This window comes from Mobula hypostoma, chromosome 6 (genome assembly GCF_963921235.1).
Source record: "Mobula hypostoma chromosome 6, sMobHyp1.1, whole genome shotgun sequence".
Classification (NCBI taxonomy): domain Eukaryota; kingdom Metazoa; phylum Chordata; class Chondrichthyes; order Myliobatiformes; family Myliobatidae; genus Mobula; species Mobula hypostoma.
The window spans coordinates 22,997,046-24,123,895 of record NC_086102.1 but is presented as its reverse complement, the minus strand read 5'-3'; the positions used below and the strand labels follow the sequence as shown (position 1 = coordinate 24,123,895).

The 1,126,850-nt window shown below is 42.9% G+C and overlaps 3 protein-coding genes across 4 annotated transcripts; 1 reads left to right on the top strand and 2 right to left on the bottom strand.

Moving 5' to 3' along the window:
- Nucleotides 1-30,067: 30,067 nt before the first annotated feature.
- LOC134347475 (protein FAM3B-like) lies at nucleotides 30,068-79,412 on the bottom strand. Its single transcript, XM_063049799.1, has 8 exons — nucleotides 79,199-79,412; nucleotides 56,218-56,361; nucleotides 52,822-52,945; nucleotides 47,343-47,401; nucleotides 45,912-45,962; nucleotides 40,186-40,273; nucleotides 37,901-38,033; nucleotides 30,068-31,348 (listed from the first exon to the last, which is right to left on the bottom strand). The coding sequence occupies exons 1-8, from the start codon at nucleotides 79,227-79,229 to the stop codon at nucleotides 31,253-31,255; spliced, it is 726 nt and encodes a 241-aa protein (XP_062905869.1). The 5' UTR covers nucleotides 79,230-79,412; the 3' UTR covers nucleotides 30,068-31,252.
- A 20,088-nt stretch (nucleotides 79,413-99,500) lies between these two features.
- Nucleotides 99,501-169,762, bottom strand: bace2 (beta-secretase 2). The gene is made up of 9 exons (XM_063050414.1): nucleotides 169,271-169,762; nucleotides 159,943-160,031; nucleotides 125,445-125,661; nucleotides 125,116-125,253; nucleotides 122,566-122,700; nucleotides 115,313-115,414; nucleotides 110,197-110,346; nucleotides 106,861-107,029; nucleotides 99,501-101,756 (listed from the first exon to the last, which is right to left on the bottom strand). Exons 1-9 carry the CDS (start codon nucleotides 169,535-169,537, stop codon nucleotides 101,515-101,517), a joined length of 1,509 nt encoding a protein of 502 aa, XP_062906484.1. The 5' UTR covers nucleotides 169,538-169,762; the 3' UTR covers nucleotides 99,501-101,514.
- A 133,525-nt stretch (nucleotides 169,763-303,287) lies between these two features.
- LOC134347866 (cell adhesion molecule DSCAM-like) lies at nucleotides 303,288-1,108,079 on the top strand. 2 transcript variants are annotated; one of them, XM_063050412.1, is made up of 34 exons: nucleotides 303,288-303,381; nucleotides 304,704-304,796; nucleotides 441,519-441,836; nucleotides 447,568-447,714; nucleotides 780,291-780,437; nucleotides 789,700-789,978; nucleotides 794,834-795,109; nucleotides 813,388-813,684; nucleotides 815,305-815,580; nucleotides 817,161-817,439; nucleotides 819,876-819,995; nucleotides 825,621-825,794; nucleotides 903,121-903,320; nucleotides 932,568-932,664; nucleotides 935,092-935,220; nucleotides 938,582-938,749; nucleotides 943,483-943,553; nucleotides 962,071-962,311; nucleotides 966,765-966,911; nucleotides 969,882-970,037; nucleotides 974,617-974,750; nucleotides 1,003,296-1,003,449; nucleotides 1,004,339-1,004,456; nucleotides 1,006,418-1,006,581; nucleotides 1,013,879-1,013,977; nucleotides 1,016,989-1,017,177; nucleotides 1,035,356-1,035,646; nucleotides 1,050,247-1,050,423; nucleotides 1,052,577-1,052,607; nucleotides 1,055,727-1,055,842; nucleotides 1,060,147-1,060,296; nucleotides 1,081,984-1,082,181; nucleotides 1,085,345-1,085,647; nucleotides 1,103,791-1,108,079. In XM_063050412.1, the coding sequence occupies exons 2-34, from the start codon at nucleotides 304,754-304,756 to the stop codon at nucleotides 1,104,129-1,104,131; spliced, it is 6,030 nt and encodes a 2,009-aa protein (XP_062906482.1). In that variant the 5' UTR covers nucleotides 303,288-303,381; nucleotides 304,704-304,753; the 3' UTR covers nucleotides 1,104,132-1,108,079. The 2 variants fall into 2 exon arrangements, with proteins under 2 accessions (XP_062906482.1, XP_062906483.1); XM_063050413.1 differs by lacking the exons at nucleotides 303,288-303,381; nucleotides 938,582-938,749 and having other exon boundaries at nucleotides 304,324-304,796.
- The last annotated feature ends 18,771 nt before the right edge of the window (nucleotides 1,108,080-1,126,850 follow it).

The following is a 1,126,850-nucleotide window of genomic DNA, read 5'->3' as shown; positions in this document are numbered from 1 at the left end:
TCTGCTCCGCCATTTTATCATGAGCTGATCCATTCTCCCATTTAGTCCCACTCCCCCGATAAACTTTCACCAATCAACTTCCCAGCTCTTTACTTCATCCCCTCCCCCCTCTCCTGGTTTCACTTATCACCTGCCACCTTGTACTTCTTCCTACCTCCCCCTACTTTCTTACTCTGATGTGAGAGTGTGTGTGTGTGTGTGTGTGAGAGAGAGAGAGAGAGAGAGAGAGAGAGAGAGAGAGAAGGAGAAGAGAGGGAGAGAGAGAAGGAGAAGAGAGGGAGAGATGAACTATTGGGATACACAGTGGTTTTGATGGATTCTAGATCAAGGTCTCTTTGGGGGCTTTGCTGTTGCTTGCCTGGTGGGTGGTAGGAGTGGCTGATGCTTTTTGCTGAAATAAGTAAGGGGGAGGGTTGATGCTTTGCTGCTGCTTGTGCATGGGGGGAGGGGGTGGCTTTGGGCTTCTAACATTTTCCTGTCATTCATTCTTTGGGGTTTTTCGTCTGTTTTGTCAATGTCTGTGAAGAGTATGAATTTAAGGTTGTATACTGTATACATTCTCTGATATTAAATTGAACCATTGAACGTATTGAACTTCTTAAATGCTGTCAGTAATCCTGCTTTAACCACTCCCTTGGATGCTGCATTAGAGGTACTTATAATTCTCTGGGCAAAGACTGTCCTCTTCATATCTCGTTCTAATTCTCTCCTCCCTTACTTAAACCTATGTCCTCTGGTTATATCCACCTCTGATATAGAGCATCGAATGGCGCACACAATGGTGATTATAAAAGCACTTGTCTGTCCTCCAACTTCATGAGTCATCCTGTATTTCTATATTTTACTATCGTACTCACCCTTAACGCAGTGCACTCATGGTGACCCACACTCTAAACATCCTGGATGTGTAGAAGCTGAGGATGTCGGAGCCCTGTAGGAATTCTCTTCACCTCTCTCCCATTGGACAGAAGACACAAAAGCTTGAGAGCAAGTACCACCAAAATCAAATACTTTATAGCTTCTATCTCATTCTTATCAGACTTCTTAACAGATTCCTTGTACCAAAGCTGAACTCTTTATCTCCCAGTCTGCCACAACACGACACTTTATTTGTACATCTACACTGGAATTCCTCTGTTGAGTGCAAAACTATATTCTGCAATTTGTGTTTCTTGATGTACCTTGATGATTGGACTGGATGACATGCATACAAAAGCTTTTGACCGTATCTCAGTACATGTGACAACAATAAACTTAGATACCAGTGTAGTTAAATTGAGGGACAAAAAGAAATGAAACTGATTAGCACAGACAGAGATGGTGCTGGTGATGCAGACTGATATTTTGCAGGCAACTCACAGAACATCTAGATAGACTTTTTCTGAACTTCTATTGCATTAATCTGAAGTCGGCAATTTCCCCTTAAGTAATGCACTTCTGAAATCTTTTGGAAATTGGTGGTTTTCTTTGTTGTGTGCAGTTTTTCTATTGATTCTATTGTGTTTCTTTGTATTTAATGTGAATGCCTGCATGAAAATGAATCTCAGTATAAATTTACTTTACCTTATCTTTACAGATAAGTAGCTGGTAAAAAGAGTTGTGGTTCTGTCATGCGAGGAGGGAACTCAGGAGCAGAATTTTCCTGATTAATCCCTATGCTGAATGCTAGGATAAAGAAGTTAGAGTGGTGCAGGAGGATGGAACTCGTGGTCCTAAAACGTTGGGACATTGCAGGACAGGGACAACATACTCAAGAAAGATGGATAGCACATAAACAGAGCTAGCCTCAATGTCCTCAAGGGGAGGCCAGGGTGGAGGAGGGATAAAATTATTTGCTGCTTGTGGTTCTGGTCTTAATAAAATAATACAAAAAACAAAGTGAGATCATTAGGATATTTTCAAACTAATCATCTGCACTGGAAATATTCTGTTCCATTAGACTATCTGAGATAGGTTTAGGAACAATGTTTTGTGCACTTACCTTATTTTGAAATATTTCCAATAGAAATTAACTTACATTTACACTTTAGGAGATTAATCTTTATGTGATGCTCTTATTCTTGTGAGCTGTCTTCTGAAGTAGCTCTTCTGCTGTTCTCTGCCAAAACTTCCACTCCTTTCTGTTACATTGTGCTGTGTCAGTCTGAATAAAAACTAAGCCCTTTTTAATACAGTATTCATTCAGAGAATGAAGACGTCACCAGGAAAATTGCTCATCATTAGTTGTCTTTAGCCAGCAGTCTTGAATCTCTGCAGGAGGTTTTGATTTCCTGCACAGCTACTTTGGACTTGGTTGGTTATCTGATTGTGCAGTTTACATAGAACATAGAATAGTACAGCACAGTACAAGCCCTTTGGCCCACAATGTTGTGCTGACCCTTAAACCCTGCCTCCCATATAACCCCCCCCCACCTTAAATTCCTCCATATACCTGTCTAGTAGTCTCTTAAATTTCACTAGTGTATCTGCCTCCACCACTGACTCAGGCAGTGCATTCCACGCACCAACCACTCTGAGTAAAAAAACCTTCCTCTAATATCCCCCTTGAACTTCCCACCCCTTACCTTAAAGCCATGTCCTCTTGTATTGAGCAGTGGTGCCCTGGGGAAGAGGTGTTGGCTGTCCACTCTATCTATTCCTCTTAATATGTTGTATACCTCTATCATGTCTCCTCTCATCCTCCTCCTCTCCAAAGAGTAAAGCCCTAGCTCCCTTAATTTCTGATCATAACGCATACTCTCTAAACCAGGCAGCATCCTGGTAAATCTCCTCTGTACCCTTTCCAATGCATCCACATCCTTCCTATAGTGAGGCGACCAGAACTGGACACAGTACTCCAAGTGTGGCCTAACGAGAGTTTTATAGAGCTGCATTATTACCTCACGGCTCTTAAACTCTAGCCTTTGACTTATGAAAACTAACACCCTATAAGCTTTCTTAACTACCCTACCTACCTGTTAGGCAACTTTCAGGGATCTGTGGACTTGTACCCCCAGATCCTCTGCTCCTCCACACTACCAAGTATCCTGCCATTTACTTCGTACTCTGCCTTGGAGTTTGTCCTTCCAAAGTGTACCACCTCACAATTCTCCGGGTTGAACTCCATCTGCCACTTCGCAGTCCACTTCTGCATCCTATCAATGTCTCTCTGCAATCTTCGACAATCCTCTACACTATCCACAACACCACCAACCTTTGTGTCATCTGCAAACTTGCCAACCCACCCTTCTACCCCCACATCCAGGTCGTTAATAAAAATAATGAAAAGTAGAGGACCCAGAACCGATCCTTGTGGGGCACCACTAGTCACAGCCCTCCAATCTGAATGTACTTTCTCCACCACGACCCTCTGCCTTCTGCAGGCAAGCCAATTCTGAATCCACCTGGCCAAACTTCCCTGGATCCCATGCCTTCTGACTTTCTGAATAAGCCTACCATGTGGAACCTTATCAAATGCCTTACTAAAATCCATGTAGATCACATCCACTGCATTACCCTCATCTATATGCCTGGTCATTTGCTCAAAGAACTCTATCAGGCTTGTTAGACACAATCTGCCCTTCACAAAGCCATGCTGACTGTCCCTGATCAGATTATGAATCTCTATATACCCATAGATCCTATCCCTAAGAATCTTTTCCAACAGCTTTCCCACCACAGATGTAAGGCTCACTGGTCTATAATTACCCGGACTATCCCTACTACCTTTTTTGAACAAGGGGATAACATTTGCCTCCCTCCAGTCCTCCGGTACCATCCCCGTGGAGAACGAGGACATAAAGATCTTAGCCCGAGGCTCAGCAATCTCTTCCCTCGCCTTGTGGAGTAGCCCAGGGACTTATCTGTCCTAATATATTTTAACAACTCCAACACCTCCTCTCCATTAATATCAACATGCTCCAGAACATCAACCTCTCTCATATTGTCCTCACCGTCATCAAGTTCCCTCTCATTGGTGAATACCGAAGAGAAGTATTTATTGAGGACCTCACTCACTTCCACAGTCTCCAGGCACATCTTCCCACCTTTATCTCTAATTGGTCCTACCTCTGCTCCTGTCATCCTTTTGTTCTTCACATAATTGAAGAACGCCTTAGGGTTTTCCTTTACCCTACTCGCCAAGGCCTTCTCATGCCCCCTTCTTGCTCTCCTCAGCCCCTTCTTAAGCTCCTTTCTTGCTACCCTATATTCCTCAATAGACCCATCTGATCCTTGCTTCCTAAACTCATGTATGCTGCCTTCTTCCACCCGACTAGATTTTCCACCTCACTTGTCACCCATGGTTCCTTCACCCTACCATTCTTTATCTTCCTCACCGCAACAAATTTATCCCTAACATCCTGCAAGAGATCCCTAAACATCAACCACATGTCCATAGTACATTTCCCTGCAAAAACATCATTCCAATTCACACCCACAAGTTCTAGCCTTATATCCTCATAATTTGCCCTTCCCCAATTAAAAATTTTCCTGTCCTCTCTGATTCTATCCTTTTCCATGATAATGCTAAAGGCCAGGGAGTGGTGGTCACTGTCCCTGAGATGCTCACCCACTGAGAGATCTGTGACCTGACCCGGTTCGTTACCTAATACTAGATCTAGTATGGTAGGTGAGGACAAGGGGAACTCTGTCCCTGTTGTGGTGGCGGGAGGATGGGGTGAGGGCCAAAATGTGGGAAATGGAGGAGATACGGGTAAGGGCATCATTGATGACGGCAGAAGGGAAACCACGATCCTTAAAGAAAGAGGACATTTGAGATGGCCTGGAACGGAAAACCTCATCCTGGGAGCAGATGCGGTGGAAATGGAGGAACTGGGAATAGGGAATGGCATTTTTGCATGTGGCAGGGTGGGAAGAGGTATTGTCGAGGTAGTTATGAGAGTCAGTGGGCTTGTAGAAGATGTCAGTGGACAGTCTGTCTCCAGAGATGGAGACCGAGAGATCAAGAAAGGGGAGAGAAGTGTCCGAGATAGACCAAGTGAATTTGAGGGCTGGGTGGAAGTTTGAAGTAAAGTCGATGAAATTGAAGAGCTCAGCATGGGTGCAGGAAGCAGCACCAATGTAGTCATCAATGTAGCGAAGGAAAAGTTGGGGAGCAATACCAGTATAGGTTTGGAGCACAGACTGTTCCATATAACCAACGAAGAGGCAGGCATAGCTGGGGCCCATGCGAGTGCCCATAGCTACACCCATGGTCTGAAGAAAGTGGGAAGAGCCAAAAGAGAAGTTATTAAGTGTGAGTACCAGTTCTGCCAACCGGAGGAGGGTAGTGGTGGTGGGGAACTGGTGAGGTCTATTGTCCAGAAAGTAGCGGAGGGCTTTGAGTCCTTCCAGGTGAGGCAATGCTTCACTTGTGAGTCTGTTGGGGTCATCTATTGCATTCGGTGCTCCCGGTGCGGCCTCCTCTACATCGGTGAAACCCAACGCAGATAGGGGGACCGCTTCGTTGAGCACCTCTGCTCTGTCCGCCACAACAGACAGGATCTCCCAGTTGCCACCCACTTCAACTCTGCTTCACATTCCCATTCGGTTATGTCCATACTGCCATGATGAGGCTAAACTCAGGTTGGAGGAGCAACACCTCATATACCGTCTGAGTAGTGGTGGTGGGGAACTGGTGAGGTCTATCGTCCAGAAAACTCAGGTTAGAGGAGCAACACCTCATATACCATCTGGGTAATTTCCAGCCCCTTGATATGAACATTGAATTCTCCAACTTCCGGTAATTCCCTCCCCCTCCTTTCCCTTATCCCAGTTTCACTCTGCCCCCTCCCCCAGCTGCCTACTACCTCCCTTATGGTTCTGCCCCCTTCTACGACCCATTGTGCTTTCCCCTATTCCTTCTTCACCTTTCCTGCCTATCCCCTCCCTGCTTCCCCCCCCCACCCCTTTATCTTTTCCCTTACTAGTTTTTCACCTGGAACCTTCCAGCCTTCTCCTTCCCACCCTCCCCCCACCTTCTTTTAGGGTCTCTGCCCCTTCCCTCTTCAGTCCTGATGAAGGGTTCTGGCCCGAAACGTTGACCGATCATTTCCACGGACTGCCCGACCTGCTGAGTTCCTCCAGCTTATTGTGAGTGTTGCCTTAACAAACTCTGCCCCATCTAAACCATTGGAATTATTCAGGTGCCAATCAATATTAGGGAAGTTAAAGTCACCCATGATAACAACCCTATTAGTTTTACACCTTTCCAAAATCTGCCTTACAATCTGCTCCTCGGTATCTCTGCTGCCACCAGGGGGCCTATAGAATACTCCCAATAGAGTAACTGCTCCCTTCCTGTTCCTGACTTCCATACTGACTCAAAAGAGGATCCTGCTACATTACCTACCCTTTCTCCAGCTGTAATAGTCTCCCTGACTAGTAATGCCACCCCTCCTCCCCTCTTGCCCCCCCTCTCTATCCCTTTTAAAGCACTGAAATCCAGGAATATTGAGAATCCATTCCTGCCCTGGTGCCAGCCAAGTCTCTGTAATGGCCACTACATCATAATTCCATGTATGTATCCAAGCTCTCAGTTCATCACCTTTGTTCCTGATGCTTCTTGCATTGAAGTATATGCACTTTAGCCCTTCTACCTTACTACCTTTACACCCTTTATTCTGCTTCTGTTTCCTTAAAGCCTCTCTATATGTTAGATCTGGCTTTACTCCATGTTCTTCTTCCACTGCTCTATTGCTCTGGGTCCCATCCCCCTTGCAAATTAGTTTAAACCCTCCCGAACCAAGCTAGCAAACCTACCTGCAATGATATTGCTCCCCTTCGAGTTCAGGTGCAACTCATCCAATCTGTACAGGTCCCACCTTCCCCAGAAGGTGTCCCAATGATCCAAAAATCTAAAACTCTGCCCCCTGCCCCAACTGCTCAGCCACGCATTCAACTGCCATCTCCTCCAAATCTTACCATCACTATCATGTAACACTGGCAGCAATCCTGAGAACGCCACTCTTGAGGTCCTGTTCTTCAGCCTTCTGCTTAGTTCCTGAAACTCACACTTCAAGACCTCATCCCTCTTCCTGCCTATGTCATTGGCACCAACATATATCACGACTTCTGGTTGCTTTCCCTCACGTACCATGATGTCGTTCACCCGGTCAGAGACATCCCGGACCCTGGCACCCGGAAAGCAACAAACCATGTGGGTGTCCTTCTCACGTCCACAAAATCTCCTGTCTGCTCCCCTGACTATAGAGTCCCCAACGACGACAGCTCTCCTCTTCTCTGTCCCACCCTTCTGCACCACAGGGTCAGACTCAGTGCTGGAGGCCCTGCCACCATGGCTCACACCTGGTCGGTCGTCCCTGTCAACAGTATCCAGGACAGTAAACTTATTATTCAGGGGAATGGCTACAGGGGTGCTCTGCACTACCTGTCTACTCACCTTTGCTTCCCCAACCTCTGCCTGTCACTCAACTACCTGCTTCCGGCAGCCTAGGTGTGACTACCTCCCCGTAGCTCTCATCTATGATTGCCCCATTCTCCTTTATGAGTCGAAGGTCTAGTATGAAGTTTGAGGACTTTATAAACAATGTATCTTTACCTGTCAATGTCATCTTTACAAACGTCATCAAAAAATTTGCTAGTTGTTTAGTTGTAAAAATATAAGAAAACTTTCAAGTTCTTGGCATGGTGGAAATTTGGCTTCTTTGTCTTTTGCCCCTAAATCAACCTGGTAGGATATTTAGTGATGATTTCCAGCCAAACAATTCATAATAATTATATAATCATCATATAATTCTACCTGTTCTTTAAAAATGGAAAATAGGATCATAGAGTCATTCAGCACAGAAATATGTACATTGGTTCACCAGTTGGTTGACCATAAGACTATAACCATATATAACCATCTAACAATTACAGCACGGAAACAGGCCATCTCGGTCCTTCTAGTCCGTGCCGAACTCTTACCCTGTCCTATTCCCACCGACCTGCACTCAGCCCATAATGCTCCATTCCTTTCCTGTCCATAAATCTATCCAATTTAATTTTAAACGACAACATCGAACCTGCCTCAACCACTTCTGCTGGAAGTTCATTTCACACAGCTACCACTCTCTGAGTAAAGAAGTTCCCCCTCATGTTACCCCTAAACTTTTGTCCTCTAATTCTTCTCAAACTTTTAACCTTTCCTTTCAACCTAACAGGAACATTAAGATTCTGAACCCTCAAAATTTCACCTTTAAATGACCTCCATTTCTCTGTTACATCCTTCCCATGAAACAAATTTTCCCAATCCACTCCTTCTAAATCCTTTCGCACCTCCTCAAAGTTAGCCTTTCTCCAATCAAAAATCTCAATCCTAGGTCCAGTCCTATCCTTCTCCATAATTACACTGAAACTAATTGTATTGTGATCACTGGACCTGAAGTGCTCCCCAACAAATACTTCCGTCATCTGCCCTGTCTCATTCCCTAACAGGAGATCCAACACTGCCCCTTGTCTAGTTGGTACCTCTATGTATTGCTTCAAAAAACTACCCTGTACACATTTTACAAACTCCAAACCATCCAGCCCTTTTACAGAATGGGCTTCCCATTCTATGTGTGGAACGATAGGACTGGACCTAGGACTGAGATTTTGCTATGTCTAGGAGCAGGTTTAGGTCATTTGGCCCATCGAGTTAGCTCCCCCCGATTCTTCCAAAGTCATCAAATGCTCCTCATATGTTAACTCTTCATAGCAGGATTATTCTTGTGAACATCCTCTGGAGTCTGGACCATCTCCAATGCCAGCACATCCCTGCTTAGGTAAGGGGCCTAAAACTGCTCACAATACTGCAAGTGCAGTCTGATCAGTGCCTTGTAAAACCTTAAATTTACATCCTATTTTTATATTTTAGTCCTCTCAAATTGAATGTTAACATTGTGTTTGCCTTCCTTACCACCAACTCAACCTGCAAGTAGCTATCAATAATAACCCACTGACAAGCACCAATTGGTCCTTGGCCTTATGCCTTGATATGTTCATCTAGATTTTTCTTAAATACTCAGCGGGTACTTATTTCCAGCGTCTTCTTAGGCAGTGCATTTCAACTTCAACCACCCTCTATGTTTGAGAGTGACGAACAGATCTGAAACTTAAATTAACAAGTGTTGGTTAAAGAGGACTGAGAAAATAGATTTTAGTCCCCATTTCCATTCTGACATGTCTGTCGAATGTCTCCTCTACACCATAGTAATGCTACTCTGAGATTGCAAGAGGAACACCTTATATTTCATTGGGTAGCCTACAACCTGATGGCGTGAACATTGGGTTATTGACTTCTGGCAATTTCTCCCTGTTCCCTTTTTTATTTCCATTCCCTAATCTGGCTCCTCTCTTATCCTTTCTCTTCTCCTCACCTAACTATCACATCCCTCTGGTGCCCCTTCTCTTTCCTTTTCTCCCATGGTCCACTTTTCTATCCTATCGGATTCCTTCTTATTCAGCCCTTTACCTCTTCCATCTATCACCTCCCAGCTTCTCACTTCATCTCCTCTCCAACACTTACCTACATTCCCGCCACCTGACTTCACCTATCACTTTCCAGCTTGTACTCCTTCCCCTCCCCTCACCTTGTTGTTCTTTTTTTCCCCTCTATCTTTCTAGTCCTGATAAAGGGTCTTGGCCTGAAATGTTGACTGTTTATTCCTCTCCATGGCTAGTGCCTGATCTGTCAACTTCCTCCAGCATTTTGTGTGTACTACTCGCATCTGCAGAATGCTTTGTGTTTATGAGAAACCAGATTGAAAGGTACGAGAGTATATAAACTGTGTCAGACATTTCATGATATATTTCAAAGTTCTCAATGGATATATTTCATTTAGAAAATAAGGCCATATAAGAAAATAAATAGCTTATCCATGTTTAATTAAGGAAGCTAAGATTAGTCTTACATTGTAAAGGCATATAAATAGATCAGAATCCTAATCTTCGTTCTAAAACAGAAAGAAAACTTCAAACTCTTGGCACAGTAGAACAACATTTGTCTGTTACTTTTTGTACCTCAAAACCTACATCATAGGATGTTTAGTGATGATTCAAAGTACAAAGTAAGTTTATTATCAAAGTACATATATGGCACCATCTGTTACCATGAGATTTGTTTTCTTGTGGACATTCACAGTAAATACGAAGAAACACAAATCAATGCAAAACCACACACAAGACAGACAAATAACCAAAGTACAAAAGGCAAACAACAGTATAAATACAAAGAAACAAACAGAATATTAATAATAAATAAATAAACAATAAATATTGAGAACCTGACATGAAGAAACCTTTAATCTGAGGAATCTGAGGTCCCCTAATCTGAGGAAAGACATTCTTGCCATAGAGGGAGTACAAAGAAGGTTCACCAGATTGATTCCTGGGATGGCAGGAGTTTCATATGATGAAAGACTTGATCAACTAGGCTTATACTCGCTGGAATTTAGAAGATTGAGGGAGGATCTTATTCAGACGTATAAAATCCTAAAAGGATTGGACAGGCTAGATGCAGGAAGATTGTTCCCGATGTTGGGGAAGTCCAGAACAAGGGGTCACAGTTTAAGGATAAAGGGGAAGCCTTTTAGGACCGAGATGAGGAAAAACTTCATAGTCATAGTCATAGTCATACTTTATTGATCCCGGGGGAGATTGGTTTTCGTTACAGTTGCACCATAAATAATTCAATAGTAGTAAAACCATAAATAATTAAATAGTAATATGTAAATTATGCCAGGAAATAAGTCCAGGACCAGCCTATTGGCTCAGGGTGTCTGACCCTCCAAGGGAGGAGTTGTAAAGTTTGTTGGCCACAGGCAGGAATGACTTCCTATGACGCTCTGTGTTGCGTCTCGGTGGAATGAGTCTCTGGCTGAATGTACTCCTGTGCTCCTGTGTACTTCTTCACACAGAGAGTGGTGAATCTGTGGAATTCTCTGCCACAGGAAACAGTTGAGGCCAGTTCATTGGCTATATTTAAGAGGGAGTTAGATATGGCCCTTGTGGCTAAAGGGATCAGGGGGTATGGAGAGAAGGCAGGTACAGGGTTCTGAGTTGGATGATCAGCCATGATCATACTGAATGGCGGTGCAGGCTTGAAGGGCCGAATGGCCTACTCCTGCACCTACTTTCTATGTTCCTATGTTTTAAAATGAGTCCATAGGTTGTGAGAACAGTTCAGTCTTGGGGTAAGTGAATTTGAGTGAGATTAACCTCCCTGGTTCAAGAACCTGATGGTTCAGGCTACTCTCACCCAAACAGTTAATAATAATTATACCATCATCACATAATTCATAATAATTATATAATCATCACCTAATAAAGAGGATGAGTGGCATTGCACATCGGAGAAAATGTCACAGCAGTGCTCTGAGGGGACATATTGGAGATCTTGTCTACTGAGACAATATGAGCAGAACTGAGGAATAAGAAAGGATGACCATGCTAATGGGTGTATATTATAGACTTTTCAACAGTCAATGAGATTTAGAGGAGCAAATTTGTAGAGATAGCAGACAGTTGCAAGAAGAACAAGGTTGTAAAAGTAGGTGATTTTAACTTTGCATATATTGACTGGGTCTCCATACTGTAAAAGGACTTGATGGGATAGAGTTTGTCAAATGTTCAGGAAAGTTTCCTTAATCAATACGTAGAGGTTCCAACTAGAGAGGGTATGGTACCGGATCTCCTTTTCGAGAATGAAACAGGACAGATGACAGAAGTTGTGTGCAGGGGAACAAGTGTTCAGAATTATAATGGAGAAGATGGGACTGGTCCTCAAGTTGAGATTCTAAATTGGAGAAAGACCAATTCTGAAGGCATCAGAAGACACCTGGCAGGTTTGGTAAAGGATAGCAACGTCGACTGCGCCTCTTCCTAGAGATGCTGCTTGGCCTGCTGCGTTCACCAGCAACTTTGATGTGTGTTGCTTGAATTTCCAGCATCTGCAGAATTCCTGTTGTTTGGTAAAGGATAAGCTGTTTTCCAGCAAATGGATGCTTGGTAAATGGGAGGTTTTCAAAAGTGAAACTTTGAGAGTACAGAATTTGTATGTTCCTGTTAGAATGAAAGGCAAGGCTAACATGTTTAGAGAGCCTTGGTTTTTGATGGATATTAAGGCCCCGGTTAAGAAGAAGAGGTGCATAACTTGTATAGGCAGTTAGTATCAAATGAGGTGCTTGGGGCATACATAAAATGGAAGAGGAGGGCTGAAAGAGGACATGTGGTTCATCTGGCAGAGAAGGTGAAAGAGAATCCCAAGGGCTTATCTAGATATATTAAGTGCAAAAGTATAGCAAGTGTCAACGCTGATCCTCTTCTAGATTAGTGTGGTTAGAAGCAGAGAAAACCTATAGTACAATACAGGCCCTTCAGCCCACAATGCTATGCTGAACATGTACTTACTTTAGAAATTACCTAGGGTTCCCCATAGCACTCTATTTTTCTAAGCTCCATGTACCTATCCAGGAGTCTCTTAAAAGACCCTATTGTATCCGCCTCCACCACCGTTGCCAGCAGCCCATTCCACGCACTAACCACTCTGTGTAAAAAAAAACTTACCCCTGACATCTCTGTACCTACTTCCAAGCACCTTAGTATGGTGCCCTCTCATATTAGCCATTTCAGCCCTGGGAAAAAGCCTCTGACTATCTACATGATCAATGCCTCTTATCATCTTTTACACTTCTATCAGGTCACCTCTCATCCTCCATTGCTCCAAGGAGAAAAGGCCGAATTCACTCAACCTGTTCTCATAAGGCATGCTCCCCAATCCAGGCAATATCCTTGTAAATCTCCTCTGCACCCTTTCAATGGTTTCCACTGGTACATGGTTCATAACTACTTTGTATGTGGTAATCTATGCTTGGAGATGGAAGAGATCTTAGATGATCTTTTTTGCATTTATATTCCTCAGGAGATAGACACAGGGTCTATAGAACTGAGGCAAAAGAGGAATGAGGCCTGGAACATATCTGGATTACAGAAGAGTATGTGCTTGCTGTCTTGAGCCAAATTAGATTGGATAAATCTGCAGAGCCAGAGGAGGTTTTCCCTCGGACCTTGTGAGAGGCTAGTGCAGAAGTTGTAGAGATAATTAAAACAGCACTAGCCGTGGGTGAGGTGCTGGAGGATTGGAGGATAGATAATGTTGTTCTTTTATTCAAGACAGGCTGTAAGAATAAGTCAGAAAAATACAGGCCAGTGAATCTGACATCAGTTCTCATTACATTTTTGTAAGTTATCATAAGGGAAAGGATATATAAGTACTTGGATAGACAGGATCTGATTAGGGATAATCAGCATGCCTTTGTACGTGGTAGGTCATGGAAGAAGCTATTTGTTGCAGACAAGCATGAGATATATTAGGACAGCTTTTGTTAGAACCAGATATTTTAAGCACAAATGGAATTTGTCAGACAGCCTTAAGTTTAAATGCTGAGAAGACATTTTGAAGGACTTGCCACATACTTTGGAGAAAGCGGACAGTTGACCTATCCATTCTTATACACAGGAGTATCACTGAGTCATGAAGTGCTTTAGGTTTAGGATTACTACTTCCTTGTAAAACTGGTTATTCTTCAATATGTTTGCCAGTTCTGACATGTTAACATTCTGAGTATTTACTGGAAATCGTGTCACATTTCCTTCCTTTGAAAATCGGAGTGAATTCACTTTCCATTTCTGGTTTTCAAAATACTCATCCAGTTTCCCTACCACCACATCTAGGTGTTCAACATTTTTGCAACATGAGACAGAAAAGGCATACAAAAAGGGCAATGTGGCAATAGACATGGGGGATTTCAATATGGATGTAGATTGGGAAAATCAGTTCGGCACTGGTTCCCGAAAGGATATTTGTAGAATGCCTACGAGATGCCTTTTGGAGCAGCTTGTGGTTGATCCCACTAAAGTGTTATGTAATGATCCAGGTTTGATCAGGGAGCTTAAGATGAAGGAATACTTCCAACCTCATGGATTTTGGTGTCATGCTGAGGGTGGAGACCTCCTGGGGTGTGGACCGACAAGAGGTGAATGCTTTTCTGGACTCTGGGGGAGTGGGAATTTTCCTGGACTTGGGGTTTGCCCATTGGCTCAACGTGTCACTGCAGGAGTTGAGCCAGCCCATGCCCGCATCTCTCTTGGATGGCTGTCCGTTTGGTTCTGGGCAGATCCGGCAGCAGACATTGGTCTTGCAGATGAGGACAAGAGGATCACATGGAGGACATTTGTTTCTCTGTCATTGATTCTCCTCACATACTCCCGATCCTTAGGCACCCTTGGTTGTCCCAGCATAACCCTTCCATGGCTGGAAGGAAGGGAGGATCATTGTGTAATGCACTGTAATGTTTCGCTGCTAAGGTAATGGTTTCTCTGTAGCAGCAATGTTAAGTTATGACTAGAGATAATGGAGCTTTGGAACGTGTGCTATCCAGTGAGAGGCATGTTGTTCTTGCCTGTGGGTCTGGGAACAGGGGTTTGGCGGTCTTTTGTCGGCAAGAGATGAAGAGAGAAGACATGAGTGGAAGATTTGGTAGACCCGCGGATGGAGTGGACTAGGATTGACGGTCAACGGTGCTCGGAGGAGGTCATTGGGGAATGAATGGACGAATCCGTGAGCTCCAACGTGCACTTTAGACTGTTTCATTAAAATGGACCCTTTCTCCTTTTATTTTCTTTACTAACCCTACGAGTCAGATTAAGATTTATAAAGTTCAATTGTTTAATTGCATATGCTGTACTGTCTGATATTTTGCGGTTCGGATTTATAACCAGACAACACATCACGCAGCGTTCACTCAAATGAGATTTCTCAGTTTGGCTGGGCCAGAGGCTGTCTTACCCGAGACAAACAGGTGCTGGCTGAACCTGAGGGTTACAATTGTGGGGTATTGTCCCGGGATTGATTCCGTTTGTTGCTGTGTGATTGCCCAGAGCATTGAACCAGTGGGGTGTGTGTTTAAGTCTGTGCTGGTATGGATGCTGCTGGGGTGGAGCAGTGGTGTGCCTCCGTGGGGTTACCGGTAACTAATGCGTGCGTGTTGAGTGGGGTGGATATTCATACCCCGGATGAATTGTTAATTTCATTTCTGAGTACAGTTAAAGCTGTTGGCAAAGTTGCGGTTGTAGCGTGGAGATTTGATAAAACGGCGGGCTCAAACCTTGTTTTAGTTCAGGCTAGCGCTGACCTAATGGTGGTGGAACTGCCCACTTTTATCGGTGCTCCAGGTGAGGCGGGGCCATGGCCTGTCCATACTGTCAGGGAGGAGGGGAATGTAGCGGAGTGGGCCGAGTCACAAGTCAAGTGGGAGTGGAAACTTCAAAGACAGGGTTCTATCGTTTCTGAGGAGTGAGGGGAAAGAGCGGTCAGATTTGGAATGTCTAATTAGTCCCCGTCCCCCAGTGAAAAGTGAGAATTCTGAGGTAGTATTACTTATTACAAAACGAAACCTAGTATCATGAATGGCAGTGATTCTTCACTTCCACATGAGTTCAACGCCTTTTATGCACACTTTGAAAGGGAGAATAAAATATGAGTATACCTGCAGCATCCAATGACCTTGTGATCTTTGTTTCAGTGGCCGACGTCAGAAGGTCTTTCAGGAAAGTGAACACTCACAAGGTGACATGCCCCAGTGGTGTACCTGGTAGGATCTGAAAGTCTGTGCCAACCAACTGGTGGGTGTGTTCAAAGGCATTTTTTAATGTCTCATTGCTGTAGTCAGAAATTCCCACCTGCTTCAAAAGGGCAGCAATAATACCAGTGCCCAAGAAGAGCTGGGTGAGCTGCCTTAACGACTATCATCCTGTAGCCTCACATCTGTGGTGACGAAGGGTTTTGAAAGGTTGATCGTGGCTAGAATCAACTCCTGTCTCAGAAGGACTTGGACCTGCTGCAATTTGCCTATCACCACAAAAGTTCATGATAGGGGGGAGAAGATGGCGGCGCGACGGCAGCGCACGCGGCTTCTCTGGTGATGAATATCTGTTATCTGTCAAGTAGGGGACCGTGCACAATTCTGATTTAATGGAGACGGACGTGAGAGTACGGAGGAACATCTGGAAAACTTCTGAAATGCCCGCTTCGCTGCCGCTGCTACTGTGTGGTAACCGGAATCTCTGGAGCAGAAGGCCCCAAAATCCTCAGCTTTACTTGTTTCAGCAGCCGGGGCGAGGTTGAAGGCGCTCGGTAGAGGATGGCGCTTGGGAGGCTGTATCGGAGGGGCTGGTCGGAGGCTCGAAGTTTTTGGACGGATGGACTCAGTGTTGGCTGTGGTCGGCTGCTTCCAAGGCATCAGCAAGTTGACGGTGCCTGGAAGTTTATGGCAGGGAGTTTCTCCCTTTTGCCGCCTGCTATCGGGGACTCGGGAGTCGATCGACTCGGGGAATTTTGAGACTTTTTTTTACTGTGCCCATGGTTTGTTCTTCATCAAATTATGGTATTGCTTTGCACTGCTGTAACTATATGTTATAATTATGTGGTTCTGCCAGTGTTGGTCTTTGGTTTGTCCTGTTTTCTGTAATATCACTCCGGAGAAACATTGTATCATTTCTTAATGCATGTATGCATTTCTAAATGACAATAAAAGAGGACTGAGTGTTCTCATAATCTAAAAGGTTTACAGCCAACACGATCTCATTGGCTCTTCAGCCGGCCTTGGATCACCTGGACAACACTAATACTTACATCAGGCTGCTGTTTATTGACAACAGCTCAGCATTTAACACAATCATTCCTACAGTTTTGACCAAAAAACTCCAAAGCCTGGGCCTCTATACCTCCTTCTGTAACTGGATCCTCAACTTCCTCACCAAAAGACCACATCTGTGTGGATTGGAAATAACATCTCTCACTCCGATAATCAACACTGGGGGATCTCAAGGATGTGTGTTTAGCCCACTGCTCTTCTCTATCTAGACCGTGACTATGTGGCTAGAGACAGCTCAAATGGTGTTTATAAATTAGCAGACGACACAACTATTGGTGGCAGGATTTCAGATGGTGATGAGAAGGCGTACAGAAGCAAGGTTGATCAGCTGGTTGAGTGCTGTTGCAGCAACCACCTTGCAACAATATCAGTAAGACCAAAGAATTGATTGTGGACTTCAGAAATGGTAAGGCGAGGGAACACACATCCCTTCTCGTCGAGGGATCAGAAGTGGAAAGAGTATGCAGATTCAAGTTCCTGGGTGTCAATATCTCTGAGGATATATCCTGGGCCTAACTCTTCGATACAACTACAAAGAGAATGGATATATTTCATTAAGAATTTGAGGAGATTTCGTGTGTCATCAAAGACACTTGCAAGTTTCTATAGACTTACCAGGTAGAGCATTCTAACTGGCTGTATCACCCTCTCGCATGGAGGCACTGCACAGGATCGAAATTAGCTACAGAAAATTGTAAACTGAGTTAACTCCATAGGCGAAAGCCTCCCCAGCATCCAGGATGATGGCATCACCATCACCCAGGATGTGCTTTCTTGCCATGGCTACCGTCAAGGAGGAAGTACAGGAGCCTGAAAACAACACACTCAACATTTCACAAAAAGCTTTTCCCATCTCCCGTCAGATTTCTGAAAGGACATTGAACCCATAAACACTGCTGCACTACTTTTTCCCCTCTTTTTGCACTACTTAATTTAACTTTATATACAGTATATATGTGTGTGGGTGTGTTGTTACATACCTCAAGGAGATCTTGTGACTTTCTTGTGAGAATGATGTGATGGTCTTTTGGAGGTCACCTGATGTAATTTTCCCGCCGATGTGAGGTCATGTGATGACATGTTCACCACGGGTATAAAAGGGAAGACCTCCGGTGACGCAGTTAGTTTTTAGTTTTCCAGCTAGAACGTTAGTCAGAGTCTCCGTTTCCGTTGCGTATTTGTTTTATGACGCAGTTTCATTTTTAAAACGGAGTGTTACGTTCTGTTGCAAAGTACAGTAGTGCTGGACTGGCAAATTCTGCTAGATTTGTTGATGTACCTTTTTTCAGTAGTATTGGAGAGTGAAGACTTTATCGAAGTACAGGATATGAAGGATTTAGAGAAGTCAGGAATGTATGGCAGTTTAATAAAGGATCGACCTTACTGAATCTTTGTTGAAGAAGTAGTGACCTGCATCGAAGATAACTCCTGCCGAAAGTTCATGCAAGGTTTGCTCTCTGGAAATTAAGGTCAGTTGTTTTAAGCCATTTATTTCCTTCATCGTGAATCCTTTGGACAGAACCAGCAGGAAAATCACATCTATGAAGAAATCCTTCTCCAGAGAAGTCTCTCCCAGTTGAATGTATAAATCTGTTGGACTTTCGAATTTACCATTTTAAGAACTGTACTTTGACTTTACCGCTTTAAGAACTGTTTTTGAATTTATCGCTTTAGGAATCAGAACCGAGTGAACAGCCGAATAACGGTTAACTTCCAGTTAAGGTTGTCGTTTGTTTTTTATTGTTTATCCATGTTTAATAAATGTTTGGTTGTTTTTATGTAACCTGACTCGATTGATATTCATTGTTGCTGGTTATGTAACAGTGTATATACAACATGCTTTAATTTACTGTTTTAATTATTATGTATTGCAACGTAATGCTGCTGCATATCAAAGAATTTCATGACATATGCCAGCAATATGAAACCTAATTCTGATTCTGATAAATGTCACCATATAGAACCCTAAGATCTGTTTTTTTGTGGGCATACACAGTAAGTCCAAAAACCATAACAGAATCAATGAAAGAAAGCACCCAACAGGGTAGACAAACAATGTACAAAACAAACAAACTGTGCAAATACAAAAGAAAAAAAAAATAATAGTAAATAAATAAATAAGCAATAAATATTGTGAACATGAGATGAAGAGTCCATGAAAGTGAGTCCATTGGCAATGGGAACAATTCAGTGATGGGGTGAGTGAAGTTAACTGAAGATTTCCCCTCTGGTTCAAGAACCTGATGATTGAGGGGTAATAACTGTTCCAGATTCTGGTGGTGTATAAATCCTGAGATTCCAATACCTTCTTACTGATGGCAGCAGTGAGAAGACAACATGACCTGGGTGGTTGGGCTCACTGATGATGGATGCTTCTTTCCTGTGATATTGCTCTGTGTAGATGTGCTTAATGGTGGGTAGAGCTTTACATGGTGATGGTCTGGACCATATCTATTATCTTCTGTAGGATTTTCTATTCAAGGGCATTAGTATTTCCATACTAGGCTGTGATGCAGCCAGTGAGTATACTCTCCACGACATATAAAAGTTTTGTCAAAGTTTAGGATGTCATGTTGAATCTTCACAAACTCCTAGGGAGGTAGAGGCACAACCGTGCCTTCCTTGGAATTGCACTTGCATGCTCGCCCCAGGACAGGTCATGAAATGATAGCACTGAGGAATTTAAAGTTGCTGACTCTCTCCACTTCTGATCCCCTGATGAGGATTGCCTCATGGACCTCCAGTTTCCTCCTCCTGAAGTCAACAGTCAGCTTCTTGGTCTTGTTGGCATTGATTAAGTGATTGTTGTTGTGGCACCACTCAACCAGATTTCCAATCTCTCTCCTATATGCTGGTTTGTCACCACCTTTGATTCGGCCAATAAGAGTGACGTCATCAGCAAACTTGATTATGGCATTGGAGCTTTGCTTAGCCACACAGTCATAAGTGTAAAGCGAGTAGAGCAGGGGGCTAGGCACACAGCCTTATGGTGGACCTGAGCTAATGGAGATTGTGGAGGACATATTGTTGCCAATCCAAATTGATTCAGGTCTGCAAGTGAGGAAATCAAGGATGCAATTGCACAAGGAGGTATTGAGGCCAATGACTTGAAATTTATTGATTAGTTTTGAGGGGATGATAGTATTAAATGCTGAGCTATGGTCACTAAAAGGCATCCTGATATATGCATCTTTACTGTCTAGTTTTCCCAGGGTTGACTGAGTGAGTAGCTAATAAAACAGCACCTCCTGTGGACCTGTTGTGCTGGAAATCCATTATGGAAATGAATAAACAGTCGACACTTCGGGCCAAAAACCTTCATTTTGAAGGGTCTCGGCCAAAAATGTCAATAATACTCTTTTCCATAGATGCTGCCTGGCCTGCTGACTTCCTCCAGCATTTTGTGTGTGTGCTTGGAGCAGATTTAAGTCACTTCTCAGGAAGGTGTTCATGAATTTCATCACTAACCTGTCAAAACACTTCATCACTGTGGATGTGAGTGCCACTGGCTGATAGGCATTGAGGCAGGTCATCACGTCCTTCTTGGGCACTGGCATAAATAAGCCTGCTTGAAGATTGTTCAGCCTTTCCCTATAATGCAGGTCCACAAAACCCAGCAACATCCTTGTACATTTTCTCTGCACTCCTTCAAGCTTATTGGTATCTTTCCTGTTAGTAGGTGACCAGAAAAGCGCACAATATTCCAAATTCAGTTCACCAGTGTCTTATACAATTTCAACTTAACATTTGCATTCATATACTCATGATCTGAGTTTTGAAGGTTCTGTGACAAATGCTCTCTTTATCATCATCGATAACACCACATTCAAGGAATTATAGATCTATATTCCTAAATCCCTTTGTTCTAACACACACCTCAGTGCCCTATTATTTACTATGTAAGTCCTACCATGGTTTGCCCTAACAATGCGGAACACATCACACTTTTCTGTGTTATATTCCATTTTGCATTTTAGCTCATTTTTCCAGCTGATTCAGATCACACTGCAAGCTTTGAGAGCCTTCCTTGCTGTTGATGGTACTCCCAATCTTTGTTACATCTGCAAATTTGCTGATCCATTTTATCACTTTATCATCTCAATCAGTTGTAGACAGTACTGTGCAAGAGTCTTAGACACACACACACACATAACACTTTTGTAGTAATTTTATGTATTGGACTGTACTGCTTCCACATAAAGACAAATTTCATGACCTATGTGAGTGATGATAAACTTGATTCTGATATGGGTCTCTATTGTGTACTGAGGGCAGGGAGAGGGGAGGGAGCAGGAAGTACCAAACAGACATTCCAAAATGATCTTAATGATTCTTTTAGTTGCTCTCTGTAGGATTTTAAAAGCTTCCCAATCCTATGCCTTCCCACTAATTTTGCTCTGTTGTATGCCCTCTCATTTGTTTGTACATTAGCTTTGACTTCCCTTGTCAGCCACAGTTGTATTATTTTGCCTTTCAATCTTCTACACTCTAAAGAATACAGTCTTAATCTATTCAGTCTTTCCTTTTAACTCAAGTCCTCCAGACCTGGCAACACCCTTGTAAGTTTTCTCTACACTCTTTCAACCTTGTTTATATCTTTCCTGTAGGTAGGTGACCAAAACTGCACACAGTACTCCAAAGCCTCACCAAAGTCTTATACAACTTCAACATGACATCCTTTCTTCTGTACGTTGATATATTTCTTTATAAAGCTTTTTTTATGACCCCATCCACCTGTGATGCCACTTTCAATAAATTATATATTCCCATATCCCTTTGTTCTACCACACTCCTCAGTGCCCTACTGTTCACTGCATAAGAACTACCCTGTTAGGTCCTATCAAAGTGCAAAACCTCACACGTATCTGTGTTAAATTTTATCTGCCATTTTTCAGCCCGTTTTTCTAGCTGATAGAGATCCCTCTGCAAGCCATGATAAACTTCCTCACTGTCCACCATACCCCCAATTTTAGTGTTATCCATAAATCTGTTGATCCAGTTAACTACATTATCATCCAGATCATTGATATTGTTGGCAAACAGCAAAGGACCAGCAGCGATCCCTGTGGCACACCACTAGTCACAGGCCTCCAGTCAGAGAGGCAACCCTCTACTACTGCTCTCTTGCTTCTCCCACAAAGCCAATATGCAATCCAATCCAATTTACTACCTCATCTTGAATGCTGAGCAACTGAACTTTCTTGACCAGCCTCCCATGCGGGACCTTGTCAAATGTCTTTCTAAAGTCCACATAGACAATATCTACTGACTTGCCTTCATCCACTTGCCTGATAACTTCCTTGAAAAACGCTATGAAGTTGGTTAGACATGACCTACCATGCACAAAACCATGCTGACTATCCTTAATCTGTCCATGTCTATCCAAATACTTATATATCTAGTCCCTTAGAATACCTTCCAATAAGTTTCCCACAACTAATATCAGACTCACCAGCCTATAATTTTCTGAGTTCTATTTAGAGCCCTTTTTAAACAGTGGAATAATATTGGCTATCCTCCAGCCCTCTGGTACCTCTCCTGTCACTAAGAATATTTAAAATATCTCTGCTAGAGTCCCAGCAATTTCCGTACTTGCGTCCTGCAGGGTCCAAGGTTAACACCTCATCAGACCCGATTGTCACATAGGGGGTTTGATCCTCTGAGTTTAATTACATTATTTAATATATTTCATTTCTGCCATTTAAATCCTCTTAACTCAGTACTCATTTCATCATTCAGTATCAGCTGTGATGTTACGAGTTCAGGTCGAAACTTTATTGTCAAGGGGATACGTGCACTGGGTATAATTGTCATGGAGGTAGCAGCAGCACAATAGTATAGTACATAACAAATTCTCCCTACTAATGATGGAACAGACACCTCTGTCTGCAGTTCACCTTAATCGTCCTAATGTTTTCCAACACAAGTCATGCACCACATGTTTAAACCTCTACTAGCATAAACTGGAGCCACTGGGTGCAATTTGCATTCATAGTGATAATCAGGAGCTTATTGCACTGAGTTCACTGACGAGACTTAGTTCTGACATCATCCTCCACACGGCATAAGACAGATTCAATTTTTAATGCTCAGGTGACCTAAATCATTGACATTGATTTATATTTTATATTATGCCTGTATGGTTTCATAAACAAAATAGAAAAGCTGTTTGGTGAAAGGTGAAACCATCAGAACTCCTTCATTGTCCTCCAAACATAGAACATTTTAAGCATGGTTATAAACTTCACATAACTACGTCATCAAGTCAGACTAGCATCGTAAAGTGAACCCCAACTCAATGTTGGTGGATATGAATTATGCACATTTCTCCCAAATGCATTACCCTACAGAGCCCCCCCCCCACCAGAATTCACTAAATTCACTAAATTCAACTGGCATTGAGGCTGTCTGGAGCTTGGATGAGCCACCCCACTCAAATCCTATGTTCCATGGGTGGAATAACAGCAGGGACCCCGGGCTCATCAAGAGGTGTGTTGACATGCTCATGGTCATGTCGTGTCACCAGGGGCATGGTAGTGGAATCCTCCAGCTGAGGCTGGTTTTAATTTCTTCATAATAGAGGAGAATGAAAGCAACTTGACTGAAATGCAAATTGAATGTCAGATGCTCTTTGATAAGTCATCACTGACAATGATAATGTTAAATACAAGAGATTCTGCAGATGCTGGAAATCCTGATGGGGGACTTGCTCTGAAACGTTGACTCTCTATTCTTCTCCAAAGAGGTACCTGACCTGCTGAGTTTCTCCAGTATTTTGTATCCATTACCCAATGATAATGGGTTAAACTAGAACTAGAACTGGAAGTCACGGATTAAGGGTGAAAGGTGAAATATTTAAGGGGAACTTATTCACTCTGAGGGTGGTGAGAGTGTGGAATGAACTGCCAGTGGAAGTGGTGGACTTGGGTTCGATTTCAACATTTAAGAGAAATTTGGATAGGTACATGGATGGGAGGGATATGGAGGGCTATGGTCTGCGAGCAAGTCAATTAGACTAGACAAAAAATAGTTCAGCATGGACTAGATGGGCTGAATGGCCTGTTACTGTGCTGTAGTACTCTATGACTCTATAAGTTTTTGCAGCAAATTTCATTTGTCGCTGTGCATAAGATTCTATAACTTGAATGGTGATGCACAGGAAAATGTGAAACTTTTTAACCATACAGCTGAAGCTGTAGCTCTGTGATACCTATCATGTGCAGTCTGGGTCGGAAATTGTTAATCCTGCTATTACATTTTTTCACATTGATATTGTTGGGAACCTCACAGTATGATCTGTCTCTGGTTGTTTGCTTGAGATTCTTATGATGGATGTGTGTATACTAAAAGAATACACTCTTCTGCTCTTGTTGAAGCAATTGACCCTTATTTTTTTCTTCACATTCTCGGCTCCTGTAGAAATACTTTAGTCGCTGACAGCCTTCTTTTAGAATAAGATGTCACCCAAGGTGTGTTTTTCCTCAATTCTGGCTATGTTTAGACTTTCAAGGACACCAACATTTATCACCTGAACCTGCCAGCAAATGCTCCATTTGATTGGCAGATATTGTGATTAACCCAGACACAATATAATGAAGCATAAACAAGACAATTATGTATTATGCACATGGGTGATATTCCTCCAGCTGGTCCCAGCTCTGCTCTTGGAGTCTGCTCACAAAAGACAGGCACAACGTGTCCTATTTATGTGTTTCTTGAGGATAAACCCTTTTTCCCTCTTTGAGCCAATCCTAGGTACAGAGGAGGGCCACTACTTGGCCCTCAATCCCTTATAGCCAGCCTGTTCAAAGCACCTCTTTACCCTTTAGGTTCAGTGGTTTGTAATTTCCAGGATTTTCCTGTTATTATTTCCAGGGATAATGCTTCTCTAAGTGAAATTGAGGGAAAAGTGCAGGGAAATCAAAGTTAGTCTGCGGTCGGTACTGAAGATCAAAGCTTCGATCGGAAGTCCAGAACTCAAAGCCCGATGACCAAAGCCTGGACACTGGAGACTGGAGGAACAGAGGCCTGTCCAGGGGTTGGAGGACTGTTCACATGGGTGAGTGGATGGGAGGGTGTGAGGAAGAGGGCTTCTTATTGTTTTGGTACTTGCTGTCTGTTTTGAGCATCGTGGGTATGTTATTTTGCAGAGTTGGGATGTTAATGAGTGTTTGGGTGGATGGGAGGGAGGAAAGGGGCTTGTTTTGTTGCTGAACATCATGTGCGTGCCAAGTTGGCACCAGAAATCTTTTCTTAGGTTGTGTTGGTCATTACTGCAAAGGACACATTTCACTCTATGTTTTGACGTACATGTTACAAGGATGTTTCTGGGACTGGAGGACCCGATTTATAACGAAAGATTGAATAGGTTATGGCTTTATTTCTTGGAATGTAGAAGATTGAGGGGAGAATTGATAGAGGCATACAAAATTATGAGGGTTATCGATAGGGAAAATGCAAGCAGGCTTTTTCCATTGAGGTTGGGTGGGACTTCAACTAAAGGTCATGTGTTAAGGGCAAAAGGTGAAAATTTTGAGAGGAACATGAGGGGAAACTTCTTCATTCAAGGTGGTGAGAGTGTGGAATGAGCTGCCAGTGCAAGTGGTGCATGCCAGCTCAATCTGAATGTTCAAGAGAAGTTTAAGTAGGTACATGGATGGTGGGGGTATGGAGGGCTATGGTCCCAGTGCAGGTTGATGTGAGTAGGTAGTTTAAATGGTTTCAGCATGGACTAGATGGACCGAAGATGGCACGGCCTCTCGGTGAATGATATCTGTAATCTGTCGAGTAGGGGACCATGAACAATTCTGATTTGATGGAGACAGACGTGAGAGTACAGAGGAACATCTGGAAAACTTCTGAAATGCCCGCTTCGCTGCCACTGCTACTGTGTGGTAACAGGAATCTCTGGAGCAGAAGGCCTCGAATCCTCGGCTTTGCTTGTTTCAGCGGCCGGGGCGAGATCGAAGGTGCTCGGCAAAGGATGGCCCTCAGGAGCCTGTATCGGAGGGGCTGGTCGGAGGCTCGAAGTTTTCAGATGGACGGACTCAGTGTCGGCTGTGGTCGGCTGCTTCCAAGGCATCGGCAAGTTGACGGTGCCTGGAGGTTTATGGCAGTGAGTTTCTCCCTTTGCCGCCTGCTATCGGGGACTCGGGGGTCGATCAACTCGGAGACTTTGTGACTTTTTTTACTGTGCCCATGGTTTCATCAAATTATGGTATTGCTTTGCACTGCTGTAACTATATGTTATAATTATGTGGTTCTGTCAGTGTTAGTCTTTGGTTTGTCCTGTTTTTCTGTGATATCACTCCAGAGAAACATTGTATCATTTCTTAATGCATGTATGCATTTCTAAACTACAATAAAAGAGGACTGAGTGTTCTCATAATCTAATCTAATCTAAGAGCATGGTTCTGTGCTGTACTCTTTTTATGATTCTGTAATAAATAAATAAATCAGAATCTGAATCTATAAAGATTAACTGTCTATAATCCACTTAAATGGCACCAAGTCACATGGTGTGATCACCCTTGTTCGGGAAGAGACCAGCTAAAAAAATTAATAACTACTGTAAAGCTGGCTAAGCTTTATTTTGAACTGGCAGATCAATATAAATGAAATTATCATAATGGAGAAATCCACTCAAGGGTCATTTAACTTTGTGTTACAAAATAAATTAACTTCTGATCAACTAGAGTTTCACTATCTGGGACTGAAAGTGGACACCAATGGGTTATAGCCTGATAAGAACAATGATGAAACCTCTTTACAGTGAAGAGACGATGAAATGTGGCGGAGCCCAAATCATTCCCAGGTTTATTCCACAGTTATTTAAAATTCTTACTGAGTTTAGTAACAATGATAACACCGATTTCTCAAGGAAAAGGACCAATGGAGATGGAAAGGGGGCTACCATTGAGCTGATGACTAATAAAGACAAAGCTTCAACAGTGAATTTTAAAGTCACTATGCTAATCTGTTATCATGTGGGTGAAATGTGTGGTTACACCATTCAAGTGTTGCCTGTAATGAAGTGACCAGAGCAGAGCACAGTATTCCAAGTGGGGTCTGACTAGGTCCTATATAGCTGTAACATTACCTCTCAGCTCTTGAACTCAATCCCACGGTTGATGAAGGCCAATACATCGTATATCTTCTGAACCACACAATCAATCTGTGCAGCAGCATTGAGTGTACTATGGACTCGGACCCCAAGATCCCACTGATCCTCCACACTGCCAAGAGTCTTACCATTGATACTATATTCTGCCATCATATTTGATCTACCAAAATGAACCAATGCACACTTATCTGAGTTGAACTCCATCTGCCACTTCTCAGCCCAGTTTTGCATCCTATCGATGTCCCGCTGTAACCTCTGACAGCCCATCACACTATCCACAACACTCCCAACCTTTGTGTCATCAGCAAATTTACTAACCCTTCCCTTCACTTCCTCATCCAGGTCATTTATAAAAATCATGGGGTCCCGGAACAGATCCCTGAGGCACACCACTAGTCACCAACTTCCATGCAGAATATGACCCGTCTACAACCACTCTTTCCCTTCTGTGGGCAAGCCAGTTCTAGATCCACAAAGCAAGTCCTCTTGGATCCCATGCTTCCTTACTTTCTGAATAAGCCTTGCATGGGATACCTTATCAAATGCCTTGCTGAAATCCGTATACACTACATCTACTGCTCTGCCTTCATCAATGTGTTTAGTCACATTCTTAAAAAATTCAATCAGGCTCTTAAGGCACAACCTGCTTTTGACAAAGCCATGCTGACTATTCCTAATCATGTTATTCTTCTCCAAATGTTCATAAATCCTGCCTCTCAGGATCTTCTCCTTCAACTTACCAACCACTGAAGTAAGACTCACTGGTCTATAATTTCCTGGGCTATCTCTGCTCACTTTCTTGAATGAGGAAACAATATCTGCAACCCTCCAATCCTCTGGAACTGCTCCAATCCCCAGTGATGATGCAAAGATCACTGCCAGAGGCTCAGCAGACTCCTCTCTTGCCTCCCACAGTAGCCTGGGGTATATCTCGTCCAGTCCTGCTGACTTATCCAACTTGATGCTTTCCAAAAGCTCCAGCACATCCTCTTTCTTAATGTCTATGTAACATGCAGTAAAGTTTCGCTGATAATGCAATGGGTTTTCTGTAGCGGCAATGTTTGAGTCATGACTAGAGGTAATGGGGTTTGGAATGCTATTCTTCTTTCTTGTTAATCTGGAAGAGAGATTTTCATGGCCTTTGGACAGGGAGAGATGTGGAGAGACTGGAGAGAGCTGGTAGACAGCCAGACGGAGTGGACTTGGAGCGAGGGTCAGAGGAGGTCGATGCTGGATGACCAGCTGATCAGTGAGCTCCAACTTTGCGCAATAGGCTGTTTCATAAGAATGAGCCTTTTTCTTTTTTTTCATTTTCTTTACTAGCCATATAGTCAAAGTAAGAATTATGAAGCTTAATCATTTAATTGTATATTGTGTACTGTTTGTTATTTCAGGGTACTGATTTGTAACAGGGGACACATCGCACAGCATCCACCCAAACAAAATTTCTTAAGTTTGGCTGGGCCTGGGGCTGTCACCCCCTATATTAAGCTGCTAGATGAAGCGAGAGTTACATCTATATGCTCAAGCTTTTCAGTCCATTGTAAGTCGTCCCTACAATCGCCAAGGTCCTCTTCCATAGTGAATACTGAAGCAAAGTATTCACTAAGTACCTCCGCTACCTCCTCCATACACACTTTTCCACTGTCACACTTGTTTGGTCCTATACTTTCACATCTTATCCTCTTGCTCTTCACATACTTGTAGAATGCCTTGGGGTTTTCCTTAATCCTGCCCGCCAAGGCCTTCTCATGGCTCCTCTGGCTCTCCTAATTTCATTCTTAAGCTCCTTCCTGCTAGCCTTATAATTTTCCAGATCTTTATCATTCCCTAGTTTTTTGAACCTTTCATGAGCTTTTCTTTTCTTCTTGATCGATTTACAACAGCCTTTGTGCACCATAGTTCCTGTACTCTACCATCCTTTCCCTGTCTCATTGCAATGTACCTATGCAGAACGCCACTCAAATATCTCCTAACATTTGCCACGTTTCTGCCATACATTTCCCTGAGAACATCTGCTCCCAATTTATGCTTCTAAGTTCCCACCTGATAGCTTCATATTTCCCCTTACTCCAATTAAACACTTTCCTAACTTGTCTGTTCCTATCCCTCTCCAATGCTATTATAAAGGAGATACAATTATGATCACTATCTCCAAAATGCTCTCCCACTGAGAGACCCGACACCTGACCAGGTTAATTTCCCAATACCAGATCAAGTACAGCCTCTCCTGTTGTAGGCTTATCTACATATTGCATCAGGAAACCTTCCTGAACACACCCAACTCTGCCCCATCTAAACCCTTTGCTCTAGGGTCATGCCAATCAATACTGGGGAAATTAAAATCCCCCGTCACGACAACCCTGTTATTATTACACCTTTCCAGAATCTGTCTCCCTATCTGCTCCTCGATGTTCCTGTTACAATTGGGTGGTCTATAAAAAACACCCAGAAGTTAATGACACCTTCCTGTTTCTAACTTGCACCCACAATGACTCCATAGACAACTCCTCGATGACTTCCTCCTTTTCTGCAGCCGTGACACTATCTCTGATCAGCTATCCCTATCTCTGATATTATTTCCTGTTTATTCAAATTCAAACTACAAATGTGTTGAAGTTAATCCACCTCCTCCTGACACCATTGGCATTTTCCACAGCAGCTTTCTTTTTGACTAAATCCATACCTCTTGTTAGCGTAATTATTTTTGTAAAGTAAGTCATTTTTCAAACTCAACGGCGTAGCTTGTGTTTGTTGTACACTAGCAGGTGATATGTAGCGGTTAGCAGTCAGTGTAATGCCTTACAGCACTAGGGATCAGAAGATCGGAGTGCCCTTCTCACCACTGTCTGTAAGGAGTTTGTGTGTTTTCCCGTGACTGTGTGGGCTTCCTCTGACTGCTGCAGTTTCTTTCCACATTCCACAGACATGTAGGTCAGGATTCGTTGTGGACATGCCTTGTTGGCTCCAGAAGCATAGTGATAATTGTGGGCTGCTCCCCAGCACATCCTCGGATTGCGTTGGTCGTTGACGTAAAGATGCATTTCACTGTATGTTTCAATGTACATGTGATAAATAAAGCCAATCTTGTAGATTTCTCTCATTTTACATTCTCAGTGTAGCCCCCCTGGCCAGCCTCAGGGTCGCTCAGCTCACTGTCGTCTAGGGAGATAGCCCTCGGCCCCGCCAAACTGGGTAATTAGTTTGTGTGGATGCTGTGTGATGTACCCCACCCCGCCAAATAACAGACAATACACCAGATACGATTAAATGATTTACAGTTTATAGATATTACTGGAACTATGTAATTAATAGAGAATAAAATATAAAAGGAAAATAAAAGCCGCCACACTTATCAAAGTTCAATCTCTTCGTGCACAAACAGTTGGAGCTCAGGACCCTCCTTCTTCACCCTGCGACCCCTCGGACCACCCTGACCTGCCGCCCGGGACCAACAACGGTGGTCGACCAGATGCTCCACATGAGTCCGTCTCCATCTCTTCTCCTCGCCGAACACCCTGGACCTCGGACTCCTGCTCAGGGTCTGACCCCTTTAGCGGATTCATAGCACCTGGTCCATTCTCTGTCTCTCTCTCCCGCCTTCTGCCCAAAAACCCACGCATCACACTAATTTACAGACACACAGAAATCATAACAACTATCCCAATTGGTTTGTTCATCCTCTTATCAGTAACATGATCCAAACAAACTAAAAGCGGGAGGACATTCTCAGCAGTTAACATAACAAAGAAGCCATTTTAATTAGACGACGCAGTAACATAAAAGAAGAAACCCCTTACATCAGATATTAGGTAACAGCTGTCAGGACTTCCAAAGTGCTGCAATATTATCGCCTCCAAGAACTCTGGCTAGCTCAAACTGAAGCTGAACCCAGCACTGAAAGTGCAGAGATGACCCTTTGAGGCAGGAGATAAAGCAACCTAGATTGCTCAACCAAAGCACTGACCTTACTCTTAGAAATTCTTCCAAAAATTCCATTTGTGCATCACTATTATTCAATTTATTTCAGAAATGTGACACCTGTGAGCAATAAGATCAGCGGCTGGTGAAAATTGAGACCCAATTCGTTTGTGGGACCATCAGTCTCCTTGTGAGAAAATCTGACTGTGTCACAGATTTGAGCAACTAGGAGAATTGAATGGCAATTTTAATTCTGACACACCCATCAGGGATCTAGTAGCATGGCATGCAAAGTAAATGATGGGATACGTTGCAATGTTTTTATTATTTTATATGGTTAAAATTATGTTCTTGATACAGCTTTACTTTCATCTCCTTTACAAGCTGACCGATTGTTAATATATTATTTAGACTGCTGCTGTTTCCTTTGGCGGTTCACAAACTGCACCAGTGAATGGAGCAGACTGTTCATCTAAGCCTGACACAGGAACTGAGCCAGGCTCTGGCCAGGCACAGAGGCCAAGGACGTCTCCTATAGGTAGTCTGTCTTTGGTGAAAAGCAGCCAAGAATCTGGATTTCCGGTGGCCACACACTGTATTTATTCGTCACTTTCTTACAGTTGATAATCTGTCCAAACACAAAGGGAAATAAAATGTTTTGATATAGAAGTATGACTTCTCTTCCTCACTGATCCCTCTTCCTGATAAAGAGGAACAAAAATCCAATCCTTCAATCATTATTCCTTCAAAATAACCCAGCTTTCCTTTAAACAAAAACAGAACATGAAGGATGCTTTCAGGTAAAGTCCAAGGGAAAAGAAAAGAAACAAATTTATTGTTTCATATCAAGGAACTTTAATCAGAACTGAAAAAGTGAGAGGACAGAAGACCATGGAAGAAAGGGAAGGGGGAGGAGCACCAGAGGGAGGTGAAGGGCAGGTACGGGAATAAGGTGAGAGAGAGAAACAAGAATGGGAAATGGTAAGCGGGGGAGGGGGGAAGCAATTACAATACAATCAGAGTTTGTATGTTCCTGTCAGGATTAAAGGCAAATTGAATAGGAATAAGGAACCTTGGTTCTCAAGGGATATTGCAACTCTGATAAAGAAGAAGAGGGAGTTGTATGAAATGTATAGGAAACAGGGGGTAAATCAGGTGCTTGAGGAGTATAAGAAGTGCAAGAAAATACTTAAGAAAGAAATCAGGAGGGCAAAAAGTAGACATGAGGTTGCCTTGGTAGTCAAAGTGAAGGATAATCCAAAGAGCTTTTACAAGTATATTAAGAGCAAAAGGATTGTAAGGGATAAAATTGGTCCTCTTGAAGATCAGAGTAGTTGGCTTTGTGCGGAACCAAAGGAAATGGGGGAGATCTTAAATAGGTTTTTTGCGTCTGTATTTACTAAGGAAGCTGGCATGAAATCTATGGAATTGAGGGAATCAAGTAGTGAGACCATGGAAACTGTACAGATTGAAAAGGAGGAGGTGCTTGCTGTCTTGAAGAAAATTAAAGTGGATAAATCCCCGGGACCTGACAGAGTGTTCCCTCGGACCTTGAAGGAGACTAGTGTTGAAATTGCGGGGGCCCTGGCAGAAATATTTAGAATGTCACTGTCTACGGGTGAAGTGCAGGAGGATTGGAGGGTGGCTCATGTTGTTCCGTTGTTTAAAAAAGGATCGAAAAGTAATTCGGGAAATTATAGGCCGGTGAGTTTAATGTCCGTAGCAGGTAAGTTATTGGAGGGAGTACAAAGAGACAGAATCTACAAGCATTTGGATAGACAGGGGCTTATTAGGGAGAATCAACATGGCTTTGTGCGTGGTAGGTCATGTTTGACCAATCTGTTGGAGTTTTTCGAGGAGGTTACCAGGAAAGTGGATGAAGGGAAGGCAGTGGATATTGTCTACATGGACTTCAGTAAGGCCTTTGACAAGGTCCCGCATGGGAGGTTAGTTAGGAAAATTCAGTCGCTAGGTATACATGGAGAGGCGGTAAATTGGATTAGACATTGGCTCGATGGAAGAAGCCAGAGAGTGGTGGTAGAGAATTGCTTCTCTGAGTGGAGGCCTGTGACTAGTGGTGTGCCACAGGGATCAGTGCTGGGTCCATTGTTATTTGTCATCTATATCAATGATCTGGATGATAATGTGGTAAATTGGATCAGCAAGTTTGCTGATGATACAAAGATTGGATGTGTAGTAGACAGTGAGGAAGGTTTTCAGAGCCTGCAGAGGGACTTGGACCAGCTGGAAAAATGGGCTGAAAAATGGCAGATGGAGTTTAATACTGACAAGTGTGAGGTATTGCACGTTGGAAGGACAAACCAATGTAGAACATACAGGGTTAATGATAAGGCACTGAGGAGTGCAGTGGAACAGAGGGATCTGGGAATACAGATACAAAATTCCCTAAAAGTGGCGTCACAGGTAGATAGGGTCGTAAAGAGAGCTTTTGGTACATTGGCCTTTATTAATCAAAGTATTGAGTATAAGAGCTGGAATGTTATGCTGAAGTTGTATAAGGCATTGGTGAGGCCGAATCTGGAGTATTGTGTTCAGTTTTGGTCACCAAATTACAGGAAGGATATAAATAAGGTTGAAAGAGTGCAGAGAAGGTTTATAAGGATGTTGCCAGGACTTGAGAAACTCAGTTACAGAGAAAGGTTGAATAGGTTAGGACTTTATTCCCTGGAGCCTAGAAGAATGAGGGGAGATTTGATAGAGGTATATAAAATTATGATGGGTATAGATAGAGTGAATGCAAGCAGGCTTTTTCCACTGAGGCAAGGGGAGAAAAAAACCAGAGGACATGGGTTAAGGGTGAGGGGGGAAAAGGTTAAAGGGAACATTAGGGGGTGCTTCTTCACACAGAGAGTGGTGGGAGTATGGAATGAGCTGCCAGACGAGGTGGTAAATGCGGGTTCTTTTTTAACATTTAAGAATAAATTGGACAGATACATGGATGGGAGGTGTATGGAGGGATATGGTCTGTGTGCAGGTCAGTGGGACTAGGCAGAAAATGGTTCAGCACAGCCAAGAAGGGCCAAAGGGCCTGTTTCTGTGCTGTAGTTTCTATGGTTCTATGGTTCTATGGAAGTTTGAGAAATCGATGTTCATGCCATCAGGTTGGAGGTTTCCCAGACAGAATACAAGATGCTGCTCCTCCAGCCTGAGCAAAGAGGTGCAGGATGAAACCAGTAAGCTTCCTGCCTATCTCCTCAGTCCGGTACCCCTCTTCCTTCCCGCCCCCCCCCCCCCACCGCCCCACAGTCCATGCCTGATTTAAGATGGAGGCCAGGTCACTTAGTCCAGAGATTTTGAAAGTATTTACACATTATTGTACTTCTCATTTTTCATTACTCCTTATAGATCTAGAATATCTAGAATCGATGGGTCAAATAGTCTAATTCTGTTCCTATATCTTATGGTCTAATACAGTATGATCCACAGAATAAATACCTTTGGGCTCCTTTCCCTCCATCTTAACTGGGTATCTGCTTAACTGGTAAACACAAGAGGTTCTGCATATGCTAGAATTTCAGAGCAGCACACGCAATATCCTGGAGGAACTTAGCAGGTCAGGCAGTATCTATGGAGAAGAATAAATAGTCGACGTTTTGGATTGAGACCCTTCATTGTGATTGGAAAGGAAAAGGGAAGAAGCCAGAATAAGATGGTGGAGAATGGGAAGGAGTACAAGCTGGAAGGTGATAGGTGAATTTAGATGAGGGGGAAGCTAAGTGGTGGGATGAAGTGAGAAGCTGGGAGGTGATAGGTATAAAAGGTACAGGGCTGAAGAAGGTGGAATGTGGTAGAGGACAGTGGACCATGGGAAAAAAGGAAAGGAGGAGGGGCACCAGATGGATGTGATAGGCAGTAAGCTTACTAGTTTGATTCTGCACTTCTTCAAATATCTGCAGTAGCAGGGTCAGGATTCATGTATCTCCCAACCCATGGCTTTGGCACTGCCCAAGACTGGCTCCGTTGACTTCCACGACTTGCACCCTTCTCCTCTACCTATACCTTTTAAATTAAGTTCCTCACTGCTGTTTCATGCTGCACTATAGATTCCAGTTGGCAGCCTCCGTGTGGCTCTGAGATGAAAAGTCAACTTTAACCATATCTTCACAGATTATTTCCTTTTCCAGAATCCAAGGTTCCACCAATTCTGGGAGCCAGAGTTAGGAACAGGAAATGCTGAAATACTCAGTACCTCAGGCAGCATCTGTGGAGAATGCTTCAGTACTGTCTGTGTGAGTGCTTGGTTGGTTGGTAGGTGGGTACGCAAGGGGCTTGTTTGCTTTATTCCCCACTCTGACCTTTTACATCTTCGCGTCTCCCTATCACTCCCCCTGGGTCTCCTCCTTCTTCCCTTTCTTCTGTGGTCCACTCTCCTTTCTCATCAGATTCCTCCTTCTCCAGCCCTTGGCGTTCACTACCCACCTAGCTTCACCTATCACCTTCCAGCTAGCCTTTTTCCCCTCTTCTCACATTTTTATTCTGGCATCTTCCCCCTTCCCTCTCAGTCCTGATGAAGGGGCTCAGCCCAAAAAGTCGATTATCTATTCATTTCTATAGATGCTGCCCGACCTGCTGAGTTCCTCCAGTATTTTGTGTGTGTTGCTTTGTTTTGCTGTTGTTGTTCCTTAAACGTAGTGGGCATGCTATGTTGACGCCAATTGATGTTTCGAGCCAAGACCAAGGGTTGACTGCTTATTCCTCTCCATAGATGCTGTCTGACTGCTGAGTTCCTTCAGCATTTTGTGTGTGTTTCCTGAATGAGACTTGCTGATTTGTTGAAACTTAGTACAGTTTAGCTTTAAGTGTTCAAATGATCACTCATTAGTACAACAGAATATAGCTGGTCACCTTTAGAGTCTGGGCCACCGTGGAATTGTTCCAAAGAGTGGAAAACTATTTCCTATATACCGTCAGATAAACTCCCAATTAAAACCATTTCCTAATAAAGGGGAAATAAACTGGACAATTTCAGCAGCCAAGCCTTTAGTAACCTTGAAGTCCAGTTCCAGACATTCCTTCATTTGGTTTGCCATTTTATCATTTCTTTCAACATCTTTGTTGAAATATTTTACTTTGCTTAAGTAATTCCTCCATCAGCTTCCAGTCAATATGGCACTGAGTGGAGATGTCTCTCGAGGTTGTGGCTCAGTATTAGCTGTTGACTTTCTTGTCTCCATTCTCCAGCCTTCTCGCCATTACCAATCAGGATCCTACCAATCTCGAGCTTAAATGCACCTAATGACTTTGCCTCTTCTGCCCCCAGTGGCAATGAATTCAATGGATTCATCCTCTAACTGAAGAAATTCCTTATATTTCGGTTTTAAACAGCCCTTTATTCTGAGGCTGCACCCTCATAGACAGGGGGTTCCCAACTTGGGGTTCAAGGACCCCTCAGTTAATGGTCGGGGTCCATGGCATTAAAACAGTTGGCAACGGAAACATTTCCACATCCATTCTATCCAGACCTTTCAGTATTTGGTTAGTTTCAGTGAGATGCTCCCCTCATCCAAACTCCATCCAGTAAGGGCCCAGAATCCTCAAAAGTTCCTCTAAGACATTTCCAGGGCATCTCTGGCTGGTAATGCTACTTTTCGGGTGCTGCGTGATGAACAATGTAATTTGAAGTAGGGCTCAATCAGAAGTGGCTCACATGGCTTATGAAAGGACATGCTCAATTAAATTTCTGGAGTGATGTGGAAAGCCCCAGAGGAGGTTATCATAGCTTTTCACTCAGAGAAGATTCCACTTTAGCCCTAACCTGTCATGGTCCGGTCCGTGAAGTCTGTATTCCGGTTCACGGTCCGGTCTATCGACCCTTGCTCCAGGTTTTCCTGTCTATCCTGTTTCTGTTCTTGTTGAGCTCTAATTGAGGCAGCTGATGCTCGTTGGGGCTGGCTGCATAAATACCTCCAGAGACCAGGGCTTGGCTGCTGGATTGTTCTTGTCCTTACACCTTGTATCCCTTCCTCTGCCTTCTGTTTCCTCGCCTGAAGCCTTGCCTTGTTTTGCCAGTAACTCTCGCCTCGCCTGAAGTTCTGGTTTCGGCTTGCATTGTCTGAAGCCTTGCCTGGTCTTGCTGGTAACTCTCCCCTCGTCTCGCCTGCAGTCTTCTCCTGGAGCCACCCCGTACCTAGCTCCCTTTCTGTACTTTGCCTCCACCGGGTAAGTCAAGCTGTCTTGCCGTTACCTACGGTTGGTTCTGCCCCTTCCTAACTCTTGCCTCCGTCAGGTAAGCCAGGCCGTCTTGCCGTTACCTGCGATTGGTTCTGTCCCCTCCTGTCCCTTGCCTCTGTCGGGTCAGCCAGGCCGTCTTGCCGTTACCTGCGGTTGGTTCTGTCCCTTCCTGTCCCTTGCCTCCGTCGGGTGGAGTACCGTGCCCTGCCCAAGGGAACCGCGCCCTGCCCAGGAGGAGCCTCCAGCCTCCTGCCAAACCTCGCCTCAAGTCTCCAGCCTCCTGCCAAGCTTTGCCTCGAGTCTCTAGCCTCTAGCCTGAAGACTCCAGCCTCCTGCCAAGCCTTGCCTCTAGTCTCTAGCCTCAAGCCTGAAGACTCCAGCCTCCTGCCTCCTGCCAAGCCTCGCTTCAAGCCTCTAGTCTCTAGCCTCAAGCCTGAAGACTCCTGCCTCCTGCCAAGCCTCGCCTCTAGTCTCTAGCCTCAAGCCTGAAGACTCCAGCCTCCTGCCTCCTGCCAAGCCTCGCTTCAAGCCTCTAGTCTCTAGCCTCAAGCCTGAAGACTCCAGCCTCCTGCCAAGCCTCGCCTCTAGTCTCTAGCCTCAAGCCTGAAGACTCCAGCCTCCTGCCTCCTGCCAAGCCTCGCCTCAAGTCTCTAGCCTCCAGCCTCCTGCCAAGCCTCATCCTTGCCTAGTTCTGGGGTCCGAGCCAGAGGCAAGACCCAGGTACTGGGTCCTTGTCCAGTCTCTGGCTGAGAGTCCAAGCCCGGGCTCCTAGCTCTCTTGTCCAGTCCTGTTCCGGGTTCCTGGTTTTCGTGTCCTTGTCCTTGCCCTCACCCTGTATCCTAGTCCTGTCCCTAGTACTTCAGTGTCTGTGTCGCGCACTCGGGTCCATTCCCTGCCAGAGCTCTATGACATAACCCTGCGTACAAAAATAATTAGAAATGAGAACGCTTTCCTTGTGAAGGATTGCATAATTCTTGAAGTGACCAACCTTTTCCCTCTCATAGTCCTTTGGCAGTGTGAACCCTTTGGTGCCAACAAAGACCCAGTTACCCCGGAAAGCCATTTTCCGGATCTCCTTGCTGCCCAGCCCCTCAATGTATTTCTTGGCATCTTCTGTCATCCTTGGAATAAGCAGGAAAGGCAGTTATTCAATTATAAACCCAGTATGAGTAGAAAGTAACCAATTGTCTTGTTCAGAACAAAATATGACTTTTCAAGATTTTTAAAGCATAGAACATTACAGCACAGTTAGGGCCCTTCAGTCTACAATATAGTAGTGACTTTTTAAACCTACTCTAAGAGCAATCTAACCCTTTCCTCCTACATAGCTCTCCATTTTTATATCAAGCATGTATCTATCTAAGGGTTTCTTTAATGTCTCTAAAGTATCTGCCTCTACCAGCACACCTGGCAGGGCATTCCACATGTTCGCTATACATTGTACAAAAACATACCTCTGACATCCCCCTCACCCCCATACTTTCCCATCTTAAGATTATGCCAGCCAGTCAGGTTCAATTCCCACTGCTTGTCTTTAAAGAGTTTGTACATTCTCCCCGTGACTGAGTGGGTTTTCCCCTGGGTAATCCGGTTTCCTTTCACATTCCAAAGACATGCAGGTTAGTAGCTTAATTGGACACATGGGTATAATAGAGCTGTGTGGGCTCATTGGGCCAGAAGGGCCTGCTAACGTGCTGTATCTCTGAATAAATAATGGAGTTAGGGACTTCCTACCAAAGGAGTAGGCAGATTGCCTGAGGAATTTCAAAAAGATTGAACATCATGGCTGGCCTGGAAGCCATTAAAGTGTGGGATCAGAGCTACAAAGATGAGGTCTTTGCTGAGGCCAGACTGTTAAGCACCAAAGAGCGGGAGTTCCAGAGAGGCTGGTAAAGACAGAGCAGGGGTTAGGTCAGGATCAGAAGGGGGCAGTTAATTGGAGAGCTCACTGGAGGTGAGGTGGTGGTAGGGGAAGGACATTCAGAGGAGCAAGTGGAGACCAAGGGATTTGGAGGTTGTGTGTGAGATGGAGAGAGTGGGAGTTAGTGGCATGATCAGTGGCAGAGGAAGAGCAGTGGGGCCCTAGCATGGATGCAGACAACGCATACAAAATGCTGGAGGAACACAGCAGGCCAGGCAGCATCTGTGGAAAAGAGTAGTCGATGTTTTGGGCTGAGACTCTTCTTCAGGATTCAGGCATTTGTTTTAGTCTGCCCAGCTTGGAAAATCGGCCTATCTATAGTTATCTCTTTGAACACTCCTTTGAAATCTCTTCCTTCAACAAAAATACAACATGTTCTTCTCTACTGCACGGGGGTAATTCCACTTCATAGGTTGTTTAGTTCCAAATCCAGTGAATCAATTTTTGTGGCACGGTAATGTAACGGTTAGTGTAACACTATCACAGTGCCAGCAACCCAGGTTCAATTCCTGCCGCTGTCTGCAAGGAGTATGTATGTCCTCCTGGTTATCCCGTGGGTTTCCTCTGGGAGCTCTGGTTTCCTCCCACATTCCAAAGGGTAATGGGTTAGTTGGTTAATTCGTCACATGGGAGTAAATGGGAGGTGTCGGTCTCTTTGGCTGGAAGGGCCTGTTACTGTTTTATATCTATACATAAAACAAATACACCAGATTTACTCCAAGCTGCAGAGGCCAACTTTTCCTGGGTATTCATATAGATTATGAAAGACTGAGACTTGAGATCCTTGGAGCATAGAAGAATGAGGGGAGATTTGACAGAGGTTTACAAAATTATGAGGGGTATAGACAGAATAAATGTGAATAGGCTCTTTCCACTTAGATTAGGAGAGATAATTACGAGAGACTTTAGGGTGAAAGGGGAAGGGATTAGGGGGAACATTAGGGGGAACTTCTTCACTCAGAGAGTGGTGGGAGTGTAGAACGAGCTGCCATCTGACGTGGTAAATGCAGGCTCACTCTTAAGTTTTAAGAATAAATTGGATAGGTACATGGATGGGAGAGGTCTGGAGGTTTATGGACTGGATTTAGGTCAATGGGACTAGCGGAATAATGTTTCGGCACAGACTAGAAGGGCCGAATGGCCTGTTTTCTGTGCTGTAGTGTTCTATGGTTCTATTGTTTATTTCAGGTATATTTCTTTCTTACTGGCAAAAACACACTTGGAATTAGAATGTGTAGTGGATCAGGATCAGTTAATTATTATGGAGCATATCAATGGGTCACATCAATCACAGCATCATTCTTTAACCTAACCCCACCCTCCTACAAAGGGCAGGGTTTAGTTACACTCACCTGCTATAACTGTCATCAAATGTTGCCATGAAGACAAGAGAACCTTCTGGGGCCTTGTTGAGAAATTCAATCATGTGCCCCGAATTATCTGCCAGTAAGAGGAAAGAAGTTACAAATTGAGTTAAAACATCAGCTAGCACTTGAAAGGCAAAGCAAAGTTTGGTCCTGATATGGTTCAGGGCCCGAGATAGCAGAGGAAGGATGAGATGAATTTACTGTCATTAAAATTAATCTCAGGGTGCATTGAAATTCCTTGTTCTCTTGAAACTCAGAGCAGACAGTATACACAGAAATAATAAATACAATTAATACTGTACAAGCACAAAACAACAGAATTGTACAAAAATGGGAAATGAAGAGCATCTTGTAAAGCAGCTAGCAATGCATTTGATGAAGAGCAAGGTCAGGTGTGGGTGAGGACTGTGTAATGGATTGGCAGCATTTGAATCAATCTTATTCCCAGTCCGTAACTCAACACATTCCTGAGTCCCAAAGAAGGGTTTTTGCCCCGAACTGTTAACTTTTTATTTCCCTCCATAGATGCTGCCTGACCTGCTCACTTCCTCCAGCATTTTGTGCATGTTGCTCAAGATTTCCAGCATCCTCAGAATCTCTTGTGACTCAGCACACCCCTAGATCAGATTTGTTGCTTATTATCTTGTGGGCCGGCAGCAGATAAAAAATTGCAATGATAAAATACTTAAGGATAGGAAATTAGGCTGGACTAAACTTGACACCAATCCCACACCCTCAATGTCCAACTGGACTTCCAAACCACTCAGTCATAAGAATGGTTTCCAATCGAATCATAAAGTGCCACTTTTCCTATGTTAACCCTTTGAAAAAGCTACTTAAATTAGAGCCGCAAACACGAGGAATTCTGCAGATGCTGGAATTTCAAGCAACACACATAAAAGTTGCTGGTGAACGCAGCAGGCCAGGCAGCATCTCTAGGAAGAGATACAGTCGACGTTTTGGGCCAAGACCCTTCGTCAGGACTTTTATGCGTGTTGCTTAAATTAGCGCCACCATTCTGGTCTTTCTCCAGAAGAAATCAAGCAATCACCTAATTTCCTTTTAAGTCTGGTTTCATCAGCCTTTCATTTGGTTTATCCAGATCACAACAATCTATTTCCATAGAATAAAGGAAAATGAAAAAAGACTGTAGTTCTAGAATCCCCAACCTTCTGCTATGCGTTCAACCTATTAATGACCCTCATGATTTTATATATCACACCTCATTCTCTTACACTTGTGAATAAAGCCTAGCCTGCTGAACCTCTGTAACTCAGTCCCTTGTATCCTGGCAACATCCTTGTAAAACTTTTCTGCATCCTTTCCAGCTGAATGAACAAAACTCAAGACAACGCCCTGAATGTGGGTTCACCAACATCTTGTACAACTGCAGCGTAACATCCCAACTTCTATATTCAATGTCTGCCCTGTGACTGCCAGAGAGCCAAAAGCTATTTTCACCATCTGTCTACCTGTGCCAGCACTTTCAATGATCAGGGAGCAAGGACCAACTTTACTCACCATTTACATTTACATGTATTAGGAATTTGCGGTGGTGTGTAGGTCAGCGTGTGACATGCAACAAAACAAAAACAACATTCAACAATTATAACGATAACGCATTATATTAAAAAAGTTAAACTATGGATTGGAATAATGTTATTCCTCTCCACGCTTTGTGCTGCATCTGCTGGCTACCTTGCCCTTTCTTTAGCATTTTGTCTGTGTTCTTTATGAGGCCGAGTTGCTATCCCAGCACGATGGAAAGCGTGCAAGGAGCCGGCTGGATTCAAATCTGGGACCACTTGCCTTGGAGTCCAGTGCTGAAGCCACTACACCACCAACCGGCTCGATATGGTACAAAATGTGCATAAGTTCATAAATACCACCACATATTGAGAATGTAAACAACATTATAAAAAGTGGTTTAAAGTGTTGGGGTTAATAGATAGAGGGGGCTGGAGAGGGCTAACTAAAAAGTTCAAAGTAAATTTATATGTTCAAAAGTTCATTTATTATCGAAGTATGCAACTTTGAAATTCTTCTTCGAATTCTTCTTCTTTGAAATGAACGGCAGCACGATCATCAACCCCCAAATCCCTCCTCCCTGCACAAAAGCACAAACCAAAAAGCAACAGGCACATTGATCCCTAAATTCCCCTCCCCGCACTCAAAAAACGAGAAAGATCAGGCGAAAATCACAGAATACAAAAAAACTGTAAGACTTTAAAAAAGTCCATAGTCCAAGTCCATATCCAAAACGCAGAAAACCTGGGTAACATTCTCTGGGCACAGTGGCAGACTCTCCCCTCTCTGGTAGCAGAGCGATCCCACCGGTGATCAAAAGGCAGTCTCCCCTCTCTGGTAGCAGAGTGATCCCCCAGCAATCAAAAGGCAGTCTCCCCTCTCTGGTAGCAGAGCGATTCCACCGGCGATCAAAGGCGGTCTCCCCTCTCTGGTAGCAGAGTGATCCCCCAGCAATTAAAAAGCAGTCTCTCCCTCTGGTAGCAGAGCGATCCCACTGGCGATCAAAAGGCAGTCTTCCCTCCCTGATAGCAGAGCGATTCCACCGGCAATCAAAAGGTGGCCTCCCCTCTCCAGCAGCAGAGCAATCCCAGCAGTGATCAAAAGGCAGTCTCCCCTCTCTGGTAGCAGAGTGATTCCACCGGCGATAGAAAGGCAGGCAGCCTACACTCACCTTCCACATTCGCTTCGATGTTTCAATCTCCCTTGTTGCTTTAATTGGCGAACAATGGAAGCTTTAATTGCCAAAATGGAGTCGAACATCGGCTCGTGCCCAGTCCTGCAGCTTTCTCGCTGTGAGGCTCGCGCTCTGCCTTTCGGCATCCTTTCAGAGACTGCAGAGCACTGAAATACTCAAACAATCTCCAAACTGTAAATCACCGGCTCCAACAGTTCCAGAACCACATTCAAGATGAAAAACAAATATAAAAGACATAAAATAAGTGAAATATGTGGTTTCATGAGCTGTCCAGAAAGTGTCGACCATGGGAGCGTTGTGTGCAGGTGTCGTCATGACTGGATGTCACCCTATATAACCTTGAGACTCATTTTCTTGTGAGCACTATAAATAAATCTATAATAATAACCATAACAGAATCAATGAAACACTGCACCATCTTGACCATTCAACCAGTGTGCAAATACCAAAAGAAACAATAATAATAATACATTCATAAGCAACAAATATTCGAGAACATGAGATAAAGAGTCCTTGAAAGTTTGAGTTCACAGGTTGTGGGAACATTTCAGTGATGGGGCAAGTGAAGTTGAATTAAGTTATCCCCTCAGGTTCAAGAGCCTGATGGCTGAGGGGTAGTGACTATTCCTGAACCTGGTGGTGCGAATGCTGAAACTCTTGTACCTGCTTCCTGATGGCAGCAGTGAGAAAAGAGCGTGAATATGCTAGAATAGTTAATCAGATTAATTGCCTGGGGAAAGAAACTTGTAAAGTTTTGTTAAGTTTTTGTTTTAATAGCCCAGAAAGGAACTTTTGGAAAAGACAGTTTGCCAAGTGGGTAGTGCAATCAATTACTTTCGCTCCTCGGTCCATCTGTTCCACATTGGACTAGTTTCCCTGGTAGCACTTCATCCCCTTGCTTATCAAGAATCTGTCTACCTCTGCCATAAAAATAGTCAAAGACACTGCCTGGATAACACATTAAAGAAAAGAATACAAAAGAATTTCAAACCTTGAAGAAAAGGAATCCACCTTATCTCCCAGTTAAAAGGTAACTATTTTTGGACCATAAACCATTAAGATCATAAGACATGGAGCAGAATTAGGCCATTTGGCCAATTAACCCTGTTCTGCTGTTCCATCATGACTGGTTTATTAACCCTCTCAACCCCATTCTCCTGCCTTTTCTCTATAACCTTTGACACCCTTATTAATGAAGAACCTATTAAACTTTGCGTTAAATACTTAGCCTCCACATCCATCTGTGGCAATGGGTTCCACATTCACCACTGACTGGCTAAAGAAATTCTTCCTCATCTCTGTTCTAAAGGGATATCCTTGTATTCTCGGGCTGTGCCCTCTGGTCCTAGATATTCCTACTATTGGAAACGACCCCTTCACGTCCACTCTGTCTAGGCCTTTCAATATTCAATGGGCTTCAATGAGATTCCCCCTCATTCTTCTAAACACCAGTGAGTACAGGCCCAGAGCCATCAAACACCTCTCATATATTAACTCTTTCATTCCTGGGATTATTCTCGTAAACCTCCTCTGGACCTTCTCCAATGTCAGCAGATTCTTTCTTAGATACAGGGTCCAAGACTGCTCACAATACTCCAAATGCAGCCTTACCAAGTCTCTTTTTCTTTAAGAACAGCAAACACAAGTTCTAGATTCTTCCTCAAAAGAAGACATCCTTTCTGCATACACCGTGCCCAGCACATATATGACTTCAATACAATCCTGTGCAAAAGTCATCATCATCATCATCATGTGCCATACTCTGCCAGAGACTCTTAGGCACTTATATATAGCTGGAGTGCCTAAAACATTTGCTCAGTACTGTAGTAACTTTATGTACACAAATTTCATGACTTCAGTGAGTGATGGTAAACCTGATTCTGAGTAGGTCTCTTGTAGACTGAAAGTGGGAAGGGGCCACAGAGAGGGGAATCATGTTTGGGAAAAGGGGAAGGAGCAGGAAGCACTAGTGGGACATTCTGTAATGATCAATAAACCATTCTTCAGAACCGAATGTCCTTGCCTGGTGTCTCCGGGGTGGGCTTGCCTGTACCTTTGCCACTCCCCACTCCCACCCCCCCCCCGGAATTTCTTCTCTGTCACCTCCAAGATGCTCCTCCCTCGCCATTCCCAAAATCCTTTGCTCACGTCAGATTTGCAAACTCGCCTTCTGCTCCATGATGACAAATACAGCACTGCACAAATGTTTTAGGCACCCTAGTTATATACAGTATATGTGCCAAAGACTTTTGCACAGTACTGTATATTACAACGAATCCAATCTTTTGAAGTTTATTCCAGTTTATAATAAGCCAAAGATCCTATGGGGTTAACTGACGAGAGTTTTAGTTATAAGGTGGCATCTGTTGATGCTGCAGTAGATGCTACACCACTGACATGATGGAGGGGCTCTTAGTCAGTAGTCCCACTTGATGCATGTGAATTTCCAAGGACATTTCTCCTCAGGGGTCATTATTATGAATGAAAATCTGCAGAATTTCTGAGAGAACAGTTTATATACTGTCGAGTGTTGAAATGCCTACATCGAGTGGAGGTGGAGAGGATGTTTCCTGTAGTGGGAGCACAGCCTCAGAATGCAAGAATGCCCACTTAGAACAGAAATGAGGAGATATTTCTTTAGCCAGAGGGTGGCGAATCTGTGGAAGCCAAGTCATTGAATATATTTAAAGCAAAGATTAATAGGTTCTTGATTAGTCAAAGGTTAAGGGGAGAAGGCAGGAGAATGGTGTTGAGAGGGATAATAAATCAGCCATGATGGCATGGCCGATGGGCCAAAGACCATACCTCTCCTCCTATGTCTTATGATCTTATACCACTTGTTATCCTTCCAGCGTTCTTGTGGTTCTTATGCCGAAGGACTTCAGACAAGTGGGTGAATCATGAAAGGAAGACTACCTATCACACATGGAATATGATAAGGAAGTTATGGAGAAGAGAAAGGAAAGCTGGATTTAATTGTTTTTCTTACCTCCTTCGCAGAGGTCAAAAGTACCAGAACTTATGTACTTTCCTGTCTTGGCTGGCAGGGAGAAATGTGAAGAGAAATGGTTAATTTATTAAGAAAACTGCTTTCAAATAACTTCATATGTAAAAGAGGTCAATTACTTCTCCCTTAAATAGTCTGACCTTGATTGCCACTTGTTGCTTTCTGCAATTCCCAATTAAGTGCAGCTCTTCTTGTCAGGCAATGGGAGCCAAGAAGCAACCCCGCGTTCACTTACAAATGATTGAATGATTTGTGCTTTTACTTTAGCTCTAAGATAGTGAAGATGAACAACCGCTCCTCCCTCCCTATCATCCTCAACATGGGTTGTGAACTGAGCTGACTGCTATAGACACTGCCCACACATGACTAAACACCCGAGTTATGACATTGTCAAGTTTGCCAAAGACACGACAGTGGTGGGACTCAACACCAAGGATGATGAGACGGTTTACAGAGGAGGCAAAAGAGCTTGAGGCCCTGTGCTAGGCAAATAACCTCTTCCTCAATAACAACAGAACAATGGAGATAGTTATCGACTTCAGGAGAATTTGCATCACTTACATCCTTCTTTACATCAGTGGCAGAGCAATGGAAACTGTGAGCAGCTTCAAACCGGGATTGCACATCTTGCACAACCTCTCATGTTCCCAGAACACACTGCACACAATCAGGAAATCTCACTAATTTCTGGAGAGGCTAAAGAGAGCTGGACTGTGCACATCTATACTCATGTCATTTCACAGATGTGCAGTACAGAGCATCCTAACCTGCTACATCACTGCCTGGTACAGAAACTGTATTGCAGTGGACAAGAAGGGTCTACAAAGGGTAGTCCAAACTGCCTAATGCATCACTGGCACCAGACTATCTGCCATTAAGGATATAAATACAGAATGGTGCTGAGAAAGGGCCAGTAACATCACCCACCCACCCTGTTCAGAGACTGTTTGACACATTCCCTTCAGGGAAGAGCCTACGCATAGTAGCATCCACACCAGGACCACCAGACTCAAGAACAGTTACTTTCCCCAAGCAATAAGGCTGATCAACATCTCCACCCACCAACCCAACTCTTCACACCCCCAACTACCACTAATTTATCATTTCCTGCCAGCCACCCTATGCATAGACACGCCTGTGCCTAGCTTCACTTTATGGATATACAATTAATCTATCTATATAAGCTATCTTATGTATTTATATTAATTCTCTTATTCTTATTCTTGTGTTCTTTATCTTAATTTTTGTGTTACTTTGGATCCAGAGTAACAATTATTTTGTTCTTCTTTACACTTGTGTACTGGAAATTACATTAAACAATCTTAAATTGTGAATAAACAATCTTGAACAACTATGATACATACTAAATCACATTGCTATTTTTTAGTTTAATTCAGCCCAATGACAACTCACCTTCCACAATGGCAATATTCATGCCCCTGCCATAATTATTCTTCTCATCACCCAAGAGTCTGGTTAAGAACACATTCAAAAGTGAATTAATTAGAAATAAATTATTGAATTTATGTAACATCTTTTAATTCACTCTTTGAACATCTTAAAGCCCTTTACAGCTAATGACTTTCCTACTATCATAAAGTTCAAATGATGACGCTTTGTATGCTTCAGTGAAATCACCTCTCATTCTTCTAAACTCAGAAGGGTATAGGTGCGATCTGATTAGTCCTTCCCCTGTGGTCCCAGGAATTAAAGTGACACAAACTTTTGAAGCAGGTACCACAGGCTCTTTGGCCAACTGAACGTGCTGAATGTGACGCCAAATCAAACTAAATCTCTTCAACCTGCACATCATCCATATCCCTCCATGTATGTACGGGCAGGAGATACACAAGTCTTAGGTTGCACATCACATACTGTTACAGTATGTTATTCCTTTTTGCGCCTTGTAGCACATCGTGTGGCAACCTTACTATTTCTTTGGCATTCTGGAACTCTGTCTCAACAAGGCTAAGTTGCTAGCTCGATGCTTAACCCTGCACAGATGGAAAGCGTGCAAGGACCTGGCTGGATTTGAACCTGGGACCACTTGCCTCGAAGTCTGGTGTGGATGCCACTGCACTACCAGCCGGTCCTGGAACAGTTAGAATCCTATAACCATCAGGCACCTAAAGCAGTGTGGATACCTTCACTCACCTCAGCACTGAACTGACTCCATAATCTATAGACTCACTTTCAAGGGCTCCACAATTCATGTTCGCAATATTATTCGTTTATTTATTATTTGCATAATTTATCCTCCTCTTCTGTACATTAGATGTTTATCAGTCTTTGTTATGTATATATAGTATTTCAGTCTGGGCACGTGGCCAAGTGGTTAAGGTATTGGACTAGCGACCTGAAGGTTATGAGTTCGAGCCCCAGCCGAGGGAACGTGTTGTGTCCTTCAGCAAGGCACTTAATCACACATTGCTCTGCGACGACACTGGTGCCAAGCCGTTTGGGTCCTAATGCCCTTCCCTTGGACAACATTGGTGTCGTAGAGAGGGGAGACTTGCAGCATGGGCAACTGCCGGTCTTCCATACAACTTTGCCCAGGCCTGCGCCCTGGAGAGTGAAGACTTTCCAGGCGCAGATCCATGGTCTCACAAGACTAATGGATGCCTTTACTTTATAGTATTTCATAAATTGTATTGTAGTTCTTTATTTTCCTGCAAGAAAATGAATCTCAATTTAGGATATGGTAACATGTACGTACTTTGATAATAAATTTACTTTGACCTTACATTCCCTGCATATTTAAAAATTTGAAATGAAAACAAAATGTTGGAGATATATAACAGTCAGGCCGTGTATGTGGAAAATGAAGTAAGAAATTCCAAAACTGTAATGGACACGTTGTTCTCGATCCTGCAGGGCGGCCTGTAGAGGGGGAGGTACACGAATGGTGGTTCAGTTCAAGGGCCTTTCATCAGATGATTTTTTAAAACTGAAACATCATATGCTGAAGTGTTAATTTTGTTTCTCTTTCCACTAATGCGGACTGGCCTGTTGTGTATTTTAAGCATTTTCTACTTTACATCTCAGGAATTAATCTGGTAAACCTTCATAATCACGTCCCTCTTTCAGAAGGGAGACCAGACCTGTTCAGTACTTCAAATGCAGTCTCACCAGAGCACGGTGGAATTAAATCAAGGAGTTTGAGGAGATTTGGTAAAGATAGCTTCTTCTCCTCCACCATCAAATTTCAAAATTGTTCATGAGCTTATGAACACTACCTCACTATTTGCACTACTAATTTATTATTTATTTGTACTAGTTATAGTGATTTTTCTGTATTGCACTGTACTGCTGCTAGAAAACAACGTATTTCACAATATATGTCAGTGGTAATAAATCTGATTCTCTACTTCTGTATTCAAATCCCCTTGTTATAAAAGCTAACACACAGTACCTGTAAAAAGTATTCACCCCCCCCACCTTTAAAATGACACATCAAATTATCGCTGGTGCAGCCAATTGGTTTTAGAAATCACATAAATAGTTAAATGGAGATCTGTTTTTGGAGACCTGTGTGCCGTCAAGGTGTTTCAATTTTTTATAGTTAAAATACACCTGCTTCTGGAAGGTCACAACTGCTGGTGAGTCAGTATCCTGGGTAACATTACTCCATGAAGACAAAAGAACACCCCAAGCAACTCCCTGAAAAGGTTATTGAAAAGCACAAGTCAGGAGGTGGACACAAGAAAATTTCCAAGTCATTGGAGTACAATTAAGTTACTCATCAAAAAATGGAAAGAATATGGCACAGCTGTAAATCTACTCAAAAACAGAGTGACCGTACCAGAAGGGAACTAATAAGTGAGGCCACCATGAGACCTTGTAAATGTCACTCCACTCTTTAAGAAAGGAGAAAGGCAGCAGAAAGGAAATTATAGACAGGTTAGCCTGACCTCAGTGGTTAGGAAGATGTTGGAGTGATGGAGTACTTAGTGACACAGGACAAGATAGGACAAAGTCAACATGGATTCTTTAAGGGAAAATCTTTTCTGACGAACCTGTTGGAATTCTTTGAGGAGATTATATGCAGGATAGATAAAGGGGATGCAGTGAATGTGGTATATATGGATTAACAGAAGGCCTTTGACAAGGTGCCACACATGAGGTTGCTTACCAAGTTAAGAGCCCATGGTATTACAGGAAAGTTACTGGCATGGTCATCAAGTACTCTATGTAAGAGTTCATGAGTCCAGACCTCAATCCAATTGAGAATTTGTGGCTGGACTGGAAAAGGGCTGTTCACTCAGGATCCCCATGCAATCTAACAGCTTGGGCAGTTTTGTAAAGAAGAATGGGACACAACTGCAATGTACAGAGTGCAAAGCTGATAGAGTCCTATTTACAAAGATTCAAGGCTGTAATTGCTGCCAAACGTGCATCTACTAAATACTGACTTGAATGGGATGAATACCTATGCAATCAATTATTTTGTGTTTAATATTTGTAATTCATTTAGATCACTTTGTAAAGATCTGTTTTCACTTTGACATAAAATAGTCTTTTTCTGTTAATCGTGTCAAAGAAAGCCAAATTAAATCCACTGTGATTCAATGTTGTAAAACAATAAAACATGAAAACTTCCAAGGGTGGTGAATACTTTTTATAGGCACTCTCATGAACTCTAACAAAGAGGACAAGTGATTTGGGCTCAAGCAAACTCCACTATCTGCATGTTCCCTTTCAAGCTACACATCATCATGACTTAGAAATAAAATTGCAATTTCCTTGTCATCTATTGCGACTAAATCCTGGATCTCTCTCCCCAACAGAAATACAAGAGGACAAAGAAAATATTAAGCAACATACACAAAATGCTGGAGGAGATCAGCAGGTCAGGCAGCATCTATGTTATATTGAACATGCTGTTGAGGCCAGAATGTTTATATTGCTGGTCCAGTTTGCTTCATCATTCTATCCTCAGAACATTGATGTTAGAACATCAAATGTCAAGGGAGGTGGTTAGCATTTCATTGGAGACAACTAATTCCTGCCGTGTGTGTCTCACAAATGTTGTTTTATATACCAGCCCAATCATACCCACCCACCTGGCTTCACCACCTGTCATAGAAACATAGAAAATAGGTGCAGGAGTAGGCCATTCGGCCCTTCGAGCCTGCACCGCCATTTATTATGATCATGGCTGATCATCCAACTCAGAACCCAGCCTTCCCTCCATACCCCCTGACCCCTGTAGCCACAAGGGCCATATCTAACTTCCTTTTAAACATAGCTAATGAACTGGCCTCAACAGTTTGCTGTGGCTGTGTCATCTTCTACCTCATCCTCCTTTCCCTCTCTACTACCTTTGTATTCTGGCATCTTACCCCTTCCTTTCCAAGTCTTGGCTAGTAAGTTGAGGACATGCTATGTTGGTGCCAGAAGCATGGAGACACTTGCAGGATTCCCTCAGCCCATCCTTGGACTGTGTTGGTCATTGAAGCTAAAACAATGCATTTCACTATATGTTCTGATGTTTCAAGGTCTATGTGACAAATAAAGCTAATATTTAAAAATCTTTGATATGTGAAATGAACTGTTTGAATACTTCTCACTGTGAAAATGAAGACCTCAGGTGGTGGCCAAGACCACCGAACCTCAGTTCAGGTGCTCTTTAAATATTGAAATCCTGGGGTGCCAAAACTTGGCTGTCAATTAGCCTGAATCTATAAAGGGACCGTCCCAGCTATCCATATTCTGGAGAGTTAGGAAGTTGGTGTGGCCGGGTGCGTGTCGTAACTTTAAGGGTTATGGAAATAAGTTGAGTAATAATTCACCAGCTATTTAGGTAGTGGTGTTCCAGATTTCGGATTTCAATTCCGGAGGCCGTTCTGTAAGGAGTCTTTGTATGTCCTCACCCTGGAATGTGTGGGTTTTTCCTGGGTGGTCCAGTTTCTCCCACAGTTGAAAGACCTACCGGTTAGGTTAATTAGTCGTTGTAAATTGTTCCAGAGCTGTGTGTTTGTTGGGGCAGTTTGGCTTGAAGGGTCAGCAGGGACTACTTTACCTAAAATAAATAGAGATTAAAGGCCTATTGCTCCTCTGATCCCTACAAGAACAGGTTGATTGAGAACAGAGATATTCAACAGACTTCAGATGTTGTTAACTATGGCTCATTTCTGGGAAGCTTTAACGTATGGAGAACAAAATCAACCAGGATTTGAGGCATTATAAGAAAAATAAATACTGCATTATTCCAGCTGGTAGGCACACATTCACCATCACAACCCCTGTGTGAAGAGTGATTGAAATGGCATTTTACACAATCAAAGCCAAGTTGCTCCCAAATCAGAATCAGAATCAGGTTTCTTATCACCGGCATGTGTTGTGAAATTTGTTAATTTAGCAGCAGCAGTTCAGTGCAATACATAATGTAGAAGAAGAAGAAATATAATAATAATAAATAAGTAAATCAATTACAATAAATGCATATTGAACAGATTAAAAATGGTGCAAAAACAGAAATAATATATATTAAAAGGTGAGGTAGTGTTCAAGGTTTCAATGTCCATTTAGGAATCGGATAGCAGAGGGGAAGAAGCTGTTTCTGAATCGTTGAGTGTGTGTCTTCAGGCTTCTGTACCTCCTACCCGATGGTAACAGTGAAAAAAGTTCATGCCCTGGATGCTGGAGGTCCTTAATAATGGACACTGTCTTTTTGAGACACCACTCCTTGAAGATGTTCTGGGTACTTTGTAGATTAGTACCCAAGACGGAGCTGGCTAGATTTACAATCCTCTGCAGCTTCTTTCGATCCTGTTCAGTAACCACCTCCCCCCCCCACCCCACCCCACCATGCCAGACAGTGATGCAGCCTGTCAGAATGCTCTCCAGGGCACACCTCAATCAAAAGAGGAAAGAAATCACCATTACTTACACTTCATCTTCAAAGCAGATTTCTGGAGGCTTTTGCTTTTCACTGCCGCTCAACACAAGGAAGGCAAAGGATCCTGAGGGACATGCTGTCCAATGGCCACATTTATGCTGCTTTGGGAAAGGTGCTGTGAATATAACAGGAAATAAAGAGTCACATCCCTCCAAACACAATCCTTTCTAGTCTGAACTCTATGTAGCAGTATTTTTATTTTCTGGGGAAATTGTCCACAAGTAGGGAGAATCGTGTTCAGGAGAGAAAGATAACCAGTAATAGGAGTGGGAGTGTTATGATCACTCGAGTCGAGTATGATGTTCTCCCGAGTTATTCCTTTAATGGAAAATACGCAATCAATCATTCCCTTGGGAACTGTGGGGTGCAGAATATCCTGACTGTCCCCTCTCGCTTTTCTCTGAGATGTTTCTCCCGCTGCACATCTCCTTGGGAACCGTGGTGTACAAAATCCCTGGTCCCTAAAAGGTTTGATCATTGACTACTTTGTCTGAGCCTTAAGCCCCCTGTGTGATAACTCAATGGGCTAGACCTGCCACCTAAACACCAGCAATACTGAGAAGAATGCAGTTCTTGCATTTCCTCAAGTTGTCACTCACCAGTTTTCAAACAGTATGACAAATTAACCAGTCTTTGTATTTGTTGCTGGACAAAAAGTGAATATGGTGGGTTAACTGGTAAATGGCCCCAAGTGTGCAGCTGAGTTGTGGGCAGTTCATGGGAATATGAGGAGAATGAATTGAGTTTACTTGGGATTAATGTAAATTGGTGCTTGATAGTTGGCAAGGAGTTGGTGAGCAGATGTGCACATTGGAAGGGAGTGCCCAGACCTTCTATGAAACGTCCTCCCAAGAGTGTAAATGCAATCTTGATTAACCCCTCTCCCGATAATCTATTGCCTTAAAAGTGCAATACATTGTCAGCTGAGATTTTAACCTGGGGTTTAGCAACAACACTGCCAGAAAGAGCTTGCGTAAGTGCCAGTGTATTGGGAATTTCTACCCATGCCAGTGAATGAGGAAGTCCTGAAGTATTTGTGTGGGTTCTGCTGATGGGGCTCTATACCTGGCTGCCTGAGGCTGGAATTGAACCCAGGTCATCTGTACTGTAAAGTGTTGTGCTAGCCACTACACTACCGTGCCACCTCAAATGCTCAGATACAGTTAGTAGCTTTGAAATTTTACTGAAGGGCTCATATTGCCCAGCCACCAGTATTTTTATGGGTGTAACTTTTACTGTAATCCATTGCAACAGGGATTCCAATAGATAATTTCCAGAAAGTACCTGTTAAAATAGATAAAAGTCTTCCCCCCCAAAATAAAAGCTGGAAGAACTTTGTATTTTATAGAGTCAAAGAGCAATACAGTATGAATACAAGACCCTTGGCCCAAAAAGCCCTTGCCAATCATGGTTGCCCACCCAACTAGAGCCAATTTCCTGCATTTGGCCTGCATTGCTCCAATCCCTGCCCCTCCATGTACCTATCCAAGTTCTTCTTAAATGATACTATTGTACCTGCCTCAACCACTTCCTCCTGCAGCCCATTCCATATGCTCACCACCATCTGTATGAAACTGCTGCCCTTCAGATCCCATTTAGATCTTGCCCTTCTCACCTTTAATCTATACCCCTTAGTTCTCGACTCCCCTACCTGGGGAAAAGACAGTTACCATCCACCTTATCTATGCTTCTCATAATCTATAATATTTCTATAAGGTTATCCTTCATCCTCCTACATTCCAAGGAATAACACCATAGACTGGCTAACCTCTCTCTTTAATGCAAGCCTCTAGTCCTGGTAACTAAGGAGCATAAAGGGCAAAAGCAAAGAAGCAATGATAAATTCAAATTAGCAATAACTAGATCACAAAGAGTGGAGAGGGACCATGAGAAATGAGGGACTTGATCTACAAGACCTGTTTAATACTCTTAAGTACTGTATAGACTGGGCTTGTGCATTTATATCTGGAATCATGGAAAACTGATGAAGATTTGCTGAGTAACACATTTATCTTGGGGTTCAAGGCATCTATATATCTCTATTGAACTTGAAGGCCAAGTGCAGGGTTAAAGGCAAGATTCTTAGCTGTGTGGAGAAACAGAGGGATTTTGGAGTGCACATCCATAGATCCCAAAAAGTTTCTGTGAAAGTTGTAAGGGTGGTTAAGAAGATGTATGGTGTGTTGGTCTTCATTAGTTGGAGAACTGAGTTCAAGAGCCATGAGGTAATGTTGCAACTCTACAAAGCTCTGCTTAGACCACACTTTGAGTATTGAGTTCAGCTTTGGTCATCTCATTATAGGAAGGATGTGGCAGCTTCAGGGAGGCTGCAGAGACATAACAGGATGCTGCCTGGATTAGAGAGCATGTCTTTTGAGGAAAGGTTGAGTGAGCTAGGGCTTTTCTCATTGAAACGAAGAAAGATGAGAGGTGACTTGATAGACATGTATAAGATGATTAGAGGCATAGATAGAGTGGACAGCCAGTTGCTTTTTTCCCAGGGTGGCAATGGCTAATATGAGAGGGAAAATTTTAAGTTGATTGGACGAAAGTATAGGGGGAATATTAGAGGTAGGTTTTTACACAGAGATGTATGCGCTGAATATGCTGCTGGTGTAGTGGTAGAGGCAGGCACATTAAGGACTTAAAAAACTTTTAGGCATATGGATGAAAGAAATATGGAGGGCTATGTGGGAAGGAAGCGTAACTTTAATCTTGGAGTAGGTTAAAAGGTCGGCAAAACATTGTGGGTCAAAGGGCCTGTGCTGTGCTGCACTGTTCTATGATCAAAATAACATGGCACCAAGAATTGACTTAGCCATTCCCTGTATTACACACCCAACGTTACTCATTGACTACTGCATGATGGTACAGGTTTAAAGGACCCTGTGTTTTGTTCCACTGCTGCTAAACCCCACTGGGGCTCAGAAGGCCAAGGAGGTCTGGTAAAAATGTTATAATAATGGACATCTGGAAATAGTGACTGGGAAAAGACTGTTCCTTTGGGCTACAATGAGCGACCTTTAAACCCGTTACAACAAGAATGAGGAGAGAGGATTTAGGAAGTTTCAAATAGCCGGCTGCAGTCTGGAATTCATTGCAACAGGAAGCATATGAAGCAGAGGTCAGAAGATATTTTTCAAGACAAAATATTGGTAAAGTATTTAGTTCTGAGGATGATTCAGGAGCAGGGCAATGAGATTAATCTCAGAATCGTGACATATTCTTCTTCTGCAAGAAATATCCATGATCCTATCCCATCTGCATGCATTGGTAGTCTGGGATGAATAATCACCCGCCACAAAGGCCTTCTCTGAGTGCTGGCCAAGAAACCTGGAATGTGCACTGCTGCAAAAGCTACGGACTAAACGATAGCTTTAATTTTACCTCTATGTTGGGGTTTCTGTCCTATCTTCTGAATCACGGTGAGGCTACGCTGTAGTGAGCCACTGAACATAGCGTCTGCTATTCCATAGCCAAGGTACCAGGCGGCAATCAGACTCACCAAAAGCACTGCATATCTGATAAGCCCTGTTAAAAACAGAAGTACCTTCAGCAAATTCAGAAGAACAAACTTTATATGAACAGAGGCACATTTTCTACAAAGACATATTGTACTGAATTAGAAAAAGCTACCTCCAATCAGTTAAGCACACACTGGGAAAGATTCAGAGTATCATCGATCTCAGCAAAACAAGCATCTGGGTGGTCGTTTCATTATAATGTTACGTAAACAGCAACAATGAATATCAATCGAGACAGGTTATATAAAAACAACCAAACATTTATTAAACACGTATAAACGATAGGGGAAAAAAAACAAAGGAAAACTTTAACTGGAAGCTAACAGATATGCAGCCGTTCACCAACTCCCCACCCGGCTCTGGTTCTTAAAGCGTTAAATACGAAAACAGTTCTTAAAGCGATACAGTCAGATGTAGTTCTTAAAGAATGGGTAAAGAAGTGGCAGGTGAAATACAGTGTAGGGAATTGTATGGCCATGCACTTTGGTAGAAGGAACAAGGGCGTAGGCTATTTTCTAAGTGGTGAGAAAATTCAAAGTTCGAAGATGCAAAGGGACTTGGGAGTCCTTGTGCAAGATTCCCTAAAAGAGTTGGTTGAGGGGACTAGAATACAAGAGCAAGGATGTAAGGCATTGGTCAGACTGCATCTGGAGTACTGGAATCAATTTTGGGCTCCTGATTTAAGAAAATAGGTGCTGGCATTGGAAAGGGACCCAAGGAAGTTCACAAGAATAACTCCAAGAAAGAAAGGCTTATTGTATGAGGTCTGTTTGATGTTTCTGGGCCTGGACTCAATAAAATTTAGAAGAATGAGAGTGGATCTCATTGAAACCTATTGAATATTGAAAGGTCCAGATTGAGTGGATGTGGAGAGGATGAGTCCAGAACCAGAGGGCACAGTCTCAGAATAAAAGAACGTCCCTTCAGAGATGAAGAGGAATTTCTTTTGCCGGGGGTGGTGAATCTGTGGAAGTTACTGTCACAGACAGTGGTGGAGGCCATGATGTTGTATTTATAAAGTGGAGGTTGATAGGTTCTTGATTAGTAAAGGCATCTAAGGTTATGGGGGAAAGGTGGAAGAATGGAGTTGAGAAGGATAATAAGTCAGCTATGATGGAATTGTAATTCTGCTCCTAAGGTCTTGTGGTCTTTTGGTCTAAAGGAATTTGGGCAAGGGTAGATTTGTGGAATAAGGTTATGTGAAGAACATAGAATTATAGATTATAGATTAAAGAACATAGAGGCGGGAGGAGAAGATGGCGGCGCGCCTACGCGTGCGCAGCCCTCCGGTGAAAAATGATATCGTATCTGTTAAATAGGGGCCGTGACAATTCTGATTTGATGGAGATGGACATGAAATTTCTGAAATGCCCGTTCGCTGCTGTCGTTACTGTGTGGTCAGGAATCTTTCAGAGGGTAGGCCTCAAAATCCTCGGCCTTGCCTGCTTTTGGCGACCGAGAAGGAGGTCGAATTGTTTGGACAGAGATGGCGCTCAGTGCTCGGTGTCGGAGAGCTGATCAGAGCTCGAAGTTTTCGGATGACTCAGAGTCAGACCGTGGTCAGGTATGGCAGGGAGAGTTTTTCTTCCTTCTCCCGTCTGCGTGAGATGTGGGACATTTGAGAAACTTTGAACTTTACTGTGCTCATGGACTTCTTCATCAAGTTATGGTATTGTTACACTGTTGTAACTATATGTTATAATTATGTGGTTTTGTCAGTTTTTTCAGTCTTGGTCTGTCCTGTGTTTTGTGATGTCACACCGGAGGAAATATTGTATCATTTCTTAATGCATGCATTACTAAATGACAATAAAAGAGGACTACGTGTCTTCATAATCTAAATTTGAGGCATGAAGTGGACAATATTTAGACATTTAGAGAACCATGATACAGTATGTGTGCACTTCCTGACCAAGAACTTGGGTCTTTCTATCACATACATGTGTTACAAATTTTGTAAACCATTACTCTGTTGATATTTGCAATGTAATTTACCTCAGATTTCTCTGAGGTTCCAGGACGCAATTGAACACTTTAGCCAGGAGGTGGCACTCCAACAATTTTCTTAACTCCAAACAAAAAAGTTGATGGGAATGACAAAGTAGAAGATTATTTAATTTTATTTTTAAAACATCCCTCACTCTAGTTCTGCACATCATTTGTCTGATTTCATTTCTGGCTTTCTCCTGTGGCTCAACAAGGTGCTTCATCGTTAATTGTTAGTTCTGCATTGTTGAAGCTGTCAAATTCAGATTAGTTTGTTGCCAGGGTGCAGTGAAATTCCTTGCTTATGTGAAACTCAGGGTAAAAAGTATGTGTGGTAATAATAAATACTGTAATAATTACAGTAATAAGCACAAAACACGGATTGGAGCTCCCCCCCCCAACTTTTTATTTTGGTGTCTTCCCCCTTCCCTCTCAGTCCTTGGGCCTGAAACGTCAACTGTTTATTCATTTCCATAGATGCTGCCTGATCTGCTGAGTCCCTCCAGCATTTTGTGTGTGTTGCTTTGGATTTCCAGCGTTTACAGACTTTCTCATGTTTAGGATTAGTACAATACCTTCTCTGCTACTTGCTACTGCCCAACACACTCAAAAAAAAAACTGGATGTATATTGTTACGTACCCCGTAACTGGGTTGCCAAACCAGCAGAAATGGATCACTCAGTTGGAGTCTGGAGTACTAGAACTAAGAAAGTTTTATTAAAGAAACAAGCAACACAGTAATCGAAAGGATAATAAATGCAACAGTTCAGCGATGATAAACACACATGTGCACAGAATTAAGATAACAGCATCAATCAAGCTCTATCGTTGTCTCGGGGTAAATGACCAAATTTCAAAGTGACTCAAAGTTCAGTTTGCAGTAATCGTTGCCATGGCGATGGACAACGTGGGGGGAGAGAGAGAGAGAACGGGAACAACTGATCATTCAGAACGGCTTCACTCACAGACCGGCGAGATGGCTCACAAGCAACTTTTGGGCGGGTCCTTGGTGATGTCACCTGAGGTCACCGACTGTGACCCCTCCTCCAGATGCGGTCGATCCTCTGCAGTGAACCCGGCACCCAGGCAAGGGCGGACACACACCGGGTTCCCGCTGATCGTAGCTTTCCACCCCGGGCGTTGTCTGGTACTTCTCACCCACTCGTGAGAGGCGCACCGCTTCCAGGGTCTCGTTACCTCGGGTGGCGTGTGTCCTGCCTTAGCAAACCTGTCCCTTTTTATCCCCCTGCTGGGTCATCGCCTGTCCACCACTTCAAGCAGTTCAGGGTTCAAAGGGGGAGCCGCTCCAGACAGCTCTCTCTCTCCCACGTCCCTTCATTACACATCTCCAGACGCTGCTCCATTGTTCCTTATCTCTCCTTCCCCTGAGGGCAGGTGGCAGACCACTTGCTGATGTCACTGATGCTAACCCAGGCCAGCAAACATCTTAATTTTTGTGTATTCTCGTCACAATATTCCTATTGCATTTTACACAATATTAACTTATCTCAAAGCCCATTGCCACCAAGATGGTATTTTAGAAGTGGTTAACAGGAATTACAGCAGTGTCTCTCCATTCCATATTGTGTCGAATTTATTGCACTGTTAACTCCGTAAACATTATGCGAGCAAACAACTTCACTACTCCCTGATGTACGTTACAATAAATTAATCTGAATCTGATTTTCAGACTCAGAAGGACTCCAGGTCATTCTCCAGGGAAGCCAGCACACAAATAAAGTTGGTCTGACAGGACGTTACCTCAACAATGCCACGCAGAATTTACCTTGGTTTTACATTCAGGTTTTATCACATACGTTCACAATTCTGGGTTTCATCTTAGCATTTTAGCACAGCAGGAGAAATTTATTGTTCATTTTTAAGTAGTACTATTTGGCCGTCCTCTTGAGAAGCAATACTGTCTAGGGTCAGGAAGCCCATTTTTGACTTCAAGCTACTCTGAAGAGCACTGCCAATATTAAACTAAGCCTGCAGCCATCTGGCCTGATCAATGCAGTTGTGAAAACATTATATGTAGATGAGGTTGTCACTAAGTGGCAAAGCCATAAGGCATTGGAGCAGAATTAGGCCATTCGGTCCATCAGGTCTGTTCCAATTTTGGTGTCAGGACCCACACTTGTAATTATAAGCAATATAAACACTACAAGGCAGTAGAGTTTGGATGTGTCACAGAGATGAAGACATAAACCCTATTCTTCAGGTTCGACCTGAGTAAGGTCCCTTCCCGAGCTGTCTTTTCGTGCCACATGGTGTGTTCCTCTGCAACTCATTGGTATGGCTTTCTAGCTTGTAAAAATTGGAAGTGCTTGGAAATCCTGTGTAGAATTACTATTTCTCTAAGAATTTACTCCTCAGAATAATTTAAAATAAAATATCTGCAGTTATCTTGTTTTTTTAGCTGGAAACATCTACATTCTTTGGTTTGGATAGGGTGTCACCACTCAAAATAATGACTTTTGGAAGTCATTCCTGCCTGTGGCCATCAAACTTTACAACTCCTCCCTTGGAGGGTCAGACACCCTGAGCCAATAGGCTGGTCCTGGACTTATTTCCTGGCGTAATTTACATATTACTATTTAACTATTTATGGTTTTATTACTTATGGTGCAACTGTAACGAAAACCAATTTCCCCTGGGATCAATAAAGTATGACTATGACTATGATTATTGATAGGTAACTGTTCAGAGAATAGAGTAACTAATTAAATAAATTAGTCTTTGCATTGATATATACTCAGTGACCACTTTATTAAGCACACCTGTATGCCTTGTAATCAGCCAATCACAAGGCAGCAACTCAATGCATAAAAACATGCAGACATGGTCAAGATGTTCAAGAAGACAAACATCAGCCTGGGGAAGAAATGTAATCCAAGTGACTTTGACTGTGGAATGATTGTTGGTGCCAGAAGGGGGTGATTTGAGTATCTCAGAAACTGCTGATCTCTTGTGATTTTCATGCACAACAGTCTCTAGAATTTACAGAGAATGGTGCGATAAATGGAAAATCATCCAGTGAGCAGCAGTTCTGTGGGTGAAAATGCCTTGTTAATGGGAAAGGTCAGAGGTCAGACTGGTTGAAGCTGACTGGAATGTGGCAGTAACTCAAAAAACCACATGTTACAACGGTGGTGTGAGGAAGACCCTCCCTGAATGCACATGTTAAACCTTGAAGTGGACGGGCTACAGCAGCAGAAGACCACGAACATACACTCAGTGGCCACCTTATTAGGTACAGGAGGTACCCAATAAAGTGATCACTAAGTGTAATATAATCTCCCTAAATTAAAGGTACTGATATACAGTACACTATAAGATTTAAGGTCTTAGTACAAGTTTAAGACTCTAGAACTACTCCTCTTAATTTGGGGCAGCATGATGGCATAGTGGATACCCCAATGCAGAGGTTCCAAAGTTGGGGTCCACAGATGCTTGATGGTATTGGTCCATGGCATAAGAAAGGTTGGGAAAGCCTGCCCTGATGCTATTGCAGCACCAGTGAAGCAGGTTCAAAGTTCAAAAAGAAGTTCTTTTTTTTTTAATTTTATTTTTATTTGGATAAGGAATTCACAATTATCATGTACTTTTTTCACACATATAACCTTTTCCATTTTTTTATATGTATAAAACTACAATTATTTATACATTCTTAAGTACACATTGAGATGATATAAAAGGAAAATAAACATTTAAATAGATAATTATGTACTGTGGTAAATCTAACCTATTAGGCTAAGTAATGAAAGCAACATACATCAAAGTTGCTGGTGAACGCAGCAGGCCAAGCAGCATCTATAGGAAGAGGCGCAGTCGACGTTTCAGGCTGAGACCCTTCGTCAGGACTAACTGAAGGAAGAGTGAGTAAGGGATTTGAAAGCTGGAGGGGGAGGGGGAGATGCAAAATGATAGGAGAAGACAGGAGGGGGAGGGATAGAGCCGAGAGCTGGACAGGTGATAGGCAAAAGGGGATACGAGAGGATCATGGGACAGGAGGTCCGGGAAGAAAGACAGGGGGAGGGTGACCCAGAGGGTGGGCAAGAGGTATATTCAGAGGGACAGAGGGAGAAAAAGGAGAGTGAGAGAAAGAATGTGTGCATAAAAATGAGTAACAGATGGGGTACGAGGGGGAGGTGGGGTACGAGGGGGAGTTGGGGCCTTAGCGGAAGTTAGAGAAGTCAATGTTCATGCCATCAGGTTGGAGGCTACCCAGACGGAATATAAGGTGTTGTTCCTCCAACCTGAGTGTGGCTTCATCTTTACAGTAGAGGAGGCCGTGGATAGATATGTCAGAATGGGAATGGGATGTGGAATTAAAATGTGTGGCCACTGGGAGATCCTGCTTTCTCTGGCGGACAGAGCGTAGATGTTCAGCAAAGCGGTCTCCCAGTCTGCGTCGGGTCTCACCAATATATAAAAGGCCACATCGGGAGCACCGGACGCAGTATATCACCCCAGTCAACTCACAGGTAAAGTGATGCCTCACCTGGAAGGACTGTTTGGGGCCCTGAATGGTGGTAAGGGAGGAAGTGTAAGGGCATGTGTAGCACTTGTTCACACAATGTGAGGGATGGGGGGGGACGAATGGACAAGGGAGTTGTGTAGGGAGCGATCCCTGCGGAATGCAGAGAGAGGGGGGGAGGGAAAGATGTGCTTAGTGGTGGGATCCCGTTGGAGGTGGCGGAAGTTACGGAGAATAATATGTTGGACCCGGAGGCTGGTGGGGTGGTAGGTGAGGACCAGGGGAACCCTATTCCTAGTGGGGTGGTGGGAGGATGGAGTGAGAGCAGATGTACGTGAAATGGGGGAGATGCGTTTAAGAGCAGAGTTGATAGTGGAGGAAGGGAAGCCCCTTTCTTTAAAAAATGAAGACATCTCCCTCGTCCTAGAATGAAAAGCCTCATCCTGAGAGCAGATGCGGCGGAGATGGAGGAATTGCGAGAAGGGGATGGCGTTTTTGCAAGAGACAGGGTGAGAAGAGGAATAGTCCAGATAGCTGTGAGAGTCAGTAGGCTTATAGTAGACATCAGTGGATAAGCTGTCTCCAGAGACAGAGACAGAAAGATCTAGAAAGGGGAGGGAGGTGTCGGAAATGGACCAGGTAGACTTGAGGGCAGGGTGAAAGTTGGAGGCAAAGTTAATAAAGTCAACGAGTTCTGCATGCGTGCAGGAAGCAGCGCCAATGCAGTCGTCGATGTAGTGAAGGACAAGTGGGGGACAGATACCAGAATAGGCACGGAACATAGATTGTTCCACAAACCCAACAAAAAGGCAGGCATAGCTCGGACCCATACGGGTGCCCATAACTACACCTTTAATTTGGAGGAAATGGGAGGAGCAAAAGGAGAAATTATTAAGAGTAAGGACTAATTCCGCTAGACGGAGCAGAGTGGTGGTAGAGGGGAACTGATTAGGTCTGGAATCCAAAAAGAAGCGTAGAGCTTTGAGACCTTCCTGATGGGGGATGGAAGTATATAAGGACTGGACATCCATGGTGAAAATAAAGCGGTGGGGGCCAGGGAACTTAAAATCATCGAAAAGTTTAAGAGCGTGAGAAGTGTCACGAACATAGGTCGGAAGGGATTGAACAAGGGGTGATAAAATAGTGTCGAGGTATGCAGAAACGAGTTCGGTGGGGCAGGAGCAAGCTGAGACAATAGGTCGGCCAGGACAGGCAGGTTTGTGGATCTTGGGTAGGAGGTAGAAACGGGAAGTGCGGGGTGTGGGAACTATAAGGTTGGTAGCAGTGGATGGGAGATCCCTTGAGCGGATAAAGTCGGTGATAGTGTGGGAGACAATGGCCTGGTGCTCCTTAGTGGGGTCACGATCGAGGGGTAAATAAGAGGAGGTAACCGCGAGTTGTCGCTGTGCCTCGGCAAGGTAGAGGTCAGTATGCCAGACTACAACAGCACCCCCCTTATCAGCGGGTTTAATAATAAGGTTAGGATTAGTGCGGAGGGAGTGGAGAGCAGAGCGTTCTGAAGGAGTGAGGTTGGAATGGGGACAAGGTGCGGTGAAGTCGAGATGGAGGAACAACACCTTATATTCCGTCTGGGTAGCCTCCAACCTGATGGCATGAACATCGACTTCTCTAACTTCCGCTAAGGCCCCACCTCCCAGTCGTACCCCATCTGTTACTCATTTTTATGCACACATTCTTTCTCTCACTCTCCTTTTTCTCCCTCTGTCCCTCTGAATATACCTCTTGCCCACCCTCTGGGTTACCCCCCCCCCATCTTTCTTCCCGGACCTCCTGTCCCATGATCCTCTCGTATCCCCTTTTGCCTATCACCTGTCCAGCTCTCGGCTCTATCCCTCCCCCTCCTGTCTTCTCCTATCATTTTGCATCTCCCCCTCCCCCTCCAGCTTTCAAATCCTTTACTCACTCTTCCTTCAGTTAGTCCTGACGAAGGGTCTCGGCCTGAAACGTCGACTGCGCCTCTTCCTATAGATGCTGCTTGGCCTGCTGCATTCACCAGCAACTTTGATGTATGTTGCTTGAATTTCCAGCATCTGCAGAATTCCTGTTGTTTAAGGCTAAGTAATGAAATTAGTTGTTAAGAAAAATGGTAATAATAGTTTCCATACAACCCTTCTGGACCATTTCCACTGGTCCAAAATGTTGCATACAAGCCTATATATCAACCATTGTAGGTGTTTATATCCCAATTTGTTCGTGCTTGTTCCTGCCCGCAGACATAATTATCCAATCCCTATGTACTTACTTACTTAATTTTTTCATTTTTTTTATCCCTTTCCCAAATCTTTCCCTTTACTTGAGTTAATTCTCTATTTTCCAAAAAAAAACAAACATTTAGACTAGGGGTGTTTACGTTAGCAATATTACTGTGTTGATGAGAAGAGCAATATAAATCATTAGGAGAGTCATCTAAAGTCTGCTCGGTTATATATTCAATCCATTTATTCCAGATTTGATAAAATGTTTCTTTTTGAGTTCTCAGGGAGTAAGTCAACTTTTCCATTTTAAATATTTCCAAGATAATTTCGTACCAATCTTCTAATGTAGGTGGTATTGGATTTAGCCATTTTCTAGTGATTGATTTCTTACTTGCCGCTAAGCGGGCCTGCAGCAACTTTATATCTTCCTTCTGTTCAAGGAACAATACATGCCCCAAATAGAGCGTCTCAAAGTTCAGAGGTATCTGGGACCTAAGTACCTTAACTAATGTTCTATGAATACCTTCCCAAAATAGACTTAATTTAGGGCAATCCCAGAAAATATGAAAATGATTTGCCTCCTTGGAGCCGCACCTTCTCCAACACATCACATTTGTATCTTTATATTTTTCCTGATATGGGGTCTTGAAGTATCTTATAATGTTTTTCCAACAATATTCTCTCCAAGTCAAAGAATTAGTCGAGGACCATTGAAAGCTGCAGATTTTCCCCCAAGCCTCCTCTGAAAGTACCAACCCCGCTTCTTTCTCCCACTTCTCTTTAATATACAGTGTATTTACATTTTTAGCATGGGAGAGTGCATTATATAGGCGAGAAACTGATTTACTAGGTATTGAACTGCAAGCCGAATTCAGAATCTTGAAAAATTCTAATTCTACTTTTGATAGGTCTGTATATCTACAACTCTGGTTAACATAGTTTCGTATTTGACGGTACCTAAAAAAGTCATTATGTTCTAGGCCATGTTTGTCCTGCAGGATTTGGAAACTTTGTAATACTCTTTTATCTATAAATGAGAGGTAGGTTGTAAGACCTTTCTTTATCCATAGCTCAAATCTTTTATCTCCTCTGTTGGGAAGGAATTCGGTATCATATGCACACCATCTAAAGAGTTTTAACATGTTATTAATTCCACATGAATTAACCACCTTCTGCCATACTTTTAATGTAAGATTTATCCAAGCATTATTAAATTTTTCCAACTGGGCCATCAATCCTTTGTCAGCTATTGAGGCCTGAAGAGGAAAACTGTCAACTAATCCAAATTCTATTTCCTTCCATCTAGCCTTATATTCCCTATTACACCAATATAACAGAGGGGTTATCTGTGAGGCATGAAAATAATTTCTCAGGCAAGGAAGAACCATACCTCCTCCTTCCTTCCCTAACTGTAAGGTGTTATATCGAATTCTAGGTTTCCTTCCTTGCCAAATGAAGCGGGAAATCCATTTGTCCCATTCCCCGAATTGATTATCATCCGCCTCCACTGGTAAAGTACGGAAAAGATACAATAACCGAGGAAGAATATTCATTTTTATAGTATTTATCCTTGAATTTAAACTTAAAAAGGGGATAAGATTCCATCTATGCATATCTGCTTTTATCTCTGAGATTAATGGCCCATAATTTACCTGTGACAGTGTTGAAAGATCCTTCGGCAGGGTTATTCCTAAATATTTTAATGATTTAGCTTCCCACTTAAGATCGTATGTATCCTGCAATTTTTTGGATGGTGTATAATTTAGGGACATAACCTGCGTTTTCTTTACATTTATTTTATAACCTGATATTTTCCCAAAGTCATCCAACAGTGTAAACAATCCTATAAATGATTTTTCTGGTTCACTCAGATAGACCAAAACATCATCTGCGAATAACGCCACTTTCTGTTCAATCCCTGCCACCTTGATACCTTTTACGATTTCGCTCTGTCTTATTAGTTGGGCAAGTGGTTCAATATATAGCGCAAAAAGGAGAGGAGAAATTGGGCATCCCTATCTAGTGCCTCTCTCTAAAATGAAGGAGTCAGAGAGGTCCCCATTTATCTTAATTCGGGCTGTAGGGCTGTCATATAGAGTCTGAATTACTTTAATAAACCTTTCTTGAAAGCCGAATCTTCCTAACACTCTGTATAGGAATGCCCAACTAACCAAATCAAAAGCTTTCTCAGCGTCCAATCCTACTACCATTGTCTCTGTCTCGTTCTTATTAACCTGCTCTAATATGTGCAGAGTTCTCCTTATATTGTCCTGTGTTTGTCTTTGTTGAATAAATCCAGTCTGGTCTAAATGGATTAGGCCAGGTAAAAGCTTTTCCAATCTGCGCGCTTATATAGATGTAAATAGTTTGTAATCTAAATTAAGAACACTAATTGGCCGATAATTGCCACATTCTAGTTTATCTTTACCCTCTTTAGGAATAACTGAAATAATCGCTTCTCTCTAGGAAGGTGGAGTTTCTCCTCTCTGCAAGATCCAATTAAAGGTGTTAAGTAGTAATGGGGCTAACTGTGTCTTCAGGGACTTGTACCACTCTGAGGTAAACCCATCAGAACCCGGGGACTTTCCAGCCTTTAACCTAGAGATGGCCACGTTCAGTTCTTTGACAGTTACTGGTTCTAATAAACTTTCATTTTGTAAATCTGTCAGTTTAGGTAGATCTAAAAAATTCAATACACTGTCTATATAGGGCTCATTGGGGGCCCGGGGTTGGGAGTACAGCTCTCAATAATATGTTTCAAAACTCTCTTGAATTTTCCCTATTGTACTCTCCACAAGCTTTGTCTTTGGATTCTTTATTTTATGAATTGTATTGTCTGCTTGTTGTTTTCGTAATTTATATGCTAATAATCTAGCTGATTTACCTCCTACTTCATAATTCTTTTGTCTCAGGTAAAGAAAATTTCTTTGAGTTTCCAACGTATAAATATCATCAATTTCACTTTGCAATTTCCTAATTTCCTGTTTTCGATTTGAATTACTTTTGTTGCTATCTACAACTTGAAGTTGTTTTAATTTTCCTTGAAGGTCTGCTAATTTTTGTGCATTGATTTTTTTCATGTGAGTAGTAATGGAAATAATTTTCCCTCTCAGTACAGCTTTCAATGTATCCCATAATATCACTGGTGATGTTTCTCCCGTGTCATTAAGGTCTAGATATTCTTTGATTTCTCCCCTTAATCTCTCCATTACTTTCGGGTTATTGAGTATATGTGAGTTTAGCCTCCATAGTGTTTTCCTCATTTTCCTTTCCAGGATTAGAGACATAGAGACTGGGCTATGATCCGACAGATCAATTGTTGCAATATTACAGTTTTTTATCCTGAGTCTATCTGGATTAAAGATAAAGAAATAGTCTATCCTTGAATAGGCTGAATGAGGGAAAGAGTAATATGTATAATCTTTACTAGTAGGGTGTAATTCCCTCCAGACATCTATAATTCCCAACTCCTCCATCAATGAATTCACTTTCCGAGTCAGAGGTTTATTCTGAGTAACTATTCTTGAAGAATCTAATATAGGATTTAATCTAATATTAAAATCCCCTCCGCAAATTACTACCCCTCGAGAACTGACCATTAGGTCAAAAATGTGTCTATAAAATGACCATTCACTACCTGGAGGAGCATAAACATTCAGCAATGTTATTTCTGTACCTTCTATTCTTCCTGTGATTTTTACAAACCGTCCTTCTTTGTCTCTAGTCTCTGAAATATGTTCATAATTAAGAGTACTTGATATTAAAGTAGCTACCCCTCTTTTGTGACTCAATTTATATGATGAATAAAATATATGCTTAAAGCCCATTCTTTTTAATTTTCCATGTTCAGATTGGCTCATATGTGTTTCCTGGAGGAAAGCTATTTGTACCCTCTCTTTTTTCAATTTAGACATAATCTTATTTCTTTTAATTGGATTCAAAACCCCATTAACATTATAGGAAATTATTTTCACCAATTCAGTTTGCATTTTTCTCTAGTAGAAAAAAAGCACTCTCCTTTTCTAACCAAACAGTAAGCAATCCCTTCTCAACAGTAAACCAAGACATATAACCACACCCTAGACATTTCTGAACGTATAACATTTGAAAATTTTTCCCGACTTCCCACTTGCCTGAGCACCGACCCGCCTCAGTTCAGAGGGATAACCTCTATCTTCACCCTGTGTTAGAGGGCCCTCAGCAGTTTGAATAATCATAGAGAATTTTCTCCTATTTATGTCTCAACCATATTGCTATCATTCAAGTTATTCCGCCTAGTTTATTTTCAGTTACCAGTTTTCATTTTACTTTTAAGTCCGATTTACTCTTTTCAGTCATTTCTCTTAATTAATCTGTATTCTCTGTACATTCGCGTCTGAATATTTGCAGCTTTTCCTTGTAGTTTGACACTCTGGTTCGAGTGGAGCATCCTCGCCCCACTAACTGCCATGACTTCTGCCGAATCCTCTCCAGTAGCGACTCCGGTTGGGTGATAACTTTAATAGGTAGTCCCCGGTCCGCCAGGTCCAACGTTGCCTCCTCCACTGTAGCGTAAGTTTTTGTCCCTTTGTCGTAAAAGACTCTCGGCCGAGCTGGATACAGGGTCTGGAATCTGATGTTGTTTTCCTTCAGGACCCTCCGTGTTTCCGTATATTCCTTCCGTCTGGCAAGAATCCCCGGTGCGTAGTCGTGGTCTAAACTGATTTTGCAGTTGTTCCACATGAAACCTTTCTTTTGCCATGCTCTTTTAAGCACCTCTTCCTTCGTTCTGTAACTGAGAAATCTGATCAGAATCGATCTGGGCTGGGCGCCTGCCGGGGGCTGTGGTGCCAACACGCGGTGAGCCCTTTCTATCTGTAGGTCTTTTGCGGCCGGTATTTCAAGGTTCTCTCTAAGCAGCTTCTCCACGAAGGGAATCATCAATCCGGGTTTACCTTCGGTTCCTTCGGGAACTCCGTAAATCCTCACATTTTCCCTTCTCGAGCGGCCTTCTTGATCTATTAGCTTCCACTGGAGCTGGTCTTGTAGCTTCAGCATTTCTGCTATCACTTCCTCGGCGTTTTGTAGCTTCTCTTCAATTCCAACAATCCTCGCTTCGGCTTCATCTATCCGCGAGTTAGTTTTTACTATTTCTCCTTTAATATCTTCCAGCTGTTTTCTGTTATCTTGTCGGAACTCGCGAATCTCTCCGAGAATCAAAGACAGAGTCACCGATTTCCCCTCATTATCTCCGTCCTGGCTTGCCGTGGGGGAGCTAGGCCCGTCGCCTTGCTGCATCTCTTTATGTTTATCAGCCTTCGAAGCGGACTTTTTATTCTTGTTCTTAGACATCATCCTTGCCCCTTTTATTAATATAGTTATGCAATATTAAGTATTTGTCTAAATTCGATTTTGGGGCAGTTTACCTTCTTTTTTGTCGAGAGACCTTTTCCTTACGCCGCCATTCCCTTGATGACTCAAAAAGAAGTTCAAAGTAAATTTATTATCTAAGTACATATATGTCACCATATACAAACCCGAGATTCATTTTCTTGTGTGCATACTCAAGAAATTCAATAACCATAATAGAATCAATGAAAGACTGCACTCAACAGGGCGGCAACCAGCGTGCAAAAGACAACAAACTGTGCAAACACAAAATGAAAGGGAAATAATAACTTATTTTTAAATCTTTTTATTAATTATTATTGAAAATCAACAAAAATACATTAGTCCAATCAACATATCAATATGTACAATAAGAGTTAAACTATCAAATAACTGATTAACCAAGCTAAACAGTATACCAATAGTAATAACAAAAACCAAAATGTTACAACTTTTTTTTTGGAAAAAAGAAAGAAGGAAAAAAGAGCCCCTACTAACTAAAACAAAAAAAAACCTGCTAACCGAAAACAAAAACAAGAAAAAAAACCCATTGGGAGCACAACCCCGGAGCTATACGCCAAATCAGCTTCCATAAAGGAAAAAACATCAATCTGCCAACCAAAGGGAAATAATAATAATAAGGCAATAAATACTTTTGCTATAACCATATTAACGTATTCTTTCGGCATAAAATTTCTGGGTCTGAAATCAATTTGGAAAATTTATGAAGAAAAATAAGAACTGAAATGACAAAATTAAAAAGCACTATATACACTTAAATTAACACTACCCAGGACAGAAGGGGGATGAGAAATAACAGACATTAAAAAAAAACTTACACAACAGTCAGATAAAGCTTCTAAGGATGTAATTTCATCAACAAAAACAGGATTCAGTACTCTCTGCAATTCTGATAAGAGGTCCACACCACCAAACTTAAATGAAAGTGCAAATTTAAAAAAATTAAGAAATTATCACTACAGAAGAAAAGTTAACCAATGGAAGAGCATGTCTTTGGGTAATATAGAGAGGTATGGCACAGAAACAAGCCCTTCAGCCCACTAGTCCATGCCAAAACCATTTAAACTGTCTACTCTCATTAACCTGCACCGGGATCACAGCCTTCCATATCCCTACCATCCATGTATCAATCCAAATTCTCCTGAACATTGAAATCAAGTTTCCATGTACCACTTATGCTGGCAGCTCGTTCCACACTCTCACAAACCTCTGAGTGAAGAAGTTTCCCCTCATGTTCCCCTTAAACTTCTCACCTTTCACCCTTAACCTATGACCTCTGGTCATAGTCCCAGACAACCTCAATGGAAAAAGACAGCTTGCATTTACCCTATCTATACCCCTCATAATTTTGTATACCTCTATCAAATCTCCTCTCAATCTTCTACGTAGTAAATAATACAGTCCTAACCTATTCAATCTTTCCTCATAACTCAGGTCCTCCAGACCCGGCAACATCTTTGTAAATTTTCTCTGCACTGAGTAATAATAGTAAACATAAAATATCTACACCAGAACTTCCATCCCCTGATGCAGGATTTTGTTCCAGCACATTGATAAGTCCTTTCCTCCTATAGATGCTGTCCAACCTGACAGCTGATTGTTTATTTCCCCCATATTTCCATCGCCTGCTCGGCTGGAAATAATCCCATTCCCTCTAAGGCAATCCATCACTGCCTCCTCAAAGGCATCTAGAAACAGGACACGAAATGTTGGGTCATTCTGCGGAGCACACATCCTTTGAATTTATACATCCATATATTATCAAGGGATGTGGCTTTGCATAATTATTCTATGTATGTATGTCTGTATTTATTGATTGATTGATTGATTGGGATACAGCATGGAATAGGCCCTTCCGAACCTTCGTGCCGCACCACCTAGCGTTCCCCCAATTTAGTCCTAGTCTAATTATGGGATAATTTTCAATAACCATTTAATCAACCGATACTGCTTTAGACAGTGGGAGGAAACTGCAACACCTGTGGGGTCACGTACAAACTCCTTATAGACAGTGGTGGGAGCTGAACCTGTGTCGCCTATACTGTGCTACCGTGCTGAATATATACATACAGTACCTATAGAAAGTATTCACCCTCCTTGGAAGTTTTCATGTTCTATTGTTTTACAACATTGAATCACAGTGGATTCAATTTGGCTTTTTGATACTGATCAACAGGGAAGACTCTTTCGTGTCAAAGTGAAAAACAAATTTCTACAAAGCAGTCTAAATTTATTGCAATCATTAAACACAAAATAATTGCTAGCATAAGTCTTTACCCGCTTCAAGTCAGTATTTAGTAGATGCACCTTTGGTAGCAATTACAGCCTAGAGTCTGTGTGGATAGGTCTCTATCAGCTTTGCACATCTGGACACTGCAATTTACCCCCATTCTTCTTTACAAAGCTCAAGCTGTCAGATTGCATGGGGATACTGAGTAAAAAATCCAGCCACAAATTCTCAGTTGGATTGAGGTCTGGACTCTGATTCAACGACTCCAGGACATTAACTTTGTTATTTTAAGTCACTCCTGTGTTTTGGTTTTATGCTTGGGGTCATTGTCTTGCTGGAAAACAAATCTTTTCCTAAGTCGCAGTTCTCTCACAGACTGCATCAGGTTTTCCTCCAGGATTTTCCTGTATTTCGCTGCATTCATTTTACCCTCTACCTTCACAAGCCTTCCAGGGCCTGCTGCAGTGAAGCATCCCCACAGCATGATGCAGCCACCACAGTGCTTCAGTAGGGATGGTATGTTTTTGATGACATGCGGTATTTGGCTGACGCCAAATGTAGCATTTAGTCTGATGGCCAGAAAGCTCAATTTTGGTTTCATCAGACTATTGAACCTTCTTTCAGCTGACTTCAGAGTCTCCCACATGCCTTCTGGCAAACTCTTATCTGTATTTCATTTGTATTTTTTTCCAACAGTGGCTTTCTCTTTGCCACCCTCCCATAAAGCTGCAACTGGTGAAACACCTGGGCCACAGTTGCTGTATGTGCAGTCTCTCCCATTTCAGCCTCTGAAACTTCAAACTCCTCCAGAGTTATCACAGGTCTCTTGGTGGCCTCCCTCACTAGTCCCCTTCTTGCACAGTCACACAGTTTTTGAGGATGGCCTGCTCTAGGCAGATTTACAGCTGTGCTATATTTTTTCTATTTCTTGATTGACTTAACTGTACTCCAAGGGATATTCAGTGACTTGGAAATTTTCTTGTGTCCATCTCCTGACTTGTGCTTTTCAATAACCTTTTCACGGAGTTGCTTGGAGTGTTCTTTTGTCCTCATGGTGTTGTTTTTGCTAGGATACTGACTCACCAGCATCTGGCCCTTCCAGATACAGGTGTAGTTTTAGTGTATTCCCCACAATCAATTGAAACATCTTGACTGCACACAGGTGATCTCCATTTAACTAATTATGTTACTTCGAAAACCAACTGCCTGCACCAATGATGATTTGGTGTGCCATAGTAAAGGGGGTGAATAGTTATCAATTATTATGTGTATTACATTTATAATTAATTTAGATCACTTTGGAGACATCTGTTTACACTCTGACACAAAAGAAACTTTTACTGTTGATCAGTGCTAAAAAAGCCAAATTAAATCCACTGTGATTTGATGTTGTAAAACAATAAAACATGAAAACTTCCGGGGGGGGGGGGCGCGCGTGGTGGTGAATGCTTTTTATAGGCACTGTAAATACGTACAGATAGGTTAATTGGTCATTGTAAATTGTTCTGTGATTAGGTTAGGGTCAGGGGTTAGGTTCAGGGTTATTGAGTGTTGCTGAGCAGTGTGGCTCGATATATACACACACACACACACACACAGACACAGACACAGACACAGACACACACACACACAGACACACAGACACACACACACAGACACACACACACACACACACAGACACACACACACAGACACACACACACATAGACACACACACACACAGACACACACACACACACACACACACAGACAGACACACACAGACACACAGACACACACACACAGACACACACACACACACAGACACAGACACAGACACACACAGACACAGACACACACACAGACACAGACACACACACACACACACACACACAGACACAGACACACACACACACAGACACAGACACAGACACACACACACACACACACATATATATATATATAGGCCGGCATAATGGTACAGCTGTTTCTCCACCATTGTGATGATCTACATTCAATCCTAATTTCATCGGCATCAGGCTTACCAGAACTTCATTCTGTAACACAGGCATTAATGCAATGTTTTACAGCACCGGCTGTAAGATCGGGGTTTGATTCACTTTGCTCCTGTAAGGAGTTTATACATTCTCCCCTTGACCGTGTGTGTTTTCTCCAGATGCTCCAGTTTCTCCCCACGTTCCAGGGATGTACAGGTTAGAGTTAGTAAATTGGGGTCATGCTATGTTTTTTTTAATTTCAAAATATACTTTATTCAAAAATAAATATATACAATAAACCATTCAATAACTTTTCATCCTTTACATACGTTTTCATTATAGTCAGTCCCTATCCGTATTTATAGCCACCCATGTGGCACTCCAGTAGTTCAGCTTACCATATCATTGTTGAGGGGTATACTCCCCGCCCCCCCCTCACTCCCACGGGTGGAGAAACCTATACTGTGGTCCTTCCCCACCGGGCCCTTGCGGTGGCTGCACCAAGTTTCAGTGCGTCCCTCAGCACGTACTCCTGCAGCCGAGAATGTGCCAGTCGGCAGCATTCTCCCACGGACATCTCCATGTGCTGGTAGATCATCAAGTTTCGGGACGACCAAAGAGCGTCTTTCACCGAGTTGATGATCTGCCAGCAGCACCGGATGTTGGTCTCCGTGTGCGTCCCCGGGAACAGCCCATAGATCAGAGAGTCCTCTGTTGGCACTGGAAGTGTGGTGACATTTGCAAGCTGCCTGCAGTGTAATCCTGGACTGTGTTGGATGCTGACACAAAATCAGCACATTTTTGTCATGGTCCGGTCCATGAAATCCGCATTCTGGTTCACGGTCCGGTTCATCGATCCTTATTCTGGGTTTTCCTGTTTTCCCTTGTCCCATTGGGTGCCTTAATTGAGGCACCTGATTCTTTTGGGCTAGCACATAAATACCTTTGCAAACCAAGGATTCCCTGCTGGACTGTTCCCTTCCCCTCCCCATCCGAATTCCTGACAGTTCCCTCGGCAGTCATCCTGGCCCTGTGTCCAAGAAAGGGTCCCGGCCCTGCTTCCTGGAAAGCATCACGGCCCTACGTCCTAGGAGGGTCCCAGCCCTGCACTCCAAGAAGGGTCCCGGCTCTGTACCCAAGTGTCTAATCAAGCCGAGTCCAAGAGCTGAGCCAAACCTAGTCCAAGAGTCACGTCTGTGCTGGAGATTTCTCGTCTAGTCCAAGCCACGCCCAGGAGCCTCATCCAGTCCAAGCTATGTCCAAGTATCTCGTCTAGTCCAAGCTAAGTCCTAGAACCTCGTCTTGTCCAAGCTTAGTCCAAGAACTTCGTCCTGTTCAAGTCATGGCTTTGTGTTCTCGTCCTGTGCTGGAGTTCCCTCGTCTAGTCCAAGCCACGTCCAAGAATCTCATCGAGTCCAAGCCACGTCCAAGTATCTTGCCTAGTCCAAGCTAAGTCTGAGAACCTCGTCTTGTTCAAGTCATGGCTTTGTGTTCTCCTCCTGTGCTGGAGTTCCCTCGTCGAGTCCAAGCCACGCCCAAGAACCTCGTCCTGTCCAAGTCAAGGCTTTGTGTTCTCATCCTGTCCATGTGCCTCTTCCTGTGCAGGAGTTTCACGTCCAGTCCTGTAGTCACGTCTTGTCCTCGCCTAGACCTGGGGTCCGAGCCCGCGTCGAGACCCAGGTTCCGGGTCCCCGTCCAGCCTCTGGCTCAGAGTCCTAGCCCAGGCTCCTAGTTCCAAGTTCCTTGTCTCGGTCCCGCTTCCCTAGTCTTAGTCCTAGCCCAGGCCCGATGTCCTTGTCTCGTCCAGGGCCTGTGTCCATGTCCCGCGTCGTTTCTTCCTGACTCCCCTTGCTTCCTTGATAAACCTTGTCCTGTTCCTAGTACTTCAGTGTCTGTGCCTTGCATTTGGGTCCGCTCCCAATGCCCCCTTATGACAATTTTATTGCATGTTTCGATGTTTTTGTGATAAACACGTCCAATCTTTATCTTTGAATACAAACTTCATCAGAAAGTATGCAGAGAACTGTGTATCAAAGAAGTTAATCCAGGTCTTCCCCATACAGAAACCACGGACAAACACAGAGACCCAATTCCTACTGAACTTTTTTCTTTTATCTCAATACGTGTAACAATAATAGATCAGCCATAGTCATAAGACATAGGAGCCAAGTGAGGCCATTCAGCCCTGCTTTACCATTCAATTATGCTGATTTACGGTATTTTCACTCTCAACCCATTCTTCTGCCTTCTTCCCATAACTTTTGATGCTTATACTAATCAATAAACGATCAACTTCCATTTTATATATACCTAATACTTGGCCTCTACTGCCTTGACAATGAATTCCACTGATTCATCATCTTTTGGCTAAAGAAATTCCTCTTCATTTCCGTTCTAAAGGGATGTCCTTATATTCTGTGGCTGTGCCACCTGGCCCTAGACTCCTCCACTATTGGAAGGAGCCTGTCCATGTCCACTCTATTTCGGCCTTTCAATGTTCTAATGATATCGCCACTCATTCTGCTAAACTGCAGTTGAGTTCAGACCCTGAACTATCAAACGCTCCTCATACATTGACCCTTTCATTCTTGTGATCCTCTTTTGGATCCTCTCCAATAAAAGTACATCCCTTTCTTAGATAAGGAGCCCAAAGCTGCTGAAAATACTCCGGACAATGCCTTATAAAGCTTCACTACCTGTGGTCTGTACAGACTTTAGCGTTCTCCCTATGAATCCAGGAGTCTGGTTTCCTCTCAAATTCCAGACACCTGCACAGATATCCCACCCTGCAAAAACTCATTTCAGGGAGGTAGCACCCCCGCCCCCTGCAACCCCATATTGCCCCCCCCACCCCCGGTTGACCTCCAAGGGTGTATGTAATACTTTGTTTAGTGATTTTGTCTAATCTATAAAGCAAGTTGGGTATATGCAGAAAATGTGACATTAAAATATGTACTTACATTATATTAACATTTTTTTTTCTATTACAACTTTAAGCAAGTCTACAGGGAGTTTGGCCTCATCACGTAGGACAGGGGCCCCCAACCTTTTTTGCACCGCGTACCGATTTAATATTGACAATATTCTTGTGGACTGGCCGACTGGGGGGGTGGATGGGGTGGGGGGTGTGTTGATAATCACGACCGGAATATAGGTGATAACTCAACTATGAGTCACTTATAAGTGGCTAACACATTCAATTTCATTTCTAAAAGGGTTTATCTAACCAATTTAATATTAAACACTCAGCACATATTTTCCTCGCATGAATATAGTGATAAGTCAATAGCATCATAACATTTTAAGTAACGTTTGGATATTAAACACACAGCGCATATTTTCCCCGTATGAACATATAAAATCATTGCAACACACCAATATGGCTGAATCAGTGGGAGCCCTGGGCTTGTTTCCCCGCAACAAGACGGTCCTATCGAGGGGTGATGGGAGACAGCGATACTCGAAGGAGGTTCCTTATGTCCAGTCTATTCCGCAATTTAGTTTTCGTTACATTCATCGCAGAGATATGTTGGAAATGGAAGCAACGTTTTCAGTGCTTTCGTGGCTATCTCAGGATATTGAGCCTTAACTTTGATCCAGAATGCCGACAGAGATGTTATGTCAAACATACTTTTCAGCCCACCGTCATTTGCAAGCTCGAGGAGTTGATCTTCTTCCCACGCTGACATGGATGACGCGCGGGTAATGACCTCACGTGCACTCGTTCAACAATGTGTGACAAGGAATGAGGAAAGGTGCAGCTGAATCTTATCACCAAATCATATTGTTTCCTTGCAGCCCAGTGCTTGGGGACCAATCTTAGCACAAAGAGAGACCAATCAGGATGATCGCTCTCCCTCTCCCTTTCTTTCTCAAAAAATCAATTTCCGGGATATTGTATATAATTTCCGGGCATCAGGGAGCCACTATCGATATGCGGGAGACTCCCGGAACTTCCAGGAGAGGTGAGGTGTCTGCCTGCAGGGTAGTAGGCTAACTGGTCACTGTAAATTGCCCTTAGTGTGTAGGTGAGTGGTAGAATCCAGAGGCAATATATGGGAACACAGGCTACAAATGATTCAACTGCTGGAAGAACAGCGATTCGGCGACAACGCTGGAGGGCAATGGAGGTAGGCGGTACGCACATGGTGGGCCGAATGATCTCCACCTGAGAATTTGCATGTATGAATAATCAGGTTCGATGGCGTATTTTTAAAACGAAGCGAGACGCCCGCACAAAGGCTGCTGGACGTCCTTGGTTAGATTGCAATGTGTGAACACAGAAAGTTTTCGTGTCAGTGCGTCCCACGGCTGAGAGCTAGACACCATAATTCCCAATTCTCCGCACACATTTCATTACCTGTACACTCTGTTGGGGAGACTTGGCAATTAAACGCGGAAACAACCCAACCAACGCAAGGGGGGGGGGTGGAGGGAATGGCAACGGCTGGGCGACGTCCTTGCTCTGTGCGGCATCAAACGAGAGTGGACTGCCAAGAGCTGTAAAATGATTAGGATAGGGGTGACCAGAAGTTGCTGACGAGCCAGCGGTGCGATTTGCGACTTACCACTCACTAGAGCTCGCGGCGGCGCCTTCATCCCTCCGCTCACTCGTCCGCCGAGGCGCTAACTTGGTTTCTCACAAGGGAGGGTGGCGATCAGCGGCCAAGACGGCGCTCCACAGACCCCCCGGCTGCCTCTGGAATCCGATCTTTGGCTGGACACGGAAAGCAAGTTCTCGCTGCGACTGTTGGGACGTACCAGTGGGCAGGTTTCATTTCCTCCTACGCGCCAGGGAGGGACTGGGGCAGGGTAATTGCCTCCCTAGTGCGGGTATGGCAGGAAAATGCCGCGTCGATGATAATCCGAGCAGCAATTTAAACTGGACAATTAAACCGGGTGATGGAATGATCTGAGTAAGGATGTAGCTAGTGGGCTGAAAAGACTCCTTCCACAGGATAAGAGGAAAGACATTTAATAGAGATTTATGAGGTAATTTCCACACACAGAGGATAGTGAATGAGCTGCCAGAGGGAGTGGTAGGGGCAGGTACAACTTTGCAGCATTTAAGAGGGTACATGGAGGTGAGGGGCTTGGAGGGCAACCAGGTGAACGAGCAGGACAACACTGTCAAAGTTGGGCCAAAGGGCCTGTTTCGCTGTGTTGTTCTATGACCAGGAGACTAAAGGCCAATTTATACTTCTGCATCAAATCCACGCCGTGGGTACGGTGTAGCCACGTACCCTACACCGTAGCCTGACACGCACCTCCCAAACAATGTAATTACACGTCGCAGCGACGCAGACCGCAACAACTGTGATTGGTCCGCTTGGTAGCATCGTATTTCCTTCTACGCTGCAATAGCTTCCCATTGGGCGACTGAAGGGCAGGGAAGGAACTCTGGCTGCAATGCTTTCCATAAAGCTTTACAGACCTCCGAAATTACGGAGGACCCTGTGTTTGAGGCCAGTTTGTAGCTAGCTACTACAGCCTGTTGACTTCCACCTGAAGCTAAAACCCGAATGGTGATTGCCAGTCTCTGAGTATACTGTGCGTACACAGATGCGAAATAAATGGTTGCAGACGATGAACCAATTCGTCAAATCTACCTGCCGACATCCGAAAATATTCGAAACGCATTTCCTTGTCCAAATCTCTCAGTGGCCGGACAAGCATAGAAAATTCACTCTCCTTCAGTTTCAGTCGCCATTGTTTGAAGTTTCAACACGAAGAGACTCAACACAGTGACATAGAAACCCCAGTGCCAACTAGCGTTTTGGCACTGAATTGCAGAGCGATGCAGACACACCAATGCACAGGTATAAATACTCACAACGGCTACGGCATAAACTAGTACACGCAAGTATAAATCAGCCTTAACTCTGATGCAGGTTTGCATCCTGAAACATTGACGGTTCCTCCTCTCCACTCATATGCTGCTGGACCTGCTGAGTTTTCCAGTAGATTGTTACTTCCTTGTAAATGTCATTGCAATCTGAGAGTTTATAATAGAGTTACACAGCAGAAAAACAGGTCCTTTAGCCTGTCTCGTCCAAGAACTCTAGCTGGTTGGTCTCATATGCAACATTTGCCCCATCTCTCTCTAAATTGTTCAGTGGATATATTTGAAGTGGAGGCAGGTAGGTTTTGGATTAGTAAGGGTGTCAAAGGTTATGGGGAGAAGGCAAGAAAATGCGTTTGAGGAGGATAATAAATCAGGCATGATCGAATGGTGGAGCATTTGGCCTAATTCTGCTCTTGTCTTATGGTCTTAAAGTAGTTATGGAAAGAGGCACAACTGGTCCACATGTTCAAGATCTAAATTAGGGCAAGGCAAATTTTGACGATATGAGACAACAGCTTGCAAAGGTTGTTTGGATTAGATTGTTTGCAGGCAGAAGAATTGCAGTGGGAGGTTTCAAAAGGTGAGGTAGGTTGCTCTGCATGTTTTCTGTTAGTGAAGAGCAAGGCTGGCAAAGGTAAAGAGCCCTGGACGATGAGGGCATGGAATAAGCAGGCATCGGTCACCTACAGGCAGCTGGAATTAAGTAAATCCCTGGAGGAGTATAAGTGATGTAGAGGTGTCCTCAAGAAGGAAATCAGGAAGGCAAAAGCAGGAAGAGAAGATCAGGGAAAATCCAGAGATTTTATAGGCATGTTAAAGGAAAAAGAGTAACTAGGGAGAGGCTGTGGCACCTCAAAGATCAAAGGAAACACGTTGGTGTGGAGCAGCAGAACCCCCCAACCAGGGGTCTTTTTAAAAGGAAAAGAAGATATTTTATCAGTTAGTATGTGGTTCCTTGTCCTGTGAAACTCAGACCGAGTTCTGTGCATCGTGAGTGATTTCAGTTCTTCAGGATTCTGTACAGTTTGCCTGAGCTATTGTTAGTTTTGCTGGTTAATTTCTGTGTTATTTGACGCAAACAACAGGAATTCTGCAGATGCTGGAAATTCAAGCAACACACATAAAAGTTGCTGGTGAACGCAGCAGGCCAGGCAGCATCTCTAGGAGGAGGTACAGTCGACGTTTCAGGCCGAGACCCTTCATCAGGACTAACTGAAGGAAGAGTTAGTAAGAGATTTGAAAGTTGGAGGGGGAGGGGGAGATCCAAAATGATAGGAGAAGACAGGAGGGGGAGGGATGGGGCCAAGAGCTGGACAGGTGATTGGCAAAAGGGGATACGAGAGGATCATGGGACAGGAGGCCCAGGAAGAAAGACAAGGTGGGGGGGGGACCCAGAGGATGGGCAAGGGGTATATTCAGAGGGACAGAGGGAGAAAAAGGAGAGTGAGAGAAAGAATGTATAAAAATAAGTAACAGATGGGGTACGAGGGGGAGGTGGGGCATTAGCGGAAGTTAGAGAAGTCGATGTTCATGCCATCAGGTTGGATGCTACCCAGATGGAATATAAGGTGTTGTTCCTCCAACCTGAGTGTGGCTTCATCTTTACAGTAGAGGAGGCCGTGGATAGATATGTCAGAATGGGAATGGGATGTGGAATTAAAATGTGTGGCCACTGGGAGATCCTGCTTTCTCTGGCGGACAGAGCGTAGGTGTTCAGCAAAGCGGTCACGCCATCCCCCTTCTCGCAATTCCTCCGTCTCCACTGCATCTGCTCTCAGGATGAGGCTTTTCATTCTAGGACGAGGGAGATGTCTTCCTTTTTTAAGGAAAGGGGCTTCCCTTCCTCCACTATCAACTCTGCTCTTAAATGCATCTCCCCCATTTCACATACATCTGCTCTCACTCCATCCTCCCACCAACCCACTAGGAATAGGGTTCCCCTGGTCCTCACCTACCACCCCACCAGCCTCCGGGTCCAACATATTATTCTCCGTAACTTCCGCCACCTCCAACGGGATCCCACCACTAAGCACATCTTTCCCTCCCCCCCTCTCTCTGCATTCCGCAGGGATCGCTCCCTACGCGACTCCCTTGTCCATTTGTCCCCCCCATCCCTCCCCACTGATCTCCCTCCTGGCACTTATCCGTGTAAGCGGAACAAGTGCTACACATGCCCTTACACTTCCTCCCTTACCACCATTCAGGGCCCCAAACAGTCCTTCCAGGTGAGGCAACACTTCACCTGTGAGTCGACTGGGGTGATATACTGCGTCCGGTGCTCCTGATGTGGCCTTTTATATATTGGCGAGACCCGACACAGACTGGGAGACCGCTTTGCTGAACACCTGCGCTCTGTCCGCCAGAGAAAGCAGGATCTCCCAGTGGCCACACATTTTAATTCCACATCCCATTCCCATTCTGACATATCTATCCACGGCCTCCTCTACTGTAAAGATGAAGCCACACTCAGGTTGGAGGAACAACACCTTATATTCCGTATGGGTAGCATCCAACCTGATGGCATGAACATCGACTTCTCTAACTTCCGCTAATGCCCCATCTCCCCCTCGTACCCCATCTGTTACTTATTTTTATACACATTCTTTCTCTCACTCTCCTTTTTCTCCCTCTGTCTCTCTGAATATACCCCTTGCCCATCCTCTGGGTCCCCCGCCCCCACCCCGGTCTTTCTTCCCGGACCTCCTGTCCCATGATCCTCTCGTATCCCTTTTGCCTATCACCTGTCCAGCTCTTGGCTCCATCCCGCCCCCCCCCCCCGTCTTCGCCTATCATTTTGGATCTCCCCCTCCCCCTCCAACTTTCAAATCCCTTACTCACTCTTCCTTCAGTTAGTCCTGACAAAGGGTCTCGGCCTGAAATGTCGACTGCACTTCTTCCTAGAGATGCTGCCTGGCCTGCTGCGTTCACCAGCAACTTTGATGTGTGTTGCGTGGTTACTTGAGTTACTGCCTTCCCGTAACTTCAACCAGTCTGGCCATTCTCCTCCGACCTCTCTCACTCAGGGGGTTCCACCCACAGACTGGCCGCTCACTGGAAGTTATTTTTTGGTTTTTCCACACCATTCTCTATAAACTAGAGACTGCTGTGCATGAAAAACGCAGGAGATCAGCAGTTTTTGAGATACTCAAACCAACCCGCCAGGCAACCAACAATCATTGCACAGTCAGTCACTTGGATCACATTTCTTCCCCATTCTGATGGTTTGTATGAACAACTGAACTAATTGACCCTGTCTGCATGGTTTTATGCATTGACTTGCTGCCAGATGATTGGTCAATTAGATATTTGTATTAACAAGCAGATGTACAGACGTATTCACAAAGTGACCACTGAGTGTAGTTAAATCAATAGCTCCCTACACACCCATTTTCCTTTTCTGGGAAAGCATCTTAAACAATGTCGAGGCCATCCCTGGTTAACGAGCGAGTGACCCATTATTATTATTATCTATAGTTAGAAAAAACTCTGAATACATCAGACTGTTAAAATCAGTAAAATTACAGGAGTATGTTCATATGTAGGGCCGTTGATAAATTGGGCATTAGTAAATCAGGGACAACATATAAACATTTTCTGTGCATTCTTAAAACATTTCAGTAAGACATCAGTGGGATACTTTCCCTTACCAAATAATTGTCTGCTTTTAATCTACAGTCCTGAGTGCACTGCAGTTCACTGTTCCAATCCAGCAGGGTGATTTTATATTGAATGGAACAGTTTTGCATAACTATATCTTTTCTCTGCACAGATGTATCTGTAAGTAGTTACACACAAAATGCTGAAGGAACTCAGCAGACCAGACTGCATCTATGGAGAGGAATAAACAGTCAACGTTTCCAGGGAGACCCTTCATCAGGAGCAGAAAGGATGGGTGAAGAAGCCAGAATAAGAACATGGGGGAGGGAAGAACGTGGGGCAGAGTTAACTTTATGGGCTGAATGGCCTCACTCTATTCCTATGTCTTATGGTCTTGGGGAAAAGCAACAAAGAAGGAAAAGTTTGATTGGAGAGGAGAGTGGATCACGGGAGAAAGGGAAGGAGGAGGGGAACAAAAGAGCGGTGTGGGCAGGGGAGGAGAAGTGAAGGGGTAAGATAGGACCCAGAATGGGGAATAGAAAAAGAGACAAGGGGGAGGTGGAGAAATTACCAGAAGTTAGAGAAATCAATGTTCACATCATCATTTTGGAGGCTTTCCAGATGGAATATGAGACGTTCCTTCTCCAACTGGAGAGTGACCTTATTGTGGCAGTAGAGGAGGACATGGACAGACATGTCAGAATGGAAATGGAAAGTAAAATTAAAATGTGTGGTCACTGGGAAATCCTGGAATGATGGTACTCAACAAAACAGTCCCCCATTCTCCAACAGGTGACATACAGCAGAATCCCTACATTGGGAGCCCCCGTGTTAATATTACCTGGAGTTCAAAAACCTGAAATTCCTCAAAACAAGGACGACATTTGTTGCACTTTCTGGTTGATATGGTTACTCAGCAGCTCCACACTTGAAGAAATCTCCTTTCCCTCATTGGAACTTCATATTGTTCAGACCCCATGCCCATTTGGCTGACTCGTAACCATTTTCCAGTGGTGCAGTAACCTAGTCATTTGGCATTTCAGGCCGAGACCCTTCAGCAAGTGCTGATGAAGGGTTGACTATACTCTTTTCCATAGCTTTTGCCTGGCCTGCTGAGTTCCTCCAAAATGTTGTGTGTGTTGATCTGTTGAAAAGGCCTGCTTGTATTTACCCCATCTATATACCCCTGTAGCAGATTCAGGTGGGTCTGAGCACAATTGTAGACAGAGACGGTGACAGTGTTGGCCAAATAACTTCAAACTTTACTTCAACAGTCAGAAGCACTCAGCACAATTGTCTTACCACATTCACTTGTTCAGAGTCCAACTAAAATACACAGGTAACTTAAGGGTTCACAGGGAATATAACAAAAAGGCTTCAGAAGATCCAAAATCTTCTCACAAAATCCAACGCCTCAGAAGGTAATCGGGCAAGTCAGTCCACAAAACAAAGGGGGCCAAGATCCCAGGTAAGTCTTTTCACAGTACCGACACAGGTAAATAAATACACAGAGAGTGACTAACTCTAGCAGTTGACTCTAACAAGCAGAGTGAGTATTACGACTGAGCAATTGGTCTGTATCTTGTTTTACGGCGGTTGGCATCCAGCTTAATGGTGCATTACTGCCTGAGCAATTGGTAGATGCAGCCACCACCCTTAAACAACTCTCAATCAGTCTCAGGTGTGTTTAAAGTCCAATAGAGACTCCTCCCGGTGATTGAGGTGGGGATCTCTGCCCAGACAGGTGACACCATTGCACTTGGAGGTGTCAGCGCCACCTGCTGGGCACTCAAGGTGTTGCAGCATTCCCCTCTGCGGCTGACGTCAGGCAGCCCAGGATGGTCTGAGTGATTCTGGTGGAAATCTCTAATGAGGTTCGAATCCAAGATGTGATGAGATGCTACCCAGGAGCATTCCTCAGGCCAGTACCCCGCCCAATCCACTAGGTATTGGATACCGTGGTCCACCCGGCGTGCGTTAAGCACCCTCCAAGCTGTGTTGACTGGACTGCCTGCAACAAACGGGAGGGTGGAGGCAGGGAAACAGGAGGAGAGGTGTAAACTGGTTTAAACAGGGAGATGTGAAAAACAGCTCACCCGGAGTGACCTCGGCAGGGCCAGCTGACAGGCCACTAGGTTAGCTCATCTTACTATCTTGATAGATCTAACATAGTGGGGCGAGAGCTTCCTGGAGTCTGTGGGGGGGGGGGACGGACAAATGCCGTGTAGACAACCACACCCACTGACCAGGTGGGAAGGTCTGAGTCTCCAGATGGCCTGGCGCTGAGGCACGTGTGAATGCTGCGTGGGCTTTTCGCCAGGCCCTCCTGCACCTTGCCATGGCTGCCCTGCCTGCTGTCTCGGAAAAAACAGAGGAACAAAGGCATACCGGGCTTCAAAGGATGACGTACCCATCAGTGCGTTGTCCAGTTGATTGTGGGCCACTTCTGCCCATACCAGCATCGAGCTCTAAGACCCCAGGTTATCTGCGGCACAACAGTGCAGGTACTATTCCAGCTCCTGACTGACACTCTCAGTTTTCCCACTGGACTGAGGATTGGAATCTGAGGACAAACTCACAGAGGTGTTAAACAGTGAGCAAAAGGCCTTCCAAAACCCTGGAGGCCAACTCACAGAGGTGTTAGACAGTGAGCAAAAGGCCTTCCAGAACTTGCAGGCAAACTGCGGGCCACAGTGTGACATGATGTCCTCCAGAATCCCATGATGTCACACCACCTCTGTCATCACCAAGCCTGCAGTCTCCTTAAGTCGCAGAACAAAATGCACGCCTTTGGAAAAACGGTCATCCAGGACTAAGGTGACTGTGTTACCTAATGAGGGGAGGAGAAAGACCAGTGACGGACTCCAGGAACACGTGGGACCAAGGACGCTGGGGGACGGGCATGGGTGCAGGAAGCCAGGTGCAGCTTGTGTGGAAGTCTTCTGGGTGGAACAGACTGCAAGCCCGAATGCACCCGGTAACATCCTCCTTCACCTGGGGCCACCGGAAGTGATGTCCGATGAACTCTACCGTCCTCTGAACTCTGACGTGCCCCACCCTGGGTGAATTGTGCCCCCACTTCAGTACCCGAGGGGGAACAGTTGCTGGAACATAGGGGCACCCTGGCGGGCCTCCGCCTGAGTTAGGATCTGCCAGTTGGGCCTGCCAGATCACGTCCTCCAGCAACAGCCGTCCTTGTCCCACCACCCAAGTAGGAGAGATGATGTTCTCAGCCTTGGGGTCCTTGGCAAAAATTGGCATGAGAGCACACCTGCCTTCGTATTCCTAGATCCTGGGTGATAGGCAAGGACAAAAAAATCAAACCTGTTAAATAAAAGAGCCCTCCTGGCCTGGTGTGGATTTAATCACTTGGCCTCCTTCAGGTACTGTGGTTTCTGATGGTTTGTCAGGACCTGGAAGGGATGGCCTGCCCCTCCAGCCAGTGCCTCCACTCCTCCAGGGCAAGTTTGATGGTCAATAGCTTCCTGTCAGCAACACTAACTCTGTACTGTGGGTGAACGCTGTCGGGGGAAGAAGGCACAACGGTGGGTCTTACCGTCCACCGCAGACTTTTGCGACAATACTGCTCCCACTCCCACATCAGAGGCAATCACCTCCACGGTGAATGGTTGAGTGGGGTCATGGTGTGTCAGAATGGGAGCAGAAGTGAACCGGGCCTCCAACATAGCAAATCTTCCGGGATTGCAGGAGCCCACGGGATGTGAGTTCTGGTGCCACAGGTGAGGGCCATTATCCGGGCTGCAACAGAGCTGAAATCCCAGATGAAGCATCTATAAACATTTGAGAACTTCAGAAGATGCTGGCCCTGTTTTGGAGTTGAGGGTTTGGGCCACTTGAGGACAACTTGGACCTTGCCAGGATCCATGGACACATTTGCAGGTGAGATGTAAGACCCCAAAGACGAAGTACGAGCCACGTGAAAATCACATTTCTCCAACTTGACGCACAGCTGGTTCTCCAGGAGACGCTGTAAAGCCTGCCGGACATGTAGAATGTGCTCCTGAAGGGTCCTGGAGAAAATTCGGATGTCATCAAGATATACAAAGTCTGACCGGTTCACCTTGTCACAAAGAACATCGTTCACAAAGGCCTGATAAACAGCTGGACAGTTGGACAACCCAAAAGGCATTGTCAGATATTCATAGCACCCGCTCGGGGTGCTACAATCAGTTTTCCATTCATCCCCTTCCCTTATGCAAACTAAGTGGTAGACATTACAGGTGTTGAGTGTGGTGAGGACCATGGCGCCTCTGAAGAGGTCAAAGGCAGTTGATGTGTGTGGGAGGGGATACTTGTTAACAGTGACCCTGTTTAACTCCATGTAATCAATACGGGGCCTCAGCTTGGTGTTCTTAGAGACAAAAAAACAACCTGCAGAGGCCGGTGAGGTTGAGGGGTGAATGAGACCATTCAGTAATGTACTCCTCCACTGTCCTAGTCTGAGGAATGGAGCGTGCATACAACTGACCTGGCTCCAGGCAGCAAGTTAATGGCACAATTGTAGGGGGGCAGTGATGAGGCCTTAGCTTTGGACAAAACTTCTGCCAAATCGAGATATGGTTCTGGTACCTTGGTCTCTTCAGACTCCCCCAAGATCTGACCTCTATGTGTCCAATCCAGTCGCTGAATCTTCCCCTTTTCTGGTGCTCCCAACAGTAGGACCTGGAGGGATACAGTCTGAACCCATGAAAGGAGCCTTCCCTCTGACCAGGCAGACTGGGGACCATGAACACGAAGCCACGGCTAACCTAAAGCTAGGGAGTCTTTCGGAGTGTCTACTAAAAAGAATGAGATCAGTTCAGAGTGATTTCCTATCAACATTTTCACAGGTCCGGTCAGGTGCTCGAGCTTTCCTGACCCCGGAGGGTGCCCATCCAAGGCTTGGACAGAGAGTGGGTGAGGGAGAGGGCTTACTTAAATGGGCAGGTTCGGCTGTCTTGCCCGAGTGAGGTCCATTAGGTTCTCCTCTGTACCTCAACCCACCAGTGCTTGGAGCCTGACCGGATTTTTCCACGCCTCACCCCAGATCAGCACTGTACCCAGCCGTAGACGTGCTAGGGATCTAGATGTTTTCACTGATTCACTCGCCAGAATCGCTCACTCCTCCGGTGAGCCCTGGCTGTTCCCTGAAATTCTGGGCACTGCTTGCAGAAGTGCCCAGCGCCATCGCAATTATGTTTGATTCCCATTCCTCTGGGGAAAGGCAGGCCTGGCCCAGCTGCATCGGTTCCTCTACAGTTGAATGGGCTGAGTTGGGGGCAAGGTGGTAGGTTCCCCGGCCTGCTCTCTCTGCCTCTCAGGAACACCTTGGTGCAGACAAACCCCCCCCCCCGCAGTCATGGATGGTCAGACAGTCCATTATAAAAAGCTGTGAGAAGGGCCTTGCCATTCCAACAGCTCTCGGTTCCCAGAGTGTGAAATTCAACGGCGTCGGCTGCCACTGAGTGGGACCCCGTCTCAGACTGGTCAACCTCCATGCAGTTTCTCGTCAAAAACCTGGCGCAGCTCAAAAACAAGCGAACACTGGGTCACAAAGCCACGGTAGGCCTCTTTGGAGCCGGTGACTGGTGAGCTGGTTGCCACAGCACGTCACTCATGGGGCCTGTTGGGGCCGGAAGTGTTGCAGTAGCTGGAGCTGGGGTGTTGGAGATGGTTGGGCTCACAGCTCTTGGACAGCCTCTGCCACCTGTACAAGGAATCCTGCGAGCTGCTGTATTTGCTCTTGTTGTGCGTCCAGGGGAGTCCCCCGGTTGTTGGCTGCCACTCGAAAGCTCAAAAGGTTGTGGTTCAGTCTTGCTGTAAACGATGCCGGTGGGTCTGAGCACAATTGCAGACAGAGACAGCAACAGTGTTGGTCAATTGACTTCAAACTTTACTTCAACAGTCAGAGGCACTCAGTACAACCAATTGATTCTTCAGATTCCAACTAAAATACAGTGCCAACTTAAGAATTCACAGAGAATATAACAAAAAGGCTTCGGAAGATCCAAGATCTTCTCACAAGATCCAAGGCTTTAGGAGGAAATCGGGCAAGTCAGTCCACAAAACAAAGGGGGCTAGATACTGTCTTTTCACAGTACCGACACAGGTAAATAAATCCACAGAGAATGACTAACTCTAACAAGCAGAGTGAGTATCAAGACTGAGCAATTGGTAGACACAGTCATCAGCCTCAAACTCCTCTCAGTCAATCTCAGGTGTGTCTCAATTCCAATAGAGACTCCTCCCAGTGACCAGGGTTGAAGATCTCTGCCCAGACAGATGTCATTACTCTTGGGGGTGTCAGCGCCACCTGCTGGGCGCTCGAGGTGTTACAAGCCCTCATAATTTATCCCTTCACTCTCCTATGCTCCAAGAAATAAAGTCCGAACCTATTCAACCTTACTCTGTAACACACAGATCCTCAAGTCATGGCAACATCCTTGTAACTTTTCTCTGTACTCCTTTTACTCTGCAATGTGGTTGTTTTACCATTTTGTAGCTGTGTAATGATTTAATCTGTATGAACCATAAGCAAGCCAATTTCTTCTCACATGTATCGGGGTACATGTGACAATAATAAGCAAACACCAATCCCAACAGGAGCTCCCAAACTCAGAACCACTGATAAGAATAATGGCAGCAAGTAGATGGGTTCCCCTTCAGGATGCACGCCATTCTGACATGGATATATCACAGTTCCATCATGATTGGAAAAGAGTACAGTCGACATTTCGAGCCGAAACCATTTAGTTCTGCTGAGGGGTCTTGGTCTGAAACGTTGACTGTACTCTTCTCCATAGACACAGCCTGGCCTGAGGAGCTCCTGCAGCATATTGTGTGTGTTGCTCGGATTTCCAGCATCTGCAGATTTTCTCTTGTCCATCATGGTTGCTGGGTTTGAACCCTGAAAACTGTCCACCCAGCACAAGGATCCCACTGGTTCAAGGCACTGCCCCCTTCTCAAGAGCACTTAGCGATGGGCAGTAAATACTGCTGTTGCCATCAAACCCCAGATCCACAAAATAATTTTTTAAAAGGTGATTTTAAGAAAAGAAACTTGAACATTTAATTTTGACAGTATAACATTAGCTGTACATTATGGGATAAGCGGGAAAAAGTGCAATTGAAAAATAGCGTGGATAGAAGAAATGTTCATGATTAAGGTCCTGGGAAATACGTTTATTGTCCATTTCAGTTTATTTATTTATTGGGTGGTAATCTCAGGATTGCTACCTGTGCTACGTGCCAGTGAGGGTAGGAATAGGATGCTGTGGAGGAGGAACAAGTGGCTGAGGAACTGGTGTAGGGGGCAGGGTTTCAGATTTCAGGATAATTGGGACGTCTTCTGGGGCAGGTGGGACCTGTACAAGAGAGATGGGTTACACTTGAACTACAAGGGGACCAATATCCTTTCAGGGAGGTTTGTTAGTGCTACTGGGGAGGCTTTAAACTAGATTTGCAGGGGGATGGGAACCAGAGCGCCAGAACTGACAGTGAGGCTGGGGTGAAAATAAGTGATGTTAAAAGTTCAAGCAAAGCCACAAGTAGAAAGGTTGTGAGTGGTGGTAAAAATCTTCTGAGATGTATATATTTCAATGCTAGGAGTATTGCGGGGAAGGCAGATGAGTTGAGGGTGTGGATTGACACGTGGAAATATGACGTTATAGCAATTAGTGAAACTTGGCTACAGGAGGGGCAGGACTGGCAGCTTAATATTCCAGGGTTCCAATGTTTCATATGTGATAGAGGCAGATGAATGAAAAGTGGGGGGAGGGTAGCATTGCATGTTAGGGAAAATATTACAGCAGTGCTCAGGCAGGACAGATTAGAGGGCTTGTCTACTGAGTCCTTGTGGGTGGAGCTGAGAAACAGGAAAGGTATGGCCACATTAGTGGGGTTGTATTATAGACCACCCAATAGTCAGCGAGAATTGGAGGAGCAAATCTGCAGAGAGATAGCAAGCAACTGCAGGAAACATAAAGTTGTGGTGGTAGGGGATTTTAATTTTCCACATATTGATTGGGACTCCCATACTGTTAGGGGTCTAGATGGGTTCGAGTTTGTAAAATGTGTTCAGGAAAGTTTTCTAAATCAATACATAGAGGTACCAACTAGAGGGGATGCAATATTGGATCTCCTGTTAGGAAACGAATTAGGGCAAGTGACAGAAGTCTGTGTAGGGGAGCACTTTGGTTCCAGTGATCATAACACCATTAGTTTCAACTTGATCATGGATTAAGATAGATCTGGTCCTAGGGTTGAGGTTCTAAACTGGAAGAAGGCCAAATTTGAAGAAATGAGAAAGGATATAAAAAGTGTGGATTGGGACAGGTTGTTCTCTGGCAAAGATGTGATCGGTAAGTGGGAAACCTTCAAAGGAGAAATTTTGAGAGTGCAGAGCCTGTATGTTCCTGTCAGGATTAAAGGCAAAGTGAATAGGAATAAGGAACCTTGGTTCTCAAGGGATATTGCAACTCTGATAAAGAAGAAGAGAGAGTTGTATGACATGTATAGGAAACATGTGGTGCTTGAGGAGTATAAAAAGTGCAAGAAAATACTTAAGAAGGAAATCAGGAGGTCTAAAAGTAGACATGAGGTTGCCTTGGCAGTCAAAGTGAAGGATAATCCAAAGAGCTTTTACAGGTATATTAAGAGCAAAAGGATTGTAAGGGATAAAGATCAAAGTGGTCGGCTTTGTGCGGAACCAAAAGAAATGGGGAGAATCTTAAATAGTTTTTTTGCGTCTGTATTTACTAAGGAAACTGGCATGAAGTCTATGGAATTAAGGGAAACAAGTAGTGAGATCATGGAAACTGTACAGATTGAAAAGGTCTAGGTGCTTGCTATCTTGAGGAAAATTAAAGTGGATAAATCCCTGGGACCTGACAGGGTGTTCCCTCAGACCTTGAAGGAGACTAGTGTTGAAATTGCGGGGGCCCTGGCAGATATATTTAAAATGTCGGTGTCTACGGGTGAGGTGCTGGAGGATTGGAGAATGGTTCATATTGTTCCGTTGTTTAAAAAAGGATAGAAAAGTAATCCGGGAAATTATAGGCCGGTAAGTTTGACGTCGGTAGTGGGTAAGTTATTGGAGGGAATACTAAGAGATAGAATCTACAAGCATTTGGATATACAGGGACTTATTAGAGAGAGTCAACATGGCTTTGTGCGTGGTAGGTCATGTTTGACCAATCTATTGGAGTTTTCCGAGGAAGTTACCAGGAAAGTGGATGAAGGGAAGGCAGTGGATATTGTCTACATGGACTTCAGTAAGGCCTTTTACAAGGTCCCGCATGGGAGGTTAGTTAGGAAAATTCAGTCGCTAGGTATACATGGAGAGTTGGTAAATTGGATTAGACATTGGCTCAATGGAAGAAGCCAAAGAGTGGTAGTAGAGGATTGCTTCTCAGAGTGGAGGCCTGTGACTAGTGGTGTGCCACAGGGATCAGTGCTGGGTCCATTGTTATTTGTCATCTATATCAATGATCTGGATGATAATGTGGTAAATTAGATCAGCAAATTTGCTGATGATACAAAGATTGGAGGTGTAGTGGACAATGAGGAAGGTTTTCAAAGCTTGCAGAGGGATTTGGACCAGCTGGAAAAATGGGCTGAAAAATGGCAGATGGAGTTTAATACTGACAAGTGTGAGGTATTGCACTTTGGAAGGACAATCCAAGGTAGAACATACAGGGTGAATGGTAAGGCACTGAGGAGTGCAATAGAACAGAGGGATCTGGGAATACAGATACAAAATTCCCTAAAAGTGGCATCACAGGTAGATAGGGTGGTAAAGAGAGCTTTTGGTACATTGGCCTTTATTAATCAAAGTATTGAGTATAAGAGCTGGAAAGTTATGATGAGGTTGTATAAGGCATTGGTGAGGCCGAATCTGGAGTATTGTGTCAGTTTTGGACACCAAATTACAGGAAGGATATTAATAAGGTTGAAAGAGTGCAGAGAAGGTTTACAAGGATGTTGCCGGGACTTGAGAAACTCAGTTACAGAGAAAGGTTGAATAGGTTAGGACTTTATTCCCTGGAGTGTAGAAGAATGAGGGGAGATTTGATAGAGGTATATAAAATTATGATGGGTATAGATAGAGTGAATGCAAGCAGGCTTTTTCCACTGAGGCAAGGAGACAAAAAAACCAGAGGATATGGGTTAAGAGTGAGGAGGGAAAAGTTTAAAGGGAACATTAGGGGGGGCTTCTTCACACAGAGAGTGGTGGGAGTGTGGAATGAGCTGCTAGATGAGGTGGTAAATGCGGGTTCTTTTTTAACATTTAAGAATAAATTGGACAGATACATGGATGGGAGGTGTATGGAGGGATATGGTCCGTGTGCAGGTCAGTGGGACTAGACAGAAAATGGTTCGTCACGGCCAAGAAGGGCGAAAAGGCCTGTTTCTGTGCTGTAGTATTTTCTATGGTTCTATGGTTGATTGTCTGAGATAGATACAGCACAGAACAGGCCCTTCAGGCCCTTTGAGCTGCGCCGACGAGCAATCCCCTGATTTTTAACACTAACCTTATCATGAGCAATTTCAAATGATTAACTAACCTACCAACTGGTACGTCTTTGGACTGTGGAAGGAAACCCACATGATCATGGGGAGAACATTTAAACTCCTTGCGGGCAGTGTCAGGAATTGAACCTGGTTCACTGGTGCTGTAAAGCGTTGTACTGCCCGAGCGTTCACCCTAACTGCAGAACAACCTGAGGGAAGGTACATTCCGATCCAGGTTTCTTTCATAGATGCACACGTTATGATCATTGGTGAACAGAGTTTAGTGGGCCTCAATTTCGAAAAGAGAAAATGGTTATGTTATTGTGTTACATGCAGTGATTGGCAGCTATGATATTATCTCAGCAATGCATTTAACCCTGGGTAGAATTGTGTGGTACTTTAGCAGATTGCAGGCTTATGTAACATTTAATTACTAATAACTTGTAATTAGATTGGGAGCTGAGGAGCTGATATTCCTACTCGTGGGTTCTTCTGACACAGAAGAGTTACTGCTTGTGTTTGGCAGAATGGACATTTGCCAGTGGCAAGGGGTCCAGATGGACTAAATTTTACCTTTCCCTCTGTTTGCACAAATGTTAACTTTATTTTGTCAAGTTATGCATAATTTATGTTAATTTTATGCCAATTTACACTTGTCTTGTTTGTAATGTACTGTGCTACTGCAGAAGAAAGCTCTGGAAACCTATGAAAATAAACTTGAACTTAAGAGAGCTGAACACCAGGCTGTGCAGCATGGACACTAACGTACACAAGTGGACGGACACAGGCGCGTCCCAGTGGTACTCTCAGGCAGAGGAACAGGCTCAATTCAGATGTCCTTACCCCTGTCTTCACCTCTCCTGGCCTCCCTTCCCTGCGGTCACTCTTGGTCTCTACAGGCAGACAGGTTGACGAAGATGTATTCATCCTCAGCCTGGAGGCGCCAATTGGCTCCAGACCTTCGGGCAGCTGACCGAACACTTACCTGAGGTTCCCAGCGGAACTGTATGCTGGAATTTTTGTCCCCCACCCCCCCACCCCCCAGGGCTGGAGAGTGAGGGAGAGTACGGGGAGCAGAGCAAGGTATCAAAAGGAGAAAGTGGTAAGCACACAAGTGGGTTGGAGTGAGGGTGCCTGAGGGGACGTTAGACGATTGGTTGAAGGCGAGGAGGCAGTGATGAGGAGACTCAGGGGCATTAAAGCTGCTGGATGTGATCCAGGTTTGAGTGGTACCACGGCACCACTGGAAGAGCTCTGTTTTCGTGACCCGTGTTTGATCCCAACCTCCAGGCTGTCTGTGCGGAGTTTGCCTGTTCCTGTGTGTTCTTCCTCAGGATGCTCTGGTTTCCTTACACACTCCACAGGCGTGCAGGTTGGTACTCTAACTGGACACTGGATCGTTCCTTGTGTGGAGGTGGACAGTCAAACCTACTGGGAATAAGGTAGCATTCGGGTAGTTGGGACCTTGATGGCCAGGATGGATTTGGAGGGCTGGAGGGCCCGCTTTTGCACCGATATCATTAACATACACATTTCATCTCCCATCCTTTGGGAGACACTGACAACATTCAGAAAACCTGGTCAAGACAACCTGTGCATGCACGTGTGTGGCCGAGTCGGGGGTGTTCAAGGCTAAATCGATGGAACCCTTTGTGATGTCATGCTGATGACAACACATAAATACACAAAGCTGTAGGTCATCCATTGTTTTTCATTAATAGAAACAATTGTTGTCCAACATTTTTCCACTGACCATGCCTCATTAAATCATGCAAGTGATCTACCAACTCTGTTCAGGTTTCCCCAGGAGGAATGGTTTCCTGACCCTGGTCTGCAGATGATGGCGATTAGACTTATCAGGCACTGCTCAGATACAAAACTGGATGTCAAATGGGCACAGATTGCTCGGCTGTGGTTATCCTGCCTGCTATCGGAGACGGGCTCCAGCACACGGAAACTGTGCACTGATCAACAGTTTGAAAGGAGTTAGTATTCGAAGACTCTTAAGTGTCCTTCCATATGGATCACTGAAACTTAGGATGTAACTCTGGCAAGGAATTTGGAAAGCAAATAATAGCATGCCCTCTATTGCATGTGCATTTCATGGCATAGACCACAAGGCAGATGAGCAGAATTAGGCCATTCAGCCCATCAATTCTCTGCCATTCTATCATGGCTAAATTATTATTCCTCTCAACCCCATTATCCCGCCTTCTCCCTGTAACCTTTGACACCCTTACGGATCAAGGGCTCCTATACAATATAGGACTCTGGTAACAGTGTATTTGGAAGTCTGGCCTTGCTATCTATTATGAGATATAAGGAATGAAGCAGAGGGTTGCCACATTGATTGCTGGGATGGTGGGTTTGTCATATGGGATGAGACTGAGCAGGCTGGCGCTCTACGCCCTTTCGACCAAAGACAGCTGATCACACGTACACACATTGCTGTTATATGGTTTGAAAAAGTGAATTTGGAACTGCTAATTTCCCCTTCTGGGGAGATCATAGACTCAAAATAAAGGTTTAGCTATTCAGAACCGAATGGAGAAAACAATATCTTCACCCAGATGGTAGTGAGTATGAAGTGGAGGCTTGGAAACTGAAAATATTTAAGTCAATATTCAAAAATCTTTTCATTTCTAATAAAATGAAGGGGCAAGGGTTTAGCACTGAAAAATGAGGTAGAAAATAAATCTACTCAATGGTGCAGTAGCTGCAAGGGGCTGATTGGTCCTTTCTTGCCTCTTCAGACATGGACTTTATCCATTGTCCTCTTCATCTGGAAGACTGAAGGCTAATCCTCACTTCCATCTTCAAGTGAGAGAGACTTGTAAAGGAACAGCAACAAACTTAGCATAGTGGTTGGCACCCAGGGCTTACAGTACCAGCGACTTGGGTTCAATTCCTGCTGGTCTCTGTAAGGTGTTTGTACATTCTGCCTGTGACTGCAAGGGTTTCCTCCAGGTGCTCCGGTTTCCTCCCATGGTCCAGTTTGTATTGGTTATAAAATTAGTTGGCCATTGTAAATTGTCCCATGATTATGCTAGGGTTAAATTGGGGATTGTTGGGTTGTGCGGCTTGAAGACCCAGAAGGGCTGATTCCACACTGTATCTCAAAAGTGGCACCTTTCATGATCTCAGGACTTCATGTGTGTTTAACAGACCACCTGCCTCAGTTATCACTGCAAGATCCTTAGCAATAGAGCCAGCAGCAGTAGCTGTGTGCTTTAATTTAACAAGTATAAGCACAGTCTCTGTTGTAATGTAGGAAATCTGCAGCCAGCCCCCACAATAGTGGCGTAATAATGACTACATAATGTGCTTTAGTGATGTCGGTTCAGAGAAACACTGTGGATAATTCATTTGCTCATCTTCAAGTTTAAACTTGCTGGAACCAGGTATGTCCACCTTGAAAGGGAACACAGACTCTTAAGTTAATGCCTCAGTAAAAGACCATACCTGTGACAGCACCCTTGAGGACAGGAGACCAGATAGTATTTGATGCTAAAACAAGCCTGAACACATGACTGTCAGAGAACATAAATCAATAGAGCCAAGTACAGGCCCTTCAGCCCACAATGCCAACCTTTTAATCCACTCCAAGATCCATTTAAACCTACACTCCCACATACTTCTCCATTTTCCTTTCATCCATGTGCCTATCTTAAGTTTCCCTTATGTATGTTTCTGCCACCACCTCTACACATTTCCAAATCTGTGTAAATATTTGACATCCCGTCCTTATACTTCCCTCCAGTCACCTTGAAGTTATACCCTCTATATTAGCCCTTCTGCTCTTCCATCATTCTGTACGATTATTAACATATAATGCGAAAGGTAGTGGACCCAACCACAACCCCTGCAGAACATCACTAGTTACCGGCAGCCAATCAGAAATAGTTCGCTTTATTAATAGTCTTCGTCTTCTGCCAAGATGAATGCATACTGTTGCATGCTCAAGGAGATCTGTTTTTGTGTGAGTTTGGAGGTCACCTGATGTGATTTTCCCGCCGGCGTGAGGTCACGTGATGACATGTGCCCTGTGACTATATAGGGGTCGACTCAGGTGACGCGGTAGCATTTTGCGTTTGTAGATTTCCAGGTAGAAGGTGTTGTGCCTCTGTTTCTGTTGTGTGTTTGTTTTTGTGACGCAGTTTCATTTTTAAAACGGAAGGTGCGTTCTCTTACAAGATTTGTATCATTGAACTGGAAATTTGTGGCTGGAAGTGCCAATTTAGTCAATTCTGACAGTTTTGAAGGGAGAGTGAAGAATTCGTCGAAGTGAAGGATCGAGAGAAGTCGGCATTGTTTGGGCAGTTTAATAAAGGATCAACCTTATTGAGTCTTCGTTGAAGAGAAGCTGCATTGAGATAGCTCTTGTAAAAGCGCAATGAGTTCATGCAAAGGCTCTCTTTCTCTAAAAGGAATTTAAGGTCAGTCGATTTAAACTGTTTATTTTCGGCATCGGGAATCCTGTGGACAGAACCGGCAGTAAAGGTGCGTTGGTGAATAAATCGTTCTCCAGAGAAGTCTCTCCAAATTGAACGTGTAAATCTGTTGGACTTTTGAAGTTATCACTTTAAGAACTGTATCTGACTGTATCTCTTTAAGAACCGTTTCCGTATTTAATGCTTGAAGAACCAGAGCCGAGTGGAGTTGATGAACGGCTGCGTACCTGTTTAACCTCCGGTTAAAGTTATCCTTTGTTTTTTTTTCCCTCATCGTTTATATGTGTTTAATAAATGTTTGGTTGTTTTTATAAAACCTGTCTCGATTAATATTCATTGTTGCCAGTTACGTAACAATATCCAGAGGCAGAAGTTGCATGTCTTAAAAAAACTCCGCCTTCAGTAAATTCCCACTCATGAATTACTGAAACTACCAACGAATAGATAAAAAAATAATTTTGCAAGAATGTAATTTCTAAAGTTTGCCTCTTTAATCTTTATATGTTTTATAAATGCAAAGTAATTCAAATTCTCCCACTTATGAAATCTACCCTAAATTTAATATGAACAAAATAAAAATCACTGACAGCATTTTTATTTAAGATTTAGAAAACCCTGGAGTTTTACTCGATTTAATTTCTATTATGTTAAAGTGACTGGTTTGCCCCTTACGTAATCCCAAGGTGGCTCTGCTGTAGTAGAATGAACATTATAGTATTTTATAAACCTTTTAATAATCTTTGAAAAATTGCAGAGCTGGACATCAGAGTAAGAGGTTTCATATTTAAAAATAAAGTTACCACAGTGTGCTGCGTAATACTGTGTAGATATATCCTTCAAAGATCGAAAGCATTTTAAGGTGTCTCATTTCCACAATAGTATTTCTCTTCCCAAAAACACTTCAAAATTGTGTTCGTAAGGAGAACAAGAAGAAATGTGTTTTTAAAGTTGTTAATTTCACACTTAGTTAATGCTAGACTTGAATAAGAACTCATATCAACCTTGCTGAAAATCCCGAAGTTGGACAAAAGTTCGACTGATGATTAAGTCATTCAAAGGCAGACATGGCTAGGCTACACTCAGTCATCCCGATCTCCCATTCAAAGTGGCAAGGGTTGACTAGATGCTAAAGAGGCATTCAGGGAACAGTTTTTACCCGAGGACTGAAAAACAGTTCAAAGCTATTTCACATCACAAATCCGTCTCTCACATAACCATAGGATTGGTCTGTCATCTTGGGCAGGACATGAAGAAATTCCCCCATTCCATTCACCGCCACCCACAACTATCCCTCTCTATCAGCTACATAGATGTTTAGAATCTGTGGCATCTTGCAAACTGCTATCAACATTAGCATTGCTCTGACAGAAGCTATCTGTAGTCATAGTCTGGGGGTTGAATGGGGTACCCTCTTAATTGCTGCAATTATGTAAAGTGTTTGATAATGTTAAACCCTGAAAAGCTACTTTAAAAATAAGACCACGAAATTGACAATTGACAATGTTGATCTTGACCATAAAAGTATGATCAGGAAACCATTTGTACACACAAGAGAAACTGTACAGTATTTGGAACAGAAATAACTCGGGCAGTTTAAGGCTGCAATTCTGCGTGTGGACACCAGATGGCACCAGAACCTAAGGAGTGTTGTAAAATGTTTCTGCTGGACTACGTGACTGAATTGCAGCCTTGATCTGCTTAGGAACCGAATGGGTGTACAAGTATATGGATTAACAAACAGTGGTAAAACAGAAACTACGAGGCAGTCCTGGGAAAATCACAGACAATTATGGTCAGGCTGAAAAATGCACGAGGTGGAGGTGCCTAGTAAAACAGCCCACTCAATGGGTTGCTTTAAAGTGTCAAGAGATCAGCATTAAAATATTGGCTAACCTTGGTGGTTGATGGTAAGAATCACCTTCAAGTAAAAAAACACATTTATTCCAAAACTGAAAATAGATGCATGCCTAACAATATCTTTCATCCATTCTTATTCCGTGTTGTGGACAGGAATTCTGGTGGCATTGGCACTTTGTGTAGCTCGGTCCCTTGCGATGTCATAAGGCAGGGGACAATGATATTGCACATTGAGGATCCACCCATAATCTCATGTTATGTAACTCCTCCTTCAATTCTCCCCTTAAAAAAAACCCTACCCATATCCTTTATAATGAGAGAGGAAACACCAAAATCTACACAAAATGCCTGCTTCCAGCATGCATCTCATTCAGTGGATCCAGTCAAAAGGCAGTTTGGACAACTGACTGGTGTAGAGTAAAGCTTAGTCTATTGTGATCTGCTTTATGGGGCAATACATGTCAACATCAGCACATAAGCTTCAATTTCTACCACCACACACATTAGTCATCTATGAACATTTTTAAACCACCAGCATTGTTTGTTGGACACCAGGCCACACATTAGTGCAAATCCCACATAGCACCTGCTTGAAAGTGCTCTGCCTATGAAGTGTGTGGCGCTACTTCCAACGGTGCTGGACCAGCGAGGAGTCGTCAGTGAGGCCGTTGGTGTGGCGCTGGTTACAGGGGAAAAGCAGCAGGATGATGGAAACGAGCAGAGTAAGGCCACACAGTGTGATGAGAGAGGACGAGATGATCCAGAGAGTCTGCTCTGTCCTATGCCTTTCCCTGAAGCAGTTGCTTGACATGTCAGTCGCTGAGAACGGGCCAGCAATTTCAGACACCGGGGAACCATCAACAACTGCAAGTAGACAAGAAAGAAATCTACTTTAGCATTCAGTGACTTAACTCAGTTGCTCCAAGAGCTTACTAGTTCTCAAGCCATTCCCTCCGAAAGTCATAGAGCACTCCAACACAGAAACAGGCCCTTCGGCCTATCTAGTCTGTGCTGAATTATTATTCTGCCTCGTCCCCTTGACCCGCAGCTGGCCCTCTGTACCCACCCAATCTACGTACTTATCCAAATTTCTCTAAATGTTACAAATGAACCTGCATCCTTCACTTCCACTGGCAGCTCATACTGAGTGAAGAAGTTCCTGATATGTCAATTTAGATTTTTTTTCTGTTTTGTGGATGTCTGTGAAGAGTAAGTGTTTCAGGTCATATAGTATCTATATTCTCTGATATTAAATGGAACTACTGTTTATTCCACCTCCATAATCGCTGCCAGACAGCAGTGGGGCTCATCACCAACAACGATGAAATGATCCACGTAACTGAAGTTGTATCTGTATAGTGCGTAAAGGTCCATAATTCATTGAAGGTGGCATCACAGGTAGATAGGGTCGTAAAGAAAGCTTTTGTCCCATTGGCCCTCATAAATCGATATATTGAGTACAGGAGACAGGATTTTATGTTGAAGTTGTATAAGACATTGGTGAGGCCTAATTTGAAGTATTGTGTGCACTTTTGGTCACCTTCATACAGTAAAGATGTAAAAAAAGGTTGAAAGAGTACAGAGAATATTTACAAGGATGTTGCCCGTCTGAAGACCTGAGTTATAAGGAAAGAGTGAATAGATTAGGACTTTATTCCTAGGAATGTAGAAGATTGAGAAGAGATTTAATAGAGGTATACAAAATTATGAGGGGTATAGATGGGGTAAATGCAAGCAAGCTTTTCTCACTGAGGTTGGGTGGGACTACAACCAAAAGTCGTAGGTTAAGGATGAAAGGTGAAAAGCTTAAGGGGAACATGAGGGGAAACTTCTTCACCCGAGGGTTGTGAGAGTGTGGAACGAGCTGCCAGCACAGGAGGTGTATGTGAGCTCGATTTCAACGCTTAAGGTTAGTTTGGATAGGTACATGGATAGTAGGGATATGGCGGGCTATGCTTCTGGTGCAGGTTGATGGGAGTGGGCAGTTTAAATGGTTCAGGCATACCTAAATTTAGAAAAGATTCATTGTTCAATTTCTGAATCTAACCAAGATTTTCAAAATTTGTGGGGGCCGTTTTTAAATTATTTTCATAATCTTTGACCTTGTTAAAGTACAGAAGTTGGTTAATAGCATATTTTATTATCTGATAAGTTTTTTTTCTTTTTTTACCCCAGTTTCAACTTTGGTACTGGGTGTAGATATCTTTTTTAAAATAAAATTGTTTATATTCTAATATATGAATTAATCTAATCTATATGAATATAGAGTAAGGAGTTCATTAATGTGATTCAATATCCTGTATCTGGTATTATGTTTTTTCTTTTGTTTTATAATATGTATTCTCTTGGACTCTATTCTTCTATATAGAAATCAATAAAAAATATTGGATGAGAAGAAGAAATGGTTCTGCACGGACTAGATGGGCCAAAGGGCCTATTTCTGTGCTATACTTTTCTATGACTCAATGACTTCCTCAACTAATATCCATACATCAATTGCAATACATGTTTAAGTTTTGTCTTAAAGGTGCGAGGAAAAAAGATGAAACCATAGTCATACTTTACTGAAAGGATTTATTAAAAAGTTTGAAGTGATTTTTTTTAAGGCAGCTTCCAAACTTCAGGTTTGTTGCCAGTTATATTAGAACTGACACTCATTTTTCCGCACACATTTTCTGCAGGAAGTGTCTTGGCCTGATAGGGTGACTTTTATTCCACTCGATAGATGCTGCCTGATAGTGGTGGGCCTCATCACTGACAGCAGTGTGACAGCCAACTGAGAAGAGGTGGAAGAACTTGAGGGAAGTAACCTCTTCCTTAATGTCAACAAGACAAAGAAGATGGCTATCGACTTCAGAATGCGCATTACTCACACCCCTCTTTACATCAGTGGCACAGCAGCGGAAACTGCCAGCAGCTTTAAACTCCCTGGAGTGCACGTCTCGCACAACCTCTCATGGTCCCAGATCACATCCTACACAGTCAGGAAAGCTTACCAACACCTTTACTTTCCTGAGGATGCCGAAGAGAGCGGGACTTGGCTCACACTTACTCGCATCATCCTACAGGTGCACTGCATCGCGGCTCGCTATGGAAACCGCACTGCAGTGGACCGGAAAGCTCTAAAACGGGGATCCAAAACTGCCCAGCTCAGCACCGGCACGGCACCCGCCTACCCACCATCAGGGACCTATGTACAGCAGGGCCAGTCACAGCACGAAGGATCTCACCCACCCTGCTAACTGACTGTTCATCAGGAAGGAGGTTCTGCAGCAACAACAGGACCACCAGACTCCAAAGCAGTTACATACCCTGAACAGTAAGGCTGACCAAAACCTCCACCCACTAACCCCTCTGCCATTTTATCATCTCCCATCAATCACCTTACGTACAGCACAGTGTCACTTGCTGGACTTAGAATTAATCTAAGCATATAAGCTATCTTATATATTTATATTTATTGCATTTTTTTAATTATTGTGTTCGTTACCTTTTGTGATTGCTCTGTGCTGCATCAGACCCCGAGTAACAATCTCCTTTGCACTTGAGTACAGGAAAGGACATTAAACTATCTTGAATCGGACCTGCTGAGTTCCTCCAGCATTTTGTGTGCGTTACTCTGAGTTTCCGGCACCTGCACCATCTCTTGTGTTTAGGGCAGGACAAGTGTTGTGGAACGGAGGGGCCCGGGAGTGCAAGTGTGCAACTAGCTGAAAGTGGCCACACAAGTAGACGGGGGGGCAGGGGGGTGGTGAAGAAGGTATTCAGTGTGCAGGTCACCAGTCAGGGCATTAAATCAAAGAGGTGGGACATTATGTTGCAGTTTTATAAGGCATTAGTGAGATTGCACCTTGAGTACTGTTCAGAGTTCTAGTCACAGGAACGACATTGTCATGCTGGAGAAGCTACAGAAGAGATTGACAGGGATGCTATCCGGGTGCTAGGGGGACTGAGTTATAGGGAGATGTTGGATGTCTGGGTCTTTATTCCTTGGAATGCAGAAGAATGAGGGGTAATCGTACAGAAGTCTATAAAACCATGAGGGCCATAGGTAAGGTGGATGGTCAGAGTTTTCTCTCCCCCCCCCCCCCCCGAATCGGGGAGCCCAAACCTGGAGGGCTCAGGAACAAGACGGAGGAGAGAGATTTAAAACAGACTTGAGGTATCTTCCTTATACAGAGGTTAGCGAGGAGCTGAGGGAACTGCCAGAGGAATTGGTTGAGGCAGGTACAATTGAGACATTAAAGAGAAGTTTGGACAGGTGTGTGGAGGGAAGGGCCTCTGAGAGTTATAGGCTGAACAGGGGCAAGCTGGGACTAGCAGGTAGGATGCTGTATTTTGTGTGGATCAGTCGGGCCGAATGGCTTGCTTATGCACGGTATGACTCTGTGGCTCCCTCCACCTCCTTCCGCCCTTCACTTCTCCCCTAATAATTCCCATTACCACCTTCCTTCCTGCTGGTTCGGATTCCCCTTCAGTTATTTACACTGAAACGTACAGTGAAATGCATCATTTGCGTTAACAACTAACACAACCCGCGGGTGTGCGGGGGGGGTGGGCAGCAGCCCACAAGTGTCACCACGCGTTCCGTCACCAACATAACGTACCCACAATGCTCACAGAAGGCAACAACACAACAGCGAAACAAGCCCTTTTTCTCTCTCCTACATACATACAGGCAGCCCTCCCTACAAAACATCCCTACGCATCTAAACAACCACACCTGAGTCACCAGCTCAATGGAGACTGCAGCTTGGAGCCACCTTGAATGGTAATACTTGTCAGATTCCAGCAGTGGTGACCTTTTGTGTTCCTGCATGACCCACTCCACTTTCCTGGTTCCAGCCTTCAACATTTCTTACGCTGCCTCCATCCAATATTACTCCCAGCCCCCCCCCACCCCATTTGACTCCATCTGTCTATCATCCTTCCACAGCACTCAACCTCCACCCCCACTCCGGTAGTCCACCAATCGCCTCTGTCCTCAGTCTCCCCTTTATCCTCTCCAATCCCAGTTCTGATGTAGGATTTCAATCTGAGACACTGGCGATTCCTCCTCCTCCAACAGAAGCTGCTCGACCTGCTGAGTTCCTCCAGCAGTTTGTGTTGCTCCAGATTCCAGCTCCTGCAGCCTCTTGTCTTTCCTTTGATCCGAACCTCTATCAACTCCCACTCGCTTATACCCACCTACGAAGCTCGAAGTCCCACACCCGGCTTTGAAGCCAGGAAGATTTATTTGGAGCTTTGCCAACCAGCTGTAATGCCCCAGAAACAAGGGCAGTCTAGGCTGGGCTGAAGGAATCAAAAGCCTGTTCTTATGCAAAGGCCCAAGGCTGAGAGATAATCCTTAGCATCCGGTAAGGAGCAGGAGGAATCCGACAGAGCTGAACTAAGTTCTGAGAGGGCTCCTTGCTCCAAATCCTGCGATGCAAGAACACCAGGAGCGATCAATGAAATAACTTGGTAATCTTTTCATCATTCGTAATCCGTGACACAAAATAATGACAAACAAGTTTCATTGGATATTTGGTCCCTGAAAATAATTCTGTACAAGTAGCGTGGTGTACCACAGAATGCAAACACATCAGTTCCTTGAGAAATAGGCTCAGTTATGTCTCACAATGTTAATTGCTCCTTTGTTTCAACATCCTTTACACACAGCCAATAGCCACAGTTTTACAGAGACAGGGCCCAATTAAACAGCACAACAGAAGGACTTTGTCGTAACGGAGCAAGGGTTGGAAATTTAAGCCAGTTCTTCAAATAAATGCTTCCTTTGCAAAATTAAAACAAGCATCAGATTCATTAGATAAAGTCTCAGGTCGAGGCCCTTCCAGCCTCTGCTTTGAGGACTGCACACCATTGTTATTTAAACACCACAGCCACTGCGGTTTGATGCAAGGCACGTTACAGTGCACGCTCTTTAGCGAACCAAGGCTCAGGACGCCGACCAAGCACAAGGACTTACCTGCACATGAGCTGGCTGCAAATCCGACACGCTTCTGTGCTCGATCAAAGATGACATAGAAACCTTCCATCACCGTGGCACCCAAAACCAAGCCATTAGACGATGAAGAGATGCCAAATCTATAGCATTCCACTACGGTTCCGACGTCTGCCATTGGCTGCATGTACAACTGCAAGGAAAGTTACTTGGGTAAACTCAGCATGAACAGCATAGAATAGACCCAGGAGGAATATTAAATATTAATGTACAACATAGAACAGTACAGGCCCTTTGGCTAATGATGTTGTGTCAACCCATTAATGAAAGATCAGTCCGATCCTTCCCTCCCACATATCTTCAGTTTTCTTTCATCCAAAGTTCAAAGTAAACTTTGAACATATATATACATTCACCTCCCCTCTTGCAAGTTTTCATGTTTTATTGTTTTACGACATTGAATAGCAGTGGATTTAATTTGGCTTTTTTGAAACTGATCAACCAAAAAAGACTCTTCCGTGTCAAAGTGAAAACAGATCTCTACAGTGATCTAAATTAATTCAAAATATAAACCACAAAATAAAAATAATTGATTGCACAAGTATTCACCTCCTCTAGTATGACACACCAAATCATCACTGGTGTCGCCAGTTGGTTTTAGAAGTCACATTATTAGTTAAATGGAGATCACAGTGTACAGTCAAGGCATATACATTGGGTGTAGTAAAACTACACCTGTATCTGGAAGGTCCAGCTGCTGGTGAGGCAGTATCCTGGCAAAAACTACATCATGAAGACAAAAGAACACTCCAAGCAACCAAAAAAGGTTGTTGAAAAGCACAAGTCAGGAGATGGATACCAGAAAATTTCCAAGTCACTGAATATCCCTTGGAGTACAGTTAAGTCAATCAAGAAATGGAAAAAATATAGCACAGCTGTAAATCTGCCTACAGCAGGCCATCCTCAAAAACTGTGTGACCGTGCAAGAAGGGGACTAGTGAGGGAGGCCACCAAGAGACCTGTGACAACTCTGGAGGAGTTTGAAGCTTCAGAGGCTGAAATGGGAGAGACTGCGCATACAGCAACTGTGGCCCAGGTACTTCATCTGTCACAACCTTATAGGAGGGTGGCAAAGAGAAAGCCACTGTTGGAAAAAACTCGCATGAAATCTCAGCTAAAGTTTGCCAGAAGTCACGCGGGAGACTCTGAAGTCAGTGGGAAGAAGGTTCAATGGTCTGATGAAACAAAAACTGAGTTTTTTGGCTGTGAGACTAAATGCTGTGCTTAGCATAAGCCAAATACCGCACATCATCAAAAACACCATCCCTACGGTGCTGCATCATGCTGTGGGCATGCTTCACTGCAGCAGGCCCTAGAAGGCTTGTGAAAGTAGAGGGTAAAATGAATGCAGCAAGATACAGGGAAATCCTGGAGGAAAATCTGATGCAGTCTGGGAGAGAAATGTGTCTTGGAATAAGATTTATTTTCCAGCAAGACCATGACCCCAGGCATAAAGCCAAAGCTACAAAGGAATGGCTTAAAAACAACAAAGTTAATGTCCTGGAGTGGCTAAGTCAGAGTCCCGACCCAAATCCAATTAAGAATTTGTGACTGGTCTTGAAAAGGGCTGTTCACTCACAATCCCCATGCAATCTTACAGAGCTTGAGCAGTTTTGTAAATGGGGAAAAATTGCAGTGTCCAGATGTACAAAGCTGATAGAGATTGATCCAAACAGATTCACAGCTGACAAAGGTGCATCTACAAAATACTGACTTGAAGGGGGTGAATACTTACGCAATCAATTATTTTGTGTTTTATATTTGAAATTAATTTAGATCATTTTGTAGGGATTTGTTTTCACTTTGACACAAAAGAGTCTTTTTCTGTTAATCAGTGTCCAAAAAAAAAAGCCAAATTAAATCCTCTGTTATTCATGGTGTAAAACAAATAAACATGAAAACTTCTGGGGCGGGGGGGGGGTGGGTTGGTATACTTTTTATAGGCATTGTACATATGTCACCATATACAACCCTGAGATTCATTTTCCTATGGGCATACGAAGCAGATCCATGGAATAGTCACTATAACAGGATCAATGAACGGTCAAGTAGAGTACATAAAAATAAATAGCAATAATAGGAAGAACACGAAATAAGAAGATAAAAAGTCCTTGAAGTGAGATCACAGGTTGTGAGAACATCTCAATGGATGGGCAAGTGAGAAGGTTCAAGAGCCTGATGGCTGAGGGGTAGTAACTGTTCTTGAACCTGTTGGTGTGAGTCCTAAGGCTCTTGTAACTTCCACCTGATGGCAACAATGAGAAAAGAGCTTGACCTGGGTGGTGAGGATCTTTGATGATGGATGCTGCATTCTTACGTCATCGCTTTGTGTAGAAGTGCTCAATGGTTGGGAGGGGTTAATCCGTCATGTACTGGGCCAAATTCACTACCTTTTGTAGGATTTTTTGATCAAAGGCATCTTAAAGTCTCTTAATTGTCTTTAATGTACCTGTACCACCACCCATCATGGAGTTCCATGCAATTACACTCTGTTAAAAAAAAACAAACCTGCCTCTGACATCCCCACTCTACATTCTTCCCAACACCTTAATGTTATGCCCCTTGTATTAGCCATCTTCACCCTGGGGAAATAATCTTTGGCTATCCATAGGGAAGCAGCAATGAACCTAATAAATTGATATCCATTCACTTGGACGTCTAGTGTAGGTAAACAATTTAAATTATTCTGTGTAAGTCTCACAAGTTAAGAGTTGCCCCATTTAAAAGTTTTTTTTTGTCTATGAATTCCCTCAATATAATGGTAGAGAATCCACCGTTATTGAACCAAAGGCGATATCTTCACTCATCTTCACTCGCCTCATCACTGAAATGTTCTCACAACTGATGGATTCGCTTTCAAGGACTTTTCATCTCATGTTCTTGATATTTATTGCTTATTTATTTATTATTATTACGTCTTTTTGTATTTGTATAGTTTGCTGTCTTCTGCACTCCGGTTGAATGTCCTAGTTGGGTGGTCTTTCATTGACTCTGTTATGCTCATTCGTCTGGGTCCTGCTGAAAGGTTTCAGCCTGAAATGTTGACTGTACTATTTTCCATAGATGCTGCCTGGCCTGCTGAGTTCCTCCAGCATTTTGTGTGTGTTGCTCGGATTTCCAGCATCTGCAGATTTTCTCTTGTTTATCCTAGATTTATTGGGCATGCCCACAGGAAAATGAATCTCAGGGTTGCATATGGATGGTGGCGTGTATGTACACGTTTGTACTTTGATAATAACATTTATTTTGACTTTGAAAACATATGGCTGTCATGGACACTTAACTCATCCCCAGTCTTACCTGTGGCAAGATGGTGATGCTGAAGGACTGCGTAGCATTCTCCCCTCGAAAGTAGATGGAGATTTTGGGGAAGAAAGACCAAGGTTTGGTTCCTTGCGGCCAACAGGCCAGCTGACTTCCTGACCAAAACCCATCAGAAAACTCCTCAATCTGCCAATAGAAACAAGTTGGATGAATTAATTACGAGAGAAATAAAGGCTTCACGGTGAATCTTTTGTTTCAGCCAGAACACCTCAATGGTAGAACCTTTTATAATCTATAATTTTGAGTCACCATTGACTTCCCCAAATTACAGCGTCAATAACTTCACAGCTTCAGAGATTAAATAAGCAAAAATTGGAGGCCAAATGGATGTGGGAGGCATTAGTTCTTCAAAGAAGGTGCGGTGTGGTGGATGACAGCAGAAAACCTCGATGTTGAAATCATTGCGGTGAGAAGGAAGAAATATACAGAAAGGTCCAGAGCTGGGATGGAGAGGATTACGTCTGGGGTTTGCAATTATAATTTTGAAGTGTTGGCAAAGTTATGGTGATAGGTTAGCAGAACTTGATGTCTTCTAATCTTCAATATTCCAGTTTCTAATAGCCTTCAATTTTCTTCCCCATTTCTCAACCCGCCTTCTTTCAAAAACCTTTATGAAACCAAGTAACAAAGCCATTCTGACTGCCATTTACAGTTCTAAGGAATATTTCTGAATATTAAAAGTTCTTGCAGGCACTATTGCAGGAAAAAGTAAACACGCTTTATGTTAATAAGAAAACTATTCCCAGAAAGTTGAAAGGTCACATTTGCATAATATGCTAATTATATACATTACAGTTGGCCTAGCACTCAGACAAAGGAGCAGTTATGCTAATGAGAGAAATGTCTTGTAAATAGGAGGCTTTCAGAAATTCAGTGCTTTGGGAATGACAGAAGCATTTCTATCATGATGCCTCTGAAGTGATTAGATAACCGATACAGTTACTCTGTAAACTGTACCTTCCAAGATACAAGCACGATCAACCAGCTTCTGTTCTGATCAAGATGATGAATTCTTCTCGTAAGTGTAATAACACTAACAACATAGTCACCGAGAACCTCAGTGACAAGATCTTCAACAGTTAACCATATACCCGAGTCAGTCGTGTGCCAATGTGTTGATCATGAACCAGTTAAGCAATAATTTGGGAGGAGTGTCAGCAGGAAATTTTAATTGAGACATGTTGAACATGCAAACACATGACTTCAACAAAGCATTATTTAGTGGGGGATGAGGGTGGGGATGGATGGGTTGATTGGTTATACCCCTGATCCTTCTCCACATCCTCCCCATGTGCGAACACTCCTGGGCGACACAAAACACATTGGAAATAAAACAAGCTACTGATGATGGAACTGTAGTGAAGGAATGGGTCATCTCTGCCCGGCCCCATTTCAGTTCAGCCATCTCACAGACACTGAATTGGTTCTTTCCAAATCCTGAAGTCTTGACTTCTCCCAATTCTGAGCAAAGGAAAGCCATTCAAGAGGTTAGCTTTCCTATTTTGCATCGTTTGTTCATTATGTTCCGTGTCGTAAGACAAAAGCGATCATGGTCTTTCCATGGCCATGATTGTTCTTGGCAATTTTTTCTACAGAAGAGGTTTACATTGCCTTCTTCTGGGCAGTGTCTTTACAAGACGGGTGAACCCAGCCATTAGCAATACGCTTCAGAGACTGTCTGCTTGGCCACAGCAGTTGCACAACCAGGACTTGTGATATGCACCAGCCGCTCATACGACCATCCACCACCGGCTCTGATGGCTTCATGTGACCCTGATTGAGGGGCTAAGCAGGTGCTACACCTTGCCCAGGAGTGACCTGCCATCTACTATTTTGCATCAGAATTGGTTAATTTTGATGAAAGAGTCTCCAACCTATAATGTTCACTTTACTGCTCTCTCCCCCCGATCCACTGAGTATCTCTTGCATTCTTTTGAATTTCAGATTTCCAGCTACTGCGATGTGTTGCTTCTTTAGACTCCAACAGTACTTTTGTCCACTCTCTCTTCTGTTCTTATTCATCTCCTATTTAACATTTCCTTCAGTTAGATTAACTGGAATTATAAAAACCTTTACCCAACACCGTCACCCACACTTATGTCAATCAGTCTCTCCTGGTCTCCATGCAATCAAAGATAATTGCTTTGTTCTACCTACTACTTCCCCTTCTCATTAACCTCGCTCCCCAAGTCCTGAGGAAGAAATACTGAACTGAAACACCACCCGATTTCTCGTTCCACAGATGCTGACTGAACCACTGACTTTCCCATGTTTGCATTTCTGATTCCCAGCATTTGCAGTTTTTATTTTCCCAGTCAATAAATCGATCCTAAACATAATTGCTGGCCCGATTTGTTCTCTACTATTCTCAAAGCCAATAGAAGATCTTTCAACAGAAACATTAGAGACGGGAGAGGGGGTGCTGTGGTGGTGGTGGCGAGAAATCTAAAAATTAACGACAATTTTAAATTTCAAAGTCTTGCTTGAAAGGTCGTAGGCCAAGGTCACTGGGGTGAATAGCTGGAAAACGACAGGGGTTCCATTTGTACAGGAGATATCGCTCTTGATGACACAACAGCCGGTCCAAGGAGTCCACTCTAAATTCAATTTCAATGACTAACTGTTAGTTCTGGTCTGCCTGCTCACTAAGTCAATCAGGAACAACACGTGGTGCGTACCACAGCTTGCGGCAGAGCAGAACGATAACTTTTTGCTCCTTTGCTGTGGCCAGAGGAACATTTGGTCTCCGTGGGCTGTCAGGCACGCTGCCACTGAAGTATGCCAACTCAATTAGAGGGAAAACACGAGGCACCAGGGGCAAGAGGAAGTAAGCTTCTTCAGAACAGGTTTTAAATCTCACCCCCCCCTTGCTATATGGTTGGGAAAAAAATGGAAGAAACTGAGAGGGAATGGAATATTTAGCCTGATTGCAAAAATCCGTTTACAAGATAAATGTAGAACAGGCAGCACAGGTGTTAATGCAAGTGCTGGATGGCAAAAGAAAATTGTTTCCAAGACAATAAATCCACATAACTTTATGAGGTCATAGTAAAATTCAGACTCAGATTTATGTAACTAAATATACTTATGTATTCTGTGTTGCTCGTTTGTCATGTTTATTATGGTAACTACACATGAGTGGCGGGCAGAGTAAAAGTGAAGGGAATAAGTTATGTATTCTTGCTTATTTCGTGGCAGTTTGTGGCTTGAGACAAGTGGAGGTCATATCTTTGCTGACCACTTAATATTGCTTCAAGATTGTATGCTTGCTAATTGCTAATAAAGGATTCAACTCTTCAGGACAATCGTTTCATTGGCGCCAAGGGTGCGTCATGCAAGCATGACAACCCCGAGGCGGTCGCAGGTTAGCAGCAATTGTTTTGTTTTGATTTTGGATTAGTTTTGCTGTGGCAACATGTACCATAAATTGAAACATATTGTGAAATGCATCATTTGCATCAACAGCCAACCTATCCAAAGATATCCTGTGGGGGAGCCCACGTGTCACCACACTTTCAGGCACCAACATAGCATGCTCACAATGCTCAACATAACATGGATCACAGAGTACAAGCGGCCGCAACAACAACAGAAGGAAGCAAGGTATCAACAGAATAAAACAAGACAAAAACAACAAAACAACCCCCTTTACCACTCTCCCACTCCCACAATCCGAATTTGATGGAGACAGCCGTGAGAAGCACGGAGGAACACCTGGAGAAACTTCTGAAATGCCTGGTTTGCTACCGCTGCTACTGTGCGATCGAGAATCTCCGGAAGGGAAGGCCCCAAATCCTCAGCTTTGCCTATTGCCTGTTGCCGGGGCCGGGGTCAAAGCGCTCGGCAGAGATGGTACTCGGTGCTCGGTGTCGGAGAGCTGGTCGGAGGCTCGGAGTTTTCGGACTGTGGTCGGATGCTTCCAGTATGCTGCACCGGCAAGTTTGTGGCGCTGGAGGTTCACCGTCTGCGTGAGATGATGGGACTCTCGAGAGACTTTGAGACTTCTATCGTACCATGGTCTGTTCTTATCAAATTACAGTATTGCTTTGCACTGTTGTAACTGTATGTTATAATTATGTGGTTTTTGTTAGTTTTTAAGTCGGTTTGTCTTGTGTTTCTGTGATATCATTCTGGAAAAACATTGTATCATTTCTTAATGCATGCATTACTAAATGACAATAAGAGAGGACTGCATGTCCTCATAATCATAATCTTGAATATACCGATGAACTGAGCCTCCACAGCCCTCTTGGGTAGAGAACTTTTATTTCTGTGAACAAGTTTGGAGTCCACCTCATCTCACTTCTCTCTGCAACAGGCTGTATGGACCAAATCAGCTGATTTTTGGATCCATCTTCACCCACCCACCATCCCCACCATAAATTAGCGACTTCTATCTTACAATCCTCCCTACATCTAGACTCGGACTTGGTCCTGGACATAGCTCAATATTCAGACTTTAATAAGTAATCTATAATAATTATTATAATGACAATTTTCTAGTTAAGTGTAATTGTTATCCTGACAATTGTCTATTTAAGCATAATTAAAAATGTAATCAGTGGAAAAGGGCAAAAATTACAGCTTCGGGTGCACTTCCCTGGCATTTGCAAACTCAATCAGCAATAATGGTACTGATCTCATTAAGCACCCCTATGAACTTTCAAACATCAAAGTAAATGGGCATCACGGTTAGTGCAATGCTATTACAGCTTGGGGCATCGGAGTTCGGAGTTCAATTCTGACGTCATCAGTAAGATGTCCGCACATGTTCCCCATGGAATGCAGGGCTTTCCTCCAGGTGCTCTGGTTTTCTCCCACAGCCCAAAGATATACCAGTTACTGGGTTAATTGGTCATTGTAAATTGTACCATGATTAGGCCAGGTTTAAATTGGGGGTTGCCAGGTGATGTGTTTCGAAGGGCCTGTTCCTCACTGTATTTCAATAAAATAAAATATTTTAAAAATATTATCAAAATACCTGCTCATTAAATGTTGTATTTGAAGCAGAACCCTACCAGCTGGGTGGGCACACACGCAATGTTGGAGGGCGAGATTTTTTCAACCACCAGGACTTGGGCAAGGTTCTTACCTTTGAGCTTTCTTTGATGGCCATTATGACTGCAAGAAAGACGTTATCTGGCAGGCGCAACAGGGTGGTTCCACTGTCCACAATGGCCTTATCAGTGTTGTACTGGGCAAGGGATAAAACAGGGAAACCAGTGTTAGTTCACACTCTATCCCTACGGCAATGACAGGTTCTCCAAGATACAATATTGGCATATAGACGGGTTAAAGATGAGAAGTAAAATGGCAGTCACACATAAGCTGACGTATTGGCAAGATGCCAATACAACTCCTACATTGGAAATCCACACATTCTTCGCTTTTCATTCATTCCAGTGAAGCCAAACCTCAAATCCAAGTGCAAAAACTGGACTAATCTGGCAACCAAATACTTACGAAGATTTTGCCCACCAAATATACCGATGCTAAAATAGGTCATCCCACCTATAGAATTGCAAATAGGAAATGAACAGCTGGTGTAATTAAGCTGTCAGCCTGGGTTCCAGAGTAACACACTCAATCTTTTGGGTTGCTTCAGTGGGTTGTGGGTTCATACAGGAATCCCATGTTGGCTGATCGAATCTCCAGGTCAGAAGGCACTCAGCAGTTAACCAAACTGGTGGTGGTGAGCCATTTATGGATTCATACTGTACAGGAACACGAGGGCCTTAACAAAATCAGCCAGGAAGCAGGTTTTCTGGTCAACTATCAAGTAATCATTTAAAAAAAAATCTCTCCACATTCAAAGTTCAAAGTAAATTTATTTTTAAAGTTCGTATATGTCACCATATACAACCCTGAGAATAATTTTCTTTCTGGCATTCACAATAGAACAAAGAAACACAACAGAATCAATGGAAAACTATACAGAAAGACTGACCTACAACCAGTGTGCAAAAGACAGTCTGTGAAAATACAATAGATAGATGGATAAATAAATAATAACTTAAAAATTACATTCACAGTAATTTCCCCAGACTTCAGCAATTGTCTATGTAGAGCACCACAGTAGTTAAACTATTGGACTGGTAACCCACTCCCCACACCCACCCTATCCCCAAGACCTAGGGTAACAATCAAGACATCCGTGTTCAAATCCCACTTCAGCAGCTATGGAATTTCAACTGTTAATATTCTGTGATTTAGGATGGCACAGCAGTATAGCGGCTAACACAATGCTTTACAGTGCCAGCTGCAAGACAGTGATTCAATTCATGCCACCGTCTGTAAGGAGTTTGTAAGTTCTCCCTGTGACCACTTGTGTTTCCTCCGGGTGCCCCGGTCTCCCTCACATTCCAAAGATGGGTGGGTCCAGGTTGCTGAGCTGGGGGCATGCTAATGTTGGCAATGGGAACGGCCCAGCACATTCCTCGCAAATGACACGTTTGGACGCATGTTTTAATGTACATGTGACAAATATCTTTAAATCCTACCAACCTGAACTTTTCAGGCTTTTAGAGCAGGGCAGGCACTTGGAAGAGTGCAATGTTTTCACAGATAACTTGCGTGAGGGAGCAGTCCTGTTGAAGGGTTTTGGGCTGAAGCGTTGACTGTACTTGTTTCTGTAGATGCTGCCTGGCCTGCTGAGTTCCTCCAGCATTCTGTACGTGTTATGTGAATGAGGACCACTTTGTGGAGGGGTGATCTTTTAAATACTGCTCCCTCTAGAGGCATTGATGTACTAGGTGGAAACCCACATTGTCACAGGGGGAACATGTGCACTTCACACAAACAGCTCCAGAGGTCGGGACTGAACCTGGGTTACTGGCACTTTGAGGAACTGACTACATCAGCCACACCACTATGCCAACCCAACTTTTGAGCTTTGGCAAAGTGCCTTCAACCTGACAAGTTAACTCTGTTTCTCCTTCCACAGATACTGCTGACTGGCTGAGTGATTCCAGTTCTTTCTATTTTTATTTCAGATTTCCAGAATCTGCAGTTATTGCTTTGATTTTCAGTGAACCGGGAGCGGGCAGGGCTTACAAGGTAATTTACTATTTTCACAGCCCCCATTGTAATACCATCTTTTTAATTCCAGTCTTATTTAACAGTTTGAATTTAAATTATGCAATTGCCAGTCTGAAATTTGAACCCAGATTGCCAGATTAGCAAACCAATTCTCTGGATCCCCAATGCAGCAACGTAACTGCACAGTAAATAACACTGAAGGAACACTGCACTGTTTGAGATGCTGGCCGAGTATTGTATCTGTGCAGACGGAAATCATGCTAGTGTGGGATTAAGCAATTTTGTGCACATTTATTTTTGTCAAAAATACCGCCATTTGTTACTGCAGAGTAATTCTGGGGTGAGAGTTCCTTGTATTCTGGCACTCAGCTCATCCAAGTGCCATTAAGAGCTGCGTTACACACAAAATTCATTTTCAGGCATTTTTATCTAATGCTTTGATAAATCATTTGTAGAAAAAAAAACTGCTTTTCAAAAAAATATTTCAGTGTAGTTAAGAATCTTTCCATCACATTCCAAGCTCGATATCAATACCAATTTAACGATTTAAGGTGATTGAATAGTTAAAGAAAGCCCCAATGTTGACATTGTAAAAGGAAACTATACAGTACATGCAAATTCTTTCAAGTAACAAGTGGGTGTGCATCTCAAATGAATCAATACTGAACTCCTCTGTCTGATTTTTAAATCTCCACAGCACTGTACACTCTCTGGTTCATTCCAGCAATACCCCACATACATTCCAACCCCCATCTAAAGGTTCCTCACACCAGGAGAAATAGCTCCCATCTAAAATGTGACCGACCCCTCACAGATATTACAGAAAGAAAACCTGCTGGATTTAAGCAGGTAGAATGCCATATAATTCACTATCTTCAATCTGCATTCCTGTGGCCTGACAGTAAATTTGCAATACATTAGTCACCCGGAACTGCTGAGTTTAAAATTGGATTGGCTGATTGGACTACTTGCCACAGAACATTCTAGCAAAATTCCCGCAGTTGGTTGGTCACCTTACCTAGAGGTTGAAGAGATGTGGAGGGGAAATTGTTGTAAAGTTAATGGTGCTCTTATTCCCCCACCCCATTTTCTAATGTATCAAACTCAATCTGGGGTGTAGGATTGCCCACTGGGATGCCTGTTCTTCATAATTAAGTCTTCAGCAAGTCTCCAGCTACTCAGCCATGGGGGTTTCACAGTGAAATGTCATCTTATGCCGATACACTGCAAGTACATGCCGGTATTTATGCACACTTTGTTCCAAGTCCATATTTTAAACTCTTTGACTTTATTTTTATGTAATTCTTTATAACTGTTGAGTGTTGTGTTTTTTGTTGCTTGTTGTGCCCTGATCAACACACCACAGCAAATTCCTAACACAGAGTGAGCACTCCTTATCCTAAGTGCTTGGGACCGGCAAAGTTTGGGATTTTAGAATATATAATGAGATAGCTTGGGATTGCTATCATTTCCAGCTCCAAATTTATGTTCTACTGGTAAGCAGTCTTTGTTTTACACTTGTTCATCACACCTATGTACTTAACAGTAAAAATCATTACATACCAATAATATAATGAAAATATAATGTGTGCAGGGTAACAAAAGCTTCAGGAAAATAACTGAATCAGCTGCTGAACAACAACAACTGCAGGCTTTTGGTCTCCACCCACGATGCTGTGGTTTGATTAAAAAGTTACAGACACTGTATTTGTATTTTACTTTTTTTAGGTTTTATGTAAGGTATAAAAACAATTAGCACTGTAGACAGGTTCTGCTGTTAGATTTTCATCAGTGTCGATCTTGGCAAAGTCATCAATGAATTTCTCTGCTGCTTCATGATCAGTAGGACGCCTTACCTATAAAATGTTTTAAATCTTTAAAAGTTTAATGTCATGCTTTTCCTTATATTTCTACAACCAGCCTGCAGAATGTTCACAATTACTTTCAATTGTTACTTTGTCATGATAGATCTTTGCTTGCTTTATGATCAGCGTACTGTTAAGCAGCATACGTTCACTGAGACGCTGACTAATCCACTCTTTCAAGACACGATCGAGATCTTCATTTCTTGCTTCATGCAGTGTTTTTCTATTTCTCACTAACTTTTGTTCATTACATATGTGAGGTCACTCAGAACTGTCTGTGGTGTGCAGAGACCTGTGCAATGCCTGGGAACTTTCCTAGTGCCTTGTGGAATTTTCCATTTGTGACATCATGTCAGCGCTCAAAAAAATGCCAGATTTCAGAGGTTTTTGGATTTTGGGATAAGGGGTGTTCAACCTGTGCGTGTAGATATCTACGGTGAATAAAGCTGATCCTTATTCACCATCAACAGCTACACAGATTATTTGTCAGTGGGAGTAAAAGGAGAGCATAGAGTATGACCTATTGCTGTCTACTCTTCTAATCCCCTTCTCCACACAAGACTGCCTCTGGAATGAAAAATAAGCTCTTTGAGGAACTGAATAGCTCAAACAGCATTTGTGAAGCCAAAGTGATGGTTGACATTTTGGGTTGAGACCCTGTAACAAGACTGGTGCAGGGACGACCTGAAATGCTGACTTTCTGCTTTCTCAAATACTGCTTGACCTGCTCAGTATGTCCAGTAATTGTATTATATAAAAAAACCACAGAACACTACATCCTAGTATAACCTCTTAAACTACTCTAAAATCAATCTAATCCTTGCTTCCAAAAAAAGTCCCCCCAGTTTTCTATCACCTATGTACATGCCTAAGAGTTTCTTAAATGCCCCCAATACAACTGCCTCTAGCACCACCCCTGGCAGTGCACTCCCCCCACTCACTACTTTCTGTGTAAAAACGACCTCTGACATCACCCTATACTTTCTTCCAATCACCTTAAAATTATGCCACCTGGTATTAGCCATTTCTGCTCTGGGAAAAAGTCTCTGGCTGTCCATTTGATCTATGCCTTTTATTATCTAATACACCTCTGTCAAGTCACCTCTCATCCTCCTCCACTCCAAAGAGAAAAGCCCTAGCTCATCAATCCCATCTTCATAAAATATGCTCTCTAATCCAGGCAGCATCCTGGTAAATATCCAGATTTGGTCCAGATTTCAGCATCTGCAGTCACTTATGTTTCCAGACCACACCTGGAGTTGCATAAGCAAGTACATTAACTCAGACATACATCGGCATTCCCTTCACAATGGTCCGTGGGTTAAAAGGTAGCATTTGAGAGACATGCAAGAATGGTTTAATAAACATGTGACTGCCCACACTAAGCAGTAACCCATAATGTATACAGGAAAGAGCACCTTCCGGTCATCTCGGGGAAGAACTATATAAATGTAAACAGCATGAACATCGACAAGGAGTTGTATCTTCAAAACCTAAAGAAAACTTAAGAAAAAAATAAATAAATGTAACCAGGTGACCGTTGAATATCATTTATTGTTAAAGTGCACATACGTATTCACTCTGATAATGCTAAAATAGCTGCCTGTGCCTTTAAGGGAAAATTGTGACGTTATTATGCACATGTGGAGTAGAAAGAAGAATTGCAAGGTTCTAGAAAGAATGTCGAATGCTAGTCGTATGGTGAGAAAAGGTGAATAATATTTGATAATATCCATGTAAATTTGTTTGTACTTGTTTGTAAATCTAGAATATCAGTAATTTGGCATGTTTTATATTTGGATGCTTTAGATTTTCGCGAATAAGGTATCAGTGCTGGATAGCATGGTTGTGTGAAATTCCTTATCGGCCTAGTAGGCTAGTCTTCTTTTGTAATCTAAACTCCAAGGCAATATAATTGTAAAAGTTTATTTTTGTCTTTCTTTATTGTTTCATGACCAAATGTGAATGTAATGGAGTAACGTGAATGTGTTAATCTCTGTTTATGTAGTGTGAACGAGGAGAACTCGTTTCAGTGCCTAGCCTATATGTGTTTGGAAGTTTAGCATGTGTGTGCCAAAGTCAGTATATCTCTTAGTTAAAATGAGATGTATTTATTCATATTTTCGATGTTGTGTATAAGGTACAGGGTTGGTGGGATCCTAACGTTGTTTGTATTGTGATTTTTTTTTAGAATTGCCTCTACCATATTGGTTTTGTATATTTTGTTTTATTTATTTTCATACTGCATACGTAACATGGGTATTAATTTTGGTGGACCAAAATTAATCTGAGATTGTAACAGCAGGAACTGTTTTTTTTACAATTAATTTTGTTGTTTTAATTTTGATAACCTCTGTCTGCATTAAAACATCTAAAACAGATAAAGGAATTAAAGACCTGAAAAGGTGTTTGTTGTCCTGCATGTGCATTTTTCCCCCAGGCTACAAAATAAAAACAGATTCTACAAAATCTACTGTAAAGAAGAGAAGCACAAGCAACTGCATATGTTGGAATTATCTGCTGGAGGAACTCAATGGATAGAGCGGTATCTGTCAGGTAAAAGAAATTGTAAAGTTTTGGGTTGAAAAATGCTGCATCAAGACTATTGTAAGGAAGTTCCTTTTGTTCTCAATCTCTCAAAGGCACATACTCTGCTCAACCTTTCCCAAAGTTTTAGACTATTTCTATGGACTCAGATACACCACCTTTAGTCGGGAAAAAAAAAAGAGGGTGTTCAAAGTTCAAAATAAGTTTATCATCAAAGTACATAGATGTCACCACATACTGATTTGAGATTAATTTTCTTGCAGGCATTCACAGTAGAACAAAGAATACAATAGAATCAATGAAAAACTACACAAAGACTGACAAGCAACCAATATGCAAAAGATGACAAACTGGAAAATTACCAAAAAAAATAATAATAATAAATAAGTAAATAAATAACACTGAGAACACTGTTGTAGATTCCTTGGGAGTCCATAGGTTGTGGTCAATGATTAGTTCAGTGTTGAGGTGAGGACAGTTATCCACATCATTACCTTTCTACCCGGCAGTTCCCCGTGAACTGGTTTCACCCACAGTTCAATGAGAACAAAAAACAGGATTGGCCAGTGGGCTGAAAATGTGCATAACAGTGAATAATGAAAGCAAAACCCAAATTTGAAGGATCTTTTGCATCATTTAAATGTCTCATGAATATTTAATCAGTGAAAAATAAATATGCAGTTTTTTTTTGGGAGAGCATTATCAGTTAAAACCCTGCAAAATAATTAAGCCCTAATAACGAGGTGGTTGAACAATTACTAGCTGGATTCAAGTTCCTGTTGCTGGTGGAAGCTACCATCCTTAACATTTTCTCAGGTGGTACAGAATGATATTCTGCCATACCAGATGCCCCTGCAAGAGAAATTCTACATCTCTGCATAAACGCCGTGCTTACCTCTGTGCAGTCCAAGTTCAGATTTTGTCCTCCCACTTCCAGTTTAAGAATCTCAACTTGGTAGTACCATTCTTCTTTGACAGGGGTGTACCAAGTTTTCCCCTGAGAAAGACTTGGTTCAATTCCACCCATAATCTGAAAGGACAAAAGAAAACAGATTTTCTGCATTTGTTTTAAAAAGTTCACAAAGAATGCATCTAATTTTTTAATTGTGGCAGCCTCACTGCCTCTATTGCGATTATAGAAGGTGGATGACAACAACCATCCCGAAAAATATGAGGTGATGCACTTTGGTAGGTAAATCAAAGGGCAACAAAAAAGGTTAACAAACATGGAAACCTAGAGGTGCAGGTCCATACATCTCTCAAAAAAAAAATCTCTGAAAGTAGCAATGTAGATAGCTAGCGTGGTGAAGCAGCTATATAGCATGCTTGCCTGCATCCTTCATAGATCAAGATATAAAAATTAGGATGTTATTTGCAAACGTACAAATCACTTTGAGTGCTATGCTCAGTTCTGGCGACCACACTATAGGAAGGATGTGGTTACATTGGTGACAGTGGAAAGGAAGTTCACCACAACGTTGCTGGATTGGAAGACTTCAGCTAAGGGATGAGATTAGATACGGTGTGCTTGCAAAGGAACCCGAAGGCAGTGGTGAACTGACAGATAGATACACTCACAAGAAGCACAGATTAGGTGGATAGACAAGATCTTCCCCATGGTAGGGGCATCTAGAATCAGAGGCCATAGGCTTAAGGTAAAAGGAATAGCTCCAGTCCACAGTAGAGATACCTCTCACCGATGTGCAAATGCTCGCTGCAAACAGCATCAGATTATCCAACACATTGGCATTCCAATCAGCACCTACAATTTCTATTACAAGCCCTGGAAACCCAAACAAGCTCCAAATTACTCGATTTTCAATCCGAATTTCGTGCTTTACGTATTAGCCGTCAGGGTCAAAATTTACCATCCACCCATCATTACCCTTTCATGGGGTTTTTAAACATCAGCCACATTAGTGGCCTGGAGTCACAGTTACTGCTGCCATCTCAGAACAGCAGGTTTCAGGGTTCGATTCTGACCTCCACTGCTGTCTGAGTCCACAGGCAGTTATACCAGGGTGCCCTGCTTCCTTCACACATCATAAGGATGTGGTCAGTTAATTCATCACTTCAAAGTATTCCTTGATGTTGATAATTAACAAAAGTATTAAAGGAAAATTGATCGCATTAGAGAGAGAAATGACCCAGCTACCGAGAAAACACCATAATAACCAGAGTACAGGGAAAGGTTGACTAGGTTATGACTTTATTCACTGGAGGGGGTATCTTATACAGGTATACAAAATTATGAGGAGTATAGACAGGGTAAGTACAATACAGTACATGCAGACTTTTCCTGTAAAGTTGGGTGAGATCTGACTGGAGGTCACAGGCTTAGGGTGAAAGCTCAAACATCCTTACTCAGAGGGAGGAGCGATCATGGAACAAGCTGCCATCAGAAGAGGTGGATACAGGTTCAATAGCAACACTTACATGAAGTTGAATACCGGTACAAGGATAAGAGGCGTCCGGGTGTAGGTACGTGGGACTAGGTGGAAAAGCAGGTTAGCATGGACTAGATGGGCTGAAGGGTCTGTTTCTGTGGTGGTGTGTTAAATGGCTCTAAAGAAGAGGAAGAATGGGACTTACAGGGAGTCAATGGGCTGAATGGCATCCTTCTGTGTCACAACATGTACTGTAGTTGGTCACAATAGGCTTGACGAGGACAGCAGATCTCCTCTTCTGAAGGCCACTGAAACAGGTAGTTTTGTGGGCTTTTTTTTCTTCCAAGTCTGTTTACTTGTACAAGTTTAAATTCTGCAGACATGGCAGTGGGATTTTAACTCCTGCCTATAGACCAGCAGTGGAAACATGTGCACACCCATTCAGTTTGCCCAGGTTTTTTTCCCCAAAGTTCAAGAAGAGATGAAGAGGGAGGGCGCAGGAGAGAAGGCGGCGTAGGATTCAACCCGGAGTGCGACTGTGATTCGATGAAGCCAGGATCGGTGACTATGGAAAAACTTTGAGCTCCAACTCGTGCACGTTTGACTGTTTCATTAAAATGGGCCCTTTTCTTTACTAATCCTTTAGTCACATTAACATTCATGAATATAATCTTTAATCGTATGCAGTGTAGTGTCTGTTATTTTGTGGCACTAATTGGCAACAGCGTAGCAAATCACACAGCATTCACACAAACAGGGGCTTGGGGTGGGAGAGCACCTCAATCTCATGAGTTTGGCGGGGCTGGAGGTTGTCTTCCCTGGACTTACGCAGCCAAGGAAACCAGGGGGTGTCATACATGATATTGGCTTACAAGCTGCTCCTCAACCTCTTGCCTCACTGGCTGATACGCATTCAGACAAAACACCAAAGTCTAGTGTTCTGGGCACTCTGATCAACACAAGAGGGGCAACAATGCAACATTTTAGGAACATCCAAGGTTTGGAGCACATTTGCATTCTCAGAAAGCAACCAGAGCAATGTGTTGATCCATACTTACTAAACTTCCTCCCACTGGGCTGGATTGCTGCTCAGTTATTAGTGATAAGCCTGCACCGCACATCTGGAGTGAGAACACATCAGGAATCCCCAGCTGCTTCACTAAGGCGTCGAAGAAAGGTTCTATAGAACTGGACGGCTGCAAAAGAAGGAACGAGGTGGGTAATGAATGGAACCCAACCAGAAACTGCTTAGCAATTTTCTTGCTTTTTATTTGCCCATAATTGCTTTCCACTCTAATAATACTGAAATCAGAAATCTTCAGGAAAGACAAATGAAGACAAAAGGAATCTTACTTTTTAAAATGAATACAAAATAACTGGAACTTACTTTAGCCAACCTTTTGTAAGCCAGACCCAGGATCCCTTGCCACTTAACTCCAGGCAAGAAGAAGTCCTCCGATTCAAGGATGGTGGCAACATTGACAGTAACGGTGCCATTGAGACCTTTTGGAATGGCAATGACATCTGTTCCAAGTTTACCCAGCCAACTTCCCTGGGTGTATCGGACAGACACATCCAAGTTAAGAGATTTGTAGGTGGTAGATCTAAGCAAGAAGAAAAAAAAGTGTTCATAACCCCATTAATACATTAGTGAAACTCCTAAACAGAACACATTCAACACATAAATGTAACAACATTGCAGCTGAAATTTCAGACTGTACAAAGAAAAAGCACGGTGAGTGGTACCTTAACCACAGCCTTCTCCTCAATGTCAGCGGGGCCAAGGCGCTGAATTTTGACTTCAAGATTTGAGGAAACCGGAGGTCCATGAGACAGTACTCATCAGAGGATCAGAGGTGGAGAGGGTCAGCAACTGTAAATTCCGAGCTGCTACTATTTTTCAGGAAAGGTCCTGGGTTCAGCACGCAAGTGCAATTATAAGGAAAGCACGGCAGCACCTCTACTTCTTTGCAAAGATTCGGCATGACATCTAAAACTTTGACAAACTTCTATACTGTGGATGTGCAGTGGAGGCTGGCTGCATCACATCCTGGTATGGAAACACCAATGCCCTTGAACAGAAAATCCTACAAAAAATAGTGGATACAGCCCAGTCCATCATGGGTAAAGCCCTCCCCTACCACTGAACACACCTACACAAAGTGTTATTGCAGGAAACAGCATCCATCATCATAGAACCACACCGCCCAGGACATGCTCTCTTCTCACTGCTGCCATCAAGGAGAAGGTGCAGGAGCCTCAGGACTCACACCACCAGCTTATTATCCAAGCAACACACATCAAAGTTGCTGGTGAATGCAGCAGGCCAGGCGGCATCTCTAGGAAGAGGTACAGTTGACGTTTCAGGCCGAGACCCTTCGTCAGGACTAACTGAAGGAAGAGTGAGTAAGAGATTTGAAAGTTGGAGGGGGAGGGGTAGATCCAAAATGATAGGAGAAGACAGGAGGGGGAGGGATGGAGCCAAGAGCTGGACAGGTGATTGGCAAAGGGGATATGAGAGGATCATGGGGCAGGAGGTCCGGGGAGAAAGGCAAGGGGGGGGGACCCAGAGGATGGGCAAGGGGTGTAGTCAGGAGGGACAGAGGGAGAAAAAGGAAAGTGAGAGAAAGAATGTGTGTATAAAAATAAGTAACATATGGGGTACGAGGGGGAGGTGGGGCATTAGCGGAAGTTAGAGAAGTTGATGTTCATGCCATCAGGTTGGAGGCTACCCAGACGGAATATAAGGTGTTGTTCCTCCAACCTGAGTCAACCATCTGGCTCTTGAATCAAAGGGAATAACTTCATTCATCTTCACTTGCCCCACCATTGAAATGTTCCCACAACACATGGACTGCATTTCAAGGACTCTTCACCTCACATTCTCAAAATTTATTGCTTATTTATTTATTATTATAAATATTTATTTCTTTTTGCACTTGCACAGTTCGTTGTCTTTTCCACATTGGTTGAATGCTCGGGTTGGTGCAGTCTTTCATTGAAAATGAAGCTCAGGGTTGTATATGCTGACATATATGCACTTGGATAATAAACTTACTTTGAACATTTTAATTCAGTGTGTCTCAGTTTTGTTCTCATGGCCCCTTCACAACTCAATTAAATTATCTGTTTTGGTGCAATACTTGGAAACCTCAGTAATTTCAGAGTTGCCCTGTAGTGAGCAAGAAATAGCCCTTGGTACTACCCCACAGGCGCCTGGGGTCACACCTGAACAGAGAATATTTGCTGGTTTTTATAGGATTTTGCAGTAGGCAAAATGGACTTGAATGTCAACAGGATGGAGAAGGGGTGGTTGTTGTTGCTTTATCCACTATGTGCTGCTGGAGCTGACAGTCCCATGGGAAGATAGCTTGGAAGAGGCCTTTGAAAGGAAGCTCTCCAAGTACGCAGGACTGGTCAGCAACTGTCAGCAGGCTGGATGGAGAGCGAGGTGTCTCCCAGTGGAGGTTGGTTGTAGGGGATTCGTAGCCCGTTCTTTAGTTAGAGCCTTCAGTATTTTGGGCATCGAGGAAGAGGAGAGCCATCTGCAGTACCACCGATGCGGCAGAGAGGGCCTCAAGATGGCTGTGGCTCAAAAGAGGGGAGCCATGGAGTCATAAGTAGCTAACCATCTGGACACAAGCTGGGGTCTGATCAGCCCCGGCTGGGTCACCTGGAGGAGGTTGTATGATGCTGAAAGACCCGAAACACCCGATGATTCCAGGAACATCACTGAAGATGTGTCCAGAAGCATCAATAGATGTATGTACACAGCTTATAAAGGCATTGATCACTACAACACAAAAACAGGCCCTTCAACTCATCTTGTCCACGTTGACTTGGCCTTCTGCTTTGTCCCATCTACCTGCACTGGACCATTGCCCTCCATGACCCTCTCTCCAAAATTCTCTTAAATGTTACAGTTAAATCTGCATCTACCACATCTGCTGGCTGCCTGTTCCATACTTGTACTACCTTCTACGTGAAGAAGTTCCCTCTCAGATTCCCTTCAAATATTTCACCTTTCATCCTAAACCTATGACCTCTAGTTCTAGTCTCACCTAAGCTGAGGGGGAAAAAGCCTGCAATCCACCTCATCTATACCCGTCATAATTTTGTATACCTCTATGAGATCAACCCTATTCTCTTGTGCGCCAGGGAATGAAGTTCTACATTGTTCAACATTTCCCAATGACACAGGACCTGGTAACATCCATGTAAATGTTCTTTGCATTATTTCAAATGTACTGATAATATTCCTGTAGGTAGGTGACCAGAACTGGGTACAGTACGTCAAATTCAGCCTCACAAACATCTTAAACAACGTCAGCACAACATCCCGATATCCAGAATCCAGACTGACAATCATTCATTCGCAGAATTCTGCAGCCATTGATTGAGGGAGAAAATGCCCCGAAGCCCAAGAACATGGCTATGAATAGTGGAGTTCTGTAAAGGAATTTAAGAATGAGAAATCTGGAGTGAAAATCACCTTGAATAGGAAGTGAAATACCCATCCAACACAAACCTACAACTACAACAATAACTATTAGCTGTGACAAAACAGAATATGGTAAAAGAGCTGTAAAGCACAGCAAAGAGAAATACCCAGTCATTGAAAGTGGGCATGCAGGTACAGCAGGCGGTGAAAAAGGCGAATGGTATGCTGGCATTCATAGCAAGAGGATTCAAGTACAGGAGCAGGGAGATACTACTGCAGTTGTACAAGGCCTTGGTGAGACCACACCTGGAGTATTGTGTGCAGTTTTGGTCCCCTAATCTGAGGAAAGACATTCTTGCCATGGAGGGAGTACAAAGAGGGTTCACAAGATTGATTCCTGGGATGGCAGGACTTTCATATGATGAAAGACTGGATCGACTAGGCTTATACTCTCTGGAATTTAGAAGATTGAGGGGGGATCTTATTGAAACGTATAAAATTCTAAAGGGATTGGACAGGTTAGATGCAGGAAGATTGTTCCCGATGTTGGGGAAGTCCAGAACGAGGTGTCACAGTTTGAGGATAAAGGGGAAGCCATTTAGGACCGAGATTAGGAAAAACTTCTTCACACAGAGAGTGGTGAATCTGTGGAATTCTCTGCCACAGGAAACAGTTGAGGCCAGTTCATTGGCTATGTTTAAGAGGGAGTTAGATATGGCCCTTATGGCTAAAGGGATCGGGGGTATGAAGAGAAGGCAGGTACAGGGTTCTGAGTTGGATGATCAGCCATGATCGTACTGAATGGCGGTGCAGGCTCAAGGGGCCAAATGGCCTACTCCTGCACCTATTTTCTATGTTTCTATATTTGAAAAATGGTGGTGATTCTTCAGTCTTCTGCTTACTCCTGTGATAGTCATACAGAACCAAAACAGGCCCAACTCATCCAAGCCGATCAAAATTCCCATCTAAGCTGGTCCTACGTGCTCATGGTTAACCCATATCCTTCTAAACCTTTCCTGTCCAGGAACATTTTAAATTCTGTTAATGTACCTGCTTCAACCACTTCTCATTCTGTACACTGACCACCCTCTTGGTGAAAACATGGCCCCTCAGGTCCCGATTAAATCTTTCACCCTGAACCTGTGATTCCCCAACCCTGGGGGAAAAAAAATTATACACATTTACCCTACCAATGCCTCTCATGATTTTATACATCTCCAAAGATGCTGCCTGACCTGTTGAGTTCCTCCAGCATTGTGCACGTGTGTGTGTGTGTGTGTGTGTGTGTGTGTGTGTGTGTGGCGCTTTGGATTTCCAGCATCTGCAGACTTTCTCATGTTTATCTCTACAATATCACCCTCCATTCTCCTACAGTGCAGTGAATGAAGACTATAAGACCATAGCTATACAGTAGGAACAGAATTAGGCCATTTGGCCCATCAAATGTGCTCCTCCATTTCATCATGGCTGCTCTAATTTCCTCTCAGCCCCAATCTCCTACCTTCTCCTGTATCCCTTCATGCCGTGACCAATCAAGAATCTATCAACTTCTGCCATAAATATACATAGAAAACAGCCTCCACAGATGCCTGTGGCAAAGAATTCCACAGATTCACCACTCTTAATTCCTCCTCAATTCCATTCAAAAAGCATGCCCCCTATTCTGAGGCTGTGTCTCGTGGTCTTAGACTCTCCCACCATAGGAAACATCCTCTCCGCATCCACTCTATCGAGGCCTTTCCACATTTGATAGGTTTCAGTGAGGTCACCCTCATTCTTCTGAACTCCAGTGAATACAGACCCAGAACCATCACTCTTAATATGACAAGCCATTCAATCCTGCAATAACTTTCGTGATACTCTTTTGAACCCTCTCCAGTTTGGGCACATCCTTTCTAAGATAAGGGGCCCTAACCTACTCACAATACTCCAAGTGAGGCTTTACCAGTGCTTTATAAAGTTTCAGCATTACATCATCGCTTTTATATTCTCATCCTCTTGAAATGAATTGCATAATATTTGCCATCCTCACCACAGACTTAACCTGCAAATTAACCTTCAAGGAATCCTGCACAAGGACTCCCAAGTCCTTTTACACCTCAGGTTTTTGTATTTTCTTTTATTTCTTCTACTAAAGTGCATGACCATACAGTTCCCCACACAGTATTCTATCTGCCATTTCTTTGCCCATTCTCCTAACCTGTCGAAGTCCTTCTGTAGCCTCTCTACTTTCTCAAAACTATCTGCCTATCTTCATATCATCTGCAAACTTTTGCAACAAAGCCATCAATTACATCATCCAAATCATTGCCAAGTAATGCAAAAAGAATCAATCCCAACACAGACCCCTGTGGAACACCACTAGTCACTGGCAGCTAGCCTGAAAAAGCTCCCTTTATTCCCACTCTTTGCCTCCTGCCAATCAGTCACTGCTTTATCCATGCTAGAATCTTTCCTGCAATACCATGGGCTCATAGCTTGTTAAGTAGCTTCATATGTGGAATCTTGTCAAGGGCCTTCTGAAAATCCAAGTACACAACATCAACTGATTCTCCTTTGTCTATCCTACTTGTTATTTCTTCAAAGAATTCCAACAGGTTTATCAGGCAAGATTTTCCCTTGAGGAAACCATGCTGACTACGGCCTATTTTATCATGTGTCTCCAAGTACCCCGAGACCTCATCCTTAATAATCAACTCCAACATCTTCACAACCACTGAAGTCAGACTAACTGACCTATAGTTTCCTTTCTTCTGCCTCTCTCCCTTCTTGAAGAGCGGGGTGACATTTGCAATTTTCCTGTCTTCCTGAACCATTTCAGAATCTAGTTATTCTTGAAAAATCATTACTAATGCCTCCACGCTCTGTTCAACCACCTCTTTCAGAACTCTGGGGTGCACAGCAGCTGGCTCAGGTAACTTATCTACCTTTCAGTTTCCCCAAGAACCTTCTCTCTAGTCATGGTAACTTCACACACTTCATGCCCCCTGACACCTGGACCTTCCACCATACTGCTAATGTCTTCCACAGTGAAGACTGGTGCTCTCTTGCCTCCATCTGATATTCTACCAACAAAGGTTGTATCATTGGCAAATCTATAGATGCTATTTTAGCTATGCTTAGCCACACAGTCATGGGTATCGAGAAGGTACAGCAGTGGGCAAAGCACACACCGCTGAACAGCACCAGTGCCGATCGTCAGCGAAGGTGAGATATTCTTTCTTTATTTATTAATCTTTTTATTGATTTAAAAAGAGCCCATATACAAACGAGAGGAGAATTATCTCAAATATATATATCAATAACAATACAAACAGAAAGTGAAATAGACATTATAAAAATCATACACAGTATTAAGCAAATATGTAATATGTAATTAAAAAAAGACAACTAATTCTCCTCTTATCAATTCACAGAGAGAAAAAAAACTAAATTTTCAAAATGAGAAGGAAAAAAACCCACTACACTATAAGAAAAAAAGGGGGAAGAAAAGGGACTGGGCAGTCCATTCTGAGGATATGACCAGAAAAAAGAAAGGACTTTCTGATCAAATCTAAAACTTCAAAAAAAAAATTGGAAGAGTAAAAAAATCAAATCAAATGAAAATATTGAATAAAAGGTCACCAGATTTGCTCAAATTTAAAGGATGTATCAAATGTCTGACTTCTTACTTCCTCTAAACTTAAACAGGACATAATGGAGGAGAGCCAATAAAAGACAATAGGTGGATTAGAATCCTTCCACTTCAATAAAATCTCTCTCCTAGCCAATGAAGTTGAAAAAGCTATCATACGTTGAGCGGAAACGGGAATATTTCCTGCTTCCGATGGAATAACCCCAAAGATTGCCGTGAGTAAATTAGGCTGTAGGTCCAGATCCAAGACTTTTGATAGCGTCTTAAAAACATCTCTCCAAAAGTTATCTAGCTTTATACAAGACCAAAACATATGACTTAAAACACTTATTCAGTACATCTGCCATTTCATTGTCCCTCCATTACTACCTCTCCAGCATCATTTTCCAGCAGTCCGATACCCACTGTATCTGAAGAAACTTTTGGTATCCTTTTTAATATTATTGGCTAGCTTACTTTAATATTCCATTTTTACCTTCTTAATGACTTTTATTTGGTTACCCTTCTGTTGGTATTTGAAAGCTTCCCAATCCTCTAACTTCACACTAATTTTTGCCCTATTATATACCCCATCTTTGGCTTTTCCATTGGCTTTGACTTCTCTTGTTAGTCATGGTTGCGTCATCTTTCCTTTAAAATATTTCTTCCTCTTTGGGATGTATATATTCTGTGCCTGCCAGTGTTCTTTTCCAATCAATTCAGGCCAACTCCTCCCTCATGCCTCTGTATTCCCTTTACTCCACTGTAACACTGATACATCTGACTTCAGCTTCTACTGCTCATATATCAGGTAAATTCATCATATTATGATCACTTGCCCCAAAGTGTCCTTTTACCTTAAGCTCGCGAATCAATTTGGTTCATTGCACAACACCCAATCCAGAGTAGCTGATCCTCTTGTGGGCTCATCCACGAGCTGCTATAAAAGTCATCTCGTAGGCAACGCTAGAAATTCCCCCTTCTATAATCTAGCACCAACCTGATTTTCCCAATCTACCTGCATATGGATGTCCACCATGACTATCGTACCATTGCCCTTTTGGCATATATTTTCTATCTCCCATTGTAATGTGTAGGCCACATCCTTAATACTGTTTGGGGATCTGTATACAACTCCCTACAGGTTTTTTTTACCCTTGCAATTCCTTAGCTCTATCCACAATGATTCAACACTTTCCGACCCTATGTCACCTCTTTTTTGTGATTTGATTTCATTTTTTACGAACAGAGCCACGTCAACCCCTTTGCCTTCCTGCCTATCCTTTCGATACAATGTGTATCCTTGGACATTAAGCTCCCAGCTATAATCTTCAACCATGATTCAGTGAAGCCTACAATATCATACCTGCCAGTCTGCAACTTTGCTGCGAGTTCATCTACCTTGTTCCGCATTCAGATACACCTTTTGTCCTATAGTCATCCTTTTTGATTTTGTCTGCCTTTTACATTGCAACTCACCCTGCTGACTGAAATTTTGCCCTACCAACAGCCTCTCCTCACTACACATTGCTACCTCATTCTCAGCACTGTTATCCGCCTTTCCTACAATACTCCTTGCTTTGAAATATAGGCAGCTCAGGACAATAGTTGCACCATTCTCAACTTTTTGATTCCTCAATTTGTCTGACATCTTGCCACCATCTGTTTTCATAACCTCTCCGCTAACCATTCTGGCACCCTGGTTCCCATCCCCCTGCAAATCTAGTTTAAACCCTACCGTGCAGCATTTAACAAACCTTCCCAACAGGATATTAGTCTCCCTCCAGTTCAGGTACAAACCGTCCCTTCTGTACAGGTCCCGCCTTTCCTGGAAGTGAGCCCAATGATCCAAAACTCTTATGCCCTCCCTCCTACACCAACTCATGTTTCCCATGGTGGGAGAGTCTGGGACCTCAGGATAGAGCGGTGCCCTTTCAAAACAGAGATGCGGAGAAATTCTCTTGCCAAAGAGTGGTGACTTTGTGGAATTTGTTGCCACATGTAGCTGTGGAGGCCAGGTGACTGGGTGTATTTAAGGCAGAAATTTATAGGTTTTTGATTGGACATGGCATCAAAGCTTACGGGGGTGGGGGGTGGGGGAGGCCAGGAACTGGGGTTGAGAGGGAGAAAAAAGGATCAGCCACGACTGAATGGCGGAGCAGAGTCGATGGGCCAGATGGCCTAATTCTGCTCCTATGTCTTATGGTCTAACTCCTTAGCCATTTATTAAACTGTTTAATCTTCCTAGTTCTGGCCTCACTAGCACGTGGCATGAGTAGCAATTCTGAGATCACAATCCTGCACCTAACTCCCTATTAGAACCTCGCCACTCGTCCTACCCATGTGATTGGTACTTATATGGACCACGACTTCTGGCTGTTCACCCTCTCGCTTAAGAATGCTGAGGACTCGATCCGAGATATCCCAGACCCCAGCACCCAGGAGGCAACGTATCATCAGGGAATCTCGTTCTCGCCCACAGAACCTTCTCTACATTCCCGATCTAATGAATCCTCCATTACCACAGCCTGTGTCTTCTCCCCCCTTCCCTTCTGAGCCTCCTGAGTTCCAGAGACCCAGCCATTGTGACTTTCCTTGTTAGGCTTTCCCCCTGACAGTATCCAAAGTGATATACCTGTTGTTGAGGGATATGGCCACAGGGCTCCTTAACCCCTTTCCCCTTCCTGACTGTGTCCTGCACCTTGGGTGTAACTACCTCTCCACATGTCCTATCCATCACCCCCTCAGCTTCCCGAATGATCCGGGGTTCACCCAGTTCCAACTCCAACTCCTTAATGAGGTTTGTTTGAAACTGCAGCTGGATGCACTTCTCACAGCTGTAGTCGTCAGGGACACTGGGGGTCTCCTTGCCTTCCCACATCCCGCAAGAAGAGAATTTCACTTTCTTGGCTGTCATCCCTACTGTCCCCAGCTGGGCAGATATAAAGAGAACAAAGAACTTGAGCTTTCCTTTCCTTTGCTTCCTCTGAGTGAAGCCTCCCTTCGTGGAAGCCTCGAGGAGCTGAAGCCTCAAGATCACCACTCTGACGATGGCCGTTGACATATAGTCCGAGCCTGCTCAGCCTCTCTCCATAACTCTATTCCTCGAGTCCCAGGAACATTCTTGTACATTTCTTCAGCACACGATACAGTGCAAGGACATATTTCCTATACCAGATGAAGACAGTATTTGAAATGCTGCCTGAACACCATCTTGTGCAACTGCAACATCACATCCCAACCTCTAAACTCAATGCCGTCACTGACCAAGGCCAGCGCACCGAAAGCCTTCTTCACCATCCCGTCTACTTGTGACGCCACCGTCAGGAAACCCTGTACTTGTACTCCAAGGTCCCCCATTCTTCATCTCTCCACAGGGACACCATTCGTTGTAAAAGTCCTACTCTCATTTCTCTTTCCCAAAATGCAATACCTTGTACTCAAGTTCCTTCAAAAGGACCTGCCACTGAAGTTCAACTAACACCAACATCATGTTAGAAAGGGAAGGATCGCTTTCTGAGACAGGCTGGCTGCCGGAAATTAAGAGAGGCATTTGAGTACAACTCCTGGCTAATACTGAACCAAGATATCTCTGGATCTTCCACGCTTTGCACCTGGAGAGACAATAGCCCAGTCAGGATAATTCTGTTTAGCTGTGCGTATTTTATTTCTCAATCTGGAAGTGTCTAGATTCGACACTGAGATACTAGCAAGTCCCAGGCTCAGGGAACTACAGAGTGAGATCTGGGCCACTGTACCACAGACCACGAGAGAGACGTGTGCACTCAAAGTCACTGCAGCAATTTCACGTGAACTGCAGTCCCCCAAAAAAAAAAATCAGCAAAGGTTCCCAGGTGCCCATTAACCTTGGGCAGCAAGGGTCAACTTTACAAAGTGACCTTTCCGTTGGGTTACTGCACAATCAGCACTTTGCTCTGCAGATTCTCTCGGCGAGGACAGATTCTCAGTATTTTACGCCCCAGCAAGCAATACTTTTTTTTTAAAAAGACTTGCTCAATAATTACCAGATATTAGACTGCCCAAGGAGTCTGGCAGGCAGCCAAAAGCCAGGGAAAGACAAAGCTGAAGTGTAAAGCATTAACAGGATTGCAGAGTGGAAATGATTAGAAGCATGCAAGAGTAATAAACACCTTAAAGACCAAACAGGCTATTTTCATAATAAATAATTCACCAGGCACTGTGATGCATCCACTGTTATTAGCCTTCACCATTCATCTAGTGAGTGTCATGGGACACAGACAAATGATCCAGCAGGAAGCTAGATGGATTAAAAAGTCACAACAAAATAAAGCACTGTAACACACATCAAAGTTGCTGGTGAACGCAGCAGGCCAGGCAGCATCTCTAAGAACAGGTACAGTCGACGTTTCAGGCCGAGACCCTTCGTCAGGACTAACTTCGCCAGTTAGTCCTGACGAAGGGTCTCAGCTTGAAATGTCGACTGTACCTCTTCCTAGAGATGCTGCCTGGCCTGCTGCATTCACCAGCAACTTTGATGTGTGTTGCTCGAATTTCCAGCATCTGCAGAATTCCTGTCGTTTGCGTTTTAAAAAACCACTGTAACAAGTTGTTTTTCTGGTTAATTGGGCCAGAACTGAAACTTGCCACAGATCTTACCAACTCTGCCAGACACCTTTCCAGGAAATGCCTTCAGAATTAAAAAAAAGTAAAGGCCAAGTTTTTAGTAGGCAGTGGGAACAATGAACCTGATATCCTGAAAAAAAAATTAGGAAGGAGATCGATCATATTGTGTGGCCTTCGTTCAAGACCTAGATCTAGTTTGTAGCTTAGAGAGTTGGTTATGGGAGAAAGATGAAAAGTTTAAGGGGACCATGAGGGGAAAGTAGATAGTGGAATGAGTTGCCAGAGCAAGTGCTGCATGCGAGCTCCATTTCAACATTTCAGAGAAGTTTAGACAGATACAAGGATGGTAGGGGTATGGAGGGCTATGGTTCGATGGAAGTAGGCAGATCAAATGGCTCAGCACAGACTAGATGGGCCAAAGGGCCCGTTTCTGTGCTGTACTTTTCTAAGACTCAGGCTTCAAGTCCCACTCATAACATCATATGAAATAAGAACAGGAGTAGACCATCTGGCCCATTGAGCCTGCTCCGCCATTCAATAAGATCGTGGCTGATCTGGCCATGGACTCATCTCCACCTACCTGCCTTTTCCCCATAACCCTTAATTCCCCTACTATGCAAAAATCAATCCAACCTTGTCCTAAATATATTTACTGAGGTAGCCTCTGCTGCTTCATTGGGCAGAGAATTCCACAGAATCACCACTCTCTGGGAAAAGCAGTTCCTCCTCATCTCTGTCCTAAATCTACTCCCCTGAATCTTAAGTCTATATCCCCAAGTTCTAGTCTCACCTACCAGTGGAAACAACTTTCCTGCCTCTATCTTATCTATCCCTTCCATAATTTTGTATGATTCTATAAGATCTCCTCTCAACCTTCTGAATTGCAGTGAGTACAGTCCTACGTGACTCGATCTCTCCTCTCAGTCCAGCCCCCTCATCTCTGGAATCAACCTGGTGAACCTCCTCTGCACTGCCTCCACAGTCAGTATATCCCTCCTCAAGTAAGGAGACCAGAACTGCACACAGTACTCCAGGTGCAGCCTCACCAGTACCCCGTACAATTGCAGCATAACCACCCTGCTCTTAAATTCAATCCCTCTAGCACAGAAAAGCAACATTTCATTTGCCTTCTTGATAGCCTGCTGTACCTGCAAACCGACCTTTTGTGTTTCATGCACAAGCACTCCCAAGTCCCTCTGCACAGCAGCGTGCTGCAATTTTTTACCATTTACATAATAATCTGCTCTTTCAATTTTCCTTCCAAAGTGGATGACCTCGCATTTACCAACATTGTACTCCATGTGCCAGACCCTTGCCCACTCACTTAACCTATCTGTATCTCTCTGCACAATTTGCTTTTCTACTCAATTTAGTATCATCAGCAATGATACACTACACTCGGTCTCCTACGAAGAACACATAGTCTAGGCTGATGCTCCACAGTCCATTTGAGAGGACATTAAACTGAAAACTTGCCTGCCTTCTGTTGGATCCTAATGGGTTTACGATCCAAAGGCTCTCCAGAAGTCAAAAATGATACATGAAACTCATTGCTTATGATCATTTCATTAAGTATTATAAGAGCAGAAAATGAACAGACAAGCTGAGAGAACAAAAAGTCAATGGAAAAAGTCACGGTCATCTCATACTCAGACTAGAGACAACAACATTCCTGTGATAACAGTTAACCTATTAAATAGCTAGTTTCATGAGGCATGACATCTGCTACTGAAAACTAAGAAGCTTTTGAAAAATACGGAAGTGACTGTACCATACTTACTGTAAAATTCACTGAACAATTACATGTACGTATATTGGTGAAATACAAGTAAGCATAGCTAAGTTAAACTACAAGATAAATAACAATTCTACATACTAATCCAACACCGCCAATGTAAAGAATCCCACGGGCTATTGTGAGGAGCCAGGAGGTTCTTGATGTTCTACCATGCTAAAATTATTTCTCAAACAACATCGCTAAAATAGAGGGGCGGGGTAATTTCACACCGGCCTTTTTTGCCATTTACCATTATAAAGTGACTTTCACCTCTCCATTACTGCAACAATTCATTAAGTTAAGGTTTTCCCAAGTTTCCCCAACATAAAATGGGGTCATGGCATGGAAGCAGGTGCTTTGACCTAACTGGCCCTTACTGACCAGGATGCACCATCCAAGTTAGTCCCATTTCCCAGCGTTTGGCCCATAACATTCTCAACTTTTCCAAACCATGTACCTGTCCAGGTTCTTATTATACCAGCCTCAATCACTTCCTCTGACAGTTCATCCCACAGAGATACTGCCCTTCATATGGAAAACTGTCCCAGGACATGTCCTGGTCCCATAGAAACCATAGAAAAACTACAGCACAGAAACAGGCCTTTTGGCCCTTCTTGGCCATGCCGAACCATTTTCTGCCTAGTCCCACTGACCTGCACACAGACCATATCCCTCCATACCCCTCCCATCCATGTATCTGTCTAATTTATTCTTAAATGTTAAGAAAGAACCCGCATTTACCACCTCGTCTGGCAGCTCATTCCATACTCCCACCACTCTCTGTGTGAAGAAGCCCCCCCAATGTTCCCTTTAACCTTTCCCCCCCCACCCTTAACCCATGTCCTCTGGTTTTTTTTCTCCCCTTGCCTCAGTGGAAAAAGCCTGCTTGCATTCACTCTATCTATACCCATCATAATTTTATATACCTCTATCAAATCTCCCCTCATTCTTCTACGCTCCAGGGAATAAAGTCCTAACCTATTCAACCTTTCTCTGTAACTGAGTTTCCCAAGTCCCGGCAACATCCTTGTAAACCTTCTCTGCACTCTTTCAACCTTATTTATATCCTTCCTGTAATTTGGTGACCAAAACTGAACACAATACTCCAGATTCGGCCTCACCAGTGCCTTATACAACCTCATCATAACATTCCAGCTCTTATACTCAATACTTCGATTAATAAAGGCCAATGTACCAAAAGCTCTCTTTACGACCCTATCTACCTGTGACGACACTTTTAGGGAATTTTGTATCTGTATTCCCAGATCCTTCTGTTCTACTGCACTCCCCAGTGTCTTACCATTAACCCTGTATGTTCTACCTTGGTTTGTCCTTCCAACGTGCAATACCTCACACTTGTCTGTATTAAACTCCATCTGCCATTTTTCAGCCCATTTTTCCAGCTGGTCCAAGTCCTTCTGCAGGCTCTGAAAACCTTCCTCACTGTCTACTACACCTCCAATCTTTGTACCATCAGCAAATTTGCTGATCCAATTTACCACATTATCATCCAGATCACTGATATAGATGACAAATAACAATGGACCCAGCACTGATCCCTGTGGCACACCACTAGTCACAGGCCTCCACTCAGAGAAGCAATTCTCTACTACCACTCTTTGGCTTCTACCATTGAGCCAATGTCTAATCCAATTTACCACCTCTCTATGTATACCTAGCGACTGAATTTTCCTAACTAACCTCCCATGCGGGACCTTGTCAAAGGCCTTACTGAAGTCCATGTAGACAATATCCACTGCCTTCCCTTCATCCACTTTCCTGGTAACCTCCTCGAAAAACTCCAACAGATTGGTCAAACATGACCTACCACACACAAAGCCATGTTGACTCTCCCTAATAAGCCCCTGTCTATCCAAATGCTTGTAGATTCTGTCTCTTAGTACTCCCTCCAATAACTTACCTAGTACCGACGTTAAACTTACCAGCCTATAATTTCCCGGATTACTTTTCGATCCTTTTTTAAACAACGGAACAACATGAGCCACTCTCCAATCCTCCGGCACCTCACCTGTAGACAGCGACATTTTAAATATTTCTGCCAGGGCCCCTGCAATTTCAACACTAGTCTCCTTCAAGGTCCCAGGGAACACCCCGTCAGGTCCTGGGGATTTATCCACTTTAATTTTCCTCAAGACAGCAAGGACCTCCTCCTTTTCGATCTGTACAGTTTCCATGATCTCACTACTTGTTTCCCTTAACTCCATAGACTTCATGCCAGTTTCCTTAGTAAATACAGATGCAAAAAACCTATCTAAGATCTCCCCCATTTCCTTTGGTTCCGCACATTTTCCCAGTACATTTTCCCCTCTCATCTTAGGCTTTTTCTCTCTGCTCCATAAACAGAGGTGTTGAAACAATAATCTAAATGCCGCAGAGACAGAAAAAGCATTCAACTCAACAGTCACCCAATTTCACCCCCTTGATCTTGGTCAATATTGCCACCAGTCTAATTAAATCTATCGCTAGTCCTTCACATCAGCAAAAAAATACTTAAGAATGGTTATGTTTGGTAACTCCAGAAACTACTTAGAAAAAAAAACAGGAGCTGGGAAACTTGCCTGATTAGTTTTTCTTTAGTGAGGTAACAATATATGACATGGAGGCGTAATGATATACAGAATCTCTTCCACATACTTCTTACATATACCCCGTAAAAATTATGTCAATAAACAACAAATGCTTAATCAAACAACACATTTACACTATTACTCAAATACTAGTGAAAAATGAAATGTACTACAGAAAACGCCCTGACCTGACAATAAATGTAACTGGAACTGCTGTCAGCTGGGAGATCCACACCAGTAATATAAAACTTAAAAAAGCACACACACATTATGGCTATTCTGGTCATTGCAGTACAAAGAGTTTGCCAGGAAAAGTTGCACTGAAGCATTAAGTACTTGATGACACATCAAAATAATTAGCTGAGTCCATGGCTGGAGGAACCATGATCTTACTGAATGGTGGAACAGGCTCGAGAGGGAAGACTGGCGACTCCTGCTGCTCTTTCTCATGGTTTTATGACTGTGCAGAACTTTGCAGTATCCTGAGGTGGCGGCAGGTGTCGGAGACATAAGAGCCTCTCGAACTCCAGAGAGGTAAAGCAGGCAACCAAGGTTAGTGAAATGAGAATTCTGGTTTCTAGATTGTAGGCTAAAGACAAAGTAAAAACAACCACTACAGGTATGGATATTTTAAGCTGATTAATGTTTTTTTGTGTTAAAACAAAAATAACTAGATTAAATTTCCAAAATGTGACAATCACCAGAATGATCAGGGAGACGCAAACTCAGATTATTTTGAAACACTACAAAGGAAAGTAAAAATAAGTTTATCCAAATAGCTGATGACTGACAACAGTATGCTTTATATAACCCTTCAATGTGGCAGAGACAGCCTCAGGCACTTCACGGGTTTTCAGCAATATCTGGGAGAGTCACACGTAGGTTCATTAGGAAAATCAATGAACTTAGTAGAGGTAGAATGGCACACGAGAGACTTAAAGCAGAGCTGTTTTTATAGAGAACAAATTCCAGAACTTAAAGGGGAAGCCAAGGTACCTAGGCAATTCCCAATGACTGAACAATGACATTGAGACATGCAAAGGACAGATCTTTAGTGCTGCTAGAATAGACGCAGACCTGGAAGAGGTTATGGAGATGGGAAGAAACGAGAGGACAACAGCATGGAGATCATTCCCACCACTGTCTGCAAGGAGGTTGTACATTCACTCCATGACCAAGTGGGTTTCTTCCAGGTGCTATGGTTTCCTCCCACATCTAAAGACGTATTGGTTGATACAGTCAAAGAGAAGTACAGGACGGAAACAAGCTCTTCGGCCCATCTAGTCCATGCTGAATCCATTTAAACTGCCTACTCACATTGACCTACACCAGGACCATAGTCCTCCATACACCTACTGTCAAACTTCTCTTAAAATAAGTTAATTGGTCATTGTAAGCTGTCCAGTGATAAGGCTAGGGTTAAATCAGGGGCTGCAGGGCAGCACGGCTCAAAGTGTCAGAAAGGCCTGTCCTATACTGTATCTCAATAAATAAATAAATGCAAGGAAAAAAAGAATTGACTAGAGACAGAGCGGCCCTAACAGAGACATAAATGCAATTTTGTGAATGCAATGTTATACATTCATCATAATCATTCAATATCATAACATCCATCCACCCTGCTCATGGACTGTTTGTCCCACTCCCAACATGGAGGAGGCTGCGGAGCATCCACGTCAGGACCACCAGACTCAAGAACAAACAAGAGAAGATCCGCAGACGCTGGAAATCCAGACAACACACACAAAATGCTGGAGGAACTCAGCAGGCCAGGCAGCATCTATGGAAAAGAGTATAGCCAACCTTTCGGGCAGAGGTTCAAAATCAGTTACTTCCTCCAAGTAGTAAGGGCCGATCAACAGCTCCAGCTGCAAACCCACCCCTCCATACCCCCAATCACCATTACCTTAACAGTTCATGTCAGGCACCTTATGGGTATACAAACAACCTGTGTATACAAGTAATTTTTTGTATTTATATTAATTGTGTTTCTTTAATAATTATTGTATTTTTTAGCTCATAGTGTTTTTTTTTGGTGCTGCATTGGATTCGGAGCAAGTTATTTCGCTCTGCTTTACACTTGTGTACTGGAAATGACATGAAATAATCTTGAATTGTGATTACGATTATCCCAAGCGGGAATCACAGGTGGAAATCAGCAGCAAAGTAAAAGCTATTTAAGTAATGTGAGCGTATTACTGGAAAAAGCATCAAGGTCACGGTGAACTGAGGGAACACAATGTTCTTCTCAATCCTGTGCATTATAAAGTAAAGCTAAGCACAGAATGACACTTAGTGGCCACTTTATTAGGTACAGGAGTGGAACCCCGTGTGATCTTCTGCTGCTGTAGGGTATCCACTTCAACGGTTGATGGGTTGTGCATTTAAGAGTTGCTGCTCTGCATTATTTTTGTAATGCGTGGTTAGTTGTGTTACAGTCACCTTCCCGTTCGCTTGAACCAATCTGGTGATTCTCCTCTGACCTCTCTTACTAACAAGGCGTTTTCGCCCACAGAGCTGCCACTCTCTGGATGTTTTTTGTTTCCAGCACCATTCTCGGTCAACTCTAGAGACTGTTGCACGTGAAAATCCCAGGAGATCAGCAGATTGAGAGATACTCAAACCACCTCATCTATCACCAACAATCACTCCGTGGTCAAAGTGACAGATCACATTTCTTCCCCATTTGAATCAAATGGAACTTTACTGTCATTGATCAAGACAATGAGATTACAGTGCTACTCCAGTCCATGCAAAGCAAGTATTTACAATACACGCATTACAGCTTAATTTAAAGAAGAAAAATCCTGTATTTACACACAAGTGACTTTGATAGTCCATAATCACTTAAAGGCCATTGGGAAGCTAGGGAGCAGCATTATTGAGCTGCACAAAAGCCCTTGGGAAGAAGCTGTTTTACAGTCTTACTGTCTTGGCGAAGATGTTTCTGTATCTCCTACCAGATGGCAGGATATTGAACAGATAGTGTCCGGGATGGGATGGGTCTTTCAAGATATTACGACAGCGCCGTAGGCATTGAGAAGTTTTAGATTGTCTCCAGGTCTGGTAGTTGAGTCCCAGTGATGTGCTGAGCTGTCATAATCACCCATTGGAGTGTTTCGTGAACACGAAAGACTGAGATTAAGTTTTCTCCATAATTCATCTCAGTCATTGCCTATCTCCGGGTTTGTACATTGTCTGCAGGGTGCTCGGATTAAGGATGTTTGGCTACAGGACATTCTGGAGAAAGAGGGTGAATAGCCAGAGGCCATGGTACATGCAAGGAGTAAATGGGGTGAGGTCCTGCAACAGGAGTTTAGGGAACTAAGTTGCTGTTTAAACAAGATCCCAAAAGCTGTCTTCTCTGAATTGCTCTGGTTCGCTGAGCTAGTGAGTATAGGTTGTTACGTACCCCGTAACTGGGTTGCCAAACCAGCAGAAATGGATCACTCAGTTGGAGTCTGGATTACTAGAACTAAGAAAGTTTTATTAAAGAAACAATCAACACAGTACTCTAATCAAAAGGATAATAAATGCAACAGTTCAGCAATGATAAACACACATGTACACAGAATTAAGATAACAGGATCAATCAAGCTCTATCGTTGTCTAGGGGTAAATGATCAGTTTCAAAGTGACGCAAAGTTCAGTTCAATTTAGTTCAGTTCAGTTCGCAGTAATCGCTGCCGTGGCGATGGACAGTGGGGGGAAGGAGAGAGAGAGCAAAACGAATGAATATTCAAACGGCTTCCACACAAACCTTCGCAGTCAGCTTTCGGGTGAGTCCTTTGTGATGTCATCTGAGGTCACCGACCGTGACCCCTCCGTTTCCAGATACGATCGTTTCTCTGCGGTGAACCCAGTACCCAGGCAAGGGTGGACACACACCAGGTTCCCGCCGATCGTGCCTTTCCACCCTGTGCGTCTATGGCCCGGTACTTCCCACTGACTTGTGAGAGACGCACCGCTTCCAGGGTCTTGTTACCTTGGGTGTCGTGTGTGTCCTGCCTTAGCGAACCTGTCCCTTTTTTATCCCCCTGCTGGGGTATTGCCTGTCCATCACTTCAAACAGTTCAGGGTTCAAAGGGGGAGCCGCTCTTGACAGCTCCCTCCTTCTGTTACTCTCTCTCCCGTCCCTTCATTACACATCTCCAAATGCTGCTCCATTGTTTTCCTTATCTCTCTCTCTCCCCTGAAGACAGGTGGCAGACCAACTGCTGATCCCACTGGTGCCAGCACAGGACAGCTACATCTTAATCTATGTGTATTCTTGTCACAAGGTAAAGAAGAACTGGTTACCTGAAAATAAGGTGGAAAAGATGGTGCAGAAGAAAGATCTTAAGTTCCTGGATCACTGGGACCATCCTTGGAGAAGGTGGGCCCTATAAATTGTTGCACTTTGTTCTGAGTGGGACTAACATCCTTGCTGGGAGATTTGCAAGTTCCTTTGGGGGAAGGTTTATACTGAGTTGGTGGGGAACAGGCTTCAGAGTAGTTATTTAGTTGGAGAGATACAGTCATTCTCTAGATAAGAGTGGATAACTTCACTCAGCCTAACTCTGAACTGATTCCACAACCTATGGACTCACTTTTGAGAACTCTACAAGACGTTCTCAGTATTATTTATCATTATTTTATTTTTATTTTTGTATTTACACAATCTGTTGCCTTTTGTACATTGTACATCTTTGCTTGTGTGTAGATTTTCCATTTATTCTACTGTGGCTCTTTGTATTTACTATGAATGCCCACAAGAAAATGAATCTCAGTGTAGCATATGGTGACATATAGGTACTTCGATAATAAATTCACTTTGAACTCGCAACTTGGAAATTGGTTATAATGTTCAGTAGGCAGAACAAGCAAAACTAGTAAACAAGCACACTTAAAGCCAAAGTGTATCTGTTCTAGTATAAAGAATAAAGTAGATAAATGCAAAGCCTTCCTTAATTTTAATGAATGGCATCAAAAAATTTGTAGGTTTAAGGTGAAAAATGCCTGAGTGGGTGGTGCAAACTGCTGGCAGAATTAGTAGGCGCAGCTCAATTGCGACACTCAGAGAAGATTGGATAGGTATGTACATGGATGAGAGGGCTATGGTTTATGTGCCAGTAGATGGGGCTATGCAGGAAAACATCTCAGCACAGATTAGATGGGCCAAAGGGCCTGTTTCCATTTTGTCGTGTTCTTGGACTCTATAACACCGATAAGAAAGGAAAGCACTAAAAGGGGGAAAGAGATGAAACTAGAACAAAAGAGCAAACTCCATTCTAGTGTAAGGTAGTCAAAGTGGTCATAGTATGGCTAAACTGTAGTGATTATGGTTTTGATGATTGGATTTCAGAACCTTGTGATACTTGGAAATGGGTGTGTAGGGAGCCGATGGTTCAGAGGCCACTTTATTAGGTACACTTGTACACCCCCTCATTAATGTAAATATCTAATCAGCCAATCATGTGGTAGCAACTCAATGCATAAAAGCATGGAGATGTGATCAAGAGGTACAGTTGTTATTCAGACCAAACATCAGAATGGAGAAGAAATGTGCCCTCAGGAACTTTGACAGTGGACTGATTGCTGGTGCCATGGGGTGGTTTGAGCACCTCAGAAACTGCTGATCCCCTAGACTTCCATGCACAACAGTCTCTGCAGTTTACAGAGAACGATGCCAAAAACAAAAACCATCCAGTGAGTGGCAGTTCTACCTTGTTAATGAAAGAGGCTAAAGGAGAATGGCAAGATTGGTTCAAGATGACAGGAGGGCCACAGTAACTCAGATAACTACACATTACAACAGTGCTGTCTAGAAGAGCATCTCGGAACGTGTTGAGTACAACACGTCAAACCTTGAAGTGGATGGGCGACAGCAGCAGAAGACCACACCGGGTTCACTCCTGTACCTACAGTGCCCATCAAAAGTATTCACACCACTCACCCCCCTTGGAAGTTTTCATGTTTTATTGTTTTACAACGTTCAATCACAGTGGATTTCACTTGGCTTTTTTTGACACTGATCAACAGAAAAAAGATTATCGTGTCAAAGGGGGACCAGATCTCTTCAAAGTAACCCAAATTAATTACAAATATAAAACTCAAAATAATTGATTGCACAAGTATTCATCCCCTTTACTATCCCACACCAAATCATCACTGGTCGAGCCAATTGGTATTAGAAGTCACATAATTAGTTAAATGGTGTGTTTCAATTGATTAAAGTAAAAAAATACACCTTGTATCTGGAAGGTCCAATGGCTGGCAAGTCAGTGTCCTGGCAAAAACAACACCATGAAGACAAAAGAACACTACAAGCAACTCCGCAAAAAGATTATTGAAAAGCACAAGTCAGGAGATGGATACATAAAAATTTCCAAGTCACTGAATATCCCTTGGAGTACAGTTAAGTCAATAACCAAGAAATGGAAAGAATATTGCATAGTTGTAAATCTGCCTAGAGCAGGCTGTACTCAAAAACTGACTGACTGTGTAAAAGGGGACTTGTGAGAGCGGCCACCAAAAGACTTGTGACAACTCTGGAGGAGTTACAAGCTTCAGTGGCTGAGATGGGAGAGACTGTGCATACAACAACTGTTGCCTGGGTGCTTCACCAGTCGCAGCTTTATGGGAGATTGGCAAAGAGAAAGACGCTGCTGGAAAAAAATCTCGGCTAGAGTTTGCCAGAAAGCATGTGAGAATCTCTGGAGTCAGCTGGAAGAAGGTTCTATGGTCTGATGAAACCAAAATTGAGCTTCTTGGCCATCAGACTAAACACTATGTTTTGTGTAAGCCAAACAACGCACATCAAAAACACACCATCCCTATCGTGAAGCATGGTGGTGCTGCATCATGCTCTGGAGACACTTCACTGCAGCAGGCCCTGGAAGGCTTGTGAAGGTGGAAAGTAAATTGAATGTAGTAAAATACATGGAAATCCTGGAGGAAAGTCTGATGCAGTCGGCAAGAGAACTGCAACTTAGGAGAAGATTTGTTTTCCGGCAAGACAATGACCCCAAGCATAAAGCCAAATCTACACAGGAATGGCTTAAAAACAATGAAGTTAACATCCTGGAGTGGCCAAGTCAGAGTTCTGACCTCAATCCAATTGAAAATTTGTGGCTGGACTTGAAAAGGGCTGTTCACTCATGATCCCCATGCAATCTAACAGAGCTTGAGCAGTTTTGTACAGAAGAATGGGGGTAAATTGCAGTGTCCAAAGCTGATAGAGACCTGTCCACACAGACTCAAGGTTGTAATTGCTGCCAAAGGTGCATCTACTAAATACTGACTTGAAGGGGGTGAATACTTATTATTATCAATTATTTTGTGTTTTATATTTGTAATTAATTTAGATCACTTTGCAGAGGTCGGTTTTCACTTTTTTCACAAAAGAATCTTTCTCTGTTGATCAGTGTCAAAAAAAACAAATTAAATCCACTGAATTAATGCTGTATAACAATAAAACATGAAAATTTCCAAGGGGGCTGAATATTTTTTGTAGGCACGGTAATAAAGTGACCACTGAATGAATATTTATAGTGCACCTTTAAGTCAACCTTACTGAAAACTGAGACGGCCTTAAACTCTGTGCGTCTTTGGGTCAAACTTTCTGCAAACTGAGACAGTCTTACAGTCAGACACCACTTTACATTTCCAGAATAGATATTGTCTGTGGAATACAGTATGGAGTTCACGGTACGGTGTCCTCATTACAAGCTTGCACCATACCGTGAACGTCATGCGCCATTGTACTGGGTTAATGAATTCTCATCAATCTTTGGAGCGCTGACAGCTCTGTGGAAATTCCTATCTCTTTGGACCTACTAGTTTAATTTATTTTTGGCTCATGTACAGTTTTAATTTTGAAACACTGCAGGACTGAAATGTACAATTAAAGCATAATACAAAAAAAAACATTTAAAGATTTTAGTCAGATTTTAACCCTGCACACCTTAGAGGGTTGCAGGGTGGAGGCAGTAGAAAAGTAGAAAAGAGGGCATGGAAATGATTAAAGAGTGGGTAGTTTTTTTTAAAATTTCCATTGCATTCCTGGCTAGTTGCCATGTGTTGCTACTGCTGACGGCGCTATGTGGTGGACAAGACTATCCGCATGTGGCTGGCGGCACGAGTGAGCGGCTCCAGTTTGAACCTCCGCAGAGGCACCACGGTAGCGTTGGGGTTAGTGAGACACTATTATGGCTCAGAGCACTGGAGTTCAGAGTTCATTTCTGGCATTCCTCAGGATGCGTGGGTTTCCTCTGGGTGCTTCAGTTTCCTCCCACAGTCCAAAGATATCCTGGTTGGTAGGTTAATTGGTCATTGTAAATTACCCTGTGATTAGGCTAGGGTTAAATAGGTGGGTTGCTGGATGACACGGCTCTTTGGGCCAGACGGGCCTGTTCCTCACTGTATCTCTAAATAAATAGATAAGGTGCTCGGGGTGTGATAAACCTCACCTGTTCTTTGAGGGTGATAGATGCACGTTCCAGGAAGTTTCCCCAACAATGATGAAGGTAACCCCCACAACTATATTGCTGATTCTTCATTTCCCATCATTTCCCAACCTGGGGTCCATAGACCCTTCAGTTAATGGTAAGGGGCCCTGGCTTGGGAAGATTTTGGGAACTCCTGGTCTGACAGAGTACTCAGGTCAAGGGGCAATTAAGGAAAAGACAACAAATTGTTGCCCTGCCAGTATTGTTTGCAACCCATGATAAAATTTTAAAAGGGCTTCCAAGCTTGGATGTTTCATGATGGTGTTCCCCCATGCTTACTGCGAGGCGGTGGAGACGAGAAGAGAAACCAAGCTGGATTGTCAGTAGGTATCCTGTATGTAGGGGACATGGTGCACTGTTTAAAACATACGTCTGCTACATCCAGCTCCTTGCACAACATGCTGGAGGAACTCAGCAGGTCGGGCAGCATCTATGGAAATAAATAGTCAACGTTTTGGGCCGAGACCCTTCGTCAGGACTGAAGAGGGAGGGGGCAGGGGCCCTATAAAGAAGATGGGGGGAAGGGTGACCCATTGGGCTCCTGCCCCCTCCCCCTTCAGTCCTGACGAAGGGTCTCGGCATATAGTGCCCCTGCCACCCCCCTTCAGTCCTGACGAAGGGTCTCAGCCCGAAACATGGACTGTTCGTTTCCACGGATGCTGCCCGACCTGCTGAGTTCCTCCAGCGTGTTGTGCGTGTTGCTTTGACCCCAGCATCTGCAGAGAATTTTGTGTTTACATCCAGCTCCTATTTGCTTTCATTGGATTTGAATACAGATCATCTGCCAAATGGGAACGAGTCTAGGCCTCAACCAGACATTAAAATCAAAGCTTCCTGCTTTTGATTTACATAGAATTTCAGGTACCAAACTCATTAGAATCAAATGGTCATTGTGAGCATTCATGCACTGCATAGCCTCTGTCAGTCAGGTTCAATTTCTTTTATGTCCTTATTAATCAGCCCTCCTTTACAAACATTTCCCTTAGTACAGGAATAATTTTCTCCTGGTAGTCTCCTAACTCTTATTCCCTTAATATTGCCAGTCCAGCAGCACCAATTATTCCTCACTTACATTTACTTGAAACCTACAGTATTCCACTTCTCACCCCTCCACATTCAACCGTCAGCCTCCTGATCCAGTGTGGATAACTTCAGTCACCTCAGCTCTGCAACCTGTGGACTCACTTTCAATGCCTCCACAAATCACCTTCTCAATATTATTTATTACACTTTTTTTGTACTTGCATATTTTTTGTCTTTTGTACTTTCGTTATTCGTCCATCTTTGTGTGTAGTTTTTCATTGATTCTATTGTCGTTCCTTGCATCTACTATGAATGCCCGCAAGAAAATGAATGTCAGGGTAGTATATGGTGATATACAGTATACTGTAGGCATTTTGGTAAGAAATTTACTTTAACTTTGAACATTCCCTTTTCTCCTCCCTCCCTACACCGAGCTCTCAGACCTGGTCCTTTCCAGTCTTTCTAATGCTGTCTGACATTCCCTCAATGACCCACCATTTAGAGGAAGGAGCTTAGAGACTCGTATCACTGGTTAGCCAAGTCAGCTTTGGTGTTGTACAATGCTAAGCTATTCAAATGAGCAGCAAGAAATATTTCCTTATACGACAGGATTGTGTTTATACACACCCCTGAACTCCTGGTCGAAGGATAACTCAAGCATAAAACAAGCCTCTGCCTTGCCAAGTGGCAGGTTGCTCTGACCTCAGATTGTAAACCACTGCCTATATTGTTACCGAATCAATGGCCTACATCTAAACTTGGAGTATAACATTTTATTAGCACATTGAAGCCAAGATCTACACACCATTTGCTACTGATGTTAAAGTAATATTCCCTCACCCAATTTATAGCAATTGCTCTTCCACATCAACCTCTCTCGGATAACAAACAAAACACATTCTACCATACCCAAGTAATCTTTGAACTTCCTACTAATACAGTCAGAGAAATGCAATCATGAATCATGATTGGTGGTGCAAAGAAACCTGCTTTTTGTCTGCGATGATAGCTCTTACCTCGAGGCAGATAGGATTGATGTGCTTGGCACACCACCAGACATTTTCCTGGTTAGTCCTGCAAAAGATGTTTCTTCAGAATGGCAGCAGCCTGTCTGAAGGCAATGTTTAAAACCCATCCTAGGAACAACTGGCCGGTCAGCAGGATGAGAGGACTAACTTTAAAAAATAGGATTAACTTAACGTGGTCATTTATTTCCTGCCAGTGGCTTGTTCATTCTTCACTAACTTTCAAGTCATCCATGGCTGAGTGGAGATGGGGAATCCACTGCTGCAACTCTCATCCACAACTGTGAGGGTTGTCTAATAACCATCCTAACAGTGAAAGTCCCTGTGATGTTGTAGTCAAATAGAGGATTGTTGTGGGGAAGTATTGGTTGTCACGGTTGCATTAGGTACGCGGAGGTTAGACGCTAAAGTGGAGTTTGACACAAAGTGGAATCGAACCGAGGACCATGAAGAAAATGTAGATAAGCACCAGAAGGGATTAGGGAAAGGCTCAATGCATTGATAAATCAAGAAAGGAGGAAGAAGCACAAATATCTATTTTAACTAGATTTTATATAACACTGGACATCATTTTCATCCTCTCTCAATGAAGCTTGCAGGTTTTACGGCCAGCAAGATAATTATCTAAGGCTATCCAGTCCACCTCCTCCAATCCTTCTCAAAGAAGAACTGCGTCATATAATTGACTTTTATCATTCTTAAGCTTTCCATTTCATTGCTGAAATACAGTCTAATCTGTGAGATGGTTATCAAGAATGGAGGTCATAAAAATCTAAAATAATTTTTTTTAATCAAAAAGCTGTAGATATCCAGTGTTATTTTCCTACAAAGCCAATGAACACTGGGACAAGTCAAGACTGAAATCCAAAGGAGTCTGTTTGTCAAAATGGTAAAAGCAGGGTCTTGGGATATCTTTAACACCAAGGTGCTGTTTACTGAAGTCGTTAAAGCCTGTTTGCATCGCAGGTGAACATAGAAATGCTATGTCATCCCTTGGGGGAAGAAAAGTAGCAGGTAATACTGCTGACCGTAGTCCAACAACTGAAGAACATAATCAGTGCAGAAAGGTCATTTCCAAAGCATGTTGGGCGCAAAATATATTTTAAACCGTGATGTACATTAGGGTGTGAAGGCTTACAGAGACAGCAAGCTGCTACGGCAGCTAAAGGAAGTCTCTGAGCCAATCAGGCCCAGTTTGTGTTGTCAGCCTACAAATCAATGGCAAAGGGTTCGAACCAACTTCCTGACCTCGTGTGTGGGAATGCCACCTACTGATCCACAACTGACATTTAACAAATACATTTTCATATTCTTCATTCAACAGCCCACTACCTTAATTAAAATGACTTGCAGGACACTGCAGTGTCAGAAAACGGTGTAAAATTTATTTTTCCTGAAATTGAAGATTCAAGATTGGTTTAATATTATTTCCAGAACACAAGTGTAAAGGAGAACAAAGTTAATTGTTACTCTGAATGCAAAATGCAGTGCAATAAAATAAAAACAATTAATATTGTTACGTACCCCATAACTGGGTTGCCAAACCAGCAGAAATGGATCACTCAGTTGGAGTCTGGAGTACTAGAACTAAGAAAGTTTTATTAAAGAAACAAGCAACACAGTAATCGAAAGGATAATAAATGCAACAGTTCAGTGATGATAAACACACATGTGCACAGAATTAAGATAACAGCATCAATCAAGCTCTATCGTTGTCTAGGGGTAAATGACCAATTTCAAAATGACTCAAAGTTCAGTCCAGTTTAGTAGTTCAGTTCGCAGTAATCGTTGCCATGGCGGTGGACAACGTGGGGGAAGAGAGAGATAGAATAGGAACAACTCATCATTCAGAACGGCTTCACTCACAGACCAGCGGGATGGCTCACAGACCAGCGAGATGGCTCACAAACAGCTTTTGGGCGGGTCCTTGGTGATGTCACCTGAGGTCACCGACTGTGACCCCTCCTCCAGATGCGGTCGATCCTCTGCAGTGAACCCGGCACCCAGGCAAGGGCGGACACACACCGGGTTCCCGCTGATCGTACCTTTCCACCCTGTGCATTGTCCGATACTTCTCACCACTCGTGAGAGGCGCACCGCTTCCAGGGTCTCGTTACCTCGGGTGGCGTGTGTGTCTGTCTTAGCGAACCTGTCCCCTTTTTATCCCCCTGCTGGGGTATCGCCCGTCCATCACTTCAAACAGTTCAGGGTTCAAAGGGGGGAGCCGCTCCAGACAGCTCTTCCTCCCACATCCCTTCATTACACATCTCCAGACGCTGCTCCATTGTTCCTTATCTCTCCTTCCCCTGAGGGCAGGTGGCAGACCAACTGCTGATGCCACTGATGCTAGCCCAGGCCAGCAAACATCTTAATTTTAGGTGTATTCTCGTAACAATATAAATACATAAGATAGGTACGTACACAGACTGAATGTATGCCCATAAAGTGTTGCTAGGTATGGAAGTGCCTGTATACAAGTCGACTCGAACTGGTATTGATAAATTAGTGGTGATGGAGGTGCAGAGCTGGTAGGTTAGTGAGTGGAGGTGTTGATCAGCCTCATTTCTTGGGTAAAGTTTACTGTTTCTGAGTTTGTTTGCCCTGGCGTGAATGCTACATAGCCTCCTCCTTGATAGGAATGGGACAAAGAGTCCATGAGCAGGGTGTGTGGGATCCTTCATGATGTTGCTCGCCTATTTCCAGCCCCTTTTTGTATATACGTAGGTAGGCTGGTGTCAGCGACAAGCTGGGCAGTTTCATCTAGCTGTTGCAGAGCCTTTGTGCCCACCACAGTGCAGTTTCTGTACAATGCAATAATGCAGCTTGTTAGGGTGCTCTCTGCTGTACATCGATAGAATGTAGTGAGTGTTGGCGTGCAGCCTCCTCACAAAGCAGAAGCATTGGTGAGCTCCTTGATTATGCAGGATGTGCTCTGGGACCCTGAGAGCTTGTGTGAGATGTGCAGTCCCAGGAGTTTGAAACTGCTCACAGTTTCCACTGCTGAATTTTGAACTGAATTTATTTAAATCCTACATCCATCCCACAACGAGAGGGAGTAAAAATCTTTATATGTTATGACTCCGTCACAGTGTACAAACAAGTGAGTTTGTAAGTCTAATGGCTTGTAGAAAGAAACTGTCCCACAGCCTGTTGGCCTTGGCTTGAATGCTGGGGTACTGCTTGCCAGACGGAAGCAGTTTTTGGTTGGGGTGATTGATGTCTTCTTTCTGCACCTGCTGCTGTAAATGTCCTCAATAAAGGGAAGTTTACGTCCACAAGTGTGCTGGGCTTTCTGTACCATGCTTTGTGGGCCCAGCGATCAGGGTTGGTGCAGTTCCCCTTCCAGGCAGTGATACAGCCAGTCTGGACCTGTAGAAGGTCTTGAGGATTAGCGGGCTCATGCTGAACTTCTTCAGTCACCTGAAGTGGAAGAGACACTGTGCCACTGATGTAAAGAGTATTGTGACTGATGTGAGTTCTCAAGTCAATAACAACCTCCTTTGTCTTGTTGACATTGAGCAAGAGGTAATTTGCCGGTCACTAGGCCTCGAGTTCTTCCACCTCCTCTCTGTAGGCCGTCTCATCATCGTTGGTGTTGAGCCCCACCACATCGCTAAACTTGACAATGTGATTACTCACGTGCGTGGCCCTGCACTCGTGTGTGAGCGGAGTATACAGCAGCAGGCTCAGCACGTGCCCTGAGGGGAGCCTGTGTTGAGGATGATGAAGTGATTGTGCATCCTGACTACCTGAGGTCTGTTGGATAGCAAGTCCTACAACCAGATGTTTATTAGTGTATTTAGACCAAAGGGTAGAAGTTTGCTCGTCAGAGTCTGTGGGACAGTAGTGTTGAATGCTGAAGTGAAGTCCAGGAACAGCATTCTGACACAAGTGGCCTTGTTTTCTCGGTGTGCCTGGGCCAGGTGCATGAAGGCTATTACGGTATCTGCTATGGAGCGGATCTGTAGGTGTACAGTGTGGCAGGGATGGTGTTTTGAAGGTGCAGGTGACTGAAGAAGTTCAGCATCAGCCCGCTAATCCTCAAGACCTTCTACAGGTCCAGACTGGCTGTATCACTGCCTGGAAGGGGAACTGCACCAACCCTGATCGCTGGGCCCACAAAGCATGGTACAGAAAGCCCAGCACACTTGTGGACGTAAACTTCCCTTTATTGAGGACATTTACAGCAGCAGGTGCAGAAAGAAGTATGCCATTCAAATCACTTCATTATAATTGGTGCCAGTGCCACTGGGCAGTAGTCATTCACTTCCGAGGGTGATGGTGGCTGATCTGAAGCACGTGCGGACAGCAGCCTGAATGAGTGAAGTGTTGAAGATGTTCATGAAGACATCAAGAAGCTGGCATGCAGAGTCCTTCTCCCACCTGTTGCTGTTATAGAGGGTGGCTGCTCACCTGCAACGGGCAGCTCCATGACCGGCATCGTGTAGCGTGCCTCGAAGGAGGCATAAAAGTTGCTTCGAGCACGAGTGAGTGTCACTAGTACAGTCTACGGCAACATTCGTTATGTAGTCAGTAATGCTCCTGATGCCCAGGCACATACGCCGGGGATCATTATTGGACAGGTGTTCCAGATTGTTTTTTGTGCGTAGGCAGTCTTTGCCCTTTTGATGCCCAAGGTGAAATTTCTCCCGGCTGCTTTGAGAGCTGTTGTGTCTCCAGACTTCAAGTTTAGTTTTATGTTCACATTAGATGACAAATTTAATAACCAGAGGCCCAAGTCCTTATACATGCATGCTATATATAATGTTTGGCCTATATTTAATAAATACTCAATTTCAAAATACTGCCTAACAGAAACTAGGGATGGAGAAAAAAAAAGTTTTTCTCCTTGCCTATCCTATTAGTAATCCAAACCAAAAAAAGTTCTTGTTTTAGTGCAAAAACAATATAAATACATAACTCAAAAGTTGAAATAGAATATAAAGGGAGAGATTCAGCAAAATATTCTTAAAGAATACAAAAGCCATTTTGAAAAAATAAGTCTAGGATTCTTTTATTTCTGTTCGGTGAGAGGAATTCTCCAGAGTACTAATTAATTTAACAGTTCCTCTCACATAGGAGACGCAGTGAGGTGGTAATGAAGACCTGGGACGGTTACTGAGTTATCAACATCACTTCCTTTGATTAAAATGCAGACCTCTGTAGATCCCGAATACAATTATCTGGAGGAATTCTCACTCTTTCCCTGTGTAATGGTTCAATGTTTTTGACAAAATAATCTGCTAGAGATTGAGAGTTCAGGTACTAAGCACTTTAAATAAACTAATGAATTGTAGAATAGTTGTTTGGGATTAAAGGTTTCACTCCACTGCCATTTGAACTTCATTGCTTCCATTTCAGCGCTGTCTGCTTCCAAAATTCCCTTAAATATTTTAGTTAATCAAAAACACATGGCTGGCTGGAGGAATTATCTAACCATCCAGGGAAAAAAAAATACTGAATCAAATTGTCATAGCTCCCTTCCAATGGGCCAGAACATATTAAATGGACACCCGTCACTGAAATCCTTTAAATCCAACCAATGTACAGCAGTACTTCAAGTCATACAACTTAAAACAGAATCATTTATCACCCACTGGGACACAGATAATGAAGTGACACAAACACACAGCGTCACAAAAACTGGTAAATCGTGCACGTGTTCTTGTAGTTCCTATCTCATATTACCATAGAGTCACAGAACAATACACCACAGAAACAGGACCTTCGGTCCATCTAGTCTGTGCTAAACTATTCCTCCTTGTCCCATTGACCTGCACCCGAACTATAGCCCTCCATACCCTTCCCATCCATGTACTCATCTAAGTTTCTCTTAAATGCTGAAATCAAACCTGCATGCACCATATCCACTGGCAGGTCATTGCACACACTCATCACCCTCTGAATGAAGAAGTTCTGCCCATGTTTCCCTTAAACATTTCACCTTTCACCCTTAACTCATGCCCTCCAGTTCTAGTCTCACACAACCTCAGAGGAAAAAGCTTGCTTGCATTCACCCTACCTATATCCCTCAATTCTGAACACCTCTATCAAATCTCCCCTCATTCTCCTAAGGGAGTAAAGTCCAAACCTACTCAACCTTTCCAGAGAACTCAGTCCCTCAAGTCTCAGTTACATCCTTGTAAATTTTCTCTGCACCCTTTCAAATCTTATTGATCACTTCCCTGTAGGTGGTGACTTGAACTGTACACAATGCTCCTAGTTCGGCCTCATCAACATCCGATACATCTTCAGCATAACACCCCAACTTCTTTTTTCGATACTTTGATTTCTGAAGGCTACTTGCCCATATTTAGAGGAAATTCGATAATTCATGAGAACCAGCAATAGGGATGACATGGTATCATAGTGGTTAACGCTTTACAGTACTAGTGACCCAGGTTCAATTCCCACCACTGTAAGGAATTTCTACATTCTCTTTGTAAATTGTGTGTGTTTCCTTCCACAATACAAATACCTACCAGCTGGTAGATTAGCTGGTCATTGTAAACTGTCCTGTGATTTAGCTAGGGTTAAATCAGGGGTTACTGGGCGGCATGGCTCATGAGGGCCAGAGGCGCCTATTCTATATCTCAATAAATAAATGACCAGGACTCGCCAAATTATTACACTTCTGTGACCATCAAGCATGGATTAAAACATGCAGCTATGAGACTGAAACTATCCTGGAGTTATAACCCCCAAATGACACAAGAGTGATGACAATTCAGTTAGACCCCAAAGGAATCAAGGATCTAACAAAAAGTTGATTTTTCGATACAATCTTCTCAGATACATACACTCAGTGGTCACTTTATTAGGTACAGGAGTGGAACCCAGTGTCGACCTCTGCTGCTGTAACCCATCCACTTCAAGGCTCAATGTGCTGTGCATTCAGAGATCCTCTTCTGCCCACCAATGTTATAACACATAGTTGTTTGAGTTTCTGTCACCTTCCTGTCAGCTTGAACCAATCTGGCCATTCTCCTCTGACCTCTCTCATTAACAAGGCTCTTTTTTTTGCCCACAAAACTGCTGCTCAGTGTATTTTTTTTCTTTTGTTTTTCACACCATTCCCTGTAAACCCCAGAGACTGTCATGCATGATTTTCCAGCAGGTCTACAGTTTCTGAGATACTCAAACCACCCCATCTGACACCAACAATTATTCCACAGTCAAGGTCACTGAGATCACATTTCTTCCCCATTCTGATGTTTGGTCTGAGCAACAGCTGAAACCTTTGACCATGTCTGCATGCATTGAGTTGTAGCCACATGATTGGCTGATGAGGGATTTGCATTAACAAGCAGGGACACCTAATTCTGAGTGTACCCCTCGGTTATATCGGCCCTTTTACACTTCAGTGACAACAGCCTTTTCTGAACCAGCAGATTCTTTGTCTAAAGCCTGCACCGGTGACATGAACTCATTATCTGGCCGTCCTTGAAAGGCATCCTCTTCACAATGAAGGATCAAACAGGTGAAAGCAAGCAATGCCACCGCTCTGCGTACGGAGCAGGAAGCGGAGGCACTGGGATAGTTTAACAGCCTCAGGAGAGCAGGCAAAGGTGATGAAGCAATGTGGATCCTCCCAGTGTTCAACACACGGGTTTATACTCAAACAAAAACCAGCAGCACCAATTAAATGATTGTGTGTTGTAAGGGTGCTCATTGGTAGCTGTGTAAATCTATCCAATGGCTAGTGCCGTTTCAGAGTGGCTGGGACATTCTGCTGACTTGAAAGCTCCACATAACTGCAGGCTTATTGGTCTCCTCTCTCTCACCATACATACCCATTTGTCAGCCGTACTACATCAAGCCCAACTACGTAGCTCTGCATGAACCAGAGCTCTACAAAGTCACAATGAGGCCATTACCCCAAGTCAACCAATCTCCTTCCACAAGACTACTGGCTTCATAGCATACCACCAATTTCCAAAACAGAATTCGCACGGACCCTCACTCTGAACATAAAGATTAGCTTTATTTGTCACATTGTACATCGAAACGCACCATGAAATGTGTCATTTGTGTCAATGGCCACCACAGTCCGAGGATGTTTTGGGGGCGGCCACACTTCCAGCACCAATATAGCACATCCAAAACTTACTAATCCGTAGGTCTTTGGAACGTGGGAGGGAACTGGAGCACCTGGAAGAATCCCAGGAGGTCATAGGAAAACCACACAAATCAATGCCTTACAGACAGTGGCGGGAATTAACATCTGATCACCGGCACAGTAAAGTGTTACATTAACCGCCACATTACATGCCATCCTCAATTCCCTACCGTGCCGCTCCCACCCTCCCCCTACGTGCACTCACCGTTGTGGATTGAAGTAGGTTGCCACATTGCGAGATGGTGCCCCAGCCACAGCAAAGTTACTGCTCCCTGTATCAATCAGTATGTTCATCTGTAAGTGAAGGAGACACAGCAAACATTACTGGAAGGGAAAAGAGGAAGCAAAGTCATCGGGTGAGGTTAACACATTAATGCAGTCTGCAACCTTCTGAAGACAAAGGCTAGAAGCAGTAGACCAAAATTCCTTCTTCACTGCTGCTTTCAAACTGGTTACAGAAAAGGTTATTTCTTGTGCTGAGAATTCCCAGTTCATCTACATCAGAGGTGGCCAACCTTTTACATTCCATGCATCAATTTTTTCATGCACAAGTTCAGATGCGATTTTTTCATGCACGAGTTCTATACTAACATATTTTTACAAGAATTGAATGGGGGTACAAGAGTTGTATGACACATCTGAACTCATGAGTGAAAAAATTAACACATGGAATGTGAAAGGTTGGCCACCGCTGACCTTCCTCTGGCCTCTTACTTTCTATAGATCCGATGATCGCCAACTGCTAATGTACTGTTGACCATCTCAACGCTACTACTCACTTAGCCTAACCTATGCCCCTATGAATTTGCAAAACACTCTCACTGAAGACCAGTCCCAGATTTGTACCTGCTGATGAGGCAGTGAGATGTTTCATTTGGCTGTGTATGGTTGAACGACAATTAAACTTGAACTTGAGCTACTCCACACAGATTGAGCACTAGTTCTCTGGCATCACTCCTGGGCCTTTATGCTACCTTTGAACATCAGATTATCATCTCTCAGTCCAAGATTGGATTTCCTTGGAAGATCGTCCAGGTTTATGGCATCAACCAAGCGCAGTCTATTTCAAAATGATTCATTATTACCTTGGATCTCCTGCCCCACTACAATTCTGACTCATGGCCTAAAGACCCTTTGCAAAATGTTGGTAGGTAGAGTATGTGGAAATATGGGAGATTTCCACTTTGGAAGGAAGAATATAAAAATGAGTACATTTTAAATGGCATAAGACAGGGATCCCCAACCTTTTTTTGCACTGTGGACCGGTTTAATATTGACAATATTCTTGTGGACCAGCTGACCCGGTGGTGGGGTAGGGTTGCCAACGGACAAGAGTAGCAGTCAAATGCAAACAACAGGAATTCTGCAGATGCTGGAAATTCAAGCAACATACATCAAAGTTGCTGGTGAACGCAGCAGGCCAAGCAGCATCTATAGGAAGAGGTCAAATGCATGGTGTTTACCCGGAGAAAGACTACAATGACCATGAAGCCTTGCGTGGGCACCAGTGCGCATACGTGCGCCTCCCGATTATTTTCCCTGCAAATCGTTTTGGCGAATCTGTTCGGTGGGGGGGGGGGGTGTTAATCACGACCGGAATATAGGTGATAAGTGGCTAATACACTCTGTTTCGTTTCTAAAAGGGTTTATCTAACGAATTTAACATTAAACACACAACACATATTTTCCTCGCAAGAATACAGTGATAAGTCAATTATCAGTGGAGCTTGAAGTAAGTGTTGAACGAACTTCCAGTAGAAGTGGTAGAGGCAGGTTCGATATTATCATTTGAAGAAAAATTGGATAGATATATGGACAGGAAAGGAATGGAGTGTTATGGGCTGAGTGCAGGTTGGTGGGACTAGGTGAGAGTAGTGTTCGGCAAGGACTAGAAGGGCTGAGATTGCCTGTTTCCATGCTGTAATTGTTATATGGTTATATAAGTAAGTCAATAGCATCATAACATTTTAAGTAACGTTTGGACATTAACACACAGCACATATTTTCCCCGTATGAACATATAAAATCATTGCAACGCACCAATATCGCTGAATCAGTGGGAGCTCTGGGCTTGTTTCCCTGCAACAAGACGGTGCCATCGAGGGGTGATGGGAGACAGCGATACTCGAAGGGGGTTCCTTATGTCCAGTCTATTCCGCCATTTAGTTTTCGTTGCATTCATTGCAAAAAAACTCCGCTTCGCAGAAATATGTTGGAAGCAACGTTTTCAGTGCTTTCGTGGCCATCTCAGGATATTTAGACTTGACTTTGATCAGGAATGCCGGCAGAGATGTTATGTCAAATATACTTTTCAGCCCGTCGTCATTTGCAAGCTCGAGCAGTTGATCTCCTTCCCGCGCTGACAGGGGTGACGCGCGGGTAATGACCTCGTGTGTGTAACGGCTCAACAGTGGGCGTGACAGGGAATGAGGAAAGGTGCAGCTGACTCATATCGCCAAATCATATCGTTTCCTCACAGCCCGGTAGCGTATGCTTTGTGGCCTGGTATCGGACCACGGCCCAGTGGTTGGGGACCGCTGGCATAAGATTACGAAACATTGCAATAGAAAAGGGGGTTCTAGCACATGAAACAAAAGCTTTGTACAAAGATACAATAAGGAACTAGGCCTAATATAATGTTGGTCTTCATAGCATGGAGTACCGAATACAAAAGACGGCACATTTTGTCATCCCCATATTTAAATACTTCGGAGTTTTGGTCTTCACCTCTAAGGAAACACACACTTACCCGCAGGCATTCAGGCTGATTCTTGGTAATGAATGGGTTGGCAAATGAAGAAGAGTTGTGTAGCCTGAGTTTTTACTCATTGAAGTTTAGAAGAAATATTCAAACATATGAGATGATGAAGGGGTTTGAAGAAATCTCATCTCCCAGAGGGTTGTGAATCTTTGAACTTTATTGATTCAGGGAGATCAGAGACTAAGTCATTTAATCTATTTAAAATACAGATTGGTAGACAATTGAACAATGAGAGTCCAGGATATGGTGCTGACACCAAATCAGCCATGATCTTACAGCACAATAGAATCAGCCAAGGGATTGACTGGCTAATTCCTGTTCCTGGTTACTTATGCTTTAGCATTTAGCTGATTGTTTCCTGCATTTTCTCTTCCTGATTCAGCATCTGCAGTTTCTTTTTTGCTTTATAATCCCGAACAGGTTTATCTAATGCTGACAAAAGAAACAGCAGGTGCTGGAAAATCTCAGCAGGGCAATGAGGATCCGTGGAAAGGGGAATAGTCAACATTTCAGATCTGATGAAAGGTGGTAGACTTGAGTGCATAATCTGGGCTAACACCTCGAGGTACCAGCAAGGAGTTCTGCACTGTAACTAAACTCTGAGTCATGATTCTGAAGGAAACCCTCTAGAGTGGACACGAAGGATCACTTGCTATGGTAGTGTGGTGGTTAGTGTGACACTATTACAGCTTCGGAGTTCAATTTGGGCACTGTCTGTAGGGCGTGTGCATGTTCTCCCCATGACTGTATGTGTTTCCTTTGCGTGCTCCAGTTTTCTCCCACAGTCCAAAGACATACTGGTTAGTAAGTTAATTGGTTATTTGTAAGTTGTTCTGCGATTAGGCCAGAGGCTTGCTGGGCGGCGCAGCTTGTCGGGCCAGTAGGGCCTGTTCCGCACTGCATCTCTAAATAAATAAATTTATGAACAGTTTATCCCCCAGAGTCATCAAACATAGAACCAGGCCCTTTGTCAATGGTGACCAAGATATTGATCTATACTAGTCCCATTTCATAGTCATACTCATAGAAAATCACAGCACAGAAACAGGCCCTTTGACCTATCTAGTCTGTGCCAAACCACTTAAACAGCCTACTTCCCTCAACCTGCACTAGGACCATAGCCCTCCATACCCCTACCATCCATGTACCTATCCAAACTTCTCATAAATGTTGAAATTGAGCTCACATGTACCACCTGCTCTGGTAGCTTGCTCCACACTCTCACGACCCTCTGAGTAAAGAAGTTTCCCCTCATTTTCCCCTTAAACTTTTCACCTTTCACCCTTAACCCATGACCTCTACTTGTTATCCTACCCAACCTCCATGGAAAAGCCTGCTTGCATTTACCCTATCTATACCCCTCATAATTTTGTATACCTCTATCAAATCTCCCTCAATCTTCACTGTTCCAAGGAATAAAGTCCTGATAGGGTCTCTGCCACTTCCCTCTTCAGTCCTGACGAAGGGTTCTGGCCCGAAACGTTGACTGATCATTTCCACGGATGCTGCCCGACCTGCTGAGTTCTTCCAGCGTGTTGTGAGTGTTGCTTTGACCCCAGCATCTGCAGATTATTTTGTGTAACCTATGTAATCTTTCCTCATAACTCAGGTCCTCCTCAGTAGTCTTTCGTTGTAACGTGCTTCAAAACAACTTGAGGTAAAAAAAAATACAAGGTCTTGTTCTTCTTCAGAGGATGTTAGAAAAATGGGACAAGGTATAGGGCCAGAGCGTTCTTGAACGCAATTGAACAGCATTGCCATTTACCATTGGCTTCTGTGTCGGCACACAAAATTCTGATTTCATCAGTTGGACTTCTGGTACCAAGAATACTCAGCACCTACTTTTCGTCGAGGAATGATTGAGGAAATTTGCAGCTTATCTAATGTACAAAAGACCTGGAGATCAATCCTTGTGCAAACACGCTCCGGTTTCCTTTAAATATGGTTTTACTTTGACAGAACCTCCAGCTAAATATTTTATACAGAATGATTCTATTCGTAGGAGGCAAAGTTGGGAACAGGATCTGAGAAGTGCATTGTGAAAATCCCAGTCACATGAAAAACACCCACTTGACTCATGAGGAACCATGTGAGGCAAACTTATTGAAAATGTGTTTTTTATTTGGTAAAGCGCTCATCTTAAACTCAGGCCCTGAAGGCTTGAATTTATAACATCTGTAAATCGGACAGAAGCTCTGTACAATATAAAGAAAACAGAGATTCAGAGGACAGAGCTGAAGATGGGAAATTTTAAACAGACAATTCAGAGATGTGTCTGAAAGGCTTGGTTGAATTACACAGATTGTACTACTACAGTATAATTGACTTCCTGTTGTGTCATTCGCCATAAATTTGAGAACATGCTGCTGCAGACTTGTTTCTTGTATCAATGTGTCCATAATTAAACATAAGAATCATTCAGCTTTAGTTAAAATATACATTTCAGTCAGCTTGCACTCCTATTGTGTGTCTAATGTATTAAAACATACTGAGATACTTCACAGGAGAGCAATCAGACAGTCACACAGGAAAATGCCAGCATGCTAAATACCACTGGATCACAGTATTATCAAAGATGAAATCTGATTAACATTACTGCGAGCACAAATGTGAGACGCAGTCCACGTATACAAAAAAAAGCATTAAAAAGAGAACAGAAAGGAACTGGTGCAAAAAGAAATGATTGACGAATAAATTACTAGCTTGAGCTTGAGTTAAAAGGAGAGACTGAAAAGGTAGGGCTTTTCTCTCCTACCGCATAAGAGGCTGAGTGGTGACCTTATGGAGTTTTATTAAACTTGTGAGCAGTATGGATGAGGTGAATAGCCACAGTCTTGTTTCCCAGATTTGGCGAGTTCAAAACTGAACAGCATAGGTTTAAAGTGACAGAGGCAAGATTTAAAGAAACCAGTGGTGTAATTTTTTCCATCGTAGAAGCGGGGGGTGTATACGGAAGTTGTTGGGGCAAGTATAATTAAAAATATATTTGGTCGGGTACATGAGTAGGAAAGGTTTAGAGCAATCTGGACCAAACATAGGCAAATGGGACTAGCTCAGGGTGAGTAACTTGGTTGGCAAGGGCAAGTTTGATCGAACAGCCCAATTTCTAAGCTACATGACCCTCAACAGCTTGGGACACTTGTACAGCTGGTAGAGTTGTCGTTTCACAGCTCTAGCAACCTTGCCTTTCCATGCACTCGGTGTGGAGTTTTCACTTTCTCCCTGTGAATGCATGTGGCTTCTCCAAGTGCTTTGGCTTCCTCCCACAACCCAAAGACGTCTAAGCTGATAGGTTAGTTGGCTCAGGCTCAGCACCGTAGTGTAACAGCTAACGTTAACACTATTACAGTGCCAGCGACCCAGGTTCAATTCCTGCGGCTGCCTGTACATTCTCCCTGTGGCCACGTGGGACTCCTCCAGGTGCTCCAGTTTACTTGCACCTTCCAAAGGCCTACGGAGCAGTAGGATAATTGCTCACAGGGTATAAATGGGCAGCATGGGCTCACTGGGCCAGAAGGGCCTGTCACCACGCTGTATCGTTAAATAAAACAAAAAAGTAAATAAATAGTAAATTAACCCCAATGTGTGGATGACTGGCAGAAACTGGTGGGAAATGATGGGACAGCAAAGAGAATGAAAAACAAAATGGGATTAGTGTAAATGGGAGTTTGGTGGTCATCAGAGTTGGGGGGTGATAGGTGGGGAAGGTAAAGGTCTGAAGATGGAGAGGAGAGTGGACTATGGGAGAAAGGAGAGGAGGAGCACCAGAAAGAGGTGAGGTGAGAAGAGGTTAAAAAGGCATCTTCTTCTTCAGGTGCCTTTGTAACATTGCTCCTATGTAAAAGTAGAATTGTTTCGAGAATCAGCTAAGAATATGGTTAATTATTCCCGTGCTGCAGCACCCATGAGAAAAACATCATTAAACACAAAGTTCTTAACAGTAGCTTGCAGCTTAGAATGTTTTAAAGTGGCAATCTCGACTCTGATTAGAAACCTTAGCAAGTCTGCATTCTTCCTGGACTATTCCTTATCATTCGGTCAGGCTTGATCAGTTTCTTGGTGACACATCTTTTTTTGGGTGTGTTATATTTATTTACCTGGTCTCCATAAGTAAACATAACTTAATATGTAACAAGAGAAGATGTGGGCAGAGATGATTTGATAGTGTGGGTGGGGCAGGTAGAGAATAGGGTAAGACTTAGATTTCTGAGACTAGTGTCAAACTGAACATTTTTTTTTAAAAAGACTGAAACACATCAGGTTTGAAAAGCCAAAGTCCAACTATATGGTCATCGTTGTTTATGGCTCGGTTACTTCTGCTTGAATTTGCGTGGTCAGGGATATTTGTAGAGTTGTACTTTTGGAACTGCTTGCTAAATTGGATCAGCTAGAATTCCATCAATAAAATTTGCTGCATGTTTCTGGGTGGAAGAGCAATGGGAACCTTTTAATCTCAGTGGACCGCACTGATTAAGACAATGGTATTTAATGGACACGCTCAATGTTTTCAACAGGTGACTTCCATCCTTGGTTTTGCAAATCCTCATTTCCAAGTAAACTGTTAGCCCAAAAAAGACATCTTTCCAAATGTCCTAGACCATACAAAACCAAACAGAATAAGTCAAGACACAAAAATGTGTCACATTCTGTTGGGCTGTGCCTTCTCATGTGTTTTTTGAAGTAGATGTTGGCACAGCAAGGATCACAGTAAATCTGTGACCTTAGTAAATCCCTTTTAATTCAAAATCAACCTTTATCTTTAATATTTGACCTGGCTGTACTGAGTTTCAGTGCATCTCTCAGCACGTACTCCCGCGGACTGGGATGCGCCAGTCCACAGCATTCCCCTGCAGACGTCTCACATGCTGGAAAACCAACACATCTCTGGTGGATCAGGCAGCGTTTTTCAGCAGTACGGGAGCAGCAACGGTCTGTCCACACGGAGAATTATGGAGGTGAGCTGAGGAAGCATTGAATAGGAAGCAGGATTTGAATGGGTTTTATGAAACAGAATGTGAACATTGATTACTAATGAAACACTTATTGCCCATTCTTAATTTCTGCTTGGTGACCTAGCAAGACACAGTTCATTTCAAAGTCCACCATACTGGTTGATACCATATCAAGCCTGTACCAGGTGAGGAAGGCTGAATTCATTTAAGGGCAGTCATATTGGAATTTTAGCACAATCATGGACGTCTATTACTGATTGGATTTAAATTTATTTGATTACCGTCTACAATCTCAAATTCTGATGTCCTTATATCCGGATACTATTCAATGGAAAATCAGGCACAGGATGGAAGAGGGGTATAAATTTGAATGGTGGGAGAGATGGGGAAAAGTGTGTCAATAAATAAAAGTGAGAAGGGGAAAAAAATCAGTTGAAATAGTTTGCAAATTGAAGGAGAAAATTCATACATAATTATTTGCTTCTGGACAAGAAGAGTTGATTAGTAAACAATTATCATACTAAAAGGGTCTTCCTGATGTTAGTAATTTCATGACAAAATTAATAGGGAGTTACAGTCACTACAGCAAATTTATAGTTCTAGCTACAGGTCACACACATACCAGTGAGGCCGACAGCAGAACAGTGAAAATAAACCATCTGAAGGTAATTTGTAAAGCCACTCTCTCTCACTACAAGCAACACACATCAAAGTTGCTGGTGAACACAGCAGGCCAGGCAGTATCTCCAGGAAGAGATACAGTCGACGTTTCAGGCTGAGACGCTTTGTCAGGAAGGGTCTCCGCCCGAAACGTCGCCTGGCCTGCTGTGCTCACCAGCAACTTTGATGTGTGTGGCTTGAATTTCCAGCATCTGCAGAATTCCTCGTGTTTGCTCTCTCACTACAAGCTGCTGATTTGGACATTAATCACGATCTCTCTCTCTCTCAAGCAAGGTTTGTCTCGATTTTGGGTTGGGTTTAGAGGACTAGGATTCCAGGGAGCAAGGATGATAAAATGGGCACACAAGTTAGAGTGCCAAGAACCGGGCCTTAACTGTGTAAAGTCTTCTATTAAGATGGCATCAGTTACAGCCATAGCTCACCCCAAATGCCAACAGAATTAATGAGGTAGTTCTAACATTAGACCCTTTAGTCTATCTCATCCATGCCAACTAAGGTGGATATCTCAGCTGCTCCCATTTTGTCCATCTTCCCTGGTTTACTCAAATGAGATTAAATGTTTATTTCATTTCTTTTCACTTAGCGATACAGCACGGAGGTAATTGAGCCCAACCCCGATTAACCCTAAACTAATCACGGGGCAGTTTACGACGGCCAATGAATTTACCCAGTACGTTACCGGAGCACCGGCGACGCACAGGCTCATTAGAGAGGACGTTGGGATTGAACTCGAAACTCTGGAAAGCCCCGAGCTGTAATAGCATCGACTAAACCAACGCTATGCCACCGTGACCCCTCATTCACGTATCGACTCAACCCATACAGTTGGCGTAGGCTTTCCGGAGCAGGAACTGAACCCACAACCGTTCGGTGCTCGTGGCTAATACTCCGCCAATGTTTTATCCCACCCAAAACATGCACAAATCTTTCCCTACCACCAGTGAGAACTTTGCACCCTCTTCACAAGCAACACACACAAACTGCTGCAGGAACTCAGCTGGTCAGGCAGCATCTGCAGAGAGTCGACGTTTCGGGCCAAGACCCTTCATCAGAGCTCTACAGAAACTCTTTGCTCCTTCAACACTTTTTCTTTGGCCGCCCCCCAGCAGTACATTAAATTCAAATACATAAAGTCTCACCTTCTGGGCAGGAACACCCATTAGGATTTCCAGGTAATAGCCTCTGCCCACGTCTCCTTTCAGGTTGTTGACCATATTTATGAAACTAACCGAGCCCTCCGGCTTAGAGGCGAGGGAGATCCCCTCAAGCAGCAAGCTCCGTCTTTCCATAAGCGACTCTGCCGAGGAGTTGTAAGTGGGGGAGACTTTGAGAGGAAACTGTAAGTAGCCGGCTCGGCAGCAGCTCAGCGCCGACAGGAACGGCACTATCCCCGCCAGCAACTGCATCTCCCGAGCACTCTTCAAAGCCTGCGACGCAAGACAGGCAACTTTGCAATTTCTTAAATGTTATTTCATTCTGAAAACCCGGCTTGAAATTGACTCATTTGCTGCGTTGCAAATTAACTGGAATATTATTTTCCTACTTTTTAAAGTGCTCTTTAACAGGAATGCCCGACTGGAAATAAACTTTCTCAACAACCTCCCCTCAAGGACTTCCCCAAACTTCGCTTTAAGCGGATATGACGAGCGATTGGAATGAAGGACGCCCAGCGGAAAGCATATGATAAATTGCTGCCGATTTATGTGTGGAAGTGCTTAAGGGTATATACCAGTTATTAGCTGAGCTGGGGCTTTGTGGTGGTACTTTCTCAGTTCTGCCCTTGCCTGGAATTTTGGAGGAGGCATTTAATGTTTAGAACAACGAAGAAGATGCTGGAGGGCTTAGAGTTTGGAAGGGCTCTGAGGAAGAGTGTTTAAGGATATGGTTGAGGTCTGGCACTCACTGCCTGTGAAGGTGGATGAGGCAGATAATTATACAACAGTTAGGTAACGTTGCAATAAGCACTTGACTTGCCAAGGGATAGTAGGGGTTATGGACTGAATGATGGCTAATGGGACTAACAGAATGGTTGGCATGGACTTGATGGGCCAAATGGCCTGCTCCTGTTTGGTGATCTCTTGAGCAGGAACGTAAACACACAACCAGCTGGCTGTGATCTCAATCCGACCCCGTGTTGTCTGACGTGGAAGCTGATGTTTGAGCACCCATCGGAAGGGTGAACCCTCTCAAGGCATCAGCCCTGGTGTGTACCTGGACAGGTACTGAAAATCTGTGCTGAGCAGCTGGCTGGAGTGTTCAACCTCTCACTGCTGCCATGAAAGAGATCATTCTGGAGCCTGTGAAGAGCAGGATGAGCTATCACCCATAACACTCACATCTACTGTGCTGAAATCCACACTCACCCCATCTTCCCACCACCATAACAGTGATAGGGTTCCACTTGTCATTACCTACCACCCTATGGGCCTCTGCATCCAACATATCGTTCTCTGCAACTTTCACCATCTCCAAAGGGATCCTACCACCAAACATATCTTTACCTCTTCTCCCTCTCTGCTTTCCACAGGGTTCACTCCCTCCATGATTCCCTTGTCCATTCATCCCTTCCCACTCATCTCCCTCCCAGCACCTATCCCTGTAAGTGGCCAAAGGGCTACACCTCCCCATTCACCTCCTCGCTCACCTCCATTCAGGGCCCCAATCCTGATGTCACGAATATTGATTTCTCTACATTGGTGAGACCTGTTTCAACACCAAAAGTGGAACTTCCTGGTGGCGACTATTTTAATTCTGATTCCCATTCCCGTTCTGACATGTCGATCCATGGCCTCGTCTTGTGCCATGATGAGACCACCCTCAGGGTGGGGGAGCAACACCTCATATTACATCTGAGTAGCCTTGATCCTGATGTCATGGATATTGATTTCTCCTTCCAGTATTTAAAAAAAAATTCCCACCCCTCCCCTCCTCTATTCCCACTCTGGCCTCTTACCTCTTCTCACTTCCTGCTGTATCCCTTCTTCCTTCCCTTTCTCCCACAGTCCACTCTCCTCTCCTATCAGATTCCTTCACCTCCAGCCTTTTGCGTTTCCCAGCCACCTGACTTCACCTAACACCATCCCCTCCCCCAACCTTTTTGTTTTGTCACCTTCTTCCATTCTTTCCAGCCCTGAAGAAAGGTCTTGGCCCAAAATGTCGACTGTTTATGCATTTCCAAAGATGCTGTCTGACCGGCTGAGCCCCTCCAGCATTTTGTTTGTGTTGCTATAAGTTTCTAGAAAGATTTTTTTCCTGTTAATACACAACTAGTGCATTGAGAATGGGCTTGGAGGTAGTGGTATGTTCTTTGTGTAAGATGAGGGAACGCTGGGAGACCTCTAGTCTCCCTGATAACTACATCTGCATGGTGCACTGAGCTGCCATTCCCCAGAGACCATGTTAAGGAACTGGAGCTGCATCTCAATGACCTTTGGTGCATACGGGAGAATGAGGAGTTATAGATAGGAGCCCCTAAGTTACAGGAGGTAGGTCCCTAGATGACTGTCAGGAGAGGGAAGGGAAATAGGCAGCCAAAGCAGAGTACCCCTGTAGCCATTCTCCTCAATAATAAGTAGACTGCTTGGAACACTGTTGGGTAGAACACTGTTAGGGAAGCTGCAGGAACCAGGTATCTAGCACTGAGTTTGGCTCTGCGACTCAGAAGGGAAGGGGGAGCAGAGATGTGTAGTAGTGATAGAGGATTCCGTAACCGGAGGGGCAGAAAGCAGATTCTCTGGATGTGAAAGAAACACTCTGATGCTGTGTTGCCTCCCAGATGCCAGTGTCAGGGATGTCTCGGGTCGGTCCTCTGCATTGTGAAAGGGGAAGGGTGAATAGCTGGAAGTCATGGTACATATTGGTACCAATGACATGGGTAGGAAAAGGTCAGAGGTCCTGAAGAGAGAATCTAGGCAGAAAGCTGAAAAGCAAGGCCACTAGAGCAGTAATCTCTGGATTTCTGCCTGCTCCACTTGCCAGTGAGAGTAAAAATAGGATGATTTTGCAGATACAGGGCCCTGGTGAGGCCACACCTGGAGTACTGTGTGCAGGTTTGGTCTCCAAATTTGAGGAAGGACATTCTTGCTATTGAGGGAATGCAGCATAGGTTCACAAGGTTAATTCCCGGGATGGCGGGACTGTCATATGTTGAAGGATTGGAGCGACTGGGCTTGTATACTCTGGAATTTAGAAGGCTGAGAGGGGATCTTATTGAAACATATAAGATTATCAAGGGATTGGACACGCTGGAGGCAGGAAACATGTTCCCGCTGATGGGTGAGTCCAGAACCAGAGGCCACAGTTTAAGAATAAGGGGTAGGCCATTTAGAACGGAGTTGAGGAAAAACTTTTTCACCCAGAGAGTGGTGGATATATGGAATGCTCTGCCTCAGAAGGCTGTGGAGGCCAAGTCTCTGGATGCTTTCAAAAAAGAGATGGATAGAGCTCTCAAAGATAGCGGAATCAAAGGTTATGGGGATAAGGCAGGAACTGGATACTGATTGTGGATGATCAGCCATGATCACAGTGAATGGCGGTGTTGGCTCGAACGGCTGAATGGTCTACTCCTGCACCTATTGTCTATTGTCTATAAATGCGTAGTTGAAGAACTGGTGCAGGCAGATGAGTTTCAGATTTCTGAATCATTGGAAACACCTCAGGGGATGGTGTGAAATGTATAAAAAGAATGGTTTACACCTGAACCCGAAGGAGACAAATATCCTTGTGTGCAGGTTTGCTAGAGCTGTAGGGAGCATTTAAACTAATTTGACAGAGGTGTGGGAACCAGAGTGATAAAGCTGAGAATGGGCCAGTTAGTATACAAATAGATGTTCAGTGTGTAGTGTGGAAGGACACGAGAGATAATAGGGTAAAATTGCATTCAGTAGGATGAGTTAATGTGTAACTGGGGGGCAAAATTAAAAAGGCTGATGAATACAGGACTGAAGGTGTTATATTTGTCTGTATGCAGTACACAGAATAAGGTAGATGATTTTGTAGCGCAGTTGGAGATGGGCGGGTGTAAAGTTGTGGGCATCTCTGAGTCTTGGCTGAATGAAGATCATAGTTGGGAGCTTAACATCCAAGAGTACAAAACGTCAGGTGGATAGGCAGAGGGAGTGAGGTGGTTCTGTTGGTAAAAAAGAAATGAAATCAAATCCTTAGAAAGAGGTGACATTTGATCAGAAGATGTAGGACCTTTGTGGGTAAAGTTAAGAAACTGCAAGGGTATAAAAACCCTGATGGGAGTTATATACAGGCCTCCAAACAGTTGCCAGGATGTGGGATACAAATGACAATGGGAGATAGAGAAGGCATATCAAAAAGCAATGTTGCAATAATCATAAACAACAGGAATTCTGCAGATGCTGGAAATTCAAGCAACATACATCAAAGTTGCTGGTGAACGCAGCAGGCCAGGCAGCATCTATAGGAAGAGGCGCAGTCGACGTTTCAGGCCGAGACCCTTCGTCATCCCTTACTCACTCTTCCTTCAGTTAGTCCTGACGAAGGGTCTCGGCCTGAAACGTCGACTGCGCCTCTTCCTATAGATGCTGCCTGGCCTGCTGCGTTCACCAGCAACTTTGATGTATGTTGCAATAATCATGGTGGATTTCAACATTCAGGTAAATTGGGAAAGTCAGGTTGGTGCTGGATCCCTAGAGATAGAACTTGCAGAATGCTAATGAGACGGCTTATAGAGCAGCTTGTGGTTGAGCCCACAAGGGAACAGTAGTTCTGGATTGGGTATTGTGTAATGTATGGATCTGATTAGGAAGCTTAAGGTAAATCAACCCTGAAGAGGCAGTGATCAAATTTAATAGAATTCATATTAAAGGAGGAGAGTTAAAATCGGATGTATCAATATTACAGTAGAGTATTATAGAGTATTACAGAGGCATGAGAGGAGAGCTTTTAAAAACCAACAGAAGGCAACTAAAAAGCCATAAAGAGAGAAAAGATGAACTAGGAAGGAACACTGGCCTATAAAAGAGGACATTTTTTTTTCAGATGTATATAACGTAAAAGAGAGACGAGAGAGAATATCAGATGGCTGGAAAATAACACTGGAAAGGTAGTAATAGGGGACAAAGAAATGGTAGATGAACTTAAGTATTTTGCATCAGTTTTCACTACGGAAGATACTCACAGGATACCAGAACTGCAAGAGTGTCGGGGCAGAAGTGAGTGCGATTGCTATTACCAAGGAGAAGATGCCTGGGAAGCTAAAAAGTCTGAAGGTAGATTAGTCACCTGGACAAGATGGACTACACCCTAGGGTTCTGAAAGAGGTGGCTGAAGAGATTGTGGAGGCATTAGTAATGATCTTTCAAGAATCACTAGATTCCGGAATGGTTCCAGAGGACTGGAAAATTGCAAATGTCAGTCTACTCTTGAAGAAATGAGGGAGGCCGAAGAAAGGAAACTATAGGCCAGTTAGACAGACTTCAGAGGTTGGAAAGATGTTATGAAGGATGAGGTTTCAGGGTATTAGGAGGCACATGATAAAATCAGCTGAAGTCAGCATGGCTTTCCCAAGGGGAAATCTTGCCTGACAAATATGTTGGAACTCTCTGAGGAAATACCAGGCAGGAAGGACAAAGGAGAGTCAGCGGATGTTGTTTATTTGGATTTTCAGAAGGCCTTTTACAAGGTGCTGCACATGAGGCTGCTTAACAAGATAAGTGGCCTTGGTATTACAGGAAAGGTACTAGCAAGGATAGGAGATTGGCTGACGGTCAGGAGGCAAACAGTGGGAATAAAGGGGGCTTTTTTTGTTTGCTGCCCGTGAAAAGTGGTGTTCCATAGGGGTTGATATGGGGACTGCTTCTTTTCATGTTATATATCAAGAATCACTAGATTCTGGAATGGTTCCAGAGGACTGGAAAATTGCAAATGTCAGTCTACTCTTTAAGAAATAAGGGAGGCAGAAGAAAGGAAACTATAGGCCAGTTAGACAGACTTCAGAGGTTGGAAAGATGTTATGAAGGATGAGGTTATATATAAGGAATTGACGACCTTGTGGTCAAGTTTGTGGCACTGGAATACGCCCAGAGGAAATTCATGAGAATGATTCTGGGAATGGAAAGGTTAACGTGTGAGGAGAATTTGATGGCTCAGGGCCTGTACTCACTGGAGTTTAGAAGAATGAGGGGGGAATCTCATTGAAATCAATTTAATATTGAAAGGCCTAGATGGAGCTTTGACCAGTGACCAATCCGGACATTGCAAGTTTTGAGAGGAGGGGATTCCACTCAGGTCTACCACCTGAGTAGAAAAGGGAGCAGGGGGTTGCTACAGCGAATTGGAGCTTTGACCAGTGACCAATCCGAACAGCGGAAGGTTTGAGAGAAGGGAATTTCACTCAAGTCCACTGCCCGAGTAGAAAAGGGAGCAGCGAGTTGCTACAGTGAGATAGAGCTTTGACCAGCGACCAATCTGCATTTGGGATTGATTAGCAAGAGCAAATTAAAAGAAGGCGGGGCAAGAGTAGCAGCTGTTGTTGGAGATGACAAAGTCAGAGTGGTGATCTTGAAGCTTTAGCTCTTTGAGTCTTCAGTCAGTGAAACCAAAAAAAAGAAAAGCTCTAGGTTAAATCACAAACAAGAGAAAATCTACAGATGCTGGAAATCCGAGCAACACACACAAAATGCTTGAGGAACTCAGCAGGCCAGACAACATCTATGGAGAAAAGCACAGTTGATGTTTCGGGCCGAAACCCTTTGGCAGGACTGAAGAAAAAAGCTGAGGAGTAGATCTTAAAGGTGGTGGGAGGGGAGAGAAAAATACCAGGCAATAGGTGAAACTTGGAGGGGGAGTGATGAAACAAAGAGCTAGGAAGTTGATGGGTGAAAGAGACAGAAGAGGCCATGGAAGAAAGAAAAAGTGGCGGGGGGGGGCAGAAGCACCAGACGGAAGTGATGGGTGGGCAGGAAGATAATATGAGGGAGGGAAAAGGGGATGGGAAATGGTGAAGTGGTGGGGGGAGGCATTACTGGAAGCTTGAAAAATCGATGTTCATGCCATCAGGTTGGCAGCTACCCAAACGGAATATAAGGTGTTGTAGTGGAATTATGACAGTGGAGGAGGCCATAAATAGACATATCGGAATGGGAATGGGAAATGGAATTAAAATGGGTGGCCACTCGGAGATACCGCTTCTTCTGTCGAATGGAGCGTAGATGCTCAGTGATGCGGTCTCCCAATCTATGTTGGGTCTCATCGATATACAGGAGGCCACACCGGGAACACCGAACACAGTGTATGACCCCGACAGACTCACAGGTGAAGTATCGCCTCACTTGGAAGGACTACTTGGGACCCTGAATGGTAGCAAGGGAGGAGGTGTAGCACTTGTTCTGCTTGCAAGGATAAGTGCCAGGAGGGAGATCAGTGGGGAGGGATGAATGGGTAAGGGAGTCGCGTAGGGAGCGTTCCCTGCGGAAAGCAGAATGTGGGGGGGGGTGGGAAAGATGTATTTGGTGTTGGGATCCCGTTGGAGGTGACAGAAGTTTCAGAGGATTATATGCTGGATGCGGAGGCTGGTAGGGTGGTAGGTGAGGACAAGAGGAACCCTATCCCTGGTAGGGCGGTGGGAGGATGGGGTAAGTGCAGACATGTGGGAAATAGATGCGGTTGAGGGCAGTGTTGATGGTGGAGGAAGGGAAGCTCCTTTCTTTGAAAAAGGATGACATCTCCTTCATTCTGGAATGAAAAGCCTCATCCTGAGAGCAGATGTGGCAGAGACAGAGGAATTGAGAGAAGGGAATGGCGTTTTTACAAGTAGCAGTGTGGGACGAGGTATAGTCCAGGTAGCGCTAGTTTAAGTTTTTTTTTCCTTCCCTTCTTTTTATTTGCTGAACTAGGACAGTAGAGATGCCAGGCAGGAGAGGGGGATAATCCGCTTGTGGGATGTTGGCAGGCAGGGAGACCTCCAGTGTCCCCGATGACTACAACTACGAGAAGTGCATCCAGGGGCAGCTTCTAATAATCCATGCTAAAGAGTTGGATATGGAACTGGATGAGCTCTGGATAGTTCGGGAGGCTGAAGGGGTGATAGATAGGACATATAGAGAGATAGTTACACTTTAAGTGCAGGACACAGGAAACTGGGTTACAGTCAGGAAGGAGAAAGGGGTTAAAGAGCCAGTGCAGAGTACCCCTGTGTCCGTATCCCTCAACAGCAAGTACGGAATATCACTCTGGATAATGTTGCGGTGGGGGGTAACCTAACAGAGGAAAGTTACTGTGGTTGGGTCTCTAGCACTGAGTCTTGTTCTGAGAGTCAGAAGAGAAAGGGGGAGAAGAGGCACACTGGGGTGATAGGGAATTCATTAGTAAGGGGAACATTCCGGTGGTTCTATGGATGAGAATGAGCTTCCTGGATGTTATGTTGCCTCCCGTGTGCCAGGGTCCAGGATATCTCAGATCGAGTCCTCAGCATTCTTGAGTGGGAGGATGAACAGACAGAAGTCGTGGTCCATGTAGGTACTAATGACATGGGTAGGATACAGTGTATGGTCATGCACTTCTGTAGAAGAAATTTGACTATTTTCTAAATGACGAGATATATAAAAAACTGAGGCACAAAGGGACTTGGGACTCCTCGTGTAGGATTCCCTAAAGGTTATTTTGCAGGTTGAATCTGTGGTGAGGTACGCAAATGCAATGTTAGCATTCATTTCAAGAGGACTAGAATATAAAAAAAGGATGTAATATTGAGACATTATAAAGACCATAAGACCAAAAGACATAGGAGCATAAATAGGCCATTTGGCCCATTGAGTTTGCTCCACCATTTAATCATGGTTCATCTTCTCTTTTCCCCCTTCTCAGCCCCACTCTCTGGTCTTCTACCTGTAACCTTTGATGCTGTGTCCAATCAAGAAACTATCAAGCTCTGCCTTAACTACATCCATCAACCTGCCCTCCACAGCTACCTGTAGCAATGAATTCTACAAATTCACCAACCTCTGGCAAAAGAAATTTCTGCGCATCTCTGTTTTAAACGGATGCCCCTCTATCCTGAAGCTGTGCCGTCTTGTCCTAGAATCCCCCACCATGGGAAACATCTTTTCCACATCTACTCTGTCTAGGCCTTTCAACATTCAAAAGGTTTCAATAAGATTCCCCCCTCATCCTTCTAAATTCCAGCGAGTCCAGAACTCGAGCCATCAAATGTTCCTCGTATGACAAGCCTTTTATTCCTGGAATCATCCTTGTGAACCTCCCCTGAACCTTCTCTAATGCCAACATATATTTTCTTAGATGAAGAGCCCAAAACTGTCACAATACTCAAAGTGAGACCTCACCAGTGCCTTATAAAGCCTCAGCATCACATCCCTGCTCTTGTATTCTAGACCTCTTGAAATGAATGCTTACATTGCATTTGCCTTCCTCACCACTGACTTAACCTGCAAGTTAACCATTAAGGTGGTCTGCACAATGACTCCCAAGTCCCTTTGCATCTCAGATTTTTGGATTGTCTCCCTGTTTAGAAAATAGTCTGCGTATTTATTTCTACTACCAAAATGCATGACCTTGCATTTTCCAACATTGTATTTCATTTCCTAGTTTCTTTCCCATTCTCCTAATCCATCTAATTCCTTCTGCAACCTACCTGTTTCCTCAGCACTACCTGCCCCTCCACCAGTCTTTGTATCACCTGCAAACTTAGCAACAAAGCCATCTATTTAATCAGCTAAGTCACTGATATACAACATAAAAAAGCAGTCCCAACACCGACCCCTGCAGAACATTACTAATCACTGGCAGCCAACCAGGAAAGGATCCTTTTATTCCCAGTCATTTGCCTCCTACCAATCAGCCAATGCTCTATCCTTGCCAGTAACTTGCCTGTAATGCCATGGGCTTTTAAATTGGTAAGCAGCCTCATGTGAAGCACCTTGTCAAAGGCCTTCTGAAAGTCCAGATATACAACATCCACTGCACCCTTTTTATCTATCATACTTATAAACTCCTCAATGAATTCCAACAGGTTTGTCAGGCAAGATTTCCCCTTAAGGAAACCATGTTGACTTTGTCCTATCTTGAACTGTATCACCAAATAAAGAAACCAGCATAGGCTCTGGCCTGATGGGCCACAAGGCTCAGGACAGACTTTAACTAAATCACCAAGTAATCCATAACCTCATCCTTAACAATTGACACCAATATCTTCCCAATCACTGAGGTCAGGCTAATTGGTCTATAATTTCCTTTTGCTGTCTTCTCCCCTTCTCAAAAAAAATGGAGTGACATTTGCAATTTTCCAATCCTCTGGCACCATACCAGAGTCCAATAATTTTTGAAAGATCAATACTAATGCCTCCACAATCTCTACCTCTACCTCTTTCAGAACTCTAGGGTGCAGTTCATCTGGTCTGGGGCTTTTTGAGCATTTTCTCCCTTGTAATAGTAACTGCACTCACTTCTCTTCCCTTTCACCCTTCAACATCTGGCACACTGGTAGTGTCTTCTACAGTGAAGACTGATGCAAAATACTCATTGACTTCACCTGCCATCTTCTTGCCCCCCCCCCATTGTTATTTCTCTGGCCTCATTTTCTAGCTCTACTCTCATCTCTTTTTTATTTTTTACATACTTGAAAAAGCTTTTACTATCCACTTTGATATTGTTTGCTAGTTCGCTTTCATATTTCATCTTTTTCCTCCTAATGATTCTTTTAGTTGCTCCCTGTAGGTTTTTAAAAGCTTCCCAATCCTCTGTCTTCACGCTAAATTTTTACTTCATTGTGTGCCCTGTCTTTTGCTTTTACATTAGCTTTGACTCCTGTTGTCAGCCATGGTTGTACTACTTTGCTATTTGAGTATTTCTTTGTTTTTGGAATTCATCTATCATTTTTCATTTCTCATTTTTCCCAGAATTTCACGCCATTGCCGATGTGTTCTGATCCCTGCCAGCATCTTCTTCCACTTTACTTTGGCCAACTCCTCTCTCAAACCACCGTAATTTCCTTTACTGCACTGAGATACTGCTACATCAAATTTCTCTATCAAATTTCATGTTGAACTCAATCATATCGTGATCACTCCCTCATAAGGATTCTTTTACCTTAAGCTCCCCAATCACCTCCGGTTCATTACATAACACCCAATCCAGTATAGCTGATGTCCTAGTAGGTACAACAATAAACTGCTCTAAAAAGCCATCTCTTTGGCATTCAACAAACTCACTCTCTTGAGATCTATTACCAACCTAATGTTCCCAATTGACTTGCATGTTGAAATCTCCCATGACTATCGTAACATTGCCCTCTTGATACGATTTTTTCTATTTCCCATTGTAATCTGTGGTCCACATCCCAGCTACTGTTTGGAGGCCTGTATATAACTGCCATCAGGATCATGTTACACTTGCATTTTCTTAACTCGTAAGTAAGGATTCAACATCTTTGATCCTATGTCCTAAAGCACAGGTGAGGCCTGGCTTGGAGTATCGTGAGCAGTTTTGAGCCCTTAATCTTAGGAAGGATGTGCTGAAACTGGAGAGGGTTCAAAGAAGATCCACAAAAATAATTTCAGGATTGAATGGCTTGTCATAGGAAGAGCATTTGATGGCTCTAGGTTTGTATTCACTATAGTTCAGAAGAATGAGAGATTACCTCATTGAAACTTATTAAAAGGTGAAAAACATTGATAGAGTCGATGTGGAGAGGATATTTCCTGTGGTGGAAGAATCTAAGACCAGAGGACACAGCCTCAGAATAGAGGGAACACACACAAAAAATGCTGGTGGATACAGCAGGCCAGACAGCATCTATAGGAAGAGGTACAGTCGACTTTTTGGGCCGGGACCCTTCATCAGAGTTTATAGAGTTCTTCCTATAGATGCTGTCTGGCCTGTTGCATTCACCAGCATTTTTTGTGTGTGTTGCTTGAATTTCCAGCATCTGCAGATTTCCTCATGTCAGAATAGAGGGATATTGTTTTAGAACAGAGGTGAGGGGGAATTTCTTTAGCCTGAGAATGGTGAATCTGTTGAATTCTTTGCCACAGGCAGCTGTGGAAGCCAAGTCATTATGTATATTTAAGGCAGAGGTTGATGATTCTTGATTGGTCAGGATACGGGGAGAAGGCAGGAGATTGGGGCTGAGAGGAAAATTGGATCAGCCAAGATGAAATGGTGGAGCAGACTCGATGGGTCAAATGGCCTAATTCTGTTCCTACTGTATATCTTATGGTCTTATGATAGTGGATATGAAGAGGATGTTTCCCACAGTGGGAGCATCTATAACCAGAGGGCTCAGCCTCAGAATTAAGGGACATCCATTTAGAACAGATGAGGAAACATTTCTTTAGTCAGAGGGTGGTGAATCTGTGGAGTTCATCGCCACAGACAACTGTGCAGGCCAGTTCATTGGATATTTTTAAAGCAGAGTTTGATGGATACTTGATTACAGGCAGAAGGCAGTAGAGGGTTAATAAGTCAACCGCGATGAAATGGCAGAGCAGACCCGATGGGTCAAATGGCCTAATTCTGTTCCTATGTCTTACAGCTCAGCATTGAACATCATCATCCCCTCAGTACTAATCAACAAGTTTTCAAACCTGGGCCTCTGTACCTCTCAGCAACTGGATCCTCATCTTTTGGGAGACCACAGTCTGTTTGAATAGGTTATATCATCTCCTGGCCACTGACTATGAACATGTGCATACTTCAAGTGTGCAGGATTAGCCTCATGTCTTATTCTGTCTACACTTATGAATGCTGGCTAAGCCTGGTATGGAGCCTCCAATGCATAGGATCAGAAGAAGTTTATAGATTCAGCCAGCTCCATCACCAACTCCAAGGCCACCTTAAAGAAGGCAGCATCCACTGTCTACGACCCTCACCATCTGGGATGAGATCTCTTCTCATTACTACAATGAGGGAGGAGGTACAGAAACCTAAAGGCCCACACAATTTAGGAACAACTGCTCTGCCATCAGTTTTCAGAACAGTCCATAAACACTACCTCGTTCATTATTGACACTATTTTTATAATTTATATTCGTAATTTTTATCCTGCACTACACTGCTGCCGCAAAACAACAAATTTCAAGTCAAACATCAGTGATAATACACCTGAATCTGATTGTAGTTAATCACCGAGTTGAGGCCAACACTTTTACCTTGGCAGATCCCACAGACTGAGCACGACAACAGTTGGGGGATCTGAGGAGCTTTGTTGAATCCAGAGGGCCTTGTTGGTTGTTCTGTCATTTGCACGAAACAAGCTTCCTAGTTTATTCATCTGGAATGGCAGAGGCTGAAGAATGACCTGATAGAACTTTCTAAGATCATAGCAGGTATAAGGCAGGGTAGATAGCTGGAATCTTTTCCCCCAGGGTTCAAATGTCTAGATTGTGAGGCCATGTATTTATGTTGAGGAGGGGTAAATTCAAAAAAGAAATGCAAAGAATGTTTCTTTTACCCAGAGAGTAATGATGCTGAGAGTGTGTTATCAAGGTTGGTAACAAATGGACAACAAATATTTCGTTTCCTGAATACATTTGGGTGTATCTTATGGATTTTGGGCTGCTGATCATGAAAGTCACCACAAAATTTCTTTATCACACACTATTTTTTTGAAATTGGCTATATTTGTTATTTCAATTCATAATTCAAGTCAGAATAATTGATGCCAAGATTAAGGGAGGCATTTTTTTTGGTCTACACATCAGACAGGTCATCAATGACAGCCAATTCAAAGAGCTTCTAGTGGGACCAGAGAAAATCACATGGAAAGCATTCAAGGATGTTGAAAATTTTCTTGGCAACTATGGGGTACCAAGCTACATGCAGCTGATTGACAACATGCTTCAAGCATACAAAACTATGAAGTGCAACATGTCACTAAAGATTTATTTTCTGCATTCCCATTTAGACTTTTTCCCTGCAAATCTTGGCGCTATCAGTGATGAGCATGGTGAAAGGTTTCATCAGGACATGGCAGTCATAGAGAAACAATATCAGGGCAACTGGAACCCGTCAATGCTGGCTGATCATTGTTGGACACTTAAGCCAGAAGCCTCAGGCACTGAGCAAAAAATAAGTCATCAGCAAAACATTTTTAGCTTAGTTGAATTATTGCAAAGCATCAGCACTGTTATGCAATTAAATGCATTTTATTCAGTAGAAGTTAATTTCTTGTTTCTCCAAATTCCTACATGATACAAGTGGTCTGAAATTATATTAGTGTTCAGCTTCAAGTGGTCTATCATAAACCAAAAAAAATTCTGAGGAAGCAGCACTTTTGAGAAAAATTGTTGTCCAGTCTAATAGAATCATTTAGGAGACTTTTAGATTGGTACGTGAGTGCACAGAGAATGAAATGATACGGAGATTTTTGTAGGCAGAGGAGAGTAGATCATAAGGCTGAGGAGCAGAATTAGGCTATTCAGTCCGTCATTCCATCATGGCTGATTTATTATCCCTCTCACCCCATTCTTCTGCCTTTTCCCCTTAACCTTGGAAATCCTAATGAGTTGACCTTCACAGCCATCTGTGGCAATGAATTCCACAGATTCATCTCCCTCTGGCTAAAGAAATTCATTCTTATCTCTGTTCTAAAGGGACATTCTTCTATTCTAATGCTGTGTTCTCTGCTACTAAACTCCCCAACGATAGGGAACATCCTCTCCATATCTACTCTATCTAGCCCTTTCAATATTCAATAAGTTTCAATGAAAACCTCCCTCATTCTTCTAAACCACAGTGGGTACAGGCCCAGAGCCATCAAACATTCCTCAAATGTTAAGCCTTTCATTCCTAGGATTATTCTCCTTCTCTGGATCCTCTCCAACGCCAGCACATCCTTTCTTAGACAAGGGGCCCAAAACTGCTCACAATGCTAGTTTCGTTAGGCATTTAATTATCAGTTTAATTAGTTCAGCACGACATTGTGGACCAGTGTTGTACTATTCTCTGTTCTATGCTGCAACAGTGGGCAAACTTGGGTTACTTGGTGCTATCTGGGATGCCCCCTTTACATCTATATATTTACAGAGCGCCGACAGGCCCTTCTGACCCTTTGAGCTGCGCTGCCCAGCAACCCCCTAGCCTAATCGCTGGACAATTTATAATGACCAATTAACCTATCAACTGGTACATTTTTGGACTGTGGGAGGAAACTGGAGCACCTAAAGGAAACACATGTGGTCACAGGGAGAACATACAAACTCCTCACAGGAATTGAACGCAGGTCGCTGGTACTGTAAAGCACTGTGCTAACCACTACGCTACCGTGCCGTCCTAAAAACACTGTCTCTAGTAGGGCTTGAAACTAAAACCTTTTTACTTATAACTAACTTGATCACTCATCAGTAGAAAGCCAATGTGCTAGCTATTGCAACACAGGGCTCACATTTTGAGTGGTGAGAGGCCAAGAGTCTTATAAACTGGTGAGAACTTAACATCTCTGAAGTATTTTTTTCCCTGCTGGAAGCTGCTAGCTGTGATAGAGCTCAGAGGAGAGTGCACTTGGACGATGTCATGCAGCAAGGCTGGTTGAGCGTGAGTAAGCCGTGTTATTGGCAGTCTTGGCCTATGAGAAGACAATGAGATTGACTTCCATCAGGAGGATTTTGCAGGGTGAGCATTAATGGTGCTCCTCCTTGCTTCCCCTTGCCCTCACTAGGTTGGTAGTGTATAGCAGAGGTGAGTGAGGAACCAAGGGAGTAACTCATTAGAGACTTAGGGAGATTTGGAAAGGAAGAGTGTGAGGGATAAAGAGACAAGAAGAATGGCAATGAAGGTGAATGAAGAGAAAGAGAGGCATGGGGGCAAAGGATGGGAGGAGAGAGAGCAAAGAGAAGTAGGTGGAGAGAATGAGGAGAGGAAGAGGAGGAGAAGAAAAGATGGGGATGGAAATATGGGGAGGGAAACGACATGAATTGAAAGTGGGGTCAAAGGAGATAATGGGCAAGGGGTTAATGAGGAGAATGAAAGGGAGAATGAAGGAAGGAGGCAGGGAAAATGTATGAGAGGAAAGGAGAATGTAGAGAACAAATGGCAAGAGGAGAAAATTGGACTGCAGAGAATAGGGAAAGAAGAAGAGAGAGAAAAGGTGAAGGCAGAAGAGTTGGAGTGGAGCGAATGTGGGATTAAAGAGTAAGAGTAGGAAAGTCAGTGATTGAGAAGGAAGGATAGGTACTGAGCAATGGAGGGGTTCAGGAAGGGAGGAATGGTGGGGAGGGGCAACTAAGGGAAAGACTGTGAATGTAAGTTTGAAAGCTTTGTAGTTTTCAAACCATGGGCAGAGCCTGTAAGCAGACAAACCCCGAGTCCTTCCATAAGAGCCACAGGGCACAGGGTTCACTCAGCCCAGACTAAGTGGCTCTTTTGCAATGGAATGCCCTAAACTTATGTTTCTTATGTTGTTCTTTCAATTGACTTCTTCTCCTCAATATAGCACGAAGAATGTGGAGAGGTGATGGATATTCGTGTCTTGGCCAGCAGTCCTCTTCCTCTTTCTTGGTTGTTTGCTATCCTTGCTTTCTAAATACAGCATCAGTCACTTGTAAGATCACAAACAGATGTAAGGAAGCTTCCAACTAACAGTTGTTTGACTTCTGTTAGTAAAGAGAAGTCAGTATTCAGTTCTTGAAATGTAAATGACAAGCATTAATCACCTTAAGGTTAAAATAAGCATTGACTAAAGGCCAGCTTTGCAAACACGCTTTGTGGATTGTAGGCGTTCTGCTGGGAGAAGTAGCCCACTACACCTGCTTTATTACTGCTCAAGATACAGAATAAGACAATGGGTTGTGTCAAACAGACAAGCTGACTCTTAAACTGTACAGTTCAAGGAAGCTTGAAGAACAGATGGATAACATTTAGCATATCAATAACTATGATTTGTTTACAGCTGGAAGGTTCTATGTGCTCAAGAATGTTAGCTTCACAGCTTTACAACAATAATCTAGGTTTTAGATTATTGTCTCCAAAATACTTTAAGACTATTTTTGTTGAAAGGACACCTGAGGAAATATCATATGCTTGTAAGGTCACACAAGTGGTAGAAAAAGGGTATAATTGTAGAGAACAGTTCAGGCTTACTAGGAGTGGTTGAAGAACATCAAGAAGAATGACGGAAAGACAATGTGATTAGAATCTATTCCTCTTGCTTTTGTTTCTGCAATGGACAACTTGCTTGTCCACACCATGGTATATAAGAATTGTATCTGTGTTTTGGAAATCCTTTGAGTTTAAGGAATGTGTATGTTTCAGAAACAGGTTGCAATTGGGAAATAAATGTTTAAGATAGAAATCCTCTGAATTTTAAATGTGTTTTAAGAATGCGTGGATTCAAACTTGTATCACTGTACTATAAATAAATGAAATGTGATTTAAACTACTTTGTTAGCTGGAAATAACTTTTCCTTGGTAGGGAGGAGGGACCCACCACTCAAGTAGTGGTCATTGGTGGCTGAAACTCACCAATACTCATAAGCAGAGATGTAAATTACTCTCTTGAAGGTTGGATAGCTACAGTATTATCTCCCTTAGTGAGAGTAATTGTGGCTATTTTTACCTGATAGGATTTAAGATCTAGGGTTAGTGAGTTGTGAATGTGTTGGTACCAGTAAAGTGGCACCACTTGTCAAAATCAAATCAAGTTTAATGATCATTCAAGGTATACATAGATGCAGCTGAAGGAGACAGGGTTCCTCTGGGGCCAAGGTGCAAAACACTCAAAGGAGCAAGCAAACATTAAAAAATAGTGAGTAACATAATTCAAAAATATTGAGCAAAGAAACATATACACTTGAAAATAAAACATATATATAGTCCAACACCCTGAGCGACAATGTGTGGCAATTGACAGTACAGTCCCTCAGCAGTGTGCAGACACAAGCAATCCAGCCTGTCGTCCCACCACTCAAACATGAGAGGTAGCACTGTCGGGAGAGGCCAGACCCCAACCGAACTTGGAAGGCATGCAGTAAATGTTCCCGCATCCATCACCTGGTCTGCAACAGCAGGCAAGCCCGAGGCTTGAGGCCTGGTCCTTGCTACAACTGAGGCTACAAAGCTCCCATTTCTCTTGTCCCTCCAGCAAGGGTAACTTACATTATCACTGCCCCACAGAGTCTTGTGATTGCAAGTGAAATGTCTGAGACAATCTCCCATGGTTACTCTGCACCAACTTCGATGCTTCCGAGTAGCAGTCTGAAGCCAGGTCAGCTCCTCCAACATCCTAGCCCCGGCTGGCTCCTTTGACACCTCGGCTGGCTCTCTCTCCAACACTGGGGCCGGCCCCTTCGACATCTTGGCTGGCTCCACCAGTGACACCAGTCTAGCTATTCTGATCAATGAGCAGCTTGTTCATGGAGTAGCCCTGCGTACCCGATGTTCTTGGAGTAGAATTGTCTTTGGATCATGAAAAAACAAATTTTACAAAGCAAAGTGTACCTTTGGTTGGCCTCCAAGAGGCTGCAGCATTTTACTGGAAGTCTTATGGACTGCCAAGCATAATCCTTGCTGATCCGATTTGAAGGAAAGGCCACATTTCACTTTATTTCGATTCCTCTGGAAGCCCAGGTATCTCCGCGCATTCCAAAGATGTATGCATTAGGGTTAGGAATTTGTGAGTGTGTTATATTGGCACCAGAAATGTGGTGACACTTGCACAATCCAGTGTAATCCTTACTGATATGATTTGATGGAAATTATGCATTTCACTGTGTGTCTCGATACTCATGTGACAAATAAAGATAGTCTTTCTTTCAGTTAGGTTTCCTGGCAACACCCTATCATTTTTTTTCACAGAAACGAGGCTTCAGACAAACGGTTTGCATCGCTAACACCACAACAGGTACTGACAACCTGATTAAGGGTCTTGGCCCGAAACATCAACTATTTACTCTTTTCCATAGATGCTGCCTGGCCTGCTGAGTTCCTCCAGAATTTTGTGTGCCTTGCTTGGATTTCCAGCATCTGCAGACTTTCTCTTCTTTGTGACTGACAACCACTGGTCTGATCACTGCCTAATCCAAGCTGTCAACTCCATTATCTTGGAGCGAGTGGCAAGAATGGCAAATGTACAGACACAGAAATATTAATGCTGAATGACCTAAAGATCCTGCAGAGAAAGCTCTAGTTAGTCAGCTCTACACAGGCAATGTGATCAATCCCAAACAGTAGGAAGCACAGTGTCCACAGTGCCTTGAAGTCTACCGTAACCAACATACACAGAGACATTCAAGGCTTCTCTGCTAGATGATACCAGCAATGATTTAATGGGAACAATCAAGAAATAATAGAATGAATTAATCATGAACAATATCTTAAATGTCTTAAGTGATGAAAAAACGATAGATCTAGAGCCAACTATGGCAACGCCCAATAAACTTGATTATGGTTTCCATGATTTTAATCACAAACAAATGTGGGTGAAAATGGATGACTGAGAAGGCTTGAATGTTACCATAAGGCCATAAAATACAGGAGCAGAATTAGTTCATTTGGCTCATTGAGTCTACTCCACCATGGTTGTTTAAAAATAAAACTCTTCTCCTGCTGCTATGTTTTGTAACTCCAAAGCATAAAACTAATTGAAAGTAAACACGGAACCAGGAAATGCATATTCTTAGTTTCATTTTGCCTTTTATGAGGCGTGCACATATGGTGTGGTGCCATGATGACGTATGCTATTCACACTCTTCTACATATAACCTGCAATTAATTATTCAAACAAAGAATACTTAATAAAACAATATATTTACAATATAACTCAAATATTACTGAAATATTAAAAACACAACACTCCTTCCTGCTTAGCTATAAACTCCAACTCAATCTCAATGTAGAATGCAACTCAACTCAAATATCATCTATAGATATGCATAAACACATACAAACACTATGCCATACAATACAATTCCTATATACACATCCACAGAATGTTAAATCATAAATTGACCCACTCAGACCTAAAGATTTAATCACTATGAAGGTCTTCTTACTCTTGTGAGACAATGTTTTTCCTGTCAAGCAGGGTCACTCTGCTTGGCAGGTGAGACTTGAGACTGTGAAACCATCTCACTTTCTGGGTCCTCATCCATGGTGGTTGTAGGAGTTGACTCTGGAACTGCAGCAAATGGTTCTGACAGTTGTGGACACCGTTCTTCTCTAACAATTGACTCTGCTCCCCTCAACTTATGGACGTGTTGTCTCCAGGTGAAATCAGATGCAGTCTACTCTGTGTAGGAGAGTGATTCAGTTTTGTCCTTAATCTTTCCAAGTACCCATTTTTGATCACCTCTGTAGTCCCTTGCCAGGACTGCCTGTCCAGAAGTGAAACATCAAGCCTCCTTATTTGAGAAGCCCTCAATTTGTCTCAGCTGTTTGTTCTGCATATTCCTTCTGAGACTGGCTTTGAGGAGATCCAAACGTGAGGGCAAAGAACAACCCAGGACAACATAGGTGGTGAGTTGTCTGCTGTGGAATGTGCCACATTGCAATATGCAAAGAGGAAGTTGGCAAGCTTTTGATTCAATAACAGTGTAGTGTGTTCTGTTGACATTGCTTGCAATGTGTTCTTTAGAATCTGGACAAATTTTTCTGCCAAGCCATTTGTAACTGGGTGATACAGTGCAGATGTAATATGTCTTATTCCATTCATTTTCAGGAATGACTGAAATTGTTCTGTAACAAATTATGGCCCATTGCCACTTCAGGAACACCAGTCCTTGAGAAGAGGCCTTTCAACACATCAACAGTGTGCAAGGTTGTAGTGGAAGCTATTGGGAACACTTCTGGCCATTTTGTAGCTGCATCCACTTCTACCAAGAAATTTGTGCCCATGAATGCTCTGGCAAAATCCTCATGATTCCTTTGCCAGGCCAATTCAGGCTATTCCCAGAGATGGAGAGACATTGCTCTTGGCATCTTCTGAAGATGTAGGCATTTGGAACAGTGCATGGTGAGCTGATCTATTCCAGGCCACCAGACAAAACTTTGAGCCCAAGTTTTTATTTTGACCACACCTAGATGACCGACATATAGCTCCTCCAAGAATTTAGCTCTCAGCTTGGATGGTGTAACAAATTAGCTCTCAATCCTCACATAAGGCATCTGCCATGAAGGGTAAGTTTATCCTGACACTGCTAAAAATCAGGGAACTGGAGTGTCCCCTGCAAATTCTATCCACTTTGGGTTGTCACGTTAAACTGAGACATTATGGGATCTTTTCTGGTTTCCCTTTGGATTATCTCTGCCGTAATAGGGATACTTTCAAATTGCATTAGGGAGAATATATCCAGAGAAGTTTCCTCTTTTGTAAGTTTTTCAGGGGTTTACTTTTCCAATGATAAACAGGACAATCCATTAGCAGTCTTATGATTAGTTGTCCTCTTGAATTTGATCTTGTAATGGTGTCTTCCAAGAAACAGAGCCCATCTCTGCATTCGTGCTGTTGCTGTTAGTGGAACACCCTTCTGTGAATTGAAAATAGACACTGGTGGTTGATGTTCAATAATGGTAAACTACCCCATACAAGTACTGGTTGAAACATTTTACACCCCAAACCAGACTCAAGGCTTCTCTGTCAATCTGAGCATAATCTTTCTCTGCATGACTGCAATACAACCATAAGGCAAGACATCACAGGCAAGTTTCACTGGACAATGTGGATCATAACGTGTGAGTACAGTTTCTTATGTCACCATTTTCTTTGTCTTTTAGGTAGCCACCTCACACTGCTTTGTCCATTGCCATTTCCTCCCAATCTGTAGTAATGAGTTCAATGAATGGAGAACAGTAGCCAGGTTTGGCAGGAACCTGTCACAGTAATTGACAAATCCTCAAAAGGACTGCAACTGCGACACGCTCTTTTGGCCTTGGGGCATCCACCACTGCTTGAATTTTCTCAGCACGCTTGTGCAAACATTATGTGTCATTTATTGCATCCTGTGCTGAGCTCATAATCTTCTAATGTTTTTAACACTGCCTTGAAAATTTGGTGTTGTTCCTTGCCATTCTTACTGGTAACAATGATATCATCCAGGTAATACTAGGTGCCTGGGCAGCCTTGCAGCACCTGTTCCTTGGTCTCCTTCCAGATGCAAATCCACTCCAAAAATAAGGCTATTATCTGATAAAGCCCTTCGTGAGTGTTTATGGTGAGAAACACACTGAACTTTTCTTCCATCTCCTTCTGTAGGTAAGCATCAGCTAAGTGCACTTTACTGAAGTGTTTCCCCCCAGAAAGGTTTGCAAAGAGATCCTCCATCCTGGAAAGATGGTGTTGATCTACCCTCAGCACTGGATTGACGGTGACCTTTGAATCACCACAGATCCTGACAGAGCCATCTTTCTTGGCTACTGGGACCACTGGCGTTGCACATGGGGCTCCACTCAACCTTGGAAAGAATTCCTTCAGCCGCCTAGTTCACTGGCTACTTTGTCACATATGGTATAAGGAACAGGATGGGCTTTGTATAACTTGGGTGTGGTCTTTTCATTTAACACTGTTTTACACTTGATATGTTTGAGTTTTCAATGCCATCTTTAAACACCGCTGTGGCATCATCCAGTACCTTTCTTAATTCGCTTTCAGTTGAAAATTACAGGGGATGTGGCTTGCACATAGCGGATGGATCTTCAATCAGGAATTAGTTGCCTCAGCCAATCACGGCCCCACAATGCTGGCCCACCCGTTTTTACCACATACAAGCTCAACATGGCTTTTTGATTATTGTATTTCACTCTTACAAATACCATTCCCACAGGAGTTACCTTTTCTGCAGTATAAGCTCTTAGATAGATACCTGTAGCCTTCAGATGGTATCATAAAATGCTGTTCAAACTCGTTTTGTGGAATGACTGGACAGCCGAGCTAGTGTCCAATTTCATTTTAATTAATTTGCCGTTCACTACTGATGTACGCCATATTGCTTGTCCTCGGTTAGTTCTCACATTGTAAATCTCAAGGATACTCAGTCCAGTGACACTCTCATTATTATCAGATTTTTCATAACAGCCTGCAGATTAGTGCTCTTTTTGAACCTGCAACTTGACTTTTTATATTTTACTCTTCCCTGTGCTGTCCATTTACTTTTACAAAGAGTCTTTTACTTTTACTTTTACAATTACAAAGAGCCTGACATACTCTTTATATGTGTCCTACTTTGTTACATTTATGTAAAGTTTGCCTTTAAAAATGCATTGGTCTGATGTATGTGAGCCTCGGCCACAACATAACACAATTTATTCATCCAGACTAGCTTTTGCTTAGATGTTGCAATTTAGTTCACACTCACTTTCATTCTGACTGCAACTCTCTTGCGTCTCCGGCTGCTGTTTCCATAGATACAGTGATTTTAACTGCTGTGAGTTGTGTTTCAGTTAGGAGACGTTTTAGAATGCTGTATTGTAAGATTCCACAAACCAAACAATTTCTCAGTGTATCATTAAGCCTGTCACTGAATGGATAATGCTCTGATGATCTCTTTAATTCAGCCATGTACACTGAAGTAGATTCCTCTTGTTGGATTTCGAGTAGGTGAGAGGAGGGAAGCTGGAAGCCAGTGATTTGGCCACCACTGCCGGCCCACCAACTGGAGAGTGTCATGGCTAAGGGTTGAAACACTCTGTGATGGTTGGGAACCACCTGAAGACATCTGCTCCTGGCTGAAGACTACGGTTACCCTATAAGGTATCTGGAGAATGCACCCTAACAGGTGTATGTAACAAGCCAATATCCAGTTATCTGCTGTGCAATCGAATGTGTCTATCTTTTTGACGAAGACAGCCATTTCTTCTTTGTTAAATTTATTATTATTATCAGCCAGTACTCATTGTTTATGAACCCATAAATTTTGTCCATTTTCTGCCTTTATTTTAACTCAATCATCTTTTCTTTTCTGATGAAACCATGTGCTGCATATTTTTAAAAACTTGAATATCCTGCTGTGCTTTGTTTAAACTTGAACATGTTTTTACCTTTGCAAAAAAATAAATGTGCTGCACATCAACAGGTAGGTAGACATCTTAAATTTGTTCTAAGTCTTACTTGTCGCCACTGTGATGTTTTGTAACTCCAATACATAAAACTATTTGAAATAAAACACGGAGCTGCGAGATGCATGTGCTTAGTTTCATTTTACTTTTAGTGAGGTGCACAGATGTAACCTGGGGGTGTGAAGACATATGGCAGTCATGTACTTTCACATGTAACCATAATGAATTAGTTAAACAAATAAAGAATGCTTAATCAACCAATATATTTACAATATTACCCAATGAAATATTAAATACACAACACCTGGATTTTCTACCATAACCCTTAACCCCCTGACCAATCAGGAACCTTTCAATCTCTGCCTTAGATACATGGTCCTTCCATGGGAGTGGGGCTAATTTTCAGAAGGAATGGGAAGATGTTCAGTCTCTGGCAATTGTACTCCAGAGTCACGGTCAACCAAATCTCAGTATGCGGAACCCTGTGGAGGTGGTCCAGCCTGCTGCAACTGAAGCAACACACACAAAGTGCTGGAGGAACTCAGCAAAACATTCATTGTATCTAAAGGAAAATACACGATGAAATCTCGATAATTGTTGGATTTTTAAAAACTTATTTCTGTTGCTATAAAGATGTACCGTGCAAAAATAAATATTCACCAAGATATAAATTAACAGCCCGTAACTTCATGTCAGGGGACATCAAGGCAGAAGATAAAGGAACTTTATGATAAACTTCGTGGTGTAAAAGAGAACATTCTGCCCTGGGGCAGGGAATCAGAAACACCTCCAGAACATATTCATATTTCTGCGACTGGAATTTGGAAGATCAGTCTTCTGGCTCAGAGATTGAAGTGTTATCAATCAAGCCAATGGACTAATTAGGTCAAAAAATATTAGTTTATTTTTAAGCCCTTAATTATTTAGTATTCTGAAATAAAAAGCAACTGGACAACTCTGCAAGTTAGGCAACATCTGCTGAAAGAGAAACAGAATTTACTTTATAGGTTGGAGAACCTTAAGTGACTTAACAAGTTATTTTTAAGTTGCTGAAAAGTTGAGGGAGTAATGGATACCTTTGATAGGTTGAAGTCACAGTTGTGGGAAATAAGTCCTTGATGAGGTGATGTGTTTGTTGGATTGATGCGGGCAGTTAGAGAGAGAGAGAGAACATCAAATATAGAACAATACAGCACAGAAACAGGCCCTTCAGATGGCTATGCTGAGCTTAATTCCCAAATAAACTAATCACTTCTGCCTAAACATGGTCCACCTCCCACCGTTCCCTGCATGGAGTACAGAGCAGGTATGTTCCTGATAGAAGGAAGGTCAAGAATGGCAAGGTAAGAGAGCATTGGATGTTGAGAGAGGTGATGAATTTAATCAAGAAGAAAAAGAAGAAGTACGTAAAGCTCAGGAGGCTAGAATCACACAGAATCCTTGCGGATTATAAAGAAGCTGGAAACAACTCAAGAAGGGAATTAGGAAAGCCAGGAGGTGTCATGAAAAGGATAGAATTGCAATGAAGAGCAGTTTGGCTCTTCCCTAAAGACCAGAAAACTTTGTATGAGAGTGTAACCACATACCACAAAAGCCAATATTTTTGAAAAGTATTTTTGCTTCTTTATTATTTTGAATTTTGATAATTTCTTCTGTTTCTGTTCTTCCACCTTGCAAAGAAATAGTTTAATTACCCAGTCTGAATTCCCAGATAATTTAAATCCTTGAATCAATTCTGAAAATCCTTCGTCAGTGACTGCACATGTAAGCAGTACTCTTGCAAATCACCATCTGTGAAAGAGTGCCATACTTAACATTCAGTGAAACTGTGAGAACATTCTTCTCCCAATGTTTTGCTAATATATTTCCAATTTTTTGATAAAAGTGAACTTTTTGCCTGAATTAAATTGAAATTTTCACCCTGCAGTTTGATATTTAGAATGTTCATTTGTCATATAGATTGACTAGGTATGCCACATCTCCACGTAGAAGTTCAATTTGTTTCCAAAGCTCTTGTCAATTTTGAGCAAAAATTCAGCCATAGTGTTAAAAAGATCAAAGAAACATGTCAAGCCGCAGCCTTTTGACAGCTATCATATTTCAGTGTGAAGAAGCAAGTGTTCAAAATCTTCATTATTATCTTGGCATAACCAGCAAAATATTGTGCTATTTAATGGATGAGCTTTAATTTTGTTGATAGCAGATATTAAAAGTCACCGGCTGAGGCTTTTGGCTGTGAGATGTTGATGAATTACACAATGAACAGATCTGGAATTTCTTTTTTTCATCATTGCCACTAAACCAGCATGGTGACCTGTCATATATGGTACTCCATCTGTTACACAAGGAATCATGTTCCTAATTGGAAAACTTTTACCCTCAATATACATTTCCAGCTCTTTGTAGATTGATTTTCTGTTGATATTTGTTTTTAACATTTTACAAAAGAGAATCTCTTCAAAAACTTTTCCATTTTTGATAAACCATACATATACCATTAGCAATGTTTCATGGTCTCTCATAGTTGACTCATCCACTTTAATCCCAAGTTCTCTTTTTTGTAGCTTTGTGCATAGTTGATACTCAATATCTTCACTCATTTCATCAATGCCACTAGCTACAGAGTTATTACTCAGAAGAATTTTGAGAACAGTAGTGAGCACTTCTGATACAGCAGGCATTATTAATCTTTCACCAATTGTATGAGATTTTCCACACTTTCCTATCAGTTTGGAAATGTTACAAGGGGCAATGAGACCACTATCAAGGTTATTTTTAGCTCTCTTGGCAAATGACTCAGATGTGCAGTGCTTTTCAAATGCTTCTTTCATCTTTTGGAACTGAGTAATACCATAAGTAGCCTTTTCAGGGTGTCTTTTACAGAAGCGTATCCACAATCTTGATGGTTTCATGGCTTCATTAGACAATACAGTATTACAAATAAGACACATGGGGCATCGTTGATCTGATGGGACTGGAATAAAATCATCCTTCAGGTATTTAACATTGTTTTGATGCTATGTACTTTCTGTTTCTTAGCAGGATTAGAATTCAAGGTTTCACCACCTTCAGAATCATAGAGATCGCAGTGTACATTTATCCATCATTAACGAGGCTAAATTAAAATATAAAATTAACACAAACTGGGAACGTCTCTCGGATGTTGATGCCAGCAGTGAGTTAATATGATCAGTCAGGTCTTGTGCCTGAAGTTAGGGTGCTGCCTACTGCTCCACCAAGGATCTCCAGCAACCTCAAACAACTTCTATTTCCCCTAATGCCCCCTTAGGACATGTAATTTCCCCCTTGGGGGCTGGTACCACCCCCACTGGGAATCACTGGTTTAGGGATATAGTGGAAAACAGGCCCTTCCAGCCTTTTGAGCCGCCTGCCCAGCAACCTACCGAATTCACCCAAGCCTCGTCAAAGGACCATTTACAATCGCCAATTATCCTGCTAACCAGATTGTCTTTGGACTGTTGGGGGAAAATGAAGCAGCTGGAGGAAACTTACACGCACACGGCAAGGAACATATAGTACATATAAACTTGACTACAGAGGATGCCAGAATTGAGCTCCGAAGTGTAGTATTATCACGGTCCGGTCTGTTGACTCTTCATTCCAGTTATTTCCTTTTCCCTGTGGTCCATCGGGTGCCTTGATTAAGGCACCTGTTTCCCATCTGAGCCGGCAGCGTAAAGCTCCGGCTTACGGCTACTCGGTGCTGGACCGTTAACTGAGCAAGTGCAGTTGTGCCCGATTCGGGTCCCCGTTCATTGTGGACCCTAAGTGGCTTCGGTGCCCGGCGTGCTTTGTGGATTCGGTCGTTCTCGTGTCCAGCTGATTTGCTGGCCGTTGCCGCCACTCCGAGCCAAAGGTACGAATTCTGCCGTTTCCATGGCCAGCTGAGATTTGCTGGTCGTTGCTGTTACTCCGAGCCAAGATTCAAATGGACTGTCGTGGTTTGGATTTCGTGGTCTCGTATCCAGCTGAGTAGGCAGTCTGTTTGCTGCTACTCAGATGGACTGTTGTTGTTTTGTCGTCTCGTATCCAGCTCAGTAGGCAGGCCGTTTGCCACTACTCGAATGGACAGGTGTTGCTTTGTCGTTCCATGTCCGAGTCCAAATCCTAGTCCAGGTTCCACGTCCGAGTCCAAGTCAAAGTCCCAAGGCTCTGAGTTCCGAGCCCAAGTCCAGGTTTTACTGGTTTGTTATCCAACGTTCATGTCCATGTTGGCTTTTATCTTCACTCCCTGACCTTCTTAGTAACTATAAATAAATACACCTCTGTTAATTCTACCTCTGTGTCTGTGTCCTGCACTTGGGTCCACCTCCAGTTGTCCCAGTCGCTCTGTGCGACAAGTATATTTAATATTTCAGTACTATTTGAGTAGTGTTGTTTCATTAAGCACTTTTTTGTTGTTTATATAATTCACTATGGGCTATACGTAAGAGGTAAGTGAATTACATAAGTTATTAAGCCACAGTTTGAGGATAGAGGGGAAGCCTTTTAGGACCGAGATTAGGAAAAACTTCTTCACACAGAGAGTGGTGAATCTGTGGAATTCTCTGCCACAGGAAACAGTTGAGGCCAGTTCATTGGCTATATTTAAGAGGGAGTTAGATATGGCCCTTGTGGCTACGGGGGTCAGGGGGTATGGAGGGAAGGCTGGGGCGGGGTTCTGAGTTGGATGATCAGCCATGATCATAATAAATGGCGGTGCAGGCTCGAAGGGCCGAATGGCCTACTCCTGCACCTATTTTCTATGTTTCTATGTTTCTATTATGTCATATGAGAGTGCCTCACTAAAAGAAAATGTAAGTAGACATGTTTTTCTGGTTCTCATGTTTTCTTTTCAAATAGTTTCTTGAGTTACAAAACCTAACAGTGACAATGAGGAAGTTTTAAAATGAACTCGAGATGAAGCACAGCATTTTTTTCTTCAGAAGTGGAGAGAGACTTATGAGTTAAAATAAAAAGTCAGAAAACAGACAAGATTAACAAGCATCAAGTATGGCCATAGGTTCATAAACAGTGAATACCAGTTGATAATAATTATGAGAAAAAGCAGAAATAGCTGGCTATATCAGAAAGATCGAAGTACTCAGTTGCACAACGGATAAGCGGATGATGTACACTGAATGAATTGAGCAATATTTTAAAGCAAATGGAATAGCCAATAAGAAACATTTATCAGAGTTGCTGAGTGCAATAGGAGGAGAAACTGCAGTTTGCTTAGAAATTAAATGCTCCAACCAAACCAGCGGAAATGAGCTTTGTTGATACTGTGAAAGTAATGTGGGAACATTTAGAAGCAAAAACATTGCTGATTGCAAAATGCTTTAGGTTTCATAAGCGGAATCAAAAGGAAGGGGAACTCACTTCAGCTTATGCAGCTGAATTGAAGAAATTATCTGAGCAGTGCGAGTTCAGTGATGATTTTAATGATGCACTGAGAGATCGTTTAGTTTTTGGAAAATTACAAGAGAGCATTCTAAAACAGCTCTTAACTGAAATACAACTCACATTTAAAAGAGCAGTTGAAATTGCTGTATCTATGGAAACAGCAGATAGAGACACAAGTAAGTTGCAGAGTGACACGACTGGGAGATTTACAATGTAAAAACTAACAATAGAAAAGCGATGTGGCTTACAGCAGTAGTGAACAGTGAATTAATTAAAATGGAATTGGACACTGGCTCCAGCTGTTTAGTCATTCGGCAAATAGAGTTTGAATGACATTTCAAAGATACTGAACAGAGGACTGCAGATACCCAACTAAGAACTTATACTGGAGAAAAGATAACTCCTGTGTGAATGACAATCATAACAATGAAATACAACAACCAACAAGCCACATTGGGCTTGTATGTGGTAAAAACAGGAGTGCCGGCATTGTGGGGCCATAATTAGCTGAGACAACCACAATATGATTGGAGATCCATCCACCATTTGCATGCCACATCCCAGAAAGGTACTAGATGTCATAGCAGTGTTCAAGGGTAGCATTGGAAAACCCTAACATATCAAGGGCAAAATAGTATTAAATGAAAATGCCACACTCTATCACACCCAGCTATTGTGCTCCACCCCTTGAACTCATTACTACGCATCGGAAGAAGTGTGAGGTGGCTTTCCAAAAGGCAAAGGAAATGGTGACATCAGACACTGTACTGACCTATTTTGATCCTGATTGTCCAGCGAGTCTTGCCTGTGACTCCTCACCTTATGGAAAGGAAAAGGTGCAAGACAAGCTCAAAAGTCTTAAGGTGGATAAGTCACCTGGACCAGAAACTCTACATCCTGGAGTCCTGAGAGATGTTGCTGAAGAGATAACAGATGCATTAGTTGTGATCTTTCGAGAATCATTTGATTCTGGCAAGGTCCCAGAGCACTGGGAGATTGCAAATGTCACTCCACTCTTTAAGGAGGGAGGAAGGCAAAAGAAAAAAAATATCAGCCAGTTAACCTAACCTCAGTGGTTGGGAAAGTGTTGGAGTCTATTATTAAGGTTGAGGTTTCAAGATACTTGGAAAAATGATAAAATAAGTCAAAGTCAGCATAATTTCTGTGAAGGGACATCTTGTCTGACAAATCTGTTAGGGTTTTTTGAGGAAGTAACAAATAATGTGGACAAAATAAAGGCAGAGGATGTAATTTTCTTTGATTTTCATAAGGCGTTTGATAAGGGGACACATATGAAGCTACTTAAGATAAAATTCCATGGCGCTACTGGAAAGGTACTGGCATGGATAGCAGAATGGCTGACAGCCAGGAGGCGGTGAATGGGAATAAAAGGGGGCTTTTCTGGTCGGCTGCTGGTGACTGGTAGTGTTCCACAGGAGCCTTTGGACCGCTACTTTTCACATTGTTTGTCAATGATTTGGATAATGGAATTGATGGCTTTGTGGTAAAGTTTGCAGATGATACGAAGATAGGTGGAGGGGTAGGTAGTGCTGAGGAAGCAATACAATTGCAGCAGGACTTAGACAAATTGGAAAAATGGGCAAAAAGGTGGCAAATGGAATACAGTGTCAGTAAATGTATGATAATACCTTTTGGTAAATAGAACAGTAGTGCAGACTGTTATCTAAATGGGGAGAAGGTTCAAACATTAGCAGTGCAGAGGGACTTAGTTGTCCTCGTGTAAGACTCCCAGAAGGTTAATTAACAGGTTGAATCTGTGGTAAAGAAGGCCAATGCAATGTTGGCATTTATTTCAAGGGGAATAGAATATAAAAGCAAGGAGATAATGTTGAGCTTTTATAAGATGCTAATCAGACCGCACGGAGTATTGTCAACAGTTTTGGGCCCCATATCTCAGAAAGGATGTGTTGTTATGGGAGAGAGCCCAGAGGAGGTTCACAAGGATGATTCTAGTAATGAAGGGGTTAACGTATGTGGAGCGTTTGGCAGCTTTGGGCCTGTACTCACTGGAATTTAGAAGAATGCAGGGTGGGAGGGGGAAGATCTCATTGAAACTTACCACATGTTGAAAGGACTAGATAGGGTGAATGAGGAGAGAATATTCCCTATCGTGGGGTTTTCCAGAACTGGTAGGCACAACCTCAAAATTGAGGGGTGACCCTTTAGAACAGAGGTAAGGAGGAATTTTTTTAGCTGGAGAGTAGTAGATTTGTGGAATGCTCTGTCACCAATTGCAGTGGAGGCCAAGTCTGTGCTTATATTTAAGGTGGAAGCTGATCATTTCCTGATCAGTCAGGGTATCAAAGGATATGGGGAGAAGGCAGGTGTATGGGGTTGAGTGGGTTCTGGGATCAGCCTTGGTGGAGCAGACTCAATGGGCTGAATGGACTAATTCTGCTCCTATGTTTTATGGTCTTATGGTATAAATGCGGTAATGTCACATTATGACTGATGGAAGTGCATGCCCCATAGCCTTTGCATTACGTTCCCTTACTGCTGCAGAAAATAAGTTTTGTACAGGTTGACAGAGAGGCCTTGAGTCTGGTTTGGGGTGTAAAATGTTTCAACCAGTTCCTTTATGTGAGAGAGTTTACCCTCATTTTTGATCATCAACCACTAGCGTCCAGTTTCAATCCACAGAAAGATGTTCTACTAACAGCGGCAGCATGCAGAGATGAGCTCTGTTTCTTGAAGGACACAATCATAAAATCAAATTTTATAACTAACCATGGAAATGCTGATTGATTATCCTGTTTACCCTTGGAAAAGACAATACCTGGAAAAATTTACATAGAGGACAGTCCTCTTGACATATTCTCCCTAATGCAAATCGAAAGTCTCTCTATTACAGCAGAGATGATCCAAAGGAAAACCGGAAAAGAACCCATACTGTCTCAAGTCTGCATGACAACCCAACATGGCTAGAATGTGAAATGAAAATTCCAGTTCCTTCATTTTTACCAGTGCTGGGATGGAACTGCCCTTGATGGGGGTTGCCATATGTGGAGATTGAGAGTTGTTGCACCATCCAAGCTGAGAGACAAAGTGTTGGAGGAGGTACAGCACATGCTGGTCATCTAGGTGTGGTCAAAATGAAAGCATTGGCTCAAAGCTTTGGTGACCTGGGATCGATCAGCAAATCGAGCAGATTGCCATGCACTCTTCAGCATGCCAATATGTTGAGAAGGTGTCAAGAGCAGCGCCACCCCATTCCTGGGAATTGCCTGTATTGCCATAGCAGAGTGACACCCCCCCCCACCTCCCCATCATGAAAATCACTTGCAGTACCTGAGGAACCAACACACTGGGCCACTGGTGCACCACCATCAAGACTGCGTATTGTGCTATCCCGCGCCCACACTTTGGAGAGTCTGATCACCTGACTCTACTTCTACTCCCTGAGTATAGGCAGAGACTGAAGACTGCAGCGCCAATAATGACCAAGAAGATATGGACAAGGGAGGCACAGGAGCACTTACAGGACTGCTTTGAATCGGTGGTCTGGACTCTATTCAGGGATTCATCTTCCAGTCTCAATGAGTACACCACAGCTGTCAATAGCTTCATTAAAACCTGTGTGAATGAGCGTGTGCCTACAAGAACTTACTGTACATTACCAAGTCAAAGCCATGGATGAACCAGGAGTTTCATAGTCTGCTGAAAGCTAGATCTGTGGCATTCAATTCTGGTGACCCAGGTCTGTACAAGAAAACAAGGGGAGGGCTATTTCAAGAGCTTAGGAACATTTCCGAATGAGGTTGGAGGTGACATCAGAGTAAGCTGCTTTAACAACTCTCATCCAGTTGCTTCACATCTATGGTGATGAAGTACCTTGAGAGGTTGACTATGGCTGGAATGAACTCCCGTCTCAACAAGGACCTGGATGCACAGTAATTTGTCTATCGCCACAATAAGTCTATGGCAGACACGATCTCATTGGCCCTTCACGCGGATCTTGGATCTCCTGGACAATACAAATACCTATGTCAGGATGCTGTTTATTGACTATAGCTCACTGCTTAACACAGTCATTGAGACAGTTCTGATCAAAAAGCTCCAGAACCTTGTTCTTTGTACCTCCCTCTGCAACTGGATTCTCGACTTCCTAACTAGAAGACCACAATCTGAGCAGATCGGAAATAATATTTTCACCTCACTGAGAAATCACTACTGGTACATTTTGGGATGTGTGCTTAGCCCACTGCTCTAGTCTCTCTACATCCATAACTGTGTGAGTAGGCACAACTCAAACACCATCTATGAAATTGCTGATGATACAACCATTGTTGGCAGAATTTCAGATGGTGATAAGAAGGCATATAGGAGCAAGATATATGAGCTAGTTGAGTGGTATCACAGCAACAACTCAATGTCAGTAAGACCAACGAACTGAATGTGGACTTCAGAAAGGGTAAGACAAAGGAACAGACACCAGTTGTCATAGAGGGATCAGAGTGGAAAGAGTGAGCAACTTCAGGTTCTTGGGAGTCAATATCTTTGAGGATCTAACCTGGACCCAACATATCAATGCAGAAACAAAGTAGGCATGATAGTGGCTATATTTCATTAAAAGTTTGAGGAGTTTTGTTATGTCACCTAAAACACTTGTAACTTTCTATAGATGTACCATGGAGGGCATTCTAACTGGCTGCGTCACTGTCTGGTATGGGAGGGCTACGACACAGGATCAAAGTAAGCTGCAGAGAGTTGGAAACTTAGTCAGCTACATCATGGGCACTAGCCTCCATAGTATCGAGGACATCTTCAAGGAGCGATGGCTCAAAAAGGCGGCGTCCACCATTAAGGACCCTCATCACCCAGGACATGCATTGTCCTCATTGCTACCATCAGGAAGGAGGTACAGAATTCAGTGATTCAGGAACAGCTTCTTCCTCTCTACCATCCAGTTTCTGAATGGACATTGAACCCATAAACACTACCTCTCTACTTTTTTATTTCTATTTTACACTATTTATTCAACTATTTAATATATATATACTTAATGTAATATGGAGTTTTTTTTCTTTTCTATTATTATGTTTTGCATTGTACTGCTGCCACAAAGTTAACAAATTTCACGACAAATGCCAGTGATATTAAACCTGATTCTAATCCCACAAGAGTAAGAAATGCTCCAGAGCAATTAAATCATTAGGCCTGAATGGGATAATTGAAAATTTACTGTGCTGTGGATGTCTGGATAGTAATTGTATTATATAGTATGCTGTATATATAAAATGACAAGAGAGCAATACTTTATATGTTTGAGTTGAGCTGCTTTCTATATTGAATTGGAGACCATGGCGCCTAATGGTGACTCCTTTGTTTGCATCTTCAGAAACAGCTCTATTTCTATCTTTAATATCTTTATTTTTTCCCTTTCAGGATTCTTTTGAAGACCCTGACCTGGAGTTATACGCTGACTTCAATTCTTTGCGGGAATGGGACCCGCTCTCAGGGCTGTTATTCGATATACCAAGGACGCGGCCTAGAAGATTAGCTCGCCTTCGGTGTTTCTGGATTTCGTGGCTCTGGAAGCGGGTAGACTCAAGGTCGGTGCCTCTGCAGGAATTCGGTGGGAGATGGAAGATCTCTGGCTGTGTGCTCAGAGACCCGAGTTCTTTGGGCACAGAGCTCAGGAAAAGCGACGCAACAGACTTTTAACATCGTAAGTCAGCGAGTTGTTTGTTATGTCTACCCTCTCACTGCGAAACAGAGGCACCTTTTTCCCTTTTTAGGGAGAGAGAGAGCCTGTGGTATGTCAAATACCGGGTGAACGAGTAGTCTTTGGGGGAGGGGTCTCCTTATTGATGCTTTGCTGCACGCCTGAGTGCTTGGTGGAGGGTGCTGATGCTTTTTTTGCTGGTGGGGGAGGACGGGAACGTTACTTTATTGCTGCTTACACATGGGGGGGGAGCTGGGGGGGGGCTTTGGGGTTCTAACATTGAACTGTCATTCATTCTTTGGAGCACTCTTCTGTTTTTGTGGATGGTTGTATTAAATGTACCTTTGAAACCTGTCAAACCTTTGAATTGGAGTTTATAGTTGAGCAGGGATGCATGTTGTGTACTTAATATTTCAGTAATATTTGAGTAATATTGTAAATATATTGTTTGATTAAGTATTCCTTGTTTACAGTATTCATTATGGGTCATAGGTAAGAAATATGAGAATAGCATACACCATTACGCCACCATGTCATACGAGAGCGCTTCACTGAGAGAGAAAGTAATTAGCAGCGTTTTCCTGGCTCCCGTATTTTTCTTTTAATGAGTCTCTGGAGTTAAAAAACATAACACAGACTACAAAGTCCCGAGCAGTAATGGTGAAAGGCTAACCACTACGCTAGCATAGAGTCTCACCAAAAATTTCAACATTTATACACAATCTTCCACAAACGCCTGATGTCCCATAAGACCATAAGACCATAATATATAGGAACAGAATTAGGCTATTCAGCCCATGGAGTCCACTCCGCCATTTCACCATGGCTGATCCCAGATCCCATTCAACTCCATAGATCTGCCCTCTCTCCATTTCCCTTGATGCACTGACCAATCAGGAAGCTATCAACTTCTGCTTTGAATATAACCACAGAATTGGACTCCTTCGCAGTCTGGGGCAGAGCATGCCACAGATTTACCACTCTTTGACTAAAAAGGATTCCACCTTACTTCTGTTCTAAAAGGTCAGCCCTCAAATTTGAGGCTGTGCCCTCTAGTTCTGGATACCCCCACCATAGGAAACATCCTCTCCACATTCACCTCATCTAGTCTTTTCATCATTCAGTAGGATTCAATGAGATCCCCATACATTCTTCTAAATTCCGGTGAGTACAGGCCCAAAGCTGCCAAAAATTCCACATGTGTTAAACACTTCATTCCCAGAATCATCCTCGTGTATCTTCAATGACAATACATCCTTTCTGAGATAATGGGCCCAAAACTGTTGACAATACTCCAAGTGTAGCACTACTAATGTCTGAAAAGCTCCTTGTTTTTATATTCTTTTCCCCTTGAAATAAAAGCCAACATTGCATTTGCCTTCTTTACCACAGACTCAACCTGTGAGATCATAAAACCATAAGATATAGGAGCTGAAGTAGGCCATTCGGCCCAACGAGTTTGCCCCACCATTCAATCACGGGCTGATCCAATTTTTCCAGTCATCCCCACTCCCCTGTTTTTGCCCCATACTCTTTGATGCCCAGGCTAATCAAGGACCTAACAATCTCTGCCTTAAATACACCCAATGACTTAGCCTTCACAGCCACTCATGGCAACAAGTTCCACAGATTTACCACCCCACCCCCTGACTAAAGTGATTTCTCTGCATCTCAGTTCTAAAAGGATGTCTTTCAATCCAGAAGTCGTGCCCCCTCGTCCTAGAGTCCCCTAGCATGAGAAATAACTTGGCCATATCCAATCTGTTCAGGCCTTTTAACATTTGGAATGTTTCTATGAGATCCCCCCTCATTCTCCTGAACTCCAGGGAATACAGCCCAAGAGCTGCTAGATGTTCCTCATATGGTAACCCTTACATTCCTGGAATCATTCTCGTGAATCTTCTCTGAACCCTCTCCAATGTCAGTACAGGTCGACCTTCACTAATCCGGCACCATTAGGACCTGAGGAGTGCCGGATTAGTGAAAATGCTGAATTGCAGAAGGATCACATTAAGCATAATCAGTGCCGGATTATCAGAGAAACCAGATTACAGGTAGTCGGATTAGTGAAGGACAACCTGTATATTCTTTCTAATATAAGGAGCCCAAAACTGCACACAATACTCCAAGTGTGGTCTCAGAAGTGCCTTATAGAGCCTCAACATCGTATCCCTGCTCTTATATTCTATACCTCTGGAAATGAATGCCAACATTGCATTCACCTTCTTCACCATCAACTCAACCTGGAGGGTAACCTTTAGGGTATCTAGCACAAGGACTCCCAAGTCCCTTTGCATCTCTGCATTTTGAATTCTCTCCCTATCTAAATAATAGACTGCCAAATTATTTCTTCCACCAAAGTGCATGACCATACACTTTCCAACATTGTATTTCATTTGCCACTTCTATGCCCATTCCCTTAAACTATCTAAGTCTCTCTGCAGGCTCTCTGTTTCCTCAGCACTACCTGCTCCTCCACCTATCTTTGTATCATTGGCAAAGTTAGTCACAAATCCATTAATACCATAGTCCAAATCACTGAGATACATCATAAAAAGCAGCGGTCCCAACACTGACCCCTGTGGAACTCCACTGGTAACCGGCAGCCAGCCAGAATAGGATCTCTTTATTCCCACTCTCTGTTTTCTGCCATCCAGCCAATGCTCCACTCATGCTAGTAACTCCCCTGTAATTCTATGGGCTCTTATCTTGCTAAGCAGCCTCATGTGTGGCACCTTGTTAAAGGCCTTCTGAAAATCCAAGTACACCATGTCTACTGCATCTCCTTTGTCTACCTGCTTGTAATTTCCTCAAAGAATTGGAGTAGATTTGTCAGGTAGGATTTTCCTTTTAGGAAACCATGCTGGCTTTGGCCTATCTTGTCATGTGCCTCCAGGTACTCCGTAATCTCATCCCTAACAATCAATTCCAACAACCACTGATGTTAGGCTAACAGGTCTATAGTTTCCTTTCTGCTGCCTCCCACCCTTCTTAAATAGTGGAGTAACATTTGCAATTTTCCAGTCATTTGGTACAATGCCAGAATCTATCAATTCTTGAAAGATCACTGTTAATGCCTCAGCAATCTCTCCAGCTACTTCCTTCAGAACCCGAGGGTGCATTCCATCAGGTCCAAGAGATTTATTCACCCTCAGATCATTAAGCTTCCTAAGCACCTTCTCAGTTGTAATTTTCACTGCACAAACTTCACTTCCCTGACACTCTTGAAAGTCCAGTATACTGCAGACGTCTTCCACTGTGAAGTCTGATGCAAAATATGCATTCAGTTCCTCTGCCATCTCTGCATCTCTCATTACAATATCTCCAGCGTCATTTTCTATTGGTCCTATATCTACCCTCAACCCTCTTTTACCCTTTTTATACTTAAAAAAAGGTTTTTGTATCTTAGATCATAAGACCTTAAGACAAAGGAGCAGAAGTCAGCCATTCGGCCCATCGAGTCTGCTCTGCCATTTTATCATGAGCTGATCCATTCTCCCATTTAGTCCCACTCCCTCACCTTCTCACCATAACCTTTGATGCCCTGGCTACTCAGATACCTATCAATCTCTGCCTTAAATACACCCAATGACTTGGCCTCCACTGCCGCCCGTGGCAACAAATTCCACAGATTCACCACTCTCTGGCTAAAAAAATTTCTTCGCATCTCTGTTCTGAATGGATGCCCTTCAATCCTTAAGTCATGCCCTCTCGTACTAGACTCCCCCATCATGGGAAACAACTTTGCCACATCCACTCTGTCCATGCCTTTCAACATTCAAAATGTTTCTATGAGGTCCCCCCTCATTCTTCTAAACTCCAAGGAATACAGTCCAAGAGCGGACAAACGTTCCTCACATGTTAACCCTCTCATTCCTGGAATCATTCTAGTGAATCTTCTCTGTACTCTCTCCAACATCAACACATCCTTTCTTAAATAAGGAGACCAAAACTGACCATAGTACTCCAAGTGAGGTCTCACCAGCGCTTTATAGCGCCTCAACATCACATCCCTGCTCCTATACTCTATTCCTCTAGAAATGAATGCCAACATTGCATTCACTTTCTTCACCACTGACTCAACCTGGAGGTAAACCTTGGTATCCTGCACGACGACTCCCAAGTCCCGTTGCATCTCAGAACTTCGAATTCTCTCCCCATTTAAATAACAGTCTGCCCATTTATTTCTTCTTCCAAAGTGAATAATCATACACTTTCCAACATTGTATTTCATTTGCCACTTCTTTACCCATTCTTCCAATCTATCCAAGTCTCTCTGCAGACTCTCTGTTTCCTCAGCACTACTGGTCCCTCCACCTATCTTCGTATCGTCAGCAAACTTAGCCACAAAGCCATCTATTCCATAATCCAGATCGTTGATGTACAATGTAAAAAGAAGTGGCCCCAACGCGGACCCCTGTGGAACACCACTGGTAACCAGCAGCCAACCAGAATAGGATTTGTTTATTCCCACTCTCTGTTTCCTGCCCATCAGCCAATGCTCTATCCACGTATGTAACTTCCCCGTAATTCCATTGGCTCTTATCTTGTTAAGTAACCTCATGTGTGGCACCTTGTCAAAGGCCTTCTGAAAATCCAAATACACAACATCCACTGCATCTCCCTTGTCAAGCCTACTTGTAATTTCCTCAAAAAATTGTAATAGGTTTGTCAGGCAGGATTTTCCTTTAAGGAAACCATGCTGAGTTCTACCTATCTTGTCATATGCCTCCAGGTACTCCGTAACCTCATCTTTGACAATCGACTCCAACAACTTCCCAACCACCGATGTCAAGCTAACAGGTCTATAATTTCCTTTTTGCTTCCTTGCCCCCATCTTAAATAGCGGAGTGACATTTGCAATCTTCCAGTCGTCCGGAACCATGCCAGAATCTATCGACTTTTGAAAGATCATCGCTAATGCCTCCGCAATCTCCACAGCTACTTCCTTCAGAGCATGGGGGTGCATTCCATCTGGTCCGGGAGATTTATCTACCTTTAGACTATTCAGCTTCCTGAGTACTTTCTCTGTCGTAATTGTGACTGCGCACACTTCTCTTTCCTGCCACCCTTGTGTGTCCGGTATACTGCTGATGTCTTCCTCAGTGAAGACTGATGCAAAATACTCATTCAGTTCCTCCGCCATCTCCTTATCTCCCATTACAATTTCTCCAGCATCATTTTCTATCGGTCCTATATCTACTCTCACCTGTCTTTTACTCTTTATATACTTGAAAAAGCTTTTAGCATCCTCTTTGATATTATTTGCTAGCTTCCTTTCATAGTTCATCTTTTCCCTCTTAGAGACCTTCTTAGTTTCCTTTTGTAAGCTTTTAAAAACTTCACAATCCTCTGTCTTCCCACTAATATTTGTTTCCTTGTATGCGCTCTCCTTTGCTTTAACTTTGGCTTTGACTTCTCTTGTCAGCCATGGTTGCATCCTTTTCCCATTTGAAAATTTCTTCTTTTTTGGAATATACCTGCCTTGCACCTTCTTCACTTCTCGCATAAACTCCAGTCGCTGTTGCTCTGCTGTCCTTCCTGTTAGTGTCCCTTTCCAGTCAACTTTGGCCAGTTCCTCTCTCATGCCACTATAATTTCCTTTACTCCACTGAAATACCGACCCATCGGATTTCGGCTTCTCTTTTTCGAATTTCACAGTGAACTCAATCATGTTATGATCACTGCCTCCTAAGGATACCTTCACCTCAATCTCTCTAATCACTTCTGGTTCATTACACAATACCCAATCCAGTACAGCCGATCCCCTAGTGGGCTCAACAACAAGCTGTTCTAAAAAGCCATCTCGCAGACATTCTACAAATTCTCTCTCTTGAGATCCAGTGCCGACCTAATTTTCCCAACACACTCACATGTTAAAATCCCCCACAATTATCATAATACTGCCCTTCTGACAAGCCTTTTTTATTTCCTGTTGTAATTTGTAGTCCACTTCACTGCAACTGTTTGGAGGCCTGTATATAACTGCCATCAGGGTCCTTTTACCCCTGCGATTTCTTAGCTCAATCCATAAAGATTCTGCACCTTCCGATCCTATGTCATCTCTTTCTAATGATTTGATATCATTTCTTACCAATAAAGCCACGCCTCCCCCTCTGCCTACCTTCCTATCCTTCCAATACACCGTGCATCCTTGGACGTTCAGCTCCCAGAGACATGCATCCTTTAGCCAGGTCTCAGTGATGGCCACAATATCATACCTGCCAATCTGTAGCTGTATGACAAGATCATCCACCTTATTCCTTATGCCGCGTGCATTTAAGTATAACACCTTAAGACCAGTATTTGGTACTTTTTGCTTTGATTGCACTGCAACTCATCCCAATGGCTACAAGTTTGCCCCATCACCTGCCTGTCTTTCCTGACATCTTTACTGCTCAGTATTTTAGATCTATTTCTGTTTTCCCCTTCCTCCGCTCTATCATTCCGGTTCCCATCAGTCCTTAACTTCTCTTGTCAGCCACGGTTGCCTAGCCCTGACATTTGAGAACTTCTTCTGTGCGACATATCTATCCTGTGTCTTGTGAACTATTCCCAGAAACTTCAGCCATCTCTGCTCTGCCATCATCCTCCTCCAATCCACCTGAGCCACCTTCCTTTCTCTCACGCCTCTGTTGCGATACTGATACATCTGACTTATGCTTCTCCCTCTCAAATTGCAGGCGCAAATTCAATCATATTATGATCACTGCCTCCTAAAGGTTCCTTTATATTAAGCTGATTAATAAAATCGGGGTTATTACACAACACCCAATCTAAGAGAGCCCTTCCCCAAGTACACTCGAACACAGTCAGTTAGTGGGTGCTGAATCCGGAGTTGGTGCCTATGCACCTCCATCTTCTTCGATCTTGCGACAGCACCGAGTACAGCCTCTCCCCCAGTTTGTTCTCACTGGCCACCTTGGCACCACCCACCGCCGCCCCCGCTGAACTCGAGCCCGAGGCCGTGTCAGCCTCCAGCTGTGGCCGCTTCTTCGAGCTCGGCCCTCCCTTAGGTGGAGGCCTTGGGCAGGTCCAGGCACATGGTGGAGTGCCCAAGTTCATCATGTCTCTTCTAACTAAGTGCATAGCATATGATTCGTAGATACGTGGTGAGGCTTTAATCTCTTCCACGGAAGATGGTCGTTGGCTCACAAGGAGCTCATCTGCCCTTTGTCAGGTCTTGTTTTTTTTCAGTCCTGCTGGGTGTCCTCACACCCTCCTCACCAGACTAAGTCCGGTGGGGGAGCCGGCCCAAGTCACCGACCACTCAACCACGGCCCTCAGCCGAGTGCCCGCCCCCTGCCAAATCTCTCCGAGCGTCCGGCGCCCGACCGAACACAAGCTGCTCTAAAAAGCTATCTCATAGGCATTCAACAAATTCCCTCTCTTTCAATCCAACACCAACCTGATTTTCCCAATCTCCTTGCATATTGAATTCCCCCGTTACAATTGTGACATTACCCTTATTACATGCCTTTTCCAACTCCCTTTTCAACCTCAACCCCACATCTTGTCCCCAAATCATTTGCAACACCAAAAGCACTGCAGAAATTCAACAGGTCAGGCAGCATCTATAGAGGGAAATAGACAGTTAGTGCTTCAAGTTGAAACCCTACGTCAGGACTGGAAATAAAGATGGAGATAAAGAAGGGAGGTATAAAAAGGTGAAGGGAAGGGTGGAGTAACAGCTGGGAGGTGATAGGTGGATTCAAGTGAGAAGGGAGTTTCTTCATTCCGTTAGGTTAGAGAATGCCCAGCCAAGTATTTGGTTTTGCTTCAGATTCCAGCAACTGCAGTCCCTTCTGTCCCCAAATCCTTTGCAGTTAATGATGAATTTTAGAACTGTAGTCACAATTAAATGTAGGAAATGTGACAGCCAGTCATGAGCAAATAATGTACTTTATTGATGTTGATAAAAGACCAAATACAATAAAACTTTGTTAATCTGGTATAAGAAGGCACTTGAATTCAACACTCCTTCAGCCAACATCTTCTGGATAGATCATGAAACCATATATTCCAATTCTTTTATGTCTTTTATATTTGTTTTTCATCCTGAATGTGATTCTGGAACTGTTGGAGCCGGTGATTTGCAGTTTGGAGATTGTTTTGGTGTTTCAGCACTGCAGTTTCTGAGGGGATTCTGGGAGGCAGAGGCAGTGAGTGGGAACCAGATGGCGAGATGGCTGCAAGCCGATGTTCAGCTCCAATTCACCAGTTAAAGATTCAATTGTTTACTGTTTTTAGCAATGAGGGAGACTGAAATGCCAGCTTCCTGCCTTTTTATCGCTGGAGAATTGCTCTGCTGCTAAAGAACGGAAACTGCCTTTTTATCGCTGGTGAGATCACTTTGCTATGGAGACAGGAAACTGCCTCTTTATCACTGGAGAATTGCTCGCTGCCAGAGAGGGGAGACTGCCTTTTTATTGTTGTTGAGATCACTCTGCTATGGAGACAGGAAACTGCCTCTTTAACACTGGAGAATTGCTCTGCTACCAGAGAGGGGAGCCTGTCTTTTTATCACTGGTGAGATTGCTCTGTTGCCAGAGAGGGGAGTTCACCTTTTTAATACTGGTGCGATCAGGCTGCTATGGAGAGGAGCATGTTGCCCAGGTTTTCTGTGTTTTGGATGTGGACTTGGACTGTGGACTTTTTCAGTCTTTTTTTTTGTGTTCTGTGTATTTCACCTGATCTTTCTCATTTTTTTGTGTGTGGGGGACTGAAGGCAAATTTGGAGGTTGATGTGCCTCTTCCATTTTTTGTTTTTTTTTGTCCAAGAAGGAGGGGTTTGGGGTTGATGATCGTGCTTCCATTTTTTTCTTCCTTGGTTTCATGGCTGTCTGGAGAAGAAACATTTCAGAGCTTTATACTTGATAATAAATGAACCTTTGAACATTTAAGACTTTGATGGTGCTGGATTGGCAGACTTTCGGAACTATTGGATGAACAAATTAATCACCTCTTAAGATGTTACATTGTACCACAATGACATTTCCAGAGAAAGCAGTAGGTGTTTGGGGAGTGCAGAAGCTGGGGTTACTGTGAATTTCAGGGGAATGGAAAAACCCGGACTCCAGTGAGTTCTGAAGTCGCCACCGAAGATCAAACCTCAACGTTGAGGAACAATGGCCGAAGTTCTGGGTCTGCAAGTTCACTGGTGAAGTGTGAGACTCAATGTCTGTGAGATTGTGAGTTCATTTGAGGCTGGAGACTTGGAGGCAGCTGTCATGTGGTTATAGGACTGTTTGAGTGTGTGAGTGGGTGGCTGGCTGGATGGGAGGGTGGAGAGGGTCTTGCTTTGCTGTTGTTCTGCTGAACATTGTGGGCACGCTATGCTGGCGATGGAATGTGTGGTGACAATTGCGGGCTGCCCCCAGCACAAGTTGGGTTGGTTGTTAAAGCAAATGACACATCTCACTATATGTTTTGACGTACATGTGATAAATAAAGAAATGAATCTGAAAGTAGAAAGAGATCACAGGAACCATCTAATATGCTTGTTCTTAATAAAGACAAACTTGGCGTGGGTTTATGTTAGGACATTTTATTACTGAGCTGTCCCCAACCCTCTGCACATGTAACCGGGCCACCATCGTAGCTTCTGGTTCCAGGTGAACCCTTCACATTGCCCACTGGGAACTGAAGTTCTTTATTCTGTACACCAGGCCCCTGATGAGTTTCAAGAGAGCCCAGGAAATGCGATCTGTAAACAAAGTGCTGAACCATTAGGATTTCTGAATAGACAGAAAGCAGATGATTGAAGCTTTATTTATGTGCAGGATACCAGGGAAAATTCCTTTGCTCATCTTCAAAATAATGCAATGGGACTTCATGTATCAACCTGAGAGGACAGAGAGCTTCAGGTCCCTTTGAAGGATGGGCATACAGACTTACTATTTTTAATTCTCTCGTTCACTTCTTTCTTTCTACCCTTTCTTTAGGAGGGCTATATTGTAACTGTGAGTTCTTCAAACCAACATGAGGTTGAGAAACTGCATCACTATTTTTCTCACAAACAAGAGAAAATCTGCAGATGCTGGAAATCCAAGCAACACACACAAAATGCTGGAGGAACTCAGCAGGCCAGGCAGCATCCAGGAAAAGAGCACAGTCGACGTTTCAGCCCTGCTGAGTTCCTCCAGCAATTTGTGTGTGTTGCTCATTATTTTTCTGCCCAATCCCTTTAGAGGTTCTTAATTACAAGGAACCTCTACTGCTGTCTACTTAAATCATGGGTTTCCATAGGCCCCTCAGTTAATGGCGTGGCTTCATGGAATAAAAATGAATGGGATCTCCTGTTCTAAACCCACATGAATTAATTGCTGGGTCTTTGCTCTTTGTCTTCTTTCATTTTTCCCATGTTCCCTGTTCATGTGAAATTGTATACCAACCAATGTGTTTACATAACAACTCTGCGTAATCCAGAATTTCAATTGTATCATTAAGTTTTGGACGGAGCAGTTGACCTCCATTTACTGCATTAAATCAGAGCATCAGAGATATATTAAGTACATAATTCTTCTCTTAGACACTGAACATCTGCTCTCATTCGTGTTTCATATTGGATTCACAGTAATTACATTCAGGGATAGATGGAAAATCCTGGATTAAAGCAATATTCCTTAATCCCCGGCCGCATGCTTCTAATTTTGATGCTTTACAATCCTTCCACATTGAGGATAGCACCAAGAAGCTCTCAGGACTGCAGTGAAAATGAACATGGTTCTGTTGATTTGTAAGGACGATAATCATTTTATAAATCTGACGTAAATATACAGTACATTGAACAAATTAGGGTATTAGAAATAATACAGGCATTAAATCTTTAAGCCTCTGATAGGCCTCGTTGAGAGAAAATACAATGTAGCATATTAAACTGTTGTAAGGGACTCTTTAAAATACACTCAGTGGCCACTTTGTTAGGTACACCTGTACATCTGCTTGTTAATTCAAATTTCTAATCCGCCAATCATGTAGCAGCAACTCAATGCATAAAAGCAGGCAGATTTTGTCAAGAGGTTCCGCTGTTGTTCATATCAAACATTAGGGTGGAGGAGAAATGTGATCTGAGGTTCTTTTACTGTGGAATGATTGTTGGTGCCAGATGTGGTGGTTTGAGTATCTCAGAAGCTACTGATTTCCTGGAGTTTTCACACACAATACAGAGAATGGAGTGAAAAACCAAAGTGATCCAATGAGCTGCATTTCTGTGAGTGACAATGCTTTGCTGATGAGAGAAGTCAGAGAAGACTGGTTCAAGCTGACAGGAAGGCAACAGCAACTCAAATAATCATGTGTCACAACAGTGGTGTGCAGAAGAGTATCTCTGAACGCACAACACATTGAAACTTGAAGTGGATGGGCTGCAATAGGAGAAGATCGTGGACAGTCACTCAGTGGCCTCTTTATTAGGTACAAGATATGCCTAATAAAGTGGTTACCAAGTATAGTTTTAATCTACCTGTTGCATTAAGATGTACTAAAAACCTCCCTGGCAGGCCTTAAATTATGAGGGTGAAACAAAGGTCTTGGATTCAAGATAGTGCAAGTTAAATTAGGGACAATCAAAAACTTCTTGCATAAATACAAAAAATATTTGCAGGATGCAACCATTGCCAGCAAGGTTATTGTTTACTGTTGGTCCCTAAATGTCATTGAGAAGTTAATAGCCTGTAACCCTATTGAACTACGGTAGTTTGAAGGGTAAAGGCACTCTTAAAGTGTGGCTGGGTAGTGAGTAATTATGCTTTAATGTAATGGTTTCGTACAACTGAATGGCTTGCTGAGATAGCTGTGAGAGTCCTAAAGAGCAGATAAAGTCAGGATGGCAGATTTCCAGCTCTAATGGGCATTAGTGAACCAGACAGGTTTGTATAATAATCAGGTAATCTAAGGTCACCATTATTAACACTAGCTTTTTGCACCTTTATTGCTGATTATTCAATTAACTAAATATAAATTCTGCTGTTGCTATGGTGAGATTTGAACTTGTCCCTCTTCATCGTAAGACCAGGTATTTGGTTTTGACAGCGAATAGACTTTCAGATTAGTGGAATAAAAACCCCAGAATTGTCTGTTCCAGTGGAATCTGACCTAGGTTGGCTTAGCTCACATCTCTCTGATTAAATGAAAATTGCTTGAAGGTGCCTCATCTGCATCTGCACTATGAGGTTGTGCTTGCAACAACACTCTGTTTCTTTTAAGTAAGTATACTCTATTTATTTCCTTCCATTCCATCACAGCTATTGCTGAGAAGATGGCAAATATCCTCCTGATAGATTTTTGAAACATCAAACTCGAGAAGGGTGGTTGTCTCGTTGATTTCCTTTTCACTTGGAAAAGCGTCTATTCTTTTGCTCAGTAGTAATACAGCAGTGACTGGAGCACACTACTGATAATTACAGTATATGTGTGCTCATTGACCATTATGCAGTGGGGCAATTCACTGCAGTTCACTGGATTTCCAAAGTATGTCACCCATTCAAGCTAACGTAGTAAAACACGGCCTCGCCTGTGTTTTCACACTCTCAACGTGTTCATCTTGTCTTGCTAAGCTTTCCATAAGACCATAAGACAAAGGAGCAGAAGTCGGCCATTCTGCCCATCGAGTCTGCTCCGCCATTTTATCATGAGCTGATCCATTTTCTCCTACTTAGTCCCACTCCCCTGCCTTCTCACCATAACCTTTGATGCCCTGGCTACTCAGATACCTATGAATCTCTGCCTTAAATACAGCCAATGATTTGGCCTCCACTGCTGCCCGTGGCAACAAATTCCATAGATTCACCACCCTTTGGCTTTCCTTGTATATTCCCTGCAATCATGAGTCTAGTTTGCCCTCTGTTACCTGTGTTAAATCACATTTTATTCTACAAGTTCCATATTGAACTCTAAAGTTCAGTTTTATTGACTTTAACAGAACTGAATTTGGCAACCAGTGCTCAATGCAAATGCAAATTTATTGCAAACTTATAGAACATTGAAAGGTTCAGCATTGTGGAGGCCATTTGGCCAGCGGTGATTTGTAAACCTTTTAACTTACTCTGAGTTTAGTCCAATCCTTCCCTCCTACATAGTCCTCCATTTTTCTTCCATGCATGTGCCTATCTAAGAGTCTCTTAAACACCCCCAGTGTATTTGCCTCTACCACCATCCCCGGCTATGCATTATTAATTAATTAAGGCATCCGTTAGCCTTGCGAGACCATGGATCTGCGCCTGGAAAGTCTTCACTCTCCAGGGCGCAGGCCTGGGCAAGGTTGTATGGAAGACCGGCAGTTGCCCATGCTGTGAGTCTCCCCTCTCCACGACACTGATGTTGTCCAAGGGAAGGGCATTAGGACCCGAACAGCTTGGCACCGGTGTCATCACAAAGCACTGTGTGATTAAATGCCTTGCTCAAGGACACAACACGTTGCCTCGGATGGGGCTCGAACTCACGACCTTCAGGTCGCTAGTCCAATGCCTTAACCACTTGGCCACGTGCCCACACGGCTATGCATTACATACACATATCAATCTCTGTGTAAAAAAACCTACCTCTAGCATCCACTCTATAGTTTCCTTCAATCAGCTTAAAAGTATGCCCTCTCCTATTACCATTGCCACCCTGGGAAGGAGGTGCCGGTGTCCACTCTTTCTACTGTATGCCCCTTGTCATCTTATACACCTCTATCAACTTGCCTCTCATCCTCTCCACTCCAAAGGATAAAGCCCTAGCTTGCTCAGCCTTTCTTCATAGAACATATTCTTTAATCTCCCCTGCACTCTCTCTAAATATCCACATCCTTCGTATAACGAGGCAAGCAGAACTGAACACGTTGTTTCGCTGCTGCTTACTCGTGGGAGGGGGGAGCTGGGGGGGCTTTGGGGTTCTAACATTTAACTGTCATTCATTTTTTGGGGCACTCCTCTGTTTTCGTGGATGGCTGCGAAGAAAAAGAATTTTGGGATGTATATTGTATACATTTCCCTGACACTAAATTTACCTTTGAACCTTTGAATTGGAGTTTGCAGTTAAGCAGGGAGGCATGTTGCAGTACAGATTTGCAATCAGCAGTTCCACATCTATTTATGAACTTGGCAGCAAAAGCAAATCCAGTAGTCAGTCTGAGTTCCCGACGTTGGGAAAGTCCAGAACGAGGGGTCACAGTTTGAGGATAAAGGACCAAGATTAGGAAAAACTTCTTCACACAGAGAGTGGTGAATTTGTGGAATTCTCTGCCACAGGAAACAGTTGAGGCCAGTTCATTGGCTATATTTAAGAGGGAGTTAGATCTGGCCCTTGTGGCTAAAGGGATCAGGGGGTATGGAGAGAAGGCAGGTACAGGGTTCTGAGTTGGATGATCAGCCATGATCATACTGAATGGCGGTGCAGGCTCGAAGGGCCGAATGGCCTACTCCTGCACCTATTTTCTATGTTTCTATATTTCTATGTCCCTTAGTTCTAGTCTCACCTACCAGTGGAAACAACCTTATCTATCCCTTCCATAATTTCATATTTTTCTATAAGATCTCCTCTCATTCTTCTGAATTCCAGTGAGTACAGTCCTAAGCACTCAATCTCTTCTCATAGACTAACCCCCTCATCTCTGGAATCAACCTGGTGAACCTCCTCTGCACCACGTCCAAAGCCATTATATCCTTCTTCAAGTAAGGAGACCAGAACTGCACACAATACTCCAGATGTGGCCTCACCAGTACCCTGTAAAGTTGCAGCATAACCTCCCTGCTCTTAAATTCAATCCCTCTAGCAAAGAAGGTCAACATTCCATTTGCCTTCTTGATAGCCTGCTGTACCTGCAAACCAACCTCTTGTGATTCATGCACAAGCACTCCCAAGTCCCTCTGCACAGCAGCATAACTACAATTTTTTTTACCATTTAAATAATAATCTGCTCTTTCATTTTTCGTTCCAAAGTAGATGACCTCGCATTTACCAACATTGTATTCCATCTGCCAGACCCTTGCCCACTCACTTAACCTATCAGAGAGTCTCTCTGCAGACTCTTCATATTTTCTGCACAATTTGCTTTCCCACTCAATTTAGCGTCATCAGCAAACTTAGATACACTACACCCGGTCCCCTTTTCCAGATTGTTAGTGTATGTCATGAACAGTTGCGGGCTCAGCACCGACCCCTGTGACACACCTCTCACCACTGATTGCCAAGCAGAGTAACAACCATGTATCCCAACTGCTTTCTATTAGTCAACCAATCCTCCATCCGTGCTAATACATCACACCCAACTCTATGCATCCTTATTTTATGAATAAGGCTTTTCTGCGGCATCTTACCAAACGCCTTCTGGAATCCGAGTAAATAATGTTCACCTGTTCCCCTCTATCCACTGCGCTCATTATATCCACAAAGAACTCCTGTGGGCTTGTCAAATAAGACCTGCTTTTGCTGAATCCATGCTGTGTCTGCCTAATGGATCCATTTCTATCCAGATGCCTCACTATTTCTTATTTAATGATAGCTTCAATCATTTTCCCAACTATAGATGTTAAACTAAATGGCCTATAGTTACCTGTCTTTTGCCTAGATCCTTTTTTGACCAGTAGCGTGACATTCATCATCTTCCAATCTGCCCAGACCTGCTCCCAATCCAGAGAATTTTGGTAAATTATCACCAAAGCCTCTACTATAACTTCTGCCATTTCTTTCAGTGCCCTGGGATGCATTCCATCAGGACCAGGGGACATACCGTATCTGTCTTAAGGCCCACAGGTTTGCTCAGTTCTGTGCGTTCTCCCCGTGACTGTGTGAAGCTCCTCCGGGTGCTCTGGTTTCCTCCCACGATCCAAGGATGTACCGGTTGGTAGTTTAATTGGTCACCGTAAAGTGTCCCGTGATTAGGCTGGAATTAACTCGGGGGATCGCCGGGTGGCGTGACTCAAAGGGCAGGAAAGGCCTATTACGCGCTGTATCTCAATAAATAAGTAAATAATAGTGTTATGGTAACCGCTACTGTGCTGCTCAAATGAGGCTGTTAAATTGAATTTTAAAAATCTTGCTCTTATACAGTGCTTTTAACACAGTAAAGCACCTCAAGGTGTTCGAGGAGATGACCATCCTTCAATTGTCTGATGTTAGCCAACCCATCCTTTGGTTATTTTTAATGATAGGTACATCCAAAGGGTGTACATGGGCTGTTAAATGATTACCTGTCAGATTGATTGATTGCTTGGTGTGTAAATCGAATCTGTGAGTATTAACAGCCCCAGCTGAAGAAATGCGAGGAAGACTATTGATTTGTACTCTGCACCCCATGGTTCATTTTTGATGGCGACAGAAGCAGAGGTGTGTAGCACAAGGTTGTTTACTGTGATTCACAACTACAGTTGTATTACCAAGATATTATGGTGCGATGTTGCACCCCTGTCACACAGATGTGAAAGGCTTAACTAGAGGCTTAGTCCATAAGACCATAAGATAATAAGAGATAAGAGCAGATAGGAGCTATTCAGCCCATCAAGTCTGCTGCACCATTCCATCATGGTTGATTTATTATCCATCTCAACTCCATTCTCCAGCCTTCTCCACATAATCTTTGATGTACTATGAACCTAACAACCGCCACTTTAAGTACACCCAATAACTTGGATTCCACAGCCATAAGACCATAAGGCACAGGAGCAGAATTAGGCCATTCAACCCATCAAGTCTGCTCCGCCGTTCCATCATGGCTGATCCCAGATCCCACTCAAGCCCATACACCTGCCTTCTTGCCGTATGGATTCCACAGGTTCACCGCCACCATCCTGGTAGAGAAATTCCTCCTTATCTCTGTTCTAAAGGTTGTCCTTCTATTCTGAGGCTGTACCTTCTACTCTGAGACTCCCCCACCATAAGAAACATCCTCTCCATGTCCTCTCCATCCAGTCCTTTCCATTTCTTCACATGACATGACCAAATAAGCCTCAGGCCACACTAAGTCACCAAATTAATGGCTCATTGATATCCCTAAAGGAGAATTGACCCAAAGCAACAGATGAATGAAGTCCAGCAATGAACTCATTTTAAACGATAATAACAGGATCCATGGTAAAAACCTCAGCAGGCTGGGCATCACCTGTGGAACAAAAACTTTGTTAAGGATACTGCCTGAGCCATTGAGGCCTAGTGTTGTATAACGCAGAAGCCAGTCCTTGATCCACCACACCAGTATTAGTGGTAAACATTCGAGTGGAGTATGGGATGTTCTCCTAAGGGGTTCTCTATGGTGGATCCTCAGGGGACTGTAGAAGCCATTCTGGGATATACCCTGTTGCAGTGCGGGTGAGAGTAACTTGTAGCTGTGGTTAGTGGTTGGGTCTTTTGGATGTTCAGTCTCTCACTTCGCAGCTGTCGCGTGTTCTCTGCAGAAGTGGAGGTCATTCTCACGTAGCGCAGCTCCATCTTAAACAGATTTCTTCCAGGTGTATCTACTGAGTGCAATGCCTTTCCAGCTTTTAGATGTTCTTCAGGCTGATTTTGAAGTAATCTTTAAGGCATTTTCTTTGCCCATCAGGGGCTCGCTGACCTTCCTTCAGCTGGGAGTAAAGGATCTGTCTGAGGGGATGTGAGTCAGGCACCTGGACGACACAAATCGAATTGATTTTATTACTTACATCCTTCATATACATGAGGAGTAAAAATGTTTATGTTGCGTCTCTGTCTAAATGTGCCATGTGCAATTTATAATAATTTATAATTAATAGTATGTACAACAAGACAGTCAATATAACAAGTACAGTTGTGTCAGCATGGATTAAGCAGTCTGATGGTCTGGTGGAAGAAGCTGTCCTGGAGCTTCTAGAGGATCCTCAAAATCTGTTGTAAGGATCTTTGGTGGGATTGTTCCAGGGCTTTTAGATGTCTACTATAAGTGGTCCACGATTCAATGCCATACAGTAATGTAGGAAGACCATGACCTTGGTTTGCTGCATTTATGCTGGCTACAATGCCTTTCTATTCTAATCCTGCTTGTTGGCATTAATTCCATATCCCTTTATTCCTTGCTTATTCAAATACCATTTGAAGTGCTTCTTAAATACAATTGCTTTTTATGGCGTCTACCAACTCCTCTGGCTGCTCATTTCAGAAGACCCGCCCCACCATTACTTAGGTGTTGAACTACAGAGAACTGCTGCTCAGAATTATTTGGAAGTGACATTGAACAAATGCTAACATTAAACTCTTATGACACGGGGAGAAAGATCCAACACAAATATATCACAGCAGAACTCTGTTCAAAATTACAAAATCACAGTTCCAGTCGCTTTGAATATAATACAAACACATGAAAAGAATTTGGTTTCAAGGATGGCAGACTGTGTTTGATAAAATAAGCTCTTTGTAGTTTGCATAATTGAAGTGAGATCCAGCAGTCATACAGTGTCTATTTAAATATAGATCTTAATGACACTAAACATATACATCCTCTTTGATCCAAGGATTGGTAAAGTATATATTTAAATGAGACGTGAGGTGGGAAAATTGCTAGGACTTTACTGGATGAAAGAAACATGGAGGAAACGAGGTGACAAATGGTGGGTTTCTGCAGCAGGTGACTGAGTCGAGTTGGAGGTGCAGCCAGCAAACAGGCTTTGAACCAGGATTAAAGGATTAAAATACATTTTGGGGAAAAATACTGTGCAGCCCAAACACTATTCAGCACCATCCAAGGCCTTGTTCCATTTCATCTGGAGATTTACAATGAATCATTGCATTTTATTCTCCAGGGAATGGAGGGAAAGGGATTGTGTTCAGGCAGGAGAGGCGAGTCTTATTTGGTAATGCAGACACGAGGAAATCTGCAGATGCTGGAAGATCAAGCAACGCGCACAAAAATGCTGATGAATGCGACAGGCCAGGCAGCATCTCTAGGAAGAGGTACAGTTGACGTTTTGGGCCGGAACCCTTCGTCAGGACTAACTGAAAGAAGAGGTAGTAAGAGATTTGAAAGTGGAAGGGGGAGAGGGAGATCCGAAACGATAGGAGAAGACAGGAGGGGAGGGGTGGGTCTAAGAGCTGGAAAGTTGATTGGCAAAAGGGATACCAGACTGGAGAAGGGAGAGGATCATGGGACAGGAGGCCTAGGGAGAAAGAGAAAGGGGGAGGGGAACCCGGAGGGTGGAGAGCAGGCAAAGAGTTATAGTGAGAGGGACAGAGGGAGAAAAAAGAGAGAGAGAAAAAAAGGGGGGAAAATATATTTAAAAATATATTAAATAAATAAATAAGGGATGGGGTGTGAAGGGGAGGAGGCACACTAACGGGAGTTAGAGAAGTCAATATTCATGCCATCAGGTTGGAGGCTACCCAGACAGAATATAAGGTGTTGTTCCTCCAACCTGAGTGTGGCTTCATCTTTACAGCAGTGGAGGCCGTGGATAGACATATCAAAATGGGAATGGGACGTGGAATTAAAATGTGTGGCCACTGGGAGATCTTGCTTTCTCTGGCGGACAGAGCGTAAGTGTTCAGTGAAACGGTCTCCCAGCCTGCATTGGGTCTCATCAACACATAGAAGGCCGCACCGGGAGCACCGGACGCAGTATATCACCCCAGCCGACTCACAGGTGAAGTGTCGCCTCACCTGGAAGGACTGTCCGGGGCCCTGAATGGTGGTGAGGGAGGAAGTGTAAGGGGTATGAGTAGCACTTGTTCCGCTTACAAAGATAGGTGCCAGGAGGGAGATCAGTGGGAAGGGATGGGGGGGGGGACGAATGGACAAGGGAGTCGCGTAGGGAGCGATCCCTGCGGAAAGCAGAAAGGCGGGGGGAGAGAAAGACGTGCTTGGTGGTGCAATCCCGTTGGAGGTGGCGGAAATTACGGATAATTATATGTTGGACCTGGAGGCTGGTGGGGTGGTAGGTTAGGACAAGGGGAACCCTATTCTTAGTGGGGAGGCAGGAGGATGGGGTGAGAGCAGATGTGCGTGAAATGGGAGAGATGCATTTGAGAGCGGAGTTGATGGTGGAGGAAGGGAAGCCTTTTTCTTTAAAAATGGAAGACATCTCCTTCGTCTTGGAATGAAAAGCCTCATCCTGAGAGCAGATGCGGCGGAGACGGAGGAATTGCGAGAAGGGGGTGGCATTTTTGCAAGAGACATGGTGGGAAGAGGAATAGTCCAGGTAGCTGTGAGGGTCCGTAGGCTTATCATAGACATCAGTAGATAAGCTGTCTCCAGAGACAGAGACAGAAAGATCAAGAAAGGGGAGGGAGGTGTCGGAAATGGACCAGGTAAATTTGAGGGCAGGGTGAAAGTTGGAGGCAAAGTTAATGAAGTCAACGAGCTCAGCATGCGTGCAGGAAGCAGCGCCAATGCAGTCGTCGATGTAGCGAAGGAAAAGAGGGGGACAGATACCAGTATAGGCTTGGAACATGGATTGTTCCACAAAGCCAACGAAAAGGCAGGCATAGCTAGGACCCATACGGGTGCCCATGGCTACACCTTTAGTTTGGAGAAAGTGGGAGGAGCCAAAAGAAAAATTGTTAAGAGTAAGGACTAATTCCGCTAGACGGAGAAGAGTGGTGGTAGAGGGGAACTGTTAGGTCTGGAATCCAAAAAGAAGTGGAGTGCTTTGAGACCTTCCTGGTGGGGGATGGAATATATAGGGACTGAACATCCATGGTGAAAATAAAACGGTGGGGCCAGAGAACTTAAAATCATTGAAAAGATTCAGAGCATGAGAAGAGTCATGAACATAGGTGGGAAGGGATCGAACAAGGGGGGATAAAACAGTGTTGAGGTATGCAGAAATAAGTTCAGTGGGGCAGGAGCAAACTGAGACAATGGGTCTACCTGGACAGGCAGGTTTGTGGATCTTGGGTAGGAGGTAGAAACGGGAAGTGCGGGGTGTGGGAACTATAACGTTGGTAGCAGTGGATGGGAGATCCCCTGAGCTGATAAGGTTGATGATGGTGTGGGAGACAATGGCTTGGTGCTCCTTAGTGGGTTCATGATCGAGGAGTAACTAAGAGGAGGTATCCGCGAGTTGTCGCTGTACCTCGGCAAGGTAGAGGTCAGTACGTAGAGGTAGAGGTAGAAGTCCTATTTGGTATTGTGTTTGGTGCAGACATTATGGGCTGTGGAGTCTGATCCTGTGCTGTACTATTCTCAGTTCTATGTTCTATCATATCTATTCGGATGTGATGGCCACATCTGAAGAAAAGAAGTGGCGTAATGTACCCAAAATGGTGCTCCCCCTTATGGCTACCTTGTGTGTGGCTGCCTCAACCTGTGTACAGAAGATGAATACACAAATGCCAAGGGTCACTATGTGCTGAATTTCTACCTGTTGCAAGGAATGGATGTGGTCTCATTGTTGTGCAAAGCTCCATTCATCTGGACTTTCCCTCACAATCTCTCCTTGAGAGAAATATTTCTGTGGGAAGCACCTTTGACCACAATGGGCAGTGGTCAGGATGGAATGAACTGGAGGGCCTGTAGGAGATGAAGATAGAGGATCCCGTGAGGTGGTTCCCAAGCAACATTCAAAGTCACTTATGAGACAAGCATCAAGACTTCATATCCATTTTTCATCTCTTCTGTCTCCCACATGAACGTAGGGCCTTCTTTCTGTCCTTCCACCCTCCTTACCTATCTGCATCCTAAATCTTCTTTATTTCTAAACTATCCCAATTTTGATTAAAGGTTTTTGACCTAAAATAATAACCTTATTTCTTTCTCCATAGATGTTACCTGGCCTGTTGAGCAAAATAATACGTTTCTGAGTGAATTCTGCTGTCACACAATGCTGTGTCACAGCTAAACGATGGTCTTCGTCTTATTGTTGGCACAAAGTGGCACACATCTCCGACAAACTTGCCATGGTACGGGAGCTAGCCCTTGGAACTAATGGGAGGCTTTTAAACCTACGGTGACTACACTTTGAATCAGAATCAGAATTATCACTGGCATATGACATGAAATTTGATGTCTTCTGTCAGCAGCACAGTGCAAGACATAAAAATTACTAGAAGTTACAAATAAATAAATAAATAAGAGGAAGAGCAATGTAGTATTCATGGACCATTCAGAAATAAGCTCCACAGGAAAGCAACGTCCATTATCAAGGACCTCCAACATCAAGACCATGCTCTCTTCTTGCTGCTGCCATCAGGAAGGAAGTACAGGAGCCTCAGGACCCACATCTCCAGGTTCAGGAACAGTCATTACCCTTTTGCCATCAGGCTCTTGATGCAGAGGGGATAACTTCACTCACCCCATCACTGAACTGTTCCCACAAGTTATGGATTCACTTTCAAGGACTCTTCATCTCATGTTCTCGATATTTATTGCTGATTTATTATTATTATTATTATTATCATTATTATTATTTTCTCTTTCTTTTTGTATTTACACATTTTGTTGTTTTTTTGCACATTGGTTCTTTGTCCATCCTGTTGTGTGTGGTCTTTCATTGATTCTGTTATGTTCCTTGGATTTACTGTGAATCTTCCCACTGTTGACAGTAATAAGAAGAGGTCATGTCCAGGTGGTGTGGGTCCTTAATGATAAATGCCGCCTCCCTCTTAAAGATGTCCTCAGTGGTGGAGAGGGTTGTGCCCGTGCTTATGAGGCGCTCCAGGGTTGTTTTGAGGTGACAGACTGGCAGGCACTCTGTGAGCCACATGGAGAGGATATTGATGGGCTCACAGAGTGCATCACTGATTACATCAACTTCTGTGTGGACTGCAATGTTCCGACAAGAACTGTCCTTTGTTATTCAGATAACAAGCCATGGGTAACAAAGGATATTAAGGACATCCTGAACACTAAAAAGAGGGTGTTTAGAGATGGAAATAGGGAGGAGCTGAGGGCAATACAGAGGGATCTGAAAGCCAGGATCAGGGAGGCTAAAGACAGGTACAGGAGGAAGCTTGAGTGGAAACTCCAGCAGAACAACATGAGAGAGGTCTGGAGGGGGATGAGGACCATCACTGGGTTCCGGCAAACTAGCAACAGAGGAGTTGAAGGCAGTGTGGATAGGGCCAATGAACTTAACCTGTTCTTTAGCAGATTTGACATTGTGGCCCCTGCCCATCCCCCACATGATTCATCTGTTGTTGGCCCCCAACCAACACACATTCCACTCTCCCCTCCTACCCCTCCTCACAGTCCCCCACCCTGCTCTCATGACTATACCCCTTCCCCACACGAAACCACCATGGTGGGCTTCACAGCTGAACAGGTGAGAAGACAGTTGAAACGTCTCAACCCAAGCAAGGCTGCAGGACTGGATGGTGTCAGTACCAGGGTGCTCAAAGCCTGTGCCCCTCAGCTATGTGGAGTACTTCACCATGTCTTCAACCTGAGCCCGAGTCTCCAGAGGGTTCCTGTGCTGTGGAAGACGTCCTGCCTCGTGCCTGTGCCGAAGACGCCGCGCCCCAGCGGTCTCAATGACTACAGACCGGTGGCATTGACCTCCCACATCATGAAAACCCTGGAAAGACTTGTTCTGGAGCTGCTCTGGCCTATGGTTAGGCCACACTTAGATCCCCTCCAGTTCGCCTACCAGCCCTGACTAGGAGTTGAGGTTGCCATCGTCTACCTGCTGAACCGTGTCTACGCCCACCTGGACAAGCCAGTGAGCACTGTGAGGGTAATTTTTTTTACTTCTCCAGTGCATTCAACACCATCCGCCCTGCTCTGCAGGGGGAGAAGCTGACATCGATGCAGGTGGATGCTTTCCTGGTGTCATGGATTCTTGATTACCTGACTGGCAGACCACAGTACTTGTGCTTGCAACACTGTGTGTCCGACAGAGTGATCAGCAGCACTGGGGCTCCACAGGGGACTATCTTGTCTCCCTTTCTCTTCTCCATTTACACCTCGGACTTCAACTACTGCACAGAGTCTTGTCATCTTCAGAAATTTTCTGATGACTCTGCCATAGTTGGATGCATCAGAAAGGGTGATGAGGCTGAGTACAGGGCTACGGTAGGAAACTTTGTCACATGATGTGAGCAGAATTATCTGTAGCTTAATGTGAAAAAGACTAAGGAGCTGGTGGTAGACCTGAGGAGGGCTAAGGCACCGGTGACCCCTGTTTCCATCCAGGGGATCAGTGTGGACATGGTGGAGGATTACAAATATCTGGGGATACGAATTGACAATAAACTGGACTGGTCAAAGAACACTGAGGCTGTCTACAAGAAGGGTCAGAGCTGTCTCTATTTCCTGAGGAGACTGGTCCTTTAACATCTGTCGGACGATGCTGAGGATGTTCTACGAGTCTGTGGTGGCCAGTGCTATCATGTTTGCTGTTGTGTGCTGGGGCAGCAGGCTGAGGGTAACAGACACCAACAGAATCAACAAAGTCATTCGTAAGGCCAGTGATGTTGTGGGGATGGAACTGGACTCTCTGACGGTGGTGTCTGAAAAGAGGATGCTGTCCAAGTTGCATGCTGTCTTGGACAATGTCTCCCATCCACTACATAATGTACTGGTTGGGCACAGGAGTACATTCAGCCAGAGACTCATTCCATCGAGATGCAACACAGAGCGTCATAGGAAGTCATTCCTGCCTGGCCATCAAACGTTACAACCCCTCCCTTGGAGGGTCAGACACCCTGAGCCAATAGGCTGGTCCTGGACTTATTCCATAATTTACTGGCATAATTTACATATTACTATTTAATTATTTATGGTTTTATTACTATTTAATTATTTATGGTGCAACTAATGAAAACCATTTTCCCTCGGGATCAATGAAGTATGACTATGTCTATGACTATGGATCTGACGGTCCCTCTGCAGTCTGTTTTGATCCAATGCATTGGAGCATCCATGCCAAGCAGTAATACAATTAGTAAGAATGCTCTCCACTATATATTGGTACATTACCAAAGACTCTAGCAAAAATTCTGCAGATGTTCCAGAATGAACTAAGGTCATTGAATCCCAGGAGTTGAGCTACAAGTATGCAGGTGAGTTGGTTCAGAGGCTGCACTCCAGGATATTGTCAACATTTGGTCAATATCTGCTAGACGATAGTGTTCTATCAATTGCACTTGCTGTACCACATTGTTCTGTGACAAAAGGAAAATGAGGACCATTTTTGATATTCCAGCAGCCAGTTCTTGACAAAGGCAGACATTGAGGAAGAAACTCACCATGGCTTTCATTGTATGAGGCCTTTGATTGAATGAGGAACAAAGTATCTGAAGATCAAAACCTTACACCTTCTGCAAAACCAATGGTCTGTCAGACAGAATGATTGCTACCTTCCCATCAGATTTTGAAACCTGGACCACCTACAACAGGCATCTCAAGGTACTACAGAATCCTACAAATTCACTGAATGGTCAAGCAAATGAATGTCAATGTCCTCTCCCAGGCCAATATCTCTAATATCGACACCCTAAGTTAACCCCCGTAATCTTCATTGGGCAGGCTACATCATTCACACGGCTTACACCAGTCCCCCCCAAAACAGAGACCCTATTCTGAACTTGACCACAGGGAGAGATCATCAGGTAGACAGAGGATGGGCTCACAACCTCCCTGAAGAATCGCAGAATGCCTACTGACTCCTTGGAACCTCTGGCCTCTGACTGCCCAAAATGCAGGAAGAACATATTGATATTGAGAACCTTGAGGCCATGTATCGTGAATGCACAAAGATCTTGTGTAAGCAGGGAGGAGGAGTGGACCATCCCCACAACCTTCCCTTAGCACCCGCTCCATCTTGCAAGATTCTGGAGTTCAAAGTAAGTAGATTATCAATGTACGTATATGTCACATATATTGCACTACCCTGTGATTCAGTTGCTTGGATTCACAGTAAAACGAAGAAATACAATAGAATCAGTGAAAAACTACTCACAAAGGCAGACAAACAATGTGCAAAAGAAGACAAACGCACAAGTACAAAAATAATAAATAGATGGATAGATAAATTCCATCAGTGATGTCATTAGGAACCTCAAAAAACACAAAAATGGAATGGAAATAAGTTGTTCTTGATTCCAAAACAGACAATTTCCAGCATTTGTTTTTGATTTCCGATATCTGAACGAAATTGCCATCCTTCATCTTGCCTCTGTCCTTGAGCACGTAGTAAACTCCAAAATGATTTGCCCTTAATTTCTCCTTATGGCTACTTATTATAAACACAAACCAAATCCCCTTTAAATGACTTCATTGCTTCATTATATTCCTGCTGGCAATCTCATACTCCAGTGTACTTCAAATTGTTCCTCAATTAGTTGAAATTAGCCTCTTGTGTCATTGTTTAACTGAATCCATTCACTTAAGGCCACAACCATATGTGCCTTGTTGTAGAAATCCTGAAGTTGATGAAGCATTATTTCTGATCAATGAAGAAAATTTGCAAATTAAGTTCAAGTTTATCATCATGGGCATACATAGCCAGGGTTTAAATGGCACGAAGATTAGTGGTTGTATGTTGACTTTATGCTTCAGGTCGGCTTTCAAATTACTACTTTTATTTCCCTTCCAATTAAACATTTTTAATATGTTATAAACTGACAAGCTTAATACATGGACATAACACTAGAGATTCTGCAAATGCTGGAAACCTTGAGTAACACACACAAAATACCCAGTGCAACTCAGTAAGTCAGGTCATTATCTATGAGAAGAATTCAACATTTCAGACTGAAATCCTTTATCAGAGTCCTGAAGAAGGGTCTTTGCCTGAAATGTCAACTATTCATTTCCCTCCATAAATGCTGCTTGATTTGCAGAACCTTTCCAGCATTTTATTTGTGTGACTCAATACATGGTAGCCATATTTTTTATTGTGATGAAATAATTTCTGAATATATTTGTGGAGCTGTTTCATCAAGAGAATATTCAAAGAGTAAATGTTTAACCCCCATTTCATACCTATGAGATTTGATATAGTCTCCATTCCTGTCATGGATGGTATTTTCTTCTGCAACAGAAGAATGGGAGCAATTATACCCATGGCAATAATGGTATGCATTGCCGAGCATTGTATGGACTTGATTGAAAGAGGTCTTACATTTTGCTTCTGCCCTACCACCTTCCTATATATTTAGTGCTTTTCTTTATTCATAATTTCTTTGTGCAGACATTCAATACATGTTTAGCAAAATTGATACCCACAGAATGAGGTAATTAGTAGCAGTGTGGAAATGAAATTGAGTTAAAATCTGAAAGCAGGGAGATGATCTTACTCAGATTGAAGCACGATAAAGTTGTTCCACAGGGGCTGGTGGTGGGACCACTATTTCGATTGGTGTGGGTGAACGACAGAATCAGAATCAAGTTTACTCTCACTCGAGTACAGTATGCCCTGAAATTTGTTGTTTTGTGGCAACAGTAATGCAATACTTAAAAAAATACTATAAGTTACAATGAGAAATATAAAAAGAAAAATTAGTGCAAGAAGAACAAATTAATGAGGTAATGTTCATAGGTTCATGGATAGCAGAGGCAGAGGGGAAAAAGCTGTTACTAAAATATTGAGTGTGCATCCTCAGGCTCCTGTACCTCCTCCCTGGTGGTAGGGTGCAGCATTAAGTGCAACAGTTACAGTGCAGATAGATAGTAAGGTGCAAGATAATAATGAGGTCGATTGTGAGGTCAGGAGATATTGAATTGCACAATGGAACCATTTAATAGTCTTAAAACAGTGAGGTTGCTGGTGTCCTTGCACTTATTCCTTGATAGTAGTAATGAGAAAAGGGCATGTCCTGTGTAACAGAGCTCCTTAATTTCATCTGTCACATACCCTGGGAGGGGAATAAAGAACCAGCAGAGATGGGAAACACTTTGACGTCCAGCATTGCTATTAACTAATAATATTTATTAGTAACTATGCAATACAGTAATATAAATATTCCTGGATTTCAGTGCTTTAGAAGGGATAGAGAGGGCGGGAAAAGGGAAGGAGGGGTGGCATTACTGGTCAGGGATACCATTACAGCTACAGAAAGGGTGGGTAATGTAGCAGGATTCTCTTTTGAGTCAGTATGGGTGGAAGTCAGGAACAGGGAGGGAGCAGTTACTCTATTGGGGGTATTCTATAGGCCCCCTGGTAGCAGCAGAGATACAGAGGAGCAGATTGGGAGGCAGATTTTGGAAAGGTACAAAAATAACAGGGTTGTTATTATGGGTGACTTTAACTTCCCTAATATTGATTGGCACCTGATTAGCTCCAAGGGTTTAGATGGGGCAGAGTTTGTTAAGTGTGTCCAGGACTGGTTCCTGTCACAGTATGTGGACAGGCCGACCAGGGGGAATGCCATACTAGATCTAGTACTAGGTAATGAACTGGGTCAGGTCACAGATCTCTCAGTGGGTGAACATCTGGGGGACAGTGACCACCGCTCCCTAGCCTTTAGCATTATCACGGAAAAGGATAGAATCAGAGAGGACAGGAAAATTTTTAATTGGGGAAAGGTAAATTATGAGGCTATAAGGCTAGAACTTGCGGGTGTGAATTAGGATGATATTTTTGCAGGGAAATGTACTATGGACATGCGGTGGATGTTTGGAGATCTCTTGCAGGATGTTAGGGATAAATTTGTCCCGGTGAGGAAGATAAAGAATGGTAGGGTGAAGGAACCATGGGTGAGAAGTGAGGTGGAAAATCTAGTCAGGTGGAAGAAGGCAGCATACATGAGGTTTAGGAAGCAAGGATCAGATGGGTCTATTGAGGAATATAGGGAAGCAAGAAAGGAGCTTAAGAAGGGGCTGAGAAGAGCAAGAAGGGGGCATGAGAAGGCCTTGGCGAGTAGGGTAAAGGAAAACCCCAAGGCATTCTTCAATTATGTAAAGAAAAAAAGGATAACAGGAGTGAAGGTAGGACCGATTAGAGATAAAGGTGGGAAGATGTGCCTGGAGGCTGTGGAAGTGAGCGAGGTCCTCAATGAATACTTCTCTTCGGTATTCACCAATGAGAGGGAATTTGATGATGGTGAGGACAATATGAGTGAGATTGATGTTCTGGAGCATGTTGATATTAAGGGAGAGGAGGTGTTGGAGTTGTTAAAATACATTAGGACGGATAGGTCCCTGGGGCCTGACGGAATATTTCCCAAGCTGCTCCATGAGGCGAGATTGCTGAGCCTCTGGCCAGGATCTTTATGTCCTCGTTGTCCATGGGAATGGTACCGGAGGATTGGAGGGAGGCGAATGTTGTCCCCTTGTTCAAAAAAGGTAGCAGGGATAGTCCGGGTAATTATAGACCGGTGAGCCTTACGTCTGTGGTGGGAAAGCTGTTGGAAAAGATTCTTAGAGATAGGATCTCTGGGCATTTAGAGAATCATGGTCTGATCAGGGACAGTCAGCATGGCTTTGTGAAGGGCAAATCGTGTTTAACAAGCCTGATAGAGTTCTTTGAGGAGGTGACCAGGCATATAGATGAGGGTAGTGCAGTGGATGTGATCTATATGGATTTTAGTAAGGCATTTGAGAAGGTTCCACCCGGTAGGCTTATTCAGAAAGTCAGAAGGCATGGGATCCAGGGAAATTTGGCTAAGTGGATTCAGAATTGGCTTGCCTGCAGAAGGCAGAGGGTCCTGGTGGAGGGAGTACATTCAGATTGGAGGATTGTGACTAGTGGTGTCCCACAAGGATCGGTTCTGGGACCTCTATTTTTCATGATTTTTATTAACGACCTGGATGTGGGTGTAGAAGGGTGGGTTGGCAAGTTTGCAGACGACACAGAGGTTGGTGGTGTTGTAGATAGTGTAGAGGACTGTCAAAGATTGCAGAGAGACATTCATAGGATGCAGAAGTGGGCTGAGAAGTGGCAGATGGAGTTCAACCCTGAGAAGTGTGAGGTGGTACACTTTGGAAGGACAAACTCCAAGGCAGAGTACAAAGTAAATGGTAGGATACTTGGTAGTGTGGAGGAGCAGAGGGATCTGGGGGCACATGTCCACAGATCCCTGAAAGTTGCGTCACAGGTGGATGGGGTAGTTAGGAAAGCTTATGGGGTGTTAGCTATCGTAAGTCAAGGGATAGAGTTTAAGAGTCGCGATGTAATGATGCAGCTCTATAAAACTCTGGTTAGGCCACACTTGGAGTACTGTGTCAGGTTCTGGTTGCCTCACTGTAGGAAGGATGTGGAAGCATTGGAAAGGGTACAGAGGAGATTTACCAGGATGCTGCCTGGTTTAGAAAGTATGCATTATGATCAGAGATTAAGGGAGCTAGGGCTTTACTCTTTGGAGAGAAGGAGGATGACAGGAGACATGATAGAGGTGTACAAGATGATAAGAGGAATAGATAGAGTGGATAGCCAGCACCTCTTCCCCAGGGCACCACTTCTCAATACAAGAGGACATGGCTTTAAGGTAAGGGGTGGGAAGTTCAAGGGGGATATTAGAGGAAGGTTTTTTACTCAGAGAGTGGTTGGTGCGTGGAATGCACTGCCTGAATCAGTGGTGGAGGCAGATACACTAGTGAAGTTTAAGAGACTACTAGACAGGTGTATGGAGGAATTTAAGGTGGGGGCTTATATGGGACGCAGGGTTTGAGGGTCGGCACAACATTGTGGGCCGAAGGGCCTGTACCATGCTGTACTATTCTATGTTCTATGTTCTATAAACGTAGATAAATCAAACAGGTTAGCAATGATTATATATACAAGTAAGTGTATCAGTAAGTGTGGAAATATATGAAAACAAAGCTTCTTCAAGTCTAGGGGTAAAAAGGTACAGTCTTACGATGATGAGTAAAGTTCAGTTCAGTTCGTGGTATTGAGTTGAGTAGTGATGGAGAGAGAAAGAGGGAGAAATTTGAGTCTTCAGGTGAGCTGACGCCGTCGATCTTCTCGTTGTCCTCCAAAATCCTTTAAAAGCCACTGACCGTGATCACAACAAAGGGGACCGGTTTTCTGTGGTGGAGCTATCACCCAGGCAAGGGCGGACACATGGACAACTCCCCACCGGTCACTGCCTTTGCTTTTCACTGCAAGAGCCACTGATCGATCTGCCTGATCAATCCTCCAAAAACCCACTTTTTCTGTGGGCACAGCAAAGTTCATTCAGTGTCCCAAAACATGTGTCTGAAGTCTATATCATCTGACCTCCTATTTATCTCACCATACTGGATACCAGCTGTTATTCAAATAACTCCTCCTTCCTCTGTGTAAGAAATACACTCGCATGCCATGTCCTTGGGAAGTATCAACACGCTGCCGAAAAATCATAACACCGATTGTCCATCAAATAACCGCCCTCGGTTACCATAGCAACTTATGAGCTGCTCAGTGCCATCTCTCTCTCCAACTCAGCAGAAATCCAAAAGTTACTTCCAGTGCCTTAAAGTGACAGTCCAACAGTTAGTCTTCGTCTCTCTCGCTCTCTCTCTCTCTTTAACACAAGGTATCGATGTTAAATAACTCTCTCTCTCTCTTTTCAAAAGCACAGATCATAGGGGTAATTCAGGACCCTGTCACACATCTTTTTGAGGCATCACCTTTTGAAGATGCCTTCAGTGATGGGTTTGTTGGGCAAAAGGGCTAACACAAAACTCAGAAGTGTGGTAAAAAAAGTCATAGTGTGCTGGAGGACATAGATTGGCTGAATGAGCTGATGAAAAAGGGAAGAAAGAGGAAGGATAGGCAACACAGATGGAACAGGACAGCTCTAAATTATGGGCAGGTGAGGTGGGCCTTGCTGTTTTCACAAAATAATTTTTATGGGGATCTGGTCACCATTGGCAAAGTTTGTATTTATTGCTCATCTTTATTTGCCCTGGCTCCTCAGGTTGTCATAGCTAGGAGGTGGTGGTTGGGGGGTGGGGGGAGGTTGGTGTTTAGTGGACATAAGCTCCTGCTACTGATTCCATGTTCCCAATCACGTGAGTTTCAATAACTCTGACAACCAGGTCTGGTTCCTGGACTCCATCTATGGCTCAGCTCGTAAGCCCGGCAGAACCATTTCTCCTGACAGCAGAAGGGGCCAAGTTAAGTCACTGATACCTTAAAACCAGTCAATTCAGGCAGATGGGACTCATCAGCCATAGCTGACAGCTCATCTAGGAGAAGAAAAGCTCCGATCTCAAACCTCCGCTGCCTTGTGGCTACACCCACTCACGGGGAAGGGTTCGGGAGCTGGAGTTCCTATGGCAGTCCTACACTGAGTTCAACGTTGACTGGCAACTCTTGCTGGTGCCAAACTGTGTCTGTCTCTGCGATTCCTTTGGATTCATCAACTGCATGGGTAGGGAGAGCTTGCTGCAGTGGCAACAGCTTGTCTCCATATTGTACTGCCCTGGCTTTCTCTCCACATCAACTGATGCACACAGCTAGGACACAACATCCATGGTTGATGCTGACCAACGGAGGGTCTCATTCTGATTGCCCTTGTACAACGGCTTGCTGGTCTACTCACAAGGCATTTAAGAATCAACCACACTGGTAGTTTAAAATCCCCGATTATTGACTGGTCATTAATTGTACAACTTCCATGAATTTTGCAAAGTCAATCCACGCCTCTAAATTGCAGATCCATTATCTCAAGCAGCGCACCTCCACTATGCCATGAACAAGTGCATAAATCCTTGAAAGTGGAAGGAAATATGGAGAGAGAAGTTATCAGAATAGATGGAATACATCCTTTTGACACTGGAGGATCCCTGTTCAACCCAATGAGTCCATGCCAGCTCACAGAGCAATCCCACCATCCTCTAATTTTCCCTGTGATCCATTCTCCCGATATTCCCAATAACTCTGTCACCCACCTACACCAGAGACAATGTACAGTAGCTAATGTGCAGTAGCTTGTAGTATTTTACAAGATATAATCTTCAGTAATTTTATATACTATGTCTCTTGAAATATTTGTAGTTTGAATTTATATTTTATTTGTGCCGTTCAGTCAATTTTCATCAACTTTTAATAAAAAGTTCTGGGGTTTTCTGCTCTTAGAGACTTGACTGAACTCAGGATAGGTGTGGGGAAAAAATTAGGAAGTGAACTGAATAGGCTCAGGGGTGAGAATAATTTGTGGGGATGTGGGACAATTCCTGGAATTAAGGTAAAGCTGATGAGGAAAGTGGCCTCTTTCTGTGCAGCAACAAATCAATGATTTGAAATTTGGGTTGGTAATATAACTTGTCTCACAGTGCCTGTCCAGACTCAGAAGTGTGTTAAACCTGTAAAAAAAATGCATCGTTGATTGAATGTGGTCATAACTGCAGCCTAATGACACAAATAAATCACAGAATGGCCAGCTTTGTAAGAATCGATTTGAAGGCCCATTTAATTATTTAATTTGTGGAGTGGCAAGGGGTTGGCAATGCTATGAACTGACTGGACAGGAGCGAGAGTGTACAGCAAGAGAAACATATTAAGGGATTGAAATGATGCATACAGACTTTAAAAGGATTTAAAACTTTTAAGATTGTGATGAAATGCATTACAGAGACTGAATGATTCACCAATGTCTTTCACATTTTTGTGCCCAAGTGTGGATGTTATATGGATAATTTTCTCAGATCTCTCTGATAATGGGAAAAAAGTAGTACAAAGGATATCTGAAATGAATTTAAGTTATAAGCACAAACAAGAGAAAATTGCAGATGCTGGAGATCCAAAGCAACACGTACAACACGCTGGAAGCACTCAGCAGGCCCAACAGCACCTATGGAAAAGAGTCAACAGTTGATGTTTCAAGCCAAGAGGGTGTCAGCCCAAAATGTTGACTGTTTACCCTTTTCCATGGATGCTACCTGGCTGAGTTCCTCCAACATTTTGTGTGTGTTGCTTACGTTATAAGCAGATCTCCTATGGTCTAATTCACAAATAATTTACTGATGCTGACTTATGAGCATGTAATGTACCCAACCTACCAACCCTCTCCGATATGGGTACCATCTTTATGCCCATGGCTACATTGCAGGGGCTTTGGATAGGGATATAGTGGCCTGAAACCTTGAACACTGTCTGCCAACGGAGTTGGAGTCAATCTCTTGGCCTGAATGCAAGTCCCTTATCATCTGAAGATATGTTTTTCTGCTGAGGGAAAAGCAAAAGCCATAGTCATAGAAGGTCGCATTAAAGAAACAGGTGGGCTGCAGAAGGATTTAGACAGATTAGGAGAATGGACAAGAGAGTGCCAAATGAAATACAATGTTGGAAAACGCACAGTCATGCACTTTGGTAGTAGAAATAAATGTGCAGATTATTTTCTAAACAGGGAGAAAATCCAAAAATCTGAGATGCTAAGGAGACTTGGGAGTCCTTGTGCAGAACACCCTGAAGGTTAACTTGCAGGTAGAGTCGGTGGTGAGGAAGGCAAATGCAATGTTAGCATTCATTTCAAGAGAGCTTGAATACAAGAGGAGGGATGTGATGCTGAGGCTTTATAAGGCACTGGTGAGGCCTCACCTTGAGTATTGTGAATAGTTTTGGGCTCTTCATCTAAGAAAAGATGTGCTAGCATTGGAGAGAGGGTTCAGAGGAAGTTCTCAGGGATGATTCCAGAAATGGAAGAGTTACCATACAAGGAATGTTTGAGAGCTCTGGGTAGGTACTGGCTGTAATTTAGAAGAATGGGGGGGCGGTATCTCATTGACATCTTTCAAACGTTGAAAGACCTTGACAGAGTAGTGCGGAAAGGATGTTTCCCTGATGAGGGAGTCTAGGACAGGAGGCACAGCCTCAGGATAAAGGGGCATCCATTTAAAACAGAGATGCAGAGAAATTTCTTTAGCCAGAGGGTGGTGAATTTGTGAAATTTATTACCACAGGCAGCTGTGAATGTCAGGTCGTTGGGTGTATTTAAGGCAGAGCTTGATCAGTTCTTGACTGTACATGGCATCAAAGGTTAGGGGAAGAAGGCTGGGGACTGGGGCTGAGGAGTAGAAAAAGAAAGGATCATTCATAAATGAATAGCAGAGCACACTCGATGGGCCAACTGGCCTAATTCTGCTCCTATGTCTTATGATCTTATGGTCTATGGCTTGAACCCAAAAGTCTGGGTTGTAACGAGTTCTTTTAAGTGCTTATTTTACAATGAACCTGTTCAAATGTGTCCAGTATGGGCAGAAAGATAAATCAGCCCGAGGGCATTGACCGTTTTCCACAGTATGGGTGTTGTGAGGTGTCATTGTCTGGAGGAAATAATGTACTTCAAAGTTGGTACAGGAGTAGGCTATCCAATCATGTTAGACCTTGCCCTATCATTGAATGAGATCATTTTAATTTCTGTCTTCGGAACAATATTTCATATTCTGTCTGGGTAGTCTCAAACCAGATGGCGTTATGTATCGATTTCTTTAACTTCCATTCATCAATTCCCTTTGTTTCCCTTTCCCCTTTCTTACTTTTGCCTTTCCCCATTCTGGTTACCGTCTCACCCGTTCTCTTCTACCCCGCCTTGATGACCTGCCCATTACTCCCTCTGGTTCCCCACCTCCTTTCCTTTATTTCAAGGTCCACAGTCCTCCACTATTAGATTCTTTCTTTTTCAGCCTTTAACCTCTTTCATCTATCACCTCCCATCTCCTTAATTATTCCCCTCCCCTGGTCTTGTATATCACCTGCCAGCTTGTGCTCCTCCTTCTCTGCCTACCTTCTCCCCCCTCCTTTATAGCTCAAACATCAGGCCCTTGAACCAGGGCAGTTAACTTCACTGAATTGTTCCCACAACCTATGGACTCACTATCACAGACTGTTCATCTCATGTTCTTGCTATTTATTGCTTATTTATTTATTATTTACTTTAAGCTTTTTTGTTTTTGCAGAGTTCGTTGTCTTTTTCATATTGGTTGCTTGTCCATCTTGTTGGGTATGGACTTCCACTGATCCTATTGTGCCTCTTGTATTTGTCGTGAATGCCGGAAGAAAAAGAATCTCAGGGTTCAATATAGTGATATATAAATTTAATAATAGAATTACTGACTTTGAACCGACTTCTGCCCCTTCCTTCCCAGTTCTGGTGAAGAGTCTCGGTCTGAAACGTTGGCTGTTTATTTCCATCGATAGATGCTGCCTGAGCTGCTGACATCTTACAGCATATGTGTGTCACTCAAGATTTTTAGGATCTGCAGAATCGACTGTGTCTACATAACTGCCTTGCTCCCATTTCTCTCCCTCACCTAAATCAAAATCTACCAGTCATATTCAGAAATTTCTATTCACTCCAGAATGACAATAGAGGTTTTGACTATTTTCCTGTAAAATTCTGAGTGAACAATCATGAATTTTAAAGCAATGTTTCTTGTTCTGCACTCCCCCACAAGGTACTCATTTAAACATGAAATCTACTTTCAAAGCACATACCTTATGTAGTCTGGTAATTTCTAAGATGAGGTCACATACTGCTTTAATTCTACACTCTCACCAATATCAATCAACAACATGCAAACTCACAGCATAATGTGCTCGTGTTTTGTCAAAGGTTATGAGCTGAATTATTTTATAGTATTTAATGTCACTAGAAATCCAAGGGCCGTTTCATAAATCTATCTCATCAATTCGATTCAGGGGCATACTTGAACTATGCTTAAAGACATTCAGCACCTTCCAACTGGGATGGTGGTAATTTGAATTTGTTCCTAACAAGGTTAAGATCATGCAAAGTGCTTTTTCTACACTTATTTCCAATGTTCCATTACTGGTTTTCGGTTCCAACCCTCAGTGTTATTGGTAGGAGGTTGATTGTGAGGTGAAGGGTTGGGGATAGTGGTAGAGAGATGCTCATGTTTTATATCAACGCAGGAGAAAGGATCAGAATCAGGTTTACTATTGCAGACACATGTCATGAGGTTTGTCATTTGTGGCAGTAGTACAGTGCAGGGCTTAAAAAAATATAAATGACAAATATTTGAGTAGTTGTGTAGTGAGAGTAATAACTTAGAGACTTTCAAAACTAAAGTCGATAGTTATTTCAACACACTATGTGAACAGGAATTTGTTGGGCGGAATGGCCTGTCCTTGCGAAAAACTTTCTAATGTTCTAATAATAAATTAACAGTGCAAAAGATGAATGGTGACATACTATTGCTGGGCTCATGGGGCATTCAGAAATCTGACTGTAGAGGGAAGAGAGCTGCAAGCCACCTTCTAGACCTTTCTCTATGTTATAGACCGCTACCACTAAGCAAGGCAGCTGTGGACCCCGGGTTGTGAATCCCTGTTCTAGAGGCTCCACCTTTTGAAGATGTCCTCGATGGTGGGGTGGCTTACGCTGGATGAATCTGCAATCCTCTGCAAGCATTTCTGACCCTGTGCATTGGAACCTTCATACCAGGTGGTGATGCAACCAGTCAGAATGCTCTCCGTGGTATATTGACAGAAATTTGTTAGAGTCTTTGGTGATATGAGAGAAGATGGCTGAACCCTTGATTGGTTGATGGTTTGATCGGTTGATCGGTTTATCAAAAGGATGCTCCTATACTCTGTGTGTATCATCACGATTTGCATTATCAGATGATGCACTTCCAGAATAGGTGGAATCCTTGCTTGCATTCAGTTCAGTTTCACCAGAAATGATCCATGTAATATCCCTGGAACAGGTTGATATGTTAGTCTCTTTCAGACTAAAAGTAAACCCATAACTACAACCCATCAACAGCTGAAGTCCTTTCTAGAATGCATCATAAAGCTGCAGACATCAGAATACAACAGCCCTTGTTTAACTTTGAGGACCAGCTGGTGCAGTTGATGGATCAAACCATCTATCCACTGTACTGATTCCTATTCCATTTCTGGTATAAAGATCCCTCATTACTCTCTGCAATAGGGACAGGGTCTCCTTCCCATCTTTCTTACACATGTCACAGAATAATAACAATACTTTTTTTTAGGCGTATGCATGTAAAGAAAACAAATTACTTCCGGAAATATCTCCTTCCACTGCTTCCAGCTCACCGATAACTTAAGGCTCTGTTAACATTTGTCTTTTGTAGGAAGGGTACTCAGGAATCTTGTATTATTGATTCGAATCCAGGACAGCCGGGGAATTTAAATTTAATTAATCAAATCTCAAGGAGAAAATTAACATCAGTAACGGTGACCATGAAACTATTTGATTGTTATGGCTCACTAACGACTGAGTAAATATGCTTTAATTTAACAACAAAATCCTATAGATGGTGGAAATAGGAGAGAAAAGTGGGAATTGCAGGAACTGCCCAACAAACCAGGCAGCATCTATGGAGAGACAGATTTAACAGGTTAATGAGCTGATATTCCTGGATGAGAAACAACCATGTATCAAATTATAATCCAAAAGCAAGAGCTGCTTCACTTACATACCTTGTGTAACCCAAACTGTACCACTCAATTGTGTCAGCATACTTTATATAGAGCCTTAACATGAACTGCAGTGGTTCAGTAAACAGACCACCAATTTTCAGGGCTATTCGGGCCGTGTATTTTGTCCGTGTTCTTCAATTATTAGATGATGAGAATACTCAGTCCTCTTTTATTGTCATTTAGAAATGTATACATGCATTAAGAAATGATACAATGTTTCTCTGGAGTGATATCACAGAAAACAGGACAAACCAAAGACTAACACTGACAGAACCACATAATTATAACATATAGTTACAGCAGTGCAAAGCAATACCATAATTTGATGAAGAACAAACCATGGGCATGGTAAATAAAGTCTCAAAAGTCCCCGAGTCGATTGACTCCCAAGTCCCCGATAGCAGGTGGCAAAAGGGAGAAACTCCCTGCCATAAACCTCCAGGCACCGTCAACTTGCCGATGCCTTGGAAGCAGCCGACCACAGCTGACACTGAGTCCATCCGTCTGAAAACTTCAAGCCTCCGACCAGCCCCTCTGATACAGTCTCCCGAGCGCCATTCTCTGCTGAGCGCCTTCGACCTCGCCCCGGCCGCTGAAACACGCAAAGCCGAGGATTTCGGGGCCTTCTGCTCCGGAGATTCCGGTTACCACACAGTAGCAGTGACAGCGAAGCAGGCATTTCAGAAGTTTTCCAGATGTTCCTCCGTACTCTCATGTCCGTCTCCATCAAATCAGAATTGTGCACGGTCCCCTACTTGACAGATAATGGATATTCATCACCGAAGTGGCCGCGCGCACTGCCGTTGCGCCGCTATCTTCTTCTCCTCCTTAAGAAGTCATTAGTCTTCAACAGATTTCGTGAATCAGTTACGGTACACTTCGTCCTAGAGAGGTGAACTATCCAGGAACAGTTCCCTGTCTGAGAATGCTGGATACACTCAGCAGGCCAGACATTATCTGTGGAAAGACATACAGAATTAACGATTCAGGTCCAAGACCCTTCTTCAGACTGTTCGGACCAGAAGTGTTAACTTGATGATTGTTTCTGCAGATGTTGCCTGTCTGGTTCTGCGTGAATGCAATGTGGTGGCTTGAAGGATTTGCGCTCTATGGCACTCTGGGAAGAAGCTGATGAGGAAAGACCATTATTGCCAGCAGTCATGGTGGTAAATGCTGGTGAGCATTCCAAAGATCCAGCCCTTTATCTGTGACTGTGACACACACACACACACACACACACACACACACCCCTCAGCAGGCCAGGCAGCGTCTATGGAAAAGAATACAGTTGATGTTTTGGTCCGAAACCCTTTGGCGGGACCCATCCCGAAACGTCGACTGTACTTTTTTCAATAGATGCTGCCTGGCCTGCTGAGTTCCTCCAGCACTGGGTGTGTGTTGCTCAGATTTCCAGCATCTGCAGAATTTCTCATTTGCCATAATCTGTGCTGACACTTCAAACAATCTTGAAAGGCTGCTGCACCTTCTGAGACATATTGTGACAATGAGACGCTAAACCTTCCCTTCCCTTCTAAGAGCATATGAAAAATACTATGACATTATTTCAAAACTTATCCTCCGTGTATTGGTCAAATATTTGTTTGTCAACCAATACACTCAGTGGTCACTTCAGTAGGTCCCTCCATTACCTAATAAAGTGGCCACTGGGTCTTCAGCTGCTGTAGCCCATCTACTTCAAGGACAATGTGTTGTGCATTCAGAGATGCTCTTTTGTACACCACTGTTGTAACACGTGGTTATCTGAGTTACTGTCACCTTCCTCTCAGCATGAATCAGTTTGGCCGTTCTTCCCTGACCTCTCTCATTAACGTAACATTTTCACCCACAGAACTGATGTTTTTTGTTTATCGCAACGTTCTCGGTAAACCCTAGAGCAGAGGCCCAACCTCTTTTATGCCATGGACCCTTACCATTAACAGGTTGGGATCCCCCGCTCTGGAGACTATTGTGCATGAAAATCCCAAGAAATCAGCAGTTTATGAGATACTGAAATCACTCTGTCTGGCTCTCACAATGTCAAAGTCACTCAGATCACATTTCTACCCCATTCTGATGTTTGATCTGAACAACAACGAAGCTCCTGACTACGTCTGCATGTTCTTATACATTGAGTTCAGCCACATGATCAACTGATTAGATATTTGTATTAATGAGCAGGTGGACAGGTGTACCTAATGAAGTGGCCACTGAGTGTACATTAATAACATTAATGGACAGATTACTATTACCTTTCTATTTATGGGAGCACACTGTTCACAAATTGGCAGCTGGATTTCCTGCATTGCAACATTTGTCTGCGCTTTAAAAATATTTCAATAGGTGTAAATTGGTTTGGGATGCATTTTTAAAGAAGGCAATAAGTGTTTACACTATTGTTTATGAGGCAAAAGGTTATTGGTTCTGGTCCAGTAACATGAATGATGTACCCAAAATCCAGACCGATTGTCCTCTGTATTGTGAAGGGGATGCAACAGCCATGGGTACTGCCTACAAATTATTGAGTAAAGAGTTGGGATACTATGCTCCTGCTATATAAAATAAGATTAGACTGCACATGGAGTACTGTAGATAGTTCTGGTCACAACACTACAGGAAAGATGTGGTAGCAATAGAGAGAGTGCAGAGGAGATTGACCTAGCTGTTGCCTAGAATGGAGGGTTATAGTTATAAGGAGAGATCGGATCAATTGGGTTTATTCTCACCAAAATGCAGGAGGTTGAGGGTGACGTGGAAAGTGGTTTATAAATTCCAGAGGACCATAGATAGGATAGATTGAATCTTTTTTCCCAGGACAGGGGTCTAGAAATAAAGGGCACAGTTTAAGGTGAGAAGGATGAAATTTAAAGGAGATCTGAAGAGAGAGACTTTCACACTGAGGGTGATGTATGTATATTTAATGTGTTGCCAGAGAAGATGGCGAAGGCAGATACAACTATAATGTTTAAAATGCATTTGGACAGTTACAGAGATAGGAAAGACAAAGACATGGACATAATGAAACAAAATGGGATTAGCATAGATAGGCATCACTGTTAGCATGGATAAGATGTGCTGAAAGAGTGAGTTTATTTGCAGTAATGTTATAGGCTTCTATTACGTTATATTGTCCTTTCAGGAGGGGGTTAATAATACCATGGCATATTTTGAAAAAGAACATAGGGATGTCAGAAGATGGTTTTGTTCACACCATGGATTTGGTTCCATAGACTTCAGTCGTGATGTTGGGGAAGAAATTCTCTCAAACTTTCCAACTTCAAAGCATCAGCCACAAAAATGGATATGGCTCCAGCTATTTATACCCTCCACACTTATCACAGGAGGCTACCTAGAATGGATAAATAGAACTAATTATTTGCCAGTGCCTGGACAGTACTCACCTCTCAATCAACGTCAGTAGAATAGATTATTTAGCCTGCCATTTTCAGGAGATGGCCAAATACAAATACTAAAGGAGGATTTCAATGTAGGAGGTTCCATTTTTCTGGATGAGATATGAATCCAAGGTTTTGCTGCCTAGTTGTCGGTTTATTGGCACTGCAGTTCTTTCTAGCTCTGCCCAATACATTTTCTTCTACAGTACAATCCAAACTTGCTCCTTATTACAGAGTCACAGAGTTATCTAGTACAGGAAAAAGCCCTTTGGCCTGATTTGTCCTTGCTAGCAGAGATACATGTCTGTGTTAAGCCCAATTGCCTTACTTTCTCCTGTCTGTGTAACTGCCTGAATGTTTTTTTTAAATGCTGTAATTGACCAGCTTCTACCATCTCACTTGGCAGCTTGTCCCATGATATCCACCGCCCTCTGTGTGAAAAATTGCCCTTCATATTTCCTTTAAGTATTTCCTTCTCACCTTAAACCTATATCCTCTATATTTAGAAACCCCTAATCTTGGAAAAGGGTGGCAGGGTGGAGATACGTGGAGGTGTAAGTCACTCCTTCCCTCTGCTAGCCTGCAGGTCACCCTTGGGCAAGGTGTAGCACCTGCTTAGCCACCCCTCCCCAACCCCGATCAGGGTCAGGTGAAGCCATGGGCGTAGGTGGTTGATGGTCGTACGAGCAGATGGTGCATATCACAAGTCTTGGTTATGTGACCACTGACTCCAGGCAGATGATCTCTGAAGATTATTGGTCATGATGGGGGTCACCTGTCTTGAAAAGACACTGCCATTGCCTTCTTCTGGGCAATCTACTTCTGTAGAACAATTTGCAAAGAACAATCATGGTCATGGAAAGGCCATGGCCACCCACATCACGTGACATGGCACATAATGAACAAACGAATCTAGGAAAAAGGCATCTATCTACCATATCTATGCCCCTTATAATTTTACAAGTCTCTACAAGGTCATTCCTCAGGATTCTGTACTCCACTGAGAAAAACCTCAGCCTATCCAATCAGTCCTTGTAACTAAATCCTATTCTTGGCAACATCTGATGAACCTCTTCTGCATCCTTTCCAGTGCCTCCACATCCATTTCATGGCTTGTTGATAAGAAGTATATTTACATTATATTCCAAGTGTGGCCTAACCAAAATTTTGTACAACGGCAACATGATGTCCTGACTTCTTTACGCAATGAGGGCAAGAAAGCTAAGCACCATCTTCACTATGAAATTCATCCCAGTTGTTATTTTCAGAGAGGTGTGAACTTGCACCCCAAGGTCTCTCAGTAGATCAACACTTCTGCTGTTTACTATACATGTTCTGTCCTACCAGCATTCAATAATAAAAATATTGTTTCTTATTTATCTGGATTAAATTCCTTGTGCCACCATTCTACCCAGCTTTCCAAATGATCCATGTCGCTCTGTATAATTATACACAGCAAGGCAACCACCTTACTGTATACAACTCCACCAATCTTTCTGTCACCAGCAAAAATACTCATCAGAGCACGGACATCTTATCCAATCATTCATGTGTGTGTCAACTAACAAATACCCAACACCGAGCCTTGTGGTACAGTGGTGACCACAGTCTACCAGTCTGAAAAATATCCTCCCACTACTACCAACAAGAGAAGATCTGCAGATGCTGAAAATCAGAGCAACACACACAAATGCTGAAGGAACTCAGGCAGCATCTAGCCCTGTCAGTTTGCATGGGGATCGTGAGTGAATGGCTCTTTTCAAGTCCAGCCACAAATTCTCAAATGGATTGAGGTCTGGACTCTGACTTGGCCACTCCAGGACATTATTTTTTTGTTTTTAAGCTTTTCCGATGTAGCTTTGGCTTTATGCTTGGAGTCACTGTCTTGCTAGAAGAAAAAGGTATTCTCCAAAGTCGCAGTTCTCTTGCAGACTGCATCAGATTTTCCTCCAGGATTTCTCTGAACTTTGCTGCATTAATTTTACCCTCTACCTTCAAAAGCCGTCCAGAGCCTGCTGCAGTGAAGCATCCCCACAGCATGATGCAGCCACCACCATGCTTCACGGTAGGGATGGTGTGTTATTGATGATGTGCAGTGTTTAACTTATGCCAAACATAGTGTTTAATTTGATGGCCAAAAAACTCAATTTTGGTTCCATCAGTCCATAGAACCTTCTGCCAGCTGACCTCTGAATCTCCCACATTCCTTCTGGCAAACTCTACCTGAGATTTCACATGAGTTTTTTCAACCATGACTTTCTCTTTACCACTCTTCCATAAAACTGTGACTGGTGAAGCATCCAGGCAACATTTGTTGTATGCACAGTCGCTCCTATCTCAGCCACTGGAGCCTGTAACTCCTCCAGAGTTGTCATAAGTCTCTTGGTGGCCTCCCTCACTAGTCCCTTTCTTGCATGAAATCTCAGTTTTTGAGGACGGCCTGCTCTAGGCAGATTTACAGCTGCGCCATATTCTTTCCATTTCTTGATGGTTGACTTAGCTGTACTCCAAGGGATATTCAGTGACTTGGAAATCTTCTTGTATCCATTTCCTGACTTGTGCTTTTCAATAACCTTTTCACGGAGTTGCTTGGAGCGTTCTTTTCGTCTCCATGACGTAGTCTTAGCCAGGATACCATCTCACCAGCAGTTGGACATTCCAAATGCGGGAATATTTTCACTATATTCAATTGAAACAGCTTGACTACACACAGGTGATCTCTATTTAACTAATTAAGTGACTTCTAAAATCAATTAACTGCACCAGTGATGATTTGGTGTGTCATATTAGAGGGAGTGAATACTTATGCAATCAATTATTTTGAGATTTATATTTGTAATTAATTTAGATCACTTTGTAGAGATCTGTTTTTACTTAGACTCGAAAGAATCTTTTTCATGTTGATCAGAGTGGAAAAAAAAACAAATTAAGTCCACTGTGATTCAATGTTGTAAAACAGTAAAATATGAAAACTTCTAAGGTGGGGGGGTGAATACTTTTTATAAGCATTGCATCTCCTCTGGTTCAGGAGGCTGATGGTTAAGGGATGATAGCTGTTCCTGACTTGAAGCTCCTGTAACTTCTTCCTGATGGCAACAGTGAGAAGAGAACATGATCTGGGTGGTGGGAAAACTCTTAAGCACCATTTATACCATATTGGGAATTTTATTTCAAGGATTTGTGATAGAAAATTGAGAAAAAACCTTCACTGGAGCTCATATCCCCGGTATGGAAGTGTGTGTGTGTGTGTGTGTGTGTGTGTGTGTGTGTGAGTGTGTGTGTGTGTGTGTGTGTGTGTGTGTGAGAGAGTGTGTGTGTGTGTGTGTGTGTGTGTGTGTGTGTGAGTGTGGGTGAGTGTGTGTGCGTGCGTGTGCCTGGATGTGCTGATGATGTGGAGGTGTGAATAAAATGCAGACTTTTGTTTCTTCCATATCCGCTATTCCTTGGTGATCCACCAGGTGGAGCTCAGTGCCCCAGCGGGGTGTTCAGTCTTCAGAAGCAGAAGTTAGAAGGGCTCACAGTTCTAATGATATCCCATAAATTATAAAGACAGAAACGTGAATGCGTCATTCTTAACCGTGCCTGCACCGGGACATGCTGCTGCAGACCCAATTAAATGGTAAAAAATATTACTAAATAAATCTAGGTAATATGAATGGAGAGTTTGTGACTATGTGATGATACTCTGGATGAGGTTGGTAGTGATAGTGATTTTATGACACATTTTTCATTGGGGTGGTGGGGGCTAGGTGCCCTATCATTTGCTGTTAGCAGACTATGCAATCTGATATTTAAAGCAGGCAGACCCGCAGAATCCATCGGCAGCAGTATAAAGCCAGAAGAGTCTGCAGATATTGGAATCTGGAGCAAAGATTCAGATTCAGATTTATTCAGCACAAGTACATTGAAACATGCCTAAAGATGTGCTGGGGGGGGGGCATCTCGCAAGTCGCGCCACACGTTTCAGCACTAACACCAAAATCAGAACGCTGGAACACCTCAGCAGGTCAAGATGCGTCTCTGTTGGTTGATGTATTGCGTCAAGACCTGCTATTGGGTTGAGACCCCCGATCTGGTCCTGGAAAGTTGACATCAACTTTTTGAATCCAAGCCAGCCAACCTGATCATTGAAGGGGTTATTCCCTGCCGAGTAGAAATAGAACACTCCCAACCTGGCAAGAAGTGTCACAGCACAGAAAGAACCCTATTGGTCCAATTCATCCGGACTGACCCTGTTGCCTACTAACACTAATCCCACATCAGCATTAAGCCAATATCTGTCTACTCCTAGCCCACCCAACTACCTGTACAAATGTCCTTTGAACATTGTACTGAGGTTCACCCGTGTGATCTTCTCAGTGAAGATTACAAAGGACGGCCCCAAAGGAAAAATGTACCCCTGCTTGGGGCTCATGCGTGAGTAACGTTGTCACAAGAAAGCAGCTTCTGTCATCAAGGGCCCCCACAGTCCAGGCCATGCTTTCTTCTCACTGCTGCCACCAGAAAGGAGGTACTAGAACCTTAGGTCCCACACCAGCAGGTTCACCAACAGTTATCACTCTTCAGCCATCAGGCTCCTCAAGCACTGTGGATGACTTCACTCACCTCAACACTGAACTGATCACTGAACACAAATGAAGGACTCACTTTTAAGAACACTTCAATTCATGTTCCCAAGATTATTTATTTACTTATTAGTTAATATAGTTTTTTTATTTGCACAGTTTGTCTTCTCTTGCATATTGGTTGTTTGTCAGTCTTTGCGTGTAGACTTTCATTGATTCTATTGTATTTCTTTGTTCTACTGTGAATGCCTGCAAGATAAGGGTTACACGAGGAAATCTGCAGATGCTGGAAATTCAAGCCACGCACATCAAAGTTGCTGGTGAACGCAGCAGGTTAGGCAGCATCTCTAGGAAGGGTTGTATATGGCAACATGTACAAACTTCAATAATAAATTTGCTTTGAACTTTGAATTCTTGCTGTAGAAGAAAAACTTGCACTGGATGTCTAAGCAGAAATCTTGTTCACTCTAGCAAGTTCAAGAGTATATATCTCCAGTGCTATCATCACCAGCTGAATTCAGCTTCAGTGAAGGCGCTGATTTGGTATTGGTATTGATTTATTATTGTCAAGTGCCAAGATACAATATAGAGCTGAATGTTCCACAATGAGCACCATTATTAACCAAATCTCTCACACATGGTTGGGCACTGTTGAGGAAGAAATTCACCCAATCTCCCAATTTTTCACACTAGAACTACTTGAAGTGGAGAAATATGGACAGGTACAGCCCAATCATTATGCCTTTCAGTATACACTCAGTGACCACTTCATTAGGTACACCTCTACCCCTGCTCATTAATGCAAATATCTACTCAGTCAATCATGTGGCTGCAACTTAGTGCATGCAGACATGGTCAAGAGCTTCATTTGTTGTCCAGACCAAACATCAGAATGGAGAAGAAATGTGATCTGAGTGACTTTGACCGTGGAATGATTGTTGGTGCCAGATGGGGTGGTTGGAGTATCTCAGAAACTGCTGACCTCCTGGTGTGCTAATTTTCAGACCAAACAGTCTCCAGAGTTTACAGAGAATAACGCAAACAAGAACATGAAAATGCTTTGTTAATGTGAGAGGTCAGAGGAGAATGGCCTGACTGGTTCAAGCTGACAGGAAGGCAACAGTAACTCATATAATGATCTGTTATTATGGTGGTGTGCAGAAGAGCATCTCTGAATGCTCATCATGCTGAACTTTGAAGTGGAAGGGCTACAGCAGTTGAAGACCATGAACATACACTCAGTGACTACATTATTATTTACAGGAGGTACCTAATAAAGTGGCCACTGATAGTACAATGTGCTAGGACCAAGATCAGATAAATAACACTAACTATTTAATCACACTGTAGCCATCAGCTAGAAAAAGTTTTGCATTAAACTTGAAAGTAAACTTTGTTCTCTCTCTTCCTTTCCCAATCTCTTCACCTGTCAGAGTGCAGGAGAGCCTCCATGCGCTTCCCTGCTGAAGTTGAACCTTGATTGTGTCCCCGGTCCTATTTTCTCAACATCTTCCTCGAAGTCTTTTTACTCTCGCCAGAGATATATGCTTGAAAGTTAAGTGAAGAACTATAGGAAAATTGGAGACGTGGACGCTGCCACTGACCTAGGCCTGAACATCTCCCCGATACTCCTGAGATGGACTTCCGAAAACAACTGGTTGGAGCTGTGGGTCTTTGTTGGACAAACTGCTGCGTTGGAATTGCGTGGTCTCATGCATCTTTCCAGCTATCAGAGGCGACAGGAGTTATTAGTCACTCGGCGCCTTCTGCTTCCCTGATGCATTGTGTACTATCTGCAAATAACAGGGGGCTAATTGTGTAAATGCCAATTCACTCACTAAATATTGAAGGCTCTACCGGTTAAATTATTGGCATCCCTTTTTATCACCAGCAGAACAACACAGCAATTCAAATAAATGCATTCCATTTCACAATGACCAAATGTAGCTCTGATAAGCCACATACTCAGGTATTAATTCCAACAATTCAGGATGCAGGATAGAAAAAGAACTTGCACACAGGGATAACATTTGATCCAGAATTCACTGCCTGAAGGTGTGGTGAATCCAGATTTGATTGTGGTTAAATATTTGGAGATAAAACAATTGTAGGACAACAGGGATCAATAAAGGGAATGCGTCACTTTAATGATTTCATGATTAAAGTTAAATTTATTTGTCATTTATCGCCAGGTAAAGGTATATTGAAAAAACTTGGAGTAACATCACAGGATTAGAAGCGCAGAACACAAGAGTATAAATTATGCATGAATTATACATCAAAATGAAAAGAAAAAAAAGACTGTGAAAAACAAGTTACTGGTTTAAAAAAAACACAGTTGGAGTAAAGTTTGTGATAGTACAGTAGGTCTGTAGTGTTCTGTTGCCGAGGTTAGATTAGGGTTGTACTTGATGGTGGTTGGAAAGTAGCCATTTCTGAATCTGGAGGAGTGAGTCTTTGGGTTTCTGAACCTCCTGCCTGATGGTAGCAGTGTGGAGAGAGCATGACGGGGTAATGGGGATCCTTGTTATAGACACCACCATTGTGAAGTAGTGCCTCGTGTAGGTGCTGTCAATGGTGGGGAGTGCTGCACCTGTGACGGAACTGGGCTGTCTATTACTATGTTCAGCCTTTTACAGGTCAATATTAATGTCAAATCTGTAAGTGATTAGTCTCGGTCTGAGGCACAGTGAGGTCTACTGGGAGCTCATCTTGGTTCAGCATGGATACCGGCTCTATGTCTCTGCTTCTACATCTCATCAGGAAAGTCCCGAAGAAAGGGCGACGAAGAGATAAGAGATAGGGTAAGAGCATTTGTTTCCAACTCAAATGTGTTGAATGTGGGAAACTCTAGGTGTCAAAAGAGCCAAGTTCGGCTTGTTCACATCCTGCCATCCTCACTGTTGCATGACACAATACTGTTGGAATCCTTAGCTATTTATGTCAATGATGCTCCAGAAATGACACCTTCATTTTCTGTGAATGAATCATTGGTAGTTTTTAGTCGTTCTTTGTATGAATTCATATCTAATTTTGGTTGCATTTGATGAAAAATAGAGTCTAAGAAAAAGATAGTATCAATCTGTATGGTGCTGGGACGCATTGTTTTGCATTTCGCTTTGTTCACACCTCCAGTTCTGCATTCAATGCGTAGCCAATTTTTGGGTTGCTGTAAGTCAAAGTCAAAGTCAAGTTTTTTGCCCAAGTACGTGTCTGCACAGGTGCAAGGAAACCTTACCTGCAGCAGCGTCACTGGCACATGGCATCGGGTAAGCGTCATTCAAAAGAAAAGAAAACAAAAATTAGACATAAATTATAGTTTTAAAGCTGGCCAGTGGTGCATCCGCACCGGATTTCAAGGCAAGTGGGCCCGGGTTCAAATCCGGCCAGCTCCCCGTACGCTTTCCATCCGTGCTGGGTCAAGCATCGAGCTAGCAACCAGCCTCGTAAGAAACAGACAACTGCTAAGGAAATGGCTAAGGCTGCTGCTGATGGGCCACAACAATATAATATTAAAGGATGCAATGAGAACAAAATGTGCACTGTTATAATAAATTATTTTATTTTATTTTAAAATACAGCACAGTAACAGGCTCTTACAGAACAAAGAGCCTGCGCCACCCAATTACACCCACATGACAAATTAATCTACTATCCCTTACGTCTTTAGAAAGTGGGAGGAAACTGGAGCACCTGGAAGAAACCCACGCGGTCATGGGGAGAATGTACAAACTCATTACAGACAGGGACGGGAATTGAGCCCGGGTCACTTGCTCTGTATTAGCGTTACGCTAACCATTATGCTACTGCACTTCTCTCATTATCTATAATCTTTGGGACAAATGGCCTAATTTTGCTCCTAAGGGAGCAGAAAAGGAAAATTGAAATGTTGAGGTTAGACAGTGGAATAGATTAAAAGGGTATTTGGGAGACTAGTGAGTAGAACACATTGCTCCCATGCAAAGACAGAGAAGATAGTTGGGACGACAAGTGATCAGTCACCCAGGCAGTGTCAAATACTATTGCCTTAGATCCAAGAGTGCCACACACCATTGAGAAACAACTGACAGGGGTTTGAGAAAAGCTGGGATGATTATATCTGAGACCAATCAATAAACAGTCAGAGTCCTACATCAAACTGATTCTGCTTAAGCAGAGAATTGTTCAGATGACAGCTTTCTCATTCTTTGGATCTTGCATTTTATATTAAATCAGGCATGTTTTTCATTGCTTTTAAACCCCATGGAATATTCAACTAAGTTCGTAAACACCATTATTAACATCGAGCTCCTGAAGGAAGTGTTTTCACATCATGAGCATTGAGCGCGCTCAGTGTTAAGATAGATCGGGATAGATTCAATGATGAATGAGCTGGTCTTAGTGCCTTGCCATACATCAGTCCAACTTGGATGAAGAGACAGGTTATATAAAAAGCTGAATGAAAAGGACCCCCCAAAATAATAGCACATCTTAGGAAGTGTAACAAATAGAGCTTACATAATATTGGTGTGTACCCCCTTTATGAACTGGCCCTTTATTCTCATAATGTTGTTGGTACAACTGTTTCAGTGTAAAGGCTTCTTGGGACTCTCTGTCTGCATTTGGAGAGAAGCTATCTGTCTCTGCAGACAAAGCCACAGTAAGAAATGTGTCTCCGCACAATGTAGGTTATTTTATCACTACGATACTACCTTTGTCTCATCAGTTTAAATTACTGGACTCTCTCCAGTATCTCAGAAGGAGAGAGAGGTGGGGGGGGGGGAGGGGAGATGCTGAGCCAGGAAACAGGATAATAAAAAATAGAATATCTCAAAAGTTCATCTCATTAGACAGGACAGCTGCAGCAGAATGAATGAGATGAAAATACCATGAAGATGTTTAGAGCTTTCATTCATAGACTGACTAGCTGGCTTATTCTATAATCTTAAGTTAGAATGAAAGGGTCATTAACCCAAAAGGTTAGTTCACCATTGATGTTCCTTGCTGTGGTTAATACACTCAGTGGTCACTTTATTAGGTACACCTGTACACCTGCTCATTGATGCAAATATCGAATCAGCCAATCATGTGGCAGCAACTCAATGCATAAAAGCATGCTGACATGGTCAGGAGGTTCAGATATTGTTCAGACCAAACATAAGAATGGGGAAGAAATGTGGCTTAAGTGACTTTGACCATGGAATGATCGTTGGTACCAGAGAGGGTAGTTAAAGTATCTACTACCTGGAATAAACTGCCTGAGGAAATGGTCAAGGCAGGTACAAATGCAACAGTTTAGAGGCATTTAGATAGGTACATAAAACAGAGTGTCTTGGATGGTTATGGCTGAGCATGGTCATCTGGGATGAGCAGACAATATGCTATAGTTGGCATGGACCAGGTGAGCCGACGTGTTTGACTCTGGGCTGTACCATTCCAAGACTTTCAAAAAGATCTTTCAAATCTCTTACTAGCTCTTCCTTCAGTTAGTCCTGACGAAGGGTCTCGGCCCGAAACGTCAACTGTACCTCTTCCTAGAGATGCTGTCTGGCCTGCTGCGTTCACCAGCAACTTTGATGTATGTTACAATAATAACCTGTTCATTAGGCTGAATCATAAACACAAGACATTCTGCAGATGCTGGAAATCCAGAGTAACACACACAAATGCTGGAGGAACTCGGCAGGACAGGCAGAATCTGTGGAGAGGAACAGACAGATAATGTTTTGGGCCGAGATCCTTCACCAGGACAGAAGGGACTCAGCCTGAAACAGGAGTGTAAACACTGTGCACACTTGAACTTAAACCTGACCAAATGCTTCCAGCAGATGACAGCAGTAAGAGAGGTTTTGCATTCAAGGTCTGTAATTATCTTTTGAATCTTTGGCCCAACCACATATTATCCGACTCTTGTTTTTTTTGTTTCATTAATCTGCAGGGCATGAACTTTTTCTGTTGGGTATCTATTGCACTGTTGCCAACTCCCAGGTTGCTACAAGCTACCTTTGGCTCTGCAACATATCGCAATGGCTCAGTGTTGCCATGGGGCCATTTTTCAAATTGCTTCTTAATCTATAAATTCAAGTAAGGCTAATGGTTTAGCAGAGAGTTCCATACCATAAGATGGGTGGGGTAACATACAACTATTAAGCATTGTAATAGTTGGAGTATTTAAATTTGATTAAATAAATACATTTGGAAAAAAATTAAGTATCTGTAATGGTGATGATGAAAATATTGGACTATCAATTTCAAACCCGCTGCTGTTATCTTGTCTGGCCTCCATGTGACTACAAACCAACCAAAGTGACTGACAACTTTTTATAACTCATGTTCTCAGTTTTATTTATTTGCACAATTTGTTTTCTTTTGCACATAGATTGTTTGTAAGTCTTTATGTATAGCCTTTCGTAAATTATATATCTCTAACTGTAAATGCTTGTGAGAAAATGAATCTCGCGGCTGTATATGGTGACGTTCATTCTCATAACTTTCTACAGGAACACTTCGGGAGTGTCCGGTCTGGCTGCATGCTTGTGAGGTACAAAAGCTGCAAGTCATTGGACCACAAGATCCTAAAAAAATGCCAAGGGGATCACCCACGTGATATCATCCCCCTCCATTTACCAGGAGCGCTGTATATAAAGGGACTGAAGCCTTGTTGAGAATCCCTCCCACCACATCCTACAATCTCTTTAACCCACTATCATCATGAAAGAGGTCCAGGAACATCATGATCAGAACTGGGAGACTGAGTATCTGCTTCTCCCCCTTGGCCGTGAGACTAATGAATATTGGGGTCCTGTCATTAGGACAATGAGCTGCTTTCTGTTTACTGTTTACCTGTGCTGTGCACCTCATATACATTTTGTTTTATTAACTTACTTGTGTTGATATTTTGGTTTATGTGCTGTGCATTGTGGGTGCACTGTGGTCTGGAGGAACATTGTTTCATTTGGTTGTATATATGTGCAGTCAGTCGACAATAAACTTCAACTTGAACTTCATACAGTATACGTACTTTGATATAAATTTTACTTTGACTTTGACTCTAAACTGGCCTTTTGCAATGAAATGGCCCAGCAAACTGTTCACTTCAGGAGCCAGTTAGAGACAGCAGTAAATGCTGGTGTTGTGAGAACGACATTCCATGAACGAACACAAAACTCAGCCAAGTTCTTGCTCAAATCTATGAACTCTGTCTATATTTCTCACTGCTTCAGTAAAGCACCCGTCAAAATCATCATAATCTTCCATTCAGCAGAAGATCCAAAAGCTTGAAACTACATATGACCAGGCTCATGGATAGCTTCTACCCTGCTGCTATAAAATTATAACAGAGTTGCCTAGTATGATAGGTTGGATTCTTGACTTCACACTCTACTTCATTATGAATTTCCACCTTATTCTTCATCTACACGGCACTTCCTATTCTTCATAACACCTTATTCTGCATTGTTATTGTTTTACCTTGTCCTACCTCAATGCACTATACAATGACCTGATCTGTGTGAATAGTGTGCAAGAAAAGCTTTTCACCATATCTTGGTGCATGTGACGAGATATAAACCAATTCCAGTACCAATACCAAGTCTCACTTTATAAATGTCTCCATTGAGTCTGATCGAATGGGAATTCCTGTAAGGCTGCCTTACAGGAATTCCCTAAGAACCACTTGTTTCAGTGCTTAGGTCTTCATAATAACAAGAGTACAGGTACTTTGGGATTACAGAAGGGTAAATGAATAAACACTACACAATTGCTAACTATATTCAATAATTCTCATTTATCAGGATTTTGTCCGGATGTCATAATTAGAACCAACTTGCCTCCAAACTATCTTGACTTGTGTGTTTCTTTCTGTGGCTCATATTAGTTAAAAAAAAGATCAGATGTACAATAAAGTTCACACTCCCTGTCCTGGTCAATATTGGTCACCCAGCCAAAAAAACCAAAGGTACACCATTTGGTCATTAATAATGTAGTAACTGGCAGGACAGCAGATTGCACAGCTCTCTCATCCCTGAATGTACTTAAAGCTCTCTGAGGTAGGGAAACCTATAGGTTCCCAACTCAGAGAAGAAAATTCCTCTTCAACGTCATATTAAATGAACAACCCTTCTCCTGAGATGGCTTCCACATTCACCCGCCGTGTGAAATATCTTCATTGTGTTGTACCCATCTAGGGCACTTCAGTAAGGTTACTTGCAGTCCTTACGTGCACCTGTGAAAGTCACGATGTGCGCTGGCCATGTCGGAACCTGAGTGTGGAGGAAAGACAGAATCGAATGTAGAGATGGCGACTAGAGTTGATATATAAGAATTCCAACAGAATATGGGTTTGGTCAAGCAACACCACAAGACGTAACATTCTTAAAACTAGGACCCAGCAATTAGCACTAATATGGCATCCACTTAAATAACACAGAATTCCTGAGCCTATCAAAATAAATTTATACAGAAAGCACCAGGAGACCATATTCATAGAGTGAGTTGCCGAGAAAAACACAAGGACCTCTATACAATTAAACAACAATTAACCAGTTCAGGTGTTCTAAAAACCTCAGATCTCATTGCTCTCTGGCCCCCCGCACAGGCCCGAAGAGCTTATTGCAAGAGAATATGCACACAAACTATAATCCTTTCTCTAATGAGATCCCTTTCATCCCAGAGGTCAATCTAATTTGTACTCTATCCAAGCCAAAGTATTCCTCATGAACAATGATCTTTACATTCTCCCTGGCCAAAGGTGTGGTACCAGAGGATTGCAGGATGGCAAATATTGTTCCATTGTTCAAGAAATGTAACAGGGATAATCCTAGGAATTATAGACCAGAGTGTCTGACATCAGTGATGGGCAAACTATTGGAGAGGAATCTTAGGGACTGAGTTTATGAGGATTTGGACAAGCATAGTCTTATAGAAACATAGAAACATAGAAACATAGAAAATAGGTGCAGGAGTAAGCCATTCGGCCCTTCGAGCCTGCACTGCCATTTATTATGATCATGGCTGATCCTCCAACTCAGAACCCCGCCCCAGCCTTCCCTCCATAACCCCTGACCCCCGTAGCCACAAGGGCCATATCTAACTCCCTCTTAAATATAGCCAATGAACTGGCCTCAACTGTTTCCTGTGGCAGAGAATTCCACAGATTCATCACTCTCTGTGTGAAGAAGTTTTTCCTAATCTCGGTCCTAAAAGGTTTCCCCTCTATCCTCAAACTGTGGCCCCTCGTTCTGGACTTCCCCAACATCGGGAACAATCTTCCTGCATCTAGCCTGTCCAATCCCTTTAGGATCTTATACGTTTCAATCAGATCCCCCCTCAATCTTCTAAATTCCAATGAGTACAAGCCCAGTTCATCCAGTCTTTCTTCATATGAAAGTCCTGCCATCCCAGGAATCAATCTGGTGAACCTTCTTTGTACTCCCTCTATGGCAAGGATGTCTTTCCTCAGATTAGGGGACCAAAACTGCACACAATACTCCAGGTGTGGTCTCACCAAGGCCTTGTACAACTGCAGTAGTACCTCCCCGCTCCTGTACTCGAATCCTCTCGCTATAAATGCCAGCATACCATTCGCCTTTTTCACCGCCTGCTGTACCTGCATGCCCACTTTCAATGACTGGTGTATAATGACACCCAGGTCTCGTTGCACCTCCCCTTTTCCTAATCGGCCACCATTCAGATAATAATCTGTTTTCCTATTTTTGCCACCAAAGTGGATAACTTCACATTTATCCACATTAAATTGCATCTGCAATGAATTTGCCCACTCACCCAACCTATCCAAGTCACCCTGCATCCTCTTAGCATCCTCCTCACAGCTAACACTGCCACCCAGCTTCGTGTCATCCGCAAACTTGGAGATGCTGTATTTAATTCCCTCATCCAAGTCATTAATATATATTGTAAACAACTGGGGTCCCAGCACTGAGCCTTGCGGTACCCCACTAGTCACCGCCTGCCGTTCTGAAAAGGTCCCGTTTATTCCCACTCTTTGCTTCCTGTCTGCTAACCAATTCTCCACCCACACCAATACCTTACCCCCAATACCGTGTGCTTTAAGTTTGCACACTAATCTCCTGTGTGGGACCTTGTCAAAAGCCTTTTGAAAATCCAAATATACCACATCCACTGGTTCTCCCCTATCCACTCTACTAGTTACATCCTCAAAAAATTCTATGAGATTCGTCAGACATGATTTTCCTTTCACAAATCCATGCTGACTTTGTCCGATCATTTCACCGCTTTCCAAATGTGCTGTTATCACATCCTTGATAACTGACTCCAGCAGTTTCCCCACCACCGACATTAGGCTAACCGGTCTATAATTCCCCGGCTTCTCTCTCCCTCCTTTTTTAAAAAGTGGAGTTACATTAGCCACCCTCCAATCCTCAGGAACTAGTCCAGAATCTAATGAGTTTTGAAAAATTATCACTAATGCATCCACTATTTCTTGGGCTACTTCCTTAAGCACTCTAGGATGCAGACCATCTGGCCCTGGGGATTTATCTGCCTTCAATCCCTTCAATTTACCTAACACCACTTCCCTACTAACATGTATTTCGCTCAGTTCCTCCATCCCACTGGACCCTCTGTTCCCTACTATTTCTGGAAGATTATTTATGTCCTCCTTAGTGAAGACAGAACCAAAGTAATTATTCAATTGGTCTGCCATGTCCTTGCTCCCCATAATCAATTCACCTGTTTCTGTCTGCAGGGGACCTACATTTGTCTTTACCAGTCTTTTCCTTTTTACATATCTATAAAAGCTTTTACAGTCCGTTTTTATGTTCCCTGCCAGTTTTCTCTCATAATCTTTTTTCCCCTTCCCAATTAAGCCCTTTGTCCTCCTCTGCTGAATTCTGAATTTCTCCCAGTCCTCAGGTGAGGAGTAGTCAGTATGTCTTTATGAAGGCAAGGTCATGCCTCATGAATCTGATTGACTTTTTTCTCAGAGGTGACAAACCAGACTGATGAAAATAGAGTGCTGGATGTGGTATAAATGGATTTTTGTGAGGCATTTAACAAGGTTCCCCATAGTAGGCTCATTGGGAGAGTCAGGAGAAATGAGACTCATGAAAATTTGGTTATGCGGATTCAGAACTGTTTTGCCCATAAGGGATATACAGTGGTAGTAGATGGAGCATATTCTGCCTGGAGGCTGGTGACTGGTGGTGTAGGATTTGTTCTGGATTTTGTGAGTTTTATAATGACTTGAATGAGGAAGCAGAAGAGTGGGTTATTGAGTTTGCAGATAACACGAGGTTGGAGGTGTTGTGGATAGTGTAGAAAGTTGTCATAGGTTAGAGCAGGATATAGACAGGGAGCACTGCTGGGCATAGAAATGGCAGATGGAGTTCAATCCAGAAAAATGTGAAGTGATACACTTTGGAAGGTCGAATTTGAAGATGGAAGGTTAATGGCAGGATTCTTAGCAGTATGGAGAAACAGAGGGAACTTGAGATCCATGTTTATAGATCCTTCAAAGCTGCCATGCAAGTTGATAGGGTGATTAAGAAGGTGTATGCTGTGCTGGCCTTGATTCAAGAGCCACAAGGTAATGTTGCAGCTCTATAAAACTCTGGTTAGATAACATGAAAAGTACTGATCACTTCATTATAGGAAAGATGTGGAAGCTTTAGAGAGGGTACAGTGGAGTGAGAGGAGGGGACTTCAATCAGGTCCATAGTTCAAGGATAAAAGGCAGCAGCGAGTCACGGCTATAACCAGTCGGCGATCGGGATTGATTAGTAAGAGCAAATTAAAGGAAAGTGGGGAAAGCATAGCGGCCACCATCTGAGTGGACGTAGTCAGCCTGGTGATCTCGAGGCTCTAGCTCTTTGAAGCTTCGGTCAGAGAAAGCAAAGGAAATAAAAGCTGAATTTTTTTTCTTTTCCTTCTTTCTATCTGCTCCGCTAGGACAGTAGAGATGCCAGGCAGGATAGTTGAATGCTCCTTTTGCAGGACGTGGGAAGGCAGGGAGGCCTCCAGTGTCCCTGACAATTACAACTGTGAGAAGTACATCCAGCTGTAGCTTCTAATAATCCACATTAAGGAGATGGAGTTGGAACTGGATGAATGCTGGATTATTCAGGATGGTGATAGATAGGACATATAGAGAGGTAATTACACCCAAGGTGCAGGACACGGGAAACTGGGTGACAGTCAGGAAGGGGAAAGGGGTTAAAGAGCCAGTGCAGAGTACCCTGTGGCCATCCCCCTCAGCAACAGGTATATCACTTTGGGTACTGTCGGTGGGATGGACCTAATAGAGGAAAGTCACAGTGGTTAGGTCTCTGGCACTGTGTCTGCCACTGTGACTCAGAAGGGAAGGAGGGAGAAGAGGCATGTGTTGGTGATAGGGGATTCGTTAGTTAGGGGAATGGACAGGAGGTTCTGTGGGTGAGGACCAGACTCCTAGATGGTATGTTGCCTCCTGGGTGCTTGGGTCTGGGATATCTTGGATCGAATCCTCTGCATTCTTAAGTGGGAGGGTGAACAGCCAGAAGTCGTGATCCATGTAGGTACCAATGACATGGGTAGGACGAGTGACAAGGTTCTGCATAGGGAGTTCAGGGCGTTAGATGCTAAGTTAAAGGACAGGATCTCCAGGGTTGTGATCTCAGAATTGCCACCTGTGCCACGTGCTAGTGAGGTCAGAAATTGGAAGTTTACAGTTTAATATGTGGCTCAGGAGTTAGTGTAGGAGGGAGGGCATAAGGCTTTTGGATCATTGGGCTCTCTTCCAGGGAAGGTGGGACCTGTATAGAAGGAAAACAACAGGAATTCTGCAGATGCTGGAAATTCAAGCAACACACATCAAAGTTGCTGGTGAACGCAGCAGGCCAGGCAGCATCTATAGGAAGAGGCGCAGTCGACGTTTCAGGCCGAGACCCTTCGTCAGGACTAACTGAAGGAAGAGTGAGTAAGGGATTTGAAAGCTGGAGGGGGAGGGGGAGATGCAAAATAATAGGAGAAGACAGGAGGGGGAGGGATGGAGCCGAGAGCTGGACAGGTGATAGGCAGAAGGAGATACGAGAGGATCATGGGACAGGAGGTCCGGGAAGAAAGACGGGCCACACTCAGGTTGGAGGAACAACACCTTATATTCCGTATGGGTAGCCTCCAACCTGATGGCATGAACATTGACTTCTCTAACTTCCGCTAGACCCCACCTCCCCCTCGTACCCCATCTGTTACTCTTTTTTATGCACACATTCTTTCTCTCACTCTCCTTTTTCTCCCTCTGTCCCTCTGAATATACCTCTTGCCCATCCTCTGGGTCACCCCCCCCCCCGTCTTTCTTCCCGGACCTCCTGTCCCATGATCCTCTCATATCCCCTTCTGCCTATCACCTGTCCAGCTCTCGGCTCCATCCCTCCCCCTCCTGTCTTCTCCTATCATTTTGCATCTCCCCCTCCCCCTCCAGCTTTCAAATCCCTTACTCACTCTTCCTTCAGTTAGTCCTGACGAAGGGTCTCGGCCTGAAACGTCGACTGCGCCTCTTCCTATAGATGCTGCCTGGCCTGCTGCGTTCACCAGCAACTTTGATGTGTGTTACCTGTATAGAAGGGATGGTTTGCACCTGAACTGGAGGGGGACTAATTTCCTAGTGGGGCGGTTTGTTAATCCTGCACGGTAGGATTCGAACTAGAGTTGCGGGGGAATGGAAACCAGAGTGTCAGAACAGTTAGTGGAGAGGCTGTGGAGGAAGCTATTGGTAAGACCTCAGAGAAAGTTAGGAATCAAAAGGTTGAGCATGGTGTGACTAGTGTCCTGAGCTCCCGATATTTCAATATGTGAAGTATCGTAGGAAAGGCAAATAATAGTGCTGAAGATGAGGGTTTACAAACAGAAGCAATTGGTAATGAGGAGAGGCTGTTGACAGGGCAGTCAACAGGACGAGTTGCAATGTAAAAGGTGGTCAAAAGCGAAAAGGAATACAAGACTGAAGGTGTTGTATCTGAATGCGTGCAGTATAGGGAATAAAGTAGATGAACTTGCAGCTCAGTTGTAGATTGGCAGGTATGATGTTGTAGGCATCATGGAATCATGGCTGAAAGAAGATAGCTGGGAGCTTAATGTCCAAGGATACACATTGTATAGAAAGGATAGTCAGGAAGGCAGAGGGGGCAGCATTGCTCTGATGGTAAAAAATGAAATAAAATCATTAGAAAGAGGTGATATAAGGTTGGAAGGTGTTGAATCATTGTGGATAGAGCTAAGGAACTGCAAGGGTAAGATGACCCTGCTGAGTGTTGTATACAGACCCCCAAACAGTGGTAAGGATGTGGCCTACAACTTACAATGGATGACAGAAAATGCATGCCAAAAGGATAATGTTACAATAGTCATGGGGATTTCAGTATGCAGGTAGATTGGGAAATTCAGGCTGACACTGGATTCCAGGAGGGGGAATTTCTAGAGTGCCTGCGAATTGGCTTTTTAGAGCAGCTCGTGGTTGAGCCCACTACAGGATCAGCTATTCTGGATTAGGTGTTGTGCAATGAACCAGAATTGATTAAAGAGCTTAAGGTAAAAGAACCCCGAGGAGCAAGTGATGATAATATGATCAAATTCACCCTGAAATTTGAGAAGGAGCTAAAGACAGATGTATCAGTATTACAGTGGAGTAAATGGAATAACAGAGGCATGAGAGAGGAGGTGGCCAGAATTGATTGGAAAAGAACTCTGGCAGGGATGACAACAGAGCACCAACAGCTGGAATTTTTGGAAGCAATTCAATAAATACATCCCAAAGAGGAAGAGGTATTTTAAAGGAAAGATGGCACAACCATGGCTAACAAGAGAAGTCAAAGCCAACATAAAAGCCAAAGAGAGGGCATATAATAGAGCATAGTGGGAAATTAGAGGATGGGGAAGCTTTTAAAAACTAACAGAAGATAACTAAAAAGTCATTAAGAAGGTAAAGATGGAATACAAAAGTAAGCTAGACAATATTAAAGAGGATATCAAAAATTTCTTCAGATACATAAAATGTAAAAGAGGGGCGAGAGTGGATATCAGACCACTGGAAAACGAGGCTGCAGATGTGGTAATGGCAGACAACAAAGTGGCATATGAACTGTATAAGTATTTTGTGGAAGACTCTAGCAGTATGGTGTAAATTCCAGGTGTCAAGGAACATGAAGAGTTCTATAACTAGCGAGACGGTTCTTGGGAAACTGAGAGGTCTGAAGGTCGGTAACTCACCTGGACCAAATGTGTACAGATCTGAGTTCTGAAAGAGGTGGCTGAAGAGATTGTGGAGGCATTAGTAATGATCTTCCAAGAATCATAAGATTCTGGAATGTTTCTGGAAAATTGGAAATGTCACTCCAGTCTTCAAGAAAGGAGAGTGGTGAAGAAAGGAAACTATCGGCCAGTTAGTCTGACCTCAGTGGTTGGGGAGATGTTGGAGTTGATCATTAAGGGTGAGGTCTCAGGGTTCTTGGAGGCACATGATAAAATAGGCTATAAGTCAGCATGTTTTCCTCAAGGGAAAATCTTGCCCAACAAATGTGCTGGAATTCTTTGAAGAAATAACAAGAAGGATGAACAAAGGAGAATCACTTAATGTTGTGTACTTGGATTTTCAGAAGACCTTTGACGAAGTACCACACAGGAGACTGTTTAACAAGCTACGAGCCCATGGTATTACAGGAAAGATTCTGGCATGGATAACACAATCAACACACATCAAAGTTGCTGGTGAACGCAGCAGGCCAGGCAGCATCTCGAGGAAGAGGTACAGTCGATGTTTCAGGACGAAGGGTCTCGGCCTGAAACGTCGAGTGTACCTCTTCCTAGAGATGCTGCCTAGCCTGCTGCATTCACCAGCAACTTTGATGTGTGTTGCTTGAATTTCCCGCATCTGCAGAATTCCTGTTGTTAGCATAGATAACGCAATGGTTGATTTGCAGGACGCAAATAATTGGAACAAAGGGAATCTTTTCCAGCTGGCTGCCGGTGACTAGCGGTGTTCCACAGGGGTTTGTGTTGGGACCAATCCTTTTTACAACATATGTCACAGATTTGTATGATGGAATTGATAGCTTTGTTACAAAGTTGGCAGACAATATGAAGATAGGTGGAGGGGCAGATAGTTTTGAGGAAGTAGATGCTACAGAAGGACTTCGGAAGGTTTGGAGAATGGGCAAAGAAATGGCAGATGGAATATCATGTCGGGAAGTGTATCATCATGCACTTTGGTAGAAGAAATGAAAGGGTTGATTATTTTCAAAATGGAGAGAAAATACAAAAAACTGAGGTGAAAAGGGATATGGAATCCTTGTGTAGGATTCCTTAAATGTTAATTTGCAGGATGAGTCTGTGGTGTGGAAGGCAAATGCAATGTAAGCATTAATTTCAACAGGACTAAATATAAAAGCAAGAACGTAACGTTGAACCTTTATAAAGCACTGGTGAGGCCACACTTGGAGTAGCTTTGGGCCCCTTATATGAGAAAGGATGTGCAGAAACTGGAGAGGGTTCAAAGGAGGTTCATGAAAGTGATTCCAGGATTGAATGGATTGTCATATGAAGAGCATTTGATGACTCTGGGCCTGCATTCACTAGAAATCAAAAGAATGAGGGGGTGACCTTTTTGAACCCTATCGAATAGTGAAAAGCCTTGATAGACTGGATGTGAAACGGATATTTCCTGTGGTGGGAGAGTCTAAGACTAGAGGACACAGCTTCAGAATAAAGGGCCATCCTTTTAGAATGGAGATGAGGAGGAATTTCCTTAGCCAGAGAGTGGTGAATCTATGGAATTCTCTATGTATATTTAAGGCAGAGGTTGATAAATTCTTGATTGGAAACCCTACAGAGAGCAATTAAAAGAATCATCAGGAGGGAAAAGATGAAATATGAAAGCAAACTGGGAAACAATATCAAAGTGGATAGGAAAAGCCTTTTCAAAAATGTAAAAACTAAAAGAGAGATGAGAGTGGATATAGGACCACTAGGAAATGAGGCCAGAGAAATAATAACGGGGGCCAAGGAGATGGCAGATGAACTAAATGAGTATTTTGCATCAGTCTTCACTGTGGAAGACACTAGCAGTGTGCCAGATGTTAGTGTGTGCGAGGGAAGAGAAGTGGGTGCAGTTATTATTACAAGGGAGAAGGTGCTCAAAAAGCTGAAAGACCTAAGGGTACATAAGTCACCCAGACCAGATGAACAACACCCAAGTGTTCTGGAAGAGGTAGTGGTAGAGATTATGGAGGCATTAGTAATGATCTTTCAGAAATAATTGGACTCTGGCATGGTGCCAGAGGACTGGAAAATTGCAAATGTCACTTCACTCTTTAAGAAGGAAGGAAGGCAGCAGAAAGGAAATTATAGACTCGTTAACCTAACTTCAGTGGTTGGGAAGATGTTGGAGTCAATTGTTAAGGATGAGGTTATGGAGTACTTGGTGACACAGAACAAGATAGGACAAAGTCAGTATGGTTTCCGTAAGGGAAAATTTCGCCTGACGAATTTGTTGAAATTCTTTGAGGAGATTACATGTAGAATAAATAAAGGGGTTGCAGTGGATGTTGTATATTTGGATTTTCAGAAGACCTTTGACAGGGTGCCACACATGAGACTGCTTACCCCATTAAGAGCCCATGGTATTACAGGAAAGTTACTGACATGGTTAAAACATTCGCTCATTGGTAGGAGGCAGTGAGTGGGAATAAAAGGATCCTTTTCTGGTTGGCTGCCAGTGACTAGTGGTGTTCCACAGAGGTCGGTATTGGAACCACTTGATTTAGATGATGAAATAGATGGCTTTGTTGCCAAGTTTGCAGATGATATGAAGATTGTTGGAGGGGCAGGTAGTGCTGAGGAAATAGTTAGGCTGCAGAAGGACTTCAAAAGATTAGGAGAATGGGCAAGAGAGTGGCAAATGAAATACAATGTTAGAAATGCATGGTCATGCACTTTGGTAGTAGAAATAAATGTGCAGACTATCTTCTAAATGGGGAGAAAATCCAAAACTATGAGATGCAGAGAGAGTTGGGAGTCCTTTCGCAGAACACTTTCAGGTTGAGACGGTGGTGAGGAAGGCAAATGCAATGTTGGCATTCATTTCAAGAGGTCTAGAACACCAGAGCAAGGATATGATGCTGAGACTTGATAATGCACTGGTGAGGCCTCACCTTGAGTATTGTGAACAGTTTTGGGCCCCTCATCTTGGAAAAGATGTGCTGGCATTGGAGAGAGTTCAGAGGAGGTTCACAAGGATGATTCTGGGAATGAAAGGGTTATCATACGAGGAATGTTTGATGGCTCTGGGTCTGTACTTGCTGGAGTTTAAAAGAAATGAGGGGGATCTCATTGAAACTTTTTGAATGTTGAAAGGTCTAGACAGAGTAGATGTGGAAAGGATGTTTCCCACGTGGGGGAGTCTAGGACAGAGGGCACAGCCTCAGGATAGAGGAGCATCCATTTAAAACAGAGATATGGGGAAATTTCTTTAGCCAAAGGGTGCTGAATTTGTGGAATTTGTTACCATGGACAGCTGAGGAGGCCAGGTTGTTGGGTGTATTTAAGGCAGAGCTTGGTATGTTCTTGATTGGACATGGCATCAAAGGTTACGGGGAGAAGGCTGTGGAGTGGGGCTGAGGAACGGAATAAAGGATCAGTCATGATTGAATGGCAGAGTAGGTTTGACAGGTCAAATGGCCAATTTCTGCTCCCATGTCTTATGATCTTATATGGGGAGAAGGCAGGAGATTGGAGCTGAGGGGAAAATTGGATTAGTCATGATGGAATGGTGGAGTGACTTGAGGGGCCAAATGGCCTAATTCTGCTCCTATATCTTATGGTCTTATGGTATCCTTGTGATGCCCACAATATTGTACCTGCCAATGTCTAACTGTGCTACGAGATCATCTACTTTATTCCGTATACTGTGTGCATTCCAATATAACACCTTCATATCTGTATTCATCACCCTTTTCAACTTTGCCCACTGAATGCAATTTTGCCCTATCATCTGCCTGTCCTTCTTCACAGTCTCACCAGACACTGCATCTACTTGTAAACCAACTGCCCATCCTCAGCTCTCTCACATCCCCCTGCCAAATTAGTTTAAAGCCTCCCCAATAGCTCTAGAAAACCTCCATGCAAGGATATTCATCCCCTTCAGGTTCAGGTACAACCTGTCCTTTTTGCACTGGTCATACATTCTCTAGAAACCATCCCAATAATCCAGAAATCTGAAACCCTGCCCCCAGCAGCACTTCTTCAACCATGCTTTCATCTGCCAAATCACCTTATTGTTACCCTCACTGGCATATGGCACAAGCAGCAGACTATTACCTGGAAGTCCTTTTTTTCAGCTTTCTACCTAACCCTCTATTTTCTCTCTTCAGGACCTCCTCCCATTTCCTACCTATGCCATTGGTGCCAATATGTACCCCAACTCTGGCTGCTCACCCTCCCCCTTTAGAATGCTGTGGACCCGACCAGAGATACCCCTGCCAACTGGCTAGCGAAATACCATCTGGGTGTCTTTTTCATGTCCACAGAATCTCCTGTCTGCTCATCTAACTATGGAACCCACTGTCACCACTGTGCTCATCTCCTCCCCCCTTGCCATCTGAGCCACAGAGCCAGATGCAGTGCCAGAGACCTGGTAGCTGTGCCTTTGCCTGAGGTCATCCTCACCATCAGTGTCCAATGTGGTCATTCTGTCTCACTTAGATCAAGCAGAACAAAAAGATACCTTTAAGAAGAAATCTCATTGGTATAGCATCAATCACGTCGTTTTCCAGAATTCCCCAAAGTGCTTTAAAGCCAATGGAAACTTTTTGAAGTGTAGTTACAATTGTAATGTAAATCTGTGGTGGATAATTAGCACACAGAAGAAATCCATTTATTAGTCATAATATAACGACCACTTTAAGTGAAATACTTTGATGAATTAACTGTTTGCCACTGAGAATTCTCCTAGTTTTACTCATAATAGAGTCATGTGATCTTTCACTTTCTGTTGGGAAAGCAGACAAGTTAAATTCTCAAGGATGGTTAGATCCCTGAAGGTGACTTGAAGGGCTTCATTTATCTGGGGAAAATTCTGATATTATCCTATGACCAAGACTGGAGGAAGGAGTCAACAGATAGGACAATGGCACAGTGCTGTTTCTAACTCAGAGGCTTGACCCAAAAAAGAGTGATTTAAAGGTTAGCTTTATTTGTCACGTGGACATCAAATCAACAAAATACGCAGTGAAATGCATCATCTGCATCAAATGAAATTAGTGACACTTGAATTGTTACAGCTTATTAACCCTAAACATCCATCTTTGAAATGTAGAAGGAAACCAGAGCACCTGGAGGAAACCCTAGAATATACATTCTGGGTAGGAATGTACAAACCCATACAGACAGCGGCAAGAATCGAACCCTGATCAGGGGTAGCTGGTGCTGTTAAGGCATTATGCTTACCACTGTGCTTGTTGGGCTCAAATTCTCCACCTTAGTTGCTGTCTGATTTGCTGAGTTGCTCCAGCATTTAGTGTGTGTGTGTGTGTGTGTGTGTGTGTGTGTGTGTGTGTGTTGCTCAAGATTTCCCACAACTCCAGAATATCTTGTATTTATGATTTGCATTTATGCAACACCTCATTCAGCCTCAATCTATCCCGAATCACTTTGCAACCAATTAAATACTTTTAAAGTGCAATCACATTCGTAATGTAGACAAAATGGCAACGGATCTACACATAGCCTATAAATGACACTTCAATAATGATTCAAAAAATTGTTTTGGTGAAGTTGACAAAAGGGAAAAAAAGAACAATGGCTGGATCACAAGAAATAATATCGCTGCTCCTGACAATGCACAGTAGACTTCTTGACAATTTCTATAGATACTCCATGGAGAGCATTCTGACTGGTTGCATCACCATCTGGTATGGAGGCGCCAATGCAGAGGATCGGGAAAAGGACGTCTCAGACAGTTGTAAACTCGGGCAGCTGCATTATGGACACTATCCTCCCTACCACCATGGGCATCTTCAAAAGGCAACGGCTGAGAATTGTAGCATCCATTATTAGGGGCACTCACCTCCTCGCACATACCCTCTTGTCATTGTTCCCACATGGGAGGAGGTATATAAGCCTGAAGACACTAACTCATTGTTTTTAGAACAGCTTATTTCCCTCTGCCATCAAATTTCTGAATGGTCCATGAACACCATGCTACTCTTTTGCTCTACTTATTTAACTTTATAGTTTTCTTATTGCAATGTGTAGTCATATTTTATGTATTGCACCGTAATGGTGCTTCAAAACAACAAATTTCACAACAGTGATAACAAACCTGACTCTGATTCTGAATCAGTTGCGTGTGCCCTCACTAACAGTCTCATGTGACAGTCTCATGCACCTCAAACAGGGCTGTGCAGTGGGAGCATCGAATGGATTACACGCTCAAGTCACAAGCTGGAGTTGAACCCGCAGCCTTTAGACACAAGACAAGTTTACAATCCATTGAAACGATGGCTTCAGCCTGAAGAATTCAGAATGACGAGCTAGCTCAGGTTTAATGTTCATAAAATCTGGATTTAAATTAAATAGAATGAATATTACAAAAGGGATCAAACTAAATAACATTTATTCACTAGGAAGGATAGTGTTTTACCTTCCTTTGCTCCAAATCTATTTTCTATCATTCATTTTAAGGAAGAACATGATTACGTCAGATTGAACTGATTCAAATTACAATTGAACCACTTTGCATTTATATAGTTTTGTTATCTTTTTGGTTCTTTTGTATGCTCACTTGAGATTTTTTTTACAATTTTTAATTATATTCCTCGAAGAATCCTAATTCCTTCTGACATCCAGGGTTTCTTCAATGCTCCTGACATTTCAATTCTGTCTTGAATAATAAGCAAAAATATTTTGCATTAATTACTCCAGCCATCATAATTATCCTGCGCCTCCACCGCATCTTATACTAGTTTATAAATAGTGGCAGACTATCACATCAGATCCTGTTTCAGACTTTATTGAGCAAACACATTTAGTTAAGAGCAAGAGAACAAGCAAATGTATGAAAGCGATAAGACAGCAGCTTGCTTTCTGCATTCTGAGACTTGACCATTATTGGAGAGTAAATTGGACACGAGTTTCAATGACTACACATAAGCAGTCGCCCCAAAAAGCAGGAAGTTGTTGCTGAACTTGGTTGCTCCATAGTATGGTCTGTTGTATCTTCACCACGCCTATTTGATTTTGAAGTGCATGGAAAGGCATTAAATTATGCTACAGATGTGACAGTCACAAGCTCATTGGGAAATGTACATTTTTAATTCTGTAATGTCATAATACTGGAAAACAACCTCTCTAGCATTGAAAACTAACTTTAAATGTGTGGAAACTCAGTTTACATAATTATAATTATATTTAAATAAAATTAAACACTTCCATTGTGTCACCTTTATTTCATACTATGTCAGACTAACATGTTTAGTTTTCTATAAAATCCAGCTCCTCAGAAAGGATATTGCACCTTTCTTACCCACTCAAAATTTTGTATCTTATACACGAGTTGACATTGTGTAGCAGTTAATGTAGATATTGGGGCATCCTCGAATTTGGAGTTCAATTCCAGTGCCAGTCTGTGAGGAGACTCTGCACCTCCTCCCCATGGAAGGCATGGTTTTTCTCCAGGTCCTGCAGCTTCCTCCCATAATCCAAAGACATACCTGGTGGGTTAATTGATCACTGTAAATTGTCGCATGAATAGGTTAGAGTTAGATTATGAGAACACTTTTATTGTCATTTAGAAATGTATACATGCATTTGCCTTGGAAGCAGCCGACCACAGCCGACAATGGGTCCATCTGTCCAAAAACTTCGAGCCTCCGACCAGCCCCTCCGATACAGCCTCCCAAGCGCCATCCTCTGCCGAGAGCCTTCGACCTAGCCCTGGCCGCTGAAACAAGCAAAGCTGAGGATTTGGGGCCTTCTGCTCCGGAAATTCTGGTTACCACACAGTAGCTGCGGCAGCGAGGCGGGCACTTCAGAAGTTTTCCAGATGTTCTTCCGTACTCTCACGCCCATCCCCATCAAATCAGAATTGTGCACGGTCCCCTACTTGACAGATAACAGATATTCATCACCGGAGAGGCCGTGCACGCTGCCGTCGCACCACCATCTTCTTTTGCTTATGCATGAGTTAATTGGGTTTGTTGGGGGTTGCTGGGGTGCCGTGACTCGAAGGGCCGGAGAGGCTTACTCCATCCTATATCATCAAATAAATAAATAAATAAGGTCTTGACCCATTTGATTTAGCATTCCCCTGTCTGATTGGTTAAGGAAGTGCTGAGTTGCTTCACCTGTTCTCACAAGTCCAAGTTGCATGCAGAGGGAGTCATGCTCTCTTAAGGTCCTCTGCTCCACAAGTTTCAGTGTTCGAGCCAAATAAAGTTGACATGTCAGTGCAACAAGAAGATTGACAGAGTAGCATTGCAGTTTACTATTAAGTGAAACTATCCAACTCCTCAGCTGACAACTTACCTGTAATTTTCATATTGTTTTGTTTTAGTTGAGAATAATTGGTGGCATTCTTTCCTCCAGCTGGTGTGCTGCAAGGAGACACGCTGGCACCCTACACCTTTATAATCGTCCTTGATTACGCTCTGCGACAAGCTACCAAAGATCATAACGAGCTTGGTTTTACCATAAAACCAGGGCGAACCAAAAGGGTCAGACCAGTTACGCTCACAGATCTCGATTTTGCAGATGACATAGTCCTGCTCTCTGACCAGATGGAGGAAGCACAGCAGCTACTGACAAAAGTGGAAATAGAATGCAATAAAGTTGGACTTCATCTAAACGCTAAAAAGACAGAGTACCTGGCGTTTAACTGCAATGAAGGCACTCTCAAGACCGTAGAGAATGATACCATTAAGAAAGTCTTTGACTACAAGTACCTCGGGTCAAGAATGATGAGCTTGGAGAAGGACATAAAGATACGGAAGGCGCTGGCGCGGAGGTCTATGAACGACATGAAGGAAATCTGGAAGTCGAACCTGACCAGAGGGCTTAAAAAGAAGATTTTCACAGCAGTCAGAGAATCCATTCTCACGTATGGATGCGAGACGCGGACACTCACCAAGACTATGCGAAAGTCTCTAGATGGTTGTTATACATGAATGCTCCGGATGGCTCTTGATGTGAGTTGGCAACAGCACATGATGAACGTTGAGCTCTATAACAACCTACAGATGCTCTCCACTAAAATCGAGGTGAGAAGACTGCAACTAGCGGGGCACTATCTACGCCCCCCTGAGCTACCTGCCATCCTAGTCATCATATGGGAGCCTAAGCATGGGAGGATGAACCCTGGGCGCCCTCCCAAGACTATGGTCAACACGCTCCTAGAAGACAGCAGTGCAGCTAATGTAGATGAACTGAACACACTGATGAGGGACAGGGAGAAGTGGAGAGTCCGTCATCGTGCCTGACGCTGGACCCTAGGCCTGAGTCGATGTAGTAGTAGTAGTAGTTTCCACTGATCCAGAAGTTGCAGTTCAGATAGATGTACACATGATTGAATCATGTATTTATTTATTTATTTATTTATTTATTGATACAGCACAGCAACTAGCCCTTCCAGCCCAATGTGTCCGTGCTGCCATGTGACCAATTAACCTGTACACCTTTGGAATTGCGGGAGAAAACCGGGGCACCCAGAGGAAACCCACATGGTCACGGGGAGAACATAAAACTCCGTACAGACAGGAAGCTGGCACACTGTACAGTACAGATGAAGGGCTGTAATTTTTAGAAACATGGTCTCTTAGATAGAATGCTTAAGCAAAGCACTGTCTGCCCCTCATGTAAATCACCCTGGGCCACTGTTGTGAAGAACAGCTATCCTTGGTTTCCTGATTAATACTGATCTTTGAATTAGCATTGTGGCAGATCCTCTGGCGCTCTGAGATTGTATAGTATTGTATTGGTTTATTACTGTCACATGTACCAGATACATTTGTCTCTCTTGTCTTTGCATACTGCTTTTACACTTGTTAATTTTCTCTTGCATACAGTTCATACAGAACATAGTACATCGAGCTCGAATAAGGTAAAACAGTAAAAATTCAGAATAAAGAGTAAAAGCTATTGGAAAAGTGCATTGCTGGTAAACGATAAAGTGCAAGGTCATAATGAAGTAGATTGTGAGGCCAAGAGTCCACCTCATTGTACAAGGGGGTCTGTTCAAGAGTCTGACAATGATGGGATAGAAGCTGTCCTCGAGTCTGGTGGTGCGTGCCTTCAGGCTTTTGTACCTTCTGCTCAACGGGAGAGGGGAGAAGAGAGGTTGTCCAGTTGATTATGCAGGCTCATTTACTGAGGCAATGAGAAGTATAGGCAGAGTCCATAGAGGGGAGATTGATTCCTGTGATGTGCTAGGCTGTGCCCACAACTCTCTTCAATATCTTGTGGTCGGTTGCCATACCAAGCCATTATGCATCCAGACAGAATGCTTTCTACGGTAAATCGATAAAAATTGGTAAGTGACGATGGAGACATTCTGACATGCCCAGTTACTGGCTGGCTGCATCCTAGACCATTTGTCTATCTCAGCATGAAGTCACAAGTGTAGAGGCTGGATCCTTGTTCACATTATCCATGCTGAGCAACAAGTATCTATCAATACTAATCCAATTTACCAGCACTTCTTCCATAGCCTTTGAAGCCTTGGTGATTTAAGTGCTTTAGGTGTTGTGGGGGGTCTGCCTCCACCACCTTCTCAGACAGTACATTCTAGATTTCTCTTGGTGAAAGACTCCTTCACAGATCCTCTCTAAACCTCTTATCTTGTCATTTTTAGATATCTCAGCACTGAGATAAAATTTCCTATTATCTACCCCATCTGTGTCATGCGATGTGGCTATCTTCTAGCTCACTAGTGAGGCCTGGGTCAGTTCTGGTCAGTGGGCAGATAAATTCATAGAACAGCTTTGACAACTGGTGAGATGCTCATCAACTGCAACTTTTCATTGTTGCGATTTTTTTGTAACTGTCTCTCTATAAACGTTGGAAATCTTTCAGGAACATTCAAAGTACAATTATTCAAAGGAAAATTATTAAAAACAACTAACAAAGCACGATCTTGAAGGCAAATAATAATTTTTACATTAACTTAATTAAACCAAACGAAAATTGATAGGCCTGGATATAGTGGGGAAGTCTAGGAACAAGGTCACAGCCTCAGAATAGAAGGATGTACCTTTGCAACAGAGATGAGAAGGAGTTTGTTTATCCACAGGGTGGTGAATCTGTGGAATTCATTGCCACAGATAGCTGTGGAGACCGTCAATATGTTATTTAAAGCGGAGTTGGATACGTCTTGATTATTAAGGGCATCAAAGGTTACGGAAAGAAGGCAGTTTCTGTAAAACTGGAGCAGAATTAGACCATTCAACCCATTGAGTCTGCTTCTCCATTCCATCATGGATGGTTTATTATCTGTCTCAACCCCATTCTCCTGTCTTTGACCTATAACCTTGATTACCTTACTAATTTAGACTCTATCAGCCTCCCCTTTAAATGACTTGGCTTCCACAGCTGTCTGTGGCAAGAATTCCTCTAGCTAAAGAAATTGTACCCACCCTGTTTGCCATCTTTATTGCAGATATCGTTTACCTCATTGGCGAAGGCCTGCCACAGGGAACCTCAATCATTTGTAGAACAGACAGCACCCTTTTCAACCTCAGCTGCTTCAAGGCCAAGAACAAGGTCTGCATCTGCACCACCACTATCATGGAGTTTCAGTATGCAGGTGACAATGCCATCACAGCACCCTCTAAAGAAGACCCCCAATGTATCCTGAATGCCTTTGCCAAGGTTTATAAAGCCTTGCACCTTGTTTTGAATTAAAAAAAAGACACAAGTCATGTTTCGTCCACCACCAATTAGCCATTTATCCAGTCCTCCTTAAAATTTGATGATATTGCCCTTGAAAATGTAGATCACTTTCCCTAACATGGCAACGTTTTTCTCCTCAAAATCAGACATGGACATAGAGATAAAGCAATGCCTGTGTAGTGCTAGTGGAGCCTATGAAGGATTAAGGAAAAGCGTCTTTGAAGACTGCAACCTACAGGTCCAAATAAAACTTCTGGTGTATAAAGCAGTTGTCCTTCCTACATTACAGTGTGGAGCTGAATCATGGACCACCTACCATAGGCAACTAATAGCCCTGGAACAATTCCACCAAAGAACCTTACGAAAGATTTTGAGGATCAGCTGAAAGGACTGATCCTCAAAATCTTTCGTAAGGTTCTTTGGTGGAATTGTTCCGGGGCTATTAGTTGCCTATGGAACACAAGCATACTGGAGGAGGCCAAATTGAACAGCACTTCCATCTTGATAAAGCAACATGAATTATAATGAATAGGTCATTTTATCAGGATGTCTAATTCACATCTCCCCAAACAGATCTTTTAATCCCATTTGAAGAAAAGTCAGAAAGCCCTGGTGGGCAAAGGAAATGCTTCAAAGACAACATCAAAATCAGCCCGAAGAAATTCAACATTTCATCTAAATGATGGGAAGACATTGCACTCAATAGATCCACCTGGAGGAACTCTGTTCAAGAGGGAGTTGTGGTACATGAGATTGACTTCTGTTGTGCCACAGAGAACAAGCAGCAGCTGTGGAAACAGAGACTGAACAACTACTTACCACAGCCACCACGTACTCATTCCCACACTGCACCAGAATATGTGGCTCCTGGATCAGTCTCTACAGCCACCAGAGGACCCACCAATAGACAACCCCTTGGAGAACATCATCCTGTCACTGTCCTGATCGGTTATTTCCTGGTTCCCTTTACGTTTCCTTTGTGTCACGATCGGGACCATTGACTCCTTGTTTTCCTTTAATTCATTGTTTCCCCGTGTTTCTTGAGCTCTGTAATTAAAGGCACTTGATTCTCAGCTGAACGGTCAGTAGATAGTGTCAGGCTTAGAGCTGCTCGGGGCTAGACCGTCACCTCACGTCACTGAAGCAAGTGCGAGCAAGTCACATTGCCGGAGCGAGCCCAGTCTTCTCCCTGAAGCGAGTGCCAGTAAGTCACCTCTCCTCGCCGGATCCAGCCTGTCAAGTTACCGTGCCTGAGCGGACCTGCTATGCTACCTCGCCGGAGCGGGTCCGTCAAGTTAACCCACCAGAATGAGTCAAGAGCCGCTGTCTGTAGTTCCGGGGCCTAGTCGGAGCCGCTACTTGGAGCCGCTTCATGCCAAGATAAAAGAACAGCCTATCATTGTGTGGTTTTGTCTCTTCATATCCTCGTCTCCACTGGGTAGGTCCAGTCGTTTGCCGCTACCCTGAGTGGGGAACCGTCTCTTCATGCTCTGTGTTCTGTGTCCCTGAAGAGTCCCGGCTTTATGTCCTATATCCAAGGAAGAGTCCCGGCTCTGTGTTTCGATGTTTCAAGTTTCAAGTCCAGGCTCCGATGTTCCGAGTTCCAAGTCCCTGTCCAAGTCCAAGTCCGGGTCCTGAGTTCCTAGTCCCTGTTCAAGTCCAAGTCTGGGTCCCGAGTCCCAGTCTAAGTCCAGGGTCCGAGCCCAACTCAGCCATGCATATTCCCGCTTCCACTTCATTCACTCCTTGATGTCTCTCTGTACAATCTTTGCTTCCTTGTTTTCCTAGTAACTAGAAATAAAATATTTTTGTTGATGTTACATAACCTGTTTGTGTCCTGCATTTGAGTCCAGCCATGCTCCGCACTTGTGACATATACTGGACTCAAGAGATTGTATGTCCAGGAGGATCAGAGTGACAGACTGGCCCCAATAATGATGAGTGGACATTATCACATTTGTAGGGGCTTTCTGTATGCAAAATGGTTGTACGTTTTCTACATTAAAACATTAAATTGGTAACTTGGTTTATTGTCACTTGTACTGCAGTACCAAGTGGCAGGGTGGAGATACATCGCTACCAAAGGAGGTGTAAAGGGCTCCTTCCTCTGCTTGCCAAAAGGTCACCCTTGGGCAAGGTGTATCTCCTGCTTAGCACCCCCAATCAGGGTCACGTGAAGCCACAGGAGCAGGTGGTGGATGGTCGAATGAGAGGCTGTTGCATATCACAAGTCCTGGTTATGCGATGCAGATAATCTCCGAAGAGTATTGATAATGGCTGGGGTCTCCCATCTTGTAATGACACTATCCAGAAGAAAGAATAGCAAACCATTTGTGTAGAAAATATTTCCAAGAGCAATCATGGTCGTGGATAGAAAAAGGAAATAGAAAAACAACGTGAAGAGGGTTTTTCCCAAAGGAAAAGACAGATGGAAGACCATGATCGCCCAGGTCATATGACATGGCACATAATGATGATGATGCTGATGACTACAGCACAGTGAAAAGCTTTGTTTAGCATGCGTACAGATCATTTCATTACAACAGTGTATCGAGGTAGTACAAGGGAAAATAACAACAGAATGCAAATTAAAGAGGAAGTACAGTTCAAGTAGACAAAAAGTTTCAAGGCTACAACAAGTTAGGCTGTGAAGTCAAGAGTCCATTTTATCATCCTAAGGTACCATTCAATCATCTTAAAGCAGTGAGAAAGAAGCTGTCCTTGACCCAGGTGGAAAATGCTTTCAAGCTCTTTTATCTTCTGCCTGATGGGGATGGGGAAGAAGAGAGAATGTCCTGCTTTACCAGGGCAATGAGAAGTGTAAACAGAATCTGTGGAGGTGAGACTGAGTTCCGTGAAGTGCTGAGCTGTGTCCACTACTCTCTGCTTCTAATGGTCTCAGGCCTTGCAGTTGTCATGCCAACCAGTGATCTATCTCAATAGTATGCATTTCTATGGAATGGTGTGATATTTCTACACTAATACTACTAAGGTAACACTTGTTGAGATATTCCCAATACTTTTTTCAAATTTCTTCCTTCACCTGCAAGTCATTTTGTGTCATCTACTGTATCCAATGCTCACTGTGTGCTCTCCTCTACACTGGTGAGACATGACATAGATTGGGGTTTGTTTCAGCGAGCACCTTCCCTCTGTCCAACAAAAAAGGTGGGATCTCCCATTGTCCACCTATTTTAATTCAACTTCCCATTCCCTTTCAAACATGTTATCTCTTTCAAACATCTTACTGCCATGGTGACGCCACACTCAGGTTGGAGGAGCAACACCTCCAACCTGGTGGCATGAACTTCAATTTATCTAACTTCAGGTAATTTCTTTCCTCTCCTCCTTCTCTCGCTTTCATTCTCTATTCTGGTTTCCCTCTCACCCCTTCTCTTCTCCTCACCTTCCCATCACCTCCCTCTGGTGTCCCCTTTCCTTCCCTTTCTCCCATGGGCCATTCTGTTCTCCTATCAGATTCCCTCTTCTTCAGCCCTGTCCCTCTTCCACCTATCACCTTCCAGCATCATCCCCCACCCTCTCCCCCTCCCAGACATCCACCTTTTCTTTCACATAGTTTTCCCTCTCACATACCACCCTTGCCCAATCTTGTTATTCTTCTTTCTGCCAACCTTTCTTTCCAGTCCTCATGAAGGTCTCAGCCCAAAACTTTGATAGTTTATTCCCTTCCATGGATGCTGCCTGTCTTGCTGAGTTCCTCCAGCATTTTGAGTGTGCTGCTCTTTGTCTTATGTCTGAAGTTTTATCTGTTAAGACACTAGTTTAAATGCACACCATCCCCCACCATGATTCAAAGCTGAGGATGTGAGGAATCATATGGGATCTTCAGGCTGCAGATGCAGATGATGTATGACATCTAGCAAATGAATGGCTTTAGAAACCTTTCAAATTTGGGCATGAAACCATTACAGAACTTGTGACAAGTGTGTACAGTGTTTGTTCTGTTTACAAGTTGCAACTATTATGTGTGTGTATTTCTTTTTAATTCTCTGTTAGATCCTTTGCTAGTCTGACCTCAGTGGTTGGAAAGATGTTGGATGAAAGATTGCTAAGGATGTGGTTTCAGGGTGCTTGGAGGTGCATGATAAAATAGGGTGTAGTCAGCATGGTCTCCTTCAGGGATAATCTCGCCTGACAAACCTGTTGGAATTCTTTGAAGAAATAACAAACAGAAAAGATTAAAAGGAAATCAGTGGATTGTTGTGTACTTGGATTTTCAGAAGAACCTTTGACAACGTGCTACACTTGAGGCTGCTTGGCAAGTTAAGAGCCCATGGTATTACAGGAAATATTCTAGCACGGATAAAGCATTGGCTGACTGACAGTAGGCAAAGAGTGTGAATAAAGGGAGCCTTTTCTGGTTGGATGCTGGTGACTAGTGGTGTTGGGACCACTTCTCTTTACATGATATGTCAATGACTTGGATAATGGAATTGATGGCTTTGTTGCAAAGTTTGCGGATGAGACGAAGGTAGGTGGAGGGGCAGGTAGTTTTGAGGAAATAAAGAGAGGCTACTGAAGGTCTTCGACAGATTAGGAGAATGGGCAAAGAAGTGGCAGATGGAGTACATGTTCAGGAAATGTATGGTCAGGCATTTTGGTAGAAGAAATAAAAGGGTAGACTATTTTCTAAATGGAGAGAAAATTCAAAAATCTGAGGTGTAAAGGGACTTGGTAGTCCTCATGCAGGATTGCCTAAAGTCAATTTTCAGGTTGAGTAAGTGGTGAGGAAGGCATATGCCATGATAGCATTCATTTTGAGAGGACGAGACTATAAAAGCAAAAATGTAATGTTGAGGTTTTATAAAGCACTGGTGAGGCCTCACTTGGAGTATTGTGAGCAGTTTTGAGCCCCTTATCTAAGAAAGGATGTGCTGATATTGGAGAGGATTCAAAGGAGGTTCACAAAAAAGATCACAAACAAGAGAAAATCTGCAGATGCTGGAAATCCAAGCAACACACACAAGATGATTCTGAGATTGAAACATTTGTCATATGAGAAGCACTTGCTGGCTCTGGGCCTCTACTCAAGGGAATTCAGAAGAATGAGGGGTGATGTCATTGAAATCCATTGAATGGTGAAAGGCCTCAACTGAGTGGATGTGGAGAGTATGTTTCCTATGGTGGGGAACCTAAGCTCAGAGGACACAGCCTCCAACAGAGGGGCGGCCTTTTAGAACAGAGATTATGAGGAATGTCTTTAGCCAGAGTGGCAAATCTGTGGAATTCGTTGCCACAGGCAGCTGAGGAGGCCAAGTCATTGGGTATATTTAAGACAGTGGTTGATAGATTCTTGTTTAGTCGGGCATGAATGGTTATAGGGAGAAGGCTAAGAGGCAAAATGGATCGGCATGTTGAAATGGTGGAGAAGACTCGATGGACCAAATGGCCTAATTCTGCTCCTATATCATATGGTCTTATGGTCTTAAGCCACCTATAGTTTATCATAAAATGTCATAGAGTGATATATTGGAAGAACACCTCAAAATCCATTTTTAGCATTTAAAGATGATTAAAGCAAACTAAAAAGAAATGCATTAACTATTTTACATGTTTAATATCATTCTTACCAAACACATATAAATGCAAATACAACCCTCCCCCCCCACCTCTCAAACACATACATACTGTATACTGGAAATAATTTTCCACATGTACCTGTTCCCATCCCTCTTCATCACAACCCACCAATGTACTCAATCCTTCCTCCCTCAATATTTATCAAGGTTCTACAGTAGTGAGCCTGGGATCAGGGTGAAACCCAATCCTGACAAAGGGTCTTGTCTTGACTGTTCATTTCCCTTGATGGGTACCGCCTGAGCCGCTGAGTTCCTCCAATGCTTTGTGTGTATTGAAAGTCAGCAAAAACGGAGCCTCGATAAACTAATTATATGCATTTCTGATAAATTTAGAAAGCTAAACTGCACTGATTTTAATTTAATTGAAATGATTTAAATTTCTTTCTCAACACAATACAGGTCCTTCGACCTACAATGTTGTGCCAATCTTTTAACCTACTTCAAGATCAATCTAACTCTTCCCTCCAACACAGCCCTCAATTTTCATTCATCCATGTTCCTATCTAAGAGTCTCTTAAATGCCCCTAGTGTATCTGCCTCTATTACCACCCTGGCAACACATTCTAACCACAAACTGTTCTAGCTGCTACCATCTGGGAAATGGTACAGCAGCATAAAAGCCGGGACCAACAGGCTCCGGGACAGCTTCTTCCACCAGGCCATCAGACTGATTAATTCAGGCTGATGCTACTGTATTTCTATGTTATATTGACTATCCTGTTGTACATAATATTCATTATAAATTACTATCATTACACATTGCACATTTGAACAGAGACGTAACATAAAGATTTTTACTCCTCATGTATTTGAAGGATGTAAGTAATAAAGTCAATTCAATTCAGATTAGTTTCAGAATCCAGAATTCCATGCACCTACAACTTTCTATGTTAAAAAAACCCACCTCTGACATACCCTCTATACTTCCCTCCAAAAACCCCTAAAAATTTTGCCCCCTCATACTAGCCATTTTCACGCTGGGAAAAGTTTCAGACTGTCCACTCAATCTATGCCTCCTATCACTTTGGTAAATTTTAAAGGCATCCGTTAGTCTTGCGAGACCATGGATCTGCACCTGGAAAGTCTTCACTCTCCAGGGCGCAGGCCTGGGCAAGGTTGTATGGAAGAACAGCAGTTGCCCATGCTGCAAGTCTCCCCACTCCACGACACTGATGTTGTCCAAGGGAAGGGCAAGGGCCGATACAGCTTGGCATCGGTGTCGTCACAGAGCACTGTGTGGTTAAGTGCCTTGCTCAAGGACACAACACGCTGCTTCAGCTGGGGCTCGAACTCACGACCTTCAGATCGCTAGTCGAATGCCTTAACCACTTGGCCATGTGGCCACACTATCACTTTGTACAACTTATAGAAAGGGTACAGAGGCCGGCTGGTGGATCAATGGCATCAGCGCCGGACTCCGGACGAAGGCTCACGGTTTCGAATCCAAGTCGGGCCACTCCCCGAGCATGCTTTCCATCCGTGCCGGGTTGAGCGTCAAAGTGTCGAGTCAGGAACGTTCATATCATGACCCAGCTACTCCAAAAGGAGATCAATCCTGACACCACGCGCCAGACAAGAATGGCTGACTGTCTGGTGCGACACACTAAAAAAAAACAGAGGATATTTACAAGGATGTTGCCTGGATTTGGGAGCATGCTTTATGAGAATAGGTTGAGTGAACTCGGCCTTTTCTCCATGGAGTGACGGAGAATGAGAGGTGGCCTGATAGAGGTGTATAAGATGATGAGAGGCATTGATCATGTGGGTAGTCAGAGGCTTTTTCCCAGGGCTGAAATGTCTAACACAAGAGCGCACAGTTTTAAGGTGCTTGGAAGTAGCAACAGAGGAGATGTCAGGGGTAAATTTTTACACAGAGAGTGGGGAGTGCGTGGAATGGGCTGCCAGCAACAGCGGTGGAGGAGGAAGTGATACGGTCCTTTAAGAGTCTCCTGGATAGGTACATGGAGCTTAGAAAAATAGAGGGCTATGGGTAACCCTAGGTAATTTCTAAAGTACATGTTCAGCACAACATTGTGAGCCAAATGGCCTGTATTGTGCTGTAGGTTTTCTATGTTTCTATGTAACTCTTTAAGGTCCCCCGTCATCTTCCTTCTCTTCAAAGAAAAAAGCAAACTTGCTCAGCCTATCCTCATAAGGACATGAAATCTCACTGCTTAGATTCCATCAGCTGTAAAGCTCTGTTATGACGCTTGGCGCTGACCGCAAGGATGGCCATCATTACCGGGTGTTCTGGAGACAAGTGAAGAATATTCCCATCCTCAAGGCCAGCTGATACCTCATTAATTATTCACGTGTTGGTGAGTCATCAATAAAATTGCCACCCGAGGGCTGAAGGGCTTTAGAAGGTTATGGGCCAAATTCAGGCAAATGGGACTAGATTAGATGGGCGTTTTAGTTGTTGTAGACCAGTTGGGCTGATGTGCACTTTTCCATGCTGTATTATTCTACAATTGAATTTGCAACACCAACTTATTGCCAGTCAGTCAGCATACCCAGGAATCAGGAGATTACTTGATCTGAAAGGGAATCTGATCATCCCTCTCCCAAAGATATTCACTGGAAAGTTGTTTGCCCAATAGGTCTGACCTCTCACCAATTAAGAGCACCATGGCCAGCTCTGAGGCTTGACAGGGAAAGATAAAGTCAGGCAGTGCTTTATTTATAGGGGACTCGGCAGTTGGAGGGACAGAAAGGAGACTCTGGGGTCACAAAAGAGATATCAGGATGGTGTGTTGCCTCCTGGATGCTATGGTCCAGGATGTATGAGAGCAGTTGTAGGATATTCTTAAGGGAAAAGGGATCAGCCAGAGGTCGTGGTGCATATTGGCACCAATGACTTTGGCAGAAAAGGGGAAGCGGTCCCATGCAGTGAAAGTATAGAGCTAGGAAAGAGGTTGAAGTGAAGGACCTTCAAGGTTTCAATCTCCAGATTACTCCTTGCGCTATAGGCTAGGGCAGATAGCAATGGGGTGACAGGTTTAAATTCACAACTTTAACTAATTGCATAGGTAAAGCAGCTCCCATTAACGAGGTTAAATAAAACTGTTTTACAACTTTCAGTTCCAGGTCTACCCAAATTGGCTGATCACTCTTATCAACCCAGTATAACCAAAAAGACATGTATGGCACATTAACAGCCCAATAATACATTCTTAGATTAGGCAAAGCAAGACCTCCATCCTTTTTCAATTTTTGTAAGTGACATTTACTAATTCTTGGTCTTTTATTATTCCAAATAAAAGATTAAATAATAGAATCAACCTGATTAAAAAACTTCCTAGCCAAAAAAACAGGAATATTCTGAAATAAATATAAAAATTTTGGTAAAATCATCATTTTAACTATATGAATATGACCAACAAGTGAAAATGTAAGTGGACTCCATCTACTAAATAAATACTTCATAGAGTCTACTAAAGGAACAAAATTGGCTTTATAATGATCCTTAAATTTTTTTTGTAATTATAATACCTAAATATCTAAAAGAGTCTGAAACTTTAAAAGGAGTATTATCATATATAGAGACAGAATCATTTAAAGGAAACAATTCACTTTTACTAAAATTTATTTTATATCCTGAAAAACCTCCAAATTCATTAAATAATTTTAGCAAGGCAGGAATAGATTCATCAGGGTTAGATATATAAACCAATAAATCATCAGCATAAAGAGAGATCTTATGTATGGTCTCATTCACAAAAATCCCATGGACATTTTTAGCCTCACGAAGAGCAATAGCAAGGGGTTCTAATATTAAATTAAACAACAAAGGACTTAATGAACAGCCTTGCCTTGTCCCCCGTGTTAGCTAAAGTTGTTAATTTAAACCTATATCCTGTGATTAAGTACTCTTTACAAATTTAGCTCCAGTTCCGCAATTTTTGATCTTAAAAAAATTAAACTTTGTAGTTTAATTTATCAAAATTACTTTTTTAAGCCTTTTTTGAATGATCTAATTTTTTTACTTTGGAAAAATAAAGGTATTAATTCTTTTTTGGATTTATTTAAAGAAGATAAATTGATGTCTTTTGAACAATGAATTGATAAATATTCTCTTTCATACTCACACTTTCTGCAATACCTCCAATTAGACATTTTTTTACACAAATATTTAAGTAATTTTCCTTTCATATTGGAGGCTGACCTGTTAGATACTATTATGAATATGACTCCTTCGATCAAGGGTTCTATTGGAAGAATTTACAATTTATTATTACAATGGGATAAGCGTCCTTTATCTAAGATTAAACAGGATTGGGAAAAGGAACTTAATTTGACGTTTATGATGGAGGATTGGATGCAGATTTTGAAGTTGGTTAACTCTTCTTCAATTTGTGCTAGCCATTCATTGATTCAATTTAAAATTGTACATTGTTATCATTTGACGAAGGAGAGACTTTCTAAAATCTTCTCTAATGTTGATAATCATTGTGATAGATGTAAAACTAAGAGAGCTACACTGACACATATGTTTTGGTCTTGTTCTATATTGGAACAGTTAGGGAAGTCAGTTTTTTCAACAACTTCTAAAGCACTTAAAATTAATCTACAACCTAATAAATTAACTGTGCTTTTTGGAATAATTCCTCAAAATATTCATGGTATTTCTGTGTCTGACCAACATGTTATTGCATTTGTTACATTCATAGCTGGGAGGGCCATTTTGTTGAAGTGGAAGGATACATCAACTCCCACTTTGTCACAATGGTTCTCTCAAATGATGCTATATCTTAGTTTGGAGAAAATTAGAAGTCAAACCTTTGAACCCTTATTTGATTTTGAGAAAAGATGGGGCTCATTTGCTCATTATTATCATTTGAGCTAATTGATAGATTTTTCCACGATCTAATTGTAAATTTTTTAGTATATTTTCTTTTCTTGCTGGCGATTTGATACTTATTTTTAGAAGCTTTTTGTATGATGCATGACTCCAGGGTTGTACACCTAAAGGGTTCTTTTTTTTCTCACTTTTCTTCTTAGTAGGTTTTTTTTGTTATCACAATTTTTTTTTCAATCTTTAAGATTATATCTTTTTTGAGACATGGTAAGTGTTGTTACTTCAATGTACTCGTTATTTTTCTGTATAATATAACAATAAAGAGATTTAAAAAGAAGAGAAATGGGGTGACAGCACAGATGAATGAGTGGCTGAGGAGATGGTGTATGGACAGGGTTTCAAGTTCTTGGATCATTGGAACTTTTTCTGGGGGAGGACTGTCCTATACAAGAGGGGCAGGTTGCACCTGAACTGGTGGGGTATCAATATCCTGGCTGGAGAGGTGCGGGGTGGGGGGCCGGGGGGAGATGTTTGCTGATGCTGCTCGGGAGAGTTAAATTAGTTTCACATGAGATGGGTATTGGAGTCTCAGGTCAATAAGGGAAGGATTAGACCTGAAGGTAGATGTCAGGAAAAGTACTGAAAGGCAAAACTGAAATATGATGGGTCGGATAGTTTGAAGTGTCTATATTTTAATGATACAAGGTATTTAAGATACAAGCTGAAACAGGCAAAGAACAATGTGGTTTTGTGAAAGACAAAGGTACAAGAAATGCAATATTGATGTTAAGGATTCTATCAGAACGAGCTATTCAAGTGCAAAAAGATTTGTTAGTTTGTTTTATCGACTACACAAAAACATTTGATAAAGTGAGGCATAATAAGTTATTTGAAATATTACAGAAAAGTCTAGATCTAGATTTGAAAGCCATTCGCCTAACCAGAAATCTGTACTGGGAACAAACTGCCACTGTAAGAATAGATGGAGAAGTGAGTCAGTTTATGAAAATCAAGAGAGGCACTAGACAGGGGTATGTTTTCTCTCCTGATTTATTTACTGTGTACAGTGAAACAATATTACAAAAAATAAGAGACATCTTGGGAATCAAAGTTGGTGATGTAAACATCAATAATTTCAGATATGCAGATGACACTGTTAATTGCAAGTACGGAGGAAGAACTACAAAACTTAATTGATGAAGAAAGTGCAAAAATGGGTCTATCTATCAATTGCAAAAAGACAGAATGTATGGTGATATCCAAAAAGAAGGAGAATCCTATCTGCAGGCTGAGAATAAACGGGAAGACATAAAACAAGTACAGAACTTTTGCTACTTAGGAAGCTGGGTGACATCAGATGGCAGGTGTGACTTGAACATTAAAAGAAGAATAGGGATGGCAAAAGACACTTTTACAAGAATGAAGAGTATACTGACCAATAGTAAACTAGGCATGACAATCCATCTCAGAGTACTGAAATGTTACTTTTATCCAGTACTTTTATTATATGGCTCAGAATGTTGGACAATATCTAGTAACACGAGGAAACGAATTGTAGCAGCAGAAATGTGGTTTTTGAGGATGATGCAAAGAATATCATGGATGAAACGAATATCTAATGAGGATGTCATGAACAGAGCAAACACAAAAAGAGAAATAATGTATGAGATCATGAAAAGGCAACGTAACTTCATTGGGCATGTGATTAAGGAAAGAGGAGTTAGAATGCACGGTAATTATGGGAAAGATTGAAGAGAAGAAAGCAAGGGGAAGACAAAGACAAATGATGATGGAGACAGCAGCCAGAGATCTGGAAATGAATACCAATGAATTGATCCACTTGACCCGAAACAGGAATGTGTGGGCCATGGCAGTCAAAGCTCAAACTGGGCATGGCACCTGATGATGATGATGATATTTTAATGCTGAGATTATTATGGGTGAGGGTGATGAACGTAGAGCATGGATCAGTACATGGAACTATGATGCTGTAGCCACTACTGAAACTTGGTTGAGAGAGGGCAGATTAATGTACCAGGGTGATTAATGTACCAGGTTTTCCAAGTTTTAGAAAAGACAGAGGAGAAGGTTAAAGGGTGGGGGAGGGGAGTTGCACTACAAATCAGGGCAATATCACAGATGTACTCAGAGGAGATGTAATGGAGGGGTCAGACACAAAGGCCATTTGGGTGGAACTCAGGAACAGGAAGGGTGCAATCACACTGAGAGGATTGAACTACAGACCCCAAATAGCCACTGGGACACTGAGGAGCAAATATGTAATCAGTTAAAGGCAGTGTGTAAAAACAATAGGTTTGTTGTCATGGGGGATTTCAACTTCCCTAATATAAGTTGGGATCTTCTTAGTGTAAGGGCTTTAGATGGGGAAGAATTTATTAAGTGCATCCTGGAATATTTCTTAAATCAATATGTTGATGGTCCAATGAGCGCGGGGGCCGTACTGGATCTGATGTTGGCCAGGTGCCTGACCTTTCAGTGGGTGAAGTATTAGGGAACAGTGACCACAACTCCTTCATTTTCAGGATAGCTATAGATAAAAATAGGTATGGTCCTTGTGGAAGAGTTTTAAATTGGAGTAGGACAAATTACAAGAGCATTAGGCAGGATCCAAGAAGTGTTAATTGGGAACACCTTTTCTCTGGCAAGTCCACATCAGACATGTAGAGAGTGTTTAAAGATCAATTGCGCAGAGTACAGGAAAGGTATATTCCTGTTTGAAGGAAGGATGGGGATGGAAAGATAAGAGACCCTTGGAAGTCCATTGAAGTGATGAATCTAGTCAAAAAGAAAAAGGAAAAGTATGCAAAGCTTTGGAAGTTAGAATCAAACAATCATATGAGGAGTAAACGCCAGAAAAGAACTAAAGAAGGGAATAACGAAAGCCGGGGTCAGGGGGCATGGAAATTCCTTGGCAAGTAGTATTAAGGTGAACCCAGAGTTTTCTATACATACATCAAGAGCAAGAGGATAACTAGGGAGAGGGAAGGACCACTCAAGGATAAAGGCAGGTGGGGGGGGTAACATTTGTTTGGATGCAGAGAACGTGAGTGAGGTCCTCAATGAGTACTTTGCTTCAGTATTAACCAACTCAAAGGATATGGAGGACCAGGAGATCAGTCCTGAGTGTATAAATATGTTAGGGCATTTAGAGGTCAAGGAGGAGGAAATGCTGGGCCTCCTAATAAGTATTAATGTGGATAAGTCCCCAAAATCTGATGAGATTTACCCCAGGTTATTGAAGGAGGCAAAAGACGAGATTTCTGGGCCCTTAATGAGTATCTTTGTGTCCTCTTTGGTCACAGGTGAGGTCCTGGAGGACTGACAAGTGGCTAATGTTGTACCTCTATTGAAGAAGGGAACCAGGGAAACTATAGTCCAGTGAGTCTCACATCAGTTGTAGGGAAACTGCTGGAGAAAAGTCTTAAGGATAGGATAAATGAGCGTTTGGAAACCCATGGCCTAATTAGGGAGAGGCAGCAAAGCTTTGTGTGGGGCAGATTATGTCTTACCAACTTGATTGAGTTTTTTTGACAAGGTGACGAGAGAGATTGATGAGGGTAGGACAGCAGATGTTGTCTACATTAATTTTACTGAGGCGTTTGACAAAGTCCCTCGTGGGAGCTAATCCAGAAGATTAAGATGCATGGGATTTGCGGCAATTTGGCTGTTTGGATTCAGAACTGGCTTGTGAATAGAACACAGAGGGTAGTGGTTGAAGGGCCATTCGAGCTGGAGAAATGTAATTAGTGGAGTTCCACAGGGGTCTGTGCTGGAACCTCTGCTGTTTGTGACGTATATAAATGGCCTGGATGAAAATGTAGATGGGTGGGTTAGTAAATCTGCAGATGATACCAAGATTGTTAGAATTGTGGATAGAGTAGAAGACTAGCAAAGAATACAGTGCAGTAGAGATCAGTTGCAGAAAAATGGCAGACAGAGTTTAACCCAGATAAATGTGAGGTGTTGCACCTCGGTATGGGAAATGCAAGGAGGCAGTACACTGTTAAGGGCAAGATTCTTAACTGTGTTACTGAACAGAGGGATCTTGGGATCCAAGTTCAAAGCTCCTTTAAAGTGGCCACACAGGTCGATAAGGTGGTTAAGAAGGCTTATGGAATGCTTGCTATTATTAGTTGAGGCAATGAGTTGAAAAGTCAGGTGGTAATGTTGCAACTTTATAAAACTCTGGTCGCGCAACATCTTGAGGATTGCATACAGTTCTGGTCACCCCACTACAGGAAGGATGTTGAGACTTTGGAGAGGGTGCAGAAGAGGTTTATCAGGATGTTGCCTTGTTTAGAGGGCATGTGCTATCATGAGAGGCGGGATAAACTTGGGTTGTTTTCTCAAGAGGACAGATCTGATAGAGGTTTACAAGAATATGAAAAGCACAGATAGAGTAGAACGAGAGCATCTGTTTCTCAGGGTGGAAATATCTAATACTAGAGAGCATGCATTGAAGATGAGAGGGGGTAGTTTCAAGGGGGATGTGAGGGGTAAATTTTTACTCAGAGTGTTGTGGATGCCTGGAATGCCTTGTCTGGTATGGTGACCGAGGCAAATACAGTAGAGGCTTTGAAGAGACACTTGGACAGGCACATGGATGTAAGGAAGATGGAGGGATATGGACATTGTGTAGGTAGGAGGGATTAGTGTTTGGTTGTTTCTGATTTGCTTTTTAGCTGGTTCAGCACAACATTGTGGGCCAAATGGCCTGTTCCTGTGCTGTACTCTGCTACGTTTTGTATTCTAATGAGATTTGAACAGCACGATGATTCAGCATAACTATAACACACAGGGTGGACATAGGACATATCTCACAATGCAGAAAATTCTGCACTGCAGCTGGAAAATTTGTGCCCGTCTTTTTGTGGACATCCAATGATATCTGAATTCCAAGTGACACCTCCCAGTTCATGTCCCAAACCTGAGTTTCCTCAGTTATTACATGGATATGTCCTCTGCATTGGAAAGGACCTTCAAAAGCTAATTTCAAACCCTCTAGCAGTCTGCGATTGATTAAATTTCGTTGCATACAAGGACTTCTATAAAATTCCCTCAGTCCACTGCCGGAGCAGACTACATTTTCACTCCAAACCAGCCATCCTATAACCTCTTGAAGTAATTTCCAATTAATGTCAAAATAGAAAGAATGACGTGCTGTGGGCTGCTGTAACAGAATTAAAGACTGTAAAACTACTTTCACGTTGGATCCTTAGGGTCAGCAAACACAAGAGACTTTGATCCCATCTGTCTGAATCTGATTCAAACCCAGACCTGGGGCCTAACATTTCAACATCCAGATGCTGCCCGGACCTTTCATCTGTGGAAGCCCAGACAAGTGAAAAACAATCCAAGTGTCTTTGCTGTTGAAGTCGATGCTGCTTCTTATTACTTCACAACAAATATTTTGATTTTAGGTTAGTTAACAGAATAAAGCAATTTGGCCAATGATTATTGTCAGTTTGCCAGATAATCACAGTGCATGGGCCAGAAAATTGCATATAAGGGAATTAGTTTGATTGCGCGGCAAAAACTGGCTTATAAATACAGCAATTCATAAAGATGCATTAATCATTAATATTGCAGAACCTTTAATTTTCAGTATGCCAATTCCTTTAAGTTCCATCAATCGATTTTAATGCAATTGATATAAGCTGCTGATGTGTATTATTGACAGCATGGGGAAGTGGAGATTGATACAAAGGGTATTGTCTTCAGGGAGCTTTTAATATTCTTTGCTGAAAACCACAATGCACTATTAATCTTTGGGTAATATTCTTTATTGTTTATTTTGCTCAGGCATTGTTTCAAGTCAGCAAAGCACGGCTTATGGAGAATAAATTTCATTTACGTTAAAGTGAGCCGTTATTGGACACATCTATCCATGTAATGAAGTGTTGGAATTAGCTGTCTCCTTGCCAAAATAAGTCAATTTCAGAACACAAAATCTGCATTTGTGTGAAACGCAATGAACAGTACACTTTGGGATTAAAGCCAGCGGGATTAAATTGCAGCAAATGAGGTGAATCCACCTCAAGGGCAATAGTCTCACACTCACTTGGGTTTCATCTGGGCTAAAGGACATTGGAAATAAGGATAACCAATCATTCTTTCATCAACCTTGGTCTTCTGGCTACAGTTTGCAAAAGCACCACTGAGGAGGAATTCTTTTAGCCAGAGTGTTGTGAATCTATGGAAATCATTGCCACCATTGGCTGTGGAGACCAATCTTTGGGTATATTTAAAGCAGAGGTTGTTAAGTATCTAATTAGTAGGGCATCAAGGGTTACAGGGAGAGGCAGGAGAATGGGGTGGCGGGGGGAAATAAATCAGCTATTTAAAATACCAATGCTCTTGAGTAGAAAATTCTACAGAAAGTAGTGGATAACCCCAGTCTATCAAGGGTAAAGCCCTCCCTACCGTTGAGCGTTGCTGCAGGAAAGTAGCATGCATCATCAGGGACCCCCACCACCTAGGTCTTGCTCTCTTCTCACTGCTGCCATCAGGAAGAAGGTTCAGGAGCCTCAGGACTCACACCACCAGGTTCAGGAATAGTTATTACCCCTCTAATATCCAACTCTTGAACCAGAGGGGATAACCTCACTCAGATTCACTTGCCCCCATTATCGAACTGTTCTCACACCCTGTGGACTCACTTTCAAGGAATCTTCATCTCATGTTCTCAATATTTATTGATTATTTATTTATTATTATTATTTTTGATTTCTTCTGTATTTGCACAGTTTGTTGTTATTTGTCCATTGGTCGTTTGTCCACCCTGTTGGTTGTGGACTTTCATTGATTCTGTTACAGTTCTTCGATTTACTGAGTACGACCACAAGAAAACGAATTTCAGGGCCATATGTACTTTCATAATAAATTTACTTTAACTTTGAACTAATGAAAAAGCTGAGATACCATGTTCTTCCTACAGTATTGATAAGGGAGCCAAATAAACGAGTGTCTCTGACGCTGCCAAAGCTCTGCGCTGCTCCTACCAGATTGCTTGGCTTAGTTATTTTTTTCACTAAATATTTATTTATTGCAATGCTGGAAATTTGGAACCAATGGTTTTTGGTCTCAAATGTTAACCCTCTTTCTTTCTCCACAGATGCTGACTGACCTGCTGAGTGTCTCTGAAATTTTCTGAGCAACGGCCACAAAATGCTGGAGGATCTCAACAGGTCAGGCAGCATCTGTGAGAAAGATTGAACAGTTGAGACCCTTCATCAGGACTGGAAAAGAAGGGGGAAGAAGCCAGAACACAAAGTTGAGGGGAGGGGGAGGTATACAAGCTAGAAGCTGATAGGTGAAGCATGTGGGTGGGTGGAGAGGGGGGATGAAGGAAGAAGCTAGGAGGTAAGAGGTGGAAAAGGTAAAAGGCTGAAGAAGGAGATATCTGATAGGAGAGAAAAGTGGACCGTTATAGAAAGGGAAGAAGGAGGGGCACTAGGGATAACTGATAGGCAGGTGAGGAGAAAGAGAAGAGGTAAGAGGGGTTCAGAGTGAAGAAATTGAAGAAGAGGGGATGGGTGAGATGGAAAATTACTGGAGGCTGGAGACATCAATGTTCATGCCATCCAGTTGGGGTCTACCCAGTGGAATATGAGGCGATGCTCCTCCAACCTGAGAGTGATCTCATTGTGACAGTCGAGGAAGCCATGGGGCGACATGTCAGAATGGGAGTGGGGATTGGAATTAAAATGTTTGGCCACTGGTAAATCCTGTTTTTTTGCAGGTGGGGTGAATATGCTCAACAAAGCAGTTGCCCCAATTTATGTTGGGTCTTATCAAAGTAGAGGAGGCCACATCAGGAGGAGCAGCAGATGCAGGAGTGTTGACTCACCTGGAAGGACTGCTTGAGGACCTGAATGAAGGTAAGGGAGAGGTATATGGGTAGTAGGAGTAGCATTTCGATCTTTTGCAGGGATCTGTGCCAGGAGAGAGATTAGTGGAGAGGGATGAATGGACAAGGGAATCATGGAGGGAGCGATCCTTGCAGAAAGGGGACAGAGGAGATTTACCAGGGTGCTGCCTGGTTTAGAGAGTATGCATCTTGATCAGAGGTTAAGGGAGCTAGGGCTTTACTCTTTGGAGAGAAGGAGGATGAGAGGAGATATGATAGAGGTGTACAAGATAATAAGAGGAATAGACAGAGTGAATAGCCAGTGCCTCTTCCCCAGAGCACCACTGCTCAATACAAGAGGACACTGCTTTAAGGTAAGGGGTGGGAAGTTCAAGGGGGATATTAGAAGAAGGTTTTTTACTCAGAGAGGGGTTGGTGCGTGGAATGCACTGCCTGAGTCAGTGGTGGAGGCAGATACTCTAGTGAAGTTTAAGAGACTACTAGACAGGTATATGGAGGAATTTAAGGTGGGGGGTTATATGGGAGGCAGGGTTTGAGGGTCGGCACAACATTGTGGGCCGAAGGGCCTGTAATGTGCTGTACTAGTCTATGTTCTATGAAAGCAGAGTGTTGGGGGGGGGGTGGGAGGTAAAGATGTGTTTGATGGTAGGGTTCATGTTGAAGATGGCAGAAGTTTTTGTGGGAGGGTCCCATTGAAAGTCCAACATTTTCTGTTCTTGTTTCAATGTATTTAACCAAACCAAGGGACTTGGGAGTGCTTGTGCATGAATCACAAAAAGTTGGCTTGCAGGTACAACAGGTTATTAAGAAGGCAAACGGAATGTTGGCCTTCATTGCTAGACAGATTGAATTCAAGAGCAGGGAGGTCATGCTGCAACTATACAGGGTACTGGTGAGGCCGCACCTGGAGTACTGTGAGCAGTTCTGGTCTCCATACTTGAGGAAGGATATACTGGCTTTGGAGGCAGTGCAGAGGAGGTTTACAGGTTGATGCCAGAGATGAAGGGGTTAACCTATGAGGAGAGATTGAGTTGCTTGGGACTATACTCTCTGGAATTCAGAAGAATGAGAAGGGATCTGATAAAAACATAAACAATTTTGAAAGGGATAGATAAGAGTAGGAAACTTGTTTCCATTGGTAGGTGTGACTAGAACTAGGGGACATTGCCTCAAGATTCAGGGGAGAAGATCTAGGATGGAGCTGAGGAGAAACTGTTTTTCCCAGAGAGTGGTGAATCTGTGGAATTCTCTGCCCAGGGAAGCAGTTGAGGCTTCTTCACTAAATATATTTAAGATACAGTTAGATAGATTTTTACATAGTAGGGGAATTAAGGGTTATGGGGAAAAGGCAGGTAGATGGAGCTGAGTTTATGGACAGATCCGCCATGATCCTATTGAATGGCAGGGCAGGCTTGATGGGCCGGATAGCCTACTCCTCCTATTTCTTATGTTCTTATGTAAGCCCTGGAAGTGGGAGAAACAGCACACTTCTGTGTAGGTGTAATATGCTGGCAGTTGGCCAGGGAACATTGGAAAGTGAAGAGTTTGTCTTTCTAAACTACGTTGCTGGGTAGAGGAAGTCTGGGGGATACATAATCAGTGGCCACTTTATTAGGTTCCTCCTGAATTGACAAGAGAGAAATTGTCATGGTAGAGGCAGATGCATTAGAGACGTTTATGAACTCTTAGATCGGCTCATGGATGATAGAAAAATGGAGCACTATCTGTAAGGAAAGGGTTGGATTGATCTTACAGTAGGTTAAAAGCTCAGCACAACATCATGGGACGAAAGGCCTGTATTCTGCTGTTTTGTTCAATGGTCTATGTTCTGCTCTCATCATGAAGCTACTGGGTTGATCTTCAGGAGACTGTGCCTCAGGAAGGCAGTATACATCACAAAAGACACACATCATCTAGAACATGCCCTCCTCTCAGGACCACCATCACGGTGGAGGTACAGGAGCCTGAAGACCCACACCGAATGATTTAGGAACAGCTTCTTCCCCTGCACTATCAGATTTTTGATTAACACTACTTCATCATTCCTTTAGTTGGTACCATTCATTTATTTTGTAATTTATAGTCATTTTAACATCATTGCATTGCACTGCTGCTGCAAAATAACACATTTCACATCCTATAGGTTGGTGATCATAAACCTGATTTTGATTCTGATAGTTGAGACACGTAGCACATAAAAATTCTGATCGACATGGCAGCTTAATGTGTTCACCTCCACCATCAAATTTTATTTGATTACTTTTTTTTTACAACGCTTCTCAAATCTGGTAACTTTGTCACAGGGAAGGTCAAGGACAGTTAGTAAAGTGGAACATGTGTGCCTGTAAGTTCCCTTTGAAGCTGTATATTATCATGTCCCAGAGTAATATCACCATTATTTCCTCGTTGCTGGGTCAAAAATCCAAAACTCTCAATAGCATTGTGGGTACCTTCACTAGATGGGCCACAGTAATTCAAGAGGCAGCTTACCCACCTTCTCAAGGCCAACTTGGGATGGGCAATACCAAGTTTAAAAGTGACACCTATATCCCATAATCTTTTTAACTTTTATTTAGAGATACAGCATGGCAACAGGCAAAGAGCCCACACTGCCCAATTACACGCAATTGATCAATTAACCTATTGATCCATATGCCTTTTGGAATGTGTGAAGCAACTGGAGAACCTGGAGGAAATGCATGTGGTCATGGGGAGAATGTACAAACTCCGTACAGACAGCAGCAGAATTGAACGCGGATCGCTGGCGCAGTAATAGCATTACACTAACTGCTACACTACCATTGCTGCTGCACAAAACATAAGCCACCAAAAACATAAATTGTTTTCTTTTGATTACGTAAAAGGGTGTAGATAGTCAGAAACATTTTAATGCATGGTCAATGCAAGATTTCTACCCGAAATGTCAACAGTTCCTTTACTCCCACAGATGCTGCACAACCCGATGTGTTCGTCCAGCAGATGGTTGACGCTCCAGATTCCACATCTGCGGAGTCTTGTGTCTCCACTTCAATGCAGTTCTGTTTTGCTAGCATCTGAACAACTAGTCAGAATTGGAAAGAAAAGTGTTAAAGTAATTACCTCTTTCCAACATCATAAAATTGTCGGAAATCTCTTTACCCTGTGAATTATTTCTATGAAGCTTACAAAGTGCTCTTATGCAGTCTGGTGTGGCAGTTCTTCAACACCAACAGTACCATATTATGGCTAAAGTTATGTTTTGATCTGGAGGCTGGAGCCTTTTTGAGTCTTCATGTCCACACCCATCCATAAATCTTTTGCATTGCTAGACTAAAGTATCCCCCATCTTGAGGGGTGCATGCTATAAGGAGTACTCCTACAATTTTAGAATTGTAACTTGGTTTTAATTTTACTGTGGAATCCTAACACCGGTATCCCTCCTGATCCAGCTTATCCTACCTCTGTTCGTAGCAGATGCAATGACGCACATGATTGTAAACCAGTTTTATTCTGTTACTGACCCCCTACACTATTTAAGAAATAGGGTAGCAGTTTATAATCTGTTGTTTTTCTTGACTTGCAATAAAATTACTAATAGATAGAAAGGAATTAAAACAAATTCCTTAAGCCCAAGAGATAGCTGTTAATACAACTATATTCAAACATACTGCCTTCGAAAACCACCAAAGATATACCTTCAGTCTTTCATCTCTGTCTAATTACTTAATTTCTTCTTTGATATCTGTCTCTTCTCCTTGAAAAGGTCTATGGAATGGCCCACTCTTCATTTTGTCTCATGGCTACAAAAAAAAATTAAACCCAGGCTTCCCATCATCTTATCTTGTTTCAAATGTTTTTTCCATACATCTCATCTTCTTTCCTCTTTTGAATCTTGACAGATTTTTCATGTTGACTTGACCCAGTCCTATGGTTTCATTAGAATATATAGAATATATTGGTTGTCCGTTGTATCTAATGATGACAATTAGATGTTTGTATTTCTTCTTAGGTGAAGTTGAACCGCACAAAGAAACTTCAGAGGGACTGAAAAAGTCCTGAAGAAGGGACTCGGCCCAAAATATTGACTGTTTACTCTTTTCCATAGATGCTGCCTGACCTGCCGAGTTCTTCCACCATACTGAGTGTGTTGCTTAAGAAACTACCAAAGTGGAAATGCCACTGCTCCAGGATAGTTCCACTTTCTCAACTTCAAAAGTCAAGGTTCAGTGATATGAATGGTCATTACGACTGGGTCCTTCTTGGTTGCAGTGGACTATCATGACATGTTTTTGTGCCTTGTCATGCGCTTCGCTCTCCACAAGGCTCTGCGGAACTGCATTCCAGGTCATGGGATCTCACTGTTGATGTCATCTGCCCAGCCAGCCGGAGCTGACTTCACATGCTAGGGCAGGCAGGTCCTTATCTCACCAGTTTATGAGACTCGGCACGATCCTCACCTGGTTTAGCCCACCTGTCAAAGGGGTATTGGGGTGTGGCGAGTGTAGAGTGCTACTTGGAGCCACAGATGAGAACTGAGTATCTGGTGGAGACCAAAGGTTAGTGAGCTGCCTCAGAGTGGACATGACAAGTCCTTCACCGGAGGTGCTATCCCTCTATATATAGTCATGAAAATCAAACTCCTAGTGCTGCCTCTGATGTTCATGTAATCAGAGGAGCAGACCTCCATCAGTGGGTTTTGGGTTGTTACTTGGGTATGCAAAGAATTTGCTATCCAAATGAAGACCCCACAAATTGCAAGAGAATACAGGGAGACCTTTGGGTGCTTGCCAATGTCTCTTCCCTTCCTACTCCACCACCTCCAGCATAGCTTCCTCCATTCCTAATGAGCAATATGCTTTATTCTATGAAAGGAAACCACAAAAAAAAATGGCACGATTATTGAGAGGCCCAGATATCATTCTCCAGTTCGGATTTCTAGTGAAAACCACAAGTCTTCTTATGTTAAGTAATTCACATTGAAGTTGCATGGTGGTTGCTGGATCACTGGAATATTCAATGCAAACTCCCCAACTCACAGACACATTTTCATCCTGCACTGGTCACTCTTTATCTTTTATTGCTGCAGTTTCACATATTTATATGACTGCTTGTTTTATTATAATAATGCCAGTAACATTACACTGCCTTACTTAATCATATACCTCACACTTCGTCAACCTGTCAGTCTTCAGGACATGTCACTCCAGGACTCGTGATGTTATCATTTTGCATCTATATGTGCTGTGTGTCACTATACGTACTGTGTTTTCACAACTTTGGCCCCAGAAGAACATTGTTTCATTTTGCTATATGCATGTGTATGGTTGAATGACAATAAACTCAGTTTGAAATCCCATTATGGAGTATGGAGAATTTATATTCAAGTTACTTTTCTGCTGATCATGCAGTCATCATCAGTATGAGGGCTCTTTACCCACCAACACACACAAAATGCTAGTGAATGCAGCAGGCCAGGCAGCATCTATAGGAAGAGGTACAGTCGACGTTTCGGGCCGAGACCCTTTGTCAGGACCCACCTTTAATTGACCCAATATTGAGGAGGTAGTTACAGTATCATTTACAGTAGTGGCTTGGAATCAGGATAGGCAAAGATGGCAGATTTCCATCCTTGAAGAATGTAGTGGAACAAATGTGCTTGTAATAATTTAGTAATTTCATGATTGCTATTACTGTGATCAGTGCTTATTTCATTTTTGCAGATTAATGCAACTACTTGAATTTAAACTCCCCAGTTGTCAGATGCAGAATTTAATCAATGAATCAGAATGAGAATCAGATTTATTGTCATGAAATTTGTTGTTTTGCTGCTGTAGTATAGTGCAACACATAAAATCTCTATAAATTACAAATAAATAAATAAATAGTGCAAAAGATAAATAATGAGGCTGTGTTCATGAGGTCTTATGGACTGTGAAGAGATCTCACGGTGGAGGGAAGAATATGTTCTTGAAGTATTGAGTGTGGGTCAATGTATTGGCTGCCAGCAACACCCACCAAGCTACTATAATTAAATAACACATGGAATTAAAAAACTAGTAAAATTAATGGTGATCTTGAAATGGCTGGATTGTCATTAAAGTCAATTTGGTCATTGTTATCCTGAAGGAAAAGAAATCTCCTCCCTACCTGTTCTGGCCTATAGGTAACCTCACCATGTGGTTGCTATTTAGCTGAAATGTCTTGGTGAGCCATAAGGGAACAATGAAAAAATGATCAATAAATACTGCTTAGCATTTCATCCATCCATGAGACCTGCAGAGTAGGCAAGGTTATTGGGTAGGACACTGAAGGACATTCTTGAAGACTCCTGGCCAATTTTCAACATGGTTCCAATGGAGTGAACATCCAATGCCACAGTTTCTGTTACTTTCATCATCAGAGTCTTGTTTGCCATGCAATGTTCCTGTGAGTGTCACACCTTCTCAAATATCTTCCTGTCATACTTCAACAGCATCCCCTGGGACCATCACGTCACAGGCCGACATCAACAAAGCACACAGGAAAATACCGCGTCCAGTGATGAAAGTGCACCTTTGCACAATTAAAAGCAGCTTCAGCAAACAATATGCCTTGATATTAAAATTAATGTCCAAATTGTGTAACCGGTCAGAGCTTTTGGGAAGGAAAATGGCACCAATGAGATGGGACTTCCAAAGAGTTGGGCTTGTACTAATGGTCTGAAAGCTCACTTGTGTTACAGGTTTATACTTTATACTTTATACTTTATTGTCGCCAAACAATTGGTACTAGAACGTACAAACATCACAGCGATATTTGATTCTGCGCTTCACACTCCCTGGATTACAAATATTAAATATGAAAGATATTAAAATAGTTAAAATTAGTAAATATTAAAAATTTAAATTATAAATCATAAATAGAAAATAGAAAAATGGGAAGTAAGGTAGTGCAAAAAAACGGAGAGGCAGGTCCGGATATTTGGAGGGTACGGCCCAGATCCAGGTCAGGATCGGTTCAGCAGTCTTATCACAGTTGGAAAGAAGCTGTTCCCAAATCGGGTTACCAGTAGTGTTACTGTGCACACTTGCTAAATTCAGGGAACAATGCACTGCTTTTGAAGCCAGAATATTCTACTTTGTACAAAGGCTTGAATATGTGTGAAAAGATCTTTCTAACACTGCAGGTACCAGACTGTGCGGAAATCATTCTTCCTGACCTCACAGACAATCCACAGGAATCAATTGATGCCTGCTAGTGTCTTGAAAATATCCATAAGAATGACTAGTCCTTTAATGGAAAACAAGAAAATATCATTGATATCCAACGTAGTTTATTAAGCACAAATATACAGCTTTCACTGGACTAATGCTCCGTTAAAAATCACAACTAAAATCCCATTTAATAAACGGAATATAACATCTGTTCTATTATAGCAGATAGATGAGACAGTATGTTTGGATGGACTATCATTAGAGAGAAACAATATTTGAACTCTATCTATGGTACACAAGGTGCTCATGCGGTGTCTTTAAAGGTGCGGGATAACTTATCCGGCCTTTAAACAACATCTTGGCACAGTAATGGGTTAAGATGCGGCAATCCTTTATGCACGCCGTGTACGAATATTCCGACAATGCTCCACCGGGAGGAGCGACACGGTTCCAACCGGTAAAGTTGCACGGTGCATGCTAATGTCCGGCTGGGCCCGGGAGAATACCTCTGCCCCACTCAGTGTAGGAAGACGAGACTTGGTTTAGAGTTTAAACCCGGAGAGATGGTTTTATTTTGGGAAGTTTGGCAATTAAAAATGTCAAGCATCGCCAGGAGACGCCCTCAATACAACCCGAAGAGTGCTGTCAACGGCGGGCAAGCGGAGAGTGACACGAAGTGACATTAACGGCACAAAGGCAGAGGTGGGGCTAAAAAATGACCAACAGTCTTGTGAAATCCAATTGAAAGCGCAAGTAACGAGGGCTTGAATAAATGGTGGGCGGAGAAGCAGGCAGTGTGGAATGCTGTTGCGTCTAGGGCTGGAAGGGTTAATATTAATTAGTGTTTTATTCGCTCGAGTTCTCATAAACTGGAAAAGTAAGCCGAATATCCATCTATAAATACAATATTTAGATAAGAGTTAAATATGATTTAATATTTACACAGGCGCCGTCCACGTTATAAATATTAGGCGAGGAAGAGTTGATATTTTTGTACAAATATTAAAAAAAATACTTCGTTTAAAATCACCTTTTAAGGAGTGAGTGTGCTAATGGTCTCTACGTATCGGAGATGTTAGAGCGGCGTGAAAGTGTTTCATTTATTTTAAATGTCCAACTCAATTATATTCACTCGAGCTTGGTTTCCGGGAAAAGAGAGAACTGATGGGTTGTCAGTATTTGAGCTGCTGGTGAGCAAAGCGGCGGCTATTCGTTCCAGGTAGTTCAGCTCACCAATTCCATTAATGCTGACCGGATTTCTTGCAGCGAGCGAGGCCACAGGGAGAGAGGAAAAAAAAACTGGGCTCTGCTTCTTTAAGAATAAAGCGAGTCCCCCCCCCCCCAGGATAAATATATATATATATTTAAAGCGGTAACCAGAATATATTCAATATAGGATGAAGGCTTTCATGTTGTCCTTCGTTGTCCTTTCAGCCTGAGGGGGAGAGAGAGAGGAGGGGGGAAATCTGCTGAAAGCCAGTCTACAGCGACGAAAGGGTTAAGCTGCTTGGAGACTGGGAGTGGGTTAATGGGTTGTGATCTAATAGTATCAGGCGTTGGTTTAGCGCCGGGATCAATGTGATTAAAGCTGTTGGAAGATGTGGATGTGCTGTATGGTGTTGAATTGGGAGGCTGATTGCAGAGCTGACTGTGGCGGTGGAGTGCTTTACCTGTCGACCTGCTTCCGACCTGCTGCTGCTGCCGCCTGTACTGGTGCTGCTGCTGTCAGTGCTTTCTGTGTCCCAGCACACCTGGCCGTCTCCAGGGGCTGCACACACCCTCTGAATCTCTGATCCGGCTATTTTTGTTTGCACTCAAGAGAAGGGAAGAGAGGAGATCAGGTTTTAAGGACACGGCCAGCAAAGACATATCTTACAGCCCCAGCATAAAGGGCTACCAAAGCAAGCTGGTTTGATCTCCAGTGCCTGTGGTAAACCAAGAGCTTTTTCTCTCTCTCTCCCTCCCTCTCCCTCTCTCTGTGTGGATGTTAACCTTCATATACAGTAACAAATTTTACATTACAGAAGACGGGGAAGTGCACAGGGATCATTGCAAGAAGGACAAAGCCTAGGGCATGTGGATCGTGGCAACCCTCTTACTCCACAGCATCCTGAATGGTGAGTTGGTTAATGAAATAGTCCCTTTGCACATTAAGGTTGTGGGATGACAGAGAATGTTTCTTTACGTTTCCTTCTACACAGTGATCAGCAGGAGACAGAAAATTGCACGGTAATCATTTAAAGTAGCTTACCCAGCAGAGTCAGACTGGTACTATCATACAACAAATGCAGGCATGTATTTTGGCTTTCTTTGCTGATATCTATATGCCCAGTAATATATGCTGCAATTAATCAACATTATAAACATTCCTGTGGCATTATGCACACGTCTCTGATGATTTTATATGAAATGTGATCTCAGACAAAAGAGACAAATGAGAAGTGTGAACGCAGACCATTTAGAATGGTGTCTCTCTATATACGTACATATCCTTATATTTGTACATATATGTCCATCCGTGCATTCAATACATTATTATGGATATAAAATGTTTAGCGGTGAGAAAGATAATATAGAGAAACTAAGATTGTGTCAGAAAAGGCAAAATTGAAGCAGCTTGAGATTTGCAAGACGTATATTTCTAGTTGGCTCTGATTAAGGAGGGAAGATTACCAAAGATATTTAAAAGGAAAATTAAAGAAATGCAACTTTGACAGGATTGAGCTGTGGGGATGAAAGGGGGCAGGATGTGGAAGAGTGGCTGTTTTTTTTTGGAAAACTTGGTCACATCCATATTTCGAAAGGCAGAGATGATAATAGACAGGCATTTACGGCCGAGGTCCACTTCTGACTTCTTACTACAGGGCATGTTTGCTAGTTAAATTCAATGCCGTCGAGATGGATGAATGAGTGAAGGTAGCTGGCATTGAGGCTGGTTAGATAAATGACCCTCAATTTGCTTTGCAGCTGAAGTTTATTTTTGACTCCTGGAGCTTGTGAGCAAGATTTAAGTGTGAGACAGCATTGCTATTTATAGAATCCCGATCTTAAATGCATTGCATTTGAGCAAAGTCACCTCAATACTAAATGCCAACCCTCCAGAGCTTTCCAGTAACAGAAGAGTACACATGCACACCCACAACTAGAAGCTGCTCCTTTAAATGTCCAAATATTCTGCAAGGATTTGGTTTCCAAAACCTGAATCTAAGGGGTTAAATGTTATTTTAATTTATTGTTCTCTCATAGCTGCATCCATGAAGGCAGAATGCAAACAATTTTTGACTGTTATATACCTATGAAACAAAATGACCCTTGATGCCTGCTGTGAATAGAACTGGATCATTTCGCTAACAAATTATTTCTGGAAACTGCTGGGTGATTCTTCTCCAAGTCTGTGTAGACAGGCATCAGACTGTGATAGCCGATCAGTTTATTTAATAAGAATTGCCATCTCTGTTCCTGTGAACGGTCTTTTAAAAAAATTTGCTGCATTTATTTCAAATTCTCTCTCGAGAAATATGTTATGTAAAAGCAAAATTGCTCCGTTTAAAAGCTGTCAGCTCTGATTGAAGTAGTTTGACTCTTCCTTGCTCACTTGCTGAGGCTCCCAACAGTTCCCCTCAAGTGATTATGCTAATTGGTGTTTGATCAAATGATTAAATTATAATTCGATTAATCCTGCGAGCTAAATGCTTCAAAGACATTTCCATGCTCCTCGCAGATTTTTTATTTTGCCCCTTTGTTTCTTACTTGGGCATAATTTTTAAACCATTGCAAACTAAATGCATTGCCACAAAATAAACCTACAGTTGGAGTGGCATTGGATAAGGTTAAGATGAAAAACCGCAGAACAACATTTCAGGGTGGTGCAGGTTCATAGTTAAAGGCTGTTGAAGACTGTAGTGAAAGATGTTAAATTGATTGTCAGGCAATGATAGGATTCCATATGTTTTGAGCTTACTTTGAGCATTCATCACATTGTAATGATAGACAACCTAAATGACTTATGAAAAAGAATTCTAATTTTGGACTTATGAAAAATGGATTTTAAGCATTCTATTTGAAACAAATAGTGAAAAGGAGAGCATAAAACTGAGGCTGGAAAATGAGCCAGTTAATGGGAAAACTGGCAGTTATTTGTCACACTGTACAATCTGTCCTTTCTGTTATTTTTGGGTCTGCATTGGTGATGTTGGGTTTGCACGCCTTTTAGGTTGTGGATGAGGAGAGAATTACAGGGCTGCTATTTGTAAATGCAAAGGTGAGAATGTGGTGCAGGCTGTGGTAGGGAGGCAATGCAGAAGAAGCCCCTCTTTCCCCTTCTCCAATCACCTGGTGTACTCGTCTCCGTGAGACCGGGGAGAGAAGATTGTAGGCAGGGTTCTTCCTCGCAGCTTGATCGTATCTCCGCGTGGCACTTTTCAGAGCAGTATAGGCACAGACACGAAGCAGAAATGTCTGTCTGTCCCCTGTGTGGGTTTATTAAGGTGTGTAGACCTATATACGAGTGTGTGTTAAAGTACGGGTAAAGAGCAGTGGGGGGAGAAAATGGAGTGTGATAATAAAATGCTATTTATGAGGCTGTTTTACCTAGATAGCCACTTGTTTTTAATGTATTGTGTGGAGAATAAGATAGCTATTGATCCCATGAATATATTATGCTAATGTTATCTCAGTTCTTTGACAGCATATATTTCTAGTTAGATGTGGGAAACGGTTTCCTTGTAATATTAAATTGCCTGGCTCTGGCACTGGTGAACAATTTAAGATAGAAAGCCTTTTCTTTAAACAAATTGTATTTAATAGGTATCCAATTAAGTTTAACTTAGCAGCAAGCGGAGGCAAGGCTGAGTAAAATACATTTTTATGTCTGGAAGGAGGAGGCTGCTCACTGCTGCTTTCTGTTTCTCTCCTCCTGCCTCCCAGGAGAGTGTCAGGTTATGAATCTACCCAGTGCCAAAGAGAAGCGCCTGTTGCTTGGGGATAAATGAGCTGAATGTTTAGGGTTACAGTGGTGACTCCTAGTGTGTTGTATTGTCAAGGCAATGCAGAAGGAGAGCTTGCAGAGCGTAGAAACCTCCGATGACCTGAATATTTCACTACAGTTTCTTCGCCGTGCGCACAAAACAGTCTCAAATAATCTCTGATTCACACTCCCTTCACCATCCCCTCTCACCCCTTCCCAAAAAAACTGATGCCAGCTCATGAGAACTTGCTATCTATCAGATCCCCTCCCCATAAACATTTTCAACAACAAGCAACAACAAATCTCATTAACAGCATTTATATAGCACCTTTTGGCATATTAAAAATTCCTAGGACTCTCATCCTTAAATATTGCTAAGCAAAATTGGACCTTGAGGGGCAAGCAGTTTGATTGAGGAATTAGGAGTAAAGACGCTTCTTTAAATGGGTGTGAGAAGTAGAAGTTTAGAATTGGAATTTTGCATGAGACCTTTCAATATACTCGATCAGATTATTTCTGGTTCTTGGTAGGTAATCACATTGGTCCTATTCCTCTGCTCTGTCCTCCTCGCTCTAAGTTATACTCAGTGGCTACTGTAGTAGGTATACCAGCTCATTAATGCAAATATCTAATCAGCCAATCATGTGGAAGCAACTCTATGTATAAAAGCATGCAGACATTCTCTAGAGGTTCAGGTATTGTTCAGATCAAGCATCAGAATGTGGGAAGAAATGTGACTTTGACTGTGGAGTGATTATTGGTGCCAGATGGGGTGGTTTGTGTATCTCAGAAACAGCTGATCTCCTGGGGTTTTCAGACATAACAGTCTCTAGAGTTTACAGAAAATGGTGCAAAAACCAAAAAAAAAAATCCAGTGGGCAGCAGTTCTTGGGGCGGTGGGGGGGAGGGGCGTGGAGAAACCTTTATTAATGAGAGAGATCAGAGGCAAATGGCTGGACTGGTTCAAGGAGATAGGAAGGCCACAGTAATTCATATAGCTATGTTACAACAGTGATGTGCAGAAGAGCATCTCTGAATACATGTTGAACATTGAAGTGGGCTACAGCAGCAGAAAACTGCAAACATCGAACATACGCTCAGTCGCCTCTTTATTATGTACAGGAGGTACTTAATAAAGAGGTCACCGAGTGTATTTTCTCAAGAGTATACCCTATTCCCTTTGGTTCTTTTTCCTCCATGCCTAGAAGGCAATGAATTTCAGTTTGCAACAACCTACTAATCTCTGAATTCTGCAAATAAAGTTAGGATAAAGATTAGCTTCATTGGTTGTATGTGGATTGAAACATACAATGTTTGCATCGAGGATGTCCTGGGGCAGCCCACGAATGTTGACTTGCTTCCAGTGTCAACGTAGTATGCCCACAATTTACTAACCCGAATTCATACGTCTTTGGAATGTGGGAGGAAACTGCTGCGCTTGGAGGAAACCCACAGGGTCATGGGGAGAAAGTACAAGCTCCTGAAAGGCAGCGGTGGGAATTGAATCCCTGTCTTACAAAGTTCAAAGTAAATTTATTATCAAAGTACATGCATCTCGCCGCATACAACCATGAGATTCATTTTCTGGCAGGGACACTCAATAAATCCATAAGAGAATAATAACCATAATGGAATCTATGCAAGACTGCACCAGCTTGGGTGTTCAACCAGTGTACAAAAGACAACAGACTGTGAAAATACAGAAATACCGAGAACACAAGATGAAGGGTCCTCAAAAGTGAGTCCATGGGTTGTGGGAGCATTTCATTGTTGGGGCTGTTTGGTTCAAGAGCCTGATGTTTGAGGGGTAAAAACTGATGGTGTGGATACTGAGGCTCCTGTACTTCCTGAAGGTGCAGCTGGCCCTCTAAAGTGTTCCATTAACCACTATGCCGCCGTACCCTACTTTAGAAAGAAGCCTAATCTTCAGGATCCCTTCATCTGGCTCTACAGTCCTGCATATTTCCCCCCTTTTAAGTTCATGTCCAGTTCCCTTTTAATACTTCATTTCAATTCACTTATTATCCTTTGAAACAGTGCAATTGAAATCATAGCAGCTTTGGTGAATGAAATAATTTGGCCTCATCTGTGTTTTATTTGCAAGGTATCTAAAACCTTCGAGCATTTCTTGGCAATTCATCTCCTAATTGAAACCATTTCCACCCCCCCCCCATCACTATCAAGGGAGGGCATTTCACATGCAAAATCAAGCGGATGAAGTGGGGATCTTGAGTTCAAAGGCTAAAATTAATTTAAATAAGTTTGAGATTTAATCCTCTGATGGCAGGCAGGGAGATGAGGTGAATTGTCTAGTCCACCTTAAGAGGCCAAAATGTGGAATCATTTTCTTTGCTGGGGTGCAGTGCCCAGTCTCCCTTAAGGATGATAAGGATGTGTGACCCCTGCCTTTCTCCTATGATGGCACAAATAACATGAGAAGAACTGGCTGAGTCACTTTTGATCATATTACTATGGATACTTATTTTTCAGTGTCATTTGACAGCTGTTGTTCCAAACCAATGCAAAGATGATGATAACATTGAGTTAACACAAATGTCACTCCCTGAGAATTTTCACAATCCTTTTCCTCAAGTTTGTAAAAACTGAACCAGGCCACAAAACCAGCTTCATCCCTGATTAAATTAATCAGCAAATTGAGGATTTTGCACTTTGTATCTATCTACTAGGAAGCTCCAAAATTAAGCTGCTTCCCTTCAGCTCTAGGAGACTAACAGGCTCATTAAAATGAAAAATAAATAATTAAAAAGAAACAGAGCTACTTTCTAAGTTGTAATATTTCTAGCAAATAGTTTAGTATCGTTTTTAAAAGTTATACAGCATTCTGCTCCTTCACACCAACTTATTAACAAGTGGTGAATAAAGCCCAAATTAAATTTTTTTTTGTACAAACACCTAATTTTGGATGTATTGATAAAGATGAATGTCCCTGGCCTAAATTATAGTCAGGCCTTCATAGGTAAAATGAGATTTGGACTTAAAACTTCCGCTGTGTTGGATTGATTCATGGATGTTTTCCTCTGCCCTTTCCAATTACTAAAAATGAGTGAGCACAATCTTGAAGGGGAAATTAGTTTGTAAACAGAGGCAAATAGGGTCTAATTTGGTGGCTGGGTCACCAGTTGCATTCTGAATTGCTTCTGCTCTGCCAGGCATCTAAGGCTTTGGCTGTTTCTACCTCTGATGATGCTCCTTTTGCATTGCGTGTTTGTAACCCTGGACAATTTGGGCTTTCAGACTCAATGAGATCAGTACAGATACAGCATATATACACTAATATATATGCATACATACATACACTTTTGCACAGGACTGTACTTGTTGATGTGGAGCGGAGAATGAGTTTGCAAATCTGGTGCGAGCAAAGAATGTTGGGAATGGTGAGGGTGGAGCATCGTGGGAATAGTGTGGAACAGGTGGCAGAGAAAGGGTACCAGCAGCAGAAGGTGACATGGGTGTAGATGCACCCGGCCCTTACACACCAGGCAAGGTCATTTGATTCCCAACAATTGGTTTATTGATCATTACAAAATGTCTCTCTAGTGCTTCCTGCTCCCTCCCCTCTCACTGCCCCCTTCCCACTCGCAGTCCACAATAGAGACCCATATCAGAATCAGGTTTATTATGTGAACACTCACAACTTGCTGGAGGAACTCAGCAGGTCGGGCAGCATCCGTGAAAAAGATCGGTCGACGTTTCGGGCCGGAACCCTTCGTCAGGATATCCCGAAAGCCCGAAACATCGACCGATCCTTTCCACGGATGCTGCCCGACCTGCTGAGTTCCTCCAGCGTGTTGTGAGTGTTGCTTTGACCCGAGCATCTGCAGATTATTTTGTGTTTACAGGTTTATTATGTGTCATGAAATTTATTTTTTTAATTTGCAGCAGCAGTACGGTGCAATACATAAAATTATGACAGGACTTGCAAAAGGCTTTGGTTCTTGAGACTTCTGCACAGTAGTGTAAAACTTAAACACATTTATAAAAGCAGTATATCTAACCATTCCTAAGTCTCAAATCACATCGTCAACTGTCGACTTCTCTCCACTGGTGTGGCCTGACCTGTTGAGTACCTTGAGAAACTGCAGTCCCTTGCATCTCACTTACTAAGTAATTTTAAATTCAGATGAGGAAGCCAACCTTGAATGAAGTTTATCCAATTGCCTCATTCCATTAATAACAATTTAGTTGCATTCTCATTTCTGGAGATGTTGGCATTCTCCATGTGACCATCTGAGCCATTATTTCAAGGAACACACACAAAATGCCGGAGGAACTCAGCAAATTGGGCAGCGTCAATGGAGGGGAATAACAGTTGATGTTTTGGGCTGAGATCCTTCATCAGGACTCCTGATGAACCTTTATCCAGACTTCATACCTACTGATAAGGATTTTTGGACCAAAAGGTCAACAGTTTATTCTCCTTTAATGATACTGCCTAACTTGCTGTGTTCCTTCAGTATTTTGTGTATTCCTCAAGATTTCCAGCAGTATCACTTGTGCTTATGATCCATTACTTCATTGGCAACCTATGGAAAAGGGCATCAGACCAAATGGAGAATATGTGGTTTTCTTGAAATTTCATTGACTTGCAGAGATCTTTGGGCAATTTTCAGGCTCATAGATTTCAGAGAATTGGCAAAATGGTTCTAGTGCAGCAGGAGACCACACTGCCCATTGCATTAATACTGGCTCCTGGTGTACATTTACGTCAATCCACACTTTTTCCACAGCCTGCAAATCATTCTCTTTTTAAGTGCCTATTCAAAGGTATTACTTGATTCTATTTTTACTACAGGCAGTGGGAATTTTGAGAATTTTTCATGTATTGTGCCTTTGGTTGATGCTGCCCCTAGTCTGTGCCATGTTACTGGGCTGCAGTGTGGTCACGTGGAAGATGAAGTGGACACGAGATTCTGCAGATGCTGGAGCTCCAGAGCAACACACACAAAAATGCTGGAGGAGCTCAGCAGGTCAAGCAGCATGAATGGAGGTGAATAAAGGGTGACGTTTTGAGCTGAGACCCTTCATCAAGGCTGGAAAGAAGCCAGAATAGGAAGACGGGGTGTGGGGAAGGAGTGCAAGTTAGAAGGTGATAGATGAAAGCAGGTGAGGGGAAAAGTGGGAGGGGACAGAGTGATAAGCTGAGAGATGAAAGGTGGAAAAGGTAAAGGACTGAAGAAGAAGGAATCTGAGATGGGTGGATGTAGATGTCAAAGGGTTTGTTCTGGACTAGATACCTGTTGCATTGTGAACCTGGTCTGGAGCATTTGATTTGTTCCTTTCCATTGTTTAATGTTAAAATTATTTCCTGTCCTCTGAGAACTGCGGTCATTGTTACAATTACAATGTTTAAAATGCATTTGGACAGGTACATGGACGAGAAAGGTTTCGGTTAAGTCTGTGGGCCAAACATTGACCAATGGAACTAGTTTGGTTAGGAATCTTGGTTAGCATGGGTGAGGCGGGCTGAAGGGCCTGATAACTCCGACTCTAAGCAGCTGTCATACTTTTTCATTCCCAGGAATCTTTCATGTGCGCAGGAGAATGACTGTGAATTATTTTGCAATGAAGCGCTCTTGTAGTGTAGTTATAATGTAAGATGCATATTAGCCAATTTGTGCACAGCACATTTGCATAAGCAGTAATGCTATAATGAACAAATAATCTGATATTAGTGATTTTCGTTTGAGGAATACACACTGAACATTCTGAGAGAAAAGACCTGGCTTCTCCTTGAATGTGATAAGGAATTTATTATTCCAATTATAGAAATTACTAGTTTAGCCTTCAACTTCACAGCATGAACATTGACTCTAACCTACAGTAATTTCTCCCTTCCATTTCTCTTTTTCCCCATTCCCCATTCTGGCTTCCCTCTTGCATCTTCTCCTATCCACACCTGCCTGTTACCTCCCTCTTGTACCTCTCCTCCTTCCCTTTCTCCCTTGGTCAATCTCCTGTCCTATGGGATTCTTCAATCAGCTTTTTACCTTTTCTACCTATCACATCCCAGTTTCTTATTTCATCACCCCACCCTCTCACCTGGCTTCACCAATCAGCTTCTAGCATGTACTCCTTCCCCTCCCCCCCCCCACCACCTTATTCCGGCTTCTTCCCCCTTCCTTTCCAGTCTTGAAATGTCGCCTGTCTATTTTTCTCCATAGCTAATGTCTGACCTTCTGAATTCCCCCAGAATTCTATTTAGATTTCTAGTGTCTGCAGAATCACTTGTGTTTACTGGTTTAGCACTCAGTTTAATGCGTCCTCCAGAAGATGGCGAATTGGACAGTGAGTGAAAGTCTTGCATGGGAAGGACAGAAGGTGGAAACTTTGAGCTTGTTCGCTTCAATTGTTTGCATGACTTGTGTTATTTTTTCTTTCTCTTGCGCATTGTATGTTGGTCTTTTTTTTCTTTATTTGGGTTTCTTGCTTTGTGGCTACCTGTGAGCAAGCAAATCTCTAGGTCGTATAATTTATGCATTCGTTGATAATAAATGTACTTGAATCTTGTTTTGCCAACCCAAAGGGGAGCAATGATGCTTGTGCTAATCCTCTATACAAAGAAAAAGTAAATAAGATATCTGCCCTTGAATAACATCAAAAGTATGTTGGCATTTGATGCAGGCAATTTCTTTCTCTTCCTTTTCCTGGCTGGTAGTGAGAAGCACACCTCCAAAGGCACCACAGTCTTGTCATAGGGTTTGGAGGCCTACGTGTTTCAATGACCCCAAGAGCTATGTTGACTGGAGTCAGGGTCTTGGTTCTTGGTTGGGTCGCCCATGCCGAACAGGTCAAACGGGAGAGGGCAGACTAAGAGCGGTCCATTGATTCTCCAGGTTCAGGGGTTCAGTTCAAGGCTAACAATCCTGGCTGGTCAAACAGAACTGTTACCAAAACAGCAATGAAGAATCCTCCTATATCTGAGTGCGATGGTACTCCTGAGTCTCCACCCGGGACTTGCAGGGTGGCCAGTAAACTGAGAGGAAGCTACTGACAAGATGAAAGAAGCCGTGAATGCCACCAGAGATGAAGGACCTTCATTTCTGCCCTAATCACCAGCGGCGTAATGGCAAAAAAAGAAAGCAGGAAGCATACTGAGTTCAATTATCGTGACGTGTTTTACCAGATGGTGACACGCTATCAATTGCTCAGGCTGCAAGATGTGAGAGAAACAGGAAGCTAAGAACTATATCAACGCACACAATGTTGGAGGAACTTAGGCTTTAGTTGCATGTAATGCAAGGAAGGCCATGCTGGGCAGTAAGGGAACTGAAGTGTCCGCTGTTTAATCCTGAGTGGCAAGCATTCAGTTTCACTGTGCAGGCTGTGTGTGACTGCGACAGAAGTTATTGGCCACTCCATGGGAATATCTGATTGGTTTTGACATTGATTGTCAATTCAAGGGTTCAGCTGAAGATGTGGAGGGGTGGGGATAAAAGTAGTCAATGAGGTTAATTATCAACGATGACTCGAAGCTGACAGCTGGCAGGCAGGCTAAACAGGGCACAAGCCAATGGCCAATGAAGAGCGACTGAAGGGATGTGCTCTAGGTATTGCCTTGGAGACTTCACACCTCATTAATGCCGATCAAACTCAGACCCATTCCTCCCTTGCACTGAGAGCATGTGATTGGTGTATTGTTTCCTTGGCAATGACCTTTGCTTCATACAATCGAAGAGGAAAAAATACTCAGTGGCTACTTTATTAGGTATAGGAGTGGGGCCCAATGTTTTCGGCTGATGCTGCAAGGTTTGACGTGTTGTGTATTCTGAGATGCTCTTCTGTACACTACTGTTGTAACATGTGGTTATTTGGGTTTTGGGCGGAGATGCATCAGCCTCCATCTAATGGCATGACTATCAATTTCTCCTTCAGTTAAAAACATTTTCCCTCCCCTCCCCTCTTCTTCCATTCCCTATTCTGGCCTCTTACCTCTTCTCACCTGCCTATTACTTCACCTCGGGTCCCCTCCTCCTCCCATTTCTCCTATAGTTCACTCTCCTCTCCCATCAGATTCCTTCTTCTCCAGCCCTTTACCTTTTCTACCCACCTGGCTTCACCTGTCACCTTCTAGCTCTCCTCCTTCCCCTTGTCCCACCTTTTTATTTTGGCCTCTTTACCCCTTCCTTACCTGGCCTGACGGAGGGGACTCAGCCCGAAATGTCGACTGTTTATTCATTTCCGTAGGTGCTGTCTGACCCACTGAGTTCCTCCAGCATTTTGTGTGTGTTGCTTCAGAATATGAGATGTTGCTTCTTCAACATACTGAGGTGTCTGTTTATGGACTCTTCAGGTTGCAGGTTGATGTGTCTCAGTTTAAAGTGTTGACTGTTTATTCCCTCCATAGATGCTGCCTGACTTGCTGAGTTCCTCCAGCATTTTGTGTGTGTTAAATATGCACCTGTCATGATTGCATCTAACTGCCAGGCATTCATTAGGTTGATGTTGAGAGGGCAGAGTGGCGAGGAGGTTTTTGCTGATCAGAGCAATGTATACAAAATGCTGGAGGAACTCAGTAGGTCAGGCAGTACCTACAGAGAAGAATAAAGAGCCAAACTTTCAGGCTGAGACCCTTCATCAGAACCAGAGTTTGCTAATCAGAGTAACTTCTATCTGTCTTGAAACTTAGACCTGTACTAACTGGAAAATTTCAAGATTCCTGGTCACGTGGATATCAAAGTTCAAGGTGCCTATGTATATGTCGCCATGTACTACAAAGAGATTTACTTCCCTGGAGGCATGCACAATAAATTCTTAATAAAATAATTATCATATCAGAATCAATGAAAGACTGCACCAGCTTGGGCGGACAACCAGTGTGCAAAAGGCCACAAACTGTGCAAATACAAGAAGAAAGAAATAATAATAAATAAATAAGCAATAAATACTGAGAACATGAGATGAGGAGTCCTTGAAAGTGAGTCCATTGGCATTGTGTTTGTGAAGAGAAGGACATGGATATTTCTACATGACCTGTCCATCAACATCTGTTTTGTCTTAACAGCTCCATTGCTGCGCTCATGGGTATCATGAAGACTGGGACTGTTATTTATATCAACTTGATTTTTAATCTCGAAGGAGTTAAAGCGCAACAAAAAAAAAAGCACGTCAATTTGATAATAGCTTGTGTTCACCCCCTGCCTGAAAGGAAGTGCTCAAAGGCTCCTGACAGAATGAGAGTTACTGTGGTGCAGGCAGCAAGGTTAGGCAGGTTGGGCCAATGGGTGGGCGTGAAATTGTGTGTATTTGAGGGGAATAAATTGCAGGAGGGTCTGAATATGATTCCAAACTAGCAATGATGTCTTCCCAGGATCAGGAATTCTGTGGCCATGGTATATACACAATGACATCAGCTAAAAACGTTGAGTTTGGAGAGGAAAGATGAGGAATGAGTAGGATTGAAAAATGGTGGACCTGAGTTTTGTGGTGGATCTGAAAAGGACAATTCCGTAGACACGAGATTCTGCAGAGACTGGAAATCCAGAGTGACACATGCAAAATGCTGGAGGAACTCAGCAGGTCAAGCAGCATCTATAAAAGTGAATGAACAGATGTTTTGGGTTGAGACCCTTCATCAGGACTGGCATCTTCTCCTTTTCTTTCCAGAATAAGAAGGTGGGGGAGGAGAAGGAGGACAAGTTAGAAGCTGATGGGTGAAGCCATGTGGGTGGGGGATGGGGATGAAGTAAGAAGTTAGGTTATAGGTGGAAATGGCAAAGGGCTGGAGAAGGAGGAAGGGCATCAGGGAGAAGGATAAGGGGTAAGAGGCCAGAGTGGGGAATTGAGGACAGAGGAGAATGTTACCAGAGGCTGGAGAAATGGATGTTCATGCCCTCAGGTTGGAGGCTTCCTCAGCAGAATATGAGGTGTTGCTCCTCCAACATAAGAGTGGCATCACCATGGTAGAAGGTGAGGCCGTGGACCGATGTGTTGGTGCGGGAATGGGGTAGGAAGTGAAATAGTTGGCCTCTGGGAAGTTCTGCTTTTTGCAGACGGAGCAGTCCCCCAGTCTATGTTGGGTCTCACCAGTGCAGAGGAGGCCGCATCAGGAGCACTGGATACTGTAGACAATCCCAAAAGGTTTGCAGGTGAAGTGTCACCTCACCTGGAAAGGCTGCTTGGGCCCTGAACTGAAGTGAGGAAGGAGGTGAACGTGCAGGTGTAGCACTTTGGCCGCTTGCAGAGATAAGTGCCAGGAGGGATGTATGGAAATACCAGGCTTGGTGACTGCCACATTTCCACCACTGGAAATCAGATTCCGAATTAGGATTGGGACTTTGCAGAGGAGCATCATGAAGCACATTGAGAACAAGGCCGGACTTGCATAGTGCTCAGAGCACAGTGTTGGCCTTCCTTTTACTTTTTGGAAATGTTTCCTGTTTGGGTGGCAGAAGATGTGCAGTCATCTCCATCCTGGTGGTCCTCAATCTGCTTTCTGACCTCTGAGGTACATTTGTGTTACCTTCGCTGTTGTAATGGAGAGAAAGGAGCAGGTGGTTTGTACACAGCAAGATCTAACTTTACAGTGAGATTAACAGCCTTCATTTCGAGGTGAACGTTGATTAGAACTTGGGGCAATGCTCGGACTCTTTTATTTGTAACAGTATCATGACTACCTCTTTCCCTAAATTACTCCAAAAATAACTTTATTAGCTAGAACCACCCCCTAGCTTTATTAGCTAGGGGGTGGTTCTCAACAGCTTTGACAGACAGCAAAGTTCCACAAAAAGTTTACCTGTGTGTTAAAAGCTTCTAGAAATTTGTTTGCCAAAGCACTGAATGGTGACGGGGTACCAAATAATTTGCTTTTGTGGATCGGCTTTTGACAGACAGCTAAGCCCTACCCCCAGCTTTGCTTCTGGACAAGGTTGTTCATAACTTCTGAGTGTCCCATCATTCAGTAACTGTCACATATTCTTATATTAATTCATCTTAATAATTTTATATTTTTTAATTGCTTTCCATTTGAGGCTCTTGAATAATTAAATATATGAAATCAAATGTAGATAATTTAAAAACCCATGTAATTTATCTTTTCCTTTGTAATTGCAAAATTCTCATTCCAGGTAATGGACGCTAGGCTCCTATAAAAGGTCTGATCTTGTGCAGTTGAGTTTGGATTCCTCATTCTAAATGCTAGGGAGTCTTGGCAAACTGTCAACTCCTTACGGTGCATCAGACATCATCAGAGTGAATCTTTGAGCCATCCGATAAGGTGCCGCAGTAGCATAATGGTTAGTACAACGCTTTACAGAACGGGGGATCCGAGTTCATTTCCCACCCCTGTCTGTAAGGAGTTTGTACCTTCTCCCTGTGACTGCCTGGGTTTCTTCTGGGTACTCTGGTTTCCTCCCACAGTCCAAAAATGTACCGGTTGGTAGGTTAATTGGTCATTGTAAATTGGCCCATGATTATGCTAGGATTAACTTGGGGGATTGCCGGGGGACACGGCTCAAAGGGTCTATTCCATGATGTATCACAATAATATTTTGGTGTGGAGGACTATAATTAGAAAGATTATCAAAAACAGGCCATGCCACATTCTTTTTAAATATTTTACTTGGGATATTTCTTTTGTTGAAACAAATGTAATTGGTTTGTTTAAATAAAATTGTCCTTCTGATAGGAAATGAGAAAATTATGAGAGCTGTTGAGCAAAATCTGAAGGCTATCTAATTTTTGAGAGGCCTAATTAACAGGCTCCAGCCTGCAGCTGGCATGAATTATTCAGCCTTTCTCTCCATTGTGAGACAGCTTCCACTGGGTTGTTTTGGAATATTTTTACTTCAATTGTCTGAGGAAGTTTTGACTTTTTTTTTAAAAACTCAGCATTGATAGAGAAAGAAAAAATGTCTAAAATTTTGTAGTGGGGCAAAATAAATGTGGGCTTAGTCCTGTTTCCAGCTGTCAAAAAGTAAACAAAAAATGTCAATGTTGGCAATCTGAAATTAAAAAAAGAGCATAGCTGGCAATACATAGAAACATAGAAACATAGAAAATAGGTGCAGGAGTAGGCCATTCGGCCCTTCGAGCCTGCACCGCCATTTATTATGATCATGGCTGATCATCCAACTCAGAACCCAGCCTTCCCTCCATACCCCCTGACCCCTGTAGCCACAAGGGCCATATCTAACTTCCTTTTAAACATAGCTAATGAACCGGCCTCAACAGTTTGCTGTGGCAGAGAATTCCACAGATTCACCACTCTCTGTGTGAAGAAGTTTTTCCTAACCTCGGTCCTAAAAGGCTTCCCCTCTATCCTCAAACTGTGACCCCTCGTTCTAGACCTCCCCAACATCGGGAACAATCTTCCTGCATCTAGCCTGTCCAATCCCTTTAGGATCTTATACGTTTCAATCAGATCCCCCCTCAATCTTCTAAATTCCAACGAGTACAAGCCCAGTTCATCCAGTCTTTCTTCATATGAAAGACCTGCCATCCCAGGAATCAATCTGGTGAACCTTCTTTGTACTCCCTCTATGGCAAAGATGTCTTTCCTCAGATTAGGGGACCAAAACTGCACACAATACTCCAGGTGTGGTCTCACCAAGGCCTTGTACAACTGCAGTAGTACCTCCCTGCTCCTGTACTCGAATCCTCTCGCTATAAATGCCAGCATACCGTTCGCCTTTTTCACCGCCTGCTGTACCTGCATGCCCACTTTCAATGACTGGTGTATAATGACACCCAGGTCTCGTTGCACCTCCCCTTTTCCTAATCGGCCACCATTCAGATAATAATCTGTTTTCCTATTTTTGCCACCAAAGTGGATAACTTCACATTTATCCACATTAAATTGCATCTGCCATGAGTTTGCCCACTCACCCAACCTATCCAAGTCACCCTGCATCCTCTTAGCATCCTCCTCACTGCTAACACTGCCACCCAGCTTCGTGTCATCCGCAAACTTGGAGATGCTGCATTTAATTCCCTCATCCAAGTCATTAATATATATTGTAAACAACTGGGGTCCCAGCACTGAGCCTTGCGGTACCCCACTAGTCACCGCCTGCCATTCTGAAAAGGTCCCGTTTATTCCCACTCTTTGCTTCCTGTCTGCTAACCAATTCTCCACCCACACCAATACCTTACCCCCAATACCGTGTGCTTTAAGTTTGCACACTAATCTCCTATGTGGGACCTTGTCAAAAGCCTTTTGAAAATCCAAATATACCACATCCACTGGTTCTCCCCTATCCACTCTACTAGTTACATCCTCAAAAAATTCTATGAGATTCGTCAGACATGATTTTCCTTTCACAAATCCATGCTGACTTTGTCCGATCATTTCACCGCTTTCCAAATGTGCTGTTATCACATCCTTGATAACTGACTCCAGCAGTTTCCCCACCACCGACGTTAGGCTAACCGGCCTATAATTCCCCGGTTTCTCTCTCCCTCCTTTTTTAAAAAGTGGGGTTACATTAGCCACCCTCCAATCCTCAGGAACTAGTCCAGAATCTAACGAGTTTTGAAAAATTATCACTAATGCATCCACTATTTCTTGGGCCACTTCCTTAAGCACTCTGGGATGCAGACCATCTGGCCCTGGGGATTTATCTGCCTTCAATCCCTTCAATTTACCTAACACCACTTCCCTACTAACATGTATTTCGCTCAGTTCCTCCATCTCACTGGACCCTCTGTCCCTTACTATTTCTGGAAGATGCAGGTTAGGCAGCATCTGTGGAAGGAAAATGTGTCAGCAGTTTTGTTGGTTTTCAGCTGCAATTTAAGAATAAAAAATTGATGCGAGTTTCTGTCTCAACCAGAAAGGGAAAAAATGCTACAAAATATTCTTCACTTGTTAATAATTCCAATGATGTGTCGTAGAACCATTCCTTATGACATGTTTTGCTCTGAGAGCCTTATTGCTGTGCCTAATTGACGATGTTGCTACAGGGTGAAAGTTTTGTAGATGCCATGTTTGACAGTTGTGGGCAAGTTTTTGAAGGATGTGGTCTTTGTGGAACACCATCTCCTGACAGCTCGAGAATGCCCGAGATGTAAATCCAAGCGCATTCTGTTTTGTATATTGCAGTGACATTTATTAGTCTTGCCAACAATTCTTTCTGGAGCAAAAGCAGCAACTTAAACTGTCAGGTGTTTGGGTTCAAAATTTCTTCTATTTGGGGCTAAATGTCAGTGAACTTCTGTAAGTGTATTTTAGTAAGTCTTCTCTGCAAATGCAATTGTCTTACCAATTTTGCCTGTTTCCCAAGAGAGCTTGCTGCATTCTGATGTCTCTGTTGGATATTCTACAGAAAAATCTTCTTGTTTTATTTAAGAAGTATTGGCAAATTTTTCACAGTTTGCTTTTACGAAAACATTACTCCCTGTAGTCAATTGCTTCAAAACACATCATTGGATCATTGTGATGGAAATACGTGGGCTCTTCCTGCTAAGCAAACACAAAAAGAGGTTTGCCAGCGCCTGCTTTCATGAAAACAATGTTGCTCTACAAATGAATGACAGCCCCTTTCCTCACCACCTGACACCTGAAAGAGTCTGACATTTCAAAAGGATAGAAATAAAGATTTAAAATGGAGAAGTATTTATTTTGCACTGAGGATGATATTTTCCTGTGAATACAGGCAGACCTATTCCATCAGTCTTTGCTGACAGAGGGTGCAGTCAGTGAGAGTGGTGAGCAATTTTAGATTGCCCTCTTGTGTATTAAACCCTAAAATTCAGGTGCCTCTTCTCCTTCCCTTTCGCCCATCTCCTCTTCCTATCAGATTCCTCCTTCTTCAGCCCTTTTTGCCTCTTGCACCTATCACCTCCCAGCTTCTCACTTCACCTCCCCTCCCCCACCCACTTACTTTCCCTCACACCTGGCTTCGCTTTTCACTTCCTAATGTTTACTCCTTCCACTACTCCCCCCTTCTTATTCTGGATTCTTCCGTTTCCTTTCTGCTCCCGATCTGAAATATCATCTATTTATTCCTCTCCATAGACGCTGCCTGACCTGTTGAATTCCTCCAGCATTTTGTATGTCTTAATATTCAAGGTTCTGCTGGTCCTCTCCAACGAATGTCAGAAGATCCCAATGTAGATCTTTTTTTTAAAAAAGAAGAGCAGGTGGCCCTGGCCAAACTATATTTCTCAACTAGCACCATTAAACAACAAGTTAATAATTTGCTGGACACTTGTGCGTGAGTGAGTAAGGAAGCCTGACTAATACCAGAAACACATGAGAAAGTCTGCAGATGCTGGAAGTCCAGAGAAGCACACACAAAATGCTGGAGGAACTCAGCAGGTCAGGTAGCATCTATGGAAACGAATATACAGCTGACCTTTTGGGCTGAGACCCTTCATAGCCAACTGCATTATTAAATGCACTGAGTCCTGGACTTCCCTTATCAAACTATACTGTCTATGGAAATGAAATCCCCTTACAATATACACTCAGTAGCCACTTTATTAGGTACGCCTTCACACCTGCTCGTTAATGCAAATATCTAATCAGCCAACCATGTGTCAGCAGCTTGCTCTATAAAAGCATGCCAACATGGTCAAGAGGTTCAGTTGTTGAACAGAACAAGCACCAGAATGGGAAAGAAATATGATCTAAGTGACTTTGACTGCGGAATGATAGTTGGTGCCAGACAGGGTGGTTTGAGTATCTCAGAAACAGCTGGTCTCCTGGGATTTTCATCATAGCAGTCTCTAGAGTTTACAGAGAAAGGTGTGAGAAGCATCCAGTGAGTGGCAGTTCTGTGGGTGAAAATGACTTATTAATGGAAGAAGTTAGAGGAGAATGGCCAGACTGGATCAAGCCTTCAGGAAGGCGACACTAACTCAGATAACTATGTGCTACACCAGTGGTCTGAAGCAAAGCATCTCTGAATGCACTTCATGTCGAACCTTGAAGTGGATGGATTACAGCAGCAGAAGACCATGAGCGTGCACTCTGTGTCCTCTTTATGAGGTATAGGAGGTACCTCACAAAATGGCCTTTGAGCGTAGTTTCCTATGTTTTCTTGTGATTATCTATATTTAGATGATAGCCTAACTAGTTGCAGTACATGTCAAATTCCAATTTTGTTGCTCGTTTTGTTTCTCTCCTCTCTGTTTTATAGATTTCTCTTTTTCTAGCATTAGGTTTACCAGTTCCTTGGGTTATGTAATAACATTGACAAGGAATGTAAACTCAATTACAGCAGTGAGGATCTTTTTATTTCCTCTCACTGATTTCTTTTTGTATATGAAAGAGACTGATAGTCATATTGCACTTTTCCCTTTTTCCTGTTCCAATGCAACTTGTAGCCAATAAAATATTTTTGAAGTATCACTGTTTTATTTTACTGTAGAAATGAATTCACTAATTTGTGCTCAGTAAGGTCTTGAAAGTGCTAGATTGATGCTAATATGTAGCTTAGGAATGTTGATGGAGGAAGAGGTTTGAGGGGGGCATTTTCTGGTTTATCTTTGCTGCTCTCCTTCAAAAATGAATGTCTTGTATTTTTATGACAACGTATTTCCTCTGGGAAAGTTCCACCCAGCAGCTGAGCTCTGTGTCAGTTGTGTGGGCACTGGTGTTCTTTTGGAATGGATCCTGGGGGGTGGGTTGAAAGGTTCATGTGCTGACCACAGAACCATACTTGGCACTGGCCGAGTTCATTTGAATTAGATGGCATAGAAAGAGGCCTTTTGGTGCTCGTCCTTATCGACTGTGATGTCTGTCTACACTAATTCCATTTGCCCGACTCTCTGTGTTTCCTATTGAAGGACGTGTCCAAATGCCTTTTAAACATTGTAATTGTACGAGCATCACCACCACCTCTGGCACCTCGTTCCAGAGGACTACTACAATGAGAAAGCAGCATCCATCATCAAGGACTCCCACCATCCAGTTCATCTTCTCTTCTCGCTGGTGCCATCAGGAAGGAGGTACAGGAGCCTTAGGTTTCGCACCACCAGGTTCAGGAATGATTATTACCCTTCAACCGTGAGGGGTTGTACTTCCCTTTCATCTCCTTTCAGCTTAAACCTGAGCGCTCTACTGTTAGACAGCCCTGCTCTGAGTCAATGCCTTTATCTATACAGTATATGGGCATCATTATTTTACAAGCTTTATGGGCTCATCCCTCAGTCTCCTACATCCCAGAGAGAGAAAATCAAGCCTATCTTGTCTCCCTTTCTAAATACACATCTCCATTCCAGGCAGCATCCTGGAAATATTGCACATTAGGTGTTGCCTTGGCCTGCCAAAGGCAAAATCTTGTTGCACTAGAGAAAACGATGCAATGGTATTGAAATGGTACCAAACAGTACCTGTTGTGATGGTAAATGAGATGTATCTATCCTGTCGGTAACTTAATGCTATTAGCTGCATGCAAGTTTGTGGATATTAATGCCTGGGACACCATTCAGTCTATCATGTCCGTGCCAGTGAAGAGCTCTGAATCCATACCCTGGAGATTACAGTTCCTCAAGTCATTATGGAGACACATTTTATATGTGATTAGGTTTTCTTTTCCCTACTACTTCCATGTGGTGGGTTCCATGCTCTCACTATTAAGCACACCTAATAAGGAGCAATGCCTAGAGAAAGCAACATCCATCATCCAGGACACCCACCATCCAGGCCATGCTCTCCTCTCACTGCTGACATCGGGAAGGAGGTACAGGAGCCTTGGGTCCCACACCACCAGGTTCAGGAACGGTTATTACCCTTCAAACACTCACCTCAGTAGTGAACTAATTTCACAACCTATGGACTCACATTTAAGGGCTTTATATTTTCTCAATATTATTTATTACTTATTTATCTATTATCATTATTATTCGTATTTGCACAGATTGTCTTTTTTGCATATTGGTTGTTTGTCCATCTTTGTGTCTAGTTTTTCACTGATTCTATTGTGTTTCTTTGTTCTGTTGCAAATCGCACAAGAAAATGTTGACATATACATACTTTGATAATCAATTTACTTTGAACTTTGAGCTCACCCAACAGCTTCCTACGTTCCAGGGAGAGGAAACCCTGCTTGGTTTGAATCTCACTTCAGCTTCAATGAGTGAACTCTTTCGCTAATCTCACCAGTGATTCTATCCACTTTAGTCAAATTCTAATGAAAAATCATTGGCCTGAAATGTCAAGCCTGCTTCTCACACTATCTCCCCAGACCCTGTCTGACCTGCTGAGTGTTTCCTGCATTTTCTGTTTTTATTTCAAATTTCCAGCATCTGCGGGTTTTCTTGCTTTTTGGATTCAGTCCGTGCACTCCAGCTACGGATGTGTTTGCTCTCTACTCACCCTGTACGGAACTCAATTAAATCTCCTCTCAACTGCTTCGGTTGCAAAATAAACACCCCTTAGCTGAGCCAATCATAAATCGCTCTGGAAATGCTGGATCGCAGCAGGCCTCTTTTTAAAAAAAAATAGCCGTGACTCTCAAGTGCAAGGAATTTGGCTGTAATTATTTATTCAGTGTAATGCTGTGAGTAAAGATTCTGGCTCAAATATTTCCTTTCCCCTGCAAAAGAAATGGTGCCGTTAATATCCTCAGGACATACACTTGTAACTCTCCTTGCATGTTTATCATGTCAATGATGGTGATTTTGCAAAACACACACATTTTTTGAGGTTGTTGTGGACTGTCTAGTGTATTGTTTGCCAGAGGCCAATGCAGAATGCTGTACTCAGGAGAATATATAAACCGCAGATGCTTCTGAGAAGCTGTTCTTTAATTACAGAGCATTTTGACACACATTGTCGTTGCTGCATGCTGTTAAGGAGTTGCCTGTCTGACGAGTGACAGGACAAGAATGGCCTCCCGCCTGTGAGGTGACAAAACTTGCAAGTGTTTCCTCTTTGACTCCTGAATACGGGAGCTACTTGGTGGGGACAGTGCGGCCTGCAAAGCCGGTGCCGACTGCTCCAACTTGTCACTTGTGCTGTCTGTTTTAATAGGAACCGTGGATAAAAGGTTTGCTGTGTTGGGTCACAGTGACACTTCATCTGAATGTAAGAAAGGTGCTAAAAGCCAGAAGGCCTGAGATTTGAGTCCTGTCCCAGACACTCAGGGGCATAATCTGGTGCAGCATTGGAAATACGATGAAGAGTCTCAGCCTGAAACGTACATTTCCGTAGATGCTGCCTGACCTGAGTTCCGTGTGTGTGTGTGTGTGTGTTGCTTTCGATTTCCAGCATCTGCAGACTTCCTTGCGTTTATGATGTTGGAAGTGTGTAGCAGGGTGGTGCAAAGGCTGCCGAGACCAGTGTTAAATCCTGCGCTTTGACCTCGGTGCAGTCTGTCTTCCGTCTGCACTTTCCGCCCGTAGTTGAATGGGTTTCCACCGGGCACTCCGGTTTCTCACATCCTATTGGCATGTTTACTGGGTAGGTTGTCTTTGCTGCAGTTTGGCGACGGGAAACCGGAGGAGTCTTGACGAGCGAGTGGGAGAGTATAGGGTAGAAGGAAATGAGTGTCAGAACAGACTGAAAGGGGCTGACTATACTCCTCTGTCATAGAAAGATAGAAATAAACTGAGGCTCTGTCAACCTCTCCAATGGATCCCAAAGATATCCCAGGCATCGTGATGAAGAGCAGAACAGTTTGGCCTCTTATCCAGGACAGGAACTAAACAACGACATTGCCTTGGTCTCTTATCCCCATTCCCTTTGAGTGTTTCCTGTGCAGAAAGTGATAACCTCGTTGCCTTTATAATAGTGACCACAGCCTGAATGTAACTATCACAAGTGATGCTGGAAATCTTGAGCAACACACCCAAAATGCTGGAGGAACTCCACAGACGAGGTGGTGTCTATGGAGGGAATTATTTCGGGCCAAGACCCTTCGTCAGGACAAAAGTGGCTTTATGGTTGTTAAGGCTCCATGAAAGGTACCACTTAACTGGAGCCAGTCATAGACACGAGAGACTGCAGTTGCTGAAAATCCAGAGCAAAACATGGTAGCATTGTGACTAGCACAACACTTGACAGTATAGACGACCTGGGTTCAGTTCCCAACACTGCTTGTAAGGAGTTTGTACCTTCTCTGCTTGACTACATTGGTTTCCTCGGGGTGCTCTGATTTCTGTCTACAATCCAAAGGCGTACTGGTAGGTAGGTTAATTGGTCATTGTAAATTATCCCATGATTAGGCTTGCAGGGCATTGTTGGGCAGAGTGGCTTGAAGGGCCGGAAGGGCCTATTCCATGCTGTATCTCAATTAATCAATCAATCGATCAATACAATAAGCTGCAGGAACTCTGCAGGGAAGGCAGCATCTATGGAAGGAAATGGACAGTCAATGTTTTGGGCTGAGACGTTCCAGTGAAGGCTGTCGGACCAAAACATAAGCTGTTAATTTCCCTCCATAGATGCTGCCTAACCTGCTGAGTTCCTCCAACAGTTTGGCTGTGTGTGTGTGTGCAATGTTTAAAAAGTAGCCTTTTGTTCAATAATGATGCTGCAAGACTGGACAGCAGGTGCTCAAATTTACTTCCTGTTTAATAATTAACCAAGTCTGAAGCTTTCTGCACTCTCCTTTGATTGTTGTGCTGTTTTGAAATTGAAATTGTGTGCTTTTCTATTTCACTGCCAGATGCGCTGCATTTTGCCTCTGTGGTGATCTATCTTTGCAGGAGGTAGGGAGCTCGATGTGCTGGGGAGCAGTTCCACCTTCTTCAGAGAGCACCTCATTACTACTTTGCCTTCCTGATTTCTCCTCCTCCTGCCAAAGGTCCCAATTCCCCGCTGGGCTTCAGTTCCACAGGCAAGCGAAGAGACACACTCTCGTATCTCAGCCGTGTGACTACTATTCATGCATGAGTTTCAATCATAAAGGGAATCGCAGTCAAACAGAATCCTGTCTTCATGCTGTAACCACAGTAAATAATAGGCAAGGGATTGGATGTTAACCTCCCTGGGGTGTGTTGCTTAGCTACACACAGTTTAAGCCTGCTAGGCCATTAGGGATACCTCCATTTCCAGATGCAATGAGTGCCTAGTCTGAGCTTAGTGGGTAAGGATGCGTCACCTTCAGTGAAATGCACATGTTCATTTTGACCGTCGACGAACTGATGATCTTCATGCAAGACCTGTTCACGATGTGTTTTTTTTTTGCAAAGAGTTTCATTTGACCTGGTTGAGAAGGATTCCTGCTGTGATGCGTCATTGACATTGGCACACCTGACAAAATCTACCTGCTGTTTCTTTCTCTACAGGGATATTTTAAGGGGAACACATTAGCAGTAAACTATAGGGTAAGGTAATGTCATCAGCCAGTCTTGAGGGCTGTTGCAACTCCTTTGTTCTGAGTTTAGACCTATCAAGTTTTGAGCTCCCACTTTAGGTTTTGTTTCTAAATGCCTTCTGATTGAGCATAAAGTGAAATAAGTAGCTCCTCCATGCCTTTCCACTCCTCCTACCTTGTTTCCTGCACCTAATTAGACAGTTTGAGCATGGAATAATTTCCCACTTTCTCAGCTAACTGTTGAGAGATTTCAGTCTTGCTGGTGATGTGAGGGAGTGGGGGGTAGTTGGTGGGAATAATGTATGAAATAGCCAAGACAACAAGGGGGAATATTTATGAACAAAATATACAGAGAAGTAATCTGGGTATAATTTAGGAGGGATTGGCAATCTCAGTCAGAGAGGCCATTCAAACAGTGAACAAGGAGAGCCTTTGTTGGTGTTTATGCAGGGTGCAATCTCAGACTGGGTGGTTGGCATTTGAGTCAGGGTGGCTTTCAGCTATATGATTCTATTTGCCCTGGGAGTGATTGGGGGTGGAGGTAGCTGCTCTGATTTCAACAGCGTTCCTCGTTGTGGTTGGGACTCCTCTCCCTTCATATACAGAGCATTAAGGATGGACTGACCTGGAGTGTCTCCAGTTTAAGGCTTTTGACACTCAATCAGTATGTCAATCCTACCTGTTACACACACTAAGAAAAAGAAGGCCTTTATCACAAATAATCCCCAACTAAAAGGATTCTGGGCATGTTGCATGTTTTACTGCTAAGATTGTGTTGCTTTTCCATTTATGATGCAGGAAAACTGGAATGCTACTGTTACTATCAAGAATAGGTACGGTATCCAGATTATTTCAACCTCCCATTCCGTCATTGTGTTCCTGAGTTCTCAATGCTCTGTCTTGTCCCTGTCACACCCAATATTTTGTCCACTTACTCCTTGTGTACAAACTCCCAATGACCCCAAAGCCAGTTTGGCATTATTTGTAGATGATTCTAACTATCCTCCAAATGAACGTTGGAAATATTTAAAGCTTCTGGTTTAAGATGGTGCTGGTGAATCTCAGCGACTTGTGGCTGGTGAAACAAGGAAAACAACTAACACACACAAAATGCTGGAGGAACTCAGCAGGCCAGGCAGCATCTGTGGAAAGCAGTACAGTTGATGTTTCGGGCTGAGATCCTTTGGCAGGACTGGAGAAAAAAAGATGAGTAGATTTTAAAAGGTAGCGGGGAGGGGAGAGAGAAACACAAGGTGATGGGTGAAACTGGGAGGGGGAGAGATGAAGAAGAAAGAAAAGGGGGGAAGAGCACCACAGAGAGGCAATGGGCAGGCAAGGAAATAAGATGAGAGAGGGAAAAGGGAATGGAGAAAGATGAAGGTGGGGGAGTGCATTACGGGAAGTTTGAGAAATCAATTTTCATGCCATCAGGTTGGAGGCATCCCAAACAGAATATAAGGTGTTGTTCCTCCAACCTAAGTGTGGCCTTATCCTGACAGTGGAGGAGGCCATTGATAGACATATCGGAATGGGAAGTGGAACTAAAATGGGTAGCCACTGGGAGATCCTGCTTGTTCTGGCAGACTGAGCGTAGGTGCTCAGTGAAGTGGTCTCCCAATCTACATCGGGTCTCGCCGATATACAGGAGGCCACACTGGGAGCACTGAACACAGTAAGTGACCCCAACAGACTCGTGGAAGTGTCACCTCACATGGAAGGACTGTTTAGGGCCCTGGATGGTAGTGAGGGACAGGTGTAGCACTTGTTCCACTTGCAAGAGTAAGTGCCAAGAGGGAGATCAGTGGGGAGGGACGATTGGACAAGGGAGTCGCAAAGGGAGAGATCCCTGTGGGAGGAGGAAAAGATGTGCTTGCCGGTGGGATCCCATTGGAGATGGTGGAAGTTCCAGAGAATTATGTGCTGGATGCTGAGGGTGGTAGGTGAGGACAGGAGGAACTCTACCCCTGGTAGGGTGGCGGGGTAAGAGCAGGCGTGTGTGAAATGGAAGAAGTAAAGTTAAGGACAATGTTAATGGTGGAGGAAGGGAGGCCTTTTTCTTTGAAAAAGGAGAACATTTCCTTCATTCTGGAATGAAGAGCCTCACCCTGAGGACAGACGCGGCGGAGATGAAGGAATTGAGAGAAGGGGATGGCGACTTTACAAGTAACAGGATGGGAAGAGGTATAGTCCAGGTAGCTGTGGATTTATAATAGACATCAGTAGATGAGCAATCTCCAGAGATGGGGACAGTGAGATTGAGAGGGGAGTGGGAGGTGTTGGAATTAGATCAGGTAAATTTGAGGGCAGGGTGGAAGTTGGAGGCAAAGTTGATGAAGTCGAATAGCTCCACATGGGTGCAGAAAGGAGCACCAATGCAGTCATTGATGTAGCATAGGGAAAGTGGGGGATAGACACCAGTTTAGACTTAGAACATCGAATGTTTCATGTAGCCAAAAACCAGGCAGGCATAGCTGGGACCCATGCGAGTGCCCATGGCTACATCTTTTGTTTGAAGGAAGTGGGAGGAGCCAAAGGAGAAATTATTAGGAGTGAGGACAAGTTCCGCTAGGCGGAGGAGAGTGGTGGTAGAGGGGAACTGGTTGGGTCATGGTGTCCAAAAAGAAACGGAGAGCTTGGAGGCCTTCCTGGTGGGGGATGGAGATGTATAAGGACTGGACATCCAGAATGAAAATTAGATGATGGGGGTCAGGAAACTTGAAATTATTGAAAGATCCAGAGCGTGTGAAGTGTCACGGATATAGGTAGGAAGGGATAGAACAGGGGGGATAATATAGAGTTGAGGCAAGGGTCTTGGCCCGAAATGTCGACTGTACTTTTTTTTTCCATAGATGCTGCCTGGTCTGCATTTTGAGTGTGTTTCTTGGATTTCCAGCATCTGTAGATGTTCTCTTGTTTGTGAAGGGAAATGAGTAAATACCTTGGTAATCACTCTTTTTCTGTCAAATGGTCATCACAAGCAATCGTCGGTAACTTCCCCTTGGACTTGGAGGTAGTTCAATGTGGCAGAACTGAGACAAGGCACGAGGCCCATCACTGAGAGCGAGGAAGACTTGAGGTTTGATTGATTTAGGTGTTGGGCTAAATCGGAAAGATCGTAAGACCATAGGATATTGGAGCAAAATTAGACCATTTAGCCCATCAAGTCTGCTCCGCCATTTCATCATGACTGATCCAATTTTCCTTTCAGCCCCAATCTCCTGCAGCCCCACCCCCCCCACCTCGTATCCCTTCATGCCAATTCTTACCAATCAAGAATCTATCAACCTTTCCTTTAAATATACCCAATGACTTGGCCTCCACAGCTGCTTGTGGCAGTGAATTCCACAGATTCACTCCTAGCTAAAGAAATTCCTCCTCATTTCTGTTCTAAGTGGGCACACCTCTACTTTGAGGGTGGGTAGGTGGGATACAGGCTGAATTGAGGCAATGGGGTCTAGGCCCCAGACCGTATCTATGTGCCAGGCCAAGTTGAAAAGGTCAGTGTGTCAGGCCTGAGGCAAGGACAGGCCAGCTCAGCTTGTTGCTCCACGACGCTTACGCGGCTCTGCGCTGAACTATGGGTCTCGGACGTATTTTGTGGACTTCAGTTCAGAATGCTATTTGCTTGCAATTATTGTTTGCATGATTTGTTTTGTTTTTTCTTTTCTCTGCACATTGGGGTGTTTGACAATTTTTTTTCTGTGTTCTTTTGTGTTTCTTTGTTTTGTGGCTGCCTGCTAGGAGACAAATCTCAAGGTTGTATAATGTATAAGTACAGTGAAAATAAATGTACTTTGAACACAAATTTCTGTATCTAAAATAAACTGTTCAAAGTAACTTTTATATATAATTTGATAATATGACACCACATACAACCCTGAGATTCATTTCAAATTCATGCAGCCATTCACAATATAACAAAGCAATACAATAGAATCAATGAAAAACTTTACACAAGGTAACAGTGTGCATATTTTAAGATTAATAAATAATACCAAAAACAAGAGTTGTAAAGTACTTTAAAGAAGATAGGTTGTGGAATCGGTTCATTGTTGAGCTGAGTGAAGTTGGTCAGGATCCTGATGGATGAAGAGTAATTAATAACTGTTACTGAACCTGGTGGTGTGGGACCTAAGACTACTGTACCTCCAGCAGCGAGAAGGGAGCAAGGTTTGGATGGTGGGGTCATTGATGATGGATGCTACTTCCTTGTGGCAGTGTCCATTTTTGATGGGCTCCATGGTGGGGTGGGCTTTTCCTGTGATGGAATGGGCTTTTCCACCACTTTTTGTAAGTTTTTCTGTTCTTGGGCATTGGTGTTTCTATTCCAGACCATGATGCATTCAGTCATAATGATCTCTACACTGCAACTGTAGAAGTATGTCAAAGTTTTAGAAGTTTGTCCTGGTACTAACTTGCTGCCCCTGGCCATTTACCTAAGCTAAATCAGGACATGTGAAACCTTGCAATCCTCTGCTTCACGGACAAATCCAACATCTCTATTCTATCTTTCACCTCCTCTCTTCTCCAACCTCATCCGCACTGGGCAGAACCTACATCTGTGCATTTTCATACATTGTAAAGTCCTTGGCCATCCTTTTCCTCCACTATCCAGCTCTATTTTAAGGTTAGCTGCCTTATTCTATTCCATTATAACTCCTGTTTCATCCAAATTTAATACTTGCTAGCAAACCTCTGTTTTGTGCTCCCATTATATTTAAAATCCACCACCTTGGCTTGATGGTTTTTGTCCTTTTATTTCTGCAAACTTTATTGCCACACCTTACGGCTCTTCTCTATATCTTCCACTCTGTCTCAAAATTGGATACCAACCACTCTGTTCCACCAGACTTTCTGTATCTCAAATAAATGGTGCAGATCCCCATGAAGGTTTCGGCCTGAAATGTTGACAGTTCCTTTCAGAAATGCAACTCAATCCACTGAGTTCCTACATGAGATTTTTCGTGACTTGGTTCTACCATCTGGAACACTCTCTCAAAGCTATTCTTCTCTTTAAAATCCAGAGTGCCATAAGGGATTCACTATCAGCATTGTTCACTTCCTTTTATCTTCTGCTTTAAAAATTCACCTCACTCAGTTTTCCTGCAACTAAATATTAAATGCATGCAGGATTTTATTGTTATACAGTAAGCTAGCCAAGGGTAGGTGGATAAAATAAAGCCACTTCATTCATTTCTGTAGTGATTGAGACAGGGGCAGAAATTCTCCTTTGGGTCATGTGCATAATGTGCAGTACAATACTGAATGCACAATATGCTTTCAAAGTTTGACTTCAGTGACAATCAACTACATTGCGCTAAAGTCACTATATTGCATGTTTTGTGCATGTGACCATAAATCAAGCTTGAGTTAGTCCTGACGAAGGGTCTCGGCCTGAAACGTCGATTGCTCCTCTTCCTACAGATGCTGCCTGGCCTGCTGCGTTCACCAGCAACTTTGATGTGTGTTGCTTGAGTTATTTTAATGATGTTTCACTCTTTGGTGTGGAAGATATTTGAATTATTCAGTGATATTGACTGTATGAGTTTTGAGAAGAGCATCAAGGTAGTGGTAGGGGTCTAAAGCTAAAGGTTATATATTTAAGGTGAGAGTGGAAAGGGGAGCAGAGGGGCAAGTTTTTCTTAGAGGATTGTGGGTATATGAGCTGCCAGAGATGGCGCTGTTGACTCTGTTGAGGTCGTGGCTAAAAATTAGTTGTTTTTTTAGGTTCTTGGGGATGGCTTTGGGGACAGAGGGGAGTTGGAGATCAGGTTAGGGTTCAGGGACAGGGATTTGGGAAGTTGGAGGCCAGGTCAGAGTCTAGGCCACTGCTCTACATTCAAAGGCCAGTGGCATGGGCAGGTGACAATGGACATCCATGGTTGGTTGTCGATCTGGCATATCAGCAAGGATGAGGGCTATTGGCCTCCCCAGATCAGCAAATCATTGGCCAGTACATGAATCAATTGATTTAAAGATTTTAAAAGCTCTACGCCAATTGTTGAGGGGTGATAGGTGAAGGCACAATGGTCCATTCAACCCAACCACATCATTTTCCTTACTACAACAAAACATCATGGATCCAAGGTTTGTGCTGGTGGCCAAGATATCCCGAGAGAAAGAGTGTAGCATTATTCCCAATTCTTCACGTCAGCCAGTATGTTAGCGTTAGGCCACAGCTATTTCTTCAGGTGGCCGTTTAAAACTTCTGTGGTGCTGTTAAAGGAAGAGCAGAAATTTTGTCTGTATGTTCCTGGACTCATCAGAATTGGGTTTACTGTTGCTGCTAATGACGTGAAATTTGTTGTATTTGTAGCAGCAGTACATTGCAATACATACGATGGAAAAAAAAGTACTGAGGTAGTGTTCATAGGTTCAATGTCCATTCCAAAGTCTGATGGCAGAGGGAAAGAAGCTGTTCCTGAATCATTGAGTGTGTGCCTTCAGGCTCCTGTACCTCCTGCCTGATGGTAGCAATGAGAAGAGAGGATGTTCTGGGTGATGGGGGTCCTTAATGATAGATGTCGCCTATTTTAAGGCATCGCCTTTTGAAATGAAGCTGTCCTGGATGCTGGGGAGGCTAGTACCATAAGAAATAAGAGCAGAATTAGGCCATTTGGCCCATTGAGTCTGCTCCAGAATTCAATCATGGCTGATCCTGTGTTTTTTTTTCCCCCTCTTCAGCCCCACTCCCCGGCTGCCTCATCGTAATCTTTGATGCCATGTCCAATCAAGACCCTATCAAGTTCTGTCTTAAAAACACCCAATGAACTGGCCTCCACAGCTGCTTGTGGTAATAAATTCCACAAATTCACCAGCCTCTGGTCAAGAAATTTCCCTACATATCTGTTTTAAATGGACGCCTCTCTATCCTGAGGCTGTGTCCTCTTCTCCTAAACTCCCCCACCATGAGAAACATCCTTTCCCCATCTATTCTATCTCGGCCTTTAAGCATTTAAAGGGTTTCAATGAGATCCCTGCTTATCCTTCTAAATTCCAGTGAGTACAGATCCAGAGCTGTCAAATGTTCTTCATATGATAACCCTTTCAGTCTAAGATCATCCTTGTGAACCTCCTCTAAATCTCTCCAATGACAGCACACCTTTTCTTCGATGAAGAGCCCAAAATTGTTCACAATATTCATGGTGAGATCTCACCAGTGCCTTACGAAGCCTCAGCATCATATCCTTGCTCTTGTATTCAAGACCTCTTGAAATGAATGCTAAAATTACATTTGCCTTCCTCACCATTGACACAATCTGCAAGTTAACCTTTAAGGTGTTCTGTATAAGGACTCCCAAGACCCTTTGCATCTCAGATTTTTGGATTTTCTCCCCATTTAGAAAATAGTCTGGACATTTATTTCTACAACCAAAGTGCATAACCTTGCATTTTTCAACATTGTATTTCATTTGGCACTCTCTTGCCCATTCTCCTAATCTGTCTAAGTCCTTCTACATCCTACCTGTTTCCTTAATGCTACCTGCCCCTCCACCAATATCATCTGCAACCTTGGCAACAAAGCCATCTATTCTTTCATCCAAGTCATTGATATACAGCATCAAAAGAAGCGGTCCCAACACCAACTCCTGTGGAACACAACTAGTCACTGGCAGCCAACCAGAAAGGAACTTTTTATTCCCACTCACTGCCTCCTACCAATCAGCCAATGCTCTATGTTAGCAACTTTCCTATAATACTTGGTAAGCAGCCTCGTGTATAGCACCTTGTCAAAGGCTTTCTGAAAGTCCAAATACACAAAATCCAATGCATCCCCTTTATCTATTCTACTTGTTATCTACTCAAGGAATTCCAACAGGCTTGTCAGGCAAGATTATCCCTTAAAACCATGCTGATTTCATCCTATCTTGACCTGTGTCACCAAATACTCCATAACCTCATCCTTACCAATTGAATCCAACATCTTCCCAATCACTGAGTTCAGGCTGACTAGTCTATAATATCCTTCCTGTTGCCTTCCTCCTTTCTTAAAGAGTGGAGTGACATTTGCAATTGTCTAGTTCTCTGTCACCATGTCAGAGTCCAATGTTTTCTGAAAGATCATCACTAATGCTGTCACAGTCTCTACTGCTACCTCTTTCAGAACCGTGGGTGCAGTTCACCTGGTCCGGGTGACTTATGTATCCTTAGGTCTTTCAGCTTTTTGAGCACCTTCTCCCTTGTAATAGTAACTGCACTCACTTCTCTTCCCTCACACCCTTCAATGCCTGGCACACTGCTAGTATGTTCCATAGTAAAGAATGATGCAAAATACCCATTTAATTCATTTGTCATCTCCCTGTCCACTTATTATATCTTCAGCCTCATTTTCTAGTGGTCCTATATCCACTCTCATCTTTCATTTTTTACATACTTGAAAAAGCTTTTACTATCGACTTTGATATTGTTTGCTAGCTTACTTTCAATTTTCATCTTTTCCCTCCTAATAACTCATCTAGTTGCTCTCTGTAGGTTTCTAAAAGCTTTTCAATCCTCTGGCTTCTCGTTACTTTTTGCTTTGTTGTATGCCCTCTCTTTCCTTGTCAGCCATAGTTGTATCATTTTGCCATTTGAGTATTTCTTTGTTTTTGGAATACATCTATCCTTCACCTTCCTCATTTTCCCCAGAAAATCACACAATTGCTGCTCTGCTGTCATCCCTACCAGCATCTCCTTCCAATTTACTTTGGCTGACTGCTCTCTCATACCTCTGTAATTTCCTTTACTCCACTGAAATACTGCTATGTCAGACTTCACTTTCTCCTGATCAAATTTCAAGTTGAACTCAATCATATTGTGATCACTATCTCCATAGGGTTCTTTTATCTTAAGCTCCCTAATCACCTCCGGTTCATTACATAACACCAAACCCATCTCGTAGGCATTCAACAAGTTCACTTTCTTGAGATCCCATTACCAACCTGATCTTTCCCAATCAAAACCCATGTTGAAATCCCCCATGACTATCATAACATAGTGCTTTTGACGGGCTTTTTCTATTTCCCGTTGTAACCTGTGGTCCACATCCCAGCTACTTTTAGGAGGCCTATATATAACTGCCATCAGGGTCCTTTTACTCTTGCAGTTTCTTAACTCAACTCACTAGGATTCAACATCTTCCAAACCGATGTCACATCTTTCTAATGATTTGATGCCATTCTTTACCAGTGGAGCCATGCCACCCCCTCTGCCTACCTTCCTATCCCTCCGATACAACGTGTAACATTGGACATTCTTCTCCCAACTACAACTATCCTTCAGCCACAATTTGGTGATGGTCACAACAGCATACCTGACAATCTGGAAGAGTGCAGCAAGATTATCCATCTTATTTCTTGTACTCCGTGCACTGAGATATCACACTGAGTACTGTATTTGCTACCTTTTTTGCATCTGTAATGCACTAATACTCACCCTGCTCTCTGCAGCTTTGTCCTATCATATGCCTGTCCCTCCTCACAGTCTGACTGCATGCTATCTTTGCTTTTTTTTTTACCATCTGTCCTATCCTGAGTTCCTTCATTCTGATTCCCAACCCCCAGCAGCTCTAACACACCCACCCTAGCAGCTCTAACAAACCTGCCTGCAAGAATATTGGGTCCCCCTGGGGTTCAGGTGTAAATCATCACTTTTGAACAGGTCATAACTCCTCCGGAAGAGGTGCCAATGATTCAAGAACCCAAAGCCCTGCCCATTGCACCAGCTTCTCAGCCATGCATTAATCTGCCAAATTATCCTGTTTCTACCCACACTGCAGCATGGCATAGGCAGCAATCCAGATGTTACTACCCTGCAGGTGCTGCTTCTCAACTTTCTATCTAGCTCCCTAAATTCTCTTTTCAGGATGAGTTTGCTTTTCCTTCCCATGTCATTGGTACCAATACGTACCAAGACAGCTGGCTGCTCTCCCTCCCTCTTCAAAATGCTGTGGACACGATCCAAGATGTCCCTGACCCTAGCACCAGTGGGGCAACATGCCATTTGTGTGTCCCATTCACGTCAACAGATCCCTCTTCTCCCTCTTCCCCTTCTGCACCACGGACATATGCTCAGTGCCAGTAACCTGGTCTCCATGGCGTTCCCCTGGGAGGTCATCCCTCACAACAGTCTCCAAAATGGTATACTTATTATTGCCCATGATATAGCTGACTGAATTTACAACCTTCTGCAGCGTGAAGAGCCAATGAGATTGGACGATGGTTGTAGTTGTCAGAACAAGGATAACACTGCAAGACCTTCACGGGGCAATTACTTAGCCTAACCATCTTTGGCTGCTTCATTGATGCCTGCCTTCAGAAATGGAGATGCACAGTGAAGTTCTGTTCCATTTGCAGCTCCCTAAGAAATGAAGCAGCCCTTGCCTGCCTGCAACAAGGTCAAGCACGGGCTGATAAGTGGCAATAAACAGAAAGTCCCAGGCGATGACCATCTCCATCAAGAGATAACTTAATCACCAGTGCTTTACATTCAGTGGTTTTACTATCACTAAATCTTTAAAGAGAGATTAAAGATTAGCTTTATTTGTCACGTGTACATCGAAGCATACAGTGAAATGCGTCATTTGCATCAAATCAAATCAAATCAATGAGGATTGTGCAGGGGGCAGTGCCACAAGTGTTGCTACACTTTTGGCACCAACATAGCATGCCCTCAACTCACTGGTCCTAACCGCGTGTCTTTGGAGTGTGGGAGAAGCTGGAGCACCCAGAGGAAATCCACGTGGTCGCAGGGAGAGCATGCATCTCCTTACAGGAGGTAGTGGGAATTGAACCCCGATCACTGATTTCTGGCTCTGCAAAGCGATGCGATAACTACTACGCTACCCTACCACCCCATTTGAATCTCCCACATCCTGGAGGGGAAGTGTGCAACCATTGATCAGGAACTCAACGAAACCAGTTGCATTAATACCGTGGTTTGTGAGATCAGTGCAAGTGAGTCTCTGCCACCAACAAGAGACTTGCCTTCTGATGCTTCAAGGCCTGCGCACAAGTTAAGAGTGTGATGAACGACTGTCCATTTGCCTCTATGTGTGAAACCCAGTGACTCCCGAGGAGCTCAATGCGGTTGCGAAGATGTGATTAAGCACCCTCAACATTGGTGCCCTCTTCCAGATTGCAGAGGCTGCCGTGGAGCTCGGCTATGAAATAAACTGCAGTTCATTTTTTGTGCTACGTTAACAGCACTCCCCTCTCCATATCCGTGACATCTGTTGCTACAGAGTACGAGAGCAGGAGGTACATCGGAACACCACCACCTGCAAGTGCCCTTGCGCCATTCTGACTTGGGCTTGGGCCTAAATCCTGGGCCTCTCTCTGCTCCGAGGCACTGCAGGAGTATCTCCACCAGAAGAACTGCAAATGTTTAAGGAGGCAGCTTGCCACCACTCAAGGGCTTTAGTCTTGTGACTGAAATCAAGTGAATGAAATTCAACGGGGCATAGGGCCAACATCAATTAGCCATTTAACTGCCCAGAACCAGAAAGGACAGGCACTTGGGCCAAAAGCTGTTCCTCCTTTACTATTGCAGACTAGGTGGTCGGCTCAGCTCTACAGACACACCAGTGGGGCAGCCCCAGCTCCCAGCATCCCAGCATCTTGATTTCTTACCTGTATTTATCTCACTACTTCCGTAGCCTATCATTAGTATTCGCTATTAATAATACAAAACAAACTAAATTATTGGAAATTTACTTTATATTTGTTAGTTTGTGTTTCTGAATAGCATTTTTTTCCCCCTTTGCGTGGGGTTAGGAAGTATCAATGATTAACCAGCTACAGTTGTTCACCTTGATTTAAAGATCTCCGTGGCCAATAAAGCACACTAAAATCCTATGGGATTCCTTCTTTGGCCCTTTGTCTTTTCCACATATCATCTTCTAGCTCGCACTTCATTCCCTCTTTCCTCCACCTGTTTGCCTTTCCCCTCTGGTTTCATCCTACACCTCCTTACCCCTCTCTCCACCCTCATATTGTGGCTTCTCCCCCTTCCCTTCCAGTCCTGATGTAGGGTCTTGGGCTGAGACCTCGGCAGATTATTCTCCATAGCCTGACTTGCTGAATTCCTCCAGCATTATGGTGTGTGTATTGCCGTAGATTTCCAGCATCTGCAGAGCCTTGTGTTAATGAAGTACCTCTAAAATGCATTTACTCTTGTAGTTTAGAGAGCACATCAGCTGAAGTGTGCACAGAGCTGAGGTAATGAACAGATTGTGTGTGGGGGTTTTATTTTTAAATAGTGCTCTTTGGGCAAAAGTATTGGTCAGGATTGTAGAGAGAATTACTGAAATGGGATTTGGTGAATGTCGTGAGTCTTTGGACTGGATTCCTACAGGGTTACTCCCTGGACCCTATCCAAGAGCCTCACCAGGGATACCTGGGCTGGCACGTCTCCCAACATGGAAACAGATCCTCCAGCCGATTGATTTTTGCCCCAAACATCATGCTTGCGTTTACACTAATCTAATTTTTATTCTCCCCACATTTCCATCATAATCCTCCCATCTAGATCTATACAATAGGGGCAAATGCAGAGAGTTTTTGATGCAGCTCATTGTACTGCAGGAACCAGCCTCCTCCCTATGGACTCTGTGTATAATTCCCACTGCCTCAGTAGTCAGCATAAACAAAGCCCCCACCCACCTTGGACATTCTCTCTTCTCCCCTCTCCCACCGGGCGGAAGACGAAAAAGGCTGAAGGTACATACCACCAGGCTCGAGGACAGCTCCTGTCCCACTGTTATCAGACCCTTGTGTCAAAGTTTCAAAGTACGTGTATTATCAAAGTGTGCATGCGACGCCTGAGGTTCATCTTCCTGCAGCCATGAAACAAGGAAACACCATAGAAACCCTCAAGAAAGAGCCCCTGAAAGTGTCTGCAGGCCAGAGCTGCAGAGCCGTTTCTGCGCTGGAGCGCCTTGACATAATTGTGCAAATAGTGAAAAAGAGGAAACAAAAACACATGCCATATGAACTGCTGAGTCCCCAAAAGTAAGTCCACAGCCATGTTCAGCACTGAGGCCATGAAACACCAAACTGCAGAGCCCCCTGTAGAGGAGTCTACAGCCATAAACCACTGAGGTGATGGAACCTTGTAGTGTGAGTCCTGAGACTTCTGCGCTTTTTGTCAGCGGTAAAGAGAGGGAGATCCGTCAAACACGGGCAGGAAGTGCGGAATACTTGTTCGTTCTCCTCCCTCGCCCTCATCAATTATAATTTTGCTCTATGCTTTAATTGGTGTGGAGTAATGGAGCCAAGCCTGCAATCGTGTTCCACCATCAGGAAGTGATGGTTGCCCCTGATGAGGGGAAACTGATGGTTCCACTCTTAACTGCGCCCAATCTCCCAGGAGATCATAAGAGTGCCAGATCATTTCTCAAAACCACATCCTCCAAATGGAAATTACAGGCTTTAATCGATTGCAGTTCAGGAGAAGTGGAATATTTAAAAATATCCAGTAGTTTTGTGAGTTACGAGCAGGATGTCACAGTTAGTCGCTGGTGCCATCTTGCAAAGATTGGATCTTATGTATCATAACAAACGAGAAAATCTGCAGACGCTGGAAATCCGAGCAACCCACACAAAATGCTGGAGGAACTCAGCAGGCCAGGCAACATCTATGGAAAAAAGCATAGTCGACGTTTCAGGCTGAATCCTGTCAACTGTACTTTTTTCTGTAGGTGCTGCCTGGCCTGCTGAGTTCCTCCAGCATTTTGTGTGTGATGTTTCTGTACAATAAGATGGACTCTTGACCTCACAGTCTACCTTTATTATGATCTTGCACTTTATTGTTTATCTGCACTGAACTTTCCTGGTAGCTTTTACATGCATTGTTATTCTAACTGTGTAATGATTTGTTCTGTCGGAACTGTACAAAAGATGAGCTTTTCACCGGACCTTGGTACTTGTGACAATAACAAACCAATACAAAATTACAGTAGTCATAAACTATTAGTCCACATGTTTGTGGCATATGGGAGGAAACCAGAACATCTGGAGGAAATCAAAGTTGTCGTCAGAAGTCAAAGTCAAGTTTGTCATGCGAGCAAGTACACAGGTGCAATGAAAAGCTTGCAGCAGCATTGCATCATACAAGCACCAGGAGAAAATGCAAATCCAGAGGTCAAGATTGAATGTTGATTGCTGGATTGGTGGGGCAATATCTCTAGTGGCTGTGCCACACTAATAACCACTTGCTCGAGCAACCGAGCTATCTGGGTAGGGCTCTCCCCTTGCTCTTGTATGTGCTTTCTGGTACAGTGCTTGTAACTGCACAGCTCAATGACTGCCAACAGAGGGAGTGTTCAGCATCAGGATTTACTCCATAGATAAAACAGTTCCAACAGAGTATGATCTTTATGACCATGCCATTGTGATTTTTGTTTCTATATTGTGTTGAAATGGGAAACTGCTTGGGGTCTATTCAAGTGGAGAGGCCGAGTAATTTCAAGTTCCCGAGTGTCTCTATCTCTGAGGATCTAATCTGGTCCCAACATATCGATGCAGCTATACTGAAGGCAAGACAGTGACTATACTTCATTAAGATTTTGAGATTCGGTTTGTCATCTAAGGCACTCAGTCTTACAGATGAACCATGGAGAACATTCTGACAGGTGCATCACTGTCTGGTATGGGTGGTGTTGGTGGGGTGGGGGGCTATTACACAAGATCGAAAGAAGCTATAAAAAGTTGTAAAGTTAGCCAGCTCCATCTTGGGTACTAGCTTCTGTTGTATCCAAGATGTCTTCAAGGAACAGTGCCTCAGAAAAGTGGTGTCCATTACTCAAGACCCCCATCACCTAGGACATGCCCTCTTCTCATTGTTACAGTCAGGAAGTGGGTATAGAAGTCGGAAGGCACACACTCAGCGATTCAGGAACAGCTTCTTCCTCTCTGCCATCCACAAAGGCACAACAGCTCCTCTTTCATCTCAGACGGTCGTGGAAGTTTGGTATGGGCCCCCAGTTCCTAAGATCTTTCTACAAGGGCACAGTTGAGAGCATCCTGACTGGCTGTATCACTGGCTGGTATGGGAACTGTACCTCCCTTAATCACAGGACTCTGCAGAGAGTGGTGCAGACAGTCCAGCGCATCTGTAGTTGTGAACTTCCCATGATTCAGGACATTTACAAGGACAGGTGTGTGAAAAGGGCCCGTAGGATCATTGGGAACCCGAGTCATCCCAACCACAATCTATTCCAGCCGCTGCCATCCGGGAAGCGGTACCGCAGAATAAAAGCCAGGACCAACAGGCTCTGGGACAGCTTCTTCCACCAGGCCATCAGACTGATGAACTCACACTGATCTGAGTAAACTCTATACTGTATTACATTGACTGTTCTATTTATTATAAATTATTATAAGTTCCTCTGATTGCACATTTAGATGGAGACATAATGTAAAGATTTTTACTCGTGTATGTGAAGGATGTAAGAAATAAAGTCAATTCAATTCTAAATGGACATTGAACCCATGGGCACTAATTCTTTAAATTTTTTCTGTCTTTGCATGATTTTTAATTTAACTGTTTAAGATGCATATATTTCCTATAACCGATTTACTTACTTATTTTCTCTATATTATCATATACTGCATTGTACTGCTGCCACTAAATTAACAAGTGATACTGTATAAAATCTGATTCTGATTCCATCTGGAGCAGAAATGATGCTCGCCCCAGGAAGCTACGACTGAGCATCCGTCCACACTCCAGAAAGCTGACCATGCAAAGGAAGCACTGGCAAGCAGCCATGCCTGTCTTGGGTTCAAGCAGTGAATGGTGATGGTGGGGTTGGAGGGTATAGTGGTGTAGGGCTGCAAGAATATGTGCAATCGGTTTATTTGCCAACTAACTATATTCTGCGTGTGTTTATATTAAAAACAAGTTGATCATTCATTCCTCACTTATAGACATGATTCTATTGTCCCTTTTTGAAAGTATGATTCGTATGTAGTTTACAGAGTTAATGTACTCACAGGTTCTCTATCTCTTTGATCTTAAAGGAGTATTCATTGTTGGCAATGTTTGATTTTGTCACTTTGACTGCTTTCAGCACCGACACATTCTCTGTTGGAATACACTCCTAAATCACATCACGTTCGTGCGCCCTTGTGTATTTCTCGTATTCAGTTCCATTCAGCCTGCTCTGCATCTTCATAAAATGTGGCCACTCTCTTGTCTTCCTGCTGCTTTCCCCATTATTTATCTTCCTTAATGACTAAAAATCCATCAACCCACTTTATTTTAATAAATACTTCTGACTTCCATGCCCAGTTTCCGAAGATCTACTTTTAGAACATAAACAAGTCCCTCAGCCCGTGGTGTTGTGCCAACCTTTTAACTACTGCAAGACCACCTTTCCCTCCCACGTAGCCCACCATTCATTTGCCCCTCTTCAGAATGTCTGCAATGTATCTGCCTTATCTCCGTACCTGCATGCACGTTCCATGCACCAACCACTCTGTGCACTAAAAACAAACTATTCTCCGAGGCCACTCCCCATACTTCATCTCCTTTCACTCCAGAATTTCATTTGCATATACTATGTTAACTGGGTGGCAGTGTCATTAGCACACACATTACATCATGTAGTCCAGTGGGATTACGTCACACCTTCTAATCCCTTCCTTTTTAGTATTCCAAAAGGACTGTTCCTTCCACAACTTGCTGCTTCTCCACCAACTGTCTCTTCCCCCTTCTGGAAATTTCCCTGTAGACTCTTTCACCCCCTTCCCTTTTCGTCATTCAGGGACCCAAGAATTCCTCCAAGTACAGCAGCAATTCATTTTTATTAGTTCCAGCCTAGTGTTCTGCACTTTGAATTCATGATATGGTTCCACTGCAGAAGACCTCCCTTCAATCTGCAGTGGTAATCCTGAGCTTCCAGTCACCTGTCACTTTAAATCTCTTTCTGTTTAGTATTTCTAGCATTTTTCCTGTGTTTTGAATCTTCTACAATTTAGTAAGTGAGCATTTGTGACAGAATAAGTTGTAGGACTTTAGAGAAAAGTCAAAGGGAGCAGGGCTTATGAGAATGTTCTGCTGGGAGCTGACATGGATTCAATGCAAGGGATGGCTTCCTACTGTGTCATGGTAATAATAAGTAAGTAACTTGGCAGGGGTATCACTAATGTGTTGTTCTTTAGTTAGAAAGTTTGCTTATTTATGTCTCAAACACAAGAATACCAATAATTTCTGTTTCTTCCATGCTTCGGGTGACAAAATCCACTGCTCTCCCAGCTGTAACTGCTTGGGACTAGATGACATGGGTCGATAAGTGTTCGATGTTTTTCATATTAGTGGAATGGAGGAACCATCATTTGAGATCAGTTACTTTCATAAGTCTGGACACGAGAACGTTGGATTTCAGTCCTACATTATTGTGCTCTGTCAGGACCTAAAATGTATCAATTAGAGTATATGATGAATTGTCAGCGTGTTCTTTGGAAAAGCTTCTTTGGCAATTTCTATTTCGTAAAGATGACTACTGATTTGGCTCTAACTTTGACAGTGGACTCATTTATTAGCTCTTGGAGATCTCCATTTAATATAAATCAATAAACAGAACTTTTGCCAATTAGCTTTGTGCTCCAGGTAGTGGAATGTTTCTGAAAATTTCTTCTCAATACCTGGTATAATAACTCTGTGACTTGTACAACAAGCTAGGTTCCACTGACAACTCGTATGGTTGGTAATAGTACTGTGTCATGCCCTCAGCTGAACATTTATGAGGTCATCCATCCTTTCCCCATACTGATACAATATAAACTCAGTGGCAAATTTAAAGTTCAAGTTTATTGTCATCTGACTGTATATACAACCTAACAAAACAACGTACCTCTGGACCCACACAACATGTATCTCACAGCACAGACCCAGAATTATTATACTATAAATAAGTTAATAAAATGTAATTCAAAATGCATGTAGTGCAGTGCTCAACTTACTGACCTTCTGCGTTCAAGCACGTTGATTCTGATGGACGCTTCCTTGAGTAGCTCGAGGAGACGGCGGCATAGAGCGAGTACCTGCTCCCCACGTTAGTCTGTAACTGTGCAGCACCTACGTTATTCCATATCCAAGCGAGGTAAACTTGCAGATTTTAATGTTCAGTGTTTTACAGTCATAGAAAAGACAAGCAGGACAAGAAATTTCACTGTTGGTTGGAGCTAGAGAGGCTGCTGTGTCCATGCACACTGCCATCTTTGATTAGATTAGATGTGGAGCCAGATGTGGTCTTCCAGTGTTGTAACCCATCCACTTCAAAGTTAGACATGTTGCTCTTCTGCACAACACTGTTGTAACACGTGGTTATTTGTGTTACTGTTGCCTTCCTGTCAGCTTGAATCAGCCTGCCCATTCTCCTCCTCATTTAATTAGGTGTTTTTGCCCATAGAATGGCTGGTCACTAGATTTTTTTTGCACCATTTTCTGCAAACTCTAGATATTGTGTGTGAAAATCCCAGGAGATCGGCAGTTTTTGAGATGGTCAAACCACTCCATCTGGTACTAACAATCATTCCACAGTCAAAATTACTTGGATCACATTTCTTCCCCATTCTGATGTTTGGTCTGAACAACTGAACCTCTTGACCATGTCAGCATGCTTTAATGCATTGAGTTACTGCCACACGATTTCCTCATTAGATATTTGCATTAACAAGCAGGTGTACCTAATAAAACGCCCACTGAGTGTACGTTGTATATTCTTGGACACTTCAACTGCTGTAAGCAGAAAATCATTGTTTATGATTTTAAATGTGAAGATCATATTCTCACACCCCATCTGAATTCTCAGACAGTAATCCCTGACAACTCACCTGCAACTGCACTTTGTTTTAAATTTTTATATTTGAATGTATAAATCATATTGAGTTAAGGATATGGCCCATATTTTCATTTTTTGTTGGACTCATTCTTTGGATTGTCAATAAAGAATTATTGCTAGGTTTAGAGGATTTTCCAGTAGGAACTGCTGGGCACCACAGTAGCGTAGGAGTTAACGCAATGCTTTACAAAGTCAGTCGTACGATTGATCGGGATTCAATTTTGTAAGGAGTCGGGACGTTCCTCCCATGACTATATGCGTTTCCTTGAGGTGCTCTGGTTTCCTCTTGCATTCCAAACATGGTCTAGGGTTAGTAAGTGTGGGCGTGCTATGTTGACACTGGAAGCATAGTGACACATACGGTCTACCCCACGCTCATCCTTTGGATGTGTTGGTTGTTGACACAAATGAAGCATTTCACTGTATGTTTTGATGTACATGGAACAAATAAAAAAAGAACTTTATCTTGAAACATTTTCAGTCCATAGGTTATTCCACAGCTCTTTTCTCGACGTAGGCATCTCTCCTACTCTCCAGTTTATATGACGCAATCATAATTGTTTTTTCTTTTCTGAACAGTTCTCCATTTTGTGACTAGGTCCCACTCTCGTTACATAGTTTGAAGCACTAAGCTCAGGTTTCTATGTAAATCCTTTACCATTGTGAACAAATAAACATTTGCTTCTCAGATTCTTACTGCGTCAGTCACAAGATAACTTGTACTGTCAAAGGCCTTTTCACTGGTTTCGAGTGTCTCTGGTGATCATGGACATTTAGCAACATTGGAAGAAAAATTACTTAAAAACTCTTCAAAGCAGAGTTGATATACAGTACAGTGCAAAAGTCTTGCCTGTATATACATACAGTATAGATAAAGGTAGCTAGGACCTTGCTGAGGACCTTTACACAGTACTGTATATTAAGTTTTTCCAGTTACCAAATAACACTTGATACTACTGAGCTAATGCAAAGCTAAGTACTTCGAACCAAAGGGTCTGTTTCTCTGCTGTACTTTTCCTTTTTTTTCTACTCTTATTTCTGTTTCCCAACCACCTAACCAATATACAGTACTATGCAAAAGTCTTAGACACCCTCAATATATACATATACATTTGGCATATTGAGTATATTCTGCCATTCAATCATGACTGACTTATTTTGCCTCTCAACCCTGTTCTCTTGCCTTCTCCCTGTCACCTCTCACACACTTATGAATCAAGAAATTAACAGCCTCCACTTTTAATATGACTTGGACCCACAACCAACTGTGGCAATCAATTCCACAGATTCACCACCTTTTGGCTAAAGAAATTCCTCCTCATCTCTGTTCCAAAGAGGACTTTTATTCTGAGGCTATGTACTCTGGTCTTAGACTCCCCCATTATAGGAAACCTTTCCATGTCCATTCTAATATTCCATTGGGTTTCAATGAAATTTCCCTCATTCTTCTTCAAATCTCCAGCAAGTAAAGGCCTAGAGACTTCAAGTGCTCCTTTCGTTCCCAGAATAGTTCTTGTGAAATCCAGTGAGAGAGTGGTGCTCATGGCCACGTTTCTGAGGTCCAGCCCATTACGTACAGTGGTGAAAGTCTGGAAAGTGCTAATGGGCACACTGTAGTTTATTTTTTACATCAAAATAAACTTCATTCTATAAAAATATGTACTCAGATAAACAGTGGAAATCTTTATATTCATGGACGATTCATTCAGTAGTGGTAACTTGCATTTTTAAAAAGTTGTAGACCCAAAATACTCTGCAGCTGCTGGGGTCAAAGCAACACTCAACACGCTGGAGGAGCACAGCAGGTCGGGCAGCATCCGTGGAAACGATCAGTCAATGTTTCGGGCTGGAACCCTTCGTCAGGACTGAAGAGGGAGAGGGCAGAGGCCCTATAAAGAAGGTGGGGGGAGGGTGGGAAGCAGAAGGCTGGTAGGTACCAGGTGAAAAACCAGTAAGGAGAAAGATCAAGGGGTAGGGGAGGGGATAGGCAGGAAAGGTGAAGAAGGAATAGGAGAAAGCACAATGGGTAGTAGGAGGAAGCAGAACCATGAGGGAGGTGATAGGCAGCTGGGGGAGGGGGCAGAGTGAAACTGGGATGGGGAAAGGGATGGGGAGGGAATTACTGGAAGTTGGAGTATTGTTGCTACTCATTTGGCCCCCTGGGGTGGTACACTACTATGGTACTTAACGGGCTTCTTCACCCAACCTGGCCCCTTCCTGCACAACAGCAGAAGCTCACTCAGCCTGTGGTCCTTCCCCTCTGAGCACTTGTAGTTGCATTGTTCAGCACGTACTTGTATGGGCTGAAATGTGCCAGTCAGCTGCATTCCCCTACAGACAGTTTGCTGTGCTGCAAAACCAGTAAGTTTTAGACAGACCACAGAGCATCTTTCACCGAATTCATAATCTTCCAATAGCGACTGGTATCACTGTCTGTGTATCACTGGGAGGAACAGCCTGTAAATCAGAGTCCTCTGTTATGCAGCTGCTCAGAATGAATTATGACAAGGAACCTTGCACTTTTCTCCTTGCCCTCTTCTCAAACCCAAAGCCTGTATAGAGGTGAGGGACAGTCTTATCTCTGTGAGTGATCCTGGGAGGGGGCAGGATGGGTCAGGAGTTAGGTTCCAACCATGCAGGAAGGATTGTCTTTCACTGTCAACCAGGTGAGGTCTTGGTGTTTGTTGGTGAGTTCTGGTGATGAGGTTTTCTGCCAGATGGTTTGGACAGTTGGCCAGGGAAACTCCCAGCCATCTGTCAGCACTATCCTTCTCATTATCATCTTGTAATCTCTACGTGGTCGGCTTCAGGGCACTCACAGTTGGTGTAGCCCAGTCACACTGACTTGTCTTTACCAGAATGCCATGTCTTTCAAAATTAACTCTTCCCAATCTGTTTTTACAATCATTATTGGGCAAGTCAAAGCTTGTACTAGATTTGTTTCGCGCCTGGAACACCTTGCCTATGATAAATGAAGATGTAATGATCACCGTCAGGGCTCCCTCCTCACTTCAGTTTCTTAAGGGACCTAGTATTTTCTTGATTACAATCTTGCTCTTGGTAAACTTGGAATGTCTTAGGATACTCCATAGTCATACATGCCAAGAATGTTTCATGGTCACTTTTTGCCTTCCAAACTTATCTCCAACACACCCCACATTCCTCAGGACACCCCTTTGATCTCATCTGCTCATACCTGGTTTATGTTTGATTTTTTTTCCCCCCAAATCTTGCTATCTTTTCTTTTCATCCTTGCCACCCCAGAATCCTTACTTACTCTTTAAAAGTCTCCCAATTATCTGGTATGGATTTATCCAGAGGATTCTTACCCAGGATACGTTTACCTGTTCTTCTCTTGTGCTATTCAATCAACCTTGCCCCAATATTCCCCACCCATCCCCAAGTTCAAAACCTTAACTTGGTAACCAATCTTATTTACCTCTTGCAACATGCACAAAATTACACAAAAATACACAAAAAAAGAGCTCAGCAGGCCAGACAGTACGGAAAAAAGCTACAGTGGATGTTTCGGGACGAGACCTCTCGGCAGGACTAGAGACAAAAAGCTGAGGCATTTTTAACAAAAGAAACTCCATCTTTTTTTTCTCCTGCCCTCCAGTACTGCCAAAAGGTCTTGGCCTGAAAATTGACTGTACTCTTTTCCATAGATGCTGCTTGGCCTGCTGAGTTCCTCCAACACTGGTGTGTGTGTGTGTGTGTGTGTGTGTGTGTGTGTGTTGCTTGGATTTCTAGCATCTGCAGACTTTCTTTTGTTTGTTATTTATCTCTTTTCTGAACTACTTTGAAACTTGCAGAATTATGGTCACTGTTCCCAAAGCACTCACCCAACTGATACCTAAACCACATGCCCCATCTTATTTCTTAAGACAAAGTTAAGACTAGTGTCTCAGAGGGCGATATACAATTTCCACTTCTGAGCTCCTTATGCTAAGGCAATCAGAGTTGATATTAGGAAGGTTAATATACCCCACCACTATAACCTGCTGTATTTGTACCTTTCTATGATTTACTTATTCTTTAGATCCCTACTGACTATTGGGAGGCCTATGGTATAACTCCAGTAAAGTGATTGACTCTCTCTTATTCCTAAATTCTATCCCAGTCACCTCATTTATCTCGGACATCCTCTGTAAGAACCATTGAAATATTTCCCATAATGAGTTATACAGGTTCTCCTACTCTTTTTTTTTATATATGCCTGTCTGTCACGCCACAAAGTTCAAACACCTGGAACGTTAAGCAGCCAGTCCTGCTCTTCTTTCCATGTTTCTGTAATTGCAATAATCTTTTAATTCCAAGTGTTAATCCATGCTCAGAGTTCATCTGAATTATCAGAATGTGGTTGGATCTAAAGTCAACCAGACAAGTGGGAGATTTTCTATCTTGCCTTGTCGAGTGTGGAAGACTGTTGGACAAAGAATGGCTATTCACCACAGGATGCCCATCCTCTGAGCTGCTTTGATGGACATTGTATGTGGTTGGTTCAGTTTGGACTTCTGATGCATGAAGCCTCACGTAGTGCCATTGAATGTAAGGTCTAATTTTACTGTTCATTGTCTTCCTTTACCCCTCTTTCGGACAGAGTTCCAGTTGTCCACCGTCATTTGAGTAGAACTGTTTTTCCTCGACTCCACTTTAATTTTCCTGCAATGGCCATTGACATCTTCACTACCGTTCCAACCCTACAATTCCTTGCCCCTTCTGTGAGGTGGTTGTGCCTGTAGATCTTTCATTAACTTCAGAAGCAGGGCTTAGCCATTGGGGAATTGTGCTGGGCATTAGGGACAGTGGCATGCGTGCCTGTGAGGCAAACAAGATCTAAATGGATTTTTACTTTGCAGTTATCAAGTTGATTTCCCTGGTCCCATTGCCAACCTGAGATCCCTCGGGAATGATGTATCTGTTGCCAGTAATTTTCCACTTAGAGGCTCCAACAGCTGTCTTAGCTGAATGTAGGAGATGCCATCTTAAAGAAGAGTGTAGCAGATATCTCTCATGACCCAGTCAATGATTATCCCTCATCAACATTCCATTAAAAAGCAAATGCAGTAATCCAGTCATTATCACACTGTGAGAGCCTTTTCTGTGTAAATTGGCTGCTGTATATCCCTCAATACCACAATGACTATCATTCAAAAATAATCATTAATTGCAATATTTGGGAGACAATATGAGGTAGTGAAATATTGGTAATATTTCCTTCACCATCTTTTTTGGCCACTTTCTTCCTCAGTGGTCTATACCATAGCTACACTAGCCCAATAACTAGCTCCTGATTTCTAAACACAAGAGTTTCTGCAGATGCTGGAAATCCAGAGAAACACATACAAAATGCTGGAGGAGTTCTGCAGGTCAGGCAGATGAAGGGTCTTGGCCTGAAATGTTGACTGGTTATTCCTCTCCATAAGTGTTGTCTGACCTGCCGAGTTCCTCCAGTACTTTGTATGTGTTACTCCAGATTTCTAAGACTTTCATCAACTCTGAGGAGAAAGTTCTGTTAACCAGGAGCATTTTTAAAAATCTCCTTGGACTGAGCATATGGCCTTCCTTAGAGATGCTGATCAGGAACACGGAAGCAATGATTATGCACAGAAAATGTGTACCATCCATTAATGTCTGTTGATAAAGCCATTGTTTTACAATTAAACACAGAGAGGAAATTGGCTGTCTAGGAAAGCAAAAAAAAGTGATTAATTATAGATGCTCTTCGCAAATAATTCATATGTATCAGTTATTTGTTTTTTACAGTTCAATTCATGAAAAATTATGTCAATTAGATTTTTTTTTGCAGTTACTGAGCGTAAGGATAGTAGAATGTACTTTATCCTGAGAAAGGAAAAGGTTTTGGATAATGAGTGAGGATGGGAGGAGAAGAGGCATTCTATCCTCAGTGCATATAAAGTTTTTGGGAACAGTTTGTCAAATGACGAATCTTTCACTGACCTAAGCAATGTATTCTCTGTAAATTCTAGCCATTTTATTAGTTATACTCTGCGGGCTGGGAAACTAGTTACACCAACATGGTGCACAATGGAGTGGAGGAAAACAGTCTGCACTGCATCTTGCTGAGCGTCCACTTTTTTTGTATTAGGTGAAGTAAAAGGGAGACAGCTGTTCTTCATTGAACCTGATTATACTGTTTAGTTTCTAAGATAGACGGGCTGGAGTATCTCATAGGCTGAGGAAGGGTTGGCCTGCTGGAGTTTGTGTTCCATAGTCAGGAATATGGAATACAAACCAGTACAGCAGAGTGTGAGCCCTTTGGCCCATCATGTTGTGCTGACCTATTTAAACTGAGCTCACAATCAATCAACCCTTCCCTTCTATATCACCCATATTACTCCATTTTTGTACACTTACAAGGGTCTCTTAAATGTCCCTTTTGTATCTGCCTCTACCACCCCCTGAGGCAGCGTGATCCGGGCACACATTGTTTATTAGGAAAAACCTACTTCTAACATCTTCCCTAAACTCAGCATTAATGTATGTTCTCTGGCAATGACTATTGCCACCCTGGGTAATGGGTGCTAGCTGTCCACTCTGTTTGTTCCACTCATACACCTTTATCAAGTCGCCACTTATTCTCTGTTATCCCAAAGAGAAATGCCCTAGCTCATTCACTCTTTCCTCATATGACATATTCAGGCAGCCTCCTGGCCAGTACATTATTACCCCCTTAACCACCCAATCAACTTGTGTGACAGTGAGGGATCTGTGGCCTTGGACCCCAGGATCTCTTTGTTCCTCCACTCTGTTAATAATGCTGCTGCTGACCTGGTACTCCAACTTCAAGTTCAGTCTTCCAAAGTGTATCACTTCACACTTTTCTGGATTGGACTCCATTTGCCACTTCTCCTCCCAACTCTGCATCCTGACTATATCCCACTGTAACCTACGACAACCTTCTGCACTATCCACATCACCTCCACCCTTTGTATCATCGACAGACTTGCCTACCACCTCTTCATCCATCTATTCATTTATAAAAATTACAAAGAGCAGGGGTCTCAGAAGAGATCCCTGCAGATTATCACTAGTCACTGATCTCCAGACAGATTATGCTCCATATACTACTGTCCTCTGTCGGCAAGCCAATTCTGAAATGACAGAGCCATGTTTCCAATGCCAAGGAAGGAGATGAATTGGCATTTGCTGGAGAGGTACTGCAATCATGCCAGCTCTATGAGAGATTGATATGAGTAGGTTTTCACAGAAGAAGCTGGTAAATTTGAAAAATGCTTTGGTTTACGAAATTGAATAGCATTCAATCAATATTTGTAATTAGAGTAGAAATAGAAAAGGTCCTAGGGAAAGCAAAGCAAACCTCTTTGAAATGCAGTAGAGCAAGGAAAGATGGTTGGAAATTTTTGCGTTAATGTGCAGGTTCTGTGGAGGAATGGGAGCCATTATTTAAGATTTTTGAGGGGTGCAGATACTGTTGCAAAACCATCTTGATTGCTCATCCCTGTCTGATCAAGAAAAGGTGAAGCTGGATCACTTTCTTGAGCATATGACAGTCTGTCCATTCTGGGTACTTCCACATTTTGTATGAAATGTAATAAAGTCTCCTGGGCTCTTTTAAAAACAAAAACATGAGCTCCAGCAGTTATGAATTTAATGGGTGGAGGTGATATTATTAGATAGAAATGCTATCAGAAGACATGGCCCAGAAATGACATCATCTAAATGTTAGAAATGGAAGTGGTTGCATGGTATCACCAGTAATTCTCAATCGTACATTATAGAGAAGCAGGCCTCTTGCATATTATAATTGAAACCTCATATTAAATAATCATAAAAATTTATTGTAACTAAGGCATAGAAGGCAAATATCTGGCCATTGAATCTTTACCATTTCCTCATGGAGCATTCGTCTATGTCTGCTTTTTCCCTGGCATCCCGCAGATTTATTCTCTGTCATGTCTTTCCAATTCTCCTTTGAAGATTTTGCTTCTGCTACCCTTACAAGCCGTGGATTTCAGGTTAACAATATTTTATTCTCATAATGTTCCTTCTATGCTTTACTTAGTGACAGATGTAGCATTGAAGAGCATTCTAACTGGTAGCATCACTTTCTGGTGTGAAGGGCCCAATGCACGGGATCGGAAAAAGCTGCAGAGGGCTGCGGGCTCGGCTGGCTCCATCATGGGCACCAGGCTCCGCAGCATCAATGACCTCCTCCAAAGGTAGTGCCTCCAAAAGATGACGTCAGTCCGTTATGGACCCACAGCACCCAGGACATGCCCTCTTCTCATTGCTACCATCAGGGAGGTGGCACAGGAGTCTGAAGACCTATGCTCAGCATTTTAGGAACAGTTTCTTCCTCACTGCCATCAGCTTTCTGAATGGACCATGCACCATGAACACTACCTCACTATTTTTGCTCTCTTCTTTGCACTGTTTGTATATATATTTATAATAATATACAGTAATATGTAAATTTGTATATAATACCTACATTATTGTAATTATAGTCTATTATATGTGTTGCACTCTACTACTGTCGCAGAAATTTCTTGACTTATGTCAATGATAATGAAGCTGATTGTCAATCTAAATTTATTTCTCCTTGATCTTGAATCATCTGCTAGCAGCAGGAACAGCTACCCTCTGTTTAGCCCATCTGAGCCAGTCACCACCTTCCACACCTCGAACAAATATCTTCTGAGAACACCCTTAGCTTTTCCACTCCAATCTTTTGGTTGAGATTGTTGATATCTCCGAACAATATTGCTTATAAGATGTGGGTGCCACTAACCAGATGGCTTTGTGGGCTACTGTACTGAGTGGCACGTCGGGCATGCCAGCATGGTGACTTTTTAGCCTCTCCAAGCTTATCCTGCTGGAAAATGAAGGTTGGCTCACGGCTTGGCCCAGACTGATCTTTGAATCTGTTGCTGCTGGATGAACAGCATGGAGAAACACTAATTTACCTTGAGCTCAAACCAACTCTACCTTAATAGTCTTTGTGGCCAAAGAAGTACAGTCCGCCCTCCTTATCTGCAGGGAATTGGTTCCGGGACAACCCCGCAGATACCAAAAAATGCTGATGCTCAAGTCCATTATATAAAATAACGTAGTATTTGCATATAACCTATTCACATTCCCCCTTATACTTTTTCGCACCGCGGACCGATTTAATATTGCTAATATTCCTGCGGACCGGCCGACGGGGGTGGGGGGTGTGTTCAAGTTCATCAGTGCATGACAGGGAATGAGGGAAGGTGCAGTTGACTCGTATCGTTTCATATCGCCAAATCATATCGTTTCCTCGCGCTTGTAGCGCAGCTTTGCGGCCCGGTACCAGTCCGCGGCCCAGTGGTTGGGGACCACTGCTTTAAATCATCTCTAGATTACTTATAATACCTAATACAATGTAGATGCTATGTAAATAGTTGTTATACTGTATTTAGGGAATAATGACAAGAAAAAATGCTCAAACGAGTGCTGGAGAGAGAACTTCCAGGTATTCCCGATCCGTGGTTGGTTGAATCCGCGCATGCGGAACCCGCGGATGAGGAGGGCCAACTGTATTTCTTATCTCTGGCATGTCATCTATCTCCAGATGCCTATTGTGCACGTGAGTGGTATTTGCATTCCTCAATCTGTAATGCTAATCCATGTACTGTAATACAATTGAAATGTATATTGTCAAAGAGTATACATTGAGGAACATTTTTAGAAATACAGTTGGACTGTTTCTAGATTACTAGATCATGAAATTCCATGGTAATGCTTGTCGATGTGACTTCAGCAGGATTTGAAATCACAACTGTGGCAGATGGGAGAATGGACACAAGGTATAAAAGAAAATGCTCCCTGTTGTTATTTACTCTGCAAGAACCAATTTTCAGAATGCATTGCATGCCAATTTAGCAAATGCTAAGCATGTACCATGAAATGCGGAAAATTCTGGAAATGCACAGCAGGACAGACTAACTATGGATAGAGAAATGGATTTAATATTTTAGGTGATAACTATTCACTGGAATTTGGAATTGGACAATAGAGAAAATTCTACGTAATTATGGACAATGCAACTGGATGAATCTTGTCCCTTCCTCTTTGTTCAGGGAACCAGCCTTTGCTCCTCATGAAACAAGTTGTACTTCTTTCAATATGTAGTTTGCTTTGTATTTTGAAGTCCATGCATAATCGGTTCTTAAGACTTGAAAGGTGGTTATCAATTTTTACATGTGGTGAATCAGGAAACCTAGGGTTTAAGTGGCAAAATAAGGTTGAGGTAAAGGTTCATTTGTAATTGTATCAAATGGCAGTTTGGACTGAGAGGCTGCATTGTTACCAGTTGCTTGTATTTCTAACTCATATACAGTATTCATTTCTCAGAATCGGATTTACATGACATGAAATATGCTTTGCAGCAGTGCATGGCAAAGACAAAATAAATATAAATTACAAAATGAGTAGTGCAAAAGAAGGAATAATATGATCCTATTTATGGACTGTTCAGAAATCCGATGGTGGAGGGGAAAGGATCTGTTCCTTAATCCCTGCGTGTGGGCGTTCAGGTTCCCTGATGGTGGTGATGATGGTACACTTGTATTAACACGGGTGTATTTAGAAGTTGAAGCAGGATGAGTGTACACAGTTGGTGGAACATTGTTCACTTAGTCTGCAAGCAAAACCCCAAGGTCACGTGTGATCCCACTCTGACCTTATGTTGGTATAGGGTCTAAGACTCCTTAGGTCCCACAGTGCCAAGTACAGGAACAGTTATTGTCCTTCTACCATCATGCGTAAAGAGCTTCACTCACCACAACACTGAATAGATCACAGAACACAGCCTATGGACTCACTTTCAAGGATTCTACAACTCAGTATGTTCTCAGTATTGTTTATTTGTTTAGATTTTATTATTATTATTCATCTTTTTTATATTTGCACGGTTTGTCTTTTGCACATTGGCTGTTTGTCCATCTTTGTTTTTGTGTAGCTTTTCATTGATTCTATTATATTCTTTGTTCTGTGAATGCCTGCAAGAAAATGATCTCAGGGTAGTATTTGGTCACATTTGTGCATTGATAGAATATCTTTGAACTTTGACTTCATGCAGAATATTCATGCTGAATAGCCCTTTGTAGTTAATAAGCCCGTAACAGCCTACTGGCTCTACCACTGAGTATGGCATTTCCAGATTGTCCCATTGTCATTTTGCTTTACACCATCATTAATATTGGACCTCTCCTGTTCTGCAATTCATCCCTTTGTTTCCATATTCTCCTCATCTATCTCTTGCTTTAAACCTGCTTTATCTCTAACCTTTTCTAGTTCTGAAAGAAAGGTCATCGATTTGAAACATTGAACCAAAAATATTTTATTATTTTCTCTCTGCATATGTGTGGGTGTATGTATGGATGTAGACTTGGCTTTTATTCATAGATTCAGTAACTTTGTCTTTGGATGACAAACTGCAGATGTCACTCCATTAGTGAGAAGAGAAATTTGAGCAATTAGAGACTTGACATAAGGTAAGTGTCACACTGCTTAGGAGACTGAAATGTTTTTGTACCTGTGGTTTACGAAGCTTTTGACCATTGGGTGTTCATCATGTCAATCCAAGATTCATTACAGACTAATTAATAGAGAATGATTGCTGTGATTAGTCAGCAGCTTCACTGCGGTTGCATTTTGTGACTTCTGAGATCGCAGAATGTGAGTCAGATGGAGTGTGGTCACGATTTTGTCCATCAATTTCAAGGCATCTGGCCAGTTTACGATCAGTTGCGACGACGTTTATGTTCAGAGTAGCTGGGCGTGAAGCAGGTGATTAGAAATGACCAGCAGTGTTCCGGACACATGGGTCAGGTTTGGCTGAACATAGAACAAAGAACATTGCAGCACAGTTCAGGCCCTTCGGCCCACGATGTTCTGCCAACCTTTTAACCTACTCTAAGATTAATCTAATAATTTCCACCTATATAGCCCTCCATTTTCCTATCTTCCACGTGCCAAAGAGTTTCTTAAATGTCCCTAATGAATCTGGCTCTAGCACCACCCCTGACAGGGTGTTCCATGCACCCACCACTCTGTGTAAGGAACCTGCTTCTGCCATTTCCCCCTATATTTTCCTCCAATCACTTGAAATTTTGCCCCGGTGACACTTTTGGACAAAGTGCATGGATGCTATCTGTGTGGACTCTTGGTACCATTTAGTTAGGTTATGTGCAAGAAACGACAAATAGAGATAAAAGCTCCTGGTGCTGAATAACTGTGATAGTTTAAAAAATATGTTTTGGAGGCAGGAGATCGAGGATGAGGGATCAGCAGAAGATTTTCTAATTGGGGCAATTAGAAACTGGCAAAGATCAGAACTGTATCTTCAGCTTTTCAGCATGTAAGTTAGGTGCAAGATTACAGATACAACGGAATGGGAAGGGACAGCAGGCAACTTAAACTGGGCATACAGAGAGTACGCAATTTGACAAAACCATGAGGAAGTTGTGAAGCATGAGGATTTCTTAAGTGTTTTGGATGTTAAGGGACATAAGATGTACAGTAAATATGGAATGGTCCATCAAAGGAACAGGCCTTTTGGCCCACAATGTCTCTGCTGACCATGACACCGGTTTAAATAGCAAATCAGCCTGCTCATGGTCTGTTTCTATCCATTCCCTGCTTGGTTATGTACCTCTTAAACATTGTTCTTGTATCTGCTTCCACCATCTTCCCTGGCAGCACATACCAAGCACCTACCACATTGTGAAAAGCAAACATGCCCAGTAAATCTCCTTCAAACTATCCCTCTTTCACCTTAAAGTTATGCCCTCTAATATCAGATATGACCCCCTGGAAAAAAAAATGCTATCTCCTCTCTCTATGCCTCTCTTAATTTTACAAACTTCTATTGGGTTGTTTCAGCTTCTGACAATTCAGGGGAAAGAATCCTAGTTTGTTCAATCTCTCCTTGTATGTAATGTACTCTATCAACCAGAACTGTACCCAAAACTTCAAATGTGACCTAACCAAAATTTTATAGAGTTGCAATGTGACTTCCCAATTTTTAAACGCAGTGCCCTGACCAATGAAGGTAAGCATGCCATGCACTTTTCTTATCACATTATCTGCTTGTATGGCCACTTTTAGGGAGCTGTGCTCTTAAAGATCCTTCTAAACTCGTAAGATTCCTGTCATTCACTCTATAGATTTCTCCTATAGTTGACTCCCCAAACGTATCCAGATTAAACTCTATCTGCCATTGCTCTGCCCATGTTTCCAATGGGTCTACTGTATATCCCATTGAATCATTTGACAATCTTCCTCACTATCACATCTCAGCTAATTTTTGTCATCTGCAAACTTGCTATGGAGTCCACCTATATTTTTGATCTAGTTGTTTAAATCTCTGTCACAAATAACAATGCCAACACTTGACTCTTGCAGAACACTGCTATTCAAGCCACCACTTATCACAAGCCTCCTGTCAGTATAACACTTCCCCACCATTACCCTTTGTTTTCTTTGGCCAAGTCAGTCTTGTACTTAATCTACCAATTCTCTATGTGGTTTGCTGAATCAAAAGATCTAGGCACATGAAACCTTGTTTACTATTTTACTAATGTCCTTAAATGCAACACCCACTCTCCTACCCTTAGGAATCATCTTCATCACCTCCTCAAAAAGAAATCAATCATTTGTAAGACATGGCCTTTTCTGAGCAAAGCTATGCTGACTAGCCCTAACAAGGCTATTCTTTTCCAGATGCTAATATCCTTTCCACATCCTATCCATATTTATTTTCCAATAACTTTCCTCTCATTGATGTAAGGATCACCAGCATATGTCCCTATTTATCCAATTTTGTTCCTGTTGTCCACCCTAGGACACCAATAGCTATTCTGCAGTTCTCTGGGACCTTCTTTCAAGATTCCAGTAATCCTCTTTCTTGCCTCTCTCAATAACCTTGGATAGACCCCATCAAACACTAAGGACTTATCCACAATGATGTTCTTTATCGGCCCCTAATATCCCTCTGCTTTGATGTCATGTCCTAGAATATCAAATACCTCTACCTGATCTTGTTATCCTCCAAGTCCTTCTCCTTGGTGAATGTGAAGTATTTGTTTAGTATCTTTCCACATCCACTAACTCCAGGCTGTATAAGTTTTTCCTTCTATCTGTATATTTCTCAAGGGATGCATCTGATTTCAGCTTTGCAAACTTTCCAGTCAAGTAGAAGTGGAAAAGCATAGCTTCCTCCTTCTGTTGGATTGAACTTGTAACATGTCCTGTTATTCAAGGTTACTGAAGCGTGCTACCCTTATCATAGGAGCGGGCTGGTGGTGAATTCTGACCAATTGCCCTTTTAAAAAAAAGCTCCAACATGTTGGATGTGGGCTTGCCCAATGACAGCTACTCTCAAAATACTCACCCCCGCTACTAGCTAATGCTATTGTAATTAACCTGTTCACAATTTAGTACTTTCACTTGAGACCCAGTCTTGTCTTTATCCAAACCTATCTGGAAATCTACGGATTTATGATCACTGTTCCCAAAAAACTCTCCCATTGAGACTCTAGTTGACTGGCCAGGCTGATTTCCTAATTTAGAGGTCTAGTACGGCCCCTTCCCTGGTTGGCCCATCTCCATACACTGTTGGGTGCATCCAGGAGGATGGCTCAACAATTTTGGTTCCATCTAAGCTTTTAACACTACTTGAATTTGGGCACTACAATTGAGTTGTTGCTTTTTCATCATTCCAAAATCTGCCTATATAGTTGTTCCTCTGTCTTCTGCTGCCCATCAGGGGGCTGATAGAATAAAGCCTTGATTGTGAATGCACCTTTCTTATTCCTGAGCTCTACCCATATTGAGTCCTCCATGATGTCCTTTTTTTTTTGTTTTATTCTCCCTTATCAGTGATGCAACTTCCCTCCCTCTATTCTATTGCATCTGAATCCTGGAATCCTCCTCTCAACTCAGTCTCCGTAATAGCTACAACATCACCATTCTATGTACTAATCCAGGCTTTATGCTCATCTGCCTTTCCAATGACACTCCTTGTATTGAAGGAAACACACTTCAGCCCATCAGCTCCACCATGTTCATTAATCTGGCCTTGCCTGTCAATCCTTTCAGACTTGCTTTAACCTCTGCCTTCCCCTCAACCCTCCCTCAACCTTGCTAACTTGCTGCTCGCGTTTCCACCTCCCATCACAATAGTATAAATCTTCCAGATCAGCACCAGCCAGCCCCTCTGTGAGGGCGTTGGTGAACTTCCAGTTTGGGTGCAGTCGTACCTACCCTGGAAGATCCATTTACTTGAAGACCTTCCCTTTCCACCAACTGCTTAGTCATGCATTCACCCATTCTTCCTAATTCTCACCTCACTATCATGTGGCACTAGGGGCATTACAGATTGAGATTATAGATCAGGAGGTCCTGCATTTTAACTTTTTGCCAGACTCCTTTTGCTGGACCTAGTCTTTCTTTCTGCCTATGTCAGTAATACCAATATGGACCATGACCTTTGGCTGTCCACCTTTCTCGTTTAGAATGCCCTGTGCCCACTCAGAGACTACTTGATCCTGGCACCAGGGATGCAACATGGCATCCTGGAATTTCATGTCTATCCCTGTCTCACTAGGCTTCATTGGTACAACAGTGCCAATCATGATATCACTGATCTGGCAGCTGCTGTCATTTTTTTTTGCTGTCATGCTGTTTGACTGGTCAAAGAACACTGAGGCTATCTACAAGAAGGGTCAGAGCTGTCTCTATTTCCTGAGGAGACTGAGGTCCTATAACATCTGTCGGACGATGCTGAGGATGTTCTACGAGTCTGTGGTGGCCAGTGCTATCATATTTGCTGTTGTGTGCTGGGGCAGCAGGCTGAGAGTGGCAGACACCAACAGGATCAACAAACTCATTCGTAAGGCCAGTGATGTTGTGGGGATGGAACTGGACTCTCTCACGGTGGTGTCTGAAAAGAGGATGCTGTCCAAGTTGCATGCCATCTTGGACAATGTCTCCCATCCACTACATAATGTACTGGTTGGGCACAGGAGTACATTCAGCCAGAGACTCATTCCTCCGAGATGCAGCACAGAACGTCATAGGAATTCATTCCTGCCTGTGGCCATCAGACTTTACAACTCCTCCTTTGGAGGGTCAGACACCCTCAGCCAATAGGCTGGTCCTGGACTTATTTCATAATTTACTGGCGTAATTTACATATTACTATTTAAATATTTATGGTTCTATTACTATTTATTATTTATGGAGCAACTGTAACGAAAACCAATTTCCCCTGGGATTAATAAAGTATGACTATGACTATGTTGATGGGCTCATAGGTACAACTCATAGAGTGGCCTTTTTAAGGAGTGAAACAAAAAGTCTGATGGAATATTGGGGACTAAAATCAGGAAGCGGTATTCCAGTTACAGCGGATCCTGGGGTACTTCATTCACTTCTGGACGCCAAGCCTCAGGAAAGATACAATGGCTGCAGGGAGATACAGTGTACGCCCATTAGGACTTGGATTTTAACAGGGCTTCAAATGTTAATTTGGTCTGTTTTTTAGAAGAAAAGTTAGGAAATTCAACCTGTCATCTTTTTAGATGGCCTCATCCTGTGCCTTTTTAATGGGATGTACTCATTGCTTCGAATTTCTTTTGAAATGACTGTTGCTTTGGGTTGGGGAAGGCTCCCACTCCTTGTTCTCCCAGTGATGTTGTAATCTCAAACTTGATTTAACCTGTGCCTTCAAAAAAATGGTCAAAAGATACCAAGAAACTTTTCCTCCTGATGGAATCCAGAACAATTCTCACTTGCTCCACTTTGAATGCATTGAAATCGCAGACTTTGGGCATGTATAGAGTCATAGAGAAGTGCAGCACAAAATCAGGCCCTTTGGCCCAATTAGTCCAGGCCAAACTATGTAAAAGCCTACTGCCTGCATTATATTTGGGTACATATTAACTAAACTTGTTTCAGATATTTAGAGCCAGTAATTTGAGCTCTAATTACCCTTTTAATAATGTGATTATTTTTAATTTTCATGTACTGAAAATTAAGTGTGGATTCTCAGTCTTTAAGAACTGAATGTTTCAGTAAGTTTTTAAGGTGTCATCTTAAATTTAATTCTGGGTGTGATTGAATTGTTAGCAGTATTTACTGTGATATATTGAACTGTAGAAAAGGTACGCAGATATACAAACATTAAATGTCAGAAATGATTAATAAAGATTGCTGGAAGATGGGATTAGTGTAGATGATTGTCCACCAGTCCGTGTAGATGTAGCTGGCTGAATGACCTGTCACCATGCTTTGTGACTTTCTGACTGTTTTGCAGTTTTCCACATTGCAATGATGTTTCACAAGAACGTCATTGTTTGTAAAGAGATTTGAGACATCCATGAAGGGATGTGATCAGTGTTATATAAATGCAAGTCATGTTTCTTTCAGTTAGTGTTAGCTGGAGCTGAAAGCTTTATGGTGAACAAGCAGTGTTCAGGGGGAATAGGATGCAGAATCCCAGTCTGGCTCATGATTTTTGAAAGTTTGGAAGAACATTGCAGTCATTGTGATTCTTCCAATGGTTGGATGGCAGTCATTGTGGTTGGAATGCAACTAAGCAATAGGAAAGAGACCTTCTAATATCTATAAATACAAGCTCCTCTGCAGATGATTGGAAATCGAGAGTAATGCGCACAAATTGCTCGAGGAACTCAGCAGGTCAGACAGCATCTATGGGAAGGAATAAAGTGTTGACATTCTGGACTCTTATTATACGCATTCCTTTCTCCAGAATATTATTTGTTTCTCCACTATCACCAAAAGTAGTCATTCAGCTGTATTTGGATTTTTTTAAATTCTTATTTTTAATTTTTTAATTTAAAAATAATACAGTAATTTAAAGTTTAATTAAAGACTGGTTTCCACTGAAAATTCGTATAGGAACTAGACTGAGACTGTGATTAGCAGTTAAAGTGCTGATACAATAATCTCTTTCGTTAGATCCTGCTGAAAAGAAGAAATGTAAAAAGGAATCAAATGAGTCCTCAAATTTGGAACCCCTTCTGACCCTGGTGCACTGTGAATAATTTGCTGGTCCACCACTGAATTTGGGGAAACTTTAGGATTATTTACAGATGCTGGAAATCCAGTGGAACACATAAAATGCTCCAGGAACTTGGCATCTGTGGAGGGGAATAAGCAATTGCTTTTTGGGTCCATAATCTTCTGAGTCCTGACGAAGTTTGAAGAGAGAGAATAATTGTAAACACAAAATAATCAGCAGATGCTGGGATCAAGTGTTGCTGGAGAATAATTGTAGGTTCATGAAGGTTTTGATTAATTGGACAGCTCCAGCAAAGAGCAAGCCCAGTCATGAGTCAAGTGGCCTTTCCTTGTGCGGTCTGTTTCTGGGGAAGTTTCCTTGACCCATCCTAGCTCTGAAAATGTACAATTCCTCCACACTCTGCAATATTACCTATTAGTTTATGGCTGATGCTAGAGTTTTGACTCTTTTTCAGTGCTCTAATTTAGATAAATACTTCCTGAATTGCCTTTTTGCTATGTTAGTCTTTACCTTCTCCAGAGATGGTGAAAGACAACAAGATATCTTTGCCCTTGCTGTTCATTTATAGGTATAATATTGAGGGAATTTGCTTTGTTATGTCATTAATTTGCTTCTCTGGCAGAGTTGATGTTTGTTTATTTATTGAGATGCAGCACGAGTATGCCCATCTTGACCTTTGAACCATGCCGCCCAACAACCCTCCAATTTAATCCTACCCTACAAAACAGTTTACAATGAGCAATTAACCTACCAACCAGTACGTCTTTGGACTGTGGGAGGAAACCAGAACACCCGGAAGAAACCCGGAACACTCGGAAGAAACCCAGGTAATTATGGGGAAGAATGTACAAACTCCTTCCACGCAGCGGCGGGTGTCTACGTGACCAACACGCGCTCACACACTATTCTATTTATGATAAACGCCTCTGTAGTTCAAAAGAACACCGAGCATCAATGCTGTAAAAATCGGATATTTATCAATTCTGCATCATGTCTAGTTCCTTTAATATGTGTCTGACTATGTATAGGGAGGGGAATTAATTTATTTTTATTTAACAATACAGGGCAGAGTAGGCCCTTCCCCCGCCCCCCCCACCCAACTCTGAGCCATGCCAGCCCAGCAACCTCCCACAAACCTGCCAAATTCTCACGTAAACACGGGAAAATTTACATTGACCAATTAACTTACCCCACTATGTCGTTGGACTGTGGGAGGAAACCTAAGCACCTGGAGGTAACCCATGCATTCCATTGGGAGGGCATAGAGAGACTCCTTACCGAATGGTGCTGGAATGGAACTCCAGTCTCCAGAATGCCCCAAAATGTAATAGCGTTGCACTAACCGTTATGCTACCATGGCGCCCATTAGGAAACTTTCTAATGTATGTTAGATACATATTCATCTGCCATACGATGAGGGAAGTCTCTTTGTATCTTTTATTTAAACAAATGTGCTCTTGGCATATTACAAATGAAGGTTTTATTTTTCCTGCTTCATAATCTTACGGAGGACAATTGTTCGTTGTCTTTGCGGCAGTTCAATGTCCCAGTAGTATAGAGTCATAAGAATGGAATGGTAATGTAGATTTATCAGTTTTACCAATCTTGACATGTAGGTTTCAGGACTATACTTGGTTTAGTCCTTCATTTCTAAATTCTACAAAGGAAAGCTATATCATCGATTTATTTCCACATCTCCAGGGAAGGATCTGTAGGGCTGTTGCCTTGGCGACTATTTGAAGTACAGGAATGAAGGTGCATGGTTTATAAAGGTTTCTAAATAACCCTGATGTTGAAATGAAGCCTAAATTACTTCATTGATTTGAGTTTGTGTGATGATAGACTTTTATCTCGGAATAATCTGCACAATAATTTGACATGCATTGGTATATCCTAAAATATCAATTTTTGCTTATGTACAGAAAGGATGTCAGAAGTAGGTTAATTGTTTTATTGTGTAACATACTAATGAGTGACCCATACTCTTGCTTGTAGTATGATTGAGGGAAAAGTTGGGTTCTGTATGTGGGTGGGGAGTGGGGTGGATGATTGTGGGTGCGCTGGAGGAGAAGATAGATGGGTTAGAGTAGCTGTGGTGGGAATTGTTCCTGATTTTTTTTGTTGTGTCTGAACTTGCATCACAATACCAGGAGGAAGCTTGCAGAGATTCTTCTCCCTGTTTTATAAGTGCAGGAGGTACTAAGTAAAAACCAAGACATTCTACTGTTAAGATGGAGGTTTGCCCTTTCAAGGTCATGAGCTCCAATTAGTGTAAGTGGGATGTTCTGAGTTTAGTAAGGAGATAATTCCCTGTTGCATATTCTGAGGCCAATTAAAAGATTTCCACTGGTTGACACCTAAGATTGACAGTCACATGACACATCCCACAGCCAAAATAAAATTCACTTGTAAACCGCAAACAACAGGAATTCTGCAGGTGCTGGAAATTCAAGCAACACACATCAAAGTTGCTGGTGAACGCAGCAGGCCAGGCAGCATCTCTTACTAGCTCTTCCTTCAGTTAGTCCTGACGAAGGGTCTCGGCTTGAAACGTCGACTGTACCTCTTCCTAGAGATGCTGCCTGGCCTGCTGCGTTCACAGTAACTTTGATGTGTGTTCGCTTGTAAACCACTAGTTTAACCCTGGAACCATATGTTTAAAAAATAATATGCCAGATAATCTTCTGTATTTGGTATCACTTTTCTCAACTGTCAGTGTCCATTGTGATTGGGAGTTTAGCTGGGTATATAATATATTATTCTGTGACAAAATCTTATCATCTCATTGGACTTTCCTTACTGTGCAAACATGTCAATATTTGAATATCTTTTGATTTAACTGGTGGTGGACTAGAGTGGACTTTGTGGGTTCAAAAGCAAAATACAGCCGGTCTGAAATCTGAAACAAAAACAGAAGATGCTGGAAATACTTGGCAGGTCAGGCAGCCTCTGTGAAGAGAGAAAAGAAGTTGGTGTTCAGGCTGCTGACATTTTGTCAGGTCATCTCTCCATCACATTCAATGTTCATTATCTTACTCCAGTAAATATTGGTCTTATTAACAATATCAGCAACCTGTTTTATAAAAGGAACCACTACAGTTTGTCTGAATATGCTAGGCCTCTTTGGACAGTGATTCAGAGATGTACTGGTTGTTTCTATGACAGTGGGGGAAAAAATACTTGGTATTGTCATGAAAGCTATAAAGAGGTGATAGGCAAATAAAAGCTTTTCTTAAAATCAGGCTGGCGTGTGAATGAGTTTCCAATGCAACATTGCCCGTGTACACACTGCGAAGGTGTGAAAAATCTGATGGCACTTATGATGAAAGGTCAACTTGAAATTTTATGTTAGAATGACATAAAAACTCCGTTCCATTTAAGCGCTATTGCATAATGGTTGCTGCCAGAAATGAAGTCAGCAATTTGCACACTATCAGGTCACAAAGCAATTATCTACCTGTAACTAAATGATCTGCATTTGGAGACATTGACTGAGGGATGGTTATTGGACAAGACAAATCCCCTGTTCCTATTCAAAATAAATACATGAGATCAAACAAAAAATACTGGAAATTCTCAGCATGTAAAGCCGCATCTGTGAATAAAGAAACTGTATTGACCTTTCAGCATAAGTGCCATGCGATCATCCGCACCATCCGCGTGGGATCATGGGCAATGTTTTATCTGATAGCTGGTTTTAGGGAGTATTCTGGAGTTGGGTTATATGGCAAAATATTAACTTCACCAACCAATCTTTAGACCTGAACACGGATTGTAGATTAAATTTAAAATGCAGCCCTGGAGCTGTGGACAGCAGTCAATTGGAAAACCAGGCAAAGCTGATTAACATTCATTGTGGGTGTCTGGTGCAAAGAAGGAGGTGTGAATTCAAAGGAAGCATTGTAGATACATTGTAAAAGTAGAATTGTCCTTTGATCTTCAGCACATAAAATGTCATGTAATATTGGATCAAACAGACCTCTTCCTCCAGAGAGTGTCTAATTTTGTGGAATAAAAGACCTATTGTATCTGCTAGCTGTGTCTCTCCAGTGACTTTTTTCACAGTACAACAGGTGCATCTGCAACAGCAGCACGCTAGATTATTGGCCTCTATTTATGAGCTCAAGTATCTAAAGCATTGCTTGAAGCAACAAGCTTTGGATTGAGATACCATGTGTGCCATCTTTGAACCATAAAGGTAAGGGCAAAAAGAATCAAATACCCTTTTTTTTAAAGAGTTAATGTTTCTTTACTTAAGTACTAGCAGGGTATCAGGAGAGATATTGAAAGCAGTATGGAGAGGTCTTAAAATTCCTCAGTGTCATCTGAAATTACTGAAATTGAGTTCGCAGAAGGTAGTGCTAATTGTAGCTGCTCTGTAGCTCAGTAATACACCGGTAAATATGTCCTGGCTCATAGGCTTCGGATATGAGGACAATTGCCTCAAATTGAGATGAGGAGGAATTTCCTTTCAAAAAGGTATATAAATTTAGATGAGGATTAGGTATAGTAGGTAGAATCTTGTTTCCCATTGTTCCGTGCTTAGGCTAAGATTAAATCGGGGGATTGCTGAGTGGTGCGGGTCGAAGAGGCGGAAGTGCCTATCCTGTGCTGTATCTCAGTCAATAAATAAATGGCAAGCCTATCAAAAACAAGAAGGCCATAGTTTATGGTGCAGAGTTTTCTTTAACAGAGTGATAGATATCTGGAACGTGCTGAAGAGAGGAAGTGGTGGAGTCAGTCACTAAGTTAAAAAGACAGCTAGACAGGCATTTTAATAAGCAAGGCATGGGAAGGCAGTGACCCTGTGGACAGAAATACGATTAGCGTAATAGGCAAAGGCCACCATATATGTGGTCAGCTGACGGGCCCATTTCTGTGCTGTAGGACTGTATGAATGTGTGAGGATTGTAAATTGCTGGTATTTCAGACATTCCACCCTGCAAAAACTCATTTCAGGGAGGTAGCACCATTAATTTGCGGGAGACTTCTGGGAGAGGTGGGATGTCTGCAATAGAGTAGCTCCTTAGCAGCTGGCCAGCTAGTTTAAATAACGTGAGCTATGCTAATGAACGAATGACACCTGTTAAACTCACCTCAACATGTCTTTTACAGTCTTAACCCACCATGGGCAATAGAAAAGTTACTGTTGCAAATAGTGCAGCGAGCAACACTGTCATTATTTTTAACCCCTATTAGGCAGGGGTACACTTGAGGGTAGTCTGGGATGACATACGATTTATATTTTCTTTTTTTGGAACACTCTGCCATGGCGCGCTCTCGTTCGCTCTCTCTCTCTCTCTCTCTCGCTCGCACACTCTCGTGGTCGCTCTCGCACTTTCTCTTTTGCTTTCTCTCTCGTGCTCTCTCGCTCGCTCTCAAAAAAATTGATCTCCGTGACATTGTATATAATTTACGGGCATCAGGGAGCCACTATTAATATGTGGGAGACTCCTGGAACTTCCGGCAGAGGTGGGATATATGGTTTTTTTTTACCCTTAAGACCTGTGGACAATGGATTGCTAAGTGTATTCAAGCTTGAGATGTACAGGTTATTGACAGAGTGGAAATGAGGGTAATGGGGCTTAGATGGGATAATGGCGAGGAGGCTGACAATCAGGTCACTGGTGATTTTGTTGAAGACGGAGCAAGTTCAGCTGATTTTGTGGCCTACCTCTGCTGTAACTTGTGTTATAACTCAAATAGAGGAATGTTTGCTCTCTCTGCTTCTTCATCAACTGTGTGTGAGTGTGTATGTGTGTGTGTTGCAAAACTTGTGCTGAGAAATGATACCTCTGCCAGATATATTCATCTTGGAAATGGTGAGCTACTTTATCCAATCCAGAATAGGTAAGTCCTGGGCTGTTAGCCTGGCTTGACTCCAAGTAACCAGCTGCTCAGTTGTCTGGACTTAGCACCTAGGAAAAAAAATCACGGCAATAATATCAGAAATAGATTTACTTTTACAATGAAATATTTATCAGCTTCTCACATATTCATCATTTATTGTCTTAGCAAATAAAATATCTCAAGTGTTATTAATATTTGATGGTCTTAGACAGCAAAGGCTAAATAAAGGTTCCCCAATCTGTCTGTCAAAAAGTTCCTCCTGAATGCATGAATACGTCTCTTGCTACTGCGAACAATCTGAAGCGGGGGTGGGGAACTTAGGTTTTCACTAAGACTTCGTGAGAATGATATGCATTGATGCAGCTGCGAAGCACAGTTTAAGCAGAACACCCTCAATCCCCCCACCTCTGAATATCTTCCACAATATTTTAAATATATCTTGCCTGAATATCTTGATTCTGTCACATTTCCACAAGATAATGAGCTGAATTAGACAATTTGGCCCACCGAGTCTGCTCCAACATTTCATCATGGCTGATCTATTTTCCCTCTCAGCCCCAATATCCAGCCTTCTCCCATTATCCCTTCGTGTCCTGACTAGTCAACAATCTATCAACCTCGCCTTAAATATACATAAAGACATGATCTCAACAGCCGCCTGTGCCAACATTTCCACAGATTCACCACTCTCCGGCTAAAGAAATTCCTTCTCATCTCTGTTCTAAAAGGACACATCTCTATCGTGAGGCTGTGTCCTCTGGTCTTAGACTCTCCCACCATAGGAAACATCCCCTCCACGTCCACTCTATCGAGGCCTTTCAACACTTCAAGTCCCTGTTCAAGATTTTTGGATCAAATATCAAAACAAAGGGTGAAGGAAGAAAGGACATAAAAGAAAAGCAGGTCCTTCAGGTTATGAAACCCAAAGTAGTGTCAAAGAGATTATATTTGACATGCTTTAACTCCAATTAACTATGTTGATTCCAAATCTCATTATACCCAAATGTTGCCATTGCAAGAGCAGTGGAACGATTAGTGCCCAATATTTTATTTTGTGGGCAATGCTTACAGATGGGCAGCATAATGGCATAATGGTTAGTGTAACACTATTACAATGCTAGTGACCTGGTTTCAATTCCCACTGCTATAAGGAGTTTGTACATTTTTCCCGTGACCACATGGGTTTCCTCCCACTTTCCAAAGATGTATGAATTGGTCAATTAGTTGGGTGTAATTGGACAGTGCAGCTCATTGGGCTGCAGGGGCCTGTTACCATCTTGTACCTCTTACTGATAAAGAAAAAGTCTGATTGTATGTGATGAATGCACAGAAGGTGCTCCCATAGATGTGTCAGTCTTCTGCTCGTTTCCAGGTATACAGTGGACTGGTTTCCCTTCTGCAATGTACTGAACAGCATAGCATTTCAGTATTTTCACGGTACATGTGATCTAAACTCACTCCAGGAAGTTAAAGAAAATCATTTTAAGTGCAATCACCCTCTTAACAGTGCACCAACTTTAATTACTGCCTGTCCACTACTCTGACACTGATAATTAAAGTATAGGCTTTCTTCTACATTTTACTGTTGAAAATTTAAATGAAATCTCTTACTGCACCTCTCCCTCTTACCCTCTCTCGTATCTTCATTTCACTAGTGATTTCATCATCATAACTTGTGTGTCTTCCTCAGACCTTGCACTGTGAATTTTGCAATTCCTCAATGTGATTAGTTAAGCAGATGGACAGCTCTAGGTCCTGTTCACTTGGATCTATCTCGTGCAGCAGCTATTGCCGCCTTTGAATAGGCAAGGGCAAGGCTAACCATAAGTGGGCATTGTGCAACATCTGACTCAGCTTTGGGGTAGTAAAGTGAACTGGTGTCAACTGGATTTTATGGGATCAACTTGCACATTTCATTTGCTAAATGTAACAATTACAATTTTCTCTCCTGAATGATTCAGTTCTGATTTTTATCCACCTTCTCCTGAATTCCCACATCATTGAAATGAGTACTTCTATCCATTCTGTAAATTCCTTTCCTTATTTTCTGAAAAGTTCTATGAACCTCCACCCCCCCAACTCTCTGAAGCTCTAGGAATAGGTCCGGTTTGCGGGATCTTAATGCCAGGTCAGAAGGCATGTAAGGGCCAAACATGCTGATACCACACTGCTGTCACATTACCAGCCCATTTGTGAGGCAAGATAGCTTCACCTGCCATTAATGATGATCTAATAGCTTGATCTAATTTTTTTCTTCAACCTGATTATGAAATTGTTCACATGAATTTAAATCCCCAAGTTACCATGGTGGGATTTTAAATGCACATTCATATAACACAGGTCACAGTTGTGCAGCCAAAATGCTACCGAACCATAAGACGTAGGACGAGAATGCGGTCTTTCATCCCATCATGTCTGCTCTGCATTCGATCAAGACTGATTTTATTTTCCCTCTCAACCCCATTCTCCTCCCTTCTCCCTGTAACATTTGACATCCTTATTAATCAAATACCTGTCAATCTCTGCTTTAAACATTCCCCAATGATTTGGCCTGCACAGACATCTGTGGCAACGAAATCCACAAATTCACCACCTTCAGGCTAAAGAAATTTCTCTTCACCTTTGTTCTAGAAGGATGTTCCTCTTTGAGGCTGTGCCCTCTAGTCCCAGACTCTGCCACTTCAGGAAACATCCTCCCCATGTCCAGGCCTTTCAGTATTCAATATGTTTCAATGAGATCCCCACTTGAGCTGATTGTTGAGAACAATAGAGTACTTACTGCTCAGGTCTTGTGCCTGTTAACAGTTTAAGTTATATGGTTAAGGTTAAATGAGATGAAAGCCATTTGGAGCAGTGATGCCAGTATGGAATTGCACATGTCAGGTCAGATCTTTCACTGGGAATTAAAGTTAAAATTGCCAAACTTATGTTACCAGGGTTTTGACAGAAATCAGATTTAGACAGGGAGCATTGAATGGGGATTTAACCAATTGGCTACTCCTTTGAGGGTTTGGGTCTGTGCATTCTGTTTTTTTTTAGATTCTGAACAGTATGATTGATATTTATCCGATATAATGATCGGAATGCACTCTCTTGGTTTCTCATTATAGATTTAATTAGCTTTTTTAATTTGATCGACTGCTGAGCCTGTGAAGAAAACCGGAGTGATTTGAAAACCTGTTAGAAATTTATGAAGTGCTAAAATGTTTTATTCCCAGTGGCTGCTTTAACAGCTGTCACTTTGACAATCCCAGAATATTGTGAAAGTATGGCTGTGAGTTAGTGAAGCAATGGCAAATTTCTCCCTACACTGGTGGTCACCAAGCCTTCATAATATAATGGGGCAAATACAGTACATAATGTACCTTCATCTTAATTGCACCAATCTATTTGGTTCCTGCATTATATGACTAGACTATTGCATCGCTACCTTTTTGAGTTGCTTCTTTAAGAATCTGCAGGACTTGTCAATATTTTTTGACTATAGAAGCAAGGCCCACGAATCTGATTTGCTCCAGGGAAAATATCATCCAGCTGTTGTCTGGCTTCCATATGAGGCCATTTCTTTCTCAACTCTCGGGTGAACTGTTAAATTCGCCTCGTCTGGTCTGCGTGTGCAAGTAAGTGATCCCATGGCATTATTTTGAACACAAGCAGAGGAGTTCTCCCCCCAAGGCCCTGGGTAATATTTATCCCCTCAATTAACCGGGGGCGGAGGGAGAAAAAGGTGATTTATGTTATTATCTCATTGCTGTTTATGGGAGCATGCTGTGCTCAAATTGGCAATGTGATTTTTCTAATTTGAATTTGTAGTTAGATCTATGCTTCAGAAGTTCTTAATTTTATTTCAGCTATTCTCCTCGTTTTTTGTAAATTGTGTACACTTTCCCTGAGGGTTGCATCATGGGTTCAGTCACTGGATCAGCAGAGAAGTTCTGGGTAATCAATCCTGAGACACGAGATTGAAGCACACCATGGTTTCTAAAAAGTTTAAATTCAAGCTATTAAATAAATGTGGAATTATGGGGAAAGGATTTATCTTGATGATAGCCAGCATTAAAACCTGGACTGTGGCAAAATCGTACTCAGTTCACTTCAAGGAAGGAAATCTCCCATCCTCAGCTCCTCTAACCTTGAGCTGACTGACGTGGTGGACCCTCTAATACGTTGGCCATTCAGAGCTGAACAATAAATGCAGAAGTTGCTGGTGCTGTTCAGGACTTGTGAGCAAAGAAATTAAAAGTAGGACAAATAAATTAGTGAAAACCATTGCATTGTATGGATGGTGGGGTGGAGGTGCGTCTCTATCGATGAAGCTGTAAGGCAAACTTTCCCTCTGCTCGACTGTAGGTCACCCCAGGGAAAGATGTAGCACCTACTTAGCCCCTTGATCAGGATCACGTGAAACCACGGGATCAGGTGGTGGATGGTCATACGAGCAGCTGGTGCATATCACAAGTCCTGGTTATGCAACCACTGACGCCAGACAGGTAATCTCTGAAGAGTATTGATAATGGCTGGGGTCACCCATCTCGTAAAGACACTGTCCAAAAGAAGGCAATGGCAAACAACTTCTGTAGAAGAATTTGCCAAGAGCAATCATGGTCATAGACCATGATCACCTAAGTCATAAAACATGGCACATAACGGTGTCCGTAGCACAGTGGCTAACTATTACAGCACCAGGACCGGGTTCAATTCTGCCACTGTTTGTAAGGAGTTGGTATGTTTCTCTGGTGACCTTGTGGGTTTCCTCCAGGTGCTCCAGTTCCCTCCCACATTCCAAAGGTGTATGGGTTAGTAGGTTAATTGGTCACGAGGGTGTAATTGGGTGGTGTGGTTGAAAAGACAGTTAGCTTTCTGTATCTCTAAATAAAAAAAGAATATAATTAGCTGTAGACATGTACTAATGGCTTAGCGTAAGTACAAATATCACTGAGTAAGATCGACAGTGATGCTGCTTTTAGATTTTCAGTGAAGTTTTGGACTTTAGCATGGGAGGTATTCCATTGCTTGTGATTCCAGTCGTACCGTGAGACGGTTTGAAATCTAATTTGGAAACTCCATTAGATTCAGACATGAACAATTCAATGGGACCAGCATGGCAAGCAAAATGTGTAATTGAAGTGTTGGAAGGGATATATGTTTCTGGCAAGTGTTCACCAGTATGGGCCCTGGCAGTATTTGGTCTTCAGAGACCAGAAGACATAACTCATAGAAGCAGAATCAGGCTATTCAGCCCATCTGCTCTGCCATTGCATCATGGCTGATTTATTACCCCTCCCAAACCCATTCTCCTGCCTTCTCCCTGTAACCCCTGATTAATCAAGAACCTACCAACCTGCGCCTTATACGCACAAAATCACTTGGCCTGCACAGCTGTCTGTGACAATGAATTCCACAGACTCATCACCCTCTGGCTAAAGAAATTTTTCCTCATCTCCATTCTCAAAGGATGTCTGTCTGATCTGAAGCCATGCCCTCTGACCCTAGATTCACCCACTATAGGAAACATCCTCTCCACATCCACTCCATCTAGGCCGTTCAGTACTTGATGGGTTTCAATGAGATCCCCTCTTCATTATTCTAAATTTCAGTGAATACAGGCCCTGACCATCAAATTATCTTCATGTTAATCCTATACAATAACTCTGGGATTATTTTTGTGATTCTTCTCCGACTATCAGTTCATCATTTTTTAGATAAGGGGCCCAAAACTGCTCACAATACTCCAAGTGTGGTTTAACCAATGCCTTAGACCATAAGACATAGGAACAGAATCAGACCATTCAGACCATCGAATGTGCTCCGCCATTCCATCATGGCTGATCCTGGATCCCAGTTAACCCCATATACCTGCCTTATCGCCATATCCTTTGATGCCCTGACTGATCAGGAAACTATCAGCTTCCACCTTGTATATACCCACAAACCTGGCTTCCACTGCCGTCTGTGGCAGAGCATTCCACAGATTTGCTACTCTCTGGCTGTAAAAATTCCTCCTTACCTCTGTTCCAAAAGGTCGCCCCTCAATTTTGAGACTGTGCCCTTTACCCCCATCATAGGGAACATCCTCTGCATATCCACCCTATCTTATAACCTCAGCATCGCATCCTTGCTTTTAGATTCTAGTCCTCTCGAAGTGAATGCTAACATTGCATTTGCCTTCCTTACTACTTACTCAACCTGCAAGTTAACCTTTAGGAAATCCAGCACAAAGACTCCGAAGGCCCTTTGCATCTCTGATTTTCAAATTTTCTCTGCTTTTAGAAAATAGTGCTTGTATTTATTCCTCCTACCAAAGGGCAAGATTGTGTACTTCCCTACACTATATTCCACCTGCCACTTCTTTGCCCCTTCTCCCTATCTATTGAAGACCTTCTGCAGCCACCCTGCTTCCTCAACACTACCTGCCCCTCCACTTATTTTCTATCATCTGCAATCTTTGCCAAAAAGCCATCAATTCCTTCATCTAAATCACTGACTTATAACATGAAAAATGCAGCCCCATCATTGACCCCTGTGGAACACCACTAGTCACCAGCAGTCAACCAGAAGAGGCCTCCTGTATTCCCATTCTTTGCCTCTGCTGTTCTGCCAATCTTCAACCCAAGCAAGGATCTTTCCTATAATACCATGGGCTCTTGCCATGTTAATCAGCCTCATGTGTGGCACCTTGTCAAGTTGCCTTCCGAAAATTCAAATAAGCAACATCCACTGACTCTCCTTTGTCTATCCTGCCTGTTATTATTCAAAGAATTCCGACAGGTTTGTCAGGCAAGATATCACCGTAAAGAAACTATACGGACTTTGGTCTACCTTATCATGCGCTTCCAAGTTTCCTGAAACCTCATCCTTAATAATGGACTCCAACACCTTTCCAACTATTGAAATCAGGCTAACTGGCCTATAATTTCCTTTCTTCTGTCTGCCTCCCTTCTTAAAGAATGGAGTGATATTTGCAAATTTCCATTCCTCCAGAACCATCCAGAATCTAGTGATTCTTGAAAGATCATGACTAAATTCTCCACAATATTTTCAGCTACCTCTTTCAGTACCCTGAGGCATAGTCCTGTGGTTCAAGTGACCTATCTATCTTCAGACTTTGCTGCTTCCTCTTAGATATAAAAATATGACACTCACTTCTGCCCCTTGACACTCTCGGAGTTCTGGCGTTTTGCTACTGTCTTCCACAGTGAAGTCTGACACAAAATACTTATAAAATCCATCTGCCATTTCTTTGCCCTCCATTACTATCTCTCCAAAGTAATTTTCCAATAGTCTGCTCTCTACTCTTGTCTCTCTTTTACTCTTGATATATCTGAAAAAAGAACTTTTTGTTCCCCTTTTATATTATTGGCTAACTTATCTTCATATTTCATCTTTCATCTCTTTATGGCTTGGTTTAGTTTCCTCCTGTTGGTTTTTAAAAGCTTCCCAAACCTCTACCTTTGCACTAATTGTTGCTATATTATAAGCTCTCTCTTTTGCTTTTATGCTATCTTTGACTACGCTTGTCAGTCACAGTTGTCTTATCCTCCCTTTAGAATACTACTTCATCCTTGGGATGTATCTTTCTTGTACCTTCCGAATTGCTCCCAGAAACACCAGCCATTGCTGTTCTGCCATCATCCTTGCTAGTGTCCCCTTGCAATCAACTTTGGCCAGTTCCCTGCTCATGCCTCTGTAATTCCCTTTACTCCATTGTAATACTGATACATTTTATTTTAGCTTCTCCTTCTTTTAGCCAGTTAGTACCCACACACACTGTTAGGGATTTAGAACAATTTGGTCAAAGTCAAAGAGGAAAGAGAGAATTAATATTGAGCACCTTCCTTTATCAAATTTGGTTACTGAGATCTTAAATTGATTGACCCTTTCTACCTCTGTGTCAAGAATTCTTGGGTGGTTGTGGCTAAATCCCATATGTCAATGTTGTTGCCGCCAGGTTGACTTGTGTAGGAGAGAGGCAAACTAAAAGAATTGAAAGCAGGGAATTGGGGTAAATGGTGAAGTATTGGACTGGCAATCAGTAACTAGTGGGCTGCCCCAGAGGCTTCTAGCTGTGCTTGGGGCTTAAGAACTTGCAACTTGTATTTTAGACTTGACTGTAGGAAACTAAGTATGCTTAAGCCAAGTTTGACTCTGGTACAAACATGTATGGGTTAGCGAACTGTGAAGAGGACACAAAGAACCTTCAAAAAGCTTAGGTAAGTGATTTGAGTGGGTGAATTGTTGCTAGATGGAGGACAACAATTTGGAAAGCTGTGACATTATCCAGTTTGGAAGGACGAATATAAAAGCAATTTGTTCTTTAAATGGAGTGCATCTACTACATGACGCAAAACAGTTGCACTTGGGTATAGCAAATAAGTTTAATGTAAATTTATTATTAAAGGATCTATACCATATACAGCCCTGAGATTGATTTTCTTGCAGACACCCACAGGAAAATAAAGAAATGCAAAAGAATCCATGAAAAGCCACACACAACAAAGACCGACAAATATTCAAAATGCAAAAGAGGACAAATCGTGCAAATAATAAAAGAATTTAACCAAATAATACTGGGAATGTGAGCCGGAGAGTCCCTGGAAGTCAGTCCACATGCTTCGGAGTCAGTTCAGCACAAAGGCGAGCGGAGCCTGAGGGCTGCAGGACAACAACTGCTCCTGAACTTGGTGGCATGGGACCAAAGACTCCTGCACTTTCCCCTGGTGGTAGTGGCCACAAGAAAGGGAGACATGTCAAATGCAGACAGACAGATGGGCTCAGATGAGGGACCTTGAGTGGCATGGAGTGCTGGGTTGGCACCAATTCTTTTTTCATTCTTGGGAAGGTGAACGGAATGTTGGCCTCTATTGCAATGTAGACCTGTATAAAATTGGGCAACTTTTCAGGACACTGGTGAAACCACACATGCAGTATTGGGTATAGTTTTTGTCTCCATATTTTGAGAAGATGCTGTATATTATGTTGGAGGTGGTGCAGAGAGGAAGCACTAGATTTGATTCCTTGTGTGAAGGTTTTGATGTATAAAGAATAGTATGGCCAATATTAACTGAGGATTAGAAGAATGAGGAGTGAGTTTATTGAAGTATGTAAGATCCTGAGGAGGGTTGATGTTGAGAGGCTGTTTCTCCTTGTGGATTATCTAGAATTAGGGGGCATAACTTCAGAATAAGAAAAGCTTAATATGGAGATGAGGAGTAATTTCTTTTCTCAGGGGAGTTTTAATCTTTGGAGTGCACTGTGGAGACAGTGTTGAATACACTGGAAGTGGAGGCTGACGAACGAGGGCGCCAAGGGCTGTGGGAAAGTGGTGTAGAGGCCAAGATCGGCCCAGCAATGACCTTATTGAATGGGACATCTGTCTGCTTTATAAGCAGTATATCAACACCATACTATCAAAATAATCCAAGCTTGCTGGAATCTCGTGTGAACCTGTTTTTTCAGAAAGTACTGCCTGGGTGATGAACGATTCTGGGTGCGTGAACTAACTTGATGGAACTGCAGTTAGCTTCCCAATGATCAGCTTTGAATGTTAATATACAGTTTCTTATATTCTCATCAACAAAAGAGCAACAATTCATCAGGTGACAGGAAATAGTTGTGGAACCCACAATTACTGCAGGGATAGAATGTACATGATTATTATTGAGACTAGGGAAGCTTGGTCTCCCTTCCATCTCCTGATCTGCTGGAAATTAAATCTAATGCCTTGAGTACGTATCCTCTGTGGCCACTTCATTAGGTACAGGGTCTTGTGTTGTCTTCTGCTGCTGTCGCCCATCCACTTCAAGGTTTGACATGTTGCGCATTCAGAGATGCTTTTCTGTACGCCGTTGTTGTAATTTGTGGTTTTTTGAGTTACTGTCACCTTGCTGTTAGTTTGAACCAGTGTGGCCATTCTCCTCTGACCTCTCTCATTAACAAGGCATTTACCCCTACAAAGCTGCCACTCACTAGATTCTCTATGTTTTATGCACTATTCTCTATAAAGTCTAGAGATTGATGTGTGTGAAAATCCCAGAAGATCAACAGTTTCTGAAGTACTCAAACCACCCCATCTGGCACCAACAATCATCCCACGGTCAAAGACACTTGGATTACATTTCTTTCCCATTCTAACGTTTGGCCTGAGAAACAACTGAAGCTCTTCACCAAATCTGCATGTTTTTATGCATTGAGTTGCTGCCACATGATTGGCTGATGAGATATTTGCATTAAGGAGCCGGTGTACCTAATAAAGTGGCCACTGAGGATACGCTTGCCTGCAATAATTTATAAATTTTTCACAGCTTCCTGCATATCTGACCCACTGAAGCCCCTGAACTCCTTGAACTAAAATCCCTGTGGCATGTCATGAAAGAGACTGAATTTGATCATAGATTCTGCCCATTGCTCTCAGTCAGAGTTTGTTTCTTATCGGGTTGAAATTTAGGTAAAATTGACTTTGTGTTTGGAATTTTGGATTTTCAAGTGAGTTTGCTTTGTCTGAAGTTTATGGTCATAGAGTCATACAGCATGGAAGCAGACTGTTTGGCCTGCCCAATCCATGTTGGTTAAGTTGCCTACCTGAGGTGGTCCCATTTGCTTGTGCTTGACCCATATCCCTCTAAGCCAGGAGTTCCCAACGTTCTTGTTACATCATGGGCCCCCTACCATTAACCGAGGGGTCTGTGGACCCCAGTTTGGGAACCCTTGTTCTAAATCTTTCTTATCCATGTATCTGTGTTATTAAAGCCTTTCAAGTGTTAATGTATCTGCCTCAACTCTGTGGCAACTCGTTCTATATACTTGCAACCCTCACTGAGAACATTTTTCCCTAAGGTTACTATTTTAAATTTATTCCCACTTTCCCTAAACCTATGCCCTCTAGTTCTTAATTCCCCCTCCCACCCCCACCCTGTCAGTATTGGGTATTTATAACGTTCACTCTCTGTGTGTTCTTCAAAAATCTATGTGAAGTAGCATGAGATCCAGATCCCCACTGAAGAAAGTGATAACATGGCTGTTGGCTAATGCCTTGCCCTCCCCACCTCACTGTAGCCTGGAATTCCAGGTACTGGGTTCTCTGGAATTCTGTGATCCTGAAATCTTGATCTCTATCATCTAATAACTGATAGCAATAATACTTTATACTTATCCTTTATTGTCGCCAAACAATTGATACTAGAACGTACAATCATCATAGCGATATTTGATTCTGTGCTTCCCACTCCCTGGATGATAGCAAATATTAACAATTTAAATTATAAATCATAAATAGAAAATAGAAAAATGGAAAGTAAGGTAGTGCAAAAAAACCGAGATGCAGGTCCGGATATTTGGAGGGTACGGCTCAGATCCGGGTCAGGATCTGTTCAGCAGTCTTATCACTGTTGGAAAGAAGCTGTTCCCAAATCTGGCCGTACGAGTCTTTAAGCTCCTGAGACTTCTCCCGGATGGAAGAGGGATGGAAAGTGTGTTGGCTGGGTGGGTCGTGTCCTTGATTATCCTGGCAGCACTGCTCCGACAGCGTGCGGTGTAAAGTGAGTCCAAGGACGGAAGATTGGTTTGTGTGATGTGCTGCGCTGTATTCATGATCTTCTGTAGCTTCTTCTCATCTTGGACAGGACCACTTTCATACTCTGAAACTCCAGCCCAATTTTTTTTTCTCTTCTTCCTGTGGAGTATTGAGGGATTGGGCCCTGTTCTACACTCCCATCTTGCCATTCAGGCTTTGAGCCACAAAATAATTTTGAAAATATTGGAGAATGGTAATGTGTAAAGAACAGTAAATAACAGGAATATAACATCCTATACAAGAGGACCTGGATCAACTAAGAAAATGGGCCATGGAACGGCAGATGGAATTAACTTGGACAGATGCAAAGTGATGTGTTTCAGGAAGTTTATTCTGGGTGGCATGGAACCATAGCATAATGCTATTACAATGCTATACTCCTGGATTCAATTCCCACTGCAGTCTCTTATGAGTTTGCATGTTCTCCCCATGAGTGTGTGGGTTTCCTCTGGGTGCTTTGGTTTTCTTCCACATTCCAAAGACATATAGCTTAGCAGGTTAATTGGTCACATGGGTGTAACTGGGTGGTGTAGGCTTGTTGAATCTGAAGGGCCTGTTACCGTGTTGTGTCTGTAATAAAAAAAGTTAAACCAGGGTAGAACCTGTAGTGTAAAGTGATTTCCAGTTCACCGTAGGATGCTGTGGAACAGAGCAACCGAGGAATGCATGTACATAGTACCATGAAAATGTTGACATAGCTAGACAGGGTGATGAAGAAGGCTGTTAACATGCTGTTCTTCATTGGGCAAGGTGCTAAGTACAAGAGTAGAGATGTTGTGTTACATTTGTATGAGATATTGGTGAAATTGCACTTGGAGTATTGAGCACAGTTCTGACCACTTAGCCCTTGGAAGAATGTTATTGAGCTGGAAAAGATACAAAAGAAGATTCACAATGATGTTACTTGGAAAGATTGGTTAGCTGAGGCTTTTTGCTCCCTCCTGGAGCATAGGAGAATGAAGGGTGACCTTGCAGAAGTTTATAAAATCCTGAGGGGCATAGGAAAGGTTGAATGCTCAAAGCCTTTTTCCCCAAGTATGAAGAGTATAAAATTAGACAGCACAGATTTACAATGAAAAAGGAATGATTTAAAGAGACTCTCAGTATTTCCACATAGGGTGGTGGGTTTATAAAATGAACTGCTAGAGAAAGTGGTAGATATGGTACAATTACTATGTTTAGAAGACACTTAGACACTTGCATAGAAAAGATGGGCTGGGAGAGATATGGGTCAAGCACAGGCAAATGAGACTAGCCTAGGTAGGCAGCTTGGTTGGCATGGATGAGTTGGGCTGAAAGGCCTTTTCTTTATAACTCTGTCTGTACATAGGGAAATCCAAAAATCAGCAACATGATAATCACTGGATCATTTGTTTCAATGTTTATACATTTTGTTTATTTGTGGATAAATACTAAGAAGTTAAACTTCCCAGATAAGAGCAACATGTGTAACTCCAGATCGGAATGTGTAGTAGTATCATGATTGCTTTATGACCTGATTGAGAGTGAGATCTGAATATGAACTTGACCCTTATAAATTCTAATTTACACAAGTTATATCACTGTTTGAAGACTGAAGGTTCCATAATTGTTCAGGTGATGGAAAATTTTATACTTTATACTTAATTGTCACCAGACAATTGATACTAGAACGTACAATCATCACAGCGATATTTGATTCTGTGCTTCCCGCTCCCTGGATTAAAAATATTAAATATTTAAAATATTAAAAATAGTAAAAAATTAGTAAATATTAAAAATTGAAATTGTAAATCATAAATAAAAAATAGAAAAATGGGAAGTAAGGTAGTGCAAAAAAACCGAGAGGCAGGTCCGGATATTTGGAGGGTATGGCCCAGATCTGGGTCAGGATCCGTTCAGCAGTCTTATCACAGCTGGAAAGAAGCTGTTCCCAAATCTGGCCGTACGAGTCTTCAAGCTCCTGAGCCTTCTCCCGGAAGGAAGAGGGACGAAACGTGTGTTGGCTGGGTGGGTCGTGCTTGATTATCCTGGCAGCACTGCTCCGACAGCGTGCGGTGTAAAGTGAGTCCAAGGACGGAAGATTGGTTTGGGTGATGTGCTGTGCCATGTTCAAGATCTTCTGCAGCTTCTTTCGGTCTTGGACAGGACAACTTCCATACCAGTTTGTGATGCACCCTAGAAGAATGCTTTCTACGGTGCATCTGTAAAAAATTAGTGAGGGTTTTAGGGGACAGGCCAAATTTCTTTAGTTTTCTCAGGAAGTAAAGGCGCTGGTGTCATTCATCTAATGACAAAAATGAATGGAAATCTACAAAAAATAGTACGTACAGTCCAGTCCATCATGGATAAAGCCCTCCACACTACTGAGCACGTCTACACTGAGCACTTTCACAGTAAAGCAGCATCCATCATCAATGGCACCCCCCCCCCCCACCCCCACCACTCAGGTCATGCTTTCTTCTCGCTCCTGCCATCAAGAAGGTGGTTCAGGGGCCTCAGGACTCTCACTACCAGGTTGTTATTCCGCAACCATCAGGCTCTTGAACCATAGGGGATAACTTCATTCAACTTCACTCGCCCCATCATTGAAATGTTCTCACAAACCATGGACTCTTCATCTCATGTTCTCCATTTATTGCTTATTTATTTGTTATTAGTTCTTTCTTTCCGTATTTGTGCAGTTTATTGTCTTTTGCACATTGGTTGAGCAGCCAAATTAGTGAGGTCTTTCATTAATTCTGTTATGGTTATTATTCTGTTGTTGATTTATTGAGTATGCCAGCAAGTGATACGTATGTACTTTGATAATAAATTTACTTAGAACTTTGATCTGAAGCTTTCAAATTTGACGGCTGTTGGATATCAACTAATTCTGGTTCAGTAATCTCCTAAATTGTGTTGTTATTTGTGGAAAGGGCTTGGAGCAGGATGTCACGCAACAATTGCATATGTTTGAGATCTTGGAAAAGAGCGAATACATACGTGACCATTGAACTAGACTGCATCTCCCTTTCATCCTATAACCTACTAAGAATGGAGTATTCAGAGCTTGGCTTGTGTATGAGCAGAAGGTTCAGGAAATCATGGCTCTCCAAGGACTTCAAAAATATACTCAGTGTTCACTTTATTAGGTAGACCTGTACACCTGCTCACTGATGCAAATATCTCATCAGCCAATCATGTGGCAAGTGCAACTCAATGCATAAAAGCATGCTGACATGGTCAAGAGGTACAGCTGTTGTTCAGACCAAACAGCAGAACGGGGAAGAAATGTGAACTAAGTGACTTTGACCGTGGAATGATTGCTGGTGCAAGACAGGGTGGTTTGAGTAGCTCAGGAACGGTTGTTCTCCTGAGATTTGCACACGCAGTCTCTAGCATTGACAGGAAATGGTGTGAATAACAAAAAAGTATTCAGTGAGTGGGAGTTCTGTTGGTGAAAAAACCTTGCTGAGGAGAGAGGAGAATGCCAGATTGGTTCAAGCTGACAGGAAGACAACAGTAACTCAGATAACCATGCATTACAACAGTGATATGCAGAAGGGCATTTCTGAATTCATAACATGTCGATTCTCGAAGTGGATGGGCTATAGCAGCAGAAGACCACACTGGGTTCCACTCCTCTACCTCATAAAGTGGCTACTAATTGTACTTAAAGGTGTGAAGAGATGGAGGAGTTGAAATTGATTGACTTATCATGCAGGATTGTGAGAGAATTGGGAAGGGAATCTCCTGTTCAAGATTCAGGATTTGAATGGATTTGGCTTTGTAAGGGAGGTAAGTGGTGTTGAGGGAAAAATAAATGTTTGGCAGGTACTTTTACAAGGAAACAAAAATAAAATAAGAGGGAGCAAAGATTTCCTTTGGGCATGATAATTTGTGAAACAATAAAAACACGACACTCAAATGAAAGCCTCCCCATGGTCAGAAGTGATTGTGGTTTTGATTTGATGGGGAAGAACTTCTGAATTATTTGCCCTTGCCTGCAGCCTTAATTATTTGTACAGTTGTTTTAACTTGTGGGATACAAGTTTGCATTCTGCTCCTGAGAGTATATTTTTATGACTTTCCATCTGTCTGCTGAAATCCTCTCTTTACGATGCAGAGAGCAGATGAGGCTGCATTTCCATTTTAAGATGCCCATTCAAAATAACTCCGGTGCAGTAGCTCTCCCTTGGACATTTGAGAATAAGTTTTGCTCCAAGAGGTACTTAAAGGGCACTGAGCAGATATTCCTGTCACAGGATGTCGAGTGCATTGCATGAATTGTCAGTCCGCAGCATTGACCCTTGCACCGCTGTGACTCATCAGTGCTTTCTGCAGTGACGATATCACGGGTGCCCTGGCAATCTTCACTGCAGTGGTTTTAGCTTAGTGACAATTCTAAAAAAGGCAGACAACAGGAATTCTGCAGATGCTGGAAATTCAAGCAACACACATCAAAGTTGCTGGTGAACGCAGCAGGCCAAGCAGCATCTATAGGAAGAGGCTGACGAAGGGTCTCGGCCTGAAACGTCGACTGCGCCTCTTCCTATAGATGCTGCTTGGCCTGCTGCGTTCACCAGCAACTTTGATGTGTGTTGCTTAAAAAGGCAGCATCATTTTGGTGAATTGTATTCTGTGTGGCGTGGCCTCATAGGCAATGGCAGCCTTGTGCCTGTTCTTCTGGTAAGGCAGTAGATGTTTTCTTTGAGGAAAAAGGGAAGATTGTTACTGGGTCCATATTCAAAGTTTATTTGGTGACTACACTGTTGCAACAAAATCCTATATACAATACTCAAGTCTACATGAAGCATGCTATTTCCAGTTTAAAATTAAAATAACATTAGTGCTATCTACAACACACTCGAGCCCCTGAGGAGCCCATTATTGTCTCCTTTACAACAACACAAAAAACTCAGAAATACAGAGCTCGCAGTTCAAAGTGCATTTATTGTCAAAGTATGTATATCACAAACAACCTTGAGATTCTTCATTTTGCAGGCAGCCACGAAACAAAGAACCACAACAGAATCCGCAAAAGAACCTGTCAAACATCCAATGAGCGAAAAAAAAACAAATTGCGCAAACGGTAAAAACATAAACAAAAAATAAGCTCCACTGATTTGTAAATTTCACTTGCATCTGCTTCAAATGGGTGGAGATGATGTTTGTGTCAGTAGAACTTGGGCTCAAATTGCCAATTTATAGGCTTAAACTTAGCACAGAAGAAGTTCCATTCAGCCTATTCTGACTACTTTGGCTGCTTATCTGGATGGTGCAATTCCTCGACTCTTATTCATGACTATGTGTTTCCCTTCCCAGTATAGCTCCAATTACTCTTTCATCTATAGGAAGAGGCTGACGAAGGGTCTCGGCTCTTTCAAGCTCTGCACTGCATACCTTTCTTCATGAACAGACAAAGGAGGCCATTTGGGCCGTCAAGTCAAAGGAGACAGTGGTAGTTAGACATCAAGCCTCAGCATCACATCCCTGCTCTTGTATTCTATACCTCCTGAAGTTAATGCTAATATTGTATTTCCCTTCCTCACCACTGTCTCAACCTGCAAGTTAGCCTTTAGGGTGTTCTGAACAAGGGCTACCAAGTCCCCTTACATCTCAGATTTTTGGATTTTCTCCCCATATAGAAAATAGTCTGCACATTTACTCCCACTACTAAAGTGTACGGCCATGCATTTTCCAACATTATATTTCATTTGCCACTTTCTTGCCCATTCTCCTAATCTGTCTAAGTCCTTCTGTAGCCTGCCTGTTTCCTCAACACTACCTACCCCTCCACCAATCTTCATATCATCTGCAATCTTGTCGACAATTCCATCATCTAAATCATTGATACACAGCATAAAAAGAAGCAGCCTAATGCTGACCCCTGCGGATCTGTCTGATAGCCAACCAGAAAAAGATCCTTTTATTCCCACACGCTGCCTCCTACCAATCAGCCAATGCTCTAACCATACCAATAACTTTCCTGTAATACCTTGGGGCTCTTAACTTGGTAAGCAGTCTCATGTGTGCAACCTTGTCAAAGGCCTTCTGAAAGTCCAAATATACAAGATCCACTCTATCCCATTTATCTATGCTACTTGTAATCTCCTCAAAGAATTTCAACAGGTTCATCAGGCATGATTTTCCCTTAAGGAAACCATGCTGACTTTGTCCTATCTTGTCCTGTGTGACCGAGTACTCCATAACCTCATCATTAACGATTGACCCCAATATCTTCCCAATTACTGAAGTCACGCTAACTGGCCTCCCGCCAATCAGTCACTGCTTTATCCATGTTAGAACCCTCTCTGTAATACCATGAGCCCATAGTTTGTTAAGCAGCCTCCTGTGTGGCACCTTGTCAAAGTCCTTCTGAAAATCCATGTATAAAACGTCAACTGATTTTCCTTTGTCTCTCCTGCTTGTTATTTCTTCAAAGAATTCCAACAGATATGTCAGGCAAGATTTTCCCTTGGGGAAGCCACGCTGACTATGTCCTATTTTATCATGTGCCTCCAAGCACGCCGTAACCACACCTTTAACAATTGACTCCAACACCTTTCCAACCATGAGGTCAGATTAGTTGACCTATAATTTCTTTTCGCAAACATGAGGAAATCTGCAGATGCTGGAATTTCAAGCAACACACGTGTATTGCCTATAATTTCTTTTCTTCTGTTTCTCCCTTCTTCAAGCGTGGAATGACATTTGCAATTTTCCTGTCTTCCAGAACCATTTCAGAACCTAGAGACTCTTGAAAGATCATTCCTAATGCCTCCACGATCTTTCAGAACCACCTCTTTCAGAACTCTGGGGTGTACATCATCTTGTCCAGGTGACTTATCTACCTTCAGACCTTCCAGTTTCTCAAAAACCTTCTCTCTAGTAATGGTAACTTGACACAATTCATGACCACTGCTACCTGGAACTTCCACCAGTGAAGACTGATACAAAATACTCAGTCAGTTCATCTGCCCTTTCCTTGTTCCCATTACTACCTCTCCAGCATTGTTTACCAGTGGTCCAATATCCACTCTTGCCTCTCTTTCCACTTAATGTATCTGAAGAAATGTTTGATAAACTCTTTAATATTATTGGCTAGCTTATTTTCATATTCCATTTTTACCTTCTCAATACTTTATTAGTTGCCTTCTGTTGGTTTTTAAAAGCTTCACAATCCTCTAACTTCTCACTAATTTTTGCTCTATTATATGCCCTCTCTTTGGTTTTTATGTTGGCTTTGACTTCACTTGTTAGCCACAGTTGTGCCATCTTTCCTTCAGAATACTTCTGCCTCTTTGGGATGTATATATCCTGTGCTTTCCAAATTGCTTCCAGAAATTCCAACCATCGCTGCACTGCCGTCATCCCTTCCAATCAATTCTGGCCAACTCCTCTCTCATGCCTCTGTAATTTCCTTTACTCCACTGTAATACTGATACAACTGACTTCAGGGTGATTTCGATCATATTATGATCACTTTTCCCTCAGGGTTCTTTTACCCTAAGCTCTCTATTCAATTCTGATTCATTGCACAACACCCAATCAGAATAGCTGATATGTGGACTCGACCACAAGCTGCACTAAAAAGCCATCGCAGTCATTCTAGAAATTCTACCTCTTGGAATCCAACACCAACTTGATTTTCCTAATCTACCTGTATATAGAAATCCCCCATGAATATTGTAACATTGCCCTTTTGGCATGCATTTTCTATCTCCCATTGTAACTTGTATCCTTACTACTGTCTGGGCTTCTTTTTACCCTTCCAGTTCCTTAGCTCTATCAACAGCGGTTCAACACCTTCCAACCCTATGTCCTCTCTGTCTAGTGATTTAATTTAATTTTTTATCAACAGAGCCATGCCACCCCCTCTGCTTTCCTGCCTGTCTTTTCTATACAATGTTGATCCTTGGACATTAAGCTCCCAGCTATAATCCTCTTTCAGCTATGCCTAGAACATCATGCTTGCCAATCTGTAACTGTGTTACAAGTTCATTGACTTTATTCCGTCTAATACATGCATTCAAATATAATATCTTTTAGTCCTGTATTAACCTTTTTCAATGTTGTCTACCTTTTGTGTTGTAACTCATCCCGTTGACTGTAATTTTGCCTTGTCATGAGTCTCTCCTTGTTAGGAGTCTCACTGCACTTTGCCTCTGTTTGTAAACGAACTACTGTACCTCATCTTCCACACTATCACTCTAGTGCCAATCCCCCTGCCAAATTAGTTTAAACCCACCTGAACAACTCTAGTCAACCTGCCAACAAGGATATTGGACCCCCTCGAGTTCAGGTATAACCCATCCCTTTTGTACAAGTCATGACATCCCTAGAAGAGATCCCAGTGATTCATAAATCTGAACCCCTGCTCCCTGCACTAGTTCCTCAGCCACGCATTCACCTACTAAATCATCCTATTATTGCCCTCACTAGCACATGGCACAGGCTTCAATCTGGAGATTACTACCCTGGAGGTCCTATTTCTCAGCTTCTTACCTTGCACCCTAAAATCTCTCTTCAGGACCTCATCACCTCTCTACCAGTGTCGTTGGTGCCAACATGTACCAAGACTTCTGGCTGCTCACTCTCACCCTTGAATATGCCCTGTACATGATCCGAGACATCCTTGATCCTGGCACCAAGGAGGCAACATACCATCTGGGTGTCCATCGTCCTCGCAGAGCTTTGTCTCTGTTCCTCTGACTAAGGAATCTCCTATCAACACTGCAGTCCCCTTCACCTCTCTGCTGTTCTGAATCACAGCACCAAACTCAATGCCAGAGACCTGGTCACTATGGTTCCACCCTGTAGGTTGTCCCCCTCAACAGTATCTAAAGTTATATATTGTATTTATTATTGAGAGGAACGGCCAATGTGTACTCTGCATTGGCTGTCCATTTCCCCTCCTCCTCCTGATAGTCACCGAGTTACCTGTCTCCTATAAACTAGGGGTAGCTCGCAGACTGGGAGACCGCTTTGCTGAACACCTACGCTCTGTCCGCCAGAGAAAGCAGGATCTCCCAGTGGCCACACATTTTAATTCCACATCCCATTCCCATTCTGACATGTCTATCCACGGCCTCCTCTACTGTAACGATGAAGCCGCACTCAGGTTGGAGGAACAACACCTTATATTCCGTCTGGGTAGCCTCCAACCTGATGGCGTGAACATTGACTTCTCTGACTTCCGCTAGTGCCCCACCTCCCCCTCTTACACCATCTGTTACTCATTTTTATGCACACATTCTTTCTCTCACTCTCCTTTTTCTCCCTCTGTCCCTCTGAATATACCCCTTGCCCATCCTCTGGGTCCCCCACCCCCCCCCGTGTTTCTTCCCGGACCTCCTGTCCCATGATCCTCTCATATCCCTTTTGCCTATCACCTGTCCAGCTCTTGGCTCCATCCCTCCCCCTCCTGTCTTCTCCTATCATTTTGGATCTCCCCCTCCCCCTCCAACTTTCAAATCCCTTACTCACTCTTCCTTCAGTTAGTCCTGACAAAGGGTCTCAGCCTGAAACGTCGACTGTACCTCTTCCTAGAGATGCTGCCTGGCCTGCTGCGTTCACCTGCAACTTTGATGTGTGTTGCTTGAATTTCCAGCATCTGCAGAATTCCTGTTGTTTGCGTATTTTTAAAGTGGTGTTCAATAGGTTCTTGATTAGTCAGGGTGTCAAAGGTTATGGGGAGAAGGTAGATGAATTGGGTCGAAAAAGAAAATAAATCAGGTGTGATGGAGTGGCAGAGCAGACTCGATGGGCTGAATGGCCTAATTCTGCTCCAATGTCTTATGGTCTTTTGGTGCTATTCTCTTATATTTCTTCATATCACTGCAAATCACTGACCCACCAGTTCTTCTTTGATATTTTTGATATTTACCCACCCTAGGAGGTAATCTGCAGCATCCAGTTAACCTGTTTTATTTGTCACCTGCACATTGAAAAACACGGTGAAATTTATTGTTGCCTCAATGGCCAATTCAGTTTGAATATGTGCTGGTGGCAGCACACGTGTCTTCATGCTCCTGGTGCCAATATATGCATGCCCACAATGTACTATTTGGCATATACTATTGGAAGTATGTCCTTGAATGTGAGACATAATCAAAGCACTGGGAGAAATCTCATGTTATGGTGAGAACGTACAAATGTCTTACAGACAATGGCTGGAGTTGAACCCCGATCACTAATTGCTGGTACTGCAAAGCATTATACTAACTGCTACGCTACAGTGCTCTCCTCTTTGGATATGGGAAGAAGCTGGAACATCTGATTGATACCTACACAGCCTTTTGGAGAATCACAGTGACAGAGATCCTCCTTATGGGCAAACTCTTAAACCTAGTCCTCTTCCATTTTCTCAAATTCCATTACATAATCAAAAAATCAGACCATTCTCCTAAATATTGTATCAATATCTATTCTCAATCACTTGGTAAAATATAGCTGATCTACCTAGTTGTTACACAGCTTATTGTGAGGCTCGGTAGGCATAAACTGCTGGGTGTATTTCATTATTAATCATGCTTTAAATGTTATACCTTATTTGTGTTACCTGAGATTAGAAGTGATACTATATAAATGGAAGTCGTTTCTCTTCATCCACTTGTTGCTATATGGGACATAAGTAACTGAAGGTGCTGAAATTTCTGAAGCACAAAGTGCTGGAGGAACTTGGTCAGGCAGCATCTGTAGAGGGAATGGACAGCTGGCATCATGAATTTAGACTGTTCATCTCAACTGAATGGAAAGCCTATTCTTTGCATTGATGTTTTTTAAAATGTTATTGTACTCTATCTCTTGGTGTATGTAATATTTAACTCTTGGTGGAATCTTGTTGTTTGATACTTCATCATGTTTCCTCTTTGGAAAGGTTAGTGGTCTAAGGAAATGACTGACCCCTCATGGTGAAGGTTTAGTTGTTCTGTTGTATTAGGCTGTATGGTTTCAGTTGGCTAATTCTCCATACTGTGGGGTACAGAAAAGAACACTGTGCTGTTCTGGTTATTGAGAACATCTATAAGGAGCACCGTCGCACCAAAGAAGCATCCATCATCAAGGACCCCCACCATCTGGGCCATGTTCCCTTCTCACTGTTGTTATTAGGAAGGAGTTACAGAAGCTTCAGATCCCACACCACCAGGTTCAGGAACACCCTCAATCATCAGAATCTCGAAGCAAAGAGTGTAACTGCACTCACCCCACCACTGAATTGTTTCCACAAATTATGGCCTCATTTTCAAGGACTCTTCATCTCATGTTCACAATATTTATTGCTTATTTATTTCTTACTATTTTCTCTTTTGTATTTGCACAGTTTGTTTTTGAATATTGGTTGTTGGGTGTTGCCTTTCATTGATTCTATTATGGTTCTTGGATTTACTGTGTATGCCAGTAAGGAAACCAATCTCAGGGTCATTTGTAGTTTCATGATAAAATTACGTTGAACTTACGGAAAAAGCTGAGATACCATGTTCTTCCCAGAGTAATGTAATGGGACAAAATGAAAGAACGTGTCTCTAACATGTTCTTGATATTTATTGCTTATTTATTTGCACAGTCTATGGTATTCTGCACATTGCTTGTTTGTCCGTCTCTGTCATGTGCGGTTTTTCATTGATTTTATTGTGTTTCTTTGTCATTGCTGAGAATGCCCACAAGAAAATGAATCCCAGGTTGACATAAATGGTGAAACGTGTGTACTTCGATAATAATTTACTTTGAACTTTAAGATACTACATCAGCACTCTAATTTTAGTAGCTTTAACAGATGGACAACAAGTTTGAATTAGAGAGCATTTTAATTTATATAGTATATCCGACAATGTTAGGTGTGTTTCAATGTTTATTTGAACTGTAGTCACTATAAGCCAGGGATACCCAACCTAGGGTCCATGGACCCCTTGCTTAATGGTACAGGACCTTGGCAGAAAAAGGTTGGGAATCCCTACTCTAAGCAAATTGTGTTCATCAAGGACCTTTGCATGTGGATAGAGAGAGACAGAGAGAGGGTAGATAATGTGTTTTGAAGGTGTTGCTTGTGGGATGAAGATTACCCACAGAGATTTGGATAACTCTCTGGCACACCTACAGAATAATGCTGTCAACTGGGAGAGCAGACAGGAGCTTGAGCTCAATGTAAGGTGCCATTGCCTACAATCCCACATTCTTCCGGCCCTTCACTGAAGGGATTGCTTTCTTTGATGTGCAATCATTTCTGGAGTGGGACTTGAACCCATGATCTTCTAACACCGAGGCGAGCGTGCTACCTATTGAGCCACAGCTGACAGAATGCACGAGGGAGAATAGAAGTTCCACTGTATATTGTCACTAATCAGGTGACCCATACAAACCTCAAGTGCTTTACTCGAGCTCCTCCGTCCTATTTCACTTCCATCTTATTGCTCGGATGGTGCACAGCAGCTAATAAATCATTCTCCTCCTGACTTATATTTCTGCACCATCCCCACTTTACTTATCCCACCATGAATTGCCTCTAAAGGAGTGGAGTGGACTTTGCATTAAGTTTGATAAAGACCAGGCAATCTAGTTCAAATCCACCCGGGCTTGATGGCATGGAGCCTATTAGTCCTCGATGGTCTCAATCCGATGTGCTGCAGCCACAGGCTTGCTGAGCAAATTGCCTCCAAAGTGGCAATCTCACTCAGAGGTCGCAAGTAAATGGGTGCGGGAAAGTGGAAAAAATGTAATGCTGATGCGAAGTGGTGGGGGAGGGTGGGTTGGGAGGGAGAAACTCTTCAAACTGAATTCAAAGATGCTACTGCCGCCTTTAAACAGCACAGAGCAACCATATCAGACCCCGATCAGTGGATTATTTAGGCCGTCAGATGCTTTCACAGGGACTTTGTTCATTGTCATCTTAAGCAATCAGACAGATGTGCATGTATTTTTATATCTTGCTTCCAGAGCACTTCTGCTTCACAGTTTAAGGTCCTGTAGGGAATGCAGAGCAGAGATTGGAGTGAAACTGCTGGGAGACACTGCTGGGATGGCATGGCAAGGGGGTGAAACTGTAAAACATGTGAGGAAAATCTTTGTTAATCATACTTCATTTTGACATTAATTAACATGGAACACTACAGCACAGTGCTGGCTCATTGGTTCACAATGTCGTGTTGATCTTTTAACCTACTCTTAGATCAATTTAACCCTTCCCTCCTATATAGCCCCCAATTTTTCTATCATGTATATGTCTATCTAAGAGTCTCTTAAATGTCTCTAATGTACCTGCCTTTACCCCTTCCAGGGCATCCCACCACCCTCTTGTGTAAGCAAATTAAATACTTCATTTAGATGTCTGTTTGCTAAACACTGAAGCAAGGATGCACTGTTGAGGCTTTATAAAGCACTGGTGAGGCCTCACTTGGAGTATTGTGAGCAGGTTTGGGCCCCTATTCTAGGAAAGGATGTGCTGACTCTGGAGAGGGTTCAAAGGAGGTTCACGAAAATGATTCCAGGATTGAAAGGCTTGTCATGTGAAGACCGTTTGATGTCTCTGGGCCTTTACTCACTGGAATTCAGAGAATGAGGGGTGACCTCACTGAAACCTATCGAATGTTGAAAGGCCTCAAGAGTGGATGTGGAGAGGATGTTTCATATGTTGGGGGAATCTAAGACCAGAGGACACAGCCTTAGAATAGAGAGGTGTCCTTTTAGAATGGAGATGAGGAGGAATTTCTTTAGCCAGACAGTGATGAACCTGTGGAATTCTATGCCACAGGTGGCTGTGGAGGCCAAGTCATTGGGTATATTTAAGACAGAGGTTCTTGATTATTCAGGGCATGAAGGATTATGGGGAGAATTCAGGACATGGGGACTGAGAGGGAAAATGGATCAGCCATAATGAAATGGCAGAGCAGACTCGATGGGCAAAATGACCTAATTCTGCTCCTATATCTTATGGTCTTGTGTCACATTCCGTCCTGAAGTTTCTTAGGTATACTGCAGATGACTAGAAGACGAGTCACTTGCAATAGTTTGTTTAGTCATGAGTGGAATCGACTAATCTGTAATTGGTGAATAGTTACATGTGCATTTCTGCCAGAGAAAGCTGTAGTGGTAGGTACAATAACATCATTTAGTAGACTTTTGGATGGGTTTAAAGGGACATGAGACTAATTGGTTGGCATGAGCAAGTTGGGCTAAAGGCCCTTTTCCTGTGCTGTATTACTTTATGGAGTGTGCTGTCCTACTGAGCATTTCCAGGACTTCCAATTTTATTTCACGAAGGGCTCTTGTACAAGAATGAAGGGAGATGAGTCTGTCCTTCCCAATGAGATGGACCAAACCACCTCGTGCTTTGAAAATATTGGGATCTCTTGTTTGGATGGTCATAGAACCAGTCTAAAGCTAGGTGGAATTATTTAGTGTGGAGATGGTGGTGATTGTGTGGGGAAGAAAGGAGATCACCTTCATGTCCTTTCTGCTGTTACATTCACAATGTGCTGGATTGTATATGATCCTGCCTGGATCTGTGCTTTTAAAGTAACTATACTTTTTAATGTCCTCTGAATCCACTTAAGCCAAAGATAATGTTGCCTTGACTACCCCATGAGATGGACCAAGCCATAATTTGTGACTCTGGACCTCAGGCAGTGAATTCTGAGGCGTTACCCATCAGATAATCCAGATTGATGTTTGATAGCCAAAGGTATCTGAACAGCTGTGAAATGTTGGAAATAATTTGGAAAATGTGAAATGTCCATGGAAAATAGAAGAATTCGAGTCCTTGGGTCCACCTTGCCCACATTTTAAGGTACTCCATGATCAATCTAATCCTTCCCTCCGATATAGCTCATAACTCTCCATTTTTCTTAGATCCATGTACCTATCTACAAGGCTCTTAAATGTCCTTAATGTATCAACCTCAACTACCACCACATTTCAGGCCATCTTATACAAGAAGTAGGTTTAAGAGTCTGATATCAGTGGGATAGTGGCTATCTTTGAGCCTGGTGGTACGTGCTTTCAGGCTTTTGTATTGATTTCTTGATGGGAGAGGAGAGGAGAGAGAATGTCCGGGGAGGGTGGGATCTTTGATTATGCTGGCTGCACTACTGAGGCAATGAGAAGTATATACCAAGAGCCTCCCCTCTATAGACTATGAACGCAGATTTACAAAGAGCATGGGAATGAGGGGACAATTTTTTTGGTAATATCGGCCAAGGCTAGAATGGCCAGCTGACCACCCATTGTTTTGTCAAATGAGGAAGTGGTGCGGGTGTTCATCAAAGCCAAGTGACAGAAAAATGTTGTTAAATTTACAACTTGGCCCCACTGTAATAGGGTGCCCTAACGGAACGCTACATTACCAAGACCGAATGGAGTTTCTTGGAATGCCTCTTGCCAGCCATATTCCTTCCTGCTTCAAACACAATCCCAGTCTGTAGACATTGTTATTGCTGGAGTTATTACTGTGTAATTTGTACAGGCTGAAGCTAGTATGTTGTAATTAGTACAGGTTAGCTCAGGCAGTCTCCCTCTCCCTTCCCCCGTCTTGACCTAATTTTACGTGATTAAGTGTTGGTGAGTGTGGTGCATAACATATGCAAAATGCTAATAGTCCTCTGGGTACAAGAAAGTGAAGGCTATCAGAAAGTAGCTTTAAAGGAGTTCAGCTCATAAGACTGAGTGGAGATATGGCTGTTCAGAGCAGGGGAAGGAGATGAAGAAAGCCATTCATCATTGTATCATGTCTTTGGGATACGTCATTAACAGTCCTTTGATTATCCTTTCTGTACTGCATAAGCAAACTGTCAGCCTATTCTGCACACGTCTTATGGACTTCTACTTATTACTTTTCAGTGCACTGTTTCATGGCCAGAAAGTCAATTGATTTCTCAAGGCTTTTAAGAATGAAATGGCTCCGAAGGAGGCCACTTGGCCTTCTAGACCACGTGCTGCCTTTAACAGGGTTACCTGACATGTTTTGCGTTCCCAATTTACCCCCTGGGCCAGGTGCTGTATTCCTCAGTATATCTCCAGTTCCCTCTTAAAAGTTGCTATTGAATCTGCTTTCTTCAGCCCACCAGACTCTGTACTCCAAAATCACTGTATTTTATTTTCCTTTTGTATAATGCTCTTCCAGAATGAAGGATACCACATTGAGCATAATTTGACCTCTTTAATGTTGGAGGAACTCCTGGCTGACTCACACCCATGGATTACTGAAAAAAATGGAAGGGCTGGGCTTTGATAAACTCTGGTACGTGCTCCACTTCTTATAAGGCCATAATATATAGGAGCAGAATTAGGCCATTTGGCCCATCAAGTCTGCTCCACCATTTCATCATGGCTGCTCCATTTTTCTTCTCGGCCCCAATCTCCTGCCCTCTTCTATTCTCTTGTCATGCCCTGACTAATCAAGAATCTATCAGCCTCTGCCTTAAATATACCCAATGACTTAGCCTCCACAGCTGCCTGTGGCAATGAATTCCACAGATTCACCATTCTCTGGCTAAAGTCATTACTCCTCATCTCTGTTCTACAAGGACACCCCTCTATTCTGAGGCTGTGTCCTCCGGTCTTCGACCTCCCCACCATAGGAAACATCCTCTCTGCATCCACTCTATCGAAGCCTTTCAACATTCGATAGGTTTCAATTAGGTCTCCACACATTCTTCTGAATTCCAGTGAGTTGAGCTCAGAGCCATCAAACGTTCCTCATATGACAAGCCATTCAATCCTGGAATCATTTTTGTGAACCTTCTTTGAACCCCCTCCAATGTCAGTACATCCTTTCTTCAATAAGGGGTCCAAAACGGCTCACAATACTCCAAGTGAGATCTCACCAGTGCTTTATAAAGCCTCAACATTACTTCCTTGCTTTTATATTCTAGTCTTCTTGAAATGAATGCTAACATTGCATTTGGCTCCCTCCACTACCGACTCAACCTGTAATTTAACTTTTAGGGAATCCTGCACAAGGACTCCCAAGTCCCCTGGGACTTTAGATTTTTGAATTTTCTCTCCATTTAGAAAATAATCTACCCTTTTCATTCTTCTACCAAACTGCATGACTTCCCATCACTGGAAACTGCCTCAGCAGACCTTGCCTCCCCACACCAAAGGCATTAAATAAATCGGGCATGGTGCAGTCGGAAGAAAATAATCACACGGGTTGGGTGATAGGTTTCTACCAGGTTTAAAGATTACAACAATTGACATGAGATGAGGTGACTGTTATTTGATAGAATAGTCTTGTCTGCACAGTTCTACAATAACACACAGAGGCATTTCCTTCCTGATTACGTTGTCTTTTTCCTGAGATTCTGACTTTCATTCCTTCCCCCTCACCTCCCGAAAACACACACTGCCAATGCTTGCCAGTTTAACCCCAGCCTTAAAACAAGAAGCAGTAAGTATCAGATCTTCTTTGTGTGTTCTGCAATGCAAATGCAGGAAATGTTTTGCGTGCCATTGACAATGGAAACACTGAATAAAATGTCAGTATCTTAACTGCATTCTGTCTTAAAAAATCCACCTTTATAGGCATTGTTCAATTTCTTGTATTGCATATATTTGTGTATAATTGTAATTTGATCACTGGAAAAAGTATGTTGATGTGCTATTAAACTGGAAAATCTTGAAATAGGGAATAAGTATAATCTTCAGTCAAACAAGACAGCAGGTAACCATTAAATATTAAATAATGAGTGTAACAGCATTATTTTAAAGTGGAAACTGGTAAGAGAATTGCACATGTGAAACTCTGTTACTTTACAAATTTCATTAGTTTTATTGGAAGGGTTATATTGCTTTAATGTACATGATTCTCCAGAATATAGAATGAATTGCTTTCTCCTCTATCCCCTTGGAAGAAGAAAGCATTAGTAAATATATGTGAAATGATGCAGTGTCTCTTCCACTATTCCATTTTGAGATGCCCCTGAATAGTCTGTTCAAGAGATACCAGTTTGCTGTAGTTATATAAAAAAGCAATTTGATAACTGTTTGAAGCTTTTTGTCATGTGCTGGGTATATGACCTCCCAGTGTCTTCATGAAAAAGCAAATTTTCCAACACTAATTAATTGGAACTGTCTTAAAAGATAGGGCATTGACACCAGTCCCTCTGCCTGTAGATTTGAGAGCGACAGCAATGTTTCATTCAGCTAATAGTGATTTGCCAGCTGCCAAGATGCTCTTTCTTTTAGCTGAGCAGGTTCTGCTGTTTACCTGTCAGGAAGCAGTAATAGCTGCACTGGGGTTAAAAGATTAAAAGAAACATTTCCACAAAAGTAGGGCAAACCAGTTGGAAAGACTGCAGCAATTTCCATGCATCACATGAAGCGTCTCGTTACCATAAAGTCACAGCTACAGAGGTCCCACAGTCAACTCAATGGTGCACATCAGTCACACAAATATTTCCATTCAAAGTTCAAAAGTTCAAAGTAAATTTATTATCAAAGTACATATATGTCAGCATATACTGCCTTGAGGTTCATTTTCATAGCATGTGGGAGCTCTGGAATGCTCAGAAGCAAACATGGCGCATTGGGTTGATGAATAAATTGTCCTCATTATGCAGCTGTGTGTATAGGATGAAGAACATGTGTCGACCTTTACAGGTATCACAGCTGCATTCCAAAGTCACACTTCATCTCCTTTGATTTCACTGGACATTTCAAAGATCACCACTGGGAGATTCTGACCTATACATTGACAGATTCACAAAGCAAATCCTTAAAACTGAACTGAATGAAGATTGGAAATATTATCATTTAAGTTTAAGTTCAGATTTATTGTCATCTGTCTGTACATATATACAACCAAGTGAAACAATTTTCCTTCAGACCACGGTTCACTCATAAAGTACATAACACAAAACAAAATATTACCACAATTAAGTTAATAAAATATAATTCAAAATGCATGTAGTGCACTGCACAAGTAAACAGTACAGTGAACAGTAAATAGCTCACTGTCTTATTGAAGAGACCTTGGTGGTGGCAACGTATTCATTAGTTTCACAGCCTGAGGGAAGAAACTGTTATCCAGTCTGGCAATCCTAGTCTTGATGGTCCTGTACCTCCTTCCTAATTGTAGTAGGCCAAAGAGAATGTAGGATGGATGGTAGGGATTCTCAACAATGCTTTGGGCCCTTGGTCTATATCCTGGTCTATGTCACAAATGGGGGAGGTGGGAGGAAGACCCTAGTGATCCTCTTGGGAGTTTTTACAGTCCTCTGTAGGGTCTTCCGGTCCAATGCCTTGCAGCTTCCATACCACACAATGAGGCAGCCACACAGGACATTCTTGATGGTGCTTCTGTAGAAAGTTGTCAGAATTCAGGTAGGGAGCCTTGCATGCCTCACCCTCCTCAGAAAGTGTAGATGCTATTGTGCTTTCATCCATAGTGACAAACACAAAATGCTGGAGGACACAGCTGATCAGGCAGCACCTATGGAGAGGAACACACATCAAAGTTGCTGGTGAACGCAGCAGGCCAGGCAGCATCTCTAGGAAGAGATACAGTCGACGTTTTGGGCCGAGACCCTTCATCAGGACGAAGGGTCTTGGCCCGAAACGTCGACTGTACCTCTTCCTAGAGATGCTGCCTGGCCTGCTGCGTTCACCAGCAACTTTGATGTGTGTTGCTTGAATTTCCAGCATCTGCAGAATTCCTCATGTTTACCTATGGAGAGGAATAAGCTGTTGCTGGTTCAGGCTGACACCCTTAATCAGGACCCTTAATCCAGCATCTGTGGATTGTCTTGCGTTTATGTTTCAGATTCTTTCATGGCTTCATTTGTGACTGCAGTTTGGATTTTTTTTCTCAAGGCTGGGTTGATGTCAAAAAGGCAGAATTATATAATAAAAGATATAGGAACAGACTGAGGCCATTCAGCCCAGCGAGGCTGTTCTACAGTTCAATCATGACTGATTTATTTTGCCTTTTAAATCCATTCTCCTGCCTTCTCCTTTTACCTTTGACGCCTTTATGAATCAAGAACCTATCACCCTTCACTTTGAATATACCCAAATACTTGGTCTTCACAGCTGTCTGTGGCAAAGAATTCCACAGTTTCACCACCCTCTGACTAAAGAAATTCCTCTTCATCTCTGTTCTAAAGGGATGTCCTTCTATTCTTAGTCTGTGCCCTCTGGTACTAGACTCCATCATCATTGGAAACATCCCCTCCACCTCTACTCTTTCTAGGACTTTCAATGGTAATGGACATTTTCAAGACCAGAGCACATGTCTAGTGCAATCTTACTGAATGAACCCAGTATTAGTCTAGTAAATACGGACTGAACCCAGTATTAGTTTAGTAAATACTGACTGGACCCATGGCTAGAGTACTAAGTAAATTAAAACACTGCAGGTCAGTCCTTGCACAGGTCCCACTGTTCTGCAAGGATTTGGCATGTTCCCTGGCTTGGGGTATCCAAACAGCCCTTTTTGCTGTCTTGGGTTAACAAAGGAAAGTGAGATAAGATCTCCATGTCACATGGGATCAATCTCTAAGACACTTGATTGTTGTTTGCTGGGTGTCCCTCCTGACCACTCTGTAACCCTCCGAGGTCACACAGTAATTGCTACAGACTGGCAGTGCTGTAGCCTACCAATAACTTGGGGGTCACTCAGCCGTTTGCAGCAATGAATTCCACAGATTTACCACCCTCTGGCTAAAGAAAATTCCTTCTTATTTCTGTTCTAAATAGTCATCTTTCTATTCTATAGTTGTGCCATCTGGTCCTAGATTTCCCCAATATAAGAAGCATCCTCTCCACATCCACTCTATCTGCAACTTTCAATATTTGATAGGGTCCAATGAAATCCTCCCTGATTTTTCTAAGCTCGAGCGAGTACAGGCCCAGAGCCATCAAACACTCTTCATACCCTTTTATTTGCAGACTCGTTCTCTTGTACCTCCTCTAGTCACTCTCCAATGCCAGCACAATTTTTCTCAGGTAAGCAGCCCAAAACTGCTCGCACTACTTCAAGTGCCATCTGATCAGTGCCTTATAAAGCCTCAGCATCAGATCCTTCATCTTATATTGAATTCTCTGAGGATGTGACTAAACACATTGATGAAGGTAGAGCTGTAGATGTAGTGTAGTTTTTAACAAGGCATTTGATAAGGTACCCCATGCAAGGCTTATTGAGAAAGTGAGGAGGCATGGGATCCAAGGGGACATTGCTTTGTGGATTCAGAATTCACTGGCACATAGAAGGCAAAGAGTGGTTGTAGAAAGGTCATATTCAGCATGGAGGCCGGTGACCAGTGGAGTGCCTCAGGAATCTGTTCTGGGACCCTTACTCTTCATAATTTTTATAAATGACCTGGATGAGGAAGTGGAGGGATGGGTTAGTAAATTTGCTGATGACACAAAGGTTGGGGGTGTTGTGGATAGTGTGGAGGGCTGACAGAGGTTACAGTAGGATATTGATAGGATGCAAAACTGGGCTGAGAAGTGGCAGATGGATTTCGACCCAGATAAGTGTGAGGTGGTTCATTTTGGTCGGTCAAATATGGTGGCAGAATATAGTATTAATGACAAGACTCTTGGCACTGTGGAGGATCAGAGGGATCTTGGGGTCTGTGTCCATAGGACACTCAAAGCTGCAGCGTAGGTTGACTCTGTGGTTAAGAAGGCATACAGTGTATTGGCCTTCATCAACTGTGGGATTGAGTTCAAGAGCCGAAAGGTAATGTTGCAGCTATATAGGGTGCTAGTCAGACCCCACTTGGAGTACTGTGCTCAGTTCGGTAATTGATAAAAAAAACTTAATAATGGTTGCCTCACTACAGGAAGGATGTGAAACCATAGAAAGGATACAGAGATTTATAAGGATGTTGCCTGGATTGGGGAGCATACCTTATGAAAATATATTGAGTGAACTCGGCCTTTTCTCCTTGGAGCGACAGAGGATGAGAGGTGACCTTATAGAGATGTACTAGATGATGGGAGGCATTGATTGTGTGGATAGTCAGAGGCTTTCTCCCAGAACTGAAATGGCTACTACGAGTGGGCACAGTTTTAAGGTACTGAGAAGTAGGTACAGAGGAGATGTCAGGGGTAAGTTTTTTTAAGCAGAGAGTGGTGAGTGCATGCAGTGGGCTGTGAGGGGCGGCAGTGGAGCTGGAAACAATAGGGTCTTTTAAGAGACTCCTGGATGGATGCATGGAGCTTAGAAAAATAGAGGGCTATGAGTAAGCCTAGGTACCTAAGGTAAGGACATGTTCGGCACAGCTTTCTGGGCCGAAGGACCTGTATTGTGCTGTAGGTTTTCTATGTTTCTATATTCTAGTCCTCTCAAAATGAATGCGATCATTACAATTACCTTCCTCACCATCAACTCAACCTGCAATTGAATTTTCTCCATTTAGAAATTAGCTTACTGCTTTATTCCATCTACCAAAGTGCAAGACCATACATTTCCCTACACTGCATTCCATCTGCCGCCACTTTGCCCCTTCTCTCAATCCATCCATGTCCTTCTGCAGTCTCACTATTTCCTCGGACCTACCAGTTCCTCCACCTACCTTCACATCATCCACACTCTTGGCCACAAAGCTCTCAATTCCTTCATCCAAACCATTGATATATAATGTGAAAAGAAGCATTCCTATTACTAATCACTGTGGAATATCACTAGTCACCAGCAGCCAAGCAGCTTAGGCTCGCTGTATTCCAACACTTTGCCTCCTGCCAGTCACTCAATCTTATATCCGAACTAGTATCCTTCTTGTAATACCATGGGGTCTTATCATGTTAGCAGCCTCACTTGCGACACCTTGTCAAAGGCCATCTGAAAATCCAAGTACACAACATCCACTGACCCTTCTTTGTCTATCCTGCCTGTTATTTCCTCAAAGGAATCCAACGGATTTGTCAGGCAAGATTTCCCCTTAAGGAAACATACTGACTTTGACCAACTTCATCATGTGTCTCCAAGTACCCCAAAACATCATTCTTAATAATGGACTCCAAAATCTTCCCAACCACTAGTCAGGCTAACTGGCCTAAAATTTCCTAAACTCTCCCTCCCTCCTTTCTTGAAGAGTGGAGTGACATCTGCAACCTTCCAGTCCTCTGGAACCATTCCAGAATTTAGTAATTCTTGAAAAATTATTACTGATGCCCCCACAATCTCTTCAGATGCATCTTTCAGAACTCAGACATGCAGTTCATTTGGTCTGGGTGACTTATCTCCCTTCAGAATTTTCAGCTTCTCCTTCGTAACAGCAGCTACACTCACTTCGACCCCATGACACTGTCGAATTTCTGGCATACTGCTTGTGTCTTCTGCAATGAAGACACTTGTAAAATAGTTATTAAGTTCATCTCACAAACCCCTTCTCCAATCCTGCCAAAGGGTTTTGGCCTGCAACGGCGACTGTACTTTTTTCCAAAGATGCTACCTGGCCTGCTGAGTTTCTCCAGCATTTTGTGTGTGTTGTTCAGATTTCCAGCGTCTGCAAACTTTCTCTTGTTTGAGATTAAGTTCATCTGCCATTTCTTTGACATCCATCACTACCTCTCCAGCATCATTTTCCAGCAGTCCAATATCATACTTGCCTCTCTTACTCTTTATACATCTGAAAAAGCTTTTGGTATCCTCTTTAATGTTATTGGCGAGCTTACCTTAATATTTTGTCTTTTCTCTCTTTATGGTTTCCATTGGTTGGCTTCTATTGGTTTTTAAAAGTTCCCCGATCCTCTAATTTCCCACTAATTTTTGCTCTATTATATGCCGTTTCTCTCTTTCTTTGTGTTGTCTTTATTTCCCCCCTTTTAACCACAATTGCGTTATCCTCCCTTTAGGACACTTCTTCATCTTTGGGATGTTTCTATCTTGCACTTTCTGAACTTCTCATAGAAACTCCAGCCATTGCTTTGCTGCTGGTATGCCCTTGCAATCAACTTTGGCCAGAATTTCTCTCATATTACTGCAATTCCATTTACTCTGTTGTAATACTGATACATCTCACTTTATCATCTTCCTCTGACACTGCAGGGTGAATTCCATCATATTATGATCATATCTCCTAAGGGTTCCTTTACCCTAAGCTTCCTAACTAAATCTGGTTCATGATTGTGTAGCCAAGTTTCCATCAAACTCAATATATAAGTTTGCTGATGACCCAACAATTGTAGGCCGTATCTCGGGTAATAATGAGCTTGAGTACAGAGAGGAAATTAAGAACCTGGTGGCATGGTGCGAAGACAAATAACCTATCCCTCAACGTCAGCAAGACGAAGGAATCGGTTGTTGGCTTCAGAAGGAGTAGCGGACCGCACAACTCAATTTACATCAGTGGTGCGCAAGTGGAATAGGTCAAAAGCTTTAAGTTCCTCGGGGTCAATATCACAAATGACCTGACTTGGACCAAGCAAGCAGAATCCACTGCCAAGAAGGCCCACCAGCACCTTTACTTCCTGAGAAAACTAAAGAAATTTGGCCTGTCCCCTAAAACCCTCACTAATTTTTATAGATGCACGTAGAAAGAATTCTTCTAGGGTGCATCACAACCTGGTAAGGAAGTTGTCCTGTCCAAGATCGGAAGAAGCTGCAGAAGATGGTGAACCCTGCGCAGCACATCACACGAACCAATCTTCCGTCCTTGGACTCACTTTACACCGCATGCTGTTGGAGCAGTGCTGCCAGGATAATCAAGGACACGACCCACCCAGCCAACACACTTTTCATCCCTCTTCCCTCCGGGAGAAGGCTCAGGAGCTTGAAGACTCGTACAGCCAGATTTGGGAACAGCTTCTTTCCAACTGTGATAAGACTGCTGAACAGATCCTGACCCGGATCCGGGCCGTACCCTCCAAATATCCAGACCTGCCTCTCAGTTTTTTTGCACTACCTTACTTTCAATTTTTCTATTTTCTATTTATGATTTATAATTTAAATTTTTAATATTTACTATCGATTTGTAATCCAGGGAGCGGGAAGCGCAGAATCAAATATCGCTGTGATGATTGTACGTTCTAGCATCAATTGTTTGGTGACAATAAAGTATAAAGTATATAATACCCAATCCAGTATTACCTTTCCCCTCATTGGCTCAACCATGAGCTGATCTAAAAAGCCATTTCATAGGCATTCTACAAATCCCTGCTCTTGGGATCCAGCACCAACCTGATTTTCTCAATCTACCTGCATATTGAAATTCCCTGTGACTATCAAAACATTGGCCTTATTGCATGACTTTTCTATTTCTTGTTGAAATTTATATCCCACATCCTGGCTACTGTTCGGAGGCCTGCATATAACTCTCATCAGGGCCTTTTAATGGTTGCAGTTTCTTAACTGTAGCTGCAAGGATTCTACATCTTCTGAATCCTATGTCACCTCTTTGAGGATTTCATTTCATTTTTTACCAACAGAGCCATCCCACCCTCACTGCCTGTCCTTTTTCCTTAAATGTTCAGTTCCCAACTATAATTTTCTTTCAGCCATGACTCAGTGATGCCCACAAAGTCATACCTGCCAATTTCTAACTGTGCTACAAGGTCAGCTACCGTAATCCTGATTTAGTTATATTTATTTAGCAGTGCAGCCCGGACTGGACTCTTCCGGCCCTTCAAGCCACACCACCCCAGCAGCTCCCAGTAAACCCAATTAACCCTAACCTAATCATGGTTCAATTTAGATTGATAAATTAACCTACCTGGCACATCTTTGGACTGTGGGAGGAAACCAGAGGACCCGGAGGAAACCCATGTATTCCGCAGGGAAGATGTACAGAGACTCCTCACAGAACAACACCGGAATTGAACTCCAAACTCCGGAATGCACTGAGCTGTAATAGCGACGCGCTGACCGCTATGCTACCGTGGCAACCACATTATGACTTAGGACATGTCCTCTTCTTACTACTACCATCAAAGAAGAGGAACAGGAGCCTGAAAATACACACTTAACATTTTAGTAACAGCTTTTTCTTCTCCTCTGCTATTAGATTTCTGTATAGTCTATGAACCCATGAACACTACCCCAATATTTTTGCTCTCTTTTTGCAGTATATATTTATTTTTGTGTGTGTGTGTGTGTGTGCGTGTGTGTGTATTTGAGGCTCTGCATTGGTTGGAATTGGGGTCCATGCAACAGGCTTCCCCTCTTCATGCAGCTGGTTAATCCAAAGGAACGACAGAGATCAATACTGTTTGCTACCAACTGCATCGCAGGAGTTGCCAGTCAGCATAGAACCCAAGGCAAGACTGCCTTAGGGACCCATGCTCCAGATTTTCCTTTGGGGTTTACCCCTGAAGCTTTCCCTATTGATGGGTATAGTCGCAAGGCATAGAAGTTTGAGACCGGAATTTTCCTTCTAGATGGACTGCTAACCATAGCTGATGAGCTCCATCTGCCCGAAGCAACTGGTTTTAAGGCACCAGTAACCCGCATTTTCCACTTCCTCTTTCAGCACAAATGGTTCTGCTGGGCTCTGTAGCCACAGATGAAGGCCAGGAAATGAACTTGGTTGTCAGAGGCTGTTTGAGGTGTACACCTTTGGGTGCATTTAACTATTGATTAATTTATTTTAAGTGTATATATATTATATAGTTCCACATGTATGTGTGTGTATATATATCAAGAGATATACAAAATACTTCTATTTTTAATAATTTATAGCATATTTTTGTATCGCACTGTACCGCTGCTTCAGTCAACAAATATCACCTCTGTCAGTGATAATAAACCTGATTCTGTTTTTGATTATCCTTTTAATGAACCACAAGGATATTTCTGTCGCCCATATTCAATCTGTCGGAGGTGCCATTCTCTCCTGGGCATGTAATGAGAGGGTATGTTCTCATTGTCTCTTCAGTTCAATACTTTAGTGTGCACTAGATGGGTATGGGGGAATTTGCCATTTTGTCTCATTTCAGCCTATTCCTAAAACACCAAAGAGCTCTGATGCTACTAGGCAGAAGGGAAGCCTTGTTCTTCCTGTTGGGGCAGCGGCCCGATGCCAGGTTGTCCTCGGGCCCGAGTCATCCAAGAGGCAGAAAAATTGAGCAGACCACTTGCACTGACTGCCCAGTGTACAGGCAACGGGAAGCTAAAGTGGGAAGTCACCCCAGTTTCCCGTGGTCTGTAAATATTGTCACTCCAGGCTGGTTAAGTGAATGGTTACCAGTATGCCCTGTGGAGGACTGGTTGTAAGTGACAGACGTTTGTAACCCTTGTGATACCCTGGAACAATCAGTCCTTCCAGGTGCCTGCTGGTGTCTGGTACAGCAGCACTTGTTTATCTTGGTTGTGGTTCAGTGTGTCACACTGCGCATTCTTGAAATCTAGATTCCAGATGGCCCTGGTTTATCTGCCTAGAGAAGGGTCGATAATCCTGGTGCATTGCGAAGGATTCATTGTCAATTTCTGCAGTGATTTGCATATCAATGTATGAACAATCGCCCACTGCAAGACAATGCAGCTCTGTTGTCCTGTTATAGTCATAGATGCCAACAATATGACTGGGCAGAATATGAAGAGATCAGGACAAAGCCCTCACCTGAATCAAAACAGAAGCCCATGCTGTATCTCTCCTTCTGAATTTGCAACTGAGAACCAAGGTGCTCTCTTCTTTAATAGTTGTCAGTTATTTCCCAGGAACCAAATACAATCTTTTCATTTGCACAACATCACAGAGTCCTACATCATGAGAACCTGCCCTTTGGCCCATCATCCCCATGCTGACCATCAGATACTATCTATGCTAATCCCATTTTCCAGCACTTGGTCTAGAGCCCACTATACCCTGGCAATTACAATGAACCAACATGGATAACTTCACTCATCTCAACTCTGAACTGATCCCGCATCCTACCGACTGATTTTCAAGGACTCTACAACTCATATTCTCAATATTAATTAATTAAATTAACTATTTTATGTTTACTTATTTATACAGTTTGTTTTATTTTGCACATTAATTTGTCAGTCTTTGTATTTTTTCATTGGTGCTATTGTATTTCTGTTCTACTGCAAATGCCTGCAAGAAAATGAGTCTCAGGGTTGTATATGGTGGCATATACATACTTTGATGATAAAGTTACCTTGATCCTTGATTCACATACTCATCTGAAGCTTCTTTACTGTCATCTCCTCAGGCAAAGTGTTCCAGACTGTAAACTCCCACCACCAAGGCCTTCCATTGGTTGTGGTCGGCCATGGATGTTGCATCCCAGCTGTCTACATGATATGAAAGCCTGGGCAGTACGATATGGAGAGCAAATTGTTGCCCGTGTAGCAGGCTCCCCCTCTCCATGCAGCTAATGAAACCAAAGGAACGGCAGAGACCGATACTGTCTGGCACCAGCAGCATCACAGGAGTTCCCAGTCAGCGTTGAAGTCAAAGTAGGACTGCCTTAGGAATTCCAACTCCAGAGTTTTCCTCGTGATTTAGTTCTGAAGTCTTCCTCGTGTTGGGTATAGTTCAAGGCAGCAGAGATTTCAAAGGTTAATTTATTTATTATCAAAGCATGTATCCATATATAACTCTGAAATTTGTCTTCTCCAGATAGCCATGAAACAAAGAAAGAACATGAAAATCATTCAGAGAACAGGCAAACCCACCCTCCCATATAAAAAAGAACAGCATCCCGAACATCGACCCCCCTCAAAAAAAACTAACAGAACAGCAACCTTTCCCTCGCATAACAAGATTTGTGATTAGTGTTTTTCTTCTCAGAGATGTGTCAACCATGGCTGATGAGCCTGATATGCCTGAAGATGACTGGTTTTAAGGTTCCAGCAACCCACCTTTGCCCTCTTCCCCTGTCTGTAGAATGGTTCCAGCAAACTTGGTAGCTAAGCTACATGCGAAGGCCAGGAGATGGACTCGGTTGTCAAAGGGTATTTAAGACGCGTGCCATTGGGATCATTTAATACGTACTAAGGGCTTATCCCCTCTACCATCCCCTGCTACAATCTTAAGCACCATCCTCACACCAGATCTGATGATTAACCCTTTTGCCCTCCTAGATGACAATTGGGTTTTGAGCAAAGAATTTTGATTTAATTTGTGCCACCATCCTGGCTAACAAGTGCCTCTCTGGTAGAATTCAGCCTCTCTTTACATGGACTGGTCATTGACTTTTGTACCTCTAACTTATCCTCTCATTCCAACCCAGCAACCAAAAGGGACTTTGTATTTTGTAAAGACAAGACATTCAGAGTAAAACACACAAAATGCTGGAAGAACTCAGAAGGTCAAGCAACTTCTATGGAGATAAATAAACAATCAAGTCCTGATGAAGTGTCCTGGCCTGAAACTTTGACTGTTCATTTCTGTCCATAGATGCTGCCTGACCTGTTGAGTTCCTCCAGAATTTTCTGTGTGTTACTTTGTGTCTTTTTTTTAATGAAATGAATGCAACAGGTGCTGGGGTCAGGGACGTTTCTGATGGAGTCCATAGCATTCTTAAGCGGTACAGTAAACAGCCAGAAGTCATGGTCCACCTCGGTATCAATGGCATGGGTAGAATGACTGACGAGGTCCTGCAAAGTGAGATCAGGGTGTTGGGTGCTAAGTTAAAGGACAGGACCCCAGGGCTGTGATCTCCAGATCGCTACCACTGCCACGTGCTAATGATGCCAGAAATAGGAAGGTCATACAGATAACTCATGGCTAAGGCAATGGTACAGGAGGGAGGGCTTCAGATTTTTGGATCATTGGGCTCTGTTACAAGGCAGGTGGGACCTGTACAGAAGGCACGGTTTGGACTGAACTGGAAGGTGACTAATATCCTAGCGGGAAAGTTTGCAACTGCTGCAAGGGCTTTGGGGGTTTAAATTAGAGTAGCCAGGGGATGGGAACCAGAGTGCCAGACAAGATAGTGGGGCGATTGTAGAAAGATGTTTTTAAGCCTATATACAAAGTCAGAAATCAAAAGGTTGAACATGGTGGAGCGGTTTAAGATGGTCCTGGTGGACCTCAGCGACTACTTGCTGATGGCAAATGGGATAAAGAAAACAACTAAATGCTTTATTGGTCACACTTTTCTGGTAAACGGTCACTGCAAACAATGGCCTGTAACTTCCCTGTCAGAGTTGTGCTTTCAAACTGCCTGCTTGACCTGGCATTTTTTGCAGTGTGAACGGAAATCTCGAAGGCGTGGTGTGTACAGGCTGGATTGAGGTGGCAGGGTCCGGGCTGTAGAGTGGGCAATGAGCCAATCTATAGCCATTGCTGGTACCGACTTGTAGGCAACTCTATGCAGTACAACGGAGGTGGGGCCTGGGTCCTAGGGTGGGGAGATATCTGAGGTTTGATCGATGTAAATGCTGAGTGGAATTGGGAAGGTTGGGTATGGCTGGAATCAAGGTGTGTGTCTTGGGCCCGGAAGTGTATTGAAAGGGCAGAGCTCAGGTCTAACACCAAGGAACGCCCTGAGGTTCGGATGATTTAAGCGCCAGGCCAGATTGAAAAGGTCAGGGTGTTGAGGCTGGAGATAAGGGACGGGCCAGTGCAACTCACTGCTCCGTGAAGTTTACTCATCTCCACACTGAACTTCAGCTCACTGCTCTGCGGTTTACTTGTCTCTGTACTGAACGGAGGCTGTGGCCTGGAACTAACAGGTTTCTGAATCTGCCGGACTGTAACTCTTTTCTGAACTTCAGTTCTGTACGCTATTTGTTTACTTTTATTGTTTGCGTGTTTTTTTTCCTTTGCAAATTGGCTGTTCGACCAGCTTCTTCTGTTTCATGGGTTCTTTTGGGTTTCTTTGTTTAATGGCTGCCTGTAAGGAGACAAATCTCAAAGTTGTATAAAGTATACTGTAAAGTATGGACCTATTTCTTTTAGAGCAAAGACTCCACTTAACACTACCAATGGACTGATGATTTATCTATGTGCATTGATCTGTTGTCTACACATGCATATTGATATTTTCTCTCTCTTGCTCACACTCACTCACTCACTCTCTCTCTCACTCAGGGCTCCATGGTTTAGATGTGATAGAGTGGGATTAATTCAAGGGGGAGGGGTGGCAGTACTATCCAGGGAAAATGTCATGGCAGTGCTCAGTCAGAACAGACTGGAGAACTCGTCTAGTGAGGCTTTAGGATAGAACTGAGGAATAAGAAAGTTATGACAACATTAATGGGATCATATTATAGACCAACAGTTCGTGGGGCTTAGAGGAACAAATCTGTAGACAAATTGCAGATGTTGCAAGAAACATAAGTTTGTGATAGGTGATTTTAACTTTCCACATATCGACTAGGACTCCCATACCGTAAAAGGGCTAGATGGGATAGAGTTTGTCAAATGTGTTCAAGAAAGTTTCCTTAATCAGTACATAGAAATCCCACTGAGAGAGAGTGTGATAGTAGGCAACCTATTAGATAATGAGGCAGGGCAAGTGACAGAAGTTTGTGTAGGGAAACACTTTGCATCTAGTGATCACAAAGCTATTAGCTCCAAGGTTATTTGGGAAAAGGTAGACCTGGTGCTCCGGTTGAGATTCTAAATTGGAGAAAGGCCAGTTTTGATGGTATCAGGATCTGGCAATTGTGGATTGAGAATGGTTGTTTTCTGGCAAAGGTGTACTTTTGGTGAAATTTTGAGAGTATGGTTTGTATGTTCCAGTCAAAATAAAAGTCAAAGATAAAAGGTTTAGGAAACTTTAATTTTCAAGACATATTGAGGCCCATGTTAAGAAAAAGAAGGGGCTGCATAGCAGGTAAAGGCCGGCGGGAACAAATGAGAACAGGAAATGCAAGAGCACGCTTAAGGAAATCAGGAGGGCCAACAGAAGGCATGAGGTTGCTCTCGCAGTCAAGGTGAAAGGAAGCTTGAGGGCTTCTACAGTTAAATTAAGAGCAAAAGGATTGCAAGGGACAAAATTGGTCCTGTGCATGATCAGAGTGGTAATCTATGTGTGGAACAGAAAGAGATAGGGGAGATCTTAAACGGATTTTTTGCATCTCTGTTTACTTGAGAGATGGACACAGAGTCTATAGAAGTGAGGCAAAGCAGCAGATTACAGAGGAGGAAGATTTTGCTGATTTGAGGTAAATAAGGATAAATAAATCCCCAGGGGATGACAAGGTGTTCTGTCAGATTCTGTGGGAGGCAAGTGCAAAAATTGTGGGGGCCCAAGCAGAGATATTTAAAACACCCTTAGACAGGGGTGAGGTGTCAGAGAACTGAGGATATATTCCATTGTTTAAGAAAGGATCTAAGAATAAATAAGGAAAGTATGGCCGGTGAGCCTGACATCAATAGTGGAAGGTATTCTAAGGGACTGATTAGAAATAGTCGATATAGCTTTGTGCATGGTCAGTTGTTTCTAACCAATCTTAGAGTTTTTCAAGAAAGTCACCAGTAAAGTTGATGAAGACAAGACAGTGGATGTTGTCTACACGGACTTTAGCAAGGTCTTTGACAAGGTCCCGCATGGGTAGTTGGTCAAGAAAGTTCAGTGGCTTGGCATTCAAGATGTGGTAGAGAATTAGATTAGACATTGGCCTTGTAGAAGAACCTAGAAAGTGGGTTGTTTCTCTGACTGGAGGCCTGTGACTGGAGGTGCCCAACAGGGATCGGTGCTGGATCTATTGTTGTTTGTCATCTATATCAATGATTTGGATGATAATGTGGATAACTGGATCAGCAAATTTGTGGATGACACCAAGATTGGGAGTGAAAGTGGACAACGAGGAAGATGATCAAACCTTGCAGCGCATCTGGACCAAGTGAAGTTTAATGCTGACAAGTGCGAGGTGTTGCACTTCAGTAACACCAACCAGGTGTCTTACACAGTGAACGGTAGGGCACTGAGGAGTGTGGTAGAACAAAGGGATCTGGGAAAACAAGTTCATAATTCATTGAAAGTGGCATCACAGGTAGAAAGCTTTTGTCACATTGGTCTTCATAAATCAAAGTATTGAGTGCTGGAGATGGGATATTATGTTGAAGTTGTATAGGAAGTTGGTGAGGCCTAATTTGGAGTATTGTGTGCAGTTTTGGTCACCTACCTACAGAAAAGATGTAAATAAAGTTGAAAGAATACAGAGAAAATTTACAAGGATGTTGCCAGGTCTGCAGTACCTGAGTTGTAAGGAAAGATTGAATGGATTAGGACTTTATTAATTAGGACATTAAGATTGTGAGATTTGATGGTGGTATACAAAATTATGGATAGGGTAAATGCAAGCAGGCTTTTTTACTGAGCTTGGATGAGATGACAACCAGAGGTCATGGGTTAAATGTGAAAGATGAAATGTTTCTAGGGAACATGAGGGGGAACTCCTTCACTCACATGGTGGTGAGAACGTGGAATGAGCTGTCAGCGCAAGTGGTGGATGTGGGTTTGATTTCAATATTTAAAAGAAATTTGGACTGATACATGGATGTGAGGGTTATGGAGGGCTGTGTTCTGGGTGCAGGTGGACAGGACAGGGCACGTTAATGCTTCAGCATAGATTAGATGAGCCAAAGAGCCTGTTTTTGTGCTGTAGTGTTCTATGACTATGACATTATCTAAATCTATGAAAATGTTGGAAAGATTGTAGGAGTAGTATGGAATTTGTATTAAGGAAGTACGGAATTTGGGAGCGATGGAATATTGAAGTCATTGCCACAGGGATTTGTTCAGGACCACTGCAGTTGAGTTTGAGGGAAGGCTGGAGAATCCCTAGACAAAATAACATTTGTCTGCATTTAAGGTGAAATAGTTTGAGAAGTTACTGGACTAATAGCCAGAATTCTGGACACTGGTCCAGAGAGACAAGTTTGAATCCCTCCGTAGTAACTGGGAAAGTTTAAATTCTAGTTTTTGAAGGAAAATCTAATTTCAGAAAAGTTAAACGTGAAATTACCATATTGTTATTAAAACTCAATTTACCATAAGACATAGGAGTGCAATTAGGCTATTCAGTCCATTGATCCTGTGCCACCACTCCAATATGTCTGATTTATTAACCCATTCAACCCTCTTCTCCCTGTAATCTTTGACACCCTTACTAATCAAGAGCTATCAACCTCTGTCTTAAATATACCCAAAGATTTGGCCTCTACTGTCATTTGTGGAAATGAATTTCAACAGATTAACCACCCTCTGACTAAAGAAATTCCTCCTCATCTCTGTTCTAAAATGATGTTTTTCGATTCTGAGGCTGTGCTCTCTGATCCAGGACTACCCCACTATAGGTAACATCCTCCCTATGTCCATTCCATCTAGGCTGTTCAACATTCAATACATTTCAATGAGATCCCTTCCCTCCAGCGAGTACAGGCCTAGCACCATCAAACGCTCCTCAAATGTTAACCCTTTCTTTCCCAGGATCATCCTTGTGAACCTCCTCTGAATTCATCTCCAATGCCAGCATATCCTTTCATAAAAAAAGGGACCAAAAAATGTTCACCATATTCCAAGTGTGGACTGAATTATGCCTTATCAATCCTCAGCATTACATCCTTGTTTTTACCTTCTAGACCTCTCGAAATGAATACTTATATTGCATTTGCGCTCCTTCACTAATGTGCTTCAGGCTTATCGAGTCTGTTCCATATGCAACTTCAGCTTTACTTTTAATAGCCTTCTAAGGTTTGGAAAAATTAGAGAATGTTAATAAATACCAGAAAAGTTCATAGATTCAAGGTTCAAATTGATTTGTCACGTCTACATTGAAACATACAGTGAAATATGTTATTGTGTTAAAAACCAACGCACCTGAGGCTGCGCTGGGGGAAGCTTGCACACGTTACCATGCATTCTGGCACCAATATAGCATACCAACAATATCTGGCAGAACAACACACAACACAGCAAAAGCAATGCGGAACAAAACAACAGCAAATCAAGTCCCATTCCTCCCTCCCAGCCACAGATATATCCAGTCCTCCAACCTCAAGTCAAGCTGTATTCTTCGGCCTCCAGCAGACTCTGATTTGGATGTGGACATGCAGACATTGGGCATTCATCTACCCCGCCCCCGGGACTCTCAGATATTCACAGACCTGGATCTCCAGTCATTGGGTCTCAACTTCTGGATGTCCCAGTTTGACCCTCGGGCCTTGACCTGCAGCATTGATCCCAGACAAGCCAATCACTGAACACCAGTCCTGACTGCAAACTCCAATCTTGCTGATGATGGGACACTGAAAACTAGGCCTCGACTGTTGTTTAAGAAAAGCACTGATGTTGCTTGGTTAAGATGCTGTGACAGTTTCTCCCAACCCCACAATCTCTATGTCCATGTCTTACAATGGAACTCTACTCAGTGCTGGTTCCCCTTCAAATTCCACAACATTATGACCTGGAAGCGTGTTGTTGGACCTTCATTGCATGGAACTCCTTCCCCCACAGGCCTGTGAGTCTACCTTCTGTTGTGTATCTAATAGCTGAGTTTGAGTAAAATTATAAATATATTATTTGATTTAGCATGCTTTTTCAGTTAAATAATCTTCTATGGGTTAATGTAAAAGTATGTGAATGGTACAAGTCTCACGCGTCAGAAGTACATGCTTCACTGAAAGTAAAACTAAATCTAAGACGTTATTCCCGGCTACGTGTTTTTGCTTTCAATTAATGTTATGTTCCGGAGTTATAAGACATAACAGTGGTGACGAGGATGGGATTGGAAAACTGAAACATAACAAGGGTAAAATAGTGTTAAACGAAAATGCTGTAAGTGAACGGCATATGTCATCGTGGCACCACATTACATGTATGTGCCTTGCTAAAGGGAAAACAAAATCTAAGGCACATTATTCCTGGCACCACGCTTTTGCCTTCAATTAGTTTTATGTTTTGGAGTTCCAAGACACCTTCACAGGAAGATTTTCACGAAGATGACTCACCACCACCTTCTCAGAGGTAGTTCAGGATATCGAACAAAGCTTGCCCTACCACTCGTGCCTGAAAAGTGAATAAAGCTGCAGACCCTGCCATGTGTTTGCTAAAACGCTTTCACCAGTTTGTGCCACAATTAAATGCAGTACATACTGCTGTGTTGAACGATACAGAATCTCGTACCAAGATAAGCAGTCCAGTGAATAGGCGGCTGCAATAATCACACTTCATCACCTAAACAAGAAGACGAGGCATCTGCCAGCTGAGCAATTGTTATCTGGAGCTCAGTTGCACATCAGAATAAAAGCCAGCTTTGCTTCATGGAGTATTCCTTTAAACTAATGTGTAAGCAGCAAGAAAGTTAATTCCAATCGCAGTGAACGTCTTCCCCAGAGGATGCTGTGTATTTGAAGTAATCTGTTAGGGAGAACAGCAGGGGCATGAATCTTCAAGACTTCTAATTGCTAGGCTGAAGGTTTGGCTCTACAAGTCCCTTTTCATCTGAGTCAGGGCCCACATTTTATTGCCGTCCTGGACCTGAGCTTAATAACTGAGAATGTTTCTTCAGTCCAGTATGTGGGATCAGCAGAATTAGGGATCTGAAGTCAATGAACTTGTCACGGAGTCCAAAATGCTGTAGTCTGTTCACTTTGGAGTTGATAGCTACTGTGCTTACACACAGAATGCAGAGAAGCCACTTTATTAGGAACCTCATGTACCCAGTAAAGTAGACACTGAGTGTATTTTTGTGGTCTTCAACTGCTGTAGCCATCCACTTCAAAGTTTGACATGTTATGCATTCAGAGATCCCTTCTGCACATCGCTGCTATAACACATGGTTATTTGAGTTACTGTTGCCTTCCTGTCAACTTAATCTGGCCATTTTCCTCCGACTTCTCACAATAGCAAGGCATTTTCACCCTCAGAACTGCCACTCATTGGATGTTTTCTGTTTTTCCACACTATTCTCTGTAAACTCTAAAGACCGCTGTGTGTGAATTTCCCAGGAAATCAGCAGTTTCTGAAATACTCAAAAACACCCCTTCCAGCAGCAACAATCATTCCACAGTCAAAGTCATTTATATCTTTTTTCTTCCCCATTCTGATGTTTGGGCTGAACAACAACTGAGCCCCTTGGCAATGTCTGCAGCCTTTTAATCATTGAATTGCTGCCACATGATTTGCTGATGAGATCTTTGTGTTAATGAGCAGGTGTACCTAATAAAGTGGCCACTGAGTGTAATCACCACAGCAAGGTCATCAGATATGTTTTGAGGTGGTGGTGGGGGGTTGTTTTTAAAGATTTAACTGGGCAGTCAACTCTTCACTCAATTGGCAAACAACTTATGCGATAAGCGTTTCTAACTCCAACAGCTATTTGTTGCTATATGTCCTCTCGCCCTTCTTCCAGCAGGGACTCCATTTACACCTCTAGACTCATCTTTTGCTTCTTCCTGTTCCAATTACAACTCTGTTATTGCTTGACTGCAACATTTTTTTGTCATTGAAACTCTCCTGTCTGGTATTCTCACAGGTCTTTTGCTTCACGTTGTAAAAGTTTTTTTTTAACTTTCCCCTGTCAGTGAACTTAAACATTAAATCTATTTTTCTAACATTGCTAACTATAAGACCATAAGACACGGGAGCAGAATTACGCTATTTGGGCCATTGAGTCTGCTCTGCCATTTCATCATGGCTGATTTATTATTCCTCCCAAACCCATTCTCCTGTCTTTTCCCCACAGCCTTTGATCAAGAAGCTATCAACCTCTGCTTTAAATATATCAAAGGACTTGCCTTCCACAGCCATTTGTGGCAATGAATTCCACAGATTCACAATCCTCTTGCTAAAGATATTCTTCCTCATCTCTCTGTTCTAAATGGTCATCCCTCTACTCTGAGACTGTGCGCTCTGGTCTTACATTCGCCCACTACAAGCCCAGAACATCAAACGCTTCTCATACACGAACCCTTTCATTCCCAGAATCATATTTTCTGAACTTCCTCTGGACCATCTCCAATGCCAGCATGTCTTAGATAAAGGCCCAAAACTGCTCATAATATTCCAGGTGAAGTCTGACAAATGCTTTATGAATCCTCACATTACATTTTTGCTCTCGTATTTTAATCCTCTTGAAATGAATGCTAATATTGCACTTGCCGCCTTTACCACTGACTCATCCTTCAAGTTAAACTTTAGGGAATACTGTACTGCACAAGGACTCCCAAGACCCTTTGCGTCTCTCATTTTTGAAATGTTCTCCCTGTTTAGAAAATAGTCTACACAGGTGACTTTCAGACCTTGCAGCTTCCCAAGCACCTTCTCCTCAGTAATAGCAACTGCTCCTGACACTCTCAAATTTCTGGTATACAGCTAGCATCTTCCACAGTGAAGAATGATGCAAAATACTTATTAAATTCATCTGCTATTTCTTTGTCTCTTATAACTCTCTCTCCACCATAATTTTCCAGCAGTCTGATATCCGCTCTCACCTCTCTTTTACTTCTTATATGTCTAACAAATACTTCTGGTATCCTTTTTTTATATTATTGTCTAGTGTTCCTTCATATTTCAGCCTATCCCTCCCTATGCCTTTTTCATCGTCTTCTGTCGGTTTTTTAAAGCTTCCCAATCCTCTGACTGTCCACTAATTTTTGCTGTCTTATTTTCTTTTATGCTGCCTTTGAATTTCCTTGTCAGCCTTGGTTGCCACACCCTCCCTTTAGGATACTTCTTCATCTTTGGGATGTATTTTTCCTGTGCCTTTCGAATTGTCCCCAGAAACTCCGGTCATTGCTGGTCTGCCATCATCCCTGCTGGTGTCCCCTTGCAATCAACTTTTGCCACTTCCTCTCTCATGCCTCTGTAATTCTCCTTATTCCACATTACAATGATACATTTGACTTTATCTTCTCCCTCTTAAACTGGAGGATGAATTCTATCATATTTGATGACTGTCTCCTAAGCATTCCTTTATCTTAAGCTCACGAATCAAAGCTAATTCATTACATAACACCAAATCCAGAATTGCCTTTCCTCTGGTGGGCTCAACCACAAACTGCTCTAAAAAGCCATCTTGTAGATGTTCTACAAGATCCCCCTCTTGGTATCTAACACTAACCTGTCTACCTGCGTATTCAAATCTCCCTTGACTATCATAACATTGTCCTTATTAAATGCCTTTTCTCTCTCCCATTGTAATTTTTTATCCCATATACTGACTACTGTTTAGAGGTCTGTATATACTCCCACCAGGGTCTTTTTACCCATGTAGTTTCTTAACTCTACTCACAAAGATGCTACTCTTTCTGTTCCTATGTCCACTCTTCCTAAGGATTTGATTTCATTTTTTACAAACAGAGCTTCATCACACCCTCTGCCTACCTGCCTATCTTTTTGAAACAATGTGTATCCTTGGATGATAAGCTCCCAATTGTGATCTTCTTTTGGCCATGACTCAGTGATGACCAGAACGTCAAACTCCATCTGCACTACAGGATCACCTACTTTATTCTGTATACACTGTGCATTCAAATATGAAATATCTTAAATGCTGCTGTTTCAGTTTGAGTGGAATTGGGTCAGCAATTCCTGTGGGTCAGAGGCAATGTTGCAACTTTTTAAGAAGACTTTGGGAATGTCCTTGAGCTGTTTCATGTGTACACCTGAATCTCCTGTCATCATAGAGTTTGGAGTAGAGTGTCCATTTTGTGTAATGGTATTGAGCATGCTAGCAATGTGACCTACCCAGTGAAGCCAGTTGAATGTAATTAGAGCCCTGTTTGTTTCTTCCCAAGATAGTGATCTGGGAGAAGATGCTGATATTGTTTTAGATATCTTGCCACTAGATTGAGATGGTTTTGTGCAGGCAGTTGTTAGTATTGTATCTACAGAACTATGAAGTCTCTGTTATAGTAGCCCATGTTACAGATGTTCTCAGGAGGGTAGGGATTACTATTAGACCATGGACCATAAGGTATGGGAACGGCATCAGGCTATTTGCCCATCAAGTCTGCTCCACCATTCAATCTTGGTTGTTGTTTTCGTTCAACTCCATTGTCTTACCTTCTCCCCGAAACCCCCATAGCAATCTGTCTTAAACACAGGCCAGCTACTTGGCCTCCAGAACTGTATGAGGCGATGAATTCCACAGATTCGCCATTCCCTGGCTGAAGAAATTTTGCCACATCTCTGTTATCTGATAGACAATGAGCTTCCAGTCAAGCTGGGAGTTCAGCCTTTTCCTCGAATGGTCAAAAGCTGTGTATCAATGGCATGACATAGGGAACTCTGCGATAGACCCCCGTTTCTGTTCCACAGCCATGAACTTCTGTGAGGGAGCCATTATGCTGGGTTGCTGCTGATGAACTACAGAGGGGTTCCAGGCAGCCTTGGGGTAAGAGTGGATTACTGATAGTCTGTTTAATGAAAGCGGTGAATCAGAAAAGGCAACAACAATGAGTAAATTATAGGGATTCTATCCTCTGAGAACAAGAAATCTAACAGTCCCATTAATTGGCAGGTGCAGTAATGACAGTGATCAACATGTTTTACCGTTGTTCAATTAGCTGTATAACTACCTTGGCAGGGACTATAAAATTAGTCATAGAAACATACTCACCTTATTTTTAGTGTATTAAAGCTGAAATGAATTGATACAGCACTAACTCAGACAAGATATAGATTGAATAAGACGAGCAGGATCTGGCTCATTCCCTTTCTCTCGTGACTTGTCAGCATAATGGGGTACAGCTCTCAAAGTGGCCTTTGATGCCCTTCCTCAGGGTGAATGAGATGGGAAATCAGCAATTATACATCATTAATAAGTATTCATTCCAGGTATCTCACAGTTTGGCCAAGTGAACACATTCCAAATATTGACTTCTGACAAGACTATCACCACCTTAAACAAGGGAGATATACATGTTCCATTTTCTTCAGAGCATCTGATTGTATGATGCTTCACTGAAATGTAAATTATCCAGGAGATTCTTTTACAAATTTATACCTCTGACAAACGCAATTCACAGCCTGAGCAGTTTACATCAGCCCTTCGCTATAATAGGCTCAGTTTAAAATAGCACTAATTAGGCAGCTCAAAGCATTAAACTCCATTAAACACAACCCATTTATTTCAGATTTAGCTTGTTTCTTGTCCATGCCACTGAAGCTACTCTTGTGAAATTATTTCTAGTGAAAATAAAGATTGCAAGCCAAGAAGTCTGTTTGCAATCAATACTTCAGGTAATAACAGTTAGACGTCACAAGGCACAGGGCTAGGAATGGATATAACTGCTTTCAATAGTGATTTCAGGCCATGCTGCCTCCTGCAGAAGCTGACTCAAATCTGGCTAATTATATTGGACTCAGAAGCAGCTGGAAATCACTCTCCACCTTCATATGGTCAGATATTGCTCTTACTTACTGCCCATTATGCCACTGGCATTTAGGGCAGCAACGAAGGTCCTCCATCTCTGGGTATGTTCAGGACTTCCTTCATCATGTCAGTAACGTTCTCGATGTTCTCACTACTGTCCATCATGCAAGCCCCAGGTGGAGACTCAGGAACACTACTGCACTCAAATGTAAAAGGATTCTTCATTGCTGTTTCCATAACAATTTTGTTTGACCAGTCAGAGTTGTTAGCCCTGAGCTGAACCCCTGAACCTAGAAGTCTGGTGGACCACTTTTAGTGTGGCCTCTACTGTTTGAACTGTTTGGCATGGGTGACCCTCCCAAGAGCCAAACCCTGACTCCAGAAAAAAAAAAAGTGGCTCTTTGGCTCATTGAGGCATGCAAGCTTCCAAAGCCAATGACAAGGTTGTGGTCCTCCGGGAGGAAAATGTTGCACTGGTGCAAAGTAAAATCAGCAATTTATAGGAAATCAGATATCACTCTGACTACTTTTCAAACCACAATGCATCTGGACTCCCAGGGCCTTTGTCTCCCACAATGCTCCTAAAGTGTAGGCAGGAGGAGAGAGAGCAGCGCACTGTACGTGCGCAGCCCTCCGATGAAAAATGATATTGTATTTGTTAAATAGGGGCCGTGACAATTCTGATTTGATGGAGATGGACATGAAAGCACAGAGGAACATCTGGAGAAGTTTTTGAAATGCTCGTTCGCTGCTGTCGTTACTGCGTGGTCGGGAATCTTTTGGAGGGTAGGCCTCAAAATCCCCAGCTTTGCCTGCTGGTGACCACCGAGGTTGAGGTCGAATCATTCGGACAGAAATGGCACTCAGTACTCAGTGTCGGAGAGCTGATCAGAGCTCGAAGTTTTCAGATGACTCAGAGTCGGACTGTGGTCGGCATGGCAAGGAGAGTTCTTCCTTGTCCCATCTGCGTGAGATGTGGGACATTTGAGAGACTTTGAACTTTTACTGTGCTCATGGACTTCTTCATCAAGTTATGGTATTGTTACACTGTTGTAACTATATGTTATAATTATGTGGTTTTGTTAGTTTTTTTCAGTCTTGGTCTGTCCTGTGTTTTGTGATATCACACCGGAGGAAATATTGTATCATTTCTTAATGCATGCATTACTAAATGACAATAAAAGAGGACTGCGTGTCTTCATAATCTAAAAATGAACAGAGGCTTCTGTCGCTGATAATTGCAGCATCCACTTTCTTCACTATCTTCAGGGTGATCTATGACCCGGACACCCTTGTGTCCACTGGGCTGAAACAAAGAATAGAGAAGGACATAGGAAGGACAGAAGGTTAGTCAGTACCCATAGGCAGAAGCCACTTGACAGAACTCCTCAACCTTAACCCAGTCCTTGATGAAGGCACTCCTGATTCCATCCCATAGCCAGCTATTTGTCACTGCTAGACAGGTATATGGAGGAATTTAAGGTGGGGGGGGGGGTTATATGGGAGGCAGGGTTTAAGGGTTGGCACAACCTTGTGGGCCGAAGGGCCTGTACTGTGCTGTACTATTCTATATGTTCTATATATATTTCGAGTAGTCTCTCTGCACTCCTGACCAAACAGAATTCTGAACAGCCATAACGACAACTGTGAAACAGAGCAACCTAAAGGTATGATCCGTACTAAAGTCCCAAAACTGGGCAGAGAGGGCCGTCAGTGATAAATTCACAACATTATCTCCTACATGTGGGAAGTAAAGAACATTCTGGGACATCCAATCTCAGTAGCTACAGAGACTGCTGTCTGGAACAGCATAAGCCATTGCCATTTTATCATTGTTAATCGTGTGTTTCCAGACTTTTCATTTGATAAATTCTAACTTAGACATAAGAAATTTCAATTACTGAAGAAAAAGTGGCAATTGAACTGCTACCTGGAGCATATTGATATTCGGGATAGTGATTTTAAAAGTAGTGGTATTTCACTGCTGATTATGATCCATGGAACCCCATGATGTGCATTCAATTAATAAGTACATAAAACAATTGGTTGGCCGTCACATCCAATGATGGCAGTACTTAGATGATGTGAACTGCACAAAGAAACTTGTGTGGGAAAGTTTTTTAAAGTGGAAAAGCTGTTGCACTGCGCAGTTCCACTTTCTCGACCTCAAATGTCTGGATCCAGTGGTACAAGTAATCATCACAACCGGGACCTTCTTTGGTTGTAGTGAGTGGTTATGACTTCTTCTGAGTCTTGGCATGCCTTTTGCAAAACCACTTTCCTGGCTGTTTGCGAGTAGGGATGTACTGCAAGAATTAAATAACCTAGGAAGATGACATTATGGTTAATGGCAAAGTGATGGTATTTAACCAGGGAACCTGAAGAAAGCTGCCTGCACAGATCTAACAAAGTCTGAGGAAGAGAATTTTCCTTTAATGTTGTTGCTGTCAGACGTCAGTTCAAAGAGTTCCCTGGCACCCAGCAATGGTGATGTTATCAGTCCGACTGAGCTGAGAAATACAAGGACAAATTCTAACAGATCACAAGCTAGGAAGGAGGATGCCCATTTTTAATATTTAATTTTAAGCATATTACAGTATGCAAAATAATGATTTGATATTGCACATGTAATTATGTTGGTAGCTGAAGTGTAGTATAAACATTTTAAACAAAATTATTTAAAAATCTCATTTTATTTAGAGCTGAATATTTCAGAAAATTACAATCCCCTTGCATAAAATTATTTGGGAGATAATGAGTCTATTGATAAGTATTACTGGATTAACGTGTGCTTGAAAGCTTATTCTGCACGCAGTGAAGCTTCACGCTTTTTAATATCTAATATTGAGAAAAGTATGTCAATACCTGAAATTATCATTGATTCAACTTCCACCCAAGAGAACAGCAAAGAGATGAATCTTTAGAATTTTACTGTTCACCTGCTCGTGAGCAGAAGTGACAAAGTTGGTGTCACTTTCTTGATGTAATTACGGCATAAGCTGGTATTTTTCAATAGCGACACATAAATAGATATTAGCATTGCCTATTAATTTCATCACACAGATGCTGCCTGACTTGCTGATTTCCTCCAGCAAGTTCCAACATCTGCAGTCTTCAAACATGTATCATAGTTGAAATACCTTCTTTTTCAGATATTGCATAAATATGCCATCAGGTTGATCAACACCTCTACCTGTTAATCCAACCCCTACCACCACTACATAGAAATCACCTGGTGTCACTTTATGTACGTATAATCAGTCTATGTATACAACAGTTTCTTGTACATTGTATTTCATCGGATTGCTTTTATACTTATAGTATTTTTTATAGAAATATTACAGAAAACTCTAGATCTAGATTCGAAAGACCTCCATCTAATCAGAAATCTGTACTGGGAACAAACTGCCGCTGTAAGAATAGATGGAGAAATGAGTTAGTTTACGAAAATCAAGAGAGACGTTAGACAAGGCTGTGTTTTCTACCCTGATTTATTTAATGTGTACAGTGAAACAATATTACAAAAAATAAGAGACATCTTGGGAATCAAAGTTGACAGTAAAAACATCAATAATTTCAGATATGCAGATAACACTGTTAATTGCAAGTACGGAGGAAGAACTACGAAACTTAATTGATATAATTGATGAAGAAAGTGCAAAAATGGGTCTACCTACCAATTGCAAAAAGACAGAATGTATGTTGATATCCAAAAAGAAGGAGAATCCTATCTGCAGGCTGAGAATAAACGAGGAAGACATAAAACAAGTACAGAACTTTTGCTACTTAGGAAGCTGGGTAACATCAGATGGCAGGTGCGACATGAACATCAAAAGAAGAACAGGGATGGCAAAAGACACCTTTACGAGAATGAAGAGTATACTGACCAATACTAAACTAGGCATGACAACCTGCCTCAGAGTACTGAAATGTTACGTTTATCCATTTATGTTATATAGCTCAGAATGTTGGACAATATCTAGTAACATGAGGAAATGAATTGTAGCAGCAGAGATACGGTTCTTGAGGAGGATGCAAAGAATATCATGGACGAAACGAATATCTAACGAGGATGTCATGAACAGAGCAAACACAAAAAGAGAAATAATGTATGAGATCATGAAAAGGCAATGTGACTTCATTGGACATGTGATTAGGAAAGAGGAGTTAGAATGCACAGTAATTATGGGAAAGATTGAAGGGAAGAAAGCAAGAGGAAGACAAAGACAAATGATGATGGAGACAGCAGCCAGAGAACTGGAAAAGAATACCAATGAATTGATCCACTTGACCCGAAACAGGAGTGTGTGGGCCATGGCAGTCAAAGCTCAAACTGGGCACGGCACCTGATGATGATGATGATAGTATTTTTAAAAAAAATTGTGTTCTTTATGCTCACTGTGTTTTTGTTATGCTGCGTCAGATCTGGAATAACAATCATTTTGTTCCCCTTTACATTTATATACTGAAGAATGACAATCAAAAATCTTGAACCTCAAGTCTTGAGTCTTGAATTGTGAACTGAGAGTAGCTGACCCAGTCTTGTCAGCTTAATGTTGTGAATACCTTCACGGTCGGCAAAGGTGTGGCAAGTGAAGGAGTGAGTGCAGGGATTGGCTGAGGAGTTGAGCTCTTGGGAGTCCTTTTTCTGTTGTTTTCAGGAGCGGGTGATTTAAAAACCATTCGGGACCAGCCTGCAACACGTACCTTCAAGGTCGGCAAAGGTGCGGCAGGTGCAGCAAATTAGTCAATTTATCATCCAATATAATCAAGGTTTGCTCTAGGGGAGTGGCCTTGTTGAGGGAAGTGCCTTGTGAGAAAAGTGCGAGTCTTTGTCTCGAGAGTCTTCGGCGAAGAGGCTGAGGGAGGAGACTACGCCACAGTTGGAGAGGGGGAGAGGGACACTGATGGTGCCTCTGGCTGCTACAACTGCAAAAAGTATGTCCAGGTTCAGCTCCTGAAGGACCGTGTTGGGGCACTAGAGAAGCAACTGGATGACCTCAGGTTCATCCGGGAAAACGAGAGTTTTCTGGACAGGACCTACAGCGAGATTGTTACACCAAAGACACCAGAAGAGAGAAGGTGTCCGACGATGAGGAAGGAATGAATGCTTGGAGTACAGGAGACCCCGTGGGATGTACCTCTTGAAAACGGGTTCACCCTCTTGGAAGTGTCGGGGCAGAAGACACTGCCAGTCTGAGAGGCGGACAGATCTGCGAGTCAAAAATTGGCGCTGAAGAAAAGCCGAGGAGACAGACATCAGGCAGAGCCATGGTAGTAGGGGACTCCATAGTGAGAGGTACAGAAAGGGGTTTCTGCGGCAACAGGCGGGATTTAAGGATGCTGTGTTACCTCCCTGGTGCCAGGATCAAGGATGTCACAGATTGATTGCAGGGCATCCTCAAGGGAGAAGGTGAACAGCTGGAAGTGGTGGTGCATGTCGGCACAAATGACGTCGGGAGGATGAGGAAAGAAATTCTGTAGCATGACTTCAGAGAACTTGGAAGAAGGCTGAAAAGCATGACTTCCAGGGTGGTTATCTCCGGCTTGCTTCCAGTTCCTTGTGCTGGAGAGGACAGGAACAGGGAGATAGGGGATCTGAATGTGTGGCTGAGGAGCTGGTGCGGGAAGTAGGGATTTAGATCCTTAGACCGCTGGGATCTGTTTTGGGGTAAGGATGAATTGTACAGAAGGGGACGGGTTGCATCTTAACAGATGGAGGACCAGGATTCTGGCAGGCAGGTTTGCCGCTGCTACACGAGTGTGTTTAAACTAAGTAGTGGGGGGTAGAGGATGAATGGGAAATATAAGGATGGAGTTAAAGGGAAAGAGAGAATAAGAAAAGTTAAGAAAGACAACAGAATTAATGGGGCAGAAAGCTCAGGAAGGGATTGGAGAGTATGGCCAAGTGCAATAGGAATCGATGTGAAACGTGAGGGGAGTAATGGATTAAAAGTATTGTATATGAATGCACGAAGTATAAGAAATAAAATGGATGAGCTTGAGGCTCAGTTGGAAATTGGCAAGTATGATGTTGTGGGAATAACAGAGACACGGCTGCAAGAGGATCAGGGCTGGGAAATGAATATTCAAGGATATACGTCCTATCGAAAGGACAGGCAGGTGGGCAGAGGGGGTGGGGTGGCTCTGCTGGTGAGGAATGAAATTCAGTCCCTTGCGCGGGGTGACATAGAATCAGGAGATGTCGAGTCAGTATGGATAGAACTGAGAAATTGTAAGGGCAAAAAGATCCTGATGGGAGTTATCTACAGGCCCCCAAACAGTAGCCTGGATATAGGGTGCAAGTTGAATCAAGAGTTAAAATTGGCATGTTGCAAAGGTAATGCTACGGTTGTTATTGGGGATTTCAACATGCAGGTAAACTGGGAAAATCAGTTTGGTACTGGACCCCAAGAAATGGAGTTTGTGGAGTGCCTCTGAGATGGATTCTTAGAGCAGCTTGTACTGGAGCCTACCAGGGAGAAGGCAATTCTGGATTTAGTGTTGTGTAATGAACTGGATTTGAGAAGGGAACTCGAGGTAAAGGAGCCATTAGGAGGTAGTGACTATAACATGATAACTTTTAAACTACAATTTGAGAGGGAGAAGGGAAAATTGGAAGTGTCAGTATTGCAGTTGAACAAAGGGGACTATGGTGCTATGAGGGAGGAGCTGGCCAAAGTTGACTGGAAAGATACCCTCGCAGGGATGACAGTGGAACAACAATGGCAGGTATTTCTGGGACTAATACAGAAGGTATAGGATCAGTTCATTCCAAAGAGGAAGAAAGATTCTAAGGGGAGTAAGCGGCGACCGTGGCTGACAAGGGAAGTCAAGGACAGTATAAAAATAAAAGAGAAGAAGTATAACATAGCAAAGATGAGCGGGAAGCCAGAGGACTGGGAAACTTTTAAAGAGCAACAGAGGATAACTAAAACGGCAATACAGGGAGAAAAGATGAGATACGAAGGCAAGCTAGCCAAGAAGATAAAGGAGGATAGTCAAAACTTCTTTAGGTATGTGAAGAGGAAAAAAATAGTTAAGACCAAAGTTGGGCCCTTGAAGACAGAAACGGGTGGATCTATTATGGGGAACAAGGAAATGGCAGACCAGTTGAACAGGTAATTTGGATCTGTCTTCACTAGGGAAGACACAAACAATCTCCCAGATGTAATTGTGGCCGGAGGACCTAAGGTAATGGAGGAACTGAAGGAGATTCACATTAGGCAGAAAATGGTGTTGGATAGACTGATGGGTCTGAAGGCTGATAAGTCCCCGGGACCTGATGGTCTGCACCCCAGGGTACTTAAGGAGGTGGCTCTAGAAATCGTGGACACATTGGTAATTATTTTCCAATGTTCTATAGATTCAGGATCAGTCCCTGAGGACTGGAGGGTAGCTAATGTTATTCCACTTTTTATGAATGGGGAGAGAGAGAAAACAGGGAATTATAGACCAGTTAGCCTGACATCAGTGGTGGGGAAGATGCTGGAGTCAATTATAAAGGATGAAATAGCAGTACATTTGGATACTAGTAACAGGATCGGTTCAAGTCAGCATGGATTTACAAAGGGAAAATCATGTTTGACTAATCTTCTGGAATTTTTTGAGGATGTAACTATGAAAATGGACAAGGGAGAGCCAGTGGATGTAGTGTACCTGGACTTTCAGAAAGCCTTTGATAAGGTCCCACATAGGAGATTAGTGGGCAAAATTAGAGCACATGGTATTGGGGGTAGGATACTGACATGGATAGAAAATTGGTTGGCAGACAGGAAACAAAGAGTAGGGATTAACGGGTCCCCTTCAGAATGGCAGGAGGTGACTAGTGGGGTACCACAAGTCTCGGCGCTGGGACCGCGGCTATTTACAATATACATTAATGATTTAGATGAGGCCATTAAAAGTAACATTAGCAAATTTGCAGATGACACAAAGCTGGATGGCAGTGTGAAATGTGTGGAGGATGTTGAGATAATGCAGGATGACTTGGACAGGTTGGGTGAGTGGGCAGATGCATGGCAGATGCAGTTTAATGTGGATAAATGTGAGGTTATCCATTTTTGTGGCAGGAACAGGAAGGCAGATTACTATCTGAATGGTGTCAAGTTAGGAAAAGGGGAAGTGCAATGAGATCTAGGTGTCCTTGTTCATCAGTCACTGTAAGTAAGCATGCCGGTACAGCAGGCAGTGAAGAAAGCTAATGGCATGTTGGCCTTCATAACAAGGGGAGTTGAGTATAGGGGCAAAGAGGTCCTTCTGCAGTTGTGCAGGACCCTGGTGAGACCATACCTGGAGTATTATGTACAGTTTTGGTCTCCAAATTTAAGGAAGGACATTCTTGCTATTGAGGGAGTGCAGCGTAGGTTCACGAGGTTAATTCCCGGGATGGCAGGACTGTCATATGTTGAAAGATTGGAGCGACTGGGCTTGTATACACTGGAATTTAGAAGGATGAGAGGGGATCTGATTGAAACATATAAGATTATTAAGGGATTGGACATGCAAGAGGCAGGAAACATGTTCCCGATATTAGGGGAGTCCAGAACCCGAGGCCACAATTTGAGAATAAGGGGTAGGCCATTTAGAACGGAGTTGAGGAAAACCTTTTTCACCCAGAGAGTTGTGGATCTATGGAATGCTCTGCCTCAGGAGGCTGTGGAGGCCAATTCTCTGGATTCTTTCAAGAAAGAGTTAGATAGAGCTCTTAATGATAGCGGAGTTAAGGGATATGCGGAGAAGGCAGGAACAGGGTACTGATTGTGGATGATCAGCCATGATCACAGTGAATGGTGGTGCTGGCTCGAAGGGGCGAATGACCTACTCCTGCACCTATTATCTATTGTCTGTTGAAATAAAATTTGCATGTGCACATCAAATATTTTACCATCCAGAGTAGGAAAAAAAAAGCATATGTTCAAGGTAGAATTCTTCAGTGGATATCTGGATTCTAAAGAAACCCAGTATGCTAGAAACACACATAAAAGTTGCTGGTGGGTCTCTGCCCGAAACGTTGACTATACCTCTTCCTAGAGGTGCTGCCTGGCCTGCTGTGTTCACCAGCAACTTTTATGTGGGTTGCTTGAAATTCCAGCATCTGCAGATTTCCTCGTGTTTGTGCCAATATGCTAGGAATGTTTACTGAGAAGGGGTGCATCTATAGTCAGAAATTAAAAACAGAGTTAATATTTTTGTCCTGGTAACCTATTCCTGACCTGAAATATTAATTCTGGTGTTCTCTTCATAGAAGCTATCTGATTAACTGAGTACTTCCTACATTCTCAATTTGTGTATCAGGCTTTCAAAACCTATTTTTAAAAGTTGGCAATAGAGTTCAAGGAGATGTTCTTTAATAGGGTGAACTTTATATCAGAGTACAATGTATGGTATTGGTCTTATTTAAGGCAGGATGTGTTGGAAGCTGTTCAGGGGGAATAGATGAATTCTTGGAATGTGTGGCTGATATCCACTGAAGTTCAAAGGAACAAGATTGGTCTAGACTGAATAGAAGATACTTAAGAGGTCTCGGCAGCATAGGCATGGACAGGATGTTTCATAACAGTCATTGTTTAGGAATAAACAATTACTTATTTAGTATGGATCTGAGGGGAAACATGTTCTCCTCAGAGTGCTGTGGGTCTTTGCATTTCTCTTCCTCAAAGCACTGTGGAAGCAGAGTCACTGGTTGGTTTTTTGGCAAAAGCAGATATGTACTTGTGGGTGGTGGTGTGGAGATATGTCTCTACCAAAGGAGGTGCAAGGCGAATCCTTCCCTCCGCTCGCCTGCAGGTCATCCTTGGGCAAAGTAGAGCACCTGCTTAGCCCCCCCTCACCCCCACCCCCACCCGATTAGCGTCACGTGGAACAGTGGGAGCAGGTGGCGGAGCTGGTAATCACAAGTCCTGGTTATGCGATCACTGACGCCAGGCAGACAATCTCTGAAGAAGATTGATAATGGCTGGGATCGCCCATCTTGTAAAGACACTGCCCAGAAGAAGGCAGAAGCAAGTCACTTCTGTAGAAAAGTTTGCCAAGAACAATTATGGTCATAAGACCATGATCACCTATGTCATATATGGCAAAACGCAAAATGCAGTTGATGATTTTATATATACGTGTGTGTGTGTGTGTGTGTGTGTATATATTTATATTTTGTGCCATGTCATGTGTTGTATAGATATATACATTCTTGATTAGGAAGAGGGTACGAGGTCATCTGGAATGTAAGAGTGATTTTACCATCAGATGGTCTCATTAAATAGCAGAGCTTGAAGAGCCTTTTGCATAGTCCTGCTCCTGACTCCTTTGTGTTAATGTTATTGTAAATTTTTCTTCCATTTTCCCAGTCTTGTTGGGTCTCGATCCTGGAGTTCCCTACCCGATAGCGCAGTAAGTTTACTCTCATTGGGAAGGCTGCAACTGTTCTAAGGCAGAGTTTCAGAGCTAACTTCTCGAAGGCAGTAAAGATGGTCACTAAATGCTGAGCATTCTAGCCATGGCCATAGCCTATAAAACAGCAATAAAGTTGACCTTCCAGATCGGTATCCTGCACTGAGCATCATTTTCACAGGATCTTCTGGCGAGTAGCAAGACTACGTCTCAGGCAAGAAGGAAGCTGATTCAAATGCAGTCCATACACCAGTGACCTTATCAGTCCTAGTTTTAATATGAACTTGTGCATAAAGAGACTACCGTTGAGTGGAAATAGAGGTGCAAAAGGGCCAGGAAAGCACAGTTTGAATTTTATGAATCATTTTATGTTCCAGGAGCAGTGAGGTGTTCTCCCTGCTGTAGAAGACAAATTTGGGATGTGTCCTTGTCTGGTCCTCCCTCCCTTGTTATTGCACCACAATGGTGGTTGAAACCTTCTCACTACCTTGTTGCAACTCCTTACCTCCAGCTGAAAACTGTTCCTGCAAGAGCTCTGTCTTGCTCTGCTTGAATTAGCTGTCACAATTCCCACAAAGAAACAGTAACTGCATTTTGGCGCGTTAGCGTAGGGAATGGCGTGATAGTGTAGTGCTTAGCACAACGCTTAACAGTGCAGGCGACGCAGGTTCAATTCCTGCCACTGCCTATAAGGAGTTTATACGTTCTCTCTGTGTTCCTCTGGGTTCTCCAGTTTCCTCCTGGAACTGCTTGGTAGGTTAACTGGTCATTGTAAATTGCCCCGTGATTAGGCTAGGATTAAATCAGGGGATTGCTGGATGGCATGGCTCAAAGGGCTGGAAGGGCCTATTCTGAGTTGTATCCCAATAAATAAAAGTCAGAAGTATTCATCAGCTGGGTTGTCCTCAGGTTGTAGAAAGTGCCATAAAAATGCAAGTATCTATCCATTAGATTTTATCCTGGGCAGCTTTGCTTGTGCATCCAGGTTGATTTGGCTACACCACTGCTGTATTATTTATGGTGCTTCGGTGGAGTGTACATTTTATGATATTGTACTGTTCATCCTCCAAATATTTGCTGAAATATTAATTAAAGGAGAAAGGAACCCTAAGGGGAGAACCCGGAGTACAAAGCACTGCCAGGCTTCCATTATTCAACGAGGAACTGAAAAGATACAACTCCTTTACTCCAGGATATTTCTTTGATTTAGTAAGTTATTCCCCTATCACCCATATTCATCCCTGAAGTACACATTGCACCTGAAATATATTATAGCTTAGCCTAAATAACTCTTGTAGGAACCCTCATCACTTCAATGAACATCAGCATTTTAAGGCACCTGATTGCATTATCAAACTGAGGGAAAGGTCATATCCAAGTTGTATTAGGTTTCCCCAGACATTTCCTGAGATATTCAAAATTCACCTGGACAACAAAGGAGAATAGAGAAAAATAGACTGCCCTTATTTCTGGCAAACACGAGGAAATCTGCAGATGCTGGAAACTCAAGCAACACACACAAAATGCTGGTGAACGCAGCAGCCCAGACAGCATCCATAGGAAGAAGTACAGTCGACGTTTCGGGCCGAGACCTTTCGTCAGTCCTGATGAACGGTCTCGGCCAGAAACATCGACTGTGCTTTTTCCTATGGATGCTGTCTGGCCTGCTGCGTTCCACCAGCATTTTGTGTGTGCTGCCCTTATTTCTGTCAAGTTGGTAATAAACAAATAGCAAATTTAGTTTTATGTTACCAGAGGTGTATGTTTCCTTGCTTAACAAAAGGATATGGTTTTCTGTAATTCTTTTTGTTGCGGGGGGTTTTATCAGTTGAAAAGACTGAGTGCAATATCGTATGGATATTATGGATACTATTGGCAAAGAGTGATGCTAGTGGGTGTGACACTATTGTAGTTCAGGTGCAGTGTCCGACTTCAATTCTGGTGTCATCTGTAAGGAGTCTGTACATCCACCCCATGGAATGTGTGGGTTCTTCCAGGGTGCTCTGGTTTCATCCCACGGAACAAAGACATACCAAGTAGGTTAATCAGTCATTGTAAATTATCCTATGATTAGGTTAGGGTTAAACTGGGGTTATCAGGGGTTGCAGGGCAATACAGCTTGAAGGGCCAGAAGGGCCTACTTTGCACTCTATATTGAGGTGAACTGAATTGACTTTGTTACTTGCATCCTTCACATACGTAATGAGTAAAAATCTTTATGTTATGTCTCCGTTTAAATATGCAATTTACAGTAATTTGTAATAAATAGTATGTACAACAGGACAGTCAATATAACATAGAAATACAATTGCGTCAGCGTGAATTAATCAATCTGATGGCCTGGTGGAAGAAGCTGTCCTGGAGCCTGTTGGTCCTGGCTTTTATGCTGTGGTGCCATTTCTGAGATGGTATTAGCTGGAACAGTTTGTGGTTGGGGTGGCTCGAATCCCCAATGATCCTTTGGGCCCTTTTTACACACCTGTCTTTGTAATTGTCTTGAACAGTGGGAAATTCACATCTATAAATGTGCTGGGCTGTCCACACCACTTTCTGCAGAGTCCTGTGATTGAGGGAAGTACAGTTCCCATACCAGGCAGTGATGCAGCCAGTCAGGATGCTCTCAATTGTGCCTCTATAGAAAGTTCTTAGGATTTGGGGGGCCCATACCAAACTTCTTCAACCATCTGAGGTGAAAGAGGCGCTGTTGTGCTTTTTTCACCACATAGCTGGTATGTACAGACCATGTGAGATCCTTGGTGATGTTTATGCCAAGGAACTTGAAGCTGTTCACCCTCTCAATCCCAGATCCATTGATGTCGATAGTGATCCATTCCTCTTGTAGTCCACAACCAGCTCCTCTTGTAAAACAAAAAATAAAATAAACTATTTGTTATAGTGGGAAATATGTGTTCGTCCATTGTCAACGTCGATGAGGACCTCGACACCATTATGATGGTGTCGAGACTAGCGCATGATTTGGATTTAAGTGAGGGAGAGTTGCGCAGCATCAGCCTCACTATCTCTTCCCAATTCCCATCTGGATCCAGTGGCAAGACAGAGTCAAGACGGCTGGAGATGGGACTAGGCGCAGTGGATGACCAGGACGTCTTCTGTGTCTTGTCCTGCTCTACATGTTCCACGACGCTTGCAGAGACTGCCTTCTTGACCGTTGGACCTTCAATTGGTCTCGTCTGCTCAATCCACCGGAGTCTGTCTTCACATGCTGGGATAGACATCTCCCTATCACTGAGGGTTTGAGACCCGTCGGCTACCCTCACCTGGTTTAGCCGGCTTGTCAAAGCCGTTGCCCGGGGTGTGGCCGCTGTCGCATGCAAACAGCTACGGGGAACCACAGGTGAGAGCTGAGTGCCAGGTGGGGACCAAAGGTGGACTAACCGCCTTGAAAAGGACGTGACATGTTCCCCCACCAGAGGTGCTACCCCTCCCTGACACCCCATACACCCCAATATAATTATAAAGGTATATCAAGGACTTGTACCTTGAAGGGTCAATTGTATTTTGTGAAAATTTATAAATGAGCATTGAGGGATATCTGTACATGTCTCCAAGACTCAAGCTATTGCCAGAATAATCCTAGACACACAGCAGAAACCAGCCTATTGTTTTCTTTTGTTCTTTGGTGTCACATGCGAAGATTTCAAACAGAATCTCATTCAGTCCCCTTTTTTTGGTGCCAGGCGCCAGGGAGTGTATACTGAAGACTATAAAAGAAAATGTTGCTGGGGTAGGGGGGTTGGTGGGTTAACAAATGAGGAAAGATTGGTTAGGCTGGAGTTGAGCTCTTTGAAATAGACATGTCAGAATTAATGGAAGGTCCCAACAGAGTGAAATTCAAAATTCAAAGTAAATTTATTATCAAAATGGGAATATGTTACCATATACCTGAGATTCATTTTCTTGCGGACATTCAATGTAGATACAAAGAAATGTATATTTAATATTTGAGTAATCTTTGAGCACTATTGTAAACGTTTTTTGATTCAGCATTCTTTTGTGTTTATATAATTCATTATTATTATACTGTTTGTACGAAGTAGGTGAATGGCATATGTCTTCCTGTCACCTTATCATTGTATGTGCATGCCTTACTTAAAGTGAAAATGAAACTAATGTACATGAGTTATTCAGGCCCCATGTTTTGCTTTTAATTAGTTTTGTGTTTTGGAGTTACAAAGATAATAAGAAACACAATAGAATCAATGAAAAACTACACATAAAAAGAACGAAGACAAACAAACAACCAATGTGCATAAGAAGACAAACTACAATACAAAAAGAACAATAACAATAAATACAGTACAGTGGAAAGTCTTAGGCAAATACAGTATATATAGCCAAGGTACCTAAGACTTTTGCACAGTGCTGTATTTGTCAACATGGAGTGGAGAGTGAGTTTGTAAATCTGTCAGGAGCAAAGGATGATGGTGGAGTGCTGCGGGAGGGGTGAGGGGACAGGTGGCAGAGGAGTGCCAGGGCTTGTGGGGTGGCTTTGCATGGGTGCAGATACACTCGGCTCTGAGACACCGGGAAGGTCATTTGATTCCAAACAATTGGTTTATTGACCATTACACAATGTCTCTTTGGTACTTCTCACTCCCTCCCCTTTCGCAACCGTGATTCCCTTCTCCTTGACCCCTTACCACTCTCAGTCCACAATAGAGACTCATCTCAGAATCAGGTTTATCATCACTCTCGTGTGTCATATATACATGCCTAGGACTTGTGCACCGTACTGTAGATCAAAACTAACATTGAGAATGTGTGTTGTAGTGTCCTTGAAAGTGTGATCAAGCAATTTGGAACAAAATTGTTAAGGGGATTAGCAGGAAAGAGTCACATTGTCATAGAGCACAAGAACTTGACCCAATGCCCTTCAAGTGCCCATTACCTTTGAACTTGCACCAACTCCATTTTGTTCACTTGACAGAGAGATCAATAACCTGGAGTCATAGATTTAAGGTAATGGATGAAAGGACCAGCAAAGGTTGATGGGAAAACTGTTTCTCATCTAAAAATTGGTGAAGGTTCATGAACTCGCCCTGTGAATGAATGGTTGAAGCAAAATCACTTGTCAGAATTAAAATGTACTTGCTGGAAAGTATCATCCTGTGTAGCACCATTCATGAACTCATGGATCTTGGCATCTAATTAATTGCTTTTGAAATGTAGTCTCTCCTGTACTGTGAGGGCTCATGAAGTGCAGGGATCAAATCACTGTTTGATTAAGTGATGTTGGTTGAGTTGTCAATTTTGACCTGGCCAACAGGAAATCTCCACATCCCCAGCTAATCTTCAAAGAGCTCAGGATTGAGGAAACTTTTTTTTTATCTTGTTTTCTGGGCTTTGAGTTTGCTGGTGGGGCTAATGTGGGAACATCGGACAGAAGAAGTGAGAGATGACAGATTATAAGACCATAAGATGTAGGAGTAGAATTGGTCCATTTGGCCCATTGAGTCTGCTCTGCTATTCCATCGTGCCTGATCCTTTCTTTTCCTCCTCGGCACCACTCCCCGGCCTTCTCCTTTGATGCCATGTCCAATCAAACCATATCCAAACGACCTGACCTCCACAACTGCCTGTGGTAATAAATTCCACAAATTCACCACCCTCCGGCGAGATAAATTTCTCCATATCTCTGTTTTAAATGGACACCGCTCTATCCTGAAGCTGTGCCCTCTTGTCCAAGACTCCTCCACCATGGGAAACATCCCCCACATCAACTCTATCTAGGCCTTTCAACATTCAAAAAGTTTCAATGAGATCCCCCCCCCCCCAGCCTTCTAAATTCCTGCGAGTATAGACCCAGAATTATCAAACGTTCTTCATATGATAACCCTTTCATTCCTGGAATCATCCTTGTGAACCTCCTCTGAACCCTCACTAATAACAGCATATCTTTTCCTAGGTGAGGAGCCCATAACTGTTCACAGTACCCAAGGTGAGGCCTCACCAGTGCCTTTATAAATCCACAGCATCACAACCCTGCTCTTGTATTCTAAACATCTTGAAATGAATGTGAACATTGTATTTGCCTTCCTCACCATCGACTCTACCTGCAAGTTAACCTTTAAGGTGTTCTGCACAAGGACTCCCAAGTCCCTTTGTATCTCAGATTTTTGGATTTCCTCCACTTTCAGAAAATAGTCTGCACATTTATTTCATTGACCAAAGTAGGAGAATTATACTTTGTATGATTATATCATATTATACTAGTGATTAAACAGCTACGTTCTTCCTCAATAAAACGGACACTCGAGTGTTTTGCTTTTGCTTTGTCTCATTGATTGGATGGACACCAACCATAGTGTGCTCAAAAGAAAAACATGCAACACATTCAAAGTGAATGATATAGCATAAACTATAGGATATTTTACATGTGCTAAAAGGAGTCCTCATTTTAACAGGTTCACTGAATGATAGCACCACCAATTTTGTCTCCATTTTGGGCTTAAGATTCTAGGCTTGACTGCATCACACAGAAATGCTGAAGGAACTCAGCTGGTCAGGCAGTATCTGTGGAGAGGAATAAAGAGTTAACATTTCAGGCTGAGACCCTTTATCAGGGGTTGATGAACAGCCAGCATTTTGTGCATGCTACTTTGCATTTCCAGCATCTGCAGAATTTCCTGTGTTTCTGATTGACTGTATAACCTTTAGATTCAATGGCAAGAGTATTACTAACCTTGCCACATTTGAATACTTAGTAATGGAGTATAATATCACTGATTTATTAATGCAAGGATGTGAATGTTCTTCTGTTCCATGTTAAAACAGATTGCCTTGCCTTGTCTTCTTTCAGTTGCCAGTGAAGATCTGCAGTCCAGCTTATATTTTGTCAATGGATCTCTGCAAGAGGTAGTCTTCGCCAGTACCATGGGGACACTGTTATCATGCCCTGCATCAGGGAATCCCCCAGCAACGCTGCGCTGGTACCACGCAACTGGAGAAGAGATGTACGACGTTCCAGGGATCCGGCAAGTCCATCTGAACGGCACTCTCCAGATCTTCCCCTTCCCTCCTTCAAGTTTTAATAACTTAATCCACGACAGTTTGTACTATTGCACAGCAGAAAATCCTTCAGGGAAAATTAGAAGTCAGGATATTCATATTAAAGCCGGTGAGTGGAATGAGAATGTTCTTGATGTAGCTGAGACAAGATGATCTGACTGTCTTGAAATGTTGGACATTTCTATATTGCCCTTGCGTTCTAGTAGAATCACAGATGGGTACCACATAGGTCATTTGATTATTTGGAGAATACCCGGAGGTCAAAGAAAGAACATGCAAACTCTGTGAGAGCACTGAGGTGAAGATTGAATTGGGCTGCTGGAACGGTGAGTCACCCGCGCAGTACTACAGCTCACAGCCCCACGAACCCACATTCAATCCTGACCTCAGTGTGGAGTTTGCACGGTCTCTTTCTGACCTCCTGGAATTCCTCTGAGTGTTCTGGCTTCTTCCTACATTCCAAAGATGTGGGTTTTAATCAGTTAACGGATCACTGTAAATTGCCACTGATGTGTAGGTAGGCTGTAGGTTCTGGAGAGATTTAACGGGAATGTAGGAAGAATAAAGAAGGATCGGTGTAAATTGACGCTTGATTGTTATTGTGGACTTGGTAGGTTGAAGTGCTAACCTATGTATTGTATGTCTTAGAGACATTCACCACTACAAAACAGAAATAGCTCTTTTGGCTCATCCTGTTCATGCTGAACTGTAATTTTGCCTAGTCCCATTCAGCTGCACCAGGATCATAAACCTCTGTAGCTTTCTCCTCCATGTGCTTATTATCAAAGCTTCTCTTGAATGTTGCATTTGAGTCGGCATCCAACACTTCCAGAGGCAGCTCATTCCACACTTGTGCCAGCCCATGAGTGAAGAAGTTCCCCTTTAAATATTTCACCTTTCACCCTTAATCTATGACCTCTAGTCTTGCCCAGCCCTAGTGGAAAAAGCCTCTATCAAATCTCCTCTCATTCTCCTACACTCCAGGAAAATAAGTCCTAACCTATTCAACCTTTCCCTATAACTCAAGTCCTTTCAACATCCTTATAAATCTTCTCCATGCTCCTGCAGCCTTATTGATATCTTCCCTGCACATAGGTGACACAATACTTCAAATATGGCCTCACCAGCACCTCGTACAACTTCAACATAACATCCCAACTCCTGTTCTTAATACCCTGGTATATGAAAGCCAATGTGCCAAAAGCTCATTGCAACCCTATCTACCTGTGATGCCACTTTCAAGGAATTGTGGATCTCTTTTTTCCTGATTCAGTCATTTTTGGCTGTCTCCTGTTATTCCCCTTAATTTTTTTTTTATCCAAGTTACTATTCAATTCCCTTTTTGCAAGTTTCTAGTAAGAATCCACCACCCTATCAGGATGTGCATTCTGAACACAACTTGTCACATTAAAAAGACTTCTGTTTGTTCCTTTTTTGTTGCCAATTATGTCAACTGAGCATCCTTGAGTTACAACATACACTTGCCAGAGAAAATATAAAATTCTAGCAAATCCGGCAGTTGTGAAAAAGAGAAACACAGTTAATGTTGAAGATCAAAGACACTTCATTGGAGTAACAATTACCATGAAGTATTAAATTCCCCCTTTCATCCTTGTTTTTTGTTCCAAGACTGCCTCTTTCATTCCTTTGCATAACTGAAGTCTCTCATCACAGTTGAGACCTTTCAAATATACAAAATGTGGTATGCAAAATTGAGGGGTATAGCTTAGAATAAATGCAAGCAGGCATTTTTCCATCGAGATTGGGTGGAACTAAGTAAAAGGTGAAGGGTGAAATATTTAAGGGTACTAGATGGGTTGAAGGGCATTTTTCTGTACTGTAATACTCTATGACTCAATAAATGTACTCAGAATCCTCCCAAGTGTTTTAAACTCCTTCCTGAGGTATGGTTGATAGCGTTAACCAGGGTTTTATAAAGGTTGAGCACACTCTGTGCATCACTAAATAGTTGTTTTGGTCTACACAATGTTTTCCTGTCTCTCAGAGAAGTGGTAGCATAGTGGACTAGAAAAAAAGCCATGAGATCCCCATAAGCGTGCTCTGTCATTCAATAAAATCAATCCTTACCCTGACATCAAGCCTCCCCTTTCTGCTAGGTTGACCTTGGCTTGGAATACTCTTAATTGTTAAACATCCTCAGGCCCATGAGGCTGACGTCATCACTTTAAGGAGGGAGATGTTCCCTTTCTTTCAGTTCAAAATGCCTAACCCCTAATGATGCCTCGCTGCTCTGGTCAACCCCACATCCATCTTGAGGAAATAGCTCTTTGCATCTACCTTATGGATCCATCTCAGAATCTGGTATGTCTAGAACTGCCGTGAGAGTTCAAATCCTGCCATGACAATGAAATACAAACATGAGAAAATCTGCAGATGCAACAGGCACAAAATGCTGGGGAAGCTCAACAACCAGGCAGCATCTATGGAAGAGTTCCTGCATTTTATGACTGTGCAATCATTACATTGTTTAAAAAAAACTATTTACAAATATCATTCTATAAAAGAAACCTACTCTTTTGTAATTGGGGGGAAGAAAAAGAAAAGCTTAAAAGGAACTTAAACCCTAAGTTGTAGGAGGCAGGAAAATGGGTGACTGTCAGGAGAAGGAAGGAAATGGGCAGCCAGTGCAGGGTACCCCTGTGACCGTCCCCCACTATAATAAGTATATCGCTTTGGACACAGTCAAGGGAAATGACCTACCAGAGGGTGCTGCAGTGACTTGGTCTTTGACGCTGAGCCTGGCTCTGTGGCTCGGAACGGAAGGAGGGGAGAAGAGGACTGCAGTAGTGATAGGGGGATTCCATAGTTAGAGGAGTAGAAACAAGATTCTGTGGATGTGAAAGAGACACCCAGATGGTATGTTGCCTCCCATGTGCCAGGGTCAAGGATGTTCTGGATCGCGTCCACCTGGATCATTGGGATCTTTCCTGGGGAAGGTATGACCTGTATGAAAGGGATGGGTTACACCTGAACCTGAGGCGGGGGGACCAATATCTTTGTGGGCTGATTTTTTTTCAAGCTGTTGGGAGGGGTTTAAATTAATTTAGTCGGGGGGGCACGAAAGGGAACTGGGATGATAGGGTTGAGAATCGGGCAGTTAGTATACGAGCAGATGCAGTGTGTAGTGAGACTGTCAGGAAGGACAGGCAAATGACAGGAACTCATTGAGGAAATAATAAGCAGGATAGACAAAGCAGAATTGGTGGATGTTTTTACTTAGATTTTCAGAAGGCCTTTGACAAGGTGCCATACATGAGGCTGTTTAACAAGATAAGAGCCAGTGATATTGCAGGAAAGATGCTGGCATGGATAGAGGATTGATTGGTTAGCAGAAGGCAATGAGTGTGAAAAAAGGGAGTCTTTACTGGTTGACTCTTGTTGACTAGTGGTGTTCTGCAGCACTAGTGTTGGGACTGCTTCTTTTTGCATTATATGTCAATGTTTTGGATGACAGAATTGATGATTTTGTAACCATTTGCAGATGATACAAAGACAGGTTGAGAAGCAGGTAGTGTTAAGGAAGCAGGGAGATTGCAGAAGGACCTGGGCAGATTAGGAGAATGGCAAAGAAGTGGTAGATGGAATACAGTGTTGGGAAGTGCATGGTCATGCACTTCGGTAGAAGGAATAAAAGGGTAGACTATTTTCTGAATGGGGAGTAAATTAAAAAATCTGAGGTGCAAAGGTCCCTAAAGGTCAACTTTAGGATGCAGGATTCCTTAAAGGTCAACTTGCAGGTTGCAGAGGTGGTGAAGAAGGCAAATTCAATGTTAGCTTTCATTTCAAGAGGACTAGAATATAAATGCAAGGATATAATGCTGTGGCTTGATAAGTCACTGGTGAGGCCTCACTTGGAGTATTGTTAGTAGTTTTAGGCCCCTTCTCTAAGAAAGGTGGTGCTGGCACTGGAGAGGGTTCAGAGGACGTTCTTAAGAATGATTCTGTGAATGAAAGGGTTATTGTATGAGGAGTGTTTGATGGCTTTGGACCTGTACTTGCTGGAGTTTAGAAGAATGAGAGAGCTGTCATTGAAACCTATCACATTTTGAAAGGTCTATGTAAAGACGATGTTTCCAACAGTGAGGGAGCTTAGCACCTAAATGTACAGCCTCAGAAGAGGGGGGTGGCCATTTAGAATGAAGATGAAGAGAAATTTTCCTAGCCAGAGGTTAGTGAATCTGTGGAATTCGTCACCACAGCCGGCTGTGGAGGCCAGGTTATTGGGTGTATTTAAGATGGAAGTTGATAGGCTCTTGATTGGTCAGGACATTGAAAGGTTACAGGGAGAATTGGGTTGAGAGCGAAAATGGATCAGTCATGATGAAATGGCAGAGCAGTGTCAATGGACAAAATGGCCTAATTCTGCTGATTTGTCATGTCATGAACCACTCTGACTAATAAAAATCTGGGGGAAAAGTCAGAAATACTGGAAGTTCATCACAGGTTCTTCAGTGATTAAGATTCTAGGAGGGACTCTTTTCTAAAATGTGCTTGAGAACTGAGCATTATGAATGAGGCATTTACCATTCATTTTTTTGTGACCTTGAAGTCTTCTTTTAGAGCAGTTAATAGTATTAGAATTGGAACTACACTCATTCATCTTCTAACAACTTAGCTGCTGTTCCTATGTAATTGCATTTTACGGAATCTCTTAAAGCAGTTAATCATCTTTCCTTGTTTTGGATCTTTTACAACTTCCTGTGTATTTCCAGCATTTTGTTTCTTTCTCCTTGCAGTGAGGAGATGTTCACTTCCATTGACCCACTCCTGGTTCTTCCACAGATGCTACTTAGCCCATTGAGTTCTTCCTTTTTTTGTTCACTCGCTTTGCCAAGTCTAATCACCGATGAAGGGGCAATTCACTAAATTACAGTACCACCAGTATTTCGGTTTCACAGTGAAAGATCCCCTGGAAAACCAAGAGGAAATCCAGTGGGAGCAACACACAAAATGCTGGAGGAACTCAGCAGGGCAGGCAGCGTCTATGGAGGAAAATGGACAGTTGATGTTTCTGCTTAGTCACATGGTCTTAATGCACAGCTTAATAACGTGTGTACGTTATGTCCAGTTCCATTTATTTATTTATTTAGAGATACATTGCAGAACAGTCCCATCAGTCCCAATGCTTCACGCTGCCCAGGATTCCTCCCATTTAACCTTAGCCTAATCGCAGGACAATTTACAATGACCAATTAACCCTAACTGGTGCGTCTTTGGACTGTGGGAGGAAACCAGAGCACCCGGAGGAAACGGAGAGAATGTCGTGCTAACAGCTTAGGCTACCGTGATGCCCCAAATTCTAAAAGTAGAAAGGATTAACTTCATTCACCAAATACATATATTTACATGTATTAGAAATTTGCTGTGGTATGTTGCCGTGATATGCAACAAAAAGCAACATTCAACAATGATAAGAATAAAGAACAGCTATGGAATAAAATGTGCAGAAATACTAGCATGTGTTTAAAGTTCAGTTGTATTGACTTCATTGGAGTACATCGTATAGAATGTGTAAGAATCATGTGAGTCGAGGAAGTATACAGTACAGATATAGTAGATCTAGTAATACTTAAGAAGGAAGTTCCAGTTCAGTGCCTTTACTCAATTTAAGCTCTGGAATTGCATCCTTAAGCTACACTATCATTCTAACTCAATTTATATTTCTTCAAGACTTGCCTCTATGACCAAGCTTTATATCACCTATTCCCTTAATTTGCTCAGACTCAGTTATTGCTTGGAATACTTTAATGTAACAGAAAGTTGCTGTCATTTATTAAACTGCTTGACAACACCAACTCAAGCCTGCTTTTTGTTCTTAGTCTTAAGAGAGCCCTATACGGTCCGTGTGGAGGACCAGAAAGCCATGCGAGGGAACATAGCAGTCTTCAAGTGCATTATCCCCTCCTCTGTGGAGACTTATATCACTGTAGTGTCATGGGAGAAAGACACAGTCTCACTTGTCTCAGGTAAGGTCACATTTATTTCCTTTACAACATTCTGTAAGGTAAATAATAGTTAAAAGATATTCTTTGATTATGGCAAATGCTGCAGATGTCTTCCCAGGGGAATGAACGACATTTAATTAATTGGATTTGGGTTGAAGTTTAAGAGATGTTGTTTTCCCTCTCTGACATTTTCAATTTTCCATAATCTTTCAAGAGTTAAGTAAGCATTAATTCATGAAATTAAGAAAACTAGTTAAGTATTGCACATTCTATTTCTTGGAGAATGTTATTGACAATTTTTGTCCTAGTGATAAATAACACTAAAGGTTTTGTGTTGTAATGTTGTGCAATGAATATCACAAATCCTTTGGTGAATGTCTGTGTGCTGCAGTCAGTGGCATTTTGCCCTGTGTTTGGTGTGGGTCTGTGTTTTATCTTTGAACTAATACTGCCTCTCAGTCATCTTGATGGTTAATGTTAATGTGTGGCTGGGGTTGAACAGTTGGAATGGTTGAAGGATTGATATGTTTCACACACTAATTTGCTCATAACGCATGCTATTTGCTTCCAATTCCTTGCTGATTCAGAATTTATGAGCCTGGGATTGCGGGAGTGATAGACAGCCATAATCATGTATCTAAACACCTGAAACAATGGGAAGAGGTGCAACACTTTCGTGGCATTTTTAAACTAAAGCACTAGTATAACGTTCCTCCGGCTGTTCTGCATTAATGATGGAATGAATTAGCAGGTTACATTTGAAAGTGCATATTTTTATTTGGTTAAATATCATAGTTCGCCTACACTGACATATACGTTTATGGTAAGAAGGGAGAATTTGTTTCAACCAATTGCTGGATAGCATTGTCAAATACTAAAACTCTGTATGTGTTCATAAGTTCAATATATGTGCCAGTACCTACTTCCGAGAGCCCTGGCTGAATGGCTTTCATTTGGTGGAGGAACTAGAGAATACGGTTTTGTTTCATGATTTTTTTCAGGAGTGGAGTCTTCTCGCATTATTACAAAGTTTGTACAAACGTACATGTATTCGAGGTTCCTGCACGTTTTGTATCCGCAATCAAAAGCTTTCTCTTGGCTTTGCTGTGTGCAGGCCTGGTGAATGCTGGGCACTCATTTTAAACCCGGCAGTATGTGACGGCCTGCTTAACCCTTTCAGTCTCAAATGATTGTCCCAATCTGCTTTCCAACAAAGAACACAGCCTGTGAGTGAACATATGCAATGCTCATCCTAGCAGCAGAAATGTAGTTGCTAACCTCCTCAATCAATGGGTCTTGATTGCATGATGAAACAATGCAGAAGATATGAATCCTAGAATTTGTTCAGAAAACTGAGAGAAAAAAGAACTTCAAAGCCACTGGGAAATCTAGTCTCTAATTCTTGCTGCCTCAGGAAGGTAGCACACTAATCAAAGACCCTCCTACCCTGGACATTCTCCTTTCTTCCCCCTCCCAATGGGTAGAAGATTAAAAAGCCTGAAGCAAGTACTACCAGGCCTAAGGACAATTTCTACCCTGTCGTTATGATGGTCCGCTGGTACCACAGGATGGACTCTTAACTTTACAGTCTACCTTGTTATGATCCAGCACCTTGTTTACCTGCACACTGCACATCCCCGCAGCTGTTACACCGTATTCTGTTGTCATTTTTTACCTCAATGCGTTGTGCAATGATTTGATTTGTACAAGACAATTGTTCACCGTACATGTGACAACAATAAATCAAATACAATTCCAAAAATCCTCCTCCTCTTTTGTGATCAGGGTAAGAATGGCTGAGGGGATCACCGGAGTCTCTCTCCCATTCTTAGGGGACATTTATCAGGAGCACATTAGGAGTACAAACACATCCATCCAGGAGTGCCTTGCCTTGCCTTTGATGAGCCAGAATTAGTTTGGTGTTTAAACAATAGTAATCAGGGAAAAAAAGGAGCACATTCTAACGAGGAATTCCACTGTATTGATCCCAGCAATTCAGCCTTTCAAAGCCAGATTCATTTAAAATTTTCCAATATTGCAGGCCCAACAATATATAGACCAGTCAATAAAAGCTCCTTTCTATTTTCCATCAGTTCCTCTGTCAATGCTTAGTGTATTGGGGAAACTGACCCTTTGTACAGGGGAGGGAGGGGAAGAAAAGACTTCTAATTCCGTTTTGCAGAATTATTCCTGATGACATAATCCCTTTTATTGATCTGCAGATATTTATTATAGCTGAGGTCCAGTGGTACTGCGGTCGGCAAACAAATTGAGTTTGATTTAATGGAGGTTATAATCTCTTGCCTTTGGTTGAACGCTTATAAATATGACCAACATTAAAGCCCCTTGAGGAAATATTTTAAACAGGCATGTGTCAAGCCAAGTCTTTAAGGGCTTTAAATGCCAAAGGTCAGTGGAGCATCTGGCATATGTTGTGAATGGTTAGACACAAGTAAGAATGATTGCTAATTGTTCAATTATTACTATTGTTTTTGATGCATTTTATTCAATTAGCTAATGGGCTGAAGGTTATGTTAATGTTCTTAATAAATGAAAGCTATAAATTTAGGATTATTGGCATCTTTAAAGAGAGTATGCCTTAAGGACTGTTAAAATGTGCATTATAAAAATATTCAAAGGACTTTTTCAACAAAATGTGGTTTACTCTTCAGTTGTAGATATTGCCATAACTTCCAGTTTGAACTTGTGAGATCAAACACTGGCAATATTATTGACAAAGTTGAGAAGTGAAGGCTCACCTTAACTCCTCCCTCCCTTCTCCAGCTCAGAGGTTTTGAGTTATTGCAAAGCAGCCCATTTTTGTGTGATGCAAAGTCAGCTGAGTGATGAGGTGAATGAAGGCATGCAGGCTACAAGTAGAGGATAATTATTTGGAGCCATAATGCATCTTGATTGCCGTAGCAACAAAGGCAAGGCATGCAAAAACAAGGAGGTAGGTTGAACTTTCCTAAAGCATTGTTTAAACTAAAAGTTGAGCAATGCATCCAATTCTGGTCACTAGACTACAGGAAGGATGTAAAGCTGCTAGATAGAGCACAAACGAGATTTCCTGCAATGTTTCCAAGAGTAAGGATTCGGCCATGAAGTTGTACAGGAGAACCTGTGCCTGTCCTCCTAAGCAATGAAGAATGTGAAGAGTCTTGACAGAAGGAACAAGGTGTTGATGAATTCCTTTTGGTGGACAGTTCATGGGCAAGGAACTACAGATATGAAGTGAGCAGCACAAGACACATAGATGTGAGGAATAAATTGTTTTCACTGTAAGATTCGACGAACTCACTGTCTGTAAAAATGCTGGAAAGAGAGTCAGTCAGGTTTTCAAAGGGGACTTGGATGGACTCTGAATGGAAAGTCATCTGGAGGGTTACAGACAGGGAGTTGAGAATTGGATGTACTAGACTAATGCAGATATCCCACCTATCCCAGAAGTTCCAGGAGTCTCCCGCATATTAATAGTGGCTCCCTGATGCCCGCAAATCATATACAATATCACGGAACTCAATTTTTTTGAAAGCGAGCGAGAGAAAGCAAGAGAGAGCGCGAGAGCGACCACGAGAGAGAGAGAGAGCACAAGCGAGAGCGCACCATGGTAGAGTTTTCCAAAAAAAATATAAAACGTACGTCACCCCAGACTACACTAAAGTGTACCCCTGCCTAATAGGGGTCAAAATAATGACAGTGTTGCTCGCTGCACTGTTTGCACAGTGACTTTTCTATTGCCCATGGTGGATTAAAATGTAAAAGATATGTTGAGGTGAGTTTAACAGGTGTCATTCGTTCATTAGCATAGCTAACGTTATTTAAACTAGCTAGCCAGCTGCTAAGGAGCTACTCTACTGCAGACATCACACCTCTCCCGGAAGTCTCCAGCAAATTGATGGCACTACCTCCCTGAAATGAGTTTTTGCAGGGTGGGATGTCTGCTAATGCCAACATAGGCCCACTGTTTTGAATGATGATTTACACTCCTATCATCTGGTAGGTGCTACAGGAGCCTCCACTCCCACACCAGCAGGCACAGGAAGAACTTCTTCCCTGAGGCTGTGACCTTGCTGAACCTCACATCACAACGCTAAGTAGATTGCACCCATATTGTACTGTCTCGGTACTTTTATATTTGTGGGCTGTAGCACTTACTTTTTATTCGCAGTTATTTTGTAAATAACACTATTCTTTGCATTTCTGGTTAGATGCTAACTGCATTTCATTGGCTTTATATCTGTACTGAGCACAATGACAATAAAGTTGAATCTAATCTAATCTAATCTATGCTGTATCAGAATATGGCTTCAAGGTATTAAATTCTCAGATGTTTACACCTCCAACCTCTCTGTTGAGTCCTAGACATTCTTTCAGAGCTCAAGCAACATGCTCAATCAGATAACGCACAATAATGATCAGTGAACACAGTCAGGATGCAACAATGATAAGCTCAGAAAGCAGACTATGTCTTCAAAAGCTGCATTGTCTTCACAAAACAGTCTTCACTCTGTTGACAGGCATAGGGCATTCTGAGAAAGTGTATTCAATTTTGGGATTTATGTTCCCATCCTTCTCTGCAGAGAACAATAATTTTTATATTAAATGTGTCTTCGTTATCTCCAGAATATTAGGATTTTTCATATTATCCTTTTGGGAATGGAAGTCTTATCGTACAGGGAGCACTTGATGGTCTGGGCCTGTACTCACTGGAATTTAGAAGAATGGGGGGAATCTCTTTTGAAATCTATCAGAAGTTGAAAGGCCTCGATAGAGTGGATGTGCAGAGGATGTTTTCTATTGTGGGGGGAGTATCGGACCAGAAGGCAAAGCCTCAGAGGGATATCCATTTGGAACAGAGATGAGGAAGAATTTCTTTAGCCAGGGGTGGTGGAATTCATTGCCAGAGATGGCTGTGAAGGGCAGATCACTGGGTGTATTTAAGGTGGAGACTGATAGGCTCTTGATTAAGCAAGATATGAAAGATTACAGGGAAAAGGCATGAGAATATGAGAATAGGGCTGAGAGGGAAATGGATCAGCCATAATGAAATGACAGAGCAGAGTTGATGGGCTAAAAGTCCCAATTCTGCTCCTTGTACTATGGTCTTATGGAAATCTTTATTTGGATGTTGGGGTTGGGTACGTTGATTTGAAGCAGTGATCCAACTGGTGATTTCTGACAACAAATTGACCTCTCCCGATCCCAGGGATCTTTCTTCTACATCCCAGACTATGGACATTCTAGGCAAGCCCAGAATTATTGCCCATCAATCATTGCCTGGAACCTGCTCATCTATTTTAGAGGGTGGTCAGGTGCCAACCATTTTACCGAGCTTAGGCCTTCCTGTAGTGGCTTGGGAGTATATCACTGTCAGATGTCACCAACTCTATCCTTAACAGTTTCTCTCGGCTTCCTTTGTATATACAGCATGTAAAAGAGCTTACCAGTCAGCCTTTCAAAATATCCTCAACTGCTGGGACAGCCAGGAGCTGCAAATAAAAGAAGAGAAAGCACTCTCCTTCTTCCCTTTTAATTGCACTGATTTTAGGTAAATCCTCATCTTTTCATTCAGAGATCCTCACAGTAACAGGCACTTTCAGCCCAACGAGCGTGAGCCACCCAATTACACCCATGTGACCAATCAACCTACTAACCCATATGTCTTTGGAATGTGGGAGGAAACCAGAGCACACAGAGGAAACCCACATGGTCATGAGGAGAACGTACAAACTCCCTGCAGACAGTGTGATGGTTGCGTAGTGGCTCGCACAACGCTTTACAGTACTAGTGACCCAGGTTCATTTCCCACCACTGTCTGTAAGGAGTTTATGCGTTCTCCCAGTGACTCCAGTTTCCTCCCACAGTCAAAGACGTACTGGTTAGCAGGTTAATTGGTCATTGTAAATTGTCCTGTGATTAGGCTAGTGTTATTAGGTGGGTTGCTGAGTGGTGTGGTTCGAATTAAATTAAATTGACTTTATTACTTACATCCTTCATATACATGAGTAAAAATCTTTATGTTACGTCTCCGTTCAAATGTGCAATGTATAATTATAGAAATTTACAATAAATATTGACAACAGTATAATCAATATTACATAGAAATATAGTTGTGTCAATATGGATTAATCAGTCTGAAAGCCTGGTGGAAGAAGCTGTCCCAGAGCCTGTTGGTCCTGGCTTTCATACTACGGTACTATTTCCCGGATGGTAGCAGATGGAATAGATTGTGGTTGGGGTGACTCGGGTCTCAAATGATCCTTTGGGCCCTTTTTACACACTTGTCCTTGTAAAAGTCCCGTATAGTGGGAAGTTCACATCTACAGATGTGCTGGGCTGTCCACACCACTCTCTGCAGAGTTATGATATTGAGGGAAGTACCATTCGCATACCAGGCAGTGATGCAGCCAGTCAGGATGCTCTCAATCGTGCCCCTGGAGAAAGTTCGTAGGACTTGGGGGCCCACACCAAACTACTTCAACCATCTGAGGTGAAAGAGGAGCTGTTGTGCCTTTTTCACCACACAGCGGGTATGTACAGACCACGTGAGATCCTCAGTGATGTTAATGCTGAGGAACTTGAAGCTGTTCACCCTCTCGACCACAGATCCATTGTTGTCAATAGGGGTTAGCCCGTCTCCATTCCTCCTGTAATCCACAACTAGTTCCTTTGTTTTTGCGACATTGAGGGAGAGAATGGCCAGAAGGGTCTATTCTGCAGTGATTCAACAAAAAAAACAGTGGAATTGAACCTGGGTCACTGGCTTAGTAATAGTGCTGTACTAACCACTAAACTACATTCCTATATTTACATCATTGATATTGGTTCATTCTCTGCTCCCTCTGATCAGTGTCATTACCTGGCTAAAAGCATGTGTATTATTTTGAATGAGTTTCAGGTCCACAGCGGCTGAATTACAGAGAGCAATCAATACAATGTTAACAGAGCCTCTCCATGAATCTTATTTCATATTGGATTTCAAAATTGGTTGTCCTCAGCGGACTGTCAGTATGAATATTTCTTTAAATTTACAATGGTCAGAAAACAAATTAGATTTTTTTGTCAGTCGTGAGTGGTTGCATACTAAGTTAGGAGAACATGACACACTGTAGATCCTTTGGAATTTTGTGCCTGCTAACTCACGGCCGTGCGGAGCAGACCTGAACAACTAAAGACAAGGTGGTAGTAATGAAGACACCTAGCTATGCACCAGCAGAATCAGCGTTCTGAGGATATTTGCAAAAACGATGAGTACTATTGAAACCCAATATATTGCGTGTGATAGTAGCATTGCAGTTAGCAAAACATTATTACAGTGCCAGTGACCCAGATTGAATTCTGCTGCTGTCTGTAAGAAGTTTCTACATTCTCCCTGTGGCCTTTCCCGGGATGCTCCAGTTTCCTCCCACATTCCAAAGATGTTTGGGTTAGGCCGGAAAGTTTGCTAGCGCTGTAGGGAGAGGCTTAAACTAATATGGAGGTGGATGATAGAGCTGAGGATGAGCCAACTGGTTTACAAGTAGATGATGTAATATGTAATATGAATGTAAGGAAGGACAAGCCAGTGGTTGGGTACAAATGCAGACAGAGCAAAGAGTTTGATTGTACCACAGAGGCAAAATTCATAAGGCGAAGAATGCACGACTGAAGATGCTGTATTTGAATGCATGTAGCATTTGGGATAAGGTGGATGAACTCGTGGTGGCAATTAGAGATTGGTTGGTATGACGTTGTGGGCATCACAGAGTCGTGGCAGAAAGAAGGTCATAGTTGAGAGTTTAAAATCAAAGGAGATACTTTGTATTGAAAGAGCAGACAGGAAGAGATTAGTAAGAGGTGGAACTACATCTTTAGAAAGAGGTGACATAGGGACAGAGAATGTTGAATCTTTGTGGGTGGAGTTAAGAAATTGCAAGGGTAAAACAAGTCCATTATGGGAATCATACATAGGCTTCCAAATAGTAGCCAAGATTTGGGCTTGAAATTGCAAAGGGAGCTGGAAAAGGCATGTAATAAGGGTAATGTCACGATTGTAATGGGGAACTTCAATATGCAAGGGGATTGGAAAAATGAGTTTGGTGCCAAATCTCAAGAGGGGGGATTTGTTGAATGCCTACAAGATAGCTTTTTAGAGCTGCTTGCGCTCGAGCCTACTAGGGGAAAAACTATCTTAGATTGGATGTTGTATAATAACCCAGATCTTATTATTCAGCTTAATGTAAAGGAACCCTTAGGAGGCAGTGATCATAATATGATTGAATTCATACTGCAAGTCACCTGGACCAGATGCATTACATCCCAGAGTCTTGAAAGAGGTTGCTGAAGAGATGACGGATGCATTGGTTATGATTTTTCAAGAATCATTTTATTCTGGCATAGTCCTGGCGGACTGGGAAATTGCAAATGTCATACCACTCTTTAAGATGGGAGGAGGACAATAGAGAGGAAATTATAGGGCAATTAGCCTCACTTCAGTGGTTGGGAAAGTGTTGGAGTCCATGATTAAGAATGAGGTTTTGGGGTACTTAGAGATTATCGATAAAATAAGTCAAAATCAGTATGGTTTCTGTAAAGGAAAATCTTGCCTGAAAAATCTGTTAGAATTCTTCAAGGAAGTAATAAGGAATGTGGACAAAGAAGAAGTAGTGGACGTCCTTTACTTAAATTTTCAGAAAACATTTTATAAGGTGTCTCACATGAGGCTGTTTAACAAGATAAAATCCTGTGGTGTTACAGGAAAGATACTGGCATGGATAGAGGAATGGCCGACAGGCAGGAGGCAGCGAGTGGGGATAAAGGGGATCTTTTCTTGTTGGCTGCCAGTGACTAGTAGCATTCCTCAGGTGTTAGTATTGGGACCACTACTTTTTCACATTGTTTGTCAATGATTTTAGATTAGATAGTGTAATTGATGATTTTGTGGTAAAGCTTGCTGATGATACGAAGATAGGTGGAGGGGTAGGTAGTGCTGAGGGAGCAATGCGATTGCAGCAGCACTTAGACAAATTGGAAGAACGGACAAAAAATTGACATATGGAATATAGTGCTGGGAAATGTACGATAATGCATTTTGGTGAAAGGAGCAATAGTACAGACAATTATCTAAATGGGGAGAAGGTTCAAATATCATGCTGAAGCTTTATAGAATGCTAGACAGGCTGCACTTGGAGTATTGTCAACAGTTTTGGGGCCCAAATCTCAGAAAGGATGTGTTGTCATTGGAGAGAGACCAGGGGAGGTTCATGAGGATGATTCCAGGAATGAAGGGGTTAACATATGAGGAGTGTTTGGCAACTCTGGGCCTGTACTCACTGGAATTTAGAAGGGATCTCATTAACCCTACCAAATGTTGAAAGGATTAGATAAAGTGGGTGTGGAGATGATATTTCTTCTGGTGGGGCTCTCCAGAACTAGAAGGCACAGCCTCAAAATTGAGGGGCAACTTTTCCGAATAGAAGTAAGGAGGATTTTTTTAGCTAAGGAGTGGTGAATCTGTGGAATGCTCTGCCACAGACTGCAGTGGAGGCCAAGTACGTAGGTTTATTTAAAGCGGAAGTTCATAGATTCCTGATTCACTGGGGCATCAAGGGATATGGTGAGAGGGCATGTGTATGGGGTTGAATGAGATCCAGGATCAGCCATGATGAAATGGCGGGGCGGACTTGATGGGTTGAATGGCCTAACTCTGCTCCTCTGTCTTATGGTCTGAATTGGTTACGTGGGTGTAATTGGGTGGCACAGGCTTCTTGGGCCAGAAGGGCCTGTTACCGTGTTGTATCTCTAAATAAATAAACTATGATGCAAAATGCCCCCTCTGAATATGATGATACCAAACCTGGGTGCCAGCATCATTTGCAGGAGGAAGCAGAGAGGACTCAGGGAGATATTGATGAGCTGAGTGAATGAGTGAGGGCTTGGCACAAAACACGGTAAGTTGTTTTGCGGTCAGACAGAAAGACAGAACATTGAAGTATTGTTTTAAATGGTGAGAGATTGGAAGGTGTTGCTGCTCAGAGGGGCCTATATTTTCCTGAACACAATCACAGAATGTTAATCTGCAGTTACAATTAGCAAGAAGGAAGACGGTAGAGCTACTAGGACTTGATGTTTCAATCCCTATGGTAAGTCGGCACTCTTGATGTTGGCAGTGGACTCGGAGTGGTGACAAGGAGAGAGGGTAGGTACGTCATCGGGGTCATCAGGTGGGCACCCTCCTTCTTTGACGTTTCGTTGATAAGCCCACAACATCTCCAGAGGGCTCAACTGTGCTACCTGGCGTCCCAGATACACCCCCCTCAGTTCCATACCCTCCTGTCTTCATCTTGCAGCCCAGTTGTTGTCTTTCCTTTTAATCCAAATCCAATTGCTGCTTTCTTCTGCTGCATTTGACAAGGACTTGATTGCTTGTTGGAGGGAGTGACCCCTCACCCCCATTTTCTTCAATAGACTGGTCGTAGACGTAACAACAAATCCCCTGCATCCCACTTCCACAGGGAAAATCTTGGTCTTCCAGCCATTCTGGGCAGCTTCAGTTGCCAGTTCAGAGTACTTGGTCTTTTTCCTCTCATAAGCTTCTTGGACACCATCTTCCCATGGGACTGTCAATTCCACAAAATATGAAAGCAAATATTATATTGGCCTTTTATTGCAAGAGGATCTGAGTATGAAAGTAAAGATATCTTATTGTGGTTAAATGTGGCCTGTTAAGACCATGGTTGGAGTGTTCTATACCGGGCCTGTCATCTACCCAGTCAGAGGGAATATTCTGTAAGTTCCTAGAATGACAGCTCTTTTGCACAAAGGGAGATAAAGAACAAAAGAAAGTTTAGCTTTTTCATCAGATTGTAAATCAGTGAGGATTGTGGTGGGCAGCCCGCAACTATCACTGTGTTTCTGGTGCCAACATAACATACCCACAGCTTGCTAACCCTAACCATACATCTTTGTAATGTGGGAGAAAACTAGAGCACCCAAAGGAAAGCTCATGATAAAATGGCAGAGCAGACTCGATGGGCTGAATGGCCAACTTCTGCTCCTTTGTCTTATGGTCTTATGGAAACCCTCATGGTCACAGGGAGAATATACAAATTCCTTACTGATAGCGGCGGGAATTGAACCCTGATCTTACAGCTGACTGCTGTAAGGCATTGTGCTAAAGCAGAGTGGATCTTAATTCTCTTGAGTTTAGAAGAATAGGAAGCGTTCTCACTGAAAATGCAAAATTTTTGTCTGGCTTGACTGGACAGATCATAAACATGAGAAAGTCTGCAGATGCTGGAATCCTGAGCAGCACACACAAAATGCTGGAGGAACTCAGCAGGTCAGGCCCTGGGAAGTCCTACTTGTGGCGGAAGGTATGAAGGTGTTTGACGAAGCAGTCCCCCAATTTGCAACGGGTCTCGGTCTCACCAGTCTAGAGAAGACCACATCAGGAACACCGGGCACAATAGATGACCCCAGCAGATTCACAGGTGAAATGATGCCTCACATGGAAGGATTGTTTGGGGCCCTGAATGGAAGTGAGGGAGGAGGTGTATGGGTAAATGTAGCACTTAGGCGGCTTGCAGATATAAGTGCCTGGGGGGTATTAGTGGGGAGGAATGAATGAACAGATGCAGTGATCAGTGTCTCCTGGCTGAGTGGCCCCAAAATAGCATTTGACTATTTAGTACTGAGTTGGGGGGACATATCTTCACACAGAAGATAACAAATCATTGGAATTCTTGAACAGAAGCAGCTCGTAGAGACTGGAATACCTGGAATTAAACACTTCTGCTAAACATTTTTTTAATTGAGGAATCTTTAAGTAGGCATCTGCCTACAGATTCTGTCATCTTTCACGTTTTCTCATGAAATGGAACAAGGCAATTTGACCAATCTAGTCAATGACATTCTCCTAGCAACCCCTATCAGTTCATTGCCTCACTATTTCCTTTACCAATTTTTCTTCAGTTTTCTCTTTATCATCACCTTCGCCTGATTGTCGTAACACCCACCTTCTGTGGGGGGTAATTTATAGTAACCAATTAATCTGCCAAGCATTATGTCCTTGGGACGTGAGAGGAAATTGGAGCACACAGGAAACCCATCCAGTCAAAGGGAGAATGAGCAAAAATCACACAAGCAATACTGGAGGTCAAATTTGAATTCAGGTCAGTGGATCCATGAATACAGAAAATAGGATTTCATACTTATCAATTGTTAGTTGCATAAGTGTTTAATTCTAAAACGCAGCATGCTTCAAATAATTCACAACTTTAAGCGCTAAATGAACAAGATTATGGTTGGCCATAAATAGTTTCACAAGGAAGCAAAATATTTGGTGGGTGCCGGAGATATAGTTGAGAGTATCGAATAAGCAGTTTGAAGGTGGTATAATACCATATGCATTCCACAGGAGTTCGGTAAACCTTTAATAAAGAAGACTTCATTGTCATATTTGAGTATTATCTCAGAGATGTCAGATGAATGAATTTTCTCTCTTTTTTACATTTCATTTCAAACAGCTCGAGTAGAGGAAGTACGCTCTACATGTTAGACTTCTGGATTTTGCAGTCGGTTGCGCTAGACTAGACTATTCCACAACTCCATTGTTTTTTTCATAACCATAAGACCATAAGATATAGGAGCAGAATTAGGCCATTTGGCCCGTCAAGTCTGCTCCACCGTTTCATCATGGCTGATCTAATTTTCCTCTCAGCCCCAATCTCCTCATTTCCCTCCTTGGTAGTGAACCAATGAACACTACCTCACTTTTGTAATATGTATTATTACTGTTTTTTCACTATTTTAATCTATTCAATTTACATTTATATACTTACTGTAATTGATTGATTTATTTATATATGATCATGTATTGCATTGTACTGCCTCTACTAAATTAACAAATTTCACGACACATGTCAGTGATAATAAACTTGATTCTGATTCTGCCTTGACTAATCAAGAATCTGTCAAACTCTGCCTTAAATATACATAAAGGCATGGCCTCCACAGCCACCTGTGGCAATAAATTCCATAGTTTCACCACTCTCTGGCTAAAGAAATTTCTCCTTATTGCTGTTCTAAAAGGACTCCCCTCTATTCTGGGCTGTATCCTCTGGTCCCAGACTCTCCCATCATAGGAAATAGCCTCTCTACATCCACTCTGTCAAGGCCTTTCAACCTTTGATAGGTTTCAATTAGGCCACCCATCACTCTTCTGAATTCCAGTGAATACAGACCCAGAGCCATCAAACACTCTTCATATGACAAGCCATTCAATCCTGGAATCAATTTCGTGAGACTCCTTTGAACCTTCTCCAGTTTCAGAATATTCTTTCTTTGATAAGGGGCTCAAATCTGTTCACAATACTCCAAGTGAAGCCTCATCAGTGCTTTATATTCTAGTCCTCTTGAAATGAATGCTAACATTGCATTTGGCTTCCTTATCACAGACTTGACCTGCAAATGAACTTTTAGGGAATCCTGTACAAGAACTCCCAAGTCCCTTTGTGCCTCAGATGTTTGAATTTTCACTCCATTTAGAAAACAGTCTACTCTTTCATTTCTTCTCCTGAAGTGTATGACCATAAACATCCCGACACTATATTCCATCTGCCATTTCTTTGCCCATTCTCCTAATCTGCCTAAGTTCTTCTGTAGCCTCTCTACTTCCTCAAAACTACATGGTGCTCTCCACCTACCTTCATATCATCCACATACTTTGCAACAAAGCCATCAATTCTGTCATCCAAGTCATTGGCATATAACATGAATAGAGTGGTCCCAACATGCACCACTGTGGAACACCACTAGTCTCCAGCAGCCAACCAGGAAAGGCTCCCTTTATTTCCACTCTTTGCGTCCTGCCAATCAGCCATTGCTTCATGCATGCTAGTATCTTTCCTGTAATACCATGGGCTTTTAACTTGTTTAATAGCCTCATGTGTGACAGCTGGTCAAAGGCCTTCTGAAAATCTAACTACACAAGATCCAGCAATTCTCCTTTGTTTGTCCAGCTTGTTATTTCTTCAAAGAATTCCAACACACTTGTCAGGTAAGATTTTTCCTTAAGGAAACCATGCTGAGTACAGCTTATTTTATCATGTGCTTCCAAATACCCCAAGGCCACATCCTTAACAATTGACTCCAACAGTTTCCCAACACCTGAGGTCAGAGTAAATGACCTATAATTTCCTTTCTCCTGCCTCTCTCCTTTCTTGAAGAGTGGTGTAACATTTGCAATTTTCCAGTCTTCCAGAACCATTCCAGAATCTAGTGATTCTTGAAAGATCATTACTAATGTCTCCTCAATCTCTTATGTCAACTCTTTCATAATCCTGAGGAGTTCACCATCTGTTTCAGGTGACTAATCTACCTTCGGACCCATCAGCTTCCCAAGAACCTTCTCCCTAGTAATGGCAACTTCACACACTTTTGACCCTTGACATTCTGAAACTTCTACCACACCGCTAGTGTCTTCCACAGTGAAGACTGATGCAAAGCACTTATTCAATTCATCCAGCATTTCCTTGCACCCATTACTACCTCTCCAGCATAATTTTCCAGCAGTTCAATATTCACTCTCAACTCTCTTTTACACTTTGTGTATCTGAGAAAAACTTTTGGTACCCTCTTTAATATTATTGACTAGCTTACTTTTGAATTCCATCTTTTTCCTCTTAATGACATTTTTCGTTGCCTTCTGTTGGTTTTTGAAAGGTTCCCAATCCTTTAACTTCCCACTAATTTCTTCTCGATTATATACCCTCTCTTTGACTTTTATGTTGTCTTTGACTTCTCTTGTTAACCATGGTTGTGTACTTTTGCCTTTAGATTACTTCCTCTTTGGAACAACTCCTCTCTCATACCTCTTTAATTTCCTTTACTCCACTGTAATACTGAAACATCTGACTTTACCTTCTTCTCAAATTTCAGGGTGAATTTGATCATATTACGATCACTTTCCCCTAAATGTTCTTTTACCTGAAGCTCACTAATGAATTCCATTTCATTGCACAACACCCAACCCCCTAGTGGTCTCAACCATGAGTTGACCTGAAAAGCCATCTTGTAGGCATTTGAGAAGTTTCTCCTCTCGGGATCCAGCACCAACCTAATTTTCTCGATCTATGTGCCTATTGAAATCCCCCATGGCTAATTGTAACATTATCGCAATAAATGTATGAAGTAATAGTGTGGCTGCCACAGAGAATCATGGGTAAACAAGATGAAACCTTTGTATTTCTGGGTTTAGCTCTTTAATCACTTATACTCTGTTTTATCTTGCACTCAAATGTCTACATGTACGCCATATATTAGGAATATTCTATGGAGAAATCATTCTATGTTTTACAATAGTGATGATTCATTAGTTAATTTACCAGACTAGGAATCAAGATGCCCAATTAAACAACCTTCACCTTCCCATATGGTAGCTGCCATAATTCACATCAAATCTCTCACAAGTATATCCTTCCTTAGATAGGCAGTCCAAATATGGACTTGTATCCCAGATGAGTTCCCCCAGGGAGCAGTATAATTTCAACAAAGCATGCTTACTCTTGGAAACAAACGTTCTTTCAGTAAAAGAGCATGGGGTTTGTTACTTCTGCCTTTGTATTTTCTTCTTGGATACTGTGCCCTTGGTCAATATCCTCAAGCAGGTGAGAGCGTGTGGGCAAGAGGGGGAGGATGTCACCTAAAAAACCAATGACTCTTGCCGGATTACTTTAGGCAGCCTGTTGCTGGTGTAGTTCCGTGAGTTCCAGGGGCATATGAGCTGGGGTCACACACTGTGGAGACCTTTACTGGTGCGTTAATTTTTACTGGCAAGCATGGTGAATCTCTGCTGCTCAGAGCTGTCAAGTTAACCAAATCAGCAGGGTTGAATACGAGAGAGAAAAATCAATAAATCTATGAATTAATAATGTGGCTGCCACAGAGAATCATGGGTAAACCAGATGAAGTCTGTGTGTTTCTGGGTTAACTCTTCAATCTCTTATGCTCTGTTTTATCTTGCACACAAATGTCAACACATATGCCATATGGTAGCAGCATTGTATGAGGAAATCGTTCTGTGTTTTACAAAAATGGTGATTCATTGGTTAATTTATTAGACTAGGAATCAAGATGCCTAATTTAAGAATCCAGAGACCTGCCTGTGTTCACACCCCACCATTTCAGCTGTGGAATTTAAATTCAACTCAGTCTAGAATTATAAGAAGATTGAGACATTAGTAACATGACCAGGGTACACCCACAGTTATTCACCAATATCTTCTTTTAACGGTTCATAAAATCATGAGCACTACCTTGTTATTCATTCTCTGCACTATCTATATATTTGTAATTTGTAATAATTTTTATATCCTGCACTGTTTAGTTGCCACAGAACATCAGATTTCATGAGAGTGTCAGTGATTCTGATCTTCGCCCCGTCTAGCCCATGTGATACTGCAGTCATCAGTGTGGAATAGACTAGCTAGCCTGTCAGTCCAAGGGCAGTTAGGGTTGAGTAACAAGTGCTGGCCATGCTCAGGTCTTGGTAGTCCATGGAAATGTTTGACCCAGCTGGTCATTCCTGGTGACCTTGCTCCAAGTGAACTTTCTCCCTCCAATCAACAGACTCTACGTACTGGGGTGACACATCTCATATTCCTCTCAGCCTATCCTGTCACAGGAAGACAGCCCGCTATTGCTATTCTTTGGATTGAGAGGTTTGTGAAAACCTTTATTTTGGATCTCATATTTATGGCCCAGAGTTCTAAGCTCCTTCACAAGTGGAAATGTTTGCCCCATGTTTTGGCTGACAACACTGAGATACAACTCCAACTTGATTGCTCTTGGGTTGATTCCGAGTTGGGAGTGCTGGTAGAATTAATCGAGAATTGTCCATATGGGAAGGTGAAAGTTGTTTAATTGGGCATCTTGATTCCTTGTCTGGTAAATTAAATAATGAATCATCACTATTGTAAAACATAGAATGATTTCTCCATACAATGTTTATGCTCTACTCCCTGCTGGTAGCTCATTGTACAACAATCACCCTCGGTGTGGAAAAAACCTGCCCCTCAGTTCTCCATTAAATTTCTGTACCATCAGCTTAATCCTATTCCCCCTAGTTTTAGACTCCCTGCCCCAGAACACAGCTCTCACTATCCACTCTAACTTCCAATCTTCCTATAAGGTCACTCCTCAACCTCACGCACTCCGGTGAGAACAAATCCAGTTGATCTAAACTCTCCTTGCAACTAAAATGCTTCATTACATTTAACATTCTGCCTAATTTCTTCTGTACTCTCTCTAATGCTACCACATTCTTTGTGTGGTGTGCTGATGAGCGCTGTGCACAATACTCCAAGTGTAACCTCACCAATGTTTTGTATAACTGCAACATGATGTTCCAACTCTTCTACTCAATGCCTCAGTTAAGGAAACCAAGCATGCCTTCTTCCACTAACTGTGTCATCAATATGAAGCAAAACAGACAAATATCTTAAAGCACCTGATTCTCCTCATGCCATCTACTTTATCTTGCTTTTGTCTATTTGATATTATATTATAGAATGATAGATATGATAATATTGACATGACACAATTATTCATAATAGCTCCTAAAAGCAATACCATCCAATCGAATTCTTCTTGATCTTTCTCATAGCCCTGCTAAATATTCTCTCTCAAGTGCAGATTCAACTCTCAATAGAATACGTTTTTGGATTCTGACCAGCAATGATTTCCAAAATCCAAACCAACGTCTAAGTAAGTTAGTTCTTTCTCTTATCCCCATTGTAGGTTTTGCCAATTTTAGATCTGTCTTTGAACCATTCTTGAACTATTAGACCATTAGAAATAAGAGCAGATTTAGGCTATTTGGCCCATCATGGGTGATCCATTTCCTTCCCAGCCCCAATCTCTTGCCTTCTCCTCATATCCCTTCATGCCCTGACTAATCAAGAATCTATCTATCAATGTCTGCCTTAAATATACCCAATGACTTGGACTCCACAGCTGCCTGTGGCAAGGAATTCCATTGATTCACCACTCACTGGCTAAAGAAATTCCTCTTTGCCTCTGTTTTAAATGGCGGTTCTTCTATTTTGAGGTTGCATCTTCTGGTCTTAGACTCCCACATCATTGGAAACATCCTCTCCACATTCACTATGTCGAGGCTTTTCGACATTCAATAGGTTTCAATGAGATCATGCCACATTCGTCTGAATTCCAGTGAGTACAGGCCCAGAGTCATCGAACACTCTTCATATAATAAGCTTTTCAATCCTGAAATGATTTTTGTGAATGCTTTTGAACCCTCTCCAATATCAGCACAGCTTCCCTCTATCCATTCCATCTTAACCAGTCAAGATCCTGTATCACTACTCAACATACTTCCCTCCAAAGAAAAGATGATAAGACATAGGAGTAGAATTAGACCATTTGGCCCATCAAGTCTGCTCCACCATTCAATTATGGCTGATCCTTTTTTTGCCCTTCTCAACCCCCTTCCTGGCCTTCTCCCTGTAACCTTTGATGCTATATCCAATCAGGAACATACCAAGCTCTGCCTTAAATACACTCAACAACCTGGTCTCTACAGCTGCCTGTGGTAATAAATTCCATAAATTCACCACCCTCTTGCAAAAGAGATCTCTCCGCCCCTCTGTTTAAAATGACACCCCTCTATCCTGACTTGCCCACCATGGGAAACATCCTTTCCACATCTACTCTGTCTAGGCCTTTCAACATTTAAAAGGTTGCAATGAGATCCCCCTCATCCTTCTCAATTCCAGCGAGTACAGACCCAGAGCTATCAGAGCTATCAAACATTTCTTGTACGATAACCCTTTCATTCCCGGAATCATCCTTGTGAACTTCCTCTGAACCTTCTCCAATGCCAGCACATCTTTTCTTAGATGAGGAGCCCAAAACTGTTCACAATACTCAAGGTGAGGCCTCACCAGTGCCTTATAAAGCCTCGGTATCACAAACATCCCTGCTCTTGTATTCTAGACTCCTTGAAATGAATGCCATCATTGCATTTGCCTTCCTCACCACCGACGTAACCTGCAAGTTAAACTTAGGGTGTTCTGCACAAGGACTCCCAAGTCCCTTTGCATCTCAGATTTTTGGATTTCTCTCCATTTTGGAAATAGTCAGCACATTTATTTCTTCTATCAAAGTGCATGACCATGTATTTTCCAACATTATATTTCATTTTGCTACTTTCTTGCCCATTCTCCTCATCTGTCTAAGTCCTTCTGCAGCCCATCTGTTTCCCCAACACTACCTGGCCCTCCACCAATCTTCGTATCATCTGCAAACTTGGCAACAAAGCCATCTATTCCATCATCTAAATCATTGATATACAGCAAAAAAAGCAATCCCAACATCGACCTTGTGGAACACCACTAGTCACTGGCAGTCAACCAGAAAAGGATCCTTTTATTCCCACTCGCTGCCTCCTACCAATCAGCCAATGCCCTAACCATGCCAATAACTTTCCTGTAATACCATGGGCTCTTAACTTAGTAAGCAGCCTCATGTGTGTCACCTTGTCAAAGGGTTTCTGAAAGTATAAGTATACAATATCCACTGCATCCCCTTTATCTATCTTACTTGTAATCTCCTCAAAGAATTTGGACTGGTTTGCCAGGCAGGATTTTCCCTTAAGGAAACCATGCTGACTTTGTTGCATCTTATCCTGTGCCATCAAGTACCCCATAACCTCATCATTAACAATTGACTCCAAGTTCTTCCTAACCTCTGAGGTCAGGCTAACTGGTCTATAATTTCCTTTCCGCTGCCTTCTTCCTTTCTTAAAGAGTGGAGTGACATTTGCAATTTCCCAGTCTAGCACGATGCCAGAGTCCAATGATTTTTGAAAGATCATTATTAATGCCTCCACAATCTCTACCACTACCTCTTTCAGAACCCTAGGGTGCAGTTCATCTGGTCTGTGTAGTTTATGTACACTTAGGTCTTCCAACTTTTTGAGGATATTATTCCTTGTAATAGCAACTGCACTTCTCTTTCCTCAAACCCTTCAACATCTAGCACACTGCTAGTGTCTTGCACAGTGAAGTCTGATGCAAAATACTCATTCAGTTCATCTGCCATCTCCTTGTCCTCCATATTATTCCTCTGGCTTCATTTTCTAGCGATCCTACATCCACTCTCATCTCTCTTTTATTTTTACATGCTTGAAAATGCTTTTACTTTGATATTGTTTGCTAGCTTGCTTTCATATTTCATCATTTCCCTCCTAATGATTCTTTTAGTTGCTCTGTGTAGGTATTTAAAAACTTCCCAATCTTCTACTTTCCCATTAATTTTTGCTTTGTTGTATGCCCTCTGTTTTGCTTTTACATTAGCTTTGACTTCCATTGTCAATCATGGCTGTACTATTTTGCTATTTCAGTATTTCTTCATTTTTGAAATACATCTATCCTGCACCTTCCTCATTTCACCCAGAAACTCACGTCATTGCTGCTTTGCTGACATCCCTGCCAGCATCTCCTTCCAATTTACTTTGTCCAACTCCTCTCTCATACCAATGTAATTTCCTTTACTCCACTGAATATTGCTACATCCTACTTTCACCTTCTCCCTATCAAATTTCAAGTTGAACTCTAATATATTGTGATCACTGCCTCCTAAGGGTTCTTTTACCTTAAGCTCCCTAATCACCTGCAGTTCATTACATAACACTCAATGCAGATAGCTGATTCCCTAGTAGGCTCTACAACAAAATGCTCTAAAAAGTCATCTTATGGGCATTCAAAAAACTCATTCTCTTGAGATCCATGACCAACCTAATTTTCCTAATTGACCTGCATGTTGCAATCTCCCTGAGTTTCTCCAGTCCGATGCCATATGTGAATTCCTCCCTCCTTTGAAATAAAAAATAAAATATTTGAAGTTCAAAGTAATTTTATAAAAAAGTGCATATATGTCACCATATTGAAGTCTGAGGTTATTTTCTTGCAGGCATACTCAGAAAATCCGAGAAATGTAATTTAATCAATGAAAGACCACACTCAACAGGACTAATGTGAAAAAGATGACAAACTATGAAAATACAAAAGAAAATAATAATAATAATAATAAATAAGTAATATTGAGAATATAAGATGAAGAGTCCTTGAAAGTGAGTCCAAAAGTTGTGGAACAGTGCAGTGAGGCGAGTGAAGTTATCCCCTCTGGTTCAAAAGCTTGATTGTTCAGGGGTTAATAAGTGTTCCTGAACCTGGTGATATGAGCCTTGAGGCTCCTCTATCTCCTTCCTGATGGCAGCAGCTAGATGAGGAAAGTTGGTTAAGTTTTCTGCACTTCTGGAAATTTTCAATGGAGTTCTTTACTGCTGTTGTCAGAGGGTGCCATTGTCTAAAGTTGAGGAATCCAAACTTTGAACCATGATGGTGGCTCTAGGGATGTTCATATTCTGTATTCACAGTGGGAGCTTTAACTTTCCAGGTAAAAGATTAGTGCTAACTGAGATCAAGAAATAACTCAGGAGTAATATCACAAAATGCTGAAGGCTGCTCAGCAGGTCAGTCAGCAGCAATGGAGAGGAATAAACAGTCGATATTTCAGGCCAAGGTCATCATCAGGGCCCGCGATATCAGCTGTTTATTCTTCTGCATTGATGCTGCCTGATCTGCTGAGTCCCTGCTGAAGGACGTCAGCCCGAAACGTTGACTGATTCCATAGATGGTGCTTGACCCACAGAGTTCCTCCAACATTTTGTGTGTGTTGTTGGGTTAGTATGTCTTATAGCTTGTAAATGGACCACTGCCTGTACCTAATAAAGTGACCACTGAGTGCATGTTCATGGTCTTCTGCTGCTGTAGCCCATCCACGTCAAGGTTCAATGAATCGTGCATGCAGGGATGCTGTTCTACAATCATGTTGTAATGCATGGTTATTTGAGATATGGCCACTTTCCCGTCATCTTGAACTAATCTGGCTATTCTCCTCTGACTTCTCTCATTAACGAGGCATTTTTTGGCTTACAGAACTGCCTTTCACTTAGATCACATTTCTTCCCCATTCTGATGTTTGGTCTGAACAATGACTGGATCTCTTGATCATGTCCGAGTGCTTTTATGTATTGAGCTGCTGGCACGTGATTGGCTGATTAGATATTTGCATTTTTGAGCAGCCACTGAGTGTAGCTTGTGTATGGACCACAGAATTTATCTGGCTACACAACAGCTAGATTTCCCACTTCCCTCCTTAGCACCTGAATATCTACAGTGCTTAATGCAAGATTTAAAGTCTACACTGCCATTTCAAGCATTATTTGGTATCTTTGCATTCTAAGTGCTTTCTGAAAGAAATCACTGACATCGAGAGCAGAATAAGGATATTAAAAAACATAAAAACTTATAGTGCATCAAATTGCCATCTCCTGCAGTGACAAGCCCAATCACATCTTCCATCTGTTCCATGCCAGTGATGTCACACAAACTCCAAAGTGAATCACATTTTGCCTTTACAGCTGATAGTTATTTTAAGTATTCTTACAGAGTTTGGAGTTTCCTCATTTATCCTTGTGCTCAGGATTAACATAGGAGAGTGTTTGAAGACTCCAGGCTGAAGGTTAGAAGAATTGGGCAGGAGGGGTGTGTGGTGGAAAGATCTCACTGAAACTTACTGAATATTGAAAAGCCTAGATAAAGTGGACATGGAGAAGATATTTCAAGTAGTAGGTGAGTCTAGGATTAGAGGGGACAAGCTCCAAATACAAGGACTTAACTTCAGAATAGTGATGGGGAGGACATTTTTTTAGCCAGAGGGTGGTGAATCTGTGGAATTCATTGCCACAGGCAGTTGTGGGTATATTTAAAGTGAAGTTTGATTGGTTCTTGGTTAGTAAGGGTGTCAAAGATACAGGAAAAAGGCAGGAAAATGCTGCTAGGAGGGATAATAAATAAGCTATGATCAAATAGCAGAGCTAATTCAATGGGCTGAATAGTTTAATTCTGCTCCTATGTTGTATGGTCTTATGGTGTCAGACTCAGAAAGGTAATTTTCTGGTTTGTGGCCTGCACACGTTTACAGATTGTATTCAATCTGCAGAGTTCCAGCAGAGTGCTGTCCTGATAATGAAATCTCCAGCTATCCTTGAATTCAAAAGAAAGAAAATATTGGCATTGACATGACATCTTTCACATTCCTTTCAGGAAGGTTGTATGTTGCTGCAGAAGTGCTTTTCGAGAAGTTATAGGATACGTGATAAGCAATAATGTCATGAAGCCACTGAACCATATCGCATGGAAGATGGTTAAAGTGGAAGTTATGATGTGGGGCATTTCCAAGCTCTTAATTCATTTAGTTGTAGAATAGCCCTGAAATCAGTGGGAAGACCATAGTGGAAAGAGCTGATGCACTTGGCTGTCTGTTTCCTTCACATCTTGCCCTATGCACTACCTCATGTAGGTGTGGAAACCCAGAACCCATTGATGTGCACTGACCTTGCATCTTCTTGTCAACCTGCACTTTCTCTGTAACTGTATCACTTTATTCAGTACTCAGTTATTGTTTCACCTTGTACTGCCTTAATGCACTGCTGAAATGAATTGGTCTGTCTGAACAATTTGCAAGTCGAGCTTTTCACTGATCTCAGTACATCTGACAATAATTATGGTCCTCCATTGGTCGGAGTTAGCCATGGATACTGTGTCCCAGCTGTCTACACGATACTTAAGGCAGTGCTCAAGCTGGGGCAGTAGAAGATGGAGAGCAAGCTGTTGCCCACGTAGTGGGCTCCCCTTCTCCATGCAGCTGATGAATCCAAAGGAAAGGCAGAAACTGATACATTTTGGCACCAGCAGCATAGCAAACTTTGCCGGTCAGCGTTGAACTCAACGTAGGACATCCTTAGGGACTCCAGTTCTGGATTTTTCCTCGGGTTTACCTCCAAAGCCTTCGCCATGAGTGAGTAGAGCCACAAGGCAGCGGAGGTTTGAGATCCTTTCCTTGATGATCTGCCGACTATGGCTGACAAGTCCCATCTGCCCGAAGTGACTGGTTTTAAGGTGCCAGTAACCCGCCTTTGACTCCTTCTCCAGTCAGCAGAAACTGTTCTGCTGGGCTTAATAGCTAAGCTACACATGAGGGCCAGGAGCTGGACTTGGTTGTCAGAGGCTCTTTGAAATGCACACCATTGGGAGCATTTAATAGGTAGTGGGAGCTTATCCCCACTAACACCTTCAGTTATGACCACCCTAAGGAACCTGACAATAATACACCACATTTAACCAAGTCTGTTCAGGTGTAAACCTGGCCAAATGCAGAGTAAAGAATCCTTCAATCATAATAATGATCTTTCTGTTGTGTCGTAATAAAACTCCCTTCACCGCATTCATTCCTAACAAAGAAACCATCTGCCATGTCCATTTCTTTTGAAGGTCCCTTCATTGTACTCAGTCATAATAAAGATCTCCACCACGGTGTTCAATCTGAAGCTTTGATATGAACAACAAACGATACACAAGGGTTGATCATGAGACAAAAGAGTCTCTAGAATCGGGAATCTGGAGCAGCGAGCAATCTGTTGGTGGAACTCAGCAGGTCGAACAGCAGGATGAAAGGAATTGTCGATGTTTCAGATCGAAACCCTGCATCCAGACAGGCTTTGTAATGTTTCCCTCTTCTACTCAGGGTTTATCTGAGCAAAAATAATCAATTGAGGGCCAGTCCACGATGGGCTCATACCCATCAGGGGCTGTGCACCCTGTTTCATACTGGATCTTAATGACCAAAGGAGAATGGAGATCTTCCTCCCTATGGAGATTGCTGGAGATCTGAACTGAAAACAACTGGTTTCAGTTTTGCAGCGGTCCATTGAGAGAGAGAGAGTATTAGGACAATGACAATGAAGTGCCCCAATTCTTGCGGAATCAGAAAGCTGAGAAAATCTGCTGGAAATCCAAGCAACACACATAAATTGCTGGAGGAACTCAGAAGGCCAGGCAGCACCTATTGAAAAGAATAAACAGTCGAAGTTTCAGGCCGAGCCCTTCTTCAGGATTTTTCGGTCCTGATGAAAGGTCTCAGCCTGAAATGTCGACTGTTCACTCTTTTCCATAGATGCTGCCTGGCCTGCTGAACACTTGCGGAATGATTTTTTTATGCATTCCCAGCACTTTTTAATTTTGATCTTCCCAGTCTGGGCTATTTTCACCTCCTGCCAGCTATGCAAACACTTGCCAATGTTATCTCGCTCTAATCCAGGGGTCCCCAACCTTTTCCATGCCATGGACCAATACCAGTAAGCAAGAGGTCTGCGGACCCCAGGTTGGGAACCTCTGCTCTAATCTATGGGTTGATTTATTCCCTCTGCTAGAATTGAGGACAGATGAGAAGAGACCAGTGTTTGATCCCATCACCTTTGTTATGCCTCATTGCACCAAATTTCTGCACAGACAGAATTTTGCTTCTGAGCACCATATCAACATCTGAAGAAAATTGTTGCTGAAATTTTACTACACTCGTTAAAAATGTCAGCATCATTTCATTTAAAGGAAGTGTGGGAAGCACACCTTTATACTATAGAAGTGCCTTAATTCTCCTTAATAGTCCATGCCAGAATCTGTGCTGGAGTCTATACAGCTCTTCAGCTGTAACCCAGTTAGCCCTTTTTGTGCAGTTGCAAGATCCTTTCTCTAACCTATCCAGAACTGAAATGGTTAAGGTATCTAATCTGCTTTGTATCAACAGGGAAAAATCAGGTGCTGCTACAGCTGCTAAAACCCTCAGATGAGATGGAGTATCCAATATAATTGACTACCAATCTGCCCAATATATTTATGAAAGTACTTTCACCTGAGAAAGGTGGCCCCTTGCTAGGTTACCATTTGATTCCCTTAGGCCATTTCACCAGTGCCAATTCTCCACTGTCCAATTCTTTGTGAGTTTGACCTGAGTTGCAGTGAAAGATAATGGACAAGAAACCAAAACGTGGTGTCCGCTAGGACGATCACCTCTCGTTAATGTGGGACAGTATTGATGAAGGTTCCAAAACATCAAATTTTTACTCTTTTTCCATAGATGCTGCCTAAAGCCTACTGTGTTCCTCCAGCATTCTGCATGTATTACCTAAATCTGTTGTTCCTTCCTCTTACAATAAAACACTGTTTCATTCATCTGTGACCATATTGATGTCCAACTCTCATATCCCAGTATATTTATTTCGAGATACAGCACAGTAACAGGCCCTTCCAGCCCAATGAGCCCACACCACCCAATCACACCCATTTGGCCAATTAACCTACGAACCGTACGTCTTTGAAATGTGAGGGGTAAGTCTGAGCACCCGGAGGAACCTCACGTGGTCACAGGGAGAAGGTGCACCTTCCTTACTGACAGTGGCGGGAATCGAACCCAGGTTGCTGGCACCTTAATAGCTTTACGCTAATGAGAGCAGAAAATATGGGCTGTTCCCAGGGATGAGTATCAAGATGAACATCAGATATGCAGGACGATCAGCGCAGTGACAGGCACACTTTGGTCTGCCTGAAACTTGTTTGTCTCCTCATGCCAAGAAGACGACTGCCAGCGAATGCTTCTTACTGACGCGTGCTAAGGTGGAAGAGTACCTGCTGAGGTTCACGCTGAAACTTGGTGTGGCCACTGGAAAGATTGTGTCAGAAAGGCTAAAATGCAGGATCCTCCTGTCATTGTACACCGAGGGATTGGATCCTTTAATGGCCCCTTAAGTATTTTCCTATTGGAATGTTTGGACATGAACCCAGTTGTAATGTGGATATATTGTAACCAAATATGATGAATTGTTTGGTGCTGTGAATGGTGATAATGATCCCACTGCATTGCGATTGCTATGTATTTTATGAATAAAATTTATTTTTAGAAAATACAGCTGGAAAAGATGCAGGAAGCCCACAATTAGTATTTTTTTTTCAAAGCTGCACTGAATTAGTCCATTGCAGGACTCAGCACGGTGACATATATTGACCTGTCTTCATTCGTAACACTCCTCAACTCTTCCTGTGCTACTCTAATGATTGCAGTTCTGCTGCTTCATGCATCCATGCTGAGCTCATAAACTTTATCAACTTTACCTGCAGCTTCCACCCTGCCCTTAAATTCACTCGGCCCATTTCTGACAGATCACTGCCCTTTCACAATCGCTGTCTCCATTTCTAATAATTTATTTTATAAACCAATTCATGCCAAGAAGCTATCTTGACTATACTTCTTCCCACCCTGTCACTTGCAAAAATGCCATTTCTTTTTCTTAGTTCGTCTGTCTCCACTGCATCTGTTCCCTAGATGAGGATCTCCTTTTGAGAACATTCTCCTGGTTCAAAGAATAGCTTCTCACTTCATCTGCCCTCCCCCTCCCACCTACCTTCTCTCCCACCCTCCCCACCTGGCTTCACTTACCATCTCATAACTTGTATTCCTTCTCCTTATCCAACCTTCTTATTTTGGCTTATTCCCTTTTCCTTTTGAGAGCTGATGAAGGGGCTTGACCTGAAATGTCCACTCTTTAGATGCTGCCTGATCTGCTATGTTTCTTCAGCATTTTGTCTGTGTTGACTTGACCTCCATCTTCTACCCTTACTTGCTGGTCTTTCTCCCTTTTTCCTTGGGTAGGAGTTTGTATTGGTGAAGCTGATGCCACTCACCAGAGTTGTTTGACAGGCTTTTGGAGAATGATGGGAAAAGGGAATGTTACAATAATAATCTGAAGAATCAATTCTTTACTCCGGTGTCTGCCTGGAATGAAGAAAGAAAGGAGGACCTGCCACACTAGCGAGAAGAATTCCCCACTTTTCTCTGTAGTAGAATCACGATCATGTGAGTGTTGTTCCTTTCCACACCTTGTGGCACATCGGGTGGAAACCTTGCTGTTCCATTAGTATTTTGTCTGTTTTTATGAGACCGCGTTACTAGCTTGACGCTCAACCCAGCACAGATGGAAAGCATGCAAGGAGCCAGCCAGGACCACTAGCCTTGGAGTCTAGTGTGGGTGCCATTACACCAATGGCTAGCAGTAGCATCGTGAGACCTGGTGTATAGACTTGAGAGAGCAAGAGGTGTCTGGATTTAATACTATGCTTAGATCATGGATTTATAGGTGATTTGTGATTTATATGCATCATAACATATTAGATTAGATTATGAGGACACTCAGTCCTCATTTATTGTCATTTAGAAATGCATGCATTGAAAAATGATACAGTGTTCCTGCAGAATGATATCACAAAAAAAAACAGGACACACCAAGACTTAAACTGACAAAACCACATAATTATGACATATAGTTACAACAGTGCAAAGCAATACCATAATTTGATAAAGAGCAGACCATGGGCACGGTAAAAAAAAGTCTCAAATAAATGAGTCTCAATAAATCATCTGTTACATTTGGAGGATTGATTCTGCTGCTTGACCTACAGAGTATTTCTTGTACTTTCTATTTCATCTCAGAAGTTTTGAAATTGAAATCATGAACTATGAAACTCTTCAAAAATATACAACTTCCAATGCTTAGAACATCCGTAAGAGAGTGAACCCTTGTAAAGCATCAGGTCCTGATGGTGCACCTGGCCGGGTACTGAAAACGTCTGCCAACCGTCTGGCTGGAGTGTTCTCGGGTGCCTTCAACCTCTCACTGCTGTGGTCTGAGATCGCCGCCTGCTTCAAAAGGGCAGCAATCATACCAGTGCCCAAGAAGAGCAGTGCCACCTGCAACGTTGACTATCTACCAGTAGCACTCACATCTATTGTGTAGAAGTACTTTTAGTGGTTGGGTATGGCTAGAATTAATTACTGCCTGAAAAGTACCTGGGTCCACTGTAATTTGTCTACCTCTGCTGAAGGTCTACAGTGGACACAATCTCACTGGCTCTCTACTCTGTTTTGGAGCACCTGGTCGACAGCAAAGCTTATGTCAGGCAGCTATTTATCATTTACAGCTTCGTCTTCAATACCTTCATTCCCTCAGTTTTAATCACTAAGCTTCTAACTCTGGGCTTCTGGATCTCTCTCTGTAACCGTATCCTCAGCTTTCTCATTGGGAGACCACAGTCAGTATGGATTGGTAACAATCTACACAGGGTGTACCTAAAGGACGTATGCATAGCCGATGGCTTTACTCTCCCTACACTCATGACGTGTGGCTAAGTACAGCCTAAATGGCATTTATAAATTCACAGGTGCACCACTGTTAGTAAAATCTCAGATGGCGATGAGTGGATGTACAGGACTGAGATAGATTGGTTGGGTGAATGGTGTCACAACAATAACCTCACACTCAACGTCAACACGAGCAAGGAATTGATTTTGACCTTTAGGAGGGGGAAGTTGGGAGAACACACCAGCCTTCATCTAGAGGTTAGTGGTGGAAAAGGTGAGTGGTTTCAAGTCCCTGGGTGTCCACGACTCTAAGGATTTGACCTGAGCCCGACACATTGGTGGAGAGGAACTAGTTCATAAGGAGTATGAGGAAATTTGTTGTGTCACCAAAACTTGCAGATTTCCATTGATTAATGGTGGAGAGCATTCAGAATGCATGAATGCATCACAGCCTGGTCTGGAGGCTCAAATGCACAGGATGGCAAGAGGCTGCAGAGGACTGTGGACCCTGCCAGCTCCCCGCCATTGGGGACATTTTCAGGAAGTGGTGTCCCAAGCATGCAGCACCCATTGTTAAGGATCTTCACAATCTGGGACATGCCCTCTTCTCGTTGCTAGCGTTGGGGAGAAGGTACAAGAGCCTCAAGATCCATATTTAATTATTTAGGACCAGCTTCTTCCTTTCTGCCATCGGACTTCTGAATGGCCCATGATCCATGAACAGTAACTCATTATTCATTTTATTTTCCACTAGTTATTTGTTTTGTAAAATTATAGTGTTCTAAATGTGTACAATTCCCTTTCCTTCATACATGCTGCTTGACTTGCTGAGTTTGCATTTTGTATATACAGGATGGAAAGACTCTGTATAGTACAGTAATTCATTCCAGGAAGACACAGAAAGTGGACTAACAAGTGAGATTCTTTCCCTTGCCTTTGTAAAACACTCATTGAATTTTTTGAATACTACATAAGACTATAATACTATAAGTTTGGCTCATGGTCAATCTTTACCCAGTTATATCCTTGTGAAGAATCTTGGGCCATCTTACCACATTAATGCTTTGTTGCAAGACTTCCTTGAATTTCCTTTTAACTAAATGTTGTGAAGACTGTGGTGATTATTTTTGGTCTCCTTTTCACTCACCATTCTTGAGCCACATTCCTCTTCCTGACGGCTGCCTGAGGATAAACTGAGAGTTTTTATCCTCACTTACATTTTTGTGTTTGGGATCATTGAACTGTGTGAAAGAAAGTGTTTGATTTCAAAGTATGGATGTAGAGCAGGGGATCCAAACCTTTTTTTTAAAGCCATGGATCAATGCCATTAAGCAAGGGGTCTGTGGAACCCAGGTTGGGAACCCCTGATGTAGAGGAGGGAAGACTAGTACACAATACTTGAGCCTGGTGCAAAGTGTTGATACCACACTAGTGATATTCCCATCACTGCACAGCTGAGTTGATTCTGCTGCTTGGACAGGTTACAAGATTTACCTCTGAAAATGTTTAAAGCATGGTCTGCCAGGCATCTAAAGAGAATTTGCTAAGTTGATCATTGACTGCGCCAGGCTGAAGACACAAGCTAAAAGTGTGCCACATTGTTCTTTGTTTTCATTAAATCTCAACAAATGTTAATTGATGCAACATGTACATTATGTCCAAAAGGAAATACAATGCTGTCTTCAGGATCCTTGCCTTCTCTTTTGCCATTCATAGCATCTTCTTCATTTTCTTTCCACATAGATTCATTTATATTTGTATTATTTTGCGCTCTGTGGGGTAATTTGAATTAATCCTCTACCATTATGACCTTTCATTGTGCTCCCAGATCCCTGCTTCACTATCCTTTTGGCTTTCAGTCTTGACCTGAATTCTCTCCATTACCTTTCTCCCTCCATTTCTCTGTGATCTCCACAAGCTCCATATTGCTCTAGAACCTCCTTTTTTATTCAGCTCTGTCTTGCCCATTTCTTCTCAAGGCCGTTCAGCTGTATCAGCACCCCAAGCTCTGGAATTCCTTCAGGATCTTTGCCCCACCCCCCCCCATTTTAAGACACCCCTTCAATCTTTGGCTCATTGTCAACCTTCGCCTGATTGTAATCTTACGGGAAATCTTGGGTCATCTTGTCACATTAATACTTCATTACGAGACCACCTTGAAAAATTCTCTTTTAACTTAAATTTCAGAAGAGCAAAGCCATTATTTTTGAGCCACATTCCTCTTCCTGACAGTTGCCTGAGGATAAACCTGAGAGTTTGCAATTTCACTTTCACAAGTGCAATGTTAGCATTCATTTTGAGGGGACTAGAATATAAAAGCAAGGATGTAATGCCAAGGCTTTATAAGGCATTGGTCAGACTGCACATGGAGTTTTATGAGCTGTATTGGACCTCTTATCTAAGGCAGGATGAGCTAGCATTGATGAGGGTCTTTGAGGAGGTTCATGAGAATGATCACTGGAATGGAAGGTGTTAACATATAAAGCATTTGATGGCTCTGGGCCTGTTCTCGCTGGAGTTTAGAAGAATGGGGGGGGGATCTCACTGAAACCCATCAAAAATCAAAAGGTCTAGATAGAGTGGGCACGATGAGGATGTTTCTTGTAGTGGGGGAGTCTAGGACCAGAGGAACAGCCTCAGAATAGAAGGACATCCCTTTAGAATAGAAATAAGGAAGAATTTCTTTAGCCAAAGGGTGGTAAAACTGTGGAATTTATTGCCACCGATGGCAGTGGAGGCCAAGTCTTTAGGTGTATTTAAAGTGGAGGTTTTAGATTAGTAATGGTGTCAAAGGTTATAGGTCAAAAAATGGAACTGAGAGGGGTAATAAATCATCCATGATGGAATGGCAGAGCAGACTTAATGGTCTAATTCTGCTCCTATGGCTTACAGTCTTATGGTCTTTCACATCTCAGCATGAGATAAGACCATAAGAGATAGGAGCAGAATTAGACCATCTAGCCCATCGAATATGCTCTGCCATTCAATCATGGCTCATCCTTTTTTTTCTGTCTCCTCCTCCTCAACCCCGGTTCCTGGCCTTCTCCATGTAACCTTTGATGCTACGTCCAATCAAGAATCTATCAATCTTTGCCTTAAATACACCCAATGACCTGGCCTCCACAGCTGCACGTGGCAACAAATTCCACAAATTCACCACCCTTCGGCTAAAGAAATTTCTCTGCATCTCTGTTTTGAAAGGGTGCTGCTCTTGTCCCAGACTCTCCCACCATGGGAAAAATTCTTTCCATATCTACCCTGTCTAGGCCTTTCAACATTTGAAAGGTTTTAATGAAATTCCCCCTCATCCTTCTGGATTCCAGCAAATACAGACCCAGAGCCATCAAACGTTCCTTTTATGATAACCCTTTCATTTCTAACCTTCTGTACAATCATCTCCTCCCTGTTTCCACCACTGCCGTCAACTTGTCTGTGAGTAAAACCCTCACTCATGTCTTTGTTTCTTCTATTCTAGACTGAACAGCCTTTGACATTTTGACATTTCGCCTTCTGCAGATTGGGGGTGATACAAACCTGTTGCCTATTTCCTGATTTGTGCAATGCCTTATTCAACCTCTCACTCTGTGCTTACTGACTTGTGCTACAATCTGGTTAAGTAACAAAAGCCTTTTAAGGTTCTCAGTCATCATTTCAAACCCTTCCATTGTCTCACCCCTCCCTCTCTCAAGGAGCACCTCCAGTGATGGAGTCATGTAATTATCGAGTCATAGAACATGGAAACAGGAAGCATGGTCCATTACGTCCACAGTGGCTTGTGCATTCATCGTAATCCCATCCTCCTGTGGTCTTCTCCGCCCAGATAATTCAAATGCTCATCTAGATACTTCTTAAATGCTGTCAATAATTCTGCTTCCACCACTATCTCTGGTAGCTCCAGACACACTCTATTCTCTGAGTGAAAAGGGTCTCCTTCAGGTCCTCTCTAAATCTTGTACCACTGATCCAAAATCTACGTCTAATTTTATTCATCTCTGACATTGTGGACTGATAGGCCCGTTCCTGTGCTGAACTCAAAGTTCAAAGTAAATTTTTTATCAAAGTACATATATATCACCATATGCTAAATTGAGATTCATTTTCTTGCAGGCATTTATAACAGAACAGAATAAAATATACTTAATTATATGCAATATAAGAATTACAATATAATTAATGAAAAGCTACACACAAAAACCGACAACATCCAATATGCAAAAGGACACAAACTGTGCAAATGAAAATTAAATAAACAAGCAGATCAATAACTAATACAATTAGCTATGATGAGAGAAAAAGTTTCCTGCTGTCCTACAGTCTTCCAAGATATTTTGAGACACAAGTAACTGCAGAGGCTGGAATCTGGGGCAGCACACAAATGTTGGAGGACTCAACAGAACAGGCAGCATCTATGGAGGGAAATGGACAATTGCTGTTTTGGGTTGGGACCCTTCATCTGACTTCAAATATCCAGAATGCTCTAATTCTGTCTTTTTATCTAATTATTATATCATTTGGAGTCTTTAACACCATGGCCATAAACTCTGGAACTCTCTTCCTGAAGTACTCCACCTCTCCATCTCTCTATTCTGCTTCAAGATGCTCCTCAGAGTTTAATTCTTTGCCTGTCCTTTTGATCGCTCGCTCTAAAATTTCCTCTGTGCTTTTGTGTCACCTTTTGTTTGATGTTGATACTGTGAAATATTTTGCAAGCCCATTTTAGGCAAACATACAATTTAAATACAAAATATTAAATGCTGAATTCCCCATTTAATTAGTGTCTCTGTTTTCACCAGTCCAGGCAGTGTAAAATAATTTCTCCTGATCTCTGTTCTGTTCCTTTGGCCAATGACCTTCAGCATGTTGCCCTTCCCCAGAAATTGATTCTGGGCAAAGTCAAAAGCATTTTACTCTGAAATTGTGGACTTTATACTCCGAGCACAGTCCTAGATTTCACATCCACTCACTTCATGTCACTGTAACATTGACAATTAGTGCAACCAGCAGGTGATATCCCCTGTGTACCAAGAAGGAAAATAACTGCGAGAGAAGCATAAATCTAATTTTTCACGTTAGTCTCTGCTGGTTCCTCAGGGGAAGATTTGCAAACACTATTTCTGTGACCCTTCCCCAGGGCTTGGAAAGGACAGGAATGTGTTTCCAATATCCTGATATTAACAATAAACTTAATTTTCAGTCTTCACTTGGAGGAAAGGAGAATGAAGTAACCCCCACCCCCTCAGCTCCATTTTCCTCATAGTGATAGTGATTTAATATTTCAGCCATCAAATTCTCTCATGGCTGCTTTATGGATTTTCTCTGTTTACTAAGAAATGTGGCGATGCTTCCACGTTCTTTGAAGTTTCTTAGCAGGATTAGCACATCGTTCTTATAAGCATGTTTCAATAGCACTCTGAAATGAGAACAGAAAATTGCTGGAGATATTTGGTGTCTGTGGAGATAGAAATAGAAAACGATTTGGATCAATGGCTTTCCATTATAACATTGGGCTTCTGAATTTCAGGGTATCTATGAGCCCTCTGAAATGGTCCAGCAGACAACTGAAGATTTTCAACAAAATTAAGTTTTCATATAAAACTATGCAGTCCATATTAAAAATATGATCCTTGAAAATAAAGTGGCTGTTATTGGTTTGGAATGAAAGAAGTAGACATGTTTTGAACAATATATCTCCTCGAGTTACATTTCTCATTGGCTTTGCTATTGTAGCATCAGGATCGTCAAGCAATCCACAGAAAATGATAGGAAGAGTGATTTGCTATCGGGCCTTGAGGCTGGCTGCTGAGCCTGGACCCAGCTACATGTCAAGGAGGGATTGTCTCATGGGCAAGAGCTGACTCCTCCTTACTTCAGACTGAGCTAGATGGCTGAGACAGAAGAGATGATGCAGGAGGTACTCAACAGGTCAGGCAGCCTCTGTGGATGGAAATAAACAGTCAACGTTTTGGGCCGAGAGCCTTCATCGGGACTTGGTGAAGGGTCATGGCCTGATTTATCAATGTTATAGAGTCATGGAGCAATATAGAACTGAAACATGCCCTTTTAACCCGAGCTGGGCTGTTACTCAGCCACGTCCCATCAACGTACACCAGGACGTTAGCCCTCCATATCCCTCCCATCCATGCACCTATCCAAACCTCTCTTAAATATTGAAATCAAAGCCATGCCCACCATTTATGCAGGCACCCTGAGTGAAGAAGTTCCCCCTCAGGCTCCATTAGACATTACTGTACACCTTTCACCCTACCTATGACCTCTAATCCTAGTCTCACCCAAGCTCAATGGAAAAAGCCTGCTTGCATTTATCCTTCATAATTTTGCACGCCCCCTCCATCAAATTTCCCCTCATTCTCTTATTCTCTATGCTGCCCGACCTTTTGAGATTCTCCAGCATTTTGTGTGTGTTACTGGATGGCTGACCCACCTATCACATCAGTAAAGCTCCTTCATATTCAAGTTGGCACATGAGATTGACTACATATATTTCCCAATGTGCAGAGACCACTGGGTTCTACATGCTCAACGGTTATCTGGCTATGCCTTGGCCTAGTTCTTGGGGTCCCGCTCTGAAAACAAGTGACGTCATGGATAAACACAGCAAGTCAGAGCAGCGGAAAATGTACCATGTTGACAATAGGACCAATATCACACCCTGCAAGTCTAATTCGAATTGGCGTCAGCTGGTGTCAGCCAGTGTGTGTTTTCAGTATTTATCAGGCACACTCCCATGAAAAATATACTGTAAGACAAACAAATGAATATTCATCGCTTTTATTTTAAAGGGGTAATTTTATTTTCTTTTCTTTTAGCAGTGTTGAACTGTGTAATTTCCATGTTGGCAGGGTTTATCCAGCTCTCTTAACCGGAGGCATTTTGATCTCAGAAGTGCAAGGATTTCAGCCTGACAGGAGACCGGAGCCTGGAAGTGCTCAGGAAGGGTGATCATAGGGTTTCAGTAGCTTGCAATCCTGGAACATTTAAAGGCAGATTTTAAAAAAAGGTGAACGCACGAAATGAAACCTGCATAGTGTTACTTTATGTGTACATCTTTACATCATGCAATGCTGTTGGGGGAAGGAACAATATTACTGAAGAACAGTAGCATCAAATACTACTACTGTATATTTTTCTGCATTGTTCTTGGAAGCAATGGAGTAGGAGAGACCTCCAATAGTTTTGAACACTCGTCTTTCCTCAGTGAATTTAAACTTTTCCAAATCACACAATTAGATGTAGGAGTATCAAAGATCAAAGAAGTTTATTATCAAAGACTGTATATGTCACCTTATGATTCAATGTCATCCTGAGATTCATGTTCTTGCGGGCATTGACAGTAGATGCAAAGAAATACAATAGGATCAATGAAAAATTAACACAATGGTGGGCAAACAACCAATGTGCAAAAGAAAACAAATGTAAAAATATAAAAATAATAAAATTAAATGATAAAATAATAAATAATATTGAGAACATGAGTGATAGAGTCCTTGAAAGTGAGTCCATAGGCTGTGAAATGAGTTTAAAACATATGGTAACAAGGACTTTTCCTCTCTGGTTATGCTGTGGCTCTCCTCTGAAAACAGCATTGATTCTGAGGGTCTTCTGCACTGAGTCTGAATCGGAAGAGATGTGAATGACATTGTACATTTTTCCAGCTTAACCCTTGACCCAGTCTGGCTCTCCATTGCTGCAGCTTCTGTCCAGTTCTCACGTGGAGGCTGTCACGTTCTCTCATTAAAATTCAAAGTAAATTCGTTAATAAAATACATATTGATCACCTGAGATTGATTTTCTAGCGGGCATTCACAATAGAACACAGAAATACAATAGAATCAATGAAAAACTAACACATGAAGACTGACAAACAACCAATGTGCAAAAGAACATAAACTGTGCAAATACAAAAAAAAAATAAATAGATAGTACTAAGAACGTGAGTTGTAGAGTCCTTGAAGTTAGACAATACTGGATAAGATGTTCTTTGTAGTGACTGTGCTGAGGGTGTTGAAGCAACATTGGTAGAAGAGACGGGGTAAGAGAAAGGTGTCCCCGGGTTACAAATACCCAACTTATGGACACCCCTCCATACGAGAAAGCTCCCAAGATATTAGTAAACTCAACAGCCTGACGTACGTGCAGCACTTGTGTTGTTTCTATGAATGGAAGAATTAATTTATCGTACTCTCTGCACTTTTAGTAATTATTTTTTCTGAACAGTCTTGTGTGCTATTGATGACATTTATTACAATACTGTGGAAATAGGGTTATCACAAGACCATAATATAAAGGAGTGGAATTAGGCTGTTCAGCCCATTGAATCTGTTCCGCCATTCCATCACACCTGATTTATTATCCCTCTCAGCTCCATTCTTACTAATTAGAAATGTATCTGCATCCGCTTTAAAAATTCCATAGATTCACCACCTTCTGGCTAAAGAAATTCTTCCTCATCTCTGTTCTAAAGGGATGTTCTCCGTTCTGAGACTGTGCTCTCTGATCCTAGACTTCCCAACTAAAGGAAACTTGCTCTCCACCTTCATTCTGTCTAAGCTTTTCAATATTCTATTGGTTTTAATGAGATTCCGCCCCCCCCCCCATTCTTCTAAACTCCAGTGAGTACAGGCCCAGAGCCATCAAACACACCTAATGTGTTAACCCTTTCATTCCCAGGATCATTCTTGTGAGTCTCCTCTGGATCCTCTCCAATGCACATGCTTTCTTAAATAAGGGGCTCCCAGCTGCTCACAATACACCAAGTATGAGGTAACCAATGCCTTATAAAGCCTCAGCATTACGTCCTTGCTTACAAGGATGTAAGCAAGGATATAATGCTGAGAAACTTTACAACTGAGCCTCAGCTGAATGTCTATTCCAAAAGATGGCACCTCTAGCAACGTAGCAGCAAGAGGGAACCTGGCATTGTCCAGGGTGGATTTATTTGTTGTCCCTCATTGTCTAGACCCACAGAAGGAGATGCTGGAGGGGGCAGTGGAGGACAGTAATCACCAGAGATCATTCAAACTTTACCTGCGGTTGGAAAATCGAGTGTTTAGCAAATACCTAGTTGGCTTGACCACACTACATGAAAAGAAATTATATTTGTAAAATGGGCTGCTTTCACTGGGTTTTCCAACAAAAGATCATCCCTGCTGTGTTTACATTTAAATTCAGCGGAGCAAAAGAAGAACATTTGATGAGGAGGAGGGACAGAGAAAGATAAAATAAATGTCAAACCATAACACAACCACTTGATTATAACACAAAAAGACTTTTAATACTGAATGTTTCCTCGGGAGGTAGGATATAAATCATGACAAACGAGATTGCATGTAGGCTGTGGAAAGAATAGCTTGTAATGTTGGGTGGGGGAGTGGTGAAGAAGGGAAAACTGTCTTTTGGGATTAAGGATGTTTGGACCAAGAGAATTCTAGCGAAGTGTCTTTGTGAATGGAGGAGGGGGAGGCAGGAATTCAGTAGGTTGTGGAGTGGTTGACTAGACAGAGTAGGAGTTGCTTGCAAACTTAACAGATTTAAGATGCTGATGAAGGAGATAGAAATCTTGTGGTGCGATAGTATTTGGATAAATTTAGCTTTGGAGGTCGTACTTATGTTGATTAAGTATGGCACGTGCATTACAGACTGGTCTGAACAGTAACAATCTAACCCTATGTATGTCTCTGTGCATTAATTATCAAACAAAAGTATCCTTCATCCAGTTATGCCAAAGGGGGAGATTCAGTCCCTACAGTATAATGTATTCTACCACTCTATTAGATCACGGCCAGATTATACACAATGTAACTGACTCTTCTTGGAACCTTATCAAATTATCTACCTAAGTTCAATCTCGGTCTTGAAATTTTTTGATTGATCCAACACCTAAAATCTATTTTCAGGAAGCTGAAGGTAGATAATTCCAGATTTTGCAATAAATGGCAAATATGATTTCAACCAGATAATGTGTTTTCGTGATGTTGACTGTCAGTTTAATATTGGCCAGGCCACAAGGGCCAATTCCCTGCTCACTTTCAGAATAGTGCGGTGGGATTTGTCAGTTCCACACGAGGGAGCAGCCCAGGCCTCCGTTCAATGGCTCATCCGAATGACAGTGATTCCAACAAAGCCCAGCTCCTTCTGGATGATGGTAGCTGTGATTTTGTGCTCAAATCTAGCAATTGAGCCACAGCTGATGGTGTGTTCCATCTGGGTGTAAGGAAATAGTCAGAACCACAGGATAGATTCAGTGAATCTATTGAAATTAAACTTATACTGAATTTGATCTAGTTATTTTACAAAGACCATCTTTTTTCTATCAGTGTGCTATGTTCCTTGCACAATGGATCTTAAATCCATAACATTCTTTGTAGAAAATGCCCATGCACATCTCTGCTGAATAGAATTTCAGAATTGTTTTGCTGAAATCCTATTTCTTTGGGCCTTGTATTAATGTAGCTTGCATTTTTTATTAATCCCATTGCACAGAGAAAGAGAAAGCTATTTAGTAGAAGTGGTGAAGTTATAAGTGCATCCCTGGTAAGGTATATAAGATAAGCAAGCTGAGTCATGGACTATTTACAATGGGCACCTGGAAGACCTGGAGCAATACCGCCCAAGATGCTTATGAAAGATTTTGAAGCTCCTCTGGGAGGACTGACACAGAAATGCCAGCATACTGGAGGAGGCCAACATGAATAACATCTCCACCACAATAAAGCTAAACCAGCTCTGATGGATAGGCCATGTCATCTGGATGCCTAACTCACGTCTCCCCAGATAGATCCTTTACTCCCAGTTGAAGGATGGTCAGTGAGCTGCTGGTGGGAAAAGGAAAAATTTCGAAGATAACATCAAAATCAGCCTGAAGAAACTCAAGATTCCATCTAAACACTGGGAAGACATTGCACTCAATAGAGCCTCCTGGAGGAAATTACCAGAGGGAGCTCTGCTACATGGGAATGATCTCTGCTGTGTCACAGAGACAAGTGGCAGCTGTGAAAGGAGAGATTGAAATCCCAGAAGACTCAAAATACTAACCATTACCTCGTTACTCTTGCCCACACTGCACCAGAACATGTGGATCCAGGATTGATCTCTACAGCCAGTTGAGGTCCCACCAACAGACAACCCCTCAGGAGAACATCATCCCTGACTCGAGTGTTTGCACTACTACTACCACCACCACCTAGTAAGGTAGGATATCTGAATGCCTCAAGCACACATTGATATTGGACCTGCACCAATCCCATTTTGTTCTCTCGGCAGAGAGATCAATAACCCAGGGGCATAGATTTAAGGTAGTCCATGAAAGGGCCAGCAGAGGTTCATAGAAAGCTATTTCTCATCCAAAGAATGGTGGAGGTTCTCAAAATCCCTGTGTGAATGAATGACTGAAGCAAAAACATAGACACAGTTAAAATGTTCCTATAGGAACACATCATCCAGTGTAGCACCATTCATGAAATCATGGAGCTTCACATCCAATTAATTATTTTTGACATGTAGTCATTCCTGTAAAGGTGAGGTCTCATAAACAGTTGGGAGCAAAGTACCTGAAGCCACTTCCACCAATAGTATGGAGAAATACGAGGAAATACACAAGAGTATAAAACATGAAAATGGAGCCTAAGGACGGAACGATTACTTAAACTAAAGAGTTGCTACTGATGTGAGGCACAGTAGCTTAATGAGTAAGTTGCTACACTTTGCACTCTGGAGGCCTCAATTAATGATCCAGAGGCATGATTCAAGTCTCACTACAGAGGCTAAGAAATTTAATTTCTGTTAATTAAATAAATCTGCAATTAATTGAGAAAGAAAACCAGTGTCAGTAATCGTGATCGTGAAGTGATCAGACATCATTAACAAAGCCATTTGGCTCACTAATGGCTTTCAATGAAGGAAATTTGCTCCCCTTTCCCAGATTGGACTGTAGATAAATCTAGACCCAGAGTAAAATGGGTGACTCTTAATCGTCCATGAAATAGTCTAATGGTCCACCTAATTCAGTGAAAAGTGGCAATGATCAATTGGTCCTCCTCATGATCCCTACAGTCAATACATGATAGCCAAAATTCTTTTGGTTCAGATCCAAAATGGCCAGTATTTGTAGGCAGATCATCCCAACAACTTCTACTTCCAGTGTGCTCTATTCAATCAAAGAGTGGAAATATTAATTCAACTGTGGTTTTGGGACCTCTTTTCTCGTCTAGTCACAAAACTTTATTCTTTTTATATATTTTTACTTTGCTTATGCTATCTCTGGGAGAAATTGGCTTGAACCAGTTACTAAACATGATGTGCAAAAACTCTGAGTTACCGCAAAATGATAGAAGTCTGCTGGTTAGAAATTAATCTTGAAAGGTGCTATCTAACCGTGTTATCGAATGTCAGTTTCACATTCTATACCAATTTGAAACTTGGCTCAATTGCTTTCAATGGAGCCCAGTTTCTCAGGTAGTGCAGAATACATGCAACCTTGAAGCATATTTACTGCTATGCCTGGCGTGAGTATCTAGGCTATATTTCTACCAAGGAAATTCCAAGCCTCGTCCAGCCAGATTCAATATTTCCTCAGTTACTTCTCCATGGATAATCCAAATTGTATCTGTGTGAGGGAAAACGGTGAAACTCATTGTTTTCCATTTTATTTTGTTGAGTTGTATATTACTTTTCTTCATTTGGCAGCTTGCCAAAGGACGCATTTACAATAGTGAGTCAGGCTCTGGGTTCAGATTTGATTTCACTCAGAATCCCGGAGACAAGTAACTTTTGGCTTTTAGGTTTGGAAAGTACAGCCATCCATTACCATTTTATCTTGCATTATTATTTTATGTTGCAATTGTACAAGATATTTGTGAGGCTGTATTTTGAATATTACTTCTTCATTTGGTTCTAAAGAAAAGACACCATTTATTTGGCGAGAGTGCGGTGTTCTGAACTTGTTGTCAAGACCTAAGAGAATGAATTACAGAGAGAGGTTGAACTCCTTACTTGCCAAAATGCTGGAGAAACTCAGTGAGCCAGGCAGCATCTATGAAAAGAGTACAGTTGATGTTTCAGGCCGAGACCCTTCGGCAGGACTGGAGAAAAAAAGCTGAGGCGGAGTTTTAAAAGGTGGGGGGAGGTGATGGGTGACACCTGAAGCGGGAGTGATGAAGTAAAGAGCTGGGAAGTTGATTGGTGAAAGAGATACAGAGCTGGAGAAGGGGGAGTCTGATAGAAGAGGACAGAAGGCCATGGAAGGAAGAAAAGGGGGAAGGAGCACCACAGGGAGGCGATGGGTGGGTAAAGAGATAAGGTGAGAGAGGGAAAAGGGGATGGGGATTTGTGAAGTGGGGAGGGATTTTCTCTTGTTTTTCACCTAGAGAGTGGTCAGTAAATGAAATGATCTGTCAGGAGATGTGGTTGAGATAAGTGCATTAAAAACATTTAAAAGGCATTTGAACAGCTTCAGGGACAGGAAGGGTTTAGAGAGACAAATGGGGCGGCAGCCTAGTGGTTAGCGATCAGTTCACAGCACCAGGCATCACTGATTGGGGTTTAATTCCCACTGCTGATCACAAGGAGTTTGTACGTTCTCCCCGTGTAGGATTTGTCTGGGTGTTCCGGTTTCTTCCCATACTCCATAAATTGGGGTTAGTGAGTTATGGGCATACCATGTTGGCCCCCAAAGCATGGTGGCGCTCGGGGCTTGCTCAACACAGCCCCCACTGATTTGATTTCACACCAACAATGCAGTTCAGTGCATGTTTTGATGTGTCAATGTACAGTACATGTGACAAAGGGAACTAATCCTCTCTCTCTAGATGGGGATCCTGGTCAGCATGATGCGGTTTGGCTGAGAGGCTTGCTTCCATGCTGAGTGACTCTATGACTCCACTCAGTTTGTCTAAAAATGGCCTCAAGCCACCCATTTCATTCTGCCTTAGTTTTCTTTCAGTGGAGGTATTAAAATGAGGTCCCTCTCAGGCGGATGTCAATGAACCCGTGATGTAACGTTGAAGGTGATTGTCCTGATATTATTCATCAACAAACAACACTGGAAAGAAGATTATCTGGGCAATTACATCAATGCTGTTTGTGGGACCTTGCTGTGCACAAATTGGTTGCCATGACTCCATGCATTATGACACTGATTTTTCCTCGTCAGTTGTTCAAATGCAAGCCTTCGCTGAGAACCCCAAGCTGAACTGTAATTGAGATTGATTGAATAATGGTCTTCAATAAAGAGCAGAGGGAAAATAAACTTAATACATTTACAGGTGGATTGCCGCTAACAAATTACACATCTCCATGTATCTGTTCAATGAAAAATAGACACAATCACAGCCAATTTTGCCTTAATTGTTTTGTTATTAGTTTTAAGCACACCGTTGCTTAACAGCGCCAGCATCAGCTAATTGTTTACCCTGGTTTAACTGGATTAGACCCAATGTTTTCATCAATGATTTTTTTCTCAGTTGGAAGGTGAAAGTGGAGCTGATGCATTTGACCAACAGGAGAACAAATATTGACATTTGTCGGTAAAATTATTCATGGCTCGTAAGGAAGGAGGCAAAACGTGGATGAAAGGATGGTGCCGGTTATTCAAAAGGATTGTAATTGAAAAATATTACACTCCTGTATGTGCTGAGTGATTTTACCATTCACAATCAGAGAGCAAATGGCCTAATGATTCATTACAGTGACTTTTGCTGGATGATATTTCATTTTAATAATTAGATTGAGGGGGAGTCATTTCTGTGGAAGCCTTTGAGTGCACAGTAAGAAAGGAGGCCATTTGCCCATCAAGTTATTTTGGAGGCAATAGATGAGTGGGGGATGTGACAGAGTCATAGAGCTGTTACTGAGATGGAACTGGGCAGTCTTGTTAATAGTACAAACATGGGATTGGAATCTCATCTCAAATGTATATCCAAAGTTGTGAGCAATTGCTTCATTTTCACACAGTTTTTATATCCATTGAAGCATTTTCTGAATGAAGTTCTGCTTCAGTCTCACGTGCCCATTCAATGCAGCCTTCTAGACAGAAAAGTCCCTGGAGGAGGAGAAGATGGCAGCGCAACACAGCTCGCAGCGACCACTCCGGTGAGGATGATGTCTGTTATCTGTCAAGTAGGGTGCCGTGCGCAATCCTGATTTGACGGAGGCAGATGTGAGAGCACGGAGGAACATCTGGTGAAACTTCTGAAATGCCTGTTTCGCTGCCGCTGCTACTGTGTGGTCCAGAATCTCCGGAGGGGAAGGCCCCGAGTCCTCGGCTTTGCTTGTTACTCGGCGGCCAGGACGGGGTCGAAGCGCTCGGCAGAGATGGTGCTCAGTGCTCGGTATCGGAGGGCTGGTCGGAGGCTCGAAGTTCTCGGACGGACTCAGAGTCGGCTGCAGTCGGATGCTTCTAATGCATCGACAAGTTTGCGGCGCTTGGAGGTTCATGGCAGGGAGAGTTTCTTCCTTCTACCGTCTGCGTGAGATGATGGGGCTATCGGGACTTAAGACGTTTTTTTTCCCATGCTCATAGTCTGCTCTTTATCAAATTACTGTATTGCTTTGCACTGTTGTAACTATATGTTATAACTATGTGGTTTTGTTTAGTTTTAGTTGGTTTGTCCTGTGTTTCTGTGATATCTTTCTGAAGGAACATTGTATCATTTTTTAATGCATGCATTTCTAAATGACAATAAATGAGGACTGAGTGTCCTCATAATCTGATCTAATCTAAAAAAAAATTCTCTCTCCTGATTCTCTCACAAGAGAAACTTGGATAAATTGGTTGAGGTGATTCAATAAACGATAGTGTCTGAGAGTAATATAGCACAGAGACGGTCCTTCAGCCCAACTGGTCATGTCAATTATACAAACGTATTAACCTCCTTCTTCACCCAATTGCTCTCACTCTGTCCATAAATGGCCAACCCTTCCCTTCCAAGTACCTATCCTGTGCCTCTGAAATGCTGTAGTTGTGCCCACCTTGGCCAGTTGGTCTGGGAGCTCACTCCAGGTACTTAGTCCAGATTTTGTAATGAAGTTACTTCTCAGGTCTCTTTTCTTGAATCTTACCCCGCTTATCTTGTATCCCTGCCTCTAGTCTTTAACTCCCTAGCCCTGGGGCAAAAGACATTGATTGCTCACCTTATCTACACTCAGTGGCCATTTTATGAGGTACAACAGGTATCTGATAAAGTGTCTCTGAGTATATTTCTGTATGTTTCTGGTCTTCTGCTGCTGTTGCCCTTCCAGTTCAAGTTCCGAACTGTTGTCCATCTGGAGGTGCCCTTCTGCACACCACTGTTGTAATGCATGGTAAGTTGAGTTACCATTGCCTTCCTGTCAGCTTAAACCAGTCTGGCTATTCTCCTCTGACCTTTCCCATAACAAGGTGTTTTCACCCACAAACTGCCATTCACTGGATTTTTTCTTTTTGTTTTTGCACTCTTTAAACTGTTGAGACAGTGGTGAAAATCCCAGGAGATCTGTTGTATCTGAGATGCTCAAACCACCCTGTCTGGCACCAACAATCATTCCACAGTCAAAGTCACCTCGATCGCATTTCTTCCTCATTCTGGTGTTTGGTCTGAATAACAACAGAACCTCTTGACTGTGTCTGCATGCTTTCATGTATTGAGTTGCTGCCTCGTGATCGGCTGATGAGATATGTGTGCGTTAACAAGCAAATGAACAAGTGGACCTAATGATGTGACCTCTGAGTGTGAATTAGAGCAAAAAATGCAAAATTCACTGTCGTACTAAGTGTTTGTAGTGATGATGCTGTTAGGCAGTGATTAGATCTGTGCAGGTGGATGTCTTGCAAACTGAGGAGTAATTTATGAGCCACTGATGCTGCACCCTCTACTCAGGTGTGTAAAAAATAACTACAATGATGCTCCAGGGAATTATTAACATTCTACCAATTGAGAAGTTAGACCTGGAGATGCTGCACACAGACCCAAATATTGCATGTCAACAGCCAACACATTGGCCTGTTGGCTTTTATTTTGAGTAACTCATGAAGATCACTGGCTTGCCTCTCCACAAGTTCTGGTTCCTGTTGGTAGTGGAGACAATGTGCCCTGAGTTACTTATGATATCATTAGCTGGGAAAATATCAACCATAAAAAGGTAAATCTTGTCCAGAAATTCCCAGGGCAATTTCCCGTTGGTCAGTAATTGACCAAGAATGATCACCAACTCAGCCTAATTTGCACAAAATGGATATTATGTGAAATTTTGCCATGAAAAATGTTAGTAAATGTTTCTGATTTCAGAGCCCAGGTCCACATAACAAAGATCTCGGCAGATGCTCACGCACATTAGTTCAACTTTTCTGCATTGTTAGAAACCAAAAAAAAGGTACAGATTTTAGAAATCTGAAATAAAAACAGAAAACATTGAAAACAGACAACAGATGCTGCCTGACTTTTGTGTGTTTCCAGCATTTTCTGCATATTGATGCAGCTATAAAGAAGGTGAGACATTTATTCTAATTTTTTTTTTGAACACTCCATGACTGATTTAGTTTTTAAAGCATGGGACAGGTTGGGTATTAAATGTTTTTGGGATCTGTTTGTTGGAGGAAATCTTTTTTCATTTGAGCAATTATCAGCTAAATATAGTCTACCCAAAACTCACTTTTTTAGAGATCTACAAATCAGAGACTTTCTAAGATCTCAATTATGCTCATTTCCTATAAGCTCAGATAAGAACTTACTAGATGTAATTTTTAATTTGTCACCTTATCATAATGGTTCAATGTCTAATATTTATGGTATGTTACTGGAGATGAGGAATGTTCCTTTAGACAAAATTAAGAATCTCTGGGAACAAGATTTACAGACATCAATATCTGAGTAAACTTGGAATGAAATTTTTAAACTGGTTAATACTTCATTGCTATGTGCTCACCATTCCCTCATACAATTTAACGTGGTACATAGAACCCATACGACTAAAGATAAGCTATTTCATTTTTATTCAGATATATCTCCCTACTGTGACAGAAGCAATAATGGAGAAGCTTCATTAATTCATATGTTTTGGAATTGTCTGTGTCTTGAAAAATATTGGAAGGAAGTTTTTCAAATTTTTTCTTTACTTTTCAAAGTCAATTTTAAGCCTAATCCTCTGAGGGCCCTATTTGCTATTGTTGCAGGACAAGATATCAAGTTGAAGACATCTGATTTACATATTTTGGCCTTTAGCTCTCTTATAGCTAGGAGGGCACTTTTGTTTAAATAGAAAGATGTTTCTCCTCCTACTCATGCTCAATGATTATGTAACGTTATGTTATTAGAGAAGATTCGTTGTTCAATTTCTGAATCTCGTCAAGACTTTCAAACATTGTGGGAACCATTTCTGAATTATTTTAAAAACTTTCGAAACCCTCAATTCATTGTTTAAATTTAGATGTTGTCTATTATTAATTTTTGTTTTACGAGAAGGTATTTTACCTTTTTTTTCTCCTTAATAAACAGCTTTGGTCTTGGTAGGGGTTAGACTATTTTTTTATAATAAATTAGTATATTTCAATATAACTTTGACTAACCTACATGAATACGGGATAATGAGATTGTTATTATAAATAGATATAATGTAATTGGTAGTTGTTTTTTTCGACCTTTGCATACACTTTCTTGTACTCTGTATTCTTCTATGTAGAAACTAATAAAAATATTGAAAAGAAAATATTGGAAACAGACAACAGATGCCGCCTGACTTTTGAGTGTTTCCAACATTTTCTGCATATTGATGCAGCTATAAAGAAGGTGAGACAGCGGCTGTATTTCATCAGGAGCTTGAGATTTAGTTTGTCAACTAAAACACTTGAAAACATCTACAAATGTACCATGACGAGCATTCTTGCTGGCTGCATTATCGTTTATATGGGTGGAGGGGACTTTTTGCACATGATCAAAATAAATCACAGGAAGATGTCAGGTTAGTCAGCTCCGTCATGGGTACTAACCTCTGTAGTATCCAAGACATTTTCAAGGTGCAGTGCCTCAGGAAGACAGCATTCATCATTAAGGATCCCCACCACCCAAGACGTGCCCTCTTCACACTGTTACCATCAAGAAGGAGGTACAGAAGTCTGAAGGCACACACACAGCAATTCAGGAACAGCTTCTTCTCCTCTGCCATCCAATTTCTAAATAGACATTGAACCCATGAACATTACATCACTACTTTATTTTATTTCTGTTTCTTTGCGCTACTTATTTTAACCCAACTATTTAAAAGACATATACATTGTATACTTAATGTAACTCAGTTATCTTCTCTATATTTATGTATCATGTGTTTCATTGTACTGCTGCCATAAAGTTAACAGATTTCACAACAAATGCCGGTGTTATTAAATCTGAATCTGATTAGAAGGAGTAATTTAATGCTTTGAAACACAAGAAATTCTGCAGATGCTGGAGATCCAAAGCAACGCACACAAAATGCTGGAGCAACTCTAGCAGGCCAGGCAGCATCCATGGAAACGAGTACACAGCTGACGTTTCAGGCCGAGACCCTTCTTCAGGACTGATGAGTGCACTGGGCCTGTCTTCCCTTTCAAATGGTGTGAAAGATCCTGTACCCCCATGAAATCTCGGTCAATACTTATTTCACAGTGGACACTGGTAAAACAAATAATCTCAACAATATCTCGTCACTCTTTGTGGCATCTGAACTGACTGTTGTGTTTCCTGAGCACGAATAACACTGAAGGAGGCTTTCATTGGCTGTCAATTCATCGGGTCACAATGAGGTTCAAAGCGCCCTGCGGAATACACACCTTTAGTTATTACTTCACATGCTAAGGATGCTTACAGAAGAGGAAAAAAATGATAGATAAGAATGCCAGTAAAAAGAGGCAAGCAACAGGAAAACAACAAATGCTCAGTGTTACTGGCATAACTGTGCTGGCATTTGACTACTAACTGCATTGCCAACTATAATAGGTATAACAACAACTGGCTCTGTCTCCTGGCTGTGTTGTGCTCACAGATCTCTGTTTGTGGGCTTTATTGCTGGAATGGCCCCATGCCTGCTGGTGTTGGATCTGAAATAACTGAGGAACCTGCAGAACCTGAGGAAACAATACTGTACAAAACTCTATGCCACATGTATATAGCGAGGGTGCTAAATACTTTTGCACAGTACTGTAATAATTTTATGTATTGCATTGTAGTGCTGCTGCAAAAAAAAAATTCATGATATATGTGAGTGATGATAAACCTCATTCTGATAGGGGTCTCTTTTACGGACTGAGAGTGAGAAGGGGGCAGGGAGAGGGGAAACATGGTTGGAAGAGGGGTAATGGAGAGGCGAGTGAGTGAGTAGCACCCAAGGGACATTCTGTAATGATCAATAAACCAATTGTTTGGAATCAAATGATCTTGCCTGGTATCTCATGGCTTGGTGCGTCTGCACCTGCGCCACTCTCGCCCCGGCACACCTTCTCTGCCACCTGTCGCACACCGAATGTTCTCCCTAAGGTGTGCTTGTATGTGTACACACATCTTTTGCTACTAGCACACAAAGGAATTTAAACTACACGCAAAAGGTTGTCATCGTCTACCTCATTGGCATGCTAAGTATATTTCACAATTGTACAGAATCACATTTCTTTTTCCGGTTTCTGATGCGGATGGTATTGACAACATGGAGTTTGTGATGATTAGTCTGCAGATTTTAGATGTGGCTTATTTATTGGATAAATTATTTTTATTGAAGAAATTATTCAGTTGCTCACATGTTGTCACTGAGCAAAAAAGTTCACAGCACAGGAGCTTTGCGCTCACTGGTCATTCCAAATTAGAGGGAACATTGCTCACACCACTCCTGCAGTGCTCCACCCTCGCCATTCCCAATATCCTTTGCTCTTGCCAGATTTACAACCTTGCTCTCCACTGCACATTGACGGATACAGTACTGAGCAAAAGTCTTGGGCACTCCAGCTATATCTATGTGCCTAACGCTTTTGAACAGTACTGTAAATAGGAGAGAGGTGAATTTATAAATAAGAAGATATTTTGGGAAAGAATATGCAGTGATTTTGAGTGCATTTGACAGGACAACTTAATCTTCCACTCAGGACCGCTTATCTTTTCTATTTCTGACAAAGATATTTTAAGACTGAAGGACAAGTCACTAGAAACTACAAGAAACCTGTAACAATGTAAATACAGATTCCAAGTCCTGATGAAGATTCTCAGACCAAAACTTTGACTGTTTTTCCCTCTCTGTGGATACTTCCTGATTTGTCTAATTCTTCCAGCATTTTATGTGTGTTGTTCTGGATTTCTAGTATCTGCAGAATCTCTTGTATTCATGAAATGCAGAGTGGTATCTTGCTCAGCATGTAATAATGGCACTTGAAAGTTTGACCGTAATTACTTCCATATGGTTCTACCTATACTGATGCATTTTTCCTTTCGAGTGACATTACTCCCTCATACTATCAGTCATTAACATCGATATCATGCCTCAATTAAACAGGGGATAATAATGAACTTAGCCCAACACATCACTGGCACATTCTTCCCACCTTCGTAAGTGCCTTCACGAGGCACTGCCTCAGGAAGGCAACATCTATCACTAATGATCTCCTCACCCAGGCCATGCCATCTTTTTGCAGCCAGCATTGTGCAGGAAATACGGAAGTCTGAAGTTCCACACCACCAAATTCAAGAACAATTACTTCCCTTCGACTGTTTGGTTCTTGAACCAACCCACATAACCCTAATTACTACTTCAGAAAAGCAACACTATGATACCTTAACCACTTTGCATTACAATGGACTTTGTTTCTGTTTGTTCTAATTATGTTCTTTCTTGCATAATTTTATATAATTTATGCTTAATTTGTTTTTCTTATGTAGGGTTCTCAGTAATATTAACTGTGTTAACTGCTAATTATAAAATAGCTCCTCTGAAGTGTAATTATGAAATGGCTTCTTTGCAATGTTAACTATGAGGTAAGGTTCTCTGTAGCTGAAAAGTTTGGGTTATAGCTATAGATAATGGAGGAACTAACCAATGGAAGCTATGTTATTCTATCTGTATGTGTGGGAGCCTGGGTGAGTGTGCGGGCTTTTCGGGAGGAGACCCAAAGAGGAAGGATGCGCTGGACGCGCTCTGGTTGACCACCGTGGTTGGTCCCAGGCGGCGGGTCAAGAAGGTCAGCGGAGATCGAATGGTGGAACAAAGACCCCGTTCACTGAGCTCCAACAGTTGTGCATGAAGTGGTTGAACTCTGATAAGTTTGGCGCCTTTTACTTTCCTTTTATATTGCATCTCTATTAATTACATAGTTCCAGTAAGATCTATAAAGCGTAATCTGTAAATCGTACATTGTGCGCTGTCTGATATTTGATGTGTGAGTTTGTACCAGGTGGCATTACACAGCAACTACGCAAACGTGAGTCTTGGTTTGGCGGGCAGACGGGGTTTCCCCTAGATAAACGCCAGCCAATTGCCCTGAGCGTTACACTTATGAATGCATGCTTCTGAAGCTCTGTGTCTGGGATGTTCTTCATAGAACAGTACAGCACACAAACAGGCCATTCAGCTCACAGTGTTGTGCTGAACCAGCTAAAAAGCAAATCAAAACCACCCAATCATAATCTCTCCGACCTGCACCATCCCTCCATCTTCCTCACACCCATGTGCCTACCCAAGCGTCTGTTAAAAGCTCTAATGTATTTGCCTCTACCACCATACCAGGCAGCACACTCCAGACATCCACCACTCACTGAGTAAAAGCTTACTCCTCAAATACACTTTGAACCTACTCCCTCTCACCTTCAGTGCATGCCCTCTGGTATTAGACATTTCAACTCGAAGAAAAATATACTCTTTGTCCACTCTCATTATCTCGTAAATCTCTACCAGATCTCCTGTCAGCCTCCGGCACACCAGAGAAAACAACCCAACTTTATCCAGCCCCTCATAGCACATACCCTCTAAACCAGGCAGCATCTATGTAAACCTCTTCTGCATCCTCTTCAAAGCTTCAACATCCTTCCAATTGTGGGGTGACCAGAAATGTATGCAATAATCCAGATGTGGCCTAACCAGAGCTTTATAAAGTTGCAACATATTGAAAGAATTTTTTTTTTCATTGCTCCTGTGCACGCATGTACTTGTGCAAATGACAATGCATTTGACTTTGACTTTGACTTTGGATACGAGAAATTCTCAAAAGATCAGAAAGTCTCTGTGGAGAGAGAAGCGGAATCAATATTTCTGGTTGATGACTTTGCAGCAGATCGATATTCAGCTAGGGTTAAGATGTAGAAAGTAATATGGACAAATTTATTTTTGCTTGTCAGTACAAAGTATTGTCTACTAGTTATATGCACCTCTGCAGTTTGCTTCCATTTAATTCAATTTCTCCTCTAATGAGGATAATTTTCAGCAGCGTGTTCAGGTACCATTTGATCAAGTCAAAGATTGGCCTTAAGCCGAAACATTAGCCTGCCCTGAGTTCAGTGCAAGCTGCCATCTGGGTAAAGAAATTGTGCCAGGTATGGCAGCACAGTGGCTCATTAATGGGCAGGCTGCCATTTAAAATACCTGCTAGCACTAATCATGAAGACTGCATGGGTCTTTGTCGACAAATGTTCATGCAGTGAAGAGGTTTATGTCCCTGATTGCTTGCTGTGGGGTTTTCATAAAAGAATGCTCATACAGGAATATCTGACAATCTTGTTTTGTGTTAAGGAACTGGAGCCGTAGTTTGATGATCTTCAGAGAATGAGGAGGTGATAGGTAGGAGCTACATGGAGGTAGTCACACCTGCGTTGCAGGAGGCTGGTAGCTGGGTGACTGTCAGGAGAGGGAAAGGGAATAGGCAGCCAGTGCAGAGTGCTGCTTGTGGCTGTTCCCCTCAATAATAAGTATACCGCTTTGGTTACTATTAGGGGGACAACTTACCGGGGAAGCCACGGTGACGGGGTCTCTGGCACTGAGTCTGGCTCTGTGGTTCAGAAGGGAAAGGAGGGAGAAGTGGAGTGCAGTAGTGACAGGAGATTCCATAGTTAGAGGAGAAGACTGGAGATTCTGCAGATGTGAAAGAGACACCCAGATGGTACGTTGCCTCCCAGGTGCCAAGGCCAGGGACGTAATTGATCAGGTCAACAGCACTCTAAAGAGGGAGAATGGGCAGCCGGAGATTCTGGTACATATTTGTACCAATGACATAGGTAGGAAGAGGGATGAGGTCCTAAGGAGAGTATATAGGGAGTTAGGTAGAAAGTTGGAAAGCAGGATATCCAGGGTAGTAATCTCTTGTTGCTTGTGCCAAGTGCCAGTGAGGTTCAGAATAGGACGATCAGGTAGATGAATGTATAGCTGAAGATTTGGTGCAGAGAACAGGGTTTCAATTTTCTGGATCATTAGGATCTCTTCTGGGGAAGGTATGACCCTATACAAAAGGGACAGATTATATCTGAACTTGAAAGGAACCGGTATCCGATTCCTAACTGATAGAAAAGGATAGTGAGGGATAAAATTGGTCCCTTAGAGAATCAGAGTGGACAGCTATGTGCAGAGCCAAAAGAGATGAGGGCGATTTTGAATAATTTCTTTTCTTCGGTATTTACTAAGGAGAAGGATAGAGAATTGTGTAGCGTAAGGGAAACAAGTAGGGTAGTTATGGAAACTATGATGATTAAAGAAGAGGAAGTACTGACGCTTTTAAAGAATATAAAAGTGGATAAGTCTCTAGGTCCCGACAGGATATTCCCTGGGACCTTGAGGGAAATTAGTGTGGAAATAGCAGGGGCTCTGACAGAAATATTTCAAATGTCATTAGAAACGGGGATGGTGCCGGAGGATTGGCATATTGCTCATGTTGTCCCATTGTTTAAAAAGGGTTCTAAGAGTAAACCTAGCAATTATCGACCTGTGAGTTTGACGTCAGTGTTGGGTAAATTAATGGAAAGTATTCGTAGAGATGGTATATATAATTATCTGGATAGACTGTGTCTGATTAGGAACAGTCAACATGCATTTGTGTGTGGAAAGTCATGTTTGACAAATCTTATTGAATTTTTTGAAGAGGTCACTAGGAAAGTTGATGAGGGTAAAGTGGTGGATGTTGTCTATATGGACTTCAATAAGGCCTTTGATAAAGTTCCACACGGAAGGTTAGTTAGGAAGGTTCAATCGTTAGGTATTAATATTGAAGTAGTAAAATGGATTCAGCAGTGGCTGGATGGGAGATGCCAGAGAGTAATGGTGGATAACTGTTTGTCAGGTTGGAGGCTGGTGACTAGTCGTGTGCCTCAGGGATCTGTACTGGGTCCAATGTTGCTGGTCGTATACATTAATGATCTGGATGATGGGGTGGTAAATTGGATTAGTAAGTATGCAGATGATACTAAGATAGGTGGCGTTGTGGATAATGAAGTAGGTTTTCAAAGCTTGCAGAGAGATTTGGGCCAGTTAGAAGAGTGGTCTGAAAGATGGCAGATGAAGTTTAATGCTGATAAGTGTGAGGTGCTACATTTTGGTAGGACTAATCAAAATAGGACATACTTGGTAAATGGTAGGGCATTGAAGAATGCAGTAGAACAGAGTGATCAAGGAATATTGGTGCATAGTTCCCTGAAGGTGGAATCTCATGTGAATAGGGTGGTGAAGAAAGCTTTTGGTATGCTGGCCTTTATAAATCAGAACATTGAGTATAGGAGTTGGGATGTAATGTTAAAATTGTACAAAGCATTGGTGAGCGTTCGGCATAGACTAGAAGGGCCGAGATGGCCTGTTTCCGTGCTGTAATTGTTATATGATATTCTTGTGGGCAGCTTTGTTGGAGGGTGACGAATACAGAACTGAAGGAGTTACATTTGAATGCACACAGAATACAGAACAAGATGGATGATCTTGAGCACAGTCAGAGATTGACAAGTATATCGTTGTTGACATCACTGAGTCGTGGCTGAAAGAAGATCATAGTTGGGAGCTTGATGTCCAAGGATACATATTGTATTGAAAAGATAGGCAAAGGGGATGGGGTGGCACTGTTGGTAAAAAATGAAATCAAATCCTTAGAAAGAAGCGACATATTATTGGAATATGTAGAATCCTTGTGGCTAGAGTTAAGAAACTACAAGGGCAAAAAGGCCCTCCTGGTAGTTATGTACAAATCTTCAATCAGTTACTTGGATGTGGGATATATCTTACAACGGGAGATAGAAAAGATATGTAAAAATGGCAATGTTGCGATAACCATGAGGGATTTGAATTTATAGGTAGGTTGGGAAGATTAGGTTGGTGCTGCATCCCAGAAAATGGGAATTTGTAAAATTCTTACAACATGACTTTCTAGAGCAGGTTGTGGTCGAGCTTGCTAGGGGAAAGACAATTCATGATTGGGTATTGTGTAATGAAAATGCAGTTTGAGAGGGAGAAGATAAAGTCAGATGTATCAGTAATACAGTGGAGTAAAGAGAATTACAGAGAACGAGAGAGAAGCTGGCTCATGTTGATTGGAAGGGGTCTCTATCAAGGATGACAGCAGAACAGCAATGGCTGGAGTTTCTGGGAGTGATTTGGAAGGTGCAGTATAGATACATCCCAAAGATGAAGAAGTAGCAACTGTGGCTGATGGGAGAAGTCAAAGGCAGGATAGAAGGAAAAGAGAGGGCGTATAATATACCAAAATTAGTGGGCAGTTAGAGGACTGTGAAGCTTTTAAAGGCAACTAAAGAAGGCAATTTAAAAAAAGAAGCCATAAGGAGAGAGAAGATGGGTTATGAATGTCAGCTGGCCAATAATATAATAGAGGATACAAAAAGTTTTTCAGATGTGGAGAGTAAAAGAGAGACAAAAGTTGATATTGGACTACTGGAAAATGGCACTGGAGAGATATTAATGGGAACAAAGAAATGGCAGATGAACTTAGTAAGTATTTTGCATCAGTCTTCACTGTAGAAAGCACTAACATATGCCAGAAATTCAAAAAGTGTCAGGGAGTAGAAGTGAGTGCAGTTGATATTGCTAAGGAGAAGTTGCTTGGAGAGCTGGAAGGTCTAATGGTAGATTAGATGCTTGGTCCAGATGGACCACATTCCAGGGATCTGAAGGGGATAACTGAAGGGATAGCCAAGGCATTAGCAATGATCTTTCAATAACCACTAGATTCTGGAATAGTTCCTGAAAGACTGGAAAATTGCATATGTCACTCCACTCCTTAAGAAGGGAGAAAGGCAGAAGAAAGGAAATGGTATGCTAGTTAGCCTAACTTCAGTATTTGGGAAGACGTTTGGGTCCATTATTATGACTGGGGTTGCAGGGTTACTTGGAGGCATGTGATAAAGTATGCTAAATGGGGAAATTTTGGCTGACAAGTCTGTTGGATTTTTTTGCGGAAATAATAGGCAGGATAGACAAAGGAGAGTCAGTGGAAGTTGTTCCCTTGTATTTTTAGATGGCCTTTGACAAGGTGCCACACAGGCTGTTTAACAAGTAAGAGCCCATGGAAAGATATTAGCATGAATAGAAGATTGGCTGACTGGCAGGAGGCAAACAGTGGAAGATAAAGAGGAGCATTTTCTAGTTGGCTGCTATCACTAGTGGTGTTCTGCAGGGATTGGTCTTGGGACTGCTTTTCACATTCTATGTCAATGATTTGGATGATGAAATTGGTGATTTTGTAGCCAAGTCTGTGGACAATATGAAGATAGTTAGAGGTGTAGGTGGTGTTGAGGAAGCATGGAGTCTGCAGAAGGACCAAGACAGATTGTGAGAACGTGCAAGAAACTGGCAGATGGAATATAATGTACGGAAATGTATGGTCATACACTTTGGTAGAAGGAATAAGGGCATAGACTATTTTCTAAACAAAGAGAAAATTCAAAAATCAGAGATACAAAGGGACTTGAGAGTCCTTGCGCAGGATTACCTAAAAGTTAACTTGCAGAGTGAGTTTACAGTAAGAAAGGCAAATGTAATATTAGATTAGATTATGAGGACACGCAGTCCTCATTTATTGTAATTTAGTAATGCATGCATTAAGAAATGATACAATATTCCTCTGGTGTGATATCACAAAACACAGGACAGACCAAGACTGAAGAACTAACAAAAAACCACATAATTATAACATATAGTTACAACAGTGCAACAATAGCATAACTTGATGAAGAACAGGCCATGGTCACAGTAAAAAAGCTCAAAGTCTCTCGAAAGTCCCACATCTCATGCAGACGGGAGAAGGAAGAAAACTCTCCCTGCCATGCCGGACCACAGTCCGACACTGAGTCGTCCGAAAACTTTGAGCGATCACAGAGAAAACCAACTCTGCCGAATGCTTCGACCCTAGCCTCGGTGGCCAGCAGCTGGCAAAGCCAGGGATTTTTGGGTCTTCCCTCCGGAGATTCTCGATCACACAGCAGAAGCGGCAGTGAACCAGGCATTTCAGAAGTTTTCTCCAGATGTTTCTCTGCTTCTCATGTCTGTCTCCATCAAATCAGAATTGTGCATGGCATCCTACTTACAAATACGATATCATTTCACTGGAGAGCTGCGCGCGCTGCGTTGCGCCACCATCTTCTCCTCCCACCGATAATATTAGCATTTCTTTCAAGAGAACTAGACTAGAGTTTAATATTTGAGGAGTGTTTGATGGCTCTGGGCCTATACTCTCTGGAGTTTAGCAGAATGAAGGGTATCTTTTTGTAATCTGTCGAATATTGAAAGGTTGGAGAGCACGTTTCTTATAGCAGTCGAATCTAGAATCAGATGGTACATTCTCAGAATAAAGGGATGTGTATTTATAACAGAGATGAAGAGGAATTTTTTAGCCAGAGGGTAATAAACCTGTGGAATTCAATGCCACAGCAGCTGTGGAGTCTCAAGTCAAAAGTTCGAAGGTTCATTTTTTTGTCGAAGTATGCATGTACGACACAACCCTGATATTTGTCTTCTCCAGATAGTCATGAAATACAGAAAAACACTGGGAGTTGATGAAAGAAAAGTTATTGGGTATATTTAAAGCAGAGGTTCATAGGTTCTTGGTTAGTCCGAATGCCTAAGTTTATGGGGAGAAGGCAGGAGAATGGGGTTGAGATGAATAATAAATCAGTCATGATGGAAGGGCTGAGTGGCCTAACTCTGCTCCTATGTCTTAAGGTAAAGTACTCCAGTGTACATTTCGTTCTGGGAATTGATTCTGAACCAGGTCTGCACTAATGGGTCTTCATTGCCTGTAAGACTTCCATGTGAAATGGTTTAATGTGTTTTCTATTTAATTCCTAATGATGGAATTTTTTTTGTGACAATTAATGTAAGTCTGTTTTTAATTAGGCAAGCCAAACATGTGGCTGGTCTGCTGCTTAGAGTGCACTTCATGTCAGATGTTCCCTCTTCAAGTCCACTCTGGGGACGAAGATGTTGCTGAGATCTGGGGGCCTGAATTAGAGGGAGAGTTTGAATAGGTTAGGACTTCATTGCCTGGAATGCAGAGGAATGAGAGGAGATCTCCACAGAGGTATACAAAATTATGAGAGATATGGATAGCATAAATACATGCAAGCTTTCTTCCCTCAGGTTGGGTGAGATGAGAACTAGAGGTTATAGGTTTAAGGTGAAATATTTCAGGGCAATCTGAGGGGAATCTTCTTCACTGCGAGTGTGATGCTGGTGTGGAATGAAGTGGTAGATGTGGGTTAAACTGGAACATTTAAGAGAAGCTTGGATAGATACATGGACAAGAGGGACATGGAGGGCTATAATCTGGGTGCAAGTAGAGGGGACTAGGCAGAACAGCAGGCTGGCACAGGCTGCGTGGGCCCAAGACCCTTTCCTGTGCTGTAATTCTCTGTGACTTAATCCCAAAAATTCGCAAGTCTCGGAAGTTCAGCGTCAAGGAGTGTCAGACGGTTGAATGGTATATTCTGAAGTCAACGATTCTATAGAATGATTGACATGGCTATGCTTTGGTTCTCAAGCAATGCCAAAGAACAAATATGTAGTTATTATCAGGTTGCTTTCAGTAGGATCAATGAACCAGCTGCTGGAGAAACTCAGTCGGTCAGCCAGCACCCGTGATGGAGATAGGAATTGTTGACATCATCATTCCAACATCTGTAGTCTCTTTCAGTGGGAACTGCCTGTACACATTTGCTGCATGTGTTTCATATATTATAATAATTTCAATTTGAAATATCCAATTTGTGAATATATTTCATCTATTTTTGAAGTACTATGGTGTATGGTAAAAGATGCTAAATACTTCCACGTGTAAGATTGTGCCTTAGTTATATTGATGGGGCTGACCTTGAAGTTCATAAAGTTGTTGCTGTTTGACCAGAACTGAAAAAAAGATTCTCAATCAAGAGCTCCACGTTGCCAAACCCATCGCACCTGTGACTGAAAATTTGTATTTTATATGCAATAATGTCGTATATTGGCACATTAGTGGCAGTGTAAGAGGCTGCACTTAATTGTGTGATCTGTAGAGGACCTTGCAAACCATGAAATGTTCTCCCATTAACTGAAAAACGGCTTTGATGTGCTCCATGACGTCCTTTAGAAGTTAGCAGGATTCACTTGCTAGATCGAGAGTGCCATTACCTGGAATAATATTCATATAAATGCCTGCAAAAAATTAATCTTAAGGTAGTAAGTGGTGACATACACTCAGTGGCCACTTCATTAGGTACATCTTTACACCTGCTCGTAAATGGAAATCTTTAATCAGCTAATCATTTGGAGGCAACTCAATGCATAAAAGCATGGTCAAGAGGTTCAGTTGTTGTTCAGACCAAATATCGGAATAGAGAAGAAATGTGATCTAAGTGAGTTTGACCGTGGAATGATTGTTGGTGCCGGATGGGGTTGTTTGAGGATCTCAGAAGCTGTTGATCTCCTGGGATTTTCACGTACAGTGGTCCCTAGAGCTTACAGGGAATGGTGCAAGAAACAAAAATAAAGCATCCAGTGAGCAGCAGTTCTGTGGGCAAAAATGTTTTGCTTATGAGAGAGGTCAGAGGAGAATGCCAGACTATTCCATGCTGACAGTAACTCAAATAACCACGTGTTAGAACCTTGCTGTGTAGAAGAGCATCTCTGAATGCACAACACATTGAACCCAATTTTCCCCCTGAGGTGTGCATGTGCACACATCATTTGCTACTAGCACAGAAAGGAATTTAAACTGCTCACAACAGGTTTGTCAACCTCTACCTCATTGGCATGTTAAGTATATTTCACGATCGTACACAATCACATTTCCTTTTCCGGTTTCTGATGTGGACGGTGCTAACAACATGGAGTTTGTGCTGATTTGTCTGCAAATTTTAGAACTGGCTTATTTATATTGTTCTTATTAAGGAAATTATTCAGTGTGCACATGTTGTTGTCCTGGGCAAAAGTTGCACAGCAGAAGATTTTTGCACACACTGGTCATTACAAGTTAGAGGGAACATTGATTGAACCTTGAAGTGGATGGGCTACAGCAGCTGAAGACCATGATCATACACTTAGTGGCCACTTTATTAGGTACAGAAGGTCCCAATAATGTGGTCACTGAGTGTATACTTAGTCTGATAATAAATTTACTTTGACTTTGACCACTGACTACAAACTTGCAGGCAGGAAAACACCCCTCTATTATAGCACTCTGCTTCCTATCACGGTTCACCTCATTACCCTTAAATCTGCTGAACTTTGGCTCTGCCCTGTTCTTTCCAGGTACATTACTTTTAAAAGTAGATGATGAATGAGGAAGAATCTTTTGCAGAAAACCCTGGCCCACAGCACTTGCAAGACAAGAGCTATCATGAAAAATTGGTAGTTTGGTAATTGGATAAAATATGTACAAAACAGTCTGAATTTACACAATTAGTCCCATCTGCTCATTGCAAATGGAGATGTATTTAAAGCCTTCTGCTTCCTGAAAATAAATATGCAATTTCATCGATGTCACTCCACATGTTGTATATGACTGGAGGATAGGTCTGGGGCACATGATCATCAATTCTTCTGAAGTAGTACCAATCCATTTTGGCTGTGTGTGTAATCCTTTAGCCACACTTCCCAGCTGCTCAAACTGATACAGGGTTTGGGCCTACTCTACTATGTTGCCAAGCCGACAGTAATGAGAGATAGCTTTAGTGCTCAATTAGCATATGTATCGTTAATGAAAAAGAAACTCTGGTTCCAAGAAATCTGTCTAGAATTATTACTGTAACTGCTCAATTATGATCCCAGCTAATTTGCCAAATAAGAAAGCTATCGATTATTTTTCATGTGACTGTTTAATTGAACAGATACTGAATCTGTGCTTATAATTGCCACAGCTCTATTAGTGGGCAATTTTAGACAGCAAGATTTCAGGGGTTCAGACAGTTCTATAAATCTACCTGTAAACTCGGAGAGGAGATTATGTCCAAAGTCATTACATTCTGCCTTTCTTTAATTGGGACTTTATTGCAAGAAGATCATGTTATAAATAAACACTGCAAATTGAAACAAAAAAATCCCAGCCAGGAATTATAGCCAAGCAATAAAATTTGTAATTGTATTATTGTATGAAATAGATGAACCACTAATGCTCTATTTGATAAAGGGAGTAAGCTATTCAGACCCTGAAGCTTTTTGTGTTATTCAGTTAGGTCACACGTTAACCAGTACCTTAATTTTATTCTGTATTCTGACAAAATCTCCTCAATCTCAAGTTTCAATCGATCCCTGCTATCAACAACCCTGTAGCCTGTTGCATGTGGGTACAGTAGCATAGTCAGATTCAGAAATCAGAATCAGGCTTATTATCAATAATATATACGTATTTATTTATTGAGATAGGTTGTAGAATAGGCCTTTCCTAGTCTAATCACAGGACAATTGACAATAACAAATTAACAGACTTCGGACTGTGGAAGGAGACCAGAGCACCTGGAGGAAGCCCACAGAGTTATGAGGAGAACGTACAAACTCCTTACAGGCAGTGGTGGGAATTGAACCTGGGTCGCTGGTACTGTAAAGCGCTGTGCTAACCACTGTGCTACCGCGCTAACCCCGTGCTAGGGGCCATCAGTTTATGGTGAATTTTAGGGGAGATGTCAGAGTTAGGAACTTAACACGGTGAACGGTGGGTGCATCGAGTACATTGCCGAGGGGTGGTGGCATAGGCTGATAAGATTGGGATGTTCTGGAGGTTCTTAGATTGGCACGTGAGTGTAGGAAAACCAGCGGTTTATGGACGCGTGTAGGAGGGAAGGGTTAGATTGATTGTGGAGTAGGTTTATGAATGTTAGCAACATCGTTGTGGGCCGAAGAGCCTGTAATGTCCAATGTTCATATTAATACTTATTTCGCAATGGCCTAAATAGCTGTAATTTTTGCTTAGCCCTTAACATACAGTTCATATTCTATACCTTCACAGTATGGTCTAGGTCAATTTTGACCCAGCCCAAGAATCCCCTCATAACAAGTGTCTATACCAAATTTTGAACCACAGATCTATTTAGAATATATAAGTAGCCTATCTGACATTAATAAGTGGGTGATTAATCCTTAATTAATGTTTCAGAGATGTAAAATCCATTTCAATACAGACAGGTCAAATTTGACCCGGAACAGCCTCAATGTACATTAATCCTTAATTAGTGTTTTAGAGATTTAATATTCATTGCAATAGATGCAGGTCAAATTTGACCCAGAACAGCCTCAATGTACAAAAATTTGTAGCACCTGTACAAAAGTATAAAATTTTTTAATATTTACATTTTTGCACATTTTGGGTCTCTTTAGGAAAAGTCATCAAATTTCAGCTTTAAAAAATGACATTTAGGTTGTTTTTACTGCTGTCAAATGTCAAAACGGGTCAGATTTGACCCGAACAGTATGTGAGGGTTAAGTCACTTCTGGTAGGTTAACTGCTGATAAAGTGCCAACATTTCAAGGAGGCTGCTATATGCATGAATAAATGCTTCTTCACTTCATAGCAACAACTTGCACGGATTTTTTTTCACAGGCAGGCTATGATCTCCCACCTTGGGATCGTGTGTACAATGTGCCAGTAATTCCTGCCCCCTTCCCTTCCCAGCGGTTTGGGCTATATCAAATTGAACTGGTGCCGTTTTCCATCTCAAGGGATGCTGGGATAGCCGGTCCTTCGTTATGCTCGTGTTTCAACCCACAGTTGGGAGGGATGTGGTGGTGGTGGGGAGAATATCCTGCGCCTATGAGGGTCTGTACAGGCATGGAATAAAAAATTATAGAGTAGGAATGGTGGAAATGAATAACATTATGGCTAATTGACTGTCCTTTGTGGCCAATGTGCCTGACATAGCTTGTTTTTTTCTTTCTATTTGTGATCTTAGCCTCAAATTCATGGCTTATAACTGACAGCGTCACTGCTGGGATTGGTGTTGGTGTTGACAGCTCTGTAGATAAAGCTTCCAGTACCTCTCTGCAGAATTCCCTCAATGTATATCCAAGATACTCTTTGAATTCTGTAAGAAATCTCTTCCTGTATTGTCGCCTTTGATGGCTGGAAAACCATAGTGCAGCATTCTCATTGAGAATGACCTTTTTGTTCTGAGAATGCTTGTCCTAGAAATTATTTGCAACAATTTTTATCCCAATATGTGTTTATTTGGGGGGGGGGGCGAAATTCTGTTCTTGGTCCAATCTCTTCAGCAAACATCTAAAAATGTGATAACTGCTCTAAGTCATTGGCACCTCTCTTGACCCCTGCGCTGTTTATAAATGTTAAAGCTACCCAGAGTAACACACACAAAATGCTAGAAGAGCTCAGCTGGTCTGGCTGCATTTATAGAGGGGGAAAAGACAGTTGATGTTTCGGGCCGGACTGGAAAAGAAGGGGGATGAAGCTAGAAGAGGAAGATGAGTGGAGTGGGAGTACGAGCTGGCAGGTGATAGGTGAAACCAGGGTGAGGGGAAAGGTACAGTAGGTGGGTGGGGGAGTGGACATGAAGTGAGAAGCTGAGAGGTGATAGGTGGAATAGGGCTGAAAAAGAAGGAATCTGACAGGAGAGGATAGTAGTCCGTGGAAGAAATGGAAGGAGGAGAGGCACCAGAGGGAAGTGATGGACAGGTGAGGAGAAGAAAGAGAGTAAGAGGAGAGCCAGAATAGGGAATTATAAAAGAGAAAGAGGAGGGGAGAGAAATACGGAATGAGCGGAGTATTCCCCAAGGAACAAAAAGGACCCATAAATTCTTCTGAAGAACACGACCCACAGTTTATGAGGGCCGTGGAGACGTTTCTCAGCATCAGCCAGGAACCTTTAACTGGTGGTAACCATATGCTTATTCTGTATGGAGTAACACGGTGTGAAGTAATGCACCAAGTGCTGAAGGAACTCAGCAGATCAGGCCACATCATTTCAGTTGACATTTCAGGTCAAGACCCTTCATTTGGACTGACAGATAGAGGGAAGGTAGTCAACAGGGAACAGTGGATGGAGCAAGAGTTTTGCAGAGAACAGGTGAATCCAGGTGAGGGAAGTGATGGACAGATAGGGAGAGGAAAGAATGGGACTGGAGTCAGAAGCTGGGAGGGGATAGGTAGAAATGACAAAGGGCTGAAGAATATGGTATTTGATTGGAGAGGATGGTGAACCATGCAATCAAGAGAGTGAGGCTGGAGGGGGAACCTCTCTGAATGTTCTTTAGTTGATCTGAAAAATCAGCTCTCTGTTTTCCTCCATAGAAACTGACTGAGCTGCTGAGTGCCTCCAGCATTTTGTGTGTTGTTCCAGATTCCAGTGTCTGCAGTCTCTTCTGACTCAATATTGGCACTTTGGGGAAGTCAGCAATGCAGCTGACCTCCATAGCCACTCTGCCTTCTCCTGTGGGCTGAAGAAAAAATTAATGTCAGCCCTCCCCCTGCACAGAGTTTGGGTGCAGCAGAGAGCAGCCAAACTGAGATGTGGCCGAGGTCAGCCACAGCAGCCTCGAACGAGCCTAGGAAGCTGAGACCGTACGTGAGGCTGATCTCGAAGGACAAAGCCATCATGGAACATGTGAGGCTGTATTTGTGTTCGCAAGCGGCCACAGATCTCGGTGAAGACGAGGAATACAGCTGAGCATCAGCCCTTAAAATAGCACAGTTTCAGGCAAAACTGCAGAGTTGAACCTATTGCTCTGTGGGGAATTAAGGACTGTCACTTTTCCTGCAGTGAGGTAGTAAATCACATTAAAGATGAATTTTAAAGAAATGAAGATTAAAGATTAGTTTTATTTGTTACACGTATATCAAAACATCGAAACGTATGAAAACTCTGCTGGACATTGACTAGTGTCGCCACACTACCAGTGCCAACATAGCACGCTCAGAACTCACTGCCCTGACGATATGTATTTTTAGAATAGGTGAGGTGACCCACATAGTTACGAAGAGATCTTACACAAATTCAGCGGCAGGAATCAAACCCTGATCGGTGATTGCTGGTGCTGTAAACGCAACTGTGCTAAGTGCCCCACAACCATGCCATCTTGCGTGATGAATTTTGCATGTTGCACTGCTGTTGACATTATTTGGGGAAACGTTATGCTGTGTAAAAGGGGCTGGGGCAAGCAAACATCCCACAAAGGTCAGAGGTCAAGTTTCCCAGTGGGCGAATAGGTGAGGTTCCATCCTGGAACAGGCCAAGTGAAATTTCAACTGCACTGCACGGGTTTTGTTCAGGATATGTAAACATTAGGCCATGTAGTTCTGTAGAAGTTTCACGACTCAGGAAATGCTCAATTGCTCCATAGCTGATGAATTACTTTGGATGTCTTCTCACTGCTGTAACGCAGGAAAGGTATTAACTAATTTGTACACTGTGGGAAAGCACAAGCACCAATCTGACAGAGCAGATGGAGAAATTCATCCTGGGCTGCTGATGTCAAGTGGAATATATTTTGAAAGGGAAATACAATGCAGAGTCTTTACCAAGTAGCACACTTATTGCTCCAGACCAGAGATAGATTTCTAGGCAACTCCTGATGAAGGGACTCAGCCTGAAACGCCAACTATTTTCTCTGTTCTATAGATCCTGTCTGACTTGCTGAGTTCCTCAGTATTGTGTGTGTGTTGCTTTGGATTTCCAGCATCTGCAGATTTTCTTGTGTTTCTGTTTTAGTGATGTTGACTGAGATTATTGGAGAGAGCTATTCTCTTTCTCTTCAGGGCAGCAGGCACAGTGAAAGGGTAGGTAGATGGAGACTCATTTTAAAAATCTTATCTGAAGGTAAGACTGAAGTTGTAGGATATCCAGGCCACAAGCTGTGCCTTTTCATATCTTCAACAACTTTACACACTGAACTACTTTGAAGTGCATTTGTTATTTCACAACAGGAAGCCCTCATATAAGATCAGCAGGAATGACAAACTCATTTATTGGTCGGATTTATTGAGAGATAATTATTAGCCAGAATGCCTGAGGAGCTGCTGCTACTTTCTCGAGAGGTTTTAAAAATTTGCTTGAATAAGCAACTAGCTTAATGCCTCATCCTAAGAATGGCACTTCTGGCAAAACAACATGCCCCCAACACCACAGTGAAATGTCAGCCTAGATTGTGTCCAATTCCTGGAGTCGGTCTAGGCCTGCAAGATAACTTAGAGGCAGAAGTGCTACCAGCTGAGCATTGGCTCTCTCCTTCAGTGTGACACTGTGAATAAAATGAGGTTTTGGCTTTTCTCTTCCTCACATGAATCCTTTAAACCTCTTGGCTAAAACTCAGTTTCACAGCAGTCAATGCAAATAAAAAATATTTTTTTTATTATCAATGAACAAGATTGCAGGCTAGTAACTTTTGGAAATAGGCTGTGTCTCAGTATATGATTGGATTGTAGGTAATTAACAGGGAAAGTTGGCCACTCCTCTGGGCTTTCTATATCAGCTCCTAGCCCATAGACACTTTTGAAGTCCACTTTACAGCTGAGGTCTAAGGTTGTACCTTGGACATCGTGGAGGCTGTGGGGAGGGGGGGAGGTGGAGTTCACGAAGATATATCAAGGCAGTGATAGAACAGTTTTACTCAACAACCATCAGGCTCCTGAACCAGGATGAATAACTTCACTCACCTAAACTCTGAACTGATTTCCCAGCAGACAGACTCACTTTCAGAGCTCTACAATTCATGTTCTTTGTATTATTTATTTATTTGCACAATTTGTCTTTCTTGGCACATTGGCTAGCTGTCTATCTTTGTTTCTGTATACTTTCATAAATTCTATTCAATTTCTTTATTTCTCTTAAATGCCTGCAAGAAAATGAATCTCAAGCAAGTATTTAGTGACTTATACAGTACTTTGCAGAAGTCTTAGGTACCCTGGCTCTATATATGAAGGGTGGAACACTGTGGGGGGGGGGGGATGGTGGGTTGGGACACGTGGTAGATAAGGAGTGCCAGGATCAGATTGTGGGTGCAGACACACCCAGCCCTGAGACTCCAGGCAAGGTCATTTGATTCCAAACAATTGATTTATTGATTATTATAGAACGTCTCCCTGGTGCTTCCCATTCCCTTCCCTCTTCCTTCCTCTTTTCCCAATCATGATTCCCCGCTCCTTGCCCCTTTACACTCTCAGTCCACAAAAGCGACACATAACAGGGTTAGGTTTATCATCACTGACATGTGTCATGAAACTTGTTTATTTTTGCAGAAGCAGTACAGTGCAATACATAAAATTACTACAGTGCTGTGCAAAAGCCTTAGGCTCCCTAGCACCCCAGATGCATAAAGACTTTTTCCACATAACTAAGTTGCCTTTGACATTGAGAAATTTGAATTATGGGGGATCAAAATTTGGTACATTCTCCCTTAACCGCATGGGTTTTTTCCAGGTGCTCTGGTTTCCTCCCAACGTCCAAAGATGTACCTGTTGGTGGGTTAATTGGTCATTATAAATTGTCCGGTGATTAGACTAGCATTAAATTGGGGGTTGCTGGGCAGTGCGTCTCGAAGGGCTGGAAGGCAATATTCATTCTAATGTGTAATGAGCAATGTATGCAAAAATCATATGCTGTGCAATTTTTTTGCCCAGTGATTACATGTGTGCACTGAATAATTTCTTCAATAAAAGCAGTATCAATAATCCAGTTTGAAAATGTGCAAACAAATCATCACAAACTCCATGTTGTCACCACCATCTGCATCAGAAACCAGGAAAGTAAATGTGATTGTGTACACAATCGTGGAATATACTTAACATTCCAATGAGGTGGAGGATGACAACCTTTTGTATGAAGTTTAAATTCCTTTGTGTGTTGGCGCATGGCCAAGTGGTTAAGGCGTCAGTCTAGTGATCTGAAGGTCGCTAGTTCGAGACTCAGCTGAGGCAGCGTGTTGTGTCCTTGAGCAAGGCACTTAGCCACACATTGCTCTGTGACGACACCGGTGCCAAGCTATATTGGCCCTAATGCTCTTCCCTTGGACAACATCGGTGGCGTGGAGAGGGGAGACTTGCAGCATGGGCTTCCATACAACCTTGCCCAGGCCTGCACCCTGGAAATCTTCCAAGGCACAAATCCATGGTCTCATGAGACTAACGGATGCCTATCAAAATTCCTTTGTGCACTAGTAGCAAAAGATGTGTGCACGCGCACACCTTAGAGGGAACATTGCTGGAAGGAGCTATCCCATGCTGTACCTTAATGCTCTGCTACATGACAAAGAAGGTTCTCTGGGTTGGTATTTGCTTGAATAGGAGGTAAGTAAACTATACTCAACAAAGGACTTAGAAAAGGTGCGACAATGGCCCCAAAAATTTGTGCATTAGGCATTACATAGTTGGAAACCTGCTCTTTATCAGTACATATATTTGTTTGGTACAGTCAGCAAGTTGATGGCTGATGTATTTAGCACTTGTAGGTGAAACATTTCGCTCCAAGCATTTATGTAAAAGCTCTAACACTGTTCTGTTGATGTGAATCATTTGAGAATTAAAAAAAAACACTTAGATTTACAAACTCCCCTATAAATATTCAACCTGCAGTACAAATCTGCAGCAATTTTTGGGAATAACAAAGGCTTTGGAACAGTTATAGTATTTTATTAATCCAGATGAATGGTCTTGACCCGAAACATCGACTGCCCATTTTCCTTCACAGAAACAGCCAGACCCATAGAGTTCCACCAGTATTTTGATCTTTGCTCCATATTCCTACATCATCTGTCCCTTGTACCTCCATTTCTTTTAAATTACAGCTACCTTAGTTAAAATCAGCATCAGAGTCAACACTAGAGATTGAACGGTGAGCAGAGAGGTCTGTAATGTTACACCTTGATCTTTGACCAGACCACGTCCCACATGCGGAAACCGATAGTGTAGACTCATTGACTTGTTCCTCAGCATTTTAGTAAATAATTAAAAAAAAAAGGAAATGGTTTCATTTATACAGCACCATTTTTGTTCCTTTCTCAGGTGTGTAATCCATGTGGAAAACTGGTGTTGGTCCATGTAGGGAGATGTTCGGTCAAATAGCCGAAAGCTTGAGAAAAAGAAATAATTCTTGAAGAGAATCTGGAATTGCAAAGGATTAGAGAAGAAATTATAGATGCATAAAGTCTGGCTAAAGGATTTACTTTTAAGAAACATTTTAAAGAAGGACAGACAGATGGAAAGGATTAGAGCAGAAATGGCAGAGTTTAGGATCATGGCAGTTGAAAGCTCAGTCACCGTCCCCTCACTCCTCCCCCCCCACCCCCACCCCCACCCCCAAGATGGAGCAACTAAGTATGACAAAGAATAAATTTATGTCTGGGAGCTTAGAAGCTGAGTGTTTCATTGCAACATTACAAGTGTGACTGTGTTTCAAATGTAATTCGCTGGGTGTAATAATTGGGAAGATGTTCTGAGATCATAAAGTATGGCTGACTGTCTGGTTTTCCTATTTGGTCAGGTGACTTCTGGCCAGTAGTCTGAAAGCTGTAATTGGTTTACTCGCTCTGTAGCACAATTGTAACCATTGCTGACCCATGTCCGGCTTATCAATGATTCAAATCCCCACCTTTACTCTTGTTGGTTGGGTGGCTAGGGGAAAAATGAGGCTTGCTTTGCTGTTGCTGCTTTGTTGCTTGGTATATGTTCTGTTTTGTTGTGTTCTGTGTTCTTCCCTCAGCATTTCTTTAGATGAGCTGGTTGTTGATGCAAACGGATGCATTTCATGTATGTTTCATTTCATATGTTTTGATGCACGTGAGATTAATATAATTCTCCAAGTCTGAAATCTGTTACCTTTGTGCTTTACCATTCCTGCCTGGTGTCATTCATCCTATTTTTTGAAGTCATCCAAAATTTTTCTATCCATGTCTGAACCAGCACCACCTGCCACTTGCCTATCACCATCACCACCGCACCCCCCCCCAATGCTCGCTGATCGACTCTAATGACTTACGAAGCAAAGCCTAATATCAAACTTTCGTTCTTATTCCTCTGTGGTCTCCCAGCTCCTTTATCTGTAGTCTCCTCCAATTCTTAAACACAAGAACCGAAGAAAATATTATTGTAGAACATTGGAGGTCTTACCAAGAGCCTGAGCCCTGGGATTCTATCTCCAAACCTTGGTGTTTCTGTCCTTAAAACACACCTTAAAATATGCCACTTCAATTAAGAAATGATAAAAATGTAAAGATTAGCTTTATTTGTCACATAGAAAGAAATATTGTGCTGGGCAGCCCATAAATGTCACCGCACTTTCAACACCAACAAAGCATGCCCGCAACTTACTAATCTTAACTATGTGCCTTTGGAATGTGGGAGGAAACTGGAGCACCCAGAAGAAAACTACATAGTCACTGGGAGAACATACAAACTCCTTACAGACAGTGGTCGGAACTGAACCCTGATCTTCCAGGTGACAGCGCTAAAATATTACACTAACCGTATCTAATAACTACAGTATCGCCCCAATTATCGAACATAATTCCTCCTTATATGAATCAATGCCAATTTTTAAAAATTTCACTCCTGAGAAGAGATCTGGGACCTTCTTGAAACACTAAATATGCCACATAAATGGTTGTTGTTGAACTTTACATCCCATCTGACTGGGGCCAGCATTGCCCCAGAGCATTATGGGTGCATATACCACACAAACGGTGGAATTGCTAGAACCCTTTTTAGAATGGACTTCTGTTAAACACTTTTTTCAAAACTCACTTAAAATCTAAGATGGTTTATGAAATACCTTGATTATTTTTTTCTTCTTTCCCCCATTTGCCATGGACAACACATTGAAAAGTATTAATTTAAATACTAATTTCAGTGAGTTATAGTCAGCAGCTTATCGATCTTGCTTGCTAAAAGCAGACCACGGCACAAAGATGTCAAGCCTGTTATCGATCTGGAGCAGATGGCAGCCACAAGGGTCTTACAGGCCAAAGCCTATTTCCTTCTAAAATTTTTTGTTCTCACCAGCCTAACCTGTCAGTCAAACTCAAATATGCTAAGCCTATTCCAGCCTGACGATCTGGAGTTTTTGCTGTATCTTGCAGCTGAATAATAAGCTTTCCTTCACACGCATTCATTAACTACCTCAGTACCTTGTTGTTTCTCCAAGTCACAATAGGTCAACATTGACAGGAGGTGCACTGAATCTCGTTACGCCACAGTAAAGTTGCTACCTTTCTCTGTTGCTGGGGCAACCTAATGTTGCCTTTATGATCAATAGAAAATATGCACAGTCCCCGGCTATCTCCTGTGTGTGCGGCATCCACGTTGAACAAAAAGACTCAGATGTGTTCAAGAAGCCCTGAAGCCAACAACTCTGCAGGTGAAGCCGAGGAAAGATCTGCCTTAATACGTAAAAACCCAGTGTTGTATTTAAATGATTATAGCACTACCAATTTATCTAACACTAACTTCTATTTACTTTGTAACTTGAGTTGGAAACTGGCTCAAGATGTTTTATAGATAAAGTGATGGAAACTTCCAGCCAGTTTTCTTAATATTTTTCTCCATTGTACAGTAAAATGATCCGAATCACTTTGAAAGATTCCATTACACTATCCTGAATTATATCCTTGTGATAATTTTCTTTCTTTTTCTTCAATCACGGAGAATTACATAGAGTATGGAGGACAGCAATGGGCTATTTGACCCACTTATGCCATGCTAATTTTATTCTGTCAGATCACTTCCCACATTTAGAATCATTTTTCTTGCATGTCATCTTCCACTGTGTTCTTAAAAATATTTAAGCTTTTGTTCCAATAGTTGCAATTTCCATGTTCTAACCACTTCAACGAAAGAACATTATTAACTTGTCTTGTGTATATGACCTTTAGTTTTAGTCAGAGGGGGTACAAATAGATGGGACTAGATTGGATAAGCACATCACAGGAACCGATTTCCCCTCCATGGACTCTGTCTATACTTTTCTCAGCCTGAGTAAAGCAGCCAGCATAATCAAAGACCCCACCCTCCCCAGACATTCTCTATTCTCCCCTTTCCCATCAGGCAGAAGATTTAAAAGCCTGAAAGCATGTACCCCAAGCTCAAGGACACCTATCCCACTGTTATCAGATTCTTGAATGGATCTTTCATATGGTAAGATGGAGCTTTGGCCTCATAATCTACTTCATTATGATTTTGCGCCTTATCCGTCTGTCTCATTGTGTCTATTACCTTATTCCTGTCTGTTCTTACTGGTCAGGAAATCTACCTTCCTGGCAATTCACTGACTTTGAATCCCTTGGCATGATACCGGTTCCCCTTTTATTAAGGTACAACCTGTCCCTCTTTTACAGGTCACTCCTGCCCCAGAAGAGGCCCCAGTTATCCAAGAACATGAAACCCTGCCCCCTGCACCACTGCTTTTTCTAATGGGGAAGGAGAATGCTAAAAAGACAGAAATATTTATTAATATTTATTTGGAGACACTGCACAGAATAGCTACTTCTGGCCCTTCGAGGCACACTGCCCAGCAACCCCGACAACCCTGATATAACCCCTAAACTAACCACGGGGCAAATTATTAAAGATTAAAGTCTGTCATGAGCCTTATGGCCCATCAGGCTGGTGCTTACGCCAGTTTCCGTGGCGTGAAGCGACCACCGCCCCCCCCCCCCCGATAGGACGCCAGTCTATCGCGAGGTTAACCCCCAGCATTTTTACTGGTACCCATTCTCAGCTGGGTAGACTGGAGCATTGTGTGGTTAAGTGCCTTGCTCAAAGACACACATGCTGCCTCGGCTGAGGTTCGAACCCATGACTTTCAGATCGCTAGTCCAATGCACTATGCACTTGGCCACGCGCCAGGTGGAGCAAATTAAAATGACCAATTAAATCTACACAACTCCCTTGTCCATTCGTCCCCCCCATCCCTCCCCACTGATCTCCCTCCTGGCACTTATCCGTGTAAGCGGAACAAGTGCTACACATGCCCTTACACTTCCTCCCTTACCACCATTCAGGGCCCCAAACAGTCCTTCCAGATGAGGCATCACTTCACCTGTGAGTCGACTGGGGTGATATACTGCGTCCGGTGCTCCCGTTGTGGCCTTTTATATATTGATGAGACCCGACACAGACTGGGAGACCGCTTTGCTGAACATCTACGCTCTGTCCGCCAGAGAAAGCAGGATCTCCCAGTGGCCACACATTTTAATTCCACATCCCATTCCCATTCTGACATGTCTATCCACGGCCTCCTCTACTGTAAAGATGAAGCCACACTCAGGTTGGAGGAACAACACCTTATATTCCGTCTGGGTAGCCTCCAACCTGATGGCATGAACATTGACTTTTCTAACTTCCGCTAGGCCCCACCTCCCCCTCGTACCCCAGCTGTTACTCCTTTTTATGCACACATTCTTTCTCTCACTCTCCTTTTTCTCCCTCTGTCCCTCTGAATATACCTCTTGCCCATCCTCTGGGTCACCCCCCCCCCGTCTTTCTCCCTAGGCCTCCTGTCCCATGATCCTCTCGTATCCCCTTTTGCCTATCACCTGTCCAGCTCTCGGCTCTATCCCTCCCCCTCCTGTCTTCTCCTATCATTTTGCATCTCCCCCTCCCCCTCCAGCTTTCAAATCCCTTACTCACTCTTCCTTCAGTTAGTCCTGACGAAGGGTCTCGGCCTGAAACGTCGACTGCGCCTCTTCCTATAGATGCTGCTTGGCCTGCTGCGTTCACCAGCAACTTTGATGTATGTTGACCAATTAACCTACCCGGAATACCTTTTGATAGTGGGAGGAAACCAGAGGACCAGGAGAAAGCCTATGCATTCCATGGGGAGGATGTATAGAGTCTCCCTTTCAGAGGGTGCCGGGTTTGAGCTCCAAACTCCGAAGCTAGGATCTGTAATTGCATTGAGCTAACCACTACACTACCGTGGCTTCTATTATCAAGATTATGCTTGAAGCCTCTTTGATAATGTGCAAGATCTCCTCTAAATCTTGGGAACCTCGGGTCCATGATTGCCCAAAGTGGAGAAGGAGAATTCAGAATGATATTGGCAACATTAAATGTTTTATTTTGAGCCCTCAGAGACCCTGAACAAATGGTGCAAGGAGCACCCACTTCACAATGTGACCACCTACCTGCAATACCTGTAGAAGAGTCTGTGGTATCCTGATTTCTCTCATTCTCCACCTCATTACACACAGCCTGGTCAACCACAGGCTTGCATTTCCTTCCTCCATATCATCTTCATGGTGCGTTGCTTCAGGAAGACTGGTAATATCATCAAAGACATCTGCCACTACCTTTTCCCTCTTCTGCCTTCTGACAGAAGATATAGTATCTTGAAAGCCCTGACATCTAGACTTGGTCATCTAACTACAGAAAAGATATAAACAAGGCTGAGAGAGTACAGAGAAAATTTACAAGGGTGTTGCCGGGTCTGGAGGACCTAGTTATAAGGAAAGATTGAACAAGTTAAGACTTTATTCTGTGAAACATAGAAAAGTGAGGGCAGATTTGATTGGGGGATACAACATTATGAGGAGTATAGATAGGGTAAATGCAAGCAGGCTTTTTCCACTGAAGATGGATTAAAGATGAAAGATGAAGGAACATGAGGGCAAAGATCTTCACTCAGAGGGTCATGAGTCTGTGGAACGAGCTGCCAGTGCAAGTGGTGCATGCAAGCTCAATTTCAACGTTTAAGAGACGTTTGGATAGGTACATGGGTGGCAGGGGTATGGAGGGCTATGGTCCCAGTGCAGGTCGATGAGGGTAGGCAGTTCAATTGGTTTGGAACTGGCTAGATGGGCTGAAAGGCATATTTCTGTGCTGTACTTTTCTGTGGCTCTATGACACTATGACTCTACTGTCAGATTTGTAAACCGGTCATCTCTTTCCAACCCTCTCTTGATGGAGCTGCCATGTTCCCACACTTTTAACTCCACAAGCCTCTCTCGGTTATTCCATTATTGTCACGTGAGCATTTGTATTGGACTACTTCACATTGCACTACAATCTTGCCCTTAATTGTTGTTTACACTCGTCATTGTGTTTATTGTATTTATTATTAACATGTAAACAAGGAATTGCACTGCACACTAGTGCATAAACTCATCTAATCTGAACCCACAAAACCAAGTGGAGATTTTGAAGATGTTAACAGTTTCTCATTACGAAACTACTTTTCAATTGTACATCCATGGGAATAAATTGAAGTGTATGCATTTTCATTTTGGCCAGTGATGGTGTTTATGATTAAGTTCTTCCAGTTTGTTTTCTTTAGATGGAAAGTAAATTTACAAATGTTAATTCAACTATTTCTTATGGTCTGTGTCAAAGGTTCAAAGTCAGTTTATTATACTTTGTACATATATGTCGCCATATACTACCCTGAGATTCATTTTCTTGCGGGCATTCACAGTAGAACAAAGAAATACGATAGAATCAATGAAAAACTGCACACAAACAAACAAGTGGCCAATGTGCAAAAGAAGACAAATTGTGCAAATAGGAATAAAAGGGAATATTAATAAATAAACAAGTAAATAAATAACACTGAAAACATGAGTTGTAGAGTCCTTGAAAGAGAGTCCACAGGTTGTCATAGTCATACTTTATTGATCTCGGGGGAAATTGGTTTTCGCTACAGTTGCACCATAAATAATTAAATAGTAATAAAACCACAAATAATTAAATAATAATATGCAAATTATGCCAGGAAATAGGTCCAGGACCAGCCTATTGGCTCAGGGTGTCTGACCCTCCAAGGGAGGAGTTGTAAAGTTTGATGGTCACAGGCAGGAATGACTTCCTATGACGCTCTGTGTTGCATCTCGGAGGAATGAGTCTCTGGCTGAATGTACTCCTGTGCCCAACCAGTCCATTATGTAGTGGATGGGAGACATTGTCCAAGATGGCATGCAACTTAGACAGCATCCTCTTTTCAGACACCACCGTGAGAGAGTCCAGTTCCATCCCCACAACATCACTGGCCTTACGAATGAGTTTGTTGATTGTGTTGGTGTCTGTTACCCTCAGCCTGCTGCCCCAGCACACAACAGCAAACATGATAGCACTGGCCACCACGGACTCGTAGAACATCCTCAGCATTGTCCGGCAGATGTTAAAGGACCTCAGTCTCCTCAGGAAATAGAGACGGCTCTGACTCTTCTTGTAGACAGCCTCAGTGTTCTTTGACCAGTCCAGTTTATTGTCAATTCGTATCCCCAGGTATTTGTAATCCTCCACCATGTCCACACTGACCCCCTGGATGGAAGCAGGGGTCACCGGCACCTTGGCTCTCCTCAGGTCTACCACCAGCTCCTTAGTCTTTTTCACATTAAGCTGTATTCAGTGATCAGTTCAGAGTTGAGGTGAGTGAAGTTATCCACCCTGGTTCAGGAACATGATGAGTGAAGGGTAATAGCTGTTCCTGAACCTGCTGCTGTGAGACCTAGGGCTGTATCTCTGAAACATGCAATCTGTGACAAGAGGCCTTGGTGTGGATGCTGGAGTATCCGAGAAACATAATTTCAAGACTGAAAGCAGAACAGGGTTCTTGACTAGATGCTAGACAAGAACTGATGAGTCAGAAATTCTAAACACAATCGCAGACTGAACCAAAGTTGAGCTGACAACTGAGCCCCAAATATGAGTTCCGGTGCTCTTGAAATATCCAAATCTTGGTGCCGAAAAATGGCTGCCGATTAATGGAGCGAGCCAGAATTTTTAAAGGGACCACACCAGTTATCCATCCTCCGGAGAATTGTAGCATCTAAACCCCGGAGGCTGGCGTGGTCGGATGCATCCAGTAACACCAACCTCCTGAGAAATATGTTTTTATTTGAACTGTTGCTATTTCTGCAAAGCCTGATAAGCTTCCATAGGTACATGTGCTTTCCAGTCCCTCACTCTTGCTACATTGTGTGAGCTTAGATTGTGAATGAACAGTAGTCCTACTGGGTGATTGCTGACTGACACTGTGTCAGCACTTCTCCACTGTGCATCACTGAATGGCGATCTGGTCATGCAATGCTTAACTGCTCGATTGTCCTTGGAAACACAAACCCAGTTTAGAATATGATCTTGCCTTCGTTCAAACCAGCGATTAATGTAAGGGAGGATGGGTACACTGGGTCTTTTGCTGGCTGTATGGCTGGCTGACACAATGGTGAATGGACAAATCATCTGAATGAATTCCCTTAGAAGTAAAATTGCAGACAGAAAACTATTTTGTTTTCTGACGTGAATTATGGGCCCTATGTGCAATTGCTGTCTCTTGTGTACATGGATAGCGAGCATTCTGGGAAAACTGAATGCATTTGAAAGCTTTGCTTTGTGTCAAAATGCTTGCTGTGTGTGCTTTTTAGAGTGAAAAAAACTAAATGCCTCTCATTGAGTCTACCCGTTTCGAATGTACAGAGTCCTAGTGAAATGAATGGTTGCAGCCAATAAGGTGATTGCATAGCTTCTAGCAGTTGTCTCCTTACATATTCATTGTTGGACCACAGACAGTTTCAACCCAACCTTGCTCTCTCTTCGATAATGATCAGTTCCTCAGAGCTGTGATTTCTGTTAAGACTTCCAGTCCAAAGACATGTATTCATTTTGTCACTGTTCTCACAACCCCCTCAGAGAAAATATCTGCTAGATTTATTTTTAATGGCTTACAGACTAAAATGACAGCTGTTAAAGAAGAGGTGGCAAAGCACTGGAGATTTGCGTCCTTTAATTCCTGGAAAAATGTATACATCAAATTGTCTTTTACAATGGTTATAGAGTCAAATAGTATGGAATCCAGTTCTTCTTCCCACTGAGTGCACGCTGTACTAGCTGTGCCACAATATCTGCTTTCAGAATAAAGCAGGTTTACACGGACATTCTACATATTGTGGAATGCTGCTAAGACGAATCATGGCGGATTAGTGACCTACCTTTATATACTTGACTTCTCCCTATCCTGCTTAATATATAAAAGATTAACTATAATTTGTCATCATACATTTTTAATTAAGAATTCACTCAACAGGCTAAATTGCAGTCAGCGGGGACAAAATCAAAAAGGGTGAAAAATTACAGGCCTGAAGGGGTTATATTTGAATCCATGCTGTTTACAGAAAAAAAGTAGATGATCTTGTGCAGTTAGAGATTGGCAGGCATGACGTTGTATGCATCATTGAGTCATGGCTGAAAGAAGATTACAGTTGGGAGCTTAACATTCAAGGATACACCTTGTATCGAAAGGACAGGTAGGTAGGCAGAGGGAGTGGGGTGGTACTGTTGGTAAAAAAAATAAAATCAAATCCTTAGAAAGAGGTGATATAGAATCAGGAGATGTAGAATCCTTATGAGTAGAGTTAAGAAACTATAAGGGTAAGACGACTCTGATGGAAGCTATATATATATAGGTCTTCGAACAGTGGCCAGGATGTGGGCTACAAATTACAATGAGAGATAGAAAAGACATGTCAAAAGGGCAATGTTATGACAGTCGTGGAGGAATACAGCATCCAGATAGATTGCGAAAATCAAGTTCATGCTGGATCCCAAGAGAGAGAATTTGTAGAATGCGTACGAGGGCCACTAGGGGAAAGGCAATTCTGAATAGGGTGTTGTGTAATAACCCAGATTTGATTAGGGAGCTTAAGTAAAGTAACCCCTGGGAGGCAGTGATCAAATATGATAAAATTCACCCTTCAATTTGGGAGGGAAAAGCTAAAGTCAGATGTATCAGTATTACAGTGGAGTAAAGGGAATTATAGAGGCATGGAAGAGGGGTTAGCCAAAGTTGATTGGAAAGGGAACAGGGATGATGACAGAACAGCAACGGCTGGAGCTTCTGAGAGCAATTCATAAGGCACAGGATAGATGCATTAGATACATCATAAAGAAGAGGAAGTATTCTAAAGGCATGATGATGCAACCGTGGCTGACAAGGAAAGCAAAAGACAACGTAAAAACAAAAGAAAGGCGTATAAGAGAACATAAATCAGTGGGAGGTTAGAAGATTGGGAAGCTTTTAAAAACCAACAGAAGCCAACTAAAAGGCCATAAGGAGGAAAAGATGAAATATGAAGTTAAGCTAGGCAATAATATCAAAGAAGATACCAAAAGTCTTTTTCAGATATATAAAGAGTAAAAGAGAGACAAGTGCAATATTGGACTGCTGGAAAATGATGCTGAAGGGGTAGTTATGGGGGTAAAGAAATAGTGGATGAACTAAATAAGTATTTTGCATCGGTCTTCACTGTGGAAGACACTGGCAGTATGCTGAAAGTTCAAGAGTGTTGGGGGCAGAAGTCAATGCAGTTGCTATTACGAGAGAGAAGGTGCTTGGGAAGTTGATAGGTCTGAAGGTAGATAAGTCACCTGAACTGGATTGATTTAACCCAAGGTTTCTAAAAGAGGTAGCTGAAGATATTATGGAGGCATTAATAGTGATCTTTTAAGAATCATTAGGTCCTGGCATGATTCTAGAGGAATGAGAAAATTGCAAATGTCATTCCTCTCTTCAAGAAGGGTGGGAAGCAGAAGAAAGGGTATTATAACCCATTACAACCCATATAGCCTGACTCCAGTGGTCAGGAGGATGTTGAAAGTGATTGTTAAGGATGAGGTCTCAGGGTACTTGGAGGCACATGATAAAATAGGCCAAAGTCAATATGGGGCCTTTAAGGGAAAATCTTGCCTGACCGATCTCTGGAATTGTTTGAGGAAATAACAAGCAGAATAGAGAAAGGTGGATGTTGTGTACTTGGATCTACCGAAGGCATTTGACAAGCAGCAGTACCTAAGGTTGCTTAGCAAGATAAGAGCCCATCGCATTAGAGGAAAGACACCAGCATGGATAGAAGATTTGCTGATTTGTTGATTGGCAGGGGGCAAACAGAGGGAATAAAGGGAGCCTTTTCTGGTCGCCTGCTGGTGACTAGTGGTGTTCCACAAGGGTCAGTGTTGGGACCGATTCTTTTTACGTTGTATGTCAATGATTTGGATGATGGAATTGATGGCTCTCTGGCCAAGTTTGCAGAAAATATGAAGATAGGTGGAGGGGCTGGTGCTGTTGAGGAAGCATGAAGGCTGCAGAAGGACTTAGAAGATTAGGACAATGGGCAAAGAAGTGTCAAATGGAACATAGTGTCTGGGAGTGTATGGGCATGCACTTTGGTAGACGAAATAAAAGCATAGACTGTTTTCTAAACAGGGAGAAAATTCAAAAATTTGAGGTACAACGGGACTTCAGAGTACCCGTACAGGATTCTCTAAAGGTTAACTTGCAGGGTGAATCGGTGCTAAGGAAGGCAAATGCCATATTAATATTCATTTTGAGAGGACTAGAATATAAAAGCAAGGATGTGATGTTAAAGCTTTAGAAGGCACTGGTGAGGCCTCAGATGGTGAATTGTGAGTAGATTTGAGTCCCATTTTCTAAGAAAGAGTCTCCTGATATCGGAGAGGCTTCAGAGGAGGTTTATGAGAATGATCCTGGGAACGAAAGTGTTATTGTATGACAAGCATTTTATGGTTCTGGATTGTACTCACTGGAATTTACAAGAATAAGGGAGGATCTCATTGAAACCTATCGAATGTTGAAAGGCCTTGATAGAGTGGATGTGGAGAAGATGTTTCCTACAGTGGGAAGTCTAGGACCAGAGGGCACATCCCTCTATTCTGAAGCTGACAATTTAGAACTGAGATGAGGAGAAATTTCTTCAGTCAGAGGGTGGTGAATCAGTAGAATTCATTGCCACAGGCAGCAATGGAGGCCAGGTCATTGAGTGTACTTAAGTCAGAGCTTGATAAATTCTTGATTAGTAAAGGTGTCAAAGGCTATGAGGAGAAGGGAGGAGAATGGGGCTGAGAGGTGTAATAAATCAGCTGTGATGAAATTGTGGAGAAAACTCAATGGGCTGAATGGCCTAATTCTGCTCCTGTGTCTTATGGTCTTATGATCGAACATCAATTGCCATTTGCAAACGATGGTACTGAATTCTGTTCCCCCCACACATCCTCCGCAAGCCAATTTATAAAACATTAAACATTACAGCACAGTACCTCTTAATCTACAGTAAGACCAATTTAACCTTTCCCTTCTAAGAAGCCCAAGTTTTTATAGTACTAACTTGACCTTACAAACTTAAATGTCCTAATTTGAGTCCTGAAAGTGTGGCTTGAAAGAGGGATGTGCACACTCATATGCATGCAGACTCTATTAGATATGCCCTTTGTTGAGTGAATTATCTCAATGTATCTTTGTTATTTTAAAGTTATCATTGAAAACCTCCTCAGAGCTTATCTACATGATGCTATTCGACATGAGAGCTTTGCATGCTATTGATACATTGTAGCTTTTGTAACCATTCTCAATCACTTCTTTCTACCTTTCTTTTAAGCTCCTTAACATCTTGAAGCTATCAATCAAATTGGTATTGGTTGGAATTGGTTTATTTTCATCACATGTACTGAGGTTCAGTGATAAACTATATATAGTGTGATCCAAACAGATCATTTCAAAACATCAGTACATCGAGGTCATTGTCATTATGTTGTATGATGTGGGCGATCATGATCTATCCAATAACCATTTCTGTTCTTGGCAAATTATTCTACAGATATTGTTTGCCATTGGTTTCTTCTGGACAGCGTCTTTTACTAGATGGGTGACACCAGCCATTATCAATACTCTTTAGAGATTGTCAGCCTTGCATCAGTGGTCGCACAACCAGGACGTCATATGTGCCAGCTGCTCATATAACCATCCACAACTTGCTCCCATGGCTACACATGACCCTGACTTTTTGGTGTAGACGTGTCTCCACCTCACCACCCAGAATGTAGTACACCTTGCTATGGAGGTAGTACAAGGTAAAAGCAATAACAGAATGCAGAACATATACAGTTGTCACAGTTAAAGAGGAAGTGCAGTGCAGGTAGGCAATAAAGTGCAAGGGTTCGTGACAAGGTAACTTGTGAATCATTTTATTGTCCAAGAGATCTGTTCAATAGTGGGGTAGAAGCTGTCCTTGAGTCTTGTAGTGTGTGTTTCCAAGCTGTGGTATCTTATGCTCAGTGGAAGTAGGTAGAAGATGCTATGGTAGCAAAGTGTTTAGGGTGATACTGTCCCAGCTCAGGGCATTCCAGAATTCACAGTTCAATTCCAGTGCCATCTGTGAGGAGACTTTGCATTCTCCTCGTGAGCTGTATGGGTTTCCTCTGGGTGCTCTGGTTTCCTCCCACAGTCCAAAGACATACCGGTTAGTAGTTCACTTGGTCACTGTAAATTGTCCTGTGATTATGCTTGTGTTAAATAGGTGGGTTGCTGGGCAGTGCTGGGTTGGGTTAGTTGAGCCTGTTCCATGCTATATCTCTAAATAAATAGATAAAAATAGTAAGAAAAAAGAAAAGAATCTTTCATTATGTGGCCTCTTAATGTAATCTTTACTCATAATTTACCCTTTGGAGTCCAAATATTATCCTCGTAAATGTATGACGCACGTACTGGAAGGCCAGAATCTCCTCTCGAAGTTCAAAACTGCTCATAGCCATCCAGCTTTATATAACTGCAGTATATCTCTTACTCATTTGAACACTGTGGTATGCAGGCCAGTTCTGTTCTTCAGGTGAACCATATAACGCTAATGCTGTAGTGGTTTTGCAGGATTGATATAATAGTCATAGAGAATGCACATTATTTTGCAATGGAATCAAGTACTTAGATCCCATAGGATGTTTTCTCTGTTCAGATATTTTTATGATTGCCTCACATTTTGAAACGGGACTTAACATGACTTATGTGAAAGACTGTGCCCTGTTACGTAACACTAAAATCTCTAACAACAAATCTCGCAAATAGCGGTAATTTCTCAGGAACAGTATCTGTTTTTCTTGAACGTACATTTCTCAATTAATCAGAATTATCCTTTACCATGTTGTTATATTTCTGCTGAACGCAGACTCTGGATTGTCAACTGATTCAGAATGAACAACCCAGTTAAAATAGCAGAAAGAAATATCAAGGGGCCATTCACAAATATGACTGACAGTATTTTCAAACCTCTGATTTCACAATGAATCCTGAGCAGTGTAGCACAAAAACAGTTACATATTACAATCACCATGGCTGAGGCAAGGGGTTTTCATTACAAACTAACTGGCCCCGCCACCCTCTCCTGTGATCTGCTATCTGCAACTTTTGAAGTCAGACCTGATGTACACCTTTGAATGCTACAGGAAAGGAATCTAATTTTAGCCTCATGCTTGCCTTGTTCAAGGCAGGCCCTTCTAATTTTCTTCTTATTCATTCTCCTCCATGTCAGAGTCGTTTCCCCCTTCTTGAATAAGTGCTTCCATAAAATTTATCAGTAAGCATAATGTTTTCATAAATTAAATGACCAATGTTACAATAGTTTCATCTGATCTAATTCTAAATAAGTTGTTCGTATTTCGACATGGGCTGATTGGGTCAAGGATAAGAAATACTCCCATCATTAATCAGATGAAGGCTTGAGGATCAATGGGGCACCATGGAAGCACAGCGGTTGGCTCAATGCTGTTACATTTCAGTGCTTTGGAGTTTGCAGTTCAATTCAGTGGCATCTGTAAGGGATTTGTATGTTCTCCCCATGACTGCATAGTGCTCTGTTTTTCCTCCCATATTCCAAAGATGTAAAGTTTATGAGGGGTGAAGTTTTATGTCATCAATGTGGGGTGTGAACTAAACATTTGAGAATTTAACATTTGGGGCAAGGATGGGATTGGCATATGCGTATGGTGTGCACTGTATATATCAATGAGGTCAAAGTTCACGACTGGGTATTATAAAGGACTAAGGAGAATGCACTCACTCCCAGCACGTTGTGTTCTGCAGTGAAGAATAAACCCTTTTATCTTATTCAAATGCAGATTCCTTCGAGAAAGAAATGAGGGGAGGGTGGAAAATTTCCTCATATAATGGGTGATGGTACTATTCATATTTTTATCTACAGAAAACAGGCAAAACTAGAGCAAGTCTATCTCAGTACACGTTTTGCTACCTTTCTCCGACACTGTTAATTAAACACCATGCTCTCTTATTCCTGGACACCGAATATTCCACATATACATTTTTACCTAAGAGAGCACATCTGAGAAGAAGATACAAGTATCCTTGAGCCGCTCCTGCCATTTGATGTTGTGGCTGGCCCTGTGCTTCATATTCACTTTCCTACCAGATCCCCATATTGCAAATGTCTGTAGATCCCAGCCTTGAAGGTACAAAATGACTGAGCATGCTTAGTTACAACAATCTGATTGTGGGTGTTTCTCCACAACTCATTCTTAAGTGGCTGCTCCAATATCTAGAGTGTCCAGGCCATAGTTTTGGAGTCTCTACGTGGAACAAATACCTCTGCATCTATGCAACTAATCTCTCAAATATTTGTCTCCCTGCTTCAGAGACTGAGAGGTTGATGTAAAATTTGGATACATGTCCACTGTCCATTCAATAAAATTCACTGTAGGGAAAAACCCTCCAATTGCAGCATGAATTCACAAAGTGTTAATTATTTGGATTGCTGATAGTTCTGCATGAGTACTAGCCAAATATATTCATGTGATGGCAAATTACTTAAAGATCCCTCCTGGTCACAGAGATTTTTCTAGGAACTGCACCATATGCATTGGCATGGTCTGTGTTTCCATTCTAACCCAGCATAATCATTGTCCCTGTCTTTGGATTAGGAAAGGCAGGTTCACTAAAGTTCTTACTCACACTCACTGACCAGAGCTCCTGTAGCAGTTACATGGATGTAGACAGGATGGACGTTAATTTTATATTCACTATGGCCTATTGTCATTCACTGTCCCTTGAGTTAGGGAAAATGATTGCAGTTTCTTTTGGCACCCAAAACCTTGAGGAAGATGAGGCATGTGAAAGGGAAAGGATCCTTACAATAAGCAGTTTAATGAAAAAGTTCTGAGCAGGATTGTTATCGTAGACCACAGCGGGCTAACACTAATAAAAGCTGTCACTGATGATCGGATCGCAGATGTAAACCCCTCAGAATTACGGCCTTGTCTAGTTTGTGTAGTCTGGGCAATCAAGCACTCTCATCGGAAGGGCTCGCTGCGAGAAAGGACTAATTTATCTGCTCCAAACACAACTGTCAACAGTGATGAATGGCAAAGGACAAAGTTATCATCAGAGACAATAATTTCAGTGTTGAACCTTCTTGGTATCCATCTCTGTGTATTCTTAGTTGTGGTAAGCGGGTGGGTGGGGGAGGTGGGAATGGATGAAGAACTATGTGGTTGTTGGTAATGCATTAAAGACACAAATCTTATTCTGTTAATTATCTGTGAGTACAAATGCACTCAGAATCTGTGACTATTAGATTCATGAATTCATTGCTTTTGGAACAATTGTTGGTTTGAGTGTACAGCTGAATTGAACTCTTTATTCTGAAAATGTATTTTTGTTGCCTGCTCAGTATGTCATTCATTAATTAAACTTTTCTTCATTGAATAAACCAGTATCTCAATCATACCTTTTCCAAACAGAAGTCCAGGAATGAATGGGTCCATTACTAATCCTGGCAGTCTGCTTATTCTCTACTTCCTCTGCTGACCTCAACACATCTCAGAGAAAGTGAACTTTGAGGCAGCGAAAAGGAATTGGCTTATGTTCCTTTTCAATAAAGCAAATATTATTTTTTACATTGTTCCAAGGTAGTAAATGGAGTATATTTCTCTCCTTGATAGAAAATGACTGTGTGTAAACAAGGAAGCCTTGGTATAGAAAGGCTTGCTTCCTTTCAGTGTGTTATGAAAGTGTTCATATAAGCATAAACTCTTTTTCAGCTTGATTGTCTCTTAATCAATGAGTTCTTGTACACTGAATTCTGTGAGGCAGGAATCTGGATGAGTCTCTTTTGTAAAAGGCCAATTTTGTCCTCATTCTTATTCCTTACTGAGCTTCTTGTGCAGTTTCCCGTCCACCTCCATGTCTGCCACTTGGAGACCATTTGAACATTTGGTAATGGGTCTGTGAGATACAGGTAGAAGAGGAGCAGAAATGCAGTACTGTCAATGCTTTCTTCACAGGACCACAGAAGAGCTGAGAAGGCACTTATGAGAGAGACTTTCTCACAAAATAAGTGCAGTCTCATTACGTCAGGTTAGGAGCTTGAACCAATAGAGCTCAATTAATGGCAATTGGTACTGCTGCATTTACTAAGATACAGTGAAAATCTTGTCTTGCATACTGTTTATACAGTGCAGTGAGTGAGAATAAAATAAAATAAGAATAATGCAGAGTAAAGTGCAAAAGCTGCTGGAAAAAATGCAGTGCAGGTAAATGACAAAGTACAAGATAATAAAGAGATAGATTGCGAGGCCAAGAGTCCGTGCTGTCACACAAGAGCTCTGCTCAAGTGTCTGACAGCAGTGGGATAGATGCTATCCTTGAGTCTGCTGGTGAAATGCAGTCATAAGAATTCAGACATATAGAGCAGCAAGGTCACAGTTCATTTAATGATCATCCTTTACAGTGTCAGCCTGACACAATTGACCAACACTTTTAGCCTTGATCGTGGTCTTCAGACTGACCTTTGCCATGTTGTGGCAAATGAGGCTTGGTGCCTGTCACAGTTGGCAGTGAGTAGTCCCCTCACTCCCACCTTACTGCTGAAGGTGCAGCCTCGAGGTCCTCTCCTAAAATGTAAGCAGGGAAATCCCTCCACAGTACCAAAGGGTTGTTGTACTCTCAGACTTAGTCTGTTTCAGGAGACCTTGAACTGTTCTCTCACATAAACACAAGAGATCCCATTGAAGAAGACCGAGAGGAGTTTCTGTGGCATGCAAACCAATGCCTCCTCCTTCCCCAGCATCAGTAATGAAATATTTGTGGGATCTTGTTGTGCACAAACTGACTCTTCAATATAAGTTGTTCTAATAGTTGTATGATTCCCACATTGGAAGAATCAATTAATCTTGCAGTACAACAGTGTCTTCGTATCCTGGGTACTTCATAGTACTTCACGTGACTGACTCGGACTGTGGTGTCTGCACAACTACATATCGATTAAGTAAAAGCACGCACATGGGAGATGGACTTAACTAGTGTACTCACATTTCAGAGAGAGAGGGAGATTAATGTGCATGTGCAGGCAACAGATCAATACGTAGTGCTAAGTGGGGGAAGGGATTCAGAGCTCTATAAGAAATAGATCCATACATAAAAATGTATATGTACAAAACATTCAATTTCCCTTTCATAAACCCATATTCCAAATAAACATGCTTTCACATTAACAGTCCGTAACTAATTTCACAGTTAGAAAGGTTCAGACTTTTGGGTGGTGCTCTATCTTTCAGGATAATGCCTCTGGACCTGTGGAGTGGCATCAGGTTTGGTAATTGTTTTTTCTAAGACATTGTCCTCGGTTTCTGGTCTCATGTTGGTATCAGTGACATCATCACTGAGAGGTAAGTCGGATGACTGTAATGTGTCCACCTTGTTGGAAGCAATTGACTCAGGTATGCTCTTTTGCTGAGTATCTAGTATCCGGTCCACATGACATCTCCATGTCTGATCTCCAACATCCATTGTGTACATTAGTGGTCCCGTTCTTGTTGCCATCCTGCCGGGTGTCCACTTGTCTTCTCGGTAATCATGTGCTAGGACTTCCTGTCCAATCTTGAAGCTCGTTGCGCTTTGCTTGGAAACTGGCTGACTGTTTATCCTGCGCTTCACTCCAGAGGTCAAGTTTCAGGAGGTCTATGCGAGTTCTCAGATTCCTGCTCACGAACAGCATTGCAGGTGTCGTTGGATGAACAGAGTTCGAATACACAAAAAGGAAGTTGTCCACTTTGTGCTGTAGAGAAATTAACTACTTGTCCTTCGCTTTAATGGACTCTTAAAGGTTTGGATAAATTTTCAGCCAAACCATTCATTGCTGGGTGGTGAGGAGCTGACTTGAAATGTCTGATGCCATTTTTCGTCATGAATAGTCTGAACTTCTCTGACATTATCGTGGTCCGTTATCACTCACAATTTGTTCTGGTTCACCATTTCTGGCAAAGATAGTCCTCAGGCTGAGTTGGATGATTTATTGGTATAACCTCCGGCAATTTCTAACGGGCATCCACAGTTATTAGAAACATGGAGTCCATGGACGGCTCAGCAAATTCAATATGTACTCTTTTCCATGGTGATGATGACCACTCCCATAGATGTAGTGATGCCCATGGGGTTGCATTTTGAACTTTTTAGCATCCCAAACAGCTTTTAACCAAGTTTTCAATCTGTTTGTCTATTCCTGGTTTCCAGATGTAGCTCCAGGAAAGACTCTTCATCTTGACTGTACCCAGGTGTCCTTCATGCAGATTCTCTGGTGCACAGTTTAGAGGGAACCACAACACGAGATCCACATATCAGCGTTCTTTGACATACCGACAGTTGGTTGCGTCTCGCTGAGAAATTTGAGAACATGAGCTGGCCATCCTTGAATGGTGATTTCACTGACTTTTGACACAATGGGTCATTCCTTTGTATTTGGAATTTGTTATCGGCAACTGGTCCACCAGTGCGGTGTGGAACACTTCTTCTGGGTCACGGTATGAAGACTTTTCTTCTTCAGTTGCCAACAGTGGAAAATGTGACAAGCCATCAGTGTTGCTGCGTTGTTTGATACCCTTGAACTCTATGTCCTAAGTCTAGGCTCCTAGGAACAGTGCCCAACTTTGTAACCGTGTAGCCGTCATCACTGGAATTCCCTTCCTGGGACTGAAAATGGACACAAGGAGCTGGTGATCTGTCGTTAGTGTAAACTTTTATCACTAGAGGTAGTGGAGGTACTTTGTTCCTCATACTAGACCAAGGTCCTCCCAGTCGATCTGTGCGTAGTTGAATTCTGCACTCATCAGTGATCTTGAAGCAAACACAATTAGGAGTTCAGATCCATATTTCATAATGTGTGACAAAACAGCTCCAATGCCATAAGGGGACACATCACATGCCAATCTGATAATAGGTGAGCAGTTCATCGAATGTTATTAGTCTCTTAGTTTCTTTGAATGCTTTTTCCCATCTTTCTAACCATTGCCACTTTGCTCCTGTCTGTAACAGTGCATTCAATGGATGCAGCACTGTAGCAATGTTTGGGAGAAACTAATGGTAGTAGTTTACAAGGCCCATGTATGACCTGAGTTGAGACACATTTTCTGGTTTGGGTGCCTGCAGCACTGCTTCAGTCTCCTCTTGTGACTTATGTAAGCCCTGTTTGTCAATGATATGTCCATAATATGAGATTTCATTCTTGAAAAACTCACATTTCTCTCTCTTTGTGTGCAGACCATACTCACTCAGCCTGGTAAGCACTTGCGCTAATTAATCTAAGAAGTGCAAGGGCTTTCTTTTGCTCCTCCACATTGTTCGCATTACAATGTAGTTCAACCCTCTTGATATATGACTCCCAGTCTTCTTAAAAAAAAGTCTTCATTAGTGCTATCAAATTTGTCAAATTTCCTGACTGAAGCCATTGCCACGTTATTTTCATTTTAAATTCAGCGCGTCTTTTACTATTACTCGGCTTTCTCATGCTGTTTAACTCTCGCTGTTTCGTCCCATAACTCTCAGTGCAGTTCATGACATTTTCTGACATTCAAGTTCGTACTCGTCACCAATTTGTTGTGTCTGTGCACAACTACATATCAATTAAATAAAAGCATGCACACAGGGGAGGGGTTTAACTGGTGTATTCACATTGCAGCGAGGGAGAGAGAGAACAACGCACATGTGCAGACAACAGATCGATATATAGTGCTTTGGTGTGGGGGGGGGTCGTTGCTCTAAAAGAGATAGATTCATAGTTTACACTGACTAATAATTCTTTTTCTTTAAAGTGGGTTGAGCTGGGATCCCACCTGCTATTCTCACAGTTTCTGTGACATTACTTCCCTATTGCTCCCCTGTGGGTTTACCGAGCTCCAGGCCTCACTGCTGTTGTCATAACGCAAGGTGAATCATCCCAAAAGCATCAGGTAGGCCCGGGCTGGGGGGATCCTGAATTCCTACTTACAGACAACCCTGATGGCCTTTTAATAGGTCACGACAATCAAAGGTGTTTCAAACTGGTTTTTAAAGGTCTCATGATCAATAAAATAATTAATGAAAAGAAACTTAAATAATGGAAGTAAATTAAAAACATTAAGTAAAATTAAACTGCTCAAAATATTTAACCACACTTAACCTTTTTAATCTGGTTTTGTAACTTCATTCAATTGGATTAGGTGGCTTAAAATACAATAATTATATATTATTATATTTTCTTACAAAGTTGGAGAAGATCATTAGGTCCGTACAGTCTATGCCAGCTCTCACTGCAATCCCATTTCCCACTTGTTACCTGTTCTTTTCCACATGCCACTAACACTCTTTAATGACAGAAATTAAGTATATAAGACCATTAGATATAGGAGCAGAATTAGGCTATCTACCTCATCAACTCTGCTCCAACATTTCATCATGGCTAATCCACTTCCCTCTCGGACTTAATCTCTTGCCTTCTCTGTATAACCCTTCATGCCCTGACTAATCAAGAACTTACCAGCGTCTCCCTTAAATATACCCAAAGGTTTGGCCTCTGCAACTGACTGTGGCAACAAATTCCACAGATTCAGCACTCTCTGCCTAAAGACATTCCTCCTCATCTCTGTTCTAAAAGGACGTCCCTCGATCCTGAGGCTGTGTCCTCTGCTCCTAACTCCCCCACCATAGGAAACACACTCTCAGCTGAGGATGTACTTTACCCCCTCAGCTCAGTATATTTAAGCTGTATCCCTGAACTCAGTGTTGGGACTAAGAGTGTCTGGAAAATCTAATAATGCCACGGGTGATCCTGCTGTCCATATTGCAATGGGCAGGCACCAAGATCCAGGACATTTCTGGCCAGGAAGAAGAGCCGACCAGCATCTCTGTTTGAAATCAGAGGCAGAAGCTGAGTATTTTTCATGCTTGCTACTTCCAACTCCATTCCCATTCTGTAATTCTGACAAACAGCTTCAGGGTTCAAGATTGCTTACTGCCATTCATCAGTGCATGAGTACTGATGAGAACAAAATGACTGTTTCTCAGGATCTGATGCAGCCTACAAAAACAATAAGAACACAACATATATAAATATAAAAGCAATCCTACAAAACACAATGCACAAGTAACTGTTATATACGTACATAAACACAAGAAAGTTTGCAGATGCTGGAAATCCAAAACAACACACACGGAACGCTGGAGGAACTGAGCAGGCCAGGCAGCACCAATGGAAAAGAGTAAACAGTTGATGTTTTGGGCCGAGACCTGAAACTTTGACTGCTTACACTTTTCTATAAATGCTGCCTGACCTGCTGAGTTCCTCCAGTGTTTTGTGTGTGTGTTTTTTGTTATATACATTGACTGATTGTATGCACAAAAACTGATAATAGGTGATGTGTATGTAGGGATGTTGGAGTGGGTTAATGTATGTAGGGATGACACAACAAGTTAATATTTATCGGCCTGATAGTTTGGGCGAAGTAACTGCTTTTGAGTGGAGTGGCTAAAATACTTGCTGCTTTCTGTTTAAAATCCCACCAATCTGTAAATCTGTTTCTGTCTTTAATCTCCTGCTGCTAACAATATGTAGGGGATTTTCCAAGCAAACCTTACTGACTGATTAGACCCACTGACTCTAAAGTGTCTAGTGAAGAATCAAGGTTTTTATTAATTTGTTCACAGCTGTGGATGGCATGAGAAATACTGGCATTTACTGTCTATCCCTTTTAGCCTTGGGAGTTCAGAGTTGATGTGGTGCCAGCTTTGGCATTAATTCCAAACTTTGGCTTTAAATTCCATGGTGGAATTCAAATCCACGTCACAGGATCAATGCTTCCATAACCCAATTTTTTATCCACTGAATCCTACACTCAGTGGCCACTTTGTTGGGTACAGGAGTGTACATAATAAAGTAAGCACAGGGGTAGAGCCCAGTGTGGTCTTCTGCTGCATTCAGAGATGCTCTTCTGCACATCACTGTTGTAGCACATAGATATTTAAGTTACTGTCTCCTTCCTGTCTGACCATTCTCCACTGACCTCTCCCATTAACAAGGCATTTTTGCCTGCAGAATTTCTGCTCACTGGATTTCTTTTCACACTACTCTTTGTAAGCTTCAGACTCTTGCGTAAAAATCCTTGGAGATCAGCACTATTTGTGATACTCAAACCACCCCATCTGGCACCAACAATCATTCCACAGTCAAAGTCACTTAGATCACATTTCTTCCCCATTCTGATGTTTGTTCTGAAGACCAGCTGAACCTTTTGACAACGTCTGCATTGAGTTGCTGCCACATGATTGACTGATTAAATGTTTGCATTAACAAGCGGATGTAAAGCTGTAGCTAATAAAATGGTCACTGTGTGTGAACTCAGATGGATGAATGACCTATTGATTTTGGTCTTTGGGACACATTGGTGCAGTTAAATTTAAACCTGTTTCCATACCTCAGTTGTCTTTAACTTCTGAAGATACCACAATGTAAGTGAAACTTTATTGACTGTGTTGTGACAGACCAATTTAGTAAATCTATGCTAAATAAATCTGTTCATTCATCAAAGTATAACTGGCCTACATCGGCTGACAAAGCCTCCATTTAACAAAAAGTCATGATCTGTTTTAATCCCACCATATTCCTCTCACTTCTCTTATCTGCAAAATTTGGATAAAAGATCAGCTTTATTGGTCACATGTACATTGAAACATAAAGTGAAGTGTGCAGTTTGTGTCAAATCAAATCAGTGAGGATTACGTTGGGTAGTCCACAAGTGTCACCATGCTTCCATTGCCAACAAAGGGTGGCATGGTAGCATAATGGTTAGCACAACGCTTTACAGTACAGGTGATCCGGGTTCAATTTCTGCCACTGTCTGTAAGGAGTTTGTACATTCTTCCCGTGCTCGCTCGGGTTTCCTTCAGGTGCTGTGGTTTCCTCCCACAGTAAAGACATACTGGTTGGTAGGTTAATTGGTCATTGTAAATTGTCCTGTGATTAAGACTAAATCGGGGGATTGCTGGGTGGTGTGGCTCTAAGGGCTGGAAAGGCCTATTCCACGCTGCATTTCAATAAATTAAAAGAAGAAATAACGTGCCCACAATTTACTAACCCTAACCCTGAATGCTAAAAAGACAGAGTACCTGGCGTTTAACTGCGATGAAGGTACTCTCAAGACTGTAAAGAATGATACCATTAAGAAAGTCTTTGACTACAAGTACCTCGGGTCAGGAATGATGAGTTTGGAGAAGGACATAAAGACATGGAAGGCGCTGGCGTGGAGGGCTGTGAATGACATGAAGGAAATCTGGAAGTCAAACCTGACCAAAGGGCTTAAAAAGAGGATCTTCATAGCAGTCATAGAGTCCATTCTCACGTACGGATGCGAGACGTGGGCACTCACCAAGACTATGTGGAAGTCTCTAGATGGTTGCTGTACACGAATGCTCCGGATGGCTCTCGACGTGAGTTGGCAACAGCACACGACAAACACCGAGCTCTATGATGACCTACCGATGCTCACTAAAAAAAATCCCTGACAGACAATGGTGGGAATTGAACTCAAATCTTAAGCACCCAGCTGAGTCGCCTTTTAACTTTTCCAACCCCTAAACCAATATGTCTGGGCTTGTCAATCAACGAGCTTGCTTCAAGTTTCTTCTGCCTCAGCCTTAATGTCTGCAGCTCTTCCCATACCATTCCTACTCTTCAGCTCTCTCTCCTGCATCAAGTCATTCTCCGGAAAGTGGGACACAAGATGGGCAGGTATATTGCTGAAGCAAGGATCTAATGAGGACAAGGAAGCAAGTACAACGTAGGGAGAATAAAAGTTGGCATAGTGTACAGTACGGGTGAAAAGTCTTTGGCACATATAGGGTGCTTATGACTTCTGCACCGTACTGTAGTAATTTTAAGTATTGCACTGTACTGCTGCCACAAAAAAAAACAAATTTTATGACACATGAGAGCAATGATAAACCTGATTCTGATACGGGTCTCTAATGTGGACTGAGATTGGGAAGGGGTCAGAGAGCGGGGAATCATGGTTGGGAAAAGGTGAAGGACCAGTAAACACTAGAGAGACATTCTATAGTTATCAATAAATCAATTGTCTGGAATCAAATGACCTTGCCTGGTGTCTCAGAGCTGGGTGTATCTATACCCCCACCACCCCCATCCCTGGCAGTCCTTCTCTGCCACCAACACTCCTCCATGGTGCCCCACCTGCAACGTACCCAACATCCTTTCCTCCTACCAGATTAACAAACACATTCTCCGCTCGTGTTGGCAAATACAGTACTGTTGAAAGGTCTTAGACACCCTAGCTGTATATACGTGCCCAATATTTTTGCACAGTATGGTAAGCTTGGAGTCAGCCAATGGCTGACAGTTGGAGCAGTCAGTGGGTTGAAGTACCTGTTTATGAGTTGCATACCTCTATGACTCTAATAGCCAAAAGCATTGCACTAACGCAATTGGTGAGCTTGAAAGCTGAAGGACTCAATGATTTTACATTTATGAGTCTTAAAAGAGGTGACTTTACTGGTAGAGGATGCCCTTGTCATTATCCCCCAAAGTTCTGTAAATCCTGGAGTTGCTCAGGGGTGGTGGTAGCAAGTGTGAAACCAATTGGAGGGAGAGAGAAACAGGTGGTACCAACCTGTTAGCCCACAACCACTGTTGGATTCTGTAATGAAGAACAGAACATCTTGGAAAGAACAGTCACGTTGAGCAAAGTCACCGCTGATTTATGAAAAGAAAAACATGGTTGACTAAACACAAAAGATTCTAGAAATCCAGTTTAAAACACACAAAATACTGGAGAAACTTCAAAGGTGAGGCAGCATCTATAGAAATGAATAAACCATCAATGCCTCGGGCTGAGACCCTTCATCAAAGCTGGAAAGGAAGGAGGAAGATGCTGGAATATGACGGTGGAGAGTGTGGAAGGAGTACAAGCTAGACTAACGTTTGAATATTCTGGAGTTCTTTGAGCATGTCACTTGCAGACTGGATAAGAAGGAACTAGTGGGTATGGTGTATTTGGATTTTTGGAAGACATTCAATAAGGAGGTTGAACGAGAAGGTTAGAGTATATGGAATTGAAGGTATTAATTTATTATCAGACAGAAAGCAAGGAGTGGGAATGAATGGATTTTTCTCTGGTTGGCAGGCAGTGTCTAGGGGATATCACAGTGGTCAGAGCCTGAGCTCCATCTTTTCACAATCTAGATCAATAATTTACTGAGGAGGACAAACGTCGTGTTGGTACAGAACTAGGAGGGAGTGTGGATAGGAGTGAGGAAACAAGCCTTCAAGGAGATATCAACAGGCTGAATGTATGGGAGAAAACATGGCAGATGGTGAAGAATGAGGAAAAATGTAAGAACGTCATTCATTTCACTGCATGTAACAGAAGTATTTGTTAATTGCTGAGACACTGGCCAGTGTTGACGTTCCAAGGGATCTAGGCATTGTACAACACAAATTGCTGAAGGCCAATATGCAGGTGCAAGCAAGCAGTTAATAGGCAACTGGTATACTGGCCTTTATCACAAGATGATTTAAGAACAGGAAAAAGGAAGCTATGAGGCCTTAGTGAGACTGTACTTGGAGTATTGTGTCACAAACACAAGAAAATCCTGATGAAGGATGTCATCCTGAAATGTCGACTGTTTACTCTTTTCCATAGAAACTGCCTGGCCTGAAGAGTTCCTCCAACATTTTGTGTGTGTTGCCTTGGAGTTTTGTGTGCAGTTTTGTTTTCTTTACCAGAGAAAGGATGTACAGTGAAGTTTCACTAACTCGTTCCAGGAGTTTGTGGTATGAAGGGAGATTGAGTGGACAGGGTCTCTTTTCTCAAATTATAGAAGAATGAGAGGAATTTTCATGGAGACATGTAAAATCCTTAAAGGGCATTACTGGCTAGGCACATGGCAGATGTTTCCTTTGGTTATGTTGTCTAGGACAAGGGGGCGCAGCCTTAGAATGAAGTTATTAACCTAGTCAAAATTGAAGACAAGGTTGTGTTTATTGTCATATGCACAAGTGCAATGAAAGTCTTCCAGCAGTAACACAGGCACCCAGCATCATATCAACAGCATTCACAAGAAAATGACTAAGGGGAGAAGAAATTTCCTTCACTCAGAGAGGGGTAAATTTTTGGAAATCTCTAGGATGGCAGACTGAGGCTCAGTCATTGTATTCCTTCAGAACACCGGCTGATAGACTACTGGATCTTAAGGGAATCGAGGGATATGTGGTACATGCTGGAAAACAGCGCTGATATAAAGGAAAATCAATCATGGTCCTAATGAATGGTAGAGGAGTCTCGAAGGGCCAGGTGACCTGCTCCTGATCCCATTTCTAATCTTCATTCGTTCTTATCTTTTAACTCCTTCAGCAAGCTTTTCAGTCCTGTCATTGTAGCTCACTGCGGCTTGGTGACAAATTTCCTTGCTCACTCACCAAGGAAACTCCTTGAGACGTTTTACAATATTAAAATATTATATAAATGCAAATTATTTTTCAGTCATACTATTACAAAATTCAGCTGTTCTTAAGTGATTCAAAACGTTGTTCTCTATTCCCTTATCTGACTATTCATGTGTTAGAACCTGTTCATTGAATGATGAATTGGTTATTTTATGTGGCAAACTGGCTTGGGTTATTTCTAACTTCAATCAATAGCAGTTTCAATTATATCGCAATCTTCTGACTGTTTATAGTATCATTTGAAAAAATCAGACCATAAAAATCTGTGATATGACAGTGAGAGAGTGCCATGGGATGGGTTTCAGATTGGCCATTAAACCATGATTCATCTGCCTTCTCAGGAGGACTTAAGAAAATTCATGTCTGACTTTTTAAGAAGATGTGGTCCAGTGCCCCAGCCATGGCCGAACCTTGGTCAACTTTACGAAAACAGCTTTATTATCTGGCCATCAGCACATATTTGTCCGTGGAAATTTGCTATGTGTAAACCCGATAGGTCATTGTCAACCAACACACATCAAAGTTGCTGGTGAACGCAGCAGGCCAGGCAGCATCTCTAGGAAGAGGTGCAGTCGACGTTTCAGGCGGAGACCCTTTGTCAGGACTAACTGAAGGAAGAGTGAGTAAGGGATTTGAAAGTTGGAGGGGGAGGGGGAGATCCAAAATGATAGGAGAAGACAGGAGGGGGCGGGATGGAGTCAAGAGCTGGACAGGTGATAGGCAAAAGGGATACGAGAGGATCATGGGACAGGAGGTCCGGGAAGAAAGACAAGGCGGGGGGGGAACCAAGAGGATGGGCAAGGGGTATATTCAGAGGGACAGAGGGAGAAAAAGAAGAGTGAGAGAAAGAATGTGTGTATACAAATAAGTAACAGATGGGGTACGAGGGGGAGGTGGGGCATTAGCGGAAGTTAGAGAAGTCAATGTTCATGCCATCAGGTTGGAGGCTACCCAGACGGAACATAAGGTGTTGTTCCTCCAACCTGAGTGTGGTCATTGTCAACACTGAACAGTGAATGTACTTTTGGCTTAATACCTGGGAACATCTTGAGGTTGTGTATGTTGTACTAGGTGGATGATCTTGTTGCACTATTACAGATTGTCAGATATGATGTTGTGGCCAACATTGAATCACGGCTGGTTATAGTTGGGAGCTGAATGTCCAAGGCTACTTGTTGTATCGGAGGGATAGGAAGATAGGCAGAGCGGGTGGTGTGGCTCTGCTGGTAAAGAATGGCATCAAATCAGTGGAAAGATGTGACGTAGGATTGGAAGATATTGAATCCTTATGAGTTGAATTAAGAAACTGCAAGGGTAAAAGGACCCTGATGGCAGTTATATACAGGCCTCCTGACAGTAGCTGGGATGTGGACCAAAGATTACAATGGAAAATAGAAAAGGCGTGTCAAAGGGCAATGCTATGATAGTTATGGGAGATTTTAATACGTGTGTTGATTGGGAAAATCAGGTTGGTAATGGATCTCAAGAGAGTGAGCTTGTTGAATGCCTATGAAATTGCTTTTTATAGAAGTTTGTAATTGAGCCTACTAGGGGATCAGCTGTTATACAATGAACCAGAGGTGATTAGGGAACTTAAGGTGAAAGAACCCTTAGGAGATGGTGATCACAATATGAATGAGTTCAACTTGAAATTTGATAGGGAGAAGGTTAAAGTCTGATGTAACAGTATTTCAGTGGAGTAAAGGAAATCACAGTGGTATGAGAGAGGAGTCAATCAAAGTCAATTGGAAGGAGATGCTAGCAGGGATGTCAGCAAAGCAGCAATGACGTGAGTTTCTGGGAAAAATGAGGAAGGTGCAGGATAGATGTATTCCAAAAATGAAGAAATACTCAAATGGCAAAATAGTACAACCATAACTGACAAGGGAAGTCACAGCTAATATAAAAGAAAAAGAGAGGGCGTACAACAAAGCAAAAATTAGCGGGAAGGTAGAAGATTGGGAAGTAACTTAAAGAATCATTAGGAGGGAAATGATGAAATATGAAAGCAATCTAGCAAACAATATCAAAGTGGATAGTAAAAGCTTTTTCAAGTATGTAAAAAATAAAAGAGAGATGGGAATGGTCTAGATTAATGGTCCCCAACCACCGGGCCACAGAGCATGTGTTACCAGGCCGCGAGGAAACGATATGAGTCAGCTGCATCTTTCCTCATTCCCTGTCACGCACTGTTGAACTTGAACATAGGGTTGCCAACTGTCCCATATTTGCCGGGACATCCCGTATATTAGACTAAATTGGTTTGTCCCGTACGGGACCGCCCTTGTCCCATATTTCCCCCACTAAGGTAGAACGTTCCTATGAAACATTTTGTGCTGAAATGGCGTAAAGCGAAGAAACAATTACCATTAATTTATATGGGAAAAATTTTTAAGCATTCCCGGACCCAAAAAATAACCTACCAAATAACACATAAAACCTAAAATAACACCAACATATAGTAAAAGCAGGAATGATATGATGAATACACAGCCTATATAAAGTAGATATCATGTATGTACAGTGTAGTTGGGAAGATTAAGCCAAAACCGATTTGTGGAAAAAAAAATCGGCACATACGCGCATGCGCACACAGGTGCCTAGCGAGGCTTCATGGTCATGGTAGTCTTTCTCGGGGTAAACACGAGTGCCCCATCAACACACACAAAAAGTGCTGGTGGAACGCAGCAGGCCAGGCAGCATCTATTCTATAGGAAGAGGTACAGTTGACGTTTCGGACCGGGGCCCTTCGTCAGGATTTGACTGCTACTTTTGTCCCTTATTTGGAAGTGAGAAAGTTGGCAACCCTAACTGTAAAATACATGTTGAAGTGAGTTTAATCCTACTTGAATGCCCCCTCCCCCCACCCCCGGTTGGTCCACAAGAATATTGTCAATATTAAACCGGTCCGTGGTGCAGAAAAGGTCGGGGACCCCTGGTCTAAAGCTACTAGAAAATGAGGCTGGAGAAATAATAACAGGGGCCAAAGAGATGACAGATAAACTAAATGAGTATTTTGTATCAGGACCAGATGAACCAGGGTTCTGAAAGACATAGCTGTAGAGATTGCGGAGGCATTAGTAATGATCTTTCAAAAATCATTGGACTCCGGCATGGTGACAGAGGATGGGAAAATTGCAAATGTCACTCCACTCTTTAAGAAAGGAGGAAGACAGCAGAAGGGAAATTATAGACCAGTTAGCCTGACCTCAGTGGTTTGGAAGATATTGGAGTCAATTGTTAGAAATGAGGTTATGGAGTACTTGGTGACACAGGACAAGATAGAACAAAGTTAGCATAATTTCCTTAAGGGAAAATTTTGCCTGACAAACCTGTTGGAATTTTTTGAGGAGAGTACAAGTAGGATAGATAAAGGGGAAGCAGTGGCTGTTGTATATTTGGACTTCCAGAAGGTTGTCACACATGAGGCTGCTTATCGAGTTAAGAGCCTATGATATTACAGGAAAATTACTGGCATGCTTAGAGCATTGGCTGATTAATAGGAGGCAGTGAGTGGGAATAAATAACCCATCAGGGGTGATTGATAAGTCTGTGGCCTAAGGTAGAAGGAGATGAGTTATTAACTTCAAATTTTCTGCATAATCACTCAAAGAGTTGAACTGCATGTGCATGTAACGAGAGCTGTATAACTCATCTCCTTCTACCTTAGGCCACAAACTTATCAATCACCCCTGCCGTGGACACTTTCTGGAGGTCTAAGATCCGTATGCTCCATGACCGCTGGACTAAATGTGTAAATGTAGGAGGGGACGACGTTGAAAAAATAAATTTGCTAGCTTTGGCTACTAATTTATCAATCACCCCTCATATAAAAAACCTGTCATAATATATACCTCCACTTCCAGAAGCTTTTTTTATGTTCAAAAATGCTGTGATGCTGTGGTTTAACAGATGGACAGAAACAAAGGGTTTTCCAGAATAGAAGGACATGGGACCAAATGTTTTTAAGTGAGTTTAGTCTAATTGTGTACTTAATGGTTACAATGGATATTGTTAACAATGGCTAACTGGCCTGTTCATCTGCTGAATTACTGTAAACATTTTTTCATAGCTCAAAGCAAATTTTACTACCAAAGCTCAAATACGTCACCATATACTGTCCTGATATTCATTCTCTTGCAGGTACTCACAACAAAGAAATACAGTAGAATTAATGAAAAACTATACAGAAAGACCAGCAAACAACCAATGTGCAAAGGAAGAAAAACTACAAGTTCAAAAATACAGTGATAATAAATAAATGAGAACATGCCTTGAAGAGTGCTTGGAAGTCAGTCCATAGGTTGTGGAATCAGTTCAGTGTTGAGGTGGGTGAAGTTCTTCACTCTGGCTCAGGAGCCTGATGGTTGAAGGGTAATAACTGTTCCTGTACCTGGTGGTGTAGGACATAAGGCTCCTGTACCCACTTCCCAAAGGGAGCAGTGAGAAAAGAGTGTGGCCTGGCTGGTCAGGGCCCTTGATAATGGATGCTGCTTTCTTGTGTCAGTGCTTAATGGTAGGAGGGCATTTCCTGTGATGTTCTGCAGTGTGTTCATTGCTTTTTATCAGCTCTTCTGTTCCTGGGCATTGGTATTTCCATCCCAGATTGTGTTGCAACCAGGCAGGATGCTCTCCGCTGTGTGTCTGTGGAAGTTTCTCAAATTTTTAGCTGATTTATGAGTGGGACATTGTATGGCACTGGTCATCTGAAGAACCTAGCCGAGATCCCTACCTATTGCTGAGACAATGCATCTTGCCTGGTGTCTCCAGCAAGCAGGAAGGTCATGAAGAAATATTACTGGGACAAAACTGGCCTCCTGTTGAATCATTTTTCACTGGAGGCTGGGCACGCTCAGTATAATGGTCTGGAATCTGGTTCCAAAAGCATGCTGCATATTGAGCCAGTACTCTGAAAGTCAAACGCTGAAGCAGGTTGTGCTGAGGGAGGTCTCCAATTACTGTACTTCCTTTAATTTAGAAGACAGCATGTGATTAAATTCTTTAATTGTTTGCTGGGAGGAGGTAGGTTGCATTAGCCTTCATCCCAATGAGTAAGTGTCTCTTTTACATTATTTCTCTCTTTCCCCTTTTCAAGAAAGTGTCAGGCCCTGCTGTTCGAATGCTACGTTATACAAAAGCTTAATAGAAGCTATTTTTAGAAGAGTGAGAAGCGAAGGGCAGTGCAAATCTTTCAACTTGATGAGATGCCTTAGATTAAAGCTATACCCTGTGCAGTGGAAGGAGTTTTTAATGCTTGCCACATCAGGAATTCAGTTCTTCGTTAGTTATGTGGAAAAATCTGTGCTCCAAACCTATTCTGGTACTGCTCCCCAACTTTTCCTTCGCTACATTAATGACTACATTGGTGCTGCTTCCTGCACCCATGCTGAGCTCATCAATTTCATCGACTCTACTTCAAACTTCCACCCAGCCCTCAAATTCACTTGGTTTATCTCTGACACTTCTCTCCCCTTTCTCGATCTCTCGGTCTCCATCTCTGGAGACAGACTGTCCACTGACATCTTCTACAAGCCCACTGACTCTCATAACTACCTCGACTATACCTCTTCCCACCCTGCCACATACAAAAATGCCATTCCCTATTCCCAGTTCCTCCGTCTCCGCCGCATCTGCTCCCAGGATGAGGCTTTCCGTTCCAGGACATCTCAAATGACCTCTTTATTTAAGGATCATGGTTTCCCTTCTGCCGTCATCAATGATGCCCTCACCCGCATCTCCTCCATTTCCCACACTTCAGCTCTCACCCCATCCACCCGCCACCACAACAGGGACAGAGTTCCCCTTGTCCTCACCTACCACCCCACCAGCCTCCGGATCCAACACATTATCCTTCGCAACTTCCGCCACCTTCAACAGAACCACACCACTAAGCACATCTTTCCCTCTCCACCCCCTCCGCTTTCCGCAGGGATCGATCCCTCCGTGACTCCCTGGTCCACACGTCCATCCCCACTGATCTCCCACCCGGCACTTATCCCTGTAAGCATAAGTGCTACACCTGACCCTACACCTCCTCTCTTGCCACCATTCAGGGCCCCAAGCAGTCCTTCCAGGTGAGGCAATGCTTCACTTGTGAGTCTGTTGGGGTCATCTATTGCATCCGGTGCTCCCGGACCGGCCTCCTCTACATCGGTGAAACCCAACGCAGATTGGGGGACCGCTTCGTCGAGCACCTCCGCTCCTTCCGCCAAAACAGACAGGATCTCCCAGTAGCCACCCACTTCAACTCTGCTTCCCACTCCCATTCAGATATGTCCATACATGGTCTCCTCTACTGCCATGATGATGCTAAGCTCAGGTTGGAGGAGCAACACCTCATATACCGACTGGGTAGTCTGCAGCCCCTTGGTATGAACATTGAATTCTCCAGCTTCCGGTAATTCCCTCCCCCTCCCTTCCCCTATCCCTATTTCACTTTACCCCCTCCTCCAGCTGCCTATCACCTCCCTCATGGTTCCTCCTCCTTCTACTACCCATTGTGTTTTCCCCTATTCCTTCTTCACCTTTCCTGCCTATCACCTCCCTGCTTCCCCTCCCCCACCCCTTTATCTTTCCCCTCACTGGTTTTTCACCTGGAACCTACCAGCCTTCTCCTTCCCACCCTCCTCCCACCTTCTTTATAGGGCCTCTGCCCCTTCCCTCTTCAGTCCTGATGAAGGGTTCCGGCCTGAAACGTTGACTGATCGTTTCCTCGGATGCTGCCTGACCTGCTGAGTTCCTCCAGCGTGTTGTGAGTGTTGCTTTGACCCCAGCATCTGCAGAGTATTTTGTGTTCAGGGATTCAGTTGTTTCAATCTCAGTATACTTCCTACAAAAGTCCTACTTTCTCATTCCATAAAGTCTAAAAGTTCTCTCTATTTGGCGATGGAATTGATTATGAAACATTTTTATTAATGAACGCTGTTGGTCAGATTTTAAATAAGGTCTTTTGAATCTGATGCACTTACATAAACCTAGACTATGCCTTTAAAGCAGTGATTCAGAACGTTTTTATGTGATGGACCCCTGTCATTAACTGAGGAGGCTTTGGACCCCAGGTTGGGAACCCCGGCCCTAAAATATTAAAAAATAGTGATTTGTAATCTCTCTTTATTTTTACAGGTTTCTCTCCCCTTTGTAAAATAGTTCTAGTGATACAAAAATATGAAGGAACTGCTGATACCGGTGATCTGAAATAAAACCAGGAACTGTTGGAAATAGTCAGCAGGCCAGGCAGCATCTGTGGCAATATTATAGGAACAGCGCAGGCAAGTAACTACAGAACATTGTGAAGCTGGTACACAGTTCAGTCATTCTGAACAATGGTGATGGCACTGAATGTTTAGGGTATGAGATGGCACATTAATTGAGCAGTCTACTTGGTCCTGGGTGACGTTCACATAAAGAGTTGTTAGATCTGCACTCGGGCATAGAGGTAGAGAATATTCCATCATGTTGTGGCTTGTGGAGGCTTTATGGTGTCAGGGTACCCAGCCACTGACAAGAACACATCATGGCTGATCTAGGCTGGCTTCAACTCCTCTTCTTATTTCTCTAGACCTCTATATTCTTTGATCAAATATTCATCCACTGCTGCTTTAAGTACTTCTGATTTTTTTTATTAACAAAATATACTTTATTCAAAAATGAAATTATATACAATAAACCATTCAATGACTCTCAATCCTTTACAGACGTTTCCTCTATATTCTATACATTTCCGCACTTTCAGACACTCATGTGGCACTCTGTTGGTTCATCTTTACCCACCATCGTTAAGGGGTATACTCCCCGCACCCGACCCCTCCCACTCCTGCGGGAGAAGAACCCTAAACCGTGGTCCTTCCCCACCGGGCGCTTGCGGTGACTGCACCAAATTTCAGTGCGTCCCTGAGCACGTACTCCTGCAGCCGAGAATGTGCTAGTTGGCAGCATTCTCCCACAGACATCTCCATGTGCTGGTAGATCATCAAGTTTCGGGCCGACCAAAGAGCGTCTTTTACCGAGTTGATGATCTGCCAGCAGCACCAGATGTTGGTCTCCGTGTGCGTCCCCGGGAACAGCCCATAGATCAGAGAGTCCTCGGTTATGCAGCTGCTGGGGATGAAACGTGACACTAGCCCGTCCATCCTCCTCCGCACCTTGTCCATGAACTCACAGTGTGCAAAGAGGTGGGTCACTGCAGTCCTCCTGTGGGCAGTGGGGTGCGGAGATGACTTTCCAGGTGTACAGGAGGGATCTGACTGGGAGGGCCCCTCTCACCGCCAGCCAGGCGAGGTCTTGGTACCTGTTGGTGAGGTCTGGCGATGAGGCGTTTTGCCAGATGAACTGGACAGTCTGTTCAGGGAACCACCCCTCTGTGTCCATCACGTCCTTCTCCTGCAGTGCCTGCAGGACATTACATGCTGATAACTGCCTGGTGGCCCTGTGGTCAAAGACATTGACCTGGAAGAACTTTTCTATGAAGGACAGGTATGGTGGCAACGCCCAGCTGACCGGGGCGTTGCGCGGGAAAGGGGCCAGACCCATCCTTCGTAGCCAAGGCAACAGGTAGAACCTGGGTACTTAGTGGTACTTGGTGCCCACATATCTGGGATCCATGCACAACCTGATGCAGCCACATACGAAGCTAGCCATCAGGGTGAGGGCGACATTGGGAACGTTTTTGCCTCCGTTATCCAGGGACTTGTGCATGGTGGCCCATCTGAACCGTTCTATCTTGGATCTCCAGACGAATCTGAAGAGAGCTCGGGTGATTTCCGAGCTGTAGGAATGGGGGACGAGCCACACTTGTGCCAGGGAAAGCAGCCCTGAGAGCACCTCACACCTGATGACCAGGTTCGTGCTCGTTATCGACAGGGAACGCCCTCCCCACGGTCCCAGTTTCTGTTTCACCTTGGCAGTCCGCTCCAGCCAGTTCTTGTTGCACGTCTCGGCCCCTCCAGACCAGATCCCCAACACCTTCATGTGGTCGGACCTGATGGTGAAGGGGACACCAGATCGGTCGGGCCAGTTGCTGAAGAGCATGGCTTCGCTCTTCGTGTGGTTGACCCTGGTCCCCGACGCCAGCTCAAACTGTTTGCAGATGCTAATAAGCCTGCAAACCGACCTCGGATCAGAGCAGAAGATGGTGACATCATTCATGTACAGGGAGGTTTTCACTTGGGTCCCTCCACTGCCTGGCAGCGTCACTCCTCTTATGTCCTCATCCCTCCTGATGGCTTTGGCAAAGGGTTCTACGCAGCATACAAGCAAGACAAAGGAGAGAGGGCAGCCCTGCCTGACTCCAGACTTGATGGGGAAGCTGTCTGTTTCCCACCCGTTGACCTGGACTGTACTACGGATGTCTGTGTAGAGCAGTCTGATCCAATTCCGGATTCCCTCCCCAAATCCCATTTTGGAAAGTACATCCACTATGTACGTGTGTGATATCCTGTCCAAGGCTTTCTCCTGGTCCAAGCTGACCAGGCAGGTGTCCACCCCTCTGTCCTGCATGTAGGCGATGGTGTCCCTCAGCAGCGCGAGGCTGTCTGAGATCTTCCTGCCCGGTACAGCACAGGTTTGGTCTGGGTGGATCACCTGTACCAGAGCAGACTTGACCCTGTTGGCGCTAGCCTTGGACAGGATCTTGTAGTCCACATTCAGGAGTGATATGGGCCTCCAATTTCTAATGTCCTCCCTTTTCCCCTTCTGCTTGCAGATAAGGGTGTTGATGCCCTTCCTCATGAATTCTGACATGCTGCCAGCCAGAAGCATAGCGTTGTACACTTCCAGCAGGTCAGGGCCCATCCAGTTCCACAGAGCCGAGTACAACTCAGCCGGTAGGCCGTTGCCTCTGGGAATCCTATTTGACCCAAAGGAACGGATGGAGCCTGTCAGCTCATCCAGGGTCAGTGGCTGATCCAGACTCTCCCACAACCCGTCGTCTATGACTTGCGTGATAGACGACAGGAAGTTGTGGGAGGCTGTGGTGTCCGTGGCCTTCCTGTTGTACAGATCGGCATAGAAGGACTTGCAGATCCTCAGTATATCAGTCTGCAAGGACACAACTGAGCCGTCCTCTTCCTTAAGGTTGTGGATCACAGAGCTCCCCCTGTGCATCTTCTGGAAGAAGAAGCGAGAGCACGTCTCGTCCTGCTCCATGGTTTGGACTCTTGAGCAGAAGATGATCTTGGAGGATTTGGTGGCGAAGTGCCGGGCTTGCCGGCCCTTCACCTCTCGTAATTCCTCCCTGACATCCACCCCCTTTGACTGCAGAAGGAGACATTGCTGCAACTCTTCCTGGAGTTTACGCAGTTCCCTCTGCCCATGCCTTGCTTTCTGGATAGCCTTGCAGATGAAGAACCTCTTGATGTTCTCCTTGGTGGCTTCCCACCGTAAGTACTTCTGATGATCCAGCTCCCACTGCACACTGGGGCAGAGAATTCCAGAGATCATCCTCTGTGGAAAGAAATTTCTATGTACCAGACTTTTAAATAGCGCCCCCCCCCCACCAACTTGTAGTTGTGTCCTCTTCAACACACACAAAATGCCGGAGAAACTCAGCAGGCTAGGCAGCATTTGTGGGGAAAAAAAAGTAAACTGTCAACACTTCATCAGGACTGGAAAGAAAGATGAGAAGTTAGAGCAGGAAGGTGGGGGGGGGGGTGGAAGAAATACTGTACCAGATGGTAGGTAACAGGTGAAACCGGGAGTGGGGGAGGGGTGAAGTAAAGAGCTGGGAAGTTCATTGGTGAAAGAGATAAATGGTTGAAGAAGGAGGAATCTGATGGGAGAGGGTGGAAAACCATGGAAGAAAGGGAAGGGGGTGGAACACTGGAGGGAGGAGATGGGCAGGTAAGGAGGTAAAGCAAGAGAAAGAAATAGGAATGATGAAGGAGGGATAATTACCGGAAGTTTGAGAAATCAATTTTCATGCCATTAGGTTGGAGGTGACCCAGAGGAATATAAGGCATTGCTCCTCCAACCTAAGTGTGGCCTCATCGTGACAATAGAGGAGGCCATGGACTGCCATGCCGGAACAGGAATAGGAAATCAAATTGGTGGGTGGCCAGCAGGGGTTCCCACTTTTTCTGGCGGATGAAGCAAAGCCACTTGGCAAAGAAGTCTCACCGAAATACAGGAGGCCACACCGGGAGCACTGGATACAGTATATGACCCCAAAAGACCCACAGGTGAAGTGTCACCTCACCAGGAAGGACTGTTTGGGGCCCTGAATGGTAGTGAAGGAGGAAGTGCAGGAACAGGTGTAGCATTTGTTCTGCTTGCAAGGATTGCCCCCTTATTGACTGACTCTATCAGCTACCATATTTATGTACTGGTGCACTTCTGGTCACTCCCACCCAAGGAAGCTGATTCTGTGGAACCCAGAGTTGAGAATGCCATTGGATGTTAAGCTCTCTGAGGTTGGAGATGCCCTTGTCTGGTACTGTTGCGGCATGTCAGTTACTTATTGGCCCACAGAACTGTCCTATCACAAGCAGCTAAAGGAATTAGATTTTTATTCTTCAGAAGAATGAGGTGTGTTCTTACTGAAACATATGATCCTTCGCAAGCATAATAGGGTACATGTTGAGATGTTTCTTTTCTTTATTAATCTTTTTATTGATTTAAAAGGAGCATAGATACAAGCAAGAGGAGAATTATCTCAAATATATATATCAGTAACAATATAGACCGAGATTAGGATGGACATTGTCAAAGCCATAGATATTGTTAAACTAGTATAAAATATATAATAAGAAATGAAAAAAGCAATTCTCCTCTTATCGGTTTATGAAGAGAAAAGAAAAAACATTGGGTTTTGAATGAAAAGAAAAACACAACACTATGGAAAAAAAAACAAAAAAAAAGGGACTGGGCAGTCCATTTTGAGGATGTGACCAAAAAAAAAAAGAAAGAAAGACTTTCTGACCAAATCTAAAACTTTGGGGAAAAAAAGATTGAAAGAGTAGTAAATCAAATTAAATGAAAATATTGGATAAAAGGTCACCAGATTTGCTCAAATTTAAAGCATGTATCAGATGTTGGACTTCTTATTTTCTTTAAACTTAAACAGGACATGATGGAGGAGAGCCAATAAAAGACTGTAGGTGGATTAGAATCCTGCCACTTCAATAAAATGGCTCTCCTAGCCAGTAAGGTTGAAAAGGCTATCATACGTTGAGCGGAAACAGGAATATTTCCTGCTTCCAATGGAGATGTTTCAATTAGTTGGAGAACCTTGAATGAGTTACAAGACTGGAGGACTGTCATTTTTAAAACTTTAGTACACAGGAACAACTTAGAGTCATAGAAACAGAGAGTACTACAGCACAGAAACAGGTCCTTTTGCCCATCTAGTCCATGCTGGGGTGTTATTCTCCCTAGTCCTATTGACCTGCACCAGGACCATCATGCTCCATGCCTCTCTCATTCATGTAGTTATCCAAGCTTCCAAAATGTTGACATCAAGCCTGCATCCATCCTTTCAGCTGGCAGCTTATTCCACATTCTCACTACCTTCTAAGTGAAGAAGTTTCACCTCAGGTTCCCCCTTAAACGTATCACCTTTCACCCTTGACCCATGATCTCTAGTTCTAGTCTCACCCAACCTCAGTGCAAAAAGCCCACCTGTATTTACCCTATCTATGCCTTATAATTTTGTATACCTTTATCAAATCTTCCTACATTCTTCTACTCTGTGGGGAATAAAGTTTGAATCTATTCATCTTTTCCTTATAATAGCAGTCCCAGCAACATCCTTGTAAATCTTTTACACTCTGCACTCTTTCAATCTTACTGATATCTTTCCTGCAGGTAGGTGAGAACTGTACACAATACTCCAAATTAAGCCTCAGCAACTTCTTATACAGCCTCAACATAACATCCCAAGTTCTGAAATCAGTACTTTGATTTATGAAGACTAATGTGCCGTAGGTCTCTTTACGACCCTGTTTGTGACACTGGAAATTTCTCATAGACCATGGTGCATCTGGAGTTTTGCCAAGTGCCCGGCCAATCGGCCTTTGTTATATTCTGATGTAGCACAGATCACATAGTTACCACTGAATGCAGGGGCAAACTGTCAGGTTGAAAGTGGTCAGCCAGTTAAGACCCCAGATAAGTCTGCAGAGGTTTCCTATATTGAGAGTACTGTGACTGCTTGGAATCTTCTACTCCAAGAGCAGTGGATGTTCTGTATATTCAGCACTGAGGTTGATCTTTGGGGAAACAAACGTAAAATGGATCAGACAGGAAACTGAGCATAGATTAGAACAAGCATAAGGAGCCATAGAGAGATTCCATACAGAAACAGGATCATCAGCCCATCAAGGGTGTGCTGACCATCAGCGCCAAACCTACATTAATTCCAGCTTTATTATGCTTCCTGTATTCTCTCCAACTGCCCCCAGATTCTACCACTCACCTGCAAACTGGCGACAATTTACTACGGCTAATCAACCTACCAACCTCCTTGTCTTTGGGCTGAGGGAGGAAAGCAGGACAGCCAGGGGAAACCACAAAATCACTTAGACAATATGCACACAGACACCACCCAGTGTGGAGACTGAACCTAGGTCCCTGACACACTGAGGCAGCTGCTCTGTACTCAGTGCCACTGTACCGAACCAAGTGGCCACTGTGTGTGGGATCTGCTGCTGTAGCCCATCCACTTCAAGGTTGGGCATGCTGTGCACTCAGTGGTGTCTCAGCACACCACTGTTGGGATGCCTGGTTACTTGGGTTACTGTTGTCTTCCTGTCAGATTGAACCAGTCTGGCCATTCTCCTCTGACCTCTCTCATTAACAAGGCATTTTTGCCCTCTGACTGGATGTTTTTATGTTACTTTCTCACACCATTTTCTATAAACTCCAGAGACTTTTGTGTGTGAAAATCCCAAGTTTCTCAGATAGGCAAACCATCCCATCTAGCACCAACAATCATTCCACGGTCAAAGTCACTTAGATCACATTTCTTCCCCATTCTAATGCTCAGTCTGAACAACAACTGAACCGCTTGACCATATCTTGCTTTTATGCATTGAGTTGATTGGCTGATTAGATATTTACGGTAACGAGCAGGTGTACAGGTGTGCCAAATAAAGTGGCCACTGAATGCACTAGCCATGCCATTGTGCCTTATTGAATGGCGGTGCAAGGTCAAGGCACCAGGCGCTTTATTCCTGCATTTAATGCTTGTATATTCTCCATGTGAGATAAGAAAATTGCTAATCACTCAGTAAGTGCATGTTCCACATGTTCTTGTACCTGGCATTACCAGTACATTTGATAGAAAGGCTGCGTCTTAAATGGAGTACTGTTTGGGTAATGGTGACATCACTGTTTATCAAGTACTAATTCACTACAGCAGAAAAAAAGGAGCACACTATTGAAAGAATTTTTCATTAACTCTTGTAGCAGGAAACCGATAAACGGCTGCACAAACAAGGTTTTGTTCCATCTTAGTGCTGCGTGCAAAGGACCAGTATCACTTTTCAGTTGAGGGTGCCTTTGTACCTGGTGATTAATTCTGTCAGATGTATTATTTAGAGGAATGGACATTGTGCTTTTTTCAAAGTAATTATCCCTTTTAACTTAAAAATGGAGCATCAATGTATTCACTCTCTAATCCTTGCCTAGGCAGAATCATAGCAATTTTCTGGCATCTTTCAAGTTTATTCTGTATCCTAAAATTAATGAAAAGTAGTAGGTCGATGAAGTAAAAATAAAGACTGGTTTGGAGTGTGTCAGGGAGAAACTGTGGAGACAAAGCGAGTTAACATTTCAGATCAACGACCTTGCCTTGGTTACAAATAAGTGCCTATAAAATGTAAATGTCACATAACATTTAAAATTTAAATTAGACCACATCGGGCATTTTTAAGTGCTAGATGATCCAGCTTGGATTTTATCTGGAGTAAGTAATGCTCACTGTTACTTCCAGGTAAAATCCCATTAGTTGTGAAATTGGACCATCACTTCTGTTCACTCTTTGTGTTCTTCCAGCATCACATTGGCATCTAATGGTGTAATTATTAATACAATACATGCTTCAGCGCATTCCCACATCAGCTGGAGCTCAGGCTCTGGGCAGTAATCGGTGCGGAGTGAACTCCATGGAAACGAGCAAAGCACACTGGGCCCCTGGCTTCCAGGTATGCACGACCATTCACAACATTTAAGATGGGTTCCCAACCTGGGGTTAATAGTAGGGGTCCATGGCATAAAAAAAGTTGGGATCTCCCAATTAAAGAAGTGCATAAATGAACACTTGAAACTCTACAGTATAGCAGGCTGTGGGCAGGATGACTGAAGATGGGATTAGTACAGATGAGACCAGGAAGGCCCTATTCCCATACAGTATGACTCTAGGACTATGACAATAACGTCTTACTAACAAAGGAGAAAGCAATCACAGATAATGACTCTGATCACCCAGACTTAGTGTTTTAGGAACAGCTTCTACTCGTCCACCATCAGATTTCTGAACGGACCAGGATTGAATGGCTTGTAATATGGAGAGCCTGTGATGGCTGGGGGCCTGTATTCACTAGAATTCAGGAAAATGGGGGGTGACCTAATTAAAACCTATCAAATGGTAAAAGGCCTTGATAGAGTGGATGTGGAGAGGATGTTTCCTGTGGTGGGAGATTCTAACACCAGAGGACACAGCCTCAGAATAGAAGGGTGTCCTTTTTGGATTGGAGATGAGGAGGTATTTCTTTAGCTGGAGAGTGGTGAATCGCTGGTATTCTTTGCCACAGGCAGATGCAGAGACCAAGTCTTTTTGTATATTTAAGGCAGAGGTTGATAGATTCTTGATTGGTCAGGGCATGAAGGGATATGGGGAGAAGGCAGGAGACTGGGGCTGAGAGGAAAATTGGATCAGCCGTGATGAAATGGTGGAACAGACATGATAGACCAAATGGACTAATTCTGCTCCAATATCTTATGTTCTTATGAACATTACCTCATTGTTCACATCTTGTTCTAGCAATTTATTTTATAATTGCTGCCACAAAGCAACACATTTCACTGGATATGTCGAAGGTAATAAACAGGAATCTATTACTTCTATTGTAGTTTTGGTGACCACTTTACATTTAAACTGAACTTCCAGCTGTCTGTCGTTTTAATTCTTCATATTACTTTCACTTTGACCTTTCTGCCTTCAGCTCCACCCTGTTCTAATGAAGATTAACAAACGCTTGAGAACAACACCTTGTTGTACAACGTCGCAGCCCTCCAGAATTCCGGTTTTATTTCTCTCTTCTGGTAATTTCAAATTTACCAGGTCTCCCACTTCATCACCGTCTTTCATCACCTTCTTTCACCTGGCATCACAACTAGTGGCACTCCCCCTCCGCTCGTCTTCACCCTACCAAGGGCCTTTTCTCTCTGACTTCTCCTGCATCTGATGAGAACTGATTAACATGAAACACTACCTCTACTTTCCTCTCCACTGATGCTCCCAGCCCAGCTAGTGTCTTCATTTTGTGTTTTGTTTACGATGTGCAACAGCTGCGGTATTTTATTCTGGTCATAGGATCATGGCAGAAAAACAAGCTCTTACAACCTACTTTGGCAATGCCAAAAATGCTGCCTATCAAAGCCAATCCCAGTTCCCCACATTAGGCTTGTATCTATCTAATCCTTCCCTATCCAAGCACCTGTCCAAATGTCTTGTATATAATGAAACTAGCAGCTTTTTTCAATGAATATCTCCTGTATGAGTAAACCTGCCTTTCAAATCTCCTTTAAATTTCTTCCCTTTCACATTAAGCCAGTGCCCTCTACTCTAGACTCCAATTCCCTAGGTATAAGATTTTGGTTATTCATCCCATCTATGTCCATGAGAGTTTTGTAAACCCACAAGGTCACACCTCAGCCTCCTTCATTCCAGTGTGAATAAATACTGCTTATCCAAACTCTCCTCGTAACTGCATCTCTCCATTAACTCTCCCACTACCTTACAACATCTTTGGGATGCAGGAAAAGGCTGGTGCACCTGCCAGAAACCCAAGCACTCAGGTAGAGGATACACAAACAGGCCACGTGGAGAGAACAAGCGTAAAATACCAAATCCAGAGCGAAGACTTCTCCAAACACTATATAGGATAGACAGAGAGAAAACCATCCACGAGACTACATGAACATCAGCTAGCCGTAACAAGATTCGATCCTCTATCACTCAGCTCAGTACGTGAAGGCCAAAAGGACAGAAGTTCATCTGGAAAACTACAAAGTTCCTGGCAGAAGTAGAACACAAGAAGTGAAGAGAATTCTTAGAAGCTTGGTTCTCAAAGGAAAACTCTATTAACAAGCAAATTGAACTGGACACAATCTATGAACCAGTGTATCTGCAGGATTGGGACCGAGGGGTGAGCCGCAGGCACCCGAAGAACCAACGCTCACGACGGCTGACAACCACTTGCCAGTGCAGACCACTCAGCTGTGCGATTAACCAGGACCCAGTGGAGACTAGCGGCCAACGCAACAGCCAACCAATCAGAACGCCAAGTTGGACCAATGTAGATGCCAGCACTCCGCAGAAGCAACACTCATTTGCACACTGAAGATGTCACCTCAACCGGTTATGAAGTGTTTGTGACCTAACCGCCAGGCTTGGTGAACAACCCGACAAACATCCACGAACTCTTCACAAATATTATTCTGGTCCCTAGAGCTGTGAAGTGGTGGTACTAAATGTTGTCCTACTAATAGTTAATAGCGTTGATGCTTGGAACAAGCTGTAATGCTTCAAGATCCACTATATCCTCCCTTCATTATTTATTTAGAGATACAGCACTGTAACAATCCCTCCAGCTCAATCAGTCCATGCCGTCCAATTGACCTACCTATCCATACATCTGAGGGAGGAACCTAGAGCACCTGGCGGAAACCCAGGTGGGCCTGGAGAGAACTTACAGACAGTGGCAGAATTGAACCAGGGTTGTTGGCACTATAATACGCCACTGTGCTGTCCTGATGTTATAGACATTCATTCTAACGTAGATTTTTCTCTTTGGACTTCAGAATCAGATTTAATATCATTGACATATGCTGTGAAAGTTGTTTAGTGGCAGCAGTACTTTGCAATACATAGAAAGCTATAAATTACAATAAGAAATTCATATAAAAATTTAAATTAAGTCAGTCATGCAGAAAGAGAACAAAAATAGAGAGGAGGTGTTCATGGGCTGGTTCATTGTCCGTTCACAAATCTGTTAATGGAGGGAAAGAAGCTGTTCCTAAACATTGAGCATGTGTCTTCAGGCTCCTGTACCTCCTCTCTGATGGTAGTGACAAGCAGAAAGCATGTCCTGGGTGATGGGGTCCTTAATGATGGATGCTGCCTTTTTGAGGTATCGCCTTTTGAAGCAGTCCTTGATACAGGGCAGGCTGGTGCCCATGATGGAGTTGGCTTGGTTTTCAACCCTCTGCAGCTTTTTTTCAGATCCTGTTCAGTGACCCCGCTGCACCAGATGGTGATGCAACCAGTTAGAATGCTCTCCACAGTACATCTGTAGAAATTTGCTTGATTCTTTGATGCTATACCAAATCTCCTCAAACAATGAACAAGATGTAGCCACTGGTGTGCATTCTTTGTAATAACATCAATGTGTTGGTCACAGCATAGACCACAAACATGAACCCTTTCCACTTCTGACACCTCGATGAGGATTGGTATGTGTTCCCTCGATTTGTCCTTCCTGAAGACACCCACCTTAATTTTTCTCTTTCCTTTTCCTTTCTACTAGCTCTTTATGAAAAGTAGACACCAATGATATCACCAAGGAATTCGCTCTGAAAAAAGTTGGGTCAGACTGTGTGAACAAGCTGAATTAAAATGCTGGTGAATGGCAGTAGCACTGATCGAACCACTGGGTTATAGCTGGCAATTCCAACGGGACATGATGGTGACATTTCCTTTAATTGGTTCTGAACTTAGCTGATAAATAGTTCATCTGTATGTTAGTTGTGAAAATGTGGCATCAATAGCTCTTTATAGTCTTGGCATGCCTTAAATGCTGAGCTGTAAACTTTTACGCTGTGGCAAGAAACAATCGATGGGAAGCATTTTATAAGAAGTTTGCTGCGGCAAGCTAACTTGAAACTCAGACAGTTGTAACTCGGGGAAGTGCTGCTGATTTTTCTATTCATTGCTCAGATAACAGGAAGGCAGACTGAGATTAAATGCTTACAGGGAGGAGCTGTCTTTACAAATTGCTTACCACATATTACAGTAGAACAGCAAACCTTACTGAGTCATGTTGAATTTAAGAAATTGTCATATTACGTGGGTGCAATGATGTACATCTGTATCAGCTGTTCACTCTTTCTGGCAATATGCATTGAGTTTTTTTTTCAATTAAATTTCCTCTGCCCAGTATCACCTCCCACCCCTCTCACTGCCCTTGGCATTTATGCAGATCAATTTAAGAAGACATTCGGTGACTCATTGGAATACAAACAGAAAATCTTTCTCTCTTCCTCCCCCCTCCCTCATTTGTCCCCCTGAGGTCTCCATGTCAATTATATACTCTTTGTCCCATACAACCCTTCCCCACTCTCTTTGAACTTAAAAACTTACATACTTTCTCACTTTCCCAGCTCTGATGAAAAATTTCAAACCTGAAACATTACCCCTGTTTTTCTTCCCACAGATGCTGACTGACCTGCTGAGTGTTTCTAGCATTTTTTGTATTTTTTATTTTAGATTTCTAACATCAGTGTTTTATATCCTCTCCCATTCAGTGAACAAGTATTCGGTTCCAGCCACATCAGAACTCCACGTTTTTGTTTCAGAGGCAGTAATCAGAAGAAAAGCTAAACATTAATCAACCACAGTTGTATTTTGCTGCAGAGACTTGAAAATACAAGAAGTTGGTAAAAATATGTTCACTATCTTTGGTGTGCTTTGTCAAGGGCTGTTAGTATATTAGCTCTATAATATTCCATTTGCTCACATGTACTCTGCCTCAGAAACCTGATCAGATTGTTCATCTTTAGCCATTTAACAGCCCTCCGCTAAGCTTCAGCAGAAAACAAGCCTCTATACTTTGATCTCCTCACTTCTCCTTCCTGAGTCTTTGAAAAATTCTGCAAATGGCAATTAATTAATTCCCTGGCTTAACTACTTCTCTGAGAACTGGAATTTCACATTTTAGAGGAGGAAGAATGGTGTAAGACCTGGACTGTATTTGATTGGGGAGAGCATATTATCTCATAAAAACTCCATTCCATAGAATCACATCCTGTGTACAGCATCAACACAAGCCTTAGGGTGGAGGAGCATCACCTAAATTCCATCTGGGTAGCCTCCAACCTGATGGTATGAACATTGATTTCTCTAAGTTTTGGTAATTCCTCCCCATCCCCCTTTTTTTTTACTTTCTTTCTCTCTCTCGCTCTCTCTCTCTCTCTCTCTCTCTCTCTCTCTCTCTCTCTCTCTCTCTTTCACTCTCACTCTCTCACTCTCTCTCACCCTCTCTCACCCCGTTCTCCATTCTGGCTCCTCGCCTACCTCTTCTGTTCCCCTGTCCATCGCCTTCTTTGGTGCATTTCCTCCTTCCTTCCATGGTCCACTCTCATTCTTATTCAGCCTGTTACCTCTTCCAACTATCACCTTGTAGCTTCTCACTCCATCCCCCCCTCCACCACACAACCACCTTCCCCCTCACCTGGTCTCACCTGTCACTCACCAGATTGTACTCCTTCCCCTCTCCCCCACTTTTTTTCCTGGCTTCTTCTTCCTTCCTTTGCAGTCCTGATGAAAGATCTCGGCTTGAAATGACAACTGTTTATTCATTTCCGTAGATGCTGCCTGACTTGCTGAGTTCTTCCAGCATTTCATTAGTGTAGCTCTAGATCTGTTGCATTCGCCAAGTCGGGGCTGCTCTGAAACTTCTTTCCCTTCAATTACCCTGCACCCGTGCTTTTGTTTCAGAGTGCTTGTGGCAAGTTTATGCTTTGAGGTACACACAAGTGCATATTAAAGTACATACTGTACATTGTATCTGACTACATGGAGCAGAGTGTCTTTCTAATTGGTCATTGATGTTAAATAATTGATTGATTAGATATTGATGGGGTGAAGTATTGTCCAGTCCATGGACTTACTCACTAAAAATGAGCTCTGATCCATTGAGTTCCTCTAGCAGTTTGCTTCTTTTTCCTGTGGATTCCAGCATGCGCAGGATCTTGTCTCGCTAAGGCGCAATGAAGCCTTCTTGGACCTCATTCACATAGGTGACTAACCCATCAGTTTTGAGTTCAATGGCATGCTTACAAAATCTCTTTTTGTTACTGTGGTGCTGCCCCCACCACAAGGTTCAGGAGCAAATACTTCCCTAAGCGATAATCACAAAATGTTGGTGGAACTCAGCAGGTCAGGCACAGAAAAATGAATAAGCAGTCAATGTTTCAGGCCAAGACCCTTCTTTAGGACTGGAAAGGAAGAAAGTAGACATCAGAATAAAAAGGTTGGGGGGGGGAGAAAGAGGATTGCTGGAAGGTGACAGATGAAGACAGGTGGGTTGGAAAGATAAAGGGCTGGAGAGCATTGAATCTGATAGCAGAGGAAACCTGCTGAGTTCCTTCAGTATTTTCTGTGTGTTGCTTTGTATTTACAGCATCCGCAGACTTTCTCATATTTATGATGAGCTACTTTCCTACATCCATCAGGCTCTTGAACCAACCTGCAGAATCCTAACTCTGCCTCAGCAATGGACACTTTGGACTACCTCTTGCACTACCATGGAATTGACTTTGTTTATAACACAGTCTTGTTTTTTTTTCTCTCTGATACTTCCCTGTCTTGTGTAGTTCATATTCTGAGTGCTGTTGGAACCTTTATGCTGTGATGGTTTTTCATTATCCCTGTGCTTTATCACACTATAAAATCGACGACCTGAGTTGACTTGAGGGGAGACTCTAGAGGGATCTGGGGCAATGAGCAATCTGCTGGGAAACTCAGTGGATCTCAGAGAGATGAGCTGCCCAGTATAAAGAGGAGAAAGGAGTCTGAGGTATTGATGGACTGAGGAGAGGTGTACAGTTCAAATTCAAAGTAAATGTAATATTAAATACGTCACCATATACTACCTTGAAATTCATTTTCTTGCAGGCATTCACAGTGAAACAACTCTTTTATTAATGGAATCAATGAAAAACTACACATAAAGAGGGACAACAACCAATGTGCAAAAGAAGATAATTTGTGCAAAGCAAAAAAAAAACACTGATCACATGAGCTGTAGAGTTCTTGAGAGTATCCAAAGGTTGTGGAATCAGTTCAGTGTTGAGATGAGTGAGATTATCCACGCTGGTTCAGGAGCCTGGAGACTGAAGAAGTAACATCTGTTCCTGAAGCTGACAGGCAGGTTGTGTCTGGTAGGGGAGGGGACCACCAGTAGAGTTGGGAGATGATGGCAGGTGAAAAAGAGAGGCATATAAACAAATGGGGTAAGTTTGGAAGAAAGCAGCTGGCCATCTCACCTCTCCATCCTCAGTCCTATCGCAGGGTTTTCAGCTGAAATTTTGACAATTCCTTTCCTTCCGCAGATGCTGCTTGACATACTTTCTTGCTGCAGATTGTTTCACTTGAAGATATTTCTTTGTGTATACACACACACACACACACACACACACACACACACACACACACACACACACACACACACGTACATACAAACGCAGAAGTCTTCACATCCTTTTGCAGAAATCTGGTTTCAGTGCAGTACAATATGGTTCTGCTCAACCTGGGATCCTGTCTTTCAGATTAATCTTTGAGTTGAGACCTGTCAATTCCCTCAGCTTCCATAAAAGATTCCAATGGACTACTTTGTGATGTGGAGAACAGCCATTATTTGGTCCTCAAACATATTACCTGTACTAAAATACTATTGTCTGGTCATTAGCAGACTGTTGTTTTAGAAGCTTGCTTTTTGTAAATTGGTATCACATTCCCTCCATTATAATTTAAAAGTATTAAATTTGTTGTGAAGTTCCTGGGAAGCACGTAATATAAATTTCCCATGAAAATCGTACTGGGAGTTTTAAATTAAAAACAAAAAATGAATCATATATCTGTTTGTTATTTGGAAAATAACCACTCTGCACTGAATATAAATCTTGTTCTTATAGACTGGGCGACGTTTGACTCAGGGGAGGGGTGGGTCTGGAGCAAATAGATTGAATAGGTCAGTTGGGTCTAATAATCTAATGACATCACTTGCGAGGCTGACACCTTTAAATATCGTGTCCCTGGATTCTGAGACATTGACGTCAACTAACCTTTGTTATGCAAATCAGATAGAACGGAGAGGAATTTGATTGGATACAGCCTGTCAATAAAATCCTGCCTGTCAAACTCTGGGCTGCTGGTTGACAGAGATGAGTTTCCACTGTGGCCATCTGCAGAATTTATTTAATTTTAGCCTGCAGATTAAAGGTCACAAAGGCTTGGTTGGCATGCGCTCAGATGTACTGAAATGCAACCTCATCTTGAAGAATGAATGAAGTCTCCTAGTTCTTCCTAGTTTGCTAATCCTTAATTGGCAAACAACTAGAGGGAAATAAGGAGATTTTTTTTTAATTCAGTGCAGTGAGTTGTTTTGCTCTGCTTCAACAAGTGGTGGAAGCAATCTGTAAGTTACAAGGAAATTGAAATTGAAGCAATGAATCATAGAAGCTGGTAAATGGGATTAGTTTTATTTATTAATTTATTTATTGTGATACAGTGTGGAATAGGCCCTTCTGGCCCTTCAAGCCAAGCTGAGCAGCAATCTCCCAATTTAATACGAGCCTAATCACAGGATAATTTACAATGCCCAATTAACCTACCAACCGGACTGTGGGAAGACACCAGAGCACCCGGAGGAAACCCACGCGGTCACAGGGAGAACAGGCAGTGGTGGGAATTGAACCTGGGTCACCTGAACTGCAAAGCGTTGTGCTGACCACTTGCTACCGTGCCTAATGATTCTTGCTGGTTAGAACGGACATGGGCCAGAGGGCTTGTCTCTGTGCTGTGTGTTTCTATGATTTTAGTTACCATGCTGCGGAAAGCACTGGGGTACCATGGTAGCATAGCGCAGTGTTAGTATGACTCTATTAGAGCTTGGGGCATATGGAGCTTAATTCCAGTGCCATATATAAGGAGTTTGTACGTTCTCCCTATGAACTGTGGGGATTTCCTCCCACAGTCCAAAGACATGGTGGTTAGTAGGCTTAATAGGTCATTGTAAATTGTCCTGTGATTAGGCTCGGATTGAACTGGGAGATTGCTGGGCAGTGCAGCTTGTTCTATGCTGTACCTCCAAATAAATCAATAGAAGTACTTCAGTTTGGATAAAACTGATCAAATGGTTCATCTAAGTACGTGTTACAGATTTAAAAAGAATTACTCCTGGCATCTTTTGACTCACGATAACAATGAAACCATCCTGTCTTTCACTTCAGCTGAACCACTGTTATGATTTTTCCAACAGTTGTGACAGGGTAAGAAAAGCTTTGCCTTGACAAGATTCAATTTACCTGAGGAACAAAATTATCCAATAAACTGTAATCATAGCAACATGTTGTGCCTTAACCCAACTGATAACCATTATATCTGATAAACACTCAATTTAATCCGTTAATGTAAAGGCTGTTTTTATTTAAGAATCTCTGGGAGAATCTTTCGGGTAGGTTCTCCCATTTATGTCACAGGAAACAAATGCAAGGGAGACCCTAGTGTGTAATTGCTACAGTTGCTTAGACATTCAATGATTGGAGTGCTAAGTGCCCTGTATAGTGACATCAGTACATTATATGATGTCTTCAAAATCAATTCTATTGACTTTTAATATGTTTAGTGTTATACTTAACAGCAATTGATAGTTGGCATGGACTCAACATGCTGAATCCCTAACCTTGGTGCTGCGATGACTCTTTGATACTACTGATTAGAGATAAATTTCCAGATAAACATCTTTATACCTGTCAGAAAGCTGTCTTGAATGCAACCATCAATGATCAAGTACAACTGATCAAAGTTTTAGTGTGAAGTGGATATTTTGCTGAAGTAGTGGTATATACTACTGAACCCAGAGGAAACTGCCTGTGTGTTAGCTGCAGAAATTCCCCTCTCCAACATCAGTCGTGGTCAGTCAGTGGGTGCCGTCCCGAATCTGGGGTTGGCGGCTATGCACCTCCATCTTCTCGTTGTGGTACAGCCGCATAAAAGGCTCCGGGACACCAGGCCACCAGACTGCTTAACTCACGCTGATTGGAGTGAATTTCTATGTTACATTGGCTCTTCTATTTATTATAAGTTATTATAGATTACTTTGATTGCATGTTGCACATTTAGACAGAGTCGTAATGTGAAGGTTTTTACTCCTCGTGTATGTGAAGAATGGAAGAAATGAAGTCAATTCAAATGAAGTTGCTGTACGTGTCAAGACCTGGCACCAAGCAATGCTAGTGTCATCAAACCAGCAGAGCAGCCATTTATTTACTTATCTATTTATTTATTTTAGTATTCTCCTGCGTGGCAAGTAAAAGCCAAAGCCTAGAACCTGAAACCTTCTGTCCCTGCCTTTGGGAAAAATCACAGAGAATCTGATTTATGGATGTTTTGACATGATAAAGGCCAGTTTCTGTTGAACATGGGCTTTCTGCTTGATATTGATGCTTCATTTGCACGACTCTGCTTTACCGAGAGAAACCAGAGCAAAAACGGACAACCTATGACCTTCATTTCTGCACTCGTCAAAGCTGGGATCAAACACCAGAGCAGGTTGTCAAGGCGACCCAAATTAAAGGAGCCTCTTTCTGACAGTGATGTGTCGTTGCTTGCTTCTGTCTGCCTGTTCCACACCTTTCATGTATCATTGATGGGCCTCAGAACTATGATAGCAAGGTGCAGAGGTATGGGCTGAGGGAGGTACTGAAGCTCGGTGACACTGCAAGGACACTGTGGGGACAGACCACTAACAAGGGTTCTGCAGCCACTAACCTTAACACCAAATACTGGATCCTGTGTAACAGCCTTTTAAAAATTTCACCAATGCATTGCTTCAGGGTGGAATGTGAATGGCATTGATGCATTTAACTCTTTAACAGATAAGAGAAGTTTTAATATGTAGATGGGAAGAGTATGGAGGACTATAGTAAAGGTGTGGGCCGATGGAACTTGGTGGAATAGCAGTTTGGCATGGACTAGATGGGCTGAATGTCCTTTTCTGTGCTGTGGTACTCTATGGCATTGTAAGAGAATGTTACCTATAGATAGATAGATAGATATACTTTATTAATCCCGAGGGAAATTTGGTTTCGTTACAGCCGCACCCACCAAGAATAGAGCGTAAATATAGCAATACAAAAACCACAAACAATCAAACAACAAAATGCCAACTATGCCAGATGGAAGATAAGTCCAGGACCAGTCTATTGGCTCAGGGTGTCTGACCCTCCACGGGAGGAGCTGCACGTTGGATGGCCACAGGCAGGAACGACCTCCCGTGCCGCCAAGTGTTGTATCACGGTGGAATGTGGCCGAAGTCCAACAGTTAAAAGTTCAATATCCAGTCTGCAAACACGTTCCTCAATCGCAATGTGCCCCAGATTGCACTATCCGTTGTTAACCAGATCAGTAAGCACCCAACTCCTTTACGCTTACCGCTCTCAGTGCACTTCCGGTCAGCCCGAACGGTATTACCCACCGAACTCCTCTTCTCCAAAAGTCTCTGTTGTCTCGACCCAGTCATCTTTCCTCGGTTTTGTGATCCCCCTCTGCATCCTCTGTGTGTTTTCCTCCGGATTTCAGCAGGGGTGTCCGCCGCTCTGCTCGCTAAGCCGGCCGGTATTTGCTGTTCCATGGAATACACAATGCGACCTTGCTTCTGTCCCACATGTCAGGATGTAACCATTTCCAGCGCTAAAGAAAACCCAAATGAAACTCCCTCTTGCTAGTATTGCTAGTATGATAAATGTAGAGAAAGACCTGTCCCAGCCATATCACAATGTAAGTTACAAATGAATCGAAGCACAGTGCTGTGACCTTGGCAGAATGTGCCTTGCAGTGACTGAGGCCACTTGTGCAATGCTAAACCACTTCTCTTTATGATGGTGGAGAGTTTTGGCCACACACAGCTGAGATCGTGAGATCTCTGTCCCCTCCAAGGCTGCTGTGCCATGGTTGTCACAGAGAAAGTTTCTCAAAGTCTGAAACTTTTGAGTTGTGTACTAGCTACTGCCAAGGCACCTGCAATCTCTGCAGGAAGCTGTTGCCAGAAACTCCGAAGATTGTGCTTTAATGCAATAAAGGTGAGGATACCCCAAGCAATTTCACCAATGTGTTTTTTGATGAGCCACCATCTAAACATTAGCACTAAGCACTGTATCTATTCCATGTAAGTGTTAGCTCCAATTTTAATGCTCAAAATCTTTCACATTTTTAATAATTGACAGAGTAAAAAATTTTTTAAAAATTGGCAGTGCACTTGAACTTCAAGATTCAAGTTTATTTGTTACATGTACATTTGAAATATACAGTGAAATGTATCATTTGTATTGCAACCAACGTACCCAAGGAAGTGCTGGGGGCACCCTGCAAGTTTTGCCATGAATTCAGTTACCAACATAGCATACCCACAATACACAATAATACAGAACACAACAAAACAACAAGTTAATATAGAAGCTAAAATATCATAAACTTTAAAGGGTAGAGGATTATATTTTAATATTAAATATGATTAAATATATTTCCAAATATTTATCTGACTGAATTACAATGTACACTATAAGATTAGTTTTCTCAGGGCAAGAGAAGTTGTTAATCAGTACTTATTGCCATGCTTGTCATTGAAAACAGCCTACGCTTCAAGTGACGATATTGATGTTTATGTTTAAAAATACTTAAAACTCTCATCAGTTTCCTGTTTTCTTCAGATTTACACATGGGATGGTTCAAATACAATGCAGTCTTGAGAGAGGGGAAAGACTTCTGTGTTTAACTGTGCATTTTGTCTCCTCGAAAACTGTTGTCTGTTTCAAGTGCAATGAGTTTCAATTACATGTACACAACAATAACCAGTGTAAAGGTGAGCCAGGAGAGGTACCTAATGCATGTCATATCAAAAGCAGTGACTGGAAATTAAAGGGAAATATTAAAGAGGAGATCTCGGAATAAAGGCAGCTATCAGTGTGAAGGTAGAAAGTGGTTATTGTCCGTTCGTCCTTCTGCACTAATCCTGGCACTGATCCCAACAAGCAGCTGGAATGCTACACCTGTCCATTCAGCTCCTCCCTCACCTCCCAACAGAGCCCCAAACAGTCCTTCCAGGTGAGACAACTCGTCAATTGTGAATCCTTCGGGGTCGTCTACTGTATCAGTGATCCAGATCCAGTCTCATCCATATTCATTAAACCTTGTTTCCATCCACAAAAAAAGCACGATTTCCCAGTGCTTAACCTTTTCAATTCCAATCCCCATTCCCATTCCAATTCCAATATGTTGGTACGTGGTCTCCACAATGAGGCCACTCTCAGGAGACTGGGGACTAAAGGCATCCAGGGATCTGACGGCAGATTGGGAAAATAGAGCTGAAGATCGGGCCCGATCTTGTTGAACGATGGAGCAGACTTGAGGGGTTCTTATACTGACTTAGAAACCATAGAAACTACAGCACAGAAACAGGCCCTTTGGCCCTTCTTGGCTGTGCCGAACCATTTTCTGCCTAGTCCCACTGACCTGCACACGGACCATATCCCTCCATACACCTCCCATCCATGTATCTGTCCAATTTATTCTTAAATGTTAAAAAAGAACCCGCATTTACCACCTCGTCTGGCAGCTCATTCCATACTCCCACCACTCTCTGTGTGAAGAAGACCCCACTAATGTTCCCTTTAAACTTTTCCCCCCTCACACTTAACCCATGTCCTCTGGTTTTTTTCTCCCCTTGCCTCAGTGGAAAAAGCCTGCTTGCATTCGCTCTATCTATACCCATCATAATTTTATATACCTCTATCAAATCTCCCCTCATTCTTCTACGCTCCAGGGAATAAAGTCCTAACCTATTCAACCTTTCTCTGTAACTGAGTTTCTCAAGTCCCGGCAACATCCTTGTAAACCTTCTCTGCACTCTTTCAACCTTATTTATATCCTTCCTGTAATTTGGTGACTAAAAATGAACACAATACTCCAGATTCGGCCTCACCAATGCCTTATACAACCTCATCATACCATTCCAGCTCTTATACTCAATACTTCGATTAATAAAGGCCAATGTACCAAAAGCTCTCTTTACGACCCTATCTACCTGTGATGACACTTTTAGGGAATTTTGTATCTGTATTCCCAGATCCCTCTGTTCCACTGCACTCCTCAGTGCCTTACCATTAACCCTGTATGTTCTACCTTGGTTTGTCCTTCCAACGTGCAATACCTCACACTTGTCTGTATTAAACTCCATCTGCCATTTTTCAGCCCATTTTTCCAGCTGGTCCAAGTCCCTCTGCAGGCTCTGAAAACCTTCCTCACTGTCTACTACACCTCCAATCTTTGTATCATCAGCAAACTTGCTGATCCAATTTACCACATTATCATCCAGATCATTGATATAGATGACAAATAACAATGGACCCAGCACTGATCCCTGTGGCACACCACTAGTCACAGGCCTCCACTCAGAGAAGCAATTCTCTACCACCACTCTCTAGCTTCTTCCATTGAGCCAATGTCTAATCCAATTTACCACCTCTCCATGTATACCTAGCGACTGAATTTTCCTAACTAACCTCCCATGCGGGACCTTGTCAAAGGCCTTACTGAAGTCCATGTAGACAATATCCACTGCCTTCCCTTCATCCACTTTCCTGGTAACCTCCTCGAAAAACTCCAACAGATTGGTCAAACATGACCTACCACGCACAAAGCCATGTTGACTCTCCCTAATAAGCCCCTGTCTATCCAAATGCTTGTAGATTCTGTCTCTTAGTACTCCCTCCAATAACTTACCTACTACTGACGTTAAACTCACCGGCCTATAATTTCCCGGATTACTTTTCGATCCTTTTTTAAACCACGGAACAACATGAGCCACTCTCCAATCCTCCGGCATTTCACCCGTAGACAGTGACATTTTAAATATTTCTGCCAGGGCCCCCGCAATTTCAACACTAGTCTCCTTCAAGGTCCGAGGGAACACTCTGTCAGGTCCTGGGGATTTATCCACTTTAATTTTCCTCAAGACAGCAAGCACCTCCTCCTTTTCAATTTGTACAGTTTCCATGGTCTCACTACTTGATTCCCTCAATTCCATAGATTTCATGCCAGCTTCCTTAGTAAATACAGACGCAAAAAACCTATTTAAGATCTCCCCCATTTCCTTTGGTTCCGCACAAAGCCGACCACTCTGATCTTCAAGAGGACCAATTTTATCCCTTACAATCCTTTTGCTCTTAATATACTTGTAAAAGCTCTTTGGATTATCCTTCACTTTGCCAAGGCAACCTCATGTCTTTTAGCCCTCCTGATTTCTTTCTTAAGTATTTTCTTGCACTTCTTATACTCCTCAAGCACCTGATTTACCCCGTTTCCTATACATTTCATAAAACTCCCTCTTCTTCTTTATCAGAGTTGCAATATCCCTTGAGAACCAAGGTTCCTTATTCCTATTCAATTTGCCTTTAATCCTGACAGGAACATACAAACTCTGCACTCTCAAAATTTCCCCTTTGAAGGCTTCCCACCTACCAATCACATCCTTGCCAGAGAACAACCTGTCCCAATCCACACTTTTTAGATCCTTTCTCATTTCTTCAAATTTGGCCTTCTTCCAGTTCAGAACCTCAACCCTAGGACCAGATCTATCCTTGTCCATGATCAAATTGAAACTAATGGTGTTATGATCACTGGAACCAAAGTGCTCCCCTACACAGACTTCTGTCACTTGCCCTAATTCGTTTCCTGACAGGAGATCCAATATTGCATCCCCTCTAGTTGGTCCCTCTATATATTGATTTAGAAAACTTTCCTGAACACATTTTACAAACTCTAAACCATCTAGACCCCTAACAGTATGGGAGTCCCAATCAATGTACGGAAAATTAAAATCCCCTACCACCACAACTTTATGTTTCCTGCAGTTGCCTGCTATCTCTCTGCAGATTTGCTCTTCCAAGTCTCATTGACTATTGGGTGGTCTGTAATACAATCCTACTAATGTGGCCATACCTTTCCTGTTTCTCAGCTCCACCCATGAGGACTCAGTAGACAAGCCCTCTAATCTGTCCTGCCTGAGCACTGCTGTAATATTTTCCCTAACAAGCAATGCTACTCCCCCACCTTTCATTCCTCTGCCTCTATCACATCTGAAACATCGGAACCCTGGAATATTAACCTGCCAGTCCTGCCCCTCCTGTAGCCAAGTTTCACTAATTGCTACAACATCATAATTCCACGTGTCAATCCACGCCCTCAACTCATCCGCCTTCCCCACAATACTCCTGGCATTGAAATATATACACCTCAGAAGATTTTTACCACCACTCACAACCTTTCTATCAGCGGATTTGCTTAAACTTCCAACATCATTTATTTTCACCCCAGCCTCACTGTCAGCTCTGGCACTCTGGTTCCCATCCCCCTGCAAATCTAGTTTAAAGCCTCCCCAATAGCACTAACAAACCTCCCTGAAAGGATATTGGTCCCCCTGTGGTTCAAGTGTAACCCGTCTCTCTGGTACAGGTCCCACCTGCCCCAGAAGAGGTCCCAATGATCCTGAAATCTGAAACCCTGCCCCCTACACCAGTTCCTCAGCCACTTGTTCCTCCTCCAGAGCATCCTATTCCTACCCTCACTGGCACCTAGCACAGGCACCCACTTCTGCTTCTATCTCTTTTGTTCTCACCACACAAGAAAATACTGGGGTGGATTTTGCTGTTGCAGAGTATCCAGTGGAACGTATCACCCTGCATCTAAAAATAATTTTGCCTAGAGTTGTCATAAATTAGGATTCATAATGGAAGAGTGAGGACAAGCTGACTGGGGCCAGAGTGAGCAGGCTACCGGTTTAAACAATAAGATTCGAATGGGGAAAAGTAACCGTGAAAACGGGGAATATGTAGGCAACCTTTTAAGAATGCTGGAACTTAGAAATGAAGCCAGCAGTTCTTGAAAATACTCAACAGGTCAGGCAGCATCAGTGGAGAGAGAAACAAACTAAAGGCTTTAGATCAGTAACCTGATCCTGAAGAAGGGTTTCAGAAAGAAACCTTAACTATCTATTCATCTCCATAGATGCTGCCTGACCTGCTGAATTCCTCCAGCATATTTTGTATGTGCTGCTTTAGATCAGTAACTTTCCTTGAATTAAAGGGTGAATTGAAGAGGAATGAACAGAACGTTAAATCAGGAACAGAAAGAGAGAAGGCCAAAAAAAGAACTTTAAGAGAGAAAAAAAACAGACTGCAAAGGACAAAAAATTATAACGTGACTTTTTAACAATCTAAAGCAAAAGTTACAACCTGAAGGAATGAGCCTTTACACTTATCACAAGTTAATTTTCAGTGCCAAAGTGTCAGGTCAGCAATCATTTACATTTATTACGTAGTTAAAAGGGCACTCATACTTATAATTAATAGCCCTACTTATACGTGGCAGGTTTATTCGTATCGCAAACTGAGCACGAGCTCAGCACTGTCACACCAAGCAATGCTGTTTATGTTTGAAGGGAATCAGGCTTAGTATTACTGTTTAATATGGCATGAAATGTGTAGCTTTGCAGCAGCAGTACAGTAAAAAAACATAAAATTTCTATAAATTACAAAATAAACAAGTAGTGCACAAAGAAAAGAATAACAAGGTAGTGTTGATGAGGTCCATGCACTGTTCAGAAATCTGATGGCAGAGGTAAAATAGCTGTTCCTGAATCATTGAGTGTGTGTTTTCAGGGTCCTGTACCTCCTCCTTGATGGTAGTAACAAGAAGAAGGCATGTCGCAAATGGTCGCGGGCTTTAATAATAGATAGCGTATTCTTGAGTTATTGCTGTTGAAGGTGTCCTTGATGGTGGGGAAGGTTGTATCAGTGATGGAGCTGGCTGAGTTTACAACTCTCTGTAACCTCTGATGATCCTGTGTATCAGGGCCGTGATACACCCAGTCAGAATACGCTCCATCCTACATCGGTAAAGGTTTGCAAGAGTCTTTGCTGACATACTAAATCCCCTCAAACTCATATAACAAAGCAGAACCACTTGCATGCTTTCTTCATGATTGTATCAATATACAGCAATGAAATGAGAATTTAGCTCTCCAATAGAAGATTCTATTGACCTCGACCATTCTGTGTTTGAGATTGGTTAGCAAGAGCAACTTAAAGGAAGGCAAGCACAGTGGCCATCGACCTGGAAGCTATAACTCTTTGAGACTTCACTGAAGAGAGGCTTCAGTCAGAGAAGGCAAAGAAAAGCTCTAGGTTAAGTTTTTTTTCCTTCCCTTCTTTATAGCGCAGAAGCAAATATCGCTGTGATGATTGTACGTTCTAGTATCAATTGTTTGGTGACAATAACGTATAAAGTATCTGCTCAGTTAGGATAGTAGAGATGCCAGCCTGGATAACAGAATATTTCTCTTGCAGGACGTGGGAAGGCAGGGAGACCTCCAGTGTCCCTGAAGACTACAGCTGCAAGAAATGCATCCAGCTGCAGCTTCTAACAATCCATGTTAAAGAGCTGGAGCTGGAAGAACTCCGGATCGTTAGGGAGGCTGAAGGGGTGATAGAGAGGATGATTTGAGAGGTAGTTACACCCAAGGTGCAGGACACAAGAAAGTGGGAGACAGTCAGGAAGGGGAAAGTGGTTAAACAGCCAGTGCAGAGTACCCCCGTGGCCATCCCCTTCAACAACAGGTATGTCACTTTGGATACTGTTGGGATGACCCCGCAGAGGAAGGTCACTGCAGTCACGTTTCTGGCACTGAGTCTGCCACTGTGTCTCAGAAAGGAAGGGGTGAGAAGAGGAACACTGTGGTGATAGGGGACTTGTTAGTTAGGGGAACAGACAGGAGATTCTGTGCATCAGAATGAGATTCCCAGATGGTATGTTGCCTCCCAGGTTCCAGGGCCCAGGACATCTCGAATGAGTCCTCTGCATTCTTGTGGGAGAGCGAAGAGCTGGAAGTTGTGGCCCATGTAGGTAACACTGATATAGGTAGGATGAGTGACGAGGTTTTGCACAGGGAGTTCATGGAGTTAGGTGCTAAGTTAAAGGGCAGGACCTCCAAGGTTGTGATCTCAGAGTTGCTACCTATGCCATGTGCTAGTGAGGCCAGAACTAGGAAGATTATACAATTTAATGAGTGGCTAAGGAATTGGTGTAGGAGGAAGGGCATAAGGTTTTTGAATAATTCTGTTCTCTTCCAGGGAAGGTGGGACCTGTACAGAAGGGACAGTTTGCACCTGAACTGGAGGGGGAGTAATATCCTTGCGGGACGGTTTGTTAATGCTGTATGGTGGGGTTTAAACTGGAGTTAGATGGGAATCAGAGTGCCAAAACAGTTGGTGGAGAGGGTTTGGAGGCAGATGTTGGTAAGATCTCAGACCAAGTCAGGAATTAAAAGGTTGAGCATGGTGTAACTGGGTCCTGAGCTGTGTATCGTTCAATGCACGAGGTATCGTATGAAAGGTAGATGAGCTCAGGGCATGGATCAACACCTGGAATTATGATATTGTAGCCATTAGTGAGACTTGATTGCAGGAGGGGCAGGACTGGTAGCTCAATATTCCAGGGTTCTGTTATTTTAGACGTGACAGCGAGGGAGGGATTAAAAGAGAAGGGATGGCATTACTAGTCAGGGAAAATGTCATGGCTGTGCTCTGTCAGGAAAGACTGGAGATCTCGACTAGTGAGGGATTAAGGGTAGATCTGAGAAATAAGGAAGGTATAACAGATAATGGGGCTATATTACAGACCACCCAGTAGTCCAAGGCATTTAGGGTAACAAATTTGTAGAGAAATCTCAGAATGTTGCAAGGAACATAAGGTTGTTATAGTAGATGATTTTATCTTTCCACATACAGACTGGGAATCCTATACTGTAAGAGGACTAGGTAGGATGGAGTTTGTCAAATATGTTCGGGGAAGTTTCCCTCGTCAATACATAGAAGTCCCAACACAAGGTCTTGCGATACTGGATCTGCTATACAGGAATGAAATGGGGTAGGTGACAGAGGTTTGTGTAGGGGAACACTTTGCATCCAGTGACCACAACATCATTAGTTTCAAAGTAAATGTGCAAAAAGAGGTCTGGTCCATGGGTTGACATTCTGAATTGGAAAAAGGCCAATTTTGATGCTCTTGGAAATGAGTGTGGAATGGCACGGGCTGTTTTCTGGTACGGGTCTACTCGGAAAGTGGGAGGCCTTCAAAAATGAAATTTTGTGAGTACAAAGCTTGTATATGCCTGTCAGAATAAAAGGTAAAGATAACAAGTATAGGGAAACTTGGTTTTCAAGAGATATTGAGAGCCTGGTTAAGAGAAAAAAGGAGGTGCTTAGCATGTAGCGGCAAGTAAGTGCTTATGGAGTACAAGAAAGGCAAAAGAACACTTAAGAAAGAAATCAGGAAGGCTAAAAGAAGGCATTAAGTTGCTCTAGCAGATAAGGTGAAAGAGGATCCTAAGGAATTCTACAGGTATGTTAAGAGCAAAAGGATTGCATGGGACAAAATTTGTCCTCCGGAAGACCAGAATGGTAATCCATGTGTGGAGCCAAAACTGATGGGTGAGATCTAAAATGCATTCTTTGCATCTGTGTTTACTCGGGAGATGGACACAGAGTCTATAGCAGTGAAGCAAAGCAGCATCAACATCTTGCACCCTGTACAGATTACAGAGGTGGAGGTTTTTGCTACCCTGAGGCAAATCAGCATTGATAAATACCCAGGGCCTGACAAGGTGTTCCCTTGGACCCTGTGGGAGGCAAGTGCAGAGATTACCAGGGCCCTAGCAGAGATATTTGAAACATCCTTAGTGACAGGAGAGGTACCAGGTGAACGAAGGACAGCCAACGTTATTCTGCTGTTCTAAAAAGCTCTAAACAGAAACCAGGAAATCATAGGCTGGTGAGTCTGGCATCAGTGGTGGGAAAGTTATTGGAAGGTATTTTAAGTGACTGGATATACAAGTATTTGGATAGACATGGACTGATGAAGAATAGTCAGAATGGCTTAGTGCATGGTAGGTCTTGTCTAACCAATCTTATTGAATTTTGAGGAAATTACCAGGGAAGTGGATGAAGGCAAGACAGTGGATGTTGTCTACATGGACTTTAGCAAGGCATTTGACAAGGTCCTGCATGTGAGGTTAGTCTAAAAGGTTCAGTTGCTCAGCATTGAAAATGAGGTAGTAAATTGGATTAGATATTTGCTTTGTGTGAAAGCCAGAGAGTGGCAGATGGTTGCCTCTCTCACTGGAGGCCTGTGACTAGTGCTGTGTCACAGGGATCAGTGCTGGGTCCTTTGTTGTTTGTCATCTATATCAATGATCTGGATGATAATGCGGTAAACTGGATGAGCAAATTTTTTGGATGACATCAAAATTTGGATGTAGTGGACAGTGAGGAAGGCTATCATGGCTTGCACAGGGATCTGCATCACCTGGAAAAATGGGATGAAAAATGGCAGATAGAATTTAATGCAGAGAAGTGCGATGTTTTGCACTGGTAGAACTAACCAGAGTAGGTCTTACGCAGTGAACGGTAGGGAACTGAAGAGTGTGGTAGAGGGCATCAAAGGTAGATAGGGTTGTAAAGAAAGCTTTTGGCACATTGGCCTTCATAAATCAATGCACTGAGTACAGAAGATGGGATGTTATGTTGAAGTTGTATAAAACTTTGGTGATCCTAATCTTGAGTATTGTGTGAAGTTTTGGTCACCTACCGACAGGAAAGATGTAAAGAAGGTTGAAAAAGTACAGAGAAAATTTACAAGGATGTTGCCAGGTCTGGAGATCCGGAGTTGTCAGGAAAAATTGAATAGGTTAGGACTGTATTATTTTGAACTGTCACATAATCTGTGCTTTTCAAAGCCAGATGTTTCTAATGCAAGAGGTAGTTGGCCAGCATTTGTAAAGGTAATCAACAACCCTTATCTGTAATGATTTTCGTAACTCCATGCAGAGCTAAGGACTCACTTCCAAAATTTTATACTGTCTTTCCCTCTTCAGGTATGGACGAAAGTCAAGTGGAATGCTAGCATTTGTGTTTTATTTTCTGATATTTATTTTGGCAGGATTATAGAGAATGACTGCTCCTATGGTCATGCAGTCTGTGTATTGAGGTTTAGTCACACACTCTATGCCTCTGATATTCCATCTGTGTAAAGAGCTGGCACTCTATTTGTTGTTGTTAACTGTGTTCCTTTATCCAGAATGTTCTAGAAAGCCAAGTTTTATATTCACTTTCACAAGAGATTAGGCAGATGCTGGAAATCTCGAGTTGCATGTACAAAATGGAGGAACTCAGTGGGTCAGGCAGCATCTAGGGAAAGGAATAGACAGTCGACACTTTGGGTTCTGATGAAGGGTCTTGGCCTGCCAGTGAAGTCAGACATGAGTAGAAAGTAAAGTGTTTTTAAAGTCAGTGATATTTACTTCAAGTTATATCTGAGAATTTCCACAAACGGATGGGTAGGTGAGGAAGATAACCTTGATTCTACTTCATAATCTGCTGTCCCTTCTTTTTAGTCACTTCCAGACTAATATTTTGATCACAAAGTCTGTTTCATTATTAAAATACAACTCGGCAAAGATTCAATTCAGTTACAATTAAGATTAACTTCGATTAATCAATAACTGATGTTGCACAATTAATGAAGTGAAATATCTCATGAATAGTTCCTAACAAATCTGATGATGACTCAGATGGTTGGATATAAAGTTATGGAACAGTTCCAGCACAGAAAGAATCCTTTCAGCTCATGATGAGGTCATACAACACAGAAAAAAGGTCCTATGGCCTGCTGAGTTCATGCAGACCAATAAGCACTCATTTCTACCTGTCCTGCATTAATCCCATTGTATTCCCTTCACATTCCTACATCAGCTCCTCCAAAGCTTTTACCACTCATTATATACTCAGAGCAATTTACCATAACCAGTAAACCAACTGACCCACACGTCTTTATGATATGGGATGAAGCTAGAGCCCCCAGAGGAAACACACGGGGTCACAGAAAGAACACAAAATCAGCGCACAGACAGTACCCAAAGTCAGGATTGAACCTGAGCAGAGTTCTACTGGCTGTGCTACGCCACCACCAATGAATGTGCCAACTCCTAGCAAAGCAATCCTGTCAGCGTAACTAATCGTTTCTCTCCTCTCAGCTCTGCTAATGCAGAGCATCGAGCGGTACAGCACAGTACAGGTTCTTCTGCCTAAGGTGTTGTGCTAACCTTTTAAACTACCCCTAGGTCAATCAAATCCTTCCCTCCTTCTTTCACCCATGTGCCTATCTAAGAGTCTACTAAATGTGTCTAATGAACCGGCTTCTACCAGTGCACTGACAGTGCCAATACATATTCCTTTTAAAGGAATGAAAACTGAAGATGTTGACACTCTCCAGCATGGTAATCAATTGTTGTGGACGAACAGAGAACATCTATTTCTCTGTCTCTCGATGTTGCATAATGTGTGAGTCCCCAACAACTTCTGTTTTGATTTCTGGAGTGCATCACCTGCAGTTTTCTTTTATTGCCTTCCAATTCCCTTCTGAAGGGATTGACTGATTCCGTTTCCACTGCATTTTCAGACAGAGAATTCCTGATTGCGAGCTTAATGAATAAAAACATTTCATCACTTGTGGCAATCTTGTATCTATTGCCACAAATCTTTTAATCTGTGTCACCTGCTCCTTGGGAACCGCTTACTAATTTGAAACCAGTGTCAGCTTTATCAGGTCTAAGATTAATCTTGTCTTTTAAATGGGCAAACAGAACCTAAGTTCTAAGAGAGTGCAAAGTAAAAACAAACGGCTGGAGGAACTCAGCAGGTCAGACAGCATCTGGAAAGAGAAATCAGCAGGTGACACTTTGGGTCAAGACCCATCATGTGAACAGGTCCTCTCAGACACTGAGATCCTCCAGCATTTGATTTTGCTCCATGTTTCAGCTTCAACAGTTTCATCCACCACTAACCCACCATTGTGCATATTTACATGGAGCACTGCCACAAGAAAGCAACATCCAACATCGAGGATCTCCACCATCCAGGCCATGCTCTTTTCTTGCAACTACCATTGGGCAGAGGTACAAGAGCCTTAGATCCTACATCACCAGGTTCAGGAATAGTTATTACCATACAGCCATCAGACTCCTGAACCAGTGTGGATAACTTCACGCACCTCAAAAATGAACTGATTCCACTTACAAGGATTCTACAACTCATGTTCTCAATATTATTTTTTTATTTGCACAAATTGTCTTCTTTTGTCCATTGGCTGTTTGTCAGTCTTTGTCTATGTACAGTTTTTTTGGAAAATCTATTGTACTTCTTTTCAATTTAAATTCTATTGTAAATGTCCGCAATAAAATGAATCTCAAGACAGTAACATGCATACTTTGATAATAAATTTACTTCAACTTTTTCAACTTTGTGTCTTGTAGGGTAGCGCACTCCTTTAGATATGCAGATCAGGGATATCGTGTTCAATTGAACTCCATTTGCAGGTTTAGTCTGGGAAGCGATGGTTTCAATGTGGGATGATGGACTTCGAACTGGAAGAGGTCCTGGCAAATGGATTTGCCATTTTGCACACTTTGTATCTCTGTGCACATCTGGGCCTTACAGGGAAGTCTTTGGTAGCTTTTTCTTCAGTGCACCCAGCCTCTGTTTGATCCTTCCTGCCCCTTCACCACTGCCTCTTGGGGGAGAACCAGTCAGTGATATGACAGCGCAGACTGGGGTGAGGCAAGATACTGCCAAAAATGAGGGTGATAAGATTATTTTTGACCTGAAATGTACTGCATTCATTATATACACAGTAAATGCATTCAGGGCATGTTTTTCCCCACCACCAATTCAATATATTCTCTTAAAATAAATCAATGTCACTCAAATTTCCTCCCTTAACAGTGCATCTGTGAAGTGTTTGCGGAAATTGTGACAGAGAGTATAACATCTCAGGGTCCAATGGCAGGAGAACCCTAGACTCAGATCCTCCACTACTGGGCGTTTACGGTGACGGAACACAGCGGCAGTGTGTCATTTGGCACATCTGCCTGCACCTTATAATGCTCTATTTGACGGTATTCACTTGCGGACATCTCTGCAAACTGGAAGACCGAGAGATCTTGGACAGGGTAAAATTGATGATCTTGCAGTCTCAGTGTGTCTCTGCGAGTAGCCCTTTGAGAACTGAGGCCTGTGTTGTGCACTTATTAGGAGGACAAACCTCCACAAAGACAGCTTCACCTCTCTCCAGAGCCAGCTTTTATTTTCGGTTGGCTTGTGTCAGATTCAGATTCATTTATTTATCACTTGTATATCGAAACATACAGTGAAATGTGTCATTTGAATTAACAACCAACACAAGCTGTGTCCTTTCAACTTGCTAGCTGATTTCTACTTGAGGACTGACACAAATCCCATTCACCATTTTTAAGTGTGTGATCTATTGTCTTACATCACCGAGTCACAGTGGATTTAATTTGGATTTTTTGACACTGATCAATAGAAAAGACTCTTTTGTGTGAAAGTGAAAAGAAATTTCTACAAATTGGTCTAAATTTATTGCAATTATTAAACACAAAATAATTGATTGCATAATTATTTACTCCTATCAAATCAGTATTTAGCAGGAGCACCTTTGACAGCAATTACAGCCTTGAGTCTGTGTCTCTGTCAGCTTTGCATATCAGGACACTGCAATTTTACCCCACTCTTCTTTACAAAACTGCTCAAGCTCTGTCAGATCGTGAGTGAACAGCCCTTTTCAAGTCCAGCCACAAATCTCAATTGGATTGAGGTTGGGATTCTGATTTAGAAATTCCAGGACATTAACTTTGTTGCTTTTAAGCAATTCCAGTGTAGCTTTGGCTTTATCCTTGGGGTTATTGTCTTGCTGGAAAACAAATCTTCCGAGTCGCAGTTCTCTTGCTGACTGCATCAAGCTTTCCTTCAGGGTTTCCCTGTACTTTGCTGCATTAATTTTACCCTCTACCTTCACAAGCTTTCCTGGGCCTGCTGCAGTGAAGCATCACCACAGCATGATACACCCGCCGTCATGCTTCATGGTAGGGATGGTGTGTTTTTGATGAAGTGCGGTGTTTGACTAATGCCAAACATAACGTTTAGTCTGACGGCTGAAATGCTCAATTTTGTTTTCATTAGACCATAGAACTTCCTTCCAGCTGACTTCAGAGTCTCCCACTTGCCTTTTGGGGAAACTCTAGTCAAGATTTTATGTGAGTTTTTTCCAACAGTGGCCTTCTCTTTGCCACTTTCCCATAAAGCTGCAACTGGTGAAGCACCCAGTCCACCAGTTGTTGTATGTGCAGTCTCTCCCACCTCAGCCATTGAAGCCTGTAACTCCTCCAGAGTTGTCATAGGTCTCTTGGTGGCCTCCCTCACTGATTCCCTTCTTGCACAGTCACTCAGTTTTTGAGGACGGCCTGCTCTAGGCAGATATACAACTGTGCCATAGTCTTTCCATTTCTTGATGATTGACTTAACTATACTCCAAGGGTTGTTCAGAGACTTGGAAATTTCCTTGTATCCATCTCCTGACTTGTGCTTTCAAATAACCTTTTCACAGAGTTGCTTGGAGTGTTCTTTTGCCTTCATGGTGTAGTTTTTGCCAGGATACTGACTCACCAGCAGTTGGACCTTCCAGATACAGTTGTATTTTTTCTACATTCAATGTCTACAGCAGACACGCCAAACAGCTCAATCACTTTCACCTGAGCTGTCTCCGCAGACTCCTCCACATCAGGTGGCAGCACAAAGTCCCCGACACGGAAATCCTGGAACGAGCTGGGCTCTGCAGCGTCTACACCCTCCTGCTGAAAGCCCAAGCCAGGTGGGCTGGACATGTGGTCAGAATGCCAGACAGCCGATTGCCTAAGCAGCTGCTGTACGGAGAACTGTGTCAGGGCAAGCGCTCAGTCGGGGGGCAGAAGAAACTTTATAAAGACTGCCTCAAAGCGTCCCTCAAAGGCCTGGGTGTCGACATCAACACGTGGGAGACGCTTGCCCTGGACCGTCCAGCTTGGCGCAGCAAGATCACCACAGGAGCCCGTGCAGCTGAAGTCAGGCGCATCATCGAGGCGCAACGAAAGCGTGCTGTGCGCAAGGCCCGAGCAGCATCCACTGCCACGACAGCTCCCACCCACTTGTGTCCCACATGTGGGCGAGCCTTCAGGGCCCGGACTGGCCTCATCAGTCACCAACGGACCCACAGCCACCAATCTCCCATTTGACTTTGAAGCCATGGTCATCTTCGACTACGAAGGACGAACAACAACACACATTCAATGTATACACCTTGACTGCACATGGTAATTTCTATTTTACTAATTACATGACTACTAAAACCAATTGGCTACACCAGTAAGTTTTTGGTGTGTCTTGTTAAATGGGGGTGAATACTTATATAATCAATTATTTTGTATTTTATGTTTGTAATTAATTTAGATCACTTTGTAGAGATTTGCTTTCACTTTGACACAAAAATTGTCTTTTTCTGTCAATCAGTGTCAAAAGAAAGCCATTCTGGTTCAATGTTTGTAAAACAATAAAACGTGAAAACTTCTGGGGGGGGGTGGGTGGTGAATACTTTCTATAGGCACTGTAAGTTTATCTGTCAATACATGTCTTTCTCTCATAGTCTGTTCTTAGCTACCTATTTTTTGTCTTCTGTTTTGTCCCAACCCATTTTGATCTCCATTCTCTTTGCCTTGAATTCACTCTACTTCCAGCTGGCTGAGCTACAGTCAATGTCAATCTTCACTGAAGTGGAGAGATCTGAACAGAGACAGAGTTAAACAAGGAGGACAATCGAGGCTGTCACATAACATAGGAGAGGAAGCAAAAGAGAGAGTGTAGAATTATTTAAAAAGAGATTAAGATTTACTCACTGCGGTTGAAATGCTGCTTTAAACATATTTTAAACATTGACAGGATGGAATAGACCTCTATGCATATTTCAATTGTCTCAGTTCATTCTCAAAGGGTTGATAGTGATTTTCTTCAGAATGGTTATAAAAATTAATGGAATTAGAGCAATTTCAAATTTTAACCTTTTCAGTAAGTGTATGTTTCCTGGTCTTTCAACCTAAAATACTTCTGTTCCAAAATGTGTCAGATTGTGTAGGGAGGGTGCAAAGAGCAGTGTCTGTGCGGAAATAATTTAGTTTAGGCTAGACTCTCACGTCAGCTGCTTTTCAGTATTTTAAACCTCGCACTTTAGGGTCCCTGTATTGAAAAGCCTATGAAATGATGTTAGAAAAAAACCGGCTGAAGTTGAGTGATATTCTCTGTCCAGATTTTCACCTCTCACCCTCTGCAGACCATGCCCTTCTGAAACTCTGGTCTCCATGGCTTAACTCATTTTGCTTGGACCTTGTTCCTCCGTTCAGTGAACCCCACTGCCTAGTGGATTGGTAAAATACTTTTCCAGCTGGGTGGCGGGGTGAAGATATGTCTCTACTAAAGGAGGTGTAAGACACTCCTTCCCTCTGCTAGCCTGCACGTCACCCTTGGGCAAGGTGTAGCACCTGCTTGGCCCCCTGATCATGGTCATATGAAACCACGGGAGCTGGTGGTGGATGGTTGTCCTGGCTTTTCAACCACTGACAGCAGGCAGATAATATCTGAAGAATATTGATAAAGGCTGGGGTAAAGACACAGCCCAAAAGAAGGCAATGGCAAACCACTTCTGTAGAAAGATTTGCCAAGAGCCATCATGACGATGATCACCCACGGTACATATTGATGATGGTGATTCCAGTCCCTCCATGACCTTGCTCCTTATGTGTGTACTCTTGTCCAACCTGGAACTCCCCACCACATCAATGCTGCTCTAATTCTGGTCTCTGATGCAAGCTGATCCACCACAGGCATTTGTGTCATAGCTTACTAGGTTTGTATTGCTCTCCCTAAATCCCTCTGGTTCTCCATTACTTCGATAAATTTTGATTCAAGATCATGTGTGCCTCAAAACATACAGTGAAGTGCAGCATTTGTGTTAACAACCAGCACACCTGAGCACAGCCTCGAGTGTCGCCACACACTCCAGCACCAACACAGCGTGCCCACAATGTTCAGCAGAACAACACAGAACACAACAAGCAACCAAACAACATCAGTAAGAATGAACCCTATACCTCCCTCCCACCCACACACGTACACAGTCCTTTCACCCCAGGACAAGCCTTCAGCTTCCAATCTCCAGCGGCCTTGGAGTCAAGCCTGCAGACATTGGACCAAACTTCAACCAAATACCTCTTTCTGCATCTTCACACTTTATTTGCCAACATTTTCATGAAACACATATACTATAGTTGTAGATTGCTGTTGCCAGCTAGAATGTTAGGAATGTGCAAATGGTTTGTGTTAGTCAGTACTCGGGCTTTTGCATGGAGGAAGTGTTGGATCCGGATTCTTTGATGATCCAAAAGGCATAGAACTTATTGCTTACAGTCATTTTATTAAGTGTTACAAGAGCAAAAAAGGAACAAGAATAAGGAGCTCAAAGGAGATCAAAAAGGGTTCTTTTTTAACATTTAAGGATAAATTGGACAGATACATGGATGGGAGGTGTATAGAGGGATATGGTCCGTGTGCAGGTCAGTGGGACTAGGCAGAAAATGGTTCGGCACAGCCAAGAAGGGCCAAAAGGCCTGTTTCTGTGCTGTAGTTTTTCTATGGTTTCTAAGAATAAGGAGCTCAAAGGAGATCAAAAAGTATGAAGGAAAGAATAGTCATGATTGTCTCCTACTCCAGAGATAACAAAACTTTCAGTGAGAATACTTAACATATAAAATAGCCAGTTGCATGACACCTTCTATAGAAAATTAAGAAGCTTCTAGAAAAACAAAAATAAAAACTGCATCATAGCTATTGGAAAATTCACTGAACAATTATGTGTGTATAGGTGATTATAAATACAAGCAAGCCTAGGAAAGTTAAACAGTAAGAAAAATAACAATTCTACATCCCAATCTAACAGAAGAGATATTGAATGGTGATGATGTGAATCAGTGCCTGGAGGGGAAAAAGAAGCAAAAATAAATAAAACAGAGTGATAAAGTCATTGATTGCTTCATTTAATGTCACAACAGTTGATCAAGCCCAACAGCGATTAGAACAATCAATTGACCCAAATATAATTGAATGGTACAGTTCTTGCTCATCACTGGGATATTGAGTGCCTGTTGGATGGACTTATCCCACTTGCATTGTGTTTGTGCTTTAATCAAAGTTGTGGAATGCCAGTTTAAATAATGCTCTCTTTGTGATCATTGATTCTGATCATTACCATTCTCACTGACCTTGGTCAAGAATGATTTTTTTCCTTTTCTGCCATAAGTGTTTAAATTCCACGTCTCTTTCAGTCGAGTGGTGTGATTATTAACGACTGAGTTGCTGGTGCTTTGTTACTAAAGCCAACCTCACCACTCACCCCACTCACCTCCTCCGCCAACCTCATTTCCCCACAACGTCCCGGCAATTTCAGCAAAAAAGAAAAAAAGCTGCTGGAGGAACTCAGCAGCTGAGGCAGAATCCGTGGAGGAAATGGACAGTTCATGTTTCAGATCGAGACACTTAGTTTGGATTGAAACTCCTGTTCATTTTCCTCCTGAGGTGATGCCTGGCCCGTTGCATTCCTACAGCAGTTGTTATTTTTTTCTTTCTCTCTCCAGATTCCAGCATCTTGTATCCCAGTGACGTTACCTGATAATCACCCAAGTCAGAATTTACTGAATGAAAATATATATTTATATGCCACTGATATATTGGCATTGAGATTGCTTTATTACTGTCACATGTACCAAACCAAGATACAATAAAAGTTTATCCTACGTTGTGTTCATACAGATCAGATCATTACACAATGCTTTGAGCCTGAATAGGTAAGACAGTAAAAAAAAAACAAAATGTAAAAGCTACTGAAAAAAATGTGGTGTAGATAAATGATAAAGTGCAAGTTCATAACATGGCAGATAAGGCCAAGAGTCCTTCTTATCATGAGGTTCTTTCAGTATAGCCCAAAGGGCCTAATGAACATTAAGTTGTTTTTGATTATTATTTCAATGGTTTCAGTTGAATGGTTTCGACCAACCAACAGTCAGAGAGTTATAGAAAAGTACAGCACAGAAACAGGCCCTTCGGCCCAAATACAATAGTTCATGTCAAAGCCATTTTAACAGCCTACACCCATCGACCTGCACTGTGGTCATAGTCCTCCATACCTCTCTCCACCTCTCCTCCCCTAAAATGAGGTCTGGGTCATGGACCTCTGGTTTCTTCGTCCTGACGTCAATAATCAGCTCTTTGGTCTTGCTGATGTGAATGTGCTTAGACTCACAGTTATAAGTATAAAGTGAGTAGAGCAGGGGCTAAGCACACCGCCTTGTGGTGTGCCTATACTGATGGAGATTGTGAAAGATTGTTGTCAATCTGAACTGACTGGGGTCTGCAAGTGAGGCAATCAAGGATCCACTTGCACAAAGCGTTATTGAGGCTTGGGTCTTGAACCTTATTGACCAGTTTTGAAGGGATGATGGTATTGGTATCAAATGTCGAGCTGTAGTCAATGAAGAGACACCTTTGCTGTCCAGATATTCCAGGTTTGAATGAAATGGCATCTATCGTTGAACTGTTGTGAAGATAGGCAAATCAGAACTTTTTTCAGGCAGGAGTTGATATGCTTCATCACCAAACTCTCAAGCACTTCATCATTGTGAATGTAACTGCTACTGAACTATAGTCATTAAGGCAGGTTACCAGGCACTGGTATGCTCATACTGCTGAGCCAGGTGTTTAAAGATATTGGTGAACACTCCAGACAGTTGATCAACGCAGGTCTTTAGTACTCAGCCATGTACCCCATCTGGCCTGGATGCTTTCCATGGGTTCACGCTCCTGAAGGATGCTCTCATGTCTGCCTGAAAGACTGAAGTCGCAGGGTCATCACGGGTTGTGGGAATACATGAAGCTTTCTGTGTGCCTCACTGGCCAAAATGATCATAAAAGGCATCGAGCTCATCTGGGAGCAAAACCTTGTTGTACCTGTGTCACTTGCTTTTACCTTGTAAGAGGTGAAACATTCGAGCTCTGCCACAGCTGGTCAAGCATCCTTCAGTGATCCAATTGGTCTGGAATTGCCACGTCGCATGTGAGATGGTTTTCTGGTTATCATACTTGGACCTCTTGTATTTTATTTGGTATGGTTGACTAACTTGCGGAAGGACTGTCCTAAGATTCAATCCTCAGCCAATAGCAATGAATATGTCACACAAATGCACCAGTGCCTTCCTCTCTGCCTCTGAAATGCAGAGAAATTCTTACAGCATGGGCCAAGGTCATTCAACCCATTTTATACCAGTTCTCAGAGAAATCTCATCCCACCACTTATTTCCCTGAAACCTCTCCATTCTCACATGTTCACACCAACTCCTTGCAACACGCTTTCACCAGAGTAACAGACCAGAAGTAGGTCGACTTTTAGAACATTTCTCAATTAAAGTCTGTGTGTATGTTTAATAGTTCTGCCCTCTTGTCAACTGCCAGTGAAACTGGCCTTTGCTCCCTCATATGCTGTAAGTTCTGAACATTTCCAGTTTCCACCACCATAATGAACATATAGGGGCACCCACCCAGGAGCTGGCAGAAACTGGACCCAATTTTAACTTAACTTAGCAGTTCAGACAGAAACTATGAAGCAAAACAAATAGTCAACATTTTGAACTGAGGACATCGACTGACCATTTTCCACCTTGGATGCTGCCCAACGCACTGAATTCCTCCAGAATTTTGTGTGTGTTGATCTAGAATTTCAACATCTGCAGTCTTTCTTATATCCCAGTCAGGAAGCTGGCTAATTATATCCCCATCCCACTTACATTGGACATGGATAGGAACTTAAGATAATAGGAGCAAGGATAGATCTAACAGCCCCTCAAGCCTGCGCCACCATTCAATAAGATCATGTCTGATCCGGTTTATTCTCAACTTTTCCACTTTCTTCCATGATCACCCATCCTCAAAACTCTTGTAGCTCAAATGTCTGTCATTTTTCATCCTTAATGTATTCAGTTTGGGTAGAGGAGTGGAGATATGTCTCTACCAAAGGAGGTGCAAAGCACTCCTTCTCTTCACTGGCCTGTAGGTCACCCTTGGGCAAGGTGTAGCACCTACTTAGCTCCCTGATCAGGGTCAATGAAGCCATGGGAGCAGGTGGCGGGTGGTTGTATGAGCAACTGGTGCATATCACAAATCCTGCTTATGCGGCCACTGATGCCGGGCAGACAATCTCTGAAAAGTATTGATAATGGCTGGAGTCACCTGTCTTATAAAGCCACTTCCCAGTAGAAGGTAATAGCAAACCACTTTTGTAGTAAAATTTGCCAAGAATAATCATGTTCTTGGAAAGACCATGATCACGTACATCACATGACATGGCACAAAACAAAAGAACAAACCCCCTCTAGCTATTACTTCCGTCATTGTACCACAACTTAGACACTTTAAACCACTTCTTTATAAAAAGCAACACACACAAAACCCTGGAAGAACTCAGCAAGCCAAGAATTTGCCAAGAACAATCATGGTCATTGCCCATGTTGTACGACAGAGCACATAACGATGATTATGATGATGAATGTATTCAGTGACAACACTTCCACAGCGCTGAAAAAATTTCAAAGATCCACAAGATATCCCCCATTCTGAAAATATGACTCTTGTCCCAGTTACTACAACTAGCATCTCAGCATCATCCCGAAAATCCTCTCAGATTTGAACTAGGATCAACTTTCATTCTTCTACACGCTAATGAGAATAAGTCCAAACTCCTTAACCAGTAGGAGCACCCAGGGTGGTAGGGTACTGATGAATGTGGTAGAACAAAGGGATCAACAAATACAGGTCCATAATTCATTGAAGTGGTGTCGCAGGTAGACAGGGTTGTAAAGAAAGCTTTGGGCATATTGGTCTTCATAAATCAAAATACTGAGTACAAGACATGGGATGTTATGTTGAGGTTGTATCAGAGATTGGTGAGGCCTAACTTGGAGCATTGTATGCAGTTTTGGTCAGATGTAAAATAGGGTTGAAAGAGGAAATTTACAAGGATTCTGTCGCGTCTGGAGGACCTGAGTTATTTGGGAAGATTAAATAGGTTAGGACTTTACTCCTTACAACATAGAAGATTGAGGGGAGATTTGATAGTGGTATACAAATTTATGAGTGGTATAAATAGGATAAATGCAAGCAGGCTTTTTCCACTGAGTTTGGGTGGAACTACAACTAGAGGCCATGGCTTAAGGGTGAAAGGTGAAAAGTTTAAGGGGACATGAGGGAAACTTTTTCACTCGGAGGAGCCTGAGAGTATGGAATGAGCTGCCAGCACAAGTGGTGCATGCAAGCTCGATTTCAATATTTAAGAGAATCTTGGATAGGTACAAAGATGGTAAGGGTATGGAGGGCTATGGTCTCCATGCAGATTGATGAGGTTAGGCAGTTAAATGGTTTGACATTGACTGAAGGCCTGTTTCTGTGTCATACTTTTCTATGACTCTGTGACTCTGTGACCCTCTTCATAAGTCAGCCTTTTCACAGCAGCAACCAACTTCATGCAAATTTGCTGCAAAGCCTTGATAAAGCATATCCTTCCTTAACTACAAAGATAAAACTGTATACCAGGTATGGTCTGACAAGTAACAGGAATACTTGCCTACTGTTATAACTCAGATCCCTTTCTAAAAAGACCAGCATTCCATTAGTCTTTCTAAGTACTTACTCCTTACATGTATTGCTTCATGCACAAGCACCTCAAGATTGTCTTATTCTGCAACATTTTATAGTTTTGCTCTGTTTAAGTAATGTTTTTTTTTCATTTTTCTTAGAAAGCAGATAACTTCATATCTCCCACATTACACGCTGGAGACTTACCACAATCACGCTACTCTGACCATCACTCAGTCTGTAATTTAAATTCGCAGTGTGGATTTTGTAATTTAATCCACAACTCTGACATCCCTGTAGTGATTTCTGATGTGTTTTCTGATCAAGGCTGATGTATATTGCATCAAGTAGTTCAATTGAAATGTTTTTCTATGAAAGCAAAGAATCAATTCCCTCAATAATGACCCATTGTTTTTTTTAAATAAAATTGCCAATTTCACTGACTTCTTAATAAAACCTGATGTAGCTGTTTTCATGAGCCTGACCAAAATCAATGCAGGGGATTTAAATCTGTCCGATAGTCATCTCGGTTCATTATCGGGGGTCTCGTTCACTCAGTCTTTACTGATGGGTGTTAATCTTCTTCAGCATATGGACAAGGAATTAGTAACAAGAAGTATAAATAAATATATTAAACTCTACTGAACTGTTTAACCTGATAATATGAATCTTCATCCCTTCAAGAAATCCATAGTGACTCACTGCATTGGGAATAACATGTATCCAAATTGTGATGTATTATGCAAAAGGCATTTAGTCGCTCAAATCGCAGGGAAGATGAGGTTGCATGATAGCAACTGCTACATAGGTCCAGACCAGAGTCTGCATTCTCCAACCAAATTTATTAATGATTAATTTATCAGAAAAATTAGGTCTCAACATAATAGGGAGCACGGAGAACCACGGATTCATACAACACTGAAACAGATCCTTCAGATGACGATGAACACCCACCTACACCAATCTTATTCTTTCTCCTGCATCCTTGTGAATTTACCACAATAGTTCATCATAATCTACTTGCAAGCCCTTGCTATGTATGCTTCTAAGTCTGAGCTCGAGTTTCACTTGTAGGGCTCTGTTGTAATCGGCTACAGCTCTCCCAGGAATTCAATCAGTGCAACACTCTCCGCTTGAAATCTGTGCACACATGTGTACCAGCATCCAATGAAAACAATTGCCATTTAACTGATATACTAAACAAAATTTATGGAATTTTATATTAAAGAAAATTTAAAAGAATTTGTGTGTGTTGCTCAAGGTTGCCAGCATCTGCAGAATCAAGCCTTCTTCAGTTCTCTGATTAGGAAACCCTTTATTTTCTCTTTCTCTGATTAGGAGACCCTTTTGCTGGTTTTCTGATGAGGCGACCCCTCTTCCTCTTTCTCTGATTAGGAAATCCTTTATTTTTCTAGCCCTTGCAGAAGGAGGAGAAGGAAGGCATAAATCTTACAAACAAAAAGGAGGGGAAGGAATTACTGTGCATCACACAGTTTTGTAATTCAAAGAAAGAGAAAGTCCATTATATGATTTATTTTTTATGATACGTGGGGGACAGCAGCATGGCCAGCATTTATTTTCTGTGCAACACAGACAAAACGCTGGAGGAACTTAACAGGCTAAGCAGCATCTGTGGAAAAGAGTACAGTTGACATTTCGGGTCGAGGCCCTTTATCAGGACCTACAGAGTCCTGCTGAAGGGTCTCTGCCTGAAACGTCAACTGTATTCTTCTTTCATAGCTGCTGTCTGATCTGTTGAGCTCCTCCAGCATTTTGTGTGTGTTGCTTGGATTTCAAGCATCTGCTGATTTTCTTTTGTTTGTGGTTTATTTTCTGTCCCTAATTTCACCTTCTGCAGAGAAAATCTAAAAGAAGTTTGCTCGCACTTGAAAACCTGAGTTTTAGGGAAAGGTGGAAAGACTAAAGAGGTTATACCCTGGAGTGTAGGAGAATGAGAGGAGATTTGATAGAGGTATACAAAACTATGAGGGGTTTCGATAGAATAAATGCTTTTTCCACTGAGTTTGGGTGAGACGCGAACTAGAGATCATGGGCTAAGGGTGAAAGATGAAATGTTTAAGGGGGACATGAGGAGAACTTCTTCATTCAGAAGGTGGTGAGAATGTGGAACAACAAGCTTCCAGTGAAATTGGTGGTCGGAGTTCGGTTTCAAAATTTAAGAGAAATTTGGATAAATACGTAGATGAGAGGGGTGTAGAGGGCCTTGGTGCAAGTGTGGGTAGATGGGACCAGCAGATTGACAGTTTGGCAAGGACTAAGTGGTCCAAAGGATCTATTTCTATGCTGCAGTTCTCCATGACTTTAAAGGCCCTGAGTAGGTGGCAGCAAGATTTTTGTTGAACCATATTTCATCTGGTAAAGCTGCTTCCATTGTGTCATATTGTAGGGGTGTGCTAAGATTTAGATCCAGTGGATCAGCACTTGGTCCATTGTCTCGACCTGATTACCATTATTTTATGGTCAAAATAAAATTATGAATGGAAATATGAGTAGGGAGACAGTTTCTTTATTCAGGGTCGAAATAGTTAAAATGCATTTAAAGTGAGAGGGGGAAAATTCAAAAGGGATGTGCAGGTAAGTTTTTAATACAGAGTGGTGGATGCCTGAAATGAGCTGCCAGGGAGTGATGGTAGAGGCAGATACGATACAGGCATTTACAAGATCTCTTAGGAAGGCACATGAATGTACCCACAATAGAGAAATTTGGACCAAGTGCAGGCAGAAAGAATTGGTGTAATTTGGTATCATTGATTAATTTTACACAGTGCGGTGGGTCAAGGGCCTGTTCCTGTGCTGCTCTATCTCAAACCCACAAAACAGCTTGAAAGCAAAATTGATGTTTCCACAGCATCTTTCACAACTTCCTGGCTCTTCCGAAGGTTTTGCAGAGTGTATTTGAAGTGAAGACACCATTCCAATGTAGGATGCATGGCAGCAAATATTTTCCCAGCATATTCCCAAAAGCAACACTGTGCTACCTTCCTGCCATCAAGGACATATATACAGAAAGGTGCCAGAGAAAGGTCAGCAATATCACAAAGAATCCCACCCATCCTGCTCACGGACTGTTTGTCCCACTCTCATCAAGGAGGAGGCTACATAGATCCACACCAGAACTACCAGACTCAAAAACTGTTACTTACCCCAAGCAGTAAGGCTGATCAACACCTTCACCCACTAACCCAGTATTACTACTTTATCTCCTGTTAGAGACACTCCTATGCCTACCATCACCTTATGTACATACAATCAATACTTGTGTATAAGCCACCTTATGTATTTATGGTTATTGTGTTTTTTTTTATCTTCTTGTGTTTTATTTTTTGCTGTAACAATTATATTGTTCTCCTTTACATTTGTGTACTAGAAGTTACATTAAGCAATCTTCAATCTGCTGGTTGAAGGGAAAATGTTAGCCAAACATCAGGAGGATGAATCTCCTTTTCTTGCAGATGCTGTCATGTGATTCATTCATCAGAGAGGATTGGTAACCTTGGTTTAAATCTCATCTGAGAGGTATCATCTCTCACAGTGCTGGTCTGTAGTACTAATCTAGATTGTGCGATCAAATCTCTGGAGTGTATCTTGAACTTGCAACCTCCTGGTTCAATTATAGAAAGCCAGGCCTTTCATATGCTAAAAAGAAATGTTCCACAGCAGTTTGCAGGTATGTAATGAGGCAATATTTGAGATATAATGAGTTATTAGGACAGGTGACCTAGAGGTTGCAGTTAGTGAGGTAAAATATTAAAGCCGGAGAGGTTCAGAAAGTCTGGAAGCATAACCAAAGGTTCAGCAACTGAAGGCTGAGCTGATAATGACAGAGAGATGTCAACTGAAAACACGTAGAGTGTTCGAATTAATGATGTACGGAGATAAAGATCCGTGAGGAAATTACAAGGCTGAAGAGGGACCTGGGGGCAACAACTTCTTGCAGAGGGTGTTGCTTATATGGAATAAACTGCCAGAGGAAGTGGTTGAGACAGGTACAACAACAGCATTTAAAACACATTTGGATGGGGAAGGTTTGAAGGATATGAGCTAAAAGTGGGCATATCGAGCATTAAGGTCTCTTGGTGTCAAGGATCAAGGATGAAGGATCACATACACTTACATGTATTCGGAATTTGCCATTGTGTGTTGGTCAGGGAATGGCATACAACAAAAATAAACAACAGCATTCAACAAATATAAGGAATTATATTAGAAAAAAAGCTAAGAGCTTTGTTTAAAGCTAATAAAGGACAGATATGGAATAAAATGAGCATAAATACTTGTACGTATTTACAAAGTAAACATTATGAAAAAAACTGTCCTGCTGAGGGTCTTGGCCAGAAATGTCGACTGTACTCTTTTCCATAGATGCTGCCAGGCTTGCTGAGTTCCTCCAGGGTTTTGTGTGTTTTGCTTTTATAAAGAAGTGGTTTAAAGTGCCTAAGTGTGGTACAGTGACGGAAGTAATAGCTAGAGGGGGTTTGTTCTTTTGGTTTGTGCCATTTCATGTGATGTATGTGATCATGGTCTTTCTATGACCATGATTGTTCTTGGCAAATGTTGCTACAAAAGTGGTTTGCTATTGCCTTCTTCTGGGTGGTGTCTTTACAAGGTGGGTGACCCCAGCCATTATCAATACTCTTCAGAGGTTGGCTGCCTGGTGTCAGTGGTCGCATAACCAGGACTTATGATATGCACCAGCTGCTCATACAAAAATCCTTCACCTGATCCCAGAGCTTCACATGACCCTGATCGGGGGTCTAAGCAGGTGCTAGATCTTGCTGAAGGGTGACCTGCGGGCTAGTGGAGAGAAGGAGCTCCTTACACCTCCTTTGGTGGAGACGTATCTGCACTTTGCTACTGAGCTAGAATAGGTTGGAGGTGGGTGGGGTGGCTAACTAGAATGGTTGATCAGGTTAGCTGCCTGGGGGAAGGAACGTTTAAGATGGCGTGAATTTTTTTTGTTTGTTTTAATAGCCCTGTATTGCTTTCCAGAAGGGAGTGTTTGGAAAAGACGGTTTGCAAGATGGGAAGTGATATTTTTTTTTCCTGCCAGAATCTTTGTCTGGGACACACACAGGTCCTGCTGTGATGGCGGACTGCAGCCAGTGATGCGTTCAGCGGACCTGATACTTTGCTGTCGTTTCCGTCGATTGTGAGAGGATGCTGCGCCAAGCCAGACAGTAATGACGGATGGGAGGATGCTCTCTGCGATGCCAGAGTAGAATTGAACCAGTATGTTCTGGGAGAAGTGCCACAGGAAGTAAATGAGACTAGCTTGGTGGGGGGGAGGGGAGGGTGCACCTTGGTTTGCATGGATGAGTTGAGCCTAAGGAGTTTGGTCCTCAGCTGTACTACTGTATAACCAGGCAGAGAAGGACGTTACACTTTGTTACACATTATCTTACAGAATCTCTTGCACTGCAAAACTGCTTCTTTCCCACGTCTCATTCTGGTGGTGCCTTCCGTGAGTGAGATTTGACTGCATTCTGAAATACAATGGATACAAGTCAGAAAGCCCATTGCTCGCAATTGATGGGTTGACGCGACTGCTGACCTGTTTAACAATATGCCACCATTCAGGTCGTTGCCTGCTTTAGGCCGATAACAATGCAACTTACAGATGGAATAAATACAGCAATCAGGCTCCGCTCTGCATGGGGGATCTTGACTTGAAATCCACATTGGGTTGCACTTCCTGGTTTCTGTAACAACAGAGAAGGAATGAAAGGAAGGAACAGTAAGATTTTTCTCCAAAGTGATCACTTACTAATTTGACTGTTGAATGTGCAATCAGTAATATTTGTTTGCCTTCAGGCTCAGAGTCAGCAGGGAAAATTGGGCAACTGCAGTTATAATCATTCATTCTTTGTAACATCAGACAAAGATGTATTTTATTTCTCATTTATTTCTTTTTAACTGGGATGCTCATAATGGATGCCTGCATGGACAGATTGCAATCTTTTTAGAGTCATTAGGGGCAGGTCTTGCAGCCATCCTGCAGATTTACAATGTTATTTTCTGAAAATTACAGTGCATGTTACAATGCTTTACTTCCTGAACATTGCACCCAGCTCCCCCGGTGCTTCACGAGTCTAACATGAAATACTAAGTTATTTTAACACAATTCCTGTAAGAAATGTCCTCTTCTGGATGGTTGCAAGTTTAAGTTGCCTAGATTCTAGGCTCTGGAATTCATCAAAGTAAAGCTCACCATTTCTCCATTCTTCCTCAGTTGCTCTTTAAAACACTTCAACTAGTGTCATGGTCAATGGTTTGGCTGGGATTGCCCAAGTGGAGAAGATCAGTCCATCATTTGGTTTTTGCTGCCTGTTCTACCATTCAGCTAGATCATGGCTGATCTGTTATCTCATTGTGACTTTCCTATCTTCCTGTCTTTGGTTTCCATAAGGCCTATTATGCTTTGCTTTGAGCATGATGAGGACTGAGATTACACAGTCCTCCTGGGCAAAGAATTCTGATTCATTACCGTCATATTGAAGAGATCTCTGTTTAAAATCTTACTATGAGATTTCAAGTCCTGGTTCTCGATGCTCCAGCCAGGGAAATCATTGTCCCTGTGCATACCCTGTCAAGCCAGGTAAAGATCGTGTACATTTCAATGAAAGTTCCTCTACTTCTTCTGAACTCCAGACAGTAAGCCAATGTAATCTTCCCTTTGAACAAATCCTCATCACAAATCTCAATTTTCTGAGTTTTCATTACAGTCCTCTATTACTAAAATATCCTTCTTTCGGTGGGAAGGCCCAGTGATCCAAGTACAGTTTTACTAGGATCGATCTAATTTCAGTAAGACATCTTTTCGACTCAGCTGCTCCAGCATTAAGGGGTAATCTTTTGTGTTTTTGAAAAGGTTTTTGTGTTGTAAAGGATCATTATAAATAGAAATTGACATTGGACTTCCAGGCAGAGGGTTGCCAGCCAGGAAGGTCTAGATTGTACCTTCAAAAAGTTCACCTTGGAATGCTGAAGTTGGCAGATGGAGATAAGTCTTATTTATTTATTTTATTTTATTTAAAGATACAATGCAGAACAGGCCCTTCCGGGCCAACAAACCGCACCACCCTGCAACCCAGCTATTTAACACTAGCCTAATCACAGGGCAATTTATAATGGCCAATTAACCTACGTCTTTTGATTGTGGGAGGAAACTGGAGCACCCAAAGTAGACCCATGCATTCACAGGGAGAAGGTACAAACTGTTTACAGACAGTGCTGGAGCTGAACTCTGAAGTCTGGAAAGGCCTGAGCTGCTGCTGCTGTGTCTTGATCATTCAGAGAGTGTGTTCTTGCAATTGAAAGAGACAGTCTCCAAACAAAAGGACAGGTATGATGGGTGAGTGATAAGTTCGTGGCCTAAGGTAGAAGGAGATGAGTTATTAACTTCAAACTTTCTGCATTTTCACTTAAAGAGTTGAACTGCATGTGCATGTAACAAGAGCTGTATAACTCATCTCCTTCTACCTTAGGCCACGGACTTATCATTCACCCCTGTTGTGGACCACCTGGAGGTCCAAGACTCTCTCGTTACATACACGTGCAGTTCAACTCTTTGAGTGAAAACGCAGAAAGTTTGAAGTTAATAACTCATCTCTTTCTACCTTAGGCCACAAACTTATCAATCACCCCTGCTGTGGACCAGTTCTACAAAGAAGGGATCTGTATGCTCCACGACCGCTGGACTAAGTGTGTACATGTAGCGGGGGACTATGTTGAAAAATAAATGTGCTAGGTTTTCTAAAATTGAGTCCTTCTACCTTAGGCCACGAACTTATCAATCACCCCCCGTAGATCCCCCAAAACACTGGCGCAACAGAGATAAGAAAATATCCTTTATCCATAGTGTTGTTTGAGAAATGAATCTAAGTCAGGATCTCAGGAAAATACTGCTATTCCTCTTTGAAATAATGCTGTAGTACCTTATACCTTCACCTCAGCAGGTCAGGCAGCTAGTTGCTGCTTCGGGTTGTGACCCTTTATCAGGAAACCTGAGTCCAGAGTCTTGATGAAGAGTCTTGGCCCAAAACATCAACTCTTTAATCCCCTTAGATGCTGCCTCACTTGTTGAGTTCCTCCAGCATTTTGTGTGTGTTATTCTGGATTTCCAGCATCGGCAGAATTTCTTGTGTTTATGCCTTCACTTGTAATTCAAGACAGAGCCTCAGCTTAGAGCCGAAAATGGCACAGTTATTTGTAACCTTGTGAAAGCAAAATAACACATTAAACCTGTTTGGTAGCCCAAGTGCAAGCTCATCACCACTTATGGGGTGCCAGGTTGGTGTGATGTCCCATTTAGACTACACGATGAGTTGTAAGTACATTATGGAAAGTGATGCGTAAAGTTAAATAATACATCATTCAACAATATAATTGTGTTTACTTTCCACCCATGTGAATTATCAAGTGGTCTGGACTTCTAAAGTTACACTCAGTCCCAGTACATTCCCTTCAGTAAGGGACCAATTACTTTACATACCACAGCATTAAGTTACAAATTGATATTAATGCTGATATTTTTTTAAAGTTAATGGAGTTGGAACCAATGGGAAATAAATCATTGTCATGAATTTCCAAACCCATGAGTCTGCAAACTCTTCACTTCATTCAAGAAAATGTCACTGTCACTAAAATATTATTACTTTCCTATACCTTTTTCTATCTATATTCTAATTAGATCCTTTGCATAATGTTCCCTTTTTCTGTTGCAATCAGGTGGGCATAAAAATATATGTTTCCTTTTGAGTAAAGGAGAGCCACTAGTTTCTCAGATGTTGAATAAGACCCTCAGTCTCCCATTATAGCTGTACGTATAAAATTCTGTGGCACTATTTCAAAGAGGAATGCATCTACTCTTATCCCATTGCTCTTTACTGGGAGTAAAGTAAAGTACTGTATATATTTAGTTACAGAGCAGTAAAACACAGAGACTGGTGCTCTGTCCCATCTAGTCCTTGTTGACTTGATCTTCTCACTAGTGCCATCTACCTGCACCCAGACCACACCCCTGTTATTCCTGTACCTATCCAAACTTCTCTTGAATGTTACAATTGAACCTGCATCTTCCACTTATAACCATATAACCATATAAAAATTACAGCACGGAAACAGGCCATCTCGGCCCTTCTAGTCTGTGCCGAATGCTGACTCTCACCTAGTCCCACCGACCTGCACTCAGCCCATAACCCTCCATTCCTTTCCTGTCCATATACCTATCCAATTTTTCTTTAAATGACAATATCGAACCTGCCTCTACCACTTCTACTGGAAGCTTGTTCCACACAGCCACCACTCTCTGAGTAAAGAAATTCTCCCTTGTGTTACCCCTAAACTTTTGCTCCATAACTCTCAACTCATGTCCTCTTGTTTGAATCTCCCCCACTCTCAATGGTAAAAGCCTATCCACGTCAACTGTATCTATCTCCCTCATAATTTTAAATACCTCTATCAAGTCCCCCCTCAGCCTTCTACGCTCCAAAGAATAAAGACCTAACTTGTTCAACCTTTCTTTGTAATTCAGGTGCTGAAACCCAGGTAACATTCTAGTAAATCTTCTCTGTACTCTCTCTATATTGTTGACATCTTTCCTATAATTCGGTGACCAGAACTCTACACAATACTCCAAATTTGGCCTTGCCAATGCCTTGTACTATTTTAACATTACATCCCAACTCCTATACTCAATGCTCTGAGTTATGAAGGCCAGCATACCAAAAGCTTTCTTCACCACCCTATCCACATGAGATTCCACCTTCAGGGAACTATGCACCATTATTCCTAGATCACTCTGTTCTACTGCATTCTTCAATGCCCTACCATCTACAATGTATGTCCTATTTTGATTAGTCCAACCAAAATGTAGTACCTCACACTTATCAGCATTAAACTCCATCTGCCATCTTTCAGCCCACTCTTCTAACTGGCCTAAATCTCTCTGCAAGCTTTGAAAACCTACTTCATTATCCACAATGCCACCTGTCTTAGTATCATCTGCATACTTACTAATCCAATTTACCACCCCATCATCCAGATCATTAAAGTATATGACAAACAACATTGGACCCAGTACAGATCCCTGAGGCACACCACTAGACACCGGCCTCCAATCTGACAAACAGTTATCCACCACTACTCTCTGGCATCTCCCATCCAGCCACTGTTGAATCCATTTTACTACTTCAATATTAATACCTAACAAATGAACTTCTGCTGGCAGTTCATTCCACACTCCCACCAACCTCAGAGTGAAGAATTTTCACCTTTTACTATGTCTAGTCTCACCCAACCTGAGAGAAAAAAGCCTACATGCATTCATCTTAATGATACTCCTCATAATTGTGTATATCTGCATCAGATTATCCTTTATTCTCCTATGCTCCAGCGACTAAAGTCCTAACCTGTTCAACCTTTCCCTATAGTTAGGTCCTCAAGATCCAGCAACATCCTTGTATTGACTGCTGTGTTTCCTCCAATATGATAGTTACTGCTCTTAGGAAACACATATTTAGTTACATTCACTAATCAGGGATTCTGAAGTTTGCTCCATAAAAGGCAAAGCTATTTTCTCTAGAACCATGGCTTTGGTAGCTCCGATTATTTGGTGGGAGATGTTCTTCTGACATTGAAATCCCCAGTTGACGAAGCCTCTCAAATATGTTGAGCATTTCAATGCCTGAGGCTCAAGATCAGAATCAGATTTATGATCACTCACTTAAAACTTGTAAAAATTGTTTTTATGCAGCAGCGAAGATTTGAAATTACTATGAATTACAAGCCTAAGTAAACAGAGCAAACAAAAGGAATAGCAAGGAAGTGTTACTGGACCAAATCGATACTTGATGGTCTTCAGGCTTCTGTACCTCCTCCCCGATGGTAGTAACAAGAAGAGGCCATGTCCCAGATGGTGAAGAATAATAGCAATATCACCATGCCCAACTAGTTCCCGACTTGACGTAAAACCAGGGACTTCTGACCAATAATGGAGTATTTGAATCCATGTCAAATTCACGGGAACAATGATTGTGAGCAGTTCTGGGGCCCTAATTTAAGAAAGGATGTGCTGACATTGAACGGGAGTCCAGAGCCAGTCATGAGAATGACCCTGGGAATGAAATGGGTCTGTTTGATGACTCTGGGCTTGTACTCTCTGGAGTTTAGACGATTGGGGGGGGGGGGGTGGATGGGTGTGGGAACTCATTGAAAACTATTGAATATCAAAAGGCCTAGATAGAGTGGACATAGAGAGGATGTTTCCTGTAGTGGAGGAGTCTAGGACCAGAGGGCACATTCTCAGAATAGAAGGACATCTCTTTAGAACAGGGATGAGGAGGAATTTTGTTCGCCAGAGGACGGTTACCTGTGGTACTGATTGCCACAGACAGCTTTGGAGGCCATGTTATTGGGTACATATAAAGCGGAAGTTGATAGGTTGTTGGTTAGTAAGGGTGTCAAAGAGAAAAGGCAAGAGGATGGTTTGAGAGGGACAATAATTCAGCATGATCGAATGGCAGAGCTGAACTGATAGGCCAAATGACCTAGTGCCAAATGATAAATGGCCTGGTGCAAAAAGAGAAAAACAAGTAGTGAGGTCGTGTTCATGGGTTCAAAGTCCATTTAGAAACCTGATGGCAGAGGGGAAGAAACTATCCCTGAATCATTGAGTGAGTACTTTCAGGCTCCTGTACCTCCTTCCTGGTAGTACCAAAGAGAAGAGGGCATGACCTGGATAATGGAGTGGGGGGGGGGGTGCATCCCATGATGGAAGGAAAATGCACAGTTGATGTTTTGGGTTGAATAACGTTGAGTTCCTCCAGCAGTTTGTTTTATTTTTTTTTCTCTCTTAAATCTACAATCTTCTTCCTCAAAGGTAACTGTTGTCAACCAAGGCATGGCTGACAGAGGTTGGATCACTTTATTTTGAAATGATATTTTAAAAAGCTGTAAGTTTCAAATTAAGGAACGATGCATTGTGCATAATTGTGCTCTGTACCAGGAAAGAGCAGATTATGTATGAAGCTCTTTACACTGGAGTGGAACGACCAGAAAGCTCTGTAGGGGAGCCGTGTTCAAAGCTATAATTACAGTGTGGATGATGTTTTTATTTAGCTTTCCTGTTGCAGTAAGAGCCATATGATTTGTGTTAAAATGAAGTGCAGAATAAATCTTTTGACTCTAATGTTAAGGAATTTTGTCAGGCCATTGCGCACTCAAGGTCATGAAGAAAGGATGCATTGGTTCTCTTGGCAGTATCTTCCATCTTCTACCCCAGCTTCTTACTTCCCCCCCTCCCTCACCCACCTACCTCCCCCCCCACAGTGTCACCTATCACCCGTTAGCTTTTCTCCCACTTGTTATTCTGGTTTCTGCCCCCTTCCTTTCCAGTCCTGATTGAAGACTAGAATATACAAGCAAGGATGTGATCCTGAGGCTTTATAAGGCATTGGTCACACCACACTTGAAGTATTGTGAGCGGTTTTGGGCTCCGTATCTAAGACAGGATGTGCTGGCATTGGAGTTGAGAGGGATAATAAATCAGCCATGGTGTAATTTGGAGCAGACTTGATGGGCCAAATGCCCTAATTCTGCTCTAATGCTTTATTGTTTTATGGGTCTCCACCCAAAATGTTAACTGTTTATTCCCCTCCATAGATGCTGCCTGACTTGCTGAGTTCCTCCAGCATTTTGTGTGTGTATACTTACTAGACAATTTGCTCTGAATATTCCCACAGTTAGACTGCAAAATTCATACCTGTGACAATTCAATTGACTCAACCCCTTCAATTCTACAACTTTTTACCTTTTTGTTGTAGCCTGTGAAATTGGCCCCTCACACTTAGAACATAGGATCTAGAACAATACAGCACAAGAACAGGTCCTTCAGCCCACATATTATACTGGATCACTTGAACTAGTAATTAAATTCCTAAATGAATCACATCTCTCCATGTCTTTCCATTCTTTACACCTTCACCGTATGTACTGTAAGGACCTTTGAAAGACCTCTGTTATATTTGCCTCCAGCCCTGATAGTGTATTCAGGGTACCCACTACTAATCCTCAAATTTTTATGATGCTAAAACCGAGCTGCTGAAGGAACTCAGTGAACCTGGCATCATCATGGAAAGAAATGGACACTCGAAATGAAGTCAACTGTCCATTTCTCTCCACGGATGCTGCCTAACCTACTGAGTCCTTCAGCAGCTCATGTTTTTTTTTTGCTGCATCTCCTGTCTCTTGTGACTCCATCCCATTTCTTTCTCAGTGAATTAGTCCATTGTTTTCTCAATTAAAGGTCATCCTCTCTAATGTTGTATCACCAGAGTGTTGATCAGTATTTCTATCCTTACCAGTCATTGAAAGTGGGCATGCAGGTACAGCAGGCGGTGAAAAAGGCGAACGGTATGCTGGCATTTATAGTGAGAGGATTCGAGTACAGGAGCAGGGAGGTACTACTGCAGTTGTACAAGGCCTTGGTGAGACCACACCTGGAGTATTGTGTGCAGTTTTGGTCCCCTAATCTGAGGAAAGACATCTTTGCCATAGAGGGAGTACAAAGAAGGTTCACCAGATTGATTCCTGGGATGGCAGGTCTTTCATATGAAGAAAGACTGGATGAACTGGGCTTGTACTCATTGGAATTTAGAAGATTGAGGGGGGATCTGATTGAAACGTATAAGATCCTAAAGGGATTGGATAGGCTAGATGCGGGAAGATTGTTCCCGATGTTGGGGAGGTCCAGAACGAGGGGTCACAGTTTGAGGATAGAGGGGAAGCCTTTTAGGACCGAGATTAGGAAAAACTTCTTCACACAGAGAGTGGTGAATCTGTGGAATTCTCTGCCACAGCAAACTGTTGAGGCCAGTTCATTGGCTATGTTTAAGAGGGAGTTAGATATGGCCCTTGTGGCTACAGGGATCAGGGGGTATGGAGGGAAGGCTGGGTTCTGAGTTGGATGATCAGCCATGATCATAATAAATGGCGGTGCAGGCTCGAAGGGCCGAATGGCCTACTCCTGCACCTATTTTCTATGTTTCTATGTTTACAGTAGAGACAACCCGGGTTTGATTCCCGCCGCTGCCTGTAAGGAGTTTATATGTTCTCCCCGTGACTGTGTGGGTTTCCTCCTGGTGCTCTGGTTTCCTCCACAGTCCAAAGTTGGTAGATTAATTGGTCATTGTAAATTGTCCTGTGATTATGCTTGGTTTAAATTGGGGAATTACTGGGTGGCATAGCTCGAAGGGGTGGTTGTTCCGAGCTGTATCTCAATAAATAAGATATAAATGTCCAAAGCAACTTGATTTGGCGGAATAAATCAATATTATTCATTTTATCTTATTATTTATTTAGGGATAGAGTGCAGTAACAGGCCCTTCTGGCCCAACGAGCCTACACTGCTCAAATGCACTCCTGTGGCCAATTAACTTACTAACCCATACATCCTCGGACTGTGGGAGGACCAGCGTGATCATGACGGGAGCATAAAAACTCCCTACAGACAACAGCAGAACTGAACCGAGGCCAGCCATGCTGTAATAGCATTACGCTAACCACTACGCTACTGGACCATTCCAAGTCTTGTGGGCAGACAGGTTATTGGGATTCATACAAGGAACTAGATCATTAAATTCCTTCAACTAATGGCCCATTTTAAAAGCACGTTGGTCCTCTTTGCATGCGAGAATACACAGCTTTTTCGATTCCTATTGAAGACTAGTATAATGTAAATTAGATATGCTGTTGCTGTGAGTTTGGTCACAGAGGTCCATCCCCAAGTGACTCTGACTCGTAATGGCCGGTATTACACATTCTTCTTGCTGCCCTTTGTTTTGTTATTTGCAACAAAGCCAGATGAGAGAAGGGGTGGCCTCTGTGTGGAAGCCTTTGGGAACCATCACCCAGAAATTTGTTGGCATTTTAAAGTACCACTATGAACACTGGTGTTTTCTGGAATAAGCTTATCTTCAGAGCAAATTATTGGCACTCTGGGGACACGACTAGGCGCTTCCTATCTTGAATTGTCCAGATAAGCAATTTTCAATGTGCTGACAGAAGAGGTGATATTCCCAGTGTTCAGCCCAGTTCAGGGAGAAACTGGGTCATGATGAACTCTTTTGTCAGTGCTTACACCTGTACCAATGTAATACTTACTCTGCAGAGGGGGGCTTCCTCGTATCGGTGGATCACCTTTAAGGTTTTTATCATTGGTTTTCTTCTCTAAGACAATTATCCAGAGGACTGAGACCATTCCCTCCAGGTCAAAGGTGTCAGCAGTACTTGCCGTTCACTAATTACTGAGTCGCATGATCTTCCTCATGATGCCAATCACTCAACCTATTGACGACGTGACCACAACGCTTTCCCTCCAATGATTGGCTGAAACAACATATCTATCAAACTTTTTTCTTCAAATGTAGACTGGAGGTCTCCAGATCAGCAACTTCTGCCCCTAGCTTCCCAGTGCTTGGTGATGGATATGTGATCCTTACCCATAATTACCCAGCCTTCCAGTCTGTCACTGCCTTCAGTCCTCACCTCAGCCTTTCTCTCCCACAGTCCTCAGATCTGACCTAGACTTTCCTGTATTCCTTTGCTCTTTGCCCTAAGGCACAAAGAAGATGTCCTTTCCATTTTAGTCTAACTCTTCGGGTCTTGAGAGACATTATATTTGTGACCAAATTCGATAGGTGGAGGGGCAGGTAGTACAGAGGAAGCAGGAAGTCCTTAGAGGGGCCTGGACAGATTAAGAGAATGGGCAAAAAAAGTGGCAGATAGAATGTAATGCAGGGAAATGTGTCGTTGTGCACTTTGGTTGAAAGAATAAGGGTGTAGACTATTTTCGAAATGGGAAGCAGATTTAGAAATCAGATGTGCAAAGGGACTTGGGAGTCCTTGTGCAGGATTCCCTAAACGTTAACTTCCAGGTTGAGTCGGTAGTAAGGAAGGCAAATGCAATGGTCACATTCATTGTGAGAGAACAAGGATGTAAGGTTGGGATTCTGTATGGCATTGGTCCGAACACCTTTGGAGTATTGTCGGAAGGAGGGTGAGTCTGTGGAATTCCTTGCCACAGATAACTGTGGAGGCCAGGATATTGAATAGAGAGGCAATCTAAATCAGCCATGATTGAATAGTGGAGAGAACTTGATGGGCTACTAGCCTAATTCTGCTCCTTTTGTGTCATGGTCTTATAGATATTTCAGGGGGTTGGCTCATATTTTTCAGGACTGTTAGCACATACAGCAGTGTCCAATTAACGTGCCTAAAGCAGGCACTAATGGGTTTGAAGTCCAGTCCATCTTTTCTCCTTCCCAGTTTCATTCTTCACAGCACGTGTCTCAAAATAACACAAGATAATGTGCGCATTGACAATGAACCTTGAGGTACTAAATAAAGGTGGGTGCAACTTATGATAAAAGCTGTGATAAATAACCTGTGAAGCTGGAGTTATTTGTGTCTATTTTGCTGCCGCCTTGTTGCACTGATGCAAATTATTAGTAAGAAGCTTTTGCCACAAATCCCTGCTGATCGCTGTATAATGTGCTGTTTAAATAATATGTACAGATGGTTTTGGCTGTAATGCTGATAAAGAGGGACATTCGGCCTCATCTAATTTCCAGGTCGGATTTTTCCAACAATCCATGCACGGAGTGTACCGCAGGGCAAAATCCTTTGTTCATTTATCCAGATCTGTTAATTTCGTTTATATATTGTGTTTTACTTAGTTATTTTGGAATATTTGAACTGGAATGTTATGCATTTACATTTGCAGTAGTTTTTTAGGAAATTAGAAATCTTTCAGAATATAAATGTTAGGGCAGAAGATTTTACACTCTCTCCCTGTCTCTTCTCCAAGCACTCAAACCCCCTTTTCTCTCTCTCTCTCTCTCACCCCCTCTCCCTCTCCCTCTCTCTCTCTCCCTCTCTCTCACTCACACTCATTCACTCACATGTACTCACAAACCTCTCATATGTTTGCATTTTTATAAGCCTCAGCTCCTCAGACTCTCAAATATTTATGTCTTGATTTATTGAGATACAGCGTGGAATAGACCCTTCTTGGCCGTGCAGCCCAGCAATCCCCTGATTTAATCCTAGCCTAATCACAGGACAATTTACAATGTCCAATTAACCTACCAACCGCTACATCTTTGGACTGTGGAAGGAAACTGTGCAGCACCCAGAAGAAACCCACGCAGTCACAGGGAGAACGTATAAACTTCTTACGGGCAGCAGTGGGAATTGAACCTGAGTTGCCTGTACTGCAAAGCGTTGTGCTAGCCACTGTGTTACAATGCCACCCTTGACTGCTGTACATTGCCACACACAAACCTGTTTGCCTCTTCTATGCAGGTGTACACACAAGCAAGCATGCACACACACAAATAATCTTTATGAATGGCAGGCTATGCATACTATAGAAAGAGTGCAGGGGAAATTTACAAAGATGTTGCCTAGATTGGAGGGCGTACCTTATCAGGATAGGTTGAGTGAACTTGGCCTTTTCTCCTTGGAGCAATGGAGAATTAGAGGTAACCTGATTAGAGGCATATAAGATGATGAGAGGCATTGATTGTGTGGATAGCCGGAGGCTTCTTCCCAGAGCTGAACACGAGGGGGCATAGTTTTAAGGCGCTTGGAAGCTGGTGCTGAGGGATGTCAGGGATAAGTTTTTCACACAGAGAGTGACGAGTGTGTGGAATGCACTGCTGGCGACAGTGCTGGAGGCGAATACAATTGTGTCTTTTAAGAGACTCTTAGATAGGTACATGGAGCTTAGAAAAATCGGCGGCTATGTGGTAGGGAAATTCAAGGCAGTTTCTAGAATAGGTTACATGCTCGACACAACATGGCCTGTAATGTGCTGTAGATTTCTATGTTCTCTGCAGGTGTGACTCTAGTTGCATCTATTCAGCACAATACAAGAATAATTTATGTCATTGTGTTTATTTACGTTCAAAGTGAAAGATGAAAATGACTTGTATTTATAGGGTGTATTCCCTTTCAGGAGGTTCAACATGTTTTCAGTTCCAATCCATTACTCCACATGCATTAATATAAATATGTGACCATTGTTTACAGTGCAACTTCTACAGGCACCAGAAACCAGTTCACTTTTAGTGTGGTCGTTTGATGGATAATTGTTTTTTTTGGACTGCAAGGATAATTGCAAGTAGTATCATGGGATCTTTTGCACGCAACTGGTAAGGCAACCAAGGCTCAGTTTAACATCTGTTCGGAAGGGGAGAGCTACATATTGTACTGCACTTTCTCAACACTGGAGTAGAATGTCATTCTAAGTTCCGCTGTCAGCTCCCTGAGTGCGATGTAAACTGGTAGCCTTCTGAATGAGAGGCAGGGATGTCGCCAGCCAAGGGAGATGATCTACAAATGGTTGTTCTAAGGGTGGATGTTGCTTTTATATTTGGAGCAGAAAGTTGAGCAGAAGGATCGTCACAGCTAGGTCTACGGTATGCTGACTTTCCCCAAGGATTTGTCATTGATTTTTCCCACTACCAAGCAAAGCAGTAATAAATGTCATGGTCGTATTCCAGCTGCTGCTCCTGAACCTGTATTAGGATTCCATCATTAGGAACCCCTGCACTGCCCAGGCCATGCTCTTTTCTTGCTGATGCCATTAGGAAGGAGGTACAAGAGCTTTAGGTCCTAAACCACCGTGTTCAGAAACAGTTATTACCCTTAGAGACATAGTGTCATAGAAAAGCAAAGCACAGAAACAGGCCATTTGGCCCGTCTAGTCCATGCCAAACCATTTAAACTGCCTACTCCCATTGACTGGGACCTCTTGCACCTTTTGCACAGGCAGCTCGTTCCACACTCTGATGACCCTCTGAGTGAAGAAGTTTCCCCTTAACCTTTTCACCTTTCACTCTTAACACATGATCTCTAGTTGTAGTCCCACCCAACCTCAGTGGAAAACGCCTACTCACACTTACCCTATCTCTACCTCTCATAGTTTTGTATACCTCTCTTAAATCTTCTCTCGATCTTCTACATTCCAAGGAATAAAGTCCTAACCTATTCAGTCTTTCCATACAACTCCGGTCCTCTCAACCCGCCAAAATCCTCGTAAATTTACTCTGTACTCTATCAAACTTATTTACACCTTTCCTGTAAGGAGGTGACCATGGTACTCCAAATTAGGCCTCACCAATGTCTTATACAATTTCAACATAACATCCCATCTCCTGTACTCAGTACTTTGATTTATAAAGGCCAATGTGCCAAAAGCTTTCTTTATGATCCCATCAACCTGTGATGCCATTTTCAATTCTGGACCTGCATTCCCAGATCCCTTTGTTCAACCACACTCCTCAGTGCCCTACCATCCATTGTGTGGGTCCTACCAAAGTGCAACACCTTACACTCATCTGCATTAAATTCCATCTGCTATTTTCACCCCATTTTTCCAGCTGGTTCAGATCCTGCTGCAAGCCGTGATAGTCTTCTAGCTGTTCTCTACACCCCCAATCCTGGTGTCATCCACAGATTTGCTGATCTGGTTAACCACATTATAATCCAAATCACTGAGAGGTGACAAACAACAATGGACTGTGCACTGATCCCTTCAACATTTCATTAGTCATAGGCCTCCAGTCAGACAGGCAACCATCTACTGCCACTCTCTGGCTTCTACCACAAAGCCAATGTCTAGTCTAATTTACTAACTCATCTTCAATGCTGAACAACTGAATGTTCTTGGCCAACCTTTCATGCAGGATCTTGTCAAATGCCTTGCTAAAGTCCATATAGACAACATCTACTGCCTTGCCTTCAACAACTTTCCTGGTAATTTCCTCAAAAATGTTTATAAGATTGGTTAGACACTACCTACCCTGCATGATCCATGCTGAATATTCTTTATCAGTCCCTGTCTATCCAAATACTCATATCTGGTCCCTTGGAATACCTTTCAATAACTTTCACACTACTGATGTCAGGCTCACCGGTTTATAGCTTCCTGGCTTATTTTTAGAGCCTTTCTGAAACAGTGGAGCAAGATTGGCTATCCTCCAATCCTCCAGCACCCCAACTGTCAAAAATTTTCCCATTATTGCACAATGATCTATGATTATTATTTTGTATTTGCAGTTTCTCTTCTTTTGTACATTAGTTATCTGTCATATTTTCTTTTAGTTTTTCATTGATTCTATTGTATTTCTTTGCTCTATTGTGAATTCCTGCAAGAATATGAACCTCAGGGTAGTATACAGCGGCATATACATACTTCGATAATAAACTTACTTCGAACCTTTGAACTTAGTTTCTTTTCATTTTTGCACTTACTTCTTTATATTGGCTCCCAGTTCAGAAATTCCTATGTGATTTTTAAATTTGCATCCTTGTCTTCAAATCATTTCGTGACCTCATTCCTCTCCATCCTTGAAATCCTACTCCCGGTGAAGGAAATTCGGTGCTGTCCAAATGTGACCCGTGCCACCTCCATGCTAAAGATAATTTGGTATTAATTTATCATTGGAGTGAAATACAATTGTCTCCATCAATGATAATGCTTGCTTTGATTAGAAGGCTTCTCCCCCAAGCATTAGTGGCTAGTAATTAGAAAAAAACTGCAGATGTGGGGGAAACCTTTGAACAGGAGTATCTTTTCTAAAATGGAAATCCCAAATGTGGTTTGATACAACATGCTAAATTAACGTTGGAAAATCATGTTTATATTCAATAAAGCTGGTTTGAAGTAATATGGGTGAAATGATAGAAGAATTTTGAAAAATACTGCAAATGATAAAATTGAGTCGGTGCTTAACCAGTGGGATAACTGGTGAACTTGGAGGCAAGAATTTGGACAAAGCTTATTGTCCGCATGACGAACCTATACCTGTAATGTTGTGCAGCTTTATGGATCCAGAAGGTGTTTGCTGTCCTCTGGTTCTGGCCTCTCTGAATCCAATAGTACCACCACCAGCTGAGGTATTTTCTTCTGTCAAGTTGCTGGGCAAGATAATAGCCACAAGATGAGATATACTGCCTAAATAGATGGTAGATGATAAAGAACCGAATAAACATGCACTTCCAGTGTTTTGAGACAACCTGTTAGTTTGTAATAGTTATAATAGTTACAGTATAACCACCAGAGGTTGTTTCGAAACTCTTGCTGTTTTGTTGCTCTTGTTCTGTTGTTGTTCTGTTGAACATCGTGGACTTGCTGTGTTAGGACCAGAATGTGGACTGACAGTCCTTTGGTTGTGTTGCCAGTGGATGCAACCAGCACATTTTACGGTAAGTTTCAATTGGAATCTGAGATACTGTGAATCTGAAATAAAAATTGAAAATGTTGGAGATACTCAGCAGGTCAGACAGTATCTGTGGAGAGTGTTGTGATCTTCTTCCATACCAGTGCATTGCTTTCCATAAGGAGAAATAGAGCTGGCTTATCAAATAAATGGATTTCCATTAGAACTGCTCTGATCAGAGTTTTAATATGAAATACTTATCATTCCTTTTTGTTGAAATGTACACAACCACAATGAAAATAATTACTGTCTAAATAATTCCAGCCCTGTGCTCTAATTTAGTGGTTTCTAGACTTTTTGGGTTACTGCACCCTGGACTCCCAGACCACATCCCCAGCACCCCTCTCTTCCTTTCTGGCCATTACATAAAAAAACTATAAAGAATTTTGATTCTTTAAGGTGAAAGAAAATAAGAACTAAATTCAAAGCAGTGACAAATAATGCAGAATTTATTCAAATCTATTTTAAGCTACAAAGAAATTACAATGAAAACAATTTTCATCAAAAATTTTAGAGTGCAAATTAGTAGTCCACTATTCACAACTTCATTGCTTTTTCACCTTTCAATGAGATGAATGGGCTTGGTGCTGTGATATCAGCTTCACATTAGTCTGAACGTCACTCAGGAGCCTCAGATCCCTATGTTCAGTAATTTGCAGTCTGTTTCATTGCTTTGAAAGAAGTTAGGTGACTGTATTGAAACTGCGCTCCACTAAATATAATCTTGGAAAAGCAATAAAGAACATCTTGACCTTTTTTTGTGCAGTGCAGGGTAGTGTTCGGAGATTTCTTTCTGTAACCAAAAGTCTTGATATATTTTGAACCTTGGTTTCAGCTCAAAGTCATTTCGTAGCAATATTAGTTCTTCCTCCATCCTTCCTGTTAATTCCTCACTGCAAGTGTTCAGGAATGGATTTATTACCCAATATGGAATTTGAATCGAGAGAAGATCTTGAATATTATCTGACATGTCTTTATGCAATTCACCCAGATGGGCACAGTAGACTTGAAGATCATCACCTGGAATTCCTTCTTTCTCTTCCAAGTCAGAGAACCTCTGAAATGGGAAAAAGATCATTACAGCCAAAGTCGCACTTAAATAGGGTTAATTTGGACGAATATGTGGAGATGGCTGATTTGACTTAAGTTTCACATAATTTCATTGCAATTGAAGATGGACCATTAAACTTTGCAAATAATTCTGATAAATAAGCACTGCCAATCCCAATATTCTTGAGTTGTTTACTGAATAAAGCATTTGAGTCTTCAAAGAATTTTACCACAGTTTCAAAAAACACATGGAAGTGTCTCAGGCAGTTTCCTTTCGAAAGCCACCTGACTTCTGTGTGCAACAGCAAGTATTAAAACTGTTCATCATTCTCAATAGAAGGCTCTTTAAATAGTTGAGAACTGAGAGCATGGGACTTGATTTTACTTACTGCTGTGATAACAGTATTTAATGATTTGTGAAGCTGATCACTTAGGTTTCTTGTGATAGGATATCATCTGTGAATTACACGATGAATGGTAAATAAGTTGGGAACAGCTTTTTTCAGGAAAGTAATAACCTCATAGTGACTTCCTGTCATTGATGATACCCCATCTGGTCACAAGCAAGAATTTTCTACTTCTGGTGTTCCCACAGCCGATGGTCTCACTTTAAGGACTTTTCATCATGTAATTTCATGCTCTCATTAGTTATTTATGTATATTTGCATTTGCACAGTTTGCTGTTCATTGATCCTATTCACAGTTACTGTTCTAATAATTTGCTAAGTATGCCTGCAGGAAAAAGAATCTCAGGGTTGTATGTGGTGACATGTATGTACTCTGATTGAACTTTGAACTTTTTGGTGAATGGAATGTCTGGGCTCTTTGAAAAATTGCTCAAACACCTGAAATATTGATTCCCCTTCATGTCTATTTTCAGTTCCCCTGCAAATAACAACTCTTGGACCATGCTTTCACCTTTTGTGAAGCTAACATAAACAAGAAGCAAAGATTTTTTGCCTGGCAAAGTTGACTCATCTAACTGCAGAGCAAATTCTGTTGTATCAAGTATGTTGCACACCGTGTCTTCCACATTCTCAGACATTTAATCTATTTATCTTTGAACAGAGTTATTGCTGTGCAGAATTGCTTTAGTTATTTGTTCAGATGACTGATGCAAAACCATACTCAAAACCTCCTTTACTGCTGGCTGTATCAGTCCTTCTCCAATTGTATAGGACTCATATGGGATTACATGGGATTACATTTCTTCCTTTAAGGCAAGCTAAGGAGCATCACGACTATCAGAACCACGTGTTCACATGCAAGCACAGACAGACACGAGGATATATATGTGTGTGTGTACCATAAGTGTGCTATATGTTTAATAATTAATATTAAATGCAAATTGCATTTATAGTATATGAATATAATAATAAAACTCCCTGCAGTAAGTACCATAAATATAGAACTCAAAGCCCAAAGTGGAAATGGCTAACACAAGGGAACATAATTTTAATGTGATTGCAGGAAAGTATACAGAGGATGTCAGAGGCCAAAGTCAGCATAGCTTCCTTCAGGGACAATCCTGCCTGATACATCTGTTAGAATTCTTTAGGGTAATAACAGGCAGGGTGGATAAAGGGGAGTCAGTGGATGTTGTTTACTTGTATTTTCAGAAGGCCTTTGACAAGGTGCTGCACATAAAGCTGCCTAATAAGATCAGAGCCCTTGATATTATAGGAAAGATACTAGCGTGGATAGAAGTTTGGCTGACTGACAGGAGGTAAAGAGTGGAAAATAAGAGGCCTTTTTGGTTGGCTGCCGGTGACTACTGGCATTCCGCAGGGGTCACTTCTTTAGATAGTATATGTCAATGATTTGAATGACAGAATTGATGGATTTGTGGCCAATTTGCAGATGATATGAAGATAGGAGGAGGTGCAGAGATGCAGGTAGTGTTGAGGAAGCAAAGAGGCTGCAGAAGGACTTGGACAGGTTAGGAGAATGGGCAAAGAAGTGGCAGATAGAATATAGTGTAGAGAAGTGTATGGTCATGCACTTTGGTAGAAGGAATACAGGCATAGACTATTTTTTAAGCAGCAAGAAAATTCAAAAATCAGAAGTGCAAAGGAACTTGGGCGTCCTTGTGTAGGATTCCCTAAAGGTTAACTTGCAGGTTGAGTCAGTGGTAAGGAAGGCAAATGCAATGTTAGCATTCAATTTGAGAAGACTAGAATATAAGAGCAAGGATATGACGCTGAGAATTTATAAGGAGTTAGATCACACTTGGAGTACTGTGAGCAGTTTTGGTCCCCTTATCTAAGAAAATATATGCTGGCATTGGAGAGGGTCACTGGGGATATCTGAAGCGGAGGTTGATAGGTTCTTGATTAGTAAGGGCATTAAAGGTTACATGGATAACTCAGGAGAACGAGGATGCGAGGTATATTAAATCAGTCATGATGGAATGGCCTAATTCTGCTCCTAAGTCTTATGGTAAGTTTTTCACTCAGAAAGCAATGAATGCCCTGCCAGGGTTGATGGAGAGTCTTTAAAAAACTCTTAGGTAGGCACATAGGTGAATGAAAAATAGAGTGCTATGGAGGAGAAGAGTTAGATTGATCTTAAAGTAGTTTATAAATTTGATACACGATCATGGGCAGAAGGGCCTGTACTGTGCTGTAATGTTGTAAAGTACAAATCATTTATTGTCTAACATGCATTGCCAGCCAAAGTTGGCTTTGACAGTTTAAAATTCAGGTGAGTATACCGACATAACATATATGCTGTAACATATATACATAACATTTTATGCATTTGGTCCTCTGGTAATGCTTTTCATATTTACAGTTGTGCACCCGAGAGACCTTTCAATTAAAACGGCTCGTTGAGCCTCGATACATATGCTAATTACTGTTCGATGTGGGTGGCGATGTGGAGCCTAAGAGAAGGATTTTAAATAGGAACACATTCAAAATGTATGGAGTCAGGGCCCCGAGGCATGTGGATGTTCACTTAAGAGGTGGCAATTGTTGTTAGTTAAGTGGAAGGAATAGCGACAAAAAATTCACCTGCTCAAGATGATGAAAGGGGTGTTGCTTGTGTTGGGGATAGGGGAGGATTGGTCTGTGGTTTATGAATGGTCAGGAATAATTAGCTGATATCTTACCAATGCAGGTGTACCGCAGACTGCTTCACCTGTCGAAGCAGAGATTGAGTCAGCATATGCCTCTCTGTATATCCTCAGATCCTATCTATGGTACTGTGAGCTGCCAAAGCAGCTCTTCACACCAGCACAGATGCCTTTGCTGCTAACAGGGCTCGGGTTATTTAGATCTCAGTCAGAAGCTGCCAAGGCTCAGTGAAATGAAAATTAGAACTGCAAAATGGTGCGTCTGCCAAGCAGTGCTTGCCTTGACAGATCTTGTGTAAGCTTCCTGCCAAAAAAAAGAGCAAGCAAGCTGTCACTGCCACCCGCAGTCCTAAAAGGCGGCTGGCGATGACTTGTTAGCAAAATTACTTTTATTTTTACTTTACACTGCTACAATGCAGCTCAACTCCAGCTCGAGGAACAACTTCTCATCCTGTGTTTGAGCACAAAGAAACCTCCTGCATCCAATGTCAAGTGATCCATCTTTTTGCTAGCTCGCCCTTTCAATATTTAGAAGGGTTTGATCTGCAGATTTAGAATAGAAGAAAGTTAGAAACTGGTGTAGAAATCTGCAATTTGGTCCCTAAAGCTTGCTTCACCTTTCAATATCAGGCCCTTCAGCCCATTATGTCAGTGCTTCCCATCAAGTATCCTACTGTAATAACTATGTCAACCTTTAATATGACCCAGGGGTTCCCAACCTGGGACCCATGGACCTCTTGGTTAATGGTAGGGGTCCATGGCATAAAAGTGGTTGGGAACCCCTGATAGAATTAATGACATATCATTTGTATTTATCCAGATTACAGAATTCTGTATTCTTTGCTGGGAGAGAATGTTCCTCCTCATCACTGTCTTAATAGTAGGAGCCCTTATTTTGAAATGCTGAGCCCCGATTCTAGATTTTCCCCCTTCATATCTACCCTCTTAATCTCAGAAGTTTCAAGAAGATCATTGTCTTCTAAATTCTGGAGAGTATGAGGCTAGTTTGCTATACTGAAATGAAACGGTTATCTTGTGAAGAATAAGCTGGTTAAGGATTGTTTGAAGGCAAGATCTTTGGGTGAATACATAGGTGGGAGGGGCATGGATGTCGATGGTCCAAGTGCACGGAGTTGAGACTAAGCAGAATAATAGTTCAGCATGGACTAGATGGGCCAAAGGGCCTGCTTCTGTGCTGTAATAATCCATGGCTCAATGACTCTCTAATGCATATGAGACTGTGGATGAGTTTAAGATCTTAAAATGAGGAACTGAAATGGGCAGAAAGTGCACACTCAGTTGTCCCTGCCTTATGATCTTATAGCGACAGTGAGTATAACATTCAGAGGATGGTTCTTAAACCCCTTGATCCTTATGATTTATGGCTTCTGACCTTAACAGGCATTCTAATTACTTTATAATTACTCAGAAGTCGTTATTATTATGTAATTTATTGAATGTAGGATTCAGGAACTTCTGAGCATCACTGAGGCTGGTATTGCTGAGTCAGGATCCTGCACAAGGCTAGAACCTATTCTGTGCTTGGTTCAGGATATTTTGCAATGAAGGGCAGCCTCTTACAAGGTATTTGGAACTGTGGGATTTAATCGGGCAAGCCAAAAATTTTTGGACCACTGCAACTTCAAACCTTTGCTGCACACAGTCAGTAAAAAAAAAATGCAAGAAACCAGGTGGGGGTCTGAAATTTCTCAACAAATGTCAGCTAGATAGCTAGATGTAGTTAACAAGGTCTGGAGATGTAACCACTCCTCACCCCCTTGGCGAATTGAGATGAAAGGAAAAAATCACTAAGCTTCATTATAAAAGAGGAATGTCCCCTCAGCTGATGTGTCCAGGCATATATCCAGATCAAAAGAGCATCTCATGTTGTAAACTATCCCTGTGCCTTTGCGACAGTTCATGATAAACACAGTGGCCACTTTATTAGGTACCTCCGTGGTCTTCTGCTGCTGTAGCCCACCCACTTCAAGGTTCAACATGTTGTACGTTCAGAGATGCTCTTCTGCACACCACTGTTGCAACACATAACTATTTGAGTTCCTGTTGCCTTCCTGTCAGCTTGAACCAGTCTGCCATTCTCTTCTGACCTCTCTCATCAACATAACGTTTCACCCGCAGAGGTGCCATTCACTGGATTTTTTTTCCTCTGCAGTTTTGCGCCATTCTCTGTAAACTCTAGAGACTGATGTCATGAAAATCCCAAGAGATCAGCAGTTTCAGAGATATTCAAACCACCCCATCTGGCACCAACAGTCACTCCACAGTCAAAGTTACTTTGATCACATTTCTTGCCTATTCCAATGTTTGGTCTGAACAACAACTGAGCCTCTTGACCATGCCTGCATGCTTTTTTGCATTGACTTGCTACTATGTGATTGGCTGATTAGATATTTGCATAAATGAGCAGGTGCACATGTGTACTTAATAACGTGGCCACTGAGTGTATGGCAGTGTGATGCTGGACTTCTATCCTTTATTTATTGATCCACAGATGTACACTCTGAAATGGTTCTTTCAGCGATGGGAGTTTGAATCCCATACTGCAGCTCATGAATTTAAGTTCAAATAATTAAATTAAACTGGTTCAGAAAAAAAAGCACCAGATAAGGTTAACCATCAGAAAAATAGCTCTAGTTCATCAGTATCCCCTGGGGAAGGTAAACCTGCCACTGTAACTCAGTCTGACCCATGTGTGACTCCACACCCACTCACATGCCAGCAAACTCCTCTACTCACGGACAATTGGGAACAGACAAATGGACCCTGTTGGACATTATTGATGTTGAATGTTGCAAGTCCAATTCACTAATTTATTAACGGATAGCGGGGGAGCTGCATAGCCTCAGTTGTGGTGTTAGGACTGGGCCTCAGGCGCACCCGTCCAGGAGAGAGGTGTTGAAGTCGGTGCGCTCCACGGGAGTGCTGGGGACATCGTGGAGTGGCATCCAAGCTGGAGTTGGTGCTGCCCTCTAGTGTTCACTCAGCGAAAGACAAGCCATGTTGTGCTTGACTGCAGACCGCTGTAACATTGATGGAGTCAGGGTCTTGCACTTTTTTAAAAATATGACTGTTTTATTGATATCGTGTATGTGTTTGCTGTCTTATAGTATGTGGTGCTATATGTGCATGGTCCTGTGTGTGACTGTTGTTACTGTGTTTTGCACCTCGGCCCCAGAGCAATGCTGTTTCATTAGTCTGTATTCACGTACGGTTGAATGACCATTAAACTGAATTGACAACCGACATACATTGAAGTTAACAACCCCGAATAAAAAAAAGTAAATTGATATAATTTTCACCTCTTGAAATATAAATTTAAGTCCTCTAAATGTAAAAGAAACAGGTTCTTTGGCCCATCTAGTCCATGCTGAAATATTATTTCTCCCTGGTCCCATTGACTTGCAACTGAAGCATATCCCTCCATACCCCTCCCATTCATGTACTTATTCAAACTTCTCCTAAATGTTGCATTCAAACCTGCATCCATTATTTTGGCTGGCAGCTCATTCCACACTCTCCTCACCCTCTAGTGAAAAACTTTCCCCTCATGTTCCCCATAAATATTTAACCTTCACCTTAAACCTCTTGTTGTTTTGTCAAGAACAGTAAAAACAATGTTTCTACTTTCCTGGCCAATACTTAAGACTAAATTACCCAGTCATTATCATCTCTTGTTGGCTGTCTGCATTTCCAACACTCGTTGTCGTCATCGTGGCTATCCCTCGAGGTTGAGGATGATGGTCTTCGTTCTGTTGATCTACTTATGGGCTCTCAAGTGGCTTATGAGTCCAATCTTGGATTTGAAAGTTCTTCCCCATTCAGGACAGGTAGTTCCAGACGGCAGATCGAGCTTTGGTTGTTGCTGCCTCTCTTTCCATTTTCTTCTCTTTTCTTCTAATTCTGCACATTGGTTGGCTTCAAAAGTTGCTGTTCCTTCTCAGATGATGGCTTGCCAGAGTCTCCTGTCCTTGGCATTAGTTTCCCAATTGTTGATGTCAATGTTACATTTCTTCATGTTGTCTTTTAAGACATCTTTGAATCTCTTCTGTTGTCCGCCTCTTTTACGTTTGCCTTCATTAAACTGGGAGTAGAAGATTTGTTTTGGCAGACGTTCGTCTTTCATCCGAACAACATGACCACTCCATCTTAGTTGGTTCTTGATGACGTAGGCTTCAATGCTTGTTGTTTTTGCTTCATTTAGCACACTGACATTGGTTCTTCTATCTTCCCAGCTGATATATAAGATGTTTCGAAGACAGTGTTGATGGAACTTTTCAAGTGCCTTCAGATGTCGTTGGTATGTTGACAAGGTTTCTGATGCATACAGGAGCGTTGGGATTACCACTGCTTTGTACACTAACATTTTGGTGTCTGTTCGGATGTCAGGATCATGAAAGACTTGTTCGGAGACGTCCAAAAGCAGTTCCAGCGCACTTAAGACGATATTGGATCTTGTCATTAAGGTTGACATTGGAGGAGAAGTGACTTCCAAGATACAGAAGATGGTCCATGTTTTCCAGGGTTGTTTCGCCAAGTTGAATTGATGGTTCTATCTGATTTGTCTCAGATGGTGACAGTTGATAGATGATCTGAGTCGTCTTGGAATTGATGGTAAGTCCAAGTTTCGTGTATGGACAGTTGAAGGCAGTCAGAATCTGTTGTTGGTGGTTTTCTGAAAGAGCTGCAACACTGTTGTCATCTGCGTATTGGAACTCAATGAGGGAACTCGTGGATGTCTTCGTTTTGGATTTGAGATGGGCAAGATTGAAAAGTCTGCTATCTGTTCTGTAGAAAATTTCGATTCCTGGGGGTAGGTCGTCCTTGATAATGTGAATGATTGTCGCAATGAAGATGGTGAACAAAGTTGGGGCAATCAGGCATCCCTGTTTTACTCCTGATCTAACTTGAAAAAACTCACAGTTACTGTTGCTGACCGTGACTGTGGCAAGCATGCCATCGTGGAGGAAACTCAGGATTCAAATGTACTTTCAACACTATAAGCATGCAGACACTCCAAAACAATTCCCTTGGTTGTGAGGCATTTCAGGGTGCTTTCAAAATGCTCCATTCCAAAACACCTGTCCATTCGATTCCTCCAGACCTCATGACTTCCATCCACATATTCACATTTGTCTAAACCTACAGTAATGCTGAGCACAAGAAGCAAGTGTAGATAATGACTCAATTCACTGTTCCCTTCTCCTCTGTGGCAGCTCAGCTACAGATAAGACAGACCATTTTCTTGAGCCAATGTGGAGATCCCACTAAAGCAACGTTTATGTGGACATGGAACTCTACAGCATTGTCCAGGCCTTTCAGCTCATGATGTTGTCCCAACCTGGTAACAAACCCTAAGATCAATCTAACCCTTCCGTCCTGCATATCATCATTATTATTAGGTGCCATGTTGTATGACATGGACGATCAGGGTCTTACCTATAGCCATGATTGTTTGTGGCTATTTTTCTACAGGGGTGGTTTGCCATTACCTTATTCTGGGCAGTATCTTTACAAGACAGGTGACCCCAGCCATTATCAATACTCTTCCGAGATTGTCTGCCTGGCGTCAGTGATCATAACCAGGACTCATGATATGCACCAGCTGCTCATACGACCATCCACCACCTGCTCCCATGTCTTCACGTAACCCTGATCAGGAGGCAGGTGCTACACCTTGCCAAGGGTGGCCTGCAGAATAGCGGAGGGAGGGAACGTCTTACACCTCCTTCGGTAGAGACACATCTCCACCCTGCCACCCATCCTCCTACACAGCCCTCCATTTTTCTATCATCCATGTTATTTAAGAGTTCCTTAAATAGGTATCATGGAATATAATTTCTATCACTAAACTTCTACTGGAGAAACTTGGCACTTTACTGTGTGAATAGCACTATCTAGACTTTCCCTTCTGAGTGCTGTCTGTGCTGATGTGTTGGCAACAGAGATGTCCAGATATGGGGCTTCACATGACCTGCGAGCTATGTCACAGCGTCACAGCGTCACGTCAGGTCCATCGTGTAGAATCCTTGTTCACACAAGTAAGCCTTAACAGTACCAGGCCCAGTTAAACCCAACTGAGCAAATTCCAGTATACAATGTCCTGGGATGGGAGCCTAAGTCACATGGTCCCCCTTTGAATTACTTACTTCCCTTCCTGACTGATGTCTCTTGCATGTTGCAGTCCCCAGCTAGCGAGCCACTTCATCCTCCACACTCAACAACCAACCTAGACCTGGTACTTGAGACTACAGTTATACCTAGAACAACAGCAATCTGCCCCTCTAACCCCGACTCTCTTCCCCACTGACCCCACCTCACCTCACCTCACAGTCTTAAGTTATTTCCTTTCCTTTCATATTCTCCAGTGGTGAGAAAAATCGGGAGGCAAAGCCATGTCACTACATTGATATACCCCACGCAGCACCATGGGCACGTGTGCTGAAGGATCTTGCGGAGGAAGGACTCCAAAAATACAGTAACGTCTGTGAGCCTGCCGCTAACACGGCCTGCTCCATCCATGCAGTTAGCAGGCAGAGAATCTCCAGGATAAGTAATTTCAATTCCTCCCCAGCATTCCTCTGAAGGAGTGAGATAAACTGTCCTTCCAGGAACAAGGGGCAATCCTTTTCCTGCCCTCAGGCTTCCCTGCAGTGACCCTGCCCAATTAGTAACAAATTCAGAAGCATTTCGGTGCTGCGGGTTGGAGCCCTGTGGGGGGAAACATAAGGAAAAGAAACAGGCAGATCAGACAAAGAGAGAACGGACAGGCAGATCAACTGAGGAGAGACACCCAGCGAACAAGACAAGCAGATCAAGGCAGATTTAATCCACTTGACTGAGTTTCCATCTCACTACACCAGTCAAGTTACCTTCCCCAACTCGGTGTTTGGTTTATACATTTTTAATTACATCTGCCTGCAAATTACATTGCATAAAGCTGAATTTTAGAAGCTGAAAGAGAAACTCATTGAAATAGATCATTTAAAAAAAATCCATTTATCAGCCAGTGACTCTTTTTCTCATCTGGCACCCTTGTGCTGAGGGTGAGGTAGGGCAGTGTTCAGTGGGTTAACTGACTCCACTCTCCCTGTCTGGAGACGAATGGTACGCTCACACACAATAGGATTCTTGGAAATTTGAAAGGTTGCCTTTAACAGCTGGCGTCTAATTAGATTCTACTTCATTATCCGTTATCGAGGGTTTATCTGATGCAAGCAATTGACGGCTTGACCAGACATGGGTGCAGCCAGTAGCATATGCCAGTCCTCAGCAAGTTATGGTCAAGAATTGCACCTTGCGGGACCCCCAGCTCACGTACATTTCAGTGATTATTTCTGCCATCGCGCCACCGTCTCCCCCGACTTCCTCAGCGCTCCAATGTCCTTCCACCTTCAGTCAGTATTATTTTTAAAAAGACCTTTTCACCCCTCCTCCCCCTCCACTCTCCTCCCTGTGAGTTGCCTGTGGTGACAGATTTTGCTCTCAGACTATGTCGTGCTGAGACGATAATTCGTATTGAAAAGGACATTTGCGGAAAGGCTTTAAGTACAGCCTTTATCTTGGTCACTTAGCGATCTTCCAGAGGATTGGTTGGGAGTAGAAGGTTATTTCCTCATTTTTTTTGCTGATGAGGAATATTTTACAAGGAGTCCTCAAACCGTCCTTTACCCTCCCCCACCAAGCCTCCCTGAGGTAAACACTGTAAATGCAAGATGCTACAGAGAGTAGTGGACGCAGCCCAGCACATCACTGGTATATTCCTCCCCACCATCAAAAGTCTATCAGCTGCTGCCTGCAGGAGCACTTGATGGCTCTGGGCCTGTACTCCATGGAGTTTAGAAGAATGGCGGGGTGAGGCGGGGTGGTAAATCTCATTGGAACCTATCAAGTATTGGAAGGCACCATAGAGTGGATGTGAAGAGGCTGGTTCCTACAGTGAGTGAGTCTAGGACCAGAGGACACAGCCTCAGAATAGAGGGACGTTAATTTAGAACAAAGATAAGGAGGAATTTCTTTAGCCAAAGGGGTGGCGAATCTGCGAATTCATTGCCACAGATGGCTGTGGAGGCCGTCACTGGGAACAGTTAAAGTGGTGGTTCTTGATTAATCAGAGCAACAATGGTTATGGAGAGAAGGCAGGACAATGGGGCTGAGAAGGAGAATAAATCATTAATTGAGGGAATGGCGGAGCAGACTCAGTGGGCTGAATAAACAATTTTGTTCCTATTTCTGTGGTTTTATCATCAAAGACCCTTGCCATCCATGCCAGCTGTTGTAGGGTGGATGAAATCACTGGAGAGACAGAGTCACTGGTGGATACAAAGCAGCTTCTTTATTCGATACAACAAGGTACAGCAGGTATCTACGTACCGAGACGCTTTCCGCAGAAAGGTCTGCTAACTAAATGTGGGCTCGATTTTTATATGCTAAACACAAAGGCAATCGCTACTTAAAAAGTGACAGACAATGCTTCCTTTTGAAGTTACATACAAACATCACACCTTCAGATTTCATCCTTTCCTTCTGATGCCAACATGTCTGGGTTGGTATCCACAGCCTTTAGTTCAATCCACAATACATTTATTTGGCATTTTACATGCTAACATAGAAGCAAATTAATATTTATAATGTATAGATAAGACTGTCTTTGAAACTACAGCATCAGGCACCAGAAGCATTTGGTATTTACACCTTTTAGGAAGCCCATTGTGGTGGACTCAATCCACAGTCCATTGTCAAACAGTTAAAATAGAAGTCTGGTGGCCAAAGTCATTTAAGTGTTAACAAATCATCTACCCAAAAAGAAATCCACTCTGACACCATCACAACAAAGCTATAATACAGAAGCTTGAAGTCCCATTCCACCAATTTCACGGACAGTTACGTACGTCCCTTCACCCATTCAGTTCTTGAATTAACACGGATAGTCCTAATCGTTACCACAGTATAGCAACGCCATGACCACCTTGCATTACAGCGAACTTTTATATTGTTCTTTTTTGTATAGTTATATATAATCTATGTTTAATGTATGCTTTTCTTGCCAATGTTGTGTATCTGATATATGTGCCTGTGATGTTGTGCAAGGAAGTTTCTCCTTGCACCTGTGCTTCCATGTGCATATGAGGATAAACTTGAATTAAACTTTTGAATTTGACCTATTACTATATTCAGATAATTATTCAGATTATTCAGATTCAGATTATCTATATTCAGATAATCTCTGATGGTGGTGTCTGAAAAGAGGATGCTGTCCAAGTTGCATGCCATCCTGGACAATGTCTCCCGTCCACTACATAATGTACTGGGTGGGCACAGGAGTACATTCAGCCAGAGACTCATTCCACCGAGATGCAACACTGAGCGTCATAGGAAGTCATGCCTGCCTGTGGCCATCAAACTCTACAACTCCTCCCTCGTAGGGTCAGACACCCTGAGCCGATAGGCTGGTCCTGGTCTTATTTCCTGGCATAATTTACATATTCCTATTTAATTATTTATGGTTTTATTACTATTTATTATTTATGGTGCAACTGTAACGAAAACCAATTTCCCCCAGGATCAATAAAGTATGACTATGACTATTAAAGTCGATATTCAACAGTTTGAAGAAATAAAGGATCATCATTGTGAGTGCCTTGGGAACGGTTTAACACTGAAGATGTGCAGCAATAAAAACACAAAATGTTAGATTCTGACAAAAGTTTTTTTGCATGATTTTTTTTGTATCTTATAATAATTTTTATCTCTGGAGTGGCACGGTGGTGTAACACTTCACAGCGCCAGTGACCCGGGTTCAACTCCCACTGCTGTCTGTAAGGAGTTTGTATCTTCTTCCAGTGATCGTGTGTGTTTCCTCCAGGTCCTCTGGTTTCCTCCCATATTACAAAGATGTATGGGTTATTAACTTGTGGGCACGCTATATTGGTACCAGAAGCATAGTGACACTTGTGGGCTTCCCCCAGCACAATCTTAGACTGTGGTGTTCGTTAATGCAAATAGCTTGTTTCACTTTATGTTTTGACGTTAAGTGTAACAAATAAAACTAATCTTTAATCTTTATGCCTTGCACTGTACTGCTGGCATAAAACAAGTTTTGTGACACATGTCAGTGATAACAAACTTGATTCTGATTCTATATACTCAGAATACTCAATGGTGCTATATGATCCATTGACCATGTTTGGTATAACTCGAAAGCGAAAAGTATTAATGGATATTTCTTCTTTATCCCCCACAACCACATAAACTTCTGAGGCTCATACCATAAGGGAACAGGCCGTTCAGCCCATCTAGTCCATGCCAACCAAGATGCCCTTCTAACTGATCCTATAGACATAGAAATGATTTTCCCACTTTAACTGTTAAACTCTCCTCAGTCTTTACTTCCTGCTCAGTGCTCTGTTCTTCTGGATGTCTTATTATCCCATGGACCTTTTCCAAATGCATGCTGTGGCTCCTGTTTTTAACAGATAGCAGAAATAATAAAAAACACATGGTGTAAAAATTGAAATGCATTTAAAACAGGGGTTCCCAAACTGGGGTAGACGGAACCTTTACTTAATGGTATGCCCTTACATGGCATAGAAAAGATTGGGAATCCCTGATTTAAAGGATTAAAATGTGTTAAAAAAAATGCTAATCTAGAGGAGGCTCCATAGAAAACCCCTCAAAATTACATCGTCCATCATGTTAAGTATAACATAAAAGCCCTCACAAATGTTATTAAGTAAAAATGAATATTTTTCATTCTTTTAAACAACCCTTTATGCTTTCTACTGGAGACAGGTGTTGATGTGCCAGTGATTTTATTAGTAAAGCTCTGTCTCATTGCCTCATTAATCTGCCTCATTGTATGCCTTTTGTCCGCTTGAGTTTGTATTCCTGACACATATTACGTGTACGAAGCCAACTCATTTACAATATTATAGCAGTAGTTGCATTGTCAGTCAGTGATCTGATGTCCCAGGTCAATGAGTGACAGTCTTATTGCAACAGAAGGTACAAAGTCAGCCAGTGGCTGATGCCACTGTTGTGGGAATTGCAGGAATTGCTGGTGTGGGAATTAACTAAAAGCAGGTCACGCTAATGAGCAAAGCGCTGTGGATCAGTGATTGACAGTCCTAATGTAACAAATAGTGTGATACTGGTCAACAAGTGGTACTCCCACTGTTACATAGCGAGGCATTGTCAATCATTGCATGACATGCCAAAAGAACGATATAAATGAGACAATTCTGCAAATACTCAGTGGGTCCTGCAGCATCAATAGCATCAGAATCAGCTTTAATATTATTGGAACAACATACATCAAAGTTGCTGGTGAATGCAGCAGGCCAAGCAGCATCTATAGGAAGAGGTGCAGTCGACGTTTCAGGCCGAGACCCTTCGTCAGGACTAACTGAAGGAAGAGTGAGTAAGGGATTATTGGTATATGTCGTGAAATTTGTTGCAGTACAATGCAATGCATAATAATAGAAAAACATGTATTACAGTAAATATATATATACACACAGTATATAAAATCATTAAATAATTAGTGCAAAAATAGGAATCAAAAAGTAGTGAGGGAGTGTTCATGGCTTCAATGTTCATTCAGAGATCAGATGGCAGAGGGGAAGAAGGTGTTCCTGAATCGTTGAGTGTGTGCCTTCAGCTATCTGTACCTCCTTCCTGATGGTAGCAATGAGAAAAAGGCATGAGCTGGGTAATGGGCGTCCTTAATAATTGATGCTGCCTTTTTGAGGCATCGCTCCTTGAAGGTGTCCTGGATACCAGGGAGGCCAGTACCCGTGATGGAGTTGACTAAACTTACAAGTCTCTGCAGCGCAAACAGCGTAGGAATCTCAGGTTAATCCTGAAAGGTGCACTCTCCTTCCCCAACAAATATTGTCTGCCTTCTGAGTATATGCAGCTCCTGTTTTATGTCAGATTTCCAGCATCTGCAGTGGTTTGTTTTTAGAATCGGTATATAAAACTGTATGAGGCAGAATCTTAAATGTTGCAGAACTTCCTAAGGCAGTTCTTAGCAGTGAAAATATAACATCACGTCAGAAAAGTGAACCTATTAATGTAATCAAGGGATTACATGCATAGTGAGAGAAAACAGAGTCGAGAGAGAAGATCAGCCGTGATCTTGTTGAATTACAGAGAAGGTCAAAGTGATCTAATGACCGTCTATTTCCTAAGTTGCTACGTTCTTAGGTCTTGAGCTGTGAGATCCATCCAACCCACTGTTGGTCCTGGAGCACCAAGCCAACCATTCCAATCATCTACTTAATCTTCTCCCAGGGCTTGGATTCTCCATAATCTTAAGCAAGTTACAAGGCATGCAATTAGGCAGCTAAATTACTCAGCGCCTTCCCTCACCCTGGGGTTGACCTGGGCCAATTTGCCAAGTTTTTCTCGGCCTACGTTGAGCTCAAGGCAGAAGTCATATATTGAGACTGTCACTGTGATTTGCCGCAATGGGCTATGACTATGCCTGAATCATGCAGACTGCATGTGACATTCTTGCATTGTGCCTTTCCTGCCCACTGAACATCACAAAGTGATAACACTCGATGACGTGGAGTCACGGAGGACTACAATTCAGAAATAGTCCCGTCAGCCCATCTAGCCCATTTAACCTGCTTTTTTTTGGCTTAGTCCTATCTAGCTGCACCCAGATTTTAGATCTCCATACTTCTCCATACTTCTCCATATCGAAACTTCTCTTAAATGTTAGAATTGAACCCACATCTACCATTTCTGCTGGCAGCTCATTCTACGTTCACACCACCATTTGAATCAAGTTAATAGAATTTACAACCAGTGAGAAATAAATCATTGTCATTTATTTCCAGCAATATGAATTTGTAAACTCCTCAGTTCATTCAAGAAAATATCACTGTCACAAAAATAAATCTGCTTTTCTAAACTTTGCTCTACCTATATCATAATTGGATCATTTGCATGTTCTTCCTCTTCCCTCAATCATTTCTGTTGCAATCAGATGGGCACAAAAATCTAGGTTGCCACTTCAGTAAAGGAGAACCAAGTTATTGGAAGTGTTTTATTTTCTCAGACATTATACTGAGACTCTGTCAGCCATTATAGGTGAAGGTATAAAGTCTGGTGGCACTGAGGAATAAAGATATTCTCTATCCGATTGTTACTTCATTGCTGTTTTCTGGGATATATTGCCTATATTGAGTTATAGAGCACTACAGCACAGAAACAGACCATTTGGCCCATCTAGTCTATGCCAGCCTAGTCTTCTGCCTAGTCCTATCCACCAGCACCCAGGTCATAGCCCTGTATATCCCACTCATCCACTGAGTCATGTCATCTGTAGCTATTCTCTGATGACTCGGCAATAGTTAGGTGTACATAGGGAGGACAAGAAGATGATTCTCCTTAAATATTTCATCTTTCACCCTAAACCTGAATTCTGGCTCTAGTTGCACCCTACCTGAGGGGAGAAACATGCACTCACCCTATTTATGCCCCTCATAATGATGTATATTTCTTTAAGATCTCCCATGCTTCTTTTAACTTCCATGTACTTTTTGAAATGCAGACATTTCATGGTCCTGACTGAACAGCGGCAAGCATCCAAGTTTTGACACTCCAGTTCCCCCGTCCAGTTGAGACTGTTCTGTCCTGCCACATTCCTTCATGGAAAGTCTGTACTTAAAGACATCGTGCTGAGCACTCTGTGCTCAATCATAGGAGTTCCATTTCTAGTACTACTGTTTGCGATTTTGCCTTTGGATTTTGTTTGTGTTGTCCAGTTTATTTCAAGCCTGAATTAATTCTAAACCTTACTCCGCACTTGGTTTCACCACCATCTATAGCTCTCTTGTTACAGGACATGGATGCAAGGTACGAAACAATACAAGGCCCAACACACTGCAGCATGACTATTAGAGGATCAATTGCTTTATTAGCGATGCTAATTTTATTTCTAAAATCTGGGAATCAGTGGCAAAACAAGACTTATTACTTATTCCTAACAGCCCTTGAGAAGGGTGTGGCGAGCCACGTTGTTGAACCACTGCGATTCTTCTGGTGAAGCTGCTCCCACATTGCTGTTGAGAGAGTTCCATGATTTCGACCCATTAATGGTAAGGGATAAATACTGAATGGAACAACAACTTCCATTTATGTTGTCTCTATGCTGTGACAAAATAGTCCACAGCAAAAAAAAAGGAAATGGCACTGAGGCACATTAACAAATACTCTAGTTGAAGAGAGAAAGTTTAGTCAGGTCAGTTTTAAGGAGATCCTTAAATGTGGAGGAGCAGAGAACAAGGCAGAAAGGTATAAGGAAGGAATTCCAGAGCTCATCAGCAGAGGGCCCAGTAACTTGATGGTAAAACAATTAAATCTGAAATCAAGAAGCCAAAGTTAGTCAGCACCAAATGTATGACAATAAGGCTGATGAGATTACAGAGATGGAGGAAGTGACGTTATGCAGTAATTTCCAGTAAGAGGGGTGAATAATTTAAATTGATGCATTGCTTTGCTCAGAGATAATGAATGTTTGCAAGTACAGGGATAATCAATGAACAAGGTGTGATACAAATTGGGATAAGGGAAGGAAAGAGGGTTTAATCTGAAACTTCTCAGACTAAGAGTAATTACAGAAGAGTTTTATTCCAACAGTTTCCAGGGAATATGATGGAGTTGATGTCCAGAGAACCGGAACCAAAGGCATTTGTGATATTTAGGAAGAGGAAATTATTGCTCATACAGTTGTTGTTAGTGTTAGTCTGACAGTTTTGGGGTGGAGGGGGAATAAAATTGAGGGACTCATCCGACGCTCCTCCAAAATCATGCCAAGGGCTTATTTTATTACCTTTTTGGGGAAAGTACAGGGGGCCTTGGTTTAACCTGTGCCCCAAGAACCAATCTCTAAAAAAGCAACTCTCCCTCAGCGATGACTCACATATCAGTCTGGAATTTTATGCTCAGGTATTTGGGTATCACTTCAGAATCCCTCTGATCATTGGAAAGAGATAAACCAATCATCTTGACTTCATTGAGATCTCACAGTGCAAAGAAATGTACCATTAATTTTTCAGACAAGCCATTCCTCCCTCGTGTTGTGCTTTCCATCACAGGCTCATGTCCAGCACAGCTACTATTTGGCGGTATCCTAAATCGATCATCCGCACAAGTTCTGATCTATCATCTTTCAATTAGTTTGGGACACCTTTAGTTTGGTGCATGTGTCAAACTCAAAGCAAGTAAATGCAGCTCTACAGGTATCAAATTGTTCCAGGCATTGTGCCAGAGACATCTGGAGCCTTTCTAAATGAGTTCATTTCAACCAGAGAGAACACGAGGAGAATTTTTTTTGTACTGAGAGTTATTGTATTCTGAAAGGTACCAGCTGAGCTAAAGGGGAAGGCAAGACTTCATTGGATTACAGTGTTGTAGCCGTCTGCAGAGGACGCTTGAGGACCTGGAGCCCTAGTGGTGTCTATTACAGCAACATGCTGGCAATCAGGTTACAATCAATGGCTTATTGCTGGGACCCGTGTTGTCCAACATACGTGGTGGTGCTGGGCCTATTTGTGCTCTTAAGGCTGATTTGTACTTGTGTGTCAACTCGACGACGTAGGTACGGCGTCACCGCAAACCCTACGCAGAGCCTACGCGGATCCCTACGCCGTAGCCTGACGCACAGTTCTCCCAAGATATATCTACATGTCGCGGCAACGCAGACCGCAACAACTGTGATTGGTCCGCTTGGTAGCATCACATTTCCTCCTACGCTGCAATAGCTTCCCATTGGGCGACTGAAGGGCAGGGAAGGAACTCTGGCTGCAATGCTTTCCATAAAGCTTTACAGACCTCCGAAATGAAGAAGGACACATTTCGCTTTTACGAGAAAAGACGCTCGCTTTAAACTTGTTTACCCCGAGAAAGACTACCGTGACCAAGAAGCCTTGCGCGGGCAGGTGTGTGCGCATGCACGACGTGCCCGAATTGCAGAGCGAAGCAGACACACCAACGCACAAGTATAAATGCTCACAACGCACATAGGCCACTTGCGTAGGTTACGGCGTCAAGTTGACGCACAAGTATAAATCAGCCTTTAGAGTCATTCAAAAGGGAAATGGGCCTTTGTCTCACTGAGTCTCTGGTGACGATCAATGATCCATTTGCATTAATCCCTTTTTATTCGCCTTAGATTCACCTTATTACTTCTCAATTTTACCACTCACCTACAGATTAGGGACAATTTAGAGTCGCCAATTAACCTGTATGGATTTGGGATATGAGAGGAAACTGAAGTCACAAGGAGAATATGCAAACTCCATACAGATAGTATGAAAGGAAGATCATGGAAATTTCATACAAGCAACACCAATGGGAAAACTTGCAAACTCCACATGGACAGCACGAAACGGAGAACATGCAAACTCCACATGGACAGCACAAAAAGGAAAACATGCAAACTCCACACAGACAGCACAAAAGGGAAAACATGCAAACTCCACACAGACAGCACTGATGGGAGAACATGCAAACTCCACACAGAGAGCACAAAAAAGAAAACATGCAAACTCCACACAGACAATGCTGATGGGAGAACATGCAAACTCTACATGGACAGCACGAAAGGGAAAACATGCAAACTCCACACAGAGAACACAAAATGGAAAACATGCAAACGTCACATGGGCAGCACAAAAAGGAAACATGCAAACTCCACATGGGCAGCACCAAAAGGAAACATGCAAACTCCACATGGAGATGGTTGGCATCCGTTAGTCTCGCGAGACCATGGAACTGTGCCTGGAAAGTTTTGCTTCAGACTCTCCAGGGCATAGGCCTGGGCAAGGTTGTATGGAAGACTAGCAGTTGCCTAAACAGCAAGTCTCCCCTCTCCATGCCACCGATGTTGTCCAAGGGAAGGGCAAGTGTCGATAGAGCTTGGCTCCAGTGATGTCGCAGGAGTTGCCAGAACGACGTCGAAGGCAACGTCAGATTGCCTTAGGGACTCCAGCTCCGGATTTGTCCTCAGGGTTTACTCCTGAAGCCTTTCCCGTGAGTGAGTAGAGCCACAAGGCAGCAGAGGTTTGAAATCAGAGTTCTCCCTCTCTTAGATGGACTGCCTTCCCAGGCTGATGAGCTCCATCTACCCGAGAACACAAAAGGAAAAACATGCAAACTCCACACAGACAGGACAAAAAGGAAAACAAGCTATCTCCATAGAGATATCATGAAAAGGAAAACATACAAACTGCGCACACACAGAACACCAAAGGCAGCAGATTACACACTCTGCCATTCTGCTGCCCCATGAGATTGTTATCCAAACAGGCATTCTGACTGCTCTGAAATAAATCACTCCATATGAATAGTACAGTGGGGGTGGATAAACACTCAGAGGTTGCCTTATTCACTGGCTGAGCTGCGACTGGCATGGATCACAGGAAGAACATATAATTGTCATGATCCTTGACTTACTAGTTCATTTGGCAACTAAAATAGTGCAAAATTAACTATTCTTTATAAATGAAACAAAAATGCAAGGGATATCTGATATTCTTTAACCAGGCACAATTTTTCTTTAAGATATATAAAAATGATGTTCCCACATAGGGGAGTCCAACAGTAGGGGCATAAATTAATGTAGTCATTAATTAATCCAGTCAAGAGTTAAGGAATTATTCTAGAAAGTAGGGAGAAGGTTAAAGAGCTAAGTTGTTATCATAGATGTATTCAGTGGGAAACGAGCAAATGGAGAAGTGAGAAAGGAATAGCAGATAGTGCTGAGAGGGTGAGATGAAGAGGGAAGGAAAGAGATCCATGGGGAGAAGAGGCTAGTGGACCAAATACCCTGCCCATCGTTGTGGAAAGCTGGGAGATGCCCAATAATTGCCTTTTTCCCTTCTTAAAACCACAGCAGTGCAAATTGCATTCAGGCCTCCCCTTATGTTGTCACCCATCATCACAAGTAGCATTTTGCACGCTCCACAGGCGTTAAGTACACTATGAAAGCAGAGAGAATTGGCTCCAGTTCTGGTGTACTTAATTCCATCTCTGCTAGTCATTTTTTTTTTAAAGAGGATCAAGCGACTGTACCAAGAGGCAAATGCTGTGTGTGCTCCTTCACTGGCTTGCCGTGGTGAAACAGCCCTGTCACTAGTGTTGACATTATTCTCATTTTCACTATCTACTGTAACTCCGCAGCAACCACATCCACTCATTATCAGTTAGTGAGCAAAACATTTTTGATCCACTCTCATCAGCAGGTGTGGAAGACATTTTCCAGGCAGGCTGCTTTATTTTGGGCCTGAAGAAGACAGGTGCTCAAATATAATCCTTAGACAAACTTCACGTTATGTTGTGTTACAAAAGACGTAGAAGGGTATTTCTCATTGTCATGGCCTTATGCCACTTAGCTGCATTTTCACTTGGAGGGTGGCTGGAGCAGAAGGATGTCTTGCCAATGCCTGGCTACTGATAGACTGGTCACTCTTCTGTGAGGCCGGTCTCTTGCATTGATCCTGGGGGGAAAATATTCTGGACTTCGTGTCAATAGGCTGTTCCCACAGCTCAGTTGTCCAGGTCCACGGAGATTTTTTTTAGCTCAACTGATGGCTGAGTGGGTGTGAAGCCACTGGCAGAGTGATAACCTGGTCTTTACCAATGACCTTGGCTCATCGAGAGACTCTGGGCTGGGGTTTTAAGTGAGGTATTGGTGAGAGTGGAGACTGCAGTGTGGTTTTTTGTGAACTTTGGTCATATATTCATCTGCCCAAAGTACTTGCCAGGAAATCAAAGATGGAGACACATCTGACTGCAGGTGCTGGAATCTTCAGTAAGAACGAAACACGCTGCTGGAGAGCCTCAGTGGCAGAGGCAGCATCTGTCTCTTTTCCTCTGTGGACGCTGCCCGACCTGCTGAGTTCCTCCAGCATTTCGCATGTGTTCCTCCGCACTTCCAGCATCTGCAGAATCTCTTGTGCTTCTGATCTGTGGAAGGAGATGGGCGGTGAAATGATTTGGCCAAGACCCTTCATCTGGACTGAAAGAATAGTGAAGTGAGGAATTTCCAATTTACTCTTCAAGTCTAGATAAAGGCTTTTGACCTGGAACCGTGATTGTTGGTTGCCCTCCATAGATGGTGTTGGTCTGCTGATTCCCTCTGGCAGCCCTTTTTTGCCTATACCTTTGGCAAATAATTAAATGAAAGGGAGACGCGAATTGTCAATTTTGTTTTCTTTTCCCTAGGTATTGCTGTCATATTTTTGATGGAAGCTGGCCAAAATTTTTGTTTTACCCCCTGCTACCACCTGGATGGCCGGTGATCAGAGGTCAAATCCTGCCACTCTCTGTAAGGAGTTGGTACATTCTCGCCGTGACCACGTGGTTCTGCGGTCAGTGCTCCAGTTTCCTCCCAAATTCCAAAGATGTACAGTTAGGATTAGCAAGTTTTGGGCATACTACTCTGGTGGCGGAAGCATGGCGACACTTGCAGGCTGCCCCCAGCGCATCCTCGGACCGTGGTAGTCGTTGACCTTAGTGATGCATTTCACTGTATGTTTTGATGTGCAGATGACAAATAAAGATAAACTTTAGTTAATCAATAAGACAGTGGTGAGTCACCTTTCAAGCCACCACTTCCCAACTTGTTCAGGTGCCTGTGCAGTAACTCCTTGATAGAGAATCAAAATCAGACTCAGGTTTATTATCACCAGCACATGTCGTAAGATTTGATGTTTTGTGCCACCAGTACAGTGTAAAACATAAAACATTATATTAAGAAATACGCAGGACTGTGGAAATGTCTTAGGCACATTTACATGTATTTACAGTACTGTATTTGTCAGTGTGGAGAGGGGAGCACGTTTGTAAATCTGGCGGGAGCAAAGGATGTTGAGAATGGCGAGGGTGCAGCGCCGTGGGAGGGGAGGTGCGTAGTTTAAATTCCTTTGTGTGCTAGTAGCAAAAGGTGTGTGCACACATGCACACTGTAGAGGGAACGATCAGTGTGGGACAGGTGGCAGAGAAGGAGTGCCAAGGGGCGAGGGTTGGCATGGGTGCAGACACGCCCAGCCCTGAGACACCAGGCAAGGTCATTTGATTCCAAACAATTGGTTTATTGATCATTACAGAGTGTTTCCCGCTCCCTCCCCTCTCCCTTCCCCTTTTCCCAACCATGATCCCCCACTGACTGCCCCTCCCCACTCTCAGTCCACAATAGAGACCCATATCAGAATCAGCTTTATCGTCACTCACATATGTCATGAAATTTGTTTTTTTGTGTGATAGCAGTACAGTGCAATTCTTAAAATCCCTATGTTACTGTGCAAAAGTATTAGGAGCCTCAGCTATGTATGCTGTATGTGCCCAAGGCTTTTGCACATTACTGTTTCTTCAAGCTCTGCAGGTTCCTCGGTTATTTCAGATTCAACACCAGCTGGCATGGGGCCATTCCAGCAATAAAGCCCACAAACAGGGATCTGTGAGCACAACACAGCCAGGAGTGACGAAGGGTCTCGGCCTGAAACGTCGACTGTACCTCTTCCTAGAGATGCTGCTTGGCCTGCTGCGTTCACCAGCAACTTTGATGTGTGTTGCTAGGAGATAGTGCCAGATGTTTTTTTTTATACCTATTATAGCTGGCAATGCAATTAGAAATCATATGTGTCTACAATTTTTGAACAGTACTGTATATGTTAAAAAAAATAGTGTAAGAAGAGAGCAAAAATAACAGGATAGTGTTCTTGGTTTCATTGCCCATTCAGAAATCTGATGGCAAAGGGGAAGAAGCTGTTCCTAAAACGCTGTGTCTCCTGGAGTTCTAGAGAGCAGCACAGCAATGGTCATGGAGCAGTGAATTATATTCCCAAGCCTAGCCGCCATGCAACTTGGAAGGGAAATTGGAGCTAATGAGGAGCCAAGCCATTTCAGTGATGTGGGTCATGGGTTTGAAGGTGCTGTTTAATTACAATGAGCACTGAAATAATAGAATAAAATCTTACAGTTACTTGTAATTCAGTTAAAAATCCATAAGGAAGGTCACTATTGTCTAAATTAGCCTGCAAAAATGTATAAAATTGTCTTCCCTTGTCTTCCATTTGCCTCCTGCTCATGCCTTTACACACCCAGGATCCAAGCAAGCAGCGAGACACAGGCATTTTTTTTTCTCTGAGGAGCTGGTTTGCATGCTTGGACTGTAATAGGATGAAACTAGATGGAAAATATCTGACTGCGGGCTATTTCATTGAGCTCTGTGTGCATGGGAATGTTATAAATTGTTACCGTCAGACGCACTGGTGGAACAAATGTGCCCATTTCTCTTGGAAGCAGGCACCGGGTGTGTGATTTTTCCTGAAATGCGTAATAGTTCAGTGTATTCCAAAAGATGTGTAATGACAAAAATTGCATGATCTTTTCAAGAAGATAGATATCTCTGCAAAATACTGTTAAAATAAGGTTGCGATAACATTATAGATCTCGTGACCCTGTGCAACTTTCAGGCCCTTATTGTAAAAAATAAAAACGTTTTGCCCTGCTCAACATCAATCAAGCACCAGATCCAATTATTTATGTATTTATTTAACCATTCCTTCTATCTTTCACCTTTGTTTTTCAGTTATCCTCTTGGATTATCTCTTTAATTTCCTTTGTTCTTTGGGTGTCTTCCAATAAGACTCTCAGTCTCTTCTTTATTCCATTACATTCAGTTTCCTTTTGCTGTCAGAATATTCCAGACATTTTCACAGAGGCTCAGAGAACTAAGGAGCCGTAGATTTTCCAGGAGCCCCAGTTGAAGGGAAAGGAACAGCCCAGAGACTTCAGGCTGTGCTGTGAGTATCACAGCCTCACATCACATAGACCCACCCTCAATTCAAATAGCATCAATGAGCCTCTATATTAGGAGTTCCCAGCCGAGGTTCTACAGACCGCTTGGTTAATGGTATGGGTCTATAGCATAAAGAAGGTTGGGTACCCCTGCTCTATGTCGCTAAAACTGCTCAACGCATCAGCAGCACCAGTCTACCCGCTAACAAGGACATACGCATATACAGAAAGCTGCCAGAAAAAGGACAGCAATATCATGAAAGACCCCTCCCACACACCCTGTTCATGGACTCTTTGCCTCATTCCCATCAGGGAGGAGGCTATGTAGCATTCATGCCAGGACCACCAGACTTAAAAACAGTTACTTTCCCCGAGCAGTAAGGCTAATCAACGCCTCCACCCACTAACCCGCCTAGTTTATCATTTCAGGTCAAAGTTCCTTTATGTACAGACACTCCTCTACCTAGCATCACTTTAGGTACATACAGTCAATTGATGTATATAAGCTATCCTATGTAATTTTGCAGTATTTATTGTGCGTTTCTATTGAAGGTTTCAAAGGTACATTTAATGGCAGAGAAGTGTATACAATGTACATCCTGAAAACAGAGGAGTGCCCCCAAAGAATGAATGATGGTAAAATTTTAAAACCCGAAAGACACCCCCCCAGCTCCCCTCCCTCCCGTGCAGAAGTGGCAGCAAGCAATGACCCCTGTCCTCCCACTGGCAAAAAAAAGCACTCAAGCGTGAGCAAAGCAACAGCAAAGACACAGACTTGCAGTACTCCAAAGACTACTTGTTCACCCGGTATTCGACAGACCACAGGCTCTCTCTCTCCCTGATAAGGGAGAAAGAGGTTTCTCTGTTTCACAGTCAGCGGGGAGACATAACAAAAAAACTCGCTGGTTTATGATGTTAAAAGTCCATTGCATCGCTTTTTCCGATCTCTGTGCCCAAAGATTTCTGGTCTCTAGGCAGACAGCCTTAGATCTTCCATCGCCCACAACACACCGATCTCCTACCTGGACACTGACCTTCGATCCGCCCGTCTCCAGAGCCATGAGATCTCAACTCTCCGAAGGCGAGCTGAGCTCTTAGGCCTAGCCCTTGGCATGCCGAATAATGGTCAGTTGTGAAGCCCTGAGAGTGGGTCCCATTCCCGCAAAGAACCATAGTCAGCATGCAACTCCAGGTCAGGGTCTTCAAAAGAACCCTGAAAGGGAAAGATAGAGATATTAAAGATGGAAATAGAGCTGTTTCCGAAGATGCAAGAGAAGGAGTTGCCGTTTGGCGCCATTAATCCTCCTAAATTCCTCCCTTAATAATAATAATAATAACTATTATCGTTTTTTTAAAAATCTTATTGTGTTACTTTGCACTGCCTCAGATCCAGAGTAACAATTATTTCATTCTCTTTTACACTTGCATACTGGAAATGGCACAAAGCAATCTTGAATCTTGAATTTAATATCCCACCACACAGTGTGCATTCAGCATTCTGGTATAAAACAAATCTCCACAGGGTAAATGACTACTGTAACCGATCAGATATTAAACAAAATAAAGTCAATAAGAAGTAGACTGCCTAAATGTAAAAAAGAGTCTTAATATGTGGAGATGACAAAGTTCTAATATATTGTGATTCGAAGAATATGAAATGGGTACTAATAATAGAGTTATAAAATGATTTGAACAGCGAGAGCAGAAATCTTGGTACAATAGTAACCCCAGGCACAAACACAGTGCTGCAAAATAATAAATGTAACCTGTTCTACTCAGATAATTCTTCACTACAAACACATTTGTTTTGTCAGGTAACTTCACTGATATGGCTTGGTTTCTATACCAGGTTACAGTTGTCTATGGTGACAGGGCTAATTCCAGAAGTCTGAGCCGGAATTCATCCCGGTTTCAGGAAGGAAAGGGCGCAACAGACTCCGATTCTCTCACACCTTAACCACGCAGGCCCAATCATATGTACCAAGTCAGATGTTAAACAAATATAAAGCCTCGTTTTCCCTTTCTCTCTCTGTTTCATCGGGCAATTTGGTTGATAGGGTCATAAAGAAAGCTTTTGGCATATTGGCCTTCATAAATCAGATTAATGAGTATAGGAGAAGGGATGTTATGTTGAAATTGTATAAGACATTGGTGAGGGCTATTTTGTAGTATTGTGTGTAGATTTGTTCACCTATCTTCAGAGAAGATGCACAAAAATAAGGTTGAAAGAGTACAGAGAAAAATTACAAGGATGTTGCCAGGTCTAGAGGATCTGAGTTATAAGGAAAGATTGAATAAGTTAGGAAGTTATTCCTTGAAGTGTAGAATAGGCATCCGTTAGTCTCTCATGAGACCATGGATTTGCGCCTTGGAAAGGTTGTATGGGAGACCAGCAGTTGCCCATGCTGCAAGTCTCCCCTCTCCACACCACTGATGTTGTCCAAGGGAAGGGCATTAGGACTTATACAGCTTGGCACCAGTGTCGTCGCAGAGCAATGCAGGACACACACACTGCCTCAGCCAAGGCTCGAACTAGCGACCTTCAAATCACTAGACGAACGCCTTAACCACTTGGCTACACGCCAACACAAGTGTAGAATACTTGAAGTCAATTTGATAGAGGTATACAAAATTATGAAGGGTATTGATTGTATAAATGCAAGCAGACTTTTCCTACTGAGGTTGAGTGGGACTACAAGTGGAGGTCATGGATTAAGGGTGAAAGGTGAAAAGTTTAAGGGAAACATGAGGGGAACCTTCTTCAATCAGAGGGATGTGTGAGTGTGGAATGAGCTGCCATTTAATAAAAATGGGTCATAATATGTGGGATGACACAGTTGCCAACATATTGTGATTCGAAGAATATGGTTTTCCCTTCTCCATATGACTAGTTTCCCTCTCCTCCTTGCAGTTAATTCTGTATCACACCTCAAGCAATTCCACTTTGATTCCTTTGCCAATTGCCTGTGTTTGTATGAGGCAATAAACTTATTTTTGGAATGTGAACAGAAACCGGAATGTCTATGAGAATTCCACGTAGGGGAAGTGCAGCTGAACTGAAGCTGTGGCCTGCAAATAACAGGCATTTCATGACATATACCGGTGAAATTAAACCTAATTCTGATTCCTGCAGACTCACTTTCATGAACTTCAGTTCTGAATGCTATTTGCTTTCTTTTATTATTTGCACGATTTGTTTCGTTTTGCACATCGGGTGTTTGAAGGTCCTTTTTGAACTGGTTCTATTGGGTTTCTTTGCTTTGTGGTTGCCTGTAAGGAGGTGAATCTCAAGGTTGTAGCAAAATTGCCAGGGGAACACCTATGTGATTGATGCTCTGTGTCAATCTATCTGATGAGCGGTATGGTAGTGTAGTGGTCAGCATAACGCTTTACGGCGCCAGTGACTGGTGTTCAATTCCTGCTTCCATTATCCCTGTGGCTTTATCCGGTTTTCTCCCACATTCCAAAGATGTACAGATTAGGGTTTTCAAATCTGGGCATGCTATGTTGGAAGTAGACTGCGTTGGTCTTCAACCAAATTATACATTTCACTGCATTTTCCAATGTTTCAATGTATGTGTGACAAATGCGGTTAAATCTTTATCTTCATTTTTTCTAAAAGGAATTGAAGTACCCCACATCAGTTAATCAGCACAGTATTGGGAAGCACTGCACGATTTTATACACAATACTGGCACTCCCCACATCAGTTAATCAGCACAGCATTAGGGAGCTCCACACAATTTTATACACAGTACCAGTGTTCTCCTAATCAGTAACCAGCACAGTACAGGGGAGCTCCACATGATTTTATACACAATACTGGCACTCCCCACATCAGTTAAATAGCTTAGAATTGGAGTGTTTCAGATCAGATATGCAGCTCACTCTTGGAGCTCTGTACATCATTTAAAAAGTGAAACTTGGAGAAAATAGAAATAGAAGTCAGCCACTTGGCTCCTTAAGCTTGCCCTACCCTTGAATACTGATGGTTATTGGCCTTAAGCCTCAGTTCTTCTTGAAGTAAAGTTCCATATAACCCTCAATTCCTCAATTTACAGAACATTTCTAACTCCTTTTAATACCATGTTGCCTCACCTCCACAAATGTCTGGGGAGAAAATTCCAAAGATTGATTATGCCCAGTGAAAAGAATTCCTACATACTCCATCTGTAAATGACCTTACCCCTTTCTTGTAACTGTGCCCCCTCATTTGAATGAGAACATTCTAACATTTACTCTCCTTAAGTTTCAATATGATCACCGCCCATTCTTCTAAACCCCAAAGGATACTGAGAGGGAACCAAGATTCACATCTACCTAGATCACTTTGCCCACTTTTGGCCCATGTCTCTAAACATTTCCTATCTATTATCTGTCTAAGTGTCTTTTAAATGTTGTTAATGTATCTGCCTCAACTACTCCTTCATTCAATGTGCTGACCACCCTCTGAGAGAAAAAGTTACCCCTCAGATTCCTATTAAATCTCTCCCAGCTCTCCCTAAACCTATGTCCTCCAGTTGTTCATCTCCCAACCCTGGAAAAAAAACATGAGCATTCATCCTATGACCCTCATGATTTTATACACATCTATCAGGTGGGCCAGATGGATTGAAAGGTTGGGGTGTCGGGACCGGAGGTGATGGTTGGGCCGGTTCTGCTCGTTGCTCCGCTGTGGCCTGCTCCAGGCTTCACATCCGCGACGTTTACTCCACTCTGTGCTGAACTGAGTCTGAGGCTGTGGCCTGCTCCAGGCTTCATGCCTGCTGGCTCCCCGACGTTTACTCCACTCTATGCTGCTGTTCCAGCTACCTCAGACTCTGTGCCTGCTGGCTCCCCAATATTTATTCCACTTTGTATTGCTCTGGGCTCCATGTCTGCTGGCTCCCCGATGTTTATTCCACTCTATACTAAGGCTGAGGCTGTGGCCTGCTCTGGGCTCCATGTCTGCTGGCTCCCTGACATTTATTCCACTCTATACTGAGGATGAGGCTGTGGCCTGCTCTAGGCTCCATGTCTGCTGGCTCCCTGACATTTATTCCACTCTATACTGAGGCTGAGGCTGTGGCCTGCTCCAGCTGCTCCGGGCCACATGTCTGAGCACTCACTTTCATTCTAAATGCTATTTGCTTACTTTTATTATTTGCACAATTTGTCTTTCTCTCTCTCCCCCTCTCTCCCTTCCTCCCCCTCCCCCTCTCCCTCCCTCCACATCAGGTGTTTGTTGATTTTTTTTTAATGGGTTCTTTTGGGGTTTCTTGTTTTGAGGCTGCCTGTAAGGAGACAAATCTTGAGGCTGTAAAATGTACACATAACTTAGATAATAAACGTGCTTTGATCTTTGAATAAAGTCCAGACCTGCTCCTCCTCACTCCATAGCTCAGCACCTCAAGAACCCAGCAACATCTCTTGCTGTCTTTTACAAGAAAATGTCTTTCCTGAAAATATGGCAAACTGAATGTAGGGGTGAATTATTAAAAGAAGTTCAAAACGTACAGTATCAATAAACCGTAAAGAGAATAGGAAATGAGAAGTTACACACACAAAATACTGAAGGAACTCAGCAGGCCAGGCTCACATTTTGGGCTGAGACCCTTCATCGGGACTGGAAAAAGAGCTGAGAATTCCGAGTGAGAAGCTGGGGGAGGGGAGGAAGTAGTACAAGAGAGCAGGGGATAGGTGAGACCGGGAGAGGGGGGAGGAATTGAAGGAAAAATGCTTGGGAAGTTGGTGAAGAGATTAAGGCTGAAGAAGGGGGAGTCTGATAGAGGACAGAAGATTATGGAAGAAAGGGAAGAGGGAGAAGCACCAGAGAGAAGCGACGAGCAGGTAAGGAGATAAGGAAAGAAAGGGAAACGAGAATGAGGGATGGAGAAAGGGTGGGGGCAATTACCAGAAATGAGAAGGCTGAGCTTTGGGCTGAATGGCCATTTAAGATGTTTGTTATATGCGTGGAATAAATAGTAGCCTCAGAAGAACTGCACGCCTGTATATATTTTATTATCTTTGAAGTGAAGTGAGCAGAATAACTGAGCCCACACTTCTTGTTAATAAAAAAATGAAAACAACTCCACAGATCATTAAAATACAATTCAAATAGGAAAGGAATAGAAAATATATCTAACTACAAACTCCCTCACAGAAACACACACACACACACACACACACACACACACACACACACACACACACACACACATTTTCCACTGCTTGCCAAACTTCCAGTGTTCTCTAAGGGTGACCCTCCATCTCACAGAAGATGGCGATTAGCCCTGACAGGACAAAAAGGGGAGTGATTTAATCGCCAAAGCAATATCAATTCTGATTCTGCAGGTACGTCAGCTGTCAGAGACCCTGGCAGTACGTGAAGGCTCCTTTCCGAGCTCCACTCACACAAAAATAGGCACAATTTTATCCAAAACCCAAAGAGGGAGAAGGTTCGGAGTGAGCACAAAGCAAGCTGAAGTCTCTCTCAATGCTGTGTTGTACAGAGAGAGGGAGAGATAACCTGCAGGTGGAATCACACTGTGAGGGGAAGAGCAAACATTTTGATTCTGGGTTATTCTAAATTTAAACTATTGCAAAAAGAGAGTGCTCCTTGGCTGCATTTTGGACAATTCTGTTTTCTTGACACTTAAAGACTCTGGTAAGTTGTCCTTGCAACATTTTCCTTTTTAAAGGGAGAGGTTGCAGCCAACAGCTCTTCCCTGCAACATAATTGCAAGAAGAAATTAAACATTATTTATATATTTGTTAGGTGGTGAATTTTCCTGCAGTCCTATTGTTGCAAACGAGACTTTTCAGCCCACGTGTCTATGCCAACACTGTGAACTATCTACACAGGCTGGTAGTTTCTTGAGCTCGGTAATCTTCCTGAGGTTATACTGAGGGGAGCTGGCTAATATTTGCTTTGTGTGTTCCCCGAAAGCATATATATAAAATAGAACAGACAAGATATAGAACTGCTGAGAAACACTTTTAAGCATTAACATATTGCTGTCCAACTAGATGTCAACATCTCAGAGAATCTATCCTGGGTTTAACATATTCATGCAATCACAAAGAAGCTATGACGGTGGCTATATTTCATCATGAGTTTGAGGAGATCTGGTATTCCACTAAAGATGCTTGCAAATTTCTGTTGATATACAGCAGAGACCATTCTGATTGGCGCACCACCGTCTCCTATGGAGCGGCCCCTGCACTGGATTGGTAAAAGCTTCAAATGGCTGTAAACTCAGTCAGCTCCATCACAGACACTAGCCTCCCCACCATGGAGGAGACTCTCAAAAGACAGTGCTTCAACAAGGCAGCGTTTCAGCATTAGGGATACAATTCCGAAACTGCGTAGCTCGGGATGTCGACGGTTGAGTTGAGTTCTTCTCAATTCTGGTCATTTACTTGTAAACCTTTCATCGCCATATGAGGAAACAAAATGTTTTTAAGTAAATTGCCAAGTTCGGAGAACAACTCAACCCAGCCAACATTAAGGACTCTCACCTTTTGGAATATGCCCTCTTCTCATTGCTACTATCAGGAAGGAGGTTCGAGAGCCTGTGGATACACACTCAGCATTTTAAGAACAGCTCCTTCCTCTACCATCAGATTTCTAAATGGCCTATGAAACCTACCTCACTATTTTGCTCTCTCCATCTCTCTCTCTCCCTCTCTCCTCTCTCTCTCTCCCTTTCTATCTCCCTCTATCTCTCCCTCCATCTCTCCGTCCATCTCTCCCTCCATCTCTCTCCCAATCTATATTTCACTGCAACCTATAACATTTCTAGGAATTGCACAGTCGCAAAATTAAAAAAAATAAATCACAACATATGTCAGTGGTAATAAATCTGATTGTGATTTTGATTCTGTGTAATGTTAAGGCCTTTGTGCGTGTGTGTTGTTTATATTGAATCTTCATCATCATTGCTTAATGCTTCTCCTTTTCTTGGGCTGAGATAAAGGAAAAATGTCTAGTGATATCAAACAGTTGTGCTGGGAGTTAGAAGACCTCATTACACATTGTCACTTCCAGTTGAGGGTATGTCTCTAATCACAACTGACATTGTGCTGCTTAATATTCCTCCGTTGTTTGTTGTGCTGTTATTTATTTTTGCCCTCGTTATGATCTGGTTGGCTGTATTATATTGTGATGGTGCAGAGGTTCAGCTTACATTGCTAGCTATCAGCACTAGAGCAATCACTTTGACAGGTCCTCATTATGCAGCTGTGTTGAGCTGCCCTGTCTAAACTTCGTAAACACATTCGTGGTAGAAATCAATAGGAAATAAAAATAACCAAGTCAAAAAGGAACTGGAAAAAGATAGAAATGAAATTATTTGCTAATGAGATAATTTCAGATCCAGCCTAACCAGCTTTTCATTATAGCGATTTACAGGATTGCCTTGGAGGTTGAAACATGGGGCATTTGTGAGCCTAGTCAATTTTGATACTTTCTCCACATCCAAACTTTTGAGCTGCATTCCTGGCCTGTCAGGTTTGATATTAGTGACGTTTTCAAACCCGCTTTCAATTGCTCTTTCTGTACTATTACATTCATAGAGCACCACAGCACAGCACAGGCCCTTTGGCCTATCATGTTATGCTGGCCTTATAACCTACCCTAAGTTCAATCTAACCCTCGTTCCTCCAGGTGGCACAGTAGTGTGGTGGCTAACACAATGCTTTACAGTACCAGTGACCCAGGTTCATTTCCCACTGCTGCCTGTAAGGAGTTTGTACGTTCTCCCCGTGACCATGTGGGTTTCCTCCGGGTGCCTCCCATTGTCCGAAGATGTACCAGTTGGTAGGTTAATTGGTCATTGTAAATTGCCCTGTGATTAGGCTAGGGTTAAATTGGGGGCTGCTGGGTTGCTCGGCTCGAAGGACCTACTCCGTGCTGTATCTCATAACCAAAAAAATAAATAATTTTTTATATCATTCATGTGCCTATCTTAAACGTCCCTAATTTGTTTGCCTCTACCAGCACCCCTGGCAGGGCATACCATGCACCCACCACTCTCCATGTAAAGTGAACTTACCTGTTATCCCCTCTATGCTTTCCTCAAATCACTTTAAGATAATGCACCCGGAAATTAGCCGTTTCCGCCCTGGGAAAAAGTCTCTGGATATCCACTCGAACTATGCCTCTTACCACCTTGTACACCCCAGTCAGGTCACCTCCTTTGCTTCGAAGAAAAAAGCCCTGTCTTGCTCGACCAGTGGCAGCATGATGGAGTAGTGGTTAGTTTAATGTTATTACCGAGCCAGTGACCCAGATTCAATTCCCGCTGCTGTCTGTCCGGTTTGTACGTTCTCCCTGTGACTGCACGGGTTTCCTCCGGGTGCTCCGGTTTCCTCCTACAGAATCAGAATCAAGTTTATATCACCGGGGTATATTGTGAATTTTGTTGTCTTTGTGGCAGCAGTACAATGCAATACATAACAATAGAGGAAAAACAATGAATTACAGTAAGTATATAATACATATACATATAAAATACTTTAATTAAATAGGTAGTGAGGTAGTGTTCATGGGTTCAATGTCCATTCAGCAATCAGATGGCAAAGGAGTAGAAGCTGTTCCTCAATCATTGAGTGTTTGCTTTCAGGCTCCTGTACCTCCTTCCTAATGGTAGCACTGAGAACAGGGCACGTCCTGGGTAATGGGGTCCTTAATGATGAATATATTAGTTAGTAGGTTAATTGGAAACACCAATGCCCTTGAACGGAATATCCTAAAAAAGAGTAGTGAATACAGCCCACTCCATCGCAGTAAAGCCTTCCCCACCACTGAGAGGGAGGACTGCGGCAGGAAACAAGCATCCAACTCCACGGGCCCCCACCACACAGCCATGCTTCCTTCTTGCTGCTGCCATCAGGAAGAACTCAGGACGTACACCAGCAGGTTCAGGAACAGTTATTACCCTTTAACCATCAGGCTCCTGAAGCAGGGGGGGATAACTTCACTGAACTTCACTCGCTCCATCAGTGAACTGCTCCCACAACCTGTGGACTCACTTTCAAGGACTCTTCGTCTCATTTTCTTGATATTTATTGTTTATTTATTTATTATGTTTTGGTTTTGTTTTGCACTTTCACAGCTTGCTGCCTTTTGCACATTGGTTGTTTGTTCTGTTGGGTGCGGTCTTTAATTGATTCTATTGTGTTTTATTTTTGGATAATGAATATGCCCACAAGAAAATGAATCTCAGGGTTCTATGTAGTGACATATATATACTTAGATAATAAATTTATTTTGAACTTTGAACGTTGGTGATTGTAGATTGTCCTGGGTTGAATACTGTAGGGAGCTTGCTAGACTGTGCACTCGTTGGGCTGGAAAGGCTTGTTCCAGTCTGTGTCTCTAAATAAAGGAATAAAACCGATTCTTGGCTAATCTGTTGATGGATGCACAGGCCTCCTGCAATTCCACTCACTTCCTGGTTACTGGTCTGTCCCTCTCTTTCCTCTCAACCCCTCTGCACATCTGTGCATTTTATGAAGGAGATCATCTCCTGTGAGATTGTCTTAAATAAGATGTGACATTAACAAAGCCAGCGTTCCACGTCCTTCCCATCCTTCCATGTAAAGGTGGTGATGGACTGCCTTCTTGGACTGGAATACTCTGAACGCTTAAGTATAGCATGGCTTGGGAAGAATACTTCGTGCAGTATAGATTCTTTGTACATATCATTGAGTTGTGATGTTAGCAAGACTTTTAGGAATACTTTTCTGCATGAAGCAGCAGGCACAAAACACTGGAGGAATTTAGCAGGTCAAGCAGCTTCTTTGGAGAGGAATAAACCACCGACGTTTCAGGCCAAGACCCTTCATGTGAGTCAGTCATTAATTTTAATGATACTATTGATTGATTTTTACTAATCAAATATATTACAAAATGTGGAATGAAGAAAGGTGTACAGAGGTGTCTTATAACTGAACTGCAATCTCATCAGATATTCGAGAGGTCTCTGAGGGTGAGTAGAAGACCTGCTGCTGGCTTGGTGTTCCTTGTCCTGCCTTACCTTACCTTGCCTTACCTTGCCTTGCCTTGCCTTGCCTTACCTTGTCCTGCCTTACCTTGTCCTGCCTTACCTTACCTTGCCTTACCTTACCTTACCTTACCTTGCCTTGCCTTGCCTTACCTTGTCCTGCCTTACCTTGTCCTACCTTACCTTGCCTTGCCTTGCCTTGCCTTGCCTTGCCTTGCCTTGCCTTGCCTTGCCTTGCCTTGCCTTGCCTTGCCTTGCCTTACCTTGCCTTGCCTTGCCTTGCCTTGCCTTGCCTTGCCTTGCCTTGCCTTGCCTTACCTTACCTCGCCTCGCCTCGCCTCGCCTTGCCTTACCTTACCTCGCCTCGCCTCGCCTCGCCTCACCTTGCCTTGCCTTACCTTGCCTCGCCTTGCCTTGCCTCGCCTTGCCTTGCCTCGCCTTGCCTCGCCTCGCCTTGCCTCGCCTCGTCTTGTCCTGCCTCACCTTGCCCTGCCTTGCCTTGCCTTGCCTTGCCTTGCCTTGCCTTACCTTGCCTTACCTTGCCTTGCCTTGCCTTGCCTTGCCTTGCCTTACCTTACCTTACCTCGCCTCGCCTCGCCTCGCCTCGCCTCGCCTCGCCTTGCCTTACCTTACCTCGCCTCGCCTCGCCTCGCCTCGCCTCGCCTTGCCTTGTCCTGCCTTACCTTGCCTTGCCTTACCTCGCCTTGCCTTGCCTCGCCTTGCCTTGCCTCGCCTTGCCTTGCCTCGCCTTGCCTCGCCTCGCCTTGTCCTGCCTCACCTTGCCTTGCCTTGCCTTGCGCCCTAAACTCCTGGTGGAGTCGTCGGGGCACCATCGTGACAAGCTTTGCACCAGTCTGTTCCATCTGTCGCGGTTGTGTGCCAGAGCCTGGGTCACCGCAAATGTTTTCCCTGTCCATTCTTTAATGTTGTCCGTCCATCTTTTCCTCTGTCTACCTCTTCTTCTTTTCCCCTCCACAGTCCCTTATAGAACAGTCTTTGCAAGGTCACCAGATCTTATTAGGTGGCCGTACCATCTCAGCTTTCACTGTTGTGAGAAGGTGTTCATGGGGGCCAGTGCGGTGCTGGATGGTCTTGCGGACCTATTCATTTGTGATGTGGTCCAAGTATGAGATGCCCAAGGTGTTGCGATAGCATCTCATTTCCAATACCTATATCTTCCTCTGTAGCTCTGCTGTGTTCCTGTAGTGTTCCTGTGCCATAACAAATGCAGTGAATCAGCTCCAAGAGGGCTTTGTCCCAGCAAAGATGATGTAATGAAACAAATCACCATTGACGGAATGTGTGAATGGGGATTATTTTCCTCCCTGTGGAAGTGCATCTTTTGAGAATTAATCTCACTTAAATTTCTTCATGTGTATATCCAAGGGCATATTGTACTTTGTGGTGTGTAATTTTTGTGTGAGGTTGTGTTAATCTCCCTGATACACTGTCTGTGCATACACACACACACACACACACACACACACACACACACACACACACTTACATAGTCAACACATCTGCAATGTTGAAGCAAGACTCTATTCTTTGTAAACTGATAACCATAGTGCCAGTAATTTGCATTTAATTACACAGTGTATCAAACATGGACAGAACCAATAGAAATTCCAGATGACAATCATTCAAATTAAATAAATATGTTAAACAAACTGAAATTATTCCCTTTATCGACTAAGTGATGATGTGTTTAATGTTGTTTTATGATTATAGTCAACATAAATTAAAATTGAGTAATCACATTCAATCTCAGCTTTGAAAATGGAGTTAAATCTTCTCTTTGAATTCAATGAAATGAATGTGATTACTTTGACAAATATGCCTCTTTTAAAATTTTCTCCTTCAAATATTATTATTAAAAAGATTTTTTTCAACTTTTTTGACTTTATAGAGCTTCAGATCTAATGAGGACAGTAGTTGCAACTTCGATTGCCAGTGGAATACATGTGACATTAATGGTTTTTAAAGTATCAGAAACCAGGTTTATTATCACAGATATCCGTCCTGAAATTTGTGTTTAGAAGCAGCAGTACATTCTATGCATAAAAATTATAAGTTACCGCAAGAAATATAAAAAAAAGTAGTGCAAGGAGAGATGTCGTGTTCATGGACTGTTCAGAAATCTGATAGACAATAGACAATAGACAATAGGTGCAGGAGTAGGCCATTCGGCCCTTCGAGCCAGCACCGCCATTCACTGTGATCATGACTGATCATCCACTATCAGTATCCAGTTCCTGCCTTATCCCCATAACCTTTGATTCCACTATCTTTAAGAGCTCTATCCATCTCTTTTTTGAAAGCATCCAGAGACTTGGCCTCCACAGCCTTCTGAGGCAGAGCATTCCATAATGATGGTGGAAAGGAAGAAGATGTTCCTCAAATGTTGAGTGTGTGTCTTCTTAGGCTCTGTGCCTCCTCCCTGATGTTAGCAATGAGAAGAGGGCATGTGCTGGATGGTGAGGGTCCTTCAAGATGGACACCGCTTTCTAGAGCCATCACGTTTTGAAGGTGTCCTTGGTGCTGGGGAGGCTAGTGACCATGATGGAACTGGCTGAGTTTATAACCCTCTGCAGCTTCTCTGATCCTGTGCATACCAGACATTGATACAACCAATCAGAATGCTATCCACATGACATTTGTAGAAATATGCTCATGGCTTTGGTAACATACAAATCTCCTCAAACTCCAAATGAAATATAGTTAGTGTGTCTTCTTCTTAATTTCATCGATATCTTTGGAGTAGAAAAGCTCACTCATTCCTGCATTAAAAATCCAGATTTTGGTTGCATGCTTTGTTGCGTCCTCCAACCTCGCTTTGGAAACATTCAAGACCCTTTCCAATGACCTGAGAACAAAAATCACAGGGCATAATGAAAATTCCACTGGGAGCATTTCTGAAGGTTCTTGGGAGAGATCCTTGGGCCCCAAACCCCTGATCTTTTCAATGTGGCCTGGCATGGAAATCATCTTCCAAATAGTGGGTTCAATCACTTCAACACGCTCTCGGGCCTGGACCCCGCCACCTCAATTCGACCTGTATTTGACCTTGCCAATTCAGCCCCACAGCTAACTTGTCATCTAAACATCAAGTTCAGTCGCTTCGATAAACTCTGAGGCCTGGACCCCGCTGCCTCGATTCAACCTGTAACCGACCTTTCCAATTTGGCCTGGCCCTTAAATTGATCGAACGTCAGTTCTTCCTCGCTCTCAGCAATGGGCCTGCTGTCTTACCTTGCCTTGGTTCTGCCATCTCGAATTGCCTCCAAGTCCAAAGTGGAAATATAGATTAGATACAACTTTATTGTCATTGTGCCGAGTATAGATACAAAGCCAATGAAATGCAGTTAGCATCTAACCAGAAATGCAAAGAATAGTGTTATTTACAAAATAACTGCAAATAAAAAGTAAGTGCTACAGCACACAAATATAAAAGTTCTGAGACAGTACAATATGGGTGCAATGCTGTTTAGCGCTGTGATGTGACATTCAGCAGGGTCACAGCCTCAGGGAAGAAGCTCTTCCTGTGCCTGCTGGTGCGGGAGTGGAGGCTCCTGTAGCACCTACCGGATGGGAGGAGAATAAAAAGTCCATGGTTAGGGTGAGATGCAGCCTTGATAATGCTTTTCGCCCTGCCCAGGCAGCATTTATGGTGGATGTTCTCAATGGTGGGCAATTAGGTGCCGATAATCCGCTGGGCAGTTTTCACCACACGCTGGAGTGCTTTGTGGTCCGATACGGGACAATTGCCACACCACACTGAGATGCAGTAGGTGAGTATGCTCTCAATGGTACAGCGGTAAAAGTCCGTCAGTATCCTGGGACAGAGGTGAGCTTCCTTGATGCTCCGCAGGAAATAAAGACGCTGTTGCACCTTTTTGATCAGGTTGGAGGAGTTCAGGGACCAGGTGAGATCTTCAGAAATGTGGACACCAAGGAATTTGAAGCTTGATACAAACTCCACTACAGCTCCTTTGATGTAGATGGGGACGTGAGTGTGGCTCCTAGATGATTGCTTGAGATGATTGTTTACCAGAAAAAAAGGTGATCAACAAAGTATTTAGTTTTTTTCCCTTGTTTTGTTAGCCACCAGCTAGAAGTCGCTGAGACTCACCAGAGCCATCTTAAGCCATTCGATTCAGGTGCACTGGTTAGGGACAGTTCCTGCAGTGGCCAGGGATTGTTTGTGGTAGTTGTCTATAGGATATGAATGGGATCTTCACTAAGTGTGCATAAAATCATCCATTAAAGATGGGAATAATATACAGTGCTTAGAATAGCCCTATTCTATTCTCCAAATCTAAAATCATGACAATTTAATCTATTTGGAATAAACTTAGTCCAACTCCCAAGGTGTGATTTCAGGGGAAAAATGTGTCTTACTGAAGTGTGAATATCAGTCAATCAGCCAATTGAATTGATATCAGTAGGACTGACTTTTGACAACCATTGGCCAATGCATGCACAGATTGGTTTATAATTGCCACATGTACTGAGGTACAGTGAAAAACTTTGCTTTGAATGCTATCCACCCCAATCGTTTCATTAGAGCCGTGCATTGAGGTAGCACAGGGAAAAACAATAACAGAGTAGTTACAGAGAAAGTGCAGTACAGGCAGTCAATAAGGTGCAAGACCATAACAAGGTAGATTGTGAGGTCAACAATCCACCTATTCTATTAGTAGTTTATAACGGCAGGATAGGAGCTATCCTTGAGCTTATTGGTTCATGCTTTCTGGCTTTTCTATTTTCTGCCTACTGGGAGGGAGGAGAAGAAAGAATGTTTTGGTGGGGTCTTTGATTATATTGGCTACTTAACTGAGGCAATGAGAACTGTAGATAGAGTAAGGGAGGGCAAGCTGGTTAGCTTGATTTTAATGACTATCTGCAGTTGATTGTAATCACAGACAGGACAGTTGCCATCTGAAAGCAGGATCTCCCAGTGGTCACACATTTTAATTCCACGCCCCATTCCCATTCTGATATGGCTATCCACGGCCTCCTCTACTGTCAAGATGAAGCCACACTCAGGTTGGAGGAACAACACCTTATATTCCACCTGGGTAGCCTCCAACCTGATTGTATGAACACTGACTTCTCTAACTTCCGTTAATGCCCCACCTCCCCGTCATACCCCATTTATTTATTTATTTATTTATTTATTTTCTCTCTTTTTTCTCCCTCTGTCCCTCTCACTATAATTCCTTGCCCATTCTCTGGGCTCCCCTTCCCTTTTCTTTCTCCCTTGGCCTCCCATCCCATGACCCTCTCCCTTCTCCAGCCTCATATCCCTTTTGCCAATCAACTTTCCAGCTCTTCGCTCCATCCCTCCCCCTCCTGTCTTCTCCTATCATTTTGGATCTCCCCCTCCCCCTCCCACTTTCAAATCTCATACTATCTCTTCTTTCAGTTAGTCCTGACGAAGGGTCTCGGCCTGAAACGTCGACTGTACCTCTTCCTAGAGATGCTGCCTGGCCTGTTGTGTTCACCAGCACTTTTTATGTGTGGTGCATGCAGATAGGAAGCTTTCTGTGGTGTATCTACAACAACAGGTGAAAATCGAAGTGGACATGCCAGATTTCTGAATCAGAATCAGGTTTATTATCACTGATTTATATGATATGAAATTTGTTGACGTGAGTTAACCGACCATTCAAAAGTCTTTGGCCTCCTGAAGAAGAAGAGGTTAAAACAAACACAAGAAAATCTGCAGATGCTGGAAATGCGAGCAACACACATGAAATGCTGAAGGAACTCAGCAGGCCAGGCAGCATCTATGGAAAAGAGTACAGTTGATGTTTCAGGCTGAGACATTTTATCAAGATTGGAAGAGAAAGATTAAGAAGTCAGAACAAGGTAGTGTGGGGAGGGGAGAAAGAAGTAGGGGATATGTAAAGCTGGGAGGAGGGAGGGGTGAAGGAAAGAGCTGGCAAATTGACTGGTGAAAGAGATAAGGGGCTGGAGAAGGGGTAAACTGATAGGAGAGGACAGAAGACCACAGAAAAAGGAAAGGGGAAGGAGCACCAAAGGGAGATGATGGGCAGATTAGAAGATAAGGTGAGAGAGGGAAACGTGAATGGTGAAGGGGAGTGTGGTATTACCGGAAGTTCGAGAAATCGATGTTCATGGCATCAGGTTGGAGGCTACTCAGACAGAATATAAAGTGTTTCTCCTGCAACCTGAGCATGTTTCATCATCATACTAAAGGAGCCCATGGACTGATATATTGGAATGGGAATGTGAGGTAGAATTGAAATGAGTGGCCACCGGGAGATCACACTTTTTATTGCTCCCTACGCAACTTCTTTGTTTATTCGTCCCTCCCCACTGGTCTCCCTCCTGATGCTTATTCTTGCAAGTGGAACAAGGGCTACACTTGCCCCTACACCTCCTCCCTCACTACCATTCAAGGCCCCAAACAGTCCTTCCAGGTGAGGCGACACTTTAACTCTGAGTCTGTTGGGGGTCATCTACTGTATCCAGTTTTCCCAGTGAGGCCTCCTGTATATCGGTGAGACCTGACGGAGACTGGGACGCTGCTTCACCGAGTACCTACGCTCTCTCTGCCAGAAAAAGCGGGATCTCAGAGTGGCCATCCATTTCACCCTTATATTCCATCTAGGTAGCCGCCAACCTGATGGCATGAGAATCAATTTCTCAAACTTCTGGTAATTGCTCCCACCCTCCCCTTCACCATTCCCCCATTCCCATTTCCCTCTCTCACCTTATCTCCTTAACCCCCCCCCCCATCACTCTCCTCTGGTGCTCCTCCTCCTTCCCTTTTTCCATGTCTTCTACGCTCTCCTATCAGATTTCCCCTTCTCCAGCCCTTTATCTCTTTCACCAATCAACTTCCCAGCTCCTTACTTCACCCTTCCCCTTCACCCATCACCTACCACCTTGTACTTCTTCCTCCCCTCCCTCCACATTCTTATCCTGACCTCGTCCTTTTTTCCAGTCCTGATGAAGGACCTTGGCCGGAAATGTCAACTGTTTACTCTTTCCTATTGATGCTGTCTGGCCTGCTGAGTTCCTCCAGCATTTTGTGTGTTTTGTGAGGAAATAATTTCTTGTCCTTGACGTCAATATGGTTGGATCAGAACAGGCTATTGATGTTGTTTAGATTGTTAATATTTAGACAAATTTCTCCTCTGTGTACTTCAGCGAAGAATGTGCGTAGAGTGTATGGTTCCTGGAGGAACCAAGTCACCAAGACAAATTACTTCTAAGACTCAGTTTGGTTCAAAGTGTCAATTACCTAATGGTTTAAACCAATTTGTTAAACCAATTTGTTCATTAATCTGTCTGGAATTGGTCTCTAATAACAGAAAGCAGGTTATATATTTCCATTTTACTTTATTAGTTGAATTGGGTAGTACATTAATTTATATAGTCAGTGAACTAAAACTACTACAGATCTTGGCAATTTGTTATATGTTGGAGCTAAGTACACAAGTTTGAATACGCTTTAAAAAGAATGGTCAATGACTAATTGGGTTAGTCCAGTGCTTTGTCTGCAGCTAGCAGGATCACTCTATCAGACATCCACAGAAACATTGTGCTGTTCTGTAATAGGCTGCCTCTGTTGGGACGTTTTGCATATCGACATTTTGATAAAGCACCTCAAGTGCAGCTTGCTGCCTTATCAGTGCACATTTTCTGAAGGATTTCACCGTTAATCTCATTGCTGTCTACTAAGGTGTCATAGAACAACTACTGCCAACCAGTGCTCAGAATCTACCCACTCTGGGTGATGACAGTGCCACTAGGCTGGAGAATGAGTTTCTGGACGAGCTTTTTATGCATTGCAGTTAGACATAAAAAGGGAGCAGCAGATTTAGTAGAATATGAAGAAAAGAAAAGCCATTCAGCAGGTCGGGAGTAAGCGAGAGATTTTTTTTATTGAGATACAGCATGGAGCAGACCCTTTGCCCTTTTGAGCCACGTTGCCCAGCAACCCTTGACTTAACCCTAGCCTAACTGTGGGCCAATTTACAATGACCAATTAACCTACTAACCGGTACATCTTTGGACTGTGGGGGGGAAACCAGAGTACCCAGAGGAAACCCACACGGTCACGGGGAGAATGTACAAGCTCCTTACTGCCAGTAGCAGTAAATGAACCCAGGTCGCTGGTATTGTAAAGCATTGCGCTAACCACTATGCTACCGTTGTCTAGAGTAAACTTACAGACCTAGAAATAAGGGTCAGTAAGGAGGTTTGTAATTAATGTTGGACTACAGTGATACAGAGAACTAGACAAAACTACAAGCATTGACCTTGGACAAGCCAGAGAAAATCTGCAGATGCTGGAAATCCAAGCAGCGCACACAAAACGCTGGAGGAACTCAGCAGGCCTGTTGAAGAGTCTCAGCCGGAGACATCGACTGTACCCTTTTCCATAGATGCTGTCTGGCCTGCTGAGTTCCTCCAGCATTTTGTGTGTGCTGCTAGCATTAATCTTGTCTTCAGAGACAACACCACGTATTATAATGGATCATTTTTTTATTAATTAGAGATACAACTCAGTAACAGGCCCTTCTGGCCCAACAAGCCCGTGCTGCGCCATTACACCCATGTGACCAGTTAACCTACTCACCCATATGTCTTTGGATTGTGGGAGGAAACCAGAGCACCTGGAGGAGACTCATACAGTCAAGCGGAGTGTATACAGTCTCCTTACAGATACCGGCAGGAATTGAACCTGATTCACTGGTCCTGTACAGCATCACGGTAACCACTATGTTACTGTACCACTGCATATTATTAGCTCCTTTTATATTATAATGTAAAACTAGATGGTATTATATTCCAGAAGAGTTTTTTTTGTTTTAAAAAAGAAATAATTTAAATTATTTTATTAAATATGTAATCTGTTGATCATCAATCATATTCTCCTGCAACTTTACTGTGGCCACAGCAACGGGAAGGAAATCAGGAAAAAGAGAAACAAGATCTAAACCTTCCTACTCCCCGTTTCTCAGAGCTACTTCTGATTTCAGATTTATTTATTTATCGCAAGTACATCAAAACACACAGTGTAGTGCAATGGTCCCCAACCTCCGGGCCGCGGACCGATACATTGCCGCGAAGCATGCACAGACATCCCAACCTGCAAAAACTCATTTTAGGGAGGTAGCACCATCAATTTGCGGGAGACTCCTGGAACTTCTAGGAGAGGTGGGATGTCTGCAGTAGAGTAGCTCCTTAGCAACTAGCCAGCTAGTTTAAATAACGTTAGCTATGCTACTGAACGAATGACACCTGTTAAACTCACCTCAGCATATCTTTTACAGTCTTAACTCATCATGGGCAATAGAAAGGTCACTGTGGCAAACCGTGCAGCGAGCAGCACTGTCATTATTTTTTACCCCTATTAGTAGGGTTGCCAACTTTCTCACTCCCAAATAAGGGACAAAAGTAGAAGTCAAATACGGGACACTTGTGTTTACACTGATAAAGACTACCATGACCACGAAGCCTTGCGCGGGCGCCTGTGTGCGTATGCGTGATGTGCGCATGCGTGTACGTGCCATTCTTTTTCTACAAATCGGTTTTGGCTTAATCTTCCCGATTCCGTTAAGTGAAACTACACTGTACATACATTATTTCTACTTTTTATAGGCTGTGTATTTATCATATCATTCCTGCTTTTACCATATGTTAAGTGTTGTTTTAGGTTTTATATGTTATTTGGTATGATTTAGTAGATTATTCTTTGAGTCTGAGAATACTCAAAAATTTTTCCCATATAAATTAATGGTAATTGCTTCTTCGCTTTACGCCATTATGACTTACGAATGGTTTCATAGGAACGCTCTACCTTAGCGGGGGAAATACGGGATAAGGGCAGTCCCGTATGGGACAAACCAATTTAGCCAAATATACGGGATGTCCCGGCAAATACGGGACAGTTGGCAACCCTACCTATTAGGCAGGGGTACACTTTAGTGTAGTCTGGGGTGACGTACATTTTATATTTTCTTTTTTTGGAACACTCTGCCATGGTGCGCTCTCTTGTGCTCTCTCACTCGCTCTCAAAAAATCGATTTTCGGGATATTGTATATAAATTATGGGCATCAGGGAGCCACTATCAATATGCGGGAGACTCCCGGAACTTCCGGGAGAGGTGGGATGTCGGCATGCAGGGGTGCAGCGGTAGCTGATTGCGTCGCTTCTAATCTGGGCTGACATTTATGTGCCGGGCGGCACCTAATTAATTAGCTTGTTTATTTCGGCTTTTTTCTTAAAGATGTGCTGGGTGCGTTCTGGCCACTGCCGCACCGCTGCATTCTTCACAACAATGTATCGGTCTGCTGCCCAGAGGTTGGGGACCACTGGTGTAGTGTGCTGTTTGCATTAACAGCCAATACACCCAAGGATGTGCTGGGGGCAACCCAGAAGTGTTGAAACAAATTCTGGTGCCAACATACCATGCCCACTGTTAAGAGCAACCAGCAATTATGAGTGTTAAGCCTGGTACCTGCCTGTAACATTGACACCATTTTGGGAACTAAGATCCCATATAAACAACCTCCATATGTGTTAAATATGTTGATGTACATGCAGAAGTACTCTCTGTCCCAGCTTCATTGCTGGTAGCCAGGCAACAGCCTCCCAAGTAGCATCCCCAGTGATCAAAATTGAGTGTCATTGTTAGCTGAGAAATGGTCCTATCTCGTCAATAAGTTTAATTCTCATGGTTTGTCAGTAGTTGTAATGCAGTGTCATGACATTGTGCAACATTCCAAAAGGGGAGAAGGTTCTAACATCAAAGATTCAGAGGACTTAGGAGTCCTTGTGCAAGACTCCCAGAAGGTTAATTTATAGGTTGAATCTGTGGTAAAGAAGGCAAACACAATTTTGGCATTTATTTCAAGGGGATTAGGATATAAAAGCTAGGAGATAATGCTGAACCTTTTTGAAGACGCTCGTCAGGCTGCACTTAGAGTATTGTCAACAGTTTTGGGCCCCATATCTCAGAAAGAGTCCAGAGGAGTTCATAAGAATGATTCCAGGAATGGGGTTAATATATGAGGAGCATTTGGCAGCTTTGGGCCTGTATTCACAGGAATTTAGAAGAATGCATGTGGATCTCATTGAAACCTATCGGATGTTGAAAGGACTAGATAGGGTGGATGTAGAGAGGATGTTTCCTATGGTTGGGGGTATCCAGAGGTGAGGAGGGATTTTTTTTTTAGCTAGAGTGTAGTAAATCTGTGAAATGCGCTGCCACAGGCTGCGGTGGAGGCCAAGTCCATGGGTATGTTTAAGGCAGAAGTTGATAGTTTCCTTTTTGGTCAGGGCATCAAAGGATTTGGTGAGAAGACAGGTGTATGGGATTGAGTGGGATCCAGGATCAACCATGATGGAATGGCAGAATAGACTTGATTGGCTGAGTGGCCTAATTCTGCTCCTAATTCAATTTATTTCATGAAGGCCCTTTCTCCTGTCTGACCTTCTTTCCATTTGGACTTCACCCCTGACCTTTTGCCCTCTCTTGATATTTTCATTTCTGGTTGCCGATGGGACATTAAGTGCCTTAACTTCTCCAATCTCCTCACTCACTTCAAATTCACACCCTCTGAATATGCATTACTCCACTCACTGCAGGCCAATCATGATCTCATCACCAAACTCATGTGAAAGGGGGTGTCTGGTGCATTGACCTTTACTCTGCAGAGGCCAGATAGTTTCTGGCCCCACCTCACATGATCCTCTGGACCTTAACCCCACTAACATACTGTACACCAGACCACTGCACCCCAGATTGTAAAAGATCTCATCGCATTGGGGATCTTCCCTCCACAATCTCCGACTTCACAATGCCCAAACACTGTATTTCATGTTTCCACTTATTACCCAAGATCCATCAGTAGGTCCGTTGTTTCTGTATGCTTCTGCCTGGCTGAACTTATTTCCTCATCCCTGGGGTACATTCTGTCTCACCTTTCCAGTCCATTTCCAGTTGCATCTGGGATATCCCTCATGCCCCCCACCATTTTGATGACTCCCAATCAACTCATCTTTACCATTGGCGTCCAGTCGTATGCACTTCCATCCCTGATACAGGAAGGTCTTATTTTCCATTTTGTCTGCTCCATCATTTAAAAGATGTTTTCTTGAAAATTTAATGCCAAGCCTTAGTCACCTTGCAGCCAGATATCTTCAGTGGCTGTGAGATCATCTCCAGTTACCTCTAATTACGCCATTAATCCATCTGTTTTGTCTCCAATTCTGTCTTCAGTTTTGCGTTTCCGACCATCTTCCACTGCTCTGAGTAATAGGAGATGGATTTGCCGGTTGTGTGTTCCCATTCCAATCGCCGATATCCGTTCTGCTGCCCCTCACTTGTTCTTTCAATTTTCATTTCTATATTTCTCCCCACAAGACCTCATTATTCCCATTGTTTTGCTTAATACTTATCCACTGCCCATTTTGTTCAATCTGCTGAGGCACTGGTTCCAGCTCAATTTTAAGTGAAACCCATTCCAGCCTGCCTGGGATTGGAGGACTGCCTACGTGTGTGAGTGAGTGAGCAGGACGGTGGGGAAGGGCTTTCTTTGCTGCTGCTGTATTGTTCTGCTTTGTTGTCATTGTGTTGTTCCGCCAAGCTTTGTGGGCACGCTATGTAGACACCAGAATGTGTGGTGAGACCTGCAGGCTGCCTTCCGGTACACCTCTAGGTTGTGTTGGTTGTAATACAAATGATGCATTTCAATGCACATGTGATAAATAAGTCTGAATCTGAAATCTTGGGATCCCTTTTTTTTCCCCAGTATTGGTGCAACACACCCCATGAACTGAAACCTATTTCTTCCACATCAATCTCCAGGCCAGTAGTGATGAAGCTAGTAATGTCATTCCTTCATAATGCCAGAGATTTGATTTCAATCCTGAACTCGGGTCCTCTCCATGTGAAGTTCCCCATTCTCTTGGTGATTATGTAGGTTTCCTCTGGGTGCTCCGGTTTCCACATCCTAAAGATATGGGGACTTGGTAGGTTAACTGGCCGCTGTAAGTAACTTGCAAGTATAGATGAGTGTGGAATAGGGGGGTGAAATAAGAACAACTGAGATCAACGTAGGCTTAGTATAAATGGGTGATTGTTGCTCAGTATGGACTTTGTTGGCCAAAGAGTCTGTATCTATGTCTCTCTGTGACTCCTGGGCCATGCATACAGTTCTTAAATAATGTCAACCCTTGAACAACACTCACAAAATGCTGGAGGAACTCAGTAAGTCACTCAGCATCAGTGGAGGAGAATAGGCTATTAGTGTTTCGGGCCAAGACCCTCCATCAGGACTGGAAAGGAAAGGAGAAGAAGTCAGAATGATAAAGTGGGGGTAGGAGAAGGAACACAAGCTGGCAAGTGGGGGGTGAAACCAGCTGGGAGAGAGGAATGAAGTAAGAAGCTGAAAGATGATAGGTAGAAGAGGTAAAGAGGCTGAAGAAGAAGGAATCTAATTGTAACCGTGACAATATTTGAGGAAGGACATTCTTGCTATTGAGGGAGTGCAGCGTAGGTTCACAAGGTTAACTCCCGGGATGGCGGGACTGTCATATGTTGAAAGATTGGAGCGACTGGGGTTGTTTACACTGGAATTTAGAAGAATGAGAGGGGATCTGATTGAAACATATAAGATTATTAAGGGATTGGACACGCTGGAGGTAGGAAACATGTTCCCGATGTTGGGAGAGTCCAGAACCAGAGGCCACAGTTTAAGAATAAGGGGTAGACAATTTAGAACGGAGTTGAGGAAAAACTTTTTCACACAGAGGGTTGTGGATCTGTGGAATGCTCTGCCTCAGAAGGCAGTGGAGGCCAATTCTCTGGATTCTTTCAAAAAAGAGTTAGATAGAACTCTTAAAGATAGTGGAATGAAGGCATATGGTGAGAAGGCAGGAAAAGGGTACTGATTGTGGATGATCAGCCATGATCACAGTGAATGGTGGTGCTGGCTTGAAGGGCTGAATGGCCTACTCCTGCACCTACTGTCTATTGTCTAATATATTCTGCGTTCTGTTATTGTTTTCTACCCTTGCGCTAACTCTGTGTACTTACAGTATATTTTGAAAATATCTGCATGAATAGTTTGCAAACTAGGTTTTTCACTGTATCTTAGTACATGTGACAATAATATCCTAATTCCAATTCCGCAAACTGTCTCATCTGCCATTACTATTGTTCTCATTGTTAAGTACTTCTCATCAGGGAGGAGAAACAGGAGCCTGAAGACCAACTCAATATTTTAGAAACAGTTTCTTCCTTTCTGCCGTCAGACTTCCGTATGGACCATGAACCCACAAGCACAATTTCTCTATTCCTCTTTTCCTCTTTCTACCCATCATCTATCTTGTAGTCATTTCTTATGGTCTGCATGGTACCGCTGCCACAAAACACTAAATATCACGGTTTATGTCAGTAACAATAGTTCTGTTTCTGATTCTGTGGGAGTGTCTTCACAAGAAGGATACTGTAACAGCATTTCAAAAAGCAACCCATCCCCTACCTTCTCAGACTGAATTAATGGCGGGATTACTATAGTCCAAAAGTCGTGTCAGGTATGAATCATAACCTGAATCGTACTGTTTATTTCCAATCTGCAATCAATGAGCACCCTACATGGGCCTAATCAACATTTTCAATTTCCAGGGTGAAGGAAATATTATCCTGCAGGTCTAAAAAAAATTTGCAATTTGCAGAGCACAGAGAAAGTAAATAAGCATTAAATTAAAGAAAACTTCATGGCACACAATGATCCTTTGGAAACGTTCTTCATGCAGATCAGAAGGATTACTCAGATGCATAGTAGAACTCCCTTGGTATGATCTGAGGACGATCTAGATATTTGACCCCAACAGATTTTTCCCTTAATCAATATCACCAAAGCACATTATTCAGTAATTTATCCCCTTGGTGTTTATGGGGCTTTACTGTGTGCAGATCTCTGTCGAATCTGCCGTCAAACACAGATTAACTTAAATAATTCAAAGGCTGAGAAGAAACTTAGTCTGTACGTCCTCTCTGTACTTTGCACTGTTTCCATCGATCCACAAGACAGTCCACTGATGCCATCTTCCTGCTGATTCTCTGCAATCAGATAACTCTTCCAAATTTTCCAAGAGTCTTTCCTTACTGAAAAGGCCCATTCAATCTATTGTGCCTATATGTGCCCGTGGAATCACAGAGACTTACAGCGTGAAAACTGGACCTTCAGCTCACTGCGATGGACCAGCCGTCAGCTTCCTATTTACACTAATCTTACGTTAGTATCTGATAAAGTCCCGACGAAGGATTTTAGCCAGAAACATCGACTCTGTATTCCTCTCCATAGATGCTGCCTGACCTGCAGCGTTTTGTGTGTTTTACTCTACATTAATACTGATTTTTAAAAAAAATTCTCCCCAGCATTCAAAGTTCAAATTAAACTTATTATCAAAGTACGTGCTGTAAATGTCACCATGGACTACTCTGAGATTCATATTCCTGCTAGTACTCACAGCAGAACAAAGAAATGACAAATAAACTGTGCAAATACAAAATAAATAGATAAACAAATAAATAAATAAATGATACTGAGAATGCGATTTGCAGAGTCCTTGACAGTGACCCCATACATTGTAGAATCAGTTCACTGATAGAATGAGTGAAATTATCCACACTGGCTCAGGAGCCTGAAACAGCTCATCTCAGTCATACCATACTCTACCATTCACCTGCACACTAAGTGCGGTTTACAGTGCCCAGTTAATTTACCGAAACATTTCTCTTCGGGATGTGGGAGGAAACTGAAGCACCTGAAGGAGAAGATGCAAAATCCACACATGGAACATCCGAGATCAGGAGTGATCCTGGCTCTTTGGTGCTGTGAATCACTAGTTCTAGTTGCTGTACCACCGCACCGCTCTCTGAAACAATGAGTCCAACTCCTCCAGCTTTTCCCCATATTTTGCTATTCATCTGTCTTTATAGAAACAGAGAAAACCTACAGCACAATACAGGCCCTTCGGCCCACAAAGTTGTGCCGAACATGTCCCTACCTTAGAAATTACTAGGCTTACCCATAGCCCTCTATTTTTCTAAGCTCCATGTACCTATTTAAAAGTCTATTAAAAGACCCTATCATATCCGCCTCCACCACTGTCGCCGGCAGCCAATTCCATGCACTCACCACTCTCTGAGTAAAAAACTTACCACTGACATCTCCTATATACCTACTCCCCAGCACCTTAAACCTATCTCCTCTTGTGGCAACCATTTCAGCCCTGGGAAAAAGCCTCTGACTATCCACATGATCAATGCCTCTCATCATCTTATACATCTCTGTCAGGTCACCTCTCATCCTCCGTCGCTCCAAAGAGAAAAGGCCGAGTTCACTCAACCTATTCTCTTAAGGCATGCTCCCCAATCCAGGCAACATCCTTGTAAATCTCCTCTGCACCCTTTCTATGGCTTCCACATCCTTCCTGTAGCGAGGCGACCAGAACTGAGCACAGTACTCCAAGTGGGTCTGACCAGGGTCCTGTATAGCTGCAACATTACCTCTCGGCTATCCTTCAGTTATCTGACAACTTCTTCCACTCTACTTTTTCAAAACCCCTCATGGTATTTAGCAGCTCATTTAACTCATCCTCTGTTAAATCATACCTACTGCCAACCACAGCTAGTTGTTGGATTCCAACATGCTTGAAAATCAAGAAAGATACATAAAACTTGTTGCTTCACAATTGTTTTATTAAGTGTTGACAGAACAAGGGGAATTGGAAATAGACAGTAGCAGAAGTCTAGTAGGAGAAGGGAAAGAAGAAGCAAAGACTACAAGTTGATGGGGCCATGTGTTCAGCTCTTTTTCTATCATAGACAAGAAACGTTCCATTCAAATTTGTAGATAAAAGTTCACCAATCAGATAGCCTCTATTCAAATAGTGCAAAACAAAGAAAAATAGAGGGCTATGGGTAAGCCTAGTTCTAAGGTAAGGACATGTTCGGCACAGCTTTGTGGGCCGAAGGGCCTGTATTGTGCTGTAGGTTTTCTATGTTTCTAAAGAGAAACTTCAGGAATCATGCAAAGAACTGTAACCTCTAGGGGATACACTGAACAATTGCGTATACATAATGTCTCCAACAGTAAACATACCACACAGATATATTTATTGTTTATAAGTACAGTAGTTATAAAATACAAGCAAGTAATTAATTGTCAAACTGCAAAGAAAGTAACAGTTAAACAGTCTAATCCAACAAACCTTAAGATTTGGCAGGGTCCTTAAACAGTTGAAAAATGGGTATAGATATGACTCCCCAGAAATTTATCCTGGTTGGTCACACTAAATGCTCTTTAATAGAAGAGGCTCCAAAATTCAGAGCATTTTAAATTGTAGTTGCTCTTGAGTGCATTCAGCACTGACAGATAAGGATGCATTTATTGCTATGTAGTGTTATGCCTTTCTTTGTTATATTGGTAACTGATTTACTGCAGATTTCCTCCATTAGATTTACAATTCTTCAGTAAACAGTTTATTGTATTAACTTTTGGGAGTCTTCAGAAAAAATGCTGCCATATTATTTCATGTGATGATCGAAGTTGTTCTGCTTCCTTAGTCTCCACAAATAAGTGGACATCAGATAATATCTAATTATTCAGTGGGGTGGCATGGTAGCATAGTGGTTAGCACAGTCGCTTTACAGCAGACATCAATCAGGGTTCAATTCTTGCCACTGTCTGTAAGGAACTTGTACAGTAACTGCCCATGACTGTGTGGGCTTCCTCCAAGTACTCCTGTTTCATCCCACGTTTCAGAGAATTGCTTGGATTCGTAAGTTGTTGGCATGCTACATTGACACCAGAACTGTGGCAACAATTGGAGGCTGCCTTGGGCACAATATTCACTGATTTGATTTACTGCAAATTCTTCAATGTACCTGTGTCAAATAAAGCTAATCTTTAAAATCTTTATCAGTTGAAATTATTTTTAAAAGCAAGAGTCAATATGCAAGCAGATTGTGAATGAAAGAAAGGGACGAACCTCTGTATACACCAACCAAAAGGGCTTTGGAGGGTCAGAAACTGAGTATTTTCAAGACAATAGGTAGACTTTAAGTATGAAGTGAATCAAGGAAAGAGATGCTCAAGTAAAAGTCAGTTACAATCCTACTATATAGTGGAGTAGGCACAAGAGGTTGAATGGCCTAGTTTTTCTTCTGTTCTGACGGTATATGATAATTTAGAAGGATATTTCTAAGTTAGTTATGAAATCCTGAGAGATAAAAATCCTTACAAAATGTAGTGATACAACATTGAAAATTAGCGGCACACCAGACGATGTTATAAACCGTTAAAGAAACCTCAGATGTATTAATTAGATTTTAAGCAATGCAATCTGTTTTTGCAGGGTACTTTCTGGACTACAGAGTCTTACTGCCTAACTTAAAGCTCTTTAGTTAATTATCCCTTTGCAGGCTAGTACTACCAGTGTATGTTTATAATTAGTGTCAGGTATTAAATACTTTAAAAAAACACATTGGGTTGATGGAGGTGCTGTATGTCTGCAGGGAAAAGACGGCAGTTTAATTTATGCCAACATCCGAAGGTGGACCATTAGTGAAAGGATGAATGCTAAGTTTTGGGTTTTCTAATTCAGAACAAAAGCTCCAAGAATGTTTCAGATATTACTGGGACTCCTGGCAGGTAGACTTTCTGATTGTTCTTTGGTTAATTTGTTTATCATTTTTCCACCTTTGCCAAGTGAGCTTCATTCTTCTTTTCCTTATGTCCATTCACTAAAGTCAGAAACTCTTCCAGTTTTCAGCACTGACCTATGGGTTAATGGTTGGTGAGAGCAGGACAGCTGTCAGAATGGTTCCAAGTGGGCATGACATTGTAACCCTTGCTTATTGGTAACTTTTCTCCGTGATACCCATGCCTCACAAAGAGATACCCTTTTTGTCTTATCCATCCCTCTCCTGTGCTCTCTTTAACTTAAAACTAATTCATTTATATTATCTTCCCTAGTTCTGAGGGAGGGCCTTTGACCTGAAAGTTGAAGTTTGCCTCTTTCCACATACACAATCTGACTTGTCGAGGTGTTTCCAGCATTTCTGATTTTGTTTCATGGTTTCAGCATGAATATCAATTTCTCCTTCCGGTGAAAAATTCCCCCCCCCCACTTCCTCTATTCCCCACTCTGACCCTTTGTGTCTTCTTACCTGCCTACTACTTACCCCTGGGTCCCCTGCTCATCCTCTTTCTCCTGTTGTCCACTCTCCTCTCCTATCAGATTATTTCTTCTCCAGCTGCCCACCTGGCTTCACCTATCACCTTCCAACTAGCATCTTTACCACTGCCCACCCCCCACCACCTTTTTTATTCTGGCATCCTCCCCCTTCTTTCTCAGTCCTGAAGAAGGGTCTCGGCCTGAAATGTTGACTCTTTTACTCTTCTCTGTAGATGCTGCCTGACCTGCTGAGTTCCTCCAGTGTTTTGCGTGTGTTGCTAGAGGTAGCAGATATTTACAGGAATACTATATGTTTATTTTTGAAAGTTCAGGAACTGCAGATGAATAGGAGATTATCAGCTATAGTACGCTTACAAAGAACAGTACAACACAGGGACAGACCCTTTGGACCACCAAGTCAATACCAGCCGTGATGTCCCATGTTATCAATCAAACCAATCCCATCCGCGGACAGGTGGCCCATATCACTCATGTTCATCAATTTGTCTAAATGTCTCTTAAGCATTGTTATCATATCTGCTTGTGGGTCCAAGTGCCCTGTTCCTGCTTCTATTTTTCATCTGTTCTTATTCCCTTCCTAAAAATCAGAGTGACTCCTGGCAAATAATTTCTCCATGAACGTTTCAAGACAATGGATTAAACTCTTAGGGTCTGAAGGAGTATTTGTCAGTGGTTTGAATACTGACCCAAAGCTCCACTGAAGAAATATTGATTCATTTACCTTTCTTGTTTCAGCAAGCAATGCAATTTTGATGACAGGGACCACATGTTTGTGAAATATATGAAAAGAGGGTTCCACATTTTCAAATGAACTTTCATTATGTTCAGATTGGTGTTGAGTTTAATCCTTGCTTGGAATGTTCAATAAACGGATTGAAAATGAAGCAGTTCCTCTGAAATATTTAAGAGTGTTAATTTATTGCATAATCTCATGTCACCATCTCTGATTGCAGCTTTTAAGTTAGGCATGAATACCAGAGTGGCATTTGCACTCATGAACTGGATCGAGGTTGCAATCTCACTGACTCGGCACGAGGGAAAATGGTCCCAAAAGGCAGTTTCCATCAGTCCAAACCCTGAATATTTCATGATGCTGTATTACCAGAATCTTTCAACCATAATCAAAGAGTAGAAAAACAATTAGGGCAAGAACTGTGTGCGTGTATGTACATTGCAGAGCAAGCCCTATAAACCAGAGTTTGCTGTGCAACGCTTTAACCTAAATGTGACCTAAATATTTACTCGTTGTTGTTAAGTAGCATGTGGAGCTAATGTAGCCCTTAAGTCCATTCATAGCCCTGTTAATCCAGATCAATTATTTATGCACTTTTATGAACTATTTGATGTTTAATTTTATAGGAAGAGGCGCAGTCGACGTTTCAGGCCGAGACCCTTCGACTGCGCCTCTTCCTATAGATGCTGCTTGGCCTGCTGCGTTCACCAGCAACTTTGATGTATGTTGCTTGAATTTCCAGCATCTGCAGAATTCCTGTTGTTTGATGTTTAATTTTACTTGGTTGGGGGGGGGGGAGGGACTTTAGCTTTGCTGATAAAGATAGGGATTCTTCCTATTCCCAATTGACCTTGAGAAGATGGTGGTGAGCCAACATCTTGAACTGCTTGGAGATCTGATGAAGACACTCCCAGAGAATTGTTTGGTGAGGGGGGGGGAGTAGTTCTGGATTTAAATCTGGTGACAATAAAGAGCCAGAGTGATATGTTTGCAAATTAGGATTATATGTGACAGAGAGAGCTTCTCCACCCACCTCCCAGAGTGACAGAATCTGTGTTGGGAAACAAGAGTGCCCTCTCGTTCAGATATCCAATGCCATCTCTACTCTCATCCAATAGTCGCTTTCTGGTCCAAGGAGGAAGAGAATCATGGAGTCATAGAGTAACACAGTACAGATGTAGGCTCTCTGACCCACCCGGTCCATGCTGACTATGGTGCCCACCCAGATAGTCCCAATCTCCTGCATTTGGCCTATATCCCCCTACAACCTGCCCCCTGCAGCACAGTGTAGCAGTCAGAGCAATGCTTCCCAGTACCAGTAATCAGCGATCTGGGCTCAACTCTCATTGCTGTTTGTAAGAGGTTTGTACATTCTCCCCGTGACCATATAGGTTTCCTCCAGGTGCTCTGGTTTCCTCCCACATTCCAAAGACATACAGGTTAGGGTTAATAATTAGCAGATATACAGTGTTGATACTAGAAGCATGGTAAACACGAGAAAATCTGCAGATGCTGGAAATTCAAGCAACGCACACAAAATGCTGGTGGAATGCAGCAGGCCGGGCAGCATCAATAAGAAGAAGAACAGTCGACGTTTCGGGTCGAGACCCTTCGTCAGAACGTCGACTGCACTTCTTTCTATTGATGCTGCCTGGCCTGCTGCATTCCACCAGCATTTTGTGTACGTTACTAGAAGCATGGCGACAGTTGTGGGTTGCCCCAAACAGATCCTTGGACTGCGTTGGTTGTTGATACGATACGTTGCGTTTCACCGTATGTTTCAATTTTTTGACATACATGTGACAAATAAAGCTAATCTAATCTCTGTATCTATCTATTCAAATACAATTAAAATAATCCTATTGTACTTGCCTGAACTACATCCTCCAGCAGCTCTTCCACATAATCACCACCCTCTGTGTGAAAAACGTGTCCCTCAGGTGCCTTTTAAATCTTTCCTCTCTCATCCCAAATCCATTTCCCTCTCAGCCTCATCCTCTTCCCTCTCTGCCTCCACAGGCAGCTGTAGAGGCCAAGTCATCGGGTATATTTAAGACAGAGGTTGATAGATTCCTGATTAGTTAGGGCATGAAGGGATATGGGGTGAAGGCAACAGAAGAAGGGAGTTTTGGACTCCCCTAACCTGAGGAAAGGGTGATGGGGTGGAGATACATCCCTACCAAAGGAGATGCAAGGCACTCCTTCCCTCCGCCAACCTGCAGTTCACCCCTGGGCAAGGAGTAGCCCCTGATCAGGGTCATGAGAAGCCATGGGAGCAGATGGTGGATGATTGTATGAGCAGCTGGTGCATATCACAAGTCCTGGTCAGGCAACCACTGACAGCAGGCAGACAATCTAGACCTAGCCTGCCCTAATCCTTCCTGTAACTGAGGCCTTCTAATCCTAGAAACATCCTTGTAAATCTTTTCTGCTCTCTTTCTATTTTTCTCCTCCAATGGCGACCAAAATGTTAAAAAAAAGTACACCAATTTAAAGAGATTCAGTAAGATAATCTGCATGAGCTTTTACTGAGTTCCCACACAAGGTCCCTCAAAAGGTCTCAAGACTCTTAATTTAATCTAGACATTCTGCTGAATTGGGGTCTAATCTATACCACTTTTCCAGCATTGCTCTAATAACTCTTCCACTTGAAAGACCATTTTAAGTAGAGACGTAGATACTCAAGCATGCTTACTCTCACTAAGGAGCAAAAGGACACCAAGATGCGGAGGGGGGACGGATGCTTAGGGACCTTGGGTAAAGACGTTATAGAGACACTATGATCTTGTACTTGATGAAAGAAACCGAGATGTTATTCAATCCCAGGATGCTGATAGGTATGTTGACATGCAACATGATATAGCCAGAGAGGTCTGGGCTCCAGCCACAGGAGGAAGAGGAGTTTTTTAGCCAAAGAGTGGTGAATCTGTGGAATTTGTTGCCACAGGCAGCTGTGGAGGCCAAGCCATTGGGTATATTTAAGACGGAGGTTGATAAATTCTTGGTTAGTCAGGGCACGAAGGGATATGGTGAGAAGGCAGGAGATTGAAGCTGAGAAGGAAATGGATAAGCCATGATGAAACGGTGGAGCAGACTTGATGGGCCAAATGGCCTAATTCTGCTCCTATATCTTATGGTCTAAATGCAAGGAGGAGATGGAAATGGGATCATGGAGGATGTTTCTTGATAGACAAGTGACCGACAGAAGGAAAAGAGAGAGAGCAGCAGAAGTACTTTGCTTGAAGCTAATTTTAATTGTCCATCTTTACTCTCCTCTTACTGTAAATCGAGTGTGATACTGAGAAGTTTCAGAGGGCATTAGGGAATATTAGCTTGGTGTTGTTCTGTGGTCACATGCAAGTCAGGGTTCTGTCCCCCTGGGGACACTATTGAGCTCGATTCCAGGGTTGCATGGCTACCCATGATGACACCAGTTAATTCATTCCAAATTTATTTAGGAACTTACATTCCAGTTTCTCGGATGCCATTGTAGAATTTCAATTAATATCTCTGTCTACTTATAACTCAACCACGGTGCTGCATTTTAAGAAGTCAAGTCTCATTGAGGTTCCTCCTTGTGGTGTTTTTGCTTCCCGTGCATCATGCAGTGAAAAGTGATCAATGTATTTATAGGTCAATGGAGAATAATTTCACATCAATGTGATACATTTTTGAAGTTAATAATTCCTTGGTTAACAATAGAAAACATGGTAGCTACCATTATAAGTAATCAAGCCTTTTTTATTATGTCATGCCCTTTTCAGTAAATATTATGCTAAAAATCAGCAAAAAGCAAATGGATTAGAAATGTCAATTGATGTTTCAATGATGATGACTCATGCTGGTTTTGGTAGTATGGGTATGCATTACTATTCCAGTGGGGATTATTTCAGATTATAATCTCTCACATGAAAATGTGGTTACCAAGCACATTTTAAAACCAGAAGACATAGGAGCAGAATTAGGCCATTCCATCATGGCTGATTTATTCTCTCTCTCCACCCTATTCCTTCCATAAGCTTTGACGCCCTTTCAGAAGTCAGTCAAAGTAAGTTTATTATCAAAGTACATATTTTCACCAAATACTACCTTGAGATTCATTTTCTTGCGGACATTTAGAGGAAAATAAAGAAACTCAGTGGAATACAGTACTATACATTGTAGCCCCCTGGTAGGCCTCAGGCTCGCTCAACTCACTTTCGTCTAGGGGGAGCAGCCTTCAGCCCCACCAAACTGGGTAACCAAGTTTGTGTGGATGCTGTGTGATGTACCCCACCCCGCCAAATTACAGACAATACACCATATGCGATTAAATGATTACACTTTATAGATCTTACTGGAACTATGTAACTAATAGAGATAAAACATAAAAGGAAAATAAAAGGCACCAAACTTATCAGAGTTCAACCACTTCGTGCACAACAGTTGGAGCTCAATTAACGGAATCTTCTTTCCACCAGATGCTCCACACGAGTCTGTCTTCGTCTCCTCTCCTCGCCGAAGACCCTGGGCCTCAGACTCCTGCTCAGGGTTGGTCCAGGGTCACAGCATCGCGTCTCCTCTCTCTGTCCCCATTGCGCATTCTGCCCCAAAGCCCGCGAAAACAATAGCTTACAGACACACAAGAAAGAATAACATCTATCCCAATTGGTTTGTTCTCTCTCTTATCAATAATATAACCCAAACGAGCAGAGAGAGGGAGAGAGAACTCCTTACATTGCAGTTATTATTAAAGAAAAACTATTTTAATTATAACATAACAAAGAAGCCATTTTGTTAGCCTTCGCAGTAACATGAAAGAAGAAACCCCTTACACATAAAGAATGGTAAACAAACAATGTGCAAAAGAAGACAAATTGTGCAAATAATAGAAAGTAAAATAAATAAATAACACTGAGAATGAGTTGTAGAGTTCTGAAAGTAAGTTTATAGGTTGTGGAGTCAGTGTTGTATTGAGGTGAATGGAGTTATCCACACTGGTTCAGGAGCCTGATGGTTGTAGCATAAACCATTCCTGAACATACTGGTGTCAGGATTTCAGGTTAGGGTTTCATCAGAAGACTGATGCCTCTCATCTATTCTCAGAAAACTTTTTGTATGATCATTGGAGATGTAACAAACTGGAAAAGCAGTTGGATGTACAGATTGAGAACTTGCACTGATGAGGAGACCCCGGAGGGAAATGCAGAAGAGAATGCGTGTTGTTGTAGCCTTGCTAACAGGTAGGGGGGAATAGAGTTGAGCGTCCGTCATTGTGTTAGTGACACTATTTATTTCAAAGATCTACTTTATCATCAAAAATATGCAGGAAATACATGATACATATGTCTTTCCATTTATTGTGTATTCAAACTAATACACACAATGCACCAATGCCAATTGAATTTCTATTAACAGGGAACACTTTCATTAATATAGCACCTGTCATGACATTGGATCATCCTGAAAGTAACGAATCACCTCTGAGATTTTATAGTTGATCAGGCAATGCAGGAGACAATCTCGATGAAGCAAGCAGCATTATGGCCAGATAGTACACTGGACTTTGTTCGACTGTCTACTGTCACACTCTCCACCACATGCACTTCCCCTGGTTGGATACGGAGGGTTCTTCTCACTGTGTTCTAAAATTGGGCAGTGAGGCCTTGCCAGTTTCTTTGCCTCCACTGATTCCCTGCTCCAAGAATGTCCAGCTGGCTTTAACAGAATGCAAATCCAGACAGGGCTTTGCCTTCTGACAAATCTTTCAAAGCTATTAACAATTTTAAATGTCTCTTAAATTAAGAACAATTGAAATGCAAGGAAATGATTAATAAACTGATTCTGAAGAAATAAAATAAAACAAAGAAGTGTAAAATAATCAGGGGCAATAAATTAAAATAAAATATTTTGATCCTCAGACCAAGAATCCCCATTGAAATGAGTAACAAGGGATTCTGCAGACACTGGACATCTTGAGCAAAGCACACAAACTGCTGGAGAAACTCAGCAAGTCGGGCAGCATCTATAGAGGGGAGTAAACAGTTGATGTTTCAGACAGAGCACCAGCTGTTTATTCCCCTCCACAGAAGCTGCCTGATCTGCTGAGTATCTCCAGCTTTTTTTGTGTGTTGTACCAGAAAAGTAGGACTGCTTTCCATTCTGTTTAATTTTAAACACCTCAGTACTGAACAGATTTAAAAGAAAGGAAATACCCCGTTAGATATTTGAAGTGATGTGCACTCGCTCTGCAATAACTGCATTACTCTCAGTTTCCCTTGAAGTGCAAGGGAAGATGTTTCGGCAGGAAATGGTAGAATGTCAATCAGACAGGGCAGAGAATGGGTTAATTTTTTATTTATCCTTCACACATTTGGCTGAGGATCCTTCCCGTACCAAGAGACCTTGTGAATATTCATGTTAGCTGTGCTGGGGGCTTCGAGATAAGGCAGTCCTGTGTGAGAGAAACCACAGTCATCAGTGGTTTAATGAGTTGAATCTAACGTGGGCCAATTAACTGGCATGCACATTCACCGGAGAAGGAATCCATCAATTTCAGGGGAAATTGAGTTTGAAATTATCCATTGTTCAGCCACGTGGTAGAAATAGGAATGGCTTTTTGCCCCGAAGATGTAATTTAATGTTGAAACCAGATGCAAAGGTTTTTTTCTCTCTCTTTTATGCCACTGCTGCCGATAAATGCTTCATTTACACAGGGTCCCAGTGAGCTCATTCAGCCAACTGCAAGATTCTCCTCAGTTGCAAAGTAGCATTTACAACAGAATGCACTTGGAAAGGGTGTAGTGAAGGCAAAATAAAAATGCAAAAAAGCAAGAGAGAGCGTGCATTGCTTTTCCACGCTACACCCTCTCCCCTCCCCACCAATATACAGAGTGAAACTCTGACAACCTGGCCCTCATGGGAATTCGGATTTAGGTTTGTTCATTTTGCACATGTACAATGAAACAAGGAGCGAAAATGTCATTTGCATTAACGATCAATAGAGTGTAAAGATGTGCTGGGAGCAGCCCACAAGTGTCACCACTTTCAGACGCCAACGTAGCGTGTCCACAGTCCTCGGCAGGGCAACACAAGCATAAAGCAACATCAGCAAAACAAACCCCTTTCCTCCTTCCTGCCCACCGCGTCCCCCCCCCACTCACAGACTGACCGCCAGATTTGCCAGACTGTTCTATGTTACTGTTAGCATCCAAACGCACTTTTATTGCTCGTGTTTTTACACTTTACGTGGCGATATAGTATACTTTCCAGTTGAAAAGGTGTGGAGATTTTAAGTATATCAGGAGCCACTCTGACCACAACCCACCAGGTTTCGTTAGCCTTGGTGTTCTGGACCACCGTCCAGGCTCTGGTCACAGTCTAGAGCTTTGACTCTGTTCACCAGCCCTGTTTGCTCTCTGGAACGCAAAGCTGACATTCTGGACTAATGAGTGATCTAGGAGATTAACTGTTAACGAATAGGCAGATGTTGGATTACCCAGAGTTTTACTAGCAGGAAGACAACTGGAAGCATTGCAGAGGTGAGGAAAGAAAATAGGTTGTTTTGGGACTCAGCTATCAGCTGAGACCTATCCCAAAATGTTCTGGTAAAATGGTGGGGGAGAGTTACATTTCGGTAAGATGGCAGTGCATTCAATCGCAGCACCTTCTGGAGGGTCAACCAGAGGTGTCATTGCCTTTTTTAAATGTAGTTTTTATTTTCGCAAGACTTAGCTGGACATAACGAACTTGTGCAGGTCTACCCCATCAGCCAGCTGCTTGTTGGTGAAGAAGCAGAAGGAGGTGGACTTGGTGCGGACCATGCTGCGAATCACCAGAGGTTGCTGGGCAGTTAGACTGCCTCCCTCTTGGCTTGTCCACAGCCACAGGGCAGGTCTCATAAACCTGCTGCATTTTCAATTTGTTCACTTAAATCCTTCACCAAAATAGTCCGGGTACAAACCCACTGAATGATCAGAGTAGCAGATATATGGGAGCAGCATTACTTTTAAGTTCTCCCCCAAGCTGATTTACAGATTGTGTTCAGTTCTGGTCGCCTCATCATAGGAAGGATGGGGAAGCTTTAGAAGGGATGCAAAAGAGATTTAACTGGGTGCTGAGTGGACAGCCAGAAACTCTTCTTTTTCCCAGGGTGCAAATAGCTAATACAAGGGGGTGTAATTTTAAGGTAACCAGAGAAAGCGTAGGGGTATGTCAGAAGTAAGGTTTTTTTTACATAGAGTGGTGGGTGTGCAGACCGCCCTGCCAGGGGTGGTGGTAGAGGAAGATACATTAGGTGTATTTAAAGAACTCTTAGATAGGCACATGGATGATAGAAAAATGGAGGGTTATGTAGGAGGGAAGGGTTAGCTTGATCTTAGAGTAAATCATTGTGGGCCGGATGTCCTGTTCAGTGCTGTAGTGTTCTATCTTCTATATCACCATTGCCTTACTGTTACTGGCTTACTGGAATTCACAATCTAAGAACACTGCAGGGTTATCTTCACTGCACAGACTGCAGTGTTTCACAAAAGTGACCCAGCACAACATTCTCAGGGGCAATTAGAGTTGGGCAATGAACATTACTCATGCCAGCAAACCCTGCAGCCTGTAAGAATTTAACACAATAAATAGTAAATCAATGTTAGAGACTTAAAAATAGGTTATTTAATCTTTTTCTCGCTTTCCTTTTGATCTGTTTTGTGCTTTCTCTCTTGCTTACTCCAGAAGGTTCTATAGAGTGGACATGGAAAGGATATCTCCATTCTGTCAGTCTTCTATCCAGGCTGTAAGAGTGAAATTGCACAATTATTTCTGAGCTATGGGAATCTGTGTGAACTTTCATGTTTTAAAATCTTTTGCTGACTATACTTTGTGGTTTTGACAACCATTCTCTCTAGGCACAGAGCTAATGTGGCATCGCAGTTCAGGGCTTATCGCTCTCCAGCAGCTGTCTCCACCCTCCCCCTCCTCTCCCCCCACCTTGCTCCATTTGCATCTCCCTCCTTCTGCCTGCATCCATCGATCGTCCACCTGTTCTGCCTCCCAGCTCTATCCTTCTCCCTTCTCTATATGGTATGATCTTCCCACCATTCTTCACCCCTCATCAGTCTAGCAACCACCTCTGGTCCCGGTCACAATACATCCCCTCTCCCTTTTATACTGGCCCCTCTGTCACCACAAGTGCTGCCTCTCGCATTTAAATCTTGGCTGTTTTTTTTACCAGCTGGTTGCGCAAAAAGATTTCGTTGAGAGGGAAGGAGCATTCCGGGCAAGGAAGTCAGGCAATTAAGTATTACAGTAACATCAAAAATGTTGTCGTCGATTAGCTGTCTCCTGTAATGTTTAACTCACTTAACTGCTGCAGTATGCATTGTGTCAGCCTTTTGCTCAGCACGAAGATGCAAATGATTTGCAATTCAATTTGCATAATTATTTCTGAGCTGTGAAAATGTGTTTGAACTTCCATGTTGTCTCAAAATGTTTTGCTGGATGCATTTTCTGGTTTTGACACCCCCTTTCCCCCGACACTCAGTTTTTCTTTGCATCATATGTGTGAAATGCAAGGCTTGTCAGCTTGCACACAGATGACTAGTTTGTCCTCTTGCCTGCTCCCTAAGGATTGAGGGTGATTTGCTTCCACCCTGGTTCTTTGGGTTCTGAGGTGGCTGTGAGGACCATGTGAAATCCACAGATTCTACCACAAGTGGGTCCAGAGGGGTTTGATTGGGGTGGTTGGGTAGGCTGTTTGAGATGGTGTGTACTCTTTCCTCTTACACCTGTAGTCTCAGTCTTCAATGTTCAAAGTAAACTTCTTATCAAAGTGCATTATGCCACCAAATGTTACCTTGAGATTCATTACTTTGGCATTCACAGAAGAAAAAAGTACTAAAGAATCAATGAAAAACTACATGCAAAGACTGACAAACAGCCTATGTGCAAAAGAAGACAAACTGTGCATATATAAAAAAAATAAGTGAATAAATAATACTGAGAACGTGAGTTGTGGAGCCCTTGAAAGTGGTTCTGTAGGTTGTGGTGAGTGAAGATACCCGCACTGGTTCAGGAACCTGATGGTTGAAGGGTAATACCTGTTCCAGAGCCTGGTGGTGTGGGACCTTAAGGTTCCCAAAACTCCTTCTTCATGGCAGGAGTGTGACGAGAGAATGGCCTGGGTAGTGAGGGTCCTTGATCATGGATGCTGCTTTCTTGTAGTAGAGCGCCATGTAGATGTTCTCCCACTGTGGACACCTTGTGCCTTCCAGGATACTCCTTCTCCATTCTGGGCAACCACAGGCCAGGAATTCTCTTAAACTGGTGAGATTGAGCCTTTTCAGTGGGTGTTGTGGCAGTACAGTGGCCTGCCTTACTCCAGAATTCAACCCTGCCTTCCAGTGCTGTCCGTGTGGAGTTTGCAGGTTCTCCCTGTGTGGTAATCCATGTATATATGTTGTAACTCGGTTACCTGTCTGGACACACCCCTCTGCTGACTGCCCCTGTGGCTCCTCCCACAGAGTCCTGTATAAAGGTGTTCACCTTTCCCCTCCCCATCAGTCCGGGGGCAGACACTCACTGTGGAGGTCGTATTGTACAGCGAATAAAAGCCTTTCAGTATTTTACCAAACCTCAGTCTTTTGGAGTAATTGAAGGTGCTTCACCCTGTGACCTTATTGGTTTACCCCAGGAGCTACGAGCTTTTTCCCTCCCACATCACTAAGATGTACTAGTTATTAGGTTAATTGGCCACTATATTTTGTCCCTAATTTATTTAGATGGTGACAGAAATAACCAGTGAAAGATGAGTAAGTTGATGAGGATGAAGAAAAAATAGAATTAATGTGACTGGTTTATTAGTGTCACAGGTTCCAAGCTAAAGTGAAAATCTTTGTTTTGTTTTGCCATCCAGACAGATCATTCCAAATGGAATTAGAATTAAGTTTAACATCACCGGCATTTGTCATGGAATTTGTTGTCCTTGCAGCAGCAGTACAATGCAATACAGAATAATAGAACAAAAAGTATATATTAAATGATAAAATTAAATATATAGTGAAAAAATAGAAATAAAAAATTAGTAGTGAGGTAGTGTTCATGGGTTCAATGTCCATTCAGAAATTGGATGGCAGAGGCAAAGAAGCTGTTCCTGAATCACTGAGTGTGTGATGTAAGGCTTCTGAACCTCCTTCCTGATGGCAGCAATGAGAACAAGGCATGACCTGAGTGATGGGGGTCCTTAATGATAGATGCCATCTTTTTGAGGCATCGCTCCTCGGAGATGTCCTGGATATTATGGAGGCTAGTGCCCATGTTGGAGCTTACTCAGTTTACAACTCTCTGCAGCTTATTTCAATCCTGTGCAGAAGTATATTGATTCAGTACAAAGAAGAAAACAATGATAGATAATAGTAAAATGTGCCACGGTAGCTTAGTGGTGAGTGCAATGCCATGACAACTCAGAGTTCAGAGTTCAATCCCAGCATCCTCTGTAAGGAGTCTCTGTACACCCTCCCCATGGAATGTAAGGGTGCTTCGGTTTCCTGCCACAGTCCAAAGTGGTAGCCGGTAGGTTAATTGTCATTGTAAATTTTCCTTTGATTAGCTTAGGATTAAATCGGGTTGCGGGAAGGTCCGGAAGGGCCTATTCCATGCTGTATTGCTAAATAGATAAATAAAATAGATAACAATAATAACAGAATACAGAATATAGTGTTTCAGGTAGAGTGAATATCTGTATCCTTACAGTACTTTAAGGTGGATAAATCCCCAGGGCTTGACCAAGTGCATCTTGGACATTGTGAGAGGCTAGAGAAGAAATTGTGGAAGCCCTTGTGGAGACATTTGCTTCATTGTTGGCCACTGGCGAAGCCTCCCTGAAGACTGTAAAGTAGCTAAAGCTGTTCTGTTGTTTAAGAAGTATAACAAGGACAAACCAGGGAACAATAGACTTCTCAGCCTGCTGTCATTGGTGGGAGATACTGGAAGAAATTCTAAAGGGCAGGATTTACCAGCATTTGGATACACAAAGTCTGAGTAGGAGCCCTGCTGAAGGGTCTTGGCCTGAAACATCGACTGTACTTTTTTCCATAGATGCTGCCTGGCCTGCTGAGTTCCTCCAGCATTTTGTGTGTGTTGCTTGGATTTCCAGCATCTGCAGATTTTCTCTTGTTTGTGAGGAGGAGTCAGCATGGCTTTGTAAGTGGGAAGTCATATTTGATGAAGATTTTAGAGATTTTTGAAGGGGTAACCAAATGGTAGATGAGGGTAGAGCAGAGGATGTTGTCTATTTGGACTTTAGCAAGGACTTCAACAAGGTACCACCTGGTAGGCTGGGGTAGAAGGGTTGATCTCCTGGAATCCGGAAAAAAAATAGTCAGATGGATTCAAAATAGGCTTGAAGTTGGGAAGCAAAGGTGGTTGAAGGATGTTCCTCAGAAAGGAGGTCAGTGATTAGTGGAGTGCTGCAGGGGTTGGTGTTGGGATGCTTGCTATTATCATTTATATAAATGATTAGGATGCAAATGCACAAGACCTGATCAATAAGTTTTGAGATAACACAAAATTAAGAAGTATTGATAGTGAAGAAGGTTATCATAGGCTATGGGGGATTTTGATCAGTTAGGGAAGTGGGTCGAGGAGAGATAAATGAATTTCAGTACAGATAAATATGAGGTGTTGCATTTTGGAAAGTCAAACCAGTGTAGGATATATATTATGAATGGCAGGGCATTGTGTGCAGTCATTAGTATGATCCCTAAGAACCGTTCATGGACTGCAATTGACCTGAACATCACTGCTAAACCCTTTACGTTTTATTGTATTCCTTGAGCTCAGAGAGATCTCCATTAAAACCGTAACATAATGAATAATAAAGACAAAGAAGTTAAAATATAAAAATAAAACTCTCTTGCTATCTTTATCTGCACTTGAATACCTAGCTAGTGACACTTCACTGTATTCGTGAGAATAATGGACACTATTGCAACCTGTTCCGATTCAATAAAACATGCAAACGAATGAATAATTTAGTTGGAGAGGCTGGGAGTCATCAGATTAAAAGGAGACTCTGGTGAAGCATCTCTTTTTGTTGACCTACATTCCGAGCTTGCCCAAGTTCAGACCGCCTGGCGGTCCTGTCAATAATTCAGCCAGGCTTCTTCAAAAAGCATGTGAGTCGATAAGGCAACTTTCAATTAACTTTACCTTGTGAATGACAGCTCCAGGCAATGCTATTTAGATACCGGACTTGTATTATAAATATTGCAAATCAAATGCACTTTTTAGCTGCACAGAAAATTATTTGTGTGATTTTTGTAAATTAAATTAAACACATTGCTCAAATTCCTGCCCAGAGACTTGTATTTAACTACCAAAATCTATTGCATAAACACATTAACACATAGTTACTGTGCAAACCTACTGTAGAAGCCCCACACACCCATTGCAATCATTTACAAAAACATCACACTTTCTCTGCAGTGATTAGACTCACTACATGAGTACCTGTTCAAATATATCGCTCTATGGCATAATACAAGATCTCGAACTATTTTTCTCCCTGGAAAATAAAACAGAAACTGCTGGAGGATCTCAGTATGTCGAGCAGCATCTGTGAAGATAAGGGGTGGTTAATGTTGTGGGCCAAGACCCTCTGTCTGGATTAGAGTGTAGTGGGAAGATAGCCAGCATAGAGAGCTTGTAGGTAATAGGTGAGACCAGGTGAGGGAAGAAACGATGGGCAGATTAAACAAAATGAAGGAGGTTTAGAGACAGGCTGGTGGGTGATAAACCAAGACAGATAAGGAGGAAAATGGGCAAATGGAGCCTGCCAGAAGATAGAAGAAGGGAAGTGGAGACAGAAGCTGGAAGGTGATGTGGAACCAGGGAAGGGGTATTATGGGCTAATGTTAGGACAGAGGGAAAGGAGTTAGGAGGGGAAGGCAGGGAAGAAGAAACCCAATGTGTGGTTGATGGCTGATGGACAGATTGAAACAGGATATTGAATAGGTAAGGGAAGAAAAAGAAAAGGTAAACAAAGGGAGAATCTAGAGTAGGGCTTCCAATTTTTTTTTCCACGAGTTCCCCACCATTAACTAAGGGGTCCATGAGCTACAGGTTGGGAACCCCTAACTTATCAAGGATCAAGGTAGACGGTGTGGGGATGAAATTACCCAAAAGTAGAAAATTCAGTTCTTATTGGGTTATAGGCTACCCAAGTAGAAGATGAGGTGTTCATTTTTTCCTGGAGTCAAAACAGTAGAAATCCTTTTCTTGTCTGAAACCGTTTTCTTCCTCTCTTAATTTAACAAGCTTGGCAACACCTGATCACTCCTTTTGATTTACCACAGTTTAGGAAATCTGTTTGACATTTCGCTCCGTGTTCTGAAAAGATTGCCTTTGGAAGGCAGTGGGTTACATTTGCTGGTTTTAAATGAGGGCACAGATACTCGAGAAGGGGACACACGAGACTGCAGATCTGGAATCTGGAACAAGAAGCTCCTGCCAGAGGAAATGATTCAGGGTCATGAACTGATACATCAGCAACTTCTGCCTCACAAATTCTGCTTGACCCGCTGAACTTCCAACAGTTTGTTTTGTACACAGATTTTTCAAAGGCGAAATGTTTCCGAGGTAAATTAACAAAAGTTAGAACTCTTTTACATACCAGACCAGATGAAGTGTCTTAACCTGAAACTTTAGTTATCCATTTCCCTCTATAAATGCTGCCTGATCTGCTGAGTTCCTCTAGTGCTTTTTCTGTTGCTTGAGATCCCTTCCTCTACAATCTCTTGTGTCTCTCTTAACGCTTACATGATCACTGATTATTACCTCGACCTCTTCTTACACTCAAAAGTTGGCTCAGTATCCATAGGCCAGATTTATAATTTAGCGACTGAAAATAAAATAACTATCAAGCAGTCTGAGAAGTAGAAATCAATCCTCAAACTAATTGGGGATGAAGAAAAAGTAACGGTAGCAAACTTAAAAGTGCATGTTGTATTATCCTATTGGATTCATTAATGTCATGTTGGGATTATAAATTTGTAGCTTCAGTTGTCTATCCTGAATGTCCCGTGTGAGTAGAGTGAGCTCTTAGCAGGCCCATATAGTCGCTCAGCAAATTGTCAAGTTGTCCCAACTAGGATAAGTGTGGGTAGAACTTAAGTGCTGATGTTTCCAGTCTGCCCACTTACGGTATGTGAATTACTACTAGACATAATGACTCTTTAGTCTCCCCAACAGGCTTTGGCAAGTGCTGACGGCTAAACGTAAGCACAAAATAGGAAAAAAAGGTTCCAGTCACTGTAAATTAATCTAATAATGAAAATGGTAGACAGCAACAATAATATACTCTCAATATTAAATCACCAAGCATGATGAGAGATGACTTGATAGAGGTGTACAAGATGACAAGAGGCATAGATTGAGCCAACAGCCAGAAACTTTATCCCAGGCAGCAAATGGCTCGTACAAGGGTGCTTAATTTTAAGGTGACTGGAAGAAAGTATGGGGTGGGGGGAGGTCAGAGGTAAGTTTCTTGTACACAGAAAGTGCATGGAAAGCCCTGCTAGGAGTGGTGATAGAGGCAGATGCATTAGGGACATTTAAGATATTCCCACTTATACTTTGCTTTACTCATGTTAAAATTAAGCTTCCTTGTATTAGCCATTTCTGCCTTGGGAAAACGTCTTCGACAGACCACCCGATCAATGCCTCTTATCATTTTGTACACAATATTGGTACACAAGAGTTAGTTCCTGCATCTGCCCTGAATCAGAGTTCCATTCATTTTCTGGGAGAGATGGAAGTGGGGTCTGAGCACAACCCCATGTCACTGGATCTCCCATTCCAAGACTTGTCATTCATGAAGCACTGGATCGGAAAGAGTTCACCATTCACAAGGTGGATGAGCCCAAGCACAGGGCACTCCATTCATGGTTTAGTGAAGTACTCTATATTCATCAGTGGTAGCTACACAGAGGCTCTATCTACTCATGGACCAGAAAGAGACTTCTTGCATATAGTTTCCCAGCTATGAAAAATTTTGTTTCCCTTTAAGAGAAAACCTAACATAAAATATTTCTTCCCTGGCTGTTTTCATCCAATAGCAGCACAAAGCAAAACTCAGTTACCCCTTGAATGAATGAGGAACACCAGTAAATGCACAGACATCTCCTTTGATAGCCATGGGATTGTTTAATAATTCATAAGACCCAACTTCCACTTCCATAAAAACTTGAGGGAAATGGACTATGAAGAGTAGATTTGTTCCTAAACAGCTGCAGAATCTTTAGTAAAGCACACGTGCTAAGCAGCATCATTCCCATTATCATTCTAACATGCACCATTTGTTGATTGCATTAGTTATGGAATGAAAGAGCTCCACTTTGTGGGCATATTAGCCATGAACGACCCGATTTATTTCAATATAATGCATCAAGTGACTTTATTATTCAGACGCGTCTTTACACTCAATGTAATTTTGCATTCATTAACCTCACAATACTCTACATGAGTTGCAAGGGAACCAAGAGTTTGCATTTACCTAGTACCCTGCATTACCTCAGGGAGTCCCAAATCCAATGCAATGTGCAGGAATGTAGCCACGACGTTGCATGCAATAAGATCCCGTAAGTAACAAGTTACATGACCAGTTAACTTGCCTCTTTACTAACTAATTTAAGGATATATAGTACCGTGCAAAAGTCTTAAGGCACATATATGTAGCTAAGGTCCCTAAGAAATTTGCACAATGCTGTACTTGTCAACGAGGAGTGGAGAACGAGTTTGTAGATCTGGCAGGAGCAATGGATGTCGGGAATGGCGAGGGTGAAGCACTGTGTGAGGGGTGTGGGACAGGTGGCAGAGAAGGAGTGTTAAGGGATGGGGGGAGGTGGTGCGGGCGCAGACACACCCACCCCTGAGACACCAATCAAGGTCATTTGGTTCCAAAAAATTGGTGTATTGATATTACAAAATGTCTCTCTGGTGCTTCCTGCTCCCTCCCCTCTCCCTTCTCCTTTTTCCAACAATGACTCCCCTCTCCCTGCCCCCTTCCCTTTCTCAGTCCACAATAGAGACATATATCAGAATCAGCTTCATCAACACTCACATATGTCATGAAATCTGATTTTTTTTTGCGGCATTACAGTGCAAACATAAAATTTCTACGTTACCATGCAAAAGCCTTAGGCGCCCTAGCTATACATATGTGCCTAAGACTTTTGTACAGTATTGTATTAAAAAAAGCAAAATAATGAGATTTTGACCCTGCGTCTCTTTCAGTGGTTTGCTTACATCAACTTCAGTAGACAGGCACAGCTTTCAGTACCCATGAAAGAGTTGAAGATACAGTATGCCCATTTCTGTGGAGTTTGACTTGAGCCTGTATTAAGGTTCCAATGCATTCTGTATCAGTTCTTTTTTGGTTAATATATTGCAACTGAGCTGCCATATTTTTAGTGAATAAATGCAGTTTATTGGAATAAAATGAAATAATTAATGATATTTATTGCACAACTCGAAGCTATTTGGGACAAATCGCCCAAACCTAAATGAGTCCAACACACTGCCGCTCCAAAATCTTTGTCTCCACATTTCAGGTACTTGTCTTTCAAGTGCACCAATAGTTTCTGCCTCCATCAGTTTTTCAGTGAGTTCCAGATGTGTTTTGCTTTCTGGCCGAAAGAGGTTCTACCGAGCCTGCTTTATAATCCTTCCCAAGAATATTTTTTAAGCGTATGCCCTGTGAGGATTGATTGTCTTGCCCAGCTGAATTCAACGTTTCCTCAGAGCATAGAAAGAGGTTATTTGGCTCATCAAGTCTTTGTCGGTTTTCAGAACAACCCCATTCCATTTCCTTTCCTGCAACCTTTTCACAAGCTGTGTCTCTTAATTTCTTAACTTTCTGCACTACAGTTAATTATCCCTCAAGCTTCTCTGCTCAAAAGAAATCAGTCCAAGGCAAGCCAATCTCCTTTCCCATCTGAAATTTCCCAGCCCTGGCAACTTCCTGGCAAATGTCAGAGTTTCTGTAGATGCTGAATATGGTCTCCTATCAGATTCCTTCTTCCTCAGCCTTTTACCTTTTTTAACCTATCACTTCCCCTATGCACCTTCCCTTCATTATCATCTGCCAGTTTGTTCTCCTTTCCCAGCCCTTCCCCTTTCTTTCTGAATTTTTCCCCCTTGCTTCCCAGTCCTTAGAAGGGTCTCAGACCAAAATGTCAACTGTTTATTTTTTTTTCCATGGTAAACCTTCTTTCTACAATACAGTGATCAAAGCATTCACACCTCTGTATGTGGCTGAGCCACAGTTTCATACACTCTCAGTATGACTTCCATGTGTTCACCATTCATGTGGGCCCCAGAACCCCAACCACCGTCCAGGGAATTCTGTTTATTAACAAATTCTTAGATTTGTTTGCATCTTGGCATTTCATAGCAATGTGTGCTTTTCCATTATATGACATTCCTGGCCATTTCTGAAGCAGGTCCATCACCCCACTGCCCCAGAAATGCTGTACGTGAAGAATATTAGACCATATGGAAGGTGATTGATCAATCAAACGATCAAGCCCATTTCTTCTGGCAGGAATTGATTGAATTCACACAGCAGGGAGGGGAACTTTTGAAATGTTCTGTTTCTTCCCAAACTCCCCTTCCAGAAAACACTTCCCCTTCCTTGCCATCTTATTTCATAATTTACTGGCATAATTTACATATTACTATTTAACTATTTATGGTTCTATTACTACTTATTATTTATGGTGCAACTGTAACGAAAACCAGTTTCCCCTGGGATCAATAAAGTATGACCATGACTATGACTATGATCATCTAACCTCTTGTGTAAGATATTAATATTCTAAAACATTAATAGTTCATAAATAACTCCACTGCTTACACATTCAATTTGAGGTTAAGAAAATTTACAGACAAAGATTAGCTTTATTTGCCACATGTACATCGAAATATACAGTGAAATACTTTGTTGGTTTCTAGTCAAATCAGCAAGGATTGTGCTGGTCAGCCTGTAAGTGTCACCACCCAACCAGCACCAACATAGCAAGCCTACAATTCACCGACCCTAACCGTACGTCTTTGAAATGTGGGAGGAAATCGGAGCACCCAAAGGAAATCCATTCTGTTACAGGGAGAATGTACAAACTCTTTGCAGCAACAGTGTGAACTGAACCCCAGTCGTACAGCTAGTGCTGACTTGATATGCTCAGTACACTCCAGATGTACCATCTAGACGTCATTGGATTATCAGACCACTGGAAACTGATGCTGGAGAGGTAGTAATGTGGGTCAAGAAAATGGCGGATGAACTGAATAAGTGTTTTGCGTTGGTCTTCACTGTGGAAGACGCTAGCAGCACGATGGAAGTTCCAGGTTTCAGGGGTCATGAAGTGTGTGAAATTGCCATTTCTAGAGAGAAGGTTCTTGGAAAACTGAAAGGACTGAAGGTAGATAAGTCACCTGTACAAGATGGTGTACACTTCAGAGTTCTGAAAGAGGTGGCTGAAGAGATCATGGAGACATTAGTATGATCTTTCAGGAATCACTTGATTCTGGTATGGTTCTGGAAGACAGGAAAATTGCAAATGTCACTCCACTCTTCAAGAAGGGAGAGAGGCAAAAGAAAGGAAACTATAGGCTAGTTAGTCTGATCTCAGTGGTTGGGAAGATGTTGGAGTTGATTACTAAGGATGGGATCTCAGAGTACTTGGAGGCACATGTTAAAATAGGCTGTAGTCAGCATCATTTCCTCCATGGAAAATCTTGCCTGACTAATTTGCTGGAATTCTTTGAAGAAATAACAAGCCGGATAGACAAAGGAGAATCAGTTGATGTTGTGTACTTGAATTTTCAGAAGGCCTTTGACCAGGTGCTACACATGAGGCTGCTTAACAAGCTACGAACCATGGTGTTACAGGAAAATATTCTAGCATGGATAAAGCAGTGGATCGTTGGCATGAGGCAAAGAGTGGAAATAAAGCGGGTCTTTTCTGTTTGAATGCCAGTGAAGAGTGATGTTCCACAAGGGTCTGTGTTGGGACAGATTCTTTTTAATGATATTTCAATTATTTGGATGATGGAATTGATGGCTTTGTTGCAAAGTTTGCAGATAATATCAAGATAGGTGGAGGGGTAGGTAGTTTTGAGGAAGTAGAGAGACTACAGAAGGACTTAGACAGATTAGGAGAATGGACAAAGAAGTGGCAGATGGAATACAAGTCGAGAAGTGTATGATCATGAGCTTTGGTAGAAGAAGTGAAAGGGAAGACTGCTTTCTAAATGGAGAGAAAATACAAAAAAAACTGAGGTGCAAAGGGACTTGAGAGTCCACAGGCAGGTTTTCTTAAAGATTAATTTGCAGGTTGAGTCTGTGTTGAGGAAAGCAAATGCAATGTTAGCATTCATTTCAAAAGGACTAGAATATAAAAGCAATGATGTAATGTAGAGAATTTATAAAGCACTGGTGAAGCCTCACTTGGAGTATTGTGAGCGGCTTTGGTCCCTTATCTTAGAAAGGATGTGCTGAAACCGGAGAGGGTTCAAAGGAGGTTCACAAAAATGATTCCAGGATTGAATGGTTTGTCATATGAAGAGTGTTTGATGGCTCTGGGCCCGTATTTACTAGAATTCAGAAGAATGAGGGGTGACCTAATTAAAAGATATTGAATGGTGATAGAGTGGATATGAAGGGGATGTTTCCTATGGTGGGAGTGTCTAAGACCAGAGGACATAGCCTCAGAATAGAGGGGCATCCTTTTAGAATGGAGATGCGGAGGAATTTCTTTAGCCAGAGAGTGGCGAATCTGTGGAATTCTTTGCCACAGGCAACTGTGGAGACCAAGTCCTTATGTATATTTAAAGCAGATGCTGATGGATACTTAATTGTTCAAGATACGAAGGGATACGGAGAGAAGGCAAGAGATTGGGGTTGAGAGGAAAATGGATCAGCCATGATGAAATGGCGGAGCAGACTCGATGGACCAAATGGCCTAATTCTGCTCCTATACTTTATGGTCTTGTGATCTTATGGATCAATATGAGATAGCAGGATCTCACCAGAACTACCCTGCTCTACGTTATGTTACCTAAAGTGTGGAACTAGCAACTGGAACTGCTCACTGCAGTAAATGTTTAGAAAAGGCTTTGAGAGATAGTGCCTAACACAGGCACATGAAGGGTTTCCAGCAGTCCTAATGAAGGGTCTCGGCCCGAAACATTGACTGCTTACTCTTTTCCATAGATGCTGCCAAGCCTGCTGAGTCTTCATCATTTTGTGTGTGTTACGTGCAAATGAGATAGGCATCCTGGTCAGCATGGAAGAGTTAGGCTGAAGGCATTTTTTCCATGCTGTTTAACTCTCTGACTTAAAGATTATAATATAGATTCACAACAGGGTAGATTCCGGGTGTTATCTTCTGCTTCAGCTGCTTTCTTGCTATTATCCTTCAGAGTATAGTACATAGAAAAGGTAGAGCGCAGGACAGGACCTTCAGCCCATGATGTTGTGTTTTCCTTTTAATATAATCCTAGATCAATCTAGCCCTTCCTTCCCATAGAGTTCTCATTTTTTTCTGTTGTCCACATGCCTATCTAAGTGTTCCTTATATGTCTGTAATATATCTGTCTCTATCACCACCAGCAGTGCATTCCATGCAGTTACCATCCTGAGTAAAATTCCTCCTCTGACATCCCCCTCTCCCGTACTTTCCGGCTATCACCTTAAAAGCATGTTTCTCATGTTAGCCATTATTGCCCTTGTAAAAAGGCACTGGCTGTCCATTTTATCTGTGCCTGTTGTCATTTTATATGTTGCTATCAAGTCACCTCTCATTCTCTTTCATTCCAAAGAGAAAAGCTTTACCTTGCTCAACCTTTCCCTAAAAGAAATGCAAGACTTTTTAACAGATCAGACATTTAACATGGTCCTTGCACTTAACTCTCTCTATCTCTAATGTTGTAGAGATTTTCTCCTAGCCATAGGGAACAGGCCATTTTAATTGGAATTCTATCCTACATTGCCATCACCCCACAAAAAGGGCATTATTTTGCTTCATGGAAGGTTTGAAGGACATTTATTATCAAAGTATGCATGCAGTATACAGCTCTGAGATTCGTCTTCTCCACAGACAGCCACGAAACAAAGAACTACGGAACCTGTTCAAAGAAGAAAAATAATAAAATGCATCGAGTTTTGGTTTTGCTGAAGAATTATTGCAAATCCTTGTAAGATTAATCCTTGCTGTGATATGCCATTTCAGTATTGTCAAAATATAATGTTTAACTAAAGAGCGGAAACCTCCTCTCCCCCGAATTATCACAGTGATGGTTGACAGTACTGAAGATGAAGAGCCATAGCTTCTGACAGCTTGAAGATCTCCTCCCTGGTAGTAGGATCTCTCATCTGTGCAGCTGAGCCTGACTGAATTAACCACACTGATGTAATTATATTTTCAATATCATATCAATCTTTTGGGCCTGAGGATTTTGCTACCTACTACACTGTGGTGGCAGTGTGAGTAGGAATGCATTCGGCTCCCAGTGGATGCAATGCCAGAGCAATTTTCCTCAACATCCTACATTTTGATGGTGATGGAACAAGGGGTCGGTTTGTTTATGAAGTGATGCCAGTTATAGAATTCTCAGAACAAAGGAGAAAGTACAAAATACAGACAACTCGCGGGCTTTGTGTCTGCTGTCAGCTGCCGAGCATGAAACCCTGCTGTTGAGAATTGTGCAGTGTCCTTGTCACTTGTGCCTCTTTGATAGCCCAATTAATAAAAAAAATCTTACATCCTACCCACCCCCATTCCCTTGCTGGCCCTGAATATTTTTGCTCTGGGAATATGCTGGTGTTGTACTGGGAGTGTGGTGTTTCTGTGCTGGGAGTTGGAGTCATGCTGGAATATGGGCAAGATCTGCTAGCATTATGTTACTGGAAACTGTACTGAAAGTATGTTGGAGCTTGAACTGGGAGTACATCAGATTATACTGGGACTGCTCTGGAACTCCACCGGCAGTGTCGTGGAAAGGCACTGGGAGATAGTTTGAGCTGCGCTGGGAGTGTGCTGAAGCTTCAGTGGAAGAACATTAGAGATGCACTGGAGGCGAACTGGAGCTGTACTGTGAAAAATCACTGGGCCAATGATGTATTAACTTGGGCAAGCACTCACCCCTCAGTTTCTCAAAATTGCATGGGAAATCCCTTGTATTGAGAGGCAGGGCCAGGGTAAATGCAGTATCCAACTCTTGAGATAAAGAGTGGGAAAATGTTGAAACACAAGATATTCTGCAGATGTTGCAAATCCAAAGTATCATTCACAAGATGCTGGAGGAACTCAGCAGCTCAGGCAGCATCTATGAAGAGGAATAAAGAATCAATGTTTTGGGCTAAGATCCTTCATTGGGGGCATCAAGATGCAGAAAGAATGTTTCACTCTCTGGAAAACAGAGAACTAGAAAACGTAGCTTCAGAATAAAGAGCACTTATTTGGGACAAAAATGAGGAGGAATATTTTCTCTCAAAGGACTATGAGCCTTTTGAATTCTTTGCCCCAGAGCTGTATAGGCTGAATCATTGAATAAGGTTAAGGCAGCTTTGTAGATTAAAAGTGAGTTGAGAAAGTGGGATTGAAGCCAGAGGAGATGGGTCTGATGGGTATCAGGGCTTAATCAAACTCTTATTTGTTTAATATATATTTTTGATAACAAATTGAAATATTGTGTTCTGGATATTAAAAATGCACACCATATCCCATGTTAAAAATATAGCTGATAGGTTTTTGGCCCTGTCCTCTGTCAGCTAATGAACACTCTCTACATGACTGAATTAATAGAAATCCATTTACTAGGCCTTAACCTATCCTCTTTATCATCAGATTTTTGAACAGTCTATGAACCCATGAACACTACCCCATTATTCATTTTATTTTTCTCTATTTATTTATTTTGTATTTTATATAATTTTATGTCTCTGCACTGTACTGCAACCACAAGACAACAATTCCATGTCATACAAGACAGATAATTAAACCTGACACTGATTCTCACTTTGATTGTTCTATGAGCATGGCATCTACAACACACTTGAGCTGGCTGATCAACGCCAATAGTGGATCATGCTCTATGTAAAATAAAGGTCTCGTGCAGCTACTTAACGAAAGTCACTGGTCCTAGCAACAGCCAGGTGTCTAGGAGACTTGACAAGTCCGTATAAATCTGTTGGTATCGCAGATTATAGCTTGGTGTCCCATGGAGAGGGAACTATGCCGAGAGTGCAACAGATTTGTAACTGTCTCCTGTATATCCTTAATAAGCACCAGATTCAACAAAACGTATTAAACTAGCTCCCGTGCAGCTTGCAAGGGAAGGGTGATATTGCAGTGGGTAAGATGCCTGCTGAAGCTTCTCCTACAGATTTTCGAATGCCAATTATCCAGGTAGTGTGAATACCATAATCTGATTTTATGATTCAGCTGGATTTTAAGTTTTCACAATTTCTGGGCTTTAGTGCCAGAATTTATTGCTCACCCTTGTTGCCCTGCTGAGCCAGTTTAGAGGGCATAAGGAGTCAACCATATTGGCGAAGGTCTACAGTCTCATATCTTTCTTTCTTTTCAATATTTTTATTAATTACTTGCATAGATGAGTGCAAAATATATTACGATATTATGGAAACAAGAACAAGATTGAAATGCCCCATAGTAAATTAACCATAATATTGAAAACGTATCTTTATTCTAATCTAAAGCAAAATCAAAACCCCATAACAAAACAAAAAAATAGAGAAAAAAAACAGCTGTTTGGTTAAAAGAAAGAGAAAGAAAATCTCTGACGTACAGTCATAAATTCAAACATATAGCCATCATCATTGCTGAACAAATCGAAAATTGTGAAAGTAGCTCCAGAAAGGTCCCCATAATGTGAAAAAATCTTTTCTAGGTATAGAAGTAGAACACCTAATCTTCTCTACATTTAAACATGACATAACATCAATCAACCAATGGGCATGAGTAGGCAGAGCGGCATCTTTCCATTTAAGCAACAAAACTCTTGTGGCTAAAAGAGAAATAAAAGCCAAAATAAGCAAATCATTTGGCTTAAGAGTAAAATTATTTCCTCCAACAATGCCAAAAAAGGCAGTCAGAGGGTTGGGTTTAAAGTTTACTTTAAAAAGCTCCGTGAAAGTTTGAAATACTTCTTTCCAAAATTTATCAAGCCGTGGACAGGACCAAAACATATGTCACATATCAAGCGATTTAATTTAATATCAGAGAATGTATACCGTATACAACCTGAAATTCTTACTCTTCACAGACATCCACAAAACAAGAAATGCCATTAAGTGAATGATAGAAACATCAGAACCCCAAAGCCACACCTCTCCCTTCCATCGCACAAGCAGTGTCATAAGCATCGGCCCTCCCCTCCCCCACTAGCACCAGCAGAAGTACTGACCCCTCCCCACTCCCCCCACCATGTAAGCAACAGCAAAGGCCCCAAAGAGTCCTTGATCTGGAGTCCATCAGAACCTCTAGCCCAATGTTGACCAGTTCTCACCCTGAGGATCCATATAGGAGGTTAGGCTGAAGGACGATAGAGTGGTAGTGTCATTACACACTTGAAGGCCTCAACACCAGAGATGTTTTGTATGGCACTCCATGTTCCTAATGTCCATTCCACAAAATACACTCCTAGATCTGTGAGTGTACTGTACAGGCAGTACACAGTCAAGGGTGATTCATGAAAGCCCAGCAGGTTTTGGTTAGGCCATCACATCTCACACAGACCATTGTCCTCTGTCTCTGCTGATGAACTTCCAGAAGCAAATGATGCTCGCTTCCCTGGCAACAGCCATTAGGACATAGATTCCCATGTTAACAAGCTGTTTACAGTGATAACAGTGACACTCCCTACACAACTGGACTGCCTTTCAGCTGCAAAATGGCATCTGAGACAGTGGATCTCACCTTCAGTAAAAGGGAATCATAAACATTAGAAGGTCTTCAGACACAGGAAATCCAAAACAACACCCACTAAATTTTGGAGGAACTCAGTCAGGCAGCATCTTTGGAAATGAGTAAGCAGTCAATGTTTTGGGCCGAGACCCTTCTTCAGGACTGAAAAGGAAGGGGGAAGATGCTGGAAGGAGGATAGCTGGAAGGTGATACGTGAAGTCAGGTGGGTAAGAAAGATCAATGGCTGGAGAGGATGGAATCTGATAGGAGAGGAGAATGCACCATAGGAGAAAGGGAAGGAGGAATAATGGTGAAAAATAAACTGGCGTGGAATACACTAGCTTACAATACACAGAGCAGAGAATGTTCCCTATGGTTTAAAGCCCTGCATTCTAGTCTGTGCCATTTTCTAGTTTTTTGATTGAATAACAGCCTTATTACCCATTTCTGTAAGCTACTTTCAGTGTCTGCTGGCTTCCCCGGAGGAAGGTCACCTCATCATGAAATAATTGGCTATTTTCACATTCCCATCGGCTTATTTGTGGTTAAGTGGCTGACTGCGGCCTACCGTAATGCTACGAAGCAGGCTCATTTAATCCTGTCTGCAATAATCTTACCAACTCCTGCCATTGGTCCTTTAAATAAAGAAGCTGATTGTGGAAACCCAATAACTTTTTATTTGATTATTCAAACAAGCTGAGCTGCTAACCTTTTAGCGCAGTATCTCGAAGTCTGTGGTTTGTTGCCACAGTGATATGTGAACCCCCCGTTGCTACGGAGATGGCAGGAGCTGTCAGCACCTTGCGCTAATACTGACAAATGGTACTTATTACATCAGGACTAATTTCATCCGATCCCCTTCATATGAAGATACTTAGCCTTGGTTGATCAAATTGTGTCAGAGTAATTACTGGGAACAGAACTTATTAGAAGACAACAGTCCTTATTCATTGCCTTTTTCAATCTCCATACCTCATACCTCATAACTCATCTTATTTCCCACTCTCGACATTTGCTGAGCGTTATTTGTGCCGATGCCGCTGAGGCGGTGGGGGCGGAACTCGTGGCTTCTCGAGGGTCCAATACAGTTCTACCCAGACTATCGGTTTCTATGCAACGTAGTTTTTGTGTTCACAATTAACTCTTAATGGAGAGAGCAGATGGGCTTTAGAATAATTTATTTTCTCTTTATATAGAAGTAAATAATATGTTACTGGTTGTCTTGTTTTTTTTTGGTTTTTAACACGTTCTGAATTCTTTCAGTCTCTTTCTGTCTTCCACTCTTCCTTTGTCATTCTCTCTCTCTTTCTCACACATACATACTCACAATTCTCTTTTTCTTATTCAGTCTTGCCTTGTCTTTTCATTTCCCTCTCAGTTCTCTGCTCTCGCGTTCATCCTCAGACAAGAATTCCAATTATCTTCTACTGCTTCAGCAGTGACCTTTCTTCACTCATAAGAGCATAAGTGGAGAAGTTTGTCAATTATTACAGTGTGTTCAGTTTTAGTTGCAGCTCCATTGTAAATGAAGCAGTCTACACCTGCGTGCAGCAAGACCTAGACAATATTCCAACAGGGGCTGACTGGTAGCGAGGATATTGACAGATGGACCATTAACAACAACCAAATCCCATTATTTCCCCTTGAGGTTTTAAGGCATTATTATCATCAGGACCCTCACCAGCAACATCCTAATTGTCACCGTCAACCGGAAACTCTACTGGAACAGTCACTTAAATGGGGATAGGTGGTGGCGGGGGTCGGGATTGGTCAAGAAATGGGCATTCAGCGGCAGTGACTCACCTTCTCACATCTCAACATCTCTCCACAAGTCAGGAGTGTTATGGAATGTCCTCCAGGGGACTGGATGAATGCAATTCCAACAACTCTGAGGAACCTTTACAACATCCAGGACAAAGCAGTCCACTTTAATATTACCCCATCCACCATCCATAGCATTCACCCGCTCCACCAGTGTCACACCTTGTTCTTTTGAAGAAGGACTGCAATCCTCACCTGGGGTGCTCCAGCAGCACCATCCCACCCAAAACCCATGGGGCAACACAACACAGTTGTGTTGTGGTTAGCACAATGCTGTTAGAGCACCAGCTGTAAGACCAGGGTTCAGTTCTTGCCACTTACTGCAAGGATTTTGTACATTCTCCCTTTGACCCTACGGGTTTCCCCCCCCCGGTGCTTCAGGTTCCACCTATGTTCCAAAGACATTTGAGTTAGTGAGTTATGGGCATGCTATGCACGGTAACACTTAAGGGCTGCCAAGCACAATCCTTGCTGATGCAAGTAAGAACATAAGACATAGGAGCAGGAGTCGGCCATCTGGCCCGTCAAGCCTGATCCGCCTCCCAATAAGATCATGGCTAATGGCCATGAACTCATCTCCACTGACCTGCCTTTTCCCCATAACCCTCAATTCCCTTACTATGCAAAATCTATCCAACCTTGCCTTAAATATATTTACTGATGTAGCCTCCACTGCTTCATTGGGCAGAGAATTCCACAGATTCACCACTCTCTGGGAAAAGCAGTTCCTCCTTATCTCTGTCCTAAATCTACTCCCCTGAATCTTGAGGCTATATCCCCTAGTTCTAGTCACACCTACCAGTGGAAACAACTTTCCTGCCTGTATATTATCTATCCCTTTCATAATTTTATATGTTTCTTTGAGATCTCCTCTCATTCTTCTGAATTCCAGCGAGCACAGTCCCAGGTGACTCAATCTCTCCTCATAGTCTCACCCAGCCATCTCTGGAATCAACCTGGTGAACCTATCCTGCATGGCCTCCAAAGTCAGGATATCTTCCCTCAAGTAAGGAGACCAGAACTGCACATAGTGCTCCAGATGCAGCCTCACCAGTACCCTGTACGGTTGCAGTATAACCTCCTTGCTCTTAAATTCAAATAACTCATTTCATGACATGTTTGAGTGTACATGTGACAAATTAAACTAATCTTTAATCTTTGAAAATCTCAAACTACCATAGTAATGCTGGGTTCAGTAGTTTTACAAATGGAATGAGAGATTAAATCAGGAGTACTGGAGGGAAATGTCAGTTTTTCACTGTGCAGCACTACCAGCTGAGTCCTAGATGGAGAAGCATTAAAGAGTTAATAGCAAAACTCACGTCAGCAACACTTTGCAGGTGAAGGGACCTGCAATATTGCACCATAAAACTTTTATCTGTGCATCAACTGCAGAGGCTGGCAAGCCGTTTCTTCAGACGGGTCCCCTTTTACACTGTGAAAACGGGACCACATTTATGAAAATGGAAAATCAGGATGGAAATGGACAGGGCACCATTAAACATTAAAACTTTGCTCTGAAAAGGTACTAAAGAGAAGAATCTTTGTGATTAAAGCCTTATGTGATTGTTGTAAATTAGTCACCTTGATTTAAATTCCTAAATTGACAGTGGATGCTTCCAAGATTTGCAACGGTTGGTAGTTTCGTGTGAGAATTACTGGAACTTTCTTTTTTAGCAGTGGGTAGGTTTTAGATGTAATTTCCTGAGAGAGCCAAGGATAATTATCTGTGACACATCTGTGACAACAGCATCAGTTTGCACATTATGGTTTTCTATTTACGATGTGTTGCATTATGTTTGGTGCAACATTAACTGGTAAAAACGCATGACATTTTACATCCTCTGTTTTATGCCTGCACCTTTATATTAAGGAATTGCTGAAAATGCGACTTTGTTAACTGATCTTAGGATCTCAGAATTATCAAATCATTAGAGTTTGGCCACACAAATCTATGCTCAATCCATGTAAATATGTCCCATTCTCCTGCTCACTCCTTGAAATTCTGCAACACATTCTCCTTCAAATGCCCGCTAAATTCCTTTGATTCACCCTCTTTGTATTGCTTACGCAGGTAATGACTTCAGATCATAACCATTCCACAAAAACGATTTTGCGTTTTTATTCTCTTAACCGTCCATGCATTTGAATTTGTGTTTCTGAACAATTTTGAACCTGGCTCATGTCCGCCAAAAGCAGAACCCGTCAGTGGCCAAATGTTCTAATTCCAATTCCTATTTCCGTTCTGACATGTCTATGGCTTCCTCTTGTGTCAAGATGAGGCCACCCTCAAAGTGGAGGAGCACCACCTTATATTCCATCTGGGTAGCCTCCGACATGATGGCATGAATATCAAACACAAGAGAAAATCTGCAGATGCTGTAAGTCCAAGCACCACACACAAAATACTGGAGGAAATCAGCAGGCCAGGCAGCATCTACGGAAAAAAGGTACAGTTGATATTTTGGGCCAAAACCCTTCCTACAGCATCTTGTGTGTGTTGCTAGCATGAATACCAATTTCTCCTTCTGGTAAGAACATTTTTTCCATCCCCCTCCCTTTATTTATTCCCACTCTGGCTTCTTACCTCTTTTCACCTGCCTATCACCTTTCCCTGCGTCCCCTCCTCCTTCCCTTTCTCCTTTGGCGCACTGTCCTCTACTTTCAGATTCTTTCCTCTCCAATCGTTTAGCTTTCCTACCAACCTGGCTTCACCTGTCACCTTCTAGCTATCCTGCTCCGCCTCCCCTCACCTTCTCATTCTGGCTACTATCCCCTTCCTCTCCAGTCCTGATGAAGGGTCTCAGCCTGAAACATCGTCTGTTTATTCCCCTCCATAGAATCTGCCTGACTTGCTGAGTTCCTCCAACATTTTGTGTATGTTGTTCAAGATTTCCAGCATCTGCAAAATCTCTTCTGTTGATCTTTGAGAAATTTCTTGGTTGGCCTGAGTAAGTTCAGCTGAAGGGGCTGCTTCAGGGCTGTTCAGCTCTGTAAAGGAGAACAAGGATCATTGTTGCTCTGTGGGTCATGAACTTTGCATCGTTTAAGATCTAGATCTTCAAATAAATTTTTCCTGAAATAACAAATGATTGTGCTGATTTATTGAAAAGGAAGGTGAATTTTATTATCTATCCCTGCCTTGGAAGTAGTTCTGTAGATATGGGAAGTAGATCACATTTTGCAGGATCTTATCATAGATTTTTTATTGTCACAGGAGAGCATTGTACAGTTCAAAGTTCACAGTACATTGTTATCGGAGTACGTATACATTATAAAACTTTGAGATTTGTCTCCTTGCAGGCAGCCACAAAACAAAGAAACCCAAAAGAACCATTAAAAAGATGAATTTCAAACACCCAATTTGCAGAGAGAGAGGAAAAAAGAAATCATACAAACAATAAAAGTAAGCAAATAGCATTCAGAACGGAAGTTTTACAAGTCATAGGAATACAATGACTTGAAATACAATGTTGGAAAGTGTATGGTCATGCACTTTGGTGGAAGAAATAAATGAGCAATCTATTATTTAGATGAGGAGAGAATTGAATATGCAGAGATGCAAAGGGACTTGGGAGTCCTTGTGTAAGATAATAAAGGCATCCCTTAGTCTTGCGGGACAATGGATCTACACCTGGAAAGTCTTCACACTCCAGGACGCAGGCCTGGGCAAGGTTGTATGGAAGACCAGCAGTTGCCCATGCTGCAAGTCTCCCCTCTCCACGACACTGATGTTGTCCAAGGGAAGGGCATTAGGACCCATACAGCTTGGCACCGGTGTCATCACAAAGCACTGTGTGATTAAGTGCCTTGCTCAAAGACACAACACGTTGCCGCGGCTGGGGCTCGAACTCACAACCTTCAGATCGCTAGTCCAATGCCTTAACCACTTGGCCACATGTCCCATGTGCAAGATACCCTAAAGGTTAACCTCCAGGTTGAGTTGGTTGTGAAGAAGGCAAATGCAATGTTGGCATTCATTTCTAGAGATATAGAATATGAGAGCAGGGATGTGATATTGAGGCCCTATAAGGCACTAGTGAGACAACACTTGAAGTATTGTGTGCAGTTTTGGGCACCTTATTTTAGAAAGGATATATGGACATTGGAGAGGGTTCAGAGAAGATTCACGAGAATGATTCCAGGAATGAAAGGGTTACTATATGAGGAACGTCTGGCAGCTCTTGGGCTGTATTCCTTGGAGATCAGGAGAATGAGGGGGGGATCTCATTGAAACATTCCGAATTTTAAAAAGTCTGAACAGATTAGATATGGCAAAGTTATTTCCCATGGTAGGGGATTCTGGGACAAGAGGGCACGACTTCAGGATTGAAGGACGTCCTTTTAGAACTGAGATGTGGAGAAGTTACTTTAGTCAGAGGGTGGTAAATCTGTGGAATTTGTTGCCACAAGCAGCTGTGGAGGCCAAGTCATTGGGTGTATCTAAGGCAGAGATAGATAGGATCTTGAATAGCCAGGGCATCAAAGAGTATGGGGTGAAAGCAGGGGAGTGGGGATGACTAGAAGAATTGAATGGCAGAGCAGACTTGATGGGCCAAATGGCCTACTTCAGCTCCTATATCTTATGGAATGCAAAGCCAGGATTCACTGCAGCCTCAGTTCAGCGCAGAGCAGAGCCTCTTAAATGTTGCCGAGCAGCAAGCTGAACCCACCCATCCCTCGCCTCCAGTCCCAACACCCTAACCTTTTAAGTAGATCAAAGCCCGTGTCTTTCCTCACTCTCGGGGACAGGTCCAGGGTCTGCCTCGCCTCCACTCACCTGCACTCTGCCTCAATTCCACCTTGCCTCAACTCTGCCTCACACCCACTCGACTCTGACTTGCCTCTCCATTGTTTGTGGCTATCATTTACCAGAAAAAGTATTTTGTTGTTTTTTTTTTGCTTTGTTTGCCACCAGAGAGTAGTCGCTGGATTTCAGCAGCACCACCTTAGACCAGAGGTGTGGGTAAACTAAAAGACTCCTTTATTTAGTGAATGTTAGCTGCAATCCCAATCTCTTGTATACTTCAATGAATGAGGTGACAATGACTTGGAGCGCTGCCTCTAATTATGTACATATATTTAAATGACATTTGCATACTGCAGATTGATTTATTACTGTTACAGCCGCTCAGCTCATAAGTTTTATTTGATTGTTCACGGCTTGTGGGCGTCGCTGCCGGAGTTGGTATTTATTGTTCAACCTGAATTGGCTCTAATCAGAGGACGTAATTAAGCATTGGTGAGTCTGGTGTGACACAGAGACCAGATTTCCCTCTCTGAAGGACATTAATGAACCAGAAGGGTTTTCAGAACATGGTTTCGCAATTTCCCTTACAGACAGATGGTTCCATATTTATTAGTTACTTGAATTTAAGTTCCCCACATCCCCATGCTGAGTTCAGATTCAGGCTTCAGTGCGAACGGTCCAGGTCTTCAGCTCCTCGTCTCGTAACACAGAAGATAAAGGACCAAGTGAAATACGTTCCATGGACGTAACGGAGAGGAAAGAGTGTGACACACACAAAATTCTGGAGGAACTCAGCAGGCCAGGCAGCACCTATGGAAAAGAGTACACAGCGACATTTCAGGCCGAGACCCTTCATCAGCATCGATGTTTCGGTTTTGGCCCGAAACGTCGACTCTCTACTCTTTTCCACAGATGCTGCCTGACCTGCAGTGTTCCTCCAGCGTTTTGAGTGCGTTGCATTGCAGTTCCAGCATCTGTAGATTTTCTCGTGTTAGCCCAGAGTGTGTTGCATTCAGAGGGAAAGATAGCAAGAAGCAAATTATGTGTGCAGGGTGAAGAACATCAGGGAACGTGTTATATACAGAGGAGGCAACATCGTGGGCAGCAAGTGATGCAATATATACCCAATAACAATTAGTGAGGAAAGCAGCTGCTACCTCAATTCAAGCTGAAAAACTAACATTTTAATTGAAAACCTGCTAATAGAGTATAAACTAAATTACTGGCAGTTCATGGGTGGCATGATGGTGAAGCCCATAAGACATAGAAGCAGAATTTGGTCCATTGAGTCTGCTCTGCCATTCCATTGTGGCTGATTTATTCTCCCTCTCAAACTCATTCTCCTGCCTTCTCTCCATAACCTTTGGTGTCCTAACTAATCAAGCACCCATTAACTTCCACTTTAAATATACCCAATGACTTCGCCTCCACAGCTGCCTGTGGCAATGAATTCCACAGATTCTCCACCCTATGGCTAAAGAAATTCCTCATCTCTGTTCCAAATGAACATCCCTCTATTCTGAGCCTATGCCCTCTGGTTTCCCATGATAAGATATACCCTCTTCAGATCCACTCTATCTCGGCCTTTCAGTATTCGATAGGTTTCAATGAGATCCTCCCCGATTCTTCTGAACTTCAGCGAGTACAGGCCCAGAGCCATCAAATGCTTCTCATACATTAACCCTTTCGTTTCTGGGATCATTCACTTGAACATCCCCTGGACCCTCTCCAACGCCAGCACATCTGTCCATCTCAGAAAAAGCCCTCCCCGCCATTGAACACATCTAAATGGAGCACCACCGAAAGAAAGCAGCATGCGGCGTCAAAGGCCCCTCGCATCCAGGCCGTGCTCTCTTCTCACAGCTGCCTTCAGGAAGGAGATACCGGAGCTTTAGGTCCCACACCACCAGGATCAGGAACAGTCATTACAATTCAACCAACAGGCTCCTGAACCAGCGTGGATAACTTCACTCACTTCAGCACTGAACTGATTCCACAACCCATGAACTCACTTTCAGGGACTCTACAACCCGTGTTTTTTTTCTCTCTCTCTCCCTCCCTCTCTCCCTCTCTCTTTCTTTCCAGTTTGTCTTCTTTTACCCATAGTTTTTTTTTGGTCAGACTTTGTGCATAGCTTTCCATTGATTTTATTGTATTTCTACTGTGTACGCCTGCAAGAAATGATCTCATGTATGGTGTCATATATGTATTTTGGTAGTAAATTTATTTTGAACTTTGAAACTGTTAGTGCCTCTGCTCCTTGGCTCCACGGGTCCCTGTTCAATCCGGACCTTGTGCCATCTTTGTGGAATCTGTGAGTTCTCCCTGTTGCCATGGAACCACTGCTGGATACTCTGATTCCCTCACACATGGCAACTTCACTCAACTTCACTAGCCCTGTCACTGAAATATTCCCATGGAATCACTTTCAAGGACTCTTCATCTCATCTTGTCAATATTTAATTGGTTATTTATTTTTTTATTATTATTATTTCTTCTTTTTTTTCTATTTGCAGTTTGTTGTCTTTTACACACTAGTTGTACACCCAGTTGAAATGGTCTTCCATTGATTCCATTATAGTTATTGGATTTATTTAGTATCCCCAAAAGGAAATTAATCTCAGGGTAGTATATGGTGACATATATTTACTTTGATAATAACATTTGCTTTGAACTTTGAAGGCAGTGTCCACTGGAAGTGACACCTTGCTAAAACAAACACAGTGGTTGATGATATGTGAGGCAAAATAGGTTTCAGTGTGACAGAAACTGATGGGATGGTTCTTCAGAAGGAGGGCGAGGACCTGCTTGCTTCGCCCTCTTCACCACTACCAGTGGCCACAGAGCGGATGTTCATGGTCTTTTGCTGCTATAGTGTATCTACTTCAAGGTTCGACGTCTTGTGCATTCGGACATCTCTTCTGCACACCTCTGCTGTAACGTGTGTTTATCTGAGTTCCTGTCAGCTTGAACCAATCTGGCCATTCTCCTCCAACCTCTCTCATTAACACGGCATTTTTGCCCACAGAACTGCCACTCACTGGATGTTTTTCTTCCCCCACACCATTCTCTGTAAACTCCAGAGACTGCTATGAATGAAAATCTCAGGAGATCCTCAATTTCTGAGATACTCAAACAACCTTGTCTGGCACCAACAATCATTCCACAGTCAAAGCCACTTAAATCACATCTCTTCTCCATTCTGATGTTTGGTCTGAGCAACCATTGAACCTCATGACCCCACAGCTTTTATGCATGGTTGGCCGATTAAATATTTGCATTAACGAGCAGGTGTACTTCATAAAGTGGCCACTGAGTCTATTTGCAATATCTAAGCAAGATATCTGGGAAAATTGGCAGTGATTAACGCAGGCAACAAACTGCCTTGGGGTAAATCAAATATATGCTTTCCACATGAGCGAACTTCATGTCAGTCAATAGTGGTTAACCATTGGCGATTAATGTCCAATTACCAATAACCTGTGTGGTTCTTTTCATTAGATTGATCCCAGTACTTCCAGGAAATGTCATTGATCAGTGAAAAATGATCGAGACATGGAGTTGTGCATCACAAAAAGGTGCTTTGACCCATCAGGTCCATGCTGACCAAAATGCCCATCCAAGCCAGTCGCATTGGCCCACACTTGAGTCATATCACTCTAAACCTTTCCTATGTGTATAACTGTCCAAATGTTGGTAATGTCCCTGCCCTAACCTCTTCTTTTGATTCCTGATTTCATTTATGGGCCACCCGCTGTGTAAGAGGTTGCCTCTGAGGTTCACATTAAATCTTTCTCCTCTCACTGTAAACCTATACCCTCTGGATTCTCCAATCTTGGGAAAATGACTGAGCACATTCATGCAATCCATGTTCCTCATGATTTTATATACCTCTGTAAGATCACCACTGGTTGTCCTATACTTCAAAGAGAAAATTCCTAGTGTGTCCACCCTCTCCCTATAACTCAGCCCCTTGAGTCCTGGCAACGTCCTTGAGAATCTAGCCCATCTAGTATCTCCCTGTAGCTGGTCCCTCGAGCCTTGACAACATCCTTGAGAATCTAGCCCATCTAGTATCTCCCTGTAGCTGGTCCCTCGAGCCTTGACAACATCCTTGAGAATCTAGCCCATCTAATATCTCCCTAACCTCAATCCTTCAAGTCCTGACAACATTATTGTGAATCCAGCCCTTTCAATCTTTCCCTATAACTAGTCTTCGAATCTTGACAACATCCTTGTGGATCTTTTCCACGGTCTTTCCAGTTTAATAACATCTTTGCTATAGTAGGGTGATGTCATCACTGCAGATACCTTTCTATGCCACACAGAATGTTTTAAAATCTGTTTTAAAGATATGTTTTCTTAAAGTTATTGTGCATACTAATTACCCAGAAGCTGACTAGCTGACTAGCTCACTGGGCCACCTGGGTAAGGGCAGTAAATTTATTTTCCTGAAGCAAGGAGCAATCTGAGTAGGTTCCTATGACAAAATATTTTTTTTTTGTTATTTGAATTCAGATTCTCCAGCCACTTTAGTGGGTATTGAATTCATAAGCAGTCCAGTTTCCTGGTCGTTAGTGTGGCATCTTAATCACTGTACTATGATTCCCATTTTAACACAATGTACTAATTAGGTATGAACTTTCAGAAGAGAACCTTAACGTGAATGCTTCTACCTGTTCAGATGGACATTAAAGTCGCCCATGTGAAGGCTGCATCTTCACACAAAGCGGGTAGGCCATTCAGCCCCTTTAATCCTGCTCCCTTCTTCACATGGACATTGCTGATTCAACTCTTAGTTTCACGTATATTCTCTGCTTCATGAATCTTAGGGCATATACTATAGGGCAAAGAATCATGAGGGCTAAGCACTAATAAATAATGATGTGTCTCATACCCGAGGTCATGCATTGACGGTGAGAGGGGGTAGGTTCAAAGGGGATGTAAGAGGTAAGTTTTTTACTCAGAGCGTGATGGATGCTTGGAATGCACTGCCTGGTATGGTAGTAGAGGCAAATACATTAGAGGCTTTTAAGAGTTGTTTGGCTAGGCACATGGGTGTAAGGAAGATGGAGGGATATGGACATGGTGTAGGTGGGAGGGATTAGTGTTTGGGTGTTTTTGATTTGCTTTTTAGCTGGTTCAGCAGAACACTGTGAGCCGAAGGGCCTGTTCCCCTGCAGTACTGGTCTACATTCTATGTGGATTGTGTTAACGTGGTTACAGGGACCTGCAGATAAAAGCAGGGGCTTGGAATCCAGCAGCAACAACACTCAAGGGTCAAGAACCTCAGCAATTATGTTATAGCATGCACCCATCGTCGTAATAGAAAACTGGATTTACTGTTAGACCTGTGGACAATAATTTTATTCTGTTATTTAATTAAGTCTTCCTGTAGCCTCTATTCTGTTATCAAAATGTAGTTTTACTGGTAATCTCATCAGCTGAGAATGTACAGGCTACACCAAACTCATGCTCAGGTAGTTCAACTTCGACTGGTCTTCCAGTGCGCACCAGTTTTTAACAAAATCACCCGTTGTTTCGAACACCAACTTCGTGTGATCTTTCAGTCTGCTTCTCCTTCACGGAGCAGAGAATTTTACAGCACAGGGACAGGCCCTTCAGCCCAAAATGACTGCCGCCTGTGAGGTCAAATTAAATTAGATACAATTACCCCACAGAAAATCTATCAAGGCCAAATGTCACAGATAAAAAAAACTTTCCTTTAGTCTAAAGCCAGCAAGTGCCAGCTCCTGTCAGTTCACACACAGACTCCTTCAGTAGCCTTGCCTCCAGAGGCTTGCACACATTGTTTTTTAATGGTTTCTTCAGCTTCTGTATCCGATCCTGGCCAGTACAGTGAACCCTGCTCAAACAGCCATGCTCTCTCAGTATACACTTTAGCAGCTGTCTCCTCATGCATTTTGATTCTACCATTCTTTGATCTTCTGAAAGCAATTCCAAAGGTGCGCAGTTTATCTCGAACATGGGAGAATGGGACATGACTGCCGAGGTGTTCCTGACACTTCTCTGGCCACAATCACATAACAACCGCTGGCAGCTCTTGAAGTGCTGGTTTCTGCCACAGCTTCTTTGTCGATTGCAGACACTTCAGCATTTTCACTTGCTCCAACACAAAATATCTGTGACATGTTTACCTTGTAGGATGATATGCATCACTTGGTGCGTTTGAAAGGTATTTCCTACTCCCAGATGGTGGGCATTATGCATATGGATTCTCCAAGGTTCAGAACCTGTCACTGTACTCTGTTGGAAGCTTGGTGGAAATTCTTCATCCCAGTTACTTTAAGAAGTTGTGCTTGGTTGCCAGAATCAGGTTTATTATCGTGGAAATACAGTATATCATGAAATTTGTTTTGTGGCAGCAGTACGTTGCAATACATAGAATAAATTATAAAAATAAATATATACTGTATACTGTATATTAAATGAGTAGGGCCAAATGAGATGAAAAATAGTGAAGTCGTGCACATGGGTCCAATGTCTGTGCAGAATCCTCATGGCAGAGGGGAAGCAATGGTTCCTAAAACACAGAGTTTATGTCTTCAGGTTCCTGTACCTGCTCTCTGATGGTGGCAATGAGAAGAGGGCATGCCTGGGTAGTGGGAGTCCTTAATGGTGCCACATATACGCCCCTCCCATAGATATACCGATAGAACCCCCGCGGCCAGTAGATCTTCTTCAATGTCAGTGCTGCATGCTTCACAGCGCTGTGAACCTGAGCCTTGACCGTCTGCATGCGTGGCTGGTTAGCCATCCCGCATAATTGCTGCACTCAGAGTCTCTCCTAGGCCTCTTCTAGTAGCATAGAGTATTTTCTAACACTGTATTCGCATTGTTCTGGCTCTGCTGTGACTATCCCTCATTTCCATTGGACTCGTTTTATCCAACACAATCCCACATCCTTTCTTGTTGGTTGTCTCAGCTGTCCACAATCTCACTAAGTGGATAGACAGTGGATAGCCAGCGCCTCTTCCCCAGGGCACCACTGCTCAATACAAGAGGACATGGCTTTAAGGTAAGGGGTGGGAAGTTCAAGGGGGGTATTAGAGGAAGGTTTTTTACTCAGAGAGTGGTTGGTGCGTGGAATGCACTGCCTGAGTCCGTGGTGGAGGCAGATACACTAGTGAAGTTTAAGAGACTACTAGACAGGTATATGGAGGAATCTAAGGTGGGGGCTTATATCTTATATGGGAGGCAGGGTTTGAGGGTCGGCACAACATTGTGGGCCGAAGGGCCTGTACTGTGCTGTACTATTCTATGTTCTATGCTCTATGTTCTTAAACGGACAAGGATTCGCTTTCCCTTTGTTGGATCAAGTTGAACCTTCGTCTGATCAATTTCGGTCCTCTGTATGGTGCTGTGATCCCAAAGTGCATCATCAGTCATTGATACCTCCCTAAATGTGTGTTCAAAGTCCCACCCTGCCGAGCTGTATGCAACAAGATCCATTTGTGGTATCTGGTGTAATGAAAAGGTTGTTCTGCTCAGGTCCGATAGGGTACGACGGATGTTGCCTCTAAGTTTTATTAGACAGAGAGTGCTGGGTGTATGGAGCACACTGCCAGGGCAGTGGTAGAGGCAGATGCATGGAAAACATTTAGGAAATCCATGAGGCACATGGATCAACTTCAAGTTCAAGCTTATGGTCATTCAGCGATACACATGTATGCTGAAAAACAAGATGATGTTCCTCTAGATCAACGTGCACAATATTGTAAATAGAACATAACTCAGACACAAAACATATAAAATAATATTACAACATATAAATTAAATTAAGGTGTATATATGATACAGGTTAATAAGTAGACAGTATAATGCTATTGGTGCTTCATATGTGATAAAACTTGTGTAGTACGAGTTCAGTAGTCTTATTGCCTGGGGGAAGAAGCTGGTTTCCATCAGTTCTTTCCCTAGTGCTACAGTACCTCCTGCCTGATAGTAGGGGGTCTAAGAGATTGCTGGATGGATGGGAGGGATCATTGACAATGTTAGAGCCCTGCATGCGCTGTGCTCCTGATAAATATCTCTAATCATTTGAAGAGAGGCCCTAATAATCCTCTCAGCAGTCCTTGCAACCTTTCACAGACAGGATACTGGAAATCCAAGCAACACACACAAAATGCTGGAGGAACTCAGCAGACGAGGTAGCATCTATGGGAAAGAGTACAGTCGGCGTTTCGGGCCGAGACCCTTCATCAGAACTCTTTGTAGGGACTTATGGTCAGATGTTTTTCAATTTCTGTACCAGATAGTGATGTAGCTGGTCAAGACACTCTTAATGGTGCCTCTATAAAAATTGGTTAAAATAGTGGGGAGGGAAGATCCTCATTTGCCTCAATGTCCTCAGGAAATGGAGTTGCTGCTGTGCTTTCTTGACCAAAGAGGTGGTGTTGAGGACCAAGTGAGATCATCCATTATGTGAGTTGCCAGAAAGTTGGAGTTCCTAACTGTCTCCATGATAGTGAATTGGAGGGCAATGCAGGAAGCAAGGATTAGATTGATTTCAGAATAGGTTCAAAGATCGGTGCAACATTGTGCACCAAAGGGCCTGTAATATGCTGTAATGTTCTATGTTCTAACTGAATTTATCAGATAATGGCTCCGCTTTAATTTGATCACTTGAGTCTAAAGCAGTCCTTAGGGTGTTTGGCTAATCCACATGCAGCAAGCTTGAGATTCCAGATGTGATGCTGGCATCCTCTGTTAATCTTTCAAACTCAGCTCTCATTTTCTGTTTGTCAGCTACTGGAATGCGTACTGGGGAATGTTCTGACAGCTGCTTCCTCTCTTTCCCTCTAGCCTTTTGCTTCTTAATGCACATCTGCAAGTTTATCTTCCAGATGCTTCTTGTGCACCCAGAACTTGCAAATGCAGTGACTCATGTTCTCTTCATGTCCTTGGTGTGGGTTGTCGCCAATTCCATTTGCTGGGCTGCACAGCTACCAAGGACTGGCCATCTGTCCTGCTTAAATACAGCAATCTCCGCCTGGTCAATCCTTTATGTTTTTTGGGATTTCTATTTTCAGCCTGCATTTGCTCAGTGGAGTTGTGTTGTTGTATATGGATAGCGTTAGCTCAGTGTATATGGTTGAGCTATTTACAAGCCTGCAAAATTGTCATCCTCCATTTTGGCAGCGCACTTTGACCCCGACCCCAAAACCTCATGATGCCTCTCTGACTGTTGCATGAACACAAAATATCACTCGGTAAAGACACAATCTCTTCCAAAAGACAAAATACTTACTGTTACAGTATCACCTTTAGGTAGCTAACCTGAGTTTTTGGATTATGCCACTTACCCTCCTTACCTTTCATTATTGTATCTTCAGATTATCTTAAACACTAGAATCAAACTATCCCATAATCTCATCTGTTAATTATTTATAAAATCACAATGAGACTATATAGCATGATTTTTTTTGTTTCTGCCAGGACTGGGGATTCAAGACCTGGAAGCCATAGGTTGAGGGCAAGAGATTTAACAGGGACCTGAGGAGCAATGTGTTCACTCATTTTGGTTGAAGGACCATTTTCCATGCTGTCTTCGACTCTCACTCTTAAATACAAGATTAATCTATGAAGCCATCCATTGAAATTTCAACAAAATCCCCCTGAACAATCTAACCTTCTCCCAGAGATGTGCTCGGAAGTGAACTCTTGCTTGAGTTAGAGTCTGACCGCTTGAGTTAGAGTCTGACCACTTGAGACCAGCAGCAGGATTTTTACCGCAGCCTCCAGGGGAAAAGGATGTCTGGTAGGGAAATTATTTTTGATATTTGTCATAAAGTGTTGCACATTGGGAAAGATATTAAAAAAGTGGAGACTCTTTCTGATTATATTAAAGATAGCTCATCTGTGCTGACACCAAGCAACATAATTTACCTGAGAAGAGACGGCTGGTTATGAGACACTAGGCCATAATTCAATCCAGGCAGTGTAACAACATCGTAAAACATGGGACTGAAGCAACGATGGTCTGCGATTGTCAGCAGAACTTTTAACATTGATTTTAAACTTTAAATTCTCTGATTGCTGGTTGTTTTCTTAAGAACACAGAGCAAATAAATATCTTCATCAGGAAAATTACTTCTCATTATGCAGAGACGAACAAGACTATACAAACATGGATATGGACATTTAAATTGGGAGCAGGAGTAGGCCAATTGATCTCAAATGCCTGCTAGCTCATATAATGAGATCCTGTGTTTAATTCTTGCTCCACTGAGTCTGAAGGTGCCTGACTCCCTGCCCAATAACATTATAGAACATAAGAACATAGAACATTACAACAGAGTACAGGTCCTTCAGCCCTCAAAGTTGTGCTGACCTTTTAGCCTTCTTTATATCAATCTAATCCTTCCCTTTTATATAGTCTTCCATTTTTGTATCGTTTATGTACTATCCAAGAGGTTCTTGAATCCTACGAATGTATTGGCCTTTACCACCAACCCTGGCAGGGCACTTCCTGTACCCATCACTCCCTGTGTAAAGGATTTGCCTCTGATATCCCCCTTGTATTTTCTTCCTTGAATGTTATGGTCCCTTGTATTAGCCATTGCTGCCTTCGATAAAAGTCTTTGGCTATCCACTCGATATAGACATAGGCTGTATGCTGGGTCCATTATTAAGGACCTCCACCACCTAGGACATGCCCTCTTCTCATTGTTACCATCAGGAAGTAGATACACGAGCCTGAAGACATACACTCAGTGATTCAGGAATAGCTTCTTCCCCTCTGCCATCCGATTGCTGAACGGTCATTGAATCCACAAACGCTACCTCACTATTTTTTTATTTCTGTTTCTGCATCACTCATTTAATTTAACTATTTAATATACATATACATACTTACTGTAACTCAGTTTTATTTTCTATATTATCATGTATTGCATTGTACAGCTGCTGCAAAGTTAACAAATATCATGACATATGACGGTGATATTAAACCTGGTTCTGATCTAATTATCACCTTGGACACCTCTATCAAGTCACCACTCATCCTCCTCCACTCCAAAGAGAATAGCCCGAGCTCGCTCGACCTATCCTTATAAGAGGTGTCCTCTAGGCCAGGCAGCATCCTGGTAAGTCTCCTCCGCACCTTCTCTAAACGTTCCATATCTTTCCTATAATGAGGCAGTCAGAACTGAAAACAATACTCCAAGTGTGATCTCCAGGGTTTTATAGAGATGCTATATTACCTCATGGCTTTTAAACTCAATCCCCTGACTAATGAAGGCTAACACACCATACCCCTACTTAACAACCTCCATATACCTTCTTAACAACCCAATTATGAGTGTATCTTCACCAGATGTACTGCAGTGGTTCAAGAAGGCAGCTCATTACCTTCAGAGGCAATTATGGATGAGTAATAAATGTTAGCCTTGGTACACCCATGGATGAATAAAGAAAATAGTAACATGATGTAAGAAAATCTCAATCATGATTTCCAATGTGAACCACAGCTCTCTTTGTGCTTAATGCTGTGCAGCAGCATTTGTGGAGCTGACAATTTCTCATATGGTCCAACACAATCGGCTGCCTTTCACCGTACTGTACAGTGAATCCCTTACCATGAGTTGCTAATGGTTAGAACCCATCGGAACTACAACGAGAAATTATGGATGCTTGAGCTGTTGCACTCTGACATAAATATTATGTCCATTTGAGAATTGTAAATTTTGTGGCATCATGATACATCAGGGAATATTATATAGACCATAAGATATAGGAGCAGAATTAGGCCATTTGGCCCATCAAGTCTGCTCTGCCATTTCATCATGGCTGATCTAATTTTCCTTTCAACACCAGTCTGCGGCTTTCTCCCCATATCCCTTCTTGCCCTGACTAATCAAGAATCTATCAACCTCTTCCTTAAGTATAGCAAAAGACTTGGCCTTCACAGCTGCCTGTGGCAAAAAAATTCCACAGATTCACCATTCTCTGGTTAAATTCCTCCTCATCTTCATTCTAAAAGGATGCCCCTCTGTTCTGAGCCTGCGTCTTCTAGCCTTAGACTCTCCCATCATAGGAAACATCCTCTCCTCATCCACTCTATCAAGGCCTTTCACCATTCGATAGATTTCAATGAGGTCACCCCTTATTTTTCTGAATTCCAGGGAATACAGTCCCAGAGCCATCACACGCTCTTCATATGACAAGCCGTACAATCCTGGAATCATTTTTGTGAACCTCCTTTGAACTCTTTGCAGTTTCAGTACATCCTTTCTAAGAAAAGGAACCCAAAGCTGCTTACAGTACTCCAAGTGAGGTCTCACCAGTGCTTTATAAAGTCTCAATGTTTCATCCTTGCTTTTATATTCTAGTCCTCTTGAAATGAACGCTAACATTGCATTTGCCTTCCTTATCACAGAGTCATTAAATTAATATATCTATTACATTCATATATATCTTTGAAAATGGTGTCACAGGTATACTGGGCTCTAAAAAGAGCTTTTGGCGCATTGGCCTTCATAAATCAAAATACTGAGCACAAGAGTTAGGATGTTATGTTGGAACTGTGTAAGAATTTGGTGAGACCCCATTTGGAGTACTGTGTGCATTCTGGTCACTTACCTACAAGAAAGATATCAGTAAGATTGAAAGAGTACAGAGAAAATTTACAGGGATATTGCCTGGGTTTGAAGAACTGGGTTATCGGGAAAGGTAGGATAATGAGAGAATTCATAGAGGTATACAAAATTATGAGGCGTATAGACAGAGTAAATGCTTTTTCCACTCAAATTGTGTGAGACCAGAACTAGCAGTCTTGGGTTAAGGGTGAAAGGTGAACTATTTAGGAGAAACCTGAGGGGAAACATCTTCAGTCTGAAGATGGAGAGAGTGAGGAATGAGCTGCCAGTGGAGGTGGTGAATGTGGGTTCAGTTTGATCATTTAAGAGAAGTTTGGGTACATACATGGATGCGAGGGGTATGGAAGGCTATGGTTCAGGTGCAGGTCGATGCAGCTAAGCAGAATAACAGTTTGGCACAGACTTGACAGGCAGAAGGCACGTTTCTGTGCTATAGTGCTCTATAACTCTGTGACTCTATTTGAGACCTGTCATCACTTGTTAAGCAAGCACCGGTGGCCCACCCCTAATTGTCTTCAGTTGTAGCGAAGACAAGGCCTCAAGCAGGCTCGCCTGCTGCTGCAGTCCAGGTGAGACGATGCTGGAGGCCGTGTAGCATGGAATCTGTGCTCAGCTGGGAGGTGGCCTCTTCTGTCAGTGCTGCCCTCCAGTGTTCAATATATGGAAGAACAGGCTGTGCCATCAATTTGCATGTCGCTCAGGGACTTGGACTATACTTGTGTTCTCTTGCGTAATGTTGTGTTTATCTATCTCCCTCTCTCTCTTTCTCTCTCACTCTCACTCTCACTCACTCACTCACTCACTATTTTGTATGTACATTATGCACCTGGGTGTTGGCACGTGGCCAAGTGGTTAAGGCGTTGGTCTAGTGACCTGAAGGCCGCTAGTTCGAGACTCAGCTGAGGCAGCATGTTGTGTCCTTGAGCAAGGCACTTAATCACACATTGCTCTGTGACAACACCAGTGCCAAGCTGTACTGGCACTAGTGCCCTTCCCTTGGACAACATCGGTGGCGTGGAGATGGGAGACAAACAGCATAGGCAACTGCTGGTCTTCCATACAACCTTGCCCAGGCCTGTGCCCTGGAAACCTTCCAAGGTGTAAATCCATGGTCTCACAAGACTAACGGATGCCTATATATATATGCACCTGGGCCCCATCCTGAGATCCATCTTCCTGCAGGCATTCACAGTTAATACGAGAAACACACTAGAATCAATGAAAAATGGCCCCTAACAGGATGGACAAGCAATTAAAAGATAACAAACTGTGAAAATATGAAAGAAAGGAGGGAAAAATAATAAGTAACTGGGCAATAAATATCAAGAACATGAGTCCTTGAAACTATATCCATGTATGGGCTGAATGATAATTAAATTTGATTTGATTAGTCTGTGAAGGTATGGCAAGCTCCTTCTTCAACCACTCCACTCTGGCTAGTGAAGGTACTCCCACAGTGTTGTTGGGGAGGAAGTTCCAGGATTCAGACCCAGTGGCAAGAAGGAGGAGTGTTGTATTCCCAAATCAGGAATGGTGCGTGACTTGGATTTTCAACGCACCTGAAACCCATGCACTTCTTAGAGCTGAGGTCACCTGATCTATGAGTTTGGAGCATGAGTAAGCTTCTCTGCTGGTTGAATTGACTATAATCTGGCTCTACATTTTTGTCGATCCATGATTTGCTTATACAGAGCATAACCACTTCTACCTAAAATCTATTCAAAGACTCTCTTTCTTTATTCTGGCCTTTGTGGAGGAGAGTTCAAACATCTCTCAGTCCTCTTTGGGAAACATTATATTCACATTCACCTGTCAAGACTTGTCAGGATCTTAAATGTTTCAATCAAGTCCCCTCTCACACTTCTAAATTCCTGTACTGTAGATACAAACCTAACCTGTATACCCACTGGTTCACCCCCTCCCCCGCAATCTATAACGCATATTATTTCTTCAAAGATATCCAAAGCATTGATCAAACATGATTTCTCTTTAACAGAAAGTTTTCAATTTGCCCGATTATCTTGAGATTTTCTAAGTGCCTTGCTGTAACAATGATAGTTCTAATATTTTCCTTATGACAAATATTAAGTAACTGGTCTGAAGTTCCCTAGCGTATGCCTCCGTCTCTTTTTGAATGAAGTTACATTTACTGTTTTACAATCTGATTTCCTCAAAGCTTTGTGAAGTGCTCCTGGATTCAACTAGGGAAGAATCTAAGTGTTACACACTGCAGCATATCGGCTGGTGGTGCAGCAAATGAGTGCTTACGTTGGTGAATGAGGTGCTAGTTAATCAGGCTACTTTGTCTACGAGCATTTTTGAAACTGCATTCGTTCAATTTAATGCAGAATGCTTTGTAGAGGCGGCACCATAGCGTAGCGGTGAGTGCGTGGCTTTACAATGGCAGCAATCACTGATCAGGGTTCAATTCCCGCCTGCGATGAGTTTGCACGCTCTCCCCATGACTGAGCATGTGTCCTCGGGATATTCCGGTTCCCTCCAACACCTCAAAGACATATAGTTAAGGTTAGTGAGTTATGGGTATGCTATGTTGGCACTGGAAGCACGGCAACACCTGTGGACTGCCCAGCACGATCCTTGCTGATTTGATTTAATGCATTTCACATACGTTTGGATGTTTTGATTAACATTGACAAATAACACTAATCTTTAATCGTTTGTAGTTGGTGGAAAGACTCTGGAGGTGAGCTACTCACTGCACAATATCCAATCTCTGATCTGCCCTCATAACGATATGAGTTATGTGGCTAATCCAATTTTGTTTCTGTTCAGTGGCGACCCTCCAGGATATTGATGATGGAGTACCCAGTAGAAGTAATTCCACTGAATGTGCAGAGTATCTAACTGGATTACCTTTTGTCACAGGTGGTCGTCGTCTGACATCTGGTGGCATGAATATTACTGTTTATCTTCCCCTGCCTAAATGTTGTTTAGGTCTTGCTTTGTGCAGATGCTGAAGAGTTAGATTTGGACTTTGAGTGATCATCAGCAAACATTCCTGTTTTTGACCTCCTGACAGCAGGAAAGGTCTTGGTGGAGAATCTGATGGGTGACCCAATGGCACCACCCTGAGGATCTCCAGTGGTGATGTCCTGTGTTTGCGATAATTGGCCTCCAACAACAATAATCATAATCCTTTGCAAAAAAGAAATATAACTCTGACACTTTGGGTTGCTTCCATATGATGATTATTGACTCCAGATTTACTAGTGATGTTTGATATCACACTTGGTCAGTCACTATCTCTGGACATCAGCTTTCTGGCTGACGTGTGAGCTAAAGCTGTGAAGTCTGCAGTGTAGTGGTCTTGGTGAAGCTCACACTGGGTATCAGTATGCAGGTTAGTGATGTGCCTTTTGATAGTTGGTGGATTCTAGTGTTAAAATCCAAGGTCCTTTTGGAAGTCAGGATCGATGCATGAAATTTGTTGGTTCACTATCGTTTTATCAAGAGTTGATAGAGCAGAGGGAACAGGAGCAGAAGCTGGTAGCAGAAAGTTTTCAGACAAGGCATGAAGAAGATTAAGATGACTAAGATGGCACTGCATTGTGATTGGCTATTTTTATGGAAAAGATCCATTCAAATCTAAAGATAAAAATTAACCAGTTAAAAAGCACTTTGTAAATACTACAGTAAAGATTATCCAATGAGAAAACAGTTATACTTTAATGCAAAATAAAAAAAACCTTCCATAATTATAATTTATGTCACAACTGGAGGCATATAAAACTGATATATGTATACATATACACACGGTAGCAATATGGTGAAATTTCCAGAGTCATGAAGTGTGTGAAGTTACCATTACTGGAGAGGGGCTTCTTTGGACACTGAAAGCTCTGAAGGCAGGTAAGTCACCTGGACCAGATGGTGTATGCCATGGGGTTCTGAAAGAGGTAGCTGAAAAGATCATGGAGGCATTAGTAATGATCTTTCAAGAATCACTAGATACTGGAATGGTTCTGGAAGATGAACAATTGCAAATGTCACTCCACTCTTCAAGAAAGGAGAGCAGCATAAGAAAGGAAATTATAAGTCCATTAATCTGAACTCAGTGGTTGGGAAGATGTTGGAGTTGATTATTAAGGATGAGGTCTCAAGGTACTTGGAAGCACATGATAAAATAGATTGGTTTACAGCATGGTTTCCTCAAGGGAAAATCTTTCCTGACATATCTGTTGGAACTAATTGAAGAAATAATAAGCAGGATAGGTAAAGGAGCATCGGTTGATGTTGTGTTGTGCCACACACGAGGCTGCTTAACAACCTATGAGCCCATGGTATTACAGGAAAGATCCTACCATGGATATATCAGTGGCTGATTGGCAGGAAGTTAAGAGTGGGAATAAAGGAAGTCCTTTCTGGTCGTCTGCTGTTTCGCAGGGCTCTGTGTTGGGACCAATTCTTTTTACATTATATGTCAATGATTTGGATGATGGTATTGATGGCTTTGTTGCAAATCTTGCAGATGATATGAAGGTAGGTGGAGGGAAAGGTGGTTCTGAGGAAGTAGAGAGCCTACAGAAGGATTTAGACAGATTTGGAGAATGGGGAAAGAAGTGGCGGATGGAATACAGTGTTGGAAAGTGTATGGTCATACACTTTTGTAGAAGAAATTAACGGGTCAAGTATTTTCTGAATGGAGAGAAAATGTGAAAAACTGAGGCATAAAGGGTCTTGGGAGTCCTTGTGCAGGATTCTCTAAAGGTTAATTTGCAAGTTGAGTCTGTGGTGAGGAAAGTAAATGTGATGTTAGCATTCATTTCAAGAAGGCTAAAATATAAAAGTAAGAAGCTAATGTTGAGACTTTACAAAGCACTGGTGGGGCCTCACTTGGAGTATTATGAGCAGCTATGGGCTCTTTATCTTAAAAAAGATGTGCTGAAACTGAAGGTTCAAAGGAGGTGCACAAAAATGATTCCAGAATTGAATGGCTTGTCCCTAGAATTCAGAAAAATGAGGACTGATCTCATTGAAACCTATCAGATGGTGAAAGGCATCGATAGAGTGGATGTGGAGAGGATGTTTCCTATGGTTGGAGAGTCTAAGACCAGAGGACAGAGCCTCAGAATCGAGGGGTGTCCTTTTAGAACAGCGATGAGGGGGAATTTCTTTAGCCAGAAAGTGGTGAATCTGCAGAATTCTTTGCCATGGCAGCTGTGGAGGTCATATCTTTATGTATATTTAAGGCATAGGTTGATGGATTCTTGATTGATTAGGGCATGAAGGGATATGGGGAGAAGACAGGAGACTGGGGTTAAGAGGAAAATTAGATTAGCCATGATGAAATGGTGGAGCAGACCCGATGGTCCAAATGGGATAATTCTGCTCCTATATCTCATGGTCTTATGGTGTCTAGTGTTCTGAAGGTCGCTAGTTCAAGCCTTGGCTAAGGTGGCAATGTTGTGTCCTTGAGCAAGGCACTTAACCACACACTGCTCTGCGACGACATCGGTGCCAAGCTGTATGGGTCCTAATGCCCTTCCCTTGGACAACATCGGTGGCGTGGAGAGGGGAAATTTGCAGCATGGGCAACTGCTACTCTTCCATACAACCTTGCCCAGGCCTGCGCCCTGGAAACCTTCCAAGGCGCAAATCCATGGTCTCCCGAGACTAACGGATGCCTATATATGGTCTTATACTATAGCCACTGGGAATTATAGTACTCAGTTGTGTATCAGTAATTAAATAAAATACAAACGTACTGACTGAGGCCCTCTGCTGGCTGGGGTCAATAATGGATGTTGCGTCCCAGCTGTCTGTGTGATGTGCAAGCTGGGGCAGTACAATATGGAGAATAAGCTGTTGCTCATGTAGCAGACTCCCCCTCTCTACACAGCTGATGAATGCAAAGGAACAGCAGAGACTGGTACAGTTTGGCACCAGTGATATCACAGGAGTTGTCAGTCAGCATGGAGCATGACGTAGGACTGCCTCAGGGATTCCAGCTCCAAATTTTTCCTCGAGGTTTACTCCCAGAAACCTTCCCCATGAGAGGGTATAGCTGCAATGCAGTGGAAGTTTGAGATCCCAGTTATCCTTCTCCCCGCTGAACTGCCAACCATGGCTGATGAGCCCCAAATGTCCAATGTGATTGGTTTTAAGGCACCAGTAACTTTCCTTTACCCCCTTCCCCTGTCAGTAGAAATGGTTCTGTTGGGCTTAGTAACTAAGTCACACGTGAAGGTCAGGAGCTGAACTTGCTTGTCAGAGGCTATTTGAGAAACACAATACTGGGGCATTTAATAGGTAGTTGGAGTTTATCCCTTCTATCACCCCCACCTCTAATAACCTTAACAAACCTACGAGCAGATAATTCTTTGTTAAACTGCAAAGAAAGTAACAATTAAACAATCAGATCCAACATAACACAGAAGACATTGTATATACTAAGAGAAAGACAACCATTCTGGATTTTGTGAACAGGACACATCTGAGCAATTTTCCACACAGCCAGTGTTGTAACTATGCAGGAACAGCTTTATTAGAGGTATGGTGCGTTCTGGAGAGAGGTTCACAGTATGACAATCAGGATGTTGATTGGAGTCATCCACTCATCTGCCGGAGTTCAGGGAAAAGCCTTCACCCAAAGGGATTCATGCCGAAACCTTTATTCCTCTTGAACCATCAACTGATACTGAGAAACATATAAAAAGCATAAAGTAAAATGTTCAAAGTTCAAAAGGTCAAAATAAATTTATTATTGAAGTACATACATGTCACCATTAACAACCCTGAGGTTCATTTTCTTGGGGGCATACACAGTAAATCCACAGTAAATAGAATTAGTGAAAGGCCACACCCAATAGCATGGACAAACAACCAAAATGCAAGAGAGTACAAACTACACAAATACAAAAGAAAAAAAAATTAATCAATAAATAGGCAATAAATATTGAGAATATGAGATGAAGAGTGAAAGTGAGTCCATAGGTTGTGGGAACAGTTCAGTGATGGTGCGAGTGAAGTTATCACCACTGGACTAACTGTTTCCTCCTCCTGAAGCATTAGCTCTTGGTCTTGCTGACATCGAGTGAGAGGTTGGCCGGATTTTCAATCTCACTCCTATATGCTGATTTGTCACCACCTTTGATTCGGCCAGTAACAGTGGTGTAGTCAGCTAACTTAAATATGGCATTGGAGCTGTGATTAGCCACACAGTCATAAGTGTAAAGCGGGTAGAGCAGGGGGCTAAGCGCACAGCCTGGCGATGCTGATGGAGATTGCAGACGAGACGTTGTTGCCAATCTGAACTGACTGGATCTGCAAGTGAGGAAATTGAGGATCTAATTGCAGAAGGAGGTATTGAGACCAAGGTCTTGAAGCTTAGTGATTAGTTTTGTGGAGATGATGGTACTGAATATCAAGCTGTAGTTGATAAAGAGCATCCTGACATATGCATCTTTACTGTCCAGATATTCCAGGGTTGTGTGAAGAGCCAATGAAATGACATCTACTATGGACCTGCTGTGCTCATTAGAGCAGATCCCAGTCACTTCCTAGGCAGGAGTGTTGTTATGTTTCATTACCAATCTTTCAAAGCGCTTTATCACAATGGATGTAAGTGCTACTGTACGATGGTCACCGAGGCAGGTTGTCACATTCTTCTGAAGTACCGGGGTAAATGAAGCCTGCTTAAAGGAAGTGGGGACCTCAGACAGCCGAGGCGAGAGGTTAAACATGCCAGTGAAATGTCGCACAGATATTGTATTATAGACATATTATAGCTGTAACAATTTCAGTAAAACCTCTTTTCCTGTCAGCTGACTGTTAGAACTAGCTTAATGTTTTACCTGTTATTGCAAGAACAGGACATACATTGATGGACATGGTTACCATTGTGAGTAAGGATGAGTAACCTCAATAGTCACAGTTAGACCAGTGATAAGCTCTAGACGATACTGTAACTTGAAAACAAGTATCAGCAGGTGCAAGACATCATCTATCCCAGTGTTATTAAACTCTTAAATGGGCCTCTTGTATGATAAAGATAAAGTTCCGATCTCTCAATCTGCCTCTTCATGTATCTCATTAACCTGCTCTGCAGTTTCTCTCTATCTGTTCCACTATATTTCGGATCCTGTTGTTATTTTTTTTCTTTTGTACAACCTCAACATAGTTATGTTTGGAATAATCTCTCTGGATGGCATACAAAGTAAAGCTTTTCACTGTATCTTGGTACATGTGACAATAAGAAGCCAATGCCATTAGAGTGAAAAGTTCAAGAGCCTAAACAAAACATAAGAACATAAGAGTAAGGAGCAGGATCCGGCCATCTGGCCCGTCGAGCTTGCTCCGTCATTCAGTAAGATCATGGCTGATCTGGCCATGGTCTCCTCTCCACCTACCCGCCTTTTCTCCATAACCCTAAATTCCCCTACTAGCAAAAATCTATCCATCCTGTATTAAATATATTTACTAAGGTAGCCTCCACTACTTCATTTGCAGAGAATTCCACAGATTCACCACTCTCTGGGAAAAGCAGTCCCTCCTCACCTCAGTCCTAAATCTACTCCTCCAAATCTTAAGTCTATGTCCCCTCGGTCTAGTCCAAACCAAGGCTAAAGCATGAGAAACAGTTTGTAATTGTATCCAAGATAACAATGCAACCACTTGGAATCGAATAATCAATGGGTATCTTTGAAAGCACCGCCCAGCGATCCCCTTCCCCAAAAAAGCAGGTTTCCAGTGTGTGAGTGAGAGTTAATTTTATATTTGAGTTTATGGACGGTGAATGTGTTGATTTATATGCACTCAGAGAGATACAGCTCTTCGATCCAACTAATGGTGAGAAGTGGTTTCACTGGGCAGCTCCTGATCACGCTGACGGACTAAATTGATATCTGATGACATGTAAAGGCCAAAGCATGGGACCGACTTCAGGGAGCTTTCACAAACACTTCACAAATGATTGCCGAATAGAGACACTCACTATCGAAGCACTGAAATTATTTTTCAGATAGGGACTAGGAACACCAGGCCTTGGACTGAGCAGAGATAAATTTTCACTTTCCATCTGGTAATGATTTTTTGTTATTCTGTGACGATTGAGTTTTCATTTCAGTGAGCCCTAATCGATGAACAGTGAATATTTGATTGTTAGTGCTACGGCGTTCGTCTAATGAGAGCTATTCTGCCTCAGTTTCTTCTTCATGTGTAAGTTTGTATGGGGAGTAAAGATGGGTCATATATTCAGTAGCCATATTATTAGGAACATCCTGTCTTCGTGGTTGTATCCCATCCACTTCAAGGTTTGATGTGTTGTGTGTTCAGAGGTGTTCTTCTGCACATCGCTGTTGGTTATTTGAGTTAGTATCAGTTTGTGCCAGTCTGGCCATTGTCACCTGACCCCTCTCATTAACAAGGTGTACTCACCCATGGAACTGCCGCTCACTGGATCTTTTTTTGTGTTTTTCATACCATTCTCTGTAAACTCCGAAACTCTAGAGACTGTTGTGCATGAAAATCCCAGGAAAACAGCAGTTACTGAGATACTCAAAACACCCTGTCTGGCGTCAACAATCATGGTCAAAGTTACTTATATCACATTTTTCCCCATTCTGATATTTGGTCTCAACAACTGAACCTCTTGACCATGTGACCATGTCTGCAGGCTTTTATGCATTGAGCTGCGGCCATATGATTTGCAGATTAGATATTTACATCAATAAGCAGGTGTACCTAATGAAGTGGCCACTGAGTGTATCTACAGAGAGGGCATTGCAACCACATTGAACTTTATCTGTCCGTGGTACTCCAGAGCCATTTTTGGTGAATACATTATAGATACAAATAAAACTTGGATGGTCTTCACAACCCCAATCCCAGTGCAGCTAGAGCAGCCCTGTGCTACTAGGCTGTGAAAAGATCTTAAAACAATCAAGGGACCAAAACTGAAAATGAGTGAAAATTGACATTGAAGCATATCAGGAGAGATAGGCAATGGCTTGATGCAAAACTATAATTTTAAGTGGCAGAATGAAAACTGAACTATCAAAATGATTGAATGAAGGACTTTAGAGACTGAGGTTAAGGATAGACAGCACAAAAGCCAAATTTGAAGATTTGTAGAGGGGATCCATAAAAATTGGAAATACTTGTAGAGATTGGGAGAGATAAGACCAAGAACATCTGAAGTTCCTGGTTTTATACTGCATCTTTTTTTTTAACTAGGTGTATCATTTGTGAAACTCCAGTCCTTGTGGATCAGGACTTAGAAGCTACAGGTGCTTAGAAGCTTATGGCTCCAGTTACCCTCAGTAATTTCACTGGCATCTTTGCTGGACCAGGAGGTTATTGCACTTTTATGAATCTAGCATTTCTAGTACTTTATCATTTTGTTAATCAACTTCGCCTTCCTTTGCTGTGATGCAAGCAACATTTCCTTCCTTGATGATGTAAAATACTCAGTTTCTCACTATGTCCTTTCTCTTCGTGAATACTTTTGTGTAAATGTGCCATAAATGATGTGTACCCAATGTTTGTTTGAGAGGAGTTGAATTGACCAGTGAGAGCCTATCAGTATTGGAACATTTCCACATATCTGAGCAATGGAGATAATAGATCTTGAGTTATCTTGTCTGGCATTTACTTCTTTGGGGATGAAGAGGTGATTGGAGTCTGCAAACTACTAAACCAAATATATCTCAAATGGCAGGCTCTGTGATGGATTGCACAGGTTGAGGACCTGTTATCTGAAATTCCAGAATCTGAAAACCTCTGAGATCTGATACTTTTTGAGCACTGACATGACGTTACAAGTGGAAAATTCCACTATGCACAGGGAAGGTTTCCAGGCGTTGCGCAGGTCTCTGTGCAACGTAGCCAGTTGTGAGTCGTGACCTCACATATGTAATGAACAGAAGTTAATGAAAAATAGAAAGAAACACTGCATGAAGGGAACAATGAAGATCTCAATTGTGTATTGAAAGAGTGGATTCGTCAGTGTCTCAATGAACATATGCTGCGTAATAGTACGCTGATCATAAGACAAGCAAAGATCTATCACGACACTAAAAATTGAAAGTAATTGTGAATATTCAGCAGGCTGGTAGCAGAAATTTAAGAAAAGGCATGCCATTAAATTTTTACAAATTAAAAATTTTTAAAGGATTAGCATCCGCTGATCGCAGAGTAATATAGAAATACATTGATGATTTGCAAAAATCAGCGTTGATGAAAATCTAACACCAGTACAACCCTACAACACTGATTGTTTTTATATCTTACATAAAACTTTAAAAAACCTAAAAAAAAACAAATAATCAAAACATGGCATTGTAGATGGAGACTGAAAGCCTGCCATTGTTAGTTGTTGTTCAATAGCTGATTCAGGTATTCTCCCAATGCTGCTGTGCTGCTTTTGTTACCCTGCACACATTATACTTTAATTATATTAATGATACATAATAGTTTTCATTGTAAAGCACAGATGTGTGATGAACAAGTGTAAGAAAATGACTGTTTACCGGTAGCACATAAATTCGGACAATGCACACAAAATACTGGAGGAACACAGCAGGCCAGGCATCATCTATGGAAAAGAGTACTGTCAACGTTTCGGACCTGGATCCTTCAGCAGGACTACTGAGTTGCTCCAGTGTTTTGTGTGTGTTGCTTGGATTTCCAGTATCTGCAGACTTTCTCCTGTAAATTCAGAGTTGGAAATGATGACGATCCCAAGCCATCTTGTTATATATTCCACAATCTGAAAACATCTAAGATCCGAAACACTTCTGGCCCCAAGCCTTTTGGATAAGGAGTACTTAACCGGAAACCTTGATTATTTTGAGGGACCTCATGTGAGAGAACCGTATTTCCTTTGTTAACAAAAAGGCCTGACAGAAGATTTATTTCTTGCAGCAGTTGGTAAAATTGCATTTTTCCTACAGCCTACTGGTGCAACTCTACACTGCCATCACAAGGAGCATCCTCAAATCAGTTATTACTGTCTGGTTTGATGCAGCATCCTCTCATAACATATGAAAACTACAGCAAGCTGTCAAGTCAGCAGAAAAGGTCGTTGGCTGCTGTCTACTGTTACTGCAGGACTTGCACATGTCCAGGACAAAGAAAGAGACAGGAAATATTATTGCAAACAATACCCATCCAACAAAATGCCTTTTCCAAAAGCTCTGTTACAGAAAGCGCTATAGGGCAATTAAAACAAAAACTTTATACCATCTTAAAAGTTTCTTCCCCCAGGCAGTTAATCTAATCAATCATTCTAGATTACACCTCCACCTCCCTCTATCCACGACTTCAGTCACTGCACTTCACTGTAAGTATTTCAAATCACTTTTTATGATGCTGTTTACATGTTAGTATTCATGTATTTTTGCATATTTTATTCAATTTCTGTACTTTAACTTCTAACTTTATTTCATCCTTTATTCTTTGTAATTGTTGACTGTTGTTTCTTGTTGCATGTCACGACACATCACAGCAAATTCCTAATATGTGTAAATGTATATGGCGAATAAAGTTGATCCTTGATCTGGGTAGAGGACCCTGAGGTCCTTGCCCCGCTCCAGAACCTCAGATGAAGACTGACACCTCTGTATTGTGCCAAGAGAACGGTACACTGTCAGAGGTGCTCTCTTTCAGCTGTAACGTTACTTACATCTCCTTCTGTTTCCTCAAGCCGAAGATTCCTTGACATGATCTTGAAGAAGTGTAGCATAGCTCTTCCTTGTCTTGATCTATATGTGAATAGGATTTGTGTGTTAAACTCCACTTTTGAAATTAGGTTCTTGTGAAGCCATTGGTAAATTGATTTATTATTATCATCTCATGTACCAAGGTACAGTGAGAAAATATATTGCATGCCATTCATACAGATTAATTCATTACAGTAACGTATTGCAGTGGTACAAAGGAAAACAATAACCAAGTGCATCATAAAGTGATTTATACTTCTGCATTAACGCGTCGCCATAAGTTCTGCGTCGCCATAAGTTCTGCGTCGCCGCAAACCCTGCGCAAAGCCAATGTGGAACCCTATGTGAGAGCCTGCTTTGCTGTGACGCGCACCTCTCCCAAAATGTAACCGTGCGTCGTGGCAACGCAGAACGCAACAGCTCTGATTGGTCCGCTTGGTAGCATCGCATTTCCTCCTACGCTGCAATAGGTTCCCATTGGCCGACTGAAGGGCAGGGAAGGAACTCTGGCTGCAATGCTTTCCATAAAGCTTTACAGACCTCCGAAATTATGGAGGACGCATTTCGCTTTTACGAAAAAAGACGCTCGCGTCTTGTTTACCCCGAGAAAGACTACCATGACCATGAAGCCTTGTGCGGGCAGGTGTGTGCGCATGCACAACATGCCCAAATTGCAGAGCGACGCAGACGTACCAACGCACAAGTATAAATGCTCACAACACATGTAAGTCACTTGCATAGGTTACGGCGTCCAGTTAATGCAGAAGTATAAATCAGGCTTTACAATTACAGAGAAAGTACAGTGCAACCAGGCAATAAGGTATAAGGCCACAAAAATAGATTGTGAGGTCAGGAGTCCATCTTATTGTACTGGGGGATTGTTTAATAGTCTTACAATAGCAGATAGAAGCTGTCCTTAAGCCAGATGGGCATCTTTTAGGCTTTTGTATCAAAATCAGAATCAGGTTTAATATCATCGGCATATCTGGTAAAATTTGTTGTTATGCAGCAGTACAATGCAATACAAAATAATAAAAACTGTGAATTACAGTAAGTATATATTTATTTCCTAAAAAAATAAATTAAATATGTGGTGCAAAAAAAAGGGGAAAAAGTGGTGAGGTAATGTTCATGGGTTCAATGTCCATTCAGAAATCTGATGGCAGAGGAGAGGAAGCTGTTCCTGAATCTTCAGCAGATGGAAGGAAGGAGAAGAGAGAATGCCCAGAGTGTCTGGGGTCTCTGATTATGTCATCTGCTTTACTGAGGCAGCAATAAGTGTAGACTGAGCCCAAGGAAGGAAGGGTGGTTTCCACGATGAACTGAACTGTGCCCACAACTCTCTGCAGTTAAGTGCAGTCTCAAGCAGAGTAATTGCCATGCCAAGCCTTTAATAATGATGTTTATTACTATTCCAGAAAGAGATAGATTGTGAGGTCAAGAGTCTGTCTTATTGTACCAAGGGACTATTCCATCATCTCATAACCGTGAGATAGAAGCTGTCCTTGTGTCTGGTGGTAAATGTTTCAAGCATTTTATTTTATCTTATTTCCAGTGGCAGAAGGGGAAAGACAGAATTTCGAGTGGGATCTTTAATTATGTTGCCTGCTTTAGTGAGGAAGCAAGAAGTGTACGGAAAATCTTTAGAGAGAAGCTGGTTCCCATGATGTGCTGAGGTGTGCCCATAACTCTGCATTTCTTTGCTGCCTCTGGCAGTGCAATTGTCGTACCATAAGACCATAAGATATGAGAGCAAAATTAGGCCATTTGACCCTTCAAGTCTTCTCTGCCATTTCATCATGGCTGATCCACTTTCTCCCTCAGCCCCAATCTCCTGCCTTCATGCCCTGACTAATCAAGAATCTATCAACCTCTGCCTTAAATATCCCCAATAACTTGGCCTCCACAGCTGCCTGGGCAAAGAATTCCACAGATTCACCACTCTCTGGCTAAAGACATTACTCCATGTCCATTCGAAAAGAACGCCTCTCTATTCTGAGGCTGTTACCTCAGTCCTGGACTCACCCACCGTAGAAAACATCCTCTCTACATCCACTCCATTGAGGCCTTTGATAGGTTTCATTGAGGTCAACCTTCATTCCTCTGAATTCCAGTGAATTGCCCAGAGCCATCAAACGCCCCTCATATGACAAGCCTTACAATCCCAGAATCAATTTCGTGAACCTCCTTTGAACCTTCTCCAGTGTCGGCATATCCTTTCTTCGACGAGGGACCCAAAACTGCTTACAATACTCCAAGTGAGGCCTCACCAGTGCTTTATAAATCCTCAACTTTACATCCTTGCTTTTATATTCTAGTCCTCTCAAAATGAATGCTGACTTCTCATTTGCTTTCCTCAATACCAACTCAACCAGCAAATTAATCTTTAGGGAATCCTACGTGAGGTCTCCCAAGTCCCTTTGCACCTCAGATTTTTGAATTTTCTTTCCATTTAGAAAATAATCTATACTTTTGTTTCTTCTACCAAAATGTGCATGACCATACACTTTTTGACACTATATTCCATCTGCTATTTCTTTGTCGAGTGATGATGCATGCAAATAGGATGTTTCCTACGGTGCATTACTAAAAAATGGTGAGGGTCATAGGGGATGTGCCAAATGTCTTTAACCTCCTAAGAAAGTAGAAGCATTTGTGAGCTTTTTTGGCAGTGGTATCTTCTTAGGTGGACCAGGAGAGACCACTGGTGAACCTAGGAACTTGAAGCTCTCAAACCTCTCGACCCCACCAGCACTGATGAAAGACAGAACATGTGTACCACCTCCCCCTCCCTCCAACTTCCAGAGTCAATGACATGATCTTTTGTTTTGCTGGTATTGAGGGAGAGATTGTTGTCATGACACCATAACACAAGGCTCCCTATCGTTCACCAAGCAGTGTTTATTCTACAGATGCTAAATAGTACTTTTAATCTTCAATAATGGCTTCAGTATACAAAACAGACAGAAATGGTAATCATCTTTTGTTGATATTGTATCTTTCGTCATTTCTAAGCTGGCAGGTGCCTCTATTTAAACTGGAAAAGGCTGTAACCAAAGATTGATGAAGGCCTCAGAACCCAAACCAGTGAAACACTGACTGTGCAGAAGTCACTGTGGACAAAGGAAGTAAGCAGACATTAATATGTCTGTGAGACTCTGCAATCTGATTTTAAATGGACATTGAACCCATGAGCACCACCTCACTACTGTTTTATTTCTGTTTTTTTTGCAGTATTTATTTTAATTTAACTATTTAATGGACGTATATTTACTTATTACAATTCAGTTTTTTTCTCTATATTTATTTATCATGCTGCCACAAAGGTAACAAATTTCACGACATATGCCGTTGATATTATACCCGATTCTGATTCAGATTTAAAGCAGAGGCTGGGTATGTCCTTGGTTAGTAAAGGCATCTAATTTTATGGGGAGAAGTCAGGAGATTGAGATGTTGAGCAGGATAATAAATTAGCCATGACAGGATCGTGAAGCAGAGTCGATAGTCTGAATGGCATAATTCTGCTCCTATTTCTTAGGGTCCACCTTTAGTCAGGAGTGTTCACACCTTTATTAGAGCTAACTATTTCTTTTGGGAGGAACCACTGCTCCGAGTGGACAATGTAATTAGAATTGCACTTGGTGCAATGTCTTAAAAGCCTCCCAGTGCTTGTTCCTCTTGAACTGTTTCCCTGCGTCTGTGAGCAGGGTGAGCAGCTCATTACCGCACAACTTGTTCTTGCATTCAGCGCACACTCCAGTCACCGGCACAGGGGCACAGGAGGCTGGTTTCTCAGCAAGGCATTGGTCATTTTTGGAGACACTGTGGTGCTTCTAAAATCAGCTTTTCTTTAGGAAAAAATAAGATTTCCTTCACTTTTCAGAGCTGAAGGAGATTTTGCAAATATTCCCAATAACAGACAAAGGAGCCATGTACAAATTAGACCTGTGGGAAATAGTTTTCCCTATATATTTTGTAAATAGGAGCTTATAGAGATGGATCCATAGTAATATAATTCAGGAGACTGACATGCATTCTACTTCCATTTTATGAACTGAATTTAATTGGACCATACACTTCTCGTCCTTAGGTTTACTGATCTGTTAATATACACTCAGTCGACACTTTATTGGGTACACCTGTAAACCTGCTCATTATTGTAAATATATAATCAGCTAATCATTTAGCAGCAACTCAATGCATAAAAGTGTGCAGACATGATCAAGAGGTTTAGATATTGGTCAGAGCAGACATCAGAATTGAGAAAAAAATGCAATGGAGGTGACTTTGACAGTGGATTGCCTGTTGGTGCAAGGAAGAGTGTTTTCATTATCTCAGACACTGCTGATCTCCTGAGATTTTCATGCACAACAGTCTGTGGAGTCTTCAGAGAATGGTCAAAGGAAAGTTCCAGTGAGCGGCAGTTCTGTGGGTGAAAATGCCTTGTTAATGAGAGAGGTCAGAGGAGAATGGCCAGACTGATTCAAACTGATCAGAAGGTGACGGTAACTCAGATAATCATAAAAATTGCAACAGTTCTGTGCAGAAGAGCATTTCTGAGTGAACCTTGAAGTGGAAGGGCTACAGCAGCAGAAGACCTACCTAATAATATGGCCACGAACTGTATGGTTGCTATTGCATGCAGCGTTATGCAGATAAGAATATATTATGCCTTGCCAAGGGCGGGCAGGTGACACAGGCAACTTTAGGAGTCTGAGAGAGCAAAGTCTGAGTGGTCAGTGGATATACATCAGTATATTTTTTGAGCAGTGTTGGGATCAGGGGCTTGATTAAGTCAGGGAGCTTTTGTTGATTTGGAGTGATGAGATATTTGAGCTGGGAGATTGGGAAATTTGGGTTGCATTTTTGGATCAGGCCAATCAGGAAGCTGGAATCTTCAGGAGACAGGGAGTCAAGAAAGTTAGGGGCGGAGAGAACAGGCGGCATCAGGCCTTACTTAGTCAAGATGTCAGATGTGTGTGGGTAGGTTAGTATCATGGAGTACGGATCCACAGCTGACATGAGTGGAATTCCAGTCAGAACAACATTACCAAACCTGGCTACTCCAGAAATGCCAAACAGCGGGCACTCCTTGAAGTGGCGTGTTCTAATCAAGTCAGATCTACAAAAGCGATTCACAGCTCCAAGTGCTAAGTTAAATTTCATGACAGAGCTCAGCTACGGGAGCATCAGGACCATCACCACTTGGTTCAGGAGCAGTTATTACCACTCAATCATCAGGCTCTTGAACCAATGGGGACAACTTCACTCACCCCATCACTGAACTGTCCCACAACCTATGGACCCACGTTCAATGACTCTTTATCTGGCATTCTCGATATTTATTTATCTATCTATCTATTAAATTAATTAATTAATTAATTATTCTGTATTTACACAGTTTGTTGGCTTCTGCATATTGGTTGTTTGTCCGTCCTGTTGGGCGCGGTCTTTTATTGATTCTATTATGTTTCTTGGCTTTACTGTGTATGCCCGCCAGGAAATGGATCCGAGTTTTATACGGTGACATGTATGTACTTTGAAAATAAATTTACTTTGAACTTTCAAGTGATGACAGTGAAACACATAAATTTTCAACCACATGATCAGCTTATTTTTCCGTTAGGTGTTTTATTTAGAGATAACAGGCCCTTCCAGACAATTGCCCAATTACACCCACGTGACCAATTAACCTGCACTTCTTTGGACTGTGGGAGGAAACCAGAGTGTCAGGAGGAAACCCATGTGGCCACTGGGAGAACGTACAAACTCCTCATAGCTAGCGGTGGAATTGAACCCAAGTTGCCTGTGCTGTAATAACGTTAAGCTAACCAATACACTACTGTGTCACATGCTTAATAGATTATGATATATTAGCTCTGAAGAGAATGTTTCCAAATTGCTGAAATCAGCTCCTTACATTGACTGATTTGCTTATCGGACTGAATGGTTTGTGGTGGAGGATAGTGAGCCTAGTATTGTTATGAAGTTTAAACATTGTTCTTCAGGTCATTGTCTGTCCCGTCACGGCAATAGTTTTTCATTGTGTCAGCAGTAGTTTAGAAAAATCGAAGAGTACCAAACAGTTTGAATTTTACAGTCCATAGAAAGTTTTGTATAGCACCCGCAAAATGCTGGAGGAAATCAGCAGGTCAGGCAGCATCTATGGAAATGAATAACGTCTGTTCTACATGGCTTCCAGATCTGTTTTCAGGTATCTTGGTTTGGACCCACTGATCCCAGGTACTCACATTCACCTCCCTCCCCACTATGCAGAGATAGCTGGTGGCCCTGTCTCAGTCTTTGCCACAGCTCCGGGCTGCTCTCTGTCTTCCATCTGTCATGGGCCTCTCTGATATTTCATCCTCGCCATCTGGGTAGCCTCCAATAAAATTTCCAGTAAACATTTACTCCTTCCCCCTCCCCTCTTCTTTTTTTCCCTACTTTTACTACTTAATGGCCTAACACTTCCCCCCAGGTCCCTTGCTCCTTCCCTTTTTCTTAAGGCCCACTCTCCTCTCCAATCAGATTCCTTCTCCAGCGCTTTACCATTCCCACCCACCTGATTTCACCTGTCACCTTCTACGCCTTCTACCTAGCCTCCTTCCTCTCCCTCCCACCCACCCACCTTTTCATTCTGGCATCTTTCCTTTTCCTTTCCTGTTCTGAAGAAAGGTCTTGGTCTGAAACGTCGGCTGTTGATTCATTTCCATAGATGTTGCCTGACCTGCTGAGTTCCTCCAGCATTTGTATTTAATACTCACACTAGGCCTTTTGGAAGTGCAGCGAGGAATCAGAATGAAAACTGGGTCTACTATTACTGACATATGTCTTGAAATTTGTTGTTTTGCAGCAGTAGTGCCCTGGAAAACATAAACAAACACGATAAGTTACAAAAATAAATGAATAGGCTAAATGACAGATAAAGAGGTAGTGCTTCTGGGTTCAAGGACTGTTCAGAAATCTGATGACAGAGGAACAGAAGCTGCTTTTAAAATGTTTCTGCATTAGCGTTGTAGAAATTTGCAGCACACTTGTACAAATGACAATTGTGTCTCATCAATTATTAACATTATTATTAAAAATAAATTACCAGATTAAGTATGTGATCAACACTATATCATTGAGGGGAAATGGGGCAAAGATGGATTAGTTCATTTAGGCCACAGTTTAACCACGATCTAATTGGCAGTCTTGTCAGCCCAATTATCTACTCCAGGTCTTTCTCCTTTATATTAATTTATTATTTATAAAAAACCTGTGACTTTGGCATTTCACATTTTTGTCTGTGGATTGATGAGATCATTGACACCAAAATGATTGTTAGTAGCTAACTGACTCAGAACTAGTAAAGAAGTTAAAGCAGCATATAGTGCTGGGCCCAAAGAGAGGGAATTTGTGGGATGATTTGTTTTTCCGAGCAGCTTGTGATTGAGCCCATTAAGGGAAAGGCAGTATTGGATAGGGTGCTGTGTATTGCACCAGATTTAATGAGGGAGCTTAAAGTAAAAGAGACAGTGATCATAATAATATCAGAATTCACCCCGCAGTTTGAGAGGAAGAAGATAAAATCAGATGTATCAGTATTACAGTGGGGTAAAGTGAATTACAGAGGCTTGAGAGAGGAGCTGGCCAAAGCTGATTGCAAGGGGACACTAGCAAGGATGACTGCTGGAGTGTCTGGGGGAAATTTGGAAGGCGCAAGATAGATACAACAAAAAGAATAAGTATTCTAAAGGGAGAATGAGGCAACTGTGGTTGACAAGGAAAGTCAAAAACAGCATGAAAGAAAAAGGTAGGGCATGTAATACAGCAAAATTAGCGTGAACAGAGGATTGGGAAGCTTTTAAAAACTAACAGAAGACAGCTACAAAAGTCATAAAGAGAGAAAAGATGAAATATGACATTAAACTACCCCAAAATGTCAAAGAGGATACCAAAAGTTTTTTTCAGATGTATAAGGATTACAAGAGGGGAAGAGTGGATATTGGACCACTGGAAAGTGATGCTGGAGAGGTAGTAATGGGGAACAAAGTAATGGTGGACAAACTTAATAAGTATTTTGAGTTATTCTTCACTGTGGAAGACTCTAGCAGCATGCCAGGAATTTGTAAGTGTTGGGAGTGTGGTTGATATTGCTAAGGAGAAGGTGTTTGGGAAGCTTAAGGATATGTAGGTAGGTAAGTCACCTGGACCAGATGGATCCCCAGGTTCTGAAAGAGGCAGCTGAGGAGATTGTGGAGGCATTAGTAATGATCTTTCAAGAATCACTAGATTCTGAAATAATTCTGGAGGACTGGAAAATTGCAAATGTCACTCCACTCTTTAAGAAGGGAGTGAGACAGAAGATAGGAAATGATATGCCAGTTAGCCTGAGTGGTTAGAGAAATGTTGGAGTCCATTATTAAGGATGAGGTTTCAGGGTACTTGGAGGCACATGATAAAATAGGCCAAAATCAACATGAATTCCTTAAGGGGAAATCTTGCCTGACAAATCTGTTGGAATTCTTTGAGGAACTAACAGACAAAATAGACAAAGGAGTGTCAGTGGATGTTGTTAACTTGGATTTTCAGAAGGCTTTTGACAAGGTGCCACACATGAGGTTGCTCTACATGATAAAAACCCATGGTATTAGAGGAAAAATACGAGCATGGACAGAAAATTGGCTGTTGACAGGAGGCAAAGAATTGAAATAAAGGGAGGCTTGTCTAGATGACTCCCAGTTACTGGTGGGGATCAGTATTAGGGCCTCTTCTTTTCATATTATATCTCAATGGTTTGGAAGATGGAATTGATGACTTTGAGGCCAGGTTTGCAGACAATAGTGTTGAAACAGCCAGGAGTCTGCAGATGGACTTGGACAGATTGGGAAAATTTTCAAAGTGGCAGAAGGAAAATAATGTAGGGAATTGGATGGTCATGCATTTTGGTAGAAGGAGTAAAGAAACATAGAAAACCTACAGCACAATACAGACCATTCAGCCAACAATGCTATGTCAAACATGTACCTACTTTAGAAATTACCTCAGGTTACCCATAGCCCTCTATTTTTCTAAGCTCCATATACCTATCCAGGAGTCTCTTTAAAGACCGTATTGTATTCACCTCCACCACCCTCACCGGCAGCCTATTCCACACACTCACCACTCTCTGCGTAAAAAACTTAACCTTGACATCTCCTCTGTGCCTACTTCCAAGGACCTTAAAACTGTGCCCTCTCGTGTTAGCCATTTCAGCCCTGGGATAAAGCCTCTGACTATCCACATGATCAATGCCTCTCATCATCTTATACACCTCTATCAGGTCACCTCTCATCCTCCGTCGCTCCAAGGAGAAAAGCTAAGTTCACTCAGCCTATTCTTATAAGGCATGCTCCCCAATCCCGACAACATCCCTGTAAATCCTCTTTGCACCCTTTCTATAGTTTCCACATCCTTCCTATAATGAGGGGACCAGAACTAAGCACAGTACTCCAGGTGGGGTCTGACCAGGATCCTGTATAGCTGCAACATTACCTCTCAGCTCTTGAACTCAATCCCACACTTGAAGACCAATGCACCGTGTGCCTTCTTAACCACACAGTCAACCTGTGCAGTACCTTTGAGTGTCTTATGGACTCAGACCCCAAGATCCCTCTGATCTTCCACAATGTCAAGAGTCTTACCATTAATACTATATTCTGCCATCATATTTGACCTACCAAAATGAACCACCTCACACTTATCTGGGTTGAACTCCATCTGCCACTTCTCAGCCCAGTACTGCATCCCATCAATGTCCTGCTGTAACCTCTGACAGCCCTCCACACTATCCACAAACCCCCAACCTTTGTGTCATCAGCAAATTTACTAACCCATCCCTCCACTTCCTCATCCAGGTCATCTATAAAAATCATGAAGAGAAGGGGTCCCAGAATAGATCCCTGAGGCACACCACTGGTCACTGACCTCCATGCAGAAAATGACCCGTCTACAACCACTCCTTGCCTTCTGTGGGCAAGCCAGTTTTAGATCCACAAAGCAACGTCCCCTTGGATCCCATGCCTTCTTACTTTCTCAATAAGCCTTGTATGGGGTACCTTGTCAAATGCCTTGCTGAAATCCATATACACACATCTACTGCTCTTCCTTCATCAATGTGTTTAGTCACATCCTCAAAAAATTCAATCAGGGTTGACAAAGCCATGCTAACTATTCCTAATTATATTATACCTCTCGAAATGTTCATAAATCCTGCCTCTCAGGATCTTCTCCATCAACTTACCAACCACTGAAGTAAGACTCGCTGGTCTATAATTTTCTGGGCTATCTCTACTCCCTTTCTTGAATAAGGGAACAATATCTGCAACCCTCCAATCCTCTGGAACCTCTTCCATCCCCATTGATGATGCAGAAGATCATTGCCAGAAGCTCAGTGATCTGCTTCCTGGCTTCCCACAGTAGCCTAGAGTATATCTCGTTAGGTCCAAGTGACTTACCCAACTTGATGCTTTCCAAAAGCTCCAGCACATCCTCTTTCTTAATGTCTATATGCTCAAGCTTTTCAGTCCACTGTAAGTCATCCCTACAATCACCAAGATCTTTTTCCGTAGTGAATACTGAAGCAAAGTATTCATTATGTAAAGATGTAGACTACTTTCTAAACGGGGAGAAATTTCAAAAATCAGAGGTGCAAAGGGACTTCAGAGTCCTTGTGTAGAATTCCCGGAAGGTTAACTTGCAGGTTGAGTCTGTGGTCAGGAAGGCAAAATGAGTTATAGCATTCATTTCAAGAGGACTAGAATATATGATGTATGTGATGCTGAGGCCTTAAAAAGCATTGTTGAGGCCTCACCTGGAGGATTGTGATCAGTTTTGGTCCCCTTATCTAAGAAAAGATGTGCTAACCTTGGAGATGGTGCAGATGAGGTTCATGGGTATAATTGCAGGAATGAAAGGGTTATCATCTCAACAGTATTTGATGGCTCTGGGCCTGTACTCACTGGAGTTGAAAAGAATGAATGGGGAATCTCATTGAAACCTATTGAATATTGAAAGGTCTAGACAGAGTGAATGTGGAGAGTATGTTTCCTATAGAGAGTGAGTCTAGGACCAGTGGGTTCAGAACAGAATAGAGGGACATTCGTTTAAAATGGAGATGAGAGGTAATTTCTTTAGCCAGAGGGTGGTGAATCTGTGGACCTAATTGCCATGGTCGGCTGTTGAGGCCCAGTCAATGAGTATATTTAAAGCAGAGGTGCTTAGATAGGACATCAAAGGTTATTGCAAGAAGGGAGGAGAATGGGTTTGAGAGGGATAATAAATCAGGCATGATGGTATGGCAGAGCAGGATCGATCAGCCAAGTAGCCTAATTCTGCTCCTACATCTTATGGTCTTATAGAATGGAGATACTGCCATTGGGTTGCAAGACACACATCCACTCAGGTAGTCAGGAGCTAACAAAATCAACATCCAGACCAATTTCTCTTCCCAATGTAAGGTCAATAACTTACTGAATTCCGCTGTGTCAGTGTCACCTGTTGGTGCTGTTAGATTGGATGGATGGAGGAGATCCCAGATCACGCAGTGTAAATAAAAATCCAGCATCCAAGCAATCATCACAGCGCTGTTTGTCTCTGCCTCAACTATATTTCTGAACATGTATCTTCAGAAACCTGAAGATTTCCATTGGATAGGGTAAATTGAGCAAAACTGTCCCCATCACTGGAAGGTCCAAGGAACAGGAGCAGATTCAGAATTTTAGTCTACAGGCACATGTGAGGAATTAATTTGTCTGTGAAAGATGGTGGAAATAGTATCATTCAGTTCCTTCCAACAGGAATTAGCATGCAAGAGAAAAATTCTCAGCAAAGCAATCAAGACGATGAGGGCATGGAGTGAATGGTATTCCTCAAGCAGAAGTGTCCACAGATTAAATGGGCCAAATGGCTTCTGTGTATCGATGATATTTGAAGTCACATGTATGTCTTCATCTCACCCATTTCTTGTTTGCTATTCCCCTCTTCTCAGGCAAGTGTTGAGAGGCATTCTTCACTGTCAGGGAAAAAGCAGATCCTCAGCACTTTTTAAATCAAAACTTCAGAAAGAGATTTGATTAAAGGTCACTGAGTTGAAATGCCAATGCTATTTGTCTTTTTAACCGCAGATGAATCAGTATCAGATTCAGGTTTAATGTTCAAGATCTACGAATTCAAGCTTGTTTAATGTAATTTCCTGAACACAAATGTAAAATAGAACGAAATAATCGTTACTCCAGATCCACTGCAGCACACAGAACTAAAAGAAAACAATAATAATAAAAAATATAATAAATCTAAATACATAAGATAGCTTATACACGTAGACTGATTGTATGTCCATAAAGTAGCATTAGGCTGTACATAAAGTGACTGACAGGGAATAATAATAGTGGTGAGTTAGTGAGTAGAGGTGTTGATGAGCCTTAATATACTGTATCACTGAAATATGTCATGAAATTTTAAACACAGGAAATTCTGCAGATGCTGGAAGTCCATTGCAACACACACAAAATGCTGGAGGAACTCAGCAGGTCAGACAGCATCTATGGAGAGGAATAAGCAGTCGAATTTTCAGGCCGAGGCCCTTCATCAGGACTGGAAAGGAAGGGGGAAGATGCCAGAATGAAAAGGTGGGGGGAGGGGAAGGAGGATAGCTGGAAGGTGATAGGTAGGTGGGAAAGGGAAAGGTCTGGAGAGGAAGGAGTTAGATAGGAGAGGAGAGTGGACCATCAGAGAAAGGGAAGGAGGAGGTGACCCTGGGGAAGTGATAGGCAGCTGAGAAGTAAAAAGCCAAAGTGGGGAATAGAAGAAATGGGGAGGGGGGAAGTTTTTTTTTACCAGAAGGAAAAATCGATATTCATGCCATCAGGTTGCAGGCTACCCAGATGAAATACAAGGTGCTGCTCCCCCACCCTGAGGATGGCCTCATTGTGGTAGAAGAGGAGGCCATTGACCGACATGTCGGAACAGAAATGGGAATTAGAATTAAAATGTTTGGCCACTGGAAATACCACTTTTGCTGGAAGGAATGGAGGTGCTCAACAAAGCTGCCCCCCCAGTTTACAACAGATCTCACCAATGTAGAGGAGGCCTTATTGGGAGCACTAGACACAACAGACGATCCCAGTAGATTTGCAGATGAAGTATTGCTTCACCTGGAAGGACTTTTGGGGCTCTAAATGAAGGTCAGGGACAAGGTGTGGTGTAGCAGGTAGGCCGCTCACAGAGATGTGCCGGGAGGGAGATCAGTAGGGAGAAATGAAGGAACAAGGGAATCATGAATAAAGCATTGTTGTTTTAACACCTCAAGACACAAGAGCGGAATTAGGCCAGTCAGCCCATCCATTTTGCTCTGCCATTCCATCATGGCTGATTTATTATCCCTCTTAATCCCATTCTCCTGCCTTCTCCCCATAACCTTTGACACCCTGACTAATCAAGAACCTATTAACCTTTGCTTTAAATATACTCAAAGACTTGATGTCCATGGCAATGAATTCTGCAGATTCACCACCCTCTGGCTAAAGAAATTCCTCCCTATCTCTGCTTCCGCATGAGAATCTGCCTTTCCTCTGGATTTGGGCTCAGTCTCTGTCGGCACACACTGTGATAGAAGGAACCCGCCTTATAATGAATGCTGCAAAGGTTGTATTGTAGCAACTGGACATAGAATGGCTTCCAAGTGTCTCTAATCTATGTTCTGAGCTTCTGTAGTGTGCGTTCAAGGGCTTTTGCAAGGTTTTCAAGGTAGTCCGTGGTCTCCCATGGCCTTCCAGGTTTCTGAGGACTGTTCAATGTTTCTACGATTTACTCCATGTTTCCAAGGTCTATTCAATGTTTCTGAGCTTTATTCCATTTCTGAGTTCTATTCTATGCCATGTTTCCCAGGCTTATTCAATGTCTCGAGATTACCAGGTCTGGCTCCAGTTTCCCAGCCCTGTCTCAAGTTCTCCAGGCAGGGGGATTGTACTGAATTGAGCTCTCCTGACTTGTGCGGGGAGCTGGAGAATGCTGGGCTCCAAGGTTTGTTGAGAACCTGAAATTGTTAACTGTTGTCTTAATGAGAGTCGTTAATCTCTGGTGTATTCTGTTCAATCTTGTTCACTTTATCTTAACTGGCACAACTTTTCTGCTTTCTGTGATTATTTAAGTGGTACTCTGGTACTGCAATCTTGCTCTGAGCTCTTCAGTTTTATTTTCCAGAGACTGTACATTTGTCAATAGGATAATAGAAGCTTCCTGGCCTTTGAGTAATCTACAGAATTGTCCATTTTTTTCAGATCCTCAACTTTTGGGTTTCTGTTTACACTTTCAATAAGTTTATTTTGTATTACAAAGTGAAAAGCAGTTTGATGGTTGAAGGAGGGAATATGTGTGTGTATATATGATTTTAGTAGTTCTCATCCTGTTGTGACTGAGATTACTTTGGTTTCTTTTAACACACAGATGCTGAAGCATCTCAGCAGGTCAGGCACCAAAGGGAAGTGGTATAAGGGGATGACGGAATGGGGAATAGAAAAAGGGAGAAGGAGGAATGGGTGACAAGGCTTCTATCCTCACCTTCCCCTCACATGATCATCTTCCCCTTTCCTACCTGTCAATCTTCCTCCTTCCTTTCCAGTCCTGATGAAGGTTCTCAGTCTGAAATGTTGACTGTTTATTCCCCTCCAATGATGCTTGTACTATTTATGAAGAGTCGTTTCATTCATTCTCAGACTATATCAATTTACTTTGCTGCGTGTGCAGAATTCCAACCACTGCGAATTTGCTTGCTCCCCACCACTGTTATTAGAAACTTGTTTATTGTTCGAGATGGGCAGGCAAAGTGAATGTATGGAGATGGAATACAATGAAGAAATCATGTGAGGTTAACAAAAGAATAGCACAAAAAATGGTATGTTCTTCAGCGTGAGGAAACTAAGGCATTGGTGTAGAGAGAAATTTCAGTAACCTTGTACATTCTACACTGCAGGTTAACATGAAAGTACAGCAACCAATTAGGAAGGAGAAAAAAGAGATCACAAAAGAATCTTTTTATTCCCCGGTTTCAGGTTTGCCCTTTGAATGGGGTAGGGCAATACTGTGTAATCTCCTGTTTAGCAAGAGTGGGCATTACAAGAGAGGAGGGGAGAACACCGAGGAGAGGATCACATTCTCCCTATTTACTTTATTCAGGTTCTTTCTTTTTTTCAGTATGCTTAGCAGGCAAGAATACTTGCAGACTGAGCAGGCAACACAGAAGTAGATTTTTCACCCCAGTCTCTTATATCCTCTTCAAATTCCACAGCCAGCAGGACAAGGGTGAAATGATTCCTTCCCAATGGACCACACACCTCAAGTCAAGTTGAGTGTCTTGGTGACGAGATCTCCTCCAACCAGACCAACTGACCGTTAAAAAAAATCTCTTCCCGGCTCAGCTGTCAGAACGCACGGCTGTTACAGAGCAGCTAGGTGCAGGGTCAGTGTACAGTAGGAGCTCTCTGGATCATTATTATTCAACACTTTATTCGGCTGGTGTCTGGAGGGTCAAAGCTGATGGTTTACCGCTTTACAGAGAAAAAGTCATTTTTGAAATTGAAGTTTTGACTTTTTATGGCACAGCTGTCCCGCATTTTGAATACAATGCTCATAACGGTTTTTCAGGAAGCTCCATTATAAAATGGAGGGAATGCAGGTTGGTGCTTTTCCCTGTGTTGCCATTGGCTGTGTTTGCAAAGTGAACAAATCAAACAAAGCACCATTAACTTCTTAAAAATGCTGTTGCCGTGGCAACATTAGGCTAGCTTGTCTGTTCCTATAGAGTTATAGAGCATAGGACAGTACAGCACAGGAAACGACCCTTCAGCCTGTCTGCATATTGCATGTATCTTCCATTCCCTGCAAGGGATGCGTCTGTCTGAATGTCTCTTAATCATTTGTATCGTATCCACTCCCAGCACCTCCCCTGACAGTGTATATCGGGCACCTACCACTCCTTGTGTAAATAAAACTACTGCTGCATATCTCATTTTAATTTCCCCCCCCCACTCAAATTAAACCAATGCTCTGCAGAATTTGGCATTTCCACCCTTTCACTATCTATGATTCTCTTAATTTTATATACTTCTGTCAGGTTGCCCTTTACCCTGAAAAGAATTTTCAGGGTAATTACACTCCCAGAAAAGAATTACACTCCCAGAAAAGAATTCAGATTTTCCCAACCTCTCCTTATAGCTGATGCACTCCAATCCAGGTAACATCCTGGTGAACCATCCAACCTGCTGGAACAAGCCACTGCATTAGTCACACAGTGATAGCTCTTCCTGCTCACAGGAAGAGTGGGAAATCATGTCGCAGCCAGTTCACATTATTGTTTTATGTTGGATGCTTGGTGGATCAGCAAACTCTTTCAGTGAAGTCATGTGGGGTGCTGAACTCCGCCACGGATGGTTCCAAGCACGCTGAGGAAGGAAGAGGGTTGGGCATGGTTGCTCGTGACCCCATCCTGTGAAAAATCCCAGAGCTACAGAAGCCAACAAGGGGAACCCGGTGAGCTGCTGTTGGTGACCTGTGTCCCAGACACAGTGATGGGCTTAAGAAGAAGAAGAAGGTATGGATTGCCGAGCGCAAAGTGTTTAGCAGAAGAAGAGATTTTTCTGTGAACAAAAACATCAGCAATGGTCTGGAATCAGTAACTGAGCACACAAGACTAGGGAGAAGAGATAAGCACAAAAGAAAAATTTTAAGTACGAGAGAGAGAGAGAGTGATGGATGACCTGTCTGAATGACATATAAATACATATAAATATAAAAAAATGAATAGGATAAAGGAAAGCAAATCTATTTGGAAAAATAGTTTTGTAAAAATTGAGCGGCAATTCATTCAGACTCCAGAATAAACTGAAGTAAACTCCGAGATTTGGGAATAAGAATTAACTTTTTAGATGAATATATTCGAAAGGAATGTTTTCTTTAGCACTGAAATGAATTTGTATTTATAAGAACTTAACAAGAAAATGTTATTCTCTTTATTTTTAGGTGAAGAACAATCAGTAATATAAGAAATAAATTGATAATTGTCCCTGACAGTCTCATAGTTTCATACAATGTAGTGATTTTTCATATGGGGAAGGTGATTTTCTATGATTTTTTTTTCATTGTACTGTTGGCAGCAGAATGTTGTGGTTTGAAAATGCTGCCCTACTTAATGCAACATCCTGTCTGAAGTAAAGTTCATTGTTGCTCACATGAGAGTTGATTGAAAGGTCGGCTTGACACATTGGCTAATGGATGTATCAATGCTAGCCAATGCATCAATGCAAGTCAAAGTCAAAGTTGAGTTTGCCGAAGTACATTTATACACAATATGTCATCTAAGCAGTTTTCACAAGAAAAAATAATAAACATAAATTATACCACGATTTTTACGAGTAAACACAATTAGAAGTCCATTTTAGTGCAAAGAGGTCAAAGTAGTCATAGTAGCTTGATGGGCAAGAAGGTCGATATGGATACGGCAGGCTGAGAAACACATTTTATCTGCTGTGCAACTCTATAACTGTCTGAAATTACACAATCCATTAGTTTAATACAGGCTTTCATCTTGTTCAGTATATGCAGATTTTAAGTATTTTTTATTTTTTAAATATTTTAAGCCGTACTGGCCATTCAGCCCATGATGTTGCAGCAACCTTTTACCCTACTTTAAGATCAGTCTAACCATCCTTCTGCGTAACCCAATATAATTCCATTCCAACTATTGCATGCTGACAGTGGCTTAAGGTCAGCGATGATCCGAAAGTAGTTAACAACAATGGAAATCAGAGATCTATCACTATATGTCATCCCATTTTTCACTTTACTCATTTTGCGGAGACTTACCTGTCCCGAGTCAGAACCTGCTCTGCAAATGCAGCAGAGAAAACCAAAGAATTGCACCCAAAATGTCAGCTAAAGCTCTTTTATTTAATGCCCCGGGGTTTGTGTTCAGCGGTCCGGTGGTCATGATTGTCCCTGACCTGACACCAAGATCTCACAGAGGTCCATGGATTTCTAAATCCTGAATTTTACCCTTTTTCTGATTGAGCACACACAGCAAATAAAGGCTGATGCTGAAATATAATGAGAAAACTTTGATTATGTCCATGAGGTATGAAATTTGTCAATATTAATCCTATGAAATAAAAATCCATACTTATTGCATAACATGAATATTTCAAGACCAGATAAATAGAAATTATTGTTTATAACATGATTAAAATCTCAATGGTCCCAATCAAAGAAGTTCAAAATTAGTTAATTAACAAATTACTGCATGTGTATTATACGTCACCATGCACAACCCTGAGATTCATTTTCTTGCAGGCATTTACAGTAGCAGAGAAATACAATAGACTCACGAAGACTGACAAACAACCAACATGCAAAAGAAGACAAGCTCTGTAAATAAAAAATATAAACAAGTAAATGAATAATACTGAGAACATGAGTTGTAAAATCCTTGAAAGTAGATGCATTGGTTGTGGAATCAGTTCAGAGCTGAGGTGAGGGAAGTTATCCACACTGGTTCAAGACCCTTATGGTTGATGGGTAATATCTGTTCCTAAACTTGGTAATGTGGGACCCAAGGCTCCTGTATATTCTGCCTGATGGTAGTAGTGACGAGAAAGCATGGTGGAGTTCCTTGATGATAGATGCTAAATGTGCAAGCTTTTTACCAAACTAGTATAGTTTGCTAACCTTTGAATCTGATGTCAGTGTGCAGCTTATGCACAATGCATTGGAGAAGGGTGAAAAATAATTCGTCCTCTGTGGGAACTGGGTAACTTTGACAGTAGTTTCTGGATTTCCACGTTTAACAACAGAATGTGTATACTCTGGAAGTTACTGCAATATTCTGATGTCTTCACTATTATTCTCATTGTAAATCCCAGCCCAGAATGTCTAATTGAGTCTGGTCCCTTCTTCACCTCCTTATCATTGTTATCTGTAAGTACAGATGAGGGAATAAATGAGGCCCTGCATTGGTCTGTGTTGACCATGGATATTGCATCGTACCTGTCTACATGACATGCAAACCAGGGTAGTACGATATGGAGAGCAAGCAGTTGCCCATGTAGCAGGCTTTCCCTTTCCACACAGCTGATGAATCCAAAGCCACAGCACAGAGAGATGCAGTCTGGCACCAGCAGCATTGCTGGAGTTGCCAGTCAGCATTGAACTCAATGTAGCACTGCCTTAGGGACTCCAGCTCCAGATTTCTCCTTGGGGTCTACTCCCAAAGCCTTTCCATGAGTGGGTACAGCCGCAATGCACCACTGGTTAGAGATCCAATTTTTCTTTCTACTAGCTGAGCTGCCAACCAAGTCTGAAGAGCCTCATCTGCCCGAAGCGGTTGGTTTTAAGGCACCAGTAACCCATCTTTGCCCTTCTCCTGTCAGTAGAAATGGTTCAACTAGGCTTGGTAGCTAAGGCACACTTAAAAGCCAAAAGCTGGACTTGGTTGTCAGAAGCTATTTGAGAGGCATGCAATTTGGAGCATTTAATAGGTTGTGGGAACTTCACCCCACTACCACTCTGGCTTGAAAAATCTTAAAGAAAGGAATGGGAACTACATTAAGCCCACAACTAAGATAGAACCTGTAACTGATGATAAACTAAAATGAGCAAATTGAATATTTGGCAGCAAAAACCACTGCAATATTTATTGATTTTGTACTTTTGCCGACCAGGGCAACCAAGATATTTTATTCTTTGCAACTGCCCTCTTGTGAAATAATTTGGCTGCCCCACTGAATGGGAAAGCAGAAGCTTTCAGATTGTACAAAGATCATTCACAACCCAGACATCGTTAGTTCTGCCGAGAGATCAAAAGAATAGAAAGCAAACTGCTGGAGGGACTAAGCACATCAGGCAGCATCTATGAGGGGATAAGGGTAGTCAATATTATGGTTGGAGCCCTTCATCTGAATGCTGCTAACGTACCAGAGGAAAAAATACCAAGGGAGTTTTGATCAAGTACCTTTCATCCAAAATATTGGCTTGTTCCTCTTCCAAAAGATACAGCCTGACCTGTTGAGTGTTTCCAGCCTTTTGTTTGATTTTTATTTTAGAATGCCAAGGAGATATGTAGGTTCTGATGCTGTGGTGTTCACCGAGCCTGGCAATTAGCTTGCAAGCGTTTCGTCACCAGTCGAGGTGACATCCTCAGTGTGCAGTTGTTGGTGTCTCTCTGGGAGTGCTTGCATGTATATAGGTCCCCGTTCACTTGCTTCGGTCCTGATTGGCTACCCCTTCAGTTGGCCTTTGAACTCTGTTACCTTGTGTTTGTTCAGCTCTTAGGGGTTCGTAGATGGTGTTTATTTCGATATGTTTGTTTACAGAGTTATCAGGAGAACCTTGGTGTGGAGGGAGGAAGATTTCCATAATTATCAGCATCTACTACTCTAGCCTGAAGCAGTTAAACATGCATGAGTTACATAGAATAAAGGCAGGAGAGACATCTCTACTGAATTATTGAGATGAGCGCCTTAACACAGGTCTTCAACAGGCTTCCAAGTGATCTGCCTGCATTACTTCCATGTGTGGCCAATGCGACCCATTACTTTATGTGTTTGGAGATAAACGATGAGACATAAAGAGGCAGCATCCGCTTATCTTAATGGTCTACACGGCCTATATTTCTAAACCACTTCTGATCAAATTCACTCATGCGAGTAACTTAGATTAAGTTGCACTGTCCTCTAACAGCTCCTTGCACGTGACGGGGTGGTTGCTCACTCTTGACAATGCAATGCCACTTCCTCACTGCCCGCAACCCCAACAACGGTCAGCAATGCGCTGGGATGACATGCCAGCTAAAAAGAAAAGCTGTATGACCCTGAGTTAGAACTTCATTTCAAGTTGTATCAGTGAGAATAGAATCTCTTTAGAGCAGGGGAGGTATGCAATCCTTACTTAATGGTATTGGGTCATGGCACAGAAAAGGTTGGGAATCCCAGCTTCAGAGTCATAGAATGATACAGCATAGAAAAGGCCCTTTGGTCCCTCTTGTGCATGCTGACCAAGAGCTTTGACCAGCGGCCAATCTGGACATCGGAAGTTTTGAGAGGAGGGGACTTCAATCAGGTCCACTGCCTGAGTGCAAAAAGCAACAGCGGGACATTAAAAGCAAGAAAGACCTTTGAGCAGCGACCAATCAGCGTTTGCAGTTGATTAGCAAGCGCAACTTAAAGGAAGGCAGGGCAAGCGCGTTGGCTGTCATCTGAGTGGGCAGAGTCAGAGTGGTGATCTTGAGGCTTTCACTCTTCGAGGCTTCAGTCAGTGAAAGCAAAAAAAAAAAGAAAAGCTCTAGGTTAAGATTCCTTTTTCCTTCCCTTCTTTATATCTGCTTGGCCAGGATAGTACAGAATCCAGGCAGGATAGTACAGAATCCAGGCAGGATGATACAGAATCCAGGCAGGATGATACAGAATCCAGGCAGGATGATACAGAATCCAGGCGGGATAGTAGAGAATCCAGGTGGGATAGTACAGAATCCAGGCGGGATAGTAGAGAATCCAGGCAGGGTAGCACAGAATCCAGGCAGGATAGTTGAATGCTCCTCTTGCGGGATGTGGAAAGGCAGGGAGACCACCTGCATCCTTGACGTCTACAATTGCGAGAAGTGCATCCAGCTGCAGCTTCTAACAATCTAAGTTAAGGAGTTGGAGCTGGAACTGGATGATCTCTGGATCATTCGAGAGGCTGAGGGGGTGATAGATAGGACATATAGAGAGGTAGTTACACTCAAGGTGCAGGACACAGGAAACTGGGTAACAGTTAGGAAGGGGAAAAGGGTTAAGGAGACAGTGCTGCATACCCCCTGTGGCCATCCTCCTCAACAAGCAGCCTCTCCTCACTACACATTGGCTGTATTTGTAAATCAGCTACCTCATCTTCAGCCCTATTATCCAACTTTCCTACAATACATATTGCATTGAAATATACTGCCGGGGGATGACCTAACAGAGGAAAGTCATAGTGGTTGGGTCTCTGGCACTGAGTCTGCCTCTGTGACTCAGAAGGAGAGGGAGGGGAGAAGAGTCACGTAGTGGTACTGGGGATTCATTAGTTAGGGTTATGGACAGAAGGTTCTGTGGATGATAACAAGATTCCCGGATGGTATGTTGCCTCCCGGGTGCCAGGATCTGGGATCGAGTCCACAACTTTCTCAAGTGGGAGTGTGAACAGCCAGAAGTCATGGTCTAGGTAGGTACCAATGACATGGGTAGGATGAGTGATGAGATTCTGCATCAGGATTTCAGAGAGTTAGGTGCTAAGTTAAAGGACAGGACATCCAGGGTTGTGATCTCAGGATTGCTACCTATGCCACGCGCTTGTGAGGTTAGAACTAGGAAGATTATACTGTTTAATACATGTCTAATGAGTTGCTGTAGGAGGGAGGGCATAAGTTTTTTGGATCATTGGGCTCTCTTCCAGGGAAGGTGGGACTTTTACAGAATGGACTTAAACCGGATGAGCACTTATATCCTCGAGAGAAGGTTTGTTAATGTTGCACAATGGGGTTTAAACCAGAGTTGCAGGGGGAAAGGATGTTTCCCATGGTGGGGGAGTCTAGGACAAGAGGCCGCAGCCTCAGGGTAGAGGGGCGTCCATTTAAAACAGAAATGCGGAAAAATTTATTTAGCCAGAAGGTGATGAATTTGTGGAATTTATTACCACAGGCAGCCGTGGAGGCCAGGTCATTGGGTGTATTTAGGGCAGAGTTTGATAGCTTCTTGATTGGACACGGCATCAAAGGTTATGGGGAGAAGGCTAGAGAGTGAGATTGAGGAGGGGAAAAAAGGATCAGCCATGATTGAATGGTGGAGCAGATATGATGGGCCAAATGGCCTAATTCTGCTCCTATATCTTATGGTCTTATGGGATGGGAACCAGAGTGCCAGACAGATAGTGGAGAGGTTGTGGAGTCAGATGTTGGTAAAACCGCAGACTAAGTTAGGAATCAAAAGGTTGAGCATAGTGCAGCCAGTGTCCTGAGTTGCATATATTTCAATGCAAGAAGTGTCGTAGGAAAGGTGCTGAAGATGAAGTAGCTGGCTTACAAACAAAGGCAATGTGTAGTGAGGAGAGGCTGATGATAGGGCAAAATTGCAGTCAACAAGATGAGTTGCAATGTAAAAGGTGGACAAAATCGAAAAGGATGAATACAGGACTGAAGATGTTATATTTGAATGCGCGCAGTATATGGAATAAGGTTGACGAACTTCCAATAAAATTGCAGATTGGCGGGTATGATCAGGCACCACTGAATCGTGGCTGAAAGAAGAATATAGCCGGGTCCCTTATTCCAAAGGATACACATTGTATTGAAAGGACAGACAGGAAAGCAAGAGAGGCGGCGTTGATCTGTTGGTAAAAAATTAAATCAAATAATTAGACAGATCTACGTAGGGTCAGAAGGGGTAGAATAATTGTGGATAGAGCTAAGGAACTGCAAGGATAAAAAGACCTTTATGAGAGTTGTATACAGACTGCCAAACAGTAGTAAGGAAGTGGCCTCCAAATTAAAATGGGAGATAGAAAATGCATGCCAAACGGGCAATGCAGCAATAGGCATGGGAACTTCATATGCAGGTAGATTGGGAAAATCAGGTTGGTGCTGGATTCCAGGGGGGAGAATTTCTAGAGTGCCTACAAGATGGCTTTTTAGAGCAGCCCGTGGTTGAGCCCACTTGAGGATCAGCTATTCTGTATCGGGTGTTGTGCAATGAACCAGAATTGATTAGAGAGCTTAAGGAAAAAGAACACTTAGGGGAAAGTGATCATAATATAATCAAGTTCACCCGGAAATCTGAGAAGGAGAAGCTAAAGTCAAATGTATCAGTATTATAGTGGAGTAAAGAGAATTACTGAGGCCGGAGAGAGGAGTTGGTCAAAACTGATTGGAAATAAACATCGACAGGGATGACAGCAGAGCAGCAATCACTGGAATTTCTGGAAGCAATTCGGAAGGCACAGCACAGATACAGAGGAAGAGGTATTCTAAAGGAAAGATGACACTACTGTGGCTAACAAGGCAAGTCAAAGCTAACACAAAAACCAAAGAGAAGGCATATAATAGATCAAAAATTAGTGGGAAGTCAGAGGATTGGTAAGCTTTTAAAAACAGAAGGCAACTAAAAAAGTCATTAAGAAGGTAAAGTAATCATAATTTCTGTAGCTCTTTTGTAGAAATGCATAAAAAAATTTTAAAAAAGAAGGTAAAGTAAGCTAGCCAATGATATGAAAGAGGATACCAAAAGTTTCTTCAGATACATGAAATGTAAAAGAGAGGCGAGAGTGGATATCGGATCACTGAAAATGATGCCGGAGAGGTCGTAATGGGGGACAACAAAATGGCGGACGAACTGAATAAGTATTTTGTGTCGGTCTTCACTGTGGAAGGCACTAGCAGTATGGTGGAAGTTCCGGGTGTCAGGAGTCATGAATTGTGTGAAGTTACCATAACAAAAGAGAAGGTTCTTGGGAAACTGAAAAGTCTGAAGGTAGATTAGTCACCTGGACCAGATGGTGTACACCCGAGGGTTCTGAAAAAGGTGTCTGAAGAGATCGTGGAGGCATTAGTAATGATCTTTCAAGAACTACTAGGTTCTGGAATGGTTCCAGAAGACTGGAAAATTGCAAATGCCACTTCACTCTAAGAGGGGAGAGCACAGAAGAAAGGAAACTGTAGGACAGTTAGTCTGGTTGGGGAGATATTGGGGTCAATTATTAAGGATGCGGTTTTACGGTACTTGGAGGTACATGATAAAATAGACTATAGTCAGCATGATTCTCTCAAGAGAAAATCTTGCCTGACAAGTCTGCTGGAATTTTTCAAAGAAATAACAAGCAGGATAGACAAAGGAGAATCAGTTGACGTTGCGTACTTAGATTTTCAAAAGACCTTTGACAAAGTGCCACACATAAGCATGGTTAACAAGCTACAAGCCCATGGTGCTACAGGAAAGATTCTAGCATGGATAAAGCAGTGGCTGATAGGCAGGAAGCAAAGAGTGGGAATAAAGGGAGCATTTTCTGGCTGGCTAGTTGTGACTAGCGGTGTTCCACAGGGGTCTGTGTTGGGACTGATTCTTTTTACATTATATATCAAAGATTTGGATGATGATGGAATTGATGGCTTTGTTGCAAAGTTTGCAGACAATATGAAGATAGGTGGAAGGGCAGGTAGTTTTGAGGAAGTGGAGAAGCTTCAGAAAGACTCAGACAGATTTGGAGAATAGGCAAAGAAATGGTATATAGAATACAGTGTCAGGAATTGTATGGTCATGAGATTTGGTAGAAGAAATGAAAGGGTTGACTATTTTCTAAATGGAGAGAAAATCCAAAAAAAAAAATACTGAGGCACAAAGGGACTTGGGAGTCCTTGTGCAGGATTCCCTAAAGGTTAACTTGCAGGTTCAGACTGTGGTGAGGAAGGCAAATGCAATGTTAGCATTCATTTCAAGAGGACTAAAATATAAAAACAAGGATGTAATGCTCAGATTTTATAAGGCACTGATGATGCCTCACTTGGAGTATTGTGAGCAGTTTTGGGCCCCTTATCTTAGAAAAGATATGCTGAAACTGAAGAGGGTTCAAAACAGCTACACATAAATAATTCCATGATTGAACGTCTTGTCATATGAAGTGCATTTGATAGCTCTGGGTCTGTATTCACTGGAATTCAGAAGAATGAGGGGTGGCCTCATTGAAACCTATCAAATTGTGAAAGGCCTGGATAGAGTGGATGTGGAGAGGATGTTTTCTATGGAGGAAAGTGCAAGATCAGAGGACACTGCCTCAGAATAGAGGTGCGTCTTTTCTTCAGCCAGAATGTGGTGAATCTGTGGAATTCTTCGCCACAGGCAGCTGTGGATGCCAAGTTCTTATGAATATTAATGACAGAGATTGGTAGATTCTTGAGTGGTCAGGGCATGAAGGGCTATGGGGAGAAGGCAGGAAATCGGGGTTGAGAGGAAAACTAGATCAGCCATGATGAATGGTGGAGCAGCCTCGATGGGCCAAATGGCCCATTTCTGCTCCTAGATCTTATTGTCTTGTGGTCTGAGATGCTCATCTGAGGCAGAATCATTTGGCCCATATCTCTCTAAACCTTTCCCATCCGTGTATCTGGCCAAGATGTCAGAGAATAAAAGGAACAGTTATATGGTTGATTTGCCGGTAACGTTATCTGTTTGTTCGTGTTGGAGTGGCTTATCATGTCTGTTTGTCAGATTTCGTGCTGGATCCTTCCGGTCAAAATATTCTTTGTAGTGAGTAGGAAATGCGAGTTGATAGTGGAATTCCAAATGGAGTAAGATATGTGAACTTCAGTGAAAAACAGGACTGGCAGTGGGTCTGAGACGAATAATGTTAAAGGAGTGTGGAACGTGAAAGAAAGGGGATGTATTGGAGTCAAATCCACTACAGCAATGTGGGGTTGGCTTAAGATAGAAAGGAGAGAGAGAAAAAAAGAAAATAAATTAAAATGTAGTGTTTTGACTTCTGAAAAACCACCAGCAACAATTTGTTGTATCCAGAAATGATACTGAACAGTAACTTCTCTGTAAATTTATTGTGCAAAAGTTGATTACTTTATTTCCCTGTGTGAAGACACCATAGAGACAGATTCCATTAAAAAAGGATTGGACAAATATTCGGAGGACTAATAATTGAAGGGTCATGGTGTTGGAGAAGAGTATGGAACTTGCTCTTCAAGCAAGTTAAATCAGTCTTGATGGGTAGAGTGGTTTCCTATGCCCCCCACCGTGCTGTAATATTTTGGAACAGGCACTGACCTTTTGAGTAATATGCTGCAAGTGAAACTCTGGGAAATCTGGGAGAAATCTGTTGGGTGAAAGCAATTCAGAAACAGAAGACATTCTGCAGATACTGAGCAGCACACACAAAATAATCTAAAATAATGCTCACCACCACTGGGAGATGTATTCTGAATTTGATTGATTTGTAACTATCTTGCATTCATACAATTGCAGAAACTTACAGCAGAGAAATAGGCTATTTGGCCTATTGTGCCCATATAGCTAAAAATGGACATAAGGTTAACCCAGCTTCCTAGATTTTATGCTATTACCTTGTCCTTTATTTTGGTCTTCAAGTACTTATCTAGATAGTTAAACATGGTGAGAGTTTATGTCTCCCTATCCTTGCCAGATCTTTACCATTTATTAAATGAAATATTTCTCTTTTAAATTCACTTTCTACCTATTAAGGGATAGGTCTGGTTTTACCCATTCATAATTAGAAATATGTTTTCTGTTTCTGCTCTTTTTAAAACCCTCTACAACTTGTGTTGTGGATTCAGCACTTGCATCTGCTCCACCTTTCATTTCACGACTCCACCAATGTCTCCAACATATCTTCAGTTGCCAAGACTCTAAGCCTCTTTGCCTCAATCCTCTTTCCTCCAGTAAAATTCCCTTTAAAACATATCCGTTACCAAGATTTTGGCAATCTGATCAAATATAGCTCATTGTCAACATTCATTTGCTAAGACTGCTGTGAAGCACCTATGGAAATTGTGTTAAAGTTTACAAAGCATTAGAAGATCCTTGCAAAAAGTTCACAAAGAAACAGATCTGAATTTTTCTGGAAGTGATGCACAAAAGTCCATTTGTTTTCTGGGGTAGTGCTTATTCTGATGCCCTTAGTGATACTGAATACTGAGCTAAGCTATTGCAATCCATGGAAAATGTTGACACAGAATAAAGATATTTGGCCCATTATGTTCATACTGATTAAATATGAAATTATAACTGAATCCTATCTTTACCACTCTCAATCTCTATCAAGATATCTTTTGTGAAGGGTATCTAATTCTCTCAGCTTTTTAGACAGTGAATTTGAACTCCTGCTGCTCCCCATATTTTTTTCCTGATCTCCATAATCCTTCCATTAAGTATTTTGACTCCATGTTCCCCTGCTCTTTGATCCCACTGCAAGGATAATGTTTACTCTATCTGGACCCCTTATAATGTGATGAATCACGTTTATGTTTCCCTATTATCGCCCCAAACTGTCCAGTCTTCCCTCGCGTCGAACATTTTCCAACACTAGCAGCATCCTTGTAGGTCTCCCCTACGTTGTTTTCAATGCGATCACATCCATCCTGTGATGTGGTGACCTGATCTGGACATCGTACACAAGCTACGTCCATGTATTCAGTTCCATCATGACAATGATCAATTTCAATGGTTTCAGTGGTTCCATTTAATATCAGAGAATGTATACAATATACAACCTGAAATTCTTAATCTTCATAGACATCCATGAAGCAAAAGAAGAAACCCTAAAGAATGAATGACAGGAATGACAGTATCATCCAATTTGCTGTATTTTCCTTTGCCTTGCTGCACCTTCATTTTGCCTCCCTCCTCTCTCCTCCCTCCCATGCACAAGCAGCAGCAAAAGAATTAACCCTCCCCCTCCCCCCCCACTTGCCTCAGCAAAAGCATCAGCCTCCCACAACCCACCATGCAGGCAGTAACAAAGCCCCAGAAGAGACCATGACCTAGAGTCCATCAAAGAAACCGTTGTCCACCCCTCAGGCTTTCTCTCTGACTAATGAGGGAGGGACAGGTATTGCTCCTGCCACAGCAAGAGGTGAGGCCAACAGCTCCTCGCTGTTTCAGTGCTACAATCTGCAGCGTTGCTTATATTGACAGCAGCGCGCACTACTGTCTCGACGCTTCAATCTTCCATGATGCTTCAGTCGATGATTCTGCCGTGGAATCGGGTTGTCCACCCTGAAGCTGCACATCTTCCTGGCCACTCCAGGAGATATCGAAAACGCTCGGCTACTCTGTGATCTCCAAGAGCGGGATCACCCACCGCCAAGACGAACCACAGTTGAAGTGCAGCTGTACATCATGGACTCTGGCAGGAGCCCAGCCAGCTTGAAAAAGAAAGAAAATTTGCTGAAGAGAAGAAATTAAACTGTTTTGCAGATGAACTGGAAGAAGTGACCCTCTGGCTCCTCTCCACCCCATTCTACCACTCTCCTACTTCTATGTAACAGCAACACCCTCTGCTGTGTTGTTTACACCTGTCTACCGAAGGAGCTGAGGCCTGTTCTAGAATTTTCTTCCTCCTGAAATGCTGACAGCCCTGCTTTTATTTAACATCACGCAGATCGCAATATCCGTGTGATGTTAAATAAAAGGGGGGAAAGGGGAGGAGGGGTGGCATTACTAGTCAGGGAGACAATTACAGCTACAGAAAGGGTGGGTAATGTAGCAGGATCCTCTTTTGAGTCAGTATGGGTGGAAGTCAGGAACAGGAAGGGAGCAATTACTCTACTGGGGGTATTCTATAGGCCCCCTGGTAGCAGCAGAGATACAGAGGAGCAGATTGGCAGGCAGATTTTGGAAAGGTGCAAAAATAACAGGGTGGTTATCATGGGTGACTTTAGCTTCCCTAATATTGATTGGCACCTGATTAGTTCCAAGGGTTTAGATGGGGCAGAGTTTGTTAAGTGTGTCCAGGATGGATTCCTGTCACAGTATGTGGACAGGCCGACTAGGGGGATGGCCATACTAGATCTAGTACTAGGTAATGAACCGGGTCAGGTCACAGATTTCTCAGTGGGTGAGCATCTGGGGGACAGTGACCACTGCTCCCTGGCCTTTAGCATTATCATGGAAAAGGACAGAATCAGAGAGGACAGGAAAATTTTTAATTGGGGAAGGGCAAATTATGAGGCTATAAGGCTAGAACTTGCGAGTGTGAATTGGGATGATGTTTTTGCAGGGAAATGTACTATGGACATGTGGTCGATGTTTAGAGATCTCTTGCAGGATGTTAGGGATAAATTTGTCCCGGTGAGGAAGATAAAGAATGGTAGGGTGAAGGAACCATGGGTGACAAGTGAGGTGGAAAATCTAGTCAGGTGGAAGAAGGCAGCATACATGTGGTTTAGGAAGCAAGGATCAGATGGGTCTATTGAGGAATATAGGGAAGCAAGAAAGGAGCTTAAGAAGGGGCTGAGAAGAGCAAGAAGGGGGCATGAGAAGGCTTGGCGAGTAGGGTAAAGGAAAACCCCAAAGCATTCTTCAATTATGTGAAGAAAAAAAGGATGACAGGAATGAATGTAGGACCGATTAGAGATAAAGGTGGGAAGATGTGCCTGGAGGCTGTGGAAGTGAGCGAGGTCCTCAATGAATACTTCTCTTCGGTATTCACCACGAGGTGAGGGAAGAGATTGCTGAGCCTCTGGCTAGGATCTTTATGTCCTCGTTGTCCACGGGAATGGTACCGGAGGATTGGAGGAAGGCGAATGTTGTCCCCTTTGTTCAAAAAAGGTAGTAGGGATAGTTTGTGTAATTATAGACCAGTGAGCCTTACGTCTGTGGTGGCAAAGCTGTTGGAAAAGATTCTTAGAGATGGGATCTATGGGCATTTAGAGAATTATGGTCTGATCAGGGACAGTCAGCACGGCTTTGTGAAGGGCATATCATGTCTAACAAGCCTGATAGAGTTCTTTGAGAAGGTGACCAGGCATATGGATGAGGATAGTGCAGTGGATGTGATCTATATGGATTTTAATAAGGCATTTGACAAGGTTCCACACAGTAGGCTTATTCAGAAAGTCAGAAGGCATGGGATCCAGGGAAGTCTGGCCAGGTGGATTCAGAATTGGCTTGCCTGCAGAAGGCAGAGGGTCATGGTGGAGGGAGTACATTCAGATTGGAGGATTGTGACTTGTGGTGTCCCACAAGGATCTGTTCTGGGACCTCTACTTTTCGTGGTTTTTATTAACGACCTGGTTGTGGGGGTAGAAGGGTGGGTTGGCAAGTTTGCAGACGACACAAAGGTGTTGTAGATAGTGTAGAGGATTGTCAAAGATTGCAGAGAGACATTGATAGGATGCAGAAGTGGGCTGAGAAGTGACAGATGGAGTTCAACCTGGAGAAGTGTGAGGTGGTACACTTTGGAAGGAAAAACTCCAAGGCAGAGTACAAAGTAAATGGCAGGATACTTGGTAGTGTGGAGGAACAGAGGGATCTCGGGGTACATGTCCACAGACCCCTGAAAGTTGTCTCATGGGTGAATAGGGTAGTTAAGAAAGCTTATGGGGTGTTAGCTTTCATAAGTCGAGGGATAGAGTTTAAGAATCACTATGTAATGATGCAGCTCTATAAACCTCTGGTTAGGCCTCACTTGGAGTACTGTGTCCAGTTCTGGTCGCCTCACTATAGGAAGGATGTGGAAGCATTGGAAAGGGTACAGAGGAGATTTACCAGGATGCAGCCTGGTTTAGAGAGTATGCATTATGACCAGAGATTAAGGGAGCTAGGGCTTTACTCTTCGGAGAGAAGGAGAATGAGAGGAGACATGATAGATGTGTACAAGATAATAAGAGGAATAGATAGAGTGGATAGCCAGTGCCTCTTCCCCAGGGCACCACTGCTCAATACAAGAGGACATGGCTTTAAGGTAAGGGGTGGGAAGTTCAAGGGGGATATTAGAGGAAGGTTTTTTACTCAGAGAGTGGTTGGTGCGTGGAATGCACTGCCTGAGTCAGTGGTGGAGGCAGATACACTAGTGAAGTTTAAGAGACTACTCGACAGGTATATGGAGGAATTTAAGGTGGGGGTTATATGGGAGGCAGGGTTTGAGGGTTAGCACAACATTGTGGGCCAAAAGGCCTGTACTGTGCTGTACTGTTCTATGTTCTCTGTTCTTTGAAGGAAAGCATCTCAGAAGCCACCCTAATTACCTTATTGGTCTGCCCTGCTATCTTTCTGTGGATTTACAATTTGAGTTCTCTCTGCCCTCCACACCTCACAGCATCATCCAATCCGACATATTTTCCTTTGCCTTGCTGCACCTTCATTTTGCCTGTGCTTTGCAACATGCTTTTCATTCACAACCTGCTCACGTAAGTCTATTGATGATGACCTTTGTTGGGTCGTTGTGGTGTCAGCTCTTAAATACTTCTGTGAGACAGATGAGTGCAGGGCGTTATTTTAATCAAGTGCAAAATGCAAAGGGTAGCAAGCAGTCCACATGGAAAATTAAGGCAGGCCATTCAATTTAACACAGTCATGAGTGAGATTAAAGCAAACCTCCTTTGATGTTTACATTATGAATTCCAATGCTCAAGCAGGGGGATCAATAGAGCAGGGTTCCCAACCTTTTTATGCCATGGATCCCCATGATTAATCGAGGGGACCATGGACCCCAGGTTGGGAACTCAGAGAGAGAGAGAGAGAGAGAGAGAGAGAGAGAGAGAGAGAGAGAGAGAGAGAGAGAGAGAGAGAGAGAGAGAGAGAGAGAGAGAGAGAGAGAGAGAGAGAGAGAGAGAGAAGAAAAAAAAAAAAGAAACAAACATGTTCTTCTTTGGTACAACTTCTTATCAGCCAAACCAAAGGAAGGATTGGCAAATCCCTTCTGGTGACTCATTTGGGTAAATGCACTGTCCAAAGTGGGACTGGTGCCTACAACCCAAGCCAGCTGCTGAATTGACAGGGTCCACCTGAGGTAAATTTGAGGCAATTCAACTTGGCGCCAGTGATTCTTGGTCAGGAAAGCAGAATTGTCCAGTGTCCTGACTCCCTTTAGTAAGAACTAAGTGAATCCTTCTGTCCAGTTTGGACATAATCCAACTACATGGTGAGGCCTCATCTGGTTGAAGAGAATGAAACAAGGACAAGCAGGTATTGTAGGCTTGCTGAGGTTGCCTCCATATTCCTCTTTTTTCTCATTATTCAACCATGAACATTAGTGAATACCCAAGAGCTTCGTTGATGGATCTGGTCCTGTACTTGTTGGTATTTGGAAGAATGGTGGAGGTGTGGAACTCATTGAAAGATATCAAGTAATGAAACACCTAGATAGCCTAGATAGACATGAAGAGTATGTTTACTGTAGTGGGGAGTCTAGGACCAAAGGGCAGTGCCTCAGAGTACAAAAATATCCCTTTAGAACCAAGATGAAGAGGAATTTATTTAGCCAGAGGGTGCTGAATCTGTGGAATTCATTGTCACAGATGGCTGTGGAGGCCAGGTCATTGGGTATAGTTAAAACTGAGTTTGATAGATTCTTGATTAGTCAGGACATTAAAGGTTATGGGGACAAAGCAAGAAAATGGGGTTGAGAGGGATGGTAAATCAGCCATGGTGGGATGGTAGAGCAGGTTCACTTCTGCTCTGATGTGATTGTCTGAAGTAAGATCCAACCCCATCCTTTCTAACAGAAAGCTGAGATGTTAATCTTTAACCCAAAATTCACTCCAATGCATTTGGGTGAATTATTGAATTAGTGCTGGCAATTTGTAGTCTTGTCACCTAAGAAGACATAATTCCCCAAAGACTGAAGTAAGCAATCAGTCAATAGGAGGGAAGCATTCTCACCTTTTAAAGGCGCTATTCTGCCACTTACCACGTATCATTCTGGTTATTAGCCTCAGGATTGTATGATAATCATACTGTTCACTGATTTTTTTGTATTTGACTACTAAATGGTATAAGACTGCCTCTCAGCTCTTCATCCTACAGATGCTGGAAATCCAGAATAGCACACACAAAGTGCTGGCCTAACCCTGCAAGTCAGGCAGCATCTATGGAGAGGAATAAAGATGTTTCAGGGGAGACCCTTCATCAGGACCTCAAACATCAACTCTTCATTCCTCCCCATAGATGCTGCCTGACCTGCTGAGTTTCTCCAGCATTTTGTGGGAGTTACTCTCGGCTCTTACCCTCCTCCAATGATGATAATCTTCTCTTGCTCTCTTTAAGACGACACCGGTCAAAATATGAAAGACGTTAACATGTAAATCACATCACTCCCCTTTGCCCAAGCCTACGCTGAGATCCCAAATGCAGTATTTTGGAGAGGTATAGACAACTTTCAAGAATCAATAGATTCTGGCATTATACCTGATGACTGAAAAATTGCAAATGTTATTCCACTATTTAAGGAGGGTGGGAGGCAGCAAAAAGGAAACTATAGACCTGTTAGCCTGACATCAGTGGTTGGGAAATTGTTGGAATCAATTGTTAGGGTTGAGATTACGGAGTACCTGGAGACACATGTTAAGATAGGCCTAAGCCAGCATGGTTTCCTGAAAGGAAAGTCCTGCCTGACTAACCTACTGCAATTCTTTGAGGAAATTACAAGGACAGTAGATAAAGGAGATGCAGTAAGTATGGTGCACTTGGATTTTCAGAAAGCCTTTGACAAGGTGCCGTACATGAGGCTGCTTAGCAAGATAAGAACCCATGGAATTACAGGGGAGTTACTAGCAAAGGTGGAGAATTGGCTGATGGACAGAAAACAGAGAGTCGGAATAAAGGGATCCTATTCTGGCTGGCCGCCAATTACCAGTGGGGTTCCACAGGGGTCAGTGTTGGGACCGCAGCTTTTCACGATGTATGTCAATGATGTGGACTGTAGGATTAATGGATTTGTGGCTAGAATTGCTGATGATACAAAGATAGGTGGAGGAGCAGGTAGTATTGAGGAAACAGAATGCCTGCAGAGGGACTTAGATAGTTTAGGGGAATGGGCAAAGAAGTGGCAAATGAAATACAATGTTGGAAAGTGTATGGTCATGCACTTTGGTGGAAAAGTAAATGGGCAGATTGTTATTTAGATGGGGAAAGAATTCAAACTGCAGAGATGCAAAGGGACTTGGGAGTCCTTGTGTAGGATACCCTAAAGGTTACCCTCCAGGTTGAGCTGGTTGTGAAGGCGAATGCAATGTTGGCATTCATTTCTAGAGGTATAGAATATAAGAGCAGGGATGTGATGTTGAGGCTCTATAAGGCATTCATGAGACTACACTGGGAATACTGTGTGCAGTTTTGGGGTCCTTATTTTAGAAACGATGTATTGATATTGGAGAGAGTTCAGAGAAGATTCACAAGAATGATTCCAGGAATGAAAGGGTTACCGTATGAAGAACGTCTGGCAGCTCTTTGGCTATATTCCCTGGAGTTCAGGAGAATGAGGGGGGATCTCCTGGAAACATTCCAAATGTTAAAAGGCTTGAACAGATTAGACGTGGCAAAGTTATTTCCCATGGTAGGGGAGACTAGGACAAGAGCGCACGACTTCAGGATTGAAAGACGTCCATTTAGAACAGAGATGCAGAGAAATTACTTTAGTCAGAGGGTGGTAAATTTGTGGAATTTGTTGCCACGAGCAGCTGTGGAGGCCAAGTCATTGGGTGTATTTAAGGCAGAGATAGATAGCTTCTTGATTAGTCAGGGCATCAAAGGGTATGGTGTGAAGGCAGGGGAGTGGGGATGACTGGAAGAATTAGATCAGCCCATGTTGAATGATGGAGCAGACTCGAAAGGCCTACTTCTGCTCCTATATCTTACGGTCTTGTAACTTCCCTCCCTGTGATCCAGGCAATATTAATTCTTCAATCAACATCATTTAAAAATGATTATCTGGGCACTATTGTTTGAGGGGAAATGATTTGCAAATATGGACTGCTGTTCAGCTCCCTAGTTACAGTAGTGTCTATATTGAGGCTACGGGCGAACTCCAGCTGCTCCGGGCTCCAGGTCTCTGGACTCAATCTGGTTCGGAGTGCTGTTTGCTTTTATTGCTGCAAGATTTGTGTTTTTTTCCCCTCTCTCTCTGCGCATTGGGTGTTGGTCCTTTTTTTAAAATTTGGGTTCCTTTGGGTATCTTGCTTTGTGGCTGCCTGTAAGCAGACGAACCTCAAGGTTGTATAATTTATACATTCTTTGATATTAAATATACTTTGAATCCTTGAACCTTTATACTTCAGTCACTGCAGAATCATAGCAATGTGAGAATCACAACAGAGACTCAGGACTTTCTTCCCGGGACATTGCTATCTGAGAATCATTGTCAGCTTACAAAAAATCTTCTGCACGCAAGAGGTTAATGATTTCCAGTGCAGAAGCGGGGGGAACAGTGCTTGTTATAGTCAGCAGCAATGTAGAAAATGTGCTCTATCAGCACTGATAGACTGAACAATCTTCTCCTCTGGAATAAATAATATATGAAAAGCCCAGACTTCTATTATAGATGAATCATGTGTGGAATTTCTCAGAAAACATTGGATTAATAATAATCTGATTCCCTTGTATTTAAGGATGACAGTCAGAAGGAATTAGATTTTTTTCTGTGGTAAAGTGAGTTTGATTAAATTAATGTGCCTGGAGAAGAGACGGCTCCCTTGGATCAGCAAGGCGATCAACGCATGTCATTCTTGATGGAGGGAGCTCTTAGAATGCTTTGATGTCGCGTGTTCTGGCTGTTTTGTCTTTGTTGCTGGTGACAACCTGTCTGTATTAATAAAATGTGCACTTTTATACACATATAGAAATTTCTACTATACATGATTACTTGGAGATGTCTAGTCGCCGCAGCTGGTGAAAAGATAGCACACCTCCAGTTCTGTCTAATACTGAACCTGTGGAATTAATTGAATGATACACACACATACATGCATATGCAAACACACATGTGCTTAACCATGTACGCAGCATGTACGTATATTCTGGATCAGAATCAGGTTTAGTATCACTAATCTACAGTATATTGTGAAATTTGTTTTTTTTGCAGTAGCAGAACAGTACAACACATCAAATACATCTAAATTATAGTAAGAAGTAATAACAATATTTCGCACACAAGTGTACATAAACATTGACAGTGCATACGCCTTCATGCACACGGAATATTCACATGAAAGTTCACACACTCATATACAAAAGCATGTATGCAGCCCTGTACATTATGAGCATTAACGAGGAAACAAACACTCACACAGAAACATAACAATTAATTGCAATGTGCTCTTGACCGGTCAGCAGGCACACATCTTCAACCCCAACAGTCTGCCCTCACTGATATTACTGAAATGAATGATGGAGATAGTGGTCCAGAAAGAGTTGGCTGATGTGTCCTTCTCATTGCTGAAATGGCGGGGAGAAATCTAAAATACCCTGACGAACTGCAAAGTGTTTTGGATGGTGTGTGGTTTAACTCTAAAATGGGTAGTATGTGATAATGCATCTTGTGAGTTAGGCACTGCATGCATGTATATAAAATATATCATCACAAGATTCAGGTGCCTTATTGTGGGTGGAGAACAGGCAGGGATCACAGATTTCTGTCGAAGCAGATCCAAGTAGCCTCATTATCACTATGTTTCTTTATATATAATAAAATCTATATTTGTTTACTGTCTTGAAGTTAACTCATGCATTTACAGGTACATTCAAAGGAGATGTGTGGGGAAGTATTTTATACAGAGTGGTGAGTGCCTGGAATGAACTGCCTATGGTGGCGGAGGAGGCAAATCCAACAGAGGCTTTCAAGTGACTCCTAGACAGGCATGTGAATGTGCAGAAAATGGAAGGGTATGGACACTGACACGAGGAAATCTGCAGATGCTGGAAATTCAAGCAACACACACAAAAAATGCTGGTGGAACGCAGCAGGCCAGGCAGCATCTATAGGAAGAGGCACAGTCGATGTTTCGGGCCGAGACCCTTCGTCAGGACTAACTGAAAGAAGAGATACATCGACTGTACCTCTTCCTATAGATGCTGCCCGGCCTGCTGCGTTCCACCAGCATTTTTTGGATATAGACACTGTGTAGGCAGAAAGGATTAGAATAATTGGGTATTTGATTCCTAATTTAATATGCTCAGTACAGCACTCTGTTCTGTACTGTTCTATGTTCTAATGTTGTGGAATTTGAATTTATACCTCCAGATGAATAGCCCAGAATTCTGTTTCGAAATTCAGTAAATTAACCACTTTATCATGATACCTGCTTAAACAGTTCTGTGGAATCTAGTGACAACAGTTATTATTGACTACTCACCCTAGAGTCTTTGGTTTACAATAGTTTATCTCACGTATAAGCAGCATAAGATATAGGAGCAGAATTAGGCCATTTGGCCCATCAAATCAGCTCTACTTATTTATCACCCTTTGCAACCTCACTCTCCAGCCTTCCCCCCCATGATCTTTCACACTGTTACTAATCCACAACCTAACAATCTCAGCTTTAAATATACCCAATGGCTTGGTATAAAGCTTATGTGACATTTCCTGTGTCAGGTTGATTTGACCTTTCTGACATTCAGTCAGTGAGGTCTTAATTGTTTTGTACAGGATCATTGGGTTAGATCAAACATAATTATTTAATCCACTAGAACACTATTTATGTATTTATTTATTTATTTATTGAGATACAGTGTAGAAAAGGCCCTTCTGGCCCTTTGAGCGGCACCACTCAGCAATTTAATCCTGATCATGGGACGATTTACAATTGTGAATTAATGTTGAGGCTTTATAAAGCCCTGGTGAAGCCTCACTTGAACTATTGCGAGCAAGTTTGGCTCCATTATCTAAGAAAGGATATGCTGACATTGGAGAGGGTTCAAAGGAGGTTCGTGAAAATGATTCTCGGGTTGAAATACTTATCATAAGAGTGTTTAACGGCTCTAGGCCTGTACTCACTGGAACTGAGAAGAATGAGTGGAGACCTCATTGAAACCTATCGAACGTTGAAAGGTTTTGGTAGAGTGGATGTGGAGATGATATTTTCTATGGTGGGAGAGTCAAAGGCCGGAGGACACAGTCTCAGAATAGAGGGGTGTCCTTTTATAGACAATAGACAATAGGTGCAGGAGTAGGCCATTCAGCCCTTCGAGCCAGCACCGCCATTCATGGTGATCATGGCTGATCATCCACAAACAGTACCCTTTTCCTCCCTTCTCCCCATATCCATTGATTCCGCTATCTTTAAGAGCTCTATCTAACTCTTTCTTGAAAGAATCCAGAAAATTGGCCTCCACTGCCTTCTGAGGCAGAGCATTCCACAGAACCACAACCCTCTGTGTGAAAAAGTTTTTCTTCAACTCCGTTCTAAAAAAGGTCTACCCCTTATTCTTAAACTGTGGCCTCTGGTTCTGGACTCCCAAAAACATCGGGAACATGTTTCCTGCCTCTAGCGTGTCCAATCCCTTAATAATCTTATATGTTTCAATCAGATCCCCACTCATCTAACTTCATCTAATGGAGATAAGGAATTTCTTCAGCTAGAGAATTGTGAATCTGTTGAATTCATTGCCACATGCAGCTGTGGAGGCCAAGTCATTGGGTATATTTAAGGCAGAGGTTGACAGATTCTTGATTAATTGGGGCATGAAGGGATATGGGGGTGTGGGGGAAGTAGGCAGGAGATTGGGGCAGAGAGGGAAAATGGATCAGCCAAGACAAAATGGCAGAGCAGACTCAGTGACCCAAATGGCCTAATTCTGCTCCTATATCTTATGGTCTAATGGTCTAACCTACCAACCAGCTTTGGACTCGGGGAGAAAACCAGAGCACCCGGAGGAAACCCATGCAGTCACAGGGAGAACGTACAAACTCCATACAGGCAGCAGTGGGAAATGAACCCGGGTCACTGGTACTGTAAAGTGTTGTGCTAACCACTACACTATGCTATCACTCTAAAAACTGAGAGGAAAGAAGAGTGCTGATGTAAAACTATGGAATATAAATAAGCTACTTCAAATGTCTGGGATTCACTCACTCAATATTCGGTTCTGGCCAGCTACCAGAAAGAGTTAGTCATGATAGAAGGGAAAAAAAGTTGTTTAGGATGTCAGTTTGATTTTATTTATTGAATTGTCTGTGTAACTCGTTAAATTGCTTGTAATACAACTTATCAGGATTTGGTTCCAGTGGGTAATTTTGTTGTCAATGTAAAACATGTCTTAAAGACTACAGTCTCGTAGAAAAGCATCATCTCACGGCAGGCTTATATTTCTACCATATCCACACAACCTTCCACTTCCATTTCTATTTTCATTTAAATATAATTCCACTTAAGTGCATTGTTTTTAATTTCAAACATGTGGAAAGACACCATAAAGCCAAGAACTCTCTGCAGATTCCAATCTGTTTATTTTTAATGACATTTCCAGTTTAAAATAAAGACTTACTGTTTCCCACTTTCAGCTTCTTGTCTAATTAATGCCTTTGTTTTCATTCGAGAGCTGCAAGACCACAGATTTATTGAAATCAATATTACAACTTCCCATTATAGGACGTGAGCTTAAAATCACTCATTTGCAAAGCCAATATTTAAAACTCTGGGCGACCACATGCAGCTTATAAGTAGGGAGTGTGAGAATAATCAGAAGCTTCTGGTTTCAAGCAGCAGTTTAATAACAACCTTTAGAAGACAAATTACTTTCAAAAGACAGTTGGACAGGTATGTGGATCGGAAAGATTTAGAAGGTTAGGGGTCAAATGCTGGAACACGGGACTAGCTTAGATAGCTATCCTAGGTGCATGGAGCATTTGGGCCAGCTTACACCTTATATGCACTCGGTGGCCATTTTATCGGCTACATCTGTACAGCTGTCCATTAATGCAAATATCTAATCAGCTAATCATTTGGCAGCAACTCAATGCATAGGTGATCTAGAGGTTCAGTTGTTATTCAGACCAAACATCAGAATGGGGATGAAATATGATCTAATTGAATTTTGGCTGTGGAATGATTGTTGGTGCCAGACGGGGTGGTTTGAGTATCTCAGAAACTGATCTCCTGGGATTTCACGCACAACAGTCTCTAGAGTTAGAGAGAATGGTGCAAAAACAAAAAAGATCCAGTAAACAGCAGTTCTGTGCACAAAAATGCCTTGTTATTGAGAGAGGTCACCTTGGTGACACCAGCAACACAAGGCGCATGTGGCAAAGTATGTAAACCATAACTGATCTCGTCTACACTGCGCGTCAATGACGGTAATGCCTCCCTTCCTGATAGGTTGAATGCTTTCTACGCATGTTTGACCAATTAAACAATGTGACATCAAGGAAATCCCCCTCTCCTCCTGAGGAGCAAGCTGTTTGGCTGCAGCCAAGGGAAGATGGACCCTGGCCAGGGTAAACCCACGCAAAGTTGCAAGGCCGGACCATATGCTCGGTCAATGCTGAGGGTTTGTGCGGTCCAACTAACAGAAGTCTTAACAGACATCTTTAATGTCTCTCTGAAACAGTCCACTGTCCCTGCAGGCTTCAGGGCAACCATCATTATTCTGGTGCCCAAGCGAGCAACAGTAGCTAGGCTAGATGATTACTGCCTAGTGGCACTAACTTCAACAATCATGAAGTGCTTTGAGCGCCGGGTAGTGGATCATATAAAATCTCACCTTCCAGCTACTTGGGACCATTTCCAGTCTGCCCACTACTCAAACTGATCCACTGTTGATGCCAAGGCCTCAGCCCTCTACTCTGTCCTGTCGCACCTAGAAAACGATACCTCATACACCAGGATGTTATTCATCGACTTCAGCTCAGCATTTATCACGGTTGTCCATCAAAGGCTGGTGGATAACTGTCCTCACTGGGACTCAGCACTCCTCTCTGTAACTGGATCTTGGACTTCTTGATGGAAAGACCCCTGTCAGTCTGAGTTTGCAGCAACATCTGAAGCTCCCTCACACTGAGCACTGGTGCCCCCCCCAGGGTTGTGTGCTCAGTCCGCTGCTGTTCACACTGTTGTCTCACGACTGCACTGCCAGATCCAGCTCAAACTGCATCATCAAGTTCACTGACGATACAACAGTGGTTGTGCTCATCAGAAACGATGATGAGTCGGCATCCAGAGAGGAGGTGGAGAGGCTTGTTAAATGGTGCGGGAACAACAACCTGAGTCTCAAAGTGGACAAGACAAAAGGGATGATTGTAGACATCAGGAAGGCACAAGTTGACCACTCTCCAGTGCATATCGATGGCTCTGCCGTGGAGTGAATGAGGAGCACGAAGTTCCTTGGTAGGCAAATAACGAATGATCTAACCAGGACCCACAATACCTCTTCACTAGACAGGAAGGCACAGCAGCATCTACACTTTCTGAGGAGACTGAGGCGTGCAAGGCCCCCCGACCCCATTCTAATAACAGGAGCGCCACTGAGATTGTACTGTTTGGCTGCATCATTGTGTGGTATGGAAGCTGCAAGACATCAGACAGCAAGACCCTACCGAGGACAGTAAAAACCCTCACGAGGATCATTGGTGTCTCCCTTCCCCCTATTTTTGACACTCATCAGGAGCATTGCAGACAAAGTGCTCAAAGCGTTGAGGATATCTACCACCCATCCCATAAAGGATTTTACCCACTACCAAGAGGAAGGAGGTACAGAAGATCAGGACTAGGTCTGCCAGATTGGGTAACAGCTTCCTCCTCAGGCTGTGAGACTAATAAATACCCTGCCACCATTGACATCTCTTCACCAGGTCAGCATGCTGTTTACTGTTTACCTGTGCTGTGCTTTACTACATGAGTTTTGAATTAAATGTTATTAACTTATTTACAGTATAATATTTTGGTGTATGTGCTGTGTGTGATATATGTTGTGCAGGTCCACCATGCTCCATAGGAACGTTTTGTTTAATTGTTTATATGTACAGTCAGATGACAATAAACTTGAACCTGAGATCAGTGGAGAACAGCCAGACTGGTTCAAGCTGACAGGAAGGTGACAGTAACTCAAATAATGATACATTAAAACAGAGGTGTGCAGAAGAGCATCTCAGAATGTGCAACGTGTCGAACCTTGAAGTGGATAGGCTACAGCAGCAGAAGACCATAAGATGTAAGGGCAGAATTAGGCCATCTGTCCTATCGAGTCTGCTCCACCATTCAATCATGGCTTATCCTTTTTTTTCGCTCCTCCTCAACCCCAGTTCCCGGCCTTCTCCCTGTAATCTTTGATAAGACCAGGAGACCATGAACATACACTCAGTGGCCACTTTAAATGGTACAGAACATACTGAATAAAATGACCACTGAGTGTATTTCTGCCACATTTTTACTTCCCTCCAGTTCCATCTCCACTCAAATTAAATGCAGTATTTTTTTTTAATTTTCAAACATGTGTGGAAAGACCCCATAAAGCCAAGAACTCTGTGCAGATTCCAATTTGTTTATTTCAATCACATTTCCAGCTTTAAAATAAAGACCTATTGTTTGCCACTTCCAGCTTCTTGTCTAATTAATGCCTTTGTTTTCATTCGAGAGCTGCTAGACCACAGATTTATTGAAATCAATATTACAACTTCCCATTATAGGATGTAAGCTTGGAATCACTCATTTGCAAAACCAATTTTTAAAACTCTGAGTGAACACATGCAGCTTATAAACGAGAAGTGTGAGAATAATCAAAATGTTCTAGTTTCAAACAGCAGTGTGATAACAGCTTTTAAAAGATAGTTGGACGGGTACGGGGATAGGAAGGGTAGGGATCAAATGCTGAAAAATGGGACTCTCAGATGGATATACAGTTTTTATTTATTTAGAGATACTGAATGAAATAGGTCCTTCTAATGAGCTGCCCCACCCAGCAACCCACCTATTTAACACTAGCCTAATCACAGGACAATTTACAATGACCAATTAACCTGCCAAATGGTACGTCTTTGGACTGTGGATGGAAACTGGAGCACGCAGGGGGAAACGCACGCAGTCACGGGGAGAACATGCAAACTCTTTACAGATGATGCCGGAATTGAATTTCGAACGCCAGAATGGCCCAGGGTGTAACAGCATTGTATTAAACTCTGCGCTACCGTGGCATAGACCAGTTGGGCAAGTTATTAAATAACTCTGTGACTCTAAATGCACGGATTGGTTTACTAGTTATATGCCTGACTGACAGGGAACTATTTGATCATGTCAACCACCACTGTCAAACCTAATTCCTTTATTCTCTAATGACTAAAGGGAAAGATCAGCAGATGCTGTAAATCTGAAAAAAAACACAAAGTATCAGAAATATTCAGCAGATCATGCAACGTCCATGGAGAGAGAAGCAGTGCTAATGTTTCAGGCCAATGACCCTTCATCTCCATTTTTAATTTGCTTCCATTGCTGTTTTTCGTCATCCCCCAGTGACCATCCACTCAAACCCTGGCGAGTTTTATTCCCTCCGAGTGCTTACCTAAGAATACCAACTGTGCCCATCTGTCACACAGTAGTGATCCAATGTACAACTTTACTTGATTTATTTTTTCTCCATTGAACATTGCCCAAAGGGCTAACCGTTATTCTATACATTGAAATGAAATGTAACACATATATATTCTCAAAATATTGAGTGTAAAACTTCAAAAGAAATATACTAAACCAGAACATGTACTATTTTCATCACACGATAGTTAACAAGCACATTGGAAGGAAAATTTGAGAGTTATATGTGATGGTATGGGGTTCACTATCCACAAAGCCTTAAACTCCAAAGGAGATTTTAATCCCAATCTGATATACCCTCACTATAGGGAGGTTATACTGTATCCACCTAGTCTTCAAAGACTAACTTGCTTTCCTGCCTAGTCCCTGTGGCAAATTCTAGCTGCCAATCCCAACTATTTGAGTAGTTGGTCACATGAACAGAGTTCCAATACACAAAAAGGAAGTTGTCCACCTTGTGCTGTAGAGAAATGTCCTCCTTGTCCATCGCTTTCATTGACTTCTCGAATATTTGGATAAACCTTTCAGCTAACCCATTCACTGCCGGGTGGTGAGGAGCTGACTTGAAATATCTAATGCCATTTTTCTTCATGGATAGTCTGAACTCCTCTGATATTATTGTGATCCATTGTCACTCACAATTTATTCAGGTAAGCTATTTCTGGCAAAGATATTCCTAAGAGCAGAAACTTTCTTTGCTGAGTTAGCTGACTTCATTGGTATAACCTCCGGCCACCTCAAATGAGCATACCCTGAAATCAGCAAACATGGAGACCATGAACAGCCCAGCAAAGTCAATACACACTCTTTGCCATGGCGACGATGACTACTCCCACGGGTGTGATGGTGCCTGTCGGTGTGCATTTTGAACTTCTTGGCATCTCAAACCTCTCTTGGCTACGTTTGCAATCTATTTATCTATTCCTGGCCACCGCACATAGCTCCAGGTGAGACTCTTCATCTTGACTGTACCCAGGTGTCCTTCATGCAGATTCTCTAACACTCTCTGGTGTGCAGTTTAGAGGGAACCACAACACGAGATCCACACATCAGCATTCTTTGACATACCGACAGTTGGTCTTGTCTCACTGAGAACACTGGATTACCATGAGCTAGCCATCCTTTCATGGTGATGTCATAGATTTGACAATGTTGGGTCATTTCTTGTTTCTCTTTGTATTTTGGAATTTGTTACTGGCAGCTGGTCCACCAATGCTGTGTGGAACACTTCTGCTGGGTCACAATATGAAGACTTTTCTTCTTCAGTTGCCAATAGTGGAAGACATGACAAGCCATCAGCTTTGCTGTGTTGCTTGGTACTCTTGAACTCTATGTCATAAGTCTGGGCTCCTAGGAACAGTGCCCAACATTGTAACTGGGTGGCAGACATCACTGGGATTCCCTTCCTAGGATTGAAAATGGACACAAGATGCTGGTGGTCTGTCACTAGAGTAAACTTTTGTCCATAGAGGTAGTGGTGGAACTTCTTTATTACCCATAATAGACTAAGGGCCTCTTGGTCAATCTGTGTGTAGTTGAGTTCTGTGTTCATCAGTGATCTTGAAGCAAACACAACTTGACATTCAGATCCATCTTTCATAGTGTGTGACAAGATGGCTCAAATGTTATAAGGGACACATTGCATGCTAGTTTGATGGGCAGGGTCGGGTCATAGTAGGTGAGCAGTTCATCAGATGATGTTATTAGTCTCTTTGTTTCCTTGAATGCCTTTTCACATCTTCCTGACCATTCCTACTTTGCTCCGGTCTGCAACAGTGCAGTCAGCGAGTGCAGCACTATAGCAATGTTTGGGAGAAACCGGTGGTAGTAGCTTACAAGGCTCAGGTAATGCCTGAGTTGCGATGCATTTTCCAGTTTGGGTGCCTGTAGCACTGGTTCAATCTTCTCTTGTGACTTATGCACATGCGTAGACAACAGGTCCATACATAGTGCTAAGGGGAGTCATTGCTTTAAAAGAAATAGGTCCATACATTACACTGTCCAATGTCAGCATATCTTTTCTTAGGTAAGAGGCCCAAAACTACTTACAATACTCCAAGTGCTGCTTGACCAAGACTTCATGAAGTCTTGGTGTCACATCCTTACTTTTATATTCCAATCCTCTCAAAGAATTATTTTCTTATGTCCTATGATGTTATAGTCTTATGTTTGGTTAATCCAGATGAAAATGTCTCATGGTCACTTGACTTTGTATGTCATATTTCTTGAACAGCCAGTCCCCATGCTGTGGGCCAGCAACCTGTGCTCTGTAGACAATGCCGTTTGTTTGCAAAGCTGTCCTTCTAACACAGACTGATCTTTGCTTACAATTTACAATAAGAACTGAAGATTGGTTCTCGCTTAGAACAAGAAGCTGAGCAAGGAATATTAGAAGTTTATTTTTGTCACAAACAGCCCTGACCCTTTGGAAAGACCATGCTGCTGTGCTAGAAAGCAGAGCCTAGCAATGAGCCTCTCGGGCCCTGGAAAGTGAATATCCATCACACACTTGGAAGTTGTAGTCACACAGCGACCTGGGTTAATTGAGGTAGTTGCTGCTCGGTTCACTTTGTGTGTAGCATTTTAAGAAGTGTAGCCTTGAATTTCCCTTGCCTGTGTATTTTATTTTAAGTTATCAAATATTCATTAGTGGTGTTCTATACTATCTGCTGTCTATTAGTCAGTAAGGAATTATTCTGAGATGGTTTGGGCGAGCACAAGAGAGGCATAGAGAACCAACACAAGTAGACAAATCCTTTGCATGATCCGATTAGGCAGTATTCACAACAATGTGATTTTCTCCAGAATTGTTTGTAATGAGTTCTGTTTATTTTGAGATATCTGTATCAAAGATAGATTTTTCCTTATGTGGTTCCCCTATTTTACACTTTACTCATTTGAAACTCCAAGGAATGCAAGTGTTTATTTTAGCTTCCAAAGAAGAGCCCTGATAGGGTTTTGATTTTGTGCATCAACAATTTCTTCACCCCCCACCCCCCAGATGCTGCTTGGCCAAAAGAGTTCCTCTAGCAGAATGTCTCTGCTCCAGCATCTGCAGTCTCCTATGACTCCCGGATGTTTTCTCCATTATTCGTTGGGCCATTAGAACAAATGTTCTCAAACTGATGCAGGGAAGGAATTCACTGACCTATGGGGGTAGTTCTTTGTGGAAGCCATGTAAACATTATCCTCCTCTTTCAGCTGGCTTTTTATGCTCAGAATATTGGTTTTGCAGTTTTGAGTCACACTGACTGTGACTGATGGTTCTTTTAAAGGAATCCCTCCTACTCATCTATTCCCATGTCACAGATCTGCTCAGATTCCAGGGCAAAGTCAGTGCTCCTGTCCCTCTTTTCTGACAATGGACCCCAATACTGGAGCCCATCGTTTGCATCTCTGACCCTACACCATGCAGACCGGGCAGAGGAATAAGGGAGCAACACACACAAATTACTGGAGGAATTCTTAGGACCTGATGAAGGGTCTCAGCCTGAAACTCGACTGTTTACTTTTTTCCATAGATGCTGCCTGGCCTGCTGAGTTCCTCCAACATTTTGTGTGTGTTGCTTGAATTTCCAGCATCTGGAGATTTTCTCTTGTTTGTACAGGAATAAGGGACGTCACAACAGATCTTCAGAATGGCTTTTATTCCTTGGAGCACAGAAGAATGAGAAGTGACCTCATCGAAAATTATAAGATCATGAGGGGTATTGATTAGGTAGGCAATCATAGTCTTTCCCACAGGGTTGGGGAGTCCAAAACTAAAGGGCATAGATGCAAGATGAGTGGGGAGAGACTTAAACAGAGACCTGAGAGGTCTTTATAGAAAGGATAGTGATTAGGTGGGAAGAACTATCAGAGGAAGTGGCCAAGAGAGATAAAATAATAACATTTAAATTGCGTTTGGATAGGCACATGGAGGCAAGTGATTTGGGTCAAATGTAAGCAACTGGGACTAGCAGGGAGGATGCTGCGTTCAGCATGAACCAGTTGGGCTGAAAGGCCTTTTTCTGTGTTGTATTACTGTATAACTCTATGACATGATGTAGTCCGTCACAGATAAAGCCTTCCCCACCCATAGGTGTATCTATATGAAGTTCTGTTGCAGTCTCCACCTTCAGGGACCCCCCACCATCCAGGCTGTGCTCTCTTCTCTCTACTACCATCAGGAAGAAGGTCCAGGAGCCTCAGGGCTCACTCCACCAGGTGCAGGAGTAGCTATTGTCTCTCAACCATCAGGCTCTTGGACCAGAGGGGATAACTTCACTCAACTTCACTCGCCCCATCATTGAAATGTTAACACAACCTATGAACTCACTTTCAAGGACTCTTCATCTCATGTTCTCAATATTTATTGACTATTTATTTATTATTATTATTATTTCTTTCATTTTGTATCTGCACAATTTTTTTGTCTTTTGCATACTGGTTGAGCAGCCAAGTTGATGTGGTCTTTCATTGATTCTATTATGGTTATTATTCTATGATGGATTTGTGAGTACGCCAGCAAGAAAAAGAATCTCAGAGTTGCATATGGTGACATATACATTCTTCAATAATAAACTTACTTTGAATTTTGAATTGATGAATGGAGATAAAGGAAAAAACCTGATTTAAATTTTTAATAATTGTATTTTATTTCAATGTTCTTTATTACTTTTTAGATTATTAATGTTTTTTTACAATATTTAAATAAGTTTTGCTCTTCTCATTTTCAGCGATTTAAATAGTTCTTAAATGTCTCTGAGTGTTGGGCAGGCTGTGTCCTGCCAGATGCCAGGAGCTGTCAATCTCTTTGGAATGTGGGAAAGGGAGCGGGGCAGCTTGGGAAAGTGTGATCTTCAGCAGTGTGTCTTCTCACCAATAAGGGCTTGCAGGATTTGCAACACTTTCTTGCTTGATACTAGGGTTGCAGAGGTCTATTTCACTCAGATATCACCATCTGGAAGAAATGAGGACTGAATATGAGAGTCTGGGCAATGAGCTGTAGCCATTAAAATTTGGCCCAATTTTGCTGAACTTTTATTATCGTAAAGCTGCTAGTGGGTTTAAGCTTCTCCTTTGTCATCCCACCAGTAATTTCACAACCTTAAAGTCAAGTCTACCTCTATTCAGCCAACAGAAATGCCGGTTCTAAACTCTTTCTGGCAATGTTCTGTGAACTATCAGTGAAATGAGATTGCATCCTGAATCAGGATTACATCCATCTCACTGCACTTACTCCAGAGATACTTCAAATGAATAAAAACAAATGAAAGAAATTTTTAGCAATCATTTAAATGATACCCTGCAAATTCAAATAGAAAAAAAAACAATTGGTTTAAGACTAAACAAAACTCAGTTGCAATGAGGGAGCTAATAAAAAATTGGCATGACATTATTTTTAAATCAACTCAGTACTTTATTGAGCTTTGCTGCTCAAGCATTTCGACAAAAGTAATATTGTTTCATAATGAGCTTGGCAGGGAAAGAATTAATTGTCTCTCAAATCGTTCTGTTTTCAGGATCTAGATTCCACATCACGCCTACTGGAGCCTTGTATATATTAGACGTGCAGAATGAGGATGGTTTGTACAATTACCGCTGTATCACACGGCACAAATACACCGGAGAGACACGGCAGAGTAACAGCGCCAGGCTGTTTGTGTCAGGTATGCCTCTCCCCCCACAATCTCCCATGCTCTGACGGTTAATAAGGCTCCTCATGTTTCATATTGTTTTGGACAAATGGTGACAGGTAAGGAGGATGTCAGAATTGAGAGCAGGGCTGTGTTCGGAGGCCACTAGTAGACTGGTCACCTCTGCAACCAGGATGTACACGTCATGGGGTCATAGAAAAGTACAGCATGGCAACAGGCCCTTCGGCCCATCTAGTCCATATCAAAACCATTTAAACTGCCTACTCCCATCGAGCTGCACCAGGAGCATCCAAGTTCCTGACCAAACTTTGTCTAATCATTGAAATTGAGCTTGCATCCACCACTTGTTCTGGCACCTTGTTCACACTGTCATGACCATCGGAGTGAAGAAGTTTCCCCTCGTGTTCCCCTTAAACTTTACATCTTTCACCCTTAAACCACGTGCTCTGATTGTAGTTTCTTTCAACCTCAGTGGAAAAAGGCTGCTTGCATTTACTCTAACTCATAATTTTGTATACCTCTATCAAATCTCCTCTCAATCTTCTACATTATAAGGAATAAGGTCCTAAGCTATTCGATCTTTCCTTATAACTCAGGTCCCCCAGACCTGGCAACGTCCTTGTACATTTTCCCTGTACTTTTTCAACATTGTTTACATCTTTCCTGTAGGTATGTGATCAAGACTGCACATAATGTATGCATTATAATATCAGTGAGTTGCTCAAAAAGCAATCAGATTTAAATTACAGTGCATGCCCTTTACTAAGAGCATGCTCTGGGAATGTGGAATAGGCTGGGAAACTTTCCTTGTGTTTCTTGTGCAGCCCAAGCTCAAGGAAAGCTTAATGACTAAACCAGCCTAACAAGTTCTAGTTCAAATATATAAGTGATATTCGCAAACACGAGGAAATCTGCTGATGCTGGAAATTCAAGCCGCACACATCAAAGTTGCTGGTGAACGCAGCAGGCCAGGCAGCATCTCTAGGAAGAGGTACAGTCGATGTTTCGGGCCGAGACCCTTCGTCAGGACTAACTGAAGCTCTTCTTTCAGTAGGTCCTGACGAAGGGTCTCGGCCCGAAACATCGACTGTACCTCTTCCTAGAGATGCTGCCTGGCCTGCTGCGTTCACCAGCAACTTTGATGTGTGTGGCTATAAGTGATATTCAATGTGTTGGAGCAGAGGACAAATGCTCTCCAGCGCCCCATGCTGGCCTGAAGAGTTCATGACAAGACCCAGCCCGCTCCAATGGCCAGCACCTGACAGCCCAGGAAGATCTGGATATCTGCTATGATAGTCTGTAATTAACTGAGGATCCAAAATATTATGGGAGGGAACCCAGCAACTCCTCCGGGCCATAACCCTCCCAGTCCACAAGATACTGTGCTTCACCATCAATAAAAAGAGAGTCTAGCAGTGGCCGAACTGTGTTCTTGATGACCATCAATAAAAGGAGGTGGAGGAGATTTGGAAACAGGGGCTAAGGGACTAGAGAATATGGGTTTGAGGCAGGAAACATGAAAGGTAGGGAGAAAATGCAGAGTTTGTGATAAACGTTGGCGTACGACACCAGACTGATTCTCCACAGAACTTTAAAAGAACTGATTTACTTAGGAGCCAATTTCTGACATTCCACCCACATAGGAAGGGTTAAGTGGATAGCCAACCCTGCTGGCTCAGACAGAACAAAGGAGTTGGTTGCCTTCGACAATTAGCCTGAAGCTGTGGCTGTTGGGAGTTGGACATTGAAATTAATCTGGCCTTGGACCATGTCTGACTGCACCTCCTAACCAACTCAATGGCTGCAGGGACACACACTTTGGACTCTTGTTCCCAGGAATGAAAGAAGACTGTAGCTGAAAGACTCCACTGGAGAAGCATAAAAGATTATTATGTGTGAGCTGGGCTCAAGTAAGATAGTCATTCCACGTGGTTGGATTTCCTGAAACCAGAGATCTTTCCAAATCCTGGTACACTCTCTCTCTCTCTGTTTGCCCATTAGTTTGTGGATGGAACCCAAAGGATATGCTAACAGTCACCCAATGAGTTTGCAAAATGCCTTCCAGAACTCAGACATGAATTGCTGGCCATGGTGCGAGATGATATTCCAGGGAAAGCTGTGTATCCAGAAGATATTTTGTAACATAAGCTCAGCTGTCTTCAAAGCCGTGGGAAGTTTGAGGAGAAGTACAAGGAGGCAAGACTTTGAGAATCAGTCCACCACAACCATAATAACAATATTCCCCTGGGATGGAGGAAGTTCAGTGATAAAGTCCAATGAAATATGAGACCAGGGATGAGTGGGAATAAATAAAGGTTGTAAGAGACCTTGTGGTAGTGATCTAGGTTCCTTGTTTCAGGCACACATATCGCATACCAAAACATAATCCGTGATGTCCTTTGTTATGTCTGCCCACCAGAATTACCTCTTAATGAACATCAATGTACATGAAACTCCTAGCTTAGAGGCATGCCCTCAATTCAAAACCTTGGAGCAAATCACCTCTGTGGCAGAGATACACCCGGGAGGCCCCTTGTCTGGATTGACCTCATGTTGTTGCTGGGACTTTCGCACAATAGAATCAATCTCCCATCTAATGGGAACAACCAGCCTGGAACTCTGGTACTTCTTCCTTGTCAACTGTATCAAACTATATAGAGAGCGCATACGGTTTCTGATTCTTGGGACCAGGTCTGTAAGTTATAATACAATTAAAACTATAGAAAAACAATAACCAATGTGTCTGCTGAGAGTTCAGCCTCTTTGCATCTTGGATATAAGCTAAGTTTTTATGATCAATCCAAACCATAAAGGGATGTTTTTCCCTCTCCAATCAATGTTTCCATTCTTCAAGCACCATCTTGAGAGCAAGCAACTCCCTGTTGCCAATGTCATACTTCATCTCAGCAGGAGAGAGATGTTTGAAAAATAAAGTACATGGGTGTAACTTCTGGTCAGAGGTGGTTCACTGCGAGAGCAGGGCTCCTAATCCGATGTCTGAGGCACCAACCTCCACTACAAAAGGTAAGACTGGATCGGGTGGATCAAGTATAGGTGCTGTGGTAAATCTGTTTTTAAGTTTGCAGAAAATGGCTTCTGCATCTGGAGTCCAACGGAAAGACCCTGCCAACGTTTTAGTGAGTTTAGTAAGTGTAGCTGCAATAGAACTGAAGTTGCAAATGAAGCAATGATAGGAATTGGCAAACCCTAAGGAGCATTGGAGCTGTTTAACTGATGTAGGTGTGGCCATTTCTGCATTGCTTGAGTCTTCTCAGGGTCCATCTGGAGATTCTAGTTGAAAATTAAAAATTGAAGGGATGTGGAATTTGCTCATCTCAAGTTTTACAAAAAGTTGAACCTCCAACAGAATTTGAAGAATACTCTATACATGTTGGACATGTTCTGAAGTGATCGTGAAAAAATAAGAATATTGTCCAAATAAGCAACCACGAGGTGTTTGAGCATTTCTCAGATTATGGTGTTAATAAACTGGATGTTCACCAAGGCTTTATTGGGACTTTATTTCCTGGAGCGTAGAAGAATGAGGGGAGATTTGATAGAGGTATATAACATTATGATGGGTATAGATAGAGTGAATGCAAGCAGGCTTTTTCCACTGAGGCAAGGGGAGAAAAAAACCAGGGGACATGGGTTTAGGGTGAGGGGGGAAAAGTTTAAAGGGAACATTAGGGGGGGCTTCTTCACATAGAGAGTGGTGGGAGTATGGAATGAGCTGCCAGATGAGGTGGTAAATGCGGGTTCTTTTTTAACATTTAAGAATAAACTGGACAGATACATGGATGGGAGGTGTATGGAGGGATATGGTCTGTGTGCAGGTCAGTGGGACTAGGCAGAAAATGGTTCGGCACAGCCAAGAAGGGCCAAAAGGCCTGTTTCTGTGCTGTAGTTTTTATGGTTTCTATGGTTTCTAAGGCAAATGGCATCACCAGATACTCATAGTGTCCACTGGGAGTTTGAAGGCCATCTTCCATTCATCTCCTCTCAAATCCAGATAAGGTTGTAGGCATTCTGGTTGCAAAGTTTCAAGAAGACCATTGCTCCCTGTAATAATTTGAATGCTGTTTTCATAAGAGGGAGTGGATACTAGTTCAGAATAGTAAACTTATTCAGACCCCTGGGGTCAATACCTGGTCTTCGTCCACCGTCCTTCTTCAATATGAAGAAAATTCCCTCACCAGCAGGTGAAGTGGACAGTTGAATAAACCTGGACGCCAAAGCCTCCTTAACGTGGTCATCCATGGCTTGCCTCTCGGGAGTGGATAAAGCATAGTGCCTTTCCCGGGGAAGACAAGTACCTGATAGCAAGTCAATAGCGCAGTCATAGTCTTTATGTGGAGGAAGCGTTATGGCTCTTTTCTTGCTATATACCTTCAACAAGTCCAAATATTCTGGAGGCACTCTAGACCAACAGAGTTGAGTTAGAGTCCAGTTCTGAGGAGTCAGAAGGCAATTTGGGATTATGGCTGGTGACTTGGTATAATTCACAACAGGTATCTCAGAAACTCAGACTGGCATGTCAGAAACATTGTCTGGTACCTCAGAAACTTTAGAAAGATAATTATTCTGCCATAGGGTTGACCAAACCTGAACAGTGCCAGAACACCAATTAATACACAGATTATCGGAAAGGAACCACGGGTAACCATAAATTAGAGGAATATCTGGAGAACGAATAAGGTGGAATCAAATCATCTCCTCATTCATACCAATCATTAACCTGAGAGGAAAGGAAAGATAAGAAATTTGTCCAGGTCCCAATGATTTCCCATCCAGAGCCATAGCCATGAGTGGCTAGTTGAGACTTAATTTAGGAACTTGGATCCTCTTCAGTGGTGGGCGAGTTGTTGGAGAAGATTGTGAGAGGCTGGATTTATGTGCATTTGGAGAGACATAATCTGATTAGGGAGTGTCAGCATGGCTTTGTCAAGGGCAGGTCGTGCCTTACAAGCCTAATTGAATTCTTTGAGGATGTAACAAAGCACGTCGATGAAGGTAGAGCAGTGGATGCTGTGTATATAGACTTCAGTAAGGCATTTGTTAAGGTTCCCCATTCAAGAGTCATTCAGAAAGTAATGAGGTATGGGATCTAAGGAGATCTTGCTTTGTGGATTCAGAATTGGCTTGCTTACAGAAGGCAAAGGGTGGTTGTAGATGGTTCTTACTCTGCATGGAGGTCGGTGACCAGTGGTTTTCCGCAAGGATCTGTTCTGGGACCCCTCCTCTTTGTGATTTTTATAAGTGACCCGGATGAAGAAGTAGAAGGCTGGGTTAGTAAGTTTGCTGATGGCATAAAAGTTGGGAGTGTTGTGAATAGTCTGGAGGGTTGTCAAAAGTTACAGTGGGATATCAATAGGATGCCGAACTGGGCTGAGAAGTTCTTACCGCTGATGGAGTTAAATGCAGTTAAGTGTGAAGTGGTTCATTTTGGAAGGTCAAATTTGAAGACAGGATATAATATTAATGGTGAGACTCTTAGCAGTGTGGCGGATCAGCGAGATCTTGGGGTCCATGTCCATAGAACACTCAAACTTGCTGTGCAGATTGACAGTGTTGTTAAGGAGGCGTATGGTATGATGGCCTTCATCAACCGTGAGATTGAGTTCAAGCTATGTAAGAACTTAGTTAGACCCCATATGGAGTACTGTGTTCAGTTCTGGTCACCGCACTACAGGAAGGATGTCGATACTGTAGAAAGGGTGCAGAGGAGATTTACAAGGATGTTGCAACACTCAGAACACGCTGGAGGAACCCAACCAGTCGGGCAGCATCCGTGGAAACGACCAGTCGACGTTTCAGGCCGGAACCCTTCCTCCAGCGCATTGTGAGTGTTGCTTTGACCCCAGCATCTGCAGATTATTTTGTGTTTACAAGGATGTTGCCTGAATTGGAGAGCATGCCTTATGAGAATAGGTTGAGTGAACTTGGCCTTTTCTCCTTGGAGTGACAGGGGATGAGAGGTGACCTGATAGAGGTGTATCAGATGATGAGAGACATTGATTGTGTGGATAACCAGAGGCTTTTTCCCAGGGCTGAGATGGCTAACACAAGCGGGCATAGTTTTAAGGTGCTTGGAAGTAGATATAAGGGGATGTCAGAGGTAAGTTTTTCACACTTAGCGTGGTTGCTGCATGGAATTTACTGCCAGCAATGGTGGTAGGGTCTTTTAAGAGTCTCTTAGATAGGTACATGGAGCTTAGAAAAATTAAGGGCTATGCGGTGGGGAAGTTGTAGGCAGTTTCTAGAGTAGGCTACATGGTCAGTACAACACTGTGAGCCAGAGGGCCTGGAAAGTGCTGTAGATTTCTATGTTCTATGTTCTGTCGATCAGTCCAAAATCTAAAAAAATTCCCAGCAAACCAGAGTCTACCAATGCCCCAGGGGTATATTGATTTTTTTTCCCCCAAGACAGTAGGGAAGGAAATACCACTCTGAAATTTGTTGAACTGGGAGAGAGTCTAGAGACCATCACAGTTCTCTCCTCACTGGACGATCCTGGAAGTTCTCGCAGCATAAGCAGCTTCTCTGCTTCACACGCCTCTCTCTCATTCTGCTGGGGAGAGCCGGGTTCTTCCCAGCTGCAAGGGCTCCTGCAGAGAAAGCTTTGAGGAACCAGGTTGCGTCTTGGATTGTGGAACTGGAGTAGGGCACTGAGCGATTTTGGGAGCTGGCTCTCTAGGCAAACTTGCCATGCCTCTCCCTCCTTCTCTCAGATATGCAATTATTCATATCGATAAGCTCCTCCTAATTCTCTACCAGGTTCCTGGTTGCTAAAACATTTTTAGGTTGATCATTTAATCCTTGTTGAAACAGAGTAACATAAAGCCTTCATGTTCCACCCACTCTCTGTGTCCAAAGTTCAGAACTCAATTGAGTAGTCGGCAATGGATAGAGCCTCCTGATGCAAATGGAAGAGTCTGCTGGCTGCCTCTGGACCCCCAGCAAGGTGAAAGAATGCCCTCCTTGATATTAAAACACGCAGGACATCTCTTCTCCCATAAGGCCTTGGCCCATACAAGGGCCCTGCCTGAAAGGAGGTAAATTATGTAAGGCACCTTACTCCTGTCTCAGGGAAACTTAGAGGGCTGCAACTCGAATACTAGGGAATGCTGAATGAATAAACTGCAGAAAGACTTGGAGTCTCTATTGTACCATCCCAAGGATGACCCCTCACAGCGACCCTGTACAAACATAGCAGGACACACAAGCAAATGTTCAGAACCCAAAGAATGCAAACCTCACCTACCAGTTTCAGACCCTTTCTGCAATGGCGCTAGTATCTCCTGGAGTCAGTGTTCATGCCATTCAACTGCCAGTGCTATACATAATGGGTCAAACTGCGCTGGGTCCATGCTGGTTGAATTCTTCTGTAACAATATCTTCAGTCAAATGAACCAAGGAGTGAAGTAAGCTCAAGACTCAAAGGTTGAAAGTAATGATGAGAATTTCATTGAAGAACATAACAGAAGAATTACAAATGACTTAGAGCGTACTTACTCAAGAGGGCCAGGGTACACAGACAGTTTGTTCATTCGGAACCCAAAATCAGGACTCAATGATGAAGACTAGATGTGACGAATTTAAATAGTGTCTATAGCACCATCTAAAAATCAGTAAACTAAAAACGGGATGCACGAGGAACCCGCATTCAAAAAAGCAAGCAGCACAAAAAACACAAGGAAAGTTTAATGACTAAACCAGTCACTTAGAAAGTTCTAAATAAAACAATTGAGTGAGGTTCAATGCATCAGAGTGCTGAGGCCTGACACTCTCTGGAGTTCCGTACTTATCTGAAGAGTTCACGACAGTAGGATTTGGATAGCATCAGTATATTCAAGTTCAGGTTTAATTGTCTTTCAACCATACATGACTACCTATGAATACAGCCAAATGAAACAGTGTTACTTTGGGACCAAGATACAAAACTCAGTACCAACAGTCATACACAGCACAAATCACATATAACACATATAAGATAGCAAGAACATATTAGATACCAGTAAAATAGTCACACAAAAATATATATGGTCAGGTTTGAATTGAGCTCAGGTATTGCAAATAGTAAAGTCACTGTTTCACAGTACCATGGACCCAGATTCAATCCTGACCTTGGGTACTGTCTTGCATGGAGCTTCAAATATATTTTCCTCATCCTTGTGGGTTACCTCTGGTTGCTGTGGCTTCTTCCCACATCCCAAAGGTGTGCAGGTTGATACCATTGTAAATTTCAGCTGGAACATAGAATACAACAGCACAGTACAGGTGCATCAGCCCACGATGTTGGGCCGACCTTTCAAACTATTCCAAGGTCAACCTTAATCCTTCACCCCTACGTAGCCCTCGATTTTTCTTTTATCAATTTGCCTGCCTAAGAGTCTGCTAATGTCCCTAATGTACCTGCCTCTGCCACAGCTGCTGCCAGTGCATTCCGTGTGCGCTGTAGAAAAAAAAAGTCCTACCTCTGATATCCCCCCCAACTTTCCTCCAAACATTTTAAAGTTATGCCCCTTCATATTAGCCACTTCCATCCTGGGAAAAAGTCTCTGGCTGTCCACTCTATCTACACCTCTTATCATCTTGTATACCTCTACCAATTGTCCTCTCATCCTCCGTTGCTCAAAAGTGTAAAGCCCTAGCTTGCTCAACCTATCCTCATAAGGCATGTTCTCTCATCTAGCCAGCATCCTGGCAAATCTCCTCTGCATGCTCTCTAAAACCTCCACATCCTTTCTATACTGAGGTGACTAGAGCTGAGTACAGTACTCCTAGTGTAGTCTAACCAGAGCATTATAAAACTGCAACAGGCCTGCACGTTGGGAAGGTGGTCCACAGTGTATGGTGGGGGGTTAATGGGAGTGGGAGAGCGGAGAGTAAAATGGGATGAGTGTAAATGTACAGTAGATGGTTGATATGAACTTGGTGAGCTAGAACAACACACAAAGGGCTGGTTGGGGGGTGGGGGGAGTGCTCAACAGGTTGACATAGTTCTTTGTATGTTGTTCCAGATTTCAGCATCTACACTCTTTGAATCTCCTCAGTGGACCAGAGGGCCTGTTTCCATATTGTATAACTCTACATTTCTATGACTCTGTAAAACCAGAGAACCGTGGAAGATGAACAATCTTTAACCTGAAACATTAACTCATTCTCTCTCCTCAGAAGATGACTTCCCCTCTCCCTTGCTTGCAGTAGAAGCTGTTAATTGACAGCAAAATTAGCATCAATTGTAAAATTGTGGCTCTGGATTTCCCAACAGATCCGGTCAACTCTGCTCCAACGATCCTGGACGGTTTTAGCCACCGGGTGGTCATGGCGGACCAGCGGGTTGTGTTGCCTTGTAAAGCCTCGGGCCAGCCCCCGCCCAAGTACCGCTGGGTAAAGGACAATGCCCCCCTGGAACGGGACAGCAGGTTCAGGCAGACCGTCATCGGACTACTCATCGTGAAGGCAGTCCCTGCAGACACCGGGAACTACATCTGCGAGGTCTGGAACAGTTTCGGGAATGCAGAGGTCGTTGGCCGCCTGAATGTCAAACGTGAGTGAAAAGCGTGTTCCCCCCTTCCCTTTGCTCCCCAGCCGCCATCATTTTAAGGGAGGGTCGCTGACGCCAGGGAATCCTAGCATACTGTTCTTAGACTGGGCACCATTTGACATAGCATCTTCTCCTTCACAGTGTCTTCTAAGCTTTATCATGAGCCAACCAGCCGTAGTGTGCTGGCCTTTTGAAAATGCATTCACCCCATCATTCAGACCAAAGCAATCTCTCTGACTGGTACCCCATCCACCAATCACCTTCTCGACCAATTGAAACCATGACTACCATCTGTAAAGGCAGTCATGTCAGCCACACAAGCGGATCCTCCCAGATCCACAGACTCTAACACTAAGAACGAGGGCTACTGCAGCAACAGGACACTATAAGCTGTACATTCCCCTGCAAGTCATATCATTATTGGGGCAGCTCAGCATGATAGTGATTAAAGTGAAGGTGTTGCAGAGCTGGCTACCTGGGTTCATTTCCACCGGTGTTTGTAAGGAGTTCGTACGTTCTCCCTTGACCGTGGGTGTCCAGCTTCCCCCCACATTGCAAAGCTGCACAGGTTAGTTGGTCACATGAGTGAAATTGGGTGGTACAGTCTCGTCGGGCTCTAAGGGCCTGTTACCGTGCTGTATCTCCAAATTTAAAAGATAATTAGTGGGTCTACATTCTAGAAGTCTCTATTATATGAGTAACTCCAGCAGGTGAACAAAGAGGTGCAAAAAAGGCAGCCTCCCCCCCCCCCACCCACTGATCTCCAACAGATAATTCGAGGTGGACAAAGGTTTCATTCCACTTAATCCTGCACATTTCTCCTTCAAAGTATTGCTGTCTGGTTCATGTTATAGCTCACTAAAAGCCAACGGACACTGTAAGCATGGGGGATAACATCCGGCAGTGTAAATCATGCTGTCGGACTGTTTCTCACTTCCTGCCTGAGTGCTTCTCCCAATTAATGAATGGAATTGCAACTAACTGAGTCACACTCTCTATCTCCCACGTGTCAAGGAACGATGTGCTGAGGAGTAGGCCATGTTGAGAAACAAAACATTGAAGACAAAGCCCGCGACCAAACAGATACTGAAGGATTTTGTGGTTTTTTTGTTAGTGTCATCAGAAATAAAATTCTGAGGTGGCACAGTAACGAAGCGGTTAGCGCAATGCTATTACGGTGCCAGCGATGCTGGTTCCATTCCCGCTGCTGCCTGTTAGGAGTTTGTACTTTCTCCTCGCGACTGTGTGGGTTTTCGCCGGGTGCTGTGGTTTCCTCCCACACCCAAAGGCATAGGTTAATCACTCACATTGGTGTAATTAGGCTGGAAAGGCTGTATCTCAAGTAACTACCGAAAGAAGCTGCAGTTTTGAAAGCTATTTGAGCTTCCCAATGTGTACAGCCAAGGTATTGACTCAGAATATTTACTGTCTGCCCATATGAAGAATTGTTGGGAGGAGCATCTGAAAGGAGAGAGGCAGAGAGGGATACGGAGGCATGTGGAATAAAGGAATTTCAAAGCTTAGCATTCTTGACTGCTGAAGGCATGGCTGCCACTGGGGGGTGAGGGGTGAAGTGCTCAAGAAGTGGAGGAGCCATACACCTCAGACAGATGGAGAGAGAGCAGAACATGAAGGGAATTGAAATAAGGACCTGTGTGTGAAAATTGAGGGCTTGCCAAATGAGAAAGCAATAAGCCAGCATGCAGAGGGGGGTAATGACTTGTCTGTGAACAGCTGTAAGATGGGAGGCCATTAGAATGTCACTGCTGAATAAAACACTGAGTCATCAGCCTCAGTTTTTCTGATCTGAAATCTTATTGAAGCCGCGTGCCATTTACGATTACCAATTATCTTTTAATAAACATTTTGATGAGTTCTTTGTACAGGACATATTGTTGAAGCATCAAATAATTGAACTGACTGCTGTGTAAATGTTAACTGAACATCATGCCGAAGCAGGCTTGCTGTACAACATTTTGTCAGCAGACAACCGGGCAGTAAATTACAATTTTAACCTGATGTCGTAGCTTAAAAGCAAAACACAGGGAAAGTAAACGGTTCTGTTTATCTTACTGGTGAGAATGAGGAGATGACTTCTCATCACTTTACTGATGAGGTTTAGGAATCAATCAGGCAGGGGAAAAGATATTACAAACTTACGAGTGGTTGCCTGTGCTAATGTCAAGATTCCTGCTGTCCTTGGCTGGTGTTCCACAAGCCAACTTCCACAGACTTCCGAGCTTTCAGCTGGGAAATCTAACCACTGAATCTCACTAGACAAATCAAATTTAAACAAATGGGAGAAATGGCGATTGGGAGAAAGGTAAGTGAGATTATTTTCTGAATTAAACATGATAATATTTTAATAATTTTAATTCTGTATGTAATTATTAATCTTCCTAAAATGAGTAATTCTGATATCTTAAGGTTACTTTTGGACTGGCTGCAAAAGGTTTTGCATGGCACAGATGTTCACAAATATTGAGTAACATTGACAGCTTTAATAGTTGATGAACCTTGGGATTAGAGTTTTACCAGCTGTCAAAGCCATCCTAAGAGTACGGCAGGCTGCCTGATCCATCACTGCCCCTCGGAGCAGGGGATCACTGTGGCCACAATATGAAGGCACGGAATGATCTATATCAAGACCAATCAGGCCTGGCTATATAGAAAGAAAGAAAACAGAGGATACAAGGGAGGCCTTGCCCAAAATATCAACGTTTATTCCGTTCTGTAGATGCTACCTGACTTGCTGAGTTCCTTCACTATTTTGTATGTGTTGTGCAGACAAGAATGGCCTGTTCTGATGTTTTTTTTTCTGTTATTTTCTATTTTTGTAGTCTGACCTGATTTTACTGTTATTATTTAGTATTAGCAAAATGTAACTCAAACAACAGTACTTAATCTAATTTTAACTGACCCTTGGAGTTTTGCCCTGTCAGAGATTTTCATTTTGTTCCAGCCATCCTAATTTTGCACCTTTTCTGCTCCCTAAAGGAATGTATTTTCTCTCTTTCTGAGTTCTGACGGAGGGTCTCGGACCTGAAACGTTAACAGTTTCTTTCCCCACTGACGCTGCATGACCAGGATGAAGGTTTTCGGCATTTTTATAGTTTTATTCTGCTCAGCAACCTGGGCTGCTACGCAGTGCAGTGCTGTTGTAATGCAGCTCTGTCACAACAGGCATTCTTTAGATAAGACATTAAACTGAGGCCTTAGCAGATTTATTCGGAGGATGCTAAAATCCCGGGACACTACAGGAAAAATGAGGAGCTATCCCCATTGTCCTGGTCAATATTTATTCTTCAGTCAAATAGATTATTTGGTCTCACTTATACTATTGCTTTGGGGATCTTACCATGCCAAATTGGCCACTATGCCATCTTAACAATTAACTTTGGATTACCCTCCGAGGGGAAATAAAGCTTCTTATTTGTCAATATATTACAAGAGTCACTAGGCCTCAGGAATATTCAGTTGACTGTAAAGTGCTTTGCAGCATTCTGAAAGGGCTGTGAAATGGAATATAATGGTGTGAACCTTTCTTTCCTCTTCAACTGGAGGGTTGTTGATTTTGGGTGCAAGGGTATGCATCGTAGACAGCTTGCTGAGGATATTCAGGGAGTGGGCAAAATGAAAATGAGTTATTTCTCCAATTTTTCCCCAATTCTGATGAGAGGTCACTAACCTGAAATGCTAATGCAGGTTGGTGATCTCTTTCTCAAGGTGGATGCTGCTTGATCTAGAGTCATGGAGCACTACATCACAGAAACAAGCCCTCCAGCCCATCTAGTCCATGCCAAGCTATTATTCTGCCGAGTCCCATCGACCTGCACCTGCACCATAGCCCTCCCTACCACTCCCATTATGTACTTATCCAAACTTCGCTTAAACATTGAAATGGAACCACATCCATCATTTCTGCTGGCAGCTCATTCTACACTCTCACCACCCTCTGAGTGAAGAACTTCCCCTTAAATAATTCACCTTTCACCCTTAACCTATGACCTCTAGTTTAAGTCTCACCCAATCTCAGTGGATTTACCCTATCTATACCCCTCATAATTTTTATACCTCTATCAAATCTCCCCTCAACCTTCCATGTTCCAAGGCATTAAGTCCTAACCTATTCAATCCCTTCTTATAACTCAGGTCCTCCAGTCCTGCCAACATCCTTGAAAATTTTCCCTGATGTGAGCCTTTCCCTGTAGGGAAAATTTACATCTTTCCTGTAGGTCAGTGACCAAAACTGTACACAATGCTTCAAATTATGCCTCACCAACGTCTTATACAACTTCAACAAAATATCCCATCTCCTGTACTCAGTACTTAGATTTATGAAGGTCAATGCACCAAACCTATCAACCCTACAACCCTATCTACTTGTGATACCACTTTCAAGGATTGATAGATCTCGTTTCCCAGATCCTTCTGTTTTACTGCACTCCTCAGTGCCCTACTGTTCACTGCGTAAGTCCTACCCTGGTGTGAAATCTCACCGTGCACACCTCACACTTATCTGCATTAATCTGCTGAGTATTTCCAAAGTTTCCTGGACGGTGTGAGTACCTACTCAGTCTTGATATATCACTGAAATTTCTACAGTTTGGGTGTGTTAGAGATGGTTGGGTTGGAGGCTGGTTTGGATCATAAACATTCAGCCTGGACCAACTAATCCAGTGGCCTGTTGCTATGTTGTAGCTCCCTCTTAAAACTACATATGACAAAACTTGTGGGTGCTTCATGGAGGTAAACTGCTTTTTTTTATATATGTAGGGAGCAACAGTCAATAATAATTCAAGGGATATTTTCCAACAGGAAGAAGCTCATTTCTCTCTTCCTATATTTCAATGGACAGAGCCGCTAAAGGCAACGGTGAGCCCACACAGAGTGAAAACCAGTGTGGGCAGTCGGGTGTCACTCTCCTGCACTGTGACTGGGGCCGAGGAGTATGTGGTCCAGTGGTATCGGAACGGCAAGATCATCACCCCAGGCAAGAACGTCCAAATTGCTGGGGGCAACCAGCAGAACCTGGTTATGGACGGAATGGCCAACAACGATGGAGGAGCCTACCAGTGCTTTGTGAGAAAAGGACGTGTGTCTGCCCAGGACTTGGCGCAAGTTATACTTGAAGGTTGGTGTGGAAGTAGCTGTTTGGAACCTTTCCTTTAAGGGATGGGCTGAGAGTGAGGGGCTTAGGGTTGCAGCAATAATTCTGTGCTAATCTGTATGTGAGACCACAAAACTGTAAGACATAGGAGCGAAATTAGGCCATTCAGCCCATCTAGTCTTCTCTACCATGGTTGTGATTTATTTTTCCTCTCATCGCCATTCTCATGCCTTCTCCCCATAACCTTTGATGCCCATACTAATCAAGAACCTATCAACTTTCGTTTTAAATATACCAAATGACTTGGCCTCCACATCTATCTGTGACAATAAATTCCACGGAGGCTAAAGGAAATCCTACTTATTTCTGTTTTAAAGGGTCACCCGTGTATTCTAAGTCTATGCCCTCTTGTGCTAAACTCTCACACTATCGGAAATATCCTTTCAGCATCCACTCTATCCAGTCCTTTCAATCGATACACTTCAATATCCTCTACACAACCACTCTATCCAGTCCTTTCAATCAATTGACTCCACCCCCACCATTTTCTAAACTCCAGCAATTACAGTCCCAGAGCCATCAAACACTCCTCCCTCCTACATTAACCCATTCTAGTGAAGCTTGTGAAGTTTCGCTGGTGTTACCGTCTTTTCAATGTCTCTGAACTTTACTTGGCACAAAGATGTGTTTATATCTGGAGTGCTTGCTTTCCTTCCCCTCTTCCCCTCTTCCCCTCTTTTGTGCAATTCAAACACCCTTTTTTTTGAAAAGAAACTCAGTCTTAAGGCACTCCATCAATCCCGTCTCTTTTACCAAGACACACAAAGCTCTGGAGGAACTTAGCACGTCAGGCAGGATCTATGGAGGGGGTAGGTCAAAGCTTTGAGCCAAGACCTTCATTAGGACTGTAGCTCGATACATCGTCTGTTTTTCCCCTCCACAGATGACTCCTGTCTTGCTGATTTTTGTAACTCCAAAACATAAAACTAACTGCAAGAAAAAGATGGGAACCCAGGAGTATGTCTCTTAACTCCCTTTTTACTTTCAGCGAGGCATTCACATTACGTGGTAGCGTATTGATGTCAGAACCAGAATCAGGTTTTATATCATCGGCATATATCAAGAAATTTGCTGAATTTGCATCAGCAGTACAATGCGATACATAATAATAGGAAAAAAACTGTGAATTATAGTAAATATAGTTAAATAAGTAGTGCAAAAATAGAAATAAACAGTAGTGAGGTAGTGTTCATTGGTTCAATGCCAATTCAGAAAACCGATGGCAGAGGGGAAGAAGCTGTATCTGAATTGCTGAGTGTGTGCCTTCAGGCTTCTGCACCTCCTTCCTGATGATAACAGTGAGAACAAGGCATGACTAGCTGATGGGTGTCCTTAATGATGCCTTTCTGAGGCATCGCTCCTTGAAGATGTCCTGGGTACTCTGGAGGTTAGTGCCCATGATGGAGATAACTAAGTTTACAACTCTCTGCGGACTACTATGGTGCTGTGCAGTAGTCCCACATCCACCCACACCACCATACTAGTCAGTGATGCAGCCAGTTAGAATGCTCTCCACAGTCTATCTGTAGAAATTTGCGAATGTTTTTGGCGACATGCCAAATCTCTTCGAACTCTTCAAATGTATGCGATTCATATATTTTTACACATAACCCATAATGACTTATTTAAATGAACAAGAATGCTTAAACAAACAATATATTTACAATCTTACTCAAATATTACTGAAATGTTAGATAGATAACACCGAGTTTGTTTGTGGGTGTGTGTGTGTGTGTGTGTTGCTCAAGTTTTCCAGTATCTTCAGAATCTCTCGTGCTTTTGACTAACTCTTTGTTCTGTTGTCATAATGTCTCTCTGTGTGCCCTGGCATCGATTTGTTTATTTGCTCTTGGGATATTATTTTCCTTTGTAAATGGACTGTGCAAATAGCAGCTGCTTTTCTGTCGATGAGTTGATTGTTACAACCAGTGCTTCATTGGTGGGTGGGATCAATGCTTTGGTTCTGGATATGGGAATAAAGTAATTCCAAATTACACCATAGAGCTTGAATGTAAAATCATCACAGAAGAGAAGAAGGCCATTCAGTCCATCAGTCTATACTCGCTTTTTGTAAAACAGTTACTAGAACTAGGGGACATAGCCCCAAGATTTGGGGAGTAGATTTAGGACAGAGATGAGGAGAAACCGCTTTTCTCAGAGAATGCTGAATCTGTGGAATTCTCTGCCCAATGAAGCAGTGCAGGCTACCTGAGTAAGTATATTTAAGACAAGGTTGGATAGATTTTTGCATAGTAGGGGAATTAAGCATTATGGGGAAAAAGCAGGTAGGCAGAGATGAGTCCATGGTCAGATCAACCATGATCTTATTGAATAACAGAGCAAGCTTGACAGGCCAGATGGCCTACTCCTGCTGCTTACTGTTATGATCTTATGTTCTTTGTTCCACCCTCTCCCACCCTTTAGTTGTAGCTCTGCAAGTTATTGATGCTTACTTACTTATTTCAGCCCATAAGTCCATCACTCCTTCTGGGTCATAGGTCACCAATAGCAGCTCTGTCCAGGACTCCTGCAGCTCTGGGTTGTTACAGGATGGGATTGTTAGACCCATGTCTAACTCTTCTCCTTTCACAGCCGAGGTTAGAACTATCCATGGCAGAGTTTATTGGCCTTTAAGTGTCCATTAATTTCCTTCCTAGGGCATGGATCAACTCTTGTTTCCATTGTTACAGGCAGTGAGTCCGGGTAGCCACCACTCTTCTTTGTAAAAATGTTTCTTCCTCTTGTTCTCCTAGATCCTTAATGATCTTGTACACTGCCGACAAATCTCCTTCCAATCTTCTTTACTCTAAGGAGAACAACCCGGCTTCTCCAGTCCGAAACCCCTTGTCACTGAGTCATAGAGTCATAGAAGACTATGGCACAGAAAAAGGCCCTTTGGCCCATCTAGCCTGTGCCGAACCATTCAAACTGCCTAGTCTCAGTTACCTGCACCCAGACCATGGCCCTCCATATCCCTCCCATCCATGTACCTATCCAAACTTCTCTTAAACATTGACATCAAAGTCGCATCCGCCACTTGCACTGGCAGCTTTCACCACCCTCTGAGTGAAGAAATTTCCTCTCATTCCCTTAACCATTTCACCTTTCACCCTTAACTCATGATCTCTAATTGTAGTTTCACCCAACTTCAGTAGAAAAAGCTTATGTGCACTTACCCTGTCTCTATCCTCCATAATTTTGTATATCTGTACAGATTGTATATTTTGTCCTTTCAATTGCCGGAGTAAATTTTTTCTGCACGTATGACTTTCATCTCCTTCCTCGAGTATATTAATCAGAATATATTAATAGAGGAAGGAGAAACTGGTGGATTCAGGGAGGAGGTAGGTAGATAAATAGAAATTTGGTTCACTCAATTAAACCCTCTTCTCCATGCTCCCAGGAAACTCTGGAAACTCCCCCAAGTTGAGCTTGCTGGACAATCTCCCTGCAAACTACAAATGCCTTTTCACAATTCCTGGATGTTCTTTAGAGGAATGATGTCATATATTCCATTGGTAGAGCAGATATTTCACACCCTGACCCCAGTTTGATCAGGTAGTGCCAGAAAGGATAAGGAAAAAGGTGGAAGAAGAAACAAGGCCTCTGGTGTTCCTTGCCTCCAGTCGAGCATGTCACTTTGTCATCCAATAATGTCATGTTTAAATCATCTGATGCTAAATGTGCAATGTGCTGATGAAATTGCAGTTTAATCCTGGCAGGGAGATTATATTTAGTAAATTTAGAGAATGCTAAGGGTAGCTCCTGATCTGGTTGCCATGGTGATAGTCTCCTGTGGCATATTGATAATCCATAATGATGTAAAGGAAGGGGTTTTATCACAGAGTGACAGTAGGAAAGATTTCAAAGACACACAAGTCTCACTGGGAAAATAATGTCTTCTTTCATCTCTGAAAAAGGCTATCACAGAAATAAAAAAAAGTGGCAGAGCATACAGAGTACAGGCGCTGATTTATCAACTGTGTGTCACTTTTCATTCAACATTCAAAGCCTCAAGCTTCCTTTCTTCTGAGGATTGGCCACATTAAGTAAGAAAAAAGTTAACAATGGGGCTAAACAGTGATGTTTTATGACAAGGAATGGAGAGGAACCCATCCTCCACCCCTCCCTCAATTTCATCCTCCACCCCATAAAAGGCATCTTCGAATTACCACATCAGCACATTTTCCAGCAATTATTGTTGCTTTTAAATATCTGGTTCTGACATTAAGATGCTCAGACTGTTCCAGGTTTCTCTGGCTGATTTAAGATTGGATTTGTTTCATGTATGAATAACTGTGAAAAGTGACAGGTTCGTTGATCAGTACAAAATCTCAGAGAGAGCTTTCTTTCTTTATAATGCAAAACCTCCTCCAGATTTTTACCATAATATTTATTTCAAATATTATGTTAAATATTTAATACAAAGGCTTTATCTAAAAAGCTCACTCGTGAAATGTAAACTATTGTGGAGGCCCCAAGACTGTCCTAGATCTTCATTGATCTACATCCCGGCTTTATTGTCTGCCTCTGATCCACAATTGTCTCACTTAACAAAAATCTTATCTCTCTTTACCCACAGTCCACAGCATTCAGAGGGAGAAATTTCCATCACCTTCCAAGTGAAAATTTGCTTCTAGACTTTTTGGGCAGAATTTTTGGGAAGATATCTCTATTGAATCTTATTCCACTGGAGTTATATTTGCCCGATATGGGATTCTTCAGCCCACTACTCTCAATAGCATCTGGAAAATATCACTGATTGTCTTGTCAATGAGCATCACAAGTTATAAACCACAGGCATAAGGGGACCCACTTGATCCCAGTTGCCTCTAGCTAACAAATGTCCCAATTCATCTGACCAGACCTTTGATATGGAGAGGGTCTAGAGGAGGTTCACGAGAGTGACGCTGGGAATGAATAGCTTATTGTACAGTACCGTGCAAAAGCCTTAGGCACATGTAAGAAAATTCTGTAAAGTGAAGATACCTTCAAAAATACTGAAATGAAACATATCTGACTATCAAAAAATTGCTATAAAGAGCAGTATACAGTAAAAAAATAAATCAAATCAATATTTGGTGTGACTTCCCATTGCCTTTAAAACTTCATCAATTCTCTTAGGTAAATTGCATGGCTTTAAAAGCAAATTGGCTGGTAGGTTGTTCCAAGCATCCTGGAGATCTTGAACTTGCCACAGTTCTTCTGCAGACTTTGTACGTTCTCCCTACGACTGCGCGTGTTTCCTCTGTGTGCTCTGGTTTACACCCACAGCACTGGAAGACAAATAGGTTAATAGGTTAATTAGCCACATGGGTGTAACTGGGTGGCAGGCTCGTTGGGCCGCAAGGCCCTGTTATTGAGCTGTGTCTCTAAATACTTAAATAAACATGCAGACTACACACTGACAGCACTGGAAGTCAGGATCAAGTCCCTTTGTTCCTGTAATTGCTGGTCCCATAAGCAGCAGCTAATAAGGCCACCACCATGCTGTGTCCCTGCTGGAGTGGTGAAACCAGGCAAGATGACAGGAAATGTTAAAACAGGTACATTTTTATCCCTCATTGGTATTGGTTTATTATTGTCACAAGTACCAAGATACTGTGAAAAATCCGTCTTGCATACTTTTAATACAGATCAGATCATTACACAATGCATCGAACTAGAATAAGGTAAAACAGTAGCAAAGCAGAATAACATGTAACAGCTGCTTAATAAAAGATGTAGTGCAAGTAAGCAATAAAATGCAAGATCATAACGAGGTAAATACGAGGTAAAGAGACCATCTTATCGTACAAGAAGTCTGTTCAGTAGACTGAAAACAGTGGGATAGAAGCTGTCCTTGAACTTGGTTTTCAGGCTGTTGTATCTTCTGCCCAATAGGGGAAGGGAGAAGAGCGAATGCTTAGTGTGGATGGGGTCTTTGATTATGTTGGCTGCTTTAATGAGGCAGTGAGAAATATAGACAGAGTCCACAGAGGGGAGGTTGGTTTCCGCAACATGTTCACAATTCCCCTCAGTTTCTTGGAACCAAGTGCAGAGAAGTTTCCTGTGCACAGGAGATTTTGTGTTGAAGCGAAAATGAATAGAGGGAAGAGTTTTAAACCAATGAGGAAGAGGTTTAGAGGGGATATCTGGTAGAGTTTTCTTCACCCAGAGGGAGGCTGGAACTTGGAATGTTCTGCCTGAGGGATCGGTGCAGATGGAGACTCTCTTAACATACAAGGACCATCCAGATGAGCACTTGAATCGCCAAGGCACAGAAGGTAGCAGATTAAACTCTGGTAAATGAGATTAATTACAGACAGGAACTTGATGGCTGACATAGCCAATTTCTGTGCTATAAACCTTTATGTTTCTATGACATACCCCGGAAAATATTGAACACTGGAGCAAAGAATGAATCCATCTAAAAATTTAAAAAGCGTAGTTGCTGAAAATACGTAACAGGTCAAGCAGCATCCATGGTGAGACAGAGAAATTGCTTGATTTCTCTGGAGGAGGAGGAGAAGATGGGGCGGCGCGACGCAGCTTGCGCGGCCACTCCGGTGAATGATATCTGTAATCTTCAAGTAGGGTGCCGTGCACAATCCTGATTTGATGGAGACAGACGTGAGAGAACGGAGGAACATCTGGAGAAACTTCTGAAATGCCTTTTTCGCTGCTGCTGTTACTGTGTGATCCAGAATCTCTGAAGGAGAAGGCCCTGAACCCTCGGCTTTCCTTGTTGCTCGGCGGCCGGGACGGGGTCAAAGCTCTCGGCAGAGATGGTGCTCGGTGCTCGGTGTCAAAGGGCTGGTCGGAGGCTCAAAGTTTTCGGAGGACTGAGAGTCGGCTGTGGTCGGTGCTTCCAATGCATCAGCAGTTGTCCGTGCCTGGAGGTTTATGGCAGAGAGAGTTTCTCCCTTCTGCCGCCTGCTATCGGGGACTATCGGGAGTCGATCGGAACTTTGAGACTTTTTTTATCGTTCCCATGGTCTGCTCTTTATCAAATTACAGTACTGCTTTGCACTGCTGTAACTATATGTTATAATTATGTGATCTTGTCAGTGTTGGTCTTTGGTTTGTCTTGTTTTTTTTGTGATACCACTCTGGAGGAACATTGTTTCATTTCTTAGTGCATGATGCATTTCTAAATGACAATAAACGAGGACTGAGTGTCCTCATAATCTAATCTAATCTAATTTCAATGACCCGTTGACAGAACTGAGTAAAGTGAAAACTTGGAACTTGGGATGGATTCTCAGTGCTTGCCTTAAGGCCAATTTATACTCCTGTGTCAAATCAACGCCGTAGGTACAGCGTAGCCACATACCCTATGCCATACCCTACACCATACCCTACGCCGTAGCCTGATGACCACCTCCCCAAAAATGTAACTATGCGTCGCGGCAACGCAGACCGCAACAACTGTGATTGGTCCGCTTGGTAGCATCGCATTTCCTCATATGCTGCAATAGCTTCCCATTGGCGAATGAAGGGCAGGGAAGGAACTCTGGCTGCAATGTTTTCCATAAAGCTTTACAGACCTCCGAAATTATGGAGGACCCTGTGCTTGACACCAGTTTGTAGCTAGCTGCTACAGCCTGTTGACTTCCACCTGAAGCTAAAACTCGAATGGTGATTGCCAGTCTCTGAGTATACTGTGCATGCACTGATGTGAAATAAATGGTTGGAGACGATGAACCAATTTGTCAAATCTACCTGCCGACATCCGAAAATATTGGAAATGCATTTCCTCGTCCATGTCTCTCAGTGGCCGGACAAGCACAGAAAATTCACCCTCCTTCAGTTTCAGTCGCCATTGTTTGAAGTTTGAATTTCTTCGTGTTGAATTTCAACACGAAAAAACTCAACACAGTGGCATAGAAACCCCACCGCCAACTAGCATTTTGGCGGTGAATTGCAGAGTGATGCAGACACACCAGCGCACAAGTATAAATGCTCACAATGGCGTAGGCTACGGCGTAGGCTACTCCACAGAAGTATAAATCAGCCTTTAGACAAAATTTCACTTTACCCCTGCTTGAGAACATAGAGATTTGAATTCTCACAGGACACAGAGATCACCACACCATTGTATGTGAGTCACCTAGGGGGCAAAGATTTAAAGTAATATCCAAAGTACATAAATGTCACCATATACAACCCTGAGATCTGTATTTTTGTGCACATACACAGTAAATCTAAGAAACACAATAGGATCAATGAAAGACTGCACCCAACAGGATGGACAAACAACCAATGTGCAAAAGGCATCGAGTTGTGCAAGTACAAAAATAATAGTAATAAATAAATAAACAATAAAGAAATATCGAAAACATGAAGTCAGGCATTCTTAAGAGTGAGTCTGTAGGTTGTGGGAACAATTCAGTGATGTGGTAAGTGAAACTGAGTGAAGTTATCCTCTCTGGTTCAAGAGCCTGATGTTGGAGAGGTAATAACTGTTCCTGAACCTGCTGGTGTGGGTCCTGAGGCTCTTGTAACTCCTTCCTGATGACAGCAGCAAGAGATCATGGACGTAGTGGACGTCCTTGCATGATGGATGCTGCTTTCCTGCGACTGTGCTCCATGTAGCTTTGGAGAGGGTGCAGAAGAGGTTTACCAGAATGCTGCCTGGTTTAGAGGGTTGCTTTCTCTGGAGCATCAAAGGCTGAGGGGAGATCTGATAGAGGTTTACAAGATTATGAGGGTCACAGACAGAGTGGACAGAGAGTATCCTGTTTTGCAGGGTTGAAATGTCTAATTCCAGAGGGCATGCATTGAAAGTGGATTCAAGTGGATGTAAGGGGTACATTTTTTTACTCAGAGAGTTATGGATGCCTGGAATATGCTACCTGGTATGGTGGAAGAGGCAGATATGTTAGAGGCTTTTAAGAGACATTTGGATAAGCACATAGATGTAAGGAAGATGGAGGGATATGGACATGGTGTAGGTAGGAGGGATTAGTGTTTGGCTCTTTTTGATTTGCTTTTTAGCTGGTTCGGCACAACATTGTGGGCTGAATGACTTGTTCCCATTCTCTACTGTTCTATGTTCTATGTTCTATATTCTATATTTCATTTGTGGGGAGAGCTTTACCATGATGGACTGAGCTATATCCATTAATTTTTGTAGGATTTTCCATTCAAGGGAATTGGTGTTTCCATACCAGGCCATGATGCAACCAGTCAATAAACTCTCCACCACACATCTGTAGAAGTTAGTCAATGTTTTAGATGTCATGCTGAATCTTTGTAAACTTCTAAGGAAGTAGACGTGCTGTTGTGCCTTCTTCGTAATTGCACTTACGTGCTGGGCCCAGGACAGATCCTCTGAAATGACAACACCGACTCTTTCCACCTCTGATCCTCCTACGTGGTCTGGCTCGTGGACCTCGGTCAATAACCAGCTCCTTGCTTTGGCTGACATTGAGTGAGAGGTTGTTGTTGTGGCACCATTCAGCCAGATTTTCAATTCACCTCCTTATATGTCGATTCGTCAGCACATTATATTTGGCCTATGACAGTGGTGTCATCAGTAAACTTAAATATGGCTTTGGAGCTGTGCTTAGCCTCACAGTCATAAGTGAATGGATGAAAATAGAAAAAAATGAACATATCTTCCATCTCTTCCTGCAGTAATGCTTGCAAAGTTATGAAGTCATCAGGAACGTCAGTAAGCTCCCTCCCCACTGATCTCCCTCCTGGCATTTAACCCTACAAGCAGGACAAGTACTACACTCGCCTCTTCACCTCCTCCCTCACCACCATTCAGGGCCCCAAACACTCCTTCCAGGTGAGGCATCACTTCACCTACAAGTCTGTTGGGGCTCATCTACTCTATTCGGTGTTCCCAGTGCGGCCTCCTCTACATCAGTGAGACCCACAGAATTTGGGGGGCTGCTTTGTTGAGCGCCTTCACTCTGTCTGCAATAGGCAGGATTTCCCGGTGATCACTCATTATAATCCTACTTCACATTCCCATTCTGACGTGTTGGTCCATGGCTTCCTCTACTGCTATAACGAGGACTGTCTCCGGGTGGAGGAGCAACATTTCATGTTCCAACTATGTAGCCTCCAACCTGATGACATGAACATCGATTTTTTTAAACTCCTGGTAATTTACCGCCCCCTCATCTCTCTTTCCATTCCTCATTCTGACTCCCCTCTTACCCCTTCTTCTCTTCTCATTTGCCTATCACCTCCCACTAGCACCCCTCTACCTTCCCTTTCTCCCATGATCCATTCTCCCTTCCTATCAGATTCATTCTTCTTCAGCCTTTTGTGTTTTCCACCAATCACCTTCCAGCTTCTCACTTCACCTACCTCCCCCACCCACCCAACTTACCCCTCTCTCTGGCATCACCTATCACCTGCCAGATTTTACTCCTTTCCCTCCCTCACCATCTTATACCAGCTCCCCACCCCCCTTCCTTTCCAGTCCTGATGAAGAGTCTGAGCCAAAAATATTTTCTGTTTATTCCTCTCCATAGATGCAGCTTCACCTCCCCCCATCATTTTGCATTATTCTGGATTTTAAGCATCTGCAGAATCTCTTGTGTTTGAGGATCATGCCGCCCGATTGTATCCTGCGGTCAGATAAGCCAGTTTCATCTGTTCGATTCAGATAGAATGTGCTCATTGGTGGCTGCCAGCAGAATAAACTCCAGCCAGGAAGAGAAAAAAACCTAAAAATAATGGAAAGTGGAATTGTGAATTGTGCCTTTTCCTTTTCCATCAGAAACACCTTGCCTGATATTCGCAGTGCGTTCTCGAGGGACTCTTTCAATAAGCAGATTAGTGAAGATGAAAGAAAAGTGACAGAAATTTAAATTAAAACAGCGACTTTCTTTAAAGCTCTGAATCAACTCTTACCGAAGTACTTAGGGATGTACCAGCTAATAAAAACACTTGCAAAGCAGTTGTCACTCGCTGAATTTATTCTGAAAATCAGCCGAGCTAACATTTGATTCAAATCCCCTTCTTCAATTCTGTCTTTTTGATAATTTCCCTCAGCATGTTTATTAATACGGTAAGCAAGGAAGTAGCACCTTCGATAGATGGGAGCTCTGATGAGCCAATAAACTTGAAAAAGTGAAGCAGCTCAATACAGCAATAAATTAGGAAGGCAAATAACGAATCTGCCTCTGATACAGAGGAGGTGGAACATGGCAATAAGAATTTATTGCTGTATTTTTAAAAATTCATTGAGATCACTTTAGTCCCTATACCTAAAAAAGGATATGCTTATCTGTATGTATTCATATACAGTACTGTGCAGAAGTCTTCAGCACACATATATATTTGGGGAACCTATGATTTTTGCACAGTACTGCAGTAATTTTATGAACTGCACTATCAGATGATAAACCTGATTCTGATATGGGTCTCTGCTGTGGACTGAGAGTGGAGAGGGGGCAGGAAGAGGGGAATCATGGTTCAGAAAAGGGAGGAGTGGGACACACCAGAGAGACATTCTGTAATGATTAATAACCAATTGTTTGGAACCACATGACTTTACCTGGTGTTGTGCCAGGGCTGGATGTGCCTATGCCCATGCTACCTCTCCCCCCACCCCACCCCACGTCCACGGCGCTCCTTCTCGGACACGTGTCCCACACCCCACATGCAGCATGCTACCCTCGCCGTTCCCAACATCCGTTGCTCCTGCCAGATTTACAAACTCGCTCTCCGCTCCACGTTGACAATACAGTACAGCGCAAAAGTCTTAGGCACCCTGGTTATATATATGTGCCTAAGACTTTTTCCACAGTACTGTAGTTAGCTGTGACAAGTGAATGATTGGTCTATAATCACTGGAGTTTGGTAGAATGAGCAATGCTCTCAATCAAGCACATAGACTCAGGTTGTGAGAGGAAATGACGGAGTGATTGTGGAGAAGCTGTTTCCTCAGATAGGAGAGCCTACAGATTTCTCTCCCAATTGCAGTCCTAAATTGCTAAATTCTGGATTAGCTGTTGGAAATTTAGGATTGAAATTGAGTGAGGTATTTTAACGCAGAGCCCTCTAAATCTTCAGAATGTCCTGCCTTGTGCAAATGTTCTGTTATTGAGTATATTCGGAACTGAAAATCAGAACTAAAGCTGCAGTTGCTGGAATTCTGATATAAAACCAGAAAAAGCAGGAAAGACTCAGGCAGTCAAGCAGCATCTGTGGAGGAAGAAACAGAGTTAGTGTTTAAGGTTGAGAAATTTCTATGTAGTTTTGATAAAGAGTTTTCAGCCTGAAACATTAACCCTGTTTCTCTTTCCACAGATGCTGCCTGCTCTGCCATGTGTTTCAAGCATGTTCTGTTTTTTTAAATTCTATGTTGAGGCGGACAGATCTCTGGGTGCACAGACAATTTAGCTACAGGGAAATATGGTTGGAAAATGGACGTTAAGCAAAGATCTTTGAATGTTGGAGCAGACTTGAGGGGCCTCCCTTTATCCCTTTATCCCTCTTTGTTATGTCCTCGATTAAAATCAGGGTGGAGCACTTATCTTTATTTAGAACATACAGCTTTAATGAGGGCAGTTAGGGAAAGATATACCAGAGAATAAATTAGGAAGGCAAATGGTACATCCAACTCTATACAAAGGAGATTGGGTACAGCAAAAATAAATTCTTGTCATTTCAGACTAACTGGCTAAAAGTGACCCCTGAGAACTTTAACCTCTCGCTTCAGCATTCTGACATACCCACCTACTTCAAACAGGCTTCAATTACACTGGTGCCTAATAAGGGTGAGGTAGCCTGCCTCTAAGACAATTGTCCAGTAGCACTTAGGTGCATACGCAGTGATAAAGTGCTTTGAGAGGTTGTTAATGACGGATATCAGCTACTGCCTGAGAAGAGACTTGGATTCCCTCCATTTTGCCTACCGGCATAACAGGTCCTCAGCAGATGACATTTCATTAGCTCTTTATTCAACCCTGGAACATCTAGCTAGCAAAGGAGCATGCATCAGGATGCTCTTTATCAACAGCAACTCGGTATTCAATACCATTATGCCCTCGAAACTAATCAATAAGCTTCAAGACCTTGGCCTTTAATACCCGTATAATTAGATCCTTGATTTCCTCATTTGCAGATCCCAGTAAATTTGGATTGGCATCAACATATCCTCCACAATCTCCTTCAGCACAGGTGTGCCACAAGGCTGTGTGCTTAGACCCCAGCTCTACTTACTTTACACTTATGAATGCGTGGCTAAGCACAGCTCCAGTGCCATATTTAATCTTTCTGATGACACCACTGTTGTAAGCCAAATCAATGGTGGCGATGAATCATCACATAGGAGAGAGATTGAAAATCAGTCTGAGTGGTGCCAGAACAATAACCTCTTACTGAATGTCAATAAGACCAAGGAAATAATCATTGACTTCGGGAGGAGAAAACTGGAGGTCCATGAGCCAGTTCTCACTGGCGGATCAGAGGTGGAGAGGGTTGGCAACCTTAAATTCCTTTGTGTGTGGTCATTCCAGAGGACCCATCCTGGGACCAGCTCCTAAGCGCAATTAAGAAGAAAGAATGACAGTGCCTCTGCTTCCTTAGGGGTTGCCAAAGACTTGGCACGACACACAAAACAGCACACACATCCAGCATTTGCAGATTTTCTTACGTTTGTCATTTGCTGACATCTAAAACTCTGACACATTTCTACAGATGTGTGGTGGAGAGTGTATTGACCGGCTGCATCACAGCCTGGTATGGAAACACTAATGCCCTTGAACAAAATGCAACAGAAAGTAGTGGATACGGCCCAGTCGCTCACCAGTTAAAACCCTCCCACCACTGAGCACATCTACACAGAACGCTGTCATGGGAAAGCTGTATGCATCATTGGGCACCCCCACCACACCGATCATGCTTTCTTCTCACTGCTGTCATCAGGAAGAAGATACTGGAGCCTCAGCACACATACCACCGGGTTCAGGAATGGTTATTACCCTTCAACCTTCAGGCTCTTGAACCAGAGAGGATAACTTCACTCAACTTTACTTACCCCATTCCTTCTGTCTCTATATCTGGAGACAATTTATCCACTGGCATCTTTTATAAACCCACTGATTCTCATGGCAACCTGGACTATACCTCTTCCCACCTTGCCACTTGTAAAAATGCCATCCCCTTCTCTCAACTCCTCCTCCTCCAGCACATCGGCTCTCAGGATGATGCTTTTCAATTCAGAACTACTGAGGTGTTCTCCTTCTTCAAAGAAAGGGGCTTTCCTTCCTCCACCATCAACATTGTCCTCACCTGCATATCTTCCGTTTCATGCTCATCTGCCCTCATCCCATCCACCTGCCGCTCCACCAGGAATTGCTTTCCTCTTGTCCTCACCTACCACCTGCCTCTGCATCCAGCATTTAATTCTTTGTAACTTCCACCATCTCCAACAGGATCCCACCACCAAGCACATCTTTCCCTCCACCCCCCCCCGCCAGCTTTCTGCTTTCCACAGGGATCGCTCCCTACATGACTCCGTTGTCCATCCATCCCTCCCCACCGATCTCCCTCCTAGCCGTTACACTTGCAAATGGAACAAGTCTCACACCTGCCCCTACACCTCCTCCCTCACTACCATTCAGGGCTACAAACCATCCTTCCAGGTGAGGCAACACTTCACCTGTTGGGGTCAACTACTGTATCTGGTGCTCCTGGTGGGGCCTCCTGTATATTGGTGAGACCCAACGTAGATTGGAAGGCTGATTTGCCAAGCACCTACATTTTGTCCACCAGAAAAATCAGGATCTCCCGGTAGCCACCCATTTCAACTCTACTGCCATTCCTATTCCGACATGTCAGTCCGTGGCCTCCTCTACTGCCATGATGAGGCCACACTCAGGTTGGAGGAGCAACACCTTATATTCTGTCTGAGTAGCCTCCAACCTAATGGCATGAACATAGACTTAGACCATAAGACAAAGGAGCAGAAGTTTCTCGGACTTTTGGCAATTGCCTCCCCACCCCCTTTCTCCTTCACCATTTCCCTCTCTTACCTTACCTCCTTACCTGCCCATCACCTCTCTCTGGAGGTGAAGAGCTTCGCCCCCTTCCCCTTCTTCCATGGCCTTCTGTCCTCTCTATCAGATTCCCTGTTCGCTAGCCCTTTACCTCTTTCACCAATTGACTTCCCGGCTCTTGACCACCCCTCCCCCTCTCCCGGTTTCATCTATCACTTACTACCATGTACTTCTTCCTCTCCTTCCACTCCCCCACCTTCTTACTCTGACTTCTAATCTCTTTTTCCCCCAGTTCTGATGAAGGGTTTCGGCCGAAAAGTCATCTGTTTACTCTTTTCCATAGATGCTGCCTGGCCTGTTGAGTTCTTCCAGTGTTACTTCACTTGCCCCATCACTGAACTGTTCCCATAACCAGTGACCTCACTTTCAAGGATTCTTCATCTCATGCTCTCAATATTTATTGCTTAATCATTTTACTATAATTTCCTTCTTTTTCTTTTGTATTTGCACAGTTGCCTTCTACGTACTGCGTGTCTGTCCTGTTGGGCCCGGTCTGTTGTGTATTTAATATTACAATAAAATTAGAGCAATCTTGTATATATATTGTTTGATTAAGTGTTCTTATTCATTTAAATAATTAATTTGTTTATATGTAAAAATATGTTAATTGCATTCATCATCATGCTACCACATGATTTGCGCATGTTTCACTTAAAGTAAAACTCAAAGTTAGATTCCTGTGTTTTTCTTTGAATTAGTTTAATGTTTTGAAATTACAAAACATAGCACGGTCTTTCATTTGTTCTATTATCATTATTGTATTTATTGAGTATTTCCTCAAGAAAACCAATCTGATGACATATATGTACTTTGATAATAAATTTACTTTGAACTTTGGATATAGAACAGCACAGCACAGAAAAATGTCCTTAGGCCTTTGATGTCTCTGCCAAGCATGATGCCAAATTAAAGTAATCTCTTCTGTATCTTTGAATTCTCTGCATGTTTGTGAGCCTATCTAAAAGCTGCTTGTAGCTGCTGCTCTTTTCGTCAGGCTCAGTGACAGTATTTGCAGACTTGTGTAGCCAATGGAAGGATAAGTCGGGTGAGGTATTACTGTCATACAGTATTTATACCTGGATGCACTAAAACTGATCCTTCTTTCTTGTGTCCAGTAACATAGAGCACTAGTGATCATCAATAATCTCTTCTAGGCCTCTGAACCTCCTTGACTTCCACACCGGGAGACCACAGTCAGTGCAGGTCGGAAATAACTTCTCCTTCCTGCTGAAAATTTACACTGATGCACCTCAAGGATACAAGCTTAGTCCACTGCTCTATTCTCGCTACCCACGACTGTGTGGTTGGACACAGCCGAAAAGTCATCTATAAATTTATTGGTGACACAACTATAGTTGGCAGAATTTCACATGGTGATTTGAAGGCATACAGGAGTGTGATAGGTCACTTGGTTGAGTTATGTCACAACAACAGCCCTACACTGAACATCAATGAGTCCAAGGGATTGACTGTGGTCTTCAGAAAGGGGAAAAGGGGAAGTCGAGGGAGCACACAGCATTCCTCATCAAAGGATGAGCAGTGGAAAGGGTGAACAGTTTCAAGTTCCTGGGTGTCAGCATCTCTGAAGATCTATACATATTACAAAGGCACAACAGGAGCTATATTCCATTAGGAGTTTGAGGAAAGACCAAAGACTCTCTCAAATTTCTACAGATGTACTGTGGAGAGCATTCTAACTGGTATGGAGGGACCAGTGCAAAGAATCGATAAAAGCCACAGAAAGTTACAAACGCAACCAGCTCCATTCTGGGCATTAGCCTTCCCAGCATCAAGGACATCTTCAAAAGGAGATAACTCACAAAGTCAGCAACCATTATCAAGGGCCCTCATCATCCAGGATAAATCGTTTTCTCATTGCTACTATCAAGGAGGAGATACAGGAGCCTAAAGACACCCACTCAAATTTTTAGGAGCTGCTTCTTCCCCTCCACCATCTGATTTCTGAATGGACAATGAACCCATGTACATTGTCCCATCAATGAACCCATCATTATTTTAAATTCATTTTTTGCTCTCATTTTGCACTACTTATTTATGTATATAGTTTATATATTATTGTAATTTATAATTTTATTACTATGTATTGTAATATACTGCTGTTGCAAAACAACAAATTTCGCAACATATGCCAGTGATATTAAACCTGATTCTGATTCTTATTCTGACACAGAAGATAGAACTCTACAGCACAGCGCAGACCTTCAGTACAAGATGTTATGTTGATCTTTTAGCCTACTTTAAAATCAATCTATCCACTTCCCCCCTACATACCTTCCATTTTTCTATCATCCATGAGCCTAAGAGTTTTGTAAATGTCCCTGATGTATCTGCCTCAACCATCACTCGGACAGGGCATTCCATGCACACACCACTTGCTGCGTAAAAAAAACTTACCTCTGACATTCTCCCCATCCTTTCCAATCACCTTAAAATTATGCTTTTAAAACAATATTATACTGAGACCTCAATATACACTCAGTGCCCACTTTATTAGGTACACCTGTATATCTGCTCATTATTGAAATGTCTAATCAGACAATTGTGTAGCAGCAACTCAATGCATAAAAGTACGCAGACATGGTCAAGAGGTTCAATTGTTGTTGAGACCAAACATCAAAACACAGAAGAAATGTGATCTAAATGACTTTGATCGTGGAATGATTGTTGGTGCCAGACAGGGTGGTTTGAGTATCTCAGAAACTGACGATATCCTGAGAGTTTCATACACAACAGTCTCTAAAGTTTACAGAGGATGGTGTGGAAAACGAAAAAAAAAAAATCACCTAGTGAGCAGCAGTTCTGTTGGCAAGAACACCTTACAGAGGTCAGAGGTGAATGGCTAGACAGGTTCAAACTGACAGGAAGACGACAGTAACTCAGATAACCACACGTTACAGCGGTGATGTGCAGAAGAGCATCTTGAACGCATAACATGTCGAACCTTGAAGTGGATGGGCTACAGCAGCGGAAGACCATGAACATACACTCAGTGGCCACTTTATTAGGTTCAAGAGGTACATAATAAAGGTGCCACTGGGTGTATAATCATAATTTTATATTCATATAAAATTATGATTAAATTAATGCACAATCAGTATGTTACCATAACCCCTTTATGGACAGTTTCTAAGTACAGTTCTTTGACCTAGCAGAGCACGCTTTTTGGAATAATCCACCAAGGCTGATAATTTTATTCCATTCTGCTTCCAGATGGAACACCCAAGGTGATCTCATCTTTCAGCGAAAAGGTGGTGAATCCCAACGAACCTATTTCGCTGATGTGCAATGTGAAAGGAACGCCCTCGCCAACCATCACTTGGACCCTGGACGATGACGTGATCTCAAGAGACGGGAGCCACCGCTTCAGTCAGTACGTCACGAAGGAGGGCAACATGATCAGCCACCTGAACGTCACCAACACTCAGGTCCGGGACGGCGGAGTTTACCGATGTGCGGCCAACAACTCCGCTGGAGTCGCCATGTATCAGGCTCGAATAAACGTAAGAGGTGCTTGTCAAATTAGCTCCTCAGAACACATAGTTCATTTCATTAGGACTGTGTATTCCATGCATTATTAAGTTCTGTTTCTGTGTTTTAAAATGGTCTTTTTTTGTTGATGTTTGTTTTACAGATTAATTGACTTGCTTGCTACTTCCATTTTATTTTTCTCCCTCCACTTTCTCTTGTTGCCTGGGTTATTTATCCTGCTGACATGGTTATGAATTCCTTAATTTTCAGTTCATCAGAGGAATGATTTTCTATCATCTTGCAAGCTCTTGCTTTTTGTAGGTTGCTTTCACATGAAACCTCAGTGTGTTAATTATTGGTCTTGTAATTGGTTCCAAGGATGCTCTTGGCACCTACCTCCTCATCCATTCCCACTGTTCTATAATTTTCTCGGTCACATGACTTTTAATCAAGCCATGTATACTTCTGCCGGTGCTTTGGAATTCTCTGGTGTAGGGCCAATTGGATCTCATGACTCTACTTCACTCTTGCAGCCAAATAAATTCCATGCAGACAAGCACATTAATCAACCAAAACTGAAACCATTTATCTAACACGTGCATTTTTCTTATGCATTGCTGTGAGGTTTGAATCTGATTAATTTTGTTTGTCTTGCAATGCCACGTTGACATTGCATCTGCCTCCAAATGTCTGAACAATTTACAGTCCACAAAGAGCTGAACTTCCAGCTCCTTCACGTAAACCGCCACGTTATTGATGGCTCTTCCAGAGCAGGAGTTTAAAGGCGAACTTGTAGGAGGAATGAACTGCTACCACAATAAAATTGATAAGGCTTCCAGGGCTGATGTAAAATTGTAATTCAGTGCCATTTTGAATTGTGGTTGCTTTGTGTTTGCCATTTGAAATGGCCAACATCAATTCTAGCTGTCTTTGGGCAGATTTTAGTGAGCACTCTACTGATACAACCATGGAGAACATCTTTGAGAATGACAAAATGTTGTTGCATCCATTATGTTTCCTCTTGTGTGACAGGACGGAAAATACCGTTGTTGGTTCCTCTCGAGTACTGCCTGCAGGTTAAAGAGTGATATAGGCCCTGGTGTATTAACTCATTACTCACTTTTGTATATCAGTTTAGCCGGCTGAAGATAGCTTCTCTACATGCTGTCATTCATTGTATAAGAGCCCTGATCTTCAGCCAAACTTTGTGGAAAATATGGGTCTTACAAAATAGTACCGAATACGTGGAGCCAAATCCATTCAGGTAAATATGGAAAGGAACTGGTACCTTGGTTATTAAAAACTCATCTCTAAGAGTCAAAAATTAGGGCTGGAGTGCTCTCTACATGCCGAGAATTAGAGGCAAGAAGATACTATTTTCATTAAAAATATATAGAGTATTTCCATATAGACTGCATCACATTCTCAGTGGGCTTTTTTTAATCTTCAAAATAGTTTTCTCAGCAAAAGCTGAAAATGTACTTTTAATACATTCAGGGAAGTATGGGCTTGTTATTCTTACAAAATTGTAATTAAACCAATGCAGCTTGAACCAAGTTTATTATACATATTATTACTGTTACAGTTCTTTGAGATTTCATTCTCTCTTTTACAGTTTCCATTGTTCCTATTCTTTGTTTAATTTTTTTTCTCTGGTAGGACCTGCCAGTATCCGCACAATGAAGAATATCACGGCCATTGCAGGTCGTGACACCTACATTCACTGCCGGGTGATTGGCTACCCTTACTATTCAATCAAGTGGTACAAGAACTCCAACCTCCTACCCTTCAATCACCGCCAAGTGGCATTCGGAAACAACGGCACTCTAAAGCTCTCTGACGTCCAGAAGGACACAGATGAAGGAGAATACATCTGCAATGTCCTAGTCCAGCCACAGCTGTCCACCAGCCAAAGTGTTCACGTAGCCGTCAAAGGTAAGTTGGAACAGGGTCAAATTACCATGTGGGGTGAGATTCACACTGACGGTGCTGCACTGGAACATTCTGTTGGGCAATGAAGCAGTAGAGCTATGGGGTCATAAACTGCTATGGGAGCCATAGTTCTGATTGGATGGCTTTGCTGCTGCCAGAGATTGGGATTTGATCACAAATCATGGGATGGATGACATCCAAAGGGGCAATAGGAGATATGGCAGCCAATGGAAGATAACGGAGATGTTTTGCATTTGCCAATATTCCAATATGACTGGAGATCAGATCCAAGAGGAAACCAAGTGTGGAGTAACTTGAGGATTATTTTTAAGCCCCTTGATGAACACAAATACTGAACAGGGTTTACAGTTCAGAATCAGAATTGAATACAGAATCAGGATGTTATGGTCTGGAATCTCGAATGTAAGAGTGATGGCAGCAGATTCAATGACCATTATTGAAGAGAAATGTGAAAGATGCTGGAAATAGAAACATCCTGAAGAGAGAGGGGTCATAGGACTAAATGAAAATCTCTTTCAAAGTACTAACATGGAGTAGATGCAATCATCTGAATCATATCCCTCGGTGCTGTATGATATTCATGGATATCACCCCCCCAGGCTGTAGTTATATAGTTGTCACTTTCCAAATAGAAGTCACATATTTGTATGACGTTTGAAGCCAGAGTACAAGATGGTGACATGACTGCTGATGTAGGGTATTGATCGTAAATGGCAGCGATTCCTTTCCGCTCACAGATCCTGCTCGATCTGCTGAGCTCCTCCAGCAGTTTGTCTTCCTCTCACGTCCAGCATCTTCTAGGAATAGGTTCTTCCCTTCCACCATCAGATTTCTGAATGGTCCATGCACCCATGAACACAACAGCAGTATTTTTGCTCGCTCTTTGAATTACTTATATAATTTTTATATATTTCTTATTTTAACTTACAGTATATTTTAATGTATTGCACTCTACTGCTGCTGCAAAATAACGAATTCTACGACGTATGTCAGTGATAATAAACCTGATTCCGAATCATCTATTGTTGGAAACTACAACCCAGCATTGAATGATTGAGGATGAATGTCTCTGCAATTTAAACTCATTTTGACTGATTGTGCCATGAAAGGAAAACTGTAATAGCCATGAATCAATTGGTGAATACTTTTGGGGCTTCACTTTGTGCACTGTATTATTATACATTATGCACTCTTTCTATTCTCACCAACACCCATAACTACTGGGCCATCAAGCAGGCGAACAAGTAACCTACTCAGGAGCTCTGTTATAAGCTCTATAATTTGTCAGTGATGCAGCCTAGTTCTGCTGACCCTTCTACAGATGCTGTTTTATTCTCTCTGGTATCTTTAAATGTCTCTGCAATAACAACCATGACCAGAAATGGTTTGAGGTGCAAGCCAGAGGCCTATTTCTTTGTGGGTGCTGTTAAGCAGATGTTGTTGATCATAGGATTACTTGAAAAGTGTTGAATTTCTTAAGGGATAATTTCCTTCATAAAATGAAATATCACAATGTTGGTTATGATTACTTGGATAATTCACTAACTAATTTCTTTTGTCAGTACCGCCTTATATTCAGCCTTTCGAATTTCCGAGATTCTCCATCGGACAGCGTGTCTTTGTTCCTTGTGTTGTCATCTCTGGTGACCTGCCAATCAGAATCACGTGGCAAAAAGATGGCCGCCCCATCCCTGCCAGCTTGGGTGTTACCATCGACAAAATCGACTTCACCAGCTCTTTGAGGATTTCCAACCTCTCCCTGATGCACAATGGGAACTACACGTGCATCGCCAGCAACGATGCAGCAGCAGTGGAGCACCGGAGCGAGCTGATTGTCAGAGGTAATGTGCAACACTGCAGCTCCAATGCAGGCCAGTTTCCAATGTGCATTGAGTAGCAGGAGGGCGGCAATCCAAATGCAGAATGGATTCAAAAGCTTGTTTTGTAAGATCACCCGTAATAAGTTAGCACACTGACTTCGTCCAGTCTATTGTAAGGCCAAGAATAACGTTATACAGTACAGAAATCTGGTATCGATTGGTATAGGGGTATCTGGGATAGATCTGGTAAAAGGGTATGCAGCTTTTTCCCCTCAGGTATGGTGATACCAGAACTAGAGGTTATAGGTTTAGGGTGAAAGTGAAATTTTTAGGGGGAATCTGAAGGTAAACATCTTCACTCAGAGGGTGGTGTATTTGTGGAAGAAGCTACCAGCAGAAGTTGATGCAAGTTCAACTGTAGTGATTAGGAGATGTTTGGATAGGTACATGGATGGGAGGTGTTTGGATGGATACAATCCAGGTGCAGGTAGAAAGGACTAGGCAGAAGATCTGGCCAGCATGGACTTGATGGGCCAAAGGGCCTGTTTCCACGATGCAGTACTCTATGGCTCCATTTGACTCTCTGACTCTAAATCAACCTTTTGCTAATGTTAAGGATGTTAGGAGAGCCAGGCAATATATGATGAACAGTTGATAGAATTAGTCAAGTCTATGCCAAAATAGTTATCCTCAGAGATGGAAAGCCAAGCTTTTTTGCCTTCTGAGAAACATTGTGGGTTGTATACAAACATTTATTTCCACATCTTCAGTAAGTTCCAAACAGGTCAGGTTTCAGCTTCATCTCAGATTCCTCATTTATGATACAGGTAAAGATGGAAAAGGATAAAAGATCATTTTCAAGCTCCATGAAGTTTAGACAGATCAAGCTGGTAAAAAAGTGCAGATGGAATTAATATCAACAAGATTATGAGGACCAGAATTCAGGATTGTAAGCATCTCTATCATGGATGGTGAAGCAACCATCACATCCCATCTAAGTCATAGTTTTCTACTCCAAATATTTTGAAGAACGTCTTAAGACTAACCGCATACAGGAGCATTGGTTCCAGATATACTCACCTCTGCACCATCACTTGTACTGTAGTCAACAGAAAGGAATATGCAGAGTTTATACCTATTGTTGATACCTACTATTCTTACAGTGCTTAATGCTGACATCGATAGATTAATTCCTCCAGCTTCCTATTCTTTGCTGTTGGACAGAATTTTCCATCTTACTCTGGCTCTCTCTTAAGCAGTATCCTGATTTTAAAACACTCATAGACTTAAACCTTCCCATTTTAGATCCCTTCTTGCCTAATTCCAATTAATTCTAATAAGCTCTTATTCTATCCTCATAGCCATCCTAATCGTCATCAGTCCAACAGAGAGTCCCAAGATCGGGAATTCCATTTCCAATTTGTTTCACTTCTCTTATCAGTTTGATCGATTTCGCTGATGTCTCCTGACATTCTTTTATCTATACAAAACTCCTTATATGATTTTATTATGTTAAAGATACTGTAGTCTGCTCTTAGTGTAGACCCAAGTGATCATAAGACTACAAGAAGTAGGAGCAGGCGTAGGTCATTCTACTCCTGAAGCCTGCTCTACCATTCAATAAAGCCACGGCTGATCCAAGTTTCCTCAAGTCTACCTTCCTCCTTGGTCTCCATAAACCTTTGTTCCCCTATTGATTAAAAGTCTGTCTGAGCTTCAAATAAATTCTAAGATTCAACTTTACAGCTTGCCTTTCTGCCCATTTTTGCATCATCCACATTTTTGGCTGTAGTATGTTGAGCAATGCACACAAAGTGCTGACACACTCAGCAAGTCAGGCAGCGTCAATGGAGGGGAATGAACAGTCAACCTTTCGGGCCGAGGCCCCATCATCAAGACTAATATTGAATTTCATTCTCCAAGTCATCAATATATAAGATAGGCAACTATGGTCACAACGCTGATTGCTGTGGTATACCATTGGTAATGGTCACCATATGCATAGCTTAGCTTTTATCCACGCTTGCTAATTTCCTCTTACCTTGCTTCTCTCTGTGCTAAGATAGTACCAACCAGTATTATGAGATTCTTTCTTGCAAAGTAACCTTGTTTCTAACCAGACATTCAACTCATATCAATTGTGTCTACCCCCTCCCCCCCATATTCCTTTCACATTGACTACAATATAAGTGATGGTACAGACTTGAGTATAACTGCAACCAAAACTCTACCATTCAGTTAGCCTTAGGACCTACGTTAATAGGCACCTTGTTGAAAATCCAAATATATAAGCTTATTACATCTGCACATCCCTGTCTTCCACCCAGGCTGATGCTTTTTCATAGAACTCCATTAAGTTTGTCAAACATCCATTTCCCTGTAGGAAACCATTTCATCACTGCAAATGTCTCAAGTTTGGGATTCCTATTAATTTGATATTAAATTAATTTCTTACAGTTCCGCCTCGATTTGTGGTGCAGCCCAGTGACCAGGATGGCATTTACGGGAGGTCTGTCACACTGAACTGTTCTGCAGAGGGCTATCCAGTCCCAACCATAGTGTGGAAATATTCCAAAGGTAACATTTCAATCTCAGCTTCATAGTGGCACAATCTGATTGCATGTTCTAGTTGAAAACACTAACCGACATTTTAACACACACGAAGAAATCTGTGGATGCTAGAAATCCAAAGCACCACACACACGGCGCTGGAGGAACTTGAGAGTGTTGCAACCTATTTGACAGCAAGGTGTAACGCACTGAAGTGCAGGGCTGGAGAGGGCAATGAGCTGCGGCGGTACGGAGCACAATGGCGCAGCAGGTAGTGCTGCTGCCCCACAATTCCAGTGACCCAGGTTCAATCCACATCTCCTTCGCTCTCAGAGTGGACTTCTCTTATTCTCCCCAGGTGCTCCAGAAGCCTCCCATATCTCCACGATGAGATAGTTGTTACATTAATTAGCGCCTGTTATGGGTGGGGATGGCAGAAGGATAAGGGGGATGTGAATGGGCGTAAGACCATACAACATAGGAGCAAAATAAGGCCATTCAGCCCCTCATGTCTGCTCTGCCATCCCATCATAGTTATGTCCTTACTAATCAAGAACCTATCAACATCCACTTTAAATATCTCCAATGACTTAAACTCCACAGCTGTCCATGACAATAAATTCCACAAATTCACCACCCTGTGGCTAAAGAGCTGACCTACATCCCCTGGTGCTCTCTTCCCGCATTGCTTCCCAACCTAGCATTCTCCCTCTGTTCATCCCTCCTTTACTCTCCTCCACACCAGGTTCTATGTGCCATTATTCCTCTGTCTTCTGATCCCACCGATCACCTCTCAGCCTCTGTCCATCACTTCTTGATACTTATGTATCTTATGACATTATGCTATATCTATATGTGAGAGGGAATAGATCACAAGTAAGTAAGTGAGGAAATTAGATTAATGGAATTGTTCGGAGATTTAGCATAGACTCGATAGGCTGAATGGCCTTATCCTTTGTTGGAAGAAAATCCAAGATATTGTCTTCAGTGTGAAAGTTCTATACAACTCAGAGTATTTTCTACTATTTATTTCTTTTTTGAATGAGATATGGTGGTTTTGGTAATTAAACTGAAATCCTCAATGAATCAGGTAATATCCGGAATGGGAAAGAAAACAATGTTTCAGGTCAATAATCTTTCATTAATCTGCTGAGTCCTTCAGTCGTGCCTGTCTAGTCTATCCCAAGCCTATTCTGATACACTCCCACCCAGCTTTGTCTCGCTACATCAGTAACTGCACCAACGCTGCTTCCTGCATTTGTGTGGAATTCATCGATACCCACACTTTTGCCATCAGTTTCTATCTCACTCTCAAATTCCCCTGGGACATCTCTAATGCTTCTTGCTGCTTTGGATCACTTTGCCTCTATTCAGACTGAAATGACCCCACCAACTCCCCCAGCTGCTACAAGATTACCGGTACCCTCCTTGTATCTTGTAAGGAGGCCATCCCCTTTCCACATGTACTTATCTCCACTGCATCTCTTCTCAGGACAAGGTCTTCTGGTTTAAGCAGCTGAATTGCCCTGCTTCTTTGTGAAATATAGTTACTGCTTTACTACAGTCGTTAATGCCCTCACATGTACAACGTCCATTCACTCCACATCGCTTCCTCCCTTAATAACAGAACAATGACAGTTTCCTCATTCCTCAACTTTCACCCCAGCAGCCTCCAGAACCACCACACCATCCACTATCATTTTCATGGAAGGCAAAATGCTTTACAACACCAGCTCTAAAATCAGGATTCAGTTCCCACTGCTGCCTGTAAGATGAGAGGCATTGATCGTGTGGATAATCAAAGACCTTTTCCCAGGGCTGAAATGGCTAGTACAAGAAGGCACAGTTTTAAGGTGCTTTGAAGAAGGTACAGAGGAGATGTCAGGGGTAAGTTTTTTACGCAGAGAGTGGTGAGTGCGTGGAATGGGCTGCCAGCGACGGTGGTGGAAGTGGATACGGTAGGGTCTTTTAAGAGACTCCTGGATAGGTACATGGAGCTTAGAAAAATAGAGGGCTATGGGCAACTCTGGGTAATTTCTAAAGTAAGTACATGTTCGGCACAGCATTGTGGGCCGAAGGGCCAGTATTGTGCTGTAGGTTTTCTATGTTTCTATGTTTCTAAGCTTCTAAGTTCTCTCTGTGACCACTTGGCATGTGTCAGTGTTAGTAAGTTGTGGGTATGTTAAATTGATGCCAGAAGCATGGCAACTCTTGTAGGCTGCCACCCAGCACATCTCGGCTTAATCGGTCATTGGTGCAAACAGCAGACATCTCTGTATTCTACAATGTTTTGATGTTCATGTAACAAATATAGCTAACCATTTGTTCACAAAGAAGAGAAAATCTGCAGATGCTGGAAATCCGAGCAACACACACAAAATGCTGAAGGAACTCAGCAGGCCAGGCAGTGTCTGTGGAGAAGAGTACAGCCGACATTTCAGGCCAAGGCCCTTCCTCAGGACAGTTCCAAAGTGATTCCACCATCCCAGTCACATATTCCTCTCTCCCCCATATTTTAGCTTTCTGTGCTGTCCATTCTCTTCAGGACTCCCTGATCCTCTATACCCCTCTGCATTTCCTGGCATTTTTCCTTCCATCTGCAGGTATAACACCAATCTCGACACCTCCTCCCTCACCAACATCCAGGGACCTAAGCAGCCCTTGCAGGTGGGCCAGGGGTTCACCTGTACCTTTTACAACCTGGTCTATTATATCCAGTGCTTGGAGTGTGGCCTCCTCTACGTTGGCAAAACCAAGCTCTGAGTAAGATACTGTTCCATGGACTACCTGTGCCTCATCTGCAACAGACTTCTGGCTGCTTGCCTTTTCAGCTCTCTTCCCACTCCCACACTACACAGTCTGTCTTCAGCATCCTCCAATGCGACAGGGAGGCTGAACACAAATTGTTGGAGTGAATGACCTTTGTGGCATGGTAGTGCAAAGATCAGCATAATGCTATTACCAAGTCAGCAATACTGGTTTAATCCTGCTACTGTCTGTACATCTTCCCTGTGACCATGTGGGTTTACTCCAGTTTCCTCCCACATCCCAAAGACCTACGGGTTGGTCGGTTAATTTGTCACGTGAGTGTAACCGGGCAGTGCAGGCTCATTGGGCCCAAAGGGCCTGTTACCATGTTGCCTTTCTGAATAAATATACTTCTCATATTCCACTCGGATAGCTTATGACTCAATGGTATGAACTTTTAAATTTCCAGCTTCAGGTAACCCACACCCCTGGTGCTCTCCTGACACATAGCTTTCTTCTCAGCAACACATAAAAAATGCTGGAGGAAATTAGCAGGCCAGGCAGCATCTATGGAATTGTATAAGCAGTCGATGAGATCAGGCCAGTAGAGGAATTGGGGGGGGGGGCCGGAGGACAAGCTAAAAGGTGATAGGTGCAACTAAGTGGATGGGGGAGGGGAGTAAAATAAGATGCCGGAGGTAATAGGTCGAAAAAGTAGAGTTGGAGAAGAAGGAATCTGATAGGAGAGAATAGTGGACCGTGGGAGGAAGAGAAGGAGGAGGGGCAAACGGGGAGATGATAGGCAGGAGAGGAGAAGGGAAGAGGTAAGAGGGGAGACAGACTAGGGAATTGAAGAAGAGGAAAGGGGGAGAATTACTGAAAGTTAGAGAACTTGATGTTCATGCCAGCAGGTTAGAGGCTAGCCACATTGGATATGAGGTGTTGCTCTTCCAACCTGAGTGTGGCCTCATCATGTCAGTATAGGAGGCCATAGGCCAACATATAGGAATGGGAATTAGAATTAAAATGGTTGGCCTCCGGAAATCCTGCTTTTTTTTCAGATGGAGCAGAGGTGCTTAACAAAGTAGTCCCCCAGTCTATGTTAGGTCTCACCAATTTAGAGGAGACTGCTTCGAGAGCAGTAGATTGAGTCGATGACCCCAACGGATTCGCTGGTGCAGTGTTGCCTCACCTGGAGGGATTGTTTGGGGCCCTGAATGGAGCTGAGGGAGGAGGTTATTTGGCAAGTGTAGCACTTTTTCCCAATGCAGGGTTAAGTGCCTGGATGGAGATTAGTGGGGAGGGAAGGGCAGACAAGGGAATCATAGAGGAAGTGATCTCTGTGGAAAGCAGAGAGTTGGTGAGTAAGTAAAGCCGTGTTTAGTGTAGTGAAAATGGCAGAAGTTGTAGAGAATGATGTGCTCGATGTTGAAGCTCTTGGGGTGGTAGATGAGGACAAGAGGAACCCTATCCTTGTTAAAGCAGCAAGAAGATGGGGGGAGGGCAGATGACCAGGAAATGGAGGAGATGCAGGTGAGGGCACGATCAATAGTGGAGAACGGAGGGAGCTTTCTTCCTCCTTTTTTCATCACTCCTGTATCCTTCTCCACTCCAGGTTCTATCTGTCCATCATCCCTCTGTCATCGAATTCCACCTACCACCAATCAGCCACTGTCCCTCACTGATTAATATTTATCTGAAGACTTGTGACACTATGCTATAATGTGTATAATTTTATTTTGAAAGTGGACAGTAAGAAAACCATCTGTGGCAGCTTATAAGTAAATATGATGGTCATCTCCGTAAATATGAATGATATGCATATCATCCTCATATATCTGTGTGTTTTCAGATATACAGAAATGTTTTCCATTTTATTGCACTGGGACTTTAAAAAAGGAAAGAGCCTTAATGCTTAGTCAGTTTATGTAGGAGTATAAGCTATTGAATAAGACAATCTAAGGACAAGCCAGCTACTTCTTGTGAGGCAGTCCCACAAGGTGGAGGATCGCTTGCTTCCTTTCCAGTTCATAGGGGTGCACCTCATATTCCATCTGGTCAGCCTTTAACCTGATAGTATGAACATCGATTTCTCTAACTTCTAGTAATTTCTCCCTCCTTCCCCTTCTCCCTTTTACCTTTTCTCATTCTGGCTCCCATCTTACCCCTTGTCTTCTCCTCAGCTGCCTATCACCTCCCTCCTCCTTCCCTTTATCTCATGGTCCGCTCTTCTTTCCTTTCAGATTCCTTCTTCTGCAGCCCTTCACCTTTTCCACCTATCATCTCCCAGCTTCTCACTTCATCTCCCCACCCCACCCCCCACCTTACCCATTGACCCACCTTCCCCCTCGCCTGGCTTCGCCCATTACCTTCCACTTGTACTCCTTCCCCTCCCCACATTCTTGTACTGGCTTCTTTTCCGATCCTAATGAAGAGTCTTCACACAAAATATTGACTCTATATTCCTGACTTGCAGAGTTCCTCCAGCCTTTTGTGTGTATCCCCTTCAGTCCTGTGTGTGTTTTGAGGTGTCTATTGAAGCTATTGAAGGGCCCACAGACTCTTCTACAGATGGGACAGGAAGTGCATGATGAGGAGGACTGGTGGGTGTTTATGGGAGAGGGTGCACTCCGTCCGCCCTTTCTGCTGCCTTTCTCGCATTCTGAGACAGACAGACCCAAAGTTCTCAGCAGTATCTTGAATGGTCCTTCTCCATTTTGACCATGGGTTCCCATGAGTCATGAGGAAGTTAAGGAAGCTGCAGGAGTCTTTGAGAATATCTTTAAATCATTTCCTTCTACATCCCTGGTAATTTCTTCAGCATTCCTGGTAATTTCTTGTGAAGTCCCAGAGTGGACAAGTTTGGAGAGATCTCTTGACCATTTTGATGCATCTCTTCTACAGGTGCCGGTGTCCCACAGTTCCAGCCCATCACTCTGAACGGGCGCATCCAGTTACAGGTGAATGGGTCCCTCCTAATCAAGCATGTGCTGGAAGAAGATAGTGGATACTACCTCTGTCAGGTCAGCAATGATGTGGGAGCCGATGTCAGCAAGTCCATGTACCTCACTGTCAAAAGTAAGTAATGATTTAATGCCTATAGTGGTTACAGTCGAGTGATGACATGGGGCTTGGGAATCTCATTGGAAGAGATGTCACAAGAGAGAGGAAGCTTGGACTGACATTGATACAACTTCAAGAATGCCTGATCATTCTTGGCAAAGGGGACTAAGCTTTATATCTCTGAGCACTACAGTGAATGCACAGCATTTGGGACATAGTTAGCTGCTGGTTTCGGCCAAGTCCTTAAATGCACATTTCACGCTAATTAGGATTAAGCATCATCTGTTCCCTCGTATATGTTCCCCAGCAATAGATAGAGTAAATGCAAGCAGACCTTTTCCGCTGAAGGTGGATGAGGCTAGAACTAGAGGTCATAGGTTGAAGGTGGAAGGTGAAATATTTGAAGGAGAACCTGAGGGAGAACTTCTTCACTCTGAGGGTGGTGCGAGTGTGGAACGAGCTGCCAGTGGAAGAGGTGGATGCAGGTTCGACTGTAATATTTAAGAGAAGCCTGGATAAGTACATGATGGGAAGGGAATGAAGATTACAGCTTAATGGGGCTAGGCAGAAAAACAGTTCAGTATGGCCAAGATGGATGAAAAGGGCCTGTTTTTGTGCTGTTGTGTTCTATGACTCCGTGATTCTGATGATGCAGATGTATAAGAAAAATGGGTCAACCCATGCTCGGACTTAACATAAAGATTCTATGATGATTAGTTTGTAAAAAGAGAACAAAAAATTAAATACTCTTTATTTTTACCTGCACTCTAATTTCTCTGTTGCTTTTACACTATATTCTGCATTGTTATTGTTTTATCTTACTCTGCCTCAATGCAGTAATTTAATCTGTGTGAACAGTATGCAAGACAATCTTTTCATTATATGTTGGTACATGTGACAATAATAAACCAATACTAATACCAAAATGAGCAAATCTTTACACTGTTGATAGAAACAAGGTATCCATAGTCAAACAACTACTGTATCGAGAGAGAAATTCTCAACTTATTCTACCCCCTGTGGACTGGGCTGTTCTCAGTCAAGAGTGGTTGCCTCATAGCCTTGGAATAGAGGGGCGTTCCTTTAGCACCTAGAGCAGGAGGAATTTCTTCAGCTAGAGGGTAGTGGATTGGAGGAATTCATTGCCACAGATGGCTGGAGGCCAGGTCATTGGCTGTAAAGACAATGGTCCCTGATTAGCAAAGAGATTAAAGGTTACAAGGAGAATGCAGAGAATGGGGTTGAAAAAAATCATCCACTATTGAATGACAGAGTAGATTCAATGGGACTAATTCTGCAACTATAACTTATATTTTTTTGATATTTTGGTCTGGAAGGAGTTGAAGGCAAGTAAGCTACTTTTACTTTACTTATTTAGGCATTTCAGGCTGAGCCAGCATTTAGTTGAGAAGTTGGGGGTGAGCTGCCTTCTTAAACTGGTGTAGTTTCTGAGTCCTTGTGTTTGCCCACAATGTTGTTTGGGAGAGAGTTATGGGATATTGAACAGTGACAGTGAGTGAATGGTGTGTGGCTTGGAGGGCAACTTCCAGGTGATGGGATTCCTGAGCTATTCCTTGGCATTCTAGCTGAGGTTGTGGCTTTGGAAGGCATTGTCCAAGGAATCTTGGTGAGTTGCTGTAGTCCATCTTGTAAGTGGTGCAAACTGGTGTCACAAAGCTTCATGGAAATCCCCTCACATTCCGAAATTGTGTGTTTGCACACCTCAGTCAGGAAGTCAGGAATTTAGTTCTGCCCACTGAAGTCACGGATGCTCTGTAAATTGAATTAGACTGCCTGATGCTCCTGGCTTAAGCATCATATTCGACACACCCAACTCATTTGTATGAGGCTGGTGATCTCCATTAAAAATAAATTTATTTTTAAACATTTGTATACTTTGATAGATGAACTGTAGTTTCAAATATAGCTATCATTTATTTTTTAATTGCTTTTCTACCTCAGTTCTGACAAAGGGTCCGACCTAAAAGTTTGCTGCCCAACCTGCTGAATATTTCCAGTACTTCCTGTTTTTACATTCTACATTCTGCAGTTCTTTTTCTGATTTTACATTTTTTCCCAGCAGTTTCCAACAGTCTCTGATTATTAGAAATGTATGAAAATAGTAGAAAGAGATTTGACCCCACAAACTATCAGGATTCCATTGGTGGTAACTTCGTGCTCTCGCCTGCGGCCTAGTCAGAGTGTGCCCCCCTATCTCCCCTCCCCCCCATGGTGATGACACTGTCACAACCTTAGAGGAAACGTGGCCACAATAATCTATTGCAGCTCTGAGGAAACCATCAGATGTGGGACAGGATCAATGAAATATGGCCCATTCTAGCTGGCCTTTGAAACGACACTGCAGCTCACCTCTTTGCGGACTGTGGGTTTGCAAAGAGGACGTGGAGAAAGATGCAAGGGTCTGCATCGTGGTTCATTCCGAGCAGGTGTGTGACAGAGGGCTCTGATCTGCGGGCTGTTACCAGGAACACTCGCGGAGACGAACAGCAAGTGCTGCTGGCAGATCATCAGCTCAGTGGAAGACGCGCTGTGGTCTGCTCAAAAGTTGTTGGTCTGCCAGCTGATCGAGATGTCCGTGGAAGAATGCTGCTGACTGGCACATTCCAGGCGGCAGGAGTACGTGCTCAGGGAGGCACCGATGCAAGGGCTCAGTGGGGAAGAACAACGGTGTGGGGTTCTCCTCCTACTGGAGAGGGAGGGGCCAGATTGGGGGAGGAAGCCCCCTGATTATTGTAGTAGTGCACTACCCCAGAAGGCCCCATGAGTAGCAGAGGTACTACTGATGTGTAGGAATGTAATAGAACAGGACTGAAAGCATTGACCATGAACAAATGTCATTCTTGCAAATATATCATAATATGAATAAAGTTTATTTTGACATAAAAAATCATTTAAAAAATCTGGCCTCAGCAAATGAAATTGTTAAAGGGAAGCATCCATCCAACACAAGCGTAGCAGTTAGCCTGACGCTATTACTGCCCGGGGCTTCGGAGTCTGGAGTTCAATTCCGCTGCTGTCTGAAAGGAGTTTGTATGTTCTCCCTGTGACCACATGGGTTTCCTCTGGGTGCTCCAGTTTACCCTCAAAGTCCGAAGACGTACCAGTTAGTAGGTTTTTGGTCACTGTAAAATGTCCTGTGATTAAGTTTGGATTGCTGGAGAGCTTGACTCGTTAGACTGGAAGGGCCTGTTCTGTGCTGTATCTTTAAACAAAAATAAAAAATAAAATATCTCTTTGACACCCCACCCCCCAACCTCACCATCAGACAGGATGTAACATAGCATTAGAACAAGAACTGTTAGGATGAGAAACTATTGATTCTTCCAGGCCATAAGACTACTGTACTCCCTAATGCCATCCACATCTCATTTCGAATGAAGTGCAGGAGTGTTATGCTGTTTACGTTTTAACTTGTGTGGTAAATGCACCTTTTTATTTGTTAATTTACTTGTGGTAACATTACTTAATGTGTTGTGTGTGTGTGTGAGTTACTGTGTTGTGTACCTTGCTCCAGAGGAACCTTTGGCAGTGAGCATGTGTATGGTTGAATGACAATAAACGGAGCTTGAATTAAACGTGAACGTGAACTTGGACAGACGGTCTGCTGGAGGAACTAGAGGGTCATGTAAAATCTGTGGTGGAAGGGGAAAGAAACTGACCCAAAATGCCACAGTTCCTTCCCTGCCACAGATGCTGCTCGACCTGCAGCAGATGCCGGGACTTGGAGCAGCAAGCAATCTCAAGAAGGTGGCATCCATCATTTCAAAGTAAATTTATTATCAAAGTACATATAATGTCATCACATACAACTCTCAGATTCATTTTCTTGTGGGCATACTCAATAAATCCAATAACCATAATGAGTAAGACCACACTACCTGGGCATACAGCCAATGGGCAAGAGACAACAAACTGTGCAAATACATAGAGAAAGAAACAAATAGTAAATAACAAATAAACAAACAAGCAAGCAATAAATATCAAGAACATGAGGTGAAGAGTCCTTGAAAGTGAGTCCATAGGTTGCGGGAACATCCCAGTGATGGGCAAGTGAAGTTATCCCCTTTGGTTCGAGAGCCTCATGGTTGGGGGCGTGGGGTAATCACTGTACCCCCTCCCTCCCCTGACTGTCTAGGACATGCATTCCTACCATCAGGGAGGAGGTACAGGTTTCCCAAAGTACACTGGCAATGTCTGAACTCATAGCAGATGAAAGACAGACTCCAATGCAGATAATTCCAACAGATCAGTGCCTCGGCCGAGTGACATCAGGAGATTTAACATTCTCAAAACTAGGACCCTGCGATTAGCACTAATCTGGGGTCCACTTAAATAATACAGGTAACAAGGTATCCCTGAGCCCATCAAAATAAACTTAATGTTTAATTAGAAAGCACCAGGAAATAGCACTTACAAAGAGCGAGTGGCTCGAGAAAAAATCACAAGGAACTCTAAACAATTAATGACACCCATTAAACAACAATTAACCAATTCAGGTGCTTAAAAACATTAGACCCTCAAGTGCTCTCTGGCACCCTGCACTGACCCAAAGAACTCAGTACACCATGACCCCAAAGACAAATATTCAACGTATTAGAAACAGTTCTCCCTCTCCCATCAGGTTCCCGAACGGACCATGAACCCATGAATGCCACCTCATTTTTGCTTTATTTTTGTACTACTTATTTATTTTTTATATTTCTTATTGTAACTTACAGAATTTTTTTTTATGTATTCCACTGGACTGCTACTGCAAAACAACACATTTCATAACAAACATGGAGAAAAACTAAGTGTCAATGTTACGGGTTGAGGCCCTTCATCAGAACTCAGCCAAGTATCTCAGCCCGAAATGTCGACTCCTTATTCCTCTCCATAATCATGAAGCAACCCCTGTCATAGATGCTGCCTGACCTGCTGAGTATCTCCACTATTTGGTATGTATTACTATGGAATTCCAGCAGAATCACTGGTGTTGAAAATGTCACCACATATATCAGTAATAATAAAATTGAAATCTGATTCATTAAAACCTGTGTAGATGAGTGTGTACCTACAAAGACTTACTGTACATTCCCAAACCAAAAGCTGTGGATGAACCAGGAGGTACATCGTCTGCTGAAGGCTGGATCTGTGGCATTCAAGTCTGGCAATCCAGGCCTGTACCAGAAAACCAGGTATGATTTGTGGAGGCTATTTCAAGGGCGAAGGGACAACTTCAAATGAGGTTGGAGGCGATATCAGATGCACGGCAACTCTGGCAGAATATGCAGGACATTACTTCCTACAAAGCGAAACCCAATAGCATGAATGGCAGTGATGTTTCATTACCAGATGAACTAACGTCTTCTATGCACCCTTTGGACTATTGGACTAGCGACCTGAAGGTCGTGAGTTCGAGCCCCAGCCGAGGCAACGTGTTGTGTCCTTGGGCAAGGCACTTAACCACACATTGCTCTGCGACAACACTGGTGCCAAGCTGTATGGGTCCTAATGCCCTTCCCTTGGACAACATTGCTGTCGTGGAGAGCGGAGACTTGCAGCATGGGCGACTGCTGGTCTTCCATACAACCTTGCCCAGGCCTGCACCCTGGAGAGTGAAGACTTTCCAGGCACAGATCCATGGTCTTACAAGACTAACGGATGCCTTTATTATGTACGCTTTGAAAGGGAGAACACAACTATGGCTGTGAAGATCCCTGCTGCACCTGATAACCCTGTGATCTCTGTCTCAGAGGTCGATGTTAGACTGTCTTTAAAGAGAGTGAACCCTCGTAAGGTGGAAGGTCCCAATGGGGTACCTGGTAAGGCTCTGAAAACCTGTGCCAACCAGCTAGCGAGAGTATTCAAGGACATTTTCAACCTCTCACTGCTACAGGTGGAAGTTCCCACTTGCTTCAAAAAGGCAGCAATTATACCAATGCCTAAGAAGAATAATGTGAGTTGCCTTAATGACTATCGCCCAGTAGCACTCACATCAACAGTGATGAAATGCTTTGACAGGTTGGTTATGACTAGACTGAACTCCTGCCTCAGCAAGGACCTGGACCCATTGCAATTTGCCTATCGCCACAATAGGTCAATGGCAGACGCAATCTCAATGGCTCTCCACACGGCTTTAGACAGTACAAGCACCTACGTCAGGATGCTGTTCATCGACTATAGCTCAGTATTTAATGCCATCATTCCCACAATCCTGATTGAGAAGTTGCAGAACCTGGGCCTCTGTATCTCCCTCTGCAATTGTATCCTTGACTTCCTAACTGGAAGACTACAGTCTGTGCAGATTGGTGATAACATATCCTCCTCGCTGACGATCAACACTGGCGTACCTCAGGGGTATGTGCTTAACCCACTGCTCTACTCTCTATATACACATGAATGTGGCTAGGCATAGCTCAAATACCATCTATAAATTTGCTGACGATACAACCATTGTTGGTAGAATCTCATGTGGTGACGAGAGGATGTACGTGAGATATGCCAACTAGTGGAATGGTGCCGCAGCAACAACCTGGCTCTCAACGTCAGTAAGACGAAAGAGCTGACTGTGGACTTCAGCAAGGGTAAGATGAAGGAGCACATGGTGGAAGTGGAAGTTAGGAATAGGAACTCTGGTGTGTGTTTTTTACAGACCACTCAATAGTAACAGGGACATCAAGGAGCAGATAGGGAGACAGATTCTGAAAAGGAGTAATAATAACAGAGTTGTTGTGGTGGGAGATTTTAATTTCCCAAATATTGATTGGCATCTCAAGTGAGAGGTTTAGATGGGGTGGAGTTTGTTAGGTGTGTTCAGGAAGGTTTCTTGACCCAATATGTAGATAAGCCTGCAAGAGGAGAGGCTGTACTTGATCTGGTATTGGGAAATGAACCTGGTCAGGTGTCAGGTCTCTCAGTGGGAAATCATTTTGGAGATAGTGATCACAATTGTGTCTCCTTTACCATAGCATTGGAGAGGGATAGGAACAGACAAGTTAGCAAAACATTTAATTGGAGTAAGGGGAAATATGAGGCTATCAGGCAGGAACTTGGAAGCATAATTGGAAACAAATGTTCTCAGGGAAGGTTACGGAAGAAATGTGGCAAATGTTCAGGGGATATGTGTGTGGGGTTCTGAGTAGGTACGTTCCAATGAGACATGGAAAGAGTGGTAGGGTACAAGATCCGTGCTGTATGAAGGCTGTTGTAAGTCTAGTCAAGAAGAAAAGGAGAGCTTACGAAAGGTTCAAAAAACTAAGTAATTATAGGAATACACATCAAAGTTGCTGGTGAACGCAGCAGGCCAGGCAGCATCTGTAGGAAGAGGTGCAGTCGACGTTTCAGGCGGAGACCCTTCGTCAGGACTAACTGAAGGAAGAGTGAGTAAGGGATTTGAAAGTTGGAGGGGGAGGGGGAGATCCAAAATGGTAGGAGAAGACAGGAGGGGGAGGGATAGAGCCAAGAGCTGGACAGGTGATAGGCAACAGGGGATACGAGAGGATCATGGGACAGGAGGTCTGGGAAGAAAGACAAGGGGGGCGGGGGGGACCCAGAGGATGGGCAAGAGGTATATTCAGAGGAACAGAGGGAGAAAAAGGAGAGTGAGAGAAAGAATGTGTGCATAAAAATAAGTAACAGATGGGGTACGAGGGGGAGGTGGGGCCTTAGCGGAAGTTAGAGAAGTCGATGTTCATGCCATCAGGTTGGAGGCTACTCAGACGGAATATAAGGTGTTGTTCCTCCAACCTGAGTGTGGCTTCATCTTTACAGTAGAGGAGGCCGTGGATAGACATGTCAGAATGGGAATGGGATGTGGAATTAAAATGTGTGGCCACCAGGAGATCCTGCTTTCTCTGGCGGACAGAGCGTAGATGTTCAGCAAAGCGGTCTCCCAGTCTGCGTCGGGTCTCGCCAATATATAAAAGGCCACATCGGGAGCACCGGACGCAGTATATCACCCCAGTCGACTCACAGGTGAAGTGTTGCCTCACCTGGAAGGACTGTTTGGGGCCCTGAATGGTGGTAAGGGAGGAAGTGTAAGGGCATGTGTAGCACTTGTTCCGCTTACACGGATAAGTGCCAGGAGGGAGATCAGTGGGGAGGGATGGGGGGGACGAATGGACAAGGGAGTTGCGTAGGGAGCGATCCCTGCGGAATGCAGGGGGGGGGGAGGGAAAGATGTGCTTAGTGGTGGGATCCCGTTGGAGGTGGCAGAAGTTACGGAGAATAATATGTTGGACCCGGAGGCTGGTGGGGTGGTAGGTGAGGACCAGGGGAACCCTATTCCTAGTGGGGTGGCGGGAGGATGGAGTGAGAGCGGATGTACGTGAAATGGGGGAGATGCGTTTAAGAGCAGAGTTGATAGTGGAGGAAGGGAAGCCCCTTTCTTTAAAAAAGGAAGACATCTCCCTCGTCCTAGAATGAAAAGCCTCATCCTGAGAGCAGATGCGGCGGAGACGGAGGAATTGCGAGAAGGGGATGGCGTTTTTGCAAGAGACAGGGTGAGAAGAGGAATAGTCCAGATAGCTGTGAGAGTCAGTAGGCTTATAGTAGACATCAGTGGATAAGCTGTCTCCAGAGACAGAGACAGAAAGATCTAGAAAGGGGAGGGAGGTGTCGGAAATGGACCAGGTAAACTTGAGGGCAGGGTGAAAGTTGGAGGCAAAGATAATAAAGTCAACGAGTTCTGCATGCGTGCAGGAAGCAGCGCCAATGCAATCATCGATGTAGCGAAGGAAAAGTGGGGGACAGATACCAGAATAGGCACGGAACATAGATTGTTCCACAAACCCAACAAAAAGGCAGGCATAGCTAGGACCCATACGGGTACCCATAGCGACACCTTTAGTTTGGAGAAAGTGGGAGGAGCCAAAGGAGAAATTATTAAGAGTAAGGACTAATTCCACTAGACGGAGCAGAGTGGTGGTAGAGGGGAACTGATTAGGTCTGGAATCCAAAAAGAAGCGTAGAGCTTTGAGACCTTCCTGATGGGGGATGGAAGTATATAAGGACTGGACATCCATGGTGAAAATAAAGCGGTGGGGGCCAAGGAACTTAAAATCATCGAAAAGTTTAAGAGCGTGAGAAGTGAGAAGTGAGAAGTAATGATAGGAATCTAGAAGATTATAAGGCTAGCAGAAAGGAGCTTAAGAATGAAATTAGGAAAGCCCGAAGGGGCCATGAGAAGGCCTTGGTGGACAGGATTAAGGAAAACCCCAAGGCATTCTACAAGTATGTGAAGAGCATGAGGATAAGACGTGAGAGAATAGGACCAATCAAGTATGACAGTGGGAAAGTGTGTGTGGAACTGGAGAAAATAGCCAAGCTACTTAATGAATACTTTGCTTTAGTATTCACTATGGAAAAACTTCTTGGTGATTGTAGGGATGACTTGCAGTGAACTGAAAAGCTTGAGCATGTAGATGTTAAAGAAATTAAAGAAGAGGATGTGCTGGAGCTTTTGGAAAGCATCAAGTTGGATAAGTCACCGGGACCAGATGGGATGTACCCCAGGCTACTGTGGGAGGCGAGGGAGGAGATTGCTGAACCCCTGGCAATGATCTTTGCATCATCAATGAGGACGGCAGAGGTTCTGGAGGATTGGAGGGTTGCGGATGTTGTTCCTTTATTCAAGAAAGGGAGTAGAGATAGCCCAGGAAATTATCGGCCAGTGAGTCTTACTTCAGTGGTTGGTAAGGTGATGGAGAAGATTCTGAGAGGCAGGATTTATGAACATTTGGAGAGGCATAATATGATTAGGAATAGTCAGCATGGCTTTGTCAAAGGCAGGTCGTGCCTTACGAGCCTGATTGAATTTTTTGAGGGTGTGACTAAACACATTGATAAAGGTAGAGCCATAGATGTAGTGTACATGGATTTTAGCCAGGCATTTGTTAAAGTACCCCATGCAAGGCGTATTGAGAAAGTAAGGAGGCATGGGATCCAAAGGGACATTGCTTTGTGGATCCAGAACTGGCTTGCCCACAGAAGGCAAAGAGTGGTTGTAGACGGGTCATATTCTGTATGGAGGTTAGTGACCAGTGGTGTGCCTCAGGGATCTGTTCTGGGATCCCTACACTTTGTGATTTTTATAAATGACCTGGATGAGGAAATGGAGGGGTGGGTTAGTAAATTTGCTGATGACACAAAGGTTGGGGGTTTGTGGATAGTGTGGAGGGCTGTCCGAGGTTACAACGGGACATTGATAAGATGCAAAACTAGGCTGAGAAGTGGCAGATGGAGTTCAATCCAGATAAGTGTGAGGTAGTTCATATTGGTAGGTCAAATATGATGGCAGAATATAGTATTAATGGTAAGACTCTTGAAGACTCTTGGCAATCTGGAAGATCAGAGGGAACTTGGGGTCCGAGTCTATAGGACACTCAAAGCTGCTACGCAGGTTGACTCTGTGGTTACGAAGGCATACGGTACATTGGCCTTCATCAATCGTGGGATTGATTTTAAGAGCCGAGAGGTAATGTTGCAGCTATATAGGACCCTGGTCAGACCGCACTTGGAGTACTGTGCTCAGTTCTGGTTGCCTCACTACAGGAAGGATGTGGAAGCCATAGAAAGGGTGCAGAGGAGATTTACAAGGATGTTGCCTGGACTGGGGAGCATGCCTTATGAGAATAGGTTGAGTGAACTCGGCCTTTTCTCCTTGGTGTGACGGAGGATGAGAGGTGACTTGATAGAGGTGTACAAGATAATGAGAGGCATTGATTGTGTGGATAGTCGGTGGCTTTTCCCCAGGGCTGAAATGGCTAGCACGAGAGGGTATAGTTTTAAGGTGCTTGCAAGTAGGTACGGAGGAAATGTCAGGGGTAAGTTTTTACGCAGAGTGGTGAGTGCATGGAATGGGCTGACAGCGGCGGTGGTGGATGTGGAAACGATAGGGTCTTTTAAGAGACTCCTGGATGGCTACATGGAGCTTAAAAAAATAGAGAGCTATGGTTAAAGCCTAGGTAGTTCTAAGATAGGGACATGTTCGGCACAGCATTGTGGGCAGAAGGGATTGTATTGTGTTGTAGGTTTTCTATGTTTCTATACCAATCCTCACCGAGGGATCAGAAGTGGAGAGAGTGAGCACCTTCAAGTTCCTGGGTGTCAAGGTCTCTGAGGATCTAACCTGGTCCCAACATAGCAATGTAGTTATAAAGAAGGCCAAGACAGCGGCTATACTTTATTAGGAGTTAGAAGAGATTTGGCATGTAAACAAATACACTCAAAAACTTCTATAGTTGTACTGTGGAGAGCATTCTGACAGGCTGCATCACTGTCTAGTATGGAGGGATTACTGCAAAGGACCAAAAGAAGCTGCAGAAGGTTATAAGTTTAGTCAGCTCCATCTTGGGCACTAGCCTACAAAGTACCCAGGACATCTTTAGCGAGCGGTGTCTCAGAAAGGCAGCGTCCATTATTAAGGTACCTCCAGCACCCAGGGCATGCCCTTTTCTCACTGTTACCATCAGGTAGGAGATATCGAAGCCTGAAGGCACGCACTCAGCAATTCAGGAACAGCTTCTTCCCCTCTGTCATCCGATTCCTAAATCGGATTACTGTCACTTTTCTGTCCGCTTGAATCAGTTTGGCCATTCTCCTCTGACCTCTCTCATTAACAAGGCATTTTCACCCACAGAACTGCCGCTCACTGGGTGATTTTATTTTTCACAACATTCTCTGTAAATTCAGGAGATTTTGTGAAAATCCCGGGAGATCAATACTCAAACCACCCTGTCTGGCACCAATGGTTAAAAACACTTGTTCCCATTCTGATGTTTGGTCTGAACAACAGCTGAACCTCTTGACCATGTCTGCATGCTTTTATGCATTGAGTTGCTGCCACATGATTGGCTCATTAGATACTTGCATTAACAAACAGGTCTACCTCATAAAATGGCCACGGAGTGTAAACATCACTGAAGGTGGTGAATATGACTGAAGTGATAATGTTGTTGCATCGGTCATCAGGTTGTACAAAGAGCACAATAATAACAATCAGCACACACAAAATGCTGGAGGAACTCAGCAAGTCAGGCAACATCTTTGAAAATGAATAAACAGTCAACATTTCTAGCCAAGAACTTTCTACGGCACTAGAGAGGAAGGCGGAAGGTGCCAGAATAAAAAGGTGGGCGGAGGGGAAGAATAACTAGCTAGAAGGTGACAGGTGAAACCAGGTGGGTGGGACAGGGTGTAAAGGGCTGAAGAAGGAATCTGATAGGAGAGGATGGTGGACCATGGGAGAAAGGGAAGAAGAAGGAGCACCAGGGGGAAGTGATAAGCAGGTGAGGGGAAGAAGTAAGAGGATCAAGTGAGGAATGGAAGAATGAAGAGGGAAGGAAAACCTTTACCAGAAGGAGAAATCGATGTTCATACAATCAGGTTGGAGGTTATCTAGACCAGAGGCTCCCAACCTTTTTTATGCCATGGAGCCCTACCATTAACCGAGCGGTCTGTGGACCCCAGTGTGGGAACCTCTGACCTGGATGGAATATGAGATGTTGCCCCTCTAACCCTAGTGTGACCTCATCATGGCAAAAGAGGAGGGTATGGACTGACATGTCGGAACGGAAATGCCGATAGAAATTAAAATGGTTGGCCACTGGGAGTTTCTGCACTTAGTGGATGGAGTGGAGGTGCTTGGCAAAGCAGTACCCCAATTTACATCGGGTCTCACCAATCTAGTGGAGGCTGCATCAGGAGTAATCCCTGCAGAAAGTGGCCAATTGGGGGTGGGGGGAGGTAAAGATGCGTTTGGTGGTAAGATCCAGTTGAAGACGGTGGAAGTTTTGGAGATTGGTGTGGTGGATACGGAGGCTCATTGGATGATTGATGAGGACAAGAGGAACTCTACGCTTGTTAAGGAGGCAGGAAGATGGAGTAAACACGGATCTCTGATGCCCTGGAAAGGAAAGCCTCATCCTGGGAACTGATGGAACAGAGACGAAGGAACAGTTAGTCTCCAGAGATGGAGACAGAGAGGTTGAGAAAAGGGAAGAAGGCATCAGAAATGGACCAAATTAATTTAAGGACAGGGTGGAAATTGAAGCAAAGTTGATGGTACTGATGAGCTCGGCATGGGCACATGAAGCACCACCAATGCAGCCATGAATGTGGCGGAGGAAGAGTTGTGAAGGCCCATAACGGAGAATTTTATAATGATACCTGCAAATCACTCACAACCCCTGAACTGATTATCTGAAATCATACAGTGTGAACCTGTTTCGATTTTATCACTAGACCTTCTGACAAAAGCTTTGAAGTACCAGGCCTACTTAGGATGCATAAGCACATCCCACACACTGCCTTTGTTGTTCTGACTAGGATTTTTTAACTTATCCTGCAAGTAAGGGGATTGGGTTCACAATGATCAAAACACTGTTTGTGGAATTAAATTCTAAATCACAGGCTTTTTAGAAAGAGCACATTTATCGATAGTGTCTACGGTTTCAATCTGTCCATTAAGAGATACGTAACTGATCCACATCAAGGCCGTCCTTATACAGAATTCACACTACTTAGCACCCACAAACATTCTACTACAAGTTATTCATTCTCTTCATTTCAGATGGCTGAAATATTTCTTGCTTCTATCCCTTTGTTTTCCAGCCCTAAGGGCCTCTGCCCGAAATGTTGACAGTTTATTCCCCTCATTAGATGCTACCCGACCTATTGTGTTCTGCCAGTAGTTGGTGATTTTGCCATAGAAATATGGCCACATACAGCACTGAATTGATTGGGCATTTTCCAAGTTCAGTGGCCACACTGGCGCAAGTGGCAGTGATTGGTTTTATTTGTAACTATCTGCCTTAGGCTGCAATTTTTTTTTTTTGGAAAGGCTACCCTGCTCTTCTCGGGAAAAGTTGTTGTAATTTATATTTTCCCTCCTCTTTAAAGATGCTCCATTTCTTGACAAAATCAATCTTAGTTGCTGTATGATTGGCTGTTCATTGATAAGATGTATGTCTCTATCCTCCTCCGGTCCACTGGCCGATGCAGTATTATCATTATGTAAATACATTCAAAGAAGAAGCACGAAGAGCCCATTTGGTCTTCTAGCCTTACCTTACTGGCATTTGCTATGATCACAGCTGCATCTGTGCTTCTAGTCCAAATTCCTGCCCCAGACCATATTCCTGATTGGCTCTGTGTCCAAACATCTGTCTCAGTCTTAAATATGACAAATTTTTGAGATATGCAACCTCTTATGTGGAGATTTCAAAAGATTCACAACTCTTCAAGAAGAAGCTTCTCACCCCAGTTTTAATGGATAACCTCTACCTGAAACTATAGAAGCTTGAATACTGCTTGACCCGCTGGTCTCCTCCAACATACAGTTTGCTGCTCCAAATTCCTCTATCTGCAGTCTCTTATGTTCCTAAACTGAAATTATAACCTGGTCCATTCTCCCTTGTTCAGGAAAGAACTTCTAAGTACCAACCCTGTCAGTCCCATGTCCTCACACTTCAATCATATCACCTCTCATTCTTCAAACCCCGGAGTGTACAGGACCATTCGACACAATTTACGCTGGGACAAGCTTCTCAACAAACAAATTAATCCAAGGAACTTCAGTAGGTGACCAGGCTTTATTTGGTAGCCCTCTGACTTCTGTGTCAGAATGATGTGGGTTCATTGCAATTTCAGGGGTTTAGCAGATAAATTTGGGCTAACACTGCAGGGTAGTACAAAAGAAATGATCGTCTTCTCTCCCTGTCACCTCATTTATATCCACTCACCCACCCTCCCATGCATATGTGGTTAACTTATAATAATGTGCATTCAAAGATGCCCAAATCCTACTGAACTCTAATATTTATGGGCCTTTCTTTTTCTTTCTTTTTAGAAAATATTTTGCTTTTGAACCTTCCTACTGCTCCCCTCTTGCTTAATCACAAAGCAGATATATAGACATATAATTGTATAAATAACACATATATGTACACACACACACACATATAGAGCCACCTCTTACTGTAATTTATAATATTTTATTGTTATGTATTGCGTTGTACCACTGCCTCAAAAAAACAAATTTCACGACAAGTGCCTGTGATATTAAACCTGATTCTGATTTATCGATACTTTTCTAACCTGTTATCTCCTGTCAACTCAATTAATTACATTACACTCAATCTTCCCACTGTCTGAATTATTAAAACCAGCAGACATTCGTCCTTAGACTCTTGTGAAACTGCTATCGTCACAGTTTGATAAAGGCCCATTTGTTCCCACTTTCTGTTTACTACCCGTCAGTTAATCTTTAAAGCTTGCTGAAATATTACCCTCTATGCAATGAGCTCTTATGTTGACATCCAATGGCTTATTGAAAGCTACATAACAGGTAAGTGCAAGAATCGATCTGAAAGGAAGTGACCAAGTTGTATTTATTTAGCTAGCTTCACCTCTTTCGGAACATTCTAAAATGCGGCGGAGACTACACTTCCATCTTGATCAGGTTCAGACTGAATGAGGGTAACTTTGAGCAGACCCCTGCCCGAGTCGCCCACGCCCAGTGGATGACGCCTGATGGGACTGATTGATGGACAGCCAGCATGAGTGATGTTGCTGTGTGATTTCTGTGGTGAGACCTACTTGACGGCCACTGACCTCCTCTGATTGCTGTACAACAACATGCCGACACCTATTCTCAATTGAGCCTGATCCCATTAGGATCCAAGCAGTTTTCATTTTAAAACTTCCATCTGAATTTAAGACGCCTAACACTGCTTCAAACACATTTTTGTGAGTTTATGAGCAAGAAGGCTTTCTGACACTTATACTAAATGCAGTGGATTGCATTTCCGCCTAAGAACTAGAGACTTTAGATTGCAGGATATAGACGTTTACCCCAGTGATTTCTTCCCAATCTAAAGAGCAAATATCTAAACACTGAGCATGCAATAATGTTAGAAAAGAAATCTGCACAGCTGACTAATTAATTCTATGGCATTTGGTTAATAGTTGTAGGAGTATTTTACTAGCAATGCAATGTGGTTATTAAAAAAGGCTTTGCCTGCATATAATGTGATGAAGAGAAGCTTCCCTTATCAAAGCTGAACAGGGGCCTCCCCAGTGAGCCGGCTTCTGTTTGAAACTAATGAAAGACCCTGCAGGCTCGGAGCAGTTATGGCATACTCTGCTTTCCCTATGGGAGATGCCCCTTCATGCTGAGTCCCTGTGGCTTAGATCAGAAATGCTAAATCAATGTTTGCCATGAAACGGAGGTTCTCTGAGCGAGATGGAGTGATTGGGGGGGGTGGGTGGGCAGTGGTTGGGAATGTTAGGCACTGCAGATCTACACCTGCAAACGCAAAATCAGCGTTGTTATGGGTGTAGTTCATGACAATGTCACCATGTTGCCAGAGAGTGTTAGGTTAGGTAGGGAAACATCAGGAGACGGACAACTAATGATGCCCAGATACTGCGATGACATGATTTTTTGCATAGTAGGGGAATTAAGGGCTATGGGGAAAAGGCAGGTTGGTGGAGATGAATCCATGGCCAGATCAGCCACGATCTTATTGAATAGCGGAGAAAGCTCAACGTGCCCGATGTCCTACTCCTGCTCCTGTTTCTTATTTACCTGACCATTTGCTCATGTAAATAGCAGACGCTTGACAACCAGCATTTAACAATCACTTTTTGCACATATTGGTTGCTTTCAGTCTTTGTGTGTAGCTTTTCATTGATTCTATTGTGTTTCTTTGTTCTACTGTGAACGCCGGCAAGAAAATTAATCTCAGGGTAGTATATGGTGACATGTATATACTTTGATAATATACTTACTTTGAACTTGGAGCACACATTTCACGCCAGGTTTTCTTTGACAGTGAAGAGCTAACAAGGGAAATAAACACCACTGGTCTCATGGTTTTCTATGATGTCATTGGTAAGGGTCCAGACAGCGAAACATGTTCAGCTAACTGAACTTCTTGTTTAGTTACTTATGGTATAATCATTCACTTTCACAGATTCTGTATAAAATAAGCTGCATTCATAATATTGAAACATTCCGTGAAATGCTTTGTTAGTGTTACAAACAGCACAGCCTAAGGTCGTGCTGGGAGAAGGCTGCAAGTGTCGCCACACATTCTGGTGCCAACATCATATGCCCACAGTATTCAGCAGAACAACACAAGCAACAGCTACAACAAAAACAAAACAAAATCACAACAGCAAACAAGCTCCTTTCCCTCCCACCCACTCTCACACACTGACAGGCCTCAAACCCAAGACCTTGGCCCCGGACTCTCAGATGTGCAGACAACAGGCCTCCAATTTACGGACAAGCAGACAAGCAGACTCTTCAATCTTCAGGCGTTGCCCTCCAGACTTGCCAGCTTCAGTCTTCAATCCTCAGGCTTTGACCTCTGCACTCATGACATTTTGATGAAGCTCAAATTCAAATTGTATTATTAAATATACATTACATTTCTATGTCCATATTATTATGAACAGATGTATGTACTGTACATAGCTACATGACCTTTCATCAGATTTGGAATTTGGCCAGTCCTAATGAAGAGTCTTGACCTGAACCACAGGCTGTTCATTTCTCTCCATAGTTGCTGTCAGACCCACTGAGTTCCTCCAGATCCTTTGTGTGTTACGACATCTATACATATATATATATATATATATTAGTATTTGTCGAATAGTTCTTGAAGCTTCATATTTGTTCCAGTATTTCTTTACATTTAGGTTTTCTTCAGCTCACAGAGAAATGGTGTAGGCGTACATCTATCCTGGAACATATTTTGTGATATTGATAATGTTCACTACTAGTCCAATGAAAAACACTTTCTCTTCACTTCTCCCACCGCTGATGAAGCTGTGGTGGAGTAACTTCACTATTTTGGTTATGGGAGCTGGCACAACACAAGCCCACACACAAATTGTTCAAGAGATTACAGAATGCCCAGGAGAGTGAACATAAGAAAGGGGAGTAGGAAGAAATCATGAACCCCTGCAGCCCGCTCCACCATTCAGTAAGAACATAGTCATCTCTTCTTTTGTCTAGTTCCAATGAACTTTGATTTTCCTATAATTCAAAATTCTATCTATCATGAGACTGCATGTGTTGGAATCTAGAGAAATAAACAAGATTCTGGAAGAACTCAACAGGTTGAGTAGCATCGTGACAATCGATGTTCTGGGTCGAGATCCTTCATCAGGACATGAAAGGTCAACATTCCTTTTCACTCAAATTGTTACTTGTTATTCTGTGTGGTGTCTAACTATTCTTTGCCCTTTCTGTATAGCGATGTGTGGAACAATCCATACACCGGTTGTAGTTTATAAATTATAGTTTGAAATCACAAAAAGAGAGATCAATAAATTCATGTCTTACACCATACCCAGAAGTTTTCCCAACTCTTTCTTTCCTATAACATTTCTATTCTAAATCTCAAATTACCACAGTGAATATACTTTAATCAAATTTAACTTACTTCAAAGGTGGGGAAACTTAGATTATTTTTTAAAACTGGGGTTTGCTCTTCTGATCACAACCAAAAAATGGAACCTTGGCTTAGTTCCCTCAAATTAGATTAGATTAGATTATGAGGACACGCAGTCCTCTTTTATTGTCATTTAGTAATGCATGCATTAAGAAATGATACAATATTCCTCCAATGTGATATCACTGAAACACAGTTCAGACCAAGACTGAAAAACTAACAAAACCACATAATTAAAACATATAGTTACAACAGTACAACAATACCATAACTTGATGAAGAACAGGCCATGGCACAGTAAAAAAGTTCAAAGACTCTCGAAAGTCCCACATCTCACACAGACAGGAGAAGGAAGAAAACTCTCCCTGCCATGCCCGACCACAGTCCGACTCTGAGTCGTCTGAAAACTTCGAGCCTCCAACACCGAGTACCGAGCACCATCTCTACCGAACTCTTCAACCTCAGCCTCGGTCACCAGCAGCAGGCAAAGCCGTGGATTCTGGGGCCTTCCCTCTGGAGATTCTCGATCGCACAGTAGCAGCGGCAGCGATCCGGGCATTTCAGAAATTTCTCCAGATGTTCCTCTGCTTCTTACTTCTGTCTTCATCAAATCAGAATTATGTACGGCATCCTACTTGCAAATACGATATCATTTTGCCGGAGAGGCTACACGTGCTGCGTCGTGCCGCCATCTTCTCCTCCCACCTTCTCTCTCAATATTGTCAGTATTATAACGTCCTCCTTATAACTTTATGTGACTAGGCTTTTTTTTTGTTTGATAATTCTTTCTGAAGCACCTTGACAAGACTTTTGATGTTAAAGGAACTATATAAATGAGAACTATTGCATGCATATAAGCATGAACCATGTGTAAAGTATCCTAGCTCATTACTCTAGAATATGACCTTAAGCCCTCCCTCAGTCACCACTCCCCCAACCTGCATCTTCACCTCATTGTCAGAATTACAGCACAGAAAGAGGGCCTTCAACCCACCGAGACTAGGCCAACCAGAAAATATACATTAACAGTAATCCTACCTGAATCCCCTTTCTGGTGTCTTCCTCCTTCCTTTCCAGTCCTGCAGAAGAGTCTCAGTCCGAAACGTTGATTGTCCATGCATTTCCATAAATGCCATCCGGCCTGCTGAGTCCCTCCAGCATTTTGTGTGTGTTGCTATGGATCCCCATTGCTCCCACTTGTTACCGCCTCCAAGATTCTCACACACTTCACAGTGGCCAATTAACCTGCCAGTCTGCAAGTCTTTGGCTCAGGAGAGGAAACTGGAGCACCCAAAGGAAACCCATGCGGTCAGGATCAGAACCGGGTTTAATATCACCAGCATATGTCATGAAACTTGTTGTCTTTGTGGCAGTAGTACAATGCAGTGCGTAATAATAGAAAAATGTGAATTACAGTAAACATAATATATCATGAATCATTGAGTGTATGCCTTCAGGCTTCTGTAACTCCTTCCTGGTGGTAGCAATGAGAACAAGGCGTGTTCTGGGTGACGGGGGTCCTTAACGATGGATCCTGACTTTCTGAAGCATCACTCCTTGAATATATCCTGGATACTATGGAGGGCAGTGCCTGTGTTGGAGCTGACTAAGTTTACAACTCTCTGCAGCTTATTTCATTTCTGTGCAGAAGACCCATCTCCCCCTCTCCCCACCCCCTATACTAGAAGGTCATTCAGCCAGTTAGAATGCTCTCCACGGCACATTTGTAGAAATTTGCGATAAGAGAACGTGCCCACTCTGAACAGACAGCACCCGGGGTCAGGATTGAACTGGGGTCTCTGAAGGTGTGAGGCAGTGGCACTGCTTTCTACCCCGTTGTGCTGTCATTTCCCTTCCCCCTCTTCCTCACCTTCGCACACACCAAGATTCTTCCAAACTGTGCAGCCTGAAGATCTGCCTGGCTCTGCTTTACCACTCTGTAGCTCCGTTTAAAGCTTTCCCTTTTCCCCCCACAATGTCTACCTCCTACTACAAGCTGCAGACAAGTGTGAATGCTGTTGGATGCCTCTTCAAACAATCAGTCTCCTTTGATTTAAATGGCTGCACTTTTAATCACCCATCATGTGCCATTACTCCGACAAGCAGCAGCAGTCACAGAGACACCGCCACGAATAAATTGTGTTGGAAGTCACTTGTTTCTTTTTTTCTTGCTTCAAGCCACTCAGTCACAGTTTTGGCAGACACCTCCACAGAGCTCGTAGCTGTCTAGGTGGAGGTAGGAGAAGAAAAAGGAGATGTGAGGCAAAATATTTGAGCACTCTCCTGAGTGCAATATGTAAACTGCATGGGAGAAGCCAGGCACTGAATAGAAGGACTTTTATCAGGAGAAATCTGGTTGCTGACAGGCCCTGCTGAGGTACAGGAGCTCTGATGATGCTGTGGTTACACATAATAGAACCTGCAACAGATTGATTTAATGTGGAATAATTACCTCTTGGTAGACATTGCACAAATCAAAGTCCTTCCATTAATAATGACTTTACTGCCAATGCTTTCTTTCCCACCCATAGCCCCAAAATGGTTTATTATTCTCTGCACATTGGATGTTTGACAGTCTTTTTGAATGGGTTCTGTTGGGGTTCTTTGTTTTGTGGCTGCCTGTAAGGAGACGATTCTCAAGATTGCATATTAGATTAGATTAGATCATGAGGACACTCAGTCCTCGTTTATTGTCATTTAGAAATGCATGCATAAAAAAATGATACAATGTTCCTCCAGAAAGATATCACAAAAACACAGGACAAACCAAGACAAAACCGCATAATTATAACATGTAGTTACAACAATGCAAAGCAATGCTGTAATTTGATAAAGAGCAGCCCATGGGCACGGTATAGTGCACGTACTTCGATAATAGATTTACTTTGGACTTTAGTGTCATTTGTACTGAGATACAGTAAAAAAAAGTTTCTCTTGCATAGTGTCCTTACAGATCAGATCACTACACAGTGCATCGAGGTAGAGTAAGGTAAGCAGTGATAGTGTAGAATGCTGCTTAACTGCAACAAAGGAAGTGAAGTGCAGTCAAGTGTTAAAGTGTAAGATCATAAGGTGGTAGATTTTGAGGTCTAGAGTCCATCTCATTGTACTAGGAAACCATTAATAGTCTTATTACAGTGGGGTAGTAGCTCTGGTACTGCATGCTTTCAGGCCTTTGTATCTTCTGCCCGATGTGAGAGGGCAAAATAGAGAATGTCGGGGGTGGCTGGTGTCTTCCCATTTAATCATTGGTTGTGCTTTCTATCCCCATAACCCACCTTTACAAAGACCCCCTCTGTAACGTTGCCCATCTCTGTCTCCTATCTTGTTTCCCCAGAAGAAAAATCCCTCTTTCTGCTTTTGTCATCCCCAGACATTCGCTTAAAGGAGACTCCTAACTCCACATTGCATTTATATAAGCAGCAGTGAGGCCATATTTGGAATGCTGTCCAAATGGTCATCCTATTGTAGGGAAGACGTGCTTAAACTGGAAAGGTTAACAAAGATGTTGCTGGGCCAGAGTTAAAAGGAGATGTTGGCTCAGATAAGTCTTCATTCCATTGAACGTAGGAGAATGAGGGGTAGCCTTTTAGAAAAGTTTAAAATTATGAGAGGTATAGATAAGGTAGATAGGGTTTCTATCTACTTTATTTATACCTCCCATAATGTTATGGTGGGGCAGGGAAGACTACAACCTGATGGCATAAATCTAGGGTGAGAACAGAGAGATTTAAAAGGGACCCGAAGGACACTTTTTCCCATACAGAGGGGGATGAGTATACAGAATGAGGGGGCAGAAGATGTGATTGAGGCAGGTAAGATGCTATCATTTAAGAAGCACTTGGATATGTTCATGGCAGGGTTGTGCTTAGAGGAAAATGGGCCGAACTTAGGACATTGGGACTAGCTAGGTGGGCACGTGGTCGGCATGAATTTGTTGGGCTGAAGGACCTGTATCTAAGCTATATTGTCTACGGCTCTATGCCCCTCTTGCCCCTCTTGCCTTCTGTGAGTTCTGGAAACTCAGTTCCTTCAAAATGATCTAATTCATTTTGTATCCTCCATCATCCTGCTCTTTGGTCACATGCTTACTGGCCTATGATCACCCTAAGGGGCAAGAAGCCTCCAATGTCATGATTAAATCCCATTGAACTCTTCTCTCACAACTACTTCCAGAAATTCCTAATCCACATGGATATCTGTAACCCTCTGGTTCTAGTTGGTTCTAATTTCTCCCTCCTCACAATCCCTGACCCATGAAATTCTCTTCTACACTGTTCATATTTTAAGAGCTTTTGACCTACATTCTGACCTAAACCTCTCAATCTCTACACTTACCTCTCCTCTTTTAAAATGATCCACTGAGCCTATCTCTCACCACTTCTTTCTCTCTTAGATCAAGTGTCATTTTTGTTTGATATCACCATATCATATAGAAACAATGTACTCTAACTGTCTCTTGTCTGCAAGTGAAAACTCTCTTCCAATGTGAATACATCCTTCTTCAACACCCTATTTTTAAAACCAAAATGGCAAGCCTCTTCATCCTTTCCTAAGACCTCATAACAGATTGTCTTGAAATCCATTTGACCAGAACGTGGCAATACTACATATTTATAGATATCGTCTTGTAGGTCATGTCTCTCTCTTCCAATTTGGTGCCTACTGCACTAACACTCACAAAGCAGGTCTGGCAGCATCTATGAAAGGAAATGAATAGTTATTGTTTCAGGCTGAGACTCTTCATCAGAATTCCTTTCTTCTCCTAAAGACTGCCAGATTAATTGCAAATTAATTTTCACATTGCTTTCCCTGTAAAGAGGAAGTTAAAGTGACACTGGATCGCTTGGTCTGCCAATGTAGATAAGGTGGTGCTAAAGTTAACCATTCATTGTCTGTATGAGTACCACAATTAGTCTCCAGGACCACTGGCCAATTTTGTTGAAGATGAAATAAGTTAATACCCTATTATTTCTCTATATTTCTGCATTTTTTACTTTTCCATGTATTGTCTCTTTTGAATTATGCATACCATCCTATCAAAATCAGAATCTTGTTTATTATCAACAAATGGAAATCTAGAGATCCTGGAAATCCAAGCAACACACACAAAATGCTGGAGGAACTCAGCAGGACAGGTAGCATCTATGGAAAAAAGTGCAGCCGACGTTTTGGGCCAAGACCCTTTGTCAGGACTCATGAAGGGTCTCAGCCTGAAACATCGACTGTACTCTATTCCATAGATGCTACCTGTCCTGCTGAGTTCCTCCGGCATTTTGTGTGTGTTGTTTCATGTATATTATCACCAACATATGCCGTGACATACACTCAGTGTCCACTTTATTAGGTACACTTGTAGAGCTGACCATTATTGCAAATAGCTAATCAGCCAATCATGTGGCAGCTTCTCCATGCACAAAAGCATGTAGACATGGTCAAGAGGTTCGGTTGTTGTTTAGACCAATCTTCAGAATGGGGAAGAAATGTGATCTTTGACTGTGGAATGGTTGTTGGTGCCAAACAGGGTGGTTTGAGCATCTCAGAAACCGCTGATTTCCTGGGATTTTCATGCACAACAGTCTCTAGCGATTAGAGAGAGAGAGGTGCAAAACACACACAAAAAAAAAAATCCAGTGAGCAGCAGTTCTGTGGGGGAAAATGCCTTGTCGATGAGGGAGGTCAGAGGAGAATGGCCAAACTACTTCAATCTGACAGGAAGGTGAGAGTAACTCAAATAACCACACATTACAACAGTGGTGTGCAGATAAGAACCTTCGAATGCACAACATGTTGAATCTCGAAGTGAATGGACTATAGCAGCAGAATACCACAAATATAAACTCTGAGGCCACATTATTAGGTACAGGAAGTAAGATAATAAGGAAGTAAGTAATAAGATGTCCATTAGGTGTATATCTCTGCATTATTTTTATGTTTTCATGTATTCTGTCTGCTGAATTGTATTTACCGTCCTACCAAAGTCAGAATCAGGATCAGGTTTATTTGTTATCACTGACATACACCTCCACCAGAGGTATTTTACAGTGATCAGTTAGCCCATTGGCCCCCTCATCTATTGGATGTGGAAGAAAATTATGCCCATGCAGTCACAGGGTGCGCGTGAGTGCTCTACACAGATATTGCCGGAGGGCAGGGTTGAAGGAATGGAGAAGCAGCCACTGAACAGGCTATGCCACTGTGTCACTCCAGCCCATTAGTCAATCACCTTAAACCCGTCCTGATTCTGGGCATCAGACTGAAACTTCAGCAGCACTGATGCTCGTCGACCCACTGAGTCCCTCCAGCACGTTGTTTGTTGCTCTAGATTCCAGCTTGTGCAGTATCCTGTGCCTCCGCCTTGAATCTTCGACTCAAGACGGAGGCACAATTAGACCTGTCAGTTAACATAGAACATAGAACAGTACAGGCCCTTCGGCCCACAATGTTGTGCTGACCTAATTGCTGGAAACAATTTCATTGTATTCACTCCAAGCTCTGGAATTGCCTCTCTCAGCCTCTCTGTCTCTCCACCTCGCTTGTCTTTTAAGCAGCTTTCATTCAGCAGCTGTACAGGTTTCCTGCAGCTTGGTATCAACTTTGGTTTCATAATGCTCCTGTCATTTCTTTCCATACAAGGTGCTGGATAAGCGTGAGTTTGTTGTTTCAAGTTGGTCTCGCCAGGGAGATTGTGACAACCGGGATGGTTCCCTGCGGTTTCCATCCCCCACCTCCCAGCCTGTGGAAAACTGGACTTTAATTGCTCTTTTTTTCCCAGCCAAGACTGCAGGCATATGGTTTGTTCTTGGGTCCCTGCCAACCTGAAACTGGCTTCAGGCTGGCATGTAAAAGTTGGTTATAGATGGCTGGCTCCTCAATTTTCTCTTCCCTTCGTGCTGAGATGCGCAGTTCAGTGTGTAGGATGTCATGGGCTTGATTTATCCTGGTGCAACAGACCTGGGATTAAATCTCTGCTGGGCCTGTCCTTTCTCGCACAATCATTCCATGTTTTTTTAACTGGTTTTGACTGCTGATTTTGGAACCACACTCTGTGATGCCAAGTAATGCTTAAACCTCCTGTTCTAAAGTAAGAATTTATTCAATTTGCTCACGTTGTCAGTCAGAATTTCACTAATGATAATAGCCCATTTTCATTATACAACCACTTGAGCTTGTAAGGTATTAAGCATAAGACAGTGTATGAAAGCATGAAAGGTAGATTATTGGTACAATGAGTATTTTGCAGCATTTATTGGGCTGGTGCTTTACAGCCATCTTCTGTAACAGTTGAACACTCACTGTGAATACTAAGATGGTTCCTTATTCTTTCCTGGCTGTTGGCTATCCTTCAGCGAGTCAAATAAACTGCTTTGCTCAGCGAGGGTGAGCAAACTTTTTAGCATATTTGAATCTATCAGCACTGGTACCATGAATGCAAGCACAAAACAAAAACTGTCTACAGAATCTGCAGTGGTGACCGTGCAGCAGCGAAACACTCTGGTCACATTGTTCGTGATATTCGGAGGTGTTTTCAGTCTGATTACCGTTAGGAGCATTTCAAGTTATATAACCCTTATAGTCTTCTAGATGTTTCATTTTCTAACTTCCAATCTCCAAACCAGATTGAAAAGGTCAGTGTGTCGGGGGTTAGAGGTATCCGACGGGTCAGTTCTGCCTGGTTCTGTTCACTGGTCCGTGACGTTTACTCAGCTCTGCGCTGAACTGAGGCTGTGACCTGCTTCAACTGCAGTGATGCCTGGCTTCACGTCTTTTGTAAAACTTCAGCTTTGAACGCTATTTGCTTACTTCTAATTGTTTGCACAATTTATTTTCTCTCTGCACACTGGGCATTTAATGGTCTTTTTTTTCAATGGGTTCTTTTGGGTCTCTTTGTTTTGTGGCTGCCCATAAGGAGACAAACCTCAGGGATGCATAATGTATATACACTTGGATAATAAGTGTACTTTGAACTTTGAGACCCTGTCCCTCTCTGCCATGGGATGTATCCAGTCCTATTGCCCCTAAAGTTGATTGCTTTGTTAGTCCTTTTCAAAGAGACATTGGAAGGCAATCACTTTGGTGGGTCTATTAGTGATGTTGGATAAAAAGAGCACACTTTATTCCCTAAGTGACATCAGTAAAGCAATTGTGTTCTTGTGACAATTTAGTTATCTTTACTTTTTATTTTTATTTCTAGATAATTGCTTGAATTTAAATTCTCCAGCTGCCTTTGTGGAATTTGAATTCCCCACTCCAATTCAATTGTTCATGCTCCCAGCAGCAGCCACCATGTCTCTTGAAAACAATGTCAACTGCTCTGAAGTTAGGACCTGAAATTTCTTCACCACCTCACCTCCACGCTTTCCTCCTTCAAGGCTTCAGGGAACATTTAATACACAACCTGAAATTCGTCCTCTTCACAGACATCCAGGAAACAAAGAAACCCTCTCGAACAATGGAAACGCCAAAGCCCTGAAGCACTTCTCCCCCAACCACACAAGCAATAGCAAAAGGAACAACACCCCCTCCACCCCCACCCTTGCCAGCAGAGACACCAACCAGCCCCACCCCCTCCCCACCATGTGAGCGGCAGTAGAAGCCCATTGACCCGGAGTATGTGACTACAGTCCACAACCCAGCACTTCAGTATCCCAGACAGGCCCTCACTCTACAACGAGGGAGAGAGAGATTGCTCCTGCAACAACGGGAAAGGAGAACAGCAACTCACTGTTCCGATGTCATGGTCTTCAGTGTCACTTCTCCAAGTTATTCCGTCTCAAGGACCGACAGGCTCTCTCTCTCCATTGAAAGAGAGAGAGAGAGAGAGAGGGAGAGAGGGAGGGATCACTCGAGTACAGGGGCCTTCCTCTGACAGCATCCGATGATCAGCAAACCCACCGCCTCCCATGTCGGGGTTCCACTCTCCCATGACATTTCAGTTGGAGAAATCAGCAAGGGGCTGCACCCTGACTTCCCACCTTCCAGATCCAAGGCAAATGTCTTCTAGGCCATTCCTGGAGATAGTGAAGTGCTGGGCCACACAGTCAGCCTGAAAACGCTCTGCTTGCAAAGAACCATGGTTCAAACTGCAGATCACAGACTCTGACAGAACCACAACCACCTTGGAAAGAAAAGAAAGACATAAGAGAAAAGAAATAAGCTGTTTCCTGGATGACCTGGAAGAAGTTGCCTGAGTCTGCAGAACCAGCTGGTGCCATCTTTCCTCACTTCTCCTCCTGATAAACCTAACATTCTTTGGCTTATCTTAATGCCTCTTCATTTTCTGGGCACCCATTTTTGACTGGTCTGCACTTGTGAAGGGACTTGCAATGTTGCATTGTTTTCAACAGGCTTTATAATGAATTATTTTATCTTTGCTTGGTTTCACTGTTACTTGCACCAGAAAAGATCTTATTTATCCTCACTTGGTTTCAATCGGAGAACAATTGAGCAATTACGGAGTTGAAATAAACGGGTAGGTTGGTAAACGGGGGGGGGGGGGTAAAAATCTACTTAAGTGTTCATTAGCTGCATAAAGAAAACTAAAATTGCACTCTCCAGGTCTTATGGGTATCCCAAAGTACTCCTCAACAAAGAGCGAGGTTTTGAAGCTTAGGCATGGTAGTAATAGCCTCCAACTGTAAATACTGACACACTGCCCAGAGACTCCTGAAAAGGATAGATACAGCCCAGTCCATTACCAGCAAAACATTCCCCACCGTTGAGCACATTTACAAGGAGCCTTGCCACAAGAAAGCAGCATCTATCATCAAGAGCCCCCCACTGTCCAGTTTATGCTGTCATTTCACTACTACCATCGGGTGGGAAGTACAGGGCCCCTCGGGCCCCACCCTACCAAAATTTCAACCATTCGGCTCCTGAATCAGAGTGGATAACATCATTCACTCCAACTCCGAACTGACTCCACTGCCGACAGGCTCAATTTCAAGGACCCTACCACTCACGTTCTCAGTATTATTTATTTGTGTATGTACAGTATGTGCTCAGTTTGTCTTCTTTTGCACATTGGTTATTCGTCAGCCTTTGTTTAGGTATAGTTTTTCATTGATTCTATGACATTTCTTTGCTCTGCTGTGAATGCCTGCAAGAAAATGAATCTCATGGTAGCATATGGTGACATAATGCTTTGATAGTAAATTTACTTGACTTTGACTAGTGCAAGTGCTGCCACAGAATCAAGTAAAGATGAACGAGTGATCATAAACAATGTTGACTTGGAGATAAATATTGACCGGGATTCCAGGGGATAAATTTTCTGCTCTACATTGAGCTAGTGCCTGATGGCCTTCTGAGAGCAGATGGGACCTGGATTCAATGTATTACCTAAGAAACGCCACCTCTGACAACGCAGCACTCTCCTGCACAGCACCGGAGCCCCAATAACGAAGTTAGTGTCAGTTGAAAACCTATAATTAGTTAATGGCAGTATGATTTTTCTGCAGCTCTGCGCATAATTAGTAAAAGGAGGAGCGGGCTGAAGTAATTATGTCTCTTCCCATTAGTGCACAAACTAATTAGCAGTTTTTATTTGCTCCCTATGCCTCCTCCCTAATCAAGTTTAACTCATTTTTTTTTTTGCTTTTTATTTCCTTACACATAATAAAAGGAAAGTTACATTATGAAACTAATGACTGCTTAGGTAATCCATTTGGCAGTTCAATTTTATATCCACCTGTAGTGAAGATAGTTAATTCAACCGAAACAGATCTTTATTTGATGAATTTATCCTGGCGTTCTACTTCAACCCAATTAACATTATCTTTATTCGTTGATGCCAAATTTTAAGAAACAACGAACTAGAGATTTGATTTGCAAGGAATCTGATGAAAAAATCCTGAAGCACATTTGTAATGAACTAAAACGTCTCGGAAATTGGCCGATTGATTCCATAACCTATGGACTCGTTTTCAAGGACTCTACGATTCATGCTCTCACGATTATTTATTTATTATTCTCATTATTCTTTTTTTTGTATTTGCACAGTTTGTCTTCTTTTGCACACTGGTTGTTTGTCAGTCTTTGTGTTCAGTTTTTTCATTGATTCTATGTGATTGTATTTCTTTGTTCTACTTTGAATACCTGCAAGAAAATGGATGTCAGGGTAATATGTGGTGACCTATACAGTACATACTTTGACAATAAATTTATTTAAACTTTGAATATTGAACTTTCACTTTATCTTCACATGGTGCGGAGAGGAGACTATGGACAAGCAGTTTCATTACCACCTTTAAATGATGTTAAAACAGTATTGTTGATGTAAGTCATATGATGTCCAAGATGTCGACTGCAAGTTTCCCAAACCCTTATTGTTGGTTTTTCTGCATAATGTTGATTCGAAACTGACATTTCCACATCATCATAATGGGGCATAGATTAGATAGTTGCCTTTGCATTGTGAAGTCAGAAAGTCACGGGTTCAGACTTTCCTCGACCACATAGTTCTAAATACTATGAAATCTTTGAGTTGTTCTGAGATGCCGTCCTTTGGAAGAAAGATCCATCTGCCTCATATCCTGGGCACCATTTTGAAGGAGATCAAAGTCAATTCTTCCAAAGCCTGGGCCAATATTTATCTCTCAATCAACTTCACCAGAGCAGATAATTTCAAGACCGTGGTATTTTTAAGCTTGTTGCACGTAATAAATTGGGTGCCACAGCAACACAGCAGTTAGCGTGATGCTATTACAGCTCAGGGCATCAGAGTTTGGAATTTAATTCTGATGACATCTATAGGGAGTCTGTACGTCCTCCCCATGTGTTTCCTCTGGGCGCTCCGCTTTATTCTCCCATTCCAAAGATGTACCAGTTAATAGATTAATTGGCCTTTGTAGGTCATCCTGTGATTAGGCTAAAGTTAAATTGGTGGATTGCTGGATGGTACAGCTCATTGGGAAGGGGCTGTATCTCTAAATGAATAATAAAAATGCAATATTTTTACCATCCCCTGGGAACCTCTTATGCATGACTGCTCAGAGTGGAGAAGGAACATTATTGAAGCTATTGAGAACTCACTGGGCATGAACACATAGAAGCCCTACTCAAGCAGTAAAGGGAGCACATCACCTCACCAGCTACCCACCCTCTTGTTCCATCAAGAATCCCCTGCCACATCTGTGATTTCCAATGTTGACCTCAATAGCCACCTCAGAATGCACAAACCCAGAGAGGAATAAATCATGATGCATTCCAAGGGTCTGTCTAAGAAAATTATCCCCTTTTCACTCCCTTTATCTTCTGGTATATCTGCTTCCAAGAATCTCTTGTTTCATCTGTCAGATTGCATTCCCCCGTTTTCACTCTCACTCTCCAATATTTGTGCCTGTCTGGCTACCTTTCTTATTCTTAAACTGCATTTCCTCAGTACTTCCTTGTTTTGTATGTTCTGCCTTACTCCACCATCTATCTGTTTCCCTTGTTTGCTCTGTCTGCCTGTCCCTATCACTCTCCAGGTTCCTCTTGTCACCTCTGCCTGTTTGTTTATTCCTTCCCTATTTCTTATGTAAGTCAGTTCTCTTATCGCTTGCGCTCTGCCTGTCCATATCCTTCTTGCCTGACTAACTGCATCAAGCAGCTTCCGATGCCTGGAATAGATTACCAAAGTCAATGTTCAGCTACAACATTTTCTATGTTGCTTTTTTAAATGCCATGTGAAAAAAAACTAAATGTAAGTTAAAATTGAGGTAATCACATGGATCAGCAGTTCAGCTTATCTCCAAAGAGTAATGTAAATCCAGGGCTTCATATTGATTTAAATTCACAGTTACTTATAAAGTGATCTCAGCTTTTTTTTTCCATTCATTTTAGCATTGCTATTGCAAGATGATATTAAATTTAGTAATTTATATTTTGGCAATGATGGAATATCTTCCTCCTTTTATGTATTTTAATGAATCCCGGGAATGATTTGCGAGAGAGCTTAATAGGTTTTAAATTAGTTAATTGATTAATAAACATATTTACTAATATTATTGTTTAAATGCACATTTATCGACATCTTATTTTAGTAACAGCAGATAATGAGTAATTACTTGAAAGCTTAATCATTTTATCAATGATGAAAAATTCCAGTGGAAGCCGTGGGTAACGGAGAAGTAACACACACAAAATGCTGGAATAACTCAGCAGGCCAGGCAGCATCTATGGAAAAGAGTAAACAGTTGATGCTTCAGGCCCGAAATATCGACTGTATTCTTTTCCATAGATGCTTCCTGGCCTGCTGAGTTCCTCCAGCATTTCGTGTGTTGCTTGGATTTTCAGCATCTGCAAATTTTCTCTTGTTGGCAATGGAGAAGTGATTGGATGGTTGAGTGTGAAATAGCAAAAGGCCTTCCTTGTGTTCCTCAACTGTCTCACATTTCTGAGGTAGTAGTTTATTTGGTATAATAGCTCCCTATGACTTGAGGAGCAGACTTGATGAGCCAAATAGTCTAATTCTACTCCTAAATCTTATGGTCTTATATACATACTCTGATGATAAACAGTGTGAACTTTGATGAAGATCATAAAGAATTATCATCCATTTTTGAGATAATCTTATTTTTATTTCATTCTTTCCGGCAATTAGTAGGATGCTTTTTAAAATCTTTTTTTCTAAGAATGATTTTTATTCACAACACTTGCTACATAAAATACAAGTTTTCTGTTCACAGTCCAAACCTTTATTTACAAGGTCATAAATTGCTTATTTACACAACTTCTATGTTCAAACAACATAGGGATTTTTGATGTGTGCTGCAGCTCCCTAACACTGTCACCTTTCCTAGTGAAGCCTATGTGGTAAACACACTAATTTTCAGCATGTGGCTTGTAGCCCAGTCTTGGGCTGTGGAAGGTACCAGTCTTCAATCTTCAACATTCCTATTGATAGTGTCCTTACCTTTAAAAGGTAGCTTTTCAACATTCCTTGCTATCTGGGATTACCCAACCTTCTGTAATGATAGACCACCATCAAAACTTGACGTTCCAGACTGCACTGGCAGGAGAAAGACATGGTCTCATTGATGGAGATCTCTCTACCCACTGGCATGTCATCAGCGCAGATCCCTTCGATTGAGAATGATTCCATTTCACAGTTGTGCCTTAGTATCTGAAGATTCCAATCCTAGAGCAACAGATATATATGTAGTGGAAGAGATTACAGATAGTGTTAGAAGGCAGAGTGAGGTTACAATTGCTTGGCATAGTTATCTGTCTTTTCTTATGTCTTTTTTTCTAACCAAAGGGAAACAAATTTCTTTTAAAGTGGTCTTATCTTTTCTGACTAGTTTTACCAGGTAGTCCTGTTCTGGGCCACTGTGTGCCATTGCCTCATTTCTTGATATTTGTCTTGAGAGTATATTTAGATGGACTGCTTTGTCTCCCTCGTTCCTTCACTGGGAAGTTCGGCATAGAGCAGTTGTACCAGCTGGCATGTATTAAGCATAATTGTAAGGTGATTGCAGGAAAGTACAGGAGGGATGTCAAGGGTAGTATTTTTACAAAGAGAGTGGTGGGTACGTGGAATGCCCTGCTGCCAGGGGTGGTGGTAGAGGCAGATATGGAGAGGCATAATATGATTAGGAATAGTCATCACGGCTTTGTCAAAGGTAGGTCATGCCTTACGAACCTGATTGAATTTTTTGATTATGTGACTATGCACATTGATGAAGGTAGAGCCGTAGATGTAGTGTATATGGATTTGATAAGGTACCCCATGCAAGGCTCATTGAGAAAATAAGGAGGCATGGGATCCAAGGTGACATTGCTTTGTGGATTCAGAACTGGCTTGCCCGCAGAAGACAAAGAGTGGTTGTAGATGGGTCATATTCTGCATGGAGGCCAGTGACGAGTGGTGTGCCTGAGGGATCTGTTCTGGTACCCCTACTCTTCGTGATTTTTATAAATTACCTGGATATGGAAGTGGAGGGATGGGTTAGTGAATTTGCTGATGACACAAAGGTTGGGGGTGTTGTGGATAGTGTGGAGGGCTGTCAGAGGTTACAACGGGACATTGATAGGATGCAAAAATGGGCTGAGAAGTGGCAGATGGAGTTCAACCCAGATAAGTGTGAGGTGGTTCATTTTGGTAGGTCAAATATGATGGCAGAATATAGTATTAATGGTAAGACTTTTGGCAGTGTGGAGGATCAGAGGGATTTGGGGATCCGTCCATAGCACACTCAAAGCTGCTGCGCATTTGACTCTGTGGCTAAGAAGGCATACAGTGCATTGGCCTTCATCAATTGTGGGATTGAGTTTAAGAACTGAGAGGTAATGTCACAGCTATATAGGACCCTGGTCAGACCCCACTTAGAGTACTGTGCTCAATTCTGGTCGCCTCACTACCGGAAGGATGTGGAAACCATAAAAAGGGTGCAGAGGAGATTTACAAGGATGTTGCCTGGATTGGGGAGCATGCCTTATGAGAATAGGTTGAGTGAACTCAAAAAGGCTTTTGACAAGGTCCCACACAGGAGATTAGTGTGCAAACTTAAAGCACATGGTATTGGGGGTAAGGTATTGATGTGGATAGAGAATTGCAGACAGAAAGCAAAGAGTGGGAATAAACGGGACCTTTTCAGCATGGCAAGCAGTGACTAGTGGGGTACCGCAAGGCTCAGTGCTGGGACCCCAGTTGTTTACAATATATATTAATGACTTGGATGAGGGAATTAAATGCAGCATCTCCAAGTTTGCTGATGACACGAAGATGGGCGGCAGTGTTAGCTGTGAGGAGGATGCTAAGAGGATGCAGGGTGACTTGGATAGGTTAGATGAGTGGGAAAATTCATGGCAGATGCAATTTAATGTGGATAAATGTGAAGTTATCCACTTTGGTGGCAAAAACAGGAAAACAGATTATTATCTGAATGGTGGCCAATTAGGAAAAGGGGAGGTGCAACGAGACCTGGGTGTCATTATACACCAGTCATTGAAAGTGGACATGCAGGTACAGCAGGCGGTGAAAAAGGCGAATGGTATGCTGGCATTTATAGCAAGAGGATTAGAGTACAGGAGTAGGGAGGTACTACTGCAGTTGTACAAGGCCTTGGTGAGACCACACCTGGAGTATCGAGTGCAGTTTTGGTCCCCTAATCTGAGGAAAGACATCCTTGCCATAGAGGGAGTACAAAGTAGGTTCACCAGATTGATTTCTGGAATGGCAGGACTCATATGATGAAAGACTGGATGAACTAGGCTTATACTCGTTGGAATTTAGAAGATCGATGGGGGATCTGATTGAAACATATAAAATCCTAAAGGGATTGGACAGGCTAGATGCAGGAAGATTGTTCCTGATGTTGGGGAAATCCAGAACGAGGGGTCACAGTTTGAGGATAAAGGGGAAGCCTTTTAGGACCGAGATGAGGAAAATCTTCTTCACACAGAGAGTGGTGAATCTGTGGAATTCTCTGCCACAGGAAACAGTTGAGGCCAGTTCATTGGCTATATTTAAGAGGGAGTTAGATATGGCCCTCGTAGCTAAAGGGATCAGGGGGTATGGAGGGAAGGCTGGTACAGGGTTCTGAGTTGGATGATCAGCCATGATCATACTGAATGGCGGTGCAGGCTCAAAGGGCCAAATGGCCTACTCCTGCACCTATTTTCTATGTTTTGTATGTTCTATGTTTTCTCCTTGGAGCAACGGAGGATGAGAGGTGACTTGATAGAGGTGTACAAGATAATGAGAGGCATTGATTGTGTGGATAGTCAGAGGCTTTTCCCCAGGGCTGAAATGGCTAGAATGAGAGAGCACAGTTTTAAGGTGCTTGGAAGTAGGTACAGAGGAGATGTCAGGGGTAAGTTCTTTACGCAGAGAGTGGTGAGTGTGTGGAATGGGCTGCCGGCGGCAGTGGTGGAGGCGGAAACGATGGGGTCTTTTAAGAGACTCCTGGACAGGTACATGGAGCTTTGTAAAGTAGAGGGCTATGGGTAAAGCCTAGATAGTTCTAAGGTAGGGACATGTTCGGCACAGCTTTGGGGACTGAAGGGCCTGTATTGTGCTGTAGGTTTTCTATGTTTCTATACATTAGAGGCATTAAAGAGACTTACAGAGGCACTTGGATGATAGAAAAATGAAGGGAAGGCTTAGATTAATCTTAGAATAGGTTAAAAAGTCAGCACAATATTGTGGGCCAAAGGACCTGTACTGTGCTGAAATGTTCTATGTTCTGTGACCAGAGGGAAACTAATTTCCTATAAAGTGGTCTTGAGTTTTCTTGACTAGTATTTGCCAGGTAGTCATGTTCTGGGCCACTGTCTGCCTGGCACACATCTCTTGATTTTTGTTTTGAGGGTGTATTTTAGGTGGACTTTTGCCTCCATCTTTCCTTCCTTCATTGGCAAGTTGGGCATAGAGCAGTTGCACTGATTGGCAGGCATTAAGTGTATGCACACAGGGTCTACTCCAACTCAATCAACGTTAAATAATCGCGTATCAACAATGGTGTGCTTGGCCTTTGTAAGGACATTGACATTAGTGGCCAGTTTACGTTGTCAATCTGATGAAAGTGGTGCTGTTTCAGGGATTTGGGATATTTTTCTTCTCTCTCTGTAAGTGGAAGGTTTGAATGGCTGCTTCTTTGGAAACTAAACTTTGGAAGCTCAGCCTGGTTTGCGTTTCATTGTGAGACTGGCATTTCTGGTACCGTGTCAAATCCTCTGGGAAAGGTGGCAGCCTAGGGAGGATGTGGATAACATTTCCCGGTTTTTCACTTTAAATCTAGATTTTCTCTGCTGGCTCAGATGATTGACTGGAAAAAGGTTGAAGGAGAGCTCTAACTTTGCCTATGTTCAGGATTAGTCCTATTGTAACCTCCAGAGAAATAGTTTTTTTTTGTTTTGAATGTGCAAATGCAACGCAATCACCTTTACAATAGTTTATTTATTATTGCCAACATTAGTTTGTTCCAGCAATAAGCAATTCAGCTGGCAAAGGACTTAGGAATGTGCAGAATGGAATCCAGGTAGTTATGAGATCGCAGGGGATTCTAACAAGGCAGGCACGTTGTTGGGGCAGCCAAATTTCAGAATGATTTTCCAAACAGCTACATGTTTTTATGGCTGAATGTTTCAGTCAGGTCTATGAAGGTCATACAGAGCCTCTGGTGTTTTTCTTACTAACACACAGAACATGCTGGAGGAACTCAGCAGGTCTGGCAACATCTTTGGAAATGAATAAACAGTCGACGTTTTGGGCCAAGACCCTTCATCAAGACTGACCATAGATGCTGTGTGATCTGCTGAGTTCCTTCAGTGCTTTTTTGTGTTTTACTCTGGACTTTCAGCATTTGCAGCCTATTTTGTTTATATTGTTCTTTGTACTTTTCCTGTACACAGTAACTGGGAAAACTCATGTTGGTACTGCTTTTTGATGGCTTGGATCCACACTGTACTTTTGTGAGGGGAGCATGACATTCGGTAAGATTCTAGCATTGAATCTTCCCAGTGATGGAGGTAAAGACTGTACATATAACCTTCACTTCCACCTCTGGGAACAATTATCCTTATCTCCCCTTGGCAACACAATGATGACTATGATACATTGTGTAGGGTGGTCTACCAAATTACAAGGAAGAGTAAAGAAAATCTCATTTGTCAATGTTTCTCACCCTTGCGACTGACATTCCAACTGACATGCCATCAAGTCATGAGGATTTATTGCTGTTCATTTGCTTAATTGCTGGTTGGACATCCCAAAGTGTAGGTGAATTGTCAGGAGTGTCCCAGACCATGCGGAGAGGGACAGTATTGATGGTGTTATCAGTCACAGTCAGTCCTCTGTTCAGAAGCTTTTAGAAATATGCCTTCCAGCTTTCTTTGATGAATGCATTACTTATAAGAAGGATACATTGCCTCTCAGCAGTACAGAGCCACTTGAGTTTGAATTGCACAGGATCTTTGTCTCACAGATAAAACCATGTCCACCAGCAAATACTTGGAGCTCTTTTGCTTTATTCATACATTATTTTGCTATGGCTCATTAGCCTTTCACCTTTCTCCTGATCAAGCAAACACTCAGTATTAAAATTCTTGTGTTTCTCTCTTCCCCATCTTGACCTTGTCCCTCCCTGCCCTTACAATCCTGAGACCGCCATGCACTACCCATCTGCCTACCCAAGGTTTTCACTTCTCCCTTGTTAGAATTCACCAGTGTCTAGAGTCTCCGAACCTACCTTACCTCCCTACCAATCAATCCTGCTGTCAGGCCCTCCTAAAATATTTTTCTTTGCCAAACCACCTTTCTAATGTGACCAGTTGTCAATTATTATTTGATAATTGGCCATTACATTGAGGTGGTGAGGTAGCATGGCAGTTAACACAGTCACTTTACAGCAGCGGACCCCAACCACCGGGCCGCGAGGAAACGATATGATTTGGCGATATGAAACGATATGAGTCAGCTGTACCTTTCCTCATTCCCTGTCACACCCACTGTTGAACTTTAACGCGCACGAGGTCATCAGTGACCAAGACGTAAATGACCCAAGATATGCAAAGGAATGGGTCTGTGACCCATTTGTGAATGTTTCCGGTGAATCTTCCATGTCAGCGTGGGAAGGAGATCAACTGCTCGAGCTTGCAAATGACGGTGGGCTGAAAAGTACGTTTGACATAACATCTCTGCCAGCATTCTGGATCAAAGTCAAAACTGAATATCCTGAGATAGCCACGAAAGCACTGAAAATGTTGCTTCCATTTCCAACATCATATCGCTGCGAAGCGGAGTTTTCTGCGATGAATGCAATGAAAACTAAATTGCTGAATAGACTGGACATAAGGAACCCCCTTCGAGTATCGCTATCTCCCATCACCCCTCGATGGGACCGTGTTGTTGCAGGAAAACAAGCCCAGGGCTCCCACTGATTCAGCCATATTGGTGTGTTGCAATGTTTTTATATGTTCATACGGGAAGAATATGCACTGTGTGTTTAATATCCAAACGTTACTTAAAATGTTTTGATGCTATTGACTTATAAGTGACTTATAATTCAGTGGTCCCCAACCTCCGGGCTGCGAAGAATGCAGTGGTACAGTGGTGGCTGGGTCGCACCCAGCACATCTTTAAGAAAAAAGCCGAAATAAACAAGCTAATTGATTAGGTGACGCCCGGCACATAAATGTCGGCCCAGATCAGAGCCGATTGCCGATTGCATTGCCTCTGATCTGGGCCGACGTTTACGTGCCGGGCGGCACCTAATCAATTAGCTTGTTTATTTCGGCTTTTTTCTTAAAGTTGTGCTGGGTGCGTTCTGGCCACTGCTGTACCCCTGCATGCTTCACGGCAATGTATTGGCCCGCGGCCTGGCGGTTGTGAACCATGGTTATAATTGACTTATCACTATATTCATGCGAGGAAAATATGCGCTGTGTGTTTAATATTAAATTTGTTAGGTAAGTCCCTTTAGAAACAAAATTGAGTGTATTAGCTACTTATAAGTGACTTATCACCTATATTCCAGTCGTGATTAACACCACCCCACACCACCTTCCCCCCCATCCTCCCCCGGTCAGCGGTCCGCAAGAATATTGTCAATATTAAACCAGTCCGCGGTGCAAAAAAGGTAGAGGACCCCTGCTTTACAGTACCGGCATGATCACTTTACAGTGCAAGCAGATTTCTGCCGCTGTCTGTCGGCCACTCTACATTCTCCCCTTGATTGCCACTGTCGGTAGGGAGTTTGTATGTTCCCTCTTGACTGCATGGGTTCCCTCAAGTGGTCTGGTCCCCTATAGCATTCCAAAGGCACATGGTTAGGATAAGTAATGCTATGTTGACATTGGAAGCGTGATATTCCCAGTATAATCCTCATTGATTTGATTTCATGCAAACAAAACATCCCACTGTATGTTTTGATGTTTCACTGTACATGTGACAAATCAAGCTAATCTTTAAAGAATCTTGGGACACTTTGCTAGATTTCAAGTGTAAAGTTGATGCAAGTTGTTGTTGGGGAAGACTTGAGAAGTGTACTCTTGCAAATCTTTGCACTGCTCAGCAACTGTCAAACCTGGACACAAAATGTGCATCGATGCATGCAGGGTACACAAACAAGGGAAAAATATACCAGATACAGTATTTCTCAAATGTACAGGCAGCAAGGAACAACCTGGCCAAATGGCAGTGGAAGAGACTGGGAAAGATTGTAATGCCTGAAATGCTCTTCACCTATTTGCTTAATGCTGCTAGTTCATCTGTTGACTTATTGCCTGAGTGAGTCCATAAATCTGAAGATTCATCAAATGCCATTTTCCAATGTTAGTGATGAAAGCTGTTCAGGGATCCTTTCCTAGGCATTCAATGATATCACCATTTGTAGGAGGTACTTCATGGAACAGGCAATGCCCATGAACTCATGCTGAATTTTCAGAAAAAAAGCCAGCAACATCCTTCTTGTTATGTTGATCTACTTTGTAAGGTCCCTGCTGTTTGATTGTACTGTAAGTTGCCTACAGGTGAATACACCGATGCAGGGGAACTGTTAGCATCTCAGACATCCCACCTCGCCCAGAAGTTCCGGGAGTCTCCCACATATCGATAGTGACTCCCTGACGCCCGGAAATTACGTTTGTATATACAATATCCTGGAAATAGATTTTTTTGAGAGGAAGAGGGAGAGCGAGCATCTTGATTGGTCTCTCTTCGTGTTAAGAGTGGTCCCCAACCACCAGACTGCGAGGAAACGATATGATTTGGTGATATGAAATGATATGAGTCATTTGCACCTTTCCTCATTCCCTGTCACTCACTGTTGAATTTTAATGCACGCGAGGTCATCAGTGACCCGAGACGTGCAACGAATGGGTCCGTGACCCATTTGTGAATGTCCCCAGTGAATCATCCGTGTCAGCGCGGGAAGAAGATCAACTCCTTGAGCTTGCAAATGACAGTGGGCTGAGAAGTATGTTTGACATAACATCTCTGCCGGCATTCTGGATCAAAGTCAAAACTGAATATCCTGAGATAGCCACAAAAGCACTGAAAACGTTGCTTCCATTTCCAACATCATATCGCTGCGAAGCGGAGTTTTCTGCGATGAATGCAATGAAAACTAAATTGCGGAATAGACTGGACATAAGGAACCCCCTTCGAGTATCGCTATCTCCCATCACCCCTCGATGGGACCGTGTTGTTGCAGGAAAACAAGCCCAGGGCTCCCACTGATTCAGCCATATTGGTGTGTTGCAATGTTTTTATATGTTCATACGGGAAGAATATGCACTGTGTGTTTAATATCCAAACGTTACTTAAAATGTTTTGATGCTATTGACTTATAAGTGACTTATAATTCAGTGGTCCCCAACCTCTGGGCTGCGAAGAATGCAGTGGTACAGTGGTGGCTGGGTCGCACCCAGCACATCTTTAAGAAAAAAGCCGAAATAAACAAGCTAATTGATTAGGTGACGCCCGGCACGTAAATGTCGGCCCAGATCAGAGCCGATTGCCGATTGCATTGCCTCTGATCTGGGCCGACGTTTACGTGCCGGGCGGCACCTAATCAATTAGCTTGTTTATTTCGGCTTTTTTCTTAAAGTTGTGCTGGGTGCGTTCTGGCCACTGCTGTACCCCTGCATGCTTCACGGCAATGTATTGGCCCGCGGCCTGGCGGTTGTGAACCATGGTTATAATTGACTTATCACTATATTCATGCGAGGAAAATATGCGCTGTGTGTTTAATATTAAATTTGTTAGGTAAGTCCCTTTAGAAACAAAATTGAGTGTATTAGCTACTTATAAGTGACTTATCACCTATATTCCGGTCGTGATTAACACCACCCCACACCACCTTCCCCCCCATCCTCCCCCGGTCAGCGGTCCGCAAAAATATTGTCAATATTAAACCAGTCCGCGGTGCAAAAAAGGTAGAGGACCCCTGCTTTACAGTACCGGCATGATCACTTTACAGTGCAAGCAGATTTCTGCCGCTGTCTGTCGGCCACTCTACATTCTCCCCTTGATTGCCACTGTCGGTAGGGAGTTTGTATGTTCCCTCTTGACTGCATGGGTTCCCTCAAGTGGTCTGGTCCCCTATAGCATTCCAAAGGCACATGGTTAGGATAAGTAATGCTATGTTGACATTGGAAGCGTGATATTCCCAGTATAATCCTCATTGATTTGATTTCATGCAAACAAAACATCCCACTGTATGTTTTGATGTTTCACTGTACATGTGACAAATCAAGCTAATCTTTAAAGAATCTTGGGACACTTTGCTAGATTTCAAGTGTAAAGTTGATGCAAGTTGTTGTTGGGGAAGACTTGAGAAGTGTACTCTTGCAAATCTTTGCACTGCTCAGCAACTGTCAAACCTGGACACAAAATGTGCATCGATGCATGCAGGGTACACAAACAAGGGAAAAATATACCAGATACAGTATTTCTCAAATGTACAGGCAGCAAGGAACAACCTGGCCAAATGGCAGTGGAAGAGACTGGGAAAGATTGTAATGCCTGAAATGCTCTTCACCTATTTGCTTAATGCTGCTAGTTCATCTGTTGACTTATTGCCTGAGTGAGTCCATGAATCTGAAGATTCATCAAATGCCATTTTCCAATGTTAGTGATGAATGCTGTTCAGGAATCCTTTCCTAGACATTCAATGATATCACCATTTGTAGGAGGTACTTCATGGAACAGGCAATGCCCATGAACTCATGCTGAATTTTCAGAAAAAAAGCCAGCAACATCCTTCTTGTTATGTTGATCTACTTTGTAAGGTCCCTGCTGTTTGATTGTACTGTAAGTTGCCTACAGGTGAATACACCGATGCAGGGGAACTGTTAGCATCTCAGACATCCCACCTCGCCCAGAAGTTCCGGAAGTCTCCCACATATCGATAGTGACTCCCTGACGCCCGGAAATTACGTTTGTATATACAATATCCTGGAAATAGATTTTTTTGAGAGGAAGAGGGAGAGCGAGCATCTTGATTGGTCTCTCTTCGTGTTAAGAGTGGTCCCCAACCACCAGACTGCGAGGAAACGATATGATTTGGTGATATGAAATGATATGAGTCATTTGCACCTTTCCTCATTCCCTGTCACTCACTGTTGAATTTTAATGCACGCGAGGTCATCAGTGACCCGAGACGTGCAACGAATGGGTCCGTGACCCATTTGTGAATGTCCCCAGTGAATCATCCGTGTCAGCGCGGGAAGAAGATCAACTCCTTGAGCTTGCAAATGACAGTGGGCTGAGAAGTATGTTTGACATAACATCTCTGCCGGCATTCGGGATCAAAGTCAAGGCTGAATATCCTGAGATAGCCACAAAAGCACTGAAAACGTTGCTTCCATTTCCAACATCATATCACTGCGAAGCGGAGTTTCCTGCAATGAATGCAACGAAAACTAAATTGCGGAATAGACTGGACATAAGGAACCCCTTCGAGTATCGCTGTCTCCCATCACGATAGGACCGTGTTGTTGCAGGAAAACAAGCCCAGGGCTCCCACCGATTCAGCGATATTGGTGTGTTGCAATTATTTTATATGTTCATACAAGGAAAATATGCGCTGTGTGTTTAATATCCAAATGTTACTTAAAATGTTATGATGCTATTGACTTATAAGTGACTTATAATTCAGTGGTCCCCACTCTTCGGGCCGCGAAGAATACAGCGGTGGCCGGAACGCACCCAGCACATCTTTAAGAAAAAAAACAAAATAAACAAGCTAATTAATTACTTGCCGGGTGGCACCTAATCAATTACCTTGTTTATTTCAGCTTTTTTCTTAAAGATGTGCTGGGTGCATTCCGGCCACCGCTGTATTCTTCACGGCCCGGAGGATTGGGACCACTGTTATAGACTTATCACTACATTCATGCGAGGAAAATATGCGCTGTGTGTTTAACATTAAATTCGTTAGATAAACCCCTTTAGAAACAAAATTGAGTGTATCAGCCACTTGCAAGTGACTTATAGTTGACTTATCACCTATATTCCGTCCGCATTGAACACCCCCCGCCCCCGGGTCAGCCGGTCCGCAAGAATATTGTCAATATTAAACCGGTCTGCAGTGCAAAAAAGGTTGGGGACCCCTGATTTAAACTAGCTGGCTAGCTGCCAAGGAGCTACGCTATTGATGTCCTACGTGATGAGGCGAAACTCCCTGTAGACTTGCTTAAAGTTGTCATAGAATAAGCAAGATAATATAATATAAGTACATATTTTAATGTCACATTTGCTGCATATACCCAACTTGGTTTACAGATTAGACAAAATCACCAAACAAAGTATTACATACACCCTTGGAGGTTGACAGGGGGCGGGGGAGGAATATGGGGTTGTGGGGGGCGGGGCTGCTACCTCCCTGAAATGAGTTTTTGCAGGGTGGGATGTCTGGCATCTTGTTCCTACTCTCTGGGACAGTACATGCAAAACCCTGCTGTTGTCTCAGAAGGTGAAGCAGGCTAGCAAAAGGAAGTGGAAAAAGTGAACAACTTTAAAGTCCTTCAACCTTATATGATGTCATTCATGTGAATTGCCTCCTGTATGACCATTCCTATCCACCCAGACCCATGGAAAGAAAACCCATGAAATACCTGTTTCTACCTCAAGGACCAAAGACCCTACCAGAAAGCATGAACGTATTAGCACCACTTTAAAATCTCACTATGGTCTCACCTCTTCAGTTCCCTTTCCAGCAGCACTATAACTCCCATCATTTCAATGTTCCTCTAACACTAACACAATTTTCCTCTTCTTCACTTTCTTAAAATGTTTTCTTTTTTTTAAGTGTATGTCTTTAGTCATTTTCCCTTCATACCTCTTCATGAGGCAGTCAGGTTATTGGTATATCTATAAAACTAGAAGATATAGGAGTAGAATTAGGCCATTCAGCCCATTGAGTTTTATCCACTATTCGATCACGGCTGAATTTTTTCGAAGCAGATTCTCCTGCCGTCTTCCAATAACCCCTTTACTGATCAGAAACATAGCAATTTCTGCTTTAAGTATACCTAATGTCTTGACTTTCCCAGCTGTCCATAGCACAGATTCATCACCCTATGGTTGAAGAAATTCCATCTCATCTCAGTTCCAAAGTGGCATTCCTTTATTCTAAGGTTGTGGCCTCAGATCCTAGACTCTCCTACCAATAGAAATATACTCTCCACGTCCACTCTATCCAGACCTTTCAGTATTTCATGTACTCCTGCAAAATAGTTGGAGATATTTTTCTGTGCTGGGATGGCACATAAATGAAAGGAATTGTCTTTTTGTTTCTGTAAATGCTGATTAACTTCAGTAACTTTGGTAAACCCACACAGAAACATTGTATATACTAACAAGAACCATTTGTTCTAGGTTAACTAAAGATAAAGCAGGAGATTCGAGGAACCTTATAGAAACTGAGGATGGATTATTAAAGTATTGCACGCAGAATATGGAATAAAGTAGATGAACTTGTTGCACATTTGCAAATTGGCATGTATGATATTGTAGGCATCACTGAATCATGGCTGAAGGAAGATTATAGCTGGGAGCTTAATGTCCAAGTATCAAAAGGAAAGACAGGTAGGCAGAGGGGGTAATGTGACTTTGATGGTAAAATATGAAATCAAATCACTAGAAAGAGGTGACAAGGGTCAAAAGATGTTGAATCATTGTGGGTAGAGCTAAGGAACTGCTAGGTAAAAAGACCCCGATGGGAGTTATATACAGACCCCCAAAAAGTAGTAAGGATGTGGTCTACAAATTACAAATTGGGAGGTAGAAAATGCTTGCCAAAAGAGCAATGTTAAGATAATCACAGGGGATTTCAATATGCAGTTAGATTGGAAAAATCAGGTTGGTGCTGGATTCCAAGACGAGGATTTTCTAGAACGTCTATGAGATGGTTTTTTAGAGGAGCTTGCGGTTGAGCCCACAAGAGATATTCTGGAACGAGAGTTGTGCAATGAAACAGAATTGATTAGAGAGCTTAAGATAAAAGAACCCTTAGGGGCAAGATTATAGTATGATTGAAATCACCCTGATATTTGAGAAGGTAAAGCTAAAGTCAGATGTATCAGTATTACAGTGGAGCGAAGGGAATTACTGAGGCATGAGAGAGGAGTTAGTCAAAACTGATTGATAAAGAACACTGGCAGGGTTAACAGCAGAGCAGCGATGGTTGGAATTTCTGGAAGCAATTTGGAAAGCACAGGATATATACATCCCAAAGAGGAAGAAATAGTCTAAAGGTAAGATGACAGAGCAATGGCTAACAAGAGAAGTCAAAGCCAACATAACAGCCAAAGAGGGGATATATAATAGAGCCAAAGTTAGTGGGAAGTTAGAGGATTGGGAAGCTTTTAAAAACCAACAGAAGGCAACTAAAAAAGTAATTAAGAAGGAAAAGATGGAATACGAAAATAAGCTAGCCAATAATATTAAGGATACCAAACACTTCTTCAGATACATAAGGTAAAAAAGAGATGTGAGAGTGGATATCGGACCACTGGAAAATGATGCTGGAGAGGTAGTAATGGGGAATGAGGAAATGGCAGATGACCTGTATAAGTATTTTCTATCAGCCTTCACTGTGGAAGACACTGGCAGTATGGTGAAAGTTCCAGTGTCAGGGGTGTTAGGGATCAGAAGTGTGTGAATTTATCATGACTAGGAAGAAGATCCTTGGGAAACTGAAAGGTCTGAAGGTAGGTAAGTTACCTGGACCAGATGGTGTACACCCCAGAGTTCTGTAAGAGGTAGGTAAAGAGATTCTGGAGGCATTAGTAATGATCTTTCAAGATTCACTAGATTCTGGAATGGTTGCTGAAAGACTAGAAAGTTGCAAATGTCACTTCACTCTTCAAGAAGGGAGAGAAGCAGAAGAGAGGAAATTATAGGCCAGTTACACTGACCCCAGTGGTTGGGAAGATGTTGGAGTCGATTGTTGAGGATGAGGTCTCGGGGTAATTGGAGGCAAATGATAAAATAGGCTGCAATCATTATGGTTTCCTTAAGAGCATATCTTCCCTGAGAAACCTGTTGGAATTCTTGGACGAAATAACAAAAGGAGAATCGGTTGAATTTGTGTACTTGGATTTTCAGAAGGCCTTTGACAACGTGTCACACATGAGGCTGCTCAATAAGTTAAGAGCCCATGGTATTGCAGAAAAGATATTAGCATGGATAAAGCAGTGGCTGATTGGTTGGGACTAACTGTTTTTACATTATAGGTCAATGACTTGGACGGTGGAATTTTTGGTTCTGATGCAAAGTTTGCAGTTGATATGAAGATAGGTGAAAGGGCAGGTAGTTTTAAGTAAGTAAAGAAACTATGGAAGGGTTCAGACAGATGAGGGGAATTGGCGAAATGTCAGAAAGTGTATGGTCATTCACTTTGGTAGAAGGAATATAAGCAGAGACTATTTTCTAAATGGAGAGAAAATACAAAAATCTGAGGTACAATTGGAGTTGGGAGTCCTTGTGCAAGATTCCCTAAAGTTTAGTTTGCATGTTGAGACTGTGGTGAGGAAGGTGAAAGCAATGTTAGTATTCATTTGAAGTGGATTAGAATATAAAAGCAAGGATGTAATGTTGAGATCCAATCACAAACAAGAGAAAATCTGCAGATGCTACAACTGGAACTCTGAACAACACACACAAAATGCTGAAGGAACTCAGCAGGCCAGGCAGCATCTATGGGAAAGAGTACAGTTGATGTTTCAGGCTGAGACCTTTCGCCAGGACTGGAAAAAAAACTGCTGAGGAGTGGATTTTAAAGGTGGGTGGTGGGGGGAGGGGAGACAGAAACACCAGGTGATAGGTGAAACCTGGAGGGGGGAGGATGAAGTAAAGAGCTGGGAAGTTAATTGGTAAAAGAGACAGAAGGCCATGAAAGAAAGAAAAAGGTGAGGAGCACCAGAGAGAGGCAATGGACGGGCAAGAAGATGAAAGGGGGAGGGAAAGTGGTAAAGGAGAGGGGTGAGTGTTAGGGGGGCATTGCCAGAGGTTCGCGAAATCGATGTTCATGCCATCAGGTTGGAGGCTACCCAAACAGAATATAAGGTGCTGTTCCTCCAACCTGAGTGTGGCCTTATTCTGACAGTGGAGGAGGCCATGGATAGATATATTGGAATGGGAATGGGATTGGGAAGTGGAATTAAAAGGGGTGTAATAGGAAGGGTATTTAAAGTGGGTGGTACATAATTCTCTGAAACTTCCGCCATCTCCAATGGGATCCCACCACCAAGCACATCTTTCCCTCAACCCCCCCACTTCCTGCTTTCCACAGGGATCGCTCCCTATGCGACTCCCTTGTCCATTCATCCCTCCCCGCTGATCTCCCTCCTGACACTTATCCCAGCAGGCAGAACCAGTGCTACACCTGCCCCTACACATCCTCCCTCACTGCCATTCAGGAACTTGACACTTCACCTGTAAGTCTGTTGGAGTCATATATTGTGTCTGGTGCTCCCGGTGTGGCCTCTTGTATATCGGTAAGACCCGATGTAGATTGGGACACCGCTTCACTGCACACCTATGCTCCGTCCGCCTGAAAAGGTGGGATCTCCTAGTTGTCACCTATTTTAATTCCACTTCCCATTCCCATTCCGATATATCTACCTATGGCCTCTTCCACTGTTGTGATGAGGCCATATTTTGTGTCAGAGAAACAGCACCTTATATTCCATTTGGGTAGCCTCCAACTCGATGGCATGAACATCGATTTCTCTAACCTCCGGGAATGCCCCCCACCCCCCACCTCTCCTTCACCATTTCCCATCCACTTCTCCCTCTCTCAACTTATCTCCATCGTCTCCCTCTGGTGCTCCTCCCCCCTTTTCTTTCTTCCATTGACTTTTGTCTCTTTTACTGATCAACTTTCGAGTTCTTTATTTCATCTTTCCCCCTCCTGGTTTCACCTATCACCTTGTGTTTCTCTTTCCCTTCCTCCACCTTTTAAGTCTACTCCTCAGCTTTTTTCTCCAGTCCTGCTGAAGGGTTTCAGCCTGCAACGTCAACTGTACTCTTTTCCAAGATGCTATCGGGCCTGCTGAGTTCCTCCAGAATTTTGTGTGTGTTGGATGTAACGTTGAGACTTTATAAAGCACTCGTGAGGCCTCACATGGAATGTTGTGAGCAGTTTTGGGCCCCTTATCGAAGAAAGGAAACGCTGACACTGGAGAATTCAAAGGAGGTTCACGAAAATGATTCCAAAATTGGAGGGCTTTTCAGATGGAAGAGTATGTGATGGCTCTGGGCCTGTTTTCAAGAGACTTCAGAAGAATAAGGGGTGACCTAATTGAGACCTATCAAATGGTGAAAGGCCTTGATAGGGTGGAGGTTCCTACGCAGGGAGAGTCTAGGACATGAGGACACAGCCTCAGAATAGAGAGGCATCTTTTTAGAATGGAGATGGGGAGGAATTTCTTTGGCCAGAGAGTGGTAAATCTGGGGAATTTGTTGCCACAAGCAGCTGTGGAGGCCATATCTTTACGTATATTTAAGGCAGATTCTTAACTGGTCAGGGCATGAAGGAATACAGGGAGAAGGCAGGAAGATAGGGGCTGAGAGGAAAAATGGATTGGCCATCATGAAATGGCCAAATGGCCTAATTTTGCTCCTATATCTTAGAGTCTTATGGTCTAAAATAATTTGCATTTTTCTCTAAGTCAAACCAGCTCAATAAATAAACTACATTTTTAATGTAGTTACTGTTTGCTGTTATCACATTGGTGTTTGTGAGAACTTACTCTGTTCCACCTTCTTTTACAATAGTAACTACATTAAAAATGTAACTTATTGACTCAGCTGGTTTAGCTTGGAGGAATGGTTAAGGTACTGAAGGTAATTCCCATAGTATTTTTTGAAAGAATGCCAAGGGACATTTCACATCCACTTACTGGAAGAGACAAGTTAACATTTTACCTGCAAAACAGCAGCAAGATAATATTGAACTTCACCAGTACTACATTGGTCTGACATGTCTAGACACTGCAGGTATCAAAAAAAAAATTATGAGCCGTCAGGCACAAGCCTCCTAAATGGAACTCAAATCAACAGATTTTTGACTGAGACACAAGCCTCTTCTTATCTTAAAACCTTTAACTGCAGCCATTTCCATTGCGATGTTAGAACATGAATGAGCCATTTAGCCCCTCGAGTCTGTTCAACCATTCAGTTAGGCCTTAATTAATCTGTTCTGTAACCCAACTACCTGTATTGATTTCAAACCATTAATTCAATTCCAATAAAAATCAGTCAACTTGAAGATGATTACAAAACAGAGCAAATTGTGACACTATTTGTCACCTGTATGTTATTGATCTTTCTCCTGTTCTTGAAGGCCTAACTTGTAGTAAGGAAACAGTGGAAAGCTTTTAACCTCCTCCAGCTGACAGGAGAGGAGGACATTCTGACCCAGGGCCCATTAAATCACATCCTGTACATGACCTCGCTTGCTGCCTGTGGTTAGTTAGTCAGATCTGACCAAGAACTCCCCGGTTGACAGGGGTGTAGACCAATAAACATTTATCACAGTTCTAATGGCCCCAGCCTGCAGGGGACATAGAATTAAAATCCAAGCTAGTTCATTTTATCCATTCCTCTCAGGCGCAGGTATCCAGGCTACTAGGCTACTCACCAGGAACACTGGGTTTTCACTCAATGCCAGGTATCTCCTGTGCCTAATAAAATGGACACTGAGTGTTCTTGTCCATCCACTTCAAGGTTTGATGTGTTGTCTGGTCAGAGGTATTTTTCTGAACAACACTGTTGTAACATGTTGTAATTTAAGTTACTGTCACCTTCCTGTCAGCTTGAACCTGTCTGGCCTTTCTCCTCTGACCTTTCACATTAACAAGGTTCACCCACAGAACTGCTGCTCACTGGATTTGCTTTGCTTCTCGCATTATTGCCTATCAACACTAGAGACTGTTGTGCGTGAAAACCCCAGGAGATCAGCGGTTTCTGAGATACTCCAACCACCCCATCTGTCACCCACAATCATAGTCATTTAGATCACATTTCTTCCACATTCTGATGTTGGGTTTGAACAACAACTGAACCTCTTGACCATGTCTGCATGTGTTTAAGCATTGAGTTGCTGCCACACGATTGGCTGATTAGATATTTACATTAACAAGCCGGTGTACAAGTATACTTAATAAATAGCCGCTGAGTGTATAACTAGCACAGAGCTTTGGCCTGTGCACTTATGAAGTGCCAACTTGCTTCTGGCTTGAGCTTGTCCATTGGTATTGAACCCAACACAGCATTAAATCCAGATGTGTGGATAATGAAATCCTGATGAAGGGTCTCATCCTGAAATGTCAACTGTTCATTTCCCTCCATAGGTACTGCCTGACCTGCTAAGTTTCTCCAGCATTTTGTGATGTGTGGCTTCAGATTTGCAGCACCTGGAGATTTGTTTATCTGTGTGAGAGGGAGAGAGGGAGAAAGACAGATCTGTGGAGGTATTACAAGGAGCTGGAGCTAGGGGCAGTTTTCAGAGTATGGACTGGGTGTGCAGACACTGCTGAGGTATGGCTTGTGGGCCAGATGTGCAGCCGTTGCTGTGGTTTGGACCGGTGGCTTGATGTGAGCAGTTTGGTTTCTATGCTCTGGACTGATGAATCTGTGGAATTCACCTTTTGCTGTGGTCTGGCGAATCTGGGGAACTCGTTAACACAGAGGCCTGTGGAGGCCAAGTCATTGGTTATATTTAAGGCAGAGGCTGATAGATTCTTGATTAGTCAGGGCATGAAGGGATATGAAGAAATGGCGGAGCAGACTCAATGGGCCAATTAGCCTAATTCTGCAAAATATCTAATGTTGCTGTGGTTTTATGGAACATTGACCAGAGTGGAGCAGTCGTTGTATCCTGGACTGTTGGCCATATGTGCAGACCTTGTTGGAGTTCAGACTATGGACCACATGTGCAGCATTTGTGGTCTGGATTGTGAGCCAGATGTGCTGCCAGAGGCAGACTCTGGGATGTGTGTGTATTTCTTTATTAACATCTTTCCAGTAGCCTTTGTGGATAACGTTGATGTCTGCAGGAAGTCTTTTCCCCTGCCTCCCAAAAAACCAGGAATTAGTGAAGTCCCAGTGTAATAGTCGGATCCTTAAGGCAGGGGTCCCTAACTTTTTTTGCACCGTTGCCCGGTTTAATATTGACAATATTCTTGCGGACCGGCAGACCCCGGAGGGGGGGGTATTCAAGAAGGGTTAAACCCACCTCAACATGTCTTTTACAGTTAGGGTTGCCAACTATCTCACTCCCAAATAAGGGACAAAAGTAGCAGTCAAATACGCCAATAGGGCACACTTGTGTTTGCCCCGAGAAAGACTACCATGACCATGAAGCCTTGCACAGGCACCTGTGAGCACATGCGTGACGTGCGCATGCGTGTATATGTCGATTTTTTTTCCCCACAAATCGGTTTTGCCTTATTCTTCCCGACTACACTGCACATACATTATTTTTACTTGATATAGGCTGTGTACTTATCATATGATTCCTGCTTTTACTATATGTTACTGTTATTTCAGGTTTTATGTGTTATTTGGTATGATTCGTTAGGTTATTTTTTGGGTCTGGGAACGCTCAAAAATTGTTCCCATATAAATTAATGAATTGCTTCTTTGCTTCACGCCATTTCGGCACGAAAGGTTTCATAGGAATGCTGTACCTTAGCGGGGGAATACAGGACAAGGGCGGTCCCATATGGGACAAACCAATTTAGCCCAATATACGGGATGTCCCGGCAAATACGGGACAGTTGGCAACCCTATGTTCAAGTTAAACAGTGCACGGACAGGGAATGAGGAAAGATGCAGCTGACTCATATCGTTTCCTTGCGGCCCGGTACTGGTCTGCAGTCCAGTGGTTGGGGACTCCTGTTTAAGGGCTTAGACCATAAGTAGAACTCAAAAATAGAAAAGGTGCAATCACTCTGATGGGATTGTACTACAGACCCCCAATAGCCACCGGGACAATAGCCTGGGCCCTCCGCTGTTAGTGATGTGTATAAATAACCTGGATGGAAATGTTGATGATTGGGTTAGAAAATCTGTAGATGATATGAAGATTGGTGGTGTTGTGGATAGTATGGAAGAGTGGCAAAGAATACAGTGTGATGTACAGTAGGTCAGTTGCAGACACGGACAGAGAAATGGCAGATAGAGTTTAACCGAGCCAAGTGTGAAGTATGTCAAATGTAAAGAGACAGAACGCTGTTGAGGACAAGGTCTCTAACAGTGTTGATGAGCAGAAGGATCTTGGGGTCCAAGTTCATAGCTCCCTGAAGTAGCTACACAGGTTCACTTGGTGGTTCAGTCTGAATATGGCAAGCTTGTCTATTAGTCGAGGCATTGAGTTTGAAATTCAGGAAGCTGTGTTGCAGCTTTATAAAACTTTAGTATAACTGTGGTATATCTGGAGTATAGCATACAGTTCTGGTTGCCCCATTATAGGAAAGATGTCAAGGCTTTGGAGATGGTGCAGAAGAGGTTTATCAGGATGTTTGCCTGGACTAGAGGGCATGTGCTACCACGAGAGGCTGGACAAACTTGGGATGTTTACTCTGGAAAACAAAGACTGAGGGGAGATCTGATAGAGCTTTATAAGATTATGTGCGGCATAGATAGAGTAGGCATATATATCTTTTTTCAAGTGTTATTATACCTAATACCACAAGACATGCCTTTAGATTGAGAGGGGTAATATAAAAGGAGATGTGAAAGGCAAGGTTTTTTACACAGAGCCTGGTGGGTATCTGGAATGTGCTGCCTAGGGTGGCGGTAGAGGCAGAAATAATAGAGATTTTTAAAAGTCGTTTAGGTAGGCACATGGATATGAGAAAAATGGAAGGATATGGGAATTATGTAGGCAGAAGAGACTAACTTAGTTAGATATTTGATTACTAATTTAATTGGTTTGGCACAATGTTGTTGGCCAAGGGGCCTGTTCCTGTGCTGTACTGTTCTATGTTCTAAAATTCAGCATGTCAACTAAAACTTTGACAAACATCTACAGATGCACAGTGCAGAGGACCCTAACTGGTTGCAGCACATCCTGGTATGGAAACACCAATGGCCAGGAACAGAAAGTCTACAGAAGGTGGGAGATGCAGCCCAGTCCAGCACAAGCAAAGCCCTTCCGGCCACTAAGCACATTTAGAACGAGCACAGCCACATGAAAGCAGCATTTGTCCTCAAGAACCTTTACCAGGCCATGCTCTCTTCTTGTTACTACCACTGGGCAGGAGGTCCCACACCACCAGGCTCAGGAATAGTTACTACCCTACAACCATCAGGATCCTGAACCAGCATGGACCTCAACTCCCAATTGATTCCTCAACCTACAGACTCACTTTCAAAGGCACTACAACCCATGTTCTCAGTATTATTTATCTTTTTATTTGCATATTTTATCTCATCTACATTGGTTGCTTGTCAATCTTTGTTTATGTATAGTTTTTCATAAATTCAATTGTATGTCTTTATTTTCCTGTAAGTAAGACCATATGACATCATAGGAGCAGAATTAGTCCATTCAGCCCACCGAGTCTGCTCTGCCATTTCATCATGGCTGAACCTGGATCCCATTCAACTCCCTCCACCTGCCCTCTCACCACATTCCTTGATGCCCTGAGCAATCAGGAATCTATAAACTTCTGCTTAAATATATCCACGGACTTGGCCTTCACCACTGTCTGTGGCAGAGCATTCCACAAATTCACCACTCTTTGGCTAAAAAATTTCCTCTTTACTTCTGTTCTAAAAGGTCACCCCTCAATTTTGAGGCTGTGGAAACATCCTCTCCACATCCACCTTATCTAGTCCTTTCAACATTCAGTAGGTTTCAATGAGATCCCCACACATTCTTCTAAATTCCAGTGAGTACAGGCCCAAAGTTGCCAAATGCTCCTCATATGTTAACCCCTTCATTCCTGGAATCATCCTCATGAACCTCCTCTGGACTCCCTCCAATGACAACACATGCTTTCTGAAATGGGCCCAAAACTGTTGACAATACTCCAAGTGCAGCCTGACTAGTATTTTATAAAGCTTCAGCATTATCTCCTTTTTTTTATATATTCCTTTCCTCTTGAAATAAATATTACATTTGCCTTTTTTTAACCACAGACTCAACCTGTGAATTAACCTTCTGGGAGTCTTGCACAAGGACTCCTAAGTCCCTTTGCACATCTAATGTTTGAACCTTCTTCCCACTTAGATAATAATCTGCCCTATTGTTCCCTTTAAAGACTGGATCGACTAGGCTTATACTCATTGGAATTTAGAAGATTGATGGGGGATCTGATTGAAACGTATAAAATCCTAAAGGGATTGGATAGGCTAGATGCAGGAAGATTGTTCCTGATGTTGGGGAAGTCCAGAACGAGGGGTCACAGTTTGAGGATAAAGGGGAAGCCTTTTAGGACCGAGATGAGGAAAAACTTCTTCACACAGAGAGTGGTGAATCTGTGGAATTCTCTGCCACAGGAAACAGTTGAGGCCAGTTCATTGGCCATATTTAAGAGGGAGTTAGATATGGCCCTTGTGGCTAAAGGGATCAGGAGGTATGGAGGGAAGGCTGGTACGGGGTTCTGAGTTGGATGATCAGCCATGATCATACTGAATGGTGGTGCAGGCTTGAAGGGCCGAATGGCCTACTCCTGCACCTATTTTCTATGTTTCTACATTTACCAAAATGCATTATCATACATTTCCCAACCTGCAAAACAAAATCAATGGCAGTGTTTTATATGGTGATGTACAGTAAACGTATTTTAATAATAAATTTTCTTTGACTTTGACTTCGGTTGATATTTCTCCCAACCCAAGTTTTCATCCAAGGAAATGAAAATCTGAAAAGAATTGTAGATGTTGGAAATCTAAAATAAATCAGAAAATGCTCAAATTATTGAGCAGGTCAGGCCAATAAGGTTTTTGCTTAAAAAGTTAACTCTATTTCTTGTTACACTGTTGTGGCCCGACCTGCTGAATGTTTTCAGCCCTGTGTTTTTATTCTATGTCCCAGTATATTTCAGGCTGTTAATGAAATCACAGGCTCTTTATGAACTGATTGCAGGAAATTGCCGCACGGCTTTTGACGATGTCCCTAGCAGCCTAACGCTTAATGGATCGCTGATTATTTTCTAATTATAAATAGCACAGTGAGTTTCTGCACAATAACAATCACCATCTGACTGCAGGATTTAATAGTGTGAGTGCGTGGAGATTGATTGCCTTTGTTCCAGTCTGATTTGTAGCAACTCAACCTTAATTTTCTTTCGTTAATAAATAGAATAAACATAAATAACAGATTAATGTTAATATCGGAATGGCCTTCAAAACAGAAATTTGGACTGATGCCAGTAAGGGCAAATTGATTAACTGCATTTTGCTTCACAGGTGTTAGGAAGAACCCTGTGTAATGCCAGCCTATTGAAAACAATCCAATGTATTATGTTTTAAGGTGCCTCCACTACTAATTAATGCTGCTCTTTAGTTGTACTCATAAAGACATGGATTATGTAAGATAATTAATATTAGAATCATAGATTCATACAGTACAGAAATAGACTGATCAGCTCACTATGTCAATTGATGCTTACCATCAAGTACCATCTGTATTCATTCAAGGGTTCTTCTTAAATATTGTGAGAGCATCTGCCTCCACTTCTACAGCAGTGTGGTCCAGCTTCCAATCGCCTTCTCGGTAAAAAATGTTCTTCCTCAGATCCTCTAGTCCTCTTGCCCTTTACCCCAAACTTATGCTATCTAGCTTTAGATATCTAAAACTTTGACAGACTTCCGTAGGTGCACAGTGGTGGTGAGTATCCTGATTACGACATGGGCCTGGTCTGGTATAGAAACACCAATGTACTGTATAAGAACACAAAGGCAAAAAGTAATGGATAAAGGCCTGTCCATCACAGGAAAACCCTCCTCTCTATTGAGCACTTCTACAAGGAGCGCTGCCTTAGGAAAACAGCATCCATCATCAAGGACACTTACCATCCAGGCCATGCTGTCTTCCCTGCTGCTGTCATCAGGAAGGAAGTACAGGAATCTTAGGCACCACACCGTAAAGTTCAGGAACATTCAACTCACCTCAACACTGATGTGATTTCGCAACATATGTGTTCTCTTCCAAGGACTCTACAACTCATGTTCTCAGTACAATTAAGTAGGCCTCCGTTAGTCTTGCGAGACCATGGATCCGCGCCTGGAAAGTCTTCACTCTCCAGGGCGCAGGCCTGGGCAAGGTTGTATGGAAGACCAGCAGTTGCCCATGCTGCAAGTCTCCCCTCTCCACGACACCGATGTTGTCCAAGGGAAGGGCATTAGGGCCCATACAGCTTGGCACCGGTGTCGTCGCAGAGCAATGTGTGGTTAAGTGCCTTGCTCAAGGACACAACACCTTGCCTCGGCTGGGGCTCGAACTCACGACCTTCAGGTAGCTAGTCCAATGCCTTAACCACTTGGCCACGTGCCTACACTCAGTATAATTAATTAATTAACTAACTAGTTAATTATTATTTGGAATTTTTGGATAGACACAATTTGTCGTCTTTTACACATTGATTGTCTGCCCTTGTGTGTAGATTTGCATTGACTCTATTGTATTTCTTTGATCCACTGTGAATGCCTGCAAGAAAATGGCTCTCAGGGTAGTACACAGTGGCATATGCATACTTTGATAATAAATGTACTTTGAACTATACGATAGGGAGACATTTCCTTTTTCCTACCCTCATAATTTTGTGTTTCTCTGTCAGGCATCCTTCAGCCTCCTCCTCTCCAGAGAAACAAATCCCGCTGATCCAGCCTCTCCTCAAAAATGAAATGCTCCATCACATGTATAATCCTGGTATGACATATACAATGAACGGTAGGGCCTAACTTTCATCTGTCGATGGAATATCGTGATATTTTAACACAGGAAAACACATTTTGTTTCTGTTAATCAAGCCCTGAGAACTAAACAAAGAGTGCATACAGAATTTTTTGAATCCCCCTGAAGGGTTTCGGCCCAAAACATCAACTGTTTACACTTTACCATAATGCTGCCTGGCCTGCTGAGTTCCTGCAGCATTTTGTGTGTGTTGCTCGGACTCCCAGCATCTGCAGATTTTCTCTTGTTTGTGATTTTTTTTTTTTTGCAGATAACGTTCTGCATGAATTAAGGTCAAACTTGCATGCAAGAAGGGAAACAACAAGTGTGCCTCTCTAGCTTAGAGCCTGTATTTGCTATCAATATCCCATATTTGTTTTCTAACTTTTTCCACTGTGACACACAATGCACTGTGTTCAGAAAATCTGAAAATGTGAGTTCTTTGTAAAGGCTAAACAGTTATTATAGAGAAATAAGATAGCAAATTTTCAAAGTTCAAAGTAAATCTATTATCTAAGTACAACACAATATAAAACCCTGAGATTCCTTTTCCTGTGGGCATACGCAGTAAATCACAAATTTCTGGAAAAGTATCATGGAGAGCATTCTAAATGGCTGCACCACTGGGGTGGGGATACTACAGAGAATTGTAAGCTTTATCAATTTCATTATGGGCACTAGCCTCCATAAAATCCAGGACATCTTCAAGGAGTGATGCCTCAGAAAGACCCACATCACCCAGGACATGCCCTCTTCTCATTGTTGCCATCAGGAAAGAGGTACAGGAGCCTGAAGGCACACACCAAGTGATTCAGGAACAGCTTCTTCTCCTCGGCCACCCAATTTCTAAATAGACATTGAACCCATGAACTCTACTTCACTACTTTTTCTTTATTTTTATTTTTTCATGTTTTTTTTCTCAACTATTATGTATTGCATTGTACTGCTGCTGCAAAGACAACAGATTTCACAACATATGCCAGTGATATTAAACCTGATTCTAATTCTGATTCTGAGAATCAATGGGAGACCGTACCCAACAGGAATGACAAACAACCAGCGTGCAGGAGACAACAAACTGTGCAAATACAAAAGAAAACAAAATAAATATCTCAAGAGCATGAGGTGAAAAGTCTTTGAAAGTGAGTCCATAGGTTGTAGGAACAGTTCAATGATGGGGCATGTGAAGTTATCCCCTCTGGTTCAAGAGCCACAAACAAATGAGATCACTGATGGGTAAATTCTGGACATTTTCATTGCACATTTGTGGAGAACAATTTCTTTGATCAACGTTGGATAGGTGATCAAACAATGGGCGCAAAATGTACTCACCCCTCTCCCCGCTCACATATTTTATTCCATGGCAATTGAAGGAACCGTGGTCAAGTGCCTAGAACTAGTGACTGATACTCTCATCAAGCTTAAGAGTGTTGGTTTATGAAAAACTGTTCTCCCTTGTGGACTCATTAGACTAAGATTGCGAGGATGTGCCTTGCTAACTCAGCTGAGTAATTATTTCATCTACATGATCCCAGCTGTTGAGGAATGAGTGAACAGGAACCCTGGATCGGTATAACTACACAAGCTAAAATCAATCAATTTAAATAGAGTCAAGTACAAAACCCTTCTAGTACGTGCCTGTCAGCTCCACGATCAGCAGTAAACCTCTTGAATGAAGGAAATACACTTCATGGTATTATTGGGATACAAGTGCATAGTACTTATTCTGCTAAACTAGCAACTAGGAGGATGGGAAATTGTTCGTCACTTGAGTTCAAATACCACTGGAGCAGTTATAGAATATAAGCAATGAAATAAATCTGAAATTTAAAAAAAAATCAAGTTAAAATTCGTGACTTTTAAACTACTGAATTGTCATGAATAAGAGATACAGTTCATTAGCACTCTTAACTGCTCCGACTTACTTGTGACTCCAGATCCATTATTGTGGTTGGGTCTTCAGCTGAGGAACAATTAGTCGGAAACACCAGCATCCCCAGTGGCATCCACATTCCATAAATGAATAAATGAAACAAAAATCAAATGAGAATATAGAATGTGGCATATAGAATGAGAATATAGAATCTGTATACATTGATTGGTTGCTGACACCAGCAGAGAATTGGCAGATGGTGTTTAATTCAGACTAGTTCAAGTGTTGCACAGGAGAAAGGCTGAAAATAAATATGGGATGTTGATAGAAAATATAGGTAAAATGCTAGTGAAACACATTTGTTTTCCTTCTTGCATTCTAATTTCATCTTAATTTGTGCAGACTGTTATCGGCAAATAAAATTATTCCTTGTGTGTATTCCTTGTTTAACACTTCAGGTTTGGTTAACACTAAAACCTAGGCGTTCCTGTGTTAAAATAACATTCTCCCACACTATGGATGACAATTAGACTAGAATCTGAGAGCGGAAAGCCAGGCGTCATGGGCAAAAGGCCTTTTCAAAGTCTTTGCTCGCATAATTCTCAAGGAAGATCTCCAAGGTTGGTTCAGCAAGTTTGTCAAACTTCATAACAAAAAAAACCCTTAATTTCAGCTTCATCTTTACAGGCTTTTGTGGGCTGGGCCCTGTTAAGAAAATAATCGCATTGGGTGCACACTTCTACACATTACACACTACATACCCACTTCTACAGTAGGAGCAAGGTGCACTGGTGTTTATGCCAATAGGTGTCAGACTGTAGGTCACACAGGTGAGGCACTGGACATCCTGAAGAAGGTGTCCCAGGAAAGGGGAATATCTTTACCTACTGTGGAAGGGGATCCCCTTCAGTTTTTTGCCCCTCTTTCCTGTAGTAGCTGATATTGCTCTGCATAACTCCTTCTCTGAGATATCTAAAGGAGCCCATCAAATCCAGAACATATTAAGGAAGTTTTGAGAAAGTAGACAGGCTCCAGAAGGACTTAGATTAGCAGAATGGCAAAGAAATGGCAGATGGAATACAGTGTGTAGAAGTGTATGGTCATGCACTTTGGTAGAAGAAATGAAAGAATAGACTATTTTCTAAATAGAGAGACAATTCAAAATCTGTAGCACAAGAGACCTGAGAGTTCTTGTGCAAGATTCCCTAAAGGTGACTAGGATATAAAAATGAGGATGTAATGTTAAGGCTTTATAAAGCATTGGTGAGGACTCAGTTGAAGTAATGTGTGCAGTTTTGAGCCCCTTATCTGAGAAAGGATGTGCTGACACTAGAGAAGGTTCAAAGGAGGTTCACTAAAATGGTTCCTGGATTGAATGGGTTGACATATAAAGAGAATTTGATGGCTCTGGGCCTGTATTCACTAGAATTCAGAACAATGAGGGGTGATCTCATTGAAATCTATCAAGCAATGAAAGGCCTTGATAGGGTAAATGTGGAGAGGATGTTTCCTTTGGTGGGAGACTCTTGGACCAGAGGACAAAGCCTCAGAATTGAGGAATGTCCTTTTAGAATGGAGAGAGGAGGAATTTCTTTATCCAGAGAGTGGTGAATCTGTGGAATCCATTGCCACAGGCAGCTGTGGATCCCAAGTATTTATGTATATTTAAAGCAGTGGTTGATAGATTCTTGATTAGTCAGGCCATGACAGGATACAGGGAGAAGGCAGGAGATTGGAGCTGAGAGGAAAAATGGATTGGCCATGATGAAATGGTAGAGCAGACTCAATGGGCCAAATGGCCTAATTCTGTCTCTATATCTTATGGTCTTACGGTCATATATTGATGCAATCCATCCTTACAGAACAGACTTCCAAGAGAGAGTGAACAACTAATTATGCAGCAGGTCTATCTTTAGTTATCTGCCATGAAATTTGCAATGTTGTATTGTTGTTCAATTATAGACGTGGTTTAGCTCCTAGGGAGGTAAAATAAATGGTCAGCTGTAAATAGAAGCAGAGCAGGACTAACATCAGTTGGTGACCATGGCGCATTAGCTTTGTCACACATTCCTATAAAAGCATTAGCTTCTCACTGCTAAACAAGAGAATCAGTTTTGCAAAGTGAAGTAAATTATATATAGAATAAGCATTATTCAGAGAATAACAGAGCTGGAGATGAGCATTGGGACCTTTGAGTAATTGAAGGCTTTATTAATTCTAAAAATATGAGACTGAAGGTAGCTATATTTTTTCTTTGCTATAAAGCTGGAGATTTAAATGTTTGCAAAATTATAAGAACTCATTTATTAAGGCAAAGACAGCCATTCAACCCATCTGGTCTAGACTGGCTCCCAGCAGATCAATCTCATCTGTCCCATTCCCCTTCACCCTTTAGTCCTTCAACTGATTTTCTTTCATACAACCATTAACTCTTTGGACCTTGATTGGTGTCCCATCAGTATAGGATACCGCAAGACCTCCTCACTGAGGCATGAGAGGTCTCTCTCAGACTTACTGTCAAATGTAATCACAATATCATATTGGTACTTTGCCTCAGATATCCGGCAAGCTAAAGGACACCTGCAAGATAAAACCACAAAACCATAAGATATAGCAGCTGAATTGGGCCATTTGGCCCATCGAGTCTGCTCCGCCATTTTTTCATGGCTGATCCCTTACCCTCTCAGGCCCAACCTCCTGCCTTTACCCCCAGTATCAGCCTCCACCTTAAATATACCCAATGACTTGGCCTCTACATCTGCCGGTGGCAACAAGTTCCACAGATTCACCACTCTCTGCCTAAGGAAATTCCTCCTCATCTCCTTTCTAAATGAATATTATTACTTTGACTCTGTGTCCTCTGGTCTTAGACCCCCCCAGCATAGGAAACATCCTCTCCACACCCCTCCCTCTATTGAGGCCTTTTAGCATTCGATAGGTTTCAATGAGAACCCCACACTCCACATTCTTCTGAATCCTAGTGAATACAGGCCCAGAGTCATCAAACGCTCCTCATATGACAGGCCTTTCTATCCCAGAAGCATTTTCGTGAATCTCCTTTGAACCCTCTCCAATATCAGCACATCCTTTCTAAGATAAGGGGCCCATATCTGCTCACAAGTGCCTTATAAAGCCTTTATATTACATCCTTGTTTTTATATTCTAGGGTCCTCTCAAAATGAAAGCTAACATCGCACTTGCATTCCTCACTACTGATTCAATCTGCAAATTAACCTTTAGGGGATCCTCCACAAGGATTCTCAAGTCCCTTTGCTCCACAGATCTATGAATTTTCTCTCCATTTAGAAAATCGTCCACATGCAGACAAAAATATTTATTGGCAGGCCAGATGTTTCTCGAAGATCTGTTTACAAGAGACGTGTGTTCCCCTCTCTTCACTGAATTGTTTAACAGATATTCTGTGGCAGTTTCATAAGCTTCACATATGCTAACCTCCTCCCAGCGCCCCTCTCCAGAGTAAAGTTCTTGGCATGTACGTGGTCCAGGCAGCCAATTCATAGAACACGGAATGGTGTAGCACAGAAACAGGCCTTTCTGTCCACCATGTCTGTGATGGCAAACATGCTCATTTTAACTAATTCCGTCTGCTTGACCATGGTCATTCCCTGCTTGTCCAAATGCCTCTACAATGTTGCTATCACGGGCAATGTGTCAGCACAGTGGTTCGCACAACGCTTTACAGTACAGGCGAACAGGGTTCAATTGCTGCTGCTGCCTATAAGGAGTTTGTATGTTCTCCCTGTGACCGAGTGCATTTCCTCCAGTGTACCCATCTCCCCCCACAGTATAAAGACCTACCAGTTGGTGGGTTAATTTGTCATTGTATATTTTCCTGTGATTAGGCGAAGACTAAATCTGAGGATTGCTGGGAGGTGTGGCTCAAGGGGTCGGAAAGGCCTACTCCAGTTTATCTCAATAAATAAATGAATCGTATCTGCTTTAACAACTTCACCTGTCTGCATGTTCTAGGCACCTACCACTCCATAGAGTAAAGCCACCTTGTAAACTCACCCTTAAACTTCCCCCAGTGCTATGACCAGCACATTTTGACATTTTTCCAATTCAGATGTTATGCTGGATTATGTTTCTTGTATTTACACTGTACTGGAAATGCTTTAATCTGCTTTTACTAATCCACAAACATGAGAAAATCTGCAGATGCTGGAAATCCAAAGGAACACACACAAAATGCTGGAGGAACTCAGCAGGTCGGGCAGCATCTATGGAAAAGAGTAAACAGTCGACGTTTCAGGCTGAGGCCCTTCATCAGGAAGTTTCCATAGATGCTGTTGAGTTCCTCCAGCATTTTGTGCAGATTGTTGAATATTAAAGATTTTGTTGCATGTCATGCTAACACACTGCAGCAAATTCCTAACACATGTAAACATATATGGTCAATAAAGTTGATCCTCCTCCACCTTGAGGGGCAGTGTCCCTCTTTAAGGACCCTCACCACCCAGGCCATGCCCTCTTCTCATTGCTACCATCAGGAAGGAGGTACAGGAGCCTGAAGGCACACACACAACAATTCAGGAACAGCTACTTCCCCTCTGACATCCGATCTCTAGATGGACATTGAACCCATGAACACTACCTCACTGCTTTTGTTTTACTTCTGTTTTTGCATTACCTATTTTAACTTAACCAAGAAACAGAGACAGAGAGACTGAGAAAGGGAAGGGAGGTGTTGGAAATGGACCAGATAAATTTGAGGGCAGGCAGCATCTATGGAAAAGAGTAAGCAGTCGAGAACCTTCATCAGGACTAGAAAAAGAGATGAGAAGTCAGAGAAAGAAGGTGGGGCAAGAGAAGGAAGAAGTGCAAGGTAGTAAGTGATAGGTGAAACTGGGAGAGGGGCAGGGTGAGGTAAAGAGCTGAGAAGTCAATTGGTGAAAGAGATAAAGGGCTGGAGAAAGGGGAATCTGATAGGAGAGGACAGAAAGCCGTGGAGAAAAGGGAAGGGGGAGGAGCACCAGAGGGAGGTGATGGGCAGGTTTCTTGGCTTGCTGAGATCCTCTAGCATTTTATGTGTATTTACTTTGATTTCCAGCATCTGCAGATTTCCTCTTGTTTGTGTCTTCATCAACCTTGCCTCCAATTTCCACACTGCCCTCAAATTTACCTGGTCCATTTCCAACACCTCCCTCCCCTTTCTCAATCTCTCTATCTCTGTTTCTGGAAATCATTTATCTACTGTTTCCTTTAAAAATCCACAGATTCTCACAGCTACCTGGAATATGCAGCTTCCCACTCTGTCACTTGCAAAAATGCCACCCCCTTCTCTCAATTCTTCCATCTCTGCCGCATCTGCTATCACAATGAGGCTTTTCATTCCAGAACTAATGAGATGTCCTCCTTTTTCAAAGTAAGAGGCTTTCCTTCCTCCACTATCAACACTGCCCTCACCTGCATCTCTTCCATTTTGTACACATCTGCCCTCACCCCATCCACCCACCACCGCACCAGGGATAAGGTTCCTATCGTCCTCACCTACCACCCCATCAGCCTCCATGTCCAGCACATAATTGTCCATATTTTTGCCATCTCCAACGGGATTCCACTACCAAACACATTTTCTCCTCCTCCCCCACTTCCTGCTTTCTGCAGGGATCACTCCCTACGTGACTCCCTTGTCCATTCGTCCCTCCCCACTGATCTTCCTCCTGGTAACTTTCTTTGAAGTGCTCTTACCTGTCCCTACACCTCCTCCCTCACTACTATTCAGAACCCCAAACAGTCCTTCCAAGTGAGTGAGCACTTCACCTGCAAGTCTTCTGGGGTCATCTACTGTATCTGGTGCTCCCAGTGTGGCTTCCTGTGTATCGGTGAGACCTGACATAGACTGGGACAAATCTTAGCCAAGCACCTACGCTCCGTCCACCAGAAAAAGCAGCATCTCCCCTTGGCCAGCCATTTCAATTCTACTTCCCATTCCCAGTTTGACATGTCAGTCCATGGTCTCCTTTACTGCGGTGATGAAACCATACTCATGTTGGAGGAGCAACACCTTTATATTCTGTCTGGGTAGCCTCCAACCTGATAGCGCGAACATCAATTCCTTGAACTTCCAATAATTGTCCCCTCTGCACCTTCTCCTTCCCCATTCTCCCATTTCCCACTTCCACCTTATCTCCTTACCTACCCATCACTCCCCCTGGTGCTCCTCCCCCTTCCCTCTCTTCCATGGCCTTCTGTCCTCTCCTATCAGATTCCCCCTTCTCCAGCCCTGTATCTCTTTCACCAATCGCCTTCCCAGCTCTTTACTTCACCCTTACTCCTCTATCGGTTTCACCCATCACCTACTGCCTGTACTTCTTCCTTCCCTCCCCTCGACTTACTCTGATTTCTCTTCTCCTTTTCCATTCCTGATGAAGGGTTTCAACCCAAAATGTCGACTCTTTATTCTTTTCCGTAGATGCTGCCTGGCCGTCTGAGCTCCTCCAGCATTTTGTGTGTATTACTTCGATTTCCAGCATCTGCAGATTTTCTCTTATAAGAGATTCAGTTGTTGTTCAGACCAAGCATCAGAAGGGGGAAGCAGAAATGTGATCTAAGTGATGTTGACCGTGGAATGATTGTTCGTGCCAGACAGGGTGATTTGAGAATCTCATAAGCTGCTGACCTCCTGGGGTTTTCACACACAACAGTCTCCGGAGTTTACAGAGAATGGTGCAAAAAAAAACACACACACAAAAACATTCAGTGAGCCGCAGTTCTGTGGGCAAAAATGCCTTGTAGAGAGAGGTCAGAGGAAAATGGCCGGGCTGGTTCAAGCTGACAGGAAGGCGACTGAGACTTAAATAACCACTCATTACAACAAAGGAGTGCAGAAGATCATCTCTGAATACACAACACGTTGAACCATGAAGTGGATGGGCTACAGGCTCAGAAGACTGTGAATATACATTCAGTGGCCACTTTATTAAGTACAGGAGGTATCTAATAAAGTGGCCACTGGGAGTACATCTTCACAAGGCCTGAGGCTGTGAAGTATCTCTCAACCAGCTCCTATTCATTTTGCACATTTTCCCTTGTCTGGACTTGCTGTGAGATTGACACTCAACTGCTGGCCACGACCTTTAACCTCATTGTTATGCCGACAGCAAATTGTGGGCCAATGTTTGCACCTAGCAAACTTGGTGATAAAACCGTCATGTCACTTTAAGCTTCCAGCTTGCATCAACAATACAACGACTTCCACTATCTGAAGTGCGATGTAGATTGCTGTGGGAAGGGGTGCGGAATTGGTTTAAATTTCCTCTGTGTACTGTGAATAAAGGGTGTTGTTTATAAAGAACAGATTTATGATTTCATTACACACGCCAAAGAAAGGTAATCTCCTTTGACGCGATTCTCAGCAATACACTGATAGTTTAAATTTGTTTGGGGAGTTCCGTGCCATGATTATATTTGTTCAGTCATAAGACGGAAGAGAAATCTCGGCTAATAATGCAGCCACAAGGGAAGCAAACACCCCTGCTTCATTTTGTTTTACATTCTGAGTGATTTGGACAATATTCATAACAGTTGTGGGAAATGCCAGATAATTGTGCAAATAGGACTGAAGGTGATTTGGGGATGTTTCAGTGGGAGAAGTATTGTTTCATGATTATCACCATCTTGGTAGTCAAATTGATTTAATTTATTATAAAGGGTTTTGAAGTTACAATCATTCCTTCTTTGGATATCTTGGTTTGTGGATGTCTGTGAAGAATAAGAATTTCAAGTTGTGTACTGTATACATTTCTAATATTAAGTTGAACCATTTGAAACATATGAGGTTTAAATCTGTTCTTTGTCCATTTTTGTGGTATAGCACTGGGGTTAAGGATTTCCAAGCTGCTGTTGCTGCTCCTGTCTCTGCGTGCTGTCTGTTTCCTTTAACCCTATCACTATGGTTCAGTATCTGATACACTTCCTTTGGGAGGGACACACATAAGGAGCAGGAATAGGCCACTCAACCTTCCAAACCTGTAGGTTGATTGTAACCTAAACTCCATTTTGCCAGCTACCTTACAGCTCCTTGCTTGTTTAGTATTCACCCATCTCTTCCTTAAGCATATTGGGACACCATTTTCATCCTTCTTTGAGGGAAGAAGTTGCAAAGACTCACAACCCCTCAGAGAAAAATCATAACTAAATGAGCAAACCTTCATTTTCAACAGTGACTCTAAGATCTAGAGTTCAAGAAGAAACATTCAGACCACATTCTCCTTGTCTTGTAGGTCCCTCCAGCTCATTTAACAGATACGAGCCTAGCCCATTGCAGGTATTACATAGAATAGTGCAGCATAGGAGTAGGCCTTTCAGCCTAACGTTTCTACGATGGCCAAGTCAATCTAATCTCATCTATGTGCTCCTTCCATTCCCTACCTGCTTTTGTGTCTGTCCCTTATACACTGCTGTCTTATCTGCTTCCACCACCACCACTGAGATACAGGAATCAACTGAATGTATTTATTTATTTATTGAGATACAGCGCAGATCAGGCCCCTTCCAACCCCTTGAGCTATGATGCCCAGCAGCCCCCTGATTTAACCCTAGCCTAATCATGGGATAATTTACAAATGACCAATTAACCTACCAACCAGTATGTCTTTGTACTGTGGCGGGGGGGGGGGGAACCCAAGCACCTGGCGAAACTCACACTGTCACAGGAAGAACGGTCGTCTGTCCAACACTCGCCTGGGTTGATAATTTCACCGCAGAAGAACGGTCCCCTTTGTTGTGGTCACATTTGGTGACTTCTGAAGGATTTCGGAGGACAACGGGAAGAATCGATGGCATCAGCTCACCTGAAGACTCAAACCTCTCTCTCTCTCCCTCACTACTCAACTCAATACCACAAACTGAACTGAACTTTACTTATCACCGTAAGACTGTATCCATTTACCCCCAGGCTTGAAGAAGCTTGGTTTCTATATTTCCACACATATATATAAAATCAATCATTGCTAACCTGTTTGATTTATCTGATTTTATATTACTGTATTGTGTAGTTACTAATAAATACCATTAGTTAATAGCAAAACCAGACTCCAAAGTATTTTCTGTTTCTGCTGGTTCTTCAACCCGTCACGGGGTACGTGACAGTGGGAACACAATAATATTATTATTTATGTCAGGATATCAAGGGCGCAGTGACAGAGGACTGGCTTCAGTCCTGGCCATGGCTGCAGCATAGAGTTTGTATCTTCTCCCTGTGACTGTGAGGTATTCCTACAGGTGCCCCACTTTCATCCCACATCCCAAAGACATGCAGGTTGGCAAATTGTTCCTCATGAGTGGAAGGAGAGGAGTGCTGACAAGGTAGGGAAAATAACGAATTAGATTGATGTGAGAATAGTGTCAATGTGCAGTTGATGGACATGGATCTGGTGTTCCAAAAGGCCTGGGTCAATGCTATGTGTTGCAGTGACTCGAAGAAGACTAATACTTTATCTGAGTACTCACCGAAACCTTATATAACCAAAACATAAGCAATGCACACAAAACGCTGAAGGAACTCAGCAGGCCTAGCAGCATCTACAGTAAAGAGTAAACAGCTCGGGCCGTGGCCCTCCTTCAGGCCTCTGTTTAAGAGGAGTCCTGATGAAGGGTCTTGGCCTGAAAACATCGACTGTTCACTCTTTTCCATAGATGCTGCCCCACCTGCTGAGATCCTCCAGCATTTTGTGTGTGTTGTTTTGGATATTCAGCATCTACAGAGTTTCTCGTGTTTGTAACCGAAACATAACCTCCTTGCTTTTGTTCCCTTAGCAAAAAAAAAGATAACAACCTTATAATCAAAATATGACTAGACTTGTGTGTACACATTTGTTTGTTTGAAACACACCTTGAAGCACTGAAAGCTGTAATATCATTCAGTTTAATGCTCAAAGGTGCTAAAGTTCAATCCATTACCCTATTCTTCTTGTCCACGCATCATTCTTGAAACAAGCAGACAGATTTATGTGTATGGCTTGTGAATGTAAGCACTACACAATTGTTTTTTTTCCCATCAGTTTGGTACCTTGTAATATTAATATGGAAAGTATATCCGCAGATAGATCTAATATGTTCCTTGTTAATCTAATTGCTTTGGTAATCAACATACTAAAAGCTGTTTCACCTAAAAACTGTGTATAACATGACATCAGTAACATCATCAATTCATGGAGCTAACGTAATGGGTTCAACTGGGGGCATAATACACCATGCAGTTTGAGAAGGAGAAGCTAAAGTCGGATGTATCAGTATTAAGGAGGCATGAGAGAGGAGATGGCCAAAGTTGATTGGAAGAGGACAGTAACAGTGATAACAGCAGAACAGCAATGGCTGGAGTTTCTGGGAGCAATTCGGAAGGAGCAGGGTAGGTACATCCCAAAGATGAAGAAGTATTCTAAAGGAAGGATGAGGGAATTGTGACTGACAAGGGAAGCCAAAGACAACATAAATGGTAAAGAGAGGGCCTACAACATTGCAAAAATTAGTGTGAAGTTAGGGAATTGGGAAGTTGTTCAATATGAACAGGATGTAACTAAAAAGCTGTAAGGAGAGTAAAGATGAAATATGAAGGAAAGCTGGCCAATAAAATAAAAGAGGATACCAAATGTTTTATCTTATATATAAAGAGTAAAAGAGAAGCAAGAGTGGATATCAAACCACTGGAAAATGATGCTGGAGAGGTAGTAATGGGGGACAATGAAATGATGGACTAATGTAATATGTATTTTGCATCAGTCTAGAGTGTCAGGGGGTAGAAGTGAGTATAGTTGCTATTACTAAGGAGAAGGTGCTTGAGAAGCTGAAAGGGCTGAAGGTGAGTAAGTCACCTGGACCAGGTGGACTACACACCAGCGTTCTGAAAGAGGTAACTGAAGAGATTGTCGAATTGGTTCCGGAGGACTGGAAGATTACAAACGCAAACAACAGGAATTCTGCAGATGCTGGGAATTCAAGCAACACACATCAAAGTTGCTGGTGAACGCAGCAGGCCAGGCAGCATCTCTAGGAAGAGGTGCAGTCGACGTTTCAGGCCGAGACCCTTCTTCAGGACTAACTGAAGGAAGAGTTAGTAAGAGATTTGAAAGTAGGAGGGGGCGGGGGAGATCCAAAATGATAGGAGAAGACAGGAGGGGGAGGGATGGAGCCAAGAGCTGGACAGGTGATCGGCAAAGGGGATATGAGAGCGTCATGGGACAGGAGGTCCGGGGAGAAAGACAAGGTGGGGGGGGGGAAACCAGAGGATGGGCAAGGGGTATATTCAGAGGGACAGAGGGAAAAAAAAGAGAGTGAGAGAAAGAATGTGTGTATAAAAATAAATAACGGATGGGGTACGAGGGGGAGGTGGGGCATTAGCGGAAGTTAGAGAAGTCGATGTTCATGCCATCAGGTTGGAGGCTATCCAGACGGAATATAAGGTATTGTTCCTCCAACCTGAGTGTGGCTTCATCTTTACAGTAGACAGGCCGTGGATAGACATGTCAGAAGATTACAAATGTCATTTTACTCTGCAAGAAAGGAGTTAGGCAGAAGAAAGGAAATTATTTTTATCAATTTAGTGATTAAGTGTGGAGTAGGCCCTTCTGGCCATTTGAGCCATGCCTCCCTAGCAACCATCACAAACCCAATTCATCCTAATGTAATCATGGAACAATTTACAAAGACCAATTAACCTACTCAATACATCTTTGGACTAGGGGAGGAAAGCAGAAGGCCCAGAGAAATCACACTTACTCCCTGGGGAAGACATACAGAGACTCCTTATAGAACATCACTGGAATTGAACCTCTTACTCCGGAGTGCTATGAGCTGAAAACAGCGTTGCACTAACTGCTATACTACCATGGCGCCAGTTAGCCTGACTTCAGTGGTTGCAAAGATGCTACAGTCCATTATTAAGGGTGATATTTTGGGGTGCTTAGACGCACATGATATAATAGGCCGAAGTCAGCATGGTTTCCTTAAGGGGAAATCTTCCCTGACAAATCTGATGGAATTCTTTGAGAAAATAACAGGCAGGATAAACAAAGGAAAATCAGTGGATGATGTTTACTCGGATTTTTCAGAAGGCCTTTGGCAAGGTGTCACAACTGAGACTGCCTAAGATAAGAGTCCATGGTACTACAGCAAAAATAATGACATCAATAGAAAATTGGCTGACTGGCTGGATGCAAAGAGTGGGCATAAAGAGGGCATTTTCTGGTTAACTGGTGGTGTTCTGCAAGGGCTCGTGTTGGGACCAGTTCTTTTCATACTATACGTCAATGATTTGGATGATGGAATTAACGGCTTGTGGCCAAGTTTGCAGACTTGCAGAAGATAGGTGAAGGGGCAGGTAGTGTTGAGAAAGCAGAAAGTCTCCAAAAGAACTTAGATTGGGAAAAATCAGTAAAGTGGTAGATATAGTGTAGGGAACTGTAGGGTCATGCACTTGGAGAGAAGGAAAAAAGGTGTAGACTATTTTCTAAACAGAGAGAAAATTCAAAAATCAGAGGTGCAAAGGGACTTAGGAATCCTTGTGTAGGATTCTCTAATGGTTAACTTGAAATTTGAGTCAATGGTAAGGAAGGTAATTGTATTGTTGCCATTCATTTTGAGAGGACTAGTATATAATGGCAAGGATGTCACACTGAAGTTTTATAAGGCATTGCAGAAGGTCCAGAGGAGTTTCACAAGAATAATTCTGTGAATAAAAGTGGCAACATATGAGGAGGTTTTTGCTGGCTCTGGGCCTGTACTTACTGTGGTTTAGAAGAATGAGGGGAGATCTCATTGAAACCTATCACATCTTGAAAAGCCTTGCTAGAGTGCACGTGTAGAGAATGTTTCCTTTAGTGGATGAGTCCAGGATCAAAGGGCACAGCTTCAGAATAGAAGGACAACCCTTTAGAATACAGATGAGGAGGAATTTCTCAGAGGGTGGTGAATCTGTGGAATTCATTGCCACCTATGGCTGTGGTGGCCAAGTCATTGAGTTTATTTAAAGCAGAGGGTGATAGGTTCCTGATTAGTCAGGGTGTCAAAGGTTACAGGGAGAAGGCAGGAGAATAAGGCTGAGAGGGATAATAAATAAGTCATGATGGAATGGTGGAGCAGACTTGATGGGCTGAATGACTTAATTCTGCTTCTAGATCCTATGATCCTATAGAAGCTGTCAGACCTGCAGAGTACCTCTAGCATTTCCTGTTCTTACTTCAGATTTCCAAAATTGCCATCTTTTTATTACAATTAAAGAGAGATAATAGTATGAGAAACTGATCGAGTGTAGGACTCAATAGATCTTTGAAGAATTAGCAGAGACACATTGGGCCAAACAGGCTCCATTTGTAGGACTCAATGAGATAAATATGTTGAAAGAACATAACTAGAGTTTTACAAAAAAGCAACAGATTCTGATAATGAATCTGATTGACATATTATTGGTTTCTGTGTCACTCCTGAAAATCATACAAGTAAAAATGGTGGTTTGCCTGTCCGCAATGCAACAAAATATACTATTAGCTGCTGGAGTTGCAATGGAAGTATAGAGAGAAAGTTTTCTCATTTAACCTGTGGCTGTGAGTTCAGCTGACACTGTGTATGCCTACATTCTCCTCTCATCTCAAAGATCCAGCCTAGGCCAAGATAAGGCTATAAGATATAGGAACAGGATTAGGCCATCTGGTCCATCAAACCTTTTCCATCATTTCATCATGGCCCAATCCATCTCCCCTCTCAGGCCTAATCTCCTGCCTTCTGCCTGTAGTCCTTCATGCCCTGATTAATCAAGAATCTATCAACCTAACTTGGCATCAGCTGCCACCTGAGGAAATAAATTCCAGAGATTCACCACTCTCTGGCTAAAGAAATTCCTCTTCATCTCCATTCTAAAAGGACGTCCCTCCATTCTGAGGCTATGTCGTCTGGTCTCAAACTCTCCCACCATTGGAAACATCCTCTCCACATCCATTCTATTAAGGCCTTTCACCACCCTATAGGTTTCAATGAGGTCACCCCTCATTCTTCACTGTGAAACTTATCTCCGCCTGTGGTTGGAGCTCCCAAATTATGTTATGTTCAAATCAAAATAATGCAAAACACAGAAATGACAATCTAATTTGTGAAAGTTGAAGGCAGAGGAGCTATAGGAGAGACAGTGATAAATTCATAGTGACAGAGATAGGCCAGACACTTTTGGGAACTAATATTGTAATCTTCACAAGTTGTATTTGTGACAGACTTACTTATAATATTCTTAATTTCAGAAGTACATATATTTTACAACTTAAGCACAATATTGGTGCTGTATACTTGCAACACTGTTGGATAGAATAGAAGACTCTTTTCTCTGGAGATTTTCTGACCTGATTTGGGAATGTTTGATTCTGAACATGGATTCTCAGCGTGATCACATGATAACCATTTTTGACTAACTATCATATCAATGCCTTGTGCCAGTTCTTTCTTGCCTTGCTCTAGGCTGTCCCCAGTACGTCTTAGATTTTATTGGTCATTGATGCAAAACAACGTGATTTCACTGTATGTTTTGATGTTTCGGTATATATGTAAGAAATAATGCTAATTTTATCTTATCTTTGGGTCAGTTTAATCCTCCTCAACCGATTTTACTCCATTTTCTGTAGCTGCTAGTGCAAGAGCTTTGTTGCTTGTACTGACAAGCCAGTTTGACTCAGGGCAATAAGCACTCTATTTTACATTAGCATATCTTTCACAATACACCTGTGAAGCTGTAAAGACCAGGAGGGAGAATGAGGTCGATGGGGAAGCATTGGAAACCCTGCTAACTGTTGGGAAGTCATTACAAGCGAGTTGCACAGATTTCAAGAAACAGACAGGCAAAACAGCAAGATTTTTTCTACAAGGATGAGATCAAAAAAAAAAATCCTCCTTGCAGCGTAGACCCTGACAACCATAGAAAGCTAACAAGCTGTCAGGGCCATAACTGCATGCTTCGAATGTGGAGCTGCAATTTTGTTCAAAGCTCCCACAATGACAAACTCAATGACAGAACAGTTGTAACCATCAGCGGCTCTTATTTTTTTCCCTTTTCTTCTTTAGAGCACATATACTAATGCAGAGAGGCACAAGGTGCTGTGCAACTCTACTTGAGAGCAGCTAATGCACAGGAAGGTTTGACTTTTCAGCGCAGTGCCTATGCAACATCGCTCTCTTTTAGATGTGGTCTGATAGAACAGGCACTGCCTGGAGCTGAAGTGAATGTTAAGAGTGCTACAGGTTGAAGAGATACCTCAAATTGTTGTGGCTAATAACAGGGTGGTGGGGTGGAGATACATCTCAATCAAAGGAGGTGTAAGCCACTCTATCCCTCTGCTAGTCTGCAGGTCACCCTTAGGTAAGATGTAGCAACTGCCTAGTCCCTCGATCAGGGTCACGTGAAGCCATGGGAGCAGGTGGTGGATGGTTGTATGAGCAGCTGGTGCAGATCTCAAGTCTTAGTTATGCGACCACTGACATTCTCTGAAGAGTGTCAATGATGGCTGCAGTCACCCATCTTGTAAAGACACTACCCGGAAGAAGGCAATGGAAATCACTTCTGCAGAAAAATTTGCCAAGAACAGTTATGGTCATGGAGACCATGATTGCCCATGCAGAACAACTGCAGTTTAAAATAAGTAAAAATCAGGAATTCTGAAACAAAAACAGGAAACGTTGGAAATACTCAACAGGTCAGGCAACATCTGTGGAAAGAGAAACAGAGTTAATGTTTTGAGTTGAGGATCTTTCATCAGAACTGAGAAAGAGAGAAAACGAAACAGCTTTAAGTTTTAGAGAGGTTGCATAGGGTGACTCCAGAGTCATGTTATGGTGATAAACAGATAAAGTAATCTGGTTGACAGAATAATTATGGCAGTTGGAAAGAGAGGGAGAGAGCAAAAACAGACGAACTTCAATGGTGTGGATAGTGTAGAAAGTTGTCCTAGGTTACAATGGGACATAGTTAGGATGCAGAGCTGGATTGAGTAGAGGCAGATGGACTTCCATCCGGAATAGTGTGAAGTGATTCACTTTGCATGGTCAAATTTAAAGGCAGAGTACAAAGTTAATAGGTTTCAACAGGTACATTTAATGTCAGAGAAATAGATACAATATACATCCTGAAATTCTTCGCAAACATCCACAAAAACAGAGGAGTGCCCCAAAGAATAAATAACGGTTAAAATGTTAGAACCCCACCCCCCCACTCCCCTCTCCCACACACAAGCAGCAGCAAGGCAATAACCCCCCACCTCCTCCAGCAAAAAAGCATCGGTACCCTTCAACGAGCACTCAACCGTGCAGCAAACATCAATAAAGACACAGTCTTGCAGTACCCCAAAAATTACTCATTCACTGTCATTTGACAGACCACAGGTGCGCACTCTCATGCTCTCTCTCTCTCTCTCTCTCTCTCTCTCTCTCTCTCTCTCTCTGTCTCCCTGCCTCCCTCCCTCTCTCCCCCAATAAGGGAAAAAGAGATGTCCCCATTTCACAGCGAGAGGGGAGACATAAAAAACACCTTGTTGATTAATGATGTTCAGAGTCTGTTGCGTTACTTGTTCCGAGCTCTGCACCCAGAGAGTTGTCACTAGAAAGGCCCAGCTCCCCAGACACACAAACCCCAGCAGCGAACCCGCTGCTTCCGATGTTCCGTGTTCTCCCACGACGCTTCAATCGGGGCACCAGCCTAGAATCAGCACATCCCCAGAGCCACGAAAATCTGGAAACATTAAGGCAGGCTAGTCTTCTAGGCCGCGCCTTTGGGAGATCAAAAAGTAGCTGGTCATAAGGCCCTGAGAGTGGATCCCATTCCCACGAAGAACTGAAGTCAGAGTGTAACTCCAGGTCAGGGTCTTCAAAAAAACCTTGGAAAGGATAAAAAGAGATGTAAAAGATAGCAATACAGCTGTTTCCAAAGATGCCAGCAAAGGAGTTGCCGTTTAGCACCATCTTGACTTCCACCTGTTGGCAGGATTCTTAGCTGTATGGAGGAACAGAGGGATTTAGGGGTTTCATAGATCCCTCAAATTTGTCAGGCAAGTTGATCGGGTAAGAAGGCAAATGGTGTGTTGGCCTTCATTAGTCATGGAATTGAGTTCATGAGCCTTGAGGTAATATTTCAGCTCTAAAAAATTCTGGTTAGACCACACATTGTGTTCATTTCTGGTAGCTTCATTATAGGAAGGATATGGAAGCTTTAGAGAGAATGCAGAGGCAATTTACCAGGTTGATACCTGAACTTATATCTTATAAGGAAAGGTTAGGAAGCTAGGGCTTTCCTCTTTGAAGAGAAGGAGGATAGGAGGCGAGTTGATAGAGGCGTATGAGATGATAAGGGGCATTGATCAAAGAGACAAGCAGTGCCTTTACCCGAGGGTCACAATGGCTAATATGAGAGGGCATTCTTTTAAGGTGATTGGAGACAAGTATATGGAAGATGTCAGAGGGAGGTTTATCACACAGAGAATAGTGAGTACTTGGAATGCACTGCTGGTGGTGGTGCTGGAGGCAGATATATTGGGAACATTTAAGAGTCACTTAGATAGATACAAGGATGAAAGAAAAATGCAGGACTGTATGGGCAGGAAGGATTAGATTAACTTGGAGTAGGTTAAAAAGTCAGCAGAAAATCATGGGCCAAAGGGCCTGTGCTGTACTGTTCTATGTTCCATGTTCTATATTCAAACCAGTTTTAATCAATGTTTTATAAAGTGATGATGTGAATAGGAATTTGCGCTCTTCCTAATGTAGATGCATTTCCATAAATTTAAATGGAAATAGAACTACAGCTGTTTAAGTATATTTCCTAACAGATTGGAAGCACCTTGGGATATGTTTCCAAATTCAAATCACCACATCTTTGCAGTTTTTTTGATGATGAGGTTTTTTTTTTGAATCTCTAGATTGGGGAGGTGTAGTTGTAATTAGCTTTAAAACTGCATAGCAAATGCATCTAAGAACAGGGATACTTGGCATGGTTTCTAGGACGTTACATTATTTGTCATTCACATGTGTGAAGTTTGTGATTCCGGCTAGACCAATATCTATTTACCTGGTTAAGCTGATGGTAAGCCACCTTCTTGATGTTCTTGAGGTAAGCTCACCATTCTGTCTCCACTCAGACTGACCAAAATCTGTGTGTTCTATCTTTGCAGTCCCCGCCATGATCACATCATACCCAAACACCACCCTGGCAACCCAAGGCCAGAAGAAGGAGGTCAGCTGCACTGCTCATGGCGAAAAGCCTATCATCGTCCGTTGGGAGAAAGAAGACACCATTATTGACCCTGAACGGATGTTCCGTTACATTGTGTCCACCAAGGAAGTTGGAGATGAGGTGGTTTCCACGTTGCAGGTAGTGACTGCAAAGTTTATAGATTTTCGCTTGTTTTATTTATAGCACCGCACCGCCTTATGGCTGAAGAAACAAACTAATACGTTTTGCAGTTTCTACCCACTAGACCTTTGTGCATATGTTGTACAAGCTCTAGAGAATATCACAGCATGGCCACAAGGGTGGAATAATACAATACAGTGTTGTGTTATTGTTGCTGATTAACTGGACTCCAAATATTCAGACTGCTTCCTCTATCACAGTTTATTTACTTGTGCACAAAGGGAACTGCGTGGCCCCTGTCACCACACTGTTCTGAAGTCTGAACAAAGAAATGCCATTTTTATACGGAAATGACTAGCTGGAAACAGATACTAGCCAATTGGTAACCCTCTGGATGTACAATTCCTGCTTTGCATGATCAAATTATGATAATGCAGATATTAATAGCCAATAGAATCTCCGCATTGATACTTCAAAATTAGTAGATTAATTGACCAATAGTATTTGTCACCAGGGAATCCTTTGTTTGCATCCATATCTTGTCTTACTACGCCAAAGGGCTCTGGTCTCCTACTGTGCAGTAGGAAGCTATGGTCTTCAAAGGCCTCACTTGCCAGGAGTGACTGCATGCTATTGGTAAACCATCCTTGTTTTGACATTATCTTAACCCTTGCCTTGCCGCAACTTCTGCAGTGGTTTCCACAAAACAAACCTATAACATTGACGGCCAGAAAAAGACCTTACCTGCTGTTTTCCTTAAAATGCACTTTCTTACTAAGCACTCAAGGAAGAAATTTGACTCCAGAAGCTGTGACTAATCACATGCAAAAAACATTGGTCCCAATTACACTTACTTCCACCATCCTACTGATATCGAATTTCTCCCCTCAAGCTCTCCTCAGCCCTTCTCTGTGAGTGTAAACTGCATCTGTGTGACTGTGAGCCTGTGAAATTCAATTATACCTGCAGCATTTGAGTTATTTGTGGTCCATACAGAGTCTGCAGAGGATGAGAATGATCGTTTTTGAACACTTGCAAAATTACATTTCATATACAGTAATTTTAGGAGAATGAGAGGTGACTTCACATGTCTTTGTAGAAGTTTATAAAATCATGAAGGGAATGGATAAAGATGGACAGTCACCATCTTTTCCCCATGGCTGGGGAGTCCAAGATTAAAGGGCCCAGGTACAAGATAAGAGGGAGAGTATTAAATGAGATTCGAGAGTTAAATTCTTTACAAAGGATATTGAGTACCCGGAAGTGAACAAGAGGAAGTGGTTGAGGGGGTTACAATCGCAACGTTTAAGAGGCATTTGGATAGGTATATGGAGGGGAGGGGCTTGAAGGGTTGTGGGCCGAATGTGGGCACGTGGGACCAGCAGGGAGGAGGCTGTGCTCAGCATGGAGCAATTGGGCCAGAAGGCCTGACTTTCTGCTGTGTTACTCTCTGACTCTTCGGATACATAATGTACCCTCAATGCCCAACAACCGTAGGAACAGCCAAGCCAGGGACTTAAACTGAGCAAGGCACAATCTAGGAAATAGAGAGGACAAGTTACATCGACCAAATGCCTATTCCTCATAGATAGAAGTGTACATATCATCAGGCTGGACCAGAGGAATAATTTCACAAGCACTTTGTATATGTTCTTGCTTTGCACATTAATCATCCCCACCGCCCTCCCCCCCCCCCCACCACCTCTCGTGTGCTCACTGTATCTTAGCTTTTACACGAGAAAGTCTGCGGATGCTGGAAATCCAAAGGAACACACCCAAAATGCTGGAGGAACTCAGCAGGTCATGCAGCATCCATGAAAATGAATTTCAACATTTTGGGCTGAGACCCTTCTTCAGGACTGGAAAGGAAGGGGGGAGATACCAGAATAAAAAGTGGGGGGAAGGGAAAGAAGTGAAGAGTGAAGCCAGGTGAGTAGGAAAGAAAAAGGGGCTGGAGAAGAGGGAATCTGATAGGAGAGGAAAGTGGAGCATGGGAGAAAGGGAAGAAGGAGGAGCAGCAGGGGGAGGTGATAGGCAGGTGAGAAGACGTACTGTAAAAAGCCAGAATGGGGAATACAAGAAGGGGGGGGGGGAATTTTTTTAACTGGAATGAGAAATCGATATTCATGCTATCAGGTTAGAGGGTACCCAGAGGGAATATAAGGTGCTGCTCCTCCATCCTGAGGGTGGCCTCATCTTGGCAAAAGAGGAGGCCATGGGCTGACATGTCAGAATTAAAATTTTGGGCCACTGGGAAGTTCCAATTTTGGCAATGGAACGGAGGTGGCCAACAAAGCAGTCTCCCAATTTACAAGAAGTCTCACCAATGTAAAGAAGGTCATATTGGGATAGCTTATCTTTTAATTGGTTGGCATTCCTGTGCCTGCAACTTCTGGCATTCTTCTGCTGACCAACACTGCCTCAATTTCACCTCACCACCAGCTCAGCTCAGAAACTTTGGTTCTTTGTTCATTGTTTTCTTTCTTTTCAAAGTTTGAAAAGTTCGAAGTCCAAAGAAAATTTTATTATCAGAGTACATATATGTCACCATATCCAACCCTGAAATTCATTTTCCTGCAGGCACACTCAGCAAATCTATAGAGTAGTAACTATAACAGGATCAGTGTAAGATCAAGTAGAGTGCAGAAGACAACAAACTGTGTAAATGCAAATATAAATGAATAGCAATAAATTAAGAGAAATAACAAGAAAAGAGTCCTGGAAAGTGAGATCATTAGTTGTGGGAACATCTCAATGGATGGGCAATTGAGTGTAGTTAACCGCTTTGTTCAAGAGCTTGATGGTTGTAGGGTAGTAACTGTTTTTGAACCTGGTGATGTGAGTCCTGAGGCTCTTGTACCTTCTACCCAAGGGTATAGCAGCGAGACAAGAGCATGGCCTGGGTGGTGAGGATCTTTGATGATGGATGCTGCTTTCCTACGTCAATGTTCCATGTGGATGTGCTCAGTAGTTGGGAGGGCTATAGATATACTGCGGCAACATCACTACCTTTTGTAGGATTTTCCATTCAAAGGCACTGGTGTTGCCATACGAGGTCATAATGCAACCAGTCAATACCCTCTCCACTACACATCTATAGAAGTTGGTCAAGGTTTTAGATGTCATGCCAAATCTCAGTGGACTCCTAAGGAAGTAGAGGCACTGATGTGCTTTCTTTGTAATTGCACTTATGTGCTGGGTCCAGGACAGGTCACCTGAAGTAGTAACACACAGAAATTTAAAGTTGCTGACCCTTTCCACCTCTAATGAGGACTGGCTCATGGACCTCTGGTTTCCCTCTCCTGAAGTCTATAATCAGTGCCTTGGTTTAGCTGACGTTAAGTGAGAGGTTGTTATTATTACACCACTCAGCCAAATTTTCAATCTCCCTCCTGTATGTTGATTCATCACCACCTTTATTTTGGCCCAGAAGAGTGGCGTCATTAGCAAACTTGAATTTGATATTGGAGCTGAATTTAGCTGCACAGTCATAGGTGTAATCCAGTGGGGAAGGGGACTAAGCACACAGCCCTGTGGTTCAAAAGTGCAGACGGAGATCGTAGAGGAGATGTTGCTGCCAACCCAAACTGACTGGGGTCTACAAATGAGGAAATCCAGGATCCAATTTCACAAGGAAGTATTCATGCCAAGATCTTGGAAATTATTGATTAGTTTTGAAGAGATGATGGTATTAAATGCTGAGATGTAATTGATTAAGAGCATCCTGATGGATGCATCTTTGCCGTCCAGATGTTCCAGGGTTGAATGAAGAGTAAATGAGATCACATCTATTGTGGACTTCACAGGTCACTCTAAGCTGACTCTGCTACACACTTCCATGTTATCCCTCTGCCTTATTCCCTGTGATCAGATGTTATCCCGGAGTCAGAGCCCCTTAGTTCACAAGAAGTTCCAATTAGCCCACAGTGTGTCCTGCAGTGAAGCAGCCTGCCATTACGTGTGGAAGTGACTTACTGAGGCTGAGTTTTATAATGTTTTAATAGGAAACAGATCACATTCTGCACATTATAATGAATTATAGTTGACAAGGAATTAAATTACAGGGCTCTGGCACATTTAAAGTCTTCAGGTCACGTGTTGGAACTTAGCCAAAAGCCTGGAGGATATATTAATCTTTGGTTGTCTACCTCCCTGTGGTATCCCTTTGTAGACTAATAGTTCCATTGTTTTCATCTGAAAGATAAGCAGCAGTTCCCCAATACTGAACTGAAATAGGCAGCACAGTAGTGTAGCGGTTAGTGCAATTGCTATACCACACCACTGATCCCCAATTGGAGTTCGATTCCTGCTGCTGATCTACATTCTCCCAGTGACCATGTCAGAGTGGTCGGGCTTTGGCTCATTCGGGCTTTGGCGAGGTAAGTGGGTAAGTAAACTTCGCTTTTCCTTGCATTTTTTGAGGAATAGAGAGTATGTCTGTAAGGTTAGTTCTTTGCTCTGGGTGTCAGATGTGGGAATCCTGGGAATCTTTCAGTCTCCCAGATGGCCACATCTGTACCAGATGCACCGAGATACAGCTCCTGAGAGACCGTGTTAGGGATCTGGAGCTGCGGCTTGATAACCTACAGCTTATTAGGGAAAGTGAGCAGGAGATAGGTAGGAGCTATAGGGAGTTAGTCACCCTGAGGCTGTAGGGGTTGGATAAGTGCGTGACAGTCAGGGAAGGGCAGGTGGAACGAGCTCAGATAGTAGAGAGCACCCCTGTGGCCATCCCCCTCAGTAATCGTTATCTCGTTTTGGATGCTGTTGAGGGGGAGTGACCTGTCAGAGGACAACCACGGCGATCGGGTCTCTGGCACTGAGTCTGGTTCCGTGGTGCAGAAGGTCAAGAGGAAGCTGAGGAATGTGGTAGTCATAGGGGAATTCATAGTGAAGGGAACAGACAGGAGGTTCTGTCAGCCTGATAAAGATACCCACATGGTGTGTTGCCTCCCAGGTACCGGAGTACAGGATGTCTCGGATCGGGTGCAGAGTATTCTGAGGGGAGAGGATGAACAACCATAAGTATTGGTACACATTGGCACCAATGACATAGGTAGAAAAGGGAGGAAGTCCAGAAGAGAGAATTCAGGGAGTTAGGTAGAAAGCTGAAAAGCAGGACCTCCGGGGTAGTAATCTCAGGATTGCTAGTCAGAGGCTTTTTCCCAGGGATGAAACGGCTAGCACGAGAGGGCATAGTTTTAAGGTGCTTGGAAGAAGGTACAGAGGAAATGTCAGAGGTAAGTTTTTTATGCAGAGAGCCGTGAGTGCGTGGGATGGGTTGACGGCGATGGTGGTCGAAGCAGATACGATAGGGTCTTTTAAGAGACTTCTGGATAGGTACATGGAGCTCAGAAAAATAGAGGGATATGGGTAACCCTCGGTAGTTCTAGGGTAAGGACATGTTCAGCACAGCTTTGTGGGCCGAAGGGCCTGTATTGTGCTGAAGGTTTTCTATGTTTCTATTGCTGCCTGTGCCACATGCTATTGATGCAATAATAACATGATCGGACATATTAATGTGTGGCTGAGAGACTGGTGTAGGAGGCAGGGCTTCAGATTCCTGGATCATTGGAGCCTCTTCTGGAGAAGGTACAACCTGTACAAAAAAGACAGGTTACACCTGAACCCAAAGGGATCCAGTATCCTAGCAGGCAGGCTTAACAGTGCTTTTAGGGAGGATTTAAACTAATTTGGCAGGGAGATGGGAACCAGAGTGATAGGGCTGAGGAAGGGGAAAACAGAAATAAATCAAAGGTAGCGTGCAACAGAGATGATAGAAAGGATAGGCAGGAGATGAGCCTTAATCACAGCCATTTACAGGGCAATAGAGATGTGGTGCAGATAAAAGAGAAAGCTACAAATATTCGACTGAAAGTGTTATATTTGAATGCACACAGCATAAACAATAAAATGGGCAATCTTGAAATTCAGCTACAGATTTGCAAGTATGATGCTGTGGCCATCTCTGAAACTTGGCTAAAGGATGGCTGCCATCAGGAGCTGAACGTCCAGGATATACGATGTATCGGAAAGATAGGTTAGTAGGCAGAAGGGGTGGTGTGGTATAAGAAATAATATTAAATCATTAGAAAGGGATGACACATAGGATTGGAAGGTGTAGAGTATCTATGGGTTGAGTTAAGAAATGGCAAGGGTAAAAGGACCCTAATGGCATTTGTATACAGGCCTCCAAACAGCAGCTGGAATGTGGATTACAAATTACAGCAGGAGATAGAAAGGGCGTGTCAGAAGGGCAGTGTCATGATAATCGTTGAGGATTTTAACATGAAAGTGGATTGGGAAAATCAGGTCAGTACTGGACCTCGAGTGAGAATTTGTAGAATATCTAAGGGATGGCTTGTTAGAACAGCTTGTTGTTGAGCCCACCAGGGGATCGTCTGTGCTGGATTGGGTGTTGTGCAATGATCCAGAGGTGATAAGAGAGCTTAGGGTTAAGGAACCCTTAGGGAACAGTGATCACAATATGATTGAGTTCACTTTGAAACTTGAGAAGGAGAAACTAAATTCCAATGTGTCAGTATTTCAGTGGAATAAAGGAAATTACAATGGCATGAGAGGGGAACTGGCCAAAGTTGACTGGAAAGGGACACTAGCAGGAAGGATAACAGAGCAGCAATGGCTGGAGTTTCTGCAAAAAATGAAGTAAGTGCAAATAAGAAGAAATTTTTGAATGGAAGAAGGACTCTAACGTGACTGACAAGTGAAGTCAGAGCCAAAGTAAAAGCAAAAGAGAGGACATACAAGGAAGCCAAAGCTAGTGGAAAGATAGAGGATTGGGAAGCTTTTAAAAACTTGCAGAAGGAAACTAAGAAGGTCATTAGGAAGGAAAAGATGAATAATGAAAGGAAGCTGGCGACTAATATCAAAGAAGATACTAAAAGCTTTTTTAGGTATATAAAGGGTAAAAGAGAGTTGAGGGTAGATATAGGACCATCAGAAAACAACACTGGAGATATTGTAATGAGAGACACAGAAATGGCAGAGGAACTGAATGCGTATTTTGCATCAGGCTTCACCGTGGAAGACATCTGCAGTACAGCGGACATTCAAGAGTGTCAGGGAAGTGAAGTTTGTGCAGTGAAAATTACGACTGAGAAGGAGCTCAGGAAGTTTAATGGTCTGAGGGTGGATAAATCTCCTGGACCTGAGGGAATGCACCCTCGGGTTCCGAAGGAGGTAGCTGGAGAGATTGCGGAGGCATTAACAATGATCTGTCAAGAATCAATAGATTCTGGCATTGTACCAGATGACTGGAAAATTGCAAATATTACCCTGCTATTTAAGAAGGGTGGGAGGCAGCAGAAAGGAAACTATAAACCTGTTAGCCTGATATCAGTTGTTGGAGTTGGTTGTTAGGGATGAGTTTGTGGAGTACCTGGAGGCAGTTGACAAGTTAGGCCAAAGCCAGCATGGTTTCCTGAAAGGAAAATCCTGCCTGACTAACCTATTGCAATTTTTTGAGGAAATTATAAGCAGGGTAAACAAGGGAGATGCAGTAGATACGGTATATTTGGATTTTCAGAAGGCCTTTGACAAGGTGCCGCACATGAGGCTGCTTAGCAAGATAAGAGCCCATGGAATTACAGGGGAGTTACTAGCATGGGTGGAGCATTGGCTGATCAGCAGAAAACAGAGACTGGGAATAAAGGGATCCAATTCTGGCTGGCTGCCGGTTACCAGTAGAGTTCCACAGGAGTCGGTGTTGGGACCGCTGCTTTTTACGATGTATGTCAATGATTTGGATTATGGGATTAATGGATTTGAGGCTAAATTTGCTGGTGATACCAAGATAGGTGGTGGAACAGGTAGTGTTGAGGAAACTGAGAGCCTGCAAAGAGACTTAGATAGTTTAGGGGAATGGACAAAGAAGTGGCAAATGAAATACAATGTTGGAAAGTGTACTGTCATGCACTTTGGTAGAAGAAATAAACGAGCAGACTATTATTTAGATGGGGAGAGAATTTAAAATGCGGAGATGCAAAGGGACTTGGGAGTCCTTGTGTAGGATACCCTCAATGTTAACCTTCAGGTTGAGTCGGTGGTAAAGAAGGAGAATATAATGTTGGCATTCATTTCTAGAGGTATAGAATATAAGAGCAGGGATGTGATGTTGAGGCTCCATAAGGAACTTGTGAGACCACATTTTGAGTATTGTGTGCAGTTTTGGGCTCCTTATTTTAGGAAGGATATACTGATATTGGAGAGGGTTCAGAGAAGATTCACGAGAATGATTCCAGGAATGAAAGGGTTACCGTATGAGGAACGTCTGGCAGCTCTTGGGCTGTATTCCCTGGAGTTCAGGAGAATGAGGGGGGATCTCATAGAAACATTCCGAGTGTTAAAAGGCCTGAACAGATTAGATATGGCAAAGTTATTTCCCATGGTAGGGGAGTCTAAAACAAGAGGGCACGATTTCAGGTTTGAAGAACGTCCATTTAGAACAGAGATGCGGAGAAATTACTTTAATCAGAGGGTCATAAACCCATGAAATTTGTTGCCACGAGTGGCTGTGGAGGCCAAGTCATTGGGTGTATTTAAGGCAGAGATAGATAAGTTCTTGATTAGTCAGGGCATCAAAGGGTATGGGGAGAAGGCAGGGGAGTGGGGATGACTGGAAGAATTGGATCAGCCCATGATTGAGTGGCAGAGCAGACTCGATGGGCTAAATAGCCTACTCCTGCTCCTATATCTTATGGTCTTATGTGGGTTTCCTCTGGGTGTTCTGATTTCCACCCACATTCCAAAGATGCACAGTTAGGGTTAATGAGTTGTAGACACACTACATTGGCACCAGAAGCATTCCATTATATGTGGGCTGCTCCCAGTACGATCCTCAGACTGTGTTGGTCATTGACTCAAGACGAGATAATTCACTGTATGTTTTGATATATATGTGACAACTCAACGTTATATTTTCTCTTAAATGACAATGTGGGAGTAATGCAATATATTACAGTGAGCTATGGGACCTGTGGACATGACTATAGCTTATATTTTTAGTGTCATTAAAAATACAAGCTGTCTCTATACCCCAATTCTTTTAGTTGTTCACATCCAATGGCTTCAGCTTGGACTTGAGCCTCTGGCATTTCCGCTTTGCTTCTTTAAGCCATTTCTTGAAAATCCTTCTCTTGATCAAGCTCGTGGTCTTTTAACTTACTGCAGCAAATCCTTTTCTTAAATGCTTTCTACCTTGAGAATGTTTTAACCCAGAGGCAGAGATCATACGTATTGTTCTTCGTGCTACAAACATCAAGAGAGATGGAGAGAAAACTGGAACAGGGTGAACTTGGGCGAACAGTCACATGAATCATGGAATAAGTCCAAAGGGCCAAGTATTCTACGCCCTGTTCCTATTTTCTGTTTCTGTTTTATTTGACAGAAATCAAAGATTGTAACCAACTTCAGGAAAACTGAGCCGAGGTCTAGCTCATTAACGCCTCTACTTTCTGAGGAGGCTGAGGAGAGCTGGACTATGCACATCAATATTCACGTCATTATGCAGATGCACCGTAGGCAGCATATTAGCATGCTGCAGCACTGCACGGCAGGGAAAACGCACTGCCACACACAGGAAGACTTTACAGTGCATAGTGAACACTGCCCAACTCATCACCAGCAACAGCCTACCCACCATTAAGGACACGTATAGAGAAAGGTGCCAGAAAAAAAGGCCAGAAATATCATTAGGGATCCCACCCATCCTACTCTTGGATTGTTCGTCCCACTCCCATCAGGGAGGAGGCTATGTGGCATCGGCAGCAGGACAACAAGACTCAAAAACAGATACTTCCCTGAAGCAGTAAGGCTGATCAACACCTCCACCCACTGACGCACCTCTCCACAGCCCCCCACCACCACCACTTTCCTGTCAGAGGCACCCTATGTACAGACTCTCCTGTACCTAGTGTCACTTCATGTATCAATCAGTCTATGTGTATAAACTATTTTATATATTTATATTTATGGTGTATTTTTTATTGTTGTGTTCCTTATCTGTGTGTTTTTACATATGCTGCATTGGATCCAGAGTAATCATTATTTCATCCTCCTTTACTCTTGAATACTGAAAATGACATTAATTGATTTTAGAACGAAGAACATTGGCCAGAACAGCACAGGGGAACTAGGCCTTCGGCTCACAATGTTATGCCGAACCAGCTAAAAAGTAATTTTTTTAAAAACCCAAAAACTAATCCCTTCTACCTATGCAATGTCCATATCCCTCCATCCTCCTCACATTCACGTGCCTATCTAAATGTCCCTTAAAAGCCTCTAATGTATTTGCCTCTACCACCATACCAGGCACCACCCTCAGAGTAAAAAACAAGCCCTTCACATCCCCTTTGAACCTACCCCCTCTCACCATCAATGCATGCCCTCTGGTCTTAGACATTTCAACCCGGGGAAACAGGTACTCCCTGTCTACTCTACTTATGCCTCTCATAGTCTTATAAACCCCTCTCAGATCTCCCCTCAGCTTCCGCCACGCCAGAGAAAACAACCCAAGTTTGTCCAACCTCTCACGATAGCACGTGCCCTCCAAACCAGATAGCATCCATTTAAACCTCTTCTGCACCCTCTCCAAAGCCTCGACATCCTTCCTATGATGAGGTGACCAGAACCGTATGCAACACTGCAGATGTGGCCTAACTAGATTTCTATAAAGTTGCGACATAACCTCCTGACTTTTGAACTCAATACCTCAACTACTAAAAGCAAACCTTCCATAAGCCTTCCTAACCACTTACTTGACCTCTGTAGCCCGTTTCAAGGAGCTAGGAACTTGTGTCCCAAGATCTCTCTGCTCAGCAACACCGTTAAAGATAGTGCCCTGAACAGTGTACTGCCTCCCTGCATTTGTCCTACCAAGGTGCAACATCTCACATCTATCTTAAATATTGAATCTTGAATCAGGTCAAAGTTCAAAGTAAATTTATTGTCAAAGTGCTTATATGTCCCTGAGATTCATTTTCTTCCATTCACAGTAGAACAAAGAAATACAATAGAATCAAAGAAAAACTACACTCAAAGACTGACAAACAGCCAATGTGCAAAAAAGAAGAAAAACTGCACAAAATACAAAAAAAAGGCAAATAAGAATAAATAATTCGTAAATAATTGTAAATAAATAATAGAGACCACGAGTTGTAGAGTCCTTGAAAATGAGTCTTTTTAGTTGTGTAATCAGTTCAGTGTTGAGGTGAGTGAAGCTATCCACGCTGGTTTAGGAGCCTGATGATCGAAGGGTATGAATTGTTCCAGACTCTGGTGGTGTGGGGTCTAAGGCTCCCGTTCCTCATCAGAGTGAAACAGACTGGTGCGACAGTATTGCTGATTCTGCTCTCATTCGTAAAGTTCTTATGTTAATGTAGAAGACTGTTGAATGTTGTTTGATAACACTCCTTGAGGAACATGAACTACATTAAAAGCACTGTCTGAATGCAAGCCGGAGTTGTTCATGATTAAAGCTGAGAATTGGCTGCATTAAAAGTAGGAGCAAAACTAGGTTTTATCCTTTCTCTGCATTGATCAAGTAGAATTCACTTGTGCTCACATCAGAACCCGCTGGTACCTTACATCTTCTGTCAGTAAACATCTCTTCTTACCTTGCCAAAAATCTCCTGTCAGCAAAAGCTCTCGTTGTCCCATTACCGCTGTCTCTCTCATCTGATGTTCCCTTTGTTGCAAAGATTCAGGGTTGTAGGAAGCAATGTTCTATGTCATTATAGTGACAGATAAAGGAAAATTAGACAAATCACAAGGCACTTACCAACAGTAAATTGAAGCTCATGAAAGATTACAGCTATGCTGTTTCATTTCATGTACTTATAGGCATTTTGCAGCTGTGAATAGACTGACCTTTCTCTTGCCCATCACAAAAAATATCGGATGAATTATTTTTGCAGTGGAATTGTTTAAAAGGAGCCATTGCAAAGAGCCATTTAATGAGCATGGTTATATTTTAACGGAATATTGTCATTATGCAAAAGCCTTTTGCAGTATTAACAGTTACTTGTATTTCTTTAGTTCCTGGAATATAATGAAACATCCAAACCATCAGGTAAGAGTTTAGTCAAAATTTGATCTTAAGTGCTTGAGGGGCTATCGAGACTGATACTGCAAGATTGATTGTGGAAGTAAGTTTGCAAGGATTCCTTTAAAATTTTGGGAGAAGGATTCCACTGATAGAATCTCGGCAGGTGAAGGTACAGCTTCCAGAACTGATGTAATAAAAATTAGGGATATTTATAAGGCAAAAGAAGGAAGTGTGCAGAAACATGGGAACCTTGGAGAATAAAGTGCAGGAACTCATGGTTAAATTTGTAAGCAAGTGTAAGGGGTTTCTTCTTTTATGTTACTGCATAAGCTAATTAAAATGGCTTCTTTGTTATGTTAAATGCTGAGACAGTTCTCTCGCTAGCAGCTTGTTTGGGTTATATTATTGATAAGAGAGCGAACGAACCAATTGGGATAGATGTTATTCCTTCTAGTGTGTCTGTAAGTTATTGTGATGCGCGGGTGTTTGGGGAGAAGGCGCGATGGAGAGAGGGAGAATGGACAAGGTACTGTGAGCCGGCTAACAGGGTCGGACCCCGAGCGGGAATCCGAGGTCCAGAGTCTTCGGTGAGGAGAGGAGACGGAGACAGACTCGTGTGGAGCGTCTGGTCGACCACCATGGTTGGTCCCAGGCGGCAGGTCGAGGTGGTCAGAGGGGATCAAATGGTGAAGAGAGGATCATTACTAGAGCTCCAACTGTTGTGCATGAAGAGATTGAACTTTGATAAGTGTGGCGCCTTTTATTTTCCTTTTATATTTTATCTCTATTAATTATATAGTTCCGGTAATATCTATAAACTGAAATTCATTTAATCGTATATGGTGTATTGTCTGTTATTTGGCGGGGTGGGGTACATCACACAGCATCCACACAACCTTCATTACCCAGTTTGGCGGGGCCGAGGGCTGTTTCCCTAGACGACAGCGAGTTGAGCGACCCTGAGGCTTGCCAGGGGGGCTACACAAGGCTGAGGATTTTTAAATTGGTGATTTTCTAAACTAGAAGCTAATGCTGGTTAGTAAACAGAGAGGTGACAGGCAAGAGACTAGCTACAAGTTACAAATATTTTTACAAACAAGAGAGAAACTGTAGATATTGTAATAGACACAAAATGCTGGGGGAACTCAGCAGGCCTGGCAGCATTTATGGAAAAAAGATCTTTCATCAGAACCAGTGAAGGACGGTGGCTCATAACAAAGTAGGCTCATTAGCTATCTCCGACTAACAACCACATGACTCAGCAATGCATGAGTAATGGTGAGACAGCCATCTCCAATAAGTAACACACATCTAGTGTCAGTATAATTTGGGTTCAACCAAACAGGAAAGCTGGAATGTTCTGTTGAGGAACCAACAGTTATGGAGAATGCTGTATAAACACTGCCCCATGCAAAAGTTATCATTCAGCAGGAAATAACGGAATTTACACCATTTATACTTAACATCAAATATTTTTAGATGAGCACGTTTGCAGTTGGTCAAAGATTATTGGAATGACAAATTGTTAGCTTTACATGTAATTTGCATTGAATCATAACAGAGCAAAGCGTTTGAGAAAAGTATGTACATTTTCCAAACTTGCCTCCACGATCTCATGTTGGCATATGTATCCGATTTTAAAACGCTAGAAGTAAGCCCACCCTCGTGAGTAGAGAATGAAAGCATTGTTGACCAAATGTTGAGATGAAGTCAGACTAAAGCCAATTTAACCTTGGTTCAAACTACTATCAACAAAAACTGGACATTTGATTGTACTCAAGGAATTATTAAAATGCAAGTTATTGTTAATACTGTCAAAATCTTTTTCATCATGACAATATTCTTTTAAAATATAACCATGTTCATTAAGTGGTTCCTTGCAAATGGATGAGGGCGTTGGGTTGGATCAGATGGCAGATTTGTGGTGGGGAAATAAAACTGGAGTTGGGGCAAGAGGGGCCCCTTTAAAGTCAATCTGAAGGAGCCTGCTATATTACCATTCCATGTATATCTCTCTAGTCTGAGCAGAACAATCCCAGCTTGTCACTTATAAATCTGGGCCATTTAAATATGAAGCATATAAAATGCTGACAGCTTGTGAATCTGAAGGCTTTGGGAAGCTCACGCTGATGAAGAGATGAGGCCTGAGGCAAATCAGCCAAGATCATATTATATGTTGTAGAAGTTAAAATAAATAAATAGAGTGAAAGAGGAACAGTAATGTAAATGCTTGCAAGAAATGAATCTCAGGGTTGTATAGGATGACATATATATATTTTGTTAATAACCTTACTTTGAACTTTAAATGTTAATTCAGAAATCTGAGGGAGAAGCGGTTCAGAAAATGTTGAGTGTGCATTTTGAAGCTCCTGATGGTAGTAATGAGAAGACAGCATATGCTGGATGGTGAAGGTCTTTCAAGATGGATGCTGCCTTCCTGAGGATGATCTTCTCACGATGGTGGGGAGGGTGGAACTCATGATAGGTTCTACAACCCTGGCCTCCATGCCAGGCGGTGATGCAACCAGTCAGAATGCTCTCCACCGTACATATGGAAACATTTTCCCAGAGACTCTGTGACATACCACATCTCCTCAAACTCCAAGCAGCCATATTACTAGCATTGTCAGTACCAGCTCCTGTAAAAGAAACTCCAACACTCCACCTCTCAGTGATGTATGGGATCAAAAATTCACGCCTGCTTACATATGACTGCTTCAAGAAGCCGGTTCCAAAGACATCCAAAGACCAGTCCCAAAGGTACTGCCCTGGTGAGGACACAGTTTACACAAATGAAAAGAGAAAACAAAATCAATAGAAGCACATTGAATCTGCTTTAATGTTTGTCTATTGAATAATAATTGCTGACCTCTTTGATCATTTTTTTTGTTCTCCTTTCTCTGTGCTTAGATCTTGAACTGTTTCAAGCTCTGTCAGTGTCTTCTTTTTAATCACTCCTTCCCATCTCAATCACCCAGCCGAGCGAGTGGATTTTTTTTGACATGGTTACTATAACAACATCCCATTCTGACCCCTATCATTGCTGTTTCAGAAAGTGCCTCAGACCTTCATATTGAAGCCTCTGATAATATTCTCTCAATCACGGTGAAGAGATAGAGAAAGAAAAATCAATTTCACTGTGGATGCAATTAAATATCTTGGTTTAAACTAGTTACCCTTCATGGATTTGCCACAAGATTAAAAGCTATTTGAACAATATGTGGGATTTAGATTGCGAGGTTTTTCTGTTTTTCTTCCACACAAAGAATAAAGGAATTTTAGACCATAAGACATGAGAGCAGAATTAGGCCATTCAGCCCATTGATTTTTTTCTCTGTTTTTGATTATAATTGACTTATTATCCCTCCCAACCCCATTCTCCTGCCTTCTCTCCATAACCTTTGACCCCTTTACTAACCAAAAACGTATCAACCTCCACTTTAAATGTACTCAATGACTTGGCCTCCACGGCTGTCTATGATAATGAATTCCACAGATTCACTAACTTCTGGCCAAAGTAATTTCTCTTCATCTCTGTTCTAAAGGGACTTCCTTCTATTTGAAGACTGTTCCTTCTGATCCTAGACTCTCCCATTATTGGAAACATCTTCTCCTCTTTCTAGGTTTCAATGAGGTTTCCCGTTCATTCTAAACTACAGTGAGAATCGGTCCAGAGCCATTTTGGGCTAGAAATAAGACACCAAAATTCACTTCAGATGCATCTATTAACAAAGCATCTGTAAACCACAGTCAATGCCTTTTGTCATGCATATCAAAGTTCAAAGTACATTTATTATCACAAGTATGCATACTTTATACAACATTGAGATTCATTTTCTTACAGACAGCAACAAAGCAAAGAAACCCAATACAACCCATTAAAACAAAAGAAGACTCTCAGTGTGTAGAGAGAGAAAAAAATTGTGCAACCACTAAAAGTAAGCAAATAGCACTCAGAACTGAAGTTCACAAAAGTGAGTCACAGACTCGACGCCAGCCATCACTGTAGCTGATTCAGTAGCCTGTTAGTTGCAGGCCATTGCCACAGTTCAGTGCAGTGACGTGTAAACCACGCAAAGCAGCTGTTGACCTCGTGAAGCAAACCTCGCCTACAGTCCCGATACCCTAACCTTTTCAATCTGGCCTGGCACTTAAATTGTCCAAACTTTGAGCTGCTCCTTGCTCTCAGATCCAGGCCCTGCTGCTTCGATACACTCTCATGTCCATACGTAACCTTCCCAATCAAATAAGTCGATCAAACCTCAGGTCTTTCCTTGCTCTCGGGCCCAGGCTCCGCCTCAACTCTGCCTCGCCTCCGCTTGCGTCACCTCGGTTCAGCCGTATCAGATTGCCTCCAAGTCCACTCCAGCAAATGGCCATATATTAACTCATCCCCCACTCTCCAGCCTGGACCTCGCTCCCTCGATTCGGCTCGTACACACCACGCCGCAACCTGCCTGCACGTTTGAGACTTCAGTTCACACTGCAAATATGCCAAGTTATACAGGCAGTTCAAGAGTTCAACTCCACCAAGGAAACGATCAATGAAAGTAATTCATGCTCAGGTAGAAAAGAGCACTGGTGAATATATTTCAAATCACAAGGTTCGACCAGTTGTCGCTGGGTAGACCACTCACATCGATCACCAGCCATATACCATGTTGAACATTCAATGGCAGACTAGCAGCCTCCAGAATGTCCTAGTGCTCTTGTCCTAATAATATTGATACGAAGCAACCAAACAGAAAGCCACACGTGGATGCATTATCAATATTGGCATAGAAATGGTGCTAAAAATGGAGGAAAGCAATATGGTAAATACCCTACAGAGAATAAAAAAGGATTTGCATTTAAAGGAAGTGAAGGGAATGAAAACAGTGCAGAAGGTGCAGAAGGATACAATATTGAACAAATAGCTATATTTTATTAACAAGAAAACAGCAGCTTTGAGTTCTGTACGTTGACCCAGTATAAACTAGGTTCTGGAAAAGCTAGCAAGTGCACTGTATGTTAAAAGTTAAAGTCGGAGTCAGTTTATTATGGAGGTACCTGTATGTCACCATATACAACCTTGAGATTCATTTTCTTGCAGGCATTTAGAGGAAAATCAAGAAATGCAATAGAATTTATGAGAACAATACATAAACAAGGACTGACAAACAACCTATGTGCAAAAGAAAATAATTTGTGCAAATAAATTTTAAAAATTCTCAGTATTTTAAAAAATACTGAGAACATGAGTTGAAGGAGCCTTTGTGAGCAAGTCTCTAGGTTACAGACTAGGGTCAGAGTTGTGCGTGCAGTTACCCATGCTGGTTCAAGAGCCCGATGGTTGTAGGTTAGGAACTGTTCCTAAGCCTGGTGGTGTGGGGCCTCAGGCTCTTGTGCCCTCCTGTCTGATTGAAGGCTCAAGAGAGGAGCATGGCCTGGACGGCAGGCGTACCTGTTGGTGGACGTTGCTTTCTTATGGCAGCACTCCCTCTCACTCCATCCTCCCTCCACCCCACTAGGAATAGGGTTCCCCTGGTCCTCACCTACCACCCCACCAGCCTCCAGGTCCAACATATTATTCTCCGTAACTTCCGCCATCCCTCCCCACTGATCTCCCTCCTGGCACTTATCCTTGTAAGCGGAACAAGTGCTACACATTTGCCCTCACAACTTCCTCCCTCACAACCATTCAGGGCCCCAGACAGTCCTTCCAGGTGAGGCGACACTTCACCTGTGAGTTGGCTGGGGTGATATACTGCGTCCGGTGCTCCCGATGTGGCCTTCTATATATTGGCGAGACCAGACGCAGACTTGGAGACCGCTTTTCCGAGCACCTACGCTCTGTCCGCCAGAGAAAGCAGGATCTCCCAGTGGCCACACACTTTATTTCCACATCCCATTCCCATTCTGACATGTCTATCCACGGCCTCCTCTACTGTAATGATGAAGCCACACTCAGGTTGGAGGAACAACACCTTATATTCCGTCTGGGTAGCCTCCAACCTGATGGCATGAACATTGACTTCTCTAACTTCTGCTAATGCCCCACCTCCCCCTCGTACCCCATCCGTTATTTATTTATATACACGCATTCTTTCTCTCACTCTCCTTTTTCTCCCTCTGTCCCTCTGACTATACCCTTTGCCCATCCTCTGGGTCTCCCCCCCCCCCGTCTTTCTCCCCGGACCTCCTGTCCCATGATCCTCTCGTATCCCTTTTGCCAATCACCTGTCCAGCTCTTGGCTCCATCCCTCCCCCTCCTGTCTTCTCCTATCATTTTGGATCTCCCCCTCCCCCTCCCACTTTCAAATCTCTTACTAACTCATCTTTCAGTTAGTCCTGACGAAGGGTCTCGGCCCAAAACGTCGACTGTACCTCTTCCTAGAGATGCTGCCTGGCCTGCTGCGTTCACCAGCAACTTTGATGTGTGTTGCTTTCACGGATGGGCTCATTGGTTAAGAGTGCAGATCACCACCACTATAAACACCACTCCAACTGAGGCCATTCCAGCAAGTCCTGTCAAATCATTGAGAAATATCAGTGCAGTAGAGTACATGGGTTCATTCACCACCACAGTGCGATATGGAAAGGGCAAATTTTTGAAGCCTGACTTTCCAGAGGAGTTATAACTGAGTTACTGCAGGACATCAGTTCCTACAGTATGAAAAATTGGCAAAAATAAAAGGGGATTAAACATCAAATTGCATCTCCGTATCATCTACCCTCTGACAGAGAAGCTGAAAGATTCACATGCGCGCTAGAGAGGCATCAGAGATCAGATCAAGTAAGGCAGAGCAGTGAAGCATCAACTCACTGCTTTTCTACTGAGGTAAAGACCAATACTCTGCCGTAAAAATGCTGATGCTCTGAAGTTTTAGGGTGTGGCTGAATCTAGTTTAAACGATTCAGGAAGGGAAGAGGAAAGAAAAGCAATTCGACCATCTGGTTTATTGAAAAAACGGCTGAGTTTATAACATAAGTTTCATGCGATGAAACCACTCAACTTGTTGGGGAAGAAAAATCTCAGTAAAGAGGTTTACAGTTCCAAGAATTATCATGCTAGTGTAGCTGAGAAATTAAAGAAGTATTACACAAGTTTCTTTATCTCAATGCTTACATGGAATATTGGGATGAGAATGATTGTGAGTTTGAACATATCTCTGCTCTATAATTGTTGACGAATCGATGTATAACTTGATAGAAGATATGATACTTTGAATAAATCATTAAATAGATGATGTATCAAAACATCTTGAGTGGGAACGATCAACAGGACCTACATGACTTGCAATGGATGTTGCTTCCAAATGAGTCTAAAACTCAGTATCACCGCTTAAAAACAGAGTCGTCCATTTTTAAGACAAAAGATTTTTTTTCCTCTTAGATAATCACGAGTCTTTGGACTCCCTATCTCAAGGACTAGTGAACAGGAAAGTATGTAAATAAAGACATGTAGGTAATACTTTTCAGTAAAGTGGTAGGTGTGAACGTGGAGTTGAAATTTAAGGTCAGCAATAATCTTATTGGATCACTGAGTAGGCATAAGGGGCTGAATGGCCTATATCTGTATAAACATCAGAGAGAATTCAAGACCCACTTAGCCTGTTAATGTTGTTGGAAGGTGTATATATATAAAAATAAGTGTGGCCTCAGAGTATTGAGCAGTAACAGATTTTATGAAATATTGCAGTATAATTTGATCACATGTGTGGCGTTCAGCTCATGTACTCAGTATGTGAAGAACCTTGAGAATATCAAATCGATCAGGCAGAAGATACAAAAGCCTGAAAACACATACCACCAGGCTCAATGACAGCTTCTACCTTGCTGTAATAAATCTATTTTATGGTTATCTAGTACGATAAGATGGGCTCCTGACCTCACAATCTACAACTTTCACCTTGTTGTTTACTTGCACTTGCACTTCCTCTGTAGCTGTGACACTTGATTCCGCATTCTGTGATTGTTTTACTTTGTTCTACCTCAGTGCTCTGTATAATGGTTTGATCTGTATGAACAGTATGCAAGACAAGCTTCCCAATGTATCTTGGTACATGTGACAATAATAAACCAATTCTAATTCCAATTCCAAGCAATGCCCTACTCATACTGTATAGTATTGCAAAAGAGCAAGATACTTCTGGGATATATAATTTACAAGTGTATCTGCAAGGAAACTGGAAGAGGTTTGTGCTTTACCTCTTGACTCCAAGGAATCCAATGCTAGAGAGTACAGATGTCAGGACTTTTCAAGAAGTTTGGGATCGCTGTACTCCCACATGAGTTCCACACATCCAGACAGCTGTGGAGCTGCCGAAATTTTTCCAGAAAACCTGAGACCTTATTTGTAATGGATACTTTCTGGGGTAGCATTAGCACCAGAGAATATAGAGCAACAATTCCATACCTTTAAATGGGGATGTGTTGAAGGGAAGTGTGTGAAGTCCTGATGTATGGAGAATTGGGGAGGTATTAAATGATATATTCTCACCACTGTCTATAAGGAGTTTACACAATCTCTCCATGACCACATGGGTTTTCCCCGGGTGCTCCAGTTTCCTCCTCCTTCCCAAAGGTGTACGGTTTAGTAGGTTAATTGGTCATACGGGTGTAGTGGGGTGTGCATGCTCATTGTGCTGTAGGGGCATGTTACTGAGCTGTGTCTCTAAAAAAGATATTTAAACCGTTCAAAGAATTTGGTAGAGTAGCTGCTGGGAAGCTGTTTCATCTTGCAGAAAAAAAAAATTCAAAAACATGGGATGCCTAGAATGAAAAGCAGGAGCCAGGTCCGTTCGGGGTAAAGAAACACCTTCAGCTGCAATTGTGTTTACAATTTTATCAGTGTGTTTAGCATGGACACTGTGGGCCGAAAAGCCTGTTCCTCCGCTGTGAAATGTAGAATTTTCCCCTTTCTATTCCTTTGGCCTCCAACATCCGAAATGAAAGGATGCTGGGACATTTGCAGTTATGGAGTTCAAAGGTAATGGAGCTTAAGCAGAGAATGGACTTGCAGTCCCAATCAGTCATAATCACCTTCAGAGACGGAGGGTAGCACGGTAACAGAGTGGTTAACGCAATGCTCTACAGGACCAGCGACCTGCGTTCAGTTCCTGCTTTCTGCTGGTAACGAGTTCGTACGTTCTCCCCGTGACCACACGGGTTTCCTCTGGGTGCTCCGGGTTCCTCACACAGTCCAAAGGTGTACCAGTTGGTAGATTAATTGGACATTGTAAATTGTCCCGTGATTAAGCTAGGATTAAATCAGGTATTGCTGGGCATCATGGCTTGAAGGGCCTGTTCTGCACTGAATTTCAATAAATAATGTTGGTGTGAATAAATTGTTACCTCCTATTCCTAGAGTATTTAATAAGTGAAGGACCCCATAGGCCATTTAAATTCATTTGGATAAGAATTCATGAATTAAGTGATTGTGTTCCTATTTCTGTCATCTTGAGTCAGGTGTCCTCTGTGAGTGAGTCAACACCGAAAACTTACTCCTGTGTTCAGTTTCTTCGAATAAAATATGGATTTTGTAGAGAGTAATCTTCAAGCAACAGGTTATAAATGCAGCGTGGTTCATTTTAGAAATATTAGTAGATATTATCCACGATAAAATGTAATATAATCTGAGCAGTCAGTCACCATCACTGTCAACCGCACTAAAAAGTGCACACCAGACTGCACTTTTATTCCCGCAGCCCAGGCTAACTAGAACATAAAACTATCAAACATTCCATATCAATTTGCATACTTATGACTAACTCAAATTTAATGAATTCATTGCTTCGGATGGCAATATAAGCTTCTGTCTGAGGTTAGGGAGCTTTAGGCACCACCTGCTGTTTCAGCAAGCACGCTATTTAATGCATGCACAGCAAATGGCAGCATTTCACTCTAACAAAGTTTTACTTCAGTGGTGGGAAAATTATTGAAGGAGATTCTTAGAGACAGGAATTACGAGCATTTGGACCTGATTAGGGATAGTCACCTTGGCTTTGTGAGGGGCAGGTCATGCCTCACAAGCCTGATTGAATTTTTTAACGATGTAACAAAGCATGTCGATGAAGGTAGAGCAGTGGATGTGGTGCAGAAGGATTTTAGTAAAGCATTTGATAAGGTTTATTTGATAAGGAACGTCCTGATGAAAGATCTTGGCCTGAAACATCAATTGTTTATTCCCCTCCATAGAATTTGCCATACCTGAGGGTGCCTCCAGCATTTTGGCTGTTATCTTTCCTATATTATCACAGTGTCGGTACCACAAAAAGGACTTTATTGGCAATGTAGGAGACTGGGACATCTTGGTATTGGAATTGGTTTATCATTGTCACATGTGCAAAGATGCAGTGAAAAGCTTCTCTTGCATATTGTTCATACAGATCAAATCATACGCTGTGCCTTGAGGCAGAACAAAGTAAAGCAATGCAGAGCAAAGCGTAAAAGCTACAAAGAAAATGGAATGTAGGTAAGCAGTAAAATGCAAGATCAGAATGAGGTAGATTGCAAGGTCAAGAGTCCAATTTATCATCCCAGTGAACTGCTTAAGAGTTTTGTAACGGTGGGATAGCAGCTGTCCTTGCGGCTGGTGGTACATGCTTTCAGGTTTTCGTGTCTTCTGCCTGATGGGAGAGGGGAGAAGAAAGAATGCCTGGGATGGGTGAGGTGTTGCTTGAAATTCCAGCATCTGCAGATTTCTTCATGTTTGCATTTTTAAATTCACTACTGCGAAGCCTGTTCCGGTGATGCCTACACTGAAGAAGTTTAAACCTTCTCTTCGACGGGAGTTCAGTGAAACCATCTCTCACTGCTCCCCAACTGTAATTTCTTCAGCTCTTCAACTTATCGACCACATTTTGACTCAGACTCACTATCACAACCATATATCCTTTCTTGGAACGTGTCTCCACCGCCAACTTACCTGTCCCATGATCCTCTCATATCCCTTTTGCCAATCATCTGTCCAGCTCTTGGCTACATCCCTCCTCCTCCTGTCTTCTCCTATCATTTCGGATCTCCCCCTCCCCCTCCCACTTTCAAATCTCTTACTCACTCTTCCTTCAGTTAGTCCTGATGAAGGGTCTCGGCCTGAAACGTCGACTGTACCTCTTCCTAGAGATGCTGCCTGGCCTGCTGCGTTCACCAGCAACTTTTATGTGTGTCTTTGATAACGCTGGCTGCTTTACTGAAGTATAGACAATGTCCATAGAGTGGAGACTGGTTTCCATGGTGTGCGGAGCGGTGTCCACAACTCTCTGCAGTTTCTCGTGCTCACATACAGAGCAGTTGTCATACTCGGCCATGATACATCCAGATAGGATGTTTTCTAAATGGCATCAATAAATATTGGTAACTAGAAGTCAGTTAAGGAGCCTGAGTAAATCTGTCTTCCTTTTTGAGAAGCAATACATACCTCCTCTCTGTCTTCTCTGCAACTGTACTCCCGAGAGTATGTCTGCAGTTTTGCCTTTGTTTCATTACTTATTTCCAGATTGCCCATATTTATTGCCTCTTCCTAATTAAGTCTGAGAAGTTCATGGTCAATCACCTTCTTCTGCTGAAGGTTCTTTCAACATTATGGGTAGTCTAGACCTAGTAATGATGAACAAAGGATTGGATATTGTGTGACTTAGAGGAAACACTGCAGGGGATGGTGGTCTCCCCTTTGACTTGGAGTCCTTGTCTTCCTTGATTTGAATGAACTCATTGACAGAGTAGAGACTCTCTACAGCCTTCTACAGAACAGAATTCCTAGGATGAACCAGTCTTTGCAAGAATAAATTTCTGCTTAACTCAGTGCTAAACAGAACATCCTTTATGTTAAGATGTGATCCTTGGTGCAAGACTTCTCGTCCAGAAGAAAAATCCTCCCTTATCCATCTTGTCAAACTATATAATAATGTTGTGAATTTTGATGAGATCTCATTTTAATTGGCCAGTCTTTAAAGAATACAATCCTGATCTACTCAATATCTCTCACTATGGCTGATACAGCTCTTCTAAGGTAAAAAGACCAAAACTGTACTCAATCCTCCAGTGCGGTCTCACCAAGGCCCTATGCAAGGAATTCCAGGTGACAATCAAAAGGATGTTTGTGAGCAAGTTATTAAAGAGAAGGTGTCATTTACAGATTGTCAATGACATAGGTGTATAAGATGATGAGAGACATTGATTGTGTGGATAGTCAGAGGCTTTTTCCCCAGGGCTGAAACGGCTAACACGGGAGGGCACAGTTTTAAGGTGCTTGGAAGTAGGTACTGAGGAGATGTCAGGGGTAAGTTTTTTACGCAGAGAGTGGTGAGTGCATGGAATGGGCTGCCGGTGCCAGTGGTGGAGGCGGATATGATAGGGTCTTTTAAGAGACTCTTGGCTAGGTACATGGAGTTTGGAAAAATAGAGGGCTATGGATAACCCTAGGTAATTTCTAAAGTAAGTACATGTTCGGCACAGCATTGTGGGCTGAAGGTCCTGTATTGTGCTGTAGGTTTTCTATGTTTCTATGACATTTTTCACCTTCATGCTAATAACTAAGATGAAATTGATGGCACAATAGTTCACTGGATTGGAAAACCCACTTTTGTGAATTGTATCTGCCCTGTGTTTTTAATATTGTGATTGCACTGGAATAGTTTGGTTTGAGATGTGATTTGCAGTGTCCATTGTTGTCAGCTATAGATACCATCCAAAGCGAATCAGACTGGCTAAAGGCAGACTTCTGAGATGGTAGGAAACCTCAGGAAGAAGTCAAGTTGGGTCATCCACTTATCAATTCCGGTGGAAATGGTTACAAATGTTTCAGCCATGTCTCTAGCATTCATAAGTTGCCACTATTGAGTGTGGGAATCATCAATGAGATCCTTCCTCCCGTTGTCTGCTGTTCCTGAGTGGATGTGGTAGAGCTGCAGTGCTCTCATCTGGTTCTTTGGTAGTGGAAAGAGAGGTACCTGTATTCAGACACCAACATGTCAAAATCAAAGCTGAGTCTATTACCAAGTGCTGAAGTAGCTGTATGTACAGGTGTACTAAAAAACTGACTTGCAGCAGCAGTGCAGGCACATAGCATTAGAGCCACAACATTCACAAGAAAAACATCAAGTATATAATGTTATCCAAGAAAGAATACAATTCAATAATTTTTTTAAGAATTCTATTGTGGTGCACAATGGTCAGAGTTGCTTTACTGAGGTAATGATTTGGGTTGTACTAGTTGATTCAAGAACCAAATGGTTGAAGAGAAGTAGTTGTTCTTGAACCGTGTCATGTGCAACTTCAGCTTCTGCACTTCATGCCTGATGGTAGCTGCATACGTGTGAAGATCTCTGACCTATATTGACCTGACCTCCACTCAATATCAATAAACTGGAGTGGTCAAAGAACACTGAGGCTGTCTACAAGAAGGGTCAGAGCCGTCTCTATTTCCTGAGGAGACTGAGGTCCTTTAACGTCTGCCGGACGATGCTGAGGATGTTCTATGAGTCTGTGGTGGCCAGTGCTATCATGTTTGCTGTTGTGTGCTGGGGCAGCAGGCTGAGGGTAGCAGACACCAACAGGATCAACAAACTCATTCGTAAGGCCAGTGATGTTGTGGGGATGGAACTGGACTCTCTCACAGTGGTGTCTGAAAAGAGGATGCTGTCTAAGTTGCATGCCATCTTGGACAATGTCTCCCATCCACTACATAATGTACTGGTTGGGCACAGGAGTACATTCAGCCAGAGACTCATTCCACCGAGATGCAACACAGAGCGTCATAGGAAGTCATTCCTGCCTGTGGCCATCAAACTTTACAACTTCTCCCTTGGAGGGTCAGACACCCTGAGCCAATAGGCTGGTCCTGGATTTATTTCATAATTTCCTGGCATAATTTACATATTACTATTTAACTATTTATGGTTTTATTACTATTTATTATTTACAGAGCAACTGTAATGAAAACCAATTTCCCCTGGGATCAATAATGTGTGACTATGACTATGAATGGCTCAGAATGCTCCTCAGAAGCTTTGATACTCAAGGTATCAAATGCTTACAATAAGTTATGCAAAACTGGCCCTCTTAAAGCATGGCCAAAGGAATTACTACAATTCAGGGAGTGAGTGACATACATGAAAATATCGTCTACTCACCCAAGAAGAAAGTGCCTGTTTCCATGGTTTCCAACTTGCATCAGACAGCCCAGGTGTGACGAGCCAAAGGTTTCATTGCTGTTCTGCAGCACCAGCATTCAAAATCTGGACTGAAAATGAGTCACTAAGTACCAAATTTTGAATAGGATTGAATTGTCTGTGTAGGGGTTTCTACTTATTGAACGTTGACACCACTGATTTGCTGAATGTGTATGTGGTAAGATGTCCTCTATGAGCTTAAATTAAGAACTTCCTTCCTGAACTTGCATATCATGGAAGGTGAGACACAATTATCTTAGACCACCTGGACACCAACAGCTGACTACCAAGGTGAAGGGCCATTTCTCTCCGCAGATGCTGCCTGATCTGCTGAGTTCCTTCAGTAATTTCTCTAGTTGAATACCAAATATCAGTATGCTGTCTAAGCCTGCACTCTTTCTCCTGGTGTTTGTTTTAACCAATCAGGCTTGCTTTTGTCTTAAGTGTAGAAGATTGGTAGAGTGATAGAATGTCAAAGGTGGATTATCAGGGTAGATATGACTCATTGATTATGATGGTGGAGTAATTATGAACAGGGGTGTACTGCATAATGTAAAATTAAATCTGTGCCAAGTTTCTCTTTCTTCCCAATTGTTCAAGTCCCTGACTCGCCTTCCCAACTGTATAATATTGCCAACCATTTCCCCTTCTGATACCACCCAATTCACAGTCACCCTTTTATCTCGATACCACTCTCAGCCTTAATCACTATTACTTGCTCTATAGTTCCTATTATATTTCCAGATCATCTGTGAATGTCACCTCACCCTGCCAAAAACCCAACTTTCATTTTCCCTCTAGTGACCTCCCTTTGCTCCACCTCTCTTCCTGAGTCCTGACAAAGGGTTCCGGCCCGAAATGTCGACTTATCGTTTCCACGGATGCTGCCCGACCTGCTGAATTCCTCCAGCATGTTGTGAGTGTTACCTCTCATCCTCACTCAGTTCTCAGCCAGTTCCATTGGGGTCCTCAATTTTGCATTAGTAGGCGGTTGGGGTTCGCAGGATGAAGATTAATGTGCCTGAACAAAAGGGTTCCCTGCTATAGTAAGTGTTTACTGAATGTAATTGCAGCTAATTTCCTTTTTATTCAGAACAATCATAGAGGGAATACTGAAAAAAAAACTGTGAATTTAATTAGAAATAAGAACACAAATACTCAGTGGCCACTTTATTAGGTACACCTGTACACCTACTCATTAATGCAAATATCTAATCTGGCAATCATGTGACAGCAACTCAATGCATAAAAGCCTGCAGACATCTTCAAGAAGTTTAGTTGTTACTCAGATCAGCTATCATAATAGGGAAGAAATGTGATCTAAGTGACTTTGACTGTGGAATGATTGTTGGTGGCAGATGGGGTGATTTGAGTATCTCAGAAACTGCTGATCTCCTGGGGTTTTCACGCACAACAGTCTCTAAAATTTATAGCGAAAAGTGTGAACAACAATAAAAAATCCAGTGAGTGGCAGTTCTGTGGGTGAAAACACATTCTTAATAAGAGAGGTCAGAGGAGAATGGGCAGACTGGTTCGAGTTGACAGGAAGATGACAGTTAATTCCAATGACCATGCGTAACAATACTGATGTACAGAAGAGCATCTCTGAATGCACAAATTGTCGAACCTTGAAGTTGATGGATGACAGTAGTAGAAGGCCACAAACATTCACTGTGTATGTTATATACAGGAGGCACCTAATGAAGTGGCCACTGATAGTATATTATTGAAAGAACTGTGAATTGTTAAGAAGGATTGGAGGAGAGTGGAGAAAGATTATTTTGTGTAAAGTGGTGGGATTTTAAAACTTATTGCATGAAGTTTGATGGAGGAAGAAACTCTTATCACATTTCAACACTCAATAGATTGTAATCGCAGGCTTAGAAATTATGAGCTGGAAAGAGGGATTAGTATCTTTATTTATTTGGAGATACAGCGTATAACATGTCATTCCAGCCCACCAAGACCTGCTGCCCAGCAATCCACTGATTTAACCTTAGCCTAATCATAGGGCAATTTACAATGACCAATTAACCTACTAACTGGTACATGACAAATTAACCTACTAACTGGTACATCTGAGGATTGTGGGAGGAACCAAGCACGCAGAGGAAAACCCATGTGCACATGGGAAGAACATACAAACTTTCTTACAGAGGATGCTGGAATTGAACTCCAAGCTCTGACGCCCTCAGGTTGTAATAGTGTTGCATTAACCACTAAGCTATTGGACTTTCTTAGCCAGAATGAAGAGAATGAGCCAAACTACTTCCCCCTTTGCCATTGATTTCTATGAATCTATAGTTATAAAAGTCACAGCCTTGCAGAAATGATTAAATGGGAAACTCACTTGGGAATGCAAAGTTCATACATATAAATTGTTACCAAAATACTTGAAGGTAGGAAAGATACCACAATATTTGTGAGGCAAGAAATAAATTCCAGCCCTGAGGAAGAATTGCAGATCCTTTCCATCAAACTGAGAAAAAAAATGAAATTAACCATTTGATGTTGGTTTTCATAGAGATCAAGAATGAGGAGGCATCCATTTAACATACCAGTTAAGGAGAACAGTGGTCAGAAGTTACTTTGAAGGATCTTTACACAACAGAAAACTGTATCAAGGAAATGCCTGAGCTTTTAGAGAAAAATTGGATAACTACTCAAGGCAAAGGAAGTCACAGGCTTACAGAGAGAGTTAGGGGGTGAAATGTATTAAAGTGCTTTTTCAAAGACACAATGAACTATAAAGTTCACTGCAAGGCTATTGACAAGTATCAAAACTTGGATAAAGAGAAACACTTCCAGCAATAATGATAACAAAAAAACCTTTAAGTACTCAGTGAGTCAAGAAGCATCCGTGGGGGAAGAACACATAGCTAACCTAACTTTTAAATTGATGGCCTTTCACCAGAACTTTTCCACAAGTACTAGTTTATACTTCAGTTGCTGATTAATCTAATGTGTGCCTATATTCACTGTACATTTTTTCAGCATGGTGGTTGTGTGTTTAATCTTTCCTATTGGTTCTATCTTTTTTCTCTTCAGATTACCCCAACGGTGAGAGGAGATTCAGGATTCTTTTCCTGTCATGCCATCAATTCGTATGGAGAGGATCGAGGGCTGATACAGCTCACTGTACAAGGTGCGCTATCATGCTTTGTGGAATGCTTTTATCTCCTGCCTCACCCACACTCCTCATGTTGTGTTGACTTTGGAGATCAATGCAGACCATTCATTGCAGACATACCACTATCCAGGAAAGCCTAAGAGAGGTTGAACAACTGGATCTGAAATTGACTCAGTAGCAAGAAGCTAGGGGATCTGGTTGATGGGTGTTAATGCAACTGCATAGCTTTTCCCAATGGAGATGCATGGTGCTCGATACTTAGTTCTTTGCTTTTAATAATGACCTGGACTTAAATCTGGCGACATGATAATATTTCTACAGATGATACAAAATTTGGCTGTGAAACTGAGAGTGAAGACAAAAAGTGTAGCAGATCTGGTCAGTTGAATAGAAAAGTGGCAAATGGAACCTAACCCAGAGAAATGAGAGGTAACACATTTACTGAGGTGCTATGAGACAAGCGAAGCACTGGAAGCAAGAAGATACTAAGAGATGTGGAGTTACAAAGAGACCTTGCAGTGTATGTCCACAGATCCTTAAAGGCTGAAGGACAGGTGATGGGATGATTGGAAGAAGCAAATGAGATGCATTCCTTTATTAGCTGAGGCATACACTCAATGGCCACTTTATCAGGTAGACCTGTACACCTCCCTGTTAATGTAATTATCTGTTCAGAGAATCATATGCAAATAACTCAATGCATAAAAGAGACCAAACAACAGAATAGGGAAGAGATGTGATCTAAGTGACCTTGACCATGGAATAATTGTTGGTGCCAGATGGGATGGTTTGAGTATTTCACAAACTGCTGATCTTTGGGATTTTCATGCATAGAGTTTATGGAGAATGGTCCGAAAACCAAAAAAAAAACCATCCAGTCAGCGGCATTCTGTGGGCAAAAATGCATTGTTAATGAGAGAGGTCAGAAGAGATTGGCCAGACTGGTTCAAGCTGACGGGAAAGCGAAAGTAGCTCAAATAATCACACGTTACAACAGTGGCATGCAGAAGAGTGTCTCTCTACATACAACTCTTGAAGACCAAGAACATGCATTCAATGGCCACTTACTAGGTACAGGAGGCAGCTAATAAAGCATATATTGAATGCACAATATAGGAGCAAAGAGATTGTAGTATGTGTTAGCCCAGAGCTTGAATATTCTGAAGTATCCTGGTCACCACATCATAGGATAATGTGATGGCACTGGATATTTATGAGAGAGTTGATGGGACTGGAAACTTTTGAGCTATGAGGAACCACTGGATAGATGGGAGATGTAAACCGGTAAATTGGTTTATTTTTGTCACGTGTACTGAGATGCAGTGAAAAACTTGCGTTGCATGCCATTCACACAAATCAATGTCCTGGGATAGAACAAGAACACAATGCAAAATAAAGTGTGACAATTACAGGGAAAGTGCAGTGCAGGTAGACAATAAGGTAATGGGTAATAACAAGGCAGATTAAGTTCAAGATTCAATCTTATACTAGGGAATCATTTAAGTCTTTTAATAATGGGATAAAAGGTCTAGAAAGAGACTTAATTTTATTTAGAGATGCAGAGCGGAACAGGCACTTTGGCCCCGTAAGCCACTTTGCCCAGCAATCCACCTATTTAACCCTAGCCTAACCACAGTATAATTAATAATAGCCAATTAACCTACTAACCGTTATGTCTGTGGTCATTGGGAGAAAATGAAGCACCAGGAGGAAACCCATGTGGTCACGGGGAGAATGTGCAAACTCCTTATAGAAGACGTAGAAACTGAACTCCAAACTCCGATGCCCTGAGCATTGTGCTAACTGATTCACTACTGTGACACCCTAAGAGACATTCAATTATGGGGATCCCAGATAAAATAAGTAGCAAGAATTTATTTCTCTTAGCAGAAGAGTTAAATATCAAGGGAAATTTACATAGCTATTGGCAATGGATAAAGGAAAGATAAAGAAAAGGATTTTCATTGAGAGGGTAGTGGTGTCTAAAATCCATTGGCTGGATGTGGAGGTAGGGGGAAAACTCGATCCATCTGGATTTTAACCTAGCTAAAGACTAATGTCAGAAGATGAAATTTGGTGAGGGTATTCTCATTTCAATTGGCATAACCTTCATCCATGTTACAACTGTTCTAATGACCAGGGCAATGTTATACATGAGGAATGATATGGATGTGGAAGTGGGTGGGTTTTGTAATGGTGTAGAGTTAGAAAGAACATTATGGTCACAAACAGGCTGATTCAATCTGTGAAGCTGGCCATGCAGGGTTAGCGAAGGAAAAGATGTAAACTCTCAGGTAAACATTAAAATTCACTCCTCACAACGAATTGAACCACTAAGCTTCAATTGAGGTCAGTGTCATGAATGCAGTATGACAAATCAGAAATCACCTGACATCAGTGAACAATTTTTTTCCTGAAATATTTCTTCCTGACATGTTGCAGAACCTCCAGACCCTCCAGAGATCGAGATACGTGAAGTGAGAGCTCGGAGTATTGCCTTGAGGTGGAGCATGGGTTTTGACGGGAACAGTCCCATCACCGGCTTTGACATTGAATGCAAAAACAAATCAGGTGACTTCCAGAGACCAAAGAGATAATATGAACTTGCAGGGGAGCCGTGACTAACAGAGGCAGACGGCAAATCTGTCTGAAAATGAGATTGTAGTGCTCATAACGTATCTGCAAATGTCCCTTTCATTCTCCTATTCAAATCTGACAGCAAATCAGGAGGAACCAGAAAAGTTTCCCTCAGGACCTCAGGTAGATGGTACAGTGGTTGGGAGGGAAAGGGTGGAAGAGAGATTAATGAGGGAGATTCAGGGAAGAGCAGATCCAAATTTTGGTTGAGGAGCACTCCTGCAGCCAATTCCACAGCTTTGTGATTTCCCAAGGAGAAGTTTTCAGTGATGAGAGAATCATAGAGACACAGGGTGATACAGCTTGGATACAGGCCCTTTGGCCCAACCGATCCATACTGGCCAAGATGCTCACCAAAGCCAGTTCCATTTGGCCCATATCCCTCTAAACTAGCCGTTCCCAACCTGGGACACAGACTCCTCGGTTAATGGCATAAAAGAGATTGGGAACCCCCTACATTAAACCTTTCCTATCCATGTACCTGTCCAATTGTCAGTGAAGGAAAGAGACTTAAATGGTTCATCAGCTGGTGCAGCTGCTAATGTAATGTGCTAGTTCGTGCTGGTGTAGCTTATCACATAGTCTTTCATTGGTCAGATTTTATTGGATTCTTCTCGTCAAAGCATCCCTTGTAGCATGTTGGAAATGATGAGTAAATGCACTAAGTCATGTGGACTTTGGTATAAGACAGGACTGGTAGTGGGTCTGAGACCAATAAGATTAAAGAAGTGAAGAAAGATGAAGGAAAAGGGATGTATTGGAGTCAAATCCACTGCAGCAGTTAGGCATTGGGGTTAGATTAAGATGGAAAGGATAGAGGAAAAAAATAGATGTTCACTTTTGAATAAAACACCAGCAGCGATTTGTTACATCCAGGGATGATACTGAACAGATTGTGCTCGATTGAACGTGCAGTTGTCACATCAACAAGCTCAGTCATCAATATCAATGCAAACTCCAATCCTTCTCAGTACTTAAGCTCACCTGCCAAAGGCTCCTTGACTGTCCAGTTGGCACAGGAGAAGGTGTGGTCCCAGGATTGACCTGCCAGAAGTTCCCAGTAGTTGGGAGTGTTCATTAGCCAGCAACATGCCATGTGATAACCTCTGGGAGACCATCTCAGCAGAATCAGCCTTCTTCAACAGAGAAGAGGCAGAGACTGACTCTGTTCCCAGTTTGCCTTCCAGTCAGGTACAAATAGGCTTTACACCATCTCCTTGCTAATGCAAACTGACCTTCCCAGTTGCCTGTGCTACATCAAGACTGATATCTTTCATGTCATTTCAGGAACACAAATCTGAAAGAATAGTCATACTTTCATTATTTAAAATCTGTCATTTCATTGCTTGTATTTGTTTAATTTTCACATGGAAAGTACACGGTGTCATCAGTGATTATTCAGTGGGGGTTTTGTTTTAGGCTGTCAGTGCCCTGAGGCTGTAAATACTCAGTGTCAGTTACATTAACCTTATGAATATTATAAAACCCAAGGGCTAATGTAACAGAAGTCGTGTGTTAGCTTGCTTCAGAGGCAATGTTTAGCAATTCAGGTATCACACAGTCATTAGAAAATTACATCCTTACTGTGGCTTCTGGAAGTGTGCTACATGCTGGTTAATTGGTGCACTCAGCAGCCAGTGACTCCTTAACATTTTTATTTCATTTCCTTGAATGTATTTGCTTCTAATAATAATGGCAAGGCTAACAACACTCTGACAAAGGGATATATGTGACAGCAATTCTGCCTGGCACACATACCCTATTGCCACAGACCTGAAATGCTGGAGGAACTCTGCAGGTTAGACAGTATCTAATAAGGGAACTGAACAGCCAACGTTTTGGGCCAAGACCCTTCATGAGGACTCGAGGTCTCAGCCTGAAACATTGACTGTTTATTTCCCTCCATAGATGTTGCCTGTGTGATGGTTAAAATTTCCGGCATCTGCAGAATCACTTGTGACACATACCCTATTGGTGAAAATCCAGAGGTTGGTGGGGTGACACTGATTGCAACAGGATGAGAGGGCACCCTTTCTCCCTCTACTTTAATTCTCTGAGCCTTCAGCCTGATTTTCAGCTAACCTGCTGGGCTGCACTAGGCTTGGTTTGGTCCAGTTCCTCATCAAAGCTCAAAGTTCAAAGTAAATTTATTATCAAACTATGTACCGTATACCACACACAATCTTGAGATTCATTCTCTTGCAGGCTGATACAAAACAGACAATAGAATTGTTGAAAAAGAACACACAAGAAAAACCCCCAAAACATCCAATGTGTGAAAAAAATCATGCAAACAATAAAAAGTAAACACATAATATAGACTTGACTTTGAAATTAGACAGGTGTTTAGAATGCACTTGCACCAACAATCTAAACTCACCTCTTTCCCTTGATGGTAAAAACCAGGAATTTAATGATGGTACTGAGTATAAAAATTATTAGAAGAGCATTCAATTACCTATTTTGACTCGAAAGAGTTCAAAGAAACATTATGAAAATGTTACCAGGATTTGAGGAATAAGTTGGACTTTACTTTTCGAATTTGGGTGACTGAGAGGTGATTTTACAGATGTGTATGAAATCATAAGACATAAAGATGGGGTGAATGTACAAAGTCTTTTCATGAGGGGTAAAGACGGAGTCAATGCATGCAACACACACACGAAAAGCTGGAGGAACTCAGCAGGCCAGACAGCATCCATGGAAAGGAGTACAGTCTGCTGAAGGGTCTCAGCCCAAAACATTGACTGTACTCTTCCATAGATGCAACCTGGCCTACTGAGTTCCTCCAATATTTTGTGCATGTTGTTTAGATTTCCAGTATTTGCAGATTTTTCTCTTGTTTGTGAATACACACAATCTTTTCTTGAGGAATATAGGTAGGGTGAATGCACACAGTCTTTTTTACCAAGTGAAATGGAACCAAAACCTAGAGGGCATAGTTTTAAGAAGAAAGAGGAAAATTTTAAAAGAGACCTGAGAGACAACTTCTTCATGCAGAGGTTGCTCTGCATATGGAGCAGGCTACCAGAGAAAGGAGTTGAGGCAGATTCAATAACAACAGGCGAAAGACATTTGGATAAGTGCATGGAAACGAAGATTTTAGAAGGACTTGGATCAAATGTGAGCAAATGAGACTCACTCAGGTGGGCATCTTAGTTGCTATGGACAAGTTGAACAAAGGACCTATTTCAGTGACTAGCTGTGCATGGATCCCCAATTAATGTGCCCTCAATATAACTATGCCCAGTGGAGCCAATGCCTTGTGAGGGACTGTGTATTCTGTGCCCTGCAGACTCCTGGGATGCAGTGCAAAGGACAAGAGATGTCTCACCTCAGTTAAACCAAGCCACCATCATTGATCTGCACCCATCTTCCACCTACAACATCCGCATGTACGCCAAAAATCGCATTGGAAAGAGCGAGGCCAGCAATGAGCTTACAATCACCACAGATGAAGCAGGTAAGTAGGCAGGGGTCAAGGGTCGAACAGTTCTCTGCTTTTCATTTTACCATCAACAGCAAGGTGAAAACTCGTAACAACACACACACACAAAATGCCAGAGGAACTCAGCAGGTCGGGCAGCGTCAATGAAGAGGAATAAACAGTCAATGATTTGAGCCGCGACCCTTCAACAGTACTGGAAAGGAGGGGGGAAGAAGTCAGAATAAGAAAGTGTGGGGAGGGGAAAGAGTACAAGCTGGCAAGGAATAGGTGCAACCAGGTGAGGTGGGGAAGGTAGATGGGTGGAGGTGGGCAATGAAGTGAGAAGCTTGGAAGAGGTAAGGGGCTGAAGAAGAAAGAGTCTGACAGGAGAGGGCAGTGGACCATGTGATAAAGGGAGGGATGAGGGACACCAAGTGGAAGTGATGGGCAGGTAATGAATGAGAAAAAAGGGGTAAGAGGCGAATGGAAAAAGAGAAGGGTGAGGGAGGAGAAATTATTAGAAGCTGGAGAAAACATAGCTCATGCTATCAAGTTAGAGGCTACCAAGACAGGATATAAGGTGTTGTTCTTCCATCCTGAGAGTGGCCTCATTATGGCAGCAGAAGAAGCCATAGACCAACATGTCAGTATAGGGATGGGAAGTAGTGTTAAAATGGGTGGCCTCCAGAAAGTGTACATTTAGTAGCGGACAGAGTACAAACCCAAACCAACTGGGAAGAATGCTGATAGAGTTTCCTGCAATGCAGTGGATCAACACTGGTACAGGAGATCACACTGGCCCATATTGTGCCTTCATTTTATGAAACTGGGAATATCATTAAATGTGCCATAAAGCTTTTCTGAAATTATCCTCAGGAACCCGGCGGATGTTTGCTTTCCACCTCCAAACTTCTTGACTGAGGTTGAAACCATTGTTATTTTGTGAGAGAAAGAACTAATTATACACATCAGTAATATTCTTAATGACGCCAGGTCACTGTAGCTTTCCAAAGCTCCATGTTGGGTCTCTGACATGCATGTGCCCGTCTGATTTGGTACTGTCAATGAAAGTCTCACTTTCTAATCAATCAAAACCCAATGTACCCATCTGATTGAACCTTATCAGGGTGATTGAAGAGGAATCCAATCGCACCAAGCAAGCTGGGACTGCTGCCAGGTGCAAACCTTCAGGTCTCTTCACTGATTAATTGCAGAGCAGCCGAGGATGGATGGAGGAAATTATTGCTGAATCTCTCCCACGTTGTAGTGGATGGAAATACTTCATTCTGTTTCAGCCACCAGATTAGATTTTCTTGAGCATAAAATTTGGTCTCACTGTTTGGTCTGACCGTGAGATAGTTTAACTCAACTGGACAGCAATGATTTTTTTAAACTTACATCCCTTCCACTGAAGATGGAGCAAATGGGAGAAGGATGGGGAGAGAGAGAAGGAAAGTCATTGGCACACAAGGGACTTGTTCTGAGAAATGGGCCTCGATGGACTCAGCATAAACTTGAGGAGCAGTAACTCATTCTCCCACAAGACACACCATGACCCTTAGTGTTGCATTCAGCTTTTCCATATAGCCCTCACTACATTTAGATTAGATTATGAGGACACTCAATCCTCGTTTATTGTCATTTAGAAATGCATGCATTAAGAAATGATACAATGTTCCTCCAGAGTGACATCACAAAAAAAGGACAAACCAAAGACTAACATTGACAAGACCACATAATTATAACATATAGTTACAGCAGTGCAAAGCAATACCATAATTTTATAAAGAGCAGACCATGGGAATGGTTAAAAAAAAGTCTCAAAGTTCCGATCGTCTCCCGATAGTCCTGATAGCAGGCGGCAAAAGGGAGAAACTCTCCCTGCCATAAACCTCCAGGTGGCGACAACTGCCGATGCATTGGAAGCACCGACCACAGCCGACTCTGAGTCCGTCCGAAAACTTCGAGCCTCTGACCAGCCCCTCCGATACAGGCTCCCGAGCACCATCCTCTGCCGAGCACTTCGACCTCGCCCCGGCCGCCGAGCAACAAGCAAAGCCAAGGACTTGGGCCTTCTCCTCTGGAGATCCTGGATCACACAGTAGCAGCAGCAGCGAAGCAGGCATTTCAGGAGTTTCTCCAGATGTTCCCCGTGCTCTCATGTCTGTCTCCATCAAATCAGGATTGTGCACGGCACCCTACTTGTCAGATAACAGATATTCATCACCGGAGTGGCTGCTGCGCACTGCGTCGTGTCACCATCTTCTCCTCCATCTTCAATACCAAATTACCAGCATTCACTTCACAATCAGCTAGTAACTTCAAATAATTGTTTTGTGTTAATACCTCCCATGCACTAGCCTTGGCCATCACAGTGGTGCAGTTAGTAGAATTACTGCCTCACAGTGCCAGAGATCCAGATATCCAGATATTTCAGATATCTACTATCCTCTATGTAAAAACCATTCCTCCAAATTGCTTTAAAAGCTTATTCATCTCATAACCCTCTACCCTCTTGTTTTTAACATCCATACATTGGGGAAAGGTTTCTGACTATCTGTCCCTCTTGCAGTTTTACATACTTCTATCAGATCACTTCTCTCCCTCCTTCACTCCAGGGAAAACAAATCCACCTTATCCCATCTCTGCTCCTAATAAAATCTTCCTATGCAGGCAGCATCCTGGTGTATCTCCTCCGCTCTCTCACCAGTATCGTATCCTTTCCATTGTCTGGTGACCAGACTGGCACGCAATTCTCCGTGCAGTACTGCCAGTCTTTTTGTGAATTTGTGACAGGGTGTACAAATTTTATATTCTTTGACCTGACCTATGAAGTCAAGCATATCATTTGCCTTATTCACCGTATTATCTACCTGGTTTTCTATTTTCAGAGAACTATAGACTTGAATTCCAAGGTCCCTCTGCTCACCAGCATTCCTTAGCACACTGGAATTTGCTATGTACAGTGGATTCTAGTTAATTGGACCATCAGTTAATTGGGGAAGCCACTTTTTTGGGACAACTCTGAAAGAACAAAAACTAATCGAGAAAATAGCTGGAATCCCTTCATTTATTTGGGACACTGCCACTTACTTGGGGCAAGAGACTGTTGTCGAACAGTGGTGAGGCTGTTACACTCTACACCATGCTTTGAGCAAACAGTTTTTAAATAACATCAGTTGTATGTGCCTGTGTTTAAAAAGCAGTGATTTTTGGCACTGATGGCTGATGAGAAATGAGCAGTAAGATAATTCGGAACAGTTTTACTCACTGCAGTTTCAAGCATTCAGGCTTGGAGATGCCAGGAACGGCTGGGAGTGAAAATGAAAGCTGGTAATCTTTCATTAGAAGTGACTGGTTCTGATATATTATGGACAAGATGATTATGCAAAATTGCTGAAATCAATTGAAATCCAGAGGGTTGCTGTAGACCATAAGATCCTCAGACATAGGAACAGAATTGGGCCATTCAGCCCATCAAGTCTGCTCCACTATTCCACCATGGCTGATTTATTATCACTCTCAACCCCATACTCCCCATTACCATTAATGCCCTTACTAATCAAGAACCTATAAACCTCCACTTTAAATATACACAATATCTTGGACTCCACAGCAACCTGCGACAATGAATTCCACGGATTCACCACACTCTGGTGAAAAAAAAAATCCTCCTCCTCTGTTCTAAAGAGACATCCTTGTATTCTGAGACTGTGCCCCTGTTTCTAGGCTCCCTCACAATAGGTAACATGCTCTCCATGTCCACTCTACATAGGCCTTTCAGTATTCAATGGGGTTCAATGAGATCCCCCCCTCATTTCTCATATATCACATTGCCATGATTTTTTTGAAAGCAAGAATATTTATAAGTAATAGTTACTGCCCATTCCTAACTGACCTCTCCTGGTCATTTGGGAAACCAGTTGACATTCAATAGTCTTGCTGTAGATCTGGAGATATGCAGAACCGGACTGGGAATGGGCAACAGATTTCACTTCCAGTTGAACCAGATAGAATTTCACTTGCTAATTACAAACTAGCATTTTCTTTTCTATTGACTTTTTAATTCTACATCTTCTATCCAGTTGCACCAGCTATGAAGGTGGGATTTGAACTTGCACCTTCATTTTCTCTGGAGATGAGTGTTTTAACTATTATGCTACCTTCGGAAATGAATAATCTGATGAATTTAACCCAGAGTCTCCTGTATTAAAATGAAGCCTTGGTGATAAGTACCAGTGTTCCAACCTTGTATTTCTACTAATTTTTCATTTTAAAGAAAAGTGTAAGTCTAATTTTTGTAATAACGCAATAACACAGCTCATTTATCAATCTGACCCTGAACTCATAACCAAAGAAGCATCATTGCTGTTCATTCTTTGTATGTAATGCTCAATTGATGAATTTGTTTAACAGGGAACTGGATAAAACATCTGGGTAAAAGTGAGGTTCAGCCACATTTTCCTGTGTTCTTCGCTACTTCTGTAAACAGCTAAGGTGCATATGGCAATTTTAATGCCAACATTGAAGACTAGGCGAAGGAAGTTGCTAAAATGAAGCATATTTGTGTGTAATGGTAACACGTAAATTGTTGAAATCAATTTAAATCCTGAGGGTCTGTATTTTTCATTTCACCAGAAGGTTTCAGTATATTGTGTGTGGGTTCATTTCACCCTGGGTCATGATCTCATTGTTCAAAGGTGCCCAGCATCTCACTTTCAACAGTATGGCTAAAGTTTTCTCTTTTCTGTTTCGACCCCTTGCTATAGCCCCAGATGGCCCACCTGTTGATGTTGTCCTCGAATCTCTGTCTTCTCAGGCTATCAAAGTGACGTGGAAGGTAACTGAATTGTTTCTGACTCATTCATGAGAATAGGAATGTCAGAGAGCAACTTACTCGTGTTTTAATCTGCCTGGGATTGGAGTTCTTCTGTTCACTGTGCATAGTAGCAATTATTTCCAAAGTGTCGGAGCGTACATGACATGCAGAAGAACGTGCAGATGACAGTACTTTAATGTACCTGCGGACCATGTCTTCAGGAGACAGGGAACATGGATTCTTTTTATTACAGGGGAGTCTTATACCCAGTGCATGATTTGATTTGCAGCTTCTTTTGAATGGGTGGGGTTTAGTGTCACTGCTTTCTCACCTTCATATATCACACCAAGTGGCATTTTGTGCTGTTTCACTTCAATAGGCATTTTGTTTCTGAAGTTAGGAGCAAGGACATTTGTTCTATAATAAGTCTAACTCAGGTGGTGACCTTCTTGCCTCTGGGACAGTAGGTTGTAGACTCACTCCAGAGACTTGAGTATAAGTCCATGTATTGACACTGCAGCACAGGAAAGCAGCATCCGTTATCAAGGACCCCCACCATCCAGACCATTCTTTCTTCTTGCTGCTGCCATTGTGAAGGAGGTAAATGAGCCCCAGATCCACATCACCAGCTTCAGGAACAGTCATTACCCTACGACTATCAGGCTCCTGAACCAGCGTGGATAATCTCACCTCCTCCCCTAAAGCTGAACTGATTCAACAACCTATGGACTCACTTTCAAGGACTCTATAACTCATGTTCTCAGTATTCTTTGTTTGTTTTGTTCGTTGATTATTTTGCAGTTGCACAGTTGGCCCTTTTTGGACATTGTTCAAAGTACGAAGTAAACTTATTATCAAGGTACTTATATGTCACCATGAGATTTGTTTTCTTGCGGGCATACTCAGTAAGTCCAACAACCATAATAGAATCAATGAAAGACCGCACCCAATGGTGCAGACAACCAGTGTGCAGAAGAGAACAAACTGTGCAAGTGTAATAAAAAACAAAAAATAAAATAAATAAGCAAAAATATCAGAACATGAGATGAAGAGTCCTTCAAAGTGAGTTCATAGGTTGTGGGAACAGTTCAGTGATGGGGCGAGTGAAGTTATCTACACTGGTTCAAGAGCCTGATGGTTGAGGGGTAATAATTGTTCCTGAACCTGGTGGTGCTCGGAAACGCTACCAGGTTCCTTGAGGTCTTCATTGCTTGTTTGTCGGTCTTTGTGTAGTTTTTCATTGATCCTATTGTATTTCTTTGTTCTCCTGTAAATGCCCGCAAGAAAATGAAGCTCAAACAAATATATGGTAACGTATATGTACTTTGAACTTAGCACTGTAGCATTGAAGCATTATTAAGGTTACTGTCATTTAAAGGGACATTAAGCCAGGCCCTATTTTCCCTCACCCCTTGGTGTTCAAAACATTACTTTTACTTCAACAAACATCTCTAGAAACAGATTTTACAGTCATTACATATTGCTAGTTGTTGGAGTTTGATGTATGCAAACTATTTGAGACATTTTTGACAACCACCATCCTTGTAAATTAATCAAAAAGCAAGAGAGTGCATTTGCTGAATTCTGAACTACTCAGTAGGTCAGCCATGTAAAGTACCTCATTGGATGTAAAGAGCTATGGGACTGTGAATAAAGTATTTTTTCACCTCACTAACAAGTTCTTGATAATGACACTGGGGGCTTCCCTGAAATAAATGCTGAACTTTGCAATTGGGATTAGATTTCAAAAGAGGCTTGCAACCATCTTATTACTTTCTGTATAAGCTCCCAGATGTTTGCTGCTTACAGAAACATGATTTATTTCCCACCTCTGTATAGGAATGGAAGGTTAACGTTGTTCGGTGAGAATCAGTTTGGAGATTCATTGATAACCAGATTTAATCTGGGTGTATATGTTCTATCTTTGAGCTCTAGGGCAAACGGTTTGATTTAAATTGATGTCCTTTCACAGGACCTGCTCTTAATTTCTTTTTCTTCATCCACGATGCTTCATTCTTTCTCTTAAACACTTAGTACAATACATGATATGTTCAAACCACCTTCTAAGACCTAAATATTTTGTCTTTATATTAACTGTGAACTGTGCCAAATAACGGCTGTTGTTTGTGTTTAGATGTGGGTGAGCTCCGGGTGTGGATATTATGTTGACCTTTGTACATGTTGTGTAGTTTAAGTGCATCAGTCACCTGTGTGTGTGTGTGTATGTTTGTATATTTGTGCATGTGTGTGTGTATGTTTGTGTGTGTATGTGTATGTACGTGTGTGTATATGTTTTGTGTGTGTATGTGTGGGTATCTGTGTTATATGTTTTGGGTGTGAATTTTTCTGTATATATGTTTGTGTGTGTGTATATTTGTGCATGTGTGTGTATGTAGGTTTGTGTGTGTGTGTATGTATGTTTTTGTGTTTGTATATGTTTTGTGTGGGTATGTTAGTGCATATCTGTGTGTGTGTGTGTGTGTGTGTGTGCACACATTTAGGATGTCTAGGAAAGGGTGGGCTTTCAATGTGCCTCTCCCTGCATTGTGTCCATGCTGCTCTCTGCCTCTTTTTAAAAATTCATGTATTGCCCTTCTCTAGATGGCGGAGGTGAGGTGCCTCTTGAACCTCTGCTGAAGGTACTTCTACTGTACTTTTGGGTGGCAAGTCCCAGGATTTAGATCAAGCAATGATAAAGTATAGCTATATATTTGCATGTCAAATGTATACAGTAGCTATCATGTGAATTGGTGGTGCTCCCATGCACCTGCTGCCCTGCCTTACCTGGAGCTTTGCAAGGAATCACAGCACTAGCCTGAACAAGTAACTACCGCACATTCGTAGTTGACACATAGTGCAGCCAATGTATGCTGTGGCTTTCTGCACACTTATACATTTGTGGGGATAATTGTTTATTTTTAATATACAAGGACATGAGAAGATAGAAAAGCAAGAGGAAGAGCCTCTCGGGTCTGCACCATCATCTAAAATGATCATGACCAATATTTCCTCTTCTGCACCGGTTCCTCACAGACCTCAATTCCCTGATCTTTCCTCTACACGTTCCCCAATGATGTCATCTCCACAAACATCCAGGGTAGAGAATTCCATTGATTCACTACCCTCTGTGAGAAGATCTTTTGATGTATCTTGGATTTATAGGACAGCCCCTAATCTTGTATACGCGTTGCCTCATTTAAGATTCCCCGACTATAGAAACTTCTCAACACTTAGCTATTCATTCCTCCAAGGATCTTATATGTTTCAAGAAGACTATAGGACTAGAAGACAGGAGCAGAATTAGGCCATATGGCCCTTCGAGTCTGCTCCACCATTTCATCGGCTGATTTATTATCCCTTTCAACCCTATTCTCCTGCCTTATTCGCATAACCTTTGACACTCTTACAAATCAAGAACCTTTATTTTAAGTACATCCAGTGACTTGGCCTCCATAGCCGACTGCGGCAATAAATTCCAAGGGTTAAATCAGGGCTAAAGAAATTCCTCCTCATCTCCGTTCCAAATAGAAGTCCTCATATTCTGGTCCTAGATTCCCCCCCGCCCCCCCGCCGTAGGAAACATCCTCTCCATGTCCACTCAAGTTCAAGTTTAATTGTTATTCAAACATACATACACACACACACACACACACACACACACACGCACACATATATATATATTGTTGTTCGTCCGTCGTTGACATCGATGAGGGCCTCAACACCATAATGACGGTGTCAAGACTAGCGCGTGATTTGGATTTAAGTGAGGAAGAGTTGCGCAGCGTCAGCCTCCCTCTCTCTTCCCAATTCCCATCTGGATCCAGTGGCAAGACAGAGTCAAGACGGCTGGAGATGGGACTAGGCGCAGTGGATGACCAGGACATCTTCTGTGTCTTGTCCTGCTCTACACGTTCCACGACGCTTGCAGAGATCGCCTTCTTGACCGTTGGACCTTCAATTGGTCTCGTCTGCTCAATCCACCAGAGTCTGTCTTCACATGCTGGGATAGACAACTCCCTATCTCACCGAGGGTTTGAGACCCGTCGGCTACCCTCACCTGGTTTAGCCGGCTTGTCGAAGCCGTTGCCCAGGGTGTGGCCACTGTCGCATGCAAACAGCTACGGGGAGCCACAGGTGAGAGCTGAGTGCCAGGTGGGGACCAAAGGTGGACTAACCGCTCTGAAAAGGACGTGACATGTTCCCCCACCAGAGGTGCTACCCCTCCCTGACACCCCATATATATACATATATATATAGCTAAACAGAACAGCATTCCCCCAGAGCCAAGGTACAAAACTCAGTACATACTGTGGGACACAGCACACAGCACATATAGTTATGATGGCACATACAGTCACAAAGTGTAAACTGTTGTGCTAACCACTACACTACCATGCCACCCCCAGAAATCAGAAGGGGCCTTGGCATTATTGCCTGTACTCATGGTGGTCACTTTCAGCTTTGTTGCTTTGGTAGCAAATTGCCAGGAGAAGACAGTGATCACTTGCAGATCAGGACAATTACACCGGGTTATGGGGAAGTGTATGGCAATGAACATTGGTAGAAGGAATAAAGGTGTAGACTATTTTCCTAATGGGGAACAAATTTAGAAATCAGAGGTGCAAAGAGACTTGGGAAGCCACATGCAGGACTCCTTAAGTTTGACTTGCAGGTTGAGTCGGTGGTTTATTGAACCCAGGTTCAATTCCCACTGCTCTCTGGGGACTCCCGTGATCACGTGGGTTTCCTCCAGGTGCTCCAATTTCCTCCCACAGTCCGAAGACATACCGGTTTGTAGGTTAATAGGTCATTGTAAATTGTCCCAGGATTAGACTGGGGTTAAATTGGGGGATCGCTGGGCAGCATGGCCTGCTCCGTATTGTATCTCAATAAACAAATATGTAGGTCTAAGGAAAAGAACTCTTGGCTTAATTGTATGTTGGGTCAGGCTGCATCTGTGGAGGGAAATGAGCATTTGATATTTCACTTCATCGGGGTAGTCAAGATTCAAAGTCTCGATCCAAAACGTCAACTGTCTACTTCCGTACGCAGCCGGTCCCTGAGCCACTGAGTTCCTACAGCTTCTCGCTTGCTGCTTCAGACTCCAGCATCTGTTGTTTTTGGTGTGCCTCTACATCCATAGTGCCTCGCTCATACTCACCTGATATTACATTGAAACGCCTTTTTATGCCTATGTTTACTCTGTATTTATAGCAGCTACTCAGTAAACCCGTGCCACTCTGACACAGGCTGTCTGACCCCTATCTCCTTATTATCGAGGGACACTTTGTGCAAATGTTGTTGCACTTCATTAGAAAATATGTCATATATTTTACAACATGAGGTTCTGAGGGCACTCCAGAAACGGAAGTACTTTCTTCTTCACTGCATGTAAATTCTCTCAGAATTCACTTCATGGATACAGACATTTCGCTGAACACCTACACTCTGTCTGCCAGAGAAAGCAGGATCTCCCAGTGGCCACACATTTTAATTCCACATCCCATTCCCATTCTGACATGTCTATCCACGGCCTCCTCTACTGTAAAGATGAAGCCACACTCAGGTTGGAGGAACAACACTTTATATTCCGTATGGGTAGCCTCCAACCTGATGGCATGAGCATTGACTTCTCTAACTTCCACTAATGCCCCATGTCCCCCTCGTACCCCATCTGTTATTTATTTTTATACACACATTCTTTCTCTCTGTCTCCTTTTTCTCCCTCTGTCCCTCTGACTATACCCCTTGCCCATCCTCTGGGATCCCCCCCGCCTTTTGCCAATCACCTGTCCAGCTCTTGGCTCCATCCCTCCCCCTCCTGTCTTCTCCTATCATTTCTGATCTCCCCCTCCCCCTCCCACTTTCAAATCTCTTACTAGCTCTTCTTTCAGTTAGTCCTGATGAAGGGTCTCGGCCCGAAACGTCGACTGCACCTCTTCCTACAGATGCTGCCTAGCCTGCTGCATTCACCAGCAACTTTTTTATGTGTGTTGCTTGAGAGGAAGAATGTTATTGTTTACTCTTTACGAGGCTACGTTAGCTCAGAGGATCAATAATTCATTGAATAACAGGCCCTTTGGCCCACTATGCCCATGCCTATCATCACCACCCACCTATACCAATCCGATTTGCCAGCATATGGTTGATAGCCTTTTCTGTCACTTGAAGATTCAAATGCAAAACTGATGTGTAAATTGCAATTTTCAGCAGCAGACATAACCTAATCCTATTCAGTAGTAGGTAAGTTATTGGAGGGAGTACTAAGAGACAGAATCTACAAGCATTTGGATAGACAGGGGCTTATTAGGGAGAGTCAACATGGCTTTGTATGTGGTAGGTCATGTTTGACCAATCTACTGGAGTTTTTCGAGGAGGTTACCAGGAAAGTGGATGAAGGGAAGGCAGTGGATATTATCTACATGGACTTCAGTAAGGCCTTTGACAAGGTCCCGCATGGGAGATTAGTTAGGAAAATTCAGTCGCTAGGTATACATGGAGAGGTGGTAAATTGGATTAGACATTGGCTCGATGGAAGAAGCCAGAGAGTGGTGGTAGAGAATTGCTACTCTGATTGGAGGACTAGTGGTGTGCCACAGGGATCAGTGCTGGGTCCATTGTTATTTGTCATCTATATCAATGATCTGGATGATAATCTGGTAAATTGGATCAGCAAGTTTGCTGATGATACAAAGATTGGAGGTGTAGTAGACAGTGAGGAATGTTTTCAGAGCCTGCAGAGGGACTTGGACCAGCTGGGAAAATGGGCTGAAAAATGGCAGATGGAGTTTAATACGGACAAGTGTGAAGTATTGCACTTTGGAAGGACAAACCAAGGTAGAACATACAGGGTTAATGGTAAGGCACTGAGGAGTGCAGTGGAACAGAGGGATCTGGGAATACAGATACAAAATTCCCTAAAAGTGGCGTCACAGGTAGATAGGGTCGTAAAGAGAGCTTTTGGTACATTGGCCTTTATTAATCGAAGTATTGAGTATAAGAATTGGAATGTTATGATGAGGTTATATAAGGCATTGGTGAGGCCGAATCTGGAGTATTGTGTTCAGTTTTGGTCACCAAATTACAGGAAGGATATAAATAAGGTTGAAAGAGTGCAGAGAAGGTTTACAAGGATGTTGCCGGGACTTGAGAAACTCAGTTACAGAGAAAGGTTGAATAGGTTAGGACTTTATTCCCTGGAGCGTAGAAGAATGAGGGGAGATTTGATAGACGTATATAAAATTATGATGGGTATAGATAGAGTGAATGCAAGCAGGCTTTTTCCACTGAGGCAAGGGGAGAAAAAAACCAGAGGACATGGGTTAAGGGTGAGGGAGGAAAAGTTTAAAGGGAACATTAGTGGGGTCTTCTTCACACAGAGAGTGGTGGGAGTATGGAATGAGCTGCCAGACGAGGTGGTAAATGCGGTTCTTTTTTAACTTTTAAGAATACATTGGACAGATACATGGATGGGAGGTGTATGGAGGGATATGGTCTGTGTGCTGGTCAGTGAGACGAGGCAGAAAATGGTTCGGCACAGCCAAGAAGGGCCAAAGGGCCTGTTTCTGTGCTGTAGTTTCTATGGTTTCTATGGTTCTATTCCTTCTACTCAAGAGACATCCATCAGAGTGGAGAGTGGGACTCTGATGATCTGGCAGTCTTGGCAATTTGGCAGTGTCGGACTATGTTTTAGACTATTGGATGGTACTTCTTCTACATCTAATAATGTATTTCACTTTGTTTAACATGTTACACACAAAATAACACCATAAAACGTGGGGGCAGAATTAGGCTGTTCGGCCCATCGAATACGCTCCACAGCTCGATCATGGTTGATTTATTATTCCTTTTAACCCCATTCTCCTCCTTCTCCATCTCAATCCCATTCTCCCCCTCCTCCCTCTCAACTCCATTCTCCTCCTCCTCCATCTCAATCCCATTCTCCTCCTCCTCCCTCTCAACATTCTCCTCCTCCTCCCTCTCAACTCCATTCTCCTCCTCCTCCCTCTCAACTCCATTCTCCTCCTCCTCCCTCTCAACTCCATTCTCCTCCTCCTCCTCCCTCTCAACATTCTCCTCCTCCTCCCTCTCAACTCCATTCTCCTCCTCCTCCCTCTCAACTCCATTCTCCTCCTCCTCCTCCCTCTCAACTCCATTCTCCTCCTCCTCCCTCTCAACTCCATTCTCCTCCTCCTCCCTCTCAACATTCTCCTCCTCCTCCCTCTCAACTCCATTCTCCTCCTCCTCCCTCTCAATCCCATTCTCCTCCTCCTCCCTCTCAACCACGTTCTCCTCCTCCTCCCTCTCAACTCCCTTCTCCTCCTCCTCCCTCTCAACCACGTTCTCCTCCTCCTCCCTCTCAACTCCATTCTCCTCCTCCTCCCTCTCAACTCCATTCTCCTCCTCCTCCCTCTCAACTCCATTCTCCTCCTCCTCCCTCTCAACTCCATTCTCCTCCTCCTCCCTCTCAACTCCATTCTCCTCCTCCTCCCTCTCAACTCCATTCTCCTCCTCCTCCCTCTCAACTCCATTCTCCTCCTCCTCCTCCTCCCTCTCAACCACATTCTCCTCCTCCTCCCTCTCAACTCCATTCTCCTCCTCCTCCCTCTCAACTCCATTCTCCTCCTCCTCCTCCTCCCTCTCAACTCCATTCTCCTCCTCCTCCCTCTCAACCACGTTCTCCTCCTCCTCCCTCTCAACTCCATTCTCCTCCTCCTCCCTCTCAACCACGTTCTCCTCCTCCTCCCTCTCAACTCCATTCTCCTCCTCCTCCCTCTCAACCACGTTCTCCTCCTCCTCCCTCTCAACCACGTTCTCCTCCTCCTCCCTCTCAACTCCATTCTCCTCCTCCTCCCTCTCAACCACGTTCTCCTCCTCCTCCCTCTCAACCACGTTCTCCTCCTCCTCCCTCTCAACTCCATTCTCCTCCTCCTCCCTCTCAACTCCATTCTCCTCCTCCTCCCTCTCAACTCCATTCTCCTCCTCCTCCCTCTCAACTCCATTCTCCTCCTCCTCCATCTCAATCCCATTCTCCTCCTCCTCCCTCTCAACTCCATTCTCCTCTTCCTCCCTCTCAACTCCATTCTCCTCCTCCTCCCTCTCAACTCCATTCTCCTCCTCCTCCCTCTCAACTCCATTCTCCTCCTCCTCCCTCTCAACCACGTTCTCCTCCTCCTCCCTCTCAACCACGTTCTCCTCCTCCTCCCTCTCAACTCCATTCTCCTCCTCCTCCCTCTCAACTCCATTCTCCTCTTCCTCCCTCTCAACTCCATTCTCCTCCTCCTCCCTCTCAACTCCATTCTCCTCCTCCTCCCTCTCAACTCCATTCTCCTCCTCCTCCATCTCAATCCCATTCTCCTCCTCCTCCCTCTCAACTCCATTCTCCTCCTCCTCCCTCTCAATCCCATTCTCCTCCTCCTCCCTCTCAACCACATTCTCCTCCTCCTCCCTCTCAACCACGTTCTCCTCCTCCTCCCTCTCAATCCCATTCTCCTCCTCCTCCCTCTCAACCACGTTCTCCTCCTCCTCCCTCTCAACTCCATTCTCCTCCTCCTCCCTCTCAACTCCATTCTCCTCCTCCTCCCTCTCAACTCCATTCTCCTCCTCCTCCTCCTCCCTCTCAATCCCATTCTCCTCCTCCTCCTCCTCCCTCTCAATCCCATTCTCCTCCTCCTCCCTCTCAACTTCATTCTCCTCCTCCTCCCTCTCAACTCCATTCTCCTCCTCCTCCTCCTCCCTCTCAATCCCATTCTCCTCCTCCTCCCTCTCAACTTCATTCTCCTCCTCCTCCCTCTCAACTCCATTCTCCTCCTCCTCCCTCTCAACTCCATTCTCCTCCTCCTCCCTCTCAACTCCATTCTCCTCCTCCCTCTCAACTCCATTCTCCTCCTCCTCCCTCTCAACTCCATTCTCCTCCTCCTCCCTCTCAACTCCATTCTCCTCCTCCTCCCTCTCAACTCCATTCTCCTCCTCCTCCCTCTCAACTTCATTCTCCTCCTCCTCCCTCTCAACATTCTCCTCCTCCTCCCTCTCAACTCCATTCTCCTCCTCCTCCCTCTCAACTTCATTCTCCTCCTCCTCCCTCTCAACTCCATTCTCCTCCTCCTCCCTCTCAACTCCATTCTCCTCCTCCTCCCTCTCAACTCCATTCTCCTCCTCCTCCCTCTCAACTCCATTCTCCTCCTCCTCCCTCTCAACTCCATTCTCCTCCTCCTCCCTCTCAACTCCATTCTCCTCCTCCTCCCTCTCAACTCCATTCTCCTCCTCCTCCCTCTCAACTCCATTCTCCTCCTCCTCCCTCTCAACTCCATTCTCCTCCTCCTCCCTCTCAACCACGTTCTCCTCCTCCTCCCTCTCAACTCCATTCTCCTCCTCCTCCCTCTCAACTCCATTCTCCTCCTCCTCCCTCTCAACTCCATTCTCCTCCTCCTCCCTCTCAACTCCATTCTCCTCCTCCTCCCTCTCAACTCCATTCTCCTCCTCCTCCTCCCTCTCAACTCCATTCTCCTCCTCCTCCCTCTCAACTCCATTCTCCTCCTCCTCCATCTCAACCACGTTCTCCTCCTCCTCCCTCTCAACTCCATTCTCCTCCTCCTCCCTCTCAACTCCATTCTCCTCCTCCTCCCTCTCAACTCCATTCTCCTCCTCCTCCCTCTCAACTCCATTCTCCTCCTCCTCCCTCTCAACTCCATTCTCCTCCTCCTCCCTCTCAACTCCATTCTCCTCCTCCTCCCTCTCAACTTCATTCTCCTCCTCCTCCCTCTCAAGCCCATTCTCCTCCTCCCTCTCAACTCCATTCTCCTCCTCCTCCCTCTCAACTCCATTCTCCTCCTCCTCCCTCTCAACTCCATTCTCCTCCTCCTCCCTCTCAACTCCATTCTCCTCCTCCTCCTCCCTCTCAACTCCATTCTCCTCCTCCTCCCTCTCAACTCCATTCTCCTCCTCCTCCCTCTCAACTCCATTCTCCTCCTCCTCCATCTCAAGCCCATTCTCCTCCTCCTCCCTCTCAACTCCATTCTCCTCCTCCTCCATCTCAATCCCATTCTCCTCCTCCTCCCTCTCAACTCCATTCTCCTCCTCCTCCCTCTCAACTCCATTCTCCTCCTCCTCCCTCTCAACTCCATTCTCCTCCTCCTCCCTCTCAACTCCATTCTCCTCCTCCTCCATCTCAACCACGTTCTCCTCCTCCTCCCTCTCAACTCCATTCTCCTCCTCCTCCCTCTCAACTCCATTCTCCTCCTCCTCCCTCTCAACTCCATTCTCCTCCTCCTCCCTCTCAACTCCATTCTCCTCTTCCTCCCTCTCAACTCCATTCTCCTCCTCCTCCTCCCTCTCAACCACGTTCTCCTCCTCCTCCCTCTCAACTCCATTCTCCTCCTCCTCCCTCTCAACTCCATTCTCCTCCTCCCTCTCAACTCCATTCTCCTCCTCCTCCCTCTCAACTCCATTCTCCTCCTCCTCCCTCTCAACTCCATTCTCCTCCTCCTCCCTCTCAACTCCATTCTCCTCCTCCTCCCTCTCAACTCCATTCTCCTCCTCCTCCTCCCTCTCTCAACTCAACTCCATTCTCTCTCCTCCTCCTCCTCTCAACCACGTTCTCCTCCTCCTCCCTCTCAACTCCATTCTCCTCCTCCTCCCTCTCAACCACCTTCTCCTCCTCCTCCCTCTCCTCTCAACTCCATTCTCCTCCTCCTCCCTCTCAACTCCATTCTCCTCCTCCTCCCTCTCAACTCATTCTCCTCCTCCTCCCTCTCAACTCCATTCTCCTCCTCCTCTCAACTCCATTCTCCTCCTCCTCCCTCTCAACTCCATTCTCCTCCTCCTCCTCCTCCCTCTCAACTCCATTCTCCTCTTCCTCCCTCTCAACTCCATTCTCCTCCTCCTCCCTCTCAACTCCATTCTCCTCCTCCTCCCTCTCAACTCCATTCTCCTCCTCCTCCCTCTCAACCACATTCTCCTCCTCCTCCCTCTCAACAACATTCTCCTCCTCCTCCCTCTCAACTCCATTCTCCTCCTCCTCCCTCTCAACTCCATTCTCCTCCTCCTCCCTCTCAACTCCATTCTCCTCCTCCTCCCTCTCAACTCCATTCTCCTCCTCCTCCCTCTCAACTCCATTCTCCTCCTCCTCCATCTCAATCCCATTCTCCTCCTCCTCCCTCTCAACTCCATTCTCCTCCTCCTCCCTCTCAACTCCATTCTCCTCCTCCTCCCTCTCAACCACATTCTCCTCCTCCTCCCTCTCAACCACGTTCTCCTCCTCCTCCCTCTCAACTCCATTCTCCTCCTCCTCCCTCTCAACTCCATTCTCCTCCTCCTCCCTCTCAACTCCATTCTCCTCCTCCTCCCTCTCAACTCCATTCTCCTCCTCCTCCCTCTCAACTCCATTCTCCTCCTCCTCCCTCTCAACTCCATTCTCCTCCTCCTCCCTCTCAACTCCATTCTCCTCCTCCTCCCTCTCAACTCCATTCTCCTCCTCCTCCCTCTCAACTCCATTCTCCTCCTCCTCCCTCTCAACTCCATTCTCCTCCTCCTCCCTCTCAACTCCATTCTCCTCCTCCTCCTCCTCCCTCTCAATCCCATTCTCCTCCTCCTCCCTCTCAACTCCATTCTCCTCCTCCTCCCTCTCAACTCCATTCTCCTCCTCCCTCTCAACTCCATTCTCCTCCTCCTCCCTCTCAACTCCATTCTCCTCCTCCTCCCTCTCAACTCCATTCTCCTCCTCCTCCCTCTTCAACTCCATTCTCCTCCTCCTCCCTCTCAACTCCATTCTCCTCCTCCTCCCTCTCAACTCCATTCTCCTCCTCCTCCCTCTCAACCACATTCTCCTCCTCCTCCCTCTCAACTCCATTCTCCTCCTCCTCCCTCTCAACTCCATTCTCCTCCTCCTCCCTCTCAACTCCATTCTCCTCCTCCTCCTCTCAACTCCATCTCCTCCTCCTCCCTCTCAACTCCATCTCCTCCTCCTCCCTCTCAACTCCATTCTCCTCCTCCTCCCTCTCAACTCCATCTCCTCTCCCTCCTCCATCCCTCTCAACTCCATTCTCCTCCTCCCTCTCAACTCCATTCTCCTCCTCCTCCCTCTCAACTCCATCCAACCCTCTCCTCCTCCTCCCTCTCAACTCCATTCTCCTCCTCCTCCCTCTCAACTCCATCTCCTCCTCCTCCCTCTCAACTCCATTCTCCTCCTCCTCCCTCTCAACTCCATTCTCCTCCTCCTCCCTCTCAACTTCTCCTCCCTCTCAACCCTTCTCCTCTCCTCCCTCTCAACTCCATTCTCCTCCTCCTCCTCCAACCCTTCCTCCTCCTCCCTCTCAACTCCATTCTCCTCCTCCCTCTCAACCCTCTCCTCCTCCTCCCTCTCAACTCCATCCTCTCCTCCTCCTCCCTCTCAACTCCTCCTCCTCTCAACTCCTTCTCCTCTCAACTCCATTCTCCTCCTCCCTCTCAACTCCATTCTCCTCCTCCCTCTCAACTCCATTCTCCTCCTCCTCCTCTCAACTCCATCTCCTCCTCCTCCCTCTCAACTCTCCTCCTCCTCCCTCTCAACTTCTCCTCCTCCTCCCTCTCAACTCTCCTCCTCCTCCCTCTCATTCTCTCCTCCTCCCTCTCAACTCCATTCTCCTCCTCCTCCCTCTACAACTTCATTCTCCTCCTCCTCCCTCTCAAGCCCATTCTCCTCCTCCCTCTCAACTCCATTCTCCTCCTCCTCCCTCTCAACTCCATTCTCCTCCTCCTCCTCCTCCCTCTCAACTCCATTCTCCTCTTCCTCCCTCTCAACTCCATTCTCCTCCTCCTCCCTCTCAACCACGTTCTCCTCCTCCTCCCTCTCAACTCCATTCTCCTCCTCCTCCCTCTCAACTCCATTCTCCTCCTCCTCCCTCTCAACACCATTCTCCTCCTCCTCCCTCTCAACTCCATTCTCCTCCTCCTCCCTCTCAACTCCATTCTCCTCCTCCTCCCTCTCAACTCCATTCTCCTCCTCCTCCCTCTCAATCCCATTCTCCTCCTCCTCCCTCTCAACCACATTCTCCTCCTCCTCCCTCTCAACCACGTTCTCCTCCTCCTCCCTCTCAATCCCATTCTCCTCCTCCTCCCTCTCAACCACGTTCTCCTCCTCCTCCCTCTCAACCACGTTCTCCTCCTCCTCCCTCTCAACTCCATTCTCCTCCTCCTCCCTCTCAACTCCATTCTCCTCCTCCTCCCTCTCAACTCCATTCTCCTCCTCCTCCCTCTCAACCACGTTCTCCTCCTCCTCCCTCTCAACTCCATTCTCCTCCTCCTCCCTCTCAACTCCATTCTCCTCCTCCTCCCTCTCAACTCCATTCTCCTCCTCCTCCCTCTCAACTCCATTCTCCTCCTCCTCCCTCTCAACCCATTCTCCTCCTCCTCCTCTCAACTCCATTCTCCTCCTCCTCCCTCTCAACTCCATTCTCCTCCTCCTCCCTCTCAACTCCATTCTCCTCCTCCTCCCTCTCAACTCCATTCTCCTCCTCCTCCCTCTCAACTCCATTCTCCTCCTCCTCCCTCTCAACTCCATTCTCCTCCTCCTCCCTCTCAACTCCATTCTCCTCCTCCTCCCTCTCAACTCCATTCTCCTCCTCCTCCCTCTCAACTCCATTCTCCTCCTCCTCCCTCTCAACTCCATTCTCCTCCTCCTCCCTCTCAACTCCATTCTCCTCCTCCTCCCTCTCAACTCCATTCTCCTCCTCCTCCCTCTCAACTCCATTCTCCTCCTCCTCCCTCTCAACTCCATTCTCCTCCTCCTCCCTCTCAACTCCATTCTCCTCCTCCTCCCTCTCAACTCCATTCTCCTCCTCCTCCCTCTCAACTCCATTCTCCTCCTCCTCCCTCTCAACTCCATTCTCCTCCTCCTCCCTCTCAACTCCATTCTCCTCCTCCTCCCTCTCAACTCCATTCTCCTCCTCCTCCCTCTCAACTCCATTCTCCTCCTCCTCCCTCTCAACTCCATTCTCCTCCTCCTCCCTCTCAACTCCATTCTCCTCCTCCTCCCTCTCAACTCCATTCTCCTCCTCCTCCCTCTCAACTCCATTCTCCTCCTCCTCCCTCTCAACTCCATTCTCCTCCTCCTCCCTCTCAACTCCATCCTCCTCCTCCTCCCTCTCAACTCCATTCTCCTCCTCCTCCCTCTCAACTCCATTCTCCTCCTCCTCCCTCTCAACTCCATTCTCCTCCTCCTCCCTCTCAACTCCATTCTCCTCCTCCTCCCTCTCAACTCCATTCTCCTCCTCCTCCCTCTCAACTCCATTCTCCTCCTCCTCCCTCTCAACTCCATTCTCCTCCTCCTCCCTCTCAACTCCATTCTCCTCCTCCTCCCTCTCAACTCCATTCTCCTCCTCCTCCCTCTCAACTCCATCCTCCTCCTCCTCCCTCTCAACTCCATTCTCCTCCTCCTCCCTCTCAACTCCATTCTCCTCCTCCTCCCATCTCCTCCTCCTCCCTCAACTCCATTCTCCTCCTCCTCCCTCTCAACTCCATTCTCCTCCTCCTCCCTCTCAACTCCATTCTCCTCCTCCTCCCTCTCAACTCCTCTCCTCTCCTCAACTCCTTCTCCTCCTCCTCCTCCCTCTCAACTCCATTCTCCTCCTCCTCCCTCTCAACTCCATTCTCCTCCTCCTCCCTCTCAACTCCATTCTCCTCCTCCTCCCTCTCAACTCCATTCTCCTCCTCCTCCCTCTCAACTCCATTCTCCTCCTCCTCCCTCTCAACTCCATTCTCCTCCTCCTCCTCCCTCTCAACTCCATTCTCCTCCTCCTCCCTCTCAACTCCATTCTCCTCCTCCTCCCTCTCAACTCCTTCTCCTCCTCCTCCCTCTCAACTCCATTCTCCTCCTCCTCCCTCTCAACTCCATTCTCCTCCTCCTCCCTCTCAACTCCATTCTCCTCCTCCTCCCTCTCAACTCTCAACTCCATTCTCCTCCTCCTCCCTCTCAACTCCATTCTCCTCCTCCTCCTCCTCCTCCATTCTCCTCCTCCTCCTCCTCCCTCTCAACTCCATTCTCCTCCTCCTCCCTCTCAACTCCATTCTCCTCTTCCTCCCTCTCAACTCCATTCTCCTCCTCCTCCTCCCTCTCAACCACGTTCTCCTCCTCCTCCCTCTCAACTCCATTCTCCTCCTCCTCCCTCTCAACTCCATTCTCCTCCTCCTCCCTCTCAACTCCATTCTCCTCCTCCTCCCTCTCAACTCCATTCTCCTCCTCCTCCCTCTCAACTCCATTCTCCTCCTCCTCCCTCTCAACTCCATTCTCCTCCTCCTCCCTCTCAACTCCATTCTCCTCCTCCTCCCTCTCAACTCCATTCTCCTCCTCCTCCCTCTCAACTCCATTCTCCTCCTCCTCCCTCTCAACTCCATTCTCCTCCTCCTCCTCCCTCTCAACCACGTTCTCCTCCTCCTCCCTCTCAACTCCATTCTCCTCCTCCTCCCTCTCAACTCCATTCTCCTCCTCCTCCCTCTCAACTCCATTCTCCTCCTCCTCCCTCTCAACTCCATTCTCCTCCTCCTCCCTCTCAACTCCATTCTCCTCCTCCTCCTCTCTCAACTCCATTCTCCTCCTCCTCCCTCTCAACTTCATTCTCCTCCTCCTCCCTCTCAACTCCATTCTCCTCCTCCTCCCTCTCAACTCCATTCTCCTCCTCCTCCCTCTCAACTCCATTCTCCTCCTCCTCCCTCTCAACTCCATTCTCCTCCTCCTCCCTCTCAACTCCATTCTCCTCCTCCTCCCTCTCAACTCCATTCTCCTCCTCCTCCCTCTCAACTCCATTCTCCTCCTCCTCCCTCTCAACTCCATTCTCCTCCTCCTCCCTCTCAACTCCATTCTCCTCCTCCTCCCTCTCAACTTCATTCTCCTCCTCCTCCCTCTCAACTCCATTCTCCTCCTCCTCCCTCTCAACTCCATTCTCCTCCTCCTCCCTCTCAACTCCATTCACCCTTCTCCTCCTCCTCCCTCTCAACTCCATTCTCCTCCTCCTCCCTCTCAACCCATTCTCCTCCTCCTCCCTCTCAACTCCATTCTCCTCCTCCTCCTCCTCCTCTCAACCACGTTCTCCTCCTCCTCCCTCTCAACTCCATTCTCCTCCTCCTCCCTCTCAACTTCATTCTCCTCCTCCTCCCTCTCAACAACATTCTCCTCCTCCTCCCTCTCAACTCCATTCTCCTCCTCCTCCCTCTCAACCACATTCTCCTCCTCCTCCCTCTCAACTCCATTCTCCTCCTCCTCCCTCTCAACTCCATTCTCCTCCTCCTCCCTCTCAACTTCATTCTCCTCCTCCTCCCTCTCAACATTCTCCTCCTCCTCCCTCTCAACTCCATTCTCCTCTTCCTCCCTCTCAACCACGTTCTCCTCCTCCTCCCTCTCAACTCCATTCTCCTCCTCCTCCCTCTCAACTCCATTCTCCTCCTCCTCCCTCTCAACCACATTCTCCTCCTCCTCCCTCTCAACTCCATTCTCCTCCTCCTCCCTCTCAACTCCATTCTCCTCCTCCTCCCTCTCAACATTCTCCTCCTCCTCCCTCTCAACTCCATTCTCCTCCTCCTCCCTCTCAACCACATTCTCCTCCTCCTCCCTCTCAACTCCATTCTCCTCCTCCTCCCTCTCAACTCCATTCTCCTCCTCCTCCCTCTCAACTTCATTCTCCTCCTCCTCCCTCTCAACTCCATTCTCCTCCTCCTCCCTCTCAACTCCATTCTCCTCCTCCTCCCTCTCAACCACGTTCTCCTCCTCCTCCCTCTCAACTCCATTCTCCTCCTCCTCCCTCTCAACTCCATTCTCCTCCTCCTCCCTCTCAACCACATTCTCCTCCTCCTCCCTCTCAACTCCATTCTCCTCCTCCTCCCTCTCAACTCCATTCTCCTCCTCCTCCCTCTCAACTCCATTCTCCTCCTCCTCCCTCTCAACCACGTTCTCCTCCTCCTCCCTCTCAACTCCATTCTCCTCCTCCTCCCTCTCAACTCCATTCTCCTCCTCCTCCCTCTCAACTCCATTCTCCTCCTCCTCCCTCTCAACTCCATTCTCCTCCTCCTCCCTCTCAACTCCATTCTCCTCCTCCTCCCTCTCAACCACATTCTCCTCCTCCTCCCTCTCAACTCCATTCTCCTCCTCCTCCCTCTCAACCACGTTCTCCTCCTCCTCCCTCTCAACTCCATTCTCCTCCTCCTCCCTCTCAACCACGTTCTCCTCCTCCTCCCTCTCAACTCCATTCTCCTCCTCCTCCCTCTTCTGCCTTCCAGGGGAGTAATGCAATGGGAATGATACAAGCCTCCAGCTCCAGCCACAAACTGACCCACATTTCTGGCATTAAACCACAACTGTGCAAATGAGCCTGACGCACTATGGCACCAAAGGAGTAAAGATTTTTACTCCTTGTCTATGTGAAGGATGAAAGAAATAAAGTCAATTCAGTTCAAAATGCTTTGAAACAAATATTCCTTGTGCAAGGAAGGGTTTTGCATCAGTGAAGGGAAACGTATGATTCGCATCATAATTCTGCGTGCCCTTTCTCCCTTTCCCCACCACCTTGCTCAGCCTCCAAAGAAGCACCTGCAGAACGGGTTGATCCGTGGCTATCAGATTGGTTATCGGGAGTACAGCACAGGGGGCAACTACCAGTTCAACATCATCAGCATGGAGACGACTGGCGACAGTGAACTCTACACCCTGGACAATCTGAAGAAGTTCACACAGTACGGAGTGGTGGTGCAGGCATGCAACCGAGCTGGCACGGGACCATCCTCGCAGGAGATTATAGCCACTACACTGGAAGACGGTAGGACAATGACAGTAACAGCTTGTACAGGTAGAGCAGGATCGGAGGGAGGGTGGCACTGAGCCGCATGGGAGGGTTAAAGACAAGAGATTCTGCAGATGCTGGAAATCTTGAGCAACGCACACAAAATGCTGGAGGAACTCAGCAGGACAGGTGGTATCTGAGGAGGGGAATAAACAGTCAAGGTTTCTGGGCAAGACGCTTCATCAGGAATTCTGATGTCTGGAACTTATATCAGCAGCTACTTGCAGATAATGGGTCGGTCTGGCCTTGGGAGGCATCTACCTTGATTTTAATTCTGAACCAGGCATCAAGAAAGTAAAGGGCTAATTGCCCAAGAGATAGGGAGGGATGTCACATAAGGCAAGAGGTAGTTTAGTAAAACCTAGGCATTTGTCAGACTACACATTCCTAAAGTAGACACTATATTAGTCCTGACGAAGGGTCTCGGCCTGAAACGTCGACTGCACCTCTTCCTAGAGATGCTGCCTGGCCTGCTGCGTTCACCAGCAACTTTTATGTGTGTTGCCTGAAACAAATTCCATGACCTGTTCAAAACCTTCTTCGAGAAATGCAACATTTCCACTGACTCCAGGGAATCCCAAACCCATGACCACTCATAGTGCAGAAGGAGCATTCAGGATGGTGTTGAGAACAGAGGTCCATCACCAACCAGCTTCCCTCTCTGTGGAAGAATTTGTGGTCCTCATATTGAGCTAAAAACTCTCAAAAGCAAGGTGGGAGTGAGGCCTCCTCAGTTCCGAGAAGAGTTAGGAATTTAAAATTCCAGCCATGTTTTGTGAGTTAACGGTCCGAAGGATACTATCCTTGGGAAAGGATCAGTTGCTAAAACAAATTGTGTATTGAACACCTCAAGACAGAATATCAGGAGTTTAAAAGAACAGAGTGCGAAAGGCGAAGGGTCCAGAAAAAGGCAATGGGAAGAGTGTAAGGCAGTGGGAGTGGTTGTACCTTTTCCTGCTGGCATGGGGTTCAGTGAGCAATTCTAGATGCAAAATGTGTCTGTTTGGTGTCACTGTCACAGAATCTGAACTGCACATTCAGTCCACAGAAAGAATGAGTTCAGCTATTTCAGCCTTCCTAGAGTGCCCTCTGCTGGTCAAACCCTGGGATGGGTAACAAACGGCTTCAGCTTAAACACTGAGAAACAATGTTCCCTCTGATACTCTAATATTTTTAACAGCTGTGCGAACCAACCACTGCTCTGAGCAGGAAACTCTTACAGGGCCTGAAAACTGCGTAGCACTTTGATGGAACATTATATAATAGAAAATTCCAGCTGCGCGGCGTCAAAGGCTATGTGCGTGGGAGCATTTCAGTTACTGCACGGCTGTGCACCCACGCAGATTAGAGGAGACAGTGCTGAGAAAGTGAGTGTTAGAAATTAATGGGAAAACAGGTGGAAGATTTATAATAACCATCCTTAGGGGTACTGTAACATTATAAATTACGCACAAACGTGAATTACACCACAACAAATGAGGATTTTATTATTTATTGATTGAAAGGATGTGGATGTCAGTGGTAGTACTGGCATTTGTTGTCTGTCCTTAATTGTCCCTGAGCTAATGAACTGGCTAGATTGGGTAAGGAAGTTAGTGAACCCACATAGAGCTTCAAGGACCCCAAACTGCCATCAGCTTTTCAGATCAGAATCAGAAGAAGGTCAGAATCAAGTTTAATATCATCGGCATATATCATGAGATTTGTTGACTTTGAGACAGCAGTATAATGCAGTACAAGAATAGAGAAAAGTTTACTTGTCTATGATGGTGGGATCTGGTGGCCCACATTGCTGGACAATCATTCAGTAATTTAATCGCATTGTTACCCAGTACAGGATGCAACTCTGAAATTCTTCTTGTCCAGATAGCCATGAAACCAAGAAAAAAAAAGAACAAGAACATGATCATCGACCCCCAAATCTCCTCTCCCCCACACAAAAAAAACGATCAACAATGAAATAAGAGCATCATCTCCCAAATCCCCTTCCCCTGCACAAAAAAACGAGAAAGAGTGAGTGAAAAACACAGAATATAGAAACTATAAGACTGAGAAAAGTCCATAGTCCATTGTCTAAAACCATAGCCATATCCATATTCAAAACGCAGCACGTTCTCCAGGCACAGCAACTGGCCACTTAGGCTCCCCTCTCCAGCAGCAGAGCTATAAAGGCAGTCAGCTGGCGCTCACCTTCTGCAATTGCCCTGATGTTTCAATCTCCCTTGACATTTTAATCAGCAAACAATTGAAGCTTTAATTGGTAAAATGGAGTCGAACATCACCTCATGCCCCCCACCCCCGGCCTCCTTCCCACGAGGATCATGCTCGCTATCTCCCAGAATCCTCTTGGAGACAGCAAAGCACTGCATCACCCAAACGATATCCGAACCGTAAATCACAGGCTCCAACAGGTCCAGAAACACATTCAAGACAGAAAAAACAGCCATAAAGGGCATAAGGGAAGTGAAATAAATAGTTTTGTGGTCTATCCAGAAGATGTTGACTGTGGGAGCATTATACGCAGGCGCCATCTTGACTGGGAACATTGTTATCAATAATGGCAACCATAAAGCTAACAGATCACAGTCCACATTTATCATCCTGTCTTGGTCAGTTTTGAATGTGATTTCTCAGAATCATAATTGGCAATTAAGTGCCCTCTAAATTGATCAAACAATCTACACAGTACTGGAGCATTTATGGATGGGGAATAAATACTGTCCTAACCAACTACACCCTCATCCTGACCTTGGCTGATGTCCATGTGGATTTTGCACATTTTCCCTGTAACTGCAAGGGTTTCCAAATATGTGCAATTTGGTAGGTTAATTGGCCATTGTAAATTGCCTCTGGTATCGTTGGATGTTAGAAAGATTAGTATGAATTTGACAGGAATGTAAGAGAAAATGAGTTGCTGGGAAATGAGTGGCAGAATAGACTAAGATGCTTCCTTCTATGCTGAGAGGAAAAAGGAGAATAAAAAATCTTTTGATTGCTTTTCTTTAAATCTAATTTAATATTAATCTTTGATCTTTTCCTTTTAATTATTAAACCAATCTCATTAAAGATTATTTTGGTACCATTACTTTTGACTGACTGTGACTGTACCAGTACCAGAGATATATTTCCATCTTCACGCAATACCTACCCTCCACTTAGTGAGCCACATGCTCTTTCCCTGTACCACTCTCCCTGTCATGCACCTCCCACCAAGTGAGCAGGCTAACCAATCTTCAGATGCAGGAACCCATCAAGAAAGAATGAAATTCAAGCTCTATTCTGGAAATTTCTAAGTGCAGGGTGAGCAACAACAGTGGCCTGTAAGGAGCTTGTATGTCCTCCCCTTGACTGCGTGGGTTTCCTCCGAGTGTTCTGGTTTACTCCCACAGTCTAAAGACGTATCGGTTAGGGGGTTAATTGGTCATTATAAATTGTCCTGTGAGCAGGCTAAAGTTGTCAGGCGTTGCTGGGTGGTGCGGTTCAAAGGATCTAAAGAGTCTACTCTGCACTCTATATTAATCAATAATCCAACTGCATAACTGCAAGGCAAATAAGGTCCTCAGCACAGGAAAGTCGAAAGTCTTCCTTGGTAAAAGCTTATGTGCTTGACTTCGGTAGAAACAGATTACATAAATGGAGTTCACCGATATATTCCATGTGTAACACACCTAGGTAGGGATGAATTTCTAACCCCATGGTCCTTAATTAGTTTTACAAACTAATACAATTGGGGCTTAATTTTAAGATGACTGGAGGAAAGTATAGTGGGGGGGGGTGGATATCAGAGATAAGTTTTTTACAGAGAGAGTTGTGAGTGTATAAATTACCCTGCCAAAGGTGATGGTAGAGGCAGATACATTTGGCGCATTTAAGAAATCCTTAGATAGGCACATGGATAATAGAAAACTGGAGGGCTCTGTAGGAGGGAAGGGTTAGATTAATCTTAGAGTAGTTTAAAAGGTTAGCACAACATTGCGGGCCAAAGGGTCTGTACTCTCCTGGGTTCCATGTTCAATGTAACTTCAATGGCCAACAGAACTGGCATTTATTGCTTACCCTGAGAAGGTAGTGGCACACCACTGCCTCGAATCACCGCTGCCTTTGATCAGGATGTCAACAATGGCAGAGGATTAATAAAACCATGTGGTTTGCCAGGCAGATTCCATGGGTAGCTTAGATGTAGTCATAGTGAAGTAGGACTAGAGTCACATTGAGGCCAGTCTGAGTTAGGGCAGCAGGATTCCTTTTCCTGAGGCATCTCTGCATTTTTTGGTCTCTGTGGTTTGAACCAACTTGCTTTTCAATGGCTTATTTGTGTGGTTCTATACATTCATGAGTGTTAATGGGCTTCTGGCTGGCATTTTTGGTTTTCATGATATCTAATTGACACTTTTATGGAGCCTCTCACTTGTTTTCTTCTTAATGTCAGTTCCCAGCCGACCACCTGACAATGTCCAAGCCACTGCCATCTCTCCAGAGGTCATCTCACTCTCCTGGTCTATGCCACCAAAGGAGGCACTGAATGGGATTCTACAAGGATACCGGGTTATTTATTGGGCAAATCTGCCAGATGGGGGTAAGTATGTGAAAGGCTGTGGTTAGTGTTAGCCTCTCCGAAGAAAAGATACAACAGAATCATTCAATTTGGCTCTTCTCATAAAGCAGCGGTTTCCAAAATGCTTTATGCCATGGACCAAATACCATTAACCAAGAGGTCCATGGACCCCAGGTTGAAAAGCCCTGGTATAGAGGCACAGTGTTCTACAGCGTGGAAGCAGGCACAGATATTAGTCTCCTACATTTCAGACCCAGAACATTGCTCTTGTACAGGTCACCTCTGCTGGAGAAAAGTTCACACTGTTCCAAGAACCTGAATTCCTCCTTCCTGCTCCATTCCCTCATACGTTGTCCTCTGATTCAGATCTGCCCTATCTTCCTATTTCCCCTCACTAGCATGTGATTCCAACCCTTGAGGTCCTGATTTACAAACTTCTTCCTAACTCCCTGTATTCATTCAACAGTACCTCATCTATATTTCTACTTATATCGTTGGTTCCAATGTGTACAACAGTCTCCAGCTGGTCACCCTTCCCTCTTGAGAATTTTTTATGTTGGCAGAGATACATCAGCACCTGGGAGGCAACATGCCATTCCAGAGCAACCAATGAAGAAATGAGCAAGAAGGAAAAACCAATGTGGGATGTGAGAAAATCACACCACCATTCAATATTATCACTTTTGTTACACTTTTAGTCTCATCACTTTGCCTCTCTCTCCCAATACATTATGGCCCTCTTAACTGTGCCTTCAAAATCAAGTTCAAGTTGAGGATTATTGTCATTCAACCGTACACATGTATGCCGTCAAACGAGACAATGTTCCTCCAGACCAAGGTGCACAACAGAGTACATTTAACCCACACACATAAAACATAAAGCAATATTTCCATGAATAAATTAACAAATAATAAGATGTGTTTGTGACACAAGTTAAAAAGTAATAAGTATAACGCTATTAGCACTTCATGCATGATCATGCCTGGGTGGTGGCAGGGAGTTCAGTTGTCTTACGCCTTGAGGGAAGTAGCTTTTTCACATCCGAACAGTTCTTAATGCTACAGTACCTCCTGCCTAATGTTAGGTCAAAGAGATTGCTGGATGGAGGGGAGGGATCATTGACAATGCTAAGGCCCCTGCATACACTACACTCCTGATAAACATCTCTGAGAGATGGTAGAGAGAGCCCCAATGATCCTCTCAGCATTCCTTGAAATCCTTTGTGGGGACTTGCAGTCAGTTGCCTTATAATTCCTGAAATCATATGGTGATGGAGCTGGTGAAGACCCTCTCAATGGTGCTTCTCAAAAAAATTGGTTAGAACAGGGGTTGAGGAGCCTCAAACCTCAATCTCCTCCAGAAGTGGAGATGCTGCTATGCTTCCTTTACGTGGTGTTGAGGGATCAGATGAGATCATCCATTGCATGCACTTCCAGAAAATTGGTGCTTCTAACTCTCTCCACAGATACGTCGTTTATGTACAGTGAGGAGTAGTAATCCAGCATATTCCTAAAGTCCACAATCACCTCTTTGGTCTTGAAAATGCCTTCAAAACCATGTAGATGCACATTGACCCAAGGGAAATGTGTCTCATCTCCATCACTCTCTATCAACAACTCTACAGTCGCAACACTTCAACATAAAGGTTCCTGGGCATCTCTACTTTACAGAAACTCGTGGGAGAACCATCTCTCCTTCATTAACAAAAAAGGCTCAGCAGAGGATGTACTTCTTGTAGCAGTTAATAAAATTCCATCTTTCCAGAATGTACTGGTGCAATTCTGGAGAATTATGGCCATTGTGGAGAGCACCCTCCCATCAGCCATTACTATCTGGTTTGGTGCAGCATTGTCTCACAATGTATGAAAACTATAGCAAACTGTCATCTCAGCAAAAGGGGTCATTGGCTGCAGTCTACCATTACTGCAGGACTTGTAAATGTCCGGGACAAAGAAGACAAGAAAAATATCTGCAGACACTACCCACCTTGCCAACTGCCTTTTCCAGAAGCTCCCTTCAGGAAAGCACTGTATGGCTATTACAACAAAATGTTCACACCATCTTATAAGTTTCTACCCCCGCTCGGTTCATCTGATTAACCGTTCTATTTACCTCACCCCACAGCCTCTATCTATTATCTCAGTCACTGTCCTGCACTGTAAAGGCTTTAAACTGCTTTTTATAATGCTGATTACATTGTAAATATAGACTGGTATGTATGCATTTATGCACATTTTATTCCATATCCATATTCAACTTCTAAGTTTATCCTTACATAATCCATTATTCTTTATAACTATTGAACATTGTTGGTTTTAGTTGCATGCCATGCCAACACACCAAAGCAAATTACTAATATGGTGAATAAAGTTGATCCTTGAAAGTTGATCCATATTGTTTGCCCAGACCACACCACTCCTGACAGCACCACAACGTTGATGTAAACATGGATGAGTGAACTGAGCGCTCAGGGTGAGATGAAAGAGACTTCCCTTAACATCCAGGCAGAATTTTAGTGAGTGGTGTCAAGCTACCTGGTAAAAATGATGTCACTGGCAATCAAAGGGAATACATTGCAATAGTTGGATCATAACCCTCACAAAGAAAGATGGTTGTAGTTAGTATGGGTCAATCATTCTGGTCCAAGGACTTCATTCCCAAAGTTCCTCAGAACAGAGTCCTCCATCCAACCAGTTTCAGCTCCTCCACCAATAACCTTCCTTCCATCCTCAGATCAGGTGATCACTGACATTTGCTTATTGTTCTGTTCCATTCACAAGCCCTCAGTAAATGAAGGAGCCCAGTAACACTCCTGTCACAAAAAGTTTGGCGATAGCCATCTCGGACTTGCCTATTAATGAGGGCCAGTTGGAGACCTCTCACTGATCTGTCTGAGACTGAGAGCCAGGAATGCAGTCCCATCTTTCACTGGTACTCAAACACTCCATTATCATCTTCGGTACTTTTACCCAGCCTTTGTTTCTCTTCAGAGCTTGGAGAGATAAGAAACGTCACAACCACCCAGGTTACTCTGGAATTGGATGGACTTGAGAAATACACCAACTACAGCATACAAGTGCTGGCATTCACCCGGGCAGGCGATGGAGCCAGGAGCGAGCAGATCTTTACACGTACCAAGGAGGATGGTAGGTTGATACGAACATCCCCACTGTCCTTGACTTACTGCCTCCTCTCACTCAGCTAACATTTTATCCAACTTGAGCACATCCTTGGGTTCTCTAGGCTGTACTGTTACTGCTCTATTTGCCATGGAGGAGTTTGTCAAGCACCTTACAAAGTCCATGTAGGTCACATCAAATGTTCTACCGTTGTTGTAGCCGCCTCAAAAAATTAAGTCAGTCAGACACAGCCTTTCTTAACAAGTCCGCACTGTTGTTGATTAACCTGTGTCTCTCATTTACACCACTTGTGGGCACACTGGGGGGCTGAGGGTGTAGCAGGGATTCTGATTAACAAAAGGAAATGTGAAACTCGATTGTTAAACTCACTCTAGAAAGCTGAACTCACAATTTAGCAGTCAAGGCAAGATAAATTTCTTTCCTATTTTCCGAATGGTTTTCCACCTAGTAGCAGCGCCTCCACCTGGCCGGGGTGAGGAACAGCCGTCATATCAGGCAATCAAACAGCTGATCTTCGTAGACAGTGTAATGTATTTCAAATTACCATGGAACAGCCGGCTTGCTAACACTTCTTCTGGGAGCTGATGCACTTCTACGAGTTATAAAAATATCGATCTTTCTTTCTCTTTGATTTTACATTGAATATATATCTTTATACTGCAACTTGACTGCTTTGAATTATAACATGGCTGATGTGGTACAGGTATAAAGAGAGAGTCTTCATTTAACCCTCTGCCTGTATTTTCACTTAGCAGAGAGTAAACACAAAAACATTCTGTAGATGCTGGAAATCCAGAGTCATTCATACAAAATGCTGCAGGAACTCCACAGGGCAGGCAGTACCTCTGGAAAGGAATAAATAGTCGATGTTGCAGGCAAGACCAATCATCAGGATTCATGATCCCGATAATCCTCATGGTCTCATACTGATAAAGGGTCGAAGCCCGAAGTGTGGACTGTTTATCATTTTCCATAGGTGCTGCCTGACCAAGCAGAGGGTAATAAGCAAACAACAGGAATTCTGCAGATGCTGGAAATTCAAGCAACAAACATCAAAGTTGCTGGTGAGCGCAGCAGGCCATGCAGCATCTCTAGGAAGAGGTACAGTCGACATTTCAGGCCGAGACCCCTCGTCAGGACCAACCGAAGGAAGAGTCAGCAAGAGACCTGAAAGTGGGAGGGGGAGGGAGAGATCCAAATTGATAGGAGAAGACAGGAGGGGGAGGGTCAGAGCCAAGAGCTGGACAGGTGACTGGCAAAGGGGACATGAGAGGACCATGGGACAGGAGGTCCGGAGAGAAAGACAAGGGCGGGGGGAACCCAGAGGATGGGCAAGGGGTACAGTCAGAGGGACAGAGGGAGAAAAAGGAGAGTGAGAGATTTTGGTTCCACGTCCCATTCCCATTCTGACATGTCTATCCACGGCCTCCTCTGCTGTAAAGATGAAGCCACACTCAGGTTGGAGGAACAACACCTTATATTCCGTCTGGGTAGCCTCCAACCTGATGGCATGAACATCGACTTCTCTAACTTCTGCTAATGCCCCACCTCCCCCTCGTACCCCATCCGTTATTTGTTTGTATGCACACATTCTTTCTCTCTCTCTCCTTTTTTTCCCTCTGTCCCTCTGACTGTACCTCTTGCCCATCCTCTGGGTTCCCCCCCGCTTGTCTTTCTCCCCGGACCTCCTGTCCCATGATCCTCTCGTATCCCCTTTGCCAATCACCTGTCCAGCTCTCGGCTCTATCCCTCCCCCTCCTGTCTTCTCCTATCATTTTGCATCTCCCCCTCCTCCTCCAGCTTTCAAATCCCTTACTCGCTCTTCCTTCAGTTAGTCCTGACGAAGGGTCTCGGCCTGAAACGTCGACTGTACCTCTTCCTAGAGATGCTGCCTGGCCTGCTGCGCTCACCAGCAACTTTGATGTGTGTTGCCAGAGAGTAATAAGTTTTTTTTAAAAATGAAAACCCAACTCAGCTGAAACTCAAAACAAAGGTGATAAATAAGTTATATAACAAGCCGAGGTCTCACCATCAAGCTATGCCAGAGATCGATTGCAGATTAATGAGAGGGACTGACTTTTGCTGTCTGAGTCAGCACACAGACTGCTTAAACCTCCTGGGATGTTCCCTGTGGCAGATGAGGCCAGGATTGATCGCCAGTGTATTTCTTCATAAGATTGTTTAATCAATTTCTTCCTCCAGGTTTGGAAGGGCTGAGATAAATAATTTTCATAACATTATTTGTCAAATTCTGGCTGTGTTGCATTTGACTTCAGCTGTCTTTTGAAGGCCCGTAAGAAATACTTTTGGGATATTACAGGTTCGTGAAGGAGCAGAGCAAGATGTTGAGGTGCTGGAAACTAAGCAGATTCTCCAGTGATTAGTGGACAAGTACAAATTCATGGGGAGTGGTAGTTCATTTCCCAGACTATGCTGTCAGCTCAGCTCAGTCAGGACAAAAAAGTGCTGTTAAAATTATTTGTTAATATGGAAGAATCAAAATCAGAATCAGGTTTAATATCACCTGTATAGGTCGCAAAAATTTGTTAACTTTGTGGCAACCAGTACAATGCAATATGTGATAACCTAGAAAAAATTTTGTTTAAGTAAATCTATTACAGTAAGTATATATATAGTATATTAAATAACTAAATTAAAAGTTGTGCAAAAACACAAATTCTATATAAAAAGTTAAGTCAGGTTCACATGTTCAATGTCCATTTAGGAATCAGAAGGCAGAGGGGAAGAAGCTGTTCCTGAATCACTGAACTTTAGGCTTCAATACCTCCTTCCTCAGAGTAATAGTGAGAAGAGGGCATGTCCTGGGTGATAGGGGTCCTTAATAATGGATACTGACTTTCTGAGAAATCACTCCTTGAACGACAGAGCTCCTTGAACTTGAAGCTCCTTGGACTATGGGAGCTAGTACCCAAGATGGAGCTGACTAATTCCATAGATTCACCACACACTGGCTAAAAAAATTTCTCTGCACCTCTGTTTTAAATGGATGCCCCTCTATCCTGAAGCTGTGTGCTCTTGGTATTTGATCTATGCCTAACCACGCAGTCATGTATACATAGAGAGTAGAGCAGGGGGCTAAGCACACTCCCCTGAGGCGCGCCAGTGTTGATCGTCAGAGTTTGTGAAGCCGAGGATCCAATTGCAGAGGCAGGTACAGAGGCCCAGGTTCTGAAACTTCTCAATCAGGATTGTGGGAATGATGGTGTTAAATGCTGAGCTATAGTCGATGAACAGCATGCTGACATGGGTGTTTGTGTTGTCCAGGTGGTCTAACACTGTGTGGGGAGCCATGGAGATTGCATCTGCCGTTGACCTATTGTGGCGGTAGGCTAATTTCAATGGGTCCAGGTCCCAACCATTTTCCCATCCACTGAGGTCAGGTTAACTGATCTATAATTTCCTTTATGCTGCCTCCTTTTTTTAAAAGAATGGAGTGACATTTGCAATTTTCCAGTCTTCCAGAACCATGCCAGAGTCCAATGGTTCTTGAAAGATCATTAATAATGTCTGCACAATCTCTACCGCTACCTCTTTCAGAGCTCTAGGGTGCAGTTCATCTGGTCCGGGTGACTTATGTACCTTTAGGTCTTTCAGCTTTTTGAGCACCTTCTCCCTTGTAATAGTAACTGCACTCACTTCTCTTCCCTCACACCCTTCAACACCTGGCACACTGCTTGGTGGTCTTGAGGGCATTCACAATAGAGGTAAAAGAAAATAAGAAACTAAACACAAAGACTGACAGACAAATAATGTGCAAAAGAAGACAAACTATGCAAGTACAGAAAAAAGAAAGAAAGACACAAATAAATAAGCAATACTGAGAATATGTGGAGTCCTTGAAAGTGAGTCCATAGGTTACAAAAATCAGTTGAGTGTTGAGCTGAGTAAAGTTATCCACACCAGTTCAGAAGGCTGATGCCTGAAGGGTAATAACATATTATCATTCCTTCCCTGAAAGTCATTGTAGTTATTCATTTGTATTACTCCTGCTGGTGGTGAATTCCTCTTTTTCAACGTTCTCTGGTGATTGGATTCATTAGCAATCCCTAATCTTGGTGTGTAATTTTTTTGTTAATTCACTTTCTACACATATTGGTTGCTTGTCAGTCTTTGTGTGTAGCTTTTCATTGATTCTGTTGTGTTTCTTTGTTCTACTGTGAATGCCAGCAAGATAATGAATCTCAGGGTAGTATATGGTGACATGTATGTACTTTGATAATAGATTTTCTCTGAAGTTTTTGAACTTTGTACTTTTGTGTATATACATACCTGTGCATGTGACAATAATCTCGACTTTGACTTTGATAACCACGTGGCAGGGAAGGTAGCAGATTCTGCCATGGAATTGGAAGAGGAGGCAGCATGGATGGGGTTGGATCAGGAAAGGTGAAGGATTAGCCTATGTTAACCTATGGAGTGGGAAGAGAAGGCATCATGAATGGGGTTCGATGTAAACCATAGGGAGGTGGCCCATGTGGAGCACAAACTCTCCATAGACTCATAGGGTTCACAGCCCTTAGTCTCTGTTTTGAATTCAAGTCATGATTTCCATTTTCTGGTGTAGTTCCAGGTCCCCCTGGTGGAGTGAAGGCAGCAGCAGCTTCTGCCACAAGTGTGGTAGTTTCATGGCTTCCCCCGCTGAAGATGAATGGCATCATATGGAAGTACACCATATTCTGCTCCCACCCTTTCCCAACGGTAAGAAACAATTAATTATGAATGCCGAGTGCAGCAGCATGCCAGCTTAGCAGTTAGTCCAAAAACTTAAAACTTCTGCTTAAACTTTTCCTCATCTGTTTCCTCCATTAAAATTGGACCAATAGAGGAAGAGAGGTGACAAGATGGAGATGTACAAGATGAAAGAAGGTGTAGATCAAGTGAACAACCAGAGACTTTTTTCCCAGGGTAGAAATGGCTAAAACGAAGGGGGCATAATTTGAAGTGATTGGAGGAAAGTATAAGGGGGATGCCAGAGCATGTCGGACGTAGTTTTTCTTGGTACATGCTGCCAAGGGTGGTGGTAGAGACAGATACATTTAGGTCCATTTAAAAGACTCTTAGATAGGTACATTAATAAAAGCAAAATAGAGGGCAATGTAAGAGGGAAGGGTTAGATTGGTCTTAGAATAGGTTAGAAGGTCAGCACATCATCATGGGCCCAAAGGACCTGTACTGTTCTATTTCTATTACCGGGTCAGAGATCCTACGTTGCTGATTGCTGACCTTGAATTCCATCAACAAGTCCTAACTGGCCACAAGTCCTCCAATGGTTGCCCATCAAACCTTGGTTCCAAAACTGAATTGACAACTTTGACAGCTCTGTTGATTATCAAAATAGTCAGGAATTTTTTAAACATTGATTTCTGATACCTATAAGTATTAACTGCTATTAACAATGAAACAAACAATATTAAAACTTAAAGACTATTCAAGAAGTTAGAAATTAAACTCAAAAAAGACACTAGAATACTTTTAAGTGGAGTAGACTCCAGTCAATTGGGCCATTGGTTAATTGGGGTGGCCACTTATTTAGGCCAACTCTTAAAGAACAAAAACGAATCAAAAAAATAGCTGGGATTTCCTTCGATTATTTGGAAAACTATGTCGCTTAATTGAGGCTGAAGACTGTTGCTAACTAATGTCAGTCGTGGGCACTTGTGTCGCTGTTGGACACTACACTGTGCTTCACGCGAACAGTTTTTAAGTAACATCATCTCAGTGTGTTTCTGTTCAAAAAGCACTGATTTTTGTCACTGATAGCAGTAAGATGATTCATTAAGGCTTGGAGATGCAAGAAATGGCCAGAAATGAAAATGAAATGATTTCACTACTTCAACAAGTTAGGTACTACAAAGAATTTGAAGGTATTGACATCATCTTGAATGTTACAATGAGAATGAATATTTGAAGGATACAATCATCAAAAGGATTGCATGAAGCAGTCCATTATCTATATTAGGTGTCTATGCTGATTTTTTTTCTTTTATAGTCAATAAGAAAAACACAGCAGTGTACACAGGAGGAATTCCTCCGTCAATAACTATTAGGAATTAATACACAGTTTTTAGTACCATAGTAGTATTGATAGTGTTCTAATTTGTTCTGAATTTCACTTAAATGCTTAATTTGTTACTCAGTTAAGTGGTAGTTAGTCTTTTTTATACCTTTTTAACTATTTCCACAAAACTTTGGCTATTTGGGGCAGCCACTTAATTGGGCCAAAATGTACAGGTCCCAGTGAACCAGAATCCACTGTATTTAAAAATACTTAAAATTAATTAAAATAAATGAACTTAACTCTTCATTTTTCTTCATAATTCAACAAACCCTATTGAAATCAATGTCAGGATCAGGTGTAACCTGAAGCAGTCAGAATGTGCAAGGTAGTTTCTCAGAGTAAGTGATGGAGAATCTCACTATGATAATGAGGTGCTACACACTAAGGTGAGATGTCCAATAGAAAAATGAATTGAGATATTTTGTGCTAGGTATTGCTAAGGCTTTTGTGTTCAGCTATACACTTGGAAGTCCAAGACCTGTGATATTTAAGTAAGTAATTGGTGGTCAATGCTCCAGCAAAATATGGGCCAAATGTTTCTGAACGTGGTCGTGATCAAGCTCTGTCTGTTCTCCTGTGAAATACCTTGGCATGGTTTAGTATCTCCTTGCAAGTCTTTGATATGAGCTATAACATGGCTGTGATTAGAAACTCAATCTGTGAAATATAAATTATTCATTGTGTGATTAAATAACTTGATAAAATGTTAAGTTAGTTAATTTGTTCCTTTTTTAAAGAATATTAACGTGTAAACGAACTGATTTGAATTGGTCAACAGAGGGGAGACTGACGGTAAGAAGGGTGACGGTAAGAAGGGGATGGCAGTATTTTGAAACAGGAATTTGTAAGAGTTGGGTATTTGAAATAAATCACAAAATTCTGGAAGTATTCAGTAGGAAAGATATTTAACAGTTAGATTGGGGTTGATTGCATTTAGCTCTTTATTGTCCTGTATGTTACTGAACATAGGTGGTGAGTGATGAATTTGAATGCAGTTTCACAAATCCCAAACAACCAGATGTCCCCTGACATCACACCTTACTGTGATGCCCAGCTGGCTCGCATTGATCCAGTCCTGACTGCATGTATTAAGTAAGCAAGTGAATTTATTGACAACCAATCTCATTAGCACAGACTTTGGAACTGCTCAGATTGATATCTTATATGCTCACTAATTGCTTCAACTATATTCAAATTGACGACATTGGTCTGGAGTTCCAGGATTAGGTTTGTCATTGGCAGCATCATCTCTTCTGAACCTGACCTCTCTGAGAAAGCAACAAAATGCCCTGAAAAGGATGGTCTTACCTCATTTTAATACCTCGTATTGCTCAGTTGTTGACAAAATGTTTCCAGGTCATTGCGTAAAGCACTTCTATGGGGAGGACAGTAATTAAACACTCTCCAGACAAAATCAATAGAATAATTATTGCATCTTCAACTTTGATGAATTGCAATAGTATAATTTAGAATCCAGTCCCAGGTAAGATAAACTACAGTGTATTTTCTTAAATCTGCTCCTGAAGATGCTGTTGGTTTCGAGGTAACTGCATTGAATAAGGTCCTAGCCTGTTCAACCTCTCTCTGTAACTCAGTCCTGCCATCATAGGGTTATAGGATCACAAACACGAGGAAATCTGCAGATGCTGGAATTTCAAGCAACACACATAAAAGTTGCTGGTGAACGCAGCAGGCCAGGCAGCATCTCTAGGAAGATGTACAGTTGATGTTTCTGGCCGAGACCCTTCATCAGGACTAACTGAAAGAAGAGCTAGTAAGAGATTTGAAAGTGGGAGGGGGAGATGGAGATCCAAAATGATAGGAGAAGACAGGAGGGGGAGGGATGGAGCCAAGAGCTGGACAGGTGATTGGCAAAAGGGAAATAGAGGATCATGGGACAGGAGGCCTAGGGAGAAAGAAAGGGGAGGGGGGAAAAGCCCAGAGGATGGGCAAGGGGTATAGTGAGAGGGACAGAGGGAGAAAAAGGATGTGTGTATATAAATAAATTAAAGGTGTAGCTATGGGCACCCATATGGGTCCTAGCTATGCCTGTCTTTTTGTTGGCTTTGTGGAACAATCCATGTTCCAAACCTATTCTGGTATCTGTCCCCCACTTTTCCTTCGCTACATCGACAACTGCATTGGCGCTGCTTCCTGCATGCATGCTGAGCTCAGCGACTTCATTAACTTTGCCGCCAACTTTCACCCTGCCCTCAAGTTTACCTGGTCCATTTCCGACACCTCCCTCCTCTTTCTAGATCTTTCTGTCTCTATCTCTGGAAACAGCTTATCTACTGATGTCTACTATAAGCCTACGGACTCTCACAATGATCTGGACTATTCCTCTTCTCACTCTGTCTCTTGCAAAAATGCCATCCCCTTCTCGCAATTCCTCCGATTCTGCCACATCTGCTCTCAGGATGAGGCTTTTCATTCCAGGACGAGGGAGATGTCCTCCTTTTTTAAAGAAAGGAGCTTCCCTTCCACCACCATCAAATCTGCTCTCAAACGCATCTCCCCCATTTCACACACATCTGCTCTCACTCCATCCTCCCGCCACCCCACTAGGAAGAGGGTTCTCCTGGTCCTCACCTACCACCCCACCAGCCTTCGGGTCCAACAAGTAATTCTCCGTAACTTCCGCCAACTCCAACGGGATCCCACCACTAAGCACAACTTTCCCTTCCCCCCTCTCTCTGATTTCCGCAGGGGTCGCTCCCTATGCAGCTCCCTTGTCCATTTGTCCCCCCCATCCTTCCCCACGGATCTCCCTCCCAGCATTTATCCTTGTAAGTGGAACAAGTGCTACACATGCCCTTACACTTCCTCCCTCACCACCATTCAGGGCCCCAGACAGTCCTTCCAGGTGAGGCGACACTTCACCTGTGAGTCGACTGGGGTGATATACTGCGTCCGGTGCTCCCGATGTGGCCTTCTATATATTAGTGAGAACCAACGCAGACTGGGAGACCGTTTCGCTGAATGCCTACGCTCTGTCCGCCAGAGAAAGCAGGATCTCCCAGTGGAGACACATTTTAATTCCACATCCCATTCCCATTCTGACATGTCTATCCACGGCCTCCTCTACTGTAGAGATGAAGCTACACTCAGGTTGGAGGAACAACACCTTATATTCCATCTGGGTAGCCTCCAACCTGATGGCATGAACATTGACTTCTCAAACTTCCGTTAATGCCCCACCTCCCCCTTGTACCCCATCCATTATTTATATATTTATATATTCTTTTTCTCTCTCTCCTTTTTCTCCCTCTGTCCCTCTCACTATACTCCTTGCCCATCCTCTGGGTTTCCCCCCTCCCCCTTTCTTTCTCCCTAGGCCTCCTGTCCCATGGTCCTCTCATATCCCTTTTGCCAATCGACTGTCCAGCTCTTGGCTCCATCGCTCCCCCTCCTGTCTTCTCCTATCATTTTGGATCTCCCCCTCCCCCTCCAACTTTCAAATCTCTTACTATCTCTTCTTTCAGTTAGTCCTGACGAAGGGTCTCGGCCCGAAACGTCGACTGTACCTCTTCCTAGAGATGCTGGCTGGCCTGCTGCGTTCACCAGCAACTCTTATATGTGTTGCTAGGGTTATAGGAGTACAGTATAGTATTTGTTATATTTATAAAATAGATTTTAAAGAAATGTAAAATTTTCATGTGTGAACCTCCAATCCTAGGACTCACTAACCTGGGGGAGGGAGGGGTCACCAGCTCTCATCCATGGGACCCACTGACCTTGGTCATTGACAATGGGGAAATCGCTTGCCTCAATTGTAGAGCACTCCAACCATCAGCTCCTGCGTCTAACTCCTTATTTACTGTCCCTAACATTTAACTCCCTCCAAACCCTGTCCCTCAACCCTAACTCCTGAGCTGCCTCCAAAACCAACCCTATAAACTTAAAAGTCATCTAAGTCTGAACAGTGACCTCAACAGACATTGCAGCTTGAGGCCATCTTGATCAGAATCAGGCTCCTGTCCCTCCTCTCTGATGACAGTATTGAGAATAGGGTATGACACAGCCTTATGATGGATGCCACCTTCTTCAAGATGTCCTCAGTGGTGGGGAGGCTTGTGCCCATGATGGAGCAGGCTGATTTTATGACCCTCTGAAGCTTCTTATGGTCCTGAGCAGTGGGGGAAAACTATCCACAGGGATCCACGAACATCAACTGGGTGGAAAGTGGCATGACCAACTCTCCCTGGTCTCCACCCATGAAGACCGAGAAAGGCACCAATCCAACGGGGCGTTAGTGAAAGTCATGGCACGAGCAAACACATGGCATGCAAGAGAATTCCAGGAACCGTGGTTTTCCGCGACAATTCTGTAAACAAATACATAGACCTTGATCCTATTTATGAGCAAATACTGGCAAAATTCCAGGCCGCAATGCATGAAGTTCGCCGTGAAATCAATCAGTGATGAGATTTCCTCCCATGTCGCAAGTGAGTTTCCAAAATGATTGGTATCTATATAAAGGCCTAGCATTCAGAGGACACGCCACATCAGCGTATTGATGAGTTCTCTTTGTATGGGGACGAAACATTTGCAAGTAAGTTGCCAAGATCGGAGAACAACTCAACCCAACCATCGACGACCTGAGCGACACATTTTCTGAATTATTTCTACTCGGGCAGCATTGTAAGCAGCAACAGAACCAACTTGTCCCATTGTGCTTTGTGATGACCTGTACTGAGCACAATGAATAATTGATAACCAGGCAGCCAAAATTGTTAAGAATCAGAAGATGCCTGCACGTAGTATACTCTCCCACACAGATCACGGATGCGTGGTGTTGTGGCAGCAATATGCATGGCAAAGATCTGGATGTGTACAATCCACAGCTGATTCTGGGCCAATTGTAAATTCTGAATCTAAGACTAATAAAATTCTGGTATTAATTGTAAGAAATACAGAACAATAGTAGGTAGGGATAGATCACCACACAATTGTTTAGTAACCATAGACCATAAGACACAGGAGCAGAATTAGTCCATTTGGCCCATTGAGTCTGCTCCACCATTCAATCATGGCTGATTTATTATCCTTCTCAACCCCATTCATCCGCAATGCCCAGCAATCCCTCGATTTACCCTAAACTAATCACGGGACAATTTACAATGGCCAATTAACCTACCAACTGGTACATCTTTGCACTGTGGGAGGAAACCAGAGCACCCAGAGGAAACTGACGTGCTCATGGGGAGAATGTACAAACTCTTCACAGGCAGGGCGGGAAATGAACCCAGGTCACTGGTACGTAAAGCATTGTGCTAACCGCTACACTACAGTGCCACTAAATTCTTGTAATCACAGTACGTTTATATTTAATGCAGTTTCATCTCAGGTGGCAGAGGGAAGGCTATTGATGAAGTAATTGAAGGTGTTCCTGTTTAAGACAGTAAAGTGCAGAATTTCTGTAACAATATCCTGGAGCAGCTGCGATTGATGTTCTGCAGTTACACCTCCCTTTGTTCTAGTTGTGGAATGATTATGATGAGGTGATTTCAGTATGGGACTTTAGCAGACCTGCATTTTCCTAGTGAGTTATCGTGACATGGAATTCTTTATACTAAGTTGAAAGATACCAATAAAAGTAAACACAACAGATTCTGCAGAGCAACGGATACAAAATTCTGGAGGAACTCAGTCAGTCAGGCAGCATCTGTGGAGAGAAATAAACAACTGATGTTTCGGGCCGAGGCCTTTCATCAGGGATGAACGATCCCGTCCTCCTGAAGGGGTATCAGCCCAAAATGTCAACTTTGTTTATTCTTCAGCAGAGCTGCTGCCTGAACTGCTGAGCTCCTCCAGCATTTTGCATGTGTTCTGAACAAAAGTACACAGATGGATTTAAGGAGAAAGATAAGGTATACAAAGAGGGACTAAAGTAATTTGCTCTACCATGTCTGTAATAGATTGATTAAGTCCATCACAACCTCTGGGCTTTTTCAGCTCTACGGGGCCTGTCACTTTACTGATTTGTAATTGTCTAACCATTATGCATGTTTTCATAGAAAGTTTATTATCCTGATTATCCCCTGTACACTGTCACCAAAGCCATTAAGTTCACATTTCTCTAACAATACTGCATAACTGCTTGTTGTGCAGAAATATTTCTCCTACATTCTCCTTTCAGAAGAGATTTACAGCAAGCAGAGAGCCTTGTGTGTTTACTACACACCAACACTTGGTTTTACACTAGTTGGACAGTAGAGGGTGCTAGATCCTGTATAAACAACTAGCAAACTATTCCACCTCTTTCTGCTGGCCCATGTTTGCACCTGTCCTTTGTTCTATCAGCTCCATCCTCTTGGCAACCAGACAGTGCCAGGGGCACAGAAATGCTAACAACAGGGAACTCAGTGCTGGAGGTTTCGTGGACAGACCGAGAAAGCTCTGCTCAGTCAGTTCCCCAAAACCTGATGATCTCCAGTCTCCAGGGACTGCTGTTCCTGGGCTGTCCTGACATCTATCGTAAATAGCATGTACTGGCAGGCTCCGAGCTTCTCTACCAGGAATCGTGAGGACTAGTTTAAAAAAACTGACTGTGAGATCTGAGAGTTAGCTAACCAGTGGTGAGGACCAAGAAGATATGGTCAAAGGAGATGGAGGAGCAAATACGGGACTGCTTTGAGTTGAAGGACTGGGCAATATTCAGGGATTCATCTTCAGGTCTGAATGGGTACACTACAGTTGTCATCGACTTCATCAAGACCTGTGTGGCTTTTGAAAACGTACCGGGCATACCCAAATCGAAAGTCATGAATGAACCAAGTGATTCAGAGTACGCTAAGGGCTAGATCTGTGGCATTTAAGACCAATGATCCAGATCTATACAAGAAGTCCAGGCATGAACTATGGAAGGCTGTCTTAAGAATGAAGAAACAAATCTGATTGAGGTTAGAAATGGAAACGGATGCATGTCAGCTTTGGTAGGGTTTACAGGCCATTACTTTCTTCAAAGCAAAATCTGACATCGTGAAGGGCAGTGATGCTTCACTCCCAGATGAGTCCAATTGCTTAAGAGCATGCTTTGAAAGGGAGAATAAATCTATGCAAGTCCCTGCAGCATCCGGTGACTCTGTGACCCCTGTCTTGGAGGCTAAAGTCAGAAGATCTTTCTAGAGTGTGAACCTTCGCAAGGTGCCAGGCCCTGATGGTGTACAAGGTAGGGTTCTGAAAACCTGTGCCAACCAACTGATGGGAGTATTCAAGGCCATCTTTAATCTCTCACTGCTGCATTTGGAGTTTCCCACTTGCTTCAAAAGGGTGGCAATCATACCAGGGCTCAAGAAGAGCAGGGTGAGCTGCCTCATTGACAATAGCCCGGAGGCGCTCTCATCTACTGTGATGAAGTACTTTGAGAAATTCATCATGGCTGGAATCAACTCCTGCCGAAGCAATGACCTGAACACGCAACAATTTGCCTATCACCATAATAGATGTACAACAAATGTAATCTCACTGGCTTTCCACTTGGCCTTGGATCACCTGGAGATTAGTAATACTTATGTCAAGGCTGTTGCTTATTCACCACAGGTCAGTGTTGTACACAATTGTACCCTCAGTTCTAATAAAAAAGTTTCAAAACCTGACCTTCTATACCTCCATCTGTAACTGAATCATTGGCTTCCTCACTTGAGAGACCACAGTCTATGCTGAATGCAAATAACATCTCCTCCTTGCTGATAATCCATACTGGTGCACCTCAAGGATGTGTGCTTAGCCCATGGCTCTACTCTCTCTATATACCCACAACTGTGTGCCTAGGCACAGCTGAAATGCCATCTATAAATTTGCCAATGACATAACTATTTTTGGAAGAATTTCAGATGGTGACAATGAGGCACACAGGAGCAAGATAGATCAGCTGGTTGAGTAGTATCACAGCAACAACCCTGCACTCATTGTCAGTGAGACTAAGGAGGTGGGGCATTAGCAGAAGTTAGAGAAGTCAATGTTCATGCCATCAGATTGGAGGCTACCCAGACAGAATGTAAGTTGTTGTTCCTCCAACCTGAGTGTGGCTTCATCTTGACAGTAGAGGAGGCCGTGGATAGACATACTGTATCAGAATGGGAATGCGACATGGAATTAAAATGTATGGCCATTGGGAGATCCTGCTTTCTCTGGCGGACAGATCGTAGGTGTTCAGCGAAACGGTCTCCCAGCCTACGTCAGGTCTTGCCAGTATACAGAAGGCCGCATTGGGAGCACCGGACACAGTATATCACGCCAGCCGACTCACAGGTGAAGTGTCACCTCACCTGGAAGGACTGTTTGGGGCCCTGAATGGTGGTGAGGGAGGAAGTGTAAGGGCATGTGTATCACTTGTTCCGTTTACAAGGATAAGTGCCAGGAAGGAGATCGGTGGGAAGGGATGGGGGGGACGAATGGACAAGGGAGTCGCATAGGGAGCGATCCCTGCGGGAAGCAGTGGGGGGGGGAGGGTAAGATGTGGTTAGTGGTGGGATCCCGTTGGAGGTGGCGGAAGTTACGGAGAATTATATGTTGGACAAGCAGTATGGCTTACACCAGAAATGAACAACAAATTCATTAAATGGAACTGGACAGTGGCTCAGTTGTTTCAGTCATTACACAAAATGAGTTTGAACAGCATTTCAAAGATACTGGACTGAAGCCTATGGATATCCATCTGAGAACTTATACTGGAGAAAAGATAACTCCTGTGGGAATGACATTCGTGACAGTGAAATACAACAACCAAAGAGCCACATTGGGCTTGTATGTGGTAAAAATAGGAGAGCCAACATTATGGGGCCATGATTGGCTGAGACAACTACTACTTGATCGGAGATCCATCCACCATTTGCATTTCACAGGAGGCTGAAGGAATTCTTTCCAAGGTTAAGGAGAGCCCACAGGCAATGCCGGTGGACCCTGTAGCCAAAAATAATGGATCTGTCAGCATCTGTGGTAATCTTAAGGTCAAAATCAACCCAGTATTGAAAGTAGATCAATACCCTCTGGCCAGGATAGAGGATATCTTTGCAAATCTTTCTGAAGGGAAGCACTTCAGCAAGGTGGTCTCAGCAGGGGCCTACTTACAGATGGAGATGGAAGAAGAATCCAAAATATTTCTCTATGTAGACACTCACAATGGGCTTTAACACTATAATAGGCTTATTTTTGGAGTAGCATTTGCACCTGCACTCTTGCAGAAAGCTACAGACCAGGTGCTGCATGGCTGCCCAGGCACTGAGTGTTACCTGGATGACATCTTTGTTACTAGTAAAGATGAAAAGAAACATCTCCAAAATCTCAAGTCATTGTTAAAAGGATTAGAAGATTATGGTCTGAGAGCACAATGCAACAAGTGTGAATTCTTTAAACTAAGCATCACTTACTCTGGTCATACCATTGCCACACATGCATTAGACAAGTATGCTGAGAAAATTAAGGCAATGGTGGATGCTCCAAGGCCTAAGGATGTGTCACATTTGTGGTACTTTATAGGATTTGTTAATTACTGTAACAGGTTCCTGCCAAACTGGCTACTGTCCTCCACCCCTTGAACTCATTACTACAGATTGGGAAGAAATGGTAATGAACAAAAACATTGTGAGGTGGCTTTCCAAAATGCAATGGTGAATCAGACATCATAATCCACAGCGTCCAGTGAAGCTTGCTGCGTCACCTCACCTTACGGTGCAGGTGCAGTCATGTCCCATGTTCCGAGTGATGGAAGTGAACATCCCACAGCCTTTGCATCATGTTCCCTTACTGCAGCAGAGAAAAATCACAGACAGATTGGCAGAGAGGTCTTGATTCTGGTTTGGGGTGTAAAACGTTTCAACCAGTACTTGTATGAGAGAGAGTTTACCCTTGTTACTGATCATCAACTCCTAGTGTCTATTTTCAATCCACTGAAGGGTGTTCTACTAACAGCAGAAGAACAAATACAGAGATGGGCTCTGTTCCTTGGAGGGCACAATTACAGGATCGAATTCACGAGGCTGACAAATCATGGAAATGCTGATGGTTTGTCCTGTTTACCCTTGGAAAAGAAAACACTTGAAAAATTTACAAAAGAGGACACTCCTCTTGACATATTCTCCCCTATGGAAATCAAAAGTATCCCCATTATGGCAGAGATGACGTAAAGGTAAACCAGCTCAATTCAGCAGCTTCAGACCATCTCAGTCCCACTCCCAGCATCTCGCAGGTCCTCCTTTACTGCTGCCCCGACAATCTCTGCTGCTACTGCTCCCGCTCCCACACCCGGACCAGAGCCGACTCCCACGACCATAGAGAAACAGAGTATTCCACCACCAGGCAGATATTCTGGAGATCCTGATGGTTGCAGGAATTTTATTACCCAATGCGAGCTGACATTCCAAGCCCAGCCTGGTCGTTGTGGTGATGATGCGCGAAAATTGGCGTACATGGTCAATCTTCTTGAATGACCTCCACTCAGCCTGCTCATCGTTTTATGGGAACAAGGATACCCCACAGCCCAGTCATTCTGACATTTCCTGGCAGAGTTAAGGGGGGTTTTTGATCTTCCAGTGCGGGGTCAGGAGGCTGCGCACCGACTCTTGGACCTGTGCCAAGGCAGAGGAACGGTGAGAGCCTATGCAGTTAAATTCCGTACCCTTGCAGTAGAGACAGATGGAATGAGAGATCCCTCATCACTGCCTTCCAGCGTGGACTGAACGCAGGGGTCCGGCATGAGATCACTGTCCAGGACGAGCAGGATAGTCTGGATGACCTGATTAATCTGGCTATTCATGTTGACGACCGGGTAACTGAGTGGAGCAGGGAAAGAATGTTTCAAACTTCCTACGTGCCGCCAGATCACTGTCTTTCCTCACCCTCTCCCCCTCCCTCATCTGACCACTGTCATTCCTCACCCTCTCCCCCTCCCTCACCATCCAGCATCCAGCCCACGGAGGAGCCTATGCAAGTGGGGCGCATGTGCCTGTCTCAGGAGGAACAAGAGCAGTGCCAGATATCAGGTTCCTGCCTCTACTGTGGTGATCCGGGACACTTCCGGGCGGCATGGTCCAAGCATCCAGTAAAAGAGAAAACCCGTCAGCAGGGAGGGGAATCCTAACGGGTCGGTTCTCTCTTCAGTCAGCTTCCCCCAATTCTGTAATGCTCACAGCTTCCTTGTCGTGGAGATCTCAGACCCATGAACTTCAGGCGTTTATTGACTCCGGTGCAGCCGGGAATCCTATGGACATCTCTCTCGCTCAAAGATGGGGAGTTCCAACTCAGGAATTAAGAGAAAAGATCCACGTCAAGGCACTGGACGGTCGACCTCTGGGAATGGGCCAGATCCACCTTTCCACCCGACCCCTCCAACTGGTGCTCGAAGGCAACCATTATGAAAAGATATCTTTCTATCTGGTTAACTCACCTGTACTTGGTCCCTCCTGGTTATCCCAACATAACCCACAGATCGATTGGTCTCTGAAGGTACTCCAAGTGTGGGGACCGGCATCCCTGTCTACCTGTCTGGCTCCAGCTCAAGTTCCGTTCCATGAATCCCCTCCTGTGTCAGCTAAGGATGTGGACCTGTCTGGGATTCTGAATATGTGGATCTCCTTGATGTTTTCAGTAAAAGAAAGGCCACCACCCTGCCCCCACACCGGCCATACAACTGTGCCATAGACCTCCTACCTGGCACTAGTCCTCCCCGGGGCCGGCTCGTTTCCCCCCCTCGTCTTGAAACAGTGGCCCAGGAGGAGTACATTAAGGAAGCATTGAGCATGGGGTTTATCCATCAACCTTGCCAGCAGGAGTGGGCTTCTTTTTTGTGAGCAAGAAAGATGGCAGGCTCCATCCCTGCATCGATTATCGGCCCCTGACAATATCACTGTGAAGAACTGCTATCCTCTTCCCTTGCTGGCGTCTACATTTGAACATCTCCAGGGTGCAACCATATTCTCCAAAATTGATCCGTGCAATGCTTATTATCTGATTCGCATAAGAGAAGGGGATGAGTGGAAAACAGCTTTCAACACTTCTAATGGACACTATGAATACCTGGTGAGGCCTTTTGGTCTGGCCTTATTCACTGTATTCCAGGCCTTGGTTAATGATGTGCTCAGGACATGTTGAACCAGCCTATGTTTGTGTATTTAGATGACATCCTTATCTATTCCCTCTTTCATCAGGAGCACATCCAGCGTGTCCGGAGAGTACTCAGACATCTTCTTGAAAAGAGCCTGTACTCCAAGCCTGAAAAATGTGAATTCCATAAAGACCAGGTGTCATTTTTGGCCTATATACTTACCCCATTCAGTGTTCAGATGGACCACAGTAAAGTTCAGGCAGTTGCAGAGTGGCCCAAACTGTCTGCAGTCAAACAGGTATGGCGCTCCATGGGGTTTGCGAACTTTTATTGCCGCTTCATCCAGAATTTCGGCTCTATCGCGGCTCCAGTTAATACACTCACCAATAAGACCCCAGCAGGTTTCCATTGGACGTGCGGTGTTGACCAAGCATTTTCAGAGCTAATGCGACGTTTCACCACTGCCCCACTGCTGCAACACCCAGAGCCTTCTCAGCCATTCATTGTCGAGGTGGATGCATCAGATGTAGGCAATGGAGCTGTCCCCTCTCAGTGCTCTTCTGCGGGTAGCCGGCTGTACCCTTCTGCCTTTCTTTCCCATCACTTGACTCCGGCCGAGAGGAATTACGACATTGGGAACCAGGAGCTTCTGACTGTCAAGGAGGCCCTGGAGGAATGGGGACAGTGGTTAGAGGGGGCAGAGCATCCATTCTTGGTCTGGACTGATCACAAGAATCTCTCCTATATTCAGGATGCTAAGAGACTCAACTCTCGTCAAGCTTGGTGGGCACTCTTCTTCACATGGTTCAATTTCATCCTCACTTATCGTTCCAGCAGCAAGAATACAAAGGCTGACGCTCTCTCCTGGTAGTTTGACGGATTTGAGAACAATGCCATTCCAGAGCCCATTCTTCCTCGCTCATGTATCGCTGCTCCAGTGATCTGGGGAATAGAGGCAGAGGTGAGGGTCGATGGGGGACCTCCCAACCGGCTGTTTGTCCCTGCTGCAGTGCATTCCAAAGTGTTGGAATGGGGTCACTTCTCCCGTCTGGCTGGACATCCGGGAATTCAACGGGCTCAGGAGTTTATAAAGAGATAATTTTGGTGGCCATGTATGTCCCATGATATCCACGACTTTATATCTACCTGTCCCACCTGCACTTGGAACAAGACATCACACCAGCATCCTGCGGATCTATTATGTCCACTGCCTGTGCCCCACTCCCCCTGGTCCCACCTCTCAGCAGATTTCTTCACTGGTCTGCCCCGTCTAATGGAAACACCACTATTTTGGTCGTTGTGGATCTTTTTTCCAAGACTGCCCATTTCTTTGCCCTCCCCATGCTCCCTTCGGCTCATGAGACTGCCACAGTCATGGTTCAACATGTGTTCAGGCTCCACTGCTTTCGTCAAGACATAGTGTCTGATCGTGGACCACAGTTCATTTCCCGCTTTTGGAAGACTTTCTGCTCTCTTGTAGGATCCCCGGCCAGCCTCTCATCTGGCTTCTACCCCCAATCTAACGGCCAGACTGAGAGAGTGAACCAGGAGTTGGAGACAACCCTGTGCTGTCTTGCCTCTTCCAACCCCACATCCCAATCACTCCCAATAACTTCCAGTCATCCTCCATCGGTATGTCTCCCTTTGAATTCCAGAAGGGATTCCTGCCCCCGCTCTTCCCTGATCAGAAGATTGTCATAAGAGTTCCTGCCGCTGAACAGCTGATCCAGCACTACAAGCGCACCCGGAGACGAGCCAGGGCTTCTCTGCTGCGCGCCCAGAAACAGCGTTCCCGGCAGGCTGACTGGCTCCGTCGACAGGTAAGGCCATGCAAGCCAGGAGAGGAGGTCTGGTTGGCACAAGGATCTTTCCCTGAAAGTTGAGAACCGGAAATTGGCACCGCGCTATGTGGGATCGTTTGTAGTGGAAAAGGCCGTCAACAACGTGTCCTATAGATTGCGTCTACCAGTATCACTGAAGATCCACCCAGTATTTCATGTTTCCCAGCTCAAGCCAGTAACTACCCTCCCTCTGGCTCCAATCACCCCACCTCCCCCTCCTCCCCGCCTGGTAGATGGTTCCCTTGTCTATACTGTGCGGCGCCTCCTGGCATCTCGCCGGGTACGTGGTAAGGTCCAGTACCTTGTGGACTGGGAAGGGTATGGCCCAGAAGAACATACTTGGATCCCGGTGAAGGACATCTTGGACAAGTCGCTGATCTGAGACTTCCAGTGGACGCAGGTCTGTGGTGCCTCAGGGTCTGCGCCTCGAGAGGGGTCCCTGTCACAACCACGGATTCAGCAACGCAGTAGATATGGCAATTGCACTTGTGAATTTGCACATGTTAGCTAATTATTATTTAATCATGACAGTACTTAACTCCATACTTGTCGTCATAGTGCTTGTCGAGTCTTGGACAGAGCATAACAACGGCTCAGTTCTGTTTTGCATCTGCCTTGCCTGAGAAATTGGACTTTCAAGTCAACTGACTCTGAAGAATAGGGGCATTCATTTAATATTTAGATGTTCTTTTCAGCCACAGTTGTAGGCTTCGTTTTCCTTTTGAGAGTTTTAGTTAATGGCCTAGCGTTTATTGTTTATTTTCCATTTAACACTGTTCGTATTAAAGTCTGTGAACTATTGACCTGCTTCAGTGTCTCTCACTCCGCACTTGGGCCATATCCGAACCTGGAAACAGACAGATGCTCAGAACAATGAGTACAATACCGTGCAGGACAACCTCAAAGAATATTCCACAGGAAAGCAAACTAGGATATGTCAGAGGGCAAAGCTCAACTCCAGAAACGTATCCCCTGTGGAAATCTGAGAGATGAGCTCATTAGAGATAGAATTGTTGTTGGGCAAATTGTTACAAAGACTTCATTTGCAGTCAAATCTCACACTACTATAGTCAGGCAAACAGAGAATGTCCGTCAACAACTGGCAGAACTCGGGCACAAAAACGATGCTGAGGGAAAGATAGACGCTGTACAAGAAGAAGAGTACAAACAAGGTGCAGTCAGAAAGATGACAGAAAGAGTAAAGTCCAGCTCAGACAAAACAGACTAGTGAAACAAAGAGCAAGTAAAATTTCCAACTGCGGGAGATGCAGCAAGTCTCCATTCCACGTCAAAGAGCTCTGTCCAGCAAAAGAAGTGAAACACCCCTAATGCAATAGAGTTGGTCATTGGAAGAGCCACTATCACTTAAAAGCAGTTCTTCAGGAGGTCAAAGAAGACCATGATTCAGACAAAGAGAGAGCTTTCTTGGGGCTACTCAAGACTGGTTTATTACAGTTCAGTTGCAAAATAAGGCAGTGACGTTCAAAATGGACGCTGTGGCAGAGGTCACAGCCATCCCCGAATGTTTGTACACAAATCTGGTGAAGAAAGCAGGCATTATGTTAAACCCAATCAAGGAAGTACTCAAGGGGCCAGGGAAATATAAGCTCAATGTGAAAAGGAATGTTTACTACTTTCATCTGTAAAAATGAGGAACATTTAAAAGAGAATGTCTATGTTGTTTAGAATCTTTTCTCACCACTGCTGGGATGGCAGGTCATCGAGAAACCGATCCTTATTGCAAGGTTGGATTCGCTAAACAATGTTCAGTGGCAGGAGAAGTAACCGGAGCTGTTCACAGGCCTGGGGATACTGAAAGAAGGGTACCTTATCCAACCAAGGACAGGAGTGATGCCCTGTTCTCTGACCATTGATGAATAAAGTCAAAGCTGAACTTGTGAGAATGGCAGTACTTGACATCATGATTAGAGTGAATGGACCTGCTCACTGGCGTGTGGGCATTGTTCCTGTTCGAAAGCCAAATGGCACAGTGAGGATCGGTGTTGATCTAACAAAATTGAATAATGCAATGAGGCAGAAAATGTTTATACATTGGGTATGTTGGGTGGAGCAAAGTTCTTCACCAAACTAGATACAAACTCAGGGTTCTGGCAGATCCGTTTAGCTCCTGAGTCACAGAAACTCACAACCTTTATCACACCATATGGATGCTATGCCCTCAAGACACTCCCTTTTGATTCTGAACTCTTTCGGATGAGTATGAGCCAAATTTTGGAGGGGCTGGAAGGATTAGACTGCCACATTGATAATGTACTCATCTTTGTAGGCTCAAGTGAGAAACATGACAAAAGAATGGAAGATGCCTCGGAGAAACTGAAACAGGCTGGAATCACCCTGAACAAAAGGAATTGCAAATTTTCAGAGTTGGAGGTGAATTTCTTAGGCAACCAAATGCCCTCAAACTGGCAGGAGTTTGAACATGGAACAACCTATGAATGTATCAGAGATCCTCAGTTTCTAGGCATGGTAAACCAGCTGGGAACATTTATTCCAGAATTGGCAGAGGAAACAAAGCTACTGCATGGCCTCCTCTCTCAAAGAAACGTTCGGACCTGGGACACACCCCAGGAACACAGGTGAAGTCATTCTGACCACTTAAAGCTGAGTTTACCTCTCCACCAACACTGGCATTCTTTGATTTGAAGAAAGCAACCAAGGTGTCAGCAGATGCCTCTTCCACTGGCCGAGGAGGTGTGCTCACGTAAAACCGCAATGTTGTATGGAAACCAGTGGCATATGCATCAAGAGCACTGACTCCTGTTGAACAGCATTATGCCCAAATGGAAAAGGAGATGCTGGCTGTTGAGTGGGCTTGTGAATACTTCAGCTGCTACTAGATAGGCACTAAATTCCTACTTCAAAAAGACCGCAAGCCACTTGTCAACCTCCGCAGCTCAAAGCATTTATATGACTTACCTCCATGTCTCCAAAGATTCAGAATGAGGCTTGTGCAATACTGTTAGGACATTGAACATGTCCTTGGCAAATCGTTCACAACACTAGACACTCTGTCGAGTATGCCATGCAAAAGCTGACTCTGCCCTCGTGGAAGATACCAACATCTACTTAGCTCAAGTACATGAAAGCTTTCCTGCACCACAGAGTAGACTGGATGAAGTTCACACTGAGTTGCACTAAATCTGCAGCAAGGTCTTGCAATACTGTGTGCATTGATGGACAGCTGTTCCAAAAGGAGCTCCCAAACTCAGACCTTACTGGCTTGAAAGAGACCCACTCACCATCCTTGATGGTTTGCTGCTAAAGTGCTCCAGACTCATCATTCCTGTTTCTGTGTATGCCAAAATCCTCAGTCAAATCCACCAAGCACATCAATGCATCAAAAAATGTTGGCTAAGAGCAAGGCAATCCCTGTGGTGGCCTGGTCTGAGCACACAGCTAGGAGATTATGTAAAGCAATGTGAAGCATGCAGAAAACTGTACAAAAATCATACTGAACCTCTCTGTCCCACAGAATTCCCAGACTTTCAATGGCAAATTGCAGGCACAGAAATTTTCAAGCTGAAAAAGACTAATATCTTCTCACTGCTGATTATTACTCACAAAATGTTGAGGTGTCCAAGTTGTCCTCCAAGTCCTTAGCCACAGTTATACAGCACCTGAAAGCTGTATTCACTCACCATGGGATATCAGAAAGACTTGTGTCAGACAATGGTCCACAATTCAACTGCTCAGAATTCAAAGCCTTTGCTAGGGACAATGAGTTCAAACACCAGAAGGGTGGTCCACAGTAACCACAGGCAAATGGAGAAGTGAAAAGAGTGGTACAAGATGTTAAGAGTTTCCTACTGAAGGCAAAAGACTCCTAATGAAGCACTGCTGGCTTATTGCCCCACACCGCTTACAAGTAGCTACAGTCCATCTGGGCTTGAGACTGAGAACAAGCCTGCCTGTTCTTCCTTCCATTCTCCAACCTCACTTACCGGACCTAGACAAACTGAGAAATTTTGAGCCAGCACAGTGTGAGAAAATGAAGAGCATGCACGATCTCAGACACACAGCAAAATCTTTGTCGCCATCCAGGACTATTTGGGTTTCAGACCAATTCGCCAAAGGAACAATAGTCCGGCAGTGTACATCACAATCAATTCTGATCAGAACGTCACAAGGTGAAATCAGACAGAACAGGCGTGCATTCATGTGCCTTCAAAGTCCATGAAAGGCAGAGGAAGAAATAGGGTAGCCTGATCCTTATGACAAGGACCACTTACTTGAGGTGGGCGCACCTGTTCTGGAATCTCCATCTACTCAAACACTTTTAGGAACCTATACCTGATCAGATCGTCTATCTGTCCCACCACAGAGATATACACCATAGCTTAATAGCTTATGGCAAGTGACTAAAGAGGCAGAATAATCCTCTCACTTTGCCAGAATATTCAGGTAGTTTACCCTGAACTCCATTAGATTTAATGCTTTGTGTGCAGCTCTGATGAGAATCATCAAATATTCTCCTTTAGGGCTACTACAGCGGAAGTCCACAGTCACAGTCATGGCTACTTCAGTAACCAACATTGTACAAGGTGTTTAAAAAATCCATTTATACTCAAAATCGCTGTACACCAGATTACAGACTCGGGTCGCGAGTGCAGTTCCCCTTAAGAAAACATAAGCGCAGAAGCCAAGCAGGTCTGCAGGTACGATAGAAAAACAGAGGCTTTAGAGCCTCACCTGACTATACTGTTGGCAAATGTACACTCTCTGGAAAATAAAAGTGAAGGCCACAGAGCAAGACTGCTCTACCAGAGGGATATCAGACACTGCTGTGTACTTTAATTCAGGGAAAGATGGCTTATTGCCACCATCTTGGATGCAGTGCTGCAGCTTAATGGTTTGCCCATAGTCCGCAAAAACAGGACAGCTCAGTGTTTTAAAGGCAGAGGAGGTGAAGTGTGCTTTATGATTAACTCATTATGCTGCACAAACATGGTGGTTCTGTGTCAATCCTGCTCACCTGACCTGGAACATTTAGTGATCAAATATTGTCCCTGTTTCTGCTGAAGGAGTTTTCCACCATTCTACTGGTAAAGGTGTACATTCCACCTCAGGCCATCGTCAGGCAGGCACTGGAGGAGCTGAGTTCCATGGTCATCAGCCACAAAACAGCGCATCCTAATGCCTTCCCTGTCATTGCGGGAGATTTTAATCAGACCAGCTTGAAACAAGTCTCTGGACAGCTACCACCAACATATCAATGAAGCAGGCGATTCATAGTCTGCCGAGAGTTAGATCAGCAGCATTCACAGCTGGTAATCCAGATCTATACAAGAAGTTCAGGTGTGACCTATAGAAGGCTACTTTAAGAGCGATAAAGCAATTCCGATTGAAGTCAGAGAAAGAATCGGACGCACATCAGCTCTGGCGGGGTTTGCTATAAGGTGAAACCCAACATCATGAATGGCTGTGATACTTCACTCCGAGATGAGCTCAGCACTTTTTTATGCATGCTTTGAAAGGGAGAATAAAACTACACCTGTGCGAATCCCTGTAGCGTCTGGTGACCCTGTGATCTCAGTCTCAGAGGCCAATGTCAGAAAATCTTTCGAGAGGGTGAACCCTAGCAAGGCGTCAGGCCCTGTTGGTATTCTAGGTAGGGCACTGAAAACCTGTGCCAACCAACTGTCAGTATTAAGGGCACAGCATACCAGGTCACCTACCTTGCAGGATATTCGACTGAACATTATTGATAACGCTGCTTGTACAGACTGTGAACTAGTGGCAGGAGCAGGCCACAGTGATGAAGTTTCTCGAAGGTCGGCGACGCTTGTTTAGAAGGAGAGTTTTGCAGGCGCTCAGGCTCATTCCAATGTGACTTGGGAGTCCTTGGTTAACTTGCTGATTGCGTCGGTGGTGAGGAAGGCAAATGCAATGTTAGCATTCGTTTCAAGAGGTCTAGAGTACAAGAGCAGGGATGTGATGCTGAGGCTTTATAAGGCACTGGTGAAGCCTCACCTTGAGTATTGTCAACAGTCTTAGGCTCCCCATCTTAGAAGAGATCTGCTGGCATTGGAGAGGGTCCAGAGGAGATTACAAGGATGATTCTGGGAATGAAAGGGTTATCATACAAGGAACATTTGATACCTCTGTGTCTGTACACATTGGAATTTCGAAGGATGAGGGGGGGATCTCATTGAAATCTTTCTATTGTTGAAAGGCCTAGGCAGAGTGGATGTTTCCCATGGTGGGGAGCCTAGGACAAGAGCGCACAGCCGCAGGATAGAGGGGTGTCCATTTAAAACAGAGATGCGGAGAAATTCCTTTAGCCAGAGGGTGGTGAATTTATGGAATTTATTACCACAGGCAACTGCAGAGACCAGATTGTTGGGTGTATTTAAGGCAGAGCTTGATAGGTCCTTGATTGGACATGACCTCAAAGGTTACAGGCAGAAGGCTGCAGAGTGGGACTGAGCTGGGGAGAAAAGGACCAGTCATGATTGAATGGCAGAGCAAATTCAATGGGCCAAATGCTTCATTCTGCTCCTATATCTTATGGTCTTAAAATGTTGCCACTTATCAGTGCCACCTTAATACTGGTATCAAATGCAGCACACAAAACTAACTAGAACCACAAATAAGTCAATAAAGCAAATTTCAAAATCCATGTGAAATGGGCAAGCAAACAAATTGGTGTCCTAGAGATGAGAGTTTAGTTGTGGCAAAGTATTCAGCCTAGGGGAAGAAGCTGTTACCCAGTCTGGTGGTCCTAGTGTTGATGCCCCTGAATCTCCCTTCTTAGAGTAATAAGTCAAAGAGATTTTGGGTAAAGATCTTCATCAATGTTTCAGACCCTTCCTATCCTGGTAGATGTCACAAATTGTGTTTATTACTATGAAAGTTATCTGTGGTTCAAACACTCTACCGAGTGGAGAAGAGTCAACAAATGCTGGAAGGAAGATTTTGAAGGCATCTGTCCTGAGGATTATCAATGCTGAAGAATAGCAGCAGTAACAAAGCCTGTGTTCTTCTATTAGGACAGCAGAGGGCGCTAGATTCTATCTAAATGAATCCTTGATTATTTCTATCGCCAAAAATCTGCCTTTTTTTAAAATCTTAGTTTTTCTGTTTAATTTTACAATATGAAACCCAAGCTAGTAAAAAAGCATAGGCATAAAAAAGTAGATGGAATTTGAAAGAGAATTTGATATTATAAATTAAACCTCTCAACATCAGTCTTTGCATTTGTTGCAACACCCCATCCGACATCTTGAATCGTTAAGCAAGAATGATATCAGAAGGAGCCAAAAAACAAACTTTGGAGCAAGATTACCCCAGGAAGTTTTAAAACAGAGAAGTAAAAGGGAAAAAAATGCATTCTGAATCCCAGCAAACCTTTCTCTGTCTACCACAAACAGCAGGATCATCCCACTTCAATGCGACTTCTCATTCCCGTTCTGACATGTCTGCCCATAGTCTCTCCCATTGCCATGATGAGGCGAAACTCAGGTTGGAAGTGTTTGGCGATGCTCTTGTGAGGCACCTTAAAGCATTTAAAACACAAAGTAATTGCAAGTAATTGTCCTTTAAATGCTAATCACGTTCTTCCTATTGCAGCAAAGCCCCAGGGTGTTTTCCCAGTATCCTTGATGAATATCGCTGGACTGAGAGGCCCCAGTCGTGTGCAGTGGCTGGTCTAAAACCTCAGTTATAAATCAGTGACCTGACTGATTGATTATTTACTTACGTCCTGCCCATTACGCCACTGGCGTTTAGCGCAGCAATGAAGGTTCTTCATCTCTGATGGTGCTTAGCTCTTCCTTCAGCGTGCCAGCAGCTTCCTCTCGGTTTTCACTGCTGTCAGTCCTACAAGTGGAGGCTCAGGAATTCCATCGCAGTCAGACGTAGAAGGATTCTTCGTTGCTGTTTCTGTAACAATTTTGTTTTACCCTGAGCTGCACCCGCTAGACCTGCAGGAGCGGTAGTCCACTCTTAGTTTGGCCTCTACCCTAGTCTCTATTTATCTATCACTTTATTAACTCTCTGCTCTCCCTTTGAGATGTTGCTGTCAAAAGAATTTTGTTCAGTGACATTCTGTAAACATTGTGAGTTACCCAGTACTGGGATGAATTGTGTCAAATAAAAGTAGAAAGGCTGTTACTGTTTCCAGTTTCAATCAATGCATCACTGGCAAATGAAAGTGATTCACCATTATACATCATATGCCACAGCATCATCATTATGTGCTGTGTTGTAAACATGGCTGATCATGGTCTTCCAACTGTCCTTAATCCAAGAATTAGTGAGGCTTCATTACTCATGTGGAAGGCCCCCACCCTCATTCTCCTTCCCATCCATGACCATGATGGTTCTTGGCAAATTTTTCGACAGAAGTGGTTTGCTATTGCTTTCCTCTGGGCAGTGTCTTTACAAGACAGGTGACCCCAGCCATTATCAAAACTCTTCAGAAGTCGTCAGCCTGGCGTCAGAGGTTGCATAACCAGGACCTGTGATGTGCACTAGCTCCTCATACGACCATCCACCACCTGCTCGCATGGATTCACATGACTCTGACTGGGGGGCTAAGCAGGTGCTACACCTTGCCCAAGGGTGACCTGCAGGCTAGCAGAGGGAAGGAGCACCTTACACTTCCTTTGCTAGGAACGTATCTCCACCTTGCCACCCATATCCCACAAGGATCGTTATTCCCTGGGGCACAGGAGAATGAGGGATGACCTCATGGAAGTTTATAATATCATGAGGGCGTGGGTAAGGTGGACGGTCATGGTCTTTTCTTCATGGTGGGTGAGTCTAAAACTAGAGAGCACTGATACAATGTAAGAGGGGAGAGACTTTAAAAAGGCCTGAGGGGTAACTTCTTTATGCAGAGGTAATGAGTGCCTCGAATGAGCTGCCCGACGAAGAGGAAGGATCACTAAAAACAGTGATGTACAGAGGGGTCATGTTGAGTCCAGAGCTCCCTGAAGGTCCAACACAAGAAGACAGAGTGGTGAAGGTGTATGACATGGACTGACGGGTTTTTCCTGCGCTGTCCGATGTTCTATTTGCTAATTATGTAAAATATCATCAAAGTCTACGAAACAAATGCAAAAGTCTCTTAGGCCTGCTGTGCCATTGAATGCCCTCATAGCTGAACCAACCTTCACCTCAGCTCCACTTTCCTACTCAATCCCCCTAACCCTTGATTTCCCCAATGTCTAAAATTTTGACTACCTCAGCTGTAATTTGCATATTGGCTCCACAGCTCTTTGCTTTGAAAAAAAAAAGCCGCCTATGTTATCCATCTAAACTTGGTGTTAGGCGGTTCCAAGTGTGGGTAAGTGGGATTGGTATAGATGGTAGTTGATGGTCAGTGTAGATATAGTGGTTCAAAAGCCTGTTTCTATGCTGCCTCATTACTCCACGACATTATGGCATTCCAACCATTGTTGTCATAAGGACTTTTCTCCTGAACTCATGACTGTATTTATTGCTCATAACCTTTTCTTTGTAATCCAAAGTTCTGGACTGGCTGAAAATGGAAACATTTTCTTTGTATCCATCCTTTGACCAGGGCTTCCCAGTGTTTTTTTTATGCCATGCACCAATACCATTAAGCAATGTGCCTGTGGACCCCTACTTTAGAACCATCTCTTCAGCTGTGACTTCTCTACAGAAGGAGTTCCAACCTTTATTAAATTTTGTTCTTTTTTTGTGATGGTCATCATACAAGTCACAATTTCATGGTCAGTGTGAACGATGATTTGGCCCTTCTGTAAATCCTTTGAGATTTTACCACTCAATATCCAAGAACAAAATTGATGGTTTATAAAGAATACGCGTGATTGAGCTCCCCAGAAGTACATGTTCTTCACCATGCCGAGTTCAGATCTGATTGCTGCAGAGCTGGAATTGACTTATTACTGTTATGTGTACCAACCTACAGTGAAAAGCTTACCTGTATACTGTTCATACAGATCAAATCATTACACAGTGCATTGAGGTAGAACAAGGTAAAACAATAACGATGCACTATAAAGTTTTGTATAAACAGTATGCAAGACAAGCTTTTCACTGCATCTTGGTATATGAGACAACAATAAATCATTGCCAATATTCATCAGCATCATCATCACGTGCTGTGTCGTATGACCCCAGCCATAATCAATGCTCTTCAGAGATTGTCTGCCTGATGTCAGAAGCCAAATACAATGTTGGCATTTATTTCAAAGGGAATAGAATATAAAAGCAAGGAGATAATGCTGAGCCTTTATAAACTAGTCAGGCTACACTTGGAGTATTGTCAACAGTTTTGTGCTCCATATCTCAGAAAGGATGTGTTATCATTAGAGAGGGTCCAGAGGAGGTTCACCAGGATGATTCTGGGAATGAAGGGGTTAACATATGAGGAGCGTTTGGCAGCTTTGGAATTTAGAGGAATGCTTGGGGATCTCATTGAAACCTACCGAATGTTGAAAGGACTTGATAGGGTGGATGGGGAGAGGATATTTCCAAAAATGGGGCTATCCAGAACTAGAGGGCTCAAAATTGAGGGGTGACACTTTAGAACAGAGGTAAGGAGGAGCTTGTTTAGCCAGAGAGTAGCGAGTCTGTGGAATGCTTTGCCGCAGACTGTGGTGAGGTCCAAGCCCGTGGGTATATTTAAGGCAGAAGTTGATCGTTTCCTGATCGGTCAGGGCATCAAAAAATATGGCAAGAAGGCAGGTGTATGGGATTGAGTGGGATCCGGGATCAGCCATGATGGAATGGCAAACAGACTCGATGGGCTGAATGGCCTAATTCTCTTTCTGTGTCTTATGGTCTTATGGACATCAGTGGACGCATAACCAGGACTTGTGATATACACCAGCTGCTCATACAACCATCCACCACTTGCTCCCATGGCTCCACATGACCCTGATAAGGAAGCTAAGCAGTTGCCACACCTTGCTCAAAGGTGACCTGCAGTCTAGCAGAGGGAAGGAGCACCTTACACCTCCACACCACACCGCCACCCAAGCACCAATATTAGCTATAGAGAAAGTGTAATGCAGGTAAACGATAAGGTACAAGATCATAATGAGATAGATTATGAGGTCAAGTCCAATTTATCATACTAGGCAACCACGGCCTCCTCTACTGTAAAGATGAAGCCACACTCAGGTTGGAGGAACAACACCTTATATTCCGTCTGGGTAGCCTCCAACCTGATGGCATGAACATTGACTTCTCTAACTTCCACTAATGCCCCACCTCCCCCTCGCACCCCATCCGTTATTTATTTATATACACACATTCTTTCTCTCTCTCTCCTTTTTCTCCCTCTGTCCCTCTGACTATACCCCTTGCCCATCCTCTGGGTTTCTCCCCCCTTCCCCCTTTTCCTTCTCCCTGGGCCTCCTGTCCCATGATCCTCTCATATCCCTTTTGCCAATCACCTGTCCAGCTCTTGTCTCCATCCCTCCCCGTCCTGTCTTCTCCTATCATTTTGGATCTCCCCCTCCCCCTCCAACTTTCAAATCTCTTACTATCTCTTCCTTCAGTTAGTCCTGACGAAGGGTCTCAGCCCGAAACGATGACTGTATCTCTTCCTAGAGATGCTGCCAGGCCTGCTGCGTTCACCAGCAACTTTGATGTGTGTTGCTTGAAATTCCAGCATCTGCAGAATTCCTCGTGTTAGGGAACCATTTAATGGTTTTATAACTGTGTGGCAGAAGCTGTCCTTGAGACTGATGGCATGTGCTTTCAGGCTTTTGTAACTTCTGCCCCATGAGAGAATATCCAGAGGGTGTGGTATCTCTGATTATGCTGACTGCTTTTCTGAGGATCGAGAAGTATAGACAGAGGAGGGGAGTGGAGGGGAGTCTGGTGTCCATGATGTGCTGAGCTGTGTCCACAACTCGCTGCAATTTCTGCAGAAAGAGCAGAAACGGACAGAGCAGTTGCCAGACCAAGCTGTAATGTATCCAGATGGGATCTATGCTGTATCGATAGAAATTGGTAGAGGTCGCCAGGAACATACTAAATTCTGTCAGCCTCCCAAGGAAGTGGAAAATGGATTGATTAGCATTGACTTTGGAAAGTCAAAGCCCTACCTATCTCTCAATTCCTCCGTCTCCACCACATCTGCTCTCAGGATGAGGCTTCTCATTCCAGAACGAAGGAGATGTCCTCCTTCTTTAAAGAAAGGGGCTTCCCTTCCTCCACCATCAACGCTGCCCTCATCCGCATCTCTTCCATTTCACGCAGTCTGCTCTCACCCCATCCTCTCGCCACCCTACCAGGGATAGGGTTCCTCTTGTCCTCAACTACCACCCCACCAGCCTTCATACTCAGCACATAATTCTCTGGATCTTCTGCCATCTCCAACAGGATTCCACCACCAAGCACATCCTTCCATCCCCCCCACTTTCTTTCCAGAGGGATCACTTCCTATGTGACTCCCTTGTTCATTCATCCCTCCCCACTGATCTCCCTCCTGACACTAATCCTTGCAAGCAGAACAAGTGCTACACCTGCCCCTACACCTCCTTCACTACCATCAGGGCCCGAAACAGTCCTTCCAGGTGAGGTGACACTTCACCTGTGAGTCTGTTGGGGTCATATACTGTGTCCTGTGCTCCCGGCGTGACCTCCTGCATATCGGTAAGACCAGGCATTGATTGGGAGACCGCTTCGCCGAGCACCAAGGTTCAGTCCACCAGAGAAAGCTGGATCTCCCAGTGGCCACCCATTTCAATTCCACTTCCCATTCCCATTCCAATATGTCAATCCATAGCCTCCTACACCATCATGATGAAGTCACACTTAGGTTGGAGGAACAACACCTTATATTCCGTCTGGGTAGCCTCCTACCTGATCGCATAAACACCGATTTCTTTAACTTCCGGTGATGTCCCCCACCCTTCACCATTCCCCACCCCATTTTCCCTCTCTCACCTTATCTTCTTGCCCGCCCATCACCTCCCTCTGGTGCTCCTCCCCCCTTTTCTTTCTTCCATGGCCTTCTGTCCTCTTCTATCAGATTCCCCCTTCTCCAGCCCTGTATCTCTTTCACCAATCAACTTCCCAGCTCTTTACTTCATCCCTCCCTCTTCAATTTTCACCTATCACGTTGTGCTCTCTCTCTTCTACCTCCACCTTTTAAATCTACTCCTCATCCTTTTTTCTCCAGTCCTGCCGAAGGGTCTCGGCCTGAAACGTTGACTGTAGTTTTTTTCCATAGATGTTGCCCGGCCTGCTGAGTTCAGCATTTGGTGTGTGTTGCTCTTTCAAGATTTTGTGTTTCACGATGGCACAGTACACGTCCTTGTTTCCCTTCACAGGTGATCAGTGAATTCGAAGCCTCACCAGACGTCTTCTATTACCGCATTCCCAACCTCAGCCAGAACCGCCAGTACAGTATCTGGGTTGTTGCCATAACTGCAGCAGGGAGGGGGAATTCCAGTGAGATCATCACCGTGGAGCCCCTCGCCAAAGGTAAGGCCGCAGAGCCAATCTGGTCACCCTCAATCCTGCAGCATCCTCATTCCCCAGTCCCCAACGGACTCTCCAGTCCTTTGTTCTGTGTTTGTAAAGGTCTAATGAGAACCTCACCCATACCCTGGTTTTGGTTTGGAGATAGTGCAGCCCATGCCAGCTGAGGAGATTTTCCTCAGTGCCCTGATGAAAGTTTACTATCCGTGCAGCAGTTAACATAACAACATTACAAAGCCAGCTACCCAGTCTCAATTTCCGTCACTCTCTGCAAGGGGATTGTACATTCTCCTCATAACCGTGTGGAATTCGTCAGGGTGCTCCAGCTCCCTCCCACCTTACACGGACATGTGGGTTAGTAGGTTGGTCGGTCACATGGTGTAATGTGAGACACTTGGGCTGGAAGGGTCTGTTACTGAGCTGGATCTCTATATTTAAAATAATAATAATCTACAGCCTCTTCCATGTGTTAGGTGTTCTTGGACATGATGATCACCTCTTGTGTGAAAAAGATTTAGGGAAGATTTGGGTCCACTTTAATGCCCATTACATTTCAATGAATGTGGCTGATGGTAATGGGATTTGGGGCTATATTTCAGCCCCAATCGCTTTGCTGATTTAGTTTCCCGTTCTGTCCCACACCATCCTCCTCCTTTCTTTGGCTGGATCGTAGATTCAGTGTGATTTTAACCCCGGTTCAGTGTGATTTTAACCCCGGTTCAGTGTGATTTGAACCCCGGTTCAGTGTGATTGTTAACCCCGGTTCAGTGTGATTTTAACCCCAGTTCAGTATGATTTTTACCCCGGTTCAGTGTGATTTGAACCCCGGTTCAGTGTGATTTGAACCCCGGTTCAGTGTGACTTTAACCCCGGTTACTCTGGTTGTTAACAGCACCGGCTCGGATCCTAACATTCAGTGGCACTGTGACCACGCCATGGATGAGAGACATCGTGCTGCAGTGCAAAGTGGTTGGAGACCCGACACCGGCTGTCAAATGGATGAAGAACAGGTAACTGGGGAGGCTGCGCCTTGATTAGAGAGCTGTAGCTTTACTGAACCTTGAACTGCGCAAAATCAAGCCAGATACCACAACAAAGAAAAGGAGATACTTGGCACAGTTTGGTAAAGTAATTCTCAAATATATGAGACTAACTAGACCAATATCTATTATCCATCCCAATCGCCTGTAATGGTGAACTACCTTATTGAATTACTAACACAAGCGATTCTGCAGATGCTGGAAATCTTAAACAAGACACAAAATGCCGGAGGAACTCAGCAGGTCAGGCAGCATCTATGGAAATGAATAAACAGTTGATGTTTCAAGCTGAGACCCTTCATCAGAACTGCGAAGGACGAGGACAGAAGACGGAATTAGAAGGTGGTGGAATTACAGAGTTACAGAAAGGCAGACATACAAGCTGCCAGTGATAGTTAAGACCAATTTACCCCAACCACCCACCTTCCCCTCACCTGGTCTCTCTCCTATCACCTACCAACGTGTACTCCTTCCCATCCCCTCACCTTATTCTGACTTCTGTCCCCTTCCTTTCCAGATCTGATGAAGGGTCTTGTCCCAAAACATCAACAGTTTATTCCTGTCTGTAGAAGCTGTCAACTTGCCAAGTTCCTCCAGCATCTTGTGTGTGTTGTTCTTAAATCACTTAGTCCTTATGGTAAAATTACTCCCATTATGATTTAATCTCAGCAAGGATAAAGTAATGCCAGAATATCGTCATGTCTCTGCTATGTAAAACCTTGTCCAGTTGTACTCGGAGTATTGTTGCAATTCTAATCCCATTACAGGAAAGAAGTGGAGGCTTTTGAACGATTTGGGCCGGATTTAACAGGATGCTGCCTGGACTAGAAAGTATGAGGTATAAGGAGAAGTTGGACAAAAGGATGATTCTTTTCTCTAGAGAAGTGGAGGCTGAGGGGAGACCCAATAGAAGTTCTTAAGTTTATGAGAAGCATAGATAATATAGACAGAACCTTTTTCCACAGGTAAAAAATGTTAAGTACTTAAGGACATGTATTTAAAGTGAGTTGAAAGGAGATGTGTGTGCCACGTTTTTACACAGAGAGGTAGGTGCCTGGAACAGTGCCAGGGGCAGTGGTGGAAGCAGATACAATGGTGGCATTAAAGGGACTTTTAGAGAGGCACATGAAAATGCAGGGATGAAGGGATATGCATGGCATACAAGAAGAAGAGACTTAGGTTAGTTCAGCATTGTGTTTAGCACAGACACTGTGGGCCGAAAGGCCTGCTTCTGCCCTATACAGTTCTGTATTCTGTATTGTAATAGTGTGTGACCTGGAGGGGAACATGCTAGTGGTGGGATTTCCCTGTGCTGTTGGTTTTCTGTTCTTTGTGTGTAGAGGCTTTGGGAAGTGCTGTAGAGAAAGCTTTGGGGACTTGCTATGGTGCATTTTGAAACAGTACGGACTGCTACTACAGTGCGCTGGTGGGGGAGAGAGTAAAGGTGCTGAGTGGTTTGTCAGTCAAATGTGCAGTTTTGTACAATATCAAACTCCAGATGTTCACGTCCTTAAACTGTGAGGATTTAGCCAACTGTCCACAAAATCCCTTTCATGGTTGCTCTGGACTGTAGATAAGGAGAGATGAATTAAATTCACCAATACAGATCCTGCTGAATTTAAATTTAGTGAATTCAGTGAAGCTAAAATTAAAAAAAAACATGCATAATTAGCGGTAACAATGAGACTGCTGAATTGCTGTAAAAACTCAAATGGTTCTTCAGAACCATTCAGAGCCAACTGTTCTTCAGAAAATCTGCCACCCTGATTCCATTTGCTCCATATGACACTAAAATTTGAATGGCATTTGAACCTAAAACAGGCCTAACCTACACAGTATTGAAGCACGCACTAGGGTGCTGCAAGAAAATTTGATGAGCAGAAACAACACTTATTGGTGGTTTATACCTGTATTTGTTTGCTGGCTTGTAGCAATGGAACGCCAGTCCCTGTGGTAACTGATGGGCGCAGGAGCATCTTTAACAACGGGAGTTTTGTTATCCGCACGGTAAAAGCAGAGGATTCTGGGTACTACAGCTGCATGTCCAGTAACAGCTGGGGATCAGACGAAATTCTCCTCAACCTTCAGGTGCAAGGTGAGTGAAACCCGGTGAAGAGGTACAGTGGAACCTTTATACTATTATTCCTTCCATCTTCCCTTTCTGCATCACAATGCGCCTCTAGGCCTCATTTATCTCTGTTTGATTAGTGGTGAGGTGGATTACCGTGAGCCATGCCACAGCTAGCCATGTTGATGCTGAGTATTTGCTGAAGGCTGTTTCCCAGAAGAAGCAGGTGGACAATGAGCAGAAAGTGGAATTCACCGTTCCTTTCCAAACCACTCCAGAACCCCAGGACAACAAACTCAACCAATCAAAGAGCAAAAAGGGATCAATCTCAATGCTTTAAATTATCTCTCAAACTGTCTTACTCTCTTTTAGTGTTTCTTTCTCCTTCTCTTACTCTGGCTGCTTTTCTTTCTCACTCACCCTTTCTCTTGCTGCCATCCCTGATTGCTACCATTAGGGAGGAGGTACAGGAGCCTGAAGGCACAGACTCAGTGATTCAGGAACAGCTTCTTCCCCTCTGCCATCCAGTTTCTGAATAAGTATTAAACCCATGAACACTACCTCACTACTTTTTTGCAGTACTTATTTATTTTTTTTAATATACATACTTACTGTAATTTACAGTTATTAATATGTACTGCAATATACTGCTGCCACATAACAACAAAATTTCACGACATATGCCAGTGATAATAAACCTGATTCTGATTTTCTTTCTGTATTTCTCTCTCTCTGTCTCTCTCTCCCTCTTTCTCTTACTCCCCTCTCTATGTGATTCTCTTTCCCTCCATCTCTGTCTCTTTCCCTTGGGAATTCTCCTCCTCCGTCTCTTGTCAGTGTGCAATGTTAATTTGACGTCAGCACTGTTAAATTGGACTACACCTCTGCATCTTGCAACAAGCAGTCGCACACCCACGCTACACAGGAGATTCGCATAACGACATCTGGAAACCCCCTATTCATCCTGTACCTTTAAAGGGATCATCAATTGCAATCAAGCTAGAAAGTTCTGGAAACACTCAGTACGCCAGACCAAGTCCTGTGGAGAGACAAATGGGGTTAATGTTTCACATTACTGACCTTCATCCTAACCTGCTTTGTAGTTTCAGCCGTTTCAGCTTTTATTTCAGACTTCCAATATTTTGTTTTTGATGATTCAGTTTTTTGCAGAATGTGGTGAATGATTTAGGGAATACTGGTTGGAATAATTTGTGAGTAGGCTTCTCTCCAAATTCCTTTCCACCCACAGATGCCCTTGACCCGTTGAGTTCCTCCAGCAGATCGTTAGCTGCTGCTAATTAGTTGTTTTTAATTCCTTTCAGTTCCACTGAGGGTTACTCCTCTCAGCCTGATGTCAAGGTAACAATTCTACTAATGGTGCAGCTTGATAAAGTGAATGAGAGCGTACACAGACCCCAACGACCTTCCCGAGGACAGGAGTGCATGGCAGGAGGCTTGCCATGGGTACTTTGCGAGCATTTTCCCCATGTACAGTGGGGTCCACGCAGGACAATGCTGTGGAAAAGCCCAATCCTCGAGGAAGGTCCCAGTGGAGACACATTTATATTTTTATATTTAGAGTTACAGTGCAGAAGAGGCCTTTCTCGTCCAGTGAGTTGCAGCACCCAGCAAGCCATCTAGCCTAATCACAGGACAATTTACAACGACCAATTAACCCACTAACTTGTACATCTTTGGACTGCGAGAGGAGACTAGAGCACCTGGAAGAAACCCACATAGTCATGGGTAGTACGTACAAATGCCTTACCGACAGCAATGGCCTTGAACTCTGAACTCCAGTACGCCCCAAGCTGTAACCGCGAAGCTACTGTGGTGCCCTAATCATACACTGCCAGTGAAAGTAAAGGCACAGAGTAGATCTGGTGGCTGTCCGTTTCCTACTACACAACCCTACAATCAAGTAGTAGTGTAGCTGGAATAGGGAGCAACAAGAAATCCACTGGAGGAACTTAGCGGGTCGAGCAGCACCACAACCTTACAAACAACTGAGCTCAGGCCGAGAAAGCAGGAGACAACATTCACCTGGTTTCTGGCTATGCTGTCCTTGTCTGACTAACCAGACCTAGAGTTCAGTGATCACGATCCCAAGTGTATTGTAATTTCCATCTTACTGTAACTGTTACTTACGCTGTGTTACTGCTGCTGTAGCTAAACTGCAGCTGGAGGTTCAGAGCACAGGAACAGGTAGGCGTAGTGGAAGGAAGGCATTAAGTGTAAGTGTTAATGTTGATCAGTTCATGCCTCTATTGTTTCGGTTGTACATCAAACAAGAGGAAATCTGCAAGTGCTGGGAATCCAAGCAACACACACAAAATGCTGGAGGAACTCAGCAGGCCAGGCAGCATCTACGGAAAAGAGTATTATCAACATTTCAAGCCAAAACCCTTCAGCAGGATACTTTGGACTGTTCATTTTGTCATAATTAGTCACTGTGTCAATGGACAAATTGCTTGGATCTTTACTTTAAATTTTAGCATTATGTGCCATGTCATATGATGGAGGCGATCATGATTGTTCTTGGCAAATCTTTCTCCCAAAGTGGTTTGCCATTTCCTTCTTCCGGGCAGTGTCTTTACAAAAAGGGTGACCCCAGCCATTATCAATACTCTTCCGAGATTGTCTGCCTGCAGTCAGTGGTCTCACAACCAGGACCTGTAATATGCACCATCTGCTCATATGACCATCCACCACCAGCTCCCATGACTTAACATGACCCTGATCAGGGGCTAAGCTGGTGCTGCACCTTGCCCAAGGGTGACCTGCAAGCTAGTGGAAAGATAGAACACCTTACACTTCCTTTGGTAGAGATGTATCTCCACCCTGGCACCCAACTGCTTAAGAGATAGAAGCAGAATTAGGCCATTTGGCTCAGTGAGTCTGCTCTGCCATGTGATCATAGCTGATTTACTATCCCTCTCAACCCCATTCTCCTGTCTTCTCCCCGTAACAATTGACACCTTGAGTAATCAAGAACCTATCAACCTTTGCCTCAAATATACCCAAAGAGCTGGCCTCCACAGCCATCTGTGGCAATGAATTCCCTGGGTTTCATCACCCCCCAGCTAAAGAAATTCCTTCCCATCTCTGTTCTAAAGAGACGTCCCTCTATACTGATGCTGTGCCCTCTCCATTTAACATCAGTTTGCTGTGTATTAGCAGTTGCTCGTTTTATCTGAAAATTTGACTTTTTCTCAATGCTATGAGGCTCAGAAGAAAATTAAAAGATTTTGAAGTTTCAATGTCTTCATTTCTGACATCGATATACTGTATGTGTGAGAATTTAATGAGAATCGACAGGCAGGTATTTTCATATTGCCTCTAATCTCTGCGGAGTGTTGTCACTTTTAATTACTGATGGCCCTACGGTGACGTTAAATGAATGAATAGGACCTTGAGAAACAATTCCAAGCTGATGTTCTGACGCTCATAATTATTATCCTATGGCATTGGTGTCTTATGGCAAGAGAGATTATAGATCTGGACAAGTGATGATGGAATGTTAGTATTAAAGTAGATAGTTTTATAGGCTAAGTGGTAAATGGATACACAAGTATGTCAAAATCCCCACTTGCTGAGGTGGAGCTGCAAGGAGAGCTGGGTGTAGAGCTTGGGTTGAACACAGATTATTTATAGATAACAGAGCACAGGCAGTATGACGCAAAGATACTCCACAGGTAGCTCTGTGTAAAGTGGAGGATCATGTATAATATACACTCAGTAGCTTCTTTATTGGGTACCTCCTGTACCTAATAAAGTGGCACCAAGTGTGTGCTCGTGGTCTTCTGCTGCTGTAGCCCATCCACTTCAAGGTTCAACATGCTGTGCATTCAGAGAGGCTGTTCTGCACACCACTGTTGTAATGTGTGGTTACTTGAGTTACTGTAGCCTTGCTGTCAGCTTGAACCACTTGAACCAGTCTCTACCATTCTCCTCTGACTCTGTCATTAACAAGACATTTTCACCCACAGAACTGGATGTTTTCTTTGTTTTTCACACCATTCTCTGTAAACTCCATTGACTGTTGTGCATGATAATCCCAGCAGGTCAGCAGTTTCTGATGTACTCAAACCACCCCGTCTGGCACCAACAATCATTCCATGGTCAAAATCACTTAGATCACATTTCTTCCCCATTCTGATGTTCGGTCTGAACAATAACTGAACCTCTTGACCGTGTCTGCATGCTTTCATGCATTGAGTTACCACATCATGCGGAGTGTAAGAGCAGAGTGCAAAATCGTGGAGCATTTTGCCCTCACCAAATAAGTCAGAGCAGGTCTGTGGTACATGGTAGAAGGTACCAAATATTCCCCATAAGGAATAGGACAATTGGAGATAGTTGACCTCCTTGTACCATCACGGTAATGGTAGTAGCAGGAGGTTGGGCTCTGAATCTCCAATTACCATATCAGACCGTGACTGAACAATGTGATACATTAGGCCTGAGACCACCAGGCCAAACATAGTCTGCAATATGGAAAGTGCACACTAAGGCACATAAGAACATAAGAAATAGGAGCAGGAGTAGACCATCTGGCCTGCTCTGCCATTCAATAAGATCATGGTTGATCTGGCCATGGACACATCTCCACCTACCTGCCTTTTCCCCATAACCTTTAATTCGCCTACTATGGAAAAATCTATCCAACCCTGTCTTAAATATATTTACTGAGGCAGCCTCCACTGCTTCATTGGGCAGAGAATTCCACAGATTCACCACTCTCTGGGAAAAGCAGTTCCACATCATCGCCATCCTAAATCTACTCCCTGATTCTTGAGGCTATGTCCCCTAGTTCTCATCTCACCTACCAGTGGAAACAACTTTCCTGCCTCTATCTTATCTATCCCTTTCATAATTGTATATGTTTCTATAAGATCTCCTCTCATTCTTCTGAATTCCAGCGAGTACAGACTAAAATGCATTGTATGAGGTAGTGGATTGGTAGGGATGTGTAATACATAGCGTAATACACAGAATAGGCTGTATAAAGTACAATATGACTCATAATTGGGGAACCCACAATAAGGTGACTTACAAAAATGAGAACAAACAGATTACAACAACAGTGAAATCACAGCTGTGACCGAATACAAGAAATTTGGTGATTTTATTGAGAATATAAAGGTTTGGATGTTGGGGGATGTGGGGTGGGCTCAACGACTTTGGGTACTGAGGATATGTGTGAGTGATCCCAGGCATTAACGACTGGTTAGTCAGCTCGGGCACAGAAGCCGTATTAGTGAACTCAGGCACAATGAGGTTTATCGTTTGAGGGTGGGTTTCTGACCCCGGGCATTGAGGACATTGAGGGCTTATTACTGACCTGAGTATAAAGGGTAATCGGTGACCACAGGTTTTGAGAGAAAACGTTAGAGAGACCGCATGCTGAGGCTGTATCAGTGATACCAAGCACTAAGCTGTCACCAGATATTGACAGTAACAATCTGTTCTGATTTCCAAACTAATTAGTTCCTAGAATGAAACTCATCTGTAGGGGTGTGGAACAAAGTGGCAGTTGAAAGTATATGGACTAGAATGTGTAATGTGCAGATGGAAACATCTAAAGCGAAGTGTGACAGTGATAACATTCTCCACACACATTTACAGCCATGGTTTCCACTTCTCCTCCTACCCTTCTCTTCTCCACCTACCCCACCCCATTGCCAATTGTTTTCTAATTTCTTTGTAAAACTGAATGTCAGAGCAGTGCATTGAGCAAGGTCACTAAAAGCCACAACACCTGTAAACTTGCGATAGTCAGAAGTCTATTTAGCAAAGATGGCACGGATGGACAGTACATTGCATCTCTTGTAACCTCATGCCAAATGGCTGGGTATCACCCTTTTTGCTCTTGGCTAATGCTTAAGAATTAGGTAAGCACTTACAGTTATCAGTGCACATGTAGATCTAAGATTAACCGAGGAGACCTCCTGTGCAGTACAAAATTAACTGAAGGTAATGATTTTTAATAACATAATAAAGAACCTCTGTTGCCTGTGGTGAAGGAAATACTATCTGTTCACTTGTGAATGATATACAGAAGATTGAAGATTCAAGATTATTTAATGTCATTTCCAGTACACAAGCGTAACGAAGAACAAAATAATTGTTTCTCTGGATCCGATGCAGCACAAAATACATAGTAAGATAAAGGATACAATAATAATAACACAATAAATATAAATACATAAGATAGCTTATGTACATAAGATGCGGAAACTATAGAAAGGGTGCAGAGGAGATTTACAAGGCCGTTGCAGCGACGGAGGATGAGAGGTGACCTGATAGAGGTGTATAAGATGATGAGAGGCATTGATCGTGTGGATAGTCAGAGGCTTTTTCCCAGGGCTGAAAGGGCTAGCACAAGAGGGCACAGTTTTAAGGTGCTTGGAAGTAGGTACAGTGGGGATGTCAGGGGTATGTTTTTTTACACAGGGAGTGGTGAGTGTGTGGAATGGGCTGTCGGTGACGGTGGTGGAGGCAGATACAATAGGGTCTTTTAAGAGGCTCCTGGATAGGTACATGGTGCTTAGGAAAACAGAGGGCTATGGATAACCCTAGGTAACTTCTAAAGTAAGTACGTGTTCGGCACAGCATTGTGGGCCGAAGGGCCTGTATTGTACTGTACGTTTTCTATGTTTCTATGTTCTACATAGATTGATTGTACAACCAGTTTGTGGCATTTGTTCGTACCACTGGACCTGGACTTCCGAGGTTGAGAGCGTGGAACTGCCCCAGTGCAATGGTTTTTTCACTTTAAAAACTCTCCCACACAGGTTTCCTGTCACCGTTGGTCATGATGGGCAGCCACCACCATAAACTGCCTGTACATAAGTTGACTCTGACAGGAAATGATAAAGAAGTGGTGGTGGGATTGGTTGATGGGTAGAGGTGTTGATCAGCCTTACTATTAGGGGTAAGTAATTGTTTTGTGAGTTTGGTGGTCTTGGTGTGAATGCTATGTGGCCTCCTCCCTGATGGGAATGGGACAAAGAGTGTATAAGCAGGGAGAGTGGGATCCTTCATAATGTTATTGGCCTTTCTCTGGCAGCTTTCTGAATATATGTATATCCTTGATGGTGGGCAGGCTAGTGCCAGTGATGCATTGGGCAGGTTTGACTACCTGTTGTAGAGACTTCCTGTCCACCGCAGTGCAGTTTCCATACCATGCAGTGATGCAACTTGTTAGGGTGTTCTGCACTTAGCATCTGTTGAAGGACGTGGGTACGGACATGCATAGTACAGAAGAGTGGGCCCTTTTCATGCTTATCCTAACCCTGTATCCATACTTTCTTTCCAACAGTTCCCCCAGACCAACCACGTCTAACAGTGTCCAAGACGACCTCCAATTCCATCACACTTTCCTGGATACCGGGTGACAATGGTGGGAGCTCCATTCGAGGTAGGAGGCCTTCAAGAAATCCATTCTGTGGTGAACACAACCTTTCTTCACTGTGGTTGCATTACAGTATGGCGTGAAGCATAGTGGTTAAGAGATCTGAGCGAGTGATCTGGAGGCACGAGTTTGAATCCCACCACAATGGGTGGGGAATTTTAAGATCATAGTATTTAAATAAATCTCGAATAAGAAGCCAGCATCAATCCATGAAAAGAGTCATACAAATCTAGTTAATTCACCAGTGTCCTTCAGGGGAGGAAGTTTTCTCTTCACCTCATCCTAATGATTCCAGAGACACCAATGAAAACTAGGAGAAGAAAGAGAGGGAGAGAGGGAGAAAGAAAGAGGTGGAGAAGAAAGACAGGCAGAGAGAGAGGAAAAGAGTGGAGAGAGAGAAAAAGAAGGAGGAAAGGGAAAGAGACAAACATATAGAGAGGAAGAAAGAGGAAAAGAGAGGGTAGTGAGAGAGAAAGAGGATGGGGAGAGAGGCAGACAGACAGGGAAAAAAGGAGGGAAAGAGAAGGGAGGAGTTGAAAAATGGATGGACAATACATGGCAGCTTTGCCAGCAGCACCACTGACAGGTAATTAATAAAATACAAACAACTACTTCGCAGAAGCCACTCCACCCTGCTAGCAAGAAAGAAAAAGGAAGAGACTGCAGGTGTGGAACTCTGGAACAAGAGCAGAGCACTGGAAGAATTTGACAGGACAAGCAGCAGCTGTAGAGGCAAAAGGGTGCAAGTCAACATTTTGGATACAAACCCACAGCAACTCTGAGCAGGATTGCTTGCTCATAGCAGTAGAGGGGAAATAGTGGGAGAGGGGATGGTAACCCACACTGTCTCAGTTCTGTCCCCCCACCTCATTTTTTCACCCTTTGCTCATCTCACTCATCCATCTTCTCCCTCCTGGTTCCACTTGTCCATCATTCTTTCCTCACCTGGTATCACCTACTGGCCAGTAATCTACTACCTACCAGCAACCCTTCTCAATCCCGATGTAGGGTCTCAAACTGGAACACTTTGGGCTGAGTCCCATCATCAGGGCTGGAAAGGAAAGGGGAAGAAGCCAAAACAAGAAACTGAGAGAAGGGGAGAGACTACAAGCTGGAAGGTGAAAGGTGAAGACAGCTGAGGGTTATGCAGAGGAGGGGGATAAAGTGAAAAGCTGGGAGATGATGGTAGAAGAGGTAAAGGGCTGAAGAAGAAGGAATCTGACAGGAGAAGATAGTGGATGAGGGGATAAGAGAAGGGGAGGGGAACCAAAGAGAGGTGATAGAGAGATAAGAGACAGAGTAAGAATGGAGTCAGGATGAGGAATGAAACAGGAGAGAGAGGGTGAGGAGAAATTACCAAAAGTTGGAAAAATTAAATGTTTATGCCTTTAGGTTGGAGGCGACCCAGACAGAATATGAGGTGTTGCTCCTCCAGCCTGAGTGTGGCCTAATCATAGCAGTAGAGGAAACCATGGACTGACATATTGGAATGGGAAGTGGAATTAAAATGGTTGATCACCAGGAAGTGCTCCCTATTACAGTTTGCTCCCTCTGGGTAGCCTCCAGCCTTATGGCCCAAAACATTAACTCTATTCCTCTCCATTGATGCTGCCTGACCTGCTGAGGTCCTCCAGCATTTTATTTATTTAGAGACAGAGTGTGGAACAGACCCTTCCAGCCCTAATGAGCCAAACTGCCTGGCAACCCACCTATTTAACACTACCCTCATCACAAGACGATTTACAATGACCAATTAACCTGGCATCTGCTAGGTCTTTGGACTGGGGGAGAATGTACAAACTCCTTACATTCAGCACAGAATTGACCTCCACGCTCCAGAATGCCCAGTGGTAATAGTTCCATACTAACCACTGCGCTACCATGGCATTTCGTACGCGTTTCCAGCATCCACAGAATTCCTTGTGTTTATGATTGCCTTCACAGATGCTGCTTGACCTACTAAGTTCTTCTAATGCCTTGTTTTCAGAGAAGGAAGCGAGGAGAAGGCTAATATCAACCACCATTACTGACTGCCTCATTATTTTGCTTTCTTTTTACACTACTTACTTTTATGTGTTTCTTATTGCAGTTTGCAGTATTTTTTATGTATTGCACTCAGTGCTCTGCAAAACAACAAATATTACAACATATAAATCAGTGATGATAAACCTAATTCTGATTATGATTTGATGGCTCCAGGTGTCTGTTTCTGAGGTCTAACCTCCAAGTGGGTTCAATTTTAACTTGCTTTAAGAAAAAAATTACAATTTGGTAAAAGAAAATGTTTTAGTTTATCTTTGTTCTTTGGTGAAAAGATTGCCCATGAAAAGAAAAGTTTTATTTTACGACTTGTTCGTACTGCCTCCCAGTGAGAAACACTTCCACATTCCAGCCATGAGTGGGGTCAGAGGTTACATGGAAGACCAGGTCTGGCTGGAGTATGGAGCAGATGCTCCCAGAATTGAGCAGGTTACGTTGAGGATGCCAGTCTTCCATGGACTGTATGGTTGGCCTTCAGGCTGAGGTTCGCAAAGGGATTCAATTTTGTCAAGCAGCCCATTTTCTGAGCTGTGATCTGGCTACAGGAGTAGATCAAAGGGGAACGTTGAACATTCTGATGAGCTGGAGTTTAATTAACTTATCACAGTAAGCTGCCATTATTTCCCATGATCCTTTGAGCTGGCTAGAATCCCGATTATTTCCCAAATGAATTGATTTGTAGTCACGGTACAGAGCCATCTCATTAACAGATCCAATTTCTCAGCCAGGTTTATCGTCTGGAACACCATAAACACAGAATATGATGGAGCAGGACAGAAAATATTTCCTAATAAAACTGGGTGTTGCAAGAACTAATTGCCACAGCACTGAAAGGGAATTGGGAAAGCCCTGGCCATTCTCTATACTCTAACTTGGATTCTGTTGTGAATCTGCTGATGGACACACTTGATTTTTATTTGCTCATAAGCAATCCCCTCAGTTTGCTGGTGATGAATGTGTGCTGTTCTCTTCTGAAGGTTACATCCTGCAGTACTCGGAGGACAACAGTGAGCAATGGGGCAGCTTTCCCATCAGCCCCAGTGAGCGCTCATATCGTCTGGAGAACCTGAAGTGTGGGACATGGTACAAATTCACCTTGACAGCACAGAATGGAGTGGGACCAGGACGCATCAGTGAAATCATTGAGGCCAAAACACATGGGAAAGGTACAGGACTCTTTATCCAAATAGCAGAAAACTATTCGCTCTCTACATAAAGGAACTTAACGATCTCCCTATTTTCAACACTTCCAAACTGCTGGATTTTCATCTCCCCCTTTCCTCTTCCCCATTGTCATTTACACAATCTATTTCTCTCTCTCCCTGTTTCACAGTCCTTCATCTTCCCAGTTCCTACCCCCTCTGTATATTGACCCATTTAAGTCACTCCTCAAAGCATCTTAACCTGCATGACTTTTAGACCCAACTGGCTGTTATCATCTTATGTGAACAGGGGTCAAATTTTATCTCCTAATTCTCTTGCTAAGCACCTTAGGACATTGTTAATAAACAAAAGGACACTATCAATCCAACTGGCTGTTTCTCCTGGACCTCACAGTTCCAGTGAATGGAATTAAGTGCCACTGATTGACTACACTTGATCTTACCCAACAAGGCCAAGAAGCGATCACTGGCCCTGATTGACTGCCTCATATCAACTGACCTGTTGCAACTCATCACGGAGAGAGACACTCACAACACGTTGGAGGAACTCAGCAGGTCGGGCAGCATCCGTGGAAACAATCAGTCAATGTTTCGGGCCGGAACCCTTCGTCAGGACTGAAGAGGGAAGGGGCAGAGGGGAAGAAGGTAGGGGGAGGGTGGGAAGGAGAAGGCTGGTAGGTGCCAGGTGAAAAACCAGTAAGGGGAAAGATAAGGGGGTGGGGGATGGGCAGGAAAGGTAAAGAAGGAATAGGGGAAAGCACAATGGGTAGTAGAAGGAGGCGGAACCATGAGGGAGGTGATAGGCAGCTGGGGGTGGCGGCAGAGTGAAACTGGGATGGGGGAAGGGAGGGGGAGGGAATTACCGGAAGTTGGAGAATTCGATGTTCATACCAAGGGCCTGGACACTACCCAGACGGTATATGAGGTGTTGCTCCTCCAACCTGAGTTTAACCTCATCATGGCAGTAGAGTAGACCATGTATGTAGACCACATATCCGAATGGGAATGTGAAGCAGAGTTGAAGTGGGTGGCTACTGGGAGATCCTGTCTGTTGTGGCGGACGGAGCGGAAGTGCTTGACGAAGCAGTCCCCCAATCTGCGTCGGGTTTCACTGATGTAGAGGAGGCCGCACTGGGAGCACTGGATGCAATAGATGACCCCAACAGACTCACAAGTGAAGTGTTGCCTCACCTGGAAGGACTGTTTGGGGCCCTGAATGGTGGCAAGAGAGGAGGTGTAGGGACAGGTGTAGCACTTACGCTTACAGGGATAAGTGCCGGGAGGATCCTCTGCAACTTCCGCCACCTTCAACAGGACCCCACCACTAAGCATATCTTTCCCTCTCCACCCCTCTCCGCTTTCCACAGGGATCGTTCCCTCTGCGACTCCCTGATCCACACATCCCTCCCCACGGATCTCCCATCTGGCACTTATCCCTGTAAGCATAAGTTCTACACCTGTCCCTACACCTCCTCTCTTGCCACCATTCAGGGCCCCAAACAGTCCTTCCAGGTGAGGCAACACTTCACTTGTGAGTCTGTTGGGGTCATCTATTGCATCTGGTGCTCCCGGTGCGGCCTCCTCTACATCGGTGAAACCCGACTCAGATTGGGGGACCGCTTCGTCGAGCACCTCCGCTCCGTCCGCCACAACAGACAGGATCTCCCAGTAGCCACCCACTTCAACTCTGCTTCCCACTCCCATTCAGATATGTCCATACATGGCCTCCTCTACTGCTATGATGAGGCTAAACTCAGGTTGGAGGAGCAACACCTCATATACCGTCTGTGTAGTCTCCAGCCCCTTGGTATGAACACTGAATTCTCCAACTTCCAGTAATTCCCTCCCCCTCCCTTCCCGCATCCCTATTTCACTCTGCCCCCTCCCTCATGGTTCTGCCTCTTTCTACTACCCATTGTGTTTTCCCCTATTCCTCCTTCACCTTTCCTGCCTATCCCCTCCCTGCTTCCCCTCCCCCACCCCTTTATCTTTCCCCTCACTGGTTTTTCACCTGGAACCTACCAACCTTCTCCTTCCCACCCTCCCCCCACCTTCTTTATAGGGCCTCTGACCCTTCCCTCTTCAGTCCTGATGAAGGGTTCCGGCCCGAAACGTTGACTGATCGTTTCCACGGATGCTGCTCGACCTGCTGAGTTCCTCCAGCGTGTTGTGAGTGTTGCTTTGACCCCAGCATCTGCAGATTATTTTGTGTTTACATGGACAGAGACAATTGCCATCTAAACTAACTCCATTTCCTGCCTTTGGCCATTATCCCTCGAAACTTTTGCTATCTCTGAACCTGTCCAAATGTCTTTTAAATGTTATTAATTTACCTGCCTTAACCACTTCCTCTGGCAGCTCATTCCATATACTGGTCACACTGGGTGAAAATAAGATCTCAATTAAATCTCTCCCCTCTTAGCCTGTAACTCTGTCCTCTAGTTCTTAATGTCTTAACCTTGCGAAAATGGCTGTGTGCAGTCTTTTTTGTGTTGTATATTCAGTTCCACTGACCTGGGGCAGGCAGTGCGTATCCCTTTACAGCACCTACAATTGGAAGATCAGGGTTCAATTCCTGTCAGTGTCTCCAAAGAGGTTTACGTTCTTCCCGTGACTGTGTGGGTTTCCTCTGGGTGCTCCGTTTCCTCCCACATTCCAGAAGATGTATGGGTTAGGGTGAGTAAGCTGTGGGTATGGTAGACTGGCAGCAGAATCATGGCAACACACTTGCAATTGCCTCCAGCACATCTCTGGACTGTGTTGGTCATTGACACAAATTATGCCTTTTACTGTATGTTTCAATGCTTCAGTGGGTAAATGTGAAAGATAAAACTAATCTTTAATCTAAGCGGATGCTGGAGAGGTTAAGCATAACCAGCAGCTGATGCCCATTTGCCACCAATGAGCAGAGATAGATTGCCTCGATTCAGAGATAAAGGGCAGCAGCTTGGATAACCTGTCAGAGGACAGGTAATACTCGGGGGTTTACAGCTCAGCAGCTGACAGCACTGAGGAAGGATGAAGAAGGAAGATGGAACACTCTGCCAAGACTGACAATGAACTGCAAACCTGCACTCAAAAATCAGCTGCCATTTACTTCATTTACCTGCTATAGAGAGGCTTCTTGCAGCCTGACTATACACACGCTTCATTGTAACTGCCGCATTTTGCCTTCAAGCGGTACTCGAGTTTCTATAGTAACCGAACTGAACGGGCTGTACAGAGCAAAAGACTACAAGAGGTCAGGAATGAGTGATTACTTTAACCTTTTGCTTGCTGGAACAGATATCTATTCCTTCTGTGCTTCAAAGTTCAAAGTAAATTTATTATCAACGTTCATAACAATAAGTTACCATATGCATTTTCTTGCAGGGATTTACAGGGGAAAAAGAAACATAGAAACATAGAAAATAGGTGCAGGAGTAGGCCATTCGGCCCTTCGAGCCTGCACCGCCATTTATTATGATCATGGCTGATCATCCAACTCAGAACCCCGCCCCAGCCTTCCCTCCATACCCCCTGACCCCTGTAGCCACAAGGGCCATATCTAACTCCCTCTTAAACATAGCCAATGAACTGGTCTCAACAGTTTCCTGTGGCAGAGAATTCCACAGATTCACCACTTTCTGTGTGAAGAAGGTTTTCCTAATCTCGGTCCTAAAAGGCTTCCCCTCTATCCTCAAACTGTGACCCCCTCGTTCTGGACTTCCCCAACATCGGGAACAATCTTCCTGCATCTAGCCTGTCCAATCCCTTTAGGATCTTATACGTTTCAATCAGATCCCCCCTCAATCTTCTAAATTCCAACGAGTACAAGCCCAGTTCATCCAGTCTTTCTTCATATGAAAGTCCTGCCATCCCAGGAATCAATCTGGTGAACCTTCTTTGTACTCCCTCTATGGCAAAGATGTCTTTCCTCAGATTAGGGGACCAAAACTGCACACAATACTCCAGGTGTGGTCTCACCAAGGCCTTGTACAACTGCAGTAGTACCTCCCTGCTCCTGTACTCGAATCCTCTCGCTATAAATGCCAGCATACCATTCACCTTTTTCACCGCCTGCTGTACCTGCATGCCCACTTTCAATGACTGGTGTATAATGACACCCAGGTCTCGTTGCACCTCCCCTTTTCCTAATCGGCCACCATTCAGATAATAATCTGTTTTCCTATTTTTGCCACCAAAGTGGATAACTTCACATTTATCCACATTAAATTGCATCTGCCATGAGTTTGCCCACTCACCCAACCTATCCAAGTCACCCTGCATCCTCTTAGCATCCTCCTCACTGCTAACACTGCCACCCAGCTTCGTGTCATCCGCAAACTTGGAGATGCTGCATTTAATTCCCTCATCCAAGTCATTAATATATATTGTAAACAACTGGGGTCCCAGCACTGAGCCTTGCGGTACACCACTAGTCACCGCCTGCCATTCTGAAAAGGTCCCGTTTATTCCCACTCTTTGCTTCCTGTCTGCTAACCAATTCTCCACCCACACCAATACCTTACCCCCAATACCGTGTGCTTTAAGTTTGCACACTAATCTCCTGTGTGGGACCTTGTCAAAAGCCTTTTGAAAATCCAAATATACCACATCCACTGGTTCTCCCCTATCCACTCTACTAGTTACATCCTCAAAAAATTCTATGAGATTCGTCAGACATGATTTTTCTTTCACAAATCCATGCTGACTTTGTCCGATCATTTCACCGCTTTCCAAATGTGCTGTTATCACATCCTTGATAACTGACTCCAGCAGTTTCCCCACCACCGACGTTAGGCTAACCGGTCTATAATTCCCCGGTTTCTCTCTCCCTCCTTTTTTAAAAAGTGGGGTTACATTAGCCACCCTCCAATCCTCAGGAACTAGTCCAGAATCTAACGAGTTTTGAAAAATTATCACTAATGCATCCACTATTTCTTGGGCTACTTCCTTAAGCACTCTGGGATGCAGACCATCTGGCCCTGGGGATTTATCTGCCTTCAATCCCTTCAATTTACCTAACACCACTTCCCTACTAACATGTATTTCACTCAGTTCCTCCATCTCACTGGACCCTCTGTCCCTTACTATTTCTGGAAGATTATTTATGTCCTCCTTAGTGAAGACAGAACCAAAGTAATTATTCAATTGGTCTGCCATGTCCTTGCTCCCCATAATCAATTCACCTGTTTCTGTCTGCAGGGGACCTACATTTGTCTTTACCAGTCTTTTCCTTTTTACATATCTATGAAAGCTTTTACAGTCCGTTTTTATGTTCCCCGCCAGTTTTCTCTCATAATCTTTTTTCCCCTTCCTAATTAAGCCCTTTGTCCTCCTCTGCTGAACTCTGAATTTCTCCCAGATATAATTTTGCAAAAAAACTATACCTAAGCAGAAAATACTGACAAACAACTAATGTGCAAAAGAAGACAAACTGTAAATAAGAAAATAGAACTGAGAACATGAGCTGTAAAGAGCCTTTGAGAGTGAGTCTGCAGGTCGTAGGATCAGTTCAGAGTGCTGGTGAATGAACTTTACCCTCTTCTTACTCCTCTAGACTGTTGCAAGTGGGAATTAAAAGAGAACACACTGTCCTCTAGAAACTCATTCCCATCTCTAGCTCTAAACATACAACATTACAGTGCAGGTCTTTCCCCAGGAAATAGCAAGGTTCATTTCTGTGAACTGTTAGCAGCCCGAACAGTTCGCTGTTTGAAGAGGTGGATTCAAGCCAACCTCCCAGGCAGGAGAAGATGCCTGCAGCTATGTAGTAGCTGGCAAATCCATCCTTCAGGTCTCCCTGACACTTGGTCGTATGTACGGGTTGTACATAAGTTGGGTAAGCTGGAGAGGACCTGTACTCAGTTTCTGAAATTCACCTCTGTTCCAGTCACTAGGATTGAATTTCAGAGGGAGATACAATGTTCTGTCACTATTGCATGAACAGCACAGTGCCACAGTAAGTGGAGCTGCTGCCTCACACCTTCGAAGGAAATGTTCCACTTCTGATTGTTAGTTTTGGCTGTGAAGAGATTTCATGTCCTCCCTGTGATTGAGTTCTCCTGGGTGATTTGGTTTTCTCCCACATCCGAAAGATGGGCACTCAGTAGGCTAACTGGCCACTGGTGGGAGAATCAGAAAGGAGTTAATGGGCATCTGAGAGTGGATGGGCTTGAATAAGTGGGTGAGTAACAGGAGCAGCATAAACCAGATGGGAGGAATGGTCACTTTTTGTTGAAAGGAGATAATGGAATAATAGGAGAATTTGGGAAAATGGTGCAATGAGTACTACTGTCCAAGGGGAAATACTATACATTAGGTTTTAATATTTAATTAACTTTTCATCACACTCCCTCAGTATTTTGCTTTGTTTTTTTGTGATAGTTCAGTAGTTGAATGTAACACGTGTGGAGCCATGCTTGTTCAACACCCCTTGGTTAACTCTAGCCTATTCTTTTGATGACTTCAGCTATTGCGATGTCGGGCTGAGCCTCACTCCTCCTATGATGTGACATACCAAAGGTTCATTTATTATCAAAGTATACAACTCTGAAATTCTTCTCCTCCGGGTAGCCTTGAGCCCAAGAAAGAAGAGAAAGAAAGCATGATCGTCAAACCCCAAACCAAACTCCCCCCCCATACAAAAAATGCATAAAACAGAACAGGCACTTCGACCGCCAAATACCCACTCACCTCATAAAACAAAGTGAGGAAGATCGGGCGAAAATTGCAAAATATAAAAAACTATAAGACTGGGGGGGAAGTCTACAGTCCAAGTCCATATCCAAAACGCAGAAAACCTGGGCAGCATTCTCCAGGTACGACAGCAGACTCTCTGCTCTTCAGCAGCACAGCTACCAGAAGGCAGGCAGCTGGCGCTCACCTTCCACATTCGCCTTCGTACTTCAATCTCCCTCGTCGCTTTAATCAGCTAAGTAGAGTCGAACATTGGCTCATGCCCCATCTCACAACCTGCCCACCATGAGGTGTGCACATGTTGCCTCTGCCTCTCGGAGACTACAGAGAACTGGATGATCTCCAAACAGGCTCCAACAATTACAGAATCACATCCAATAAGATCATTAAGATCATTAGCAGATCCCACCTGCTTTAAAAGGGCAACAATTATACCAGTGCCCAAGTAGGGTAGTGTGAGCTGCCTCAATGACTATCATCCAGTAGCATTCACATGAAATGCTTTGAGAGGTTACTCGTGGCTAGAATTAACTCCTGCCTAAGCAAGGACCTGGACCCACTGCAATTTGACTATCACCACAATATGCCTTGGCAGATGCAATCTCAATGGCTCGTCACGTGGCCTTAGATCGGAGAGCTGGTTGGAGGCTCGGAGTTTTCGGACGTACTCGGAGCCGGACTGTGGTTGGATGCTTCCAGTATGCTGCGCCAGCAAGTTTCCGGTGCTGGAGGTTTACCGTCTGCGTGAGATGATGGGACTTTCGAGAGACTTTGAGATTTTTACCGAGCCATGGTCTGTTCTTATCAAATTACGGTTTTGTTTTGCACTGTTGTAGCTATATGTTATAATTATGTGGTTTTTGTTAGTTTTTAAGTCAGTTTGTCATGTGTTTCCGTGATATCATTCTGGAAAAACATTGTATCATTTCTTAATGTATGCATTACTAAATGACAATAAAAGGGGACTGCGTGTCCTCATAATCTAATCTAATCTAATCTAATCTAATCACCTGGACAACACAAACACCTATGTCAGGATGCAGTTCATTGACAATAGCTCATTGTTTAACGCCATCATTCCTATAGTCCTGATTAATAAACTACAGAATCTAGGCCTTTGTACCTCCCTCTGCAATTAGATCGTTAACTTCTTAACTGGAATACAACAATTTGTATGGTAATGATATGTCCTCCTCGCTGATGATCAACACTGGCGCTCCTCAGGGATGAGTACTTATCCCACTGCTCTGCACCCGTGACCGTGTGGCTAGACAGAGCTCAAATGCCATCTTTAAATTTGCTGGTAATATAATCATGGTTGGCAGAATCTCAGATGGAGACGAGAAGGCGTACAGGAGCGAGATGTACCAGCTAATTGAGTGGTGTCGCAGCCACGAGCTTACACTCAATGCCAGTAAGACCAAGATTGTGGACTTCAGGAAGGGAAAGTTGAGGGAACTCACACCAGTCCTCAGAGAGGGATCAGCAGTGGAAAGGGTGAACAGTTTCAAGTTCCTTGGTGTCAACATCTCTGAGGTTCTATCCTGGGCCCAACATATTGATAACAAAGAAGGCATGATAGTGGCTGTATTTCATTCAGAGTTTGAGGAGACTTGGTGTGTCAAGGTACAAAGTATATTTATTATCAAAGTATTTATACTATATAAAACCTTGAAATTTGTCTTCCTACAGGCAGCCACAAAAACAATGAAACCCAACTGAACCTATTAAAAAAGACTATCAAACGCCCAATGTGCAAAAAAAAAGAACAAATTGTGCAAACAATAAAAAATAAAGAAATAACACTCAGAGCAAAGTGTAATGAAAGTGAGTTCACAGCCATGAAACCAGTTTATCACTGCAATAGGTCCAGGAGTTCATTACTTGCCAGCCACAGCCTCTATTCCATGCAGAGCCGATTAAACTTTACAGAGCAGTGAGCTGAACACTGGCCCATTCCTTGCCTCTGGCCCCGACAGCCCAACTTTCTCAATTTGCCATTGCCTTATATCAGCCAAACATCAGTTCACTCTTTGCTCTTGGGGCCATGCCCCTCCGCCTTGATTTGGCCCGTACCTGACCTTTTCAACCTGGCCCTGCACCTAAGTTGGCCAAATATTGGCACATTCCTCAATCTTGCGCCCGGACACTTGCAAATTTCTACAGGTGCACTGTGGAGATCATTCTGAATAGCTGCATCATCGCCTGGTATGGAGGGGCCACTGCACAGGACTGGAAAGGAACTGCAGAGAATTAGAAACTCAGCCAGCTCCATCATGGGCACTAGCCTCCCCGGCAATGAGGACACCTTCAAAAGACCCAGAACATGCCCTCTTCTCCTCCCTGCCATTAAGGAGCTTAAGGATACACACTCAACATTTCAGGAACAGCTTCTTCCCCTCTGAATGGACATTGAACTGATGAACACTACCTCTGTTTTTGCACTACTTATTTAATTTATATATACAATTATTTATTGTAATTTATAGTTTTTTATTATTATGTATTCCAATGTACTGCTGCTGAAAAAGAACAAATTTCGCGACATGTGCCAGTAATATTAAACCTGACTCTGATTCTGATATGAAGCTGTCTGGCTGTTACAGTAACCCCTTGCCTAAATTCTGTGAGCTGAATGCTTCATGGTGGCTGGGATGCCAAACCAGAGCTGCAGGAATTCATATTCCTCGTGAAGAGTGGTTTCTGTCAAACTGTGGATCCTGCCTCTGGCTCTGCAGGTGTTCGTTGCTCCGTAGCATTTGAGGCTGGGATTTGCTCCGCTCTCCGCGACACTGAGGGATTGCTCCAGCTGCTCCTGTCGGCGAGCTCCGCGATGATTTGACCCGCTGTGTGATGAACTGAGGGTGAGGGTGAGGCTGTGGGCCTGCTCCCGCTGTGTGTCTATGGACTCACTTTCATTCTGAATGATGTTGCTTGTTCCTAATGTTTGCACAATGTGTGTGTGTTTTCACTCTGCGCATTGATCTTTTTTAATGGGATTTTTTGAGTTTCTTGTTTTGTGGCTGTCTGTAAGCAGACGAATCTCAAGTTGTATAACTTATACATACTTTGATAATCCTCGTTGTGGCTATCGCTCGAGGTCGAGGATGATGGTCTTTATTCTGAAGAAGTGGCCCACAGAGTGCATGTATTTGTTTAACGTGTACTTGATGTTGTACTCGAAGAAGCACGTGATACTTCACAAATCAACCAACTAATTCCAATGGCATGGAAACCACGACGATTGGAGCTGATGGATTTGTTGCAGCCTTCATCTGCCTTCACAGCCGTTGAGTTCAAAGTAACTTCGACTGTCTGTTCCACTGTTGAGGTCTTAGCTGGATTGTTTTTTGTCAGGGACCTCACCCTCGACCTTACCTCCATGGGTGACCCTACCAGGAGCATAGCTCCAGACGGCATCGCTCTCGGGATCACAGGACCACACAAGCTTCTCCACCACGACAAGGTGACAATCCGTGGAGAAGTTTGATAATAAATGTACTTTGAACTTTGGACAGGTTGATCCAGATTTTTAAGAGTGCCAGAGAAAACAGGCAATATTCATTATTTTGTGTTTAGCTTTTACAAAATCAGTTTTTAGATATATCCAGCAGGGGGAGGCAAAACTCTGATTCATTTGGTGATACCCTGCCCTTGAAATCAAAAGCAGCAAATTAGAATGCAAAAAAAACCATATCAGAACAGAACAATGGAAATAGTAAAGTCATACGGGAAATGGGGCCAGTATTCAGCAAAATGTTCCATACTGCCACAGCAGGTATGCATCATTGTCAGCTATGGAAAAGATGACAGCAGAAGCTTTGGCCTGCGTTTCTTTCCCACATGATTTATTTTTATAATTAGTAAATGGAAATATTGAAATAAATATTAAGTGCAACCATTCTCTGCTGTGAGAGGCAAGGTGAGCATTTGGGGACCATGAGGCAGTGTACAAGCTGCTTTGTCTTCAACCATGGTTAAGTACAGGTATCCCTAAATAAAACTGGTAAGTACAGCCCAGTCCATAAAAGGCAAAGCCCTCTCCACCACTGAGCACATCTACAAGTAGCACTGCCTCAGGAAAACAGCATCCGTCATCAGGGACCTCTAGCATCCAGGTGTTGGTCGATTCTTGCTGCTGCCATCAGGGAGGAGGTACAGGAGCCTTAGGTCCCACACCACCAGGTTCAGGAACAGTTATTACCCTTCAACCATCAAATTCCTGAACCTGCATGAATAACTTCACTCACCTCGCTGAACTGATTTCACAACCTATGGACTCACTTTCAAGGATGCAACAACTCATGTTCGTATGAATTTAATTATTTATTGATTGCTTTTTTTTGTATTTACATAGTTTGTATTCTTTTGAACATTGGTTGTTTGTCAGACTTTGTGTGTTGTCTTTCGTTGATACTATTGTATTTCTTTGCTTTGCTGCGAATGCCTGCAAAAAAAGAATCACAGGGTGACATATGGTGACATAGTAAAATGATTCAATGATTATCTATTGAGGATATTCACTCAGTGGCCACTTTATTTTATACCTGCTTATTAATGCAAATATCTAATTAGCCATAAAAGCATGTAGACGTGGTCAAGAGGTTCAGTTGTTGTTCAGATCAAACATCAGAATTTGGAAGAAATGTGATCTTGACATTGACTGTGGAATGGTTGTTGGTGCCAGATGGGGTGGTTTGAGTATCTCAGTGATTGCTAATCCCCTGGGATTTTCATGCACAGCAGTTTATGGAGGATGGTGCAAGAAACAAAAAAAATCCAGTGAACAGCTGTTCTGTTCTGTGCATGAAAACCCCTCAAGGGTGTGCAGAAGAGTATCTCTGAATGCACAACACATTGAACTTTGAAGTGGATGGGCTACAGCTGCAGAAAGCCATGAATATGCACTCAGTGGCCACTTTATTAGGTACAGGAGGTACACAAGTCCTCACATTTCAGAAGTGTCTGTTCCTGCCTCTTTTTTTCTAAGCTCAGGAGAAACTATTGTTTGATAGAATTCCTGTTGCCAAGCAAGAATTGCCATCTGCTTGCCGCTGGATGCCTGTGCTCATAGTTGTTTCTTCTTAAGGCCTTAAAAGTTACTCAGGCATTGGAGATAGAAGCACAGTTAGAACAGCTTCAGAGGACGTATTCAGCCACTGAATGTAATCATAGCTTACCACCTACCTCCCTGTCAGTGTCCCATAATGCCTTTTGCATTTGGAAATTTTTCTAAAGATTAAAAGATTTTTAAAGATTAGATTTTTTTTGTCATATGTACGTTGAGACACCAAAACATATGGTGAAGTGCATTGTCAATGACCAACACAGTCCAAGGATGTACAGGACAGCCCAGAAGCGTCGCCATGCTTCCAGCACCAAGATAGCTTGTCCACAACGTATTAACCTGTACATCTTTGGAATGTGGGAGGAAGCCAAGGCACTCATGGGGAGAATGTACTTCTCCTTACAGACCCCAGAGGGAATTGAATCTTGATTACTGGCACTGTAAAGTATTACGCTAAGAGCTATGCTCCTCTTTCTTAAGCATATCTGGGAGCTTCACCTCTGTAAATTTCTGTGGTAATAAATTCCAAAGTTTCACCAGTCCCTGAATGAAGAAATTACTCTTCATTTCAGACCTTAATATCTTACCCCATATCCTGAGATGATAACCGCTAAGTCAGCCAGGCAGACATCCTCCCTACATCCAGCGTGTCTAGATCTGTCAAAATTTCTGAAAGTTTAAGTCTCATTCTTCCAAGTTAGCTAGTGCAAACTTTTTGACCTAGTGCTAATTTTCTTTAGTTCCTCACCTTCAACATACTCTTGGTTCTTTAAGATCCGTGGAAAATTACTTGTATCCTCTTTGATGGAGACAGAACTAAAGCATTTGTTTATGTTCTCTGCCTTTTCCCTGTTGCTTATTATGAACTTCATTTTTTAACTGTAGGGCTCTGCATTTGACACTGATTTCTTTCTATTTATATATTTATAGATGCTCTTATTATCTACTTTTTTATACCCTGCATTTACTCTCATATTCTTTTTATTGCTCTCTTAATAAACTCATTTATTCTTTACCAAAACCTAAACTCCCTTCCCCAAACTTCAGACTTGCTTCTTCATTAGGTATTTTTATGACTTGTAATTTATTTTTTAGCTCACTGTTTGTTTTGTATTTTTACACCAAACAGAATTTATGACCACGGAAGCTCTTGTATTTGTTCCATAAATGTTAGCCCTTACCTTATCATTGCCATGAACATTAATAGAGTTTCCCAGTCATAGCTAGTTGACATCCTCATACCTTCATTTTTTGTTAGATTTAAGATCCTGCTTTCAGATTAAACTATTTCACTCTCCACCTCAGTGAAGACCTCTATCACGTTATAGTCACTCTTCACTATTACAAGACTCCACACTACAAGATTATTAATTACGTATGCAGAGAGACAGAGCGATAACATGCCTTTCCAGCCCAATGAACACCCACTGCCCAATTACACCCATGTGTCCGATTAACTGACCAATCTCTATGTCTTTGGACTGTGGGAGGAAATCAGAGCACCTGGAGGAAACCCACACGGTCACGGGGAGAACGTACAAACTCCTTACAGAGGGCAGCAGGAACCAGGAACACTGACCGCTACGCTACCCTGCTGCCCCAATTAATCCTTCTCACTGCGCAGTACCTTGTATAGCATAATCTGCTCCCTAGCTGGCTGAATAACTCATCCTGCTGCTTTACCTGAATTCTTCCTCCTTAGCTTTATTGCTGATTTGGTTTGGCCAGTTCATAGCATTCTTGCTAGGTGCATTCTGAATTTATTCTTTGATCCTATCCCTTATTGGGTGGATACCTATAGACAACAGTCATCATTGCCTTGCAAACATGAGGAAATCTGCAGATGCTAGAAATTCAAGCAACACACACTAAAAATGCTGGTGAATGCAGCAGGCCAGGCAACATCTATTGGAAGAGGTACAGTCGACATTTTGGGCCGAGACCCTTCGTCAGGACACAGGGTCTCGGCCTGAAACGTCGACTGTACCTCTTCCTATTGATGCTGCCTAGCCTGCTGCATTCACCAGCATTTTTTTTGTGTGTGTTGCTTGTCATCATTGTCTCCTGCCTCTCAGGGCTTCTTAGCTCCACACAGATTGATCTTCTGAACTAACATTCTTACTCACCGTTGCCACTGAAGTTGGGTGGGACTACAACCAGAGGTCTTAGCTTAAGGTGAAAGGTGAGGAGTTTAAGGGGAACATGAGGGGAAACTCCTTCACTCAGAGAGTTGTAGGAGTATGGAATTCCGCTACAAGTGGTGCACGCAAGATCAATTTCAATGTTTAAGAGAAGTTTGGATAGGTACATAAATGGTAGAGATATGGTCCCAGCGCAGGTCAATGGGAGTAGGAGGCAGTTTAAATATTTCAACATGGACTAGATGGACTGAAGGGCCTTTTTCTGTGCTGTACTTCTCTATTGTACTGACCTCATCCTTCACTAACGATATCAACGTAGTTACTATTTTGCTTGTCCTTTCTAAATATCGAACTTACTTGCGCATTTGGCTCCCAGTCCAGGTTGTTCTGCAGCCATTCATCCTTAAAGGCAATCACATTGTATCTACACCCGCCTGCGTTGTTAATTCATCCACTTTAATACAAATGCTTCATGAATTTAGAGACAACAGCATTAAATTCATCATTTTAACTCTCGTAAATATCTTAACATTTTTATCTTCTACTATAGGCCAATTTGTCTGACTACCATTTTTCATATCTGGACCTAATTGCTAGTGCTTATATGCTCAGTAACCTCCTGTCACTATTGTCACAACTGTCACAATTGCAATTATCCTTTCCAGGAATGGCCCTTTCTCATTTAATATTTCATTGTTTGTAAGCAGAATTGGTCTTAACTGTTTCCCCAATTATTCTGCTTGTGAGATTAAGGAAATAAATTACAGCAATAATATGTTTTGTAGCAATATAGATTCCAATCTTTGGGCAACACCTCCACCTCCAGGGAATAGTAATGCTGAGTAGAATCTAGTAAAATAACGGATTGGTAAACTTAGTTATCACCAAGCCTTTAACTTTTTCTAAACTCTGCAAATGAGGAGGAGGAGGAGGATCAATTTTATTTGCTATATACATTTACACATATCAGGAATTTATTGATGACAAGGCAGGCAACAAAAAAAAATCAATATTCAACAATTATAAAGAATAAGTAATTATATAGAATAAAATTAGAAATATAGATATGGAATAAAGTGCGCATAAATACATAAATTGGTTGGCATCCGTCTGTCTCAAAGGAAAATGGATGATGATGGTCATCATCACAAACCTGGAGATGCTGAGATGCCCAGTTGTCAAGATCCCCCTCTCAGCCTCACCAGTGTAGTCCAAAGGAAAGCTTATGAAGCTATACATTTGGCTGCAGGAGCTGCTGGAAAGACATTCAATGATATCCAGCCACCTTAGGGGCTCCACTCCGGATTTGCTGTCTGGGTTTACTCCAATAGCCTTCGTCTCTCCGGAGACTGCCCACAAGGCAGCCGGGCTATTTACCCATAGCTGGGGATCTGGTTCATGAGCACCAGGGTGTGTCCACATGCCGGTGGGCCTGAGTCCTATGTGTGCAGGGGCCAGACCTCTCCCCGTCCTCTGTAGTTCAGCCTGAGTCCAAAAGAAGTTCAGTTTCTGTGTGTTGCCAGTGAGGAGGCACTACGCAAGGCTTGCTGTTGAAGAGGCTGTGTCCTGGCAGGGAGAGACTTACACGTTCAGCTCTCCTGTTCGTGAGCCTGCTAGCCAGTGGTGGAAGCTGAGCATGAGAGCGACAAGCACTACCCACTATACTACCACAATAGACGCCTCACAACAAACATTTTGACTAGCAGCATGTATTTACAATGTAATAATCTCAGTAGAAATATCCTGGAAATGTTGCACTGTTCTTAAAAATCAGCTGTCTCAAATAAAGTACTTACTCCTGCAAGGGCCTGTGGAATCAGAATCAGATCGAACGTTGCTGGTGTATTTCCTGAAATGTTTTGTTTTGTGGCAGCTGTACAGTGCGATATATTTTTTAAAACTATGACTTACAATAAGAAATATATACAGTAGAACAAATGGACAGCTTTATATTACTCCAATACATCTACCAGATATGGCATGGAGACCAGCACAGAGAAAACCAGGCTTATGAGAAACAGTGAGGAGCCAATCATGACAAAACTCACCGTCAGTGGACAAGAACTAGAGACTGTCAAATGGTTCAAGTATCTGGACGCCATCATCAACCAAGAAGAATCAAACCCTGAATTCCTTGCAAGGACAGTGCAAACAGCAGCAATGCTGGCTGAACTAAAACCCATTTGGAGAGACAATAACCTCACTCTCAGACCCAAGTTGGAACTCCTGCATGCACTCGTGCTCTCCTTCTCCTTGTACACATGCAAATCATGGACTTTGACAGCAGGACTGCAACGAAGATCCAGGCAGTAGAAATGAGATGCTTCAGAAGGCTCCTCAGCACCTCCTATACAGACCACATCTCAAACAATGAAGTACGACGAACCATCACCAAGCTCATGAGACACCACGAAGATCTACTGTCCACAGTAAAGAAGGGGAAACTGAGATGGTGTGGCCACATAACAAGATCAATTGGACTCTCAAAGACCGTTCTTCAGGGAACAGGGCAGCAAAAAAGAAAAAGGGACAGACAGAGGAAGAAATGGACTGACAACATTGCAGAGTGGACCGGGGGAAAGCTTTGCCACAACGCAGGAACTCGCTCACAACCGTGAGAGATGGATTCAGCTGGTGCGATGCTCATCTTTACAGTGACACTACAACCCAGGCGGTATGCGGGATCTGTGACTGTAATCTGTTCTCTATTCCTTTCAAATACACAATTTGTTACTCAGTTAGACAGTAGTTTGTCCTTTTTATACTTTTTACCCATTTCCATGAAACTTTGCCTAATTGGGCCAAAATGTACTGATCCTGATGTGTCCAAATTAACCGGAATCCACTGTATATATGAAATTAAGTTAAGAAAGTAATGGAAAAAGAGAGCAAAGGAAAATATTGAGGTGGTGTGCACGGCTGAGTTCATTGCCTGTTCAGAAATCTGATGGCAGAAGGGATGAAGCTGTTCCTAAAATGTTGATTGTGTGTCTTCAGGCTCCTGTACCTGCTTCCTGACGGAAGCAACGAGAAGAGAGCATGTCCTGGGTAATGGTGGTCGTAAATGATGGACACCACCTATCTGAGGCATTGCCTTATGCTTCTGTCCAACACCATAGAGGACAGGTGCTTGACTGCAGCGACAGCGGCCGCTCAGTCTCTAGCCAGCAAAATAAATGTCTGTCCTCAGAGTCCCACATCCCGATAAAAAGTTGGTGTCAGCTTTAGCAATGGGGCAAAGCAATTGATGGCTTCTGCGTCTCAGAGGAAAAGCTCTAGAACTGGGCTAAGATCCACGAGTACCAAGCTGATGCTGCAATCATCTTTTGCCAGAACAACTCCTCAGAAATGGCCTTCAAGTTGCCTTCATGCAGTCTTTGAATCGAGATTTTACAGCTGAATATTACAAACGTTTGTAGTTTCCACTTGGTTTTGCAGAACAAGTGGCAGTTTCTGTGGGTCAGTGGAATGGAAACTGAATTACCTGCACTTATAACACCAAACTACTTGCTCCAAATGCTCGTGAACTCTCCCCTGAAAAATTTACCTTCTTGTAATATGTGACTGCATAGTGGCATTGATATGAATCAGTGTCACTTGATATTCCCAGACCGAGCTCATGTAGTGGTGAGTTTCCGTGTTTCTGCATGTAAACTCTAAAAATGGAGTTCCTATATTAGTAATTAAAAGTTCAGTAAAATTGAAATATAATTTTGCTCCTTTGTTGTCTGTACCTGCCCCAACCTTATAAGGGTGTTTTTAAAAGAGAATCACCACATGGTATGCTTACAAAGGGAATATACACGTCTTAAAAGAGGAAGGAACAATTTTCTTAAGTGGGGAATATAAAGAGAACTTAATGAAGAGGAATTTCTTTAGCCAGAGGGGTGGTGAATCACTCGTAAAAGTGTCCAGGGATACAGAGAGAAAGCGGGAGAATGGGATTGAGAGAGAATAATAAATCAGCCATGATTGACGGGAAGAACTCAGTGGGCTGAATCTGCTCCTATATTTGTCGATGTTATGGACTTAAATATAGAATATATAACAAATTTTTAAAAGAGTGAATACACAGTGCTCACAAAAGGAGGAATGTAGAGCATTCTTAACAAAAGAACATATATATATTCTTAAAATGAGGATACAGTCACACTAAATAGGAAACAGTGACACAACAGAACAAAACGTCAAAGACTGCAAAGTTGGAATCCAAGGCAGTTTGCTTTGTACAAAGATTAATTTTTTTTAATAAATAGAAGTAAGGTAATAGTATTAATTATTCTCCTTGTAGAGCCACAGTTTGCCAAGGAGCAGGACCTGTTCTCCAGCATTAACAGCACAAGGATCAGGCTGAACCTCATTGGCTGGATTGACGGTGGTTGCCCCATCACCATGTTTACTCTGGAACACCGGCCTTTCGGGACCACAGTCTGGACCACCGCACAGCGCACAACACTGTCCAAAGCCTACATCCTGTACGACCTGCAGGAAGCCACATGGTACGAGCTGCAGATGAAGGTGTGTAACAGTGCTGGCTGTACAGAGAAGCAGACGGAATTTGCAACCCTCAACTATGATGGAAGTAAGTACTTCATGGATTTAAGGAACTTCCTTTTAATTTAATGCAATGGTTCCTCATGCGGTTTCCTTGACCAGAAGCAAATTTATTATTCAGATACCAATGGTACAGGAACTATTACCATCAGCGTTCCCGCTAATTTGTTCTTACTGCTGCACAGACGAACCATTGTTCTGAGCAGGAAATTTTTACACGGCCTGGAAACTGCTTAGCACTTAATATAAGTACAATCCCAGCTACCCGGCCACAAAGGCTATGTGTGCAAAGTCATTTCAGTTGCTCTGCAGCTGTCCATCCACACAGCTTACAGGGAACAGTGATTGTAGTTGTTGAAAAGAATAACGCAGACTGGTTCTTGGAAACCTAAGCTGATGCAACATGTCTTTTATAGCTGTTGTATTTTGGATTATAGACTTTAACCTCCTACCGAAGTTCAAAACCATTTTTTTCATGTCAAGTCATATAAGGTTTAGAAATGTATAATGAAATGAGAACCCTTCAAATCAAACCTCCAGGCCAAGATATAATGGATTCCTCCATGCTACAAAGGAACAAAGTTCACCCTTGTTACTGACCAATTACAGAATCAGAATCAGGTTTATTATCACCGGCATGTGACATGAAATTTGTTAACTTAGCAGCAGCAGTTCAATGCAATACATACTCTAGCAGAGAGAGAGAGAAAAATAATAAATAAAATAAAACATAATAAAAAATAAACAAGTAAATCAATTACATCTATTGAATAAATTTTTTTAAATGTGCAAAACCAGAAATACTGTATATTAACAATGAAAGCTTCAAAGTCCATTTAGGAATCGGATGGCAGAGAGGAAGAAGCTGTTCCTGAACTGCTGAGTGTGTGCCTTCAGGCTTCTGTACTTCCTACCTGATGGTAACAGTGAGAAAAGGGCATGCCCTGTGCGCTGGATGTCCTTAATAATGGACGCTGCCTTTCTGAGAAACTGCTCCCTAAAGACGTCCTGGGTACTTTGTAGGCTAGTGCCCAAGATGGAGCTGACTAGATTTACAACCTTCTGCAGCTTCTTTCGGTCCTTTGCAGTAGCCCCTCCATACCAGACAGTGATGCAGCCTGTCAGAATGCTCTCCACGGTACAACTATAGAAGTTTTTGAGTGTATTTGTTGACATGCCAAATCTCTTCAAACTCCTAATAATATATAGCTGCTGTCTTGCCTTCTTTATGACTACATCAATATGTTGGGGCCAGGTTAGATCCTCAGAGATCTTGACACACAGGAACTTGAAGCTGCTCACTCTCTCCACTTCTGATCCCTCTATGAGGATTGGTATGTATTCCTTCATCTTACCCTTCCTGAAGTCCACAATCAGCTCTTTCGTCTTACTGACGTTGAGTGCCAGGTTGTTGCTGCGGCACCACTCCACCAGTTGGCATATCTCACTCCTGTACACCCTCTCATCACCACCTGAGATTCTACCAGCAATGGTTGTATCATCAGCAAATTTGTAGATGGTATTTGAGCTATGTCTAGTCACACAGTCATGTGTATACAAAGAGTAGAGTAGTGGGCTAAGCTCACACCCCTGAGGTGCGCCAGTGTTGATCGTCAGCGAGGAGGATATGTTATCACCAATCCGCACAGACTGTGGTCTTCCAGTTAGGAAGTCAAGGATCCAATTGCAGAGGGCGGTACAGAGGCCCAGGTTCTGCAACTTCTCAATCAGGATTGTGGGAATGATGGTATTAAATGCTGAGCCATAGTCGATGAACAGCATCCTGACATGGGTGTTTGTGTTGTCCAGGTGGTCTAAAGCCATGTGAAGAGCCATTGAGATTGCATCTGCCATTGACCTATTGTGGTGATGGGCAAATTGCAATGGGTCCAGGTCCTTGCTGAGGCAGAAGTCCAGTCTAGTCATAACCAACCTCTCAAATCATTTCATCACTGTCGGTGTGAGTGCTACCGGGCGATAGTCAGTAAGGCAGCCCACATTATTCTTCTTAGGCACTGGTATAATTGTTGCAAGTGGGAACTTCTGCCCGTAGCAGTGAGAGATTGAAAATGTCCTTGAATACTTCCGCTAGTTGGTCGGCACAGGTTTTCAGAGCCTTACCGGGTACTCCATCTTCTGCCTTGCGAGGGTTCGCTCTCTTTAAAGACAGCCTAACATTGGCCTCTGAGACAGAGATCACAGGATCATCAGGTGCAGCAGGAATCTTCACAGCTGGAGTTGTTCTCCCTTTCAAAGCGTGCATAGAAGGCGTTGGGTTCATCTGGTAGTGAAGCATCGCTGCTATTCATACTATTGGGTTTCGCTTTGCAGACCCTATAGAGACTCACACTGACTGAATGAGCTCTCTCTAAATGACAGACTGTTTCAGTTGAAGAAAGCTGAGTCTGCTTTGGTTGGGAATGTAACAAGATTCACGATATGCATGGACACAATCTTTCAAGTGTGGCCTCCCCAGCCTCTTCTACAACCGTAGCCTAACTCATATACTGAACCTGGCTTATAAACCTGGCCCAAAATGCCCACTGTTTATTCATTTTCATAGATATTGCTGGACCTGCTGAGTTCCTCCAGCAGTTCGTGTGTGTTGCTCTGGATTTCCAGCATCTTCAGAATTTCTCATGTTTATACACTCGATGGCCTGACTACGCATGTCAAAGGCCTTCATCGCCTTCCTGTCTACCTACGGCACCAGACTTAGGGGCCCTGTACTTGTACCCTTTCATTTCTCTATTCTACAACACACCCCAGGGCCCGACTTTTCACTGTATAAGCCCTACCCTGATTTGTCTTCCCAAAATGGAGCACCTCACACTTATCCGAATTAAATTCTGTTTACCATTTCTTGATCCACTTACGCAGCTGACCAAGATCCCACTGTAATTCTTGATAACCATCTTCCCTGTCTATGATACCACCTATTGAGAGGGATAGTAAATCAGCCATGATGGAATGGCTATGCAGACTCGACAGGCCAAATGGCCAAATTCTGCTCATTAAGCAACTGAGTGTATAAAAATGAGAAATTCTGCAGATGCTGAAAATCCGAAGCAACACACACAAAATGCGAGTGGAACAAAATGTCTTATGGTTTTATGGTCCATTTTGAAGTCATATCCAATGACTTGAACAGTGTATTGTCTTCTGAATTGTTGTCATAGATGACAAATAACAATAGATTAAACGCTTACCCCTGAGGGACATTACTAATCATTGGCCTCCAGTCTAAAAAATAATCTTCCAACATCATCCTCTGTTTCCTACTTTTAAGCCAATTGTGTGTCCATTTAGCAAGCTCTCCCTAGATTTCTTGTGACCTAAATTCCTATAGCAGCCTACCATGTAAACCTAAGCAAACTCCTCACTGAATTCCAAATAGACTACATCTACCTGTCCCCATCGACCGTTTAGTTGCTTTTTAAAAAAAAATCAATCAAATTTGTGAAATGTAATCTCCCATGCACAAAGCCATGCTAGCAATTCCTCATTAATTTTGTCTTTCCAAGTGAATTATATCTTATCCATCAGAATCCCCTCTAGTAACTGGTCTATAGTTCTCAGGTTTTTCTTTGCAGCTCTTCTTAAATAAAGACATAACATTAACTAACCGCCAACCTCTGCCATCAGATGATAACACTGAACAGACAAGAGGTGAGCATCGGCACCTAGCAAGGTACATCCTTCCAATGAGGATAGATGCCCCTTCACATCCGGCCACACCATTTTGTCTCATTTGTTCTCCATGTAAGGGGTTGCCACTAGCAATCTGCCCATGTACTCTAGGATCTTCATGATGTTGTGAATAAGTAAAACTATAAAAGGAATGGATTGTCTTGTGTGCCATTAGGCCTGGAGGAGAGGTATTTATTATAATATTTAAATCGTCTTGGATTGCAGCCAACATACTCTACTATAACAGTGCTTTTTTTTGTTCTGTAGAAGATCATCTTACCAACACTCAATGTCTTGGCAGAAGCTCTGATGTTGACACTGATTTATGTGCTCCACATGACTAAAAATCTGTTCTTTTTGGTAGTGCATAACTATTCAAATGCCGATTTAATCATCTTGTTACCTCAAAGAAGGAAAGTAGCCTTAAAAATCAGTAGACCATGGTCCTTGCTGGGTAGATAGGGTCATAAAGAGAGCTATTATATAGGGAATAACAGGAGACAATCAAAAAGAGGGAATCGGGGAATAGAGATCCATAAATCCTTGAAAGTGACATCACAGGTAGATAAGGTTTTCAGGAGAGCTATTGGCACATGGCTTTCATAAATCAATGCATTGAGTATAGATGTAATGTTGAAGTTGTATAAGACGTCGCTAATGTATAAGGCCAAATTTGGAGTATTTTGTGCAATTCTTGTCACCTACCTAAAGGAAAGATATCAATAAGGTTAAAAGAATACAGAGAAAATTTGCAAGAATGGTGCTGGGACTTGAGAACCTGAGTTATAGGCAAAGATGAAAGGGTTAGGACTTTATTCCCTGGAGTGTAAGAGAATGAGGGGAGATTTAATGGAGGTGTGTAAAATTATGAGCAGTGTAGATATTTTAGTCAGAGGGTGGTGAATGTGTGGAATTTGTTACCACAGGCAGATGTGGAGGACAGATCGTTGGGTATATTTAAGGCAGAGTTTGATAGGTTCTTAATTGGACCCAGCATCAAAGGTTATGGGGAGGGTATGGGGTTGAGGAGGGGATAGAAGGATCAGCCATGATTGAATGGTGCAGCAGACCCAATGGGCCTAATGGCCTAATTCTGCTCCTATGTCTTATAGTCTTATGGTAAATGCAAGCAGGCTACCCCCTGAGGTTGAGTGAGACTGGAACTAGAGGTCATAAGTTAAAGGTGAAAAGTGAAATATTTAAAAGGAAGCTGAGGGGGAGCTTCCTCCCTCAGAGGGTGGTGTGAATGTGGAGTGAGCTGCCGGCAGAGTTGATGGACGTGGGTCTGAATGCAGCACTTAAAAGAAGTTTGGATAAGTGCATTGACGGGAGGGGCATGGAGGGCAATGGTCTACATGTGGTTTGATGTGACTGTTCAGAATAACAACTTGGCATGGAGTAGTTGAGTCAAAGGGCCTGTTTCTGTGTCTGTCTTCTCAATGAATCTGATGTTATGAAAGGAGACTTTCAGTGCTATTTGAGCTCTGCTATAACAGTGCATCCACATACAAATTATTAAGCAATAGTGAGCCTTTACCAGCCCCATATTACAAGGCATTCCTTGATATATTACAGACTATTGACCTCCTACGTACTGCAGCAAAATAACACCGCCTTATATATTACAGGTAGATTGCACAGCAATACCCAGCAGGTCAGAATTTCCTCAAGGCTATTCATCTTCCATCAATTTAATGGCAGTGCACTGGAAACTCCATCGGTGCACACTAATCTGATTTGTGCTGATGACTTAGGACAGGTAATGAGGAAATTCACCTTGCTCCCTGGTGTCCCAGTGGAAATATTCACAGGCAGCAGTAGGCTGCCTAGTAGCAACCTCGTATGTGTGATAGGACCCCAGCATTCTCTATGTTATTTAAAGGTTTTCTTGATTATTTTCCTGACAATCTTATTATTCCTTTTCCTGAGTGAGAGTGGAATGTCGGATAACATAATTGGACATAAATTGTGTACTGTTCTCATCCCTGTAGTTCAATTCTTTTGGGCACATGGGGCTCGCCAGCTATGTATGGCAGTTCGTCTAGGAGAAGGAAAACTCTGATCTCAAACCTCCGCTGCCTTGCCGAGATCCCGCTCATGGGGAAGGATTCGGGAGTAAACCCCCAAGGAAAAATATAGCTGGAATTCCTAAGGCAGTCCTACGTTGAGTTCAACACTGACTGGCAACTCCTACAACGCCACTGGCCAGACTGTATCGGTCTCTCCCATTCCTTTGGATTCATCATCTGCATGGAGAGGTGGAGCCTGCTGCCTGGGCAATCGTTAGCCCTCCATATTGTGCTGCCCTGGCTTGCATATCACATAGGACGCAATATCCGTGGTTGACCCCAACTAACAGAGGGCTTTCTCCAGTTCAATTCTTTAACATTTGAGACGTACATGATTTTAACTTCTGCTGAGGAAGTTCTGCAAGAAGAGGTCCAGTTAAGTGTGGATTAAATGGTCTCTTTATGGCCTGGGATAAACAGGTCTTCTAGTCTCGAAGGCTTCTGAGGCAACTTCCACATGGATACTAACAGCACTGACTCTTCGGACTCTGAGTCGGATCTCCTCCTGTTTATTCTAGACTATTTTAACCCAGAAACCTTCCTTCGATTCATTGAAGAGGGGTCCAGGCCCTTTGAACTAGGACAGCGTGGAAACATTCATTCCCACTGCCCCAAAATTCTCTTCTCCTTCTCATAGTCATGAGTCGCCTCATGCCGGAGATTATTTCCTCAATATGGGCATAGCTTTAAGATGTTTAGAGAAAGGGGAATAAAGAGCCAATCAACTTCTGCCTTAAATGCCCCCAGTGACCTGGCCTCCACAGACACCCGGGTCAATGAATTCCACAGATTCAATAGTATAGTTATAACTCTGGCATCCATCCAGCATTTTGGAAAATTGCCCAAATATAAATAATTCCTAGAGAGCAGTATAAGTCCAGTCTGTCTAATTTGCGATGCACTCAGTCTACTCTCAGTAATGCCGCGGTCCAGTGGTGTAGTGGTTAGCACAATCACATTACAGCACGATCCCCGATTGGGGTTTGATTCTCGCCGCCGTCTGTACAGAGCCTGTACTGAGCGAGTTTTCTCCAGGCTCTCGCAATCCAAATATGTATGATTAGGGTGAGGGTTAGGAATCTGTGGGCCTGCTATGCTGGTGCCAAAAGCATGGCGACACTGTGCTCCCAACACATCAGTTTGATTTGCCAAGAATGACGCACTATAATTCGATCTACTGAACATCTGAGTAATAAAGATAAGTCTTTATTTTTATGAGCACCAAAGTAATGGTAAGTCTCATCAACAGTACCGTCAAAGAGTGGTGTGAGTGTGGAATGAGCTGCCTGCAGAAATCATAGTCATAGAAATTATAGCAGAGAAATAGGCTCTTTGGCCCACCTAGTCCATCCTGAACCATTTAAACTGCCTATTCCCATTGTCCTGCACTGAGACCATGGCAGTCCACACCCCTATCATCCATGTACTTATCCAAACTTCTCTTAAAAGTTGAAATTGAGCTTGCATGCAGCACTTGTGTTAGCAGCTCATTCCACACTCCCGCGACCTTCTGAGTGAAGAATTTTCCTCTTACACTTTTCACCTTTCACCCTTAACCTATGACCTCAACCTCAGTGGAAAAAGCTTGCTTGCATTTACTCTGTCTATACCCCTCCCTCATAACTTTGTATACCTCTATCAGATCTCCTCTCAACCTTCTACGTATTATGGAATAAAGTCCTAAACTATTCAATCTTTCCTTATAACTCAGGTCCTCCAGACCTGGCAACATCCTTGTAAATTTTCTCTGCACTCTCTCAACCTTATTTGCATCCTTTCTGTAGGTAGATGACCAAAACTGCACACAATTCTCCAAATCAGGCTTCACCAATGTCTTATATAACTTAAACATTAAATCCCATACATTGATTTATGAAGGTCAAAATCCAAAAGCTTTCTTTACCACCCTATCTACCTGTGATGCCACTTTCCATGAATTATGGACCTGTGTTCCCAGATCCCTTTGTTCTACTGTACTACTCAGTGCCCTACCATTAACTGCATAAGATCTGTCCTGGCTGGTCCTACCATTGTTCAACATATTACACTTGTCTGCATTAAATTCCATGTGCCATTTTTCAGTTCTTTTTTTCAGCTGGTCCATATCCTGTTGCAAGCTCTGATAATTTTCCTCACTGTCCACCACACCCCGAATCTTGGTGTCATCTGCAAATTTGCTGATCCAGTTAACCACATTATCATCCAGATCATTGATATAGATGACAAATAACAACGGACCCAGCACTGATCCCTGAGGCACTCCACTAGTCACAGGCCTCCAGTCAGAGAGGTAACCATCTACTATCACTCTCTGGCTTCTCCCACAAAGCCAATGTCTAAACCAACTTCCTACCACATCTTTAATGCCAAGCAATTGAACCCCTTGAAGTTAGGCCCTGGGGATTTATCTGCCCTAATTTGTGTCAAGACAGCAAACATCCCCTCCTCTGTAATCTGTATAGGGTCCATAACGTCACTGCTGCTTTACCTCACTTTTATAGAATCTGTATCCATCTGCCGAGTAAATACAGATGCAAAAAAATTCACCTATGATCTCCCCCATCTTTTTTGGCTCCATGCATAGATTACCAGAGGACCAATTTTATCCCTTGCAGCCCTTTTGCTCTTAATATATCTGTAGAATCCCTTAGGAGTCTCCTTCAGCTTGTCTGCTAGAACAACCTTGTGCCTTCTTTTAGCCCTCCTGATTTTTTTCTTAAGTGTTCTCTCACATTTCTTATACTTCATAAGTACCTCATTTGTTCTCACTGCCTATCAGTCCATGCCAAGCTATTGTTTACGTCTGTCTCAATGCGTGCTGGAGAGACTGATTCATTTGCTGAATTGAACATTGTGCACCCCAGTTTCTGTTATTTACAACTGAACCTCTTGACCATGCCTGCATGCTTTTATGCATTGAGTTCTGGCCATATGACTGGCTGATTAGATATTTGCATTAACGAGCAGGTGCACAATAAACACCGAGTGTACATTTATATACATTAGGATTTTGCTTGGTGTGTTGGTCAGGGTGTGAATGCAACAAAACAACATCAACATTCAATGATTATAAAGGATTATATAAAAATAAAAAATAAAACTAATAAAGTGAGTTATTAACAGATGGATATGGAACAAAATTTTCATAAAAAAATAAATACCAGCAGGGTATTTACAATGTAAACAGCTTTATAAAAAGCGGCTTAATTTGTCTACATGGCAGTGTAGTGACGGGGATAATAGAAAGAGAGGAATGGGGATCGAACTAGAATGATTGATCAGATCAACTGACTGAGGAAGAAACATTTAAAATGCTGTGAAGTCTTTGTTGCAAAAGCCCTATCAATTTTCATAAAGGAGCTTTTGGTAAAGGCTGTTTGCAGGGTGAGTAAGTTGTTCGATTCCCTCTTGTTGTCAAGGGCCATTACCTGGCACTTCTGGGGAATGAATGCTGCTTGTACTCTTCATACAAGAAGAGCCAGTGTGATTTGTTTTTAATCTTTGATTTGACCGCAAGAAACTGCAGTGTGCCCAGCACGTCACGGAAACCGGTCTCTCCTCCATGGACTCTGTCTACACTTCTTGCTGCTCCAGTGAAACAGCCAGCGTCATCCAAGACTCATTCCACTCCTGCTGTACTTTCTTCCACCCCGTCCTATCAGGCAAAATACGCAAAAGCCTGAAAGTACATACCACCAAGTTCGAGGACATTTTTGATCCCACTGATAAGAATGAGATGAGGAGGATTTTCTTCCTTCAAAGAGCTTTGTATCTTGAAAATTCTTTACGAAGTAATTTACATTAATGATCTAGTGGGGGGAAGAAGTGTGAAGTTTATGAGTTTGCGATGATACAAACTTAGATGGAAAGGTATGTTGTGAGGAGGACATTGTGATTCTGGAACAGGATAGAGAGAGATTAAATGACTGGGAAAGGAGCTGGCAAATGGAGTTTAATGCAAGGAAGTCTGATGACAAGCACATTGGTATGAGAAATTGAAAGGTCGGTTATTATCTAAGTGAAGAGAGACTGTATATGAGTGAAGTTCAGAGGAATCTAGGTGTTCTATGGTATGAATTTCAAAAAGTTGGCAGGCAAGTCCAACAATTAGTTAGGAAGACAAATAACAATTTGGTCTTTATTGCGAATGGGTTTGATGTTTAAGAATAGGGAGGTTTTGCTGAAGTTGTACATGGTATCAGTGAGTCCCATGTGGGAAAACCATGTATGTCTTTTGTCTCCTTACCTTGAAAAGGGTATTAGAGGCATTTCAAAGGAGGAACGCAGGAAAAATCTTGCACAAAGAGGGTTACGCTATCAAGAAGTACTAGACAGCTTTGGTTTGTATTCCGTGGAGTTTAGAAGGATAAAGAGTCATCTTATTCAAAGTTCAAAGTAAAGGTATTATCAAAGTATATATGTTACCATATACAACCCTGAGATTCATTTTCTTGCGGGTCTGCATAGTAAATTCAAGAATCATAATAGAATCAATGAAAGACCACATCCAGCAGGATGGAAAAACAACCAATGTGCAAAAGATAACAAACTGAAAATACAATAGAAAAAGAAAGAAATATAATTATAAATAACTAATAAATATTGAGATATGAGATGAAGAGTCCTTGAAAGTGATTCCATAAGTTGTGGGAACAGTTCAATGACGAGGCGAGTGAAGTTATTCCCACTGGTTCAATAGACTGATAGTTGAGGTAATAACTGTTCCTGAACTTGGCGGTGTGAGTCCTGAAGCTCCTGTACCCCCTTCCTGATGGCAGCAATGAGAAGAGGACAAACAAGTATGATCCCAAGGGATTTCAAGAGACTGCAAATAGTGGAATCTGGAGCAAAGAGAGAAAGTGCTGCAGGAACTAAATGGGTCAAGCAACATCTAGGAGGTAAAAGAATGATCAACATTTTGGATTGGATTGCTACATCAGGACTGAAAATGAACAAGTTCAGAGCGATCTAGGTACTGTCCTGATAGAGGGTCCTGACCTAAGACATTGCCTGTCCTTTGCCTCCACAGATTCTTCCAGCAGTTCATTTTTTACTTATAAGGGTAGGTGTTAACATGTTTTTAAAAATGGGAGAATCAAAACCAAGAGGTGAACCCCTAACATGTATTTCTCAAAAGTCATTGAAGACTGGTGAAGTCCCTAAGGACTGGAAATGGGCTAACGTCCTGGTACTTAAAAGGGTGACCACACTGACCCTGGTAACCATAGACCAGCGAGCTTAATGTGTATCAAAGGTAAGATAATGGAAACAATAATAAAGAGTGAGATGGAAAAGCAGATGATATGAACAGGTCTGTTAGCAAAAAGCCAGCATGGGTTCAGAAAGGAGAAATCATGCTGGAGTTCAATGAAGAGGCAACTAAAATTTATGATAACAATAGAGTGGTTGATATCATTTACTTGGACTTTCAAAAGGCTTTTGACAATGTACCCCACGAGAGGTTAATAATCAAATTACAGGAGGTAGGCATTCAGGGTAAGGTGTGCGAATGGGTGCAGAAACAGAAAACAACAAGTTATAGAGAGAGGATCACTTTCACATCTAGATGATGTTGAAAGTGAGGTTCTGCAGGGACTGGTTTTGGGGTCACTGCTGTTTTTAATTTACATTAATGATCTGGATAAGCACATAACAAATAAACAAGTAAAGTTTGCCAATGACACAAAATTAGGGGAACAAGCTGATAACATTCAGGCAGTAGAATCAATACAGTTAGATCTAAACAAAATCCAGATGTGGGCAGATAAATGACAGATGAAACTTAATGTAAGTAAATGTGAAGTATTACATCCAGGAAGTAAAAATTTTAGATACTGTATAAATATACAATGGAGGGCCTTGCATTAGAAAGTTCACGCAATGAGAAGGATTTGGCTGTCCTGGTAGACTCATCACTATCAACATCTAGACAACGCACAAAAGCGATTCGGAAGGCTAATAGAATGTTGTGCTATATAGTGCACTCAGTGGAGTTCAAGTCCAGAGAAGTTCTCCTTAAGCTGTATAATGTACTTGTGAAGCTTAACCTTGAGTACTGTGTACAATTTTGGTCTCCATATTGTGTGAGGGATGTGAAGGCACTGGGGAGAGTTCAGAGAAGGGTGACTGGACTCATTCCAAGTTTGCAGGGTATGACCTATGAAGAAAGATTGAAAGAATTAAATCTTTTTAGCCTTAGTAGTCAGAGAATGTGAGGAGACATGATAGAAGTGTTCAATATCATTATGGGTATAAGTAAGGTGGATGCCAGCCGCAACTTCAAAATCAATCCATCAACGAGGACGTGAAGACATAGGTAGAGACTGGTTAAAGGAAGATTTCAGATTGACATCAGGAAGCATTTCTTTACACAGCGATCTGTGGACACATGGAACAAACTACCTAGTTGTGCAGTTGAGAGTAGTATCTTAGAGACTTTCAAATCAAAACTCAGTGGTAATTTCAACACACTGTGTGAATGGAAAAGTGACAGGCTTTGTTGGACAGAATGACCAAAAACTTGCTAATGTTTATAATTACAAAATAAAGGACCAGTCATTTAAAACTGAGGTATTTGAAAAATTTCTATTCTGAGAGTATAGTGAATCTCTGGTCTTCTTTGCCCCAACTGTGATGAGGGTGGCTCAATGGATATGCGTAAGGCAGAGACAGTTAAATATTTGAAAGTTCAAAAAAATGAGGGTTAATGGAACTGGCATAGAACAAGAGTAGAGGGCCATGAAAAATCAGCCAAGATCATATTGAATGGGCTTGAGGGACCAAGTACCCTAGTCGTATGCCTATTTCCTTGTGTAGTTGTTTATTCAGGGCTAAGGCAGACAGATTATTAAACTACTGGAGATCAGCATTTATGTGTTCAGGTACTTAAAATGAAACTGAGGCAAGTGACGATGTCAGCAATGGTTAGCCAACTGTGGGCTCCAGTGGCAAATTTCAGCTCCCGTTTCTTATCCTTTTACATTGCTTGGACATATTCTATGCGTACACCATATGGGCACGTTGTGTTGGCACTGGAATGTGTGGCAACACTTGTGGGCTTCCCCCAGCACATCCTTTGTTGTTAAGGCAAACGGCACATCTCGCTCTGTACTTCGATGTACAGATGATAAGTGAAACCGAATCTGAATCTGAATCCTGGGTCTTGCCATCAAACTAGACATAAGACTGTGTGAAAAATTCTCCATGGAAGTTCATTCTCAACCACTTCCTGGAAAAACAGTACTGACCACATCATACGCACAAGAGGTTCCGCAGATGCTGGAAACCAGAGCAACACATACAAAATGCTGAATGTCAGACAGAATAAACAGTTGAAGTTTTGGGCCAGTACACCTCATCAAGACTCGAATGTCCTGATAATGGTAATTTAGTAACAACCAGACCTGGTAAATGGGGTTGAATCAATAAAGTTTCACATGTTGGGTAAGTTATAGGCAAGTCGCAATCCTCGTCATTATTACAGTGATATATTAAATACAATGTAAATCAGTAGGAACAATATGTATTTAAATGATCACTCTTGAAAACATGTACAGGAGGCACTTCTCATATGCTTTCAATGGAAAGATACCTTCAGTCTCTATCTATTAAGTACTGTTCATTATCTTGTGTTCCTATGGCAACCAGGAATGAAACTAAATTGTCTTAAATGCCAATGCATTTACAATGCTCCTTAAGTATAGAGCTTTTGAGAATATGGTTTAATTCTGCCTATAAATCATACAACTCTCAGGTTTTTACCTTGCTTGAGTGAACCTAACACATTATCTCAATTTTAAAGCACTTTGCAATTTTTTTTTAATGTTAAACAAAACACTGTAATGTGGCTATTAACATTTTCAGGTATGGTTGATGGAACACCACCATAGTGATGTCAATGTATGTCAATTAAAAATTACCCCCCAAAATAATGAAGTCTTAAAGATCAAATATAATTGTGGTGCAAGATCAGCTTGAGTAACTGGCAGACATTTTATTCACTGCAGTGAATTCCATTTTGCTGCTACTCAGTTGGTGGTCTGACTTCTGAGCAACCTTGGAAGGTCTGTCAATGTAGAAGTTTAAAACATTTACAGGAATACTCTCAGTGAGTATTTGCTTTCATAAATCCTGGGACTGTTGATTGTTCGGCCAGTCTGGCAGAATTGTGTAGAGTGTGGGGTGAATAAAATGGGATTTGTGTAAACAGTGATGGGCGTGGAATGTGGTGAACCATAAATTCCACTGCTATACTGCATGGCACGATGAAATGAAAATTAGTGCTTTAGGGTATCCAAGGACGATTCTCTCTGCCCAACATTCTATGATGATCGAGCATGGCTGTAAGCCTTTAGACTGAGATATGAACCGCCAGCCTTCTGATCTGTTGGCACCAGAGATGCACATGGAAATAGACTGATCTGCCATTCAGATTAGATCACACATGATCTGCTTACAATGCACCTTTCTTCTATATTAGGACAAGAAAGAATTTGTAACAGAATTTGCGTGACAGAATTCTAAGGCAATAGTGTGCTGGATTACCACTACCTGATTTAATTCCAGAGACTTCACTCTCCATTGTAAAGTTAAGCTCCACCTTCACACGCCTTTCCTTAGGATTTGTCCTTCACTGAAGGAAGTATCTTGAGGTGTTTCTGCAGCGTGTCAAGTTCCTAAATCAGGAGTGCCTAACCTGGAATCCATGGACACCTTGCTTAATGGCATTAGTCCATGGCATAAAAAAGGCTGGGAACTCCTGTCCTAAATGGAATTATTTCTTCACTATGTTAATCATAAATCGGACTTTCTAAAAGAAAAATTGCTCTTTTATACCTCAGCAATTAATATTGTAACTTCAATTGCACAGGCACAATTCCACCATTGATAAAATCAGTGGTCCAGACTGAGGATGGAATGGCAACCAACGAGGAGCTGAAGATGTTGGTGACGATCTCCTGCATCCTTCTGGCTGCCCTGCTCCTTTTTGCCCTACTGCTTGTGGTCCGAAGGCGCCGGAGGGAGCAGCGCCTGAAGAGACTGAGGGGTAAGAAGCCATTTAGAAAGCTCGTTGTATGCTTAAAGATTAGCCCATCACTCCTTATACATGTTTATAACTCTCTGCATATGATCTGCCCTATCTTTGTAACCTCCACCAGTCCTGAACCCTCTGAAACAGAGTCATAGAACACCACGGCACTGAAACAGGCTCTTCAGCCCATCTAGTCTCTGCCAAACTATTAATCTCCCGGCAGCTCATTCCACACTTTCATTTCCCTCTGAATAAAAAGGCTCTACCTCATGTATTCCTTAAACATTTCACCCTTCACCCTTAACCCTTAACCCATAACATCTGGTTCTAGTCTCACCCGATCTCAGTCTCAATTTAACCTATCCCTACCCTTCATAATATTGTATATCTCTATCAAATCTTCCCTCAGTCTCCTATGCTCTAGAGAATCAAGTCCTAAACTATTCAACCTTTCCCTATAACTCAAGTCCTTCAGTTCTGGCAAAATTTTTGTAAATTTTCTCTGCACTTTTTCAATCTTACTGATATTTTTCCTGTGGGTAGGTGACCAGAACAGACCAGGTCTTGGGGCTCCTTCAGTCCTGGGCTTTAGCATGATTCTAATTTCAAACCCTCACCTCTGTTTGCTCTCCATTCAGGTACCTGAGCCTCATGACATGGGATTCTCCCCCCACATCTCTCTTCCTCCCAGTCTCCCACTTTCCTTTTCATCTTATGTCTCCTGGTTACACAGCTTGATAAGGTGGTAAAGAAGAGATATGGCATGCTTAAGCACAAGAGGTTCTGCAGATGCTGGAAATCCAGACCAACACACACAAAATGCTAGAGGAGCTCAGCAGATCAGGCCGCATCTATGGAGGGAAATGAACTGTCAATGTTTCTGGCCAAGACCCTCCATCAGAACTAATATAGTATTGAACTCAAGAGTCATAAGGTTATGTTGCAGCTTTATAAAATACCGCTTAGGCCACATCTGGAGAATTGCATTCAGTTCTGGTTGCCCCATTATAAAAAGGAGAGGCTTTGGAAAAGATGTGGAAGGGGTTTCCCGGGACTCTGCCTTGATTAGACGGTATATGCTATCAGGACAGCTTGCACTAGTGTTCTGTCCTTCCAGGTGTCAGAGGCTGAGTGCAGACCTGACAGAAGTTTATAAAATAACAAGAGGCTTAGAAAGCATACACAGCTGGTATCATTTTCCCAGGATCGAAATTCTAATACTAGGGGGCAATGCATTTAATGTGAGAGGGTGGAATTCAAAGGGGATGGGCAGAGCTGGTTTTTTACACCAAAAGTGATGGATGTCTGGAATGCCAGGGGTGGTAGTGGAGGCATTTGCCTGTCCATATTGGAAAAGCAATGTTGAGACTTCATAGCAAGTTTATACCAAACAGTCCCTAACTTCAAAGAGTCCGTCATGAATTATCCTTCCCCGTTCCCAAACTGAGGAACTAGCTTGCAATTCAAGCTGTTGTTTCTGAAAATTGTTTCTTCAATGGTTTGTAAATTAAAGTATTTGAAGGGAAATTAGACAGGCTCATTAATATGCATAGAATGGAGGGATATGGACATTATGGAGATGGAAGAGATTAGTTTGACTTTTAAATCCTAGCTTAATGAGTTTGGCACAACATCATTGGCCAAAGAGCCTGTTCCTCAGCTTTACTGTTCCATGTTCTGTGATCTATGTCAATGTTCTTAAACGGCTCACTGCCATAGTCCTAACCTTTCAAATCTAGCCTTCTACAGTCCAGGTTTTAATCCCTTCATCATCAATCAGCCAGCAGTCTTGAAGATTCCATGGCCATCACCATCCCAGTGCTCTCCATCTGTTTCTATTCATTTGAGATACTCCTTAGAAGCTAGCTCCTTGACCAAGAATGCAGAAATCTATTCTTATAACTCTTTCCCTGACTCGGTGTTATATTTGGTTAAATTTTTTATGACATTGCTTCCTGCAGAGACGTTTAATATTCCTAGGGGAGCTTTATGAATCAAATTGCTGTTAATTTTTGTTTATATAATTTGCATAATTTGAAATTTTTTGTCAACAAGTTAAAATCTTAAGCAAGAGAGTGCAAACACCATAGCACAATACACCAAATGTGTTTTTTTATAAATTAAAGATTTGACACCAACAAAATAACATACATCATCTTTTCTTTTAGATGCCAAAAGCCTTGCTGAGATGTTAATGAGGTAATGTATCGTTATTTTCTGATATTTTTACATGGTTGAACGATTTAGGCATCCACTGTTTTGGCCAGTTTTATGCTAACGGTCATGCAATACAAGAGGGCAACATTGAATCATATTCTAAACTAGACACAGATGAAAGCAAGGCATCTCTGTCTGTCCCTTTGTGTCAAGCCACATTTGCAGTCACTACTGTGGCACGATAGGAGAACAGGAGAATAGTTGGCATCCATGTTAAGATGGCTTGGGAGATATGGCCTATCATGGAGATGGCTGAGTTCTCAAACAAGCCCAATTAGATTGTAAAGTGTGAGTTGGCCCCCACTGGCAGAGACCCACAGCTCTTCAATCGAAGGAAAATAGGCTTGGTTAATCACCACTCAACTCAACTAAGAGCAGCAGAGTGTTTGAATAACATGTCTGTGTCTGTAAACATACTACAGGGTCCCTGGAACAGGCCGTAGACCCATTTATGTGCATTTAACCTACAGGCATCTCACCTATTTCAGTTCAACTTGAATGAAAGTTAGGGCTTGTCTTAGGGGCTAATATGTTGTTCTTTCTCACATTCCCATCTCTTGAGACTTCAGTGCAAAAATCTAGTCTGTTAGTCCCCTGCAGTTCTGAGTTCAGAGGCCTCATCCTTTGACATATCATTCTAAAGTGTCACCTGTTCTCAGCAGATTAACAAGGTACTGTTTAGAAGGCCAGAGGACTAAGCCTTAATGTCTGACTAACATTTTGTTGTTCGTCCATCGTCGTCGTCGATGAAGACCTCGACACCATTATGATGATGATGGTGTCGAGACTAGCGGGTGATTTGGATTTAAGTGAGGGAGAGTTGCGCAGCGTCAGCCTCACTCTCTCTTCCCAATTCCCATCTGGATCCAGTGGCAAGACAGAGTCTAGACGGCTGGAGATGGGACTAGGCGCAGTGGATGACCAGGACATCTTCTGTGTCTTGTCCTGCTCTACACGTTCCACGACGCTTGCAGAGACCGCCTTCTTGTCCGTTGGACCTTCCATTGGTCTCGTCCGCTCAATCCGCCGGAGTCTGTCTTCACATGCTGGGATAGACAACTCCCTATCTCACCGAGGGTTTGAGACTCGTCGGCTACCCTCACCTGGTTTAGCCGGCTTGTCGAAGCCGTTGCCTGGGGTGAGGCTGCTGTCGCCTGCAAACAGCTACGGGGAGCCACAGGTGAGAGCTGAGTGCCAGGTGGGGACCAAAGGTGGACTAACCGCCTTGAAAAGGACGTGACATGTTCCCCCACCAGAGGTGCTACCCCTCCCTGACCCCTCCCTGACACCCCTCAAATATTTACCCCTCAAGTGAATAGCAGACTGATTAATTGGTCAGTATTGCATTGCAGTTTGTGGAACATTTTGGGCACAAATTAGTTGCTGTACTTCAAAGGTGTTTTAGAACTCTTGAATATCACAAAAGATTCTGAATAAAACTATCAACGTTAAGGTCAGCATAGTCAGGTCAGGCCAAAAGACCTGCTTCCCTGCTGTTCGTCTCTAACTTTTGTTACTTATCATTATTAACATAACTCAGAAAGCGGCTAAGACTTTGTCAACTGGAAAACCATGCCAAGTTAACAAAGTGTGATAACACAAGTACAATGAATGATATTCTAGTGTGCAAGACAAAGTGCTGTTCCTTCTGGACCAGGGATTCCCAACCTTTTTTATGCTATGGATCAATACCATTAAGCAGGGGAACCATGGACCCCAGGTTGGGAACCCCTGCTCTAGACTGAGCCTTATCCATTTAATAAACTGACAGGCTTTACCTCTGCGGAAAAATGTTATGGAAGACAATAGGACATGGAATTGGGTCCCAGCTCACAAGGTAAACTGAACTGAGAGGAATAGAGGCACTGATGGGAGGAGAGGCAGTTTATCCGCCAGGATGAAGCTGGGATTTTAAAGGGTAGGGAAGAATGTTGTAATCAGCTGCTGAAAGGAGGGAGTCAAGGGTGTAGTTGATTATGTCAAAGGTCAGTCTCACAATCAAGAGAGTTGATAGTTGCATGATTTTCATTCTTGAATGTTTATAAATTGAAATTATGTTACTCAGTCTTGGAAAGATTGTGATAGCATTCCTAGCCTTACGACTTCTAGATTTTCACATTTAATCATGTTCTGGTCTTCCCTAAGTTTCTTGCAACACATGCAAAGTTAACTGCTAATTGGCCTTGATACTTCGATAGCTTACAAAGAACAAAGTTTTTAATGGAACAGAAATTGCTAATCTCTGGAGCACTAAATGAAGCCAGGTTGGTTCATTCTGGGAAATAGTTTGAAAGCAGTTGCTTTGAGCATTTGTTTGAATATTATTATGCATGCTCCCTTCAGAAAAGCAATGCTGAGTATTCATGGCAAATTTATGCCTAACAATCCTCTAAATTCAAGGAGTCCCTTGTGAATTTTCCTTCTCCATTTCCAAACAGAGGACCGAGCTTACAAATAAAGCTATTGTTTATGAAAATTGTTTCTCCAAATGGATTTACCAGGCTCACTAAATTTATTTTGTTTTATTCATCTGTGCACTTGAATGCAATTGTGGTCGAGTGGTCCTCCAGGGTCTCTGGGACCGTGTTTGAATTACGGCCATACAGACGAACCACAGAAACAAAAGCATCGTTCACATTCTTCAAACTGCAGGTGAATTCAAGAGGTAGTGACCCAGATCTTTTGGGTTGCTCTATAACTGAAATCACCCACATTTTCACAAGAAAGCAGCATCCATCATCAAGGACCCCTACCATCCGAAAAATGCTTTCTTCTCACTGCCATCAGCAAACCTCAAGTTCCACGCCAAAAGGTTCGGGAACTGTTATTACCCTTCAATCACCAGGCTCCTGAACCAGGATGGATAACTTCACTCACCTCCACACTGAACCTAGGGCCACAACCTAGGGCTTCACTTTCAAGGACAGTACAGCTCATGATCCCAGTTGATTGATTATTAGTATCAGTTTGTAATTGCACAGTTTATTTTATTTTGCCTATTAGTCATTTGTCAATCTGTGTTTAATCTTTTAAAGTGAAAACTTAAATTGCGGGGGGCCTCAAACATGGACTCCTGTAATGGTTTTTCTCTCTGTTTCAAGTAAAAACACTAGGACATCTGATACACTGAATAAGCAGCAGCAAACCCTGAGAATGCACATCGACATCCCTCGAGCTCAGCTTCTAATAGAAGAGAGGGATACCATGGAAACAATCGGTATGGAGTTCACACTCATTTCTCCAGTCATTTATTATGTATTTGCTTTGCTCCTTCTGCCATTCGTTCCTCAAGCCTTTTCGAGCAGCAATTTGTCTACTTCCAAAGACTGGTAAAAGCAAAGTGTCCCTTCAATATTCCTAAGCAGAGTGAAGAGATTGAAGAGGAGAATAACCTGTATTTACCACAAATTCTGGTATACAGATTGAAATTCTATTCTGAAGCAGCTAGAAAATGAAAGCTTATATGCTAATGACCAAGATCAGATGAGATTGGTGTTTCTAGTGCTGGACCTGTCTCTCACCCCACCCAATGAAGTCCAAACCTTGGATTTACATCAGGCCAGGCCCTTGGTCCCTGGTCCTCAGTCCTCAGGTCTCCCAAACTACAACAGCAGCCCTGACTTCTGCTGCCCCTCGCTCTTCAAAGTAACTACAGCACCTGTAAAAGGAGATGGGGGCAGTGGGGAAGATAGAGAGATGTACAGCAGGGCTGTGGGTGGAGGATGGAAAATGAGAAGAGGAGGGTGGGAGGATGGGGCCAAGAAAAGAGAAAGGGACTCAGTGGTGAAGGTAGAGGGAGAGGAAACAATGAGAACAAATGAGCAAACACTATTTCGCCTCACACACTATCTCTCTATGGTTCACTATCTCTGGCTGTCTGTCTGCCTCTCTCCTCCCCCCCTCTCTCTCCCTCCCTCTCCCTCCCCTCCTCTCCCTAAATCTCTCATTCTCCTTCTTTCCACCACCTTCTGCTGTTCTTTTTCCATTCCTACCCATTTCTCACTCCTAATAAGACCTGGCCTTTCAGTGTATCTTCTTAAATTTTTCTTACACACAATTCCATGGGGTTTATCTACCCTAATGCCTCAATGTTAATAGGCCATGTTACTTTCCTATACCACTGCTACTAAGGTCTACGTGTAAGGGTGCACGTTCGGGCATTGTATGTAAGCTTTTCAAACCTTACAATCCTTGGTAAAGGCAGGTACAATGATGACATTTAAAAGTCTCCTACAGGTACGTGGATAGGAATGACAGAGGATTAAGGGCCAAATGCAGGCAAATGGGACTAGCTCTGTTAGACAATTGTTATCATGGACAAAATTGGGCCAAAGATCCCATTTCTGTGCTATTTAGCTCTACAACTCTAGGCCACGGTTCTTAATAAGAGCACAACCTGCAAAGAAGGAAGCTTAGTTGGTCAGTTTATGCAAAGATAGTAGGGCGAAAGGGAGGTTCAGAAACTGAACTGAAGGAGTGGGGTTTGAGGAAGAAGGAGTAGGAGGTGAACTTGTGCACATGAGCAATGTGTACACTGGATCTTGTTGAGCCTTGTTCCTGCCAGCTGATTTCTCCTGCTCATTTCAATAAGCCCATCGTACAAGTTCCAGTGAATGAAATTCCTTCCAGAGAATGGGCAGGTCTCTGAAAATTTGGGCTGCTTAAAACTTGTTCAGTTACAGCTGTATCCATAGACAGGTCATTGTGCAGATACACACGCAAAATAGGATCTCAAGCAAAAATAAACTGCTGGAAGAACTCAATGTGTTAGGCAGCATCTGTGGAGGAAAATGGATAGTCAACATTTTGAGTCAAGACCCTTCTTTGATGTCTGAGGTATTTTGGTGACTGAACGAGTCCCCAGCTGAGGTGACAATCAGTAGTTTGGGAAAACAAGTGTATCAGCTTTCCCTTTCTAGCCCTTTGAAAATGTATATAGAATTTCAGCTTATCCACCAGATGAAAGGCCTGGATCCAAAAAGTCAACTGTCCAACATGCTGCATGACTTGCAGAGATCCTCTAGTGTTTTTTTTTTGCTTAGGCTGTGAAACATATTTGGCACTTCGCAGTGACAATTAGACCAGCCTAACTTCACAAAGTATCCCCATGTGTGTGCCTCTTATCAAAAAGCACCAGACAGTGATGAAAATCTAACACATTTACTGCAGGCTGGGAGACCATTTCACTGAACACCTACGCTCTGTCTGCCAGAGAAAGCAGGATCTCCCAGTGGCCACTCATTTTGGGAATTCCACGCCCCATTCCAATTCTGATATGTTTATCCACAGCCTCCTCTACTGTAAAGATGAAGCCACACTCAGGTTGGAGGAACAACACTCTTGGCTTCCCACCTCCCCTTTTCTTTCATCCTAGGCCTCCCGTCCCATGATCCCCTCATATCCCTTTTGCCGATCTCCTGTCCAGCTCTTGGCTCCATCCCTCCCCCTCCTGTGTTCTCCTATCATTTTGGATCTCCTCCTCCCCCTCCCACTTTCAAATCTCTTACTAGCTCTTCTTTCAGTTAGTCCTGATGAAGGGTCTCGGCCCAAAACGTCGACTGTACTTCTTCCTAGAGATGCTGCCTGGCCTGCTGCGTTCACCAGCAATTTTTATGTGTGTTGCTTGAACTTCCAGCATCTGCAGATTTCCTCGTGTTTACATTTACTGTTTCATAAATTTTCTCGTCAGCTTTGTCTATTCTAAAATTCCTGTTGAGCTTTGTGTTGTTTACTGCTAAATAATAATTCATAATATATTTATGTAAAAACAAGAGCTAAATTTATGTATGACTTTGACATACTCACTGAATTGCAAATATACACTGTTCCCATTTCCCTCTTTGGCTTAACTCCAAATGGATCTGAAGGTGATAACTGATTGTAGTGTCACAGGAGGTTAAGTAATAAAGATGCACAGAAGTCTGATTGCTCAAGCCATAATTAGGCATTGAGGCAGATGAAAGCTAAAGAGACATTAGTAGGCAGGAAGATATTGCATCTATAGCGATCAGTGTGGCAGCAGACTATACCATTGCAGGAGTCATTCAGTCTACCGTACTAACTCAGTTTTCAAACGGAACAATGTGCTCCCATCCTTCACTTGCACCTGCCTTGGTTCTGAGTCAGAAGGTTGTGGGTTCAAGGGTCCAGTAGTATAATTACATGTCCTAGGCTGAAATTTGTTTGTAAAGTAAAGGAGTGTTACGCTATTGGAGGTGCATTTTTCTTCAGATGAGATGTTAACCCTATCTGCTATGATAAGTGAACATTGAAGATCCCATTATGCAGAGAGCAGGGGAGAGCACTGGCCAGTCATTGTCCTTCAATCAATATAATTTTAGTAGATGACCTGCTCATTTATTTCTTTGGTGTTTATCGGCCAATTAGTTACCATTTCAAAGATTCAAAGTACATTTATTGTCAAAGTACATATGCAGTATTCAACCCGAAGATTGGCCTTCCCACAGGCGCACATAAACAAAGAAACACCATGGAACCCGTTCAAAGGAAACATCAAATACCCAACGTGAAACTCACACACATTTCTTTCCTTTTCCTGTGGATGAACTCAAAGGAAACTCAAATTTACAGAGTAGAATGCTACAGTTGTTTGCCTGAAATCCCGTGAGGAAGCAGTAATGCCTCTCTCAAATATCAACTATACACTGTGCATTATTAATTCCTCTCTTAAACTGGCAGCACAGTTAGTAGAGCAATGGCTTCACAGCACTAGCCAGTCTAGTTAAAACTTGATCTCTAGTAATTGTCTGCATCAACATTGCATGTTCTCCCTGTGAACTCCCATCCTGTTCAGCTTTCCTTCCACATCCCAAAAATGAAAAGGCTGATAAGTTAACTGACCAGTGTAAATTGTCCCTAGTGTAAAGGCGAGGGGCAAAGAAAAGATTTAAGATTAGCTTTATTTTTCCCATGCACGTCAAAACATACAGTGAAATGCATCGTTTACATCAAGGTCTGATGTAAACGAGACAACGTTTTTCAGGACCATTGTTCATGTAGCACCATGGTCCTGAAAAACTTTGTCTCATTTTTACTGTGTACTGTACCAGCAGTTATGGTCGAAATGACAATAGAAGGGACTTGACTTGACTTGAGGTCATGCTGGGGATAGCCTGTAAGTGTCACCACGCTTCCCGTGCCAACATAGCAAGCCCACAGCTTATTAGCTCTAATTCATACGTCTTTGGATTGTGGGAGGAAACTGAAGCACCCGGAGGAAACCCATGCGGTCACAGGGGGAACGTACTGATGGTCAGTGGCAGAGATTGAGCTGCCATGTTACAGCTGGCGTTGTAAAGCGTTGCGCTAACCGCTACGCCAGAATCTGAGAGGAGCTGAGGAAGTATGGAGAGGACAAAATGGGATTAATGTGGGACCAGCAGAAATGGATGCTTGTCAGCTGGCACGATCTCAGTAGACCCATCACAAACGCTGCATGACTCTATGACTCCATAACTCTGCACTTAATATATTCAGTGGTATACTCTTGCTGTATTACAGATGACCGATCCACTGTGCTATTGACAGATTCCGACTTTGGCGAGGCTGTGAAACAGAAATCGCTAACGGCAACACACACTGTGCATTACCACTCAGTCTCACAGGCTACCGGACCTCTGGTAGATGTTTCAGACGCTCGGCCAGGAACCAGTGAGTACTTTTTTGGCAAAAGCGAGACTATAGACAAATGATGACTTTTGGCTTCAACGGCTCTTTGTTTCACTTGTGGTTGGGACAAAATATCTTATTTTATGAGCAATGCTGGTACTCAGATGAGTTTCAAGGTCCTTCTGTAAAAGGATAGTTTTAAGGTCTGTAAAACACTTGATTCTGAAATTCCATTTAGGGATGTTCGCCCAACAACTGGTAGAAGCTCCAAGACATTGGTTGTAAGTCTGCAAGTTCACATGGGTTCATTTGTAACTTTTAAGAGAAGTTTGAGAGGGGTTTGGAGAGATAGATCAGACTATGCAGCAAATTAGCTTGGCATGACCCACAAGGCCTGTTTCTGAACCGTAATGCTCTATAACTCTATAGAATCTGAAGGATATTGTAAATATTAATTATTTTGATGATATGTAAAACATGTATGAGATGGAATGTGATTTGCCCCAGTTATTTGCTTCAGCCCAGAGGAGGGGCCAATGAATTGCTGTAAAATGTATTTATTTATCTACTCCATGAAATACAGTGTGGAACCGTCCCTTCTGGCCCTTCGAGCCATGCTGCACAGCCATCCCCAATTTAACCCCTGCCCAATTACATAGAAACATAGAAACATAGAAAATAGGTGCAGGAGTAGGCCATTCGGCCCTTCGAGCCTGCACCGCCATTTATTATGATCATGGCTGATCATCCAACTCAGAACCCAGCCTTCCCTCCATACCCCCTGACCCCTGTAGCCACAAGGGCCATATCTAACTTCCTTTTAAACATAGCTAATGAACTGGCCTCAACAGTTTGCTGTGGCAGAGAATTCCACAGATTCACCACTCTCTGTGTGAAGAAGTTTTTCCTAATCTCGGTCCTAAAAGGCTTCCCCTCTATCCTCAAACTGTGACCCCTCGTTCTGGACCTCCCCAACATCGGGAACAATCTTCCCGCATCTAGCCTGTCCAATCCCTTTAGGATCTTATACGTTTCAATCAGATCCCCCCTCAATCTTCTAAATTCCAACGAGTACAAGCCCAGTTCATCCAGTCTTTCTTCATATGAAAGACCTGCCATCCCATGAATCAATCTGGTGAACCTTCTTTGTACTCCCTCTATGGCAAAGATGTCTTTCCTCAGATTAGGGGACCAAAACTGCACACAATACTCCAGGTGTGGTCTCACCAAGGCCTTGTACAACTGCAGTAGTACCTCCCTGCTCCTGTACTCGAATCCTCTCGCTATAAATGCCAGCATACCGTTCGCCTTTTTCACCGCCTGCTGTACCTGCATGCCCACTTTCAATGACTGGTGTATAATGACACCCAGGTCTCGTTGCACCTCCCCTTTTCCTAATCGGCCACCATTCAGATAATAATCTGTTTTCCTATTTTTGCCACCAAAGTGGATAACCTCACATTTATCCACATTAAATTGCATCTGCCATGAGTTTGCCCACTCACCCAACCTATCCAAGTCACCCTGCATCCTCTTAGCATCCTCCTCACTGCTAACACTGCCACCCAGCTTCGTGTCATCCGCAAACTTGGAGATGCTGCATTTAATTCCCTCATCCAAGTCATTAATATATATTGTAAACAACTGGGGTCCCAGCACTGAGCCTTGCGGTACCCCACTAGTCACCGCCTGCCATTCTGAAAAGGTCCCGTTTATTCCCACTCTTTGCTTCCTGTCTGCTAACCAATTCTCCATCCACACCAATACCTTACCCCCAATACCGTGTGCTTTAAGTTTGCACACTAATCTCCTGTGTGGGATCTTGTCAAAAGCCTTTTGAAAATCCAAATATACCACATCCACTGGTTCTCCCCTATCCACTCTACTGGTTACATCCTCAAAAAATTCTATGAGATTCGTCAGACATGATTTTCCTTTCACAAATCCATGCTGACTTTGTCCAATCATTTCACCGCTTTCCAAATGTGCTGTTATCACATCCTTGATAACTGACTCCAGCAGTTTCCCCACCACCGACGTTAGGCTAACCGGCCTATAATTCCCCGGTTTCTCTCTCCCTCCTTTTTTAAAAAGTGGGTTACATTAGCCACCCTCCAATCCTCAGGAACTAGTCCAGAATCTAACGAGTTTTGAAAAATTATCACTAATGCATCCACTATTTCTTGGGCTACTTCCTTAAGCACTCTGGGATGCAGACCATCTGGCCCTGGGGATTTATCTGCCTTCAATCCCTTCAATTTACCTAACACCACTTCCCTACTAACATGTATTTCGCTCAGTTCCTCCATCTCACTGGACCCTCTGTCCCTTACTATTTCTGGAAGATTATTTATGTCCTCCTTAGTGAAGACAGAACCAAAGTAATTATTCAATTGGTCTGCCATGTCCTTGCTCCCCATAATCAATTCACCTGTTTCTGTTTGCAGGGGACCTACATTTGTCTTTATCAGTCTTTTCCTTTTTACATATCTATAAAAGCTTTTACAGTCCGTTTTTATGTTCTCTGCCAGTTTTCTCTCATAATCTTTTTTCCCCTTCCTAATTAAGCCCTTTGTCCTCCTCTGCTGAACTCTGAATTTCTCCCAGTCCTCAGGTGAGCCACTTTCTCTGGCTAATTTGTATGCTACTTCTTTGGAATTGATACTATCCCTAATTTCTCTTGTCAGCCACGGGTGCACTACCTTCCTTGATTTATTCTTTTGCCAAACTGGGATGAACAATTGTTGTAGTTCATCCATGCAACCTTTAAATGCCTGCCATTGCATATCCACCGTCAATCCTTTAAGTGTCATTTGCCAGTCTATCTTAGCTAATTCACGACTCATACCTTCAAAGTTACCCCTCTTTAAGTTCAGAACCTTTGTTTCTGAATTAACTACGTCACTCTCCATGTTAATGAAGAATTCCACCATATTATGGTCACTCTTACCCAAGGGGCCTCTCACGACAAGATCGCTAATTAACCCTTCCTCATTGCTCAAAACCCAGTCCAGAATAGCCTGCTCTCTAGTCGGTTCCTCGACATGTTGGTTCAAAAAACCATCCCGCATACATTCCAAGAAATCCTCTTCCTCAGCACCTTTACCAATTTGGTTCACCCAGTCTACATGTAGATTGAAGTCACCCATTATAACTGCTGTTCCTTTATTGCACACATTTCTAATTTCCTGTTTAATACCATCTCCGACCTCACTACTACTGTTAGGTGGCCTGTACACAACTCCCACCAGCGTCTTCTGCCCCTTAGTGTTACGCAGCTCTACCCATATCGATTCCACAGCTTCCCGGCTTATGTCCTTCCTTTCTATTGCGTTAATCTCTTTTTTAACCAGCAACGCCACCCCACCTCCCCTTCCTTCATGTCTATCCCTCCTGAATATTGAATATCCCTGAACGTTGAGCTCCCATCCCTGGTCACCCTGGAGCCATGTCTCTGTGATCCCAACTATATCATAATCATTAATAACAATCTGCACTTTCAATTCATCCACCTTATTACGAATGCTCCTTGCATTGACACATAAAGCCTTCAGGCGCTCTTTTACAACTCTCTTAGCCCTTTTTAATGCTTGCCCTGGATTTGTCGGCCTGCCACTTTTACTTTTCCCCTTTGTACTTTTTGCTTCTACGCTCACTTTACACCCCTCTGTCCCTCTGCACTGGTTCCCATCCCTCTGTTGTGAACTAACCTCCTCACACCTAGCCTCTTTAATTTGATTCCCACCCCCCAACCATTCTAGTTTAAAGTCACCTCAGTAGCCCCCGCTAATCTCCCTGCCAGGATATTGGTACCCCTAGGATTTAAGTGTAACCCGTCCTTTTTGTACAGGTCACACCTGCGCCAAAAGAGGTCCCAATGATCCAAAAACTTGAATCCCTGCCCCCTGCTCCAATCCCTCAGCCACGCATTTATCCTCCACCTCATCGCATTCCTACTCTCACTGTCGCGTGGCACAGGCAGTAATCCCGAGATTACTACCTTTGCGGTCCTTTTTCTCAACTCCCTTCCTAGCTCCCTATATTCTTCTTTCAGGACCTCATCCCTTTTCCTACCTATGTCATTGGTACCTATATGTACCAGGACCTCTGGCTCCTCACCCTCCCACTTCAGGATATCTTGGACACGATCAGAAATATCCCGGACCCTGGCACCAGGGAGGCAAACTACCATCCGAGTCTCTGGACTGCGTCCACAGAATCGCCTATCTGACCCCCTTACTATCGAGTCCCCTATCACAACTGCCCTCCTCTTCCTTGCCCTACCCTTCTGAGCTACAGGGCCAGACTCTGTGCCGGAGGCACAGCCACTGTCGCTTCCCCCGGGTAAGCTGTCCCCCCCCAACAGTACTCAAACAGGAGTACCTGTTGTTAAGGGGCACAGCCGCCGGGGTACTCCCCATCACCTGCCTTTTCCCCTTCCCCCTCCTAACTGTGACCCACTTGTCTGCCTCCCATGGCCCCGGCGTGACCACCTGCCTTCCACTCCTCTCTATCACCTCCTCGCTCTCCCTGACCAGACGAAGGTCATCGAGCTGCAGCTCCAGTTCCGTAACGCGGTCCCTTAGGAGCTGCATCTCGATGCACTTGGCGCAGATGTAGACGTCCGGGAGGCTTGGAGACTCCAGGACCTCCCACATCCGACACCGAGAACAGCAAACTGCCCTCACAGTCATAATTACGGGACAATTCACAATGAACACGATTAACCTACCAACCAGTACATCTTTGGACTGTGGGAAGAAATACATGGGCTCACAGGGAGAACATACAAACTCCTTATACTATACAGTGTTGTACCAACCACTGCACTACCATGCCAACCCATTTCCTGTTCTGCATTCCTGATGACCTTTATGACTAACTTTACCAATTGAAGCACACTGCTGCATCACCACTCCAGGGCCTAGCTTCAAACCTGACCTTGGGTGCTGTCTCTGTGGAGCTTGCACGTTCTCCTTGTGACCATGAGGGTTTCATCTGGGTGCTCCAGTTTCCACCCATATCCCAAAGCTGCATGGATTGGTTGGTTAACTTGCCATTGTACTTTATCTGTTGTGTAGATGCGTGGAAGAATCTGAGGGGAGAGAAAGGGAACGTAGGGAGAATAAAAGAGTAATAGTGTAAGTGGGTTCCTAATGGTTGGTTTCAACTCATCAGTCCAAAGGGCTGTTTTCTGTACTAAGCAGCTCTATGACTCAAAACAATCCTTGAACCTGATGTAAGTTCAGACTCAATAGAAGTTAGCTTGCCGAATGCATCTGACTGCAACATCTATGAAATAAATGAAAGACTACATAAACAAAAACATTTATGATGAATACATTTAGACAAATCATGAGATCTATCTTTAATCAATTCACAAAATGATTCCCATTCTTGACCTTCTCCTCACTAACTTATCAAGAGTTAAGAAAATCAAATATTAGATGAGACTTAGAGAGAAAACATAGAGAGATATGGCATTTAAATAGACCCACTGGACCTCCGAGCCCTTGCTGGCCTTGAGCCATCCAGTGTAACCAATCCTCAATTTTCCCTATATTGCCACTAACTCAACACCCTCCACCCCCCCCCCGCCCCCAGTTTCTACTACTTACCTGCATGCTAAGGGCAATTTACAGCAGCTAATTAACATATTAACCCACACATCTTTGTGAGGGCACTCTCAGGTTAAAGGAGCACATCTCATATTCCAGGCTGATGGCATGAACACAAATTCCAGTAATTTTTTTTCTCCTCCCCTTCCCTCTTCTTCAGTTCCCCATTCTGGCATCTTATCCTCACCCTGGTGCCCCTCCTCCTTCACTTTCTCCCATGGTTCATTCTGCTCTTCTATCAGATTCTTCTTCCAGCCCTTTGCCTTTTCCACCTATCACCTCCCAGCTTCTTACTTCACCCCCCTCCACCACCTACCCAGCCTCACCTATCACCTTCTAGCCTGTCTTCCTTCACCTCCCCACGACCTTCTTATTCTGGCATCTTCCCCCTTCCTTTCCAGTCCTGATGAAAGGTCTCGGCCCAAAACGGCAACTGTTTATTTCTTTCCATAGATGCTACCTAACCAGCTGAGTTCCTCCAGCATTTTGTGTGAGTTGCTCTGGATTCCCAGCGTCTGCGGAATCTCTTGTGTTTGTGATGCCTTTGCTGTTTGGAAGTTACCTCTTTAAATGAGCTTTTTGACAGGTTTACCATCTGAGGTAAGAATGAATCAGGATCAGAAACAGGTTTAATATAGTTGTTGTCTTTGCAGCAGCAGTACAATGCAATACATAATAATAGAAAAAAACTGTGAATTACAGTAAGTAGATATATTAAATCATCATCGTTGTCAAGTGCCGTGCCCAGTTTGAGCTTTGACTGCCATGGCCCACACACTCCTGTTTCGGGTCAAGTGGATCAATTCATTGGTATTTATTTCCAGTTCTCTGGCTGCTGTCTCCATCATCATTTGTCTTTGTCTTCCTCTTGCGTTCTTCCTTTCAATCTTTCCCATAATTACCGTGCATTCTAACTCCTCTTTCCTAATCACGTGTCCAATGAAGTTATGTTGCCTTTTCATGATCTCATACATTATTTCTCTTTTTGTGTTTGCTCTGTTTATGACATCCTCGTTAGATATTTGTTTTGTCCATGATGTTCTTTGCATCCTCCTCAAAAACCACATTTCTGCTGCTACAATTTGTTTCCTCATGTTACTAGATATTGTCCAACATTCTGAGCCATAAAACATAACTGGATAAATGTAACATTTCAGTACTCTGAGGCAGGTTGTCATGCCTAGTTTAGTATTCGTCAGTATACTCTTCATTCTTGTAAAGGTGTTTTTTGCCATCCCTGTTCTTCTTTTGATATTTATGTCGCACCTGCCATCTGATGTCACCCAGCTTCCTACGTAGCAAAAGTTCTGTACTTGTTCTATGTCTTCCCTGTTTATTCTCAGCCTGCAGATAGGATTCTCCTTCTTTTTGGATATCACCATACATTCTGCCTTTTTGCAAAATGATAGACCCATTTTTGCACTTTCTTCAATAACTATATCAATTAAGTTTTGTAGTTCTTCCTCCATATTTGCTATTAACACAGTGTCATCTGCATATAGTCATAGTCATAGTCATACTTTATTGATCCCAGGGGAAATTGGTTTTCATTACAGTTGCACCATAAATAATAAATAGTAATAGAACCATAAATAGTTAAATAGTAATATGTAAATTATGCCAGTAAATTATGAAATAAGTCCAGGACCAGCCTATTGGCTCAGGGTGTCTGACCCTCCAAGGGAGGAGTTGTAAAGTTTGACGGCCACAGGCAGGAATGACTTCCTATGACGCTCTGTGCTGCATCTCGGTGGAATGAGTCTCTGGCTGAATGTACTCCTGTGCCCACCCAGTACATTATGTAGTGGATGGGAGACATTGACCAAGATGGCATGCAACTTAGACAGCATCCTCTTTTCAGACACCACCATGAGAGAGTCCAGTTCCATCCTCACAACATCACTGGCCTGAAAGTATTGATGTTTTCACTGCCAACTCTGATTCCCAAGATGTCTCTTATTTTTTGTAATATTGTTTCACTGTACACATTAAATAAATCAGGGGAGAAAACACACCCTTGTCTGACACCACTCTTGATTTTCGTAAACTGACTCACTTCTGCATCTATTCTTACAGCGGCAGTTTGTTCCCAGTACAGATTTCTGATTAGGCAGAGGTCTTTCGAATCTAGATCTAGAGTTTCCTGTAATATTTCAAGTAACTTATTGTGCTTCACTTTATCAAATGCTTTTGTGTAGTCGATAAAACAAACAAGCAAATCTTTTTGCACTTGAATGGCTCATTCTGATAGTATCCTTAACATCAATATTGCATTTCTTGTACCTTTGTCTTTCACAAAACCACATTGTTCTTTACCTATTTCAGCTTGTATCTTACTTTTAGCTCTTGTCATCAAAATTCTTAGAAGTATCTTGGTAATATGACTCATTAAATTTATGGTCCAACGTAATTCACATTCTATTGCTCCAGGTTTCTTTAGAAGAGTGATAAATGCTGATTTTTTCATCTCTTCTGGTATTATTTCCAGTCTCATAAATATCATTGATTAAATCAGTAAGTTTTTCAATTCCATAATCTTCAAGGGCATTAATTTGTTCTATTACTAATTCATCAGAACCTGCTGCCTTTCCTTTCTTCATCTTATCTATTGCATTACAAACTTCAGATTTTAAAATACTTGGACCTTCAATGTTTTTCTTAATTTCTGGTTTTTCGCCTCAATCATCTTCAAACAATTCCTGAATATACTCAGTCCATTTGTTCATAATCTCATCTTTTTCCATGATAATGGTACCGTCCTTTGCTTTCAAACATCCACCTGAAGAACAGAGGAGCTTTTTACCAGTGATATTCTTGATTTGTTGATGTAACCATTTTGGATCAGTAAAAGGAATTTTTTCTATTTGTTCACATTCCTGGTTTAGCCATTCTTCTTTGGCTTTTTGACATAAGCTTTTAACTTTTTTATCTAAGGACTTATATTCTATAGGATTTGCTTTCTTCTGTCTCCTTTCTTCCATTAGATTTTTGATTTCATTTGTCATCCATTTATTCTTTGTGCTTTTTTCTTCTTTAGGAATCACTGACTTTGCTGATTCTACCAAAGCATCCTTTAGAGAGTTAAACTTCATTTCTGCATGATTGCTATCATCTTCAACAGATTCTATTTCTAGACTTTGAAATCTGTTCCTTACTTGAATTGTAAATTTTAGTCTTAAGTTTTCTTCTTCAATTAATTGCAAGTAGTCAAGGGATTGTTCAGGTTTTTGCTTCTTGGGTTTTTTAAGTTTTACTTCTACATGACATACTACTGGGTTATGGTCACTATTACAGTCTGCACCTGGATATGTTTTGCCTTGAGTCACTGAGTTTCTAAATCTTTGGTTTATAGTAATAAAGTCAATTTGATTTGTAGTGTTATCACCTGGTCTTTTCTAGTTCCACAAGCGTCTTAGATGGTTTTTAAAGTAGGTATTCATAATGACTTGATTATTCACCTTGCACCATTCAACCCATTTCTCACCTCTTTCATTTCTTTCCCCCAGTTCAAATTTTCCTATGGTATTTCCATCAGCACCTTTCCATCAGCATTGAGATCTCCCATGACAATAACAATATCTTGAGATTTGCATCCATTCCTTGCTTGTTCAAGCTCTTCATAGAATTTATCTATATCCTCATTTGTTCCATCTGTTGTTGGTGCATATACCTGTATAATTGCTAAATCAAATGGTTGTCCTCTGAGTCTAACAAGGAGCACTCTTTCTGATATTGCCCAATGTCCTAAAACACTTTTTGCCATGTTTTCATCCATAAGAATTCTTACTCCATTAGTATGGGATGTTCCACAAGAATAAATTAGTGTTTTATTTCTATTCTGACATGTTCCAGCACCTATCCAACGAACTTCACTAATTCCCATGATGTTAATCTTTAGTCTTTCTATTTCATTTATCACATTGTCCAATCTTCCTGCTTGATATCGGGTTCTTACATTCTAAGTGGCAATAATTTTCTTAGGTGTTACTTGAATTTTATGAGCAGTAGCTTGATGACAGTCGGGAATCCCCTGCTGACCAGAATCAACCCTACCGAGTGAAGCATCTTCAGAATTGTCCTGAAGATCCTCTTGACGCTGTTGTTGTGTGATACATTTTGTGAGTTTGACCATGGTTTTCTTAGCAAGTAGATTCTAGGAAACCTAGTGTCTAGCAACGGTGGTTTGCTATTGCCTTCCATTGGGTGAACTAAAGAAATCGCCGTTTCTCTTCCCAAATGTTCATCCGCCTGTACTATAGCTATTGACAATTGATGTCCTAGCTCATCCGCCTTCTCTGTCATAAGTTCAGTTACGGAACCTGCCGGATCTGCCGTTGGCCTCCACTCGTATCCTGAGCAGGAACCCTTGCAGATGCTACCATTCCAGGTCAGAGCGGCCCTGGGAGCAATGAATGACTAAGGGGTAACTCCACTTTTCCCAAAGCTCTGAAAGTCCCCAATCAGAGCCTCATCACCGGTTGCAGTTTAGAGTCATACCCAGGACTAATATATTAAATAGTTAAATTAAATAAGTAGGGCAAAAATAAAAATAAAAAAGTAGTGAGGCAGTGTTCATGGGTTCAATGTCCATTCATAAATCAGATGGCAGAGGGGAAGAAGCTGTTCCTGAATCATTTAGTGTGTACCTTCAGGCTTCTGAACCTCCTTCCTGATAGTACCAATGAGAACAAGGCATGACCTGGGTGATGAGGCTGTTTAATGATGGTAATACATTTTTTGAGGTATCCCCCCCTTGAAGATGTCCTGGATTCTACGGAGGCTAGTGCACATGATGGAGCCGACTAATTTAACAACTCTCTGCAGGTTATTTCGATCCTGCGCAGTAGCTCCCCTCCCCCATATACCAGACAGTGATGCAGCCAGTTAGAATGCTCTCCACAGTGCATCTGTAGAAATCTGCGAATGCCCTTGGTAACATATCAAATATCCTCAAACTCCTAATGAAATATAGCCACTGTCGTGCCATTTTTTGTAGCTGCATCAATATGTTGGGTCCAGGTTAGATCCTCAGAGATACTGACATCCAGAAACTTGAAGTTGTTCACTTTCTCCACTTCTGATCCCTCTATGAGGACTGGTGTGTGTTCCCTCATCTTACCCCTTCTGAAGTTCTTTGGCCTTGCTGACATTGTGTGCAATCTTTATTCTGTACTCTAAGCCTATATATTTGCAATATGTATTTTTGTTCAATCCCACTAGTCACCTAAAGTTCTGAAAAAACTACTGCAACAAGCTGTTATCTCACCACAGCTAATGGGTAACTTCCAAGAAAGCTGACAGTTGAGGATTAATGAGTCTGTCTCAGCCTTGGGGATCAGAAAAAGAAATCAATGCAATTTCTTCCCACGTTTACAACGCGCAAGACAAATGTTCTGACTCTTACACTTCTGCCTTGCTGGAGGTAGCTTTGAGATCAATGGCAGAACATTGCAACTGTTAATTCATTCTCACTGTCCCGGGGGGCTAGGTAGATTGAGAGAGAGAAAGCTGCATCAATTCTCAGTGAATAATTTGCAGTGTGCTGCTCCTGCGAGAATATTAGAGAAAGGAGAGCAGAAGTCTTTATTTTTTGCTTTTGATTTTTAAAACCTATCCCCCTTCTTCCTGCCTACCAAGGGAGTAAGGTTGCAAACACCATGCCAACTACTATTCAGGATGGTGCCTCAGCTGCCTGGCCCATGCTAACCACAGCATTGCTTGCATTTCAAAGTTCAAAGTACGTTTATTATCAAAGAATATATAAATTGTACAATCTTGAGATTCACCTGCTTACAGGTAGCCTCAGAACAAGAAACAGAAAAGACCCAATTTAAAAAAGAACCAACACCCAATACGCTGAGGGAGAGAAAAAGAACAGAAATGGTGCAAATAATAAACGCAGGCAACGGCGTTGACAATGAAATTGTGTCTATAGACTCAGAGCAGCTGGATTAGGCCCGTAGCCTCAGCTCATCACACAAGATGTCAGAGCTCGCAGACACAAATGCTGGAGCAGTCTCACAGCCTCAACCTCGATGCCATGAGGAGCAGAGTAAACGTCATGGAGCAGCAAACCTGTATTCAGTCCGTAACCCTCCAGGCTCTTCCACTCCATGTCCCTGTCAAAATGCTTTTGAAATGTTGTAATTGTGCCTGCCACGACTATTTTCTCTGGCAGCTCATTCTAGATACTCTGTGTAAAGAAGCTACCTCAGGTCTTCCTTAAACCTCTCCCCTCTAGTTTTGTGCTCTCTAGTTTGGACTCTCTAACCCTGAGGATTAGACTACGACTGTTCACTTTATCCATACCCTGCATGATTTTATGAACTTCTTTGAGGTCACCCCTCATTCTCCTACACTCCAAGGAATAAAGGACCAGCATTGCCAACCTCTCTCTATAACTCACTCCCTCTAGTCCAGACAGCATCCTTGTAAATGCCATCTGCACCCTGCCCACCTTCACAATATCTTCCCTGTAACATGCCTGACCAACGTAACCACAACATAATGCCCCTACTTCTAAACTCAATGTCCTGACTGATGACAGCCAGCATAATTATTTTGTTAGAGGGTATAGAAGTGGTTATTTTTTAGAGGGTGTAGAAGCATAGAATCTAAGTGCAGGATTAGGCCATTACCATTCTTCCGAACCCCAATCGGTGCTTGCTGGTGCTGTAAAGTAATTTCACTAACCGCTGAGCTGAAGTCCCACCCATTCAATATGATCATAGGCTGATTGTCCATTTCACTCACTGTTCTTGCTTTCACCTTATAACCCTTATTCGTGTGATCTTCTGGGTATGTGTTCATAAGATGGTCTAACACTTCTGAAGAATCAGAATACCATTCTGCTGAGGTGGGCTGAGCATTTTAACACCCTGCTTAATCAAGACTCTGACGCAGACCCCACCATCCTGGGCGAACTGCCTGAACTTCCTCCTATCCACGACCTCAGTCTACCACTAACTTTCCAGGAGGTTCTATCAGCTGTCCATTCCCTTAAGAACAACAAGTCCCCTGGCACTGACAATATCCCTGCTGAGTTACTGAAGAACGGAGGGTACGTGTGTATGCGCACCCTCTACCAGTACATCACCGAAGCCTGGACTGATGAGAACATCCCACAGCAATGGAGAAATGCAAACATCGTTGTCATTTATAAGAACAAGGGTGACAAGGCCATCTGCAGCAATAGTAGGGGCATATCACTCCTTTCTGTTGCTGGAAAGGTCCTGGCTAAGGTGATGCTTCAGAGACTCATCAGCAACATCACCGAGTCAATGCTGCCTGAATCACAGTGCGGATTTAGGAAGAACAGGAGCACAATCGACATGATCTACACAGCCCGGCAGCTTCAGAAAAAGTGCCGGGAGCAACATCAGGACCTGTTTATGGCCTTTGTCGACCTCTCCAAAACATTTGACACTGTTCAAAGAGAGCTCCCATAGGTCCTCCTCAGGTTTGGCTGTCCCAATAAAGTTGTTAACATCCTCTGCCAGTTCCACGATGGGATGCCTGCTCGGGTGACCAGAGGAGGACCAGAGTCCGAACCCTTCTTTGTATGCACAGGGGTGAAGCAGGGGTGTGTGCTAGCGCCAGTGCTCTTTAACATCTTCCTCTTGTGTGTTACCAAGGTTCTCCACAACGAGATTGAAGACAGCAGCGGTGTGGCAGTGGATGTCAGATTAGATGGCAGCCTCTTTGACATCAGGAGGCTCCACGCAACCACCAAACTCCGTAGAGAGCGGGTCCTGGAGCTGCAGTATGCGACAATTGTGCTCTTGTGGCCCATAGTCCAGAGGATATTCAGACCGTCCTTACTGTGGCGGTGACAGCGTACAGCAGGAGGGGGCTGACTGTCAATACCATGACAGAAGAGGTTTGCCAATGGAGTACCAGTGTCCCACCCACTCTTCCTGCCTTCACTGTTGGTGATGAAAAGCCGTCAGTAGTGCCATCTTTCAAATATCTGGGGAGCATTCTCTCGGAGGATAGCGGCATTGACAACGACATCCAGAGCCACATTAAACAGGCATCAGCTGCCTTTGGGAGACTTCAGCGTAGAGCCTTTCAGAACAGGAGTCTTCGTCCCTCCACAAAAGTTGCCGTATACCAAGCAGTCTGTGTCACCACCCTCCTTTATAGCTGTGAAGCTTGGGTAACCTACAGCCGTCACATCAAGTCCTTGGAGCACTTCCACATAAGCTGCCTCCAGCGCATCCTGGGAATTACCTGGCGTGAGCGGGTGCCTCACACTGAAATACTTGTAAAGACCAACTGCAGGAGTATTGAGGCCATGATCACCCAGCGCCAGCTGCAGTGGCTGGGGCACGTGATAAGGATGCCCCCACGTCGGCTACCCCCCAGAGTGTTATACGGCCAGCTACATCATGGTCGATGCTCAGCTGGAGGGCTGAAGAAGAGCTATAAGGATCAGATGAAGACTGATTTAAGGACGTGCAAGATCGGACCCGAGGACCTGGAGGATGTTGCTGCTGACCGTACCACTTGGCGACAGCTGTGTAGGAACAGGGTTCGTATTCTGGAGATGGAATTAACAACCAGAAGACAGCAGAAGAGAGCCAGGAGAAATGCAGCCATGGTTGCCACCACTACCACATATACATGTCCCACCTGCAATAGAGCTTGTGGGTCCAGGATAGGACTGTATAGCCATCAAAGATCTCACCGTTAAAGGAGTGGACGTTGTCATCGGATTGCGATGGACAACCGAAGAGAGATGTGTTCATAAGTATGTGTGTGTAACCACCTGCTGGTATGGGTGAGACCATAAGATATAGGAGGAGAATTAGGCCATTTGGTCCATTGAGTCTGCTCCACTATTTCACCATAGCTGATCCATTTGCCCTCTCAGCCCCAATCTCCTGCCTTCTCCCCGTATCCCTTTGTGCCCAGACCAATCAATAATCTTTCAACTTCTGCCTAAATATACCCAAAGACTTGGCCTCCACACGTGCCTGTGGCCACAAATTCCACAGATTCACCACTCTGGCTAAAGAATTTCCTCCTCATCTCTGTTCTAAAAGGACGCCCCTCTCTCCTGAGGCTGCGTCCTCTGGTCCTAGACTCCCCCACCACAGGAAACAGCCTCTCCACATCCACTCTGTCGGGGCCCTTCACCATTTGATAGGTTTCAATGAGGTCACCCCCTCATTCTTCAGAGTCATCAAATGCTCCTCGTGGGTGTTCATGTGCACATGTCATCTTTTTGTAAATGTTTGACCAAACGTGTGTGTGTGTGTGTGTGTCTCTATGTGTGTGTGTGTGTGTGTGTGTGTGTGCACGTACGCACTTGAGTATGCATCAGTCATTTTAACTGGAAGTTTCTTTGCCCTCCAGGCAGAAACAATTTCTTTCACCCTAGTCTGGTGCATCACAACATCAAACAATTCCCGCTTACATCATCAGCAGCTGTCAGCACTGCTAGGATCTGAATTGTTTTCTCCCCTGCATCAGCTTCCTCTCAAAGGGAATCTGTCCTGTTTGATGCTTCTTCTCCTTTATTTACACTTGAAGCTTTATCTTTGCAGTGCACCTGTACAGTAGGAATTTTCATGAGCATGGTACCACTGTGCTATTTATACAATTAGCTTAGTTCAACAGCAGCAGAAGCTCTTTGATTGTGATAAACTTCTGACAAGTAATCTTCAGAAGAGAGGCCAGGAACATTTTTGAAACGATTTTAATTTTACCTTTTGTTGTCATGGCAACATCACGCTAAGGGATCAGTTCATGCAGATCACTACATGGGGATACCTGCATGGTTTAAAATTATAATCACTGCAGTTTATTTGAATGTAAATAATTCAGAATGCCGCAGAAAATAACTGAGTGTTTTTCATTAAACCTTTATGAGTGTTGCGGGTAAATTTGTTAAAAATATATACACGTGCATTGGAGGCAGTTTGAAATGATTCAGTAACTTGATTCCTTGGTTAAAGGGCCAGGCGATGTGATTACACAGGAGGTAATGCAGTGTCTCAGTATAAAGGGTTAATGGCAGGATTCTGGCAGCGTGGAGGAATAGAGTGATCTTGGGGTCCACGTCCATAAATCCTCCTTCAAAGTTCCAATGCAAATTGATACTGTTGCTAAGAAGGTGTATGGTGTGTTGGCCTTCATTAGTCGGGGGGGTGGGGATTGGTTCAAGGTAATACTGCAAGGTAATGTTGCAGTTCTATGAAACTCTGGTTAGAACACATTTGGAATGTTGTGTTGAGTTCTGCTTGCCTCATTATAGGAAGGATGTGGAAGCTTTAGAAAGGGTGCAGAGGAGATTTATCAGGACGCTAACCGGATTAGGGAGGATGTCTTAGGAGTTCAATTGTCATCGAACCATACAAGAATACCCATGAATACAGCCAAACGAAAATACACTGCTCTGGGACCAAGGTGCAAAATGCAATACCAACAGTCGTACACAGCACAAGGCACATATATGATAACAGTAAACATACAGTCACAAAAAATATATATAATATAGCCCAAGTTCTGCCTGTAGATTAATGCGGCATAGACGTTTTCAACATGAACAAGCCAGCAGCAGTCCGATCGTCACGCACTAGTGCAGCCACAGAGGAATGCAGTCAGGCTTGTTTTTCACCAAGCAAACACTAGAGGGCAGCACCAATGGGCAGGACCAGCCCCCAATGCAGCATGGTCTCCAGCACATATACCATGCCTCTGCTCTCTCCCACGCTGCCTCCAACGTCTCTCCCCTGGGCGAAGCAACAGGCAACCCCGCAGTGCGAGGGACTAGTCTGCATTACAACCGAGATCATGCAGCTCCCCAGCTGCTGGTCTCACCAAAGAATCAGTGAACCGGATTTGCAGTACTCTGAATTACCAATGTCCAACAGGGTCCTGCGATCACAAGAAAAACATCCAAGACAATCATTCGCTCCAGTTGTTAGACTGCACACAGCCTCCACACACCAACCCACAGCACCTTCCTGTAACAGACGACAACACTGTCTGCACCTAGTCCAGCTCCTCTGCTCTCAAGCAACTCGCTGCTGGGTGAGTCCTACACTACCGGATGTTCTTGATAACCAGCAGAGCCTTACAACCATAAAAAAAGACATAAATGATGAACGATTGCACCTTTCATTGGATCTGGAGTGTAATTCTATAATAATATATAAGATCCAGGTGATGGCCAGCAAAGTCAACATTTTTTGTCCTTGAGAAGGTGGTCATGAACTACTGCATTCACAGGAAGAAAGTGCAAGCTCTACTCAGACAGCACCCAAGGTCAGAATTTAACCCCACCAAAAACATTCTGTCTGCTCTCTCCACCTTCCCCACTCTGCACCTTGTTTATTTTCTGAATTTTCTCGTTCTGATGAAGGATCTTCATTTCTTTCCCACTAGTGGGTTAGCACAGGCTAGATGGGCTGAAGGGCTTGTTTCTGTTCTTTAGTGTTCTACGGCTCTATGGCCAGTTGAGTGCTTCTGTGCTAGGCTGGGATAAAGGAAACAACGAGCAGGTTAGGCCTATCCCTAACTGGGCTGGAGCTGAGAAGAATTATATTCCGGCAGTATTTGTAAGTCAGGTGCTGTTTTTCCTTGTACAGCAGCTGGAACAAGAAGACAGAAGTTCAGAATAAAGGGTTGTCGTTAAAGTCAAAGCTGAGGTGGGACAGCATCTCTCAAAGGGTCATAACTTTTTAAAACGTTCAACCCTAGAGAACTGTAGAAGTAAATACTTTAAACATATCAAAGATTTTCCAGTGTAACAGGCAGAAAATGAGTTGAGTCCAGGAGAAAGAGTGCAGAAGAAGTTTTCTGAGTTGCTGTTTCTCGAGGGACTGGGTCATAAGGAGAAGTTGGTCAAGGTAAAACTTTATTCCTTGGACCACTGATGACAGAAGCTGATCACACAGAGTTGTATGAAATCATTAGGGGCAGAGACAGGGTGAAATCACACCTTTATCCCCAGGATGAACTAAGAGCTGGAGGGCAAAGATCAAAAGTGAAAGGGGAAAATTTTTAGTAGGGACCAGAGGGGACAACTTTTTCATGTGGAGAGTGGTATTGATTTAGTATAAGCTGCAAGAGGAAGTGGTTAAAGCAGGTACATTAGCAACATTTAAAGTAAAGTTGGACAGGTATATGGCTAGGAATGGTTTACAGGTATCCCCCACTTTTTGAACGTTCGCTTTACGAAACCTCACTGTTACGAAAGACCTACATTAGTACCCTGTTCTCGCTTTCAGAAGGTGTTTTCACTGTTACGAAAAACATCAGCGCGCGATAAAAAATCGCACACGCCCCGAGCAACCGCTCTCCCCCAGATTCGGAACGGCATTGCTTTATCACGTTACATTGAGCAGCCGTTAGCAAGATGAGTTCTGAGGTATTGGAAAAACCTGAAAGAGCTCGGAAGGGTGTTACATTTAGCGTAAAACTAGACATAATTAAGCGTTTCGATCGTGGTGAACCAAGTAAGGACAAAGTGAGTTTGACTTGTGGAAGCTGACGAAGATGATGTTGAAGAGGTTTTGGCATCCCATGACCAAGAACTGATAGATGAAGAGCTGATGCAATCGGAAGAGGAAAGGGTAACAATCGAAACCGAATGCAGTAGCGAAATGAACGTGAAGCCACTGCGTGAGATTTTCGCTGCAATGATAAAGTATGACTTTAATTTTGAAAGGGTACGTCGGTTTAGGGGATATTTGCAAGATGGTTTCAGTCCTCACAAAGAACTGTATGATAGAAAAATGCGCGAGGCTCAGCGGTCAAGCAAGCCTTCCACATCAGCCACAGTAGACGACGAACCTTGACCTTCGACATCGAGGCGGGCAGTCATAGGAGAAGATGAGCCGCCTGCTCTAATGGAAACAGATGACGAGATGACACCCCAGTGTCCCACCACCCCAACACCCAGGCCGCGGACAGATACTGTACCGATTCGCGGAGAATGCAGCAGTAGCTGGGAGACACACAGAACATCTTTAAGAAAAATGCCGAAATAATTCTAATTAATTAGGTGCCGCCCCACATGTAAATGTCGGCCCAGATCAGAGGCGGTGCAATCGGCAATCGGCACTGATCTGAGCCGACAATTACGTGTCGGGCGGCACCTAATTAATTAGCATGTTTATTTCGGCTTTTTTCTTAAATATGTACTGTGTGGCTCCCGGCTACTGCTGGACTCCTGCGTGCGTTGCAGCAATGTATCGGTCTGGAAGGTGGAGGCCACTGCACCACCCAACCTGCGACGACTCAGTCTAACACACCATCATCAGTGTGCTCTGCGCTGTCTTCCCGATTACGGTAAGTGATACTACACTGTACATACATTATTTCTACTTTATATCGGTTGTGTATTTTTACATGTTATTTGGTATGATTTGGCAGCTTCATAGCTTAAAGGTTACTGGAGAGCGCTTGCGTTGTGTTTCTGCGGCGAGTGCTTGCGTGAGATTTTCTGCCAAGAGCGCTTGCGTGAGATTTTCGCTTTGGCGAACAGTGCCGGCAATGATTGTGGAAAAGTATTTCTACTTTATATAGGCTGTGTATTAATCATATCATTCCTGCTTTTACTGTATGTTACTGTTATTTTAGGTTTTATGTGTTATTTGGCATGATTTGGTAGGTTATTTTTGGGTCTGCGAATGCTCAGAAAATTTTCCCATATAAATAAATGGTAATTGCTTCTTCGCTTTACGACATTTCGGCTTACGAACCGTTTCATAGGAACGCTCTACCCTCGGATGGCGGGGGAAACCTGTATAGGAATATGTGTCAAATGCAGGCAAATGAGACTAGAGTAGATTGGCATTTTGATTAGCATGGAGAAGTTGGGCCAAAGGAACTGATTCTGTTCTGTATTACTCTACGTGTGACACTATCAAATCAGTATGATCTTATAGATGTTTGATGGTGCTAGACACTGATTCTAGCTCTTATTTCTCATATTCCTGTTAGCAATTGCAGCAGTTTTTGTGAAGTCCTGACTGACATTTATCCATAATAATTTTCCCTTGTATTATGTTTCATGCTAATTTTTCAAATGTCAAAAACCTTCTTTAGCATCCAATATAATGGGTATGCACATCCAAAATAATACTTGTACTTTATACTTTATTGTCGCCAAACAATTGATACTAGAACGTACAATCATCATAGCGATATTTGATTCTGTGCTTCCCGCTCCCTGGATTACAAATCGATAGTAAATATTAAAAATTTAAACTTTAAATCATAAATAGAAAATATAAAACTGGAAAGTAAGGTAGTGCAAAAAAACCGAGATGCAGGTCCGGATATTTGGAGGGTACGGCCCAGATCCGGGTCAGGATCCTTTCAGCAGTCTTATCCAGTTGGAAAGAAGCTGTTCCCAAATCTGGCCGTACGAGTCTTCAAGCTCCTGAGCCTTCTCCCGGAGGGAAAAGTGATGAAAGGTGTGTTGGCTGGTTGGGTCGTGTCCTTGATTATCCTGGCAGCACTGCTCCGACAGCGTGCGGTGTAAAGTGAGTCCAAAGACAGAAGATTGGTTTGTGTGATGTGCTGCGCCATGTTCACGATCTTCTGTAGCTTCTTCCGGTTTTGGACAGGACAACTTCTATACCAGGTTGTGATGCACCCTAGAAGAATGCTTTCTACGGTGCATCTATAAAAATTAGTGAGGGTTTTAGGGGACAGGCCAAATTTCTTTAGTTTTCTCAGGAAGTAAAGGCACTGGTGGGCCTTCTTGGCAGTGGACTCTGCTTGGTTGGACCAAGTCAGGTCATTTGTGATATTGACCCTGAGGAACTTAAAGCTTTTGACCTGTTCCACTTACGCACCACCGATGTAAATTGGGTCATGTGGTCCATTACTCGTTCTGAAGTCAACAACCAATTCCTTTGTCTTGCTGACGTTGAAGGATAGGTTATTGTCTTCGCACCATGCCACCAGGTTCTTAATTTCCTCTCTGTACTCAAACTCATCATTAACTGAGATACGGCCTACAATTGTTGTGTCATCAGCAAATTTATAAATTGAGTTTGATGGAAACTTGGCTACACAATCATGGGTGTACAGTGAATACAGCAGGGAGCTGAGTACACAGCCTTGTGGGGCACCGGTGCTCAGAGTGATTGTAGAGGAGAGCTTGTCCCATATTTTTACAGCCTGGATCCTGTCTGTTGAAGATCCAGCTGCAGATCTGAGTGCTAAGGCCCAGATTCCAGACTTAGGAGTCAGTTTATTTGGAGTGATGGTATTAAAGGCAGAGCTTGTAATCAATGAAAAGGAGCCTTACGTATGCGTCTTAGTATGTACGATATAATATGTGTATGCAGAGCCAACATAAATGTATGTGCAATATGATATGTGTATGCATATCAAAAATGATGTATAAACAGTCAAGGTCTCGGGCCGAGACCCTTCTCCAATCCTGAAGAAGGGTCTTAGCCCGAAACGTTGACTGTTTACTCTTTTCCATAGATGTTACCTGACTGCTGAGTTCCTCCAGCATTTTGTGTGTGTTGCTTTGGATTTCCAGTATCTGCAGATTTTCTCGTGTTTGTAATATGTGTATGAACATCAAATATAATGGATGTAAGCAATCAAATGTGTGTATGCACATCTAATATAATATGTGCATGCAGGCAATTGCTTGTCTGCTTACACATATTATGCTTAAAAACTATTTTCTGCATGCTCCTATTGCTGTCATCCTGATAAGGTAAGATTACTGTCTAATAATGGAGATAATTTTGTAAGATGTATTCTCAGTGACACAAGCGCATGATATTAGAGAGGAGAGGCACTGAAATTGCACTGTAAATTACTAAGAAACTTGTTAAAGGTTCAACAGCTGTGCTCTCAATCTCTATATCTGTGACAATGGTGAAGCTGAATTGGGCACAAACACACACGGCTAATTACATTCGCAGGTCATAATCTCTTCAACAGGAGTTTAAATGGATTGAGGATTATGGAGAAGGATCTACTGCGTCCTTACAATAAGGAGTCAATTGTTGATCCTGCACTGAGAAATGCGGGTGATTTACAAAACCCTCGCTCCTCTCATGTGTCAAAATCTGAATCTCCTGTCAGTCACTGGCTGTTGTTTTATGGGTTTTATGATCCGCAGATCCCACAGCTCGCAGGAATGCAAAGGGAGCACCTTCGGCTCGTAACAGATATTCCAGCCAGTGGACGTTGAACAGGCCCCACCCCACAATGTCTGCCCACACCCTGACGACGGACTGGAGAATGCCAACACCCCACGTGGCGGGATCTGTTGATAAAGAGAGCGACAGCTACAGTGTCAGTCCATCGCAGGACACAGGTAACACAATGTTCTTACACAACAGCACAACTGCACCCGCAGTATCCCCCTATCTGGGCCCCATATCTGAGGAAGGTGTGCTGGCATTGAAGAAGCTCCAGAGGAAGTTCACGAGAATAATCCCCTGGATGAGAGGATTATGTATGGGAGCCATTTGATGGCTCCAGGAAGAGTAATGTCTTTAACCAGACAGTGGTGAATCTGTGGAATGCATTGCCATGGACAACTCATTGGGCATATTTAAAGGTCAGGTTGATAGGTTCATGATTAGCAAAGGTGTTTCAGTAGGTTTCAACAGGTACATTTAATGTCAGAGAAATGTATACAATACACATGCTGAAATTCAAGGGTAAAGTGGAGAAGGCAGGAGAATGGGGTTGTGAGGGAATAATAAATCAGCCATGCTTGAATGATAAAGCAGACTTGATGGGTCAACTGGCCTAATTCTGCTCCTAGCCCCAGCCAGAAAAAGAAACAGATTTCAGAACTCCATTTATACTTGAGAAGGAAAACAATAGTAAGGAACCTACAGCTGACTATCCTTTATATCCCTGGAATGTACTGGCTGGATCTGCCCTGGCTGAGAACATGCTGGGATTTATTATTGGGACAGATTTTCAGCTGAGCCTGAGGAAGCAAACCCCTGTATGTGGGTCATGTAAGATGGAGATGAGGAGGAATATCTTCTCTCACAGAATATCTTACCTCTGAGAGCTGTAGAAGTTAAATTATTGAATGTATTCAAGGCAGAGATAAATGCATTTTTGAGCTACAGGGGAAACGAGGGCTTGGGCAACAGTCAGGGAAATGGAACCAAGGCCAAGGTCAGATCAGCCAAGGTTTTACTGAATGGCGGGCCAGTCTCAAGGGTTAGTTCGCCCTAATTCCACTCCTGTTTCTCACACTTTTATACTTTAATTTTACTTTCGACTTAGTCTTAGCGGCACTCCTCAGCTGTGGAGTGAAGTGCAGCTGACAGCCTCCCACCATAAGTGGCCATTTGCAACCACAGGCAGTCAGGACCTTCCCCAGGGCTCACTGATCAAGAAAGCTTTCACGGGTTTTTGAATTCCTTTGTGAACTGTTTGAGTTCCTTTAATATGAGCAAGCATTGAAAAACATTCAGCATAGATACTCATCACTGTTGGCATAGACGAGACGGGCCAAGACAGGCTATTTTTGCGCCTCCCGTTCCTAGGATGAATGGGTTATGAACGCTGGTTATGCTGTTTATATGATGCTATGCAAATGTGATGCTGCTTCATGTAGGTTTTTCATTGCACGTGTGTCTATTTGTATTTGTACATGTGATAATAAACTCGACTTTGACTTTGACATACAAAGAGAGACGGAACAGGCTGCATCTAAATTTGCTGGAGTTCAGAAGAATAAGTACTTTTATTGAGGAAGGATTGACAGGTTGGACACTGAGAAGATGTTTCCCTTGGTGGGCCTGTCTATAATTAGGAGGCAGAGTTTAAAGTAGACATAAAAAGGGATTTCCCCTCTGGAATTCCCTATTGTGGAGAACTGTACTTGGCAGTACAGACACTGATTATATTCAGGGTGAAGTGAATGCCTCTTTCAGATGATGATGAGGAAGATTGTTTTCTTTCAGAAGGTCATAAATCTTTGGAAAACTGTGTAGGAGGTTATTAAATATATTCAAGACAAAGATTAATGGATATTAGACCTACAACAGGCTCAAGGGATGTGGTGGGAGAGCAGGAGAGTGGTGCTGAGGCCAAGATTAGTTCAACCAATCTTACTGAATAGCAGAACAGGGCTCAAGGGATGACTGGCTTCTTATAAATACAAAAAATTCTGCAGATGGTGGAAATCCAAAGCTACACACACAAAATGCTAGAGGAACTCAGGAGGTCAGGCAGCATTTATGGAAATGAATAAACAGTCAACCTTACAACAGGAATTCTGAAGATGCTGGAAATTCAAGCAACACACATCAAAGTAGCTGGTGAACGCAGCAGAAACTGCTGATGATCACCAGCGTCCCTGGATGGGCCTGATGAAGGGTCTCAGCCTGAAACGTCAACTGTACCTCTTCCTAGAGATGCTGCCTGGCCTGCTGCGAAACAGTCAACCTTTCAGGTCGAGACCCTTCTGCAGGATGGAAAAGGACGGGGGAAGATGCCAGAATAAAAAGGTGGGGGGGATGGGAAAAAGAGTAGCTAGAAGATGATAGAGGAAGTCAGGTGGGTGGGAAAGGTAAAGGACTGAAAGGGAAAAAATCTGATGGGAGAGGAGAGTGGAGCATAGGAGAAAGGAAAGAAGGAGGGGACCCAGGGGGAGGTGATAGGCAGGTGAGAAGAGGTAAGAGTGGGGAATAGAATAAGAGGGGAGGGACGGAATTCTCTTTTACCAGAAAGAGAAACTGGTATTCATGGCATCAGGTAGAAGGCTACCTACTTCTGATTGGCTGATTCTTACTCCAGTTTCTTCAGTAATAATGTTCTATTTAAAAATAACAATTGATGGTTCATCATCTCCCCACATCATTGGTGTCTGTTGTCAATTGATGAAATTCTCAGAAACCTGGCTTCCCTCTACTTGGTCTTCCTGAAGGTTGTACCCAAATCTGTACCCTGAGTTCCGAGCGAAGCCCAGCTCTCTTACTGACCATTAAGCTGCTGGTGCTCAGGGCAGCAATGGAGGTCGTCCGTCTCTGGTGCTGTTCAGGACTTCATTGTGTCGGTAGCTTCGTCTCGGTTCTCACTACTGTCAGTCATTCAAGTCTCTGGTGGAGACTCAGGAATACCATCACACTCAGATGCAGGAGGGATCTCCATTGCTGTTTCCATAACAGTGTTGTTTTACCATTCAGGGTTATTAGCCCTGAGCTGATCCCCCAAACCTGGAGGACTGGTGGACCACTATTAGTCTGGCCTCTACCCTTTGACCTGTTTGGCATGGGCGACCCCACCAAGAGTCAAAGCATGAACCCCTGTCTCCAGCCAGCATAGTTGTGCAGGTCATTGAGGCACACAAGCCTCCAACCCAACATCAAGGCTGTGATCCTCTTGGAGGAAAGGCCTTTCTCATATTTTAGCCTCGTTTTTTGTTCTTTGTGGTTTGGCAAATCTTGACATCAGGTAGAAACGCGAATACTCAGCAGCCTGATTTGTGATGTGTTTTCCCCTGTTAGACAGGGCCCGGAGCAGCATGGTCTCCACTGAGAGTGCCTCCTCTACGTACGAGGAGCTGGCTAGAGCCTACGAGCATGCCAAGATGGAGGAGCAGCTGAGGCATGCCAAGTTTACAATCACGGAGTGCTTCATATCGGACACGTCCTCAGAGCAGCTGACCGCCGGGACCAACGAGTACACCGATAGCCTGACGTCCAGCACCCCCTCAGAGTCGGGCATCTGCAGATTCACCGCGTCGCCGCCAAAACCTCAGGATGCCGGCAGAGTGGCAAACATGGCAGTTCCAAAAGCACACCGACCAGGTATGGCGAGGTGTTCTGGGAAAGTATCCGACACATGGCATTGTGACCCAGTGGTCGGAGAAGATCCAAAGAGGTTTGATGTGTGTGTGATGTAGGGCTTGAATTCATTTGTAGATCTAACCCAGGAGGGTCAATGTTGCGACTGCAAAGGCTCTCTCATGAGGTGGGGGTGACTATAGGTCTGTTTGGGTGTAGTCCATAGTGAAATAACGCAGGGACTGATGTAATTGATGGTGAACTGGTAGTGAGTCAGGGTTTGATCTGTTTTGAATTTGTGGTGAGACTAGATGCAATCTGTGGTGAACTGGTGGTGAGATTGGATGTAATCTGTCGTGAGACTGGGTGTGAGCTGTGGTAAGCTAAAGATATGCAAATATGTGGTCCACAATATAATTGCAGGTTAATTATAGATTTAAAATATCTGATCACAATCTTTTATTTGAATGTACTTTATTGGATATGCTATTGTACTCTTTCTATTTATTAATTCATGGGCTTTGGCTGTTACTGACTACACCAGCATTTATTGACCGTCCTCAATTACCCCCACAGTGCAGAGGCAGTTCCTGGACAATCACCATCACCTGCTTTGGACTCACGTATGGGTCAGGTCATGTAAGGATCATATATTTCCGTCCCTGAAAGACAACAATGAACCAAGTGGGGCTTTATGCCAATCCAGATGTTCATCATGAAAGGCCTGAACAGATTACATATGGCAAAGTTATTTTCCATGGTAGGAGAGTCTAGGACAAGAGGGCACAACTTCAGGATTGAAGGAGGTCCATTTAGAACAGAGAAGCGGAGAAATTACTTTAGTCAGAGGGTGGTAAATCTGTGGAATTTGTTGCTATGAGTGGCTGTGGAGGCCAAGTCATTGGGTATATTTAAGGCAGAGATAGATAGGTTCTTGATTAGCCAGGGCATCAAAGGGCATGGGGAGAAAGCAGGGGAGTGGGGATGAATGGACGAATTGGATGAGTCCATGATTGAATGACAGAGAAGACTTGATAGGCCAAATGGCCTACTTCCGCTCCTATATCTTATGGTCTTATGGTCTTATCCCTAGCATAAACAGTATTATTGAATTTCAGTTTAATTCATTATTTCAATTAACTAACAATAAATAATTAAATAAACCAGTGTTGGGACGGCATGGTAGTGTAGCGGTCAGCGCATCGCCTTACAGCGTCAGCGACCCAGGCTGAATTCGTGCCATTCGTAAAAAGTGTTTGTATGTTCTCCCCATGACCACGTGGGATTCCTATGGGAGTCCTGGTTTCCTCCCACATTCCAAAGATGAGCAACACACACAGAAGGCTGGCTGAACTCAGCAGGCCAGGCAGCATCTATGGAAAACAGTACAGTCGGCGTTTCAGGCCGAAAAGCCAGACGGGATAGTGGGTTGATTGGTCACATGGCTATAACTGGTCAGTGTGGTCTCATTGGGCCGGAAGGCCCTGTTGCTTTGCTGAATCTCTAAATAAATAAACAAATAAAATTAATGTATATTTTCCCAGCAAGCATAGTGAGACTTGAACTCACACCTTTGTATCAGTATTTCACAGCTGTCACTGTCAGTCCAGTAACTCAACCACCATGCTCTGCTGTGCCCCAAACTGAAGACAGAATAAATGGAATTCTTCCCTCTGAGGCTTGAGCAAATAGAACCAATTTATAAACCCAAGGGAATTAAGTATTTCTGCAGGCATCCACTCAGTTAAGCCAGGGACCTTTTCTTTTGAATGGCACTTGCCAGGGGCAAAAGGATGAAGAATAATTTGCTTTTGCTGAAGCATTTTTCTACTGTTGTCCTATTAGTGCTGTAAAACTCAGTCAAGCAGCAGACACTGTGAACACAACTCAGCGTTCTCAAGCATTCTGTTCTCCGCCTGTGCAACTAATGATAGTTCCTTCTGCGGATCAATGTCCCCTGAGCTGGGCACAGAGCTGTCATTTGTCAGCGTGACTCCACATAATTTGTATCTACTAGTAATCGCATTTACTTAACCCTTCCTCGCCTGCTTCTACTCAAGTTTCCAGTTGCTTTTCAATCCAAATTACGCCCACACCCCACTCAGGGGACCGCTTACCTTCAACACACACCGTTTCAAAGAAATGAACAGAAAATGGACAACAAATCATAAACACGAGATTTCCAGAAATCCAGAGAAGCACACACAAAGCGCTGGAGGAACTCGAGAGTTCAGGCAGCATCTATGGAAATGAATAAACAGTCAACATCTTGGGCCGAGGATCTTCATCGAGACTGGAAAGGAGGGGGAAAGATGCCCAAATAAGAAGCTGGGCAAGGGGAAGAAATTCTAGCTGGAGATGATAGTTGAAGCCAGGTGTGTGGGCGAGGGGTTTGAAGTAAGAAGCTGGTGATAGGTGGAAAAGGTAAAGGGCTGAAGAAAAAAGATTCTGATAGGAGAGGAGAGTGGACCATGGGAGAAAGGGAAAGAGGAGGGGACCCAGGGGGGAGGTGATAGGCAGGAGAGGAAAAGAGAAGAGGTAAGTGGGGGCAGAGTGATGAATGGAAGAAGAGGGAAGGGGAAGGGGAGAAATTACTGGAAGTTAGAGAAATCAATCTGCATGCCATCAGACTGGAGGCTACCCAGACAGAATATGAGGTGTTGCTCCTCAAACTGAGAGTGGTCTCATTGTGGTAGCATGGACCGACATGTTGGAATGGAAATGTAGATTAGAATTAAAATGGTTGGCCGATGAAAAATCCTGCTTTTTTTGGTATTGTGAAAGTGGTCAACCAAGCGGTTCCCAATCTACAACTTCCTTCTTTTGGGCAGAACATGAACGATTTTTGCATTGCAGTCCAGAGCGAGTGTTGCCCTTTCATAAAAGGTGTTGTTAACATCAACATTTTAAAATAACGCTGTCAACAATGTCCTACATTCCAATAATGAAGCACATGGGGAGGCCTTCAACCATCTAGTCTCAATTCACATATGATACAAAAGAGGACATACAGCCCATTAATTCGAGACCAGATTTCAGAGCAATGTCATCAATCCTCCTCCCATTGTATTATCTATATTCTAATATCTTTCACACACCCATTAACTCCCCTCTGACCCTTCCAGCATCAACCTATCCAAATGAAGAATTAGTCCCACTCCCCAGATCAAGTACATATTGGCAAGTAGGCAACATTTAGCAATTCCTTGGCAAGAAGGAATAAAGAGAATCCCAAGGCATTCTATGCATACACCAAGGTAAAGAGGAGAACTAGGAAGAAGGCAGAACTGCTCAAGGATGAAGGATGCAGAGGATATGGGTGAGGTCCTTAATGAGCATCTTACATCAGTATCTAACAAGGAGAAGGATAGGGAGGACAGAGGGATCAGTGCTGAACATATTGAAATTCTATGGCATTTTTAAGTAAAGGAGGAGGATGTGTTGGATCTCTTAAAGAGCATTAATGTGGGCCAGTACCTAAGGCCTATGGGATATACCCCAGGTTACTGAGAGAGGTAAGAAAAAAGATTGCTGGGGTCTTGACCAATATCTCATGTCCTCCTTAGCCTCAGGCAAGGTTCCAGAGGACTGGAGAATGTTGTTTCATTATTCAAGAAGAAAACCAGGAATAATCCTGGAACTATAGACTGCTGAGTCTCACATCAGTGGTAGCGAAATTACTGGTGAAAATTATTAGAAGTAGGACATATGAGCATTTGGAGAACTATCGCCTAATTAAGGAGAGCCGACATGGTTTTGTGCAGGGCAAATCATGTATTACTATCTTGTCTGAGATTCTTGATGAGGTGACGAGAGTGACTGATGAAGGTGGAGATGTGGACGTGGTGTCCATGGACCTTAATAAGGTGTTTGACAAGGTCCTCATGGGAGACACATCCAGGAGATCAAGATGCATGGAATACATGGTGAATTGGTTGTTCAGATACTGAACTGCTTGCCCATAGATGACAGAGGGTAGTGATCAAAGGAACTTCTTCTAGCTGGAGGTCTGTGGTTAGCGGTGTTCTGCAGGAATCTGTACTGGGGCCTCTGCTATCTGTGATGTATATAAATGATTTTAATGAAAATGTACATGGGTGGATTAGTAAGCCTGTAGATGCTACGAAGATTGGTGATATTGTAGACTGTGTAAAGAGAAAAGTATGATTGCTCAAGAGGTTAGGAAACAAGTGGAGGTGTTTTGGCAGACGTTCATACTGCCGGGGAGGGGATGTTTGTGTTCTTAAGGTGGAACTCATGGCACTATGGTTAACATGAATTTGTTGGGCTGAAAGGCCTATATCTGTGTGGTATTGCTTTATGACTCAGTTTATCAGCAGTTTTGCCTCTGTCTTCATTAGGTTGTCCTGAATCAGAAACTTGAGCCTTAGTCCCCACACTACCTGGTTCAGGAACAGTTATTACCCTTCAACCATCAGGCTTGTGAACCGGCGTGAATATCTTCACTCACCTTAACACTAAACTGATTCCATAACCTATGAACTCATTTTCAAGGGTGCTATAACCCTTGTTCTCAATATTTATTTATTATTTAGTATATTATTATTCATTTTTCTTTTCATATTTGCACCGTTGCAGATCGATTGTTCGTCTGTCTTTGTAGATTTTCATTGATTGTCATTTCAATTGTGTTTCTTTGAATCTACTGTGAATGCCCACAAGAAAATTAATTTCTGAGTAGTATTGTTGACTCTGATAATAAATTTACTTTGCACGTTGATGGGGTTTAGCCTAGATGGCTACTGCAATGTTGCACTGAAGAGCTGTAGCATTGCTGCATTTCAGGAAAATCAAAGCCCTATCTTTTTCTGCAAATTCTCAGTCGATTAAAAATTTCAGTAGTGCACTGAGACTGATAAATTTTGCTCAGCATGGGTGTCCAAGATATGTAACAAGTTAATGTACAGATTACCTCAGCTTTAGTTAAGTAGCTATATCTTCTCTCTGTGATTGTGAAATTTAATAATACTACACGAAGTGAGGACTGTGCATTTTCCCTTTGCTGTAGCCAACATTATTCTTGCATTAAAACCACCAAAGGCACTTGGGGTTGGTTGTTTACCTCATCTTTCTTTATACACAAACTGACTCTGACACATCGTACAAAAATAACCAGTTTGTGATATTCGTTGCCCAAAGCATCCTTAGACCTTTCTGACAGTTGACAGATATCTTATGCATCCGTATCTGCCCCCTCCTCCAGTACTATGGTGCATTGTTACTCAAGAATGCTGAATCTTTCCACTTTTGTCTGTTAACTCAGTTCATAAGTCTGGGGCCTAACCCACCAGAGGCAACCAGTAATTACCTAGCAATGGTTTTGAGAAAAAGTGTCTGGAGAATTGGAATTTGTAGCACAGCTAAGTTGTTGAGTTGTTATTGGCTTGTATGAACATTCTTCAATGTGTTGCTAATCCATGTATTATTCTTTGCTTCAGGGATCAGTTATCTTTCCTCAAACATTCTTGTAATTCTAAAACAGATGAAACTTTTCATCACACTTTTAGGTGACAAATGAATCAGAGTCAGAGAGTACTATGGCATAGAAACAGGCTCTTTGGCCCATCAAGACCATGCTGACCTGATCTTCTACCAAATCCCATCTCCCCTATCCCTCCAAACCCTTCCCATGTAACCATCAACACCCTCTTAAGTGTCACAATTGAACCCGTATTACCACTTCATTTATTTAATTATTTGTTTCTTTGTTTATTGGAATGCACCGCGGAATAGGCCATTCTGCCCCTTCGAGGTACGCCGTCCAACAATTCCCAGATTTAATCCAACCCTAATCACAGGACAGTTTACATAACCAACTAACCTACCACCTGGTACATTTGGACTGAGCGAGGAAACAGGAGCACCCGGTCACGTGGAGGACATACAAACTCCTTACAGGCAGTGTCAGGAACTTAACCCTGGTTGCTGGCACAGTAAACTGTTGTGTTAACCACTACGCTACTGTGCCAACCCCATTTCAACTGGCAGCTCGTTCAACACTTGCACCACCATCTGACTGATGGAATTGATGGCTTTGTGGCAAAGTTTGCGGATGATACGAAGATAGGTGGAGGGGTAGGTAGTGCTGAGGAAGCAATGCCATTCCAGCAGGACTTAGACAAATCGGAAGAATGGCAAAAAAATGGCAGATGGAATACAATGTTGGGAAATATATGATAATGCATTTTGGTAAAAGGAACAGTGGTGCAGACTACTATCTAAATGGGGAGAAGGTTCAAACATCAGAGGTGCAGAGGGACTTAGGAGTCCTGGTGCAAGACTCCCAGAAAACTAATTTACAGGTTAAGTCTGTGGTAAAGAAGGCAAATGCAATGTTGGCATTTATTTCAAGAAGAATAGAATATAAAAGCAAGGAGATAATGTTGATCCTTTATAAGACACTAGTCAGGCCACACTTAGACTATTATCCACTTCTTTGGGCTCCATAAGATGTGCTGTCATTGGAGGGAATCCTGAGGAGGTTCACAAGGATGAGTCCTGGAATGAAGGGGTTAATATATGAGGTGTGTTTGGCAGCTTTCGGCCTGTACCCACTGGAATTTAGAAGAGTGCAGGGGATCTCATTGAAATCTACCGTATGTTGAAAGGACTAGACAGGGTGGATGTGGAGAGGATGTTTCCTATAGTGGGGTTATCCAGAGCTAGAGGGCCATAGCCTTAAAATTAAGGAGTGACCCCTTAGAACAGAGATAAGGAGGAATTTGTAGCTTTAGAAAATAGGAGAGAACCACATCCCGTTGCCAGACAGAAGCCAGTATGAACTAATTCCTTTCTAAAAGCAATTAAGCTGCTTTTCAGTGTTGAAAACTCAAAAATAAAAACTTCGCCAAGAAAAAATCAGGAGATACTCAGCAGGTGAAACAACAATGAAAGTTAATTGACTTGAGATATTAATTTTCATTCTCTCTCAACAGATACTGTCTGACCTGCTAAGTATTTTCAACATTTTCAGTGTGCCTTTTTTCTGATTTTCAGCATCTGTGCAATTCTTAACTAATGGTGTCTGGCACTGTTAGCAAAAAACTGATAACAGTTCAACTATCTATTCTGCCAACTCATTTTCCTCGTTCTGTAATGTGCTTGATATTGTTCCTCTTTCCACATTTTATTTTTTCTTCTGCAAGAAGATCCAAAATAAATTCTATAAATCAAGCTAATTACGTCAATAAATCAGCAAGTATCCAAGAGCCCTGCAATGCTAATATTCCAACTCTGCCAGAAGCACTGTAGTCCTCGCCTGCTGCAGTTAATTATTTTTTACATGTACAGATTCTTATTCATGCCTCTCCTAAGATGGATTTCTTCAACCTGGTCTCTGCAGAGCCATTGAAAAATAAAGCACTGCATAACCTTGAAATCTTGAATAAAATCAAAAGATGCTGGAGTAGTATATAACGTTGTGAGGGGCCTAGCTAGACTTTTTTGGTCTGGGGTTGGGGAATTCAGAAAAAGAGGACATAGGCTTAGGTGAAATACATGTTAGTAAGGAAGTGGTGTTAGGTAAATTGAAGGGATTGAAGGCAGATAAATTCCCAGGGCCAGATGGTCTGCATCCCAGAGTGCTTAAGGAAGTAGCCCAAGAAATAGTGGATGCATTAGTGATAATTTTTCAAAACTCTTTAGATTCTGGACTAGTTCCTGAGGATTGGAGGGTGGCTAATGTAACCCACTTTTTAAAAAAGGAGGGAGAGAGAAACCGAGGAATTATAGACTGGTTAGCCTGACATCGGTGGTGGGGCAAATACTAGAGTCAGTTATCAAAGATGTGATAACAGCACATTTGAAAAGCAGTGAAATCATCGGACAAAGTCAGCATGGATTTGTGAAACGAAAATCATGTCTGACGAATCTTATAGAATTTTTTGAGGATGTAACTAGTAGAGTGGGTAGGGGAGAACCAGTGGATGTGGTATATTTGGATTTTCAAAAGGCTTTTGACAAGGTCCCACACAGGAGATTAGTGTGCAAACTTAAAGCACACGGTATTGGGGGTAAGGTATTGATGTGGATAGAGAATTGGTTGGCAGACAGGAAGCAAAGAGTGAGAATAAACGGAACCTTTTCAGAATGGCAGGCAGTGACTAGTGGGGTACCGCAAGGCTCAGTGCTGGGACCCCAGTTGTTTAAAATATATACTAATGACTTAGATGAGGGAATTAAATGCAGCATCTCCAAGTTTGCGGATGACACGAAGCTGGGCGGCAGTGTTAGCCGTGAGGAGGATGCTAAGAGGATGCAGGGTGACCTGATAGGTTAGGTGAGTGGGCAAATTCATGGCAGATGCAATTTAATGTGGATAAATGTGAGGTTATCCACTTTGGCGGCAAAAATAGGAAAACAGATTATTATCTGAATGGTGGCCGATTAGGAAAAGGGGAGGTGCAACGAGACCTGGGTGTCATTATACACCAGTCATTGAAAGTGGGCATGCAGGTACAGCAAGCGGTGAAAAAGGCGAATGGTAAGCTGGCATTTATAGCAAGAGGATTCGAGTTCAGGAGCAGGGAGGTACTACTGCAGTTGTACAAGGCCTTGGTGAGACCATACCTGGAGTATTGTGTGCAGTCTTGGTCCCCTAATCCGAGGAAAGACATTCTTGCCATAGAGGGAGTACAAAAAAGGTTCACCAGATTGATTCCTGGGATGGCAGGACTTTCACATGATGAAAGACTGGATGAACTAGGCTTATACTCGTTGGAGTTTAGAAGATTGATGGGGGATCTGATTGAAACGTATAAAATCCTAAAGGGATTGGACAGGCTAGATGCAGAAAGATTGTCCCCGATGTTGGGGAAGTCCAGAACGAGGGGTCACAGTTTGAGGATAAAGGGGAAGCCTTTTAGGACCGAGATTAGGAAAAACTTCTTCACACAGAGAGTGGTGAATCTGTGGAATTCTCTGCCTCAGGAAACAGTTGAGGCCAGTTCATTGGCTATATTTAAGAGGGAGTTAGATATGGCCCTTGTGGCTAAAGGGATCAGGGGGTATGGAGGGAAGGCTGGTACAGGGTTCTGAGTTGGATGATCAGCCATCATCATACTGAATGGCGGTGCAGGCTTGAAGGGCTGAATGGCCTACTCCTGCACCTATTTTCTATGTTTCTATATTTCTATGTGACAGGGGAGAGATTTATTAGGAAAATGCGGAGTAATTTTTTCAACCAGAGGACAGTCCATATATGGAATAAGCTGCCAGAGGAAGTGTTTGGGACAAGTACACAAGCAATATTTAAAAGACACTTGGACAGGTACATAGATAGGGAAGGTTTAGGGAAATATAGGTCAAATGCAGGCAAGTGGGACTACCTTAAATGGGAATCTTGGTTGGTGTTGACCTGTCCCACCAAAGGGCCTGTTTCCGTGCTGTGTAATACTTCATGCTACTTCCGTAAAGCAACCAGCACAACCAATGACACCACCCACCCGGACATTCTCTCTTCTCCCTCTTCCAACAGGCAGAAGGTGCAATAGCTTAAAAATGCACACCGCCAGGCTCAGAGGTATCTTTATTCCCGCTGTTATAAACCATTCGAACGGACCTCTAATGTGATAAAATTGGGCTCTTCATCTCTTGGTCTACCCAGTCATGATGTTATTTATTTAATCAGATCCAGTCAGCCTGTCTACACCTTTTGTCAAGAACCCATCCTGGACACCTCTAACACATTCCTTTTGCACTAAAGGAGGTGCCAATCAATGTTAGGGAAGTTGAAGTTACCCATAATGAGGGTATTTTATTATAACAAGGGACATAATTTTAAGGTGTTTGGAGGAAGGTATGGGGTGGACGATTAAGTTCTTCACACAGAGAGTGGCGGTGCATGGAACGCACTGTCAGGGATGGTCGTTGACGCTGATACAATGGGGACATTTGAGAGACCCTTGCATTGTCATATAGAGTCATAGAGAAGTATAGCACAGAAACAGGCCTTTTTGCCTATCTAGTCCATGTCAAATCATTTAAATTGTCTACTCCTATCGAAGTGCACGAGGACCATAGCCCTCCATACCCCTACCATCCATGTACCTAACCAAGTTTCTCTTAAATGTTGCAATTGAGCTCTCATGCACTGCTTGATCTGGCAGTTCATTCCACACTCACACAACCCTCTGAGTGAAGAAGTTTCCCCTCACGTTCCCCTTAAAGTTTTCACCTTTCACCATTAATCCATGACCTCTGGTTGTAGTCCCACCCAGCCTCCGTGGAAAAAGATCTGCCTGTGTTTACCCTGTCTATCTGTATACCTCTATCAAATCTCCCCTCAGTCTTCTATTTTCCAATGAATAAAGTCCTAACCTGCATAGGGGTAAGAAAAATGGAGCATTGGGCTGAGTAGGAGGGAAAAGCTAGATTGCTCGTGGAGTGGGTTTGTATATATCAGTGGGCTGAAGGCTCTGTATTGTGCTGTATTATGTTCTAAACAAGGAAACACAGGTGGGTTCAGTGAAAATGGATACATCCAGTATCAGGATCAAACCCAGGTGGCTGGAGCTTTGAGGAAGCGTTGTTTATGACCAATACCAGAAGACATCCATTTCAGGTGGGCGGAGGAAAGCCGAGGAGAGATGTCAGAGATAGGGTTTTATACAGGGAGTGGTGATTGCCTGGAATGCATTGCTGGTGGTAGAGGTAGATACATTAAGGCCATCATAGGTGGGCATATCCCTGAAAGAAAAATAGAGAGCTATATGGAAGGGAAAGGTTAGAATGGTCTTAGAATTAGATAGAAGGTCTGCACAGCTTTATGGACCGAAGGGCCTGTACTGTGCTGAAATGTTCTATGACTGTATTGCACAGGTCAGGCAGCATCTGAAAAGAGTGAAAAGGACTCAGCATGTCAGATTGATGACCTTTCATCATTACTAGAAGAGTTTTCCTTCTCACTTGTCATGAAAGATCATCAACCCAAAATCGTAATTCCCCACAGATGCCGCAGAATATCTCCAACGTTGTCTGATTTAATTTATCAAGAGTCATAGGTGACTTTACTCAATCGGTCAGTGATAGACTTGTACCTGTGTCTATCGTCCTGGCCTGGACTTCCACCTGCCAGAAAGATGGTTACAAGACTGTTCTTTCAGACTGCGGTGATCCAGTTTTTACATAACCCTGCCATCGCTGCCTATAGTTTGTACATTCTCCCTGTGGAATGCGTGCGTTTCCTCCGGCTCCTCTGGTTTCCTCCCACAGTCCAAAGGTGTACAGGCTGGTAGGTTAACTGGTCATTGTAAATTGTCCCGTGAGTAGGCTATGGTTAAATCAGGGTTGCTGGGTGGTACGGGTCGAAGTATCTCAATAAAATAAAATAAATGGTGAACAGACTCTCCCGAGTTCTCGAGTTCGAATCCAGCCGGCTCCCCTGCACGCTTTCCATCTGTGCTGGGTTGAGCATCAAGCTAGCAACTCGGCCTTGTAAAAATAAGAAAGCCTGCTAAAAAAACACCGTCACACAGACGGTGTCCCGATGACTCCATTCGGAGTTAAGGGCTTTCTTCTTCAAGACTCTCAGAGAAAGAGAAGTTATTATAATATAGTTCATTATCATCCACCCTAAGCATTCATCCTCCAGCACCAGTACATTATAGCTGCTGTCTGCACCATTGGATGGTGTAGTAACCAGATATTGTTAATCTAACACCATCTTCCAAATCTCTAATATTCAATGCCTTCAAAGATAAGAGCAGCAGGTTCATGGGATTATCTCTACCTGCAATTTAATCCTACAAGTCACATATTATCTTGATTTGCAAATGTATTGTTTTTCCTTGCAAAGACGAAGCATCCTCAAAGACATCCAACGTAGTTTTGTCAAGGGCAGTTTCTCTTCATTGAATTCTTCCGTTGTATTTTATTGGCATATTATTGTCACATGATGGTTGTAAGGTAATAACTGGTTCTGAACCTTAGGTCCCACATCACCAGGTTCAGGAACTGTTATTACCCTACAAGCATCAGGCTCCTGAACCACCGTGGATAACTTCAATTACATCAATGCTGAACTGACTCCAGAACCTAATGACTCATTTTCAAGGACTCTACAATTTACGTTCTCAGTTCTACTTATTTATCTTTGAATGACTTCCCTCAATATCTATAAATAATTATATTGTTATATAAATAAACCCGTTGCTTTAATATACTTCCCTAAACCTCTAAACCTTGTTATCTCTCTAAGCAACAAATCAAAATGCTGGAGGAACTCTGCAGGCCAGGCAGTATCTATGGAAGAGAGCACAGTCGAGACCCTTCATCAGAATATCTCTTCTCACTTATAACAGACATTAAACTTGTTGGTCACAGAACATAACAACAATTTGGAATCAACCTATGGTCACTTTATTAGAATATACTCATATACAGTTCACTGTCAAAATAAGTTTGCTAATGTGTCCATGAGGCACGTTGGGACATTTTGCATTGCTGTGTTATTCTGCGGCATGACTCATTTGTTTATTTATTGTCTCCATTGGGCATCCTTTCAAATATCAGCTGAACTTTATTTTCCCTTATCTGTCAGTCACTCCTATATGTTTTCTCAATCCATTCTAGTTGTGAATAGCATACAGAGGACTTTTTTGAAAAGGTGAGCACCTTTAAGGGAACACATCAGATTGAGAGAACCTTCCTATCAGTAGCTCTTCCCTTTAGTACAGAGACAGACAACAACAAACTGGTCAGTTTACATTGCTGGATATTTGATATTGTTCTGAATGTCAGCGCTGAGGTGAGAGCTGGTGGCCTCTGAAGCGTTTGTGTTCACTTCACAGAGAAGTATCATGTTGGGAAAGGGATAAGAGTGGCAGTTAGAATGAGATCTTCAACTGTCCTAAAAAATACATGAAGTAGATAGTGTTCAGGTATTTTGTTGAGGACCAGCAGCTCTTATATCACATCACTAATACCATTCCTTCATCTTTTATTAAGGCTGTTTCCAAGTTTAAATGTTAGAACTGTTAACTGATGTATTATCTCCCATTTATTGCAAGTTCAACAAACACTATTGTTGTTATTTAATAATGCACTTTGTATATTTAGGGTAATATGTCTGCTTGGTTATAAGTATTCTCTGTTCATCTTCAATATGATTTTTTTAGCGTGTCGCACCAGTCAGCCATTCTTGCGCGTGGTATCAGGATTGGTCTCCTTTTGGATTAACCGGGTCACGATATGAACGTTCCTGACTTGACCCTTTTTTTTTTTTACGAGGCCGAGTGGCTAGCTGGACATTCAACCCGGCACGGATGCAAAGCGTGCTCAGGGGGTGGCCCGACTTGCATTCGAACTTGGGAGCCTTCGCTCCGGAGTCCGGCTCTGATGCCATTACGCCACCAGCCGGCCTCTGTGATTATATCATCTAAATTAGAGAAGATAAAGAGAGGGAATGTTCTTAAGTATACCTATCTGACTGAAGCCATCCATATAGCAATGGTTAATGGGCTATTAACTTGGAAAGTTTGGGGTGGCAGAGTATAAAACCAATAACTTTTTTGGTTGCTTTTGATGTACAGATAGATTAAAATTATAAAAATAAAATTCACATCTTGTTCATTGGGAAGGAGGGTATTTCCATTACATTGAAGATAACACATCACCCTCTCCCCTTTCAACACACAAACACATACACATAATAAAAGGTAAAACACATTTAATATAACTCTAATATAGTGCCGGTAATTGGGTTCAATTCCCGTTGCTGTCTATAAGAAGTTTGTATGCTCTACTTGTGACCACATGGGTTTCCTCTGGGTGTCGCCCACATTCCAAAGACGTAGAGGTTAGTAAGTTAAATTGTCTCATGCGTGTAATTGAGTGGAGAAGGGCCTGTTACTGTGCTGTATCTCTAAATTAATAACTGACCTCAACTTAATTGTATGACCTTGTCAGTGTTACAAGTCAGAGAGAACAGAGAGAGCATGAGTTCAGGCTGGACTTGCCTGTGGGGTACAAGAAGAGCTTCATCATTTTTGTGAACAGCATCATTTCACGGTAGATATTTAATAAACACAGCACTTACTGTAAATCCACATGGAATTAAAATAGAAGTTATTAAGAAAGTTTCCAGAGTTTTCTAATAAATAAGCTGTGTAGTAATGCATTTGAAATATGAACAAATACAGCTGCAGTTTTGTACATTCCAATCACTTTCATAGGAACAGGATGTGCTGGGCTTAGAGAAAAATGGATCTTTGACAGTCAACACAGAATCAACAGGCTGAAAAGCCAGTTTCCATTCCATGACTCTGCCTCACCACACTTTAATGGAGAGAGATCCAAAGACTCATAATGGTCAGGAAAAATAAGCCTCATCTCTCTCTTAAACAGCCAATACCTTATTTTTAAATAGTGACCCTTAATTCTAGATTCTCACACAATTGGGATCATCTTCTCCACATCCACCTTGTCAAGACTATTCAGGATCTGAGCATGCTAGGGTTTTTTTAAAGAAAAACAAACACTTTTAATTTTAATTGAGGACAGCTATTTTAATCTTGCTTGTTAAAAGACTGTGACGAGACTAAGTTACTGTTGGCCTTCAGGTGGAATATTGCGCCTACACAGTGGTTTGGAAAACCTTAAAGAGAATGCAGAGGAGATTTACCTAGCATAGACAGACTAAAGAAATTTAAATTGTTCTCTGGGATTAAGGATAAGATTAATAGAAGTTGACAGGTACTTTGATAGCGTGCACTAGAAGAAACTGGTGGAAGTATTGATAATTAGTGGTAACAGGGCACAAGATGAGGATTATTCCTATCCAGTGAGTTGTATTAATCCTGAAACTTCATTTGATGGTGTCTTGGAAGCAGTATCACTTGTAACTTTAAATGAACTAAATAAATAATTGTCGATTGTTGACCAGTCATTTGGAAAGGGATCAGGGATCTATAATAAATTGGTTTATTATTGTCATGTACTGAGGTGCAGTGAAAAAACTTGTCTTGCATAATGTTCATACAGTTCAATTCATCAAAAGGTCACGGAGGTAAAACACAAAAAGAGTGTTATAATACAGAGAAAGTGCAGTACAGCTAAACAATAAGAAACAAGGTCACAATAGGTAGATTGTAAGGTCAAGATCCATTTTATCATACGAAGGAACTGCTCAATAGTTTATAATAATGGGATTGAAACTTGAGCCTGATGGTACGTGCTTTCAGACTTTAGTATCTTCTGGCTGATGGGAAGGGAGGAGAATGTCCCAGGTAGGTCTTTGATTATACTCGCTGTTTTACTAACGTAGCAAGAAGCATGGACAGAGAACATGGAGGGAGGCTGTTTTCTGCGAGGTACTGAGCTATGTCCCCAACTCTCTGCGGGTGCTTGAGGTCGTGGGCAAAGCAGCTGGCACACCAAGCCATGATGCATCTGGATGGTAGGCTTCCGAGTCATAGAAAAGTACAGCACAGAGATGGCCCATCTAGTCTGTGCTGAACCATTTAAACTGCCTACTCCCATCGACCTGCTCTGGGACCATAGCCCTCCATTCCACTACCATCCATTTACCTATCCAAACTTCTCTCAAACCTTCCATGGTGCTTTGATAAAATCGTCAAGGTATCAAAGGGTACATGCCACATTTTTACCTGCTAAGGAAGAAGAGGCATGGGTAGCTTCCTTAGCTATGACATCAATGTGGTTGGACGAATATAGTCTACTGGTCCTGTTCACTCACAGCACCTTGCTGCTCTCAAAACTCTCAACCTCAGCATTATTGATATAAACAGGAGCATGTGCTCTGGCCCCTTCCTGAAGTCATTGGAGATTGTGGATGAGATATTGTTGCCAATCTGCCAAACTGATTGGGGTCTACAAGTAAAAAATCGAGGATCCATTTTCACAAGGAGGCATTGAGGCCCAGGTCTTGAAGTTTATAGACGAGTTTTGTGTTGGGCATGTGGCCAAGTGGTTAAGGCATTTGTCTAGTGATCTGAAGGTCGCTAGTTCAAGCCTCAGCTGTGGCAGCGTGTTTGTATCCTTGAGCAAGGCACTTAACCACACATTGCTCTAGTGTCTGTGTGAGGAGTGGTGCCCCACACAGACTTCCAATCTGCGCCTTGTAAGGCATGAAAATGCCCGACGCAGGCCTCTCAAGGTCTGAGTTGACGTTCCCCTCGACGTTCCCTCCTTTTGAGGGAATGATAGTATTGAATGCCAAGCCGTAGTCAGTGAAGTGCATCCTAATGTACGCACCTTCGCTGTCCAGTTGATCCAGGGTTGAGTGAAGAGCCAATGAAATAGCATCTGCATTGAACTTGTTGTGCCAGTAGTCTGGAATTTCCACTTTGCACATGAGATGGCTTTCTGGAGATGATACCTGGACCTTTGGTATTTTACTTGGTTGCCAGACCTAAATACCACTGATCTGGCCCTGTAGATAGTGTTCGTGCAGAATTTGGCCATGCAGTCATGAATGTATAGGAGCAGAGTAGGGGGATGAGGACACAGCCTTCTGGGCCACTGCTATTGAGGGGAATCGTGGGTAAAGTTTTGGTCAAGCTGTCATGGACCCAGTTACAGAGGGAGATGTTGAATCCCAGGTCTGGGAGTTTGCTGATGAGTTTGCTTGGCCTTGTAGTATGAAGATGAAGCTTTGATCAATAAACTGCAATGAACTAACATGGGTGTCTTTACTGTCCAAATGCTCCAGATATGAGTGTAGGGTCAACGAGATGGCATCTGCCTAGACCTTCCTTGGTGGTAGGCAAATTGCAATGGGTTGAGGTTGTTTGGGAGGCTTGATATAGTGAGTGCCTCTCGAAGTACTTCATGATGGTGGATGCCAGAGCAACCAGGCGATAGTTGTTAAGGTATGTTACCTTATTTTTCCTAGGCACCAAGATGATAGTGGTCTTCCTAAAGAGGGTAGAATCTCATATTGAAGCCCAAAGAGCATAAAAATGTTGTGTTCCTCCTGCAGATTGTTGCTCCAGGAGACACACATTCAATGATTCAAGAACAGCTTCTTCCCCTCCGTCATCAGATTTCTGAACAGTTTGTGAACCTGTGAACACCTCTTCGTTATTCCTTTCGTGCACTATCGTTTATTTTGTAATGTATAAATTGTCCTTGCATTTTACTGCTGCCGCAAACCAACAAATTTTATGCCATATAGGACTTTAAGACAAAGGAGCAGAATTAGGCCTGGCCTATTAAGTCTGCTCTGCCCATTTGATCATAACAAATTATTTTTCCTCTCAACCCCATTCTCCTGTCTCCTCCTCATAACCTTCGACACCTTTACTAATCAATCTCCAATTTAAGTATACCCTATCACTTGGACTCCACAGCCATCTGTGACAATGAGCTTTACAGATTCACCACCCATCTGGCTAAAGAAATTCCTCCTCATCTCTGTTCTAAAAGGAAGTCTTTCTATTCTGCAGCTGTGCCTTCTGGTCCGAGACTCTCTCACTGTTGGAAGCATCCGCTCCCTGCCCACTCTATCTAGTCCTTTCAAAATGTGTTAGGTTTTAATGAATCACTTCCTCATTCTTCTAAACTCCAGCAAGTAGAGGCCCAGAACCATCAAATGGCCTTCAGTGCTGTTGACAACTATTATCAGTACAAGGAGGTGCAAAGTCTGTCTTGCACTGATACCTGATTTTGATTCTGTTTGAGCATCTGCAGTCTCTTGTGGCATCTCCAGTCTCAAACAGGTGTGACACGCGCCAGGAAATGCCCAGTCAAGCCTTTGGGGCAATGCAAGACAATTAAGAGCTGTTCCAGAATTAGAGGGCGGCAAGATAGCATAACACTGTTACAGTGTCAGCGACCCGGATTCGGTTCGACCACTGCCTTTAAGGAGTTTGTATGTTTTCCTGTGACTGCATGGGTTTTCCCCCATGCTCTAGTTTCCTCCCGTACTTCAAAGAGGTGCAGATTAGTAGGTTAATTGATCACATTGAAGTAATTGGGTAGCACGGGGTCATTGGGCTGGAATGCCTGTAACCTTGCTGTATCTCTAAATATAAAGCATAAATATAGTCATCATTGATCCATAGGGAGACTATTTTCAGCCAGGTAGCTCTGAAGTAAACAGGGCTAAATCATCTAATTACAAGGCATGTGATTCCATGACTGGTCTGTGTGTGTTTAAGGATGATTCATTTTGATTCTCCACACAGGTGACCTTATGCATCTTCCGCCGTACCTAAGGGTGGACTTCCTGATTCACAGAGGCATAGCAGGTCCAAGCAGAGACCTTGGTCAAGGGCACGCCTGTCTGGAGCCGCAGAGAAGGAGCACCATGAAACGCACACAAGTCATGGAGCCAATCCCAATGGAAGCAGCTAGCAGGGACACTCAGCAATGGCAATCAAGCAACACTTCAACGTTACCTCAGAGGGAGGGAGCAGACCGTGGCAAAGCTCCCAAACTGAGCAGCTCGCAGGAATCGTTACTGGACAATCGCGGTCACTTGAAACAAGGGAACAACCCCTACGCAAAATCCTACACACTGGTATAACAAATGCATGTCTGTACAAGGCTGTATATAGTTCAATTTAAAGCTACCTTTTTTACTGGTTCCAATATTTATAATCAAAGATTTGCCAAAATATAAAAAAAAAATTAGATATTGCAAGGACTTTGTTGTGATCCAGAGTGTGACATGTCTGAGCAAATGAATGTCTGTGCATTTTTTTAAGAAGCCCTCTGATTGTCTGATATGCACAGATCATGGCGTTTTTACTCATTTCCTATGAAATGCATGGAGGCAGAGTACAGACATTGACATTAGCAAAAAAAAACAAAACGCGAGGAAAACCATTGCAGATTTCTGTCACCTGCTAAAAATAAGACATGAATAGTTTAAATATCGCACAAATAAAGGAAAACGGCATTTGTGGTCGAAACAGCGATCCCTGATTGATTGAAGAGTTTGCAGCCAAGTACCCACACCACCTTTCAAAGTCAGCAGAAAGCAGTGGCTTAAAGTAACATGGCATTAAAGGTGGCTGATTGGGGCCCATTTTGTTGACGTACATCATTTCAAGCTTTTCTTTTCTAGCGTTCATTAGGCTAAGGATTAACATTAGTTAATATTTTTTTGAAATATAATTATACTATTTAAAGACTTTACACTATGGACCCTCAAGGTTGGGAGTCAAAAAAAAAGCTTGGCATCTATGTTTCCTTTGATTTACTGACCATATTTATGTATTATATATCCATTTATGTATATGTGTGTGTGTGCGTGTGTGGTATCTATTTATATAATAGCACACACTCACACACACATATATATATAGGACATATATGGAATATGTATGTGTGTGCGTGCGCGTGTGTGTGTGTATATGTGTGTCTACGTGTAACTGTAAATGGGTTAAAATTTATTTTAGGTAAATAAACTTTAAGAGAGAAAGAAAACCCAATGATAACTAATGTTTCAGCTACATGTGTGTCTACCTCCTCAAGCTTGCATTTGTCAGACAGGTTCTGGCTTCAAGCTCTAACCAAAGTTTGGTGACCTTTAATTCTTTACTACATAGCTGTTTGTGTGTATTTTCTGATGTTAAATTTTATCACTTGCCTCATGCAGAACTTTTCAGTCTCGTTGTTATAATAAAAAATTTTGGACAACAATAACAAAACAAATATATATACTATATATGTATGCACTATTTTACAAAAGAGTGACTGTTGGAGTTAGGTAACCGTGACTCAGAGGGAGTGACCACTGGTGTGACTTAAGACTAAGAAGATTCCGTATTCTCAAGGTCATTGGTTGGTGCATTTCATGGAAACGGAGCAGGTTACTGGGGGAGGGGGGAACATTTTCTCTAAAACACAATGTCACAGAGAGACAGTAAAAAAGCTTGTCGGATACTGCATCATGAACCAATAAGGAACGTCCAAATCTTGGAATGTGATATCCAAAAAACTAGTCCACCCCTGTGCAAGAAAATTTATTGTATTCGGTGATTTTAAACCACGCGCCCTGAATCTCATTCCCCTCAACTGGGCATGATTTGGCATATTTTTCAGTGTTTGGACACATGCATGTACATTGTGTCTGCTTGGAATGAGGGTGTTTCATCTGTGAAGAGACTTAGATACTATTGAACATCACTGTTCTTATGATAAGGTTTCACTGCTTTCCTGGTTTAGCCTACCAATTTGCCTTTTCAAATAGTCTGCTATTAAAATTGAAATAAATTGCTTCCAATGTTGTTGATCTTCTCTCCTTAGCTAACGATAGGAATTCAGTGTCCTATCCCTCAATGTCCCCTCTCTGTCTAGGTCTGCCTATGAGAAGAGGTAATTGTCTTTGAATGTGTTAGCTTCACCTTGTGTTCTGCCCAGATAATTAACAACTTGATCTTGTGTCACTTACCTTGTTTTAATCCTCTTGCAAAAGCTCAAGCAAAGAGCATTTCTAGAAGAGAATGTTGATACAAAGTTCTTCAATGATAAAACTACAGCTGTGCACAATTATTTTTGGAATGTAATAGAAGTGTTAATTTTAATATTTTAATTAGGTTAGTGCTGGGAAGGTGACTGGTTTCTGTATTATATTGAGCTACACTTGATGACCACTGAATTAGGTACACCCTGCAGCTGCTGTAGCCCAGCCACATCAAGGTTTGACACGTTTTGCGTTCAGAGATGCTCTTCTGCACACCACTGTTGTAACGCATGGTTATTTGACTTACTGACACCTTTCTGTCGACTTGAACCAATCTGGCCATTCCCCTTTGTCCTCTCTCATTAGCAGGGCATTTTTGCCCATAGAACTGCCAATCACTGGATTTTGTTTTTGTTTTTTTGCATCATTCTCTGTAAACGTTAGAAACTGTTGTGTGTGAAAAATCCCAGGAGATCAGCTGTTTCTGAGGTACTCAGACCTTCCCGTCTGGCACCAAGAATCATTCCACAGTCAAAGTCACCTAGATTACATTTCTTCCCCATTCTGATGTTTGGTTCAATGGTTCAATTTATTATCAGAGAATGTATACCGTGTACAACCTGAAAAACTCAGCCTTTGCAGACATCCACAAAAAACAGGAGAACCGCAGAAGAACGAATGACAGAAAGACATTAGAACCCCAAAGCCCCCTCCCCACATAAGCATTAGCAAGCATCAACTTCCCTTTCCCCTCCACCCATTTCAGCAGAAAGTGTCAGCACCCACCATCCACCTAGCAACAGCAAAGCCCCCAAAGAGAGACTACGATCTGCAATTAACAAAAATTATTATTTACCCAACAGTTCAATGTGCCACAGTTTCCCTCTCTCTCACTACCAAGAGACAGAGAGATATCACCCATTTCACAGCGAAAGGGGAAATGAACAATCACTGTTACGATGTTACAGTCTGCCGCGTTGCTTTTTCATTCTGGGATTCTCCGACACGAGAATCAGCAGCAAACTCTCCCCACTGTTGAGAAAGAAAGAGAGAGAGAGTGATCGTTTGAAAACAGAGACCTCTGTCCACAGCAACCACCCCCTGGTGTTCCTACTCCCACAACATCTCAGTTGGTGGCACCGGCCAGGAATTGATCATCCACGGGGCTGTGCAGGGCCACCCCCTGGTGTCTCCCAAGCCACACCTAGAGAATGACAGAAAATGGCTGGTAGGCCGGTGAGCTACAAGAACAAGAACTCGTCACCATGAGAAGCCACAGTTTTGGGTGCTATTGCAGATCAGGGATCTCAATAGAACCTGAGCCACGTTGAAAGGGGGGAAAAAAAGAGACGTTAAGCTGTTTCCACAGATGAGCTCAAATAGACAGCCAATTGGCACCATCTTAACTCCTGTTCTGAACCACAGCTGAAGCTCTTGACCACGTCTGGATGCTTCTATGCATTGAGTGGCTGCCACCTGTTTGCCAGCTTGGATCGGGCATCACGGTTGCGTAATGGCTTGGGCGTTCCAGAGTTCAGAGTTCAAATTCGGCGTTATTGTGTAAGGAGTCTCTGTACGTCCTCCCCGTGGAATGTGTGGGTTTTCTCTGCGTTCTCCGGTTTCCGCCCACAGTCCAAAGGCGTACCGAGTAGGTTAACTGGCCATTGTTAATTGTCCTGTGATCAGGTTAGGGTTAATCGGGCTTGCCAGGAGCAGCATGGCTCTAATGGCCAGGGAGGCCCACTCTATGCAGCATTGATGAATAATCTTTGCATAACTGAGAAGCTGTGCAGGTTTGTAGCTGTACCTCCTAAAGTGGCCACTGAATGCACGTGCACCGTAATGAATCCCCTTTCTGAATTTATGCCTTGGAGGCAATAGTTCACCCTCACAAGGGAAGCATCCAGCTGCTGTTTACTGCAGCCGTGCATTTGGTCTTACTGTGCAAAGGCATGCATCTGCCGAACAGAGAGATTTGACCTGATGGAAACTAACACAAGAGTGGTGGGCACCACAGTAGCATAGCGGTTATTATTTTAAAAAGTATTATTTTAGTAACACAGTGCAGAGTGTAGACCCTGCTGGCCCTTCAAACCAGGCTGCCATGGCAACCGCCAACAAACTCAATTAACCCTAATCTAATCACAGGGCATTTACAATGACCAATTAACCTACATGGTACATGTATAGATTGTGGGAGGAAACGGGAGGACCCAGGGAAAACCCACCCATTCCATGGGGAGGACGTACAGAGACTCCCCTATGTTAGTAAGACACTATTACAGCCTGGGATCGTCCAGAGTTCAGAGTTCAATTCCGGCATCATCTGTAAGGGCTTCTCCGGGTGAACTGCTTGGAATTCCTCCAGGTGCTCTAATTTCCTCTCACAGTCCAAAGACATACTGATTAGTGGGTTAATTGGTGATTGTAAATTGTCCTGTGATTAGGCCAGGGTTAAATGGTGTTGCTAGGCAGTGCAGCTCACTGGGTTGGAAGGGCCTGTTCCATGTGTGAAATAATCAACCAAATAAATGGTGCGCACTGCCATGATAAACTCAACGCTCCTTTGTCATCACTGCAATATATATTTATATTAGAGCTGACAAAACCGTACATTTTACAATACTCTAGCTGAATCTCAGGTCTGCAAGGACAACATAAACCTTCTTTGTTTTACCTACAGTGCACAGCAGGTGGGAATACAGACATAACAATGCAGGAGGTCTGTGATTGCTTGGTTTGACAGGAGATCATGCCCATTTGTCTACCATGGATGCCAAGATAAATGTCTTGTCTCTAGAGGAGACATGGTAGCATTTCATCACATTTGTAATGGGGTGGTAGGGGAAGTGTTTGTGCTCATGGTTCCCCAGCATGCCGACTTCTGAAACTTTACTTCCATCAATGAGTGAAGAGAAGTTGCTTCCTTTTGTGAAGGTAGTCAGTGAGTAACTCATCTTTCCCAACTCCATGTAGGAGATCATTAGCACTATCAGAACCCATGTGATTGGACAGGACTCGATAGGAAGTGGGTTGCTGAGAAAAGTAAATGTATTTCCTATAAGATATATGTCCACGAAAATACAAGGTAATGCCACCTGTGTCATATAAAATGGACACATAAATGCTACCAGCTAATATAAATACTACTATGAGTAGTGTGCCTTGTACGACATATTGGCTCCCAATCCTACATTGATAAGTTGAGAGCTGACCCCTTAATACTGTACTCCCAACAGCAATACACCTCTTCTCACAGGAATGCAACAATTTCCCAATTGCTAAATGTGTAAGTCATTATTTTGTTATTGATGGATTTCATTAGTTTTCCAACTAACCATTGTTTGGTATCATCGCTAACTTATTAACCAAGCTAATTACTGTAAATTCTGGTACCTGCCACTGTTAAGATATACTACAGAATCTCAATTTGCACATTACAAACACTTTCTAATTATTGTGAGTTAAAAACAGCAAATGCTTAAATTAGCCATGTAAGTTGTTGAGATAAAGTAATGATTGCAAGCACGTCAAAGAAATCTCTGCATTTATTCAACAAATTATTACAAGTCCTCAAAACATCGATGACAGTGACAGTTGCTCAAACTAATCATTGTAAGAATTTGTACTTTAAATTGATGAAGTTTTAGTAAGTTTAAAGATGCAAAATGACAGGTCTTCTAAAACTATTCACTTTGAAGATTTCCTTCTCAAATAAAAAGGAAATAAGTATCACTTATTTTTACCAAGGTAGTAGGAGGTTCAGACAAAGACAGAACAGAGCAATGCATCCAAGATCTTTCCTTCAGATTTAAATGCATAAAATATTAAAACTGATGAATTATTATTGAATATCACCCTAAATCCAAAATGTAGCCATCAACAACACCAATGTCTAGTGTTTATCCTATATTAACATTTTTTACATGAAGTACAACTCTATTACCAAGGAAGCATGGCAGTTAGCATAATGCTTTACAGATTTAGTGACCTAGATTCGTTTCCCAATGCTGCCTGTAAGGAGTTTGTACGTTCTCCCCGTGACCACATAGGTTTCCTCCAGGCCCTCTGGTTTTTTCGCACATCCCAAAGACGTACAGGTTAGTAGGTAAAATGGTCACTGGGTGTAATTAGACAGCCCAGAATAGTTGGGCTGGAAGAGCCAGTTACTACGCTGTATCTCTAGATTTAAAAAAAATCAAGACATTACATAAATTTAATTAAATTTTACAAGCTTCTTTATTTTTAGAAATAGTGAATAGTCACTAGGCACAATATGCATAAGCTTACTGTTTGTGAAGATATCTCCCAGGATTTCCTCTGTCCAGCTCTGCTTCCCGCTCTGAGGAATGGTGTAGGAGGGGGAGAGAGAGAGAGCACGATCAGGACTCTGTCAAAATCATAAAATCAAAAACCTACTTTGCAATGCAATTTAGTGGCCCTGTTTCATGCGACCTTGCGTTACTTAATTCCATGTTTCACTCCCATAACTCTCTCACATCAGTCAGTCTGATATTGATCGCTGTTTGATTGCAAATGGTTTTAAAAAGACTTTTTTTTTTCTTTACTTATTGTTTGTGGGACATTCCACTGATAATTGTGCAATAAAAACATACATTTTTGATGCACACCAATGCTGAATGTGTATTTTCTTGTGGAACAGGATTCTGAGGCCCAGGAACACAATCTGATAGTGCCGGTACTATGGACTGAAATACAGGGGAGCATCAGGGCAAGTAGGAGCTGTAATGAACAATGTACATCATATGCTCCCATGCTCATGATACCTAACAACATTCAAGAAACACTGGGCAGTGATGCCAAACAACTGGGGAATGTATGTTTGCACTCAACATACATTGGAGCTGGAACTTGAATACTGTTTCTGTTGACAGAGCCAGCAATCAAGGGAATAAGACCATAAGACAGAGGAGCAGAATTAGGCTATTTGGCCCATCAAGTCTACTCCACCAATGCATCATGACTGATTTATAATCCCTCTCAACCGCACTCACCTACCTTCTCCCTGTAACCTTCACCACCCTTACTAAAAGTGAGGCATTTGACAAAGTCCCTCTTGGGAGGCTAATGGAGCAGATAAAGATGCATGGGATCAGCGGCGATTGGCTGCTTGGATTCCGAACAGGCTTGCGCATAGGAGACAGAGGGTAGTGTTTGAAGGGATTTCAAACTAGAGGTCTGTAATTAGTGGTCCACAAGGACCTGTGCTGGGACCTCTGCTGTTTGTAATGTATATAAATGACCTGAATGTAAGTGTCAATGGTCAGGTTAGTAAGATTGTGGATGATAAGAAGACTGGCAAAGGATACAGCACAAAATTGATCAGTTGCCGATATGGGCTGACAAATGGCAGATGGAGTTTAACCTAGATAAATGTGGCACAACATAATGAGCCAAGTGGTCTTCCCTGTGCTGTATTCTTCTATGTTTTATGTTCTATGTTCTAATCAAACCTATCAACCTCTGCCTTAAATATACCCAATGACCTGGGTATATATCCAATGACCTGGGTATGACATCTGTGACAATGAATTCCACAGAATCACCATCCTCTGGTTAAACAAATTCCTCCTCATCTCTGTGGTAAAGGGACGTCCTTGTATTCTGAGGCTGTGCCCCATGGTCATAGACTCTCCCGCTATAGGAAACATCCTCCCACCATCCACTCTCTCCAGATTCCAGACCTTTTAATACTTAATAGGTTTCAATGAAATCTCCCCCCTCATTCTTCTGAACTCCAGTGAGCACAGGCCCAGAGCCATCAAACACTCCTCATACATTAACCTTTTCACTCCCAGAATCATTCTTGTAAACCTTCCTGAACCCTCTCCAAAGTCAGCACATCCTTTCATTGGAAAGGGTCCTCAGAATAGTTATTATGAATGGTGTATAGCTTGTTGAATATTAGGCTGCACCCACATGGCCAATTGTAAACAATTAGATTCATGACTTAAAACTCATGGATGGTGGATAACTTACAGGTCTTTCTCAATTCCGAACTGTTCTGATGACTACAATATTGATGAAGTTAGTTTCATTCAGCTTCTAGTTAATGGTAATCCCCCTGAAGGTGGTGGGTCTCAGTGATGGTCATGGGGAAATGAGGATGTTATTTTGCTTACCTGGTACAAATATTGCCTGATTTGTCAGCATGATATGTAGTATTATCCAGGTTATGTAGTCGTCTAGCCCAGTTTACAAAGCGTCACAACTTTATTAGTAGACACTCTTGAGTAGTAAAGATTTTCATACTGCAAACGTTTCACCTCCAACTTATCCCAGTTCTGACTAAAAGACTTTGAATTGAGACATTATAATTATACACTCTCCACTGTTGTTTCAACTACACAGCACTGTCTTTATGTTACACTTATAATATCACCACACCATAGTCTAGTCACATATCACATCTCTTGTAATGGGCTGGAACCTGTACAGAAATCATAGCAATTCCCCAATTATTTGTAGTCATCTCACTGTTAACCCCAGTCCCAATCTCCCACCTCCCAAGGAACTACCCGCAACTTTGGAATTTCTTCATGAACTTGAAAGTCCTGAGTTGGCTGCAGCTGGCTGTAATGTTGTGAAGGCACTTCAACATTGAGCTCCTCACTGAATCCAGAACAGCAGTCAAAAATTCCAGTAAATCCCCACCATTTGGAATGGGGAACCTGCTCGGACAACCTGTATCAAGTTGGATCTGATGTGGGGCTGAAGTCTACAATCAATCTAATGGAGGCAAACAGCTGAAAGAAAAGTAAGGAACTCATCAAGTCAGACAGCATCTATGGAAAGGAGTAAGTCGATCAGTCTTGATAAAGGGTCTTATCCCAAGCATCAACTCTTTATTCCTTTCCATAGATACTGCCTGACCTACTGAGTTCCTCCAGCATTTTGTGTGTGCTGCTTAGAGAGATACGAGGTTTAGGGAAGTATATTACAGCAATAGGTTTATTTATATAATCAAATAATTATTTATAGGTATTGAGAGAAGCCATTCAAAGATAAATAAGTAGTACTAAGAAGGTGAATTGTAGAGTCCTTGAAAGTGATTCTTTAGGTTGTGGGTCAGTTCAGTGTTGAGGTGATTGAAATTATCCATTTTGGTTCAAGAGCCTGATGTTTGTAGGGTAATAACTGTTCCTGAACATGGTGATGTGGAACCTAAGGTTCAGAAACAGTAATCACCTTACAACCATTATATGACAATAATAAGCCAATAAAATACAACAGAAGAATTCAATGAAGAGGAACTGCCCTTGACTTTTTATACCTTTCCATAGATGCTGTCTGCCCTGCTGAGTTCATCCAGCATTTTGTCTGTGTTACTCTGTATGCACAGCATCTGCAGAATCTCTTGTGTTTATGATGGAAGCTAAGACAAGTTATAGAAGTTATAGTATTTAAAATTATTTTAAATTGTTGAAACGTGCTGAAATGTTTTTTGGGTGTTTTCATTGCTTTTTAAATTACCCTTAATATGTTTTGAATGTCAGAAATATTCAGACCTTAATAGCCAGTCAAGAAAGGAACACATTTGTGAAAGAGTAGGTAGTTCTTCATGCCCTCTGTGGGGGAAATCACACAAAGCAAGTGAGAACATTATCCAAGATTGCTGTTCACTGCTCATTGTAGGGGCTATACTATTATCATACACTTTCCCCAGCCCCTCACTAGTTTTTGACAGCTGCACACCATGATACAAATGAGTGACAACTGAACAATGCACTAGATTATAATACATGCTTTCTGTCTCTACCCAAGCCAGCTCAAAGTGGAATGAGTGAAGATTTCAGTTAGTACAGATGTACTGTACAATATAATAATCAAATTGAATACTGTTTAAAGATTCAATGATTCGAAGTACATTTATTATCAGAGTATGTGAGCAGCGTACAACCCTGAGATTCATCTTCCCATAGACAGCCACGAAACAAAGAAACACTATCGAATCTGTTCAAAGAAAAAATGAAGAAACCCAAAGTGCAAAAAAAACAAATGACAAAAAAAACAAGCAAAAAACACAGAATATAAAACATTAAATTATAGAGTCATTGAAACTGTCTAGGAATGTTCAGTTTAGTACAGTTCAGTTCAATTTAGTGTTATGTCGTTCATTGACTGCAGGCTACAGAGCTAGTCTGCCCCGATCAAGATCGCACAAAGTAGCAATAAAACGAGGAGTAACCAGAAACCAGGAACACTACAACATGAATTACAGAGTCCAATCCACAAACCACATCGATTAAACCCTGCCCAAGGCCCAAGACTCCAGCACTATTCTCCGGCAGCATCAAGTGAGAGGGAGAGAGAGAGAGAGACCGATCACACACAGACAACTTCCTCCGGGAGCATCAAGTGAAACAGAGAGAGAGAGAGAGAAAGAGAGAGAGAGAGACTGGTCACACACTCAGACAACTTCCTCCGGGAGCATCGAGTGAGAGAGAGCGAGAGAGAGAGACTGGTCACACGCAGGCACCTTCCTCTGGCATTATCGAGTGAGAGGGAGAGAGAGACCCGTCACACGCAGGCAGGTGGTGCTGAACACCAGCTTGCCTTCTGCTGTCATCCTCGTTGAGTTCAATCTCCCCCAACACTTTCAGTAGTGAGAAATTGAGTCGATCAAGGGCTTGCGCCCTGTCTCCAGACTTCTTGGCCTCCAGGCTGCATACTTCTCTCAAAACCTCACCAAACTCCCTCGCAGAGAGCGAAGTGCCAAATCACTCAATCAGCCTGAAAGCACACCATCGAAGTGTAGATCACAGGTTCCAATAGTAACAGAATCGTATTTGAAAGAAGAAGTAAAAGTAGTATCATGAATTGTCTGAAGGACGTCGCCTTTGTCCATATTGTTCACTAGTGCCATCTTCTTCAGTCATCAAGGTACTTTAGAATATAGAACATTACAGCGTACCACAGGCCCTTCAGCCCATCATGTTGTGCAAGCATTAAACTCTGAGATCAATCTAACCCTTCCTTCCTACATAGCCCTCCATTTTTCTTTCGTCCATGTGCCTACTTAAGAATTTCTTAAATGTCCCTAATGTATCTGCCTCTACTACCACCCATAACAGGGCATTTCACACACCTACCACTCTCTGTGTCAAAAGCTTACCTCTGATATTCCCCTTATGGTATCCTTCAATCATCTTAAAATTATGCTCCTTTGTATTAGTCATATCTGCTCTGGGGAAAAGTCTCTGGTTATGCCTCTTATCATCTTGCACACCTCTCATCCTCCTCCACTCCAAAGAGAAAAGTCCTAGATCACTCAACCTATCCTTAAAAAACATGATCTCTAATCTAGGCAGCATCTTGATAAATCATCTCTGTATCCTCTCTGGGGCTTCCACATTCTTCTTATAATGTGCTGACCAGAACAGAACACAATATTCAAATGTGACTTAACTTGGGCTTTAACTTGGGATATGCAGCCTCAGCTTGTGGCTCTTGAATGCAATCCCTCGACTAATGATGGCCGACACATGATATGTCTTCTTAACAGCCCTGTCAACTTGTGTGGCAACTTTGAGGGGTCCATGGACTGTTTTTCTCCACACTGCTAAGAAACTTGCTATTAACCCAGCATTCTACCTTCAGATTTGACCTCCAAAATGAATCACTTTTCTGGGTTTAACTCCATCTGCCATTTCTCAACCCAGCTTTGAATCAAAATCAGAATCAGGTTTAACTTCACTGGCATATGTCATGAAATTTGTTAACTTAACGGCAGTGGTACAATATAATACAAGGGGGAACATTGACTCAGACCATGAGAGGCCTGCGTCGGGCATTTTCATGCCTTACAAGGTGCAGATTGGAAGTCTGTGTGGGACGCCACTCCTCACACAGACACTACAGCAATGTGTGGTTAAGTGCCTTGCTCAAGGACACAAACACACTGCCACAGCTGAGGCTCGAACCAGCGACCTTCAGAACACTAGACGAACGCATTAACCACTTGACCACATGCCCAACACAAATACAAGGTAATATAGAAAGTATAAATAAATAATTACAATAAGTATAGATATGAATATTAAATAATAAAATTTAAAATAGTGTAAAACCAGAAGTAATATAAAAATGTGGGCAGTGTTCATGGTTTCAGTGTCCATTTAGGAATCAGATGGCAGAAGGGAAGATGTTCTGCAACTTGGCAATATCCTGTTGTTACCTACGACAACCTTAATGTCATCCACCAGCTTACTAACCCACCCTTCCACTTGCTTATCCAAGTCACTTCTAAAAATCATGAAAAGCAGGGGTTCTACAACATCTTCCCGTGGAACTCCACTGCTCACTGACCTCCAGCCAGAATATGCTCCATCTACTACCACCCTCTGCCTTCTATGGGGAAGCCAATTCTGAATTCACACTCATCAAAGTTGCTGGTGAACGCAGCAGGCCAAGCAGCATCTATAGGAAGAGGCGCAGTCGACGTTTCAGGCCGAGACCCTTCGTCAGGACTAACTGAAGGAAGAGTGAGTAAGGGATTTGAAAGCTGGAGAGGGAGGGGGAGATGCAAAATGATAGGAGAAGACAGGAGGGGGAGGGATAGAGCCGAGAGCTGGACAGGTGATTGGCAAAAGGGGATACGAGAGGATCATGGGACAGGAGGCCTAGGGAGAAAGACGGGGGGGGGGGTGACCCAGAGGATGGGCAAGAGGTATATTCAGAGGGACAGAGGGAGAAAAAGGAGAGTGAGAGAAAGAATGTGTGCATAAAAATGAGTAACAGCTGGGGTACGAGGGGGAGGTGGGGCCTAGCGGAAGTTAGAGAAGTCAATGTTCATGCCATCAGGTTGGAGGCTACCCAGATGGAATATAAGGTGTTGTTCCTCCAACCTGAGTGTGGCTTCATCTTTACAGTAGAGGAGGCCGTGGATAGACATGTCAGAATGGGAATGGGATGTGGAATTAAAATGTGTGGCCACTGGGAGATCCTGCTTTCTCTGGCGGACAGAGCGTAGATGTTCAGCAAAGCGGTCTCCCAGTCTGCGTCGGGTCTCACCAATATATAAAAGGCCACATCAGGAGCACCGGACGCAGTATATCACCCCAGTCGACTCACAGGTGAAGTGATGCCTCACCTGGAAGGACTGTTTGGGGCCCTGAATGGTGGTAAGGGAGGAAGTGTAAGGGCATGTGTAGCACTTGTTCCGCTTACACGGATAAGTGCCAGGAGGGAGATCAGTGGGGAGGGATAGGGGGGAGGAATGGACAAGGGAGTTGTGTAGGGAGCGATCCCTGCGGAATGCAGAGAGAGGGGGGGAGGGAAAGATGTGCTTAGTGGTGGGATCCCGTTGGAGGTGGCGGAAGTTACGGAGAATAATATGTTGGACCCGGAGGCTGGTGGGGTGGTAGGTGAGGACCAGGGGAACCCTATTCCTAGTGGGGTGGTGGGAGGATGGAGTGAGAGCAGATGTACGTGAAATGGAGGAGATGCGTTTAAGAGCAGAGTTGATAGTGGAGGAAGGGAAGCCCCTTTCTTTAAAAAATGAAGACATCTCCCTCGTCCTAGAATGAAAAGCCTCATCCTGAGAGTAGATGCGGCGGAGATGGAGGAATTGCGAGAAGGGGATGGCGTTTTTGCAAGAGACAGGGTGAGAAGAGGAATAGTCCAGATAGCTGTGAGAGTCAGTAGGCTTATAGTAGATATCAGTGGATAAGCTGTCTCCAGAGACAGAGTGAATTCACACTGCAAGGTTTTCCTGGATCCCATGCCTCCTGACTTTCTGAATGAGCCTGTCACGGAGAACGTTATCAAACACCTTACTAAAATCCATATACTTCCCGCAGTGTCCTATAAAATTGACATGATTATTTTGAAGGGTACATTAGAAATGCTGGAGAATATTTCTAGTGGTGTTTAGCCATTTCAAGATTGTTTATTGTCACTCTTCAGTACACAAGTGTAAGGGAGAACAAATTGATTGTTACTCTGGATCTGATGAAGCATAAAAAAAACATAGTAAGCATAAAGAGCACAATAAGAAAAATGAAAAAGCACAATAAATATAAATATAAAAGCAATCCTATAAAACACAATGTACAACTAACTGTTTTGTATATTGATACATAGTCATAGTCATACTTTATTGGTCCCGAGGGAAATTGGTTTTCGTTACAGTTGCACCATAAATAATTAAATAGTAATATGTAAATTATGCCAGGAAATAAGTCCAGGACCAGCCTATTGGCTCAGGGTGTCTGACTCTCCAAGGGACGAGTTGTAAAGTCTGATGGCCACAGGCAGGAATGACTTCCTATGACGCTCAGTGCTGCATCTCGGTGGAATGAGTCTCTGGCTGAATGTACTCCTGTGCCCAACCAGTCCATTATGTAGTGGATGGGAGACATTGTCCAAGATGGCATGCAACTTGGACAGCATCCTCTTTTCAGACACCACCATCAGAGAGTCCAGTTCCATCCCCACAACATCACTGGCCTTACAAATGAGTTTGTTGATTCTGTTGGTGTCTGCTACCCTCAGCCTGCTGCCCCAGCACACAACAGCAAACATGATAGCACTGACCACCACAGACTCGTAGAACATCCTCAGCATCATCTGACAGATGTTAAAGGACCTCAGTCTCCTCAGGAAATAGAGACAGCTCTGACCCTTCTCATAGACAGCCTCAGTGTTCTTTGACCAGTCCAGTTTAGTGTCAATTCGTATCCCCAGGTATTTGTAATCCTCCACCATGTCCACACTGATCCCCTGGATGGAAACAGGGGTCACCGGTACCTTAGCTCTCCTCAGGTCTACCACCAGCTCCTTAGCCTCTTTCACATTAAGCTGCAGATAATTCTGCTCACACCATGTGACAAAGTTTCCTACAGTAGCCCTGTACTCAGCCTCATCTCCCTTGCTGATGCATCCAACTATGGCAGAGTCATCAGAAAACTTCTGAAGATGACAAGACTCTGTGCAGTAGTTGAAGTCCGAGGTGTAAATGGTGAAGAGAAAGGGAGACAAGACAGTCCCCTGTGGAGCCCCAGTGCTGCTGATCACTCTGTCGAACACACAGTGCTGCAAGCACACGTACTGTGGTCTGCCAGTCAGGTAATCAAGAATCCATGACACCAGGAAAGCATCCACCTGCATCGCTGTCAGCTTCTCCCCCAGCAGATCAGGGCAGATGGTGTTGAACGCACTGGAGAAGTCAAAAAACATGACCCTCACAGTGCTCACTGGCTTGTCCAGGTGGGCGTAGACACGGTTCAGCGGGTAGACGATGTATACTGTATATATAGAGTGTCTGTATGCACATAAATTGCCACTAGGTGACATGTATGTACTGGTGGTGGATGATGGTGATATGCGTTAATGTGCGGAAATGCTGACCAGCCCGATGGCTTGAGGAAGTAACTGGTTTTGAATCTAGTGATCCTGGTATGGATGCTACGTAGCCTCTTCCTTATGGCAAATTAACGAGTGGAGAGAAGGAAATCCGACATCACCTCCATAGATGCTGCCTGACCCACTGACTATTCCCACACTGTCACTGGGTATGTCACTATACTTGTTGCCAAACTCCTTTCCAGTGGAGGAGTCATGTCGGGATTTCCTGGAAGTACTTTGAGAATTGCCTCTTTGTTCCTACTCTAAGTCTGACCAGTTGCATTAACTGAGATTCCCAATGGTTTTAGGGAGATTAGGCCATCTATTTAGAAGTTTCTATGCTTAATTGGGTTTATTTTTGATTAATTTTAAAGAGATTTAATCATTTATTTCAATCTTAACAATTCCTAAATTTGATTTGATGTCAAAGATGTTTAAGAAGGTAAAATGCTCTGCAGTTTTGACAGAAGGCAAAGCTCTGCCCCGACTTTGATTCCTGTCAAAAATACAGCAGCAAACACTGAAAATCTTCTGTGGGTCAGGTAGACCACATGGAAGGAAGCTGCCTCTCCTTTTAACTACACCCCAAAGTCATAGTAACATCCTTACAGATCTTTCCTGCACTCTTTCCAGCTTAATGGCATTCTTCTTATAGTTAGGTGATCAGAACTGCACACTATAGTCGATGTATTAACATCAACTTGTACAGTTGTAACATGCTACTTCCCTCACCATTTCGGACATGTTCCCCATAGGGGAGGAGGTGCAGACCCACACTCAGTGATTTACAAACAGCCAACATCTTCATTCAATCCACAATGAGATCCTGAACTTCCAATTGCATGTTACTTTGATTGACCATCCCATCAGTCTGACGTATCTGACTTTGTGTTCCTAGCCTATTCCAACAGAAGATGGACTGGGCACTTTATAGTCTTAGAGACTCAACAGGAAGTTTAACAATTTTCAATGATCAGTAATCGATCTTTACATTTCACATTTTCAGCATTCACTGTTACTGCTCTTCCTCCGGTAAATAATAATTTTTATTCATCTTTTATATTTACCTCCCCCACACACACATCTCATTCAGAAACTTTTACATGTCTCTCAGTCATTCCGTTGCCAATTGTATCATTCAATCAATCCTTAATAGGATTGATTTACGTTTACTCTTGAGGGTAGGAGACCAAGGGTGATGGTATACAGGAATATGAAATCATGAGGGGCATAGAAAAGGTGAATGTTCCCAGTCTTTTTCCCAAGGTTGTGGAATCTGAAACTGGAGAGCATAATGTAGGTTTAAGGTGAGATGGGAATAAAAAAATAAGCACCTGGGGGTCAAGTTCAAAGTGGATAGAGAGTATGCGTAACGAGCTGCCAGAGGAAGTAATAGAGATGGGTACAATTACAATGTTTAAACTACATTAAGACAGGTAAATAGATAAAAAAGGTTTAGAGGTTTATGGACAAAATTCAGGCAAATGGAATTGCTTAGATACACGAATTTGTCAGTATGAATGAGTTGGAACAAAGGACCTGTTTCCGTGCTTTATAACTCTTTAGATTTCTGAGAACCTATGAATTTTAAAGGACACTGTTTGAGTTCTTATAAACCTATAAAGCAAATTACACTTATCTGATAGTCTGGGAAATTGATCTAAATCAAAGATTGCCTGTGAAAATAGAGATTGCCTGTGGCTGACACTAACCACCACAAAGGCATCTACACTAATCTCGCTTTTCCTCTTCCATCACCATCAACTCCCCCCATCACCTGAATGCACTGTCACCCCCTACATTAGAGGCAATTTACAGCAGCCAACAAACAAACCAACCAATCTGTGGGATGTGGTGGAATACAAGGTTAATGGGAGGATTTTTAGCAGTGAGTAGGAACAGAAGAATCTTAGGGTCCAAATCCATTGATCCCGCAGAGTTTCCGTGTAAGTTTGTCGGGTGGTTAAGGTGGCAATGGTGCACTGGTTTTCATTTGTAGAAGGACTGCGTCCAAGATCCATGAGGTAATGATGCAGCTCTATAAAACTCTAATTACAGCACATTAAGTTCATTTCTTCTCACATAAATAGGCATCCATTAGTCTCGTGAGACCATGCATTTGCACGTTGGAAGGTTTCCAGGGCGCAGGCCTGGGCAAGGTTGTATGGAAGACTGGCAGCTGCCCATGCTGCAAGTCTCCCCTCTCCACGTCACCGATGTTGTCCAAGGGAAGGGCACTAGGGCCGATACAGCTTGGCACCGGTGTCGTCGCAGAGCAATGTGTGGTTAAGTGCCTTGCTCAAGGACATAACATGCTGCCTTAGCTGAGGCTTGAACTAGTGACCATCAGATCACTAGACCGACACCTTAACCACTTGGCCACGTGCCAACACTCGTCACATCATTATAGGAAAGATGTGGAAGCTTTAGGGAGGGTGCAGAGGAGATTTACCAGGATGCTACCTGGATTAGAGAATGTGACTTATGAGGAAAGGTTGAGTGAATTATGGCTTTTTTCTTTGGGGCTATAGAAGATGAGAAATGAGTTGATAGATGTTTATAAAATTCTAAGAGGCATAGATAGAGTGGACAGCCAGCAGCAATCTTTTATTTTCCAGAACAGCAATGGCCAATATCAGAAGTCAGCCATTTTAGGTGAGTAGAGGAAAGTTTAGGGGAGATGTCAGAGGTAGGTTTTGTTTACACAGATGGCATTGGGTGCCTGGAATGTACTGCCAGAGGTGGTGGTAAAGTCTGATACAACAGGGACATTCGGAGACTCTTAAATTGGTGTTTGGTGTCAAAAAAAATGGAGAGTTAGACCATAAAATATAGGGGTAGTATTAGGCCATTTGGCCTATCGAGCTTGATGGGCCATTTTGTCACGGCTGATCCATTTCCCTCCCAACCACAGTCTCCTGCCTTCTCCCCGTATCCCTTCATGCCCTGACTAATCAAGAAGCTATCAACCTCTGCCTTCAATATACCCAATGATTTGGCCTCCACAACTGCCCGTGGTAATGAATTTCACAGATTCAACAGTCTCTAGCTGAAGAAATTCCTCCTCAACTCCATTCTAAATGGGGGCCTCTTTATTCTGAGGCTGTGTTCTCTGGTCTTAGACTCCTCCACCATAGGAAAAATCCTCTCCACGTGCACTGTATCTCGGCCTTTCAATGTTCAATAGGTTTCAATGAGATCCTCCCATCATTCTTCTGAATTCCAGTGATATGATAAGCCTTTCAATCCCAGAATTATTCATAAACGTCCTTTGAACCCTATCCTACACAGATGTGCTGTGTGGAAAGGAAAGGTTAGATTGATCATTGAGTAGGCCTGTATAGATTAGCACAACATTGCAGGCTGAGAGTCCATACTGTGCTGTACTACGTTCTATGTTCTATGTTCTAAGCAAGGAGGAAACTCAGATGGGTTCCATGAATTTGTGCACGCTCCACTCAGATAATACCCAATGTCGGGATCAAGCCCAGGTCACTGGAGCTTTGAGGAAGCCTTGTTGATGGCTGCATTACTCTGCTACCCACTGCACAGTGAATTTGGATCTGTGTTCCACTGTAGACTGAGGACCTTTGATCACCTGACTTCAGCAGGCTTTTAAAACAAATTTATTTAGAGATGCAGTACAGAACAGATCCGTCTAGCCCAACAACCCATCTATTTAACCCTGGCCCTATCGCAGGGCAACTTGCAATGACCAATTCACCTAATAACCGGTACGTCTTTGGATCGTGGAAAGAAACTGGAGGCTCCAGAGGAAACCCCAAGCGGTTCACGGGGAGAATGTACAAACTCCTTGCAGGTGGTGCTGGAATTGAACTCCGAAGTCCAATGCCTCGGGCTGTGATAGTGTCACGCTAAACCCTACGCTACAATGGTGATTATGAAAGTAATTTATACCTACTTCACAGAGCTTCTCCCACTCATCCAATTGAACTTCACAGAAGCTCCAAATAAATGACACAAACAAATTTAGATGAGTCACACTATGCTCATTAAAACTGAATAAAGAACAGTAGGATGTCATTAAAATTAGCAGTATTTCCCAAGTTAATTGCTATTGTGTCTAGTGACAATATTGAAGACATCTTGTCTTCAATAGCAGACTTTACCACCTACCTGGAAGTGGAAGGATTTATGAAGTTAACTAATGACTATTCCCTGTGTTTTTGAAATGTCAGACATTTATGTTCCCCTCCAGATACTTGTGCATTGAGAGTCAGGCTCACAATCCATTCCCCTGCAGGTGTACTACATTGTTGAAGCCACCTTCTTTCTTACATGATGTTAAACCAAAGACAGGAGGAATTCTGCAGATGTTGGAAATCCAAAGTAACACAAAAAAAAATGCTGGAGGAACTCAGCAGGTCATGCAGCATCTATGGAGGGAAATAAAGAGAAGGCCTTTTGGGCTGAGACCCTTCATTGGGACTGGAAAAGAAGGGTGTAGAAGCCAGAATAAGAAGGTGGCGGGAGTAAAAGGAACGAAGCCAAGTCAGGTAGCCAGGTGGCTGGGGAAGGGTTGATGTGAGAAGCTGGGAGGTGATAGGTGGAAAAGGTAAAGGGCTGAGGAAGAAAGAATCCGATAGGAGAGGAGAGTGGACCATGGAGGAAAGGGAAGGAGGAGAGGTACCCGAGAGAGGAGATAGGCAGGTGAGAACAGGAGTAAAAGGGGAGCCAGAATGGGGAATGGAAAAGAAGAGAAGAGGGAGAGGGGGAGAAATTACCGGAAGTTGAAGAAATCAGTGTTCATGGTGTCAGGTTGGAAGCTGCCCATACAGAATAAGAGCTGCTGCTCCTTCAACCTTGGAGCTGCTTTGTTGCAGCAACAGAGGCAGCCGTGGATCGACATCTTGGAATGGGAATACGGAGAGGAATTAAAATGGTTGGCCACTGGGAAATCCTCCCTGTTACGGGCAGAGTGAAAGTGCAGGTCTCCTACTCTTTCAGGAGAATGCAAAGTGCTATGTGGTACCAATTTAACAAGCAGTTCCTTGTCAGCAAGGACATTGGGACAGATAATGCTGGCAACCAATTGATGGGTCCATTGAGTACCCTGTGTGTCTGCAGGGTGTTTGTCAGCCTATCTCAGACCCCCACACATCCTTACTGCAGCACAGAGGCATGGTATATCTTTTAATTGAGTGCAGTCATCCTATCAACCTCCCGCAAAGGCCCAACTTGTGTGTATGTGTGTATGTGCTAAGCCTGCGGAGCAGAACGTGGTCTTCTGCTGTCTTGGACATCTTTGTCACTAGATTAGGACCTCATGTTGTCAAGACTGAGTTCAAAGTTCAAAGTAAATTTACTATCAAAGTATGTACAGTATATGTCATTATATATGACCTTGAGATTCATTATCTTGCAGGCATTCGCAGTAGAACAAAGAAATGTAATAGAATCAATGAAAAACTACACACAAAGACTGACAAACAACCCATAAGCAAAAGAAGGGAAATTGTGTAAATACAAAAATAATAGATGGATAGATTATATAGTGTACTGTGCAAAAGTCTTAGGCACCTTAGATTTCTTACGTGGTTTCAGATGGTATGGTTTCAAAGCCCTGATCTGAACATCATCGGGTCTGTCTGGGATTAACTGGAGAGACAGAAGAAATCACGGCAACCCAAGTCTGCAGAAGAACTATGACAAGCTTTCCAAGATACTTCGAACAACCTACCAGCCAATTTCTTTTAAAAACTGTACGGCAGTGTACCGAAGAGAATTGATGCAGTTTGTGCCGAGAAAGACATTTTTGAAATTTTCATTATTTTTTTTCTCCAACGGCATTCTGAGAGGCGGGACTGTGCAGGCGTGTGACGTCGGGCAGTGCAGTGCGGCAGATTTAAAAGGAACAAAGCCTCATAGAGCGGGCAGCGTAGTTTGCGGGCTGCGGAGTGAGCCGGGAGCAGAGTGAAGGCTTAAGGGCTTCGGCTCAACGGGCTTAGGCGGAAACGGGAGAGGCGAGGAAGGTTTGGCATTCATTTTCTGCTGTTATTTGAGGAGAGGGGCAGTATGAGTGTGAGGGCAGTTTGCTGTTCTCGGTGTCGGATGTGGTAGGCCCTGGAGTCTCCAAGCCTCCCGGAAGTCTACATCTGCGCCAAGTGCATCAAGATGCAGCTCCTAAGGGACCACGTTACAGAACTGGAGCTGCAGCTCGATGACCTTCGTCTGGTCAGGGAGAGTGAGGAGGTGATAGAGAGGAGTTGCAGGCAGGTGGTCACGCCGGGGCCACGGGAGGCAGACAAGTGGGTCACGGTTAGGAGGGGGAAGGGGAAAAGTCAGGTAATAGGGAGTACCCCGGTGGCTGTGCCCCTTAACAATAGGTACTCCTGTTTGAGTACTGTTGGGGGGGGACAGCTTACCCGGGGGAAGCGACAGTGGCCGTGCCTCCGGCACAGAGTCTGGCCCTGTAGCTCAGAAGGGTAGGGCAAGGAAGAGGAGGGCAGTTGTGATAGGGGACTCGATAGTATGGGGGTCAGATAGGCGATTCTGTGGACGCAGTCCAGAGACCCGGATGGTAGTTTGCCTCCCTGGTGCCAGGGTCCGGGATATTTCTGATCGTGTCCAAGATATCCTGAAGTGGGAGGGTGAGGATCCAGAGGTCGTGGTACATATAGGTACCAATGACATAGGTAGGAAAAGGGATGAGGTCCTGAAAGGAGAATCTCGGGAGCTAGGAAGGGAGTTGAGAAAAAGGACCGCAAAGGTAGTAATCTCGGGATTACTGCCTGTGCCACGCGACAATGAGAGTAGGAATGCGATGAGGTGGAGGATAAATGCGTGGCTGAGGGATTGGAGCAGGGGGCAGGGATTCAAGTTTTTGGATCATTGGGACCTCTTTTGGCGCAGGCGTGACCTGTACAAAAAGGACGGGTTACACTTGAATCCTAGGGGGACCAATATCCTGGCAGGGAGATTAGCGGGGGCTACTGAAGTGACTTTAAACTAGAATGGTTGGGGGGTGGGAATCAAATTAAAGAGAATAGGCGTGAGGAGGTTAGTTCACAACAGGGGGATGGGAACCAGTGCAGAGAGACAGAGGGGTGTAAAGTGAGGGTAGAAGCAAAAAGTACTAAGGAGAAAAGTAAAAGTGGCAGGCCGACAAATCCAGGGCAAGCATTAAAAAGGGCCACTTTTCAACATAATTGTATAAGGGCTAAGAGAGTTGTAAAAGAGCGCCTGAAGGCTTTGTGTGTCAATGCAAGGAGCATTCGTAATAAGGTGGATGAATTGAAAGTGCAGATTGTTATTAATGGTTATGATATAGTTGGGATCACAGAGACATGGCTCCAGGGTGACCAGGGATGGGAGCTCAACGTTCAGGGATATTCAATATTCAGGAGGGATAGACATGAAGGAAGGGGAGGTGGGGTGGCGTTGCTGGTTAAAGAAGAGATTAACGCAATAGAAAGGAAGGACATAAGCCGGGAAGATGTGGAATCG

What these genes read in the sequence shown, in the direction of transcription:
- LOC134347475 (XM_063049799.1), bottom strand. Translation starts at nt 79,229, where the DNA reads ATGAAGGCGCCGCCGCGAGCTCTAGTGAGTG. An exon ending in ATCTGCTTTGAAGATGAAGT is followed by an intron (nt 47,402 to 52,821) that starts GTAAGTAATGGT and finishes GTTCTTAACCAG; the next exon opens with ACTCTTGGGTGATGAGAAGA. An exon ending in TTTTGACCTCTGCGAAGGAG is followed by an intron (nt 40,274 to 45,911) that starts GTAAGAAAAACA and finishes TCTTACTGGCAG; the next exon opens with ATAATTCGGGGCACATGATT.
- bace2 (XM_063050414.1), bottom strand. Translation starts at nt 169,537, where the DNA reads ATGCAGTTGCTGGCGGGGATAGTGCCGTTCCTGTCGGCGCTGAGCTGC. An exon ending in GCCCAGTGGGAGGAAGTTTA is followed by an intron (nt 122,701 to 125,115) that starts GTAAGTATGGAT and finishes TTGTCCTTTCAG; the next exon opens with ATTATGGGTGGAATTGAACC. An exon ending in TGAACTTGGACTGCACAGAG is followed by an intron (nt 115,415 to 122,565) that starts GTAAGCACGGCG and finishes TCCCTTGCCCAG; the next exon opens with TACAACACTGATAAGGCCAT.
- LOC134347866 (XM_063050412.1), top strand. Translation starts at nt 304,754, where the DNA reads ATGTGGATCGTGGCAACCCTCTTACTCCACAGCATCCTGAATG. An exon ending in TGTTCACGTAGCCGTCAAAG is followed by an intron (nt 815,581 to 817,160) that starts GTAAGTTGGAAC and finishes TTCTTTTGTCAG; the next exon opens with TACCGCCTTATATTCAGCCT. An exon ending in CATGTACCTCACTGTCAAAA is followed by an intron (nt 825,795 to 903,120) that starts GTAAGTAATGAT and finishes CTATCTTTGCAG; the next exon opens with TCCCCGCCATGATCACATCA.